The sequence below is a fragment of the Ambystoma mexicanum genome, chromosome 2p (genome assembly GCF_040938575.1).
Source record: "Ambystoma mexicanum isolate Mex_15411 chromosome 2p, UKY_AmexF1_1, whole genome shotgun sequence".
NCBI classification, from domain to species: Eukaryota; Metazoa; Chordata; class Amphibia; order Caudata; family Ambystomatidae; genus Ambystoma; species Ambystoma mexicanum.
This window is the reverse complement of record NC_090923.1, coordinates 289,155,071-290,248,710: the sequence shown is the minus strand read 5'-3', so window position 1 is coordinate 290,248,710 and position 1,093,640 is coordinate 289,155,071. Positions and strand designations below refer to the sequence as shown.

Genomic DNA, 1,093,640 nt, shown 5'->3' with positions numbered 1-1,093,640 from the left:
ACCAGCACACCCCACCTTATGTTGAGTTTTGGGGAGATACATGGTATCCCCTTTCTCACTGACCTAGTAAGATGTGTTACTATGGCAAGCTACCGATTATGGCTGGCTAGCTGTGCCTCTACTTTAATGACGTTAGTTATTACACGCAAACTGTCAAACCAGCGGTTATGCACAAAAGTGCCCATTTTGGTAGAATGGTCGTTTTGAGTCTTCCTCTGCCGTCCTAGTCTGGGGGAGGTCCTGGTTGAAGTTTTTTCTTCGGTGGGAACCCTTTGGGTTTCCCGACCAGCCTCCAGAGTGTCTATAAAGGCAGGAAGCGAGGGAGGAGTCTGAAACTCTGCAGCCCTTTGTCTTAGTGTGTCCCACGAAAGGAACCAGTTCCTACCGAGGAGCTAGCTGTCCCGATGGGACAGCCACCCACCCCCCCTCCCCTTCTGTAAAATGCAGGGAGAGTTTGCAGAAGTCATGCATGGATTCCTGGATGACATTCAGATTCTGGAAGCTGTCATGATGCCTGCCCCCGGAAGACCAGACCAGGTCCAGCAGCCCCGGAAGCAGGCATCATGCCACTTGGAGCATGCCCAAAAGCCCCAGTTGGGGGCTGTTTGGATACAGTCCTGGCGCCTATGGCGCCAGGCTCATTATTGATAACTTACCTGAAGCAGACCATGCTGCATAGTCACCTGAGGCAGACCATGCTGCATGAAGACTCAAGCCAAATGAGGCTTAGGAGGGACTATTTTACTGAAGGGACTATTTTGTTACTTGGGTGGGGCTGTGGAAGAATACTTACACCTGGATCTTCTTCCAAGGCTATTTAAACCACGCCCGGACAGCCACACGTGCTTCGCGTTATTCTGTTTGCTGCAGCGTAACGCTCACCGTGTTTTCAGCAGCTCCAGTCTACAGCCACGCCCGCTTCTGTCCTGGGACTCCAGAAACAAGAAGACAAAAAGGATAAAGGTTAGAACAGGAGTTTTACCTTTAATCCTTACCTGAATCCTGATCCATTTTGCCACGGAACTGAAAGACAGAAGTCTTTGAAGCATCGCTTCGCATTCCTACGGCGCCGCGCTGAACTCACCTGCTTGATGGTACTTCAGCATTCCATCACGCTCTCTCCATCTCGCGGCCGCCCTCCGACACCTAAGGAGACAAAGACAGCAAGGTGAGCAAGGGAACTCTAAGGCCATACAAGCTACCCCCAGGGACTTACCTGATTTACCACGGGAGGTACTCACCGCATTTCGGGTCGGCGCAGTCAACTCTGCTTCATCGCCGTACCCCGGCCCCTAAGGGGAGAAAGCAAGGACAATACCAGTTACCCCCCACAAAACTTACCTGATTTACCACGGGGGTCTCACCTCATCTCGGGTCGGCACAGACAACTCTGCTTCATCGCCGTACCCCGGCCCCTAAGGGGAAAAACACAATAGACTTACCTGAATCTTACCGAGTGCCATTTGGAAATCTTCGAGTGGATTAATCGGCAACCTGCAAGGAATCGGACAGAGTGAAGAGCAGACATTTGAACTCTTATGAACAATTGGACTTTAGAGTCAATACTGAAACTCACCAATTCCTCTACGCCAGTGAAGTAACTGGTCATCAACACGCCCCTGCGGTCGACGCAGGATGGAGAGCTCATCCTTCCAAACCATCAGGTGAGACTAAGGAGGTGACATCAAGAGTGTTCAGTGGGAAGACAACGGGAGTGGGGAAGGTGGGTTGACACTCAATTCCACGGGTGGTTAATTCCTCTTCTCCTTTGCAGAAGAATATTCTTGCGAGCCAGACCAACTAGGCTGAGCGGGCCAGTCCAGTCAGTCATCTCGGCGCTACACTCATGCTGGTGGAAATAACAGCGGCCCAGTTCCGGCCGACGCCCCCGTCGGAACCAGGTGAGCGTAACAGAAGCTCAAGACAAGTCGACCACTGGAGCTGAATCCCAAGAGGAGCACGGCTGTAACAGATTCCAGCGAGCCTGCTGAGAATCCAGAGCCTGTTCAGACCCCGTCTTCTATCCGACCTAAGAGACCCGAAGAGGACGACTCTGCCCTTTAGGCTGGCGAGACTTAGTCTTGAGTGAAGCTACAGAATTAGCCATTCCTCGACATGCTGTGACCTTGCTGGGCTGCAAATCACCAATAACAGGGGACCTCGAGTATGAGTTCTGTGCATCGTTTTACTAAGTTTGTTTTGCGCTGAAACTGACTACTTCTGGATCTCCGTTTCTTTTGTCACCAGAACAACAGTCCAGGGACCGGGTCCTGTGCTGCTTCATCATGAAGGTGTCCTCCCAGAAGCTCTTTGCTGAGGTACTGTGTTGGCTTCGGGAATACGTACCTCAAGTCTTGTGTCGATCCTGTGATGCTGAGGGGGTGATTTGGGAGTTCGTCCATACCGTTTGCCCAGGTCTAACGCTGAACACTTTCTACTAACTTTGAAGTCAGTACTTACTTGCTGACAGAGAAATTCTCTGAACTTAGACTTTCCTTCATAGGAGCCTCATTCTGACCCGCCTACTGTTGGCTCCTAGACCACTAGGCTCCATCTGCTGCCTCAGATATCTCATGCCCTATAACAGGGAAGAACTTAGTATAACGCTCTGCCTTGAAAAGATCACAAGTACTACTTGTAAATGTGTTCGTGTGCAAAACTTATTCTATTTAGGAATCAAGTGTCCTGAACGTTTTTACCTTTGAGTTGCATGTGGCTCCTCTGAAAACTATAATGGGTTATTTACTTACCTTGAAATTGTGTTTTACTCTTCTGGAAAGTAATTGAGTTGGTATTGATGATTCCGAAACTGAATGATTGTAAAGGCTTACCAATAGGGTTTACTCACCTTGAATAGCTGTTGCCATTCTAAAAAGGTGTACCAATGGGTTTTGCCTACCCTGAACTGCTTAGTGCATTTTGAATATAGTTCTTACTTATCCGAGAGTTACATACCGCCGCTCTGAGAAGTCTGCTAGAGTTCTTACTGAACCTAGAATTATGTACCACTCTTCTAAACTTTGATAGCTGTTGCAGTCTTCCCCCGCACAGAAGGAAGAACAGACATAAGCGCTAGTCTGATTGCTCTCAGCTCTAAAAAGGTTGATGCCATCAAGCAAGACTCCTTGAAATTTAGGAAGAAGCACAGCCTTTGGAGAAAGTGGCAAATTAAATAATTCACAGCTGTCAGAATGTACCAAAGTATCAACTGAAAAGGATACAATACTCACAAGGATACAGGAGGTAGGGTCTTCCGGATCCCTGTTCACCCGACTTGATAGTCGTGAAGTCAACAAAGACCTTCCAAATGATACAACCCTCTGGCTGATAAAACAGGCAGAGCGATGGATCACTGGAAAGGGCGTGGGTAAGGTATAGTAATCCAGCCTAGGACAAATTAAAGTATCATGAATAACTGCTCCAACCGGAGTAAGATGAATTAGATAATGACAGGAATGATCACACTGACCTGTATCTCTGGGTAGAACAATCCAGAAGTCTCTTGATGGATTTGAAATGGAGAACAAAACGACAGGGAAGGGAAAATTAGTAAGGGAGACTTATCCCGAACGGAACGAGGCTCACGCTAGATACGGGTTGAATTCACCACAGGATAGCGTCCAAAGGTCAGTTCAAAGTCACTTCCAATAATCCTTGAAAGGCTTCCTTCCCACTTTAGGGATCAATCCTTCTGTTAATTCCACAGATGCAGGAGTTAGAAGAAAATAGCGTTTGAAGACCACGTGAGCGTGTGGATTTTACACGCGGGCAGGATTCACGCAGCCTTGGCCAGCCGCGTGTGAAGACAACGTGCGCGTGTGGATTTACACGCGGGCAGGATTCGCGCAGCCTTGGCCAGCCGCACTTGGAGACGAAGAGCGCGTGTGGATTTTACACGCGGGCAGGATTCACGCAGCCTTGGCCAGCCGCGTGTGAAGACAACGTGCGCGTGTGGATTTACACGCGGGCAGGATTCGCGCAGCCTTGGCCAGCCGCACTTGAAGACGAAGAGCGCGTGTGGATTTTACACGCGGGCAGGATTCACGCAGCCTTGGCCAGCCGCGTGTGAAGACAACGTGCGCGTGTGGATTTACACGCGGGCAGGATTCGCGCAGCCTTGGCCAGCCGCACTGTAAGACGAAGAGCGCGTGTGGATTTTACACGCGGGCAGGATTCACGCAGCCTTGGCCAGCCGCGTGTGAAGACAAAGAGCGCGTGTGGATTTTACACGCGGGCCGGATTCACGCAGACTTGGCCAGCCGCAATTGAAGACAGAGAACGCGTGTGCATTATCACGCGAAGGGATAGCTCCAGGAATCAGCGTGTGGCGGAACACACGCTATCGAAGGCCCAAAAGTAGCTGTAGGATTATGCCTGGATGTAGATCAGAGGTTCAGCTACACAACGCCAATAGAGACGATCAGAAGCAGCGAGTGAAGTTTCTACGCTGCTTAAATACGTAATACCGTAGTTCACGTGACGAAGCAAAAGTCACGTGAAGTTAGCGACGTGAAAAGTGTAAACGTCGTTTTCCCGGTAACGTATCGAATAGCCTCCATTTGGAGTAGAACGGTCTAGCTGTCCTACGAGCGTAGCGTCCAGCATGCATGACAACAGCCTGTTTGGGAGAACAATCTCTGATCAGGCAATCAGCCAGGTAAGGGGGGGGGGGGGGGGGTCGATGTGAATCCCATCCCGCCTTATGACATGCTACCAGCACCGCCATGAGCTTTGTGAAGATCCTCTGAGTAGAGGCGAGCCTGAATGACAGGACCCGAAACTGACAGTGAAAACCACCAACTGCGAGACTCCGGTACTCTGTGATGAATAGGCACATAAAAATAAGCATCCTGAAGGTCCAAGGACGCCAACCAATCCTGAAGTCGAAGGACCTGAAGAATCTGGGAAAGAGTTACCATCTTGAACTTATAATTTCTGAGGAACTTGTTCAAGTGTCAAGATGAGGCGCAGTTCTCCATCCTTCTTAGTGATTATAAAATAGGGAGAGTACCAACCTGGATTCCTCTGTGCTACAGGTACAGACCATCACACCTTTCTCAAACAGGGTGAAGATCTCCCATAAGAGAAGCAGATCTGGATCCTTCAAGGCTTGGCTCCCTGGAGGACAATCTAGGGGTCTTAAGAAAATGAGGCAGTAGCTGTGAACCACTGTCTGCAGTGCCCAAGCATCGAAGGTTATGCCCAGCCAACTCTCCAAATGCTGAATCAGCCTGCCCCGCCATCCCTACCACATTCCTGTGAGTTGAGGACTCAAAAAAAGGTTTTGGGGTTGTTGCTGAAGCAGAGGGTAAAGAGGCAGAGGGGGAGTCCCCTCCCCCCCCTTGTCCTCGTGAGCTGTGAGCCACAGGGAGCTCTTCGGCTTTTCTGTGCAAACTGGGCTCTTCCACTAGCAAGAGAAGTATAAACAAAAAGGCCGACCCCTCCAGCTGTGGGGGGTGGGGAGACCCTTGAGCTTGGAGGCTCAAGTATCGCTGCACAATTAAGCTGCCAACTTGGATGCGTGCAATTATTCTAGGCCCTCAACAGCGTTGAGCCAAGAGTCTTGAATGGACGTCAGGTGCAAAACCGATTTCCTTAACCAAGCAAATCTTCTGCTAACATTACTCGCTGCCATAGCCCCGTTTAAAAAGTCTGCAGAGTAAGGCACATGGCATCCTTGCCGTCTTGCACCAGGCAAAGAAACCCTTCTCCCTCCTCCCCCTCTGAGATATGGTATACGGTCAAAGCCATCAAGTCCCACAACGGGTGCGTACACTTGGCCAGGGCACAAGTCGCATTTATGGGCTGAAGGACCATGTTACCTGGAGAAAATATTCTCTTCCCTAAAGCTTCAAACCTTTTATCATCCAGTGGGATAGTAGGGTAGGCCGTAGCTCCTTGGACCACCAAGCTCTTTCCAACACAATGGTTCATATTGGTGTGAGGGTAAGACGGGATACCTTGGGGTCAACTATGCAGGATCTCCAAGGTCATCCTTTTACATAAATTCCACAGGTTTTGCCATCCTAGGTATTCTGTGACCTTATCCATCAATGCTCTATATGAGGGATCTGTATGACCTGAAGTCAGGAGTGGCAAAATCCTTTTCCGCTGATGCGTCTAAGCCACTTACAGCCATCAGAGTGTCCACAAGATTTTGCAATCTGGACTCCTGAGATTAACTATCAGGCACATTGTCTAAGCGAAAAGGTACATCATTCCTCCTCAAAAATCACCCCCATGGTCTTTAAGAAATCATTCTTGGGTAAAGGCTTATAAGACTTCGACGAAACAAAGAGAATGGCTTAAAGTCTTCAAAGACATCAATGGCATCAAAAGCGCTGAGGGGTTCGACAACTTTAACGGCTTCAACAGCAACACTGGCTTTGATAGGCCGGATACCCACTCCTTTACAGGAGTCGAGGAGGAAGTCTTTGGGCTTCAATTTGCAGAGACACAGACTCCTTTGGCGGATCTCGAGTACACTTACTGCCAGGGCTCTGGCGTGCGAGTAATGCTCTCAGAAGATACCCTGCCAGTCTTAACTGACGCAGGGGGGGTTCTGATGCCTCCTTAGGCTCTTTCGAATGGGTGATTGGAGCCGCCTTTTGAAAAATGTCCAGCATTTGGAGAAAACATTTCTCCCAGTCAGCATAAGATGCTGACTTGCTTGCTGGGAAGGTTTACCAGTCTGTCAGGAGAGGAGCCAGACGAAGACGGCCACGATGGCGTCATTTGATCATCTTTGTGTGAGATTAGGACAGATTATGAGATCTGGTCTCGAGTGTTTTAATGCTTGGAGTGCTTTGAAACCTCACTGGACTCTTCAACAACCACTTTTTGCAAGGAGCAGTGGAAGGGGATTTAGAAAGGGACATACCTGCCACAAGATCCCCATTCCTCTCCCTCAAGGAATTCACCACCATAGACTGACAGGAACCGGTTGTTGACTCTGTGGTCCACACAGACACGACAGGCAGATCCGATGTGGGTCCACAATGGACATTTTAGCACCACAATTGACGCACCATTTGAAACTGGTCTTGGGTGTAGACATTTTTGCAGACTTTGAAAATTGAAAGACGCAATGAAGTTATTGCAGAGGAGGTGAACCGTCTGAAGTGTGCTGAGCTTGCGGAAACACGGAACAGGCAATGGGCGCCGCAGGACCTACTTATGCCAGCTTTGACGTCACAGCAGAGGACAGGAGGGAGGTAGTCAAGGGCCAAGACTCAACAGCATCCAATACTATGAAAAAAGTTTCCGAAGCTGCAAGCAAACTTCCAAATACATCAAAGATGAGGAATACGTGGGAGGAGACAATCCATTCGAACGATATCTTAAGGATGAACGAACAAGTGCTTGCTGGGGGCCACGGAATCCAGAAAAGTTCCATTGGGGTCTTACTTCTTGCAGCATTACTACTACTGGCAAATAATGTCATGGGAAGAAAGCCCAGACAGAACGCGAGTGGATAATATTCAAGCAACGTTTTAGACATGACTGGGTATCAGTATTGGCCTTCCTACAAAATTATTACAGGCCCTCAAAACCTGAATATATTGGGCATGATGTAAAGATCATTTTGCTGTTGAAACAGATACATGAGGCCAATCAATCGAAATCCGAAAGTGAGGGGAAGAGTAGGTGGAGGGGGCGCGGGGAGATGTAAATGGAATGTTGAGGGGTGGGATGTTGATTGTTTTGGCTGTACGGTTGATGGAAATCAAAATATGTAAAGAAAAAAGCAAGCCAACGAGAAGGATGAAGGTAGGTTTGGTTTGAATTGACAATTATCCAGGTGGCGACAATTAACCAATTCTATGTGGTGCTGTTGATGGAGTTTCAGATTCAGCCCTGTGGACAGAGTGAGGCTATCCCATTCTGATCACCAGAGACAAACATTAAGGTCTAGTTAAACCCTATCTGGGTAGTGCGACTGAACAGCTCGGCTCGACAGTGGCGAGGGGGTTCAGTTAAGCTCATACATCGCACTCTTAATACAAGGCAGAATGACGCTTAGGCTTCACTAGTGACAGCGTGTCATTCCAAAGACACAGCCAAACAGGGACTAGATCCAAAATCTCCACCCTTCTCAAAATCAAACCCTTCATCCTACTGCATGACTTTTGAACCATAGGGCAGGCCCCCTTGTGGCCGCACACATTTATGGGGGGCAATGCCCCCGATGAGGCTCCCAGCTGGTAACTTGGCTCCTCTAAAAGCAGCCCACCCTGTTGCAGCATATCCGATTATGGGTCCAAGAAAATAATTCGACCCAATTGCCACTGCCCTATACAAACTACACTGGCTTCCTTTCCAGGCCAGGATACTGTACACAACTTAATGCATCATCTACAATGCAGTCAAAAGTAGCACACTAGCATGTCGATTAAGCACCACAGAACTAGTTGCACACACTCCTCATGCAGCCAATTGGCTTGAATCATAACTAGTCTTCAAAGAAAGGACCCCACCAAGAATCCTCTTGCCGCACACCCACCCTCTGGAAGTATATCCCGGCTCAGAATGCCCCCACAAAAGTCTCAAAACCTGTCTTTTCAGCATCTGCCCACGGATCACAACGAACGGACATACCAGCGCACAGACCTCAACTCACAGTGCTGCTACTGATAAACAATGCCAGCTGTGGCAGTCTGAAGAAGGGCGCAGTGATGACATTTCTAAGGAGTGGTTTATTAAATGTAAGAAAAAGGCCCGTCTCTTCCCATTTCTATGTGGGTGTTTCCTGAATATGTAGACCATGGTACTAGTCAGGAAATATTCAAATTAATATGTATGCTGTCCAAAAATAAAGTCTAACTAACCCTACCACTATTCTAACAAACTAAGTTCATGAGAATGCCCCTCGTCTTATAATTGTCTCTTCTGACAATATTTCTTCTTCAGCTTCAGAGTTCTTGCTAACAGGATATTCTTAAATAAATAGTTGGTCACCCTCCGTTTGACTTCTTGTAATTCTTTCACCAGGTCTTTGGGCTTTTCCTTCTCTTTAGGGGTTCTCCATGAACCCCCATTTGCACTCTGGGTTATTCTTTGATTCAGGCCAACATGTCTTGGAGGTTACAGTAACATACATGTGCGATATGCGGTCTTTGCCATTTACGTTCCTTCCCTTGTCCCCCACTAGCGTTTACTTTCACTGTCTGATTAGATTTACTTGCATCACATTTCCGTTATAGGGTTCCTCTCGCTTTTACTTCACAAAATTCTCTGGTATGTTCCACTTTATGCTTCTTGAATTATGGACCATTTTCCCCGCTCTTTGCAGTGTCTTGTTGCCCCCGTTTTATGGACCTCTCATTCAAATTCAATCTTTACTTTGTTCTTTGACATACTTCTGTATCCTGTACATACTTACTGTATCGTTCCACTCTTCCCCTTCTTAGAATATGGATCCCCGCCCCCCTTCCCCAGGGTATTGGTGTTTGAATCTTAATGAACTCTTTCACTGTTAATCATAATTCCTTTTTTGCCTCCGGGGAATGCTCTCTTCACGTTAGTTCATTCTGGACTTCATCCTATGCAGGGCACTTTCCCCTCTTCCACGGTATTTGCATCCGGGTTTTAATGACCTCCCACTCAGGCTTAAGCGTGATTCGCTATCAACTTAAAGTTAAACTCCCATCAACTTTACATTCAAGGCTTCATTTATTTCACTGGAACAAGTATCTCCTGATAAATAATGATATCGCAGCAACTTCCTGTTCTCCCAGTTACCTCTGATCTTACAGGGGAACTTCTCCAGGGCCTGCACTCGCTCTGGTTGTTTGCGTTCATTCTGCTTTGCCTTCTGTTCACTTCGACCGGGTCACCCCGATCTGTCCTCTCTCACTCGGCATCCAGTTATCAAAGCGGATAAGCTGTTATTCTCAGCCTTATGCTCCGGTGTCGTTGGATGGGCGTGCTGCCCACCACAAAGTTGTTGTGGTCACGCCATGACCGGGATGTATTTCCTCTTCTCTCAAGTCTCTTGTTATGGGTAAATGCTGCCTCTCCAGAGTTTGGTTCCTGCTGTCCAAATACTTCCGAAAGTCACAGACTCTGCACCTCTTGTCGACAACTCCTCTCAGGTGCTGCACGTTCAGGGTGCCTCTCCCGCTTCCTGATGCGCCTCTCTTCCTCACATGGTGCAGCATGTCCTCTTACAGTACACACGTCCCAGTTGAGTGGATGTATCCTTAAAAAGACGAAGAACCCTTTTTGTGGTAGTAACATTTTAGCTTCACCATAAGTCAGTGCCCGGAGGTTTTGTTCTTCAGGCCAGCCAGTCTCATGTAAACATTTCTAAAAGAGACCACATCTCAGTTGCCAGAAGAAAGGCTCATGGGCATAAAGTCTGAACCTGGAAGCTGAAGAGGTAGTCGACGACTGGAACCAAAAACGAAGAGGAAGATTAAGAATTTGCGGCCAAAACATTTCCCAGCAACCGGAGAGCCTGCTGTGCAACCGGAGCCTGCTGTAGTTTTCTTCGAATTGACCTGGGCATTCTGAAAATGACAACCAGGGCCTGGTAAGACCCACTAGAAGATGTGCATTTTGAGCCAACCCACCCCATGGTGCGTCCTTGCGGGGCTGTAATATCCCAATACCATGGGACCTTGAGCCACGCTGCGGTTCACGGTCTTCTGAATTTCAAATCTCGCTGAAACCTTGTGGGCATCCTGCTGGATCTCCAGAGAAACGATTCCAGTCCAAAAAGTCCACTCACTAGAGTGCTGGACCTTGCAATCGATGGAAAGCCAACCAGCGATATTCAGTCTTCTGTGCTCTTGAAAAAGGCACCAACTCCACAGAAGCGCATCCAGCTGTGAAGAAAACCTTACCTAGAGCCTTCCCTGTGATCCTTGCTGCAAAGGTCCTTCCACAGTGTCCAGTCTTCTGTCTTCTTACTGAAGGAATTGAACAGCAGGTTTTTAGTTGCATATAAGTCCTCCTGCTGCAAAATGTTCTGTGCTGAGGTACTGTTCTGGCTTGGGCATTACTTGGCTTAAGTCTCTTGTGATTTCTGTATAGCATTGGGGCGTTTTCTGTGATTGTGAGTCCTCTCTTCCAGTGCACCCAGGCCCCTGCTGGAATCCTCCTAGGGTGTCCTCTGTGAAGCCCCTTGACCCTCAACTAACTCTTAAAGTACTTGCTTGTTGTAACAGTCTTCCTTAGGAACTCTTGCAGAACCTATCCTGACATGCCTGTTGGACACTTGACCCTAGTGAACCCCCTTCTGCCACAGAGCACTTATGCTCCAAAAATAAAGCAAAGAGTTTGCCATTTTGCCTAGAAAAGAGAATAAGTGTGCAAACGTTACTTCCTTGTAAAGAAAGTGGGTGAAACCCTTTCACTGCCAAGCTCAACCCAATTTGGAGGCAGCACCAGCACAACAAAACTTGCATGGAATGCTGCAAGTCCTCTCATCCCCCATCCCCGGATGGAGCTCCAGGGTGGCAGTGCGGTCAGACCCCTGTTGGGCCCAGTAGATTCAGACCGCATATGAGCCTGTGTTGCTCGGGGTATAACGCACGCGGCACAGGAGTGATGTGATCTGCTAACCAGCAATCAAGGCATCCTGATCTCTGGCCAGTCCTCCCACCATCACAGACCTCAACAGCCACCCCAGCCGGGGCCACCGCAGTCCTGGGGTCGCACAGTGGACCGTGAAGCTGGGCCAAGGGCACCGTATTGCGAGCCAACACCCTAAATCAAGGGAGGATAAGCCCACATAGACTGCAGCCAGTGGAGGCAGCCATAAACATTGGTCACAGGAAGCCACCCTCCCCCCCCACACCCCCACCGCCCGCAGCACGGTGCAGAGAAGTGCTAAACCAGATCACACAAAAGAAATACTAGCCCACACCAATGTACACAGAGCTACCACAAAGTCATAACTGCACCACCGGGAGTAAAACCCAGCACAATAATCGTGCAAGAACATCTGAAGCGCCCTGCTTATGCTGAAAGGGATTGATCCCTCTACCATCCAACGGCTGCAAGGATTCCGGCGGGCCCAGGCGAATGTCCGCCTCTCAAGCCCAAGAATTTCCCCTAATCCCGGGAAGAGACCAAGAAGTGTAAAACCAAGGCGGGATCCGAGCATTTAGGACCCGCATGACTACAACAGTGTCAGCGCTTCAAGAAAAGGTACACAGGATAGAGGACAAAGTAGAAGCCCAAGAGAACCACCAACAGTGAGTGGACCCAATTGAAATGAGAACTGAAGGCCGACTGCAAGATCTACAGCAAAGGAACCAGGACCTGGAAGCAAAAATCGACGACCTGGAAAATAGGGAAAGGAGAGCGAACATTCGGATTCAAGATCTTAAGGAATCCCCCAATGAATCCCCAGCCTCGATGGAAAGAAGAGTCAAAGCCCTAATAGCACTCTTGCTGCCCGCACCACTTTCCCCAGAGTTGGAGTTTGAGGGTGCATCGGGCGGCGGCCCCCCCGGGTGGCCCCCACTCGGTTTTAGCAAAGTGTCACCATTACAAACACAAAATGGAAATAGTCAGGCAAGCCAGAGAACGTGAGTTTATCGACCTCGAAGACTCATGAGAGAGACCATCAAGATCTCTCAGCCGAAACATTAGCTAGGAGAAGGGCATGCAAGCCTCTGACATCCTGGTTGAAAGAGCGAAACCTACAATACCCATGGCGATACCCTTTCGCACTCACGTTCGCCTATGGCAACAACGAATACCGAGTGGTTCCGGGGAGGAAGCTACCAACATGTTGAAGGGACTGCAGACCGGTGAAGGAACATCAGGAGGAGGCGACGAATTGCCTTCTTCCTCCGAACCAAGTAGAAACCATCCAGACCTTGGCTGCAGAAAGGGCCCACCAAAAATGGGAAGAAATTCTCCAAATTGAACACTCTGTGATAGGTGGACGTACCATCACAGATACTGGACAAAGAGGATCTTCTGGAGGGGTCAACCAGTTGGTATCATCACAAACTAACAGAACACCAGGGCTCCGGGTCGTGGACCCCACAGTAATCTACCCCTGTCACTGAGTTCACCTTGCGACCCCTCCAGACCCTCTACGATGTCAGGCAAGTAGGCAGGGCACTTGACAATGCCACATATGCACACTGATCCAGAGTAGCTGAAAGTTTAACTTAGACAAAAGGGTTCCTGAGGCCTACCTGTTGAGTGGCCCCAAGTTCATAGAAGGGCATCTCCAATGTTGGGAGTTGAAACCTCATTTCCTTCTTTCTACTCTTCGCTTCAAATACAGGGCGGGGGAGGGGCTCAACCAGGTCCACACAGGGTCTAGACAATGACAAGGAACAATTCTCACAGACACATCCATTACAATCCAGCGATGACCATGCAGAAACATACACAAGGTCTGGGCCAACAAGCAACATGCGGTTTGGAAGCACGAATTCCACAGATTCTGATAAATTCTTCATTCTCTTCCAATAAGGTACCCAACAATCTCAAGGAAGCTTGGGTTATGCCCCTATTAAAAAAACCTAACCTTGATCCAAATATCCCTACAAACTATAGGCCGATCACTGCCGTCCTGTTCCTCTTAAAAATCCTGTCCTGGATCGGGTGGCCTACCTGCAAATTCAGACGCACCTAGAGGAGAATGAACTCCTAGGACTTAGACAATCAGGCTTCAGAACCAGACATGGAACAGAGAAAAGCCCTTCTAGACCTCAGGATCCAAATGGATGAGGCAAAGGACAAAGATAAGCTATCGATCCTCCTACTCCTCGACTTATCTGCTGCCTTTGGTGAGAATTTGGTGGTCGACGAGGTCAAGCACCTCAACACAGCATTTTCCACCAACGCCTCGGACTGGGTTAAATCCTTCCTATCAAATCGGACCACCAGAGTCTTCTCTCCCTCAGCAGATCCCACACCCATACACTGTGGTGTCCCTCAGGTATCTTGTGCGTCTTGCACACTATACAATATATTTACGAAGCTACTATTCGACCGTCTGGACAACTTGGGTTTCATCTACACGAACTGCGCAGATGACACTCAAAGTCCTCATCCCCTTCACTGGCTGCTACGACCACGATTCAAAACTTTTGAACAATATTTATCTCGAAATCCAAGCTTGGATGGCCACTTGCAGCCTTTGCCTCAATGACGATAAAACGAGTTAATGATCGTGGGTACTGAGGCACCATTGAATAAACTTGACACCAGGTACTCCTCTTTCGTCGTTGACTGTAACATAATCAACGTATCTAAAGAGATATAGACTTTGGGGGTCTACCTTGACTCAACCCTCTCCCTCTCAAAAACAGGTCAGCAGTGTGGCGTCTTCCACGGCCTACACAAACTGATCTACAGTTGTAGATCTTACTTATCTACAAGCAGCAGCCTAAAGTTAGCTAGAGCACTTGCACTATCTAAACTGGACTACTGCAACACACCATTCCTAGGCTCGTTGGAACTCAATCTAAATAGACTCCAGGTACTCCAGAACAACTCTCTGAGAGCAGCACTTAGTCTTCCCAGATCCTGCCGGATCTCCAGTCCCAGACACATTGCCAACTGGTTACCCATCCATGACAGAATCACACCACACACATAGGCCATCACGCACAAATGCCTCACAAATTCGGCCCCAAAATGCCTGTGACAAAATTTGTAAACACCAACCCGCACGTACAACAAGAACTTCTCAATCCCACAACCTGGTGGTACCAAGATTTAATCTAAAAACAGCCGGAGGAGCTAGCTTCCCTGTCCAAGCGGCCAAACAATGGAATTCTATCCCCATCCCTCTTAAAACAGGAACCCTTCTTCCTCACCTTCAAAGCCAGTATAGAAAATTGGCTGAGGAACAAGCCTCTTCACTATGTCGTCACCACTATGCCTATACACAGCCTATTTATGCCATTGTTCACCATCTCATCTACATTATTGTATATTATCTCCTGTTGTCTAACCCATCTGTAACCAGGGTACCGCTTGGTGTCGCACTTGATTGTAATATACTATTCTTTACCATGTATGTAACCTCTACGTTTTTCAAGCGCCAAGTTACCTTAGGGTTTGGTGCGCGATATAAATAATAAACAAATACACACCCCTGAGGGGGATCGGCATGACCCCCAAAATTGTATATAATACAAAACCTAGATGGCGGGTTAAAATATACGTATAGGCATGTTGAATGTTAAAGGCCTCAACTCACCACAAAAAGGTCCATGTTGGTCAGAACCTTTCAGCAGACACAACTAGACATCCTCTTTGTCCAAGAGACCAAATTCAAGCGCACTGCGGAATACACCAACAGTGGCAGACGCATTGAAGGGGTCCTGTGGGCATCTGGGCTAGACAAGAAGGGTGGGGTGGGCATCTTATACCGCGCCTCCCTCGAGTTGCAAATAAGCCAAACACACAGATCCAGGGGACAGGTTCTTAATGGTCCAGGGATCCATCGGGTCCAAAGCAATATCCCTATGCTCCTCATATGCTCCCAACGAGCTCCAATGCTATGCTTCGAATTAGCCTACTGCTAAGAGCTCTTTTCACGCTTGGAGGGGTAGAGGACAGGATGCCTTAATCCGCAGGGGGAGGGGGGACTTTAACCTCGTAATAGACAAATCTGGAAATACAGCGAGGGAGCTCACCCCCCGGTAGCCAAAAAATCCCTACACAATCTCATAGCTGAATTACAGGCTGATTGATGCATGACGTACCCAGCACCCACGCGAGAAAGCCTACACCTTCTACCCCCCCACCACACGCCAGACTTATTCTTGCATTGACTACATCTTCCTAGAAGGACACCTGGAATACCTAATCAGAAATGCCACAATCGATGTGATCAGACCACGATTTAGTCACAGTTGAGCAGGACCTCGGCCCCGGAAAACATGTAGAAAAAAAGATGGACGTGCAATGACACACTACTCAAAGACAAGGCCTTTAGAGAATCATTAGACAAGGAAGTCTGACTTCTTCAAAAGAAACACAGGGGACATCTCTTTAAACACAGTCTGGGAGGCAGCTAAGGCAACACCACAGGGCTTACTCATCACACAGGGGGCATCGGTCAAGCAAACTGCTTAGAGAAACCCAAATCAAACAAGAAATAAGGGACAAGGAGGCAGCCGGGAGGGACACAGGGAGCAACTCCCCGGAACACAGAGCAGATATTAGGTGCCTAAGACAAGAACTGAAAGCCATTTGGCAGGAAAAAGCACTCACCCACTTGAGATGTAAAACAGAGGTCCTTCGAGAAGGGAAACAAAGCCCACACATTACTAGCAGCCAGACTTCGAAAACAGAGCGGTCCCTAAGCTTACCGGGACAAACCCTAGTGAACCCAACTGATATCACGGCTACTATCAACAGCTATATTCCACAGAATCCGCCCCAATTGGCTAGCGGCACAGAAATTCACCCCAGTGTGACGTTCCCGAACATTCAACCCTCTGACCGGGAAAAACGAAACGCCCCTATAACACCTGAAGTGGTGGACTACGCCATCTCGCACCTGAAGGCAGGGAAGGCGCCTGGTGCAGACGGGTTCACCCCAGGATACTACAAAGAATGAAAGGCGCACTCGCCCCATTCCCAGCCCTCCTGTACAATAATATAATGACCACCGGGGCTGCCTCCTATTCCTTTACAGAGGCGAGGATCGTAGTTATCCCGAAAGAGGGGAGGGACAAATCAAAATGTAGCTCCGATATCGCTGCTCAATGTAGATGCGAAAATACACGCAAGCATCCTAGCAGGCAGACTGAACATGGTCCTTCCCCATCTTATCCATGGAGACCAGGTCAGGGAAAGGCAAGGAGTGTATAAGGTCAGCAAAACCTTGGAATTAATTGCCTCCATAGACAGGCACGATATGAATCCCACACGGATATCGGTCGATGCCGAAAAGGCATTAGACCGAGTCGAATGGCACTATATGACCCAGATATTCCAAAAGGCGTGCTTGGTTTCGGGGGGTGGGGGGCACAGGCCCTATACAGTAACACACACGCAAAAGTCATATTCAATGGAGTAACATCACCCCAATTCACCCCAACGAAAGGCACAAGACAGGGCTGCCCCCTGTCGCCACTGGTTTTCATTTTAGTTATGGAACCCCTAGCCCAGAGCATCAGAAGCGACAGCAGAATTGTAGGCTTAATGAGAGGTGGCAAAGAGTACAAGCTAGCGCTGTTCGCAGACAATGTCCTTCTCTATGTTACGCAACCTGAACAGTCTATTCCTGCACTTTTGGAACGAATAGAAGAACATGGCGTCCAATCAGGGTTCTGAATTGACTGCGAGAAGACCGTTACCCTCCCCGTTAACGATGGGCCTCTTGAGCCAACTGCAGACCCTGGGAACTGGAGCCTCAAAATAGCATGGGAGCCTACGCTACCTAGGAACAACGAAACGACTTAGTGACCTTTATCAACCAACTACAAGCCGCTCTTGGCAGCCATACAGCAGGACGTAGAACGCTGGGGCAAACAAATTCTCCTGGGCGGGAAGGCTTACCACCATAAAAATGAATGTGCTACCGCGATTCCCATTTGTGTCGCAACCCCTCCCCATACTACTGCCTGACTCGTTTTTCACTATAACCAAAAAAAAAAAAAAAAACTCTTGGCCTTCCTCTTGGGATAAGAAAAGGCCTCGTATTGCTTATAGCACGCTGATACTCCCGAAGGAGCGAGGGGGCCTGTCGTACCCAGACCTCGCCGAATACCACAAAGCATCCCAGTTGCGAGTCCTAGTGGATCATATCCACGAAACTCCATCCAAACAATGCGTACAGTTGGAGAACTGCCTCTTCGCCCCTGTTAAGCTAGGAGAGTGGCTGTGGGCCGCCGCCCACAGTCCATTCTGCGCAAAGCACGAGACCACCCAGTGCTCAAAGCTCTATTGTCCATATGGAATGCAGAAAGCTCTGATATGGTTGGCGTCAACCACCTGGCCCTCGCCGCTCATCTTCATCTGGGCGCCACCCCCAATCAAAGATGCCATCACAGACCCCATTCGCTTCCAGCCACAATACGAGCCAGGCTTAGTGAGAGCAGGCCAAATGTGGAAGGATGGAGTCTTCTTAATGAAAATGGACTTGGAAGAGGTACAACAAGGGTTGACGATTAAACCACTCCCGTACCTATAGCTCAACGGGGTCTTGAGACCAACTGCAGCTCCCTCTTACAGCGTTTGAATCCATTTTGAACACCCACAGCAGAACTAAAGGCCTGGTTTCAAAAATGTACAAAGCCCTCTTGGACCAAGGCCACCTGCCCCCAACGCATACCAAATCAAAATTGATTGAAGCGTTGGGATGGGTGGACACCAAGAGGGATGTGACGCTGTATACAGGGCTGTGTGGAAATCCTCCATTGCAATGTAATATAAAATGCACAATTGCAAACTCACAATGGCACCTAACCCCACCCCCCCCCCCCCCCCCCCCCAACGCCTAGCTAAGATGTTCCCTGCTGCTTCCCCACACTGCTGGAGGGATGCCCGCAAGTATGCACCTACTGGCACCAGTGGTGGAGCTGCCCCTACATGCAAACATATTGGAAGGAAATCCTGGGGTGGATCCATCAGACTGAAGGCATACATAGGGAACTCACTTCCCTCTTGGTGCTAGTCGGGGTTGAACACACAGGTGAGCGATACCAGGTCATCCCGCACATGCATAGAAATTTGCCATTAGTGGCTGCGCAAAACTAAAGAAATCTATGACTGGAAAGCCTCACAATGGTACTCATGGAAACTCACTCACACAGACGTCCAATGGCTCCACTTTCTGGAATTCTACAGGGAATCGTACCAATATCCTGATCTCTTCTGCTCTCATATCACGCTCTTTCTCACGCTGCAGGTTCTGTTTCTAATGCTATAAATTTGTTCTATAGGTTGGAACATTAGCGACCCTGTGAATTATGGACATGGGTTGGGGGGAATTTCGGGTTACTACTACTGTTTCTTTCCTCACAGTTTCTTCCTTTTCTCCACTTTTTACTTTCTCGTGTTCTGTGAAAATTTCAAACTTGTAGATCTTCGCCAGTTTGTTGTAACGCATTTGCACACAGCATGATTTGTGTAACTTTTTTTAAAGAGCCTTCTCCAGGTGGGGATTTAATCGATGTAGGCTACGGTGGTGGAGTGCAGCAGCCCGGATCACTGGAGGATTTACAGCAGATGCGGCTGTGTGGCCTTAGTTTTTGCAGTGTGCAAGGTGCAGAGGCACTGTGCCTGCGGCCGGTGCAGACCGAGCTGAGACACCCTTGCAGACCATGAGCATGAAGAACCACTCTGCTACTGGACGGCAGAGGTGCCCATCAGGAAGGAGTGACCTGCGATATTGGATTGGAGACCCACCAGGGCTGGATTCGTGGAGCGGTGGCTCCCCTGCTGGTGAGCACCAGTGGCAAGATCAAGGCTGGACTGAGCCACCCCCATGCCGGAGAAGCAGCGTCTTGACCGAGAGATCAGGAGGATTCGGAGGGGCCATACCTGTAGCCCACTGGTGAGAGCTGCGCCGAGCAGAAGTGCACTCAAGCAGAAAAGAGGACCGGGCGGGGCCGCTCAGCAAACGTCAAGAGGCAGGGATACAGTGACCCCATTGGGCTCAACTCACACCACCATCCCCCCTTGGGGGAGAACCATCACAGGTCAGCATCCACCCTGGCCAAAGTAAAGGGTGCAAGTAGGCAGAGGCTGGCCAGTGCAGGCAGTGATCAGCAGAGTGATAGTGAGGAGCGCAGCAGGAGGGCCCCTGCCCAAGCTTTGAAGCCAGAACTTTCAGAAAAGACCAGGGTAGGCCCTGCAGCGTTATAGCCATGGTGGCTGGAGGCTCATCCGAGCTAGATTAGGGTATGGAGCTGTATATAGTGCCTCAGCCAGCTCACCCCCATCCAGAAGCAGGAGGAAGAGGCGCACCACGCATAGGAGACAGTGACGGTTGGGGCACAGGCCTCTCCGGGCCAATCCCAAGTGAATTGGAGGGCGAACAGATGCACATCCATGGTGGGCAAGGAAGAATAAGGGAGAGGCCATTTGGACAGGTTCAGGGCAGAGTGATCCTGGCACCAGGGCCAGGAGTAGGGTCCTTTGAAACCCAAGGAGGACAAAAAGTGGTTCACCTGAGCACAGTTAGAGGGGAGTCCCAACCCCCGCACGGTCAAAGGCAGACCCGCAAAGCGGCAGAGGGAGGAGATTCCTACGCCCTATCAAAAAAAAGATATAAACAATGTCCAGAAGAGGTCCAAAGGGTGCAACACAATATCAGGGAGAAGAGGAGGGGGCAGGGCTCCTCCCCATCAGACCTGCCCACGCATCAAGTCCAATAACATGGGGAAGGACATGCAAGCTGACCTCAAATCGGTGAATAAACCACATGAGGGCAATCTGCAGAGACTCTGGCGCAGAGACAGTGAGGTACCGTCTGGGGGAGATCAGGGACCCGGGGCATGAGAGGATTTGGGGGCGCTGGAAGCACCGCAAAAGATAAGTGGTCACACAGGAGGTACTTTGTCAATGCCTTCAGGATTTTGGGAACAAGATGGCTAACACTATTCAATCGCAGTTGAGCACGATGCAAGCAGAACTGTCCCAATCGTTGCAAGCAGTTAAGGGGGACATGACAAAACTAGAGCAGCTGACTGATGCAGCGAAGAGTGCCATACAAGAGGTTGCAGAGGACACGAAGATAGACGAGCTGGTAGAGCAATTAGCAAGGGTCACGCAGAACCTCAAGACCCAGATCGAAGATCTTGGAAACCGCACAAGAAGATCTAACATCATGATAAAAGGCCTCACTGAGGAATGGCAGAAAAGGATCTACGCACGATGGCGCAGCAAGTGTTCGCAAACCTGCTGTAGGTGGAAGACTGATCGGGGATAGAGCTGGACCGCACACACAGAGTGGGGCCAAAGTGGGGAGAGGCATGGGTCAGACCCAGCGATGTAGTGGTGGCCTTACACAAGTATGGGGTGGCCTTGCACAAGTACAGGCAGAAAGAAGGTGCTGGCAGCTGCTAGGAGGGCCAGATCAATCAGCTACAATGGGTCGGAATTTCAGCTATTCCAGGTCATAGCTCAGACCACCATGGTGAAGCATAGGATGATGGGCCCTGTGGTGCGTGCCCTAGTGTGGGCAAATGTATGCTATAAATTGACCTTTCCTTTTGGACTACTGTTGGAATGGGAAGGGAAACAGCATCAGGTCACCACTCGCTCTGCGAGGAAGGTACAAGGGTCCTGAAGATTAAGGACGAAGGGTCACCAAGGCAATATCAAAGACTGGCGAGAGAACCACTCAAGAGGAAAATGTTGGAGCGGATGAAATATTGCGACAAGGGGCTCAATAAATAGGGGCATGGTTAAACCCGTTGACGAGGGGGCAGGAGCGGAAGGTGCCCACACACCCATTGGCACAGGAGCACCGCGCTGAAGGAAAATGGAGGTTACAGGAAGGGATGTTGTAGCCTGCCTGGGGGAGGTAGTTAGGGAAAATGTACCGGGGGAGAGGTGGGTGGTACAGGAAGTCTTGGTTCATCTACAGGGACCCGCACAGGTTTACTCTGGGTTGTTAAAACGCTCCATTCCAGAGATGGAAGGTCAGGGGGAGGTAGAGGGCGGTTGAGACTGCCCAGATAGGGGGGGGGGGCGGAGAGAGGACATGAGGGTGAAGGGAGAGGGGGCTTAATTCCCAGTTAAGAGAAGGAAGGTGGAACAATTCTTGGGGCGGGGAAACCAGGATTTGTAGCCCTCCAAGAGACGCACTTTCGGACATAAGACAGGCATAAGCTGAAAACCAAGGGGAGCCTCCATCTGTTCCAATGAAACGTCCCAGGGAAGACAGGGGGTGTTAATCGCCATTCAGGACATCCCAGGCTTCCAGGTCATAGCTACAGAGGGGGATACATGGGCAGGTAACTGGTGGTCCCTTTCCAATGGGAGAGGTGGGGGGGGGGGGAAGAGATATAAAGTAGCAGCAATATACACCCCCAATACAGGGCAAGATGGGTTCTTGCAGACAACACTGACCAAACTGGAGACTTTTGCCAAAGGGCTGATAAGGAGCGCAAGGTTGTTCCACAACCAGGGGGTGCCATCTGCCTGCTTGAAGGAACAGCTGGCCCAATTGGGGTTGGTAGATGGCTGGAGGGAACTGGGAGGGGGCTGCTACGCATTTTATTCCCACGTTCATAGATCCTTCTCAAGGATAGATTACACCTGGATTTTGAGGTCACTATTGGGTAGCGTCGCTGGTATAGAGCCATCAGTGATCGCCCTGTTAGACCATGCACCCCTAACAGTTATGGAGCAGAATGAACCAGGACTATGGCAGTGGAAGCTCCCTAGCCACATCCTTAAAGATGGAGTCCTATGTGAGGACAAAGAATAAAATCGTGTATTCCTTCGAACTTAACGCAACAGAGCGTGTATGCGACCAGGTGGTGTGGAACGCATTTCAGGCTACATTTAGGGGGGAGCTCATTGCGATGAAGTGCCAGAGGGACAAACAACTAGGTCTCTTACAGGAGGAATTGGAAGATAAACAAATAATAGCTCAAATGGCAATTTACACGGTGAGTATGCTGCGAGGGAATATCGGCCGATTAGGGGGAAATTGGATGTTTTATAGACTAGAGATGGCGAGCGTTCATTGCTCTACCTCCAACAGAGGTATTATGTCAAAACCAATAAGGCAGATCGCCCGTTAGCGAGGTTGATTAGAAACAAATAAGCATGGAGGACAATTCTTAAAATAAAAGACAGGAGGGGGCAAGAAAGCACTGCTCTACCCAACATCAGTGTTCACGGAATAGTATTCCTCCCTGTACACATCAGATTCCCCTGACGAAGGGGCCCAAAAGGAATAACTGTCCCAGTGCCCTCTCCCTAAGATTACTCCTCAAGAACAGGAAGTACTTAAGGGAGACATTACTCCCAAAGAAGGGCATCTATAGCTGCCTTGCCATCAGGAATGGCCCCGAGCCCAGACGGCTTCCCAGTGGTTTTCTACAAAACCTTTAGTTTAGAGAGACACGGATACTGTGTTTAAAGTCCAGCTCTTCAACTCTTTTGGGAGGGCACGGTGTATCACCCTGACAATGGAAGAACCCAAGTCTGATGCTCCCAAAGCCGAGTAAGGCTGTCACTATGCGGTTCATACCGGCCCATTGCCCTTATTAATCTACACACAAAGGGCCCGATTCATAGAGAGTTTTGCTATGGGATTGTACCATTATAAAATGCTTCTGTGAATCAGGCCCAAAGAACTACACCAGGGTTCTGGTGTCACGCCCGGATAAGTTCCACCCCAAACTGATGATCCCGACCAGTCGGGATTTATTAGGCATAGGCAGACCTCGGATAACATTCAGCGGGTCTGTCATCTGATTGAAAAAGTTAATATCTAGTGTTGGATGCCGAGAAGGCATTGGACTGGGTCGAATCGCCATTCCTCTTACATACCATGGAGGTTTTGGGATTCGGCTCTAAATGCCTTTCAATGGTAAGAGCCAGCTACCGAAATCCCACCTTGCACCTCGCAATCAACAGGCAACTTTCCCAGAGGATCAAGGTCTCACGAGGCACTAAGAAGGGTTGCCCGCCCTTATACGCCATCCACCTGGAGCCACTCTTGGCCTACATTAGGGCATCCCTGGATATAAGGGGGGGGGTTCCATTTGGGTGTGAGGAGCATAGAGCAGCAGTGTTTGCTGATGACATGCTCCTCTTGATCACAGAATCAGAAACTAAATTCCCCAGGGATCTCGCGGGAACTTCTCTTTGGGGAAGTGGCAGGGTTAAAAATAAATGCCCACAAGTCAGAGTTATTAAACTTGACCGTCCCATTGGAAAACGTTCAGTAATTGCACTGTATAGTACCCTATAGATGGGCAGAAACCGTCATTAGATATTTGGGGGTCCAGATTACTGGTTCTCTGTGGGCTCTACCATGCTAACTACCCACCTTCAGCAGAAAAGCTGCACCGGCTGCTGACGAATGGGTGCCCTTATCAATATCCTGGCTGGGGAGGATAACTGCCCTTTAAATGGCGATTTTGCCAAACTACCTGTACTATTTCACAACTCTGCCAGTGGGGGTTCCCCAAGGTTTCTTCAGGACCCATCAAAAACATGTGGGGTAATTTATTTGGAACCACAAGAGCGCCAGGATAACTATGCAGAAGCGAATGTCTCCCAGAAGCAAGGGAGGGCTGGTAACGCCAAACTTCTACCTCCATCCCCTTGCAGCTCAAATCAGAGTGATCCAGCATTGGTACTGGGGTGAATCTGTGAAGGTTTGGTGTCAAATGGACAAAGCGGTAGTGGGCTCGCCACCAGATGAGGTGTTGTGGCGACCCAAGGAGGATAGGTCTGCAAACACGTACCTTAGCAGGTTAGTGGCCCTGGTGAGGACTCATGGGATGAGCTGGTGCCAAGGGTGAACTTTACCCACCTTCACCTGGATTATAGCAGAAGGGGCAAGGAGCCAGGCATGGCACTATATGGAGCAGAGGAAAACTGCAGAGGAGCAGCCACTGGAGGGGGAACTTTGGGCTCAGTTATGGGCAGATATCCCCCAAGTTCATGCGTGCCATCCAGATTCAGGAGATGTGGGTTTGGACAATAGTACGATGGCATCTCACCCCAGAAAAACAATATAAACCTACCCAACTGCGTCAGTGCTCTGCTGGAGGAGAACTGGGATTGTGGCAGCGTATTTGGTGGGAATGCCCAGTCATACACCCTTATTGGGACATGGTCCGTGCAGCAATTAGCACTTTTGAGAGTCAGACGATAGGGATGGCCATCCTGCGAATGGACGGGGGTTCTGGAAAATCTACCCTCGAAAGCTCAAAGAAAGACAAACGTCATCCTGATAGTGGCGGCAACGCTTGTTGTGGCACACAAATGGTAACAAAAAGCTGCCCCCAACTGAACATGAATGGGTTAGTAAAATCTAGATCTTTGTGACACTGGAGTGCGTGACCTATTCGATTCAAAGGGAGCACCAAAAGGTTTCCCTCGGATTGGGAGCATCGGGACTCAGGAGCCACATGGTGCCCATGGAAAATGAGACTGCTTGGGCGAGTACTCACTTCACTTAGGGAGGACGCCTTCACAGGAAGCTGCGAAGAGATATGGCTGACGTTTCAAGGGGAGGTGAGCACTATGGGAGGGTTCTCAAATGGTGCAAGGGCCCGTACACCAGCTGGCGAGAGAGCTGGCCAGTCACAAAAACTTGGGACACAGTTTACGGACTCAGGGGGGTGGGTTGTTGGTTACATGTGTTTGGATCGAGGAGGGTTACATGTGTTCTTACTGTTGGAAAAAAAAAATAAAAAAAAAAAAAAAAAAAAAAAAAAAAAATATATATTTTTTTTTTTTTTTTTTTTTTTTTTTTTTAAGTGCATTGTTACTGTGCTGTCATCGCCAGCCAAAATCAGCTCCCTGGCCCAGCACAAATAAACGCACACATTCTTTGACTCAACATTCACTTGCTTATTCACACACAGCATTCACTCATTGCATGAGAGGGTCAGAAGTGACCTTCCCATACATTGTATATCCCCCTGCACCTGTACCACGTAGGCACTGGATAAGGTTTGTTTTCCCCTGTGCTTTGAAAAGTGCATCTCTTTTGAAAATTGGTATTTATTTGAAAATGCCCAGAACCACCTTTCTACCCTCTGCCTTGCGCAGCTGAGCATTTGGTGGGAAAAGAGCACCTCAATGTGCACAACTATTATGCACACATTTAGAAATTCCTTTGTGCAAGGCTCACCGCCTTTTTTGGAGCAAGTAAAATGAATGAGCATCCCAACTTAGTGGCATGATGGTTTATGCCTACTGGTGAATGTATTTCAGAGAGTGTGGTCGAGGGGTCAAGAGGGGAATTAGGAATGGGAAAAGACACAGGGGAAGAAAAGGGCGGATGGGGTTTTTACTAGTTCTGCCGTCGTGAACCCCAGATTTGCTCATCAGCAGGTAATGTGCTAAATACCATTACCTTCAGAGCAGACTCGTTAACCCCAGAGTATGTACTGTGCATGCCATTATTGTCGCAGAGCAGGCATTGTGTCTGAAGCTATAAGCCCCATGGCAGGTATTCGGTCATATGTAACGGATTAGCACGTACTGTGTCTGGAATCAGTATCCCAGATCCGGTACTGGGTCTAATAATTTGCCCCAGGCCAGGTATTGTCAGAAGTAGCTGATGAACAGGTACGTACCGTATCATTAGTCATTAGCTCCAGAGCAGGTACTGTGTTTGCAGTGCTCCAGCCAGAGGGTGTGATAAGCCTTTGCCATTAGCGGTAGAGAAGGTCATGTCTGCTGCTATTCATCAGGGTGTGGTTTTGTGTCTAAAGCCATTAGACCCAGAGAAGATACGGTGCCTGCAGTTATTATCCACAGAAGGGTCATTAGAAAAAGCGAAAGTACCGGATCTGCAGCCATAGCCCTGGGGAATCATTACTTTGAGAGTAGGCACTTGAACTGCAGATAGTACACGTCTGCAGTCATTAGCCGGCGCAGGCATTATATATATAGCCAGTAGCCACTTACACCAGACCACGGTCTGTGTAGTAGCTGCACAGCAGTTACTGCGCAGGTATCATTATATATGTAGCCACTTACACCAGCCCACGGTCTGTGTAGTAGCTGCACAGCAGTTACGGGGCCTGCGAGCATTAGCCTGCGCAGGTATTATATATGTAGCCCCTTACACCTGCCCACGGTCTGTGTAGTAGCTGCACAGCAGTTATTACCTAGTCTGAACTGTACCGTAAATGAGCTTCGGAGCAGCTCCTGTGTCTAAAATACCAACAACAGGCTGCCCCGAGTAATTTCAAAAACAGAAGTTTATAAAGTCACAATGTTTAATTTCAACATGTGATGAGTACAATACAGAGAATTACAGCTTCAGCTGCAGTCTCTTACTTCACCGTGCATTTCCACAGGTTGCAAAAGTGATCCTCTTACCAGTATAACAGCAAAGGGGTGAGCATGAACTGGAATGGACTCTAAAAGAAACGCATATAACATTCATGACAAGAGCGGGCTCGCATGCACTCACTCACCAGATGCTGCCTGGAAACTGAAAACGAGCGTTTGGTAAAGGCAGGCCTTATGTTGCTTTCATTATCAAGTGAAACACACATTTAAAGTCCCTCTGAGACCCGATACCATTATGTGTTCGTTTAAAAATGTGCGATACTTTCTGAAATGCCTTTAAGACGTCATGACGTAGAAATGTTTTCACGTACAACGTCACGTGCTTAGGGAGAGAATCATGGAGGACGGATGATTCCATGATGTGCAGTGCAAGGGTGGGTATTTATAAGGCGCTCGTGCATCTCAGCAGTGTTTCGAAGTGGCAGGTTTATTTAGTTGCAGTTGGGTTTGTTTTTCCTATTTTGATTTTGGTTGCAGCGACAGCCAGTCCTGCAAATAGAAAACATTTATTGGGGGAATTGTCACTTGCTTGGCGGGGTGGGGCTTTGGGACGGAGGGGGCGGTCAATCCTGGCGATTTCCATAAAAGCAAACAACGTTATGGGAACAACATAATGTCCATAATGTTAACCATGTCTTATAGTGATACGTTGAGAAAACATTTTAAACAAATAATGGACCCTTCTGTTTTGATTAGTTGCAGTATTCACGTTAATAAAGTGATTTTTTTTAAGCGAATAGATTTTATTGAAATTGAGTATGTCATTTATGCATCAGCAATTGTAACGTCTACTTCTACACCAGGCTCAATACTCTTTGATGCGATCTGCTTCACAATTTCATAAGGACTATAAAGGTCAATCAGGTGCTTGTGAATTCACATCTGGAAATGATCCCATGTCTTGTAACCTTCACCACAGGGTGTTTTTCTGTGATTCGCAGAGTCTTAGTGGGCCTACAAACTGGTCCCTTAACCTTCCGGTTCTTCTCCTTGGCCCCTCTTATCAGGTCAGCACACGCTTTCTTGAGTGAATTTACACTGCTGTGGCGTTTGCCCCTTTAAGGGTACGCACGCAACGGAGTGACGTGCACTCCGTCGCGTGCGCTGTTAAATAAACGGGGCGGTTCCTGGTGGCGGCAGATCACCGGGGAGCCCACACCGACAACATCAGTGTCTTACTATCACGGGGGTGGGGGGCTCACGGAGGCGGATCACCGGAGACCGCCAACAGTGGCGACGAGGCCCGGATCGCTTCCTGGGACAGGCGGGGAGTTTCGGCGGGAGCGCAGATGATCGCATGTGAACGCTCCGACGAACTCCGACCGCAGAGAAGGAAGCGACGCACGCGGCCGGGGGCCATTTTGATCAATAGGCCTCGGAGACTCACGGCTTCATAACGAAGCGTCGGTGAGCCATCCGGCCACAATTTTTGGAAATTTCAGCGGCGGATGATCGCTGAATACAGCACATGTCAGTTCCAAAAGGAAATTTTGACATTTTCACTGATATTACCGAGCAGAGGCACGGAGACTCCATGGAAAGCCTGCTGTTGCACTAGGGGTCTCTTCCTCTACTCAACCTTTAGACACCTCATTGTCTGCATGCCGGCTGGAGTGACACCTCCACGAAGATCAAGGCTGGTGGTGAGTTGCGGCCCCTTTCTTCTCAATCCTTTGGGGTGCCTGTGCGCTTTCCACCATGGATCAGGCTGCTGCTGCTGCTGCTGCTGCTGCTGCTGCTGTGGCTCCTGTACCTCCGCCTGCTCCTACTACGAAACCACCGGGGTCCCTACAGCCAATGCCTGAGTTTGATATCTCGGGTGCTCCATCAGGCCTGGGACAGAGGTGGAAGATGTGGATGGATAGGCTGGAGATGTATTTCAGGGCCACAATGGAGACAACGGACGACGGCAAGCTGGCCACTCTCCTATACTCTGCTGGTCCTGCGGTGCATGAGGTATTTATGTCCCTGCAGCCGGTGGACGGATCGTTTGCGGCGGCGAAGGAGGCACTCCACAATCATTTTCTGCCGATGGCCAATGCGGACTATGAACGTTTTCTTATGGGAACGGCTCGACAAAAAGATGATGAGACTCTGGATGTGTTCTTTGGGCGGCTGCGGCGATTGGCAGCACCTTGTGCCTGGAACGACCCTGAGGTTATGATTCGGAACCAACTCATTCAGGGGTGCAGCTCTGGGAAACTGAGACGCCAGATACTGCGAGAGCCGGGCATCACCCTCCCTCGCATCCTAGAACTGGGTAGGTGCCACGAGGTCTCGGAACTGCGGGCAACCAGGATGGAAGCGGGTGCTCGCCCAGCCAAGATGGAAGAGGTCTGCGCGGTCGGAAGAGGCCGCGGGTTAAGGCGCCCCATGAACACTCAGAGCCAGCGCGCGCAGGGGTCGAATGCCTCGTGCCCGAAGTGTGGGTACGATCTCCCGCACCCCGCAGAATGCCCTGCAACGGGAGTCAAGTGTGGCAGATGCGGAGGCCCTGACGATTTCGCCAGAATGTGCAGGTCTGCCACCCCCAAGATTGTGCCGAGGGGACCAGTTCGAGCCGGCTTCTTCCGGCCCCAGAGGACCTCCAACGTTGCCCAGGGTGACGAAGGGGCCCCTCAGGATGAGGTGGAGGAGGAAGAGGACGAGGAGAACGTGTTTTTCGTGTCCAGTGTGAGCGTGCTCAAGTCCCGCTCCAAAAGACAGCCCAGGTGCAACGTGCTGGTTAATGGAGACTCTGTGCCGATGCTAGTGGACACTGGCGCATCCGTAAATGTAATGGCCCGCCAGCATTATAAGACCATGCAGGCCCCGCCCGCGCTGGCTGCGCCGAAGGCACGCATATTCGCCTTCGGCGGGGACCGGCCTTTGCCTCTAGACGGTGTGTTCGTGGCTGATGTGCAGTATGGTGACTCACACATACGGGCTAGGTTCTATGTCACACCGGTGAGTGACAACACCCTGCTCTGCTGTGCCGCGGCGGAGGCACTGGGTATCGTCACGTTCGCCTACTCAGTGTACTTAGATGACATCCAGGTCCTCCTGGCCAAACATGGATCCCTGTTTGAGGGCATTGGACAGCTGGTGGGTGAGCCGGTCCGGCTCCGTATCGACGAATCTATACAACCAGTGGCGCTGAAGCAACGACGGGTTCCTTTCCATCTCAGGGATCTGGTAGATCGCGAACTTGACAACCTTGTGGGGCTGGACATAATTGAAAAGGTTGAAGGCCCCACCCCCTGGGTGTCCCCCATCGTCATCGCACGCAAACCCAAGCAGCCAGATGCCGTGAGAATCTGTGTGGACATGCGGCTCCCCAATAAGGCCATAAAGAGGGAGCGACACCTCACCCCCACCATCAATGACATTATTGCGGAACTGCAAGGTGCGAGGTTCTTCTCCAAGCTCGACCTGAGATCGGGTTATCATCAGGTGGTCTTGCACCCAGAATCCCGCTATATTACTACCTTTACCACACATCGGGGTCTCTATCGATACAAGAGACTGAGCTTTGGGGTGTCCTCCGCAGCGGAGGTCTTTCAAAACATCATAAGGGCTGCACTGGCGGATCTTGATGGCGTCCTTAATATTAGCGATGACATCTTGGTGTACGCCAAATCGGAGACGGAGCATCTGTCACGCCTGTCCAAGACCTTTGAACGGCTACGCTTGCTGGGCCTCACCCTGCACAAGGACAAGTGCGAATTCCTGAAGACGGCGATCGAATTCTTTGGGTTCGTATTTAAGGCGGATGGGGTGTCCCCGGATCCCCGCAAAGTGAGGGACATTAAGGAGGCGCGCCCGCCTGAGAATGTTGCGGAGGTGAGGAGCTTCTTGGGGATGGTCACGTACTGCGGCCGTTTCATCAGGAATCTCGCATCCCGCTCTGAGCCACTGAGGTCGCTCACCAAGAAGGACACCACCTGGCAGTGGGGCCCTCTGGAACAGGCGGCATTTGACGATATCCAAGGGGCTTTAGCGGCGCATGACACCATGGCGTTTTTCGACCCGAGCCTACAGACGGAAATCGTGGTGGACGCCAGCCCATATGGGCTTGGGGCGGTGCTTACGCAAGTAGGGAAAGACCAGGAGGTCCGACCAATAGCCTACGCCAGTAAGGCCCTTTCCGACACTGAGCAAGGATACTCCCAAATCGAGAGGGAAGCCCTGGAGGTGCTGTGGGGCTGTCGGCACTTCCGCCTCTATATTCTGGGGCGTCCCGTGACCGTGGTCACGGACCACAAGCCGCTGTTGCCGATCATGGCGGGCTCGTCATCTCACCCGCCAGTGAGAATTGAGCGCTGGATGCTCGCCCTGCTGGAGTATGGAGTGTCGTTGATCTATCGTCCTGGTGCCAACAATGCGGCGGACTACCTATCTCGACACCCCAGAAACGACTCGCAGGAGTCGGCATCGGCGGAGGAAGCCGACGAGCACGTCTGCCTGGTCGTGGAGGCTGCGACACCCAACTCCATGCAGGTGGAGGAACTCGAGGCTGCGTCGAGAGGCGACGAATGCTTCGCCATCCTGAAGGAGGCCATGCAGAAAGGAGCCTGGAAGACAGTGCTGGAGGCTGTGGAACGAAGGACATGTGAGGCCCGGATCGCCCTCGAGCAATTGTGGAGAGTGAGAGAGGAACTAACATTCTCGGGGTCGGGGCTACTGCTGAGAGGGGAACGAATCGTGGTGCCCCAGACCAAAGTGGCACAGGTCATCGCACTGGCGCACCAGGGTCATCAAGGGGCCCCCAAGACCAAAGCTCGCCTCCGTCAGAAGGTGTGGTTCCCTGAGCTGGAGCGAAAGGTGGAGGCGTTTGTGGCCTCTTGCGTGTGGTGCCAGGCGGCGGCCCCGGCCCAGAAGGAACCATCCATTGAAGCAATGCCCCGAGGGACTCGACCATGGGAAGTGGTGCACGCTGACTCTGGATCCACGTCCAGAGGTACGCAGTTTCTGGTGGTGGTCGACGAGTGGTCGAGGTACCCGGAAGTTGAGTTCATAGACTCAGTGGCGTTTGAGAACGTGGTGGTGGCGCTGGAGAAGATCTTTGCCACTCATGGCCTCCCCTCTGTGCTGTGCTCTGACAACGGAGCCCCATTCCAGGGTGAGAGTTTTGCCGAGCTCATGAAGGAGTATGGCATTCAACACCGGCGGGTCACCCCACTGTGGCCCCGCGCCAACGGGGAGGCCGAGCGCATGATGCGCACTCTCAACAAGGTGTTCAGAATTGCCCATGGAAAAGGGGAGTGTTTACAGAGGGCTTTGTACGTCTTCCTGCGAGGTTACCGAACCACCCCTCACTCGTCAAAGGGGGTGGCTCCGGCAGAAGCACTCTTCCAGCGGTGCCCGAGAGATGTCATACCGGAGGTGGGGGACAGAGACCCTGCCGTCATCGACAATGAGCAGGTGGAAGAGGACAGACAGATCAGGACACAGATGGAGAACATCAGGAGGGGCCTCAGACCCCCACACATCGCGCTGGGAGATGAGGTGCTGGTGAGAAATCGTCACCCCCATGGAAAACTGTCTCTCACGTATGAACCCGCTCCCTTAGATGTGGTGGCCGTCAAGGGGTCGATGGTGACAGCCTTGGATGGAACTTCATCGGTAACCAATAATGCGTCATTCTTCAGGAAGATCGGCGACCCCAGAGTGGACAGCCCGGACAACCGAGAAGGTGAAGGCGCTCTGGATGAAGGTGGGGGAGAAAATTCCGCAGTGAAGTCTCCGACTCGAGGCGGACCCGGTCCAGGGACACCAGCCAGGGACGGTGGCAGGAGGTACCCCCTGAGATCAGGGCGTGGGAAACCTGCCCGTCTCAATGACTATGTTACGGACTGAGCTGGGGAGGCTGACCGGGGATTAATGGTCAGGCCAGGACAGGTACCCACGGGGGATCCGGGGTGGCTGTCAATAAATGGGGGTTTTGTTGAAACTTACAGAGTTATATGTGTGATAGATGTGTGCTAGTTAGGTACTCCTGTTTCCAATTTGTTGTTATGGAAAAGGAGGTGTGTGGCGTTTGCCCCTTTAAGGGTACGCACGCGACGGAGTGACGTGCACGCTGTTAAATAAACGGGGCGGTTCCTGGTGACGGCAGATCACCGGGGAGCCCACACCGACAACATCACTGTCTCCGTGTCTTACTATCACGGGGGTGGGGGGCTCACGGAGGCGGATCATCGGAGACCGCCAACAACTGCGACTGGTCAGTGTGGTTCTGATACGGTGGATTGCTACTTCCTGTTCGACAGGTGCTTTGCCGGCGTCTTTAAATGCCATGGCTAGATTTGTTTCCCGGCCGACTTATTCGTCCCTACAAAGACACGAACAGCGGTGAGCCAGGATCAGACTATAACGCTCACTGGGCGGATCGAAAAGTGATGTTTGTGAAATGCAGGACATATATATGTGAACAGCAGCAAAACTGTACGTGAGGCTTCGGCAGTTTCTGTAGGCAGGCTATTTTATTTATTCATATTTGTAGAGCGCGCAACAGCCTGAAGGCATTGTGGTGCTTGTTACAGTGAGAACTAGGCTACAGTACTGCGTGTTCTGAATGCTCATTAAATGCAGTCTCTCTGCATAGAATCTGCAAGCGTCATCATGTCTGGGACCCCCTGGGTCTGCAGGACGGGGCTCCGGTGAGACATTATTTGCTGGAGCGCCGCTCCGTCTTGTTCCAGCCCATTTCCTGCGCTGGCAACAGCAGGTCTTTGTGTGTCTTCTTGGCTGGTAAGTAGTATCTGCATCCCTACCTCCCCCCACCCACCCACTCATGTCTGGAGGGGCGCGCGATCCAGGACGACGAGAAAAGAGAAAAATAAAAAATCTGTTTGCCGCACTTAACTGAGCATGTGCATAGCGAGCCACTGGCGCTGCATGCACATGCTTAGTCAGTGTGACATGATGGGGGTGTGGCCATAAAACAGGAAATAAATGCAGCCTGGACATGCACTTACCTGCATTTGGATCGCATGTTCAGGCTGCATGCTGCTGCCGCCAGCTTCTTCTGGCCCGGTAAGTGATGCTGCTTCTCAATTCACCCCCTCACACCACGGGTGGATGGGGTGCCGAGAAGCAAGCGTTTCAGGCCTTTCCTGGTACCCCTGCTCCACTCTCCTCTTGTGGACCCTGCTTTGGCTGCTCCTCAGCCTCGTCACCCCTCTGGTGCATGGGCCGGCTCTTGCCAGGACCGAGAGCCTGCATCAGATGTCTGGCCGGAACTCGGGACCCGGCCTGCCTCAGCCCTGACCAAGCTTTACCAAGCCCCCAGCTTCATCAAGGAAAGCTGGGGATTTGGTAACCTAATCTTTGCTGTGCCCCTTTCCCCAGCATCATGCATTTCCTGCCTCTGCTTGCTCATCCCATTTTCTTCTGTCCTGAAAGGGACACCACGGGTATCATGGGCTATGAACATCACTAGGATCGGGAGTGGCAGCATCACTGTTGAAAGCAGGCATTCTACATGCGGGGAACATTATTGTTGTCCAAATATGCATATTACACATTCATAGGAAAAACGCAATTTCCAAACTCAAAAATGCTGCTGCTGTTTTCACTAGTTTTCCTTGAAATGTGTTTATTTTTTAATCTTGTTTTTGTCGGAACACCACACAGATACTCTGTAATTTGTGTGGCCCTTGCTTTGTGTTTTAGCACAGGTTATATTTATAAAGATATTATGTTTGTCAAACAGTTTAATCACAAATAAATGCTTCCGTTGTGCTGACAGTTATTAGGAAATTTTACTGTGGGCTCATGGGTGCCAACTTTTGATTTTCACTACAGAGGCAGAAATACCCCTAGCTCTGCCCTGAATATTTTATAGCACTTCCTTTTGTCGTAGGAATTGCAAAAAGTCATACGATTAATGTACTAAAAATCACGGCATTACCTACAGTACTTTGGGGGCACCAATGCCATAGAAGTGATTTAAAGAGGGGCGCTGTTGAGCAGCCAAGGTATTGGAGGTCTGAGAAGGAGCTCTGGCCCCGGCAATATCCTGAATGTCGCAATATCCTTCTAATATCAGAGTTGCGAATGCCTAGAAGCCTGCAGAGGAAGCTGAAGCTCCGGTGCATGCCCTGCCCAAGGCCCTGATCCGTTAACTGGAAGTGGAGGATGGAGTCTTTACAGATCCGAAGATGCGGCTGCCTGGTCTGAGCTGACCACGACATCCAGGAGAGCTGGTTGTAAGGACACTCTAGACCGTGGCTCTGTTGGCCCAGGTGCGGGAGGGGCAGAGAAAGCCAGCAACCTGCCTTGTACTGATCCTTCTTGTGGTGGAAGCCGAACAGACCCCGGTGATGTACGGTCGCTTCCGTGGGAACGACCAACCCAGGGACAGACACCCGGGCAGCCCATCGAGAAACTCGGGGGCCCTGAGGGTGAAGTATGTGAAGAGGGATGTACATGGAAGAGATGCTGTGTGAGGGGCGCCTGATTGCGGGACTACTCCTGTGTCAGCAGTTGCTCCCGCCATCGCGACCCGAAACCTGAACCAGACCCACTTGCCTTGGGAGCATCGCCAAACAAGGCAATAATAACAAGAAAAATCTGGGACTACACAGGGGAGGGCAGGCTGCGCTGCCGCTGTTCCACCTCACTGGGTGCTGACATCCTGGAATTTGGAATGCTAGGTGAGTGTCTGGTCATATCAGGCGGCGCCGACCATTAAGAGATAGAAATGTAAAACAGGACAGCCCCCACATCAGGTGCCAAACTCCACATCCTCTACTGTGTGCCACGAACCCAGGGGCCAGTGGGTCATTGCAGATAGCAGCGAGCCAGCGGCCAGAAAGCACCTGGACAGATCAACCTTATGGGGCAATGACATGCTGTGATCCTAGATCCGCTTGAACCGATGGTCTTAGGCAAAGTTTGTATGCAGTACCCTCTGGGAACACTACAAACAACTCTGACTACATGTATAGGAAACCCAACCTTTGGTATAAGCTTGTACTACACAGTTTTGGTAGCGTGTTGAGCAGCCATGCTTATCTCAAGAGGGGTCAATGTGAGCTGTAGGGGAGTTACACAGAGATTCACAGTGACGGTGCATGGGTATTTAAATAAACACACTCAAGGTTTCTTGAATAAACAATTATTCATTTATTTATCAGTCAGAATGAGCCTTCTTCAGGGGGGCGCTGTTGCGCACTGCAGAAATGGCCGCCTGATTCACGAGCTCCGACCCGACTGAAACCCTGAGCTAAATCTATCCTGCACCGGAGCCGCCCGCAGAGCGGCAAATTGGCTGAGTGTATATCGGTAGCTCTCAGATACATGCTGTACAAATCCTGAGCTGCGGAGATGGTGTATTGCTGGAGAAACACTGTTCTGAAAGTTCAACGAGCCTTTGGGAAGCCGCGGGCCACCAGCGAGAACCAGAGGTACGCTAGCTGGGACTTGGGTGCTGTGCAGAGGCGGACCACAGAGAGGAGGAGTTTCGGAATGCAATGCTTGCCGATGCACGGGCAAGATCCGAACAAGAATGAGTGAAAGGCTCCTGATCCCAACGACACACGTAGATAGGTGAACGTAAGGTCCCGTGCTGCCGGTGGAGGAAGTACTAACGGGGCCATCCGTTACAGAGCTCTGTGGAGGATCTGACCCGCAGGCTGATGTAACGTGGCCCTAGCACGCGGGACGGGTCATCAAACAGGCCGGATCCCAAGCTCAGACCCTCACTGCCTACTTTCAACACTGGTGGCGGGCGCTTCATGGAAGATCCTGCCCCGAACAGAGAAGGAAGCGAACACGGCAAAGGGGGCTGCGGAGGCCGTGGGTAACACGGAGCGCCGCGCAGCCGCTGGCCTGGGGATGGCTGATTAGTGGAGATGCATCGTCGCACCAGGGATGGGAAGACAGCACAGCAAACACTGTGAGTATACCCCGCACAGTACCGGGGGATATTCAATAACTTGTGGCGTTCGAGAGGCCTAACACTACCCCTACGGGGAAAAGGTATGTTACTTGGGCAAATCAGGCACCATTGCCATCGGGGGGGTGGCTGAAGACACAGGCACGTTCCGCGGTCCCGACTACTGCCTCACCGGCTGTGCTCTTCGCAGCGCCCAGCCCCACACATGGGAAATGTGTCTGTTAACTGCGGACGCCACTTTAAATTCATAAGCCCACACCGGAGGCCGGAAAATGCAGAAATATAGGCTGCACATACAAACCGCACAAACATCCGGGGCTCGTTGGCGGTCCGCTAGAGTCCCAATCCCTGTACACACGTTGAGGAAAGCCGTTGCGGGGCTGGAGCGGCCTAGAATCCATCATAATCACCGGGCTTCCGAAGACGGGGATGCGCCCCGCGGCTCTGACGATTAGCACTGGGCAGAACTCTTCACAACACCCGATTCCAAACACGGACAATGCCTGGGTTACCCGCCAGTAGCATCACGGTCGCTGGCCATCACAGAACCGGCACCTGCTGGCTTAAATTACTTATTAGAACGTGGAGCCAGCACACAGTCCCGGGGAGCTAGTTAGATAGAGCCATACAGGGGTGTTTCAACTGTGGACCGGGGGGCACGCTGCTGGAAGCTGACCGAGACACAGAGGCCCTGAGCGGAGAGCCGGCACTATTTCTGGGCACTGAAACACATATACACATACTAGCCCCTCAAGGCATAAGTACGTGGGAGGACGCAGTCCACTCGTGGACCCCAGACATCAAAGGAAATTATCCGGATAGCCGAGTGTGCCAGATGAAACAGGCTCCAAAGCTTGCTAAAACAGAGGGCCTCATTATGACTCCAAACACGGACAATGCCCGATTCCAAACACGGACAATGCCTGGGTTACCCGCCAGTAGCATCACGGTCGCTGGCCCACACAGAACCGGCACCTGCTGGCTTAAATTACTTATTAGAACGTGGAGCCAGCACACAGTACCGGGGAGCTAGTTAGATAGAGCCATACAGGGGTGTTTCAACTGTGGACCGGGGGGCACGCTGCTGGAAGCTGACCGAGACACAGAGGCCCTGAGCGGAGAGCCGGCACTATTTCTGGGCACTGAAACACATATACACATACTAGCCCCTCAAGGCATAAGTACGTGGGAGGGCGCAGTCCACTCGTGGACCCCAGACATCAAAGGAAATTATCCGGATAGCCGAGTGTGCCAGATGAAACAGGCTCCAAAGCTTGCTAAAACAGAGGGCCTCATTATGACTCATACCGATTCCGCCATGGTGAATGGCGGAATTACCGCCACATTCCAAGGTTGGCGGGGCGGTAATTCCCCATTCACCATTGGCCCTTCCCCATTCCCATTTTTGCCCCATAGGGCTCAATGGAAATGGGGAAGGCGGTAATTACGGTACCGCAAATTGCGGTACCGTAATTACCTCCAAGGTCCCTTTGCGGGCCCCGTCCATAACGCCTGCTAAAAGCAGGCGTTAAGTCAGGACCCGCAAAGGGAACTCGGAATAGGGCGGTAAGGGTTTAACGGCACCTGTCTCGTTACCGGTGACCATTAACCCTTACCGCCCAGCTCGTAATGACCCCCAGAGTGTTCGGACCTATCTATAGAGCAAAAAGTGGCTAGAAAGGTGGGCTCCCCACATCACTACTTGAACAAAGTTGGCGATTATTTTCATGGTGGATCTACCATCACGAATGGATGCATTCATACAGTAAACTCTGGAGCTACACCATAGATTGAGCCAACCATACCCAGACCCAACAGTGACGGGAACCCACTGGCAATCCCCGAAGAAATCTGGGATGACAAGGTCTCGGACATACCGCAGGAAACCGAGGAATCAAACCACACTGGGGGAAGGCTAATTCTTGGTTCAACTGGCACCGCCACCCAATACTTTCCCAATAACGCCAGACATCACAACACCCACCACGGAAGAGCCACAAAGACCCGGGAGAATGACGAAGGGGGCTGGCACAAAAAAAAGGCCCCATGGACTCATTCAGGAATAGTCAGACACAGGGCACTACCGCTGAGACACGACCATCTCATGTGCTCCAGTTGAAACTGAAAATAGCAAAAGAGAAGACCGGCTAATAACTATAGTGCAAAATGGATTCCTGGCTATTAATGTCAAACTTGATGACATTGTTGCTACCATCGGCTCACTGAAGGCGAGAGTAGATAAGGAAAGCTCACAAATTACCGAAGCAGAAGGGAGAATCAGCACCAATGAAGATACTATTGCACACCACAGCCGAGATATCACCCAGTTAAAGGAAAACCTGTCCAGAATGCAGAATAAATGCGAGGATCTCGAATCAAGATCCAGGAGGAACAATATTCGAATCGTGGGTGTGTCTGAAAAATTCAGCACAGGCTCAATGGAAACACAAGTTGAATCCCTGCTTAAATCTCTCTTTGGTCCGGAATCTTTCTCAGAACACTTTTTGGTAGAAAGAGCCCAGCGTACGTTAGCACCTGCACCCAAACCTGGAGCGCCACCCCGTACTATCATCGCCCGCCTCCTCAACTACAGAGACAGAGATGCTATTCTAAGGAGGGCAAAGGAAACTGGGCACACTGCAACACGAGGAAAGTCGCATACATATTTATCCTGACTTTGCTTCAGGGGTGCAGGCAAACAGAAGATCATACGAACCAGTCAAGAGACTCTTAAGAGCAAGACTAATACCATAGCCCTGATATTCCCCGCCAAATTGAGGATACAACATGCAGGGAGGGCACATTTTTTTGAAACCCCGGCTGCGGCCATGGCCTACATGGAGGCCTCCATACCCCTGCCTCCCAGAGAGCGGAGACCGGATCAGAATGGCAGACCTCACCATGAGGATGAGCGACACGATCCAGCTGACTGAGTGCTACATGAGCATATATCCTTTGTAGTAGCTACCATACTGTTTTGATTTCTTGATTTCAGCGGTTGGCTCAGCATGCTACCCCTGAACGGGATAGGGAGCCTGGGTCTGGTAGCCATGTGACAGCAACATGACGACCCCGGGAGAACTCCACAAGTTCACAAGGGACCATCATCAAGTTGGGGCAAATGATGCGGGTGGGTCCTGGTGGGTGGGGGAATTGTACCACTGAAGCCGACTCAATACAGCTTAGGTTGTGTGGACTGTTTAAAGTTATTAGCTTTAAAAGATTTTTAATTCATGGTCTAGTGGATTCTGACGCCGCCCACATTAAAATCACATGTTCACTAACGAGGTATGTGACTAGATTCAAATATACACGACTTCATCACAGGTGACGGGTTTAAGATCAAGTTTCTATCATGGAATGTCCGTGGACTTAACAACCCCACTAAATCCAGAAACATTGGGGCGTACATAAACAGGTAGCTACAGGAAACACACACTCAAGGGACCAGCAACGTGACCATATTGGCTACCTGGGGCAAACAAAGATACCGCACAGACTACCCAGGCCAGAGGGGTAATCAGAATCTTACACCCATCACTGGGGTTTCAAACCAGGAGCCACAAAGTAGACCCCCTTGGGAGATATGAAATAGTATGGGGTGAAATAGCAGCCAAACCGGTCACATTAGTCAACACCTACGGCCCTAACGTAGATGACCCAAGTTTCTACCTGAATATTTTAGAAATACTTTTACCTCTGGGTGGTTCCAACATAATTTGGGGGTGGTTTCAACTTGGTCTTGGACATGTCACTTGATAGATCCTCAACAATTAAAAGGATGCCTGCTAAAGCTACAATCACGCTGGGCCAAATCATACCACAACTATCGCTGATAGACGTATGGAGGGAGCTACATCCAAACACCAAGCAATATACCTATTACTCCACAGTACATGACTCTGAGTCACGTATAGACTACTGGCTCCTCTTCACTTCCATGTCAGACGCCCTGAGGAAATGTGAGATCCACCCCCGTACATTATTTGATCACTCTCCTATTACACTAGAACTTGTATTTCAAGACACCCCCAAGCCGGCAAGAAGATGGAGAATGGCTGCCAATATATTAATGGACCCCAATGAGTGCCCTACATATAGAGATTGAGGAATTCTTTACCAATAATGTGGGAACGGTTGATAGGTACTCCACAATATGGGAAACATTCAACGTGTGGATCAGGGGGACTCATATCCAAAACCACAGACCTACTGAAGGCAGTGTGTCGTGAACTTGCTGCTGTCGAGACTCGGCTGTGAAATTTGGAAATAGCCTATCGTAACTCTCACAATAAAGATACACTCGCTGACATCAATAAACTGCTGAAGGACTTTGATAGCCTGGCCACTAGGGAGATAAAACATATAGCCGCCCCAACTCGGGCACGCAGATATGGGGAAAGCAACAAGGCAGGAAGGTCCCTGGCTAACCTTATCAAAGCAGATCGGCACCAAAACCCAATTACAAGTATATTCATTCGACGGTTGGTGGGATGGTCACAGGGGAAGAGGCTATAAACCGGGAATTTTCTAAATTCTATCTGGAGCTGTATGCCAACCGGGATAAAAGGACAATATCAGACATACAGAAATACCTTGATGAACTCCTGAAGCTCCCGTTAGAAACTAAATTGAGCCTTGAGCAACTGGTCACTGGGGAAGAAATCGCTGAAGCAATAAAGGCACTGACATCTGGGAAAGCCCCAGGTTCAGATGGCCTGGGGGTTGAACTCTATAAGGAGTTCCAGGTGGAACTAGTCCCAATACTGTTAAAGGTATGGGAAGAAGCGCTGGAACGAAACATACCACCAGACTCAATGAGAGAAGCAATAATTACTGTGTTACCGAAACCCTGACATCCCCAGGATATGTTGTCCTACAGGCCACTATCATTAATTAACACAGACGCCAACATATTTGCAAAAGTGTTGGCGAATAGACCGCTACCTAGTATGCCAACGCTGATTCATCCTGATCAGTGCGGGTTCATCCCTACGAGATCCACTGCCTTAAACGTACGCAGATTGTTTGGGTTGATGGCACAAATAAAACCAGACGCACACGCAGTGGCAGTTTCTCTAGACGCCGAAAAAGCATTCGACTCTGTGTCATGGGTCTATCTCCTTTCGGTGTTGAAAGCATTCAGTATGGGCCCTAATTTAATTAAATACATACATTTATTGTATACAGCACCGGGTGCTAGATTCCTAACCAACCATACAATCTGTGGTCTGTTCCTATTGGGTAGGGGTACCAGACAAGGTTGTCCGTTTTCGCCTATACTTTTGGCACTCGCCATAGAACCCATGGCGATATTCGTCAGACGGAGACACGGGGACAGAGGATTACGAATGTCGGGCCCAACTCAATCCATCTCATTGTATGACGACACCCTCCTATATATACGAGACCCCAAAATTAACCTGTCACCTAGTATGTCAGACATACATACATTTGCAGAGTATTCCGGATATAAGATTAATAATGGCAAATCCAAGATTTTCCCGCTGACAACAGCCACCATGTGTCCAGCAGAAACTTCGGGACCCAAATGGGCATCCCAACACATCCGATACCTGGGTGTATTAGTCTCTGGGGACAGACACTGTACACAGACATTCACAAACGGGTGCTACAACTCCTTAGCGCTAGATTTCAAGTATGGACCAAGCTTCCCATATCCATGTACGGCCGGGTCGCTATCTTGAAGATGGTCGTTCTCCCTAAATTGCTCTATCTTCTTGTGAACATACCTGTATGGCTGAGAAAGACCTTCTTCGGGAAGCTCTGATCCATGGTGAAAACTGCCAGAATGAAGTGGAAGAAAATGGTCGAGCCGTACTGTTGGGGTGGTATTGCTGCTCCAGATTTTGAACTTTATTACCAAGTTGCACAGGCGCAATTCGCCAAACACTGGTATGATTTATCAGACAGATCACCCCATATTTGGATAGAGAAATTTGCTGCATCCCCCATCGATCTCCGTTCCATTATTTTCAGCCCGCGTCACAAAGACGCATGCCTCTTTGACCCTGTGAGCAGTACGGTTCGAGCATGGAATGCAATATGTAAAAGATTTAAGTTAGATACTCCCTATGACCCAGACGTTCCCCTCTGGAATTTCCCAGACATCCCCCCCAACGTTGGACCAAACCTTACAGAGAACCTGGGACCCAAACAAAGACATCAAAATGTGGGACATGTTACCGAGCGGGAGGTTTGTGGCCATGGATGACTTTAGCACTTTAGCAACGGACTTGGAGGGGGCCACTGAGAGCACCCCAATGCTACAGAATGAAATCAGCATTTAGTGCTCGATGGCCGCTCTTTCCAGACGAACCCTCCATACATCCATGTTTTCAAATAGAAACATCCGGCAAGAGTCTGGGAATCTCTAAATTGTATACACTTGTACAGAAACACACCCCTACCCTAAATGATGTCAAAGATAAATAGGAAAAGAATTTGAACATGGCCATCACGGACGAGAAATGGTCCAAATACTGTATGCTCACCAAAACTGGGTCACTGAACGCTGGCCTGTGTATGATTCAATTCAAAGTCCTAAACAGGCTTCACTACACTCTGGCGAAAATGGGAAACTTTAGTGCTGAAAACATGCCCCAAATGCAAAACACCTCAGGCGGGGTCATTTCACATGTATTGGGAATGTCCGGTGGTGGCTGGATTTTGGGAAAATGTAGCAGGGGTTATAGAGGAAATATCCCAAATACCGGCCTCTCTGACTCCCCAAAAATACCTGTTTGGGGACATTGGTAAGAGTGCAGAAACCATCAGGAGACTGTTTAATATCTCATGTGTGATAGCAAAAAAATGTATACTGCAAAACTGGAAGAACCCTTCCCCACCACGAATAGAGAGCTTCCTCCGAGAACTATCATACGTCAATGAGTGTGAAGAGCAATATACATTGACTGTATCTAAGATGTGTCGCCCCAAGGACATATGGGCCCCGTTCCAAATGTACTTGTGTGAAATGGTCTCTGATGATGAAGCCTGTATGTAAATATATATGTAACATTGGGCGATTATAAAGTGCCAGACGATATGTGTGTATTGTGATGTGGATTGTACGTCATGTTGTATCTGCTAAGACCATCAATAAACAGAGTTTAAAAAAAAAGAATACGCCTTCTTCAGAAGGGAGCAATATAATAGTAACACACAAATACACTTCAATACTGTACATTGTTAGTTTCTAAATCAGTAATGACCCTTTTGGGATGGCCCACAGACACAACCTACACCCTCAGGTGACTTCAATAGCTAGGGTGCTGGGGACATTAATATCCTACTTTTTGCATTTAAAATACCGTTATAAATTGGTAAAAGGAAAAGGTTACTAGAACAATAAGAGACCACAAATATTCATAAGCAGACAAATACTTTTGTATCCCCACAGCAGTCATTCAGTATAACAGGCTAGGCCAAAGTCAATGGGCACAAGTCTTATATAGGATGAAGCACTTCTGGTAGGTAAGTAGAAATGTCTTTGCACAATGTTTTAGAAGTCTTTGAAGAAAAGAAGAATCAAATGTAGTGCCACAAGCTGTTAGACTTGTGAGTGATAGAAGATGCAATCAACTCTACAGCAAGAGGTAAGTTCTTCTTGACTTCGGTTCCTGTGCAGCTCTGCAGATCTCACTGTCCCTGGACCTCAGTCGTGGGTACAAGAGGGAGGACTTCGGGGGACTCCTGCACTGCAGTGGGACAGTCACCGAGTGCAACCGGCAATCTTCAAATCAGTGGCTGTTCAGTGTTTCAGCTCCTCGCGTCTACTGCAAATAGCAACACTGCAGTTCCTGGCTCTCGAGATGGACTTTCCTTGCTTCTGGGGTCCCGCACTCTGTTGAGGAGGCTCAGGCTCGGTCAGTCCTGCTTCCTGGGAGTCCAGAGGATCTTCCTGAAGCTCTAGACCAGCTTAAAAGCAATGCACAGAATCTGGTGTTCCTCTCCCTGATTATACGGTTTCCAGTAGCAACTCTGTGTAAATTCAACCAGCTCTGAGAAGGATGTCCAGGTGCCTTACCTTGGAGTTGATTGGTCCCACCAACCCAAGGGGAGAAGTCGTCCTTGCAGGAGCTTCTCTGTGGATACGAATTTGGAGTTTCAGCACAGCAGCAGGGCTTCACCGGGCAAACCAACGGTCCAGGAGTTGCAGCAGGCGTCCTCTTCAAGTTCTTCTTCGTTTCTTCGTCCAGTGGTCGACTCTGCCTTCCAAGCCAAAAGCCTCGCCTTTTATTCAGTTCTCTCCTTCTCTCCCATTCATTCCAGCCTAGCTGTCAGTCACACAGCAGGGTGGCTGTCCTTACCGGACAGTCAGCCGGCCACTCACTACAGAGTGCATTTGGGTCTCCTAGGAGACTAGGCACAGGCAGTTTCGGGCACCTCTCTCACTTCCTGCCTACCCCAGACACCCTGGAGCCAGAGGCGGGCTGTACTCGTGAATCCCGCCAAAGGCAAAGTGAACAATGGGACCAAACCTGGTTTGGCGCGCATAGTAAATCTCAAGAAAGACCTTTCCACAAAGAAATGGTGAAAAAAAAGAAGACCAGGGCCATTTTGACAAAAATGCCACCCTTGGGTGCTTTACTGCAGCTGCGAACGCAGCCTGCGGTAAATGCACACCATAGTAATTAAAACAAAACCACTGCCACCAGCCATTCAATGAGAAATGGGTAACATAAAATTGTTACATGAGAAGCTAGACAAAAGGGATACTATGTAACCCCTCCACTACCCTATTATATGATAGTGTGTGCTGGGTCTTGAAAGTTACAAATATAAGTAAAGTCAATTTCACTTTACTGCTCTGGGAAACAGTAGTTTATCCCAGAGAAGGTATTTAAACCTTTGGGAAATCTGAAAGACTTCCCTGTGCCACTGCACTGAAGGTGCTGTGTGCCACAACGTAAAAAATGATGCCTATGGAGTTTGTCAGACTCCACAACCAAAAGAAACACAAAGCTCAGAAATCACATTAAAATATATGAGAGAGTGGGGAAAAGGGCCTCACTCTCTCCAGGCTAAAAAAAGCCAGTCCTCAAAATCCAGCAAAGTAGCTGGGGGTCTCTAAGGTGGAGGGAATTAGCACATTTCTGAGAATTCTCCCTAACAGACAGTGAGAGAAACATCCTGATGCCACCAGCCGCAAACAGAGCGAGATACTACCAGACCCACAAGCAAAGGACAGCAGCATTGTGGACAGAACTGTGCTAGAATCAGAGATATAGCACGTTACACACAAGGTGGTCAGGGTCTCGAGTGGCATCATGACCAAAGGGTCTAAGAAGAAGAAAGGCCCAATGGACTCATTCACCAGCATCCAAACAGTGGCCCCGCAACCCGTAAGCCAGGTTCAGGGAGAGAGCTTGAGCAATGTATCTGGGGAAGCACGCAAAGACCTGCTGCTGATGGCCATGCAGAGTGGCTTCATGTCCATTAATGTAAAATTGGACAACAATGTGGCAACAATTAGGTCCCTGAAATCCAAACCTGAGAAGGAGACAGCCCGCATTAATGTAGCAGAAACCAGAATTGGCGAAATGGAAGACAAATTGGGCCATCACAGCCGAGACTTTGCGGAGCTTAGGACCGAACTGACTAAAATTCATGTTAAGTGTGATGACCTTGAGTCACGCTCGAGACGGAACAACGTGCGCATTGTCGGTATGCCTGAAGCGGCATGCAAGGGACCCATGGAGCCGTTTGTTGAAAGTCTACTAATAACCATGTTTGTGTCAACCAAATTTTCCACACATTTCTTGGTTGAACGAGCACACCACACTATTGCCCCAAAACCTAGACCAGGGGCCCCTCTGTGCATGATCATAGTGCGGCTGCTCAATTACAGAGGCAGGGATCTCATCCTGAAACTCTCGAGGGAACAAGGGACACTCCAATATAAATCCGACAGCATCCACACCCTATCCTGATTTCGCAGCAGGGGCATAGGTCTTGAGGCGGTTGTATGACCCTGTGAAGAAATTATTGAGAGCAAGGCGCGTCCCATATGCCCTTATGTTACCTGCAATACTTTGTATTCAACACAGTGTCAGGGCATACTTGGTTGAAAATCCTTCAGCGGCCATGGCCTATGCTGAGGCAACTATCCCAATTCCGGACCGTGACCAAGGAAATGATCAAAATCACGGGCCTGAAGCAGTAGCTGACCGGAACGATGTGGGTGACTGAGCTAGAAGCCCCTATGTGGTCTTACGATAACAAAATTTGACTCTGGTATGTGGATTTTTAATTAAATCCGGGGCACACAGCAGCAGGACTGCCCGTTGGAAGAGGCGACTAGTCACATCGGACCCCAGGAAAGTTCCATGGTTGTTCAAGGGAAACATCATTGAGTTGGGGAAGATGGTGAGGGTGGAAGGAGGAGGGCACATTGGGGTTATGGATCAGGCACCCTGGAAGGGCGGGGTGGGGGAATGGGAAGTTGGGAGGTGCTTAATGGGAGTTTTAAAGCAGACAGTTTTGGGAGGATTGCTCAATGTGGGTTGTATCATGCGCAAATTGGGTTTCTGAGACGTAAACATAAACATTGTTGTTGTTTACAAATAAATGCCAGGTGAAGTGGTGGATTTGTTATCATGGAATGTTCGGGGCCTGAATAATCCAATTAAGGCTTGGAAGATTACGGCGTATTTGGACCGCCATTCCCCTAGAATCGTAATATTACAGGAAACACATGCACTAGGGCCATTGCACGATGGGATTGCGCCCAAATGGGGCCGGCAGAGATTCTATAAAACTGACTCCTCGCAAGCCAGGGGAGTGCTTATTTTGGCGCAGCATTCGGTACGTTTTCAGGCAGAGGAGACAATAGCGGATCCAGATGGCCATTATATTATAGTAAGAGGGGAAATGACAGCCGAAAAGTTCATTTTAGTGAACACTTACGGACGGACCGAACATAGACAACCCAGGATTTAATAGCCATGTCTCGGGTATTTTGGCAAAGATGGCAAAGGCTCTGATTATATGGGGGGGATTTCAATACAATCTTAGACTTACGCAGACCGGTCGACCACCACACAGCCTGGGATGACGGCTGCGGCTAAAATGATCATACAAGTAATGGAACAACTGGGACTGATAGACATATGGAGGGAGGAACACCCTAGGAAAGCTGAATATACGTACTATTCTACAATCCACGATGATTCATCGCAGATCGACTATTGGCTACTTTCATCAATATGGGCACCATGCCTGTGCAGGGGCAACGTCTTACCTTGCACACTGTCTGATCATCCCCAGGTGGTAATGTCACTGGAACTTGCTGATTCGCTAAGCCCCCTCCCCGCTTTGGACAATTTCACAAAATAATTTTTAGATAGCCTACTTGTGGAGTACCTACATGAGAAAATAGATGGTTTATTTGAGGTTAATGAAGGTTTGGTTCCGAGATACGCTACGATATGGGAAGCCTTTAATGTCTGGCTGCGTGGTACGCTTATTTCGGTTACATCTGCAGTACTCACAGCCACTAGACTGGAATTAGCAGAGACCGAATGGGGGCTACGCAGATTAGAGAATGAATACGACACCACTGCTGACAAGGCACGCTTGGGTGTAATTAAGGGTAACCTGTTGAAGGTCTGTGAACTAGAGGATCGGGAGATACACTATATGACAAAATCAGTTCAAGCACAGCGATATGGGGAGGAAGACCGACCAGGACGATTCTTGGCAAGTGTGATCAGGAGTGGGCGAGGGGTGAAGCCCATTACAGTAATTGAAGGGGCAGCAGGGAGGTTCCTAACATCCACCAAAGCAATCAATGAGGAATTTCTGCGATACTATAAAACGCTGTATGCAAATGCACATACTTGTACAGAAGAGGATGGAGAACTCTATTTGAATAGAGAACTCTCCTGAATCTCCCCCGGGAGATGCGTGAAACACTAGATAGCCCAGTCGCTTGTGACAAAATTGCAAGGGCTATTGCTTCACTCTCATCGGGCAAGGCCCCCGGGCCTGATTGACTGGGTATTGAACTATAAAGGACATATAGTAAGACACTGACGCCACACCTACTTAAGGTCTGGGAGGAATCACTGAGAGTTGGGCGATTCCCACCCACGCTTACTGAGGCCGTGATATCGGTGTTGCCAAACCCTGGTAGACCATCGAGTGAGGTTGCTTCCTACTGTCCGTTATCATTCAATAATGGTGATGCTAAGATTTTTGTAGAAGTATTGGCCAACAAACTCCTCCCATACATGACATACCTGGTACACCCGGACCAATCAGACTTTATAACCACGAGATCCACAGCCCTTAATCTACAGCGCTTCTTTGGCATTATACTACAAATACACCCACATGCCCAGGCAGTGGCAGCGTCATTAAATGCCGAAAAAGCTTTGACTCCGTATCATGGAACTATTTGTTTGGGTTGCTCAAACATTTTAGGATGGGCTATCATTTTATTGGATATGTGAAACTGTTGTACGCAAACCCGGCAGCCAGGGTCCGTACAAACGGCACACTTTCCCAGAAATTTGCATTGGCCCGGGGTACACGACAAGGCTGTCCCTTCTCCCCATTGTTGTTCACACCTACGATAGAACCACTGGCATGGCTAATAAGGGATCAACATGCACACAGGAGAATACAAATAGCGGGACCCCCACAGGTCATCTCTCTTTATGCTGATGATACATTGTTATACCTACGGAATCCCGACGTAAATGTGGGTTCGCCAAATTCTTGAGGGAAACGGGAACGGTAGATACTTGGAGACTTGCCAACGAGGGGGCCCACGATACACATTCTACTCACACGTACACAAAGGACTCTCCAGAATAGATATAATCCTGATGTCCAGCCCTCTCTTGGCATGTATTGATGGGGTCCAAATCCACCCCAGAGCTCTATCAGATCACGACCTGGTACGCAGAGGGAGATAAAATGGAGGTAATGGTTAGACATCACAGGGAAGTCATGTCGGAGACTGAGGCACAAGCCCGCTATTTGCAAGCCACCCAGAAAGAGGTCCCTGCACCTCAACGGAACGCCCTTGAGCTCCTGATTATGACAGAGGGGACTTTGGAGGCAATAAAAAACCCTGAAAAGCGCAGCCGTGGCCTCCGACGGGCTCACGGCTCAATTTTATAAGACATTCACCCACATCTTGGCCCCCCAACTCGCAAACCTATTTAACTCCTTCCTATCAACAGGCAGCATCACTCCCTCTATGGAAGAATCTTTAGCAGTGCTCATCCCAAAGCCAGGTAAGGACCCATAGCAATGTGCCTCATACCGACCTATAACACTAATGAACAATGATGTTAAGATCTACTCGACGATGTTCGCAATTAGACTAGCAAGGGCTCTCCCTGAAATAATCCACCCAGACCAAACATGATTTATCCCAGAGCACAGCACGCAGGACAACATTAGACACACCCTGAGTCTAATAGAAAGTGCAACCAGAACAGGAACATAATTAGCGGTCATCTCACTTGACGCACATAAGGCGTTCGACCTGCTAGACTGTGGGTACATAAGCCAAACATTAGCCCACTTTGGATTTGTCCCAATATTCACAAAATGGACCCCAGCCAACTATCAACACCCCACTACCTCCCTGAGACTAAACGGCACAAGCTCACCCAAGATTAACATCTCCAGAGGAACACGCCAAAGCGGCTCCCTTTCACCATTAATATTTGCTCTCTCCATGGAACCATTCGCTATTAGTATCCGAGAAAACACGCACATAAAGGGCTTGAAAGTTGGTGGGAGCTACTATAAAGTGGCCATGTATGCAGACGATGTTCTACTCACCCTAACCAAGGTAGACAGCTCTATGGATGCCCTCTGGCAATAAATCAAGGCATTCAGCAAAGCATCAGGGTTCAGGGTTAACTACACTAAATCAGTATCCTTGGGTATTAACATCACACAAAAGCATAGAGCCGCACTGGCAGCTAAGCACCCCGTTCTCTGAGCTAGATCACACATCAACTACTTGGGGGTAAAGATCCCAAACAAAATAGAGCAAGCATATCGATCTAATTTGCCACAGCTATTCAGAGAAATGTGCAAAGACCTAGAGCGTTGGCACAAACAATAGGTGTCATGGCTAGGTAGAATAACAGCTGTGAAAATGAACCTGGTCCCAAGACTAATATACCATTGCTTAGCCCTCTCAGTCACTATCCGTGAGGGAGAACTCCAAAATCTGCAAAAAAGTATACTGAAATAAGTATGGGGCAGGAAAAAGCATGAATAGCCAAGCGAATCATGCTCAGAGGTACAAACATGGGCGGCCTGGGGTGCCGGATGTCTCCAGATACGGCCAAGCAGTGCAGCTCTCACACGCCTTCACATAGCAAACGGCCACCAATCCACCCCGATGGAAACAATTAGAGAAAGCTTGGAGCCCAGCACTGCTTGCAACTCTCCCACACATCACAAAACCCTGGTGTTCCCCAAACTCAGGCCCGCTAACGTCCACCAAAAAAACAATACAATGCTGGCGAAAGGCAGCCCGCAAATGGGGCTGCAAAGGCACCCTATGTCCCTTATCCCCAATCTGGAACAACCCTGACTTCTCCACCGGATCACCCCTGGAAGGCTTCGACAAGTGGAGGGGGGGGGCTTTAGCCCAGGTAACAGACTTTTTTGTTAGCGGAACCCCACAAACCTTGACGAGTACAAAACAAAATTTCGAATCATCGAGAACGAAAGATTCCAATACGCGGAACTCAGGCACTGGATGTCACACAGCAGCACAAGAACTCACGGAAGGAGAGAACTAACTGCACTAGAACGCACCCTAACAACATCAGGGGAAAGTCTCAACCCTATACAGGCTACTCAATAAATCCAACCCCAATAATAAAGAAAATGATATGCTCAAATGGGAAAGGGACCATCCAGAAATAATATTGGTAATTTTCTCTAACATAAGATTAGTATTAAGTGCAGTAGTGCGAACATCCTTAGTGATATGTAAAATAAGGTATGCAAAGGCTGCCAAGACACTCCAAACAGCTTGGTATTAGAGAGAGTGGTACAAATTTCGATTTGTCAAGGTTTAGTTTGTAACCAGAAACTAGAGAGAAGTTTTTTATAGTAGAGATTTTAACTTCAATAATTCCTAAAAAAATACACTCGATGTTTGTATTTGATCTAATATTCTGTAAGAGTAGTTCAAGTGATAAATTAAATAATGGAGAAAGAAGGCCTCATTGGCAAGTACCTCTGAATATTTGAAAAGAAATAGAGAGGGAGTTATTAATGAGGATTCAATTGGAGGGAGAAGAATAAAGGACTTGCACAAGATTAATGAAATAAGGTAAAAAACCATGCCGCTCTAAGGATTATAACATAACGATCCAGGAAACTCTATCAAGTGCTTTTGCTGTGTCTATGACAAGAAGAGCCAGGGAATCATTAGATTTGTGGGCGTAGGACAACACATTAAATAATAATCTAGAGTTGGAGGAAGCATGTCGATCTTTGATAAAAACAGATTGATCAATGTGAATAATTTCAGGAAGGAGTATTTCTATTCTTTTAGCTAGAAATTTTAGCTAGAATTTTAGCTAACATTTTGGACTCAGAATTAATAAGGGAAAGTGGTCTATTATTTTTTATGAATGTTGGGTCTTTGTCAGGTTTAGGAAATAGTATAAGAAAGCCTTTGCAGAGGCATAATTATTACCATTATCAATAAAATAAGAATATAATTCTAAAAGCTTGGGAGAACTAGAGTCTATAAAAGTTGTATAAAAATTAATGGAATATCCCTCTGAGCGTATGGAGCTTTCCCAGGTTTAAGCTCTAAATTGGCCTCTTTGATTTCTAATAAAGAGATGGGATTATTAAGTGGTGATAGGTCAACAAGATCAGAAGTTGTGCAAAGTCTTGCAGTTGTGCAGAAAGCAGTGAGCAGGGTGCTACAGATTGTGTGTTGGGAGTTTATACTGTCAGCTTCATTGTCAGCTCAATCTGACCCTTCAGCATGCTGGCTCAACAGGCAAGGATTCACTCTATCAGCATAAATTCACGATGCATGTGCAAAGCACGCAAAAAGCCAAAAGTCTTGCAGTTGTTGCAGAGGGTGCAGAGCTGCGCGAGCCAGACTGCCTGGAAAACAAGATGTTGTTTTTACCACTTTTTACTCGCGTGTAATGTTTGACGGTTCACTGTTGTGGCTGACTGGGAGGAAAAATGTTTAATTAGTACTAACTGCTAAAATTGAAGGGTAGGCACCCGTGGCGTTAAGATTACGAGTCTTGAAACTGTTTCCTGGTGCTTCGAAGGAGCAACACATAACGCCAGCCACGTTACCAATCAGCATATTTTCACTAATTTTAACCAACACAGTGGATCAATGTGCCAATAATAAAGTGATTGAGCAAGGGTCTCTCAGTTTGCCGGGCATACTGCCAGGCATGGCACTAATAACCACTTTGGTTTTAGCAGTCTGATCCACAATACCGGGCTGATTAAAGCCTTTGAGTAGCCTTCTCTTGGCCTATCAATTGCTTTTTAAACGAGGGCTGGTTTCTCTCACCTCGTTTAATAAAAAAATAATTGAAAAAAATCACAAAGAAGGTCATGTTGCGCTCATACAATCTACACAGTGGAGCATTGGGCGACGACCTAAATGCCCCCGGATTTGATGAACCTGCCAGATGGGGCAATAATCCTATGACTGTGGAAAAATCAATGTTTAAACCGTATCCGGCGGGTGGGGGCCGGTTCTTTCCTCCAGAAAGTCTATTTGTTAGGGACAACAAGTGCCTACGGGATCTGGAACTAACAATTCAACCAATTCAGAAATGAGGGTCTTCTCTGTTTCCACACGTATCCACCCAGTTCTGAGAGGCTTGCTTTCTTCAAATTTGGAGTACACGCTCACTGCGAGCATGCTAAAAAACACCATCTCTGAATTTTTTCCACCAAGATGTATGCCTGGCTTTTATGAAGCCCCACAGGTTGTTATGGAGAGATCTTTATCGCAACAAAAGGAGGGTGTAAATAAAAATACGACCTATGGCATCAATCTACAGGGGCCAGGTGGGGAGGATGGGGCGTTCCAGTCCAACACATCTTCCTATATTCCTTATTTGAACTAAATGCCATCTCAGCTCTGATGGAGGTTTCGAAAGTGGCGGCGGAAAATCGTGAAGTAAGCAAATCAAGTGAATATAGGCTCTCACCTAAACAAAAGACCTTGCAGAAAACCTTGGAACAAAATGACACAGCGCCCACGCTCACCGCTCTAAATTTTGTCCTCAGTTCTTTGGTCAAAATCTTTGAAGCTCTGAAAATAGAGGTCCAACAACATTCCAGAATACTTCTGGAAATAACCAAAGACATGGAGGTAAATGCATCCACGTTGGTTGCCTGGAAATCGGCTATCAATGGATCTGTGGGGGGGATTCGAATGGACTCTAAAAAGCAATGTGAAAAACTGGACTCCTTACAGAAGCAATGGGAAGAGGCTAAGGAGAAACCTAAGAGTGCTGAACACAAACCTGGCTGAAGAAAGTGTGGAAGGACATTGCATGAACCACGTGAGGTGTACTCTAGACTCAGTAAAACCGACTTGTGAGCCCTCAATCGTCCTTATGGATGATACACCTTTATCTGGCTCAACCTTGGAGGAATTTGTTTGCTTAGCCCAGATTGCAGAAGAAGCCGATGCAAATATGACCAACGCAAGTTCCTCCCCGACAAGGACTAATTTGAAGGCTAAGGACACCAGAGAGAAATCTAAAAAGGTAAACGGACAAACTAAAAAAGTCATAAAAAGCACCCGTTGGACTCAAATGAGGACTTGTTTGGGAAGGGGAGCTAAAGAAAACAAAACATTTGAAAAGCAAAAAAAATAGGAGCACTGATGTGAACCAGTTCATTAGAAAGCTAAGAGTGGCGGACTCAGAAGAAGCGGGCAAAGCAAAGAAGAACTGGAAATCAGTACCTGTGAGTGATGGGAAAAGAAGGAAAAAGGCAAAAATCAAAACGCCCCTTGTTAACGAGGTCGCTAAACCAGAGATTTTAAAGGCATCAATAGGGATCCAAACTGAGATTCCTTGTGACCCTCTGAACCGGAGTACGATCCTGTCATTAATGAAAGATGTCCCGGATTTATAGTCCTTTACCTCAGTGGACATTGAATATATTAGGTTTCTGCACTCCCCATCGACAGACCCAGTGGAAATTGGATTAAAATCAAGATTGAGTGTTGAGGCTATTTTGGGAGTGGGGTCAGAGTTGGCATGGAGGGGCAATGAAGTTTCATTAGAGTTGTCCCCTAGAACAAAAATGTGCAATGCTCCAATAGTTAAGCCTAATGTTATGCATTTGAGACATAGTGCATTTCAGAAATCCGAAGCAAACTCGAATGTCTGGTCCTTAGTTCCAGAGATTGTCTCGCAAATCCTCCTTGAATTGGGTTTTCCTCAGAAGCCGCTTTAGTGAAGGAGACAGTTAAACTGCTGGTTTGGAACACAAGGGGCCATACATAATTTAGTAGCATCTTAAGGAAGGTTTACATCTTTGATAACTTTGATTTGATCGTGTTTCAGGAGACATGGTTGAAGGTCGCATTTGGGCTAGAGGGGTTCTCAGTCTTTTAACAATTGGCCTATGGTGAAGGGGCGGGACAGCCATCAACAGGTTTGTGTATTGCTTTGTTCTGTTGAGCAACACTGATATGGGCATTTTGGCTGTGAAGGTTGAATCGGGGTCCGAGAGTGGTAGTCGCAAATGGATAATAGTTAAGATCTTTTGGAACCCGTTGTGCCCGATCTACTGGATTTTCATCATTCCCTAGCAGACTTGTTTGTTCTCTGGTCGGGCCAGTTTCTTTCCCATGAACTCCTGGCTACGGGCGATTTAAACTCACAATGCATACAAGGGGCAGTCCCGGGGTCTTTGATCTATAAACTACCTTCAAATAATAGGAGTTGTGGTTTAACTTCCTGCGGGATTGGGATCTGAAAAAGATAAATGGCAACATAATGGAGGACATTCCCCCTGCCCCTACATGGAAGAGGTAGGATATCTTCTCGATCATAGATTACCTTTTTCTATCAAAAGCTATGTTCAGTAGGTGTGCTCATTTTTCTATCACCAACGGGGCCCCGAGTGATCATGAAATCTTGGAAGCAGTTTTTGATCAAAAAACAGAAATGGCTAGTGAGTGCTTTGCTCAAGATTTGATTTTGAATAATGGGAGGAATAGAGTGGTTAGATTCAAAAGGGGTGGGCAGGCCCTGGTCAAATCACTTAGGAGGACCACCATTTCCCTTTTAGATAGGGAGCTATCTAAGTTGTGTGATCCTAATGATTTTGTTAAGTTTTTGTGAGACCTCAATTCTCCCAGCGAGACAACTGCCCCTTTAGTTGTCAGACATAATCATCATTTTGGCGTACAGATCTGGGGAAAAAAAGGTAAATGAGGAAGTTATTAAGATACCTAAAATAACTACAAATGATATGCAGGAGTATACGAGAGAGGCCAGAAAAACAACTACAGGAATTGGTCTAGGTCTCTCAAGTCCCATCGAATACAAGTGGATGCAGAATGTATGCTGAGGGCTATCTGCCTAAACAATTCCCGTAATTTTTGGTCTATCATTTAGTCTTTGGATAGGTCCCTCAACACAGCTCAGGACGGGGGTCATACAGGAACAAGTATGGGTCAATCATTTTTCAAAGCTTTATGGACTGTGTGTCCTTTCAAGACCCAGATTGCTAATGATATAGTCTGGTCATTAAATACATCGCAAGAGGACAAAAGAACTTTGATAATAAAATACTCGGCGTCCAGATCGGCAAGACCTAATGGTCTGAGCAATGAGGTCCTAAAATCAGATCCGGATCTTTGGGCCCGGGTATTGGCAGAATAATAAACTCAAAACAAATACCTCAGTCATGGAAAAGGGCAATTATTATCCCTATATATAAGAGGGGTGATAGTTGTGCTCCTTTCAACTATCGCTCAATCTCTCCCTTAGATGCCGATGGGAAAATATTTGCCGGCCTAGTTTTGAGGGATCTCGAATTATGGGCAAAAGTAGAGGGTATCATTTCTACACATCAGATGGGTTTCAGGAGAGGTCTTTTGACATCTCTCTCAATGATCTCGTCTTGAACAGTGTCAGTTGTGGCTCTTTCTTCAAATGTGGTCTCCTTCTCTATGGGGCATAGATAGACCTGTCCCAAGCGTTTGATAACATCAACAGGGATCGAATTTGGGGAAAGTTAAGATACTGGGGCTTACCAGAAAATCTTTAAGCCATATTAATCGAGCTGCCTAAGAACTCAGAACTGCAAGTAAGATTGAATATGTCCGGGAAGCTCTCTAGGTCCATTGGAATAAAAAGGGGGTATGGCAGGGGTGTCTGGTAGCTCCTTTCCTTTTTAACCTCTATGTATCTGACCTGGCTAAATGTTTAGACAATTCGGCCTTACTAGCCCAAGAATTGGCATAACTAAAATCAATTGGTTGGCTTATGCTGCTGATATTGTTCTCTTAGACCATACTCAGATTGGTTTTCAGCTACTGATTTTTGGCTCTTCAAAAATATGCAGAGCAGAATGATCTGAAGATCAATCCCGAAAAATTGAAAATTGTGGTCTTTAAACAGCCATTAAGGGTCACCAAAGCCTTTACTTGGCGTTTAGACAATCAAATAATACCCACAGCGAAAGAGATGACCTACCTAGGCTTGGTAGTTAGACCAGTCTGGAGGCCAAATTATTACAACTGGGCTCACAAATGAAAAAGATATTAAGCAAGTACTGTAAATTCTCTCTCATTCAATTGTTAGGTATTATATTGGTAAAGTAATACCAACATTACTTTTTGGCTTTGATACCAATCCCCAGTCGCACTTAATAGATTGGGAGAGACTAAGGGAAAACTATGGAGACGAGTTTTGGGTCTTCCAAATTGTGTCCCTTTAGCTAGTTTTAGGTATGAGTTGGGTTTACAATCGTTGAAAGCATGTTTGGAATGGAAGTGGATCTCATTGTATCGGTCAATTTTGGTTCCCCCATTGCCTTCTCTCTACGAAGATGTTTCAGTTTCTCTTCAGCGGTCCTCTAACCTATTTCTGAACAACTTGAAAAGGGTATGTGATAATATCTTATTAGGTATTGTTCGGAAGAGGTTCTGGTCCAAAATCCATTGAAAGTAAAGGAATGCATGAAAAGGGTGGACTGGATCAGAACCATTGCGGCTATGAGATCTTCTAGGATCTTTGCCTCCATGAATCCAACAGACAAACCTACTTCCTTCCTATTTGAAGACATTTCCCGACTCGAGCACTAGATATGAGTTTTTGAGATTTCGTTTGAATCTGTTGCCAACTTGAGAAATTCAACATATCAGATGCAGAATTGAAACCGTCAATGATATCGGTCAGAAATGTGAGACGACAGAATCACAATCTCTGATGGATCTGTTTGTTACCTGTCCAGGGACCTTGGAGTTAAGGGTGTCCAGGCTGGTGAGATTCATCTGTCACAATTGATGGCTAGACACAGGACCTCATTACAACTCTGGCAGTAGCCGTGCCGGTAAAAACGGCAGGCTGCCGCCGAAGTTGTGTATTTTTTCTGGCGCCTGGCAATGGGGAATCACCAGGGCATTACAGCCCTGGCTGTCCCTGTAACCAGGCGTCGGAAAAAGTTACACCGGCACCATTATGAATGGTGCCGGTGCTACCGTCAAAGTCTGCGAACAGGTGCCTTTACGTCTGCCAGGTCAGACCTGGAGGGCGGAAAGGCACCCGGCCTGCAAACTTTTACTTTGCCGGCCCGGTAGCAACAGTGCCAGTGCTATACATCTTCCCCTCCCTTCGTCCCCTGACCTTAATCTTGTTTCCTCCCAAACTGACATTACAACAATCGTGAATAAGCCTACCAGCACCGTTGATACCAGACCGGCAGGGTTGTAATGAGGCCCAAAGATTGTTTTTGGGAAAGACTAGCCTCTAGTAAGAAGGTGTTTCTAACGACTGAAGTGGTTAAACTGTTGAAAGAATGGAAGTTGGCTGATCTACGCTAATAAGAGGGTGGTATACTATCCGCAATGGGCATGTTATCTTAGGTGGGAAAATGTCAGGGAACTCCATTTCTTCTTTTCATTCATGTTTATGGATCTTCTTTGTCTAGATGTCATTGAGTTTTATTTCTTGCTTTAAATTTAAATTATTTTTTTTCGTTTTTGTTTCTGTATTTTTGTTTGTATTTCAGCTAATTGTTTTGGCGTTTTGATATGTCATTTGTTTTGTTTTGTAAAAAGGCAAAATACTTTTGACTACAACACAATAAAGAAAGAAAAAAAAATGCATTTTGTTGTTTTGGATGATTTGATGGAAGGATCAGCTGAGTATAGGTTAGAATAGAAGTCTAGGAAGGCCTTAGCAATATCATTTTCTTTATTTAATCTTTTGCCATCGGGACAAGTAATAGAAGTAAAGAACTATTTTTCTTTTTTAACTTTTTAGATAAGAGGCCAATATTTTTCCCGCTTTGTTTGATCCACTATAACATTTTGGATTTGGAACAAAGTATACAATTGGCCGCTCTGTCAGTACACAATTTATTGAATTCTATGTGTTTACTCATAAGAGATTTAGCAATATTACGGTCAGGATCACTATAATAGACATTGAGTTTTTTAATGGAAGTTAACAGTTCATTAGATACAGAGTCAGAGTAGCGAAGAGTAACAGTCCCTGCAGGTGGTTCTTACAGTGGCAGTCTGCTTTTTGTGCCTACATATTTGGAGGCGGAGCATTTAGTTAAGAACCTCTTCGACCAGCGGAGCGGCACGAGTAGCGAAGAGTAGCAGTCCCTGCAGGTGGTTCTTACAGTGGCAGTCTGCTTTTTGTGTCTACAGATTTGGAGGCGGAGCATTTTGTTAAGAACATCTTTGAATTGGGGAGCGGCGCAGAGTAGCGAAGAGTAGCTGTCCGTGCAGCCTGGGACTTCCGGCCTACTTGGAAGGGCTGCGAAGATTAGCTTATCGAGTACTCTGCTTCCTATTGTTCTTGACTCTGTTTTCGTGGAAGTATTTTCACGAGAATCCTAACCAGCGTTTTTAAGAGGTACGATTTGAGGAGTGGGAAAATTGCATTGCTTCAACAGCAAAAAACGTATTACATCTCTGATGCAGAGATGCTAACAGCTATACATCTTCCCCTCCCTTCGTCCCCTGACCTTAATCTTGTTTCCTCCCAAACTGACATTACAACAATCGTGAATAAGAAAGTGGAATTTAGATCTATGGATTTGTTGAATGTTACAATACAGGAGTCATTTAAGACTAAAATGTAATCTTTGCCGATCACAGCTTTTTTCAAGCCTATTGCGAAGTACAAGACTAAACAATCTGGAAATAATTGTCTTTCTTCCATTACAACAAACGTGACAAAGGACTTGCTGGGGAAGGTTCTGTGTGATAATATCCCTGCAAATATGTCGCCATGCAAGAATTGCACCATTCTTTGCGGCAATATTATCATATGGAGCCTGTGGGTGACAACCCGCGAAACCCACATTCTTTTTTTTGTTTAAAGGGAGAGGGGGACATCCCCGCAACCCACGCTCCCATTTACCCCATATATTGTCCCCATATATAATGTTGCCTATTCCGTTTCCCGGCAACTATATTTATGGCGACATTATACATGGGGTATATATGGGGACAATATTACCTGATACCGCTGGGGATTAAGTTCCAAAACTTTGGAGTGGGTAGTTTATTACACAGGAGAGCTGAAGTTTCTTCTCTGCCCGTTGCGGCAATGACTATCCCACAGACTACGAACCCAGTATATATTGAGGACAGTTTTATGGATACTCCACCGGCCTTGGGGCAAAAGTATGTGCCGGATTTCGATTCATCTTTGTCCTCAAATGACCCACCCCTCCTCCTTCTGTTCCTACGCAGAGGATTTCGTCATGCCTACCGGGACATAAATCTTAAAACAGTTAATTTGTTGGATCAAAACTTGACTGAAATAAATCAGGTTCTCAGTAAATTGGTTTCCTTGTAGGATAACCTGAAATTGGAGGGTCTTTTTACAATACCTGTTGTTCAAGTTTGACCATGTGAAACTCCACTTTGCTGCAAAAGAGTTCCTATTTAATCAAGGCCTCCTTGGCACAAACGTGCCCTCAACCACTGACTTCCAGTAATGAGCCAAACAACGCATCTGTGGTATTAAGGTATTCATCGGATATGGGTTGGTTGACCGAAGTCAATATATTCATGACAGAATTGACCGTAGTCGATTTTGCTGTGAATCAATTTGACCTTTAGTCAACCAACCCAAATCCCTGTCCCGCCAGCAGCCCTATACCAATCCACCCTCCCCTTCTTCCTTTTTTTCGACAGCCAGCGGCGCTTCTGCTATACCACTGCGGCATCAGTTCCGTCCCTCCAACGCGAGCAGATCTGACACCACAGGGTCCCTTTTTTTTTTTTAGTACTCCGCTTCCAATGTCCTAGAAGCGGAGACACCCCTGCAACCCTTGAAGCCCATTATACTGAACATGGTGAGTGGAGGACACCCCCGCAGCCCCTGCTCCTCATGTTCAGTATAATCTGCACACAATCACTCACGACCGGCCACTTGCGGCTCCAACATGGTCAAATGGGACAGCATTATCGACTATCGACTATATTTATATCTCATGGTAGTGCCACCTTTCGCTACAGGACAGATAGACAGGTCTCCAAAGGAGGAGTACCATTTGTTGCTAAGAACCAACTCCTCATAAAGGAAATCCCTAACCAATAGTTCAATTCTGGTGAACTACTATCCATCAAAATGTAATTAACCTCTTCAGTCACTATGACCCTCAATTTTATATCGACCCCAAGGTCTGGTGCTTTCCTTCGAAAAAGATGTTGCACTCAGTGAACACCAAACCATCTTCACAAATCATACTGTTATGAGATTTAAATCTGGGATTCAACAACCCTATTGATGACCATCCCCTCGCTAACACCATTGGAGCGTTAGGCTTCTCGCACTGTATTATCAAGCCCACACATATCAAAGGTCTAACCCTTGACTGGCTGGCAGACCTTATTGTAACACTAACATCCCATGTGCTTGGTCTGAGCATCACGTCATCTCCTTCACCATCCCGAAGAACTTCTCTGCAGATACCCCCCTCCCCAAGCCTTATCTAGAAACATGAGCAACATCACAGCAAAGAAACTACAACCCCTGCTCCTCATGTTCGGTATAACAGGCTTCAATTCTTTTTGTAGTGGCTGAATTCTGCCAAAATGTCCATACGGACACATTTTTTCAGTCAACTTGGGTGTTTCCGTATTAATCAGGGAGGTTTTTTTTCAAAAGTCTGCTCGTAGGGATTTAGGATGTAATAGGAATAGCGGAGTAAGTTATTCGAAAAACACAGATGTTATATGCATTGAGGGAAACACTATAATTCCTAAAATTGCAGAAACAAAATTTATGTATAACTCACTTTCTAATCGGGATCCAATTAATGTGGTCGAGACTCGAGTCGCTATGGGGCAAAGTGATGCCTCTGAGGTTATTCTTATTGAGGAGGCACTACCTCAGAGACCCAAAAATGGGATACCAATTATGAGTAAGAGAAAAAAAAGGTGTACAGATAAAAAATATCTAAGAATGGCTTAGCTCAGAAGAAAAACACTCAGGTTTCTAAACATTTTCTGAAAAACTTGTTTTCTCAGCCGGACGTGCAAGCATTTCTTCGACAACCCCCCACAGGATCTTCTATCGCTCGTCCATCCAATGTGATGACGGCAACTCCCGTCCTGAGTTCTGCTGAAGAAATGACAGTTGGCCCTGTTATTGCTTTAGTGGCAGACTCCTTTTCGGGACCTTTTGTTCAGCCAGTATTTAATGCTGCTATTGCTCTGTGCCCTTCTCGGCAAGGAGAGCATCAATTAGATCATATGCAGATCAATGCTCAGGTTTTCTGCACTAGTAAAAGTGAATTTGACCAAACAACTTTAGGTAAGAAAGATATGAGTGGGCCCAGTAGTTCTCAGAACAGTCAAAGTAACAAAGGGTTTTTGAAAGACCAATCTAACATTGGAATATTTTTGGGTACGTGTCAAATGCTGAACTGTGACATCGCAGATCGTGGTCCTAAGGGTCCCTATGCTGCTTTGGGTAAACGTGATAACAACAGAGTGTTGCTTTTGGACTCTGAACTCTTAGCCCAAAGCGTTAACACGGATGAGAATTGTAGGGAACATCCCTATGCTATACTATTTAAAAGTATCCTCAATGAAACAGAATTAGTGATTCTTAGACATACTACTATTTTGCACCTTCTTTCAGGGATTCCCAGCTTAGGGGGGATTAAAACAGGAGAATTGAAAAGGGTAGATTTTGTAGATCGACATAGAACTGACTGTTCAGTGGTATACTTTCACTACCAATTGGTATTTAATGCTGTCATGAATGAGAGAGGGTAAATAAGAATCTGTGGTTTTGACCTTACTCCCTTTAAGGGATCACCAATCAATTAAAGAGTTAGAAAAACACCAGGTATCAGTTAAGCATATGGTGATGAGATCTATCGATAAAAACAAAAAATGAAGGTATCAGAAGATCGGACATGGTGAATAAATGCGATGCAGCAGTAATGCTGCTTTAGGGGGAAATCTAACACCTTCTCATTTTGATCAACTTTCCTTACTGTCTTGGAACACCAGGGGCCACCAAAACATATTTTCTGATTAGTTGCTATGCGAATAGATTAGGTTATTTAAGTCATTTCTTTGCAGGAAACATGGTTGTTGTCTTCACCAGCCTTTGATGTGTATGCTGTAGTTTTCCAGCTGGCAAAGAAGGGATTGGTGGGTCACCCCTATGGAGGTGTTATGACCTTGGTTCAATCCTGTCGATACATCACATTTAAGCGGAGTGTTGATGTAGTCTTTGGTGTTCTAGGCACACAAACTGAAATTACGGTCCCAAATGTTGTGTTCTTTTATTAGTAAACATTTACTGGAATTTAGGGATCAGGGATTTCAACAAAACCTTTGAAATTCTTGTTAATTATGTGACTCATTGGAATTCATTGTTTAAAGATGGTCGAATTGTGATTGTGGGGGACCTCAACTCAAACTGTGTTGATATTGATTTACATGAAGATGCTCTCTTGCCCAATGTTGAGAACTGTAAACGAAGATATATAAGACGTTGGGTGTAAAGCTTGAGCGCACTTGGGTTGGCTTCTCTGCACACAATCACTCACGACTGGCCACTTAGGGCTCCAACATGGTCAAATGGGACAGCATTATCGACTATCGATTATATTTATGTCTCATGGTAGTGCCACTTTTCACACTATCATGAGATCTCATCAACCTCCCTCGTCAGCCACCCATCGCAACTCAAAGGTCTCCACCCTTGACTTAACTGCTACTAAATGGAACCTGAACGACACCACACATGACTTGACTGATGCCACCAATAACCTGAACACCTCGGTCCTGGGTCTCCTAAAATCCAATATCCACACCACCTCTCTACCAAAACCCATTACCCTAGCTCCAACCTCAACATTGAGCACATCGATTCCACTAGCTCTGGTGCACCCGCCAAGCACTGAGGTGAATCCAGCCTCCATAGACAACGCCAACTTGGAATTAACCACGGTCAAGGGTGCACTCTTTAATGCAAGGTCACTCTTGGCACATGCGCTAGATATTGCATACCTTATAACTACAAACAATCTAGACTTCCTAGCCATCACTGAAACATGGCTCCACAGCACCAGGCCTGGCACGCTCCCTTGCCATCCCTGAAAGCTACACTATCTACAGGACAGATATACAGGTCTCCAAAGGAGGAGTAGTATTTGTTGCTAAGAACCAACTCCTCATAAAGGAAATCCCTAACCAATAGTTCCATTCTGGTGAACTACTATCCATCAAAATGTCATTAACCTCTTCAGTCACCATGACCCTCAATCTTATAAATATATATATATATATATATATATACATATATATATATACACACCCCCAGGTCTTGTGCTTTCCTTTGAGGAAGATGTTGCACAACTCCTCTCAGTGAACACCAAGCCATCTTCACAAATCATACTGTTATGAGATTTAAATCTGGGATTCAACACCCTACCAATGACCATGCCCTCGCTAACACCATTGGAACGTTAGGCTTCTCACACCATATAATCAACCCCACACATATCAAAGGTCAAACACTTGACTGGCTGGCAGACCTTATTGTAACACTAACATCCCATGTGCTTGATCTGAGCATCACGTCATCTCCTTCACCAACCCGAAGAACTTCTCTGCAGATATCCTCCTCCCCAAGCACCAGCCTCCTTATCTAGAAACACGAGCAGCATCACAGCAAAGAAACTACTACGCCTGATGCACCCTATTACTGAATACCTAGACAACTTTGCCATTGACCCTTCCACTATGGTACAGGTATATAATCAAACTCTTTAGCTGCCATTGACAAAGTTACACCATTGAACAGGCGCAAAGCTAAACCTCTAGCCAACCTAAATTCATGGTACAGGCCAAACCTCAAAACTATGCACAGTACTAAGAGAACTGTTGAGACCAACTGGAAAAAATACCCTACTGAATCCAACGAAGACATCTTTACAGTTGCCTATAAAAGCTATAAACAGGCCATCCTCCAAACCAAAAGTGCCACTTATAACGAGATAATTGACCAAGCCAACTCCGGCACTAAGGAGCTCTTCACCGTTCTACGAGAACTTGAATCGCCAGTCCCACCGCAAGAATTGTGTGTTAAAGACACTGCTTGGTGCACAAATATACAAAAGCTCTCCTTGACAAGATCGCCCTATTACATTTGAAAATTGAATTAAAAAAAATAACTTACCCTCCCTAACCCGCCAGGTTCCTATATATACACCCCTGAACACCAATACACAATTTGAAATTGCCCCGATCTCAACAACAGAAGTAATTAAAATCATCCCAAGCCTCAAGCCTTCCAAGTGTACCCCTTTCATCACAACCCTAATCAATACCTCTTTTGAAACTAGCAATGTCCCAACTAACCTCAAAGACGCGTGGGTCATCCCTTTATGAAGACACCTACCTTAGACCCCTACAAACTACCGCCCTATAACAACATTACTTTTCCTCCTCAAAATATTGGGCAGAGCGGCTTATCTGCAAATCCAAAACCATCTGGAATCTAGCAACCTCCCAGTCCTTCGACAATCAGGCTTCCATCCCGGGCATGGCACTGAATCAGCCCTCCTGGATCTAAAAATACAAATGGACGAGATCAAAGATAAAGGCAATTTAGCACTCCTCCTACTACTAGGCCTATCAGCAGCCTTTGACTTAGTCTGCAAATAGAAAATAGAAGAGACTCAGTGACTCTGCGCCAAATTTTTCAAACTTAGTTTGATTTTATTGTGTTAAAAGCCCTTGATAACACGTGTTTCGGCTCAGCAGAGCCTTTTTCAAATCTGGGCTAAAGAAACAAACTGTCTTTGACAATTCGAACTGTATCTCAACATATCTGCAATTTCCAAACCATATTGTTCTAGATATATTCACTCATTTTCATGGTAGTAAGTTTTGTCTTGGGGTTAATCCCAGAATTTCTTCCTTAATATCATAAATCACTCACGTCGGCTCTATGCTGGTTGTCTGGTCCAGAAAATTTGTCTGGAAATCAGGGGCTTTTAACACAAAAAAATCCAACTAAGTTTGAAAAATTTGGCGCAGAGTCACAGAGTCTCTTCTATTTTCAAGTTAACTTTCAACGGCTTAGGCTTTATACCGTTGACTCTGGGAAATTGTGACAACTGATGACAACCACACTAATGAATACTAGATTTTGCAGATACTTAAACTAATAGGAAGGAAAAAGGTGTCGCCCACAGGACCAGCTGTACCAAAAAAGCCAAACTTTCATGTACTCTGCAAGTATCTCTCCTCAGCGTTCCACTTCTCAACCAAAGCTATTCATTAGATACAGTCCTTCCTATTCAACAGAACTATCAGGGTCTTCTCACCTACTGCAGTAGCATTGCCAGCCCCAGTCACCTGTGGAGTTCCTCAAGGCTCCCGTGTCCCCCATACACTCTATAATATTTTCACTAAACCTCTATTCAACCCTTTCGATGACTTGGGTGTCACCTAAACCAAATATGCAGAGAACACCCAAATCCTAATACCCATCACAGGGACATATGACTCGGAGTCAAAATCTCTAAATGAAATGTACCAAACCATCCAGGCCTGGATGGCCGTACATGACCTCTGTTTCAACGATGAAAAAACACAATTACTCCTCACAGGATCACAACACTGTCTAAACAAACTATGTGACTCCTTCAAAACCTTCGCTATAGATGGCATCACCATCAGTGTCTCCAAGGAAGTAAAAACATTGGGCAGTTACCATGATTCAGCTCTCACCTTAACCCAACAAGTCAACGCCACAGCATCTGCGACAGCTTACATTTCAAAGCTCATCTATGCCTGTAGACCTTTCCTGTCATCAGACAGCTCTATTACACTGGCTAGAGCTCTTACCTTATCCAGATTAGACTACTGCAACGCCCTCCATGCAGGTACTAACCGCCGCAATATCAAAAAACTTCAGGCGATTGAAAATAATGCTCTAAGACTCAACTTCCCATAAAACGAACACATCAGCATGACGAGACGGAATGCCCATTGGTTGCCGGTCCACGATCGAATCCTATTCAAAACCCTCTCCTTGACACAGAAATGTCTATCCAACTCAGCCCTAAATTAAGATCTGAATCTTCCTTTTGGGCCTTCTGTAAAAGCCTGAAATCCTGGCTTTTCACACGAGGACGGCTAAAGAAATTTTCTATCACAATTCTGTCTAAACATCTACTCTCCCCAGCACTGCTTACCCCAGGCATGACTCCGAACAGAATTGTTAACCTATACCTTACTACGCATGTATGTATGTACTTTTTTGCTTTATTCTCATAAAACCAGCCTTACTTTAAAAAAAACAGCACCTAGATGCCTTAGGGCTTGGTGCGCTTTCCAAATGTCAAAATAAATAAAGGTAGTTGGTTGTTAATGATGTGTTTGAACTTTGTAGTCACTCCCTCTGGTTATAGTGATCATTCAATGCTTTAAGCACGATTTAATGTTTCATTAGGGCCAATGGAACCACAAGTGGAAAACTTGACCAATTTGAAAACACATTTGGCAGGGAAACAAATTAGTTGGAGTGCCCTCAGAGCGGCAAGAGTAAATGAGTATTTATCTGAGTTATTTCAAGGCTCCTCGAATGATTGATAGCTCGATACATTCAATCCAAATAACTTTGGTAATTTTGTGGGCCTCCTGGTGAAATCCAATAGGATTACTAAAACATTGAACAAACATAATTTAAAGAAAAAGCACCAGCATGAATATAGTAAAGAGGTGGTTAACAGAAAAAGGAAACTGAGACGTGGCGTTAGAAGACTGAAGAATCAGGTGAATCTCTCCCTTGAACAGCGGAATACTCAAACAAAAAGCCTGCAGCAAACCTACAAGCACTGGCTTGATTTCACACATGCTAAAAGGTTTCAGATTGATGCAGAGGCTATGATGTGTATTTTTAAAAAGAACATTTCTCAAGCCTTGTGGCGACTGGTCAACGGGGTGGACCTGCCAAATAATGACACACAGATAATAGGAAGGTAGGAATCCTCCTCGGTTTCCTGTTTCACCTCTACTTGCGCTATGCCAAATTTAGCTTCTTCTGAATTTGTTCCTGATAGGGAGAGGACTGAACCCTTGGCTCACATTGGTTTTTGCTCTGATGAGTTAATAACTGTGTGTCACACTCACCTGAATTCTGCAGGAGTGATGGATTGGACCCCTGGACTGAGTTCTGGTTCTCTGTTCTAGTGTTCTTCAGTGCCACAAAGGTTTGCCTGTGGAAACAACCATGGGTTTAGTGTTCTAATCTGCAGTGTCTCACCCTACCCCTTCCCCGAGTGCCTGGGTGTGAGTGTGAGTTCAATCGGGCTCACCTTGTTTAATGTTTTGATGAGCTCTCCATGCTGAGCTAAGCAGGGGTGCGTGCTGGAACAAGAGGTGTCTTCTAACCATTTACGACACTGGTTCGGTAAGTATTTGTCCGGTTATGTCTTTCATATGTGATTGTCCTCTTACAAGTCTTTTCTTTTTCAGATCGTGGGTTGCGGTAGCTGTTGTCGGCATGGATCGAAGAATCCTGACTGAAGACCTTGCAGTTGCAGGTAAGTTTGCTGTACAGTTTTTGGAAATTGTCTATTTATTGTCTTTAATCTTCCAGGGTCGGGTTCGAGGTGAGTCGTGCTGCTAGGGGCCTCGAGCGGAGAAGAAGGCACGAGTTCGGAGATGCGTGGGTAGAAAAGCCGCGTCAAGGAATTCCCAGGTAAGCTTACCGCTGCTGCAACACTGACTGGATCCGAGCTGGGGACGCAGTGAAGGACAAGAAGAGGTTGCGAGCTGGAGTTCGTGCAGGGAAGCAGTGGCGAGTAGCTGGAAGGAAGCAGGTAAGGTGTAGCGTGCGGCAGGCAGAAGAAGCTGAGCCACTACCAAGCGAAGGTAAGACGGAGTAAGAAGAAGTTGGATCGAAGATTCCACGTCAGCAGAGGATCTTCGGAGCTGCAGTGAGTGTGGAAACAGAAAGTCACACGAAGCACAGGATGCTGACTGGGTGTGGCTTATATAGACAGCCATACCCAAAGACTAGACCGCACCATACAGAATGGGCACCAGGAACAGGAAATGAAGCTCTTAACAGGAAGTGGACCTGGTTCTATGCAATGCTGTATGATAAAGGGTGGATGAGAACTCAGGAGCCCCTCATGTGTCTTGTGCGCCAGGCCCTAGTCCACATAATCCCAATCTGACTATTAAAAAAGGGCGAAAGTGTGTTTGGGAGCTTGTTGCTTCTGACACTGTGATAAATAACAGAGAGCCTATAGTATGGGCTCACATTATATCATATTATTTTAAAAAAATAGTCAAATACACCTCTCTTCCACCCTCCTGGTCATTTGCGTACATTGTTGCTATATTTAAAAAAGGTGATTCGATAAATCCCTTAAATTATAGACCTATATTTATCCTTGACGCTGATAGTAAGGCTTTCGCCTCAGTCATGTTGATACATCTGTAAAACTGGGCGAAGGAAACGCGTGGGTTGGAGAAGTGGCAGATTGGTTTTCGTGGAAATATGGGTACCTCCTTAAACGGCTTATGATGAAATGTATCCAGCACTTCCTGGGGGTTTGGGGAGTATAAATCCATATATGCTGCATCAATAGACCTAACTTCTGCATTTGATGCAGTAGATCGTAACCTATGATGGTCTTTTGAGATTCAAAATTGCTCTCAATGCCAATACTAATGTGCACGTTCGTTAAAACCACTCTGGCCAATTGTGACGTATAATACCAATTGATTGTGGGGTAAGGCAGGGATGCATCTTAGCTACCTGCTGATTCAGTTTTTACATAGCTGATATTGGGGAAGGTTTATAAATTGGGTATTTTCCCTGTTTTTTTGTTATCAGGGGATCCATTTATAAACGTGAAAATTGCAAAACATCTGACAGAACAAAAAAACGGATTACCCCCCTTTCTGCCCATATTGTGGTGACCGGTGAAAAAAGATTTTTCTTTAAAGATTCTCCGCCATGAAGCTTAAGTGAAACATTTTTGTATATTCACACACTTAAATTTTATTTCTCACATAACAAATTGTTATTTAGAACAGCACAACAAGTGTGGTGTAAATCAACAATGATTAAAAACTTACTAGCAAACAAATATACGACAAATAAGAAAAGCAATCAAGGCATAAAACAATCCAATAAATGGGGTAAGAAAAAGGAAGATATTTGTGATTTTTCACTGTCGGCACAGTTTCAAACAGATATCTATTGATTTAATCTGACACTCTTAGGTGTTTGTTTAACACTATCGTCAAATTTCATTTAAACATTCCAAGATATGACATCACCCATTTTTCTATAGAAAAGTAATCCTAATTTCCTGTTTAGACACAAATACAAGACTTATTTTATTACAGTCTTAAAAGCTAGTCGACATGTTTCAGCCACATTCTTAATGAGACACTGGGCCTCATTACAAATCAGGCGGTCCGGAAATAACGGTGGCGGTAAACCCGCCGCCAACGTTGTTTCCGGACCGCCTTATCCCGTCTCCTGCAGGCGGGAGGTGATGTTCCCGCCAGGTTTGACCTGGCAGGTTAAACACCGCTCGCCTGCAGGCGGACGAGGAAACACCGGCAGCATTACGAGATGCTGCCGGTTTTTCCATGATCCCCATTCCCATTGAGTCCTATAGGACTCAATGGGAATGGGGATTACCACCATTCTGCCTCCGTGATTCCCAGAAAACTGGGGTTGTAATGCCCCGGTAATTCCGGGAATCACTGAGGTGGAATGGTAATACGAGTCCGGCGGTAACCAGGTGGTTTTACCGCCTCGGTTACCGCCGGACTCGTAATGAGGCCCACTATCTCTAGTGTCCTTTTTGGATTGTTCTATTGGCCTTCAGGACAGGAGTATTTCTTTTATTATTGTGTTAGTCTTCTATACCCCCATGGCATAAGGTTGATCACACTACAAAAACCATAAAAACACAATGGGCCTCATTACGAGTCCGGCGGTAACCGCGGCGGTAAAACCACCTGGTTACCGCCAGACTCGTATTACCATTCCGCCTCTGTGATTCCCAGAATTACCGGGGCATTACAACCCCGGTTTTCCGGGAATCACGGAGGCGGAATGGTGTAAATCCCCATTCCCATTGAGTCCTATGGGACTCAATGGGAATCTGGATCATGGAAACACCGGCAGCATCTCGTAATGCTGCCGGTGTTTCCTCGTCCGCCTGCATGCGGGAGGTGTTAAACCCACCAGGTCAGACCTAGCGGGAACATCACCTCCCGCCTGCAGGGGTCGGGATCAGGCGGTCCGGAAACAACGGTGGCGGCGGGTTTACCGCCACCGTTATTTCCGGACCGCCAGGGTCGTAATGAGGCCCAATGTCACAACTTAGTGATTCATGGCGGGACTAATCCACTCAATATTTCAAAAACCTGAGTATATTGTATTGCTAAACTATACTAATTGCCTGAACCGTAAATACTTGGTTTTGAGCAATTTATACACCAGTCTGTACATTTCCACAGATATATGGACATGAGGACATTTGTATTAGTAAATAGGTTACGACGGGGCTAAATTAATGCTCCCAAAGGTTCCCTATCTTGTTTATCGTCGCTGATCAATTTAGTAAAACAAATTCTTGAAAATACTTTACATATTCGCCGTGGTTCTCATGGTATTTACTATTTCCCAAATAGCTTTATCATTCATGTATTACCTTGTAAAATTCTGTAATGTTCTAAAAATTAACAGAATCTTGTTAATCACTTCCTTATAACACAGCACATTGTTTCTGCAAGAAAATCTGTGAACAAGGGGGAAGGAAAACAGAAGGTCAAAGAAAAGGTCACTTTGGATCTCAGGGAATTTATTTTGTCAGATACTCTATCAAAAAACAGAGGAGAAAAAGGTAAGAAGGGAGAATTCCTAATCCTTCAGACTGCGATCAGTGTGAAGATGCTTTTTCCACTAATTTTTAATCGTGATGGTTTTTAGTGACTATTCGATCATTTATCTACTTAACCCATGCTCTGTGCATTTAAGTATACCCCTCTATTCTACCAGTTTCAAAAACGGAACTGAAGGTCGCACTTACTTTTTCACGGTTTTAGTTGGGAGAAACTTGCGTAGTCCTTTGCACAATTTATTCTTGCGCCACTTGCTGTTTTAAAAAGTGTGAACATGATAATAGTCATCTGGATGAGCGCTCCCTGCACCCAAAACACTTTTGAACAAGCAAGATTTACCATAGCCTGCTGCTTTTAAACTATTATTTCTAATGTGTAAAGATGAGAATGAAGGCTCCATGAGCACAAACACTCATTTTAAAAAGAGGCAAAAACATGTCTTCAACCTACTTTTCAGAACTTATAGCATTGCAACTATGTCTAAGACAGACCCTGCTCGATTCTTATCTAAACTGCATTCTACTTACCGAATGGTTTCTTCTGTGTAAAGGGAGGGTCTGCATCTAGAGGTCATCCATCCTTCTAGAGTATCCGCCTCTCCACAGCCGCGTTTTCCAAAGCAAATGCCACTGTTGTGGGAAGGTCTTTTTATACAGTCTATTTGTCAAGTGGTGTTTGTAATACTAGTCACGTGATCAAACCATCATCTTTGGTATCTTGAGATCGCTCGAAAAACGGCCATCTTGTAGTGGAAATGCAAGTTTCCTGTATAATGATCTCTTGTTGGGCTGTGTATCTCACAGTATCAGAGAGCATTCATGGCTTTATTTATATATCCACCATGTCTTTAGTTGTAAAGTGGAGCAGAGAGAAATTTTAGTCAGTTATCTTTGGTTGCATTGTTTTTACTACATGTATACCGAGTTCATGAACTTATCCGGTGTTTGTTTAAAGTACACTTGAATAGTAATTCCCAAATGTGGTTCAAAAACTATTTTTGTTTCTTTGTTCAAGGAGAGTCCAAATTATTCCTTCTTGTTGTATCGCATTTCTGAAAGAACAGTACTTAGTTCTGACATATGGATGCTTTACACCGCCAAAGATATTTTGAATTCATTTTACCGAATATATCTATTTATGATGAGCCCATGTCCCAACTTGTAATCAAAGTGCATAGGAGATGACCTTGCACTGTTGTATGTTTTTATACTTATGTGGCACTGGACCCTTTTATTGATGTTCTGTAATACACCCATCATATCAAAATATTCCACTCAATTTAGGAATTTAAGCCGTGTTTCACTGTATCCAGATTATATATCCCGCTTTGTTCGCTTTTTGATAGCAAGAAATCCCTGTTACCACCTCTTTCAGTGGGCATGTTTCTTTCCAGGCGATAATTCTTGGGTTGGAACAGATTTGTAGTTCCTGCTGTATGATTTTTATCATTGGAGCTGCTGTGTCTGTCAAACATTTTGCGTATAGCGAAAGCTTTTTCCATTGAACTGTCATGAACAGTGAATTGAGGCCCAGTTCTTTCCGTATGACTTGAATCGGTGTAGAAGCCGGGAGGCCAAGCAGTTTCTTCCAGAACTGACCTTGAAATGAGAGGCCATAATTTGTCCGCCAGATTTAGAAGGTCTTCCGACCCATATGTGAGAGTTGGAATGACTTTTTCTCTATAAAATTCTACAATGGTTAGCCAAGAGAATTTACAATATTTCCTTTTGAGACTTAGGGCTTGACTTGTTAATGTTCATACTTTGATGTTTAAAAGTTATATTGCTTCCGATTCCACACTACTCAAACAAGTTATTATACCCAAATAACTGAAGGACTGGACCTTTGATATTTCGTCTGTTCCCAGGTGCCAGTTGAATTTCCTTGTTTTGGTTCCTGCTCGACCCTTATTGAGGGTTAGGATTTTTGTTTTTTTAATGTTTATCTCTAGCTGGTTAACCACAGCAAAGTTTTATAGACCCCTTAGCTGACGCTGCAGACCAAATTCTGTGAGATCTAACAAAACAAGATCATCTGCATAAAGTAGGTGAGTGATAACTGTGTTGCCCAACTTTGGTGGAAAGCAATGAATCGAAGCTAAGTATGTTCCCAAGTCTGAGATGTAGAAATTGTTTAAAGCGGAGGCGAGAGCGCAACCCTGCTTTACGCCTCTGAATGTCTTGATTTCTGCACTTCTCCTGTTGTTGCAATTCATAATCTAAATGATGTTTCAGTGTGAAGACCTTTAATTTGAGCGAGTAGATCATCCGGAAAATGTTTCTCTTTGAGTTTTACCCATAGTCGGGTTCTACTAATACTGTTGAACGCTTTGGTGAAATCAATAAAAGCTAGATGTAATTTAGAGTTTGTATTTGTGGTTTTAGCTTTGAGCATGGATAAAGGCTGGGGGCACCGTTCCGAAGCCCTTTTACGAATAACGCTTGGAAGGGATCTTGGAGGTCGTTAAGCTCCACCCATTTGATCAATCTTTTCAAGGGTAGGGAGGCATATATTTTCCCTATGGTGTCTAAAAGGGCTATGGTCCTGTAGTTGGTTGGCTCTGCCCTCCCTCCATTCTTAAAAATTGGAATTATATTGTCTGTCTTCCATGACCTCGGTGTCTGTTTTTTCCTCAATCATTCTTGAAGGATTACATCCAACAGTCTGGCCCAATGCTCAGGATGGGCATTCAGCATTATGTTTGATATTCCATCTGGACTTAGGATGAGATTTGTGCTGAAAGTAAACAGAAGTGCTCCAAAGTCCTTAATCATATGAGTAATGTATTTCTTCGTCAGAAGGAGAGGCCAGCTGTGGCCTTAAGAAATTAGAGAGCTCTAATGCCTATGCATTTCGATGGGCCCTCTATTTCACAATGAATTGCGTTGTTATATAAGCAAATTCATAAGCCCATGTCCATTGGTATAAAACATGCACCATAAAATATATCAAGGATGTGATGCAGGAAATATATCAGTAATGTACAACAAGAAGAACAATATGTACATACCACAATGTGTATCCAGTAACATGGCATTAGAGGGAAAAAGGGAAAAAGATAAAAAGAAAGTTCATGTAGCTATGAGTAAATCAGTACTAGAAGACCATTAAATGGATGCCATAAAAAGTACCTTTATTCTGTAGCTGTTCATAAAGACGAAAAATGTTGTTTAATGCGGGAGTTTAGAATCCTATGTTTCAATTTTCTAAAGACAAATTGTGCCAATCTGCGTCAGTCTTACTTGTAAACTGTGTAAATAAATCACTTGTTCTAAATGCAAGGTAAAGTCGCTTACTTTTACAGCGTCCATGCGTGTCTGTGTAAAATGCATTGGGCCTCATTACACGGAATAGGGTGCTAAGGGATCACCGGCACCAGTAAGGGCACCGGTGCCGGTAATCCCTTACCACCCTATTCCGAGGTCCATTAGCGGTCCCTTCCATAACGCTGGTTTAGCAGGCGTTATGGAAGGGACCCCTTAAGGGACTTCAGAGCTAATAACGGTACCGCAAATTGCGGTACCGTTATTAGCTCCATCCCCATTCCTATGGAGCGCTATGGGGGCTCGAATGGGGAATGATTTCCGGAATGGGGACTTACCGGGTCCTCCAAGGTTGGAATGACCCGGTAAGTCCCTATCTCGGGAACCCGGACCCGGATTGCGGTAAGGGGGAAGCCGCCTACCGCGTAATGAGGCCCACTGTCTGAATATTATGTGTCTCCAGTCCGAGCCTGAGGAGAGGCCTGGGAACGGAGCACCAAGGGGTGTGGCCCAGACCGAGGTGCCTCGCGTCCCGATTTCAGCTAGGAGGCCGAGACCGGGACGTACAGAGCGCCAGATTAAACTCAAGGTAAAACGCTGTGTACACTTTCATGTTTCAAAAATAAACTGAATGAAAGTGCTGCGGCCCACTGTCTGCTTTCTAAAGTATACACCAGCACCTCAAAAGGTTGTAGCATAAATGGAAAGAGCCACGCCTTAGTGTGCAAAGGTGTTTATGTGTCCATGACAATAAGGCTGGGTGTCATGGAAACCCAAAGTCCATGCTGGCTGTATCCACTGTGTACCCAGGGAATTGCAACTCACTGGGTTGTGCTACTCTGAATGGGTATTAAAACAATAATGAAAAGACGGGGATGGGTCAGAAAAACATATGCTACGTAAAACTTAATAAATATTATACCTTTACGTGATGCATGAAACTCAAGTCTGTATATATAAATAAAGGGGATAGGTCAGAAAAACATGTATTACCTGAAACAAAATAAATATAATACTATCATGTGATGCATCAAACTCAAGTCTCTATATTGTGTAGCATGATCTAGATAAGTCCTCATAGTGTGCTAAAATGCTAACATATATGATATTTCCTATAGATATTACAAACTTCTCTGTTCTTTGTACCCATTGTGCATAAGAATCAAATCAAAATGTGTGTGCAAAAGACATAAACGCACAAGTATATGTGATACATCGTGAGGCGTGGCTACATGGCTGCGGGATAGGAAGCTCTCCTGAACGCTCCTGCAGATCCTTTACTGATCCGGAGAAAAATCATGCTTTAAACCTGCCATGCACGTCTACAAGCACAACCAGAGATGCATGAATATCTTGAGCACAGAATGAGCAACAACAAAGAGTGTTTTGCAAAATGCAGGACGAACATCGAGTAACTGTAATCTTGAAGAGCCCGACCCTCGGTGGATGGCAAAATGGCAGACGGAAGAACAAAGGAAAGGGCCTTGTGACATTGCAGCGCAGCAGGAGGTGCAGCGCAAGGGAAACGAAAGCAGCGCCCTTGATGTGGATGTGAGACCGGAAAGGCTCGTGCTGCACTGCTGAGGCAGAGGACTGTGGGAGAGAAGAAGAGGTCCCCTAAAACGGGACGGAACGAGCAAGGAAGCCGCTGGGCCCGTTGGGCCAGTGCTCGTGAAGGCGGTCACTGAACGCGACGAATCCGACACGGCATGAAATAGTGAGGTGGGGGTGACTTCCAGCCCCTGCGGCGATGCACGTACTGTGGCGAGGGGGTGTCCTTGCACCACTCGTGGCACCCTGGCACGTGGGCCCTGTGATCGACGAGATGAGTAAGGACACACAGGCATCACCTCCCCCCAGGCGGAGAGACTGAGACACTGTTGGTGGCTCCAGCCCTGGATGGGCATCCTAGCAGCAAAACACGAAGTGTGTACTCGCTGGGCCCATTGGCCTGTACATTGGCGGGCTGTGAGAGCAGCCGTTGTGAGCCTACGGTGTGGTGAGCGGGTGCTCATTGTGACGGTGTGCGCCCCTAACGACATTGGGAGACGGCACAGGGAGTTGCCCCCATCCTACACTTACGGCAGAGCTCACGTTCGAAGCGAGCCGGTCGGGCCATAGGGGGCATTACCGCAGGAAGAGCGGACTGGGAGAGCCCGAGCTGCAGGGTGTAATTCGCGTGCTGCAGCGCGTGGGAGGCCGATGGACAGACATGTCGGCAGCAGTGAGAGGTAAGGAGTGAGGGGGCCAGGGGGAGCACTATTTCGGATATACCTAATTCATTAACAATGAGGGCTTCCTCCCCCTGCCGCTCCTTGGAACCGTAGGGGGCCCCTGGACCCCTCCTGGCACATGATGGAGCTGGGGCCCATGCTGGGACTGAGACCTGATAAATAGGGCACCGCCTTGAAAGCATACACGTGGCCGCGGTGAGATGTCAAGAGGCACCCACATATGCAACAAAGTGAGTGCTGAATCACGCACAGTGGAAGTGGAGCTGTAGAAAACCACCTGGGACGGAGGTATGCGGCCTTCCGGATAAGAGGTCTGCCTAGAGCACACAAGAGTGGCACACCACAGTACTGCCAACAACCAGCGATGGGACGCATTTGGGACCCTGGAAACATAGTGACAGGGGGGGCACCTGCGGGTGTCTCAGGGAAGTAGAACATCACTGGGGCACCCACCCAGGGTGGCATAGCACAGCTGCCATTGAGCCGGGTGCCTACGAGGCGGCAGCTGCAGCCAACTGGATGAGGAAATCAAAAACCCCATGGCGCCACGAGCAGAGGAGGACCCTGCGAGATCAGTGGTGACATGTCGTCTAAAGGCGCTAAGATGAAGAATAAACAGATGACGCTAGAGGCATTTGCGACAAGTCAGACGCCCTGGATGCTGGGTGTAGTGTATGGGTCAATGGAGCAACCTCAATCCCAAGTCAATCCAGAACCTAGCAATCAGCAGATATTGGATGCGATTGGGGTGCTGCAAACCAAATTGGAGGGCAAGATTGACGCAGTGGCAATTGACTTGCCACTGGTGCGCCAGGATGTTCGCACAATTGCCGAACGCACGAGCAAACTGGAGGAGCAGGTGAAGAAGAATACCGAGATACGGGCATAGACGTCGAAAGACGTGAACGTTCTGATGCAAAGAGTAAAGCTGCTGGGAGACAGGGCAGAAGAGTAGGAAGGGAGGGCCCGTAGAAATAACATACGTATTGTGGGCCTGCCGGAAAGTGTTCAAGGTGCGGACTCCACTAATTATGTGGAGAACTTACTGCTGCAGGAAATTGGTGCGGGAGAACTCTCTCAGGGATTTACAATTGAAAGGACACCCCGCTCCCTTGCTAGGTTACAGAGACCGGGAAAAGATACTAGCCTCCTCCAGAGCAGGAGGGAGGATTCAAAGGGACTCATCAAAGGTTGCTGTGCACCCTGACTATACATTTCAAGTCCAGAAGAGGAGGGCTGATTTCATCACCACAAAGGCCAGACTACGGAATGCGGGTCTCAAGTATATGCTTTTATACCCTGCAACACTGAAATGATCTACAACGGCAAATCCCTATTTTTTGAATCGCCTGAAGAAGTTCACGAATGGATGGACAGGATGCAGTTACCAGAGGAGCCCGAGACTGGCCAGGGACCTGGATAGTGCTGGGGCCGAAATATGAGTCGTAATGGCAAAGCAGACAACCCAGTGCCCATGCAGCGATGCAGACCTGTGAACTGTTGCAAAATGTGCAAACAGAATGCTATAACTAATCATGATACATCAATGATGCAGGAGTGTTACGGGTATCGTGGAGGTCTGGTTGCGGGAATGCCAACGTGAACCCCCCCTTTAGAGTAGTTGAGGACTGAGTTGTTAGGGTCCGCCCGTAGAGCACCATGAAAGTTGTATTACGACAAAGTGGAATGGAGCGGGAACGGAATTATCCCAGCATGCATGGCATAGCGGGACAAGTTATGTTGGTATTAGTTGTTGGGGTGGTAGTTGGGTATGGGGGTGGGGGAGGGAAGGGTAAGGAGGGTAATGGGGGGCCTGTCACAAATAATAGGAAGTTGCATCGAACTCCTCCCCAGGCCAGCTACAAGCTGGTGTCCTCACAAACTTTCCAGTAAAAGCAATGATGGCTAACATGATACGAATCATGACCTGTAATGTAAGAGGGCTAAATAACTATGTGAAGCGCAAGAGAGTGAGTATGTACATCCGGCGCCATAAGGTGGGATTAGCGTTGTTATTGCAGGAGACACACCTAGACAGACAGAAGCAAAAGAACCCGGAAAGGGCGTGGGGAGGAGTTCTGGTTGGCTCTACATACTCGACGTATGCGAGAGGGGTCCTTATTTGGATAGCTCCGGACATACCATTCAAAGCACTGGAGGTGAAATCTGATAATGAGGGGAGGATGGTGATGGTGAATGGAGTTCTAGAAAACCGAGAGGTTTGTGTGGTGAATACATATGCCTCTAATCATGATGCCACAGCGTTCTTTAGATCACTACATGCTAGATTGGAGCTATACAGAAGTGGCACTTTGATTTGGGGTGGGGACTTTAATTGTACACTGGACCCAGCTCTAGACAGGTCTGATTCCAGGCACAAGAGGCCACCTCCCTCCCCCCGGCAAAGGTACTGAAATCGCTAGTACAACACTTTAATCTGCGAGACTTGTGGAGGGTGGAGCATGGAGAAACAAGAGGGTATTCCCATTACTCAGCGCCACATAAGGAGACTGAGGAGTGAAGCAATGCAGGACTCTGCATTTGCTGAACACGACAGGAAAGAAAACACTGAATACATAGAAGTGAATGAGGGGAGCGTAAATAAAGTGAGCACAGTCTGGGAAGCATACAAAGTGGTAACCAGGGAAGTTATGATAGCCGAATCAGGGGGTGTGCAAAAGGTACTGGTTAGGGAATTGGAGGCGACAGAGAGGGAATTGAAGGAGGGGAAGGGGGAGGCCTTGGTGGGACGGCAGCAGCTGGAAGAGATGATAGCGCTATGACAAACCAGCCTTTCACAATGGGAAAGGCTTGGGAAGTTTAATTATGCAAAATACGTGAAGAGAAGTCATGCGCACGGAGATAAAGCGGGTAAGATGCTGGTGTGGTCGTGTAAGCGTGAGACAGTCAGGCCTCCTATTTGCTCAGTCAGAAACGTGATGGAGAAGGAAGTAGGGACACAGGATGGGACAAGTGAGGTGTTCTCGGAATACTGTAAAGCATTATATGCAGCACCCCACGACAGCACAGAGGAAGAAATACGAGATGTACTACACCAGATTGATCTGCCCAGGCTAGAGGACTCCCAGGCGGATCTACTGGAGACCCCCATAACACCGGAGGAGGTGGCGGCCACTATCGGATCCCAAACCGCGGGGAAGGCACCGGGGACGGATGGTCTCCCAGGTGAGTTCTACAAGACATATGCGGACATCCTAGCGCCGCTCCTGGCTAAGGTGTACAATGAATTGTTTGAGGCCAAGATACTACCTGCAAGTATGAGAGAGGCCCTGATAGTGCCGCTGCTCAAACCAGGTAAAGATGGTACGGACCGTGGATCCTATAGGCCACTGTCCCTACTGAATCAGGACAGCAAAATCCTAACAGCGGTCCTGGTGAGCAGACTCCGGAAAGTGATACATGTGCTGATCCACCTGGATCAGACGGGGTATGTGCCAGGTAGGAGTATCTCGGACAACCTGAGGCGGCTTCACCACGTGATTTGCAGTACAGCATACATGGCGCTGTGGCCTCTCTAGATGCTGCAAAGGCATTTGATTCAGTGCATTGGGACTGGCTGTATGCCACGATGTAAAAAAATGGGAATTGGAACGCAGTACATGAGATGGGTGCGTCTTATATACACAGAACCGATTGCCAGGGTCAAGACAGGCAGGAGGTATTCAGTGGCTTGGCAGCTGTACAGAGGTACTAGACAGGGGTGTCCGCTGTCCCCGATGTTATACATACTGGCAGCTGAACCCATGGCGGCATATTTGAGAAAGGAGTATGGGGATGTAGGCATAGATATAGATGGGAGTAGACACGTGGTATCGATGTACGCACACAACGTGTTGTTACAGATGCGTGACCCCGAGGTGAACTTGCCATATATGCTAGAGGTGTTGGATAACTCTAGAAAGCTGACAGGTATTAAAGTAAACAAGAAGAAATCGTGCCTATTCCCAATAGCAGCCACTGCTTTCCTGCAAGAGTAAGAGCTGCAAGCTCTCTCCCAACCCTGGTGCAGAACTACATTTAGATATCTGGGTATCAACATCCACCGGGACCCCTCCCAGGAGCATGAATATAAGACATTGCGTGCCAAGGCAAGCCTAGTTGCTTCAATGGGTTTCTGGAGCAAGCTGCACTTGTCGGTGATAGGGAGGGTGGCACTGTTAAAAATGGTGGCACTGCTGTGACTTATGCACTGCTTTCGGAATGTCCCATAAGACATACCGGGGCGCTTCTTCAGGAAGCTGTAGAAGCTGTGCAGAGGGTTCCTGTTGCAGGAAGGATGGCATAGGGTAGCTTTGAACACATTGCAGAGGCCGTATGATCAGGGAGGGCTGCGGGTACCGAATTTCGAGCTTTATTTCCTGGCGTGCCAGCTGCGGCAAGTGTTGAAATGGATGGCTGATGAACCCACAGTAGAGACAGCACTACTGCAGCCCATGCTAAAGGGACGTCACCTGAGAGACCTCCTTTGAGCCCCTGCGGAGGGACGGGTGGTGTGCTGTTACCTGGTAAAACTGGGAATGCGGATTTGGACCAAGGTGTACATGGTTGTGGAAATAACTGACCCGCTCTCCCCGCATATACGGATAGTGGCCGCTGTGGGCAACAGAGAGAGCGACCGGACTATGGTAGAGGCAAGATGGGAGTCACAGGGGGTGGTTACGGTCGGTGATCTGACGGGGGAGAGGAGGTGGAAAACGTTTGAGGAACTGCAGAAGGAGTCTGGGATGCAGGCAGGACAGTTCTTACTACACATCACGGCCAAGGGGCTACTGCGCAGTCGATGGCCTAACGCTACGGAGGGGGATATTGTAAATGAGCATGTTGAGATGCTACTTACAGCGGCAGAAGGTGGACATGAGGTGTCCAGAATTTCCGAGGTCTTGCTGGGCTGTACTGCACAGGCTGTACTGAACTGTAAAAGCAAATGGGAGTGGGAATTAGGGAGGGTATTGGAGGAGAGGGAGTGGGGGGGATTATGCAATACCACAAGAAGGTCTCCAAGAATGCAAGGCTGCAATTGATACAGCTATACATTGTGCACAGGGTATATCTTACACCAGCGGTGGTCTCCACATTTAGAGGGGTAGAGAAACAAGTGTGCCCCAAATGTAAAATAGAGGAGGCAGAGCTCACACACATGTTTTGGGGATGCCCGGTCATACAAGATTTCTGGGAGAAAGTGTCAATAAAGATAGCGAAGGGTGGTATAGAACTAGATATCGAAAGTCTGGAAGCCTGCATGCTGGGACGATATAAAAAGAATACGAATGACAAGCCGCTGAATAAATTGAGGGATTTGATATCCATTAAAACCAAGTGTAGCATAGCCATGGGATGGAAAGCTACAAGAGCACTGTGCATAGGCAGATGGTGGAGAGAACTGGAGAAGTGGTGCACTGCGAAAAACAGATGTGGCAGAAAGTGCTTAGAGCGCAAATGGAGGAGTCTGGGATAGGTCTACAGAGATAGATAGCGCTGACAGTAACGCTGTTTGCAAATACAGAAATTAACAGAAGTATGCTACAGAGGGTGGAGGGGGATGCAATAATAGTTATTGATTAAATACTTATGTGCAGGCTGGTGGGAGGTGGGCGGGGCAAGGCTGGTGGTAATCAGGGAGGGGAGAGTGGTTATTGTAGTTGAGCTTGTTGCTCTGTGTGATGTATTTGTTGAGTTATGTAAAATCTAATAAAAACATTTTTTTTTAAAGTATATATGATACATCAATCAGTATGTGTTGTAGGTTCATGCTAGGAAACTGTTGATATTACTTAAACTGTCGTATATCAACCATTTAGGTAAAAGCGCTTACAGATGTCAATCAATGAGAAAAGGAAGAGAAACATCATAATGTCAATTGTTTGGATAAAGTCAACCAAGATATTTCCGTGTAGGAGAGTCATTGGGCCTCATTCCGAGTACGGCGCTAACCAATGGCGCTATTAACGCCTTGGTTGACCCCGTACCCGGAACGGCAGCGCCTTGGTGGATGGCGGAATCACCGCCCCATTCCAAGGTTGGCGGGGCGGTAATTCCCCATTCACCAAGGCTCTTCCCCATTTCCAAATGAGTCCCCATAGGGCTCAATGGGAATGGGGAAGATGCAAATAACGGTGACCTTTCATTACGGTCACCGTTATTGGCTTGGAGGCCCCTTTGCGCCCTCGACTTTAACACCTGCTCAAAGTAGGCGTTAAGGGGGAGGGCGCAGAGGGAACTCGGAGTATGGCGGTAAGGGAATACCGCCACCGGTCTCGTTACCGGTGGCCGATATCCATTACCGCCATACTCGGAATGAGGCCTATTGTCATGATGCCTACCCCCGGGCATCCGGACCCAGCCCAGCAGCCTCGGGAGCAGGCATCCAGACATTTTATGAGACCCCAGCAGCCCCGGCTGGGGTCTATCTGGGTTCAGTCCTGGCGCCTTAGGCACCAGGCTCATAATAGACATCAGTCCTGGCACCATAGGTGCCAGGCTCATAGACATTACATACCTCCTGCAGACCATGCTGCAGATGAATCAAAGCCCACTTGAGGCCTGGATGGCACTATTTTATTACAGGGACTATTTTTACTCGGGTGTGGTTCTGGGGAACTTCTTACCTGGGACTACTTTGCAGGCTATTTAAACCACGCCCGAACAGCAGCCCATGCTTCGCGTTATTCTGCACTTCAGCAGCGTGACGCTCACCGTGCCTGCAGCATCCAGTCCTCTGCCACGCCCGCCTCGAACCTGGACACCATCCTAGAAGAAAGAGAAATAAGAACAAGAACTTACCTTTTAATCTTCATCTGTTCCCGAATTCGCCGCACTTCAGAATTGGAAAAGACACGTCGGAAATAAAAGCATCGCATCGCTAGCAGGCGCGCCGCGCCATACCTACCAGTCTGCATCTCCCCGGTTCAGCGCTGCAGCCATCATTTCATCACGGCATCCGTGGAACCTGGAAGGGAAGGAAAAAAGAGAACAAGGTGAGCCGGGTGCTAACAAAGACAATCAAAGCAACCATATTATACTCGCCAGAGTTACCGCTCCCCTAGGCATCTTTCATCGGCGTTCCACCTCTTTAACACTGCACCTGTGGGAGGAAAAAACACTTGTTAAAGACATGTATTTCGCTTTTACCGGACAACGCTGGGTGATACAGACTCTTACCCACGCGCAACCTGCAGCACTTCAGGTGAACTCTTCTCGGATTAAGCTGCAATACAAAGGGATAAAAACGAGTGAATAACAGACAATTGAACTCTATAGACATTATACTTACGGCTCCTTGCCATTTACCACGGAGTCCAACACGTCTGGAACTCGCCCAAAATCTTCAAACCAGTGAAGCAACTGGGATTCTACGCGCCCCTGCGCTCGGTGCAGGATGGAGAGCTCATCATTACAAACAATAAGGTGAGACAACAAAAGGGGAATATCGGGGTGCTTAGAGGGAACGAATTAAACAAGTGTTTCCTTGCATCCTCTGTGTGGCTAATTCCCCTCCTCCTGCTTTTAGGAAACTACTTTTACGAATCAAGCAGACGAAGCTAGGAAGGCCGGTCCAGTCAGCCGTCTCTGCACTACGAATAACGCTGGTGGAGACCTTAGCAGTCCAGTTCCGATCGACGCCCCCGTGGGAATCAGGTGAGCATTACAGAACGCGAAGCCCATCTACAAATCCCCACCCGGGCGTTATGGAGACCTCCGAAACTGACCAACTGGCCCAATTATTAGGGGAACTTAGAGCAGAAGTGCACTCTGCCCGTCAAGAGACTAATGCCCTCAGGAGAGAACTGATTGTGTCAAAGGAGCGCACTGATGATCTTGCTAGGCAATTGCTGCAAAACAAAGCTGGGCAAACACCCGTACCTGGACTTGGGGGGAATCCAACCCCTGTTTCATCGAGCAATCCTGTGCATGTGATTTTACCAGGAACTATCTCTTTAGCTCCACCTGAACGCTTTGCTGGGGACCCAAAAAGGTTTGCAGTGTTTATGAATCAATGGCGCTTGCACTTTTTATGCAGACCTGTAGCCTTTCCGAATGACCAAGCCAAAGCAGCCTTTGTATTATCATATCTTAGTGGCAGCGCAGCAGATTGGTCCATTCCACTAGTCAACCAGGATGACCCCCTTCTCTGGGATTTTCAAGGTTTTCAAATGAACATGGAAAAACTATTCGCCAGACATTCACAGGGACAGGCCCTGGATAACAAACTCTTATCCTTACGACAGGGTAACCAGGATCTGTTAACCTATATCGCAACTTTCAATAGGTTGGTGGTGGAAACCGAATGGCCTGAGGAAAAGCGAGTTACATTATTTCACCGTGGACTTCGGGAGAACTCAAAGACGTCTTGGCTCAAGTTGTGAACCCACCTCAGGATTGCGCAGAGTATATAGACTTAGTGGTCCAGATAGACCATTGACTCCAGAATAGAAAGGCTGACCGAGCCAAGTTCGAGAATCGGGTATTAGTTAAGCCCAACGTTGCCTCCAAAGGGACTGATGCATCTGAACCTATGCAGATCAGGGGGGTTAGAGGACCCTTAATGCAAAAGGAAAGAGAAAGGAGACGCCAGATGCAATTGTGTCTGTACTGCGGAACCTCAGGACATTTTCTATGGGATTGCCCTGCAAAAACACCCAAGAAGGTGGTAGGAGTTGCTGATAAAGGCCAAAGAGAACCCGATTCGGGAAATGACCACGCCCGACAAGCGTAGTGGTCCTCTTGCTGAGCTTGAAGAAGGACACTCAGACCTCGCACCTCATCATACCAATGGTCCTTGTTGCGCCAAAGCAGCCATCACATATGCACGCAGTAAGGTCATATATTGACAGTGGGGCCGTAGAAAATTACATGGACCACGATTTGGCTTCAAGGATGAATCTACCTCTTTGCAAGAAGACCACTTCGGATGTCATCACCACAGTCGATGGAACTGAAATAGCCTCAGTGCCCGTAACTCATTCCACTACAGAGATGACACTGTTGGGCCAAGACGGGCATCGAGAAGCTATTGTGTTTGACTTAATCAAGGCCCCGCAATTCCAAATCATTTTGGGAATGCCATGGATAGAAACACATAACCCTTGTATTGATTGGCGAGAGAAGAAAGTGACCTTCCCGGATTGTGCACGTACCTGTTACCCGAAAGAACCTTTGAACAAAGGCCTGGCCACGGTTACTACCCCAGTCACGCAGTTACCTCAGGAATATCAAGACTTTCAAGATGTTTTTCAAAAAGAACAGGCAAACACATTACTGCCTCACAGACCATACAATTGTCAAATCGACCTCTTACCAGGTGCACAACCTCCTTGCAGTAGGATCTACGCCCTTACTGAGCCCGAAAATCTTCACCTACGACAATACTTGGATCAATACCTTGCTAATGGCTTCATTCGGCCATCCAAGTCCCCGGCATCCTCAGCTTTATTCTTCGTGCCTAAAAAGGAAGGTGACCTTAGAACGTGTATAGACTACTGCGCGTTAAATCAGATTACAGTAAAAAAACGATACCCCTTGCCTCTGATCCCCAAGTTACTAGAAGTAAAGGACGCTTGCATCTATACCAAGTTAGATCCCCGAGGGGCATATCATCTGGTACATGCAAAGAAGGGCGATGAATGGAAGACTGCCTTTCGCACCAAGTACGGATTATTTGAATATCAGGTAATGCCCTTCGGGTTGTGCAATGCACCAGCAGCCTTCCAATATTTTATGAACGATGTCCTTCGTGAACTCATTGACGTCTGTGTTGTTGTATACATAGACGTTATTCTAGTGTACTCCTCCTCAGAATCAGACCATGTTAAGCACGTTCGTGCAGTCCTTGAGAAACTACGCCAGCATAAGTTATATGCACAATTGGAAAAATGTGTTTTTCATACTACAGAAGTCAAATTCCTTGGATTCATCCTGACTCCAAAAGGGCTCCGAATGGACTCTCGAAAGGTAGACGCAATTCTCAAGTGGCCATCACCCAATTCAGTTAAAGGGGTACAAAGCATGCTTGGATTTGCTAATTTCTACCACAGATTTATTCTGGACTTCTCACATGTGGTACACCCATCACAGCACTTTTGCGAAGAACAAACGCTTCTTGTGGACTGAAGAGGCTGAAAGAGCCTTACAAGAATTGAAATTGAAAGGTGTTGTACTCTCAAATCGCAGGTATTTGCCAATTTTTGCGAATGATGTTCTTAATTCGATGACTCTGTAATGAATATTTGGATACGTATACCAATGGGGAAGTGTTCTTGGCTTCCTTGGATTCAGATAGCAACGTTTCACAGTCTATGAGGTTAATTCTAGAGGTTGCATTGTCTATATCAATGTTCCTGTAACCTTGTGCTAGAAATTTCTTCCCCATCTCTGATTGTTCTTTTATATAATCCACTGGATCACTCACTATCCTTTTCACTCGTAGTAATTGACTGAAAGGTAGATTCTGTATTAAACTCGGCTGATGGAAGCTAAGGCGGTGAAGTAGATTGTTCCTGTCAGTATCCTTTCTGCACAGGTTTGTATTATATCCATCCACATCAATTCTAATCTTAACACCGAGAAAGTGTATCTCGTGGTGGGAGTTTCATGAGTAAACTGAATCCCTGTGTCGATATCATTAAGGTAAACAAAAATAAATCCGTGAGCTCCGTGGCTGAGCCAGACCAAATCCCAAAGATATAATCTATATATCTAATCCACTGATGTATCTTAGTTTTCCATAGATTTTGCGCCTAAATATGATCAGTTTCAAATTTGAACATGAAGCAGTTAGCATATGTTGGTGCCATTGTGGCCCCATCGATGTTCCTGAGACTTGGAGAAAGAACTTATCTTTAAACTGAAAATAAGAATTCTCTGCGATTAATTGTAGCAACACCAAAATGAATTATTTCTGTGCCAGAATCTCTGTCCTCCTGAGGAGCATCCATTCTATTGCTTCTTGCCCAAGGTCATGAGGTATGGATGTATACAGGCCTTTTACATCTACTGTAAACAAGATGAAGTTACGATTGAATTTTGTAGATCTCAAAAGTTGGAGGAAGCAGGTAGTGTCTTTTATGTAAGTGTGTGTTTGCTGTATGAGGTGTTGTAAAAAAAAGTCTACTTATTTGCCCAATGGCTATAATATACTGTTCATGCCAGCCACCATGGGTCTGCCAGATGGTTTTAAAGAATCTTTATGGATTTTTGGTAGCGTGTAAAAGTTGGGAATCATTGTGTGTTGATTCAGTAAAAATGTATGTGTGTGAAGATTAATCCAGTTCCGATCTTCTGCTTTATTCAATAGTTCCTCTAGATTCTGTTTGATCTTCACTGTTGGGTCTCCATCAAGGGGAGCTTAGATATTTAAATCCCCTAATTGCCTCAAGCATTCTGCCTCATAATCTGTGGTATTTAAGATCACTAAACCTCCACCCTTGTCTGCTGGGCGGATAGTGATCTCTTTCGAACTATATAGATTCTTGATCAAATTCATCTCATGAGGTTTAATGTTCTTATCAATGGGACACTTAAAGTTGATGTTATCAAAATCCTTAGTGACTTTTCTTTGGAAAAATTCTACTGATGGAATGGAAATTGGTGGCATGAAATGGCTCTTTGCTTTGAATTCTTTAAAGTCAGGTTCATCATCTCTTGTAGTCTGTTCACTAGTGTCCAATTCATCAAAGAGTTTCAATTTCCTAGTAAATCGGAATAATTCGACCTTGCTATCAAATAGAGATGTACCATATGTAGGCAGAAAACTTAGGCCCTTTTGCAAGGTGTCTACCTCTGCTGGTGTCAGTGGTCTATCAGAGATATTAAACAATAAGTTCTCTTCTGTTGTTGTCTCCTCACTGGGCCTTCTTTTAGGTTTGCTCTTGCCTCTTTGCGTTCTTTTGGTCGGGTGCCTAAAAACACCCTAGTGGAAATACCTGGTTGCACCCTAAGGCGTGGCTTTTTCCATTTATGCTACAACCGTTCCAGGTACTGGTGTATACGTTAGAAAGCAGACAGTGGACCACAGCACTTTCATTCAGTTTCTTTTTGAAACATGAAAGTCTACACAGTGTTTTACCTTGAGTTTAATCTAGAGCACTGTAAACCTCCCGGTCTCACCCTCCCAGCTGAAATCGGGACGCGAGGCGCCTGGTTCTGGGACACACCCCTTGGTGCTCCGTTCCCAGCCGTCTCCTCCGGCTCCTTGGCAACAATATTTAGGTGTCTGTTAGAGCACTGCATGTGCGCTCTCCATTTCTGAAAGCGTACTCCATCTGCTTGAGGTACGCTACGAGTTTTACACTCTCAGTAATAGGCTTTCAAGATCGCAGAATGATCACATTTTGTGACATTTCTTCACACATCTTTATACGTTACAGACTCGCTCACAAGCCTCAGACTGGAGACACATAATATTCAGACAGTGCGTTTTACACAGACACGCACGGACTCTGTAAGTAAGCGACTTTACCTTGCAGAAAGAACCAGTGATTTATTTACACATTTTTCAAGTGAGACTGACACAAATTGGTACAATTTGTCTTTAGGAAATTGAAGCATAGGATTCTAAACACCTGCATTAAACACCTTTTTTTGTCTTGATGAACAGCGGGCTACAACATAAAGGTACTTTTTATGGCGTCCATTTAATGGTCTACTAGTACAGATTTACTCGTAGCTACATGAACTTTCTTTTTCTCTTTTTTTCCCTTTAATGCCATGTCACTGGATACACATTGTGGTATGTACATATTGTTCTTCTTGTTGCACATTACTGATATATTTCCTGCTTCACATCCTTGATATATGTTATGGTGACTGTTTTATGCCAATGGCTGGGTTTATGAATTTGCTTATTTAACAAATTGCTTAACAAGGCGATACGTTGTGAAATAAAGGGCCAGCCAGCCTTGATAAAGGAGTCTATTACTCCGAAATGTATAGGCGTTATAGCTCTCTAATTTCTTTAGGCCACAGCTGGCCTCACCTTCTGATGAAGAAATAAATTACTCATTTGATGAAGGACTTTGGAGCACTTCTGTTTACTTTCAGCACGAATCTCAGCCTAAGAGCATTGACAAATACATTGGGCCTCATTACGACCCAGGCGGTAAGTTACCGCCTGGGCCGTGACTTTACCACCATGGCGTAAACTACGTTTACGCCATGGTGGTTGGCGGACTTACCGCCCCATTCCGAGGTCGGCGGGGCGGTAAGTCCCCAATCCCCATTTACCCTTCCCCATTCCCATTTTTGCCCCATAGGGCATAATGGGAGTGGGGAAGGCGTTAATTACGCCACCGTAAATTACGGTGGCGTAATTAACTCCATGGTCCCTTAGCGCCATGGATTTTAACACCTGCTAAAAGCAGGTGTTAAAAGCGCCATGGCGCTAAGGGACCTCGTAGTTGGCGGTAAGGGGTTGGCGCAGCTAACGCTGGCGTTAACCCCTTACCGCCAGGGTCGTAATGAGGCCCATTGTATGAGTTTATTCCTACCATTGCAAAGACTTCAGTAATCCCAATTGGGGCACACCATGAGAGCGATTGTTTAACTGAATGTTTCATTCCGTTTTCTTGTTGTGGTAATTGTTGAGTCCAGGTGTCTCTGGACTTCGTACAGTCTGCTCCTTGGAATCTACATCATTATAATACGTAATCGTATTTACCCTTTTCTAATTTTTGCGGTGCCCACCCTTCCTTTTTGCTGATATTCCATCTGGGCCATATGCTCTGGATGGATTGAGTGTTTTTTTTTTAAAATTCGTTTTTATTGGCATTTCGAATTTAAAACAGTAACAATAACAATTCCCTTCCGCCCTTCTTCCCCCACCCGGGCACCCTCCTCTCCGCCCAAGGATCCCAGTAACAAGAATTTCTTGTGGGAAACGTCCAGGGCGCTTCAAGTCATTACTCATAGGATGTCCAACACTCTCAGTTTCCGGGGGCACCATTGTTCCCGATAGTCTTTATGCAGGTAATTCAAGACCAAGTTCCATTCCGTTCAAAATTTCATATAGTCCCCTTGCACAGAGTAGGATTCCCTACTCTAGCGCGGTGAAGTGCCAGATTTTGGTTATCCAGTCTTGTTCACTAGGTATCGAAGGTTGCCTCCATTTTTGTGCTATTAATGAGTGCGCTGCCACTCTGAGTATCATATAGGCCTTCCTTTGTAGCTTTGGCAACGAGGGGTCCAGCATATCACCCACGCCTAGCATGGCTTCTCCACTATCCCTCATCACCTGTGGGCCAAAGATACCCCTCATTTCCTTGATTATCACATCCCAAAAAAGTTTCAGGACCGGGCACTGCCACCAGATATGGATCCAAGTGTCTACTTCGCTGCACCCCCGCCAACACATTTGAGTTACTGTGGGATAGATTTTGTGTAGCTTTTCGGGGGTCAAGTGCCATTGCACCATCATTCTTGTCCACATTTCTCTGATGTGCATGCTTCTCATAAGTTTCGGGATTTGTTTCTACATTTCTCACCACGGCTCTTCTGATAACGGCAGCAGGAGCGTATCAGCTCATTTTTTCATATAGGGCCACTGGGGCTGGGTTGGCGGCTTTGTAAATATCCTGTATAAATTGCTGACTACTTGCCTGTCACCGGGATTTGTAAGGAGGTACTTATATGCCGTGAGACGTCAGCCAATGCCGCAGCTGGGTACTGTGGAACCTGTCTTCTTCCCTCAACCCCATGGTTTCCTTGCACTCTAGGAAGGATTTCACCACCTGCACCTCCATCATGTCCCTTGCTCGAGTAGCACCCGCCTCCTCCCACCTAATGAAGGCCCTTTTTCAAGCCCTGGGGCAAACTGGGGATTGCTGATAAGCGGAGTGAACGGTTATGGGAATGAGGAGACCCCCCCCTCCTCGACCATAGCATCCCACATGTCTCCCACTAAGGTTGTTATGCCGCTCCTGTACATATTGGGCGGCCTATCTACTTTTGGTCGCCATAGGACCTCGTCCAGAGGGGCGCCTACTACCGCCCTGTCCAAATAGAGTTGGGGTTCCCTGCAAACCACTCTCTGATTACGCTCAGCTGAGCAGCCTGGTAATACATTTTGAAATTAGGTACTCCCATTCCTCCCACCTCCACCAGATAAGTCATGACCCCCCCATGAAACCCTTGGTTTCTTCCCTTGCCAAATGTAGTTACGCAGTAGCCTGTTGAGACTGTTAAACAAGCTAGTGGGAACTGCAACTGTGAGAGCCTGGAAGTAGTAGAGTGCCCTGGGGAGGACCACCATCTTGATGACACTAATGCAGTCTGCCCATGATAGACTAAGATGCCTCCTCTCTGCGAGCCATGCCTTGATTGTACCCAGAAGATGAGGGTAATTGGCTTGGTATAGGCCCTCTATAGACGGAGTCAGAGACACCCGCAGATACGGAAGGGGCCCCTTTGCCTGGGCGAATTGCCTTGTCTCTAATGGGACTTCGGTCGTGTCCCTGTGCAGTTGCATTATTTCTGATTTTTGGGTGTTGATTTTTAATCCTGCTACCCAGCCGAATTCCTCTAGAAGGACCGTAAACTCTTTGAGGGAGGTCTCCCATTCAGTGAAAACCACCACTAGGTCATCGGCAAACGCCATTACTTTATGGTCTTCCCCCTCCGAAGGTGACGCCCCTTACACCCTTCTCCATTCTTATTTTGACTAAGAAAGGTTCCAGGAATAAAGCATAGGGGACTGGGGACATGGGGCAACCCTGCTTAGTTCCCCTACTTATTTCAATCAGCTGGGATAGGGACCCATTCATGGCCAGCCTAATGTTCGGGGACCTATAGTTGGCTTTGACTAGGCGGAGAAAGACCGGGCCGAATCCCATCTCTTCCATGGTTGCAAATAAGAAAGACCATTCGACCCGGTCAAATGCTTTTTCAGCGTCGAGCGCTAGCACTCCTAACCTCAAGCCCATTCTATTTCTTTTCTCAATAAGGAGGGAAATGCACCTGATGTTATCGAACGTTTGCCTCCTCTTAACAAACCCCACCTGGTCCGGGTGTACCAGTTCCGGGATTATATCCTCCAGCCTCATTGTTAGAATTTTAGTGAATAATTTGGAATCCATATTTATTAATGCTATGGGGCGGTAGGAGATGTACAAAGTAGGATTTTTATTGGGTTTGGGGAAAAGAACTACTTTGGCTTCCTCCATTGTTTGAGATATGGAACCAGTAGTGAGGAAGGCGTTAAAAAGGGACGTCAGTTGTGGGTTAAGAACTACCTGGAAGGTCTGATAGAATATGGCAGGGAATCTGTCTGGCCCAGGGGCCTTGCCGACGGGCAGTGAATTAATTGCCACCCTCACCTCATCCTTTGTAATCTCCCTTTCCAGGGCCTCCTGCTGATTCTGGGCTAAGCATTTTAAAGGACAGGATTTCAGAAACGCCCTCTGGTGTTCACTATCTGGATGTTCAGACGTGTACAATGTGGTGTAGAACTGTGTGAAGGCCTGTATGATTTATTCTGTTTGCGTAACTTCTTGCCCGCCTTGCATTTGTATTCGCTGGATCACACCCGCTGCTTCCCTTTTCTGAACCTACCGAGCAAGTAGGCGGCCGGCTTTGTTGGTCTGGATATAATATTTCTGCTTCAGGAATAGCTGGGACTTTTCTACTTGTTTCGTGAGAAGCACGCTCAGCTGTCCCTTGACGTGTCTGTATTCGTTCCTTATCTGAGCCCCTTTATCTGTTTCCATCCTCTCCATCACTTTCCCCAGGCACTCCTCCAGATCGGTTTGGAGGGCCCTTTCCTGCTTGGCTCGCAGCGCTTGCTTTGCTATCAAAACGCCCTGCATGGTTGCTTTAAAGGCGTCCCACGCGACTGCTTCCTGAACCTCTGCTTGCCTAATAGTCACGTATTGTTTCACGTAGTTCGTTACGAATCACCTCCTCCTTTAGGAGGTGGCGGGGGAACTGCCAGCGCCGTAGCTCTGACTCCCCTCTAGTAGCCCAGATACCGTAATCGGCCCTACTTCAACACTCCAGATCTGCCCTAGGATGGAAACCGATGCCCAGATGTAATCGATCCTAGAAAATGTTCTATGTAAGTGGGAATAGAAACTGTACCCCCCTGGAGTCCCCCTTAACTTTGGGCTATATGTCTACTATAGTGAGTTTCTCTATACAGGCCTCCAGTTTGCAAGACGGGGTATCCCGCCACTGTGACCCCACCCACTTCTATCTGTAAGCGTACTCCACATTGAAATCCACAGTCACTATTAGGGGACCCCTTACAAAATGCTCTATTTTCTCCATTACCCCTCTTAGAAACCCATCTTGCCTGTGTTGGGCACATAAACCGTAGCAACCGTGATGAGCCTGCTTCGGATTGACTGTTTTGATCAAGATGATTAGATCTTCCTGGTCGTATGTTATGGTCCAGTCCCTTGAAGTGCCTGACCTCCTTCTGTTGGTTTCATTTGGATTATCAAACAGTTTTGAGTAATATTTTATCCAAGCTTTTTCTGAGACTCCAGTGGTTTGGAGGTGGGGTTGCGTCTGCCATGATGCTTTAAGTCCACATCTGAGCTGTTGTTTTTTCCTTCATGGCGGCCAACATGTTCTACGCATCTTTCTGTGTTAACACTGTTTCATGTGATTTACACCATGCTCTATAATTATGTTTGATAAGCTTTTTTGATGATGCCTGATCTTTGATTGGCAGGTGCTGGGTTGCACGGATAGATTTCCTCATGTCTTTTTGTTTTTTAAACCAAGGCACAGTCATAAATGTGTTGATGTCTTTGTGTTGTTTCGATTCGACTATTGGTCTTCTTTATTTTTTTGTAAGATGTCAACAAGTGAGTATGGGTGTGTTGGCGGCCCTTGATGTCTCAAATCCCTTAGCTACGTTTGATGCCAGGGTGTTGATCTTTTTAGGGTCCAAACATAAACCGTTGCCCTGGTTTGAGACTATGACTGGCATTATCATAGTGAGATGGAAGGCTCGAGTTAGAGCTTGCCAAGAAAGCTGCAACCAGTTATGGTCGCTTTTGTCGGTATCAATCACTTCTAGTTTGGTTATCACTTGAGTCAATTCTTTAGAGACAAAGATGTCATTGAGGGTAGAAGTCGAGGAACCTCTTTTCCACGTTATGTGGTAAACATTTCCAATATCAAAGTGACCATTAACCTTGTGGAGATCCCTATTCTTCACAAATTCGTGCCAAAGGAGCAGCTCAGCAGGGATCGTGCTGTCAGCTTCAGGATTACTCATGGAGGCCTAAGAGGGCATGTTGAAATCCCCACAGATTATGATGGATGGTTGTCAGTTGATAGACCCAAGTTAATGGCAAACCGCAAGCTTACTGAGCATGACGGACGCTTGGACATCATGATCATTCCAGTTAAGGATGGATAGATGGTAGGTTTTGTACTCCCCTTTGTAGTCTGATGTATACATTACCTTTAGCATGGTGTATTGGATGTAAGGGGATAATTTCAAAGCCAGCCTGTACACTTACGAATGTCAGAAGGCCGGCCCTTGGTCTTCCCAAGAGTCCTCGAATACCTGGATTGACCAGTAAAGCCGTCGAGTATGGGTTCCTCTCACAACCAGGTCTCCTGTAGACAAATTATGTCCAGATTCTTCCAAGGTAGGGCGTCCTTATTGGTTAAATGTCCAAATTCCCTTGTATTCCATGATAATAGGGTATATTGATTAGTTACATATATTTGCTCCCTTCTAAAGAAGGCTTATTCAACTAACTGTTAAATTAATACACCTTGAAAGTAAGTGTTTATTTGGATACTTGTCACAGTAAATCTCTATGTTACAACCCTCCAGCTCACATTGACCCCTCTTGAGATAAGCCTGGCTGCTCAGTCACTCTTCCAACTTGTGTAGTACATGCCTATACCAAAGGTTGGGTTAACTATTGCCAAGAGGAGAAGGCTGGTGCAGTCTCCCACAGGGTACTGCATACAATCTTGCCTAACACTCCTCCTCTGGTGCCAGCTGTGTATGTCCCACTGGCGTCCCCCTACTAGCCAGATGAGAAGGCCCTCCCGGGGGCTGGGTTAGCTAAGCTATGGTGTGCGGAGAGTGAGTGTGCCAGGTCCAGTCCTATGGCCCCCGGAGCCGCTCCGCGGTTGATAATGGTGCTATAGGTGTCGTTGGGAGGGGGAGGTGGGAAACGGAGGCAGCATGGGGGCCTGAGTAGGAAAGGGCCGCTCCGGCAAGGTGCTCCCCCCTCTTTCATAGCCCCGATCACTTACCCCGATGTGCTCCGGGATGCCGTAGCTGTGGAGTTTCCTCGGATGTTCGGAGCGCTGGCTCCCCCCACCGGTGGTCCACGGGTGGATGCGAGACTGTCAGAACACCCAGAATGTTGCATGTGTCGGAGCTCCTCTGCATATCTGGATCTCTCTGCCCGTTCCTCACATCACACCCTGGGCGGCGACAGGGGTCTAACCAGTGGAATAACTTTGCTGAAAATGTTGGGAGGGCCATGACATCTGAAGAAAAGGTGCCCCAGCCAAATGAATGTGGACAAAATGGTGTGCCATGAAAGTTGGGGGGGACATAAACTCAATATCCCCTCCTAAAATTACGCCCATGGGTCCAACTACTCCCGAGACTCTAGTTCTGCCCATCGGCACAAGACAGGGTCACTGGCCAGTCCCCCCACTCCTCACAGTTCTGCAGCGTCACCCGCTCCGGCAGGCAGCCAGAGGATGCAGGGTACCACGGTCCTGTCAGGGTTCAAGATTTCACTGGGTCTCCGGCTCTGGCGCATGGGGCGCATTCTTAGTTTTGGGGCTGCTCCAGCATCATGGGTGAAAGCAACTTTTGCTGCGCCATTCCACGCCGCGTTTTTGTCTCGTTGTCCAGCCCCTCACTCTGGAGCATCCCTGGAATCAAAATCGTGAAACCATTTCACGGGGTGTTTACGTACGATCGAGCGCTCCTACACCTTCATGGCATGCTGCCTAGCCACGACCCAGTAAATACATTTTTAATTCTATATTCCAAATATGCCTTTGGAAAGTAAGGCGACCCAATACACCTGAAACAAAATGATTACATTTGTAATTGTGTGGCAAAATTCTCCCTGCTAGTTTAGTGCTAGTTAAAATTTCACAACCTGCAAAAGTCGCAACACTCACTGGGTCCCTGTGATACTGAAAATCAAATCATTGATAGAGATAATTAACTAGCCAGTGCCAGGTAACCTAGAGTTAAAACAGAAAGAAGGCCAATTCCTTATTCATACGAGCCAGGATGACAACCCTAGATTCTAACAGGATAATAGGGCAAAACGCCTAAGAGATATTCGGTGCAACACATAACTTTCAACCAGAAGTGAAAAGAGTACTATTCCTGCATGTTCTAAGACTGTCCTCTGTGTGGACTCAGGACCAAGGCTATTATGCAAGTCTATGCAAAAAGGACGAGCATACTCGTCCTTGGCACTTAAGAGGTTAAAGGACAGGATGAGGAGCTACATTTCCCTACCTTGGGTGTAGCTATCCCTAGTCAGCAGTGTTGTGCCACCTGTCTTAAAGTGGATAGAAGAATAATAATTATTGTTGGTATATTTTACAGGTGGAAACATACAGTCTAGTCTCATTGATCTTACTAATGAGTCACTTCACTATTCATGCCTCCGACTCACTTCCAATTTAAAAGTTATTTGGAAAACCCAGCTCACTACCTTTGTCAAACTATTTTTTATTGGCCGATAGTACGGGATCCCTATTTATCAAAATCAAATTACTAAAAATTGTCAAGACCAAAAATTTGATCAGCCCCAGAACACAAAAACCACACCATCTAGTGATGGGGGCAACGGGTCACTTGACTCACTTATGTCCCTTTGGGACCCATACACACAGGGGCCCTGGCTGCACTCAGTCCTGGTGCCTTTGGAGGCACTGAGCACAGAGCTGTGAGCAGGAACACTTTATTTCAGTGCAGGAGTGCTTTTACTTCATTTCAGTGCAAAAGTGCTTTTATTTTACAAGAACTTTCCAGGAGCTGAAAGCCTTTATTCCAGAGAACATCCTCATGTGCTGAATCATTGGGTGTGGCTCCCTAGGCCTGGTCTTCATGTGCTGACTCATCGGGCGTGGCAGGCAGGCTGAACCTGTGGGCGTGGCTTCAGAAGCTCAGCTGTATAAGCTGCTCCATCCTTAAGGCCGGTGCTTCGCGTTACTGTGCGCTCGCGTCAACGTGACGCTCACCGCCCCTTGGACCAGTTTACTTACCTTTGAAACCAGGCGTTCTTCATCGCTTCATCTGCAGACTCATCTCCTGACATCCAGTGATCTTGATCCCGATGCCGCAGCACCGCATTCCGCATCCACGAACTTGGACCCTGTGAAGAAGAAGAAAGACAAGGTTAGAACACTGGTCCTAGGGCCATGCCGCATTTGAACCCAGTGCGCCCCCTAGTTAACAACTTACCAGCTACTGTACCACTACAGCTTCGTTCCTCATTCCCTTCAGCTGCCGCCTCGAGCTCCGCAGCTTCTGCCGGGCCGGCAACATCACCTGCAAGGGAAGAAAGCAAAAGAGCAAACATCAAAAGTGGAACTGACAGCAATACAAGACAACGAAATTTACAATACAACAAAAACAGACGTGGAAAGACAAAGGCAAACAGGAACACTTACCTGAAGTATAGTGGCTTAGTTGCAGCAGGACTGGACTACCACATGCAAGGGACCAGTGAAGGAACTCAGTCCAGATCATACAAGCGCCCCTGCCAGGAATAGCAGGATAGAGTGTTCGCCAACACTAATCAACAGGTGAGCTTTCCAGGGAAAGCGCATCCCACGGGTACCACGATTTGGGGGAAGGGGATCAGGCGCACAAGCTGGCATACTCACGCCCCCTATTCTCCATGCAGGAGCAGTCCAGAGCAGCATCACCTATTACCACAGTCACCACATAAGCGCAGAGGACAAAGTCAGACCCGAGCTACCTCACCCCCGGGAGGGCTGCAACCGTGCCCCAACACCTCCGCAGAGACCAGGTGAGCGTAAAAGAACGCAAAGCCTCTTTGAATCTCTGCCTGGGCGTTATGGAAACTTCTGAAATGGACCAGTTGGCCCAATTACTGGGAGAGTTACAGGCTGAAGTTCATGCCTCAAGTCAGGAAACCAATGCCCTAAGGAGGGATCTAATTGTGAATGGGGAACGGACAGATGAACTAGCAAGGAAAATGCTCCAGGCACAGGCAGGCCAGGTCCCACTGCTAGGGTATGCCCCTCCTGCCGCGCTTCCACAGCCCTTGCCAGTACAGGTGGTTCTTCCAGGGAGGTTTCCCCTGGCCTCAGCAGAATGCTTCACAGGCGATTCGAATAAGTATGCCATCTTTATGAATCAATGTCGCCTACATTTCTTGTGCAGACCTGGGGCATTCCCCAACGATCAAGCGAGATTTGGGAGGTAGTGCAGCGGACTGGTCAATACCCTTGGTAAACCAGGATGACCAGGATGATCCTTTGCTTCGAGATTTCGGAGGTTTCCAGCGTGAAATGGAGAAACTATTTGAACGGCATACTCAAGGGCGGTGTTAGGGCCCAAGGACTAAATCCAGTAGTGGTGGCTTAACACGTCATGATGCAATTGAGTCTTTCTGACAATATAGCCCTCAAGAGTAAAAGATTGAGGTGAGTATTGCCCGAAAATATTGGTACACCCTTGGTAGACAGCTGGCTGCAAGAAAAATTAACCAAGTATTAACATTTGGCTAAAGGAAATGTAATCTCAAAACAAGGTGAAGAATTGATACTCACAAGCAAGAAAATCAGAATGGGACTGAATAGTTCCAAGCTAGATTGGTGAGTATCCTGAAACAAGAAAGGTAACTGTTACCAGGAGGACAGAAGAGTAAGAAAAGGGAGGAACCAAACTCTATGTGCTTACCAAGTGAGTGTTCTGGGTAGAAACAGCAGATGTAGTTTTGGGAAGGAAGTGGTAGTCCTGGAAACACAATGTCCTGTTTCCTATTCCCGCTGGCACGAGGATGCCTAAGGAGTCTATTGACCCTTGCGCCGTTGCTCTAATGTCCTTTGATCATTGCGCCGATTCGCGAAAGTCCTTTCTGTTACTTAAAGTCTTTGGGCGGTAAGAGAATGAAGACATAGCACTGATTGTAGTTGGAGCAATCTAAGAGACTTAGGTCTTGGCAACAGGTAAGACATGAGGAATGAGACTAGGCAGTCTGTGGACGTTCTGAGGAAGGCAATAATCAGGTAAGACGTGAGGAATGAGGCGAATGCAGTCCGAGGCCGTTCCGGGTCTAGCAATGAGCAGGTAAGACTTGTGGGACGAGGCAAATGCAGTCCGTGGCCGTTCCGGGTCTGGCAATGAGCGGGTAAGACTTGGGGGATTAGGCGAGTGCAGTCCGTGGCCGTTCCGGGTCTAGCAATGAGCAGGTAAGACATGAGGGATGAGGCAAATGCAGTCCGTGGCCGTTCCGGGTCTGGCAATGAGCAGGTAACACGAAGGCAATGACAAGAACAAGGCAGGTAAGTCACAAAGAAAACCAGGGATTCAAGGAGCCAGAAGACAAGGTAACAAGATGCGTAGCTTAGGAAGTTTACAAATTCAGAAGCACCGCCGTGTGCAGGGGCAGGGCTTAAATACCGGTCAGCTGACCGCACGCATAACACGGCATCGTAGGCCGGAACACCTACGTGAATGCAAAGGGCGCCAGCGTCGCCAAGGCAACCCATAGCATTTCCTGAAACAGAGCGGGTAAAGAGACGAACCATGATTCCGAGGAGCTAAAGAGAGTCCCGCTTTAGAGTGAAAACTGTTCGCTCTATTGTGGATTCTGGAATGTTTAATCTTATGCGGGACCGATTTATGATCAGACGAAGAGACATGTAATGGAACCCTGACAGTTTCCTCCCCCAAAGATGAATCCCTGGATTGAGTGGCCAAGAACCTGGACAATAGGAGAGGAGCATGCACGTTTGACTCAGGTTCCCATGTACGCTCTTCCGGACCGTAACCTTCCCAATCAATAAGGAAATGACAAACCCCACGTATCTTCTTCATATCCAAAATAGCTTTAACTTCGTACTCCTCCACACCCTCGACCATCACTGGTGCAGGACGAGAATGGAGGCGGGTACCTGCGGGGCATGGCTTAAAAAGGGAAACATGAAAGACTGGATATATCTTCCATTGGGAAGGCAACTCTAAACGAACCACCAATGGATTGAGAACTTCTTTGATAGGGAAGGGACCCACAAAACTAGGTATCAGGCATCTACGACCAGGCAAATGGAGGTTCTTAGAAGCCAACCAAACCAGCATTCCGGGTTGATAATCGGGAGCAGGGGTCCGGTGCTTATAAGCATATAGTTTACCTTGCCGTTGAGCAGCCTCCAAGTGGTCCGAAACCGTTTCCCTCAAAGAGATGAAGTCACAAATGCAACTCTGGACTGCCGGATTGCCAGTGGTAGGAATCACCTCCTCCGGAAAAAAACGACCTGGGAGGTAGGCCGTACAGGGCAAAGAACGGAGTGATACCAGTAGACGAATGAACTGAATTATTGCACGCATATTCTGCTGCTCCCAATACGTTTAACCATGACTCTTGATGCTGAGTGATAGGAATTGTTCCATAGTGGCATTCGCCCTTTCTGTTTGCCCGTCTGTTTCTGGATGATAGGCTGTGGAATACCGTCCATCTATACCCAAAGCAGTGACTAGATGATGCCAGAAACGGGATGTAAACTGTGAACCACGATCAGTAATGATGATCTCTGGTAGCCCAAAATGACGGAAAACGTTCTGCAAAAACAGTTCCACTAGGACCGGAACAGAAGTTATGCCCTGGCAAGGTACGAACAAGGCCATCTTAGAAAAGTAATCAACGACCACCCATATGGTATCACAACCTCTGACAAGAGGTAATTCTACCACAAAGTCCATTGAGATCATTAGCCAAGATTTCTTTGGGCTAGGCATAGGATGGATCAATCACATTGGCTTGGAAACCGTACCTTTGCACTGAGCACAAATAGCACAATTCCTGAAGTAATCCGAAACATCTTTAGACATCGTAGGCCAGAACACCCATCGTTTTAATGTGCGGCCATTAAAGCATCATGACACCACTGGAGAGCCAAAACACAGGTTTCAGATATAGGGAGGTATAGCCGTCCTCGTACATATGGCATGGAATTGATGACTTCCATCTCATGGTCATGGAGTTCAGGAGGACTAGTCGCCACCCAGGATTTAATCACACCCTTCAAAGAAGAATCAACAGTACAAGAACAAATGACAAACGACAGCTGTAAAACCTTCCCTTCCCGGAGAGGTGTCTGTCCACCGTCATTCAGTCTGGATAAGGCATCTGCCTTAGAATGTAAACTGCCAGGACGGTAAGTGATATGAAAGTTGTACATTGAGAAGAATTCATGCCAACGTGCGTGGCGTGCAGTGGTACAACGTACTGATTTAAGAGCAAGAAGATTACGGTGGTCAGTGAAGACCTGTACTGGTGTAACAGTACCCAATAGATGGTGCCTCCACACCAGGGATGCATCACGTATTGCCAGTAGTTCACGCTCAGTGATAGTATAATTCATCTCGTACTTGGTACATTTTCTAGGATGATAGGCCACGGGATGTAGAAGACCAGTATCCTCACATCTCTGGGAAAGAACAGCCCCCACAGCCAAATCGGAGGCATCAGCTTCAACAATAAATGGACGTTTTTGATCCGGATTCTGTAGCACCGGGGCTGAAGTAAACGTGGCCTTAAGCATGTCAAAGGCTTCTTGGGCTTGATCAGACCATACAAAGCAAGACTTGGAACTAGTTAGTGCAGTCAAGGGAGCGGAGATAGCAGAAAAGGAGTGTATGAACCGCCTGTAAAAATTTGCAAACCCTAAAAAGGACTGAAGGGACTTTACATTATTTGGGACAGGCCAGTCCAAGATCGCTTTGACCTTATTATTGCTCATCTTAACACCCTCACTGGTGACATCATATCCAAAGAATTCAACCTGATCAGCATGAAAGACACACTTCTCCAGTTTGGCATAGAGACTGTTTTCACACAGCCTCTGTAAAACAGTGGAGACGTGTTGAACATGTTCTTTGTAGGTAGAGGAATAAATGAGAATATCATCAAGATAGACAACCATGAACTGGTCCAATAAATCCTTGAACACATCATTGATGAAATACTGGAACTTAGCTGGGGCATTACATAGACCGAATAGCATAACCAAGTATTCAAAAAGACTGTATTTTGTCTTAAAGGCTGTTTTCCATTTGTCGCCTTCTCTGATCCTCACCAGATTATATCCTCACCAGATTATAGACTCCCCTTAAATCCAGTTTGGTAAAAAACTTGAAGAACCCAGTTGATCCATCAGGACTGATATCAACAGAATTGGATAATGATTCCGGACTGTGATTGCGTTCAGCTCTCTGTAATCGACAGAGGGGCGTAGGTCTCCCACTTTCTTGGGAACGAAGAAAAGAGGTGATGCTGCTGGAGACCTAGAGGGACGGATGAATCCCGTCCTGAGTGCTTGATCTAACTACTCTTTTAACACTACATCCTCCTTTACCTAAGTGAATAGATTCTACCAGAAGGAATACGGGCCTCTGCCAGTAGTTCAATCGGGTAATCATAAGGACGATGCAGAAGTAGTTTTTCTGCCGCCTTTTTATCAAAAACATCCCTAAAAGAATCATATTCTTTAGGAAGGAGCTCTGTCCAGGGAAAGCGCATCCCACGGGTACCACGATTTGGGGGAAGGGGATCAGGCGCACAAGCTGGCATACTCACGCCCCCTATTCTCCATGCAGGAGCAGTCCAGAGCAGCACCACCTATTAACACAGTCACCACATAAGCGCAGAGGACAAAGTCAGACCCGAGCTACCTCACCCCCGGGAGGGCTGCAACCGTGCCCCAACACCTCCGCAGAGACCAGGTGAGCGTAAAAGAACACAAAGCCTCTTTGAATCTCTGCCTGGGCGTTATGGAAACTTCTGAAATGGACCAGTTGGCCCAATTACTGGGAGAGTTACGGGCTGAAGTTCATGCCTCAAGACAGGAAACCAATGCCCTAAGGAGGGATCTAATTGTGAATGGGGAACGGACAGATGAACTAGCAAGGAAAATGCTCCAGGCAGGCCAGGTCCCACTGCTGGGGTATGCCCCTCCTGCCGCACTTCCACAGCCCTCGCCAGTACAGGTGGTTCTTCCAGGGAGGGTTCCCCTGGCCTCAGCAGAACGCTTCACAAGTGATTCGAATAAGTATGCCATCTTTATGAATCAATGTCGCCTACATTTCTTGTGCAGACCTGGGGCATTCCCCAACGATCAAGCGAGATTTGGGAGGTAGTGCAGCGGACTGGTCAATACCCTTGGTAAACAAGGATGACCAGGATGATCCTTTGCTTCGAGATTTCAGAGGTTTCCAGCGTGAAATGGAGAAACTATTTGAACGGCATACTCAAGGGCGGTGTTAGGGCCCAAGGACTAAATCCAGTAGTGGTGGATTAACACGTCATGATGCAATTGAGTCTTTCTGACAATATACCCCTCAAGAGTACAAAAGGACAGACTGAGATGAGTATTGCCCAAAATTATTGGTACACCCTAGTACTCAAAGCTGGCTGCAATAAAAAATTAACCCAGTATTAACATTTGGCTAAAGACAATGTAATCTCAAAACAAGGTGAAGAATTGATACTCAGAAGCAAGAAAATCAGAATGGGACTAAATAGTTCCAAGCTAGATTGGTGAGTATCCTGAAACAAGAAAGGCAACTGTTACCAGGAGGACAGAAGAGTAAGAAAAAGGAGGAACCAAACTGTATGTGCTTACCAAGTTAGTGTTCTCGGTAGAAAAAGCAGATGTAGCTTTCGGAAGGAAGTGGTAGTCCTGGAAAAACAACGTTCTGTTTCCTATTCCCGCCGGCACAAGGACGCCTAAGGAGTCTATTGATCCTTGTGCTGTTGCGCTAATGTCCTTTGATCCTTGCGCCGTTGCGCTAATGTCCTTTGATCCTTGCGCCGATGCGCAAAAGTCCTTTGTGTTCTTTAAAGTCTTTGGATGGTAAGAGAATGAAGACGTAGCACTGATTGTAGTTGGAGCAATCTAAGATACTTAGGTCTTGGCAACAGCTAAGAAGTGAGGAATGAGACAAGGCAGTCCGAGGCCGTTCCGGGTCCGAGGTAGGCAATAATCAGGTAAGACGTGAGGAATGAGGCGAATGCAGTCCGAGGCCGTTCCGGGTCTAGCAATGAGAAGGTAAGACATGTGGGACGAGGCAAATTCAGTCTGTGGCCGTTCCGGGTCTAGCAATGAGCGGGTAAGACTTGGGGGATTAGGCGAGTGCAGTCCTTGGCCGTTCCGGGTCTAGCAATGAGCAGGTAAGACTTGAGGGATGAGGCGAATGCAGTCCGTGGCCGTTCCGGGTCTGGCAATGAGCTGGTAAGACAAAGGCAATGACAAGAACAAGCCAGGAAAGTCACAAAGAAAACCAGGGATTCAAGGAGCCAGAAGACAAAGTAACAAGATGCGTATTTTAGGAAGTTTACAAATTCAGAAGCACCACCGTGCGCGGGGGCGGGGCTTAAGTACCCGTCAGCTGACCGCACCATAACACGGCATCGTAGGCCGGAACACCTACGTGAATGCAAAGGGCTCCAGCGTCTCCAAGGCAACCCATAGCGTTCCCTGAAAGGGAGCGCGGAAAGAGACGAACCATGATTCCGAGGAGCTAAAGAGAGTCCCGCTTTAGAGTGAAAACTGTTTGCTCTATTGTGGATTCTGGAATGTTTAATCTTATGCGTGACCGATCTATGATCAGACGAAGAGACATGTAATGGAACCCTGACAGGCGGGCTCTGGACAATTAACTGTTATTACTATGGCAGGGTAATCAAGACTTACAAACACATATCACTTCCTTCAATCGTCTGATAGCACAAACTAACTGGCCAGAGGAGAAAAGAACTATGCTCTTTTACCGAGGCTTGCAAGGAGAACATAAGGACGTATTAGCCCAAGTAGTAAATCCCCTGGAAAGATGTGCTGAATACATCGACCTGAGAGTGCAGCTCGATCACAGATTGCAGGATCGGAAGATGGATCGGGCCAAGGCCAAGGGGCGGTCGGTCTACGTGCGACCCCGTGAGAATCAAACCAAATCACACGATCAGTCCGATCCAATGCAAATCGGAGGCTTGCAGAGCCCCCTCACGAAGGCAGAAAGGGAGACAATGAGACAGCAGCACCTTTGTTTGTACTGTGGTAAGGCAGGTCACTATCTCCGAGAATGCTCGTTGAAAGCAGTTGGAGCAACTGACAAGGGTGAAGAAGAAGAGCAGAACTCGGGAAACTCCAGCGCCCGGCAAGTGTAGTGGTCCACTTTTCGAGCGGTGAAAAGGAACCTATACAGACCTCACATCTAGTCATCCCTGTGCTGATGGTAAACCACAAGCAACCATCGAAAATACATGCCTTGAAGGCATACATTGACAGTGGGGCTATGGGAAATTACATGGACCAAGATCTGGCTACCTGGATAGGCCTTCCTCTCCGACAGAAGCAAGCTTTGAAAAATGTCACAGCAGTTGATGAATCTCAGCTATCATCGGGCCCAGTAACGCATTACACCGAGAAGGTCACGCATCTGTGTCAGGACGGTCACCAAGAGGACATCACCTTCGATCTCATCGGCGCTCCTCAGTGCCAGATGATATTGGGAATGCCCTGGCTGGAGACGCACAATGCCAGGATTGACTGGCATAAACGAATTCTGACCTTTCCTCAAGACTGTGCCAAAACCTGTTATAGCAAGGGATTCTCATTAAAAGGTCTTACCAATCCAGGTTCGTCGAAGAAAGAAACCATACTGGGCCTCACCAGTACACTACCACCTGAATACCTGGATTACCAAGATATCTTTCAAAAAGAGCAAGCAAACACCCTACCACCACACAGACCGTATGACTGCCAAATTGATCTGGTACCTGGAGCTCAAGTTCCCTGCAGCCGGATTTACGCACTAACAGAGCAGGAAAACCAGTATCTAAAAACCTACCTTGATCAGTATCTGGCAAATGGCTTCATTCGTCCGTCCAAGTCCCCTGCATCCTCGCCCCTCTTTGTTGTGCCTAAAAAGGAGGGAGACCTGAGAACTTGCATTGACTATAGAGCACTTAACCAGATCACAGTAAAAAAACAGTACCCGTTACCACTTATCCCCGAGCTCTTGGATCAAGTAAAAAACGCTCAGATATATACAAAACTAGACTTATGAGGGGCCTACCATCTAGTAAGAGTTAAAAAAGGAGACGGGTGGAAGACAGCCTTTCGCACGAAATATGACCTTTATGAATATCAAGTTATGCCCTTTGGACTATGTAATGCCCCGGCGACGTTCCAATTTTTCATGAATGACGTGCTCCGCGAACTGTTGGATGTCTGCGCTCTTGTCTATATTGATGACATTCTTATCTATTCAACCACCAAGGAGGACCACGTCAACCATGTCTGGGCAGTTTTGGAGAAACTGCGGCAACACCGGCTATATGCCAAATTGGAGAAATGCTTCTTTCATGTGACAGAGGTAGAATTCCTCGGCTTTATTCTCACACCACGGGGTGTACGCATGGACACGCGCAAGATAGACGCTATCCTTAACTGGCCCTCACCGACATCCATAAAGGGAGTACAGAGTGTACTCGGGTTCACCAACTTTTATCACCAGTTCATTCCCAGGATCTCCCAGATCGTCCACCCAATCACCTCTTTACTACGGAAAAATAAACCATTTAATTGGTCCACAGAGGCAGAGAAAGCCTTCCAGGAGCTAAAGCAAGCATTTACCACAGCACCAATTGTACGCCATCCTCGACCAGAACTACCATATGTGGTCAAAACTGATGCTTCCAACATAGCAATGGGAGCAGTCCTGTCACAACGAGACCATGAAACAGGTCAGTTGCATCCCATGGCATTCTGATCTCGCAAGTTTTCAGCCCCTTAACGGAATTATGCATTCACTGATAAAGAACTGCTAGCAATTAAGGCAGCGTTCAAAGCCTGGAGACATTATCTTCTTGGAGCTAGACATACAGTCACCGTCACCATGGATCATCGCAATCTACAATATCTGAAGACCGCTAAAGCGCAATCATCACGCCAACTCTGCTAGGCTCTCTTCTTTGCGGAATACGACTTTGTCATCACCTATAGACCCTGAGTACGCAATGGAAAAGCGGATGCCCTGTCTCGCATGAGTGAGGGAGAAGAGGCATTCACTACACCAGACCCTGTGGCCATCATCCCTGAAGGACAAATCCAAGGCATGATTGCCTCAACCACCACTTAAGCCAACTTAAAATCTGACCTGCAACACTTGATGAGTCCACCAGCGCAACAGGAATGGCTAGGGAAGGGAGACCGGTATACGATCGTGGACAACCTACCATACTACCAAGTACGGTAGTACATCCCGGATAAGAAATTACAGAATCAAATCATCGCAAACTATCACGATTCATTAGTAGAAGGGCATCCGGGAATAGCCAAAACCCAAGCTAAAATTAAGAAAAATTACTGGTGGCCAACTTGGCAAAAGGACATTGTCCAGTTCATCGCAACATGTTGTACCTGTACACAACACAAGTCCCAAAAACAAAGTCCTGCAGGTCTGCTACATCCTTTAGAAGTACCCCCAACACCTTGGCATACGCTATCAATGAATTTTATTACAGACCTTCCCTCCTGTAACGGATACAATACCATCTTAGTCGTCATAGAACTGTTTTCCAAAATGGCTCACTTTATTCCCCTGAAAGATCTCCCAACTGCTTCTACTCTGGCTACTGTGTTTTTGGAACAGATCGTCCGGCTACATGGGTTCCCATCAATATTGATATCAGACCGAGGAACTCCGTTTGTCTCTGCATTCTGGAAAAGGTGTTGTAAAAATTGCCAAAATCTACCTCTGGTTATCTACAAGACATCACCCCCAAACCGACGGCCAAACCGAACGGACTAACCAGACACTCGAGCAATACATAAGGTGTATGCTGCAACAAACCGAGGATACCTGGAAGGACATACTTTGGTTAGTAGAATACGCATATAACAACTCCATTCACACCAGTACGGACAAAGTCCATTCTACATAGTGTACGGTCCACATCCACGGACATCTGCTTTCGACCCACTCGAATCATTAGAAATGCCAGCTGTAACCATCTTACACAAAACCATCACCTGGGTTTTTAAGGAAGCAGCAAAGCATCTTGTCATGCGACCCTTTTTTGTCGGTCATTGGCACCGATGGAGGCTCGGTCGCCATGGAATGTCCCGCCACGTCTTGAGACGCATTCCGAGAACGGTCTAGTTTTTTTCCAATATGGCCGCCTCCAGCATATTGGCGTCCATTTGCTGCCGGCTCGCTGCGTTGCAACTTTCGCTCTTCGCTTCCTTTGGTTGTTGCGCTCAGTGCTCTGCTTGGCTATGCTGAGCCCCCTCCTGTCCTTAGGGCCCCTCGCCCTCCTTTCTTTCTTTCTTTCTTTTTCCGCCTACCGGCCCGCGGGGCTTTCCCCTCGGCGCCTCCTCTCAGTCAGGTTTCCCCTGCCTTCTCCTTACCTGCTAGAGGAATTTGTCCTCTCCCCTGTGGCTTCTCCCTTAGTGCAGGGTCTCTTCTTGGGCGTCCTTTTTGCCTGCTGCTCCTCTTTTGTCCTCTGCCAGTACTCTTCGCCCCTTGTATCTGATACCATCGCCAACGTCCGAGGATTTATCACTTACCGGACATCGCAGTCTGCTGAAATCATCTCTTGGCGAGTCCTCCAGGGGTTTTTTGCCTTTCAGGCTTTTTCCCCTCCGGATATTACGGATCCGGGGCCACTGGTTCCCGGAAACTCCGGCAACCATTGTGGCGTTGTTCCGTGGTAGACCATATCTACTAAAAAAGAAATCCGCTGCCAGAGAAAGAAGAAGGAAGCTCTCCAAAGACATTTCCTCAGGTGAGGAGGAGGGGGAGGTGACAGAAGTAGGAAGCGACTTGGATATATCTGATATTTGTGACAGTTTGCAACGCCCAATCCATACCGAAATGGCTACCCCTGAACAGATTCAGGAATTAGTTTCCGCTGTCCAATCACTTAACCTGGAAGTCCGAAATCTCAGCCAAGAAGTACAGAATCTTAAGGTGGAGAACAATGTACTCCGTCAATTGGTGAGCGATCGGGAAACGCGCTCCGATCTTCCTTCTATGCCTTTGTCAGTGGGTAAATTTGATGGCACTCCCAAGTCACTTAAAGAATTCATTGAAGCCTGCAACGTGTATTTTGCTTTCCGGCCTGTCGCCTACTCTTCAGGACTGAGCAAGGTAGGCTTCGCTGTGTCTAACATGTCCGGAAATGCCTTGGCCTGGGCCAATCCGCTAGTTACTGGTAATGATCCGGTCCTACAAGATTGGGAAGCATTTCTTACCAAGTTAAAACAGACCTTTGAAAGGCCAGAAATTACATATATGGCATGCGAGGAATTGTTGGAGGTCCACCAATGTCAGATGGACCTTTTGACTTACAAGTTCAAAAGACTCGCCACGGAATCTGCCTGGTCAGAACAAGCACAGTTTACAATATTCCGACGTGGTCTCAAGGAGGAACTGAAAGATGAGTTGGCCCGAGTTCCCTGTCCGGCTTCTTTCTCAGAATTTTTGTCAGTGTTTCTACAAATCGAACATAGGATCAATGAGCGCAGACAAGAAAGAAAGAAGGTTAAGCGTACAACCGGTCTCCCGGGGCCTATTCTGTCTCCCTCCCCATCCTCAAATTCACCCAGCAAAGAAGAACCTATGCAGATTGGGTCTATGAGGTCTCCACTTACTCCAGAAGAACGTAAGAGACGCCGAGACACAGGTCTCTGTATGTATTGCGGTTCTCCCTCTCATCTATTACGGAATTGTCCAGAAGTCCCTCCAAGACGGTCGGGAAACGGGGTGCCTCGAACCTAGGGGGGACTATGGTTCGAGGTATTATCGAAGGTTCCTATGTATCATTATCCATCGCTCCATCTTCACAACCGGAAGACACCCGCTTGATGGTGGTTACCATACAGCTGACATGGAGAGAGCAAGCAGTGGAAACATTAGCCTTAATAGATTGTGGTGCCGCCGGCAATTTTGTAGACACTTTATGGGCCGAGAAAATGGGAATCCGTCGTGTCCAAAACCAGGAAGATCTGAAAGTAGAGGGAGTTGACGGAACCCCTCTTTGTTCCGGTCCCATTACCTATTCTACTGAACTCCTCGGCCTTACCATTCAACAACACCGAGAGGACATTTCATTCAAAATTATCCGGGCTGCCCATTTTCATATTATACTGGGTATAGCCTGGCTCCGCCAACACAACCCTACGATTGACTGGGCTAAGAATACCCTTAGCTTCCACTCATCCCATTGCCATAAATTCTGTTTGCAATCCTCAGGCTATCAGCCAGCTGTTATACAGGCCTTGGAAACTCAACCCAGAAGTATTCATCTGATCCCTCCACAGTTTCAGGTCTATCATCAGGTCTTCGTGGAAAAGGCCAAACACGATCTACCCCCACATCGCCTGGAGGACTGTGCCATAGACTTAGCACCCAATGCCTTGGTTCCCTTCGGCAGAATGTTCTCCCTTTCCGTCAAAGAGAAGGAAGTACTCAAAGAATATTTGGATGCAAATTTAAAGAATGGCCTTACCCAACCTTCGAGATCTCCCCCAGGGACTCCTCTGTTTTTTATTGCCAAAAGAGACTCCACGGAACTTAGACCATGTATTGACTACTGCGGGCTTAATAAGGTTACCATCCGGGATAGATACCCGATGCCCCTGATCTCTGACATACTCGAAGCTGTGAGGGGCGCTACCATTTTCTCTAAGTTGGATCTCAGAAATGCATATCATCTCCTGCGCATTAGGGCAGGAGATGAATGGAAAACTGCGTTTAGAACACCCTACGGGCTGTACGAGTACAGGGTAATGCCTTTTGGCCTGGTAAATGCCCCAGCGAACTTTCAACAATTCATGGACCGCACATTTTCGGATATGTTGTTCCGCTCTGTTATCATTTACCTAGATGACATCCTGGTATTTTCTAGGACCCCTCAAGAACACTCCATTCATCTTCATGAGGTTTTCCACCGCCTTCAAGAAAATCACCTTCTAGTAAAACCCAGTAAATGCGAATTCCAGTATTTGGGTTTCTTCCTGTCCCAGGAGGGAATAAAGATGGACACTAAGAAGGTCGCAGCAATTATGGAATGGCCTTCCCCGAAGACCACCAAGGAAGTACAGAAGTTCCTGGGGTTCACCAATTTCTATCGCAAGTTCATTCAAAATTTTTCTGCTACTGTGGCCCCCATTACATCCCTTTTGAAAAAGGAAAACCAACCCTTTGTTTGGACCTCTGCAGCAGAAGAAGCTTTCCTTGCCCTGAAACAAAGATTTTGCTCTGCCCCTATTCTTATCCAGCCCAACCAAGCCAAAAGATTTATCGTGGAAGCTGACGCCTCGGCCTATGCGGTTGGGGCAGTTCTCCTGCAAGAAGAGGCTGGCACAGAACATCCCATCGCTTACCTCTCGAAAAACCCTTACGGCCAGCCAAAAGAATTATTCGGTGATCGAACGAGAACTATTAGCTATTAAGCTGGCCTGCGAGGAGTGGAGGTATCTCTTACAAGGAGGGGGACACCCCTTCCTTATTAGAACGAATCATAAGAACCTCAGAACTCTGCAGAACATGGAGTGTGCCAATTTGCGGCAAGCCAGATGGGCACATTTTTTTGCCCAGTTCGACTTTGAGATCACTTATGTGCCAGGAAGTCAGAACTTGATAGCAGATGCACTCTCTTGCCGATACACTACAGAAGATCCTTCTCAGAGCGTTAAGGAGAAATTATTTCCCAACCGAGTGTTTATTGCCTCGGTCACATCTTTTCTCTCTCAAGTAAGATCAGCTACCACCAAAGTGCCGTCCCCGGCTCCTCCTTCCCCCCAAACTCAGATTAACATGAAGGAAGGTTTGTGTTTTGTGGATAAGAGATTGTTCGTGCCCACGGCCGATCTACAACAAAAGGTCATATCCTGGTGTCATGACCATCCCACAGCTGGACATGGGGTATACTGAACACCGTAGATCTGGTGCAAAGATCTTTTTTTTGGCATGGAATGACCTCAGACATTAGGAAGTATGTTCAAGCATGTGCCCACTGTGCTCGTAGCAAGAATTGCTACAAAAAACCTATAGGTCGGCTAGAACAGATTCTCCTGCCTTGTAACCCCTGGGAGCAGATATCTACGGACTTTGTGGTGGACCTTCCAGAGTCTCGAGGCCACACGTGTATTATGGTTACCGTTGATTCACTTACCAAGTTGGCACATTTTTCCCCATTCCCCAGCTTACCTTCGGCCTCTCAGATGGCCGAGGTGTTCGTGAGGGACATTTTCCGTTTGCATGGATTGCCCAACAAGATCATCTCGGACCGGGGAAGCCAATTCACCTCCAAGTTTTGGACTGCTCTGTGTCAGAAACTTGGTATCGAGCGGGCATTGTCCTCTGGCTTCCATCCACAAACTAATGGGCAGACGGAGAGACTGAATGGGACATTGGAGCAATACCTTAGATGTTAAACTAACCATGCACAAGACAACTGGTATGACCTATTACCAACAGCTGAGTTTGCCTATAATAATTGTACTCATTCTGCCACGGGTCTCAGCCCTTTGTTACCTTTGGTAGACATCCGAGGGGTATCTTGCCAACAACCAGTAACACCTTAGTATGTCCTACGGTTGATGACCGACTACATAAGATTGTGGAGGCACACCGAGCCGCCAAGATCGCCCTGGCTCAAGCCTGTGACCGATACAAGCGCTTGGCAGATAGGAAATGGGTTAATACTCCGCTCATAGAAGAAGGCTCAAGGGTCTGGCTGTCCACCCGGTTTCTTCCCAGATGGATTCACCCGTCTAAGCTGTCACCCAGGTTTATAGGACCTTATACTGTGACTTCTAAGATCAATCCCGTGGCCTTTCGCCTTCAGCTGCCTAGCTGTATGACGAGAATCCATCCTGTTGTTACGGCCGGCCCCTGCCGACCTTCCTGCTGCACCCTTGGTTCGCTTGGCCAATGAACAAAAACTAGAGGAGGGGGAATATGAAGTGGCGAACATTAAGGATTCCCGCTATCATCGGGGAAGATTGGAATTCTTGCTCTCCTGGAAAGGTTACCCATCATCCGAAGACTCTTGGGAGCCCAGCTCCAATGTTTGTGCCCCCCGTCTGGTGAGAAGGTTCTATCGGATGCATCCCGGTAAACCAGGGTTCTTCCGCTCTGGAGGGGGGCATACTGTCATGCGACCCTTTTTTGTCGGTCATTGGCACCGATGGAGGCTCGGTCGCCCTGGAATGTCCCGCCACGTCTTGAGACGCATTCCGAGAGCGGTCTAGTTTTTTTCCAATATGGCCGCCTCCAGCATATTGGCGTCCAGTTGCTGCCGGCTCGCTGCGTTGCAACTTTCGCTCTTCGCTTCCTTTGGTTGTTGCGCTCAGTGCTCCGCTTGGCTCTGCTGAGCCCCCTCCTGTCCTTAGGGCCCCTCGCCCTCCTATCTTTCTTTCTTTCTTTTTCCTCCTACCGGCCCGCGGGGCTTTCCCCTCGGCGCCTCCTCTCAGTCTGGTTTCCCCTGCCTTCTCCTTACCTGCTAGAGAAATTTGTCCTCTCCCCTGTGGCTTCTCCCTTAGTGCAGGGTCTCTTCTTGGGCGTCCCGTTTTGCCTGCTGCTCCTCTGTTGTCCTCTGCCAGTACTCTTCGCCTCTTGTATCTGATACCATCGCCAACTTCCGAGGATTTATCACTTACCGGACATCACAGTCTGCTGAACTCATCTCTTGGCGAGTCCTCCAGGGGTTTTTTGCCTTTCAGGCTTTTTCCCCTCCGGATATTACGGATCCGGGGCCACTGGTTCCCGGAAACTCCGGCAACTATTGTGGCGTCGTTCCGTGGTAGACCATATCTACTAAAAAAGAAATCCGCTGCCAGAGAAAGAAGAAGGAAGCTCTCCAAAGACATTGAGGAGGAGGGGGAGGTGACAGAAGTAGGGAGCGACTTGGATATATCTGATATTTGTGACACATCTTGCCAGAGTCAAAGAGAAACAGAAGCAGTTTGCGGATCGACACCGAAGGGAAGCTCCCAACTACCAAGTCGGAGACACAGTTTGGTTAGCATCCAAAAACACTCCCCTGAAAGGACCTCATGCGTTCCGTCCCAGATATCTGGGACTCTACACCATCAAGGCTGTGATCAACCCTGCGGCAATGAAATTAAAATTACCGGCCCACATGCGGATCCACCCAGTGTTTCATGTCTCCCTCCTAAAACCATTAAGACCAGGTACGCGGATCGCTACTCAACCGGATCCCGAAATAGTTGATGGAGAACCAGAATACGAAGTTAAAAGGATCCTAGACTCTTAAGATGGTCCGGTCCAAGTTATACTACCTTATAGACTGGAAAGGTTATGGACCCCAAGATCGGACCTGGGAACCTAGTGAGCATGTCCACGCTCCACGATTAATCAGGCAGTTCCTCCGCAATAACCCCACTAAACTAGGCCCAGGGGGGAAACCACCCATGAGAGGGGCCTTGAGGGGGAGTGCTGTCATGGCCACAGGCCCCAGAACACAGAAACCACACCATCTAGTGATGGGGCAATGGGTCATTTGACTCACTTATGTCCCATTGAGACCCATAAACACAGGGGCCCTGGCTGGACTCAGTTCTGGTGCCTTTGGCGCCAGGCTCATATAGAGGTGTGAGCAGGAACACTTTATTTCAGTGCAGGAGTGCTTGTACTTTATTTCAGTGCAGGAGTGCTTTTATTTTACAAGAACTTTCCAGGAGCTGAAATCCTTTATTCCATAGAACATCCTCATGTGCTGACTGTAACGCTCACCTGATTCCCGTAGAGGCGCCGGTCTTGACTGGGCGTATACCGTATCTTCAAAGGTGATGTGTAACACACGGCTGGCTCTTTGGGCTGGACCTCTGTGCACTGTATGTTTGACTCGAAGGGTAAGATGTCTGCAGGTAGAAAATATGGGATTAATGAACTGGGTTATTGAATGTCTCTCTCTTCTTCCCTTTCTCTTCTCCTGTAGAACCCTGAAGGTTAACGCTCTCACCTTAGGTAAGTGAAAGCCGTGCTCTCCATCTGCCTCGGGGCAGGGTGCTGTAACCAGTTTCTTCACTGCATAAGGGGAGCAGGCCTCTTGACTTCAGAGGACTGCTGTCCGTCGTTTACTGCACGAACGGTAAGTTTCGAGTAATTCTAATGTCTTTAAAGTCTTTAGTAATGATGTCTCTTGTTTTGCAGGGTTCTGGCGATGGTGGATGACAGGCTGAAGTGAGCTGAAGATGGAGCCCGTGTGATGAATAGAAGCGCCTGGAAGCACGTAAGTAAGCGCTTGTTGCCTGCTTCACGATGCGCTCTAACTGTCTTTTTATTTTGCAGGTACAAGTTCGGAGCGGCTGCATGGTGCCGGAATACCCACTGGGTTAGATGTGGAAAGGAGTAATGGCACGTGAGTATTAAAGTTCCCCAATGTCTTTAAACGCACCTTGTTTTGTCTTTCAGATGCGGGATGCAGCGCCGAAGGCCTCCGGAGCGTGCGAAGAGTTGGTAAGCTTTTGTCTTTCAGATGCCGGAATGCAGTGTGAAGACCTCCGGAGCGCACGAAGAGTAGGTAAGCCTTTGTCTTTCAGAATGCAGCGCGAGGCGTTGGTGACAGCCGATGGCCCAGGTAAGTGAAGAGCTGTCACTGAAGACCGTAATGCTAACCTGTTCTTTCTTGTCTTTATAGGTGTTGCTGAAGACTGAATTCAGGATGGTAAGCCTTTTTCCTTAGGCCCAGGATCAGATGCAGAAGACACAATGAGCGTTCTGCTGCAGAGGATGCAGAATAACGCAAAGCAAGATTCATCCATCGGGTGTGGTTTAAATAGCCTCCTGTAGTGCTTAGGTGTCTCCTTCCACAGCCACGCCCAGGTAAGAAAAGAGTTCCTGCTTTCCAGAAGAGTTCCAGTGTTCTGAACCTAGGGAGTGGCTCCTGCCCCACCCAACAGGAAAAGTAGTTCCAAACAGAAGAGGATCAGAGGCTCAACTGGCAGGCAAGTAAGCAGCATGGTCTGCTGCAGGTAATTGCACCCAAGCATTATGAGCCCGGCGCTTCCAGCGCTGGGACTGGGCATATTTATGAGCCTGGTGCCACTGGCGCCAGGACTGGGTCCAAAAGGTCCCAATTGGGACTGGTTGGCACTCGGAACCTGGGTTATGAATCTGCTTCCAAGGGAGTTGGGAAAACTCTGACCTTTTGGAAGCAGAGATCATGACACTGACTCATCGGGTGTGGCTCCCCAGGCCTGGTCTTCATGTGCTGACTCATCAGGTGTGGCAGGGTGTGGCAGGCAGGTTGAACCTGGTGGGCGTGGCTTCAGAAGCTCAGCTATATAAGCTGCTCCATCCTTAAGGCCGGTGCAACGTGACGCTCACCGCTGCTTGGACCAGTTTACTTACCCTTGAAACCAGGCATTCTCCTGCATACTCACCTCCAGGAAACCGGTGCTTCATCGCTTCATCTGCAGACTCATCTCCTGACATCCAGTGATCTTGCTCCCAACGCCGCAGCACTGCACTCCGCATCCACAAACTCGGACCCTGTGAAGAAGAAGAAAGACAAGGTTAGAACATCCATCCTAGAGCCGCGCCACATTTGAACCCTGCGCGCCCCCTATTTAACAACTTACCAGCTACTGTACTGCTGCAGCTTCGTTCCTCATTCCCTCCGGTTGCCGCCTTGAGCTCCGCAGCTTCTGCCAAGCCGGCAACATCAACTGCAAGAGAAGAAAGCAAAAGAGCAAACATCAAAAGTGGAACTGACAGCAATACAAGACAACGAACTTTACAATACAACAAAAACAGACGAGGAAAGACAAAGGCAAACAGGAACACTTACCTGAAGTATAGTGGCTTAGTCACAGCAGGACTGGACTGCCACATGCAAGGGACCAGTGAAGTAACTTGGTCCAGATCATACAAGCGCCCCTGCCAGAAGCAGCAGGACGGAGTGCTCGCCAAAACTAATCAACAGGTGAGCTTTCCAGGGACTGCGCATCCCACGGATACCACGGTTTGGGTGAAGGGGATCATGTCACGATACCTGCCCCCAGACACCAGGAGCAGACCAGTCGGCCCAGAGTACTGCCACCCATGGGGACCTTTAAGGCCCCAAAGGATTGCCCAAGGGCTTCCTGGACTCAGTCCTGGCGCCATTGGCGCCATGCTCATACTGCCTTTTCAGGCAAGACAGGTTATCAAGTAACAGAACCATGTACAGCCAAGTCTGAGGTTGGTTGAAGGGACTACTTTATTTGGGGACTATTTCATGAGGTGTGGTGCAGGACTACTTTACGTGGGAACTACTTCTGGGAAGCTATTTAAACCACGCCCGAAGAACAGAACACGCTTCGCGTTATTCTGCACTCCTGCAGTGGAACGCTCACCGTGCCTGCAGCTCCAATCCTGTCTTCAGCCACGCCCGTCCTGGTCATCGCGATCTGCGCCTGCAAAGGAAGGAGAGATCACAGATTACAACAAGAGCTTTCTGTTACGCTCACCTGGTATCCACAAGGATGCCACCCAGCCGGGTTACTCGCTGTTATACTTCTCAGTGGTGCTCAGATCTGCGGGGAAGGTTCTGCCTGAAAATGCAGGAGGACTGTGTTCAAGACTGGCCGACCGGGGTAAGTATCCCCCCGTATGATTTCAGCCCCTCTGGGGCCCTCTCCTCACCTTGTGGTAGAGTTAGGCGTGCTCTCCGTCCTGCCTTCTTTGCAGGGGCGCGTTATCTTTTGTGGGCGTGTGCGGTCCAGTTACTTCACTGACGCCGGCCCGTTGGATATCGTTCAGGTAGGTCTTATTGCTGTTCTTTAGTATTGTTGCTATCCTGCATGCCTTTCTTTGTTTAATAATGTCTCTTTTTCTCCCTTACGTATGCGGAGGTTCAGCGCGGCGAACTGGGTTGGTTGAGCCTCGCTGGTAAATGATGGCGCATTAAGAGCGCTATGATGTGGTAAGTTAGCGCTATGCGCAGCGCTGCAATGTCTTGCCTTTGCTAACCTGTTTTTTCCTTCTTTCCAGGTAGGTCGCGGTGTTCTTCAGCGCGTGTGGAATTTCCGGAGTGCAGCCAGCCGAGAGGCGACTAGCCAGGTAAGCCTTTAGAGCAGTTTGTAATTTGCAATGTCTCTTATGCTTTCTTTAATGTTGCCTCTATCTTCCTCTTTCAAGTCGTTCAGTCCGGGAGGCGTGCAGATTCAAGGAAGCTGTTCTCAGGAGCTGCGAGTAGCTAAAGATGAAGACTGCAGGTAAGATGCTGCTGCTAATGATGTTCCTTTAGTCTCCTTGCAGGTTCTGCTTCTCAGAGGTTCGTGGGTATAGCTGGACACAGTGAGCGTCACGTTGCAAACTGCAAAGTAACGCGAAGCGTGTTGTGTTGCTCAGGTGTCGTTTAAATAGCCCCAACAAAATAGTCCAGGTAAAGTAGTCCCTAGGCTACCACACCCAAAACACTAGACTGCATAGCTTGGTTCCTAGGAACCAAGCTATGTGGATGCCTCCATGTTGGCTGACAAACACAATAAAGTAGTTCCCAAGCACATGTTTTTCATGGTGTATGAGCCTTGCGCCATAGGTGCCAGGACTGGCCCCAGGAGGGCTTTTGAAGAGGATGCCAGGCTCTAGAGGCCCGAGTCCTGACTCCACCTGGCCAATGGGTTTGCCAGAGGGGGTTTTGGGCGAGGGTCGCGACACTCACCTGATACTTCATCGCCATCACTCAGGAGTCCCCGCATCTGCAGAAAAACGAACATCAGTTAACCGCGCTACGTAAGAACCAGTTTAAGGACAATTAGCATAGCGCAGCGTGATACTCACCTAAGCGCTGTATATCTATGCGATCCAACGAGGCATTCTCATGCGATCGCCGTCCTGGTGCAGCCGCATCTGCAGAACAAGGAAAGAACACAACAGGTGAGCTGTGCTTCGCTAAAGGACATTAAAATCTTGCGCAGCATAATACTCACCAGAAGCAGTATTCCCTTGCGGTTCCGCGAGTCACCATTACACGACCTTCACTCCGGCGGCGTCGCACCTGCAGAAATAAAAGGGGACGGCAAATTAATAGCACGAAAGAACAATATCACTTGTTAGACATTTTTCAATCGTGCAAGTATTGAAACTTACCTTGGCATTACCTCATTTTATCCGGAAGGGAGTCGCCTTCTTCGGGTGTACTTCAAACGGGAATCTGCAAAGAAAGGTACAGGAGTGAACTTTAAATCAACCAGAACTCTAAAGCATTTCACGCTATTTAGGATTGGCATAAAGACTTACCTCAGAAGTCATTGTTGTCTGGAACTCTGCCATAAGGCTACAGGATCAGTGAAGTTAACTGGATCCCTGAATCTTGATGCACCCCTGCATACAGTCGCAGGATGGAGAGCCCATCCTTCATAACATTAAGGTGAGACATAGTTAAGGGACATTGGGAGGTCACAGAGGTGGAAGTTGGCACTTCTCCTTACGGCTAGTTAATTTATCACTTTCACCATTTTAGGCAAATCTTCCTTTGTGCCAGACAGACGAAACTAAAGGGGGCAGGTGCAGTCACTCATCACTTTGCTACGAGTCTCACTGGTGGAGACCACCGCAGTCCAGCATCGTTCGGCGCCCCTATGGAAACCAGGCGAGCGTAACAGATCAGGTGCACAAGCGGGCATACTCACGCCCCCTATTCTCCAGGCAGGAGCAGTCCAGAGCAGCATCACCTATTACCACATAAGCGCAGAGGGCGAAGTCGGACCCGAGCGACCTCACCCCCCGGGAGGGCTGCAACCATGTCCCAACGCCTCCGCAGAGACCAGGTGAGCGTAACAGATCTTTTCGGAGAAGAACTGCTAATCTCATGAGCCCTCGAGAATAATAAACATAAGACCAGGAATTAACACTGAAGAAAGGTGCATTTTGTGTTGAAGGTACCCGGGGTCCTCCTGCATCGATAGACAAGGCAGATAGGAGCGATTGCCGCCACAGTACTGTCCTTGGCTCCTACAACAAAGTGTGCCAGCAAAGTCAGCAGAGCCGGTGAGTCAGAGAGACTAATAGCAGATTGGTCTGTGTTAGAACCAAGTTTGCAAGCAGCAACATTGTATGAAGAAATCTGCAAAGAACAGTGTGAGGCGTTTGTGATGAGCGACGCAAGTATAATTGAACATCCAAGGGGTGACTTCACTTTTTAAGCCAAAATAGATACCATATACAGAGTGGTCCGGAACCACGTGGGTGCCCATTCGAAGGTATCTGTAAGGTATCCAACTGAGAGTGGAAAATTGTGAACTGTGAAATCAAAGCGGTCCTGCAACGGGTCAAGCTAAACCCTGTGCACATTCAAAAGTCTTTGATAGCTAATATGAACTGCAATTGGTATGAGCCCGGCTGAGGGAGACTAATTGTGTAAAAGGGATCTGAGCCTGGATGAGGGGGATCCGGGGTGAATCGTGAGTCACTCGAGAAAAAATATTCTATAGGCATTGGTGGGGAGGATCTGAGCCCGGAAGAAGGCGATCCAAAGTACAGATTGTGGTAAAAAGGGGTCTAGGCCCGGTTGAGGAGGATCCAGGGTGAAGAGTGAATACTTGAGTACTTGTAAAGGAACTTTTCATTTGTTTTGATACATCAGGCCCTATGAATCAAACGACTTTGATAACTTAAGAGACTTGGCCACAGAAGGCCGTCATGTTGGTAATGGAACTGTGTCCTCGTGCCAAAGAAGCCAGAGAGTGTGCTATGCTCGAGTGAACCGCCTTGTCCCATGCTGAAAACATGAGGAAGGGAAGCCAACGGCCTAAACATTCTGACTTATTATTTTGTGAACATTTCTTCCTTTTTCATGAACATTACCCCACACTATTTTGTAATTAGCGGTAAGGATTGGCAATAGGTTTTTTAGTATAGGCCCTTTTATTTTGACGAGACTCCACTAGGACTGCATTATTATTATTTGATGGTAGTAGCTTGCTCCCATCGGTAGATTTAGGTTTGGATAGGCGTACATCACACATTTGTTAAAGTACAAATAAAGACCCTTGAACTGAGGTCACTTGTGTCTGTCTTACTTTGATACCATGCCTTCCTTACACACCATGGCAACATTTACAGAAGAAGCAGATCGATTGGTCCATAGATTTAACAGGAATTAACACTGAAGAAAGGTGCATTTTGTGTTGAAGGTACCCGGGGTCCTTCAACACAGAAAGAGGGTACGATGTGATCAAAGCAAAAAACATGAGCAAAGAGAAAGAAAGACAACAATTGCTTATACCAAGAATTAAATAAAAATGTTTCTTGCCCGAAAGAGGTTAGAATGATAACCCAGTACTCTGTGGAAGGACACCTGTGTGGGGCCTATAATCAGTCAAAATATGCTTTAAGACCATAAACCTGTGAATTCACAAATGCAACTTTTTAAATTAAAGAATGTATAAATTGCTGCACAAAATGTGTTATCTATGGGATCTGATGTGCCTGCAGCTGATGTATATTGGCAGCACTATTTGTGAACTGAGAATACGGATTAGGGAACACCTCAATGGCAGTGGGGGCCAGGACTCCCTTTTACCTTTAGCAGTACATTGGCAAGCCAAACACTAGAAGCAGCTGGAGAGGAGGTGACAGTGAACTGGATCTACGTGATTTTTCCGTCACGGAAAAGTCAGCGAAGGAAAAGCTTGTATGAGAAATGTGCGAACCACAAAAGGTTTGCACATTTCCCATGCGAACACGCATTGAATCCCCACAGACCGACACCCCCACCCACACCCACAACACGAAAACCACACACCCCCACCCACACCCTTAACACACCCCCACCCACACCTCCAACATACCCAAACCCTACTTATCTTTTCAGATGTTGTGTTCCTGCGGCGCCAGTTCCCTTTCACTTCCGGGATCGGGAACAGGCGCCGCAGGGTCCTTTTCTTTTTCTTTTTTTTTTCGGGTGTTGCGGGGTTGTCCCACACAGAGGGGGTACCGGTCTCAGTTGTGGACAACCTTGCTGGGCTGCATGATCAAGGCAGTGCAGGGGCATCGATACTGCTTGGCCTGTCTACTGCCTTTAATACCATTGATCCTGCCATCTTGCTGGGTCGCCTCGCTGAGGCTGGCCTGTTAAGTGCTGTGTTGTCTTGGTTTACTTCTTTTCTATCTAATCGTTCTCAGTCTCTTTCTCTTCCACCTTACCGTTCTGCTCCCACTTCTCTTTCCTGTGGTGTTCCTCGAGGCTCCAATATTTCCCCTGTGCTGTTAAATGTTTATGTTCAGCCACTCACCAAGCTCATAGTCTCCCACGGCTTCTCTTGCTATGCTTATGCTGATGATACCCAAATCCTGGTCCGGCTGGACCTTTCATTGCCAGAGACTGCTATCAGGCTTAGGATGTGCCTTAAATCAGTGAGGGAGTGAGTGTGTAACAACTGGCCGAAAATGAATGAGGGAAAGATGGAGGTACTGGTGGTGGGTTCTTCTGAGGCTGCTCATCTCTGGTCACCTCTTTTCTAGCACCCTTTGCTAGGTTCTTGCCATACTCCAGCCCCTATGGTGAAACACCTGGGGTAGCAATCACACCATCTTTGTCTATGGCTGCCCAGATCAGTGCGGTCTGCCAGGCAGGGCATCTTAAACAAGTCTGCATTGGCTGCCAGTGGCAAAGTGTGTCCAATTTAAGGCACTTTGTTTAGTGGATCATGCCATTCACGGGTCAGGAATTGTCTATCTTCGGGCGAAGTTTAGGTTCTATGTGCCCCGCCGGATCTTGCAATCTGCTGTGGCTTGCCTGGTTGAGGTTCCACGATTCAGGCTGACTGAGGTTGGTGGTCGGTCCTTCTCAGCTGCTGCTGCCTCCTTGTGGAACTCTCTCCCTCATGCCCTTGGGATGGTGGATGACTATATGTCATTCCGGTGATCCTTGAAGACTACATAGATGCATGTCACACACTCTCTCTCTCTCTCTCTCTCTCTCTCTCTCTCTCTCTCTCTCTCTCTCTCTCTCTCTCTCTCTCTCTCTCTCTCTTTCAGTATGCTCATTCCTAAATGAACCGAGATGTCAACCTAAATGCACTTGGCCTTCTCTTTCTAAACTCCCTCTGGGAATTCCTAACTTTCCCTACTCTAATCAGTTGTAATTGATCTAGAGGGAATGTGCCTATCATTGGGTCTATCGGACTCAATCTCTCCACTCCCTCATCCATCCTCTTGCGGCTCTCCTTTAACTTCACCCTCTCGCTCTCTTCCCTCCTACCTCCTGTCCCTCTGATGTCCCTCACTCGCCACCACTCTCTGATGTTACTGTCTACTCTGATTTTATTTCTTCCTCTTCCATGCTAGTATGCCCTGCTCTGCACCACTACTCCTTTCTCTGCTCGGCTACCCCCTCCTCCGTCACCACTTGACCCTCCTCTGCTCCGCTACCCCATCCTCCGCTCCACTACCACTTCCGCTGCTCCACTACTCCCTCCTCCACTCCACTACCCCCTCCTCCGCTGCACTACCCCCTCCATCCACCTAAAATACTCTCCTCCACACTACTACTCAGACACCTCAATCCACTCAGTACCAGTCACTCCTTACATGTAATCTTGCCACACAAACGCGCACACACATACTGCAGTACCACTTTCAGTCACTAGCCAATACCTCAACTTCTCCAAAAATCTCCACCCCACTCTGCTGCTATTTCCTCCCTCCTGCTGGTCTCTTGTCTACCACCTACTCTACTTCTGACCTCACCCGGATAACCCACAATTCCTGCTTCCTATGGGGTCTTTTATCCCCCTCCTCCTAACTGGATTGGGCCTCTTCAGCCCTCTCCGCACCAATGAGGCCCTATCTTCCCCATCTGCGCTTGTTACAACCACCAAAAATGACACTTAGTGAGCTAAACTACATCCTCTTCATCAGTGCGGGCCCCACACATGGAACAACCATTTCCTAGTGCCCCCAAGGTAAGTCCCATGTAAGAGCGGTGTGTTGTCCCCAAAAATAGTTCCTGGTGGTCTAGTGGGTCAGTTAACCGCTGCGGGTGCTGCCACTATCATTCAACAGCACCATGTGGTTCCCCTGGCAACCACGAAGAGAACCCCTACTTCGGTCTCTCCCCGCTAGTTTCCCTTGCTCGCTGTGTGTAGTGCAAGGGTGCATTAGTAAGAATTTGACATGGAGGGGTCATAGTGTTTGCTTTAAACTTATATTCAAAGGTAAAAAGGTAAAGAAAACCATATCTCGCCATAATTCTAAGACTGGTTTCCCCTGCCTCAACTGAAATAACTAGTGTCAGAATGTCCAGTGTCAAAAGCCGAAACCTGTGCCTTACACACTAAGCTAACAAAATCAAACGAGAGGCCTTTTTGGTCCAGAGGAAAGACTCCCTTTCGCTGGAAAAAGGGTTGTTTTTTTCTTGGTAAGATTTTTCCGATATGGTTTCAGCCACTCCTTGGCCGTTGAGGAAGTGTCTCGCTTTCCCCAGCCTTTCGTAGGCTTGCAAAGAAGTTCCTTGGGGTCCCAGACCATAGTTGCCAGCTTTGTCTTCCTCTCGCCGTTTACTGCACTGAAGAAGAATATCCTGGATGCACACCAGAAGCTGTAGTGGGTCCCTGACCCTGGTGCAGACCTGGTTCACTCTCATCAAGTACTGTGATGAAGAAGAATAGCCTGGATGCACTTCCAAGGCTGTAGTGGGTCCCTGACCCTGGTGTGTAGACCTGGTTCCCTCTCACCAAGTACTGCATCCAGGAAAAGTCATTTAGCTGTTTCTTACTGTGGGTGCGGGTCCCAGACTCGCAGATATGGTTGTTTGCTTTGATTTGTAGACTTGCTCCATTCTCATGCCAAGTACTACATGAGTAGTGGTTTCCAAATGATGGACTTGGTTTACTCTCCTGCCAAGTTCTCTCATGCTCCACTTGAACACATATCAGTTCCGTGCTTGAGCACATGGTTGGGGTCCCAGACCGTAGTTTCTATGCCTCTTTTGTCCTTTCTCTACCTTGAGACAACTGACTTGGGGCCTTGGCGTCTTCCAACCAACTTTTGCTATTGTGTGCTGTGGTTCTGTGGGAGGGTTGGACCATGCCTCTTGCTCCTCTGGAAGTTGCTTCATAGCTGTGACAGCCCTGCTGCTGCTTTTATGGCTGACTTCCTGGCCGTGCCTCAGCGGAAGAATACAATCTCCTGGTGCTCTCAAACCTCTGACCCTACCCCTCATCTTGGACCTCTGCTCTCCACCCTCTATACCTCTGCCCTAGCAAGACTTCCCATCCTTTGGGTTTCATTTTCATCGCTTTGCTGATGACTATCAAATCTGTTTCTCCTTTCCCTCCTTCACCCCAGCCATCTCGGAAAGGAAAAACAACTATCTACTGCACATGGATATATAAGACCGTGAAGGTAACAGACCCAATCTCAGCCCAGATCCCTGTTGCAGCGACCATGGTGGGCAGACCCTAGGGACAGAAAGAAGTAAGAACTGGGTGGGAACCCTGCCATATTGGGGGATCTGGTGAACAACCAGGGGATCCTGACATTTACCGAATTGCATGAAACCACGGGACTGCCCGCTGGTCAGTTCCTACTTCACAGAGCAGTGATAGAGGGGCTCATGACAAGATGGCCAAATATCAGTAATCAAGTAACAGAACACGAAACTATTGAGAACTTATTAAATGTCGCTGAAGGGGACCACGAAATCTCGAGGCTTTACGAAACACTACTGAACAGCACAACCAACAAAGCTTAAAAGTAAGGCGAAATGGGAACATGAACTGGGCTCGGAATTCGAGGACGCGACATGTAAAACCATAATCCACTACCACAAAAAGGTATCTAGGAATGCCAGATTGCAGCTCATACAGTTTTACATTACCAACAGAGGGTACCTCACACCCGAGGTGATCTCTAAATTCTAGGGGGCGGGAGTTAAGGAATGCCCTAAATGCAATGAACCACGTGCAGGAATGACTCGCATGTTTTGGGGATGTCCGGTAATACAATCCTTCTGGACACAGATAGCTGCAAAGGTGGCGGCCATTGTCCTGGACATACAAGCCCCAGCTGCACGCATCTTGGGTAGATACAAGAAAAGCCGAAGAAACAAACCATTGAACAAGCTAAAGGATTTGATGTACATACTAGCAAAGAAACGCATTACCATGGGGTGGAAAAACACTAAGAGCCCAAGTGTGGCACAGTGGTGGGAGGAACTTCGAAAGTGGGTGGGGGCGGAAACGAGGGCATGGGAGAATGCACTTTGAGAACAAAAACTAGACGTAAGCGAAGACTTGCAACAGTGGGTGGCGCTCACGGTGTAATTACTCAACCCCTGGACGATACTAACACGGACGAGGCAGGGAGCCCGCAACCGGTGCCTGGTATTGGCGGATCCTTGGAACAGGGTGTGGTCTGGGGTCGGAGGGAGGTAAGAGAGTTGGGGGTTATACGTGATAATGACGGATAATGTATTAATGATCATAACCAGTTTGGCTTGTGTTGTTTTATAATCTCAATAAAAAAAATATAAAATAAAAAAAAAATATCTACTGCACATATGGTTGGGTCTGATATTTTAGACTGCTCCCCTTGTTCTTGGGTACTGCACTCTTGGGTTTGCACTGGAGGCGACGGGAACGTTCAAGAGAGACTGGGTAGGAACACTCTTTGCCCCTCAAGTCACCCTTTCTGAACCAACTAGGATGGCATCTTCCTTTCTGGTGTTTGGTGCAGAGGACTATGTTACTGATATGGCTATAACGGATGGTTTTGTTGATGATTTGTAATGGAGTGTTGCTTAGAATTGTAACGCTCAGTAAAGCTTTTACAAAGTATGGGCAGCCAGTTAGATGGTCAGGAAAATAACTAATTATGGTGGAACTGCAAATAAAGAACAGGAAGGCTTCCCCACTTTTTTAATCAGGAAAAAGCTGTCTGTCTAACAGCCAGGGATTAAGTGACAGCTGGTCAAGCTAGACTGGAAGAAAGGAGATTGAAAGTGGAAGAAACATAACTGATTTATTAGAAAACTTAGTGACTAATTGACTTCTATGCTGCAGAAGTACAAGGATGAATAGAGGCTAAAGCGCCCACTCAGCCCTTACACTTCTACAAACAAAGAGCCCCCATAATCATAAAAGTAAAACAGGCATAGTTAAGTTATACCTCCTATGTCTTTTGTGGTACTGTGGGGTACTGTGGGTCAAGGGATGGCCACACTCTGCAATTCTGGTATGTATGCATTATTTTGAAAAATTGTGTGGTTCCTGTGTTATTGCGAATATACTTGGATTAACTCTGCAATTGCTAATTATTGACGTTGTGAATTGTGAATATACAGCCCTGAAGATGGTGCTAGGGACCGAAATGCATTGGCAATTAGAATGTTCATAACAGACCATTGAGTCTTTTTACGCCTCAATAAATCATGTGAATAAAACACGCTTTATATAAATTCAGAATACTTTGATTTCAAATTTATTTTCAATAAGCATTTGTGAAGGATTACAATAATTTTTGAAAAAATCGAAATCTATTCAACCTCTAAAAACAATGACTATAACCTAACAGATGGGAATAAGGAATTTAGCTCCTAAAAGAGCAATGTGTGAGCACCAGAGTCTATTAGATAGTTCCCACCTGATTGTTTTTGGTTTACAGTGTTGAATAAAGCCCTTGTGTCAGAAGGCTTGTTTGAATCTGGTAGCTCAGAGCGTATACACTAACATGTGAAGAAATAAAGAACAAACATATATGTTTCAATGCTGTTTGAGTAAAACGTAGTGCCCACCTCTCTTCCTCTTTTCATGTGGAGGCACACACATTTTTCTAAATAATCAAAACTTTGGAAGCAAGATGATAATTTTAAAATTCAGAAGAACGCTTTAGACAAGTCGTATTGTTGTTTGCAGATATTGAAGCCTTGACAGCAAACAAAGCAGAAGTTGTGGGATTTTCTGCAAAGGCAAATAAGATATTGGGTTTGATCACTGACTCTTCATTTAGCACCAGCACAACAGCAGGACAAGACCCTGCCAGAAGAATAAAGCAAGTAGAGTATTTAATCAAAAAGGAGATTGATCGAAAATTACACACGATCACATTGAGAAGATATTACAAGAACCAACAAATTCCGAGGGGATTACGCGTCCAATTGCGTCCAACTTTGTGTAAAGAAAGAAAAGAATGTATAAGAAAAGGGGAAGCCATCTTAAATAAATGTTCTTTGGACCTGATTTTGCTCACGATACAAGAACTAGCCAACAATTTAACTAAATTGCACACAGAGATAGAAGAAATACCAAAATAATTGGTAAAGGCACAGAATAAGGAAGAAGTGCTCACAATCTCAGGGGATATAAACAACAAATTGGTAGGTTACTAATCAGAACTGGAAGCAAAAGAAGTGAGGACGTTTCGTAGAGACACCTACGACTATGTGAATGAAGAGGTATACAGTTGGATGGACAAGTATGGACCACCAGTAGGGAAGCCCAAACCAAAATCAAATAATACCAGCGAAACGTCCAGCTCAGGATTTGAAAGTAACCTAGCACCCAACAGACCAAGAGACGAGAACCAAGAAACAGCTTCGACAAGTTCGGGACAAGGACCAAGTTCATCAACCATTCCTTTTTTAGACAAAGGACAAGGAGAACAAGGAGGGGGAAGAGGAAAACAAAAAGAAGGACCATCGACGAGACAAAAACAGAGAAGAGTTTAGTTTTAAACTTATCCTCAAGAGTACTAACAGAACAAGAAATCAGTACCATACATAAGGGATTAAGCTTTGTGCCTACTTACAGCAGTTCTTTTTTTGATACCAGGATAGAACTCTTTAAATTGGTAAGGAAAATGAAGTTGAAAGTATTTTTCAATGAGCTAGAAGAGATTGAGACAGGACAAACACAAGAAGATGGATTTAAAGATTTTAGAGGCAAAAGTGGGATTTATTTCCCCCCATGATTGTACCATCGATGGCGATTTTTCAAAAGCAAAACAATCAAAGACTTGGAAAAAACAACTTTAATATCAAAGGACATGGAAACATGAAATCACATGAGTTAGAACTCAGAAAGAAACTATATGGAGATGAAAATCTAATGATTAGATAAGCTGACAAAGGAGGGGCGTTGGTGATACTAGATACTAAAAATTATGATGAAGAATGCAGGAGACAGCTGAGTGATACCAATGTCTATGTGAAATTAGATTTGGATCCAACCCTTATAATCATCCAAAATCTGGAGGAACTACTCACGAAAGCGGAGGACTTAAGTTGGATAAATCACCACACACAGACATTTTTAACTAACAATTATCCCAAGATCCCACACTTCTACACACTACCCAAAGTGCACAAAGACCTCATTAAACCACCGGGAAAACCCATTGTTGCAGGAACAAACAGCATATTACAACCATTGGGGATCTATATAGATTTCTTTATGCAGCCATTGATACCAAAACCAAACACATATGTTAAAGACACAACACACTTTTTGCAATATCTCAAAGATTTAGAATATGATGCCAATAACATTCTGTTTACTATAGATGTGAAAAGTCTATACACATCAATCCCGCATGACCAAGGAAGAGCAGCAATGGAGTGGTTGTTACTTCAAGAAGAGGACATTCGCACACAGAAAGAATTAATTATGACATTACTAGAATTCATTGGAGAGAATTCCTATTTTCAATACAGGGAACAGTTCTATTTACAAACTGCCAGAACGTCTATGGGTGCAACAATGGCACCAGAATATGCAAATGCATTTATGTATGAATTTGAAGTAGACAACGTTTTGAGTCAAGAGGTTTGGAAACAGAAGATCGGATTGTGGATCTGCTACATTGACAATATATTTGGTATATGGAAAGACACGGAAGAGAACTTAATGAAATTCTTTCAGTATCTGAATATGATAGACCAACGGATCCAATTCACATTGAGTATTGGAATCCACTTTTTGGATGTGAATATAAGTACTACCACCATGGGTTATAAAACCAATGTGTATCAAAAGCCAACGGATAGAAACAATCTCCTTCATAAACTCAGTTTCCACCAACCAAGTTTGATAAGGAACCTACCCTACAGTCAAACGTTGAGGGTGAAAAGAATTGTGAGCGACCCTACAGATTATGAGGAAGAAATAATGAGAATGGGGGAGACATTTCTAAACTGGATTACACAAAAACAGAGATTGAACTGGCGGAAGCACGACTTGCAAACCAAAGAAGGAACAAGTTACTTACCTGTAACTGTTGTTCTCCAGCATGGGTCTGGCATGGATTCACATGCTCATGAATATTCCCCGTCGTCAGGCTGGGAATCCTCGGTAAAGAAAAAATCAGTATCAGTTTCGTTTCTGATCCGACTTTCGTAGTAGCAACCAATCACTGATTTCTGCGTCATACTGACCACAGCCAATGACTGCCCTCTCCCTAAGCCCCGCCTCTGGCAGCCATCCTCAGATTTGGTAGCACGTGAAGTGGCAGTATGACCAAGTGAAGAGCCGCAGAGGGGTAGGAGGGAGGGTTCGCATGTAAATCCATGCCAGACCCATGCTGGAGAACAACAGTTACAGGTAAGTAACTTGTTCCTTCTCCAGCATGGGGTCTGGCATGGATTCACATGCTCATGAATAAAAGAATACATAGCAGTACACACATGCACAACGACGGGAGGTGGCAACAGGCTCAACATTAAGCAATACAACAACTCAACATTAAGCATCTCTTACCTCCTCACCAGGCTCACCTTAGGCGAACAGGTTGCGCAGCACTGCTTGGCCGACCCTGGACTCCTCCCTGGAATCCCGGTCGACGCAGTAGAATTTCGTGAAGGTGTGCGTCGACCTCCACGTAGCAATCGATCGCTCTGGTGGAATGGGCTCTCGGACGGCCGGGCAGCAGTCGGTTTGCCAACCGATGACAGTACATGATACAGCCAGAGAGCCATCTGGAAATGGAAGCCTTTGAGAGAGCCTACCCCTGATTGACAGGTCCAAAGTTCACAAAAAGATATGACGTCTTCCGAAAGCTCTTCGTGCGGTTAACGTAGAACTTCAGCGCTCTAGCCACATCCAGCGAGTGCAAAGTCCTTTCAGCCGGCAACGAAGGCGACGGGAAGAAAACAGGCAACGCCAAGGGTTCGTTGAGGTGGAAGTCCGACGGCACCTTGGGCATGAAGGAGGGGTGCGTCCTGAGCACTACCCTCGTGTCGTGAAAAGTCAAGTACGGGGGCTTGCAGGAAAGGGCCTGGATCTCTCCCACTCGTCGTGCGGAGGTGATGGCCACAAGGAATGCTGTTTTCCATGACAAGAACTTCAACGAAGCTGAGTGCAGAGGCTCGAACGGAGGTCCCATGAGCTTGGTCAGCACCACGTTGAGCTCCCACGCCGGGCCGGCGCCTTCACCGGCGGGAACGATCTGAACAGTCCCTTCATGAATTTCTACACCAGATGATGAGACCACAAGGACTTCTGTCCCGTGGTTCTGGTGTATCGGGAGATCGCAGCAAGATAAATCTTGATGGAAGCGTGCACTAGTCCAGCCTTGGCCAGCGTCAGTAGGTACGGCAATACTTGCGAAGCCGTAATACGTAGAGGGTTAATCTTCTGTGCGTGGCACCAGACAGAGAACCTCTTCCATTTGTGTCCGTTGCATTTAAGAGTTGAGGACGCCCTGGCCTTTGCAAGAACCTCTCTGCAGTCGGCCGGTATGTCGTAACCTCCAAACTCTAGCGCTGCAGGAGCCAGGCCTGCAAGTTCAACGACTTCGGGTCGTGATGGAGGATGGCGCCTCCTTCCCTGGAGAGAAGATCCGCGTCCACTGGCAGCTTGATTGACGGGGACGCTGACAAGTCCAGAAGGTCCGGGAACCATATCTGCCTCGGCCACGCGGGTGCGACGAGTATCATCCTGCACCGTGACCTCTTGAGCTGGTTGATGAGCCGGATCAGCAACGGCAAAGGAGGGAACACGTACAGAAATAGGCCCTCCCAGGGGAACGAGAAAGAATTGCCCATGCTCCTCGGCTGGGGAAACCTGCTGGCGAACCTCCGGCACTTGGAGTTCATCGCCGTCGCGAACAGATCGATCTGGGGTGTGCCCCAGCGTCGGAAGAGGCGGTCCACTAGATCCTGTCGTAGTTCCCACTCGTGGCACGAGCGCAGCTCTCTGCTGAGCGAGTCGGCGATGGTGTTTTTTATTCCTGCCAGATGAAACGGCACCAGAAACATCCCTTGGGCGACGGCCCAATGCCACAGATCCTGCGCCTCCTTGGACAGGGCTGGGGATCTGGTACCGCCCTGCTTCCTGATGTAGAACTTGGTGGTGGTTTTGTCGGTGAAGATCCTCACCACCTTGCCCTTGAGGGACGGAAGGAAGGACCTGAGGGCCCAAAACACTGCACGGAGCTCCAGGACGTTGATATGGAGGGATTTCTCTGTCGGAAGCCAAAGGCCTCTCGCGTGCAGATTTTCGGTGTGCGCTCCCCACCCTTCCAGGGAGGCATCCGTGGTCACTGTCTTCTGGTGGCCCGGGGTCTGGAAGTCCATGCCCGCCGTCATATGCTCGCGGGTGCCCCACCACCGGATCGCTCGTCGGAAACTCTCGTTGAGTGTGATCCTGTCCTCAAAGCTGCCCGTCGTCTGGACCCAGCGAGCGTCCAGGAACTCCTGCAACGGACGCATCCGAAGGCTGCACAGGCGGATGAGATAAATGCAGGAAGACATCATTCCGAGGAGGGATTTGATGGACCTCACCTTGGCCGAGTCTGCAACCAGCATCTGCTGCACCTTGCCCAAGATGGCCCTCGTTCTTTCCTCTGACGGCGAGGCCAGAAGCACCACTGTGTCGAGTTTCGCTCCCAGAAACAGTGCGTCTTGCACGGGCACCAGGTGGGACTTGGCGTAGTTTATGGAGAATCCCAGGTCCGTGAGTAGTTGGACGGTCCTCGCCGTGTGTTCCGCGGCGAGCTCCCTTGTCTTTGCGCGGATGAGCCAGTAGTCCTGGTAGGGGTAGACGTGGATCCCCTCCAGGTGCAGCCGCGCCACCACCGGTGCGAGGCACTTGGTGAACACCCTGGGTGCCGACCTCAATCCGGAGGGAAGGGCTCTGAACTGGTAGTGCCGCCCTTGGACCACGAATCTGAGAAACTTTCGGTGTCCCTTTAGGATGGGGATATAGAAGTAAGCATCCTCCAAATCCAACGACGACAGGAAATCGCCCTCCTCCAGCTGACCCAGGACGTGCTTGAGGGTGACCATCCGGAACTTCCGTGCCTTGATGAATTTGTTCAATCGTCGTTGGTCCAGGATGGGACGCCATCCCCCTGTCTTCTTCTTCACGAGGAAGTATCTTGAGTAAACTCCGGAGCCCCGAAGCCTCTTTGGGATGAGCTCGATGGCGCCTTTCTTGAGCATCGCCTTTACCTCCAAGAAAAGTTGAGGGACGTGATGTTCCTTCCTGGCCACGGGGGGGACGCGCAGGCACTTCTTTAGAAACTCGAGCGCGTGACCCTGGGCAAGCGCGTCCAGCACCCAACGGTCGGTGGAGATGGACTCCCACACACCGACGAAGTTCGCCAGCCGGCCTCCCACCGGGGTGCTTCGGTGGGGGCCCGACCCCAAGGCCGGTTCAGTCCTGCTTCGACGAGGCTTTGCCGCCCTGTCCTCCCTGGCGACGACGGCGGGGTCCGCCCGACTTGCCTCGTCCCCTGTAGGCTTCCTGTGACGACGAACCGCTTGACGGTAGGTGGAATATCCGCCGCCGGAACCTTTGGAGGCACCCTGCTTGCCTCCGGTGCTCCGAAAGGGCGGCCGTCGTTGGTGGAGAACACCAAGAGCCCGGGCCGTCTCCGTGTCCGCCTTGATGGCTTACAGGGAATCGTCCACTGTTTTTCCAAACAGGTTGTTCCCGTCGAACGGCATGTCCAAAACTCTGGTCTGCACGTCCTGCCGGAAGTCCGTTGCCTTTAGCCATCCACGCCGTCTAAGGCACACGCCGTTGCCCAACTGGCGAAAACCAGTATCAGCGATGTCCGTCGCTACCGTAATGGCGTGGTCCAACGCCACTTCTCCTTCCTGCAAGATCTCTAGGGCCTCAGCCCTCTTGTCGTCCGGTAGGAAGTCCAGCAGGGGGGCGATCTTGTACCACAACTCCCTGTCGTAGCGTGCTACGATAGCCAAGGCGTTGGCAGCCTTAATCGTCGTCGCTGCCAATGAGATGACTCTGCGTCCCATCATGTCCAATTTCCTTCCCTCGCCGTCCGGGGGGGAAGTTGACGTGGAGGCCGATGCCCCCCCGCTTTCTTCCTGGCCGCCGCAGAGACGACCGAGTCCGGGGTCGGCTGTGCTCGAAGGCACAAGGGGGCCGCGTCCGGGACCCGGTACTTCTTCTCGTACCGATCCCTTCTCTCAGGCGTTGTTGATGGGTTCTTGAGGAGGGAGAGACCCTCATCCCAGATATCGTCCAGTAGAGGTACAGCGAGGACCGTCTTCCTCTTGGTCTCGCGCCGTTGATAAAGGAAGCCTTCCTTCTTCTCCTCTTCCAGGCAGAGCTGGAAAAGCTCGGATGCCCTGGCAATCATGGCATGAAATGATCCAATCTCGTCGGGCGGGGAAGCACGGGGAGGAGGTGACGACGGAGGATCCTCGCCGTAAACTTCGTCGTCTGTACCCGTCGCGGCCGTGTCCGTCCCTGTGTCATCCCCCCAGGTCGTGGACGGGGAGGAGGGCTGAGACGGGCGCGATGGTTGAAAAGGAGGTGGAGGATGAATCCTTCTTCTCTTAGGAGGAGGGCTCCCAGAAGGGCCCGGCTCTGGGTCCCCTGTCGGGAGCGGTTCCTCCGTCGGTGGTAACGGCAATCTCGTCCTTATCTCTGAGCATAGGGACTGTATAGCCAACAAAATGGCCGCCGAGTTGTCTTGCGGCACTGGTTGAGGGGGTTCCGACGGGCGGAAAGGAACCTCGTCGGTACCCTCGACGTTCTTGTCGTCCCCCTCGTCGGGGTCCCTCCCGACAGGCTGGTCTTCCTCCACGCCAATGCCGTGGCTTAAGACTTCGATCAGATCCTCTTCAGAGGTTGAGGCCGAAGCCACGATGGCCTCCTGCCCCCCCTTTTTCTTCTCCGTCGGAGGTTTCACGGGGGTCCTGTCGATGGGCTTGAAAGAGGACTCCCTCCGCAGTGGCAGGGAGACTCTGGGCCCCGAGGTCGCCTCCACTGGTGTAGCCTCCACAGGCTGAGCCAGGGCCGCCGCGACTGTCTCGATAGAGGCCTTGGCCGGGTGGATCAAGACTTTCGCCACCTTAGGTGCGCTCACCGCCTTCTCCTTAGGGGGGGTCACCGCCTCGCTCCCCCTCCGAATTGGCCTTCGAGCTCGACCTGGGCCTCTCCAGAAGCTTCGCCGGGTGCTCGGACTTCCTCTTACCCGAGCCAGAGCGTTGGCTCGTGGTTAATGGTGCCAGGGAGGTTGCGCCCTGCCTTGCAACCGAAGAGCCCGACCGTTCGGCGCTCCCGGTGCCCGCGGACTCGCGGTTCTTGGCCTTCTGTTGGGCCCCCGTCGCCGGGGCGCCCTCAAAAGTCTTAGAAGCCAGCTCAGACTTCTTCTTCTTTTTCTCGCCTGATGGGCTCTTCCCTTCCAGCCAGTTGGCGAGACGCAGATGGCGGTCCTTCATGGTCCGCTCCGACATGTTCCCGCAAAACGCACAGTCCTTCTCCACGTGCGTCTTGTCCTCATGCAGGCAGTAGAGGCAAAGGGAGTGTTCGTCCTCCTTGAAGACATTCTGAAGCTGGCATGCAGGGCAGACCCTGAACAGCTTTCCGCGCGTCGAGCTTCCCTTCTCCTGGGCCATGTCCGAGATGGGCCTGAGAAAGTTCTGGAGTCCTCCAAAAGCGTGGCTCGACGAAATCTTCACCCTTGAGGGGCGTAGAAGAATCCGACACGGGTCCCCGTTGATCGGATATAGAAACGGTGGAGCTTGAGGCTCTTTTGACCAAAAAAAGAGAGAATTTTCCTATGAAAAAAGCGCGAAAACGCACTAAAGCTCGAGAGCAATAGCACGAGGATCCCAACACTTGAACGTGCGGTAAAAATCTGAGGATGGCTGCCAGAGGCGGGGCTTAGGGAGAGGGCAGTCATTGGCTGTGGTCAGTATGACGCAGAAATCAGTGATTGGTTACTACTACGAAAGTCAGATCAGAAACAAAACTGATACTGATTTTTTCTTTACCGAGGATTCCCAGCCTGACGACGGGGAATATTCATGAGCATGTGAATCCATGCCAGACCCCATGCTGGAGAAGAGAAGTGTTGCTGAAAGCCAGACAGAAAACTGAAGGGATAACATCTATGGTATTTGTATCAAAATATTCCAAACAAAGTAATCGCATCAAGAACATAATAAAAAAGAATTGGAGAATGTTAACATTGGATGAAAGGGTTGAACCACTGTTTAAAGAATTGCCTACCTTCGCTTATCAAAGAAGCCAGAATCTCAGAGACAAGTTAATGAAAACTAGATATTCAAATACTAAGAAAGATACAAAAAGGACTGGCACATACCCTCGTTTAAGCTGCAGCAATTGTGAATATGTACTCAAAGGGAACATTGTGAACCACCCACACACAGGAGAAAAAATAAGACTACGCAATTTTGCGACCAGTGCAACAAGCAACATAATCTATTCTATCAAATGCCCCTGTGGCCTATACTATGTGGGCCAATCCAAACGAACCGCCAAAGTAAGATGGAATGAGCATCGGTCCTGCATACGAAATCATAACATGAATTCGAGGGGATTGGGTCCTCAGACGTATTCCATATCTATGACAGTAATCACCACAGCTGTGCTGCTTCAGAAAATCTTTTGGTGTCTGCGTCCTGCGTCGATGACTTTGATACGCCGTCCTCGAGGGCCTCCGTTGAGCCGACGTCACCAGATGTTATAAGTAGGATGCACGACGCCCACAGCCTCTGTCCGTTTTTTCCGCAAACGTGTTCGCTTCGGAGATCTCGGTGCGCCTCGATTCTACTGAATCCTGTTCTTTGTTACGCTCACCTCATTCCCACGGGGGCGTCGATATGGACTGGCCCGCTGTTGCTTCCACCAGAGTAACACGTAGAGCCGAGATGACAGACTGGACAGACCCACTTAGCTTCGTTTGTTGGACTCGTACGAATATCTTTCTGCAATGGAGAAAGGGAATTAACCTCCCGTAATCTGAGCGTTAACCCGCCTTCCCACTCCCCTTGTCTGCCCACAGAACACTCCTGAAGTTCCCTCTTAATCTCACCTGAAGATTTGGAAAGATGAGCTCTCCATCCTGCGTCGAGCGCAGGGGCGCGTAGACGACCAGTTACTTCACTGGCGTGGAGGAATTCGTGAGTTCCAGTATTGACTCTAAGTCCAATTGTTCGTAAGAGTTCAAAAGTCTGATCTTCACTCTGCCAGATTCCTTGCAGGTTGCGGATTTAAACTACCAGAAGAGTTCAAAGTGGCAATTGGTAATATCCTGGTAAGTCTATTGTGGTTCTCCCCTTTGGGGCCGGGGTACAGCGATGATGCAGAATTAACTGCGCCGACCCGAAATGAGGTGAGTACCCCCCTGTGGTAAATCAGGTAAGTCTTTGGGGTTAGGTTGTATTGTCCTTGTTTTTTCCCCTTAGGGGCCGGGGTGCGGCGGTGATGCGGAATTGACTGCGCCGACCCGAGATGAGGTGGGTACCCCCCTGTGGTAATCAGGTAAGTCTTTGGGGGTGATTTGTATTGTCCTTGTTTTCCCCTTAGGGGCCGGGGTGCGGCAGTGATGCAGAATTGACTACGCCGACCCGAGATGAGGTGAGTACCCCCCTGTGGTAAATCAGGTAAGTCTTTGGTGGTGGTTTGTATTGCCCTTGCTCACCTCTCTGTTCTTGTCTCCCCCAGGTGTTGAAGAATGGCCTGGAGATGCTGGATTCGCGATGGAGTAAAGGAATGCAGCCCCGGTTGGTGAGTTCAGCGCGGCTCTGCGAGGTGCGTGGCAATGTACCTGAGAAGGCTTCTCTCTTCCAGATCGACGATGTGCTGGATCAAGGATTCAGGTAAGGGTTTTGTTCTGACCTCTTCTCCTTCTCCTTTTCTTGTTCCAGGTGTTCCAGGGCTGAAGCGGGCGTGGCTGAAGACTGGAGCTGCTGAAGACACGGTGAGCGTTACGCTGCAGCAAGCATAATAACGCGAAGCACGTGTGGCTGTCCGTGTGTGGCTTAAATAGCCTTGGAAGAAGTCCCAGGTTAGTATTCTTCCACAGCCCAACCCGAGAGGAAAGGAGTCCCTGAGGTAAAGTAGTCCCTTTAAGCCTCATTTGGCTTGTGGCTTCGTGCAGCATGGTCTGCATCAGGTAGGTATGCAGCATGGTCTGCAACAGGTAAGATTTCTGTAATGAGCCTGGTGCCATAGGCGCCAGGACTGTAGCCAAAGAGCACCTAACTGGGGTTTTTGGGCATGCTTCAAGTGGCATGATGCCTGCTTCCGGGGTTGCTGGGCCTGGTCTGGCTTTCCGGAGGCAGGCATCGTGACAGCACTCCCCCTCAAGGCCCCTCCTAAAGCTGTTCTCCCTCTCAGCCTTGGTTTGTCTGGAAATTTTTGGTGGAACCTTTTCACTAATTGAGGTGCATGCACATGGTCACTAGGCTCCCAAGATCTTTCTTGTGGACCATAACCTTTCCAATCAATGAGATGGAAGAGTTTTGATCTCACCCTTTTAGAGGCCAAAATATTCTTGACTTCGAATTCGGGTTCCCCGTCTATGAGGATAGGTTCAGGTGGGGTGGTTAGTCTAGTTCCTGGTTGCACAGGCTTCAAAAGAGACACGTGAAAAACAGGATGAACACGCATATGACCAGGCAGGTCCAACTTGACGGCCACTGGGTTAATGATAGCCTTAATAGAATAAGGTCCCAAGTACCTGGGGTTAAAAGTCTGTGTTCCCTTGAGTGGTAAGTACTTGGTGGCTAACCATACTTGGTCCCCTACTTGGTATTGCGGTGCTTCACTCCTGTGTTGATCAGCATCCTTCTTGTATTTATCCTTAGCCTTTTGTAAATGTGCAGTCGCCTCTTTAAAGGCTTGTGTGATAACAGCGTGGAGATGGTCCACCGCAGGCATCTCTAAATGCTGGGGAGAATCTAAGTCTGAGGTTCGAGGATGGTGACCATATATGGTAAAAAAAGGGCTTTGTTTAGTTCCTGAGTGTACATAATTATTGTATGCATACTCGGCGATCCAAAGAATGTCTTTCCAATCCTCCTCAGATTGATGTAGCATACAACGTAGGTATTGCTCAAGATTGTGGTTGGTTCTCTCAGTTTGACCGTCGGTCTGGGGATGTTGGCTGGTTGAAAGCCTAACATCAATTTGTGCCAGCTGGCAGCACATCCTCCAAAAATGTGAAATAAATTGACTTCCCCGGTCTGAAATTAACACAGAAGAAAGCCATGTAGACGGACAACATTTTCAAGGAACTCCTTGGCCAGTATTGAAGCCGAAGGTATTCCTTTTAAAGGAATGAAATGGGCCATTTTAGAAAAAAGATCTACAATAACTAGAATGGTGTTATAACCTCTGCACTGGGGTAAATCTGTGCTAAATTCTAATGACAAGGTATGCCAAGGAGTAGGTGGTATGTCTAACGGTTGTAATAATCCAGCGGGTTCTTTCTTTTCCCCTTTATTTTGAGCGCAAATGCCACAAGACATGACAAACAACTTGACATCTTTTCGCCAGGTGGGCCACCAAAACTGTTTCTTGATTTTGGCTTCAGTTTTAGCAATGCCAGGATGTCCTTCCATCAAGGTGTCGTGGTAATGAGAAATGACTAGTTTCTGTAGTTCCTCTAGTGGCAAAAATAGCCGGCCTTGGTAATAAGGTAGATTGTTGGTGACAGAATACTCTGGGCCTTTCCTTGCCCAGCCTGTAAGGCATCGGAATCAAAGAGCTGATGGACCTTTTCTTGAATGTCCTCCAGAGAGTGTATGGATGTCAGACCAAGGATCCTCTGTTCAGGAATTATGGGTACAGGTTCTAAAGCTCTTTCTGTTTCTCCCATTCCTATTCGGGACAGGGCGTCAGCTTTTCCATTTTTACAACCTGGTCAATAGGTTATTACAAAATCAAACTCGGCGAAGAACAATGCCCAACGGAGTTGGCGTGAAGATTGGGCCTTGGCTACCTTTAGGTATTGTAAGTTGCGGTGATCAGTGATAACCGTAATGGTATGCCTGGCGCACAGCAGATAGTGCCGCCAAGCCTTGAAGGCGGACTTGATAGCCAATAGTTCCTTGTCGGTTATAGCATAATTTAATTCGGGAGCCGAAAACTTTCTTGACCAAAACGCCACTGGGTGCAGCTGGTTAGTTTCGGGATCCTTTTGGGAGAGCACTGCTCCCATAGCTGAACTGGATGCATCTGTTTCCACTATGTAGGGAAGCTCTGGGCGCGGGTGTCGTAATACAGGAGCGGATGTGAATTTCTTTTTTAACTCTTGGAAGGCGTTCTCGGCTTATTCTGTCCATGTAAAGCGTTAATCTTTCGCAATAGTGTTGTAATGGGATGTACAATGTCTGAGAAGTCTGGGATAAACCTGCGATAGAAATTGGCAAAGCCGAGCATGCTTTGAACTCCTTTGACTGAGCTTGGCAAAGGCCAATTAAGAATTGCGTCCACCTTCCGTGTATCCATCCGGATTCCTTTCGGGGTCAGAATAAATCCAAGAAACTCTACTTCCGTAGTGTGAAAGATGCACTTTTCCAGTTTAGCGTATAACTTATACTGGCGTAACTTTTCTAGGACTGCTCGGACGTGCTTTACATGATCGGATTCTGATAGGGAGTATACTAAGATATCGTCGATGTAAACGACTACACAAACATCGATGAGCTCTCGGAAGACATCGTTCATGAAGAACTGGAAGGCTGCTGGTGCCTGAAAAAGTCCGAAAGGCATCACCTGGTACTCAAATAATCCGTACTTGGTGCTAAAAGCAGTCTTCCATTCGTCACCCTCTTTGACGGGTACCAGATGATATGCCCCCCGAAGGTCTAGTTTTGTGTATATACAAGCGTTCTTTACCTGGTCTAGTAGTTCAGGGATCAAAGGCAATGGGTACCGATTCTTGATAGTTATCTGATTCAGCGCGCAGTAGTCAATGCATGTTCTAAGGTCGCCTTCCTTTTTTGGCACGAAGAACAAAGCGGAAGATGCAGGGGACTTGGACGGGCGGATGAAGCCATTAGCAAGATACTGGTCTAGGTACTGGCGCAAGTGGAGATTTTCAGGTTCCGTGAGGGCATAGATTCTGCTGCAAGGTGGTTGTGCTCCTGGTATGAGATCTATTTGACAATCATACGATCTGTGCGGTGGTAAGGTGTTTGCCTGCTCCTTTTGAAAGACATCCTGAAAGTCTTGGTATTCAGCAGGTAATTGTATGCCAGCTGGGATTATTGGGGCCAGTACTGAATTTAGAGTTCTCTTTGGGTAACAGGTGTTAGCACATTCTGGGAAGGTTAGTCTCTTCTCTCGCCAATCAATACAGGGATTGTGTTTTTCCAACCAAGGGATTCCCAGTATCAGTTGAAACTGTGGAGCCTTGATTAAATCAAACACCATAACCTCTCGGTGTCCATCCTGACCCAGCAAAGTCATCTCTGCAGTGGAATGAGTTACGGGCCCAGAGGCAATTTCAGTTCCATCAACAGTGGTGACGACATCGGTAGTGGTCTTTCGGGTGAGAGGTAGATTCATCCTGGAAGCCAATCCGTAGTCCAAATAGTTTCCTATGGCTCCACTATCTACGTACGCCTTTACCGCGTGCATGCGTGATGGCTGCTCTGGATCTATAAGGACCATGGGTATGGTAAAATGCGAGGTCAGAGTGTCCTTCTTTAAGCTCGGCAAGCTGACCTCTACGCTTGCCGGGCTTGATCGTTTCCCGAGTCAGGTTTCAAGTGGTTTTCGTCTGCTGCTCCTATAGTTTTCTTGGGTGGTTTTACAGGGCAGTTCCGAAGGAAATGACCAGTAGCTCTGCAGTATAAACATAATTGCTGTTGCCGTCTTCTTTCCCTTTCCTTCTGGGTTAAGGGTCCTCTAACCCCCCCGATTTGCATGGGTTCTGAGGCATCTACCCCCTTCGAGGGTACGTAGGTTTTAACCAAGACCTTGTTTTCAAACTTGGTTTCGATCAGCCTTTCTGGTTTGAAGTCTGTGATCTAACTGGACCACAAAATCTATATATTCAGCACAGTCTAAAGGCGGGTTCACGACTTGGGCTAAAATATCCTAGAGTTCTCCCCGAAGCCCTCGATGGAATAATGTAATTCGCTTGGCTTCAGGCCATTTGGTTTCCACAACTAATCTATTGAAAGTTGCAATGTAAGATAAAAGATCCTGATTACCTTGCCGTAAGGATAAAAGTTCGTTATCCAAAGCCTGTCCTTGGGAATGTCGGGCGAACAGTCTTTCCATGCTAGTTCGAAAACCTTGGAAATCTTGAAGAATCGGGTCATCCTGATTTACTAGCGGAATGGACCAGTCCGCTGCACTGCCGCTGAGATATGACAGTACAAAAGCTACCTTGCTTGATCGTTTGGGAAAGCTCCAGGTCTACATAAAAAGTGTAAGCGACATTGATTCATGAATATAGCAAACCTTTTAGGGTCTCCGGCAAAGCGTTCAGGCGGAGCCAAGGGAACGGCTCCAGGAAGGTTTATCTGCACCGGGTTACTCGGTGGCACCGGAGCTGGGCTGGCCCCGAGTCCAGGTAGAGGTGTTTGTCCAGCCAGGCTTTGTAATAGCTGTCTGGCCAAATCATCAGTTCGTTCTTTTGACACTATCAATTCCCTCCTGAGGGCATTGGTTTCCTGGCGGGCGGAATGCACTTCGGCCCTTAGTTCCCCTAATAATTGGGCCAACTGATCGGTTTCCGAGGTCTCCATGACGCCCATGTGGGTATTTGTGGGTAGGCTTTGCGTTCTGTTACGCTCACCTGATTCCCACGGGGGCGTCGATCTGGACTGGCCCGCTGTTGCTTCCACCAGAGTAACAAGTAGAGCCGAGATGACAGACTGGACAGACCCACTTAGCTTCGTTTGTTGGACTCGTACGAATATCTTTCTGCAATGGAGAAAGGGAATTAACCTCCCGTAATCTGAGCGTTAACCCGCCTTCCTACTCCCCTTGTCTGCCCACAGAACACTCCTGAAGTTCCCTCTTAATCTCACCTGAAGATTTGGAAAGATGAGCTCTCCATCCTGCATCGAGCGCAGGGGCGCGTAGAGGACCAGTTACTTTATTGGCGTGGAGGAATTGGTGAGTTCCAGTATTGATTCGTAAGAGTTCAAAAGTTTGATCTTCACTCTGCCAGATTCCTTGCAGGTTGCGGATTTAAACTACCAGAAGAGTTCCAAGTGGCAATTGGTAAGATCCTGGTAAGTCTATTTTTGTTCTCCCCTATGGGGCCGGGGTACAGCGATGATGCAGAATTAACTGCGCCGACCCGAAATGAGGTGAGTACCCCCCTGTGGTAAATCAGGTAAGTCTTTGGGGTTAGGTTTTATTGTCCTTGTTTTTTCCCCTTAGGGGCCGGGGTGCGGCGGTGATGCGGAATTGACTGCGCGGACCCGAGATGAGGTGAGTACCCCCCTGTGGTAATCAGGTAAGTCTTTGGGGGTGATTTGTATTGTCCTTGTTTTCCCCTTAGGGGCTGGGGTGCGGCAGTGATGCAGAATTGACTACGCCGACCCGAGATGAGGTGAGTACACCCCTGTGGTAAATCAGGTAAGTCTTTGGGGGTGGTTTGTATTGCCCTTGCTCACCTATCTGTTCTTGTCTCCCCCAGGTGTTGAAGGATGGCCTGGAGATGCTGGATTCGCGATGGAGTAAAGGAATGCAGCCCCGGTTGGTCAGTACAGCGCGGCTCTGCGAGGTGCGTGGCAGTGCACCTGAGAAGGCTTCTCTCTTCCAGATCGACGATGTGCTGGATCAAGGATTCCGGTAAGGGTTTTGTTCTGACCTCTTCTCCTTCTCCTTTTCTTATTCCAGGTGTTCCAGGGCTGAAGCGGGCGTGGCTAAAGACTGGAGCTGCTGAAGACACGGTGAGCGTTACGCTGCAGCAAGCAGAATAACGCGAAGCACGTGTGGCTCTCCGGGTGTGGCTTAAATAGCCTTGGAAGAAGTCCCAGGTAAGTATTCTTCCACAGCCCCACCCGAGAGGAAAGGAGTCCCTGAGGTAAAGTAGTCCCTTTAAGCCTCATTTGGCTTGTGGCTTCGTGCAGCATGGTCTGCATCAGGTAGGTATGCAGCATGGTCTGCAACAGGTAGGATTTCTGTAATGAGCCTGGCGCCCATGGCGCCAGGACTGACTTTATTCTTATGAGCCTGGCGCCATAGGCACCAGGACTGTAGCCAAAGAGCCCCTAACTGGAGTTTTTGGGCATGCTTCAAGTGGCATGATGCCTGCTTCCGGGGTTGCTGGGCCTGGTCTGGCTTTCCGGGGGCAGGCATTGTGACATTCTTTTGGTTCTTTGAACCTGTTTCTTCATTGATATCGAATATGATGTCTTCGGCTTCTTCCACCCCGCGGTCCAGGTTTAAGAAGTGTCGGGTGTGCGGGTCCAAGATGTCCCTGACGGATACGCACAACGCTTGCCTCTGGTGCCTCGGGGAGGACCATGATACGGACGACTGTATCGACTGCCAATCACTCACTTCGAAGGCCTTGCGGGAGCGTAAGAAGAAGCTGTCGGTTGGTAAGGTGGCCAAGCCCCGGAAGTCACGTTCCACTGGTCTTTCGACAGACGATTCGAGGGGCGACTCTCCGCATCGTCGTAGTGAGTCCGGGGGTTCTCGGTCTGGGAGTCAGTCCCGCCATTCCTCTGCCTCTTCGAAGGCACTCCAGGAAGCGCCGTCACAGGTCACCTTCCCCGTCCTCTTCCGAGGACTCCGCCCGTCGGCGGGTAGCTTGTCCCAACAAGCATTCCACTCTGGAGGAATGGGATTTGTTCCGAAAGGAGATGTTGGCGATTTTTCAATCGCAGGGCTCCGGTCCGGCCGCGCCGTCTGAGGATGCCGGTCGAGGCCGCGCTAGAGACACCGCTCGTCCGCCTTCGGGCTCGAGCAATCATCGTGACCACCGGGCGCCTTCGAGGTCCCGGTCGGACAAGGATGGTCGCTCTAGGCATGCCCGTTCCAGGTCCCGGTCCTCAACGCCATTGAGACTGCGAGACTCTGTGAAGTCTTCAAAGAAGACATCGACGCCGGTGATTCCGAGGTCGTCAACGGACTCCCACGAATCCCCGCCTCCGAGGAAGTCATCAACACCATCGACGCCTAGGCTGTCGAGAGACACGCTCGGGGCTCCGCCCTCGAGGCCTGTGTCGACGCCGTCGAAGCTGTCGGCGCCGCACTCGATGTCGACGCCCATTCCGTCGACGCCCTCGACGCCTTTCGAGGCAGCCTTGTCGGAGGTACCCCATGGCACGGTGGCACCCCCAAGAAAGGCGATGACTAAGGCTAAACATGTCTTTGTGCCTTTTTCTGTACCCTCTTTCCAGCCTCTAGATTATATTTCTGAGGTGGATGAGGGGTCTGAGGAAGGTGAGCTTCCTGCATTGGTTCCTGATGACATTGTTTCTGATCACAATCAACTTGAGGACCTGCGTCAGTCGCTGCATGGCGCCAGTGGTCTGGACACCTCTCCGGAGGTGGAGTTTGGTAGGCTGGAGCCAGGCACGCATGCCGAATCTTCATATCGGCGCCTCATGTTGAGGGTCACTGAATACCTGGGTTGGTCTGCCCCCCCTGGGGATTTTCATCAGGATGACCTGACTGATATCTTCGACCATGGTCCTCCAACTGACCCGGTGCTGCCATTCCATATGGCCTTCCAGAGAAGGGTGGCTGCGGGTTGGACTTCTCCGGAGAGTCTCCAGGCAGTGAGCGAGTCCTTGCCCAAGGAATATCGCCCAGCCAGTGGCGACCCCTGCTACTTGACAACACACCCTACTCCGGAGATTTTGGTGGTGCAGGTGGCTACGGCCCCCGAAAAGCAGGCATCGTACCCTACCATCCGTCCTGATAGGGATGACAAACGTTTTGACGGCTGGGCGAAGAAGGTATTTTCTTCTGGTGGTATGGTGCTTCAGGCTGCTAACTACATTTGTGCCTTGTCTCGTTTCACGCACACTCTGTGGAACTGTATTTCCCTAGCGGCTGATCATATTCCTGAAGGGGAGGAACGGGTTGGTTTCCCTGCTATCGTGCAGGATGGCAAGGACGCTATGTGTGAATCCGTTCAGTCGGGTCTGGACATGGTTGATTGCATCAGCAGGTCCATGGCGGCGAGCACCGTAATGCGCAGGTTTGCGTGGTTGCGGAAGTCGGGTTTTGCTCCGTATGTGCAAGCCCGGCTCCTCAACATGCCCTTTGATGGTGAACATCTTTTTGGCAGCAAGGCTGACGAGAGTCTTGAGAGGTTGCAGACCTCGAAAGCTGCAGCGAAGTCGTTGGGCGCTGCAGTCCGCCAACCTCTGCCTTTTCATCCTAGATGACAGCATTGGAGGGGAGGTTCCTTTCGTTATTACTCATCCTTTAGTAAATCGAGAGGAGCTGCAAGTCAAAGGGGCAACCGTAGGAGTGCCAGAGGTGGAAAACAAGGTACTTGAGATGCCAAGGCCGCGCGTGCAGTTGCCTCTTTGCCCTCAGGCACTGCAGCAGCCGCTTCACCTCAGTCATGAGGCCCATGCTTCTTCGGTTGGGGGAAGGCTGGCGCAGCATCTGGTAGAATGGCGTGCCATTATTTCAGATGTGTGGGTTCTGGAGATCATAGCCCACGGCTACTGTCTTCCTTTCCGGCAGAGGCCTCACGACAATCCACCAGGGAACCTCTCTTTGAAGAGTCCGGATCCGCTCCTTGCGCAGGAAATTCAATCCCTGCTGGAGAAAGGCGCCATAGAACTGGTTCCTGTAGCAGAGAGGAACAAGGAATGGTATTCCCCTTATTTTTTGATTCCGAAGAAAGACGGAGGATTGAGACCCATCATGGACTTGCGCGGTTTGAACAAGCTCCTCAAGAAGGACAAGTTCAAGATGGTTACTCTTTCTCAAGTAATCCAGGCCCTTCAACTTCAGGACTGGTTGGTGTCTCTCGACCTCAAGGATGCTTAATTTCATGTGCCGATCCATCCAAAGCACAAGAAGTACCTGAGGTTTGCGGTTGGCGACTCGGACTTTCAGTTTCGGGTCTTGCCGTTCGGATTGACCTCCGCCCGAGGGTTTTCACCAAGCTCATGGTGGTTGTGGCAGCGCATCTCAGGAAAGGGGGGATTCACGTCTACCCCTACCTGGACGATTGGTTGATCAGGGCGCGCTCTCCCGAGCAAGTCCTGGATCATCTGTCCATCACCTGTCACTCCCTTCACAAGCTGGGTTTCTCCCTCAATTTAAAGAAGTCTCACTTGACGCCATCTCAGCGGCTCCAGTACATCGGGGCAGTGCTCAACACGTCCTTGGGGCAGTGTTTTCCTCCCCAGGCGAGGGCTCTTCACATTCAGCAGATGGTACACAAGTTTCGACATGCCCAGAGTCTCCCGGCGTTCGAGTTCTTGAGGCTGCTCGGCCTCATGGCATCCTGCATTCTTCTGGTGCCAGAGGCCCGTCTGCGGATGAGATCTTTGCAGTGGGCTCTCAAGATGCAGTGGTCACAGTCCTCCAGCAGGATGTCGGACCCCGTTCAGGTGCCATCCTCGGTCACTCAGGACCTTCTGTGGTGGGCTGACGAAGGCTATCTGATAAGGGGGGCTCCGTTTTGGCTGCCCTGGCTGGAGGTGACGATTGTGACGGAAGCATCTCTCACGGGATGGGGAGCTCATGCCAAAGAGCTGACAGTCAGCGGTCGCTGGTCTCCGTCGGAGTCCAGACTCTGTATCAATCTGTTGGAGCTGAGGGCCGTCAGGCTTGCCCTGAAGGCTTTTCTGCCGACTGTGTGAGGAAAGAAAGTCCTGATCCTGACGGACAACACAGTGGCCATGTACTACCTCAACAAAAGCGGGGGCAGGATCACTTCCTCTGTGCAGGGAGGCGATGCAGCTCTGGTTCTGGGCCATCCAGCAGGAAATTTCGATCTCGGCAGTTCATCTGGCCGGAGACGAAAACGAGACGGCGGACGCTCTGAGCAGGCAGAGCGCAATCTCTCATGAGTCGGAGTTGGCTCAGGAGATTCTCCTGGAGATCTTAGCCCTTTGGGGGACCCCTCAAGTGGATCTCTTTGCCTCCAGTGTCAACCGGAAGTGCGAAAGGTTCTGCTCACGGGAATTTCCTCCAAGAGGAGCCTTAGGAGACGCGTTTGTGGTGGAGTGGTCCTTCCCACTGCTGTACGCGTTTCCTCCAGTCCCCGTCATCCCACAGGTGCTGCTGAGGTTACGGAGGTTCGGTTCCCGGATGATCCTCATTGCTCCGGCTTGGGCCAGGAGGGCGTGGTACCCGGACCTTCTCGACTTGTCCATCTTCCCTCCACGTCGTCTTCCCTACCGAGACGATCTGCTCTCACGGGAGGGGGGGTCAGGTTCTCCATCCAGAGGTCAGATCCTCAACCTTCACGCTTAGCTTCTGAAAGGTTGAGGTATAAGGATTGGGACCTCCCTGAAGACGTGATGGAGGTGTTGCTTTCGGCCAGACGGCCGGCAACAAAGTCCCTGTACCGTTGCCGTTGGAGAAAGTTCTGCGACTGGTGCATTGTTAAGAATGTGGATCCTTTATCATGTGACATTCCTGTAGTTCTGTCTTTTTTGCTTTCTTTAGCCCACAGGGGCTTGCAAGTGGGTACCATTAAAGGTTACCTGGCGGCGCTGTCCATATTTAAGCGCTCGTCTGAGGAGTGTTCTTATTTTAAAATTCCTTTTATTTCTCCGTTTCTGAAAGGGCTCACTAATGTGTTCCCTCCGTCACCTTTCCAGGTGCCTGGTTGGGATTTGAACCTTGTTCTCAAGTTTCTAATGGGTGCTCTGTTTGAGCCTTTGCATTCTTGTCCTTTGAGACTGTTAAAACTGTATTTTTTAGTTGCGGTCACTTCCACTCGCAGAGTGAGTGAGTTACAGGCACTTTCAGTTAAGCCACCCTTCATTGTGTTTCATAAGGACAGGGTTGTCCTTCGAGTTCGTCCTTCCTTTCTTCTGAAGGTGGTGTCGGAATTTAATTTGAGCCAGAAGATTGTTCTTCTGGCATTTTATCCTCCTCCGCATCCTGGTAAGGACGAGGAGAGGCTCCATAGGTTAGATCCTAGGAGAGCTTTAAGTTTCTACATTTCACGCATGTCCCGGGTCAGAGTGGACGATCAGCTCTTTATTGGTTACGCTGGAAGGCGTTTGGGACCAGCTGTGACTAAGCAGACTTTGTCTAGATGGATTATCTTGGCAATTTCTGAGTATTACCACCTGGCGGGTAAGGAACCTCCTGTAGGCTTACGGGCCCATTCGACTAGGGGTATGGCTGCCTCTACTGCCCTGCAGAGGGGTGTTCCTATTCGTAACATCTGTGATGCAGCCACTTGGGCTTCGGTCCATACTTTTGTATGTCACTACTCCCTTGATTCTATCCATGGGCACGATCTGGCCTTTGGCAAGGCGGTCCTTTACTCTGCAATTTGATTGGGCATTCTCCTTACGTTGGTACTTCTTTGGGAGTCTGTCATAGATATGGAATACGTCGGAGGACCCAATCCCCTCTGTTTGGGAGAATTCTCTGTTAAGGCTTATTTCCCAAACCTAGTGAGTCCCCCAGCAGCTTTGCTGGATTTTGGGGGTTTATTTTTTTCTCCTGCTAAGAGTGAGACTATTTTTCTCCCACTCTTAGACATGATTTGAGATATCCTTTGACTTTGTAATGTGTTTTATGGGCTATGGGGTCTTTTACTCCATAGGGTTTCATGTATTTTTGGTAAGTGTGTTACACAGCACCCTCAGTGAAGTAACACAGGGGTGTCATAGTGACCCCCAAACATAAACTCCATACCCTTGGACTGACTACTGTCTCCCAGGGCATGTAAAGTCACCACTGACTTTATTAGTCTTAAATTGTGAACAGAACCAGTATAAACCATCATATTGTGGAAGTACTGGTAGGGGTAATTAGATTGCCCCTGGGTCTATTTTTCGAGGGGCACTGTGCAGTCCCCCCTCGTCGAGTTTCTGGCTGGTGGCAGTGGTTACCACGCAAAATATTCCACCGGAATATTTCCTATGGGATTTTCCCATTCATTTTAAAAGCACCACTTTTTTGGTGCAATGTTAAAGATACCGCCGGGTTATTTATTTAATATTTATTCCCCGGTTGGGTCTTTTTGCCAGGACTCGGTTTTAAAATGGTGTTTGCGTTCACCTCTATAACTCCAACCCAAGTCAAGCCCTTTGTTCCACTTTTTGGCGGGCTTCTGCACAGAAGCCTCCAAAAGTGGTGCCACTCTGTCTGGGTCTACAGGATGTGTGGGAGGGGTGTTTAGGCACCCTGGACTGAGTTGCCTCGGCAACTCAAGTCACAGTCTTGTGTGATTGGCCCAGTGGTGAGCCGCCCGGCTCACCACTTAGCATGTTTGACTGACAGCTAGGACTGATGAATGGGGGTTTTCTGCATAAAAGCAGGGAAGCAGGGCTTTGGGGACTGGAACTTCAGAAGTCGCCACAGGACCAAAGAATCTGAAGAGGGAGAAGCTGAGCTGACCTGCAACGACGACACCACCGGTGGAGCCCTGCTGTACCGTCTCACCACTTCCCAACGACAGAGAAGATCTTCAATCCGGAGAGTCTTCTTCCTCTGAACTGGTGGGGATAACCAGTTCGCCCTCTTTTTCGCCTTCCTGGATCGTCTCGTGGTCGAATCGCCAGTGCCAAGCACCACGGCGGCCAGATAGCCACGCTTCACCACTACCGCGAATAAAAGGGTAGTACCTTTTAACCAGGAAACTCCGCGGCTGGTTTCTTCCCTGGCAGTGCAACGACCTCCAGCTTTCCTCCACGGCAAGACCTTCTCTTCCCCTGGACGAAGCACCGACTTGCACCTGCGGCCAGGTACAACTGCCCCCGCTGGTGCTTTCTCACCATTTCAGGTACTGAGTCCCGCCTGGTCTCCCTTGCAACAGACTGTTCAAGGTGTCCCGTAAATCCTTGACTTTCTATCCTGGGGTGACTTGGGACCTGCTCACTAACTTTTTCTTAACTGATCCAACCATTTTTGAACTATCTGCAACAACTCTTAAAAGTACTATTCAACTGTGTGATCTTGGACACATTCCGCCTTGCTCTCTCCAAGAGGGGGCCTGGCCTATGACTTTATTGCTCCTCAGTAGACTCTGCCTTTTCTGACTTGCTCTGGTTCTCTTAAAGTGTTGGTATTGTGTATTTTCCTAATTCTGGCCTTTTCCCTCCCTTTTTAATTAACTTATAGGAGTGCCATATTAGGTTAAGCGCTCACCTCTGTCTGAAAATAAGTGGTGTTTTAACTAAGACTCGTTCAATAAGTAATCAGGGATGTATATATATTAATAGTGACTGTGTTTGAACTTGCTTGCCATATTAGTGTTAGTGTATTTTACAAAGTGTGTTTTTAAATAAATAATTATATACTTTTATACCCAAGCTTTGGTCAGTGTTTGCTTGTGCTACTGTACTTTTGTACCTATCCTGTATACTGTCTAACTCTTCTTGAGAGAAGTCTGACTGCTCAGCCACAGCTACCAGGTAAATCTGGGTGGTACAGATTGCTACCAATTGGGTTTACTGCCAACACCTGTAGTCTTAAGCCTTTTGCAGTGGTCCCTAAGGGAACTGCACAGGTTTCTGCCTAACACCCTCGAAAAACAAGTTACTCTCTTATCTGGTAACGTTCTTTCGATGGGATGGTCCGATGACGTATTCCATATCGCTCCCGCCCTGCCTTCCCCGCTACAGAATTTCTTATGCGATTGAAGCTTACGTTTCCACAAGGCTTTCTGTGGTCATTTTGGCAGTAGATTGATGCCACACGTTCTGGGAAAAAACTACAACTGAGGCTACGGGCATCGTGCGTCCTACTTATAACATCCGGTGACGTCGGCTCGACGGAGGCAGAGGACGGCGTATCGACGTCATCGACGCAGGACGCAGACGCCGAAAGATTTTCCGAAGCAGAACAGCTGTGGTGATTACTGTGACAGATATGGAATACGTAGTCAGACCATCCCATCGAAAGAACGTTACCAGGTAAGAGGGTAACTTGTTCTACTGCGGTGGCACGTCATTGGCATGACAAGAAACATAATTTATCGCAAATTAAGTTTCAAATTTTGGAAGCAATAATAAAGAGAGAACCACATGAAAACGTCCAAAGGAGATTAGACCAAAGGGAGTCCTTTTGGATAGACAAATTGGGAACATTGGCCCCCAAAGGGCTAAACGAAGAGATAAACTTTGCTTGTTTCTTGTGAGAAAATAGCCCAAGAGATTTGGACACAGTGTGAATATGTAACTTACAGCAGCTTATTATAGAGACAGACTTGATAATAACATGGTTATCTGTTTGTTTGTTGATCTCTTAACACACATTTTTTTATCTTTCCTTAGTCTCTTAACCTGGTACCAGATGTTGTTTGAAACTGACACCATTATTATTTAATTTGAATTTCAATTGGCGTTAGAATCAGTTTTTAAACTCTGCATAATATGAACATATATGGATGTAGGAATTGTTGTACACCCCCCCCCCCTTTTTCGGTTAATGTTTAATGTTGGAGGTATATAATTCCATTCAATATAACATGAGCGTGTCTATTGTATCACAAAAGGAAGATAAGATACGCTAAATGGGAGTTGTCTAACAATTCGCTGCAGTGTTTGTACATCAACCCTTGATCCCCCAATTACGAATTGGAGGTATCGAGGTCTTGCATTAGGGAGTATGACCATGGAGTCTGAGTTTAGGATTCCAGCGGGTTTACAAATACGCTAATGGCACAGTTCGTCAATTTTTTTATTACCCTTTTACAAAAATCTGTTGGCGATAAGGGAGATGCCATCTGCATAATAATGATGATCACTCAGCGAGATATGAATATAGAAATACTGCATCGCACCGAGCGAACGTTGCCATGGTAACCACACATCCCGCCTACTCATTTCTATGGGGAAGCGTGATGCGAGGCGCGGCCCGTACGGCCACTTCCGGACATCGGGCGATGCCTGCAGGGCTACCATGGTGACATTTAAAGCAGCGAAAATCTGCACGTTCCCGAGTGGAGGTTCACGGCATTCAGATCGAAGGAGGAGAATGCAAGAGGTAAGTGTAGGCACGATCAACAAGCAGATTACTATTGGGGTGCCAATAAAGGATAGATGACCACAACATCCAATGTATATATTACAGACAGACCTCTGATATCCCTATCAAGGAGATAAGACACATGTCCACTCAGAACACGAACGCTAAGGTAAAATGACTCCCACTAATTGGAAATCACAGGGTAAATTTAAATCCTGCTCACTGGATAGTGGTATTTACTGTAACTCTCCTTTTTGTTTTCTTTATGAACTGCACCATTGATTTCATACAATTCGGAAATGCAATTGTGTGATTCCCATGTTATTGCGACTATAACTTGGATTAACTCTGCAATTGCTAATCATTGACGTTGTGGATTGTGAACATACAGCCCTGAAGATGGTGCTAGGCACCGAAATGCATTGGCAATATAATGTTCATAACAGACCATTGAGTCTTTTTACGCCTCAACACATTGTGCGAATAAAACACGCTTTATATAAATTCAGAATACTTTGATTGCAAATTTATTTTCAACAAGCATTTGCGAAGGATTACAATAATTTTTGAAAAAATCGAAATCTATTAAACCTCTAAAAAGAATGACTATAACATAACAGATGGGAATAAGGAATTGAGTTCTTAAAATAGCAATGTGTGAGCACCAGAGTCTATTAGGTGGTTCCCGCCTGATTGTTTTTGGTTTACAGTGTTGAATAAAGCCCTTGCGTCAGAGGACTTGTTTGAATCTGGTAGCTCCTAACATATACACTAACGTGAAGAAATAAAAAACAAACGTATACGTTTGAAAGCTTAATGAGTAAAACGTGGTGCAAACCTCTCTTCCTTTCTTCAGTAGTAAACGAAACAACAAAGTATAAGAGTCCAAAATAAAGGACTCTCCAATTAAGATTCTATTAAAATATATATACTTTAATTAAACATGCTATGTACAATAATAACCAACTAGAAAACACTACAAAACCCACCCCTGTAGAAAGAGCACATAGGTGCAAAGATAGCAGATGCAGCACTCTGGATAATAAGACAGAGGGAGAAAAGGGAATGAAAATAAAACAATGTCCAAAGGATATGTTCTTATTTATTTATTTATTGTATTTGTTGGTAGCACCGAGAAGTATCACAGCGCTACAGTATTAGGACTCGGTGGTCCGAAAAGTTACAAGCATACATTATAGGTGTTGAGACATAAGGTAATGGACAGTTCATTACATTGTATAGAGTGAGTCATGTTAAGAGCAGATAGGGCATCATCATCAACTGACAGATATTTGTTAAACAGTGCAGTTTTAACTTACTTGCGGAAGGGGGCATAGGTAGGTTCGTCTTGGAGGTACTGCAGGAGAGCATTCCAGACTGTGGGAGAGACAGCGGTGAAGCAGGTACCCCCGGCTCTCGTTCTGGTGAATCTAGCTATGTTCAAGGCAGGGGTGGTGGAAGAGCGCAGGTTGCGTGTGTTATGTTTTCTGGTGATGCGGTCGGTGATGTAGGGGGGCAGAGTTGTGTAGGCAATGTTAGGTGATGGCAAGGAGTTTAAACTCGATGTAGCCTTTGAAAGGAAGCCAATGTGCCTCCCGTCTGATGTGAGAGATGTAGTTGGAGCACTTTAGGCCCCAGACAGCTCTGTGGGCGTTATTTTTTAGCAGTTGAAGTTTTTTGATGTTTTTGGTAGAGGTCCCTGCTAGGATAGCATTGCAATCATCAAGTTTGCTACCTATGATGGCTCTCGCTAAGGTGAGACAGTTGTTTTGGGTGAGGAATTTCCTCGACAGGTTAATACGTTTGGTAGAGTAGGCTGCTGAAGATGAGAGAGCTTTGACATGTTTTTGCATGTTGAGTTCAGCGTCCAAGTAAACACCCAGTGTTTTGACATGGGTAGACACGGGAATGGTGTTGCCATCTATGCAAAAGAATGAGAAGGTGGGTCTGAGTAGTTTGGGGCCGATGTGGGGGGCCTATGATGAGGAGCTCGGTTTTACCATCATTCAGGCAGAGATGGTGGGTGGCCATCCAGATCTGTATGATGCTGAAGACGTGATTTATGTTGGTGGAGTCAAGGTCATGGTTGCCATTAATTTTGAGGAGGATTTATGTATCATCAGCAAAGTTGGTGTAAGGGATGTTGAGGCTGTCAAGGTGGTCGGAGAGGGATTTGGTGTACATGTTGTAGAGAGTGGGGGAGAGGCAGGAGCCCTAAGGGACATTGTAGGCGACATCTATGGGGTCAGCGGATTCGTGGCCCGCAAAGACCCTTGTGGATAGGCCAGATAAAAAGGATTGGATCCAGAGGGTGGCCACCGGGGCGAGGTGGAAGGTGGTGGTGAGGTGTCTGCACAGGATTTCGTGATCTATGAGGTCAAAAGCTGCAGAAAGGTCTAGAAGCAAGAGTATTGCGAGTTCCCATTGTCTCTGATGAGGTCCAATTGAATCTTAAGATCAAGGAGGGCAGATTCAGTACTATGTCTCGATCTAAAGCCTTATTGGTGGGTACTTAGGAGATTATGCCTTTCCAAATGTAGTTGTAGTTGTGAATAGGCTGTGCAGTCCAGGAATTGGAGGAGATATGGGACGGTGGTAATGGGGGATGGTGTAGTCTAGAGAAGGTTTATTGAGGAAGGGCGTGACCCATGCTTCTTTGATGGCAGTGGGAATTGAGCTGGACTTGGAGGCGTTGATAAAGCTAGCTATGGTAGGTGCCAGGGGTTCTGCACACATTTTGACAATGTGGGCTGGGCAAATGTCGCCAGCACAGATGGAAGCTTTCAAGTGCTGCATGGTGGCGGGACTTCAGGGGGTGTGACTGTGGTGAATAGAAATTGGGGAGATGTCGAGGCAGTTGTCGGAGAGCTGACTGGGGGGTGGTGGTAAGGGTGGGAGGAGGGACTTTTTAAGGATAGCTTTATCCCTTTGGGTCTGTGTTTTAGTGGCCAGAGAGTATTGGATGAGGGTGCACCATGCTTTATCTTTTATGAAGTTGTCGATAGGGGGTGCAGGGGAATTTGAGTTCTTTAAGTATTTTGAAAAGTTCTTTGGTGTTGGAGCTCGCATTAGAGATTCTGGTGTTAAAGATTTTAGCTTTGGAATCAGTAATGGCTTTTTTGTATCTGTCGGCTGACTGCTTGAAAGTTGCTTTGTTGTCAGGACTTGGGGTTTTTTCTCCAGGGAAGTTCAGAGGCACTTTTCTTATTCTGGAGAGATGCTAAGTCGTTGGTGAACCAACTATGGGTACTGGATTTTTTTTAGGCGGTGGTTTTGAAGGGTGTATGCTCATCAAGAACAGAGAGCAGAGCGGAATTGTAAGATGCTAAAATGACTTTGGGGGGGAGTTATTTGGGAGAGGTTTGAGGGATGCTAAAATGGAGGGGGTGAGCAGCTCGACTGTGAGTTTACGGGTATGCCTGGCAGTGATGCGAAGGGTTTCGCTGGTGGTAGGATTGTTTTTGGTGGTGGTGGTGAGGGTGAAAGGAATCAGAGTGATCTGACCAGGGAATGGGGAAGGGGGGAGACACTTGGAGGGGAGAGTTGCAATGGAGAATCCAGTCCAGTATTCTACCTTTTTCGTGGGTAGGAGAGTGGACTAGTTGAATGAAATTCATCTCCTCCAGGGTGGAGGCAAGGGTGGCGGCCTTGTGATCAGAGGGGTCGTTATGGCCTAGATTAAAGTCACCTAGGAGAATACATTTGGTTTTAGGTTTGAGGAGAGGGAAGATGAGGAGGGGGATGTCGGTTTCAGGAATACCACACTGGGAGGGTTGGCGATAGAGGAGGAGCAGGCTAATGGTGTATTGGGGGGAGGATTCAAGTTTGCCCAGAAGGTTTTCGTATCCTGGTAGTTGCAGCAATGGAGAGGCTCTGATGGGGATAGTGGATTTGTGTATGAATGCTACACCACCCCCTGGGCCATCTGTACGGCTAACTCGAAGGATAGAATATCCAACGGGTATGGCGAGAGAGAGGAGGGGGCCAGCAGCGTCATGTAGCCAGGTTTAAGTTAGGGCTAGAAGGTCTAGGTTGGCTTCTAGTAGCAGATCATGGATGTCAGGGGCATGAGCGCAGATGGAACGTGCATTGATCAGGGAGCAGGCGTGGGAGCTGGAAGTGGAGGCTGGAGGACAGATGGGGATGGTTGGGGGTGTTGTGGGGTGGTGGAGATTGCGAATGGGAGACTGATTGGGAATGATCTGGGGAGGGGGAGTTGTGGGTTCTGGAGCAGAGTCTATAAAGACGGGCAGCGCCAGTACATGCTGTAGGTGGCTCTGGTAGTGAGGGGGATGGGGAGTTCAAAGGGTACAATCATAGTTGGAGTAGCTTGGCGTGGAGGGGGGGGTGTTGTCTGATTTAGCATTAGTGTTACTGACCGGTCTATAGGGGCAAATAGCCGGATGGGTGAGAGTCGAAGGGCTGGTACATAGCCTGAGTCTGGCATTTTTTTTTTTAAGAGTAGTTGGTAGTGCTTGAGTGATGTGAAATCCTGGGTGATGAATGGAATGACAAACTGTGGATGATGATGGGCGCTGGGGGGCTTCACTGGCCCATGCTTGTAGCCATTGCATTAAGGATTGGTTTCATTGTCAGATTGAAAAAACTCTTAATTGTGCATTAAAACTTATTGTTTAATTGTTGCTGATGCAACTTCACAAGGTAAAATTTAGAAAATCATAGTGATACATAGCAGCAATTATAACCCATTGGTAGGTGAGAAACAGCCGACGGGCGTTTCGACCTAAGTCTTTTTCAGGGCAATTTGGTAGTAGGGTGAGCTCTGAATAGGGCTAAATGCTGGTCCTCCCGGGTCCGGGCACCAGTAGGGCTGAAGAGCCTGACCTGAATCTGTTTGCAGCTTCGTGGTGCGTCTGTCCCTTCGTCCGTGTCCGCGGTAGGTAGGGAGTTACGACTAACTAACTCCATCCTTTGCAACCTAATGTGAAATCCTGTTAGAGAATGGGAATTAGCAATTTGGAAAGCAGATTTGCTTGGAACAGTGCAAGTCACGGGACGCACGCTCGGTGGATTGGGCTGGTTTTGTATTATGGAGTTGTGGGATGAGAAAGAGTGAAGACTGAGAGGAGGAAGAGGGTGTGTGGTGGCTTCATTTTGATGGAAGTGCTGTGAGAGGGCAGTGCTGAGATTTTGCGTCTTGATGCGGTCTAGGCGTGAGCTAGAAGAGGACAGGGCAGTTTGAGGGAGCAGAGAGGCAAGAGCCATGACTAAGACTTCGGTGGCAGAAAGTATAGTAGTTTGGTTTACATTGGGTATTTTATTTAAAAGTTTGTGAGCAGGGGCACTTGGGAATTGTGTTTTGGGATCAGGGTCCGCAGCGTCATGAAGCGCTGGAGTGTGACCGATGGGTGCACAGGGAGGCGGCGTAGGGTGCAGGTGAAGAAAATCAAAGCGCACAAGGGAGGGTGAACTGGCACCCTTGAAAGTCTGGTCGGGTTGCATCCCACGGGTCTGCTGGTAGGGAGATGCATAGGAATCTGGGCTGCGCTGAACAGGAGGCGGGCCCCAGCATAGCATGGAGGGTTGAGCTAGCTTAGGCACACCCGATTCCAATGTGGGATCAGAGATGGGATGGGGCATTATGGTCCGTGAGCGAGTGTGCGGACGTGCGCAGGTGTTGGAGCATGAACCGGGAAGGAAAGCACGTTGCTTTTTGGAACAACGTAGCATTCTTTGTGCTGTATGCTCGTGTTAGAGGAGTGAGAGGCAGGCTCTGGAAGTAATGTGTCAGTGGGGGGGTCGTTAGTTGCTGAAGCGTGGGCTATAGGTAGGGGTGGTGATGGTCTAAGTGATGAGCGATGTGAGTGGGCAGAGTGAGATTGATGTTGCAAAAAGGGTTTAAAATGACCTAGCCAATCTCTAGAGCCCAAACATGGACCAAGGGTCAGAGTTCAATCAATAAGGCCTTTGCAAATGTTTTGGCCACTCGGCAGCATCGAACCAGGCTTCTTGGCGTGGTTTCAGTTCAAGGATGTATCGAGTGAAGGTCAAACAGACGGTAGCTGCGGTCCCAATGTGTCTACTTTGAGTTGTGCGGATTGGGCGGCCACCAGATTAATTTTGGCAGTCAAGATTTAACAGCAGCAAGCTGTCACCAGGATACGCAGGTGAGTCAGTTCGGTTTGATCAACTTACAAGAGCGGCGATGAAGAAGCTGGTGGTTTGAATAGTTCTCTGAGTAATGCGAGGCAGCTGTACTACTTTGGTTTGAACCGATGCAATGACATGCTTCAGCTGGCGAAAAGTCGAAATGGACAAACAGCGATTCGAAGACTGAACGCCAAAAGCAGCTCTGGTCGGTTCGGCTAGTTTGCTCAGCATCAAACACACTCGAATCACGGGTCACAGCGGGTCGATGTCGAAACACAGGTATGCTGATCTGGATTTCAGGAGCTGTGAGACCCACTCCAGGGATCATAGGCCAGGATGAGTCCTTATCTCAGGCTCCCAAACACGGGGGAGGCTGGCACACAACTTTAGGGGTCCTGCAGTGCACTGAGGTCCTGGGCAATAGTGTGGCTGGAAGAGAGGCAGGTCTTGATCAAGCAGCAGAGTTCATCCCCAATGGTCCATGGGGATAGTTGGGGGACAGAGCTCGCCTGAATTGGAGCTCCTGTCTTCACCTCACAACTGGAGGACTTTAGAAAGGACTGTTCTCTGTGACAAATTGGGAGTTTTTGTCCCTTCTCCCCAATGGGCAGCCACTCGCGTTGAGGCTAGGGAGGTGAGCTTGCTCCACAAGTCCCTCCCTAGGGACGTGGGCAAATGGGTCCTCACAAGGAGTGACTCCCGCTTAGGGGACAAAGACTCCCATTCCCAAAGGAAATTCCCTATGCAGGACACTTTATTTGTGTATATGGACTGCCTTCCATTAAAAGCACTGTCCTCTTTCTCTTTGGCTTTAGACAATGTTGTATCCAGCACGCTGTCTGAGGGAAAACGGAATAACCCATTTAAGAAGAAACTTGTATGAAAGTGGGACGAGTAGACCAGAAGGGAGGAGAGAGAACGGTGCGAGGGGAAAGCCCCTGATGTCAGAAAATTGTGGAAAGGCAGAGCATAGTTGAACCGGGGGACCTGTGGAACTGCTAGAAGCTGAGAACACCAAGCACAGTCGTTGGAGGCTGAGCAAAGCAGACAACAGCGAAGGCATTATCAGGTTGATTTCGAGGAACTGTCTAACATGGTGGCGTGACCACAGAGATACCGTGGTGGGCCAGGTGCACGTCATACAATGCTAAAACCTGGAAGATAGGCAGTGTTGTCAGCTCCCATCCGCCGCCGTTTGCTGAACGCGGGCAGTTGCAGATCCGCTGAGAACGGTATGCGCTGAATTACTATGAGAGATGCTAGCCACCATACCCCTAAAGTCAGGTATGGTGCATACTTTAAATGCAGCCCCTGTGTAGCTGAGGCTTGGCTGTCCCTGCAGCTGTCAAGAGGGCACCTCTGAACCTGCTCTGTGCCACTGGTAGAGCAGGTTCTGCAGATCAGGATACTGATGCAGCAGGGCACATGTACACACTATACCTTTGGCCTTGAGTTTATGAAAGGGGAATCTGATCAGCAGATTTGCCTTTCAGAGATGGAATTACCTGCATCATTTTATTAACTGATAAAAAGCAAAACAGGCATGGCTTCTACACACTTGCCAGATGGCAAGTACTCCCAGTTAGCAACCGATTTTAACAGTTCAGTACCTGCTTGCCAACCTTACTGCATTGCTTCTGCTGACTCTATTGCTGATGGGTGCCCTATAAATATATCTTAACATAACATGTCATATTCAGCCACTTCACCTTTTCAAGGCCTGGTTGTTGCAATATTAAAATATCCTAGCCTAGCATGTCGAGCTATGGCTGCAATTACTTTTTGAAGCACCCGGGGGTGCCGAAATTGGCCTCTAAACTGCATGTGTGTGTTTGGATCAAAAACAGCAACATTTCCACTTAACTTGCATTTAGATTGGGAAGCAATACACATTGATTCCAGCAGAACAAAACATGTTCATGCAGCTTGAAAGCTTGAAAACATGATATGGTGTAACGTAACATCGTGTAGGAGACCACACCTAAGCGAATCTAACATTTCAACACGGGGGCAAAGCACAGACATATAGCATGGTTCAGACACATAGGAAACACGCCATAGCTAAGCATCCAAACAAATAATGATGCAAACAATCAGAAACAGCACTGCATAGGTAGATGTACCTAAAAAGATATTAAAGATATTGGACTGGTTGCTCACTCTCTCTCTCACAGACTGACATACATACATACCATCGCCCCCTCTGCTGCTCTGGAGGTTGACATGTTGCATGTACCACTGCAAGACACAGAAAGCCAACCTTCTGTTGCATAGCAAATCGTATATTCTACTGCCTGCCTATGCTCCATGAGGTACCTCTCCAATGCCACTTCCACCCTTTGTGGTGGCAGGCCAGGATGCCATTTTTGGGGCTTCTGCTTTGGCTGTTGGGGTGCAGGATGCCAGGTATGGGGCTTGCAATCTTGATGGTAGGGGGCAGGATTCCAGGCATGGGGCTTGTGCTATGGGTGGGTACAGGGGGCAGGATGGCATGTATTGGGCTTCTACTCTGGCTGTTGCAGCAAGATGGCACGTATGGGGCTTGCAGTCTTGGTAGTGGGGGTGGATGCTAGGTATGGGGCTTGTGCACTGGGTGGCAGGATGCAAGGTACTGGGTTTGTGCTTTGGGTGGTTGGGACAAGATGCCCGATATGGGCTTGGGGCTTGTACTCTGGGTGTTAGGGACTAGGATGCTAGGTATGGGGCTTGTACTTTGTGTGGTGAAGGGGCAGCATTCCAGGTATGTGCTTGTGCTCTGGGTGGTGGAGGGGCAGAATGCCAAGTGTGGGGCTCGTGCTCCGGGTGGTGGAGGGGGCAGAACTTGTGCTCTGCATGGTGAGACAGGATTCCAGGTATGGAGCTTGCAATATTGGTGGTTATGGCAGGATGCCAGGAATAGAGATTGGTTTCTGGGTGCTAGTGAGCAGGATGCAAGGTACTGGGTCGGTGCTCTGAGTGGTGGGGATACAATGCCACGTATAGGGCTTGTGCTCTGGGTGGTGGGGGCCAGGATGCCAGGCATAGGGCTTGTTCACTGGGTGGCGGAGGGGCAGAATGCCAGGCATGGGTTTGTGCTCTGCGTGGTGGGGTGGTAGAATGTCAGGTATGAGGCGCGTGTTCTGGGTGGTGAAGGGGGCAGAATGGCAGGTTTGGGCACTCCGTGGTGGAACTGCAGGATTCCTGGTATGGGGCTTGCAATCTTTTTGGTTGGGGCAGGGTATACAACTTGGTTTCTGGATGGTGGGCAGGCAGAATGCCAGGTATGGGGCTTGCACTCTGGCTGGTGGCAGTGTTGAATCATTGGAGGTTGGACTAGGGGAGCACTACCTTACATATGGGGACTATACCAACCACAAAATGGCTTTACTGGTGCATTTAAAAGCAGCACTTGCCTTATTATTGGGTATCCAGTGAAAATGTAGCCAACAAAAATGTAGCCAGTGAAAGAGTTGTGGTGAAAATACCTCTCCAGTGAAAAAGTTGCAGAGCAAAAATTAGTCAATAAATGCAGCTGAAAAGTAGTTAAAAATGTAGTGCTGCTGGGGTAATGGTTGGGATTAAGGGGGATTTAGTGGGCTTTTGATTGCCTTGTTTAGGGTTTGGATAGGGGTTAGAGTAAAGGGTTTGCTTAGTCGGTAGGGTAGATTAGGTGTTAGGAGAAGTGTTATTGTATGGCTATGGCTAATAGAGTAATGGTCTGGTTAAGGAAAGGAATAGGTGTCATGACCACTGTGAGGGGACACAAGTTGTGCCACGGTCAGGATCCCACCAGAACCCTGAGGGCCTTAAAACCACTGCAAAAGGGCTCCTGGAGCCAGTCCTGGCGCCTTTGACACCAGGCTCATATTTAGGAAGGAAGGGCTGTTCAAACTAGGTCCCATTTATGTACATGGGCCTTTAAATCCAACTTGGAAGCACCCACACAGTCTAGTTCTAAGAACCAAGCCATGCGGTCTAGTGTTTTGGGTGTGGCAGGCCTGGAACTACTTTCCCTGGTACTACTTTACCTGGGCTATATAAACCACACCCTGACTGCAGAACACGCTTCATGTTATTCTGCAACCAGCAGCGTGACGCTCACCGTGTCCAGCTCCTGGTCTTCAGCATCTTCCTGTAATCCAACAAGAACAAGGTTATCCTGTTTTACCAGAGATAACACCTTCCAGCACTCAGCATCTCAACTGGGCTGCAATCTGTGGAAACCGAGAGAAGAAGAAACATCACTCACCTGTGAGTACTAGCTTAACGACTTCCGGCAAACCGCTACCACATCTGCTGTTCGAACATTGCGACCTGCCATAACGAGAAAGGGAAAAACAATATTAGAACGCGCGCTTCCAAACATCGAATTCCATCAGTCTTACCTGAATTCCATCGCGCTACGCCACGCTTCCATCCAGAGCACCACAGCAGCATCTGCAAAGGAAAAGAGAAAATATTCAGGTTCACTTTCAATATTAAACAACCGCACAGCGTTGTACTTACCTTAACGGATTCCGGGGGCCTGTTTTTCATCGCGCTCTCATCCACTCGCAGCACCACAGCGGCCTGTGAGGAGAAGAAAAAGAAAACACAGGTTAGCTTTAAAAGACAATAAAGGCGCTGCGCTTTGCGCTTTCGCTTACCTAGAAAATGTGCCTCTCCATCCGGCATGCAAGCATGAAGACCTTCGCACCTGAAAAGAAGGAGATAAAGACATTAACGAATTCCCACCATAAACAGAACTAAGACTTACAGTTAACAAACCTACCTGCCTACCAGCAGATTCGGGGTCACAGCAGGCCTGGGCCCAAGGAAGGCGTACTGCACCAGTGAAGCAACTCGGGCAGCTCGCCAACAAACGTCAAGCGCCCCTGCACAAGAAACGTAGGACGGATAGCTCACCCTATAAATAACTAAGGTGAGAAAAGAACCCAGTGGGAAGGGAATCGGTCAGAGGCAGGTGGGAGATTCACCCACTAGAGACAGTTATCACAAATCCTCCCTTCTGTAATTGCAGATTCATTATTCAGCACTGGGCAACTACGAATCCAGGGTTCCAGAACTCAGAGCCTTCCAGACGCCCCCGGGGATATCAGGTGAGCATAACAATAGGGAGGTTGAAGAGAGCTGGTGATGTTGGTGCAGGATGGCGTTTTGGATAAACCTTAGTGGTTAGGGTAAAGTAAGCATTAGGCTAATGTGAGAAGTCAGAAATGAAAGGCAGACACAAAGTTGTAATGTTTTCAATATTAGACATCTTTATTAAAATAAAGGGGTTGGATAAAGGCTTTTCTGTCTCTACACTAAAGAATTTCCTGGCCTAGGAAACCAAAACTAAAGATCAGTCTGTGTCTCATAGTCAAAAATATGTAAACTGTCCTTGTGTCCGAAACATACCTGACAGTCACACTAGAAATGAACAACCAAAAGGTTCAAGGACACATTTATCTGATCTAGGCTTAGCAAAAAGTGTTCACATGCAAAGCAAATAGATCCTTTCACTTTTCACTTTTAAAATATTTTATGCAATCATTGAACCATAAAAGAACATCCTCACATTTCATTATTACATACCAATTCAATCGGTACAAGTTCATACATCAAAATGGCGGAACATTCAATATATTCAATTTTTAAAAACTATCAATTGTAAAGGTATACAATTAATAGAATCTTATGGCACTATGTTTTAAGTTGGAGAGATTCTGTTGACATCATAAGATTTACATTTTACAGCCTCCCAAACAAGCACATATTAATCATCTGTATTTATGACAACAACTCATTATTCAAACCTTATGATATCCATGGCATCATTCATTGTTTCATTGAACCCCAAGATGTTGTTTGCAGGGTCTGGCATGGTATCAAAAAGAAATGACATTCCATTTATCCAAATATTAAAAACAGTCAATAAAATCTTATGACTCTATGGTTTATTTGGGAGGAGAGATTATGGTAACAGATCGTGGGCTTTTAAAACTCGCAGCCTCCCAGACAAACAAATTGGAGTCATCTTTAACTAAAACAACAACTCATATTTTTAAGCCTTATACTACCCATGTTGTCATGCTATATTTCATTAGATGTAAACATTTAATTTATGGAACCTAGCTTTACATAAATACCCTGGGGGTCTGACAACCTAGAATAAAGAGCATGTTGGATGCTCGTGGCTTCCCTGGTCAAATACATAGTAACCGTTGATCGTCAAGGTGATATCTCACAACTTTTCCCTCAGCAGCCAAGCCCTGTGAATAAATGTTGATACTTTGTAGACCCTTCGTGGGACGTCAGTTGATTTGCATAGGAGCTTCAGTGACTGTACGGATATCAGCTTGTATCATGAGAGACTTCAAATATTTTCTTAATTCATGGTTAACAGGACTAAAAAGCATAACATGTGTGACTGTTTCGTTACACAGGCAGCATTCACTCATGCTTCCTGGCCTCCATGAGGCAGTACATTAAGCCACCTTCAAAGAACCCAGTCTAGAATTGATAAAAAGTGCTCTGGCATACAGTGGTTTGATCCAGGCCATATATTATTTGAACCCAAAATCTGCCTTAACTGATATGTATTCTGGTGCCGACTTTAGGTTCCTACATGCTGTGACCATACGCCCTTTGTATAATTCATCACATATCTTGGCCTTTATGCATTTTGTAAGGTACTCATGATGACAACAGTAAAGACAGACACAAGTGATCACAGTTCAAGGGTGTTTATTAAACTGTATGAAGGGTTGGAAAAATGCCTAATCTGAACCTAAATCTAAGATGGGAGCAAGCTACGACCATCAAAATAATAAGGCAGTCCCAGTAGCATCTTGTTAAATAAAGAGCTTATACTAAAAAAAACTATTGCCAAAACCTTACAGCTAAGTTACAATAATAGTGTGTGATAGTTTTTCACAAGAAAAGAAAGAAGTGTCACAAATGATTTCAGGATGTGGTAACCGGGGTCTACCTTCCCCAAGGATTTAGCATGGGACAAGGCAGGACTCCTGAGCACAGCACACTTTCGGGTGTCCTCAGCATGAGGCTACAGTTCCTTTCACTGGTATGGGAACCTTCGGTGGTTAAGTCTCTTTTCTACACAAAGTCTCTTACCTCCGAGGACCTGGATTGTTAGAAACCACAAAATAAAAAGTTCCATTCCATATGCACGTTTTCTGGGGACTTTTTGCCCCTGGGTCCCCCTCTTCCGGGCTCAGACCCCTCTCGAATGTTAGCCTCCCACCGTCGGGTTCACTATGGCTTTTATCCAAAAGACATCACCTGTTGAATTCACAAGTCTCAATGGCCCTCATTACAAGTCAGGCGGTGGACCATGGTGCTATTAGCACCATGCTCCATGCCGGATTCCGCCATGGTGGATGGCGGAATTACCGCCCCATTCCAAGGTGAGTGGGGCGGTAATTCCCCATTCACCATTTGCCCTTCCCCATTCCCATTTTTGCCCCATAGGGCATAATGGTGATGGGGAAGGCGCTAATTACAGCACCGTAGATTATGGTGCTGTAATTATCACCAAGGTCGCTTAGCGCCTTGGACTTTAACGGCTGCAAAAATCAGGCGTTAAAGTGTGAATCATGCGTTAAGGGTTAACGGCGCCGATGGCGCCGTTAAACCCTTAACGTCTGACTTGTAATGAGGGCCAATGTCTTTTTAAACAATCCACTGTGAACATTCCTCTGTCGGGTTCACTCTTTATCAACACAATGTTTGTGGGGTTACCGTGCTTCACCCAGCTCTACAGCCATCCCTCAGGTTCACGATTGCCAATTATACAGTTCCCACTGCTTTATCACGATGCAGGTTGTACGTCCCTTAGCTTTTTAATACTCACGGGTCAAAGACTTTCGACTGCACAAGGGGTTTCACTCGACCCTTGTATGACCACTTCGACCTTCTTTGTGAGGCTCTCCTAGGTCCTTCTGGTATCGGTAGTTTCATCAAACATAAAAGGGTGACCAGCCAGAGTCTTTAGAGTGAGCACCCACGTGGTGCCGGACCACTCTGCTATTGTCTTTCCCCTTCGCTTTCAACAGTTCTTTGATTCACCTTAAGTTGCCATTTGTAACTTCGCTCAACACAGTTTGGTTTCTTATCGGTTCTCCCTCCCTCCCTCCGACTGGCTGTGATAAGCCGCTTGGCTTTTCTTGTCTATGGAGTCAAGGGCAGAACTACGGTAGCAGGCGTCTCTCTCTGCCTTGAGCATCAGCGTAGGAGGGCTCTGTGTACTGATGACATCTGCTACACCACACTCTGGCTATTGTTTGCAGTCTTATGTTTCCTTTTTTGGAGGCTTCGCAGGTCTGGGTTGATAATGGCAAGGGCTCGTCTCTCCTTGCCGTCATTTCGGTTCTCACCATCTTTCGTCTCCTCTTGAACTGCCGTCCTGGAATAGCTGCCTCGTTGTGCGGTCTGCCTTGCTCGTAGTGTGCTCTCATGCTCCACCTTTTATCCCTGTGGCAAAGGCAAAGGCTGTCAGTTGTGTGTGATTATTATCAATTGCCTGACACTGCCTAACCCTTGTGTTGGGATATGTCAGGTAAACCACTCGGGTGTTCGTCCTGTTGTTTTTCCTGGTGAAAGAAATGTTTGTGTTGGAAAAGGGGGAGGTGGGGTTAGAGCTTCTAAATATCCTATGGAGTAGGATGGGGAAGAATTGTTATAAGGAAAGGGGTACCGCGTCTCACTGTCGGTGTCCCACTTCCACACCATGAGGACCCCCCATCCAGGTGATCCTCCCGCACTGGTTCAAGCCCAGGAACTGGTTCCAATGGCGATGGCCACCTGGATGACGACCGATCCCTGGGGACTAGTCAGGGAGACAGCTTCAGGTTTCTCACAATTTGCACTTTAATTTGTTTATCAACTGTGGTTGGGTCAATGCCTCCTGCTCTTTTCTGTCAAAAATACTTTTTATGACATGTGCCAGCCATGGCAATTGTATTGCTCCCTCCTGATTCATCAAATGGGTCATATCGGCCCTAAATGAGTTGAGTTCTGGCGTCCCCCAGAGCTGTTTTGCAGCAGCAATTGCTTCAATTGGGCATAGATCCAATTCAAGGTGCAGCAACACATTGGGCATCGATGAAGGGAGGCACAATAGTCTCTTCAGGAACTTGTTTTCTAGTATTCTCAGCGATTTTAGGTCTCCAAATCCCCATAATTCTGCCCCACAAAGGGCGGCTGCCGTGGCCTGCTTCTTGTATAAGTCCAGGGCCGGTGAGACGGCACCCCTGCCGTGATTATTAAAGAAGGCGCGGGTGCAGCTACTGTACCTTTCTAATGTGACTGTGGCTCTTGAAATTTGACTTGTCCAATTCTCTGCATTCATACCCAGATTCGTTGTTTTACCAAATATGGGCCTGCGAACCATTGTTTTTGTTTTCTCCGTATTCAGAGACAGTTTTAACTCATCACATTTGTTCAGAAAAGCTAGCAATGACTGTTTTAGTCCCTGGGGGGAAGGTCAACAGGATTACTGCATCATCTGCAAAAAACAAACCAGGGTATCTCGGGTTTCCTAATTTTGGTGGATCCCTGCCTTCGACCAAAAGATGTTTCACTACTTCCTCTATGTAAATACAAAACAGAAAAGGTGCCAAATGGCAGCCTTGCCTTACTCCTTTGTTGACATCAAATTTGTCAGTGACGTCGCCTCCCAGTCTGACTACTGCCTTGTTCTCTTTATACAAGGATTTGATGGCGTTTAACAATCCCTCCTGAGGTCCACAAAGGTGGCATATGGTCTCAACTTCCTAAGGACAGTATATTTCTGGATGATGTTATACAGACGGCAGCTCTGATCGACTTTCCCCTCTGGAATCCTGCCTGAAGTGTCCCTATTATGTGGTTTTCTGTGGCCCATGCTTGTACTTGCCCCAATAATACCTTGTCAAAGATGTTGCCCGCACTGTCTAACAAGCAGATTGGGAGATAATTAGCAGGACTCTTCTCCCCCCCCCCTTTTATAGCTAGGCACTATTTCTGCCGTCCGCCATGAATCGGGGACAGAATCGATTGTAACGCATGCTTTAAATAGCTTCCAGAGGATTAGGGCCCATATAAGTCAATTGGTACTTTGTCAGGACCTACCGCCTTCCCAGCCTTCAGTCTCTTGTCATCCTCTCTGTTCTCTGGAGTGTCCCTTGTTGGTTCATCCTCCCTCTCTCCTCCATATGGCCGGAGAAATGGTCCAACCATGCCTCTGCTGTTATGCTGCACTGGATCTCTACATTGCCTCTCACCTCTGTACCCAACACCAGCGTCCAGAATGTTACATAGTCTCTCGAGTCGAGTGCACAGGCCAGAGACTCCCATTTGTTCCTACAGAAGAGGTCCATTTTTAACTTGACCATTGATTTGTATTCCGACTTTTTTATCTGAAGCAGGGATTTATCTACAGTATTGCCCTTTGCCAGAGCATTTACCAACTCTTGCTTTGCGGTTTCACAGTCCTGATCATAACATTCAGCTTTGGACAAGGCATTATGTTTTATTTTTCGGATAGTGCTCGTTACAAAAGATGAAATACACCAAAGTTCCCCATCACCTTGAGCGCTTCTGCGTCATTTAGGCAGATCCTTTCAAGTTGGGGGATAATGTTCTCGTAGAGACGCAGGCTAAAATCCCCTTGATTCAATTGTACCCATTTGACAGCCCTTTTGCCGTGACCAGTGACTATAACAGCCTGATTTTGCATATTCTTGTCTGATGATGGTTGAACAGGGCCCTAACATTCGAGGGTCAGTACTAAGGACTTAGGATCACTCTCAAATTTTTCTACAACCTCGAAGTTGCTTATCCTGCACCATACCTCGACTGAACAAATATGTAGTCGATTGTCGTGGAGCCCTTAGGCCCCACATATGTTGTACTTGCAGGGCAGTCATTTGTAAAATGCCTATTACAGACTCTAATATCCAGCTCAGATAATACCCTGATGGTATCTATAGCAAGTCCATGGGTTTTCTTCGGATAGGGAGCTCTAACTGATGGGATATCTCACGCCTCATCCTGATTATCCCATATGCCTTTCAGATCCAATAGCGGTTCCAGCTGCATGTTGAAGTCACCTGCTACTATTTTGGGTCCACTCCCCAGACTTCCTTTTGGCGTTGCCAATTCATGCAGTTCCTGGAGGACGGCCATGGAATTGGTCCTGTTATACACGTTGAAGATTGAAAATTCCTAATCTAGCTGGGTCTTTGCAACCAGGAATTGTAGGTCCACTGAGTTGCTAATACAGTGGTCTATCTTCCAGTTCAATTCCACATCCACCCAGATTAACAGTCCCCCACTGGGGCGGCCTTTCAGGCCTTTGGTAGCAGGGATAGGGAAGTTCTGGTAACCTTGCACGTCCACTGGGCTGATAGCCCAGGTTTCCTGCAAGAGCACCAGCTGAACTTCCCCTATAAAGGCAGTCCAGCTGGGAGAAGAAATATGTCTTGCCAGTCCAGCGATATTCCATGATATCATTCTTAATGATCTGCTTTTATTTACTTCCCTGTTGTTGGTTAATGGTCAATCCACATATTCCAGTCCGTCCTACCCATTGGGGCCTCCCCTTGGCTGGGTACACCCCCTGCCGGCCACTTCACTATATTTGGCCTCCCCTGGTGTAGGTATGATCACATTGATGGCTGCTATGGGGGGTTGGGAGTTGCCCAATCTGATGCTAAGATCAAAAAATTGCTGGGAGCGTAACTGGATCCTTACACCCCTGGGGGGTATTTCCCATAGGTCGATGCTCAAAATCCCATGTACAAGGGACCACGAGTTCAGGTGGATCTTAATATAATCAAACCTAGAGTTCGATAGTGGGCCTCACACACAATTGACAAAGTCTTCCCTGATGACCGATAGACATCCCCTTACCACCCTAAACCAATGTACACATTTATTTTTTAGACCCTCAACATCCTCCAATGCACCTGTTGGTAAACGCGGCACATTCGTTTGGTAAATCATTGGTGGACCCGGGTTTACAGTCTCCCAGTGTGGACTTGGGTTAGGCCCCTCACATCCCCCCAAGGGTTGTAAATTCGATCCTGATAATAGGATCTCTGCCCCCCTTGTCGTCTATCAGTAGGGCCCGTCCATCGACCTGGATGGTAGGGACCTTAATGCTGATTCTGTGGGTCATGCACTCATGAGCACCAGATCGGTCTACACCCCTCAGCGGGTGTTCTACCTGTCCCATCACTTTCAGAGAGCCCTGGCACATGGCCTATTATAGGATGGATGTGGCCACCATTACTTACCCTTGTACCTCCTATTACGCACTGATTGCCATAGCCCCCTTGGTTATGCCCTTCTGAGGACTTTGAGGGGCAGGCTGGCAGTTCAGAGGGCCCAACTTTGATTTCCATCTGTACAGCCTCTACTTTCCTGTTGACCGTTTCTATGCATCCCTTAAGATACTTTAGATGACCCAAGAGGGGACCCAAATGCCCCTCAGAAATTACCTCTATTTCCTCATTTAGATGGGAGATGCTTTTCCTAATGGTACTGGCTAGTTCACTCACTTGAGATTTGGTTGTCTCCAACAAAATAGTCTCCTCTAACGAAGAGTCCTTGGATCCAGAGGGTATTTCCTTCCCCAGGATTAATTAAGGAAAGATTCAAAGTGTCTTTTCCAAACAAGGTTTCCTTGTAGGTGGCAAAAGTGTCTTTTCCACACAATAACTTTCTAAGAATGGCAAAAGTGTCTCTTCTATACAAAAACTGCTTCAAGAATGGCAAAAGTGGCTCTTGTATACAACAACTTCTCAAGGAAAACTTCCTGGTATACGCCCCTGGCAGGAATCCTTCTATAGACTCTTTAGATCCCCTGGTATACTCTCGGGCCAGGTTTCTTTTCACAATGTCCTTTTCCTTCATATAATTTAAATGGATTACCTGTGTATGGGAGGGCAGGTCAAAGAGACCCCCCCTCCCCTGCAGTCCCCTCCTTGTGATGTCTATGACTCGTCAGGGGACCCCCTGCCACCAGGGCCCAGGTGGTGGGTGGACCACTGGCCGACACATGGACCAAACGTACTGTATTAGGCTAGACCCTGGGAACCATTTTGAAAACCAGAACGCCATCTTAAGACATGACTCCATGTGCGCTGCAGCACGGCCCCCACCTTCAGAGAGTCCTTGTCTACCCTGTTGCCTCCGCTCCCTGGCAGATCCGCTGAAAGCCCGTTCCCACGACCAGTCGGACATGAGCTAGTGTTAGAGCAAACACTGTATCTTTCACCTTCTGCAGTGCATCATTATCCTCAGCGTGACCCGGGCAGTGGGACTGGCTTGGAAAATAACTGTAAACCGTCCTCGATGAAACAAAAGCCTCAATCCCACACACAATGATATCCCTTCTGCACGACCCCCATGCCACAATTCTACAAACACTGCACGAATAGAAGACTGCATTATTGTGTGATAACATGGTCACGATACGCAAACCCCTCAGTTATGTGCACCCACTCAGTGCCCCTGGCCTCCTACTATTTTCTTCTCTAGGGCTAATGTAAAGAGAGTGATACCAAGACCTGATGCCATGACTACCCTGATGCTGCTAGAGTGTAAAGGAACACAAGCGCGACAGTATTATGAGCTCATGTAAAGTGCTTAGTATGATACATAAAATGCCAGCAAGTGTAAATGTACAAATATAACGTGTATTACTGCTGTCAACCGTATTGGTCTGTTGTTCCTGCGTGCTCCACCAACCCTAATGCTACCTCACGTATCGTGTTTACAATGTGATGCTAAAGCTGCTAATCATGCAAATACTTACCCTGTAGTGACTAATAGAGCTGGTGATATAGTTAACGAATTCTGGAATAAATATGTACTGATGTAAATATTATAGACATGTAACCCCTTAGCCATTTTTACATTATACATTGTACATTGTTACATTATACAAATCCCTTCGTCTTCAATGCAAGTCAATACAATGTGCAGCTTGCGAGAAGACTATCATCGCGGGCATATCCAAGGCCACCTCCCCTCCCTTCCCATTGAAGCCTGCCAGAGGAAGCAAAGGCCGAGCTACACCGCTTCACCTCCCCCAATTCGGCTGGAGCCGCTTCAAGCATTCATGACTCCCCCGCAGCTCACATGGCCACGAACAGCCACCTGAATTATTTACAGCCCAGCAGCAAAATCCGGCCATAACCAGAGGCCAGAGGTGCCCCCTCATAGGTCCCACGACCCACCACTTCACCCCAGATTAATGACGTTTGTAAAAGAAGACACCTAATATTGCACTAACATTGTGTAAAAGCATCTGTCATGACTTCTAACGAGACCCAAAGCTCGGACAGCTTACCCCGTGCCCTGAGACCCGACCCCATGGCCTATAATACCTAGTCAATAGGATAACAGCAACCCTGTATTAATGTATCGCCAAAGTACCCCACCTAATGCGCATTCCTCCTGTGTTATATTAACTTGTAGAATAACCTATTGTAGGATTTACAGGGCAACTGACATTACAGCATTGAATGAATGGGGTGTGCCTGGCCCTTAGGGCAGAAAGCCAAGAAAGACATCCATCAATGACACTGACCACGCCTGACCGGACAGCGCCTCCCGGATGAGCCCAGCTGACCTGGCCACCCCACGTTGGCACCCGGCGGTGTCCACCAACCACGGAGCAACGCATCACAGCTGCACATATAGAAAGTCGACGCCACCCAATCCCCATGTCTATGTGCCCCCTATAGTGTGTAGGTGCCTATGACACTTTTTGTAAATATAAATGCCTGTCTTTGCGATTGTCAGTCAGAGCGCTCTCGGAGTTCTTTGCATGCCCTATTTTGACTTAGATAAAGCTTCCCTTAAGCTCACCCGCACTTGGTCCTAGCCTTATTCCCATTCGTGGGTGAGTCCATTCTTGCCTCTCATTGCGGGGAGGGTCGTGCTATCTGGGGACGCTCGCCTTCAGTGGTGACCCCGATTGCGTGATTACATCTCCTGGTACATCCTTTCCGTCCCCTCTGGCACGAAAATCTCCGCTCGAAAGGGGAGACACACGGTACGCCTGCTCCGGAAAGCTACCTGCCTACGGCGACTGGTACGCTCAGAAGTGCGCACGTATTACAGAAAGGGTAAGGGATCCCATTTCAAAAAATCCCCTTTGAGTACCGCTCGCTGGAGCTGGGGCTGGCCGTTGAGCGTGTGGCAGCGCCGCCTGGACGAACCCAGCTCGGAGACTCTCGGTTCAAGACGGGCACGTGAGTATTAAGTGCGAGTGATCATAAGGGATAAAGGGAGTAGGGGAAGGGAGCAGGATTTTTTTTTTTTTTTTTAAACGAGGTGGTTTAAAAGGGGGACACGTTTGGGATTACTAGAATCAATACTATCATTTATTTTCTTTTTCTTTGCATATGGCCATTAGGATCAAAAGGTGAAAAGAGATTAAGAGACGGGAACCTAGCTTTGCAAGGGGGTAGAAGGCGGCGCCGCATAGTGCTATCTTGACTAGTACTGGGAATATATGAACGAGTGGAGAATAAGATAAAGGTGTCTGGTAAAAAAAGGAGACACAGTGAATATATTAGTAAATGCTTTTCTTTCATTCTTTCTGGGTCTATAAATGAAAATAGGTGAAATACTTAGTAAAGACAAAAAGAGATTTGCGTGAAAAAAGGGGGACCTCATAACAAATAAAGAAAGACTAGGTGAAACAAGGGAGGGAAGAAAGAGATTAAAGGTTAACTTCCAATAGGGTATCGACTATCATTGTATATGCATTATATGTGTTGAAACAAAACCATGTTATGATGATTTTAGTGAATTGTAAAATGTGCATGATCATGGTGCGGTCATGGTAAGTGTGACCTACAGACATTATAAGGTGGTAAACCCAATGAATTAAGCTGTTTCTTTTGAATATTTGTGCTGGAAATATTGGTAGTGTGCAGAAGGTGGTTTGCTCTTGTATGTGCTCCCTAAGTATTTTTTAGTATAAACTACACAACCACACACTCCCTTATTGCCAAGGTGTCAGAAAATTATAAAGTTTTAGAGATACATATCTATATATATATTGTTATACAAGCCAACCGCATACAATGGGGACAGAGACACCCCTGGCCCATATCTGTCAGAGTTTACCTGGATATGCTGAACGCATTAGAAAGTACCACGATCAGTGGGTCACAGAGTTAAAGGGAGAAGGTCTGCCCCAAATATGACCCGAAGGAGGATCGTTTGATAAAAATGTTCTAGACATGGTGGCTACCTGCATCTTTATGAAATATAAGGGGAAACAGTTCCACAATAGGAGAGAGATATTAGATCTCTGGCGATTGTTTGAAGAGGTGCCTCCTATCAAAAAGATAGAGCCGACGACCAATTTTCCGTCCACCACAGACAACCCATTACCGATACCCAAAGGCAATAAAGAAGTGACTGAGGAAGAAAAACCAGGTGAAGTGACATGGTTGTAACCTATACTTAATAAACCGGTGCCCGCAGAGGGGTAAAGCGACCCCACCTATGTGCCCCCAACTCAAGCTACAACAACACATGGCCCGACTGCACCCCCACCGTATGAAAGTCATAGACAGCGTGGACAGATATGTACACCCACAGTAGACATAGAGAAGTTAACAGAGGATTTAGATTCAAGGCTCTCATTAGCAAGAGAGGAATGATCTAGAATTAAAAATATCTGTGAGCAAAGTGGGACTAATGCTGCCCGGTCAGAGCAAACACCAAGGACACAAAACAATGACAGGACAATTGAGGAGGGGTGGAAGAAGGGGGAAATATTGTTCAGAATACAAGAAGAACCCACGCGAATAATAGAAATAGACGGGGCAAGTGAACATGCTGATGATGAGATTTTGGTCACAGGGGGAAGATGTCATGATCACTGCTTCCAAGGAGTCAGGATCAGTCCAACGTCCTTGGAAGCAGGCCCCTAACCCTGATCCTAGGCATCAGCCGGTCCCCACAGGGACCTTTTGGACCTTGTCCTGGCGCCGGTGGCAGCAGGCTCATCAGAAGCCTTGGTCCCGGCACTGGAAGCGCCGGGCTCATCATAGGTGTGAAGATGCTTGGGTGGACTTACCTGCGGCAGACCATGCTGCTGACTTGCCAGACTCTTAAAAGTCCTCGGTGAACTGGGACTACTTTTCTTACCTGGGTGGGGCAGCTCCACTCCACTGGAACTCTTCTGGAAGCAGGAACTCTTTTCTTGCCTAGGCGGGGCCGTGGAAGGAGACGCCTCATCACTCCAAGGCTATTTAAACCACACCCGATTGATGAAACGTGCTTCGCGTTATTCTGCATCTGCAGCAGAACGCTCACCGAGTCTGCTCCAGCTTTTCTTCTTTGGATCCTGAACCTGCAAGAATTATACTCACCATTCCGGTACCCGAGCAACATCAGCACCTGCAAAAGATCAGAAACAACAGGTTAGCAGAACAAACTTTCACACGCAGTGTTTGCTTACCTGATCCCTCGGCAGCGGCCGTGTCTCACGCTGCTCCTTCGCCTGCAAAGACAAACAGCATTATTTTACTTACCGGCACGCCGTGCATTCCGGATTCTTCACCCTGCATCTGCACAAAGACAAACAGCATTATTTTACTTACCGGCACGCCGTGCATTCCGGATTCTTCACGCTGCATCTGCACAAAGATAAACAGCATTATTCTACTTACCGGCACGCTGTGCATTTCGGATTCTTCACGCTGCATCTTCACCTGCATAGACAGCAGCAGTGTTACACTCACCGGCACGTGGCGATTTCCGGATTTCTTCTTTCTGCATCGTCGCCTGCAAAGACAAAGAAAGAGACAGTAAGAGCGTTTGCCATACTTACAGACTAAAGGTGTCCAGAAACTTACCGGTCGTGCAGACAACGACGGTACTCATCCTCTGAAGTCAAGAGGCTAACGTTTCACCAGTGAAGGAACTGGCAACGGCACCCTGCACTAGACGCAGATGGAGAGCCCAGCATTTACCTATCTAAGGTGAGCAAGTTGACCTGGGAGGGGGGTTCAACAGACAAGCTGGGAGGAGAGAGATAGGGACATTCGACCACCCAGACCTTTAATCCCCATATTTATTTCACCTGCAGAAACCTCACCCTTCGAGTTCGACACACAGTGCGGAGAGGTTCGACCCCAGAAGCCAACCGAATCCTGCACATCACGTTTCGTGTTACGGACACCTTCCTGCCAAGACCCGCGCCTCCGTGGGAATCAGGTGAGCGTTACAGAAGAGAGGATTTGTGGTGTGATGTGGAGGACGATGAAGAAGAAGGTGGGAGATTAAGTGTGGCAGTGGGAGGAGAGAGTGGGAGAATGGATAGTGCACATCTGGAGAACAATGGATGAGGAATGGGCAGGGCGATTAAGAAATAGGCTGGGGAGAATGGCTCCACTAGGAAAGAAGGGAACGAAGGTGAGTACAAGCAAAGCGAGAAAGGGGAAGTTACAACTCCCACTGATACACAGGGGAGAGGGGAGACCAAACTACATACCCTGGGCTCAAATGGATAAGGCCAATCTGTTAAAATTGTTACCACCACTGTCCGGAGGGGCAAGTAAGTGGATCTATGCATTTGAGAAGCACACAGCGGGGGTCCCACTGGCGGTAGGGGATGTAAAAAGCCTACTAGTATCAGCAGTTGGGGACCAAGCAGATAGAGTGTGGATAAAAGCCGGTTTTCCGGGGGTGATATTAGATTGTGACCGTCATGATGGAGCCTCATTTAACACAGTGCAAGCACAAGTGTGGGACGCATTAAGAGAGACATTTCCAGATACACCAGACTTACAGTCGGTTATGCAATGCACTATGAACAAGGGGGAGGATGCTATGGATTACATTTTCCGGGTACAGGAGATGTGGAGAGCGGAAACGGGCACGCCCTGGTACCAGTCAACATCATTGTTTTATTTCATAATAAAGAGAGGCCTGCCTAAAGAGGTACAGAAAGCACTTGACAAAATTGCATGGATCGAGGCGAAGGGGTGACCCGAAATACAGAGTATAATAGTACACCACTGCAAACGAATAAAGGAACGAGAAAAAGAAATAGCACAAAAAAGATTGGCAGATGAGGCCAAGTTAGTACAAACGAAACTGGTGAAGGTCGCTGCAGCAGTTGCGGCGCTCCCACGTAGTAGGGAGGGAGACGAGGAGGAGGAGGGGCTGGTAGCAATACAGGGGAGGATGGCAGCGAATTGGGCAGGAGCAGGACAACCACAGTGGAACGGACAGGAGCAGTACGGAGGTCCGCATTGGCAGGATTGGGCCCCTCGAGGGGGACTAGGTGGGTACAGGGGTCGCAGAGGAGGGGGGCAGGGGTACAGTGGTATTGGAGGATATGGGGGAAAGGCCCCAGAGGTGCACAAGGGAGCTGATGGAATTGCGGGAGGTGGGGGCACTTCTCACGAGAATGTAAGAACAGACCAAACAACGGATTTCAGGATATGGAGCAACATGATAACCCCCACCCAGGGAGCCCCTATGGCCTCCCAATGGGAAGACAACAGAGGCAACAGGAGCAAGGGTATGTAGACGAAAGACCCGCTCAACACAATAGAACACAGGGTCACACACAGAACGACAAACCTATGCACTACACACCAGGAAACCCTTTCGCAACAGTTGCGAACGGGGCACCTGCCCCAGCTCCCTACAGCGGTGTAGCAGTGGTTTCAGGCAATGTCTTTAGTGAAGGGGGAGCAATAAGGCAGCCAGCATAGGACAGCCCACGGGGAACACTTGCGTGTCCCGTCCTATCTACCACCTACAATGCAGCAGAGGAACCATTAGTGGGGGCACAGATAGGAGACAAGCAGGTCATATTTATGGTAGATTCGGGAGCCGAAAAATCATGCATACGCGAGGGTCGGTTTCCGCTTTCTAACCGTAGGTTGGAGACGCAGGGGTTCTCTGGGGCTGTCATCGAAGTTCCTTACACAGAAGAGTTGGATGTGACAGCGGGGGGTAAGACAGTGAGGACGCCCCTACTGTATTACGAACATTCCCCAATAAACTTGCTCGGAAGGGACCTTCTCAGTAAGCTCAATATGACTATATCCTTCACAGAAAGAGGGATAGTTTGCTCCACCCCAGGAATATGCCCGCTGCGTGTAATGCTAGTGGTACATGCGCGAGCAACAGCACCAGAGATACGTGGCATGCCGGTAGACGAAAGTGTGTTCATTGAAGGGTTGAAAACTCTAGCCCGAGTAGTACCTGAGCTAAAAAGGTTAGAATGGAGGGTACCAACAGAATTCATCTTCCGCCCAATAGTACGCACAGACATCACACCAGGGTTAGTGATATCTTTAGATTTGCATGCAGTACAGATATCAGCCAAAAGGATTGCAGTAATTGGTATGGACATAGATGGGTGTGAATGGTGCACTGTGTTGTGCATCAATGCTGACATTGCCTTACGTGATCTATCAGATGAGGATCTCTTTTCTGACTCAGAAAGTGACGGAGAAATAATAATGGAAATAGCTATACCATGTGATATCTTGATAGAAACGAGACAAGTGCTTGTACAGTTAATGGCTGTGGTGGGAGCACCACCTTCCTTTTTTGATGACAACATGAAACTAGTGCCAAGCAACTTGTGGACTACAGGACCCCATGATGTAGGGTTGTTGCACGGAGTTACCCCAGTCACGATAAAACTAAAACCAGGAGCAATCCTGCCCCGAGTGAAACAGTACCCATTGTCCCGTGAAGCTGAGGAAGGGATAAAAGAAACGATAAGTGCCTTATTGGCCATGGGAATAATAATACCCTCAAATTCCCCATGTAATACTTGCATTTACCCGATCAAAAAAGCAAAGGGAGGGGCATGGAGGATGATCCAGGACCTACGCCCACTAAATGACGTCATACAAAAAGAGTTTCCCCTAGTCCCGAACCCGGCATCAATACTTTGCAGTATCCCAAAAAATGCATCACATTTCACAGTAGTTGATTTGAAAAATGCATTTTTCTACATTCCCCTGGCAGAAGAGAGCAGATACTTGACAGCATTTACACTAGGGGGGAAAAGATATGAGCATAGCAGGTTACCACAGGGTTACTGTGAGAGCCCCAGTATATTCAATCGTATCCTCCACGAAGACTTGGGAAACTTGACAGCTGTGAGTCCAATCATTCAGTACGTAGATGACTTGCTCATATGCGCACAGAATGAGGAAGAGTGCAGGAAGGACTCAGTTACACTCCTAACACTGCTAGCCCACAAGGGGTACAAAGTGGACAGAGGGAAACTACAATACTGTCAACCAGAAGTATTATACCTGGGACAGCTGATATCAAAGGATGGCAAAAAGATAATACCTAGAAGCAATCACGGCAGTGAAAGAGCCAAAAACGGTAAAAGAAATGCAGAAGTTTTTAGGAATGTGCAATTATTGCAGGGCATGGATACTTGACTACGCAGAATACACGAGACCCTTACTACAAGTACTCAAAGAGGCCCAGCGGGAGAATAAAGAAATAAAATGGTCAAACGAGATGAGTGACTCATTTGCGTCACTGAAACAGCTAATTTCAAGCGCTCCAGTACTCGCCAACCCGGACTATGAGCGCACATTTTACCTGTTTTCTCACTACAAGGGAACACTGATGACAGCTGTTCTGACAAAAAAGACCTCCATGGGACACAAGCCATTGGCTTACTACAGTGGCACACTAGACGCAGTTATGCAAGGACACTTCGCGTGCGAAAGGTCTCTCGCTGCTGCCACGTTCGCCATTGAAAAAAGTGCCACTATGGTAATGGGGTGCTCTGTTACGTTATATGTGGAACATTCCCTTTTCGCAAAACTGGAAAGATCTAAAAGTACACTAACAACACAGCGAGCAACAGCGTACGAGATAATATTATCCAGCGCTAACATCCACATAGTTAGGTGTAGAACAGTAAATCCAGCAACATTCATCACAGAGCCATGTACAGTAGAAGACATGCAAAAGCACGATTGTGCAACAAACACAGGAGAACAGGGTGAGTGCCCGGTGGTAAGTGAAAATGCCCTAACAGAAGGAGAAGTGTACTTTGTAGATGGATCAGCATCAATTGACATGGATACAGGAGAGAAACATGTAGGAATGGCGGTAGTGAGATTAGAAGAAGGTGAGTATGAAGTGTTAGTACAATATCGCCTACCATCAGCACAAGCAGCAGAACTTGTTGCCCTAATTGAAGCATTACGTGCAGCCAAGGGATGCACAGTCACAATATACACAGACTCAGCATTCATGACTACAACAGTACACGGTGGTCTGGCCCGGTGGGGACGGAGAGGGTTTTGCAGGGCGGATGGGACCCCAGTACAACATGCCGAGTTGCTACAGGAATTAATTGAGGCACTAAAAGAACCTACAATGGTGGCAATCGTCAAGTGCCAAGCACATTCGTCCAATACTGATATTGTATCTTTGGGAAACGCGGCAGCGGACGCTGCTGCCAAGGAGGTGTCATATTTCCAAAAGGAAACTGCTGGTGAGTACATATTGCAACAACAAGCGAGTGAGGAACTACCAGAAGGGTACAATGCCATGCTCATATCACAAATACTAGAGTTACAGGAATGAGCAAGTAATGAATTGTGGGAAAAAAGAGGTTGCAGCCAATCGACAACATATTTACTATGGCGCCAGAACAACACAGGTAAAGTGGTGATGCCCATTAAATTGATGGAGATAGCGTTCCAGCAATTACACTTCCCAGCACACAATGCCAAACGACACATAGCAGCAGAGATATAGGAAGATTGGTTTGTGCCAGGGCTCCAGGAACATATATCAAGATTAGCAATGGAGTGCACAACGTGTCAGATATACAATTCTGGGATGACTTTACGGACACTCAGAGGGACAATTCCAAAACCCACAGGGCCCTTCAGGGAACTACATATTGATTACGCAGACATGGGGGAAAGGTGTAATGGGGCACGCTACATGATAGTATTTGTATGCCTATTCTCGAGGTGGGTTGAGGCTGGTCCATGTGCACGTCCTGATGCTAAGTGCGCCGTAAAGTTCCTAGTGAGAGAAGTATTCCTGCGCTGGGGAATTTGCAACGTGATTCGCTCAGACAACGGCACTCATTTTGTGAATGAACTGTTCAAGGAAGTTACTGCATTATTGGGGATCAAACACAAGCTTTGCTCAATTTATCACCCTCAAAGCAATGGCGTTGTCGAGAAGATCAATGGCCTGTTAAAAGGAAGATTGTCCAAACTATGCTTCTCACGCAAAAAGAACTGGGTGTATTGCTTACCCCTAGCACTATTTGAGTTGAGAAACCAGCCAAGTAAGGACCACCACTTGTCCCCTCACGAGATTGGGACGGGGAGAAGAATGCACACAGCACATTCTCCGCTGCGTAGACACTCAGATGCACATAGAAGCGCCACGATATTAGGAGATGAGTTCACTGATTATCTGAAAAAACTGACTAGAGCAGCGCGTGCAATCTCAAGACAACTGTCACCGCCATTTACAAGAGAAGAGGGAAATCAAGCTGTGTCATTTGTGGAACAGGGCTCCCAAGGACAATTAATGCCAGGGGATTTTATTTATGTTAGAAGTTTTGTGCGCAGATGGAGTGCCCCAAGATTCCATGGCCCTTACGAGGTAGTTTTTTGTACTCCCACAGCAGTAAAGGTTAAAGGGCTGAGGTACTGGATACATTTAACAGACGTACGGGGGGCGTACAATAATGTTCAGGCGGAAGTGATTGAGGAGGCACAAACAACAGCAAACGACTACAAATGAAACATTGAATGAAAAAGGTACAGCTAAAAAGAAGTGTATCAGGAATATTCATATGCTAACAAAGAAATTGAATTACAGGTACGAGAAAAAAATAAATGAATAACATTAATGGTTGAAATGAAAAATGGAAAAAGTGATCAAATATGAATGAGAATATGTCTCTCTCTCTCTCGTTCTCTCTACACCCATCCCCTCTCTATCCCTCTATCTCACATTATAATTGTATGGTGGCTACAGTACAAAAAGAAAATGTTTACATGTATTTACTCAATGCACTTTTATGTTTCAAATAGGAACAACCATGGCAACAAACGGGCAGCCCGCAATGGAGAGCAATAGATTATCGAGATATAGAAATGCTATAGTAGAAAGTTGTAGATATTCGTATGAATGTGGATTGTCTGTGTGTATCGTATTATGTTTTGTGATACTGTTCGGCATAAGCACATATTGGTTCATAGCATTCATCTCTGTCGAGATGAATGAGGGGGGAGGGAGGAACAAAAGTAATATTGCAAATGAAAATATAACAACTGAAAGGGCAAGAGAAGGTGATTTTTTGGTATGGAACGGATACCAGCTTGTGTGGGGGTATAACACGAAACCGCCCCAAACAATCAACCACTCCAAAAAAAGCAGTGCTGAAATGAATGTTAGTATAAGTCCCCTGCCAAATGTCTCTAACTACAATGCCCACAGTCTAAATGACCGCAACCCTTCTGTCATATCGTGGCTTTACAATACCCCAACACCCCGCCCACACAAGTAACCACCCCTACAGCAGCCAGTACATTACATCATAGAATAACGGAAGAAAACAAAAAGATGAAAGAAAAGTTTGCATTGCTATATGATGAATGGAAAGAGGGGGATGTGGGAAAAGTGGGGTATAGATCACACATTGCCCATGAAGCTGCGAGATATCTTAGAAATAATAGAAGGAAAAGAGAGGTGGGAAGTAGGAAGTATGACGAGTATCATGGTCTGGGTTTAGATCAAATGGAAGACCCAAGACACCCTCACCAGACTAATAAATGGTATGCAGACATGAGCGCAACTGCCAAACAAACAACAAATGAGAGCTGCTATGTCTGCTCCCTTATCCCCCATGCCTCAGGAACACCCAAGGTGTTGCTACCAAAAGAATTGCCTCTGATAAATGCCCCATGTCTCCTTCATCTTACGCTTTGCAGAATTAAGAACACCTTTCAGGCACACGAAATAACTTTTAGCATGCTGCAGAACGAGAAAACATGCTATCCAAAAGTGGAAGGCATAATATGCCTGAAAGAACCATTTTTTGTAATAAAGGGAACATTATTCATAGACAACAGATGGAAAGACGAAGAAGTTGCATGCAAAGCAGAGGCGCTGCGGGGAGTGTCACCTGAAAAGCTGCAGTGGATCGAAAGAACGTATACACACATCTGGAAGGTGCACATCACAAAGCTAACATGGGTGACTGCCATTGAAAAACCGTTCAAACTGCAGAAAGAAATAACATATGAACTATGCTTCCAGGGGGGAAGGAAAGACCGCAATGGGAATAAACAAAGACTGCAGCAGGACTCTCACCATCCCAGACATGAGGAAGGGGACAGCAGCACTCATGGACACCTACTGGGTGTGTGACCGCCAGGCATACTTGGATCTCCCACAATCATGGAGCGGCAGTTGCTCATTGGCCACACTACATTCAGCACTAATGGTGATACCAGAGAGCCACATCGGTGGGGGCAGAAAAGGGCAAGACGCCCCCCGCAAAAACGAGGCCCAACCAACAGAAGAACCACAGATATATGTTTTGTCCTCTAGCAACAAGGAAGAAATGCTGTCCCGAAACAGGCGATCATCAAACTACATATCCAAAGCATCCTCAGAGCTATTGGCACAGATGCCAGAGAGATATCGATTGTTTAGCTCGGCAGAGACTTTCTTTGCCTCACTCATTACAAGCATCCAGGCACGGGCAAATGCTAAGTGGCTCCAAATAACACGTTGGGAGCTGATCCAGTTAGCAAACGATACTGAAGAAGGTTTCAACGTGATCAAGGTAGAGCTGAGAGCCCTGCGGCTAATGACAATGCAAAATAGGTATGTCCTAGACCTATTAACAGCAATGGACGGAGGTGTTTGCCTAAAATTTGGAAGTGCATGCTGCACTTTCGTACCTTCTGAAGACGCAGATAATGGTACATTGTCCCACGTGATCGCAGCAGTGCACAACCTAGGAGAAAGAATGAAAACGGAAGGTGGGGCAGAAGCAAGCACGTGGTTCGACAACCTCTTCTCCTGGTTCCCATCATGGCTGGGAATGACTGTTAAACTACTAATGCCCACAGTAGTGTTTTTACTTCTGATTTTTTTTGTGTGCCAGATGGGCCTTCGATGCTGTGCAGGCGCGGTACCAAATGGTACATTGATGATGGTGACAATGAGCAATGCTCGAGGCACAGTGCAAGCTATGCAGGAAGCTCAAGTGCAAACAGGCGAAGAGCCAGGGCCTAAATACCAGATGGTGCCGGTATACTGCAATGGGGATATAGTAGACAGATTATGGTACACAACAATTAGAGAGCCCCGGGAACTTGAATGGTATGAGGAGGTGTGGGTAGACTTGGAGGGGAATAGGGATTGTATATACCTGACTTGTACCCCAGACGAATATGCTAGAAGGGGAGAAAGCCTGAGGGGGGGTATGCAGGGCCTGGATGCCCATAAAGGGCACCCCGGCATGGGATGAGGCGGTGGCTGATGAAAAAGAATGTGAGCAGTTGGGGGGACTTACGGTATTCGTTACTTAAGTAACGAAATGGGGGAAATGTATGGGAGGGCAGGTCAAAGAGACCCCCTCTCCCCTGCAGTCCCCTCCTTGTGATGTCTATGACTTGTCAGGGGACCCCCTGCCACCAGGGCCCAGGTGGTGGGTGGACCACTGGCCGACACATGGACCAAACGTACTGTATTAGGCTAGACCCTGGGAACCATTTTGAAAACCAGAATGCCATCTTAAGACATGACTCCATGTGCGCTGCAGCACGGCCCCCACCTTCAGAGAGTCCTCGTCTACCCTGTTGCCTCCGCTCCCTGGCAGATCCGCTGAAAGCCCGTTCCCACGACCAGTCGGACATGAGCTAGTGTTAGAGCAAACACTGTATCTTTCACCTTCCGCAGTGCATCATTATCCTCAGCGTGACCCGGGCAGCGGGACTGGCTTGGAAAATTACTGTAAACCGTCCTCGATGAAACAAAAGCCTCAATCCCACACACAATGATATCCCTTCTGCACGACCCCCATGCCACAATTCTACAAACACTGCACGAATAGAAGACTGCATTATTGTGTGATAACATGGTCACGATACTCAAACCCCTCAGTTATGTGCACCCACTCAGTGCCCCTGGCCTCCTACTATTTTCTTCTCTAGGGCTAATGTAAAGAGAGTGATACCAAGACCTGATGCCATGACTACCCTGATGCTGCTAGAGTGTAAAGGAACACAAGCGCGACAGTATTATGAGCTCATGTAAAGTGCTTAGTGAGATACATAAAATGCCATCAAGTGTAAATGTACAAATATAACGTGTATTACTGCTGTCAACCGTATTGGTCTGTTGTTCCTGCGTGCTCCACCAACCCTAATGCTACCTCACGTATCGTGTTTACAATGTTATGCTAAAGCTGCTAATCTTGCAAATACTTACCCTGTAGTGACTAATAGAGCTGGTGATATAGTTAACGAATTCTGAAATAAATATGTACTGATGTAAATATTATAGACATGTAACCCCTTAGCCATTTTTACATTATACATTGTACATTGTTACATTATACAAATCCCTTCGTCAATGCAAGTCAATACAATGTGCAGCTTGCGAGAAGACTATCATCGCGGGCATATCCAAGGCCACCTCCCCTCCCTTCCCATTGAAGCCTGCCAGAGAAAGCAAAGGCCGAGCTACACCGCTTCACTTCCTCCAATTCGGCTGGAGCCGCTTCAAGCATTCATGATTCCCCCGCAGCTCACATGGCCACGAACAGCCACCTGAATTATTTACAGCCCAGCAGCAAAATCCGGCCACAACCAGAGGCCAGAGGTGCCCCCTCATAGGTCCCACGACCCACCAGTTCACCCCAGATTAATGACGCTTGTAAAAGAAGACACCTAATATTGCACTAACATTGTGTAAAAGCATCCGTCATGACTTCTAACGAGACCCAAAGCTCGGATAGGTTACCCCGTGCCCTGAGACCCGACCCCATGGCCTATAATACCTAGTCAACAGGATAACAGCAACCCTGTATTGATGTATCACCAAAGTACCCCACCTAATGCACATTCCTCCTGTGTTATATTAACCTGTAGAATAACCTATTGTAGGATTTACAGGGCAACTGACATTGCAGCATTGAATGAATGGGGTGTGCCTAGCCCTTAGGGCAGAAAGCCAAGAAAGACATCCATCAATGACACTGATCACGCCTGACCAGACAGCGCCTCCCGGATGAGCCCAGCTGACCTGCCCACCCCACGTTGGCACCCGGCGGTGTCCACCAACCATGGAGCGACGCATCACAGCTGCACATATAGATAGTCGTCGCCACCCAATCCCCATGTCTATGTGCCCCCTATAGTGTATAGGTGCCTATGACACTTTTTGTAAATATAAACGCCTGTCTTTGCGATTGTCAGACAGAGCGCTCTCGGAGTTTGCAGAGTTCTTTGCATGCCCTATTTTGACTTAGATAAAGCTTCCCTTAAGCTCACCCGCACTTGGTCCTAGCCTTATTCCCATTTGTGGGAGAGTCCATTCTTGCCTCTCATTGTGGGGAGGGTCGTGCTATCTGGGGACGCTCGCCTTCACCTGGTATACTCCCCTGCCCGGTATCTTTCCCGAAAGGCACACTGCCCGATGTATTTCGCCAATCAGGACTTCTTTCGATGTTCTCTCTGTCTTTCAGCAGAGCACAGTTGTATTCCTGCACTCGCTATACTTCCTTAGTTTTAGATACTAATTGTTTGAACTTTCCCCATATGGACATCTCATAAATGGAGACCTGTGCAACTTTTGTCTTTCAACTTCTAACATTAATCTGCTTGTGATAACATTTGCTCCAGCTTTCCCCATATTAACATTTCATGCATGTGGATTTGTGCAAATTCTGTCTTTCTATTTGACTTGGTTGGTATTCAAAATGAGTTCTTAATTGTACATATGCCTGTCGGTATGCCCCGGGTTCCCCACCGTCACTGGGCAGACACACCGGTGTCTAATGGCATTTCCGACCCATGGCACGTTTCTGCGGCAAAGTCTTCACCCAGGAATAGCGTCTCCCACTTTTCAGCTCTCCCACCAGCTCTGCGTTCACTTGCTGGTGAAGCTGCTGCTGTTCGGCACAACCGTGTCCTTGACAGCTTTGCTGCTGCTGCCGGTACTTCAGCGGCTCTCCCCCGGGGCCTGCTGTGCTTCCCTGGGCCTTTCAACACTCTGGTAAGTAACGCTTACAAGCAGCAGCTTAAAAGCACCTGCCTTCTGCATGGTCCATTGCTGTGTATCTGCCTTTACCTGCGGTTTTGCTTCCCGCTTTGCCTGCGCTGCCTCTCTTCTCCGACTCTCAATTAAAGGTGTAAGCCTTTTTAAATATCCTGCGCAACTTAGTTTCATTGGAACAACAAGTCTTGTATTTAGCTTGGGGTTTCTTTCACCCCATATTAACTCCTTCATCCTCTTCCTCGTCTTAGTACTTGAGGTGCTATGGGAGTTGGAGTCCATAGGATTTTTGTTTAGAACAAAAACATCAGAGACAGGAGAGGTTAAATGTGTATTATTATTATTTTTTTTTAATTTGTTTTGGTTCAAACTAAACCTTTACAAAAATTATTTACAATTAAAACAGAAAAGGGAGATTCATCCCAAACAGATGTACACATATATATTAGCCCTTTTTTTTTCTTTCTTTCTTCTTTCCCATTTCACAGCATATTCAGTCAGACAAAATCATTAAATTCCAATTATTCAATTATTTCAAAAACAATACAAAAATCATATTGCCTATTTTTAATCATGTTTAGGCATTAAAAAAGAATACCCACTCTATTTAGAAAAGTATCATTCAAAAAGGAGCTACATTTTACAACATAAAAAACCATCCCTCTGTCCGGTCGGTATCCCTTAGAACAGAATTTTAAAAAATGTGCCTATAACATTACACTAGATTACCATGTTGTACAGGCATTTACAAAGTACATATTAGAATTTTTTTCCTGAAGAACAGTCGGTCCCAGACCACATATTTGTGTCAAAAATCTTACTACTGCTATTTTTAGCAGTATAGATTTTCCATGTAGCATCTCCCACCATAATGCATCAAGGTTGACCGAATCTGGATTTGGGACAAATTTGATAAATGCTGTAACTCTTTAAGGTTTCAAATTCAAACATTCAACTAAAAGATGTTTCAGTGTTTCTATGAGGGAGGGGTATTTACAGAATCTGCAAGATAGATGGAGATCAAAACCCTCTCTAATTTGTTTTATTTCTCCTGTCATCAACACATGAAACCTGCATCTCAAATACATAATACGTAAAACTGAATCTGGAAATTTGATTAGGTATGTTTCAGGAGTTCCTAATAGTTTACCGTACGGCACAAGATGACAGTAGATTTTTGAGGCTCATACCTGGACAGTTTTTATCCAGTCAATATATTGCAATAGTTTTTTAATTTTTGTTGGGTTTACCATTAAAGTTTCATAGTTTAGACCTGTTTCTTCCAGCAATTTAAGACATTCCATCTGTAAAGTTAACAGCCAAGTTGACTCTGGGATTCCCCTTTTCAATTTGTCTCCTAAAGAGGACAACAAATTATTAGTGGGTGCCAAGATAAGGTTCCTACAGAGGGCTAATCTTCTCCACTGTATAGTGCAATCTAAAGATGATAGTCCCAGTTCAAAATGCAAAGCAGGCTGGGGCACACTTTTTGGTAATATATTTTTTATGCCATAATTTACTTTCTAATTCCATCAAAAGGGTGTCAGACAGAGATGGTAAAAGCTCAAGGCCATAGGTCAGTTTCGGGACCACTTTTAGTTTATAGTATCTCAATAGCGGCATGAGAGAGTACTTACAGTATTTACAGGCCACCTTCTTCATCTGGGTAATCAGGTTAGAAAGTCTATTGAAAATGGGAATACGGTATAGCATTCTCCTTTGGGAATCAAAAACAGGATATCCCAAATACCGCATAGATCCAATTCTCTGAAGGATAAGTACATTTAAACGCCAGTTAAATTAAATTTACTTTTTTCGATTTGTTAAGATCATTATAGCATTATTTATTTCCATTTATTACCAAGTTATTTTCTTTGGTATAAGTTTCAAAGGCCGAAAGCTTACGTTGCAGGGAAACCGTCTATTAGCATAAAATCATCCGCGTAAGCGCACCAATTAGTATTACAGCCCTCGATTTTTGGCGATATGAGAACATTTGATTCAAGGCTCCTCCATGCATCTGAAACATAAAGATTAAATAGAGTTGGTGCAAATAGGCAGCCTTGACGAAGCCCATTTGTCGTTAGTATAGATCTAGAAAGATCCCCTTGGAGATTGAATCATACCTGAATTAGCGTGCCCTCGTGGAGTTGGATTAAAATAGTAAGGAGACCCCAAGGCATCCCCAATTTTGACAACTTATTCCATAGGAGTCCTCTATCCACTTTGTCGAAGGCCAAAGAAAGATCGACTGCTGCTATGTATATAGGGGAAGCAGAAGATTTACAAGCTTTTTCCAATAACAAAATAAACAGAAGTCCACCAATGTCTGTGCCCATACCTTTACGAAGTCCAAATTGCTTGTTAGATAGAATATTACCATGATTAGTCCATTCAACTATCTGATTGAGGACAATACCTGCAAACATTTTTGAATCTGTAGCCATTATCTCATTAGGGCGATAGTTTGTTGGAAGGCTCCAAACCCTGTTCTTGTAGATCGGAACAATGTAAGAAATATTCCAAGAGGAAGGGATAGTTCTCGTCAATTTTATATCTGAAAATAATAGGAAAAGACATTTTGCCCACATCTCCGGGTTGGCCTTTATAACCACATTTGATAGCCCATTTGGACCCGGAGCTCTTGATGAACTAGAATCTGTCGTTCTATGTCAGAGATGGAAAAAGTACAGTCCCAAGAATGAGTTTTTATTTTTTTAATTAGTTCCGATCTAACTTCCCCCGCTAAATAGAGGGAAGAGAAATGAGCTACCCAGGTAGTTTCTAATATAGAATTTCGATTGGATTATCACCCCAGGAGTTTCTAGATGATTAAGAAGTGACCAAAATGTACGCCCTGAGGTCTGTTTTAAGGCTTGCATCATTGCCTCATTATCTGCTAGTAGCATACTGGCTCTGTGATTCTTCAGCCAATTTTTCCTTTTTTGCTTTGCTAGTCCGATGAGTTTTTGTTTTTGAGACCATTCTAAATTTCAATTAGTAATCTTTCATATTTCCCGACTAGTCGAGTTTTTCACATTTCTGATTAATGGATCATAAACATGAGATCGAGGAGGATGAGAGGCAAGTTGGCCTTATTGTACTCTCAAGGAGTCTAACAATGATTTCATGTAGCCTGAGAAGGAGTCAACCCTGAATAGACAAGATATCTTATGCCATGTGTTAATGTGATGATCTCGCAAGAAAGTAGCATTACACTTTTCCACATTTCCTGGGTGCCTCGAGATTCTATTGCCTCTTTGATTTATTTTTAGCATTCTGGTCATTTGATCCAAATTAGTCATTTCGGATCTCCAGCGTACAGTCAATTTCAAGAGTTTATGATCGCTCATTGTCATATCGTCAATCTCAAATTTCATACAAGCATCCAACTGTTTTTTAGATACAAATATATAGTCAATACAAGATTTTTTGGAACCATTTGACCTAGTAGATACATAAGTGTCCAAGTTAAATAACATATTTACGTGATACAGGTCCCAGTTTCTGACCAGGTTTCCCCAGATCTGACCTTGAACAAAATTTCTATTATAGCCATAGGGTACAGCTTCATTTTTCTGATCATTAGCAAAGCATAAGGGGCCAGTAGACCCATATTTTTTAGGCGATTCAATGGATTGCCTGATTTCAGAGTTAAAATCTCCTGTCACCAAGAGAAACAGGCCTTTATATTTTGTCATCATACTGGTAATACAGATTTTAAGCAGAATATGAAGATGACCCATTTTATCAGAGATCTCTAGGACCATCATCATTGAACCAATAGAAATATTACAAGATTCAAGTATAACAAACCTTCTCAATGTTCGAATAGCAATAAACAGACCACCCGAAGGACGGCCTCTAAGGACTTTTTTAGCCAGCTGGTCTTTACATGTATACCCATCTAACTGAATTGGATAAGTCAACCATGATTCCTGAATACATATTATTTCAAAGAATTGCAATTTATCACATAATTCCTTAGAGTTCAAAAAATTAAGATGGCCTCTGGAGTTCCACGAAAGGAAACTCCAGTCAGTTGATGAGCAAAGTTGGTTCAAATTTTTGTTGTAGTGCCTTAATTTCAGAGAGAGAGCAAGCCATCTCCAACTATTCTCTTCTTCCTCAGAGGAGGGTGGAGTAGTCTTATAGTTTTCATTGCAGTTTTGGTCTTGTTTTTCTTTTCTTTTTTTTTCTTGGTATTCATCTGATCTCCAAGATGAGTCTACTCCAGTACAAAGATCAAAATATCACAACCCATCCGTTGAAATTGTTCTGACTGTTCAGCAATTACCTCAAATGTTTTCCTTGAGGTTAGAACAATTCTCACATGGTCTAACCTGGTTGGATGAATAATATCCACCAGTTTAATGTCCGATGATGAAATTAGTCTCAGCTGTGGGATCTCATTCATTAATGACAATACTCGTGGGCAATTGAGAGATGATGGACCCCCCTCGTCACAGAGATTATATAGCAGGATACTTGGGGAGTCTGGATAAGCTATTTTTGTATTAATGTATAATTGTATAAATGTCTATTATATTTATATGAAGTATGAACAGACATCCGAGACAGGAGAGGTTAAATTTGTATTATATGTATATGAGGTATGACTGGTATTTTGCTTAGTGTTTTGCAGAATGAGGTTTTTGAGTCCTACAATGGGAGATTTGTAAAGTGACAATCGGCATCAATAATCCAGGAATTATGAGGTCTTCCTCTATGGTAAGGGAAAAATAGCATGTCCCTCCTTATGGTGTCACCACCTTTCCCCTGATAGCCGTCACCTCCCATGTGATCCTCCCTCATGATACCACACCCAGAGTCAGGATCAGGTAGCAACTGGCATCCCCTGGCCACATCAGAGGCGATCTCCAGCTGGGGATCAGTGATGACTCAGCAGGATTCAGCACAGTAAGTGGTAGAGCTGCAGTTAGGGTAAGGCTACGGTTAGTATTAGAACACGGGTTTGGGTTAGTGCAAGGGCTATGTAATTTGTGGTGTGCCGGTGATGGGGTTGGAGATATGTTCACTGTTCATTTTCTATTTATTTTGCATTGAGTAACATTCAAATAAAATACTTTAAGTGCTCTGGAGGGTTTCTGTTCGGTTATGGGTAGAATAAGGGTTGTAATTAGAGTTAGAGGAAGTTTTAGGAATGCAGTTGGGGTATAGAGGGCGCTAGAGGGCTGACCGAGATGGCCTCTCCCTTGTGAGCTCCCGTGTGGTTCCGTATTAATCCCGATTAATCCTTGACTCTCCGGTGGATAAACTACCTTCAACAACATACATTCCTAAGTCTCATCCTTTGCAGTATACCTAAATTTGCTGAGATCTGTGCCTCCTGTGCCCGTAAATCCAGCTCGCTGCGGAGCTGAAATGCCAAGAAGCCAATAGGCCACATCCTCACTGCAACAGCCTGCGAGGTCCTCATGGAGCAGCAGACAAGACACTATGCACGAGTCGATTGCAAGGTTGGTGAACACCTCGGGGGAACTACCAGGATCCACACCTCTACTGTGCAGAGGGCCAGCAACGTTGGTGCCCCAGTGGCGACGGCCGATGTACGGTGTTTAAGAAGAGGGGAGGCCCCCTTCCCGAGGCCCTCTTCCCGGCGTCCCTGTCCCATAGGGACAGGGCAAGTGGCGACCGCAAGCACCATTCGTTCGCCTGCGGCACTGACTGCTTTACGCCGGCAGACTTTACAACGAAAGCAGTGAAACCGAAATCCCCTGCGAAGCGCAGCTTCTACGCCCCACAGGCACTCGGACGGATCGGAACACTGGAACCCAAACTGTAATCCTGCAATAAAAACGCTGAAAAGCACCAGACCACACTGCCCCATCAACTGCGCCTTCAAGGCAGATCCGCCAGGGGACAGCACACTAGTGCTACCTGACCAAAGACCAGCCGATTACCTTCATCACCAGGAAGCAAAAGCGAAACACGTCAAGCAACGGTCATATCAGTTCACAATTGTAGCAATGAGCAAATGCCTTGTGCAGTAATTTTCCAATTTCCTGACGAGAAGGCATCCATTGATACAACCCACTGAACACAACTCTGACCTATTAGCATACCAAGTCGGACACAACCCCATAAGGCTACCCAGCACAAGCCCATTTAAACTGATTTGGCTCCCCTCTTACACCCAAGAGAATTGGTCTAAGAAAATCCTCCTGGAGCCCAACTTGTCTCAGCCAGTTCGGTCACCACCTCATTCCAGCAGCTGCCCAGACCCCGGCTCCTTCTCCACCCAAACTCACCATGGGGAAAACTGACGAATCACAAAGCAAGCTAAATTTTGAATCCAGAACAACGACCAGGACACCTCGTTCCAGAAGCAGGCCAGAATCTCTCACACAAGAAGCAACCCCAGAGGAGGTTCTCCCCCAATCCTTCAAATCCGGGAAATCCTCCTCGAGCTGAAAGCTGGGATTGGGAATCTGCATAGCAAAATAGATGGTCTCTCCTCCAAAGTGGACCAGCTACAGCATCGCCTTGACAAACATGCCGATTGCCTGGACACAGTGGAGCACAGAGTGTATGACTTGGATGACGGAACAGCAGCATTGACTGCCAGAGTGTCAACTCTAGAGGCTCAAATGAAAACAGCAAATGCAAGGAACGAAGACTTAGAGGGTCGCTCCCGAAGGAACAACGTGAGACTAGTGCGGGTCAGGGAACAACAGCTTCAGTCGAGAATGGAAGACCACATTGAAAAGATATGCACTGAACTTTTTGGAACAGAAGCACTATCACGTCTATTCATTGTGGAAAGGGCCCATAGAATTCCGACCACCAGACCAGACCCGGGGCCCCTCCTTACCCAATCACTGCGAAACTTCTCAACTACAAAGACCGGGACACAATCCTTAGGCTCGCGAGAGAGAAGGGCGAACTTCAGTATGATGGCGACACAATTCATTTTTACCCTGATTTCTCTCCCGCTGTCCAAGCAGAAAGGAGATCCTTCACAAGAATTAAACATCGGCTATGGGATAACTAGATACATTATTCAATGCTCTTCCCCGCCAGGCTTCGATTTCAATATGATGGGAAGGCTCCATTTTTCCAGTCACCTGAAGAGGCCAACTCCTATCTGGATCAGGTCGGCTGCAGACCTCTCAATAACAATCCTGGGCTGCCACACAGAGACAGAGCATGGAGGAACCCACCATAATCACGCAACAGTGAGTAGAATTACATAAGTTCAAGACATCTCTACCACCGGAGACCCGCAACTGTATAAAAGACTGTTAGGGAGAATTCTCTCTTTAGGCTTAATTTCCTAACCTAGTGAGTCCCCCAGCAGCTTTGCTGGATTTCTGGAGTTTGTTTTTTTCTCCTGCCAAGAGTGAGACTCTTTTTCTCCCACTCTTGGACATGATTTATGGTGTTCCTTAGACTGTTAATGTGTTTTATGGGCTATGGAGTCCTTTACTCCATAGGGTCTCATGTGTTTTTACGATGTGTGTTACACAGCACCCTCCGTGCAGTAACACAGGGGTGTCATAGTGACACCCCACCATAGACTCCATACCCTGGGACTGACTACTGTCTCCCAGGGCATGTAAAGTCACCATTGGCTTTACTAGTCCCAAATTATTAACAGAAACCAGTACAAACCATCATATTGTGGATGTACTGGTCGGGGCAATTCGATTGCCCCGGGGTCTGTTAGTCGAGGGGGCACGTCTCCATCCCCCCTGATCGAGTTTTGGCTGGTGGCAGTGGAAACTACTTTTTATATTCGACCGCGAATATTTCCCTATGGGATTTTCCCATTGTTCGAGGCTACCAACTTTAATTATTTAATTCTCATAGGCTCGAACATACCGCCGGTTTATTTATTTAATATTAATTCGCCGGTTGGTATTTTTTGCCAGGACTCGATTCTAAAATGGCGTTTGTGTTCTCTTCTGTGACTCCAACCCAAGTCGAGCCCTTTGCTCCACTTTTTGGCGGGCTTCTCCACAGAAGCCTCCAAAAGTGGTGCCACTCTGTCTGGGTACCACAGGGGGTGTGGGAGGGGGTTTAGGCAACCTGGACTGAGTTACCGTGGTAACTCAAGTCGCACTCTTGTGTGATTGGCCCAAGTGGCATGTTTGAGTGACAGCTAAGCCGGATGAATGGGGGTTTTCATCATAAAAGCAGGGCTTTGGGGACTGGAACTTCAGAAGCCGCCACAGGACCTAAGAATCCGACGAGGGAGAAGCTGAGCCGACCTACCACGACGATACCACCGGTGGAGCCCTGCAGAACCGACTCACCACTTCCCGACGACAGAGAAGATCTCCCGGCTGGAGAGGCTTCTTCCCCTGACTGGTGGGCACAACCAGTTTACCTTTCTTTCTTCGCACCCCAGCCCGGTTTGTGGTCGAACTGCCTGTGCCAAGCACCCCGGCAGCCGGATAGCCACTCACCACTGAACCGCGAAGCACCGGACCGCTCCTTGTACCTGAGAAACTCCGCGGCTGGTTTCTTCCCTGGCAGTGCAACTGACTCCTGTCTTCCTCCACGACGAGATCCTCTCTTCCCCCGGATGAAGCACCGACTTGCATCTGCTGCCAAGAACAACTGCCCCCCGCTGGAGCGTTGTCACCACTTTAAGGTACCGTGTCCGCCAGGCCTCCCTTTCTAAAGATTGCAACAAGGTAATAATAACTCCTTAACCTTCTGGACTGGGCTGGCCGCCTTGACTCTCTAACTGGTCCCTTTCCTTGGTCCAACTCCTTTTTGAACCATTGCAAGACTTTTGTGCACTGCAACCGTGTGACCTTGGACACATTTCGTTTTGATCCTCTTAAAGCGGATCCAGCCTATTGACTCTGAATTCACGGTGCTACTTTGCCGTTCTCTCTTGTGTGTTCGTGAAAAAGTGTTGGGATCTGTTTCAATTTATTCTCTGCTCTTCTCTCCCTTTTTAAAACAAATTATTAGAGTGCCATCTATGTTAAGCGCTCACCGCTGTCTGAAAATAAGTGGGGCTTTACTTAAGACTTGTCTAATATTCTTTTAAGGGAGTGTATATCTTTTAGTGACCGTGTTTTTGAATTGCTTACTATTAGTGCCTGTGTGTTTTTCTAGATGTGGTTTTAAATAAATAATTATATCTCTTTTACACCAAGCCCTGGTCAGTGTTTACTTGTTCTACTGTGTTCTCTTGACCTATTGTGAATACTCTGTATACTGCCTAACTCTTCTTGAGGGAAGTCTGACTGCTAAGCCACAGCTACCAAGTGAATCTGTGTGGTACAGACTGCTACCAAGTGGGTTTACTGCCAAACGCCTGTAGTCCTAAATCTTTTGCAGTGGTCCCAGAGGGAACTGCACAGGTTTCTGCCTAACAAAGACACAGAGCCCCACATCTTGGGAGGCTACTAGCGCCCCTTGCGCAGCACTGTTACTGTTTTTTACATTGGCGTTAATAGGGTGGGATAAGAAAACGGGCATGTTGGGGGTTGCCCGTGAGAATGGGTGGATGACAGAAGGCAGGTTGGGGGTTGCCAAGTTGAGTAAAGTTCATTGTTTCACACATGCACCGATCGCGGCCCAGTCGCCCTGCTCCCGGCCCCACCTCGACTCTCAGCATCATGCACCACCTCCCCGATACCTGGCCGACATCTGGCGACCTCTCAATGATCACTGCACTATACTCGAGGGCACAGATGATTCCAGATATACAGCTGTAGAGATAGAGATGGACCAGCGCATTCAATCTAGCCACATGGAACATTAGCGGAGGCAACCAGCTGACCAAAACACAGAAATATCTCAATATCTGCGTCGGCACAAGATCGACGTAGCTCTACTCCAAGAAACACACCTACGCTCTGCTTCTGAGAACACCTGGGCCCGAGATTGGGGCTGTCACAGATATTTTGCCTCCTACTCTTTCTATGCCAGGGGGTTGCCATCTTAATCGACAAGAAAACAAAATTCAAGCTAATACTGACCCAAAAGGATCCTAAGGGCAGATCGCTACTGGTACGAGGGATCATAGACGGGGAAGAAATTATTCATGTGAACTCCTACGGCCCGAACACGGACGGGTTGAATAATTACGACTGGATGATGACACACCTAGAATCAACCGGAAAAGCCACGATCATCTGGGGAGGTGATCGTAAGACACCACTAGATCCTAGGAAAGATAAATCTCACAACTCAATGACTCCTCCCTCCAAGGCGAGTATGCAGATCACTGAAATATGCAAAGCTTATGACCTTAGCGATATTTGGAGGCATAAGCACTGGGAGACCCGTGAGTATACGTACTATTCTTGGGTCCACAAAACCAGCTCAAGACTAGACTACACCCTCATGTCCTCACACAGCCAGCCCCGGTGGGGGAATGCCAAATTCTACCCAGATCCCTATCAGACCACTCAGCTGTAACCCTCGAATACAACACATCACTAGCCAGTAATACCAAACCACACTGGAGATTCAAACCCGGCACCCTCCAAGACCAAGTCTTCACAGACGAACTTCGAGCCGAAATATCAACCTTTATCAAGGTCAATCAGGGCTCCGTGACATCATCAGATACACTTCGGGAAAAACTAAAGTGTTATGTCAGGGGGATATGCCTAGCAAACGAAAACAGGATCCTCAAGCTGATAAGGAGAGAACTGGCCTTAAGTGAAACCCATCTTAAAGAATTCGAACAAACACTCTCAACATCAAATGACCCTCAAACTCTGGCGGCACTTAAAAATGAACTAGAAACCTTTAGAACTGCAGCAGAGAGAGAGAGAAAGTCCTGACCAGGAACTATAAAATACGCCAATACAGCAAAGAGCAGAAACCCGGAGCCCTCCTAGCAAGACAAGTGGCAGCTGAAAGAAAATCTACGATGGTCGAAGCGGTCCTAGAGCAATCTGGTGATCTTGTATACTCCGAAGAACACATAGTCGAAACCTTTCCCAGTTTCTATCAGGAACTATACAACTCTCATTACACCGCTGATCCCACAGACTTAGTCCAATACCTAGATGACTTTGAGTTATATTGTACGAGCACCGAACTTCGAGGACCACTCAATGAGCCCATTACTTCAGAAGAAATTCTTGAAGCAATCAAAGAGTTACCGAATGCAAAGGCACCCGGCCCAGACGGCCTAATTGGCAAATTCTATACACATTTTGCGAATCTTCTGGTCCCGCTCAAGCTACAAGTTTACGACGAAGCTCTGATCAAAGGAAAATTACCACCAACTCTCTACATGGCTAACATCATACTCCTCCACAAGCCCGGGAAACCAAAAGAAGACTGTGCATCATATCGACCCATTTACCTAATAAACCTAGATAATAAAATACTGGCGAAGATCCTGACAAAGAGGTTGCTCCCCCCAATGCTCACCATGGTATGAGCTGATCAGGCAGGCTCCATACCAGGCAGAAATACATCATTTGGCATAAAAAGAATGTTTGGTGTCATGGAAGCCCTCGATCCAGAATGCCAGGCGATTGCGGTGCTGCTTGACGCCGAAAAGGCCTTTGATTCAGTCGAATGGCCCTTCCTCTTCACAGTCCTGGAACATATGGGTCTTGGAAAGCGATTCATACCAATTAATCACTCTCCTGTACAAATATCCAACATTACCTTGGGTAACACACGCTCAGCCGACATTCACTTACGAAGAGGGACAAGACAGGTATGCCCATTATCAGCATTGCTGTTCGCCTTAGTTATGGAACCTCTGGCCTCCGATCTCTGTCTCTGCCACCTGCACAGTGGTCTTTCCCTGGGACCACATAGACTGATCATATCCCTTTGTGCAGACGACATTGCACTCTTCTTACTCGATCCAGTTGAAATCCTGAATCCTGTGATGCGCGCCGTACTTAAGTTCGGCAACTTCTCTGGATTGAAGATTAACAACTCGAAATCTATAACCTTCACATTGACGGCCAATACCCAGGAGTTCTCAGATGACTTCGGCTTCCCGTTTCAACAGTCGAAAGTTAGGTATCTGGGGATTTTCCTGTCCAGATCCAGTCGTGACATCATGCAGAACAACTACGAGAAAGCGATGGAAACTATCCAAAATAAAGTAAACAGATGGAAGCTCCTCCCGCTTACGCGTGGGGTCGAGTCTCCCTGGTCAAGATGATTACCCTTCCTAAACTACTATACCTGTTCTCTAACATCCCACTGGTACTGACACAGCGATTTCTCCGACGCATCAGAAGCATAATTCTCGACTTACTATGGGTGGGCAAGTTTGCGAGAGTGGCCTACACCACACTGACTCTCCCTGTGACGCAGGGTGGACTCGCTTTCCCCGACCTGGAGCGCTATTATTGGGCCGCTCAGGCACAATTCCTCAGCCATTGGTACGCCACACATTTTATCAGGCCTCATATCCAGATAGAAAGAGCTTTAGCATCCCCCTACCTTCTCTGGGCAGTTATCGTCGGCCAATTTCAGGTACCCTGTACGCAGATGAACATTGTTGCTACCACATACACAATTTGGAAAAGGATGGCTCTGAAGAATGAAGTCCAGGTTAGATTCTCCCCCCTCATCCCAGCGAGGTGCATATCGGGAATACCCATCACCTCGGAAAAGATTTTCCAGCAATGGACTGACAAGCTGCAAGTGAAAACCCTGAGAAACCTTTTCCCAGAGGGTTACATTCTTGTCGCCACAACAGGTCCGAGACATGGCCGGTGACAATGCTCTAGAGATGTTCATCTATTTTAGACTACGCCTGGCTCTTCAAACTAACATCCCCACCTTCCCACAACACCTGGCAACCTGGCAGCTGCTTCATGGAGTGATTCAAGCTCAGGGAGAAGGTTGGCTGGTGGCAAATATATACAAATCAGTCCTGACCGAAGCAAGCCTACCATGATCTAGATTCAGAAGGAGATGGGAGAAAGCATTAAGCACCACCATAGCAGACGAAGACTGGAATTACATACTTCGACTCACTCAGAAAGTTGCACTTAATACAAGATATAAGCAAATTCACTTTAACTATCTCCACCAAGTTTACCACACGCCAGCAAAACTCCACGCTCAACGATGAACAATATCTGAATCATGTAGCCGTTGTGAGACACCTGAGGCAGACTTCATGCTCCTGGCATGGTCATGCTCTAGTGTAGCAACGTTTTGGAGCACAATACTGGAGAAAATTTCAGCAATCAATGGGTCGCAACTGGAGCCTGATCCCATACTGGCACTGCTGGGCTTAACCAAACATCTGCCTGGTGCTGTCCAGAAATTAAAAGACTTACTGCTTGTCTTAGCGCACAGAAGGGTTACGATCAACTGCAGGCAGGGGCTCCACCAAACCTGCAACGCTGGCTGAACGATGTCACATATTGTCAAGACATGGAAACCAGCTTCATAAAGACACGGCCTTTACATGGCCACCCCCCGGACATCTGGGGCCCCTACATAGCCTATTTAATATCCACCACTGACACACTGGGTTCACAAACTGCGTCTCCTGCCTCGAGCCAGCACTCCCCATCAAAACAAGACGTATGAGTCAGGGAGAGGGTGTAACGAAGATGACTCAGTAAACATTTCCTGAAATTGACCTTGTGAAGGAGAGTTGTGGGGAGGTAAGAGGGGGCCGGGAGGGGGCAGGGGGGCGCTGCAGCCGCCTTTGCATGGCCTGTTTGTTTAACTTTGGAAAAATTGAATAATCTAATAAAGAAAGTTTTTTTAAAAAAGAGGAATGCAGTTAGAGTGATTGTGGAGGTTTCGGTAGAGGTTTGGGTCATATTTTGGTTTACACTGCACAAAGCTATAATTAAAAATGGACAGAACGGTTGATATGCAAATCTCTAATTCTATGAAAGTGAAGGAAATCAACCGACAGAGAGATTGGATCTCATACATAATGCAAAACAACAACATGATAAGTCAATGAAAGAAATCACAAAAATCAAAGAAGAAATAGGGCTACTCAACATACCAGATAAAACATTAAAAAACGATCAAATCCTAGATGATGTTATAGATCGCTACAGCAAAGAAATCAAAATTAAAAAACAACGCCAGTTAATAAGGGATGAAATGAACTACACATTTAAAAGTGTCTACACATTCCACAAAACATAAACAAACTATAAACCAACAACATCTCGGCAACCTACAGGCTCTCAACCTCAACAAATAACCCTGCAAATCTCAGATACAGACTCAGCAAGTGACATAGAACAAGAAGTCACCCAACAACCATCAGTAGACAAAAATCAAACAGATAAAGGAATGAACTTGACACCATCCACCTCCTCCTCTTCCACTTTTTTAGAAGAATTTATACAGTACAAACAAATGCAGAACTACTCAGGAACAAGTCAAATTGGGGAAATACATCAACACAAACTCAAAACCAAGGAAGACAAGGAGGGGCAGAAGGGGACAAGGCAACAAAAACAAACCAAGGAGACAAAAACACAGCAGTGAAAACCAGATCCAAGAACCAACTCCAACCACGAAAAGTTTAGTGATCAATTTAACGCAATCTGATCTTTTGCTGCATCTAAACAAAGCCCTAAACAAAGGCTTAACATTCTGCCCAACCAATTACTTCGACTATTCCAAACAAAGGTAGACCTTTACCATTTTTGTAGGAAATTGAAATACTTTCTAAATTCAACAGCAACAACACACCCATCTGGTGGAATACTCCCATCCGAATTGTCGGTCATTCACGTAGAAATTACAGTGGATCTCTTAAATCTATCAGAGCCACAAGATATTCACACTATGCAAACATTTGCTGAAGAACAAGATAAATGTTTGGGACTCTCACAAGAAACTACTCTTAAACCAAGATCAAAATGTGTTCCTATTTTAGGAGTTGAGAATACTATGGATATGTTCTTTAAGGCCACACAATCTAATTTAAGAGAAATCTATCTAAAAGGAACTAAAAATAAAATTCGTCATAACTTGAATTTTTAACAGAAACAAGCTCTACTTAAACTCAAAGACGATCCAAAGATAACAGTCAAGATTGCAGACAAGGGAGGAAACATAGTCATGCTCAAAACAGAAGACTATGTGAAAATAGCTACAGAACATCTAAACAATATCCAATGTTATCACAAACTTAATCACAATCCTACACCACAACTTCAAGAAGATTGGCATCTGATAAGCACATTTTGGAAAGACAATGGATTGCTTACAGAAAAAGAACATCTTTACGTGCATATCTCCACTCCAATAACAACAACCAAAAATTCACAAACCATTCATGGACCTGCCCTGTGTCGACTCATAATCTATAGTACAGGATACCTGACAGAAAGAATATCAGAATACATTGCCCGACATCTACAACCAGTGGCAGCTGGACTATCCTCTTTCATCAAAGATACCAAACACATAATTCAACAACTGAAAACAATTCAATGGGAACCAAATTATAGTCTAGTAACACTAGACATCTCAGCTCTGTATACCAGTATCCTCCATGAAAAGGGTCTACTCACAACCAACTATTTTTTTTAAAATGAGATCAGTGTCATGTTGTCAACAAAATCAGATGATATTGGTAATGCTTAACTACACCCTAACTAACAATATTTTTACCTTTAACAAACAGCTCTATAAACAAATACAAGAACTGCTATGGGCGCCAAGTTCGCACCAGCCTATGCTAACTTATATATAGGATATTTCGAGTTAGAGCATGCGTGGCAGCACGTAGCCTTTACCAGTGAGAACAATGTGGTTTACTGGGGTCGATACATAGCCGACTGTCAGGAATGGATATCGAACACCTTTCCTGTCCTCTCTTGGCGTGTCTCATCTCACTGTATAAAGCCATGGAGACCTAAGGAAGCCTTATTTTCCTCGTAAAAACAACTCACATTATGGTTTGACTCGCCTTCTCTTTAGATCTCCGAAAGCACGCTTTGTGGGGTTACCATGGTGACTGTGGCGTCCTCTCCACACTCGGCCATGCAATGCCATCATGGGGAGGTGGAGTCAGGCAAACTTGTAGCCACCCGTTATAATGCTTCCGGGTTGCCGCACTCGCTGCTTCTGATTTTTGTCTTTGGAAAAATCTAGGCTAGCGCTCTTGTGTTCTTGTTTCCTGTTTTCCCTTGTGCCTTGTCCTGGACCCTTAACCCTTTGAGGATTTCATGGTAGCCGATACTGGAAAGTCCCCGGTTATTGCTTTTGCCTGCTGATTTTCAACACACTCACTGCCCACACAGAAGACGAACCCGGAATAGCCCTATCGATCATTCACTGCCTGCTGATTTCACTGTCATTGCATGCTCGGATAACCAACCCGGAACAGGCCTATCGACTATTCTCTGCCTGCTGATTCCAACACTGTCTTCGCCCGCAGGGAAAATGAGCCCGGAATTGCTCAAACAACAATCTCTGCCTGTTGATTCCAATTTTGTCTATGCCCGCACGTTTTGAACGAACCTGGAAAGTTTCATCAGCCTTTTCCCCCAGTCTTCTGAGTTCAACGTGGCGTCATCAGCTCATTAAGATTAACACCCTGACCCTTCCTATTTCTTCAAAATTACACATGACAAAGTCTTGTCTTCGCTGCTGACTTCATTTTCTGGGCACTATCTGTACATCCAAGCTTCCTGAGGAACTACAGCACTGCCTTGGACGGACCCTCGCATGACCCAAAAACATAGCGCACAAACTTGAGACTGATTCCAGTAGCGCTTAGAACGACAGGCGTCCTCGTTTCGCCGGGACAGGCACTTGGACTAGAGACCTCTGCACTCCGTCTAGGCATCCTCGTACCGTCGGGTCTTAGGGATAGGACTGGGTTATGCAGAGTCCCTCATTGGCATGTTCATCTGTCATCCTCAGCTTGGTAAGTGTAACCCTTGTACTCTTCAGATTTCTTGTTTCATCTTCCACATTCTAATTGCTGGGGCTCTTGAATCTATGTGCAGTATAGTGTTGTGTTAATAACAATCATCTTAGATCAGTATTGCCTGTGACCTTGATCTTTTTTCTCCTGCAGCCTCCGGTTTTCTGGTATGGTGTTCCCATCTTTCAACTGATTAATTCCTTCGTATTTACGGTTTTTTGGGTGCAAAGGGATACATTGGTAGGAAGAACTCTTCGGCTACACTCGGAGTTCAACTACCGGGCTTCTTGTCAAGTTCTGCCAAATGTGACAGATGACATCATAATGATATGGAATTGAACAGAACAACAACTAATGGAATAGCATAGCTATCTCAACAAGAACTCATACAATCTACAATTAACAATACAACAGAATAAATCAGATATTGACTTTTTGGATCTTCATCTTTATATCCAAAAGAACACAATCCATACCACTTTATTCATCAAACCAACAGCGGTCAATAGCATACTACATGCTTTAAGCAACCACTTGATCCATGTCATCCAAAACATACCATATGGAGAGATGTTGAGGGTGAAAAGAAACTGTATAACACAAGAAGAATTCGAAAAACATGTAACCAATACAATCAGCAAATTCAAACAGAGAGGCTATAGTCAAAAACAATTAGAAAAAGCCTACCAAAAAACCAAAACAAGGACAAGAGAAGATTTGCTACAAAACAAACCAAAGTCACAAAAAACAAAAGAATCAGATAAAGTAAGATTTGTAACGACATATAGTACCAACAACCATATAATCAAGCTAATATTAAAGAAAAATTGGAACATTTTAAAAGTTGACTGACTTTCAAAACATATTGGAAGATCAACTAAGCATCACTTTCTCCTAAACCAAAAACTTTAAGGAAATGTTATGCCCATCACACTTTATCCAAAAACAACACCAACAAATTGGCTCAAGAAGAATGTGGTTGCAACCTCCTGCGCAAGGAAATTACAAATGTGGACACTGCCTAATGTGCACTATTTAGACAATGCAAAGAAAAAATACAAAAACCAAATGGAACAGAAGTAACCATAAAGGATCTAATCAACTGTAATAGAAAATATGTTATATATACGGGATCAAATGTATTTGCAACCAACTATACGTAGGGAGTACTATCAGGGCATTGAAAACCTGTATAGAAGAACATATTAGAGCAATAACCAACCAAGACCCTAGATCACTCTAATCAACACATTTTCAACAATGTCACCATATAGACCAATTGGCACAACTCAATTTCTCTGGAATAGAAAAAGTAACATCACCACCAAGAGGAGGCAATTTGGAAAAGATATTGAGAAAACGTGAAGCGTAATGGATATGCACTATGGACACCAGCCACTCGGGTTTAAACATGGACCAAGACCTATACCACTTTCTTTGATCAACACAAGTATCAGAATATAACCCCAGAATCTCACAGTATAATTTTAGCGGGACAACCAATCATAATGGTGTATCAGAATTGCAAGCCAAATTAAGGTACAGTCCAAATCAGTCTCAATATAGTATCTACCAAAATCAAGTGTAGCCAGCCTCAGAACTTCTTTTTCAAAGTAATAACAATTTGTAACAACCTAAAAATAAGTACTAAAAAATTGTAAATAAGACTAGATTAATAACCAAAGTGCAGATTAACTACGACAGACCAGGCTATAAATAAATGTGGCCCTATGCAAGATGGTTGACACATAAATAGTACGTATGATGTCATCACGCATGCGCACACACAAAGTCATCGCCCACTATAAAACTTAGCTGCTTAGAAGAAACAAATCACAGCAATCGTACCATGTACACAGACTAGAAACGAAGACAAGGAGTACAAGATTCTAAGGTATAATTTAGAGAAACTTCTCAAATATTTATTTAATTGTAAAAGTTTAGAATTATGGATGAAATTACACCACATTATAAACATGGCTACCAATGTTTCTGTATAAAATCGGAACAGGAATTTGAACCGACGACACTAGAACTTAGAAAAAGCAGAAGTCTCAACACAAATTCATTACGAGCAACACAAGGCAGAATAAAACCTGTAAGTAAGGTAATCTGACACGCAGACAAATAACACGTAAAGCATTAGACAATGACTAAATGTAAATTTACCTGGTTTGTCCCATTCTCTAGGATTATTTCGATCCAAAATAACCTAAAAACAAGTGAAAGCTACTCTGCAAAAAGACAAAGAGTAACACAAGAATTTTACTTTTCTTCGGATCTTTCGACAACAATCTCAATTTTGCACCTCCTGAAGAACCGTCACAGGGTAGGACGGTGAAACACGTGTCGGGAGCAAAGCAACAATAATTACAAAGGAGCAATCAAGTATATGTATGAATATAAGCAAGGGGAGCTCTGGGAAGACTAACAACATTGGGAAACTACAAAATACTTTTGAATGAAGTTAATTCAAATTGGAGAGCAAAACAACAGTAAGTACAAAGGAGCCATCAAGTATATGTATGAATATCAGCAAGTGGAGCTCTGGGAAGACTAACGACATTGGGAAACTACAATACTTTTGAATGAAGTTAATTCAAATTGGAACAAGGGGAGCACAAAAACATTTTCCACAAGGAGCAAAAACAGCAAATTTAGGAATATTTGCACACACTAACAGACTTTGGAAAGCAAAGAACAATTTGAATGAGGCTAATTCAAATTGAAACAAATTAACTAATGAAGTAAACATAATACATAAAAATAAAGTAATATAAATTGAATGAAGGCAAATCAGTCACAAAATGAAGCAAATCCAAATGAAATTCTGAGGCAAACAAGTAAATATTGAATACTATCATTTTTTCCAAACAATATTGAAATAAAGTGGAAGCGCAATATATACGGATTCTTCAAATTCTTTTTTGCATTCAATTCAAAGTCCTGGTTAGCCACAGCACATAGAGTCCGACACTGCAGCCCACATTAATGAACAAATTACACATTAAAGTGAAGCGCCAAGTGCTGTCAAAGGCTAAATCTATTCTATAAATGGGTAGAATAAGGGTTGTAATTAGAGTTAGGGGAAGTTTTAGGAATGAAGTTAGGGTGATTGTGGAGGTTTTGGTAGAGGTTTGGGTCACATTTAGGTTTACACTGCACAAAGCTATAACTATAAATTGACAGAACGGTTGATATGCAAATCTCTAATCCTATGAAAGCGAAGGAAATCAACCGACGGAGAGACAGAGAGATTGGATCTCTACAAGAGAAACACTGGTTAAGTCTCCCCTGTGTACCCACCTAAGCATTGTTCACAAAAGAGTGTGGATTATGCAGGTGTACTTGAGGTTTCTAGATCGCACGTTCAGAAATGAGTACATGCGTTTTAAGTTAAACGCCCTCCTAACAAATGAGATCATATGCATTAGGAATAATTCCCACCGGTGATGGCATTTTGTCGATTGTGCAAAACCTGCATTTGAAAGAAACTTTGCATCACTTGCTTTTAATATGTTCTGTGCCATTACCCTGCTGTCTTACATATTTTGGAAGATTTGTTTATAATTTAGCATATGCTGATACTAATTTTTTTGGAGGAATATGCTGAATGGGAACAAAGTGGCACTAAAGCTCGCAGTAATGTGTTTTTTTTTACCTTTCCCCCGGGAATTGTTCTGCATAGTCAAGAAAGGAATCCCAGGTATTGTGAAATCTCCCCATGACACCCAGTACGGGGGGCCATTATTTTCCCTGCCACTGCTGTGTACCAGCATTTTGCCCACCACATGGTGATTACCGGGCCTTCAGGTTGCTTCCATAGCCAGGCAATAGTGATTTTAGCTGCGGTGAGGAGATGGGTAATCAAGTCCGCCAAGTGTCCCGTGTGTGGGAACGTCCACCCATCCGTGTCATACATTAACACAATACCCAGGTCACATGGTATTGTCAATCCCGTGATTAGCTTAATCTGGTTCAGATCCTCCCTCCAAAATAGCATTGACTTTGGGCAAGACCATAAAAGATGGAATAATTATCCCGTTACTGTACATCCTCTGCAACAAAGCGGGGACTGCCCGGATTGCATTTGTTCCGAATTTCTGGGGTGGCATACCACCTATATAGCATACATTCACCGCCCACCTCACTATTCCTAAAACATTTTGAGGTTTTGTGCATACAGGTCCAAATTCGCCCCCATTCTTCCATTTTCAGTTCTCTCTCTAGGTCCCTCTCCCATTTGTGCTTATAGTTCTCGTGCTTGTTCGTGTTACCTTTCTCCAAGAGCTTGTATAGGGTCGATGTTTTCCCTCTCGGGCCGCTGATGTTACTGTGCGTTCCAGCGGGTTAAGTTATCTGCTCCCATGCGTTCTAATGTTGTGTTGTGACATCCAGTGCCGGAGTTGGGCATAGCGGAATCTTTCTGTTTCTGGGATTTGGAATTTAATGTTACTTTCTTCGAAGGAGAGTGGTGCCCCATTGATGTAAAAGTTCTTAATTCTGGAGATTCCAAGATGGCTGCCTGCTGAGGTGGACGCACGTCTCTGGTGCTCCGCATTTGCAAGAACTGAAAGGTGTCCAAAGCATCAGACCCCCTCCGAAGCACGCAAGGAGTCAGAGACATTCTGCAGATCCCCATCGGGCAGAACAGCTTAGGTCCCTGAAGCAGTGGCAGAGCCGAGGCGGGATCCGGCAGGAGACAAGGGATGCTCAGCCTCCACGCCAGATGGTGCTGAATGAGAGAGCAGAATGTAGCCTTGTTCGGCTTTGAGTGCCCTGCCTGTCCGCTAACAGTAGACGGCGGAGGACGGTTCTGGCTAGAGGAGGGCTTGGTGAGCGCCTTGCAGGTGAAAGCACCCTGCCGCTATAACAGCACTGGCGGCGGGCAGGAGGAGCTCCTCCAGCCGGCCCGCGCCTATACCTGCCCTACTGGTGCACGTCCGGTGCTGAGAGCAGTCGGCGGGTCCCGCGATCCAGCTGGTGGACCAGCGGAGGTGCCAGGAACTACGTCCAAAGCGAGGCAGTAACCTGCGGAGAGGAAGAGTGTTCGGCCTCCACCCCCTGCTGAGCCACCCTCCACCCATCCCCAGAGCGTACTACAATCCGGTGCAGAGTGCAGCAGCAGAGCAGCGAGGCATGTCCAGGGGACCCTCAGAGGGAAAAGGAGGAGTGGGAGTGGCCTTCTAACGCGCCACAGAGTGTGAGACGTTGAGAAGCCCGATGGTCCAGAACGGACACCAAAGGAGGGACCCGGACAAAGTAGTGGACGGTTTATAAAGGAGGTAGGCACCTCCCCAGCCAACGCACCTATTCGGTGGAAGTGGCTCCCTGTCAGTTCAGTGGGCTGCTCTTCAAGTCCCTCTTCAAGTCTGGCAGCTGGCAGCGGGGGAGAGGTAAATAACGGTTCTTGGGCCCCCAGTGGATTCCTGGAGAACGGTGGGACCCATCCACGATCTCCACATACGAAACGTGCAGAAAAGTGGGTCATTAGCGCCTGGGGGCAACTTCCCTGGTATGTAGGTTCAGGCATTGTCAGGCATCCTGTTGCTAAGCAGCCACGTTCGACTACGAATCACGTGAAACAGAAGACCCGCTCATGTGACATAGTCCCCATGGTGACAGGTTAAAAGCCCTGGCCGCGCTCTCCAGTGCTTCACAGCTGTTCCTGTTAGCACTGTTTGGCGTACTTCTCGAACCTCGACTACTGGCTTCTTCGACTACGGACTTCCTTTTGTCTTACCCTTTGGATTATTGCCTCTTGAACTGATCTCCTGTTGCCTCGTCCTCTGGATTTTGAAACTTGGATTCCTTTTACTCCTATCCTCGGATTTGTTGTGGTCTTCTGTCTTTCCCGGACTAACCCGATTTCAGATCTGTGTCGCATACTACTACTGGCTCCTCCCTTTTACCACAACGCCTCAAGGTACTCTTTCCTTCTATTCCCAATTACAACTTCAGGCATTTACAGGTGCTTCCAGTGTTTGGTACGTTCAAATCTGGAGCGGTGACTAATCATCTACATTCGTCTGCTGTCGCCCTTACCATACACTGAGGGTACTACCAATAACGCCTACCATGGTACTTGCCCCAACGAGTCCTTGGTTTTGTCAAGGTTGCACCCCTCCCACAACTAGGTAAGCTATTTCACATTGGCCTGTATTGAGTTGTCCCTATTGATATTCCCTTACATTGATGTTCTGTGTTAACTGCTTGTTTGCCTTGCAGCAGCCTGGGGTTTCCGGCGTTCCGGGGTTTCCGGCGTTCCAGTACCTATCACCTGTGGCCTCAAAGATTGCACAGGGAGTTGTTTGATACCTTCCTGTGTGGTACTTGGGGACAGAGGTCTTTATAATCTACACGACTATCAAGTTTTGACAACAGGTTCCACTGCCTGGAGTGACACATTATTCTCATTCTTCTACACCACAACAATCAACACCGGTTCAGGTGCTATTTCCAGGAGCAGTGCCTCTAGCCCCTCCCGAACGCTTCATCAGTGACCCAAACAAGTTTGCTGTATTTATGAACCAATGTCGCCTTCATTTCTTGTGCAGACCATGAGCCTTTCCTAATGACCAAGCCAAAGTGGCGTTTGTACTCTCGTATTTAGGAGGTAGTGCGGCGGACTGGTCTATACCATTGGTAAATCAAGTTGACCGTTTTCCGGAACTTTGGGAATTTCCAACATGAGATGGACAAATTGTTTGCCCGTCATACTCAAGGACGAGTTGTTGTCACTCAGACAAGGGAGTCAATCTCTATTAACCTATATTGCAACCTTCATTCGTCTCATAGCCCAGACCAACTGGCCAGAAGAGAAGAGGACTACGCTCTTTTATCAAGGGTTACGTGGATAACTTAAGGATGTGTTGGCGCAAGTGATGAATCCGCCTGAGAGGTGTGCGGACTACATAGACCTGATGGTGCAACTCGATCATAGGTTGCAGAATAGGAAAATGGATCGAGCTAGATCAGAGGGACGGTCAGTTTACGTACAACCTCGTGAGAATCAGACTAAACCACATGAACAGTCTGAGCCAATGCAAATTGGTGGATTACGAAGTCCCCTTACCAAAGCAGAAAGGGAAAAAAAGAAGACAACAACAGCTTTGCTTGTATTGTGGACAAGCAGGTCACTTTCTCTGTGACTGCCCGGTAAAACCACCCAAGAAAACAGTGGGGGCAACAGACAAAACTGATGAAGAAGAAGAACAGAACTCGGGAAACGCCAATGCCCGGCAAGTGTAGGGGTCCGCTTGTCGAGCACAAAAAAAGGAATCCGTACAGGCCTCACATCTAGACCTTCCAGTGCTTTTGGTGAATCACAAGCAACCATCAAAAATGCATGCCTTGGAGGCATATATTGATTGTGGAGCTGTGGGTAACTACATTGACAAAGATTTGGCTCTCTAAATAGGCCTTTCTCTCCGACAGAAACAGAAATCGGAAAACGTCACTGCTGTGGATGGTTCTCAGCTATCTTCTGGCCCAGTGACACAATACACCGAGAAAGTCAAACTTCTGTGTCGGGACGGGCATCAAGAGGACATTACTTTTGATCTCATTGGTGCTCCTCAGTTCCAGATGATATTGAGAATGCCCTGGCCGGAGACCCACAATCCTGGATTGACTGGCGAAAACGAGTCCTGACATTTCCTCATGATTATGTCGACACGTGTTACAAATAAGATGACACCAATCTGAAACCGAAGAAAGGAATCGTGTTGGGCCTCATCAGCTCCTTAGCGCTTGAATACCAAGATTACCAGGAAAAAAGAGTAAGCCAACGTTCTGCCCCCGCACAGACCCTACGATTATGAAATAGATCTTGTACTCGGAACCCAGATCCCTTGCAGCCGAATTTACGCTCTGACAGAACACGAAAATCAGCATCTTAGAACTTACCTGGATCAGTACCTGGCAAACGGTTTCATTCGCCCTTCCAAGTCACCTGCCTCCTCGCCCTTATTCTTCGTGCCTAAAAAGGAGGGGGACTTGAGAACTTGCATCGACTATAGAGCCATCAATCAGATCACAGTAAAAAATCGCTATCCTTCACCACTTATACCAGAGCTCCTGGACCAAGTGAAACATGCTCAAATCTACACAAAACTGGATTTAAGAGGAGCATACCATCTTGTAAGAGTAAGAGAGGGAGACAAGAGGAAAACCGCCTTCCGCACGAAGTACTGCCTCTTTCAATACCAGGTCATGCCCTTCGGGCTATGCAGTGCCCCTGCGGCGTTTCAATTCTTTATTAATGATGTACTCCATGAACTACTGGACGTTTGCGCTCTTGTTTACATTGACGACATTCTTATCTACTCAAATTCCATGGAACAACATGTAGGCCATGTTCGGGCAATCTTAGAGAAGCTTCGACAACACCAATTGTATGCCAAGTTGGAAAAATGTTTTTTCCATGTAACCAAGGTCGAGTTTCTGGTTTTCATGCTCACACCACAAGGCGTACATATGGATACACGAAAGGTAATTGCAACCCTCCAATGGCCCATCCATGAAAGGAGTGCAAAGCGTGCTCGGATTCGCCAACTTTTACCGTCGGTTTATACCTGGGTTTTCACAAATTGTACATCTAATTACCTCTTTGTTAAAGAAAAATCAAAAGTTCCATTGGTCGACAGAAGCTGAAAAAGCCTTCCAGAAGTTGAAACTAGCATTCACCACAGCACCAGTCCTTCGACACCCACAACCAGACCTACCTTACATAGTTGAGACAGATGCTTCAAAAATAGCCATGGGAGCAGTATTGTCACAGCTAGACCCTGAAACAGGACAACTACATCCCGTCGCATTCTGGTCCCGCAAATTTTCAGCCCCCAAGTTGAACTGCGCAATCACAGATAAGGAATTACTGGCGATTAAAGCAGCATTCAAGGTCTGGAGACATTACCTTCTTGGGAAAAGACATACGGTCACTGTCATCACGGACCACTGTAACTTGCAATACTTGAAAACCGCCAAAGAACAATCCTCGCGTCAACTTCGTTGGGCTCTCTTTTTCGTGGAATACGATTTTGTTATTGTTAGGCAGAAACCTGTGCAGTTCCCTTAGGGACCACTGCACAAAGTTTAAGTCTACAGGAGTTAGCAGTAAACCCAATTGGTAGCAGTCTGCACCACCCAGATTTACTTGGTAGCTGTGGCTGAGCAGTCAGACTTCTCTCAAGAAGAGTTAGGCAGTATATAGAGTATACACAATAGGGCTAAAAATACAGTAGCACAAGCAAACACTGACCAAAGCTTTGGTATAAAAGTATATAATTATTTAAAAACACACTTGTAAAAATACACTGGCACTAATATGTCAAGTAAGTTCAAACACAGTCACTAGCAATATATACACCTCCCTAATTAATTATTTGACAAGTCTAGGTTAAGACACCACTTATTTAGCAAAACAGCGGTGAGTGCGTAACCATAGATGGCACTCCAATAATTTGTTTAAAAAGGGAGAGAAAAGGCAGAATAGGAAAATCACACAGTACCAACACTTTTAAGAAACCACAGCAAGTCAAGAAAGGCAGGGTCTACTGTAGAGCAAAAAGTTCATGGGCCAGGCCCACTCTTGGGGAGAGCAAGGCAGAATGTGCCCAAGATCACATTGAAAAGTCACCATTGGCTTTATTAGTCCAAAATTGTGAACAGAACCAGTACAAACCATCATATTGTGGAAGTACTGAAAGGGGTTAATTAGATTACCCCTGGGTCTGTTTCCAAGGGGGCACTGTCCAGTCCCCCCCTTGTCAAATTTCTGGCTGGTGGCATTGGTTACCACGCAAAATATTCCACCGGAATATTTCCTAAAGGATTTTCCCATTCATTTTAAAATGCACCACTTTTTTGGTGCATTGTAAAGATACCGCCGGTTTATTTAATTAATATAAAATCACCGATTGGGTCTTTTTGCCAGAACTCTTTCACAAAATGCCGTACGTGTCCATCTCTGTAACTCCAAGCAAGGTCGGGCCCTTTGTTCCACTTTTTGGCGGGCTTCTCCACAGAAGCCCTCCAACTGGTGCCACTCTGTCTGGGATTCACAGGATGTATGGGTGGGGGAATTGGCACCCTGGAGTGCGTTGTCTTAGCAACCCAAGTCGCACTCTGTCTTGATTGGCCCAGTGGTGAGCCCCCGGCTCACCACTTAGCATGTATGAGTGACAGGTAGGCTGTTGAATGGGGTTTTTTCTGCATAAAAGCAGGGCTTTTGGGACTGCAACTTCAGAAGTCGCCACAGGACCTAAGAAATCCGAAGAGGGGAGAAGCTGAGCCATCTGCAACGACGACACCACCGGTGGAGCCCTGCAGCAACGACCTCACCACTTTCCCGACGACAAGAGAAGATCTTCAGCTGCAAGAGTCTTCTCCCTCTGAGCTGGTAGGGACAACCAGTTTGACATTCGCCTTCCAGGACGCCCCTTGGTCGAAACGCCAGTGCCAAGCACCCCGGCGGCCGGATAGCCAAGCTTCAGTCAACTGGGACCGCGAATAAAAGGAGCGCACCTTTTAACCGAACGAACTCCGCGGCTGGTTTCATCCCTGGGCAGTGCAACGAGTCCAAGTTTCCTCCTCGACGAGATCTTCGCTTCCCCTGGTCGAAACCACAAACTCTACCCGCTGCCAGGAACAACTGCCACCGCTGGAGCTTCCTCACTTTTAAAGGTACTGTGTTCCGCCTGGCCTCCCTTTCTTCGGATCGCTAAAGGTGACCCTTAAATCCTTGGCTTTCCAACTGGGTTGGCCCCCAGATCGTCTAACTTTAACTTTCCCATCAAACCAACCTCTTTGGAACATTTTCGCAAAAGACATGAGTGCATTGTTAAACTGTGTGATCTTGGGCACATTTCGCCTTGCTCCATTTAAAGTGGCCCTGGCCTATGAACTTTGGCTCTACAGTAGACTCTGCCTTCACTAACTTGCTGTGGTCTTAGAAAAGTGTTGGGGACTGTTTTATTTTCATGACCTATCTTTTTCTCTCCCTCTAACTTAATTATTGGCGTGCCATCTAAGTTAAGCGCTCGCATCTGTTTTTACAACTAGTGGTGTTTTAACCTAGACTTGTCTAATAATTAAGGGAGGTGTGTATACTTTGTCTGACTGTGTTTGAACTTGCTTTAATTTAGAGCGCTTAGTGTATTTCCTAAAATGTGTTTTAAATAAACAATTATATACTTTTGATACCAAGCGCTGGTCAGTGTTTGTTTGCTCCACTGTGTTTTTGGCCCTATTGTGTATGCTCTGTATACTGCCCTACTCTTCCTGAGAGAAGTCTGACTGCTCAGCCACAGCTACCAGGTAAATCTGGGTGGTGCAGACTGCTACCAATTGGGTTTACTGCTTACTGCTGTAGTCTTAATCTTTTTGCAGTGTTCCCCAAGGGAACTGCACAGGATTCTGCCTAACACCATCACCCTCAAACTGATGGGCAAACTGAGCAAACCAACCGAACTTTAGAGCAATATCTCAGGTGTATGTTGCAACAGTCCGAGGATTCTTGGAATAATATACTCTGGATAGCTGAGTATGCATACAACAACTCAGTTCACATAAATACAGAGTGAACTTCATTCTACACTGTGCACGGAAGACATCCGAGGACATCAGTATTTGATCCAACCGATACCCTGGAAATACCAGCCATAGAAAACTTGCATAAAACCATCACTCAGATTCTTAAGGAGGCGACAGAGCATCTGACCAAGGCTAAGGAAAGACAAAAACGGTTTGCTGATCGACATCGGAGGGAAGCTCCCAACTACCAGATTGGGGAAAAGGTATGGTTAGCATCCAAATATATTCCCCTGAAGGGGCCAAGAGCTTTCCGCCCAAGATACCTGGCCCCTATACTATAAAGTCCATAATCAATCCTGTCGCCATGAGATTGGAGTTACCATCTCACATGAAAATTCACCCCGTATTTCATGTCTCTCTCCTCAAACCCATGAAATCCAATACACAGCTTAGTTCTCCACCAGAGCCCGAAGTAATAGATGGAGAACCAGAATATAAAGTCAAATCCATCCTGGACTCCAAGGTGGTTCGATCAAAATGATATTACCTAATTGACTGGAAAGGTTACAGACCTCAAGACCGAACTTGGGAACCCAGTGAACACGTCCATGCTCCGCGTTTATCAGACAGTTCCATCGCAATAATCCTACCAAACCAGGACCGGGAGGAGAACCACCCTTGAGAGGGGCCTTGAGGGGGAGTGCTGTCATGGTCATGAAGTCAGGGGCTCAGGCATGCAGGGGTTGCATGCACAGTAGACCTGGGTGGACACTGTCCTGGCACCAGGCTCATGAACAAAAGTAAACACGAACATCCAATTAACACCAAAAAGCTTTTATTACAGACATGGCACTTCAGATGCATTAACCTTGAACATACCATCCATTAAGCAGGATGCATTAACCTTGAACATTCCATCCATTAAGCAGCCCCAAGTGTATTCCCCATGTGTGGCTGTTAATGGATTGCCTTCGCACATGCTCTCTCTCTAGGAGTGGCAGGGTGTGGCTGGTAAGCCGGCCCTAATGAGCGTGCCCACGATCTCAGCTATATAAGCTGCCCCAATCCTCAAAACAGACGCTTCGCGTTATTCTGCACTTGCAAGATTTACCTTTGAAGATCCTGCTTCCCGGACATCCTGCTTTCTGCTAGCATACTTACCAACTGGGGGAAGCTGTTCTTACCTGTACATCTCTTCGGCGAACCAAGTATTCATCTTTACACTTTCCGGAACGCTGAAATCTTCATCTTGGCACCGCAGCACGACACGCTCCATCGTCGACAGCAACGCCAGCAAGGAAAAACAGAAGACAAGGTTAGACATCGAAAAAACAGTCAGTTTAAGGTTGTGCTTTGCCATACTTAGAGCTTTTCCTTGAACCATCACTTACCTGCTGTCGAACATTGCGGTAGCATCCATCTTCCATCCGGCCGCATCTCGCGTCTCACAGCTGCATTGAGGCCGCATTTCCATCTAAGGAAAGAAAACAGAAGAGAGACATTATTGCGGGCATAAATAGGAGCCATGAGAGGATCTTAATGTACAAACATACAACTTTATTGTTGATTTTTGTCTCCATTGCACAACTGCTCTGACAATAATTCTTTACGGTTGTATGTTTGTACGTTAAGATCCTCTCTTGGTACGGATCATACTCATTTGTATTGTTGTTCCAGAATACCCCTGGGTACTCTATCTCAAAAATATTAAAATACATCAATGTGAAATAATGTATATGTAGTCACATGTGTACATTGTGTTTTTTGGGAGTTGAAGGACCTCTCACCCTGAAAAATTGTGTTTTGTTAATCCAGAGTCACAAAAGGTTGCCTCCAGTGGTAAATCAGGTAAGTCTATGGTGGTAAGAATTATATTTGTTGGTTCCCTCAGCTCACCTTGTGGTTTTCTTTTGTCTCCTAGGTGCCGAAGTTCGGCGAAGAAATGATGGAGGCAGCGCCGACCCAAAGGATGCTGTGAAGACTGGTGAGTATGGCGTGGCGCTGCAGCTGGAGGTGCGGCGCGTGCAGAAATGATGTTCTTTTCAGGTCCGGGGACAAGATGGATCCAGAATCAGGTGTGGAATAGAAATAAGTTAGTTTTCTAACCTTGTCCCTTTCTTTCCTCTTTGTTTTAGGAGCTCCGGATTCGAGGCGGGCGTGGCAGAAGACTGGATGCAGGCTGCAGACACGGTGAGTGTTACGCTGCTGGATGCAGAATAACGCGAAGTGTGTGTTGCTGGTCGGGTGTGGTTTAAATAACCTCAAAAGTAGTCCCAGGTAAAAGTCCCTAGAACCACACCTGAGTAAGAAATAGTCCCTGTAGAAAAATAGTCCCTTTCAGGCTTCATGTTGGATTGGAGTCATTTGGAGTCATTTGCAGCATGGTCTGCCTGAGGTAAGTAATGACTATGAGCCTGGCGCCTTATGCGCCAGGACTGATTCCTACTATGAACCTAGCGGGAGCTGCTGAGGTTTTCCTAAATGTCTAGATGCCTGCTCCCGGGGCTGATGGACTTGGTCCGGATGCCTGGGGGTAGGCATCATTAAATAAAAAAGTTTTGATTTAACCATCTTGGAGTCCAGGATATTTTTTACCTCGAATTCAGGTTCTCCATCTATCAAGATGGGGTCGGGTGGTTTAGTTAATCTTGTTCCTGGTTGAACTGGTTTTAAAAGTGAAACATGAAAGACAGGATGAATGCGCCTATTAAGAGGGTAATTGCAATTTGACGGCTACCGGGTTGATAATGGCTTTAATAGTGTAAGGTCCCAAATATCTAGGGTTAAAAGTCAGAGTTCCCTTCAGAGGTATGTGTTTTGTAGCCAGCCAAACTTGATCCCCAATCTGGTATTGTGGAGTTTCACTTCTATGTTGATCAGCATTTTTCTTATATTTCTCTTTTGCTTGTTTCAAATGTTCTGTTGCCTCTTTAAAGGCTTGTGTAATAGTTGAATGCAAATGACTTACTGTAGGCATTTCTAAATGCTGAGGCGAATCTAGTTCTGAGGTTCGAGGGTGATGTCCATATATGGTATAAAAGGGGCTTTGTCTGGTTCCAATGTACAGAGTTATTGTATGCATACTCGGAAATCCATAAAATATCTTTCCAATTACTTTCGGTCTGGTGTAGCATGCAACGTAGGTACTGTTCAAGGGTCTGGTTGGTCCTCCCCGTCTGATCATCGGTCTGTGGATGGTGACTGGTTGATAACCTCACGTCGATTTGCGCCAGTTGACAACATTTCTTCCAAAAATGTTAAATGAAATGACTACCTCCGTCAGAGACCAATACGGAAGGAAATCCGTGTATTCGAACAATGTTTTCGAGGAAGTCCATGGCCAGAATTGAAGCAGAAGGTAATCCCTTTAGAGGAATAAAGTGGGCCATCTTGGAAAAAAGATCCACAATAACTAGAATGGTGTTAAATCCATTACATGGAGGTAGATCTGTAATAAAGTCTAACGATAAGGTGTGCCATGGTGTAGGTGGAATATCCAAAGGTTGTAAGAGGCCAGCTGGTTTTTTCTTCTGACTTTTGTTTTGGGTGCAAATGCCACAAGACATTACAAATGACTAAGTCTTTTCGCCAGGTGGGCCACCAGAATTGTCTCTTAATTTTAGATTCAGTTTTTGCGATACCTGGGTGTCCTTCCATCAGGGTGTCATGATAATTGGAGATGACTAGTTCTTGTAGTTCCTTGTGTGGTAGAAATAGTCACCCTTGATAATAAGGTAGGTCATTGATGACTGAGTAGTCCGGGCCTTTCTTCACCCAGTCCTGCAGGGCTGTTTGATCGAAGAGTTGTTGGATCTTTACTTGAATATCCTCTAGTGTCTGTAGAGTGGTTATGCCAAGAATTCTTTTTTCTGAAATTATAGGCACCGGTTCCGGGTTCGCATATGTTTCTCCCATCCCTATTCGGGATAAGGCCTTGCCATTTTTACAACCTGGTCGATAAGAAATCTAACTCGGCAAAGAACAATGCCCATCGAAGTTGACGCGACGATTGGGCGTTGGCTGTTTTTAAATACTGCAAGTTCCGGTGATCGGTGATTACCGTAATGGTATGCCTGGCACCGACAAGATAATGCCGCCAAGCTTGAAGGCGGATTTGATGGCTAATAATTCTTTATCGGTAACCGCATAGTTTAACTCGGGTGCCGAGAACTTTCTGGACCAAAATGCTACTGGGTGAAGTTGATCGGTTTCAGGATCCTTCTGGGACAGGACAGCTCCCATGGCTAAACTGGATGCATCAGTTTCAACTATGTATGGAAGTTCGGGGCGTGGATGCTTTAAGACAGGTGCAGACGTGAATTTCGCTTTCAGCTCTTGGAAGGCCTTCTCAGCTTCTTCGGTCCACAAGAAGCGTTTGTTTTTTCGCAAAAGTGCTGTGATAGGGTGTACAACATGTGAGAAATCCGGAATGAATCTGCGGTAGAAATTAGCAAATCCGAGCATGCTTTGTACCCCTTTAACAGAACTGAGTGATGGCCACTTGAGGATTGCGTCCACCTTTCGAGAGTCCATTCGGACTCTTTTTGGAGTCAGGATAAACCCAAGGAATTCAACTTCCGTAGCATGAAAAATGCATTTTTCCAATTTTGCATATAACTTGTGCTGGCGTAGTTTCTCAAGGACTGCACGAACGTGCTTCACATGGTCTGATTCTGAAGAGGAGTACACTAGAATATCGTCTATGTATACAACAACACAGACGTCAATGAGTTCACGAAGGACATCGTTCATAAAATACTGGAAGGCTTCTGGTGCATTGCACAACCCGAAGGGCATCACCTGGTATTCGAATAACCCGTACTTAGTGCGAAAAGCAGTCTTCCATTCGTCGCCTTTCGTTACACATACCAGATGATATGCCCCTCGGAGATCTAATTTTGTGTAGATGCAAGCGTCCTTTACTTGGTCTAGTAATTCGGAGATAGGAGGCAATGGGTATCAGTTCTTAACCGTGATCTGATTTAATGTGCGGTAGTCTATGCACGTTCTGAGGTCACCTTCCTTTTTAGGCACGAAGAACAAAGCTAAAGATGCAGGGGACTTGGATGGACGAATGAAGCCATTAGCAAGGTATTGGTCCAGGTATTGTCGTAGGTGAAGGTTTTCGGGTTCCGTAAGGGCGTAGACTACATGGAGGTTGTGCATCGGGTATGAGATCGATTTGACAATCGTATGATCTGTGAGGTGGTAGGGTGTTTGCCTGTTCCTTTTGGAAAACATCCTGGAATTCTTGATATTCCTGAGGTAACTGCACGTCTGGAGTAGCGACTGTGGCCAGGCCTTGGTTCAAGGGTTTTTTTGGGTAACAAGTATGTGCACAATCCGGGAAGGTTATTCTCTTCTCTCGCCAATCAATACAAGGATTATGTGTTTCCAACCAAGGTATCCCCAGTATTATTTGGAACTGCGGGGCTTTGATTAAATCAAACACAATAGTCTCTCGATGCCCATCCTGACCCAATAGTGTCATCTCTGCGGTGGAATGAGTTACAGGCCCAGAGGCAATTTCAGTTCCATCGACTGTGGTGATGACATCCGAAGTGGTATTTTTGCAGAGAGATAGATTCACCCTAAAAGCTAACTCGTGGTCCACATAGTTTCCTATGGCCCCGCTATCAATGAATACCCTCACTGCGTGCATACGTGATAGCTGCCTTGGATCTATAAGGACCATTGGTATGATGAAGTACGAGGTCTGAGTATCCTTCTTCAAGCTCGGCAAGCAGACCTCTACGCTTGTCAGGTGTGGTCATTTCCCGAATCAGGCTCTGTTTGATTTTTATCAGCAACTCCGACTACTTTTTTAGATGTTTTTATAGGGCAATCCTGTAAAAAATGTCCTGAGGCCCCACAGTACAGACACAATTGCATCTGCCATCTTCTTTCTCTTTCCTTTTGAGTTAAGGGTCCCTTGACCCCCCGATCTGCATCGGTTCTGATACATCTGTTCCTTTGAGGGTAACATTGGGTTTAACCAATACCCGATTCTTGAACTTAGCTCGATCAGCCTTTCTATTCTGAAGTCGGTGGTCTAACTGGACCACTAAGTGTATATATTCTGCACAATCCTGAGGTGGGTTCACAACTTGGGCCAAAAAACGTCTTTGAGTTCACCCCGAAGTCCACGATGAAATAATATAATTCGTTTTACCTCTGGCCATCCGGTTTCCACCACTAACCTATTGAAAGTGGCGATATAGGTTAGTAGATCCTGGTTACCTTGTCGTAATGATAAAAGTTTGTTATCCAGGGCCTGTCCCTGTGAATGTCTGGCAAATAGTCTTTCCATGCTCAATTGAAAACCTTGAAAATCCCGAAGAAGAGGGTCATCCTGGTTAACTAATGGAATTGACCAATCCGCTGCGCTGCCACTAAGATATGATAATACAAAGGCTACTTTGGTTTGGTCGTTCGGAAAAGCTCCAGGTCTGCATAAAAAGTCCAAGCGGTATTGGTTCATAAACACGGCAAACTTTTTTGTGTCCCCAGCAAAACGTTCGGGTGGAGCTAAAGGAATGCTCCCTGGTAGAACCACTTGCACAGGATTGCTCGATGAAACAGGAGTTGGATTCCCCCCGAGTCCAGGTAATGGTGTTTGCCCAGCTTGGTTGTGCAGTAATTGTCTAGCAAGATCATCAGTGCGCTCCTTTGACACAATCAGTTCTCTCCTGAGGGCATTAGTCTCTTGGCGCGCGGAGTGCACTTCTGCCCTAAGTTACCCTAACAATAGGGCTAGTTGGTCGGTTTCTGAGGTTTCCATAACGCCCGGGTGGGGATTTGTAGATAGGCTTCGCGTTCTGTTACGCTCACCTGGCTCCCACAGTTGCGTCGGTCGGACCCGGACAGCTGCGGTCTCCACCCACGTGATGCGTAGTGCAGCGATGACTGACTGGATCTGCCCTCCTAATCTTGTCTGCTTAACCCGTAGAAATATTCTCCTGCAAGTGGAGAGATGGATTTAGCCACTTGTGGATTCAAGTGATGGCACCCCCACAGTCCTCCCCAACTAATCACCTCCGAAATGCCCTCACAGCAATCTCACCTTATATTCTTGAAAGATGAGCTCTCCATCCTGCATGGATTTGCAGGGGCGCGTCGATTCCAGTTGCTTCACTGGTTTGAAGGCTCGGGAGAGTTCCGGAGAGTGTTGACTCTGAGGTTCCTGGTGAGGACCAGTAAGTATTAAGTTCATAGAGTTCAATATGTCCGATGTTCACTCTTGTTCCCCCCTTCCTTTCTTGTCTTGCAGCTGGCTCATGAAAAGATGCTCTTGTGGCAGCTGGTGGCGCTCAGGTAAGAGTCTGTATTACCCGGTGCTGTCCGGTAAATGTTGCACGAGGAAAACGTGTTGTTTTGTCTCTCTTTACAGATGCGGCTCGTGAAAATATGGAGAGTTACAAAATGATGCCTCCGGTGGTAAATCAGGTAAGTCTATGGTGGTAAGAATTATATTTGTTGGTTCCCTCGGCTGACCTTGTGGTTTTCTTTTGTCTCCTAGATGCCGAAGTTCGGTGAAGAAATGATGGAGGCAGCGCCGACCCGAAGGATGCTGTGAAGACTGGTGAGTATGGCGCGGCGCTGGAGGTGCGGTGCGTGCAGAAATGATGTTCTTTACAGGTCCGGGGACAAGATGGATCCAGAATCAGGTGTGGAATAGAAATAAGTTAGTTTTCTAACCTTGTCCCTTTCTTTCCTCTTTGTTTTAGGAGCTCCGGATTCGAGGCGGCCGTGGCAGAAGACTTGATGCAGGCTGCAGACACGGTGAGTGTTACGCTGCTGGATGCAGAATAACGCGAAGCAGGTGTTGCTGGTCGGGTGTGGTTTAAATAACCTCAAAAGTAGTCCCAGTTAAGAAGTCCCTAGAACCACACCGGAGTAAAAAATAGTCCCTGTAGAAAAATAGTCCCTTTCAGGCTTCATGTTGGATTGGAGTCATTTGTAGCATGGTCTGCCTGAGGTAAGTAATGACTATGAGCCTGGCGCCTGAAGCGCCAGGACTGAGTCCTACTATGAGCCTGGCGCCAAGGTGCCAGGACTGAACCCAGATAGCCCCTAGCCGGGGCTGCTGAGGTTTTCCTAAATGTCTCGATGCCTGCTCCCGGGGCTGATGGACTTGGTCCGGATGCCTGGGGGTAGGCATCATGACAGCATTGATAAAAGCGAGGGGAGCACCTCATTTCTATACATTTTATAGAATTCACTAGGGAGTCTATCGGTCCCCGGGGTCTTGCTGGTGGGTAGCGGCACTACCACCTCTTCCAGTTCCTTTAGGGTGATTGGGGCATCCAGTTCCTCTCGCTCATCCGTGCTAATTCGCGGCATGCCTATGTCTTCCAGTGTTTCCCTTATTTCCCTACCATCGCTTCCCCCTTCATCCCCATACAATTGTTGGTAGTACTCTAAGAATTTGCGATTCACACCCTCTTGGGTGTCCACTATACTTCCATCCTCTTTAGCTATTGCTCTGATTTTGCTCTCCGGGTCTCACTTTTATATAGCTAAGCCAGCACTCTCCCTGGTTTATCTCCTCCAGCGTGTTGTCTCTCTATATACTTTTTATATTTAGATTACACAGTCTCTCCCAATGCCCCGCTCATTTCTGTTGCAGCCTAAGTATGGTTTCAGTACCTTCCTTGGTGTCGCCCTCATTGCTCTGCGCTCTTTCTAGCTCTTTTTCCACCTCCTGTAGTTCTGTGAATATCCCTCCTTGTAGACCTTTGGACTTAGCTATGGCTATCACCCTCACTACCACTTTAAAGGTTACCCACAGCGTACCAGCTGACTCAACTCTGCCAGTGTTGGTCTCAAAGTAACTTACTACGTCTTCTCTTAGACCTTCCCTGAACATCGTATCTTTTAACGCCTCAGCTCTGAGGCGCCGCGTTGGCATCCTTGCTCTTGAGAGTCGGTATTACCATGTCAGGATCAATGGTGAGTGGTCTGATAGGACCCTCGATTTATAATCTATCTGTGCTGTTTCTGTCAGTAGCTCCTGTGTGATAAACATGTAGTCCAGCCTAGTGTGCAGATTCTGTGGGGCCGAGTGATGCGAATTCTGTCTGTCCTGCGGGTGGCACACCCTTCATGCATCCTCAAGCCTGAAATCCGTTAGCAATAACTGCAACACCCTAGCGGCCGGGGTGGGTCTGTCTATTTTGTCATCGGACCCGTCTACCTTCGGGTTTAGTGTGCAGTTGAAATCCCCTCCCCAGAACACTGCCCCCCCCAGATACCCGCTCATTTTGTTGTACTGGGTCTTGAAGTATGCCGCTGTGTCTTGATTTGGGGCATATGTGTTTATAATGCTTAGTTCTTTATTTTGCACCAGCCCCCTAATTGCAACCATCCTCCCAATCATTTCCACCATTGACTTTAGCAACTGGAATGGGACATACGGTGCTATCCAGGTGATCATCCCCTAGCATAAGCTGAGTATGTTGCGCCAACAGCAGTTCCCTTCCACTTCTTCCGGATCACCTCCAACCTTTCTTTTGTGAGGTGGGTTTCTTGTATCAGGGCTACATCTATTTTCTGTCTGCATAGGTACATCATTCCCTTATTCCTTTTTAGGTAGCTATTAAGCCCCCTGACATTACAGATGACTATCTTAAGGTCCCCCATTATCTAGTATCATCCCTCTCCTCCCCTTGCAAGTCTCTCGGTCTTGCTTGAAGTCCATCGCTCATGTATGTAGGCTCATTCTCCAACTTCAAACTTTTCCCTTTCTTTAACCTAGCTATTTCCCCAGCTTCCCCTCCTCCCCCCATTCCTCCCAGCCCCAAATCAAACCCCAACTTCCCTCCCTTCCCACCCCCCTCCCTTCCCTGCCCCAACATTATCCCCAACGCCTTACTTCCTCACCCCCCTCCCAACTGTTGCCCAGCTCCATCCCTGGATCTCAGACGCCCCCGCATCTTGCCCGTTTCGTGGCTAATACCAGTACTCGGGGTACAGCAGGGAGATAACGCCCTACTGGTGTCTCTACAAATACTATTATCGGGGTAGTTCGTCTCTACTCTGTGTCTCCCATATCGACAAATGTCTATAGCGCTTTTGTACTTGTAGCTACATTATACAATTCTATATTCCAGTCCGGCATATTCGCCCATTAGTTACCAATTAGTTCACATCCGCGCGTCTTAGCGCGCAAAGTACCCTTGTTACTGGCGCCTCACTACTGTCCCTCCCACCACTTGCAATGTCATACATAACGCCGTATCACTTATCCTGTCCATCACGATCCTGGCCATCTCCAGATTCTGGACTTCCCTGGGTGTCCAGCCAGCATGCGGCCTCCTCCGGAGTCTTGAAAAAATGTGTTTTTCCTTTGTGTAGGATCTTAAGTTTCGCGGGGTACAAAAGCATGTACTTGAACCCAGCGGTCCTCAGCCTTCTTTTCACCGCGACGTAGCTGTACCGTTGTCTTTGTACTTGCATGGTATAATCTGGGTATGCAGTGATGTTTGCTGCAGCTCGCGTTATTGTTCCACCTTTCCGAAAAAATTCCAAGAACTTTTCCCTGTCTCTATAATTCAGTATCTTTGCGATTATGGCTCGGGGAGGAGCCCCAGGTTGTGGTCGTCTCATCAGGGCCCTGTGCGCTCATTCAACCGCAAACCCCTGGGAGAGCTTGCCTGCTCCTATTTCTTGAATGGGCATGTTTTCCACATAGTCTGTGGGGTCCTGGCCCTCTTCCCCTTCTGGTAGACCCACCACTCTTATGTTATTGTCGTCTCGCTCTTCCTTTGGCTTCTTCTGCTCGGTTTTCCAGATTGGACATTTGTTGCTTTAAAATATGGACTTCTTTAGCATTGGTGGTGCTAACATCGGTGTTGGTTTTAACAGCGCTCTCTAAGCCACTTGTTCGGTCCGCTAGTGCTCTTACATCTTGTCGTAGTAAGTTCACCTCTATCCCAACAGCGTCTATCTTGGTTTCCAGTGCCGCTTTGACGTCTGCCATTGCGGCTCCCCACAATGATTTCAGTTCCGTTATGGCCGCCAGAATCTGATAGCCATCCCTTGGTGCAGTCATCTCTTCCATGGTAGTATCTGTGGACTGTGCCACTGTGGTCAAGGCCTGCTGTGATTTGGCAAATATATCCATCGTTGGTTGCTTTTTTACCTTTTCCTCCTTTGAGCGTCATTGCCATGGTGGTTGTTGGTCTGGTCTCTCTACTGTTTGGGTTTACGTTTTTCTCTTTGTATTTCAGTGATTGTGTTAGTCCACAGCTTGGCGTCTCGGGTGTTTAGTTCTCTGTGGCCTTGTATGTTGCATGCGCTTAGTTTGTTGCGTGTGGGTCGCTCTTGTATGCAACCTACTGTTCTAATCCGATGGCCCCCCTGCCCTGGTGCGTTTCGCTATGTAGCGGGGGCTTGGCACTGCACCAATTCCTGCTTGTATCTGAGCTCAATTACTTCTGGTCCATATATTTTCCCAACTTTGTAAACGTCTCCTGCCCTCAGTTGGTGTGTTCACCAGTGCTTCCAGCGTGTCTAGGCTCCCCTCCAGAGTCTGCGTGTTGTTTTAGGGGAGGACAGATATTGCTATAGTTCCGCCTGTGTGGTGGCACTATACAGGGATATTCCTGCATCATTGTAGTGTTTTGCTCATCCGTCAGGCAGTATTTGTTGCTGCTTCCCCAGGAGTGTTCTGCTTGCTACTGCCTCATTCGCCCACCTCCAGCTTAGTTCATTTACAGGATATACACTTTCTTGTTATCAGGTTTCCCAGACTGCATACCTTTAATTTGGTCCGGTTAATCTGTCTCCTTGGAGTCATCAGTGAGCACCCAGTCGATGCCTTCTCTTGGTCCGGGTTCCCCAGGCGCTGTTTTCCATGCTTTGCAGCACTCCGGCGTGTCTATTTTCTGTTGTCCCTCTGTGTTGCCACCTATAGTTGGCTGGGGCAGCTTACAGACCTCGCCAGCTCGGTGCACTGCACACTGTTGGCGTTGGCATGTCCCTTACTTGAGGCATGTCACTCATGCTTATTATTAATATGCATCCCATTGGAGGAGGGGTGTTTCTCCTGCTGTTCAATAGGGTGCGTGTGCTTATTGAGCCGTGCTATGTTCTTAAGCTGGACGTGCCCCGACTATTGCGCTCTTCCGGAGCGTCTCTGTACCTGTGTTATGCAACATCAACTACCATGAGCTGAAAAGATCCTCTTTTTAGGGGCGGTGTGGGTGAGGATCGTGGAACACAAAATCTAAAGAATCCCACAGAACAGCTTCCTTCCCTTTCTGCTAAGAGTGAGTTATCCTAGATGCATGCAACCCTAGTCATGTTCACCCCTTAACCAAAAAAGGGCGAAAAACCATGTAATTATCAAAAATACACATTTTAATATTTATCAAAAACACTTTACACATTACAATATATTTCTCTAAAACAACACAACAACGGGCCTCATTCCGAGGCTGGCGGTAAGGGTTAACGGTCACCGTTAATGGCAACGGTGACCGTTAACACTTACCACCATATTCCGAGTTCCCTTTTGCGGGTTGGCATTTAACGCCTGCTTTTAGCAGGCGGTAAAAATCCAACCCGCAAAGGGACCTTGGAGTAAATTACGGTGCCGTAATTTACGGTGCCGTAATTTACTCCTTCCCCATTCCCATTGAGCCCTATGGGGGCAGGAATAGGGATGGGGAACCGGTATGGTGAATGGGGAATTACCGGTCCCTCCAACCTTGGAATGGACCGGTAATTACTCCATTCACCATGCCGGATTTCCATGGAGTAAATAGATCCATGGTTGCTTACCATGGTGCTATTTACTCCATGGATAGCGCCAGCCTCGGAATGAGGCCCAATATGTTTAAAACACACGCCGGAGTTCATATCAGTGTGTGTACATATTCTACAATTGGCAAACAAGCAAACATTTCAAATTCGTTTTTTTGTGCCTAACTGGAGGGTGTGTCTCTATTTAACCCTCTACTGTTATTAATGATACCCTTCTTGATTCATACGGGAAAAAGAAACTGTGCCAACACTTAAATAATGTGTTTCTAGAACCACAGGAATAAATCCCCATCGTATATCCTGTCGGTGCTGTCATCAGGGCACTTAATTTTTGTTATATACTGGTTCTCACGTATATCTTCACGTGCCAATTTGTTTGCCATTTGTAGAATATGTACACACACTGATATGAGTTCCAGCGTGTGTTTTAAACATATTGTTGTGTTGTTTTAGAGAAATATATTGTAATGTGTAAAGTGTTTTTGATAAATATTAAAATGTGTATTTTTGATAATTACATGTTTTTTTTTATTTTTTATTTCTTTTATTGATTTTATGCAAACAAAACAACACAAACCAAACAAGCAGCATATAATCATAATAGTTCCATTACACATCAATTTATCTTAATCACTGCTCCCATAACCCCTCCCTCCCCCCATGAGCCTATTTGTCAATCTCATTCAATGTCTGACACATGCGGCCGGGTTTCGTTCTCTTCGGAGTCTGTTGGATCCGATATTACTCCAAAAATTCTGCTATTAGTGATTTCAAAGCCAACAGGGTGCCCGCCTCCCCTTCTCCAGCCAGGCTACTCGCTTCTTGCCATGCCACCATTTCAGCCTCCGCCCATTTCTGCAAGTCCTTCCACCATACATCCACCTTAGGCTTGTGGCATTTCTTCCACCCCATGGCAATCCTACGTTTTGCAAGCACATACGCCAGATTTCTCAGTTTCTCAATATGCTTGAGTTTCCGTGGCCTGGGGAACCCACCCAGTAAGCAGGCCCAGGCCCTGTCTATAACAAGAGTAACCCCCTTATCAGCCAGTTTCTGCGCCACTTCTCCCCAAAAACACCCAATGATCGGGCACGACCAAAACATATGTGTCATGTCAGCGTTTTCTAAGTTACATTTGGGACACGCTTGTCTTCCAGTGTTTCGGAACTTGGATATCCTCAAGGGGGTCATGTATGCCCTCTGCGTAACATACAGCTGTATTTGTTTTAATCTGGCATTTCTAGACACTTTTTTGTGATAGCCCAGGGCACGCTCCCACACCCCATCCTCCATTCGGGCACCCTCTTCTGCCTCCCAGTCCAGTCTCAGATGTTAATTCTTTCCCGACCTTAGCCATCACCATCTCATACAATCACGAGATCTCATGCCCTCCTTCGGATATATCATATATTGCTCCCAAAACTGCATCTGGTTCTTCTATCAAAACTGTCTCTGGCCAGGTGTTCCTAATCATCCGCACCAATCTAATGTGCGTGACATATTGGCCCGTATGTAGCCCCACCTCTTCGCTGAGTTCTACAAACTCCCCAACGATTCCCAGTAGGTTCTAATAATCACCCTTAACTGATTATCCCCTCCTGTCAAAGCAACTAGCGGTATCTGCGGAAGGCACGGGCTTGGTACTTCCATCAAGCGACAAGCCCTACGCCAAATTTTCCACCCAAACCTCAACATCGTAGGACGCCCCCTCATTTCGGTTTCAGGCAGCCAGATCATTTTTCAAGTAAAACGGGGCGCAGTCCTGTCCAAGCACCCTGTGCTCAGGGGCCACTTCATCGGAGAGCCACTTAGCCACATACTATAGCTGTCCGGCCAAATAGTAAACCTCAAAATGAGGCAGTCTGATACCTCAGTTTTCATAAAAGTTCTGCAATTTCCGAAACGCCACTCTATTTCGGGTACCATGCCACAGGAACTCCCTGCACATGCTGTTCAATTTACTGAAAAACCTCTTGGGTATCATGTATGGGATATTACTAAAGTAATGCAGGAGCCTGGGCAGGACTACCATCTTGAGCATTGCCCCTCGCCCCATCATCGCCAGGGGCAGTTTTGCCCAGAACTGCATGCTGTTCCTAATTTTTTCGACGGCTACTTCTGTATTATGTCTATGTTCTTCTTCCACCGTGTGGTATACATCTACGCCCAGGTAACGAAAAAAGCTAGTTGCCCATGGTACTTGTAGCACCGGTAGTCTGTCCACAGGGGTCCCCTTATAGTTACCCAGCGGGAATATGACAGACTTTTGGGGGTTCACCGATATGCCCGATTTTCTTCTGGGTATTGCAGGTACAATAATAAATCATCTGCGTACAAGGATATCAAGTGTCGTTCCCCTCCTACCTCAATGCCTATCGCATCATACTGTGCCCTAAGGCATATTGCCAGAGGCTCCAGGGCTAAAATGTAAAGCATCGGGGACCAGGGGCACCCCTTTCTGGTGCCTCTACCAAGTTGCCATCTCTCGGATATCACCGCTCCAGTTTGGACCCTGGCAAGCGGTTCACTATACAACATCTTAGCCCACCTTATACAGCCTGGCCCCATTCCATACCCTTCCAAGGCAGCCAATAGCCATGACCATGACCACTTGACCAAATCAAAAGCTTTAACTGCATCTAGAGACACTATCGCCATCTCACCTTCATTCCTGCTACCCCCATTCGACCACCCGCTGAAGACGCCTATGGTTGTGTGTTATATTCCTATTCGGGACATAACCCGTTTGATCAGGATGTATCAGTCTACCAATCACTTTCTGCAATCGATTTAACAGGACAGCCGTTAGAATCTTGCTGTCCTGATTTAGCATCGACAAAGGTCTGTAGGAACCACATCTATGCTCCGGTTTGTTGGGCTTGGGCAGCAGTATTATGATCACCTCTCTGAGCGACTCAGGCAACCGTCCTATCTCAAACGCCTCATTAAGCATGTCCAGCATTGGGGGGAGGATTTCCTCTGTGTATACTTTATAGAATTCGCTGGGGAACCCACCTGCTCCAGGGGTCTTACAGGTAGGCAACTGCTTAACAACCGCCTCTAACTCCTCTAACGTGATTGGCTCATCTAGCTCCTCTCTCTCCTCTTCACTGATCTTGGGCAGCCCTATGTCTTCTAACGTTTCAATTATCTTGCGTTGGTCACTCATCTCATCATCCCCGTACAGCGCTCTGTATTAATCCGCAAATTCTTTGTTAACCCCTTCTTGCGTGGCCACTTCATCCCTGTCCTCCCTAAAATGGTCCTAATCGGAGGCCTAGGGGTCTCGCTTTTGTATAGCCAGGCCAAAAAGCGGCCTGTTTTATCTCCCCCCGCGTGCTGCCTCTCAACATATTTCCTATAATTAAGATTGCAGAGTCTTTCCCAATGCCCTGCAAATTGTTGCTGTAGTTGGAGTACCAGCTCCGTGTCTACGTCACCGTTCTTCAATGCTGTTTCTAGCTCAGTTTCCGTCCTCTGTAGGTCAGCCAAGACCCCACCCTGTAACCCTCTTGACTTAGCAATGGCCGCCCCCCGCATCACCACCTTAAAAGCTTCCCATAATGTGCCCGCGGAGTCAACACTCCCAGTATTCTCCTAAAGACTGGATCTTTAAGCGCCTCTGCTCGGAGGCGCCATGTAGGGATCCTCGCCCCCTCGGGGGGCAATATTGCCATCCGAGGATCAGGGGCGAGTGATCTGAGAGGACACTGGCCTTATATTCGACTTGAGAAATCTCAGACATCACATCTGCTGTAGCAAAGACATAATCAAGCATAGTGTGCAGTTGATGCGGGGCTGCATAGTGCGAGTATTGCCTCTCAGTGGGATGTTTCATCCTCCACGCATCTGTAAAGCCAAAATCAATTAGCAGCGTCTGCAACGCTCTCGCCGCCGGGCTAGGCTTACCCACCCCGCCATCAGATCTGTCCACCACAGGATTCAGCACACAATTAAAGTCCCCACCCCAGATCACTGCGCTCCCTATACACATACTAAGGTTGGTACACATGGCTCTGAAATATGCTGCTGTGTTTTGGTTGGGGGCATACGTGTTTACTATGCATACCTCCCTGCTCTCCACCAGCCCTCGCAATATAGCCATCCTTCCATCAGTTTCAACTACCTCTTGTATCGATTGGAACGGGACATGCGGTGCCACCCAGATTAACACACCCCGGGAGTACGCAGAATATGGCAAGCCCACCACAGTCCCTCTCCACTTTCTCTTAACCATGTCCAACTTCTCTCGCGTCAAGTATGTCTCCTGTAGTAGTGCAATATCTATTTTCTGCCTTTTCAGATACATCATGATTTTATTTATTTTCAGATAACTGTTAAGGCCCCTGACGTTCCACGTTATTATCCTGAGGTCTCCCATAAATCGTTGGTAAGTACCCCCTCGATCTTCCGCCGATCCCGCCCCCTCATGCGCCGCAAGTGCAACATTCTGATTCCTCCAAATAGGCTCGAAACAAAACTTAAACTTCCCATAACCACACACACACTCAACTTCCCATCCCCCCACTTACTCCCCCCCATCCCTTCCCCAACCACACCCCCCCAACTGTTGCCCAGCTCCATTCCTGGATCTCAGGCACCCCCACATCTAGCCCTGCCTAGCACAAGCTTCTACTCAGGGCTCAGTAGGGTAAGCCGCCCTAATGGCCGCTGAAACTAATAATCTATCGGGGTAGGTTGTCCACGTTCTGTTGCTCCTTTTAAGAAATATTACGCATACAGATGCTAGACAGTTACCAATTGCAGTTACACTCACTATATTCTAGTCCATGTCGAGCACCAAGCTCGGATTGTGCTCAAAGTTCAGCCAGTTACAATTTCTCTGTACAATCAGGATCCTCCTCCCACTCACCCTCACAATGTCCGTATTACAAAATCTTCATTCGGTATGCTCCTGCCGGTCACGATCCGCTTCATGTTCCGGGCAACCCTGCAGGTCCAGCCATGCGACAACATCCTCCTGGGTGTCAAAAAATAGCACTTTGTTCTTATGTAGCACCTTCAATCGTGCCGGATACAGCAGCATATATTTGACTCCCGCCGCCCTCAGCCTTCTTTTGACTGCGACGTAACTATACCTCTGCCTTTGCACCAGTATCGTATAGTCCGGGTATGCTGTGATGTTGCTGGATGCTCTCTCTATCGTACCGCCCTTACGAAAATATTCAAGGATCTTTTCTCTATCCCTGTAGTTCAGGATCCTCGCGATGATCGGCCTTGGCGGGGCCCCCGGCCGGGGTTTCCTCATTAGGGCGCGATGCGCCCGCTCCACCGTGAATCCTTGCGAAAGATTCCCTGCTCCGATCCCTTGTATGATCATGTTTTCAACATAGTTTGTGGGGTCTTGGCCTTCTTCCCCCTCCGGCAGACCAACCACACGGATGTTGTTCCTCCTCGCCCTTCCTTCCGCCTCTTCCACACGATTTTCCAGGTTGGCAACCTGTTGTTTTAAGACATGAATCTCCTTCGCATTGTTTGTGCCAACGTCGGTATTGATCTTCACCCCACTTTCCAGACCACTGGTTCTTTCTGCAAGTGCCCTGACATCTTGACGTAACAGGGTGAGTTCCGTGCCCACAGCATCAATCCTATTCTCCAGGGCTGTGAGTAGGTAAGTCCCATTTAGCACTCAGTCCCGTTATAGCATCCAGGATCTGGTGCTTATCCCCTTCGGGGGCGTCTTCCGCGGGAGTCACGACCATGCTCTGCACCAATGTCGAGGGGGTCCGCTGCGTTTTCGTAAAAACCTCCATCGTGGGTTGCTTGGACTTGACTCTCAACCCTTTCGCCGACATGGCGCTGCCCTCCACTCCTGTACGGCTCCGTCTTGGTGCAGCTGCTGCACGGTCCTTAGACCGACAATAGTCTGGCTCCCAGGTTTCCTAACTCACATTCAAGATGGCACTCCGAATTGTCTTACGGGTGGGCTATGGCCTCGCACTCCTCATTCAACTTCCGTAGGCCTTGTCGCCCAAGTGTCCAATGTTATCTCCTCCTGCAGTCAGATCGCCAAGGCTTCATTAGCGTACGCCAGGCCGGGCACTCTCACGGTGCCATCTCGAACACTTTTCCATATTTCCTGTTGTACTCGTCCTCCAGGCAATCGTCCGCAGCCTTGTCCCGCAGTCCCGGGAATCAGTTTCGTTTCTCCTTGGAGGTCTCTCCTTTGTTAGCTGCCATCTTGGCACCGAAGTGGCCACACAGCCGTACCAACAAAAACATATATATCTCACGATTCCTCGGGACCATGAACTTCTCCCACGAACTCCACTTAGCGTGCAGCTTCCAACGCTTGATCCCCAAAGTTCTAGGCGCTCGTTACAGTTTCAGCGGGTAACTTTAGCAAAAGTAAAGTCGGATCATCAGGAGCTCCTCACGAAGCACGTCCTATTCCATGGCCAGATAGCCCGATAATTACATGGTTATTCGCCCTTTTTTGGTTAAGGGGTGAACATGACACGGGTTGCATGCATCTAGGATAACTCACTCTTAGCAGAAAGGGAAGGAAGCTGTTCTGTGGGATTCTTTAGATTTTGTGTTATGCAACATCCTTTGTCCTGGTGGACGTCTGCAACGTTTATATTTCGCAGTGTTCCACTTAACACTGCAGCCGACCGTGCGCCGGCTGTTGCTGCCACGTGCGTAATCATTATGTTCCTCCCAATTCCTACGCGCTTTACATGCAGCTTTAACGGAGCTCTAGCGGTAGTGCGCTGCTGTCCCCGTTCGCCCATAGTGGTTTTTGCTGCGCCCCTGGTCACCGGTCCGCTCGTCCTTCTCCGCCCTGGTCCTGTGGGTGTTCGGGGCGCGAACAGCTGATTGCAGTTGTGCGTTCTTCTTTTTGCTGGGCACACTCGATTAGTGCTTGCTCATGGGAAGGCGCGCTCGATTTCTGGCTGCATCATTCCTCACCGGCAGTTCGCTCCTCGCGTCCTGAGGGTCCTTTGTTTTGGACTTGCCGCCATCTTGCTGCTAGCCCAACGTCTTCGGTCAGCGGCATCAAACTCACATAACTTTCATTAGGTTTGTCGGATTTGCTCGCGGACGCATGCATCTGTTCCCGTTTCCAATCACACAGATGTCCTCCGTTCTTTTTATTGTAATCAGCGGTCTGCGAGCTCACACTCAGTCGGATCTGTTTTCCAGATCAGGTAGCACTCGAGAGAACAGCCTATTCCATCGCTGCGAGGCCACGCCCTCAAAGCTCAGAGTTTGTCAAGATACGGCGAGGTACGCAACAGGGTTGTGCCTTCTCCCCCCTGATCTTTGTGATGGCAATGGAGCCGTGTGTGATGCAGTTCAGACAATATGCAGGGATCAGGGGGGTGATGTGCGGTCAGGAGACCCATAAAATCACACTGTATGCGGATGATATCATGCTCTTTATGGGAGACCCAAAAGACCACGCTGCCCAGAGCTATGACAAAACTGTAGGAATTCAAAAAGGTCTCAGGTTTTCTATTAACCTTTCCAAATCTAAGGCTATGAACATAACAGAGAAAAGAGAAGTGATCAAGAACCTGGAGAAGGCATTCCCGGTGACCTGGGTAAAGGAATCATTAGAATACATAGGGATACACCTAACAAGGGACCTAAAAAAGCTGTACAAAACAAATATAGTACCCCTATGGAAACAGCTGCAGGAAGACATGCACAGATGGGAAACCCAGGAACTGTCATGGTTCGACCGCATTACGGCGGTAAAAATGGTCATCCTCCCTTGTCTCCTCTATGTGGTGGGCTTGATTCCGGTGGCTATCCCACCTGCCAAGACTGCAAAAAGCAGTATTCAATTTTATATGGCAAGGCAAGAAACCTAGAGTCTAAAAACGCATCCTGATGTGCCCCCCACTCCTCAGAGGCTTGGGAGTCCCAGAGGTGGACAGATACATAATGGCAGCGCAGTTGGCACCAATGCTGAGATGGGCGAGACAAGAAAACCACAAAGGATGGTGCCGGATTGAACAGACGGCCACGTCAATTTCTTTAAGAGCTTTGCTGGGGCTGAAAGCAGAGAGCCGGGAGAGGGGGGATTCCTCCTGGAATCAACTAGGTTGTCCCTGCTAAGCTGGAACAAAGCCCGGTGCTGGAAACGCATCACCCGTAGTCGAGGCCCCTACACACCACTAATGCACAACCCGGATTTCTCACCGGGCCTCCAGAGAAAATTCTGGGAGCGACAGACTGGCGCAGTTGCACTGACCCTGAAGGACATGTACAGAGACGGCTCCCCACTGCTCTACACAGACTGCCAACAGAAATTCGGATTAGGGGAAAAAGAGCACTATAGCTATGCACAAATCAGGCACTGGATAACCCACCCAGCAGTGAAGAAGGCGGGCATGAGGCAGCCATCAGGTCTCAAGCTTACCATGCAGGAGGGCCTGACAACGAAGGGAGTGACTTGGCTCTACAGATTGCTATCCAATGCGCTACCAAAGGACAATCTCCCATTCAAAGCAAACTGGGAAAGAGACATGGAAGTGTCATGATTCCTGCCCCTCATGTCTCCAGCCCTCCAAGATGTCAGGCTGGAGCCTGGCCATGATCACCTATATGGCCCTCAAGGGCCTCTCCATCCCTCCAAAGACCCACTTGGATTCAGACTTGGCGCTTGTGGCACCAGACTCACTCACTCCCATAGGATAACATTGGGGATTGGACTTGTAGTGCATTGATGGGGACAAGATGGATGCCCCCACATATTTCGGTTCCCAGAACTGCATGTGCGGTCTAGTCTTTTGGGTGTGGTTCAGCCCAGAGGCACCTGGGATACCCAGAGACTATTTAAGCCACACCCAGGCTGAGAAACATGCTTTGCGTTTTCTGCACCTGCAGCGTGACACTCACCGTGTTCGGATCGGTCACCAGTAGGCCTGCATCTTTCTTCTGCGCTCAGCTCCTGCAAGAACAAGAACACCAATAGGAACAGCCTTACCTTGCGGTGCTTCTGCCCATCAGTCATCGCTCCTTCTGTTCTGCAGGCATCTTCGGCGGTGTTATTCCCATCCCGGCACACCGCTTCCTAAGGAAAAAGAACAGAAAAAAGGCATTAGTAAGCATTCTGCAAACCTTCGCTTATTTTTAAATACTGTACGAGCTTCAAACGCTTACCTGAATCCCAGCCGCTCTGGGGGAACTCTGTCTTCCGGAACTTCTCATACATCTGCAAGAGGGAAAAGACACTTCAAGTTAGCGTGGAAACATCTAGAGGTGCCGCATACCGCGCTTACCCACCGCATTTGTTCTTCATAACCGGCATCCACGCTGAAAACGTCGCAGCACCTAAAAGACACAGGAAAAGAACTCAGTTCAATGCAAATACGAAAGGGGTGCATCGCGCATCACGCTCTCACTCACCTTCAGCGCTACCCATCTCAGCAGCACGCCGCCATCCCCGGACGGCGGCCATCATCTAAGGAAGGAAAGGAACGAAGTTAGAGAACTGTTCAAAAAACTCATTATACTTGCCTGTTGGACTCTTGCTAGTGAAGTAACTAGGCAGCAACGAGTCTGCATCAATCAACGCGCCCCTGCGCTGAAGGCAGGATGGAGAGCACACTATCCAGGAAAACAAGGCCCAGTCTCCAGTCGAATAGCCTCCAGGGAAGGGTTTGAGGTTGGAAGAGGTCAGAACAGGCTGAGTGACGTCCCCGTGGATACCAGGTGAGCGTTACAGGAAGAGACACTAACTGAAGAGGAATGGAATCAAATATGGACAAGGACACACGGTACATCCAGATGCACCACGATTAAAGAGTCAGCATACAAACTATGTCTCAGATGGTACATGTCCCCATACCGCATACACAAAATCAACAAGGGCTATCCACCTACATGCTGGAGTAACTGCGGCGAGAGGGGAGACCTATTCCATATGTGGTGGTCATGTCCCAAAGCAGTGGCATTTTGGAAAGAAATACTCGTGCATATAAAGGACATCACGGCAGTGCAGCTACCGATGTCACCGAAAACAATCCTGTTGGGCGCACCCACAGAGGGAGTATACGCAATGTCTGGGGCGAGAGCTACCTTAATCACTCATCTTTTGTCAGCGGCGAGAATGACCCTTGCACAGAAATGGAAATGTGAATCAGGCCCGATGTCTGCTTGGCGGTGGGTCAAGATTTGGGGAGTGATGGCGATGGAAAAGATATGAGCCCTCAACACAGGGAAATTCCTAAAGTTTCTAACAATGTGGAACCCCTTTCATGAACTGGTGAAGGACAGAGAAGCACAATACTTCAAACCAGGTCTACTTAAAAATACACATGTCATCTGAGCCCCACACCGGGAACAAAAACCTGGCATAACCTTCCGAGAATGAACTCAATACTGACTGAACTCTGGATCCCAAAAGTTGGAGTACAAAGGGATAAGGGGGGGGGTGGCTGGAGGTAATATTTGGAAATACTCAGAGGCAAGAGAGTCATCACTGAACTGGAAGGGTTGAAAGTAAGTTGATCACAGATGTATTGTCGCTAGTTCACTAAAATTGTTATATTGCTATGTGGTTGTATGCCTTCATTTGCCTCAAACTTCCCTCACGCCAATTGTTGAACCCTGCTTGTTCGAGCCCAGTGAAGTTTGGGTTATTCCATACTAGGGTGAGTGGACCAAGTGATCCCCAGTGGCCCCATCGGCTTGCTGCCCTTTTCCAGCGCTGGACTGTGTTTCTAGTGGCCGTTAGCAGTCTGGTGTCCCGGGCCCTAAGAGATTTCATGAGGTGCGGTAGGGTGGATAGAGGGGTCGCACACCAATGTTCTTCTATTTATTTTCACGGGGGTAGATTGTTGTCGGCCTGCCATATGAAAGCGTGTGATAATTGTGCAGCCAGACTAAGGGCCTCATTACGAGCCCGGTGGTAGTCGTGCCGGTAAAACCTCGTAATGAGGCCCTATGTCTAAAAACGTCTGGGACCCACTGACCTCCCACAGCTGCCCCTCTGAGCATCACTCTTTTAGCAATTCTTGGCTTTTTCCTGCCCCAGACATAGTTCAAGACATCCTTTTGCAACCTTTGGAGCTCTCCTGGGTGTATGGTAACCGGTAGCGCTTGGCACTGGTAGAGCAGTCTCAGTATCAAGTTCATTTTCAGTGCTAATTCTCCCCAGCCATGATACCTCTTGTTTGTGCCAATGCTCCAGGTCATTTAGTAGGTTTCAGAGCAGTTGGGGAAAGTTGGCCCGGTACTTATTTATTTTTATTTATTTGAACATTTGTAAAGCGCACAAAACCCAAAGGTATCTAGGCACTTAATCTTACGAGATTGTTTACAGACATATAATTCAGCTTATTACAATGCAGGGGTGAGAGTTACCATCTTATCTTGCGTTCTTCTCATACAATATAATTTACAGTCATACATTATTTACAGAGTTTACAAAAATATACAGGCCCTAAATTGTTGCAAGACTTACAGGAGTTACTTACAGGGTATACTCTCTTAGTTCTGTTTGGAATGTTGACCCCCAGGTAGGCGATTCGGGATTTGACCCATGGGATGGAGCTAATGTTTGTTAGCGCTTCTCTGCGCTCTTGTGTAAAGTTTATTCCCAAGATCCTCGACTTCCTGTAATTAACCCTGAAATCCGAGACCTCCCCAAATGCTGAGACCTCCTGCCAAAGCGCAAGCTCTCAATCTCTGTTAGGGAGAGGACGACATCATCAGCGTACATGGAGACCTTGTACTGGTTCCCACCTAGCTATAGCCCCTGTATTTGTGCATTCTCCCGAATTCTAGTTGCAAATGGTTCCATATAGAGAGCGAATATTAGAGGAGATAGTGGGCAGCCCTGGCGAGTGCCTTGATAGATATGGAGCTTAGGGAATCGTATCCCGTTGCTTCTTAGTGAGGTGGAGGTATGCTGAAAGTTTGCTATTACCCATTTAATAAACTTCGGGCCAAACCCAAAGCGGGTTAGTGTCTTCTGTATGTAACGCCAGTCTAATAGGTAAAATGCCTTGTCAGCGTTGAGTGAAATCACAGCCATTTCTATTTTCATTCTTGAGGCACTTTCGACCAGGTTTAGGGTGCGTCTGATGTTATCATGGGTAGTGCGGCCCGGGATGAATCCCGTTTGGTCCGGATGAATTAGGTCTTGGAGAAGATCTTTGCATTGTTATTCATTAGTGTTATGGGCCGATAGGATGCAGAGTCCTCTGGGTCTTTGTCTGGTTTGTGGATGAGTATTGTGAGGGATTCCTCCTTGGATGGTGTGATGCTCCCTGTGGCCAAGAAAGAGTTAAAAAGCGTAACGAGATGGGGGCTAGAATGTGAGCATACACCCTATAGAACCTCGAGGAAAATCTGTCAGGGCCTGGGCTGCATTTTTGAGAGTTTTTATGGCTTCTTTCACTTCCACCAAGGTTATGGGGAGTTCAGGGGGCTCTTGCTGAGTTGACTCAGGCTTTCCTGGGCAGGTGGCTAGATAGTTGGCTTGCAATAGCTCATCAATCGGGCTCCCCGTCATTACATCACTATGATGGTTCATCATTGCGCTCCTTATGTTGTCCTCCGAGGACAGTAAAGACCCATCTTTGCCTCTCAGAGTGGGAATATTATTACGGGTGTGGACCTTTTTTTAATTTGTATACTAATAGCCTCTTTGCCTTATTGCTATTCATGCAATAGAACTGTTTGGTATATGCCAATGCTCTGGCAGATCTGTCTGGCAGATGCATTTCCAGTGTGGCTTTAGCCTTTTTGAGTTCTCTACCTGTCTTCACAGATTGGTTCCTTTTATGTGCCCCTTCCATGGCTGCTACCTTCTCCTCCAGCTTAGCCTGCTGCATTTGTTCTGCTCTTTTCTGTGCTTTGGCACACCTTATTATCACTCCCCTGATTACTGGTTTCATGTCGTCTCAGATTACCGCTTCCGAGCATCCCACTGAGGAGTTTTCCCCAAGTAACAAGTGAGTGCGTTGGATATTTCATCTTTGATTACTGATCCTGCAATAGTTAGTCTTGCATCTTCCAGTGCCATTGTGGTGGCCTTGGAAGACTGCATACCCTAACCCGGGCCTGCACTGGGGCAGGTTCTGTGATCACCCTCAGATGTATCTGAACTTCTTCCAGGCAGGGGAATAACTCACTGGACATTAGGATTAAATCTATTCTTGAGAGGCCTTTATGGACATGCAGGCAGGCAGCCAATCAGGCTCACAGTGCATGCAGATCATTCTCCTCCCTCCAGACACTCAAAACAAGGGGACAAGCTCTCTGCAATTCGGCACTCCACACTGCATTCATCCCAGTTTAGGGCAGGGCTGTCTCAGTCTTTGTGTCACATACCAGAAACCAGACACCCATAACAAGTGCATATTGGTCACACACTCCATTCACCCAGGTCCCACCCCAAGGGTGTACCCACAACATACAGTCACTGGGAAGGCTCCAGCCAGTCTAGCCTGGACTTCCCCACAATACCATATATGGAACTTCCACCCAACAGCCAGTCAGGGGGAAGGGACAGAGTCAGGACTTCCCGGGACTTCGGGAAAACAAGGTAATAGGCAATAGAAAGCAAGAGGCCACAGGGGCTATCTTGTTTCCTATCAGGAATCAACTTATTCCAATGGCAGGGCCTGGTATCGTATCCCAAAATGGAGGCTACCCAGAGCACCTGTCAACTTCAGCATGGAGCTGCCACCGGCCCATACCCTGCTCTGTGGACCACACACAGGTGCCCAAAAACATACACTAGGGGCACAGAGTTGTATCCCCCACCCCTGGGTACCATAAGGATATCCCAAGGGCCTGTACACCAAACAAAAAAAGAGGAAGAGCTGCACTGCCAGGAGTCCCACATGGATTCCTGGGCAGAAAAAAACACAGAACCTGCACGAAAAAGGACTACAGAACAAGGACAGGGAGGCCCTGTCCCTCCAATGCATTTCCAGCATCAAATGGAGAAAGCAATAAACAGTTTTATGTGGCACGCTGGTGCACTACGCCTAAAATAGGACGAGCTGGTGAGACCATAAGATAACAGGGGCCTGAGCAGCACATAACTGAACAGAGATGGGACTCCATGTGCCTACAAACCCGTGAAGTGTCCTTCAACTCAAAATTCCGACTGATACAATTTAAGTATAGCACCGTTTTCACTATAACCCTACCTGCCTCCACCGCATTTCACATACTCATTCGCCCACATGCCCTAGATGCTCTGCAATTTAAGCAAACTATATACATATGTGGTTGAACTGTCCGATGCTAAATGTGTTCTTTAAAGAAGTTTGCAAGACCATGTCAACTATACTGAACTCCGAAGTATGCCCTACCCCTTCTACTTGTTTGTTCCAGCAATGTGAGCATTTACATGCAGGTCTCCGCAAACTTGCAAGTTTATGTATGTCCGATCTATGCTACTATTATGGCTTCGCCCAACCAGCCCGACCGTCTCCCAGTGGCTCAAATCGGTCACTTGAGCGTTAATCATGGAGGAGCGCTGGTCTGCGCTACAGCCTACGAACTCTTGACCCAAGGACATATGGCTCCCATACCCCAGCTACTAAGTTTCTAACCAATCATGTACTGACAGCAACGAAGAGACAACTGTTGCAATGTGAGGCAAAACGTGGTGTCAATGTTATCATCTCCACTCTATGTTCCATCTATCGGGGTATTATGTTTATCAAACCCTCCGCCCCAGCTCAACATTAACTGCGCGGTGTGGTTATAAATGTATAATGTGCTATTTTGGTTATCGATTACACTATTCTTGCTGTAATGTTGAACATACTCTCTTAAATAAAGTTTTTGTTTTAAAGGTGCATTTCCTCAAGCAGGCTACACGTTTGTGCCATTCCCTCCCGGCTTCTAGCTTCCGATCTCTGTCCCATGTACAGGAGCTCAGGCCCCCATGCCATTTCTCCTCCTGTGTTGCTGCTTCGATATGTCCCTACTTTCCCACAACATATTTTTCCACCGACTAGTATAACCCCGGAAAACCTTCCTCCCCTCCCCATGACCCCCAAAAACAAGTGTTGAGTCTTTGAGACCAGTCCAACAACGCTCGGGGCAACTGGCTCAGATCTCACCAACCAACTTTCGGTGGATAACTAGTGTCCAGAGGTTAATGCATGAAAACACAACGGTAGCTTCAGTAGTGCTGTTTACAGTTACAGCTTTCCATCTCCGACGCTCTTCTCACTCTCGACCCCTGTCATCTCTGTTCCTCCGTTAGGTGCGTTAGTTCTTCCTTACAGCGATCCCTTTGCCCGTTTTCAGGATGCATGCTGCCTTTGTTCAGTCAGAAGCACCAGAGGCACCTGCAGGGGTTCAGATTGGGCAGTTCTTCTTTGTCAGCAGAATATTCCCTCTCAGAGCCTGGCACCTTTTTGGGCCTTCGAGCCGCCTTCTCCTGTCCAGCCGTGTCCAGGGCTGCGTAACCTCCTTCAATGAGTCCTCTTTGAGTGCTGTGTCATGCTCGTCATTTTCATTTGCTCCTTCCGGGTTCAGTAGCTTTTTCCTGGCTTCCTGCATGATCCCTTCCTTGACCCTGTAGAAGGGAACCTTTGCCAGGACGTCTGGTGGAGTGGTTCGTGCGGTTGGTGCTTGTCTAGCCCTGCTTCGGTGTACTCTGTCCAGTTCTAGCAGGGCGCTATCTGGGAGCGTTAGGATGAACCTGAAGAGGTCCCGAGTGAAGTTAGTTTCCAGAGCTTCACATCTGGCTTCCAGTGCAGTGATTCTGTAAGCTCCCGCCCCATTTTCGTAGGATTGTTCGCATGACGTTGACTCCATCTCTGCCGTTCTGCTTTCCACCTCGTCTATGCATTTGTCTAGGCCCGAGATTCTTTTCATAAACTCTTCCGTGCCTCTCTGGTATTCCTTGGTCTTGGCTTCTAGGTCTTGCAGATCTGTCTTGGTGACCCCTTGAGTTAGCGGCGGTGGTGGGGGCATCTCAGAGTCTTTTTCTTGCGACATTGCTCCGGTTCGCTCCCCTTTTCTCCCTTTCTCTCCAGTGGGTGCCGAGAGCAGCATATAGATGTCCATTTGTTTCGTTGTTTTGGGGGTTTTCGCCATTTCTCGCTTTGGGGCTCAAAGAGGAGGACCTTTGTTGCGTGGCTCCATACAGTTTTTTTTATTTTTTTTTATTTCTTTATTAATTTTATTCAAACCAAACAACAATACAAACCGAACATGCAGTGCAATTTATGACAGTTCCATTAAATACATTTAGTCTTTAGTCACTGCTGCCCCAATCCCACCCCCCTTTATGAGCCGGTTTGTTCTTCGCATACAGTTTCTGCTTCGTGTGGCAGGGTTTCGCTGCCCTCGGATCCTGTTGGATCCGATACTATGCGTGGCTCCATACAGTTAAGGGCATTTTTCCTGTGTATTCCTGTCTTGCGCCAGCTACTTGGCTGGAGACATGGTGAGACAGGGGCTAGATTCTGGTGTGCTTCAAGCCTGTTTTCATTCAGGATGTCACACGTGGGTGTTGGCTGGTGTCCCGGTCACCCAAATCCTCAGTGGGTGCCCCCATCATAGCCCCGCTCCTATACAGCGGTTGTGGGGATTGGGCAGACCCCCTGATGAAGTGGTGGTGGGAGGGTTTACCTTATTGCTGCGCCGGTCCCAGGGCCCATCCTCCTCATGGGTTTTCGGGGCTGGCTTGTGGCATGGCACATTTTCCTCCTTAAGGTGCTGGGCAATGGTGTTGGGGGGGGCTTTGCAGGAGTAGCCGGTGCCACCTCCAGTGGGCTGCCTGTCTGTCGGGACCAGAAGCTGTTTACTTATCTCTTTAGTCGTTTTCACTCCGTGGTGATTGCGCCATCTGCGCGGCACAGTGATAACACGGTCTGTCCCCGAGGAGCTCCTCTTATTATTGGTTCTGATGTTGGCGTGTCATCTTACACTGTGGCCGGCCGCCATAGTGCAACAGGCTTCTCACCCCCACCCTGGGATCTCAGTTTTCTGGGGTGCTCAGAGCGCGAGCCCTGGCTGCCATCTTGTTTTTTCGTTAGGTCACGCCGCGACTTGCTGCCAAAGTCCACTCCTCAGCGATCCGGTTTGTAGGGGCTTATTCGCTCTGTCCAGCTGGGCGCAGCACTTTCCCCCGGAAATGCCCCAAAATGTCGCCCTCACAATTCAGACGGCCAAAGTGCCTTTTATTTTTAAACACCCCCTTTACACCACATATATATGTGGGGGGTATAGGATATTATATTAATATGGGAGGGCTATCTATAGCTATGGGGTGTAAAGTGGGTTTAATGAAGAAAAAAAAGTCGTCATTTTCGGCCGTCGCAATTGTGTGTGGTCGCAGTGATCACATAGATCCCTTTCCCCCAGCCTGGTGAGTGTTTTCAAGCAAAACTGTGTACTTTCTGCTGGCGTATCTCCTTAGGTTTTCAGGTCTGGGACAATAGCTAGTGAGGAGCCATGCCGCACGTTCTGGCTCCAACCCACCATTTCTAGTGTTCTTATGGAAATGTGTTCGTATTTTAAAATGCTGGATTTTAAATGTGTTTCTTTTTTTAGTGCTTAATTATGTGATGTAATTCTTGTGTGTTTGTAAAGGTTTATTTTAAACCATGTACAAATAAATAAATAATAATAATTTAGGTTTACCTTTAAAAAATAGCTTTTTGGCGACCTTATTACTGGCAACATTTTCACACTTTGGATTGCCTGTATTGAATGACTACATTTTTTTAAAACGACTTTCTGCTGACTACATTTTCACATGACTGCATTTTCTTGGGGACATTGAACCTATTATTGCATCCCATGCAGGGCTATACTTTATATATGGTGGTTGACTATGCAGATGATGGTTTTATTGGTTGCTTTGAGGCTGCACTCGCATCACAATGTGTCATTCAGGGGTAGGGTGGGGCAAGGATGGCATGATACTGTCGAAACTAGCATGTTGACTATGATGAAGTAGTTGTTTGAAACTGGCAAGCTTCTGTTTAAGTAGCAGACTGGCACACTGTACTGAACATTGCTGTTTTTAAGCGAACCATGGTGTGTATTTAAACATTATCCCAGGCAGATTAGCAACTCTATAATAAAGCAATACAGGTCATCCTGAATTGACAACACCCTGCAGCATTTGAGCCACACTACAATATACTGTGAAGTAAACTAACTGGCGTTAACACCTTGCAACTAATTCTGTTATATTGTGCCACTTCCCAACCCAATAATGTGCATTGCATTAAAACTGGTGTCATTTATACATACTGACCTATGATGCATAATTGGCATTGTGCTTACTTACAATTGAAGCACCAGAATTGTTAGAATATTTAATTTTTCGTACAAAATTGCTTGAGGCTTTTTATTCAAGTTTCCCCAAATATTCCACCATTTTAACCTCCTCGGGTTCCCCTCTGTGCCCCTTCTCCCCATCCCCCGACATTTGCTTCCTGGAGACGCCACTGACCTCAGCTCGAAAAGTTTGTGTGAAGAAGCAGAGGAAGGCCTTTGGGCCGCGCTGCGCGGACCTCCACTTCCGCTTACTGCTCAAAAAACAATCAAGAAGCTGTGCACCACGTGAACTGCTTGAAAAAGGTAGGTGTGTGGTTTAAGTATGATGTTATAGTAGCGTATGTACGTTCTTAGGTCCGTTCCTCCAATGGGAGACCTAGTCCCTCGTGTTCTAGAATGTTCGCTGTAGTTGGTGGGGATGGTAGTTTCTTGTCTCTAGGGAGACGATGTGCATTTTCTTTCTGTCTGGTGCTAGCCGCGATGGAGCCCTTGGGGAAGGTTTTGTCCTGCCCTGTCTGCTTGGAACTGCTTCGACCCCCTGTGCTAGTGCTTTCCTGCTCACACAACTTTTGCAAGCCTTGCGTAGAGGAGATCCTGCTTCGCCAGGATTGCACTCATGTCAACGGACATTTCTCCTGCCCCATCTGCAGAAAAGTAAGAGACGAGTGAAATAAATACACAGCACAAAGATCAGCCTCGATTATCTTAAATGGGGTGGTAGATCAGTGGGCAGATGTTTGCATGAAGGCTCCTACATTTTAGCAGGCAAGAAGCTCAGGAGGTGTCTAGTGAGGGAGTTGTTATCCTTTGAGAAAGAAGGCAGTGCTTCAGGTTTTATTTTAGAAGTCATACAATTCTAGACCTAAAAATGTAAAATGTGCAGGTCATTCCATTTTTTTTAAAGACAAATACTCCAAGTTGATTTTCTTTTTGTTGAGTAAATGGTTTCCAGCACAAAATAAAGTAGTACACACTAAAATCCGGGGCAGGGGAGAGGGACGATTGCCGCATTTCAAGATAACGTGCTCACTGATACACATACAATAAAGATAAACCAATTGTGCTGAGCTAACCAATTGCTTTATTTGAAATATTACATTTTGTATTGAGATGAGGTAAGCAGTTAAAATGAATCCATGGTAAGCAAAGATTCCACGTAGAGTAGACCGAGTCCTGCTTGTGGAATGACAAACATTACACATTCTCGCCACCCTTCATCCCTAGTCCAATGGGGAGAGAGAGAGAGAGAAATATGTGCCACACATCTTTCTTGCTCCATGTCCAAAAAGGAGATAAAGTGTACAGTGTTCAGTATAACTTGCCGTCTTTTAACCAGGTTGGGATTGCTTTCTGCTGGATCCCTGCAGAAGTGGGGCTTCTTTGTCATGTACACTCTCTGTTAGTAATGAGATAAGATCATCAGAGACTTGGCTTTGTTCTTTATGGTGTTCGAATTATTCTTGGCTTGTGCATGGTGTGGGTTTATTGCTGTCTTCCATTCAACTGTTTTCATTCATGACGCCACTCGTTCCATTTTACAAGTTTATATAGTTCTCACGCATTTTGTGGTTTACTTTGTCTTGAGAGGATATCCTTGTCTTTACCTGGAAGTCTCACTTTAACTTCATCTTCAGGGTGAATAGTTGGGGCTTTAACAGCATGCTTGTGGTAGTTTCTTTTCTTGATGTGCAATTGTTTTTCCTTCATTTTTTGTCGGATGTCTCCAATGTCTCTGTTCTTTGGATCCTTGTAGTTGGCAGTCTAATATGGCATATCATCACCTCATCATTGCACAAGCTGTCACTGTTGTAAAGCCACAAGATGTCATTCCCTGAGTGGTAATGGTCTTAAAAGCATACACCAATCAATATTCAGCAGCCAATGTAGACTTTATTTAATTTATTTATTTGCACGCTCAACAAACCCATTGGCCTGGGGTGATGATGGGCTGTGCGGTTATGCTTGATACTTTTCTACTGTATGTGCCTAGAAGCAAACTGTACTTCGTCATCCCATTTCATCTCAACCGGCTATCGTTCTCTTTGTAATATGCTTTTCAATTCTTGTTATCTAAAAAAAAAAGTAGTTCAGGCCATCTGGTAAAGGTAATCATTCAGTTGTACTATTCCATATTTGTCTTCATTAGTGGTTTTAACAGGAAGGAATATATAATGTCAAGTCCCAAATTGGACCATGCTTCAGTTGTTAAGAGAGGGTGATGCGATGCCAAGTGAGGATAATTTAAGTATTTATTGAAAGTATAATCACAGCAGGCAGCAGACGCACCTAAGGGATCAGATGCTGGGATCAACTGCTGTATTCAAATATAACATTCTGTATACACATTCTGATGGAATCCCAGTGGTTTGAGATTCTCAGAATGTGTACACATCACTTGGAACATTAGTGTACAGGGAACTGGACAACAGGAACAACAAGAATAACTTACAAACCTAACACACCTCCCTTCTTACACATGAACATACATTTTACTACACTTATTCAAGATAATAGTCGTTGAAGCAGTGATTTCTTTGCCCTTTTGCATTGTGCTTCAACACTGGACTCTGTGTCTTCTGAAATTCCATTGTCTGATTGTGATTGTGATACTTTTTCCTCCTGTTCTACTTGGTTTTCACAATCCAGATTGTCTCTCATCACATTTTTTTTTTGAAAATCGATTTTATTAGGTTTCCTTTGTGCATTACGAGATTACATTATTACATTGCATTTATTAATGTAAGTTAACATATAGAAAAAAACAAACGCAACACACCCCTTACCCCTCCCTCCTTTTCCCTCCCCCCACCCCCCTTCAGTTCGAGCGTTCATAGCATAGGTAGTTACTTGCGTAACGGGCTCTTTTAGTGATAGAGGCGGCAGTGCATTGTGCGTGTGGCACGTCAAAGTCATGCGGATCAAACGGGTTCAGTTCACAACCGGGTCCTTGGGCCATGGTCCCGTGTCCTTGGGGAGGAGGGGGATCCCTCAACTCAGCCACCAGGTCCTAGACCACTCGGCCGTATTTGTCAAAAAAGGGGAGCCAGATTTCCTCGATGTTGGACTTGGACTCATCAAGCAGGTGTGTGAGGAACTCCATGTCGTAGATGGCTCTTACTTTGGTCACCCAGGTTTTTTCCCCTGGCATTTTCGGGTGTTTCCATTTCTGTGCCAGGCAGCATCTAGCTGCTACCAGCATCACCTGGAGCATGTGGTCTTGAGTGCTATCCTGGTCCTCCCCGTTGCTAATCCCGAAAAGGAGGAGCCAAGGGCAGGAAGCTCGTTCGATCCCATCCACCCCTTTAATCCAGGCCCGCACCTTGTCCCAGTATTTCTGAACCACTGGGCATCCCCACCACATGTGGATATAGTCACCTCTTTCTGTCTTGCATTTCCAACAGTGTGGGTCATATCCTGGCCGCATTCTAGCTATCCTTTGCGGGGGGTAGTGCCATCTGTGTAATATCTTGAGGGCCTGATGGCGATATTGGAGGGAGGATGTGGACCGATTAGCCCGTCTACACATCTCTGTCCATCTCTCGTCATCGATTTCCTCGCCTAGGTCCCTACCCCATTGCGTGCGTGCTGGTGGTGGGTCTCGGGGGATAGAGAATAGAAAGAGCTTGTATAGGCGAGAGATTATCCCCTTGGAACCCTTTGCGGTCAAAAGGAGCTTTTCAAAGTCTGTGAGTTCCCTCCTGAGGGTATCGCCCCAAGATGGCTCGGTGAGGACACCCTTGAGCTGAAGATAACGAAACAGGGAAAGCGTGCCTATTCCCAGGGCTTCCTCGAGGTCCTTCAGGGAGAGGAAGGAGCCCCCCACCCACAGTTGGCCGGTCCTACTAAGGCCCGCCTCCAACCACGTCTGGTAAGCTGCTGGTTCCACTATATTGGCCAGGAAAGGGGGGGCCCATATACAGCTCAAGGGGGAGGGCCATGTCGTGAGCCATCTGTAGTAACCTCCCTCTCTCCATAGGGACCACAATACTTTCAGAATCGGGTGGTTCAAGACGGTTCTGGGGATCGTACTCCTTGGGACCCAGAGCCATTCCTCTAGTGTGACAGGCGCCAGGGGCCTATTATCCATGGCTACCCACTGTTTTTTCGTTCCCGGTGTGAAGTGATCGACCAGGATCCTCAACTGGGATGCCCTATAGTACGTCTCGAGATCGGGGTAGCCCACCCCCCCATCCTCCTTGGTCCTAGTCAATACCTCATACGAAATCCTGTGTTTTTTGCCCTGCCAGAGGAATCTAAGGAGGATTCGTTTTGTTTCATCGAAAAAGGCCTTGGGGACTTGCACCGGGAGCATTTGGAAGAGAAACAGGAATTTTGGGAGAATCACCATTTTTATGAGATTAAGGCGTGCCATCCATGAGAGACCCGTTCCCGCCCACCTTTCTATGTCCCTCCTGATTGCTGACCAGAGGGGGGGGAAGTTGGCCCCATACAGGTCTTCAAGGTTACGTGTGATTTGGACTCCCAAGTAACGGAACCCCTCATCGTTGCGCTTGAAGGGGAGGTCCTCCACAAAGGCCACCTCTGTGTCCGGCAGGTTCCCACCCACAAATGCCACCGATTTGTCCAGGTTGACTTTGTACCCCGATAGTTCTCCATACCTTGTGAGGCCCTGCAGTAGCCGAGGGATTGTATGGGACGGTCTGGTAACATAGAGCAGGGCGTCGTCCGCAAAGAGGCCGATTTTGCAGTGCATATCCCCCATCTGCACACCACTGATGGCCATGTCATTGCGGATCGAGATTGCCCACGGTTCCATCACCAATGCGTAGATTAACGGGGACAGGGGGCATCCCTGCCTCGTACCACGTTCAAGGGGGAATTCTCTAGATTCAATCCCGTTTGCCACTACTCTGGCTAGAGGGGAGGAGTAGAGCGCGGATATCCATCCCAACCACCTCGGACCCATCCCCACCGACATGAGAACCTCCCTCATGAAAGCCCAACTGACCCTGTCAAAGGCCTTCTCCGCGTCGAGAGCCAGTAGGAGTGTGCCTTCGTTTCTGGCCTCGGTTGTGGCTAGTATATGAAGTGTTTTCCTTAGATTATCGGAACGCTGTCTATTAAGGACGAATCCCGCCTGGTCTGGATGTATCAGGCGCGGGAGGGAATTTTCCAGTCTGGAGGCCAGGATCCTAGCAAAAATCTTGGCGTCTAAGTTGAGAAGTGAGATGGGTCTGTAGGACCCACAGACCGCCCGGTCTTTACCAGGTTTGGGTATGACGGTGATGAGGGCCTGTAAGAAAGACGGTGGGATTGTGTCGTTGCCCCTAATTTGATTAAACAATTTAGTCAGGGGCTTCACTAGGGTGGATTGGGTCTGTTTATAAAAGTCTGCTGTGTAGCCGTCAAGGCCTGGAGCCTTTCCGGCCTTCAGTCTCTTAATGGCTCCCTCCACCTCCTCCTCTAGGATTTCCCCCTCGAGGGCCTCTAAGTCTTGGTCGGTCAGTTTGGGGAGGGGGTGTTCTGCCAGGTAGGAGGCAATATCCTCCTGTGATTCGCCCACTTGCCTGGAGTAGAGTTTGCTGTAGTAATCAGCAAAACATTCCGTCACTTCCTGCCGGTTCCCATGGATTCTGCCTTCCTCGTCGGTTAGCTGGGTAATCCCTCTCTCCGCTCTACACCCCCTCGACCTCTGTGCCAGTAGAGTGCCTACCCTGTCGCCCTGTTCATAGTATCTCTGTTTGGTATATCGCATCCTCTTAACCACTTCACCTATGAGAACCGTATGGAGCTCCTGTCTTTTGCCCTGCATCTCGTCCAATAGTGCCCTCCGGTCCACCCCCGTGACGCCCAGTCTGGCCCGCAGGATCTGTAACTCTGCTCGGAGTCTGCTCTCGACCAGGCCCCTCTCCCTTTTACGCCTCGAGCCCTCCGCTATGAGGAGACCTCTGAAGGTGGCTTTCCCCGCTTCCCATACCGTGGACATGTCCGTCTCCCCGGTGTCGTTTATCTCGAAGTAGGCCAGCATTTCTTGTTTCATGAAATCACGGAATACTGGATCCCTAAGGAGCGTGTCGTTACACCGCCATCGAGCCGATCTCGGGGCGACGGGCAGGGACCAGTTAGCTACAAGTAATTCGTGGTCCGACCACGTTATGGTCTCGACCTTTGGCTGGGTTACCGCCCCATCCCCCTCCTCTGAGGCCAGCAGAAGGTCGATTCTGGTGTAGCTGCAGTGTGGGGGAGAAAAGAATGTGTAACCACCCTGGGCCGGGTACGCCTTGCGCCAAACGTCTACCCAGTAGTGATCCCTCAGGAGGTTTTGCAAAGCCAGGTTGTCCTTAGTGATCCCCTTGGGTGTCCCACCTCTAGCGGACCACCAATCCAGTTGGGGGTCGGCTATGAGATTAAAATCCCCACCGAGAATCATGGCCCCCTCAGCCCATTCATCCATGACGCCAAAGATCCGTGTGAGGAACTCTACTTGACCCGAGTTGGGTGCGTATACAGTGGCAAAAGTGACTCGTTGCCCCTCGCAAAGCCCCTTGACGCCTAGAAATCGACCCCCAAATCCTCTCTTGGTTTCCACCCCCGTGAGTTGGAGAGCCCTTCCCAGGAGAATGCCCACCCCCTCTTTCTTAGAGGTCGGGTGTGAAGCCCAGTAATTGCTGCCGATATCTTTCCCCTTGATTCTGGACTCTCTCCCACGTTTGTAATGTGTTTCCTATAGGAATAGGACCGTCAGGTGTTGTTTACGGAACATATTACCCGTGAGGGACCTTTTATTTTGAGAGTTTAGACCCTTGACGTTCAGCGTGCCCACCTTCCCTTCAATCATTGTCATCATTCCGGGTGTGCATTCTGAACCCCTCGTGGTGATTGAATTTTAGAGCCCATTGCCAAGCGTATTCCTGCGGTTTGAATTGAATTTCCCCCTGAACCCCTCTAACTGCCCCGTTGTCCCTCCTACCTCCTTCCCCCTTATTCCAAATCCCCCTCCCTATACCCTCTCTCCCCCCGCCCCTCCCTTGAAACATAAGGCGTTCGTCCACTTTCCCTGACATATGTTGGGGTTGGTCAACGAACCACCAAGGACTCTAACCCCAGCCCCGGGGTTTTCGTGTGTTTGGAGAGTCCCAGATCGCAAACTTGATTCAGGTCGGCCCCTTTAGGCCTTCGGTACACATGGCCGAGATAGAATTCTGGGACCCGGAGCCCCCCCCCAGGCCACCAACCCATAACTTGAACCTCGGACATGGGGCAACACAAATAAACAGTTAACTTTTTAACAAAACGCTCTGCCGACCCGTAGTCCAGCGGGCTAAACACAGCGCCGCCGCGGCGCCCATTCAAGGCAGTTCGTGGGCCCAGGGCCTCCAGCGCCCGCACCCCGAATCATCTCTCACCTCGTGATTTTCTCCACCTCCAATCGAACGCTATTATCATGAATTTGGGTGGTCTTCCAGGTTCGTCGACGGGTGTCTGGTTTTCCGAAACTTTCGGGCCCCCTTGACCTTAGATTTCCCGCTGTGATTTCCTAGTCTGTCGGGACCCCTGGGGGGGTCCCGTGGTCCTCCCTCCTGGGCGTCTGAGTGGCCCGCCCGGTCGTTCACCAGATCATCCGTGGCTCTCCGTATGTCTTCCTCCGACATCAGGTGGTGTTTCTCACCTAGCCACTCAAACTCCAGGTAGAAGGGGTGCCCCCACCGGTATCGGACCCCTTTTCCCTGCAACCATCTTGTAAGTGTGCCACATTTCCTCCTCATTGACAGGGTTAGGGCCGATAGATCTTGAAAGATGGATACCCTCGAGTCGCCGTACTGTATGATGCCAAGATGTCTCGCCTTCTCCAGGATTCTGACCTTGTCCCTGTAGTAGTGCAGCCGAACCAGGACCGAGCGTGGGCCTCTGCCTCCCCCCCCCCTGCTCGGTGCACCCTGTCGAAGTTGATCGTCCCCACGCCCTCTGTTCCCAGGGCGATCCTCACGATGTCGTGCACTTTGCCTTCGAGTCCTTGTGTGGACTCGCCCTCGGATTCCACCAGGCCAAAGATTCAAAGGTTGTTCCTCCTCTCCCTGTTTTCCATGTCATCAACCTTAAGCCGAAGCTCTTCTTCACGCCTTTCCATGTCTCGGAGTCTCATGTCCATTTGGGTTTCGAGGAGTGTTACTGAGAGTTGATTATTTTCGACACCCTCCACGCGGTCTTCTAGGGTGGTGACTTTGGTGGTGAGGTCGGCCAGTTTGGCCCCCATGTCTGTCCTCATCCCTCGTATCTCCTCCAGAATCGTTTGGATGTTGTTCTGGATAGCCCCCAGGTCTGGGGGTGGGGCAGTGGGGCTACCGGTGGCCATGGCACTTTCTTTGGCAACGAACTGGTATTTCTGCAGGTTTTCTTTCCAGTACATGGAAAGTTCGTGCCGGCCACTTATCGGCGGGCGCCGCCTTTACGTCGACTGGGGAGCCGGGAAGGGGTGGTTGAGTTGGCCCTTTGGTGGCGGGTTCACGGCAAGTCAACTGGGGGGTCCCCAAGGTCTTACAACGCTGTCGGTGTGTTCCACGCAGTCCTTGGTGTCCTTGGTGCCCTTATTCCGGTCCCGTCGTTGTTCCACGGGTGAGTGGGTGGCCCTCAACTGATCGAGTTCTGAGGCCGTGGAGGGGGCTAGTGGACTCGGGCCTCCCTGTGACCGGGCGCGTCTCGTTAGGCGTGGGGCCCCCGAGCATCGCGGGCCGTCTCGGCGAGTGTTGTGATGGTGGGGGGGCGTGCTCCCGCGTCGGCCCCCTTGCAGAACCATAGCTCCCAGGTCCGGAGGATGGTCCTCTCCAGGTCGGGCCGGGCCTCGAGTATCAGAAGCGCCGGGCGCGGAGCGCCTGGGCGCAGAGGGCCGCCCCAGCGTGTGTTCCCCGGGCGGGCGGACGACTTTCTTCAGGTCGGGGCCCTGGGTCAAGCGGTGGGCCGCGGAAGATGTCCAGGGGAGGAAGCGCCGTGGGCCCACCCTCTCGGGCCTATTCGTGGGCGGCGCGGCTCGCGCTGCTTCCTGCGTTACTCCGCGCCAGGTCGTGGGGGAGGGGCAGCTGATATCGCCTCGGTCCGTGTAACTCCGCACAGGAGCGCCAGTTCGGGACCAGAGTTGGGTCCAGGTGGGGGCTACAGGCTCCAACGTCTTTTGGTGGGGGTCGCGTAGTGCATGGGACCCTCGTTCCGCCGGTAAATCGCAGTTCACCCGGGGCTGGGTGCGGAGCTCGACGTTCATGCGTCCATCCTGCCCGCGCCCCCTGGTGGCCTCCTCTCATCACATTTTCACTGTCAGAATTGGATGTGCATTTGACCAATCTAGACTTTGACCAGCATTCACCCCCCTCAAGTATGACCACACTGCCTCGTATAGCTTTCACTCTTCTTGGGCCTATAAACTTGCTTTCTGTACATTTTACACCAAAACGTGGATTTTTAATCGATACTGAAGCCCCTACAGACAACATCACATCTTTAACATTAAACATAGTGTTGAACCTTTGTATGTATTCATTCTGAGCATCATGAATTAAGCTTGTTATTTTCTGCCTGTCTACCTCTACACAACCAGATGCATCTAGCCATCCCGGACACAGTCTAGTAGCTGGTTGCGAACCTTTTAAAGACACAAACGGTGACACTTTGGTTATGGAATGTGGAGTGATGCGATGGCTCCAAACCATTTCTTTTAGCAGTTCTGACCATTCAAGACCAGAATTGAGTGCCAATTGAATACCACCCTTGATAATTCTATTAGCCCTTTCCACTAATCCAGTCGCCCTGGGATGGTACAGAGCGGTTCTTAAGTGTCTACTTCCATAGCGCACCAAGAATTCTTTCATCTTTTGGGAGCAGAACTGTACCCCATTATCTGTAATGATTTCTGTAGGAAAACCTTCTCTATTGAAGACTTCCTCGAAAAATGTGATTAATTCATTGGTGGTGGCCTCCCTTAGGACTTTCCATTCTAACTACTTGGTGTGGTAATCTACTAATACAACTATAAACTTGAATCCATCACCCAAACCTTGTATAGGGCCTAGTATGTCACAGCTAGCTTTTTCCAGGGTTCAGATGGGACTTGAACAGGGATGAGAGGAACCTCTCTGACAATTTTCCCTTTGTCTGCTCTTTCACATTCATTGCAACCGTGCACCTTCTTCTCTGCCATACTGTCCACGCCCGGCCACCAATATGTTTGTCTCAACAACCTTTTTGTACCATTCATCCCTTGGTGACCTTGATGGGCTAAGTCTACTAAACGGGCTTTAATGCTTGCAGGAGGCATTATCTTAGAGCCCCTTCTCAGTTTCACTCCATCTTCAGACAGGATTTCTCTGACTTGACCTCTTATAACCGATCAAAATTTCTGTCTAAAGCATCTCTGCTGAGCCATCCATTTATTGTCCACTCTTTCACCCTAGTAAGACAGGCATCACATGCATCCGCTTCAAGCCATTCCTCCTTTCCCACGGCACACACTGTCATATCTGAAATAGTCATGTCTTCTTCATTGACTATTCCTGAAATATCCTCAGTATGTTCCATTGGAAGCCTAGACAAGCAATCAGCAACAACATTATCTTTGCCTGGAATATGGATGATCTTGAAATTATAACCTTGCAGTCCCATCATCCATCTGGCGATCAGAAGTTCTACTAGTGGTTTGTGATCTGATTTTATTAGAAACTCCTGCCCCCAAAGAAAACATTTGAAGTGTAAAATGGCCAAGTATATGGCCAATGCTTCCCTTTCTATTACTGAGTAATTACGCTTAGCTCCTCTTAAGGGCCTAGAAGCAAAAGCAATCACATGTGATTCTTTCCCTGAGTCTAATTGGTACAGTGAAGCCCCTAAACCAAATAAACTGGTATCCACAGTGAGAACTGTCTTCCTTCCACTCACAAAACTGCCCAGTGGGGGAGCTTTAGAGATGCCTTCTTTTATTGCAGTAAATGCTTCCTGGCACTCAGCAGACCATTTGAAACTCACACCCTTTTTTAACAAATTCCTTACAGGTGATGAAATAGTATCAAACTTTTCTACAAATTTGTGGTAGGACTCTGCCATACCCATAAAGGATCTAAGTTGATCTTTATCAGTAGGCGCGGGTACTCCACAAATGTTCTTCACTAAATTGGCTTTTGGTGACACACCATGACCAGACACTTTGTGTCCTAAGTACTCCACTTCTCTGGGAGCAATGCGACATTTCTCCCTTTGCACAGTGAGACCCAACATTTTCAATATTTGTAAAACATTTCTGAGCACCCAATCATGTTCACTTTCAGATCCTGCGTAAATCAGTATATCGTCCTGAAATACAGTGACATTTTTAAGACCCTTGAGCACTTCCTCCATGACCCTCTGAAATACTGAGGCAGCTGATGCTAATCCAAAGGGCATTCGTAAGTATTTGAAAGTGCCTTCAGGTGTAACAAAGGCAGTTACATGTTGATAAATGTCCGATAGAGGCACCTGATGATAAGCTGCAGATAGATCTATTACTGAAAACCAACTATGTTCTCCCAGGGTGGCAAGAGTTTCTGAAATTCTGGGTAGAGGATGTCTTTCAATGAAAATGTTCTTATTATTATCTCTAATATCGACGCAGAGTCTCAAACTCCCATTGCTTTTTGTGACGAGCACCACAGGGGAGAGCCATTCAGACCCTTCAATGCGCACAATCACTCCTTTCTGGATCAGGCTCTCAAGCTCTTGACGAAGTTCTGGCGCAGTTTAAGTGGGACTGGTCTCATTTTGTGTACCACTGGTTGTGAATTAGTTTTCAGTTTTATGTTGTGCTGGAAATTGTTCAATTTTCCCAGATTCGAAGTGAAGAACTCTGGAGACTCCCTAGACCATTTGTCTTCGAGTTTTGCAATTGTTACAGGTTCTGCGGCACTGGCTTGAATGCGGACACCCAATTCTCTTTGCTCCTCCCAACCTAGGAGCGATGCTCCCATCTTTGCAACTAATATTCTTGCGGAGCATTCTCTTCCTTTGTATGACACTACTCCATGAAATTCACCAGTCAAGGCAATGTCCGACTCTCCGTAGCCACAGGGTTGGACTGCGGAAGGGACAAGAACATTTTGTTTTTTTATCAAAAACTTTATTTGATTTTAAACATGCATCAACATTGCAGTTAACACTTTGTATTACAGGGAGGGAAAGGAAACGTAAGAGGGAAAACAACCAGGGGAAAGGAAATAGAAAAGGGAAATGGGGCCGCAGCCCCTCCGACCATCAAGTCTTTACCGAGGGAACACATGAAACAAAAGGTATATATCGGGCCCGCTGGCCCGGTGCCACCCAGCCCATCCAATACACATTACCCGTGTCGTCACGTCGGGGTTTCAATTGTCGTCCTCCCATATCTGCCATATTTTGCTCGCTTTTTGTGGGCCTCCCCTCGTCGCGTACACCCTGTGTTCCATTATTGCACAAATGTCCATGTCCGTGACCCATTGGTCATAACTTGGCCTGCTCTCCGATCCCCCATAGCTGCTCAATGTTCCTTCTGAGTACCGCTGTAGTGGTTGACCAAAGCAGTTTTTCATATCGGGACAGATCACATTCGTCAGAAATCTCCAACAGGAGCTGTTTAGGTCCCCTATGTATCGGTTTACGTAAGACTCTGGACAGTTTATCGCAGCATTTCCGCCATACCTGCTGTATCTTGTTGCATTCCCATATGATATGGAAGAATGTTCCTTCCTCGCGTTTGCAGCGTAGACATCTCGGGTCTGAGGCTTTACCCCATCAGAAGAGTGCCACCCTTGGATTAATATATGCGGTGCAGGATCTTCAGTTGGACCAGACGGAGTTTCGACGAGATGGTTGCTTCCCGGAGGTACATCAGCGCCTCTGTCCAGTCTTCCGATTGTAGTGGTCCCACGTTCTGTTCCCATTTGGCTTTCAGGCTGGTCAGTTCAGGAGTGGCAAAGGATGTAATCACACTGTACATAGTTGAGGTGATTTTTTGTTTTATCTGGTCCTGGACTATGTTGCGCTCTAGCGGGGTGCACTCCGGTATGTCTCTAATGATCTGTCGGTGGGTATGCAGTGCATGTTTCAATTGAATGTAATGATACCTCTCGGCAACTGGGAGGGCGAACTCTGCGTGCAATGTTTCAAACGGGGCCAGTTTGTCCTCCCGCAGCACCTCTCCGACTCTGGTGATTACAAGCTGGGTCCATGTGGGCCATTTGGGCAGCTTCTGTATTTCGGGGAGAAGGCTGTTGTTCCACAGGGGTTGGGCCAGTGTTAGTTTCGCTTCCCACCCCACATGTCGATGTGCTTCTGTCCAGATTCGCCCGATATGTGTTTCCATATCGGGAGCTGATGTACGACCCAGGCTGCAGGACAGGAGTTCCAGGGGTGTTGTTATGCCGTTGGTGTTGATCCTCCTGATGTGTGATAGGTTCCTATCCCCATGAAGTATATCGTTCACCACCACCATCTGGCCAGCCCAGTAATAACTTTGCAGCCTGGGCAGCCCTATCCCGCCCTCCCAAATAGACCTCTGGAGTGTGGAGAGAGCTATCCGTGGGTGGCTCCCGCACCAAAGTTATTTCCGAAGGATGCGATCAGTTTTGAGACATTCATGATGTGGGACGTGCAGCGGTGCGTTTTGCAGGATGTACAGAAATTTGGGGAGGGCGATCATTTTGAACAGGGCGGCTCTGCCTAACAGTGTCAGTGGCAGCAAGATCCAGTGGCGAGTGTCCTCTGCAAATCTTGTCACAATTGGGTGGAGATTCAATGCTGCATAGTCTGTGAGGTGCTTTGTAATTATTACACCGAGGTATTTGAATTGTTCTGTCACAATTTGGTAGGGGCAGTCTGCGGGGACTGTGGCTGTTATGCTGCCTAAGGGAAACAAGGAGGATTTGAGCCAGTTGACGCGTAGACCACTGAAGGCTCCGTATCTCTTCAGCATTTGTGTGACCCTGTGGCAGAAGTTACTTGGATCTTTCAAGTAGATGAGTAGGTCATCCGCGTAGAGTGAAACTCTGTCCTCCCATGTTTCTGACCAGCGAAAGCCCTCCCATAGTGGTGTGTTCTGTAGGAGAATAGCCAGGGGTTCAATAGTGATTGCAAAGATCATGGCCGGTAGGGGGCAGCCCAGTCTGAAGGGGTCCGATTGCCAGCCATTGACCTTGGTTCTGGCAGTAGGGCAGTTGTATAGTAGTTGCACCCAGCTCATGAAGTTCGCACCGATGCCCATGCGCCTCTTTATGTCCCAGATAGCCTCCCATTGAACCGAGTCTATTGCTTGTATACTGTCTGCTCTTTCCAGGGCTGAATGCAGTCTATAAAGGTTCATGCGTGTCGATCTCTGGGGCATGAAGCCGCATTGGCCAGGGTGGACCAGAGAGGGGATAACCTGCTGCAATCTGTCTGCCAGTATCTTTGCTAGTATTTTGGTTTCGCTGTTTGTAAGTGAAATAGGTCTGTATGAGCTGCAGCTTTCAGGGGGTTTGTCCGGTTTGGGTAATACTATTATTGTGGCTTCTCTTAAGTCTAGAGATAGGGTGCCCTGCGTCCTCGCATATTGGTACATTTGCAGTAGGTGTGGGGCAATTGTGTTGGTTACCACCTTACGCCCCAGCTTGATGGGGAAGCCATTCGAGCCTGGAGCTTTGCAAGCTTGGAGGCCGGAAATGGCGGTCACCATCTCCTCCTCCGTGATGTCTCTCTCTAGCAACTCTTGTTGTGCTGCGTTCAAAGTGGGGAGATTAATTTCCTCTATAATTGAAGTGTTTGCACGGGTGATGGGGGCCTTGTAAAGTTCAGCGTAGTAGGCTGCAAAGCCCTGTGCTATGTCTCGATCCAATATTAGAAGGTTTGTGCCCTCCGTCGTTAGCTGTCGGACATGGCTGCGTCCCTGCGCTCCAGCCATGCCAGCATCTTGCCGGCTTTGTCGCCCGTTTCATATATTTGTGCCCGCATTGCCGTGTGTGCGTGTCTGGCGTTATCTAGTGCTGTGTTTTGCAGTTGTTTTTGTGCTAGGAGTAGGGCTCGGTTAGTACCAGGCGTGTCTTGGGTTATGTGTGCTTGTTCTGCCCGCTTTACCTGTTGTTCTGCTTCGTGTACCTTGAGTAGATGTTTTCTGTGCGCAGTCGTCTATGAAATGAGTTCACCCCTCAGTACTGCTTTGTAGGCCTCCCAAAGTGACTCGGGGTCTGATGCAGACTCTGCATTCAGCTCGAAATATGATTTGGTTGTCTCTTGGAGCTTGTCCACCAGGTCCGGGTTGCCTAGGTAGTACTTGTTCAGGCGCCAGCAGGGCGGGGGGGATCGGTCTAAGCGTTGTAATTTTTAGCACCAGTGGGGAATGGTCAGAGATGCCTCTGGGGAGCATGTATGCTTCTCGTGCTTTGTGTAAGTCAGTTGCCGGGAGGAGGAAGTAGTCTAACCTGGAGAGTGAGGCGTGAGCCCCAGAGTGGAAGGAGTATTCCCCGGTGCTGGGATGAATGTCTCTCCATACGTCACACAGGCCCTACGTCATTTGTGAATGTGGCAAGTTTGGTGGGTATGCTGGGGTTCCTATTGCGTAGGTGTGAGCGATCTAGGGTTGTGTCCATGACTTCATTACAGTCCCCTCCTATTATCGTGATGTTGGAAGTGTTGTTTGTGATCAGGGGGGAAATGTCAGTTAGTAGTGGCATTAGTAGAGTGGGTGGTGCATAGATGTCCGGTCCCATCCAACAGGCTCCATACTCTCCGGCGGCCGTCACCAGCGCCTCATCCTGGTTTATAAATCCTATAGGGGTGAGCAAAGCCGCCATCAATTCCCATCAATTCCCCAAGTCGTAGCCTCCATCTCCGTCTTTCCCCCTCTCCTCTCCATGCTCACCCCTACTGGTTCACGGAGGCCGTAAATCATTGTCCCTTGACAAATGGCAGCTGGGTCCAAGCGATCGTTATCCCCTCTCCCTCCGCCTCAGGGTCCATTCCCTGCAGGACCGTTAGTTCCGCCACCCCCCACCTCTGCACATCTTTCCGCCATTGACCAATCAGTGGGCCCTGCGGGCATTTCCAGCTATTGCCATCCGGCACTTGGCCAACACAAGTAGAAAATGGCCCATCCTGTTCCGTATCTTTCATCTCTTCCCTCCTGGGAGCTTCCCCCACAGACAGACTTCCGGAGTCCGTTCCCACCCAGTCCCCAACAGCCCATTCACTTCCCAAAGGACCCCATCCCAATACTCTACAATGAGATTACATTCCCATATCATGTGCCAAAATCCTGCCTGTACTTCACCGCATCTAGGGCACTCATCCGATCCCTCCCCATTTATCGCCCGGTACGTCATTGGGGTTATATATGTCCTATGTAAAATATTGAATTGAACCAGCTGGAAACGCGCATTCCTGGATGTCTTCCGGACCAGCTCCAAGACCTGCGCCCACTCCTTGTCCGTTATTTGACGACCCATGTCCACTTCCCATTTCTCCTTGACCTTCAGATCTCCCCACGCCATCCCCTCCCGCAGGGCCTTGTAGATTCGCAAAATACGCGCCCTTCCCCCCTCGCGATCTAGCAAGACCCGGAGGACCGGACAGGGCTCTCGTTCCTCTGGGATTCCCGCCCATAACTCTGCTAATCTACCGGCCACCGCTCCATATGCCAAAAATAGTCCTTGTGGTAGCCCAAATTTCCGACACCACTCCTGGCAAGTTAGTAGTTTCCCACCTTCAAACAGGTCCCCCACTTTTTCACATACCTTCTCCTTAAGTCTCTGAACCCCCACCCTCCCAATTGCCTGTCAGAGTTTCTGGTCCGCACCCCAAGGAAGACCACCCTCATACCGGCCTATCCCTCCCTTACACCCAACATACTTCCTCCACGTCTCTCGCACCGCCTCAAACACCACCGTTCTACCTTTATCCCCCAATGGATGCCAGAGTAACTCAACCGTCCTACAAGTAGGCGGTAATTCCCCCAACAGCTCTTCGAATATCTCCCCTCCTGGTTGATCCCACACCAAAAACGACTGCAGTTGTGCCGCCACAAAGTATCTTTCATAATTCGGGAGATCAAGAACTCCCTCTTCCTTGGGTCTCTGCAGTGTCTCCAGGGACACCCTCCTCCTCTTTGTGTCCCACAGAAGTTCTCTCACCTTAACGTTCAACATTTTGAAGACGATTCTTTTTGCAACATAGGGTATGTTAGCAAAAAAGTAAAGGAGCCTCAGCAATATAATAATTTTACATAATGCCACCCTGCCCATCAGAGAAAGAGGTAAGATTTTCCAGAATTGAATGGAGTCTCCTATTTTAGACAGCGCCTTCCCTGTATTGTGCACAAACGTCTCCGCCATCTCATGAAATATACGTATCCCCAAATATTTGAACGATTCAGTGTCCTATCTTATTCCCAACTCCGGCAGCTCCTCTAATGGACAGTCCCGTAGCCCCCCCCCCCCAACGGGAATAGCACCGACTTCCCTCGATTGATGCGGAATCCCGACATGTACCGCAAGTTTCGCAATATTTCCAACAGTTCCGGGGGATATATCACCGGATCCACCACATACAACAACAGGTCATCCGCGTAAAGGGACACAACGTGTCTCCTTCCTCCTACCGCAATGCCAGCTTCCTCCATTTACTGCCGCAGAAACACAGCCAATGGCTCCAAGGCCAAGGCAAAGGCTATAAACAAGAGAGGGTCCTGCCTGTAGGGATACTATTTGGTTGCACATTAATTCACAGTGCAAATTGAATTACATGAATAGCACACTGGCAGCATATTAGTTACTGACAGGTTGTGCAAGGCTGTGTCCAAAAATACAGTGCACACACTCCTTATTAAGAACATACAAAGATTAAAACATTCTATGCGTGAATGTACATCAGAACCCAAGGGGGTTCATATAACAAGAAACAAGTTATCTTATCATACACAGAGGGGTACATATATCAGTAGGATTCCAATAGACTGTATATTTTGTTAATGCAGAGATGAGTTTACCTAAATACATGAATACTCAAGCCAGACATGTATCAGCATTGCTTCATGCTCAGTGTACAAATGGACACACAACAGTGGTAATTGTTCCCACATGGAGTTGAGAAAAAGAAAAGGAGAATTACAACAACAAATGCATTACTTCATGCAGGATTGCAATTTCTTTTGAACACTCTGGGTAAAAGTGTCGGAGATGGAGAAATAGTCCAAGGAAATTGAGTCCTTTCGGTGCATACAATTCTGCACCTACTGCTTAAGGAATGAGCAACATATAAATAGTTATTTTTAGAGGGATTTTTTCTCCTTCTTAAACTTAAGAGGGGTCTGTTCGAGCCAGGCTGTGAGGTGAACTTGTAGTAAGTCCAGGGACAAGGCAAACAGAATCAGAGACGCCGCGCACCCCTGCCGCGTTCCCCTTCCCAGCTCCCATGTCCCCGACACCCAGTTATTAGTCCGTACCATCGCCAGAGGTCTCTCATATAGAAGGGATACCCACCTACAAATCTTCTCCCCAAACCCAAACTCTCATAGAACCCGGAACAACCACCTCCACTCCAAAGAATCAAACGCCTTCATGGCGTCAAATGACGTTATTGCCATATCCCGCCTCTCCCGTTTCACCGAGTCCATTACCTGGTGCAAACGAGAGAGGTTCCCAAAGGTATTTCTCCCCCCAACAAACCCACATTGGTCCGGGTGGACCAGGGTTGGCGCCACTTTTGCTAAGCTGGCAGCACAAATCTTCCCCAAAATGTTCCCATCGACATTCAACAAAGAAATCGGACGATACGCCGCACAATCCCTTGGGTCCTTCCCCTCTTTTAAGATCACTGTAATCACTGCCTCCCTCATCGACTCCGGAAGACAGCCGAATTGAAAAGCCTCTTCATATACCTTTACCAAATGCGGCACTAGGAGATCAGCAAACTCTGAGTAAAACTCCACTGGGAATCCATCACTGGCCGGCGCCGTCCCTCTTCGCATTGTGCGGATGGCCCAGCGAACATCCCCCTCTTCGATTGGAGCCTCCAGTCCCTCCTGCATATCTTCCCCTAACTTCGTAGTCGCAGCCTTTCCATAAGATCGTCCACATGTGCTTCTACATAACCCTCCTTACTCATGTACAGCTCCCTATAGAATGAGACAAAGGCCTCATTAATTCCTCCCTGCGTCATCACCATCTCCTCCGTGCTTAGCCTAAGCTGAGTTACCACCCGATTCGGCTGTTCCCTATTCACCAACCAAGCCAACAGCTTGCCCGCCTTGTCCCCTTTGCTATGTAGCCTAACGTCCCGCCTACTACTGTCAAAATGCGACAGCTCTTCTAAAGTCTCCTGGTAGGATTCCAGCGTCTGTGCTAGCGCCTCCCAACCTCTCCCCCCCTAGCCACTTCCCTGTCCAACTCAGCCACCTTAACCTCAAACCGTCTCAACCTTTCCCCGAGTCGTCAACGCGTTCCTACAGTCATGGACAAACATTTCCCCCTTATGGTCGCCTTAAAGGCCTCCCATAGCACTCCCCTAGCTTCCACTGAGCCCTCATTGAATTCAAAGTATGCCTTAATCTCCTCTCTAAGTTCGCTCACAAACGCCCTGTCCCTTAGCGTCTCCTTTGGAGTCGCCACAACCGCCATGGTGGCCGTGCCTTAGTCTCAAATAACGTGGCTACCAGAGGAGAGTGGTCTGAAAGAGTGCGTCCCAGATACTCTTACCTCCCCAAAATACTGGCAGTGTTCCCTTCCCGTAATAAGGTAGTCGAGGCGAGAATATGAACCATGCACCCCCGAGTAGTATGAATAGTCCCTTTCCTCCCCATGCTGCTCCCTCCATACCTCCACCATGTCCAATTCTTCCATTATCCTACAGAGAGACTCTGGCATATATTTCTTGGGCACTCCCCTACTAGCTAGCCCATCCAACCTTTCCTCCAAATGACAGTTAAAATCCCCTCCCCAAACGAGCACGTCCCCCCTATACGCCCCCATCATACGAAGGACCGAGGGGAAGTAATCCCTATCATCTACATTTGGCGCATACGAATTGACCACAGTGACCACCCTCCCCTCCCATGAACATTGTGCCAAGACTGTCCTGCCGACCTCATCCTTTAGTACCGCCAACACCGTCAGTGGTATCTGCTTTGCCACCCAAATTAACACGCCTCTCGCCCGGGTGAAATATGTTGTGCCAAGTACCTGCCCCCCCCCCCCCCCCACTTTCCCAGCATTTCCGCCCTTGCATGTGTCTCCTGTATCAGGGCCACTTGTATTCCCTGTCTTTTCAAAATCTCCCCCACCCTCTGCCTTTTCTGATAACTACCCAGCCCCGCGACATTCCACGTCCCGATTTTCAAACCATGCCCACCCATCTGTAACCTTGGATCTCCACTTACGTTATCCCATCACCTCCCCCAGGTCCTTGCAAGCCTGTGCCCAGTTCTTCTCCTATCCTCCCCTCACCTCCAGCCGCCGATGTATTGGACCTTCCTCCCCTCACCCCAAATCCAACATCCTTCCCTTCCACACCCAACCCCAACTTGGTGTGCTGGCTCCACCTCTCCCCCCCCCTACCTGCCCCCTCTCCACCCCCATACCCCTCTCCCCCAACCTTCCCCCAAATCTGTCAAGTGCCTCTTTGTAGGGCCGACCTTCTTCGCCCTCCCCCTCCCTTGTTGCAGACCCCTTGACTCACCTACCCCACCCTCTCCCCCGCTGATTTGAGTAGTAGCCAAAAGTGTCAAAGACTCTCGGGGGAACTCCCATCCTCCCGCCACCACACCTCCTAGTTAATAAAAACCCCTCCTACCCCATTTGTACCTACCACCATTCCTAGGTGGTTCACCTAGAAGCCCAACCCGCCACTCAGCACCTGACCACCTCCCTCAATCTCCCGCCTCCGGCTGCAGCCCCTCCTTAGATCCCCTCAGCTGGGACCCCGCACCAGGAACCCTCCTATCCAGCCAGTCCCATACCTCTCCTGGGGACGCAAAAAACCACTATCCGCCCCCCGATATCACCTTCAACTTTGCCGGAAAAAACATCATATATTTCAAGTTCAGTTCCCGGAGTCGCCCCCTCACAGCATCATAGGACCTCCTCTGCCGCTGCAATTCCAATGTGAAATCTGGGAAAATCCGCAACCTTGCTTGACCAACTTCGAAGCTGCCCTCTCTCCGCGCCGCCTGCAAGATGGCATCTTGATCGCGGAAGTTTATGATCTTGGCCACTATTACTCTGGGCGGTGCACCCATCGGTGGGGCTCTACCCGGTACCCTATGGGCTCTCTCCACTGTGAAAAGCTTGGACAGTCCCTTAATGCCCAACACCGGGAGGATCAAGTTTTCCACAAACAGTTCTGCGCTAGGTCCCTCTTCATTCTCCGGCACTCTAACCAGGCGGATATTAAACCGCCTGGACCGGCCCTCTGCGTCTTCAGCTCGTACTTCAAGCATCCAGGTAGCCCCCTCCAACCCTGCCACCTGGTTTTTAAGCTTCTGGACCTCATCTTCCACTGTGGAGACCCTCTGTTCCACCTCCGTCACTCTTTTGCATACTTTACGGAGGTCCGCCCTTACCAAGGAGACGTCCACCCCCACCTCTTTGATTTTCTCCTGGAGAGTGGTACGTGAAGCCTGTATCGCTACCATCAATGAATCCATGGTCACTTCTCCTTCTTCCCCCCTGGTAGAGTTTTCTCCCAGCTGCCGCTCCTGTCCCTCTTGTCCAGGCACTCTATCACGTGTGTATTTGTCCATTTTTTGCTGATTTTTCCCCATAGCGAGCTAGGTGTAGCGCCACCACCCTCCGGGCGCAGATTCACCACTGCCTGAGTCCACAGGATATTCACAGATTGCGCCCCCAGATAGCACCCCCGCCGAGGATTAACAATATAGAGATGCAGCTGTGTGTCTTTCTCCCCAGCAGTGCGAGCTCCCAGAATCCAGCAATTCCAGCCATGGGCCCCCTCTCAGGATCCACCCCCTTCGTGGGGCAGCGTGTTCTTCTCCCGTGGGGGGGGTGGGGGCAATCCTCACCCCCTGGTATAGCAGTCTCTCCTCACCCCCCCGTTCACTGCTGCCAGTCTCTACGTAGTGTGCCCTGCACTAACCTCTGTATGGGGGCTCATCCATAGATCAGGCGCTCCCCCCGGCCTCTCAGCTGGAGCACGCCGACCTCGTCCACACTTGCCTCCGGTATTGCTGTCCCAAACCTCGGAGCTCCGCCCTGCTGCTCCCGGAACGGCGACCGGAGCCCGCAGCAACACGAGAAGATCTCCTCTACTCCGCGGAAGGAGCTGTCCTTCTCCGGCCACGTTCCCGCCACAGGGCTCTCCGCTTCCCCGTCCGGCGCTCTTCTTGCTGGTCCTCCCGAGCTCAGCGTTCCACCCGCAGCGACTCCGCGGTCCGCCTCCCCCGCCTCACAGCTGGCCAGCCGCTCCAGTCACCACGGCCGCAGATCCCCTCAGCAGCCGGACCGCCGTCCCTCTTCCTCCAACGGCAGATAGCTGCCCGACGTCCGCCTTCACAATGCACGATCCCCGCACCTCACAGGCAGCCGCGGCGGGCCTCACCGAATGCTCCGGCGGCCATGTTGGATTCATCACCAGCCAGGACTCCTCTAGCGGGCCGTTGTCGGTTCCACGCTGTTCTCACCTCCACCAGGGCTGCAACCGAGGCAGCAGCACCACGACTTCCAGGTACCCCTATAAAATATCAAAGCACATGGTTTTATAGCACGGATATCAACAGGATTTACACCGCGGCCCGGGAGTACTGGGGACCTACGTCTGCATTGCTCCGCCGCTGGCTACGCCCCCCATGTTTACCTATGGTTAAAGATGTATGTGCTGCTGTTTATGATGCTAGGCGCCGGGCCACTTTGCCCTCATGTTCGATTTTCGATGTCTTAACTAACCATAACAGACCCATAACCCCCCACCCCATACTCTTCCCAACTAGAAGCATCGGTCGCCCGAACACTAACTTGTGAGTTGTCAACCGGACAACTTACTTAAGACTAGCTGGAACTTAAGGAGAAGGCAGTCTCCCCTCGAGAGGTATGTCTAGAGGGAGCTACCACGCGTGATAACGTGGGGTTTGTCTAATTATCGGAGGGGGGGCCCCCTTGACTTGCGGGCGTGGGGCGTTCCCGCAACCGCATCAAGCAAGTGTGTATTGCCTTTTGTTGGGTGTGAAGGTGTACTGCAGATGGTTCAGTAATTCAACTTGGATGTCTTGTCGAGTCTCTGGCTTTTATTGGACATTGAGGCAGAGGTCAACCCCCTAGGTCTTCCGGTGGGTCTTGTGCTGGTGGCTGTCAGGGTGCTCGCCGTTGGTCAGGCGGTGGTCTACCATTCCTTCCCCTATTGTCATCGGAGGTCGACCAGTCACCATCTATGTTTTGTTCAGTCCAGCGCCATCCCTCTCTGGGGTCATTGAAGTGGACTGTAGTTCCTTTGTGGTAGATCTTGAGCTGTGCGGGGAAGAGCAGACCATATTTCACTCCCATTGTTTGTAGTTGTTTTTTAAGGTAGTCAAAGGATTGCCTCGCTTTCTGCACTTCCCTAGTAAAGTCGGGGAAAAAGGCAACTTTGGAACCATTGAACGTAATGGAGCCCTTGGCGCGTGCATGTTGCAGTACAGCATCTCTGTCCCTGTAGTTTAGAAGCTTGGCTATTACTGTGCATGGGGTTGCCCCGGGCGCCGGTCTGCCTGTATGTACTCTGTGCGCCCTCTCTATGGAGAAGAACTTGGAGAAAGTGTCTGGTTCGAACAGGTCGGTGAGCCATTGTTCTAAAAAAAGCTCCATGCAGGAGCCTTCGGCCTTCTCGGGTATGCCGAGTATATGCACGTTGTTGCGTCTAGATCTACCTTCTCCATCTTCGATTCTGTCCTCTAGCACCTTAAGTTTGGATGTGAAGTTTTGGAGCTGCTGTCGCATATTGTGTATCCCATCCTCTGCATTGTTCAGCTTCACCATCAGCTTCATTGATGCGATGTTCAGCTTCACCAGGGCGTGCAGTTAGTTTTTGGAGATCATTCCTGAGGAGGGACACATCCATGCTTATCCCGTCCATTTTCTGTTCCATTGACGTGCAGGAGTCGGCTATGGCGGCCATTATGTCCTTCAGGGAGATTACCTGGTCTGTTTCCATCTCTTCCGAGGATAGCAAGTGGAGGTCAGGAGCTTGTGATGGGGGAATGGTGTATTGGTCCATTCTGCTTTGAGTGAGGAGTTTTCTAGGTTTGTCTTTCCCCATGGTTCCAATTTCGCTATGTGCGTGTGGTTTTTCCGTGGTGGACCCTTTGCGGTAGCTGGCTAGCTGTGTGTTTCGTCCGCGCACTTTTCGTACTCTGTAGGCGTCGGGATTGCAATCAGGGACCTCTGTGGAGTGGGATCCAGTTATGGTCCACGTGTCCCGCCCAACACCAGCAGGCTCTTCTTCTTTGGGTTGGTTTCCTCGTAATTGTGCTTGAGGTGTTTCACCCCTGATCTTAATACACTTTTACTGGTGCCTTCGGGGGTTGGAATGATGTATGTTGGTACTGTGACCTGTGAGGACTTGGTGTTGTGCTGGTTGTCGATGTCCTGTAGAGTCTGCCCCAGCAGGTGTACTGCCGCTTCACGGCCAAATACGTGGGGCTGCAGCCGCCCTGCTAGGTCTGCCCGCGGCTCGAGTTGTATGGGCTGGTGTGGATATTGGGCCTGTCAGGTGGCTGCTCGGGTGAACCACCTCCCCCAGGCCCCGGTCTGCTTGTTTCCTTGGGTCTGGGCCACACCGGCTTGGGGCGGCTTGCCGCAGAGCTCTTGTCTCCCTACCTTTATCGAGCTGGTAGTCCTTCGATTGCCGCCTCCTAGTCCCGCTTCCGGCGCTGTGTGTATGCTGCTTTCTTTCTTCCGGGCTTTTACAGGGTCAGGCTGTTGGCAGGCCCCTCCCGCGCCCCGCGATGCCACAGCTGTCCTCCGCCGCCCCCCCGGCACACGCCCAAGGTGAAACGCTCGTCCCACAGCAGGCCTCCAGGTCTTGCTCCTAAGGCCGTGTATGCGTTGCTTCTCTTTGGATGCCTGCAAGGCCAGGCTGGAGGTGGGCTCGTGTGTGCCCCGCGCCGCCGCAGCGGCCCTCCGCCAGTCCTCCGCTTCACGCTCAAGCTACCACACTCGTCGCTGCCACAGGAGGGCCAGAGTCATCAGGGGGACACTCACCAGCGCTATGTTTACAAGCCGGTATTTCCTTCCCCACCGGCAGCACTCGGGCTCACTTCACTCGTAGTGCCGCCGGGGATGTACGTTCTCTGTCCTTGGATGCTGGCACCACCGCCGGGGCCCAGGGTGTCCGACTCTGGTGGATACGCGCCGCCTCTTCTTGCCCGCGGCGGGCCCGCCAAGGTCCGCCCACTAGTCAGGGCACCGCTGGAGCCCCCATGGGGACCACGCTCTTCTCCCGCCGCACTCAGCAGGCCGGCAACGGACAGGGCCCCGTTGCAGCGCGGCCTCGCTTCTCAGCTTCGGAGCGTTCGTCTGTGCATGCAGGTGGCCATCTTGCAGGCGGGCTGGTTGGTGCTCGCCCGAACTTCTCGTGCCCACCACTCTGGGAATCGAGTGCGGTTTTCGTTGTCCTTCACCCCGTTTGTGCCCAAGGGTGTCTGACACTCGTCAGAAGTGTTTTTAGCTCCTATTATATCAGGAATCAGGCGATTTTGTCAGGATGTGTATTGCAGTCGCAGGAGCCGGAGAGACCTATGTCTTTCCCATCTCGCGGCTAGCCACGGCCCCCTGCCAAGAACATTTTTGAATGTTTCCTCAGATATTATGGTCCAAGGCGAACACAAATCTACCTTCATTTTGAGATGACACCCATCAATCAAGAAATGATCAATTGGTCCCTTTACATCGCCCGACACGGCATTAATGTGAAATATGTGTCTAGTGTTCTTCTCCTGAATGGGTGGTTCATCTGGCATCCTACTCAAAGGCTGGTTAGCAGATTGGTGTTCGGTGTCCCTCTGTTCCACAGAATTGACAGATAAATCTTTGCACATGTTTGCGAAGTGACCCTTGCGCTTTCATCTGTAACATTCTTCCAATCTTGCCGGGCAAGCAGGGAAATGCGCTGAGTGTCTGGAGTTGCCGCACCTGGGACACTTCTGATTCCACCACTCCTTTCTGGTTGCTGTTCTTCTTTTAGGCATTACTGCACACACACCTTGCGCAACACTCTGCGAGGACTGCTTGTCAATATTAATTACCTTCATATATTGCGAAGTTTGCTCAATACTGCGTGTTAATTCTACTGCTTGCTCTAAAGAGACATCTTTGGCAAGTAACTTTTCCTGTACTCTAAGACTGTTAGTGCATCTTACTAATTGATCTCTAATAAGAGAATCGGTGAGATCGCCAAAATCACACTTGTAGCTCAGTGTCCTGAGGGATGCCACATATGATTCCACTGATTCTGCGCTGTCCTGTGCGCGTTGAAAAAACTTGTGCCTCTCAAACGTTACGTTCTTCTTGGGTTCGAAATGATCTCCAATCTTTTTTATGGCTATGATGTACTCATCAGCATCTCCAGCACCTTCCTCCACACTATGCGTGAGGCCATCGAACACTATGCGCCCCTCAGGCCCTAAATTGTGCAGAAGTAGTGCCTTTTTTCTGGCAGAGCTGTATCTGTCACCCCTAATAGCTACAATATAATTCTCAAACATTTTGACCCATCTGTCCCATCTTACGGGAGGCCGGCCTGGTTCAGAGAGGAAAGGAGCTGGAGAAGGGATTTCTGCAGCCATGTCGTCAATTTTAACAACTTCTGAGGTGCCAAAAGCCAGAAAATTAGGATACTTGATGTTGTGGGCTGCATTGTCTGTAAGTATCCTTTAATGTTCAGAAACAAAATGGTTTCGGAATGCCAAGTAAGATTGGGTATTTTGCAGGCTGGTTCGTGTAGACAATCAGCTTCTGTGACATCACAATGAGCCTCTGCTCAACTCAGCGTTCTTTGTGTGGAATACAATGGGAGCGTTCATTTCAACATTCCGCGTGAAGTCATAATGAAATCCACGCAAATGCTGCCTTCGCCGCTGTGGGCGCGTTGCTAAGTAACAATGGGTAGCAAAACCAAAAGTAAACAAATGCTCCGCTGCAACGGCTGTGACCGCCTCTACGTGCCGTGATGACATGGGCGGGTCTCCCAAAATGTGCGCGTGGATGCAGCTGCACAATATTGGACTCTGAGAAGTCCTTCGCTGACGTGGAACCTCCTCCCCCCAAATGCGGCTCACACCCTCTGACCTGATATGTCGGTTGCGGCGTCTGCTGCCTGGTCTGCTTGACGGATGATGATGATGGTGTGCGGCTGCGACACGCTGCAGCCGGGGCCGTGGGAAGCACGCGCACCGCTCGACACTCCCGGGCAGGGAGGCTGGAGAGGTGTCCGCTGTCTGGTCTTAGCACCTACGCGACAGTTCCTGGGATGAGGACGGCCAAGGAGGTCAGCGCTGGATGGGCATGCAGTTCGTCCTCGTCGCCAATGTTAAGAGAGGGTGATGCGACGCCAAGTGACGATAAGTATTTATTGAAAGTATAATCACAGCAGGCAGCAGATGCACCTAAAGGATCAGATGCTGGGATCAACTGCCGTATTCAAACATAACATTCTGTATACACATTCTGATGGAATCCCAGTGGTTGAGATTCTCAGAATGTGTACACATCACTTGGAACATTAGTGTACAGGGAACTGGACAACAGGAACAACAAGAATAACTTACAAACCTAACAGTAGTGTTGCCTGTTTTTGTTGCTTAGTTAACAATTGCTTTCCCTGCTACCGTGCGTCAAGCAGTTGTTTGTTCTTTATCGTCTTCTCCCAGCTACCAACATATGTTTTCCTTAACCTCCTTTTGATTAAGGTTGCTTAGAGGCCTTGCTGTGCCTCTCAATCAGGGTACTTCTTATTTCAGTTCGTGAAACAAATACATACTTTCTCATAATTGGGTCACCTGCAGTGTATCTTGCTTTTTCCAGTATGGCTCAATTTGTGATGATGCGCTCCTCTCATCTGGCCTTCTTTTAGTTACCAACATACAAGGTAGTTTCATTACTCCACTTAGTTCTAAATAGTGAGTGCTAAATTCTCAGGTAGTAATGCCCTCACTTGCTTCTTCTACATCTTCAATGTGTGCAGTTATACACTGATCATTCAAAAATTCCAACTCCTTTTCTTGTTGATGTGTAGTCTCTATAGGCAGTCTGCTTTTCTGTTGTTCCATTTCAGCAAATATTTAACTTGGAATATAAATCCTTGCCATTTTGATGCTAAACCTGCCAACATTGGAGTAATTGTCTTGGTTCCCAAGGGTTCCACATGTGTGTTACTGGTTTGTGATCCGTGAAAACTTTGAAGTCTCTACCAGAGAGATATAAACTGAAGTAGGATATTGCCCAAACACAAGCCAACCTCTCAATCTCTGTCAGTGAGTAATTTATATGAAATGCCATCAATAGGGATTTTGGAAATGTAGGCCACTTCTTCCCCAGATATTCTGGCTGAGTGAGTGTAAAGTCGATGCCGTAAGGCACTAGGGGACACCCTCGGGCAGGTACACATTTCTTCTCGGTGGGCCCTGAAGCATGGGTCATTGATGATTGCTTTTATATATTGTCATATGCATTTTGAGTGTCTTTCTTTGTTCATTTATAGTCCTGCCCAGTGCTCCAGATAAAATTTTGAGGTGGGAGTATTTTTCACCCTGTTTTTAAACTTTGAGAGTAAATGTGATTTTAAGAGAGTAAGAATGACTTTTCTACTCTGAAAGCCGACGCATGCACAAACTGTATGGAAATCCTTACCGTATGGCAGCTTTCTGCATTGTGACAGAATACACCTTTCATTATTTCTTTAAGATCTATCCATTTGATCTCTCCTGTGTATATTTAAATGTTGAAATCACAAAAACCTAGCCAATTACATAGTAAAGCAAACATGAATTGTATTGTGTGTTTTGAGGTTCGATAGCAGAATTGTCATTTGATGTTTAGTGAGTCCTCATTTTCTGGAGCTATTACTACCTAATAGTATGCCAATGTTATGATACAACAGTGCAGAGAGGCAATGACTCCATGCTAAATTCTATATCTAATCTAATGGTCAAATGATTATTTATATAGCGCTTTTGACCAAGATCTGTAGATAGAACATATTACAATTATCACCAAACCAAATTCGGTACTCCTTTGTCGACCTCGAAAGGATGAAAGGCTGAGTTGGACTTTCCGGAATTCGAGCCTGCAACCTACAGATCACACACAGATTGCAGCAATGAGTGCTCAACTGGCTGAGCTATCTTATTGTCTAACATCCTTCAGAGGTCGGTTAACTGAGTATCGACTGAGGTATAATAATCACAGTACCTAGATGTTGGACAAACCATTTATGAAGCACTACATGAAGTTAAATACCTATCTGGATTATCACAGGGACAGGTTTTGCTGAGTTTCTATTTCAATTACAAATGTAACTTTCATTGGTTTGTTTTTGAACAGCGCTTGCACTTCCTGAAGAGTCAGGTTTTGGATGTTTTAATTGTAGTCTTGAAGATTTGAGAGGCTAGAACACCTGTGATTGTTGTAATGACAATCACTCACCCTTGAGCAGAGACTCTGCTGCCACTGACCATTTATAGTAATGTACCCCATTGACTGCAAGGTTGAATGGATGTAATCTAGACTGTGCATAGACATCATTTTACACACTTATAATTAGAGTGCACATTTAAATTATCAGTGTAAAAATTATCTTCCTGCGCATGATTATGCACACAGAACCAGAACTCTGAAAAACACAATTGTGCAATACTGGTTTGCTTTCACTGGCAAAAAAGCATAATTTGTTACAAAATATGAATTCTCAATTGCAACTTAGTTTTCAGTCCAATTAATTATACAATCCTATAATTCTTGGAAATTATGCACAGTGCTTCTAAAGCTGAATTGAATGAAACCATTCCTTTTATCACAGTGTGCAGTTTCTTTTTTTGAAAGGCTTCAGAGAAATACATTCTGTTTCAGAGGTGGCTTGCAATTACATAAATGTAGATACAAATCAAAAGAAGCCTCCTAGTTTCTATCAAGTAACCTGACCTTTGTACTGCCCTCTGCTCTAAACCCGTGTGTAAATGTACCCAGGAAAATAATAAAGCTGTCGTATTTGCAAGATTTTCATGCATAAAAAGGCCTGGTACCCACCTTATCTGGACGCCTGGTCCTGACGACTTTTAAACAAATGCCTCATACTTTCAGTTCTAGTAGAGACATTCTTGATGAATGTGGCTATTAATATCCAGTGTGGACTTAAAATGACATCAATTAGGTCTTGTTCATAGGTCTTGGGGCTTTCACTATGGCTGCCACTAAATCATGCTTAGCCTTTATTCCGTCTCCTGATTTATTGTAGCCCAGAGGATCCACATTCTCCTGGTGGAATTCACACTTTGCCTTTCAGAGTTTCCATCCTGTTTTTTTCTAGTCATTTGAGCACAATGTTTGGTGCTTTGTTAGATCTGATGACATCCTCACCACATATTAGTAGGTGATCATGGAAATAAATTAAAATGAATTTGATACAGTATGCAGCTTTCAGTGCACCCTTCTTTGGAAAACTGCGACTGCAGACGAAAATCTTAATGGCATCCCTTTGAACTGATGTTCTCCAATTGGTGTGATGAATGCAATCAAGTGTTTAGAGGTGTTGTGCTGTTTAACCTGAAAGTATGCATCTCAAATATCCAGCTTTGTGAAGTATTTTGCTTTCCATAGTATAAACACCAGCTCAGATATTTGCAGAAGTGGGCAATTGTTAAGATGGATTTCTAGAACCTGGCTCGTTGGACCGATTTTAGGAGACCACTCTAGTTTAAGTGAACAGGGAACTCTGAGAGGTTAGCCAAAACTCAATCGAGTTAAACGTGGAGAGCAGTTAAGCCTATTCTCAGGAGAGTGTGCGTGAGGTCAGGGATCCATAATGAGTCCAAACAATATAATGCACAATAATTGAATTTAGACAGCAATGTGTACAAATATTTATTCTAGACCTTTACACACACTTAAAAAAAAATGAAACTAGCAGGTGATCTTATCGCACAGAACTCAATAATAAGCATATATATTAAAATGCATTTAAATGACTTATCTTAATGCAGTAAAGAGGGAACCAAGTCACACGTGGATTTCCCTAACTTCAGCAGTCCAATCGCTCAGAAGAATGTATGTTTATTTTATCCCTATACTCATCGCAGTGTCTCTTCCCTGTTAGTGAGGCAGGGGAGTTGGGATGGGCCTCTGCAATACCATGTGTCCTCATGGGTTGTCTGCTGGCCGGAAGTGCAGCGGACGGCGCAGCGGATGCGCGCTGAAGTAATGCCTAAGTCAATCCTGTCTGTGGCGCGGCCGGCAATGGCGGATGCTTTTCGTGGGCTGCACAATCTAATACTGCCATTATCTGCTATTCTCGGAACCTGCTTCTCACCCTCGCCCCTCTGATGACTGTGTTGCCACGGAGGTGCTCTGAGCCAGACCGCACTAATCTGTTGCCTAGGGATCCTGACTCCTCATTGAAATGCCTCCTGTTGAATGCTGGGTCCCTGATCGCATATTGTGGCCAGAGCTGAGACATTCTTTCTGATTATAAGCCATACTTGCTGTCCGTCGTTGAAGCTTGGTTAGGTGACGCCTCCGGCCCTATCTTAGTACAACTGCTTCTGACACATAACATTCTCCACTGCGACCATCCAGCCCCTCTTTTCAGCTGGGGCGTAGCCATTATTTTTAATTCTGGTTTTGCTGGAGCATTGCTTGGTCTGAATCATCACATTCAGATGGAAGCGCAGCCTGCCCGCTTTATACTTTCCCCTAACTGAACTGTCCATTTTCTGGTAGTTTATCATCCCCTTTGGCGGATCTCTTTCTGTGACAGTTTACTTGAGTTGGTGGCCGACTTGAATCTTCGGCATCCCCACTTCCTGATCTCGGGCGACTTCAAACTCAAACCCAACGACCCTACCAATACTAAAATACAAAGTTTTCTGACAGCAAAGAATGATCTTGCACTAATCCAGCTAATGACTGATTCCACGCATAAGTTAGGCAACACACTAAACCTCATATTTGCTCCCGCCTCCGAGGCTTCAGTATTTCCAGCTCTTCTCGTCATCAGGTCAGACCACACCATCATCCCTTTTTCTTGGGATCCCCTATCCATCAGCACCATCCCCCTCAGCCCCAATCTCAGGGTAAGGCTCTCACTGGTGGTGTCCCTCAAGGATCAGTGTAAATATTCTGAAAGAATATCTCATATCTGGTGATTGGCTCTTCTCTTTTCCCATTGTAAGTCCTGAAAAAAAGTACCCAGTAGACCGTAAAATAAAAAATCCCAAATTAATTTATTTTGTCAATATGACATATATCAACCATGGGGGGCGTAGCTTAGGTCCATGGACTGAAGACGTGTCTCTCCCGTGCTCCTGCCCTGATCCTGTTACTGATCCTCACCAATATGGCCAGACCTATTTAATAGTATATATAACTATATGCCTAATAGCTGCAACCGAACATGCACCCTCATAGGACACCTTGGGGGAAAAACAGAGCCGGCATTCCGAGAATGCGGCCCTCGAATCTCAGCCCCCCGGGATCAAAGATGGCGGCTGCGACTCTGCTATGAGCCCCGGGAGGAGGAGGGACCGCTCGCAGAGCAAGGCAGCACCCAGAGACTTGAGGCTAGAGGTGCCGGCGGTATCTGCGTTCCTGACCCCGGCGCCCCAACATCAACACCTCCCCTGGGACCCCACGGAGTGCCAGCAACCCAGAACTCGCAGCCGACACACAGCGTGTCGGGGATGGAGGAGCCAGAGGCCCAGGCTGACGCGGGCCCCCGGTACGGTCCAAGTGCATCGAGTGGGGAGGCGCACCAATATCCCCGGAGGACCCGAGCGGACCATCTGAGACCCAGCGCCCAGGAAGCTTCGTCGCCGGCCGCAGCACAGTATTCGCCTTCGGCAGAACGATCGGTCCGTGGCATTCCATTCTTTAGCCGCAACGAGCAGCGAGGACACGGCAGCCTCCAGGCTGCCCAGACCCCGACCACCCAGACTCTACAACAGCCGGCAGGCCCCGGCGGCAACATAAGGTGGACAGCTGGTATCCATAGAACTGAACGCAGGCCAGGCTATTACAATGAGCTGGTGAGCCTGGCCCCTGCAAACTGACCTTCCCACAGTGCCAAGCAAGGAGGCACAGGTCCCCCTGCAGGCAACCTCCTTCCCCTTGAGAACATACATTAGGGAAGAGAGATCAACCTCAACCCCGAGCCGGCAGGGCAGCCCTGGCATACAACTTCACCTGCCACGCAGGAACTGCATGTGGTCACCGCAGCCTTTGGTCTGTCTCTGAAGACCACGTACCTGTACAGAGGCACGTCTGCCTCCTGCCTGTAAGTGATTTCAACCCAGCACTTTACCTAAGTCAATGCCTAGCATGTGATGCACAGCTGAAACCCTTAATTAATTGTGTCTATAAGTTATTTTTTTTCTGAACGATTTATCACTTATAACACGCCCCTCTCTCTGAATCCCCCCCGGTCACACCGAACGAGGAAGCAGACTGGTTTGCAAAGTTACAAATATTTATTTTATGTATTTCACAATATATATTACACTATTGAATAGGTATACAATGATCACCAATGGGGTGATGTCACACTAACAATCTCTTTAATCACAAGGAGTAATGATGGGAAAACATAATGCTGCATAGAAATAATACTTTTGTGTGTTCAATCAAATGGCAATGTGGTTAATATTTCCCACTGCACGCCATTCAATCTCCCCAATATACAATATAAAGAATATAGAAGGAGAGAGTACAGGTTTCAGGAATGCAGAATTCAAGCAAATAGTATCAATCCCAATTTCCCCCAGCAAACACAGAGAGAGAAACAGGAATGATTGCAAACTTGTCAAAATGGTTTTAAAGTTGTCTTGAATGAAATGGGGAAAACACCGAAAATGGATTTAATTCACTGAAATGGTTGAAATTCTAATGGGAGCCCCTTTGTATGGTATCAGACAAACACTAACAATGAGTTAAGAGTGATAAGCAAGTAGTAAACTTAATTTTGAGGTCGGGTGCAATGAAAAGCTATTTCACACGTTATAGATTTGAGCCAAACGAAAAATCTGCAGCAAACTTTTCCGCATGCATAAGTGTGTGAAGTTTCATATTTCTGACATCAATGCATTTGCTATAAAACCACAATTTCTACAGTTATGTCCCAGAAAATAGCAGAGTTCATTTTAAACTAGAATAACAGTATATTTCAAAGAAGACACAGATGTGTACAAAAATTGTAAAATAAAAATCATAATGTACGTTTGCAGGCCAGGCTCAAATGTGACCATCGTTCATTGCACATTATCCATTTAAAACCCCCGCCCGCGAACTTTCCGTTCACACCCTTGATATGTTCAACTGTAAACCGTTACATTTCCCATTATAGAGTGTTAATACCCCAAGAACTTGTCCCCACCTACCCCCCTAACTGAGTTGCATAACAAGCACAATAACTTTGACAGGCATTATTCGTGCAGGTAAGTCCTCATCAAGTTACACAGATCTTTGCGCATGGCACTTAAACATTACATTCAGTAATGTACGAGCAGGCTCAACGGGCAAGCTATTGGGAGGCTCAGGAGTCAGTCTCATCTCCACTGTCGCAATTTTTTGTTAGGTATGCATGTAGTGGGGCCCAAATGTCCTTAGGTCTGCACACCGTCGACACGGATCGAACATATTGTTCTTCAATCTCTTGGACGTACACTAAGTCCTTCAGCCAGGCCTTGTGATTTGGGGCTGTTTTAGCTTTCCAGCACCGCAGAATGTTTCTCTTGGCAACCGCACTTGCAATAACTACAAAGCGACGGATCTTGACTGTTGCCTTGCCAATGTCACCCAGCAAGTACTTTAGCAGTGTTGCCAGTATAGAAAGCCCAACAATGTCACTAACAGTTCAGCAACTTCTTCCCAGAATGCTCTGACCGGGGGGCAGTTCCAGTACATATGAATAGAGTTTGCCATTTTGGAGCTACATTTGGGGACAGTTCGACTACCGATCTGGATTAAATTTGGAAGCTTTATGTGGTGTAATATGCAGGTAATTCAGGATCTTGAATTATATCAATCGAAAGTTGGCATTGAGCGATATGGATTTGGTGTGCTGACAGTATTTAGACCATTTAGTGTCATCTATTGCGATTCGCAGGTCCCGCTCCCATTTTTGTTTCATACAGTTTTTGGAAGGGGAATGTGCCTGTGCTGCCCTGTAAAGGCTAGATATTGTACCCGTAAACCCGTCTTGTGTCATGGTAGCAGTAATGAATTGATGAGGTTCTGGGGCATCTGGAAATGTGCCGGTAATATTGTAGAGTAATGATAAGACCGGCCCCCAGCTTGTCATGCACTAGTTGTAGCGTGGCAAACTTTCCCCCGGGGTACAGATCACCTAGTCTCATCTCCTTATCGGGGTCCCATCTTTTTGGAAGTGCTGTGTTGAACGAGGGTTCTAACCCAGGGTAGTGCCACAAAGAGAGAAACAGCCAAAAAGGGGTATCGCATCCCACTCTAGTGAGTAGGGACGACCAGGCTCTGACCGTGGAGGCCACAGGATCTATATCTGTGATGTTCCCCTTGACCGTAGAGAACGGCATCGCCTGAATATTGGAGAGGGCTGCTGCAAACTTTTCGGCCCATACATGGGCATGTGGTCCAGCTGTGGTAGCCCAGTATCGAGCATAGTGTGCCTGTGCCGCATGATAGTATAATAAATAGTCAGGGGCCGTTAAACTGCCAGTTTCACATCATTCACACATCTTCGGCCAATTGAGCCTGACCGCCCTCCCTCCCCACACAAACGCGGTGGAAAGTTTTTGCAGTTTTTGGAAGCATTCCCTTCCCAGCCAGACGGGGACACCACAAAACAAGTAGAGGAGTTTAGGGACCACAACCATTTTAAGTATGGCAACTCAGCCATAAATAGATATTGGTAAAGCCCCCCAAATTTTGAGTTTATGTTCCAGGGTATACAAATATGCTTGGTGATTATTTGTAAGGAGTGTTTGTCTGTCTGTAGGCATTATTATCCCCAAATAGCGCGCGGTAGTGGGGGACCATTTAAACCCGATTAATGCTGGAGACTGTGTGGTGGCTGGAGTCAGCGGGATAACCTCGGACTTTGTTTGGTTTATTTTATAGCCTGAATAAACAGAAAAAGCGGAGATCGCATTCATGATAGGGGGTAGGTGTGTCTCAGGGTTTCGCACATAAATCATTGTGTCAAGTCTAATAAGGAGACAAGTTTTCAACCCCCTCTCCCGAACCACAGAAGCCGAATAGATCGACCCTCCCACTGTGGTTGGCACGGGCCTCTGAATGGATATACACAGATAACCACGTGGCAGCCAATGGGGGGAAGACAGAGTTAGGGAAAGGGGGTGGAATGACAAAGGAAAGGTAGGGAACAGACAACATGCATTTGCAATACAATACTTAATCCTGAACCAAAATATAGCCTAGTACTTCCTACTTGCTACTACCTGTCTTACTAGCCTCCCAAGCGCTTAGGGTTCTTAATTACCCCATACCATGACCATACTTATGACCGTGTAGTATAACATGTAGCTAACACATAGCGGACAAGAGCGATACGAACTGCATGGCACATACAAGGGAAACTCCCTTACATGAAGGCAACATACACATGGCCCCAAGGGCTGACATTGAACATGAGCAAACAAAAGCAGTAACATAACCAAAGTTTTCCCTTCAGAATCGGAATGAACAGTCTTGCCCTTTATCTCTCAGGAGAAATGTTCCTGCGGCAAGTATTGCCTCATACTTTTCCTGGAGATAATGTTACATACAACCCGTGGGCTTGCCAAACTTAATTGAGTCTTTTAACGTATCAAGTAAACATAATTCTTACCAATATAAACAAACACGTATCAGGATACTTATCTTCAAGTCCGGGTGACTCACAAGTACACCCGGACGAACTGATATGACGCCGTGAAAATGCCGCCGCCCCGTGGAGCAGCTGCCGCATATAGAAGCGAAGGCAGCGGTCAGAGACGGAGGAATTGTTCACCGCTGCTGCCCGGGAGATATGGGGAGAGCTGCGCGAATGCTTGCGTTGACTCCCAAGTTAACCAGCAAGGTTAACCATGCTCGGGCCAGACGCTCTCCTTTTCTGCCGAAAGCCTTCGTCCGCCTTCATGGACATGAATCCCTCGCTCTTCCTCTTGCGTTCCTCACACACGCCTTCGTGGCCGCCCGCGCTGCATAACATTAATTATCAGCACCTGTGCAAGGGCGGTCAACGGCTAAATACACCAGTAATGAACTCCAGCTGTCTCTTTGCGCGAATCCGGGACTACATTGCGCCTCTAAGCATGCTGGGAATCATAGTTTTTTCCCTATTTCCTACAATATTGTCGTCTAGGCTTGCCCCAGACCCTATTCCTGACACATTGTATCGTCAGCGTATAATGAAAGGAGTTGCGGGGAAGCGCTGATACGGATCCTCCTCCATGGGTGTTCGTGTCTGATCTTGGCCGCAATACCTTCGATAGTGAGGGCAAAAATAAAAGGGGAGAGGGGGCAACCTTGACGAGTGCCTCTTTCCAGTGTGAAGGGGGATGACATAGTACTGTTTGTTCTTAGCCTTGCTGTCGGCTGCATGTATAGCACTCGAATATACCCTAAAAATGCAGCACCAAAACCCAATTTGGCTAGAATCAAAGACATATAGTTCCATGAAACAGAGTCAAACGCTTTTTCGGCGTTGAGAGTAATGACAGCAGCTTTGGCTTTGGGATCTAATTGTGATGTGATGGTGAAGAACCTATGCAGATTCAGTGCAGTGGAGCGTGATGGGATAAAACCTGATTGGTCTGTGTGAATCAATTTATTCATATAAGGGGTCAGGCGATTGGCTTTAGCTTTGGCATAGATTTTAGTGTCCGTATTAATGAGAGATAAAGGGCGATGGAATGAGGGAACCTGGGGAGGCTTGTGAGGCTTAAGAAGTACTGAAATCACTGCTTCCCTCATTGTGGATGGTAGCATACCTCTCTCAAGAGTATCTTCCCAGACTGCCAACAGCCTAAGGGCCAATTCGTCTTTGTATGTCTTGTAAATGTCGACTGGAATCCCGTCCGATTCCAGAGCCCTCCCAGCTCGCAAGTCGGCAATAGCCTGTTCAATTTCTTCGATTGTCTGTGGAAGGTTTGCTTCATCCAGCCCAGGCACCGGAATAGAGTCAATATAGCTCTTGAGGTTTTCCAGATCGACTGAGTCAGCATTAGTGTATAGCGAGGTGTAGAACTGTTTGAACACTTCATTGATTGCTTCTAGGGATGTTTGAACCGATCCAGTGGAGTCGAAGATGCTGGTGATTTGTCTGGCCCCCATCTCAGTTTTAATTAAAGTCGCCATAGATTTGCTGGATTTGTTCCCTTCTCCATATCTTCGCGTCCGCATGGGTTGTGAGATGAAATGCAGTTCTCTATCGGCTAGAGCTTTAAATGTGTCCATTTGAGCTTGAATTTTCAGTAGGTATTCTCTTCCCTCATTGACAGGCTGCTGGACCTTGAGATCGCTGAGCTTTCTCTCGGCTTGGGTGAGTTCCCTTCTTATTTCCCTCAGGATGCTATAGGATGTTCCCATCAACTGACCTCTAAGCCATACCTTAAACGCTTCCCAGACCGATTGCAGGGAGTCGACTGACCCTTCGTTACAGAGAAAGAACTCCTCGATTTCAATTCAGAGGGGTTCTACCACAGATTCATCTCTCAGCATATTAGGGGGCATGCGCCAGGTTCTGATGGAATAAGTCACATTCCTTGATGTCAGCCGTAAGAGGACCGGGGAATGGTCCGATAATGTTCTGGGAAGAATTTCACAGTGCTCCACTTCAGAGATCAACCCCGGTGAGCATAGCCAATAGTCAATTCTCGAACTGGAGCCGTGAGCTCCGGAATAAAACGTAAACTCTCTCTCTAGTGGGTGCAATTCGCGCCAAGAATCTACCAGTGGTAGAGTGGCCATCGCCTGCTTCAGAGTCAATGTCCCTTTAGTATGCTGCTTGCAGTGTCCCGTGGAGCAATCGAGACCCAGATCAAGAATTGGGTTCAGATCTCCTCCCCACAACACTGTTGCAGTGCCAACGGGTGGCAGAAGCTCCACCATCCGCGGATAAAATGTTGGATTGTCCAGATTCGGGCCATAGGTATTAACAATAATAACCTGATTTTTTAGTTGTCCCCATAGGATCACATAGCGTCCTTCTTCATCAATGATGGATTTAGTCATCTGAAAGTTTAGGCGTTTGTGAACAATAGTGAGCACTCCCCTAGCCATCATAGAGTAGTTTGTGGCCACCCGCTGGCCACAAACTACTGGGGTCCCCAGTTTCGTGCAAACGTGTCGATAAGTCTTTTTTGTGGCGTGCGTTTCTTGTAGGAGGAGAATGTTCACCTTGTGTTGGTTTGCGTACGCCAGTACCTTTCTGGCCTTGATTGGGTGGGCTAGTCCTCTGATGTTCCAGGTGAGCAAATTTACTCCTTGTCCCTTAGCTGCCATCTGGGTCGGTGTCATTGATCCCCAAGGATTAAGCTCTATCAAACGTAGCACTGACTTGTCGATGTTTCTTATGTCCATGCTTATACTACTGAGTGTTTGTTCTTGATGTGAGTCAATCTGCGTGATACAATATTCTGAGACGATCACTCCGTGATGCGGTGCCATGTGGATTGTAACTCGTGGGCAACAGGCCCTCTGGTATTCCCTCCCCCTCCCTCACTATCCCCCCAACTGGACCGTGTAAACCCGAACTCAAGTTCAACATTTGAGAAATATATTCGTGCGGCACTGGTTGGTGGGCTTGTCTACGTCACCCTACCGACCCGACCAACCTGACGACCACTGCACCATTATCTTCTGAATTTAGGTGACCATTTTTCAAGTGTTCAAGCTTGACTGCGCGTTCTTATCTCCCTGGGTTTGAGGGATATTTTGTTAAATGTACTTAATGGCATCCTCCGGGATTCAAAGAATTGGGCCCTTCCTTCATGTTGAAATCGTAATTTGGCAGGGAAGAGCATCGCGTATGGGATGGAACGCGCCCTAAGAGCTTTCTTGTCATGATCAAAGGTGCGGTGTGCCGCTTGTACACTATTTGAAAAATCGGGATATATGTGAATCTTATTTGAATCGTACAGCAATGTGCCCCTCTCCCTAGGGAGGCGAAGGACCATGTCGCTGTTGCGGTAATTGAGGAACCGGGCAATAACCGTGCGTGGTGGGCCCCCAGGTTTAGGAGGAGCAGTCAGGGATTGATGAGCCTGTTCAATTAAGAATTGTTGCGAGAATTGGGCCTCTGGGAAGATGGTGCAAATCACCTCCTCAAGGTACACCTCAATTGGGGTGTTGATTTGCTTCTCAGCCAGGCCGACTACTCTTACATTATTGCGGCACAACCTCGATTCAAGGTCATCACATTTCATTTGCACCTGAGTAAGGGCCTTCTTAATTGAATCAATCTCCTTGCCATGGGTCGCTGTCACATCTTCCAGTGTACCAACTCGGGTTTCTGCTTCAGTCATTTGCGTGCTCACTTTGTGTAAGTCTGCCTTAATCAATGCCATCGTGGACCCCATTTCATCTAATTTGGAGCTTACTGTTGCAAAACCAGCCTGTAGGGCTGCCATATATATGGGTCAGGTGTACCATCTGCCAAGCCCAGGGGCGTCGGCTGACTGCTATGTGGGATTTCCTCACTCCTGCCCTCCTGTACTGTATTAGTAAAAGCATCCATCGGGCCTTTTCTGTTGGCTTTGCTGCCTCTGGTCATGCCTTCTATAATGGAGCTGCAATGGCCTAACTGCAGGAATCAAGAAGTGCCTCAATGAAGGGAGAATCAGGTTGTCAGTGGCCCAAAGTCAAGCCTGTGCCAATTTAGAACTAAGGCTGGCGTTGTTAGGCTGTAGTTACAGGATATGTACGGTGACTGCGTTAAGCAATCTCTTCAACTCACTGCATTCAGCACAGCCCTCCTTAGTGGTGCATGCTGATGGGTGAACATCCCACCCGACTGGTGACCATTGCAGAATAATATATGCGCAGGTAGGCTACACCTCCAGCCCTTCTCATTTGAAATTCCACGTACCTGGCCATCCGCTTGTGACAGGTGTAGGGCGCAGCCTGGACCCAGCAGGCCTGCCGCTCGCACACAGCACACACGGCGGCCGCTGGGGAAGGAATGTCCAACCCAACTGCAATAAGATGGCAGGCGGGGGGTTTGTCTCTCGGGATCAAGCCACTCAACCCCCTATTAAGATGGCAGCCTCTAAAGGATGGGCTCCAACTTCACCCGTAGTGTGTTCTCATATGCCCGGCCTGCTAGATGTAACCTGGTGCGTCAGGAGGCCTCGGGTTGTTTCTTGCAAAAGGCGCGGGACCCAGCAGGGAATTCAACAGCCAGGAGGGGGCCCACAACAAGGTACTCCCACGGCCCGCCAAGGGTAAACTGCAGGGATTCAGCAGAGACTCTGGATGGCTCTGGGGGATTTCACAGTCCGGCGTCGGCGATCCGCAACGGAGCCCCCGCACCGATTTGCTCCAAGGTGGTCCGGTGTAGCCTCGGAGGATGATTGGCCTTCTCTCCCGCCCAACAGCCCCTCACCTGGGGGCAGGAGGCTCAGAATGTCTCCAATCACCCTCGGGGGGGAAATCGAGCTCCCCACTGGTGCTGACCACACCGAATGTCATCACCCACTCGGCAATCAGCGGCCGATGCCAGAGACTGCAGCGAGCTTCCCGCGGCACTGTCCCTTGCAGACACACCGCCAGGTACAGGAGGGGGAGGGAAAGGGAAGCACAGTATGGCCGCGGTTCCAACGCAGAGAGCCCACGGTTTCTGTCCAACGATAAAACTCTGCAGGAATCCAGGTCAGGGCAGCGCAAGATGAATCAAACGGCGCCCTAAGAGGTGAGACACACGGCCAAGTCGAATTCAGTGATTTGTCATCTAAAATTTGCAGGATATCATCTCGGATCTTCTGTTAGTGGTGCAGCTTCTCAATCAGGCGGCCATATCTGTCAGCGTCCAACAGCGCCCCCTCGAGTTCTGGAACCTTTTAAAATGTGCCCCTAAAATTTAGATTCAGAAGTCTGGGGTTTCTATATTTTTAACAATTGTCCACAATAAATTATCAGTCTTATTAGAAATCTGATTTGTGTCCATTTGTGAATCAACAAAACGGTCTATCTCCGCCTCCAAAGGTTTCTTGTAGCTCAAGAGCAATCCCTACCTTCTTCCTTCTGGCAGAGAGCACTATTGACACTTTAATCTGCATATCTTTTCAGCCCAGGAAGGTCCTTTGTCTCTCCCAGGAGCAGCAGCCCAAATCTTCTCCCCTCTTCATCACATCAACACCTGAATGTGATTTCCTGGCCTTTTGTCGGGAAGCAGAAGGGAGGTGTCTTTCCCTGTGGGGGAAGGTTGTTTGTAGTTTTGGCTGAATCAGGCTTATTTTAAAAGTAAATTTGTTACATTTTTCTTTGTTGAAAATAAACTTACAATTTTAAAACAAACATCTAGAACACTGATTCTAGGCTCTAAATCATGGAGTTTAAATAGTGACAACCTAGTTTGCTCTTGATAACAAGTCACTTAGATTTGAGACATTAGATCTTAATAGTACAACTTTTACAGTTTTAAAACGGGCTTTTGAAACAGTCACAGGCGGCCGCTGGTGCTGCGCCCAGATTTTGACAGCTTTCCCAGGCAGGCAAACTGGCTGTGGATGTTTTTGTGACCAATTCAACTTTCATGGATATTGCAAATGCACAATAATTCCTTGTATTCCATAACATGGGACACCTAACAAGAAGATTGGATGTTTGCGGGTGTTTGGGACCAGCATTCTGTATTTTTTAGCAACCAAGAAAAGATTTAAAAGCAGATTTCGGATTTCTTTCAGCAAGCACTACTTTTCATCTGTGCTCCATTTGTACATGTCGGACGGCCCAATGACATGTTTCAGAAGTGTGGTCTCCATTTCACCACTGACAACATGCATGGTAGGTTTGGCAGCCATCTTTTTGTGCTTGGTGGAGCGTAATTTCCTTTTGGCGCGCATGGGATTTTTGCAGCCATTTTGCTGATTCTGGTGCCACCAGCACACAGGGATGTCACAGGGCAGAGCCTAGTGGGTTAAAACATCCCACAAAGCCCGCCCTCGCGATTTGACTTTTTTTTTTAACTCTTTTTATTAGCGGTCACAAAAAGATAGATGGCACCATTCCACATCACACCTCACATATTCAACAAGGGTACATTGTTTAGTACTTTTATACATCCAATGTTACAGAGACATGTCATCTTCAGGGATCATGTTACACAAATAAACTCTGAAAGGGCCCCAGATGTCTTTGGGCCTACATGCCGTTGGTTGGGTCAGGACGAATTGTTCTTATGATTCATTGACATGTGTTAGTTCACGTAGAAATTGGCTCATGCTAAGTGGACCGGTGCTTTTCCATTTTTGTAGGATCCATTTTTTGGCCACTACACAAGAGATGTTAAACAATCTTCTAATTTTCTCAGAGTGCTTGCCAATGTCTCCAAACAAGTATTTTTGGGGAGTCAATACAGGGGGGACTTGTGTTATCTCTTCCAACATCCCCGCCAAGGGAGAACGCAGGAGCGTTGGGGGAGCACTGCGGCGGCGAGGAGCGGCACTGCGGCCTCCTGCGGTGTAAGGAGATTGTAGGAGGTCTGGCATAGCACAGGAGTGCCGGAGCATTCAGAGGAGCAGGCGGGAGCGTGAAAACTGGTGGAGGGGCTATTCAGAGGCACCCGCCCCTCAGTGCAGAACCCGAGGTACGCCATAATCGGGAGGCTGGGCGCCTTCCCCCACCCATACTACGGCGGCACTTCAAGTGAGTGGGGGCCTCGCTGGAGACGCTGTGGAGGGGGGAGTGACTGCCAACAAGAGTGCAGAGGAAGTCTTTAGAGAGCTGGGAACGAAGCTCCGGGTCGGGGAGAGAGTTACTTCCCCCACTCGGTCATTTAGTCCTCTGGAGAGAGGGTGCCTCGAGGTACTTCGCAGCAATTAAAGGAGAGAGTGAGAGCCCACCACGAAGACAGTAGGCTGCGAGAAACTGGGCAATGCTGCAAAGGGGGTGATTGGGGGACAGTCCAATACGTCGTGCCATGACCCACCGGGGAAGTAGAGGAGGCCCGGACAAGGGACTCTCAGTGAAGCGGGACACATTCCGAGAACTCGGGGTGGGCCTCCCCAGTAAAATTGAGCTGAGACCTATAGGGATACAGTAAGACCTGGTGTATCCCGGGAAGACCCCGCTAAGGGGAGCAGGAGCGTGAGGCTATGCTTAGCAACCTCAATAAGAGGAAAGGACCACGAGGTTTTTAGTCCAGGGGCTCTTGGCACCAGTAAAGTTGTTTTTTTTTTTCTTTTCTTGGCCTTGTCAAGGGAACTGGGGGCAGGAACGAACTGGATTGGGCCAGCAGTGCCCCAAGCATAAACAATAGTAATATGAGCAGCATGACTACCAAATCCAAGAGCAAAGGAGGAAAGGGGGCATCAGCCACGGGGGACACAGTTGGCACACTCCCTGCAATCTGGCCAACGCACACCCCAATGGAGGGCCCCGGTTCAGCTTGTGAGAAATCGGGAGAGGAACCTTCTGTCCAGAGAATGGAGGAGGAGCAGAGTTTGCTGTCAAGACAGGAATTTCTGGGGGAACTGCATGCCCTGCAGGCGAATTTGGCGAAGTCCTTCCAAGACCAATTTCACTTAATGTGAACCGATCTTAATGATGCCCTAGGAGAGATAAGACAAGAGACGCGGCAATTGGGGGAAAGGACAGATACCTTGGAAAAAGGCCTTCAAGAGGTAGAGGGCGAAACTACAGCTAATAGCGAAGCAATTGAACGGATGGACGTGGCTACAAGGAATCTTGAAGTTCAAATGGAAGATCTAGAGAACAGGTCCCGCAGGATCAACATCAGAGTGAAATCGCTGTCTGAGGTCGGTCCTTGATAAGGATTTAAAGGTCGTGCTCCGAGAGATCTTTGCCGACATTCTGGGAGAAGAGAATCCTGAGCAGATTGAGCTGGACAGAGTGCATAGAACAGGGCGGATGATCAAAGGCCAGAAGGCGAGACCAGAGATGTCCTGGCAGCTTTTGCTAGATATGCCCAGAAGGAAGAAGTGTTGAGGGCGGCTCGGAAGCGGGAGCCGATAATGTTCAAGGATCAGCAGATCGCATTATTTCAGGACTTGGCGAGTAGTACACTAGTTAAAAGGAGACAGATGGGCCCACTGATAAGAGTGTTAAATGAAAAGGACATACGGTACAAATGGACATTCCCGTTCGGCCTACTCTTTGAATGGGATGGAGTTCAGAAGCGCATCACATCCTTACAAGAAGGGGCAGATATTCTTCGTATGGAGCTGGAGGATACTCGGCCAAGTCCAGACATACGAGGCGCCGCAGGGCGCACCAGGCTGCAACCTTGGAGCTGGAAGACGGTAGGAGAGAAGAGGAGAAAAGGAGGCAGAGAGGGCACAAGGCTGCAAAAAGATCCCCCAATTGACGAAACCAATGGAACACGTGTTGACTCTTGATCTAAGATGTTAACCAAAGGGGGGGTGGGCCTCAAAAGGGAAAACGGTGGCTACGGGGCTGGGAGAAGCAGCCATTTTGGGTACGGAAAGGGCAGGGATGCCCGAGTTGGGAGTGGTGAGTAGGCAGGAAGGGAATATCCTTCTGGGAGGGTGGGGAAGGAGAGGAGGGGGGAAGGGGAGGTGGTGGGAGGGGATGGGGGGGGCAGGCATTCAAAGAAGGGGAGGGAGTGTGGGAGGCGCAAACAGACAGGCCCAAGTTCTACATATTATCTCCTTAAGTGGTCAACGCATAATGTGAGAGGACTGAACTCCCTGCTAAAGAGGAAAAGCTGGCGCTCTTTGCGAGGAAGGAAAAACCGGATATTATGGGGCTCCAGGAAACACATCTGGTATTAAAGGACCAAGGTAGATTAAGGCTGAGAGGCTTTGATCAAATTCTTCATGCCTCAGGTCCCAGTAAGTCAAAAGGGGTAGCGTTGGCCATTAGAAATACGGTTGATTTCAGAGTCGAGGTAGTAACGAGAGATAAAGAGGGGAGATTTCTGGTAGTTAGGGGAAAGTATCAGGATGCACCTTATACGATTGCAGTGGTCTATGGTCCAAATTCAGATCAGGAACAGTTTTTGCTGCATGTATTGAAAGTAATAGGAGAACAGGCCTGGGGGCAGATAGTCCTGTTGGGTGACCTGAATATCGCGTGGGACAGGGAGAGGGACAGAAACGGCAAAAGATTGAGAGGAGGCGGGGCGGTAATGTCGGCTGAATTAAAGGAGAAGATCGCCAAATTGGGGCTGAGAGATGTGGGGAGGGAAGTAAAGGGAGAAGAGGAGCGGGGTTCACGGCTCTCAATCTCGAATTGATTATATATGGGTCTCGGTAGGGCTAGTGGGCGATATCCGGGAGGTACAAACGGGTCCGATTGGTATAGCGGACCATAAGACGGTATCAATGAACTTGGAACTGGGCAAGAAGGGGAGGGGAATATGGGGCTGGAAGTTTCCAGGCGCGGTCCTGAGGGACACAGAGGTCCGAGGGGACATTGAGGAGATGATCAAGATTTTCTTTGCAGTCAATAGAAAGGAGGACACAGGGGAGGAGGTACGATGGGACACATTCAAGGCTACAATTAGGGGGAACCTAATCGCAGTGTCCGCATATCAAGCTAAGCAATTGAAAGCTTTAGAGGCTCAATTGGAGTCCGATGTAGAGAAGGCTAGGCGGGCAGTGGGTGGGACCCCATCCTGGTTAGCCATGCCGGCCTACAGGAAACGCTGGGACAGTTAGAACTGTTGCGCACTAAGAAGGCGGAGGGCGCACTCCTTGCTGTACGGCAAAAATACTACGCGAAGGCCAATAAAGCCGATACGCTTTTGCCACTGCTCCTTAGGGGGAAAAGGGCGAGGAACGCCATTACGGCGTTAAGGGTAGGTAATGGGGAAAGGATCACAAAACGGGAAGAGGTGCAGGAGGCCATAGCAGGCTTTTATGAGTCCCTTTATACGTCCCAACGTCCCCCTGGCGAGGCGCAAGATATGTTCTTACAAGCAGTGCACCTGCGAGAAATAAGTAATGAAACGAGGGAGGCCCTAAATCGCGAAATTACAGAGGAAGAGGTACGGGAGGTGATTAGAACCCTCCCTATCAATGAGGCGCCAGGCCTGGACGGATATACGGCTGCTTTTTACAAGATGTTTGTTTCGCAGCTCGCCCCACAATTGACTTCGCTATTTAACTCGTTTCGGCAGTCCGTTAAAATCGCCCCATCAATGGAGGAAGCAAAAGTAACTCTCGTTCTCAAACCACATAAAGACCCGGAAGAAAGGTCAGCCTATCGCCCCATAGCTTTGATCAATCTGGATGCCAAGATCTACACTAAGATTTTGGCTAACAGGTTGGACGCTATCCTTCCCTTTTTAATCCACCCCGATCAAGCGGGGTTTATCAAAGGCCGACAAACAGCGGACAATATTAGACGGGTGGCCCACCTAGTTGAAAAGGTACAGAGAACGGCCACTCGCGCGGTCTTGGTGCCTCTTGATGTAGAAAAGGCGTTCGACCGCGTGGAGTGGACCTTCCTGTTTCGAGTAATGGAAAAAATGGGCATTAGAGGGGAATTTCTTACAATGGTCCATGGCAATTACCGAACTCCGTCAATTAGAATAATGGTGAATGGGACGGCCATCAGGAGGGTCGATCTCCACAGGGGGACCAAATAGGGTTGCCCACTATCCCCTATCCTTTATGCGATTTACCCCGAACCACTGTTGCAAGCGATCAGGGAAAGGCCGGACATTAGGGGCAGCCCGTTCGGGGGGAAACAACAGAAAGTCGCAGCCTTTGCTGATGACATGCTCTTGGTGCTGACGTCACCAAGAGAATCGATCCAAGTCAGCCTGTCACTTCTGGACAAATTTGGGGAGGCCTCAGGGCTCAAGGTTAACGCTAACAAATCGGAAATTTGAAACCTGACGCTTAGGGAAAGGAGCATGATGAGCTGCAGGGCTGTTCCCGCCTGGTATGGAGCCCGGGAGGAATCAGATACTTAGGGGTGAGAATTACGTCGACTCTGGATGGGTGGTACGCTGCAAACTTTCCCCCGCTCCTTAAGGATTAAGAGGGAATACCGAAGATGGAGAGGCCTCAGAGTATCATGGTTGGGGTGGATCGCAGCAGTAAAGATGGTCACACTCCCACGGCTGCTGTATTTATTCCAGGTCATCCCGCAGCTGGTTCCCTCACACTTCTTTAGGGATCTGGGGACTCTGACCAAAGACTTTGTGTGGGAAGGGAAGAGACTAAGGGTAAGTGGTGATCTACTGATTTCTCCTAAGAAGGGTGGTGGTCTGGCTCTACCAAATTTTAGGCGGTATTACGAGGCAACTCAGTTACGCATTATTAGAGAGTGGCTAAAGGAGGAGAAGAGTCAGCAGGAAAAGATATGGGTGAGGATGGACAGGGCGGTGGCCCACCGTAGCCTCTCAGAGGTGCTTTGGCTACCTAAAGAACATAGGCCGTGACATCTATACGAGAGCACTATAACTAAATTAATGGCAGACATTTGGGATAACTTGGTGGGCGCTAAGGCTATTACTACGTATCCATCCCCATTTACGCCACTTTTCGGTAACAGTGACTTCACCCCGGGTCTAGAGAAAAGGGCATTTGAGAGGTGGCAGGAGGGAGGATGTAGGAAGTTATGTGACATGTTTCTAGAGGGGGAAATTCTGACTTTTGAGGAATGTAAACGATTATTTGCAGTACAAGAAAGAGAAAGACTGAGGTACGCTCAGATAAGACATTGGGTATTTCACCCGGGAGTTAGACAGGCTTCAACTAGGGAACCAACACAGTTTGAAAGATTCCTACTAACCAATGACGGATCGAAGGGTCTAATTTCCAATATTTACAAGATTTTGTATATCTCGAATAGGGACCCTCAATGGGCCTATATGCAGAAATGGGAAGAGAGGCTGGGGAGAGAAATCAGTGGGGCTGAGTGGGGAAGACTTTGGAGGAAGATACCCAAACTGGCGAGAGCATCTCAGCTCCAGGAAACATGGTATAAGCTTCTATTCGGGTGGCACTACACTCCGACCCGCCTGCATGAGATGTTTCCTTCAAGGACAAGCAGTTGTTGGAGGGGATGTGGTTTAACATGCACGGCAGAACATATCTGGTGGGAATGCCCCAGGATCGCACCGTTCTGGGGAGAATTGCAAAGGGCACAGGAACAGGCCTTCGGCCCGGGGGATGCACGCACTCCAATACAGGTCCTTCTGGGCATTCGCGGGACGCATGAAGTGGGGAAAATCAGAGGTAGGGAGAAAGCGAGAGTGATTTTGACGCTGGCTGCGATGTTGGTAATAGCTCAGAGATGGAAGAGCCCCGAAGTACCCATGGAACAGGACTGGTTGAGGAAGGTGTGGGACATTGTGGCCTTGGAGTGGGCAACTTACGTCATGGAAAATAAAGTGCAGGGATTTGCAGCGGACTGGGGGGAGATCATGACTTTCCTTAAGGGAGATTATAGGGTGATGTGGTGTCCGCAGCACTTGAGACTATTGGAGCTACAATAGGGGGGAGGAACTGTACGAAGAACGATAATGTGGATTTTGAATGCTCGTCACTTTGGGGGAGGGAGGCAGGGAGGGAGGGGAAGGGTGGTTTTCTTTGTTTTGGAGTTGATGTATTTTGCTTTTGCTAAAAAATTCAATAAAAAAAAAAGTACCCCACTTGGGCAACATATACATGTTGTTCACTCCCACTGTATGCGTTTCTTGTAGCATTAGGATTTGGGGTCCATGTCTGGCAATGTAATTACCAATTTTCTTGACTTTCATCTGATTATTTAATCCCTGTACATTCCATGTCAACAATGTTATCTTCAACCCATCACCAGGGCATTATAGGTAAATATTTTGACCTTGTCTCGTCTAACTGGGCTATAACATTCGTGCGATCTGGCCGGTGCCAGCCTCAGTGCGACCACAATTTTACTTTTCAACCAACAGTTAACCTCCGTCAATCTTCCACCTGGACATAACGCCTTCCAGTAGCCACAAACCCCAACTTTGTTCCATAACGAGTCTGCTTCAAAACAGAAACAGCAAATCCCACACCCTCGTCCCTCCCATCCACCCTCATCATCACCCCGAACTTGACGATGTTCCCATCTGAACTCGTGGAATATTCCAGGGGTAGCCATGTTGCTTCACATGGCCGCCGACTAGGTCCCAAAACTCCACTTAACCACGTTACATAGGGCCGCCTTGGCCGTTAAATTGACCTGACTATAGCCTCAAGAATATGGTAGCTTTTGCACATGTTTGTCCATTAAATGTCTCTTAATCCGCCGGTCGGGGCCTGTTATTCTGTACCGGTCTGCCCCCTCTGGGAGGCAGCGGTATGGAAGTTTCAATATATTGCATGGCCTCAGCTTGGGACTCAAAAAAGTGCGCCCTTCCTGCATGTTGTATTCTCATCTTGGCCGGGAACATCAAAGCATATGGGATTTGGCGTTCTCTCAGGAGCCTTTTGACTGGTCCGTAGGATCTTCTGCTCGCCTGAACCTTGGCGGAAAAGGCCCGGTATATGTGTATCCGGTTTTCTTCATATTGGAGCGTTCCAGCGTCCCTTGCCATCCATAGGATTGTGTCTCTATACCTGTAATCAAGGAGTCGTGCAATTATCGTGCATGGTGGTGAGCCTGGTTTAGGTGCCGGCGCAAGTGTCTGATGCGCTCTCTCAACTAGGAAATGTTCGGAGAATGCCTCCGTCCCAAACAAGGATTTGAGTAGTATTTCAAGTTGCTTTTCCATTTGACCTTATCCAAAGGATTCCGACACGCCCACCACTCGGATGTTATTTCTCCTTGATCTCGATTCAAGGGCCCTCATTACAACCCTGGCGTTAAGGGGTTAACGGTGCCGTAAAAGGTGGTGGCGCCGTTAACCCCTTAACCCCTGATTACAAGGTCCCTTTGCGGGTTGGAGATTTTAACGCCTGCTTTTTGCAGGCGTTAAAAACCAACCCGCAAAGGGACCTTAGTGCTACGTACGGTACCGTACTTAGCGCCTTCCCCATTCGCATTGAGCCCTATGGGGCAAAAATGGGAATGGGGAAGGGCCATGGCGGCATGGGGAATTACCGCCCCGCCAACCTCGGAATGGGGCGGTAATTCCCCATTCCGCCATGGCGGAGTCGGTAAGTTACCGGCATGGACCATGGTGCTATTAGCACCATGGTCCAACGCTAGTGTCGTAATGAGGGCCAAGGTCCTCGCATTTCTTTTGTAATTTGGACATAGGGCCTCATTACAACCCTGGCGTTAAGGGGTTAACGGCGCCGTAAAAGGCTGCGGCGCCGTTAAACCCTTAACGCCCGATTCACACTTTAACGCCTGCTTTTTGCAGGCGTTAAAGTCCAACCCGCTAAGGGACCTTGGTGCTAATTACGGCACCATAATTTACGGTGCCGTAATTAGCGCCTTCCCCATTCCCATTGAGCCCTATGGGCCAAAAATGGGAATGGGGAAGGGGCCATGGTGAATGGGGATTTACCGCCCCGCCAACCTTGGAATGGGGCGGTAAATCCGCCATCCACCATGGCGGAATCCGGCATGGACCGTGGTGCTAATAGCACCATGGTCCAACGCCAGGGTTGTAATGAGGCCCATAGTCTCTTTAATCTGGGTGATGTCACGGCCATTAATTTTATTAATTTTATTTTAACAAGCAATACAAACCAAACTTGCAGTGCATATAGTAACATTTTAAATATACATCGCTTCATCATGCACACTGCTTCTCCCATTCCCCCGTCTTCGAGCCTACTCCTTTTCATATTCTATTTCTGCGCCTTGTAATAGGGATTCCTCTTCCATGGTTTCCGTTGGGTCTCGCATTAGCCCAAATAACTCTGCTATCAGTTGTTTCCAGGCTTTCAGGGTCTCAGCCTCCTCCTCCCCCCGGCATTACTTGCTTTGTGCCATATTGTAGTTTCTGCTTCAGCCCATTTCTGTAGACCTTTCCACCATACTTCTATTCGTGGTCTATGGCATGCCTTCCACCCCATAGCAATTCTCCTCTTTGCAAGTGCATGCGCTAGGTCTTTTAGTTTACTTACATGCTTGAGTTTACGTGGTCTAGGAAACCCTCCTATCAAGCAGCCCCACACTGTGTCCACCACAATCTTAATTCCTTTTTCTGCTAGCCTGTGTGCCACTTCACCCCAAAATCGCTCAATGACTGGGCATGACCGGAACATGTGCACCATTCTGGCATTTTCCTCATCACATTTGGGACATGATTGTCGTCCTGCGTTTTTGAATTTGGCTATTCTCTGGGGTGTCATATACGCCCTATGGGTTATATATAATTGTATCTGTTGTAGTCTTGCATTTATTGACACTTTTTTGCGGTACCCTTGGGCTCGTTCCCACATCCCATCACTCATTGGGGCTCCCACTTCCTCTTCCCAGTCCTGTCTCAGTTGTGCCACTTCCTTCCCCACTTTGGAAATCATCAGCTCATATATTCTAGATATCTCATGTTCCCCCTCTTCGATGTCACATATTTTATCTATGGTGGTATCCGGTTCATCTTCTAGTACTACTTTGGAGCATGTCTCCTTGATTCTCCACACCACCCTATGGTATGTGATATACTGGTCCGCATGTAACCCGGTTTCCTCCCCCAACACTTCAAAGTCCCTTATATTTCATTCCTGTGTTTCCTAATCATCATTCTTAGTTGCTTTTCTTTACCCACCAGGGCAACTAGTGGTACCTGCGGGGAAAACGGGAATGGATTCTCCATTAACTGGCAGGCCCTGCGCCACATCTTCCACCCAAGTATCGTCATCTTTGGGTGCCCTTCCATGTCTGGCTTAGGCAGCTACATCGTTTCCTTTAGGAAGAATGGGGCACAGTACTGTCGGAACAGCCTGGACTCCGAGGTTGACTCCTCAGAGAGCCATTTAGCTACATATTGCAGCTGGCTTGCTATGTAATAGATTTCATAGTTTGGCAGTTTTATACCCCCTTTCTCATGTGAGTTTTGTAGCTTCCTAAGGGGCACTCTATTCCTCGTCCCATGCCAAAGGAAATCCCTGCACATGCCATCTATCCTAGCAAAGAACCGCCTTACTATCAGGTATGGGATATTCCCAAAATAGTGCAAGAGTCTTGGTAGGACCACCATTTTCAACATTGCCCCTCGCCCCATCATCGCCAAGGGTAGCTTCACCCAAAACTTCATGCTATTTTTGATTTTCTTGATCGCTTCCTCTGTATTATACTGGTGTTCCTCTTCACCGTATGGTATATATCTATCCCAAGATATCGAAACGTGCTAACCTCCCATAGTGTCTGTAGTACCGGTAGCTGTTCCAGCGGGACCCCTTTATACCTGTCCAATGGAAATATACTGGATTTTTGGGGGTTCACGGCTATACCAGACAGCCTTGCATATCTCTCCATCACTTCCAGAATGTACTGGAGGTTTTCTTCCGGGTACCGTAAATACAGCAACATGTCATCTGCTTACAAAGAAATTAAATGCGGTTTCCCTCCTATGGTGATGCCTATCATGTCATACTGTTTCCTCAGGTATATCGCCAGGGGATCTAGGGCTAGTATATACAGCATAGGAGACCACTGGCATCTCTGCCTAGTGCCTCTACTAAGTTGCCACCTCTCTGATATCACTGCTCCTGTTTTAACTCTGGCCAGCGGCGCGCTATATAACATTTTATCCCCCTGAAGATACCCGGTCCCTATCCCATAGCCGGCAAGGGCCGCCATCAGCCACGGCCATTTGACTGAGTCAAAGGCCTTTATTGCGTCTAACGATACAATTGCCAATTCACCTTCGTCCTCATTTGCGTACTCAACGACTCGATGGAGTCTTCTAAGATTGTTGGATATGTTCCTGTTTGGGACATAGCCAGTCTGGTCGGGGTGTATTAGTTTACCAATGATCCTCCTCATTCTGTTTGCCAAGACAGCTGTCAATATTTTACTGTCCTGATTTAGCATTGATAGCGGTCTGTATAAGCCGCAGTTGCGACCAGGCTTATTAGGTTTGGGAAGCAGTATGATTATCGCTTCTATAAGGGACTCTGGTAGCCTTCCCACTTCATATGCTTCATTCAGCATCTCTAAAAGCGGGGGGAGCACCTCGTCCTTATATGTTTTATAACATTTGCTTGGGAGTCCGTCGGTCCCCGGAGTCTTGCTGGTGGGCAACTGCCTCACTACCTCTTCCAATTCCTCCAAAGTAATCGGAGCGTCCAGCTCCTCTCACTCTTCAGCGCTGATCTGCGGTAGTCCTATATCCTCCAGTGTTTCTACTATTTCTTTACAATCACTTTCCTCATCATCTCCATACAGGAGTCTGTAATACTCTGCAAATTCCTGGTTAACTCCTTCTTGGGTATCCACTGTGCTCCCATCATCTCTCGTTATCGTTCTGACTGTGGGCCTGGGGTCTCACTTTTGTATAGCCATGCCAAGACCCTCCCTGGTGTGTTCCCCCCTGCATGCTGTCTCTCTATATACTTTTTATAGTTAAGATTGCACAGTCTCTCCCAGTGCCCCTTTCTGCTACAGCCTAAGTATTACTTCATTATCTTCCTTGGTATTTCCTCCCCCACTTACGCTCTTTCTAGCTCCATCTCCATATCTTGCAGTTCAGCCAGGATCCCTCCTTCTAGCCCCTTGGACTTAGCTATAGTTACCCCCCTCATTACCACTTTAAAGGCCTCCCAGAGCATACCCGCTGTCTCTACACTGCCAGTATTGATCTCAAAGTAGTTTATTATTTCCTCCTTCATGTCCTCCCTAAAAATGGTGTCTTTCAGCGCCTCTGCTCTGAGGCGCCATGTCGGAATCTTTGCTCTCGGGGGTCGATATTGCCACCCCAGGATTAATGGCGGGTGGTCTGAGAGGACCCTCGCTTTATATTCTATCTGCGTTATCTCAGTCATTAACTCCTGTGTAGCAAACATATAGTCCAACCTAGTGTGTAGATTTTGTGGAGCTGAATAGTGTGAATATTGTCTCTCCTGGGGGTGGTGTGACCTCCATACATCCTCGAACCCGAAATCCTCCAGCAGTGTCTGCAGTGCTCTAGTGGCTGGGGTGGGTCTATCTATTTTACCATCTGATATATCTACCTTAGGGTTTAACACGCAATTAAAGTCTCCTCCCCAGATCACCGCCCCTCCCAGGCACGTGCTGAGTTTATTTCATAAGGTTCTAATATATGCCGCCGTGTTTTGGTTCGGGGCGTATATGTTTATGATGCTTATCTCCCTGTATTCCTGCGTAAGGTGAGTCTCCTGCAGCAGGGCTATATCTATTTTCTCCTTGGTACAAATGTGCCAACTCTGGGCCTGGGGTCTCACTTTTGTATCCACAAAAGGCGAGGACCGGGCTCTGAGGTTAGAGGCATTATATACGCGCAATCATCAGGATATAGCTTGCCAGCACTTGGTCACCACGAGCGTACCGTGTTCTCCCACGTATTGTGTTGTTGGATTATTACGTTTGTGGTGATTCGTAGCGTTGTGTTATTTTAGGAGTCCACAACTTCCCCTGCTAGCCAGGTGGCTGATGTAGGTCCAACCCTCTCCGCCAATCCATCCCTCGGGGCGGGGTGCACTCAAATGTTTTAGCACGCTGGGGGGACCACCACCAGTATGCACTTATACAATCACACACATCCTCGCTGTCGTGTTTGATCGTGTGTAGCAGTCTGCTTTCACCAATGGCGCCGCACTGTTGCGTGTGGATAGTCACTGGGGCCCACACAGGGCCGCACCAGGGGTGGGCCCCTCCGGGCCTACTTAATCCAACTTTGTAGCATCTTGGGGGCCGCCCACCAACCCAGGGACGGGGCCGAGTCACTCGGGCGCAGCATGTGTCCCGCTGGGCTTGCCTCACCCGTGTTGGACGCCGACAACGGCAGGCCCGCCTCTCTGGAAGGAACCACCCAACGGCGAGAGCCAGCCGTCGCACACCCTTCCTTGGCGCTGTGAGGCGTTTGATGAAGTCTCTGCAGGCCCCTGCACACCACGCTGCCTCAGCGCAGCCGCCCGTCTCGCGTCGCGGTGAATAGCAGGCTCTGGGGGACAGCCCTGGAGCTCAGCAGCGGGAGAGCGCCGCGAGCCCCGGCTGCATTAGGAGGTCCACCGATCCACCTTTCCTCCGTTCACCCTCTCCGCATCCGCACACCAGCCGCGTATCCAGGATTTAGGTGTTGGGTGCGGGCCGCGGGCTCAGGCTCCTCCCATCCGCTGCCTTTTGTCCTGCTGCATCCCCGGCCTCTGACTGGCTCCCCTCGGTTCCCCGAGCCGGACCGCGGCAGCCGCGTGAGTTGGCTGGTATTTATACAGCCATAACTTCGGCACTTTTGGTCACCACCTCCATGAGTTTCTAGGAACAGGCACGGATACTTGGGCTATCCGTATAGTTATTTTTGGGTTTAGCAGGCAGCTCTGGAAAGGAGAATTAGGCACAGGATTTCTTAGTGGAGGGGGAGCTCTAAAATCAGGTGGCCATTTCTGTCGTGCGCAACAGTGCCCCCCCTCGCAATTTGACTTTTGACCGCCCGTCATGGGAAAGTCGCGAGATTGGGATGTTCAGTTTTCTTCTTTCTGGTCCAAATGGCAAAATTCATCTGCTTCTCCCATCAGTGGTGGATCGACAGGTTCTCCTCGCCGGTTCCGGATGAGAGTATGGAGCGATACCCGGGCCCCTTGGATCTTTCCTCCTGGTCCCCGAGTGGTCCTCCTTGGTTTTAGGATCCGTGGTGTTAGTCCTAGGATGACAAAACAGAGCATATTTGTAGACATTTGCCCACCACTATTCATGTAGTGGGGCAGACGCATACATTTTGACATATCAGGACAATCTTTTCTGTTTACAATTGTTACTAATTATAACAGATGGAATAATTTTATGGTTGGAATTCTAGGGGGCTGGAATGACCCCCTCTAGGTTTCCAGATGAATCCTCTAGTTGCTGCAGAGTGTGCCTAGGATGGCAACACTTTAGTTGGTTGATATGGACCCACTTATCTTCCCCTTCTGCCAAACTGCCTTTGGGGATATGGATTTTGTAGGCGACTGGTGAGATTTTGTCTACAATTTCAAAAGGACCCCTCCAGCTAGGCAAAAATGTGCACTGTTTGGCCTGGTTCCTTTGGAAATTGTATAAGTAGACCCGGTCTCCTACTTGTTATTCTTTTTTAGTAGTCTTAAGGTCATAGTGGGTCTTCATACTGTCTGCAGATCTTCCTAGATTTCGCTGAGCATAGGCAAAAGCATGTTGAAGGAGTTTTCTCAGATTTTCAACATACTCATGAGTTGTGGAGGCATTTATCAATGTCTGCTCTTGGGTCCTGTAGAGCAGATGCTGGGGAAGCACCATCCTGCGTCCAGTCATCGGCTCAAACAGTGACATTTTTGTTGCAGAAGAAGGGGTAGATCTGATGGCCATCAGGACGAGAGGTAGTCGGATGTCCCAACTTGGCCCAGAATCTGCCACAAACTTTTTTAATATGCTCACAATCGTCTTGTTTCTCTCCAATGCAGCACTAGAGGCTGGCCGGTAGGCAATGTGTGATTTCCTTTTGACCCCAAGTATCTCCCACATCTTTGTCATTACTTCGCTAGTGAAGTGGTTACCTCTGTCTGACTCAATCCTTTGGGGTAGTCCAAAACGCGAAAAGATGTGGTTGATCATCAGGGCAGCTGCTGTTTCTGCCTTGCAATTTGGGGCCGGGAGACATTCTACCCATTTAGTGAACAAGCATGTCACGGTCAAAATGTACTTGTTCCCCCTAGAGGAGCGAATCAAGGCCCGATAAAATCGACTTGTAAATCTGACCAAGGCAGTGTCAGCCCCCTATTTGGGGGAGGCGCATGGTGTGTGAGGGATGTTGGCTGAAATTGTGCACACACAAGGCACCCCTTCAAGTATTGGTCGAGGTCCAGCCCCATGTGTGGCCAGTATGCAACCTCTCTTAGGATTTCAAGTGTTGTATGAAACCCCCTATGACCGGCTGTGGCCACATCATGGGCGTGACTTAGCATCAGGCTTCGGAATGAGGTAGGGACCACCCACTGATCATGGCCAGCTAGGGATCTCCTCACCAACAAACCGTCTTGTATTTGGAACATTTTTGGACATTTCATCACGCTCTGAGGTCCTCTTTCCCTATGTAATCGGTATCCGTCAGGGGAAAGTTCTCAGGATCCTCAATGTGTTGATAAAACTTAACCAATTATTGGATCCCCTTTTTGAGCCGTAATCAAATCAGCATCTGGGGTCTCCTTACTCCATTGTACAGTTGAGAGTTCATTGTGAGCATTTTTCTGGGACCTAGTGATAGCAGTGACCTGGATTTCCCCCAACAGGGACTCGATCTCAAGTAGATCCCCTTGGATGGCTCCGGTTTTGGCCAGCTGATCAGCTAGGTCATTTCCAGTTTTGTCTGGTCCCTCTACTTTAGAATGACCCTTTATCTTTTTCCAGTAGGTGGTCATCCCATTCGAGTTGACCAGATCATCAATATTTTGGATTAATTTCCCATGTTTCAATTATTTGTTATTAGCACATAGCATGCCTCTGGTTTTCCAGTTAACCAAGTGCTCCACAACCTGTTCCGTACATAATCCGAATCTGTGATTATGACCAGTTCGTGGAGTTGGTGTTGGACAGCAGTGAGGATGACTTGATACACAGCCACCAACTCTGCCACTTGACTACTTCGGGGACCGATTTTGTACCCAGCGGAGGGTTCTGGGGCATCATTCACCCATGCATTCCCTATGCCGGCCACAAGTTCTTTTCCCCGTTGTTGTCAACATGGTAGGAGCACCCATCCACATAGACAGTGGGCATTCCCTCACACTTGTCTTCTTCAAAGACTTTGTGTGGGGAATTAAGGTATGCCTCCATGTTGCCATTGATTTTAAGACTTCCGTCCTCGAAACAGTTTTCTCTGGCACAATCATGCAAGTCAGCCAGACCTTGCGCGAGGGGACTCTTCTTGTTTTGGCCATACCTGACCTCCAAAGGAAAGCCTTGCATTGACAGAATTCAGGAAGTAATTTGGGAATTACTCACATTTCCGGCCAGGATTCTGTCACTTTGGAGATATTGCAGAGGCTGGTGTGGAGTCTCCACTATGATGTGTTCCCCCTGGATAAACGAGCGGTAATTCTTCAATTCCCACACCGTTGCCAGGAGTGCCTTCTCAGAATCGTTGAATTTTTCCTCCACAGAGGATAAAGTTTTACTCGCATCGGAGATTACTTTATTGATCTTGTCATGCTTTTGGTATAATATTGCAGTCAGGCATGTATTTGAGAACCCTCTCTCCAAGAAGAACTCCTTGTTTTAGACAGGGTAAGCTAGGCAAGGCACTTGTGAGAGGCTTCTCTTGAGTGTCTTACTGCCTCGGCTTGTTCTGGACCCCACTCCCACTTGACCCCCCCCCTTCAAAAGATGGATCAAGGGTCTTCTGATCTCTGCGTAGTCCTCAATGAACTTTCTGCTGTAATTAGTCAGTCCAAGGAGGCTCCTTAGTTCCCGCAGAATTGTGGGGTCTTTTAATTTCTGGAGTGCTTCTGCTTTCTTTTCCTGGGGAAAGAGACCCTGAGGAGTAATCTCATGCCCCAAGAAATTGACACGGGTTCTGCACCACTGTGCCTTTTAAAAGGAGAGTTTTGCTCCGGCAGCCCTCAACTGTGTTGGAACATAACGGATCTCCACTATGTGTTCCTCCACAGTTGGGCTTTTGACTAAAACATCATCTACATAGGCCAGGATACGCCTTTCACCCAGTTTGGGCATGGCCTTGTGTAGAAAAATGTTAAATTCATTGCCGGAGTTGATGTATCCGAAGGGAGTCCGGGTCCATGTGTACTGCTGCCCCCCGAAGGTGAGAGCCAGCTTGTATTGGTCCTCCCTACTGACAGGTACAGTCCAGTACCAATTTGCGAGTGAGGGTCTAAACTGTGCGCTTAATCCCACATTAAAGTCTTGCGAACGGACCAAGCTGCAATGCACAGTTCACAAAATAGGTGTACCCGCTGACACCTAATATTTAGAACAACAGTTTGAGGTTGTGACATGCTTTGCGCTCATCCCTTTAATTCCTTTATCTGATCATTAACTGGATAAACTGATACTATTTATTCAATTGTAATTCTTTATTATATAGCAGCTGCAATTGTCAAAAACCGTAAGGGATAATAGGGGATCGATCCCCCTCTCCCGAACCACAGAAGCCGAATGAATCGACCCTCCAACCGTGGTTGGCACGGGCGTCTGAATATAGTATCACAGCAAACCACGTGGCAGCCAATGGGGGAAGAAGGAATTAGGGAAAGGGGGTGGATAGACAAAGGAAAGAAGGGGATATAACATACAATTCACAATTGTTCCACATAACAACCTACTAATACCTTGAATTCTGAATACCTACTCCTGATCCTACACCTATTTCAGAATTATGCATAGTATACCTAAACCTCCTCCTGAAACCTGAGTTTGCATATTACACCAAACATGAAGGATGGCCACAAATAACAATGACATGACCCCACAGTAGTAGCAAGCGGAATGACACAAACAAGAAAGCTGCTTCCACGATGAATAAACGTAAACACATGGCCCATTGGGCTAACAAAGCAGTAGACAAACGTGAAACTAACCCTGCCCTTAGTTAAGCAGGCACATGAACTTCACAGAGAATGAGACAAGACTCTGCCCTCTGTATGCAGGCAACATGAACAGTACAGAGAGTGGGACAAAACCCTGCCCACACTGAATGAACGTAAATGAAAAGTGTGCTCTTATACTTCAAGGAGTTTCAGTTCTTAATAAAAGACTGCGGAACACATGGCAGAATACATATTAACAAAAATGTCCAGGGAAATCAATAGCGTTGCTCGTGGACATAACAGACCAGCGTCAATGCAGCCAGCCGCTAAATGAATCACAGATACTCCCGTGTCATTTAACCATAAGAAGAAAAACACTTATCTATGTGTCCGGGCGGCTCACAAGCGCACCCGGACCTCTTGAAATGCTGCAGTCAACTGCCGTGAACTGGAATCTCTCACCGCCGCGGCATGAAACAGAATACAATGTTCTCCTTACTCATAACCGAGAGTTCGAACGGCATCGCGGCTTTCTCCTTATTCAATGAGTACACGTGAAGAACAGCATGCCGTATTTTCTCCTGCTGCTCCGACACGTTGTGGCCGCCCGCGCTGCATAATCAACAATTATCAGCACCCGTGCACGGGCGGCCAACGGTTTAATAGCTGTCTCAATTACCCCCAGCTGCTGTCTCAATTATCCCCAGCTGGCGAATGGCGCGAGGAGGGAAGAACTACTCCAGCCCCCTCAGCCTACTGGGAAATGTAGTTACTTCAGCTTTCACAGCTAATTCCTATGGTACGGTCGCCGAGGCTTGCCCCAATTCAATTTCCTGACAACAATATAATGAAGAATTACAATTGAATACATAGTATCAGTTTATTCAGTTAATGATCAGATAATGAAATAAAGGGATGAGCGCAAAACATGTCACAACCTCAAACTGTACAGTCCAGTACCCATTGGTCAGGTCAATGGCAGTGAATACCTTTGACCCCTGGATCTGGGCCAGCCCTTGGTCAATGTAGGGAAGAGGCCATCGGAAAGTATGGACCCGTTTGTTGAGCTCCCTAAGGTCAGCACAGGCTCTCCACTGGCCGTTTAGCTTCAAAATCCCCAGCACCAGATTATTGAAGGTGCTGTGGACTGGACAAATTATCCCACGGGACTCAAGGTTCTTAATTATTTCGGTAAGGGACTCCATTGATGCGAAAGGCAAGCGATATTGCTTCACAAACACTGGAGTCATGCCAGGGTACGTGGGAATTGTTGTGTGGATGTCGGTGCGACCGCAGTCATATGAGTCCACCGCAACGAGATCTTGAAAATCTAAGAAAACTTGTTTCAATTTTTGCTTTTGCTCCAGAGTCTCACAGGCATTAGCTAGGTTGACTCTCTCTTCAACCATTTGCTTGAAGCCTGGAAAGACTTCTGGTTTTGCTATCACAGCGGCCTCCTCCAGCTGGGTGGAGAAGTCCCTGGTCAGAGTGCTGATTTGGACTGGTGGCTTCAGGTGGGGAAGGCAGTCCTCGCGGACTTGGAAAATCACCTCATCCCTCCTGAAGTCACAGGTCACATCTTGCTTACCATAAGGGCAGGAAGTGTACACCAGGAAGTTCCCCCCATGCCGGGTGAAGATCCTGTCTGTTGTTGTATCATCATCACTATCACTGTCAAAACAGTCCTCAGGGATTGGTCCTAACAGTTAATTACCTAAATCCATGGAAAAATGTTGGTCATCAACCGCCATTCCAATAATGGTGCATGCGGCTAGAGTCATACCCTTTAAGTCACTGTTATCCATGTCTATTGGAATGGTGTTGTATTCTATGTTGACTAGTGGTGTTTGGTTCACCCCCAACACTTGCTGTTGGAAGTGACCATTAAGATGAATATAGGCATCAGGGTTTTTCGATTTCTTTCCTCTTCTAACTTTCACTTCCAGTGAGAATTGTTGGGTCCTTTCTGGGATGGTGACTTCCTCTCCAATTTGAATTTCAACTGCATAAGGCAGCCGTTGAGCTGACCTAAATGCTTTCTCTGGGTGATCAAAGCCCATGGGATTACCCGCTAATCGGGACCAAGCCTTGAAGTTTATTAGATCCAAACTAATGGCAAAGCGTTTGAGAATGTCACTGCCTAAGTAAAATGCGGCAGGGACATCTTGCACGACCCAACAATTATGGACTATGCTCTTGTTGCCTATGGAGAGTCTGAGCATACACCTGCTAGGCAGAAGATGTTTGGAATTAGGTGTTTCCAGATCCACTTCCCATTTGTCTACCAGTTTAAATGTGGGAATGGCTGGATCCTTTGGGAGTTTGCAGAACATGGCCTCGCTGATGAAGCTCTTACCGTTGTTCACACACACTCGGGCGAGAACAGAGTCCTTCCCTTCATTTAACTGAATTTGGATGAACAACTTCTCCCCAATTTTCTGAATATCAGCCAGCCTTTGAGCTGATTTTTCATCTTTTTCGACTATAGTAGTGGGATTTTCTGATTGTGAATTTGTAAAGAATTTCAGAGTGTTTCCTTCCATTGTGAAATGCCACCTTAGACTGGAAGGTAGGTTGATTTTCAGAAATAGAGAGGACTCCCCATCACCAGTTTGTTGTCCTACTGCTATTACTGTCACATCTGGGATTTGGTTGTCCTGGAAGTGAAATTCTACTTGGTCAGTTTTTTGTTCAACCATGTGGCATGTGCCGTTTAAACTAACATGGTTGACACTCTGTTTCAATTTTGTTGGTCGGTTAGTCTGGGTCCAGAGGACCTTGTTTATACAATCTATGAGGGGTGACAACCTCTGCAGGATCTAATTCCCTAGTAAACAAGGGGTGCCCTCTGGAGTCACAACTATGACCGGGTTCTTCACCTTGTGTCGCCCAATTTTAATATCCAAATCTGCAATCCCCCTCGAAGGGAATTTCCTTCCCGTTGAAGTTCTGAAGTTGTCCAGGCAGAGGGGTGAGAGGAATTTGGTGTTCCTCCCCCCTTCCCGAATTCAGTTGATCAAAGGCCCTTTTTGACAGAAGGGTAGCTTGGGATCCAGTGTCCACCAGTGCCAAAATTGTACACTGCCCCTGTATTTGAATCGGGGCATAGACTCTTCCCTCCTTCTCCTCAAGGGGGCAAAGATAATGTACATTTTTGGACAACTGGTGGGTTAGTTTCTTGGTTTTGGACACTGATAGAGAGGTGATTTGGGCAAGATTCTGTTTGGAGTCTTGGGAATCTGAAAGAAAAAGGTGACAGCTAGATATGGGGGAAGTTTTGGGTTCCCCCTGGTTCTGGTCCTGGGCCACCCGCCCCCGCTTTTGGAGGCAGTAACTAGGATGGGTTTGAACCAGGGGATTTTCATGTTGATGATTCTGGGGTTGGATGATGGGCAGTCTAACTCAGTCCCCACATCTACCCAGTCTGGATTGGTATCCTTTGGGACCCATTTTTCTTTGGGAGGAGTTCCCCCATCTCTGAAGGAGAAGATCCTTTTCTCAGGATCCTCTGAGGATCCCTCTCCTTCAAACTGGAAGATTCGTACCTCCTCCTCAAAATGGGTCTTTTTGGGCTCTTGATTTCTCCTACCTCCGCTCTGCTCCTTGGGTTGCAGACTTTCAGGGGCAGGAGATTTTGGTTCCGGTTCCTGGGTTTCCAGGGGCTTTCTACAAGTGGGGAAGGAAGCTTCCTCCAAGGCTTTACACCCCCCCGCTTCCCATTGTGCCTCCTCCCTGGGAACCGGTGGGTTGTCGGGGTTCTTCCCCCGTCATTGCTCTGGAGCACCAGGTCCTGAGTTGGAGGCATTCTGCGCCGCCATGCTCATCTGAGGGTTCTGTTGAGCCCTCAGCATGCGACCCAGATCCTGTGCCATGTTTTGGACCTGGCGCTCCAGTTGGGACACCCGCTCTGGCTGGTACAGGGTCCTCATGTCTTGTGTGGGCTGATCCCGGGAAGGGTAGCTATCCCTTCTCCCAAAATACCCTCGGTTAGGAAAATTTGAGTACCCCTCCACTCTTTGCCTCCCCTCTCCCGGATTGGGTTGTCTGGGCTCAGGAAAGTGGGGAAACAAGGATGGATTGTTTTGTGGGTTAAAGTTTGGCGGGTACCTTGGGAAGAAATTCTGTCCAGTATTTGGGGGATTACTGCCCTCCTGGGGGAAGTGAGGAGGGAAGTTCCCTGGGTTAGCTGCGGTCTGGTTGGATCCCCCTCTTGGGCTGGAGGAGTCCACACATAACCCAGGATGGGTCTATTGCCCTTGTATCGAGGGCTGATGTAGTCAGGAGAGTTAGGGGTCCCATTGGTCGGGTTGCCTCCCTGGCTCCCGGTTTGTGATTGGCCCGTAGGCCTTCTGGGCTTGGGGTTGCTTTGATTCTGTACAGGCAGGTTTTTAGGCCCCCCCATCTCCAAATCTAAAATGGGGGCAACCTTCACCTCTGCCACTTTAGCAGCAGTAGGGCTGTTGGTTGTTTTGGGGCTTTTGGGATTATTTTTGTTTTCCACTTGCTTTTGCACCTCATAAATGCATGTGGCTTGTTCAATGACCCAGTCTAGTGATCTTTTCTCGTGAAACTCTCTCACTAGGTGGGTCATGATGTACTTGTGTGGAGCATGGAAGAAAGTATTTACAAACTCTTTGCTGTCAGTGTGCACCCTCCTAATGGTCTGCGCAAAGGCACACTTCAATTCTTGAACAAATTCTTGTGGGGCCTGATCTTCCCCACATTGCAAGTTATAGGCTGCCTTGCGAGCCTCCTGAGGATTCCTGTGCACAGAAAAGTGTTTCAAGAGGGCCGCCCTATAGGTGGACCATCTAGAATGATTCTGGTCCCCCAGCCCCGCAAAGAAGCTGGAGTACTCGGGAGAGAAGGTCCATTTCACATATTGAATACAGCTTTGGCTGTCCTTCAAATGGAAAGTTTCCATCATTTGTTCAAAGAGCTCAAGGTGCTCCCAAACTTGAATATTTCATGTTCTTATGATAGGGCGTGATGACGCTCCTAATGGCCTTTATTTGTTTTAGGGCATCCTTGAGCAAGGTCCTCTTGACCTTGTTGGCTTTTTTGGTTCGGGTAATCTTGGTCCACTCATCCTCTGACTCAGAGGCACTGCTACCAGAGGTCTTCTAGGCTCTCCCGGATTCTGCGAGCTTGGGAATGGCTGGCAGAATGTGGGGGCCTAGTTTCTTGAGTCCTGTGGCGCTCAGAGGAGTCTTCTGATTCCTCCTTGCTCCCAGGATTTGCTGAGTACCCCAGCCCACTGTCCTAGCTGGGCAGAGGTTTTCAGGATGCCCTTAGTGGGCCTACTCACATGAAGTCCCCCACTAAATTTTACAGCACTTAGGACCCCATACCCAGATGCCCGCCCATCTATTCCTGAGAGAAGCTGATCTATGAGCCCCATATTCCTCATTGGATTGAAATCTGCCATCCCCGTGGCCCTTGGCTCATGTGCGCCAGTGGAGTCCATGGGGTTGAAGAGATGAAAGCCTCTGGTACTAGAGTTCCTGAGGTTATGCTCGGGTGTTTCCCTTTCCCAGCGGACTTCATCTCTCTCAGCCTCTGCTCCCTGTTGCCATGCAAGAACCTGACCTTTCTGTTCCTCTATCAAGGCCTTGCTAGTCTCTATCAATTGTTCTTGCATAGCTACCTGTCTGTGGAGCCTGTCATTTTTCGCACAGAGAGCCTCATTGTCTCTCTGTGCTTCCTGTGTCATTTTAGAGTACTGGGCCAATTTTTGCTGCAGGAGGGTTACCTCCTGAGTCCTGTCCTTACGGGCCTGGTCACTCTTTGCCAGAGCATCTTCCATCCTCCTGGAGTGCTCTAACAGTTTTGTGTAATCTTTTTGGAGTTCACCCAGTCCCTGGAGGGCCAGGTGATTTTCTTCCATCTTATCTTTTAAATAACTGACCTCCTGGCCTATGGTGTCCCTCTCCTGAATAAGAGTACCCCTCTGTGCAGCCAGGTCGTCCCTCTGTCTTTGGAGCGCACCAGCTTTCTGGCGCTCTCCATCAAATTCTGTCTGGGTTTCAAGGACTTTCAGGATTAATTTATTATTCTCTTCTTTTTCTTGGTCAAGGCAGTTTTGCAGGGTGACTACCTGCTCTGCGTATACTCTATTAAAATGTATTTGCTGTTCCTGCTTTTTCTGGTTCTGTAGTAGAGAGTCCACATTTCTTGGCACTCCTTCTGCAGGGCCAGTGCTTTGGTATCCTGCTCTACCTTCTCCTGCTGCAGGATATCCATATCTTCTTTTATTTTGATAAAGTACTGCCTGGTTTCATTTTCTGATTCATGGCTCTTTTGTAGCATTTGCTCTGCAGAGTCCAGATCAGTTTGGGCCTTTTCTAGTGATTGTAACTGCTTGTTTGCCAGATCTAGGTTTTCAGCATATTGGTCCTGTATTGCTCCAATGTGCAAATACAGATATGCCGCTATTTTGGCAATCTTACTTTGCTCTTCTTTTACCTTAGGGGCCATATACAGTTCACTCAGTGCCATATATAATGGACCCTGATCTTGGCATATATTTAATCCTGTTGCAGTAGTCTTTTCCTTGTTTTCCTGCAACCACACATTCTGATCCTGCTCTGTCCATTCACCCCTGACAAATAGTTTGTGCAGTAGATGTTCTTTTGCCATATTGATTTCTACCAAGGTCCCCATTCCGGAAATATTAATTTCCTTTCTGACTTACAGGAGTTTATTTCATTTTTGCAAAACAGACTAATTCCTTAGAGCGTTCCTATTGAAGGGTGCTTTTCACAGTGTAACACAGTGTGGTAGCCCAACAGGGTTTATGTACCCCGTTAGTTAGCACGCTGTAGTAGGCTGTCACCAGTGGTATGTCTAATTCAGAAATCCCGGCCACGAGCCCCCAATCTTGTATGTGATTTCAACCCGGCACTTCACCTAAGTCAATGCCTAGCGTGTGATGCACAGCTGAAACCCTTAATTAATTATTTGTGTCTAGAAGTTCTGTTATTTCTGAACAATGTACCAATTATATCACGCCCCTCTCTTTGAATCCCCCCCGGTCACACTGAACCAGGAAGTAGGCTGGTTTGCAAAGTAAAAAATATTTATTTTATGTATTTCACAGTATATATTACACTATTGAATAGGTATACAATGATCACCAATGGGCTGATGTGACACTAACAATCTCTTTAATCACAAGGAGTAATGATGGGAAAAATAATGCTGCATAGAAATAATACGTTTGTGTGTTCAATCAAATGGCAATGTGGTTAATATTTCCCCCTGTGTTCCCTTCAATATACAATATAAAGAATATAGAAGGAGAGAGTACAGGTTTCAGGAATGCAGAACTCAAGCAAATAGTATCAATCCCAATTTCCCCCAGCAAACACAGAGAGAGAAACAGAAGTGATTGCAAACTTGTCCAAATGGTTTTAAAGTTGGCTTGAATGAAATAGGGAAAACACTGAAAATTGATTTAATTCATTGAAATGGTTGAAATTCTAATGGGAGCCGCTTTGTATGGTATCATACAAACACTAACAATGACTTAAGAGTGATAAGCAAGTAGAAAACTTAATTTTGAGGTCGGATGCAATGAAACGCTATTTCACATGTTATAGATATGAGCCAAATGAAACATTTGCTGTAAACTTGTCTGCGCACAGTAAGCGCGATTGCGGAAAAACTATAAGGAGTTGGGATGCGGTTCTGGGGTCCTTGGAAAGCTTTGGATGTTAGCTTTAAATTCCGTTTCTAGCATAAATGGTGAAGAAGTTATGGAGGTATTTGTGGAGGTCGTTTTTTTCAGAAAGAGGCAAAATTGCAAAACAAGAATGCGCTTTTAAAAGCATTCTTGTAGGTTTCATTACACGAGGGGTAGACTATGAAGATGCAAACTACACGACGGCACAGCCACCATACCAGAACGTCACCGGATGGTTTTTGCCTGCCCAGACGCTCGCCTTCTTCAGAAAATATATCAGCACAAAGATGATTTTAACACTACTAGTACAGAAGATAATAGGGAATGAGATGGAGAGTTCAGGCAAGACAAAAAGGATTTCTAACAATACAGTTCTGGATATAATATGGGATGGATTTGGATAGGGATGACTTTTGGACAGTATATATGTTAGTGACTGTCCTATACTAAGGATACTCACTATATATTTATGGACAGAACCGTCAGGGATTCATTCAGGTCAATAAAGATTTCTGGAGAGGAATTCTGCTAGGCACACCAGACTGGTCTGGTCAGCGATGAGCAAGGCCCTCTGGACACCGCACGCATGACTGGACTTGATCTGCTCTGCTTCTGGTTCACAGCTATCTGGTCACAGCGCGGCTCTACTGGGTTGGATCTTCGGATTCTGGCAATAATTCTTAGCAGGAAAGCAGCTACAGCACAGCAGGCTGTTCTTTGGTTCCCCTTGGATATCTGGGGTAAAATCTGGTTTCTGGATTTTTAAAGGCTAAGCTGAGAATGGTTCCGCTTTGGAAATGGGCCTTTCTGCTTTCAAAGTTTCTGGATTTTGGAATCTGGAATATGGATTTCTCTTGGAAAGTGCTCCGCCAGCAATCGGTTGGTGGGTAAATGTGTGTGTGTCTGTGAGCCCTCAGCTTTCTCTATTTATATATTTCCTAAAGGGGTGGGTATGCTGAATTTGTTATCTGTTACACTACAAATGGGTTTCCCTCTGTCTTTTTGGAGAAATCCCACAAGCAAAACTCCACCGACACAAACAGGGAAACAAAGCCTACCTTGTCTTCGATATGAAGTGAAGTATAGAGAGGTTCACCTGAAGCGATCTTCCGACACCTTCAAACTCAGGTGTCAAAAAGAAGCTCCAGGGAAACCCTCATGGGGAAGAAAACCTGGTAGCAGATAGGGAGCGTTGGAAGAGGAACTGGACTCGTCTCTCCCTGGTCCTGCGTGATGATGCTCTTTTAAACAGGTGAGTGGGTTCTGGAGAGGCACTGGTCTTGGGGATGAACTGGGAACAAAGCACATACAAAGTTAATAGAGGAGTGTTAGTGGCTGTACTTCTGAGGAGTTTCGGATGGGGTTTCGTAGTACCTGGTTGGAAACCTCAGAGGGGGCTATTGGATGGCATTGGATAGTTGTAGAGGGTTCCCACTCTATAGGGAATGCAGAAAAGGTATTAAGGATTGAGAGATAAGAGAAAAACAAGAACGGAAGTAGGAGGTAAGTGGAGAGCGTTCCTACCAAGATTTGAATGTGTGTGAGCCCCTGAGATGAGTTCCGGTGGGGGTTTGCGACGGGGATCCGGAATGTAGCGGGATCGTCACTGGAAAAGAGGGTTCTCTAAAGATGGACAAGGGCAAAGAAAGGAAATCAATTAAAGTGGGCGAGGGGTACGACCCATAAATCTCGTAACCCGATATGAGAGATAACTTACGAAAGTAGATGATAAATACTTCCGCGTTCGATGGCCGAAGGAGATCGGCAATGCGAGTGTGGATGATAGGAGAGGCGGAGCTTCCCTGTACGAGAGTCTAAACAAAGGAAGTAAGGGTTAGGTTAGTGACAGAAGAGTAATTCTACCAAAAGCAACGTAGCGCTCCCGACGACAACTCACGGAGCGATGCCTCTGTAAACAGTAGCAACGCAATGTTGCTCGGATGTCCAGGATCCTTGTACCGTTTCCGGGCGGAGAGGCGGAGCTACTCTCCCCTCTCTCTTCCGGAGAACTAGACCGTTCCTCTCCATAACAGGCGCCATGTGGGAAGCACAAAGCGTAATCCTCGGCTGAAGCCGCCAACGTTGCCATAAAGACCTGCGCCGGAGGCCAGTCGTAACAGAATTATCCCAAGCACACACCTTAGGTATTCTATTGGCTAGGTTCTTTTCTCTCCCTTGATTGGAGAAAAAAACAGAGTTTCATCATGACGATGTGGTTTAGGATGCAGGAAAGACCTCCCTTTTGTTTTTGCACATGAAATCTACTTTTCATATAATACATATTTACAATTTTACAAACTTGCTAGCAATAGCATATCTATGTCACATATTTTGTGTAGCAAGTATTCATCCAAGCCCCATCTCTGTATGATCTTGAGTCTGGATTTGACAAATTTGCGCACTTTTTTTGCCTGGGATACAATATCTATTTTGTCCAAACTTGGTACACATGTGGGCATTGCATATGGGCATAAGTGTGTGACGTTTCATATTTCTGACATCAATGCATTTTCTATAAAACCACTATTTCTACAGTTATGCCGCAGAACATAGCACAGAGTTCTGGCACCTCTTAAAATGTGCCCCCAAAATTTAGATTCCGTCTGGGGTTTCTATATTTTTAACAATTGTCCACAATAAATTATCAGTCTTACTAGAAATCTGATTTTTGTCCATTTGTGAATCAACAAAATGGTCTATCTCCTCCTCCAAAGGTTTCTTGTAGCTCAAGAGCAATCCCCGCCTTATTCCTTCTGGCAGAGAGCACTGTTGACACTTTAATCTGCATATCTTTTCAGCCCAGGAAGATCCTTGTCTCTCCCAGGAGCAGCAGCCCAAATCTCCTCCCCTCTTCATCAACACCTGAATGTGATTTCCTGGCCTTTTGGTGGGAAGCAGAAGGGAGGTGTATTTCCCTGTGGGGAAAGCTTGTTTGTAGTTTTGGCTGAATCAGGCTTACTTTAAAAGTACATTTGTTACATTTTTCTTTGTTGAAAATAAACTTACAATTTTAAAACAAACATATAGAACACTGATTCTACGCTCTAAATCATGGAGTTTAAATATTGACAACCTAGTTTGCTCTTGATAACAAGTCACTTAGATTTGAGACATTAGATCTTAATAGTACAACTTTTACAGTTTTAAAACAGGCTTTTGAAACAGTCACAGGCGGCAGCTGGTACTGCGCCCAGATTTTGACAGCTTTCCCAGGCAGGCAAACTGGCTGTGGATGTTTTTGTGACCAATTCAACTTTCTTGGATATTGCAAATGCACAAGAATTCCTTGTATTCCATAGCATGGGACACCCAACAAGAAGATTGGATGTTTGCGGGTGTTTGGGACCAGCATTCTGTATTTTTTAGCAACCAAGAAAAGATTTAAAAACAGATTTCGGATTTCTTTCAGCAAGCACTGTTTTTCATCTGTGCTCCATTTTTACATGTTGGACATGTTTCAGAAGTGTGGTTTCCATTTCACCACTGACAACATGCATGGTAGGTTTGGCAGCCATCTTTTTGTGCTTGATGGAGCGCAATTTCCTTAGGTTTTGGCGCGCATGGGATTTTCGTGGCTATTTTGCTGATTCTGGTGCCACCAGCACACAGGGATGTCGCAGGGCAGAGCCTAGTGGGTTAAAACATCCCACATGCCTCCACGCAACCAACGCAGGACAAGGTCATTCTTGAGTACCCTGATCGCCGGCCTCTAACGGCGTCCCTGGGAGTGTTCCAGGTTAGCACAGGCAAGTAAGAGGAAGATACCAGGGGATCGAGGGGACCGCACCCTGCCATAAACAGTACCTGGGACACGGCAGGGGGACCCCCACCAGAACACCTGGAGGAGTTCAGAACCGACCACCAACCCTGGGCTACAGGGGAGCCCGGACGCCCAACCTCTTGAGCCACATGGTGTCACTGGAGAGTCAGGACCTTTCATCACAGCCCAGGGACCAGCCCAGGGACACACATAACCCCCAACCACCAAGAGGGCGGCACACTGTGGGACAGGGCCGTCCCCAAACACTCGCACTACTGGCTCTCAACAGCGTCCCCTGAAGGGCCGCATGACTAGTCCCACCAGAGTCCACAACTACATACAACTACACAAGGCCCCCTGAAGCAGCGGGACCAGACACATGGACGCTGCAACGGGAATCTTGCACAAGGGAAGAGGGTACTACGCTGTAATGAGGAACGCTAGTCAGCAATTGCTCCCACTCACCAGTTGCCTCCCACCCCAAACTCCACAATCATTCAGTGTCAACCTTCTGGCGCACACAAAAACTCTCCCTGGAGCAGCCACCCATGACCCACGTTCAAAGACTAGACCTCCAGCCGGACCCCAGGTGGCACGCAGCATTATTCCACCCTGCAGATGAGCTGGCACACCACAAGTGACCATGCTGAAAACCAAAGGCAAAGCTAAAGACACCATCATGGAGTCCTTCACCGCAGGCAAGCCCAAAGATTTGGACCAACAGGTCAAAGAGCCCAGCCTAGGATTCACTACACCTGAAGAGAAAGATAAGGATAACCAGATATTAGAGGCCATCAGCAGGCTACGCTCCTTTATAGATACTAAAATCGGGGAGGTGAAAGCAGATGTGATGCTGATGCGTCAAGACTTACGTAATCTTACAGACCGCGTGTCCACCACAGAGGCAGCGCAGAAGGAGTCAACTGAGACCCTCAAAGACATACAAAGTAGAGTCCAAGAACTTGAGAAGCACAACAAGTTCCTAGAAGAGAGGTAAGAAGATGCCGAAGGGCATCCCAGATGCAGCAATGTGCGCCTACTCGGAATTCCTGAGGGATTGGAGGGCTCCAACCCTTCCAACTTTATAGAAACTCTCATACAACAAGAAATAGGCACTGCCCACCTTTCGCAGGGCTTCGCGGTCGAGCGAGCACACCGGTCCTTACAGAAGAAACCACCTCAGGGATCCCATCCACGCCCAATGATAGCCAGAATTCTGAATTTCCAAGACAGTGAAATCATTTTGCGCTTCTCGCGTGAAGGGGTTGAAATCAAAAGTGGCAATGCCAAGATCGCCATTTACCCGGACTATACACCCCTAGTACAAAGGGCGAGGAACTTGTTCGTCCCAATCAAGGCCAGACTGCGTCAGCTAAACATCAAGTATACGCTAATGTACCCCTTGAGGCTCAAGATAATACATAAAGGCAGTGCAATCTTCCTGGAATCGCCAGAGACGGCCACCATGTGGCTAGAACACAACAACTTGGCGGATGGTGAGGAGAAGGCATCATGATCCGCGCCGAGCACACAAGACAGGACCACCCAACAACAAACAGACGGCACGGATCGAGCCATGGATTGCATAATACAAGGCAGGAGGGAGTTGGCCCACCAGACCGACCTAAAACACCCCCCAGCGAACGGACTCGCGACAGCACACCGCTGACGCATCACACCCGCTCAAGATGACCTGGAAGGGCCCTAACAGAGCGGGGGCACCCGAGCAATGCAGAAACTGCACGACTGCTGGGTGCAGTTGGTACATTTGGACAAGTTTGGTTTGTTTTATTTGTTGTTTATGGTTGAAAGATCCTGCAGTCCCCAATATAATAATTTTCCAGATCCAAGGGGCACTTCACAACGTGTCGGGGGGCCAACTTTATAAACATGGCAGCTGACATCAAGGTACTGGGGGTCATTACAAGGTTGGAGGTAAGGGGTTTCCGGCACCGGTGTCCTTACCGGTGCCGGTAATCTCTTACCCCCCCTATTCCGAGGTCCCTTAGCGGGTCCCTTCCTTAATACCTGGTTTTACCAGGCGTTATGGAAGGGACCCGTTAAGCGATTTCAGAGCTAATAACGGTACTGCAAATTGCAGTACCGTTATTAGCTCCATCCCCATTCCCATTGAGCCCTATGGGGGCTCGAATGGGAATGGGGGATGGTTCCGGAATGGGGACTTACCGGGTCCTCCAAGGTTGGAATGACCCGATAAGTCCCTATTTTGGGAACCCGGACCCGGAATGCGGTAAGGGGGTAGCCATGGTGCTAATAGCACCATGGCTACCACCAACCTCCTAATGACCCCCACTGACATGGAACATCAGGGGGATGGGGACCTATATGCACAGAAACAGGATAAAATCCTTCCTGAGAAGAAAATATGTCTCCATCGCAATGCTTCAAGAAACACACCTCATCGTGGATGTCGACTCTCGTATCCCAGACTGGTGTGGTGGACAGGGCTTTGGAGCAACATACTCCAAATACGCCCAAGGAGTCCACACATGGATAAGCAGCAATGTACCTTTCAAACTCTAGTCCAAGGAGGTGGACCCCGAGGGCAGATACCTCATACTGGAAGCATCAAACAGAAGGAAGTGTGCCTAGTAAACACATACCTCCCCAATTGTGGAACCGCAGCGCGTACCTTACCAAACTACAACAGAAGCTAGCACCCTACAGAGACTGCTTCTTCATATGGGGAGGCGACTTCAATTGTGTTTGTGACCCTGCTCTTGACAGATCCGCTCCTCCGACGAAACCAATCAACCAACTGTCCTCCGCCCTGCGAAAAACCATACAAGAACTGGACCTATCGGAGGTGTGGCGGGACCTGCATCTTGAAGGTAGGGAATTCTCGTACTACTTGTCCCCACACGAGGTATACACACGCATAGACTACCTACTGATAGACAAAACGCACCTCCCTCAAATAGAATAAGCCTCCTACCTAGGCAGAACCATATCTGACCATTCTCCGCTCCTCATGGTATGGAAACCAAAGGTCCCTAGACCACCCATACCGATGTGGCGGTTGCCAACGGACGCTCTAACAGACGGGGCATTTAAAGAGGAACTCCACGATAAAATAGTAGAATAAACAGACAATAACGTGGGAAGTGTGAACAGATGGAGCACCATTTGGGAAGCCCTGAAGGTAGTAGTAAGGGGGGCGGTCATAGCCAGTGCCGGCGGGATCCAGAAGACACTCAAAGAAGAACTGGATGGCGATGAGGAGAAGATCAGACGACTGGAGGCCACGGCCAACCTGTCCAAAGAACTTGAAAGGGAAATGTCCACAACGAGGAAGGACTGCCAGGAAGCCTGGGCCAGAATAAAATTTGACTATATTGCAAAAACCACCAGGGCCCACTCGGAGGGGGCCAAACCATGCAGGCTACTTTCGTGGCTTTGCAGAAAAGAGAGCCCGAAACCCCCGATCCTCGAAATCCAAGACCAGACAGGTACCACACAAACTACACAAACAGGGATCAACGAGGCATTGAAATGCTTTTACTCCCACCTATATAGCCACGATTCCATCGTTCCCCAAGATGACATCTACGATATGCTAAAAGAAATAGGCCTCCCCACACTAGAAGAAGCCCAGAGAGATACACTGAATCAGGAGCTCCCAACCGAAGACATACAGGAGGCGATTAAAGCACTGTCCACCTGTAAAACCCCTGGGAGCGACAGGCTACCCTCGGAATTCTACAAAACATTTGCAGCTGAGCTAACTCCAATTTTACACGAGGTCTACAAAGAAGCCTTCAAAACCAGGGTGTTACCAGGCAGTATGAACGAGACCCTAGTGATCCCCATACCCAAACCTGGGAAACCAACCGCTGAGTGTGGCTCTTACAGACCAATAGCCATCCTTAATTATGATATAAAAATCCTCGCTACCATACTTGCCAATAGATTATCAAGAGTTATTGGGACCCTAGTACACGGGGATCAGAATTGGTTTGTCCCCGGCCGTAGCACAACAGCAAACCTACGTAGACTACAACATATCATAGCACAAACCACTGGTTCGCAGGAACCCTACGCAGTAGTCTCCCTAGACGCCTTCAAAGCGTTTGATTCCATATACTGGGAGTGGCTCCTAGCTACCCTGAAACAATTCGGCCTGGGCGGCTACTTCATCCACTGGATCGAGATTCTGTACAAGACACTGAGGGCCAGGGTAAAAACCAGGAGAACGGTGTCTGAACCATGGGACATACAGAGGGGCACAAGGCAGGGATGCCCCCTTTCTCTAATGTTATACATCCTTGGGCTAGAACCGCTGGCAATATATATTAGGAAACAATTTTTCGACGCAGGCATAAAGATTGGGGGCCTATAACACATGATCTTGCTATAGGCGGACGACGTCTTACTTTACTTAAGGGACCCACAACTTAATATTTCCACAATCCAGGAGGTACTAAGAAACTTTGCAAGAGTTTGTGGGATATCATTCAACCTAGAGAAGTCTTGCATATTCCCACTGGCGGGATTGGTAGGGACCCAAACATCAGCACTCCCAGAAGTCGGGATAAATTGGGAACCACACACATTTAGATACCTGGGTATCAACATTTGGCACACCCCCGAGAAGACACATGGGGGCAATACCCTGGTGGCAGTGCAAAGGCTCAAAAATCAACGAGGTTCTGGACCAGGCTTCTACTGTCGATGATGGGGCGAGTAGCCATCGCTAAAATTATAGTACTACCACGCTTCTTGTACTTCTTCCAAAATATCCACTACCACATACCGGCTGCCTTCTTTCGGCTGCTGGGCGCACTACTGAAGGACTTGGTGTGGGAGAGCTCCAGACACAAGCTCACCCTAGGCACAATAATGCTACCATATAAGGCAGGCGGAGTTCAGCTCCCAGATCTAGAGAGATACTTCCTGGCTGCCCAACTCACCTTCGCTGCCAAATGTCTCGTGGATGACTCCACCTTGGAGACCGACCTCTTGAGCCACTTAATAGCACCGGTGCGACTGAAAGACATTTTCTGGGTCCGATGGAAGCATTCAGCGAAAGTTCCCCTGCTTATCCAGCTGGGCTGTAAAGTATGGGATAGAGCACTGAAGTTGCAGAGGATGGAGAACCCATACTCCCCAGAGACACCACTGACCGCCGACACCTGCTCCAACAGAGACGAACTGGCGCTCATAAACTATGGGAAAGGCACGGCATCTACACCTGGGGAGACATGTACGAAGGAAACTCCTTCCGAGAGTTCGGCTCCCTAGAAATGAACAACGGACTCCCCAAAGGCCAGCACCTCCGTTAACGAAAAAACAGAGAAGTGGCAAAACAAAAATGGAGCGAATGGCCAGAGGAACCGGAACCAAATCCGACCCTAACCCTAATGCACAACCTGGGAGATAGCTGGAAACCAACCTCCAGGATATATGCCCAGCTCACAGATAGGCCTAACCCCAAGAGTGACGCTCTAAAGAGCTCATGGGAAACAGACCTGGGAACAAGCATTACTGAACAGGAATGGGGAACAATCCTACAGTACCCCAGAGAAGCATCAAGAAATGTGAGATTCAGATGGCTTAGTGAACTAGAACACTGGTCAGATGCGGAAACTAGGCTATGGGGGGAAGGCATAACCAAGACCGGGGAAGGCCCAATCATGACCTATGAAGCCTGGAAATCTCTGCTATGGGACATGTTCCACCCGTCTGACGACAAACCCCCGTGAACAATGCCATTCTACCCGAAAAAGTTGGAAACACATTTGGGACTAAACTCCATGATAATCCGATCTGCCCCACCCAGTAAACGCAGTACCTCCCTGAGGCAGGCCATACATCTGCTCCGCTCCGCTCCCAGATTAGCTCCAGAAGCAGACACGGGACTGTTACGACCTTCGTTGTTTGTTTGAAGGTACGTTATTAGTTAGGTATTTTCCCTTTCCCTCCCTCACCCCCCCCTTGTTCCTTTCTCCCCTTCCCTTTCCTCTCATTTATGAAAAAAATCACTTATAATTTGACTATGCCTAATGTATGTTTGAAATGCCAATAAAAATATTTTAAAATAAAATTACATATATCAACCATAAAAACTCTTAACACCCAACATAACACAAAGAAAATCATATACCCGTACACTAGAATCACACATCCATAACAATACATAAACATTGAACAATTAATCAGACATTTCACAAAAATGGTGACTCGATCCAAATAATGTGTCACAATTTCATAGTCCCAACATGTTTCTGTTCATCGCATCACGTTGGTAGAACATTCATCAGGGGATGTCCTTTACAAATTAGTTGTTTTTTTCTCCACATCTTTGTGCTGTCGGTGAATCTCACATAAAACACTCATTGCAGTGTAGAAAACACTGCTGACTATGCATGATACTTCTTCCACATTGTAGAATTAATTCCACAATTCCAATTAATTAAGAATCCAATAACTCTCAATTGCTTCCAATTAGCACCCAAGCTTCACTTGTGATAACTTCTCAATAGCCCAAGCTAATCACGTCTTGTTCATGATTAAATGTGCCTTTACAGCATTTCTTTTCTTTAGAGCTGCAGATGTTCAATGTGCCATCTTCCAACAAGCGTCTCAAACGCTAGGCAGACCATAGTACCTCAAGGGTCTCCCATCTCACCATTGTTTAACATCTATGTCCAATCTCTGACCAAGCTTGTCCTCTCCCCCGGCTTTGTTTGTTATTCGTATGCAAACGATACGTAGATCCTAGTCCGCTTTGATCTCACACCAGCCAGGTTCAGGGCCTGCCTCGAGGCTGTGGGGGTATGGATGTGCAAAAACTGGCTCAAGTTGAACAGTGAGAAAACGGAGTTGTTGGCGGTGGGCCCCCCTTCTGTATCCTCTCTCTGGACCTCCGCTTTCTGACCTGCCTCCTTGGGTTCTTTGCCTGTCCCTTCCACCAATGTAAAAGATCTGGGTGTGAAACTTTCTGCCTCTCTCTCAGTGGAACCCCAAGTAAGTGCTGTATGTCAACGGGGCAATTTCTAGGTGATGCTCCTATGAAAGCTTCTTCCTTTCATTCCGGTCAAGCTTCGAGCCCCTGTGATATCAGCCTTGGTGACTTCTTCTATTACTGCCACTTGTTATCCCTCGCCCAGCCGGCCTACCGCCTGCAGCGCCTTTGGTTCTGCAGACCTCTGCAGCCCGTAAAGCCACTTCTACTTCTTGCTTTACCCATATTTCACCAGTTACGCCAGCGTCACTGGCTGCTTATAGCCCAGCGTATCCAATTCAAAACAGCCTGTCTGATGCACTGTGCGTCTATGGTCAGGGGGCGAAATATCTCCAGGAGAAATTCCACCCACATGTGCCTGGCTGAGCACTCCACCATCGGATGTCTGCCTGCTGATGGCTCCTAGGGGCAAGCTCAGCCGGATTGGCCGCCGGGCCTTTTTGGTTGCAGTTTCATCCCTTTGAAACTCTCTGCCCCGTGATCTACGCAGCTTGTCACCGCTCCTTTCAGCAAGCCTTAAAAACTCACCTTTCCTAATTGTTCCTGTGCCCTGTCCAGCAGCGTCAAGATAGCCTAGTTGCATATGTCGCACTTTATAAATCAACATAAACAAACATTAGCATAAGAATGGGTCATTGTGCCCAAATGTCACAGGAGCCACAGTGCTTCTCCCCAGAATATATCTGTAGCAGGTAAATTCCTTGTGTTGGTTATGGATTCAAAGAAGATATTCAACAATAGTATTAGGTAATTAAATTGTGATCTTATCTTTCAGATGATACTGCCCAGGTTCGATGTCCAAAAGGCAGCGGAATATGACGTCAGGATACAAAGGGACTGGTTCCCAATGTTATCCTATAGAGGACAGGGGAAGACAAATGCTTTGCATTTACTTATTCCACTGACCCCGATTTTCCCAGATGACTTGGGGGTTGCTGGAGGTTGGATTTCCCGCTGTTGGTTCCATTGACATTGAGAGGTGCTCAGGAGCTGTGTGTGCAATGATTCTTCCGGTCCAGATGCAAGATGCAACCTCTGGCGATGGAGAAATACAAGATTCACCAATGCAGGCCTCTTCAGGACAATTCACATGATGGGGGCAGGCGAGTTCCAGTGACGGCCATCACATACAGACGAGGGCAGGCTTCCTTTCAGTCATGGTTGAATAAGCTTCCCCTTGGTGCTGGGATGCTAACATTTGCAGAGAAGGTGATTTGTACCACAAGGTACAAGTTACTTACCTGTAACTCTTGTTCTCTAGCATGGGTCTTGCATGAATTCACATGTTCATGAATATTCCCTGTCGTCAAGCGGGGAATTCTCAGTAAAAAGAAAGTAGTTTCGCTTTAGACTGAAAACTGCTCATCCCCTCTATAACCAATCTGTGTCATACTATCCCCAGCCAATGACTCTTGTCCTCCAAAACTCCACCCCTGGTGGCCATCTTCAGATTTGGTGGCGCATGTAAAGTTGCAGTATCTACCAAGAAGAGCCAGAGAGGGGAATGAAGGAGGGTTTGCATGTGAATCCACGTAGGCCCTGTGCTGGAGAACAAGAGTTACAGGTAAGTAACTTATACCTTCTCCAGCATGGGGTTTTGCATGGATTCACATGCTCATAAACACGATTACACAACAGTACATATACACAACCACGGGAGGTGTCAAGGTTCACAGAAGCAATACACATACCGCTAGAAAAAGACCTGACTCAGATGAACAGGTTGCCTAGCGCCGCTTGGCCGACCCTGGAATCCATGTTGATGCAGTAGAATCTCATGAAGGTGTGGGTAGACCTCCACGTAGCAGCCTTGCAGATGTCGAGCAGGGGAACACCAGAGAGAAACGCTGTCATTGCTGCGATGGCTGTGGTGGAGTTGGCTCTCCGCTGGCCTGGATAAGGTCTGTTGGCCAGATGATGGCAGTGCATGATAGAGCTGGAGAGCCACCTGGATATGGAAGCCTTAGACAGGGCCTTCCCATGTCCCACAGGCCCAAAATTGATGAACAGCTGAGACGTCTTACGAAAATCCTTTCTGCGTGCCACATAAAACTTCAAGGCACGAACAACGTCCAGTGAATGCTATGCCTTTTCAGCAGGTGTAGAAGGGTATGGAAAGAAAACTGGCAGAGCCAAAGGCTTGTTGAGATGAAAACCCAAAGGAACCTTTGGCATAAAGGTGGGATGAGTCCGCAGCACCACCTTTGTAGCGTGGAAGGTCAAGTATGGCTGCTTGCAGGAGAGGGCCTGGATCTCCCCGACTTGTCTGGCCGAGGTGATGGCCACCAGGAAAGCAGTCTTACACGCAAGAAACTTTACAGGGGCCTCATGCATCGGTCCAAACGATGGCTGAAAGGTCCTGAAGAAGCCCTTGGGGAACTCAGACAAGTCTTTGCGACCACATGGAGAGCTTGCCTGGCACCTGTGTGTACCGGGATATGACAGCCAAATGAACCTTGATGGAGGTGTGAGCTAGCCCAGCTTAAGCCAGCGAAAGCAGGTACAGGTAGAGCTGCAGACCCAGCTACCCGCAGAGGTGTAACCTTCTGGTTCCTGCACCATACTGTGAAGCACTTCCATGTGGGACTGTAGCAAGACAACGTAGAGGACGCTGTGCGGGATCAGAAATGTGAGGCAGACAACTGGATAATAAAGGTTTTTCACAAGAAGTTTTATTATTAAATTAAAAGGGTGTGATAAAAGCCTAGCTTTCCCTAACCAAACGTGTGTTTCCCTGCCTATGAAGCTAAGGCTAAAGGAAAACACTCTAATACAAAGAGGTATCTGTCTCTCACATGTATACATACAACAAAAGCATTTCAGGTAGTTGAATGGCTGTTCGGATTCAATAAAATAATATTTAGAACAAACTATTTGTGTAACAAGGGTTGGATCCCCTTCCTCAGGATCAAGGTAGAATTTCCAAATAAAACTTCTAGTGAATATAGTTCACTCCAATAATCAGGTTCTACTTCAAAAGTTAACACACAAAGTTTTCTCCTAATAGCCAAGTTCTATTTCCAACACAAAGTTCCTTTACTTCTGGGGAGGTTCTCTTGGTGTCCTGATTGTCTTATAACCCCAAAAAGTTAAATATTCCTCCAATGAATATTTCAAGAGATATTCTCTTCTCTTGAGAAAGACAACTACTACACACTTCTTAATACACAACAATATTTTCGTCAGCATGGTTTTGCCACAGTTCATCAAACACTTTAGTGGTCTTGCCACTTTCCACCACAACCTTTCACCACAATGCTGTACTTCAATGTCTTCTTCCTGGTTCACTAACCTGCCAGGGCTACCACTAACAATACCTTTCCTAGTGTACTCTCCTGCCAGGATAAATCTCCTAACACTACTATAAGTAGTCTGCAGTGGTTTACTTCACAACATCAGTAAAGTCTTTGACTTTCAATAACAGTAACATTTACAACTTCTTCCATTAGGATACACCACCCATTGATGCTGTTCATTCCACTGATTAATTGCCCAGGTATAATGCAGGTTGTGTTCTTCTCCCCCTTGGCACACTTTCCTTCCACCTTTGTTTAGTTTAGTTTACTTCATTATTTATAATGTGCACCAGACCCTGAGGCATCAGGGCGCAGGATACAAGGATATGTTCAGCTTGGATACATAGGTACATGAAATGTATAGGCAACAATAAGTACATGAAATACACAGGCATATATGCAGTATAATTACAGGGAGCACGGCAGCTTAGGTAGCAGTAGGTACATGGGGTACAAGAAGTATAACAGCATGTATGCGATGTAAGTTACATGCGCAGGTAGAGTTAGAGTAATATGATCCGAGAAATTCAGGGAGGGTGTCCCAAGGGTCTAACAAGTGGTAAACGAATCAATATGCACAGGGGTATACGTGATAGGGGGTATAAGGTGTCAAGAGAATGGTTATCAGATGGTTATTTATCATTTTCTTTTAGCCAGTTAGTTAGATGTTGTCTAAATTTAGAGAAGGACTGAGGTTCTCTAATACCAGGAGGTAGGGAGTTCCATTGTTGCACAGACTGGGAAGCTATGTCCTCCGATGGTGGAAGGTTCTAATCGTGGTACTTGGAGGCAGTTGGAGTTAGCTGTTCTGGTTGGTTTGAAGTAGGTTTTTCTTCAGATTCTGTCGGTAAGGTATGGCGGTGCTCTGTTATTAAGGCACTTGTATGTGAGGGAGGCAGTTTTAAGTTGGATTTTATCCATGGTAGATAGCCATTTATATTTTCTTCTAGTGGAGGAAATGTGTTTGTTTCTGTTGATCTTAAGTGCTGCTCTCAGGGCATTGTTCTGGAGGACCTGTATTTTTTGGATAATCTGTTTGTTCGCACCAATGTATAGCGCGTTACAGTAATCCAATTTGGAAAGTATGAGAGCTCTAGCGAGAGTAAGGCAACTTTCGGTGGAGAGGAATTGTTTGCTGGCTCTGATTAGTTTGCACGTATATGCGGTTGCAGAGGCTAGGGAGTTGAATTGTTTGGTGATTTCAGGGTGGCGTCTAAATAGAAACCTAAGGTCTTCACTTCCTTTGCTACTTTTATGTTATTTCTATCAATGGTGAAGTTGGCATAAACTAGGCTAAGTTTGGATAGGTGGGTCGAGGTGCCTAAAATAATGAGCTCAGTTTTGTCATCGTTCAGGCATAGTCCATGGGTAATCTACTGAAAAATTGTCCAGAGGTTATTTTATTTTTAAAGGTATAAAAAAGGTATTTATTAAGATACATTATTTTCAAAAATGAATTAATCATTAATTAATACACACACATTAAATTACATTAACATTGCAAAGGAGCACAAAACACCAGGTGATAAAAACCTAACACAACCATCATTCGGCAACAGTCAATCCATCATTTACAACTCAAAACAATCAACCTCATTCACTCACAGTAAAAACTTTTATTTGACTAAACTTTTTAGTACAATCCATATGTGGTAGCACATAAATTAGCCCCACATGGTCTTGAATACTTCATCTTGTCCACATCAAATGTGTGTCAGCACAACCATTGACCAAAAATGTGCTCTATTCCACGGAGTGGGTACATTTAACAAAAAATGATAAGTCCCATCCCCGGATCTTCTTCTCTACCGGTTTCGATGTTTTTGAAAAAATATGAATGGAATAACGTCTTCATCAGGAGGACCACTTGATACATTATTACCACTATAAAACACAAAAATACCACATTTATATATACAAAAAACTGCTATCTATACTTGCTGTCTTGAGCTACCAACATGCAATTGTTTATACCATAAATGGAAAGAAAACTATTGGGGGCACCGTGTTGTGACGAATCCCAAGGTGTCCCTATTGTTACAGAGTGTCCAAAAAGGAGGGTTTGTGGGACCCTAAACCAAAACAGACCACTGTATCTCAAGTGGGATCATACCGCCACCATATGAGAAACCAGACACCACCAAGGGCCCAACACAGAAATCGTGGGACCAAACTGGGCCTGACGAGTGCTCAAACTCGTCAGGCCCATTAAATCTGACTCAAGGGAATTTCACAAAGTTCCAAGGAGAGCTGAAATGACATATTAAACAGCAAGAATTGAAAAAACCATGAATTCTATTCTACCTAAGAGCATCAAGGTGTCAGTGCTTCGCCACTCACCTCAAGAAACAGGTCGCGCTACTATTGCTGACGTTGGTGTTGCCTCAGTACACGTGACTTTAAATGCATTTTAAATCTAGACAAGAGAAAGTTGCAAGACCAAAAAAGAGAGAGAAAAGGGAGGTCAAGAAGGCTCATTTACAAGTCCTAGAGTCATGCTGTTGTCAAATGGTAGGGCCCTCTGTGCATTGGAAAATATTAAATTATATTTATAGCCACCAATGCTCGCATACAAGTGGGGGACAATATGGAGGAATTGTGTTCCTTGTGCTAAAAAGAATTTTCCACTAATGAGAGTTAAATAGTCCTTTAGTCCGTTTAAAATTTAAAATGACAATTGTACTATTGCATGTAATCATGACGGCTAAAGAGACCGCCTTACTCACTGGCGTGGATGACCAAGCATTACATTAGGGCAGACACACACGTTACAGCAGAAAACGGATGCCCCGAGGTAACTGACATGAGCCTGGGAAGCTCGCATTAGTTCTATTTTTAGCACGCAAACGTGTGTGTTTTACAGCTGCAGCCTACTGAAGGCGGCCGTCCGTGCTGCCAAGAATAAATTATCGTAAATGGCAAATACAAACATTGCAATGAAAAGCAAGTGCTATTAACCAGACTACAAAGACCTAATGTGTTAACACTGTTTATGTCAGTCAGAAGGAAAACACTTACTGCAGTTAGCCATGCCCGCCTTTATGTCTGCAATGATCAGCAGAACACGGAGCCAAGGGCTCTTCAAGAGTTTTCCTAGGCATTGCATGAAATTTCGTCTGGCATTTAAATATTGAAAGCTTGACGTGGAAGAGGCTTCCCCAGCAATCATATGACTGCCGGGGAAGCCCGTCACGTGATTCAGAGGCATCCAAAACTTAAAGGGGCCATAAGGATGTGACAGCTGGTGTGATTTACGTTGGTGCTCCAATAAAAACTTTGGGCTACTACTCAGGACGTGATGCATATGAATGTAAAAGGCTAACCCAATAGGTATTAATGGGGCAACGTGCTAAGCCATATTTGCTGTATAATATTAATAAAAATGCAAAAAGGTTTAAGGATGGTTGCAATGTTTGTGGAACAGGCACTATTGATATTGAAGGGCTGCGCTGCAAATACTGTATATTAACAGGGCGCAAACAAAAAGTTAAATAGTTGTTGCGCAAAGTTACTGAACCAATAGATGTCAAACCAGACTTGCTCAGAAGGTATACAGATGTTCTAAAAGTTTTGACAAATTATTATTATCATGCATTCCTCTCATGATGTATAAACAAACAAATGTTGTCTATTGAAGAGACTATATACCATAGGCAAGGGGAAGATGTCGACATGTATGGGACTCCCAAGGTTTCAGCGTGTAAAGTCAACATGTATTGAACTCCCAAGGTTCCAGCGTGTTAAGTCCTTTATCTAATGTTTTTAGATTAAAAATCCACAGTTGTTCTTTGTATCACAATTTGTTCTTAGTCTGAATAAGCCCACTAGTGGCAATTTTCTCAACACAAAACCACCTTAGGTCTTCTACATTATGGCCAGTCTCCACAAAGTGAAGTACCATAGGGGCATTAAGGTTGCGGGTTCGAATTTTGGAACGGTGTTCGTTAATACGAACATGTACCTCTCTTGAGGTTTTCCCTATGTAAAATTTATTACAAGGGCATTGAATCGCATATATCACGTTTTTACTTTTACAAGTGGTAAATGTCCTTAAGTTCCATGTTTTACCTTCTCCTACAAATGTGGTCATTTTCCTTGAGTATTTGCAAGCTGTGCACGAGGATAATGTCCCATTATTGGATTCAAATTAATGTCCCTAATAAGGTGACATTTGGGTGGAAGTCGATTGGCCCGAGTTAATTTTTGTCTCAAATTTTTTCCTTACCTGAAGGCAAAAAGTGGTTTTGGCAATTTCATGCCTGTTGAATTAAGAATTCTCCAATTTTTCAGGATGATACCTTTGATCGCCTGACTATGCTGGCAGAAAGTGGAAACACATACCAATTGTTGTTGGTCAGGGGTCCTAGTTTTGGGACTTAAAAGTGCTTCACGATTTGTATATCGCACCCGCTTTCTGGATTGTTTAACCAATTTCTTGGGATATCCTCTTTGAATGAGCCTAGTTTCCATGATCTCTGCATGTTTATTGAAATTAGCCAAATTTGAACAGTTACGTTGGAGCCTTAGGAACATACCATGTGCAAGATTCTGTAATAGACTTTTGGGATGTTGACTGGAAAATTGCAATGTGGTATTTCTTTCCGTCGGTTTCCTAAATAGCTCCAATTGTATATGGCCTGATTCATTGTAAATAGAGAGATCTAAGAACGAGATACTCGTGGTGGAAAATTCAAAAGTAAAATGTAAGTCATCATCCATTTGGTTAAGCCAATCCACAAATTGTAGCAGTGTATCCTCATCGCCTTCCCAAATTAGTAAGATATCATCAATATATCTTCGATATAGCTTTATCTGTTGGAAGAATGGATTACTGTCATGTAGTACTTTCTTTTCTTCGAATAAGGCCATAAAAATGATGGCCAAATTAGGGGCAAATGTACAGCCCATTGCAGTTCCCTTACTCTGCAGAAAAAAGGTTTCTTTAAATTTAAAGAAGCTATTTGCCAAGACCAAGTCAGCAGCCTGACACAGAAATTGAGTAGGCACGTTGTGTGGTAAGGGACGCCTATCCAACATAATGCGTAGGCTGTTGACCGCTTTATCTTGTGAGATGTTGGTATAAAGTACTTCTATGTCAAGGGTGACAAGAATCTGTTTGGTGGAATCAAAAGTCAACCCCTCCAACAAATTGATGACATCCCAGGAGTCCAATAGGAATGTTCGTGTTGCCATTGCCAAAGGCTTAATGAAAAAATCAATATATTTTGACAGGGGCTCTAGGATCGAGCCGCACCCTGATACAATGGGACGGCAGGGTGGTTGGTTAACATTTTTGTGGATCATCAGAATAATTAATAAATTCGAACTCTTTTGTGGAAAGAAAACCTTCCCATAGAGCTCTTTCACTGAGAGCCAATATTTTTCTTTTTATTGCCAATGTGGGGTCTCCATTGATTTTCAGGTAGTGACCTGGAATAGCCAAAAGTCTTTGTACTTCTTGATCGTATAGACCGGCATCCCAAACCACAATACCACCACCTTTGTCGGCTGCTTTAATTACTATAGATGGATCATTGGACAAAGTATCTACGGCCTGGAATTCGATCAAACTAAGATTGGGTCCGCCCTTATTTCTTGTAAATTGAATTGATTTTTCAATTTCTTTAAGAACAATTTTTTCAAATGCCACCACTTCTACTGGAACCTCGGACGTAGTGGGAGTAAAGGAGGATGGTTTGGCCAGGCCTGATAGATTATTCTCAGTTGGACCATCTTTGTCTGCAAAGTAAGCCTTCAATCTGATTTTCCTCAGAAAGTCTTTAACCTCACTCGTCAGAGTCATTGCACTAGCTGTTTGTGTGGGTGCAAACGAAAGTCCCCGTTTAAGAACAGATAACTCAGGTTCAGTTAGTATCCGTGATGATAAATTAAATACTGGTAGAGGGTCTTCTACCAGCGGTACGCCCGATTCCGCGTTTGGAATTCTCTGTGAGATGGTCCCTGTAGCGGGGCATTCAGCATTTGCATATTGCGGGTTGCTCTGCCTTGTGGGAAACGTCTGCGGCCTCTCCGGCCGCCCCTATCTCGAAAAGGGTGGTCTCCCATGTTGGAATTGGAGGCTTCCTCATCGCTGGAGTTATTAGAGGAAGTATCCAAAAAATTGACCCATCTTTTTCTACCTGGATTTTGGTTATAATTGTTATTCTGTTTCCCGAAAGTCTGAGGGTTAAAATCGTCTGGCAGGTATGGATATACCAATTCCTTCTTAAATTGAGAGATATCTTTCTTCAATTTATTTTTCTTTTTTTCAATCGTTAAATTTTTAAATTCTTGGAAAGTTTTCTCTATTGATTCAAGTTTTTGTTTGGTTTCAGTTATCAACTCATTACTCAAGAACTGTTTTTCTTTCTCCACTAGTGCTTCTTTAATTTTTTCACTTACTCTTTGAGCTGTAGTTATTGTGAGTACTAATAAGTCCCTACTACATTTAGTTGCCACGTGACTGAATGCCACCTTATACTCTGTGTCATCTAAAAATAGACACGGGACAATTTTAACTTGAAGCCCTTGTGGTATTATGCTGGACTTAAGATATTCTTTTAGAACGTGCCCGTGCATTTCTGTGCGGAATTGTTTTTTCTTTAGTCGAAGCAGTGCTCCAGATGAAGTGCTGCTATCTGGATTAGATAAATCTAAATTTTCAAAAAATGACGGGCCTTCAATGAGTTTGCTAACTGGGCCTCTGTGAAAGAGATGGTGTCTGATTCCGCCATGGGTATCCATCCATGCCTGAACGATGCTATAGATTCTATTCACCAGAGCCAAATCCACGGCGTAGTCACCTGTAAGAGGTAGGAGGATTTGGGTATCGTCTGCATAGTTCGTGTAGGCGATACCCAAATGGTCCATTTCGTCGAAGTTTTACTTAGTGAATACATTATAGAGTGTTGGCAACACACAAGATCCCTGAGGTACACCGCAGGTTATTGGGATGGGGACTGCTGAGGCCGAAGGTGAGAAGACTCTCATGGTCCTATTGCTCAAGAAGGACTCGCTCCAGGTTATAGCCCCCTTAGAAAAATGAGCTGCGGAGTCTAGATGGTAGATGATTGTTCTTCCACTATCACACCAAGTCATTTCTGGAAATGTCTTTTATTCAAGATTCTCTCTCCAAGAAAGATGTTTTCCCTTTTTATTTCCAATTATCTTTCTTTGGCTTGGACAATGCTGGTTTTTATCTGGTTCAAATATTGCCTTCGCTTTACTTTGGCAATGCTGGATACAGTTTTGGTTTAATTTTGCACCAATCGTTTTCTTTTTACTTGGTTAGTGATAGTTAGACTTTCTCTTCTTGATTCCTTTTCACATCCGTTTTAGGGCAACAACACTTTGGGCCTCATTATAAGCATGGCGGTCCAAAAAATATGATACCGGTAAGCATGCCGGTACTGTAGTTCCCGGACCGCCATACGACGAGCTGTGCTCGCGGGCGCCTGTCAGCCCAACAGGTCTGGCCTGGCGGGCAGCGCGGCACCCGCGAGCGCAGCATGTCTGATGCACAGGCACTGTTTATAACAGTGCCTGTGCATCCGGCTTCCCCATTCCCATTGAGCAATGCAGAAATTACCGGCTCTGGCAATGTCGGAATTACCCGGTAATTCCTCATTGACGGGTGATGGGAAAAATGCAACTCCGGCGGCAGCCGTGCCTATTTGACAGGCACGGCTACCTCCAGGGTTATAATGAGGCCCTTTCTCTCATTAGTTTGGCATTTAAAAGTTCTATAAGCCTGTCAACGGACAACTGACCGTGTTTTCTCCCTGCATTCCTGCGTATATCGCTGCCACTTCTTTACTCTTCTTCGGATTTGGAGCGTCTGACAGTTCCAGTTGCAGACTCGTATATCGTGCATCACCAAACAGAAGCTCACATCGCTTATTTCGTTTACTGGGGCTCGCCAGCCACCGTATTCGGGCACTAAGCGCGGAGAGAACTTCACCCACTGAGTAATCTGCAACAGCAGTGCTTACCACTGCATGGCCGCTCTAACTCAGACTTCTCCTTCTCACGACTCTCTCAGCACCATCAATTGTCAAAGAAAAAGCAGTGGTCCCGGCGTTCTCAGCTCTCTGCCCCTGCTGCATACACAGCCGCTGATAACATCTTCCACTATTACTACTGCTCCTTCTCATCACCTGCATCTAAGGGGGATATAAATACTCAAAATTCCCACTCAGGTGCAGGTTGTCAGAAACCCTATACTGCATATTGCAGGTCTGTGCCTCTGAGCCCCTCTTCCTCGTCTCAGTACCTGTGGCATTATTGGACGTGAAGTCCCCAACCTTTTTCATTCTTCTTTTTATCTCATAGTTCGACTTTAGCCTTACTTAACTCACTATGTCTGAAAAACCTGTCTTGAGATCAGGGTTTTAAAGACATTAATGGCCGTTTCTTAATTTCACAGCTCAAACCAAAGAGAGGATCACATTTCTCAGAAGTGATGGTTTTCAATGTTCTGATTCTTATGCTGATCATTGATCATACGGGTTTTCATTACCAACCTGTTGGATACCTTTGGGAAGACGAGTTTTCTCTGACATCAAGCCATTAGGTATTCTGGATTTTCCTTTCTCTGAAGATGAATAACACATATCCTTTAGCAGAGGCTTCTTATACCCTTGGGGGCCTTCTACTCCCAAGTGATCCAGCCGGCTAATACCACCCCCAGGGTTAGGATCAGGTAGGGGTCGCTTTCCCCTGGCCACCTGGGAGGAGACTTTAGGTAGCAAGGCCTAAAATAGGCTGTGTCCTATAGCAAATTGCTGTCCAATTCTGTAGGTTTGTTACTTAAACTGACACTTGCGTAGCACAGACTGCTATTTAAATTCGCCTGTTCAATGGAAGCACGCTCACAGTGCATTGCTCTCGTTTTTGGGGTTTTCTCCACCCTCTTTTCTCTGTTCATGGGACGTTCAAAGGGGTTAATGGAGAGAGTGCAGCAGTAATCATCTTCTCCAATCTCAAAAGTGCCAAAGGCCTGTGTAAGAGTGCAAGGTAAGACAAGTTTTCTTTTTTAAATAATTGCAAACAAGAAGTAAATGGGGATGATACTTTTATTGAGTTAACTATAGCCTGTTTGGCAAAGACCGTTATGTGTTAACTCCATTTTTTAAAAAAAGATTGTCCTGCATTTCTATTCTTAAAAAGTTGTTACATAATGCATAATTACAGTATTGCTACTGTAAACAATGCATTGTCTCCACTCCATGTTTTTCAGTGAAGTTTAGGTTAGTCTATCTAAATAACTATATTTAATTTTGTTGGGGAAGATGCATCATATTGACGAGTGAACAATTTTGAAAATGTAGATGATCACACAGCCAAATACTTTTGATGTCAAACCTAGTTCTGTGATGTGGTGGTTGCATTCAATTGTGCAACTGGTACTCAGCCCATGAGATGATCTCAAACTCATTGACATTCTATCTTATCACCCTGTTGCTACCAACTACCCTGAAAGTGAGATGGTGCGCAAATTACAATATTCCACCTAGTTTGCCCAGTTCAATGCCTGCTACACCATCCACTCTGCTTAGTCTTTTCCGCCTTTTCATCTTGTATAATGAATACACAAGCTGGCTAGATGTTTACGCAAATTATGATATGATATGATATGATATGGCATTTATTTTTTTTCACATGAATTTTTATTTTATTAACCAAAAACAGATCACCAAAAGAAACAACAAACCTCGAACCCAACAACCTCCTTTTCCCCCCCACAACCCTCCCCCAATCCAAACCACCCCTGGAGGAACTAATGAGAGATAAATATCACCCTGCAATGGGACCAAAAATACAGTCAAAACTGGCATAGAGGGCTCAAATCATAGAAACAACGGACGGTCAATGGCAGCTTATGTGGGAACACAAATATTCAGGGCATGTAAAAAGCCACATAAGTCAAAGTCTCATTGATTCGCACTCTTCATGCAGCAACACCACCATCCAGTCTTGCAAAAAGGAGTTCATGGTGTCGTGAGTGATCGCCGACAGTTTTTCATACGTGAAGATCACCCAGAGTTTTGCTAACCAGTCTTCCTTAGATGGCATCCCAGCTCGTTTCCACCCCTGAGCCTACGGCAAGCCTCCCCGCTCTCAACATGGCCTGGACCACACACGATGGGCCTAACCTCATCTCCCTCGACCCACACACCAAGGAGAATTATCAGAGGCTGCAAGGGTAGGTCTGCTCCCGTAATCTCCTTGATCCAACTCAGGAGTTCAGACCAAAAAAACTGGGCAGAGGGGCAGTCCCACCAAAGATGAAACCAGGACCCTCGTTGACCACACCCCCTCGGGCAAAACGGGGAGGACCCCACATACATTTTGGAAAGCCTCTCAGGAGATAGGAGCCACGCGTGCAACATTTTGAAGTTATGTTCCGTAGCCGCGGTACACAGGGTACCTGAAAAAAGGGCCTTGAAAACGGCCGACCACGTAGCTTCCCCAATTTCCCACCCTACCCAACCCTCCCAAAGTTTCCTGAAAGGCTGCCTGGGCTCAACCTCTGCCGTAATCGGTGCTTTATACATTTTGGACAGGGAGCCCTTCCTACTATTGGAGTCGATGAACACTCTCTCCAACGGAGTGGGGGGGCGAGTCAGATCCGCCACCCAGCGAGGGTCGGTCATAATGCCCTTCACCCTGACGTAGTCAAAGATCGAGATCTGAGGAACTCCCAGAGAATCCACCAGACTATCATAGTCTATAAATACACCCTGCCGAAACAGCTGAGCTGCACGCTCCAGACCCCCATCCGACCACCGTTGAGTTCCCCGAAAATCTCTGCTACCCAAATCAAACAGGGGAGCCCACACCGAGTACAGGGGGGAAGGCCAAGAGGACAGGGACACATTCCCCTTATCATTCTTCCACAGCGACCACAATACAGACAAGGTGGGGTGTACATTTACAGCTTTAGGAAAGGAGGCTCCCATCGCCCACAACAGGTCTCTCACTTTTCTGGGGTGGGTATGAACATCTTCAATATATGACCAATACGTTCTCATCTCATTCCTTAAGTGCTCCAAGAACACCCTCAACTGAGCCGCCTTATGATACCTACGAAAGTCAGGCAGCCGAAAACCCCCAAACGAACGCGGGAGAGTCAAAGTATCATACCGAACCCTCGGTTTCCTCCCCTCCAGATAAAGCGACTCACCGCCAACTGGAGAGTCCTAAAGAAAGACTCCGGGATAGTGACCGGGAGGGAGGCAAACAAGTAGAGCAGACGGGGGAGCACATTCATCTTGATCACCACCATACGGCCAAACCACGATAACGTCAAAGGGGACCACCGCCGGAGATTGGTGAGAATCCTCACCAAAGCCAGAGGGAAATTAACCTCATACAGCTTCGTTATATCCCTTGGGATCAATACCCCCAAGTAGCGTGTCGCCTCCTGCTCAACTCTGATACCTTCCCATGTGGCCCCCTCCCCAACCTCCAAGCCAGAATTAGCCATGGGCATCAGGCACGATTTTGTACGGTTAATCTTCAACCCGGAGAAGGAACCAAATGCGCTAATTAGATCAAAGAGGCTAGGCAATGACTGCCCTAGATTGGTCACATACATCAGAAGCTCGTCCGCAAATAAAGATAGTTTAAACTCCAACTCGCCACACCTCACCCCTGCTATACTCTGATGTTCTCTAACAGCTATCGCCAGGGGCTCAATCGCCAGGGCATAAAGCAGAGGCGAAACCGGGCAACACTGGCGGGTCCCCCGCGAGAGAAAAAAAGGAGACGAGGTCACACCATTGACTGCCACTCTGGCCGAGGGGCCATTGTTCAGGGCAGCTATCCATTTACAAAATCTGTCCCCCAGACCCATTCTCATCAAGACCTTGCTCAAGTAGGCCCACTCAACCCGGTCAAAGGCCTTTTCTGAGTCTAAGGATAACAGATAAGCCTCCTCCCCCGAAAGAGCCACTTCATGCATCAACCCAAGGGACTTCCTAATGTTGTCGCTACCCTGCCGCCCCGGGATGAAGCCCACTTGATCGCCATGCACTAGGGTAGGGAGCTGAGTCGCCAACCTATTTGCCAACAGCTTAGCTAAAATCTTCAAGTCTGTGTTTAGTAGCGAGTTCGGACGATACGACTGACAATTTCTCTGATCCTTCCCTTCCTTGGGGATTACAACAATACGGGCCGAAAGCATGGAAGGGGGAAGATGCCCCGAGTCCAGAACACCGTTAAACAATTTAGCTAGGAACGGCACCAGGGTACCCCGAAATGTCTTATAGAAATACACAGTAAACCCATCATCCCCCGGGGCCTTACCCGATTTCATAGCACCTATAGTATCTATCACCTCCTGGGGCGAAATAGGGCTCTCCAAGAGGGTGGCTCTCTCGGAGGACAAAGAGGGAATTGGCAAGGCCTCCAGAAAATTATCTATGTCCGCCCCATCTCCCTCATATTCAGATCTGTGCAGATTCTCATAAAATTTCCTGAATTTGTCCGCAATCGCGGAGTCCTCCCTACAGATCTTCCCACCCGGCAGGGCAAGAGCCTCCACACGCCTGCTCTCCCTAAGCTCCCGGAGTCTCCACGCCAGAAATGTGTCTGCTTTTTCACCCCTCTCCATATACTTCTGCTTAAGAAAGGACAATTTCCTTTCAGTTTGTCCCACCAGGAGAGCAGCTAACTTCGCCTTAAGCTGCTGAAGCTCCGCCAGCTTCCCCGGGAAGTCTGTGACCTCAATTTGCCCTTTGGCTGAATAGCCCCAATCTTGTCCCTCAGAAGCTTTTCCTCCCTACCCCTCTCTCTCTTCCTCGCTGCCCCCAATCCAATAAGGACACCCCTAATTGTGGCCTTAAAGGCCTCCCAAATCCCCTCTAGCCCACCTGCCCATTGTCATTAAAGTCAAAAAATTCTTCAATGGAGGTCCGGACAGTACGGGCCAGCACCTTATCTTTCAACAGGAGCTCATTACAGGTCCACTGACATGGCCCTGGAAGAACAGCGGGAATCCCTAATTGTACCCTCACCATATCGTGGTCTGACCACAGAGTCACCTCCAAGCATACTTCCGTAATTCTGTTATACAGCCACCTATCAACCAGCACATAGTCGATTCTAGAGAATGACGCGTGTGGCTTCGAGAAAAAGGTAAAAAGGGTATCCGAACCTTCTCGCGCCAAGTGTGAGTCCCAAAGCCCTAATTGATCGTTGGTGCACTGGAAGGAAGATGCGCGGCGCCGATGCATCTGGGAGTCCGCCGCCGGGCGACTAGGCATCCTATCCCCCTCGAAATCGAGGACCATGTTGCAATCGCCCCCCACCACTATCGCGCCTTCCGTAAAAGTTACAATTTTGAGCTTCAAATCTGACCAAAAGCGCTCCAGAGCCTCGTTGGGCGCATAAATGGAGACCAACGTGACCCTGGATCCCCTACAGTCACCCTTGACCATTACATGACGGCCTTCTGGATCACAGACCTGGGCACACAGAGAGAATCGGGCCTTCTGAGAAATCACCATCGCCACCCCCCTCTTCTTGACCTTGGAAGAAGCATGCAAGACTCTGTGAATGGACTTTGCCTTCAAAACGGGTTCACTTCCCTTTACCCAGTGAGTCTCTTGAAGGAATAAAACGTCAAGTTTCAATCTATTAAACTCCTTGACCACCAAAGACCTTTTATATGGGGAGTTGAGACCCCGCACGTTTAAGGAGCCCAGCGCCAGGGGAAAATCATATTCACCCATTTGGTTGCAAGAATTTAGACATTGGTCCCTGAACAATCAAACTCACAGGAAAAAACCTTGTCAGGTGACTCTCTAAAAATTCCCCCAAGCAAACACCACAACGGTAATCAAACCATCCCCAACCCATTTGAAACCCCCCCAACCCCCACCCCCAAAACCCCCCACCCCCACATTACCGAGCACCCGGTCCGACAGCACCATCCAACCGCTGTCACACCAGGCCACCACTGGTCGCCTCCACCCAGGCTGCCCGAGACTCAAAAATTATGCAATTCTGAACCCCCCCACATGCCGCACAACTGCCCCCCACAAACCACACTCGAACACACTCCCCCCAAACTCTAAGCACCTTCTAATTAGCCACGTTCGCCCCTCTTATTCCTTTATGCCAGCCTCCTCCGGGCATAACGAGCACCAGAGGGCCCCAGGGACCCCCCGGACTCCCCACCCACAAAACAAAATAGTGCACACCAGAGACCCCCCTGTACACCACATGATAAACATCCTTCTTTAGCAAATTAAGAGGCAGGCTGACTCGGGATGGAGGTGTCACTTTTCTAAACTTCCTATGACCCCGAACTCTGCGCCTCTCCACAAACCGGGAGGGCTTCCTCTGTTCAGACTTATTCCCAGGGCCATCTGATGTGCCCACTCCTTCGGTTGAATCTCTCAAGAGTTCGCCCGTCACCCTCTGTATGTCAGCTTCCGTAACAAGGAAGTACTTGTAGCCATCAACTTCAAATGCAAGAGGGAAGGGATGACCACATATGTATCGCACTCCCTTAGACTGCAACCATTTAGTCAAGGGGCCACAGAGTCTCCTGCGTGCTAGTGTGAACGCCGACAAATCCTGATAAATTGCTATTTTGGAACCCTTCCAGGCGATGTGCCCCTTCTTCCTGGCCAAGTCCAAGATCTTCTCTTTCTCAGAAAAATAGTGAAACTTTACCAAGACTGATCTCGGGGCGCCTGCACGTCCCCCTGCTCGGTGGGCTCTATCAATTGTCGGCTCATTAGTGTTCCCACCATCAAAAAGAGAACTTATTATTGCTCTGACTGCTCTCTCAATGTCAGATTGTGTCTCCCCCTCCTGCTCCGGAATACCGAGGAATCGCAGATTTGACCTGCGCTCCCTATTTTCCAAATCGTCCTATTTAAGGGAGATCTTCTCCTCCCTTCTCGCGAGCTCTGCCAGGCGCATATCAAATTGAGTTTCAAAGGGATCCGACGATGTCTGATTAGCCTCCAAAGCTTGGACCCGGTCGTCAACCGCGTCCAATTTCTTATCCAGGGAGTCCAGTCTCTTACCAATGTCCGCTCTGAAGCCTCTTATCTCCTCCAGGAGAGCCGCCATATTCTGACTCATCGTGTGCTCCTCCCTGGTTACCGAGAGGGAGGCAGAACCACAGCCACCCTTGTCCATGCTGAAATCGGGAGAACGGCAAAACCTCTGCAGTGAACGAGACCAGTCCATTAGCAGTGGGGGGGCAGTACTGAAATGCTACAGCTCCTTAGAGGTGAATGGTAGGCCAGGCAAAAAGGGTCTCAACGCAAGGCAAATCCCCAAGCAGGCACTACAATAGGCCCCTCGCTCGGACCTCAAGCCAGCGCTCCCGGGACCACCTCTCCAGCACCCGAGCCAGACCCCAACTCAGCTGCCGAAGGGGACCAAATGGTGCCAACAAGGCCAGGCGCCCCCGGGCCCCGGCGTAGATCCCCGCCTCCTCACCGTAAGCATAGGGGACCAGGAATCAAGGGGAAACTCTCCCCCTCCACAAGGAAAAGCCACCCTCCTGCTCCTGCAGGAGACCCAGCCCGGGCGACGGAGCCCACCAGCAAGACCACACTGCGTCGTCGGGGCTCCTCCGAAGCTGTACCAATGGGCGCTGCTTCTCCAGACGGCCTCCACGCACCAGGCCTGCTCCCTCCAGGACCCGTAGTGATAGTCCCACCACAAGGTCCCAGGGCACCTCCTCACCTCTGTGGGAGCCGGCACTGCTCCTATGTGCCCACCAGAAACTCAACGGACCAGCAAGCGAGCCCCACCCCGGGGGCAGGACCACCCTCCGGGAGCGCACACCAGACCTCCTCCGTCACTGTAGGGGGCTCCCAGGCACCCCTCCCCCAGGCCCTACACCTCCATGCAGCACTTCAACGGGATGGGGCCTCTGCTCTCCCCGTCACCCCACTCGTCACAACCTCAGCAGAAGCCGACGATGGCCAGCGGGAGGGGCAGGAGACCCCTGCGGCCCTCAGACCACCAGCAAGCGAGGGAAGACAGACAACGATCTTACTAGGCCAGGTGTCATTCAGATCGCGCAAGTGCATGGGCAGGGGGAAAGGGAAAAGTGTGTGGGGGAAGGGAGAGGGGAAGTGCAGTACAAGGGATAGTAGAATAAATAAGATAAATAAAAAGCAGTCAGCTGGTGGCAATTGCAAGTTTTTGTTTTTACTTTTATTTTTGTTGACAAAGGCATATAGAATACACACACATCAGAGCAGTCAAAACAAATTTGGTACATGTATAGATGAATACAAGGGCATATAAACAACAGTAGGAAAACAGTAGTTGAGTAACGAAATATCACGGAGCATCAAGTTCTCAAACAGTTAATGGAGAGGGCTGATGGGGATTCGTCCACTGAGGAGGTGTCATTTAACCTATTCAAGTATCTGTTGAAGGCGGACCATATATTTTGGGGACGAGAGCGGGCTGGGAGCATACCCAGGAACCTCGCAATTTTGGGACCACGTGAGTAAATTTAACCATTTCTGGAAAGAAGGGGGGAGGGGCTCTTCCAGTTCTGCAAGACACGTTTCTTGGCTACTACACAACTCGCGTTCTGGAACTTAACAATGTCTTTAGCCCCCCCAGGCTGCCACACCCCAAACAGAACCCCCATCGGGTCAGGATCAACAGCAGAATCAGTGATTACAGACAGCGTTTCCATGATCTTAGTCTAGAATGTGGCTATTTCCGGGCAACGCCAGAACATGTGTAAATGACCAGCAACCTCCGCGCCACAGCGAGGGCAGAGCAGAGGGTCAGAGCGCGTAAACCTGGAGATTCTGCGCGGCGTGTAATACAGCCTGTTTAGCAATTTATATTGTATGGTGCGGTAACGGAAATTTAGGGACACCCTGTTGGTATTAGAGCACATCCTCTCCCACTGCTGATCAGTGCGTTCCAACTGCAGCTCGGATGCCCAGTCGTCCCGGGCCTTGGATGGCTGGGGGGAGGCAGTGGTCAGTAAGAGTTTGTATAGTGAAGAAACCACCCCACGGGCGCCACCCGAGTTGGCGATGTAGGCAATCCCAGGGGAGTCCTGGGGTTCAATGGGGAAGTCAGGCCATGCATTTCGGAAAGTAGCGCAGAGTCTGTAGAACTGCAGAAGTTCCAGAACGGAACCCGTGTCACCTGGCCTCCACGTCTGCGGTGTTATAAACTGCCCCTCTGGATAGAAATCAGTGAGGGCGCGGTATCCCAGGGCCTCGCCAGGGCGGTATCATGTGTGGGTTCCGGGAAAGTTCCAGGCGGGGAGCCACTTGTAGTACGGGTATTGTTCGGCACAAGTTTTTAACATCTGACCCCAGGCTTGCACCGTGGTTTGAACCGGGTCAATGGGCGAATCCGGTTCGTACTGTCGGTTTAGAATCAAGGACGTTACGTTGGTGCCCGCCGCTGCCAGAGCCTCCAGTTTGACGTGAGGTCGGGGTGGGGGCCCAGGGTACCAGTAAGATGCAAACTGTATGTGTGATGCAGTCCAATATCGTAGCATGTCTGGGGCGGTGAAGCCCCCTCTATCGTAGGGTAGTGACATGTCTGATCACTTCTTACGCACCCTGCCTGAGTGCCATAAGAATTGAGCGAACAACTTGTGCAGGTTCGTTCGTAAGTATCTCTTACCCGGCCAGACGGGGACATTACTGAATATGTATAGCAACTTGGGGAGTAAAATCATCTTTACCAGTGAGAGTCTTCCGGCTAGTGATAATGATAGGGTGCGTCAGCGTGTAATTGTGGCCTCAGGCCTGCTCTGCCACAGCCCGGTAGTTGTCTGCTAGTAGCAAATCTTTGGTCAGGGACACCTGGACTCCCAGGTACTTGATCCCATCTGGGTACTCAGTGGTGGGTTGTAGCGTGGAGCTGGTAAGGGGGAAGATCTCGGATTTAGTATAGTTTATAGTGAACCCGGAGTATGTACCTAGTGAGAAGTGCAAGTTAAGTGCAGACATAGGTGCTGGCAGGGGGACTGTAGGGATATAGAAAACAGTCCCCAGGTGCAGGGGTTGCCAGGGAGGCAGTGCAGGTGTGCAGCTGGTGCGGCCTGGGCCCGAGATCAGAAAGGGTGGCCAGGTAACCAGTGCAGTTTCAGCCAGGAATTCAGTAGGGGAGAGGGGGAGAGAAAGCAGAAGCAAAGAGGAAGGTTTTGAGGTGCTTTCGGAACCGGAGATGATTCTCCTCAAGTTTCAGGGAGGCAGGAAGGCTGTTCCAGAGGGAGGCCCCTGCAGAAGATAGAGATCTACCACCAACTTGTTGCTTGGAGAAGCGACTGACCCTGAGGGAGTTGGAGGAGGATGAGCGAAGAGCTTGAGAAGGAAGATATTTAGGAAGAGAGAGTTGAAGATAATGCGGCCCCAGGCCCCAGAAGGCCTTGTGGACAATGGAGAGGGTTTTGAACTTAATCCTCGCAGCCACTGCGAGCCAGTGCAGAGATTTCAGTCCTGGGAAGATACAATCCCTGGGCTTGAGGCTAAGGACAAGTCTCGCAGTCCTGTTCTGGATGAGTTGCAGAGTGCTGAGAGTAGAGGTAGGCAGATTTAGAAAGAGACTGTTACAATAGTCCAGCCTAGAGAGAACCAGAGCTCTGGAGACAGTGAGCTTCTGGGGGAAGGAGAGGAAAGGAAGAATACCTCTGAGGAGGTGCAGCTGGGAGTGTGACTTCTTAGAGACGTCAGAGATGTGAGTAGAGAAGGAGAGTGTAGAGTCGAAAATGACCCCAAGGTTTTTAGCCTTGCAGGTGGGAGCAGGAAGAGGGCCAAGAGAGGCCGGCCAGAGAGCTGCATGGAAGGAGGGAGTGGGTGTGCCGATGAGTAGAATCTCAGCCTTACTGGTATTAAGGCAGAGGTCATTGGCGGCACACCACTCCTGGATAGCAGACAGACAGTCAGAGATGAGGAAAGGAGAGGAGGAGGCCGAGGGTAGCCTGAAAATGAGCTGGGTATCATCCGCATAACACTGAAAATTGGGGCAGAGAGCGGCGATGTGGTGGGCAAGGAGTGCCAGGTATTGGTTGAACAGCCAGGGAGAGAGGTTAAATCCCTGGGGTGTACCACAGGTAGAGAAAAAGATATCGGAGAGTAAGGACCCAAGTTGAACCTGGGAGGGTCGGTCGGAGAGGAAAGAAGTCGGCGACGCCAGAGCCTGACCAGTGATACCCAGGTTATCACGGAGACGGTTGAGCAGGATGGCATGGTTGACAGTGTCAAAGGCAGAAGAGAGATCAAGCAAGATGAGTACGCATGGGGTGTTAGAGTCAAGGTTGGCAAGCAGGTCTTCACGGATGTTCAGGAGAGCAGTTTCCGTGGTTCTGGCAGTTCTGAAGCCAAACTGATGGTCATGAAGACAACCAACAGATTCAATGTGGAGATGGCCAGTTTCTCCAGGAGCTTGCCCAGGAAGGGAGTGATGGAGATTGGGTGATAGTTAGCTGGGCAGGAGGGGTCAGCAGAGGGTTTCTTGAGGAGAGGGTGCACAAGCGAGTGCTTCAGGGGGGATGGGAAGACTCCAGTGGCGAAGGAGTGATTGCAGAAATCAGCCAGGGCAGGAGCCAGTGAGTCGATGTGGTCCTTGATAGTTTTGGAGGAACAGGGGTGAACCTGTTTCGACGAGACTTTCATAGATCATAGGAAACCTCGTCTGCAGAGAAAAGGAGAAAGGCAGAGACGGAGGGAGGGGGGGTGGCTGCAGAAGGGCCAGAGGAAGAGCAGGGAATGGAGGGAGGGAGGCGATAGGAGGAGAGTGAGGACAGGATGTCCTGAGTTTTTGAAATGAAGTGAGAAGTCCGTGCCGTACAGAGGGCCTGGGAAGAGACAGGAGAGGTTGAGACTGCGGCAGGATTGTCCAGGTCCTTGCAGATTTTAAAGAGTTCAACTGAGTTGTTAGATGCTGCAGAGATGCAGGCTTGGATATGAGCTCTCTTCTTGGTGAGGACGGAGAGCTGGTATTGCCTTTGCAGCAGGCAGCAGGGCAGTTTGTCAGAGGATGAACATGAAGCACGCCATTTCCTCTCTGCCACCCTGCACTTGCGTTTGAGGGTGACGAGGTCTGGGTGATACCAGGAGTTACACTTAGATCTGGGCTTCAGGCGGATTCTCATGACAGGGGCAAGGATATCAAGAGTACAAGATATAGAAGAGTGGAGCGTGGAGAGGGCTGTGTCAGGGTGAGAGTCAGCCAAAGGGGGAGGAGGGGGTGAGAAGGTCGCGGCAAAAGCCTCAACTGACACGCGCTTCATGGGTCGGATGACCGAGAAGGTGGGTGGCAGTGCTGGAGGTGGCTTGGCCTGAGGGGTAGGGAGGGTGAGGTGGGAGGATAGGAGAAAGTGATCACTCCAGGAGAGAGGAGAGGAGAGAGGGACAGTGAGGGGAAGGTCTGAGGAGATCAGAACATTGAGAGTGTGCCCTGCAGAATGAGTCGGGCCAGAGGGGAGAATGGTGAGTGAGAGAGAGTCGCAGAGGTCGCGAAAGAGTCCAGGCGGGGGACAGGAGGCATCCAGGTGGATGTTGAAGTCTCCAAGAAGAAGGAGTTGAGTGGTTGAGGCCAGGAGTGAGGAGGAGAGGTCCGCCCACTCAGAGAGGAAGGAGAAAATCTGACCAGGTGGCCGATAGATAGTAGCCACAGTAAGGGAATGGCTAGGGGAGAGAGACAGCTTGCAGACGAGGCATTCAAAAGAGGAGAAGGTCTGTGTAGGAGTGACAGAGGCAGGAATCCACTCAGGGACGATAAGGGCTACACCCCCACCAGAGCGGTTGGGCCTGGGCGTGGAGAGGATCTTGTAGCCGTCAGGTAGGAGCGTGTCAAAGCTGGTGACAGAGCTGGCTGTGAACCATGTCTCAGTAAGACCGAGGACATCGAGGTCAAGTTCTTCAAGAAGGCGGCAGATATCAGAGGAATGTTTGACAGCAGAGCAAGAGTTAAGAGTGGCAATGTGGAGTTGCCATCCTTGAAGGACTTCCAGGGAGGGGTACAGATCAGAGGTACTCCCTGTGGAGGTGTAGAAGTAGCCCGAGAGGGGGCAGAGAGGGAGGGGGAAGGCTGGATAGCCAAGGAAAGGGGAGGGGTGACAGCAGGAGAAGAAAGGAAGTTGATGAGGCGTGGGAAGCATCTATCAAAGAGGTGAAGGTTGGCCTGAGGGCCTTGGACCAAGACGGTCCCATTAGAGTAAACATTAATGATGACCTTAGAGGTCTGAAAGGAGGCCAGGAGGGCATCCCAACGGGTGCCACCATTAATGGGAGAAGAGGAGAAAGGAGAGAGCACAGAGACAGACTGGGAGGCGGGAGGAGGGAGGGGAAAGGCAAGGAGAGGGTTGGGTTAAACAAGCATGGATGCCGGAGCCTGGGGCACTAAACGTCTGCATAAAGCAACAACAATTAGGCGCAGGAAGGGTCCAGGCAGCACTCACTCACTGTGTTAAGCCTGAATGGAATTAGTGATCAATATTTCCCTCTAGTATGTACATCTACAGAACTACTGCAATACCATACATAGCTCGTTTTGCTCTACTAGTTATAGCATTATATATATATTCGCATCTGCGGGAGAGAGCTGGCCAATCTAGAATCTGCAAGTAGCTGCCTGCCTTTAATGTCAGCCGGCGGGCCCTCTGCTCAGCCTTGATCCCACTCCCTGGAGGAAGTGCCCCAGTCTGAATCTCGACTGGAGTGGCACACTATGACCCCCTCCCCCACCCCACCTGTCCACTCACCTGAGCACTTCCTGGCTCACCTTCAGTTCCTGGAAATAGTTATTTCCAATCGCGGACATGGGTAATTTCAAGTTAAGCATGAATTGCGCAAAGCCTGGTTCCCTTAAAAACAAACAACATATCTGCACCACAGATGGCAGCTCTGATTGCAATTTCGATAAAGAGTGCTTTAAAGGCCATGCAGGGCTGGAATGCTGCGCTTAGTCCTACCTGGCTTAGGCTTAAGGCCCTTAGTGGCACTGCCGTCTACCAGTGGTATTTAATGCTATAATGAAAATAGTTGATATAAATGACAGGCAAAACCTGCTGCAACACAATATTATGTATTTAGCCTCATGCTATGACTTTCATTTAACATTTTTGCTTTTGATTTATGATCTTCTCCTATACAGCATGATGGGTCAAGCATAAAATGTACGGGACACTGCCCTCTGCAGCACTGAAAGCACACGGCTGCACAGAGCCTTGCGTGAAAAATGTTTACAGAGTTTTTATCACATATATTTATTTGTGTCCATTCATGCAGCTAACCTTTACCTTTTAAAGACATTCATCTCATTAATGTCGTACTTCAGCGATGCACAAAAATCCTGTATTTTCTCATTTTAGGTCTTCAGTGCAGATTGTTTCAGGTGACATTAAAAATAATAGTACAAAATTGCTATTGAAACACGTTTGTTTGCTAATCTAGAAAGCATTAATTAGCAAACTCTTCTAATCAATTTTTGAAGAATTTATGCCTTGGGAAGCGATTGTGTGAGGACTCTGCAGGATTCATCACAACGCTCTGGCCTTGGCCAGGATCTTTCTACACTGAAGCAGCGGGGAATAGTGCCCAAACTCTAGGGCTGCAGGATCCTGGCCGTGGAGCTCAGCAACGCTGGGTCGTGGTGCAGTATTGTTCCGTTTTCTCTGCAGAGAAGATCGGGAAGTGGAGGCAGCCAGATAGACAGATCCAGTGACAGATGAAGAAGATCTGAATACCCTCAGATGAGGATGTCTGCTGGCAAACTTCCGGCACCTCGAGTTGGCAGCTGTCGAAAAGAGGTCAATCTGGGGAGGATCCCACCTGCTGGAGAGATGAGACATGTGCATCTGTTTTATCTCCCACTCGTGGTAGGACCGCAGCTCCCTGCTGAGCGAGTCTGCAATGGTGTTCTTGGTTCTTTCCAGATGAAAGGGGATAAGGAACATATTCTGAAAAATGGCCCAGTGCCACAGGGACTGGGTTTCCAGGGTGAGCATGCAGGATCACTTCCCGCCCTGCTTCTGGATATGAACATGGTGGTGCCATGAAAATCCCCACCATCTTCCCCTGTAGCTGAGGCTGGAAGGACTTGAGGGCCCAGAAGACCGCCCGCAGCTCCAATACGTTTATGTGCAAGTCCTTCTCCTCTGGGGTCTCTGGTGTGAGATTGTCCTGTGTGGGCTCCCCAACACTCTAGGGAGGCGTCAGTGTCCTGGTATGGGGATCCTTGAGTGAGATGTGAACGCACCACCCACCATTGCCCGATTGAGGGTGCTCTTGTCTGTCCAAGTGCCTGTGACCTGCTGCCACCTGGCGTCTAGGAATTCCTGGAGAGGCAGCATCTGGAGCCTGCAAAAGGGGACCAGATGGATGCAGGAAAGACATCATGCCCAACAATGATTTGATGGCCCTGACTGTCACGATGGGTGCTGCCGACAGCCGCTGAACCTTCCCTAGGCTTGCCTTTATCCTCTCCTCCAAGGGGGTTGCCAGACATGTGACTGTGTTCAGATGGGCACCCACGAACAGAGCGTTTTGTGATGGCACCACGCAGGACTTCAGATAATTGATGGAGAATCCATGCAAAGTCAGCCGTCGTATGGTCTCTGCTGTGGGCCAGGAGAGCAGTCATCCAGATAAGGGTAGACGTGTATGCCCTTGCGGTGTAGGTTCGCCGCTACCGGGGCCAAGCATTTTGTGAATACCCTCAGAGCTGATTTCAGGCTGAAGGGCAGGGTCTTGAACTGGTAGTGCCGACCCTGAACAACAACAATGCAGGAATATCTGGTGCTTGCAGTGAATGGGGATGTGGAAGGATCCGTCCTCCAGGTCGAGCATTGCCAGAAAATCCCCTTCCTCCAGATGGTTGGGCACATGCTGCAACGTGACCATTCTGAACTTTTGGGACTTCAAGTACTTGTTTAGGCATCGTAAATCTAGGGTCGGTCGTCACTCTCCTGACTTTTTCCTCAGCAGAAAGTATCTGGAGTACTCTTCGTAGGCGTTGAGAGACTAGTTCTATTGCCCCTTTTTGCAGCATGGTCTGAACCTCCTGTAGTAGTTGGGTCCTGTGAAGTTCTTGACACGCTACCTGAGGAATGGGGGGCACATGCTTTGAAACTCCAAAGCGTGCCCTTGCTGAAGAATGTCCCGCACCCATTTGTCCATGGTGATATTTCGCCAATGCTCGACCAAGATCGATAACCGGCTTCCCACTGGGGTGTGAAGCTGGGGGTGCTGGTCTACGGCCGGTTCATACTTCCTTGGGTGTCTGCGTCCTGGACTGAGGACGTCAACGACGTTGGCCTCCACTGCCGTATGCCTGGGAGCGGCTGCTGTAGGCATCCTGGATGGTGGTGCGTGAGGGCTGACGATAGGGGGTAGTGTACTCCTTGGAGTACCTAGAAACTCTCCCCCTTGGGGAACAAAAGGACAACCTCTGAGCGGGTGTGGCTTGGAGCCGACACAAACAGCATGGCTCCTTGAAAGCTCCTGGCTAGACCCATCGCTCGAGCAGATTTATGAGCGTAACTCCCTCTGTTGAAAGCCCAAAATAACATCAGATGGAGCGGAAGCATTCCTGCACCTAACGCGGTGCTCCGACACGCTCAGAAGGGCCCCAACACCCAGCTATCACAGTGAAGAAGTTGCATGCGGCCATCAGGACTGGAACAAAAATGGTAGGCGCTGTGATGCGGAGCCCAGCGGGAGCAGGAGACGCTGAGGAGCAGAGGCAGCGCCACTATCCTGAGCGTCTGACGACCTACTGCTGGTGAGCGCGACTCTTGCAGAGCGGATCCAGTGTGTCCCAATGTCAATGTCCCAGAGGAAACGAAACGCATCAGTGCCCATTCCCAGCACCAGTAACTGACCCCAACCAACGGCCAACGGGCTCAAGCATGGCGCCACTTTCATCAAGGAGGCACCAAAGCTCACCCACAAGAAGGCGTCATTCCAAGCAGCGGAGATCAGGGACACACTGTAGCGAGTAATCCCAACAGCACCAGCACCCCTTTCAGCGCTGACAAGTCCAGTGGAAGGCTCCCATCCAGTTGCGGAACGGAGGGACCAGCGGACTCTGTCTGCTGTCGGCACCCCGGAAAGCTGAAATCTGCAGCAGAGCAGGTACGCGCAGGCCAGCAGCGGGGCCCCACCTCACCGACCATAAGGAGCTAGACAGTATCCCGGGGGGGTGGGCCCTACCAGACAACGAAGCAGCCGCAGCCAGCGCCCAGCAGCTCGACACACAGGGACAACTGCTTGAGGGACAGGGGCAAGGGAATCGAGCGAGCAGCCCCCACACAAGGCCCTCGTCGATGCTACCAAAATCCACCCCACCCATCCCCCCGGCCAACAGCTACCAAAGGGTGCAGACCCTAAGAGGCCTCAGAGGAACATTCAATAACATCTCCGACTGCTGCCTCGCAACAGGGGCCCCTTTTAATACGCACCGCTGACAGACGCACTCCGGGCAGAGAAGAGGAAGAGCCGTCCAAGGAGGCGCCCCCGGAAGCAAACCCTGCTGAGCAGAGCTCTAAATCAGGCCACACAGATGAGGGGAAGCTGAAAGATTCCCCCAGCCAAACTAACGCCACCAGGACAAATCACTAATTCGCCAGGGAAGTAGTGCCCATAAGTTCCTCAAGGCGCAAGTAACCCTGCCAACGCACTGCTCCCTTCATCTGCTGCATCTCTACAAAAAGTGTCTCTTAACTCACAAACAGCCACAGAGACAGCCTAGAAACAAGCAACCCCAGAACCAGTGAATCCCGGGGGGCACCACCACACAGTGGGACAGAGTCCACAGTCGCATGTTAAGTCCAAGCAGCTAGAAGCCATCTCAGCACACCAGAAATAGAAGCTCCCTCCCACGTACTACCCTGGAGGGTGAACAAGCACTACAGTGGGCTGTGATCAGAGCCAGAACCACAGCACTACAGCCATGGCGAAAAGTGGTAAGACAACAAAACAAATAGACATTACGACCATGATGGGCAACCCCACATCTGAGAAGCTAAAGAAACTCGAACATATACCGGACCCCGCTGCAGAAGTAGCCATCACCCCCGAGGGACTGGAAGTTACACAGTCAGCAACCAAGTCTGACCTTAAAGACGTACTAGGAGCAATCACAAAAGAGACCCAAAGGGGGACCGAAGAAGTCAAAAAGAAAATCACAGCGCTTGACAAAAGGGTGGCAGAGCTGTACCGACGCACAGGACACCTGGAAAATACCATATGCAACCATGCCTTCCACTTGGAAAGAAACCTGGACAGAATCATAGCCCTGGAAGCGAAATGCGACCTACTGGAGCTCAAGCAAGAGGATGCGGAAAACCGCACCAGAAGAAACCACATTTGCCTCTGTGGAATACCCACAACAATTATTGATGCGGAGCTAGAGAACTTCACAAGGGAACTGTTCAGATTCATCCTGACTCTCCCAGATAGCTCCCCCATGGAGCTAGACCGGGTCCATCGAACAGCCCAGAGGCAATCCTCCCCATTTCCTCCTGATGTGCTAGCACAGATCCACTTCTTCAAAATAAAGGAGGAGATCATGAGGGAGGCCAAAGCATCCAAGCCGATCCTCTTCAGGGGAGCAAGCATTGTCATGATCACTGCTTCCAAGGAGCTAGGACCAGCCCAACGTCCTTGGAAGCAGGCCCCTAACCTTCATCCTAGGCACCAGCCGGTTCCCACTGGGACCTTTTGGACCTTGTCCTGGCGCCGGTGGCACCAGGCTCATCAAAGTCACTGGTCCCGGCACGGGAAGCGCCGGGCTCATAATTTGTATGAAGATGCTTGGGTGGACTTACCTGCAGCAGACCATGCTGCTTACTTACCAGCCACATAGGAATCCTCTGTGAGCCGGGACTACTTTCTTACCTGGGTGGGGCAAGCTCCACTCCCTGGATACAACACTGGAACTCTTCTGGAACAGGAACTCTTTTCTTACTTAGGCGAGGCCGTGGAGGAAGACGCCTCATCACTCCAAAGCTATTTAAACCACACCCGATTGATGAAACTTGCTTTGCGTTATTCTGCATCTGCAGCAGAACGCTCACCGTGTCTGTTCCAGTTTTCTTCTTTCCGATCCTGAACCTGCAAGAACAAACGCTTACCATTCCTGTATCCAGCCTTCAGTAGCACCTGCAAAGACAAGAAACAACAGGTTAGCACGGCAACCTTCACGCGCAGCGCTTTCCTCACCTGATCCATCGGCAGCTACCATCTCTTCACGCTGCTCCTCCGCCTGTGAAGACAAAAGCATTGTTATTCCTGTGTGGAATTACTTACCGGTACTCCGCGAATTCCGGTTTTCTTCAACGCTGCAATTCTGCACCTGAAAGATAAAAGAAGAGACATTAGACAGGTATTTTACTTACGCGCCATCGCGCCCGCCACAATAGGGCGCCTGCAAATACTCCGGCGTTTCCAGCGTCTCTTCAACACCCGAACTCACAACTGCAAGGGAAAAGAGACAGTTAGAGAGCTTTTGAAAAGCAGGCAACCGGCATTTACTTACGCATTTCCAAGCGCTTCATTCCAAGACTCTGGCTCGAACTTCGGCTTTCTTCACACCATCTTCTACCTCAAGAGCCCTGCAAGACAAATAGAAAAAGCATTATACGGAGCCCTGTTCCACATTAACGTGCCCACGCACCTAAAGACTGTAAGGACGTATAAGGTGTCCGGAAACTCACCGTTCGTGCAGTTAACGACGGTAGCAATCCTCTGATGTCAAGAGGCCTACGTTTCACCCAGTGAAGGAACCGGCAACGGCACCCTGCACCAGACGCAGATGGAGGGTCCAGCATTTACCTATCTAAGGTGAGCACGTTGACCCTGGGGCTCCACGGAAAAGCGAGGAAGGGAAAGGGAGAGAGATACCCGACAACCCCAGATCATTAACCCCATATTCTTTCACCTATAGATATCTCACTCTTCGAGTTAGACACACAGTGCGAAGAGGCTCAGTCCCGGAAGCCAATTGAGTCCTGCACTTCACTTTTCGAGTCACAGACACCATCCTACCAAGACCGGCGCCTCCGTGGGAATCAGGTGAGCGTTACAAGCATCTCATTGTACCAGGACTTATCTATCACCACCCTACAGAAGCCGAAAGCACTCCGCAACATCACTGAATGGCTAATCGAACGGAAGGTGCAATATCAATGGAGTTTCCCTACGGCCATGAACTTTACGTGGGAAGGAACTAGGAGGTACATCCGCACACCAAAGGAAGTGGAGAAACTCATGGGAATAGAGCCAGAAAGCGGAGCCTCCGGATCCGAATCGCACAGCCAATGCAAAATGAAACCACCTCTGACCGGAATATGGTCCCGGACCCCCTAGTAGATAAAACCCTTCCACCATCCAAACCAGATTACACACAAGCCTTAACCCTCGCTAAACGAATGCGCAAAACGGAAACAATAGACGCATGGAGGCTCGCGAACAGCGGGGCCAGGGACTACACCTTCTACTCTAGCGCCCATGAAGGCCATTCCTGGATCGACCTACTACTAGGAGCCTTATTCCCATGTCTGGAGAACATACAAATCCACACCCGGATGATCTCAGACCATGCCCCGGTATCAGCAGATCTAGCAATAACCGGGTTATCAGAACCCCCCCCCCGAGGTACTGGAAGCTAAACGATTCCATCCTCCTAGACAAACTAGTTAAATCAGAGGTGAGAGACACACTAACTAATTACTTCAAGGAAAACACAACCCCAGACATACCCACCGAAATAGTATGGGAAGCTATGAAACCAGTAATTAGGGAGACATTAATCAGTGCAGCAGCGGAACATTACAGGATTTCCAAAATCCAATCATCCGCCCTGGAGCTACAAGTCTCAGAGATAGAGAAAAGACTAAAGAATCACCATTCTAGGAAACTAGAGAGAGAGCTGCGGAAAGCGAGAACCGCACTAGAAATCCACTGGGCGGATAGATCAGCGAAAGCAGACTTTCCTGTAATCTATTTAGGAAGGAAACAGATCGCAATACTCTATTACATTACAATAATAGTAACCATCACAGGAATTTACGGAACAACTTGCCCTATGGACAATTTCTGAGGGTTCGTCGGAACTGTACGGATACAGCACAGTATAAAGAACATGCAGCAGAGCTGGAACAGAGACTGAGGGCTAGGGTTTATCCTAAGAAACTGATAAGAAACCATAACAAAAGAGCATTGTACACCCCGCGGGATGCCCTCCTTAATCCCAAGAACAGGATCGAAGACAAAGACAGAATAACATGCGTTACTACCTTTGGTCAAAACACCACCAAAGTACAACAGATAATTAAAAAAATGTGAGTTTGCCGAATGAAGCACCACCAAGAATGGCACTCAAACGTGCCCGTAACCTAAAAGAACATCTTACCCATGCCCGCCTTAAGAAAAACACCCGTACGACATTGTGGAACTTGAGGGACCTTTCGGGCCACCACCCATGCGGCCAATGTGTAGCATGCAAACTCACAAAAAAGGTTAAAACATTCAAAATTGGCACCATGGATTGGGTTCTCAAACACTTATCAAACTGTAAGACCAACAATGCAATTTACTTAATTGAATGTCCCTGTGGCCTAAGGTATGTAGGACAGACACAAGACCTGTCAATAAAAGAATAAGCGAGCACCGCTCACGCATCCGCTGCAAGAGTCACAACGCCCCGTTGGTTCCACATTTCCTTGAACACCGCCACGGTCCCGATGACTTCACTTTGTGGGTCATCGACAAACTAGAGGGCAATACAAACATCAGAAATGCTCTTAAACACAAGGAAGTATGGTGGATTTTTTAACTTCAGGCAATAACTCATGGCCTGAATGAGGCCAAGGTGACTTGGGACTGAGAGTTGTCCCCTGTGCTTTCTCCAACCCCATGAGCATGGCCACCACTTGCATTATATGAGGGCGGCCTACCGACATTGAACTGTAGGCAACCACAGATTGTGTTGCTACAGGCAAGACCCTGACTCGAATAAGTGATATATGGGATTGAGAGTAGTGTTCCCTGCTTTCACAACTCCATGCGCATGGCCATCACTTGCATGCTATGATGGCAGGCCACGCACATTTATGTATAGACAGCTATCCCACTAGTGACCTACGAGTGTACAGCAGGCCTCCTGCCTGCTTTTGACCCATATATTGAGCCCTGTGGCTCCTCCGACCAGAGAGACCACCGGAGCCTAGACCCAGCCATGTCTCACTCCATTCCTCTTTTTTACCAGACTCGCTCCAGCACAGGCCCAAGGGCCCGTTGCTTAAACCAACCTCCCATGGACGCAGACCGCCGCGGGGCTCTGTGCGAGTGCGACAGTAATAGCTGGTGAGTTCGATCTGCGCTGCATTCTCTTCCGCGCAACGGGCTACAACGCTACTCGTTGCCATGACGATGAAATACATACGTACACTCTACGCATGCGCAGGGCTACTTATACTAGCCCTTTGCGCATGCGCAGAACATTGCTTCACGATACAGCTCTCCCGCGGATGATGAAGCTAACAGCGGTCTGACGACTCGCAGACCTAGGATTCAGCTTCAGTTCCGAGGAAGGATTCAGTTCCAGGTAAGGACCCCTGAGGTTCTAGGCATAACCTAGGATCATCCCCGACCCGGGGTGCTAACATTTTCGAATATAGAACCACATATACCTCAAGGTATTGGCGTTGCTGCTCTCTCCATTTGCAGCTCTGCTTCTGCACGAATGAAAAGCACGGCAACAGAGATAAAGCTCAAAGTGTAAAGAGGACTCGCACCTCTTCATCCAGACGGATAATATGCATTCCGCTACATGACACACAGGTAGAGCAATTTCTGTACATTTTTACTTACAATAACCTGTACATTAGTAATTAGCAACATACATCTGGTGACACTGCTCCCTTGCACTGTTCCATTTATTTACTGCAGGTTTACCAACCATATGGTGACCTTCTTCGTATTTGGCTCCAGACCCCTTGGCTTCTGAAGCAGCATTATCAGCATAACAGCAGCATTGACCCTGCAAATGTATTACTTGACAATACAGGTTACCACCCCTTTGCAGTGATGTTAAGCGGTTCCTTCCCCACAGGTTGGCCTCTACGCAGCTCCTTTTGCTATACACATCAGACTATGGCTGATATGTGTTTTGTTACGTTACAAGTATCTTTTATTATGACTTCTTAATAGGCAGTAATGCTTTACTCCTTTGTTTAAAATAACATTTTCTGTTTTTAACAGCACTTGAGACTCCATCTAGATCTCACCCCCATTCCTTTTCTTCTTTTTTCTTCATTTATTTTCAGAGATCCAAAATCCGGAGGCCCAGACGAAGGCGTTCTAACAACTAGCCGAAACGCCATAGGACTAAGCACCTATTGTGCGATTTTGGTCCTCTGTTCATAGAATTCAATAGATACCCTGGTTTGATCTTCCTGGTCCTCAGAGCACCGCTAGGCAGAGTGTGCCTCGCTGTACCTGAGGCCCGACAAATCAGGTTTCCCTCGCACTCCCTACCTATTCGGGTCTATATTAATAATATGCACTTTAGGATCAACTATTTTGGTCCTGGTAAAATGGAACTCAACAAAAGTTTGTCAAAAACCTTTAGGCACTTAGAGTTAAACCAGGTTACTAAACAACCTTTGCTAAAATGTAAGGACCTAATATTTGGTCACTATATCACTTAACTGTGCTGCGCATATGTTGAACAGTTTTTGCTATACAGTGTTAACCCTTTGCTACTGTTTTTCCCTTTCCACTCATTCCTTGATGTTGTATAATGTAATTTACATCAACATAATGATACTAACACACAAAATTTTTGATTTCTGGACAACAAAAATATTTGCTTCCCTTTTTCTGTTTTTTGCTATTTTGCTATGATGTCCTTTTTCAAAAAATAGTCTGATATTGTGTATGATTTCTGTTTTTATAAAAAAAAGAACAATACGTACGATCAATAAATTTAACTGAATAATTATTTATATACGAATAGGTGATTTGTGCCTTATTTTACTAAATGACGTGATTGTGTACTCACTAAGATACTAGGCTTACTATTTGAAGCCCAAACCTGTAAATAATTTGAACAAAATTAATCAGACATCCCAATTCAAGGGTAGTGTCAGCAAGTATATATGTGGTTGGAACTCCCCTCTTTAGTTCCCATGCCCCGGTATCAGCAGATCTAGCAATAACCGGGTTACCAGCACCACGCCCAAGGTACTGGAAGCTAAACGATTCCATCCTCCTAGACGAACTAGTTAAATCAGAGATGAGAGACACACTAACTAATTACTTCAAGGAAAACACAACCCCAGACATACCCACCGAAATAGTATGGGAAGCTATGAAACCAGTAATTAGGGAGACATTAATCAGTGCAGCAGCGGAACATTACAGGATTTCCAAAATCCAATCATCCGCCCTGGAGCTAAAAGTCTCAGAGATAGAGAAAAGACTAAAGAATCACCATTCTAGGAAACTAGAGAGAGAGCTGCGGAAAAAGCGAGAACCGCACTAGAAATCCACTGGGTGGATAGATCAGCGAAAGCCCTTGCATACACAAAACTGTTTTACTACTGTTTTACTACTGCAAAAGTAACAAGGCAAACTGCATACTAGCCGACAAGCTGCAACGAATACACAAAAGGAATAATATAGTCTGCATTACCAGGGAAGATGGCATAACTCGATACACAGACACAGGAAAAATGAGTGCCCTCCTAACCCACCACAAAACGAGTATGTTTGGCCCGCCTACTCAACCCGGGGACCAACGCCACATCAAGCAATACTTGCAAGCATTCATAGCGCCCAACATGAAACACCAACTTGAGCACCTTGAAACCCCAATAACAGTAGAGGAAGTCATGGAGACTATCAAGTCCCTGAAGACTACCACCCCAGGTCCCGACAGACTAAAAGCGAAGTTCTTCAAATCATGTGTGCAGACATTAGCTCCACAGCTCACCCGAGTATTTAATTAATTCCTAGAATCCGGGAAGGTCACTAAATCTATGGGGCAATCACTCACAAAATTAGTCCACAAACTGGGGAAAGACCCAAAGCAGGTAACCTCATATAGACCGATAACTCTCATGAACGTAGACGGGAAGATCTATCCCAAAGTCCTGGCCGCTAGACTGGGAAGGATGCTCCCAGACCTGATAGACAGGGACCAAACTGGGTTCATCTCCGGGAGAGGCACATTTGATAACATTAGAAGAACACTAGATCTTATTGAGAGCGTTACATGGCGGAAGGAAGAATTCCTGGTCATATCCCTAGACGCACACAAAGCTTTCGACCTTGTAGGCTGGGACTACATCAAGAGCACTCTCGAACACCTGGGTTTTGGCCACAACTTTACTACATGGATAATGGCTAACTATCACTCCCAACGACCCAGGTTTGGGTGAACGGGAGGAGATCAGAAAGCATATCCATCACCTGGGGAACACGTCAGGGTTGCCCTCTCTGCCCCATGGAAGCCTTTGCTGGAAGGATTAGGCAAAACCCGGACATACAAGGAATTGCAGTGGGTGACAGGGAATACAAAGTGGCACTATACGCCGACGATGTTCTCCTAACAATAAAGCAACCAAACACCTCCCTAGACCACCTGCAAGAAGATCGAGAAGCGTTTGGAACAGCTTTAGGATTCAAGGTGAACTACGACAAATCAGCCACACTAGCAATCAACACCACAAAGAAGCAGGAAGAGGAACTCTCCCACAAATCCCCGATTCCATGGACCAAAGAAGCAATCCAATACCTAGGGGTCTGCATTCCCAAAAATCACACACAAACATACCAAAGCAACTTCCCACAACTATTCAGAGAACTGAAAAGGGACCTACACAACTTGAACAATCAAGAGATCTCATGGCTGGGCAGGGTGGCAGCAATAAAAATGAACCTGATACCCAGATTAATATTCCACTGCATGGCACAACTGGTGCACATCCCAGAGAACGAGCTAACCGACCTACAGCGATCCATATTGAAATTCATCTGGGGTGGGGGGGGCCCGGATAGCAAAGCGAATCATGACTCAAAACCGTAAACGCAGGTGGGCTGAGGGTACCAGAAGTGGCCAGGTACAGACGAGCGGCTCAACTAGCCCACACATTCACCAGGACACAAGCATCAGATCCACCATACTGGAAACAAATAGAAGAAGAATGTTGCAAATTTCCCCTAATCGACCTCCCACACATCCAGGGGCCAAAATACCAGCTGAACATAGGACCCCTAAAAGCAACACACAACACAGTGATAAACTGGAAAACAGCAGCACGAAAATGGGGATGCACAGGAACACTGGGCCCACTGACACCGTTATGGAGCAACCCAGACTTCTCACCTGGCCTCCAACCTCAGAGCTTTGCCACATGGCAAGAAGGGGGCCTCCGAACAATCTCAGACTTCTTAGAAGGAGGCAACCCACTCACGTTCGAAGAGTGCAAGACCAAATTCAAAATTCCAGAAAGAGAACGGTTCAGATACTCCCAGATACAACACTGGATATCTCAAAGAGTAGTCAAGGAAAAGGGCTCCAGAGATCTCGCAGAACTAGAGCTAACACTAACATTGGCCCCTCCCAGAGGAAATGTCTCCACACTATATCGGCTTCTAGATAAGCACGATCCCACAATCAAAGAGAGATACATGACCAACTGGGAAAAAGTGCTGGGGCGAACGATAGAGGAGGAAACCTGGAAGAAGATATGGGCGAGAACCCATAAAAGCACCCAATGCATGACCAACAGAGAATGCGGATACAAGATATGTTACAGATACTACATCACACCGAGGCAGTTACATAAAGCCAATCCAAACATTCCACGGGACTGCTGGAGGGGCTGCAAAGCGGAAGGTACCCTGTTTACATGCTATGGACATGTCCACAAGCGACGAAATACTGGAGAGAAGTACTACACCACATTAAAGCAATCACAGGCCTCACAATCCCGTGGGACCCAGGGATCGTCTTGCTGGGGGACACAGGGGACAGAGAGCTCCCCTTAACAGGCCACATAGCTCGCTTATGTACACACCTCCTAACAGCGGCAAAAATCGCATTAGCACGGCTCTGGAAGAACCCTACGGGACCATCAATCCCACTATGGTGGGCAAAATGCTGGGACACGGTCGTCGCTGAGAAAATCACAGCTCTCCGAGCAGGGAATCTGACCCCATTCCAGAATACCTGGCCCCATTTATGGACTTCGCAGCACAGTTCCCCACCCTCTCCCGTAGGCCCCCACTCACGCTGGCTGGGCTAATCCAAGGGACTACGAGACACTAAAGCAGCAGCACCAACATCATCCCCTCTCTCACCCCGGACTGAGTCGCCCAGACCAGGACCTACATCCCCCCACTAGTAAATGACTATGCCGCTAAACCAATACGTGATATAATGTATTCCGGAATATACGCAATGTCTGATGTACTGTCCTAAATTCAAAATGTCAATAAAAAGTTATATTGAAAAAAAAAAGGACAACTCCTTTGCTGGAGGGTCCCCAGAGAGCGTGCCTTCTGTGTCCGCCCTCATGGCTTGGAGATTCTCATCCACTCCGTTCCCAAACAGGTTGTCCCCATCAAACGGCATGTCCACAACCTTGGTCTGCACATCCGCTCGGAAATTTGTGGCCTTCAGCCAATATTGGCGCTGGAGGGACACACCATTCCCCACCTGACGGAATCCTGAGTTCGCTATATCGAGCGCCAATGTAATGTGTGATCCAATGCCTTTTCCCCTTCCTGCAATAGGGCCAAGGCCTCGGCCTTCTTTTCATCAGGGAGGAAGTACAGGACTGGACCAAGAATGTACCAAAGCTCGCTGTCGTAATGAGACAGGATGGCGAGGGCGTTGGCGATCTTGATGGTGGATGCCACGGTGTAAATGATGTGCTTGGCAGTCGCATCCAGCTTCTTGCCTTCCTGGTCCGGAGTCGCCATGGACGATGACGAGGGATTGGGCAACCGCTTCCTGGCAGCGGCAAACACCGAGTTCGGTGAAGCTCGAGACCTGACACACCTACCGCTGTCTCCGTTGTCTAGTGTGGCTCCACCCTTGCAGGTCATCTTCCCGTCAATTTCTCGCCTCTGCAAAGGATTCCTCCTCCCCCTTCCACGTTTCTCGTGGTTTTATGTACCTCATGAGAAAAGAAAGGCATGTCTCGTCCTTTTGTGGCGTTCAGTCAGAACCCAGCATTACCCGAAGCCAAAGAGATTGAAGAAATGTTACTATTTGGTGAATCCAAAACAGGGTTAACAGTCTTCGATTCCCATGTAGGCAGACAATGTTCTCTGGACTGGGTGGTCCTTACCGGAATGGGAGTTCTTGTTTCCGAGAGGGGAGTTACTCGCAGTGAGGTCCCACTTGTCCAGACCAATGGAAGGATATTGCTGAACGGGCTCACCTCCCTAGCCTCAAAGGGGGGGTGACTCCTCTCTGGGGAGAAGCAATGAATGGTCAAGATTCATCACAGCTTACTAATTAGTACCTACCTTTCTTTTGGATTCTTTGCTTCACATGAGGCTCATCCTCCAACTGGAAACAGGCCTTTCAGTGATGGTATTTCTTGTTGACGCTTCCTTAGAGACACCCTCTTCTGCAAGCAAGAGTGACAGTTCAGGTCTCTAGGAAGGCATCATGAAGCAAGACACAGACAACGGATTCAAAGTTCAAAACAAAAATGGTTTGTTAAAAGTAATGTCAGGATGGTAGAAGGCCTAACTTGCCCTATGCTAAGGTGGGATTTTCCTACCTGAACAAAACTAAGGAAAGTCTGAGTCAAAGAGTTTAACTTAAGTCTGTCTGTGTCCAAAACCTATGTTTGCTCTCACAACTAAAGCTAAACAATATGTAGGGATGTCAACAATAAAAGAAATGGTTATTAACACAACGACCTGAGCTTCTTCCAGCTCCTAGCTTCCTCTTCAGCTCCCCTTCCCCAAGTTCAAGAAAGTTCAACAAAAGTCTCAAGATTACCATTTCTCAGTCCTCAAGACAGTACCATAGTTCACCAAGTCTCAGGATTCCCTTCCATAAGATTAAAATGTATCAACTTCTACTTGACTTCCGTCTTCCAAGGTTCACCACAATTGCAGGTCAACTTTACACTCCTTTGGAATTATACTGAGGCCCTGATTCTCATCCTGGTGTTAAGTACCGAAAAGGTTGTTAAAAGGGTTGACAACCTTTTCGGTACATCAGACCTATTCTGAAGGTGGCGCATTCTTCCCAAGTCGGGAGGAATGCGCCACTTTTGGAATACATGGGGCGGTTGCTAGGATGGGTTGGAAACCAACCTAGCAACCGCCACATTCGTAACCTGGCTTTTTTGAAGGGTATTCTTGTGGCACTCCAAAAGTTTAATATGTGTGCTAAAATAGCGCACATACGGTACCATTTTGGTGCCCTTAGACTAGAGGGGCGCCACAAGAAGCTGGTGCCAGTGTGAAGCTGCTTACTTTGGCGTATATGAAAGTGTTCATATGCACCTGCGGTGCATATGAACACTTTCATACGCACCAAAGCAAGCCAAAAGCTCTGACTTCCCCTTGTTAACCTTTAACCCTGCCACCCGTTCAATTTCCATCAATTCTTTCAATAATGCTGGCATTGATCGTTCAGGATCATGCATCATCAACAATATGTCATCTCCAAAAGCCGCGACATTATGTATCTCGCTCCCAAATTTAATTCCTTGTATCTCCTCTCTCATCCTGATTCTACATAAAAATGGCTCCAAATATATGGCATGTAAGAGAGGTGATAAAGGACATACCTGACGGATACCTCTACTTATTTCTATACTGCATGAAATCTGTTTGTTGATTGCCAATCGTAGTTATCCCGTTTGCATGGTAGATAGCCCCCACCATTTGAATACATTTAGTCCCCATACCCATGTGTCCCATCACCATAAATTAAAAAGGCTATTCAATGCGATCAGACGCCTTTTCGGCCTCCAGCGAGACCAAAACTGCAGGAATCTGCTTAATATGAACCTTTTCCAATAAGTGAGAAACCCTTCTGCCTTCTGATATTATCTGACGTGTGTATCCCTATTATGAACCCTGATTGATCCATATGTATCAACGCTGGTAAACACTGCGCTAATCCTGCTGCCATACGACCCACATCTCGTCGGATCTTTCCCAGGTTTACCAAAGACCACCACTTTATCTTCCAACATTGTTGACATCACTGTACCTTTACCCCTATCACATTAAATAATTCCTTCAATATAGGGGCCAGGTGCTTTGCATATTTCTTATAAAAAATTGACAGAAACTCATCTGGCCCCAGAGCTTTATTTATCGATAAAGCCTTTATTGCCGTTAGCACTTCCTCTCTGCTTATTTCCTTATCTAAATTTTCCCGCTCCTTAAGGGTTATTTTAGACATGTTTATCTCTCTTAAATATCTTTGTATCTCTAGGTTCCCCGGATGATCTGATGCATATAATAATTCGTAATATGGAGTAAATGCTTCAGTTATTTCTTCCGTTCCCGCGACTATTGACCCATCTGGTTTTGTTATTTGGTGTATCAATTTTGCAACTTGAGCTCCTCTCAACTGACGAGCCAGTAATTTGTCTGCCTTTTTGGCCCGGATATAATATCTCTACCTGGTTAACAGTAACAATCTCTCCGCTCTACTATTCCTTAATAGGTTAATTGACTATTCAGCTCCTTCATTTTGTTAGTTAACACCCAAGTTCTCTTATTGGCAATAGCAGTTTGGACTTCCTGCGCTTGAGATTCTAATTCTATTGCCATGTTAGCCCTCTGTTTTTCCCTCTGTATTTTGAGTGCTATGAGCTCAGCTTTAAAAGCGTCCCATGTACCCTCAGATGACACCGCTTGAGTAGTATTTATGGAGAAATATTCTTCAAGTTTAGATATTATATCCTCAGCCAGTACCTCATTGTGCACAAGATCTCTAGGAAATGTCCACGCCCAAAACCCTACCAGTGGGCCAATATCTCCAAACCAAACCATAAGGGGGTATGATCCGACAAAGCTATCGATCCCACTTCTATCTTTTTCACCTCTCCCAAACGTTTTTCCGTTACCCACACATAATCTATTCTCAATAGGGAAGGATAAAATGTGAAAAACAAATATATGCCTTCTGATCTCCTTTTCTCATCCTCCATACATCCTGCATTGTTAAATTCTCAATACATATTTTTAACACCCGAGAAGGTTGTACTATGCCTTTCCCCCCACCACCACTCCTATCTACTTTGGGATCCCAACCCATATTAAAATCTACCGTGAGTATTATATCACCTCTTGTAAAATGTTCCAGTTTACTTAAAATGTCTTGCAAAAATGTCAATTGGCCTGTGTTTGGCGCATATACTGTTGCTAGGGTGATCCATTTGTATCTGTACAAACAAGTATCTACCCTCTCGGTCTGCTTTTTGTTGCTGCACTGTTACCTTTAATGAATTTTTAAACCCTATCATTACCCCCAGGGTTTTCCTGACTGCGTTGGATTGATATAATCTATCAAACATGCAAATTCTCCCCACCGCTTTGTCCACCTTTCTAATGTCTGTCCCTTGCAACAATATGATATCCACATTTTTTCTTTTAATTATCGCTTACACCTTTCTCCGCTTCGTCGGGGAATTCAATCCCCTAACATTATATGATAGAATTTTGAATATTTTTCACACAGCTAAATTTGCATCTGATTGTGAACACGCCCCCTATTAATATTATAGTTCCGTCCTTGGGGGTGTCGCTAGAGGGCCATGGAGTAGGACGTGTCTTCCGAGCTGCTCCCGACGATCCGATATGATCCTGCCTTGAAAATAAGCTAAAAAATGCATGATCGTGCTCAGAATTACACTCTTGGATGTGTAAAGGCGTGGGGCAAGTTTGATGGAGAGCTCAGTCCTCGATGACTACAGGAAGATTGGCAAGATCAACTGAAAGTTTGTGGCCGCGGTGCGGCACCCCAGACAAAATGGCTGGCGCGCTAGAACAAAGGAGGCTGAGGTGGGCCCAGCAGCACCACGGCGGACGAAGATTGGCAAGTAGAGCGCAATAGGTGGAATGTGAAGCAGGAAGGAAGCAACTGCGGCTGAGAGAACTGCACTGGGGATATAGAAAGGGTTCGCTAGAAGCGGACCACAACACAGTGCACAAGCTGCTCACGACGCACATGAGCTGCAACGGACTGCCTGCGAGAGGTGTAGCCCCCAGAAAGTGGACTGGGACAAGGCACAAGAGACACACAGGCCTGGCGGTGGAAGCAAACGGGAGTGGCAAGATGGAAACGACCTACCCCCAGGAGTTAGAGTAGTAGGGCCGCCATTTGATGACTTCACCCTGCTGAGCCGTGAGTAAAGGCAATTGTCAGAAAAGGACTAGATGCTGGGGTGCCTGAGATCCAGGGATGGAGCTGGGCAACAGTTGTGTAGGGGGTTGGGGTGGGAGGAAATGGAGGGGAGTGAGTTTGGGCAGGGAAGGGAGGCAGGAGGGAGGGAGGTTGGGAAGTTCCAGGTGTTTGTTGTTTGGGGAAGTTCATGTTGGGAAACAAGCCCGCATAGAATGGGAATGTATTTGGTCATGGACTGCACTTGTGGTGGGAGAAGAGGGACCCTGATATGCCATGGGGGATCTTAAAATACTTGGAATGTCAGAGGGCTCAATAGTTATTTAAAGAGGAATAAGGTCATGCTATATCTACGCAGACAGAAAGTAGACATAGCCCTGCTGCAGGAGACCCATTTTACACAAGACAAGATGGAGATGATCCGGAAGAAATGGAGGGGGACTGTGGTGGGGGCATCATATTCGGCCTATGCCAGGGGAGTGATCATTTGGGTGGCGCCACATGTCCTGTTCCAACTGTTACAGTACACGGTGGAGGCAGACGGGAGGATGGTCATGATGAGAGGGCTGGTGGAAAACAGGGAGATAAGCATTATAAACATGTACGCCCCAAACCAAAACACGGCGGAATATTTTAGAACCTTATGCAACAAACTCAGTACGTACTTGGGAGGGGCAGTGATCTGGGGAGGAGATTTCAACTGAGTGTTAAACCCTGTCGTAGATAGGTCAGTTGGTAAAATGGATAGACTCACCCCAGCCGCTAGAGCACTGCATACGCTGTTGGATGATTTTGGGTTTGTGGATGTATGGAGGTCACACCACCCCCAGGAGAGGCAGTATTCGTACTACTCAGCCCCACAAAACTTGCATACTAGATTGGATTATATGTTTGCCACGCAAGAGTTAATGATTGAGATAACGGAAACGGAATATAAAGCGAGGGTCCTCTCAGACCACTCGCCACTAATCCTGAGATGGCAATACCGACCCCCGAGAGCAAAGACCCCAACATGGCGCCTCAGAGCAGAGGCGCTGAAAGACACCATCTTCCGGGATGACATGAGGGAGGAAATAATAAACTACTTTGAGATAAATACTGGCAGTGTAGAGACTGCGGGTACGCTTTGGGAGGCCTTTAAAGTGGTAATGAGGGGGGTAGCTATAGCTAAGTCCAAAAGGCTACAAGGAGGGATCCAGGCTGAACTGCAAGATACAGAGATGGAACTAGAAAGGGCACTAAAGGAGGGAGGTAACACCAAGGAAGATAATGAAGTAATACTTAAGCTGCAGCAGAATGGTGCAGGGCACTGGGAGAGATTGTGCAATCTTAACTATAAGAAGTAAATGGAGAAACAGCATGTGGGGGGGGATAAACCAGGGAGGGTCCTGGCATGGCTAAACAAGAGTGAGACCCCCAGGCCCACAATTAGAACAATAACAAGGGAGGATGGGATATTAGTGGATACCCAATAGGGAGTTAACCAAGAATTTGTGGACTATTATCGACTCCTGTAGAGAGATGATGAGGATGGTGACTGCACAGAAATAGTGGAAACACTGGAAGATATAGGACTGCTGCAGATCAGTGCCGAAGAGCGGGAGGAGCTGGATGCCTCGATTACCTTAGAGGAGTTGGAAGAAGTAGTGAGACAGTTGCCTACTAGCAAGTCTCCGAGGACTGATGGACTCCCAAGTGAATTTTATAAAACATATAAGGATGAAGTGCTGCCTCCGCTTTTAGAAATGCTGAACGAAGCGTATGAAGTGGGTAGGCTGCCAGAGTCCCTTAGAGAAGCGACAATTATACCATTGCCCAAACCCAATAAGCCCGGTCATAACTGTGGATCATACAGACCCCTGTCAATGCTCAATCAAGACAGTAAAATATTGACGGCTGTTTTGGCAAATAGAATGAGGAGGGTTATTGCTAAACTAATACATCCCGACCAGACTGGTTATGTTCCAAACAAGAACATATCCAACAATCTCAGGTGACTCCATTGAGTCGTTGAGCACGCAAATGAGGACGAAGGCGAACTGGCAATTGTATCGCTAGACGCAGTAAAGGCCTTTGATTCGGTGAAATGGCCGTGGCTGATGGCGGCCCTGGCTGGCTATGGAATAGGGCCTGGGTACTTATAGCGGGCCAAAATGCTATATAGCGCGCCGTTGGCTAGAGTTAAAACAGGAGTAGTGATATCAAAGAGGTGGCAACTTCGTAGAGGTACTAGGCAAGGATGCCTGTGGTCTCCTATGTTGTATATTCTTGCCCTGGAACCTTTGGCCATATACCTGAGGCAACAGTACGACCCGATAGGCATTGCTGTAGGAGGGGAACCGCACCTAATCTCTTTGTATGCGGATGACATGTTGTTGTACTTAAGGCACCCAGAGAAAATCTCCAGTACATTCTGGAAGTGATGGAGAGATATGCAAAGATGTCTGGCATAGCTGTGAACCCCCAAAAATCTAGTATATTTCCACTGGGCAGGTACAAAGGGACCCCGCTAGAACAGCTACCGGTTCTACAGATACCATGGGAGGTGCGCACGTTCCGATATCTTGGAATAGATATATACCATACAGCAGAAGAGGAACACCAGTATAACACAGAGGAGGCTATCAGGAAAATTGGAAATAGTATGAAGTTTTGGGTGAAACTACCCCTAGCAATGATGGGGCGAGGGGCAATGTTGAAAATGGTGGTCCTACCGAGACTCTTGCATTATTTTGGAAATATTCCATACCTTATAACAAGTCGGACCTTTGCTAAGATAGAAAGCATGTGCAGGGATTTCCTCTGGCATGGGACGAGGAATAGAGTAGCCCTTTGGAAACTACAAAACTCATATGAAAAAGGGGACATAAAACTGCCAAACTACGAAATTTACTACATAGCAAGCCAGCTGTAATATGTAGCTAAATGGCTCTCTGAAGAGTCAACCTCAGAGTCCAGGCTGTTCCGACAGAACTGTGCCCCATACTTCCTAAAGGAAATGATGTGGCTTCATAAGGCAGACATGGAAGGACGCCCAAGGATGATGATACTAGAGTGGAAGATATGGCGCAGGGCCTGCCAGCTTATGGTGAATTAATTCCCGTGCTCCCCACAGGTACCACTAGTGGCGTTGGCCGGCAAAGACAAGCAATTAGAGAATGATGATTAGGAAACACTGGGAACCGGTGGGGATAGCAACCATGGGCGATGTATGGCAGGAGGAGGACATAAGGGACTTTGCGGTATTAGAGGAAGAAACTGGGTTACATACGGGCCAGTATATTACATATCACAGGGTGGTGTGGAAAATCAAGGAGACATGGTCCGAACTAGCACTAGCAGAAGAACCGGACACTACCATAGACACAATATATGACATTGCAGAGGGGGGACACGAGATATCCAGAATATATGAGCTGATGATGTCCAAGGTGGGGAAGGAAGTGGCAAAACTGAGACGGACTGGGAAGAGGAAGTGGGAGCCCCAGTGAGTGATCGGATGTGGGAACTAGCCCAAGGGTACCACAAAAAAGTGTTGAGGAATGCAAGACTGCAACAGATACAACCATACGTAACCCATAGGGCGTATATGATGCTCCAGAGAATAGCCAAATGCAAAAATGTAGGACGACATGCATGCCCCAAATGTGATGAAAAAAATGCCGGAATGGTGCATATGTTTTGGTCATGCCCAGTCATTGAGCGTTTTTGGGGTGAGGTGGCGCACAGGTTGGCTGAAAAAGGAATCAAAATTGTGGTAGATACAGTGTGGGCCTGTTTGATGGGAGGGTTTCCGAGACCGCGTAAACTCAAGCATGTGAGTAAACTAAAGGATGTAGCGTATGCACTTGCAAAGAGGAGAATCGCTATGGGGTGGAAGGCATGCCAGAGACCACGAATAGAGGTATGGTGGAAAGATCTACAGAAATGGGCCGAAGCGGAAACTGCTGTATCACAGGATGCAGGTATTGTCGGGGGAGGGGAGGCTGAGACCCTAATAGCTTGGAACTAATTAATAGCGGAGTTATTTTGGTTACCACGAGACCCAACGGAAAAAAACATGGAGGATGAATCCTTATCACAAGATGCAGAAACAGAACATGGAAAGGAATAGGCTCGTAATGGGGGGAGGGAAGGGGAGAAGCAGTGGACATGTTGATTTGATGTATGTTTATAATGTTATTGTATGCACTGCAAGTTTGGTTTGTATTGTTTGTTGAAATAAAATTAATACATTTTTTTTTTTTAAATAGTTCCGTCCTCCTGCCCAGCAACCCCACCCTCCCTTGATCCCCCCTCCGCATACCTCCTCCAACCATCACCTCACCCCATCCCAGGTCCAGGCCCATGATCCTAAGATATCCTTGGGAAAAATACCCCAAGCTAAGGCCCGATATAAATCCTGGGGACACCCCCTCTGGGAAGTATCCTACCACCTCCCTTGGATTCCAAAACATTCTCTGCCAGCTCTCCACCCTGACTGACCTTTTTATCAAGACCCTTTATCTATATTAAGTTAAGTACACGTCTACCTTTAGGAGGCACCTTTCCCACACCCTTGCACCCCCCCACCTTGCTCTTCAGGTTGGTCCCCCGTCCTCCTTTCTTCCCCTGTACCATGGACCAATCCCATAGTTGCATTCCTTGCTGAGAGTAAGGCCCTGCTCATCTCTCATTGTGCCCCGCTTCTTCCTCAATATTAAGCAGAGCCTGTCCTTCAGAATAAGTGGTTATGCGATCCATTTATACATAATTTGTTCCGCTCTCAATGCCCTTGTTACTTGGCCCATATCCCTTCCCTTCTGTAATGTCACTAACGCCAAGGCTTGATACAGTTGAATCTGCATCCCATTGATAGCTACTTCTTCAGCTGCTCTGCAATTTGCGCATCTTAAAAGGATAGCCCAGACCTCTGACATTCCAGCTCATGCATACTAGGCCTTAATCTGTCATCTGGTCGGTAGGCATATATCCAGAGTATCCCAACCAGGGACAAGAGGGAATAGCTTGTAAGGCTGGTTGACCCAGTCAGATATTTCTTACAACTCTCGGGTACAAGCATGGGGGCCGCCATGGCACCGACATATGCCAATACATATATGTTCTACTTGAAGACTGAACACAACCTCACTTCACTGAGATGGATGCGTCATCTCTCCATCTTTGTACGCTAGATTGATGACGTCTTTGGCATTTGGACGGGTCCCCCCAGAGGAATTACAAGAATTCTTTGGGATGATGAACGGGATGCACCCGAGAATCAAATTAACGACTCACTCCAGCAAATCTATTATCAGTTTTTTGGACGTGGAGATCTATAGTGAGGGCCACAATCTGGCAACCAGGATTTTCACAAAACCCACTGATATGACTAGCCTGCTGTTGGCCACTAGCTTCCATTCACAACGAACCATCGACAGTGTGCCTCTGAGTCCTTTTCGAAGATATAGAAGGAACATCTCTGAGACTGAGGAATACAAGAGACAATCCACGTCCCTACAAAAGAAATTCCGGGACAGAGGCTATAGCCCCACCCTCATCTCTAACATTGCAGAGAAAGTTGAAGCGATTGATATGGAAACTCTCCTTACGCCCAAACCTCCCAAGAGGAGTGAACCACTAGTCTACATGATGACACATTCAACTCAAAGTCACAAAATCAAAAAGATCATACAAAGAAATTGGCCTATGCTCCACATGGACTCCCAATTACGGCCACTATTTCAACAACCACCAACTTTTGCCTATATTTACAGCAAGGCACTACGCAACTGTTTAGTGAGAGCAGAGATGCCCACTGTCCAAATGTGGGATATATTGACCCACTCAACAGTATTTCACCACATCACGAAGCGGCCCTTTTGCAGAAAACAGCAAATGGCTGTGCTGGCCCCTGTGCGCACCAGGACCTCAAAACTGCATTTTTGCAGCAATAAAAAGATTGATGCACCGTCCTGCCAAGCGCACTTCAGGCAGGATGGAACAAGGGAACACACTGAAGGAGCGTGCCAGTGTGTTCTGAAACATATAAATGGAATCAAGTGAAAAGGCAGCAGTGCTTTGCTTTGTTGAAACCCCAAAATTCCTCTTCAAAATGAAACTTTTCACCCTGTAAAATGCTGCTTTGATGCTAATTCCATCTGTTCTATCGTCTGAAACCACTGTAATTAAAAAGGCCCGGCCATGCCCAGGATATTGCATTGTGCCTCAACAAAACCATGCATAATTCCTGAATGACAGGCCCTGTCAAACCAACTCTGAGAGAAATGAACAAGGAACTCCACTTTTACTTGCACGGGAACACATGTTTATTTCTTTACAAAAAGTATCCCAAAGCTCAGCAGTTCAAAGAGACTCAAACTCTCTGAGCCAAGTCAATTTCAAGGCATCTGTGCTTCAAAAACAAAACTCCTGCATTCAAGAAAATAACTGTGGCTGCAAGGCAAAATTGGGAAGTCAGCTACCAAACCGAATTTAAAGAAGGACATGCTAGCAGTTTGCAACACATGTGTAAAAATGGGCTTTTAAAAAGTAAACTGTTGAAGGAAAGCCTGCCATTACCTAGCAATGTGAAGGGGTTTGTGGCTGGTGAAAATACATACAGGGGCTATTTTTATTCCACAGGTGTGTTTTAATTCAGGACCAAAATAAAGATTTTAAAAACACATGGGCTGAATTTGCAAGCTCTCAAAAACCAGTTATTCCAGATGGCAGAGCCCTAAAAGCTTCCCCCTAGGAAGGGAGACACGCCATAAACTTCCTGGACATGAAAAACTTTGAATGGGCCAGGACAAAGAAAGTTCACACGCTCGTCAGACATTCGTTTGTGCCCTAGGCTGGGACAATAGAAGTCCTGGGACACTAACCTGTTAAGTGGAGGGGGGCATAAAACCTTCAATCAAACTGGGAACCCCCACCCCACACAGGGCTGAAGTGACAGTTGGTTACAGCTTAAAAAGAAAAAAATGGTCCACAGCAGTACAAAGGACTGCCATTTGTTTCCAAAGACTATTTTATAAATAAACTCTAAAGATGTTTTATCTCTGCAGCACGAATTAGTAAAAATGTAAAAGTTTGCAGTTTTAAATATCATTTTATGGGCTTTCTTTTAAGACTTGGTAGAATTAATTGACACCTTGGGGACAGAAGTTACAAAGTCAGGCAGATTATGAGAAAAGCATCCATGTTGCAAATACAAATCTTTGTACATACATCCCTTATGATAATCCTCACCCATGTATAAAGTTATAGAATTTTGAGTAATATAAATCCCATTGAAAACCGTGAAAAAAATGGTAAAAGGGCGAAACAAGGTCGCACGGACTGGAGGATTGGACTGCAATGTGCTACACAAAATATGTAACCTGTGTATATAATTTGTTAAGAGATTGCAATTGTATAAATGTATGTTTGTGGCAAAATCGGATTTTAGTTAAAGTAACTATGGGAGGTTTTTGGACATTGTAGAACTCCCCTCCAGAAATCTGACATAATTTTCCTGAAATCCAACCAGCTGAGAGCGAGCCAGAGGCTATCACCCTTGTCCAATCCCTTTGTTAGGTGTGTTTAGTTAAGCCTGCTCAAGTCATATACTTTGATGATGTCAATAGGCATTATAAATAAGAGTCCCTGACAAGACTCTAGACTGACACTCTTCCTGATCTCCTGAGCCGGCCTCCTGTTCCTGTTCAATCCATCCAGATTCCATATCCCAACTGCAAGGCCAACACATTGCTGACCCTACTCCAGGGCCCACTGCAAAACCCAAGCATTGCTGATCCTGCTCCCGCAAGGCCTCAATTCTGAAAACCCACTAATCTCCCATTAAATATGGGAAAGCTCTGGTGTTTTTGGGAAGCATCCTGACCTCAATAACTGCATGCATCCTGCAAACCTGCCATCAAGCTGATCTTTAGTATCCAGTGACCAGAATTGCCATTCCAGTCCAGTACCATCCGGTGACCAGAACTGCCCAGCTGTTTGCTAGGCGCCCTGCCGTGTAGTGACCAGAACCCTTGATGGTACAAAATCCCAAACTAAAAGTGGACTATAAGTATCACCCCTACCCCATCTGAACCCATAGTATATCTTGTCTTGCCTTGGCCCTTATCCCAATCTCTAAGCCATCCTATCCTTATAACCTGTTCAAACTGTCAGAACCATTCTTGCAACCTTGCCTTTGATTTCTAGTGTTAGCACCACGTTTCTCTTCATTTCTGTCTTGCATAGATCCTAAGTCATCAGCGATATGGAGTTTAAATAAATTAATTTTCCTTTAAGAAAAGGGGTACATTGCATGGAGGGTTACAACTGCAGTGTAACTTTTGATATTCACGGATGGCGTTCCTCTTTTCTTAGCCATTAAATCTAGTTTAAGTGAGATTTGCCTTTCAATTTTAAAGCTGATTCCTCTTTTCACTGCTCTATTTTCCTAAAAACGAACCTCACTCTACCTTACATATCGCTCTCAATTTACCAGCTAGAGACCTAATTTCACTTCCATATTGTACCTGTGATCTATAGCACACTCCAAATCAGTGTATTTCACCCGTTTTTATTAAAAACCGTTTGGTTAAATTTAGGCGGGAATAGAAAAAATGCAACTTTCACGCGTCATTCTGCTGCAATCTTTTTTAAACTTTCCTTTCATTTTCGAATTGTATGATCTTGATAAACTGTTCTTTGTGATTGTTAGCATCTTTGCATTGTTGCTTTAGAGAGGAATTATATTTGCTTCAAGGTTTTTAACACACATTCATTATTTATTTGTCCATTTCCGAGTGCCATTTCATAAAATTGCAAGGGGTTTAAAATCCGTTTTTTTCTCTTATTTGGGGAGGGAAGTTCAGATTTGGATTCTGTTTCTTGCCTCGTATTCCTAATTACCTGCTGTGTCTGTTCATCCACTCCGATTTGATTATTTGTGGGTTAAGGGAACATTGCAGGGGGAAATTCTAACTTGGGTGCTATCTTTCCTCAATCAAAAAGTGCTCCTATTCTGCTGCGCTGTGTATATGTTCCACTAGAAAGTGAAACCCAGTGCATTGTTCACATTGTAATTATCACCCCATTGGTGATTGCCGCTCCATATTAAAAAGTGTATGATTTTTTTTAATTTAAAAATAAATAAATAAATATTGTATTTTACCAACCAGCCTGGTTCATGGTCCATTGTGACCTAGGGTATTTGAAAAGGGGGTGTGATATGAGTGGTGTACCATCTCAATATTGAAACAATATAAAAAGATAAGCATTTCAGTCGTGCGCTGCATACTAACCGAGACCAAGGTGTGTGTCGCCTGATTGAAATCCTTAACACAAACACGTAAGGTTCAATACAAGGGGACATACCCCTGCCACAATTGTCAACATTGTGGCAATATTATAGTGGGCAACACCATTACACACCCACACTCAGGGAAAGCCATCTGGGTCAAGCATTCTTGTACATGTCCTTGTGGCTTCTATTACGTAGGCATGACAATGAGAAAAGCTAAGACTAGGTGGACTGAACATAAGTCAAGCATTCGTACTAAGAATTTGAAATCTCCTGTAGCCATGCATTTTATCGAGGCCAGTCACACAGTAGCACAGTTGAAATGTGTGATCTTAGAACAGATCAAATTAGGCAACAGAGGGGGAGATGTACATAAAAGGCTGTTACAAAGGGAAATTTTATTTATCGATCTTCTTGACTCGCTTTACTCAAGAGGTATGAACTGTGATTTCAACTTAATGTGTTTTGTATAGTCCCTGTAAGATCTATGGAGTGTTGTAAAGACAATCTGAAACATTAGACTGTGAGTAGGTGGTTACCTACAAGGCTGTACCATTGTGGAGCCCAATGGATTAATGCAGACCACATGTGAGTGAAACAGATTGTGAGCAGGTATACATACGAAAGAGCTAGTGGATCTGCGTATAAGAGATTGGCAGAATAGGGCCCCATAACCCCCGTTAGATGAAGTCAGAAAACTAATACAGAGGATCTTTCTTCTACCCTGCTAAAGTTAAATGTGAAGTTATGGGCCTGAGTCTTTCAGCAGGCTTACAATACCTTAAGGCTTGTCACGTGTTTCTTCCATTTATCGTAAGCAGCAATAGGGCACCCAGCAGAAATACCTTTCTGCCACCGGCCCTATGTCCTACTTATCTTGACCTTTGCTTGTGGCATTGCTGGTCAGCTACTGCTTGACATAGACCTGACTCCTATTGCACTTCATGGCCTTATGCCACTCTAAATACCATCCAATTTATCTTAAACAGGAATAGGGCACCCAGCAGAATTTCTTTTCTGCTAACAGCCTTATGTCCTGCTTATCTTGACCTTTCCTTGTAGCTTTACTAGTCAGCTACTCCTTGACATAGACCTGACACCTATTGCACTTCATGGCCTTATGCCACTCTAAATACCATCCAATTTATCTTAAACAGGAATAGGGCACCCATCAAAATTTCTTTTCTGCCACCGGCCCTATGTCCTGCTTATCTTGACCTTTCCTCGTAATTTTGTTGGTCATCGACTACTCGACCGAAATCTGCATGGCCCTTATGCCAATTGTTAGGAAAGATTTCCATCTCATGTCATTTTCCCTCCAGTTGTGTAGCCTCCAACTTTTTGCTTTGTTTAATAGTCTGACTTGAGGAGCACAGCCTTCTGCTGCACTCCCCTGGGCTTTTTGCTCACTTTGTTATGGGGAATCTGACATGCCCTTACAGACAGTCAGTACTGGGAGACTTTGTTTCCCTTGGTCCTTGGTCCTTGTTAATGTTGCAACTTTTATGCAACATGTTGCAAGTGCACAATGTACCTTCCAGTATAGTGCACTTGGGTCTTCCTATCATTTCTAAAGTCCCTAGATATTCTTGAAGGTTTTTTTAGGAGAAGTGCAGGTGTGCCTTGGACAGGGCTGGTGGCAGCTTATCTTATCATATATTTTCAACCCTTTCCTGCCAGGTAATCCACAGTTACTGCGTTTGCCACAAATAGGTGGCCTGGCTCCAAAATGGCCATACTACTAGGTTCTTTGTCCTGCCCTTTGGCCATCATGCCCCTTCACGTGGGTCAGTACTTATTTGGGCATGCGTTCTCCCTGGAAACACCAAGCTTTTGCGCGCTTCTGCATGCCTTGTGTGTGTGCTGGGCTGAACTGCCTGGTTACAATACACATCCTGGGTGCCAGAGAGTCTGTGTGCTGTGAATGCCTGGGACCACTGTGGTCCTTGATTGGTCCATGTATGGTATGCCTGTATGTGAGAAGATCTCCCACTGGGTCCTCTTCCTTTTGGCACGAAGGAGATTTTGGATAAGAGAAGGCTCCAAACACCCATACCATGTCGATCTCTGGAGTTCTCACTGAAGGAAGGACAGGATCCTGAAACTAAGAAGCCGAGTTGAGGAACCGCTGTTGACCCGCAGGAAGGTTTGGCACCCTGTGCTCGCTGTCGTCCCGCTGGACCCCTCTGCATCTGGTCGTCCCAGAAGGTCTGCGAAGACGCTTCGACCCATTGGAATAGTGGGAGCAACTATTCTCGGCACCTTCATCAAACCCTGCAAGTAAGCTTTCTCAGCAGTGTCCTTGGGCCAACCAGTGGGCTGACCAGCCTACGCAGGACCTTTGCTCTGATACTGCCACCGTTTCAAGGAGGCCCTTGAAACTTGCTCTGATTTCATGGCACTGTCACACCGGATTTCGTACACTTGGCGTTCCCAGGTCTGGAGTAAAGAGAGAACACCCGAACTGGAGTACACACGGTTACCGTGTCGCCCAGCTGTGGTGACAAACTTTGTAAACGCGTTGCAGCTGTGCCCCTCTGTGCCCTGAAGCCTGCTACAGCGGAACTGGCCTGATCCATCCACCAGGAGCGGAGAAATTGCTACTGTTTTGTTTGGGAATCAACGCTGTAACTTCGTCGCTGAAAGCCACAGAGCTGCGAGATCGCCGCATTTCAACCTGCAACGGAAGTGGACTCGTCTGTCGAAGTTTGGTCTGGCGTGCGCCGGGGATCGGTGAGTAATTGCAACCCTAACCGGTGGCCTCAGCGCATCCATCAAATTTTTATGCATGAGTGGCCCCTGAGGGCCCCTCTCCTTTCCACTGCTAGTATGAACTAGCAAACTATTCCCAACTGTTGGAACCTGCTTTGCCCTGAAGTGGATACCCTCCTCAAATAGTGGGAACCTAGTCTGCATTACCTCACCTCACCTGCCTTCCTGAGATGCTACAGCTCCTACAAAAGACCCATTTTTGCCCATCTGCACTACCGCGTGTCCCAGCTTTGCAAGTACATTTGAGCACTAGGCTCCTCTCATCTTAGGGATTGGACTGCCTTTTAGTTAGGATTGTGTTTGATGCAGAAATGCCTAAAGACTATTTGCACTACCTGCTTCCTTCCCTTTCTAGGTTGTGGACCCATTTTGTGCATTAACCCTTTAGGTCCCTTTGGTCTTGTATATATGTATTTTGACAGGATTGTGTTGGCTTAAAAGTATTACAGTAATTTTTTTATTGTGTGTTGAACCTCAAAGGCCTCGAAATAAATGTATTTGTATTTTTACTATATATACACCTGACTGGGAGTCATTTGTAAGTGTCCTTTACTCTGTGTGCTCATTGAGGTCTTTCAGTCACCCTCACCCCTCCTGAGACATAGGGCCTCATTACACGGAAGGCGGTAAGGGTTAACAGTCACCGGTAATGGTACCGGTGACCGTTAACCCTTACCGCCTGATTACGAGGTCCCTTTGTGGGCTGGTACTTTAACGCCTGCTTTTTAGCAGGCGTTAAACAACCCGCAAAGGGACCAGGGTGCTAATTACGGTACCGCAATTTGCGGTACCGTAATTAGAACCTTCCCCATTCCCATTATGCCCTATGGGGCAAAAATGGGAATGGGGAAGGGCAATGGGCGAAGGGGAAATTACCGCCCCACCAACTTTGGAATAGGGCGGTAATTCCCCTTTCCTCCAAGGCGGTGCCGGTATTTTACCGGCATGGACCAGTCCACCGCCTACCGTGTAATGAGGCCCATAGTCTTGACCGCCGCCAATGCTACCTTGATTGGTCTGGCTTGTCCAGAAGGTTACCCTGTTCCAAGAAACTAGGCTGGCCTTCTGAACCTCTTCCCACAAGGTCAGAGGTCAATAATCTGTTTTAACAAATTGGTGTACAGCGGTGGGATAGGACTGAAGGTATCCAGTGTTGCACACCAGTGAAGGCATTTCAGATTACCCCTATCTAGGAGACAGGCCCTCATTCCGAGGTTGGTGCTAGTCATGGCGCTATTAGCGCCATGACTAGTACCATTACCGGTACCATGTCTGCCCTCGTTCAATGGGGACTTACCAGTCTAGTCCGACCTTTGTGGGACCAGTAAGTCCCCATTGAAAATGTCAATCCCCATTCCCATTTGAGCCCCCATAGGGCTCATTTGGAATGGGGAGGATGCTAATAACGGTACCGTAAATTACGGTACCGTTATTAGCTCTGAAGTCCCTTTGCGGATCCCGTCCATAACGCCTGGTAAAAGCAAGCGTTAAGGACGAGGCCGCAAAAGGGACTTCGTAGTAGGGCGCAAAGGGTTTACCGGCACTGATGTCCTTAACGGTGCCCGGTATCCCTTTGCGCCCTACCCGGAATGATCCCCCATAGTGACTTCGTAGTAATACCTGTAAAGGCCATAGACCTATCTAATATAATGGAAACAAGTACCTTTGTAACCTTAAATGCTTCTAAATCAGAAACATTGAGAAAGATGTGTACTGAGAGAGGTTTGCTGGCTCAAGGTACAACATTGGAAATGAACCAGAAAATGATGGAATGGCAAGAGATGCAACTCAGTGCCATAACCTCTGATGAGAGTGCAGAAGGAGGTGGGGCTGCTCCCACTGGCAGAACTGACAGTTCTGCCGCTGCCCTCATTCATGGGGCCCATGAGGATCTGGATGATTTAATGCCCAATGTTTCCTCTGCAAGCTCTGATGCTGAGGCCATGCTGGAATTCAAGAAACAGGAGCTGCTGTTTAGGCAGAAGGAGCTTGAATTTCACATGGCTAAGCTGAAGGTAGAGCAGGCAGAAAAACAGAAGGACAGGGATCACCAGTTGGAACTGGCCAAGCTTCAAGTTTCAAATGGATCCAATATATCTGGACATGGGTCTGGGTGCCCCTCTCATCCACGATTTCCTAAAGATCTGCTCAGTGCGTATGATGAGAAGAATGACATTATGGACTGGTTGAGTGCATTTGAGCATGCATGTGAAGTTCAAGAGGTTGTAAATGCTGATAGAATTACATGGTTGCTCAACAGACTACCCCATTCTGGCTGCAGTGCTATTATGGAAATGTCAAAAGCTGAAAGAGTAGATTTTGCAATGTTAAAGCAAACTCTCATCTTGAAGTTTGGGAAGACTCTTGCCCAATACTTGTAGAGGTTTAGAGAGTACAAAAAGAAAGAAGGAAGTAATTGGGTGTCATATGCGGTCGATTCTTTAAAGAACTTGACTGGCTGGGTTGAAGGCTACAAGGTCTCCACCTTCGAGGGTATGATATAGCTTGTCATGCTTGAACATATTTTTTCATCTTGTTCCCCTGAGCTTAAGCAGCATTTTTCAGATTCAAAGTAGTTAGATCCTAAGAAACTGGCCATAGCAGCAGATTTGTGGGTGTCACATAGAGTGTCCCATAAGGACAAGACTCATCCTGGTAAGCAGGAGGAGGGGAAAAGGTCCAGAGATATGGAGGGTGGGGGATCTGATAAAACTTCCTCCCAAAACAGCCACAAAAAGAAATGTAAGGGTAAGACACAAGGGAACACACAGGGTAGTGGAGGTTATCCTCCAAAACAGAACTATGGTTACAATAAGCCTCCCTATATCCCAAGACCCAGTGGATCTTGTGCGGCTTGTGGAGCAAGTGACCATGTGAAGGGGAACCACAGATGTAAGGTCAATACCTCGGGGGTCCACTCTGCAAATCTTAGTTTCCCTGTGTTCCTGGAAGCCTAAAGTCTCAGAGGCTTATCCTAGGACTCCTGAAAATACCAAGCACTACTTTAAGGACAGTGTGCTTATTAATAGAGTAGATACTCCTGCCCTTAGGGATAGTGGGTGCAGCAGAACTGTAGTGGATTCTACCTTGGTATACCCAGAGGAAGTTGCCAGAGCTCCTCTGTTACCCACAAAAATTGGCTGATGGCCCACCTCTCAAATTCCCAGTTACGCTTGTAAATCTTACTATAAATGGTACAGTGGTCAGGATTCCAGTAAGCATTCAGAGAGATGTCCCACGAAAGGTCTTGCTGGGGAATGATGTCAGAGCTTTAGGGGTTGTGGGAGACACAGCCGAAAGACCCTGCACAAGGTCTCAAACAAGGGCTGCACTGGCCAAGTCCACTGCCATGCCCAAGCCAAAGGGGAAACACAAGGCTAAAGGAGTCAAGAAAGACAGAAGAGGGAAGGAAAACATTCCCTCTAACTCACCTACCACTTAGGTGGAGGTAGTTGGTCAACCACCTAAACCTGAAGAGGAAGAGGCGTTACCTGAAGTATTTGATCCCAATGACCATCCTGAACTACGTAGAAGGTGTTCCTGACAGGATTGAATTCATTAAGGGCCAACGTGAGTGCCCATCTCTGGAAGGCCTAAGGAGACAGGCCTGCTCCCAGCTTGAGGGTGAAACTCCTGGGAAGCACAGGATTTATTGGGAAGGTGGGCTCCTCTACAGTGAGTCTACAGAAGGAGCCCATAGGAGGTTGGTGGTCCCCTTGCTGTAAGACCCTTCCTCCTGCAGTTGGCGCATGAAGTCCCCCTTGCTGGTCACATTGGCAATAAAGAGAACCAAGCAAAGGTTATCCATGCATTTCTACTGGCCCAAGATGGGGGTGCAAGTAAGTAGAAAGTCACTGCAGGAGTTGTGCCACCTGCCAGTTATCTGGAAAAGTGGCACAACAATCCAAGCTCCATTGATACCACTCCCAGTTGTGGGGGTACAAATTGAGAGGGTAGAGATCGACATTGTTGGTCCCCTTGGCCCCCAAATAGGCAATTGGTTTACATGCCACCAGGTATCCTGAGGCCATCCCATTGAAGACTTTAACTGCCAAGTCAGTTGCAAAAGCTTTACTTGGCATATTTAGTAGGGTTGACTTCCCTAAAGAAGTTGTGTCTGATAGGGGCATCAACTTTATGTTAAAGTATATGCAGGCCATGTGGAAGGAATTTTTATTTTTTTATTTTTTTTGCATTTTTCATGCGGTCACACAGCCCGGGGGCATCGAGGCACTGTTACAGAATTTGTTGTTGTCTTAGTTGCATATTTATGACACGCTTAAATACCCAGAGGTTTCTAAGCACGGACCCGGGGATCGAACCTGTGTAGTTTCGTGTCGTCTTGCTTCCAAGGCGAGCACGTTGCCACTGAGCTACCCTCCTGGGATAATTTGGTGTTGCCTATAAGTTTTCATCCGCATATCACCCACAAACCAATGGTCTCATGGAAAGGTTTAACAGAATTTTAAAGAGGATGATTGGGGCTAGGCCCCAAAGAAGAAAATGGGATCTTCTATTGCCATGCTTACTGTTTGCCTACAGAGAGGTACCTCAGGAGCGTGTTGGCTTTAGCCCCTTCGACCTTCTGTTTGGTCACCCTGCGAGTAGACCCTTAGAAATAGTCAAGGACCGATGGGAGATGCCAGCTCCACCCATCACTACCAACGTAGTAGACTATGTGCTAAGGCTCAGAAAAAGGATGGTACTCCTGATGGGTCTGGCTAGTGAGAAACTGAAGGCAGGGCAAGCACTGGTGAAACATTGATATGACCAGAAAGCTGCCCTCATCAATTTCTGTTCAGGTCAGCAAGTCCTGATCATGAATCCTGTAAGGCATAGAGCTTTACAGGACTAATGGTCAGGCCCTTACACAGTGGTGGAGTCACTGGGTGAGGTCAACTATTTAGTGGACCTTGGAAGGGCTGGTCAAGCTCCAAAAGTGTTCCATGTGAATAGGCTGAAGGCTTTCATCGCAAAAGTTGAAATCGCTGCACTGCTGCTGGATTCAGATGTTGAGGAGAAGGAGTCAGAACCGCTTCCTGACCTGTTCCAGGGCAGTCCTTCAGATAGCTCTATTGAGGGTGTGAAATTGATCCCTCACCTGACTTCTGATCAACAAGCTGAGGTGAAAAGTTTGGTGAGGCAATGTTCCCCCTTGTTCTCACAAACTCCTGGTTTGACACCTTGGTGCAAACATGACATTAACACAGGAGATAGTGTACCTACTAAAAGTAGGGGATACAGGATGTCAGCCAATGTAAGGTCTTACATTAAGACAGAGGTCAACAAAATGTTGGAGCTTGAGGTGATTGAACCCTCCAGTAGTCCTTGGTCCAGCCCTGTGGTTATGGTTCCAAAGGCAGGCACCTCTGAATTGAGGTTCTGTGTGGATTGCAGGGCTCTGAATGCTGTCACCATGACAGATACTCCCCTTGCCTAGAACAGATGAGCTGGTGGATACTTTGGGTGCTTCCAAATACCTCAGCACATTTGACCTCACTGCAGCCTATTGCCAAATAGCCTGTGCAGAACATGCCAAGGAGAAGACAGCTTTCTCAACACCAGAGGGTCTTTACCAGTTCAGGGTAATGCCTTTTAGGTTGAAGAATACCCCTGCCACTTTCCAGAGGCTTGTGAATCATTTCCTTAATGGGTTAGATGAATTCTGTCTAGCATATCTGGATGATATAGCAGCATATAGCCTGGGAGGATCATGTGAAACACCTTAGGGTTGTGATGCAGGCTCTTCACAAGGCCCACTTGACCATAAAGACAAGCAAATGCCAGATTGGACAAGATTCAGTGGTCTACCTTGGACATGAAGTAGGTGGAGGGAGGATACAGCCTCTACCCAGTCCAAGTACAAGCAGTACAAGACTGGCCTACCCCCTCCACTCAAACCCAAGTAAAGAGCCTTTTTAGGACTCGCTGGGTACTACAGGAATTCCATGGCAGACAATGGCACCATAGCTGCCCCTCTGACAGCTCTTACAACTCCTAAGAAACCCAAGAAGGTAACTTGGTCTCAAGAGTGTGGGGAGGCCTTCAATGGCTTAAAAGACTCCTTGTGCCAGGCCCCTGTTCTCAAGGCCCCTGATTACCAAAGACCTATTTTATTGTGCAGAAAGATACCTCTGACAGTGGGATAGTAGCTGTCCTATCAAATGTAGATAAGAAGGGTAAGGTACACCCTATTGGATTCATTAGTCGCCAGCTCAAGGACAGAGAGCTCAGATGGTCCACAGTAGAGAAATAATGTTTCTCTGTTTTATGGGCCCTAAGGAAGCTGAAGCCCTACCTCTATGGTATGGGACCCACTGTCATGATGTCTACCCCCGGGGACCCAGACCAAGTCCAGCAACCCCGGAAGCAGGCATCAAGTTATCCTAAGCAAGACCAACATCCCCTGCTAGGGGCTATTCGGATCCATTCCTGGCATCTTTGGCGCCGGACTCATATGGAGAGTCAGTCCTGGCGCCATAGGCACCAGGCTCATAGATTAAAACTTACCTGATGCAGCCCATGCTGCAAACTTACCTGATGCAGACCCTGCTGCCAGAGCTCCAAGCCAAAGGAGGCTTGGAAGGGACTAATTTACTTAGGGACTACTTTTTTACTCGGGAGGGGCGGGGGAGGAATACTTACCTGGGACTACTTTGGAGGCTATTTAAACCACGCCCGAAGAGCAGCACACGCATCGCGTTATTCTGCATCCAGCAGCGTAACGCTCACCGTGCCTGCAAGTCTGCATCCAGCCTTCTGCCACGCCCGCCTTGAATCCAGAGCTCCTAGAAAAAGGGAGAAAGAAGGAGAAAAGGTTAGAACAAGAGCAATACCTTTGATCCTTACCTGAATTCCCGATCCATCGCTCCTTCGAGCTGGAAGAAAGAAGTTATTTTATGCGCGTCGCCTTGCCTGCTGCAGCGCTGCTCTGAACCCACCGGCCTTCGCAGCATCTTCACATTCCACCGCATGTTCCCACCGCACTCCGGCACCTAAGGAGAAGACAAGAACAGCAAGGTGAGCCAAGGGAATACACAGAGGAATATTAGTTACCACCCCATAGACTTACCTGATTTTACCACCGGGGGTACTATTCCTCTTCACGGGTCGGCACAGCTTCCACTGCATCTTCGCCGAACCCTGGCTCCTAAGAGGAAACAAAAGGACAGCAAGGTGAAACAAAGGGACTAACAAGGGGAGCCCTCCTCACAACAATAGACTTACCTGATTTTACCGCCGGAGGTATTATTCCCCGAGACTTCATACTTTCTCTCAGCGCCTGAATAAGGGAGAAAGCAACAGGTTACATATTGACATTATTTTATCGAACTGTGTTGGAAAATACAAATCCTTACCAGAATACTACCGGTTGCCACGAGGAACTCTTCATTAGGGTCAAGCTGCAACCTGCAAGGAATTGGCCAAGAGTGAAAGTCAGTCATTTGAACTCTTACGAACTTTATACTTACGGCGTCTTGCCGGGAATCTCGGAGTCAATATTGTTCTGGAACTCACCAATTCCTTCGAGCCAGTGAAGCAACTGGTTATCAACACGCCCCTGCGCTCAAAGCAGGATGGAGAGCTCATCTTTTCAAACCATCAGGTGAGACTATAAGAGGGGACATCAAAGGTGATCTTTGGGGAGAACAGCGGGGGTGGGGGGATTTACGCTCAACTCCATGGGTGGTTAATTCCCTTTCTCCATTTGCAGAAGAATATTCCTACGGGCCAAGCAAACGAAGCTAGGTGGGCTAGTCCAGTCCGTCATCTCGGCCCTACGCGTCACATTGGTGGAGACCGCAGCTGTCCAGTTCCGATCGATGCAATTGATTTATCACCATTCTAGTTATTGTGGATCTTTTTTCCAAGATGGCCCACTTTATTCCTTTAAAGGGATTACCTTCAGCTTCAATCCTGGCCAAGGAGTTCCTCGAGAACATTGTTCGCATACACGGATTTCCGTCCATATTGGTCTCTGACCGGGGCAGTCAATTCATTTCACATTTTTGGAAAAAATGCTGTCAATTGACGCAAATCGTTGTGAGTTTATCGACCAGTCACCACCCCCAGACCGATGGTCAAACGGAGAGGACCAACCAGACTCTCGAACAATACCTGCGTTGTATGTTACATCAGACTGAGAGTAATTGGAAAGACATTCTGTGGATCGCCGAATATGCATACAATAATTCAGTACACTCTGGAACTGGACAAAGCCCCTTTTATACCTTATATGGGCACCATCCTCGAACCTCAGACCTTGACTCACCCCAACACTTAGAAATGCCCGCAGTGGACCATCTGCACGCTACGATTACACAAGCAACTACACATTTAAAACAGGCGAAAGAAAAATACAAGAAAGATGCTGATCGGCATATAAGTGATACTCCACAATACCAGATAGGGGACCAAGTATGGTTAGCCACAAAACATATACCTCTAAAGGGAACATGGACCTTTAACCCCATATATTTGGGACCTTACTCTATTAAGGCCATTATGAACCCGGTGGCTGTCATGTTGGACTTACCTGCTAATATGCAAATTCACCCCATCTTTCATGTGTCACTTTTGAAGCCAGTGCAACCAGGCCACCAGACCCTATCCTTATAGACGGAGAACCCGAATTTGAAGTTAAGAACATCCTGTACTCCAAGCTGATAAAGTTGAAACTCTTTTATTTAATCGACTGGAAAGGTTACGGACCACAGGAAAGGTCATGGGAACCTAGTGACCATGTTCATGCACCCCGATTGGTAAAAAAATTCCACCGAAATTTCCCTGACAAACCGAAACCACAGGGAAGAACGACCATAGGAGGGGCCTTGGGGGGGGGGGGAGTGCTGTCATGATGCCTACCCCCGGGGACTCAGACCAAGTCCAGCAACCTTGGAAGCAGGCATCTAGTTATCCTAAGCAAGCCCAACAACCCCTGCTAGGGGCTATTTGGGTCCAGTCCTGGTGCCTATGGCGCCAGGCTCATATGGAGAGTCAGTCCTGGCGCCATAGGCACCAGGCTCATAGATTAAAACTTACCTGATGCAGACCATGCTGCAAGAGCTCCAAGCCAAAGGAGGCTTGGAAGGGCTACTTTACTTAGGGACTATTTTTTTACTCGGGTGGGGCTGGGGCGGAATACTTACCTGGGACTACTTTGGAGGCTATTTAAACCACGTCCGAAGAGCAGCACACGGTTTGCGTTATTCTGCATCCAGCAGCGTAACGCTCACCGTGCCTGCAAGTCTGCATCCAGCCTTCTGCCACGCCCGCCTCAAAGCCAGAGCTCCTAGAAAAAGGGAGAAAGAAGGAGAAAAGGTTAGAACAAGAGCAATACCTTTGATCCTTACCTGAATTCCCGATCCATCTCGCTTTCGAGCTGGAAGAAAGAAGTTAGTTTATGCGCATCGCCTCGCCTGCTGCAGCGCCGCGCTGACCCCACCGGCCTTCGCAGCATCTTCACATTCCACCGCATCCTTCTGCATATTCCCGCCGCACTCCGGCACCTAAGGAGAAGACAAGAACAGCAAGGTGAGCCAAGGGAATACACAGAGGAATATTAGTTACCACCCCATAGACTTACCTGATTTTACCACGGCCCCTAAGCGGAAGCAAAAGGACAGCAAGGTGAAACAAAGGGACTAACAAGGGGAACCCTCCTCACCACAATAGACTTACCTGATTTTACCGCTGGAGGTATTATTCCCCGAGACTACATACTTTCTCTCAGCGCCTGAATAAGGGAGAAAGCAACAGGTTACATATTGACATTATTTTATCGAACTGTGTTGGAAAATACAAATCCTTACCAGAATACTACCGGTTGCCACAAGGAACTCTTCATTAGGGTCAAGCTGCCACCTGCAAGGAATAGGACAAGAGTGAAAGTCAGGCATTTGAACTCTTACGAACTTTATACTTACGGCGTCTTGCCGGGAATCTCGGAGTCAATATTGTTCTGGAACTCACCAATTCCTTCGAGCCAGTGAAGCAACTGGTTTTCAACGCGCCCCTGTGCTCAAAGCAGGATGGAGAGCTCATCTTTTCAAACCTTCAGGTGAGACTATAAGAGGGGACATCAAAGGTGATCTGTGGGGAGAACAGCAGGGGTGGGGGGATTTACGCTCAACTCCACGGGTGGTTAATTCCCTTTCTCCATTTGCAGAAGAATATTCCTACGGGCCAAGCAAACGAAGCTAGGTGGGCCAGTCCAGTCCGTCATCTCGGCCCTACGCGTCACATTGGTGGAGACCGCAGCTGTCCAGTTCCGATCGACGCCTCTGTGGGAGCCAGGTGAGCGTAACACCCACTTCACTGTGCAAACTGACCATAAGCCCTTAAAGTGGCTAATGAACATGAAGGGAGAGAATCCAAAGTTGCTCAGGTGGTCCATAAGCAATCAAGGTTTTGACTTCACTATTGAGCATAGGCCAGGTTTCCAGCATAGCAATGCTGGTGGGTTGCCCAGAATGTTTAACCAGCCTGAACATGAGAGTCATCAAGGGGTGGATTAATTCCCCCCTGTCCTTGGTCTGGGAGGGGCGAGTGTTAGGAAAGATTTCCATCTGATGTGTAATTTTCCCTCCAGTTGTGTACCGGAGCACAGCCTTCTGCTGCACTCCCCCTGGGCTTTTCGCTCACTTAGTTATCGGGGAACTGACATGGCCTTACAGACGGTCAGTACTGGGAGCCTTTGTTTCCCTTAGTCCTTGTTAATGTTGCAACTGCACAATGTACTTTCCAGTATAGTGCACTTGGATCTTCCTGTCATTTCTAAAGGCTAGATACTCTTGAAGGATTTTTTAGGAGAAGTGCAGGTGTGCCTTGGACAGGGCTAGTGGCAGCTTATCTTTTCATATATTTTTAACCCTTTCCTGCCAGGTAAACCGTGGTTACCGCGTTTGGTACGAATAGGTGGCCTGGCTCCAAAATGGCCACGCCACAAGGTTCTTTGTCCTGTCCTTTGGCCATCTTGCCCCTTCACCTTCCCCAGGTCGAGCCGACCCAGGTGAATCCTTATTTGGGCATGCATTCTCCCGCGAAATGCGCTTTCGTGGACTTCTGCATGCCTTGTGTGTGTGCTTCCAGGATATGGGCTGGACTGTCGAGTTCCAATATACATGCTGGGTGCCAGAGAGACTGGTGTTCTGTGAATGCCTGGGACCACTGTGGTCCATGATTGGCCCACATATGGTATGCTGGTATGTGTGCAGATCTCCCATTGGGTCCTCTTCATTTTGGCGCAAAGGAGATTTTGGATAAGAGAAGGCTCCAAACACCCATACCATGTCGATCTCTGTTGTTCTCACTGAACGAAGTATAGGATCCAAGTATCCAGAAACTAAGAAGCAGAGTCCAAGAACTGCTGGTGACCCGCTGGAAGGTTTGGCACCAAGATCCCACTGTGGTCCCACCGGACCCCTCTGCATCTGGTCCTCCTAGAAGGTCTGCGAAGATGTTTCGACCCATTGGAATAGTGTGACTAACTATTCTCGGCACCTTCATCAAACCCTGCAAGTAAGCCTTCTCAGAAGTGTCCTTGGGCCAACCAGTGAGCTGACCAGCTTGCGCAGGACCTTTGCTCTGATACCGCCCTTGAAACTTGGTACATCACAAGCTCTGTGTTCACGGCACTCTCACACCGAATTTCTTACACTTGGCGTTCCCAGGTCTGGAGTAAAGAGAGAGCGCACAAAACGGAGTACACACGGTTACTGTGTCGCCCAGCCGTGGTGACGAACTTTGCAACCTCATTGCAGCTGTGCCCCTCTGTGCCCTGAAGCCTGCTACAGCGGAACTGGCCTGATCTATCCACCAGGAGCAGAGAAATCGCCACTGTCCCGTTTGGGAATCAACGTTGTAACTTTGTCACTGAAAGCCGCAGAGCTGCGGGATTGTTGCATTTGAACCTACAACCGAAGGTGACTCAACTGCAGAATGTTTGGTCCGGAGTGTGCCGGGGGTCGGTGAGTAATTGGAACCCTAACCGGTGGCCCCTAGTGCATTTATCCATTTTTACGCACAAGTGGCCCCTGAGGGTTCCTCTCCTTTCCACTGCTAGCAATTATTTAACGTTTTGCCCTACCCCACCTCACCCCCCCATCCCCTCCCATTCAGAGCAGTGACTCCCAACCTACCTATCAACCAATGGTAACAACAGGTGCAACCTTGCATAGGGGGCTGTGCGACGGTTGCAGCCCTGCCTGCTTCCCAACAGAACATAACACAGTATTACAAGTATGTAGTGCATTTACAGCATAGTGACAACGTACTAAACCAGCGTGATTCCACAATACATTTTACAAGTAGGAAAACAACAAGAGAGGAAGAACTAGATCTTGGCAGCGTAAACCTGGATTAATGAAGCAATTTGAACGAGTTTGGGTCAAACAGGGAAATTTTCCTACAGAAATTTCACAACCACCTCAGGTATAGTGAGAAAGAATACTTTCTCATTATGCTTGACCCTGAGCTTGGCTGGGCACATCATGGCTTACTCCACTCCTAAATCGCAGAGCCTCTTCTTCACCGCCACGGACTTGCGCTCGTTCTGCACCAACATTGAAAAAACAGGATATAGATGGATCCTGCTGGAGCCCAACATTAGCTTCCCTTTGGCCTTGGCCGCCCTAAGCAATGCATCACTGTTCCGATAGTTGAGAATACGGGCGATTATGGGGTGCGGGGGATCCCCCGTTCTGGGTTTGGGCGCCAGAGAGCAGTGAGCCTGCTCGATAGCGAAGTGTGGTGAAGGTTTAGGGAGATCAAGCAGTGTTAATCTTTTTAAATAGTTTTTATTAGTTTCCATTAAATGCACAACACACACAACATAAACAAAAACGGTACTACACAACACCATCTAATATATATAACCAACCAAACATTATCTATTCAACTCATTCTGTCCGATGCCCCACCCACCCTGGTTCCCACCCTGCTTTCCAACATCCGGTTTGCCTCCAGCACTATCCGTTATCTTATGTTCTCTGGCCACACTAAAAAGGATGGCCCTCACCCAGTGTCCTATCCAGCTATCAGTGACCCATCGTGTAACTTGTGGCGTGCTGTCACCCTCAGTGATCTCGGTGGCATGTTGAGCATATAAACCCTGCACCAAGGATATCCACGCAGACACTCCATCAGCTGCTGGCGAAGAGTCAGAGTACACTGCCGCCCTCCATTCCTCCATCTCTGCCTCTGCCCACTTCCTCAAGTCCCTCCAACAGTCTTCAACACTAGGACCCGCCGGCGTCTTCCAAGCCGTTGCTATGCAACGTTTGCCCAAAATATAAGCCAAATCTTTCATCCTAAGGATATGCCTCGCACCCCTTGGTTGTGGAAAACGCCCAAACAAGCACGCCCCCGGGGAGAGAACATCCAGTGTCAGCCCAACCTTATGCAGTTTGGCTGCTGCTGCCCCCGAGTACATCTGCACTGTGGGGCTCTCCCAGAACATGTGTAGTATACCTGCGTCTTCAGAGTTACACCTCGGGCATAGTCTAATGCCTGCGCTTGGAAATTTCGAAATCCTCAAGGGGGTCAAGTAGGCTCTATGTGTCACAAACAGCTGAATCAGTTGCAGTCTTGCACTTCGGGACACTCTCTTATGATAACCCAGAACATCCTTCCACTGTGTATCCGTAAAAAAGGGCACCCAAGTCCTCTTCCCACTTGCGCCTCGCCGCCGATCGAGCGTGGGGACCTCCCCTGAGCAGCAGCTCATATATCCTCGATATAGTGAGTCCCCCCTCAGAGATGTCATAGAAGGTGTCTACAACTGCGTGCTTCTCGGGTGACTCCCTCCACGCTGGCCAACGTCTATTTATCTCCCTCTTAATTGTACCGTATAATAAATATTGGCCTCCATGCAATCCCATGCCGGTGATTAGTTCACTGAATGGTATGAAGTCAGTGTCCCTTAAAACATCCCCAATCGCAGCCACCCCTGAGGGCTCCCAGGTGGCACGTATTCCTAGCATGGAGGAAGACACCACCGACACCAAGGGGGTCTGAGCAGAGATCAGCTCCACTAGGCCTATCAGTTTGAGTCCCCTGTCCCACAATTGCACCCCCAGTGACACAAAGAGCGATCCTATTCTCGCCCTCGACCTTCTGGCCCATAACCATTCCTTCGAAAAATAAAGCGGGACTGTGCGCATGAGCATCCGCGTTGCGGGGTTGGGATCCGCCATCAATCTACTACAAATTGCAACTGCTTTGCCAGGTAATACAACTAAAAGTGTGGGACCCTAATCCCTCCTTCAGCGTAACATCTATGTAGTGTTGCCAAAGCTATCCTGGACCTTCCTCCCTTCCACAGGAAGCACACGCATAGCGCATCCAGTGCCCTTAAGAAAGACTTAGGGACGTAGTGAGGGACATTTACAAAACAGTGTAACAGTTGAGGCAAGACCACCATTTTTTGTAATGCCGCCCTGCCCATTACCAACAGGGGCAGCCTATCCCAAAACCTCATGGAATTTTAAATCCCCTCCAGGATACGCCCAGTATTGTTCACATGTACTAACGCTACATAGTGATACATATCAACTCGCAGGTATTGGAACGTATCTACCGACCATTTCAATGCCAAGGCCGGGAGTGTGTGCTCACTCTTACCTGCCAAACTAGCTAATGGGAACAGGGAGGACTTGTCCATACTAATCTTTATTTGCGACAGTGGTTCGAATAGCATCAGGGCCTCCATAAGCAATTCCAAATTGTCTCCTGGATTCTGAATGTACAGCGAGGTGTCATCAGCGTACAATGAAATGATGTTTCCATCACCGTCAATAGCAATGCCCGCCTCAATGTACTCAGACCTCAGAGCAATCGGCTCCATGGCGAGAATATACAGCAGCGGGTACAGCGGGTATCCTTGTCTGGTCGCCTTCCCGAGTTCGCAAGAGTCTGAGATATATTTCCCAGTTTTTACTCTATCTACAGGCTGGGTGTAAATCTACCTCATCCTTCTCAAATACCTCTTCCCAAAGCCTAGCCTACCCATTACTTCATACAGCGAATCCCACCTCACTTAATCAAATGCTTTGACCGTGTCCAGCGTTGCTATCGCACACGGGGTAGCCCAGGACGCCGTACAATCTATGACATGGTGCAACCTGCGTACATTCCAGGACATATTTCGACCTGGGACACACCCAGTCTGGTCCGGATGGACAATCGTGTGTATCACTTGTTTCAAACGATTCCCCAGGATAGCCGTCAGGATCTTACTATCCTGATTGAGCATGGACAAGGGCCTGTACAGATCACACCGCATAGGTGGCTTCTGTGGTTTCAATAGTGGAATTATAATTGATTCTGTTAGGCTTATGGGGAGGACCCCTGCCTCGTAAGCATCCTGACAGGCATCCAGGAGCTGGAGGGCCAGTTCATCGATGAATTCTTTATAGAACTCACCAGGCGGGCCGTCCGAGCCAGGGGTCTTGCCCGTGGTCAACGCCCTAATCGTGCTTTTTACTTCATCCACTGTAATAGGCTCCTCTAGTCTCTGAATCTCCTCTTGACTCAAACACAGCATGTGTTTTCACCTGGTACCTCCCCAATGTGCACCTGCAAATCCTGCAAGCCCTCATGATAGAGGTCGCTGTAAAACTCTTTGAAGGCCACATTAATTTCTACCTGTGTCTGGCGAGGGGCTTCTTCCTGCACTTCTATCGCGTGAATTGAGCTCCTAACTTCTTCTCTCTTATACAACCAGGCTAGTAACCTACCCGGTTTATCTCCTTCCTTATGTTGTCTCTCCATGTACTTTGCATAATTGTGCTTCCCCAGTCTTTCCCAAAACTCCACATACTTACTCCTGATCTTCACTATGCCCTCTTCTCTCCCAGTACCCCCTGCACGGTCTTGCTCCACCTGCCGTAGCTGTTCCCATGCCTCAGTCACTCCCTCCCAACCCTGAGCTGGACACTGTTGGATTTTGCTATGGCAACGGCCCTAATGTCCACCTTAAGGGCCTCCCACACCGTACCCGCATTGGGAATGCTACCCTGGTTGTGGTGCACATACTCAACAATGCTCTTTTTATTGAATATCTAATCAGCTGTGTACAGTATTCCAGTCATAGTAACACACTTGGAAAATAAACATAAATAAAACCAAGTGTCTAACAAAACTTCATGAGATCGTGGGTGTGTGGGGGTATGGCGGGGGAACATCTCGGGGAGGGTGGCAGCTTCAGTTCATGGATACTCGCGATAAGGGGGAACTGCTGGGGTAGGCAATCGGCCCAGTGGCTACAATGGTGGGTTGGCCGCAACAGATGAGATTGGCACTGCTCTGCTTTGTTCCAGCGTCATTTGTACGGAGAGTAGCGAGTGGTTGCTCCCTGCCAGGGTCCGATCCTCATTAGTCGTGCTTCACCATCCAGCGGGGGGACGGCGGTTGGCGAGCCACGCCAGGGAATTGTTGTGCGTAGTCTAGGAAGGGAGCCCAGGTGGCATAGAACTTGCTCCCATTCCCTGCACGGAGGGTGGATTTCTTTTCCGCAATTGTGATGTCCCAACACTTTGACCACCAAATGGGGACCGCTGGGCCTTCGGGATGTTTCCATAGTCTTGCTATTGACATTTCTGCTGCTGTGAGTAAATGGGAGCAAATATCTGCCAGTCATCGGGAATTGGCCGTCTCCTGAGTCACCCAATAGGACTATTCCTGGATCCCACGGGATCGATAGGCAAGTGATTAGTTTGATCTGGTCCAGTACCTCTTTCCAGAACCTTGCGGCTTTCGGTCATGACCACAACAGATGGAATAATGAGCCAGTGTCTGTACAGCCTCTCCAGCTCTGTGTTGGGATAGCCAGGTTGCTCTTGTTGAGAGTCTCTGGCGTCGGGTACCATCTGTAGCAGACTTTGATCGCACCCTCTTTATTCGTGACGCATTTTGAGCTCTTGTGGATGCTTGACCAGACGCGGCTCCATCCTTCCTCTCCCAGCTTCCTGCCTATATCTCGTTCCCACCTCTGCCTGTAGGCTTCCTTCTTGTCACGGTCCCCTTTATCCCACCTCTGCCTGTAGGCTTCCTTCTTGTCACGGTCCCCTTTATCCAGGAGCCGATATAGGGTCAATATTTTGCCAGCGGGTGCGAGCACTGTAAGGGTTCACTCTAGCGCCATTAACTCCCTTCTTCCGTGCGATTTTATCATGTCATGGGACAGCCAATGTCTGAGCTGAGCATAGCGGAATCGCTCTCCCCTCTGGACCCTGGAATTTCACTTTGCATTCTTCAAACGAGAGCAGTGTGCCGTTAGAGTAGAAGTTGCCATGTGTCTCAGCCCCCCTGCCTTCCAACTGCCGAAGCTATTCAGTGAAATCCCTAGGGTGAAGTTGGGGTTCTCCCAGATTGGGGATAGGGGTCCCACTGTGGTCCTGTAGTTCCATCGTCGGGCCGCTCTCTTCCAGCTCTCCGCCGTGTTTTTGGTTGCTTTAAGGGGGCCAGCGTCAGGAGGGTTTCTGGACCAGGCTATGTGAGTAAGTGACTCTAGCGGGTAGTGGCACCAGTCTTCCTTCAGTTTCAGCCAGCGGGGGCGGTGGTGCTTCTGAACCATGTGAACGCTGGGGAGAGCTGTGCCTCCAGGCAGTATCATCAACCTCCGGGACTTCCAGGCCACCAGCCGCTGGGCTTCGGAGCATCACCCTCCTCGCTATACTTGGCTTTCTAACCCCCCCCCGACCCTCAGACGAATTTCAATATGTTCGCTTGTAGTTTCTGCAGATCTTTTTTGGCGACGGGGATCGGGACGGCCAGACAGTGGTAAAGGAGTCTCGGCACCAGGTTTATTTTAACTGCCGTGATTCTCCCTAACCAGGACACTTCCTGTTTTTGCCAGCGGGAGAGGTCCCTCTGCAGCTCTTTAAGCAGTGGTGAGAAGTTTTACTTGTACGCCCGCTCTAGTTTACTTGGGATTTGGATTCCTAGGTAGCTGAAGTGGGAATATGGGGACTTTGCTGCCAGGAAGGCTAAAAGGGTTCTACGGGTATTAATTCCCAGGGCTGTTGACTTTGCCAGGTTGGCGCTGAATCCTGACGCCGATCCAAAGATGTCCAGTTCTTGCCACAGGGCGTTCATGAAGGTCTCCGGCTGAGTCAGGGTCCGCAGGACGTCATCCGCGTAAAGTGCGGCTTTGTAGATTTCCCCTTTTACTTCCAGGCCATGAATCCACGGGCCCTGGCGAATTCTGCAGGCGAATGTCTCCATGGATAATGCGAAGATTAGCGGAGACAGGGGGCAGCCCTGTCTGGTGCCTTTGGTTATCTTGATCCTGGGTGATCTGTCACCGTTTATTGTAATAGACGTGTTAGGGTGTTGATAGTTTGCCAGCGCCCATTTCGAGAAATTCGGACCGAAGCCGAAGTGCTTCAGGATTTCTTCTATGTACCCCAAGTCCAACATAACGAAGGCTTTGTGGGCGTCAATTGGGTGCTCCTTTTGTTGTCCATTGTGGTGCGGCCTGGGATGAATCCCGTCTCGTCTAGGTGGATCAGCTCTGGGAGGATTTTCGCTAGCCTGTGCGCTAGGAGTTTGGAGAATATCTTAGCATCGTTATTCAACAGTGTGATGGGCCTCTACGAAGAGCAGAGTTCTGGGTCCTTCCCAGGCTTTAGGATCAGGACCGTCAGAGATTCCTCCATTGAGGGGGTGATGTTGCCTGTCGAGAGGAAGGTGTTGTGCAGCGAAGCCAGGTGGGGAGCCAAGATGTGGGACAATTTTTTGTAGAATTGGGTAGTGAGTCGATCGGGGCCCGGGGCGGCGTTTTTCAGGGAGAGGATGGTCTCAGACACTTCCTCCATGGTGATGGGGACTTCCAAGGCGTCCAGTTGGGGGTGAGGGAGGGCTCTCTGGTTGTTGTGCAGGTAATGAATTTGCGCCTCTTTGTCAGTTGGAGCGCCAGACATGAAGTCCCTGTGATGTTCCGTGATGATCTCCAGCTTTTCCGCTTCCGCGAAGCATGGCTTGCCGTGCCGGTCTTGAAGGGTGAGTATATTGTTCCGGGTGTGGAGCTTTTTGAGTTTGTGTACCAGCAGTCGATTGGCCTTGTTGCTGTTTACGTAATAATATTGTTTTGTGTATGTTAGGGCCCAGGCCGTTCGGTCTGACAGATGCATTTCAAGTGCGCCTTTGCTTTTTTAAAGTCCCTTCCTGCTGTCCTCGTTTGGCGGCCTTTGAAGCTTGCCTCTAGTTTCGCTACCTCTTCTTCCAGCTTGGAGAGTCGGAGTTGGTGCCAACGCTTATGTGCCACTGTGCAGTTGATGGCTATTCCTCGGATCACTGGTTTAATTGCCTCCCAGACCATGGCTTCCGAGGTGCCTTTTGCTGGAAGTAGTTTGTGAGGGAGTCTGATAGCTCGCGGCTGGATGCTTTGTCTGTCAAGATATATTCCTGCAACTTCCATGACCTTTGTGGGGGTGCCGGTAGGCCCTCGACTCTGAGACGGGCTATCACTGGGGTGTGGTCTGATATTACTCTGAGGCCGATGTGGATGTCTTCAATACAAGGGAAAAGCGCGCTGGACATGACAAGTAAGTCTATTCTTGAGAACCACTCTGGACGTGCAAAAAGAATGTGTAGTCACGTGCTTCTTTATTAGCTAGCCTCCATGCATCGATAGTTCCAGTTTCCCTCAGAAATTCCGCCATCCCCAGTGCCCAGGCAAAGTCCACCCTAGAGGGTGGCAGTGTTTTGTCATTATTGGGGTCCGGGGGGGGAGGGGGTGAGATTTAAGTCGTCTCCACTCAGCAAGCAGCCTTCCGTGAAGGTGGTTATTGTCGGGAGGACCTTGCGTAGGAAGCGGTCCTGGGCATATTTGGGCAGTATATCGCTGCAATGGTGATTGGGAGTTCAATCAGGATTCCCTTGAGAAGCATGTATCTGCCCACTGGGTCTCGCTTGATTGTGATTTGCGTTAGGGGAACCTTGCGGCTCAGTAGTATGGCTACACCTCTCCTCTTCTGGCTTGATGAGGCAAAGTACCGGCTGGTGTAACGTTGGGAGCTGATGTGCTTTTCGTCCGGCGTCAGCAGGTGTGTCTCTTGCAGGCATACAATATCTGCTTCGAGTTGAGCTAGCCTGTGTTCGACCGATTTGCGTTTCTTGGTGAATTCAGCCCTTGCATATTCCATGTTATCATGGTGAGTTTCTTGATGCTGGCCATCATTAAGGGCGACTATGTTTGTAGATTCCTTTGGTAGCCTTATCCAGTAGTTCTCCGGTGTCCCCGTTTGATTGTTGAATTGGGTGCCCCCAGTTGAATTTCCCCTCCCCCATCCTCCACGTCCCAAAACAAAACCAGGTTGTCAGGGCCAGCCTTCAACCAACGGGGCATCCGGCAAGGCCAACGCAACCATGTAATGTGGAGGATACTAAGCCTCTTCTGGTATTCAGTGAAGCATTACCTCTTGGCATTTGGGGTCAGTGGAGCTCCAGTTTCAGGCCAGTAGGGCGCGGGCCAGAGCTTGCGCTAGGGTTCCAAGTTAGATATTGGCCGATTTGATGGATTGGATACTATCTCTATCATTCATTTCCTGTTCAGTTTGCTTTTGGCTGGTTGACCCCTGATCCTACGTCGTCTTTCTACTCGGGTCCAGGAGTGACTCAGCTCCTGTGAGGAGGCTTGTCTGGCGGGTGAATCTCTGTCAGGGTCGGTCTCCTCTGCTTCTGGGTTCAACAGCCTCTCTGCCTCTTTTAGGGAGCGGATATAGCAAGGTTTGTCTTCCCAGGAGAAAGTCAGGGACGTGGGGTGCCCCCAGCGATAGGGGATTTTTCTCTCCCTGAGCCATTCCGTAACTGGTCTCAGGACCTTCCTTTTCATTAGCGTGATGGCTGCTAGTTCCTGATATAGGGAGATGGAGGTGTCTCGGAAGAGACTGCGAGGTGAGCTTCTGGCTTCCCGCATTATTTCTTCTTTCACTTTATAAAAATTAATCCTCGCTAGGACGTCAGGCGGGGTGGACGTGCTTGCCTTTGCTCTCGTTCTGTGAACTCTATCAAGCTCGAGAGGCGAGTCATCAGGAAGAGTGAGGATGAAGCGGAAGAGGTCGTTGACGTAGTGCTCCAGGTCTGCGTCCAAAACTGTGGATGGGATTCCTCGGAGGCAGATATGATTGCGCCAGGAGCGGTTTTCGGCATCCTCCTGCTTGAGCTCAAAGGCCTTGCATCTGGCTTCCAGTGCTCCATTTCTTTCCGATCCTAGCTCGATTTCATGGCTATGCTTGCATAGGGTATTTACCACCTCTGCCGTCTTCCACTCCATCTGTCCTACCTGCTTGTCCAGGGTTGTGATCTTGGCCATTACCTCTTCTGTGCCCTTCTGGTACTCCTTCGTAATGGCTGACAGCATCTCCTGCAGGTCTGATTTTGCGACCGCCTGTGTCGAGGTGACGGGTTCCGTCGCTGGTTGGGAATCTTGTGGCCATAGTGTCATTGCGGTCCCCCCTTCTTGTTTTTTCGGTTGCTGGTATTGATAACAGGGTGGAGATGTCTGTCTGTTTTGCTGTATTAAGGTGCTTGGCCATTGTGCACAAGTCACTTGCAGCCTGACTGGGCAAGATCAAGCTCCCCTAGGTTCCAAGTGGTCAGAGCAGGAGATGGGTGGGGTAGTAGAAGTAAGGACCCTCGCCCATGCGTGACTCGGATGGGGTCGCTGCTCTCTTCAACTGTGGACGCTGGTTCCAGGGGGGGTGCCGAGTTGGTCCTGGGTTCTGCCTTTACCCCCAAGGCTTCATATGGGAGGATTCCTCTTAATGGAGCTGTTTGCTTCCAGGTAGCTCGAGGCTCCGTTCACACCCGGACGGTGCCTTCAGGGAGCAGGGTCCCGCTCCTGGTGGATTTTGCGGGTAGGCTGCACTTGGCTGCAGGCCCAAGGACCTTATGAAGTGCTATAAGCACCGTTACTGGTGTGGGCCCTGGTTTGGGGGCCCTTCTAGTTGCTATTGAACATGGCCTTTCGCCTTTCAGGTTTGTTCAACACTGGCTGGAGTGCAGCGCAGTGGGCCGGGGCTCAGTGGACCAGTTCGTGAGCAGGAGCAGTGAGAGCAGGGTTGTAGCCTTGGGCCCTGGGGCGCCTCCTGCTTCAGCGTGTCTTTGGGGAGCAAGGGGTTCCTGAGGAGTGAAGAGGGGTGGGGGTGCTTGCAGGTTGTGCGGCCACGTTGCTGGGGCCTGTTGGGCTGTGCGGCATGTGCCGACACACCCCCGGCTAGGAGACAGGGGAAAGCTGCTGCTGGATGCAAGCTGGAGGCTGCTGAGGAAGCCTGAGATCAGCCCCAGTGGAGGAGAGGTGGCTCCGGCAGATCCCCCAGTCGACAGGAGTGTTGACGTGTCCCGGGGGTTTTTGCTGTCACTCAGCTACCGTCTCGGGAGCTCCTGTGGTGAGGAAGGGATCGCCGGGGCCCACAGTGCTGCGTGGGGTTGGCTGGAAGCCTTTGCTGGGTGCCCGGAGGGCAGGGCCGTCTGCCGGGTTTCTTTCCGCCTTCAGGTTGTGGGGTTCCGGAGCACGGCTTGCTTCGGCCTGCGTGAGGGTCTGGTGCTGGTTGGGCAGCGTGCTCAGGTTTGCCTTGTGCGAATCATGCTCTCTATCCGGCCTCCGGGTCTAGCCCAGGAGTGATGCGGGGCAGCGGGAAGAAAGCGGTCCAGCTGCCAGCACCTGCTCCCGCCGCGGGCGGAGCGCCCTGCCGGTGCTGCTTGGTGCTGGTGACCCGGGGATGACTAGGATCCCTATGGATAGCTTGCGGTGCTGCCGGTTGCTGCGTGGGGGGTGTGGGGGGCAGGCTCCCCTTGGGTATGACACCAGGTGAGTCAGACACGGCTTCTTGTGGGTGCCGAGGATCGGTGGATAGCAGTTCCCGGGGGAACAGCTGGGCAGACCCTGTCGGGTTGCCCCCAGCCATGCAGGTTCCATCAGGGTGGTCTGCGTCTCGGGGAGCTTCAGTGCAAGGTGGCGGCTGCCATTTTCCCACCCGTCACTGCTCTGCAGGTCGCTCGCTCTCCAAGTGGGAATTCTCCCAGCTCCAGTGCAGAGGGAAGCTGAAAATAGCTCAAAGTCCTCTGCCCAGCATGAGCAAGCGTTCACGTCACTATAGATTTTTAGAAGATCAGCTTCTCTGGTGCATTTTCACAGGATGCGTGGCCTCAGCCGAGAGCTCTCACGGAGCCGTACCGACTGCCATAGCTCCAAGCCACGCCCTGCAACAATGTTCTTTTTCATACTATCGCGGAATGGGACATCACGTGGAGACTCACTTCTAAGTCTCGATGTTGTAACTGGGGCCTTGGGGGTGCGTATTGACATTGCAAGCTAAGAGGTGCATAATCAGACAATACTCTGCCACAGTATTCCGCCAGCGGGAATCCGTTCACACCCTCTTGATCGATGAAAAAATTATCTGTGTTTGGACTGCATGCAGAGCAGAGTAATATGATTAATGCTTGGTATCTGGGTGCAGTGTCCGCCATATATCTATCGGGCCGAATGCCTCTAAGAGCGTCCACAAGGAACAAGCTTGTGGGGCAGGTTTACTCAACTTGGCGTGAGACCTGTCCATTTGCGGATCTAGGGTGCATTCCTGTAGGGGCTCAGCCTATGGTACATCGACTGGAAGAATCCTGCCGCGTTAGGGTTAGGTGCGTACGTATTGACCAGGCATACCTCTAAATGTTCCAGTATATCTTGCACTAGCACCATTCTGCCTTCATCAACAGTTTTCACCTGGGTAACCCTGAAGGGTACCACAGGCGATATCCAAACCAGCACCACTCTGGCATATGCTGAGTAGGGAGAACTATGCACCTGCCCCCGCCATTTTCTTGACTGCTGCACCTGCTTCTCAGCAGTTAAGTGCGTCTCTTGTAGCAATGCAATATCAATGCTCCTCCTCCTCTTCAGTAAGGAAAAAACCCTGCAATGTTTCACAAAATTGTTCAGGTCCCTCACGTTCCAGGTAAATACATTTAACTAACTAGCCATTTATGCAGCTATGTTGAAACCAATCCCTCCCACGTAATCCCACCAGGGCCCACATGAGCACACTAAATAGTGACGCTAGCGCTCTCTCCCCCATCAGCCATTCTTCCCAGGCATCATTCTGGCAAAGCTTGACCCATCAAACCCCCTCTTAACTTTCCCCCCCAAAAACAATAGCACCACACAGTCACCCATGCTCGGGCTTATCCGCTTCTCGCAGCCCGCAGGCAAATGCATCTGCGGTCTTTGTGTGGGCTCTGAGCGGCGGGCGGGTGCAATACAAGTACAGAAAAAGAACAGTTAATAACAAACCCCAAACAAGGGGGAGAGGAGAAGCCTAACGAGGCTGTGGGGACCAAGGCATTAACCACAACAGGCTAGGCATTTATTAAGTAAGGTGTGCAACCCCTTCTGGTCACCATGGTGTATATTGCTGGCCGGCCAGAGAAGTCAAATGAGGAAGGGAGGAGCGGCACCCTGCAACTCACTGCCTCGGGTGGAGCCCTTCACAGCCTGTGATCCCCATCAAGTGCATCTCCCCTCCTGGACCCGGGCCAGCTCCTGCTTGTCTGCCACAGTTCATCCCACCATCGTTGTTGTCCGAGTTGATCCCTGCTCATGTTCCTGGTCATCTCCTCCACCCTTGGCCAGCTGGGAATATCCTCTCTCTGTCCAGCCACTCCTGTGCCTCCCCCGGGAGTTCAAAGAAAAGGACCCTGTTTTTGTACAAAACTTTCAGGCGCACCGGGTATATCAGCATATATCTCAACCCGACCGATCTCAGTCTTGCCTTGACCACCCAGAACTGTGCACGGCTCTTCTGCACCTGGAAGGTGTAATCCGGGTACATCGCCAGGTCTGCTAAATTCCTGTGTAGGATCCCCCCACACACCCTCCCGTCTGGAGAATGGAAGGATCTTTTCGCGGTCCTTATACTTTAGGAATTTAGCAATTATGGGTCGGAGGGCACCCAGTGGGGGTTTTCTTGTCAGGGCCCTATGTGCTCGTTCAATCGTGAAGCCCTGGGTAAGGTTCCCGCGCCAATATCCTGCAGTAGCATATTCTCCACATACATAGTAGGATCACTGCCTTTTGCACCCTCCGGCAAGCTGACAATACGGACATTGTTCATTCGGGCCACTCCTTCTGGTTCCTCTGCTCTGTTTGCAAGCAGCTAACCCTCTGTTTCAGGACATGTACCACTCTGATCATCTCTTGGCACCCTTCTGTGTTGTTCTTCGCTTGAATTTCCAAGCTGGAGGTCCGCTCTGCCAGGCTTCTGACATCTTGCGTCTGCTCGAGGAATTTGGGTGAATCCCTTTTTCTTGGTCTTCAAGGCTTGCCCTTGTCTTCCCTTCTTCTTATAACGTTTGCTTCCTCTGTTGACAATATCTAAGTACTCCTGGCTCTGCCGAATCGTGACCTATCTGACTGTGTGATCCTCGACAACAGGAACCCGGTTCCGCTTGACACTGGCTCTGCCCTATTGACTTTTGAATTTCTGTCTAAGAGTGTTCTCTGATTCTGTCTGCCTTGACAAAAGCATTGCCTATGATTTTTGCCCCCAACTCTCTCTGGGTATCACAGGTGCTAAGTGTGTTTTTGCCCCGGTAACATTTCTTGCAGCAGATACGCGTTTCTTTAGTAAGAACGAACTGTCATTACTGTCAAAAAGTGATCGCAAGTGTATTCCCGGTAACGTCTTTTGTTCCATAACACGGTCGGCTAAAACACAGGGTACTTACCTTGAAGTACACTGTACAAAGTGAATTGGTTATTGTAGTATATTTTACGTGTGGTTTTTGAAATAATAGAAGTGTCGTGTTTATAACAAATGGTTTAAAAATAAATGTACTTACATTTTTTACCTGAGTAAGTGTTTGCTTGAGTCACAATAATTGTGGTCCCTTTGTGTAATCTCTGCTACTGCTCATATACTCTTGAGATAAGCCTGGTTGCTCTGCTACTGCTACCACTTTAACATAGTAGTACAGGCTTGTACCAAAAGTAAAACTTGTATTGCCACCTGTAGTCATAATTGTGTGTAGTGGTCCCTAAGGGCACTGCACAGTATTCTGCCTAACACTGGTGTACAGCAGAGAGGATTTGGAAGTAGAGTGATTACACTTAGAGTGCTGCTATTGCTTGGGTTCAACTAACCACAAGGCTAACATCACTAATTCTATTTAACTAAGAAATCATGTCAAATATGGAAAACTACACTGAAGAGGGTCTCTTGAATTACACTGCTGAGGTTTTGAGAACCATGTGTAGGGAGAGGAGTCTCTCTGGTAAAGTAAAGAAATCTGAATTGATTGCAAAGTGAATGGGAAAACAAAGTCTGGAGAGTAGGTCAGAAGGGCCTACCCCTCCAGCAAATGTGGATACTGATGTTTCTGATTCTGAGAGTGTTAATTTTGAAGAAGTAGATGAGTCCTTGTTGGGAAACCCTACAACTCCTTTGCCTGCTCAGAAAGCACAACCTCTGTCCACAAGGACCCCACCGGTCCTACACTTACTCCTGAATTTATTGCACTTGACAAAATGAGACTTGAATTGGAAGTGAAACGTATTGATGCACAAACTGCCATGAAACATCAAGAGTTAAGGCTCAGAGAAATGGAGCTGAATCATGAACTAGAGATGAAGAAATTGTCTGTAGAAAATGCTTCTCTCCCAAAGTCTTCTAGGTCTTCCAGCCCTAAGAGACAACATATGCCAAAATAAATGATTGGTATGTATGAGACTAAACTTGATGTTTTGGATTGCTTAGCAATGTTTGAGTTCATGGGATTCAAGGTATCTCAGGGAATCAGCTGATTCCCTGGCTTTTCTCTAGGCTTCCCCCTGTTGCAAGTGATGCTGTAATGGGGTTGGAGGAGGAGGATAAGCAGGATTATGAGTGTGTGAAGCTAGCATTAATAGCTAGATTTGGGAAGACCCCTTCCCTGTATCTTAAGAGGTTTAGAACCCTCAAAAAGCATGATGGTACCCCTTGGGCTACCTGGGTGTGTGAATGTTTGAAAAACTTAGATGGTTGGGCTAAGGGTTACAAAGTGAACACTTATGAAGGTTTGAGGAATCTTGTAATGTTGGAGTCTATTTTTGATGTCTGCTCCCCTGAGCTTAGACAGCACCTGGCTGATTCAAAGGAGATAGATCCTAAGAAACTAGCTAAGGCTGCTGACTTGTGGGTTGCCAACAGGGCTACTGACAAAGATTCTGGGGTAACTCAGAAAAAGGATGAGGGAAAGCAGCCAAAGAAAGACAACAAAGAGAATTCCAATAATTCCAATCCAAAAGATGGCCCCAAACATAACCAGGGTAAGCCACACAGAAAACCGAATCAGACTAGTGTACCATCTGGTCCCAAACTAGATGGAGGTCAGAACAAATCCCCATTCCAGAGAGCATTTGGAAAATGCTTTGTTTGTGGGTTGCCTGACCATGTGAAAGGAGATCCCTGATGTAAGGGTAAACCTTCAGGGGTCAACACTGTCTCCTTAGCCTTCTCCCAGGTGGATGAAGTATCTATGACCAGTGGAAACTTTCAGTTACTAGCTGATGAGCCCATGAGAGTCTCAGCTAGTGTTTCTTTAGTGTCCTTGGGTCTTTGGGACCAACAGAACTTGAATGTCTGTAACTCAATCCCAGATAATACTAAAGAATATTACAAAGATAGTGTTCTTGTGAATGGTCAGGAAACTCCTGCCATCAGAGACACTGGAGCCAGCATATCTGTGGTCGATGAATGTTTTTTTCAAGGTGGAGGATGTGGCTGAGGCACCCAAATACCTGACCAAGTTAGCTGGAGGCCCTGTGCAAATGGTTCCCCAGTTACCAGCTCTCATCCAGTGTAATGACATGACTGTCACAATACCTGTAAGTGTGCAAAATAACGTACCTGGGAGGGTCCGGCTGGGTAAGGACCTTAAAACTCTTGGAGTTGTGTCTAGTACCCCCAGGCCTCCCAGCAGAAGGAAGCAGGAGCTCACTAGGTCCGCAAGGGAGAGAACCTTGAGAGGCTCTCCTGGGGACATGATAGAGGAAACTATCACCCCCAAGCCCACAGGACTTACTTACTGCTATTGCGGGTCATAAAGGGACAAAGGGGAAACACAAATCTGCCAGCAAGAAAGCAGCAAGCACCCCTGTGCTCAGAAGGACATCTCCAAGACTGTCCAAAGTCACATCTGTGACTCCTCCACCAGCTGAGGCGGAGTGTGAGGTTCAACCTTGTATGGTTCAGCTAGATACTGACGAATCAGATCAAGAAGAATATCTTACTCTGATATGAGATCTTGACCCTGTTGACCATCCTGAGCTGCAGTCGTTACTGGCAGAAGGTGGACCCAACAGAGAAGATTTCAGCAAGGGACAAAGAGAGTGTCCTACCTTGGAAGGTCTTCGCCTGCAGGCAGATTCTCAGCTCAATGGGACTGAGCCTGGGAAGTATAGGTTGCACTGGGAAGATGGCCTCTTCTACAGTGACCCAACTGAGTCAACCCCTGGAGACTACAGAAAACTTGTAGTACCTCTAGTGAACTGACTCCAGTTTCTGCAGTTAGCCCACGAGATACCTTTGGCTGGTCACTTAACTTTCAAAAAGACCAAGGAAAGGCTCTCTCTTTACTTCTACTGGCCTAAAATGGGCTCAGAAGTAGACAAGTTCTGCAGGAGCTGCCACACTTGCCAAACCTCTGGCAAGAGTGGAGCCAAGAATGTGGCACCCTTGGTGACTCTCCCAGTGGTGGGAGTTCCTTTTGAGAGGGTTGGGATTGACATTGTTGGTCCTCTTGACCCTCCCACATCTTCAGGCAACAGGTTTATCCTGGTTGTAGTGGATCATGCCACTAGATTTCCTGAAGCCATAGCTATGAGGACTGTTATGGCTCCGGCTGTGGCTAAGGCCCTACTTGGTATTTTTACCACAGTAGGTTTTCCTAAGGAGGTGATATCTGACAGGGGATCATATTTTATGTCCCACTACATGCAAGCCATGTGGAAAACCTGTGGAGTCACCTACAAGTTCTCAACTGCCTACCATTCCCAAACCAATGGGTTGATAGAGAGGTTTAACAGAACTATGAAGAGCATGATGGGTGCTTTAGAAGAACCCCTTAAAAGAAAGTGGGACCTTCTACTACCATGCCTTCTCTTTGCATATAGAGAAGTCCCTCAGGAGGGAGTAGGATTCAGTCCCTTCGAACTTCTTTATGGCCATCCAGTCAGAGGTCTGTTGGCCCTGATTAAGGAGGGGTTGGAGAGTGCTCCTTCCCCCAAGCCAGTCAGAGTGACTGACTATGTCATAGGTCTCCGGAGGAGAATGTCACACATGATGGCAGAGGCAAGTGATAACTTGAAGGCTGGTCAAGTTCTGGTCAAACATTGGCATGGCCAGAAGGCTAACATGGTTGAGTTCACACAAGACCAGCTTGTTCTTGTTATGGTCCCCACACGGCAGAGGGCCTTGCAGGACAAATGGATAGGACCCTTCAAAGTTGTGGGTAAACTTGGAGAGGTGAACTATCTGGTGGATTTAGGCAATCCTAAGGAGGCTCCCAAAGTCTTTCACACCAACCGTTTGAAGGCTTATGTCTCTAGACCGGACAAAGGATCTTTACTTCTAGCTTCAGGTCAGGAGGAGGAGGAGAGTGAACCTCTACCTGACTGCCTCGGAGGCCTACCTTTAGATGAGAAAGTGGAAGGAGTTAATCTCTCTTCCAGTCTCACATCTGACCAGCAGGATGAGTACAAGTTACTGTTAAATCAGTTTGCCTGCCTGTTCTCACTATCACCAGCCTTGACCCCTTGGGGCCAACATGATATCCTCACTGGTGACTGTTTGCCTGTCAAAAGCAGTGGGTACAGAATGTCAGACAATGTAAGGACCTAAATAAGGAATGAGTTCAACAAGATGCTTGATCTTGGGGCTATAGAGCCCTCTACTAGCCCATGGTCTATCCCAGTAGAGCTTGTACCAAAGGCAGGATCTAAGGAGTTGAGATTCTGCGTGGACTATAGAGCTCTAAATGCCGTCACCAAGACTGACGCCCATCCTTTACCTAGGACAGATGAGTTGGTGGACAAACTTGGTGCAGCCAAGTACCTCAGCACATTTGACCTAACGTCAGGCTATTGGCAAATAGCCCTGACAGACCATGCCAAGGAGAAAACTGCATTCTCCACCCCAGATGGCCTCTACCAATTCAAGGTAATGCCTTTTGGACTAAAGAATGCACCTGCTACATTTTAGAGGATGGTCAATCAAGTTCTGAATGGGATGGAGGACTTCTGCATGGTATACTTGGATTACATTGCAGTGTTCAGCCCTACATGGAAAGAACATATTGAACACCTAGGCTATGTATTGCATGCTCCGAAACAGGCCCATCTGACCATAAAGGCAAGCAAATGTCAGATTGGTCAGAGTACAGTGGTCTACCTTGGACAAGAGGTAGGAGGGGGTGAAATAAGGCCATTGCCTTGCAAAGTACAAGCTATACAAAACTGGGGCCCCCTACTCCTCACACCAAAGTGAGAGCCTTCTTAGGTCTCACTGGGTATTACAGGAACTTCATAGAGAACTATGGAACCATAGCTTCTCCCTTGAATGTCATCTCCTCTCCCAAGTTCCCTAAAAAGGTCAGGTGGAATGAGGAGTGCAATCAAGCCTTTGAAGGTCTAAAGAAAGCCCTTTGTCAAGCTCCAGTCCTAAGAGCTCCTGACTATCACCAACCCTTCATTGTACAAACTGATGCTTCTAATGTAGGTATTGGTGCAGTCCTTAGTCAGCTGGATGAGAAAGGTAAGGAACACCCCATTTTTTTCATCAGCAGGAAGTTAAAGGATCCTGAGACAAGGTGTGCAACAATAGAACGTGAATGCTTTGCTATTGTGTGGTCATTGAAAAGGTTTCGACGATACTTGTATGGATCTGCCTTCATCATTCAGACTGACCACCAACCCTTGAGATGGCTGATGCAAATGAAAGGGGAAAACCCAAAGTTACTCAGATGGTCAATCTGCCTGCAAGGATTTGATTTTTCCATTGAGCACAAAGCAGGAAGTCACCACCAAAATGCTGATGGTCTCTCTAGGATGTTTGTAACCGACTAGAGGTATGAGAACCATCCAGGAGTGGATTAAATCCTCCTGTCCCTTAGTCTGGGGGGGAGAGTGTCAGGGAGAATTCTCATTCAGTGGCTAATTTCTCTTACCTAGTGAGTCCCCCAGCAGCTTTGCTGGATCTCTGGAGTTTATTTTTTCACTTGGTAAGAGTGTACCCCTTTCGTTCCACTCTTACCTGCCATGTGTATTTCATCTGTTTTTGTGGTTGTGGACTCTGGAGTACACCACTTCAGTAGGCCCCTCCTTTTGTGTGTTACACAGCACCTTCAGTGCAGTCACACAGGGTTGTCTTTTAGACTTCCCACCGACTCCATTACCGAGGCTGACTAATGTCCCCCATAAAAGGGTAAAGTTGCCATTAACTTTACTTATGGCCTCATTACAGGTCGGGCGGTCCGGAATTAACGGTGGCGGTAAACCCGCCGCCACTATTAATTCCGGACGGCCCGATCCCGAGTCCTGCAGGCAGGAGGTGATCTTCCTGCCAGGTCTGACCTGGCGGGTTGAACACCTCCCACCTGCAGGCGGACGTGGAAACACCAGCACCATCACGAGATGGTGCCGGTGTTTCCACTTCCCCATTCCCATCCTATGGGACTCAATGGGAATGGGGATTTACCAAATTCCGCCTCCGGAATTACCGGGAAACCAGGGCTGTAATGCCCTGGTAATTCTGGGAGTCACGGAGGCGGAATGGTAATACGAGTCCGGCGGTAACCAGGTGGTTTTACCGCCGCGGTTACTGCCGGACCCGTAATGAGACTCTTAGTCATTTAACCACAGATCCGGTACACCCCATCTTACATGGAGTACTGGAAAGAGTTAATTGTTAGCTCTTGTTATCTGTACCTCCTAGAGCATTGTTTCGCTCTTTTAACATTTAGACTTGGCAGTGGTATCTACCCTAACTTTTCTACCGCGGTTATACTCTATAAACATGGTATTGTTTTAGGCTATTATATTAGCCTCGAACTTAAACCCGCTTGACCAAATGCTTTTTCTTCCGGAGTCCTTTTGGCTCCGGTTGGGTTTATCCACCATTTCTTGTTGTTAAAGTCCTTCTTGTGTTTTACTTTGCGCGGAAAACCAGGTTTGCCTCCTTTGTTCACAACCTTTTGGCGGGCTTCTGCCCAGAAGCCCTCCTCTAGGCGCCTGGGTGTCTAGGTGGGCTGAATGTGAGGGAGGGGTGTAGTCACCCCCTGCACAGGGTATCCTAGGAAACCCAAGTCGCACTTTGCCATGATTGGCTGAGGTGGTTGTCCGGGCCGGACAACCCCCCTGCTGCGTGATTGACAGCCAGGCTGTGTGAATGGGGGATTTTCGCATAAAAAGCAAGTCTCTTGGTCTAGAAGACAGAGTCGCCACTGGAACTACAAGGAATCGAAGAGAAGCGGAGAAGAAGTCGACTGCTGCAACTATCCCGTCTTGGTGAAGCCCTGCTGCAGTCCTGAGCTATGTACCCTTCGACGACCGAGAAGATCCAGTCCGGAGTCTTCTTCCCTTGAGCTTGGTGGGGATAACCAGCTCATCTTCTAACGCCAGAGGATCCTCTCCGTGGTCGAAATCGCTGCACACTGCTGTAGTGGTCCGGATAGCCATCTGAAGAGTCTCTGCAGTATTCAGCCGATGAGTCTGTGGCCTCAGATGAATGGTGGGCCGGGCTCCAACAACCCAGCGCTGAGAAAGTCCCAGCAGAGTCGATGCCAGTAGGGGTGTCTAACCAACGCAGCCTGCAGTACAGCCAGACGTGGGAAGCAAGGAGAGCGGGCTCAGCAGCAGCAGTTGCAGTAGCACGGTGTAACAGCAGGCCAGCCGTAGCACGGTCCCAGGAATCCACTGAGCTGATGCCGACACTGTCCGCCGTTTAATCCGCTTCTTAATGTTCAAAACATGCACCCATGGAACAAGGATTACTTCGGAAAGAGTCACGGGCTGCAGAGCCTATCACTCAGGCGGCCATCATACTCGCACGCAGCAGCGCCCGAAAGCTCCTTTTTTAACCTGGGTGTAAAGATACTCACATATGCTGTAATACTCGAGACTTCAGCATAATCGTGATGATCAGGTTTGGACTGTAATAGGATTGCCCAGTAGGAGCCTCCTCAAAAAGGGTTACCTTCCCAATGAATTACCACCCTGTCTGAGCCACTAGGATATGGACAGGATGGTGGTTCACCTGGAAGAGTGAAAAAATGCCACCAGGTATTCACCAGGCTGAAAAGAAATGAAGGTGAAATTTAATACAAGAATATGGTAAGATATATATTATCGGGAAATTAATGAAAGACTAACCTGAACGTGCTGTGAATAGACTTTCAAAGGATGATCAGGTGTAGGTGGGAAAAAAACTCATTATAGAAAATATTCTTTGATAAAATATCTTGATTAGAGTGGTAGCAAAACTTCCAGGGGGTTTTGGGGAGGTAGGGCAAAAGGGAAGGGTAGTTAATTTGGTTAGTAAGGAGTCTACTTCCGGGGCGGAACGGGGGTGCACTAATTGAAAGCAAAGAGGCAATGACAACAGCAAGGCGTGCACAGTTCAAAGCACTCTGAGGAAATAATGGTTAATCCATTAAGAAGTCTGTAGAAACAAATAATGGGTCAAAAACCAAGTTATCAGCAAGGAAGCAAGTACAAAATCCAGATAGAAATCCTTAGTACAGAAATGGGTCAAAGGCCAGGTAATCAGCAAGGAGTAAGTACAGTAAAGGGTTAATCCAAAAAGCAGAGTCGAATTGCCAGGGTCGAGAATCACATAGAAATTCAGTTAGGGAAGTGAGTCAGCAGAGCAGGAGATCGGTAACCAAGAAAGCATATCAGAATGTTGAGGAACATGGAAGCGAGAAGTGAAGTGTAACTTCAACCGGAAGCTTTAGCCAATTTCAATGCACGCCGACTTAAGTGTGTCGGCTTAACGCCTTCTTTGTTGACGTGCACCATGCGCGAGGTCGCGAGGGTTGGGTGACCATGGACTCCAATTGGGGGCGTGATCGCTATGGAGGTTCGGGCCGTTTGAGAAAGCGACGGTCTCGAAGGCGCCATGCCAACGCCAGAAGTGTCCAGCGGTCACATATCTACTCCGTGTCTGCACGCGGAGGACGGTGGGAACGGGAACCGTGACACTGGGTCAACCTATGGGCTGGAACCCTCAGTTGGTTGGTGTTGTTAGATTTTAGATTAAATAAACTTTTTTTTGAACTATTTTTATTAGTTTTTAGTGAACAATCAATATTCAACAAATCCAGCAGTTCTCATCATAACACTTTAGCATCATGCATATATCGTTAAGTATCTACTGCTTTCCCTTTACCCAACCCCCAACTCGAGCCTACTCCACTTCACACTCTGTTTTTCCTCTTTCTGGGGGTGCCTCCCCATCAGTATTCTCAGAAGTTTCATGATCGCTTGGGTAGTCCTTGGCGGACCCAACAGTGTGGCCACTAGGTGTTTCCAGGCCATTAGGGTTTCTGCTTCTTACTCCCCTCACCTATTGCCCGCTTCATTCCACACTGCCGTTTCGGCTTCCGTCCATTTCTGGAGATCATTCCACCAAACCTCTACCTTCGGTCTGGTACATGGTTTTCACCCCATGGTAATTCTGCGCTTGGCAAGTATATAAGCAAAGTCCTTAAGTTTGCTCACATGTTTTAATGTACGCTGTCTAGGGAACCCCCCTAACATGCATGCCCACACTGATTCAATGTTTAGCTTGATCTCTTTCTCGTTTAATCGGTGGGCTACTTCTTCCCAGAACTTTCCAATTTGTGGACATGCCCAGAACATGTGTATCATTCCAGCGTTTTCTTTCCCGCGTTTGGGACATGTTTGTCGTCCAGCGCTATTGAACCCAGCTATCCTCTGGGGGGGGTCATGTATGCTGTATTTGTTGTAGTCTCGCATTCCTAGACACTTTTCTGTGATACCCTTGATCCTGCTCCCAAAACCCGTCATTCATGAGTTCCCCTGCCTCCTCTTCCCAATCCCGTCTTAACTGGTCCACTTCCTTTCCCACCCTGGACATCAGTAGCTCATAGATTCGGGAAACCTCATGTCCTCCCTCTGCGATATCATACATCGTTTCTATGGCTGTGTCAGTTTGATCTTCCAGCATTATTTCAGACCATGTATCTCTCACCTGCCGTACCAATCTGGTATAGGTAATGTACTGCCCTATGTGTAAACCCGTTACTTCCACCAGCACCTCAAATTCCTTTACTTCCCCCTCTTGCCATATGTCTCCCATTGTTGCGATTCCCACAGGTTCCCAATGACTATGAATCATCATCCTCAGCTGCACGTCTCCTCCGGTCAATGCCACTAACGGTACTTGCGGAGAACACGGGGTTAGGTTCTCCATGGTCTGACAAGTCTTACGCCATATCTTCATCCCAATTTCAGCATCCTGGGCGCCCTTTTAGCTCAGGTTTGGGCAGCCATATCATTTTTTTAAAAAAAGGGGGCACATTCAGATCTCAACAGTCTGGCCTCTGATGTTGAGTCTTCAGTTAACCATTTAGCCACTGTGAAGCGGAACCCGAAGGGGAGGGGGTAGCGGGACTTCACAGTCTCGTGGCGTGGGGAGCCTGCGGGAGACGCGGACAGCCGCGAAGGGCAGACCCGCGAGGCCCGCCGAGCTCCTCTCGCCGTCAGGTGAAACGCGGAGGGAGAGACGGCTGGTTCGGCGAGGCGGCCCGCTATACAGGAGCCGGGAAGTGTTGGCCCATGTGGAGGGAGGAAGGAGAGTGGCCGGGGTCTTCCAGAAGGGGGGGCCTCATGGGGCGACCAGGTGTTAAGGAAGCCGACGGCAGCCTTTAATGGCGGCGGGACATGGCCGAACCAACCAATGGGAAGCTCAATAGTCAAGGGAGGTTTCCATTGGGGGGGAACTAAGTCACTCACATCAAATAAAAGCCCGGGAACTGATCTACAGGTGGTTGCTTTTTCTAGTCATACAGAGAGGACGAAGAGAGAAGGAACGACTGGTGGGCCTATCCGGATACAGAGGAAACTTAGGAGTGCTAAGTTACATCCCTGGAAGGCTACCTGAGAGTGAAGTAACTTTCAAGGAGTTAATGGACTATAATTTCTTTTGGTTACACCTTATTTGAATAAAGCCTTTTCTGATGTTTGTTAATCTGCTTAGAATCACATGCTGTGCATAGGTCCGACATCCAGTGGTCACTGCGGAGTATTGCATTTTGTTTTTCGTAGTCGAAAAGGGGACGTCGACAAGGCGTGTCTGTAACACTATCCCTATAGTGACGTGCGTTGTACCCACAATCCCTCACGCGTCGAGGTCCCTCAGATTGTTTTTTTCCGCCCAGCTACTGGTCGCCTTTACGCGGAGCTCCTCGAGAGACATTGCAGATTTCATCTCCTCGACCTTTGGTCGTTTTCCTATATTAATATAGAACATATCGATCCCCCCTCGACGCTGTTGTGAAGCTGCCTCCGCCGAGCAAGATCTTCGACGGAGAGGACGAGCGGAGGAGATCCTTCGGCGTTGCCGAACACGTGGCCTGGCCTCGCAGGCCATATTCAGTAGGGAGAGTGGGTGTCGTGGGACATCTCTAATTCTTTTCTGAGAATGCCTTTCCTTTTCCCCTTCCTTTCCCTTGGGGTGGTTATCACGATTTATTGCCTCGGCTATGGAGAGGACACCCTTTAGGTTTTGCCCGCTTTGCAAGGGCAAGTTTACTTGGAAGGACAAGCATTCACGGTGTAACCGCTGCTTGCCCCTCGATCACAAAGAGGAAGGTTGCACGGCTTGTCGGCTTCTTAAGCCGAAGACTCTAAAAGACCGTAGGGTCAAGAGGTGGGCGGCCTACGCTATGTCGAAGGCCGACGCTCCACCCACCGTTGCTACCTCCGACAGTGACGAGGAACGTGATACCACGACCTCCGCTACGGAAGTCGAAAACCCCCCTAGAGAGCGCACACGCGCTTCGTCGTCTGTCCCCGGCCCCGACGGGCTCGGCTCACGCCCTGCTTATGGGGATGAACACCCCGGCGACATTGACGCACACAAGACCACACATAAGCACACAACCCATGGCTCTTCTTCGTCGAAGGCGAAGAGAGCATCAGCGCCCAAGGAGACGCAGGTTTCACCGGCGGCCTCCTCGGACCGTTCGGGTTCGAAGCCCCTCTCGCAACCGCAGCCGCGACCAGCGACTGGGCTTTCGGCAAATAAGGGCGCCGCCCCCAAATCATCGGCCGCCGCGCATCAGCAGAAAGCGCATGCCGCCGTAGAGCGATCGACACCCATAACGTCGAAACCACAGCCCTCCGCTGACAAACGAGTCGCTGAGAGCTTGGCGAGGATCGTGGTAGCCGACGCCCACAAGCGTACGCCGAAAGACTCGTCGAGCGCTACGCAGAGGTCGAAAGACACGCCGAAAATGCCCGAAGAATGGCAGGGACGATCTCCTTCAGTCGAAGGGATTCCCAACACACCTGAAGGCTTTTCGGAGGGCGACGGGACACTTTCCTTGACGTTGTGGGAGAGGTCGAGCCGTTTTCAGCTACAAGACACCAATTTTCCCCCGCTAGACCGCTCAGGGGTACCCCATGAAACCATGGAAAGGCTCCATCTCTGCATGGAAAGAATGGAGAGGTTTATGAATACCCAGAACCCTCCCACTCCCAAGAGAATAAGAGAAGGGCCTCAGGAGGACCCCAGGGCCAAAATTCCGAGACTAGTCAATCCCCACCAGGACACAGCCTCAGACTTCCATAGTGTGTATGACCTCACTGGGGAAGAACATTATTTTGAGGAAGAGGATGATTTTATGGACTAGGAAGAGGTACGGAACCAGGAGGAAGGTCTGGAAGACAGCCCAGACTTGGTAGGAGAAGGCTTCGGAGAAAATCCAGAAGAAGGACCTTCTCACCCCTGGCAATCCCCATCAATATATTCCGACACTGATGTCCTGAACCTAAATCCTCCTGACAATTCACCTATTAGAAACACGTCTCCCATTGACGATCAGCCCACATTTAATGCCCTGCTGCGCAGCACATTTCGAACTGGACACTGGGGAGCTCTCTCCTGAATTAGACTTTGTGGAAAGAGTAATTAAGGAGAAACCCCCGGTCAGTCAGACCATTCCCCTCCTCGCTTCGGTGAAGAGAAGAATCATCCCTTCGCTGTCCACACCCGCACTAATCAGAGGGGTCAATCCTAGAATTGAAAAACTTTTCACTCCTTCACCCTCAGACCCGCTGTACATCAGGGGACATTCCATTCCGGATTCTCTGGTAGTAACCAACACAAGAAAGAGGGCAGGGGTACCACTTTCCACCAGTGAGGCACCACCTGACAAGGAGGGCAAGCGGTTATATGCCCTTGCAAAAAAAGTTACATCCTCGGCTGCCTTTTCGGCAAGAATTGCGAACAACAATTCTTTGCTCGCTAGCGATGCGGACGCGCAGTGGGCCAAACTGCGCAAAGACGCCGAAGAAGCGCCGGAACCATTACGTACACGCCTGCTTACAACTATTGGCGAAGGAACCCAGGACAACCAGAGTATCGTAAAGAACTCTCTGGATGCCGCAGAAACAGCAGGACGTTCCCTAGTTCAGGGAATAATCCTAAAACGCCACGTATGGCTGCGCAACTCAGGGTTCAAACCGGAGACACAGGTGTCTTTAATAAATAAACCTGTTGAAGACTCAAACCTCTTCGGGAAAGCGGTGGATGAGGCTCTGGAGATGGCTAAAAAAGAGTTCGATACTATCAAAACTCTTGACCAAATCTCTAAGCCCTCTACCAGGCGCGGCTATGGCAACAAACGCTTTTTTCGTGGCCAACGCCAACAACAAAACCAGCAGCAACAGTACCCTGCCACCAATTTCCAGACCAATAGTGGCCAGTACAGCCAAAGAGGCCAGCGCCGGGGCAAAGGAAGAGGCCGGGGGTCCACCCCCAGAGGCTCCCAAGCCCCCAACAACACCAAGTGACGCAAAGATTCGCGTCCCCTCCCATGCAACACCGGTCGGGGGCCGGATAACATCCTTTCTTCCAGCATGGGAGGGTATAACGTCACCCCGCTGGGTACTTTCCACCGTAGCCCACGGATACTGCATCGAATTCAACAGTTCCCCAACATACAAACCCCCGAGGGGACGTCGCATGACACCGGAACATCTTGCCATCCTTCTCCAAGAAGTACAACAACTGCTGGAAAAAGGAGCCATAGAGGTCGTACCTCTATCTCAGGTAACGGAAGGTATTTATTCAGTGTACTTCCTTGTACCCAAAAAGGATCTAACCATGCGCCCTGTATTAGATCTGCGCCCAGCGAACAAGTTTATCAAACCCCAAAAGTTTCGTATGGTGACCTTACAAGAAGTGATCCCACTGCTATCACAGGGAGATTACATGACAACATTGGACATGAAAGATGCATACTTTCATATTTTAATGTTGCCAGCGCACAGAAAATACCTCCGGTTCATGATAGAGGGCAAACACTACCAGTTCAGAGTGCTACCCTTCGGCATAGCATCTGCTCCAAGGGTATTCACGAAGGTGCTGGCAGTGGCAGCGGCCCACCTGCGCAGGTTGTCCATCCCAGTTTACCCTTACCTCGACGACTGGCTCATAACAGGGGATTCTTACGAAACATGCTTCTCCAATACCCAAAAGACTGTAGACCTTTTGTTCCAGTTGGGCTTCTCCATCAACGAAAAGAAGTCCAGCCTAGACCCCAGTCAAATCAAACAATTCCTAGGGGCTCTAATTCAAACAAAGGACGGCCTCGTCTTCCCCTCCAAAGAGAGGGTCCAAAACATGCTGTTTCAGATCCCTCAATATGTGACCGGTCGAGAGGTGACGGTACGCAAAGCAATGCGCTTGCTAGGCATGATGGCGTCGTGTATTTATTTGGTACCTCACGCGCGCCTGCGCGTGCGCCCAATGCAAGAGTGGCTCAACAGCCAGTGGTGTCAGGCCAGCGGACTATGGGACGATCTAGTGGTGGTCTCGCAGGCCTTAGTTCTCTCGCTACGGTGGTGGACAAAGGAAAACCTGGAAAAAGGGAAACCCTTTGTCACACCCGCGGCGAAAGCCACTCTAACCACAGACGCATCCCTCACAGGATGGGGGGCTCACCTATCCCATCAGACTGCTCACGGAGAGTGGACTCCGAACGTAGCATCCAAACACATCAATCTTCTGGAACTACTAGCGGTGTTCAAGGTGCTAAAAGCCTTCCAGGAACACCTACAAGGCAGGACAGTGATGGTCCTTACAGACAGCACCACAGCCATGTATTACATCAACAAGCAGGGGGGAACCCACTCTCCCGGACTGTCCAAACTGGCCCAAAATATATGGAAGTGTGCTCTCAAACAGAATATGTTCCTACTGTCACAACATGTACCAGGGGAACTCAATCTGCTGGCAGACAGACTCAGCAGGGATTTTCCCCTGCCCGAAGAGTACGAATGGCGACTGCACGAAGACATCGTCTTCGACGTCTTCACGCAATGGGGATTCCCAGAAATAGACCTGTTCGCAACCCTGGAGAACTCACAATGCCAAAGTTACGCCTCCAGGTACCCCCAGAACCAATCCAAGGGGAACGGTCTGTCGATTCAATGGTCAGGGAAATTTGTTTACGCTTTTCCCCCGACTCCCCTTCTCAACAAGGTGGTGCACAAAATGCACCAGGAACAAGTAACCATGATACTGGTGGCCCCAATGTGGGCCCGACAGCCATGGTTCGCTCACTTGATGGAGATGTCTCTATCTCCCCCAGTGAAACTCCCCTGCCCGTACAACATGCTGTCACAAGACAAGGGCAGGACTCTGCATCCATGCCCCCAGAACATGAATTTAGCAGCCTGGCTCCTGTACATGAACTTAGCGTGCTGTCTCTCTGTATATTTCCTATAGTTTAAATTGCATAATCTCTCCCAGTGCCCTACACATTCCTGCTGCAATTGGTTTATGGTTTCAGCATCCTCCCGGAAGTTACCCCATCTACCCAAGACTGTCTCTAGTTTCACCACTGCCTTCTACAGCTCGCGTAGTATGCCTCCCTGCAGCCCTTTAGATTTGGCTATAGCAGATCCTCTCATCACCACCTTAAATGCTTCCCATAGTGCACCAGCTGATTCAATACTCCCAGTGTTATTTTCGAAGTATTCTACAATGTCTTCTCTCAGGTCCTCCCTAAACATTGTGCCTTTCAATGCTTCGGCTCTGAGTCGCCACGTTGGGATCCTAGCTCTGGGAGGCACATATTGCCATGTTAAGACCAATGGCGAGTGGTCTGAGAGAACCCTCGCTTTGTATTTTGATCGCACTATTTCTCCCGTCATCTCCTGTCAAGCAAACATATAGTCTAACCGTGTATACACATTTTGTGGGGCTGAGTAATGCAAGTATTGTCTATCTTGTGGGTGGTGTAGCCTCCACATATCCTCCAGCCGAAGGTCTCCAAACAGGGTCTTTAGTGTTTTAGCAGTGGGGGTGGGTTTGTCTAATTTCCTGTCTGACCTGTCTACCCTTGGGTCCAACGTACAGTTAAAATCACCTGTCGCCTCCCCATATAACCGCCCCCCCACCCCACCACCAGGTACGGACTGATTTTACTATATAGGGTCTTGAAATAAGCCATTGTGTCTTGGTTCGGGGGATATGTGTTGGTAATGCATATTTCTCTGTTTTCTATCCCTGTATTGCCACTGTGGTCTGTAGAAACTGGAAAGGGACATGTGGTGCCACCCAAGTGATCACCCCTCTGGCATAAGCAGAATACATTGCACCTATGTTGGTCCCCTTCCATTCCCTCTGTATCAGCACTTTTTTTTCGTGAGATGTGTTTCCTGCTTTAGGGCGATGTCTATTTTCTGCCTTCTTAAGTACATCATAATCTTGTTCCTCTTCAGGTAACTGTTGAGCCCCCTGACATTCCAGGTTAATATCTTAAGGTCCCCCATATTTCAAACGTTCCCAGTCTCCACCTCTGTCCCTCCTTATTTTCTGCTCTAAGCACCAGCGCGTGTGTGTGTAAGCTCGTTCCCTAACCAATAACACTGCAAGTTCCCCAACTCCCCTCCCACCCCCCGCCCTTCCCATCCCCAACTGTTGCCCAGCTCCATCCCTGGATCTCAGGCGATCCCGCATTTAGTCCTATCTCGGTTTACCGGTACTAGGAACTCAGCAGGGAGTTACCACACTACCGGTAACCTATCTAAACTAACTACTGGGGTGTGAGGGTGAGTCTGTTGTATCTCCCGCAATCATGCATCATTATATTATGTGCGCCCGTAGCCTTCTACTTAAAACCTAACTCTTCTCCCAGCTTACGTTTTCCCTATCTTATATTCAAGTCCCAATGTCATAGTTTATACAGCACCTCAGCCTCTGGAGCCGCTGCTTCACTTCTCTGTTCCATCCTCCTTCTGTGTGTCCGTACCCGACAGGCAATTCTGTCCATGCAGCCACTCCGTTGCATCCTCTGGGGTTTAAAAAAAAGGGGCCCTGTTCTTGTGACACACTTTCAGTTTGGCTGGGTACATCAACATGTACTTAAAGCCCGCCTCTCGCAGCCTCTTCTTCACTGTCCCATAGTTCAGTCGCCTTATCTGCACTAGGAGAGTATAGTCTGGGTACGCCGTGATAGGCGTGGATGCCCTTTGTATTGTACCACTTTTTCGGAAGAATTCCAGGATCTTCTCCCTGTCTCGGTAGTTCAAGACTTTGGCGATTATCTGTCTCGGTGGGTGGGTGGTGGGGGGCTGCTGGCGGTGGTTTTCTTGTCAGGGCTCTGTGCGCTCTCTCCACCGCGAACCCCTGGGTAAGTGCCCCTCCCTCTATATCTTGCAGCAGCATGGTCTCGATGTAATCAGTGGGGTTTGGTCCTTCTTCTCCTTCCGAGAGCCCCACAATGGGAATGTTGTTTCTGTGGGCCCGTCCTTCCGCTTCCTCTGCTCTGTTTTCCAGGTTACTCACTTGTTGCCGCAGTATGTGGATCTCCGAAGCGTGTGATGTGCAGGCAACTGTGTTTGAGTTTGCTTCCTTCTCCAGTTTGCCTGTGCGTTCTGCTATTTTCTTAACGTCTTGTCTCAGTAGGTTCACATCCTCTTGTACTGCTCCAATTTTGAGGTCCAGAGATGTTTTGATTTCGACCATGGCTGCCTCCAGCTTGGTTTCCCATGCAATTTTCAGGTCTGTAATCGCGTCCAGGATCTGTTGATCATTTCGCGCTGGTGCAGTGTCTGTTTGCGGGTTCCTTTCTCTATTCCTGGCTCCCTCGGATGACTGAGTTGTTTTTTTGATTTCCTCCATTGTCGATTGTTTCCCTTTTGTTTTAGGCAACTTGGATGCCATCCTGGTGCCACCTAGTATATCGGATCACAGTAGTTGAGGCCAGTCTCTCGGGCCCTTCATTGAGCCCCGGCTCGTCTAGTGCTTGGTTCTATTTGGGAGCTGCCGGCAGCGCCCGCTAGGTGTGGGGTGCGTCTGCAGATATTAGGGCGCTTTGAGGTGCACTGGTTAGATGTGTGGGGCCTGGATCAGCGGTCTCTTGCTGTGCCTCCCAAGCCTGGCCTTGGCCCCTGCGCCTCTTTGTTCCAGCGGGTTATCTCTCCTTAGCAATATTGGTTATTGTTTGGGTATATCGCTGACTTACTGTTGTGGATTCTGTAGGTTTCTTTCCCAGCAGTCGGCTTTACAGGTAGCGGTGCAGCGTGTGTTGCGACGCACCTGCAGGTGCGTATTTCAATGCCTGCTCTGCAGCAGCAGCAATTCTGATAGGCCTTCTTACCGCTTTTGAATTGTATCAGTACTACAGGGTTCTTGGTTGCTGCCCTGACGTGGCTCCGGTTCCTTGTGTCAGCATCTGCTGGCCGATTTCCTTTTTTATATCGCTTCAATGCTTGTCCTTTTCAGGGCCATATTAGGACATTGCATTCCTCACTTCGCTCTCCTGGCCATATTATGTGACCTTGTGTTAGGCAGAAACCTGTGCAGTTCCCTCTGGGACCACTGCAAAACATTTAGGACTACAGGTGTTTGGCAGTAAACCCACTTGGTAGCCGTCTGTACCACACAGATTCACTTGGTAGCTGTGGCTGAGCAGTCAGACCTCCCTCAAGAAGAGTTAGGCAGTATACAGACTATTCACAATAGGTCAAGAGAACACAGTAGAACAAGCAAACACTGACCAGGGCTTGGTGTAAAAGAGATATAATTATTTATTTAAAACCACATCTCGAAAAACACACAGGCACTAATAGTAAGCAATTCAAAAACACGGTCACTAAAAAATATACACTCCCTTAAAAGAATATTGGACAATTCTAAAGTAAAGCCCCACTTATTTTCAGACAGCAGTGAGCGCTTAACATAGATGGCACTCTAATAATTCGTTTGAAAAAGGGAGAGAAAAGCAGAGAATACATTGAAACAGATCCCAACACTTTTTCACGAACACACAAGAGAGAAAGGCAAAGTAACACAGTGAATTCAGAGTCAGTAGGCCGGATCCGCTTTAAGAGGATCGAAACAAAATGTGTCCAAGGTCACACGGTTGCAGTGCACAATAGTCTTGTAACGGTTTAAAAAGGAGTTGGACCAAGTAGAGGGACCAGTTAGAGGGTCAAGGCGGCCAGCCCAGTCCAGAAGCTTAAGGAGGTATTATTACCTTGTTGCAATCTTTAGAAAGGGAGGCCTGGCGGACACGGTACCTTAAAGTGGTGAGAACGCTCCAGCGGGGGCAGTTGTTCCTGGCAGTGGATGCAAGTCGGTGCTTCGTCCGGGGAAGAGAGGATCTCGTCGTGGAGGAAGACAGGAGTCCGTTGCACTGCCAGGGAAGAAACCAGCTGCAGAGTTTCTCAGGTACAAGGAGCGGTCTGTTGATTCGCAGTTCAGTGGTGAGTGGCTATCCGGCTGCCGGGGTGCTTGGCACGGGCAGTTCGACCAAAAACCGGGCTGGGGTGCGAAGAAAGAAAGGTAAACTGGTTGTGCCCACCAGTCAGGGGAAGAAGCCTCTTCATACGGGAGATCTTCTCTGTTGGCGGGAAGTGGTGAGTCGGTTCTGCAGGGCTCCACCGGTGGTGTCGTCGTGATAGGTCGGCTCAGCAACTCCCTCGTCAGATTCTTAGGTCCTGTGGGGACTTCTGAAGTTCCAGTCCCCAAAGCCCTGCTTTTATGCAGAAAACCCCCATTCACTCAGCCTAGCTGTCACTCAAACATGCTAAGTGGTGAGCCGACCGGCTCACCACTTGGGCCAGTCACACAAGAGTGCGACCTGAGTTACCAAGGTAACTCGGTCCAGGGTGCCTAAACCCCCTCCCACACCCCCTGTGGTACCCAGACAGAGTGGCACCACTTTTGGAGGCTTCTGTGGAGAAGCCCGCCAAAAAGTGGAACAAAGGGCTCGACTTGGGTTGGAGTCACAGAAGAGAACACAAACGCCATTTTAGAATTGAGTCTTGGCAAAAAATACCAACCGGAGAATTAATATTAATTAAATAACCCGGCGGTAAGTTCGAGGCTATGAGAATTAAATAATTAAAGCTGGTAGCCTCGAACAATGGGAAAATCCCATAGGAAAATATTTGCGGTCGAATATAAAAAGTAGTTTCCACTGCCACCAGCCAAAACTCGATAAAGGGGGACGGAGACGTGCCCCCTCAACTAACAGAATTGCCCCGACCAGTACGTCCACAATATGATGGTTTGTACTGGTTTCTGTTAATAATTTGGGACTAGTAAAGCCAATGGTGACTTTACATGCCCTGGGAGACAGTAGTCAGTCCCAGGGTATGGAGTCTATGGTGGGATGTCACTATGACACCCCTGTGTTACTGCACGGAGGGTGCTGTGTAACACACATAGGAAAAACACATGAGACCCTATGGAGTAAAGGAACCCATAGCCCACAAAACACATTACCAATCAAAGGAATACCATTAGTCATGTCCAAGAGTGGGAGAAAAAGAGTCTCACTCTTGGCAGGAGGAAAAAAACAAACTCCAGAAATCCAGCAAAGCTGCTGGGGGACTCACTAGGTTAGGAAATTCAGCCTAAGGAAAGAATTCTCCCTAACACCTTGTTTGCGCGTGCATTGGGCTTTCGTATTTTCTGTAGTCCTTCCACTATATACCCCTTTTCAGCCACAGGGGTAATCCTTTCGTAGCACTCCAGTGACCGTGCCTCCCTGCAAGCATTCAGTGTTGTTGCAGCTCTCTTGTCCTTACACTTCCGTGGCAAGCCTGCCCGTGTCATGCGCTGCTTCCGCTGTGTCCGAGAATTCTTATCTCGCTGTTCATTTGGCAATTTCACTGATTTAGCAGGCAAGTACACTGCAGCCCCACATTCACTGTGTCTCCTCGCACAACATCTGCTACAATGTCTCTGACACTGCCCAAGGAATTCCACTTCATAATCATCCGGCAACGGCCCACTTGAGCTGCTTCCATGTGTTGCTCCCGAACGTGTACTTTACTGTGCCAGTCTCTGAGTTTGTAGGAGTTATGAGTACCCTGGGGGCCGTACACTTAATCTGCCATCCTGGTTGAATCTCGGGGCGAGGCGATATATTTATAAGCCCTTTATCTCCCACAGCCACTTCCTCCAGTGTTATTCAGTCTGTGTTCGACCCCTCCGGCGTGTGAGTCTTGCTCTTGCGAACCTCCTAGATAATTGGTGATACAATGTATCTTCCAGCCGGTTCTCCACCACGTTATGGCAGGCGCTCTTGTGTTCAGCAGCTTTTCGCACAGCCGCTGTAGCCCTTCTTCACCCTCCGATCTCTCACGCAGCGACCAGAGTCTGCTTCTTTAGACTGCAGCGCGGCTCTTCTTTTTTTGGTGTGATAGTCGTACAGCAAATCCCTTTGTTCTCAGCCGGGCGCCATCTTGCTTTTGTCCGCTGACAGAAGTTTGCAATCTTCTGTAGCTCCCGGTTTACTGACCGTGCTGCTATTCTCACCGGACCTTGAACCACGGTATGCTCACCACATGAATGGCATCTCCCAGCCCGCTTGGAGCGTCTTTTATCTTTAGGATCACTGAAGGATCAGCAGGAGCACATAGGAATCGCGTCCTACTCCGTGCCCATTTAGCCACGCCCCCATTACATATACTTGATTCTGTCTCCAGTACTTCACTTAAATAGAGAGGCGATGATCCTGTCATACACTTCTGTGTTATAAGAAGAAGACGAAAAACAATTCTGCCTTTTATGGGGAGCCAGTGCAGGCTCCTTCTTGCCTCTGAAACATGATCCCTTCTTTTGTGATCCATGATAGTTCTGACTGCGTTATTCTGGATAACTTGAAGCCGACCTATATCCGACTTAGCTAAGCCAACAAGAAAGCTACCACAGTAATCAAGTCTGGAACCAATTATAGTCCTAGCCAGTATCTCACGGTTTGGTCTTGAGATGAAGGGTCGAGCTTGTGTCAGTAGTTTGGTATAGTATGAGGCTCCGGACACTAGGCTACCGACCTCTGCTTTCAAATTGAGGTTAGAGTCAAAATAGACCCCCAGAGTTTTCACCTTGTTCTTAGTTTTTATATTGCACCCAACAATTTGGAACTGGCAATACTCAGTGCCCATCTTGTGGGGTTTTGCCTCAGTGCCTACCACCATGAGTTAAGTTTTCCCTGTGTTCAGGGCCAGCCCATTATTTCTCATCCAGCATTGGATCAGCCCATATATTCTATTGCTGTTTTTCTCGTCCTCTGCATGATTACCAAGAGGGATGACGCACAGAGTATAGTCAGCGTAGTTAGTAAAATCAATTTGGTTTTCCTCTAGGAGGTCGAGAAATGGAATAGTAAAGATGTTATAAAAAGAGGGAGACAAACAGGCCCCCTGGGGCACACCATGTGTGAGCTTGACTAGTTTAGCCTCTGCCAGGGCACTGCTGACTCTACACCATCAATTGCTGAGGAATGACTCTAAGCAATGGGCAGCAGACCCTGAGAACCCCACCACATCCCAAAACCTGGAGATCAGTAGTGCATGGTCTTTCGGGTCGAAGGCGGCAGAGGTCCAACAGCATTAATATGGCTGTCTGCCTGTGGTCCGTGACACAGAGAAGTCTGGACTTCAAATGCAGAAGGGCAGTCTCTGTGCCGTGGATTTCCCTGAATTCTGATTGCCATTTATTAAGAATCTTATTGTTGCTAAGATGTGTCATGACTTGTGTGTATGCTACGTGGTCGAGGATCTTTAGCAGAAAAGGCAAGTTGGAAATAGGTCTATAATTCAGGAGATTAGAGGGCATAAACCTGTCTTCTTAAGCAGAGGCGTGATCCAAGTATTCTTAATGACCTCCGGAAAAGACTTTCACTAAATGATGCATTAACAAACTTGCACAGAGTGCTAATTATTATAGGTGACAGGTTTTTATAACCATAACAGGGCAGACGTCCCACTTGCATGTAGTCGGCTTCTGGTTTTCTGTAAGTAATGGCAGTTTTGACTCTGATACTGGTTTAAAATAAAACTGTTCATCCTGCATTCACAGTTGCTGAGAGGGATTGTTGGTTATTTCTTGGGTGCCATGTTTATTTTGGCAAGTTCAATATTAGGTTTATGCCTAGTAAGTTCGCCAAGTATGGCTTACTGGATGGAAGTACACCATTCAGCATCCCTAGTGATAGTTTCTGTTATATTATGAACCAGATGTTCCAGTTCCTTAAGAATTCTAAACAGTTCTCTTGTTTGAGATTGTGCTTTATTAATTCTTTCATCAAGAGAGGATGTTTTAGCTAATATGACGGCTTCCTTGAAGCTTTTAGCCGCACACTTGTATCCCTCTTTGTCAATCTCATTCAGAGAGACTTTCCATTTATAGAGGCTCTTTATCTTGGCACTTTTAAGAATCTTAAGGTCCGGCGAGAAGTGTTGGCTTGCCTCTGGCTAACCTTCCTTATTTTTAGAGGTGCCAGAGCATCGGTGGCATCCTGAAAAGTACTCTGGTATATATCCACAATGCCATTCACTGAAACCAGACCATTCACTTCCTGCACTAAAGGTAGAAGCCAAGGATGTAAGGCATTTGGGGTGAGGTTTTTAAGATTTCTACTGGCCACAGTAACTTTAGGTACATCCCTATGGATAGTCACCTTTTCACATGCAACCGTAAGGTGAATAAAAAAGTGATCTAACCATGGGCAGGGAGCAACCTCTTGACTTGTAAGGGTCAAGTTGCAAACTGCTATCCAGTTAAGTGTGTTGCCTTTACTATGGCTAGGAATTTTAACAAATTGTTCTCGCCCTCTACCCCGCATTTGTCTTGTGGAGCCTTGAAACACCATTTGTTGTGTAGGAGCCTTGCAAAAGTCCAATACGTTTTAAAAAAATAGCATTAAGACGTTTCTGACAAACCCTCTTCCTTGTCAGTGTAAGGAACGCATGGTGGCAATAGTAAGACAGACACAAGTGACGACAGTTCAAAGGTGTTTATTGAACGTTTGCAAGCGTGTAATAAATGCCTATCTAAGCTTAAATCTACAGATGGGAGCAAGCTACGACCATCAAATAATGATAATGTAGTCCTAGTGGAGTCTTGTCAAATAAAAATGGACTATACTAAAAAAACATATTGCCAATCCTTACCACTAAGTTACAAATAATGTGGGGTGATGTTCATGAAAAAGAAAGATGTGTTCACAAAATAATATGTCAGGTTGCTCGGGCCGTTGGCCTCCCTTGCCCACATTTTCAGCGCAGGGCAAGGCGTGTTACTCAAGCAAAGCACACAGTCTGGCTTCTGCGGCACGAGGATATAGTTCAATTTTCCCAGTCAGGACCTTCAATGTCCAAGTCTCTTCACTTCTCGCAAGTCTCTTGACTCAGAGGGCCTGGTGTACAAAAAATAATCTGCAAATGTTCTTTTCAATATTCAACTTGAGTGTTTACCCTGGATCCCTGTCCGCTGGGCTCAGATCATTTTCATTCGTTCAATTAGTCTCCCTAAGCCGGGCTCGGACCAATTTGGCTTTACTTTCAACTATTGAAGACTTTCAAATGTGCACAGGGTTTAGCTTGACCCATTGCATGACCACTTCGATCTCAATATTTCTCTCACACTCAGAACTGGTTGGACACCTAAAAGACGCTAATCCCAAACGCTTCACCCACTGTTCTCTTTATACAATGTTCCTTCTTGCAACCTTGGTTCAAAACACAAACTGGTTTGGTATCAGTCCCTCCGTCTCACTGGCTGTGCTTTCTTTTCTGATGCTGCTATGTTGTAGGAGCCAAGGACAGTACCACGGCGGCAATCGCTCCTCCCCGCCTTGTTTATCGACGTGGGAGAGCTTCGGGTACCTCCGACACACTGTACAGGTTTGATCAGCCCTAGTTTCTGATCTTCTGTTTTTGACTTTCCAAGGTTCCTGAAAGTACGGGTCTTTGTAGGTCAATGGTGTGTCCCAACTTGCAGCCCTCTCCGGTCTCACCGTTTTTCTCGTTGTATTAAACTGCCATCTTGAAACTGCTGTTTCCTCGTGTTTTCCCTCAATCAGTGTGTGCTTTCATGCTCTGCCTTTTATTCGTGTGGGGAAGTGTGATGAAAGTCAGGTGTGTGTAATGATCTGTAATTGTCTGACCTTGCCTGACCATGGGCCTTTTCCCCACTTACACGACTCTCAGACTTAGGACTGCTTTTCTATTTAAATTGCATTGTGAATGTGTTTAAAATTGAACTGTGAAACATAGGGCTTTTCCCCACTTACATGACTCTCAGACTTAGGTGTGGTTTTCCTCCGTTATTTATTTAAATTGCATTGTGAAAGTGTTTAAAATTGAACTGTGAAACCTGGGCCTTTATCCCAATTACAGGACTCTCAGACTTGGGTGTGGTTTTCCTCCATTCTTTAAATTGCATTGTGAAATAGCACCGTCCTGATGTGTTTGCCTCCTAGCAAGGCATTCATCTAGTAAACCTTTCTACCATTATCTAAGCTCCTGTCTTCTTGTCCAATTGTCTACCATTGTCTCGTCTCTCCATCGCTTCTGTCCTTCCCTAGTGTTTCTCCCCTCATCCTCCCACACCCTTCCTCTTCTCTCCTCTACCTACCTACTCTATTGTGTTCTCTGTATCTTTTCTAACTGCTTCTCTATCGACTACCCTGCTCTCCCCACTAAATCTGGTAGGAAGAAGTTTAAAAAGGACATCCTGGTCTCCAACCCAGGCCTCCCTATCGCTGATACTATACCAGTGCTTCCTCCAGGAAAACCCTCACCAGCATCCTTTTTGTTGTTCCCTCACCAGACCTATGGACTCTTCATATGGTCTCTGTGATTTCTCTTTTCTCTTTTTCTCCCATTAATGGTGGCACCTGGTGGGAGGCTCTCCTGGCCTCCTTCCACTCTTCTAAGGTCCTCATTAATGTCTACCTGAATGGTACTGTCTTGGTCCAAGACCCTCAGGCCAACCTTCTCCTATTTGATAGATGCTTCCCGTGCCTCATCAATTTACTTTCCTCTCTTGCTGTCCCCTCTGTTCTCCCCATGGCTTCCTTACCTCCCCCTGCTGTCTCCTCCTTGGCTACTTTGCCCTCTCCTCCCCCCTCGTATACCCTCGCTCGGGCTACTTTTACACCTCCGCAGGGCATACCTCTGATTTGTACCCCTCCCCGGAAGTCTTTCAAGGACGGCAACCTTCTCGATATTGCCACTCCCAACTCTCGCTCTGCTGTCAAACACTCCTCGGACATCAACCGTCTCCTTGAAGGACTTGACCTCGATGTCCTCGGTCTCACCGAGACATGGTTCACGACCAGCTCTGTCACAAGCTTTGACACTCCTCCCTGATGGCTACATGATCCTTTCTGCGCCCAGATCGAACCGTTCCTGAGGGGGTGTAGCCCTGATCTTCCCTGACTGGATCCCTGCCTCTGTAATTTCTATGCAGGCCTACTCCTCTTTCGAAATGCCTCGTCTGCAGGCTCTCTCTCTCTCATGGCCATTCCCTGTGGCTACCGTCTATCTCCTCCTTCCTCTGTGAGCCGGCTGACCTCTCCTCTTCCCTCCTGGTCTCGACCACTCAACTCTTCCTTCTTGGAGACTTCAAGATCCACTTGGATGTTTCCTGTTCTTCCTCTGGACTCTTTTGCGTTTTGCGTCCTCTGCGACTCAAAGCCAAAGCCAAACCCAAAGCCAAGTGCAACTCCTGGAATGACACTGACCTTGTCACCCTCAAACACAAGTGCAGGGTGGCTGAGAGGAAATGGTGTGCTTCTGGTACATCCTCTGACAAACTGGCCTGCTGCCTGCTCCAGAGGCAATACTGGCTCCCTGTCCGCACCAAGAAGAGAGCTCACATCCAAGTCTGTGTCTCTGTGGCATCTAACAACTCAGCCGAATGCTTTAAAATGTGCAGGGAACTGGCCAATCCTGCTGCAGTCTATACCTCTCCTGTCCCCTCCCAGGACCGCTGCACGGCTCTGGCTTCTCATTTCATCTCTAAAACTCAGGACATCCTGTCCTCTCTCTCTTCCTCTCCTCCCTGCTCTCCCTCTGGCCTTTCTTCGGCCACCTCTCCTACCTCCTTCTTTGCCTTTCCACTGTTCTTCCCAGACAAGGTTTCTAGACAAGTCTGATCTATGAAAGTCTCATCAAAACAGGTTCTTCCCTGTTCCTCTAAAACCATCAATGACCACATTGACACCCTGGCTCCTGCTCTGGCTGACTTCTGCAACCACTCCTTGGCTACTGGAGTCTTCCCTCCCCACTTGAAGCACTCCCTTGTGCATTCTCTTCAACCCTTCCTGCCTGGCTAACTATCGGCCAATCTCCATCACCCCTTTCCTAGGAAAAATCCTGGAAAAGCAGTTGGTTGCATTCATGACCATTAGTTAGGCTTTGGAGCAGCTAGAAGCACGGAAACTGCTCTCCTGAAGATCCGCGATTCCAACACCCCCTGTGTCCTCATCCTACTTGATCTCTCTTCTGCCTTTGACACGGTCAACCATGCCATCCTGCTCAACCGTCTCCGTTATAACCTTGGTATCACTGATCAGGCCCTGACTTGGCTGACTTCTTTCCTCTCTGATTGACCCTCCAAGGTCCAACTTGGGTTCTTCCTCTCCTATCTCTATCTCTACCTGTGGTGGTCCCCAGGGGTCTAACCTCTCTCCCTGGCTGTTCAACCAATACCTGGCACTTCTTGCCCACTGCATTGCCGCTCTCTGCCCCAACTTTCAGGGCTATGCGGATGACACTCAGCTCATTTTCAGGCTCCCTTCAGCCACCTCTTCTTCTTCTCTCATCTCTGATTGTCTGTCTGCTATCCAGGAGTGGTGTGCTGCCAATGCTCTCTGCCTTAATGCCAGTAAGACTGAGATACTCCCCATTGGCACACCCACTCCCTCCTTTCCTGTCACTCTCTGGCTGGCCTCTCTTGGCCCTCTTCCTGCTCCCACCTGTGAGGCTAAAAACCTCAATGTCATCTTCGACTCTGCATTCTGCTTTTCTCCTCACATCTCTGACATCTCTAAAAAGTCACACTACCAGCTGCACCTCCTCAGAAGTATTCTTCCTTTCCTCTCCTTCCCCCAGAAGCTCACTGTCTCCAGAGCTCTGGTTCTCTCTAGGCTGGACTACTGCAACAGCCTCTTTCTAAATCTGCTTGCCTCTACTCTCCACCCTCTGCAACTCATCCAAACCAGGACTGCACGACTTGTCTTTGGCCTCAAGCCCAGGGATCGTATCTCTCCAGGACTGAAATCTCTGCACTGGTTCCCAGTGGCAGCGAGAGTTCAAAACCTTCTGCATTGTCCACAGGGCCTTCTGGGCCTGGGGCCTCAATACCTTCAGCTCTCTCTTCCTAAATATCTTCCTTCTCAAACTCTTCGCTCATCCACCTCCAACTCCCTCGGGGCCAGTTGCTTCTCCAAGCAACAAGTTGGTGGTAGATCTCTTTTTACGGGTGGGCCCTCCCTCTGGAACAACCTCCCTGCCTCTGAAAATTGAAGAGAACCATCTCTGGTTCCGGAAACACCTCAAGACCTTCCTCTTTGCCTCTGCTTTCTCTCCTCTCCCTTGTTGAACTCCTGTCTGAAACTGAAACTGCACTGGTGTGATTCTTGAGCTAAAACATGGCGCTGGTGCGCAGTGTATTCTGGGAGCACTAAGAGCCATAATGGATATTTATTCCATGCCTCAGTGAAAGCTGCACTTGCTTTGCTGAAAAACATGTTTTCAACGTTATTCGTTGCTGAGCCTGGTATGCAGGCCTCAGCCAACGACACTGTGCTGGGAAAGCTAGGATCCACAGGGGCCGGCTGGTAGCAAATAAAAAAGGTTTGTTATGGCTTGTGATGCTTGCGCCAAGGTCTCAAGATGAGTTATGTAATTGTTTTCCATGGTGCTTTAGGAGAGGGAAGCGCTTTGCTCCTTGGAGTTACTGTCTGTTGGCCCGGCTGGCAGCCAACTGTCACTCATCAATGCGCAAGCGCTAATTTGTATTGTATTCGTATTTACTATTCTTATATAGCGCTTTATATCAAAGCGCTGCACATTTACAACAACAGGGTACATTTAACATAACAAAAACAGTAACAACAGAAGCAAATTACAATCTTGAATCAGTCACCAAAAGACAGTATGTAGAGCAATTAGATAGAGGGGGAAGGAGAGAAGAGGGGTAGAGCTAGGTAGAAGAGGGAGGGAGGGTAGGAGGAGGAGGGAACGGAAGGGGCGAGGTGAGGATTGGGAGGGGGAAAGAGGAGGGAGAGGCTAAGGAGGAAGAAGGAAAAGGGTGAGAGAGGGGGAGTGAGAGGCGGGAGGGGTGTCTTGGCGGGGAATGGAGAAGGAGAGATTTAAGGGATGTGCGGAAAGAGGAAAAGGTAGGCGTAGAGCGGATAGAGAGAGGTAAGGAGTTTGAGAAATTGCCACCCTTTTTGAGGAGTGCATATATGCGGAGCTCTGGAAAGGTCATGCGGGAAAAAGCACAAAGACCTCAGTCGGAGGGGGCACACCTTGTTCCGACATACCTGTGGGCTGTTGTGCTCTCGGCCTGGCTGTTACCGGGGTCTTCCAGCCGCTTCTGGCGAGATGAGGGATTCAGTTACACCCATGGTGATGTATTCTTTCTAATTCACTATCTTTTCTTTGATTTAGTTCTGTGTTATCACTTATTGCTTTATGTATGTTTAACTATGAATAAATTGCCATATAAGTGCTCATTATCCCCTAACTGCGTGTGTGGGTGTGAGTTATTGTTCCGTCTACCTGCGTTCAAAGTATTTGCTCTGCAATTGTACTGGTGATAAATAACTGTCTGTGTACTCTTGGCGAGAAATATAACTGTCACTTGGCTACCCTCTGTTCTCGGACCCATGACCCCTCCCCGCCAGTTGCACACCTGCACTGCCCCTTGGCAACCCTTGCACTCTGGGGCTGTTTCTGTATCCGTACAGCCCCCTACCAGCACTCGACAGCTGATGTCTGCACTTCCCTTGCACCTGCCACCAGCTGGCCGCACCTCTTATTTATTGTTCTTATTTATTGTTTTATTTATTTACTGTCGATCCTATGTACTGCACTTTTCCCCTCCCCCTCCCCTGCACTTGTGCAATCTCAATGTCACCTGGCCTAGTAAGATCATTGTCTCTGTCTTCCCTCTGGTCCCCTCCCTTGCCTCGTCGTGCCTTGAAACACTTGTCCATAGGCACGTTATAAATGCCATATCATATAATATATCATATCATGGTGTTGGGACATGTCAGGTATACGGCTCTCGTGTTAGTCCGTTGTCGCTCGCGTGAACTGTCCGTGAGAAAGTGTTTGTGTCGAGAAAGGGGTTTGGGGGAATGAGTTCCAAGGTATCCTGTCTGGTAGGATGTGGAAAAGGTGTCACAAGGAAGGGGATACCGCGTCTTACCCTCCGGTGTCCCACTTCCACTCCACTAAAACCCCTCATCCAGGTGATCCTCCCACACTGGTCCACCCCCAGGAACTGTATCCATAAGCGATGGCCGTGTCTTGGCCTCCTGGATGACAGATCCCCAGGAACTAGCGGGTGAGACACCTTCAGGTTTCTCACATCAGGTTCAGGGATTTGGCCATTTACCTCAAGCTCAGTTAAAGGTATAGCAGCGGGGATATTCTCTTTCCCTCTTCCATTTTTTCTTCCTCCTTTAGCCTTAGGTTTCTCCTATTGGCTTAGGCTTGCCCTCAGACTTTGCTAAGGCAGTCTGATTTCGAGACCCAGTGCTTGTAAAGTCTGCAGTGTTTCTCTCGGGACCTAAGTCTTGGAGCTTAACCTCTAACCAAACCTTTTAGGAACTTTCCTCCTCACACTGACAGGTGTCCAATCCACTACACTTCTGACAGCTAAAGTTGGATTATACAATTACTGTGACCCACAAAAATGTCGATATATGTGGTGGGATAGTTATAGTATTGAATACATGTAGGGAGGGTTGTGGGGGTCCTCCCCCCGCATATATATGTGGTGAGAAGGGGGTCACAGTAATTAGGGCATAGTAATTACATAGATCCGCTGAAGTGACATGCATTTCATGGAAGTTAAGGAAGGGACCATCGGTCAACTGAGTAGTCACCAGCCGAGCTCTAGCCAATGTTGAATCCACCACAGTTGGACTGGGTCCAGTGTTCCTATCCTCAAGAAAATAAATCTGGGGATGATCAGGTATGGGAGCAGAAACTTAAGCAATGCTAGAATCCCAGATTCCAAGGGAAACTAACTCTACTTTTGATTTGTCAGGCAATATATCTGACAATAAAGATACTCCTTTCATAATCTCTTACTCTTCATAAGGAAGTGTCAGATTTATAAAGTGGACTCCTAAGGTCTTTCCTTTACATCTGGGGTCCCCTTCACATGGTCACTTGCTCCACAGGATACACAAGAACCACTAGACCTTTGTATATACGGAGCCTTAGAGTGTCCTCTTTCATGTATGGGATGTTGAGCCTCACTACCCTTTCCATGTTCATGTAGCTTATTCCCCTTATATGAAGCATTTTGTGTGTTGTATGGGAAGAAGATTTTTCAGTAGACGCACGCTCTTTCTCTTTCTGCTTTTTTCCCTCCTCGTGCTTACCAGAAGCATGTTTGTCCTTATGGGACACTCTATTGGAAACCCAAAGATCGGCAGCAATATCCAATTTCTTAGGATCTAACTCTTTTGAATCTGCCAAGTGTTGCTTAGGCTCAGGGGAACAAGAAGCAAGAATATGGTCCAGCATCACCAAATTGAACAGACCTTCAAAAGTGGTTACTTTATGCCCTTCTACACAGCCACTCAAATTCTTCAAATAATCAGACACAAAAGACACTCACATATTACCTTCTTTATTTTTGTATTCCCTAAATTTTGGGCAGGAGTCTTCCCAAATTTCAAGAGTAGATCCTGTTTCAATTTGTCAAAATCTTTTTTGTCAGACTTAGGGCCTCATCATGAGTTCGGCGGTAATGCAGCGGTTTTCCCGTCGGACGTAAATAGCGCTAATGCCAAGGCCCCCAGCGGATAATCCTCCAAATCATGAGTTATCGTGCACGCGCACCGGGACATGGCGTTAGCGCAAATAACACGAAACGGGTAGAAACCTTAAATCTGGCGCACCGTGCGCTACAGCCATTTCGCGCGCTATTAGCGCGCAGGAAACGCGTCACCGCCGGAACGGGAAACAAAGCGGCGGCCATCTTTGAAATCACAATCCGTCGGATATCACAGCCCGTGGAAGCCATCCACGCCATCTAACACCAAAACATGTCACAGGATCGCACTAGGGGCAAGACTGCCCTGGACAGGGTGAGAAAGGCCAAATTCAGCGACCAGGAGCTGGCTGTACTGGTGGAGGAGGCCGAGACACATCGTGAGGAGCTTCAGCAGCGTAAAACCAGTGGCCAGCGCAGAGCACAGATTTGGCGCAACATCAGCCAAAGGGTCACTGCTGTGGGGCGCGTGCCTCGGGATGGGGAGGATTGCCGCAAGCGCCTCAACGACCTGCGTGTACAAGTCCGCGGCATCTTCTCACAGCACAGGAGTGCAAGCAAGGGCACTGGAGGAGGGCCACCACCACCCCCACCCGAACTCACACCTTGGGAGGAAAAGATGAGTTCCCTGATTGATATTGGCACCGTTGAGGGAATTGGTGGAGGGGAGGCAGGCACTGGCATCGATCCTACTGCAGATGATTCCCACCCCGAATGAATGCAACTGAAAGTACCACACATGCAGACCCCGAGGGAATGAATGTGAAGAAATTTGTGTGAGAAACTGCAGACACCCATAAGTGAGCCCTATATCCATTGAACCGTAGTGCTGCCTAGACAACCCTGCACGTGCAGTGCATCAATGTTAGGGGCAGGGGATAGACATCCATAGCCATGGGACAGCTACGTAGAGTTTGAGTGTGCATGAATACACCCCCAAGACCCTGAGTGCAGTGCACCCCAACCACGCATGCAATCTTATCACCCAGACATTCCCATGCAGTGTACCTCCATACTCACTCACACCAAGCACCACATGGCGACTGAACAAAATGCAAGTTGAATGCGTGATTGATACTGTCTTCAATCCCACTTGTTAGCATGAACTGCATTACACTAATGTAGGTAAACTTGAACTCAAACCACACCCTATGTATCCCACAGGCACACGTCAAACCCAATGGGATGACGATGATGGGGAGGAGGCCACACCATCACGGCACCCACGGCGGCGAGCCTCCACCAGCACCGCCACCCCACAAAGAGGCCGCACGGAAGGGAGCCGACCCAGGCCACCCCCCACTTCAGCACAACGCAGCCCTACCAGACCGCAGCAGCACCCACATGCCCGCAGGGAGGCCACCGCCAGCTCGCCCCAAGCCACCAGACACAGCCCCGATGCAGAGGGACTGACCTGTGGATCGGAGCCCGACGTGGGAGTGACACCTCCATGTGCACATCATGCAGGAGGACAGTGATGCAGAATGGATGGTCACACCACAGGGAACCCCAAGGCCAGGCACAAAGCAAGCACAAAGCCCACATGTGCATGTGCGTCGTGTCCGCACACCACAGCCGGACGAGGACACGCCATCATATGGCAGCCCTGAAGACCGGCACTTAGAGCCTGGCAGCCCAATCCAAGCCGGCGCCATGTCCCCATGCAGCCCCCCCTGACAGCACACAAGTGGCAGGCCGGCACATGCCACACCAGGGGTGCCCTTCATCACAGGGGCAGCAGTGATGGGCCGACTCAACGTGATTGAGGCCAAACAGGCCAAGGTAGAATCAATGGCCAAGGTGCACAGCCGGCACATCAAGGCTATCAGTGCATCCATATGCCATGGAGGCAAATACATAGTACGTGGCAATGCGCGCACACGCAGAGTTGTAGAGCAATGTACTGCTGCCCTGACAGGGTTTGGATAAAGAGTGAGGGAGTTGTGCGAGGCAGTGTCAGCACTTGCTGAGCAAACAAGGGAGGGAAACAACCTCATCCGACAGGACATGCAGGCAACCGGGTTAGTCCCTTCAACCTCAACAACACACACAGAGGGATCCCTTGAGCCATCTCCTAGACGCGGTCTATGCGCCACCTGAGGTCACACACACCAGAGGAGCCCGGACAAGGAAAGCGCCCACGACCATCCTTGTCGTACATGGCATCGTTGTTGGTGCCCTGATAAGACACATGCACCTATCTGCACAGTTGTGGGGAGTTCACTGGGGGTAGGGGTGATTGTGTGCTGGGTGTTCACTGGAGGGGAGGGGGGATTGTGTGCTGGGTGTTCACTGGGGGAGGGGGGATTGTGTGCTGGGTGTTCACTGGGGGAAGGGGTTGTTGCACTGAGAATAAATCACGTTTCAAAAATCACAAAGCATGGACAGTAGTGATTGTGGAAAAATTCTATTTAATGTTGAAGTGACATCTGTTCAATTTACCCATCACCCGTGTTAGAAAAATACATCAATCAATTCCTGTCTGGCCAACCTCCCCTCCCTCAGCCCAACCCTTTGTGCGCGTGCAACACCTTCAGGCACGTCATCACCCTCACTCCCATCCTCAGGTGGCTGCACATGAGCATCAGGGGGCAGTGGCACATTTCTGCGACAGCAGATGTTGTGCAGCATGGCACATGTCAGTACAATTTTGCCAACTTTTTCTGGTGCATACATCAATGCCCCTCCCGTGCGGTCGAGGCACCGGAAGCGTGCCTTCAGCAGTCCAAATGCCCTCTCTATGCAGATCCTTGTACGAGCATGGGCAAGGTTGTATGCTCACTCCACTGCCCTGTGTGGATGACGCACAGGGGTCATGAGCCACGTGTACTGGGGATATCCAGAATCACCTGCAGGGGAGAGAAAGCCGGTATGGGGACAAGGTAAGTCCAGTGTGTGTACAGAGCTCAGTCATCAGTGTCATTTTGCCATACTTGTCATTAGGTCAACAACATCGTGGAGTGTGCTGTTCTACGAGCAGAATTTAATCAATGAGGTACTCTCAACTTGGTACGCCTCTGTTTCAGGATGTAACTGTACTCATTCACTTGTCACTGGGTAAGGGGGCCCTTCCATATACTTCTGCATGAGAGAAGTGGCTGCCTCATGTATCATTGCCATTCCATTTGGCTGCAGTTGCATTTTCTGGTTGTCACTATTCTGTACTATTCTCCATGCATTTCCTTGGCCATTCTGGGGACAGTGTTTGTGGGATGTACATTGCCATTACTCGGTCTGCTCATGTGTGGTGCATTTGTGGATGTGGCAACTTATGGCTAACATTTGCTTTACTGTCGGGTGGGCAGGGGGGGATGTCTGTACTGTGTCAGTGTTGGGAGCCATAGTGCTACTCACACAGGAGGCTTTATGGTGGTGGGCCTTCCATATGTCACTGTGCTGCCACATGTCTTTTACATCCTGAATGGGTGTGTTCTGCTGTGTTGGACATGTCCAAGGTTTGTCGTGCAAGCTGCTTGAATGGGAATGCTGCAGTAATGGTGCTGTCTATTGGGATTCATGGATTTCATTGTGTGTGACCAGCCCCATCAGTTGTGGATTGACATGCATTATGGTATACATTTCTACTCACCCAGCAGCCATGTGTTTTGCCCTCGGTGCCTTTCCATGTACGCTGGCAGGGTAATGTTGCGCAGGACCATGGAGTCGTGGGTGGATCCTGGGTAGCGGGCACAGCAGTGGCTGAAGGTGAGGTCAGGACCACATGTCATCTGCACATTAAGGGAATGGTACTGTTTCCGGTTTCTGTAGGCTGCCCCATGTGCCTGGGGTGGTACGAGTGCTACATGTGTGCAGTCCAGGGCTGCTATTACATTCGGGACTTGGGCAATGGCATAGAATTGACCCTTCAGCTGGTTCACCTGTGCCTGTGTGGCTGGCAATGCGATGTGCTCATTCATATGATTCAACAGTGCATCGAGCACCTGTCCCGGCATGGCACTGAATGTGGACTGGTCCATTCCATGCATCATGGCAACGGTATGTTGGTAGCTGCCAGTCCCAAGGAATTGAAGCACAGACACAAGCTTCACTAGCGGAGGTACTGCTGTGCTGATGGCTATGCGGCTGTCGATGTTACCCTGGATTGTGTCCAGCAACGGGGTGATGGTTGCCCTGTCCAGCTGATATTCAGTCACCAACTGGCAATCAGTCAGGGCCCAGGGTGTTGGCCTGACCCTGGGGATGGCTGGCTGCCTTGCTGGTGCTGCCCTCCTCCTCCTTCTCCTCATCCCCACCACTCCCTGCGCTCCCAGGGCCCTGGCCTGGTTGGCTTGCCTCTGTAGCTCCAGGTGCAGCAGGTAGAAGTCCACATCAAGGCTCCCGGCTCCAAATGGCAGCATGGTGTTGGGGAGGGTGTGTTGTGCATGGGTGTGTCCTTTGTAGCCTCTGAATTGCATTGGTTTCACCTGGGCTCTTATTGCTGTCTCCTCCCTGCTCCTGCTGGTGTAATGGTGTTGGGGAGGATGTGTTGGGCATGGGTGGGTCCTTTTTAGGCCTCTGAATTGGATTGGTTTCACCTGGGCCCTTATTGCTGTCTCCTCCCTGCACCTATGGGTGTAATGGTGTTGGGGAGGGTATGTTGTGCATGGGTGGGTCCTTTGTAGGCCTCTGAATTGCATTGGTTTCACCTGAGCCCTTATTGCTGTGGGCTGTGTTCTTTTACTTCCAGCTTTTTGCTGGGGGTATTTTCGGCAGATTATCCGCTGCTTTTCTGGCGCTAATTGCACCTACGCCGGACTCGTGGTTACTAATGTTTTAGCGCGAATGGTTACTGGCGATTTTACAGCTGACGCTTGTACAGCCAGCTGTATTTGCGCCGGCTGTATTGGCGCCGGCGGTATTTGTACTCGTGATCCGACGGACCCTTAAAATCGGCGTTGATAGCGTTACCGCCGATTTTAAGGGTTACCGCCAAACTCATGATGAGGCCCTTAGTCTTTTCCATAATGATACTGCAGCCACAATGGGGTAGTCTGCTGAGCAACCAAACAATCTTATTCGGCTCTCATACTTCTTGTACCTCGCAAGCATAATCAAAAGCAGCCAGCCAAACAATTATATTTTTCTCATCATACATACTTAACAGATCCTTAGGAAATCTTGAATGAGAAGAGGATACAGAAACACTTCCAGAACATCTGGGTGAGCCTTTGGACTCTTGTAGCCTTGCCGACTTCAGCTGGTGTTCTCTCTTTCTGTTTCCCTATCTTGTCAAACTGAAGCTTAGCCATGTTAAACTCCAACTCCTTTTCCCTGAGTCTGAGCTTTCAACTCATACAAGGCCTCAGCTTCTAAAGGTTGACATAGAAACATGAAGACCACTCTTCTTCCTCTGCATTTTCAATAGTGGCAGCCCATTGCACCTGCCAGGACCTGCCCCAGCAACCACTGCATCACTACGTTCCGGTACACGAACAATCCTAGATTCCTGATGATCTAATCATTTCTGTATAAGATCAGCCTTTAAACTAGAGAATGGCAATCCTCTATCTAGTGTGGCGGGTCGGAAAAAGGAGTCAGACACCGAGGATATGTTACCTTTTGTTTAATTAAAATTTAAAGACAAAGGCATATCTTTCCCTTTTACTAAGGGATCGCCATGCCTACCTAAACTAGCTAAAGGTGCTAGTCTGTCATCAGGAAGTCAAATGTATATATTGTCCTCAGCGCCCAACCTAAGTCTGCCTGACCCTACCACTAATATGAATAACTCAAAATAGGCGAAGAGAATGTCTCTCTTCTACTGGTCGTGGTTCTTTTTGTCTTTGTCCTAGACGTTCTCTGGAAGGTTATATCTTCACCCCTGTCGTTATTCATACTCAGTGTCTCTCTTAAGCATATAGGATCCTTTAAATTATCTCCCCTCATAGTTTCTTGACGTTTCCTACATAAATTACATATGATCACATAGCCATAAAACATCCATACACTCACATTTAAAATTTAAGAAAATATCAATTGCATAAAAATGGAAGAAATGAAATATAAAGGACCTAGTCCAACAATTTTATATATTGTATAATATGGAACAAAGCTTTACAAAGAGCAAACGAATGGGACTTACATAAAGACTCACAAAGTAGATCTACTGGCCGATGTTTAAATTAATTCAAATCACCAAAGAAATCAGACCTAAAAATGGCCAAAGCAGTGCAATGCACGACCACATGTTTAAGAGTTTCCACTACTTGTTCACAATATCCACATGTGTTGTAGTGCAATTACCCTTCTTCCATCAAACTCAATTTTCCCTAGCTGGTAGTAGATCAAACCTAAATCTCATGATGATATTTAAATGTACAGGGTACATTTAACATAACAAAAACAGTAACAACAGAAGCAAATTACAATCTTGAATCAGTCACCAAAAAACAGTATGTAGAGCAATTAGACAGAGGGGGAAGGAGAGAAGAGGGGTAGAGCTAGGTGGAAGAGGGAGGGAGGGTAGGAGGAGGAGGGAAAGGAAGGGGTGAGGTGAGGGTGGGGAGGGGGAAAAAGAGGGGAGAGGCTAAGGAGGAAGAAGGAAAAGGGTGGGAGAGGGGGAGTGAGAGGAGGGAGGGGTGTATTGGCGGTGAATGGAGAAGGAGAGATTTAAGGGACGTGCGGAAAGAGGAAAGGGTAGGAGTAGAGCGGATAGAGAGAGGTTAGGAGTTCAAGAAATTGCCACCCTTTTTGAGGAGTGCATATATGCAGAGCTCTGGAAAAGTCAGGCGGGAAAAAGCACAAAGACCTCAGTCGGAGGGGGGACGCCTTGTTCCGACATGCCTGTAGGCTGTTGTGCTCTCGGCCTGGCTGTTACCGGGGTCTTCCAGCAGCTTCTGGCGAGATGACGGATTCTACGCCCATGGTGATGTATTCTTTCTAATTCACTATCTTTTCTGTGATTTATTTCTGTGTTATCACTTATTGCTTTATGTATGTTTAACTATGAATAAATTGCCATATAAGTGCTCATTATCCCCTAACTGTGTGTGTGGGTGTGAGTTATTGTTCCGTCTACCTGCGTTCTAAGTATTTGCTCTGCTCTGCAAATGTACTGGTGATAAATAACTGTCTGTGTACTCTTGGCGAGCAATACAACTGGTCACCTGGCTACCCTCTGTTCTCGGGCCCATGTCCCCTCCCCGCCAGTTGCACACCTGCACTGCCCCTTGGCAACCCTTGCACTCTGGGGCTGTTTCTGTATCCCTACAGCCCCCCACCAGCACTCGACAGTTGATGTCTGCACTTACCTTGCACCTGCCACCAGCTGGCCGCACCTCTTATTTATTGTTCTTATTTATTGTTTTATTTATTTGCTGTCGATCCTGTGTACTTTACTTTTCCCCTCACACCTCCCCTGCACTTGCGCGATCTAAATGTCACCTGGCATAGTAAGATAATTGTCTCTGTCTTCCCTCTGGTCCCCTCCCTTGCCCCGTGGCGCCTTGAAACACTTGTCCATAGGCACGTTATAAATGCCATATCATATCATATAATATATCATATCATGGTGTTGGGACATGTCAGGTATACGGCTCTGGTGTTAGTCCGTTGTCGCTCGCGTGAACTGTCCGTGAGAAAGTGTTTGTGTAGGGAAACGGGGTTAGGGGAATGAGGTCCAATGTATCCTATCTGGTACGATGGGGAAAAGGTGTCACAAGGAAGGGGATACCGTGTCTTACACTCCGGTGTCCCACTTCCACTCCCCTAACACCCCTCATCCAGGTGATCCTCCCGCACTGGTCCACCCCCAAGAACTGTATCCAAAAGCATGGCCGTGTCTTGGCCTCCTGGATGACAGATCCCCAGGGACTAGCGGGTGAGACACCTTCAGGTTTCTCACATCAGGTTCAGGGATTTGGCCATTTACCTCAACCTCAGTTAAAGGTATAGCAGGGGGGATATTCTCTTTCCTTCTTTCTTTTTTTCTTCCTCCTTTAGCCTTAGGTTTCTCCTATTGGCTTAGGCTTGCCCTCAGACTTTGCTAAGGCAGTCTGATTTCGAGACCCAGTGCTTGTAAAGTCTGCAGTGTTTCTCTCGGGACCTAAGTCTTGGAGCTTAACCTCTAACCAAACCTTTTAGGAACTTTCCTCCTCACACTGACAGGTGTCCAATCCACTACACTTCTGACAGCTAAAGTTGGATTATACAATTACTGTGACCCACAAAAATGTCGATATATGTGGTGGGATAGTTATAGTATTGAATACATGTAGGGAGGGTTGTGGGGGTCCTCCCCCCGCATATATATGTGGTGAGAAGGGGGTCACAGTAATTAGGGCATAGTAATTACATAGATCCGCTGAAGTGACATGCATTTCATGGAAGTTAAGGAAGGGACCATCAGTCAACTGAGTAGTCACCAGCCGAGCTCTAGCCAATGTTGAATCCACCACAGTTGGACTGGGTCCAGTGTTCCTATCCTCAAGAAAATAATTCTGGGGATGATCAGGTATGGGAGCAGAAACTTAAGCAATGCTAGAATCCTAGTAGATCCTGTTTCAATTTGTCAAAATCTTTTATGTCAGTCTTAGTCTTTTCCATAATGACACTGCAGCCACAATGGGGTAGTCTGCTGAGCAACCAAGCAATCTTATCTGGATCTCCTACTTCTTGTACCTTACAAGCATAATCAAAAGCAGCCAGCCAAACAATTATATAATTTTCTCATCATACATACTTAACAGATCCTTAGGAAATCTTGAATCAGAAGAGGATCCAGAAACACTTCCAGGACCTCTGGATGAGCCTTAGGACGCTGGTAGCCTGGCAGACTTCAGCTGGTGTTCTGTCTTTCTGTTTCTCTATCCTGTCAAACTGAAGCTTAGCCATGTTAAACTCCAACTCCTTTTCTCTGAGTCTAAGCTTTCAACTCATACAAGGCCTTGGCTTCTAAAGGTTGACATAGAAACATGAAGACCACTCTTCTTCCTCTGCATTTTCAATAGTGGCAGTAAACTACAAGACCATTGCACCTGTCGGGATCTGCCCCAACAACAACTGCATCACTACGTTCCGGTAAACAAACAATCCTAGATTCCTGATGATCCAACCATTTCTGTATAAGATCAGCCTTTAAACTAGAGGATGGCAATCCTCTATCTAGTGTGGCGGGTTGGAAAAAGGAGTCAGACACCGAGGATATGTTACATTTTTGTTTAATTAAAATTTAAAGACAAAGTCCTATCTTTCTCCAGCATTGGATCTTTCATGGATTCACATGCTTAGAATATTCCCCGTCGTCAGACTGGGACCCCTCGTTACAAATATATAGCCTTTTCCTATAGGAAAACTTCCGACACTTTTGTGTCCTATCTACGTCCTTTTAGGACCCGCCTACGCATGCTCCGTAGGCCGTCCCAGTATAAGAGGCCCGCCCCCGCGGCTCCCCTTCAGATTTCAACCGTCTCCAAAGTAGTGGGATCTCCTCGCGTTGTCTTACTATTTTGTACAAGGTTGTATACCTGAAGTTGGAGCTAGAGAAAATGTCCTCCATGTCAGGAAAAGCGCTGTTCCGTCCGTGTGCGATGTGCGGCTTGAAAAAAGTTTACGCGGGGGACGGACATATGGATTGTATATATTGCCTCCACCCTCATCATTCGGCGGATAACTGCGACATATGCAAAGGGTTTTCTCAAAAAACCCTCAAAGACCGGAGTCGATGCCTGGTGGCATGGCTGAATGACGGAGCGGGGGCATACCCCCCTTTGGAGGTAGGCTCCACACAATCGGCAAAAACATCACGCCGCGCTACCTCGTCGGAACCACCGGCGAAGAAATCTCGTCTGACGGAAAAAGAGTCATCTGGGAGTCACTCAGCTAGAGACTCCTCGTCAAAAAAATCATCGTCATCAAAAAAGCACGAAAAGGAAAGGCCGAAATCCTCCTCGGGCGATCATCATCGATCGACCACGAGTCGAGAGTCGAGTAAAAGCAGGCCAAGCGTGGAAAAGGCGGGACCGCTTAAACCACCTGCTAAGTCACCGTCGTCGACGGCGGTCCAGTCATCGGCCCCCATCCTGCCACTGACGCAGGTGGCATCCACCGTCTCACCGACAACGGCGGCGACGATGGCCTCGTCGACGGGGGTTCTACAGGAGGCTTGGAGGCCGTAAGTTTTTGATCCGATCCCCCCGGATACTTTGCTACAAGAACAGGCTGTGTCGCTGTCCTCGGAGGACGAGAGCGAGAGAATAGCTGGCCCAGCAGACCTAGGGCTACGAGTGGCCGACAAGTCGTCGACGAGGGGATCCGGTGTACCGGTATCTGCCCCTCTTCTCAATCCTAAATCTGTTTTGTCGCTGGAAATTCTGTCCAGGCTTCAGTCCTTGCTACAGTCGTTGGACCAGAGACTACCTCAGGCAAACCTGCCACAGTCACCCGTCGACGAGCCGGGTCCGTCCCGTCCACCGACGCACCTACGCACGCCAATCTCAGCTCTGGCACAAGAGGAAGGTGAGCTGCCAGATTCGGAGTCTGACAGGGGAGCCATGTCGGATATCTCATCATCCCCCTCCAGGGATCCAACCTGGGAGTCAGAGGTAGAGTTGGAAACCCCTAGAAGCCCAGCTCACCCGTTCCCTCCGGACGACATTGCATCATTCCATTCTATGATGGAGAAGGCGTGTAAAGAATTTGGTTTGTCTCAGGAAGAACAGAAAAAGGATTGTTTTTTGTTCGACCACATGGGTAAGAGAAGGAGGCCCGTGTTCTCAATACCAATACTAGACCACGTGTGGAAGGAGGGGTTGCAGACAATGCGTCACCCTTTTTCAGAGCCGGCAGTGAAGGGACACCTCGAGAAAAAGTTTAAGGCTCCAGAGTCTACCCCCAAGTGTTTATCCTCCCAACCAACGCCGGACTCGGTGGTGTCGGCGGCAGCGACGAGAAAGGCGAAGGCCCAGCACAAGTGCACGACTCCGCCTGAAAACGAAGCGAGACGCCAGGATGCCTTTGGCAAAAAAGTGCTATCCGTGGGAGCAACCACAGTAAAGGCCGCAAACTCTCTGCCGATTATAGCCAGATACGACAGGGAGATGTGGCACAGGCTAGCTCCGTTGCTTGATCATCTTCCGGAAGAGCATAGGAAGGCAGCGATGTTACTTGTCCGAGAGGGTGAGGAAGCCTCAAATCACGCTATAAACATTGCGGTGGACCTCGCTGAGTCAGGCTTCAAGCAAGTCAATAATGGGGTCCTATTACGACGACAGTCATGGCTTAAGTGTACCTACTTCAGGCCAGAGGTACAATACAAAGTTTTAGATATGCCTTTTGAGGGAGACCTTCTATTCGGTGAGAAGTTGGACGAAGCCCTAAAGGGAATGAAAGAGGACTCGGACACGGCACGTTCATTGGGTGCCCTCCAGAGTGCCCGAAGCTACAAGTCTTTTCGTCCGTTTAGAGGGGCTTCAGGTAATTCCAGATTCTCTGCGTCTGGAGACAGATCCTTTGGCAGATCGGCTTACCCCTCCCAGGGATACAGACGTGCTTCCCAAACGGCAAACCGACGCCGTAACTTCCAGACGTCCAGGAAAAGACCATCCTATCCGTCGTCGTCGAGAGACAAGCAAAATAAAGATCAGCAGTGACATACAACACACCGTTCTTGGGGGAAGAGTGTCAGCATATGTCGACGAATGGGAACGAATTACGACGGACCAATGGCTGCTGGACACTATAAGAAGCGGACACTCTCTACAATTCAAACACAGCCCTCCGCACATTCCACCTGCGTTCACCGCTCATTCCCATCTGAAGATACTGCAACAAGAGGTAACACTCATGTTAGCAAAGGGCGTGATAGATTTAGTTCCAACATCACAGAGAGGTCAAGGAGTCTACTCAAGATACTTCGTCATAAAAAAGCCGAACAGCAAATGGCGTCCCATTTTAGACTTACGCGATCTCAACAAGTCTTTAAAGAGCCTAAAATTCAAGATGCTCACTGTGCAGGAAGTGATCCGCGCCGTTCAAGAGGGGGATTTTCTAGCGTCCCTGGATTTACAGGACGCGTACTTCCATATTCCAATGTGTCGGAAACACAGGAAATTCCTGAGATTTGTAATAGGGCGGACACACTACCAGTTAACGGTTCTTCTCTTTGGGCTCAAGGCCTCTCCCAGAACGTTCATGAAATGCCTGGCTCCAGTAGCGGCCTGGCTAAGGAAGCAAGGCCACCATGTATATCCATACCTCGACGACTGGCTGGTAAGGGGATCCTCCCCAGCGTCGACCAACACAAGTTTACAAGCCACCATGCAGCTTCTACAACAGCTGGGATTCGCCATAAACTTCGAAAAATCCTCTCTGCGGCCATCGAGAACGCTGGTATTCCTGGGGGCACAGTTCGAGACCCAGTTAGGGCTAGTGAAACCTTCTCTCGACAGAACCTCAAGACTCAATCAGCTAGCGAGCCGACTACGGCAAAACACCAGGCTCTCAGTGAGAAAATACGTTTCGGTCCTAGGGGCCATGGCATCCTGCATCCATCTGGTGGCAAACTGTCGCCTATTCATGAGGCCAGTCCAGGAATTCCTCGCGGACCGATGGACGCAGGCTCAAGGATCGTGGTCAGACAAGATAACCATCGACGACGACAAGCTGCTTCGGACCCTTCAGTGGTGGCAGAGTTTCCACAATCTGAACAACGGTGTACCCCTACAGGAACCGGAGTTTCAGCGAACCATAGTCACGGATGCGTCCCTAACCGGATGGGGAGCTCACATGGGTGCTCTCCAAACGCAAGGTCGCTGGTCTCTCCTACACATAAACGTGTTGGAGCTCAGAGCAGTACGATGGGCCTTGAAGGCATTCCTACCACACATCAAGAGTTTGCGAGTACGAGTACTGACTGACAATACAACGGCCATGTTTTATCTGAGGAAACAAGGAGGGACGCGATCAAGAACTCTTTCCATAGAAGCCCAGAAAACTTGGCATTGGGCATTAAAGCACGAAATTTCCATCGTGGCTCACCACCTCCCGGGAGTGAGGAACTCGCAAGCAGACTCCCTCAGCAGAAGCATGGCCCAGATACACGAGTGGGAAATGGACACAGATGAAAGTGTTCGAGAAATGGGGTCACCTCCCTCTGGACGCCTTCGCGACCAAAGACAACAAGAAATGCGAGCAATTCGCAACCAGATGGCCTCAAGAGGGTTCTATGGGGGAGGCATTCTCCTTCCCATGGACGGACATGTTCCCCGTTCCCCCTCATACGGAGGACAATACAGTGGATACGCAGATACAATTGCCGGGTAATTCTAGTGGCACCATACTGGCCGAGGCAACCGTGGTTCTCCGACCTGCTTCACTTGTCGCTGGAACATCCCATAGCGTTTCCGAGAGTCCCGAACCTACTATCCCGGGACAAAGGCACGATGTGGCATCACGACCCGGACAGTCTCAACCTTACAGCCTGGCTCCTGACTTTTCGGAGTTCGGTGCTTTAAACGTTGCGGAGGATTGTCAAAAAATTCTGCAGGCGGCTCGAGCCCCTTCTACAAATAAATCTTACTCCTATAAGTGGCGGAGGTTCTGTGAATGGTGTCGAGGACAACAAGGCCTACAACCGTTGTTGGTGACGCCGGAACAAGTTCTACCTTACCTGCTCCTCTTGGTGGAGAGGGGGTTATCCTTCACATCGATAAAGGTGCACCTGGCGGCCATCTCAAGGTTCACGAGGAAAAGGCAGTCGTCTCCTCTATTTAGCGACAGACTTGTGAAACACTTCATGAGGGGTTTATTTCGAATTTTTCCCCCGGTAAAACGTTTCCCCCCAACTTGGAGTCTCAACACAGTGTTGGCAGGCTTAATGAAACCGCCTTTTGAGCCTATGGCCACGTCCGACATAAAATTCATATTGTGGAAGTTGGCATTCTTGATTGCTATCACATCAGCTAGGAGAATCTCGGAACTGCAAGCGCTGGTCGTAGACCCGCCATACCTAAGATTCTTTAAGGACAAAGTGGTCCTGGCAACTAATCCTACGTTCGTCCCAAAAGTTCCGACAGTGTATCACAAACACTCGTCCATTGTTCTCCCTACTTTCTTCGCGACACCATCATCGACAGCAGAAAAAGCTCTTCGTACCCTGGACGTTAAGAGGGCTCTGAAATTTTACCTAAATCGTACACAGGAACTCAGGTCTACTCGACAACTGTTCATCCATCGCATATGGTCCGTCGACGAGAGGAAAAGCAATCTCTAAACAGGGATTGGCTCGATGGGTCTCATCGACGATTGCGTTTTGTCACTCCAAGGCCGGAAGGCCACTGCAAGGACATCCTAGAGCCCATTCTACAAGATCAATGTCCTCCTCAGCAGCTTTATGGGCAGGAATTCCGCTGACGGACATATGCCAGGCTGCGGCATGGTCAGTGCCCCACACGTTTACCCGCCACTACTGCCTTGCCAGGCAGCATGCGGACGAGGTGCAGATGGGAAGAGCTGTCCTGCGCCATCTGTTTCAGTAAGGTAAGCTCCACGCTGTGGAGAATCTGTTTTCTACCTTTTTGATGACAGTATACTTTATGTGGGTAAGGTTATATGAGTTAACTTATTCCTACTGTACATATGCATTGTGTAGTATGGTGAGGGTATATTACATTACATTCTCACCGCCGTCTCAAGTGTTACTGCTATACAATCTATTCTAAGCATGTGAATCCATGAAAGATCCAATGCTGGAGAAGGGAATAGTTTCTTACCTGTAACTCCATTTCTCCAGCATTGGTATCTTTCATGGATTCACATGCGCCCGCCAAACCTCCCCGGAATGCAATGTATTTGATTGATAAGTTTAACCCTTCCTACTTTGGAGGGGCCGAAATCTGAAGGGGAGCCGCGGGGGCGGGCCTCTTATACTGGGACGGCCTACAGAGCATGCGTAGGCTGGTCCTAAAAGGACGTAGATAGGACACAAAAGTGTCGGAAGTTTTCCTATAGGAAAAGGCTATATATGTGTACCGAGGGGTCCCAGTCTGACGACGGGGAATATTCTAAGCATGTGAATCCATGAAAGATACCAATGCTGGAGAAATGGAGTTACAGGTAAGAAACTATTCCCTTCCCTTTTACTAAGGGTTTGCCATGCCTATCTAAACTTACTAAAGGTGCTAGTCTGTCATCAGGAAGTCAAAAGTATATATTGTCCTCAGCCCCCAACCTAAGTCTGCCTGACCCTACTACTAATATGAATAACTCAAAATAGGCGAAGATAATGTCTCTCTTCTACTGGTCGTGGTTCTTTTTGTCTTTGTCCTAGACGTTCTCTGTAAGGTTATATCTTCACCCCTGTCGTTATTCATACTCGGTGTCTCTCTTAAGCATATAGGATCCTTTAAAATATCTCCCCTGATAGTTTCTTTATGTTTCCTACATAAATTACATATGATCACAAAGCCAAAAAACTCAATACTAAAACATCCATACACTCACATTTAAAATTTAAGAAAATATCAATTGCATAAAAATTTAAGAAAAGAAATATAAATGACCTAGTCCAACAATTTTATATATTGTATAACATGGAACAAAGCTTTACAAAGAGCAAATGAATGGGACTTACATAAAGACTCACAAAGTAGATCTACTGGCCGATGTTTAAATTAATTCAAATCACCAATGAATTCAGACCTAAAAATGGCCAAGGCAGTGCAATGCACGATCACATGTTTAAGAGTTTCCACTACTTGTTCACAATATCCACATGCGTTGTAGTGCAATTACCCTTCTTCCATCGAATTCAATTTTCCCTAGCCAGTAGTAGATCAAACCTAAATCTCATGATGATATTCCCAAACGACTACGAGGGAAATTTCCCAGGGTATGGTTCACATGGTCCAAATTGCTTATGAAGCATTTTCATTGGCTCAAATCTTTTACATCCGGTCTGAGCATCACATGTATTGGACCAGTCAAAAAGCCACAAGTGCTTCTTATAAGCAAGGGATTCTGGAACACTGACTTACTATCAAAATCAAAGTTCAAATTTTGCAGCGCATTTTCCCATAACTTGGCAAGAAAGACATTGATAAGTTGCTGAGGTAGTTTCAAACAATTAATTTGTTTGTGGACACACACATGTATGCCATACTGCCCTTGGGTGGTAGCGTTGTGCAGTATAAATCAACATAACATAACAATATTATTTTCCAAAAAGTAACCATATTTAAAGAAACCAGCCCTAAGTCATACCTTACAAAACACAGAGAGGTTGACTTTGGAAGTGACAACCTAATCTTCCATAAGAGACCCTCAAACTGAGTAAAGTCCACATCGATCAATAAATGGTGATTTCCAACCCATATATGAGGGCAGGCACAATCTTAGTTTTATAGAACTTTAGGACAGGTAACATTGCCTGTGGGCTATCGGCGTGTTACAAGCAGGCACATAACATAACATAACATTGAACATTTCCCATACCGGTATGTAAAATGCTTCATCTGTGCAAGTAGACTATTTGATTTGTCATGTTACTTATTCAATATCTTCACCTTACGAGGATGCTAAAATAATTGAAAACCAAAATATTTTAAATCTTTTACCACTTCCAAGTGATTGGCCAAACTTCATGCTCTTCATTTACTACCAACAGAGAGTGTTATTATCTGGGTTTTATTGACGTTAATCAACAGATCATTCATATGTCAGCGTTCTTCACAAGAATTTGGTGAACGTTGACGGCCAACTGGGGTGCGATCCATGAGAATGATATCATCTGCATATGACATCCAAAAAATCCTAACACCCTGAATTTTGGAGGCAATGAATGAGGCCGTAGCCAAATGGTGTCCTAAATCTGCCAAATATGTTAAAAAGATATGTGGCCAAAATGCAGTCTTGTCTCAGGTCGCAAGAGGTAGGAATAGCTCTGGAAAGATCTTCTTCTCTGTTTAGTCTAATACTTAATATGGAGTCTGAATGTAAATGGACCAAAAGCACCAGTAATCATATGGATTCCGCCAGTCTTTTAACTTTTCCCAGAGTGTCGAATGATTCATTCGATCAAACGCGAGTGAGAGGTTTATGGTTGCAACATAGATCTCATGACCATCTTTTGCCCAAGATAGTTGCTGGAGAGAAGCCATAACCCATCCTGCAAGCGTTGTAGTAACACCCACTCTAAAGCCCCCTAGATTTGTCTTCCAGATCTTGTTCCTACATGCCCACTGTTGCAGGTGCTTAAGAATCAATGAATGAAAGATCTTTGAGTCTGCATCAAGAAGGGTGATGGGCCTTTAATTAGCCGGATTACTCCTATCGCCCTCTTTGAATATAGGGACCACATGAACCATTCTCCAGGTAATAGGAGTTTGTGTTTTAGCAATAATTGATCTAAACAATTTAGTCAAAATGTCAGACTACAGAGCCGGACTCTCCTTAAATATGATACAAAGCCCATTTGGGCCAGGTGCCCTGGAACTATGACTGTTCTTAATTACATGTATATCTCCTCCCGATAAAACTCCAGAAACCATCGCTGATTCCTAACTTCAAATATCATGGGAGCACTTAAATCCGTGGCCTTATACAAAAATTATCAAACCAAACTTGTTCTGTAATTGGGTTGAGCTGGACATCAGTTTGAAAGTCATTATATTGTCTTACTACTTTCCAAAATGCAATGTCACCCTTCTCCATCAAACAATTAAGCATTTGTTCTCATTTTTGATATAATAATGCGTGCATGGATTTCATTGTATTTTTATATTGCTGCTTGGTTTTTATGAATGAGATGGGACCTCATTACAAGCATGCTGGTCTGGAAATAGCAGTGCTGGTAGCACCATGCCGGCACCATTTACCGGACTGGCACATTCAGAGTCACAAGCGTGGAAACAATGGCACCGCAAAGTGACACCCACGCTTCGCGGTAGCACCGTGACCACAAACATAGGCAAGAGTCGATGTACCTCCCTGAATTACTGGCACAGCGGTAGTACGGGCGCATTCGAGTTCCACCTATACGGACACACCGCCATAGAAATTGCGGTAGCACCGTGACCACTGCATCTGTAATTCCAGAACTGCGGACCAGGCGTTAAACAGTGCCAGGTGAGCAGCAACAGGCCCTAGATGTACCAAACCGGCACAGCTGCACACCATTGACCACTGTGAATGCAGAAAAGGACCACACTAACCCACCTCCCAACACAACCATGATGGCAGTCGCTGTGGCAGCAATTGGGTTGGGGAACCTACAAGAAGCTATTGAGGACGAAGCAGCTGAGAGGCAGAGGCGGTGGCGTAGGCGCAGAAGGCAAATTAGGAACTAGTTGGCCATGCCTAACCTCAATGTCCTGCAGGTAGTACCCCGCAGGCAGCCAGCAATACCCTGCATCAGGGCCTCGCCCTGGAACCTGAACCCAAGCCAAATCCACAGCTTGTACTGGCTTGACAGGGAGACCATGATATCAATAGTCCCCCTCTTTAATGACGACATCAGCAGCATGATAAACATACGGACTGTAATCCCCCCCTTGCTGAAGGTAGTGGTGGTACTTGCACTTCCTTGCAACTGGCACACCAGCACACCGTGGGTGAGCTGCACGGGCTGTCACAACCCTGTTTTTCCAGGACTGGATATGATATGTCATTTATAACGCGCCTATACACAAGTGTTTTTGGATGCACTGCTGCGCCATGTGTCGGACCAAATTGCCCTACCCCGAGCCCCTGCCCAGGTCAATGCCACCAAAGTGGCCTTCCATGCCCTTGCAGGCATGCCCAATTCCAGCGGTGCGTTAGATTGCACCCATGTGGAGTTGGTGGCCAGACATGCCATTGAGGCAGTGTATAGAAATCGCAAACAATTCCACTCCCTCAATGTGCAAATGGTCTGAGATGCTGAACACCTCATCACCCATTGCTGTGGACATTTTCCAGGATCCGTACATGACTCTATGGTCTGGTCTTAAGGAACTCCACGTTGCTAGGGTACATGGCACGTCAAATCGGAGAGCGCACCTGGCTGTTGGGTGAATAGACTGACCAATGCATGACACCTGTGCACTGGGAGGCAGGTAAATAGTCACTCTCCAGAGTGCTCCTGGCTGTTGGGTGAGTAGACTGACCAATGCATGACCACTCTGTAGTGGGGGGTGGGGTAAATGGGCACTCACCAGAGTGCACCAGACCCCTGTGTGGAACTGGCTGTTCGATGAGTAGACTGACCAATGCATGACCCCTGTGTAGTGGGGGGGATAAATAGACACTCGCCTTACATGCACCTGGCGTACCACTGCATGATGTCCACAACAGGTTGCTATGTCACAGGAATCCATGTGCTGGCAAATTGAAAGTCTCCCTAACCATGGAGTGCCACAGTACGCAAAGGTGACATGTACATGGGAGTATTGTCACAGGTGAGAAAGTAGCAGGTGCTCCCCTGTGCACACTGCCTTCTGGGCCCGCTGCACACAGCAGTGTCTGACTTGCGCGCTGCGGGTGCGGAACGCAGATTGTTAGCACCATACAAGACATGATGTTGTGTGCAAATTTAAATTCTGGAAATGTGTACATGCTCACATCACTGACATAAAAATTACACCACAAACATTCAGTCACCATTCTGTCATTCCCATGCAGGTGATGTCGGATACCCCCTCACGCCATGACTGATGACACCCAGTAGATGCCCATGGAACAGGCATGAGGAGTCCTACAACCGGACACACATCCGTAAACAGGGCATCTTAGTACTGACTTTTGGACGGCTGAAGACCAGGTCCCGCTGCCTCAGCAAATCTGGCGGGGCACTAATGTATAGCCCCATCAAGGTTGGCAATATTGTCATGGCATGTACCATGAACTGCCCCCAGACATAGACCCTGCAGATGAGGAGGATGAGGATGACAACGATGATGGGATGGCAGTGCGACCCATGCGGGATGCCATGGATGGTCAACATGTACGGGATGCACTGATTCACAATCTTTTTTTAAATTATCCTCACAAGCACATGGTGCCCAATTTCTGACACGTAATTTCAAACATTTTGATTAAATAATTAATACTCACGCAGAAAAAGAATGACCAGTCGTGATTGATATGCACAACCCATTGTATTATAATAAAGACAGTTGTAAACAGGTATAACAGTAAAACCCTGCTACCCTCCAACCTCCCAGTCCCCAACTATCTATCCCAACTATGGACCCGCCTCCGAATCCCAAACGTACCCTCCCACTCCCCAATTATTCAAATGTGGAACAAGTGTTCATATTTCTGCACTACTTTAGGCCACACTTGGCGGCATGTGTATCCTTCTGAGAGGAGCCAGACAGGCGCATAGATCTCCTCCTGGGGTTGCCTACTTGGGAGCTTGCAGGTGTGGTGCTGGTGGAGGGCACTGGCGTGTTTTCACGGGGTAGTCGATACATGATAGCCTGTAGGGCCCGTGCCATTGTCTTTGCAATGTTAGACTGCACACTATTGCCCTTACGGACCCTCCGAGACATGAGGACGATGGCACAAGCTGATTGCCCAATGGCACGGGCAACCCACCGTCCAATTGCCTGATTGCTCTCCCTCTGAAGGTGTGGCTCTACTAAGTGCTGCTGCACCAGGGCGGTTAGTGTGTCCTGTCGCTCCACCATGCGCTGGAGATGCGCATTCATCTCCTGTAGTGAGGGATTACGTAAGCGCACAGGACTTCTAGGACTTCTGAGGCTTGTGAGGCAGAATGTGTCCAAAATCTCCAGGGTGTGCTCTGTGTCCTCGCCAGTGTTTAGGCCTACCTCGACAGTTCCATCACCATCACTACTTTCTATGGCATATGACTCTGCCTGCTGGGGTGGTGGTGGTGCACGTCCCCGTGGAATTCCACTTGGGGCTGCCTGTGTGACAGGGGCAGCAGGTGGAGCGGGCAGAGGGGCTGTCTGTGTGACGGGGGCAGCAGGGATCCCTGTCGGCTCTTCCTGGTATACCGTTGCAGTTGTCACTCCCATGATGGCCGAGGTGCTTGTACCAGAGGTTGAGGAACGGTGTGCTGTGGCCCTTGCATGTCTGCTGTCCCTTGATGTGTGTGATGGACCGCCGTCCGTGTCGGATGATGTTCCTATGGGTGAATGAAAGGCATGATGTTAGGGAACTGCCTGGCTAACAATTGTAGAATTACATGCAACATGGTCATCGTGCTATATTACATTGTGGGGGCAGGCACTGCTGCATGGTATGTCTAACTCATGCATGTGTTGAGTGGACTCAGCTGCAGGGACTGTGCAGACGGCACACGTGAAACAGCTTTGCTGTGTATGCTCATATATACACCCATGTTGGGCTGTGGGTAGTGCCATGCGTGTCTGCCCATGTGCAGATATTTGGGGTGTGCTGCAGAGGTTGTTGGGGGGGAGGGGGGGGGCTGGAGTCAATGTGTGACCTGATTGCATGGCCAGGATGTATCTGGTGTTTTCATGGTAGGGCTGGCAGGGTCATATAAGGAACATGCACTCCCCAATCAGTGGGGGCCCATGTGTACGTGCAGGTGAGGGCGTACCAGTGTTGCGATGCGCTGGCAGTGGCAGCACGGCAGACACACATGCAGTACTCATGACCAGGATGCACAGTGTCGTCTTCGTGGATTATGTTTTCCTCTATTGTCAGTTGAGCCTGGCGAAGAGTCGTTCATCAGTGTTCGCATGTGCGGGTTAGGGGAGGCCTGGGTGTGGGGCCTATGCCATGGCCATGCTGTACGTGCTGCTGTGTATAGGTGTCCCTGCATGGGTGTGTGTGCTGCAGTGTGCAGGTGACACTTTGCCTCATTATTGATCCGGAATTAACCATGCCAGTGCTACCGGCAGCTTGCTGCTGGAGCCATTGACAATGTACATATGCTGACTTCACAGTGCAACTGGACTAATCAAAGTCCAGGGCCAAGGAAGTCAGGCGGCAGGATGTTCTTGATTCACATTCACATTGAGTCCCATACAGTCTCATGGGAGTGGGTAGGCAGGAGCAGTGGCAACGTTGTTGACGGTGGCAGTGCTTCCATGGCAACTCATCATGCCAGGACCGCAGCAGCCGCCACAGACAGGCCTGTTGGGCGCTGCAGCCCTGCCAGCCACTGTAATGGGGCTTCATCATGTGTTTGCTGGTCCTGTCACATGTGTGGTGGTCTACTTACAGGCACCATGGTGTCAGTTTACACACAGTCATGTGTGGTGCATTGTCATGTGGTTGTGTATGGGGCCTGCATGGGGGAAGGGCTTGTGACTTGCTTAGCACTAAATTCAGTGGGGGTGCATGGGAGTGATGGGTCCGGTTGGGGTGATGTGGCCAATACTATGGGCATTTATATGCATTGATGGTAGGGCGGGGCAGGATAGCTTGTGTGAGCTTTATATTTGTGCAGTTTCTCTACTCACCAGCATTGACAGGTGTCCCAGCTCCTGCTTCTGCTGCGCCAACTCCTTCTATGACCTCCAAATGCAGCACATTGCTGTACTCATCCTCCCAGGGAAGTAGCTGCAGGGTTGATGGTGGTCCACCAACTGTAGCTGTGAATTTGCGGCGGTGTGCAGACAGAATGTTGCGCACCCTTAGCCGGAGGTCACCCCACCGCTTGTGGCAGTCTTTCACACTCTGTGCTGTCACCCCCACAGCTGTCACCTTTTGGGCTGCTTCCGCCCAGATTGCCTTGCACCGGAGCTGTGTGCTGCGGCGCTGGTCTGCTGTGAATAGCTCCCCAGCATTCTCCACTATGTGGTCCACCAGCATGGCGAACTCTGCCTCACTGTAGTGAGACTTCTGCTGGCGGGTTTGGGGTATCCTCGATAACATGTCCCTGGATGTGTTGTGGCAGTCAGTAAGGCTGGATGGCTTCTGGAACAGGGAGATTGCAGTGGATTGTGATTTTTGTAATGGCCGCCGGGCTCTTTCCAGTTCCGGCGATCACGTAATTTCTAGTTCCAGTCTTTCCGGCTCTGTGTAGGCGGTGTCGCTAGGTCCGGCATGCACGCAGCAGAGGCGGATGCACCACCAACATTGGTGACGGTACATCCGTCTGCAGCGGTGATATCGTGATGGCGATGTCACCGGTTCTGCTGATGAAGGATGCGTGACCGACCGACAAGCCGCAATCCCACCTTGTTTCCGGCACCCCGCGGTGGCGGAACCGGTAGGACCGCCATCATGGTAACACCAGATTTTTACCTCCAGACTCAGAATGAGGCCCACTAATGTCTCTTACCACACCTACTCGGATATTTTTTTTGAGCCATTTTACCTGGCTTGGTAGCCACTTTTAAAGCATTAGAATGTCAGTGTTATAATACCACAGGCGGATAGGGACAGGGAAAGATCTCACCTTGCAAGGGGGGAGTGAATTATTTATGAAAATTGAAAACTGTTCAGTCAAAAAATATTATGAATTAATGAGTCATTTCCTGGAAGCAAATTCCTTTCTATAGTATGCTTACATTTATTTATATCTACGGGGGACCAAATCAAAAAATGTTTGCCCACAGGCACCATTACAATAGATGTCTGTTCCTGGGCAACATCTTCCATTAGAAGGAGGAACTCTACACTCAATCTATGATGCTCACTAGGGTCACCATCAACCATTGAGAAATTACAATAATCCACCTATAATTCTTCAGAAACCACTATACAATCTATACAGGAGGCCTGATTTCCTTGCTGCCAGGTAACATTCCCACTAAATTGATTAGTAATGACGAGCATGTTCCAATTTTTGAAAAAAATCTATCCCCTCTTTTCCATATCTCTCCTTTTGCTTTTGTCGTTGATCGTTGCTCTTTTCCCTGAGGATATTTTATCCTCTGGCTTCCTACTACAATCACTATTAAAATTATTTTGCCAGGATGATGTAACTGTGCTCAGAAAATTCCCTTATTAAATAGGACAGATTGTAGAGTATTGGAGTAATTACAATAAATATTGATAACCAACACATTGGTCCCAAAAGACTCCAAACTCACATCAACAGCCAAAATTCCATATGTTTTGGACTAATAAAATCATATCTCCCTTGCCAAACAGAACACATACCAATCGAGAGGCCACCCTTCGGTCTATCTAGTACGCCTTTCACAACAGGTTGCTGACAAATAGACTATCCATCAATCACAACCTTCTCGGTTCCAGGTTCTTATTAAGGATACTGTATACGAGACAGATGAGTCGGTCGCGCAGTATATGGTCAAGGGTCCATCTTTAATATGTGGATATCCCTGGCACAAGATATTACTACAGGAATGATCTTGATGTGCATAGATATCAAAACCTCGATGCCTCAAGTCATCAGCAGATGAAAATATTACATCTCTGATGATCTGAGACAGCACTACCAGTGCAACGGTGTCCACTAAAAAGCCATCAAAAAAATCAACAAGCTCAATTTCTCTCGATGAAATTGAACTGAGACTTGGTACGCCATGCTTGATAGCTAGTATTTCTATTTTAAATAATGTCATCCTCTTGGGAGAAAACGACCTCCATAACGAGACGCTGGCACGCCCCTAGAGCTTTTGGCTCCTTTCTAGTCTGGTCCAATTCCCACACACCCTCTCTCGCACTCACTCCATTTTTACCCAATGGCACTAGAGGCACAGGCCTAGGAGTGCTTAATGGAACAAGATCCGTTATTGGCTTTAAGCGGCAAGTCCCAGAACCCCCTTACAAGTTTTCCTCTTCTGTTTGACAAGCACATGAAACCACCCTTACAGGTTGTTGTAAAGATATGTTGTGAATCAACACGACTTCTGCTTCCACTTCAAGGGGAGGTTCCGATAGTACAGGGCCACTCTTGGGAGTTTGTTTCTCTGATTTCCGATTTGATTTGACCTGAACCCTGAAGATTGGAGCGAGCTCCCTTTTATTTTCCTGCCGGGAGTTAGAGAAATGATTTGCTTTTTCTGTCCGCATTGTAAAAAATATTCCAAACTTCACTGAAGTTTTTTTTTAAAAAATGTTTTTTTTAAAATGTTTACTATTTTATTCAAACCAAACAACAATACAACAAAACATAATTAAACACATTTAACAACGTAAACACTGCACTTCCAGTCCCCCCCCTTATGAGCCTGTTTGTTCTTCACATTCAGTATCTGTTCCGTGTGTCAGGGTATCGCTGCCCTCAGATTCAGCTGGAGCCGATACTGCTCCAAACATTTCAGCTATCAATAATTTCCATGCCATGAGGGAGCCCATTTCTTCATCCCCACCCGTGTTATTAGCCTCTTGCCACACCACTGTTTCAGCCTCCGCCCATTTTTGTAGGTCCTTCCACCGGACCTCCACTCGCGGCTTATGACACTCCTTCCATCCCATGGCAATCCTTGGTTTCAGGAGCACATATGCCAAATCTTTCAATTTCCCTACATGTTTAAGTTTTCGCGCTCTGGGATGCCCTCCCAGCAAGCAGGCCCAGGCCAAGTCTATTATGAGCGTGACCCCCTTCCCCGCTAGTTTCTGTGCTACTTCACCCCAGTAGCATTCAATTACCGGGCACGCCCAGAACATGTGTATCATGTCTGCATTCTCCTCGTCACACTTAGGGCACGCCTGGCGCCCAACATTTCGGAACTTTGATATTCTCAGAGGGGTCATGTATGCCCTGTGCGTTATATATAGCTGCATTTGTTTGAACCTGGCATTTCTCGACACCTTCTTATGATATCCCAAAGCACGTTCCCACATCCCATCTTCCATCGGGGCTCCCATCTCTGTTTGCCATTCTAATCTCAAATGCACCAGATCCTTCCCAACCTTAGTCATCAACATCTCATACAATCTAGAAACCTCATGCCCACCCTCCGATGTATCATATATTACCCCAACTGTAGCATCCGGTTCCTCCGCCAAAATAGTTTCAGGCCACCTACTCCGAATCTCCTGCACTACCCTATGATAACTGACATATTGGCCTACATGCAATCCCGTTCCTCCAACTCCATAATAGTCCCGTCTTGCCAAATGTCTCCCAAAGTGACTAGTCCCACTGATTCCCAATAGGTCCTAATAATTACCCTCAGCTGCCTGTCCCCCTTTGCCAGTGCGACCAACGGTATCTGCGGAACACACGGGAAGGGGTCCCCCATCATCCGGCAGGCTGGGCGCCACATGTGCCACCCCAACAACAGCATTCTAGGGCGCTCCCTCATGTCTGAGCTAGCCACCCAGATCATTTCCCACAAGTAAAAAGGAGTACAGTTCCTCCCGAACAACCTGTGTTCAGGGGTCTCTTCATCAGAGAGCTACTTAGCCACATATTGCAGTTGCGCCGCTACATAGTAGGCCTCAAAATTAGGCAGTTTAATACCGCCTTTCTCATAGATGTTCTGCAGCTTCCATAATGCAACTCTGTTCCGGGTACAATGCCACAAAAATTCCCTGCACATACTGTGCAGCTTAACAAAAAACTTCTTAGGTATCATGTATGGGATATTGTTGAAATAATGCAAAAGCCTAGGTAAGAACACCAATTTAAGCATAGCACTTCGGCCCATCATCGCTAAAGGCAACCTCTCCCAGAACCTCATGCATTTCCCTATTTTCCCAATGGCTATTTCAGTATTGCGTCTATGCTCTTCCTCAGTCGTGTGATACACATCTATTCCAAGGTAGCGGAAAGAGCTCGCTGCCCACGGAATCTGCAACACCGGCAACCTCTCTACAGGAATTCCCACAAAGCTACCCAGCGGGAATAGGCTAGATTTCTGGGGGTTCACCGCTATACCGGACAGCCTGGCATACCTCCCCATCACCTCCAAAACATACCAAAGATTTTCTTCTGGGTATTTCAGATATAGTAACAAATCATCTGCATACAAGGATATAAGGTGACACTCCCCTCCCACCTCAATACCGATCGGGTCATATTGTTGCCTGAGGTATATTGCTAACGGCTCCAGGGCCAAAATGTACAGCATCGGGGACCAGGGGCACCCCTGCCTAGTGCCTCTGCCCAGCTGCCATCTTTCAGACACCACTGCACCTGTACGAACCCTGGCCAGCGGTTCACTATATAGCATCTCAGCCCATTTAATATAACCTGGCCCCACTCCATACCCTCCTAGGGCCGCCAACAACCACGGCCACTTAACAGAGTCGAACGCTTTAACTGCGTCCAATGCCACAATCGCCATTTCGCCGTCATTACTGCACCCCCATTCGACCACTCGATGGAGTCGTCTATGATTGTGAGTCATATTCCTGCTCGGGACATAGCCTGTTTGGTCTGGGTGAATTAACTTGCCGATTACTCTCCGCATTCTGTTGGCCAGGACAGCTGTCAGTATCTTACTGTCCTGGTTCAGCATCGACAAGGGCCTGTAGGAACCGCAACTGTGTCCCGGTTTATTGGGCTTGGGGAGCGGTATTATGATCGCCTCCCTGAGTGACTCCGGCAACCGTCCCACCTCAAACGCCTCGTTGAGCATTTCTAGCATGGGTGGGAGCACCTCCTCCCCATACACTTTATAGAATTCACTAGGGAACCCGTCTGCACCTGGAGCCTTGCTGGTGGGTAACTGCCTTACAACTCTTTCAGTTCCTCCAAAGTGATCGGTGCATCCAGCTCCCCCCTCTCCTTGTCACTGACCTTGGGCAGGCCATTATCTTCTAGTACCTCATCTATCTCCTCGTGGCTACACCCCTCATCATCCTCATATAATGCCTTATAGTATTCCACAAATGCCCTATTTACACCTTCTTGGGTGTCCACCGTCTCGCCCTCCTCACTGGTTACAATTCGAATCGGGGATCTAGGGGTTTCGCTCTTGTACAACCACGCTAGAAGCCGGCCCGTTTTATCTCCACCTGCATGCTGCCTCTCTATATACTTTTTATAATTTAAGTTACAGAGCCTGTCCCAGTATTCCGCGCACTTCTGCTGTAATTTGAATACTACCTCCGTATCAGCCCCGCCCACTTCCAACTCTCTTTCCAGCTCGGTCTCAGCCTTCTGTAGATCAGCTAGAACTCCACCCAGCAATCCATTCGACTTCACAATGGCGATCCCCCGCATCACAACCTTAAAAGCCTCCCATAAAGTACCCGCCGACTTTACACTACCTGTATTCACCTCGAAGTAAGCAATAATCTCATCCCTTATGTCCTCTCTGAAAACTGGATCTTTGAGTGCTTCCGCCCGGAGGCGCCACGTCGGTATTCGTGCCCTTGGGGGGCAATACTGCCACCCGAGGACCAGGGGCGAGTGATCTGAGAGAACTCTTGCTTTGTAATCTATATGGATACTCTCAGCAACTACGTCCGGAGTGGCAAAGATATAATCAAGCCTCGTATGTAGTTGATGCGGAGTCGAATAGTGCGAGTATTGCCTCTCATCAAGGTGTTACACTCTCCACACATCTACCAAGCCAAAGACTGACAGCAGCGTCTGCAATACTTTAGCCGCTGGGTTGGGCCTGGCCGTCTTATCATCCGACCTGTCTACCCCAGGATTCAATACACAATTAAAATCCCCGCCCCAGATCATCACACCCCCCACACACGCACTTAGCTTGGTACACAGCGTCCTAAAGTATGCCGCTGTGTTTTGGTTAGGGGCGTATGTATTTACTATGCATACTTCTTTGTTCTCTATCAGCCCCCTCACTATAACCAACCTGCCATCCGCCTCCACAACTTCTTCAGTCAACTTAAATGGGACATGTGGCGCCACCCAGACTAGTACTCCTCTCGCATAGGCAGAGTACGATGAACCCACCGCAATCCCTTTCCATTTCCTCCCCACCAACTCCATTTTTTCTCGCGTCAGATGCGTCTCCTGTAGCAAGGCGACGTCTATCTTCTGTCGCTTCAAATACAGCATAACCTTATTCCGCTTCAAATAACTGTTGAGCGCTCTAACTTTCCACGTTAATATATTAAGGTCCCCCATGGTTCATCGATAGTTCCCCTTCCCCCTTCCAAGCAGCCCTCCTCCCCACACCAAACGGATTCCTGATTTTAGTTCTTCCCCAAAGGCTCATGTTTAAACTTGAACACCCCAAAACCCTAACCCAACCAACTGCCCTGCTCCATCCCTGGATCTCAGGCATCCCTGCGTTTGGTTCTCCCTTGGAAGCCCAAATTGAGAACCCGGCAGGGTGTCACCTCACTATCAGTGACCAAACTAAACTCTAAATGGGAATATAAAGATCGGCCCCAAGAGGCCCCTTCACCACGCAACAGTCTTTGTGCTCACGGATCATGTTTCCTACCACCCAGACCGTACCTGCCTTCCAGCTGCATCAATGACTATAATCAAGTCCCAAGTCACACCAGGTTCACAGCTTTACTTATCTCGTCCTGCTCCATCTTCTTTCTGAATATCTGGCTCTTGAGGGCAGCTCCCCATATCTAGCCACCCCATGGCATCTTCCAGAGTGTCGAAGAACAACGTCTTGTTCTTATAAAAAACCATTAGCTTGGCCGGGTAGAGCAGCATGTATTTGTAACCAGCTTCCCGCAATCTCCTCTTGACCGATACAAAGTTCATACGGCTTTGCTGTACCTGCTGGGTATAATCCGGGTAGGCAGTTATGCTCGCCGCTCCTCGTTGTATTGTTCCCCCTTTGCGGAAGTGTTCAAGGATTCTTTCTCGGTCCCGGTAATTGAGGATCTTGGCAATCATTGGCCTGGGCGGATTTCCCAGCGGTGGCTTCCTTGTCAGGGCCCTGTGCGCTCTCTCCACAGCAAATCCCTGAGATAGGGTTCCCCCGGTGATTTCCTGCAACAGCATATTTTCCACGAACTCCGTCGGGTTGTGGACCTCGGCACCTTCTGGCAGTCCAACAATGCAAATGTTATTCCTCCGAGCATGCCCTTCCGCCTCCTCCGCCCTACTCTCCAAATTGCCCACACGTTGCACCAGGGCGTGTAGCTCCCGTTTGTGCGCAGCGCAGTCCGCTGCGGTTGGACCCATCTCTTTCTCCAGAGTCTCCGTGCGTTCCGCCACAGTCCTAACATCCTGCCTGAGGTGGTTCACATCTTCCTGTACCGCCCCCACCTGGAGTTCCATTGCCGTCTTCAATTCTGTCACAGCCAATTGGAGTTTGGACTCCCAGGCCGCCTTCAAATCCGCGATCGCCTCAAGGACCTCCTTTTGCTCACAGCGGCCATTCCCCCAGCTGAGGTTTTATCTTTTCTCCTGGCTCCGTCCAGGCCAGTCGGTGTCCTGGTATATTCATCTAGCGTGGGCTGTTTGGCCTTCGCTCTCAGGGGCTTACTGAACATTCCTTCGGTTAGGGACAGCCACCTATCCAGACTTGAATGCCAAGGGGGGATCTGCCACACTGGTGGCGCCACCCTAATGCAAAGTACAGGCTGGGTATGCCCTGTGCCGTGTGACCCCCAGAGCCTTGTCGATTCCCAATTCCGCACCAGGTATGCACCTCGATCTCACTCGTGTATCATCAGACCGTGCACTGTGCCCAGAGTCTATTGTATGGTGCATCAGCTGCTCACCCTAGTTCACAGCTGTAATGTCACCGGGCCTTAAGGGTCTCTACTCACTATATTTTGCATTCAGCCGTGTCTGCCCACCTCTCTGCGCCTCTACGCGAGGCGGCTATTGTCTCTGGCCAACGTCTCTCCAGCACTTGCCCTCGGGGCCGCAGCCTCAGTCCAGTATCCCCAGGGATTGTCCCATGTACTCGCTTTTGCACCCTTTCACCCACTCAGCCATGACCAATGTCCCACACCAGCCACCTGCCCCACACTCGGCGCATTATTCCATGCAACTGTACGCATCTACTCTTGTCTTTTGTGTCCCCAGCGCTGCACCACCTGCACCGTGCACTTGCCTGCTTCCTTTAGTGGCCTCCGATGCTGTTTGTGCGCGCTCCTCGTGGGCACAGCTGGCCTCAAGCTTCATGCATCCGCTGGTCCATATGCGTGTGCCCCTCAGCTGTTTCTCGTCACTCTTCCAGGTCGAGCCGCCAGCCCCCGCTCCCCGCACCTCTCCGGGTCCAGCCACCAGCTCTGAGCAATCCTGCCCAGTTTCGCTTTCGTAGGATCACGCAGTGATCAGAAGCAACGTTACTTCGCCTGTGTGTAAACTCCCGCGGCCTATTATCCAGGCGGCCCCCTCGCGGTCCCACTCCTCTGCCGCTCCTGCAGCCTTCAGTGACCGCCAGTCCAGGGGTCCACGCGACGTGCGCCAGGCACCGCACTGCCTGTGCAGGCCTGTAAACCTTCCAGCTCGCCTGTGCCGTATTATTGTAACAAAGTGTCCCGGTGAATCTTCCAAGGCCGCTGTCTGTCTTCCGGGCGGCACCCTCACGATCCTTTTCCTTCGTTGCTCCGGTCGCCTGCAGCCTAAAGCAACCGCCAGTCCAGGGGTCCCTGTAACGTGCGTCAAGCACCCCACACGCCTGACCATGCAGGTCTATAGACCTTCAGGCCCGCCTGCACTCGTATCTTGCAGCAAGGTGTCCCGGTGCGCCTCTCAGCACGGCTCACTACCCCTCCGCAACTGTAGCAATTTCGTCACGGAGCAGACGGGCTCCTTTGTTCTCTGGCCCCGCCGGCCATTTTGTATCTTCTTCTCCCTCCGACTCACGCAATCCAGTAGTGGGTAGAACTTTGCTTCTGCTTATCCCGAAAGTACAAAAAGTTCATAAGGCGCTCCCAGCACCTTCATAAGCGTCCATGCGTATTTGCAGCAGCCGCTGGCATCTTCAACTGCACTAATTTGGCAGGATCATGAACGGATCACAGGAGCTCCCCAAGAGCACGTCTCTCTACATGGCCCTCGTAGCCACGCCCCCACTTCACTGAAGAGTTAGTGTTCATTTTCTTCCATTTTTGTTTTTTAGAATTAATTCCAGGCTCAACGGACACTCCCTTCCGGCTTTACGTGACTACTTCCTGTTTTTGTTCCTGTTGTCCCAAACTGATTTTGGGAACAACGAGGAGGTTGCAACAGTTACTGACTCATTCCTGTTCCAGTCAATTGCCCCGATCCTGGTAAATTCCTCAACAAACGTAACAGAGGGGGGAGCATCCGCTATTGATAATTGATGAACCAACGGAACCGGGGAGCAAATAACCGGAAACAGGGTGACATGATTGTCATCGAGAGGCGACTCAATTAACACAGATGGTTTTCGTTGTATGTTTTTCGCATTCTCTCTGACATCCTCCTTCGATGGTAGCAGTGCCAGTTGCCCCAAGATGTTGTCCAGCTTATCTGAATTTGATTTAATCCCGTCTTTAAGGAGATCATATACTCTCACAAGAGCGTTTAAGACAAAATTTAAGGCTGCAAGAGTAGGGGCTTCCATTTCCACATTACGATGAGTAGAATACGCAGTGTAGCTGGACAACAACGAGATGTTATTTAACTTGTCTTGTTCCGGTTCTAGATCTAACTCTTGCTCGGGGTCCAGAGTTTGAAACAAAATTGGAGGAGCTGAAAATGTGCTGGGGATAGGGGATAAAACAGAGTTCCCCCCCCCCCAAAATTCCGTCTGGGAATCAACTGGTACCGAATCAAGAAGATGTGCCACAGGGTTCGTGGGGAGGCATAAAAAGCTATCGCCTTCATCAACACTCCTTTCCCGATTAAAATAATCAGTTATTTGTTTTGATGCTATGTTTTGTTAACGTGAAACCCAAATTAGAGTTCAAAATAGGCGAATGCATAGTATCTATTGGGGTTTGAATACTAATACTGAGCACTACAGGCATCAAGACCACTTTCTGTGAAGTAACATCAAAGGGGTTACATACCACCCTCAGGGAGGTTTCCAAGGCTAAGTTAAGAGTTTCACTTCTGCTTTGCAGATTATACATTTTAATTAAGGTCCCACCATGCTAGTTCCATAGCAGGGAAAAATCAACAATAAGTAACAAATCCCAATCAAAACAAAGTTGGTCACGCTGACACAAGACGGTGAAGAGGGCACAGCTGTTACTGTCCGTGAAACCATTACGGGGATTCGCAGAGGGCTGTGAGAAGCAGTAAAACATTGAACATCAAACTGCATCCACTTTAGCGATATGACTCAGAGGAAAATTCACTGCCACTCAACTGCCTCGCAACTGCGCCTTTCCAATAGTTTCTTGCACTTGGGTCTTCACTTGCATGTCTCTTATATGCTTGATGCTATGAATCCTACATTTTGTATGACCTTGTCCAAACTGTGTGTCACCCATCTCCTGGGTTCTTGGTATTGGATTCTCTCTTTTATGATTTAGTCCTGTACGGCAAGTCCCTTTTGATGCCAATACAAATAATCCAAAGAGCCAAAAATGCAATGCACAAGATAAAAGAAAACAAAAATGTATTTGCAATAACTGCCTAGGAAGGAAAACATCCAATAGACATTTTAATTGTAATAGAGTGAGTGCATGATTATAGCAAGGTTACAGAAAGCAAAGAGCAACAATTTGTTTAGAGTTTCTACATCAGTGATTGGTTGCCATTAGTTACAGGATACTTGATTCCATACATTAAACTCTTTTATTGGCATGTGATAATAGTGACGTCAATGCAGGTTAGCTAATTTCTAATGAAGTCATTTTCATTCTCACACTTCATGATATGATGGTAAGTAGTAATACAACCAACTAGGTCTTCCATTGGCTGTTCCAGGAGGAGTAAATGTGGAGGGAGTACAAATTTCTTGATCAATCAACATTTTGAGATATGACAGTGTGAAACAAAATAATAACATCCAAGTTCCGGCCTAAGCAGGTAGGCACCAGAATATTGTTCCCATCATTACGAACTGTGTTTTATCAGTCAATTTTGTAACTTTTTTCAGTAGAAAGGCTACTCGCATGTCCTTCCTGCATGAGTTAATCTTGTTTGAATGCTGACCTTATGTACTGGGACCTTGCTGCTTGCTCAACTTTGCTCTTTCATAATAGCACAAATGTGAATGTGTTCATGCAGTGTATATTGCCATATAAGTGTCTCTATTTTGCTAATACATTCAGGCAGTGTGATTTAAATGTGAGCTACTGTACTAATATCTGGCACATGGTTAATGCTAATGGAAGGGTACAATTGCTCATGTGTATGGCCTCACAAGTTGTCCTTAGTATTATGGCATTCATGTGAATTGAGCTATATGTGACTATTTGTGTTGTTTACTTCTTCTTAATTAGAACTGAGCTTTGAATAATGGTTTCTCCGCATAGCTGCTTGTTAATTACAGAGAGCACTGCAAACGTGATTTATCCTAAAGAGGGCAGTGTTGTGCTTCAATCGGTCTATCTCTATAAACATGCTTTTCTGTTCCTGGCTGCACGATTTCTGCCAACGTGTGACCTTCATTAAGTTACACTTCAGTTCTCTGCCTAGGAACACACTTTGTTATATTTCTCTGGGACATTGCTATGGCAACTTTGGCAAACCTTATGCGTCTTGTCCTTAAAACACTGGAGTCTAGTATTATTTTCGGTTGCTTTTTATGATCTCACTATGCAGACTAAACCCTGGGAAAGCTTTTTTTGCTCTCCCTTTGCTCTAATCAGTTCCTGTGCGGCATCTGGCCTGTGGCTGTGTAAAAGTTGCAATTTAGGGATGTGTGCCTTTCAGCGAAAATCTGACTGTTGCTTTCTGCTGTGGGGTGACGGGGGAAGATTTTCATGCTGTAAGAATGGCTATCTACATCTCAAAGCCTACGTGTAGTGCGTTCAGCTAATGTAAAATAATGATCATGTATTCATTAATATGAACACTCCAATGGGTTTTTCTAACTAAAGCAAAATGATACTGGTCCTAGCTAAGAGGCACATATTTATGTTTATTCACCATATCATAATATATGTGTGTGTATGGTGGGGTCTAATCAAAACATGACTACTGGTGTTCTGCTCGCCTAAGCATACAGCCTTCTAAATGGGGTTGCTTCCCTGCATGATGAACTCCAGTGACTTTCAAACTTATATTTTCGCGCAGGTTTGGGAAGTTGGATGAATGGGCCCATGTTCTGATACCTTCCTTCATTCTTCCCTTTCGTCCCTTGAGGGAAGAATATTTCTCTAACGTCTCCTTCAAAGCTTTCTTCTTCTTCTGGCCACTCATAGACACTCCTCGGTATCCATATTTTCCCTACATCTCTAAGATCCCCATAATACATGATATAATATCAAGGGGTACATTGCAAAAAGCTGTGGGGCCATTTTAGAGTGGTATTGATGTAACATTCAATGTAATCGGTATGGTAACTGGGTTGGGACCAAAGGGCATTGTCAGGGTAGCTGCATATGTTTGTGGGGTACCTGCTCCTGCATTTTCCTACCTGTAATGGCTCATCTGTTTGGCAGCTTTCGTCTTTCCACCGAGGAGTGGCACTGCCTGTCATTACTGCAAAGAAATTATTTTTATTGTTTGGGGACACACATGTGATAATTAACTGGTATGTACACTGAAATAATACCAAAAGGATGAGGCTAGGAAACAAAATTCGACAGACGTTAGTCAGCCAGCAGGGCATCCATGATGTGAGCAGCATTAACCTGTCGTCTTTACCAATTCCTCCTTCTTATTCCATGTCCTTTGTCAATTGGGCCATTTGCATGATGGCCCCAGTGAGTGTGCCATTTTCTGAATCGTTGGGAGGCATGTCAGTGCAGCAGGGTCTGCCAATCTTCTTGCACACACCGCCCTTCATAGCTGTAATCAAGTCTAAAACCATGCGGTTTTGGAGCGCTACAAGCCTGAAGGCACAGAGTTTTTGACATATGGTGTTAAGTCCATGTTCTGTTTCAGTTGAGAGCTCCATCAAGTTATAGTGGAGCAACTGTAGCGATTTGGAGTTTGTGGATACCTTGATTCCAGGGGCGAGCAAGGACGTAAAAACACCTTTGTTTTATTGAACAGGCACAATTGGGGTGGCATCTTCTCCAGTGCCTCATCAGCTTCCTTTGAAAGGTAACCGCTCCTTTTCTTTCTCTGCACCATAGGTGAGTCCAAGTGTCCTACATTCGTTGGAGCTGTTCAGGGGACTGGGATTCTTTCCTGGGCAATTGCACGTGCCTTGCAGGGATAACCAGAGTGACGAAGGAAAAGGGGTTGCTCCAAGATGGTGGCAGATAATAGTAGGCTTTTGTCCCAATCTCCAGACTGTGTCCGTTACTGTGGAGGTGCCTTCGTTCAATGCTGGCATCTGGTAAGTCCTGTTGCAATTTGAATTGTCATCAACAGGCACGCTGCCCTTGCCTCTGAAACAAAATGAAGATCGCGTAACTTTCAGTACTTTAACAGATTGTTCATATTGATGCAGACTTGCCAATTTGCTCACATGCAAAGCCCATATATCTCTACACAGTTTCTGTTCTCTTCATTTCATCTTCTGTAAATCCCATAGCTCCTCAGCGTTGAATTCTGCCTGCCCCTTTATCCACTTCTAATTCCAAAATGTTGCTCCTTTTATTACCATCAGTAGTTTTTCTGGACACTGTGTGCTGCCTTGCTTTCCTGATCTTTTCTCCATTCTAAGATTCACTGTGTATCCCTGGAATTGGCCCTGAGGTTTACAAGTTACTAAATGTGCTAAGCACTGCGCCGCCAAAGTCGGCGCTTCCTGCAATAAGAACAGTCTGGGGGTGCCAACCGCATGTGGGATAAGCCCACAAATATAGCATGATTCATTTACCTGGGTTCTACTAAATTCTTTCATCATTTTGTACCATGTGTTTACACCATCTGAGTGATGTTCATCGAACACTCTACTTGCGTCTGTGCTTACTTGTCTTCTATGTCTAATCATATTATTCCTAAAAGCAAATACGCAAATAGAAAATGTGTAATTTTGCTTAGTACCTCTATGCTCTAGTCTCAGTAGCTCTGTTGAAAGGATAGAAAGAAGAAGAGAGAAAAATAGAGAACATATCTCCAGTGCTCCAGATAGGATTTTGAGGTGGGAGTATTTTACTCCCTATTTTGAGATTTGAAGAGTTAATCCAAATTCAAGAGAGTAAAAATGAGCATTCACCTTTGTAAGAGAGTAAAAGGTGTTGGACATCCATCCAATGTGTGCATAAAGTTAAACGTTTTGAAAATGCTAGAAACAATACAGTCGTATTTCATGTTATCTGGCTTCAAATAATGAATTACACTTGTGGAAAATGCTCTCACACAACATCTTTTAGGCGTGTGCTATCCAGATGCATCTTAATGACATTAGGATACAGGACCTCTCAAAGTGGAAGTTCGCTCAAAGCTTTTATTGTGCTGATTGTTCTGGCATGTATTTTTAAGCATACTGTAATCGAACTTAAAATGTTTTCCTATGCATCTTACCTTAGTTTTCCACACTTTTACACATGCGAAAACAACAGGTTGCACATGGCCATATTCTGCTAATCTTATTCGTTGAGGCATCGCCCTAAATCCAAGTACACTCGCAGCAAGAATACAGATCGTCCGCCCCTGAGGCTGACATCACTAGTCCAAATGATATGCTCCACCAATTTTCATGACGTTCGTGGCCCGCGTGCCACACATCCTCTCACATCACGTAACTGTTCTTTCTTGTCCCAAATAGGATAGGAAAACATTATTTTTTAAGAAAACATCAATAGTTTGCAATTTAACAAGTGTTGTATTTATCAAAGAATGCTCACAAAATAATATGAAGTCCATGAAATGAACAATATTTGTTTGCAATACAAGTTATAGCTAGCGAACATCGCATGCTTCGAAATCTAGTTTATAACTTCCTCATGATATGCCGATTTCGGTCAACGATTGATTAATCCCAGTACTCCAATTCTTGTGTGTCCTTATGTTACACCAGCAAAACCTTCTAATGACGCACATGGTGTTCCTTTCCTGATAAGATATGTATTCTTTGCACTTTCAAGCGCAACGCTTTTGCTTCAGCACGTTTTTACATCGTGAATGTGACAGGTTGCTCCTTATTTCTGGTACCGCCAAAGGGCAGATTGGTCCCTGTGGGTCAGCCCACATAACGATTATGCAATAGGCACCGTTTATGGTTAGCCACCAATGTTGATGACGAATCCATCCGACGGTAGCTGGAAACTATGGCATATGCAGAACGGTACAATTTATCTGTGTAGATAACAGAATAAAAATATATTTTAGTAGCCATTCTGTAATCGAATATAACAAGTTACTGTATAACTCAGAAATGGATGAAGCCTAATCATAAACACAAACCACACATAATAAACACACACATGACAACATGGGGGAGTATTTGAGACCGCGACGTGCATGGAAGGGTTCAAGAAAGGTTAGAGCTGTGAAGTAGGTATAACTCCCAATGGGATGGAGAACCAGATGGAGATGGAGAACCACAGGCAGATGGCATTATAACGGAACTGGGAATATTAGGGATCGAAAAGTAAACCAAGTGCCCATGGTAAATGTTGAGCCCCTGGCCCTTTCCTCCAATCCCTATTTTATGGTGCACAAGTATGCAACAATGAAAACACACCCAGATATTCCACGGGACAAAGCGGTTTAGATATCACTAGCCTGCATACATTTTCTGGTTGCGGGTCGTGAATGACTAATCATCACAGTATGCTCCAGCTAACTTATAACAAGGGCAGTAAGCAATACTGCCAGAAAAATCAAACCTCTATTCACTCGTCTTTAAACTATACATATATAACAATCATTACTAGACAGATAAACAAACTGCGAGTTACGCACTAGGTTTTTTATAGTGCGCTGTATAAATATAATTCAACATAACATAACATAACGTACTGTGTCCATTATTTTCATACATTTGCACATTCGCACGTCACTGAATTATTCATTATGCATACAGCACACATGCTGTTTTTAATCGCAAATATATTATGCATAGTTGAACTTCCCTCGTGTCACGCTGAGTAACCGCTCCGAAAAACAGATCTCCGAAATGGAAACTAAATTTTCGTATGTCCGCTTTCAATATAGTAAATGTTATGATTTCTTTTTTTAATTTTTAAACATGTTTTTATTTGTTTTTTACATATAATGGGCAACAGCCATGTAACACCAAAACTCCCCCCTCCCCCACACCAGAGGTTATTCCATCCCTTTTTCCGTATCCATGGATGATTGGGTTCATAGGATATCCAGTATTCTTTTCTTATGTGGACACCATTGGGCCATGTAGTCACTTTGTAGGTATGACAGGAATGGGCCCCATTCCTTCTTGAATCTCCCTGGGTCCCCTTGAAATGTGTATGTTACTCATTCTAGTGCCACGAAGTTGCAGACTTTATACTGCCAGTCCTGTATCTTTGGGGGTTGTTGTTTCCAATTTTGTGCTATCACTGGCCATGCTGCTATCAGAAGGGTTATCAAGCCCCTCTTCTGTAACTTGCTTGGTGATTTTGCACCCACATGCCATACTACCAAAATGTCTCATTTGGTCGAGGTCCTGATATATCTTCTTCATTTGCTTCCTGGCCTCCCCCCAAAAGTCTTATTTCGTTGGGCAATTTCTCCAGATATGCTGACAGTCCCCAGTGTTTTGCATCCTCTCCAGCATTGATCAGGCGTGTGGGGGAACATCTTGTGGAGTCTTTCAGGGGTGTAGTGCCATTGCCATTGCAAGACTACTTTCATCCACATTTCCCTGAGTTGAATTGATCTTGTTATCTTGCGGATCGTACCCCACAGATATTCCTATGTTGCCTTTGGATAGGCTCCCCTATTGTTACCTCCCATTTCCTTATGTAGTTCCACTGCACTTGTTCTTCCTGGTCGTTGAGGTGCCTGTAAAGATTGGAGACCAAGTTTTTTCATCCCGTATCTGTTGTGATATATAGTTCAAAGGGCGAAAGTTGTCTTGTAGCTGCCGTTTTCCATGGTGGGGCCCTTAGCCAATGCTTCATTTGATTGTACTTGAATCTGTCGTTTACTCCTAACCCTATGGCTTGATCGCAGTCCTCGAATGGTCTCAGGTTATGCCTTTGGAATATGTCCCTTACCCTCAGGCATTCTGCTGTTTCCTGAGGTTTCCCCGCCCCATTGCCCTGTCCGACACTTCCAAACCTGCTCCTACCACCTCACTAATCCCCGTGTTGGAGTGTCTTTTCTTTTCATCTAGCCACATGAGGCCCTATAGGGGTGATCCCGCAACCGCTGTGCCCAAATTTTGCTTGCCCCAGCCATTACCTGAGCACCCTTAGTTGTGCTGCCTAATGATATCTTTGAAAATGTGGACATTCCATCCCTCCTGTATTCCTTGGGGCTGTGAGTGTTGTCATTACTACCCTTGGAGGGTTCTTCTTCCATATGTAGGCATTTATTGTTTTGTTTAGTAAGCTAAAGAATGATCTTGGTATTTTAATCGGGAGTGCCTGGAAATAGTATAATACTCTAGGTAGCGTCACCATTTTGATTGTCGTCAGGCGGCCCTACCACATCACCATTAGTGAGTTCATTTTGATAAGTCTGTTCTGATATTACTTAGTAGTTGGGGATAATTTGCTCCGTATAGTTGGACTGCTTTTTTTGTGAGCGTTATGCAGAGGTATCTTATGCCTTCTTTGGCTTGTTTTAGTTGTGAGGTGTGCTCTAAGGTGCACATCATTTCCGGGCTCGCTGACAGGTTCAGCATTTCTGATTTTTGTTTGTTTATTTTTAGTCCTGCGACCCCTCAAAGTCTTCTAGTTCTTTAAGTAGGATCAGAAGTGATCGTTCCCGGGTCTGATAGGTCGATCAGCATGTCATCAGCAAACGCTATGACTTTGTGGGATTGCCCCGCCATTTCTATTCCCTTCAGATTGGTTGATTCTCTTATTTTTACCAGTAGTGGCTCTAGGTATATAGCGTAGAGAAGAGGTGATAGAGGGCAGCCCTGTTTAATTCCCATTCCCAGGATGATTTTATCAGTTACTATGCCATTGAAAGCTACGCGCAGCGATGACGTTGCGTAGTTTGCTTTTAACATGTTAGTATATTTTGTCCTGAATCCCATTTGTTCCATTGTTTTAAATAGCATAGTCCACTCGAACCTGTCAAATGTTTTTTCTGCATCGAGTGAGACCAGGATCGCTGGTTTCTGTGTTATTCCTGTTTTTTCTATTAGGTACCAGATTCTACGGGTGTTGTCGAAGGTTTGCCTGGTTGGTATGAAGCCTGATTGATCATGCCCTATTATTTTCAGTAGGCGGTGTATCAATCTATTAGCGAGTATTTTGGTGTATATTTTGGTGTCTAGGTTTATTAGCGCAATAGGTCTATATGATCCCGTTGTTGCCAGATCTTTGCCTTGTTTGTGGAATACTACTAGCTTTGCTTCATTCATTGATGGTGTGATGTTCTTGCTTACTTGGAATGTATTATTAAGTTTCGTGAGAAACAGGAACAGGATGCTACTGTATTTCCTTGTAGAAAATCGCTGTGTAGCTGGTCTGTCGCTTTGTTCTTTGGTAGTTCCCTGATAGCTTTTTGGACTTACTCTACCTTTATTTCCCTCTCCAGGTCTGTCCGCTCGTCTTTGTTTATTCATAATATTAGGAGCCTTTTTAGGTATTCTATTTGCTTTTCTTTTGGCGGATTATCTGATGTGTACAGTTCCTGGTAGAAGTCCCTAAAGATTTCCCCCATTTCTTTGCTTGTCGTCTTCTCCTGTCCTTGTTTGCTACAGAGTTTTCTGATTGTTTGTGATCCCCTTTTTTCCCTCAGTTGTCTAGCTAGATGTCTATCTGCTTTGTTTGCCTTCACATAGTGCGTTTGCTTTAAGTGTAATAGAGCTGTTTCTGCTTTCCTTGTTCGTGTTGTCTCAAGTTGGCCCTGGATATGTCTAAGCGCTTTCTTTAGTTTGGTACTAGGTTTTTTCCAGTTCTTTTTGTGCCTCACTTAATTTTGTTTACAGTTCTTTTTCGCGCTGTCTTCTTTGTTTCTCCTTCCCCGCCTTTAAGGATATGAAGTACCGCCTCATCACTGCTTTGAATTCGGAAAAATATTGTATTTCCTCTCCTACCTGTTCACCCTGTATGGGGTTTTATAGGATATCTGTATGTAGTTTCCACTATCATAAACCTCCCTTCGAATTTCCCACTCTCAATGTGATCCATCGGGGGGCATGATCTGATAGTGAGATAAACCCTATTTCTGTTTTTTTCACCTTCCCAACTAATCCTATGGAGTCCCAGATGTAGTCTATCCGTGACATTGTTGTGTGGACATGGGAGCAGTGCGTGAACCCTTGTGCTAGTCCCCTTTTTACCCTCCATATATCGTGTAGCGCGAGCGTGGCTATCTTTTCTTTGAGTGCTTTAGAGGTGGTTATGATCCATGAGTGTGTGCCGCGGGTCCCAGTCTTAAGTTGAAATCTCCTGCCATGATGATCTCCCCTTTGGCGAACATTTCTAGATGAGCTACCCGACTCCTGATGTATCCATCCTGACCCATGTTTGGTACGTATATCGTTGCAAGCGTCAGCATCTGGCCCCTTATTTCTGTATTTAGGAATACATGTCTACCCTCCTGGCCTGCTGTTGACCTGTGCCCCCAGTCTGTCATGCAGTGCAATTAGGACCCTTGCCTTTTTCTCATCTGCATTGGCCTGATATATTTATGCAAAGCCTTTCATTTTGAGCCTCCCTTTGTCTTGCTTTTTAATATGTGTTTCCTGAAGCATTAGTATGTCAAAACTTTCCCCCTTCAGGTAGTGTTTGTTTTTCTTACTTTTGACTGGGGTGTTCAGCCCCCTAGCATTAAATGTTAATACTTTAATCTCGTTCATCCTGGATTTATCTGGATATTTCCTCACATTGGTGCTCTCCCCCTTTTGTGGATGTTTCTCCCTATAATCCACTCCCTTCCCTCCCTCCCACCCGCTTCCCCGTAATCCCCAACTTGTGAACTAAAACTCCCCTCATCAACTCCCCGACCCCTCCCGTCCCAACTCTGTGTGGAGGGTCCAGTTTCCTATGTGTGCTCAAACGAATTGTGTGTTGCACCTGGACCTCTGTGTTCCCAGAGATAACTGTGTGGGGATTCCTAAACCCCACTAGAGTTTCCAAGATGGACCCTTGCTATCGCCATCCCACAAGCCGCATCCCTTTAAACGTGGCTTTGCCTTACCCTCGTATGAGGTTTCTAGGTGTATATTTTTCCTCCTTTCTCATGTCTTTCCAACTCAGTGTTATGTTTCTTGATTTCCTTTAGTCCGCCTTCACATTTTGCCTCGCCCTTCCCTGATTCTCAGGATTATTTTCCATTCTCAGGGCTTTCCTGCGGCTTGCTGTTCCCCCTCGTCTTTCGCCGCTGGGCTCATCTTCCTCCTCTTCTAGGTTTAGTATCGGCTTCCCCTCTTCACGTGCAGTTATCCTGTGGTTCCTTCCCTCCCAGGTGAATAGGAGGCCGAACGGGAACGTCCATTTGTACTTTATCTTTTTGTCGCCAGAAACTGCACCACTGGCCCCATGCATCTCCTTTTTTGAAGCGTTATTTGTGCCAAGTCTTGATATAGAGCGACCTTGTCTCCATGCAGTCTCAACTGCCCAGCTTGGCGTGCTTTTCGCTGAATTTATTATTTCTGATTGTACAATGTCAATGCCACTAGCACATCTCGTGGGCGGGCTCCCGGCTCACCTGTCCTCCCTGGTCCTACTCGGTGTATCCTATCCATTTGGAGTTGTTCCTCCTGGTCCACCGCTAGAATATCTGCAAATAATTGTTGTCTTCTTCAGATCTTTATCCTCTACTGCTTCAGAGAGGTTTTTAATTTGTATGTTGGCCCGAATTTGAGCGATTTTCTTTGACCTCGCATTGAATTTCAAGGTTTTGTGGCAGTCGTGCTAAGTGGTCTACTGTTTAGTTGTTTTCTGTGTCTTCTTCCATATTTTGGACAATTTCTTTCTAGCGTATCCGTTCTCTCTTCTAGCTTGGCCATGTCTGTTCTTATCTCCTGCAGTGACTGTTTCATTTCGACTTTCAGTGTGTCGAACTGTGATTGGAAGGATGACATGAATTGGTTCTGGAATTCTTTGAACCAGCCCTGCATGTCCTCCTTGCCTGCTGTTGTTCCTTTCTCTTTGCTTGCTGTTCAGGGCTAGGTTTGGTTTGTCACCCTACTTGGAAGCTGTGGTGTTGCCCGTCGACCACAGTTGTCGTATGCTTGGGTCTTGTCTTCCCTGGGGACTTTGTTGTGTTGCTGGCACCACCTTTGCTCTTGTTTTTGACATGTGTGGGTACTAATGGGGCTTCTTTCGATATGCCCCTGGTGGCCTGGTGCTAGTGGGCCCTTTTCTTACGTATCTGCTGCTTTCTGGCACTTCTCCTTGTTGGGCGAGGGCCCCCTTTTGCTTTATATATATCGGGTGCTTTTCATTGGTGGGATTTGCTGTCCCCCGGCTCAGTCCGCACTTATTTCCGGTGTGTTCCACACCACTCTGCTGGTGCTCCCCCCTTTCCTTGCATGGGGTCCTTGCCGCCTAACCATTTCCTCAGCTTGCGTCTCCTGTTTCTCCTTGTTTTTTGGGGGCTGCTCTGCCCGCCCCTCCTCATATTGCCCCCTTGCTTGGAGGGCTATTTCCTGTGCGTGAGGTCCGTTGGGTGTCTCTCACTCCTGCTCTTCGGTGCTTGGGGTCGTGGTTCTCAGCTTCTGCTCCTCTTTCCTATTTGCACCCGTTTGCTGTATGGGCAGATGTGCCTGGTTGGCCCCACACTTCTGTTTTCCTTCTGATTATCCCTTCTTGGTCAACTTGGATTAGAGAGTGCTGCTTTCTGCTCTTTTTCTTTTTTTTCTTCCACCCAGACCCCCTCGTTCTTGCGCTGATGGGCCTGGTTCGCCCCTCTCTTCAGTTTCCCTTCTGATTATCCTTTCCTGGTCAGCTGGATTGGGGAGCGCTACTTTCTGCTCCTTGTTTTTCGCTCGGGCCCCCTAGTTCTTGAGTCCCCCCCCCCATTTGGGTTCCTAGTGCCCACCAGACCTCTGGTCCGCCAGCTCTTCGCTCTTCTTGTTTATGGCCCCCCAGTGTCTCCTGCTTGCTCAGCTGTGCTTTCCCCTCTCCTCCACTGTTTTACCGGCTGTTTCCACTGTCATCTGCCGGTTCCTGCCCTTCTCTGTGCGTCTCGTTGTGTGGGAGGGAGGGGGGATTCTTCTGCTTCTGGAGGTCTTCCTGGGATGCGCTCCGCGGCTCCGTTCCTCCCTGGGGTTCTCCTCTGGCACATCCCACTTTATCTGCGGTCCCTTGACTTCCTTTGCAGGATGTGACCGGTGGGCGTTCTTCCTCCACTCTTTCGTCCCTCAGTCTTCTCTGGCTCGCTGCTGCTTCAATCCTCTACCCGCTCCTGTGAGGGCCGATCAGGCTGTCTGCTCATATCGGCCTCCGCCGGTCCTGGGCTTGTTCCCTTCTAGGCTCTCCTTCCGTGTTGCGCGGCGTGAGGCTCCTCCTTCACTGCGCGTCTCCTCTCAACCCGGTTCTCTCTGGTGTCTACGTTCTGCTCCGTGGGTTGCCTCGTGCGGTTACCTCCTTCAGCTGACTGCTTGCATTCGCCTCTTTCTCCGGTGGGTGTTTAGATGCCTGCAGCGATTATGTTGGAGGTGATGTCGAAGCCACCATGTTGCTTCTTTGTATTTCTTTCTGTTGCAGTCCAGTGGGGAGAGACGCTCACGCACGTCCGCCGCCGTCCGCCATCTTGGAATGTTTCATGTTCTCATTTTTTTTAGGGTATTGGACACCTTGTGTCCTTCGAGCAGTTGCTGACTTTCGCTCAAGGCCAAATAACAATAGCAGCTTGTTTTCATTGATTGAAGCCAGAGACGGTTAGGTTTCTATTTTGTGTGCAGTGATGTAGTAGCAGGCTTAGCATATTATCGTACTTTTCACAATGTAATTTATGAGAGACCTGACCTTCACTCAATGGGGGGGGTTGAGCCCAGCTGACCCACGTGGGAATCGATAGATGGCTGAGAAACAAACCAATTGTAGGCTGGCATCCCCTATGGAGCAGGATCATTTATAATGTCTTACCAATCAACAGTGCAGGTTCAGACCCTATATGTGATGTTATTACTGACACTGTGTCCTCTAAAAAGGCCACAACATTCATTATGTAGTCCGAACGTTCTCGAACAGCAGAGACCGTTGCTGATCTTTTTGTATTCTGTACGATTAAACCTTGTTATCCTTGCAAGCTATCTCTTGACTTCTTTCCCAAAAGGGTTGTATTCATTCTGTTGTGAGCATAACAGGGGACAGCCTTCAATTGCACGCTGCCTACTTTAATTCATGCATGTCTGTTCATACTCCCTTGCGCACCTGAGGCAGCTCTCTCTACCTTCGTTCGGGACAGCTGACATTGTGTGTCCATACCAAATAAGTTACATTCATGCTCTGAATATGCCTTGTGCCAATAGGCTAGATCATAAGGTAAGCAATGATGTGCATTAGACAATTTTTCGGAGTCGTTCCCTAACTATCTAGCCAAACCCTGAGAAGTGGGTAGCCTTGTGCTCAACGTTGCAGTACTGCGTGAAAGCGCACGATTACGCCGGTGAAGGCTGCAGCAAGTCAAGAAGGAGCCTAGGCGATGAAGAATTCATTCCCACTATTCGAGTAGGATGTCCCTTGGCGGCAGATCAGTTTTCAAAAGGTGAGATAGCTAGGGAGTGCATGCTAACTCAGCCAACATCGAATACCTTTATGAGATATCCATGCGTAAAACGTATCGGTTGTGCCGGTACGAAACCGTCAAGTGATGCAAGGGCTTGATCATGTAGCCAATTACCCTTTGATCACACTTTTTGTCAACGGGATGCATCTCCACCTCGTACATATACTCCCTCAGGGTCAGTCACTTCTCCAACCAATGAGTTGGTGGCAGATCTCTTTCTTTGGCTGAGGCCTCCCTCTGGAACAGCCTTCCTGCCTCTCTGAAACTTGGCAGAACCCTCTCCCCTGCACTTGCACAATCTCTATGTCACTTGGCATAGTAAGATCGTTTGTCTCGGTCCTCCCTCTGTTCCCCTCCCTTGTCTTGTCGCGCCTTGGAACACATATGTATAGGCACGTTATAAATGCCATATCATATCATTTCAGTAATACCAGGGTAGTAGACCCTATCCGTTGTACTTTGACGCTCAGCAAGAAAATAGTCTAATGAACTGGACAATACATTTTACTGACCTAGTGATGCTCATATACTAGGCACAGTATAAACCTATAACTTTTTTTCAGGATAACACAGTTATTCTAGGGGAGTTGGACCTGAGGGTGTAATATTCAATTACAGTTGCTTTTCAGTTCACAGACTAAGGGAAGCACTAACTCTAACTTATTTTCGGATAACTCAGTTACACTCATGGTAAGTAAAACTGATACTAAAAGCAACTGAAAGGCAGGTGTAATGTAACACTCTTTTTCTGTCTGTCTAAAACAGACCATGCAAAGCAAAACGTAGTGTTACACTGTAAGAATGACCCAAAGTTATTCTATGTAGGTAAAACGTAAGGCAGACTTTTTCTGGACAGGCTAACAGCAAGTCAGGGTAAGACAAAGCCAGTTGTGGGACACTTATACAATTATCCTTACAGGAATAATAAAGTGAAACCAACAACATTACATTTGTGGAAGAGACACAACCAATTCATAGGTGGGCAAGATAACCTTATATATACTTTCCAGAATAGCAGAACATTTCTAAGATAAGGAAACTAACCTTTTATATACTTTGCAGAAATGTGAGAGCATTATTTCTGGTGATGTGAGGAGGGCCTTTCACATCAGTTTAAGTGTTCAACTAATTACTTCCACCTGCCATTAATGGTAAGTTTGTCCTTGTTATATAATTGTTACATGTATTTAAAATGAGAAAGGGGATACCCAGTATCGCCCCAGCTTTCCACTTAAGTTTGGGGGTGCTGGTCTCAGTTAATAAAATGTCAAAGGGATCCAAATATACTTTCTACTCTTCAGGAACTGTAGTTCTGTCAAGGTTAGCGAGAGAAAGTTAAACGTAGAGCACCTAGGGCAACCTAGCAACAACAGGCACTTATTGCCAAAAAGTTGTCAAAGAGGATACATTTGAAAAGACAATATGGAAATTATGGAGAGCTATGGAGAGCCCAAAAAATCACACTCATAAAAAGACCCAAATATTCCTAAAATATTCTGTGTGTGTGTAAAAAGGTTCCCACTCAGGGGTGTTAGAAAAAATAATCCACCAGTAAAGCTAAAAGTTCTGGAAGTTCTGTGGTTTACACAGATCAGGAAGATGCATCATTGCTATGAAAATCTTAGCTAACATAGGTCATCGGTGCAAGTGCCATTGATTGCATGTGTTCATAGGGGTTTGGGTCTAGTAGAGAGTTTGACAGACACAAAGCCTCAGTGTACCTTTCACAGATGTTAAATATCTATTTGCATATCACTCTTTCTCCCACCCAAATGGGCAGTGCAGCACCGATGTGCTAGGGCAATTCTCTTCTTATAAATAGTACCAATATCAACCACAGGCATGTGTCTTCTCAACAGAGACTAAGTAATATAAATGAAGGAAAGGTAACAGATATACATGAATGCATCAGTGGGCGGACCTCTCCTCTTCCCTCCTGGTCTCGACCACTCAACTTCTCCTTCTTGGAGACTTTAACATCCACCTGGATGCTTCCTGTGCTTCCTCTGGACTCTTTCGTGACCTATGTGACTCTCTCTCTTACCCCCCCTTTGGCTGACTCACACCCTGACATAGATCTCTCCATCTCCACTCTGCTATATCTGATACTCTTGATGTTCTTGCCTCTGTCATGAGGATCTGCTTGAAGCCCAAACCCAAGTGTAACTCCTGGTACGACTCAGACCTCACTACCCTTAAAGGCAAGTGCAGGGTGGCTGAGAGTAAATGGCATGCTTCCGGTACATCCTCTAACAAACTGGCCTGCCACCTACTCCAAAGGCAATACCGGCTCTCTGTCCGCACCAAGAAGAGAGCCCACATCCAAGTCTGCATCTCAGCGGCATCTAACAACTCTGCCGAACTCTTTTAAATCTGCAAGGTGTTACGCTCACCTTGTCTCTGCGGAGGCGTTGGGGCACGGTTGCAGCCCTCCCTGAACTTGAATCACCCCCTTCAGGCCTCTCCCTCAGTAGAACAGCTGTGAGTGTTGGTATGTGGTGATACTGCTCCTGTGAATTATGGAAGATAAGCTCTCCGTCCTGCTACTTCTGGCAGAGGCGCGTCGAATGGGATCTAGTTCCTTCACTGATCCCTGATAAGGATTAGTCCAGTACAGCTGCGACTATGCTTCTCCTTATAATTGGTAAGTCTTTCTTGAGCTCTTGTGATGCTGTTCGTTCTGTTTAATGTCTTTATATGTTGCTCCTATTTATGCCCTCAATAATGTCTCTCTTCTGTTTTCTTCCCTTAGATGGTGGATGCTACCGCAATGTTCCACAGCAGTTAAGTGATGGTTTAAGGAAAGCGCAAAGTATGGCAAAGCGCAACCTTAAACTGACTATTTTTTCAATGTCTACTTGTCTTCTGTTTTTCTTTGCAGGAGCTGCTGTCGACGATGGAGCGTGTCGTGCTGTGGTGCCAAGATGAAGATTTCGGCGTTCCGGAAAGTATAAAGATGAATACTTGGTTCACTGAAGAGATGTACAGGTAAGAACAGCTTCCCCCAGTTGGTAAGTATGCTGGCAGGAAGCAGGATGTCCTGGAAGCAGGATCTTCAAAGGTAAGTCTGACGTCAGGCGACAGTGAGCATTACGCTGCTTGCAAGTGCAGAATAACACGAAGCATCCGTCTTGAGGATCGGGGCAGTTTATATAGCTGAGATCGTGATCATGCTCATTAGGGCCAGCTTGCCAGCCACACCCTGCCACTCCTAGAGAGTTTGCACTTGCGAAGGCAATCCATTAGCAGCCACACCCAAGAATACACTTGGACTGCTTAATGGATGGAATGTTCAAGGTTAATGCATCTGAAGTGCTGTGTCCATAATAAAAGCTTTTTGCTGTTAAATGGATGTTCTTGTTTACTTTTGTTCATGAGCCTGGTGCCAAATGCGCCAGGACAGTGTCCACCCAGGTCTCCTGTGCATGTGACCCCTGCATGCCTGTGCCCCTGATTTCATGACCCTGACACAAGGAGCTGGCCAATCCTGCTGCAGTCTCTACCTCTCCTGTCCCTTTCCAGGACCTTTGTTTCTCATTTCATCTCTAAAACTCAGGACATCCTGTGCTCTCTCTCTTCCTCTCTCCCTGCCCCTCTATTCCCTGCTCTTCCCCTGGCCCTTCTTCAGCCACTTCTCCTCCCTCCTTCTCTGCCGTTCCCCTGTTCTCCCCAGACAAGGTTTCTAGACACGTCCGATCTATGAAAATCTTGTCAAAACAGGTTCACCTCTGTTCCTCCAAAACCATTAAAGACCACGTTGACACCTTGGCCCCTGCTCTGGCTGACTTCTACAACCACTCCTTTGCCACTGGAGTCTTCCCTTCCCCCCTGAAGCACTCCCTTGTGCAACCTTTTCTTAAGAAACCCTCTGCCGACCCGTCCTGTTAACTATCGCCCAATCTCCATCACTCCTTTCCTGGGCAAACTCCTGGAAAAGCTGGCCATCTCGCAGCTTAATCTTCACACTGAATCTGTTGGTTGTCTCCATGACCATCAGTCTGGCTTCAGAGCTGCCAGAAGCACGGAAACTGCTCTCCTGAACATCCGTGAAGACCTGCTCTCCAAAATCGATTCCAACAGCCCCTGTGTCCTCATCTTACTTGATCTCTCTTCTGCCTTTGACATGGTCAACCATGCCATCCTGCTCAACCGTCTCCGTGATATTCTGGGTATCACCGATAAGGCCCTGGCTTGGCTGACCTCTTTCTTCTCCAAGCAACCCTCCCAGGTCCAACTTGGGTCCTTCCTCTACTCTATCTCTGCCTGTGGTGTTCCTCAGGGGTATAACCTCTCTCCCTGGCTGTTTAACCAATACCTTGCACTTCTTGCCCACTGCATTACCGCTCTCTGCCCCCAACCTTCAGTGCTGTGCAGATGACACTGAACTCATATTCAGGCTCCCTTCCTCCACTTCTTCTCCTTCTCTCATCTCTGACTGTCTGTCTGATATCCAGGAGTGCTGTGCTGCCAATGATCTATGCCTTAATGCCAGTAAGACAGAGATTCTCCTCATCGGCACACCTGCTCCCTCCTTTCCTGTCTCTCTTTGCTCGGCCTCTCTTGGCCCTCTTCCTGCTCCCACCTGTGAGGCTAAAAACCTTTGGGTCATCTTTGACTCCACACTCTCCTTCTCTCCTCACATCTCTGATGTCTCTTTTTTTTATACGTTTCTTTTTAATGTAACTTACAAAAATCAAAACTCCAAGCCCCATCCGAGGCACAGCGCCATTAGACCCTCCCACCAACCCCAGACTCCTTCTTAAACTCGCATGCAACAAAAAGCAAGTATAATGTGGCTATAGTGGTAAACCATGTAAGTGCTGGGTGCCACTCGGGTTACCAGTCCATTACCTCGTCTAGCAACAATTGTCTCTCTGAGCAACCTGGCTCAAGTGCGGGAGGCTCTGTTCCCCATCTGGGCTGGCGGGTCAGTCATTTCTACAGACATTCAGTGATCGCTGGGGCTTTTTTCGGAGGGGGACCTGGTAGGTTGGTGTGGAGGGGTATCCGTGCCTTGAGGGGTGGCACGTAGAGCTCGTTTTTTCGGATGCTAGACTCCTGAAGGGCACCCAGTAGTCCTTGGGTTTTTCTGTGAGGTTGGAGTGTTAGGTTGAACTGCGACTCTCTCTGTTCACTGTTTGACATATCATTGAGCCAGTGGTGGAATGTGGGGGGTCGGTTGGCTCCCCACGAATGTGCTATGAGTAATCTGACTACCACTGACGCCATATTTATAAGTCTTTTCTCCCTGCTGGTTCCCTCCTCAGGCAGGGCAAGAAGCCAAACCTTGGGCAATGGTGATATGTGCATATCGATCATTTTTGACATGACTTTGGCTATCTTTTTCCATAGGGGCTGGATCATGGGGCATAGCCAGGTTACGTGAAAGAAATCAGCCTGTACCAGGTTACATCTCTTGCAGTTCGAAGGTCTGAGTGGGTACATCTTATTTAACTGGAGAGGGGAATAGCATACTTGTTGTAGGTATTTAAAGTGTATTAGGCGAAATCTATTATTGGCGGATATGGTTTTGGCCTGGGCGCATATCGAGTCCCATTGACTATCTGTCAGAGAGTGACCCAGGTTGCCCTCCCATTTGTCTCTATACAGGGTTGTTCGATGGGGCCTGAGGTACCGGGCCAAGCAATATAGGGTTGATACCAATTTCCCAGTGGACAGCGGTGTGGTGATGTATGTGATGACCGAGGAGATGGGGGTGGGGGGAAATTAGGAAACTCTGGCCATCTAGTATGCAGCACCTCTCAAAGTCTGTAGTACAGAAACAGCGTTATCGGGTTCCACTCCCCTCTGGCTTTAAGGTCCTCTCAGGGTATAAATCTTCCCTATGGGGCAATGTCCCCTAGTGTATCGATCTGTAACTGTGTGAAGAGTTGAATAAAGAGTCTCTCATGTGTAAGAGGTATTCCCCTGATGCGATAGATGGGCATAGCGGGGGGAGTCCCACTGTCCTAGTTCCGCAAGGTTAGTGAAACGATCCCAAGCCCTAAGGGTAATTGCCACTGGTTGTACTTCAGTCTTATTGCAGCGTTCCCGTGTGCCCCACAGGAGGCCCCTCAGATCATCCGGTCGAGCGAGGGCTTTCTTCAGGATCATGTGAGGTAAGTCAGTGGTGGGGGTCCACCACCTGGTGGCGTATTGGGCCTGGGAAGCCAGAAAGTATAAGAATAGATCGGGAACCTCCAGGCCTCCCTGTGAGCACGGACGACACAGTGTGTCCAGCGAGAGACGGGGTCTCCTGCCAGCCCATATCAATCTATTCATCGTACTCCTCAGTTTGTCCCAGAAGTTCGCGGGGGGAAAAATCGGGACGTTGTTGAAGACGTCTAGAAGTTTTGTTAAGACTACTATTTTTAAGAATGAAATCCTAACAGCCTGGGAGATGGGAAGGCGCGGCCAAGTGTCCACTTTGTGTTCCAATGTTTGGAGGGTTGTCATATAACTCTCCTTGTAGAGCTGAGTGGGGGATGTGGACACACGAATGCTGAGGTAACGGATCCCTTGTGGGCGCCAGGCAAAATCACTACTAATGTCCTGCGGGGTTACACATGAGGTGTGCGGGAGGATTTCTGACTTGGACCAATTGATTGTCAATCCAGATAGGGCGGCAAATCTAGAGACTTCCTCCACCACTGGGTGAAGGTTGGTTCGTGGGTGTTTGACGTATATCAACATATCGTCCGCATATAGGAAGACGATGGATGTGTGTGAGTGAAGTGTTATCTCCGTATGTGCGTGGTATTCTCGCAAGGCGCATGCACCCGACTCAATTACAAGGAAAATAAAATCGGGGAAAAAGGGCAGCCCTGCCTAGTACCCCGGGATGGAAGGGTAGGTTCAGATTGTTTGCAGTTAGTGTACAACAGGGCTCTGGGGGCTGTATATAGCAATTGTACCCAATGTAGGAATGTATTACCCAAGCCTGCGCAGCGGAGGACCTCAAACAGAAACAGCCATTCGACAGAGTCAAACGCTATTGCCGCGTCCAACGCGGCAACTGCCATAGGGACTGCCGGGTTCACATTATGCCTTAGAGTAAATAGTCCATGCAGGTTGTTTTGGGTGGATCGGCCCGGTATAAACCCTGCCTGATCAGGGAGGACCAGGCTGGACATATATGGTAGGAGCCTATCCGCTAACAGTTTGCCTATAATCTTGTTGTCGGTGTTCACCAGGGATAGGGGACTGTAGGACGAGCGTTTCCTAGGGACTTTGTTGGGTTTGAGCAGAACCGTCACCAGGGCCGTCCTGGTGGATTCCGGGAGCACGCCGGACGAGGTGGCCATTCCGAACATGTCCCTCAGGTGAGGGATGAGAAGGTGAGGGAAGGTTTTATATAGTTCGGCTGTAATGCCATCTGTTCCGGGGCTTTACCATTTGGAAGTGAACAAATAACTTTGAGAAATTCTTCATCTGAGGGGGGATTGTTTAGCGAGCATCTGATTTCCAGCTCCAGCCACCCCAGGGTGACCCTGTCCAAGTATTGGACGATATCGTCGTGGCCGGCTGCTAATTGAGAGGTGTATAGTCTCCCATAGTATCCTGAAATGTGTTGTTTATTTTCCCTGACTCCCTAGTCAGTTCCCCGTCTGGCAATTCAATTTCTAGTATGGGGTAGGGGTGGCGCTCCTCCCTGATGGCCCATGCGAAAGTCTTACTGGGTTGGTCTCTCTCCCTGTATCTAGTGGTTATTATTGAGTCCCCCAGGATAGTTCCTCACTGATTATAAGTGTACGAATCTCGTCCCTCTCGAGCTCCACGTCAGTCTGAATCTGCGGGGAGTCTTGGCTTGCCTGTCGGGTCTCAAGGCCCTTCAGTTTTGTTTCCCTGGAGGAGATAGATCTACGGATGCTCTGGGAGATGCACCATCCCCGGATATACACTTTAAACGTTTTTCACACTACCCTAGGATCTGGGACTGAGTCAACGTTTATTTGGAAGAACTTAGTGATGGCTTTAGGTATGTCTGCCGCAATGGATTTCCATTTATGGGCAGCTCTCGGGAGGGTGGTTTGTACACGCGGAGGACCTGTCCCGAAGAAGCAACAGCGCTATATTATAATCCCCAGCCCACACCACATTGTGGTCCGGTAAGGAACGTAAGTGCTCGGAGCAAGCTTGGAAAAAGTTATGGCAGTCGTAGTTGGGGCCATATATATTAACAAAGAGAACGGACCACCTCACTTTCTCCCCCGCGACAAGATCGAAGCGGCCCTCCGGGTCCACCCACCGGGCATGCAGTTTGAATTCCAAAGTGCAGTGTATATAAATCGCTACCCCTCGGGAGTGGGAGGTGTGGGATGAGCCATATCTGTGGATGCCCCACCCTGCCATGGAGGGGAGTTTGTGATCTTTACCCAAGTGGGTCTCTTGGAGGCAGAGGACATTCACGTGGTGGTTTTTGGCGTAGTTCGAAATAAATTTTTTTTTTTCCATTAGTGAATCCCTGAATGTTCAATGACATATGTCTGTATTAGAGTGTCTATCAGACCTATGTGGGTCCGTCATGTTGGGACCGGGCTACGATCCATGACAGGGAAGTGGGATGTACTATTTGCAATTTCAAGTGAGTGAGCTAGAAGGTAGTAGGTTGCCGGGAGTACCGGAAGTCGTGAGTTCCCAGTGGGGAATCCCCCCCTTTGGGCTCTGCGTTGTAACATTCAATAACCCTTGAACTTCCACCCTCCCACGCCAGAAACACCAATCTACCGAGCGAATCCCACCCCCACCCAAACAACAAAAAACAACAACTCTGAATAGGAATACTGTGCTGCTGGACATGGGGGGTGCTGGTAGCCGCTGTGTCTCCTACTGTCAGAGGCTGTAAAACCATATCCATTGCACGTTGTTCATCTTCCATATAGTACGATTAACTCCGTCAGTTGCCATGTGAAGTCCAGGGACCTGACCCCGTAGGGAGCCCAGACGTTCATCTAGTTAATAGCCCGATCTCCCGGTCTCTTGGTTCAGGGGGAGCCTCGGGGGGAATCCCCAGGATCCAGAATTTCTGCAGCAAATCTCTGCTGATTCCGAGGATGTAAAGAATAATGTTTTACCATCATGGACCAGCCTGATTTTAGCCGGGTACAACATTGCGTAGCGCACAGCTTTTTTCCTGAGGATAATCTTTGTGTTTTGAAATGGTTTTGTACTTGCTGACTGAAGTCTGGGGAAGAGGCGTATCGTCAGTGATCCCCACCTCAGGGCCTTCTTCTCTCTTGTTGCCTGTAACAGTATGTCCCGGTCCCGGTAATTGAAGATGCGGGCAATGATGGCCCTTTCGGGGGCCCCCGGAGTAGGTCTGTTTGTCGGTGAGCAGTGGGCCTGTTCCACCATGAAGAGGTTTGTGACCGGCGGGTTATCAAGGACTTCCAGGAGTAATTTTTCCACAAACTGTTCCATATTGTCTATCTGGGTGGACTTGGCCACCCCGGTGAGCCTTATATTATTTCTCCTGGACCTTCCTTCAAAATCTTCGTTCTTGATCACGACTTTTTGTACCATTTGCTGTAGGGAGGCAACCTTGTGCTGCAGTACTGCAATTTTATCCTCACTGATTCTATGTTCTGCCTCGGACATCCTGCCGCACAATTTGTTGATTTGTACCACGGAAACATCCACTTTACAAGTGAAAGAGTCAATTTTGGCTGCAAGGTTGTCCGTGCTCCCTTTAAGCGCTAACAGGATTTGGTTGAGAGCCGCGATGCCTATCTGGGAAGGGCCAGGTTTTTCTCATGTTGTGGTGGGTCTCGGTCCGGTCTGGCGAACTGCTCCATTTTCGACTGTCTCTTCTGGTTTCCCATTCCAGACGGTCTCCGTGAGGTTAAGGCAGCTGTTGTGGTACCGGGGACCACTGGAGAGCTCCACCGGCCCTCACGGGAGGATGTGTGTTTTTCGATATATTCCTTCCAGAATAGAGACAATGCAGATAGGCATTGCAAAATACTCTGCCGCACTCAGGCCAGACCCAGAAAGTGACAGTTGTAGAGCCGGTGATGCTTTGGCTCCGGTGGCGGTCAGTACCCCAGGGGGGCAGGGGGAGGTTGCTTCTTGGGAGGGGGCCACCGTAAGGCAAACAGATGTGGTATTCACGGCCTTGTTGCATCCACTCTAGACGTAGGCTGATTCCTGAGTTGTCCCCAAATCGGTAGTAGAGGTTGCCCTTGGGGGGGGGGGGCCCGGGAGCAATCCGGAACCCCCAGTGAGCCCACAGACCTCTGGGGGTGTGAAGGGGAGTCTGCAGTGTAGATGGCGGGCCGGGTGCTGCCAGCTCCAGTAACGGCGTTCGAGAGCGGCCCCAATGTGCACAGGCTCTGGTTTGACCCCCCCCAAAGGATGTTCCCCCATGGGGTGGCCTGCAGAAGGTGGCACCAAGTTGTGGGCAATTGGTGGTGTGTTCAGCAGCAGTTCTAAGAGTATGGGGCCTTTTTGCGCCAGTAGAGTTTGTTGCCCCTTTGTGAGCTCGGATGACATGTCCCTTATGTCGAGTCAGTTGGTCCCCCATTCAAGGCCGTGAGTTATGGGGGAGGGCAGGTAGGCTGCTAGTACGGAGATTCACCTCGCCCCAGCGCCCCCAACTCAATGCGAATTCCGGGGGGGGGTGTTGGCCTCAGCTCAGCTCTGTTCTGGACCGTGTCCTGCTGTGTTGCAGATGTGGTAGCTCGAGGTCGGGTTCAGCCTGGCGAGAGGAGGGGGAGAAGTCCACTATAATGGGCCTCAGAGTTGATTCCTACTACCCACCACGCCAGAGTATGATGCGCCCTCCGTGGATTGGGGTTGTGGGCCTGGCCTCCTTCAGACCCGGGCGGGCTGAGCGTGTCCCTGCATAGAAGAACCTGTGCCCATGTGTCGAGGGGCCACGCTATCTTGGAGTCTCAGGGGAGTGTGGTGTGGCCCCGCGGCCCCGCTGTCCGTCCACAGATTGGAGAGTCTGCGTGCAACCTGGGCGTAAGGCACACCAGCCACCCCCAGGCACTGGAGCGGGCCGGCGGGATACCATGGTGCTGGGTAGCTGTCCATACACTTCTGATGCTCCAGGCTGGCCCCCAACAGGGTGCGGATGTCTCAGCCTGGCTCTGATCCCCTCCCCAGAGGGGGGTGCTGAGGAAGGAGGTGCCTCCTGCAAGGGGGTGCTCCAGTGCCTGGTGTCGCAGTCCGGATCGGTGCTGAGATGACCGTCGTTGGGGGATGGTCCTCTCACTGAAACTCGGTCAATCCTTCCAAAGGGCCCGAAGGTTCATGCGGGTAACTCAGGAACCGTGAGGTCCCTCGGGACCGCCATGGCACCCACAGTGGCGGGATGTGTTCGGCTTAGGTGCGGCATCGAGATCTCAGCTAGCAACTCCTTCAGAGCGCAGGAAATTATTTCATATATGAAAGCCTCCGGCAGAGCACTTTCAGACTGCGGCCTACTTGTGTGCCGCGCAACAGCGCCTCCCATCTCTGACGTCTCTAAGAAGTCACACTATCACTTGCACCTTCTCAGAAGTATTCTTCCTTTCCTCTCCTTCCTCCAGAAGCTCACTGACTCGAGAGCTCTGGTTCTCTCTAGGCTGGACTACTGCAACAACCTCTTTCTAAATCTGCCTGCTTCTACTCTCCGCCCTCTGCAACCCATCCAGAACATGACTGCAAGACTTGTCCTTGGCCTCAAGCCCAGGGATCGTATCTCTCCAGGGTTGAAATCTCTGCACTGGCTCCCAGTGGCTGCAAGGATTAAGTTCAAAACCCTCTGCATTGTCCACAAGGTTTTCTGGGGCCTCAATACCTTCAACTCTATCTTCCTAAATATCTTCCTTCTCGAGCTCTTCGCTCCTCCGCCTCCAACTCCCTCAGGGTCAGTCACTTCTCCAAGCAATGAGTTGGTGGTAGATCTCTTTCTTCGGCTGGGGCCTCCCTCTTATACGGCCTCCATACCTCCCTGAAACTTGAGGAGAACCATCTCCGGTTCCGGAAGCACCTCAAAACCTTCCTCTTTGCTTCTGCTTTCTGTCCTCCTCTCCCCTGCTGAACTACTGGCTGAAACTGAAACTGCACTGTTCACCTGGCTACCCCCGGATCTCGGTCCCAGGTCCCCTCCCCCGCTCGTTGCACACTTGCACTGCCTCCCCCTAGTTCCACTCTCCTCACGCGTGCCCAAAGGGTCTGTTTCCCAGATTACCTTCCTCCAACCCCCATTTGAGCAGTAGGGCAGACCATTCTACTTGAAATTCTCCCATTCTATCGTCACCACTGCCGTAAACTTCTCCATTATCATCATGCTTTGCACTTTTCCTTCCCATGCCTCTTTTGTGGGGAGCATTTCTTTTTTCCAACCTTGGGCTATACCCAGCCTCCCTGTCCTTAACAAAGCTTCTCATATCTACGGAAGTTTATTGTCTTCCCTATCTTTTTGCGGTAGCCCTAGTAGCAACTGCAGTGGCTTATCCCCGTCACCTCTTTGATCCCGCTCTGCACCTCTTTCCAAAAAACGTGCACCTTGGGGAATCTCCACCACATGTGTGCCAGGTTCACCCGACTCCCACAACCCCTGGGGTACCGCAGAGATGCTCCCAGAAACATTTTGGACATCTTCATCGGGTCTCTGTGCCATCCCATTAGTAATTTAAAGTTGTGTTATATCGTGGAGGTGAACAACCCCCCAGGAAGACCACCTTATATATCCGACCCCATTCCTCCCTGGGGATCTCCTCGCCCACCAACTCCTCCCAGTACCTCTGAAAGGTTTGCCTCCTCTGCTGACAGGTCTCATTCATAGCTTTGTAGAGCTTGGAGAGTATCCCCTTCATTGTTACCGATTGGTCAAGGGCTTTTCCACTGCTGTTAATTCTCTACCCACCCCTTCCCCCTACTTTGGGTCAGACAGCATGCCCTTAATGCAGAGATAATGAAATGCGCTGTGTTATAGTACAAGCGGATATTGGGGAACCCAAATCCCCTCTTGTCCACTGGAAGAGTAAGGGTCACCATTTTCATCCTTGTAGCTCTCCTGTAACCACCAGGAAAAATGTATCTGGGATCTTTCACGGAATGGCTGCAAACAAATATAGCAGTCTGGGGAGCACATTCATTTTTATAGTGTTCATCCTGCCGTACCAGGTCAATATCAAGGGGAGCCACCTCTTCAGGTCGGTCATGAGCTGCGCTCGAAAGGGGTTATAATTGGCTGCCACCATCTCCTCTAGATTCCTCGTCACCCTGATGCCCAGGTATTGAATACTCCTCTGATTAATCGCCATGCCACAATAGCTCTCTTTCGTGTCTAGGAGGGGTCTCCGATCCAGCAGGGGCAAGATAGCAGATTTTCCCACATTAATCTTCAGTCCCGAGAGGTTATCATATTTTGCAATCTGCGCCATTAGCGCTCAGAGAGAGACTGGGAAATTCATAAGGTAAGCCAGTATGGCGTCAAAGAACAGCGAAAATTTACATTTTATTTAACCCCCGCTGTGCCCCTGATCTGGTCATTTATTCGAATTGCGATTGCTAGTGGCTCCAATCTAAGGGCATAACAATAGTGGGCAGAGGGGACATCCCTGCTAGTAAATCTTGTGAGTTCAAAGGTCTATGTAAGCCCTCCGTTGATCCGTACCCTCGCCCTGGGCCTATTGTATAGTGCTGTCACCCATTTCAGGAAGTTTGATCTCAGCCCCATCCTCACCAACACTTTCATCATGAAGGGCCACTCCACCCTGTCAAAGGCCTTTTCTGAGTCCAACGTCCGTCAGTAGACATGCATCCTGCCCTCCCACTTGTGTCCCATGAATCAAGTTTATGGTTTTCCTGATGTTATCCGATCCTTGTCTTCCCCCAATAAATCCCACTTGGCCCCCATGCACTAGAAGTGGCATACCCTCCTCCAATCACGTTCCCATGATTTTCACCTGTATCTTTACATCCCCTTTTAGGAGGGAGATGCACCTGTACGAGGAGCATCTAGTGGGATCCTTCCCTTCCTTTGGGATTGCAACAATGACCGCACCATCATCAAGGGGGGGGGGGAAGTCACCCTCCAAGCATGCATTGAATACTTTTAGTAATCAGAGAGCTAACAGGGATTTAAATAGTTTATACAATTCTATTGTGAACCCATCTTCGCCCGAGGTCGTACCTGATTTCATTCCCGTTATGGCCTGTATAACCACTTCTACGGTTATGTAGTTCTCTAGTTTTGCCGCTATCTCTCCGGGAAGGCCTGGGATTGGTAACCTGTTATGACCTGTAGTCAGGGTCATTATATAGGATACTCTGGTTGCCAGCTGAGATCTTCAGGTTACTTTAATCAGGTGAAATCACATGGAGATTAGGAAGTACAGTACTAGGGAAACCCACTGTCTCCCACCACCCGGGCTACATCATTACCAACTGCCCTGGGTGGAATCTCATGCACTCAGCATTGCAGTCAGTCACACTCCAGGCATTCCATTCATTACCTCACACCTACAGAGACCCAGCATACATTCAGGGAGCAAGATAAAGCTGGGGAAAAAAACACATGCTAGGAGTACCATTCCTAACACCTCCCTTCCTTCCACCTAACCAGACACACAACACAACACACCTCCCTTTCTTCCACACAACAGACACATACCTCAAACATGTGCTCAACCCAGTTCCAAATGCAAAAGAAAGATTACACAAACAGGCATAACTAACCAACTGGCAGAAGGACCACACCAACACAACTACCATCCCAAACCAACAAAACATAATCAAAAACTTCTTCCGCTCACCGCTACCAAAGGAGTGCCTGAAACCTGCCACGTTTAAGCACTGCCTGCCCTCTGGGCTACCAAACACATCCAGGAACCCTTCAAACAAAAACTAACCACCTATCCACCACTGCCACTGATAGATCTTGGAGCTGCCACCCCCAAGCACAAACTGTCCCTATATGGACTGGCATGTAGTCCCACCGCACCAAAACCAGAAATCCAACTGACTTCAGGATACAACCAATCCTAGCAGATCTACACAGGATAAACCGGGGCACTCACCCACACTGAGCACGCATGCAGCAAACCCAAACACGCCGACACACACTCAGCACGTATGCACAGACCCAAACGCACTACACACACCTGGGCAACAAACACGCACAGTAGAATCCCAGTAAAAAAAACTACAAACCCCAGTTTGCTAGCCACACAAACTGAGCCATAAAACACCTAGGATCTCAACAGAGTCCTACACTACTACACACCAAAAAGGCTACCGACGACTTGCTGGAAAATAAGGCTGCCAAATTCCCACAAGAAACTACACGCATTTATTGGCATTCACTTTGAGAGCACATAGGATGAATAAAAAATCAGAAAAACACTACATGGAGATGGCGGGCTAACACTTCCCCCCACAAACTACTCCATCCAGACCACCTACCTCTGGGTCTCAAAGCTTACCTCACTTGGGAGTGGGACACTCCCGTCCAGCTAAACCTAACGGTCACCCCACTGGACACTGTAAAACACAAAACAACTGACAACTGGATTTGAAGGCGTCCCAACCACACCAGTACTACACAGCATGCGGACAGTGCACTGCCCCACACCTGTTAAACCTACCAAACAACATAAATGGGTTACTCTTCTCATCCATACTATTAACTTCAATGGGAAGTCACACTCACTCATACTGGATCCGCAAAAACATGCAGCTCACTGCTACCTCAACAACATTTCATCACCCATACAACAACGGGTCAACAATATCACCCATGCTGCACAACATCAATGGTTCACTCTACCTGCTCATGCTCACAATAATTCAACCACCATACAACATAAATGGAATACTCTTCTCGCCCATGCTCAAAACTCAAAACTCTGCGCATGTCAGTACATATTTTCTACATTACTCTACAGTGAGCTAAAATCACGCAGCTAGTTTGCAATTGCCTTGTTCGCATACAATTCCTGAAAGTCCATGTTGCATATCTAGTATACAAACTTAAAACGTCCTGCAAATCCTCAAACCATGCTAAACTACATGTAAACATCATTACCACAATTTCATGCTAAAAGTTTAGTTGCAACCTCACGACATAAATATCCTGCAAAGCCTCAAAATGTTAGCACTAACCTCACACTTAACACAATTTAGCCTAACTTACTTAAACTCACCACTTGCAGCCTCTATCATCCCAAAATTTCTAAGACGTTAATGTCATCATCCAAAATAATTGTCACACCATGGATGTCTCAACCCAACACACAGCCTCTCTAACTGCTGCAACACTGTACCTTGCAGCTACACATGTTGAATAATCTAAACAGAAAACTTCCTCGAACACACCCACAGCAACCTTCCATCAACAGGCACTGCCTGACTCATGCAGAAACACTATTTGCTCATCTCTCCTTCTGCTACATTCCTAAACAAACAGGTGGATGTCACTTTACATTGCTAACAAATGAGTGAAAGAAACAACAAAGAATCTCCCTTACTCCTAAAAGAGCATAGCGTCCATGAGACTTCACTACTAAAAAATGCGCACCCTCAGGAAAACATGTCACCACGCTGTTCGTGGCATGCAGTCTAATGCTGTGCACCTTACTGGCATCCTCTCTGTTTGAACCTAACAAGTCCTCCTTCATGCGGACAATTACTTGGAGAAGACTCCTTGTATAAACGGTAGGTCACTGCATTGTTCGCCTTACTGGACTATTGCCTGTTTTGATCCTCCTCATTCCACGCTGGTCCGAGCCTTGGAACGACTCTAGTTCAGAGGACCGGGATCATCAACTCTTGCAGTCTCCAGCAGTCCCGCGCGCATCAACGGCTCGAGTGTTCCACTTTGCCTTTGTAGCTTCTATGATAGACCCACCTGCACCCTGGCACCGCTGACCCACATCGCCGGGTGCCTTACTCTAGCACCCAATGATGTTGCTGCTTCACAAGGTACACAGGTGCATACAACAGCCAACAGCTTCAACGTTCAAACCATCACCAGCCTCTCCTGCAGCTCAGCCAACATCATCACAACTGCGTTGAAAGCAAAGCCGTACTGAGCTCCGTGGCTCCAACCGCTACCTCAGAGCCGTACTGAGCTCTGCAGCTCCTTCCGCCACTCGCCCCCCCAGGGCCACACAGGGATTGGGAAGGCCTCATCAGATAACGCGCTCACTAGCCCTACACAGATACTATGGTGAAACTTTTCCTTTACCAGCAGCATGAAAATGAATATAAAGTCGTTCAGACGCTATCTGCTAATCCATGCAACAATCTGCAACACATTGCTGCGCTCACTCCAGTACCATTACTGATCGCACAGGATGCTCTGACTAAATATTGGTGCTGGGACTCTCTGGGATAGACCAGCCTTCCATGGCCTCAGGCTCTCTGTGTGCCTCTCATGGAAACAAGCTGGCATGTCAATGGCAAGACAGTCTCTGATGAGATGCTCATCCAAACAGCATCTGGAGTCTCTGGTATCCCTGGGTGCTAGCCAAGACAGTCTCTGGTATATTTAAATTCCTTGGCACCTTTACAGTCTCTGCCAAATTCCTTGGCATCTTTACAGTCTCTGTCGACATTACTTCTCCTGGGTGCCTATTAGGATATTCTCCTTAACTTCCCCCTGGGTGGTGGGACTCATCATGGGGAGGCAGTGGGTTCCCTCTCCTTTCCCCTGGTCCCTCAGCTTCCTGATCTGCACCCCCCAGAGCAGTCTCCTTCCTCCTCTCCTTGGCTCTCATTCACACAAGTGCCTGTCTCCTCCAGGGTTCTCCAAGGTCCTCACCAAGACCAGCCATCGTCGCCATTTGTTATGACCTGTAGTCAGGGTCATTATAAAGGATACTCTGGTAGCCAGCTGAGATCTTCAGGTTACTTTAATCAGGTTACATCACATGGAGATTAGGAAATACAGTACTAGGGAAACCCACTGGCTCCCACCACTTCAGCTACATCATTACCAACTGCCCTGGGTGGAATCTCATGCACTCAGCATTCCAGTCAGTCACACTCCAGGCATTCCATTCATGACCGCACACCTACAGAGACGCAGCAAACATTCAGGGAGCAAAATAAAGCTGGGGAAATAAACACATGCTAGGAATACCATTGCAAACATAACCCTTCCAGAAATCTGTCTGTATGGGTCTCCTCCCACTCCCATTCCGATGAATGTAGGGTGAATGAATAGGTGTTATAGTATTTTACAAATTCACTCCCTATAAGATGGGCGTCATGTAGACACCTATATATAGGTCCCACTGAGGCTAAGGGGTAGGAGGCCCCTCCACCCCTGCATGTGCACAATCCCCCACAGTAAATAGAAATAGACGTATAACATCGTCCGTGTCCTGGCATGAAAACTCCATTATTGCATTAGGCCCCAATGTCATTTTTTACTAGGCCCAATCCCCACCACTCTGCGGGGTTGCGGAAATCGCATCCCTGGTCTCTCACACAAAGGAGCCAAGCCACTAGCACATCAGGCCAGCTCCACACGAGCCTTGTTCTCACGGCAGCTCATCCGCTCCCTGTCCTCTTGGGTGAGGTATCAATTAAGCCCTGAATGTGGAGGTCGGCATGCCAATATATTATTCCCTCTTTTCAAAGGACCCCCTTGCATGTGATGTCCAGGTATCCGCCATTACTCAGTTCCTGTTGTTTAGCTTAGATAGTTAGAAATGTTGCACTCACTTGAACTGACCTTCCCCGCAAAGATGAGCCCAGCTGACCCATGTGCTACAGGATCGACTGGGAAGCATGGGCAATAGGTGCCTGGCATCCCCTATAGAGCAGGCGCAGCTATATGTTTCCAAGCAACCAGCAACCTCGCATCTACCCCAGCCTGAAATCGTCATTGATGATATAATTGTCTTTTATAATGTGCTGCCCTTGTAATTTTTGGCAGAGCGCTCTCGGGCAGCAGAGTTCTTTGCTGGCATTTTCTATATTATAAAACTTTGCCATCCTTGCAAAACTATCTTAGTCTCATTCCCTAACAGGGTGTGTTATATTTTCTTATTTTTTATTATTATTATTATTGTTATCATTATTATTATTATTATTATTATTATTGGGGCACGTGTATTAGGTGGGGACCTTCATTGGCTGGGCCACCCATTGTTTGCCTCGTTTTGTAAAGGCCATAAGGTAATGAATCATCCTGAATGTTCCTGCCGTTTTTGCTTGTTCCCTCCCAACGTTCTCGTTGTGCGCAAGTACAGCTAGTCTTGTTCTGGCCTTCATACCGTCTATGCCGAAATTAAAACTTTGGGCCTGTACTTTAGACACATATTATGGAACACCTCCAAATCTCCAGTATAACAGAATTCGGTGAGTCCTTCAGGTCTCTTGAAAGCATTTTATCGTACACAATCTTCTCAAGTGCTTTGTGTATAGGGGAACATGGCACCAACCACTTCTTCTTGCGTTCCTGCTCCTTCAATAAAAGTCCATGTGCACATTCGTAGAAATGTTGGTTTTCTGTCCATGAGTGTACGTTTGAACAATGGTGCATCAATGAACGCCATTTTTCAAGTAGAATTTCTAAAGATCCATCACAAGTTTTGAAGCTCCTCCAAAAATGGTTGCTTATAGGCTGACACCACTTTAAAATATTTTCCGTACCCTTTTTTACCAGCAGATGTAACTTTTTTATTGACTGATTTGGCAACATGCCATACATCAAAATTATGCTGAATGTGTGGAAACTGCTCTCGCATGTGGCTATCAGGGCTATTTGCATTCCCCTGGACTCCAGATGTTCGATGGATTTAATTAAACCATGTTTCTCCATGGCCACAGATGATGTACATTCATACACCTGCACGATCACTGAACTCAATTGTTTTTTACTTTCCATGCCTTGAAAGTGGTATGTGCAGTACTTAGGGGAAAATCCTGGACTGTTACACTGTCCGTCGCCAGCTAGCCTGAAACACTTGCCAGAGAATGCACTGTCCATTGACATTTGTTCGATTTTCCAGGCATGACTTATAGTGGGGAATAAGAATTCCCGTTGATATTTGTGATACTGGGTTTTAGCAGGGAACTCAAGTCCCACAAATTGACAGAAACTGGACATCTTAATGCAAATCGATCCGCTGAACAGTAAAGCTGCTGAACAAAGTAGATTTCCAGCAGACACTTTGCCGAGCATCGGTTGAGTAGACCATGAAAATGTATTATGGAGGTGGACACAGTTGGCATGGATTTTCAGGTTGGTGCCTTGTAATACACAAAACACATTCACCAATGGCTCCCTGCATAGGTTCCCTCTGAATGTATGGACATATTTCAACATTTGTACTATCTCTAGCAGGCAGCTGTCGGATACAATGTATTTTTGCTTCTTTAAAAGCCAATCATCCTGCAATACTGTGTTTTGTGACTCAACGGTGGTGGACAATTCTCACAAACTAGGCAAACTGAAGTCGAGATCTTGAGCATATTCCTCAGTCAATTGCGTTGAAGCTTCAGCCTCTGTTAGTTCAGACTGTGATATTTCAACATTAATTAGACAAACAGGTAACATTGAATGTTTCTTGGGTGGAACTTTCTTAGAGGGTGTAGATTTTGTCAAAGGGTCGCAAGCAATCTTCATTGTCTTCAGTTTCATCTGGTTGAGTTTGCACAAAGTAGCAATGGTCCATGGTAACTTTGTATGGTTCACAGGTGAGATTCTATTCATTTTCCGGCCACTGGACATATGTATCACGACTCTGAAAATTGACTGGACCACGCTGCGCCTCAAATAGTAGTTGCTCCATTGTGAAATCTGTTTGGCAACCGACATTTTAGGTTCCAGTTATTGTCTGAGTCTTTATACTCCTCTTCCTTCTGGGCCTCAAATAGATATATAGAAAAACATGCTCAATGTATAGCACACATACAGCAGATACGATTTTCCAACTAAAAACCTAATATGACTAAAACATCTGCTTAAAAACTTCTCCAAAACAAACTGGCTCATTCTTTACCCTTGTTTTCTTAATTTGCTTCGAAACCGTGGCCTTCGCTTTGCCGATGGCAACATCAAGCTGAAAAAACACTGTTGTTATATGGTTCAAATCAAGCAAATTTCATTTCTATGAAAAAACAAATATGTACATATGTACAAACATAATCAACTTGACGGTCTTGAAAACATTACAATGTTATAAAACTGTATTCCTAATGCAGTATGATGCCAAATTGTATTTCATATTAGGTTATGTATACCTCTGGTACATATGCCTCTTCTAATTCCACATCTTGAGTACATTTCAAAAATAGAAAAATCATTTAAAAAAATGCCAATCGTACTGAAAATTTAAATCTTTCATTGCGCAGAGAACTTCCGCACAAAGTAGTTTTAAAATGATTACAAACCATATACTACAGGGTTTGTTGTTGCAACACAAATAGAACATTCATATGAACATACCCTCAAAAACAGTGTACATAATTTGGTCATAATATACATTTCAGATTTCACCAAGATGACACGATGGGCCTCATTACAAGTATGCCGGTCTGGTAACAACGTTGCCGGTAAGGGTACCGGCACCGTTGTTACCGGACCGGCACACTACGAGTCTGCGGGTGGGTGCCGCCCGCCTGCCAGGGTCATACCTGACAGACGGAACGGCTCTCGTCCGCAGACTTTCACAGTTGCACACAGTGACGGTGCTTCCATGGTCCCCATTCCCATGGATGAAAAAGCAAAATCAAACTGAAATAATGAGATGCAGACAATGGTACATACAGAGGGACACCCATACATGCCACTTTGTGTAAATAACCAATACAATACATAGTATTTTTCAACATTCCAAGCATAACACATGAACGTAGTTCATTCGCATATAAAGGACTAGTACAATATAAATACTTGATAGGCGAGTGAGGTTGATGTCGACTCCAGAAAAGCAATTGATGCAGAATCTTGCTCCTTCATTTTCAGTACATTGTCATAAAATCGTACGATGGAAAAGGTAAATTAGTATTAGAAATGTGAGCACATCCAACGCTCTAAAATATCACTTTGTGCAAGTTGGTAGGGCTCACCATTGAGATACTAGACGCGTCAGTGGTTTCAACACTGGTGATGGTCTGTGCTTCCATCAGTGTGCTCTAAGTAAAGAAGGATATGTCAACCAACACATTTTTCAAAACATTATGCGACTTTCAAAGGGCAATATAATAGGTTTTACTAAGCGTCACAATTCACTGATTTATTAGAGGCTCCCGAAAGCGGGGATAGATGAAGTATACTAAAGTGAAACATTTAAAAATTCTGTTGAATCTGGTAACTATGGAAACTTGAGTAATACAACTCTTATGTAAATAAACATCGAAAGCTCTAACCCATTCAAGAAGTAACCTTTTCTATGCACTATTTTAAATAAATCGAGAGATCATAGAGAATACTTATGTATGCAGACCATCATCTTACATATCAACAAACATAACAAATTCATTGTCCACTACTCACCTGAGCCACCGTGTGCCGAAATTGAGTCGGAATTGTATTTGGAAGCAATTTACAAAGAATTCTGGGTCGACGCTTTTTGTGTACTTTGATTGTTCCTACATATCGTCGGTAAAGTGCAGGCTGCAGAGGTGGAATCAATTGGCCCTCATGTCGTCCAAGACGGCCTGGGCTCTACTTTCAATCTCGTCCACTGGAAAACCGCACTTTGTAATCCATCTTCTTATTAAGACAATATCCTTCGGGAATGTATGCAAGACTGCGCCCTGAGTTTTGGCATGACTCAAAGAAGGGCAACCGATAAAGACGATACATGATCTGCATTAAAAAAATATAAATAATTATAACAAATAGTACTGTATGAATCTGAGTAAAGGAATTATAACACAGCTTTGTGTCCAAAGTTTGTTTTAAATAAAGAAAGATTACCTGTGTAACCTAGTCGAATGAACACGGCGATAACTTTCTTACAGAATTGATTAATATATTGCAAATCGTAACGTGTTACTCGTCCGGGCTTTCAAGCATCAATAGAAAACTTGCTTGCAAACAAGGACCACGAAACATTCCATTCTATTACAATGCACAGTGATGCAATGTGCTATTTTCCGAGATCAGAATACATCAAACATTCAATAATGGTGATAACACTGATCTGTGTGGCAGGTTTATTAACCCACTGAACTAAGTTTCCTGATGGGCTTAGTTGGGATACTAACTTGTCTGAAAGGCTTGTAGAGTTGGGGCATCTGCAGTCCCATGCATGGCTTACCGGACATAACTTGGTCGTCCCAATCTCCATGCCTCTTTCAGTGAACTATGCTACACACAAAGCAGGAAATTTATAGAGTTACTAGTGATTTGGTAGTGTCACACAATAGTCAGACATGGAAGAAGCAGAAATTAGCAAAAGTGCAATCCTGAGAGCAGGATGGCTTGAACCCTACCAAAGCAATGCACTTTTTCCTCACACTTTCTACCAGTGTGCATACTATCAGCTCAGGGGAATGGAGTGGAGGGCTAGATACTATTTCTCTTCAGTGCTTTAGCTACATACTAACACTGCAAACATGTGTTGGTACTGTGTCATTACAATGCCACTGTTGAAAAATGCAGATACTGTTCCAAAACATAGCAGTCCTCCTAAGAAATCTGGTTATGATGCCACTAAATGCGCTTTAGCCCTGCTATGAAAAGTTCATTGTCCCACATGGCAGCTAACCTGAGCAGCTAGCGTACTGTGCTGTAAGATATAGCAGTGCTGTTGGGAAGTACTAGTACAGTCAACCCTACTAAATATATATACAGCAATGTTGGGAATTGTTGACCTGGTCTCATTTAAAAAATAATAGTTAATCCTGATGAGGGAAGCACTGCTAATGTCCAATTAAACTATATAAAAGTCCATCAAAGAATTGCTGGTACATTTTCACCATCGTTATCTGTATGAATTATACCTTCTCAGGGGGATGGTGGGGTAGTAAAAGTAACATTCAGAGCACGTGTCCAGCCTTTCCTTGCTCGCTCTGCTGTTACTAACAAGTGAATGTGCCCTTTCATGCATGCACTCTCACACAGACTCACACATGGAAACACCTGCAATATTTTTAAAATATACCAAACATATGTACTATTTTAACATCAAGCCTTTCATAATGTGAAATGCCAAACGGCTGCTTGCTCCGAGTCTCTCATAAAGCTAAAACACATCAAAAACATTAAGCCATTAAATGCCATTGATGAGATAAAGAGAGAGCCTAGTATGAAATGCCTATGCAAATCACTAGTAAACTTGATAAAATTCTACTTCAGCACAGCGGTCTCTATTAAAACCAGTGAAAACAGCAGCGATAAACAACACAACAATGCAGCCCTTGCTAGAGCACACATTTACACTGTGCTACACCAATGTTCAAAATCCAACTCGATAAGAATGCCAATTCTAAGGGAACTTCCTAAAGTGTCAAAGCAATTTGCAATGCACATTAGTGATGCAAAATTCTCAAATAACATTGTAACACAGAAAATCAAAGCATTTGAATAAAGTGAGAAACACTCACTCATTTATTTCCAAGTGTTACACTTAACATGCTCTGTATTCGCTAGTGTTAAAAAACAGATCATGACTGAACGCAGTTGGATGACAGCAGTGAACTCCGATATTTATGGGGGTGCTGCCAAAAATAGCCTCATAATGGATATGAATAGGAAAAAGAAAGGTGCTGTATTTACAATAATTAATTGCGTAAAAAGGCCGGATATGCACCTTATCTGGAGGGCTGCATATCCCTATCAATACATCTTTCATAATTCTATCAGTATTTTCGTTAGCTTCTTGCATATCAACTGTAGCACTTGTCCTTATATGCCCAAAAGGCCTCATTTTCATCTTCTGTTGGTTTTTAAAGTCTGTGAATGTACTCAACTTTCGTGGTTTGTTCCGATGTTGGAGACCGTTGTTTATCTGAGTTGAGGTGCTGTGCTTGCCTCCTTTTGCAAGTCGGTGCTGCACCCAACAACTATTTTTTAAGTATGGCAGATGTTGAGGTCATGGACTCCACTTTGTGAGGTCCATTTAAGCAGGTGCTGTCTTGGTTAGACCTTGTTGCCGCATTGTAGCTGAAGAGGTACCTCAGTTGCAGTGCCTTTTTTCCATTGGGACACGTTTTCTCATTATACTCCGTATTTGTGAACAAATTAACTTTGCACAGGTTGACATGCTCTTGAGATACACATCAAATTAATTTCCCACTAAGTCTGCACTACGATGCGCATCTGACACTCTTCATGAGAGTACTGCTGGGACAAAAATTCTCCTGCCTCTCATCACCTCATGGGGTCAGGGACATCATTCTGCTCTTGCAACCCCTGTCTATTAGTTTGCGACGCCCAGCCAATTCCTTGTGACCCCTGTGCTGGGGGTCTGGCTACATCACAGCAAGATGTGACGTGTAGCTTTGGCTCGATTTTTTATTTCATTGTGCCAGCAGCAGCACGTGTTATGAGCTGAGGAAGAGCCCTGTGCCTGCCTCAACTCAAGTTAACGAGGTAAGTTTAAAGTTTAGGGGTGGGGGAGAGGTGGTCTGTTCGTGCTGCAGGCCTATGCACAGCAGCCCCAACACCATCTGCCATTATGATGCAGGCGGACAGGACGGCTGGCCACCGCCAGGCCAATAGGCCATGGTGGCAGGCTGGCACGTGCAGGGCCAGGCCCCCTCCCCCTGGGTTCACACAAAGAGACGCCCGACCGACACAGTAGCCCTAGGACCACCCCAGATTCGGACTATAGCTTGGCAGCCCACAATGCGCTTGGTCTTCCTCGGGGCTGCCGGGCCGCCTGTGGTGTTGGAAAGACCCAACGACACCCCTGATTCAGCCGCAGGCCCGCAGCGCTTCCCAATCCTGATCAATGTGCTTTCTCACCCCTTCTGAGCAGAGTTTAAAACACCCTCCACTTGATTAATTGCTTCGAATCGTTTAACAACTGTGTTGGCTTCCACTGTGGCACAGTGTGATGCTGGAAATGCATTGGAGGGACAGGGCCTCCCTGTCCTTGTCCTGTAGTCCTTTTTCATTTGTGTTCTGTATTGTTTTCTGCCCAGGAGTCCATGTGGGAATCCTGGCAGTGCAGCTCTTCCTGTTGTCGATTTGGTGTACATACCCATGGGATACCCTTATGGCACCCATGGGTGGGGGTGGTACAACCCTGTGCCCCTAGTGTATGTTTTTGGGCACCTGTGTGTGGCCCACAGAGCAGGGTATGGGCTGGTGGCAGCTCCATGCTGAATTTGACAGGTGCTCTGCGTATCCTCCATTTTGAGATACCCAGGCCCTGCCATTGGAATCCGTTGATTCCTGATAGGAAACAAGATGAACCATGTGGCCTCTTGCTTTCTATTGCCTGTTATCTTGTTTTCCCAAAGACCTGGGAAGCCCTGACTCTGTCCCTTCCCCCTGACTGGGTGTTGGGTGGAAGTTCCATATATGGTATTGTAGTGAAGTCCAGGCCAGACTGGCTGGAGCATTCCCAGGGAATGTATGTTGTGGGTACACCCTGTAGGTGGGACCTGGGTGAATGAAGTGTGTGGCAAATATACACTTCTTGTTGTGAATGTCTGGTTTCTAGTATGAAACACAATAACTGAGACAGCCCTGCCTGAAAATGGTTCGAATGCAGTGTGTAGTGTTGAATGGCTGGGTACTTGTCCCAATACACATTCCTTGTTGTGAGTGTCTGAAAGGGAGGAGAATGGCCTGAATGCACTGTATCCCTGATTGGCTGACTGACTGCTGAATGCCCGTCTGAGTGATTGACTGCTGTCTCCCTTTGCCGAAAGTCGCTGAGCCGTTGAGACTGATCCAAGAGAGGACCTGGTTAGGCGCCCTCTTCCCAAGCTCTGAGGGACTATTGAGCACTGCTAACCTTTGCCGAAGCTCCCTGGAAGTCAGACCCTCGACAGGCTGCCGACCGGAGACGGGGACCGCCGAGGAGAAGCGACCGCTTGACGCCGTGCCATCGACGAACGGAGCTGCAACGCTCCCATGATTAAGACACTTGATTCCCGGACGTGTTTGTCTGCACCGCTGACCGCCTTATTCCGCCAGAGAAGGCCAGGCCGTCGACGCGCCGAGGGGCATCCGCTGGTGGGTTTCCCACCACCCAAAGACTGTAGAGACATCGGACCACTTGACGCCCTTGCTGGGCCACAGTTCTTCACGATCTCTTTGCGGTGCTGAACGATTGACATCGAGGTGCCCCGCACACCTCTTCCTTGCAGGACGTCTTTGACCCGTCGTCATCGAGTACCGCCGGGACCGAAGCTGCTGCCTCAACGCCGAGTTCACTTTCTTCGAGGGATCTTGACGATCTGTGGCTCCTGGTTTAAAGGGAGCCGCTCAAGAATGATCCGTCAACGACTCATCGTCGAATTCTGATATTCCAGGTATATTGGGGTGGTAGAAACATTGTAGAAGGAAATAAGACTTATTGAACAATATATGGACTGGGCTTGTAGTATATCTTTATTTTACAGGTTGCCCAGGTGGGGGGACCTCCACACAGAACTGTGTTTAGGTAACAGGGCCAGTATTCGGCCAATTCTTCTAACCAACTGCTTTCCTCCTATGTCTATTGTTGGTTACCTTTATTAATTGATTCGTGTGACATTTGACCAGAGTACAGGTGATGCACTTTAATGGAATCTGATAATAATTGTGGTACCACTTAGAACTGTATATATTTGCCATTGTAGATTAACTGAGCACAAAGTGAGTTATTGTTATTGTGTACATAACTTTGACCCTTAATTATATAAAGACTGTGTTTTAACTAATACATTGTGTGGACATTCCTTTGTGGGTGCTTGGGGACTACACTGTACTTAAGAACCAGCCCGCATCACTTCCTGAGAAGCTAGGCCTTGATTGCTCGTCCATCGCTACTGTAATAGAGAATCTTGGCTGGGGTCCTCTGTGCCTCTCCTCTACCATATAGAGAGCACACAGGATATAGGTAAAAGCTGCCTGCTGGGTGCATTGGCCTACACAGGGCTCCAAACCTTATTTTCAATTAAAACGTTCCCTCCATATATAGCAGTTACCACGCTCAGATCTACTGGTAACGTTGAAATTCTCCTGCCGACTATAACGAAGATACTTATGAGGTCGGTCTTGAACTTATGTGTGCGTGCACTCCTATGTAACTACCAGCTACCCTTGAACTCTATATCTTCTTCTATCAGGGATCATCTCTCTTTATCCTTGGTTGCTCTGGGTCATTTGCAGCAAAAAGCCAGAATCGGGTGTGAAAAGCTCTTTGCCTATATTCAAGTACAAGCGGTGCCTGGGAGAAAAGACACAATGCAAATAGGGAAAACACCCACATTCTGAAATTCATACCTCATAAGTTATCGATATATCTTAACTTGTATTTGAAAATGGAATTGAAAGTATAAAGGTAGTCTCGGAAAGTGAATCAAAATATCACATTGCAAGAGGGCAGGCACACAAAGAGCAGAAACCGCTGCAAAAATGTTTTATTAATAAAACATATTTTGTGCGTAGATGCCTGACTTGCACAAGTTCTCTAACTATGCACATTTTGTACGGTAATCAGTACGTACAAAATGCACATGTGGGTTGGGAAAAAAGAGCTATTCTAAGATAAGCGTAATTTATGAGTGCATCAATTGTAAATGGTTGTTAGCCAACCAAACAGCTATAAAGTAAAACCAGTCATGGGTGTAAATAAACACATGCTGATGTGAGCAATTACTGTTTAAGCTCCGAGAAACACGGCCTGCTGGTTGGCCGTCTCGTGATTGGTGTCTATTTTTGTCACAATTGTAATGTATGCACGGTGCATAAACGGCCAGTGGCAGGCAGTGCTGCCAGCTCCTTTTGATGGTGTCACATAATTTGGCCAGTTTTGATTTCAGGAGACTATTTAGTCTTTCTACCACCTGATTTTCTTGTAGGTGGTAAGCCGTACACAACTTGTGCCTGATTCCTAATAATCGGGTAACCTCTGCGAGGAATTAATTTACAAAATGGGGGTAATTATCTGACCTCAACGTCTAAGATACCCCATCTAGGAAATACTTCCCTTACTAAAAACCTTGCGGCAGACTTGGCATTTGCATTGTCGCAAGGTCATGCCTCTATCTAACAGGAGTATGGACAAACTACTACTAGTACATACACCATATCTATATAGTCTACATGGAGTTCATTGAATGTCCCTGTGGCGCGGGCAATGTTATCCTCAGTGTCTTGAGTGTGTGACCGGGATGAAATTTGTGGCATGCACAGTTGGCCACAAATTTGGCAACGTGTTCAGCCAGATTTGGCACAAACCTGTCCTCACTTATGTCAGCAGCAATGTGCTGTTTAGGTGCATGTGTGGGGTAATGGAGCTGTTCTAGTGCAATGTTTAACAATCTATTGGCTGCTTTGTCTCCAAACAATGTCAGTAGGTGATGGGGTGCACCCTCTCTTTAGCCATAAATATTTTTCCTCTGCTGGGCCTCTTTCCTGAAATCCAATTATATGTACCTTTCATAATGCACTATATGCTTCTGGTAACCCTCTCTGTTGGCCTGTGGTAACAGGAATTTGCTTTCTTCCAGAAAGGGCATATAAACTGCCTGTTTTGCAGCTGCATCCGCAGATACCAAGTCTGTTCCTGTGGAGTGCGCTATGCACTTTGTGATTGCTACATGGAAAGGACCTTTCAATGCTTCGATTAGTCTTGCTAGCAAAATTGCATGCTGGACTGGGGACCCATCTGCTCACTTGTATCCTCTTCTCTTCCATCTTGATAAACCAATGTGTACTGTAGATGTCATGAATGCAGATTCAGTGTATATAGTAACATCTTCATATGCTGATATTTCAAATGTTTCAATGAGTGCAATAGGTTCTGCTGCTGAATAATGTGAGGGCAATCTCTGCTGCATGATTATCTGAAATCTTTCCTCCTGGTCCTGCATATATTTCACTACTGCTGCACCTGTCTGTATGCTGGTCCAAGGACCTGCTTGGAGCCAGGCTGGGACACTCCTTTATAGCTGCATCACGACCAGGCACCATTTTGTCACTCAGCGCCATCTTAGTAACTGGGCATTCATGAGGAATGCACAGGAATGTACAATCCGTTGCAGGGCCTGCAACCCCAGGCCTAAAGGGCACTCAAGTGGTAGCTCAGTGCTGAAAACAGCCTCGGAGAGAACTCCCAGTAGGCGTGCAGCCTTTGGGCTGCCAACCAGTAGTCGCAAAAGTAGAGCATGCAAGCGTCCTCTTGGGCGTAGGCCCAGTGCTAGAGCGAGAATGCCCCTCGGGACGGGTTCAAGTACCAGGGCGGTGTGGCCCCTCAGCTGACTTCTTGGGAGGACCGGATGGCCCCTCAGTCACCGGACGGGTAGCTTTGACAGCCTCAAGAATTTGGCCAGTGTCAGGGTCTGGATCTTTGGAACCCCTTCCACGTGGTGGACTCCCTGGAAAGTAATCTCCCTTGCGGGGTGCCTTATTTATAAAGAAGTGTACGCGTGAGTTTGGGGTATTCAGGGAGAATCTCACTGCAATCGGGTTTTTGATAAATTAATCTAACTAATTATGAGCTGTGTAGCATGAGAAGTGTCGTAGGAGTGAGCCCCCTACTCCATAAATAGGTAATGATTCAAGTGACACTTCTCAGAACGCGCCATTCATTTATTTATTGCTGATTATTCCCTGCGGTTTATACGTGTTTCTGCCTTGGGGCCTTTTTCAAAACGGGACATGAGCTGGATATACATAAACATTGAGCAACAAATGAATATGTATACGCCAAACAGACAGAAAGGGGTTTGGAGCAGGGGAGGATTGTGAGGTTTCAAGAATTAGAAATAAAAAAAAATGAAAATTGTAAAAAATGAAAGGAAAAAGAAGAAACGGAACAGGAGAAAAAAACTTATTTTTTTTTTTTTTACGTAAGGATCATGAACAATGCATTTAAATTGAACATGTATCACAGATATTGTGTCCATAAATCTTTCAACAACCATACGGCTGGATTGCAAACGGTCATTGCTTCCAAAAATTGTACTCACCGGAAGAATATGTAAGTTTGCTTCTTGCAATTGGGTAAGGTAATTTTCTGCGGTACTTCAATTCCTTGGTTATTCTACAAAAATAGACATCATGTACCCACTACACATACTTTAAATGATTCATTGTATAACCCTTTCACTAATAATGTTGTCAAGGCTTTTTTTTAAAACAATTTAAAGCACTCTATGGTGGTATACCCTGAATTATCCCTTGTAAAACTCTGGATTTGCTCCAAAGTGCCTATGTTAAACTATTGTATTCTTCCAAGTACAGCTCCCACTCAAAATAATCATGAGTTGAAATTTATAAATAAAGTCCCTTATGCCTCCTGATTAGTATTGGCTTGTAGATTATGTGTAACTCCTCATCAACCCAGTGACTCCTAGTTACTTTCAATAGGTAAGGAAGAGAGGACTCTTCCAAACACTCACTGTAACGTTTGGCAGCACTCGATTATGCCACCCTGTATTTGGTGAAAATATCTTCTAATTCACGAGATTAGCTGAACAAATGATAGTGCCAGCAGGCCCTCCACTCATCTGTATTCATGGAGCTAAATTGACCTTGCGGCCGCGATCCATGTAAGAATCGCGGCCACCATTTTGGATGATTCTTTATGTAATAGAACGGCCTTGAGCCCCACCCATTTTTTCGAACGTACCATGACAGGGGGATTTTGTTGGCCGCTTTAAATTCAAATGAATTTCCATTCGTTTAAGCTGTTTGAAGCCCTTAAAACAAAGTGCCTAATTTATATGAGTGTTTCCATGTATTGACCTTTAGCAATATATATATGTATTAGAGTATTTGTAAGTACTCCTTAGAATGTCTTGGATTTACTAATACAAATAGGTTGTATGAATAATAAGTAGCAATTTAAATATACTCATCTGACGAACGTCTCATTCCTCTGTCAATGAATAATCCAAAAACTGAACAGTAGAAATATGTCATGCAGCGCACATGGAAACAGTGGCACTGCTGGAAGTTACAGTAGAGTTCTGTTATGAATTTACGAGACCGTTCTGTAGCGGTCTAGTGTTTATCCAAGATGGCCGCCGCCTGTGTTTACACACTGACAAAGCCCAGCATGTCGCGTTGCAACCTTCTCTGCTTTTGGTGAGACGCTGTCTTTTTCTCTGGAGCCCCTGCTCCCTTTCTACTTTGCCTCCGCTTGTCTGCCATTCTGTCGGTGGCGTTCGGGTCCTGTTCGCCATCGCTATTCAAGCTCTCCCGGATGTCCCTTCTTGCTCGCCCTCCGAGACAGAGCGGTTTTGTCATCTCCAGCTGGTCTCCTTCCCCCGGGTCTCGCCCTCGCTCTCTTTGTGGTTTCTCTCTCCCGGGTCTCGTTCCCGGTTGCTCTGGCTCTCCCGGGTCTAGCCCCGGCTGGTTTGGATATTTCCCCTTCCTTTCTGCACAAGGCTATCTGGGCTTACGCTCTACTCCTCATTACCTGCAAATCTGATTTGTACCTCATATGGAACTAAGCCCTTTTGTCTTTTAACAATCTGCTACATTCAGCACTCACCTGTTAAGCTTGAGGACTGCACTAGCGCTTAGCAACATGCTGCGGCACTTCGGCCAAGGGTCTACATCTCAATCATCTCTGAAGAGGATGTACTGCAGTGTTTTTGCCGCAAGGCTTTTTCCCTGAATCGGGTCGGCTCCCTGGAAAACATTGTTGCTTGGTGTTCACCAGTCCAGCAACGTGGCCTCCGTTGTAGCTCGCCCTCATCTCCACAAGACCAAGAAGGAACATAAGGGAGATGGAAAGAAGAAGACCAGAAGAAAGAAGAAGATAGACACCCAGGACAGCTCCACTGAAGACCCAGGTGAGGAGGATTGGAGGGAAGAGTCACCAGTGTGTGAAAGCTTGAAACGGCCAAAGACCCCCCATGGTGTCCCTGGAACAATTTTATCACACAAGAACACTCGTAAGGAAAAGCATTTCTTGTTATCTTATTGTTTAGATACAATGAATGTGTGGACTACCGTAAACCCTAGACAGAAGAATACCCTTTCCCTGTGTGGGTTGCCTGTCCCTAGGAGGGAGGTGATGAGCCGCCTATCTAATAGGGATAGAAGAGAGAAAGCTATCCCTGAATCGACAATGAATGCTAGTTTGATTTTTCTTTTTTATAAGTTTCAAAAAGTAATTAGTAGAAAAGAGCTTTAAAATGATTGGATAGAACTTAAAAATGGGACTAAGCCCTGGCTACTCACATTCCATTGACATTTCTGGGAGGACGTATTTCACTGAGGCTCAGGATGCCCCTTCTAATTTTTCCTCACAAACAACCGAGAGACTAGAGGAAATATTTCTCTAGACCACGTATGAACAGCCCTCTCCAAGTTGGTACAATATAATGTATTCACCGGGTCATTTGTTTCCCCTTAATCCATTCATTTCTACCTCCTGTATGTATTATTCATCATTAAATATTCACATACCCATTTGAAATATCAAAAATATCTGTTTATTATTTTTTTCAATTTTAAAACCTAATGTCAAAAAAAGGATACACATCTATGTCAAGCGTGCATACATCAATAAAAAAGATTATACAACTTTTAACCCATTGATAATGTACTACAACAATCTACTGTGGTCTATTAATTCATCAATGTTTTTGCATTTTCATATTAAATTAATTTTCAGTAGGGATCTGTGGTTGACACCTTCTCTAAATTGAGAAGGCTCACCCTAGTCCTTATCACTTTCACCCAACAGTCTTTACTCACTCATTCAAAACTTTCATACTACATCCACAAACACGCCATTTCAGCACACCCCATAATGAAGGAGGTTGGTGTATTCGTATTTATGTTCTCAGTAAGTAATCTTTCTTCCAACACTTCTAATGAAGCCCTCTGTGGTATGTTTGTATACAGCGCTACCACATCTTGTAACGCTCACCTGATTCCCGCAGAGGCGCCGGTCTTGACTGGGTGAATGCCGTATCTTCAAAGGTGATGTGTAACACACGGTTGGCTCTTTGGGCTGGACCTCTGTGCACTGTATGTCTAACTTGAAGAGTAAGATGTCTGCAGATAGAAAATATGGGATTAATGAACTGGGTTTATTGGGTGCCTCTCTCCTCTTCCCTTTCTCTTCTCCTGTAGAACCCCAAAGGTTAACGCCCTCACCTTAGGTAAGTGAACGCCGAGCTCTCCATCTGCCTCGGGGCAGGGTGCCGTAACCAGTTTCTTCACTGGATAAGGGTGCAGGCCTCTTGACCTCAGAGGACTGCTGTCCGTCGTTAACTGCACGAACGGTAAGTTCTGGGCACTTCAAATGTCTTAAAAGTCTTTTGTAATGATATCTCTTGTTTTGCAGGGTTCCGGCGATGGCGGATGGCGGGCTGATGAGAGTTGAGGATCGAACCCGCGTGAGGAATAGAAGCGCCTGGAAGCACGTAAGTAAGCGCTTGTAGCCTGCTTCACGATGCGCACTAACTGTCCCTTTTATCTTGCAGGTACAAGTTCGGAGCTTTAGAGAAGCTGAAGGGTGCTGAAATACCCACTGGATTCGGCGTGGGAAGGAGTAATGGCACGTGAGTAATAAAGTTGCCCAATGTCTTTAAACGCACCTTCTTTTGTCTTTCAGATGCGGGATGCAGCGCCGAAGGCCTCCAGAGCGTGCGAAGAGCTGGTAAGCTTTTGTCTTTCAGATGCCGGAATGCAGTGCGAAGATCTCCGGAGCATGCGAAGAGTAGGTAAGCCTTTGTCTTTCAGATGCCGGAATGCAGCGCGAGGCGTTGGTGACAGCCGATGGACCAGGTAAGAGATGCGCTGCCACTGAAGACCGTAGTGCTAACCTGTTCTTTCTTTGTCTTTACAGGTGCTGCTGAAGACTGGATTCCAGGATGGTAAGCCTTTGTTCCCTTAGGCCCAGGATCAGAAGCAGAAGACACGATGAGCGTTCTGCTGCAGAGAATGCAGAATAACGCAAAGCAAGATTCATCCATCGGGTGTGGTTTAAATAGCCTCCTGTAGTGCTTAGGTGTCTCCTTCCACAGCCACGCCTAGGTAAGAAAAGAGTTCCTGCTTTCCAGAAGAGTTCCAGTGTTCTGAATCTAGGGAGTGGCTCCTGCCCCACCCAACAGGAAAAGTAGTTCCAAACAGAAGAGGATCAGAGACTCAACTGGCAGGCAAGTAAGCAGCATGGTCTGCTGCAGGTAAGTCCACCCAAGCATTATGAGCCCGGCGCTTCCAGCGCTGGGACTGGGCATATTTATGAGCCTGGTTGTTATGCAATACTAGAACCTTAGGCTAGTTACAATAACTCCCGATTGAATAGGTTTGGAGGTCTTACCTGAGCAGACTGATATGTTCAACGGGAAAGCAAATGCTGAGCTCAAGAATCTCCCCGACCAATGCGTCAACCTCTCAACCGGTAGGGAAACTCAGCGTGAGAGGTACGCACCAGTCAGGGAAACCCTCTGGGGAAGAAAACCCTGGTCGAGCGCAGGATCCGAAGATTGGAGTGTGGTTTGAGTGTGGTTCGCAGGCTGATGACTCCTATTCGATCATGGCGTTGAGTATCGGAAGACTGCTTCTGGAGAGGGGAGAGATGAGAAGCGAAGAGATGAATAGTAGCAGTACAGGAAGGGAAATGGGTAAAAACAGGCAGGAGACTGATTTCCCTGACCTCTTAACCAGCCGGATTAGAAATACCAGGAGAGAAGCCGAGAATACGGGACACAGAGAGTGGTAACTGGAACACTAGTCTGTAAGAAGAAAGTAAAGGTAAGTAGAATCAGATCCTAAAATACTCGAAGAAGGAAGGGACTTGGACGAGAGTTTTTGTTAATACCCAGAATGCAGTAACTCGAGAACTCTGAGGCAGCGTATCAGAATGAGACGCTAGATGAATCCGGGGAATATGTATCTGCCAAGAATGCTGGATAGAGGATCTGGAAGGTCAAGAGAAGAGGGGTTAGTAACGGTAGAGGTAGAGGCTTTACGAAGGATTGAGATTGCCTAGTTGCGAACTCACGGAGCATCCGCTAGCACAGTAGCGACGCGAAGAGCTGGAAGTCTCCATGGCCTATGAAGAGTCACGTGAGCGGTACGCCGTACCTCTGGCGAACGTGAGAGGACTGGAACGGCAATAGCGGAACCGTTCGTACTGCGATCCACCATCTTGGTGGTACCATTCCGAACGGAACCGCAGAGCCGGCTTCTAGACCAAAGGGACCAGCGCTTCGTGAGTGTAACAGTATGCCCCCTTCTCCTGGGGGGCGACCCTGGTTTCCCTGGATGCAACCTAAAGAATCGTCGGACCAGACGTGGAGCATGAACTCCAGAGGCCGGCTCCCACGTTCTTTCTGCAGGGGAGTACCCCTTCCAGTCCACCAAGAACTGTAGCCTCCCCCTCCGATAACGGGAATCACAGATACTGGCGACTTCATATTCTGGACCAGTATCGGTAGAGATAGGAGGAGGAGGGGTACAATCCGACCGGTGAAATCGATCCGGTACTGTCAACCGAATCTGGGAGAGGTGAAAAACAGGATGAATCCGGGACCATGACGAGGGCAAATCGAGCTTGACTGCCGCAGAACCCACCATCGATAAGATCCTGAATGGACCGAAGAACCTAGGGGATAACTTGGAAGGGACCAGATGCCGGGGAAGAAAGCGAGAAGCCAACCAAACAGTATCTCCCGGGCTCAAAGGTGGGACGTCTTGGCGATGTTTATCAGCAGTCCGCTTGGCCCTATCTTGAGCCATTCGTAATGAGACTCTAGCCGATTTATGTCCTTCTTGTATTTCGGAAATAAGGCCATCCACTCCTGGACAACTAGAAGGGGATAAAGGGACAGAAGGAACAAAGGAAGGATGGAATCCATAAGTACAATGGAAAGGGCTAGTATGAAGGGCCGAATGAAGGGCATTGTTATATGCAAATTCGGCTAAAGGCAACAAGTCCAACCAATTGTCTTGGGCGGCTGATGTGAAACACCGTAGATAGGCCTCCAAGGTTTGGTTAAGGCGTTCCGTCTGTCCGTTCGTCTGTGGGTGATATCCCGAGCTGAGAGCCCGCTTGATTTCTAAGACTTGGCAAACCTTTTCCCAAAACTTGGAGGTGTATTGAGGGCCCCTATCGGAGACCACTGTGTCCGGTAGGCCATGTCTGGAGAAAATTTCAGAAAGGAAAATCTTAGACATTTCCCCAGCCCCAGGCAGCTTGTTCATGGGAGTAAAATGTGCCAATTTCGTAAGATAATCAATGGTGACCATTATGGCGGTCTTGTTGCGTGAGGGAGGAAGATCTACTATAAAGTCGGTAGAGATCACTTGCCAAGGTTTCTCTGGAATCGGCATCCGGGTGAGCAGCCCCAAAGGTGGAGTTCTGGGATTCTTGGATTGGGAACAAACGATGCAGGCTGCTACATAGTCCTGTACATCCTTGCGGACTTCCGGCCACCAAAAATATCTTAGCACTAGGTTCAAAGTGCCTTGAACGCCTCGATGCCCAGCGGCCCGAGAGTCGTGACACATTCGTAATACTTCATGCTGCAACTCTGAAGTAGGGATGAAGACTTGCGATTTGTGAAAGAAAAAGGAATCGTCCTGGGAAAGATGGTAAGTACTGGCTGTCTTCTTGCAGGCGTCAAGGTTAGAAACCGATGCAGTCCTCAATTCGCTTAAGAAGTCGGTGATGACAGCGATGAATCTTGCTTTGGGGAACAATTGTTCAGAGCTGAATTGGGAGACAGGAACGTCCTTACGAGAGAGAGCATCCGCCCTCTGGTTTTGTTTTCCTGGAAGAATAGTGAATTCGATCCGGAATGGAAGGAAGAAATACGCCCAACGTGCTTGTCGGCTGTTGGTTGTATGTGCATTCTGTAGGACCCTGAGATTTTGATGATCTGTTCGTACCACTACAGGAAAGGGTGAACCTAGTAACAAGTGTCTCCACTCTTCAAACGCCCTTTTTATAGCCAACAATTCTTTTTCGAGCACAGAGTAGTTCTGTTCCGAAGCATTGAAGGTTTTAGAAAGATATGCAACTGGTCTTTCATCTCTTTGGTCGGTTTGTTGGAGTAAGACCGCGCCCAGAGCATGATGAGATGCATCAGTTTCCACAAAAAACTGTTTATTCTGGTCGGGGGTAATCAAACAGGATGCAGAAGTGAACAAGGATTTAAGTGTTTGAAATGCAGAATCGGTGGATTTATCCCAAACAAACGGAATTCCCTTCTTTAACAGTCGAGTCAGGGGCAGAATAATATCCGAAAAGTTAGGGATGAATTTCCTATAGAAATTAGCAAAACCTAAAAACCGTTGGATCTCCTTAACGTTAGAAGGTATGGGCCAATCAACCACAGCGGAGATTTTTTTTGGATCCATGGAAATGCCTTGGGCTGACATCACAAACCCGAGATAGGTTACCTGTCTTTGGTGAAATTCACATTTAGATGCTTTACAGTACAGCTGATTTGACTGCAGTCGTTTGAGTACAGTTTCTACATGTATCAGGTGTTCTTCTTGAGAGTAGGAGTATACTAAGATGTCGTCTAAGTAGATGATTACAAAATGGAATAGAATATCTGCGAACAGATGGTCCATGAAACGCTGGAACACAGCAGGTGCGTTCACCAATCCAAAAGGCATGACGTGATACTCAAAATGCCCAAATGGGGTTCGAAATGCTGTCTTCCATTCGTCTCCAGGGGCAATCCGGATGAGATGGTATGCTCCGCGAAGGTCCAGTTTAGTATAAAAGGAAGCTCCTCGGACTGCCTCCAAGATGTCAGGGATTAAAGGCATAGGATATTTATCTGCCACTGTGATTTTGTTAAGACCCCTGTAGTCAATACAAGGTCGAAGTTCATTAGTCTCCTTCTTTGGAATGAAGAAGAGAGAGGCTCCGGCCGGGGAAACCGACTCAGTAATGAGCCCGTTCCTTAAATTGGTTTGGAGATATTCTTTGAGGACTACCTTTTCTTGTTGGGAAAGGACATACATCCTCCCAAACGGGATAGGTTTGTCCGGAAGAAGTTCAATGTGACAGTCATCTCTTCTATGAGGCGGTAGAGTAGGGAACTGGGGATTGGAAAAGACAGACTGATACTTAGAATAGCATTCCGGAACAATCTCCAAGTTGTTTATTGAGGATACTGGTGAAGGGATCGAGTTTTCAGTCGGGATGTAGATGCCAACTGATTCCTTGGCTAAACAATGGCTGACACAGTATTCCGAGCCGAGGAAAAGAGTACCTGCTGTCCAATTTATAAAGGGGTTATGTCTCCTTAACCAGGGGAGACCCAATATAATGGGGAAATGGGCTGCCTTGATTAAATCGAAAGATAAGGTCTCTTTATGAGAGGCAATTTGACAGACAACAGGTTCTGTCTGTTCTCGGATAGGACCAGAACTTAGTGGATGTCCGTCCACTCCTTGAATAGGAGTGACCATCGCTTTGGGTATACAGTTAATTCCATGTTTATTGGCCCATTGGTCATCAATGAAATTCCCTGCAGCACCGCAATCTATCAGAGCAGGTATGTTCTGTACCATCTGAGTGTGAAAAACAAGAGTAACAGAAATAATAACCATGTTTTGAGTGGTTGCTACTGAGTCCAGATTTACAGGGATTCTCTTCGGGGAATCAGAATCTTGCGCCCCTACCGTTGTTCCCCCTGCGGTAGGGCTTTGAAGTTTCCCGACCCCTTGGCTGGAGTGCGTCGGGGGGGAACTAAAGGACAATCTCGTAACTTATGAGACGAAGCTCCGCAATACATGCATAGTCCCATACTCTTCCTTCTCTCTTTCTCACCTATCGATAGGGGCCCTCTCACTGTTCCTATTTGCATAGGCTCGTCTGAAGTGATAGCTTTATTTGTTACGGGGGGATAATCGAGTTGAGATCGTATGCCTCTAGTTTTCTTCTTTACAAAAGAACGTTCATGTAAGCGGTAATCGATTTGCATGATGAGTGTGATCATATCCGCTAGATTTGCCGGACGCGGAACCTTAGCTACCTCATCCTTTAATTCGTCTGAAAGTCCTCGTCGGAATAAGGTGAGCAACCCATCGTCTGGCCATCCTGACTCAGAGGAAAGCTGTTTGAAGAGAGTGATATAGGTAAGTAGGTCTTTGTTACCTTGTCTAAGATCTAACAGTCTTTCTTGCGTGGATACCGAGATCTCTTGTCTACTAAACATTGCTTTCAAACTGTTGGTGAAAGCAGAATAAGAGTCCAAGATCACATTATTAGAGGTCACTAAAGGTGTAGCCCAGGCCAAAGCAGGTCCGGCCAAATGAGAAATCACAAAGCCAATCTTATCTTTGTCTGTTGGAAAGAAGCGGGACTTGAAGGTAAATTGCACAGTGCAGCTATCAAGAAACTCCTTGAGTTTGTGTGGGTCTCCGTCAAACTTGCCTGTATTCAAACATACTGGAGGAGAGTCTGAGAAGGCACGAGTAACCTGTTGTCGTAATTGGGCATTATCCTGTTTAAGAGCTTGTATCTCTAGGGACATTGATTGCATGGCGGCAATTAGTTGTTGCATTTGCTGTTCCATTGAATCACAGTCTGCCGTAGCCTTATTTTATATTTTTATTTTGGGCGTCGCTAACTGTTATGCAATACTAGAACCTTAGGCTAGTTACAATAACTCCCGATTGAATAGGTTTGGAGGTCTTACCTGAGCAGACTGATATGTTCAACGGGAAAGCAAATGCTGAGCTCAAGAATCTCCCCGACCAATGCGTCAACCTCTCAACCGGTAGGGAAACTCAGCGTGAGAGGTACGCACCAGTCAGGGAAACCCTCTGGGGAAGAAAACCCTGGTCGAGCGCAGGATCCGAAGATTGGAGTGTGGTTTGAGTGTGGTTCGCAGGCTGATGACTCCTATTCGATCATGGCGTTGAGTATCGGAAGACTGCTTCTGGAGAGGGGAGAGATGAGAAGCGAAGAGATGAATAGTAGCAGTACAGGAAGGGAAATGGGTAAAAACAGGCAGGAGACTGATTTCCCTGACCTCTTAACCAGCCGGATTAGAAATACCAGGAGAGAAGCCGAGAATACGGGACACAGAGAGTGGTAACTGGAACACTAGTCTGTAAGAAGAAAGTAAAGGTAAGTAGAATCAGATCCTAAAATACTCGAAGAAGGAAGGGACTTGGACGAGAGTTTTTGTTAATACCCAGAATGCAGTAACTCGAGAACTCTGAGGCAGCGTATCAGAATGAGACGCTAGATGAATCCGGGGAATATGTATCTGCCAAGAATGCTGGATAGAGGATCTGGAAGGTCAAGAGAAGAGGGGTTAGTAACGGTAGAGGTAGAGGCTTTACGAAGGATTGAGATTGCCTAGTTGCGAACTCACGGAGCATCCGCTAGCACAGTAGCGACGCGAAGAGCTGGAAGTCTCCATGGCCTATGAAGAGTCACGTGAGCGGTACGCCGTACCTCTGGCGAACGTGAGAGGACTGGAACGGCAATAGCGGAACCGTTCGTACTGCGATCCACCATCTTGGTGGTACCATTCCGAACGGAACCGCAGAGCCGGCTTCTAGACCAAAGGGACCAGCGCTTCGTGAGTGTAACACTGGTGCCACTGGCGCCAGGACTGGGTCCAAAAGGTCCCAATTGGGACTTGTTGGCACTCGGAACCTGGGTTATGGATCTGCTTCCAAGGGAGTTGGGAAAACCCTGACCTTTTGGAAGCAGAGATCATGACAGTACCCCCCCTCAAGGCCCCTCCCAAACCGGGCTTCTCTGGGGGTTTTGGCTTGTCAGGAAATGTTCGGTGAAATCTTTTGATTAGGCGAGGAGCGTGGACATATTCAGCAGGTTCCCAGGATCTCTCTTGGGGGCCGTAGCCTTTCCAGTCAATTAGGTAGAATAGTTTAGATTTGAAGATCTTGGAGTCCAGAATGCTTTTGACTTCAAACTCGAGTTCTCCATCAACTAGGATAGGTTTTGGAGATTTGGTTAGTCGGGTTTGAGGTTGCACGGGTTTTAATAGAGAGACGTGGAAGACCGGATGTATCTTCATGTGCGGGGGCAAGTCCAACTTGACCGCTACTGGGTTTACTATGGTAGTGATGGAATAGGGACCAAGGTATCTTGGGTTGAATGTGCGTGGCCCTTTTAGAGGTAGATATTTGGTGGATAACCAGACTTGATCCCCTACTTGATATTGAGGGGCTTCCTTCCGATGTTGATCTGCTCCTTTCTTGTATTGTTCTTTAGCCCTTTGAAGGTGAGAAACAGCTTCCTTAAAGGCTTGGGTGATTGTAGAATGCAGGTAGTCTACTGCTGGTGTTTCAAGATCTTGGAGGGGATCCAACTCCGAGGTTCGAGGGTGACTGCCGTACAAAAGAAAAAATGGGGTTTTCCGAGTTCCCGAATGGACAGAGTTATTGTAGGCATATTCGGCTATCCAAAGGATGTCTTTCCAAGTTTTTTCAGTTTGTTGCAGCATGCAGCGTAAATACTGTTCCAGAGTTTGATTGGTCTTCTCGGTTTGTCCGTCGGTCTGTGGGTGCTGACTGGTCGATAGTCTCACATCAATTTGAGCCGACCGACAGCAACTTCGCCAAAAATGAGAAATAAATTGACTACCTCGATCCGAAATTAGAACCGAAGGAAAACCGTGCAGTCGGACGATGTTTTCGAGAAATTCTCGGGCCAGAGTTGCTGCTGTTGACAAGCCTTTGAGCGGAATGAAATGCGCCATCTTGGAGAATAAGTCCACGATTACTAGAATCGTATTGTATCCGGAGCATGGAGGTAGATCGGTGATGAAGTCCATAGAAAGCGTATGCCAAGGGCGAGGTGGGATGTCAATAGGGCGTAAGAGGCCTGCTGGTCTTTCCTTTTGACTCTTGTTTTGGGCGCATACTCCACAAGACATTATAAAGTCTCTGATATCTTTTTTCCAAGACGGCCACCAGAAGTAGCGCTTGATCTTTTCTGAGGTCTTGGCCATACCGGGATGTCCTTCCATTAAAGAATCGTGATAACAAGAGATTACTTTTTTCTGTAAATCTGTGCTGGGTAGGTATAATCGTTCTTGGAAATACAATAAGTTGTCTGTCCTTTACTGCAAAGTCCTTTCCCTGCAGATGCCAATTCTGTATGTATGCTGGAGTTACAAGTTGCCTGGCTTTATCCTTAACTTCCTCTATGGATTCTGTGGCGATTACACCCAGAATTCTTTGTTCGGGAATGATTGGTACAGGTTTAGGGTTGATCAAGTGTTCTTCCACTCCCATCCGAGAAAGGGCATCAGCTTTACCGTTTTTTGTACCAGGGCGATAGGTAATTATGAAGTCAAACTCGGCAAAGAATAATGCCCAACGGAGTTGTCTAGAGGATTGGGCTTTTGCGGTTTTCAAATATTGCAGGTTTCGGTGATCCGTAATCACAGTAACGGTGTGTCGGGCCCCCAGCAGATAATGCCGCCAAGCCTTAAAGGCAGACTTGATAGCCAGAAGTTCCTTGTCAGTAATCGTGTAATTGATTTCAGGAGGCGAGAATTTGCGGGACCAAAATGCCACGGGATGCAACTGATTGGTTACCGGGTCCTTTTGTGATAGAACTGCCCCCATGGCAAGGCTTGAAGCATCAGTTTCCACGATGTAGGGGAGTTCGGGGCGAGAGTGTTTTAAGATTGGTGCAGTGCAAAGATAAATTTAGTCTTCAAATCCTGGAAAGCTTGTTCCGCCTCGGTAGACCATTCAAAACGTTTGTTTTTCTTTAACAAGGCAGTGATGGGCTGGACTATTCGAGAGAATTTGGGGATAAACCTGCGGTAAAAGTTAGCGAAGCCTAACATGCTTTGCACACCTTTTACGGAGGATGGTGATGGCCATTTGAGAACTGCATCGACCTTCTTTGAATCCATATGCACTCCGCCAGGTGATAATATGAATCCCAAGAATTCAACTTCAGTCACGTTGAAACACATTTTTCCAACTTAGCGAAAAGTTTGTGTTGACGCAATCTTTCGAGGACCATTTTCACATGTTTCCGATGTTCAGATTCCGATGAAGAATAAACGAGGATGTCGTCAATGTAAACAACAACACACACATCTATGAGCTCTCTGAGGACATTGTTCATAAAATATTGAAAGGCGGCCGGGGCATTACAAAGTCCGAAGGGCATGACCTGATATTCAAATAGCCCATACTTGGTGCGGAAGGCCGTCTTCCATTCATCGCCCTCTTTTACTCGTACCAAGTGGTAAGCTCCTCTAAGATACAGCTTTGTGTATATGCATGCTTTTCTGACTTGGTCCAGGAGTTCAGGGATCAAAGGTAACGGATATCTATTCTTAACGGTGATCTGGTTCAGGGAGCGATAATCTATACAAGTTCTAAGGTCTCCTTCCTTTTTTGGAACGAAGAACAAAGCTGAAGAAGCAGGGGACTTGGAAGGACGAATAAACCCATTTGCCAGGTATTGATCCAGGTATTGTCGAAGGTGAAGGTTCTCAGGCTCGGTGAGGGCATAAATTCTACTACAAGGAGGAGTAGATCCAGGTATCAGGTCGATCTGGCAGTCATAAGACCTATGAGGAGGTAGAGAGTTAGCCTGATCCTTCCGGAAAACATCGTGGTATTCTAGGTATTCGGGAGGTAACTGGGGAGTCTCTGAAGAAATTGCTGCCAGTGCAACACCAGGTGGAGGGTGACAGGTAGAGACACATTCTGGAAACTGGACCGTTCTTGCTCGCCAATCGATCTGAGGATTGTGTTTCTCTAACCAAGGTATTCCTAGAATGATCTGAAACTGAGGGGCCTTGATCATATCGAACACGATCTTCTCATGGTGTCCATCTTGACTTACTAGCGTCACTTCTTGAGTGGTATGCGTTACTGGCCCGGAGGCTATCTCCGTACCATCCACCGTAGTAATGACGTCCTTTACAGCCTTGGGACAAAGAGTTAGATTCATCCTCAAAACCATTTCATGATCCACATAATTGCCGATGGCACCGCTGTCAACGTAAGCTTCAATTGCATGTAATCGATCCGGATTATCAGGGCTAATTAGGACCATAGGTATCACGAAATGCGAGGTCACGGAACTGGTTTTCACGCTCGGCAAGAGGACCTCTATTCTTGTCGGGCGAGGTCATTTCCCTGCTCAGAGTTTGTAACTTTGGTAACTGCAGCTCCTACTGCCTTCTTGGCTGGTTTCACAGGACAGTCTCGAAGAAAGTGCCCTGAGTTTCCGCAATAGAGGCATAATTGCAACTGTTTTCTCCTTTCCCGCTCCTTTTGTGTTAGAGGACCTTTCAGACCCCCTATTTGCATGGGTTCCCCGGAGTCTACTCCTTTGGAAGGAGTTGGCGGTTTGGAAAATACTCGAGCATCAAACTTGGAACGATCGGCCTTCCTGTTCTGCAGTCTGTGATCTATTTGAACGACTAAGTCTATATAGTCCGAACAATCTTGTGGGGGATTCACTACTTGGGCTAACACATCTTTGAGCTCTCCGCGTAGACCTCTATAAAACAGCGTAATCCTTTTGTCCTCAGGCCAGTGAGTTTCCACTATCAGTCTGTTGAAAGACGCAATATAAGCCAAAAGGTCTTGATTACCTTGTCGCAACGAAAGAAGCTCATTGCCCAAGGCCTGCCCCTGTGAATGTCTTGCGAACAGTTTTTCCATACTGAGCTGAAAAGCTTGAAAATCATGGAGGACCGGATCATCTTGATTTACTAGAGGGATCGACCAGTCTGCCGCATTGCCACTAAGGTACGAAAGCTACTTTAGCTTGATCAGTTGGAAAGGCTGCTGGCCGGCATAAGAAATGCAACCGGCACTGATTGATAAATACTGCAAACCTCTTTGGGTCACCAGAAAATCGTTCGGGCGGAGCCAGAGGTACATTCCCAGGTAGGTTGATCTGCACTGGATTCATAGAGGATGTTGAAGGAATATTTCCCCCAGATGCGGGTAACGGGGTCTGTCCGGCTTGTGACTGTAGCAATTGTCTAGCGAGACCATCTGTTCGCTCCTTGGAAATAATCAGTTCCCTTCTTAGAGCGTTCGTTTCCTGACGGGCTGCATGCACTTCTGCCCTTAGTTCTCCAAGTAACTGGGCTAGCTGGTCGGTATCCGAGGTTTCCATAGCACCTGGACGGGAGTTTTGTGGTAGTCTTTGCGTTCTGTAACGCTCACCTGATACCCGTAGAGGCGCCGGTCTTGACTGGGCGTATACCGTATCTTCAAAGGTGATGTGTAACACACGGCTGGCTCTTTGGGCTGGACCTCTGTGCACTGTATGTCTGGCTCGAAGGGTAAGATGTCTTAGGTAATGCTGTAACCAGTTTCTTCACTGGATAAGGGGAGCAGGCCTCTTGACTTCAGAGGACTGCTGTCCGTCGTTTACTGCACGAACGGTAAGTTTCGAGTAATTCTAATGTCTTTAAAGTCTTTAGTAATGATGTTTCTTGTTTTGCAGGGTTCCGGCGATGGCGGATGGCGGGCTGAAGTGAGTTGAAGATGGAGCCCGTGTGATGAATAGAAGCGCCTGGAAGCACGTAAGTAAGCGCTTGTTGCCTGCTTCACGATGCGCTCTAACTGTCTTTTTATTTTGCAGGTACAAGTTCGGGGCGGCTGCAGGGTGCCGGAATACCCACTGGGTTAGATGTGGAAAGGAGTAATGGCACGTGAGTATTAAAGTTCCCCAATGTCTTTAAACGCACCTTGTTTTGTCTTTCAGATCCGCTTCGCAGCGCCGAAGGCCTCCGGAGCGTCCGAAGAGTTGGTAAGCTTTTGTCTTTCAGATGCCGGAATGCAGTGTGAAGACTTCCGGAGCGCACGAAGAGTAGGTAAGCCTTTGTCTTTCAGATGCCGGAATGCAGCGCGAGGCGTTGGTGACAGCCGATGGACCAGGTAAGTGAAGAGCTGTCACTGAAGACCGTAATGCTAACCTGTTCTTTCTTGTCTTTATAGGTGCTGCTGAAGACTGGATTCAGAATGGTAAGCCTTTTTCCTTAGGCCCAGGATCAGATGCAGAAGACACGATGAGCGTTCTGCTGCTGAGGATGCAGAATAACGCAAAGCAAGATTCATCCATCGGGTGTGGTTTAAATAGCCTCCTGTAGTGCTTAGGTGTCTCCTTCCACAGCCAAGCCTAGGTAAGAAAAGAGTTCCTGCTTTCCAGAAGAGTTCCAGTGTTCTGAATCTAGGGAGTGGCTCCTGCCCCACCCAACAGGAAAAGTAGTTCCAAACAGAAGAGGATCAGAGACTCAACTGGCAGGCAAGTAAGCAGCATGGTCTGCTGCAGGTAAGTCCACCCAAGCATTATGAGCCCGGCGCTTCCAGCGCTGGGACTGGGCATATTTATGAGCCTGGTGCCACTGGCGCCAGGGCTGGGTCCAAAAGGTCCCAATTGGGACTGGTTGGCACTCGGAACCTGGGTTATGGATCTGCTTCCAAGGGAGTTGGGAAAACCCTGACCTTTTGGAAGCAGAGATCATGACACACTCCCATCCGAGAAAGGGCATCAGCTTTACCGTTTTTTGTACCAGGTCGATAGGTAATTATGAAGTCAAACTCGGCAAAGAATAGTGCCCAACGGAGTTGCCTAGAGGATTGAGCTTTTGCGGTTTTCAAATATTGCAGGTTTCGGTGATCTGTAATCACAGTAACGGTGTGTCGGGCCCCCAGAAGATAATGCCGCCAAGCCTTAAAGGCGGACTTGATAGCTAGAAGTTCCTTATCAGTAATAGTGTAATTGATTTCAGGAGGCGAGAATTTGCGGGACCAAAATGCCACAGGATGCAACTGATTGGTTACTGGGTCCTTTTGTGATAGAACTGCCCCCATGGCAAGGCTCGAAGCATCAGTTTCAACGATGTAGGGGAGTTCTGGGCGAGGATGTTTTAAGATCGGTGCAGAGATAAATCTAGTCTTCAAATTCTGGAAAGCTTGTTCCGCCTCGGTAGACCATTCAAAACGTTTGTTTTTCTTTAACAAGGCGGTGATGGGCTGAACTATTCGAGAGAATTCGGGGATAAACCTGCGGTAAAAGTTAGCGAAGCCTAACATGCTTTGAACACCTTTTACGGAGGATGGCGATGGCCATTTGAGAATTGCATCGACCTTCTTTGAATCCATACGCACTCCGCTAGGTGATAATATGAATCCCAAGAATTCAACTTCAGTCACGTTGAAAACGCATTTTTCCAACTTAGCGAAAAGTTTGTGTTGACGCAATCTCTCGAGGACCATTTTCACGTGTTTCCGATGTTCAGTTTCCGATGAAGAATAAACGAGGATGTCGTCAATGTAAACAACAACACACACATCTATGAGCTCTCTGAGGACATCATTCATAAAATATTGAAAGGCGGCCGGGGCATTGCAAAGTCCGAAGGGCATGACCTGATATTCAAATAGCCCATACTTGGTGCGGAAGGCCGTCTTCCATTCATCGCCCTCTTTTACTCGTACCAAGTGGTAGGCTCCTCTAAGATCCAGCTTTGTATATATGCATGCTTTTCTGACTTGGTCCAGGAGTTCAGGGATCAAAGGTAACGGATATCTATTCTTAACGGTGATCTGGTTCAGGGCGCGATAATCTATACACGTTCTAAGGTCCCCTTCTTTTTTTGGAACGAAGAACAAAGCTGAGGAAGCAGGGGACTTGGAAGGACGAATAAACCCATTCGCTAGGTATTGATCCAGGTATTGTCGGAAGTGAAGATTCTCAGGCTCGGTGAGGGCATAAATTCTACTACAAGGAGGAGTAGATCCAGGTATCAGGTCTATCTGGCAGTCATAAGACCTTTGAGGAGGTAGAGAGTTAGCCTGATCCTTCCGGAAAACATCTTGGAATTCTAGGTATTCAGGAGGTAACTGGGGAGCCTCCGAGGAAATTGCTGCCAGTGCAACACCAGGTCGAGGGTGACAAGTAGAGACACATTCTGGAAACTGAACCGTTCTTGCTCGCCAATCGATCTGAGGATTGTGCTTCTCTAACCAAGGAATTCCTAGAATAATCTGGAACTGAGGGGCCTTGATCACATCGAACCCGATCTTCTCATGGTGTCCATCTTGACTTACCAGCGTCACTTCTTGGGTGGTATGCGTTACTGGTCCGGAGGCTATCTCCGTACCATCCACCGTAGTAATGACGCCCTTTACAGCCTTTGGACAGAGAGTCAGATTCATCCTCAAAACCATTTCATGATCCACATAATTGCCGATGGCTCCGCTGTCGACGTAAGCTTCAATCGCATGTAATCGATCCGGATGTTCAGGGCTAATGAGGACCACAGGTATCACGAAATGCGAGGTCACGGAACTGGTTTTAACGCTCGGCAAGAGGACCTTTTTTCTTGTCGGGCGAGGTCGTTTCCCTGCTCAGAGTTTGTGACCCTGGTAACTGCAGCTCCTACTGCCTTCTTGGCTGGTTTCACCGGACAGTCTCGAAGAAAGTGCCCCGAGTTTCCGCAATAGAGGCATAATTGCAGCTGTTTTCTCCTTTCCCGCTCCTTTTGTGTTAGTGGTCCTTTCAGGCCCCCTATTTGCATGGGTTCCCCGGAGTCTACTCCTTTGGTAGGAGTTGGTGGTTTGGAAAATACTCGAGCATCAAACTTGGAACGATCGGCCTTCCTGTTCTGCAGTCTGTGGTCAATTTGAACGACTAAGTCAATATAGTCCGAACAGTCTTGCGGGGGATTCACTGCTTGGGCTAACACATCTTTGAGCTCTCCACGTAGACCTCTATAAAACAGCGTAATCCTTTTGTCCTCAGGCCATCGAGTTTCCACTATCAGTCTGTTGAAAGACGCAATATAAGCCAAAAGGTCTTGATTACCCTGTCACAATGAAAGGAGCTCATTGTCCAAGGCCTGCCCCTGTGAATGTCTTGCAAACAGTTTTTCCATACTGAGCTGAAAAGCTTGAAAATCATGGAGAACCGGATCGTCTTGATTAACTAGAGGGATCGACCAGTCTGCCGCATTGCCACTAAGGTACGAAAGCACGAAAGCTACCTTAGCTTGATCAGTTGGAAAGGCTGCTGGCCGGCATAAGAAATGCAACCGGCACTGATTAATAAATACTGCAAACCTCTTTGGGTCACCAGAAAATCGTTCGGGCGGAGCCAGAGGTACATTCCCAGGTAGGTTGATCTGCACTGGGTTCGTAGAGGATGTTGAAGGAAGATTTGCCCCTGATGCGGGTAACGGAGTTTGTCCGGCTTGTGACTGTAGCAATTGTCTAGCGAGATCGTCTGTTCGCTCCTTGGAAATAATCAGTTCCCTTCTTAGAGCATTCGTTTCCTGACGGGCTGCATGCACTTCTGCTCTTAGTTCCCCAAGTAACTGGGCTAGCTGGTCGGTATCCGAGGTTTCCATAGCGCCTGCGCCTGGGTGGGAGTTTTGCGGTAGGCTTTGCGTTCTGTAACGCTCACCTGATTCCCGCAGAGGCGCCGGTCTTGACTGGGTGAATGCCGTATCTTCAAAGGTGATATGTAACACACGGTTGGCTCTTTGGGCTGGACCTCTGTGCACTGTATGTCTTAACTCGGAGAGTAAGATGTCTGCAGATAGAAAATATGGGATTAATGAACTGGGTTTATTGGGTGCCTCTCTCCTCTTCCCTTTCTCTTCTCCTGTAGAACCCCAAAGGTTAACGCCCTCACCTTAGGTAAGTGAACGCCGAGCTCTCCATCTGCCTCGGGGCAGGGTGCCGTAACCAGTTTCTTCACTGGATAATTGTGCAGGCCTCTTGACCTCAGAGGACTGCTGTCCGTCGTTAACTGCACGAACGGTAAGTTCTGGGCACTTCAAATGTCTTAAAAGTCTTTTGTAATGATATCTCTTGTTTTGCAGGGTTCCGGCGATGGCGGATGGCGGGCTGATGAGAGTTGAGGATCGAACCCGCGTGAGGATTAGAAGCGCCTGGAAGCACGTAAGTAAGCGCTTGTAGCCTGCTTCACGATGCGCACTAACTGTCCCTTTTATCTTACAGGTACAAGTTCGGAGCTTTAGAGAAGCTGAAGGGTCCTGGAATACCCGCTGGATTCGGCGTGGGAGGGAGAAATGGCACGTGAGTAATAAAGTTGTCCAATGTCTTTAAACGCACCTTCTTTTGTCTTTCAGATGCGGGATGCAGCGCCGAAGGCCTCCGGAGCGTGCGAAGAGCTGGTAAGCTTTTGTCTTTCAGATGCCGGAATGCAGTGCGAAGATCTCCGGAGCATGCGAAGAGTAGGTAAGCCTTTGTCTTTCAGATGCCGGAATGCAGCGCGAGGCGTTGGTGACAGCCGATGGACCAGGTAAGAGATGCGCTGCCACTGAAGACCGTAGTGCTAACCTGTTCTTTCTTTGTCTTTACAGGTGCTGCTGAAGACTGGATTCCAGGATGGTAAGCCTTTGTTCCCTTAGGCCCAGGATCAGAAGCAGAAGACACGATGAGCGTTCTGCTGCAGAGAATGCAGAATAACGCAAAGCAAGATTCATCCATCCGGTGTGGTTTAAATAGCCTCCTGTAGTGCTTAGGTGTCTCCTTCCACAGCCACGCCTAGGTAAGAAAAGAGTTCCTGCTTTCCAGAAGAGTTCCAGTGTTCTGAACCTAGCGAGTGGCTCCTGCCCCACCCAACAGGAAAAGTAGTCCCAAACAGAAGAGGATCAGGGGTTCAACTGGCAGGTAAGTAAGCAGCATGGTCTGCTGCAGGTAAGTCCACCCAAGCATTATGAGCCCGGCGCTTCCAGCGCTGGGACTGGGCATCTTTATGAGCCTGGTGCCACTGGCGCCAGGACAGGGTCCAAAAGGTCCCAATTGGGACTGGCTGGCACTCGGAACCGGGGTTATGGGTCTGCTTCCAAGGGAGTCGGGCAAGTCCTGATCTTTTGGAAGCAGAGATCATGACACATCTAGACAGATCAGTAGCTCATCAGTGGTGTTAAACGGTCTGCCTTCAACCTCTTTAAATATTTGGGTAGTATCTGTAACGAATGAAGCCATTTCCCTGACCATCGGCTGCATGAAGTGGTCCACAAATTTAGATAATGGCTCTAAGATTGAGTCACAACCTGACACAATTGGTCTCCTTGGTGGTCTAGTGAGGGATTTGTGAATTTTCGGGAGAATGTAAAATTGTGGGATTCTTGGTTTGTCTACCACTAAAAAATCGGCCTCTTTTTTCGTAATCCACCTCCTTTCCTCTGCTTTTGCCACTTTTTGGTGGATTATTCCTTGTCCGCTTTTCGAATTATAATTGACTCGTTAAAAAGCAATCACTTGAGTGTGGCTTTTTCATCATGGTTTTTTTAAATCCTAATTTTTAATCACCTTCACAAGAAGTGTGTCAATGGGGTGTGGGTAGATTTCTGTATAAAAGATCCCTATTGTAGTGGATCAAAATAAATAAAGTTGATTCTAAAAAAACTCTACATCAACTGAAAGGTATTCATCAAAGTACAGTCAATGTAACCCATTCGGTACCCTAATGCCAACAAACAGTTGTTATTAATGTCCAATGGTTTGAAGATTCCAGGGGACCCACAGGGGGGTTAGGGAGGAGGAGAAGAGGGGAGGCTGTTCTCCACTACAGCTAAATTCGTTTTTCATATCCCATGTCTTTTTAGGAATATCGTCCATTCTAGTGGTCGACCGGTTTCATGATGTTCTTGCGTATGTCATCTTCTCGGGACCTCTATTTTTTCTACATCCTCTGGGATCACCTTGAGATATGCTGGTAATAACCACATCCAACCTAGGGGAAAGTTAAAAAAGATATTTCGGCCTGGTTCCGGTAGATATTTCTTCAGCTTGCTATTTAGCATTCACTTGATTCAAATCTATATTGATTTAGGGTAAATCAACATTTTCTAGATCCATGCGATCTCATAATGTTCTGTCTGGTGCCCCGAGGGGTCCACCATCCCCATATGAGGAATCTCATCATGGTTGTGACTTGTGAAAGCATATCAACTGGTGGGAACTGTACCTTGTGCCCAGACAGTGTAGATATGGATCTGGGTGTTGATAAATTGAAGCCAGAACTCTGTTTGCTTTGTCAGATTTGCCGGATATGCTGCTGAATTTCCACATCCCCTGCAACAAGGGATAAGGAATAACCCCTATCACAGTATTTAGACTGTTTTTGCTGGACGAAATATCGAAACTGAGATCCTATGTGACGGATTCCACGTCCATTCTCAATACCTTACCCTTCGACATGGACAACCAATGGCTAGTCACAATGTCACAATGGATGTTGAGGCCCTATATACGAGCATTCCGCGAGCAGAAACCGTCAAAATGGTATGCTGACGTCTGATGAATGATCCAAGACTCTAATGACCATGCAGAGTTTGTAACCCAATTGGCAGAAATTGCTCTGACACGCAACTACTCCTTGTGCAGAGACACCTTCTTCCAGCAAGTATTGGGAACCACAATGGGAACCACTTTTGCACCATTCTTGGCCAACCTTTATGTAGAGCATCTCGGAATTGAACACACATATGCCGAGACCAACCCACATTTGACACAAGTCATTATGTGGAAAAGATATATCGATGACTTGCTTCTCATTTTCCAAGGCACAGCAGAAGAACTTACAACATTCCATCAATTTCTCAATAACTGTAACAAAAATATAAAATTCATCATTGAGGGCAGTAAAACAGAAATTCATTTCTTGGAACTTTTCTATCACCGTACAGGATGGTATACTGATCTCTACGATCTACAAGAAGGAAACCTATCGGAATTCACTCTTGCAAGATACCAGCTACCATCTAAAATCCTTACGAGATAATCTACCCTTTGGTCCGTTTTTGCAATATCGGAGGACCTGCACATTCACTCAGGACTACAACACACAAGCTGGAGCCCTTAAGAGACAACTAAGGAAAAGAGGCTACCCGCAGAAAATCATTAGTGATACCTACAAAAGAGCCAAGAATATACCAAGAGAGATAACCCTACAACAACATCAAAAAACAGTCGATAAGGATGGGATAACAGCGGTCCTGAGTTATTCACCACTCTTTAACTTTCTCAAAAAAGAGATCAAGAAACTATGGCCTATCCTAAATACAGGCACAAGTGATTTAACACTACCTTCCTTTGCAATCAAAAGGAGACAGAACATCAGAAACTGCCTGGTACATACTCTAAAAGAAATCGATGTGGAGCCCTCAGACCCCACCATCTGCGAGGCAAGAAGACCAACAGGCCATACACCATGCGGAGGCTGCACGGTGGGCGCTCAGACAAGTCGAAGTACAAGTGTCAATATAGGGTGGAAAACGCCATGGGAACAAAGAACATTGACTAATTGCAAGAGCAAAGGAGTTGTTTACCTGATTACATGCCCATGCGAGTTACGATATGTAGGCATGACAGGAAGGGAAGTTAAAAAGAGACTGATTGAACATAAGTCCTGTATCAGAACAATTAAACTTTCCGCCCCCCTGGTAGCCCATTTTCAAGCTAAAGGACACAACCTGGATCAGTTCAAATGGACAATGCTGGAGAAAATAGGACCCCCACACAGAGGAGGCAATTTTGCTGACCTGCTACTAAAACGTGAGCAAGAGTGGATTTTTCGGCTAAGTACAGTGAAACGCGGCCTGAATTAAGAAATTCAATGGCATGAGTTGGCACTTCTGAGATAGATGTGCACAACAAGCCCAGCCCCTACAAGAATCACTTATAGATGACCTTAACAGCACCCCAGATTCACCAAACATCTGGAATCTCCATTGGTATATTAATACCAGACTGGACGAATTGAAAGCCCTTGGTCCATAGCACTCAGAGTGGGTCACAATGAAGAGAGGCACAGCCTCTCACATTCACTATTGAAGACATCACACACCCAGAATGTCTTGAATGACCAGCGCATATGGCACATAGCTTGCCATACATTGAAGAATGGAACCACCAGCTACTGATTACATCATTAGAATATATATTGGGGAAACACCCATTAGCACTCTACACAGTGATTAAGCATGATGGCGACATGCAAACAACCGTGGTGACTCTACAGTCCTTTATAATAACCCCCGCACCGTTCGATCTAATTTCTGAGGAAAAGATCTGCATTTGTTGCCACACATCAACAGTGGTCACCCAGATCGCCCCCTTGGAGCCATCATGTTGTGCCCTCATACCAACAGGGCCATGCACCTTCATGGTGGCACGCACTCAGATATCACCATCACCTTGGTACATTCAAAGGGTCTGACATCATATCTAGTGAATAAGAACATTTATTTTATCTGTATCGTTTGAATACCAGAAGGGAATAAATTACAGTTGAGGGCGATCATGAATTAATTAGAAGTAGCCACGGCCGTAGTACATTCAAAGATGGCCGACAGATTAGGCACATAATGGCAACATAGACGACAGTCTATTTATAGGGCAAGCGTGTCTCCTAGCAACTGTTTTGTGTTGTTGTAATGGCATGCGAGAGAACGCGAATCGGCCCACCTACTGGCTGGAATCCTCTACAGGTAAGGTAAGACGGTGCTTTCATGTAAAAGCGGCAGCCCTCCTAATACAGAGCAGCGACCACACGGGACGCGGCTCTCCTCAGTAAGGAGAGATAACATAATACGGGCTCTGTAACAAAAATCAGAGAATGCCTTAGCAACAAGGGATCCGCTCTAAACATAGAGGCAGACGTCCCTGTGATACAAGAGCACTTTTCCTTCCTTCCGCATAAGAATAGAAGGCGAAGGTGAACAGTGCATTTTTTGTATAAAGAGAAAACCCAACACGGGTCAGCCTGCCCAGATTGCAACAGATCAGGGTATGCTATTCGACTTGCAGGGGCCATTACCCTGAAAAGAAGCAGCACATTGTGTGCCCCATACATACATACAGCATTAAGCAACATACACGAAGAGTTAACTCCTCGAGACGGCTAAACGTGCATATTGCACGCAACCGAAAATATAGTGTTAGTCTATACCAAGGCGTTGCACACAAAAATAGTTTACACCGATAGTTGCTACACATTAGAAGTGAGGGAAGCATTATGCAGCATCCCATTGAAACAAGATAAACATCTATGGCTAATTATTACTTATCCCTAGTTGCAGTGGATCTGGCAATTGAGCAGCATATCTTGCAAATCTGACAAAGCAAACAGAGTTCCGGCTTCAATGTATCAACACCACCCAGATCCATATCTACACTGTCTGGGCACAAGTTACAGTTTATACCAGTTGATATGCTTTCACACAGTGACAACCATGATGAGATTCCTTATATGGGGATGGTGGACCACTCGTGACAGCAGACAGAACATTATGAGATCTCATGGATCTAGAAAATGTTGATTTACCCTAAATCAGTATAGATTTTAATCAAGTGAATGCTAAATAGCAAGCTTAAAAAATATCTACCGGAACCAGGCCGAAATATCTTTTTTAATTTTCCCCTAGGTTGGGTGTGGTTATTACCACCATATCTCAAGGGGATCCCATAGGACGTAGAAAAACCAGAGGTCCTGAAGAAGATGACATATGCAAGAATGTAATGAAACCGGTCGACCACTAGAATGGACAATATTCCTAAAAAGACATGGGATTCGAAAAACTAATTTCGCTGTAGTGGAGAACAGCCTCCCCTCTTCTCCTCCCTAACCCCCCTGTGGGTCCCCTGGAATCTACAAACCATTGGACATTAATAACAACTGTTTTTTGGCATTAGGGTACTGAACTGATTTACACCTACCTTGATCTCTCCAGCCAACCAGTAATTACATTGGCTGTACTTTGATGAATACCTTTCTGGTGATGTAGAATTTTTTAGAATCTACTTTTTTAGAATATACTTTATCTATTTTGATCCACTACAATAGGGATCTTTTATACAGAAATCTACCCACACCCCATTGACACACTTCTTGTGAAGGTGATTAAATATTAAAAGGGGCCTCCTGAGCCTCAGTGAAATACGTCCTCCCAGAAATGTCAATGGAATGTGAGTAGACAGTGCTTAGTCCCATTTTTAAGTTCTCTCCAATCATTTTGAAGCTCTTTTCTACTAATTGCTTTTTGTAACTTATATAAAAGAAAAGTCAAACTAGCATTCATTGTAGATTCAGGGATAGCTTTCTCTCTTCTACCCCTATTAGATAGGCCGCTCATCACCTCCGTCCTAGGGACAGGAACCTCACACTGGGAAAGGGTGTTCTTCTGTCTAGTGTTTACGGTAGTCCACACATTCATTGTATCTAAACAATAATATTACAATACATGTTTTTCGTTACCAGTGTTCTTGTGTGATAAAATAGATACCTTAAATTGACACTTTAAGTAATTTGCTAACCCCAATCAGATTCTCTGATTGTTTTGTGTCCCTGGAAAAATACCAGGAACTGGTAGGAGATATGCAGGGACTGACTCCAGAGGTGCAGTCTCTTTGTTCTGAAAACATTGCTCTAAGGCAACAGATCTCTGTTCAAGAGGATCACGGGATCATGACGGGAATCCAAAGACTCTTAAAGAGTTCCTTGATGCATGCTTAATGTACTTTACCTTTCGCCCCAGAGCCTATGAGACGGATTGTGCACGTGTGTGTCTCCTTGTGTCCAATTTAGTCGGGAACGCTTTGTCTTGGGCAATACCCTTGATCACCCAAGCAGATCCAACGATGAATGATTGCACACAGTTCACACATCTGTTCATAGCTAGGTTTGAACGACCAGAAGTGCAATACTCATCCTATGAGGCCATGCCCAATCTTCGACAAGGAAACCATGATGTACAGTGCCTTCCAAAAAATTGCTGCCAATGCCGGATGGCTGGATTCTGCCCAACAAAAGCTCTTCTGAAGAGGACTCCATGACATCAAGGATGAACTAGCTCACACTGCAAGACCTTCAACCTTCCCAGAGCTGGTGACTCTCCCTACAAATTGAATTCCGCCTCACGGAACGCCGGCAGGAGAGAAAAAGAACCCATCTTGGTTTACAGCCCTTAGCTAGTCCATCTGTACCTACTGAGAAAACGGTTGGGACGCAAGGAGGAGAAGAACCCATGCAGATCGGTACAGCTCAAGATCCTTTTACGGCTGGTGAGCGAAAGAGACGCCGGGACCTCAGGTTATGCATATACTGTGGTTCCCAGAAAAATCTCCTGAGGAGCTGTCCCAAAGATCCCCCTCATTGGCAGGGAAACGCTACACCCCGAACCTGAACATGGAGAGGTCTGGGGGTGTTCTTCCAAATCCCTGCAATAGCATGCTTAGACCAAACCTTGCCGATGACAGCCGACTCATGGTTTTCCAGGTTACATTATCCCAGAGGTCCTCACCTCCCCTAGAAGTCCCAGCTATGCTCAATTGTGAGGCTGCAGGAAACTACTTAGATGTCACTTCGGCCTGTGAAAAGGGCCCGCCATTTTCACCCAAACTACAATACATACCAGTCGAAGGATTGGACGGGTCCCCTTTGACTTCTTGCCCCATTGTATATGAAACCCACCCTCTTCAGCTCACATTATTCCAACAACAGGAGGAACTGGTTTTCGATGTCATCCGGGCAGCCTATTTTCAGGTCATCCTGGGAATACACTGATTGTGCCATCAAAACCCTCCTATAGACTGGTCTGCCAATAGCATGCTGTTCCATTCCTCATACTGCAGACAAAACTGCTTGCTACACAAGGACATTTCACCGGTGGAGAGCTTGAAAGTCACTCTCCCTTAACTGTCATTCACTCCATACCCACGCATTACCTTGAGTTTGCAGAGGTGTTTGAGGACAGGATACCACATATCCTACTCCCTCACCGGAAAGAGGATTGTGCTATCGATGTACTCCAGGATACCGTCATACCATTCGGAAGGATGTACCTACTTTCTTTACCTGAGCGCAAGGCTTTTAAAGAATACTTGGACATAAACCTTCAGCACAGCCTTTTCAGAGAGTCCCGGTCGTCGGCTGGAGCGTCTCTATTCTTCATTCTGAAAAAAAGGACCCTAGAGCCCAAGCTGTGTATTGACTACCAGGGTCTAAACCAATTTACCAACAAAGACAGATACCTAATACTACTGATAAAGGAAATTCTGTAGGCGGTTTAGGGGGCTATGGTCTTCACTAAGCTGGACCTCAGAGGTGCCTACCATTTGCTCCCCATAAGATCAGGCGAAGAGTGGAAGACTGCCTTTAGGACACCTCTGGGGCACTTTGAGTATCAAGTGATGCTGCTCGGTTTAGTGAACGCTCCCGCTATATTTCAGCGGGTCATGGACAAGGTCTTTGCTGATTTATTGTATTCCACTGTGGTGGTATACTTAGATGACATACTAGTTTTCTCAACAACTCTGGCGGAAACATAGGAAGCATGTAAGCGAGGTGTTACTTTGTCTGCAGAACCATCATCTCCAAACTTGAAAAATGCTTTTTTGACATACTATCAGTGTCCTATCTGGGATTCATCTTTTCTAAAGACGGATCCAGGTGGATCCAGGGAAGATCCAGGCGATCCTACGGTAGCAAGCTCCCAGAAACTTCAAGGGTATACAGCTTTTTCTTGGATTAGCCAACTTTTACAGACGCTTCATATTGGGGTTTTCTGATCTGGTTCTCCCTATCACTTCCCTCCTCAAGAAGGGCAAGCAGTTCGAATGGACACATGAGGCAGATAAAGCCTTTCAAACACTCAAACAGGCCTTCACCATGGCTCCTATCCTTGTACAGCCAGACCAGTCCTTGCCTTTCATGTTAGAAGCTGATGCTTCTGTGGGTGCTTTAGGTGCCACGCTCTTACAAAAGGATGCGGATGGTCTGGAGCATCCCGTATCTTACCACTCACATACTCTCACACAAAGCGAACAAATTATTCCGTTATTGAAAAGGAACTGCTGGCTATATGTCAAGCATGAGAGGATTGGCGCCCTCTGCTCCAAGGAGCTTCTATCGCTTCTTGGTCCGTACCGACCACAGCAATTTGCGGGTACTCAAGCAAATGGAGTGCCGGAACGCTTGTCACGGCCGCTGGGCATTTTTTTTTTCTCCCAGTTTGATTTTGACATCTACATACCCGGTAAAGAAAAGGTTTTAGCCAATGCTTTGTCCCATAGCCATGGTAACAAGCTCCTATTTGCAGGAAAGATGTTCTTAGCTGTGGTAAATACCTTTCTACAAGAGGTTCACGCTAATACATCTCAGGGCAATATTCCCAGAGTTCCTTGGGGTCGACTGAAGGAAAAGGAAGGCTCGGGGCCTCATTACGAGTTTGCAGGTAGCCATGGTGCTATTAGCGCAATGGCTGCCTCCAAAATCGTGTCCGGTCCGGGTTTCTTGAATAACGAATTACTGGGTCATTCCAACCTTGGAGGACCCGGGAATTCCTCATTCAAAAACCCATCCCCATTACCATTTGAGCCCCCATACAGCTCAATGGGAATGGGGATGGAGCTAATAACCAGCCTGTTTATAACGTGTCTGTTATTAGCTCCCGGTCCCCTTATGGGACCCGTAAAGGACGTCTGGTCTGACCAAACGTTCTGAGCGGTGCCGCAAGGGAACATCGTAATAGGGAGGAATGGGTTTACCGGCACCAGCACCATTACCGGTGCCGGTAAACCCATTCCGCCCACCTCGTTATGAGGCCCTTAGTCTTCAGAGACCATTCCTTATATCCACCAACCAAATCCCTACAGACACTAGCACTTTCATGGTGTCATGATCTCCCTACAGCAGGGCACAAGGTTCCGAAGGCGACAAAGGATCTCCTCACTAGACACGTTTGGTGGCTGCAGTGTACGGTGACGTGAAGACGTACGTATCTATGAGTCCTGTTTGTGCATCAAACAAATATCTCACCTCCAAATCCCTCAGTCTGCTACAACAAGAGGAATCTCCGTCTCAACCTTGGGTACACATATCCACAGACTTCATTGTGGATCTTCCTCCTTCTAAGGGGCATACAGCTATCATGGTAACGGTTGACCTGTTTAGTAAATTGGCTCATTTTTCCCCATTACATGGGGTGCTTTCTGCTCCTGAAACTGCTGCTATGTTCTTGAGGGACATAGTCCGCCTACATGGTCTCCCGAGTACCATTGTCTCGAATCGTGGCACTCAATTTACTTCGATGTTCTGGGTCTCTCTGTGCAGACAAATGGGTATCCAACGTGTCTTGTCCACTGGATACCACACACAAAGCAACAGCCAGACCGAACGACTTAACATAACCTTGGAGCAGTATCTCCTGTTTTTATGCAATCAGGAACAAGACAATTGGTCTGAATATCTCCCAAAGGCACAGTTCGCCTACAACAATTCAAAACATGCCGCTATCAACATGATCTTTTCTTTTGCACCTATGGCTACCATCCTTGTCACATCCCATTGTCTGGTACTATGCCATCCAAAATACCCACAATAGAACAATTGCTGGATGATCTCAAACGTACCCATAAGGAAGCACGGGAATCACTGTACAGTAAAAAGAGCTACAAGACATGGGTTGACAAGAAAAGACAATCCAAACATCAGTGGAAAGAGGGTACTCTGGTCTGGCTGTCAACCAAGTATTTTCCTTGCTGGGTTCATGCCGGGAAGTTCACTCCTAGATACATTGAGCCTTTTCCCATCACCGCGCAGATCAACCCAGTAGCCTTTCGTCTTCAACTACCACCAAGACTGAAGAGAGTTCATCCAGTGTTTCATACCTCTCTGCTAAAGGCATACCAGTCTGATCCTTTTGGATGGAAGAAACCTACTCTCAAGGTACCCAAAAGCCAAGAACCTGATGAGTATGAAGTCTCCCACCTCGTGGATTCCAGGTACAGATGAGGCATCCTGCAATACGTGGTTCATTGGAAGGGCTACACCGACGCAGAGAGGACATGGGAACCAAGAAGCCTCATTCACGCCCCTCATCTGGTACGACGTTTCTATCAGCAATATCCAGGCAACCCCGGAGGAGTCCTGAGGAAGAGGGGTCATACTGTCATGCAGCGCACATGGAAACAGTGGTACCGCTGGAAGTTACAGTAGAGGTCTGTTAAGTATTCACAAGACCGTTCTGCAGTGGTCTAGTGTTTATCCAACATGGCCGCTGCCTGTATTTACACACTGACAGAGCCCAGCATGTTGCGTTGCCATCTTCTCTGCTTTTGGTGAGATGGTGTGTTTTTCTCTGGAGCCACTGCTCCCTTTCTACTTTGCCTCCGCTTGTCTGCCTTTCTGTCAGTGGCGTTCGGGTCCCGTTCACCATCGCTTTTCAAGCTCTTGCGGAATTTCCTCCTCGCTTGCCCTCCGAGGCGGAGTGGTTTTGTCATCTCCAGCTGTCCTCCTTCTCCAAGGGTCTCGCCCCGGCTCTCTGTTTGGTTTCTCTCTCCCGGGTCTCATTCCCGGTTGCTCTGGCTCTCTCTGCTGGGTCTTGCCCGACTGATTTGGATCTCTCCTCTTCCTTTCTGCACAAGGCTATCTGGGCTTACGCTCTACTCCTCATTACATGCAAATCTGATTTGTACCCTCTTTGGAACGGAGACCTTGTATCTTGGCGAATCTACAACATTCAGCACTCACCTGTTAAGCGTGAGGACTGCACTAGCGCTTAGCAACATGCTGCAGCACTTCAGCCAAGTGTTGTACATCTACATCATCTCTGAAGAGGATCTACTACAGCTCTCACCTGTTAAGCATGAGGACTGAACTAGAACTAAGCAACGTGCTGCGGCACTTTGGCCAAGGGTTCTACATCTCAAACATCTCTGGAGAGGATCTAATACAGGGTTTTTTGCTGCAAGGCTTTTTCCCTGATTGAGGTCGGCTTCCTGGGAAACCTTGTTGCTTGGTGTTCACCAGCCCGGCAACATGGCCTCCCGAGGAGTTTACCCTTATCTCAACAAGACCAAGAAAGACCGTAAGGGAGACAAATACAAGAAGACCGGAAGAAACAAGAAGGTAGACACCCAGGACAGCTCCACTGAAGACCCAGGTAAGAAGGATTGGAGGAAGGAGCCACCAGATCGTGAAATAATTAAAGTAAGAATGAAGTAAAGTACAGTATAATCTGTCATATCAACTTTCCTACAGGATCATAGATCATAAATCATAGAAATAGAAGTGAAATGGACATAAAATACAACGTGATCTGTCATATCAACTGCCCAATTGAATCAATTGTGTATTATTCCGATCTCAATGGTTATACAACAACTGATATTCCTAGTAGTTGCCCTAAAGTGGCAAATTATTCTGGCCGCTGTTTGTCTGAGGAGTCTTTCCTTGTTGCCCCCTTTTTTGCTCAATGAAATTCTTTTCAGACCAGTAAAACTAATATATTGTTTTTGTTCTCCATTTGTTGATTCCTATGCCAATGCACTGATAGTGGGAGTCTAGGATACTGTCTGTTGATAGATGAAATATGTTGCTTTATTCTGGTTCGGAGAGTTCATATCGTGCTGCCAATGTAGATCTTTCCACACACACAAGTGATTGCATAGACAACAAATGTTAAGTTTGACAATTGATGAAGCCTGTCACTGGCAATGAGATGCCTGTGGAATCTGTAAATCTGTTTGTTGTTTCTTGTGCGTATTTGCACATTGTACAAATTCCGCATTTGTGAAAGCTGTTCCTCTTTGGGTTTAACCAAGTAACGTCTGCTTCCGTCATTAGGTTTGGTAAAAAATATGGACTGAGACTGTTTCTCGAAGTTGTATCTCTCTTTAAAACCATCTTTGGCTTGTTTCCCAAATGCCTCTCTAAGTCTTTGTCCAGTAGTAGCAGATGCCAATGTTTATTGAATATTCTTCAAATCTTGAAATGGTTTTGGCAGTATTCTGTTATGAATTTAATCTCCAAAGGTTGAGTGTTTTGATCCTTCTTATTTCTTTGTTTCAAAGTGTCTTCCCTGTTCATACACTTGGCTTTGTCAAGTGCCACTTGCACATGAATCTTTGCGTCACCGCTCTCATGAAATCGATTTGTTAATGAATCACATTCTCTCTCAAACATACTTTGATCTTTGCAGTTCCGTCTTGCCCAGCCAAATTCCCCCACGGGTATATTCCGCACCACTGCATCATGATGACAACTCATTGCATACAGAGTTGGAGTTTACCTCTGTTGGTTTCTTAAAAGTCATGGGGGTCATTACGAGTTGGGCGGTAAGTACCGGTCATTACCAGCATGGAGCAACTACTGTGTCCGTGCTGGCAATAGACCGTTAAAAGCGGCCTATTATGAGTACGCAGGAACGAGCTTTGCGCCATGCCTGTAATGACCCCACCGCCATGCCGTAAAAGGGCGAAAAATCTCCCTTTCCGGCATAGTACGAAGTGCAAATAGCTCCACCGGCATCCAAACCATCGGCATTAGCGGCATTAGCGGTGACCTCTAATAGCGGTCACTGCTAATAAGCGAAACCGGAAGTAGCTTCATCGCACAGGAACGGGAAAGAGCACGGCAGCCATCTTTAAAAACACAATCCATTGCCATCCACCACAACCAGGAGCCATATGAGCCCCAGAACTCTACCACACCTCCACCACTACCTGCTGCATCTTACCATGCCCAAAGCAGTTAAAAAAAGCATAGATCGCCTGCGCAAGGAGCGCTTTCCCCGAGAGGAGTTGACCATTCTGGCGGAGACACTGCAAGAACATGCAGATGTGGTGTTCTCCACCGACATGTCCCGACCTGCACTGCATCGCAAGAAGCAGATTTGGCCAGAGGTTGCGCAGAAAGTAAGTGCCGTTGGCGCCACACCCCGCACTCCTAAAGATGTCAGTAAGCGCTGGGACGATCTGCGTTTACACGTGCGGAGCATCCCCTCTGCCAAACGCAACCTGGGGGTGGCGACAGGCGGAGGTGCGGACTCCCCCACCAAGTTGCAACCATGGGAGGAGATCTGCGCCAGCACCATAGGGACGGAGGCAATTGAGGGAGTGGGGGACATGGAGAGTGGAGCCCCGTCATCGGCTGATGCAGGTAGGTGTCCCAAATGAAACAATGCTAATACCAACACGATGATGTCAGTGCAATGATGTAGAGCAGGGTCCACCAGACACATATGTACAAGACTGCCTACAGGCAGTGCAAGGCATCATCTTGTCCACATGCATAATGCACCCCATATGTGTTTCAACCCAGACGCTTCCATGCATCACCCACCCAAAAGCCAAGCAACCCGTATGTCACTCCCCCAATGTCAATCAACTACCATTCCATATGAATGCAGCCACCCCAATACATGCCTGATGCCTGTAGACCCATCACTAACCCTCTCCCTTCATTGGTCCCCCACAGGCTTGCATTCAGACAGTGGCGACGAGGACACAAGGGAGGATGATGCCACACCACAAAAGAAGGCCAGGGGCAAGGAGGGAGAACACCGCCCCTCGACTTCAAGGGGTAGAGGCCAACCTGCACCACTGCGGAAAGGCAAAACCCCAGAGGCCACAGCACCAATGTGCACTACGGCCCCCACAACAGCACCCACACCAGCCACCAGCACCCAGGAGCCAGTGGCAGAAGGCACTGCATCGGCTGCCAGCAGCACAGTGGGGGAGACAGCTGCCACAGCAGCCATGTCGGACGATGAGGCAGATGTTCAGCCGCATGGCGCGACTACCGCCACAGGCCCCCTGCATTCACCACAACTGTCCCCATGCAGCTTGCACAACAGCAGCATGCACGGGCTGTCTCCTGGGGATTCATGGCCCGGCAGTTTCAGCCCCACGCCAACTGTGCATGAGGAACAAACCATGTTGGAAACCCCTCACACATCCACCACTGTTCCAACCAGCCAAGAGGGGATCAGGGCTATTCAGAAGCGCCAGGAGGAGCTAACAGGGCTGTTGACACAGCTTATCAGGGAATGTAGCCGGGCAAGGGATGACATTAGGGAATGTGCTGCATCCCTGAAAACAGCAATTGAGACCACCTCGAAGGACATTTGCGGCGAATTGGCAGCAGTATGGCAGGTCCTCTCCGAAATGGTGGCAGCAATGCAGGCCATACGTCCGCCACAGTTGCCAGAACAACCTGGGACATCTACCAATGCAAGCTCAACTAGGACCAGCCCCGTGCGTAGGTCTAGCCGGAACCTGCACAGTTCGGACAGGGGTGCACCTGGTGCTGGAAGAGGGGGAGGGTTGTAGATACAGCCAGGCATACTGGTCCCATGTGGACTAATGGTGCACGCCAGTACACACCATGTGTGGGGAAGTCAAGGGGGGAGGGGGAGGTGGGAGAGGCTGTATGGGAGAGTTGAGGGGGAGGGGGGAGAGGGTGTGTGGGGGAGTTGAGGGGGGAGAGGGCGTGTGGGGGAATTGAGGGGGAGGGGGTAGAGGGTGTGTGGGGTAGAGGGCTTGTGCACTTTGTTATATTTCTTTAATACACCTGTTGGGAAAATCATAATTCACATGTGTGGACATTGCTTATTGTGTATGTGTGCTTTATTGGTGAACAGTCTACATTGTCCATGTCCCTGACACACCCAGTGCCCTGAGTGCCACCTCCATGTCACACTCCCCGTTCATGTGTGCTAGAAACATTGGTTGATCAGAGTCTGACACATGGCACGTCCCTCGTGGGCATCGCTGCCTCCCTGAAGTGCAGCCCCATCTCCACCCTCCTCATCCTCATCGTCAGGTGGTTGCAGTTCAGCGTCAGGGGCAGAGGCACATTCCGTCTGATGCACATATTGTGTAGCATGACACATGTCATGACGATCTTGGCCACCTTCTCATGGCCGTACAGGAGTGCCCCACCAGAACTGCTGAGGCAGCGAAACCGTGCCTTCGAGAGGCCAAATATCTGCTCAGTCACCACACGGGTACATGTATGTGTACGATTGTAGTCCTCCTCGTGCCTGTTCTGTGGGTTCCGGACTGGGGTAAGGAGCCACTTCTTCAAGGGATAGCCTGCATCACCTGCATGTGGGCAACAATGTATATGTGTAAGTCATCATATCATATGGGACCTGTATCAATGACACCATAGCATGCATTTATTTCCTGATTGCAACCACATGTCCAGGCATGAATGGAGACACACGATGTGACTGCTATGTGTGTATTCCTCTTATGGACAGGTGTGTGTGCCATCGTCTAGTGGGTGCAGGGGGGTCCTATTCCTTGTGAGTGTTCATGCACTGTGTTAGTCCACGCCGGTTGTTCCCATGATCTGGCTGATGTGCAGTCATTTGTATGCTTTCATCCTGTCACCGTTGATGGCAGCCTCATGATGATCTCACTATGCACAACAAATGGTGACATGCAGTTTTGTTGGACCTCTGTGTCAGTGTAGTGGTGTATTAATGTAATTGGCCCTCATGTGACTCCTTTGTACGCAGTAATGGAGGACTGTCCTTTCTGTTGATGGTATTTGGTGCTGTGTATTGGCCATACTAATTGCTTGTAGCTGCATTGTGTTGCGGGGGATACGGTCTGATTGAGTACAGTGCACATGTTGATGGCTATGGAATGGTTGTAACACTGCATCATTTACATGGTAGGGCAGCTTACATCTTGCATTATGTGGTCAGGTGTCAGGTCCGGTCTGGCCTGCTTTGGGGTATGAGCATGGTCCATTCTCTCAGGCACTCGCAGCCAGGTGAAGTATGCATCTCTCCCCCAATGACCTACCCACATCGCATTTCCATGAGCCTAACATGCAACTCACAGAGAAACCAGGATCTCTGCCCTGCATGTCGCTCCATGTAGCGTGGTATCGTGGAGTTCCGCATGACCATTGAATCATGGGATCCGGGGAATCGGGCACAACGATGTGTGATGATCTTGTTTGAGTCACATACCATTTGCATGTTGATGGAGTGGTATAACTTATGGTTGCGGTACACTACCTCCATGGCGTGTGGGACCACCAATTCCACATGGGTGCAGTCGATGGCGCCAATGCAACCAGCGATGCTGGCCAGTGAATGGAAACCAACTTTGGTGTTTGAAATCTCCTGGGCTGTCCGTGGTAAGAAAATGTGGTTGCCTGTGTGCTTCAGGAGGGATGTGGAGGGCATCAAACATTTGGTTCAGCGTCCGTGAGAATAATGGTTGTGATATGCGATGCATGAGCCCCACTGTGTGCTGGTAGGTGCCTGTGGCCAGGAAGTGGAGCACAGACACTACCTTCAGTAGGGGTGGGATGGCAGTGCGTATTTCAATCAGGCTGACAATGTTGTCATGTATCATGTCCACAATGATGGTGATGGTGTCTCGGTCCAGACGGTACAGGGTGTGGATCTGCTCAGGAGTTAGGTTGTATCGACTGGCTCTGATGTGAGGGATTGGGGGCTGCCTGCGTGGTACCACTGGATGCACTGGTGGGGCATGCTGGGCCTGCCTAACCGTCATTCTCCTCCTGCGTCTCCTCTGTGCTGCCTGTTGTTGTTGTTGTTGTAGCTGGAGTTCCACTGCAATCATGTCCCCCAGCCCCAGCACTGCTAGTAGTATGGGAATCATTTTGGTGTGTGACTGGGTGTGGGAAGGGGTGGGGTGTGCTCCTTTTGTGCTGTCCCAGTCTATATTTCCTCCACCTGTGCTGATTGTGTGCACCTGTGGCAGTTGGGAACACTGCACATGGCCGTTTACGGGTGGTCCGCGATGCCGGTATTTGCTCCATGCCGGTAAGGTGCTTTTTGGCCTTCAGTAGGCCGTTATTTGCATGGCCGCCTGACTTGTGATGTCCTCCTGTTTACGCCATGCCGGTATTGCTGACATGAAGGGTCGCGTGCCCACGCCCGTTAATTACGGTGCCGCTAATAGCGGATTGGCGGGTCATGATCATCCGGAGCGGTAAGCGATGCCGGTAATCCTTTACCGGCATCGTTATTCACTTACCGCCCGGGTTGTAATGAGGTCCATGGTCCTCAGTTTGTTGCCGAATACATACATCTCAAGATCAAGAAAACGATGCTCCTTTGGACTGTATGTCCCAGTAAATGAAATACCAATATCCTTGGTGTTGATGTCATTGATGAATCCTTCGAGCTGCTGAGCATTTCTCTTCCAAATCATTAAAATGTCATCTATGTGTCTCGCCCCCAGCATTACCTGTTTGGGATATTTAGGGTTTGTGTAGATAACTGTATCTTCAAATAACCCCATAAAGAGGTTAGCCAATGGTGGTGCATACTTCGTGCCCATTGCCACACCCTGGACTTGTTAGTAATTGTCATTGAATATGAATTTGTTGTGAACCAGTGTGGCTCCAGCATCTCAATTAACATATTTATGTGATGGTAGTGTGAGGCTGAGATGTCTCTGAATACATATTGGATGGATTTAAGTGCCAGTTCATGCTTTATTGATGTATATAGCGCTCAAACGTCAGGTGTAGCTGCAAATATTCATTATGACATTGGCATTCGTTGATGCCATTAAGTCCCCTTATTGTGTCTTTCAAATATGATTTTAATTGAGTAACATAAGGATACTTCACATAGTTTTGATGTAGTCCGATAGTGGTTCAGTCGCCCAACCAATCGCGTTCAAGATGGGTCTCGCTTCTGGTGTTGTGTGAAATGCCTTGTGAATTTTGGGCAAATGAGGAGTCACACATAATCTATAAGCCAATACTAATCAAGAGGCATGAGGGACTTTATTTATAAATTTCAACTCTTGATTATTGTGAGCGGGAGCTGTACTTGGAAGAATACAATAAGTTAACATTGGCGCTTTGGAGCAAATCTATAGTTTTACAAAGGGTAATTCAGGGTATACCACCATAGGGTGCTTTCAGTTGTCAGAAAAACAAAAAAGGTCTTAACAACATTATTAGTGAAAGGGTTCTACAATTAATCATTCAAAGTGTGTCGTGGGTACATTATGTCTGTTTTTGTAGAATAACCAAGAGATTAACCCGGAACTGAAGTACCACAGAAAATTACCTTAGCCAATTGGAAGAAGCAAACTTACATATTCTTGGGGTGAGTAACATTTTTGGAAGCAATGATTGTTTGGAATCCAGCCGTATGGTTGGTGAAAGATTTATGCACACAATATCTGTGATACGTGTTTAATTTAAATTAATTGTTCATGATACTTACGTACATTTTTTCATTTTGTCTCCTGTTTTGTTTCTTCTTTTCCCTTTCATTTATTACAATTTTCATTCTTTTTATTTCTAATTTTTCAAACCTCAGAATCCTCCCCTGCTCCAACCCCCTTTCTGTTTGTCTCGCATACACATATTCATTTGTTGCTCAATGTATATGTATATCCAGCTTGTTAGGGAGAATTCTCTCTTTAGGCTGAATTTCCTAACCTAGTGAGTCCCCCAGCAGCTTTGCTGGATTTCTGGAGTTTGTTTTTTTCCTCCTGCCAAGAGTGAGACTCTTTTTCTGCCACTCTTGGACATGATTTATGGTATTCCTTTGACTAGTAATGTGTTTTATGGGCTATGGGGTCCTTAACTCCATAGGGTCTCATGTATTTTTCCTATGTGTGTTACACAGCACCCTCCGTGCAGTAACACAGGGGGTGTCATAGTGACACCCCACCATAGACTCCATACCCTGGGACTGACTTCTGTCTCCCAGGGCATGTACAGTCACCATTGGCTTTACTAGTTCCAAATTATTAACAGAAACCAGTACAAACCATCATATTGTGGACGTACTGGTTGGGGCAATTTGATTGCCCCGGGGTCTGTTAGTCGAGGGGGCACATCTCCGTCCCCCCTGATCGAGTTTTGGCTGGTGGCAGTGGAAACTACTTTTTATATTCGACCGCAAATATTTTCCTATGGGATTTTCCCATTGTTCGAGGCTACCAACTTTAATTATTTAATTTTCATAGCCTAGAACATACCGCCGGTTTATTTAATTAATATTAATTCTCCGGTTGGTATTTTTTGCCAAGACCCGATTCTAAAATGGCTTTTGTGTTCTCTTCTGTGACTCCAACCCAAGTCGAGCCCTTTGTTCCACTTTTGGCGGGCTTCTCCACAGAAGCCTCTAAAAGTGGTGCCACTCTGTCTGGGTACCACAGAGGGTGTGGGAGGGGGTTTAGGCACCCTGGACTGAGTTACCTTGGTAACTCAAGTCGCACTCTTGTGTGATTGGCCCAAGTGGTGAGCCGGCCGGCTCACCACTTAGCATGTTTGATTGACAGCTAGGCTGAGTGAATGGGGGTTTTCTGCATAAAAGCAGGGCTTTGGGGACTGGAACTTCAGAAGTTGCCACATGACCTGAGAATCCGACGAGGGAGAAGCTGAGCTGACCTACCACGACGACACCACCTGTGGAGCCCTGCGGAACCGACTCGCCACTTCCCGACGACAGAGAAGATCTCCCGGCTGGAGAGGCTTCTTCCCCTGACTGGTGGGCACAACCAGTTTCCCTTTCCTTCTTCGCACCCCAGCCCGGTTTGTGGTCGAACTGCCCGTACCATGCACCCCCGGCGGCCGGATAGCCACTCGCCACTGAACCGCGAATCACCGGACCGCTCCTTGTACCTGAGAAACTCTGCGGCTGGTTTCTTCCCTGGCAGTGCAACAGACTCCTGTCTTCCTCCACGACGAGATCCTCTCTTCCCCCGGACAAAGCACCGACTTGCATCCGCTGCCAGGAACAACTGCCCCCGCTGGAGCGTTCTCACCACTTTAAGGTACTGTGTCCGCCAGGTCTCCGTTTCTAAAGATTGCTACAAGGTAATAATAACCCCTTAACCTTCTGGACTGGGCTGGCCACCTTGACCCTCTAACTGGTCCCTTTCGTTGGTCCAACTCCTTTTTTTGAACCTTTACAAGACTTTCGTGCACTGCAACCGTGTGACCTTGGACACATTTCGTTTGGATCCTCTGAAACTCTTGAACTCTTACTTCACGGTTTTACTTTGCCTTTCTCTCTTGTCATGTTCTGGTAAAAGTGTTGGGATCTGTTTCAACTTGTTCTCTGCTATTCTCTCCCTTTTTAAAACTAACTATTAGAGTGCCATCTACGTTAAGCACTCACCGCTGTCTGAAAATAAGTGGAGCTTTACTTAAGACTTGTCTAATATTCTTTTAAGGGTGTGTATATCTCTTAGTGACCTTGTTTTTGAATTGCTTACTATTAGTGCCTGTGTGTTTTTCTAGATGTGGTTTTAAATAAATAATTATATCTCTTTTACACCAAGCCCTGGTCAGTGTTTACTTGGTCTACTGTGTTCTCTTGACCTATTGTGAATACTCTGTATACTGCCTAACTCTTCTTGAGGGAGGACTGACTGCTCAGCCACAGCTACCAAGTGAATCTGTGTGGTACAGACTGCTACCAAGTGGGTTTACTGCCAAACACCTGTAGTCCTAAATCTTTTGCAGTGGTCCCAGAGGGAACTGCGCAGGTTTCTGCCTAACACAGCTAATGTCTGGTTTTGAAAAAGGCCCCAAGGCCGAAACCAATTTAAACCGCAGGGCATAATCGGCAATTAAAAATGAATGGTGCATTCTGTGAAGTGTCTCTTGAATCTTTACCTGGTAATAAAGGAGCACTTACCTTGCTCCTATGCTGCACAAAGTCCTTGAGCTGTTCTGGTGGTGAGACCACGAAGATCTCCCTCCAGCGCGCTAACCGGTTCTTCAACCAGCATTGTGTAAGGGCGTGGCAAGCCACGCAGTCTTCCCACCAGTTACCTGCTTCTAGACCCTGCAGACAGAGGGGGTGCGGATCCAACCCAGGGAAGAAACTATAACAGGTGGAACACCTGCTAATACGTGCTTGCGCCGACATGTGCCGTGGCAGGCGAGCCATGGGAGGCTGTAGGAAAAATCAAAAAAGAAAAATGCAGCAGGGAAAGTTGAAAAATTAGCAAACTCTCTGCAGTCTGCAGGAAGGTCTGTTCCTGTTAGCGGCTAAAAAGGGACTCAGGCCAGGTGCCGGATGGCATGGCTATGGGGGCGTGTTTACACGCGCCTGTATATTTTAAGGGGAAATGCTCTTTTCTTGAAGAAAAAAGGTTCCGGTCCCATCCCTGGGGCGGGTCGCCCATACAGCATGGAGGAATGGGGATGGGTCAAAGGAGTGAGGACAATTCCTGTTTGGACCTGTTCGGACTGGGAGGACCCAGTGCTCGAATCCCTGCTTAGACAACAGGTAAGCACGCGCTGACATGTATTTTCATCCTCCGTCAACACAGGTCATCCCAACCATTAACAGGCGCCAACGACACTGCCCTTCCTCTAAGGCATTGGAAACCAGGAACAGCCGCAGATGAGAACAGTGATGCAGACCCACTGGCTGAAAATTGCAGTTTTGAAGTTCAGATGTATTGGAAAATCACAGAAATGCAGCTTCAAGGTTGGCACCTGCGTTTTACAAATGTGTAAGGGTTTCCCTTGTGAGGTTGAAGTTCTGTGTAATAATCAGCGACTCTGAGAGTATATGTCATACTGTTTAGGGATGGGTTGCATTTGAGCATCAGGTGTTCACCTAGCAGCAGTTCTTTCTATTTTTCTTTGTTTAGTAAGTGCTTCCATGTTAGGTGAGCAATTGTTGCAAGGCAGGTTGCTGCTCTTTTTTCCCACTTAGCAAGACCCGCCCACCTGGTGCCTTCCTGGTTGCCATTCTTTATCCCTACTTAAGGAGCCCTCCAGCCTCTTTTCCTTTGCAGATGGTGAGCAGGTGCAAGTGGATATAGGTCACCTGCCTAACCCCCGCCCACCTGGCACCTTCCAGGTTGCTGCTCTTTTTCGCCACTTAGCAAGCTCTGCCCACCTGGTGCCTTCCTGGTTTCCGCTCCTTTTCCCTACTTAAGGAGCCCTCCAGCCTCTTTTCCTTTGCAGATGGGGAGCAGGTGCAAGTGGATCTAGGTCACCTGGCCTAAGCACCACCCACCTTCTGAGCCCTGCCTCTTCCTTCCTGCTCTTAGCTCTTAGATCAAGGACGTCTCTCGCTCGGGTGTCCGAAGCGAAGGGCTGATGGAGAAAAGGGCCATTCCTGTTTGGACCAGGAGGATCAGGAGGACCCAGAGCCCGACCCCCTGCTCAGAAAGCAGTTAAGTATTCACCAACATGTGTTTGCTCCCTCTGTTCCCACAGGCCATCCCCACCCCCTCTGGTTCCCATGTGATGTTCCCTTGTGCCCCCCTTCCCTTCTCGCACGCAGGTGTTGCCTGTTTCCACTCAGCTATCACAAATGCAGCAGACATCGCCAACCTCATCACTACACACAACCTTGATGCCATTTTCATCACCGAGACCTGGCTGACACCCACCTCCACCCACATCCCGGACGCCCTTGTCCCAGACAGCTACAGCATCCAACACAGAGACTGGCCAAACAAGACAGGCATAGGCCTGGCAGTCATCCACAAGACCTTGTAGCCCTGCACCAGACTAGACGTCCACAACAATGGCTTGTTCGAAGTACTCTCCTACCACTACCCGCTCTCCCTGATGAACACAGTCTTCTTTGGGGGGCGCTAGTGAGCCCGACCAAGATGGCCGCAGGCCCGTGAAGCTCTCCAGCACCTCGTACATCCGGCATGTTATCCGGCGGTCTCTGGGATGGTATTTATGTTTAAGCTGCTACATCTGAAGCAGGAATACATTCAGCCCTCGTAGAAGCTTTCCTGGGTGAAATCAGCGTCAGAAGGGCAGAGAACTAGCACAGTGAAATTGCAGCTGGGATCCGCTCCGGAGAAGAGTGGGGGGAGGTGCAGCCCCGCTTGAAGTGTGGCGAGTTTCACGAGTGTGGTGGGCACAGCGGGATACCCCGTATCGGACGACTGCTGCCTGGAGTGCAGAGCCTGCTGAGGCACTGACTCCCCGTGGGAGGTGGGGAGGAGTCAGACTGTGGAAGGGTGCGGCAGCTCGGCCGTGGACGGTTGGTGCGGTGCGTGCCTCGTCGGCCGTGGCGCTGGGCGGCTTAGACACCCTCTGGGGCTGGAGCGGTGTGACGGCCATCTGCTCTAAGACGTCCAGAGCTGTGGACGGACGTCCCGGCTGAGCGACGGTAAGTGAGATAGCGGGCTGTGCTCCTCCTCGGCGGCTGGACACGCGAACATCCCGGAGGTGCGAGAAGGGAGGACTTACACCCAGAGCCATTGGCGAGGTCCTGAGACGGGAGGTGGGGGTGCTGCTCCGCTGGCCTCAGCCTGGATGGGACGCCCCCCGCCTGGGGCCAGTTCGGACGTTGTCTGTTTCAGCTTGCCGGTACAGGGAGCGGTGGGCATCAGGGAGCCAGCCCTATGATCCATCGGGAGGGACGGACACTGTGGTCGCGATTTGGTGCGGCTATCCACCCATTGAATCTGCCGTAGAGGGCTGGGAAGCTGTTCACTGCTGCTGGTGCGGCACTGGATTAAGTGGTAGCGGCGCCTACGGAGGGCAGTGCAGGCGTAGCGCCGCAATCTTTTCCACACAGTTGAGGGCCATTTGCCCCTGGGACAGCAAGTTTTAGGGGGCCCTGGTGGCTGATGCCCTGGGCAACGCTTGATACATATTGGGCCCTATACACCTGGAGTTGTTCGGTTTGGGCGCGCTGCGGGTGCGGCAGATAAACATTGTGGGTTAGTAGAGCATATCCCTGGTGCCTAAGTCGGATGTAGTGGACCCTGGTGTCAGACATAGGGTTTGGGCTCGGCCCCCCGGTGAGGAAGGGGGCGAGGTCTACGGGGGCTCAGTTGGCCCTGGTCAGCATATCCAGCAGATCATCTCGCAACCCGCTTATCTCACGGGCCATGTCTAAGTCAGGGAAGGGGGGTAAGCAGCAGTCGAAGTTAAACTTTGAGATGCCCACACAAGTCAAGAATTGCGGAACAGTGAGCGATTCAGCTGCGTCGCATACTTCAGGGCCGGAGCCAGATGCTGCAACTGCTTTTCAGGACATTAAGGTTATGTTAATGCAACTACTGTCAGGAATACAATCTCTGGATGGTAAGCTGGACACTCTGACTTGCAAGGTGGACCACATGCAGGTCCGTTTGGACAAACATGGGGAAAGATTGGACGAGGTGGAGGGGCGTCTGTCTGGAGTGGAGGATGTGGCAACCTCGGTCTCGGGAGAAATGTCTGTGGCCAGGAAGGCCCTGAAAGAATTTAGGGAGAAGCAGGAGGACCTTGAATCGAGATCTCATCGGAATAATATACGAATCGTTGGCTTATAGGAACATGGAGACTCTGGTGGAAGAAATACTGCAAGAAGCGCTGGGACCTGAGGGCTTCTCCCCGTTATGGGTTGTTGAAAGAGCGCATATGATCCCTAGTGGTCGGAGACCGATTCTGGGGGCCCCGCCTCGTCCACTGATTGCCCGGTTATTGAATTATCGGGATAGGGATACGGTGTTCAGGAAAGCCAGAGAGAAGGGCAGCGTGTCTTATAAAGGGGATGTAATCAGATTCTTCCCAGACTTTTCTGATAAGGTGCTAGCTGCCAGGAGAACTTTTCTGAAAGTCAAGAAGAGACTGAGGGACAGAGGCCTGAAATATGCAATGTTATTCCCGGCCAAGCTGCGGGTTGTACATGAAGGAAAGTCGCTGTTTTTCCAAACTCCGGAGGAGGCCTCCTCCTTTCTCGATATGTTGCCTGGGTCTTCCAGACCACGGATGAACGATGCCTGACGCTGCTCAAGCATGGAAGGGTTTCTTGGTGATGCGGCTGTCCTTGGTATTTGGTGTTAAACCTATGTGAAGAGACTATTATCCTGGAGTGGTGCAATGGAGGGTTGGGCTTGTAGCCGCCCCTTGAGCGAAAGCTGTCCGCATATATGCTAATGGTAGTTGGGGAGCTGGAATGTTGGGGTCTCCAGTATGGGTGGGGGGGTGCTCTTGTTGGGGTTGGAGGGAGGGGCAGGACGTTTAGGGGGGTAATCACCGACAAGTTGGGGGGTTGTTGGTAGAATGGGGGGCGGGAGGGAAGGTGGGGGGATTCGGTGGTACATACAGAAGGTTTGGATGCATGTGGGGCTAAGAGGTGATGGGAAGGTATGTGTTCAGACACCTTCGAATGGCAACAATGAATCTTATGACCTGAAATGTCAAGGGCCTGAATAGCCTGCCTAAATGTCGGAAGGCTCTGCAATATCTGGAACGGCATAAGGTGGGGGTGGCCTTTCTCCAGGAGACCCACTTGACAGCGGCTACTGAATCTAAGTTTGGCAAGAGCTGTAACATAGGTACTTTTCTTCTTATTCTTCTTATTCCAGGGGTGTGTGCCTTTTGGTGCATAGATCGGTGGGATTCCAACTGACCAAAGTCCTGAAGGATCAAGAGGGCAGGTTCTTGGTGGTACAGGGGGTAATTCAGGGGAAGCTATACACACTAATATGCTACTATGGTCCCAACCAGGACACGATAGAGTCTGTTGAGTCGGTAGAGAGGCAATTTGGGTTACTTACCTAAGGGGAAATTATATGGGCAGGAGATTTCAATTCGGTTTTGGACATTTCTCTGGATAGGGTGGGGAGTGCGGCGCGTCTAGGTAGTAGGAGCTCCACAAGAATTTGGGGCATGTTCCCAGTGTGGGATATTGAGGATATCTGGAGGGTGAGAAATCCTGGGGTGAGTCAATTTATGCACTATTGTGCACGGCATGGTTTGGCGGCTCGACTTGACTATTTCATGGTGTCTCGAGCAATTATGGGTCGGTCCGCGGGGGTAGGTATTCTGTCCCGCACTCTTTCGGATCATGCTCCTGTTCTGTTAGCTATCCGATTAGAAGGCCGAGATAGGGTGAGGCCTCCTTGGAGGTTTAAGAGTGAGGCGCTTACAGACGTGGTCTTCAGGGAGGAACTGGCGAAAGCTATAGATGTATATTTTGAGGTCAATGATGGGTCGGTGTCGTCCGCTGGCGTCCTATGGGAAGGATTTAAATGTGTGTTAAGTGGCCATAGCCAAGGAGTTGGGGATTCTGAAGAAGATACGGAAAGACCTTGCCGATGCGGAGGAGGAACTGCGGGTCTTGCAGCAGAGGGCCCCCATCCTGACTAAAACCCAACAGGGGAATATTAAGCGGAAATTGCAGGAGTTTCATATCCTTGCTCAACGGGAGGTTAAATTTATGTGGGATAGGATGCTCCTCGGAAGTATGGAGAAGGGCAGGCCCGGGGACGGTTGCTCGCGAGAGCTACTCGACTGGGTGGCCGAGAGAACAGGGTGACGGTTTTTACGGATAAGAGGGGGGTTGATCACTTCGAGGACGAGGGGATAGTTCATGAATTCCAGGAATTTTATAGCCAGATGTACTCATCCCAATTGTCGGTGGCACAGGTGGATATAGAGGCTTTTCTTGACGATGTGGGGCTGTATTGGTGCTCAGAGGAGCAGAGAGAGTGGTTGAATAGGCCGGTGACGCTGGATGAGGTGGTTGAGACCATTAAATCACTGCCGGGTGGGAAGTCCCCGGATCCAGACGGCTTTACAGCCAAATTTTATAAGTGTTATGCTTGGAAACTGGCACCATATTTTCTATGAATGTATCGGGAGGCGGTGTCTAAGGGCCGGCTACCAGATTCTCTTAGGGAAGCTGTGGTGGTCATATTGTTGAAGCCGGGGAAACCGGAGGAAGACTGCTCATCGTATCGCCCGATTTCACTTATCAATCTTGATAATAAGATCTTGGCGAAAATCATAGTGATGAGGCTGGCACCGCTGATGCCAATCATGGTGAGGCCTGATCAGGCTTTGTTCATTCCTGGTCGGTCGACCTCGTTCGGGCTGCAGAGGATGTTTGGTCTGATGGCGGCATTACCAGCGGATGACCCGGTGGTGGCGGTCGTATTAGACACCACCAAGGCATTTGATTCCGTCGAATGGTCATTTTTATTTACGGTTTTGCATAGGATGGGCTTAGGCTAATTTTTTATCTCCTTGGTGTCACTACTATACCAATCCGGTGGCTAGGGTGAGGGTGAATGGGATGACCACTGAGGTATTACCGCTTGAGCGGGGGACGCGCCAGGGCTGTCCGCTGTCCCCCCTGCTATTCGCCCTGGCGATAGAGCCTTGGGCCTAACAGGTTAGGGAGCTTCATCTACACCGGGGAGTTCAGCTGCATACTTATAAAGTGGTAATATCGTTGTTTCTGATGCTTGTTAATCTGCTTAGAATCACATGCTGTGCATATGGTCCGACATCCAGTGATAACCGCGGAGTATTGCATCTTGTCTTTCGGGGGACCGAAAGGGGACGTCGGCATAGGCGTGTCTGAAACACTATCCCTATCGTGACGTGTGTAGTACCCAAAATCCCTCACGTGCCGAGGTCCCTCAGATTGTTTTTTTCCGCCCAGATAACGGGTCGCCCTATATAGACCTTGTTTATCTTACCGAATTGTCGGTTTAATCCCCATTAAGTCACTTCGTCTATCAAGAACATCTTCGACGAAGACTACGGGGGAACCGTCTACGGCTGTGGATTCCGGCACCTAAGATCCGGCGTTCGGACTTCCACGTGGTTGGGCCTTCTGGCCGGCCTACACAGTAGGGAGAGTGGGCTTTGGGTTTGCCATACTGCTATGATGTCTTTCCTCTTTTCCACTTCTTTCCTTTTTGGTCCGGTCGCCCTTCCCTTCTGCTATGGAAAGTACTCCATTTAGATTCTGCCCTCTGTGAAGGGTCAGATATCGGTGGAAAGACAAGCACACTTCGTGTACGCTTGTCTCCCCCTAGAGCACTAAAGCGGTGTTCGGCGTATAAACTCCTAAACCTAATCCCTTAAGGAGCGCCAGTTGAAGCAGTGGGCCGCATACGGTATGTCACGCGTGGAGCCTCCCTCCCCTGCCGCGACACCAGCCGAGAGTGACGGGGGTACATCGGATGACCAAACGTCCAACGCGGACGTTGTAGACCATGAGGCGGACGATTCTAGAGCTGCCACGCCCGTCCCCGACCCTTCCAGGCTCGACTCCGGTCTTGCTACAGGGACCACACCCGGTGACAGGGGCGTACAATCGCACCACACAAAACACACCACCCAAGCGCCCTCCTCAATGACGTCGAAGAAGGCGCAAGCGCCATCGGATCGATCTGATCCGAAGCCTTCCCCGCATCCGCAGCAGCGCATGACGACTGGGCTTTATAAACTTAACAAAGGGGCTACTCCCCAAACTACACACGCCGAAGTTTCTGAACAAGAAACTTCAACGACTTTCAAGGTTTCCAAGGCCCGTGCATGCCCGAAAACTACGAGTAGACCTCTAACTAGGCCTCTACCCGGGAAGCCATCATCGGACGCGTTGTCCCCTGAAGATTCGGTAACTATCAGTAAGAGCATCAACAGTAATCCGCCAAAAGGTTTTCCATGGTTTTGGAGGACGATCCTGAGGACTCTTACGAAGAGAGCTAGGTACCCCTCTCAAGCACCCTGAGGAGATCTTCTGAACGACTTAGGGCGGAGGACCCGGTTCCTGCTCAGGCTGCAGCAGGTTTTCAGGGCTTCTGATCAACCTCCGCCGAAAAAAGCTCGGGTAGACCCTAACCCTCATACACAAGTTGCCCAACACCTAGATGTTCAACACTATGTTGATTATCAAGAAGATGTCCAGAAGGACACGTATAGAGACATCTATACAGAAGAAGAGGAGACTTCTTTTCTGGACAATTATGGGGAAGATCAAGGTGCAACGGACAACTGGGAGGACACCCAGCAGGACGATCACAATTCTGATATCGTTTGCCTCAACTCTCCCCCATCCACACTGGTTAGGCAGGCTCCCCCGGTGGATGATCAAATTGCTTTCAACAACACGTTGAAAAAAGCAGCGGAATTCTTTAAAATTGCCACGATTGAGGCATTGCCTGAACAGGATTTCGCGGAAAACATTATTAATGACAAGCCTCCGGCTAGCCAGTCTATCCCTCTCTTGAGCTCTGTAAAGAGACGACTGGCCCCTTCTTTACTCATACCCGCTCAGACGAGGGCTGTGAACCCAAGGGTCGAAAAACTCTTCCGGCCATCCCCCACTGACGCGCTTTACATCAAAGGGCACGCAATCCCAGACTCGCTGGTGGTGACCAACACTCGCAAGAGAGCAGGGGTTCCCCTTGCCACGGGAGAGTCACCCCCGGACAAGGAGTCCAAAAGGTTGTATGCCTTAGGCAAACGGGTCACGCCCAATTGAACCTACTCCAGGAAGGCCTCCAGGAGGTTCCGGAACCAACCAGAGCCAAGCTTCTCCCCATTGTCTCTGAGGGTAAACTTGCCAATCAAAATGTTGTAAAGAATATCCTGGACTCCGCAGAGACAGCAGGCAGGTCTCTCTCACAAGGTACTCTCCTAAAGAGACACGCGTGGCTGCGCACGTCGGGTTTCAGGCCTGAGACCCAGGCATCAATCATCAATAAACCCATAGAAGAGGCCAACCTCTTCGGGAAGGCGGTAGACGATGCGTTGGAGACAGCCAAGAAGGAGCATGAGACTATTAAGTCGCTGCACCAGATTTGCCAAAAACCCTCTTCACAGAGGGGCAGCAATTCTCGGCGGTCCTTTCGAGGACAAGCCCGCGCCGCTCAAAATTATTTCGGCACGGGCAACTTCAACGCAAGTCAACCGGCTGCAAGCCCCACTTACTACCCCCAAAGGGGTCAAAAGCGCGGAAAGAATAGAGGCAAAGGCTCCAATTCCAGAGGTGCGTCAACCTCGGGTCAGAAATGACCACCAAGTTCAAGTCCCCTCCCATGTCTCCCCGGTCGGGGGGCGATTAACATCTTTCCTCAAGGCATGGGAGGGGATAACTTCAGACCAGTGGGTATTAAAGACGGTTATTGCGTGGAATTCGCCCGACCCCCACAGTTCAGACCGCCGAAACATCGACGCCTTTAACCGGAACATCTGCAGATCCTGGTCCAAGAGGTGGAGGTGCTGCTGGGAAAGGACGCCATAGAAGCCATCCCGATTCTTCAGGTAAACGAGGGTATTTATTCAATATACTTCCTTGTATCCAAAAAGGATCTCACCATGCGTCCTGTTCTAGACCTGCGCCCAGCGAACAGGTTCATAAAGCCCCAGAGGTTTTGCATGGTAACACTTCAAGAGGTGATCCCATTGCTAAAACAAGGGGACTTCATGACAACATTGGATATGAAAGATGCATACTTTCATATTTCAATGCTGCCAGCGCACAGAAAATTCCTAAGGTTCATGATTCAGGACAAACACTACCAGTTCAAGGTACTCCCCTTCGACAAAGCCTCAGTGCCACAGGTGTTTACCAAGGTCCTGGCAGTGGCAGCAGCACACCTGCGCAGACTTTCAGTTCCAGTTTACCCTTACCTCGACGATTGGCTCATCACTGGGGACTCGTTCGACGTTTGTTTTTCGAACACCCAAAAGACAGTAGACCTACTGTTCAGCCTAGGATTTTCTATCAACGAAATGAAATCCAGCTTAGTCCCCAGCCAAGTAAAACAGTTCCTGGGGGCTCTAATTCGCACAGAAGACGGTCTAGTCTTCCCTTCCAGCGAGAGGGTTCAGAACATGCTCTCTCAAGTTCCTCAGTATGTAGCCAGTCGGAAGGTGACGGTACGCAAAGCTATGCGTTGGCTAGGGATGATGGCGTCATGCATATACTTGGTCCCCCACGCGCGGCTGCGCATGCGTCCCATGCAGGAGTGGCTCAACAGCCAGTGGTGTCAGGCCAGCGGACAATGGGAAGATCTGTTAGTTGTCTCGCCAGCCCTCGTTCTCTCTCTGCAGTGGTGGTCGAGGGAGAACCTCTTGAAGGGGAAAACCTTCACCACTCCTGCAGTGGAAGCCACTCTCAAGACAGACGCATCTCTCATAGGTTGGGGGGGCTCACCTGCTTCAACAGAGAACGCACGGAGTGTGGTCCCCTCAGGTAGCGTCCAACCATATAAACCTACTGGAGCTACTAGCAGTGTTCAAAGCATTAAAGGCCTTTCAGGAGCAACTGCAAGGGAAGACTGTGCTGGTCCTAACCGACAGCACAACAGCAATGTATTATTATCTGAACAAGCAGGGGGGCACTCACTCTCCAGGGCTATCCAAGCTGTCCCAAAACATCTGGATATGGGCTCTCAAACACAAGATGTTCCTGATATCCCAACATGTTCCAGGGGAACTCAATCTTCTGACAGACGTACTCAGCAGATATTTTCCTCTTCCAGAAGAATACGAATGGCGTCTGCACGAAGACATTTTATCCAACATCTTCGCAGAATGGGGATTTCCAGAGATCGACTTGTTCGCTACTCAGGAGAACGCCCAATGCCCAGATTACGCCTCCAGGTACCCCCAGAACCGATCCAAGGGGAACGGTCTCTGGATAACTTGGTCGGGGAAACTACGTTTACACCATGGTGGATGGCAGATTTACCGCCCCATTCCAAGGTGAGTGGGGCGGTAAATCCCCATTTCCCATTTTCCCTTCCCCATTCCCATTTTTGCCCCAAAGGGCATAATGGGAGTGGGGAAGGCGCTAATTACGCCACTGTAAATTACGGTGGCGTAATTAGCATCATGGCAGGTTAGCGCCATGGATTTTAACGGCTGCCAAGAGCAGCCGTTAAAATCAGAATAGGCGTTAAGGGTTAACGACGGCGTTAACCCTTAACGCCTGGGTCGTAATGAGGCCCATTGTGTTATATCTAACCCATCTGTTGGACTCTGGGTTAGTCTTCAATTCCTTAAAGGTTCACCTAGCGGCGTTGTCAGCCTACACCACGTCACAGGTGAAGGTGTCATGGTGGAAAATACCTGTGATTAAAGCCTTTATGGAAGGGGTTAAAAGAATGTATCCCCCCCATCACCCACCCAGCCCCTGGGTGGGATCTAAATGTGGTTTTAACTAGGCTCATGGGACCCCCTTTTGAGCCTATGCATAAAGCTAGTCTGAAAGACCTGACTTAAAAGACAGCCTTTCTAGTAACTATCACTTCTATCAGAAGAGTTAGCAAACTACAGGCCCTCTCGGTCTTGGACCCCTTTGTTACAGTCCACAAAGATAAAGTAGTTCTGCGCACTCATCCCAGATTTGCGCCAAAATTTATTTCGAAGTTCCATGTGAACCAGTCAATCGAACTACCCACATTCTTCCAGAGACCTACTAACATGGCCGAAAGAAGCCTTCACACACTAGATGTGCGCAGGTCAGTCATGTTCTACATAGATAGAACTAAATCACTGAGGAAAACTAAACAATTTTTTGTTTCAGTGGCAGCTGGTAGAGAAGGGGACCCTGTCTCTAAATCAGCAATATCAAGGTGGATTGTCAAATGCATCACACTATGTTACACTCTTGCAAAGAGAGAACTGGGACTGGGGCATCCATAGCATTTATTGCAAATGTTCCCCTAGAGTCCTTTTGCAAAGCGGCAACCTGGAGTTCTGTACACACCTTTACAAAACACTATTGCCTAGACACTCATTCTAGGTCTGATTCTCAGGTGGGACAAGCAGTACTAGGACATCTTTTTTCTACTGTTCTTTCTCACAACCCACCTCCAACTCCGGGTACTGCTCACTAGTCTATGCACAGCATGTGATTCTAAGCAGATTAACAAGCATCAGAAGACCTGCATTACTTGCCGTAAAAGTATTTCTGATGATTGTATCTGCTTAGATTCACATGCGCCCTCCCTGCCTCCCCGCTCGGGGTGGAAGGAACATAGACTTCTTATTACTTTCTCTCTTCATGTACTCACTCACTATAGCCTTGGGCTCCCTCGTGGCAGAAAAAATACAATCGGAGGGACCTCGGCGCGTGAGGGATTTTGGGTACTACACACGTCACGATAGGGATAGTGTTTCAGACACGCCTATGCCGACGTCCCCTTTCGGTCCCCCGAAAGACAAGATGCAATACTCCGCAGTTACCACTGGATGTCGGACCATATGCACAGCATGTGAATCTAAGCAGATACAATCATCAGAAATGCTTTTACGGTAAGTAATGCATGTCATGCAGATGATATGGTCCTGTTCATTCGCCATCCTGAAGTTAACCTAGACCTGATGATTCTTCAGCGATTTGGGGAACTTTCTGGGCTTAGGATAAATACCAGTAATTCAGTTATCTTCCCATTGACGGGTGGGGCATCTCAATTTCGGGATACTTGGGGATTCCAGTGGGACCTACTAAGCACTCGATACCTGGGGATCACTGTAGCGAGAGAGGAGGGGGTGGTGTATAATGCGAATTACGGGGAGGCACTTGAATCGGCCAAACGGGCGATGTTGGGATGGACCTCACTCCCACTTAACTTATATGGTAGGATCTCGGTGGTCAAGATGACTATTCTCCTCAAATTTGTGTATGTGTTTCTGAATGTGCCTATAAAAGTACCTCAAAAATACTTCCGGGATCTCCGTTCATCGATAGTGCACTTCATATGGGCTGGTAAAAAGGCTCGGGTCTCTTGGGGGAAGCTTACAGCACTGGTTTGGGAGGGAGGTCTGGCATTGCCAGATTTTGAGTTATACTATATGGTGGCTTAGGCTAGCTTCCTAAGGTACTGGTATGGGATGGCGGAAGAGCACAGACACATGGTCAATCGCATCACCGGCGTTACTACAGTCGGTCATTTTAACGGCCCTGAGCCCCTCGCGGATTTCTCGAAACTTGGTGGAGCTTACATGTTGGGCCTGGTCCCTCCTGGAACATGCACCCATTGGCAGTGTACTCTACTCACCGGAACTCCGCCTATATTTATTCCCGGTGTTCCCCTGACTAGCGAGGCGCATTATGTAGCTACGATGAAACGGTTAGGTGTTACTTAGCTGGGGGACCTGTTTCCGGATAGGAAAGGGGCCCTTTCGGCATTAGATGTGTTTCTGTACCTTATGCTGAGGGTGACGCTGCAGTGGCTGTTCCCATGCTTGATAAGGTGATGGGGGGGCATAGGGTGGCGGGTCCTCTCTGAATTGTATGGGATGGCTCTGAAGGGCAGACCAGGTATTGGGACGTCATCAAAGGAGCTGTGGGAGAAGTCACTGCTTCTCCCACAGGGAAGGGAAATACCTGCAGATGCATGGGAGTACTGTTGTGAGATGACCAAGAAGGGGGCGATTAACACAAACTTTAAGTTGATCCACTTTAAGTTTTTGCACCAATGTTATTACTTCCCGGCCCAGCTAAAAGGTTACTTCCCTCAAAGGTCAGGGCCTGTATCGGATGTGGACAGGAGGCGGCGGGATTTCTCCATGTGGCTTGGGAGTGTGAGGAGCTGGTGCAATTCTGGCAGCAGGTGTTTGTGGTGGTTGGAGATATTGCGGGGCAACAGCTTACACCAGACCCTGTGTTGGCCTTATTGGGGTACACTGAGCAGATACCTAAGGGGACTAGGAAATTGATACGTCTTCTCTTATTTCTGGCAAAATGTCGAGTGGCTATGGGGTGGGAAACGGAGTCCGACAATTGCCCAGTGGTCAAAGGACATAGTGTATTGCAATGATATGGAGACTAGATGGGGTGCAATGAGAGGGAACTGTCGGGGCGGCAGTCCGATGTGGGATGCATATACGCTATACCTCCTCAAGCAGTCGAGGAGGGAGGGCCTGAGTCCCCTGCTACGCAGGAATCCCCCACCCAGCCCAGCCTTGTGGTCGGATCTTTGCCCACTTGCTGAGGTCCGTCTCAAGGATTATGGCAGTTTGGACTATACAGCCTCGCTGGCATGGAGGACTAGGACTATGTGAACACTGGGTTCGGACTTGATTGGATTAGGAGGGTTATCTATGGGACGTTGGTCTTGTCGCTCATGCAGCTTCTGGCTTTCTTGTGCTACCTTCATGTGTGTACCAGGGTGGGTGGGGTGGGGGGTTATTTGGTTGGTTGTTTGTGTTGTTAAGTGAAATGCCAATAAAGAAAGTTTCAACAAAAAAAAAAAGATATTTGCTAAAGTGCTGACCCTCAGACTGGTGCCGTACATGGTATATATCATCTACCCTGATCAATCAGGCTTCGTCCCTGGCCAGTGTACAGTACTTAATTTGAGACACCTCTTCAACGTTCAGGCTCAAATGGATCCGGGCGTGCAAGCAGTGACTGGGTATTGTGGCAATTTATGTGGGCGGTACTAAATAAGTGCAATTTTGGGCCTAGGTTTACTTTGCGGTTGCAATTGTTATATACATCACCATCTGCTAAAGTCAACACAAATGGCCTGCTTTCAGCTCCCATTGACATCTCCAGGGGAACTCGGCAGGGGTGTCTGCATTCGCCTCTATTATTTGCTATTGTGATAGAACCTCTGGCAGACTTGATCGCCATAAGCATGCATACAGGGGGATCAGACTCTCGGGTGAGCAAGAGATTATTTAATATTTGCTAATGACTCACTTCTGTTTGTGCGGAATCCACAGCTACAGCTGGCCCCCATTATGAGTGATGTTCTATCCTTCGGGGTCCTGTCAGGACTATGTGTTAACTGTGCTAAATCTGAGCTATTGCCACTGACGGATGCGACGGTGGAGCCGCAAGATCGTATGGGGTTTTCCTGGTCCGCTTGCAGATAGAGTATCTGGGAATGGTGGTACCACAACACCTGGCTATATTACAAGACCTCAATTATAGTACATATAGGCCCCAGCTCACGTGTAAGCTTCGAAGCTGGGCTATACTTCCGCTCACCATAGCGTGACGAGTAGCGCTACTAAAAATGTTATCCTCCCAAAACGTCTATATTATTTTTTAGATATACCACTATGGCCAGGGGCTGTATTTATTTTGAGATCTGATGACAGCGATCAACAACTTTTTTTAAACAAATATATTTATTGGTTTTATTAGTGCATAGTAATATACATAACGTTATATCGTAAGAGATCATTCCAAAAGAAGAAACCGCCCCTCCCTTACCTGCCCCCACATACTGTACTACTTCCCAACCCCAACATTTTAACAGGAACTAAGTCACAGAGTGTTGCTTCCAAGGTCATAGGTGCCCAGATCAATATTACTGGAGGTATCTCGTGTTGGCAGGCATTGAATTTATCGGGACTTCTTAACTGTTTCGGCCAATTATTTTGCCAGTTACTATTTTGGAACAGAATTCTGACTTTTATAACCAATAAGCCATCTCATGTTCTGAATTCAGGCCAGATTGGCCTTGAGAGCCATAAAAAATAATGATACAAGATATCCGATGGCAATACATTATAATCAAGAACACCAACTAACTGAAATAAAAAAAATAACATTTCTTGGCCTAGAAAGAGTTGACACTCCAGAGAGAGGAGGAAACAGAGAACTCCTGTAAAGAAGGAGAGAATCAAAATGGATATGTACTCTGGACACGTGCCACTCTGGCCTGAATTCAGAACATGAGATGGCTTATTGGTTATAAAATTCAGAATTCTATTCCAATGTTCCTTAATGTCTATACTGTATATTTACACTGATTATAGTTAGAGTGAAACAGTCATTATATGAATGTTGTAAAAAACCATATTCTGCGAATTGCTATCTCTACTGTTTGACCACATCACTTCTGCCTTTACGTTCAAACCTGAAAAATATGTTCTCCTTTCTTCTGGCTCACATTATTTATCTTGTGACTTATGGACATTCTCATATCTCATTTTATTATTTCACTCTTATCTTTTCTTCAATTCTCTGTATTTTCTCACCTATTCTTTCTATATGCATATATATACATTTTTTCACGTAAAATAATTCTTATTTCCGTCATAAATTATTCAGGAAGAAGAATTAAGGTTTCCAATCGATAATCCCTTTTACTTAAAAAAAGATTGCTTTTTAAAAAAGATTGCTTTACAATACTTACGCGGGAGCTAAAGCAACTACCATCAAAACATACAATCCAAAATGGCTGCCGGCCATTTTTGCGTGATGCGTGAAGTCATCACGTTACGCTGCGCGGTGACGTCATGCGTCACGCGATCGCGGGCTTTATAAACAAAGAGAATCAGACAATCAAACAGCACGGAACCTGGCACGTCCCAGTGACAATCGAACCGAGTAAAGAACAAAGAATTGAAAGGTAATCAAATTTAAGAAAAGTTAGGAAATATTTTTCTTGTACTTTCTTTAACTTCCTAAAATAGGGAGTCAGAATAGGAGATAATTTAAGACTTGTCACCTGCGGGGGAAAAAAAGCAGTACCCTTTGAAAGAAAATGGTATTCTTGAGAACTTTGGTATTGACAAAATGGTATTCAAATTTTATGTATAAAACAAACGCTAAGTATATAAGTATGGTTCAAATTGTTTGCTTTAAACTATTTTCAGATATAAGCACTTTGAATATCTTTGAGTAAAAACGAAAAAAAGAAAAATGAGAGAAACAAAAATGAAAAAATATACATAAGAATTCAGAAAGAAAGATATCTAGCTACATTTAGAACAAGAAAGAATTTTATTTTAGGTGAGTGAACAAAACAGGCTAAAAAACCTGATATTCTCCCTCCCCAACATTTTAATCATTTATTTGGATTTAATTACTGATTCTTATTCTATTCTTTTTTTATACTTTTTTCTTAGTATCCTTCCTGAAGAACCACGGGCACATACCGTGGGGAAACACATGTTGAGAGAAATAAATCTAAATATAAGGAAGTCAATGCATTTGGGAAAAAAATGACAGGTTTGTGAATTGAAAACCAGAGCTGCATGAAAATCAATGCAAATGAGAAAAATTAAATTTGGATCTGCATGAAAGTTAATGCAATAGAGAAAGAAATTGACAATTGTGTAATGAAAATATAAGCAAGAATACACAAAAGAACAAATAAAATTTATGGAAAAACAACCACATTTGTGTTTATGTTTCTAGCAGAAGTGCAACCCACAAAAGTGTCTTTTCATGCTAAAATATTTTTCTTTTGAAACGTTGATCAAACATGAAATTCATCATAAAACATTAGGCAGTGACATAACCTTAATCATACTGCTTAATCAAGGCTTCAAAATTTCATTTTGACTTAATTACAATTCAGCTGTTCTTCTTTAAATCAACATTAAACTCTGGGAGGAAGCTTTATTGAGAACACCAAAAAGTTTGGAGGAGAGAGAAGAGGAGAAGGGATAGAAAGGGAAAGGAGAAAGAAACTAATATACACAAAAAAACAGCACATCCACCAACATTACCACCGACGTTGTCCTCTTGAAAGGCATACTACATAAGTCCAAATTGCCACAGCTGGAGTGCGCAGTCCATAGCCAGGGCTTGCCATGGTTTAAGAAGACATTTAATCAATCTAGGTTGGAAGAACATATGCTCTCTTTCAGCTACGTGCTCCAGGTTCTGGAGAATTTGGATATCTTGCCCTCTATTGAGGCCGTTAGCTTTTACATTCACAGCAACTCCCAAACCTTCACCCACCAATAGGCTATATGAGGGCCTTCTATCTCTTTCCAAAATCGGGCCCTCGTAAGTCGGGCTGCCATAAGTAGCTGAGTAATCAAGTCCCCTCTAGGACCCTTGTGGATATGATCCGTCATCTGGCGTGTCACCTCAGAGCATTATAAGAGGGTCCGTGGGGAGTAGCACCCTGCATATGTCCTTGATCCTTAATCTAATCTCCAGCCAAAAGGCTTGGATGAAGGGGCAATGCCTCCACAGATGACCCAAATCCCCCTCCCTCCGCATCCATGCCAACACGTGTCAGGGTAGTCTGGGTCCATCGCGTGTAGCTTTTGGGGGGAAAAATACCATTGAAAACAGAGTTTGAGCGCACACTCTCTTACTGCCGAGCACCTTGAAGATCAGTGGGCTCTGCCCCAAATCCTCTGCCATGATTCATGGGGCACATCAATCCCCAGGTCTCGCTCCCACGCTAACATATAGGGTAGCTGCTCGTCTACTGGGACCTCCTCCAGGAGACGGTAGCAAGTCGCTATTTTGTGGGCCTGCTGTCCTTCTGAAGCTGTTAATTCCAGCCCTGTGGGGGGTCTGGTGGCTGCCTTTCTTACATTTGGGTTAGTTATCCAGTGCTGAAGCTGTATGTATCTAAACCTTTCAGTTTCTGGGAGATTAAATTTCTCTTTGCATTGGGTAAAGGTCAGGGGTGAGTTGTCTATATAGAGGTCTCGCAGTCTCAAGGAGGTCCCATGCGACCAAAGCTGGAATGAGTTGGATTGAAGCCCAGGGGTAAAGGCTGGGTTCTGTGTGATAGGAGAAAGTGGGCCCAGACCTGACAGGACTCCTCTTTGCAAGCAGGATCTATCCCAGCATCGGAGTGTAGTCGCTGTAGAGGGGAGAAGGGAACCCAGATAGGTGCGCGCCTCTCGTGGGAGAAAGGGGAGATGACGCATTGGGGCCCAGATAGAATGTTGTTCAATGTCCTGCCACTTAGGAGGCTCTGTTGGATTGGGCCAATTCAAATTGGCGGTGATTTGGGCTGCCCGATAATGTCGGGAGATGGAGGGAAGACCCAGACCTCCTAGCGGCTTTCCCCGAGTTATGAGCTTACGCTAGATTCTTGGTGTTTTTCGCTGCCAGATGAAGCGGCCTACATCCTTCTGCAAGTCAAGGAGATCTCGCTCAGGGATCGATATAGGGAGGGCCTGAAATGTGTATAGGAGCCTGGGAAGCAGGACCATTTTAATAGCGCTGATACGCCCTAGCCAGGATATTTCTTGTGAGGACCACCTCTGTAAGGATTCTTTAGATGCTTTCAATAGGCTTTGAATATTGGCCTTCATCAGCCCCACAAAGGTTGGAGTCAAGTGCATGCCAAGGTATGTGATTGATGTGTTTTTCCACCTAAGAGAGTAGGCCTTCTGCAAGGCGTTTAGAGTGTGGAGGGCTTCCGACAGATTCAGGCCTGTTGATTTGGCCACGATTATTGTGAAGCCCGAGACCCTCGCAAATTGGGCAAGGAGATCCATAAGGGGAGGGATTGAGGTCAGATCTTCTCTCAGAAAGCAGAGGACATCATCTGCGTATAACGCAACTTTGTGCCACTGCTCTCCTACCTCAAACCCCTGGATCTTCGGACAGAGGCAAATTCTCTGGGCTATGGGTTCCATTGCCAACTGAAATACCAATGTGGAGAGGGGCAACCTTGCCTGGTTTACTTACCCAAGGCAATTTGAGTTGTCCACTGTGAGTTAACTTGTACCTGGGTTGAGGGGATCTGGAAGTTTGACAAGATTAATTTAGAAAATTTCGGATCAAACCCACATCCCTCCAACACCAAGCTCATGTAGTTCCAGGACATGCTATCAAATGCCCTATGAGCGTCCAACGACAGCAGAGAGAGGGGCAAGCGCAATCAAATCTATCGCTCTCCGAATGTTGTCGTGCGCAGAGTGGCCCTGAATGAACCTTGTCTGATCCCTATCTATTATTACTAGTAGGACCTCCCCCAATCGCTGGGCTATAATTCTGCTATATAATTTTGCATCAGTATTAAGTAAAGCTATGGGGTGGTAGGATGCGCACTCTGTTGGGTCCCTCCCAGGCTTCAGGATCAGGGTCATTGCCGATTCAGCCATTGATTTTGTAACAGAACCCGTCTCCCATAGGAAATTAAACAGTTTTGTGAGGTGGGGTGTGAGTTCTGCAGAAAAGGTCTTATAGAATTTATTTGTAAACCTGTCTGGGCCAGGGGCTTTGCCAAGAGGGAGAGCTTTAATTGCCAATTTGACTTTTTGCACGGTTATTGGGTATTCCAGAGGTTCCCGTAAGGCCTGTGGGAGTTGTGGGAGGTTTGCTTTTGCTATGAAGTCTTTGGAAGCCTGTGGGTCACTCACGTGTGGAGATGTCTGTTCTCTGAAGAATTTCTCAATGATTTGAAGCTTACCCTCTTCCGATGAGACGTATCTGCCTCCGTCGTCCCGCAAGATATCTATTCTATTTTGCTTTGTCTGTTTTTTTAATTTGTTCGCTAATAATTTGTTAGCTCTGTTCCCCCTTGTGTAAAAATATTGCATGGTGCGCATCATTGAATAAGCTGCCCTCCCCATGTGGCGGGCTTTAAGCGTCCTCTTAGCTACTCGGAGATCTCTTAGGGAGCACTGCAAACCCTTGTCTTTATGTATCATCTCCAATCTACGGGCTTCCGTCTCTAGCTGTTCCTGCAGTAATTTCCTGGCTCTCGCTCTCTGCGCCACTTGCTCAATCAGATGTTCCTAATTTCTGCTTTGCTTGCGTCCCATATCGTTCCCCAGTTCATGCCACCAATGTGATTTTCACTGTAATACAATTCCATGGTCTCCTTTATATGAGTTCGAATTAGCAGGTCTTCTAGTATGAGATCATTCAGTCTCCAGGGGGGCTTTTTGGGCAGGGTTGCCTGGAGCGGGGAAATAGTTAGTCTTACTGGGGTGTGATCTGAGAGAGCTTCTGGAAGGATTTCTATATTAATCAATAAGGGGGTTAGTGAATCCGAGATGAAAAACATATCCAATTTAGAGACCCCCCGGTGAACCGGTGAAAAGTAAGTGTAATCTCGTTCATTTTGGTGACTGAACCGCCAAATCTCAATGAGGGTGTACTCTCGCAGCAGTGTGGTGAGTGCTCTAAAATTACTTTTATCATGGGTCAAGGTTTTATCCATTAGGGGGTTAATTACACCATTAAAATCGCCTCCTAAAATTACTTCACCCTCTGCATGATCGAAGAAAGCGGTGGACAGTTTTGCGAAAAATATATCCTGTTTGGCGTTCGGAGTATATATAGAGAGCAGGGTGGTTTTGCGCTTGTCTACCATAGCTACAACTAGCAGGAATCCCCCCTCCTCGTCTCGAACCACTTCCAATACCTTCAGGGGGGTACCTTTGCGAACCAAGATGGCGACCCCTTGTTTTTTTTGGCCACTAGAAGCAAAGAACTTCGTAGCATATAATTTATTGTTTAGGCGAAACTCATCAGCGGGAAGCAGCTGAGTCTCCTGGAGGAATAAACATGCTGCATCTATGATCAGCAGTCTATGGAACAGCGCCTTGCGCTTAAGGGATGAATTTAAGCCTTGAACATTAAGAGTGATACAGTTAACATTTGGGGTCGCCATATCAGGTTCGTTCAGGTCTCTGTGTTTTGTCAGATAATAGTCGTTCAGCCCATTGGGAAGGACCTCTTATAGCACCGCCAGTTCCCGGCGTGGCCCGGTAATGGGAGACCTGGAACAAGTGCCCCGGGGGGCTCACCACTATGGCGTAAGTTGTGACTGTTGTGTGGTGTGGGGTCGTAACTCAAGCTTATTGACATTGTGTCAAAAGAAAACCATGAAGCATATACAAAACAATCAAAAAAGAATAAATCAAAAAACATCATTGAGGGTCTAACAAGCCTCAAATCCCAAACTATCTTTAACCAACCAGTAGACATCTCGGGCGTCTTCCACTTGGATGCCCAAATCTGCGAAATAAGGAGAACTTTCAATACCCTTGTTCAGACCAGGGACCAGCGTCAAGAGTTACAAATCTCCAAACTGCTCCCCAGCTTACAGTCTGGCTGACACCAGATTCCAGCAAGGACTCGACAACCATGAGGGCCAGGCAAATGATGCATGAAAACGAAGAGTGGAGAGGAAGCAAGGCTCCAGCCCGGAGCCCCCACACTAGTCCTCCGGGAAGCCACCCCTCCGGGGATGCACCCTTTGTTAATTGTTAGTAAACGAAGAGTCCCAATTTCCTCCAGCTGATTGACATTATTTCAGATGAGGTTCCGCTGACAATGGGGTTGTCTCGCTCTGCTACCCGGGAAGAGTCTGGATCATCTCGCCTTTCAACTGCTTCCATGGGTTTCATTTCTTGGCGAGGGCTTGCTTCTAAGGGGTGCCATCCTCGAGGCTTTCTTCGCTTGTCCTTTGGTGTGGGACTAAATGCGGGGTCAGATAGCCCCTGGGTGCCGGGCTTCGAGGGGTCTCCACTGGGTGCTTCTGACATCAATCCCTTGGCTTCATCCTCCAAGGAGTTTGCATAGCGATTGTTATGAAGATCAAAGAGTAGTTTGCATGGGAAGCCCCAGCGATATCGAATCTGCTTAGCCCTCAGCCAGGCCGTCACCCTCTGCAACCGTCTTCTGTTTGCTAAGGTGTACAGGGAGAGATGCTGGAAAAGCTGCACGGTCGCACCTCGAAATAGTATTGAGGTGAGTTCCTGGCAGCCAGCATGATCCCTTCTTTCTGGCGGCAGAAATGCAGCCGTGTAAGGACGTCTGGCAATAGGTTTTTTTTCAGCTGGGTTGAAGAATACATTTGGTGGGTTATGTCCAGTAGGAGGTCCTCTGATGGAGAAATATTAAGGAGTGCTCTAAATAGTGCTGTCACATATTCAGGCATCCTGGTCTTGGACCTGCCGGGGAAGTCCGTGAAGCCGCATATTGTTCCTCCTCGACCTATTTTCATGGTCTGCCTGTTTTGTCCATATGTCCTCTAGCTGTTCCTCTATGGTCCGTACTCTTTCAGTGAGGACCTCCGTGTTGTGCGTGTGCTCACAGGTAATGTTTTCCAGATCGTTGACTCTGGTTTCCAGACTGCCTAGGTGAGCTGTCGGGTCCGCTATTGATCTGGCTAAGGCGTCTTTAGAGGTTTTGATTTCCTGGGTGATGTCCTTTTTAAAAGACCTCAACAAAACCTCAAGATCTTCTCTGGAGAGGCGACCTTCTTCAGCAGGCGGATGGTTCTATTGTGACCACTCCGGTTTGTCAAACAGGTGGGGGATGTCGTCCACACGTATATCTCCACACTAAATCATGGAGTCGCGTGTCAGCGCTGGATTTTATCCTACAGAGGTAATGGATTTTTCTATACCAAAACTGATGTATTATGCAGGAGTGAAGGTCTCTAGGATGTAAATCAACACCTTCCACTTTATTCTCATTGATTTCCAATTTCTATTTTTTTTCAATTTTTCAGTTTTTCAGGGCAGGAACCGCCTCTCACGTCTCTATTTCTAGACACGTTACTTAGTCTTTTCCGTGTCCGTCATTCAATCACAGCCTCAACAGTGTCTGTGGTCCATCTTCCAGTCTTTCTAGTGGGTGCACGCAATGTATTCACTTGTTAAAACAGCTCTTCGGCAACGCTCTACTAGAGCGTTGCTGGAGAGTCGTTTTAACAAGTGAATTGAATGAAGGACACGAAAAAGACTAAGGGCCTCATTACACGTTAGGCGGTAAGGGTTTACCGGTACCGGTAACGGCACCGGTACTGGTAAACCCTTACCGCCTTACTACGAGTTCCCTTTGCGGTACCCGACCTTAACGGCTGGTTTTACCAGCCGTTAAAGTAGGGTGCCGCAAAGGGACCTTGGAGCTAATTATGGTACAGCAATTTGCGGTACCGTAATTAGCGCCTTCCTCATTCCAATTAAGCCCTATGGGGGCAAAAATGGGAATGGGGAAGTGCCCTGGTGAATGGGGAATTACCGCCCCCGCTCACCTTGGAGTAGGGCGGTAATTCCACCATCCACCAAGGCAGACACTGTAAAATTCCGGCGGCAACCATGGCGCTAATAGCGCCATGGTTACCTCCTACCGTGTAATGAGGCCCTCAGTAACGTGTCTAGAAATAGAGAACCATCCGTCTCCTGAAGAAGGTCGCCTATATTGATTGGCCCAATTTGAGAGCCTATCCCTTGACGACTGAAACATATTTCGAGTGAAATTGAATAAGCATGTTGCTATTTGATGTTATATATTAACACTCACTGCCAATATAAAGGGGTGTTGAAATATATGTAAAAATGTGAGTATCTAGGAGAATTGATTAATGTATATTCTTTTGTGAAAGACTGAAGGATTGAGTGAGATTGTGTTGTGAATGATGTAATGAATGGTGGTATATGAATGCGGGTGTCGATAATTGTAATTAAAAATGTGTGAAATTTTGCATATAAATAAATACATTATTTTGACATAATTTGGTATTGTCAAGAGTGATGTTCTGATTTCATATGCCAAGGATTATTTCTTTTGTTGTTTACCGATATTTAGCCTAAAGAATCCTTGGTATTGTAGGCTTCCCTTATTTAGAACACTTCTCTGGAGAGGGCCATGGCTGAATCCTGCATGGAAACCGGAGGTGGATGAATGTCTGCCGTAACTATGCGCGAGCAGGACGGGGCAGCAGCCTGCAGTGTCAGGAAGGCTTGGCTACCATGTGCGTTGCACTTTCTGGCAGCTTTAGGCATTGCCAAAGGGGCTGGTACTGTTTTCGCCAATATTTCATCAGTGCAGGGGTTTTTATTTAGGCGGGAGGGCGAAGCAATATCTCGCCCCCAGTCACCGGCCAAAATCCTCAGTTTGGAATGTAGAAGACGGTAAGTAACTTCCTATGTCTATATTTGCAGCCTTGAGATTGGATATGCCAATGTTTCAGATAAGATGGCTTGTGGCAGCCATACCCTCATCTATGAGGATTCAGGGCCCGTGAATTCATTCAGCTCTCTCGGGTAGCCCTTCCAGGAGCTCTTTATACTCTTACTAGCACTCCACTGCTAGTCCTCCTCTGTTAGGGCGTTTCACAGCACCTGGGAGCACAATTAACGCGAGCCCAGGTTGACTTCCGCCCCTGGCGCCCCTCCGCTGACTCCTTCGGGCACACTAACCTCTATTCAGGGCCCATAACCCTCGCGCGCTCCAGCTCCTCCACCTTCACGCTCCAGCGCAGATGCCGGTGTTTGTTCCACTCTGGCCGCACCGGCAGGCAACGCCGTCTGCCAGGCTTTGTGAGCACCTGTCTCTGACACAGCGCGGAAAGGAGAGCAGCCTCCGGCCACCCGAGAGTCCTCAACTCGGGCCTGCCCCGCCTCTGCCTCCCTCCTGCAAACCAGAGGGAAGCTCCAGGCCCGAGCCATACGTCTCCTACAGATCTGGGAACACCAGGCTGGTCCTCGCCCGGCAGCACAGCTGCAGGGCTACCGCACCAAAGTCCCGTCTCTCCAGCCAGACCGCCCAGGAGCCACAACAGCTCCACGCACCATACAAGGCACCAGCGGACGCCAATGGTCAGACTCCGCAGCTCACGCCGCCATCTTCTCCCCAGCCGCTCCGTGCCGTTCTCAAGTGTATCTCCGCATAGCAGGCACACAGCGTCCCAGCGCGCCGTCCACCGGCGCCGCTCCTTCAATCAGGCCCCCGGGGTGATTATCGGGAGAGAAAGTCTGGATTAAGACCGCCGCATCTCCCGATTTGGGCATCTCGTTGCAGAGCTCAGGGCGAGCACAGCCGCATGGCTTGCCGCCTAGCCACGCCCCCCCACAAAAGTGTCTTTTCAAAAAGAAAACGTATTTATAATATTGCTGCAATCACAATATAAGCACTAAGGGTGCAGATTATAGGTTAACCTATCAACTTTCTTGGCACACAGAAGATATCGCCAAAATAGGAAAACAAAGCCGACAAGGATTGCAATCTGGCAATCAAAAAGTTCCTCAGGAAGGACAAGTGAAAGATGGTAATACTTTCACATATTTTCCAGGCCCTAGAGCGCCAGGTTTGGTTGGTGTCGACCTCCAGGACGCTTACTTTCATGTGCCAATACAAGCACAGAAAAGTACCTGAGGTTTGTCATTGGCATTTCCCACTACCAGTTCCGGACAGTGCCTTTCGGGTCCACTTCTGCCCCAAGAGTTTTCACCAAGCTCTTGGCGTGGTGACTGCCAACCTGAGAAGGGGAGGAATCAAGGGCTTCCCCTACTTGGACGGCTGGTTGATCATAGCCCGTTCCCCGGATAAAGCTCTGGATCACCTCAGCTACAAACTGCCATCTCCTACACATGCTGGGCTTCTACATAAACTTCAAGAAGTCCCAAGTGACACCTTCTCAAACGATCAAGTTCCTCAGAGCAGACCTGCACTCTTTTTCTCCTGAGGTCAGGATCTGCACAGTCAACAGATGGTCACCAAATTTTAAAATGACCAATTTTTGCCAGCTCTATATTTCTTACGGTTGCTAGTTCTTATGGGATCCTGCGTTTTCCTGATGCCATAGGCCCGGTTGAGAATTAGGTCACTGCATGGACTCTCAGGTCTCAATGTTCATAGTTTTCATGCAGCATGAGCGACCTACTGCAGGAGAACCCTTTTGGCAACTGTGGCCGGGAGCAAACATGGTCATGGACACCTCCATGAAGGGCTGGGTAATAACTCATCTGAATGAGCTGATGGTGAATCGGCTGTGGTCCCTGGCGTAGACCAGACTCCACATAAACCTGTTACCTCAATGGCACAAAGGATAAAGCATCTGGGAGTGGTGGTGCCACAACACCTGGCTATATTACAAGAACTCAATTATGGTACATATATGCCCCAGCTCACGTGTAAGCTTTGAAGCTGGGCTATACTTCCGCTCACCATAGCGGGACGAGTAGCGCTACTCAAAATGTTTATCCTCCCGAAACGTCTATATTATTTTTTAGATATAGCACTATGTCCAGGGGCTGTATTTATTTTGAGAACTGATGACAGCGATCAACAACTTTTTTAAAACAAATATTTTTATTGTTTTTTTTTGTGAATAGTAATATACATAACATTATATCATAAGAGAACATTCCAAAAGAAGAAGCCCCTCCTCCGCTACCTGCCCCCCACCCACTGTACTTCCCAACCCCAACATTTTAACAGGAACTAAGTCACAGGGTGTTGCTTCCAAGGTCATAGGTACCCAGATCAATATTACTGGAGGTATCTCATGTTGGCAGGCATTGAATTTATCAGGACTTCTTAACTGTTTCGGCCAAATCTTTTGTCAGTTACTATGTTGGAACAGAATTTTGACTTTTTTAACCAATAAGCCATCTCATGTTCTGAATTCAGGCCAGAGTGGCCTTGAGAGCCCTCAAAAATAATGATACAAGATATCTGATGGCAATACATTATAATCAAGAACACCAACTAACTGAAATCAAAAAAATAAAATGCCTTGGCCTAGAAAGAGTTGACACTCCAGAGAGAGGAGGAAACAGAGAACTCCTGTTAAGAAGGAGAGAAGCAAAATGGATATGTACTCTGGACACCTGCCACTCTGGCCTGAATTCAGAACATGAGATGGCTTATTAGTTATAAAAGTCAGAATTCTATTCCAATGTTCCTTAATGTCTATACTGTATACTTACACTGATTATAGTTAGAGTGAAACAGTCATTATATGAATGTTGTAAAAAACCATATTCTGCGAATTGCTATCTATACTGTTTGACCACATCACTTCTGCCTTTACATTCAAACCTGGAAAATATTTTCTCCTTTCTTCTGGCTCACATTATTTATCTTGTGACTTATGGACTTTCTCACATCTCATTTTATTATTTCACTCTATCTTTTCTTCAATTCTCTGTATTTTTTCACCTATTCTTTCTATATGCATATATATACATTTTTTCACATAAAATAATTCTTATTTCTGTCATAAATTATTCAGGAAGAAGAATTAAGTTTTCCAATTACTAATCCCTTTTACTTAAAAAAGATTGCTTTACAATACTTACGCGGGAGCTAAAGCAACTACCATCAAAACATACAATCCAAAATGGCTGCCTGCCGTTTTTGCATGATGCGTGACGCTGTCAGGTTTTTATTTATTTATTTATTTTTTGTTTGTAATGCACCGGTAACTCGCGAGTTTCGGGGCGCAGAAACATGAACACAAAGACAAACAAAAAAGGGACGAGACAGTTCCTAATGAAATCAAAGGTTTAGTGGGTCAAGGAAGGCGAGGTCAATTAAAGAGATACGTTTCACTAACTCACGAAAGCGTAAGTAGTTGGGTTCTTTCCTTATGTGGACTGGCAGATTGTTCCAGATACCTGCTGTAATGACTGGGAAGGATTTTCCCAGTCCAGACCTACGTTTGTGTGGCATCACTGCAATCCTGTTTTGATCCGAGGATCTTGAGGCGCGGATTGGGACATAAGGATGTATTTTAGATTTTAGATAGCCTGGTGCCTTCCCGTGGATGCATCTGTGGGCTGTTGTAAGCGCCTTGAAGTGGGTTCTACTCTCCACTTTGAGCCAGTGTAATTTCTTGCTGGATTTACTGATGTGGTCTGATTTAGATTTGCCTTTGATTATCCTAACTGCGTTATTTTGGATAATCTGGAACGCCTGTATGCTTTTTTTGTTGCCTCCTAGCATAAGTGCGTTCCCATAGTCTAAACGAGAGAGGATGGTTGCTCTGGCCACTGTGGCGCAGTTGTTCTCTGAAAGGTACGGTCTAATGGCCCTGAGGAGTCTCAAGTAATAATTGCATGTTTTTTTTATGTACTGTGTCTGGGCTTCTGCTCCTAGGAATGCTTCCATCATCATGCCCAGGGTTTTTACCTTCTCGAGTACTTTGATGTTGACGTCTTTGATCTTAAAGTTAGCGTAGTCATGGGACAGTGAGTTTCTGACTTGGGTGGATCCGAAAACCATCATCTCGGTTTTTCTGCCATTTAAACACATCCAGTTGGAGTCCATCCATTGTTCTATGATGTTATAAATTCTGATTAGATTGTCATTGTCAGTTTTATGGTCCCCTCTAACTTCCAGTACCAGCAGCGTATCATCTGCATAGTTGGTAAAGAATCTGTCTGCATGATCTAAAATGTAGCATAAGTATCTAATTTAGAGGTTGAACAGCAGTGGGGACATGCTGGCTCCCTGTGGAACCCTCCAGAGGATCTCCCTTTCCATGGAGAATTTGTCTCCCAAATGGACTCGAGATGTCCTGTTTTTTAGAAAAGACATTATCCATGTTTTTGCCGCTTGTGAGCAGTTTGCCATTTTGCCTAGGGCTACTTCGAGTAGATTATGATCAAAGGCGGCACTGAGGTCTAACAGAATGAGAAGTCCCGTTTTTCCCTTGTCTAAGATGCTGAGCATCTTTGTCTGTAAGTCCAACATAGTTGATTCTGTGCTATGAGATGGTGTGAACCCAGACTGTTGTGGGTGATGTGCATCAGAGGCCTCAATGTGTGCCTGTAATTGTGCGGTGGCTACTTTGTCCATGACCTTAAGCAGGAAGTTACAGTTGGTTATTGGCCTATGGTTGCTTGGGTCTCTTGGATCCAAGCCAGGTTTTTTTATTAGTTGGGTAACTGTGACTTTATTTATCGCCGGGGGACTAGTTGGTCCTTAAAGGAAGTGTTGATGATTTTAGCAAGTGTAGGGGCAAAGATGTCTGGGTTTTCTAAGATTATTTTGGCGGGTAGGATGTTTTCCACGCACGAGGTGGGTTTTCTAGAGACAAGTGTTTTTTTCATCTCTTCTGTGCTGATATACGAGAAATGGAAGGGTTCTATGTTCTCAAGTGGTCCTACCGCTGGCATTTTAATCGTATTAGGTTTGTTTAGTTGTGCTTTTGTGTTTTTGTCTCTAGCCTTTTCTAGTTTCTCAAAAAAAGCTTTTTGGGCGTTGTCGCATTCCTGTTGTGATAGTGAAAAAGGTAGTGAAATGGCAGGGGGTTTGTCTAAGGATTTCAAGATGTTAAAAAGTTTACTTGAGGCATTTTCTGCCACCATGATTTGTTTGTTGAAATACTGTTTCTTAGCCTCTATTATTTCTTTCTTGTATTTTGTTTCAGTGATTTTCCATTTTTCCCTTTTTTCAGGTGTAGGTTTTTTTTCCAGGTGTTTTCCAGTTTTCTTTTGGCTCCCTTAAACTCAAATAGGTCATTAGAGAACCATTCTTGCAATTTGCTTTTGGTTCTAAAAGTTTTAGTCCGTAAGGGTGCGTTTTGCTCTACTAACATTTTGAGATGGTATAAGAGGGTAGACATCATAATGTCGCATGAGTCCTCTTCTTGAGTAATGGTGGTGAAGTCTTTTATGCATGATTCAAGTTGTTCTTTCTTGATGTTTTTAAAGTTACTTTGCATAACCTTTTTTGGGGGATTGGGATTTTTTTTTCTTTAGGTAAGGGAAGAGAGACATGGAATGAGACACAGTAGTGATCTGACCAAATGCAAGGTTTGGTTTGGTAGTCGTGTGTTTCGAAGTTATTGGTAATTATCCAATCCAGTTGATTTTTCATGGTTGGTTCTTTATTTGTAATGGTGTAGTCTATGTTTAGTAGTGAACTTTCTAGATTAATGGCGTCTTTGTCAGCCTGATTGCCGTACCATCTATTGAGATCTCCGACCGCTAGTGTGGCACAGTTTGGGCCTTCAGGAGGTTTAGGAGATGGGTAAAGTTGTTATTGAATTACGCTGCGCGGTGACGTCATGTGTCACGCGATCACAGGCTTTATAAACAAAGAGAATCAGACACTGGGATCCTGGCACGTCCCAGTGACAATCAAACCGAGTAAAGAACAAAGAATTGAAAGGTAATCAAATTTAAGAAAAGTTAGGAAATGTTTTTCTCGTACTTTCTTTAACTTCCTAAACTAGGGAGTCAGAATAGGAGATAATAGAAGACTTGTCACCTAGGGGGGAAAAAAAGCAGTAGCCTTTGAAAGAAAATGGTATTCTTGAGAACTTTGGTATTGACAAAATGGTATTCAAATTTTATGTATAAAACAAACGCTAAGTATACAAACTCTGAGTATGGTTCACATTTTTTGCTTTAAACTATTTTCATTATAAGCACTTTGAATATCTTTGAATAAAAGCGAAAAAAAGAAAAATGAGAGAAACAAAAATGAACAAATATGCATAAGAATTCAGAAAGAAAGATATCTTCCTACATTTAGAACAAGAAAGAATTTCATTTTAGGTGAGTGAACACAACAGGCTACATAATCTGATAAGTTTATTCTCCCTCCCCAACATTTTAATCATTTATTTGGATTTAATTACTGATTCTTATTCTATTCTTTTTCTACACTTTTTTCTTAGTATCCTTCCTGAAGAACCACGGGCACTTAACCGTGGGGAAACACATGTTGAGAGAAATAAATGTAAATGTAAGAAGTCAATGCATTTGGGAAAAAAATTGACAAGTTTGTGAATTGAAAACCAGAGCTGCATGAAAATGAATGCAAATGAGAAAAATTATATTTGGATCTGCATGAAAGTTAATGCAATAGAGAAAGAAATTGACAATTGTGTAATGAAAATATGAGCAGGAATACACAAAAGAACAAATAAAATTTAGGGAAAAACAACCAAATTTGTGTTTATAATGTTTCTACCAGAAGCGCAACCCACAAAAGTGTCTTTTCATGCCAAAATATTTTTCTATTGAAACGTCGATCAAACATGAAATTCATCATAAAACATTAGGCAGTGACATAACCTTAATAATACTGCAGAAGAGGAGAAGGGATAGAAAGGGAAAGGAGAATGAAACAAATATACAAAAAAAAAAACAGCACATCCACCAACATTAGCACCGACATTATCCTCTTGAAAGGCATACTCCATAAGTCCAAATTGCCACAGCGTGGAGTGCGCAGTCCATAGCCAGGGATTGTCATGGTTTAAGAAGATATTTAATCAATCTAGGTTGGAAGAACATATGCTCTCTTTCAGCTATGTGCTCCAGGAATGGGCCCCAGGTTCTGGAGAATTTGGATATCTTGCCCTCTATTGAGGCCGTTAGCTTTTACATTCACAGCAACTCCCAAACCTTCACCCACCAATAGGCTATATGAGGCCCTTCTATCTCTTTCCAAAATCGGGCCCTCGTAAGTTGGGCTGCCATAAGTAGCTGAGTAATCAAGTCCTCTCTAGGAGCCGATTGTGGATATGATCCGTCATCTGGCGTGTCACCTAAGAGCATTATAAGAGGGTCCGTGGGGAGTAGCTCTAATCTCCAGCCAAAAGGATTATATGACGGGACAATGCCACCACAGATGACCCAAATCCTCCTCCCTCCGCATCATGCCAACACGTGTCAGGGTAGTCTGGGTTCATCGTGTGTAGCTTTTGGGGGGAAAAATACCATCGAAAACAGAGTTTGAGCGCACACTCTCTTACTGCCGAGCACCTTGAAGATCTGTGGGCTTTGCCCCAAATCCTCTGCCATGATTCATGGGGTACATCAATCCACAGGTCTCGCTCCCACGCTAACATATAGGGTAGCTGCTCGTCTACTGGGACCTCCTCCAGGAGACGGTAGCAAGTCGCTATTTTGTGGGCCTGCTGTCCTTCTGAAGCTGTTAATTCCAGCCCCGTGGGGGATCTGGTGGCTACCTTTCTTACATTTGGGTTAGTTATCCAGTGGCGAAGCTGTATGTATCTAAACCTGTGAGTTTCTGGGAGATTAAATTTCTCTTTGCATTGGGCAAAGGTCAGGGGTGAGTTGTCTATAGAGAGGTCTTGCAGTCTCAAGGAGGTCCCATGCGACCAAAGCTGGAATGAGTTGGATTGAAGCCCAGGGGTAAAAGCTGGGTTCTGTGTGATAGGAGAAAGTGGGCCCAGACCTGATAGGACTCCTTTCTCCAGCATGGGGTCTGGCATGGATTCACATGCTCATGAATATTCCCTGTCGTCAGGCTGGGAATCCTCGGTAAAGAAAAAATCAGTATTAGTTTCGTTTCTGATCTGTATTTCTTAGAAGTAACCAATCACTAATCTCTGGGTCATACTGCCCCCAGCCAATGACTGCCCTCTACCTAAGCCCCTCCCCTGGCAGCCATCCTCAGAATTTTTTTACCGCACGTTCAAGTGTTGGGAGTCCTCGTGCTTTCTGCGTTTTTGCGCTTTTCAGCAGATTTTCTCATTTTTTCGGTTTAATCGAGCCTCAACCTCCACCGTTTCTACTTCCGATAACGGGGACCCGTTTCGGAATTCTTTTACACCCCTCAAGGGTGAAGTTTTTCATCGAGTTACGCTTCTTGGAGGATTCCAGAAGATTTGTGGCCTACCTCAACGGACATGGCCCAGGACAAGGGAAGCTCGACGCCCGGATCCAAGCTGTTCAGGAGCTGCCCGGGATGCGGATTGCAAAATGTTTTCAAGGAGGACGAGCATTCGAGATGTCTCTACTGCCTTCATGAGGACAAGACGCACGTGGAGAAGGACTGTGCGTTCTGCAAGAACCTGTCGGAACGGACCAAGCAAGATTGTTGTTCCCGCCTCGCCGCCTGGCTGGAGAAGGGCACAGCGGGTGAGAAGGCAAAGAAAAAGTCTGAGCGGTCTTCGAAGTATTGTGAGGGCGCCCCGGCGACGGGGGCCCAACAGAAGGTCAAGCACCGCGAGTCCACGGGCACCGGGAGCGGCGAAAGGGTGGGCTCTTCGGCTGCCAGGCAGGGCGCGACTTCCCTGGCACGATCAACCACGAGCCAGCGCTCTGGTTCGGGGAAGAGGAAGTCCGAGAACCCGTTTAAGCTTCTGGAGAGGCCCCGGTCGATCTCAAAAGGAGCCGAGGGGGAGCGAGGCGATGACCCTCCCCCCAAAGCGAAGGCCCAGAACGCACCTAAGGTGGTGAGGGCCTTGATCCACCCGGCAAAGGCCTCTATCGAGGTTGTCGTAGCGGCCCTGGCGAAGCCGGCAGAGGATACGCCAGTGGAGGCGGCCTCGGGGGCCAAGAGTTTCCCTGCCATCGCAGAGGGAATCCGCTTTCCAGACCATCGTTAAGACCCCCGTGAAGACCCCGGTGGAAAAAGAGGGGGGGCGGTGGCCATTACGGACTCAGGAATCAGCCTCTGAGGAGGATCCGGTGGAAACCGTGAAAGGCCTCAACGAGAGGTTTGAAGGCCTCAACGAGAGGTTCGAGAAGGTTCGATCCCAGGGGAAGGTTCCTGCTGATGTGATCGAAGATAGCGACGATGGCGACGACGAGGGCCCAGTGGAGCAGCCATCCCGCCCGTCGCAGCCATTGCCCGAGCCCCAGGATAGCTTGGCGGCCATTTTGTTGGCGATCCAATCCTTATGTACTGAGATAAGGACGAGGTTATCACGGACCACGACGGAGGATCCAGAACCAGGACCGTCGGGAAGCCCTCCGAACAAGCAGAGGAGAGTCCTCCCGCAACGCCCTTCGTGCCCATGAGGCCTGTGGACCCCTCATCCCCCTCGCCGGACCCTCGGGATGATACGGCGACGGATACAGCAATGGGGACGAACGATGACGGCGGCGATGATACAACAGACCTTCCATCATCACCCCCTCGGCCTCTCCGCCCGACAAAATTGTCTCTTTCCACGGCATGATATCCAGGGCATCCAAGCTCTTCCAGATCTGCCCTGAGGTTCAGAAAAAGGAAGGTTTTCTCTACCAACGACGAGAGGACAAGAGAAAGACGGTACTCGCGGTACCGTTGCTCGACGACATCTGGGACGAGGGGCTGGCTATCCTGAAGAACCCTTCCACGACACCTGCCAAAAGGGACAGGTACGAGAAGAAGTACTGGGACCCCGATGCCGCCCCCGTGTGCCTCAGCGCCCAGCCCGCGCCGGAAAAAAAAGCGGCGGGTGCGGCGGCTTCTACTTCCACTTCCCCGCCGGACAGCGAGAGCAAGAAGTTGGACTCCATGGGACGACGAGTCATCTCGTCGGCGGCGACGACGATTAAGGCGGCCAGTGCCTTAGCGATTGTGGCCCGTTACGACAGGGAGCTTTGGTTCAAGATAGCTCCCCTGCTAGACTTCCTACCAGACAACAAGAGGGCGGAGGCCCTACAGATTCTGCAGGAAGGTGAGTTGGCGTCGGATCACGCCATAACGGTGGCATTGGACATTGCGGATACAGGATTTGGCCAGCTGGGCAACGGGGTTTGCCTCCGACGACGAGGAAGGCTCAAGGTGACAGACTTTCACCAGGACGTCCAGACCAGAGTGTTGGACATGCCGTTCGATTGCAACAAGCTGTTTGGGAAGACGGTGGATGAGTCCCTCCAGGCCATCAAGACCGACACGGAAACAGCACGAGCCCTAGGAGTCCTTCAGCAACGTCGGCCCTTTCGGCGCTCCGGAGGCAGACAGGGAGCCTGCAAGGGGATCCATCGGTGGCTCTTCTACTTACCGCCAGGCGGCCCGCTCCTCGTCCCAGGAGGCCTACAGAGGCTGCGGCAAGCAAGGAGGGTCTTGCCGCCGTCGTCAAGGAAGCCAAGGCGGCAAGGCCTCTTCCAAGCAGAACTGAACCGGCCGTAGCGTCGGGCCCCCACCAAGCACCCCGGTGGGAGGCCGGCTGACGAAGTTCGTCAGCGTGTGGACCGACCGTTGGGTGCTGGACACCCTAGCCCGCGGACACTCGCTAGAATTTCAAAAGAAGTGTCCTCACATTCCTCCCGTGGCCAGGAAGGAGAATCACGTCCCTCAACTGCTGTTGGAGGTAAGGGCGATGCTCAAGAAAGGTGCCATCGAGCTCGTCCCCAAGAGGCTCCGGGGCTCCGGAGTATACTCAAAGTACTTCCTCGTCAGAAAGAAGACAGGCGGTTGTCGCCCCATCCTGGACCTGCGTCGGTTGAACAGGTACATGAAGGCACAGAAATTCAGGATGGTCACCCTCCAGCACGTGCTGGGACAGCTGGAGGAGGGCGACTTCCTATCGTCGTTGGACCTGGAGGATGCTTACTTCCACATCCCCATTCTAAAAGTAAACAGAAAGTTCCTCAGATTCGTAGTCCAGGGGCGTCACTACTAATTCAGAGCCCTGCCGTTCGGATTGAAGTCGGCACCCAGGGTGTTCACCAAGTGCCTCGCACCAGTGGCGGCGCGGCTGCACCTGCAAGGGATCCACGTCTACCCCTACCTGGACGACTGGCTAAATTCGTGCAAGGTCAAGAGAACTCGCCGTCGAACACATGGCGAGGACCGTCCGCCTGCTCTCGGAACTGGGATTTGCAATCAACTACCGCAAATCCCACCTGGTCCCTTCGCAGGTGGCACTGTATTTGGGAGTGAAGCTCGATACAGTGGAGCGATTGGCATCTCCGTCGGAAGAAAGGACAAAGGCCATTTTGGGCAAGGTGCAGCGCCTGTTAGCCATGGACGTGGCCAGGGTGAGGTCCATCAAGTCCCTCCTCGGAATGATGTCCTCATGCATCTACCTGGTGCCCCTTTGCAGACTTCGGATGCGTCTGCTACAAGAGCTCCTCGACGCCCGCTGGATTCAAGAGGCGGGCAGCTTCGAAGACAGGATCCCGCTCGACGAGGAGTTCCGTAGGGCGATTCTATGGTGGGGTACCCGTGCGCACCTCACGGCAGGCACAGACTTCCAGACCCCGGCGTATCAGGAGACGGTGACGATGGACACCTCCCTGGAGGGATGGGGGTCACACACCGGAGATCTCCACGCAAGAGGCCTCTGGCTCCCGGAGGAGAGGTCTCTCCACATCAACATCCTGGACCTACGAGCCGTGTTCTGGGCGCTCAAATCGTTCCTTCTGTCCCTCAAGGACAAAGTGGTGAGGATCTTCACTAACAACACCACCACAATGTTCTACATCCGGAAGCAGGGAGGCACCAGATCCCCAGCCCTATCCAAGGAGGCCCAGGATCTGTGGCACTGGACCATCACCCAGGGGATGTTTCTGGTTCCCTTCCACCTGGCAGGATTAAAAAACACTATCGCCGACTCACTCAGCACAGAGCTGCGCTCGTGCCACGAGTGGGAACTACATCAGGACCAGGTGGATCGGCTCTTTCAACGATGTGGCAAACCCCAGATCGACCTGTTCGCGACGGCGACGAACTCCAAGTGTCAGAGGTTCGCCAGCAGGTTCACACAGCCGACGAGCATGGGCGATGCTTTCTCGTTCTCTTGGGACGCCCTGTTCCTGTACGCGTTCCTTCCGTTGCCGTTGCTGCTCCGCCTCATAAACCAGCTCAAGAGGTCCAGGTGCAGGATGATCCTTATAGCACCGGCGTGGCCGAGACAGATCTTGTTCCTGGACCTTCTGGACTTGTCAACGTCCCCACCTATCAAGCTGGCGACGGACGCGGATCTTCTCTCCAGAGGAGGAGGCGCCATACTTAATCACGACCCAGAGTCGCTGTACTTGCAGGCTTGGCTCCTGCAGCACTAGAGTTTGGAGGATACGATATCCCGGCTGCCTGCAGAGAGGTTCTTGCAAAAGCCAGGGCGTCCTCAACCCTCAAGTGCTATGGACATAAGTGGAAGAGGTTCTCTGTCTGGTGCCGTGCACAGAAGATTAACCCTCTGCAGATTACGGCCCCTCAAGTATTGCCGTACCTACTGTCGCTGGCCAAAGCTGGACTGGCTCACGCCTCCATCAAGATACATCTGACTGCCATCTCCCTATACACCAGAACTACAGGATGGGCGTCCTTGTGATCTCATCGCCTGGTGAAGGAATTTATGAAGGGGCCTATTCCGATCGTTCCCGCTGGTGAAGGCCCCTGCCCCGGCGTGGGAGCTCAACGTGGTGCTGACCAGGCTCCTGGGGGCCCCATTCCAGCCTATGCATTCGGCGCTGTTGAAGTTCCTGTCGTGGAAGACAGCATTTCTCGTGGCCATCACCTCCGCACGACGAGTGGGAGAGATCCAGGCCCTGTCTTGCAAGCCTCCATACTTGACTTTTCACAACACGAGGGTGGTGCTGAGGACGCACCCCTCCTTTATGCCCAAGGTGCCGTCGGACTTCCACCTCAACAAGCCCTTGGTGTTGCCAGTTTTCTTCCCGTCGCCTTCGTCTCCGGCCGAGAGGGCTTTGCACTCGCTGGATGTGGCTACAGCGCTGAAGTTCTACGTGGACCGCACAAAGAGTTTTCGGAAGACATCACAGCTGTTTGTGAACTTTGGACCTGTGAATCAAGGGAAGGCTCTCTCGAAGGCTTCCATTTCCAGATGGCTCTCCGGCTGCATCATGCACTGTCACCGGTTGGCAAACCGACCGCTGCCCGGCTGTCCGAGAGCCCAATCGACCAGAGCGATCGCTGCTACCACGGCGTTCCTGTCTGGTGTGCCCCTGCTGGACATCTGCAGGGCTGCTACGTGGAGGTCGACGCACACCTTCACAAGATTCTACTGCGTCGATCGGGACTCCAGGGAGGAGTCCAGGCTCGGCCAAGCAGTGCTGCCAACCTGTTCGCTTAAGGTGAGCCTGGTGAGGAGGTAAAAGATGCTTAATGTTGACTAGTTGTATTGCTTAATGTTGAGCCTGTTGCCACCTCCCATGGTTGTGCATGTTTATACTGCTATGTATTCTTATATTCATGAGCATGTGAATCTATGCCAGACCCCGTGCTGGAGAAGGAACAAGTTACTTACCTGCAACTGTTGTTCTCCAGCATGGGTCTGGCATGGATTCACATGCGAACCCTCCCTCCTTCCCCTCTGCGGCGCTTCACTTGGTCATACTGCCACTTTGCTGCTACCAAATCTGAGGATGGCTGCTAGGGGAGGGGCTTAGGGAGAGGGCAGTCATTGGCTGGGGGCAGTATGACCCAGAGATCAGTGATTGGTTACTACTAAGAAAGACAGATCAGAAACGAAACTGATACTGATTTTTTCTTTACCGAGGATTCCTAGCCTGAGGACGGGGAATATTCATGAGCATGTGAATTCATGCCAAACCCATGCTGGAGAACAACAGTTACAGGTAAGTAACTTGTTCCTTTTGTGAGCAGGATCTATCCCAGCATCGGAGTGTAGTCGCTGTAGAGGGGAGAAGGGAACCCAGATAAGTGCACGCCTCTCGTGGGAGAAAGGGGAGATGACGCAGAAGGGCCCAGATAGAATGTTGCTCAATGTCCTGCCACTTAGGGGGCTCTGTTGGATTGGACCAATTCAAATTGGCGGCGATTTGGGCTGCCCGATAATATCGGGAGATGGAGGGAAGACCCAGACCTCCTAGCGGCTTTCCCCGAGTTAGGAGCTTATGCTGGATTCTTGGTGTTTTTCGCTGCCAGACGAAGCAGCCTACTTCCTTCTGCAAGTCAAGGAGATCTTGCTCAGGGATCGATATAGGGAGGGCCTGAAATGTGTATAGGAGCCTGGGAAGCAGGACCATTTTAATTGCGCTGATACGCCCTAGCCAGGATATTTCTTGTGAGGACCACCTCTGTAAGGATTCTTTAGATGCTTTCAATAGGCTGGGAGCATTGGCCTTCATCAGCCCCACAAAGTTTGGGGTCAAGTACACGCCAAGGTATGTGATTGATGTGTTTTTCCAGCTAAGAGAGTAGGCCTTCTACAAGGCGTTTAGAGTGTGGAGGGCTTCCAATAGATTCAGGCCTGTAGATTTGGCCATGTTTATTGTGAAGCCCGAGACCCTCGCAAATTGGGCAAGGAGATCCATAAGGGGAGGGATTGAGGTCAGATCTTCTCTCAGAAAGCAGAGGACATCATCTGCGTATAACGCAACTTTGTGGCACTGCTCTCCTACCTCAAACCCCTGGATCTTCGGACAGAGGCGAATTCTCTGGGCTATGGGTTCCATTGCCAACTCAAATACCAATAGGTAGAGGGGGCAACCTTGCCTGGTTCCCTTACCCAAGGCAATGTGAGTTGTCCACTGTGAGTTAACTTGTACCTGGGTTGAGGGGATCTGGAAGTTCGACAAGATTAATTTAGAAAATTTCGGACAAAACCCAAATTCCTCCAACACCAAGCTCATGTAGTTCCAGGACATGCTATCAAACGCCCTATGAGCGTCCACGGACAGCAGAGAGAGGGGGCCCAGGGTGCTAGGGGAAGCGCAATCAAATCTATTGCTCTCCGAATGTTGTCGTGCGCAGAGCGGCCCTGAATGAACCCCGTCTGATCCCTATCTATTATTACTGTTAAGACCTCCCCCAATCACTGGGCTATAATTCTGCTAAATAATTTTGCATCAGTATTAAGTAAAGCTATGGGGTGGTAAGATGTGCACTCTGTTGGGTCTCTCCCAGGCTTCAGGATCAGGGTCGCTGCCGATTCAGCCATTGATTGCGTAACAGAACCCGTCTCCCATAGGAAATTAAACAGTTTTGTGATGTGGGGTGTGAGTTCTGCAGAAAAGGTCTTATAGAAGTTATTTGTAAACCTGTCTGGGCCAGGGGCTTTGCCAAGAGGGAGAGCTTTAATTGCCAATTCAACTTTTTGGGCGGTTATCAGGTATTCCAGAGGTTCCCGTAAGGCCTGTGGGAGTTGTGGGAGGTTTGCTTTTGCTATGAAGTCTTTGGAAGCCTGTGGGTCACTCACATGTGGAGATGTTTGTTCTCTGAAGAATTTCTCAATGATTTGAAGCTTACCCTCTCCCGATGAGACGTATCTTCCTCCGTCGTCCCGCAAGATGTCTATTCTATTTTGCTTTGTCTGTTTTTTTAATTTGTTCACTAATAATTTGTTAGCTTTGTTCCCCCTTCTGTAAAAATATTGCTTGGTGCGCATCATTGAATAAGCTGCGCTCCCCATGTGGCGGGCTTGAAGCGTCCTCTTAGCTACTCGCAGATCTCTTAGGGAGCACCGCAAACCCTTGTCTTTATGTATCGTCTACAATCTACAGGCTTCCGACTCTAGCTGTTCCTGCAGTAATGCTCAATCAGATGTCCCCTAATTACTGCTTTGCTTGCGTCCCATATCGTTCCCCAATTCATGCCACCAATGTCATTTTCACTGTAATACAGTTCCATGGTCTCCTTTATATGAGTTCGAATTAGCTGGTCTTCTAGTATGAGATCATTCAGTCTCCAGGGGGGCTTTTTGGGCAGGGTTGCCTGGAGTGGGGAAATAGTCTCACTGAGGCGTGATCTGAGAGAGCTTCTGGAAGGATTTCTACATTAATCACCAAGGGGGTTAGTGAATCCGAGATGAAAAACAAATCCAATCTAGAGACCCCCGGTGAACCGGTGAAAAGTAAGTGTAATCTCGTTCATTTTGGTGGCTGTACCGCCAAATCGCAATGAGGGAGTGCTCTCGCAGCAGTGTGTTGAGTGCTCTAAAATTACTTTTATCATGGGGCAAGGTTTTATCCAGTAGGGGGTTAATTACACCATTAAAATCACCTCCTAAAATTACTTCACTTTCTGCATGATCGAACAAAGCTTTGGACAATTTTGCGAAAAATATTTCTTGTTTGGCGTGCAGAGCATATATAGAGAGCAGGGTGGTTTTGCGCCTGTCTACCATAGCTACAACTAGCAGGAATCTCCCCTCCTCATCTCAAACCACTTCCAATACCTTCAGGGGGGTACCTTTGCGAACCAAGATGGCGACCCCTCAGTTTTTTTGGCCACTAGAAGCAAAGAACTTCGTAGGATATCATTTATTGTTTAGGCGAAACTCATCAGTGGGAAGCGGATAAGTTTCCTGGAGGAATAACATGCTGCATCTAGGATCAGCAGTCTATGGCAATGTTGCACACAAAACTCATCTTCTAAGAAGGCCTGGTGGACAAAGTCTACCATAGGCTAGACAAAGAGGCTGAAACATCCCTAACTTGGTAAAACAAACTATGCTAGCTTACACAATGCCTTCAGCAGGTGATTATGCCAGGTTTACATAAGCCAACAGATTAATGCCAAACATTCACCAAAACCATTATAGACTACATTGCCGACATAGTAAGCACGTATAAAGAAACACAGATCCTCCTCTGTGGCGATCTGAATATGACATTAATCAACAAATTGGGTCTTGTCATATATAAAAGCAAACTAAGAAAACATGATTGCCAATGATGGAGGGAATGAGAGAATGTAATCTCCACATGCTCAACGAACAAACCAAGGGAGACATCCCGGGTAGGAGCACCTGGTCTAGTGGAGAATACAAAACATGCCTAGATGACATATTTGTCTCTACAAATCTGCTGCAGCCAATAACACATCTACGTGTAATAGACATGCCAACAAGTGATCACAAACTCATAGAACTAGCCTAGGACGAAACAACCCTGCTCCCCTGTCAAAATATGAAAACACCTATCGAATACAAGGTTGTAACAGACTTAGGTTAAAAGCAAAGGACGTAACTCACATAACCAACATGCTTGGCAGTACCAATAGGTCAACTGATGAAACACCAGAGTATGCTTGCTTACTAATCAACTTCAAAGAAACCACGAGAAAGCATGAGAAAGCATCCTTTATACCAAAACATCTCTGACAGAGCTGTAGTTGAAGCAAAAAGAAACCTTTGATCAGACATAAAGAAAATCAGACAGAGTAATCAAATAGATCAATTCTGCCTCCTGGAGAAAAGGAAACAAACGTATAAAAATTGTCTCATAGGGGGCGTGGTTTCCCCCTGCTAGCCCCTGAATCGGCAGTGCCCCGCTTTCGCGCCGAGACGCGGCCGGCACATTCAAGATGGCGGACGTGACGAGCCCCTCGCCGTGACGAGGAGCGAGTGGGAATCCATCCCTGCCCTGTCTTGGCCGCCGAAGTGGAGCCCTGAAGCAGCCAGAGCATCGGCTGCGGCGGCGCTGCGTGGGAGTCCGGCCCACCGACTCGTGGAAGAGCGAGTGCAGCGGGCAGTGTGCAGCCTCTGTCCCGCCCTGGTGCCCCCCCCCCACGCCAATCCTCGGGGGTGTCTCCAGCGAGGGAGGAACGGGCTCTCTCCCTGTGGCTTCGGTAGAGCGGGAGCTCCCGAGCCTGGAAGCGGTACTATGCTGGAGGCGGGCGAGGAGGCTGCGGCGGCCCACCACGGCCCGTCCCGGCCCCTGGGATTTCTGAGAGCAGCGGCTGGGGCCCTCCGGCCTTGGAGAAGGTGAGGGCTCGGCGGTGGGGCTTTTGGGGGGGCTGGCTTCCCGTGGCCGCTTGATGCGGTCGCGGCCACTTCGCCTCCGGGCTGTGCATTGCTAGGTCTCCCTTCACATCTTCCAGGGGCGCCCCGGCCCACCGACCCTTGACTTGTGCACAGCCTGGGGCCGCGCACCAGCGACGGTGCCCCCCCTGGGCCCTCCCTGCCCCCCCTGGATCCAACAAGAATCTCCTGGCTCCGCCGCCCGAGGCGCTGAACTCACGATTCCAGCGCCACTGGGATCCTAACATCAGAGGCCCCTGAGATCACTATTCTCGCAGGGCCCCCAGTCCGCAGTCCCAGCAAATACGCTATCGATGGTTGTTTCCGTCCACGCTTCAATTCACGTTCCAAGGCGTTCAGCGTAAGATAAGTCATCTGGAGGACGCGGAGTCCATTTTGCACGGTAACTCTCCGGAGTCCTCAACGGCCCATAGTCCCCTACGTCCCTCGGGGGAGACGGGGCAATCGCCCCAGAAACAGCAGCAGCAACCCTGGTCCAAAGCTCAGAGACGCCGGAAAGTAAAGTAATCCTACCACGCACAGCGATCATGAAATTTCCGATTCGATAAACCCAAGAAAATGTCAGAGATTCCGCGGGCCCCGAGCGGCCCATGCCCCACTCCAAGGAGTATGTCACTGATCCACCCTTGGAGACAAACCCAATTACGCGGTTTGATCCTGGCCCTGTTGGCTGGGAGTACAATTATGGCCCTGTTGGCCGTGGATGGGACCGTGTTGGAAATTCCGGCCCCCCACTCGACTAAAAGTGTGCTCTCCCGTTGGAGGATATATAAAACGCATCCACAGGAATCCCATGCTGAGTTTAAGTCTCTAGATGATGACTGAGAACTGCCATCCCCCCCACTCAGACCAGCTCCCGCCACCAGGAAAGGCCCAGGAGGCCCCACCGCCCACCATAAACTGAAACTCCTGACAATGAATGTCAGAGGCCTCAACGCCCCACAGAAGAGGAAAGCGATCCTGAGGCACCTACAGAATGACGAGGCCTCCGTTATCTTCCTCCAAGAGACCCACTGCTCCCGACCGACTTCACGCGGCTACGTGACCGGCAATTCCCGCTGCAATTCCTTGCATCGAATAGAACGAAGAAGGGTGGCACGGCGATTCTGTTTGCCAGGGGCCTCAGACCACAAATCCTAGACTCGATGCTCTGCCCAGATGGCCGCTTCGTGGCGATCAAATGCCGAATCTTCGGCCAACTCTACACGTTGATCTCAGTGTACGTTCCTAACGAGGGGCAGGAGGAATTCTATTCAAGCCTAGAAAATACCCTCCCGCCATTTGTGGAAGGCCAAACTATCATCGGGGGAGATTTCAACAGAGTCCCTGACCCATTGACAGACAGGTCACACCCCCCGGCTCGTAGAGACTTTGGCCTGGCAACAGCGAATCTCAAGCTATTCAGAACTTTGGAGGTAGTTTACACTTGGAGAGTCTTCCATCCCGACGAACGGGACTACTCATTTTATTCTTACGTACACAGAACGTACTCACGCATCGACCTCCTCCTGGCCTCCCCTCAGGTTTTAGCATTCACAGACGAGGTTTCCATCGGGCAGAGAATCCTCACAGACCATAGCCCAATAATCCTAACGCTCAGAGCCCACGATCCTGACCCGGCCCCGCGACGCAGATGGTCCCTCTATGACCCTATTTTAGGCGATATGGCAACTAGAGACGTGGTGGCCAAAGCTATTAAGGAGTTCTTCGAAGGGAACAGGAACGAAGATACCTCTCCAGCGAACACGTGGGATGCAATGAAGGCAGTGGTGAGAGGGGTCTTGATCTCCCGAGGTGCAGCCTACTATAAACGAAGGCAACCGTTCCGTCGTGACCTGGAGGACAAGGTGCAAGAGGCAGAGACAGCATGTAAAGCTAAAAATTGGTCCCCACGAATTTATCGAGTCTTGCAGACGGCCCAGAAGAAGTTGGAGGCCCACTATGCAGAGAATACCGCTCAGCTCCTAGTCAAAACAAAGCAAAGCTACTATGCCAGAGGTAACAAATTCCTAGCAAGAGTCAAGAGAAGGAACACGATTATAGGCCTACGGGACCCCCAGAACATAGTGCAGTTCGCTGACTGAGATAAATTGCGGGTTGCAGAAGCCCACCTCGCAGAGACAATGTCAGCTACCCCGAGATCCAAGGAGGAACAACAGGCCTACCTGCAGGAGGCTCCCGTACCTCACATCTCCGCCGCAAGAAGAGAAGAGCTGGAGGCCCCAGTCACCAGGAATGAGGTTGACGAGGCCATTAAAAGCTTGAAATCAAGGGCCCCAGGCTCGGCTGGGTTCTCGTCTCGATTCTTCAAACTTTTCCGGCACCAGCTGTTGGCCCCCATGACGACCCTCTTTAATTCCTTCGCGACCTCGGGCTCTATCACGGCGTCAATGCAACAATCAATCACGGTGCTAGCTCTCGAGCCAGGAAAAGAACCTAGAGACATCACAGCATATAGACCTATTTTGCTATTAAACCTGGATGCAAACATTTACTCGAAGGTCATGACGAACCGCCTGGTGAAGATTCTCCCGGACATCATCGATCCAGATCAGACAGGCTTTGTGATGAATAGAGCTACCACCGATAACACCCGTAGGGTCCTTAATCTGATCGAAATCGCCAAGCGAGACTCGCGAAAGCTGGCCCTACTAGCCTTGGACGCAACCAAGGCGTTTGATAAAGTAGATTGGTCGTTCCTCCGTCTCGCCCTGGAATCCTTCCGTCTTGGACCACTCTTCTCGAAGCTCATCCTAGCGAATGACCAAGCTCCGAAAACTCTTCTCCGAGTGAATGGCCTATTATCCAGCTCAATCCCCCTAACATGGGGCATGAGGCAGGGATGTCCCCTCTCCCCTCTGCTCTTCGCTCTGGTGATGGAGCCTCTGGCCCAGCGGATCCGTTGTAACCCCAGAATGAAAGGCCTCCAAGTAGGCCCTACCCAACATAAAATTGCGCTATATGCGGACGATTTAATGTTGACCATAACAGACACCTCCAAGTCGTTGAGGGCCGCTGTGGCGGAAATCCACAGGTTTGGCAGGGTCTCGGGATTCTCCATAAACTTTACAAAATCAGCAGCCTTGGGAATAGGCCTGGATCGGGCGAACAAGGAGTCCTTCGGAACCCATTGCCCGATTCCATTAAGCGATAAATCTATCCCCTACCTGGGAGTCCAGATCCCCGCCTGCCCCGAAGACACCTACCGGATAAACTTCCTGACCCTGTTTAAGACCCTGGAGAACGATTTGGATCGCTGGCTCTCACAGGAGATTTCGCTGTTAGGTCGCATTGCGGCCTGTAAGATGAATCTCCTACCACGGTTCCTCTACGCCTGCTCCGTCCTCCCCACCATCATTCCCCGCCCCCGCTGCAACTGGTACTGAGGAAGATCTTTAGCTTCATCTGGAGGGGGAAAATGCACCATGATGTGCACCCCAACCCAGGGAGGCCTAGGGGTCCCTGATCTACAAAGGTACCAGATAGCGGCGCAGATAGCTCAGACTCGAGCCTGGACCATCGAGTCAGGGCTGCCCAAGTGGATGGAAATAGAACAATCCCGATTACCCCTTCCCCTCCGTTTCCTGCTGCACCTGCCAGCCTCATTGTGGCAAACATTGCCATCTCTCCTATCGTCGACCAAACAAACACTAAAGGCATGGGATTGGGCACGCAAAGCTAGAGGCATCCCAAGAGACTTAAGCCCTGCCGCCCAGTGTTCTACAACCCAGCCTTCTCCCCAGGGACCAGACCCTCGAACATTAAAAACTGGATCACTGGAGGCCTCAGCTCCCTAAGTTAGCTATTCGAAAGCTCCCAGCCTCTGACGTTCGCCCAACGTAATAGCTCTTTTAGCCTGACTGAGACCGATCGATTCTCTTATATCCAAATCAGACACTGGTGTTCGCAACCCCAGACCCGCACAGCAGCCACACGAGATCTAGATGCCCTCGAACTAACGGCCGCTGATCCACCGAGCCGAGGGCGAATTTCCACGCTATACAAACTATTGCAGACATCTGGGCACGTACGCAATCGTCCTCCTTCTGCGTGACCAACCGAGAATGTGCACATAAACTACTGCTCAGATGGTATTACCCACCCCAGCGGCTACATCGCTTCAACCAGTCCTTGAACCCGCTATGCTGGCGCCGCTGCGGCATGGAGGGCACCTACCTGCATATGTGGTGGTCATGCCCAGTAGTGGCAAACTTCTGGTCCCAGTGTATAGCCACCATTGCAGACATTAATCAGATTACGTTACCGTTGGAACTAGAACCAATCCTTCTGGGGACCCCTATCCCAGGCATATACCCGAGATCTAGCAGGCGGGCGACGCGACTCTCATAACGCAACTGCTCCTAGTTGCGAAAATCACAGTTGCCCGAACATGGAAATCCCTGGAGGCCCCCCTAATGATCCTATGGTGGCTGAAGCTTTGGGACATCTTCATTGCTGAAAAAATAATGGCCGCAAATAGAGGCCACCTCCACTGCTTCACAAACATTTAGTCGCCAGTGATCGACTATGACCAGCGCTTCCCAGCCCTAACATACAAACCTTGCTTGGTGGTAAATGCCGAAAGGGCTGAGGACAGGGACCTGGCTCAATCATCGGAGGAACGAGACCTGAGGGGCAGTCAGAGCGGGTGGGGTGGGACGGAAACTTAGGAGATGATCAAGATGACTTGAAATGTACTAAATGTTGAAAGATTGTAATGTAATGTTTTCCTGTGTGGTGCCTGAAAAAATAAGCAAGTTAAAAAAAATTAAAAAAAATTGGCTCATAGACTCACAAACACAAAGAGCACAAAACGATGCTGAAACCATGATGAGAATCATCTCAAAGATAAACACAAGAAACGTATGAGAACTCCTCAATAACAATGGCAGATTTCAAGAGTCTATGCACATATACAATGTCTCGGAGAAAAACTGGGTAACTCAGTTCACCACCCAATCACACAAGCGCAGTGGGAACCACCAAAAACCACAGAGCAGAACTACAACAGGGATGACATAGAAAGCATGATCAGCACGCTAAATGCCTCGAGAGTTCCTGGCCCTGATGGACTCACCAACTGCATGCTAAAAGAGGCACGTAGCTCATGGTCAGACTTCATGAGTCTTTTATTTGGAAAAATCACAAAACTATGAAGATCCCTACCTCTTGGAGAAACGCCATCATCGTACCTATTTTCAAGAAGGGCAACAAAGAAGAGCCTAGAAACTATCGACCAATTGTCTTCCTGGACGTAATGGGAAAAATATTCGGATCCATCCTTCTCTGTGAGCTTACTACATGGGCAACAAAAAGTGGCCGACTAAGCCCTAGACAATCTGGATTCATCAAGGGAGTTGCCACCACCCTGAATCTCTATATATTAAACATGCGTAAGCTAAAGGCCATCAAAGCTAAAACCAAATACTTCCTAACTTTCATTGATGCTGAACAAGCATTAGACAGCGTCAACAGAGGAAAGCTTTGGAGGAAATTACATGATTGGGATTGCCCGAAGGATCTATTAGATGCCATCATCGCCCTGTATTCTAACACTTCAATCCAAATAAAACTCACGGGACACGGTGAAGTCACAGAGAAAGTAAATACATATCAGGGACTAAAGCAAGGGTGCCCCCGTGCTTCCATGCCCATGTTATTCGACATATACCTATCTGACCTGCAAAATTCACAGAACTCAATTGCAGTCTTTCCACCACAAATTCCATAGATCCTATTCGCCGACGATCTGGTCATCATTGACCAGACGCAGATCAGACTACAACGTAGACTAAATAAATTCATGGAATATACTTTGGCAAATAATAAATATGAAGAAAACCTACATCTTTGAACTACCAACACTACAGGGAAACTCTTAGAAGGGAAAGAAAGTTTTCAAATGGAAGCTAGATTATACCCTGTAACCCAAGTTGAATCCATCATGCACCTGAGGATACTCTTCAACTGCAACATCTGCGAAAAAGACTGGTATGAAATACTTCGAACCAAGACCATAAGACTGGCCTAACAAGGATAAGCCATGTTAAAACGATAAGTACACAATGATGCCAGTAATCACATTCTACAAATAAAAGGTTGTACCAATGTTAATATACGGAGGAGAAACTTTGCTAAATTTAACCTGGCAAACATGGGCTCTCCTAGAAGGTCTTTTTTGGAGAGAAGTCCTAACACTACTCAAGGGGGCTCCCGATCAGCTACATCAGATACGAAATAGGACTCCAATCCATGGAAACTAAAGTCCTATGGAAAACCATAGATCTTTTCAGAAAGAGCATCATGACAGATCACCTACCTCCATTCAAGATTATTAGAGACACAAATAATGGAAGAAAAGAATGAATACTTGAAAGATGGAACAAAAGAAGTTTGAGCTGGCTTAATGTGATTGGAGTGACAACAGAAACCCTAACATCAAATCCAGAGATGGTCAAAAATAAATTGAAATGATATGACTGGATCCGCACCCAGGATGACAGAGCAGCATATGTATTGACCATAGAACAAGTTAATGAAAGAAGATAAGTCAACAGTGCTCCAGAATACCTTGTTAGATTCCCCTTGAGGGACTATCAAGACACGTTTCTAAGATTTCGTTTAAATAGCCTTCCAACTGGAGAAGTCCTACATGCGCGTAAACTATACTCGTATGGCAAGCCATCTTGCAAATACTGTCAAAGGAAACACGGTATAGAATCCTCATACATCTGATGATTGAATGCGCGTATCTCAGACACGAGAACAAGATATCTAGAAAGTTTTGTCACCAAATCAAAATCACTCACAGCTCATGAATGCTGGAATATGATAGTAAATGGAACAAATGTCAGTATAATCCTTGCAGCTATGAACTTTTTTGGAAAAAATTCTAAACAATGGCTTAATAACAGGAAGAAATGCATAACACTATGGAAGCGAAATTTCGCGTTACGCATGTATGGAATTGAAGAGGGATTGCCGTCAAGATGTTACCTATATATGCTTGGTATTCTTTAGCACACACGCGTTGAAATTCAGATAAATGTTTGAGGAATGTTGTTTATTTAAAAGGTTTTGGTAAACTATAATAAATGAAAAAAATGTAAGTAAAGTTGTTAAAGCTTTGGGCATTCAGACTGGCGCTGATGGCCTTTTTGCGTTCTATACCACGGAAGACTGCCCTGATCATGACAGACAACACTAGGGCAATGTATGACGAGAGAAGTGGTGAGGGGTTCACTCTCCCGGTGCAGAGAGGTGATGCAGCCCCGGTTCTGGGCTTTACAGAACAGGACCTCCCTGTCGGCAGTTCACTTGGCTGGGATGGGGAACATGATGGGGCCCGTCTTGAGGAGATAAGGCTCATCCTTCCAAGAATGGGCCGTGTGACAGGAAGTCCTTTTGGAGGTCATTTCCCTTTGGGGACCCCTCAGGTGGACCTGTTCACATCCAGTTCCAACCGGAAGTGCCAACTGTTCTGTTCCAAGGAATTTCCCTCTGAGAGGGGCACTGGGGCGACACCTTCATCGTGGAGTGGATTGGAACCTCCCACTGCTGAATGAGTTCCCACCAATCCCTGTCATTTCGCAAGTTGTCAGGAGGTTGGAAGAGGTACGGAACAACCATGATCCTGATTGCTTCAGATTGGGGCTGGAGGACGTGGTACCTGGACCTTCTGGAAATGACCATCTGTTCTCCATTGCGTCTTTACCATACAGCAGACTTGCTTTTGCTTTTGCAAGAGAGAGGCCTGGTTCTTCACCCAAGGATGGGTACACTCAATCAATGAGAAGGTGGGAGTAGGCCTTGCAAGGCAAACAACCTACAAGTCTGAATTTCTAACCCTAGCCTTATGCAGACTTGTCCCATATTTGTATTTCTTTCTCTCTCGCCCTCTTTCTCTCTCTGTCTCTCTCTCTCACTCTGTGTGTCTCACATAGATGCATTGTAACCCCTGAAAAAACAAAACGGGCATCTGAGAGTTGGGAGGTGAAGGATCAGGGTGGCATGGAAACTCGCACATTACCATAACCTGCTAAGGCTTATGGAAGGCAAGAATTTAAGGTTCAGTGGAAGGGAAGTTTGATATTTGAGAACTGCAGTCACCCATTTTTACTATCGTTAGGATGTTGCTGAAATATGTCTCAAACCTCACTCTTAACATGCTCAGGTGCTATGCACAGGACCTGCTGAGACTTCTGGCCTTTAAGGCCAGGGCAAGGCGTTTGTCTGGCGTTGATTTGACATTCGTTGGGGAGGGGGCCAGAGTTCCTGCTCATTCCACCCAGTGGTCTACCATGCTGTCTCATCCTACATATATCAAACACCCTGTAGGAGAAAACCCTTAGCCAGCAAATGTCCGGTGGCTATTAAAAGTTAGGATACATCTAGTCTCACAATATCAGGCACATAAGGTCTCATTAGACTCTCTGAAATTAGCCAGCAGTAAGAGAAATTAATGTAGCACATTTCAGTAAGCAAAAGTGTATTGCAGCAATTTAAAAATATAAAGTAAAGCGGGGATATGCTAACAGTCCTGACTCTTGTAGAAAACTCCAGTGACCCAAGGTTCCAGGAGAAATATAAGTGTTTAGATATTTCAGCGGCATTCGATACTGTCGATCACCCCCTCTTGCTTGCTCGTCAGGCCGGGGTGGGGATGACTGGACAGGTACTATCTTGGTTAGCTGCTTCTCTTGCTGATCGTGCACAAACCCTTTCTCTCCCGCCTTTTCGCTGTTCCTTTGTCTTGTGGGGTTCTCTAGAGCTCAACCTTGTCCCCTACGTTATTTAATGCTTGCATCCAGCCTTTGGTTAAGCTCATCCACTCCCACGGCCTCCGATGCCACTCCTATGCTGATGACACCCAGATCATTTTGCAACTTGATCTTTCCCACCCTGTTCCAGCATCTCGGCTGCAGAGTTGCTTGCAGGACGTGGGGTGCTGGCTGGGCCACAGTTGGCTTAAGTTAAATGAGGACAAGACCGAGATCCTGGTCATGGGCTTCCCCTCTGTTTCTTCTCTCTGGACTTGTTAGGGTCGAGGGTGTTTTTTTTTAGTGGTAAGACCCATGCATTCTTTAGGTTCGTTGGGACGCAGTCTTTTTAAACGAGGCATTGATCAGATTCGTAATGAAAGGGGTGAGTTGAGGAGCGCAGTCCTTAATGACTGTTGCCGGGCAAAGGTCTTCCTGCCATTTTGAGGGTTTAGACTTAGGATGACTTCAGAGTTAGAGACCTGGTTAAATTCACATTGTGGCACTTCTTTACTGGTTCGGACGTTCGCATGGTTGCTAGTGGACCAGAAAGTTTAACTAGAGGTTTTTTTAGCTTCAATTCTGACCTGTAGTATATTGATTTTTACTTGGAGAGCATTCTGGATGTTCAGCACCAGTTTGCGTCCTTGTTTCAACTTTCCAATGGTGGAACAGGAGATTCTAATTCTCTATGGATTGCGAACAGTTCCTTAGGTCTTGAATTAGCCTTAGTGATTCTGTCATTGTACAATGAACTTTTTGTTAGGAGGATTTGTTGCTTGTATTCACGAGCAACTTCAACCAACAGTTTACGTTGCCAGGTTATTTGGCTTTGCGTATGGCCAGGGTGGCTAATTTGTATATGGCTGCCCATATCGTTTCATTGAATTGTTTAGTCATTTTTGTCGGATCAGAATCGTCAGAACTTTGTAGTGTTATAATGGGTTGCATCAAAGGAAGTAGGCTATTCGCTGTGATATTGCGTTTGTTCCTTGATGGGGCAACCGTAGTTTGTTGTAGGCGGTTAGTGCAGCTGTTCGTAGTGTTGACATTGAAAGTTATAAAATGGTGGTCAGACAATGGACAAGGAGCATTCGAAGTGATGGTCGAGTTGCAGTTGATATCCGCGAGCCAATCAAGGATGCAGCCTTTCACATGTGTGGGATTCTGAATCCGGTGTGAGAGTCAGAGTGCTGACATACTGCTAGCCAGGGATAGAGCATGTTTGTCTAGTGGATCATTGAAACCTAAGTTGAAATAACCGATCATGATGGTTTGTGATTTTGGTTTGCTGTTGGACGATAGGATTTGAGTTACATCATTCTCAGAGGTGAGTACAGGTCCTGGAGGTCTGTAGATGAGGTGGATATTCAGAGAGGCCGTGGCGGACAATGCCATTTTTACTGAGAGGAGTTCTCCTGATGTGATCAGAGTGATAGGTGTTTCTCTCATGTTAATGGGGTTCTGAGCAATGAAGGCCACGCCTCCGCCTCTGGCTGAAGGTGTGTCCATCCTGCAGATCGTATAGTTATCTGGCACAGTAAGGGCAAGAGCTAGGCGTTCTGCTTTGTGAAGCCAAGCTTCTCTGATGGCTAAAAAGTCAAGATTATGTGTTGTGATGATGTCAGTGATGTCTAGTGCGTAGGCTGGTAGGGATGTAGCGTTAATGAGGGAACCTAGGATGTTGTTGTCAGGTTCGCTAGCGTTCCTTTGGTGGTTACATGGTTGGTGAGAGCATTTCTGATGCTTGTTAATCTGCTTAGAATAACATGCTGTGCATATGGTCCGACATCCAGTGGTAGCCGCGAAGTATTGCATCTTGTCTTTCGGGGACCGAAAGGGGACGTCGGCATGGGCATGTCTATAACACTATCCCTATTGTGACGTGTAGTGTACACAAAATCCCTCACGCTCCGAGGTCCCTCAGATCGTTTTTTTTCTGCCCAGATTACTGGTCGCCCTATTGCGTAGCTCTTTCATAAGAGACTTTGTTATCACTTTGTTTATCGTGTTTGTTGATTATCTCATTAAGTCATTTCAACGGTGGTTCCTGCACTACGGCGAAGACTGCGGAGGACTTTCGATGCCTAAGATACGGCGGCAGAGCCGTCCACCTGGCCGGACCCTCTGGCCGGCCTACACAGTTGGGAGAGTGGGGTCGGGGTGGCCGTATCCTTTCAGTTATGTCTCTCCTCTTTCCCCCTCTTTGCTCTGTAGGTCTGGTCATCGCCTTTATTGCCTTTCGCTAAGGAAAGGACACCATTTAGGCTTTGCCCCTCTTGCAGGGCCAGATATCCTTGGAAGGACGAGCACGCTAAGTGCAATAATTGTCTACCCCTTGACCATGACGAAGCGCTGTGCACGGCCTGTAAACTCCTGTGTCCTAAAACGCTTAAGGAGCACTGCGTTAAGCAGAAGGCGGCATACCGCATGTCGCGGGCTGGGTCTTCTTCCCCCACCGCCACACCCGCCGAAAGTGACGGGGGTACTAGTGATGACCAGGCATCCGGGTCAGATGCCATCAACCTCACGACGGACACTCCTATGTCCGCCACACCTGTCCCCGACCCCGCTAGGCCTGACGTGAGTCACGCTATGGGATAACACCTTGCGACAGGGGTGTACAAGATCGAAGCCACACTAAACACACAACCCCAACCCCGGTTTCGATGGTACCATCGAAATGGACGAAAGCGCCAACAGGACCACCGAAAATTTTGAAGAAATCCTCTGATCTTCAAGATCAACAGACTTCCCTGCATCCTCAGCAGCGCCTTGCAACTGGGCCTTCGAAACCAAAGAGCGCTACCTCCAAAACACATCCGGCCGTTGAAGCGTGCTTAGCTGATGCTCCGACGCCCCCGAATGGCCTGGTAGGTGAAACATCTACTGCTAGGCCTCCTAGTCAACCGGCCCATCGTCCCACTTAGCCGAACTTCTGCGAAAGCATCGCTAGGATTGATTCGCCAGTGGGGCTGAAGGAGAGTTCTAAAGAGACAACAAAGCGCAAGGAGCGGCCCCTGGACACATCGAAAGATGCGTCACAGCACCCCGATGCTCACGAGGACTACGTGGAGAGTCCGGTGCCTTTGTCTATCTCTAATGGAGACACATTTTGGCGCCATAGGGAGGAAAATGAAAATGTTCCACCCTTAGACGCTTCTGGCTCATCTAGATGGACCAGAGAAAAATTCAGAGGGTGTATGGACAGGTTGGAGAAGTTTGTCTCGCTTTCAGAGCAACCTACCCCCAAGAGACCTCGGAGGACCCTCCCTCTGTGCCTGCTTCTAATTTTCTAAGAAACTTAGGAACTCTCAGGAGGATTACACTTCCATTCACCCCAAAGACGAGATCCAGATGGACACGTATCAGGACATTTATGATGAGGAGGAGGGTACTAACTTCCTACAAAACTACACTGTGGATGACCAGGCGGATCCCACGGGAGACTGGGAGGACAGTCACCAGGTTGAGACAGAACCATGGGCGCTCCCTCCTCAAGACCAGGACCTTGTTGTCCTATGTTTGGATTCCCCTCCCTCCACTTCGGCCCGCCAGGCTTCCCCAGTGGATGATCAGATGGCGTTTAACACCATCTTGAGGAAGGCGGCTGAATATTTTCAAATAGTCAACCAGTAGGATTTACCTGAACATGACTTTGTGGAGGATATCCTCAAAGAAAAGCCCCCCCCTCCAGCCAAGCCATACCTCTTCTGAATTCCATTAAGAGGAGATTGGCTCTTTCCTTGATCACACCAGCCCAGACTAAGGCAGTAAATCTGAGGGTGGAGAAATTATTTCGCTCATCACCTACTGACCCTACACACATTAAGGGCCATGCCACCTCGATTAACTAGTGGTTACCACCACCTGAAAATGGGCAGGGGTAGCCCTTGCTACAGGTGAGACACCTCCTGATAAGGAGTCGAAAAGGCTGTACGCCTTGGGTAAATGAATCACCACGGCAGCTGCCTTTTCCATGTGCATAGCAAACAACACTACGTTGCTTGCCAGTTATGCTGATGCGCAGTGGAATCTACTGCAGGAAGGTCTCCAAGAGGTGCCTGAGATCGCGAACCAAATTACTTGCCATCGTGACCGGGGCAAGCAGGTCAACCAAAACGTACTGAAAAACACTATGGATGCTGCCGAAACGGCGGGAAGATCACTTGCTCAAGGCACCCTGCTCAAACAGCATGCTTGGCTCAGGAACTCGGGTTTCAAGCCAGAAACCTAAGCGGCTCTTATGAATAAGCCTGTCGAGGAGACAAATCTCTTTGGTAAAGCAGTCGACGATGCCCTTGGAACTGCCAAAAAGGAGCATGAGACTCTTAAGTCCCTTAAGCAAATCACCCTAAAGCCCTCCTCCAGAGGGGAAGTGGTTCCCGCAGGTCCTTTCGGGGCCAATCCCGTTCTACACAAAACCTGTATAATACGGGAAATAACTTGAACTCAGGACAGGCATCCAGCACCCCTGCCAACTATCCACCCAGGGGACAGCGGCGCGGGAAATGTAGAGGAAGAGGCCCCAACTCCAGGGGAGCCACAGCCTCTGGTCAGAAATGACCTATGGATCCAGATGCCCTCCCATGCCACCCCAGTCAGGGGTCGCTTAACATCTTTCCTTTCATCATGGGAGGGGATAATGTCAGACCAGTGGGTTCTCAAGACGGTCGCCCACGGGTACTGTGTGGAAATCGCCCGACCACCACAATTCAGACCGCACAAAGCGCAACACCTAACGGCATACCATCCGTGAATCCTGATACAAGAGGTGGAAGCACTTCTGGAAAAGGACGCCATAGAAGCCGTCCCAATTCTTCAGGTAAACAAGGGTATTTATTCAGTCTACTTCCTTGTACCCAAAAAGCACCTCATCATGCGCCCTTTGCTAGACTTGCGCCCAGCAAACAAATTTGTCAGACCTCAAAAGTTTTGTATGGTAACTATGCAGGAGGTAATCCCACTGTTGAAACGGGGATTACATGGCGACAATGGACATGAAAGATGCATACTTTCATATTTCAATGTTGCCAACGCACAGAAAATATCTCAGGTTCATGATAGAGGACAGGTACTATCAATTCAAAGTACTCCCCTTCGGCATTGCCTCAGCACCAAGGGTCTTTACAAAGGATCTGGCAGTAGCGGCAGCACATCTGCGCAGACTATCTGTCCCGGTTTACTCTTACCTCGATGACTGGCTCATAACAGGGGACTCTTATTAAGCATGCCTATTGAACACTCAGAAGACAATAGACCTCTTGTTCAGTCTGGGATTCTCCATCAACGAAAAGAAATCCAGCTTAGACCCCACTCAAGTCAAACAGTTTTTGGGGGCTCTAATTCGGACCAAGGACAGCCTCATCTTCCCCTCCAACGAGAGGGTTCAGAACATGCTGTTTCAGGTCCTCCAATATGTACCTAGTCGGGAAGTGATGGTACGCAAAGCCATGCGACTGCTAGGAATGATGGCCTCATGCATTTATTTAGTTCTTCAAGTGCTGCTCGGCGTGCGTCCCATGCAAGAGTGTCTCAACAGCCAGTGGTGTCAGGCAAGCGGACAATGGGAAGATCTGCTAGTTGTCTCACCAGCCCTCGTTCTCTCTCTGCAGTGGTGGTCGAGGGAAAACCTCTTGAAGGGGAAGGCCTTCACCACTCCTGCAGTAGAAGCCACTCTCATGACAGACGCATCTCTCACAAGGTGGGGGGCTCATCTGCTACAGCAGAGAGCGCATGGAGTGTGGCCCCCACAAGTAGTGCCCAACCACATAAACCTGTTAGAGCTATTAGCAGTATTCAAAGCACTGAAGGCATTTCAGACACAGCTACAGGGGAAGACAATTCTGATCCTGACAGACAGCACCACAGCCATGTATTACCTAAACAAACAGGGGGGCACACACACTCCAGGGCTATTCAAGCTGTCCCAGAACATTTGGATGTGGGCTCTCAAACTCAAGATGTTCCTGCTGTCCCAACACGTTCCCGGCGACCTCAACCTTCTAGCGGACATGCTCAGCAGAGATTTTCCACTACCCATAGAGTACGAATGGCGTCTACATGAAGACTTTGTCTCCAAAATCTTCGCAGAATGGGGCTTTCCAGAGATCGACTTGTTCTCCACTCAGGAGAACGCCAAATGCCAGGACTACGCCTCCAGAGACCCACAGAACCGCTCCAAGGGGAAAGGACTCTGGATAACATGGTCAGGGAAATTTGTTTATGCTTTTCCCCCCGACTCCCCTACTCAACAAGATTGTTCACAAGATGCACCAGGAACCAGTCACCATCATATTGGTGGCCCCCATGTGGGCCCACCAACCCTGGTTCTCTCATCTGATGGAGATGTCCCTCGCCCCTCCTGTCAAGTTGCCCTGCCCGTACAACATGTTGTCTAAGGACAGAGGGGAAATACCATACCCATGCCCACAAACTCTAAACTTAGCGGCCTGGCTCCTGAGGTCATAGAGTTTGGACACCTTGAACTCCCTCAGAGATGCATGGACATACTTAGGGAAGCTAGGAAACCTAACATCCGTTATTGCTATTCCAGCAAGTGGAAACGCTTTGTCATCTGGTGCAATACCAAGGGCATCAACCCGATTGACTGCTCTCCTACTCACATTGTGTTGTACCTGACCCACTAAAGGTTCACCTAGCTGCTCTCTCGGCCTACACTACGTCACAACAGAAGATTTCGTGGTGGAAGATACCTATTATTAAGGCTTTTATGGAAGGGGTTAAGAGAATTTATCCCCCCGTTTCTAACCCAGCTCCCGGATGGGATCTAAATGTGGTATTGACTAGGCTCATGGGGTCTCCCTTTGAACCAATTCATAAAGCAAGTCTACTTATAAGACTGCCTTTCTAGTGGCTATCACTTCTATTAGAAGAGTTAGTGAACTACAGGCCCTTTCAATTATAGACCCTTATGTTACAGTCCACAGGGATAAGGTGGTTCGGCGCACTCATCCCGTTTTGTGCCTAAATTCATTTTGAAGTTCCATGTGAACCAATCAAACGAACTACCCACTTTCTTCCAGAATCCTACTAGCATGGCCGAAAGGAGCCTACACACACTAGATGTGCGCAGGGCAGTCATGTTTTATCTGGAAAGAACAAAACCACTGAGAAAAACAAACCAGTTTTTCGTTTCAGTAGCAGCTGCTAGAGAAGGGGATCCTGTCTCTAAATCAGCTATCTCCAGGTGGATTGTCAAATGCATCACTCTGTTATACTCTTGCTAAGAGAGAACTGCCCTTCAAACCTACACTCTACTCGGGGCGCTGGGGCTTCCATAGCATTCACTGCAAATGTTCCCCTTGAGTCCATTTGCAATCGGCAACCTGGAGTTCTGTACACACCTTTACAAAATACTATTGCCTAGACACTCATTCTAGATCTGATTCTCAGGTGGGACAAGCAGTATTAAGACATCTTTTCACTACTGTTCCTTCTCATAACCCACCTCCAACTCTGGGTACTGCTCGGTAGTCTATGCACAGCATGTGATTCTAAGCAGATTAACAAGCACCAGAAGACATGCAGCACTCACCGTTATAGCATTTCTGATGATTGTATCTGCTTAGATTCATATGCACCCACCAAGCCTCCCCGCTTGGGTGGAAGGAACATAGACTTCTTACTATGTTCTCTCTTTATGTACTCACTCACAATAGCCTTGGGCTCCATCATGGCAGAAAAAATACAACGGAGGGACCTCAGCGCGTGAGGGATTTTGGGTACACTACACGTCACGATAGGGATAGTGTTACAGACACGCCTATGGCGACGTCCCCTTTCGGTCTCCGAAAGACAAGATGCAATACTCTGTGGCTACCACTGGATGTCAGACCATATGCACAGCTGGTGAATCTAAGCAGATACAATCATCAGAAATGCTATTACGGTGAGTAATGCATGTCATGCGGGCAGTTCCGAGCATAAGGAGTGAATTTCTTTTTGAGATAGTGAAGGCAGTGGTGAAAGTGATGTCTCTCTTGAACTTGGTTCTGGATGTTAGGTTACTGTTTCTCAGTGCCAGTGGATAAGGGTGAATAAAGCCTGAGGTGGCTGGCAAGATTGCCGCTCTGCATTTGTCTGTTTGGTTGATCGTGATATTGCTCGTTAGTCCTGGCTTGTGGTAGTGGTTGGGAGCTGTAGGAGGGGGGTGGGTCAGAAGGCTAGAGCAGGAGACTGGGGAGTGTAGTGGCTTAGATATGACTCAGGATGATCTATAGTTGGAGAGCGTTGCTACATGACTTGCATGCATGCAGTGTTTGAATAGGGAGGCAAACATATTGGCTAGTATTTTGACATTGGAGGTGGTTAAGCAATTGCTGGCACTTAAGGTTTGTTAGGCTAATACTGTTACACCTTAGGAATGTACAATGCAATCAAAGGCTAATGCTGCAACGGGTGGGAATATACAGTGCAATCACAGGCTAATGCTGTCACAATTAGGAGTATACAATGCAATCACAGGCTAATGCTGTCACAATTAGCTATATACAATGCAATCACAGGATAAAGCTGTCACGAGTAGGAATATACAGTGCAATCACTGGCTAATGCTGTCAGAAGTAGGAGTATGAAATGCAGTCACAGCAGTTTGCTTTAGGTGGTGCTGGCTAGGAGCAACTGTAGGGCAGATTTTCCAAATATTCGGCTAATTAGGGCAGTGTACTTTCCAGATGATTACCTATAAGCAACTGGTGACAAATGTTAAGACAAATAGGCGGCAATGTAGGGAAGTGTGAATTTCATGCGTTACGTAAGGGATGCAATATAACACCAGACCGTTAGTAGGCGCTATGCTTCCAAGGTAGACAGGCAGGCAAGAGCATAAGCTGGTCTGTGCATTTTCCGCCTTTTATTGCTGTAGGGGGGAAGGTCCCAGGGAAAGCGTTCGAGTTTGTAACTTTATTACTTAGTTTTTTGTCTGTTACGTCGTGAAGACGTCGGTGAATCGATTGTATCATAAGTAATGCATTAATGTGACAGGAGTCATGCGAAGTGCTAGCTATTAGGGAGAGTAGTGCACGAAGATAACACTACTAGAGTGCGCAAAGGTCAAAAATTACTGTGAGTGGTACGGTGCTGCTCTGTTCCTCAAAGCTCTGACAGCCTCGGGACAGGGGCCTTGAGCGTGGGCCTTTGGTGGGGGCCAGCGTTCGCCTCCCGGCTCCTGGATTGGCTGGTTTCAAGAAGGGGCTAACCAATCAGTGCAGCTTCGTGCTGCTAGAAGGAAGCAAATTTAAATGGGATGTTGCGGCGGCCATTCTTAAAAGACGCTCCGTATTCAATGTTGCAAAGCAGCTCGGCAAGAGCTAATTATTGAAAAGAAAGCTGCTTATTTCCTCAGGGCATCAAACACATTGCTGAGACTTCTGGCAAAATGATGGCATAAACTGATGATTTTGGAAGTACATCTTCTTCAGAGTAGTGCTGTATGGGTGATTCAAACCAGGTCAAGAACCCAGCATCAATGCTGCTAAAGAATGCTCTAGAAGTCATGACCGCAGACACCAAGGTGCCGGATATTCTGGAGAGATGGAGGAACCATAACATCATCTGCTGTTTTAAGAGCCTAACCCATGGAAACAATAATTTGTATAAAGGAACATTAATAACGACCCTCGCTGAAATCTTTAGGAGTTCAAAATATGTTGTTTAACATTTACACAGTTACATGGATTTGGTCAGACTATGTTTTGTGGGGGGCAAGAGAGGTGCAATGTGAGGTTCGGGTTGTCAACAGCAGCAAATCACTGGCCTATAAGGGTATAGAAGTGTACAGGGACACAAAACATAATTAATTTGTTTATTGGCATTTTCAATAATATCAAACAAGTTGTGTGCGATAGTACCTTTCTCAAACAGCAATACTCATATATTTAACTTAACGACAAGAAAATACAAATACGAAACAAAACAAAACAACCATAACTGTCTCCATATTCTATCCGTTTCATATATCGTCATCTGCTACGGGGGAGGGCGGGAGCGAGGGGGAACCATCTGGCAACTACAAAAAAGGGGTGGAGGGCTTCTGAAAGGGTCTCTATCATCTGCAGCACTTCCACTGCTGCTGGCTTTATGATAGGTCCCACTTGGGCCCAGTTTTAGTTCCAATTCAAGGGGGTTTGTCATCCGAAGGGTGGAACATGTGTCTGGTGAGTTCCTTCCATGCCTCGAGTGTCATACTGGAGTCATCTGTGGATCTGGCCACACAGTCCTCCCATGCCACGGTCTTGGCTAGCACCCATCGTTCAGTCTCTTTGTGCCATAGTTTGAACTGCGGGCCCATGGGTTTTTTTCCAAGCCATTGCGATAGTTCTTTTGGCCAGTATGCACAAAATGTCCATGAGTCTTGTTTCATGCTTGAGTTTGTTTGGTCTGGGGTACGTTCCCAGGAGGCACTCTTCGGGTGTCCAGTTATATTTGCTCAGGCCTGCTTTTTCGCAGGTTTGTCGGACTTTCTCCCCTAGAGCCCTTGTTCTGGGGCATTCCCATAACATGTGGATCAGATCCGCTTTTTCCCCCATGCACCAGATGCAGGTCGGTTGTGTCTGGGGATTGAAGGTGGCTATGCGGCACGGGGTCAGGTAAGTTCTATTCAGAATTTTTAGTTGAATCTGTCTCAATCTATGGTTCCTAGACACCTTTTTGGGGAATGTAAGAGCTCTGTTCCATTCCCCTTCAGACATTTCCTGGCCTATGTCCACCTCTCATTTGCTCTTCATTTCCATGCTCCAGGGATTTGGTATGTTGATCAGGTGGCCATATATTTGCGAAATGGGTCTACCGCCCTCTCGTAAATTGTACATCAGAGTTAGGAGCGGGTCTGTAGCTGGTTCTTCTGGCCACGAGTCCCATTTGCGTCGGGCCACAGCAGGGTTTCTTTGATACCATAGAAATTGGCCGGTATGTATGCCCTCTGTCTCCTGTAGCGAGATGAACTCCCTAAAAGTGCCCTCATCATACAGATCTCCCCAGGTGTAGACCCCTTCCCTCTCCCAGAGCCAGATGTGTTTCAATCAGAAAGTGTTGTGCATAAGTCAGCGATCAGAGGAACTTCTGGGGCATAGGGGTTCCGTGAGTTAGTGAGCGTTTTCGCCCTGCGCCAAATTTTCCTCCCTTGATCAGCCAAAAAGGGTAAAGTTCCCAGCAGTTTGGACCGCGCCCAGACCAGTTCTCTCAGATGGAATTGGGGCAGCATGGCCTGTAGCAATGGTGTTTCAGATGTAGGTTCATCATCTAGCCATTTGGTCACAAAACTAAGCTGAGCTGCTAGGTAATATCTTTCTAGATTCGGAAGTTGAATACCGCCTTGACTATATGGTAGGGTTAGCAACTGCAACGCTATCCTGTGCCTTCCTTTCCCCCATAAGAACTCTTGTAGTATGGTCTCAAGCAGTCTGAAGAAGGGTTTGTGTATATAGTAGTGTACATTTTGAAACCCATGAAGAAATCGTGGGAGAACGATCATTTTGTCATCGTCAAAGGGGGAGTTTCGCCCAAAACGTCATTGATTTGCGTAGAGCTGGGAGTGCTGCCTTTGTGTTGTGTTCGTGCATTAACTCGGGGGTATGCATTATGTGTACTCCAAGGTAGCGGAATAACGTATTCTGCCACTGGATCCCCACCTTAGGGAGTGCCTCCAGATTCACTGTTTTCAGGGCCGCCAGGGGGAACATACAAGACTTCGACCTGCTAAAGCTTATCCCAGAGACCTTGTAATAATTGGCCAATACTTCTAGCATGGTTGGTACGTTGAGACGTGGGTCCCTGACGTATATGAGAACGTCATTCGCGTAGAGTGAGATGATGTGATCCACGTCTCCCAGCCTTATGCCTGCATCGAAAAACTGCTTTCTAAAGTAGACAGCTATGGGTTCTAGTCCCAGTATATGAAGCATTGGGGATCGTGGACAGCCCTGTCTAGTCCCCCTGCATATATCCCAGCCCTTCGACACATACTTCCCAGATTTCACCCCTGCCTTAGTTTCAGCATACAAGATGTTAATCCACCTGATTAACCCGGGGCCAAAGCCAAACTCCCTGAGTACTGCTACAAGCCACTCCCAGTAGATGGAGTCAAACGCTTTAACTGCATCCAGAGACAGCAGTGAGTATGAGTCCTTGTCTTTGTCGGTTTGCGCTATAATATGTTGTAGCCTGCGTAGGTTCATGGATGTATTGCGGCCCGGCACAAATCCGCACTGGTCTGGGTGAACTATATCCCCTATTATTCTAGACAGCCGCTTTGCTAAAATCGTAGTCAGGATTTTGACATCATAATTTAACATTGCAATCGGGCGATATGAGTCGCATTGGTCTGCCGGCTTGTTGGGCTTGAGGATCGGAATCACAAGCGTCTCCCTCATGCTTTCGGGTAGTATTCCTTCTTCGTATGCCTCCTGGTACACTGCGTGTAATAGGGGGGGGTCAGGGAGGACTCATATGTTTTAAAAAACTCTGTGGGAAACCCATCAGTACCAGGTGCAGTGCCTGTGCCCAGGGACCTAATTGCATCGGTAATGTCTTTGGGCGTGATTTCTGTTTCAAGGGAGTCGGCTTCTTCAGGGGACAGCCTAGGAAGCCCTATCTCCTCTAATGTTTCTACCATCCGTTCATGGGGGACCAGCTCCTCATGTGAGTACAGGTGGGTGTAAAAGCGAGTGAAGGTATCATTTATACCCTTCTGTGTGTAGTGTGTGTTCCCATCCTCATCTTGTAGTGAGGTGGTGGGGTGTTTGGGGTGTTCTTTTCGGCAGAGCCAGGCGAGTAATCTGCCCGGTTTGTCCGCTTCAACATGTGCTCTGTTCGTTCTGGCAGTATAGTCGAACTTTTCCAGCCTGTTCTACGTGGTTATGTTCCTCTCTTTTAGTTTTACAAGCTCCTCTTCTCTCTGTTGGGTATCTACGGGGGTCGTTTCGAGTCGCTCAATTTGCCACTCCACTAGGTCTAGTTCTTTCCTGAGCAGCTTCTTAATACCTCCCGCCTTTGCAATGTTTTCTCCCCTGGTTACCACCTTTAGAGCCTCCCACACTGTGCTATTGTGAGCTACACTGCCGATGTTAACCTCTAGGTAGGCGTCAATAGAATCACGTAATTCCTCCCGGAAGGCTGGGTCCTTCAGGGCGTCTGTAGGCATTTTCCACATGGGAATGGGGGGTCTGGGCCCTTTGTGATTCCATGTTATCAGGAGCGGGGAGTGATCCGAGATAGTCCTCCCCAGGGATTGTGCTCCCTCCACCCGGGGTAAGTGTTCCCTGTCTATGAGTATATAATCTAGTCTTGTGTGTAGCTTATGTGGAGATGAGTAGAATGAGTATTCGCGTGCTTCAGGATGCTTTTCCCGCCACACATCCGTCATGTCTAGCCGCCCCAACATGGCGGACAGCGCTGCCGTAGCGGTCGATGGGCCTCCCAACTGTGGTGTGGACTTGTCTAGCCTTGGGTCGTGCACACAGTTAAAATCCCCCCCCCCCAAATAAAGAGATTGTTCCTATACTGTGCATCTCTGGGGTACAGTGTGTTCAGGTAGGACGGTATGTTATTATTAGGGAGATAGGAGTTCATGATGCATACTGCTTCCTGTTCAATGAATCCCCAAATTACGACGAACCTACCTTCCAGGTCTATCTCTGTTTTGTCCACCCGGAATGGGAGCTGTGGGTGGATCCAGGTGTAGACCCCTCTTGCGTATTTAGAGTAACTGGTGCCAAATCCCTGTCCTTCCCAATGTGTTTGTAGCTTGGTCACAGAGTCCGCCATGCAGTGAGTCTCCTGTAGTAATGCTATCATTACCCCTTTTCTGTGCAGGTAGGTTTTGATCCTTTATTCTTCGGAGATAAGTCCTCAGACCCCTTACATTCCATGTCATTATTTTTTTGGTGGTCGCAGCCATAGGGGTTCAGTAACGGATCCGTTGTCCCCCCCTTTCCCTGCCTCTGCCACCCCTGGGCTTGGACCTGCTATCCAGGGGTCGGTCTGTGTTGGGGTTGGGGCACGAGCCACCTCCTTTCCTCCTTCCCTTCCTCTTCCCCCATCAGTGTCACTTGGAGACTTATTAACATTAACAATCCTCATTCTAGTGAATGAGGGCAACAAACCTTTCAACTCAGAACTGCCCCCAGCAGTTGCCTCAAACTTGCAGCGCTCGGGGGCACCCGATCCTTCCAGGCCTTTCCGGGCCTCCTGGTGCGGGTGGTGTGTCGGCAGTCGGCCTTCACGTGTTTCAGGGGGGTGAGTCGGCTTTGTTGTTATACGCATGGGTTGGTGCGCTCTTGCCCGTCGTAGCGTTCGTGGAATTGTGAATCTCAAGCGGTCCGGTGTTCATTCGGCAGTTGTGCGAACCTTTATTCTTTCCTGTTGCTTGGATCATTCAATGGCCTGTGACTTCTTGCGCAGTGCTTTCCATATCATCTGCAAGGTTGTTGTCCTCAAGCCACATATTTGCCGCTGCCGGGGTCTCAAGGAAGATAGCTTTCCCCTTGTATAGTACCTTAAGGCGGGACGGGTACATTAGCATGTACTTAAGGTTTAGCTTGCGTAGCCTAGCTTTCATTGGTACGAATGAGTTCTGTGCTCGCTATACCGCGGGGGTATAGTCTGGATAAATGACTATTTTGGTGCCATGTTTCTCGATTTCCCCTCCTTCTCTTGAAAATCTTAATATAGTCTCTCTGTCGCGAAGGTTCAAGACTTTTGCAATTATTGGGCGCGGTCGGGAGCCGGGGGGGGGGGGGCTTTTCTGTATTGACCTATGGGGCCGTTCTATCGAGAAGCCCTGGGTCAGTTTGCCGGCCCCAATTTCTTGCAACAGCAGTGTTTCTACGAATTCAGTCGGGTCTGGGCCCTCTGTGTCTTCCGGTACACCCAGGATTCGAATGTTGCCGCGGCGGGCACATCCTTCTGCGTCTTCTGATCGCGCCTCTAGCCGCGCTACTTGCAATTCAGGGTCTCGGACCTTAGATTTAAGTTCTGTGGTGTTGTTAACATTGTCTTGCAGCGTTGTCTCCGCTGTAGTCACCCTTTCAGTAAGGTTACGGGCATCTTGTCTCATCAGCTGCATGTCCGACTTGATTTCATCGATCCTGGTTTCGATGGATGTTCGTAGCGCTGCTATGGCTTGTAGCACTTGCATATTTGTTGGATCATCCTCCTTGGCCGACGGGTCGTCTGCTGCTTCTGTTCCCTGTTGTTGTTTAGCCCTGACCGTGGTGATGGAGTCCATGGTCGCGGTTTTTAGTTTGCCTTTGGGGGGCGACATTGCTTGTCTTTGGGTGTACTCCGCGGCCTTCTCATGTTCTGAGGGGATGTTTATGTAGAGTCGATTGTGAGGGTGGTCGCTACAAACTGGGAGTCGTCAGCTCGTGGGTGTTCCGGAGGGAACCGCCCATCGTCTCTCGCGGTCTCCCGCCAGCCGGCACCGTTCGGGTCCCTCTTCCATGCCGCGTGCGCGGAGCCCTGGGAGACGGCGCTCCCAGTAGTCTCGTACGGAGGGTCCTCTCCTCTGTCTCCTCCTCTCGGCTCTCGGTCCCGAAGGCAGAGATCCAGGCTGCAGCTAGCAGCGGGGGTCAGTCCTCCCTGGGGTGTCGTCGGATCGCTGGGTCGGATGCAGCGGGCCTCTCTCTCTCCCCTCCAGAGGCTGTCCGCTCTCCAAACGTGCGCCTCAGATGGGAACCGCGGGCGCCATCATTTTGTTGGGCGGGGGCCTCTCTCTGTTCGGCCCGATTAACAGTTATCCTGGTCCGATTTTCATGCAGAGACTTCGTCGAAGGTAGGTAAACGGTTCTTCTTCCCGTAGCTGCTTCAAATGTGCTTGTTCAGCTTAAGTTGGCCGAACGATTCGGTCCGTTATAGGATCTCGGGCAGGAGCGCGAGGAAAGCACGTCCTCACTCCATGCGTGCTGGCCACGCCCCCCGACACAAAACATAATGTGTGCCATTTGCATGGCATAGGACACGAGCCCATGCAGAGGCCCCCCCCCATTACAAGAGCTAGCTAAGTATAGAAACCCCTAAAAAGATGTCAGTCAGTATTTCTTTGGCATTAACCAACTCATTCTAGATCAACCGCAGGCCAAATTAGAACATACACTCAGTAGAGCTTTTACACCTAGTCAGAGCAGCATGTCGAACCATGCGATCGAGTCGCTATGCATAACCTACGTTCCCCTAGGTCACCTTTGACAAGCACCTTCAATTATACACTCTTTAGAATGATGCCAAAGCACAAAAACATCATGGAGCTGATGAGCTGGAATGTGGCAGGTGTGGAAAACAAGTTCCGCAAACCGGAATGGGTAACATGGATAAAGAGGCAGGATGTGATTTGTGTTCAGGAAACCTGGCTCACAGAAGATAGTTGTTCATGGAAATACTTCAATTATTTTTCTTTATTTATGGTAGGCACAATACAAGGGGGACCAAGTTGGCCGAGCTCAGGCAGCGCACCAATGATGAGAAAGTCACTTCCTACCGTGCTGAGAGATAAGCCATTTATAATAAAGAGTGCATTCTAACTCTTCTGGAAACAAAACCAGGCCCAGAAGAGAAACTTCTAATTATTAATATTTACATTCACCCAAAAGAGATCTCAAAGGAAATGCTTAAGATAGGGGGCACTCTGGCTAATCTTTTGGCCCAGGATTGTTTATATAAAATGTATCATAGTGGAGGATTTCACCGCAAAATTGGGAGAAAAGGAGGATCTTGGAACTAAGATAAAGTCAATAGCAGAAGCTTGTGGTATTCTACAGATCGTCGTATTTTCCTGCCAAAACAGGACACCTGGTGCTGCATGATTAAGAACTTTATGAAGCATGCCTGGTATGTGGAGTTAAACGAGAAATGTGCTGGTGTCATTCCCCCGAGGCGATTTACAGATACGGCGATTGGACGGACGTGATAGATTATGCGCTGGTGGATTCTTTTTTGTACAGAAACATCAAAGACGGCAGTTATTAATTGCCCTGATAGCTACCACACGGGGGAGCTCACGCAGAAGCAAAGAAGCATACCCAGGGCAAGAATACTCCGAATGTAACCTAGCAAAAGGGAAACTCTATGAGGAATGCAGGCCAAGGACTTGAATGCAGGTGACCTGCATGGCCTAAAACTAGATGCTAAAAATATGTTGATAAAGAAAGAAAAGCCTATATAGAAAACAGTGGGATAGTCTGAGGCGATATTAAACGAGGCGTCTCTGAAAGGGTCCTTTAACAATGGTGGTGGTGCCGATAACCCGGCAGGGTCGACCCACTGCCCAACTTAAAATCGCCATTAGCACCGATGTAGTTCCCTATCCCTACAGGGGTGCTAATGGTGTTTAAAAATGAATAAATAAATTATTTGCGCTGATGCCTGATGTCGTGCAGTGCTGTCATCCAGGCAGTCTATTTTCCCCACTCCTGTTTATGAAACAACGCGGGTGCTAAGAGGTGAGGCGGTTGGGAGAGCAGGGAACGGAAGAGGGTGCCTTCTGAATCTTCTTTTTTTTTATTTGGTTTATTACAAACCTTTAAAAAGAAGCACAAGGGTTATAACAAAGAAATACAACCAAATTCATACATCTATTAATCAACTCAAGATGACTCTTATTTTCCTGAAAACAAATGAGTGCGTTGTGTAGCACTAAAGAAACCTACAGTGCGTCAGTGGCCTATGATGACAAAAGATGGTTAATTCATTTGAATGTTTCATGCAGTGTCAGCATGGCTCTCCAGATGAACGACCATCGCTTCTAGGAAAAAAGTCAATGCTATAGTTAGTTTGCGGTTCGATTCGTCAAACATTAACTGCTACCAATCTTCAACATTCATTGTAGTCCTTTGGATAATACATTTCCCAATGTGGAGTTTTCTTTCCTAGTTAAGTGCTACACAGTATAATGTGAGATGTTTTAGTGTTTCTTTGGAGACATTACACAGCCTACATTGTTCAGACGGTGTTTTATCGGTTGACCACAAGTTTGTCCTTTCTCGTGTTTTAAACAGATTTAAACAAAACAACATATAGAGTTGTCTTCTATGGAGATCAGGGAATAGTTTCCATGCACTGTGAATCTCATTTAAGCCCCTTTTTTCACTGGGAACTGTTTCCATGAAGGTATACGTCCTTCTATCACATGTCTCGCACCAGTCTCTTCTCCATAATCGTTTTTTGACATGGTCCGGATTACTGTGTAACGTATCAATGCTGGTGTCAAGTTCCACAAGTAATGCTTTGCAGCGTTCTACCCATAGGACCAACACAAGGGGCTCGTTGTTATGTCCTGGATTTTCAAAGATTTCATATTGTGGTAGGCTTTCTTTCAAGGTCATTTTCCGATAAGGAACTAGTGTATTCCAGCATACTCGCGCATTGATGGAGGTTAAGCTAAGTTCATAGCGCAGACACACTGTCGGGGTACCCCTGGGTAACCCAAGTACCTTGGTCCAGCAATTGTTTTCCAATGTATTCCATAAGTCCGATGGGCATCCTAATGCACATTCTGCACCATATGTTAGTGCTGGGGATTCCTTCTGTTTAAAGAAGGCCAACACTGGAAGTAAGGAGTATTTCCCGTATTTTTTATTAAGCACTGTTGCCTGAATGGTGAGCTGTCGACATTTCAATTTAATGCCTTCCACCCATGGGGCGTCATTTAGACTCGAGCTGATTTGCATTCCTAGGTACCACGTGTGCATTGTTGTTGTTAGCTGTATTTTGTACATGTGCCAATGGAAGAGCAACCTTTTTTTTCCCTTGCAAGACTTTAAGAACTAATATTTCTGATTGTGCTATGTTTATACTCAGGTCGTTTTCGTTGACATATAATGCAATGGCATTTAGTTTCCTCTGTAGACATACTGGTGCTGCATCTAAAAGAATTTGCCATCAGCGTAAAGTCGATGACTTATTTGCACACCATTGATTTTCGGTAAGAAGGATACAATTCCATTGAATATTTGGTCAAGGTCATTGAGAAACAGATTGAAAATGATTGCCGCTAGAGGGCAGCCTTGTTTAACGCCACGTTGCGTTTGAATTGGGGCAGATAGTTTGCCCGATCGGTCAAGCCTGATTCTGATAGCAGTTTTGGTATGCAGGTCTTTTATTGCTGCGAGAAGACTCGCGGGGCACTTCCATTTCATCAACTTAGTCCACAGCAGTTCACAATCGATGCTATCAAAGGCATGTGACAAGTCGATTGTGGCGAGGTAGATCTTGCTTTCAGTTCTTATAGCTTCCGTTTTCAAGATATTAACAATAAGGAGATTTAAACTACATACGACGCCCTTGACAAAACCAGTTTGTCGTAAATCAATGCGTTTTTTATCAGTACACCAAGCTGTCAGCTTATTTTTCAGTAATGTGGCATACACCTTGCTCAGGAAATCAAGAAGTACAATGGGACTGTAATCTTTGGGGTTAGCCCCATTGCCCTTTTTAAACACCAGCACAATGATTGCAGTTTTCTATGAAATCGGTTTTGCACATTGAGTTGGGATATTCCTAAACAAGGCATAGCAAAACTCGGCCCACATCTCGGGATTCTCTTTGAGTGTAGTTAGTGAGCCCATCCGGTCCAGGAGCCTGCGATGTACTTAGTTTGTTGATTATCTCAACAATTTCCTCTTTTACGAAGTTCAAGTCCCAATGCTCTAACACGGGCATCGAAGGATCTTGTACTGAGCTTTTTCTGTGTATAAAAGCTTGTAATGGGTTACCCAGTCAGTTTCGGGTACCATGTTAGTTTGCAATGCGGATTGTGAGCCAGCTAGATCGTTAATCAGATGCCAAAAATCACAAGTATTGTTATTTTTCATTTTGGAAAGCATAGCTTCTGCGTCATTCTGTGTCATCATAATTTTGTGTGTTTTAAGCCAGTTTTTATAGGCTTGTTTTATGCTTTTAATCCTACAAACATTGCCAGCATCTAGCGTTTTACAACATGCTCTGATATCATGTCGCATTTTGCTTTTTTTTTTTTAAGAACCTCAAGGTCAAAGGCATGAGTATTTTTAAAGCTGTGGTTTTTAAGCCCCTTTTTTCACTGGGAACTGTTTCCATGAAGGTATACGTCCTTCTATCACATGTCTCGCACCAGTCTCTTCTCCATAATCGTTTTTTGACATGGTCCGGATTACTGTGTAACGTATCAATGCTGGTGTCAAGTTCCACAAGTAATGCTTTGCAGCGTTCTACCCATAGGACCAACACAAGGGGCTCGTTGTTATGTCCTGGATTTTCAAAGATTTCATATTGTGGTAGGCTTTCTTTCAAGGTCTTTTTCCGATAAGGAACTAGTGTATTCCAGCATACTCGCGCATTGATGGAGGTTAAGCTAAGTTCATAGCGCAGACACACTGTCGGGGTACCCCTGGGTAACCCAAGTACCTTGGTCCAGCAATTGTTTTCCAATGTATTCCATAAGTCCGATGGGCATCCTAATGCACATTCTGCACCATATGTTAGTGCTGGGGATTCCTTCTGTTTAAAGAAGGCCAACACTGGAAGTAAGGAGTATTTCCCGTATTTTTTATTAAGCACTGTTGCCTGAATGGTGAGCTGTCGACATTTCAATTTAATGCCTTCCACCCATGGGGCGTCATTTAGACTCGAGCTGATTTGCATTCCTAGGTACCACGTGTGCATTGTTGTTGTTAGCTGTATTTTGTACATGTGCCAATGGAAGAGCAACCTTTTTTTTCCCTTGCAAGACTTTAAGAACTAATATTTCTGATTGTGCTATGTTTATACTCAGGTCGTTTTCCTTGACATATAATGCAATGGCATTTAGTTTCCTCTGTAGACATACTGGTGCTGCATCTAAAAGAATTTGCCATCAGCGTAAAGTCGATGACTTATTTGCACACCATTGATTTTCGGTAAGAAGGATACAATTCCATTGAATATTTGGTCAAGGTCATTGAGAAACAGATTGAAAATGATTGCCGCTAGAGGGCAGCCTTGTTTAACGCCACGTTGCGTTTGAATTGGGGCAGATAGTTTGCCCGATCGGTCAAGCCTGATTCTGATAGCAGTTTTGGTATGCAGGTCTTTTATTGCTGCGAGAAGACTCGCGGGGCACTTCCATTTCATCAACTTAGTCCACAGCAGTTCACAATCGATGCTATCAAAGGCATGTGACAAGTCGATTGTGGCGAGGTAGATCTTGCTTTCAGTTCTTATAGCTTCCGTTTTCAAGATATTAACAATAAGGAGATTTAAACTACATACGACGCCCTTGACAAAACCAGTTTGTCGTAAATCAATGCGTTTTTTATCAGTACACCAAGCTGTCAGCTTATTTTTCAGTAATGTGGCATACACCTTGCTCAGGAAATCAAGAAGTACAATGGGACTGTAATCTTTGGGGTTAGCCCCATTGCCCTTTTTAAACACCAGCACAATGATTGCAGTTTTCTATGAAATCGGTTTTGCACATTGAGTTGGGATATTCCTAAACAAGGCATAGCAAAACTCGGCCCACATCTCGGGATTCTCTTTGAGTGTAGTTAGTGAGCCCATCCGGTCCAGGAGCCTGCGATGTACTTAGTTTGTTGATTATCTCAACAATTTCCTCTTTTACGAAGTTCAAGTCCCAATGCTCTAACACGGGCATCGAAGGATCTTGTACTGAGCTTTTTCTGTGTATAAAAGCTTGTAATGGGTTACCCAGTCAGTTTCGGGTACCATGTTAGTTTGCAATGCGGATTGTGAGCCAGCTAGATCGTTAATCAGATGCCAAAAATCACAAGTATTGTTATTTTTCATTTTGGAAAGCATAGCTTCTGCGTCATTCTGTGTCATCATAATTTTGTGTGTTTTAAGCCAGTTTTTATAGGCTTGTTTTATGCTTTTAATCCTACAAACATTGCCAGCATCTAGCGTTTTACAACATGCTCTGATATCATGTCGCATTTTGCTTTTTTTTTTTTAAGAACCTCAAGGTCAAAGGCATGAGTATTTTTAAAGCTGTGGTTTTTAAGCCCCTTTTTTCACTGGGAACTGTTTCCATGAAGGTATACGTCCTTCTATCACATGTCTCGCACCAGTCTCTTCTCCATAATCGTTTTTTGACATGGTCCGGATTACTGTGTAACGTATCAATGCTGGTGTCAAGTTCCACAAGTAATGCTTTGCAGCGTTCTACCCATAGGACCAACACAAGGGGCTCGTTGTTATGTCCTGGATTTTCAAAGATTTCATATTGTGGTAGGCTTTCTTTCAAGGTCTTTTTCCGATAAGGAACTAGTGTATTCCAGCATACTCGCGCATTGATGGAGGTTAAGCTAAGTTCATAGCGCAGACACACTGTCGGGGTACCCCTGGGTAACCCAAGTACCTTGGTCCAGCAATTGTTTTCCAATGTATTCCATAAGTCCGATGGGCATCCTAATGCACATTCTGCACCATATGTTAGTGCTGGGGATTCCTTCTGTTTAAAGAAGGCCAACACTGGAAGTAAGGAGTATTTCCCGTATTTTTTATTAAGCACTGTTGCCTGAATGGTGAGCTGTCGACATTTCAATTTAATGCCTTCCACCCATGGGGCGTCATTTAGACTCGAGCTGATTTGCATTCCTAGGTACCACGTGTGCATTGTTGTTGTTAGCTGTATTTTGTACATGTGCCAATGGAAGAGCAACCTTTTTTTTCCCTTGCAAGACTTTAAGAACTAATATTTCTGATTGTGCTATGTTTATACTCAGGTCGTTTTCGTTGACATATAATGCAATGGCATTTAGTTTCCTCTGTAGACATACTGGTGCTGCATCTAAAAGAATTTGCCATCAGCGTAAAGTCGATGACTTATTTGCACACCATTGATTTTCGGTAAGAAGGATACAATTCCATTGAATATTTGGTCAAGGTCATTGAGAAACAGATTGAAAATGATTGCCGCTAGAGGGCAGCCTTGTTTAACGCCACGTTGCGTTTGAATTGGGGCAGATAGTTTGCCCGATCGGTCAAGCCTGATTCTGATAGCAGTTTTGGTATGCAGGTCTTTTATTGCTGCGAGAAGACTCGCGGGGCACTTCCATTTCATCAACTTAGTCCACAGCAGTTCACAATCGATGCTATCAAAGGCATGTGACAAGTCGATTGTGGCGAGGTAGATCTTGCTTTCAGTTCTTATAGCTTCCGTTTTCAAGATATTAACAATAAGGAGATTTAAACTACATACGACGCCCTTGACAAAACCAGTTTGTCGTAAATCAATGCATTTTTTATCAGTACACCAAGCTGTCAGCTTATTTTTCAGTAATGTGGCATACACCTTGCTCAGGAAATCAAGAAGTACAATGGGACTGTAATCTTTGGGGTTAGCCCCATTGCCCTTTTTAAACACCAGCACAATGATTGCAGTTTTCTATGAAATCGGTTTTGCACATTGAGTTGGGATATTCCTAAACAAGGCATAGCAAAACTCGGCCCACATCTCGGGATTCTCTTTGAGTGTAGTTAGTGAGCCCATCCGGTCCAGGAGCCTGCGATGTACTTAGTTTGTTGATTATCTCAACAATTTCCTCTTTTACGAAGTTCAAGTCCCAATGCTCTAACACGGGCATCGAAGGATCTTGTACTGAGCTTTTCCTGTGTATAAAAGCTTGTAATGGGTTACCCAGTCAGTTTCGGGTACCATGTTAGTTTGCAATGCGGATTGTGAGCCAGCTAGATCGTTAATCAGATGCCAAAAATCACAAGTATTGTTATTTTTCATTTTGGAAAGCATAGCTTCTGCGTCATTCTGTGTCATCATAATTTTGTGTGTTTTAAGCCAGTTTTTATAGGCTTGTTTTATGCTTTTAATCCTACAAACATTGCCAGCATCTAGCGTTTTACAACATGCTCTGATATCATGTCGCATTTTGCTTTTTTTTTTTTAAGAACCTCAAGGTCAAAGGCATGAGTATTTTTAAAGCTGTGGTTTTTAAGCCCCTGTTTTTTTTCCTTATAGTTTTCCAGAATTTGTCGATATTCAAGATGACAGTTTCCATTCTGATAAGCAAGGTTTATTTTTTCTTTTTTCTTTTTTTTTGGTGTTTTTGGTTTAAACAAATAAAACCTTTACAATACATTTTCATTTTAATAACTGACATATAGTTAAATCATTAATCCACTAATAGCTCCTTTATACAATCGATTCCAATGTAAAAACATCATTGGGTACTTTTTACAATTTTCCCAACGATCGAAAGTGTGCAAACTTATACCATAAAAATTTAAATCACATTAAAAGCTATAGCTCAGCGAATTTATATGCAAAGCTAAAAAATAGAACAACATCTATAGATGTACTTTACTCATTTTATATTGCTCAACATTTAGGGCACTTTGAAAAAGGGCGCCTCTGATGGAACACAAAATAAATGGACATTCGCTCTATACCGCAATAACTGTGGTCTGTTACATTGGTTCATTTGAAGTTCAATATATACTTGATTCGGCTTCTAGAGATGATGTAGATATACTAAGTTTGCTTCATAGTGGAAGAGTACCAATTAACAGTCACTAAGCCGTCTCCATTGCATCCGATAATTTCAGCTCAATAATTCCCAAAAATTCAAATTAAGTCTTTGGCCGTAACCCTCCATACAACGCTTCCATAATGATTCTCTAACAATCAGGGTTTTGCACAAAACATTCAAATCAAAAATTCGAACACGTGTTGAGAATTAACTTTAATTTTGTCGTAAATGTATTCAGAGAAAGAATATTAGGTTCTCCAAGAATATGATTAAGCTCTACATACAGAGTATTTTTAGGTAGCTCTACTTATTTTTTAAGTAGTTCTTCCACATACTCATTGAGTAACCATCTGATAGTGGATACCCTAAGTAACAAATCACTGGAGCATACTTAATAGAAACCCCATTGAGTGACCAAGCAAAGCTCAAAACATTTTTCGTTTTCCAGCGAAAGTTAATATGTATGATTTAGTAGGATTGGCCAATAGATTATGGTTCTTTGCATATTCTACAAATAGATTTTCTTTTTTTTGTAGACCATAAGGTGATCTGTCGAAGAATAATAGATCGTCGGCAAAGTCGATCAATCCAATCTCATGGAGCCTAATTTAGCAGGAAAAATTACTGCGTTATGCCATGACTCATCGAAGCCGGAGAGGTATAAATTAAATAATACTGCCACCATATTACACCCCTGTTTGACCCCAATTTTAGTAGCAATGGGGTTACTAGGAGCCACCTCGCGATTTAGTCTGGTTCGATAGTTGGTATTATGGTGCAGCATCGCAATCATGGCTACCAATTGATAAGGAATCCCCAATTTTATCATTTTTGCCCATAGAATTTTTCGAATCGCACTGTCAAATGAGACTGGCCATATATATCGGCCCAAATTTCGAGTGACTAGTTTGAGCCTGAAGATGATATAAGATAGTTGCATTCAAAGGACAGCCAATGTATTTGCGAAAGCCCACCTGACAGTGTGATAAAAGTTCCTTTTGATCAATGTACCTTTGCAGTTGGCCTAAGAGCAATAGAGAAAAGATTTTTGAGGATTCATCTGTTAACGCTATGGGTCGATAGTTGTTTGGACAATCGGGAGACCCCTTTTTGTATATTGGGATAATGTGAGCGGAGCACCAAGATGGTACTACCCCAGTATGAACAATCAGGTCAAATCTCAATTTTAAAATGTGAGCCCATTGTAGGGGATCAGATTTATATACGCAAGGGGCAGGCCATCAGGCCCTGCTGCCTTTGAACATTTCAATTTTCCAATACCATCAATAATATCAGCTATGGACCATGGAGATTTCAGTCCTCGTTCTAACTTGGGTTCGCTACCTACCTTTGAGCCAGGCAAAGCGTACAGGCAATCGATATTTGTCTTTTATATATAGCGACCATACCTCTGCCGTAATTACAGATTCAACAGTTTTAGCAGGGGAAAGTGTTTAAGTGCGCAGGGTTGACCACACTTGCCTGGTATTGTCTTAAAAGATGGTATATCATTCTTTGATCGTCTTCGGTACTCAGTTCTCTTTTCATAAATATGATTTTGTTTTTGAATGTCTGTTTAATTTTTCTTAAACTTTCTCTCAGCACTTCTGATGGAGGATTACTTCTTTGTAGATACCTTATTAATATGTTTTTTTCTTTTATTTTTTTTAAAGGCTAGTATGTGGTTAAATGAGTGGGCATGACTAACATACAAGTGTTCCTGGTTCCTTTTTTCTTTAGTCATCCTGTTTAAATGAAACTGAATTCGACATGCATTCTTTACTTCCACATCTAGCAGGGTTAAACCCCCAGCAGTTAGCCCAGTCCTAATTTCATCATCCAATTTTATGTATCTTTTCAGTTTTTGACAAATTATGAGATTCCATCTTACTGTCCAGGACTGACGATCGGGTTCCAACAGAGTTGGAGCTGTTACTTGGGAAAAATGGGCAAATGGAATGTGCAGCATCAATTTGATGATCATATGGTCTCCCAGTTCTGGGTTTATGATGGACACAGGGGCAGAGAATTGATAAAGCCCCGATGAAATAAAAAAAAGTAAATCAATGAATTGCAATCTCCCCTATACCAGGTGTAATTATAAGTTTGTAAAATCATCAGGGATAGTTGAATATCCCATTCAAGAAAAAAATCTGTCAATGTGTGTTTGCCATTTCTCCTTGATAATTCTGAATATTTCTTCACAATGTTTGCTGGACCAGGCACTAGGTCATAACAGAGAATTAAAGTCTCCACCAACCACAATCTTTTGAGGGATTTACAACAAATGCTTCCTCCAATATTAAGTTCAGTTGATCTAATATGCTGGTTAGTACAATTGACTGCCTATTCCAGTAAATACAAATCAATAAAATCACAATAGATGTATCCTCATCAGCAGTCAGCTGCACGGCCAATAATGCATCTGAACCACTAACCCATTTACAAGAACATTTACAAGCAGTGTTAATCAATATCGCCAGGCCACCAAATGGCCTACCCAAGGGACCACGACTTGTCACCTGTGTGTAGGCATAGTAACCCTCTGTAACAAAATGTGATAAATGCATAGTCTCTTGCAGAAGAATAACATCTGGTTTTAGCTGTTTATTATTCCTGCACCAAGATTTAAAATTACTGAGTCCACAGGGATTCCAGGAAATAACAGATAAATTAGCAAAGCTACATGTCTCCTGACAAATCCGACTGCATGCCCGGTGGCTTTGAGAGGGGATCCAACCATGAGAACCCCTTGATGGCTGACACAAAAGCCATGAGCTGATTCATCATAGTCTTATCTAATTTAGGAGGAACCATGTGTGCAGTGTTGGTCGCTGTAACCTCCACAGGTGGCAAAGGTGTCTCTACAAAGCACGTTGCATCCTCAATAGACCTAAACAAGTGAGGAACCAAGCCAATTGATATAAGGTCCACTCTTTGTTCCCAAATAAGTTTCATAATAAAATGAGAATTGAAATTGCAGATCATTCTGTTATTATTAACTGATGCTGATCTAATCCAGTCTATATCTTTGGATCTTATTGTGCGGAGGGCTGGAATATCCTGTAGGGCATTTAACAAAAATGCTCTATTCACACAAGCATTGCATATCGAGATGAGTCACTTAGCCAACCCATCATAGTGGCAGAGTTGAGCAGGTTCACCATTTGAGGTGCATCATTCCATGCTCACTTGATCGCCACTCTTCAATGATAAGGGAACCATCTGTGCCTGTGCATTCGAATTTCCATTCATTACAGGGACCCCATTCTCCTCCTCCCCACTTTCAGCACCATCATCATACATTCGATCAGTGGGTAGCGATTTTTGTCCACTTTCTTTGGATTTTAATAGTTTACCAGGGACTTTTTTACCCTCATCCATGCCTGCACCGACGTTTTTTAAATTCCCATCATTGGGTAAAAATTCAATAGTACAGATTGGTGCTGTGCAGTATTACTTCAGGAGTAGCAATGGCTGTTTTCGCTTGTTCCTCCCCTTGAGAATCTAGTGCTACACCTACATTTGGCTTCTGTGTTCCTTTCTCATCATCTTTGCCCATTCCTTGTAGGTTGACACCCGTTACACCAATAGGACCATGTTGGTTTGATTTTTTGGGATCAATTAAGCGCTTAGTCTCAGTTAGAACCTGTTGTTTTGGGTCAGAAAGGTTAAGCAATACCTTTGATTAAGATCAATGATTGTGTCGCCCCCAGATAAATTACATATGTCCTTCATGTGTGCATTGTGTCTGTCTGTTTTGACCATCGCTTGATTTTTTAATTTTTTTCCAGCTTTGCCTTTCATGCTTTGATCAAACACTTTGCGTTTTTCTGCTCTAGCAAGGGCTCTTTTCTGTTTCTGCGTGAGGAGGATCTCAGGGGCCACTTCGGTGCTACCTTCAATGGCAGGCACCTTCTCACTCCCCCTTGGATCAATAGCGTCCCCAGATAGATCATTGAGGTCGGTAAGAGCCGACGGGCTGTCGAGAAGCTCACCCTCGGGAAGAGCGTAGGTTGCATGAACCCCCACTCCATTCTCATGTAATGGATCAATTTGAATTGAGACTAACTCTTTCACTCTCGATGTCAGTTCTGCAATTTTTGCTACATTCAATGCCGCTATTTGTGGAAGTGGCAGAACTGAACCCAACTCTGAGAGTGGCTTCAAAGGGGATGTGTGTGCAACTATCTCAGCAACGTTTTTCGTCTGAGTGGCAATGGAATTTGTCTCTGCCCCCTTGCCCTGCTTCTGCACAAGAAGAGATATCGCATCACAAGTAAAGAGAAACCCCTCAATTCTATTTAGTTTACCAATCAATTCTGTCATCTGTACTTGTAACATTCTAACTTTCCCATGAGTTTGTTTGTGGCCTTTATCCAGTAAATTAAGTATCCAAGTAATTACTGGAAAGGCTTATGGACTATATGGGTGCTCATCGGGGCGGGGGGCCACTGATGACCCACAGACGTTATTGCTCGGCTCTTTAATATAGGACTGTGACTCCTCTGTGTGCTCATGTAGATTGGAAACCTTGATAAAATGCATATATGATTTTTCTGCGATGGGCAAGCTGACGTTTTGCACAGACGCATCAACCACTGATGATATTCCTGGGGTTAAAGTGCTCCAGATATCTTGACCCTCTCTTAGTGCAATATAGCGATTTGGCACATTGTAGGAGTAATTAGGCAGGTTGTTAAAGAGAAATACATTCTCCACCCCATCTTTCCTTTGAGTGACCGGGGTGGAAGGCTCATATGAGAGCCTAATACTCTTCCCTAGTTCTGATTCAAATGCTGAAGCTAGCATCGAAAAGTCTGCGGGATGGTTGTCGAAGCGTTACACACCCATTATTCTTTTAATTTCATCTTTATCAAGATTTTCTCCTAGATTCTCAAGCTCATTTTCCCACTTTCCTTGTGAGATTTCATTTGCTTCTTTGATAGACAATGATCCTAAAGCTTGTGGGTAAGTAGTTGGCTTTACTTGTTTCCCCAAACCACCATCGTCACTTGGTTTATTTGACTCAAGCAATAGTTCTTTGTCATTCATGTCACCCTCAATGTTGCTTTCTTTCCCTTGAAGTGGAGCACTACTCCGTACTTCAGAGTCATTGACGTCTTTCCCCACTAGTTGTGATGGCTGAATTTCATCCCCTAAGTCGGATGGCTAGGGGTTAGACTCTTCGCCTGTGTTAATCGATTTTTCTGAGTGGCATGCTAGCATTTCCCGCTCCGTGGACTCAGTATTCTGAGTTGCTTCTGGATTGCTAGTCATCTCCTCCTCAGACTGTATATTGGGTGATAACCCGCTTATCTCTTTTAATTCTCCTTCCACTATGGGGATCGTGTGAATACTCATCACAGCTCTTGAAATAGAGGAGGATGAACTTTCCATTTCTGAGGATTTGATTCTGCCCGTGATAAGTTTAATACTTCTCTGTAGGCCATTTACCATTGTCAGAGTGCGTTTAGTTATAAGCTGATAACTATAATGCAACCCTTTGTTATCACCACGTTCGTCCAAGCTGAGCCTCGTGCTTGCGGCTAATTAATGCCGCTGCCTGGGCGATTTCTGGATAGTAAACAACAGATGAAAAAGTCCAAAAATCAGTAATGAAATCAGGGTGTCTGAGTGCTCCACACAAAAATGTTCAGTTTCCCAACAAAAATACCTAATGGGTTAACACTTTACTCACCCACACCCCATCAGCCCAACAGCCCAACACGTGCACGGCACTTCCATTCCACGCTTCCAATGCGCACATGCACAATTGTATGTATGCTTGCTGGGAGGATGGGAGGGGTGGGGCGGAGCGCTGGCTCACCGGGACTTCTGGGCTTTTTAGTTGGGGCGTCCAATATATGTCTTTGGCTAAGTCAGCAACAGTGTATCGTTTTGCCTTGTCCTCGTCGCAGCCGCCTTCCTCTTCTCCTTACAACGTCTCTGTTACAGCAACAACCAGCAGCTCGGCAGCCTAACAACCCAACAGCCCAACACTTGCAAGGCACTTCCAATTATTGTTTTTGTCTCTTCCTCGTTAAATCTTAGATGAACACGGGTTGATTCCACAACTATGTCATTGCTCCATTTCTTCTTTTCGTTCCCATCTGGAGCAGCAATGGATAGTAGTACCAGATTATGGTCACTTTCCTCCATGTACTTTACATGTAAAGTTTGGACAACTATGTGCACGCTTTCTGAGGCAAAAAAATTGTTTAGGATGGACTCCTGGGTGTCTCTCTTCCATGTCGCCCTTGCCGGTATGTCTCCTATGATGTTCCCATTCAGCATGTACATATTTCTGCTTTCCATCTCTGTAGACCTTTGCTGGGCAACCTTAGAAAGGGCTAAGATGTTTTGCGGGTTTGTTTTGTTTACCTCAAGGCAAGTTATGTTTAGACCTCCACATAACAACATTTTTGCCGCCCCTTCCCTTTCATAAACAAGATCTATTATGGTTGTTATTTGATCTATAAAACCCAAATCACCAGTAGCCTTGTGTTGCCAATATATACTGATGATATACAGATGGTCCTCTCTCTCTTTGTTCGAACCTTCAGTCTGCAGCAATGTCGTCTGAATGTAAGGTGTAGGGTTATAGGCTTCAGTGATTTTATAACCTGAATTTTTACGCACCAAGGTCATAAGGCAGGCCCTGGGTCTGCCCTTAGATTTTTATTTTTTTTAAACAACTTTTATTTATGTTGGTTACAGCATAACAATTATGATCCCACCATGTCTATGGTGCTCCGACGGTCTGGAGATCTATCAGGGTTCTGGGGTCCCAACATTTTTTGTCACCAGGCACGGTTGGAAAGTCAATGCTGGGAATCTGCTATGATACTCCAATACTGGAGCCCAAAACAGTCGGTGAATCGATGCTGCTGTGACTTTCTCGGCCACTGGTATTTCCCAGACTTTTATCCACCAGAGGGGCAATATGGAGCCCTCTTGCGTTTTCCATTTACGTGCTACTGTGATCTTGGCTGCCAATAGTAGCTGCGTCAGCAGTTTAGCAGCACGTCCTGTCTTGGGGTAGGAGTCCGGATTTGCGACACCTAGGAGGATCACCTCAGGATCCATTGGCAGCTTGCGTTGGGTGATGTCCTCAATGGTTTGTATAATCTCCCTCCAGAAGGATTGCACCGTTGGGCAACTCCACCACATATGGAAGAAGGTTCCCTGTTCACCACAGCGTCTCCAGCAGCTTGGGTCTATGGATGGGTTGCAATGGTGTAAGCGGGCCGGGGAGAGGTACCAATGGTGGAGGAGCTTAAGGGCGCATTCTTTGTTCGTGACACATCTGGAGGCCGAGTTGAGCCTGGTCCATATCTCCACCCATGTCCGGTCCTCGATGGGGTGTCCCAGGTCTGTAGCCCATCCGGCCATGTATGGGGGGCCTGACCTGTAATATGTCTTCTTGGAGGAGGCGGTACAGTTTAGTGATCCGCCCTTGTTGTGGGCTTTCCTCCGATGCGTATTCAAGGGGGTGCAGGTCTCGGGTTGCCCCTTGGCGAACTGCTGGTTGCGAGATCCAGTGGCGTAGTTGAGCATATGTGAACCTTTCCTTCTCCATAGTGAATGCATCTCTACAATAAGCTTTTGGTTGGCATCTGAGAGCAATCCGACTAGCGCTGATGGCCTTTCTGCCCTCAGTACAGGGGAAAATGTCCCGATTATGACGGACAATACGGTGAAGGAGGAGTGTAGGTCCACTGCCCTTGCAGAGAGGCAATGCAACTCTGGTTCTGGGCACTAAGATAAGGAGTTTCTCTACTGGCAGTTCATCTAGCTGGAGAAGTAAACACAGCGGCAGACGCTCTGAGCAGGTAGAGCACAATCTCCCACGGGATGTCCTTCTGGAGATCTTAACACTTTGGGGAACCTCTCAAGTGGATCTGTTTGCAACCATTGTCATCAGGAGGTACAACCTGTTCTGCTCCAGGAAATGTCCTCAAAGAGGGGACGCGTTTGTGGTGGACTGGGAATTTCCACTGATGTACACGTTTCCGCCAGACCCTGTCATTCTTCATTTCATTAGGAGGATAAGGAAGTTTGGGAAATCCATGATGACCAAAATGTCATTTACATATTGTATCACTGTGAAATCCATGATTCTCATTGCTCTGGATTGGGCCAGGAGAATGTGGTACCCTGGCCTTCTAGAGATGGCCATCTGCCCTCCAATTCCTCTTCCCCAAAGAGAGGGTTTGCTCTCGCAAGAGGTTGGTCTCCTTCATCCAGAAAACAGTGCTCTGAATCTTCACGCCTGGCTTCTGCACAGGTAAGATACAAATATTGGGACCTTACGAAAGACGTGATGGAGGTGTTGCTCTTGGCCAGAAGGCCAGCAGTGAAATCCCTGCACTGCTGCCTTTGAAACAAATTTCACAGCTGGTGCAGGGAGAAGAATCTTGATCCTTTCACTTGTAATACCTCTGCTGTATTCTCTTTTTTGCTTCATCTAACCCATCTTGGGCTCCAAGTCTCCATATTTAAAGGATACCTGGCAGCGCTTACTATTTTCAAGGTCCTTATTGTAATCCACTTTTTGAAGGGATTGACAAATATTTTTCCCCCGGTCCCTGTACCAGTTTGGGATTTAAATCTGGCATTAAGACATCTAATTGGGACGCCCTTTGAGCCTCTGCATTCTTGCTCTCTCGGAATGATGACTCTGAAAACAATATTCTTGATGGCAATAATATCTGCCCTCAGAGTGAGTGAGCTGCAGGCTCTTTCAGCCAAGCCACCTTTCACAACCTTTAAGCACAAGGTGGTGTTGAGGGTGCACCCATGATTCTTCACCAAAGGTGGCATCTGAATTCCATATAACACAAAAAATAGTGTTACCTACCTTCTAGGCACCACCTCACCTCTCTGAGGAGGAGGAGATATTGCACAGTTTAGACCCAAGAAGGGCATTACATTTTTACATTTCACGAATGGCAAAAGAAAGAAAGGATAACCAACTTTTTATAGGCTACTCAAGCCACAAATAAGGGTTAGCGTTCATAAAACAGACTCAAGAGGGATACTCTTCTTTAGCCTGCAAGGACCTGCCTGATGGACTAAGGGCACATTCCTTAGTGGTCATCTTTGCACACCTTCAGTAAATATTATTGCATAGTCTGTGTCAGGTCAGGAGCCCAAATTTGGCAAAGCTGTACTTCACAGCATCAATCAATAAAAGGTGTCAGCACCGACCTCCTTATATTGACTGCTTTTGGAGTGTATCAAAGATGGAGAATGCTTGGGAGGACACAATCCATTGGAAGAGCAAATTACTTACCCCTGGTTCTGTTCTTTTAGATTGATGTTCCTCCCATGTATTCCTTATTGCCCTCCCATCCTTCCCCTATTACTTTCCTCGGATTTCCATGTTATTACACCTTCCTTTCTTTCAACGCCAGATTTGTCAGTAACATCGGCAGAGCATGCAGAGGAAAACCTAGAACTGGGGCAACTGTCGCCGCGCGTGCTACTTATACCAGCATCAACGCCACGGGCGAGGACGCCAAAACACGCACGATACTATGGAAAAAAGATTTCCGAAGCAAGCTGAAAAGACTTGGGTATTAAAGATGACGAATGCGTGGTAGGAACATCCAGTAAAATGTACGTTACCAGGGGTAAGTCATTTGGTCTTCTTCTGTTGCTTCAGAATATCTGCGTTCACAGGAAATATTGTGTCAATAGAGCAAGAAAAATCCTTTAAAAAATAAAGTAAGTCTTGATATCACTAGAAGAACAGCAAGGGTTATATTTTTCAATCCTGAAGCAGGATACATATTCACTAAATAAGATGAAGCCATAAGAAATCTCATTGTTAGAGGACGCATTTAGTGTATATATTTTTCTTTTAGTTAAAGTGCTACTCTTTGCCTTATGTAGGTATGGTTTGAAAAAGTGTCCACTCAATCTCCTCTGTTGCTGTATGTAACGAAAAGGAACACTATTGCTTTATAGTTCTGGTAGCTAGTTGGCTTTTGTGACTAATCTCGTCTGACTGCATCTGATCTCTTCTTCAGATTCAGGGAGCTGCGGCAGGGGGGTCTCTCCTTCTTCTTAAGGTTTAACATTATAGAGATGCAGGCACACCTGCCTTCCTTGCACCTTCACGGCTGTTCGTGTCACTTCTTCCACAACAAAAGGTCCTTCGAACCTCAGCTTGTGCAAGTGCCTGGTAAAATTCTGCAGAGGATTGTATCCCCTGGGTATAGCGCAAGCGGTTTCAGAACTGTTGTAGTGTACATTTTTTTAAACATTTTTTTATTGAAACCTTCATTCTAAAGAGAAAAAAAAATTAAACTTTTGTTACAATCATTCTTCCATATTTCCTGTATCTCATTTAAACAATAAAAAAAAATATCTTTGTCCCAATACAATATATCATTTATACCGTGCCACAGGGAGCATGTTAAATTGTATTTCACAGGTCTAACTAATTTTTCTTCCCCAGGATCATGTCCATGTAATCAACTACTGCACAAGAAAGTTTTATGTTGTTGCCTGAAATTACATGTGACCACCAGGCTTCCATATCGTCATTTAAGGGTGCAAATTTTTCAAGGTGTAAAGTTTGCTGGTTACTGGTTCCTGTACATACGATTACTAAGTGTTTTAACCATTCTATTGCTATTCCACAGAAGCGACATTGATTATCTTTCACAACATCTCTTTGGTTTTTAAAGCATTCAGTCTTAGGGCATCATTACACGGACGGCGGTAAGGAAATAATGTTACCGGTAATTGAATACCGGTAACGCTAAATTTCCTATCCAATTACGACCTGGACTTGCCGCTATTAGCGCCATCGTTAAGTACGGTGGCACTAATAGCGGCAAGTCCGTGGGCGCGCGACCCCCAGGCCGGAAATAGCGGCATGGCGATAATAGCATCCCATCACAAGGTAGGCGGACATGGCAATAGCGGCATGGAAAAGACCCCAAAACCCCCTACCGGCATCGTGAACCACCCGTTAAGAGACCTGAGCAGTGTGTCCACCTGCCTCAGGTGGACACATCTAACACAGGTGTAGGCGATGGAGACTGTGGCAGCACAAAAGGGCACACCACACCCCTTCCCACACCCCTTCCCACACAAAAATGCTTCCAATACTCCCCGCATTACATGGGCTGGAGGATATGATTGCAGTGCGGCAGCATCAACAACAGGCAGCACAGAGGAGACGCAGGAGGAGTACGAGTAGGAGTAGGGCAAGACAGGCACAGCAAGCACCAGCAGGGCACCCAGAAATACCACAGAACCAGCAGGATGAGGACAAGAAAATTGCACATAGCCGTACCAGCGCTGTGATGGACCAGGTATCTGGCCTCTACAACACACAGCACCGGTCCCTAAGTGTGCCGGGCGAAGCCCTCCTGTACGGCCATGACAAAGTGCCGAAGACAACCATGGCATGTGTGATGCGGGACTAAATTTACATCAGACGGAATGTGCCTATGCCACCTGACATGCAAGCGCAAGATGAGGATGATGTGGATGGTGATGAGGATGGCCAAAAAGGCCTGCAGGGACATGCAAGTGGCAATGTCCAGGAGGGACACGATGTGCGTCAGCATCTGATGTATCAGATTCCATGACATCCAAGGTATGACCATTATCCATAAAGATGGCTATTACTGCCCTGATACATGTGGTCAGTCCCACAAAGAATCATCTCCCCAATACAGTACACCCACACAATGATGAATACCAAGCCAGTGTAAAGTTATCAACAGTGTATTGTGAACAAAAGACAACAATAAGTGCATGGCCCCAACTGTGAAAACACCCCTACCCCACTCCCCCCACAACACTCCCAAAAACAACCCTATCCCCCTTCCCCCACAACACTCCCCCCACCCTCACAACACTCCCAAAAACACCCCTACCCCCTCCCCCCACAACACTCCTATGTGACCCTCATGATGTGAACGTGTCCTTCTGAACATGTTGCACCTAGTCCTTGCCTTAATTGTCAGTTCCTGCCCTGCCATTTGGTGGTTGTGATGTGGTGCGCCTCAGGTTGCGCAGAGACCGGCGTAGGGGGCTAGTTTGCCGGGAACTCCCAGAGGAGGTAGTGGCCGGTTCATCCTGGGTTGTGAGTGGGCATCGGCGCTCAATTGCGTCTGCTATACGGTGCATGGCCTGCCTGAGTTGGCCCATTTCGTTGCAGATCCTGTCAGTGCATGCCTCCATGCCCTCCCTTGTCTGCTGTGCAAAAATACAAAGGTCCTCCCTCAGACGCCTACCTCAGCCACATGCTGCCCTACTAGGCCAGTGATCTCCGTCTGCCTCTGAATGATGGCTGGGAGGTCATGTTGCATGGTGGGTGCTGGTGGGATGGCTGATGCGCCTTGTTCCATGGCACCGGCCTCAGGTGAGAATACCTGGGGGCTCCAGGACCCTTCAAGGGTGGGGGTGGGTGACCCTCCTTGGTTACCCGGACCTGTAGACAACCTCGGGCTTGCCAGTATGGAGCGTGTTGGTCTGGGGCTCTGGCTTAGATCCACAATGCCAGGTGCCTCCTCCTCATCCGAAAGTGGGGCAGTGGCTGCTGCCTCACCCGTTGAACTTGTGGCAGCAGAGTGCATTCTCTCAATGCTGCCTTCACTTGCTGGGAGACACACTCCTGTGGGTGCCGCGACGGCAGCAGGCATGGCCTCTGGCTGTGTTGAACTGGTGCCCCTGCTGCCTTTGTCCCTCTGGTCATGGTCACTTCTCCTGGTTCCCCTTGAGGATGTGGTGGTGTCCCCTGTGGCATCCCTCCTGGCTTTTTTGCTTGATGTGGCAGCAGGTGTCGCAGTGCGTGGCTCATCCGTTTCTGTGTGTGATCCTGTAGGGGTGAGAAATGGGGATAGTCATCATTCATGGGTCGACCTGCCTTATGCTGAATGATTACGTCATGACTTTCTATGTATTTGGGGCTCTTTAGTGTGGATGCTGGTAATGGGGATGTTGGGTGGGTCATGCATAAATGGATCTGGGTTGAACGAATATGTGGAGATGCATGCATGTCTGTTGGTGGCTGGATCCACGACATTCATATGGACACATGATTGGGGGGCCCATCACACTTCACTGTGCATTGTTGGATGCATTACACTCACCTCCATCGGACGAAGTGGGCACGCCATGCTCCATTTCTCCTACTCCCTCTATGCATTCCACTCCGATTGTGGATGCACAGGTCTCCTCCCACTCACGGAGCTTAATGGGCGATTCGCTGCCTCCTCCTGTGCCTGTAGCCAGGTTGCGGTTTACGGCCAGGATGTTCTTCACACGTAGCCAGAGGTCGTCCCACCTCTTGCGGCAGTCTTTTACTGTGCGGGTGGTGGTGCCTACCGCACTGACCTTGGTGGCTACCTCTGCCCAGATGGCCTTCTTCTTCAGGACGGCCTCCCGCCGCATGTCGTTGCAGAAGACCACCTGTGCATTTGCTGCCAGTGTCTCAGTCAGCATTACAAGCTCCTCCTTGCAGAATTTCTCCTTGCATTGCCACTCTGTAGATTTTCTCACGGCCTTGGGCATCTTTAGGCTGTCCTGGAAGAAGTTTTGTTTGGGTTTCCTGGCAAGGTGTCCTGGATAAGGAGGATAGCAATGGATTGTGTTTTTAAAGATGGCCGCCGTGCTCTTTCCCGTTCCTGTGCGATGACGCTATTTCCGGTTCCGCTAAATAACGGTCACCGCTATTAGCGGTGACCGCTAATGGCGATGACCGCTAATGGCGGTGACCGCTATTTGCATGTGGCGGCAGGTCGGAAGTGCTATCAGCGCTTTCGACAATGCCGTTGAGGGACTTTTTGGGGACTTTTGCGGCATTGGCGGTAAGGTCATTAACGGCATGGCACTATGCTCGCGCCCGCAAACTCATAATGATACGCAATTGGCGGCCTCTTGCGAGGGCGGACACACTAATTGCGCCATGCCGGTAATTGCCAATTTTTACCGCACAACGTGTAATGAGGCCCTTAAACATTGTTCATGATGGTGTTGTGATGGACAGTGTTGCAGATATCTTGTTTGGACATTTAGCTTGTTTTCACCTGCTCCTAAACGCAAAACTGAATAAAGCTTTGCACGTTTTTCTAGGTTTGTTATCCAGCACCAAGTCTCAAATTTCTTCTTTGCTACTTGTGGGCGCTTAAGCAATTCAGATATCTTTATGTCGGCTGCTAACAGAATTTCTTCCAACTGGCTTATCCAAGATTTTAATAGTCCGGTTTGCGCGCCCTCATTCCCAGTTGCAAATATCCAATAGGCCGTGATTGATGGACTCAAATACATTTTCCACATTGCGGCCAACGTTTTCCACATTACCCTGCTATGCAGGGAATTGAAGATCAGTTCATGTCAAAGTGCTGTCATTGAAATATATTGTGGCAATGTTAATACTCTGTGGCAAAAGCGTCCTTCTAGCGTTTGCCAATTGTTCTCTTGAATATTCCAACCGACTTCTGCAGCGAATACAATGGGCCTCATTCCGAGGCTGGCGCTATCCATGGAGTAAATAGCACCATGGTAAGCAACCATGGAGCTATTTACTCCATGGAAATCCGGCATGGTGAATGGAGTAATTACCGGTCCATTCCAAGGTTGGAGGGACCGGTAATTCCCCATTCACCATACCGGTTCCCCATCCCCATTCCTGCCCCCATAGGGCTCAATGGGAATAGGGAAGGAGTAAATTACGGCACCGTAAATTACGGTGCCGTAATTTACTCCAAGGTCCCTTTGCGGGTTGGATTTTTAACGCCTGCTAAAAGCAGGCGTTAAAGCCAACCCGCAAAAGGGAACTCGGAATATGGTGGTAAGTGTTAACGGTCACCGTTGCCATTAACGGTGACCGTTAACCCTTACCGCCAGCCTCGGAATGAGGCCCAATGGCTGTAACAACCTTTTGCAGGTAAAAGGTAATTACTGGAGCTATTGTACATTTTCCATATTCTTTATATATTTTTGCACCTTGCAGACGAAACTTCGTCATCCGGTTTGTTAGATCTTGGTTCCAGGGATTTTCGCGTAGTGGGTTATTGTACATGATTCCTAAAGTGTCAATTTGTTAAGTGTCTTCATCAGTCTTCTTTGTCCTCCCCTGCCACGCATGAAGCTGTCGAGACATAAAAGTAACACTTGCCATCACAGCAGTCAAATAATCATGCATTCCAGTTCCCAATACATTTGAAACACTATGAGCATTACTTTGTGCAAATGTGGGGGGAGCAAGAGGTACACGTGTACAGCGTTCCAGCACCAGCTTGTGAGGAGTGAGGTGATGGTCTGAGCTGTGCTGATTACGTAATACAAATAGGGCTAAGGGTAGGCAATTGAGCCATCCTTTTCTCAGGGTCACTTTTAATTTGGCAATGCGTTCCTTGAGGCCATTGAGACAGTCAAAAAATTCTGTTTGCTTGTGGGTGGTAAGCAGAAGAGAATTTGTGCTTAATAACCAACAGAATTGGGATGTGATCAAATACTTCATTTAGAAAATCCGTTCCATTGTCAGACCGGAGCCCTTCGCACACTCGCCACCTTGGGAAGACCTGACTTACGAAGAACTTCACAGCACATGTGGCATCAGGATGTGTGCATGACCCTGCTTCAATCCTTTGAGAAAAGGGACATACGACTACTAGCATATATCGGTGGGCATTACAAACTTGGAGCATAAATGGGCCAGTGTGCAGTAAGACCTGGAGCACCGGAGGAACCGAGAAGACGCGGTCTCAGTAGACAGGCGGCGGAGAACGAGGGACCAAAGCGGTGTGCGTGCTGTGCTGGCGTGAGGCGGGAAGCCGGAGTAATGGTCGCCATACCCTGCCCCTGCCAGTGTATTTCGACAAAGCCCACCAGCAAGACCTGGCCAGCGACGGTGTACTCGGCTGGCCCCTGGGTGCCTGAGGGGTACGCCAAAGAAAATATTCTCTGCACCAGATACAGGCACTAAGAACAAATCCCAGGAGATCCGGTGCCGGCTCCACTACTGATCACCCTACAGATTGGCTGCTGCAAGCAACACCTGTGCGGGAGAAACGACATCCATCGATCTCACATCCGGGATTCGCGGTGGGCGAGCAGAGGAACCCGGCACGGGTAAAGTTCTGTTGAGAAGTGGAGCTAAAGGGAGGCAGCGTGAGAGAAGAGACAGGGGGCTCTTTGGAATTCCCTCCTGATTGAGAAGCGGCTGTCGGAGAGGCGGATATGGACAGAGCGGAGGCAGGGAGGGGCAGCCCTACCCCTCGGTGGGGGCTGAGTAGCAGTAGGCAGCTAGATATCCTGCGGGCGCCTTGTACGCCTGCCCAAGCCTGCTCCTTGGGGCCCATTTCGAGTCCACATCAAGAGTCAGCGCCGGGTGGTCGGAGGTGAAGGCGGTGGGATTGGCCCAGGTCAGGCCCGTCAAACCCGCTCCTAAACAAGACAGTAGGGAGTGGGGGAGGGTACGAAGAAGGTGCAAGCCCCATCGGGCGTAATGGAGAGGCCGCCAGGCGCTGAGAGCAATGAGAACCCGTAATTGTGCTGCCCTGCGGGCCCACGGACTCCTCGAGATCCACTACGTGGCGTGGAGACTTGCCACACTTCACCTGCTAGCATTATCTTTAAGTGAGCGTCGGCTCCCCCTGGGAGGGCCTGGGGTTCGGCTCATGCTCAGACACATCTGATGCAGTGCAGGACAATAAAGAATTAATCCTCTCAGACCACGCACGAGCTGGGGTGGAGACCTGGTCGACCTGTGGGATCCCTCGGTGGGCTGGACTTCCTACCTGCAGGTTGACCTGGCATATTAGGCCAGAGTGGAGAGATCATCGTAATACGCTGTGCAAGAAGAGTGCGTTTGAGCTATTGCTACCATAGCCAGGTCCCTATCTCCCATATACGTCCGGCTGGATCCCTGGAGCCAACGGATTTTGCAGTACGCTTTGGGCTGACGGGCAGCTGCCTGCTTGGGGCACGCTAGGGGCATCAGTGCAGTGGGCCGGGAGCAGCGTCTCACCGCCGGCCTTGTGCAGATAAAATTTAGTGACAAGCGCAACTGTCTCCTGAAGCTAGGATTCATATGGCTTAAAGGTTGGAGGGACTAGGCAATAGTACCCTGAAGAGACCACTGGGGAAGACACATGAAGATAAACACCTGAAGACTCTATATAAATCTGCCAAGCTAGGCGCAAACAGCGAGATGCCCCACTACTTTCCCCTGATGAACAAGACAGGTGAATTTACCGCTGCCAGCAACAAATAAGGGTCAACTATATCCTCGAACTGCACACTGGTTGTAGTCCAACTGCTGTGAAAACAATGATAGGTGCCTAGAGGCTAGCGGCACGCCGATCGGTTCCTGCTCCCAGTGGTCACAGTTAGCCCTAACATAGAAGCGGGCTCACTCTCCAGAGGGACCGTAGTGAGGGAGTGGCTATAACCTGGCATATAGAGGCGGACAATCAGCACACATACATTCACATAGGCTTTGTTGAGGCCACTGAATCCGCAATCCGGATAATCTACAGCCCACAGGAACACTTGGGCATAAGAACAGGCGGCGCTAGTGCTTGTTAAACTGATAGTGTGGCGCGCCCAAGCAAGGTTATGACTAGGGACACAAGAAAGGCCCTATGGACGCTTTTTCCAGTTCGACCGCGGGAAACCTGGAGGAGCAGGGTCCCTACAACAAAGCCCCCCGGGCATCTCCTCATCGGGGGAGGGTGAGATGGACCCCTATATGACAGAACTGCAGGCCGGATTTGCGGTGGTTAATAGCAGGTTGGACGACATTGGAAGCAATATAACTTCAAATAAGTCTGATCTACAAAAAGGGTAATGCTAGAGTCACTGAGACAGACAAGAGTTGGGGTGCTGGAAGACTCGTCGATCGTACAGAACAAGGAGATTGAAGAGATTAAGAAATGCCTGAAGGTGGTTCAATCTAAGTGTGAAGATCTAGAATCCAGGTCATGCCGGAACAACATAAGGGTGGTGGGCATGGCTGAGAAACTCTTGAATGTGCCAATGGAAATCTACCTGGAGGAGGCAATACGATCCATGTCCCCTGAAATGCAATTTTCTCAGCAGTTCCTGGTTGAGAGGGCTGATAGGTCTCCTGCTCAAACACCAAAACCTGGTGCACCACCACGTACGATAATCGCGCGCCTGCTCAATTACCATAATAGGGACCTAATTCTTCGTCTCTCCCGTGAAAAAGGCACGCTAACATTTGACTCTGTGCGGATTGACATATACCCTGACTTTTCCAGTGGAGTCCAGTCGGCCCGCCGTACATTTGACCAGGTCAAAAAGGCATTAAGAATGAGATCAGTACCCTATGCAATGCTGTTTCCTGCGAAATTACGTTTACAACACGCAGGGAAGGCACATTTTTTTGAGACTCCAGAAGAAGTCATAGGTACAAAGAGAAGAATATCGCACTGCCCACTAACAGGTCCAACACCCCTGTGCAGAAGAATACCTGACCAATCCCTGGGACATCCGAGGAGGACGCATAATGTAAAGATTCACCGATCCAAATGAGATTGGCGCAGCGGCTCTGAAGAGTTGTTTGAACTGAACTTTATGGACTCCACTATACAAAGCCACCCACAGTTGCAGAAGTTGCAGTTAAAGAATGGGTCTACACTGTCCAGTTGGTGAGAGAGGGGCGGGTTGGGAGGTAGGAGGGGGCGGGGAGCCTGGTTGCCTGCGGGGAGAGGTTGAAAGGGATAGTCAAAGAGCTTATGACGAACACATTCAGAGCCTCAGTTTACAGGGGGAAGTTGTGGGGTTAATGGGTTGTTTTGAAAATCTGACGATTATAAAGTACTTGAAGAGTTCTGTGCATGCATACATGATTAAGTCAGTTGAAGACGAACACCATAGATGGCAGCACCCAGGAAGACCCTAGGCATAAGACTACTAACTTAGAATATTACAGGACTGGCAAACCCCATTAAAAGCCAGGAAAATTCTGGGTTACGCCAGCAGACATAGGATTGATATCCTTTTTTAACAAGAAACTCACGCCACCAAAAGAGGGTTGTTAAGTGATTCACTGGCGCATCAGCTTCCAAATGGCATAGTTTAAGGTGGATGCAGAAGGGAGATATTCAATTGTGTGGGGTTCAGTGCTGGGCGAAGACCTAATATTAATCAACAAGTATGGCCCGAACATAGACACTCCGGAGATCTACCTCCAGATTTTGGAATGAATCTCACTGGTGGAAGACGCAAGAGTAATATGGGGGGGGGGGGTGACCTAAATACAATACTGCACCCGGAGATAGATAGATCGTCCAAGGGACATAGAAACCACACCAAATCGTCTAACTATCCTTCAAGCCATGGCTACAACACATCTTGTGGATGCTTGGAGAGAACTGCATCCAACACAACAAGAATACACATAACACCGCACGTACACGCATCCAGCTCCCGCATAGATTATTGGTTGCACTCCCCTGAATTCATCCACAAGTTGGGAGAATGCACCATACTACCATGCACGCTTTCAGACTATTCCCCAATCCTCATAAATCTTCAGCTGTCTGACTCGTACCATACCGCATACCGCACCGGCGGTGCGCTCCACCCCGCGCCACCGCCTAGCAGGCACTGGATCCTAAAATGGCCGCCGCCATCATTGTTTATCGCGTTGCCTAGCAACACGCTCATTCGACCCAGAAGGCCACCGGCAGGCGGAAGCCGGCCCACTCGAGGAAGGCCCTCGAGAGTAAGGCCCCTTCCTGTTTGCCCCTGTTCGCCTCTGGAGCCGTGGAACCAGTACTCTTTACCTGCATTGTCTGGACTTAACCCGCTGTGAGTAAAGCATAATACCCTTAGTCGCTTAGTCTACCCTACGGTCCTCATGGGAATGTCAACTGCTTATTGCCAGCATATACATACAAACTTGGCGAATTCACTCTTGCTAACTATTGTTGCTCATGCGCATGGTGCGATTGCTACTGCTCTTATGCGCTATATCGCGCTGCACCTCATTAATGCCGTTGCAACCGTGTTGTGCCCTTTGGTCGCTCATAGACCACAGTAATTATGTTGTGCCCTTTGGTCGCTCATAGACCACAGTAATTGTGTTGTGCCCTTTGGTCGCTCATAGACCACAGTAATTGTGTTGAGCCCTTTGGTCGCTCATAGACCACAGTAATTGTGTTGTGCCCTTGGTCGCTCACAGACCACAGTAATTGTGTTGTGCCCTTTGGTCGCTCATAGACCACAGTAATTGTGTTGTGCCCTTGGTCGCTCATAGACCACAGTAATTGTGTTGTGCCCTTTGGTCGCTCATAGACCACAGTAATTGTGTTGTGCCCTTTGGTCGCTCATAGACCACAGTAATTGTATTGTGCCCTTTGGTCGCTCATAGACCACAGTAATTGTGTTGTGCCCTTTGGTCGCTCATAGACCACAGTAATTGTGTTGTGCCCTTGGTCGCTCACAGACCACAGTAATTGTGTTGTGCCCTTTGGTCGCTCATAGACCACAGTAATTGTGTTGTGCCCTTTGGTCGCTCATAGACCACAGTAATTGTGTTGTGCCCTTTGGTCGCTCATAGACCACAGTAATTGTGTTGTGCCCTTTGGTCGCTCATAGAGCACAGTAATTGTGTTGTGCCCTTTGGTCGCTCATAGACCACAGTAACTGTGTTGTGCCCTTTGGTCGTTCAACACAGCAGACTTAGCAGCTACTCTGCCTGCACACTACCCAAAACTAGAACTCTAGCCATCCATCTAGATACAGGACTCTCACACATTATACAATGTTCCTTATACTATCCTATCTAGTATACCAGGCCTCCTCACTCGCCCTATTGGAACGACTCACCATGTCGCCTCTTATAGCAACCACAATACAACAATCCACCATACAATGTAACATAGCCGACAGAAACCTAAGACTACGAGTAAGACTACCCAGAATCTTTGATCCGCTCATCAAATACGAAACTAACACCATTCGAGCCAAAAAGGAACTCACTCGCAAACCTTTCACCCATAACTACATTAAGCACAACAATTACCAAACAAACAAAGAAACAAATGCCACTCCTAATGCAGCAATAAATACTGTTACACACCCTAACCGCACACCTAAACTTAAAGGAGCCTTAATAAACGCTAGATCCTTAGTCGCCCATGCCATAGAAATATCTGAAGTCATCTCGACAGAAGACTACGACTTCCTAGCCATTACAGAAACTTGGCTGCATGAGGCATCAGGCCCAGCACTATCCCTAGCTGTGCCCAACAATTATACTATCCTCAGAACGGATAGGTGCGGAGCTCGAGGTGGCGGACTAGCCATCATCGTCAAAACTAAACTTGGGATGAGACTCACCCCCTCACCAACCATTGAATCTTGTGAGATAATGACTACCAAGACATCAACAGCTAACTCTCAAACTCTTAACCTTCACTTGATAAACAGACCTCCAGGTCCTATCAAGAATTTCATAGAAGACTTAACAACCATCCTATCAGAAAACCTCAAAGATACTACTCAATCAATACTACTAGGTGACCTCAATATTGGCTTCAATGATATCAACGACTCACAAGCCACAGCAGCATCCAACACCCTAACAGAACTGGGATACACCCAAAGAGTGTTTGAGCCCACCCATATGAAAGGGAGAACCTTTGATTGGATTGCTGACCACAACTGCAATATATCTACTCTCACCATCTCACCCCAAATCTGGTCAGATCACCATCTTATCTCATTTTCATTGGACACCGTCACCCCTAAACTGCAACAACCGTGTGCACCACCCGCACTTACCAGAAACAAAAAAAACATGACACTAGACAAACTACTCCCTGGCATCATGCCCACCTTGGACGCTTTACCTGAGAACCTTAACCCTAACAGCCTAGTGGAAGAATTTAACAACATCATGAACAAAACCCTTGACGACATCGCACCACTCAAGCTCAGAAACAGCAAACCACAGAGCCACCTGAACAACTGGTTCAGCCCTCGCCTAAAAAATCTGAGATTAGAAAAAAGGAAATGGGAAAATACGTGGAAATTTAGCCCCACTCCAGAAAATAAACTAAAACTAGTTAATATCTCCTCTCATTATAAAAAAGAAATCATCTTAGCTAAACAAGAGACCTACAATAACAGAATTACACAAGCTAGATCAAGCACAAAAGAACTGTTCGCCATACTCAGAGAACTGGAAAACCCAATAACACCTCAAGATAACTGTCTTAAAGATAAAAAGTGGTGCTCTGAAATCCAGCAAGCTCTCTCTAACAAAGTCCGAAACCTCCAAAAGAAAATAGAACTAAAACGCGAGACCTTAGCATCCAATATATTACCGCCCACTAAGACACTTTCTAACTTCAAACCCACTACGCAATTCCACTTCTCCAAAGTCTCCATACTAGAAGTAGAAAAAGTAATACTTGGCCTAAAACCGTCCAACTGCAAAGGAGACCTATGTCCAGCACAACTCATCAAAGATGCCGCACGAGATCTAGCACCATTTATCACTAAGCTAATTAATGCCTCCTTTACCACAGGCATTATCCCTAGTAACTTAAAAGAATCTTGGGTGCTCCCACTCTTAAAAAAGGCTACTTTAGACCCCACTATACCCACCAATTATAGACCTATTACTACGGTACCGTTCCTTTTGCAGATACTGGACAAGGTGGCATATATCCAAATCCAGAATTTCCTGGAACAAAACCAACTATTAGGCTCCCGACAATCTGGCTTCCGCCCTCTTCACGGCACAGAAACTGCACTGATTGACCTTAAAGCCCAAATAGACAAAGTACGAGATTCTGGAAAACCAGCACTCCTCCTGCTACTAAACCTATCGGCCGCTTTTGATTTAGTGGACCATAAAGTCCTATGCAACCACCTAGATTCAGCAGCACACTTCTCCACTGAGGCCATAGTATGGATACAATCCTTCCTTAGTGACCGCACCATGAGGGTTTTCTCACCTACAGCAGCTGCAGACCCCATCCCTATTACCTGCGGTGTGCCACAGGGATCGTGCGTTTCACCAACGCTTTATAACATATTCACTAAGCCCCTGTTTGATGATTTGGACCATCTGGGTATCACGTATAACAACTACGCTGACGATACCCAGATCCTCCTCCCACTCACGGGGGTTTACGAAGAAGATCTAGCACTGGTGAACAAAATATACAGCATCGTTCAGGCATGGATGGCAACCCACGGCCTATGCCTGAACGATGATAAAACTGAGCTTCTTATCCTAGGCACCACACCCCTCATCAATAAACTAAGCACAAATTACTCTTCCTTTATCATAGATGGGAACTGCATACAAGTTGCTAAAGAAGTTAAAACATTAGGGATCTACCTTTATTCTACCTTATCATTTTCTAAACAGGTAAATTCCCTAGCTTCCTCAACAGCCTACACATGTAAGCTCATTAGAGCAGGAAAACAATTCCTATCCCAGCACAGTTGTCTTACACTAGCCAGAGCCCTTATCATCTCTAAACTAGATTATTGTAACGCACTGTACATAGGAGCCTCTAAATCCATCATCAACAAAATCCAGATACAGCAAAACAAGGCCCTCCGAGCGGCACTGGACATCCCCAGGAGAGAACACATTACAGAAACAAGAAGGAAACACAAATGGCTCTCCACCCATGAGAAAATCAGACTTAAAACTGCATCTCTCACATACAAATCTCTACACAACAAAGCCCCTCAATACCTTAAGGACAGATTCACCAGATCACACCCCACAAGACAAACCAGACTTGCTTACACCAATCGCCTCCAAGTACCTCGCTTTAAACTGACCACCATAGGCGGAGCTAGCTTCCCAGTCAAAGCTGCTCAATTGTGGAACGAATTACCCACTACCGCGAGGCTAGAACATTCTCTTTCCAAATTCAGGCAAATTGTAATTAACTGGCTGACGACAGCTACTGCTAATTGAAATTATGATAAGGCTCACGCCTGTTTGCTACACAGCATCTGTACCATATGATTGTAAACTTGCATTGTAAACTTGCATCTGTAACTGGTAATTATCTGTAACATGTAACTGTAACCTGTAATTTATGCTCTAAGCTGTACATCTTCTTACTTCCTGCGCCCTTATACCCCAGGGTCCGGTGCGCATAATAAATACTAAACAAACAAACAAACAAGCTGGAGAATGCCACTAGCATTACTGAGAGATGAATCGGTAGTAGAGCTGTCCTAAACCGAAATCACACTAAAAGAGCTGGAAGACGCACATGATAGAGCCCCAGGGACGGACATACTGGCCACATTACAGGCCCAATTATTGAAGTTTAGAGCATTGGCAGATCGCAAGGTATTTTATGTGTCGCTACTGATAAGAGCCAGAAGATACAGAGAAGGGAACAAGGCAGGCAAAACTATGACCGACCTTATCAAACCGGAACAAGGGAGAATGCACATTACGAATATAGCCAATCAAGATGGCACAATATATACGGACGCCAGTAGAGTAAACGGGGTGCTCTGTGACTTCTACACTAAACTTTATGCAAATTCTGATCAAGCCTCACTAGAGGAGATCCAAAAATATATTGACTTGTTCCCGCACCCCAGATTGGATTTGGCGGATAGAGAGTTTTTATATCTTCCTCTGAGCACTGAGGAGGTGGGCCAGGCTATTAAGGACCTGCAGGCGGGCAAGGCGCCCGGGTCCGATGGAATCCCTGCAGATTTGTACAAGGTATTTAATACAGAGCTCACTCCTATATTGTTAGAATTGTGGGAAGAGGCCCTTGTTAGAGGGACACTGCTAGATTTCATGAGAGAAGCCATTATATCTGTCCTACTCAAACCCAATAAACCTTCACATGAACTCGCCTCATATCGGCCCCTTTCCCTTATAAATGTAGACACCAAAATATTTGCCAAAGCAATAGCCAATCGGTTATTAGCCCATATGAACAAACTAGTTCGCCCTGATCAATCAGGATTCATACTCGTCCGCTCGACTGTCCTAAATTTACGTAGATTTTTCGCCATCACCTCATAATTAGACCCCAACGTTAAATCAATTGCAGTTGCACTAGATGCTGAGAAAGCATTTGATTCCGTCTCGTGGAACTACGTGTATGCCATCCTAAACAAGATGGGATTTGGACCGAGATTCCTGAGCTATATACCGATATTATATAGAGACCGCTCGGCCAGAATCAGAACCAACAAAACCTCTCACTCGTGCTCAAACATCCTAGAGGCACTCATCAAGGTTACCCTCTATCTCCACTAATATTTGCACTTACAATAGAGGGAATTACGGCGAAGCTGCGATACAAGCATGCATGGAGGGGTATTCGCATCAGGGGTACCCTCCAATTCATCTCACTATATGCCGATGATACGATGCTATACGTCAGGGATCCGGAGACCAAGCTCCCCCCGGTAATGCAGGAGATAATAGAATTTTCCAGGTACTCAGGATATAAAATAAACCAATCTAAGTCCAAAATTATCCCTTTAACTCAGGCCACTACACAATCAGAAGCAACTGGTCATTTTTGCTGGTGCCCGACTTCGGCACGGTACTTAAGTATAATCATGGCAACAGACAAACACACTCTATATGTAAATAACTATGAACCATACTTGGCGTTGCTCGAATGTACGTTGAACACCTGGAATAGGCTCCCGATTTCTGTATATGGGTGGATAGCCCTATTAAAAATGGCAGTGGTACCAAAGGTAATATATCTGTTCTGCAACATTCATATATGACCAGGCCGACAATTTTTTGTCAAATTACAGAAATTGGCCACTAGCTTTGTGTGGAGTGGGGGCATGGTGAGACTTAAGTGGTCCTAATTGTGTGTAAGATATGATACGTGCGGTCTGGCTGCCCCGGACTTCCTGCTTTATTGTTACGCCTCACAAGAACACTTTGCGAAGTACTGGTCCGACTCCACAGAAAACTACGCCCACATACAAGCTGAGAAATTTTCTGCTGCCCCCTTTAGGCTACAATCCATGATATTTGCCACAAACAAAAAGGAAGAGGACATGGCAGACCCGCTAAGTGCCACCGTACGAGCCTGGTCAAAAATATTCAGCAGGGTGAAATGTAGTGACCCGTACTGGCCCAATTCCCCCCTTTGGCATTATCCAGACATTGAACCTACACTAGAAACCACGCTACAGAGGAGATGGGATCCAGGGAAAGAAATGCGATTAGGGGACCTTTACCCAGAGGGGAGGTTTGTGACTCTGGAGATGGCTCCGGATAAAGTGGGTGCAGGCCTCATCACAACTCTTCAATATTGCTGACAGAGGGCAGCGTGTAAAAAAGAAATGGCCGTCATTCCCGATTGCACCGAGTACTCATCAGATGCTTTTCGCTGTGCTAACGCAAGATGGGTTCACAGGCAATATATTCTATCTGTATAGGGCGGTACCAGCCTATACCCCATCCAGTAATAAGGCTAGGGCAAACTGGGAACGAGATCTAAACATCAATATAGAAGATCAACAATGGGCAAAATACTGCTATTATAGTAAGTCTATGCCGCTGTGTGCCAGCTTTAGATTAATCCAGTTTAAAATACTGAACCACCTGCACATAACTCCCAATAAATTTGACCCCTCTATAAGGGTACTATGTCCGAAGTACGGCACCCCAGCAGCAAGCTCGATGCATATGTATCGGGAATGCCCGCCCATTAGAACATTTTGGGAAGATGTAGCCCTTATCCTGAGTGGCATACTAGAGATACGTATTCCAGCTAGGGCGCTGAAGTATCTACTCAGGGATATAGGCAAGGTGCCAGGTAAAGTCCGGAGATTTCTTTCGATGCCGACCGCGGTTGCCAAAAGAAGCATACTCAGGAGCTGGAAAGGCCCCCCGACTTCCCAATCATAGCTGAAGGAGCTAATGTATGTCCATGAATGTGAAGAGAACTATGTCATAGGAGTAACAGCCTCCTCACGACCGAAAGACATTTGGGGACCCCTCAGAAGCTACCTCAATGCCACTCAATATGGGTCAGAGGACTGTGATAGTGGGTCAGACACCTAAAACTGTACATCCAGAATGGATGGTATTTTTCAAATGTAACAATTCCGAATGTACTTGATTGGAACTCTGTATGCTGCTTTTTCTGTTTTGTAATTGTCAGTTCAAAATAAAGTTTTTTTAAAAAAAATAATCGCCTCCGCTCTCTCAGATGTCACTTTTAAAAAAATCTTTTTATTGCTTTTATTAAATGGTACACACTTCAATAATAAAACAAGCCCCTTCTCCCTACCCCTCCCTTCCCCTTGTTTCCCAGTATCACCGGATGGCACCGGTCAGCCATATGATCGTCCTATCTCGGTACAGTTCTGAGGATCAAAGAATGTTCAGGATACGGATGTTGTGTGGACACCACTGCAGCATATAGTCACTTTGGAGGTAATCTACAACGAGGCACCAATGTGCTTGAAAGTCTTAGGGTGTGCCTTGGATTTTATATGTCATCCACTCCATTGTAATGAAGTGCCATATCTTCCTGAGCCATTGGAGATGTGTTGGTGGTGCTTGTTGCTTCCAAGCTTGAGCTATAGTTAGCCATGCCGCTATCACAAGGACCATTATCCCTTTCTGCTGGAGTCTGGTGTGCACCTTTTGTTTCGGGTCCCATAGCCCTGCCAACCATACCCTGTCCTCCAGGGCGTCCGCTCCTTGGACCATCTTCCCTGCTGGAGTCTTGATCTCCTTCCAGAAATTTGTAAGGGAATTTCCATATGTGCATCCAGTCTCCTCGCTGGCACCAGCCCAGTCAGAAATTTCCATCTGCGTTGGGCTACATCACCTGCAGTCTCTCTGGGGTTAGGTGCCACTGCAGAATAACCTTCTGCCATGTCACCCTCAGGTGGGTATAGAGATTGAATATGAGGTTATGGGTTCCTTAGTCCGTTGTCATAAAGATTTCAAACTTTGTCAGGTCCCTTGTTCCCGCCTCCTTGATGGTCGGAGATGATAGCCAATGAGTTAGTTGCGTGTGCTGATATAATTCTGCTTTTGTTATACCCGGTTCTTGGACGCTCTCGCTGAATGATCAGATCGATTGATTAACAAAAATGTCTCGGATCTTTGTGCATCCTACTTGTTTCCAAGTAACATAAGTATTGGGGTCCATTCCCGGCAGGAAGTGTGGGTTCCCAAACAGCGGAGATAAGGGGGATGGAAGCGAGGTCAGATTCCCTCTTTTGATAGCCTTATCCCACGCGTTTAGAGTTGTGCTCATTATTTCACTTATTCTGGTGTTTTGATGTCGGTGATTCTTATGGCACCAGAGGAGATTAGACAGAGGAGAGCCTGCAACTGCACCATCCTGTTTCGTCCAAATGGCTTGAGGGGAGTCCGCCACCCACTCCTTGATTACACGTAGTTGCGCCGCTTCATGATACCGTCTGAAGTGAGGGTATGCCAAACCGGCATCACACCTCTGTGCTGTCATCATCGTCCTTGTTACTGTTGGCTTTTTATTTTGCCTCACGTAGGCTGTTGTCATCTTGTGCAGGGACCTGAAGAAGGATTTAGGAAGTTTGATTGGGAGGGCCTGGAAGTAGTATACGACCTTTGGAAGAATTGTCATCTTGACTGCCGTAATCCTGCCCCACCACGAGGTATTGAGGGGATTCCATTTAGCAAGGAGGCTTTATAGATGAGTGAGCAAGCCCGGGAAGTTGGCCGCATAGAGTCGCTTTATTGAGGAGGTCAAATGGATACCAAGGTAGGTGATACTAGTTTGAGCCAATTTCATCTCCTGTGCGTGAGACAGTTCTGCTATCTCAATTGGATCGGCCGCAAGGTTTAGTATCTCTGATTTATTCTTATTTATTTTGAGGGCTGAGATTGTTCCAAAGACCTCCAGTTCATGCATTAGGGAGGTTAGGGAGTGAGTTGGTTCTGTTAGGGCCACCAACATATCGCCGGCGAAGGCAATAGTTTTGTGCCCCTTTCCCCCATCCAGATTCCCTTGATCCGATGTTGTAGACGTATTTGCACTAGGAGGGGTTCCAGGAATAAGGCATAGAGGAGAGGGGAGAGCGGACATACCTGTTTCATTACCCTGGTTTGGGATACAGGTCGTGAAAGGTGGCCATTAGCCAAAATTCTCATTGAGGGGTCCTTATAGTTGGCTTTGATCATTTGAATGAAAGACTGACCAAATCCCATGTGTTCCAGAGTTCGAAAGAGCTGCGTCCATTCTACTGTGTTCATCGCTTTTTCCGCATCTAATGCGACTAGGATGGCTTTGATGTTTGTGCGCTCTGTCTTTTATATAAGGTGAAACACTCTCCTTGTATTGTCTGCTGTGTGGCGTTCGGGAACAAAACCTGCCTGATCTGGATCTACTAGATTAGTTAGTTGGCCTGAGTTCCTATTTGTGAGGATCTTGGTATAGAGATTTGCATCCAAATTTATAAGCGCCATCGGTCGATAAGAACCTGGGAGGGTGGGATCTTTTCCTGGCTTGAATTTGGCCTCATTCATGGAAGGTGTGATGTTTCCCTGTGTCTTGAAGCTATTGACGAGTGCCGTGAGTCTGGGGACCAGTTGGGTTTGAAATTTCTTATAGAATGCCTTGGTGTAGCCATCTGGTCCCAGAGCTGTGTTCTTAGGAAGTTGTTTGATAACTCTCGTTAACTCCTCCGGTTGTATGTCCTGATCAAGGGATCCCCTAGAATCCCTTCAAGAGTTGAGTGAGCATAAGGTTTTGGAAATACTGTTCTTGCATCCCCTCATTCGGATGTCCTGTTCGGTATAATTCTTGGTAGAAGCCTCTCATTATTTCCCCCATTTCTTCATTTATGGTTTTGCGTATACCGTTGGGATCCTCCAAGGCCTGGATCATCCCCTTGCATCCTTTCTCCCGAAGCTGCTGTGCTAATGACTTGTCAACTTTGTTGGCTAAAATGTATTACTTTTGTTTCGTCCTTAGCAAAACCACCTCTGTTTTCCTCGTTTGCATGAGTTCCAGTTGGCTCTGGACATGTTGGTGGACTCGCTTCGTAGCTCTACCACGTTTGTTGATAGCCTCTTTCCGTGCTTCCTGTAGTTTGTGTTCCAGATCTTGCTCCCATCATGCCATTTTTCTGTCCCTCCTTGCTTTCAGTACTATCAGTTCCCCTCTCAGGACCGCTTTAAAGGCGTCCCATACAGTCCCCTGAGGGTTCTCTCCTGTATCGTTTTCGGCAAAGTAGGTGTCTATCTTATCCTGGATTTCATCGACTATTATGTTGTCGTTCAGTAGTTCTGTTGGGAATCTCCAGGACCACACGTTCCCCCCCCACCCCCCGATTCCTGAGGGCTATGGATGTAACGATCGGGGCATGGTCTGATATGGAGATCGGGCCCACGCTCACATCTTTGATCCTCCCTATCATTTCCGTGGAGGCCCATTAATAGTCTATCCTTGAAAGGGTGTGGTGAACATGGGAATAGTGCGTGTAGCCCTGGCTCTCCTCATTTTTTGCTTGCCATACGTTGTGGAGGGAGAGAGTTTCAAACGCTTTCTTCAAGGATCCAGAGGGGGCTTTGGAGACGCAGTTAGACTTGATCCTCCTATCTTGTGTCGGGTTCCATGCTATATTCAGATCGCCTTCCAATATAATATCTCCCTTGGCGAAGTTCTCCAGTTCTCTTAGCATGTTAAGTAAGAATGGCTCCTGACCTACATTCGGAGCATATACGGATGCCAACGTCACTCGTCTGCCGTTCAACGTAGCATTCAGGAATACGCATCTGCCCTCTTTATCGGTTGTGTAACCCTAAATCTGTGTGTTCAGTGAGTCTTTTATCGCAATGAGAACTCCCGCCCTTTTCCAATCAGTGTTCGACTGAAAGACGTTCTTGGCCCCCTTCAATCTGATCTGGGATTTCTCACTTCTTTTTGTATGCGTCTCTTGATATAATATGATGTCACCCTTGAGCATCCACGCTTGCCTTTCTAATTATGCCCTCTTCGCTTGTGTGTTCATACCTCTGACGTTCTGCGATAGGATGGTCACTGGTGCCTTGTCCAACCTACCCATTAGGGTCCTGTTTTCCAAGTGTCCTATGTGACCCTCTTCTCATTGTATTAATATTGTGGTCTTGCCGTGTGCCATCCGGTCGGTCCTTCTGTGAATTCCCACCCTTTCCCCTCCCTGCTGTTCCCTTAAGGTCGGAACCGGGTTGCTACCCGCCCTGGTACGAAGTGTCCAGAGCTCCCGGTCCTCTCTTTCCCTCATATAACTTTTGTGGGGGGTCCTAAACCCCACTGTGGATTCCATTTGTGACCCTTTCCCTTCTCCCCAGCCTGCTTCAGACTGTTCGGGTGAGTCCATCGCTGTGTATCACTTAATACCTGCTTAAAGCGAGTCTTCTATGCCTTTTTACGATGTCTGGGGGCCCCCGGGTCACTGCAAGTCTTACTTGTTTCTTCTTTCTCTGCCTCTTCTTTGTACTGCTGTCCAGCCGTCCTGTCGATTCGGGCCCCGCGATCTCCTCAGAGACAGTGGTTGTGCGGTCCCCCCCTCGCCCGAAAGCCCCAGAATCTCTTCACCTTCTGCGCAGGTGGTGACCCTGTGTTGTGATCCCTCCCAGGTGAATAGGAGGCCGAATGGGAACATCCACTTATATTTCACCTGGTTTGCTGCCGGGTGGCGGACAACTGGGCCCATCTTTCTTCTTTTGAGGCGGGTGGATTGGGTCAGGTCTTGATACAAGTGCACCTCGTGGCCGTTCACTCTTGTCGGGGTTACGTATCTGGCCTTCCGGCTTATCAGTTCTTTTTGCGCGTTGGAGGTGATTGCAGCCAGGACATCCCAGGGTCTCGTTCCTGGTTCGCTGGACCTTTTTAGGCCTACCCTATGGAGCCTATCAATTGCTACTTGTGGCTCTGTCTCGCTTGCTAAGATTTCGGTAAATAGTTGTGTGACGGTTGACAGGAGGTCCTCCACGGATTCCGGAAGATTTTTAATTTTTTATTTATTTATTATTGATATCGTTGAAATAAATCAACTTTTCAATACAAAATATTACATACAATTGATCTTAAAAAGTACATAAGATTAAGATTTAGGAATTAAGAAAGAATTCATTATAATTGATTAAGGCGTTAAAATTGATGCATTAGGATAATGTACAATTCACATGATCAATAAAAGGAGAAAAAGAAGTTATTCAGTACAGTTCATATAAAACATGTCTAACTAGAAAGACTGAGAACGAGAAGATTCAACATGCCATTCCTGGATAAATGACCGGGAACTCAAGTAAACAGCAACAATTATTTAACAGGTTAAGTTCACTCCATAAAGAAAATTGACAATGGCAATTTGAAGAGAAACATTGGTCGTCAACAATAATGTGGACCATCTTTCTACTGATTCTAAGTTCCCTAAGTAGCTACAATGCCATGAGAAAAATTTTAAGCGTTTTTGAATTAGCGCGGGGCAAAGCGAAAGTATATGCTCTAAGGTTTCTAAGGCTTTAGTATCACCACAAAATCTACAAAAGGAGGCCACCTCCTCACTGCCCTTCCGTTTGGCCAAAAGTTCACGAGTGTGCCATAAGTTCAGGCGCATTCTAAGAATGGCGAGCGCGTTCTCTTACAGGGAAATTTTAAGAGATAAGGTTCAATACATCCCAATCTCTTATGTCGAAATTTTTCAGGAATTGCAGACTTATATTGCAAGCATTTGTTTCGAGTGTTGATCCAATCATTGCGGTAAATTAATTGTTTTACTTTGTTTGGATTGGTCAAGAGCAATTTAAGTGATGCATCTGCCTCTACCAAAGTGCGATAAATTGCCCGCAACCACTGTTTGACAAAAGTGTTCAGTATGAAAAATATAATTTGATAAAAATTGTAAAAGATTGTGCTCACGGTGAGTTAGGAGAGTTTTCCGCAGTAAGGCACATGTTCTCCACTGATACTAGGCAGAGAGAGAAGTGAGACCCAATTCATACCGTATCCAAACGATCGGAATACATTGAGGCAGCTGAAGAATGGTTTTCCAGAATTTGCCTTCGAGCTTATCAAAAACTTTTGGTAGCCATGGTGATTGAGACTCAAAACCATATAGGATACATGGGGTGGCTTTTTGTTTCCAAAAGAGGACAGCTGGTTGCATCAAAAAAGCACCATATCGATGCATTATAATTTTGGTTTGGGAGATGGCAGAGTTAAGCTTACACTTAATAGCATCGAGGTGAGCATTAGTAGTGACACTGGCATCAAAGACCATACCAAGGTAAACATAGCTTGATACTATCGCCAGATTTATGTGATTAATAGACCAAGATGAAAGAGATCTTGCTGTATTACGTGGTCTGTAGACGACAACCTGGGTTTTGGTTGTATTCACATGTAAATCATTGGCCAGTATATAGCTATTAAAGCCGTCAAGAAGTTTTTGTAATCCAACTGGAGTTTTGGAAACTAACACCAAGTCGTCGGCATACATTAAAGTTTGGATCTGGCAATTGTTTATCCTGGGGGAGTCCGATGTTATTGCCTCGAAAACCTTGCGCACATCATACATATAGTAGTTAAAGATTGCTGACGCAAGAAGGCAGCCTTGTTTAAGGCCACGAGCAGTTGGAATTGCTCTAGATAGAAGACCTTCTAGGTTCAGTCTAATGCGCACTGAGGTTTCCCCATGCAACAACTGAATAATTTGTTGTAGAGTGGGCGGACACTTATCTCTGGTAAGTTTTGCAAAGAGAATCGGATGAGAGATGGCATCAAATGCCGTGTGGAGATCCACAAAAGCAAAATAAAGTGCTTGTTTGGTATTTTGCGCTTAAGATTTAAGAGCGTTAAGACAGAACAAGTTAATGTTTGTGCCTAGCCCTGCAAGGAAACCTGTTTGAAACGGGTCTCTTGCATGGGCTGCTTTGGTCCAGATGTTAAAGTCCCTCAAAATAAGTTTTGAAAAAAGCTTTCCGGGGGCATCAAGAAGGGCAATGGGTCTATAATTGCACGGTAAAGTGCGGTCGCCCTTTTTGTGAATAGGGACTATAATAGATGTTTTCCAAGAGTTGGGAATCTCGCGAGTCCTGATGATAGATTGAAAGAGATTATTTAATATTTCAGCCCACTTTGTAGGGTTCAATTTAAACATATGATTACTAAGGCCATCAGGGCCTTGAGCCCGAGAAGAGCTAATATGTATGATGTATTCTTCAAGTATAAGTGGGGAACAAGCAAGAGAGGTAGTTTGACCAAAGGCACAAAAGACGAGTCTGCATATAGGCTAGAATAGTGTTCAATCCATTGGGTCTCAGTAACACTAGAGACCTGTGAAGTACCTTGAGATGTATTGGCACATTGGTTGAAAATTGCCCAAGTTTCGGCCGTATTCTTATTTGCTATTAATTTGAGCATATGTTCACCATCTAGTTAGAAAATGTGTGCACGATGTTGTTTCATCCAATTATGGAATTTGCTTTTAACGATTCGCAACTGTTGAATGGAGTTAGGCAAATTCGTTTTGAGAATCATTCTTTTTTCACGATGATATTCAGTTTTTTTAGCCTTGATTAATGGATTGAAGGTATGTTTGTGTAGAAGAAGCTCATTACTTTTCATACGAGGATCAAAAGTAAGGAGAAGGTTAGTGTACTGTTTTGGACAAGTAGAGCTATCATTTTAGATGATTAAACAAGCCAGAGAGGACAAGTTACTATTTGACCAACGAAGGCGCGTTTTAGCATTATTAACTACTAGGTCATTCGTATTGTATGACCTTTTGATAGGTAAATAATTCCACTTAATTGTAAGCACTAGTAGGTGGTGATCACTATGTACTTGTGGAAAGTGCTTATTTGTCCAGATAAGTTGGTATGTGTATACATATAATCTATTGTAGTAGATATGGAACCTCTATGCCATGTGGGGTGAGCCGGAATATCGCCTTGAATTTCACCATTGGTCATGTGAAAATGGCGATTTGACATAAAGGAGGTCCATCGCTTAACCTTCTCCATTGTGATTTTTCCTTTAGGATTAATACAGTCCAAGTTAAGATCACCTACGATAAGGGTATCCGTAATATCTTGGGAAAGGAATACCAAATGTAAAAGTCTAGACAAACCTGTATAAAAAGCAGTGTCAGTCAACCCTAGAGGATTGCGATAGATATTAATCAATGCAATGGTGTGTGCTGGACCTGTAATCTTGACAAGTTGGATAAAGGCAGAAATGGAATCCCAGGCTTCAATGGCGAAACCACTGGATATGTTTACTCCTGTCAATAAACCTGATGATGGTCGACCTCTTTGACTCCCAATGGCTGGAAGCAGAACGATCTCATAATTGTTCCATACAGGTGTTTGCAGGAGCCAAGTTTCCTGTAGTGCTATTATGTCCATGACAGCTGGGAAGTTAGCAATAGAGGTTTGTAGATGAGAATAACCTCTAGTGATCCAACTAGCAACATTAATAAGATGGTCTTTAAATGTTTCTAATGGTTATGACATATACGACTCGGCACGACCAATGTTCTGCATCGAAGGAAGGCTTGCGCTAGATTGATAAGATAGTTGCTTTACATTAGAGTCCCCATTTATAAATGCTGGGTCTTGTGCTAATAAGAACCCCATCGAAAATAATTGCATTTTTGATTTCCAGACGGTATTTAGAACGATACCCGAAGGTATCCACAAACGCACCACCGAACAAGTATTCTCAGAGATGAATTCAATCTGCTCAATGTCACTCGAGCTTATGTCTTCGAGCTCCACCACATCAGAAAAGATGTTGAGCACACTACGGCGGTTTAAATCATAGGTGCCAAAGTTTCCTCCTCGACACTTCAAAATTAAAGAATGGCATTTGCGCTGTGCCAAGGGATGAGAAGTGGGTACCACTGGGATGTTATTTCGGGAATTATGGGTTACAGAATAAAAAGGATCCTTTAGATTAGGTTTAGATAGATCTGAAGCGTGAGCTGGAGTAGCGTGAGGGCGATTGTCAGTACGCAGAGAAGATTGTTGAGTTACTATGGATGTTGGCATAGAACTTGGTAAGAGCCACTGGGTCAGCGACGAATTTGGACCACTTGGTTTTTGGGGAAGCTTAGAAGGGATAGACTGAGAGCATGAGGCCAAATATGCATCTACAGTCTCACATATTTGTTGCGTCAAGACTGTGGTGGAAGAGTCAATGCTCTTTTTGGTGGCTGAAGACGCAATTTTGTCACTAACAGCTGAGTTTGTTTGGCCTTTACATTTGTTTGGAAGTTGGCAAGTGGAGGCTAACTCAAGTTCACGAATCAAAGCATCTAAAGGAGGATGGCTAGAGGCCATGGTAGTAATCGACACTGGAGGCAACACTGGGATAGAGGACCCAATATTGGACTGTAAAGGGTTCTGACACGGAGGTGGGGCAATTAAAATCAAGTTTGGAGAAGACGCTACAATATTAGCCAGAGGTACAGTAGGAAGTCCTAAAATAGGTTTAGGATTCTGCAGACCAGAGATAGGGAGCACTAAGGAGGAAGATGTTACTATCGATTGTGTAGGATCGAGAGTTTGAACTGGCTTACTTGCCAAAGAAGCAGTTGTCGCTTGTGTCAGGGGACAAGAATTTGCACTACTAATAGTAGGAACTGAATCGGGAATAAGCGTAGGTGAAAGTTGTTTAGACCCTGGCGCTTGTATTAGATCTTGAGGAGCTTGTGGTGCTACCAAAGACTCAGGTACCGGGATTAAAGTTTGAAAGAAAGTTTTCATAGTTTGCTTCTGTAGTGTCAAAGTAACCAGATTAGAGTTTTTCTTGTTTTATTTCTGGGTATTGTGAATAATTTTGGAGGTCTTTTTTCTGTTTCTTCTTGCTGGTAAGGACGGAATATCATTTCCTTTCTCATCAGTAATCGCAGAAGACATAGGGACTGGGAGGGGTGAGAGCACTAAAGTAGAGGAATCAGTTGGGAGAATGGCATGTGCATCATTCACCAGATCATAAGTGGTGGCAGGATTCAGCCGTCCTTCAGAAGTAATAATATCCGCAATTGCCGGTATAATCTGCGGAGGAGAAAACTTAAGGGACATGGGACTTGTAGATCCGATGGTCACAATTGAAATATCGTCATCATGAGCATTGTCAGTCCGACAAGAATCGCGAGGATTTGATGACAGATTATCAGCTAAAGTCTTGAGTAGTACTAAGGTTTTGTGTGCTTCTACTGAATGAGCAGTAACTTTGGTATCTAGGCATTCAAATAGTTTAAACAGACTTTGTAAATTTAGCTGCATCGCAGCCAAGGTAATGTCGGATGTTGATAGAGCAACCCTGGCTTCTATTGGGAGGGTAGCCAAAGGGAGATGAGAATCAACTGGTAATATAGTCTGCACTGGTGATGTTATTGTGACAGGAGATGAGCTCTTAGATGGCATGTTTGTTTTGTCCACCAGATTAGCCAATGAAGTGTTAGATGGATTCTGAGAAGTGAGTTTTCCCACAGCACTTTGAAAAGAAAGTTCCTGTGGGACTTGTATTTGGACTCTGCGATGAGTCGGATAGACAAAGGAAATTGAAGGGGAACTTGGTGAACACTCCAAACATGAACTGGCTGAAATAAGATTAATTATGCTCTGAGAATCCTGCAATATCGAATTGTTCGAATCAGAGTGTCTAGCATGTAGTGAGAGTTCAGGCTCGAAACATGGAGAGGACGTTAAAGGTCTATCTAAGTGCTTAGCGCCTCTTCTTTTCGTAGTCATACATGGCAAGGGTGTATGCAACATTGTGTTGTCTGAGAGTGGAAGAGCCGCTCTCATAGCGTCACTTTTAGTGTGTTCCTTCGTTAAGGGCTCATAGGGAAACAGAGTGTCAAAAACCGGAAGAACTTCACTAATGTGATCAAGGGTTGATGGAATCTTTGTGCAATGGGAGCTACCTAACATAGTAACGGAAGGAAGATGGACAATCCTATGAGGGAGACAAGGGAGTCGTGCCGCAGGTATTGTCAATCCCTTCTGACGTAAATTTTGAGGCATACCCGAAGTTAATAAATAGGCCATGTGAAGCAAATTAGAAATGGCCAACAATTCAAATTTGAGAATTAGAAGAAATACAAAATTGAGTTTTCTTAATGGTATCACAACAATAGACACACAGTAGTTGGATTGGGTGCTTTCAAAGTTCGAATAGGACGATTAAAGATAGAATATAACAGACACTTGGTTCTCTAGATTCAAGCAAAGGTTCACAATTTATCCAGCCACAGGGTAAGGAACGCCCGACAGCTTAAGGAGCTGCCAGAGTCCGTCTCTCCCCCCTTACCCTTATGGCAATTGAAGGCTTATGTAGCTAACGGAACAAAGTACCTCTAGACTGGAGTACTCACTGCACACGAACACGGCCACAGCCAAACAGCAAAACAGCATCTCCAGCCCTTACTGCCTCCAGGGCTTAACGCCGCTCAGGCGGTTGAGCCGGCACTAAATGCGGGCTGTGAGTCACGTGATTGGTCACGTGACCGCAACGAAAGTCCGCCTCCTCTAGGAAGCGAGGAGTTTCCAGCAAGAGCAACGCTCGCAGTGCTGGATTGGCGAAATATGCAGCAGGCAGGCGGGTATGGAATCAGCAGGGCACTCCTTGTAAAGAAAATGTCAGAAGATTTTTAATTCTAATGTTAGATCTTCTCGACCTATTTTCTAGGTCTTCACATTGCTGTTCAAGGGCCATGGTTGTTTGGGCCAGCTGGTTGAGTGTTTCGTCCTATCTCTGGGAGTCCTCCTCTACCTGTTGGAGTTTCCTTTCTACAATGTCCGTCCTTTCTCCGAGTTTGGCCACATCCTGTGTAATTTCTTGGATGCATAGTTTCATCTCTTCCCTGAAGATTTCAAAATGGTCCTGCATTGAGCTGATCAAGTGCGTCTGTAGTTCTTTAAAGCATGTTTGCATTTCCTCCTTACTCATTGTTTGCCCCTCCATGTCTTTCCGGGAGGGGCCATGGCCTAACTGGGGGAACTCTTCTGCTGCAGAGCTGGGGTCTTCTTGTGCTCCCCAAAGTTGTCGTAGATTTCTATTTTGTTTTCTTTGGGGGGGGGGGGGGGACTGTGCGGGAGTTTTCGCCCTCGATTTGGACATTATGCGCAGTGCAGCTCGCAGTTGGCACGTGGAGGAGACCGCCGGGGCCCGAATGTCCCTCCGCTACAGAGGCTTCCTATGGGCTCACCAGCCTGATGGGCCTGGGGTGTATTTAAGGGCGTGCTGGTAACGTGAAGGCTGGGTTCTGTGTTGAGAGGTCGTTTCAGAGGTGGTAATTCCTCCTAACGGGTTTGCGCTGGGTCGCTCCTAGGGTAGACCCCCTCCGCACATACAGTGCTGTCGTAACTGCTTCACTTGCTAACTGGGTGCCCTCTGGTGCCCCAACGTTGGTTATATACTCCTGAATGGGCTGTGGCTATGTGCTAGGTTTGACGATCTCACCCACTCTGCGGTGCTACTGGCGGGGTAAGCTTGCCTCTCACCTTAATGGTGTCCGTGGGGTGCTTGATGCCTGTGTCCCTCTGCTCTTGCTGCTACTGCTGGTTCCCCGGAGTTAGGGCTGCTCCTGAGCTTACACCTCTCTCCACTGCTCCGATGCGCCTCTGCTGCGGGCGGCTGGTGGTGAGGGGGGAGTATCGCAACCTGCCCCCGCCTGTTGGGCCGAGATAATGAAGTACGGCGTCAAGTGGATGCTGCTGCTGTTGCTGTGGGTTCTCCGCCCCCTGGCGTAAGTGACTTTAGCACTCTGGTGCCACCGGTGGTATGGCTCCTCTGAATGCGGCCTGGGATGGGCCTCCGTGACTCTGTGGTTGCCGCTGCAAAGCGCAGCCCAGTGTACCTCCTCCGATGCGGGCGCACCGCTGTTGTTGCTTCTGGGCCGGGGCTAGCCGTTGGGTGCCCCCCCCCACTGCGGGAACTCGCGGTACCTTCTGGGCTGTCGGAGGGCGGAGTGGGATGCCGACTGGGGGCGCGGCGGGGTGTCACAGCATACGCAGCCGATCTCCGTGGCACTCCCAGTGCCTAGGCCCACCCACGTGAGGCAAGAGTACCTTCAGGCAGTGTCCCCGCCAGCCCCTTCTCCAGGTGTCTGTGCCCCCACCTGCTTCCAGTCGGCAGATCCAACTGCTGCTCCGGGTCACCCGCCCTCTGCTCTGCCGGTGTAGAGCCTTCCGCTCCTCGGCACCGCGTCCCTTCGCCGTATGACGCTGGTACTCCGCCTGGGCAGACTTTCGCTATACTATCGGGATCGCTCTCCCCAAGAACAACTTCGCAGTTCCTTGCAGTGCTATCTCGCACCGCAGATGCGGACTCGCCCTGAACGCTTCCTTGATGGGCTTATAATACGCGGCCTGGCGGGGAGAGACACTCAGGCACGTCCTCCTGCGCCAGCCGCCATCTTGGAATCTCCAGGTGTCACTTTTCTTCTGTCTTGAGATACCTTGTACCCCTTCTCTGCCAATACTGTCATGAACTGTACTGAATCTCTGCTACACTGTTCCTCTGTTTCGCCACACACAAATATGGCGTCTAAATATTGTATCACTGTGCTGTCAAGGTGGACGTTTCCTAGGTCAACCTGGAGTACTCGGTTAAAGATTGACGGGGACTCACAGTATTCCTGAGGTAAACAATTATGTTTCAACTTGGTCCCGTGATCGGAAAATGAGGTGAAGTCTTGGGACTTTTCATGGAGGGGGATCGAATAGAAGACATTCTTTAAATCAGTGACTGATTTGGCTTCGTACGGAATATTGTGCATTATTGCAGCTGGGTTCGGAACCAAAGGGAACTCTGCTTCAACAATGTTGTTCAGGTGACGTAAGTCCTGAATAAATCTCCAGGACCCCAGTTGCCTTTTTTACTGGGTAGACATTTGTGTAATATGGATATTCTGATGGCACTCATATCCCTTGTTGTACTAGAGCATTCATGGTATCATAAATGCCTTTGTCTGCTTCTTTAGACATTGGGTACTGCTCATCCGTGTCAAAATTGCTTCTGTCTTCAATTTAATTTTGACTGCCCCTTCTCCTTTTAATACACCAACATCATATGGACTACTGGTCCACAATATGCTCATTACTTGCGCCAAATCTTCTGAGAGAAAAGACAGTATCGTTTTTACCAATGCCATTCCCTGTGGCACTTGTCTGTTCTCAATTTGTAGCTGATAAGACGTATGTGAAACATTACTTCATCATCTGAGTCTTCATCTGTCAAATCTGTCAGTCTGTGTTCCTAGTCAAGCTCTATCACTGTCCTCCAGTTTATTCTCCCATCATCAACTCCATGAAGAATCATCCTGCTGCGTCTAGCTCTATTGTGATCACTTGCCCTTCTTCCTCATCCATGGGTACTTCTGGTCTGAAGAAAAACTCTGTGGGTAGTCGTAATAATCTGCCCCTTATTCTTGGAAGCCATGCTAACAGTATGTGTGCTCCGTAAGACCTCTTGGTCTAATGGCACACCCCTTTGTGCTTTCTTGCCATAAAATGCTGATATAAATTCTTGTGCGTTTTACGTAATGGATTCCTGGAGTAGAACATATTATCCTCTGGTCAGTGAATGATATTGTCATGTTTAATTTGCTCATCAAATCTCTCCCCAATATGCTGACCGGTGTCTTGCGGGAATACAATAATCGCATAGAAAGATTGTGTTCTCCTATGGTAACAGGTAAGTCGTCAGTGAAAGGAGCCATAATTGTCACCCTAGGAAAACCTTGTGCATTTATGGCCTGACATTGGGTATTTTCCCTCTCTAACACATGATCGAGTTGCTCCTGTATCTACAAGAAAAAATATTTAGTCACCTATGGTTACCGCAACCCTCGGTTCCTCTTGTGGGTCTGGTGTAACTGATAGGATGGAACACATCAATTCTCTCTGTGGGCTGTCCTATTGGGGATAGGTTCAGTCCTGGACTGGTGAAAGAGTTCTCTCGCACTACTGTCACTCCCCCTATCCTTTGTGTGGGTGTGTGTGGCAGTATTTTTGTGTTCCATGGTGCTGCTGTATTCTGCTGTACGGGTGCTTTGCATTGGTATCTGCTATGTCTGCATGGGGGCTGTACTTGCATTGGTGCTATTTTCATTGGCCTTCCTTGCTGTGTAGGCTGTATTTCTGTTGCTTGTGTTTGATACTGTGTGTGATCTTGGTCATAATATTTAGGTGGCTCTGCACTGTAAGGTGGGGCATACATTTTCCCCCCTCTTTGATCTTGCCAGTTCTGTTGTATCCCTCCTCTGCTTCTACACACCTGGGAGATATCCCCCATTTTTCTGCATGTCCAACATTGCTGGATCTGGCCTCCATTAAATCCTCCTCCCTGTGGAGCCTGAAATCTAAACCATCTGCCTCTCGGGGCACCCCTTCTTTGTCGTGGGAAATAATTATATTTTCCACTTCCTGCAAAATGTTCGCTATTGGCTGTACCTGCTGTGCTTCCTGTGTGATCACCTCCTCTCCACTGGTTAACACTGCTCCTTCCACTGAAAATGTTGAGTTTTCTCTGAACTAATTTTGCCTCCTCCAGTTTTCTTTCCTCAATTTTCTATCTAGCTTTCTCTTGCCTTAGCCGACAGTGGCGAACTGAATCTCTGGCCATGGCTTTGGTTCCATTCTCACTATCTTTTTCAATTGCCTCTGAACTGCCTCAGGCAGCCCCTGGCACAATATGTGATAAATAAATATAGTTTTGTTCCACGGCTCTCTGTTTCTAGCCGCCATTTCTCTTGAATCGCCTGAATATAAGCAACCTGGTCTTCGTCGTCATGTATTTTGCGTGTCATGATTGCGCTCATGTCTGACCAATCGGGATATTGTATCCTAAGTCCATACATCATCCCTGCAATTGTTAAATGGTGCTCCATCATGAGTGGTGTTCTGGGCGATAACTCCGGGATAGCCCACTCCTCTGCCCTCGTCCCTAGTATGGGAGCAAACTCTTTGTCACCCACCGCTAATGTCATTCCTGCTGTCATTCTTTCTAGTTCATAAACCTTGCCCACTCCTGATGTTAATGTTGGTAGCGTGCAGGCTAAATTGTACTTGTCCATTTGTGGCCATGGAATGTATGGTAGCCGTCCTCTCCCCTTCTCCAATAATGGTAATTATTTCAACCTCCCGAGTTCAACCGCACCCCTCGTTTTTATAACTGTGTCTTTCATGCTAACTTTCTTTCGCCCCAGTAAAGTTCTCAACCTATTTACATATGGGATTCTCTCTTCCAAACAACTTGATCACACTTTTGGACGTCTAGATATTCTACGGGTTCTGGGTTTCTTTTTTCTGGGTCTTCCAAATCTGATCACGCTGTCTCTTTCCCTGTTCTCGTGCTTGTAGAGGAGGCCCGTGCTGCCTTTTCCTCTTCCTCATCTATAAACATTGGGCCTCATTATAGGTTTGGCGGTAGCCGTGCCTTTATTAAGGGCACGGCTACCGCCAAACTCGCTACCGGCCCCGGCACCTGCAAATGGGCCATTACCAGCCCATTACGAGATGAATGGGCCGGTAATTGCCCATTCGCGGGTGCTGGTATGGCCGGCCTCCCGACCCCCATTCTGCCCAAGACCACGCGTGCAGTCCTGCACCTGGGAGCAGAACTCGTAATGTGGTGGAGAGGTAACAACGGCGCATTTCCTAACTTCTTCTCTTTGTATACATCATTCAAATATTTTGTCATGTGTTGCAGTACTGATCTCAAAAGAGTGCCTCACTGCGGCTAAGGCATAAACATCTTGACCGCAGTGTCTTTCACCCACTTGGCGTTCTACTTGGTAATTTTGTCCTTGTACCGGGGTTACGCTTTGCATAAATGAATAAGGGTAGTGTCTTCCATGATTGCATGTCACACTTTAGCATGCCGATATTTACCAAACCTGTATTCAAATTCAAACATACTCCCTCTTCACCCCTCCTTCACACTCTCCCCCAACAAATTTTCCATTTACTTTGAACACTTCTATGTATCCCCCACCCAACACCACACCTTCTATGTCACAAAAACTATCCGGGAAAGCACCACAATTGCCGCCCACGCTCCGGACCATGCACCCTTTGGTCCAAACCACAGCTTTACATCCTCCACAATATATATAGTCGCTTGTTTTGTTCCTCCCCTCCCTTTCTGCACCCCTCTCCCTCACCTTTTGTTTTTTTTGCAGCTCTACCAGAAATGTCATCGGCCTAGTACGGTTGTCGCCTATCTGTTTCCATTTTCTTCCCACTCCCCCTGCCCTTCCTTATCTATGTCTTAAATCTTGCACTATCTGAAATGTTGTCAGGCCGAGTACGTTAGTTAATTTCACATTATTACTGTTCGTGGCCTGTAATAATGTCATCATATTTTCCCTTGTTCCATCCCTTTCCTTGAAGCGCTTTGAAACACATTGTGTATAGGCGCTATATAAATAAACTATCATATCAAGACCGCCGGATCCTTGGAGGTGCAGTGCCCCTTTCACTTCATGGCAACTGCACCCGTCCCACGACGCTTCATGACACGGGCAGAAATGCGCCTGTAACTCTGCCTGAGAGCTGCTAAATTAGAGTTGTACCTAAGCTCTCAGTTTACTCTGAGAAATTTGATTTTTAAACTTCCAGTCGCCATTAAGCTCCACAAGGCCCTTGCCACTTCAAGATGGCCGTCTGAAAGATGCTGGTTGCAGCCACTGCCCCCTCCAGGCTGAGACAGCCGTGATTGGAGGACTGGCTTTATTTGAACCAATCCCTTCGCCGGTAGACGAACGCCGGTCAACCCATTAAGGCCACCCAACAAGGGAGCTTCCAGTCATGCGCCTGTCTGGAGCTGGATGGGCTGTGGGCCAGAAACTGCCTCACAGTTACCCACAACGCCCCTCACCCTGCAGCCGTATGCCTGAGGACACCTGGTAAGATCTTGACCAACACCTAATCTGACCCTTGCCCCTAACACATGGTTTCAGCGGGCCCTGACACAATGTTTATAGACGTGCTCCACGTCTTGACATTACACAGCATAACGGTGTAAAGTGCCTCGCTCTGATTGCCGTCTGACGTTCTCGCAAAACCCACTGCACGGAGCTCACCCTGAAACTAAATGCATTTGACACTGAACACCCTGACTATGTATATGTGCCTCCGGGTCATATGAAATTTCTGCTGTTAAACCTCCTCTCCCCTATTTTACACATGTCTTCCTATACCACGTGCTACTTGCTTTGTACCTCACATAGCATAATTTTTGGCCCCATATCCAAACCTGTGCATAACGGCCCATACACTTGCTCAGCATACCATATGTGCCACTTCAAAATGCCCTTGATTATGATGCAATTACTCATCAAGCGTTTATGCCAATATGACTGCAACTGTACTGATTTCTGCCTGCCCATGTGGTTTGAATTGGAACTCTATTGTTTTTAGCATATTGCAAGTATATTGATTTTAGCCCCCTGTGCTTAGACTGATCACAGCCTGCCCTGCCCTTGTGGTTTCAACTGCACCTGTGAATTGCCTCTTGCATACTCTCATCTGGTGACCGTAATTGTGCGCCTTACTTTTTGTCCCCGTATCGCTGCACTGTGAATTGCCTCTTGCATACTCTCATCTGGTGACCGTAATTGTTCGCCTTACTTTTTGCCCCCGTATCGCTGCACTGTGAATTGCCTCTTGCATACTCCCATCTGGTGACCGTAATTGGTGTGCCTTACTTTGTGCCCCATATCGCTGCACTGTGAATTGCCTCTTGCATACTCCCATCTGATGACCGTAATTGGTGTGCCTTACTTTGTGCCCCCATATCACTACACTGTGAATTGAATATTATACATACCCAGCATCTACATTGTACCCACAACTCCACTTATCACCTTGATGTGTGACTCCACGTTAACTAATATGCACACCATAATGTGTCCTCTAAGTCATACACTCCTCCTGCTACTCTGGGCCATCATAATAATGACTTGTATCAACTCCACACCATGCCCACTGCAGGAGAGAAACTCCCGACTGAGAGCAAGACTGCCACGGATCTACGATCCCAGGATCATAAGAATCAGACCCCAAATTATAGAGCACAACCTCCGTGCCACTGATCCTAACCTGTCTGCTCTAACTCATGAAGTAATGCAAAAAACTCAGACCCACCGCACTACCTATTCTTCACAATCAAAAGCAAACCAAGCATCCCAAAATAAAACCTATGCAAGAGCGGAACAAAAATACGGCCATATCAGGAGCCCTCATCAACGCAAGATCTATTATTGCGCACTGCAATGAAATTGCTGACTTTCTTACCACTGATGACCTAGATCTTATGTCTGTCACTGAGTCTTGGATTCCTGATGCTGCAGGACCTGCACTCATGATTGCTATACTTGACTACTACCATATACTCAGAGTTGATATACCCAACTCTAGAGGAGGTGACCTTGCAATCACAGCCAAAACTAAACTGGCATTAAGGCTAACGACTCCCGCTGACATTAAATCCTGCGAACTACTAGCAGCTAGATTACACATCTCCAATAATAGTACACTAACTATTCTCCTAGTGTATAGACCACGTGGACCATTAGGAACTTTTGAGGAAAACCTCTTCAGTTTCCTTACCAACAATATAAAGGTCTCCACACAGCTCTTACTACTAGGTGACTTCGATCTGGGCTTTAATGATGCAGAGGACAAATAAGCCCAATCCATAGAAACTATTTTAGTTGAACATAGCCTGTCCCAAAAAGTCTTCGCTCCCACACACATAAAAGGGCTCACACTAGACTGGGTAGCTAATCTAAACTGCTCCATCACTATCTCGAAAATAACCCCCCAATATTGGACTGATCACCATCTTATTAGCTTTTCATCTACTATTGAGCTCCAAAAGCTGACAAACCTCGAAACAGTACCTCCACTCTCAGCTAGGAGTAAAAAAGAAATTACGGTTGAAAAATGACTTCCTCTCCTCTTACCATCCCTGTCAGTCAACACTAATCATTCTGACCCTAACGCGCTAGTGGCGACCTTTAATAACACCATGTCCAGGGCCTTGGTTGTCATAGCCCCAGTCAAACTGCGCAAAAGCAAACAAAAGTCCCATCCCAATACGTGGTTCACTCCCCACCTCAAAGAACTACGTCTACAAAAAAGGAAACTCCAAGCGATCTGGAGACACTCACCCACGGATGAGAATAAAACATTACTTTCTAACCTCGCCAACAAATATAATAAATAAATAATGCAGACCAAAAAGAACTCATTTAATGATAGAATCACTAAGGCCAATTCCAACTCCAAGGAGCTTTTCACCATCCTCCGGGAAATGGAAAATCCTGCTGTACCATCAGATAATGTCCCGAAAGATCACCAATGGTGTACAAGCATCCAAAAAGCCTTAGCCAATAAAATGGTTACTCTGCAGACTAAAATAGCGAACAAAAAAACGTCCTTGCGCTCCACAGAGACGCCCACTGCTCGATACACCACGTACCGACGAACCTTTCAGGTTCACTAATATTCTGGAACATTCTGGAAACAGAAAAGGTTATCCAATCTCTGAAACCTTCCAACTTCCAGGGTGACAGCTGCCCCGCACAAATTATAAAGGACGCAGCTAGAGACCTAGCACTCTTTATCTCAAAGCTTTTTAATGCTTCCTTTAATTCGAGTACGGTCCCTATGAACCTCAAAGAATCCTGGGTGATACCACTCCTCAAAAAACAGACTTTAGACCCAGCTATACCCACTAACTATAGACCCATTTCTCCTTAGAATTATCGACAGAGTACCCTATCTCCAAATCCAAAAGCATTTGGAGGCAAACCAACTTCTGGGATCTCGCCAATCCGGTTTCAGACCACAACACGGCACTGAAACAGCTTTAATTGACCTCAAAACACAAATCGACGAGTTGAAGGATAAAGGTAAAACAGCTATGCTACTCCTCCTCGACCTATCGGCAGCCTTTGACCTGGTGGACGATGCAATATCATGCAAACACCTAGCATCAGCTGCCTATTTCTCGAGTGAAGCTATAGCCTGGGTTCAGTCCTTCCTAGCGAACCGTACAATGAGAGTGTTCTCCCCCTCAGCCTCAGCAGACCCAATCCATATCCCCTGTGGAGTTCCACAAGGTTCCTGTGTTTCTCCAACTATGTATAACATTTTTACTAAGCCACTCTTCGACAAACTTGATAGGCTAGGTGTCACATATACAAACTACGCTGATGACACCCAGATCCTTATACCCCTTTCGGACAACTTTGTTGAGGACACATCCTTAGTAAATAAGATATACCTCCTCATTCAGGCATGGATGGCCTCACACGGCCTCTGCCTAAATGACGACAAAACGGAGATCCTGATCCTGGGTTGTGACTCCAACCTCAAAAAACTTAGCCTCAGCTACACTGCCTTTAACATTGACGGTATCAAAGTAGTCACTGAGGTAAAAACACTTGGCTTTCACCTTGACTCCTCATTATCTCTCAAAAAACAAGTCAGTTCCATGGCCTCCTCTACAGCTTATACCTGTAAATTGATTCGGGCCGGTCGACCCTATTTATCCAAAACTAATTGTATTACGCTTGCTAATGCACTTATAATGTCCAAGCTCGGTTACTGTAATGCCCTCTATGCAGGCGCTAACAAAAATATCTTAAATAAAATGCAAATACTGCAAAACAATGCCCTAAGAGCAGCTCTCAACATACCCCGCAGAGAGCATATTTCCAACATTAGGAAAGCCAACCACTGGCAAAAAATCAGTGACATAATATTTCTTAAAACAGTATCCCTCACATACAAAGGACTTAACAACGCTGCGCCCCCCCTATATCTCCGCTAGATATTCCCAATAAACGTCTACTCGCCACACTAGAGCCTCTAATGACCTATGCCTAGAAGTTCCTAGGTTCAAATTGCCCAAAGCTGGAGGAGCAAGCTTCCCGGTCAAAGCTGCTATTGCCTGGAATGCACAACCCACTACCTTGAGAGAGGACCAGCCCTGCTCTATATTTAGACGTAACCTCAAGAACTGGCTCCGTACAAAGGACAACTCATAAACTTCTAGCTACAACTGAAAGACACTTGAGCCTGACCTCTTGTTCTTCTGACTCTGTTATATATGTAGCTTTATATTCTACCTCTCCTCTGCTTCCTGTATATACATATTTGTAATGTATGCAATAACCATCTGCTGTAACTAAGCTCTAAATATTCTTGTAACTGCTGCGCCCTGCTACCTGAGGGTTTGGTGCACATTATCAAATAAATAAACATATCATTTCATAGACACCCTTATACCGAAAAAATCACTTTTCACAAAACTAAACCATCTTACAACCTACGGCTGGCGCCAGAAATTACTACACAAATGAATGCACTTCAAATACAATACGCCCATCTTCCCATCACCTGGTGAGGTAACCGTCTCTTTTTATTATACCGCGGAAGGGAGTTTGCCACTCGCTCTTCTGTGACCTTATCTCGGGAAATCTCACCACAATTAATAACTCATTACCTCATTGTCACAGGTATTCCATCATACTTAATACTTTATCAGCTTACAGGTCCCCAATATACAAACATTTCCCTCCCCCATTTTTCCAAGCCAACACTATCTACTTACATCTGTGGATCAGCCGAGGGCCTCTGGTGTCAAGCTTCCCCCAATCTGCCAGCCGCCTTCCGCCCTCCGGGCGCTCTGCGGGTGTCCAACAGGAATTTCTACAAGGGGGGTTCCTGTAAACCTCTCTCAGTTCACGTGTGATACCGGTCTCCACAGATCACCTCATAGTCTTCAGGCCACAACAGGGAACTTAACAATCCGAATGCTCTTGCCAATCCATCCGATCTGCTACCATATGTTAAAGTGGTCTGAGAAACCCCATTTTATGCAGAAAGGAGAGGCCGGGAAATACCACTCTTAATAACGGAAATAGTCAAAGTGAAAGGCAAAACCTGCATTATTAACAATCCAGCATAAAGCAGGGACAGCATACAATCAATATAGACGCAGCTCTCTGAGGTTTTCATACAAAACAACGGATTATGAATAAAAAATACGTCACTACTGATGTCATACTACAATCTTGGTTACAAAACCTATGGGGTAGAGGGATTGGTTAAGGGAATTGACTAGGTATATATTATATAGGGATTAGTCTTCTAATTTGTTATTACCTATCTGATGGCTCCACCTGAAACCACCTCTAATATGATAATGGTGAATACATGTCATCTGTACAAAGAACTATTGGTTGGCATAATACATACTGGGCGGCCTTGCATTGGGGGTTTTCATTGGTTGGCATCTTACTCACCAATCTTTGGTAATTGACAGGTCGTCAACACATGAGCCAGACTGGAGTAGAGCGAGAGAGGTCTAGGACTGCTTTTCTTTCAATTAAAAGATACTATCCCTTATTCCTACATCAAGGATGGTTGTTCTTTATTTAATCTTAGAAAAAAGATGTCTTGTGCCATGGGAATTATTATCTCGTGTTCTCTCTCCAAGCCGTCTAAACCCTTCCTAGTTTGTCATTAACCTTGGCTGCTACTGTCTGTACACTGTACAGGTCCGTATTTCAGTGATTTCAGCTGTTTGAACTTTATGAAGCCCCAAGATCGTCCCTTCCTTTTAATGTGTCCTGCTGCTCTTGTTAGTGAGCTATATACTTGTTTTGTTTGTGTTGCATCCAGCTTATACATTGCTTATGTTATGTTCTTCGTGTCTTTATGGTTGCAAGCCATATGCTTTGTGTATAAATGCATATTTAACCTATTGTTCGTGTTTCTTCATGGTGAGTGCATATTTGCATTGTGTGTATTGTATGCGCGTGTCAGTTAACAGTGAGTTTGTTCATTTTCGCCATCTTTAGTTACATCAGGTCAATTTCCTCCTGTATCTACCTACGATAAGGCCGGTATGGCCACCTTAGTGAGTAACGTTTCCAACCTATGCGATATTGGGGTGTGTTAGGTGCAGTAGCTATGAATGATGTATTCAAATAAGGCCAAATGGAAATCCTTGGAACAAACATACAAGTCTAAAATCATAGAAGCCCAAAAGAACTTCTTTAACAAAGAAATATCGGGTGCCAACAATAACTCTAAAAAGAACATACTTGAGATGATGGACCAGGGGAAAATTGGGCTACTAGTCCTCCTCGATCTATCCACAGCTTTTGATCTGCTTGATCATGTTCACCTAATAAACACTCTTACAGATATTGTGAATTGTACAATCGAATCTGCCAGGTGGATCAAATCATTCCTACCCAACAGGTATTCCTCTGTATGTTGGGAAAGTGCCTCAGCTAAGTCCTCTCCAATCCTTTGCGGGGTTCCGCAGGGGGCATGCATTTTGCCTAGGTTATTCAACTTGTTTGTCAGATCCCTTTATAGCATCCTGGAGGAGAAGGGGATCTTTTTCATAAACTATGCAGATGACACCCAATTGATCCTAGAAAGCAGGGATTATGATCAGGATGTTCTGAACCTTAACACCAGCTATGACACCATTGAACAGTGGATGACCAATAACTGGCTCTGCCTTAACGAAGAATAAACCGAGATACTCTTGTCTGGAAACACAGCTGCCAGGGCCGAATTAAGGAAGGAATACACACATTGTTACTTGAGGGATTGTTCCATTCACGTGGTTAGCAAAGTAAAAATGCTGGGTGTGTTTCTTGATGTTTCTGTAGGCAGAGTGATCCAAACCAACTTCATTTCAAGGAACTGCCACTATTACTTAAAACAAGAATATCAAACCTTACATTTCAGAGTCCAGTTGTGCCTCTATTGCCCGAGCCATTATCTTATCATGCCTGGATTATTGTAATGCACTGCTATTGGGGGCCAACAAAAAGTGCTTACTAAAGCTTCAAACTCTGCAGAACGATGCTATTCGTATTAACAAGAGTATCCCCAGGTGTGAGCGTATTTCATCAGGCAGAGAGTTTCTGTACTGGCTACCCATTGAGGACCGAATTCAGCACAAAACTGCATTCATTGTGTGTAAAGGCCTGTATGGAAATGCACCTGACTACCTGAAGTCCCACATCTCACTATACATTTGCAGACGCACATTACATTCCACTGATTTGGGACTCATCAACTCCCACAAATTCAAAGAGAGAAATGTCTAGGAAGGGCCTTTCCCACACTGGCTGCTCAGACATGGAATTCCCTACCTCTTGAGTTTATGACTAGAGAAGTACAACAAAACTTTCTGAAGTGATTTGAAGACCGCCCTTTTCAGGTAAACTGGGATTACTGATATCCAAAGTGATTATTATCACCCAAAATTGAACCATGTCTGTGTCCTGTTCCATATGTATGTCCAATGGGTTCATTTGTGCCCAGATGCATGTTGGTTCCCTGCTAATTATAAATAATAAAATAAAATAAAATTAATAAATGAATCTGCCTGTCAACAATAGAAAGGGATTATTTAGGCAATATGCCGTCTCTGCCCTCTTATTGAGAACAGAAATGTGTAAAAATGAAATTAGGTAGTGAGCGCTTCTCCATGCAAGCTCTGACTGATTTGAGCTTTGGACAGTTTATGCGTAAAACTAAGCTCTATCAGAATCTTAAAATGGAATTATATGTCACCATGCTAAGTATTACTTTAATTTTCAAAGAATTCGTAAAATCGACAAAAAATCAGAATTCCATCATTCAACATCTCAAAATGTTCACTTTGACTCGTAGAATATAACAATACGTGTTATATCAATGTAGCACAGATGAGTCAGCAATTAGAGAATACAAAGGAAATATGCTCTTCTCATTAAGGAAGGCTTTCCTCCCACACTTGGAACTGGAAAGGCACACTTCTGACCAGCAACCAGTGGCATTAGAGGGAGATATAATGGGATGCCCATAGGAAGGAGGGCGAGAATGAGGGATTGTGGAATATAGAGCGAGGAAGAGACTGAAGGGGAACAAACTGGAGATTACAGAGCAAGAGAACTGACTCTCAGCAGATGGCAGACCAGTCTTAGAGGCCTGACCATTGAGAGAAGGAAGTCCGAGAAGTCCATTTGGGAATGAACACTTGGCACTTGGTGATTTATTCCAAAAGGCCACGAGAACAGAGGGTTTTTTGGCAGGATGATGTCTATATCACTGGGTACCTAGCTGGTTCTCCCAAAATCAGAATTTACATCTGAAAAGGTAAATCACCCCAAATTCCCTAAACTGTCCAGCTTAATCAGGGTGAAATCAGAGAAGGCAACAGGATGGGGAATCGTGAGAACCCTGAAGGTGTCTCCCTGACTAAACCCCGGGGATCTGTCGTCCAGGTGGCCAGGACACTATTGGATCCAGTTCCTGGGGGTGGACCAGTGAGGGAGAATTACCTGGAATGGGGGGTCCTCACCGAGTGGGAGTGGCACACCAGCAGGTGAGATGTGGTATCTCACCTTATTTAAACACCTTTTCCTCATGAACACTTTCACACGACACACAAGAGAACGGACTAACACCAGAGCCGTTTACCTGACATGTCCCAATACAAGGGTCAGGCAAAGTGTCAGGCAATTGATCAGAATCTCACACGCCTGACAGCCCTTTCCCTTCCCCACACGGATAAAAGGTGAAGCAAGTACAAGCAAGGCAGATCGCACGACGAGACAGCTATCCAGACCCGGCAGTTCAAGAGGAGGAGAAAGGCGGCAAATATCAAGAGGCTTACAAGAAGAGACGCAACCTTTTCCTTTTCGACACAGACCCACAAAACCTCTGCAGAGGGAATCGTAAAACCGAGGACATAACGGCCTTGATTCCAGTTACAAGGAAAGCCAAGCAGTTCATCACAGCCGGTGAGTCGAGGGGAGAACCGATAAGAGCCGGGCTATGCTGAATGACTGTTGCAAAGTGGCAACTTGAACCAAGTTCAAAGAAGTGTAAAAGTGTTAAAGGGGAAACCAGCTGAAGAGGGAACCTGCACCACATCAGTGCTAACTCAAGAGACACTGGTCGATCCCTGTCTGAGTGATACCAGAAGGCCGTAGGAGAGTCGTCAAGTTAGGTTAAAGTGGTCATACAGGAGGTCAAGCAAAATCTCTGTACAGTTGCCAGTCTTTGACCTAAGAACTGTAGATAAAGCAAGGGAAGTGAATTCCGCCACATGAGGAAGTAAGGGAAGTGAATCCCGCTAACAATTGACAGTAAATGTGAAGTTGAAGTTGGCAAGAGTGAACCCGGAAGAGGGATGCTAATGAGAAAGGGGCCAAGTCTAAAGTCCCAAGAAACAGTGTTGACAAACGTGAACCCGGCCGAGGGATGTCCACAGGAACTGTTTAAAAAGACTTTTAGATTTGGGATGAGAAAAGCCATAGTGAACCCAGTGGAGGGAGGTTGGAAATAGAGAGTGGTCTGAGCCATTATCACCTGATCAAGTGAACCAGAGAAAGGGAAGTTTACAGCGAACTGATGAAAAGACATTGTACGAAAACGATAGAGGTAGTATTTGTTGAAAGCCATAGTGAACCCAGCGGAGTGACGCCAACAGGGTCAGCGCCCGGAAGAGGGGGACCCAGGGGTGAATCCATCACCGAAAGAAACCCGTGAAAAGGAACTTTGTGTTTGTTTGTTATTTTACTGATCCTCGAAGGCAAGAGACTTTTGATGAAGAGATTTGGCCGTCAAGTCTTCTGAGAAGTTGAAACCGGAACTATCGCCTCATGCTGGGGAAAGCCTGAGAACTGTGCTGTGCTCCAACATCCCACCTTACCCCTTGCTCAAAACATGGTGAAGGGAGTCCCAGGCTACTGCATCTTGCCTTATTATTTGAAAACACTTCTTTCTTTTCTTGAAAACAATCCCACACCCTTTTTGTATTAGTTGTAAGGTTTTGCAATAGGTTTCTTAGTATAGGCCCTTTTTACTTTGACACAATGCCACTAGGACTGCCTTATTTTGATCTGATGGTAGACACTTGCTCTCATCTTAGATTTAGGATTAGATTAGGCGTTTTTCCAACCTGCATACAGTTTAATAAACACCCTTGAACTGTGATCACTTGTACCTGTCTTTACTGTTGCCACCATCAATTTCTTACAGAATGCAAAGGGGGCTATAAGAAGTCAGAAATGAGAGGCAGACACAAAATTGCAATATTTTCAACAACATACATCTTTATTAACAAAGGGGGTTGGATAAAGCCCTTTTCTGTCCCTATCCTAAAGAGACTTGCCCTTCCTAGAAAACTAAAACTAAAGATCAGTCTATGTTTCATCTTCAAAATTATGCAAACTCCTTGTGGCCAAAACTTATCTGACCCTCGCACTAAAATATACAATCAAAGGTGTAAGGTATGTGTCTGTTTTGATTTAGCAAAAAGTGTGTAAAAATCAAATATGAAAATTCAACAAACAATCCTTGAATCCAGGAGGTGGTTCCCTTCCCCTGGATTGTTTCAGTTAGATTAACAAGTAGCGGAAATGTCTCTTTTTTTAAATTTTTTTATTTTGATTTTAACCTTTATGGTTTTTACAAAAGAAGGGTTTCTACGTTGGTGGGGTTAAACTGTTTGTGAGCTACATTAGAGTCTAATCGAATCACGGGGTCGGTAGGGGTCCAAGGCTTAGGGCTTTAAGACCCAGTAGAAGGGGCAGCAAGGAGTCCACTGGCGTCTTTTGCATTGGATTTGTTCAGGGCCATCGTTATGAATTTTTCTGCCGTTCTGGACCATCTAGCTGAATCCCCTGCTATTAATCGAAACCAGCATGTTTCTTCCTCTAAATGTCTCTTTTACATAACTCTTTCTTCAGGAAGGTAAAAATGTCTTTTGAAGAATAAATGTCTCTTTCATATAAAACTTTCTTAGAAATCACAAAAAGTGTCTTTTGAAGAATAGCAGAAGTGTCTACTTTACACAATTTTTCAAGGATGGCAAGAATGGCAAAAATTTCTTTTCAAGTAGTGACTGCTCAAGATTAGAAGAAATGTCTCTTTCACCCAACACTTTCTTGAGGATGGTTTCTTGGTATACTCCCCTGTCAGGAATCCTTCTGGGTTTTGCAGATCCTCTGGTATACTCCCCTGCCAGGTATTTGTCTCCCAAAGGCTGACTGTCTGATGTGCATCTTTCACCAGGACTTTCTACAATGTTCTCCTTCAGTATAACATTTGTACTCCTTCGCGGTATATACTGTTTTGAGTTTAGGTACTTGTTCCAACTTTCCCCATATTGACGGTTCCATGTCTTAAAATCACAGCAAAAATGGCTCTGAATACAAAATATTGCGGCAAAAATGCTGTGGTTTTGCCGCCATAATCCTGTGAAGAATGCGGAGGACAACCCTGCAACCCCCGCTCCGCCTTCAATGGTTTAATTGGGTACACCTTTACCAAGTCAAACCACAGCATTTTTGCCACGATTTTTTTTACCGGCGACATTTTTGCCGCGATTGTATTACCTGATACCATATTAACATCTCAAATATGGAGACTTGTACACATTTTGCCTTTAAACTTCTTCATTAATGTTCATTTGCTGTTGATAACTTTTACTCCAACTTTATACATATTGACTTCTCTTAGATTTCTGTAAATGCTGGCTTTCTAAGTTACCTGGTACGTATTCAAAATCAATGTTCAATTGTTCCTATGGGGAGTCATTACGACCCTGGAGGTAGCCATGTCGCTATTTGCGTCATGGCTACCCCATTCCGGGTACCAGGTCCTGGAATGGGGAAATACCGGGCCATTCCGACCTTGGAGAGACCTCATAGGGCTCAGTGAGAATGGGGAGCATGCTAACAACGTGCCTGTTAATGACGGGCCCGTTGTTAGCATGCTGGACCGCTTGTGGGACCCGCTAAGGACGCCTAGTTTCACCAGGTGTCCTTAGCGGGTCCTGCGAGCGGACCTCGTAATGAGGTGCTAGGGGGTTAACAGGGCCGGCAGCTCTACCAGCCCCGTTAACCCCTACCGCCAGGGTTGTAAAGACCCCATGCCTTTTGGCACACCCCGGCGTCCCCAACACCTATGGACAGACTCACCAGTGTTTGATGGCGTTTCCCAATTGCGGCACATTGATGCAGCAGAGTGTTTAGTTTGGTAAAAGCTTCCCCTGCGTTGCAGGGCCTCATTCAGTTCTCTGACCGGTTCAGCGTTCCTCTGCTGGTAGAATTGTTGCTGCTCACCAAGACCGCATCTCCAACAGCCCACTGCTGCTGCCGCTCTTCCAGGGGTCCCTCCAAGGCATCCGCTGTGCCTCTCCCAGTCTCAATCCGGTAAATTATGCTTACAAGCGTTTGCTTGGAAGTGCTTGCCTCTCTCCGCGCATTCCATTTCCCAGCATTTCCTTCTGCCTCCGGTTCTGCTTCCCATTTTGCCTGCTCTGAATCGCTCTCCTTCACCTCCAATCCTCAATTGCAGGTGTTCACCATGTTTAAATGTCCTGCACAGCTGATTTCCATTATAATTACTAGTCCTCACGTTTAGCTTGTGGTTTCCCTCAATCCACTTTGACTCCATCTTCCTCTTTCTCGTCTCAATACTTCAGGCTTTATGGAGGTTGGAGTCCATGGGAATTCTCGATCTTTTAAAGTTACCTTTTTTGGGTTCTTTGTTTAAATCAAAAACATCAGAGACAGGAGATGTTAATTGAATACTATGTGTACAGGAAGTGTAAATAGTATTCTGCTTGGATTATTTTGCAACAAGGGGTTTTAAAATGAGAGGCGGTTTTAAATTGAAAACAAACCATTGGGAATATAGAAATGATAGGGTCTTCTTCATTTGGAAGGGAAGAATACTGTGTCTCTCCTGATGGGCTCGCCACATCTCCCCGATAGCCATCTCTTCCCATGTGATCCTCCCTCATAATACACACCGCAGGGTCCGGATCAGGTAGCGGCTGCTGTCCCCTGGCCACATGGGAGGAGATCTTTGGCTGGGGATCAGTGATGACTCCAAAGGATTCATAACAGGGCGCACGTCAAAAACAGGAATGCAGGTGTTGATATATGCATACCCTGTATCCCCCATATATATATATTGAATGCAGAGTAAGAGTGTGTCCTTTTAATGCTTAATTGACTTGGTAATGGAGCACGAAATTCAAAACTAAATACATCTTGGCTGCCAATTTAAAGTGGGATTCCCTGTGTAAAGTTAAGTAATATTTGCAAATATAGTGGTTCTAGCTGGTGTTGCCTTACGGTTGGTCATAACCAATGGCAAGTACAACTGTCTGGGATGATATCATGCAGTTAATGCCTCTGGTAGTCACATAGTATAGTCTGGATGTTTATTTACTTTTATTTGTATAGCGCACAACAGCCCATGGGCATTGTAGTGCTGTTACAAAGGTAGGTAAGGTACTTTTTTGCAGCGGTAAATATAACATGGAAGATATACACAGTTCGTTTGGTTGCAGAGAATATGAGTACACATGAATAGGGAAAAACCGGGTGTGCGAAGAACGGGTTTGGGCGGCGAAATGTAGGTTGAAAGAATTAACTCTATTAATTCAGCACGGTGCAAAGTGCAAATCCCCTGCATTCTCCTTTCTTTCAGTGCCTAGCCCGAATCAGCTGTAGTTTGGGAGGCAAGACAGTTCTCACCTAAATATCTGTTACTGGAGAAAAGTATGTCTCCAGCCCAGAAATCTAAAGAGACTGAAAGCCTTGCATGTAGATCCCTTTTAAAACTGTGCCGGTATCTGGAAAGAAAGGAATACATTAATGTGAAAGGAAAATCACACCCTCACACACAGATAAATGAAAATAAATAAATCCAGGTTTAATGAAAGTCACATATACATGTCTATTTATTTTGTTTGATTTTTTGTTTAGCGCTGGCCCTACCCATAGGGTCTCAGAGAACCTTACATGGTTCAAAGTTTGAAAAGGTGGAAGTTGAAAAAAGAAGTTACAAAGTTTTTTCAGGAAAGGGTAGGAAGATTAGGCTAGACAAGTGATAGCAGTGGAGGCGGGCAGGGTTATGTGTGGCGAAACAGGTATGTTTTGAGGCTCTTTCCGAAAGTGGTGATGGAGGATGCAGTGTGTATGTGAAGAGGTAGGTTATTCCATGCCCTTGGTACAGTGGGTAAATACTTGTTTTTGTGTGCGTGGGAGTTTGCAGAGTGGAATGTGTAGAGAGTATTGGCTGCCTTGTGTCATGTTTGTGTGGTCGATGGGTTTGAGTTTGTCATGAAGGTAAGATTGAGTTTTGAGGTAGATGGCTTTGAATACAATGCAGAGTCCTTTGAAGGAAATTCTCTGGGGTATGGGGATCCAGTGGAGCTGGGCAAGAACGGGAGGGGCTGAGGTGTGAATGTTTGGGTAGGTGGAGGATGAGTCTGGCTGCTGGGTTTTGTATGACTTGCTGAGGAGCAAGTGTGTTGTTGGGGAGAGCATTTCCATGCTCCAGCTTAGAGAGAACCAGTTCTTGGTTCTTGGACTGTGGTTCAGAAGTCGCCAGGAGAAAAGATATGTCTGATTTTGCATAGGAGATGTAGTTGTAGATTGCATGTTTTGATGACAGCGACTATGTGGTGTGTGACGAAAGGTGGGGTTGATGGTGAAGCCAAGGGATTTGACAGGGGTGGAGAGGAATATGTGTTGAATAGTTTCTGTGTACGATTGGTGTTCTTGGGGGTAATTGGTGGCTTTGGCATTGCGTATGTTATGTTATGATAAAGGAAATGTATACCGCGCACTATCACCACTGGCGCTCTAGCGGATCTGAGAAGGAAAGAGGGTGGGATGGGTTAGTAAGGTTGAGCGGGAAAAGAGCAAGAGGGCTGTGATGTGCTGTTGGCAGCCTCCGTTCGGTTAACACAGTTTACTCAGCTTAGGTGTGCTTTTCGGTCGGTAGCTATCATGTATTGTTGTGCGAGGCTATGTGTGTTATGTTTTGTTGTTGCGATGTAGTGAAGTGCATATGGTTTGTAGTGCTTTGGAGGTGTGGTTGCGTTTGTGAGTGTGATAGGTGTATACAGAGGGGTGAGATTGTTTAGTGGGGTTGGTTATTGGCCTCGATATTTGGAAGGGATGCATGTTAATCATCACAATCCTGTCTAGATGTGGCGCAATGCTAATCTTTACAATACAGTCTAGATGTGATGCAAGCTGACATTCACAATTCTGTCTAGATGTGACAAGAGCTAATCTATGCAATTCTTTCTGGATGTGACGCAAGCTAGTATTACAATTCTGTCTAATTGTGACGCAATGCTAATCTTCACAATTCTGTATAGATGTGACGCAAGTCACTCTTTCCATTTCTGTCTTGATGTGACGCAATGCTAGTCTTCACAATTCTGTTTAGAAGTGACACAAGCTATTATTACAATTCTCTCTAGATGTGATGGGGGCTAATCTTCAGTGTAACATTTTATTTTTTTCAAAATTGTATTTTCATTTTCAAAGTACGGTTACAAATACTACACATTAACTTCATGGCAGTTTCAACAGATTATATGATCTTGTTTTTCAGATACTAGTGTCCGTGTGTATGCTTCCGGTTAGAACCGTTTCGTTTTAGAGTTCAAACATACCCAACTTTGTGTTTCCCTCTTCCCCCCACCCTTTACCACTTTATCTCCCCACGGTATGGTTCAGTATCTGCGTTCTTGCAGTGCCCAGGAAATATTCCATCACAAGGTATAGGTTTGACCTAGATAGACACTTGATCTCTTTCCCAGCACCTCGTGCTCTCAGGGTAAGATTGATTTTAATACGTTTTGTCTGAAGTGTTGGGCTTCCCTGTCCTTAACAAACTCATGAATGGGTCCCATGACGCCAAGAATTTCTGATATGTGCCTTCGTTCAGTGCACACACCTTTTCCATTGCCAATACATTCCAGATCTTAACCCACAAGCATGCCGTTATGGGGCCATCTGCGTTTTTCACCTTAGGGCTAGATTCTTCCTTGCTGCCCTTAGTAGTTAGGTGATGAGAGAGGCAGTATTCCCTGTTGCTGCATAGATCCCCTCTACTACAGTCCCCAGAAACAGAAACAGAAACACCACTTTTCCTGTAGTTCGATTCCAGTGTGTCCGTCTCGCCACACCCCGCTCAGGGCGTTAGTGTTTTTTTCTCGGTCTTTCTTAAGACCTGTCATTAGCCCCATTCAGTTATTACCTTACTTGGTGGTGCTTCTATCGTTCTTACTTCAGTCTGGGTCCCTTCAGGGTGTTTTCTCTGCCTCGCCTTCTCTTGGGTACGGTCGACCATTCCCATTGTTTCAAACTCTCTGCTCTCTGGGCAAGGGTCTCTCCCTTGTCCTATTGTGTCTGTTCTTCCTCCTTGATTTGTAGCAGGTCGATGCCTTCCTGGCATGTGGAGATGCGTTGTTGTTTGCCTTCCCAGGGAAATGTCAGCCCAAAGGGGTGCACCTGTTAAGGAGAATTCTCCAGAATGGCTAATTTCCCTTACCTACTGAGTCCCTCAGCAGCTTTGCTGGATTTCTAGGATTTTTTTTTCACCTGGTAAGAGTGTGAGCCTTTTTCCCACTCTTACATGTGTTTTGCTGTGTGTGTTTTCACTTTTTGTGTGATCTTGAGCACTGGAGCCTCACCTACTCCATGGCCTCATATTTTCATGTGTGTTACACAGCACCTTCAGTGCAGTGACACAGGGTTGTCTTTGAGACCTCCCACTGACTCCGTTTTCTGGGGCTGACTACTGTCCCCCAGAAAAGGATAAAGTTGCCATTAACTTTACTTTAGTCACTTTAAACCACAGACCCAGTTGACCCCATCTTACATGGAGTATTGGAAAGGGTTAACTCTTATCCCTTTTTGTCTGTGCCTCTTGGAACGTTGTTTTGCTCCCTTTACATTAAGACTTGGCTGGTGGCAGTGGTGTCTACCCTAACTTTTCTACCGTGATTATCTTATATAAACATGGTAATGTTTTAGGCTACTATATAAGCCTCGAACATAAACCCGCTCGACCAAATACATTTTATTTTGGCTCCGGCTGGGTTTATTCGCCATTTCTTTTTGTTAAAGTCTTTCTCGTGTTTTTCTTTGCCCGTCAAATCGGGGATGACTCCTTTGTTCGCTGTCTTTTTGCTGGCTTCTGCCCAGAAGCCCTCTTAAGGTGCTTGAAAGTCTATGTAGGCAGGATGTGAGGGAGGGATCTTCGGACGCCTGCCATGGGTTCCCTTGGTAACCCAAGTCGCACTCCTGTTTGATTGGCTGAGGGGACTGTTCTTGCCAGGACTGCCCCCCTGCTGTATGATTGAGATCCAGGCTGTATGAATGGGGGAAAACTGCATAAAAGGCAGGTCTTTGGCACTGGAAAGGCAGAGTCGCCACTGGAACGAAAGAACCAACGAGGAACTGGCAGAAGAGGACCCCTTCCACGGCTGAACCGCCCGGTGAAGCCCTGCTGCAGGTCCAAATCTTCAGAATCCGACGACAGAGAAGATCCTCCAGGTAACGTCTTCCCTTGAGCTGGTGGGACCAACCAGTTTGCCCAAACTGCAAGCCAGGACCCCTCCTCTGGTCGAATTTTCTGTACAGAGCTAGAGTGGGCCGGATAGCCAGGAAGGTCAGACCCTGCTTGGGTTTTAAGGAGCGCACCTTCTATACGTTGCTTTGCTCTGCTGCTGGTTTCTTCCCTGGGTAGTGCAGGACCCTCCAGTCTTCCTAATTCTTGTCAGTCCGACAGTCGCTTCAGGAACCGTGAGCCTGCAGGAACTACCAGGAACATCCGCCTCAGCTCCAGCCCCCTCTCCGTTTTAAGGTACTGTGCAAATCCGGTTGTCCGTTTCGTTCAACCGCGGTAAACGTGTTTGAAATCTTTCTCCAATCCTAGGGCTTGTCCTTCTCTTCTCTTTGAACTAACTTTTGTATCAACCAACCTCGTCCGGAAACCATGCCACAAACTTTACAGCAAACTACCCTGAACTGTGTGATCTTGAGCAAAAGACTTTTGACCCATTGACTTTGGCCCTAAGCCTTTTCTACATGATTCTATCTCTGTAGTTCCTCTTGTTCACTTGCTCTGAGTACTTACCTGTTGGTGTGATTTAATTTCTATTAACTTTGTCTTTCCCTTTTAAATTGCTGGAGTGCCATTTTGCTCGCACTTAATTTTGTAAGCTTAACTTGTCTGGAATTTAAGGGAAGTGGTGTGGTGTATTAAGAGTGTGATTTTTAGACTGCTTATAATAGTGTACTGTTATAAAACTGAAGAGTGAAATAAATGTATATTCCTTTTTTTTAAAAACTTATTTTTATTAATTTAGCGTGGCAGCAAAAAAGACAGGCGAACATCGCCAGGCAGGTACAATACAAGTACAATAAATATACAGTGCAGGTAAACAGGAGTTACATCGGAGATGAACACAGCCATTGGGCACTTTTATAACATAAACAACAAAAAGTCTGGTAGCTATGATGGAGGCGAGAGCCTGGGTCGGTGGGGAGAGGTGGCTAGAGGAGATGTGGCCGGTGTCACATTCAGATCTGACATATATGATCGGAATCTGAGCCAGACATTCCTGGGCCTAGAGTGGGTAGGTTGTAGGTGAGACCAGGCTTCCTCCGTGTCCGAGGCCCACGTGACCGCTCTTAGCCATTGGGCGTGCGTGGGAGGCAAGGGGCGAAGCCAGCACAGTAGGATGGATCGAACAGCAAGAAGCATGCAGAGGCCCGCTAGTTTTCTGGAGTTCCAGGGGAGGCCCGGGAGGTCGTGAAAGAGGCATACCACCGGGAAGGGATTGATGGGGTGGTTGAGCATAGCCGACACAGTCGAGCAGACTGCCTCCCAAAACTGTGAAAGGCGGGGGCAGGACCAAATCATATGAATGTAATCAGCCGCATCAAGGCCGCACCTAGGGCAGCTAGAGGGGTGATCACTGGACATGTGGTGCAATCTGATTGGGGTGTAGTGGAACCTATGTAGGATTTTAAACTGTATCAATTTAAAGCGGGAGTTGAAAGACACCCGGTGTATGCGATCACACAAGTGCGCCCAGCGCTCATCAGACATTTCAACACCAAGGTCCACCTCCCACGCCCGCCTCAGCTTAGTGAATTCTGGAATAGATCTGGATTGCAGCATGGTGTATAGTCTAGATATTTTACCTCTAGTGGGCGAGGGGGAGGTGAGCTCCTCGATGATAGGGTCATCCGGTGGTAAAGCCGGAAACATCAGATAATTACGGTTAAGAGTCCTGCGAAGAGATGAATATTGGAGCCACACACTCCGGCCTCTTCTCAAGGACAATGGGAGGTCGGGCCATTCGACAAATATTCCCTGATCAAACACATCGCGCAGCAATTCATATCCCGCCTCAGCCCAGCGTTGGACCATGGCCGATGGCACCCGTGGGACCCCAGGTAGGAAGTTCCAAAGAGGGAGGTTACCATGGAAGGTGTGAACAGTACCAGACAATTTCCATGTTTTGGCCAGTGCCAGGGATGTGCAGGCAACCGGCCTCTGTGAGTCCAGCTCCAGAGGGGTGGGCTGTATCACCAAGGAGCGAATGTCACGGTCACAGACCGCAGGTTTCTCGAGTCTGACATGTGGGGGGGGGGTCCGTGCGTTAAACCGGTAGGATGTATATTGGATTTGGGATACCAGCCAGTATTTAAAGAAGTCAGGGGCACCAAAGCCCCCATAAGCCATAGGGGTAGATAAGGTATCCAGTTTAAGGCGGACCGCGCCTGAATGCCAAAGGAAGGAATTGACCGTGCGAGTCAGTTCCCGGAAGAAACCACCCCCCGGCCACAGGGGGATATTGGCGAACTTGTAGAGTAATTGGGGCAACACCACCATTTTCAGTAGGCCTATCCTGCCTGCGAGGGATATTGGGAGTTTGTCCCAGGCTAGAACCTTAGATGACAAATGTGTGAGATACTTTTGATAGTTCTAGTTGAAAGTCAGCGCTCGATGGCGCGTTATCTCGATCCCCAAATAGGTGAAAGTAGACTGAGCCCATGTGAACCCCTGGGTGTCCGGGGGGGGGGGAGAGTGCATTCTGTAAGAGGGAAAAGTGTAGATTTCGAGCAATTCACCTTGAGGCCAGAGATTCGGCCAAAGTGCTTGACGTCTTCCAGTATTGGGGATAAGTTGACGGAGGGAGAGCGTATAAGCAACAAAGCATCATCGGCATATAGAGACACTATGTCCGCCTGGCCCGCAGTACGGAGTCCTCTATGTGTGTGGAATTGACGGAGCATGTCAGCGAAGGGCTCTATTGCTATAGCGAAGATCAGGGGAGAGAAGGGGCATACCTGTCTCGTCCCCCTGGCGATCCCAAAGAGAGGGGAACAGTGGTCACCTGTACGGACCCTAGCCACGGGGTCAGAGTAGAGCAATCTGACCCAGGAGAGAAAAGAGGGACCAAACCTACAGCTCTCGAGGACCCGCCACAAATACCTCCATGAAACCGAATCAAACGCCTTTTGCATGTCGAGGGTGGCCGCTACCGCGTGTGTCTCGGGGTTTATTCGGTTAATTATATTAAAGAGACACCTAAGGTTCAGGGAGGTAGAGCGACCGGGGATGAAGCCACCCTGATCCGGATGGATGACAGATGGCAAGAGGGGAGCCAACCGGAGTGCCAGTGCCTTAGCAAATATTTTGACATCGCAGTTTACAAGTGAGAGCGGGCGGTATGAACCGCATTGTGAGGGGGATTTACCAGGTTTAAGGAGTACCGTTATTGTGGCTTCACGGAGTGAGGGGGGAAATACCCCGGCTTCAACCGACTCCTCCCAGAGAGCCAACAGGTGACGGAGCAATAGTCGTTTATAGCGCTTATAAAATTCAACTGGGATACCATCCGAACCAGGGGCCTTCCCCGAGGATAAGGAGTCCACCGCATCAGAGAGTTCCTCAAGCGTAAGTGGGGAATCAAGAGAACCCGCGGACTCCGGAGAGAGAGTCGTCAAAGGAAGGGTATCGAGGAAGGAGTCGATCTCCACCGCTGGCACCTCATCAGAGTTGGAATATAGGGTTTCATAGAACTTGAAAAATTCAGTATTGATGTCTTGTGAGGCGACAGCCATAGAGCCGTCCGTTCTCTCAATCCCAAGTATATGCGGGGACCCCATCTCGTGACGGATAAGTCTCGCCAGAAATCGGCCAGGGCGTTCACCCTCCCCGTATCTCCTCGCCATGCCAGGGTTATCCAAGAATTTTTGTTCGCGCTCCGCCAGGGATCGAAAAGTATCCAGCTCCACCCCGATGTCAGCCAGGGTTCCCAGAGTGGAGTGAAGTGAACATTGAGCCTCAAGGGTCGATAATTTGGATTCGCTCTCTGCGAGGTTTCTACGGATCGATTTAAGAACACCGTTCTCCTTCGACAGCGCCATCCCTCTAATGTAAACCTTGAAGGACTCCCATAGAATGGCCTGCGATGCTACCGAACCTGTGTTTGTCTCAAAGAACTCCTCGATAGATAGCTCGAGCTCAGAGCAAAATTCCGGGTCTAGCAGGGAAAGAAGCTTCAGCCTCCAACGTCGGGTACAGCCCGGATCCGGTCCCCAATTCATGGTGATGGTCACAGGAGAGTGGTCAGACAGGGTCCTGGGGAGAATCTGTAGCTGTATGACATTCTTAACCAGGACATTGGAGATCACCCATCTGTCAATACGGGAATAAGAATCATGGACCGAAGAGTAGAAAGAATAAACGCGGGAATTCGGGTAAAAGAACCTCCATGCATCGACCATGGCGAGACGGGGAAGGGACGAGGTTTGGACCCAGACCTATCGAGGGTTACATCGAAAATTGTGTTGAAATCCCCCCCCCCAGAGGATGGGGACAAGGGGGAAGCCATCGAGAAGGGACGAGACCTGTACATAGAATTCTGGATCATCTATATTGGGACCATAAATGTTCAGCAGGACTATCTCCTTATTTTGAAGCGTAGCATGAAGCAGTACATATCTGCCCTGAGGGTCTATGTGTGAGGAGATGAGAGTGAACTTGAGACTCTTATGGATGAGGGTCATGACCCCACGGCTTTGGGATGAAATATCAGTGGAGAATCTGTGGGGGCCCCATGATTTGGCAAATCTTATGCACTGTTCCGTGCGGGCATGTGTCTCCTGTAAGAAGAGAACCTTGGATCCATGACGCTCAGCCAGTAGCAGTAGCTGCCTCATCTTTTTGTAGTTACCCAACCCCCGAACATTCCAGCTCATAAAAGTCAAGTCGCTCCCAGACATTGATGCGAGGACAAATATATCAGAGAAAATACCAATAGCCAATGGGCCAGTTTAGCAACCCTGCAGTAACAGTCGTTGAGTACCACATCGCGGTCCGTAATTGCTGCCAACGCCAAGCTTTTTGTAACATAACCCCCAACATGTTACACCCCCATCCACATCCCCCCCCCCAAACAGAGGGATGACAATCCCAAAACCCCTCAACAAAAACCAAACCAAAGGCATCAGCGCCTGGGGGCCTGTAGGCTGGATTGGCCGTGTCTCTCCGGGCACGGCAGGTCAAAGTGAGATGAAAGGTGCCAACAGTGAGAACTTGTACGTAGCTTGGGCGGAGATGTTGCACATGTTGATGCGGCATATATTCATGACAGTGAACATTCTAAACAGGTTACAGAATAGAAAACCAGTGTGACTCCAGTATATGAAGGTGTCAGGGTGCAGGCCCTCCTTGACCGGGCTAGAGGGTAGCAGTAGGACCTTGGACAGAGAGGGGGTATTAGCCTGGGAAATGTTCGTCCAGGAACTTAGAGGCCTCTTCTGGAAGAGTGAAGAAGAACACCCGTTTGGCGTGTTCTACACGGAGTTTGGCGGGGTAGAGCATGGCGTATTTAACTGAGAGATCACGCAGCCTGCGTTTTACCGCCAGGAAAGTCTTGCGCTCACGTTGAACGGCCACCGAGAAGTCTGGATCGAGGTGGATCCTCGCACCACCCAGTAAGAGCTCACCCTTGAGCCTCGCGGCCCTGAGGAGGGCATCGCGGTCACGAAAATTCAGCACACGGGCTATGATGGGCTGAGGAGGAGCGCCGGGCCTGGGTTTAGCCGTTAGGGCTCGGTGTGCACGCTCTATGGAAAATTGCGGGGAAAGTTTGGGTGAATCGAGGAGTGTCAGCAATGTATGTTCGACAAAGTCTTCCATTGATTCATGAACTTCATTCTCAGGAACGCCGATGATACGAATGTTATTGCGCCTTGAGCGGGGTTCCAAGTCCTCGTTCTTCTTTTCCACGTCGAGGACTCGATTGGAAAGGGCGATGACCTCGGAGCGCAGAGCACCCAATGCATCCTCAGCGGAGCCCACCCTTGTCTCGACCTCCGCCACCCGGCTATCCGTCCTCTCAATATGGGCCTTGATAGAGAATATAGTGCCGTTCATGTCATCTAGTTTTGAGTGGAGTGCGGTGAAGCCCTCCCGGATAAAATCCATCATGTTTTGGGACTCCGGAGCTATGGAGGATGATGACGCCGTTGGAGCCTGCTCGGTGGTTTCCTCTGGCGGTCTCACCGATGACTTTGCGAACATATTGATGGAGCTCTGTCTCTTTGAGGCCCCCTTGGTCCTCCTGGCAAGGTTGGAGTTCCAATAGAGTAAGTGGGGGGTCCCAGCAGCTCAAGAGAGGGAGGTATGGGAACCTCGCGTGTAGAGCAGGTGATTTTCAGAGGGGAGGTCAGCGACTGTAGACCCGTTATGTGGGGACTGTGGCGGCCGGTGGGGCCCGTGGAGGCGAAGCCCGGAGAGATCAGGTGTAGGCGACTCAGGGGCCGAGAGCGGTGGTGTGTAGTGGCCGCCGTGGGAGCCGAGGTCAAGGAATGATAGTTCAAGCGAGCCTGTAGGAGGGGTAGGGAAGAGCCCCAACCGGCCCCCCGATGAAATGGACAGGCTGAGACTCCAGAACAGCGATGTAGGATGAACCAAATCCCGAGGATCTTCAGGCCAGGAGGTCCCTCAATGTAGATAATAATAATGTTGTGGGTGACTGGCGTGGCCCAGAGCCCCCCAAGTCAATTGCCAGATCCGCGGGAGGGAGGGGCACCCAGGTGATGTAACTCCTGGGCGAGGCCGACTGCGCTGGGTGAGAGCGCCAGCCCACAGCAAGATGGGCCCCAAGTCACTGAGGCCGGCACCACCAAAGTGAGGCCGTACCCCCCCCACACACCACGTACCTTATTGGGCCCAGGGCCCTACAGTGTGTGTCAGCAGGGGAGCGCGGCGCTAGGCGTCCAGGGGGGCACCGCAGCTCGACCCCTCCATAGAAGTGTCCCCGAGGGGGGGGGCCTCTAGCCGTCGGCTCCCACGGCGAGTAGGACCACAGTCTGGGAAGGGCCAGGCCACAGCGGCGGCAAGGACACACCACGAGGCGGCGCCGGGTTGCGCCGCGGCCGCAGCCGTATGTGTGCCGCCCCTCCGCGATGGTAGGGAGCGCAGGGTCCGGGCTCCGGGGGAGGCCCCACAGTCAGCGAGCCCCGGCGGGAGTGGGTGAGGATCCTCGCTGGAGCTTGTGGCGGCTCCAGCAATCCAAGAAGCCCGGCACGTCCCGCAGCCGAGGAAGGACGTCGTCGCGAAGCCGCCTCGCAGGTGGGGGAGGGGCAGAGAGATGACTGGATCTCGGGGTCCCCGGCCCCGTTTCGCGTCGGGGTTCGATCCAAATGGAGCACGGATCGTCCTTGATCGAGTCGTGCCCTCCGGAGTCCAGTGCGAATCCAGAAAGGTGCCGCAAAAGAGGATCCTGTGACTGCCTGCCGCGGAGAGTCACGTTCAGACGGCCATCTTGTTCGGCGCTCAACAGCGCCCCCCATTAAATGTATATTCTTTGACTTGAAAACCTTGAGTCAGTGTTTGCCTGAATCATAGTAATTGCTGTCCTTTGTGTAACTATTATTTTATTTTATTTATTTATTTTATTATTGTGTTACACAGTACTAAGGTACTTTTAACACATATACACAATCCAACATACAAATATCCAACGTTTATAAAATTACTGCAACTTTCCTTAAAAATTCTAAAACATGTATGGTCAAACTTAATTCATTACAATTCATTATCCTCCACCATAATTCATTCTCGGAGGAGTAAACCAAGCCAACTAGGAAGCAAGACCGCAAATCAATCAGTTTGGGACAAGTCACACACAAGTGCTTTAAAGTCTCAATGTTTGTGTTACAGTGCCGACATAGTCTCTGTTCTTGCGGAATGTTCGCCCGACGGCCCAGTACTTCTTTTGTTAATAACAAGTTCAACCTGAGCCTTAGCACTTGAGACCTGAAGGATCTCGATGGATGTTTTTTAAGGTAAGGTGCTGGTGTATTGAAACTTTTACATGACCAGAGAAAATGATCCCCAAAGCATTTATACTCCATTATCTCAGATCTCAAGTTAGACCATACATGTCTACACCATCTTAGTTTTGCAACCTTTGGTGTCAACTCCAGTTCCTCCAGTGGAATATTTGCCTGCTGAAGCATTAATTGACAATTCAGAACCCAGTCCCTGAGAACCCTGCAGCCGCCCTGAAGTCTTACCAGATTTAATTGTTCGTATATTGACGCCCCTGGTGGGTTCAGTATATTTACCAACAACTGAAACTTGCCCCAGTCTACCAGAGTCTGTATTGGTAACAAACCTAATTCAAACAGAATCCCTGCTAAAGGGACTGCCTGCAGAAGTTGGAGCAAACCTTTCCATAATGCCCCCTCTAATAATGACCAATTAATCTGCTGACTCCGTAAATTAATTTTGGGGTTAATTGTTGTTTGTATAATTTTAGGACTGGTAAAAAAGAATATCTACCAAATTTTCCATCGAAAATTGTAAGTTGTATCCCAGCCCCTACAAATTTTGCCCGTAAATCTTCCTGTAGTTCGGGACCAGAGAACTTGTCATAAATTGCCAGCCCTAGGTACACAAATTTATTTACAACTTCTATTTTGCCGTTTTTCAAATACCAGGGCAATACTTTACAACTTTTCCTACCCCCCTTAAACACCAGAACCTTTGATTTTACAGTGTTTTGTGCTAAGTCTAGTTTTTCCAGGAACCCCTCCACGGCTAATAAAGCTCTTTGGAGCCCGATACCTGTGAGGTCACATAAAACAATGTCGTCTGCATAAAGTAAGTATTGGACAACCATAGCACCCAATCTTGGAGGGAAAGTTTTTACGGATTCCATACAGCCTCCCAATCCCAGTAAATACAAGCAAAAGAGAAAGGGTGCCAAGACACACCCCTGTTTTAAGCCCCTGTGTGTCTTATCCAAGGGGAATAGTTACCCAATTCGTCCAACCTTACCCTAATCCTTGTGTTTGTGTGGAGGGCCACCAGAATACTTAGCAGGGCTATCGGACACCCCCTATCATACAGTTTTTTCCACAAAAGGGCCCTATTAACCATGTCGAAAGCTTTACTAATGTCTAAGAAGGCGAAAAATACTGGCTGTGCTTGCATCTTTGCTTGGTGTGCTAGTAAATCTAGCACCATACAATTGGTAGATGTACTCAGCCCTTGCCGAAAACCTGACTGAAAAACATCTAAGGAATCAGATTCCACGGCCCATTTTTGTAGAGCTTTCAGCAGTATTTTCGCAAATATTTTGTTCGAAGCATCTAGTAAGGATATAGGTCTATAATAATTTGGAGAGGACCTATCCCCACCTTTAAACACAAGGATCAGGGTTGCTGCTGACCAGGTAGAAGGAAACAAATTACTAGCCAAAATATCTACGAACAAAGCAGACAACACCTGAGACCAAACAGCTAGATTACCTTTATAGGTCAGGTTACAGAGACCATCTGGGCCTGGTGCGTTCGAGGACTTGCTTTTCTTTATCAAGTTCTTTAGATCCTCCAGGTCCCATTCTATAGCACCCCTCCAGTCTGCCTCTGGCCATGTGACTGACTGGTCTAAACCTTCCACCCTGTACAAATCTGTGAAATGTTTCACCCAGCCAATGTCACTAACCGCCTGTGCCTGAAGATAATCTTGTATACCTTTTGGTTTAATTAGGTCCCAAAATATACCAGGCCTATTCCCTGACATACAAGCCAGCATTCTCTCGGCATCTTTAATGTATAATATATACTTTCTACCTTTTGCCCAATTCCTATATGTTTGTTTTAATTTCCTCACCTTTTCCATATTTCTTAAGAAGCCTCACTTCTCGATGTAGTTCCTTTTTATGTACCTGAACTTCTACATCAAAGAAGTGAGAACCCTTCCTACTTGCCACCATCTGGGTTAAGCCCCTGTCTGTTGTTAACCTACCTAACAACTCCCTTACCATGGTAGCGAATCCTTCTGCTGTACATAGGCGGGCCATCTTGTTTGCTGGCAAGTTTACGATTCCAGACAAAAATACAGATGCAATTCTAGGAACCCACTTAACCTCATTCTTTCCTGAGTTTATTTCCACTCCCACAATGTCTGTTTCACCATATTTTGCCACACCAAGCAGTTTAAATTCCAAAAGGGAGTGGTTGCTCCATTTCAGGGATTTTATTTCCAGGGAAACTCCTTTTATAGTTAGGTCATGCGAAATGAAGATGTAATCTATTGTTGATTTCCACAACCCATTCTGCCATGTAAAAGCTGGCGGAATGTCCATCTGTATGTTACCATTGATTATACCTAAGTTCCATGCCTCGAATTCCTGAATGATCCTCTTCCCTCTCTCCCGGGATTCCTTGCAGACAGACTTTCTATCGTTCTCTAGATACCACTTTTCGTCTAGGCATTCTGCGTTAAAATCTCCAACAATTATCACTGAGGCCCCCTCATCTGGAAATTCTCCCAATAGTGTGAAAGAGATTGCCATCAGGGCTTCTTCCAACTTATCCTTAAAGGACTGATGTTTACCAAGAAGCATTTGCTTATGGGACTCTCATCATCTTCTTGCCATTCTAAGAGAACAACCAGGATATCTGACCTGTCTACATCAATAACCTGCATTGAAAGTCCCAAAGAACGTTTAACTGCTATTAAAAGTCCCCCAAACGGCCTACCCTTCGCTCCCCGTTGGGCCCTGACATAGACTGTGTTAAATCCATCTATCATGGGTGTATCTAACAGAAAAGTTTCCTGCAAACAAATAATATCAAAATTTAGTTTGTGATTGTTCATAATGTTCTTATTCCCTCTTGAATTCCATGTAATTAATGACCAGTTAGACCATCATGTATGTTGGAATCGATTTTCCTCCCTTTCCTGATTTACCCCTATACCAAAATGAACTTGCGTATAACCTCTGGAACTATAAATCTCCTTATTATATCTTTCTCTTTCATCTTGTATCTTGCCTTTCTTTACTTGGTGGATGGGTACCAAACTTGATAAAATTGAGGGCCCTGTATCTGTAACTTCAAAACCAAGGGCTAGGAAGTGTTCTCTCTCCCCCAATATTATTTCCTTTGTTAAGTATGACCTTAGATGAAGTCTTACAATATCTAAGCAATCGTCATAGACGAATTCTACCGTCTTAATGTCCCCTGAGGATATCAATTTCAGATTTTGGATTTCCTGCATTAAAGCCAGGATATAATGTCTGTTTAGAGGGTATCTATTTGAACTTTCAAACAAACGATTCATAAAGATGGTTAGCTCACCATTAACTGGCATCTTTTTTTGCGAGTTTGACTCTTGCCTTAAATTCCATTTTTTTGGCGTTCTTACTTGCCCCATGCTCTCCCACACCCCCTTCGATAGATCCAGAAACTTACACTTTGGAGTCCCCAGACCCACTTCCTCCACTGATCTTGGGGTCGGAAAAGGCACTATTTGAGGAACCCTTAGCGGAGGCAACTTCCCCAGGTCCGTCTTCTCCTCCCCGGGTTTCGAGAAAATTGCATACAACTTAGGAGCCGATAAATTTCCTGTTTCTGTGGTTTCTACCAAAGGATTCACCAGTCCCCTTCCTACTGTTGTGTGCGGTGGGACCAACAATCCTTCCACCACAGTACAACTCTTTCCAACTCCCTTCCCAATTCCAGGTTCAATGTTTTTTATGACATCTAGTCCCTTAGTCCTTTCAGTCTCTACCTCTTCCATGTCTACTGGAAAAACGGATATATTACTTAGATCGAAAGAAGGACTATCCCCCTCCTGCGCAATATCCAACACAGATGAAACCTTATCAGCTTCCTTAACCCTTACTGATTCCTTGTTTGGGCCCCTTTTCCTGTTTATAAAGAAGTCCTTCTTTCTCTGATCTAATATATCTCTATCAATTTGCATATGTTTGTCCACTGCCAACCTTAGGTTACGCAGGAATTTCCGTGACCCTTTATTCTGTTGTGAAGGTGGGAGCTTACAGTTTTTGGTTTTTTTTTGCTGAGAAAACTGCTTGTTAATATTACTAAGTTTTCTCGCCTTTAGGCTACTACTCAGCAGCTTGATTTCCTGTACCTGTTCCTTTCCCAACATTGATACCGACGGGAGGGCTATTCCTGATACCTCCGGTACTACCAAAAAACATTCTCCCTTTAACTCAGCCTTCTCCCCCTGTGTTTCCATACTTTTAAGTTCCATACTGTTACCTTGTGCCACCCCAGCCCCGTCACTGTCCACCTTTTTTGGACTTACAGTATTTAAGACTGAGACTGCCATTATGTAACCTTCCAAAAAATACACTTTACTCAGTACTTCCTTCATTGATTGTCTAAGCTCCCGAATTTCATAATTCAATGTGTCGTAATCTCTATCCATAGAGTCCATGATTCTAGAGAGAACCGGGAATGATAGCTCATCTACTGGGGGTAGCTGATCCTGTTGGGAGACTTCTTTTATTTCAACAGCCTCTAGTTCTTCATCCTCAGTCTCTGGGTTCTCCACTAAGGAGTCATCGTCCCCTGATTTAACACTTTCACTGTCCCGAAATATTAATGGGGAAGTCTCGACCCCTCGACCAATTTCCCTCTCATGCTTATGACTAAACTGGTACTGTGACAATTTCTCCTTATAGCCCCATTGTTTAGGTGAGAAGACTGCGGTTACTGGATCTTTCCATTTAGGGTCTCTTGGGCCGTGAACTTTCCTAGAAAGCTCATGGGACAACAGTGGAGCCAATATGGAAGTGTCTGATACTAAATCTCGCTCCACCGCCATTGGTTCATCAGCCAAAAAATTCATCTTTGACTCAATGTTTAACAAAGTCCGGTTTATAACTCCCACCACCTCTACCATAGAGTCCGTTTGATTGGTTTGCTCTGGACCAAAGTCCGTGGGGACCTCTTTACCTAGAGAAGTAGAACTTCCCTGAGGGGCTACCAGAGTCTCTTCTCCCGTGGAAGGAGCTGAACCCACTTTAACTGTTTGAAACGCTTGCGAAAAATGTGGTAGAGAGATTACCACCTGTGGTGGGACTCTACCCCCCTGTACTGTGGTTTCCTCTGGGATACTTCCCATACTTCTGAGTGTGACTCCCATTATATAGTCCCAGAAGAGTCACCACTCTTTATGAAGCTAGGAAATAAAATATAAATATGAATTGAGTAAAATAAATGTTACAAAAATTTTAAAGGCTGTCCTACCCAATCATTTGTTTGACCATACAATAAAAAATAAAATACCACAACACGCTGCAGTACTAAAAGTGAATGCAAGTAAATAGTTTGAGCAATCCCGTGCAAGTATATAAACAATAAATTTCGACTATAGTTTTAAAATACTGTACAAGTCATTCGTTTATAAAGTACCCCGAAGGAGTAACGTCGTACTCTGCGCCCTTACTTGACCACTGCACAGTGTTTTCACCACTTCAGCCCCACCAGCTCCCCAACAGCTGCACAACAGTCGATGGGCTTGACCCCGCCGGGCTTAAAGCCGCAAGGGTGGTAGCCCCCGGGCTTTGAAGGGAAGCCAAGTCACGTGATATGGTCACGTGCAATGCACACCACGCCTCCTCCAGGAAGCGCTCTTCCAATTCAATGCGGCAAGAGCCTCGAGCTCGCAGTGCGAAGTGAAAGTCTCACTAAAGCTGATGACTGCTCCAACGCGCCTCCCAGGAGCACACAGGGAATCCAAACAACTTGCTCACACTGAGCAGGCGGCAGCCTCCGGGCTTTGAAGGGAAGCCAAGTCACGTGATATGGTCGCGTGCAATGCACACCACGCCTCCTCCAGGAAGCGCTCTTCCAATTCAATGCGGCAAGAGCCTCGAGCTCGCAGTGCCGAGTGAAAGTCTCACTAAAGCTGATGACTGCTCCAACGCGCCTCCCAGGAGCACACAGGGAATCCAAACAACTCGCTCACACTGAGCGGGCGGCAGCCTCCGGGCTTTGAAGGGAAGCCAAGTCATGTGATATGGGCACGTGCAATGCACACCACGCCTCCTCCAGGAAGCGCTCTTCCAATTCAATGCGGCAAGAGCCTCGAGCTCGCAGTGCCGAGTGAAAGTCTCACTAAAGCTTATGACTGCTCCAACGCGCCTCCCAGGAGCACACAGGGAATCCAAACAACTCGCTCACCAACTATTTGATACTGCTCACTTACTCGTGAGATAAGTCTGGCTGCTCCGCTATTGCTACCACTTTAACTGTGTAGTACAGGTTTGTACCAAAGGTGAAATTGTACTGTCACTTGTAGTATTAATTGTGTGTGGTGTTACCAAAGGGTACTGCATATAATTCTGCCTAACAGCACCCATCTGTAGGGTATTTGTTTATCTCTCAACACCTTTGTTACCAGTTGCATCAGTCTCTTCTTGTGGAGTGTAGAGAGGGCTAAGTCCTGAAATAGTTGGATTTGTGTTCTGCTGAAATTGACTATCTGCTGTCTCCTTGCCACGCATAGGATCTCTTCTTTCATTACGTAGGAGGTCATTGCCAGTACAACGTCTCTTGGTTTCGCTCGGGGGGGGTCTCCTTTCTTTGGTCCTACTCTGTGCACCCTGTCGATGAGAACTCCCTCCGGTTGTGTGCCTGGGAGAAGGCTGCTGAAGCAGTTTTGCAACGTGTCTCTCAAGTCCTTCTCTTCAATCGTTTCCCCCAGACCTTTGAACCTGATGTTCGATCTTCGTGACCTGTTTTCCAGATCTTCTGCCTGAAGTTCCAAATTGTGTATCGCTCTAGCAGTTTGGTCTAGGAGGATGCTGTTTTGTTTTGTCTCATCTCCGAGAAGCCTTCCTCTGTGGTGTTTACTCTGTCCCCCAATTCCGTGATGTCTTTCTTCACCTCTTGCATGGAGGACCTGAGGTCTTCTCGTTTAGTTGTGTATGAAGGGAGTCCATCATCGTGCATTCCATGCTCTTCAGGCATTCTTGTAGTTCTTCTTTGTTAAGAGCCATATTAATGGGTGGCGTTGTATTCGCGTGGCTTCCTTCCTGTGCTGCAGTTTCTTTCCTCTGCTGTGTTTCGAATCAGAGTTGTCTCCAACAGTGCTCTAGTTTGCCTGCTCGTGCTTTAATTGTGGGCTTGGGTCTCAGTGGCGTGTTTTTAAAGTTGTTCCCTGGCATCTGTGTCATGGATCCAGTCCCGGCGGATGGTGGGTCGGTCTGGGTGGGCCCTGAGAGGGTTTGCTTGTGGTTTCCACCTGCTGTTGTTTAGTAGGGTATGGGCCTGGGTTGTGGGAGCCGACTGCTGAGTTGGGGGTTATCTTGCATATGTCTGAACCATGGCCCTTTCTGTTGCCCCAGTGTACGACTGGTTAGAGGTGGGGGCCTGCTCCGCAAACTATGCTCCTTGGATAAGTGTTATGAGGCACCAATGTGGGATTATGTGCTGTTGGTGATTTCGTTGGTTAGCAGCAGAGCGGTCAGGATGCCCCTCTTCCTTTTGTTTTTACTGTGTTCTGAAGCCCTCCCAATCTCCAGGGGTGTCTCTGGGGTTATCACTGCGTTCCTTCCCCCATTGTCCCTGGGTTGTGTTAGGTCGCTCCCAGCACGTGTGAGGGTTTCACGATCATTGGTATCAAGAGCAGGATGGATGGTTGGGGAGAATTGTCTCCCAGCACGTACCCCGTTGAATACTGCATGGTTCCAAAGGCCGGAGCGTGCAGTTTGCCTTTACCCGGGCCGTGTGTTTAGAGGGCGTTGTGTCCCCGAAGCCGTTCAGGGATTCCACCCGCTTTTTAGGTAGGTGCCGTGTCCGGGAGTGTTTGGGAAAGGACGAAGGTTGCTGAGCCCTCACCCAGTGTTAAGTGGGTTCTCTGCTTTGTTTCAAATGCATAGGGAGCGAGCCTTCCGGGCCACGCAATTCGCTTTGTGGGCAGGTGGGGGAAGGGGGGTTCTCAACACTCAATGTCCGGGGGCTGCGCACCCCTATGACGGGGGGGGGTCGTACCTGTGCAGTGTTGCTGCTTCCGTCTGGCCTGCACCGATCAGCCCACTGTCTCCTTCTCAATGTCTGGGCACCACAGGCTCGCTGCAAGGTTTCCTCTGGGCACGTCCGTGTTGGTTGTAGTATGTTGGTGTCCGTTGCGGCGGTGGGTGGCTCTTTCCAGGGCCTCTGCCTCAGCGTGGTCTGGCGTTTTAGGCCCTCCGGGCCGCTCTTCGCACTTTCGTTTCGCCACCTGCGCTCGAATAACGTGTGGATGCTGATGGGGATGCCATAGTAATCGTATCACCCTCACTGCTGTTCTCTGCCTTTTCTGGGGTAGCCGGGAGCTCTTCTGCCACGGAAATACGTTTATTTCAATCTTTGAGTGTTTGGTTCTGAGCGGAACGACGCGGTTGTGCGGCTTCACAGAGCGGCGGCCATCTTGGAATCCCCAGTGTAACATTTTAGCACTGTGGGGATGTGGGCTATCGTGGTAGTTTGAGAAGGAGTCTGGCTGCTGCATTTTGGATATGTTGCAGTTTCTTTAGGAGGTGTTCTGGCATTCCGAGGTAGGGGCTGTTGGTGAATTCGATTCTTGACTTGATGAGGGCGACGATTGGCAGTGTCTTATGGGTGAAGGACAGGAATGGTAGAATTATTTTTACCGAGTGTAGGAGGAAAAAACATTTATTATTGCATTTACTTTTTTTCTAATGTTAACGTGTTGTCCATTAGGATTCCCAGGTTTTTCACTGTTTTTTTCGATGGTGTGGGTGCTGTTCTTAGTTCTGTCGTCCATGGGACATGATTGTTAGTTTCCAGGTTTTTGTATATGATCATGATTTCTGTCTTGCCTGGGTTGACTTTTAGGCTGTTTGTGTTCATCCAGTCGTAGAGTTATTTGAGACATTCTCCCAGCATTGTGTTGTCTTCTTGTGTATCTTCGATTTTATAGATGATTTGTGTGTCATCTGCATAGTTGTAGCACGTACAATGTGTTTTTTGATGATCTTGATTAGTGGAGCCAGGTAGATGTTGAAGAACAGTGGGGATATGAGATGATATGGCATTTATAACTCACCTATACACAAGTGTTCCAAAGCGCGACAATGCAAGGGAGGGGAACAGAGGGAAGACATAGGGCCTCATTACACGGAAGGCGTTAAGGGTTAACGGTCACCGGTAATGGTACCAGTGACCGTTAACCCTTACTGCCTTACTACGAGGTCCCTTTGCGGGTTGGTACTTTAACGCCTGCTTTTTAGCAGGCGTTAAAAACCAACCCGCAAAGGGACCAGGTTGCTAATTACGGTACCGCAATTTGCGGTACCGTAATTAGCACCTTCCCATTCCCATTATGCCCTATTGGGCAAAAATGGGAATGGGGAAGGGCAATGGGGGAAGAGGGAATTACCGCCCCGCCAACCTTGGAATAGGGCAGTAATTCCCCTTTCCTCCAAGGCGGTGCCAGTATTTTACCGGCATGGACCAAGGTGCTAAAAGCACCTTCGTCCACCGCCTACCGTGTAATGAGGCCCATAGACAATGATCCGACTAGGCCTGGTGACCTTGTGATTGCGCAAGTACAGGAGGGCGGTCAAGGGGAGAAGTGCGGGGGAAGGGGAGGGTCAGCGCAGTACATAAGAAAATGTAAAATAAATAAGACTATAAATAAAGAGTGCAGCCAACTGGTGGCAAGTGCAAGGGTAAGTGCAGACATCAGGTATCAAGTGCTGTTAGGGAGCTGTAGGGATACAGAAATGGTCCCCAAGTGCAAGGGTTGCCAGGGGGCAGTGCAGGTGTGCAACTGGCGGGGAGGGTACCTGGGCCCGAGATCAGAAGGTATCCAGGTAACCAGTGCAGTTTCAGTTTTAGCCTTGGGATCAGCAGGGGAGAGGAGGAGAGAAAGCAGAAGCAAAGAGGAAGGTCTTGAGGTACTTCCGGAACCGGAGCTGGGTCTCCTTAAGTTTGAGAGAGTCAGGGAGGCTGTTCCAGAGGGAGGCCAAAGCAGAAGAAAGAGATCTACCACCAACTTGTTGCCTGGAGAAGTGACTGGCCATGAGAGAGTTGGAGGCGGATGATCAAAGAGCTCGAGAGGGAACATATTTAGGAAGAGAAAGTTAAAGGTATTGAGGCCCTACGCCCTAGAAGGCCTTGTGAACAATGCAGAGGGTTTTGAAAGTAATCCTCTCCGCCACTGGGAGCCAGTGCATAGATTTCAGTCCTGGAGAGATACGATCCCTGGGCTTGAGGCCAAGGACAAGTCTCTCAGTCCTGTTTTGGATGAGTTGCAGTGGGCGGAGACCAGAGGCAGGCAGATTTTGAAAAATGCAGTTGCAGTAGTCCAGCCTAGAGAGAACCAGAGCCCTGGAGACAGTGAGCTTCTGGGGGAAGTAGAGGAAAGGAAGAATACCTCTGAGGAGGTGCAGCTGGTAGTGTGACTTCTTAGAGACGTCAGAGATGCGAGGAGAGAAGGAGAGTGTGGAGTCAAAATTGACCCCGAGGTATTTAGCCTCACAGGTGGGAGCAGGAAGAGGGCCAAGAGAGGCCGGCCAGAGAGTGACAGGATAGGAGTGGATTTGAAGGGTTTTATCCAGACAGTTTCCGTTCTATTTGTTAGGAATTATTTTATCCAGTATAGGGCTAAGTCTGTTATTCCTATTTCTTTTATTCTCTTGATGAGGATGTCATGGTTGACTGTGTCAAAAGCTGCAGAGAGGTCGAGTAGAATTAGGGCAGTATTTGTGACGGAGTCTGTTTTTGTCTTTAGGTCATCCCAGATAGATAGGAGTGCTATTTCTGTTCCCCTCAAGGGTCTAAAGCCGACTTGCGCCTGGTCCAGCAGCTGGTGTTTTGTGTTCCTCTGTTAGTTTGTAGACATAGGTTTCTAGTAGTTTTTCTGGGTTGGGAATGTTTGAAATCGGTCTGTAGTTGGAGAGGTCTTCCACGTCTCCCGTGTCCTTGAGTAGTGGTTTGATGTGAGCCGATTTGAATGTTTGTGGTACTCTCCCTGTTGCGAGTGACAGGTTAAAAAGGTTTCTGTAGTGTTCCTGTGGTGTGCCCTGTGTGAGGATAGATTTGTAAATATCTGGGGGGCCAGGGTCCATGGGGGAATCCTGCTTTATTTCTTTGTTTTACCAGCTTGACGAATGTCTCTACTGGTATTTGTGGGAAGCCTTGGAGTTTATACTGTGGCTCCCTCTTTGGCGGGATTTGTTGTGTTTTTGGGTTGACAGGTCTGCTTTGTATAATTTGATGGATGCCCCTGATTTTTTTTTTTTAAGTGGTCTGCTAGGTCTTTGCTTAGTTTCTGACAAGGTACCTGTGTGTTGTTGCATCCTGGTAGGTTTCTTATTTCATTTATGTTGTTGAACAGTTCTTTTTGGGTGTTTGCGGCTTTGGTGATTCTGCTGTCGTAGTGTTTCTTTTTGGCTTTTTGAATTTCTTTTTTGTAAGATCCGATCTGTCGTTGGAATTGTGCTCTCGTTGATTGGTCGTATTCTTTCCTCCATTCCATTTCGAGTTTCTTGTTGTTCTTTTCTATGGTGCTTGCTTAGCATTGGGGTAAACCATTTTGTCACTGCTCTCTTTTATGACGGGGTGTCAATTGTTTCAGCTATCCATTTATGAAGCAGCTCTGTTTTTCCGTCGAGGTCAGCCTTGTCCAGGTTAGTGGTAGTTGGTTTTGTGAGATCAAGTTGTTCTAATAAGTTGCTCGCTTTGACGGCTTTCCAGTTTCTTTTTGTGAAAGTTGGGAGTTTGTCCGGATGCTTGGTTGCTTTATTGGGAGCCTGATCACAAACGGGATGACGAGGTGGTCGCTCCACAGTATCTGTATTGGCGGTGTAGTGGCAATAAGATTTTTGTTGCCGAAGGTTGTGTTAAGTGTGTATCCCGCTCTGTGTCTTGCTCCTTAGACTAATCGTCGTAGTTTCATGGCTTTTAGTTGTTCGATTAGCGATTTTTGTGAGTTTGCATTTTCTTCTTCAAACCAGATGTTTAGTCCATGAGGATTATCAGATGTTCATGTTGGATGGCTATGTTGATGATGACTTCTAAGAAGTTGTCGACAAAGGTTGCGTTGTATGTTGGTGGTCTGTAAATAAGTATGAATTCTATGTTTGTTTTTGGGGTTGCTTCCAAGTGGACCATGTATTCACAGTTTTTGATGTTAAGTTGTGTGTCTGTTTTATTTTATTTTCAGGAGTTCCTTGAAAGCTATTGCAAGGCCTCCTTCTTTTTTCCTTTCCTGTTTAACTTTGAAGTTGTTGGGTAGGCAGCAGTGGAGTGTGATTTTGTAGTTGTCATTTAACCATGTTTCTGTAATGAATAGGACGTTGATGCCGTCGTCGCAGATCAGGTTGTATATCTCTGTGGCATGTTTTGACATTGACCTTGCGTTGATTAGGTTACAGTGGATTTTTGTGGCTTGGTTTTGTTTGTTTTCTAATATCGTTTTTTTCTTTTGGTTGTAGCATTGGTTTCCTTCAATGTTGTTCTGAGGGTGTGATGGTAGTTCAGTTGCGTCTTTGTCGTCATTGGGTAGGTCTGCTAGGTTAAGCGTGGGTTCTTGTTATCGTCAGGTTCCGCTTCTATATTTTGTTGTAGTTGAAGGAGGTGTCCTCGTATTTTTGTGATAAATGGGATGAGGGTGTCGATTTTGTTCATATTCCTTCTGGGTGTTTCTGTTCTTTTTCTGCGCGGCTCTGTTTTATTGTTGGTCCTTCTCGCAATGTTATTCGAATGGACTTGTTCAGGTGAGCTGTTGGTCGCGAGATATGGTGTTGGTATAGAGATTGTTCTCTTCTTTTGGCGTTTGTTCTGTAGTCGACTGTGTTTGTGGCGGTGTGTTAAGCAGTTGTGATTATGGGTGTGGTTCCATTTGGTTAATTCCTATGCCTGGTTATCTTTCGCGTGGTCCTGTTTGTTTTTGTGGCATGTTGCGTTCCTTAGTGCTAGGTTGTTTTAGGCTGTTGTTTGTGTTGGGGTTGTCACTGTTGTGATCTTTTTTGTTTTGTTGGTTTGTATGTTTGTGTTTTGCTTTCTTTTTAGGTTGCAGGGGCTGCAGCCCATATGCAACGTTTTCCTAGTTGGATTGTGATGTTTCTTGGCTTCCACACGTTTGCGATTGTAGGCGTAATGGTCTAGCGGCGTGTGGTCTTATGGGTTGGTATGTCGGGTGGTTGTGGGGAAGGGCAGGAGGGCTGCTGATGGAAGTAGCCCGGGGTTCTCATTTACTAGGGAAGACCCTGGGTGGTCCTAGGCTTGATGGGATTCAAGGTTTATTTTTAGGGCTTCTGGTTATCTCTAAAAGGGTTTGTCTAGTTTTAGATATAGGATCAATGAGAAAGATCTTTTTTTTTCTTTCTGGACAGCAGGGAGAAGGCCCAAGTTTCAGAGCACAGTAGTTATAGAGATAGTGAAACTCCAATATTCAAGTTTTCTAGGTAGTTGAACTATGGTTATCATTCACAGCTGGGCTACCCAGTACAGGTCAGGCTACATGCAAATTGTGGCTATTTGGGTCAGTCAGGCTCAATGCGCGATGAGGCTATTGGGCACACTCAGGTTATCTGGTGCAATCAGGCTAGATGTGGAATCCTGCTATCTGGCACAAATAGGTTATATGGCACAATCAGGCTATCTGGCACTCTCATGTTACCTGTCACATTAAAACTTACTGGCACAATCAGGCTATCTTGCACAATAAGGCTATCTGGTACAATTATGTTACCTGGCACAATCGGGGTAAATGTGGGGTGCCGCTATCTGGCACAAACAGGCTACCTGACACAATCAGATTACCTGGCACAATCAAGCTAGATGTGGAATGCTGCTAACTGGCACAAATAGTCTATCTGGCAAAATCAGGTTATCTGGCACAATCAGGTTACCTGGCACAATCAGGCTAAATTTTGGAATGCTGTTATCTGTCACAATCAGGCTATCTAGCACAATCAGGCTATCTTGCACAATAAGGCTATCTGGTACAATTAGGTTGCCTGGCACAATCAGGCTAAATATAGGGTGCTGCTATCTGTCACAAACGGGTTACCTGACACAATCAGGCTGGATGTCCAATGCTGCTACCTGGCACAAATAGGATGTCTGGCACAGTCAGGCTATCTAGCACAAACAAACTATCTGGCACAACGCTGCTATCTGGCACACATAGGCTATCTGGCACAAATAGGCTATCTGGCAAAATCAGGTTACCTGGAAAAATCAGGTTACCTGGCACAATCCGGTTATCTGGCACAATCAGGCTAGATTGTGAAATGCTGTTTTCTGGCACAATCAGGCTATATGGCATAATCAGGCTAGATATGGAATGCTGATATCTGGTACAATTCGGCCATCTGGCACAATCAGGATACCTGGCACTATCAGACTGTATGTGGAATGCTTCTATCTGGCACAATCAGGCTATCTGGCACAATCAGGTTATCTGGCACAAACAGGCTTTCTGGCACAATCGGGGCTAGATTGTCAAGACTTGATAGTCGTTTAGATTATAAAGACATCTGTCCCCAAGTACCATACAGGAATGTATCAAACAACTCCCTGTGCAATCTTTGAGGCCACAGGTGATAGGTACTGGAACGCCGGAAACCCCGGAACGCCGGAAACCCCAGGCCGCTGCAAGGCAAACAAGAAGTTAACACAGAACACCAATGTAAGGGAATATCAATAGGGACAACTGAATACAGGCCAATGTGAAATAGCTTACCTAGTTGTGGGAGGGGTGCAAGTTTGACAAAACCAAGGACTCGCTGGGGCAAGTACCGTGGTAGGCGTTATTGGTAGTACCCTCAGTTTATGGTAAGGGCGACAGCAGAAGTATGTAGATGATTAGTCACCGCTCCAGATTTGAACGTACCAAACACTGGAAGCAGCTGTAGATGCCTGAAGTTGCCTGAATCGGAAATCGAACGAAGAAGTACCTTGAGGCTTTGTTGTAAAAGGGAGGAGCCAGTAGCGGTCCGCAACACAGATCCAAAATCGGGTTAATCCGGGAAAGACAGACGACCACAACAAATTCGAGGATAGGAGCAAAAGGAATCCAAGTTTCAAAATCCGGAGGTCGAGGCAACAGGAGATCAGTTCAAGAGGCAATAATCCAAAGGGTAAGGCAAAAGGAAGTCCGTAGTTCGTAGTCCGTGGTCGAAGAAGCCAGTAGTCGAGGTTCGAGAAGTACGCCAAACCGTGCTAACAGGGACAGCTGTGAAGCACTGGAGAGCGCGGGGCCAGGGCTCTTAACCCGTCACCATGGGGACTACGTCACGTGAGCGGGTCTTCTGTGTCACGTGATTCGTAGTTGAACGTGGCTGCTTAGCAACAGGATGCCTGACCCTGCCTGAACCTATACGCCAGGGAAGTTGCCAGTAAAGAAACGGACGTAAACGTCCCGTGTGATGCGAAATCGTTCTCCCCAGATGATAGCTGTCTCCAGTCCATGAACGAGGCCAATGGACACCAAACTGCTGCCGCCCTGACTGGGAACTAGAGGTAGATGTGGGTGTGCGTGCAACAGGTACAACAGTAGACTGAGGGACGGAGTGCATGACATAGATGTGAAATGCTGCTATCTGGCACACATAGGCTAACTGGGACATTCAGACTATCTGGCACAATCAGGTTACCTGGCACATTTAGGCTTCTGGCACAATTAAGCTATCTGGCACAATCAGGCTATCTGGCACAATAAGGCTATCTGGTACAATTAGGTTACCTGGCACAATCAGGCTGGATGTGGAATGCTGCTATCTAACACAAATATGTTATCTGGCACAATCAGGCTATCTGACACAATCAGACTCGATGTGGAACGTTGCTATCTGGCACACATAGGCTATCTGGCACAAATAGGCTATCTGGCAAAATCAGGTTACCTGGCACAATCAGGTTATCTGGCACAATCAGGCTAGATTGTGAAATGCTGTTATCTGGCACAATCAGGATACCTGGCACAATCAGACTGTATGTGGAATGCTTCTATCTGGCACAATCAGGCTATCTGCCACAGTCAGGATATCTGGCGTAAACAGGCTATCTGGTGCAAACAGGCTATCTGGCACAATCGGGGCTAGATGTGGAATGCTGCTATCCCTTTCTTCTTGCATGTGTGCCGACGCTTGTGATATGAACTCCCCCCTGATGACTGCCTTCCCTGAGTCCCAGATTACCCCCTAGTCTGTTTCTCCGTTGTCATTCTCTTGTAAGTAGTTATTTAATGTTTCTTCCATGTGCGCCCTGAGTGCGATGTCTTTTATTATCATCTCATTCAACTTCTAGTGTTTACGGGTTGGGGTTATGTGTTTCTCCATCACTATTCGCACCAAGACCGGCACGTGGTCGGAGAGGTGTTTGGTCTCGATTTGTACTTTGTCTATTTGGGGATTCAATGTGGCCGAGACTAGGATCATGTTGATTCTAAGTATCCCCTGTGGGCTGCCGAATAGTGGGGAAATTCTTTGTCCTGCTCGTGAAAAAATCTCCAGGTTTCTATCACCCACAGCTCCCTGAATAGTTTCCCCAATGCCTGTCTATTCCTACCGTCTGCTGAGGTTGATGGGAGTATCTTGTCTAGGGCCGGATCTATCACGCAATTAAAGTCTGCTCCGATCACTATTTGGCGCTCGCACCATTCCCCTAGTTTTGCAAGATTTCTCCCAGATATAGGTCCTGTCTCTCGTTTGGGGCATAAATCGCAATGAGAGTGTATGTTTGGTTTTCTAGCGTGCCTTTGAGAAGCAAATATCTGCCCCCCTCGTCTCGTATGAGCTGTTTCTTAAATGGAACATTGCCGCCTATCAGGATGTCTACTCCTTTGGTTTTCTTCCCCCCTGAGGCAAAGTATTGTCTTGGGAAGGCTTTGTGGGCCATTCATTTTTCGACTATCAGAAGTAAATGAGTTTCCTGTAGGAAGGCTATTGACGCTTGGAGATGTGTTAGCCATTTTACGATGGAGTGTCTCTTCACCGGGGAGTTCAGACCTTGTACGTTCAAGATTATAACATTCAGATCAGTCATCTCTCCCTCTTGAGTCCCCTATCCCACCATGGGGTTGTGATATGGCTCCTTTTAGCTTGGATGTTATTCTTTTCACTACGCAGAACATACCATGAAACTTCCCCCTTGGACTGAACCATAATGTCCCCAACCTTTCTTGTAGTTCTTCTTTGTTAAGAGCCATATTAATGGGTGGCGTCGTATTTGCGTGGCTTCGTTCCTGCGCTGCAGTTTCTTCCCTCTGCAGTGTTTCGGATCTGAGTTGTCTCCAACAGTTCTCTAGTTGGCCTGCTCGTGCTTTAATTGTGGGCCTGGGTCTCAGTGGCGTGTTTTTAAATTAGCTCCCTTGCATCTGTGTCCTGGATCCAGTCCCAGCGGATGGTGGGTCGGTCTGGGTGGGCTCTGAGAGGGTTTGCTTGTGGTTTCCGCCTGCTGTTATTTAGTAGGGTATGGCTCTGGGTTGCGGGGGCCCAATGTTGAGTTGGGGGTTATCTTGCATATATCTGTACCATGTTATTTCTGGTGCCCCGGTGTACGACTGGTTAGAGGTGGGGGCCCGCTCCGCGAGCTATGCTCCTTGGACAGGTGTTATGAGGCGCCAATGAGGGATTATGTGTTGTTGGTGATTTCGTGGGTTAGCAGCAGAGCGGTCGGCTGCCCCTGTTCCTTTTGTTGTTGCTATGTTCTCAAGCCCCCCCCCCAGTCTCCAGGGGTGTCTCTGGGGTTATCACTGCGTTCCTTCCCCCGCTGTCCCTGGGTTGTGTTAGGTCGCTCCCAGCGCGTGAGGTTTTTGCGATGATTGGTATCAAAAGCAGGATGAATGGTTGGGGAAAATTGTCTCCCAGCACGTACCCCGTTGAATACTGCGTGGTTCCATGGGCCAGAGCGTGCAGTTTGCCTTTACCCAGGCCGTGTGTTTAGAGGGCATTGTGTCCCTGGGGCCGCTCAGGGATTCCGCCCGCTTCGTAGGTAGGTACTGTGTCCGGGAGTGTTGGGGAAAGGACAAAGGTTGCTGAGCCCTCTTGTGTTCAGCGGGTTCTCCGCTTTGTTTGAAATACGCGGGGAGCGAGCCTCTCGCTTTGTGGGCAGGTGGGGAGGGAGCATGGTTCTCGGCGCTCAATGTCTAGGGGCAGAGCACTCCTCTGCCGGTGGGGCGCCTCCTACCTGTGCAGTGTTGCTGCTTCCGTCTGGCCTGCAACAATCAGCCCACTGTCTCCTTCTCGATGTCTTTGCACCACAGGCCGGGGGTGCCGCCGGATCCTCTCCCGCTCTGCGTTCCCAGCTCGCCACGAGGTTTCCTCTCGGCACGTCCGTGTTGGTCGTGGTATGTTGGTGTCCGTTGCGGCGGCCGGTGGCTCTTACCAGGTCCTCTGCCTCAGCGTGGTGCCACTCTGTCTGGGGTCTACAGGATGTGTGGCCGTTGGATTAGGCACCATGGACTGAATTGCCTTGGCAACTCAAGTAGCACTCTTGTGTTATTGGCCCAGTGGTGAGCCGCCCGGCTCACCACTTAGCATGTTTGAGTGACAGGGGGGGGTTTTCTGAATAAAAGCTGGGCTTTTGAGACTGGAACTTCAGCAGAAGTCGCCACAGGACCTAAAGAATCCTAAGAGGGGAGAAGCTGAGCCATCTACAATGACGACACCACCGGTGGAGCCCTGCTGTACGAACTCACCACTTCCCCGACGACAGAGGAGATCTTCTTCCAGGAGAGTCTTCTTCCCTTTGAGCTGGTGGGACCAACCAGTTCACCTTTGTCACCTTCCTGGATCGTCTTGTGGTTGAATCGCCCGTGCCAAGCACCCCGGCGGCCGGATAGCCACGCTTCACCACTACCACAAATAAAAGGGTCGTACCTTTTAATCTTGAAACTCCGCGGCTGTTTTTTTCCCTGGCAGTGCAACGACCTCCAGCTTTCTTCCTCGTCGAGATCATCTCTTCCTCTGGTTGAAGCCATGACTTGCACCCGCTGCCAGGAACAACTGCCACCGCTGGAGCTTTCTCACCGTTTCAGGTACTGTGTCCCGCCGGGTCTCCCTTGCAACAGATTGTCCAAGGTGTCCCGTAAATCCTTGACCTTCTAACTGGGGTGACCTCAGACCTGCTAACTTTGCCTTTCTGAACTGATCCAACCTCTTTTTGACTTTTCTGCAAAGAATTTAAGTGCATTTCCACTGTGTGGTCTTGGGCACATTCCGCCTTGCTCTCTCCAAAAGTGGGCCTGGCCTATGAACTTTTTGCTCTACAGTAGACCCTGCCTTTCTTGACTTGCTGTGGTTTCTTAAAAGTGTTGGTACTGTGCTATTTTCCTACTCTGCCTTTTCTCTCCCTTTTTAAACAAATTATTGGAGTGCCATCTACGGTTACGCGCTCACCTCTGTTTTGCTAAATAAGTGGTGTCTTAACCTAGACTTGTCGAATAATTAATTAGGGAGGTGTATATACTTATAGTGACTGTGTTTGAATTTCCTTGATATATTAGTGCCAGTGTATTTTCATAAGTGTGTTTTAAATAAATAATTATATACTTTTAATACCAAAGCTCTGGTCAGTGTTTGCTTGTTCTACTGTATTTTGAGCCCTATTGTGTATACTCTATATACTGCCTAACTCTTCTTGAGAGAAGTCTTACTGTTCAGCCACAGCTACCAGGTAAATCTGGGTGGTGCAAACTGCTACCAATTGGGTTTACTGCTTACTCCTGTAGTCTTAAACTTTTTGCAGTGGTCCCTAAGGAACTGCACAGGTTTCTGCCTAACAGAACTCGGTCCAGATCATACAAGCGCCCCTGCCAGAAGCAGCAGGACGGAGTGCTCGCCAAAACTAATCAACAGGTCAGCTTTCCAGGGACAGCGCATCCCACAGGTACCATGATTTGGGAGAAGGGGTTTAGAAGGGGATGAGGCGCACAAGCTGGCTTACTCACACCCCCTATTCTCCACGCAGGAGCAGTTCCAAGCAGTATCACCTATTACCACCAGTCACCACATAAGCGCAGGGGGCGAAGTTAGATCCGAGCGACCTCACCCCGGGAGGGCTGGAACCGTGCCCCAACGCCTCCGCAGAGACTAGGTGAGCGTAACAGATGCTGATGAGGGCACTGTAGTAATCATATCGCTCTTGCTGCTGTTCTCTGCCTTTTCTGGCGCAGCCTGGAGCTCTTCTGCCACAGAGAGGCGTTTATTTCAACCTTTGAGTGTTTGGACCTGAGCGGAGCGCTGCGGTTGTGCGACTTCACAGGGTGGCGGCCATCTTGGAATCCCCAGTGTAACATTTTTATCACTCTGGTGATGTGGGCCCTTCGTGGTAGTTTGAGGAGGAGTCTGGCTGCTGCATTTTGGATAAGTTGCAGTTTCTTCAGTAGGTGTTCAGGCATTCCGAGGTAGAGGCTGTTGGCGTAGTCGATTCTTGACTTGATGAGGGCTATGATTGGCAGTGTTTTATGGGTGAAGGACAGGAATGGTAGGATTGTTTTTACAGAGTGTAGGAGAATAAAACAATTATTGATTATTTAATTTACTTGTGGTTCTAATGTTAGCGCGTTGTCCATTAGGATTCCCAGGCTTTTCACTGTTTTTCGATGGTGTGGGTGCTGTTCCTAGTTCTGTGGGCCATGGGACATGAGTGTTAGTTTCCAGGTTTTTGGATATGGTCATGATTTCGGTCTTGCCTGGGTTGACTTTTAGGCTGTTTTTGTTCATCCAGTCGTAGAGTTATTTGAGACATTCTCCCAGCATTGTGTTGTCTTCTTGTGTATCTTCGATTTTATAGATGATTTGTGTGTCATCTGCATAGTTGAAGCATGTACAATGTGTTTTTTGATGATCTTGATTAGTGGTGCCAGGTAGATGTTGAAGAACAGTGGGGATATGATATGATAAGGCATTTATAACTCGCCTATACACAAGTGTTGCAAGGCGCGACGAGGCAAGGGAGGGGAACAGAGGGAAGACATAGACAACGATCCTACTAGGCCTGGTGACATTGGGATTGCGCAAGTGCAGGAGGAGGGGCAAGGGGAGACGTGCGGGGGGAAGGGGAGGGTCAGTGCAGTACATAAGAAACAGTAAAATAAATAAGACAGTAAATAAAGGGTGCAGCCAGCTGGTGGCAAGTGCAAGGGTAAGTGCAGACATCAGGTGTCAAGTGGTGGTACAGAGCTGTAGGGATACAGAAACAGTCCCAAGTGCAAGGGTTGTCAGGGGGGCAGTGCAGGTGTGCAACTGGTAGGGAGGTTACCTGGACCCAAGATCAGAAGGTAGCTAGGTAACCAGTGCAGTTTCAGTTTTAGCCAGAGGATCAGCAGGGGAGAGGAGGGGAGAAAGCAGAAGCAAAGAGGAAGGTTTTGAGGTGCTTCTAGAGCGTGTTGCTTGAAGAAGCGACTGACTATGAGGGAGTTGAAGGTGGATGATCGAATAGCTCGAGATGGAGATATTTAGGAAGAGAGAGTTGAAGGCATTGAGGCCCCAGGCCCTAGAAGGCCTTGTGGACAATGCAGAGGGTTTTGAACTTAATCCTCGCCGCCACTGGGAGCCAGTGCAGAGATTTCTGTCCTGGAGAGATATGATCCCTGGGCTTGAGGCCAAGGACAAGTCTTACAGTCCTGTTTTGGATGTGTTGCAGCGGGCGTAGGCTAGAGGCAGGCAGATTTAAAAAGAGGCTGTTGCAGTAGTCCAGCCTAGAGAGAACAAGAGACCTGGAGACAGTGAGCTTCTGGGGGAAGTAGAGGAAAGGAAGAATACCTCTGAGTAGGTGCAGCTGAGACGTCAGAGATGTGAGGAGAGAAGGAGAGAGTGGAGTCGAAGATGACCCATGGTTTTTAGCCTCACAGGTGGGAGCAGGAAGAGGGCCAAGAGAGGCCGGTCAGAGAGTTACAGGAAAGGAGGATAGGGATGATCCTTGTGGTACTCCACAGTCGGTGTCCCGTGGCTTTGATGGGTTTCATTCAGACAGTTTCTGTTGTATTTGTTAGGAATGATTTTATCCAGTGTAGGGCTAAGTCTGTTATTCCTATTTCTTGTATTCTCTTGATGAGGATGTCATGGTTGACTCAAAATCTGTGGAGAGGTCGATTAGAATTAGGGCAGTGTTTGTGCCGAAGTCTTCGTTTGTCTTTAGGTCATCCCAGATAGGAGTGTTGTTTCTGTTCCCCTCGAGGGTCTAAAGCCGACTTGCGCCTGGCCCAGAAGCTGGTGTTTTTCTACATGTTCCTGTGTTAGTTTGTAGACGTAGGTTTCTAGTAGTTTTGCTGGGTAGGGAATGTTTGAAATCGGTCTGTAGTTGGAGAGGTCTTCCACGTCTCCTGTGTCCTTGAGTAGTGGTTTGATGTGAGCCGATTTGAATGTTTGTGGTACTTTCCCTGTTGCGAGTGACAGGTTAAAAGGGTTTCTGTAGTGTTCCTGTGGTTTGCCCTGTGTGAGGATAGATTTGTAAATGTCCGGGGGGGCGGGCTCCATGGGGGAATCCTGCTTTATTGCTATGTTTTACCAGCTTGTTGAATGTCTCTACTGGTATTTGTGGGAAGCCTTGGAGTTTATACTGCGGTTCCCTGTTTGGCGGGATTGGTTGTGTTTTTGGGTTGACAGGTCTGCTTTGTATAATTTGATGGATGCCCCTGATTTGTTGTTGCATCCTGGTGGGTTTCTCATTTCATTTATGTTGTTGAACAGTTCTTTTTGGGTGTTTGCGGCTTTGGTGATTCTGCTGTCGTGGTGTTTCTTTTTGGCTTTTTGAATTTCTTTTTGTAAGATCCGATCTGTCGTTGTAATTGGGCTCTCTTTAATTGGTCGTATTCTTTCCTCCATTCTTGTCTGAGTTTCTTGTTCTTTTAGATGGTGCTTGCTGAGCATTGTGGTAAACCATTTTGCCATTGCTCTCTTTCATGACGAGGTGTTAATTGTTTCAGCGATCCATTTATGAAGTAGCTCTGTTTTTCCATCGAGGTCAGCTTCGTCCAGGTTAGTGGTAGTTGGTTTTATGAGATCAAGTTGTTCTATTAAGTTGCTCGCTTTGACGGCTTTCCAGTTTCTTTTTGTGAAAGTTGGGAGTTTGTCCGGCTGCTTTGGTTGCTTTAGTTGGTAGCCTGATCACAAACGGGATGACTAGGTGGTCGCACCAGTATCTGTATTGGCGGTGTAGTGGCGATAACATTTTTGTTGCCGAAGATTGCGTTAAGTGTGTATCCCGCTCTGTGTGTTGCTCCTTAGACTAATCGTTGTAGTTTCATGGCTTTTAGTTGTACGATTAGCGATTTATGTGAGTTTGCGTTTTCTTCTTCAAACCAGATGTTGAAGTCCCTTAGGATCATCAGATGTTCATGTTGGATTGCTATGTTGGTGATGACTTCTATAAAGTTGTCGACGGAAGTTGCGTCGTACGTCGGTGGTCTGTAAATCAGTATGAATTGTATGTTTGTTTTTTGGGTTACTTCGAAGTGGACCATGTATTCACAGTTTTTGATGTTAAGTTGTGCGTCTGTTTTTATTTTCAGGTGTTCCTTGAAAGCTATTGCAAGGACTCCTTCTTTTTTCCTTTCCTGTTTAACTGTGCGCAGTTGTCAGGTAGGTATCTGTGGAGTGTGATTTTTGTAGTTGTCATTTAACCATGTTTCTGTGATGAATAGGACATTGATGCCATCGTCGCAGATCAGGTTGTATATGTGGCATGTTTTGACATTGACCTTGCGTTGATTAGGTTGCAGTGGATTTTTGTGACTTGGTTTTGTTAGTCTCCTAATATCGGTTTTGTCTTGTGGTTGTAGCATTGGTTTCCTTCAAAGTTGCTCTCAGGGTGTGATGGTAGTTCAGTCGCGTCTGTGTCGTCATTGGGTAGGTCTGCTAGGTTAAGCATTGGGTTCTTCTTTTCTTCAGATTCTGCTTCTATATTTTGTTATAGTTGAAGGAGGTGTCCTCGTATTTTTGTCATAAATGGGATGAGGGCGTTGATTTTGTTCATATTCCTTCTTGGTGTTTCTGTTCTTTTTCTGCGCGGCTCCGTTTTATTGTTGGTCCCTCTCGCAATGTTGGTCGAATTGACTTGTTCAGGTGAGTTGTTGCTCGCGAGGTATGGTGTTGGTATAGAGATTGTTCTCTTCTTTTGGCATTTGTTCTGTAGTCGACTGTGTTTGTGGCGGTGTGTTCAACAGTTGTAATTATGTGGTGTGGTTCCATTTGGTTCATTCCTATGCCTGGTTGTCTTTCGCGTGGTCGTGTTTGTTTTTGTGGCATGTTGCGTTCCTTAGTCATAGGTTGTTTAGGCTTTTGTTTGTGTTGGGGTTGTCAGTGTTGTAATCTTTTTTGTGTTTTGTTGGTTTGTATGTTTGTTTGTGTTTTGCTTTCTTTTTAGGTTGCAGGGGCTGTAGCCCATATGCAATGCTTTCCTAGTTGGATTGTGATGTTTCTTGGCTTCCTTACGTTTGCGATTGTAGGCATAATGGTTTAGCGGCGGGTGGTCTTATGGCTTGGTATGTTGGGTGGTTGTGGGGGAGGGTGGGAGGGCTGTTGGGGGAAGTAGCCCGGGGGTTCTCGTTTACTAGGGAAGGCCCTGGGAGGTCCTAGGCTTGATGGGATTAAAGGTTTATTGTTGGTGCTTCTAGGCTTGGTATAGTTTTAGATATAGGAGTCAATGAGAAAGATATTTTTTTTTCTTTCTGCACAGCGGGGAGAAGGCCCAAGTTTCAGAGCACGGTATTTATAGTGATAGTGAAACTACAAGATTCGGGTTTTCTAGGTAGTTGAACTATGGTTACCATTCACAGCAGGGCTACCCAGTACAGGTCAGGCTAAATGCCAATTACGGCTATTTGGGTCAGTCAGGCTGAATGCAAGAGGAGGCTCTTGTGGAATGCTGCTATTTGGCACAAATAGGCTATGTGGCACAATCGGGCTATCTGGCACTGTCAGGTTACCGGTCACATTTAGACTTTCTGGCACAATCAGGATATCTTGCACAATAAGACTATCTTGTACAATTGTGTTACCTGGCACAATCAGGGTAAATGCGGGGTGCTGATATCTGGCACAAACAGGCTACCTGACACAATCAGGTTACCTGGCACAATCAGGCTAGATGTGGAGTTCTGCTATCTGGCACAAATAGGCTCTCTGGAAAAATTAGGTTACCTGGTACAATTAGGTTACCTGGCACAATCAGGCTATCTTGCACAATAAGGCTATCTGGTACAATTAGGTTGCCTGGCACAATGAGGCTATATGTAGGGGGCTGCTATCTGGCACAAACAGGTTACCTGGCACTATCAGGCTGGGTGTCCAATGCTGCTATCTGGCACAAATGGGATATCTGGCACAGTCAGGCTATCTAGCACAAACTATCTGGCACAATCAAGCTAGACATGGAACACTGCTATCTGGCACACACAGGCTATCTGGCACATACAGGCTATCTGTCAAAATCGGGTTACGGCAAAATCAGGTTATGTGGCACAATCAGGATACATTGTGAAATGCTGTTATCTGGCACAATTATTTTATCTGGCGCATTCAGGCTAGATATGGAATGCTGATATCTGGCACAATCCGGCTATCTGGCACAATCAGGATACCTGGCACAATCAGACTGTATGTGGAATGCTGCTATCTGGCACACATATGCTATATGGCACAAATAGGCTATCTGGCACAATCAGGTTACCTGGCACAATCAGGCTAAATTGTGGAATGCTGTTATCTGACACAATCGGGCTATCTTGTACAATCAGGCTATCTTGCACAATAAGGCTGTCTGGTATAATTAGGTTACCTGGCACAATCAGGCTAAATGTAGGGTGCTGCTATATGGTACAAACAGGTTACCTGGCAAAATCAGGCTGGATATCCAATGCTGCTATCTGGCACAAATAAGCTGTCTGGCACAGTCAGGCTATCTGACACAATCAGGCTAAATGAGGAACGCTGCTATCTGGCACACACAGGCTATATGGCACAAATAGGCTATCTGGCAAAATCAGGTTACCTGGCAAAATCAGGTTACCTGGCACAATCAGGTTATTTGGCACAATCAGGCTAGATCGTGAAATGCTGTTATCTGGCACAATCAGGCTATTGGCATTATCAGGCTAACTGGCACAATCAGGCTGATATCTGGCACAATCTGGCTATCTGGCACAATCAGGATCCTGACACAATCAGACTGTATGTGGAATGCTTCTATCTGTCACAATCAGGCTATCTGGCACAAACAGGCTATCTCGCGCAAACTGGCTATCGCGCGCAAACTGGCTATCGCGCGCAAACTGGCTATCTGGCGCAAACTGGCTATCTGGCGCAAACAGGCTATCTGGCACAATCGGGGCTAGATGTGGAACGCTGCTATCTGGCACACATAAGATAACTGGCACACATAGGCTATCTGGCAAAACCAGGTTACCTGGCACAATCAGGTTTTCTGGCACAAGCAGGCTAGATTGTGAAATGATGTTATTTGGCACAATCACGCTATCTGGCATAATCAGGCTATCTGTCACAATCAGGCTAGATATGGAATGCTGATATCTGGCACAATCCGGCTATTTGGCACAATCAGGATGCATGCCCCAATCCGACTGTATATGGAATGCTTCTATATGGCACAATCAGGCTATCTGGCACAATCAGGCTATCTGGTGTAAACAGGTTATCTGGCACAATTGGGGCTAGATGTGGAATACTGCTATTTGGCACATTCAGGCTATCTGGCACAATCCGGTTACCTGGCCCATTTAGGCTTTCTGAATCAATTAAGCTCTCTGGTACAATTAGGCTATCTGCTACAATTAGGTTACCTGGCACAATCAGGCTGGGTGTGGAATGCTGCTATCTGACACAAATATGTTATCTGGCACAATCAGGCTATCTGGCACACACAGGCTATCTGGCACATATAGGCTATGTGTCAACATCTGGTTACCTGGCAAAATCAGGTTCCCTGGCACAATAAGGTTATCTGTCACAATCAGGCTACATTGTGAAATGCTGTTATCTGGCACAATTAGGCTATCTGGCACAATCAGGCCATATATGGAATGCTGATATCTGGCACAATCCGGCTATCTGGCACAATCAGGATACCTGGCACAATCAGACTGTATGTGGAATGCTGCTATCTGGCACACATATGCTATCTGGCACAAATAGGCTATCTGGCACAATCAGGTTACCTGGCACAATCAGGCTAAATTGTGGAATGCTGTTATCTGGCACAAATGGGCTATCTTGTACAATCAGGCTATCTTGCACAATAAGGCTATCTGGTATAATTAGGTTGCCTGGCACAATCAGGCTAAATGTAGGGTGCTGCTATCACGCACAAACAGGTTACCTGGCAAAATCAGGCTGGATGTCCAATGCTGCTATCTGGCACAAATAAGCTGTCGGGCACAATCAGGCTATCTGACACAAACATGCTATCTGACACAATCAGGCTAGATGAGAAACTCTTCTATCTGGCACACATAGGCTATCTGGCACACATAGGCTATCTGGCAAAATCAGGTTACCTGGCACAATCAGGTTATCTGGCACAATCAGGCTAGGTTGTGAAATGCTGTTATCTGGCACAATCAGGCTATTGGCATAATCAGGCTATCTGGCACAATCCGGCTACCTGGCACAATCAGGATACCTGGCACAATCAGACGGTATGTGTAATGCTTCTATCTGGCACAATCAGGCTATCTGGCACAATCAGGATATCTGGCACAAACAGGCTATCTCGTGCAAACTGGCTATCTGGCACAAACAGGCTATCTGGCACAATCGGGGCTAGATGTCGAATGCTGCTATCTGGCACACATAGGCTAACTGGCACATTCAGGCAATCTGGCACAATCAGGTTACCTGGCACATTTAGGCTTTCTGGCACAATTAATCTATTCTGGCACAATCAGGCTATCTGGCACAATAAGGCTATCTCACGCAAACTGGCTATCTGGCACAAACAGGCTATCTGGCACAATCGGGGCTAGATGTTGAATGCTGCTATCTGGCACACATAGGCTAACTGGCACATTCAGGCAATCTGGCACAATCAGGTTACCTGGCACATTTAGGCTTTCTGGCACAATTAATCTATCTGGCACAATCATGCTATCTGACACAATCAGGCTATCCGACACAAACAGGCTATCTGACACAACCAGGTTACCTGGCACAATCAGGCTAGATGAGAAAAGCTGCTATCTGTCACAAATATGTTATCTGGCACAATCAGGCTATCTGGCACAATCAGGCTATCTGGCACAATCAGGCTATCTGACACAAACAGGCTATCTGACACAATTAGGTTACCTGGCACAATCAGGCTAGATGAGAAAAGCTGCTATCTGGCACAAATAAGCTGTCTGGAACAATCAGGCTATCTGACACAAACAGGCTATCTGACACAATCCGGTTACCTGGCACAATTAGGCTAGATGAGAAACGCTGCTATCTGGCACAAATAAGCTATTTGGCACAATCAGGCTATCTAGCACAATCAGGCTACCTGGCACACTCATCTGATCTGCCACAATTAGGCTATCTGGCACAGACAGGTTACCTGGCACATTTAGGCTTTCTGGTTTTGTAGTTGTGGAAGTGTCTGAGGAGTGTCCTGGTTGAGGGACATGGGCTCTTTTGCCAGAGTCTTTCTATGGGACTGGGTTTCTGCTTCTTAGAGAGGAGGGAACTGTTGAACCTTAGTTTGTGGTGATTGTTGTTGGATTTTAGTAATTTGAGGGGTGCTTTTTGTCGAGTGCCTGCGTGAGAGGATTAGGTTTAAGGCTCTTTGCTTAGTCAGGCACGCATATTATCATCTGGGCACTGAATTTCTACAGGACAAATGTGTGCCTTATATCCCAGCCAGGTCTCTTCGTTCTGAAATGGGCAATCTGGTTATTATCCTGAACATTTTTCAGAACACGCTTAGGTGGTCGCGCCTTTTCAGTTGCAGCGTGCAAACTCTGGAATGAGTTGCCCTCTGCATTGCGGAACTTAAAGAACCATCTGCAATTCCGGTGCTCTCCAAAAACTCTTCTTTTCTATACAGGCTGTTTAGCCTTTTGCCGTTCTATGTCCTAGAGCCAAGGTGCCTTTGTGGTGTATATGTGCTGTATGAATACGATTAATATAACATGATGGTGTTGTATTTGTGGAATAGTATGTGGGATGTTCGTGTGGGGAGGCGGAGTGGTATGAGCGGCTCGAAGGCTATGTCTGTGTTATGTTTGGTTTGTCTGGGTGGGTGCCGAGGGGGATGTGTGGCAGGTGGTGGAAATATGTGTGTTCGTGTGAGGAGATAGCAAAGTGGTCAGACCACAATACCCAGATCCAGTTACCCACAGAGACATTATGTTTGCTTCCTATCAAAAGCTCCAGGGTGTTGCCAGAAATGTGTGTGACATAGGCAATGTGTTGTGTGCAATCATAAGGGGTGAGTGGAGCGAGGATAGTCTTTAGTATGGGATTGGTGTCTGGAATGGATCTACTGGGGATGAAGTCGCCAAGGTTGATGTTGCAGGGGGAGGTGTGGTTGTTAGTAGTGAAGTCAGTCTAGTCGGTGTGGAAGTTGGGATTGTGTGTAGGAGGGCGATACTAAGTGTGAATATGTCTTTATATATGATGGCAATGCCATCACCTTTTTAGTGTGGGTGGTTTCTGGTGGATGAGCTAGTGTGGGGGAAGCATATCAGGGAAAATAGGTGTGTGGTGGGGTTTGAGTCATGTTTCAGTTAGGGAGAGTATACCTGGGGAGTGTGCTAATGAGTTTATTTATTTCATGTATGAGCGAGTGTCGCATGGCAGCTGAGAAGAATGCAGGTGTATGCAATTAGTTATTTTAGTGGAGAGCTTTGTTGGAGTTTGTTGTTTGTGTGCTGTATGCAAGGGATTTTTGTGGAAACTGGTAAACTGGCTAACAGAAAACATAGAATGAAATGGAGAAGGATATAGCTGCAAATCATGCCTCTGTCTTCCTTGAACAGGGGCTAACAGGGATCACAGAATGAAACAGAGAAGTATATACCTATGCTGCTGTAACGTAGTAACCTGTACCGTATCTACCTCTGTATCTGTAACCATGTGCCCTGTAAAAAGTTTACCTCTTGGGTGCCATTCATGTAACCCTTAATCAATCCTTCTTACACTCCTCTTACATCACTTCAATACCTGTGGGCTGCGGTGCGCTCTACAAATCCCAAAAATAAATAAATAAAATAAAAATAAATATAGCAGCAACCCTTTACTCTGTATTTCCTTTGCTCTGGACGCCAGGGTGAATGGACACAGAAAGGACTGTGCGTGTATACCCAAATGAACCATGAAGTAACATTGTCAGGGGTCACCTGAGCAGCCCCTAGATCGTTTCTGGATGCTTTTTGTTGGTCCCCTGATCTCTGCAGGAATCCTCAAGCAGATGGAAAGAGTGCATCAAGTGGTGTTGGGGTGTGTGCCGTGTTGCTTTCAGTGCAATCGAAGCCCCTTTTGGAGGTGAAAAGAACTTTCACAGATGGCGCTTTTAGGGTCAGAGTTCACATGGGCAGAGAACTGCATCCACACATGTACATGTGGGTTCAGAACAGAAAACATAGATTCCCGAAAACAGTATTTGTGAACACAAACTTCCATGAGCCAATGCAAAAAATGCAACTTTTGCATGTACATGGCTTAACACATAGTCCTATGCTAGCCAGTCAGTGGGCCTCATTACGAGTCCGGCGGTAGCCGTGTCGAAAAAACGGGCAGGCTGCCGCCGGACCGGTTCTACCATTCCGCCTCCGTGATTTAAGGAATTACTGGGGCATTACAACCCCAGTGACCCGGTAATTCCAGAGGCAGAATTCTGTAAAACCCCATGGAGTGCAATAGGACTCCATGGGGATGGGGACCATGGAAACACTGATTCCGTCTATGACAGAGCCAGTGTTTCCATGTCTGCCTGCAGGCGGGTGGTGCTACTTCCGCCAGGCCAGACCTTACCACAGAGATGTATGGACATCCTAAAAGAATCTAGGAAACCTAACACGAGGCACTGTTACTTTGACAAATGGAAAAGATTTGTTATCTGGTGCCAGAATAAGCAAATCAACCCGGTTGATTGCACTCCTTCCAACATTGTCACATACATGCTTCACCTGCTGGATGCAGGGTTGGTATTTAACTCACTCAAGGTACACCTGGCAGCGCTGTCGACCTACAACACCTCCCATAACAAGGTTTCGTGGTAGAAAGTACCAGTGGTTAAAGCCTTCATGGAAGGGGTAAAGAGACTCCATCCTCCAATTTCAAATCCACCACCAGGATGGGACCTTAATGTGGTGCTTGCCAAGCTCATGGGCCCACCCTTTGAACCCATGCAGAAAGCCAGTCTCAAACACCTGACCGATAAAACTGCCTTCTTAGTAGCCATTACATCCATAAGAAGGGTCAGTGAAATTCAGGCTCTGTCAGCGCAGGATCCTTTCTTTTCTGTTCATAAGGATAAACTGGTTCTACAAACACACCCTAGGTTCTCACCTAAGTTCATTTCTAAATTCGATGTTAACCAGTCCATTGAGCTTCCGGCCTTCTTCCAAGAACCCAGAAGCTCTGCTGAAGTGAAACTACACACTCTAGATGTGCGAAGAGTGGTCTTCTACTACGTAGACAAGACCAGGCCGCTAAGAAAAACAGACCAACTGTTTGTCTCCCTAGCTACAGGCAGAGAAGGAGATCGCGTCTCTAAAGGTGCCATCTCGAAGTGGATACTCAATTCTATCCAGCTATGTTACTCCCTTTCTGAAAGAACTCTGCCTTTTACGCCAAGAGCTCACTCTACTAGAGGCACTGAGGACACTCTGGCTTTCATTGCAAATGTACCCCTTGACACCATTTGCAAAGCAGCTTCATGGAGCTCTATTCACACTTTTACTCAGCACTACTGCATTGACACTCATTCCAAGACAGATACTCAAGTGGGACAAGCGGTTCTAAGACATTTATTTTCTCATGACGCTTCTCACATCCCACCTCCTTCTTCTAACACTGCTCGCTAATCTATGCACAGCATGTGATCTAAGCAGATTCCACAAGTCTCAGAAGGGATACATTACTCACCGTAATCATATTTCTGATGCTTGTATCTGCTTAGATTCACATGTGTCCGCCCTTCCTCCCCTCTGAGAGAAGGCAAATGAATGCTTGTAGTCTTATCTATCTTATCTATCTGCTTGGATAATCTGTACTCGCGCTACTCCTCATGCTACCTCATGTCAGAAAAAATACAATCTGAGGGTCCTACACGCGTGAGGGATCATGGGTACAGTGGATGTCACACTAGGGATAGTATTACTGGCACGCCCTGTGTCGACGCCCATTTTCAAGTTTCGAAAAACAAACTAATACTCTGCAGCTTCCACTAGATGTCAGCCTATGCACAGCATGTGATCTAAGCAGATACAAGCATCAGAAATACGATTACGGTAAGTAATGTATCCCATATACCATATTGTAGTGGGCTTCAAGGTAAAGGCGGAGACGTAGTTTCCTAAAACTGAACTCTTTTTTTAAAGAAATTTCGATTTTTTTTTTTTTTGTATACCTTAATGTCTGTTCTTTGCCCTGAATTGTATTAATGGGGGTGTTAGATCAGTGTGTCACATCTTAGTGAACCACTAGCCAAAATTATGAAAAAATGCACGACTATGGCACAAAAACAGCCTGATCAAATTTGTTACCTACTTACCATAGCAAAGGCAGATGACAATTATTGCTGCCTACTAGCGACAAAATTCACTCACTGAAGCACCATAACGATGTAGGTTTTTTCCAAGCTTTAATAAGGCTTAGTGCCGCTTATGAAATATTGTTAAAGGAACCCTGCTTATTACCTGATCTACTGGGCAATAAAAATATTGGACCATCTAAATCACTTCACCAGTGCTTCTGGGGTCATTTGCCATAACTGAAATGAATCCTGTTACTGGCAACAGCACTTGTGCCAATACAAGTCCCCTATTTTTCGTCTCATCTCCAAGACACTGAATTCCTAATAGAAATTGCATATTTGCTTTTTGGGAGGAGCCAGGAATGAGACGCGTACACAGCGGATTGTTATAGACTTATATTTCATTATAAAGGGGTTGGAAAATGCCTCACTGTCCCTAATATAGGAGTTATTTCCCTACCTCAACCAAAACTAGGGTCTGTCAAGTGTCATGATGTCCAAAGCAAACATTTCCTGTGTCCGAAATCCTATCTTAGTCCTCTCATTCCCAGTCCATTTCTCAAATTCAATACAATTCAAATTTTAAGGGTCTTCCTTATGATTCCCCTTCAAGATACCACAACTTGGGCGGCGGGTCCCAGACTCGCAAAACACCTGGTATACTCAAATCACAGATTTGTATCTTTCCCAGGGCTTGGTCTTTTTTTGGAATTGTGGCTGTGTATATCTATTATTTGATATTTTCAAACTAGAATAATTGTTGCGTCTCGTTGGAGTCTGAGGCGGTAACGATTGTGCCACTATAAATACCAAGTAAAAAGAAACTCCTGGAGACTTGCGCCAAGTTTTGCGACTTGATATCTTTCATTTGCAAATAACAAGCTGCCCTTAAAGATGGCACGTGTTTCATCTTAGTCTTGCCTTTTTCAAATCAGGGCATGGTAAAATCCATTTTATGGTTGCCTGTAAAGAGTAGATTCATTTGTTCTTAGGTAGGGGTCCAATCCCTGTATAGCGTATTAACTTGGATAAATCCCTCAGCCCCGTTTTTCTCGCATACGCATATCTAAGTTAATACTATGGGGTTATTCACCCACTCCACAGCATTAACTCACATCACTAAGCTGCAGTTGCGCAAGAAACAGCAACCTGGCTGTGCTGGCTCCTGTGCACACCAGGACTTCAAAACTGCATTTTGGCTGCAACAAAAGATGGCTGCACCATCCAGCCAAGTACACTTCAGGCAAGATGGAACGAGGGGAGACACTGAAAAAGTATGCCAGTGTGTTCTGAGACAAATATATGGAATCAAGTGAACCGGCAGCACTGCATTGTTGCAAAAGCAAAAAAATGTCCTTCAAAATGAAACCTTTTTTTCACACTTTCAAAATGCTGTGTTATGCTATTCCCATCTGTGCATTTTTAAACCACTGTGATGGAAATGACCCTGCCAGGCCCAGGATAATTCATTGTGCCTCAGAAGAAACGGGCCTAATTCCTGAATGACAGGTCCTGTCAAAGTAGAGTTGAAATAATTGAACAAGCAACTTTCTTTTCACCCGCATAGGAACACGCGTTTATTTCTTGCCAAAATGTATCCAGGCGCAGCAATTCAAAGAGACTTTTTACTCTCTGAGCCAGCTCAAGGATAGGTGTATCTATACTTTAGATAAAACTCCTGCTGCAAGGAAATGACTACAGCTAGAGCTGCAAAGACAGTGGCAATCTGAGGAGCTGCAAACCGAATTAAAGAAAGAAATGCTAGCAGTTTTTAAAACATGTGGAAAAATGGGCTGTGCTGACTGAAGAGAAAAAAATGCCTGTTTAAAACTCAATTGTTAATGAAAGCTTGTTTACTTAGCAATATAAAGGGATTGTTTTAGTATTGATAATACACCCATATGATATTTTCTGTCACAGGTTTGTTTAATTCCATACTCAAAATGAGAAATTAAACAGTTTAAAACACATGGGATGGATTTGCAAACTCGCAGAAAAACCTGTTATTCCAGTTGCCAGCCATGAAACTTCCCAAAGGAAGGGAGATACACCCTAAATCCAGGACACGTAGGTGCGAAGTGCCAGCTGGAAAAACTTTGTATGGGACAGGACAATGAAAGTTCACACGCTCATCAGACATTCATCTGTGCTCCAGGCTGGGACAATAGCAGTCCTGGGACACTTACCTGTCAAGTGTGAAGGGGCAATAAAACCTTCAATTAATACTGGAAACCCCCTTGCCTGGAAGGAAATGACAGCTGCTTGCAGTTGGAGGAATTAAAAAAACAGGATCTAGTAACAAAGGGACTGCCTTTTGGTTACAGAGACTATGTTATAAAGAAACTTTAAAGACTTTTATTTCTGTAGCAAGAATTAGCAACATTTTTAAAAGTTCGCATTTTTAAATCTAATTTTGTGGGCTATCTTTTAAAACTTGGTATAACTCATTGCCGCATGGGGAACAGAAGTTACAAAATATGACAGATTCCAAGGAAAGTATTAATGTGGCAAACATAACATTTTGTATATAAATCCCTGGGGACAATTCGCATTTGTGTATAAAATTGTGGAATTTTAGGCCAAATCTGTAATGTATAAAACTACCAAAATGTATCAGAAAGGCGAAACAAGGTCGCACAGACCTGAGGATTGGACTGAAATGTGATGCACATAATAGGTGAACTGCGTGTATAATTTGCCAAGAGATTGCAAGTGAAGAAATGTATGTTTTTGGCAAAATCTGATTTTAAGTAAAGTAAATGTGGGAGTGTTGGGCCATTGTAAACCTCACCTCATAAACCTGACATCATCCCCTTAGAAATCCAACCAACTGAGAGCGAGGCGGAGACTAGCTCCCCTGCCCAATCCAAGTAGTTCAGGGGCGGGCATAGTTAACCCTGCCCAGCCTCTACCTGATTATGTCATTTTGCATTATAAATAAGGGTCCCTGACAAGACCCTGGACACACACACTCTTCCTGATTTGCTGCGCTGCGTTCCTGTTCCTGTTTCATCTTTCAGACTCCAGAATCCAACAACAAGGCCAAGCATTGCTGATCCTATTCCAGGGCCCATTGCAAAACCCAAGCATTGCTGATCCTGCTCCTACAATATTAAAACTCACTAATCTCCCAGTAACCAGGAGAAACTGTGGTACTTTTGCTATCCTAATCCAGGTTGGCTTGCCGCCACTCACTGCATGCTGTTGCCATCCTGCTACCCTGATGACCTATAGTATCCAGTAACCAGAATTGCCGGTCCAGAAGAACTATCCTTTGGTATCCAGTCCCTGCCCAGCTGATCCTGTCCCGCTGATTAGGCCGGCTGTCCTTTGTTAGCCAGACCCTTTTGTTTGCTAGAACCGCTGACTGTCCAAAATCCAAACTAAAAAGTGGACTGTGAGTATCAATAGGAACCATAGAACCATAGTATACCTTGTCTTGCCTTGTCCTTTGTTCCACTCTCTAAGCCATCCTATCCTTATCCTGATAACTTGTAATATCGTCAAAAATCATTCTTGAAACCCTGCCTTTGATTTCCTGTGCTAGCGCCATATCTTTAATAATGTTGTCTTGTGAAATCCTAAGCCCTTAGTCTTATTTCAAGTGATCGGACTGGTTCCGCCAGGGCGGGCGCAGAGGTGCTAGGGTTGAACTCGCGAGTCAACCCTGGAGCTTACTGTGTCTCAATCTGGTAGCCTAGCCTGAATGCTCTAGTGTAGATTAAAACTATTCTGACCAAAATTGATTTCTTTTCCTTTTTAGAGCCTTCATTTCCTCAAAATGCACCTCACTAGATCTTGCATAACTCACTCAATTTACCAGCTAGAGAACTCATTTTACTACCATATTTTACCTATGATCCATAGCTACACCCCAACACAAACATATTTCACCCGTTTTTATTAGAAGCCATTTTGGTAAATTCAGGCAGGTATTGCAAAAGTTTGCTAAATTTCCAACATGTCATTTTGATTATAAACTGTTTTAAATCTTCCATTTAATTTTGAATTGTATGCTTTTGCTCAATCCATTGCTTGTGATTGCTGGTATCTTTCCAGTGTTGCTCCAGTAAAGAATTGTTTTTGTTTCAAGAGTTTTATACTCATTCATTCATTTATTCATCCATATCCGAGTGTCGTTTTTAGCATTGCCAGGGTTTAAAATCCGTTTTTCTCTCTTGTTTGTGGAGGGAAAGTCGGATTTCCATTCTGTTTTCCATTTGTCATTCCTGATTAACTGCTGCTTCTGTTTATCCACTTAGAATTGATTATTAGTGGGTGGAGGGAACATTGCAGGGGGAAATTCTAACTCAAGTGCGATCTTACCTAAAATCAAAAAGTACTCCTATTCCCTGGTGTTTTGTAGTTGTGTCAATAGAAGATTAAACTCAGTGCATTGCTTACATTCCTATTGTTCTTATCACCCCATTGGTGATTGCTGCCCCATATTAAAAATTGTATGATTTCTTTTGAATATTAAAATAAATAAATAAATATTACCTTTTACCAACCAGCCTGGTTCATGGTCCATTGCAACCCGGAGTATTTGAAAAGGGGGTGTGATATGAGTGCTGTACCATCTCAATATTGAATCTAACATAAAACATAAGCATTTCAATCGCGCGCTGGGCTGAGACTAAGTTGTGTGTCGCCTAATTGAACTCCTTAACAATATGCTATACAGGGATTGGACCCCTGCCTAAGAACAAATTAATCTACTCTTTACACGCAACCATGAAATGGATCTTACCATGCCCTGATTTGAAAAAGGCAAGACTAAGCAGAAACACGCGTCATCTTTAAGGGCAGCTTGTTATTTGCAAATTAAAGATATGAAGTCACAAAACTTGGTGCAAGTCTCCAGGAGTTTCTTCTTTACCTGGTATACTCCCCTGCCATGTACTCTTGTACAGTTCCTCAACACAATTTGGGTGTGAATCCCAGATCCGCTCCGCACCTGGTATACTCTTCTGCAAGGACTTTGTTTCAATCTCTTTCTCATTCAGTACAAGGGGGCATGGGTCTTCCCCAAGTTACTTTATGGCAAAGTAGTGTGACGATGAAGATGACACTTCTTCTTCTTGTTTCCCAGTCAACTAGCACCGCTTCCCTACAGGGCCGGTCCGGCGCTTGCCTCTGCGCTTCTCTTCTTGCCAGTAGTACTGTGCAGCCATGGTCCTCGGCCCCGTCTATTTCCTGGTCTGACCGACCGGCCGGGAGTGCTTGCGTCGGGTCCCTCTCTCGCTTACCTCCACTCGCCTGCTTCGGGACTTGCTGCCAGTCTGGGACACTGCTCTGCACGGTGTGTCTTTAGTTGGTCTAGATCTCTCTGTTTTCTCGCAGCAGCTGATTTAAACTCCTGCCTCCCGGCAGGAAAGTGTCTTGGACCAATCATTCTTCACAACACTAGACTGCGCATGATGGTTCACACTCTTGCTCATTGCAGTCCTCTTCCTCATCTCAGTACATTTTGTTTCACAAGGTGAAAAATGTTCATGACTTTTATCAGCAGCTTTTACAGGATGTTGAGAGGGGTTGTCACAATATGCCATTAAGGCATTGGGAATGAAGGGGATATCCCTAAAAGGAAAGTGGGGATACCATTTATCATCAGATGATGCCTGTCAATCCCTCTGAGGGTTGCCTCCCCTCAGGTGATCCTCCCATTGCATAGCCACCGCCAGGGTCCGGATCAGTTAGCACCTGCAGTTCCCTTGCCACATGAGGAGAGGCTACCTCCGGGAGAGGAATGACATCAGGTTCATCACATTTCACTACAGGTCAAGGCCAGTCTTTGCCTGTAACATTCCCCTACAAACAGATACCCCTTGAAAATATCTGTGTGTGGAGTCATACTTCACACAGTGTTAGAGACTCTTCTTCGTTAGACATATGATTTTGAATGTATGCTATGGCACAGCATAACTAGATGCGCCTAGGCGCATGAATGTATCAGTCGAAAAAGGCAGTGTACCAGGACTACATCAACATTGTTTATAAATGTACGGGAACAAAAAGGTCTGAGTGTTTTGTGAATCCTACCACTACATCTTCCTAAGGGAGAGAATTCCATAGAGGTGGTTAAGGCCACAAAAAATCTACCATCTCCTCTGGACTTACAGCAAAGTATTAGGACATTTAGTAAAAAAAGTTATTTCTTTGATTTCAGATTTTATGTGTAGCAAGCCCAGGCAGGCATTTAAATAACATCCACACAAGTCATCAGAAACACTGATGAATGGCTCAGTCACACTTGACGAGGTCCAGAAAAAAACAATATAAATTTGAAAACAATTTTATTTTCTTTCACTAACCAAATTTAAACAGATTTATTCCAAATAAAAAAGTACATAAACATTCCAAATTTGACTCATTTCACCAGTCATTGGAACAAACAGTGTTATACATCTTACAGCTTTTTCAAACTGGTGATTCTCCGTGGAAGGCTGAATAATGTAACTGGGAATGAAAGATTAGAGAGGTTAGTGAAAGATGTTTATACACATTGACTTTTGATAGCAGATTGACTTGGTAATATACTTACGTATATTTTCTTTCTTTTTACACCCTAGATAGTTCACTATTCATGATTATCAGTTACACCTGAAGAAGGGGCTATCAGTCTTGAAACGTGCTGTCTTTAAGAAGCATCGCGTTAGGAACACCCTGTTTTGTTTATGTGGTGTGGTCCTGACAGGGCACAGAGCTGTGATCATTTACCTGTACATATTGAGTGAACTGCCCCACAAAGCACCTTGTGAATTGTTTGATGAATTGTTGAATGAACAATATTGCAAGATGCAGCAAACTCTTCTGTTTATTTACGTGTGGAGAGTAAAAATACCCCGTTGGGCATTAAGTTAGACTTTCTGTTATTGAAATTGCATTTGTTCGTATGAAATGAGTCAAATTTGGAATGTTTATGAACTTTTTTATTTGGAATAAAGCTGTTTAAATTTACTTATTGAAAGCAAATAAATTGTTTTCAAACTAATATTGGAAGAGGTTTTTTCTGGAACTCGGCAAGAGGCCTTGTGTTTCTGATGATGACTTGTGTGAATATTGAGTTTTCTCTTTGTGGCAAGAGATCGGCCTAGAGCACCCCAAGCATAGTAATGTGGTGATTAAGTTTTGAATTAGTTTGTTTACATTTTGAACCCTAAACCCTACATATGGCATTTAAATAACAAGCATAAAAGCTTGAAAGAAACATTACAGTGTATTGGTAACCAATGTAGGGGTTGTCTATATGGGGACATTGAGGGCTGCAAGGGATGGGGTGTCAGAAAAAGGTTTTGCAGATCACTTACAATATCTAGCTATAAAGGAGAGCTCTCGATCACAAGCTTTTGGCGATATATCTAAGATTGCCCTTAAGATCAAACAACTTTTTTGAAGTCCAGAACCCAATTGTATTTCTTTTGTCTTTGTTAATCACACTTTGTTCGATCCCCTGTCAAGTCCTTTTATAACCAAAAAAAACAAGGCTGCCAACTAGGAGCCTGTCCAGACCCTCCCTGCAGAACTCAAATTAGGATTGCGTAATCATTTTTATAAGGAATTTAGCTAGACCCACAGCATTAGAAGAAATAATTGTATTGGTGCACTTGAAATCATGAAAAGTGTGTTTGAATACCTGGAAAACTACATTTAGTCACCTGTAAGAGAGAGCAGACCTCTCTATGTGGCCATGGATGTAATCTTTGGAAGGACACTCCCATTTGCTTTAGAAATAGCATTTTTTCTGTCCTACGCAGACCTGCAGGGCTACTAACAAAAGAAGAAACAAATGCCCTTCAGGCGCCTCCTCATTCCTACAAAACAAAAATACTACATATCATTTTACAATTTGCCAATGCCTATTTAACATTTTCAGTGCTTCGCATATGAGTACCTATGCAGGTCAATGCAGATTTTCCTTGTTTTCTTCTTTAGCTTTTGCAGAATTCTCCATTTAAGCTTAATGAATTGTTGATAGTCATGAAAACATCTGTCTTCTATGTAAACTCACTCCTGCCTTGTCTTTGGTTATTTCATTCTCTTCTAGGTTATCTACTTACGGGGCAGAGGCACTGATGGATTGCAAAGGAATATCCTCGTCGAAAATGTTTTGGAAAAGTTCAAAGAAGAACTTGCTAATGTGCATGCCAAGGAGGAAAATCAGTTGTTGCAAACCTGCGAGGAACATGGAGAAATTATGAATCTGGTATTCATTTGCATATTTCGTGTACATTCTTTCTTGAAAATACTTCTTTTACATCGTACTTACTACTAATTAGTTCAACTGAAACATTACATTTAACTATACTAATGCACATGTTTTACACAGTGCTGACATTCTATCAATCAATTTCACAGTGATGGTGAAATGCCACATACAGTAATTCTCATTACTTCCAGTTCTCCTGGCTAGTCACTGTCCTTACAAATTGAAGGCATCCGCCTTCCAGACGGATCCCTTGCACAAAAAACATATATAAACTAACTCTGTGAGGTACATAGCCCTACTCCCCTTTACGTCATCCTGTGTTTTTCGCAGACAATCATGCAACAGGGGCGGGAGGGGACTTTTAGGACTGTAACAAGTCGGGAGAACTGGGAGTAATGAGGATTATCATATGTAATCTGACATGACCTCCTTTTCTCCCTTTCTCAACACAGTCCATTCAAATTGAAGATGTAACAAGCGGTACCAGACATGAGGCGTTCTAATAAGCACCAGGACACCCAAACTGCTGCACACATAGCTTTATTTATTACACAGTGGTAGCGCGTAGAATCCTTAATCTGATGTCGGCTGATAGTGGGATGCCGATTGACAACTTGTAATGGCTGATAAACAAGTCCGGGAAGCTCACGTTTCGGCAATGCACATATCTTTTGGATCGATGCGTGTTGCGCTTCTGCCCAGGATGCCGCCGTTCCCCTTTTTGAGCAGCCTTGGATTATTTCTGGGGAGAGGTTTCCCCTTCCTCTTGGTAAGAGGCGACTATGGTGTCTTTAATGCATTGACTCTGGATTGATGTGGAAGGTTTCTTGCCCTTGTTTCCCCACCAATTGATACAAAGAGGGCATCAGTGCTGTGAAAAGTCAAAGTCCTCTGCAGATACATTTGCAGTACACTTCTGAGGTCCATTCAATGACTGTCCTCTCCCTTTTCAGTTGTGATCACAGGCCACACTACCTCATAGATGAGGGGAAAGCGCGAACATACTTTAGAGTGAAGGAATGTCCTGTACACAATATTGCCTTAGCTGTTCTGAATCTCAGGAATGCTTCTGTGCACAATAGGGATCCCAATTTCCCTAACTATCTGGCCTGTATCATTGCTAGTAAAAAGAAGGTTTTCAATGAGAGAAACCTGAGTTACTGTGTCCCGTGGTTGAAGAGAAGGGAGCTGTAGCTGGGGAAGTATAAGCAGGAGGTCACAATCTGGAAGGATCAACTTCCTGGGACGTTTCCAGAATCCAAAATTATGCAGAAGCCAGGTAGCCAAAGGTTCCACTATGCCCACACCTGAGTGAGGGTTCCTGAAAGCTCTTAAGGCGGCCCATTGCGTTTGAAGGCTGCCAGTAGCAAATCCTAATTTGACGTCATCCGTCATGAAGTTTAGAATTTTCCAGACATCCCCAGATGGTACCCCCTAGGCTCACACAACTTGCAGAAGGACCTCTGATGCTGTAGGCATCCAAGGTCACTGGCTTGCAGGACATCCGAAGTTCTTTAGCCACTTCCTTGGATATTCCCATTTCCAAGACAGCGTTTAGTTCAGTTTCCTAGCTGTTAATCGTAGATGGTGCAGTGTCCCAAAAGAAAGATCTGTGAAGGCGATTGGTTAAGGCTGTACTGGAAAAGTGGGTCTGTTAAATGTATATTAACGAAAGGGAAAATGAAATCAACTGGGCTGATTCCCCGAGGGTTTTCTTGAGTAACCAGTGAAACACTGGAAAAGGGTGAAAGGTGAAGAGTAGTCCTCATGGCCGTGTCCCAGGTACCAGGTTTGGGCATTGCATACCATGGAAGCACAGAATAAGCCTCAGGTGCAAAGAGGTTGATCGCATGACACCCCACTGGATCGACCCCAATTGAAGACCCGTGGACATAAGCAAAATTTCATTGACGAAGGGATGGTCCTGCTCAGGCGGTCGGATTTCTGATTCCTGATTCAGCTTCCCTGGCAGATAAGCCTCCCTTAAATCCTGAAAATGAATCTGACCAGAAGGACATCCTGTCTGCCACCTGAAATATGTGAATTGACATAAGCTTTTGCCACTTGATTGCCCGTCTTGTCTAAGACATGTCTCCCTTCCATCCTGGGTTGAAAATTGCTCTGAAGATTGCCATCAGCTCCCTCCAGTTGGAGGATTGCTGAGCCTCTTTGGGCACTGTAGTTCCTGAACCACAAGATCCTTGATGATTGCTCCCCACTCCTGGAGACTGTCATCAGTTGTTTTTAAAAGGAAACTTTTAATTATTATTATTATCATTATTATTATTATTATTATTATTTGTATTATTATTATTAATGAACATTGCAATCAGGCACAACCTCCCTCCCTCCCCAAAAGGTAGATCAGTTGATTGGTACAATATCAGCCCCATATAAAGAAATTGTCCGCGTTGCTACAGTATTCGCAGTCATACGTTCATTCAGGAACATTTCCTAGTTAAAGGAATGGTTCGGTCAAAATTTTTTATTGCCCCTACTGGTCGGCCATGTGTTTTTAAGCCTAAATCGCTCGATTTTAGAAAATTTTCCTATGGACCTTACCCGAGTTTTCGTCCATTACACGCACGCGAAAACAGGATTATCACAAAATGGCAGCTCGCTGGTGCCCATCATTTCCCCCATCGCCCTGGCTGACCTGCTTTTGCGGCACTAAATCATATCCCCCGCCCCTGAGCCTGTCATCAGCAGACGCGTACCGCCCATTTCACAACGCCAAAGCACGTCTCGTGTCAACATTCGCTGCGCTTCAGCTAATGACGTGTCGCCATGGAAATGGCAGAACGCCTCTTTCCTAAATAAGCATAAACAGACCGTTTCACAACACACAGCAGCAGATTTTCGATTCCATTCCTCTCTCTGTGTTACTTTGAGTATTCTGTGACTCGTTTCTGTGCTCTGGTCAGCTACCTTCGTTGCTTGTAGCCCGTGTGGACAGATACCAGTACCACCGCTATCAATTATTTTAGTTTGTGCAACACACAATGGATACAATAATGCCCTACATGTACGAGCCCGAGTATACTGAGGAGGAACTACTGGAAAGGGAAACACGCAAAAACGATGGGGCTTCGGACAGCAGTTGGCAGGATGAATCAACGGATGAAGACACTGGACCTAGTCGCATGGACGGTGTTTCCACCTGGTGCACATGCAATCGGTGCGAGCTAATGCCGACCGAGGAGGAGAACTGCTGCTGCTGTGAAAACTCGGGATGCGTGGCCTATATTTCGGAAGGCGAGCCACGACCGCAATGCATCACCGAGCTGCCAGACTTCAGGGCAGCCTGCCTCACACGGTCCGTGTTGAGGATAATGATGGTGCTTATGCACGAACTTCGCGCAACTGTTCGTCCTCGTAATCCGAGTAACGAGTAAGTATACTCTGCTTGTCATGCCACTCCTATTTCATGGTCTTGTACTACATCCAAAATTACATATACATATCATTGTAACACATGAAAGTCATTCAATAGTGTGCAGTGTCTAGATAGCATTTCTCCAAGCAGAATGCCATTAGTTACAAGAATTGTCATTGACAACAAACGTTTATTAAACTCATGTTGGTCATTTATAAAACAGTTTGTTTCATTCCTTTTCACAGGTACAGGCTGGTGGCCTATCGTTCCTTTACATGGTGGCTTCACGGTAGGCTTGGACACCGCATTCGAAGAGTGATACCCGCCTGTACCGTTCGTGCCATAAGAGAAACATTCCCGAGTGACAGCAGTCAGTACAGGGGATTTTCTCTCGCTGTGCTGCAACCTGAACTGTACAATGTGTAAACTTTTGTATTTTTGTGTCATCAAAATAAGCTACAAAATAAAACACCACATATATTTTAACAACGGTTGTTTCAATTTTTTAAATCAATCAAGTGTGTCTCCATTCAAGGATGGACGTCAGACACCTGTGCTCGGAATGGGTGAAGTTCAGGTCTCTGTGAAGCGGGGTGGTCACTATCTAAGCTAACCAAATATATTATCAATAATGCATGCACTAAATAACACTTGTTGAAAGTCTTTCAGTCGGTTATGTCTCTATAAAAGTCACACATATATCAATACTATCAATGAACATTGGATTATACAGGCCTTAGGTCAAGGGTCTTGACCACTATAATACAGTGTTTGAAGTGTGGGTCTGTGCTCACAAGAATCTCCGATATGTGGCATTTGTTATTGATAGGCAACGATATACTGCAGTAGGGGTCTAACGTTAGTTGGGGATCTCTAGGTGGCCATCATGGCGTGGTCAGTGGTCTGGCACATGAAGAGAATACCTTGCAGGGACACAGGGTCAGAATGGCAGTTACTTTCCACTGGTGAGGGTGCGTGGGCAAGGACACGTTTGTGGAGATGAACGAGCCATGTGCATGGTTCAAGCCGGTTCACATGCAGGATCGTGATCTCAGAGAGTGATGTGTTACATTTATTAGCTGTTGCAAATACCTCTGGAGTTTTCCAGTCAGAGTGGGAACGAGGCTGTGGGCCATGTGCTCTGCGTGCTGTACTATCGCAGTGAGGCTTGGTCACCAAAATGGAGTGGAAAGGGGTACAAAAATGGATGCCCCGTGTCCTGCTCAGTGTTCCCATCTACGCAAATGTCATGCAAAGTTAACATCACATAAGGGCAAGGGACGGGCGCAAACGGCCAAGGTGCCAAACAGCATGTACACTTCAAAAGGTATCCCACACCCAGGGGCCATCGCTCACATGGCCTCCACAGACCCCGTGTCTCCAGGCAGGCCTCCCCTGAGGCAGGCCGCCCCCCTGCAATCCACATAAGTGAGTCTCCATTCAGCAGTCTTCCTGTGCCTTATCTGCACGCCCCAGGCCCATCCATCCCACCCCCTCTATCAAAGGCGGTTCGCACCCGGGGATGAGCGCTGGCATGGGGGGCTGTAACGGGCGCAAACGGACAAGGTGCCAAACAGCATGTACACTTCAAAACGTATCCCACGCCCAGGGGCCATCGCTCACATGGCCTCCTCAGACCCCGTGTCTCCAGGCAGGCCTCCCCTGAGGCAGGCCGCCCCCCTGCAATAAACATAATACCACGACATACACACGTCATTCATTCACAAACACACCCCTGTTTCTAATACTTTACAAACCACTTGATATGTCTCATGAGAACATCTTTGTGCTTTGCAAGTCAACTCCTGAACCTTCTACCTGAGAAGCACTGAGATCTATGCTAATCTGCTCGTTGCCGTGCTATCTGTGACCGCTTCGAGCAAACTCGCCAGTGTGCTACCTGTGGCCATCTACCTGTTCTCCTGCCACATCCTGCTCGGCCTGCTGAATCCAACTGTTTGTTGGTCAAGGTAAGGCCATGTATCCTAGTCATATTTCGGTCATTTTTACATTTCAATCTATTTGCTATTACAGTACCCAATAGAGCTATGGTCATTGGTCTCATTGCTATTGACTTGAGTTTCAATTGTTATGCTATCAATAGATCTATTTATTTTCATCTGTGTCAATTGTCATCGAATTGCATCCTTCGGGGGTCCAGTCTATAATGTAAGCATGGTTCCTTTTCGTGCAAGACAAAACAGAAATTTCTGTAACCTATGCAAATACTAAGCCGCACATGATGAACTGGTATAGTTCCGGCGACCAAAACAAACCTTGCATTGAGCATGGTATGGTTCATTTACTTTTTTATGACATTTTTATTCATCAAGGTTTTATAATAATCTTGATATTTACTTTTCAGAATTTTCAACAATGCCTGCCTGTTCGATTAGCGGTTGCCCTTCGAAGACCCATGCTAAATCTGAAGGCACTACAATGCATGTATTCCCGAAAACTGTTGATTGAATAAGAGAATGGGTCAGACATTGCGGATATCCACTGGATGAGCTGGAAAGTAGAGTCCAACAAGTCTTTGAGGACAAGAGGGGTGATTGATACCGCATCTGCAGCCGGCACTTTCCCTCGAACATGTACACCACATCTTGGGTAACAAAGAAGAACAAACGGCGATCGACACGAAAATTGCTCGCAAACGCTATTCCCACTCTATTCATCCACAATCCGCCACTGGTGAGTCAAGTGTCCGTTTTTAGCTTTAGGCCTTGCGGTAGTGTGTAGGTAGCCGAATGGATTCATTGATATTTTAGGTGTTGCTTCCAATTTGTAATACTTTCGACATTGATATGAGTGTATAGCTTTTTGAATAATGACATTTATCAATATATTATTTTTAGATTTCATAACCCACAAACAAAATCTATATATGGGCACAGGGAACTGTGCTACATTGCGCATTACTCAAGTATTCTGTCTCCTTACATGGCAATTTTAAATATTTGCATTTCATTATCAAACAATAATTTACCTTTACAACTTCTTGACTATCCCTTGAATCTGAAGCAAGAACATTCTGCTCGCAGTTATCAACCACTTCTAGCGCGTATCAGGTAATCATACTTGGCTATTCCGCTACAGACTTGTTTTATGCATGTCAAGTAATAGTTTGTATGTATCGTGTGATTATTTTACCAATTGTTTGGTTAGTGCTTTCCAATTGATATACACCTTAGTTGTCGTCTCCTGGTGTTTGTTTTCAGTTATAATTAGTGTTATCCATACTAATGCAAGTACTGTCTTCAGGGAGATGCTGAAGCGTCCACCACATTGACAACAGCCCTAGATGTTCTTCAGCAGCCCGAGGTATGGATACTGACAGCTCAACTGACCGTGATCATCAGGACTGGAACACTTGTCGTTTGATTGTTCTACACCATGTGTCATTTGTGGTTAGCCGTTGATATGTACCTGTGCGGTCGAACCCAAGTGTGTGTTCTGTTTTCAATATTGTAATCCTTACTAATGCAAATACTATGTTTCAGGCTGTTGTTGAATCATCAACCCACGCACTTGATGTGGAGCCTGACATTCAAGTAATTCCGGTGGAAGCGGGACCATGCGGATACGGATCGGCGCAGCAGCTTTCGGAAGTGCGCACCACATTGACAACAGCCCTAGATATTCTTCAGCAGCATGAGGTATGGATACTGACAGCTCCATCGAGCGTGATCATATAACGTGATTCCATTTGCTATACTTTCTTCCCTATTAACGCAAGTACTGTGTTTCAGGGAGATGATGGAGCTTCCACTACAATCACAAGATCCCATTTAGATGATGCAGATGTAAAGAAATCTGAGAAATAAGTCGATTAAATCTGATCAGTTTTAAATATTCCTTGATTCTTTTAGACAATGCAACATTTGTGGTTATCTCTTTATATGTACCTGTGCCGTCGACTCCAAGTGTGTGTTATGTTTACGATACTGAAAACCATACTAACGCAAGTACTGTGTTTCAGGGAGTTGCTGATGCCTCTTCTTCAATACAATCATTCGTGGCAGTCCATGTAGAGCCAGAGGTATGGATACTGACATCTCCATCGAACTAGGTCATCAGAGCTCGAATACTTGTCGTTTGATTGTTCCACACAATGTTTAAATCGTATTTGGCTATTGAGATGTACATGTGTGTTCGTCCTCACGTGCGTTTTACGCTAACAATATTTTGATACACAGTAATGAAAATACTATGTTTCAGGGAGTCGATGGAGCCTCATTCTGTGCTGTCTATGCGGATACAGAAAATATAGTCGTTGCAGCGCAAGAGGAAGGGGAGACATGCGGATACGTATCAGAGCAACAGCGTGCAGATGTTGAAGGTCGAGTCAGAAAAGTTGTAAAGAAAAGAAACCAAAATAAGGTTAGTTACAAACAGTTCATAACTTTAGAAATTGTTTTGTGCTAGGGACTATTTTATGTTTTTTTCCAGACAATTGTACTATACTTTATCAGTACGACCGCACCGCCGCAACAACATGATACTGGAAGTATTGAAGATAGCTCTGAAGTAGTTGCAGATCAATTCACCCAATCTACACCCGCCAAAAAATTGACACCAAAAAAGCTGTCGACATTGTTGTGTTCTCACATCAATGTTGAGGTAGCAGATGTTGAAATGACAGAGAATGAACCAGCAGCAGCATTCACCGACGCATCAGAACTTGATAGCAGCGATATTTCTTTCAAATGTGGTAATATGTCCTCAACGTCACAGGCCGAATCAACTTTGACGCAGGATGACAGTCTGATGAAAGAGGGCAAATACATAGTATTCGACAGTTGTTTGATGGATATTATAATTATGCTGAAATGTGGGCATTCTGTCAGAGGGAAAGTATGTGGGAAGCCATTGATTCATGTGACTCGTCAAAAACAAGGCAGTAACGTCACAATACATGCCCCCTGTAGATTACATCATACGTTCTCATGGTATGCACAACCGATGCTGGGGAAACTGCCAGCAGGCAATCTACCGTGTGCAGCTGCATCACTTTTTAGTGGCTCCAGTTTTAGAAAGTTAGAGTCTTTCTTTCAGGTTGTGGGACTCCATTTCATTTAAAAAACGCAATAGTACAAATACCAACATGATTATCTGTTTCCGGCCATTAGTGATGCTTGGAAAATTGAACAATTGTCTCTAGCAAGTGCATTCGAAGGCAAACGATTCAGGCTAGCCGGCGATGGACAGTGCGACAGCCCTGGTTTTTCTGCCAAGTACTGCACCTACCACTTTCAGGACATGGATAGTAAGAAAATTGTGAGTTCGGTGGTCGTGCAGGTAACACAATGTACATCCTCAGTGGCCATGGAGAAACTAGGATTTATAAAATCAGTGGAATATCTACAATCGAGGGGAATGCACATCGACCTCATAGCCACGGACTGACACGTTTTAATTGCCAAGACAATGAGAGAGCAGTTCCCACATATTAAACATCAATTTGACGTATGGCATCTTGCTAAATCAATAAGAAAATCTCGGCTGCAGGGAAAAAAAAGGTTTGGAAAGTATTTCAGAGTGGTCCCAGTCTATCAGCAACCATTTTTGGTGGAGCTCCAAAACTTGTGAAGGGTCAGTGGAAATACTACTTGAAAAATGGCGGTCACTGATGCACCACTGTACCAACGTGCACCGCTGGTCAGAAAACCTACATTTCCACCAATGTGTACATGGCCCTTTATCCCCAGTGGAGGCACGGAAGAAGAAGCGGTTGAATCCATCTTCACCGACACACAAAGCCATTGAGAAGATTGTTTTCGATAAAACTCTACCAAGTGATTTGAGCGGACGAACAGAATTCTGTCACACAGGAGGTTTGGAGGTGTTCCACAATATGTGCCTAAAGTACTGGCCAAAGCGCTTGCATTTCAGCATACAGGGCATTAGACATAGGACTCTACATGCCGTCTTGGCCCATAACGAGAATCTCGGCCGTGAACAATCTAGGACTAAGGGTAATGTAAGGATGCCTCGCTACACTAAGCCCTTTTCAAAAAGAAGTAAGCAATGGGTGATCAAACCAGTCTATGAGAAAATGGAGTTAGACTTTGTCAAAGGCCTTATTTTTGCTGTATTAGAGAAGCATAGATACAGAATTTTGAACGTTTCTGTGCAGAGCACTGATCCATTGCCACCCAACATTGCCACTGTGCCATGTCCACCCAGAGGAGAGCTGGTTGTGAAGTACAAATCCCGGTTTAAATAATTGTAATATGATTGTCTTTTTGTAAATAAATTTTATTGTACAGTGTGCATACAAAGTACGCCAACCCTAGCCCCTACCTTCACCATCCTGGGTGCCGAACTACCTGGGTGTCATCTTTGAATTCTCTCTCTATTCACCTCATATTGCTGACCTTGTCTTTATGTGTATGTATATATTTTTGTTGATGTAACTAATTTTCGCAATCTCTTATAAATGGTGGGCACTGTTAACCGAGGGGAGGCTTGCGTATTGCAAATAATAAAACAAACAAACAACAAATCTCACTTTCAAATCTACTGCTCGGGTACTTTATACTTTCACTGACCTTCCCCAAAAAATTAAAAGTCTCAATAGTTAAAGTTCTTTGGGGCTTCAAAGCTTGCAGATAACGAGGACAAAATTGGGGCCTTAGAACACGCCAAGCGAGCCGTTGCAGATGGGAGAGAAGCCAGTTCGCATTTGCACATTGAGGCGCACTACATAGATGGATTCGAAACTTCAAGTTCTCACAAATGGCTTTACTACGGGTTGTTGCAAAGAATGAATGTATGCTAATTTCTAGTGAAGGTCAGCGGCTTTGATTTTCAGCTCGCGCCCTGAAGAGGCCCACAACTCGCACTGGCAGTATAAGGTTCTATTGTTTTTTGACCTTGAGAGACAGGGACCATGCAGAAAGAACTTCATTTGAAGGGTGGTTTGGGGGGTTCAATAACGTTTGAGGCGATAAGGCAGAAAATTCTTAAACTAGACCGAGTTTCATGTTAGTTCAGTATACGAAGAATCGTTGTCAAGAGCACAGTGGGATTTACGGACTGCATTACGCAGAGACACAATGGAAATTGCAAATATAATGTAAGTAACTCTTTAGACACTTTTAATACCGGAATGAAGAATTAATGAATGGATGCATGAATGAATACATGAATGAATGAAGAGCTTTGAAAAGGTTTGTGGGATCGTCCTTGTAGCGGGCACATGGGCATGCAGGTCAACATTCCACACGCATGTAGACAAAAAGTCGTTTCTCATTGTGTACTAACCTCGATTTATGTAGTTCGTTTTCGCATTGATTTTAGAGCCGAACATACTCCATTGCACTATCCTTGAAAGCAAATAGTTTCAGCTCAGCCGTAATAAATAAAATGAATAATATTAATAAAGATTGGCTGGCGAGACTAATTATAAATGTTATGTTTTCAAAATAGGTATATACTCCCGTTTTGCCACTGTCACCAGTTTCAGACACAGGCATACGGTTTCTTCAGCCGCCAGCTGCAGCTTAATGTAAACAACTGCACCATTCTGATGATCTTATGGGACGATCGCCAATGGCCCATATGCCCTTACGCGGTACTAGCGGCTTGAAGCAACATATCAACCTTTATGCTGGCCTAGTGCCTACTTGATGGAACAGCCTTGCGGTTCAACGTGTGACAAAAGTGCCTCTTTGAACAAAAACCAACACCCTGTGTACCATAAAGGAACAGCGCGTGACTCACGATAACATTTTAAGGATTTGCGGATAGAGATAAAAGAAAATAAATGACTTTCGGAGTTCATATGGCAATTGCAGAATATTCTATAAACATTTAATGTCAAATAAATGTACTTTACCAAATTTACCGTGTTGCTGTTTGATTTTAAAGTACAGTTTCATATTCCGAATTGTGGCGCGCTGTGTTGTGAGCTGATCTGTGTTGGTTTCGGGGTTCTGTGTGAAGTCGCGTAGAAGACGACTGGGCGCGTTTGCCTACGCAGCACAGTAACGTCACGTAGAGAGGCGGGGAATATGAATGTTTTGATAATGTCAGGCTCGGGCGGGGGATATGATTTAGTGCCGCAAAAGCAGGTCAGCCAGGGCGATGGGGGAAATTATAGGATTATCACAAAATGGCAGCTCCCTGGTGCCTGTTTTCGCGTGCCTTTAATGGACATAAACTCGGGTAAGGTCCATAGGAAATTTTTCTAAAATCGAGCAACTTAGGCTTAAAAACACATGGCCGATCCGTAGGGGCAATAAAAAAATTTGACCGAACCATTCCTTTCATTTCCCTGTCTCCTTCCTCCCTTTGTACTTGATATTGTAAAATTCATTTTCCAGCAGCCAACCAACATTGCATTTATAAATCATGGTTCTATTCATGGCCACCTTGGGCATTTCCCGATGTTGGCATCCTCCTTTTTCTTTTTGCCAACAGCACTAAAAATCTGGCTATTTTCCTCATTCACTTATTTTTCCCTCTGTGAACATCCCAATAGACACACTAGGCGTGCATTCCAAATGGCCTTTCACCAAATTATACACCTTGTCCATTTCCCAAGCTAAAATCTTGTTATTCTAACACTCCCCCACCACATGTCAGAAACCTGCCTATTCTTGCTGGCATTTAGGGCACCTGTGGGTGCTGTTGAATGCTATCCCAAACGGGTCATTTAATCAGTCTGAATCTTGCATTTCTCGATACTCTTCTAGCTTGAAAGCAATTATTTTACCATTCTACCTCTTCTAGTAGTTTGTCCATATTTATGCTATCTTGCAGTACCATATACAGTCTAGATATTGTTTGCCCCTCTGTCTTCATAGTCACTATCATGTGAAGTATTGGTGTTGTCTACGGTTCCTCTGGTAAGGATACCCATTTCGGCTCTTAACATTTTTACCATCCTAGCACAGTTCAAGAACTGCCCCTTCAACATTGCGAATTTCTCAGCCCATCCGGTAAAAGGTAACAATTGTCCCCTATTAACGAGCACCCCTAGCTTGCGCATTAATTATCTGTCACATCTTTGATTCACTATAGCTAAATTCTCACCTGCTCTTATATGGATATTGGGGATATAGCCTTCCTTCACATGTAATTTGACACATACGTTTCCACACCTGTTGTATTACCTGTACAACACATGACGTGACCATCACGCCAATGGGTCTCCAAATGAGTTACATCGCATTTCTATTTTGGGGAAATACTCCCAACAGTCTCCTATCATAGTCATATTCCTCCAAACAAACCCACATTGATCTGCGTTTAGCAAATCTGATGCCTTGTTCAGTATTCTGGTAGCAAATATTTTACCTAGTATAAGTTTATCAGAAGAATCGGGTGATATGAATCACAATATCTAGGTTCCCTGCCTTATTTTAGTAGCACCACTATCATTGGCTCTTTCATGGATGTCAGAAAGAACCCATTTGGAAAATAGTTATATCATTGTTTTAGTGTGGGAGCCCCAGTATTTATATAGGCTTTATAAAATGTGGCCGGTAGGCCGTCGCTGCCTGATGTCTTCCCCCTTTTAGAGATGCAATGGCTATCTGTATTTCAGTCTCTGTTATAGATTCTTCCAAATCTGCTCTCACAATCACGATCAACTTGGGGAGTGTAGTTTGTTCTAACACTTCAATAACATTATTGTCATTATTCTGTTCTTTGCTCCTATAAGGCTGCATATAGTATTTTTAAAAGCGCTCATTGATATCTCTTTGTGCCATAGCTAGAGGTCCATCCTCCCTCTCTACTTGCGTGATGGTAGCATGTAGCTTTTGCCTTTTTCTTTTTCTCCATTTATGGTTTTATTGGTTTTTAAACATGCAGGTTAAGCAATACATCTTCAAGGTTGCCTTTTACAACAAACGTGCAATTAAGGGGAAGGTAGCAGGAGAGGGGACAGAACAGGAAACAAGGGAAACATAGTCACCCAACAAAGGGGGGAGTCTTATGGGGACGAGGGGGCCCGGGGGTAGCCGGGCAGGAGGGGTAAAAGGGGAGGGGGTAACAGGGGGGTAGCTAATAGTCATGGTGTAGCAGGTTGCAGGGGGGAGTCATAGGGAGGCATTACGAGTTGGGCGGTAAGGGTTAACGGTAAGGAGATCGGTGCCATTAAACCCTTACCGCCCTATTCCGAGGTCCCTTAGCGGGTCCAACCTAGAATGGCTGGTCTGACCAGCCGTTCTTTACGGAACCCGTTAAGGGACCTTGGAGCTAATAACGGGCCCACAATTTGTGGGCCCGTTATTAGCACCTTCCCCCTTCCCATTGAGCCCTATGGGGGTTCAAACGGGAATGGGGAATGGCATTTGGAATGGGGACTTACCGGGTCCGCCTAGGGCAGAATGACCCAGTAAGTCCCCACTCCACCAGACCAGACCCGGACACGATTGTGGAGGCAGCCATGGCGCTAATAGCGCCATGGCTACTTCCAAAGTCGTAATGAGGCCCATAGTGTTTATTCAGGTTCAGGTATCCATCGAGGCACAGTCCATCCGGCTTGCCGGAGCGGTGGGGGGTGGTCTGGGGAGGCTTATTTCTACGTGCTGATTGTGAGGGTTCGACCGGCCTGCCCGCCTTGATATATGTTCTTCAGACCTGGTCCCCCATCCAGCGGAGGGTGGGGGGCTGCCTCACCAAGTCTGGGTTTTTCTGTGTGTAGTCCAGGAAGGGGGACCAGACCCGTTCGAACTTGGAAGAGTTGCTGAATGTTATGGCTGTGATTTTTTTGACAGCCAGAGTTTCCCAGCACTTCGACCACCACATTTGTATAGCAGGGCCCTCCAGGTTGCTCCAGAGCCTGGCAAGGGAGATTTTTGCGGCCGTCAGGAGCTGGATGCACAGGTCTGCTATGTGGCCTGTGAGTGGGAATCTGCCCTCGCCTGTGCATCCTAGGAGAACGATGCCTGGGTCCCAGGGGATTGTGAGGCCTGTTATCCCTTTGATTTGTTCAAGCACCGATTTCCAGAATGAAGAGGACTTGGGCAGGACCAGAGCAGGTGGAACAGTGCACCCCAGTTGGGGCAACCTCACCAGCATTTTGGCAGAATGGCCAGGTCGAATTTGTTCATGGTCTCTGGTGTGCGGTACCATCTGTAACACACCTTGTAAGCGCCCTCTATGTTTGTCGTGCATTTGGTGATTGTGTGTGCTCGGGCCCAGATCTGGTTCCATTCCTCAGACTCGATGGCTCTGCCGATGTCCCCCTCCCATTGAGCATATAGTGTTCTTTTTTGGTCGGGTCCGATTTGTCCAACAGTTTGTATAGGGTTGATATTTTCCCTTTGGGAGGGCCCGATGTGAGTGTCCGCTGTAGGGCGGTTAGCTCTCTGCTGCCGAGTTTCTTGCTGGATAGCCAGTATCTAAGTTGGGCGTATCGGAAATCTCTCCGTCTCGGGGATCTGGAATTTAGCTTTACAGGCCTCGAAGTCCAGCGGATTACCGCTCTTGAAGAAGTCCGCCATGGTTCTCAGGCCGCCCTCCAGCCACCTATGGAAGTTGTGCGGGGCCATCCCAGGGGAGAAGTACGGGTTGCCCCAGATGGGTGTGAGCGGGCCCGTCGGGCTTCTGAATTTCCAGAGGCGGGCTGCTTTCCTCCAACTTGACACAGTATTCCATGTTGCCGGTAGTGGGCCCACATTCCAGGGCTGGCTGCGGTCTCTCATATGGGGTAGTGCGTCGATCGGGTTGGAGCTCCAGTCCTCTTCTAACTTCAGCCATCTGGCCCAGTTGGTGGTCGTCTTCCATGCGAAGGCGTGCGAGAGCTGGCCCGCAAGGCAGTACCTGGCGATGTCTGGGACACCCAGGCTGCCCAACGGAGGGCCGCGAAGCATGATTTGTCTCGGGATTCGCAGTTTCTTGCCCTCCCAGACATATTTCAGGATCTCTCTCTGCAGTTTTAGCAGGGCTTTCTTATGGAAAGTTGTGGGGAGTGCCAGGCAGAGGTATAGTAGCCTTGGGAGTAGGTTCATTTTTAGCGCCGTGATGCGGCCGAACCAGGAGATTTCCTGCTTGCTCCAGCGTCCCAGGTCGTCTTTGAGTTCTCCGATCAGCTGCAGGAAGTTTGCTTTGTAGGTGTTCTCGACTTGCTTGGGATCTACACCCCCAGGTAGCCTATCTGAGTTGTGGCCCATGGGATTGGAAATGCAGCTTGCAGGCGTTTTTTGAGGTTTTCTGGCACGTTGATGCCCATAGCTGTAGACTTTGCGATATTTATCGCGAACCCTGAGGCTTCTCTGAACTCCTCCAGCTCCTGCGGCAAGGCCTGCATGGAACCCTCCGCTTGGGTGAGCGTAAGCAATATATCGTCCTCATAGAGGGCCATTTTATATGATTCTCCCTTGAAGTCGAGGCCCTGGATCACCGGGTTGTGCCAAATTCTGCTGGCTAAGGGCTCCATGGAGAGTGCGAATATGAGCGGGGAGAATGGGCATCCTTGCCTGGTGCCTCTGGTGATGCTACTTTTCCCTGAGATGGCTCCGTTCAGTCTCAGGTGGGTGGATGAGTGCTGGTAGTTGGCGAGAGCCCATCTCGTGAAGTTCAGGCTGAAGCCGTAGTGGCGAAGCGTTTCTCCTATGTAGCCCCACTCCAGCATGTCAAACGCTTTATGCGCTTCCAGCAAGAGCACCATCAGGGAGGTGCCCATCCTATTCGCCGATTCAATGATGTCGATGGTTCCTCGGATGTTCTGGGTATTCCGGCCTGGGATGAACCCTGTCTGGTCCGGGTGGATAATGTCTGGGAGGATGGGGGCCAATCTGTTAGCCAGTATGTTGGCGAACAGCTTGGCGTCATTGTTCAACAAAGTGATGGGTATGTACGAAGCGCATTGTGTCCGGTCTTTGTCCGGCTTCAGGATGAGGACTGTGTGGGGACTCCTCCATGGATGCTGTGGTGGCCCCTGTCGACAGGAATGAGTTAAATAGTTCAGCCAGCTGCGGCGCCAGAATGTGTGCAAACTTCTTATAAAACTTTGAAGAGAACCCGTCCGGCCCAGGGGTCGTGTTTTTCAAGGCGCGGATTGTGTCGGACACTTCCTCCGTTGTGATTGGTTGTTCCAGCGCTTCCAGGGCCTGATGTAGTGCGGGCTTTGGGGTGGCGGCCAGAAATCGAGACCGGGCTGGGACAGCCGTCAGAGGCCCCGACATGATGTTTTCGTGATGTTGTGTCATTAGGCTGAGCTTCTCTGCCTCCGTGTGGTGCAGGGTTCCGGCTTGGTCCGCCAGGCACTGGATATAGTTCCTCGATTGCAGTTTCTTTAGTTTATGCGCTAGGAGGCGGTTTGCTTTATTACTGTTAAGATAGTAAAATTGTTTGGTGTATGTTAGAGCTCTGGCTGCTCGGTCTGCCTGGTGCATCTTCAGCTCCGTTTTCGCTCTTTTGAGGTCCTGGCCGATGGCTTTGGCTGGACGCTTTTTAAAGCTGGTTTCCACTTCCACGACCTTCCTCTCCAGGCTGGTTTGATGCAGCCGATGTAGCCGGCGGAGTCTTGCTGTCGCGTCTATGGCCACCCCTCGAGACACTGGCTTCATTGCGTCCCATATGGTTGCCCTGGGGATGTCGGGGGAAGAGTTCTCCTTAAAATAATTTGTGAGGAAGAGATCCAAGATGGCCGCCGCGGAGACGGGACGCGACTAAGCCGCGCTCGTCCCGGGCCGCCGCATAAAAGCACAAATTGAAGCAGAACCAGAGCGACAGAGACCAGATACACCCCCCCGGAGACACCCGTAGATCAGAGGCACTGGGTGTGCGGCGGAGGAGCGCCGGATAAAGCAGAGTACGCCGCTCCGCGGCGACCGCCCCTCCCCCACCGAGGGATTCCCGCCTCGGACCCAGAGGCTCGCCGGTGCGGAGCGGGAGCGGGGGCGGCGGCCGGGGTGGAGCCCCGGCGACGGAAAGGTGAGGCGACCCCCTCCCCCCCACAAGCAGAGACTCGCACACGGCAGAGACCGGGGTCGCCCACGCCCCCAGCCCCGTTTGCACTGAGGGCCCGCCGCGCCGCCCCCCCCCCCCGCAGTGGCGGTTGCGGCACCGGACCCACCAACAACGGGGAGAGCGTCGTGGGGGCCGCGGGGAAAAAGCCGCAGCCCAAACAATTGGGGGAACACAACCGGCGACCCCCCCCCCCATAAGCCGCCGGAAGGGAAGCGCTTCCAAAGGAAGAAGGGCTGAGCCGAGAGCAAGGGACACGTCTGTGAAGACGGCAACGAGACGCCCAACCGGGCACATTGAGACAAGGCTACGGACATAAATACAGAGGGACCGGCAGGAGGGCCGGTCTGGAGGGTGCCCCCCCCAACAAAGCCATAGACAAGAAAGTCCGTCCCGGAAAGGGGGATAATCCCAATTTACACCAAGTAGACCCCACAGGAGACCCGCCACGAACGCTAGGGGGACAAAGCACAAACCTCAAGAGGGAAACCCGGCGGCCCCTGTGAACTCCAGGACACAACCACACCATGTCAAGAGCTAAAAACAAAAACACCGTAGCCCAACAGACCCCACAACCCATGAGGGAAGAAGCAAACATCCTTCAACTGTGGTCCACGGAAGCTGCGAAACAAACCAAAGGGAAGACTCAGGACAACCAACAAGCGGAGGGAATGGCACAGGCGAACCCCCATAGTATACCCTCTAAGGAGGACATGCAAACATGGTTCCACGACCTCCAGGAGAAATTCATGTCCACAGTACAGGAAGAGTTCATGACGATGAAAAACGACATGAAACAGGCGGTCCAAGACCTGCGGGTCGATGTGGCGACACTGGAGGAAAGTACCGACACATTGGAAAGAACACTCCAAGGGATTGACGAAGAAACGCAGCAAGTTAGCGAAACCCAGGAACATCTGGTGAGACTCACCCACAACCTCGAGATACAGTGTGAGGATTTGGAGAATCGTTCCAGACGCTCCAACATCCGCATCAAAAATATGGTGGAAACGGTACCGGACAGAGATTTGATGTCGGCAGTTAAGGAGGTGTTTAGAGACATCCTGGGCGCAGCAGAGCCAGACACAATCGGAGTCGACAGAGTCCACCGGGTCGGCCCTAAAAGATTGGGGGCACCTGGGGAGAGGCCAAGGGACGTCCTGGTGGCGCTCTCATCCTACCCGCAAAAAGAACAAATTCTGAGGAAAGCCAGAGAAATGGTCCACATAAGAATGAATGGGCAGGAAATTCAATTGTACCAAGATCTGGCACTAACTACATTACAAAAGAGAAGAGCGATGGCCCCACTAGTCAAGGCCCTACTGGCGAAAGAAACCCGATACAAATGGACCTTCCCATTTGGGCTCACGTTTGCATGGGAAGGTAAACAGAGGAGAGCAACCACTTGGGAAGAGGGCCTCAGCATATTGGGCCTTCAAGGTGATACGGAGGAGGGGGATCAAACAGCACCCAGCGGAGAACAACGAAGAAGTCCGAACGGATGGGAAAAGATCAAGCAAAAAAGGCCGGCCCTGGGAAGAGAAGGCCGCAGGAAGCAAATATGAAAGGAGGATAACACACAGAGAGAAAGGAGGTCAACCATGCGACATCGTGCTGGCTCCAGAGAGGGGGCGAAAGAGAACACAAACAGTCGCGCTAGAAACGGAGCAGGCGGCCCGGGATGGATCATCCGGCTTGGAATCGGGTAAGATAAAACAGTAATGTGGGGTTTAGGATTCCCCACGCACATCTCCCCCGAGAGGAAGGAGGGCAGGGAGCTTCGGGCGCAACGCCCAAGCATCAGTAGGAACCCTCGCCCTACTCGGGGGCAACAAGTTTGGTTCTGTTATTGTTACCTGTTGGGGGGGGGGAGCGGAGTTCAGAGGGTGGGCAAGGAGGGACCGGGATCACGGCCAGAGGACAATACCGAAGGAAGGGATCAACCATACTTTGAACTTGTGCCTTATTAAATGGGTAAGATACATATAGTGACCTACAACATAAGGGGGATGAACCATCCAACTAAAAGGGTGAAACTGGAGAAATTACTTAAAAGGGAAGAGGTGGACCTCCTCCTCCTCCAAGAGATGCACATCAGGAAAAAAGATAAACTAAAGGCAAGGGTAAAGGGATATACAATTTGGGCCCAAGCAAATGCCACGGAAAAAAGGGCTGGGGTCCTCATTGCAATGAAGACCGGAAGGGACGCCATTCTGGAGGACTCCATCACAGATAAGGAGGGTAGGTATGCTTTTGTCAATGCGGTGCTGGAGGGACAGAGAATCACCCTAGCGTCAGTATATGCGCCCAATGTGGGACAGGACGGCTTTTTAAGGGACGCCCTGGACAAACTAGAATCCTTTGCAAGGGGGGAGGTGATCTTGGGTGGAGATCTGAATATAGCTTGGGACCCACAGAAGGACAGAAGCGCTGGAGGGACATACAGCCATGGGGCACCTTCTAAACGGCTAAAGCAACAAATGGACCGAATGGCCCTGGGCGATGTATGGAGGGAACTCAGGGGGGACCTGAGCGGGTTCACATACTTCTCACATGTGCACAGCTCTATGTCACGAATTGACTACTTGTGGGCTTCTGTTAGCCTCATGGGCAAAATCCAGGAGGTAGAAAAGGGGACAATTGCACTCTCGGATCACGCACCCGTGTGGCTAGACCTGAAGCTGCAGGGGAAAACTAGAGGCTTGTGGAGTTGGAGATTGCCGGAAGACATAATCCAGGACAAGGTAATGGGGGGGACCATAAGGGAAACAATAGAAGAATACTTCACCGAAAATGACACAGGGGAAATTTCAATTTCCACAGTCTGGGAGGCGTTTAAACAGTGATCCGAGGGAAACTAATGGCACTGAAAATAACAAGGGAGAAACAGAGGTATGCGTGGGAAAAAGAATTGGAAAGATCGATATCGGAGCTGCAAGGGAAAATTCTATCACAACCCACAAAGGAACTTAGGAGGACTCTCAAACACACTCAGGGCCAACTGGAGATGCTACGCACAAAGGGAGCGGAAAGGAGCCTCCTGTACCTAAGACAAAGATATTACATAAAAGCAAATAAAGCAGATAGGCTACTAGCGAGACAACTCCGAGCCAAACAGAAAGACATAACAATCAAAAACATCACAGACACAAAAGGGGAACACCTGACACGTACACAAGACATTGGGGAAGTCTTCAGAGAATATTACCAAAAACTGTATAACTCGGACCCCCCGGAATCAGACGCACAAGACACATATCTGGCATCCCTCACATTCCAACAAATCACAACGGCCGACAGGCAATCCTTAGAAGACCCCATAAGGGAAGAAGAGGTTAGAAAAGCAATAATTGAACTCCCAACGAATAAGACCCAGGCCCGGACGGCTTCACAGCCCCATTTTATAAAAAATATGCGGATCAGCTAACCCCGGTTCTTACCAGACTCTTAAACTCCTTCAAGGAAAGCGGCAATGTGACCCCCGCAATGAACGAAGCAAAGGTCCTGGTTTTCCATAAACCAGGGAAGGATCCATCATGCCCAGCCTCATATAGACCAATCTCACTGATTAATTTAGACGCCAAAATATATACGAAGATATTAGCAGCTAGGCTATCCCCGCTTCTCCCAAAGTTAATTCATTTAGATCAATCAGGCTTCATCCCAGGAAGACAAACTCATGACAACCTTAGAAGGATCATCCACCTAGTGGAAAAGATAGGAGTAAAACAATCCCCAGCAATCCTTCTGGCAATAGATGCCGAAAAAGCATTCGACCGAGTTGAATGGTCCATGTTATTTAAGACACTACAATGTATGGGATTTGGGGAACACTTTATTGCTAGAATCAGAGCGAACTACAACACCCCAACCTGCAGAGTGGCCATCAGTGGGGAGGTAACCGAAAGGGTAAACATATCCCGAGGAACAAAACAGGGGTGCCCACTATCTCCACTTTTATACGCCATTTTCCTAGAGCCCCTACTGATGAAAATCAGGGAAACCACGCAAATAAAGGGGATAGAGATGGCAGGCACGCAACATAAGGTAACCGCATATGCGGACGATATGCTGCTGATCTTAGAAGAGCCGGACCGCACTTTGGCTGCAGCAGTGGGAGAGCTAGAAACATTCGGGGCCATCTCGGGGCTAAAAATCAACAGAAACAAATCAGAAATACTAATGCTAGCAGGTGATGGGGAAGAGATTAAAAAAGAAGCAAGGGCACTCAACCTCAAATTAGCAGAAGGGGGTATTAAGTACCTAGGAATCACCCTAACACACAAGGTGGAACAACTATACGGCAAAAACTACCCACAGCTACTGTCAAACGTCAGAAGTGACATAGGTAAATGGAATCCCCTGCTGATCTCTTGGTGGGGTAGGATACAGGCGGTAAAGATGACCATACTCCCAAGGCTCCTTTACTACTTCCAGGCCCTACTGGTAGGGATTCCCCGCTCTTTTTTCAGGGCACTCCTGAGGGTGATCTCGACCTTTGTGTGGAAGGGGAAAACTCCAAGACTGTCCAGGGCTGTCTTAACATCGACAACAAGTGAGGGAGGGATGGCGCTTCCACATTTCCAAAAATATTACCAAGCGGCCCAACTAAAGGTGCTTCGGGAATGGCTGGGAGAAGACTCACAACAGATATGGGCGGCTCAAGATAGGGCGGTGGCTAGAACCCCTCTAGGGGAACTACTCTGGAAACAGAAACAGCATAGATATCCCAACATAGGGATCAGCGAAATACTGAGCACGCCAATGAAGGCCTGGGACACCCAAACATGTAAAGGCGCAATGTCCACCACGCTAGGCCCATTCACCCCCATATGGAGGAATCCGCAATTCCTGCCAGGGACGGAGCAGGGTACATCAGACGATTGGGAGGAGGTGGGTATAACGAGAATCGGGGAAATGTTCCACAACAAAGAAATTAGACCATTCGAAACATGCCTCACACTCCCAAATAGAACCACAGGGAACAGATATAGGTATGAACAACTTAAGCACTGGCTAAAATCCCCCGAAGTCGTAAAGGCGGAAACGAGAACCCTAACCCCATTTGAGACCTACATAACATCCAACTCAGGGGTAAAGAAATGGATCTCGACACTATACACCTTTATAAATAAGCAAGATGAAGAGATCAAATGGGCATACATGGGCAAATGGGATAAAACGCTGGGAACGGAACTAACGAGAAAGCAGTGGGAGGACATATGGGCCCTGATCCCCAAATTGACAAGATCGGTACAGTTGAGAGAAATGTGGACTAAAATAATGACCCAATGGCACTACACACCAGAGACACTGCACACCATGTTCTCAAACACATCTAACCTCTGCTGGAGGGAATGCGGAGAGGTGGGGACGTGGAAACACATCTGGTAGGCCTGTAAAGGAATAGTGCCGTTCTGGGAAGAAGTTAAGGGAGAAATGGGCAAAATGTTCCCAGACGTGGAGCAAATAAGTGACGGCGTATGGATGTGCGGAATAAGAGACGACACTACAAAAAGATACACGAAAGCACAACTGAGAAGCTTTGTGGGACTCCTCATAGCGGCTTGGACAACAATAGCACAGAACTGGAAAAAGAGGGAAACACCGCTAATATTCACATGGCTTCAAAAAGTCTGGGCACAGCTTGCAATGGAAAAAGTCACCCACACAATCCAAGGCACAAAGGACAGGTTCGCCAAAGAATGGGGTAGTGTCATGGAACACCTACAGTCGGATTTTATGGAACAATGGTGCCCCCACAATATTAAGGTCTCAGACGTTTTCAACGCATAGAGTAATCCCTCTGAGATAAATATCACGTGTCCCCGGGGGGGGGGAGGGAGAGGGTGAGGTTGGGGTGAAATGTTAATACAAGTTGACTATATGCTGTTCACTAAGGAAAAAATAATAAAGATACGTTTTAAAAAAAAAAAAATAATTTGTGAGTGTATCCGCAAGTTCAGTACTGATGACTACATCCAACAAGATTTGTTCTTGGAATTTCCATGGCCTTCGGAAGGGCTTTGGGAGCCCCTGGGTTCGGAGGTTCAAAGTTACGGGAGCGTGGTCTGAGATGGTGATGTGCCCTATGTTGACACCTTCCACGCAGGGTGCCAGAGGACTCGAAGCCAACACCAGGTCAATTCTCGAGTATCCTTTATGGACATGTGAGAGGAATGTATAGTCTCTCGCTCCTGGGTTCAGCAGTCTCCACATGTCTACGGTTTCCGTTTCCCTCAAGAATTCTGCCATAGCCAGGGCATTGACAAAGTCCTCTCTAAACTTTGGGAGAGTTTTGTCCAGGCTTGGGTCCGGCAGGGGAGGGTATGACTGGCAGCAGCCTGCAGAGAAAGGGGCCTTGCTCCTTGTTGGGGCTGTTGATGGCCATAAAGGTAATCAGCATTTCCACCAGAAGACCCCTGAACAGCAGGTATCTGCCCTCCAGGTCCGTTTTGGTAGAGACTTGAGTCGGAGGCCGGTTGCTGCTAATCAGGATAGCGCTCCCCCCCTTTTCTTTTGCTTCGCTGAGGCAAAGAAGCGTCTCGGAGAACTTCGGAAGTTTATACACTTCTCGTCTGGCTCTGTGAGATGAGTTTCTTGGAGGAAGACGACGTTCAAACCGAGTCGGGCAAGTATGGATTACACAAGTTTTCTCTTCCCGGGGGCGTTCAGGCCCGGGACGTTCCAGGTCGTTACATTTAAGATCTTATCCTGGGTCCCCATATGTGATCCTTATGAGATGGTGCATTGATGACTCCCATTGCATCGATTCCCCCCTGTCCTGTTTGTCCCTCTTCTGTGAAAAGACCCCTCTCCCCGTATTCCCCACCCACCCAACTGAAAGAACTTCCGGACCAGTTTTCAGCCAATGGGGCAGGCAGCCGGTCCAAAGCGCCAAGTCAGCGAGAGGCAACAGCGCCTCCTGTGTAACCAGTGAAACTGAAGGAAGTTGCAGCCCGGGTGGTCCAGACTGCGTCGATCTGCCAGACTGCCAGAGGGCTGCTGGTGGCATCTGAGACTGGTGGAATTCCACAGCGGAACCCCCAAGGGGTCGGTGTTATTGCTGTGTTTGTGGATGTCGTGGTTCCCTCGTGGGGCCTTCGCCTGGCGTGGGAGTCGAGTTGTAGGGGCCCATGGAGCAGCCAAGTTTATGGCCTGGAGGGGGCGCCCTTCGGCTCAGTCATTGCTGTTCTTCTTGTTTTTGGCAGGAGGGCCCGCGGTCTGCGCCGCCTCTCAACGCGGGTGCAGGATTTTAGAGGCTCCTGCTGCTCCCCCACCGGATTCTGCGCGACCTTGTCTCTCTCGTCCAGCTCCTCCTCGGGGTTCATGAAGCTTGCCGCGTCTCTGGGAGTGAGGATGTGTCGGGTTATTCCTTCCCATGAGAAGGTTAGGGAAGTGGGTATCCCCACCGGTATGTGACCTTCCACTCACGGAGCCACTCGGTTAGTGGCTTCAAGGCTTTCCTCTTCGTCAGGATGACTGCAGCTAGGCCCTGGTATAGGGAGATAACAGCGTCCCGGAAGAGTATGCCGGAGGAATTTCTGGATTCACGCATGATCTCTTCTTTCAATTTATAGAAATGCACCCTTACCAAGACGTCTGGAGGGGAGGCGCTGCTTTGCCTGGCCCTGGTTCTATGCACTCTAGAAGGGTTAGGATAAAGCGTAGGAGCTCATTAACATAGGCCCCTAGATCCTCGTGGGGGACTGTGGGGGGGGATTCCTCGCAGGCGGATGTTGTTGCACCTGGATCTGTTCTCGGCGTCCTCCTGTTTGAGCTCCAGGGCCTCACACATGACCCCCAGTGCTGAAATTCTATCAGCCCCCTCGCCGATTTCAAAGTTCTGTTTGAACAGGGTGGTTTCAATTTCCTCGGTTCTGGATTCGATTTTCCCCCACCTGCTTATCTAGGGTGGAGATCTTGCTTTTCAGTTCCTCAGTCCCTTTTTGGTGTTCTTTGGTGATTGCCGCGAGGAGGTCTTGAAGCTCCCCTTTTGTGATTCCCTGCGCTGTTTGGTCAGGGCCGGGTTCCGCGTGTGCCCCCAGGCTGGATTCCTCAGAGCGTTCTCCGCGTTTGGATTTGTCAGCCATGGTCGCCGACAATAGGGATGTGATGTCCGCTTGTTTCGGGGGTGTGGGTTTCCTGGACATTCTGGGTTGCAGGTTGATTGATGCCTAGGCAGGACCCCAGGTCGGGAGGCTTCCGAGCTATCCACCAGGTGATGGTCGCCGGATTGGGTTACCGGAGGGCTCCTGATCCCCCGCCCCAGAGGAGCGGGACGAAGGCCTAGGGTGGTGTAAGCTTGCTGGGCTCCAAATGCCTGGGAGGTGCACAGTCCAAGGACTTGGGGGTTGGGGGTGAGCAGCCGCTTGTAGAGCAGCTCAGGAGGGCTCACAATCTTCTGTGGGGCTTTCAGGTAAGGCCCTATGGTTGTGGATCTGCAGGTGTGGAGGAGAGCTCCCGGCGAGGCAGTTGGGAAGTGGTAGGAAGGCTGGTGCATGGGGAAGGTCCCCCACAGGGCTGAAGACTAGCTGGGAGCAGGCCTCATGGCTCTCAGTAAGCAGGACGTAGGGGAGATGTCGTGCAGGTCTCAGAACGCCGGAGAGTGTCTTGTGCAGCTGCAGCAGGTGCTGCCCTACCTCGGGCTGTGGCTCCGGTGGATTATGGGGGCGGGCCAGAGGCATTCTCCCGCCAGCGCAGGCCCTGCAGCGAGAGTCCAGGGGTGCCTCAGCTCCCCCGACCCGGGCCTCGGGTCAGGGTGAGACACAGGTGTGGATGGGCCCCCGGGGGAAGCACCTTCAGCCTCCGGGTTCTGGGCTACGTCACGCCTGCTGGCCGACCTCCGAGCCGGTGATGGAAGGGGTGGTCCCCTCACCCCCTGCGGCAGCAGCTCCGGCAGGTCCCGTCTGGTCTTCCTCTTGCTGATGTGGCGGCCCTCAGAGATGCCTCCGGCGAGCTCCGCCAGCTGCGTTGGCGCAGGCCCTGCGGCGAGAGTCCAAGGGTGCCTCAGCTCCCCCGACCCGGGCCTCAGATCAGGGTGAGACACAGGTGCGGATGGCCCCCCCAGGGGAAGTACCTTCAACCTCTGGGTTCTGGGCTGCGTCACGTCAGCTGGCCAACCTCCGAGCCGGTGATGGGAGGGGCGGTCATCTCGCCCCCCCCTGGCAGCCGCTCCGGCGGGTCCCGCCTGGTCCTCCTCTAGCCGGTGGGGTGGGCCCTCAGAGATGCCTCCGGCAAGCTCTGCCAGCTGTGTTGGAGGGTATGAGCCCCTGCCACGCTGCCTCGTTCGCTTCTGCCCGCACCCCACGCTGGTTCAGGGCCGCAGGAGCGACGCTGGCGAACAGAAAGTGCAGGAGGAGCCCGCGGCAGGTGAGGGACTAGAGCGGGGAAGGCTGCACACCAGGCTAAGAGTCCGTCACTGGCGATCCGCAGTGCTCAGCCAGCAGGTGGGATGGCAGGAGTTAGATACAGGAGGCTGGCGGTCGCTGGCAGTGGGCTCCGTGAGGAGCAGTGCTGGGCGGATCCACCTCAGAGTTGCGCCCGCCATCTTGGATGCGGGGGAGTTCCGCAGCTCCCGCTCAGAGCAAGACCGGCTCACATCTCAGGACTCCGGCGGATCCGCGGGCTGCTACTTGACCATTGTGTGCCAGGGCCCCTGCGGGGCTGTGGGCAATTTGTAGATTAGCCGTGGGTCAGCTTTCACTGGGGCATATTGATGCAGGCGTGTGGACGCGGCCGAGAGCTCTTAGAGAGTCAGACCGATCGTCATGGCACCAAGCCACGCCCCCCAGCTTTTGCCTTTTGAAGAGCTAGGGGAATAAACGCCTGGATGTATCCCTCTCCGTGAATCCTACCCGTATGCCTGTCATAGTCATAGCATCCCAATCAATCTTGCATCTGTTGCTGTATTGTAAGTTATCCTGTTAGTTATGAACCACATTGGTTGCATATCCCCGTTTCTCCTTCTCAATTCATAATTTTCTGCAATCCCTTAATTGTTTTTAAAAGTGTTGCCTGCACCAAACTAATCGTAGCAATACATTTCCTCCAGATTGTTACTTTAAATGCCTCCCACACTATCCCAATATCCTCTGCAGATTCTGCGGTATGTTCAAAGTATTCTTCTATAGCCTGCAGGATTGCGTTATTATAAACCACATCTAGTAGGGATTCTGCCATTAGTTTCCAACTAGGTAGAGTCATCCTGGTTTTACCCCATGTCAGCCTAGCCATTAGCGAGGAATGGTCGGAGAATATTTTCCCCATGTATTTAACCTCTCTCCCCACAAACGTATAGTTGATCCATGACTGTGTACCATGTGGGTAAGAGTAAAACGAATATTCTCTTGCTGTCCCATTCTGTTACCTCCACAACTCTAGCAAGTCCATGGGCCTCATTACGAGTCTGGCGGTAGCCATGCCGGAAAAACCGACAGGCTGCCACCGGACCCGTACTACCATTCTGCCTCCATGATTGCCGGAATCACCAGAGCATTACAACCTCGGTGACCCGGTAATTCCGGAGGCAGAATTCTGTAAATCCCCATACCCATGGAGTCCTATAAGACTCCATGGGGATTGGGACCATGGAAACACTGGTTCTGTCTAAGACAGAGCCAGTGTTTCCATGTCTGCCTGCAGGCTGGTGGTATTACTCCCGCCAGGTCAGTCCTGGTGGGAGTGACACCTCCCGCCTGCAGGACTCAGAATCAGCCGGTCCGGAAACAGTGGCGGCGGATTTACTGCCACCGTTGTTTCTGGACTGTCTGACTTGTAATAAGGCTGCATGTCTCTTATAACCCAATTCAGGGATCTGGCTGGGATTTATAAGTGGCTTTAATATCTGATCTATCCTGATTTGATCTAGCAGGCAATTGAAGTCTACACTCCAGATTAGATCATTATATCTATAACCTCCTATCATTTCTAGGGCCTTAAGGAAGTATGTGTTATTGTCAACATTGCGGGCATGAGAGTTAACCAGACATATTTCTCACACATTTAACATGCCCACAATTACTATTGCTCTCCCTTCAGTGTGGTGACCGGTAGTATTTTTATTTTTAAATCTCTTTATTGGCATTTAACGTTTAGTAGCATTTACAAAATAATCAGTTAAAGCATCATTTCCATAAAGGGGGAGGGGAAGAGTGGGGTTCTCAAAAAGGAGGGAGGGGAAGGGAAGGGAGCAAAGGGGGGGGAGCAGGAGAGGGGAGGGAAGGGGAAAAAACAAACATAGTGTATGAACTTTAAAACAATAACAACTAAACAACTGGTCTCTTTGCCATATGAGTCCATTAGGGGTTTCCCTTCGGTTCATGTGGATCTTCAGCGTCTGAGTTTCCTGAGTGTGGGACTGGTGGGTAACTATTAGTTCTCATAGATCTGCAAGTGTTTTCATGGGGCATTGGGTTTCAAGTCTGATTCGGTATTGTTTCGATGGTTAGGGGTTGGTTCAGGGGGGTTTGTCATCCAACGGGAGGAACATGTCTCGTGTTAGTGCTTTCCAGTCTTCAAATGTTAGGCTTGTCTCTCCTCCTGCTTTGTCTACTCCATCTCCCCACACCTTTGTCTCGGCCCCAGTCCAGTGTTCTAGTTCTTTGTACCATCTCTCAAAGTGTGGGCCTTTCGAGGATTTCCACGTCATGGCTATGGCTCTCTTGGCTAGCACACATGCCATGTCCATGTTAGGACAGTTTTTCTGAAGTCCAACTAAGGGCCTCCTCAAAACCATTCAACTGAGGCAGTACAAGACTCCACTCTTAGTATAAGACCGTACCACCTGAGTACATGGTAGCGTAGGCAGAGCAGCCAGGCTTATCTTAGGAGGGAGAGAGGGCAGTAGATACAGTACAAGTGAAAATTGTAATACAAATGATCCAAAGAAACACTGAAACACTATGTATTATAAAAATAAAGGATTTATTTAAATACAAGTAGGCCCAGATAAATCTAGGGGTTAAGTAAATACTGAAACATTATATGAAATCACAATATAACACAACACTATACTTGAAAGTACACAGACCCAAGTATAGACCTTATTTGGAACACCTAACAGTAGTTCTAGGGAAGTCAAAACCTTGTTATACACATTTAGCATAGGCCAAGCCTATTCTTTGGGAGTAAAAGACCAATGGTTACTTTTAGATTACTTTTGGTAATACAAGGACAGTAGGCCCTTCCAGTTGTACATTGACTCTTGGAACAAATCACATAAACAGTCAACTGGACAATATACTTTTGGTGAATAGTGAAACACTTATTCTAGGTGCAGTAAAAACCTATAACTACTTTTGTCATAAAACACAGTTGTACCAGGTGAGTAATACCTATGGATGTAATGTACAATTACAGATGCTTTGGAAATCAGGGAACCCCAGATTGAGGTAAGCAATAACTCTTGTAACTTGTTTTGGATGGCACACAGCTAACACAAGGTAAGTAAAACCCACTTACTTTAACTTCACAATGAAGGGGAAAGTAAAACCCAATGTCACACTTTACTGAATAGGTATTCTAGGTAGGTAACAACCTAATGTAGACTTATTAAAGACAGGCTAGCAGCAAGTCAGGGGAAGCAAGACCCAGTTGGGGACACTCATACAGTTATCCTAGCAGGACTAACCTGGTGATACCAACAGTTGGAGGACACTCATACAATTACCCTTCAGGAATAATCTGGTGAAACCAACACATTACTTTTGTAAAGAGGCACAACCTAATCACAGGAGAGTAAAATACCTTCACATCTACTTTCTTTTAGATTGGCAAAACAGTGGCTAAGGAAGGAAAGATGTTAACCATACTTTTAAGAATAGTGCATCACACATCCAAGATCAGTAAGAACTTTTGTAACTGTTCACTCTTAGAATTACAGTTACCAACCAACTCTTTACAAGTAAGTAAAAACACTTGAATACTTTTCTAGGCAGAAGTCCCAATCCCTTCAAAGTCTTTTCCCTTAGAGCATGAGTGTTCTCAGTGGCAGAAGGGGGGGTCACAAGGACTAGTGACCAACAGGCAGTGTTAGAATAAGTTCTTTAGTAGCAAAAGTCAGAGTTTCCTGAGGAAAACTGGCAAACAAGTGAGTACGTTTACTCCTAGGGTTAGAAGAGGGTCCAGGGGCTTCCCAGAAGGCACCCCAGCAGGACTCTAGCAGTGGGACTGGGTGTACTGGACGAGGTACCTCCCAATCACAGAAAACACCCCAGGACTACACAGAAATCCCAACAGGCTTAAGGTAAGTATATACCCAAGGCAACACAGTACCTCAGCAATGAAGAAGAGATTGCAGCAGGAGAACTTCAGGGACTGCAGCCAAATACCCGGTCACTGGATTCCTTGTCCTGGAGACTGAACACAAGACCTCAGAAGGGACTTTGCAGCAGGGATCGATGAAGAAGGCTCTAGGCAAGATTTCTCTTGCGGCTGAATGCGGTTCTGCTGGTTTGCCGCCTTTTCAAGGAGCACAGAAGAAGACAGAAAATCGCGGTTGAATTCTCGTCGTTTAAAAGGTCCAGCACTCTTGTGAGGGGACTTTTTGGACTTGATTCGTGTCTCTGGAGATAGACCAGGATGCCCACGAAGTTTCACCGAGATTCGGAATTCGGAAGACCGTGCACCGCAAGTGGCAGGAGGTCCCAGGGTCTTGGGGTATTGCAAGAATGCAAGGTCGCAGCAACCCGTGGGATGGCTCAAAATGCAGGTCGTCTTGAGTCTAGTGGGTCTCACCAGGCTCTGGGTTCGGGTCGTCGTTTTCGGAGACCCCAGGTTGATCGGATGGAAGGGCTGCAGCAGGATCCGGTTACAAAGCAGGCTCTCCGGCCGCTGGAAATCATTCCCGCCGCTTTTCCTTCGTCATCCTCTTCGGTTTTCTGTTCCAGTGGTCGACATGACTTCAGCTTCCAGGTTTCCAGTATTTATCAGGAACTGCAACACAACCTCTGCATTGTCTCCCCGCATTTTACAAGAAAGGGGCGTTTGGCTGTCCAATCAGGACAGCCAACCCCCCACTGGGATTTGGCCCAGTTGAAGGAAGACCTAAGACAAAGGAGGGGGAAGTTTGGGACCCCTCCCCCACTTCCTGTGCTTACAGACTGACTGGAGCCTAGGCGGGGTGTCCAGGGGACTCCCGCCGAAGACAAAACTCAAACAAAGGATTTTCCTGCCCTGGATGTCAGGGGAAGGAACAAGAAACGACAAGAAACACTAAAAGGGCAGAAAAAGAAGACAGGGGCCATTTTGGTAAAAATGAGCACCCTTAGGTGCCTTTACTGCAGCTGTGATTACAGCACGCAGTAAAGGTGCGCCAAATTAGTAAAAGGTATCACTGCCACCAGCCATTAAAGGTAAGCTTGTCACTGTAACAGAATTGTTACAGTTTAAATGTGAAAGGGGATACATTGTATCTCCCCAGCACTCCACATAAGGTGGGGTGTGCTGGTTCCACAGAATAAAATGTTAAAGGGATCCAAAGATCCTTTCTACCCTTGGGAACTGTAGTTCACTCAAGGTTAGCACAAGAAAGTTAAAGGGGGAGCCCCTACGGCAACCCAGCAACAACAGGCACTTATTGCCAATAAGTTGTTAGACATGATAACTTTAAAAAGACACTATGGAGAGTCTTAAAAATGACACCCATAAAAAGAGTTAAAGACAGGTGAGTGTGGAAAAAGGTTCCCACTCACTGAGGTATTAATGGAAAATATCTCACTAGAAAAGCAAAAAGTTCTGGAGTTGAACCAGGCAAGGAAGATTTACCAGCCCTGTGGAAATCTTACCCAATAGTCCATGAGCTTCACTATGTGTCGCAGTTTGCTTATTCTCGGGTACGCACCAAGTAAGCATTCCTTCGGGGACCATGTGTATCGGGTCATCCCTGCTCTTCTGCAGGTCTGCTCCACTCTGGACCAGAACGTCCGGATCTTCGGGCACCCCCAGAACATATGCGCCATCCCCGCTCCCTCTAGTGTGCATCGAGGACATAGTGGGTCGCTGGACCTGTTGATTTTGGCTATTTTCCCTGGTGTCATGTATGTTCTGTGTAGAACTTGCAACTGAATTAGTCTAAATCGGGCGTTTCTCGACACTTCTCTGGGAAAGCGTAAAATTCTCTCCCATTCCTCCTCTGTGATTTCTTCCCCCAGGTCCAGTTCCCACTTCGCTTTCAAAGACTCGCTTTTGGGGTTGGGTCTGTCTGATAATTGTACATATAGTCTGGATATTGGTTTCCAGCCGTCTCCCAGGCTATATAACAGTGTTGCTAGTGGATCCAGTTCCGGCTCTTGCGGCCACCCTTGCCACTTTGATTTGGCACTTTCTCTGACTTTTCTATACCATAGAAACTGGCCTTTGGGCAAGCCCCCTCAATTACCATGGCCTCAAGTTCCCTGAAAGTGCCTTCTGCGTACATGTCCCCCCAGGTGTAGACACAATACCCCTCCCATTGTCTCATTCGAGTTAAGTCTGTTTTCCCGTTGCATCCTCCTGCTGCTATGGGTATGTCTGTAGAGTAGGAGTGTACACCCTTGGGGTGCTTCTGGGTTCTATTCCAAACCTTTTTGCCCAGCTCTACTAGCATCAGAGTTTCCCCTAGGCAGTCTGCCGGGACCCATAGGATCTCTTTCAAGGTCGCTGGGGCCACATGTTGCCGGAGCAATCTGGTTTCCGGGGTATGTTCGTCAGACATCCATTTGGCCGCATGGCTTACTTGCGCAGCTAGATAGTATTTCCCTAGATCTGGGAGTTGGATTCCCCCCGCTTTATACAGCAATGTCAGTGTGTTCAGGGATTTCTTGTGAATAGTGTTGCTCCAAAGTAGTTCTCATCAGGTTCTCCAGTACCCGGAAGAAGGGGGAAGGAATGAGATAATGTATATTGTGGAAGAAATACAGGAATTTCGGCAGTACTATCATTCTAGCTGTTGCAGCTCTACCCATCATTGATAATGGCAGTTTTGACCAAAATGTAATAGATTTTCTAAGCCCATGCACCGCCACCTGTGTGTTGCCCCCATGTGTTTGTTCTGGTGTGTGCCAGATGTTAACTCCCAGATATTTAAAGGTGTGGGGCTTACATTGAATCCCTACCATTGGGAGGCTAGTTTCGGTACGTGCAGCCAGGGCAGCCAGAGGGAATATGTTAGATTTTTCTTTATTAAAGGAGATCCCTGAGCCCCGAGCAAAGTTTTCTAACACCTCTAGGATGGTTGGTAAATTGAGGTGGGGGTCCCTGAGATATAATAGAACATCATCTGCGTATAATGAGATGATGTGGTGTTCTCCCCCTATACTAATGCCAGCGTCGAAGAATTGCTTCCGCATGACCATGGCTAGTGGTTCTAAACCCAGGATATATAACATGGGTGACAGTGGGCAGCCCTGCCTGGTACCCCTCTGGATGTTCCATAGTCCCACCACTATTTTCCCAGTCTTGACCCTGGCAACCGCCGATTGGTATAGTATTTTTATCTATCTGATGAAGGAGGCCCCCACCCCAAACTGTCTCAGGACCTCCAGGAGCCATTCCCAGTAAATGGAATCGAATGCTTTTGTGGCGTCCAAAGAAACCACTGCACATTATAGTTGTAGATTTTTTGTTTGGGCCACTATAAGTTGCAAATTCGCCGCCGGGTTCTGACCCGGTATATACCCGTTTTGGTCTTCATGTATTAGTGTGCCGATCACCTTGGAGAGCCTCTGTGCTAAAATGGTGGTTAGTATTTTAATATCGTAGTTGAGCATAGCTAACGGTCCGTATGACCCGCACTCATCCCTGGGTTTCCCAGGTTTGGGAATCGGCACTATCAGCGTTTCCCTCATGCTCTTGGGCAAGGACCCTCTTTCGTAGGATTCTCTAAGGACTTCCAGGAGGATGGGGGCCAGGGTCTCAGTGTATGTTTTATATAGCTCAGGAGGCAGTCCATCGGTGCCTGGGGTCTTACTTGTGGACAGCGATTTAATTGCCTCAGTTATATCCTCCAGCGACAAGTCCTCATTAAGGGTTGACGCCTGGACTTCGTCTAGCATTGGGAGGCCTATTTCTTTGAGGGTGCCTAGTATGCCATCCCGCTGTATTGTTGTCGTGTGACTGTATAACTGGGTGTAGAATTGGCTAAATGTCTCATTCATTTCTTTAAACATGAACATCGGGACTCAACATAGTCCCTTTCCCCCGCCGACCCTCCCCACTCCCGCCTCACCAGTTCTAATGATCTTAGCTGTCCCACTGTTTCCCTTTTCCTTTCTGCTTCTGTGTTATCCTGTAAACATGTCCAGTATGCAGATTTTATGTGGGCACCATTGCATCATGTAGTCGCCTTGTAGATATTCTCTCGCTTCCACCCAGCCTGTTGCGATTCTCTGGCGATCCCCTTGTATGTTGTATGCGATTCTCTCCATTGCCACGTATGTCCATATCCTGTATAGCCATTCTTGATCAGTTGGGGGAGTTTTTTGTTTCCATTTTTATGCTATTGCTAGCCATGCTGCTATGAGGAATCCCATGAAGTTCCTCTTTTGTGTCTTTGTGAGTGATCGATCTTGGGGATCCCATATGCCACCCATCCATACTTCCTCTCCTAGGTTTTCCGCTCCCTTAAAGATGTTTTGCATTTGTGTTTTCACCGCTGACCAGAATGGTTGCAGTTCGTTGCAGTCCCACCAGATGTGATTCCAAATTCGTATTGCATCACATCCCCTCCAGCATTTTCCTTGCAATGTTGTGTACATTCTGTGGAGTCTTTCTGGGGTGTAATGCCATTGGATCATCATTTTTGTCCAGGCTTCTCTTGTTTGGATCGCCCACATCCATTTTGGGATTATTTGCCAGATGTACTCCATTGTTCCCTCGTTATTGGTTTTCCTAGCGTTGTTTCCCAATACTTCATGTACTGCCATTCTATAGCTTCTGGCTGGATATTTATGAATTTATAAAGGGTGGAGACAAATTTCTTTTCTCCCGTCTGGGTCATCATATATGTCTCAAATGAGGTCAGGGTCCTTGTCAATGCTTGTGTGATTCTTGGCGATGTGAGCCAGTGGTGCAGTTATTCGTATTGGAATCTGTCCTTTTCCGTGAGGCCCAGGAGCTTCTGGCATTCCGTATACGTTCTAATTTGCAGGCCGTCATACATGTTCCCCACTTTCATGCAATCTGCTTCACGCCATTTTTGGAATGCTCCTTTTTCTGTTCCCGGAGGGAATTCTGGGTTGTCCAGAATTGGTATGAAGGGGGCGGGATCTATTGTAAGTATTTCTCTTTTGGTTGCTCTATCCCATATTTCCATGATTGTGCTCATTATCTCTCTTATTCTGACATTTTTATGTCTGTGCTCGGGCCTGCTGCATAGTAGGTGGTGCAAATTTGATCTTACGACTGCTCTGTCCTGGGCTTCCCACCATTTTTCAGATGTGTTTGTGATCCATTCGGTCAATACCCATAATTGTGCTGCCTCGTATTTCCTGAAGTGGGGAACCGCCATGACTCCATCTGATTTTTGTGCCGTGAGCATCTGTTGTGACAATCTTGGTGTCTTGTTTTGCCAGATGTATTTTGTTATTATTTTGGTGAGTGACTTAAAAAATGATGCCGGTATCCGTATGGGAAGTGCTTGGAAAGAGTATAGTAGTCTCGGTAGTATTGTCATTTTTATAACTGTTATTCTGCACCACCAGGAGATTGCTAGCGGGTTCCATCTGTCCAGTTCTCTTTTTATGTTTTCAATGAGTTTCGTGTAATTCCCTGTGTAGAGGTTTTTTATCGAGGCAGTCAGTGTGACTCCTAGGTATCTCACCCCTTCCTCTGCGGATTGTAAGTGTAATTCTTTCGATTTCTTATATATTTCTCGTTTGTCTCCGGCCAGGCCCAGTACCGACGATTTCTGTTTGTTTATTTTTAGACCTGAGATTTGTCCGTAGTTGTCGATCTGTTGTATGAGGAGAGGAAATGTCCTGGTTTGTTCTGTTAGGGTCATCATCATGTCATCCGCATATGCCGCTGCCATGTGTATCTGTCCTCCCATTTCTATGCCCTTGATGTCGGGAGCCGCTCTTGTTTTTGCAAGTAGTGGTTCGAGGAAGATTGCGTATAGTAGGGGTGATAAAGGGCATCACTGTTTGGTGCCCCTTCCTATTCTGATTGGATCCGAGAGTTCTCCGTTTACTGCTATCCTAGCCATTGGTGAGTTGTAGTTAGCGCGAACCAAGCTCATATATGCGTTTCCCATGCCCATTTATTTTAGTGTTGCAAATAGCATTGTCCATTCTACCCGGTCAAATGCTTTTTCGGCATCTATCGATACTATTGCTGATGGGGTGTTTGTGATTCCGGCTTTCTCTATGAGGTGTGCGATTCTTCTAATGTTATCGTGGGTTTTTCTGTTTGGGATGAATCCTGATTGTTTTGGTGTATCAGTTTGGGGAGTAGAGGTGAGAGCCTGTTTGCGAGTACTTTTGTATAGAGTTTAGCGTCGATGTTGATTAGAGCTATCGGGCGATACGAGCTCTGTTTTTCTGGGTCTTTCCCTTGCTTGTAGCTAGACTAGTATTTTTGCCTCATTCATTGAGGTTACGATGTTGGAAGTGTCCTTAAAGGTATTGAAGAGGTTTGTTAGTATGGGGGTTAGGATTTCTGCATAGGTTTTGTAGAATGCAGCTATGTAGCCATCCGGTCCTGCAGATTTATTTTTTGGTAAGTCTCTAATTGCTCTTGCTACCTCCTCTGGTGTTATTGGTTCGTCCAGTGCTGCTTTTTCGTCTGATGTTATGACTGGTAGTGTTATCTCCTTCAGGAAGGCAGCCTGCTCCTCTTCATTCGGGCACTGTGATGTGTATAGTTTCTGGTAGTAGTCTCTGAATATTTCTTTAATGTCTTTTGATTGTGTTTTCGTTATTTCTTGGCCGTCTTTTAGTGTTTGTACAGTTTGGTTTTGTTGTTTCCCTTTTAATTGTCTTGCTAAAAGTTTATCTGCCTTATTCGATTTCATCGCATACCAATGTTTTGCATGGAGTAGTTGTGTTTCTGCACTTTTGGTCCTGAGTATATCTATCTGATTCTGGACGTGCCGATTTGCCCTCTTTATTTTCACAGATGTGTTCTTTGTCATTTCTTCCCTGATATCGTCAAGCTTTTTCTCTAATTCAGTTTCCCATTTATATGATTGCTTGTCTTTTTGTGCTTTCAGCGCTATTATTTGTCCGCATATCACCGCTTTAAAGGCTTCCCAGATGGTGCTTCGAGATACTTCTGGAGTGTCGTTCTGTTCAAAATAGTCTACTATCTTTTCTCTGAGTGTTTCCTTCGATACAGGGTCTTGTAAGATTTCCCTGGGGAGTGTCCAGCGCCATAGACCTGAGCGTTTCCGGATTTTAGGAAGTGTGATCCATAATGGGGCCTGGTCTGATAGCGATATTTGACCTTTCTCTATATCCTAAATCTCCCCTACAAGGCTTCCTGTGAGCCATATATAATCGATTCTGGAGCTCGAGTTGTGCACGTGTGAGTGATATGTGTACCCCTGGGTGGTGCCTCTGAGTCTCCGCCATACGTCTTCTAGAGCCATCCTGTTCATCTGTTTTAGTGCAAGTGAGGGAGTCCCCTGTTGCGTGTTCTTGGGATTTGAACGGTCATCCCTTTGATTCCATGTGAGGTTGAAGTCTCCTGTTAATATTACTTCTCCTTCTGCGAAATCTTCTAGCTTGTTCAACGTTTCTTTAATGAAGCCATCCTGGCCTGTATTTGGGCCGTAGAGTGTTGGTAGGGTTAGTTGACGGTTTTCTATCTGGACCTTCGCAAACAGGAATCGATCATTTTTGTCTGTCATTGTACTTTTTATTTCAACATTAAGGTGGTTGGCAAATGCTATCATGACTCCTTTTTTCTTCTCTTCGTCGTTAGATTGGAGAATTTGGTTGAAGCCTCTTATGCGGATTTGACTTTTCCTTTTTTTTTGTATGTGTGTTTCTTGGAGCATTATTACATCATACTTCCCTCTGTGTAGGAAGTGTTCTGTTTTCTTCCTTTTTACTGTCGTGTTCACCCTCTAATGTTATATGTTAATACTTTTAGCCCCATTCCTTGTTTTGGTTCTGCGGTCTCGCTTGTGTTTTTTCTTGTGGGTCGCAGTGGTGTGTTTCATTGCCGGTGTTTGAGTCTTTCCCCCTTTGAACGTTTCCCTCAACTCCCCCCCTCTCCCTCCCTCCTTTCCCCCCAACTTTATCCCTGGGGAGGGCCTTGGGCCCTATGGTTGCTCGGGTGTTCTGCCTTTGCTCCATGCCCTCTAACATCTCAGGTTTACGGTTTGGCAGGGAGTCCTAAACCCTACTTGTATTTGTGGATTCCAAGGGTGTCCCTTGGCTCTGCCGCATCTTCATGTAATCACCTGCCTTTTCCGGTGTTTTCTTTCTTCGTGGCATCTCCGTCCTGCTTACCTTTGCTTCTGTCCTTCGTTTCTGGGGTGGAATTAATGTATCTCTGGTTTGCGGGCTTGGAGTCTTGTTCTTCTTTTCTCTGTTTGCCAACCCCTCAGTTCTTGCCTTCCTCTGTGAAGTTCTCTATCCTTTGGGGATTCCATCTCTTGTTCTTGCCTGCCCAGGATCTTGAGGCCTTCCTCGCTTGTTGTGATGCGATATTGTCGTTCCTCCCATGTGAATAGGAGACCAAAAGGGAAGGTCCATTTGTAACGTATTTGTTTCTCCGTTAGGAATTTTGTTACCTGGGACATCTCTCTTCTCTTTCTGAGCGTAGATTGTGCTAGGTCTTGGAACAACTGTATTTCCTTGCCATTCATTCTAATTTGCTCTATAGTCCTGGCTTTTCTCAGAATTTGCTCATTTTGTGTGTATTGCATCAATGCCACCAGTACATCTCTTGGGCGGGCTTCGGGTTCTCCCACTCTTCGGGGGCCTACTCTGTGTATTCTGTCCATTTGAACTTCTTCCCCTGTGCCATCTGTAAGTATGTCTTGGAACACCTGTTGTACTGCAGTGCGGAGGTCCTTCTCCTCCACCGATTCCAGCATGATCTTTATTCTTATATTCGATCTCCTGGATCTATTTTCCAAATCTTTGCATGGTGTTTCTAATTCCAGTGCCAGTCTTGCTAGCCGGTCTTGTATTTCTGCGTGTTGGAGAGTTTCCTCGTCTATGTTCTGCACCATCCTTTCCAGTTTATCTGTTCTCTCCTCTAGATTTCCTATGTCCCTCTTTAGTTCCTGTACTGCTTGTTTCATTTCCCCCTTCATGTTTTCAAACTGCGCCTGTGGGGAAGATATGAATTGATCTTGAAATTCCTTGAACCATGTTTTCATGTCCTCTTTCGATGCCATTTCTGCGTCCTCTTTCTGCACTGATGTGGTTTCTCCCTTGCTTTTCTGTTTATTTATCTGCTTAGGCACGGATTTATCTACGCCCCAGATTTGGATCAGGTCTTCAACTGGTTTGGATCTACTGGAGTTTGCCGATGAAGCCTGTAGTCTGTGCCTGGTCCTAGCTTTTGACATGTGTGTGTTCCTTTAGTGATTGGGCTTCTTATGTCGTCGGTTGCTCGCTTTTGGGCTTGGATTTCGAGTATAAGTTTATGATGTTCCGTCTGTCTCTGAAGCCTGTCTGGGCTCTGCCGAGTGTTATCTGTTAGGGTCGCAAGTTTACGCTTCTCTTCTCGTGTGCGCTGGTATTTTCCCAATCTTTATTTGATCTTGTGGGGTATTGGCAATGTCCCAGGGGAACCTTCTGTATTGGCTCTCTGGTATCCCACTTATGGTTCCTTTATGGGCGTAGCTGTTTCCCCCCGTTTCTTTGTCTATGGTCCTCGGGTGTTACTGCCTGTCGGTGTGGCCCCTCCTGGATGGGGGTCGAATCCTTCTCTGGCAGTCCGGGAGGATTATGTAGTTTCCCTTTAATCAGGCCGCGGGGAGGGTGGCCTTCTGCTCTTTTGTGGATTGTGGGGGCTCTCGGGAGGGGGAGTCTGTGCTTCTGGGTTAATTTATGTTGCCCATTGGATTTTGGGGTGGGGCCTCGTCTGTTGGTCCGTTGGTAGGGGGGGCCCCTCCTCTGTATCTGGGCCTGGATCCTCGGTGAGTGTGTGTGCTGTTATTAGGGGGGCTATCTTGTTTTTCTTGGTAGCGTTGGCTGCTATTGGCTTCCCTCCCCCTGATGACTTGTTTGTTTCTCCTGTGTTATCTCACCGAGTTGCGCTGTTGGCGTCTATGAGGGGGAAGTGGCCTACGCCCCGCCGCTGCCTGTCTCCCTCCCCGAATTGTACCTGTGGTTCTCTGTTCCGCGCCTCGGGTTGTCGCTGCGGTCTCCTCCTACTCTGCTCTCGGTGGCCGCCTTCGCTTCTCCTCGCTTGACTGGGCCTCTGGGATGTGTAGCTTTTTTCGCCGGATTTGCGCCTTTCTCCGAGTCAGGCCTGGTGCGCGTCTGGATCCCCTCTGTTGGGTTGGTGCCTTTCTCCCTTCCTCGCCTCGGCTCCGTCCGGATCCGCGCTGTTGGTGTGCGCGTGTCTCTCCATCCACCCGGCTCCGCTTTTCTCTCAGCCCGGTCCTCTTCCTGTGCTTATCGGGTATCCGCCTCCAGGTGCCGCGGGTAGCGGTGGCTCTTCCTGCACTCCAGCTCACCTCTGGGGTCCCACTGAGCTGGGTTGCTCGGGGGCCAGATCTCTGATCTTGATCCTCCCTCTGGGGGCTGTATCATTCGGGAGGGCGCTTCCTCCTGTTTTGGGTTGGCTCTTCTTTCAGGCTTTACCTTCCGCCACGTGTTGGAGAGAGATTGCGCTTCAGTGGGCTCCGTGAGTGCTGAATTGTATTTCTATATTGTTGCAGCCCGAGCTGGGGGACGGAGCTCTGCTCACGCACGTCTACCCGGCTCAGTCGCCATCTTGGAATCCCCAGTGGGGGCTTTTATTTCAGTAATTGGGTATTTCGGGTGTTCTTTTTTGCATAACCATGGCAGAAGTCTGCCTGGTTAATCGCCTTCTGCGTGCATTCTAGTGGCCCTAGTTATAAAATCAAATTTAGCCAATCTAGCCCATGCGTTCTGGCAGTCGTCTCTGGCTGTGGCTAGTTCTTCCTCTGTTTCCCTTGTTTTGGGAGCCGTGGCTTCAAGCTGGGTGATTCTTCCCTCCCCCGCCTCTAGTTCCCTCCGTAGGGTTTTCCTTATACCCCCGGCACTGGCAATAACCTCCCCCCTGATCACCACTTTTAGCGCTTCTCATATCGTATCCCAGCCCTCCACGGAACCTATATTGGTGTCTAAGTATTCTTGTAATTTGACCTGAAAGTCTTCTCTGAAGGCCCCGTCAGTGAGGGTCTCAGTCGACATGCGCCACATTGGTGTGGGTGGTCTGGGCCCTCTAATCTTCCATTCCATCAGCAGTGGGGAGTGGTCTGATATTATTCTGCCTAAATAGGATATTGATTCGACCTGAGGTAAGTGCAGCCTGTCAACCAGTAAGTAGTCAATCCTGGTGTACAGTGTGTGGGGAGATGAGAAATATGAATATACTCAGCCATTAGGGTGGAGTTCCCTCCACACTTCAGCCAGGTCGAGGTTCTCTAGTACTTTGTTCAGTGGAGACTGGCAGGGGGAGGCCGGTGGTGGTGGGGGTCTAGACCTATCCAGCGTACCATCTCGTGTGCAGCTGAAATGGCCCCCCCACATAAACAGCCCATTCCGATAGGATGTTAATTTGGCACTTATCTGAGACAGGTACGCCGGTTGCCATTGTTGGGGAGGTAAGTGTTGACAATACATATTTCTTGCTGCTCGATGCTGCCAGTGAGTATCAAGTATCTTCCCTCCGCATCTGCCTCCTTTGAGTGTAGTTTGAAGGGCACTGAGCTGTCGATCCAGGTATAAACTCCTCGTGCGTATTTGGAGTAGGGGGCGCCGAAGCCCTGTCCCCCCACCATTCTGATATTCTATTGTCCTGCTCTGCTGTTAGGTGTGTTTCTTGCAATAGCGCGATAGAGATATGCTTCCTCCGCAAGTATGATTTGATTCTATTCCTACGCATGTAGGAGCCCATCCCCCTGACATTCCACGTCATTACCCTGATGTTAGCCGCCATCATCTTGATCAGGGTCTCCGTTGTGCTCTGATTCTGAATGTGTATTGTGACAAAGAGTGCAGAACATTTTAAACAGTAACTTGATAAACTCAACCAACTGTACCCAGAAGTTGCGCCACTTGGCCTTTCCAAGCCTTCTTTGGCGGGTTGCGATGCGGTGGCAACAGGCCTGCATCGGTTCGTTCATGGGATCGTGTCATTCGGCGCAGACTGGGCATCATGGCAGGCCCCCCATCCTTATCGACAGAGATTCAGGCGTGGGTGAGTTTAATTTGTGGGTTCCTGCTGTGTCAGTGCTGCGAGCTTGTCCTCGGCTCTTGTCGGCCATGTTGTTGTGCTCGAGCCACATATTTGCTGCTGCTGGAGTCTCTAAGAAGATGGCCCGTCCCTTGTGTGTATGATCTTGAGCCTGGAAGGGTAGAGCAGCATGTATTTGAGGTTCAATTGTCTCAACCTGGCTTTGATTGGAATATAGGAATTTCTCGCCCTCTGGACCGCCGGGGTATATTCTGGGTATATTGTTATCTTTGCGTTTTCTCTGCTTATTGCACTCTCTTCGCATGAGTAGCGTAATATTACCTCCCTGTCTTGGAAGTTCAAAATCTTAGCTATGATCGGGCGAGGGTACGAGCCCGGTAGTGGTTTTTTTCTGAAGTGCCCTATGTGCTCTCTCGACAGGAAATCCCTGAGAAAGCCTGCCGGCGCTCACCTCCTGTTGCATGAGTGATACCACGAAGTCAGTGGGATTGCGTCCCTCGAGCCCCTCCGGAACCCAGAGTAAGCGGACATTGTTGAGCCTAGATCTTCCTTTGGCATCGTCAGCCCTCTCCTCCAGTAGCCTGTTGTGTTTTTCTAGTTCCTCTACTTTGGACTGGACATCCTTCAGTGTTGTGGCCATCTCCTGTTGGTTAGATTCTGTAGTTGTCACTCGTTCTGCAAGGTTGCGCATATCTTGGCGCATTAATTGTACGTCCGATTTCACTTCCTGTATCTTAGTGTTGATGAATTCTCGGAGCCCCGATATTTCTAATAGGATCTGTGCGTCTTTGGTGTGTCCCTCGGGAGCCGTCTGGGTAGGGTCAGGGGTCTCGGGTTCTGACCCCTGTTCCTTTGGGCGGGCTGCAGCAAAGGATTCCATAATACTGGTTTTTCCCTTCCCCTTTGGGGGGGCATTGCCTCGCCTCGTTGACTAGGCCCTCAGTTGGGTGTCCAGCCGCACCAATCCCCCAGTGGCGCAGACTCGTGTTGCGCGTAGCTCTGCGGTCGCGGCCTAGTGTTCGTGATTGTGGGTCCCTTCGTTGAGTAGCGCCCTCAAGGTGATAGGTCGGCCAAGGCTGGTGGTCGTCGGGGGGCAGGAGTGCACAAGTACTGCGTGATTGTGAACCTGCGCGGTGGACTGTTGTTTGTATTGTTGTTGCATTTTAGTTCAGCTGCCCCTGTGATTGGGACAGTGTTCTGTGACGCTGGGAGTTTGGGTCGGGGTCTGCAGCCATGAGTGTGCCAAGAGAGTGCTGATTCAGGTGTCCCAGTTGGGCCGCAGTCTCTGTAGTAGGCCCTTGGCCGTGGGTCTGCGGTGACGCCTCAGGTCCTCCCCGTGTGTCTCTCTAGGGCCCCGCTAGGTGTGCTCCAGCGGGGGCTGTCTCCGCGTTTATTCTTTCCTGGCAGTGCGGCTCGACTCCTACCACTTCCAGAGCCAGGAACCAACAGGCCCAGCACATGCAGGGGAGTCTCACTGGGCACAACCCCGTCCTTCTCCGCGTGCTCCCCCCTAATGTGGGCCTCTGGTCCTCCCGCGCTATGGGTGAGGGGTGCGCACTCACCGACCTGTGTGCCGCCAGTCCGCTGGTCGCTTGCGCTCGTTGGGGCCCCCTGTTCCAGCGGGGGCGGTCTACAACTCCCAGCCGTCCTCTGGCAGTCCCAGGACGACAGAGTCACTCCTCCGCTTCACCGCTCAGGCAACTTACAGCCGCAGGGAGCAGGGGCCGCTCCGTGGTCGCACCAGGTCGGCTCACCAGCCCCAATTGCACTCCGGCTCTGTCCTTGTCCGTGGCTGCAGCTCAGGAAGCACCACCCCCGCTGGGCACGCGGTGTCTCCCCGCTCTCCCGATGGGAGCTTCAATGCCTTCAGGGCACAGCCCAGCACCATCCGCCGCTCTCCTTCCTCCAGCAATAGGAGCCTGCAAGCACTCCCAGGCAGTCCCTCACTGCAGGCGTCTGCAGAGCGCCAGCTGCCGACGTCGCGGCTGCTCCGTGGTTCTTTCCTCCCGCAGTTAGGCAGCGGGAGCTGCCGGCGCCATTTTGAGGCCGCAGGGTCTTCACACTGTGGCAAACGTTTTTGCAGTTCCCGGCTCCGATTCTCATCGGAGGACGCACCGGGTGATTGGCGAAAGGTTTGTGCACAATATACAGCTGTTTACCACCGGGTACGTCGATTTATTCGGCTGCCAAAGGATCGTATGCAGGATCTCGGACGGGAGCTCGGCCAGGCTGCTTCCTCACTCCATGCGCACTAGCCACACCCCCTCCGTGGGGACCGGTAGTATAACCCATGGGCTGACCCCGGTAGCCAACTTCCGCAGGGAGCGTGACTCCTCTCAGATTCTTACAGATAAATGCGACACTGCCAAGAAAATCTGAACAAAAAAGAAGGAACAATGCCTTAGAGTGACTCCACACCTGTCACTTTGACCCCATATCGCCATTTCATCGCTCAATGTTTGCCTATCAGTCACAAGACAGGCTTTTAGTTCCTTCCAATGATTGCAGAAGTGGTTTAGGTGAGTTACGTTTATCTGTTTCTTTCATATTTCCATCCAATGCAGCTACGTCATCTTCTACTCCCACAGGGCAGTTGTATGGTCCCATCTTCGGCTACTTTGAACTTCTTGGACCCTATGTGATATTTCTTCCATCTGCCTGTTTCAGAAGGCGTGCGGTTGCTCACACTGCGTCGATTACCTGCCCTGTTTTTTGTGACTCTAGTATTTTTTATTGTATGGGTGTTGATGAAGGAAACTGACACACAGGTGGCATGGTGGTGGTTACAGACTTTTATGTGTGCATTAAAAGGTTCTCACTATGCCTAGTTTAGTTTAGTTTATTTGTATAGCGCTCCTAGCCCGTGGGCATCTGGGCGCAATTCTTGCATATAAGGTTACAACAGGGTACAGTGACATGAAAAAGCTTTACACAGAATGCAGAGGGAATAATAGGGGGAGGGGGAATTTACGGGATTTACAAAAGAGAATAAAGTAGATACAGTAATATATTCCTTACAGTTTAAAAAAATGGACATTTGACTGAGATAGCAAATTACATAGTTTATAGGCAGAATACATGGTTAAAGGAGTCTATGGCTTGCCTATCTTTTAAGAAGGGTTTCCCTGCCTCAAAACTAATACTAAAGGGTCTGTCAGAATGTCAGTCAAATTAAACTCCACCGTCCTGTGACACAACCTACTTCTATTACTCACACTACAACTAAAGAATAACTAACAGAAATGTCCTTCTTCAGGAGAATGACACCCTTCTCCTGCTGCTCGGAGGGCATCCAAAATAATATTTTCTTGCAACAAAACTGCCAGGGGGAATGACTCCATCCCCTGGCTTGCAGGTTTCAGGCAGCCTTTGTACAATTCCACGTCTAGGAGAATGTCGCCCTTCTCCTGGTGTAGATCTATACAGTTTCCAAGAAAACCAGGGGGAGTGCCTCCAGCACAACTCCCAGTTCAGGACCAGGAGAATGGCCCCCTTTACCTTGTATTGCTTGGTACAGTTCACAACAAGGCCAGGGGGAATGGCTCCCTTCCCCTGGCATCTTAACACAACTCCTAATTCGGCACCAGGAGAATGACTCCCTGTTCCTGGTATTGCTTGGCATAGTTCTTTCTCACAATCTTCAGCTTCATGCACGCTTTGCTAATCACGTTTGTTGTTAGCAAAGTCCCAAATCCTTCTCTGTTGTTTACTGGGCTTAATGTCGTTACTGAGGAAGAGGAAGTTCTCCTTGTTTGCTCAGTTTCCTTTTGTTGGTGTCCCAGACCCTTCTCTGGTGGTTAGTGGTTCTCTTTCCCACTGTGACGAGGAAGAGTTCCTCTAATACTCTCAGTATTTGCTTTCGGTCCCAGATTATACCCAGTAGCGGGCTTCCCACTACTGATGTGAGAGAGCTTTGTGAATCAGCCTCCCTTCTACCTACCTGTCATCTCCGGGTCTCCCGGACCTCCAGTTACCTTGTGTGGGATCTTGGTATGTCACTGAGACTTCCTGGGACTGGAAGTCTTCTCTCCGGCTCTGCTGGTTCATTGCTGTTGCTCCATCGGCTGTGCAGTACTTCTCCCATCTGTTCCGCAGCTCTGCTCTGTGCCCGGGTTCGCTCCTACAGAACCCATGGAGGACAAAAGAAAATCCTTTGTCTCTGTTGACAACTCAATCCTCATAGTACAATCAATGACCTTCGTGTCTCCTTGGGTCTTTCCCATCATCTATCTTCCTCTCCACCTGTGGTTTTCCCCAGGGGTCTAACCTCTCGCCTTGGATTTTCAACCAATACCTGCCAACTCTCGCCCGCTGTTTTGCCATTTTCTGCTCAAACTTCCAGTGCTAAGCGGACGACACTCAACTCATTTTCAGGCTGCCCTCAGCCACCTCCTCCATCTCCCTCATCAATGATTGCCTAATTGCCATTCAAGATTGGTGTGCTGCCAACAATCTTTCTCTGAATGCCAGCAAGACTGAGATCCTCCTCATTGGCACATCATCACCTTCCTTTCCCCTCACTCTCTGGCTGGCCTCCCTTGGCCCTTCTCCTATCCCCACCTCCGAAGCCAAGAACCTTGGTGTCACCTTTGATTCCACACTCTCCTTCTCCGCCCACATCGCTGATGTATCAAAAAAGTCAAACTTCCTACTGCACCTCCTCAGAGGTACTCTTCCTTTCCTCTCATTCCCCCAGAAGCTCACTCTCTCCCAAGCTCTGGTTCTCTCTAGGTTGGACTATTGCATCAGCCTCTTTCTTAATCTACCTGCCTCTACTCTCCGCTGTTAGGCAGAATCCTATGCAGTTCCCTTAGGGAGCACTACCGAAGATTAGGACTACAGGTATATGCAATAAATCCCCTTTGGTATCAGCCTGTACCAAACAGATTTAGTTGGTAGCTGTGGCTGAGCAGTCAGACTTATCTCAAGAGGGAGATGAGCAGTATTCAGGGTTTACACAATAGGGCCTCAGTACTATGGGACAAGGAAACACTGACCAAAGCTTTGTATTAAACGAATATATATTTATTTTACACACTCTTCAGTTCAACACACAAATCACTATTATCAAAGCAAGTTAAAACAGTCAAGAAAGGGGGGGCGTGGCTTGGCGCCATGGTGAACGGTCGGGTCCGGTGAGAGCTCCCGGCCGCGACCGAGTGTTACCTAAAATGCCCCAGTAAACTGTAAGTTTAGGCGAAGGAAATCGATACCCCTGCCTGGAGGCTCGGGCTGCTCATGCCTTAATTTTAGCGGTTCGGAGCGGGGGTCGAGCTGGGACCGTCTTCTCCCAGTGGGGGATTCCGACGTGTGCGGCGAGCCAAGATGGCGGACGGCGGACTGACATAAGGCCCCTCCGATGTCCGAGTGGAATGGGAACTAAGGGAGCCACCCTCTCCGAAGCACACAACAATGGATCTGCCCTGAAGAGACTGATTGGTAATACTGCCAGCACCCCCTGATTGTGGAAGCGGGGGCTGATCTCGGCCCAAGGAGCATCGGGGCTCCGAGAGCTAGGGTGCGAGTCCTGCTGAGCCCCGCGACTATCCACAGCCGCCCACCTCTCGGGGGACTGCCGGGGGGAGTGGCGATGAGCGGGGGGCCTGCGCTGAGCTCTGTCGTCACCCGCTGAACACAGAAGCGAGCTGAAGTCCCCCCCCTCTCCGGCCCGAGAGAACCGCTGCGGACCCAGATCTCCCGCTCCCACCACCCTTGAACAGTTGGGCTCGCGCCCGCCCCTGCCCCTCTACAACTGTCGGCCGCCACCAGGTACACCGGAGAGGCAGCGGGCAACTAGGGTGCCGGCGACACCCTACAACATCCTCGGACGAACTCCGTGACCCCCTCCAGCAACCGCCGGCGGAGGGCGCGGGACCCGGCCTTCCTCTGGGGGCTTGCTGGCACTTCTTCCGCCCCAGACCTGCACGGAGCAGCTCGGCAGGCGGGGAGTCCAGCCGCCCCCATCAAGCGCAGCCCTGAACATTGGAAAAGAGGCTGAAGACGGCCCCCCCATCGACGGGAGTGAATTCCCCCCCACCTGACAGCCCGGCGGGGTCGGGCGGGAAGATCCTCATCCCCCCCCCGGCGGCCCCTGCGTTCTGGGGGGGCCCAGTCCGCCAGCCTCCCGCGGATCCTGGAGAGCGCTCCTGGAGGGAAGGTAAGGCGGCACCTGCCACAAACTGTGGGAGTCTCCTGGCCCCTCTGGCCTATCCTTGCACCCCAGGGCCCAGTGGGGTGACCAAGCCAGCCACACAGACGCGGTACCTCCGGGGAGCGGCCCCGAGACTTGAATTGGTGGCGGCGGCCGCGCCTGGTCCCTAGTATCAACGAGGACTCCAGCAAAGACTCCACAGCGGCCCGTCTGGCCTGTAGAAAGGGTGTAGGGGGGCCCTAAGAGGGGACCAAGCGCTCTATAACAGACACTCTACCCCTGAGTGGGTCGGGCCCCGGTGTAGCCCACAAGAAGTAATGTCCAGAAATCTGAAAGTAACCAAACAAACAGACATTGCGACACTGCTGTCCACTAACATGGGAGAAAAGAACAAGAAAGGAGAACGCAGTGACGTGGTGGGGGCCACTCAAGAACCCAACGGGGGGTCTGCAGCCCAAGCGGTGACCAAAGCCGACCTACAGGAGCTCCTCTCCGGCATAACCAAGGAATACCAGAAAGGGACAGAGGAACTGAAAGACAGAATTGCGTCCCTGGATAGGAGAGTGGGCGACATCGAAACCAGAACAACAGAAATAGAAACCACCCTGTGCGAACAGAACTTTGAGATCGGGGAAGGGGCTGATAGACTCTCCGCTCTGGAGGCCAGATGTGAGTCCCTCGAGAACAAACAAGAAGAGGCTGAAAATAGGTCCAGACGCAACAATATTCGCCTGAGGGGAATCCCGAGTTCGGTCTCCGACGAGGAGCTCAATTCCTATGTCAACGACTTATTTCGCTTCATCATAATGCTCCCAGATGGAGCTCCTTTGGAACTGAATAGGGTCCACAGAGTTAGAGCTAGACAAAACGCAAATGTTGTGCCGGATGTCTTAGCAAGAATCCACTTCTATAAAGTAAAGGAAGAAATTATGCAAGAAGCCAGAAGTTCTGCCCGAATTCTCTTCCGGGATGCCAAAATATCCCTATATCAGGACCTAGCTGCGACCACCCTCGCGAAAAGAAAGGCTCTTAAGCCACTAGCCGAGTGGTTGCGTGAACGAAAAACAACATACTGATGGGGCTTTCCCACCTCTTTACTCTTCACCTGGAAGGGTAGGTCTTGGTCTATCCCTTCCCCCAAAGAGGCCGAGAGGTTCATGAATCCGGAAAGCGAAGAGGGGGCCCTCCCTGAAGTTGCCGAGGCCTCCGGAAAAACCCGTGGGGAATCCACCAGAGCCTGGACCAAGGTGCCTAGCCGCCGTAGAACCCGTGGCCCCGCGGGCAAGCTCAAAAGGGACAACAACCGCTGAAGGGGCAGCCTAGAACATGGAAAACACAAGCTCCCCCCTGGCCGAGCTTTTTGCTCCTCCGATGTGTGGAGCCGAGCTACCCCGAGATGCCTTTACCACTCAAATCAGTTAAGCTTATCCTGAACATTTACTGGCCAAAGGAAGAGGCAAAGTTTGCCTCCATGCCGAGTTCACATACCGGTCCGGCCGTATGCCCCGTTGGTTGAAGGCTGGCCCGGAAACCTTGTTATGGTTGGATGGTGGGGATGGGGAGATGGGGGGGGACGGGGGGCAGAGGATAGCATCATAAAGATGGAAGGACGGAGAATTTCGTCACGCAAAAACAAGGAACAAGAGAGCTTCAAGGAACAATCTGAATCGATCTACGTGAAATCCAAAAGATGGGTTCGCTAGACAAAACCCTAACCATTACAAGCTGGAACGTGCAGGGGCTTAATGCACCTAGAAAGCGGAAAGCAGTGGAACACAAACTAGACCAACTAGCAGCTGACATTGTCTGCATTCAGGAAACCCATCTCATTGCGGACGACGAAAGTCGACTAAGGTTTTGGCGCTACCCAAAACTCTACTTTGCTTCAGCCACACAGAAAAAGAGAGGCGTAGCTATCCTACTAAAAAGAGACCTCCCACTAACACAGATCACCATCAAAAGAGACCCAGAGGGCAGATTCCTACTTTTGAAAGGCCTCCTAGTTGAGCTACCGATCACCTTGGTGGCCATTTATGTGCCAAACAAAGAACAAGACCAATTCCTTCTCAGCCTTCTTCCAACCATCACCTCCTTCGCAGCAGGGTGCCTAATAATTGGAGGGGACTTCAATCTACCCCCTGATCCGACGATGGATAAGACGCTTCCAGCCTCAAGGGAGGACTTCTGCAAATCCCTCGCCCTGGCGAAATTCTTGCGGGAAACCGAAACAATAGACATATGGAGATTCCACAACCAAGGGGAAAGGGACTACACCTTCTTTTCTCACGTGTATAAAGGCTACTCATGTATCGACCTCTTGCTTGCCACGAACAACCTGGCCCCCTGCGTGGAGAAGATTCAAATCGGACCGATTGCAATATCGGACCATGCTCCAGTCACGATGGTGGTGTCTATCCATGGGGCCCTGGAACCTACCCAGCGGCAATGGAAACTGCAAGATTACATCCTGACCGATATAACGGCTAGCTCGGATCTCACTGAGGCGATTCGGAATTACTTCGCCGAGAACACAACCCCCGACTCCTCAACAGCTATGGTGTGGGATGCCATGAAACCGGTGATTCGAGGGGTTGCAATGGATCTAACAGCCAGACTCAAGCGCCAAAACCTACTGAAGCAACAAAAGCTCGAGCAAAGACTCACAGCCTTGGAAAACAAACTCAAGGCCTGTTACAGGAAAACAACGCACCAAGAACTTAAAAGAACTAAAAGAGAGCTCGAGATCCACCTGGCGGACCGGGCCGCTAAAGCATTAACTTATACCAAACAATACTATTACCTGAACAGTAACAAAGCGAACAGGCTCCTAGCACACAAACTGAAAAAGCTTCAGACCAGGAACCACATCCAATCTCTGCAGGACAGGAATGGCACTTTATACCACCGGGACCCTGAAAAACTCGGGTTAATGGTGCAACACCACGAAAAAATCATGGCAGGGCCCCCGACAGCCACCTCAGCCATCACCCAATTCTTGGCCTTAACGCCAAAGAAACAGCCACCTCCATCCCTAGTGGACTTATAGGGCCCTATCTCAGAGGAGGAAGTTAGCGAAACGATCCGCCACCTGAAGAACACAACACCTAGCCCGGACGGGTTATCGCATAATTCTACAAAAAATTTGCTCACCTGCTAGCCCCACAGTTGGCAAATCTATTCAATTCATTCCTGTCCACTGGTTCCACGTCCCCTTCTATGAACGAGTCAATAACAGTGCTGATCCCTAAACCAGGAAAAGACCGAACACAATGTGCATCGTACAGGCCCATATCGTTCTTAAACAACGATGCGAAAATATTTGCAAAAATCTTAGCAAACCGGCTGTCCCCCTTCCTCCCAGAGCTCATCCACCCGGACCAGACCGGATTCATCCCGGGCCGGGGTACCCAAGACAACATTCGCAGAACCATCAACATCATTGAATCAGCGAACAGACTGGGCACAAAGCTGGCAGTTCTCTCCTTAGACGCGCACAAAGCTTTCGACATGCTCGACTGGGGCTATGTTAGGAACATTCTAGAGCACTTCGGCTTTGGCCCGAACTTCGCAAAATGGGTCCTGGCCATCTACCAAAGACCTTCTACAAATCTTCGCCTCAACGGGGCCAAATCCAGTAGAATAAACATAACTAGAGGCACGAGACAGGGATGTCCTCTCTCCCCACTTATATTTGCCCTATCTATGGAACCATTCGCTGAAAGGGTCCGCCGAAATGCATCGATATCCGGCCTAACGTTTAAAAAAGAATCCTACAAAATCGCGCTATACGCGGACGATGTGCGCCTCACACTCACCAGTCCAGAAGAGTCAATAAGAGCCCTATGGCAAACGCTCGAAGAATTCCGAGTAGCAACGGGATTCACAATAAACATCACCAAATCCGTCGCACTGGGCATAAACATCCCAAGAAAGACCAAGGCTCATCTCGAAGAGGAGTTCCAAATCCCCTGGGCAGGAAGCAGCTTCAACTATCTAGGGGTGCAGATACCCAATAAAACTGAGAAGCTGTTTAAGACCAACTTCCCGGCATTCTTCAGAGATCTGAGAAATGACATCAACCGGTGGAAAAAACAGGAAATCTCCTAGTTCGGCCGAACTACTGCGATAAAAATGAACCTCACGCCACGGCTGCTATACTACGCCCAAGCCCTGCCGGTGTCGATCCGGGAAAAGGCCCTGCAAAAACTGCAAGAAGAGGTGCTGAATCTAGTCTGGGAAGGAAAGAAATCCCGTATCCCAAAACGCATCATGCTCCGAAGTACCGCCCTGGGCGGCCTAGGGGTCCCAGATGTGTCAAGGTACTGCCTCGCGGCCCAACTAGCCCCGGCCTTTGCCTGGAAGCTTCCAACCAACCGACCCCGGTGGCTAAACCTGGAGGAAGATTGGTGCCAGACCCCACTAGAATCCTTGCCCCACTCCAGGGAGCCCAAAGGGGCCCGGGACCTGCGCCCCCTACCAGCAACAAGAAACACAGTCGCCAGCTAGAAAGCGGCTGCATGCCGGTGGAAATGCAGGAGTACAATGGGTCCACTCACGCCAATTTGGAACAATCCCGACTTCTCCCCCGGAATTACACCAAATCAGTTCACGGAGTGGCGAGCCGGCGGCTTAGAAACTATAACCGATTTCTTCGAAAACGGCCTCCCTTTGAGCTTCGAAGAGTGCAAAGCAAAGTTCAAGATCCAGGAAACAGAAAGGTTCTGCTACTCCCAACTGAGGCACTGGCTATCGCACCCTCAGGTTAGGAAACTAGGCAGCAGGGAGCTAACGGCATTGGAACACACCCTCTCGACAACCCCCCCTAAGGGGAAAATATCCGCCCTGTACAAAATACTAGATAGAACAGATCCTACAAAAAAAGAGCCATATATGGTGAAATGGGAAGAGGACATCGGGAGACCAATTGAACTGGAGGAATGGCAACACATCTGGTCCCGCGCACTGAAAAGCTCAAAATGTGTGACGAACAAAGAAAGTGCGTTTAAAGTTTGCTACAGATGGTACAGAACCCCGTCAATCCTTAACATATGTAACCCGGCTATCCCAGCGCAATGCTGGAGGGGATGCCCGGACCGCGGAACCCTATTCCACCTCTTCTGGTCATGCCCCAAAGCCACCCTATTTTGGAAAAACATCATGGAACAAATTAAGACAATCACCGGATTCAACATCCCCTGGGATCCAGGGATTGTGCTACTGGGGTCGACAGGAGAAGGTCAATTCCCTCTAACCGGCAATCTGGCGGACCTATGCTCCCATCTCCTCACAGCCGCCAAAATTACCATCGCCAGACTCTGGAAAAACCCGGAGGGTCCGTCCACACAGATGTGGTGGTCTAAATGCTGGGAAATCGTCGCAGCGGAGAAAGTCACAGCCATCAGGTCAGGCAATAAACCCAAATTTGAACGCACATGTGCGCCCTTTCTGGACTATGGGCAGCAATTCCCTGTGTTGGCAAGGCAGCCACCTAACCTACGCTGGATGGAAACCCAAGACTGAAAAAGAAAGCACAGCCCCAAGCCGGACAGGCAGCTGAGTTCCTCCAGTCCTCTGAAGTGCCACGAATGATCAATCGATTTCCCCTGACTTGGAAGATCCGGCGCTAAAAGTACCCTGACGTAATCTAGTGAAAGTGCCACCTCGAACCCTTGAACTAGTCTCCTTGTCGAAATAGACAGTAATCTGTTCTTATGTGAAAACAGCTCCTTGTGAAAACTGCTCCTTGTCTCTTGCTCCCCCCCTTCCCCCTCCACCCTGTTGTAGTTATTACTTTTATTATTTTTTATTATTGAAGAGAACGCAAGACTAGCTAAGACCAAAGCACGCAAAGTATTGTTCTCCTAATTATATGTTCTAACAAGCTGGCATACATGTAATAATCTTAACTTCTGCATGACTTGTTATGTTGAAAACAATAAAAACAAGTTTGGACAAAAAAAAACAGTCAAGAAAAGTATGCACAACTCCCTATTTAAATTGTAGACAAGTTTGAGCAAGAGTGAAAACTGATTAAAACAGCATAGTGTAAACCAAGCAGAAATGGTACTCTAAAAATTTCTCAAAAGGGAAGGAAAGGACAGGTTATTTATGTTTGGACTCTGTAACACACCAGCAACACTTCCCAAGCAGATTGTGAACAAGTTAGGCAAGTCAGCACTTTAGCATAAGCAATTCTTAAGTGAAAACCAAGCAAAATGGCACTTCACAATATTAAAAGAAGGGGAAGAAAAACGTGGTTATAAGAGTTAGGTGCACCAACACATTTCTAGGTGAGAAGCAATCTAGAGAAGGCAGTTGTAACAGATTTAGCCAGAGTCAATAGGCCTGTACCAGAGTCAATGGTACAAGGCAATGTGCCCAGGATCAAACTGTTCTAATAGCTGCAGTCGAGTCTTTGTTTAACGATTGGAAAAGGTGGTTGCAGAAGGTAAAAGACAATGTTAGACGATAGGGGCGGCCAACCCAGTAGGTAAGTAACACCTTTAGCGATACCCAACGAAACGGGAGGCCTGGCGGCACAATGTACCTTTAAAGTGGAAGAGGCTCCTGCGGTGGCGGTACTTCCTGGCAATTCCTGCAGTTCGGGAGGTCCAGCAGAGGAAGAGAGGCTTTCGTCGTGGAGGAAGGTTCGAGTTACTGCACTGCCCAGGAATGAAGCCAGCCGCGGTGCTGCCAAAACGAATAAAAGGTACGCTCCTTTAAATCGCGGCCGTGGTGGATGGGTGCCTGGCTATCCGGTCTCCGAGTGCAGGGCACTGGCGATTCGACCAAGGCAGGTCCTGGAAGGCGATTGGTGAACTGGTTGGCCCCACCAGCTCAAGGGAAGAAGACTCTTGCAGGCGAAGATCTTCTCGAGTCGTCTGAGAAAAGTGGTGAGAATCTGCAGCAGGGCTTCACTGGTGGCTCAGTCGTTGCAGATGTCTTCAGCTTCTCTCCTCTTCGGGTTTCTAGTTCCAGTGGCATGTCTTGTCCTCCAGTCCTCAGGACCCTGCTTTTATGCAGCAAGACACCCATTCATACAGCCTAGCTATCACTCACACAGTGGGGTGACTCTCCTGGTGGGAGAACCCCCCAGCCTATCAGGGCAGAGTGCGACTTGGGTTGCTTAGGCAACCCTGTCCAGGGTGCCTATTCCCCCTCCCACACATCCTGTCTACCCCAGACTCAGTGGCGCCGAGAGGAGGGCTTCTGTGCAGAATCCCGCCAAAAGGACGAACAAAGGATCCCCGACCCGGGTTAGGATTTCAGAGAAAGACACCAGAAAGAAATATTATTAAAGTTCTGGCAAAAAAAAAATGCCGGATTAAAGTAAATATTTAAATAACCAGGCGGTATGTTAGAGGCTGTCAGTAAACGTGGTAGCCTCGAACAATGGGAAAATCCCATAGGGAAATATTTGCGGTCGAATATTTACGGTAGTAACCACTGCACCAGCCAGAAACTTTGGAGAGAGGGACTGGACGGTACCCTCTCGAAAATGAACACTAGGGAAAGACTATTAACCCTTTTCAGTACTTCCATAGTAAGATGGTTTGTACTGGTTTTGTTCATAAGATTTGACTAGTAAAGTCAATGGGGACTTTACATGCCCTGGGGGACAGTAGTCAGTCCCAGGGTATCGAGGTCGCTACGACATCCCTGTGGTACTGCACGAAGGGTGCTGTGTACCATACATGTTAAATAGATGATTCCTATGAGGGTGAGAAAACCCCATAGACCATAAAACATAAGCACACAAGATAGCCTAAAACACACACTAGCAATCTGTCTAAGAGCAGGAGAAAAAAATAAACCCTTCAAATCCAGCAAAGCTGCTGGGGGACTCTATAGGTAAGGGAAATTAGCATTTGAAGAGAATTCTCCCTAACATCCGCCCTTTGCAACTTATCCAGAACAGGACTGCAAGACTTGTCCTTGGCCTCAAGCCCTGGGATCGTATCTCTCCAGCTCTGAAATCTATCCGTTGGCTCCCAGAGGATGCAAGGATTACATTTGAAACCCTCTGCACTGTCCACAAGGCTTTCTGGGGCCTGGGTCCAACATACCTTCAGCTATCCCTCTGCAAATACCTCCCATCCCATCTGCTCCTCTACCTCTAACCCCCTCAGGGTCAGTCGTTTCTCAAAGAATTATTAAATTTATTATTATTTATGCTTTTTCCTCCTCGCTCCGCACTCTCCTTTTGTTCCACCTTCCATGCACTTCTCCCTCTACCATGCACTACCGTGTTCTCAATGTCACCGGGCCTAGTAAAATTGTTGTTTTTGTTCTCCCCTGTTCCCCTTCCCTTGCCTTGTCATGCTCTGAAACACTTGTGTATGAGCGCGATAGAAATAAAATATCGATATCAATATCAGTATCTCCTGTACTCATCCTCGTCCTAGTACTTTTGGCTTTAGGTTTATCTCTTGTGTTGCAATAATACATAGGTTTATTTTCAATCAAAGAATTCTGTACAGTTGAACGGCTAGGAAATGTTAGGGAGTGACAACGTTCAATGGGCCGCACCCCAGGTGATCTTTCTTTTCCCCAGAGGGGGAGTCCCACCCCATTAGGTCCTCCCGCATTTAACCATATGGGGAAAAGTGATGACACCTTGTGAATCTTCACAGTCCAACTGTCAGCTGTCATTCAATTTAACATACTCTGGGCCTCCTGATGTAATGGAACACATTTCAACAGGTTTTTGCTGTTGTATCCTCAAGTAAGATGGTTCCTGGTTTCTAGAGAGACAGGAATAGCCAGTATGTTTTCACATGGTGCAGAAGCCACCTTCAAATGGAAACGTGGCCATGGAACTGTTGCTGTGCAACCAGCAATTTCTCACTGTAACCAAAGCAAGGTCCTTGCCGATGCAAAGTTGCTGTCACACAGGCCAGTCATATTATTCAGAACGGTCACGCTTGTTAATGCCAGTCCGATGTCTGTACCGAAGAATACCCCAATGCATTGGAGGTCTTTTGTTGGATTCAAAGAAGACTTTGTACAATTTATGATAAAACCATGTTCTTGAAGGACTTTGCACACAATGCTATTGTGAAGGTGAGACACTTCGGGAGAGAGGGCTCAGACTAACAAATTGTCCAGGTAGGGATAGATGGAAATTCCCTCTGCACATAGGAGTCCCACAACAAAGGCCAGCACCTTGGTGAATCTTCTGCGTGCCGAGGCTAACCGGAACAGGAGAACGTAAAACTGGTATATCTTGCTACCTACCATAAAGCCGTGGTATTTTAATCGGAACGGTGGATCCAGATGTGCAGGTTTGCATCCTCCAGTTCTAAGTATGTTAACCAGTCTCCTGGCAGGAGTGCCACAATTACCTACTGAGTCCATGCAACGGGACGATAACAAGTTAAATCACTCTCCTAATGTTTTTCTGACCAGAAAACACAGGGAGAATAAAACCTGACTTCTAGGCCTCTGTTGGGAACTTCCATGCTAGCCTTTTTCTGGAGTAACAGGTTGATCAGCCTGTTTCTTCAAAAGATTCTTTGATATTGTAGTCAGTACTTTGATGCCCTGGTTGATGAGTAAACTCCAAGGCATATCCTTGTAGTACTACTTCCAAGACCGAGTTATCTTACATCTTTCTACACTCTGAAGAAAAGCAGCAGGTGACCTGCCACCGGAAGATTCTCTGCATAATCATGCCTTTGGTGGGGCTGGAGAGGGTAGCACAGAACCTGCATTGTGGCCGCTAGGAACTGTGGATCCTCTTCCTGTACCCCAAAAAGAGGTTTTCAGACAGTGGCCTCCCTTCTTTGTGTCTGGCACTCCTAACCGTGCAGCCCTGAGCGGAGAAAACAAAGGAACTGAAAGCTCCCCTCCCAGGTACCCGAAACAAAGTGAGCACAGGGGGCATGGAAACATTCTCCAGGCGTGTTTGCTTTGCGCCCACACAGTGCAACCCTTGAGAGGTACGGGATTAGAATGAAGACAACATATAACAAGTCAATTAAACTCACCTTGCACTTCCGTCTGGATCGCACGGCTTCAGCAAGGTGTCCATCAGGAGACAGAGAAATACAGGAGGAGTCAAATGGGGTGGACCTTATATACCTCATAGAGGTCAAAGTTCATGTTTTTTTCTTCACGGTATTTGTCTGGAAGGCCGAGGCCTTCAATTTGTAAGGAATGTAACTTGGAAGGGGGGAGAAATGGATGTAAAAAATAAATTACATTGCTCATGCCAACAAGAGTACTCATTTTATTGTCCTCGGAAGGATGAAAGGCTAAGTGAGCACTATCCCGTTCCTGCATGTGATTGGTTACACATGTATATATATTGTTAATTAACCCACTGAAATATCTGATCAGCTAAATGAATTGCAAAAGTGTAAGTTTAATGCCTACAAATAACGTGTAATGTAGACTAACGTAAATGCACACAATGCTGAAGAACAAAATGTATATAATGCATTGTAAATAAAATATTTTGCTTTATCCACTACACTCTGCATTTGAAATCACATTACTGCTTAATTAAACTCTCCCTCGTCCCAGTACTAACTTTGCAATGTTAATCTCATGGCCTCAAACAAACACTTCTGTTTAAATTGTTTCAGAAAAGTAAACCATAAAGCTCCTTCACTATACCCATTCTTACCTTCCTGTTTTTGGATTTGAATAATAAGGGGCAGAGCCAACCAATTTGCCAACTTTTGTCTTTTACATTGAGAGAGGGTCATTCATGGTTATCTACTATAAGTACATAAAGCAATCATTCCACACATTACATTCTATGTCTATCACTATGCGTGAAAAGTCGGATTTTGCGAAAATATAACCACAGCCTAGAATTCTGCGAGTGCATGCTCTGAGCCAGGGAGCGACAAGGTCTGAAACCTTGTCTTGCGACAAGGTCTGAAACGCAAAATAACTCTTTGGTAAATATCTGAAGTGGTGCACTTTTACATCTGCAACTTTTCCCAAATCAGTCTTCTTGTTTCTGCAGGGAGCGGGTAGTCCTCATTGCCTCCTCAGCCTCTTCCATACTCCAGTGATTATATATGCGCAGAAAGGTGCATTGACAAGTCATACCCCACCAGCCAGCTCAGTAGCTAAGACCACCTCTTGCTGTTTCATCTTGGGACTAAATCTTTTAGTGCCGCAAGGGAGGTAGGTGGCAGTAGATGAACTAACACAAGGTCCATAGTCCTTTTATAGTGTGTTGTGTGGTGAACCAGAAGTAAGACTCGGACCAGAGAACTCTGCTTTATTTAAATAAAAAGAAAACGCCTCACTTGCCCTGCTGTTTAAAGAGGATTCCCTTCCTGAGAAAATTAAGGTGCTTGTCTTAATGTACAATTAACTAAAGTCAGTCCTCCGTCCGAACCTGTGCCACTAACTGGCCCTACCACTAAATAAAAAGAAACAGAATAAAGGAAAGGGCTTTCACCCTGGTGTTTGTCACCACCACTTTGCTAACCCAGTCTTCTTTATAGTCTTCAAATAAATGTTCATCCCAGGACATGATTCCTGGCCTGGGTCACTGCAGCAATTCTCACAAAGAAATCATAAAGTTCGAAATCAAAGTCTCTCTCAGTTCCCCTCATTAAAAGATGCAATGTCACTCAGTCCAGGATCATTCAATTCACCAAAGTTTTCATTGCTTGTGTCCAATGGGGTATTCAACTTATTTCCCTCCAACAACAACGTATCTTGAAGCCTCCCTTGCTCCCTCAAACTTTCCCACTCCGGGTGGCGTGGGCATGACACTTTTCAATTCAATATACTTGTTCTCTAGATTTTCAGTAATACTATCAGTTCCTGTGTCCTTCAGGACATCTCTGCCTTCTTATAGGATATTCACTGGTTCTCTAGCCCCTGGACTTCCCTTATAGTTTTCTGCCAGGGTCTGCGTCCCTTTCCCCTGCTAGGACTTGGTAATGGGATTCTCTTGGTTTTCTCTGCTCTAAGCTTAATTCGGATTACTCCTGACTCTTCGGTCCAGGGAGGCTTGGTGATGTCGGTATCAGCGGTGTTTATCGCCACCTGTCGTTCGGATGCCTCTGCTTGTGGTGGCCTTATCAGGGCCTTGCTGGAGCCCGTGGCTTTCTCGCTGTCTTGAACTCTAGGCACGTGGGCTGAGCAACTTTCACTCCTGGCATTCCTAGATCCGGAGAACTCCAAACCCACAAGGTCCTCACTGTTGTCTCGCTCCAGGCTCCCTGCCTTCCGTTCTCTAGCTGCCACGTCGGCTTTGCATGGCTCATCCCCTGCCATTCGGCTTTGCGTCAGGGAATCTCCTCCTCCAACTAAGGACCTTGGAGTTCTCTGTAATGAGAGACAATGTGTAGTTGATGTTACTGAGTCTGGAGGGTTCAACAGTGGTGTCAGACAACCATAACGGCTTTATCCCCTTTTACAACATCTGTGACCACCCATATAGCGAGAGAGTACAGATTTCTCAGGGGTTTCTTACTCTACTCTGGGAGTCCTCGTCCCAAAAGGGGGAGTCACTCCCAGTGATGCCCCGCTTGCCCAAACCCCTAGCGAGGGTCTTGCAGAGCTGGCTCTCCTCCTTAGCCTCAATGGGCGTGGCTCCCCGATGAAGAAAAGGGGTACTTCTCCAGCATGGGGTCTGACATGGATTCACATGCTCATGAATATTCCCCGTCATCAGGATGGGAATCCTCGGTAAAGAAAAAATCAGTATCAGTTTCGTTTCTGATCTGTCTTTCTCAGTAGTAACCAATCACTAGTCTCTGGGTCATACTGCCCCCAGCCAATGACTGCCCTCTCCCTAAGCCCTGCCTCCGGCAGCCATCTTCAGATTTTTACCGCACGCTCAAGTGTTGGGAGTCCTTGTGCTTAGCTCTTGAGCTTTTGCTGCGTATTCACGCTTTTTCAAAGAGAATTTCTCATTTTTCAGTCAAACAGAGCCTCAAGCTCCACCGTCTCTACATCCGATTAACGGGGATCCGTGTCGGATTTTTCTACGCCCCTCAAGGGTGAAGATTTTGTCGAGTTACGCTTCTTGGAGGATTCCAGAAGTTTCTGTGGCCTACCCGAAAACATGTCGGAACGGACCATCAGGGACCGACACCTTCGTCTCTCCAACTGGCTGGAAGGAAGGAGTCCGTCAGGTGAGAAGAAGAAGAAGTCCAAGCGGTCTTCTAAATCCTGTGAGGGCACCCCGGCGACGGGGGCCCAACAGAAGGCAATGCACCACGAGTCTGCGGGCACCGGGAGCGCCGAACGCTCGGGCTCTTCGGCTGCCAGGCAGGGCGCACCATCAACCACGAGCCAACGCTCTGGTTCGGGGAAGAGGAAATCCGAGAACCCGGGTAAGCCTCTGGAGAGGCCCCGGTCGATCTCGAAGGATTCGACCGAGGGGGAGCGAGGCGGTGACCCTCCCCACAAGGTGAAAGCCTCAAACACGCCTAAGGCGGTAAAGGCATTGATTCACCCGGCCAAGGCCTCTATCGAGGGAGTCGCGGCGGCCCTGGCGCAGCCTGTGGAGGCTACACCAGTGGAGGCGACCTCGGGGCCCAGAATCTCCCTGCCTCCGCGGAGGGAAGCCTCTTTTAGACCTATCGAAAAGACCCCCGTGAAGACCCCGGCGGAAAAAGAGGGGGGGGCGGTGGCCATTGTGGACACGGACACAACATCTGAGGAGGAGTTGGCAGAAGTCCTATAGGGCCTCGACGAGGGCGTCGAGGAGGCCCATCCCCACGGGAGGGATCCCGACGAGGGTGACGATGAAAGTGACGGCGGCACTGGCGAGGGTCCTAGTCAGCCGTCACTTCCGGAGCCGCAGGAAAACTCGGCGGCCATTTTGTTGGCGATACAATCCTTATGTTCAGAGATGAGGATGAGATTGCCCTTGCCACCGACGGAGGACCCCTTACCAGGTCCGGTGGAGGAACCAGAACCGGTCCGGACGGGAAGCCCCCTGAACAAGAGAAGACTGATCCACCCAGCCCCGCCTTCTCAACCCTCGCGGCCTGCTCAGCCTTTACCCATGTCCCCCGTCCCTGGGGATGACACGCGAACAGACACGGCCACGACGGGTACCGACGACGACGGCAGTGACAACGGGACGGAGCTCCCATCACCATCCCGGGCCTCCCCGTCCGATGAGATCGGATCTTTCCACGCAATGATCGCCAGGGCATCCAAGCTTTTTCAGCTCTGCCCCAAGGAGAAGAAGGAAGGTTTCCTTTACCAATGGCGCAAGGCCAGGAGGAAGTCATTCCTCGTCCGTGCCTCTGCTGTATGACATCTCTCCCTTCTCAAGAACCCTGCTACGACGCCTGCCAAGAAGGATCGGTACGAGAAGAAGTACCTGGTTCCCTGACGCGGCCCCTCTGAGCCTTAGGGCACAACCTACCCCGGACTCGGTAGTCTCAGCGGCGGCCAAGAAGAAAGTGGGGGGGCGTCGGTCTCAATGTCAACTTCCCCGCCGGACGCCGAAGGGAAGAAGCTGGACTCAATGGGAGACGAGTTATCTCGGCGACAACAACGATTAAGGCGGCCAACGCCCTCGCGATCGTAGCCCGCTACGACAGGGAATTATGGTTCAAGATCGCCCCCCTGTTGGACTTCCTACTGGATGACAAGAGGGCCGAGGCCCTGGAGATCTTGCAAGACGGCGAAGTGGTGTCGGACCACGCCATTACGGTGGCAACGGACATTGCCAACACCGGTTTCCACCAGCTAGGCAACGGCGTTTGCCTTAGACGAGGAGGTTGGCTCAAGGCGACGGATTTCCGCCAGGATGTGCAGGCCAAGGTGCTGGACATGCCGTTCGACGGGAACAACCTGTTTGGGAAAACGGTGGAGGAGTCCCTCCAAGCCATCAAGGTGGACACAGAGACTGCTAGGGCCCTAGGCGTGCTCTGGCAACGGAGGCCGTCCTTTCGGAGCACCGGAGGCAAGCATAGTGCCTCCAAGGGATTCGGCGGTGGCTCCTCTACGTACCGCCAAGCGGCCCGCTCCTCTGCGCAGGAAGCCTATAGAGGACGAGGCAGGTCTGGGGGGACCCCGCCGTTGTCGCCAGGGAGGCCAAGGCAGCAAGGCGTCCTCCAATCAAGATTGAACCGACAGCGGGGTCGGGCCCCCACCGAAGCACCCCGGTAGGAGGCCGGCTGGCGAGGTTCATCAGCGTGTGGGAGTCCATCTCCACCGACCGTTGGGTGCTGGACACCCTGGGCCAGGGGCACGCCCTCAAATTTCTAAACAAGTGCCCCCGCATTCCACCCGTGGTCAGGAAGGAAAATCACATCCCTCAACTACTCTTGGAGGTGAGGGCGTTGCTCAGAAAAGGTGCCATCAAGCTCATCCCGAAGAGGCTCCGGGGCTCCGGAGTATACTCAAGGTACTTCCTACCAAAAAAGAAGACAGGAGGATGGTGCCCCCTCCTGGACCTGCGACGGCTGAACAAATACATCAAGGCACAGAAATTCCGGATGGTCACCCTCCAGCACGTGCTGGGACAGCTGGAGGAGGGCGATTTCCTGTCGTCGTTGGATTTGGAGGATGCGTACTTCCACATCCCCATTCTGAAAGGTCACCGAAAGTTCCTCAGGTTCGTGGTCCAAGGACGGCACTACCAGTTCAAGGCCCTCCCGTTCGAATTGAAGTTGGCACCCAGGGTGTTCACCAAGTGCCTCGCACCGGTGGCGGCGCGGCTGTGCCTGTAGGGGATCCACGTCTACCCCTACCTGGGCGACTGCCTCATCCGAGCAGGGACAAGGGAGCTTACCGTGGATCACACAGCAAAGACCGTACAGCTGCTCTCGGACCTGGGATTCTCCGTCAACTTTCCCAAATCCCACCTTGTCCCGTCGCAAGTTGCACTGTTTCTGGGAGCGAAGCTCGACACAGTGGCGCGCCTGGCCTCACCGTCGGAAGAAAGGACGAAGGCCATCCTGGGCAAGGTGCAGCGCCTGCTGGCCACGGACGTGGCCAGGGTGAGGTCCAGCAGGTCCCTCCTCGGGATGATGTCGTCCTGCATATATCTCGTGCGCTTGTGCAGGCTTCGGATGCGCCCTCTGTAAGAGTTCCTCTACTCCCGCTGGATCCAAGCGACGGGCAGCTTCGAGGACAGGATTCCGCTCAACGAGACCTTCCGACGAGCGATCCGGTGGTGGGGCACCCACGCTCTCTGACGGCGGGCACAGACTTTCAGACCCCATCCCACCAGATAACGGTGACGACGGATGCCTCCCTGGAAGGGTGGGGAGCGCACACCGGAGAACTTCACACGAGAGGCCTCTGGCTCCCGGAGGAGGAGAAGACGCTCCACATCAACATCCTGGAGCTCCGTGCAGTGTTCTGGGCCCTCAGGTCCTTTCTCCCGTCCCTCAAGGGCAAGGTGGTGAGAATCTTCACCGACAACACCACCACGATGTTCTACATCCGGAAGCAGGGAGGAACCAGATCCCCAGCCCTCTCCAAGGAAGCCCAGGATCTGTGGCATTGGGCCGTCGCCCAAGGGATGTTTGTGGTGCCCTTTCATCAGGCAGGGATAAAAAAAAAACATTGCTGACTCACTCAGCAGGGAGCTGCGCTCGTGCCACGAGTGGGAACTACGTCAGGATCAAGTGGATCGACTCTTCCGGGAAGGCCTGTTCCTTTATGCGTTCTAGCCGTTGCTGCTCCGACTCGTCAACCAGCTCAAGAGGTCTCGGTGCAGGATGATCCTGGTCGCGCTGGCGTGGCCGAGGCAGATCTGGTTCCCGGACCTTCTGGACTTGTCAGCGTCCCCACCAGTCAAGCTGCCGGCGGACGCGGATCTTCTCTCCAGAGAAGAGGCGCCATACTTCATCACGACCTGGAGTCGCTGAACTTGCAGGCCTGGGTCCTGCAGCGCTAGAGTTTGGAGGGTACGATATCCCGGCTGACTGCAGAGAGGTCCTTGCAAAAGCCAGGGCATCCTCAACTCTCAAGTGCTACGGACATAAGTGGAAGAGGTTCTCTGTCTGGTGCTGTGCACAGGCGATTAACCCTCTACGGATTACGGCCCCTCAAGTGCTGCCGTACCTACTGTCGCTGACCAAGGCTGGACTGGCTCACGCCTCCATCAAGATACTTCTGTCTGCGATCTCCCGATACACCAGAACCACAGGACGGGCGTCCTTGTGGTCCCATCGCCTGGTGAAGGAATTTATGAAGGGACTGTTCCGATCGTTCCCGCCGGTGAAGGCCCCTGCCCCTGCGTGGGAACTCAACGTGGTGCTGACCAGGCTCATGGGGGCGCCATTCGAGCCCCTGCATTCGGCACCGCTGAAATTCCTATCGTGGAAGACTTTGTTTCTTGTGGCCATCACCTCCGCACGGCGAGTGGGAGAGATCCAGGCCCTATCCTGCAAGCCTCCCTACTTGACTTTTAACGACACGAGGGTGGTGCTGAGGACGCACCCCTCCTTTATGCCCAAAGTGCCGTCGGACTTCCACCTCAACGAGCCCTTGGTGCTACCTGTTTTCTTCCCTTCGTCTCCGGCCGAGAGGACTTTGCACTCGCTGGATGTGGCTAGAGCGCTGAAGTTCTACGTGGACCGAATGAAGAGTTTTCGGAAGACATCACAGCTGTTTGTGAACTTTGGACCTGTGAACCAAGGGAAGGCTCCCTCAAAGGCTTCCATTTCCAGATGGCTCTCCGGCTGCATCATGCATTGTCATCGGTTGGCAAACCGACCGTTGCCCGGCCATCCGAGAGCCCACTCGACCAGAGCGATCGCTGCTACCACGGCGTTCCTTTCTGGTGTGCCCCTGCTGGACATCTGCAGGGCTGCTACGTGGAGGTCGACGCAAACCTTCACGAGATTCTACTGCGTCGACCGGGATTCCAGGGAGGAGTCCAGGGTCGGCCAAGCAGTGCTGCGCAACCTGTTCGCCTGAGGTGAGCCTGGTGAGGAGGTAAGATGCTTAATGTTGAGTTTGATGTAATGCTTAATGTTGAGCCTTGCCACCTCCCGTGGTTGTGCATGTGTGTACTGCTATGTATTCTTTATTCATGAGCATGTGAATCCATGCCAGACCCCATGCTGGAGAAGGAACAAGTTACTTACCTGTAACTGTTGTTCTCCAGCATGGGTCTTGCATGGATTCAAATGCGAACCCTCCCACCTACCCCTCTGCGGCTCTTCACTTGGTCATACTGCCTCTTCACGTGCTTCCAAATCTGAAGATGGCTGCCAGAGGCGGGGCTTAGGTAGAGGGCAGTCATTGGCTGTGGTCAGTATGACACAGAGACCAGTGATTGGTTACTACTACGAAAGACAGATCAGAAACGAAACTGATACTGGTTTTTTCTTTACCGAGGATTCCCAGCCTGACGACGGGGAATATTCATGAGCATGTGAATCCATGCCAGACCCATGCTGGAGAACAACAGTTACAGGTAAGTAACTTGTTCCATGTCCATGATCTAACCTTTTCTTAATTTTTCCCCTTTTTCTAGGAGCTCCGGATTGGAGGCGGGCGTGGCAGAAGACTGGATGCTGACTTGCAGGCACGGTGAGCGTCACGCTGCAGGATGCAGAATAACGCAAAGCGTGTGCTGCTGTTCGGGCGTGGTTTAAATAGCCTCCAAAGTAATTCCAGGTAAGAGGTTCCCCAGAACCACACCCGAGTAAAAAATAGTCCCTGTAACAAAATAGTCCCATCCAGGCCACACGTTGGCTTGGATTCATTTGCAGCATGGTCTGCATGAGGTATGTAATGTCTATGAGCCTGGCGCCTATGGCGCCAGGACTGGTTTCTAAGATGAGCCTGGCGCCTAAGACGCCAGGACTGAACCCAAATAGCCCCCAGCCGGGGCTGCTGGGGTTTTAACAAGTATCTGGATGCCTGCTCCCGGGGCTGATGGACTCAATCCGGATGCCCGGGGGTAGGCATCATGACACCCGTTCTCTATTTTGTTCCTGCCCTCTTGGCGCTGGTCTGAAGCGCTGAGTGGGTGGGTGTCCGTCTATCCCTTCTTGGGGCCGAGAATGTCTGGTTCCCCTTTGTGCTCTTGATTCGCTGCTCCCAGGGGGATGCTCAGTGGTGGTCTAGAGGCGGTGCGGTCTCGATTCCCACCAGCCGAGGGGTCCTCTGGCCTCTTCGTATGGTGTGCTTCGTGCTTCCCCTCTCCTGGGTGCACCTGTCTGCTCCGGCTCCCCTGGTGGCATTTTGGTAGTTTTACTCGTGCTCTGGGGTGCTTTACTCGTGGCCGGTTAGGGGCTTCTTTCCATATGGGCGGGCAGAGGGGAGAACAAGCGCCGTGTTGAGGATGAAGATGTAGGGACAGGGGGCCTCTCCCTGCCCCCCTATGCCCCTCTCAAGCCAGGGTTGTGGGGGGGTTACCAAAGTTGAATAAGCACTGGCGCTTTCTTGGGTATTGATGCGTGTCTCTGCGCGCTGATTGCGGCTGCCTTCCACTGTACGAGGGTGGCTCTGCTGGCTGTGTGTCCCATGCAGTAGCCCCTTTGCTGGGTCAGAATATGCTTGGGTTAGTTCTCCTATGCGAGTACCCCACACCGGAGGAGCTTGTTTGCGTGCGGTTTGCAGCTTCCTGAGGGCCTTTGTGTCTGGTTGGGCAGAGGCCACTGGCACCGCTGTGCAGCTTTCTGTCCTCCACGCTTTGTACTTGGACGGCACCCTGCCTTCCCTGGAGTGTCTCGAGGGACTGGAAGTTGCTGAGGGGATTCTGTGGGGGCTGGTGCGTGAGTATTGGTTTTGTGGGGTGTTTGTTGCCCCCCCTCCTTACTTGCTTAGCCGGGACGCCGGTCTGTTCCACTCTTCTGCTCCGCTGATGAGACGCCTTGTGGGCTGAAGCACCAAACTGGGTTCTGGCTATTTTGAAAAGTTTTTGAACAGATATTGATTTCATTTGAGCTGCCTTTTCAGCTTATTGGGGATTTTTGCTTTTTCCCCCCAAGGCACTTCACCTCACAACCTAAGAGCAGACACCTTATTCTGGATTGGCTATATGCTGGTACCAGTAAATCCAATGGACATTTAATTCTTTTTAAACCATTTAATGCTATGTTTATGCATTTTTGTTGAAAAGCCCATAGGGCAGCAATAGGTGTCATTGTTTTTAATCTTTTGTCTAATGTCTACAGTTAGTGAGTATGAGGGGGCCCTTTTGCCCTGCATTTAATATCACATTGAGAAAGTTATTGAGGTATTGATTGAGGCAAATGCCTCTGAGATTGCCTATCATGATTTGGTGCGGCAGGTGCTAGATTGCCTAGCATGATTTGTGAGGTTGCTTATCCCGACCTGGTGGGACAGGTAGTTGGTTTTTAAGGTGACTTTGGTTTCTTAGAGAAGGTTGATCAGTCTTAGTCTTTTAGTTTTGATCAGAGATAGTGGCAAATGACAATGGTTTAGCTTTTCCATTAGTGATGAATTGCATTTCCAAATGCGTTGAGTATAGTGATGGTAATAATGGTAATGTTTCTTTATTACAAATGTCTCATAATTAAAAGACTTATTTTTTACGTGAGCGTGAAAGACACATTACTGAGTGTTATCAGATTACTTTGAACATGAAAATTAAGTGTGGGGCATCAATTTGAACTACTGTGTATTAATGTATTATACAAGGTACGTGTCTTTTAATACACACCAAGGGTTAATGGATGGTGTGAGCAATGAACTAGATTGAGGACTGAGGGTGTTTTGAAGAGGAAGACCGTGCCCTCATAGTAACTGTACAAATCTATTTTGTAGTCTTGACACCTCTTGCTTATATCCAATATTGGTCTCGGTCCTGTTAGGACTTACTCAAAAAAGGAAACCACTGATGAGAAACTTACAATAACATTGGTGCAAGTGTTTAAATTATAACCTCACACCTCATTATACAGCTAAATATACTGTTTATTAAATAACTTATTTTTTTCCCCAAAAAAAGTCTCGATCTTGTTATTAAATTTCATCAGAAAAGAATAACTTATTAAATCATCAAAAACAAAATCAAATTCAAACCTATTAAGAAAAAAATTATCATAAAAAATGACGCTTTCATCTGCTAGCACTTGTCAAAATCATGAGTTCATGTGTCTAGCAATACAACACTTATAATTAATGATAACTCCCTTCCTAAAGGAACTATAATAAACAATCAATGTACTATTCTGTTTGCTTAGTGTAACAGTATGCTTGTTCCCAACATGTTTCATTCTCATTTATGTCTAAAAATAGTATTGAGAAATTCTTCAGGGGAAAAACCCTTATGCCATACAACATTGGTTTCCAGTATTCACCATTGCAACACCAGGTTTCCAATCTTGAGCTCGTCTTAGGTAAATAGATTGCTCTATAATTCAGCAATGACCTAGGGACATACAGCTATAATTAGTGCTGTTACTTTATTACATCTAAAGCTACTACACCATAATGACTTAATAATTATAGTGGTGCTTACCGCTCAACTTGTCACAATTTACTTAAAAGCGGCAGGTAGGACTTACTTCTCATTAGTCAACAGATCTAAAAATGAAGACAAGCAAAGCCAACTAAGTTTTTACTACGGAAATAGTATACACACACTTATTTAAAAATGTGACGGGTCAGTCTATCTATAAAAAGAGACATATGACTGCCTCATTAATAAAAGTTTCTTTATTCAAGAAACACATTGACGCTACAACACCTGAGAGCTCAAGTACCTCTACTTGTGAGACACTCTAGGACACACTATGAGCAATGATGCTCTAGCTAAGGTGTACTTTTTACTTTTTTGTCGCTACAGACCTTTGTCCAATTATTATCTCGGTGTACATTAACACAGTTTACCCAAATAGTGTAGGAACATTGCATTCCGTTACCGACATTAACAACGTCACCCACGGGACTTCCTTAACAGAACGTTTATACATCAATCTATTTTCAACACCCGTTGGGAACTCACCGCCATTCATGTCTAGAACTGTCACAATATGAAGTTCTGTAGCGTTTCTTACATATGTTTTGAACCCAAACGTTGTCTGAATACTTCTGGATGCTGTAACAGACAATACAACCCCTCTGTTACTCTCGCACTGTGTGAGCTATGTTGCGCTTCCACAATCAGGTCGCACATGTCAAATCTCTGCAAATTAATCAGTTAATCCAGAATGCGGTAGTTGAGGGTGCCCCCACTTCATTACTAGACTCACGTCCTCCGTCCATAGGACTTAATGAATGCAATACGGCGTGTTTTAACTCTTCCTGCTTTCCCTTCTATTATCATGTCAAACGCAGCGAGCCCCGTTTCAATGTGGCCGTATTAAACTGCCAAACACAATGTGGCTGAAACATACTTGTAATGACAGACCGCCACACTTATATGGGTAATAACCAGGCTTTATTACCAAGATACTTAAATCAATAAAGACCCCCAACCTTCCTCTGGCAGCTCTCTCTCCAACTGTCCTTCTCCTTCTCCAAGCACATTCCCTTCCAGAACACCAACATCAGGTTCCATCATAACATTCTACTTGCCCTTGCTAAGTATATTACACAACGCACCTCCCCCTTTAATAAACCCAAAACAGGTTTATGTGATACTTATGACTGCACTCTAACTATATACAAAGCTCCACACACGAGAATTCACTCCAACCTTTGCACTGTGAGTTTAAACATTTTTGAACAAGGATTTGAATATTTCCAAACATGAAAGGCATACCTCATTTAGGATGGAGCAATATTAGAGGCCTTACAATACATCATCTCATCTTTCAACACTTCTCTGATCGGACTTTACAGTTACTTTGACAATTTTTGACATGTTCCAAATTTGTCCACTTTGTACTCTTACCATATCCCTCAATACTTGCAATACTCGTACTGGCTCAGAGTACATAAGGTCACCCTTCTTTTTGAGAACTCCCTTCTTTACCCGTATCCAATCCCCAACCTCTACTACACTTGCGTTCTTAGGTAATCTCTCATTCACTTTTCTTATCCAGCCATCCTTCCTCTCTCCCATTCTTCCTCTTACTTCTTCCACCACGCAATCAGTTTCTCTAGCCCTTCCCAACCATGGTGGCGATACCAACGTATTGGGTTTTCTACCCCTCATCAACTCAAACAAACTAATTCCCATCTCTGCATGGGGCGCTAAGCGCAATGCATATAAACGTTCCCTGACCGCAATTCTCTTAACTTTTCCTGTTACACCACTCATCTGCACTGCATTCATAATACAGCGGTTTACCCTTTCTGGCATGCCATTTGTCTGAGGTTGATATAGAGCAGTTTGCATATGCTTTATTCCACACATCTTTAAATAATCCTGAAACAATCCACTAACACATTGTCTGCCATTGTCAGTCAGAATGGACCTAGGAATTCCTTACCTCTCAAAGATACTTTGTAAAAATTCACCAATGCACTGAGATGACACATCTTGCACAATTTTAAACTCTGTCCACCTGGAAAACAAATCAATCACCACCGCAATGAACCTCCCACGTCCACTTCGTAGATCCATTGGGCCGGTGATAGCCATAGCTAAATCACTCCACACACCCACCGGTGCCTCTACTTTAATCATCAGTTGACGTTTTGCCACAATACTCTTGGCAGAAACCTCACACTCAACACATGATCCTACCATCCCCTCTATATCGCAGTCTAAACCCGGTCACCAATAATCTCCCTTGAGAAGTTCTTTTGTTTTGAAAATCCCAATATGACCTTGATGACCAATCTCAATCGATCTTCTTTGTAATTTTCTTGGAACCACTAGACGGTCCCAACAAAATAACATACCACTCCTCATGCTTAACTCAGATCTCCTCCCACATTGCTCTTTCTTCTCCACTGTCACGACCCTTGCCCAAAACCCCCTCTGGCAAACCCATTGGCCAGGTGGAGTCAGGACTCGGGCCTCTAGAGCCTGGCATCCTCTTCAAAAGCCCTCATGGGGCCAGTCCTGGCGCTTATGGCGCCAGGCTCATACACCATGAAAAACAATGTGCTTTGGAACTACTTTATTGTATTGTCAGCCAACATTGAGGCATCCACATAGCTTGGTTCTTAAGAACCAAGCTATGCGGTCTAGTGTTTTGGGTGTGGCAGCCTTGGGACTACTTTACCTGGACTATTTTGTTGGGGCTATTTAAACCACACCCGAGCAAGACAACACGCTTCGCGTTACTTTGCAGCTTGCAACCTGACGCTCACCGTGTACAGCTATTCCCTCGAACCTCAGAGAAACATGCAAGGAGACAAAAGGAACATCATTAGCAGCAGCATTTTACCTGCAGTCTTCATCTTTAAACACTCGCAGCTACTGAGAACAGCTTCCTCGAATCTGCGCGCCTCCCGGGCAGAACGACCTGAAAGAGGAAGATAGAGGCAACATTAAAACAAGCAGTAGAGACATTTACAAAATACGAACTGCTCAAAAGGCTTACCTGGCTGGTCGTCTCTCGGCTCGCACTACTCCGGACATTCCACTCGCGCTGAAGAACACCGCGACCTACAAGGAAAGAAAACACAGGTTAGCAAAGGCAAGACTTCGCAGTGCTGCGCATAGCGCTTACTTACCACATCATAGCGCTCTTAATGCGCCATCATTTACCAGCGGGGCTCAACCAACCAGTTCACCGCGCTGAAGCACCGCATACCTAAGGGAGAAAAAAAGAGACATTTTAAACAAAGAAAGGCATGCAGGATAGCAACAAAACTAAAGAACAGCAATAAGATGTTCCTCCAAAGTTACCAGCAAAGCCGCTTACTCAAGTGTAACTGCTCACCAAACTGCTCACTTTCTCCTTCACCCGGTGGCAATGCTGTCGAGGCCAGACACCCCTGTGAGGCGTTCCCCACGGCTGTGAACCCTCCTCCAAGGTATCCCGCACTGGATACAGTGAGCTGCGTTGTATATCCAGCCCACTGTCCTGTCCTTGGAATTGGCTACTCCACAAAGCTTCTCACGGTCAGGGGTCTTCTTGGATCGTTTCAGATCCTCGTTGCCATTATAATGACAGACTGCCACACTTATATGGGTAATAACCAGGCTTTATTACCAAAATACATATATCAATAAAGACCCCCAACCTTCCTCTGACGGCTCTGTCCTTCTCTCTCTCCCAGCACATTCCCTTCCATAACACCAACATCCGGTTCCATCATAACATTCTACTTGCCCTGCTAAGTACATTATACAACAGTACTTAATCGCTATTAATCCTGACGAAAAATGATCTCCATGTTCGCTTCTCTTCAGGTTCATCTTGGGACTGGTTAACACAGGTGCGTAATTCTTTTTATTAAACAGAGGGGAGAAAGAAAGATACACGCCAGTATGGGGCAGGGATAACTGATAGTTGCTTCCATAAGCTCTAACACTAGACTGTTTGCTGTTTCTGAAGAGCCAGTGCTCAATGCTCCGCCATCTTCCAAAGGCTTCTCACTTCATAAACCATTGTATAATACTAACAGACAATTATTAACTCTTCCATGTAAAAAAACTCAAAAGGCTGTCACAGGTGAAGGAAATTCTCAATCAATTCTGTCTGACGATGTGTATACCGATATACATTATTTGGTTATTCAAGTCGTATTTAGAAAAGTTCATTCATAATTCACCTAATGCCATCTAACATATGTCCAGCCAATCAATGGTCTCGTTAAGCCCATTAGTAACGGTACTGCATAGAATGATTAGTCATTGCTCTTTGTTATACAACCTTTTCTTATTAATCTTTTCCATTACATTATCAAGTGGTGACATCTGCAGTAACACCGCCCATGTAAAAGAATCAAATGGGTTGTCCATTGCTAGGAAATGTCCGACCAGAGGGGCAGCAAGTACTGAGTTCTTGATACAGCTTCGGTGCTCTATAATTTTGGTCTTAACCTTCCTCTCGGTCATTGCAATGTTAACCTTTCGACACGGGCCCCAAATAGCATAAACCACCATTCTAGAGTTAGAATCAGTGAATTGACGCTGTATCCAAGGTCTTGTAAGGCCTAGGTCAACTTCCTTCGACCTTTGTGTAGATGCACAACTACACGTTCTGCATGGCGTGTGCCCCACAAGCTTCAGTAAGAGTAACCTGTGTAGTTTGGCGTTTTGACACGTCGTTCCTTATGACCAGATCTCTTAAATTTGCTCCTCGCTTGAACGCACATAAAGGCTACTCTAATGGGCATTCTCCTTCACTGAGAATATGCCAATTCTTCTTGACTATTGCATTCATTTTATTAGACATAGAATTAAATGTACTTACAAAAACAATTCTGTTAGCATTGTTTGTTTTAGTTTTGTAATCTAACAAAGCTTCTCTATTGTTGTTCCGAGCCCATTTTTGAGCCTTCTTAATGATAGACTTGGGGTACCCCCTGTTTTGAAATTTGGCACCCAAAGCAGTTGCTTCTCTCTCAAATGTCTCATTAACAGAACTGTTCTGTTTTGCCTGCAGGAACTGTCCTATCGGAAGGTCTTCTCTAGTATGTCTAGGGTGGGAACTATCAAATTGTAAGAAAGAGTTCTTATCCGTTAATTTATGAAATGGTCTTACTTTTAATACATCCTCTTGTGTATCAGCCCATATTGTGATATCCAGAAAATTAACTTCCATCGAACTACTCACTGATGTGAATTTCAAAAATGTATTTTGTACATTGATCCATTCTGTAAATTTTGAAAACGTGGCACCGTCTCCATCCCAAATGATTAAAATGTCATCTATACATCTTCTCCATAAATCAAGATTAGGTAAAAATGTATTGGATTCATTGTAAATGACTGCCAGTTCAAAATATTCAACGTAAAGGTTTGCTGCTGATGGTGCTACTGAAGACCCCATAGCTGTCCCATGGATTTGTGAGCAGTGAGCTATAAAAATAATTATATGTGGCATTGGTAAACCTTGCCTGTGTTGGCAATTGAGAGCAGCCGCCTACTGCAAGGGTTGTTGCCTGCTCTCATTACTGTTGCACAATGACAGGTACATGCTTTTCCCTACCCCTACACCTATCACAGCCTCTGCAAGGCTTTGGACGTCAGGGTGATAATAATCACATCCTACCAGGCAATTTCGAATTCGAGTCTGGGGCCTGCACCTAAAATACAAATAGCCCAAGTTTTAACCAAGTGCTGGCAGGAGATTACACCAGGCATGTTTTGTTCATGTGTCAGTAGACTCACACCAGCACTGTGCGGAAAGCAAGCCAGAGAAGAAAGTAAGTTAACCTTGTGAATGTGTTAACCTAGGCAAAGAGAAACAAGTACCTTGGAAGGAAGAGATTCTAAGGAGAAGAAAGGATAATCTCTTGATACGAAATCCTTACCATATATTTGAAAGTGGGGGAAAGGCTGAGACGTGCGAATGCCCTCTTGGCGATTATGAGACTGTGAACTGTGAAAGAAACAAGAAACTTAGAGGAAGGGAAACCCCTTCCAATGCTGCTGGAACCTTTGGTTGTTTATTTCTTTGACACCCTTTTGGAACTTTGATTTTAACTTGTGAACTACAGCTGCAGATAATAAGCCCTCTTGCACTTGATGATAGCTTTATCATTTGAGGGTCACGTAGAGATAGGACAGAAGACTTTTTACTTTCGACATCTTGACAGAGACTTTAGTTAGTTTTGTTGAAGTTGGGAAACCCCTCCTAGAGTTAGGGAAAGAAAGACATTTTTCCAACCCATATCTTTTAATAAAAGTTTATAGCAATCAACACTCTGCCTCTGTGTCTGAGTCTTACTCACAATACCTCACACAGCATTGTGTCCAACTCATACTTCAGTACCATTACAATTTGTACATTCATTTGTGTGTCATTTACTACAGGTGTACATAGGCAATGCCACTTTGGGATTGCCTTTTGACACCTCTCTCAACCATCAGTTGTAACATTCATGCGCTGTGACAGGATTAGCAATGTACATATTGTCTGTGCTGGTCCTGTGCCGGGCTGTCACAAATGTGCCCTGAGCGGCGTAAGGTTGTTTTAATGGGTTTTTATGTTTTCACTGTTTCTGCTCTTATAGAATGACATTTGTGGTCTGCCACGTGCATGCCTGGTGTGTTTTTATTGTGCAGTGGTAAACAATTCTTTGGCTGCAATAAGTATAGTTTTGCTATGCGTTGTGTTGCCTGCAGTTCTCTTAGTGGTTTACTTTCTAGCTAGGGCAATATGCGTTGTTGTCATGAAACTGCATTGCCTGCATGGCCTAGTCCTGTGGGTTGGTGAGTGTAATGTGCGGGGTGAGAGGGTAGGTCCTGTATGCACAGAGCTTTGACAGAGCATGCATTGATTTGTCATTGTATTGGGCCCTGCAGGATTATTTAGCGTGTTTTGGGAGCACAGCACCATTGCATGGGATTAATGTATTGCTATAACGTGGTACAGCAAGCTATGTGTTGCCGGTGTAACATATGGATATGTAAATGAAGACAGGCTACTCAGTCAAAAACAGCAATTTTTTTTCACATTTAAAAACACATTTTTTTTCTCTCACCTGAAATGCCTCTGTTGCAGGAGACACATTAGAGGATTAATGAACTAATATAATTAACAGTACTAACATGATTCTAATCAAATAACATCTTAATGTGTTCTCCAGTGCAAAATGAGGTGGAAAAGGCAGGCTCTGAAAGTCATTTTAAACGTGCACTTGGATTCATTATTTTTTTCTTCTCTGTTCACTGTGTTAGCTGGATGCGAAATCTGCATGCCAGGAAATGAGTAGATACAGTTTCTAAACCGTATAAGCCAAGCCATTGTTGAAAGAGGAGGATAGATTATTGTGTATTTTGATTGGTGACACGTCACCTTAAGGGCTGTAACGGAGGTTTCCTGAAGAATCTCGGGGAGAGAGAAAGGCAGTGGACATTTTTACACAGCTTGGGTGAGAAACCTGAGGGGAGTTGCTGTGGGGCTGCCTGATTGAGGGGCGTCGTTCCAGTGTACTGCTGATCTTCACAGGCTGGAGATCCCAGTCAATTGCCACCGGTTTGAGGACCAAAGAGTGCAGATTGGAACTGCTTATCCTCGCCAGGTGTTACAAAGGGAAGCCCCGAGCCATTTAAAGAAAGCGACCTGTCCAGAGAGTTCGAGTGCTGATCTGCTACAATTTTGCTGGTAATTATCTTACACAAAGCGAGAATGCGGTGTGTGAATGAAAGCTATTTCAGTCAGGCAGCGTAGCGATAGCTGCGTTCTAATGTTGCTATTCAGAAATGCAAGTCAACTGATGCACTGTTCTTTTTATTGTTGCGAAGAATCTAATGAAATGCCATGTATTTTGCAATTGCTTCTCTTGTGTTTATTCTAGAAAAACTGGTAACGTATGATTTTGAAATGAAATTGGTGTGAATCACAATCCGTGTAAAGGCTTCTATTTGCTTCTGTTTTTCTCTGGTACAGTTAGCCCATATCACCTGATAAAAGGGGAGGTTATTAGGTAATGTATGTCAAGCATCCCATGTGGAAAAAGTTATGTTATGAGTAATTATAAATAGCTGTGTGCATAGTTCCACTCAGTGTATGTGTGTGTGACTTCTGAGTGGAACACAATCTGATAGTCTGTTGGACGTACATGAGTCAGCAGAGAAAGAGGCCTCTGGAAATATTTTCACTAATGTAAATAAATTAGTGATTATACTACATGTTATTGTGAATACTTTATGGAAGCATAGCTCACTGGTGTAGATAGATCAGTGATAACAGCCATATATGGCACTCCATATGAAAATGTGGTGTTCTTGAATAATGTAGAAGCCTGAGGCCTCTAGAGATCATAAGAACAGTCTAAACAAATGAAAGGGGTTTTGTATGTTAGGACCACAAATAAAAGAAAGAAATTATGCTCATCACTATACCACAACGAAATGCATACCAACTAAATGTATCTGTGTACTGTTATAATGCATATCCACTATATTACTATAATACCAAACCCAATCTGAATGCAAGGAGTGATTATTGCTGAATTACTTTATTTTTGGCGGTAAGAAAATACCGCTAGGCCCCAAATCTACACAAAATACCCTACATATTTATGGTGCGTTGGCCGGTGAAAGTGATCATAGAGCACCTACTGGGCGTGGCAAGTGTGTCTCACACCGCCATCTGTACATTAAAGGGAACCCATTTCATAATAGCAGTGGCACAAAAAAAAATGAATTTCAGAATGTCTCAAAGGGAAACCACATTCTCAGATCTAGTGCAATATTTAGAGGCAAAGGTATTCACACATGGAACGTGGTCATCAAACAGTACCTCCAGAATGGCATGACCGCATTAAAGGTGAGGTGCAGAAAGAAAATCTACACAATATTTTTGCAGAAGGCAGCATAATTCAGGTCTGCCTTCTAAGGTTATTAAATGCAGCCGATAAAAATGCAGAGAAAGACTGTTTGATACGGCTATGCGCCAAAATCTGGTTTATTTTGAATAGGTCCCTGCGAATGCAAGAAAATGACACCCAGCTAATTAACAGGTTAAAGACTGACTTAGATGGGGCAAGTAAAAATCAGGAAATGTTAAGAGCAGAATTGGATGTATGCCAAAAAGACATGCAGTTAAAATGCAGAGATTTTGATGTTCAATTGTCCAAAATTAAGAAACAATTTGAGGACAGTGAAAAATTGGTACACTTAAAAGCATTGGTGGACCACATTAGACAAGATAAAGATGAGGTTGTGTCCGAGATGCAGATTTTACAAAAAGAACATTATGAGAAAGAAAGTGACCTCCAAAATGCTGAACAAGAAATGGTTAAAATGCTCCAAGAAAGAGACAAGAGGAATAAAGAATTTAATGAGTGCCAAATGCAAATGTGCGACTTGCAGGAGGTAATTAATAAAATGAGTGATGAAAACAACTATTTGCAAAACGAAGCAAACATGCTCCTTAAAAAGTGTAAGGACTTAGAACTGCAAATGTGCATTCCCATGTCCCAGGAGAGGCGGCAGGGTACCACATTCAATGGAGTTGAGATGAATTCTATTTGATACTCTCATTGGGGGCCGCCACCAATCCCATACACCTGGAACCAGGGTTGAGTCACCAAGTAGTGCAATTCCATGCATTACAACAAGTAGCCCCATAAAGATAATGAAATCTATTAAAGCCCTGATCAAACCATTTAAAAAAGGAGGAGAATGCTGCATTGAGGATCACTTAGAAGCGGTTAAGACATTTCTAAAGCACTCCAGATACCTAACGAACAGTACAGGCAATATTTTCATTTAACTTTAGATGCCCCGACGGCCAGTATTATATGAGGATTGAATGAACAGCAGAATATGACATGGGCCGAGTTCGAAAAAGAGATCAGGCGTCATTTCTCTCCTTTCCAGTCATTGCAGGTGGAAAAGAAAGTCACTTACACAATCACTGCTGGGCCTAATACATCCCCACGCCAGTTTTTACAAGACTTAAAAAGAGCATTTTCTCGCTTTGATGTATCTTTTGACCCCAATTCCAATGAGTTTAAAACTGCCTACTTCTATGGGCTGCAGAAAGACATTATGGAAGCATTTTATGGAAGCATAGCTCACTGGTGTAGATAGATCAGTGATAACAGCCATATATGGCACTCCGTATGAAAATGTGGTGTTCTTGAATAATGTAGAAGCCTGAGGCCTCTAGAGATCATAAGAACAGTCTAAACAAATGAAAGGGGTTTTGTATGTTAGGACCACAAATAAAACAAAGAAATTATGCTCATCACTATACCACAACGAAATGCATACCAACTAACAGGCCGATTCATGGAATAATTAGCGCGGCGCAAGTGGGCAAAAACGTGCGAATCGCAGTGGAATAGCGAAAATCGCAGTGAAAGTGCGAAAATCGCACGAAAAGCAGCGCACGTCGATTCATGGAAGTCCGTGCGCGAGAAAACCAGCGGATGTGCGATAAAAAGTGTGCCGCGCACGTTGGCGCACAGGCCATCTAACAGCGTGCGCCAGGTCACAGCGAAAATCGCACAGGCCACAGCGAAATTCGCACATAGCGCGGCGCACGCACCAAAAGTAGGCGGAACACGGGCGTAACACTCGGAATGGGGAACAACTTGCAAAAACGTGGGCGTCACGGGGGAAGTACAGGGCACAAGTGCGCGGAACGCCCACACGCTCGCCTACAACACGTATTCATGGAATAGAATAGGGCAAAAAAGCGCACGCTCAAACCAGCGCACAGGCACAAACACGACCGCCACAAGAAAGCAGGCGGTAGCGTCTCTGCGGCTGTAAGAAATGTGCGCCAAAAGGTGCGCCAACAAATAGCACCCATATACTGCCATGATGAATGTCCTATACTGTGGCCCTCCTGGACAAATGACGTGCAAAGGGGTACCCACAAACACGGACACGCTGACAAAAAATACGTGTGCGTGTATACCGGGGTGCGCGGGAAGTCTCACACGCGATTTGGCCGGGTACGTGGATTTCAGGGGTGCGCGGGAAGTTCCACACGCGATTCCATCAGGGTAGGTGTATTTCAGGGGTGCGCGGGAAGTTCCACACGCGATTCCTTCAGGGTACGTATATGTCAGGGGTGCGCGGGAAGTCCCACACGCGATTACAGCAGGGTACGTGTATTTCAGGGGTGCGCGGGAAGTTCCACACGCGAATAGCCTGGGCGCGTGTATTTCAGGGGTGCGCGGGAAGTTCCACACGCGAATAGCCTGGGCGCGTGTATTTCAGGGGTGCGCGGGAAGTTCCACACGCGAATAGCCTGGGCGCGTGTATTTCAGGGGTGCGCGGGAAGTCCCACACGCGATTACAGCAGGGTACGTGTATTTCAGGGGTGCGCGGGAATTTCCACACGCGAATAGCCTGGGCGCGTGTATTTCAGGGGTGCGCAGGAAGTCCCACACGCGATTACAGCAGGGTACGTGTATTTCAGGGGTGCGCCGGAATTTCCACACGCGAATAGCCTGGGCGCGTGTATTTCAGGGGTGCGCGGGAATTATCACACGCGATTTGGCTTGGTACGTGTATTACAGGGGTGCGTGGGAAGTTACACACGCGATTAGGCTGGGTGGGTCCTCACAGGTGTTCCCTGTACACCCTCCACGGCCCCTGCAGGCAGCCCACAAAACAGGGGACTACCCTGCACACCTGCTCATGTCTCCCACTCCCCCCACCCCCCCAGTCACCAGGGGCAGCCTCCACCAGGCCCCCACTCATGTCTCCCACCACCCCCACCCCCCAGCAGTGCAGGGGCAGCCTCCACCAGGCCCCCACCCATGTCTCCCACCACCCCCACCCCCCAGCAGTGCAGGGGCAGCCCCCACCAGGCCCCCACTCATGTCCCCTATCATCCCCACCCCCCAGTCACCAGGGGCACCCTCCACCAGGCCCCCACTCATGTCTCCCACCACCCCCACCTCCCCAGTCACCAGGGGCACCCTCCACCAGGCCCCCACTCATGTCTCCCACCACCCCCACCCCCCAGCAGTGCAGGGGCAGCCTCCACCAGGCACCCACTCATGTCCCCTATCACCCCCACCCCCCCGCCACCAGGGGCACCCTCCACCAGGCCCCCACTCATGTCTCCCACCACCCCCACCCCCCAGCAGTGCAGGGGCACCCTCCACCAGGCCCCCACTCATGTCCCCTATCACCCCCACCCCCCCAGTCACCAGGGGCACCCTCCACCAGGCCCCCACTCATGTCTCCCACCCCCCCAGTCACCAGGGGCACCCTCCACCAGGCCCCCACTCATGTCTCCCACCACCCCCACCCCCCAGCAGTGCAGGGGCAGCCTCCACCAGGCACCCACTCATGTCCCCTATCACCCCCACCCCCCCGCCACCAGGGGCACCCTCCACCAGGCCCCCACTCATGTCTCCCACCACCCCCACCCCCCAGCAGTGCAGGGGCAGCCTCCACCAGGCACCCACTCATGTCCCCTATCACCCCCGCCACCAGGGGCACCCTCCACCAGGCCCCCACTCATGTCTCCCACCACCCCCACCCCCCACCATCCAGGGGCACCCTCCACCAGGCACCCACTCATGTCTCCCACCCCCCCAGTCACCAGGGGCAGCCTCCACCAGGCCCCCACTCATGTCACCCACCACCCCCACCCCCCAGCACTGTGGGGCACCTGCCAGCAGACCCCCACCCATGTCACCCACCCCCCAGCCACCAGGGGCACCCTCCACCAGGCCCCCACTCATGTCTCCCACCACCCCCACCCCCTCAGTCACCAGGGGCACCCTCCACCAGGCCCCCACTCATGTCTCCCACCACCCCCACCCCCCACCATCCAGGGGCACCCTCCACCAGGCCCCCACTCATGTCTCCCACCACCCCCACCCCCCAGCAGTGCAGGGGCAGCCTCCACCAGGCACCCACTCATGTCCCCTATCACCCCACCCCCCCCCACCAGGGGCAGCCTCCACCAGGCCCCAACTCATGTCTCCCACCACCCCCACCCCCCAGCAGTGCAGGGGCAGCCTCCACCAGGCCCCCACCCATGTCTCCCACCACCCCCACCCCCCAGCAGTGCAGGGGCAGCCCCCACCAGGCCCCCACTCATGTCCCCTATCACCCCCACCCCCCAGTCACCAGGGGCACCCTCCACGGCCCCTGCAGGCAGCCCACAAAACAGGGGACTACCCTGCACACCTGCTCATGTCTCCCACTCCCCCCACCCCCCCAGTCACCAGGGGCAGCCTCCACCAGGCCCCCACTCATGTCTCCCACCACCCCCACCCCCCAGCAGTGCAGGGGCAGCCTCCACCAGGCCCCCACCCATGTCTCCCACCACCCCCACCCCCCAGCAGTGCAGGGGCAGCCCCCACCAGGCCCCCACTCATGTCCCCTATCACCCCACCCCCCAGTCACCAGGGGCACCCTCCACCAGGCCCCCACTCATGTCTCCCACCACCCCCACCTCCCCAGTCACCAGGGGCACCCTCCACCAGGCCCCCACTCATGTCTCCCACCACCCCCACCCCCCAGCAGTGCAGGGGCAGCCTCCACCAGGCACCCACTCATGTCCCCTATCACCCCCACCCCCCCGCCACCAGGGGCACCCTCCACCAGGCCCCCACTCATGTCTCCCACCACCCCCACCCCCCAGCAGTGCAGGGGCACCCTCCACCAGGCCCCCACTCATGTCCCCTATCACCCCCACCCCCCCAGTCACCAGGGGCACCCTCCACCAGGCCCCCACTCATGTCTCCCACCCCCCCAGTCACCAGGGGCACCCTCCACCAGGCCCCCACTCATGTCTCCCACCACCCCCACCCCCCAGCAGTGCAGGGGCAGCCTCCACCAGGCACCCACTCATGTCCCCTATCACCCCCACCCCCCCGCCACCAGGGGCACCCTCCACCAGGCCCCCACTCATGTCTCCCACCACCCCCACCCCCCAGCAGTGCAGGGGCAGCCTCCACCAGGCACCCACTCATGTCCCCTATCACCCCCGCCACCAGGGCACCCTCCACCAGGCCCCCACTCATGTCTCCCACCACCCCCACCCCCCACCATCCAGGGGCACCCTCCACCAGGCACCCACTCATGTCTCCCACCCCCCAGTCACCAGGGGCAGCCTCCACCAGGCCCCCACTCATGTCACCCACCACCCCCACCCCCCAGCACTGTGGGGCACCTGCCAGCAGACCCCCACCCATGTCACCCACCACCCCCACCCCCCAGCCACCAGGGGCACCCTCCACCAGGCCCCCACTCATGTCTCCCACCACCCCCACCCCCCAGTCACCAGGGGCACCCTCCACCAGGCCCCCACTCATGTCTCCCACCACCCCCACCCCCCACCATCCAGGGGCACCCTCCACCAGGCCCCCACTCATGTCTCCCACCACCCCCACCCCCCAGCAGTGCAGGGGCAGCCTCCACCAGGCACCCACTCATGTCCCCTATCACCCCACCCCCCCCCCACCAGGGGCAGCCTCCACCAGGCCCCAACTCATGTCTCCCACCACCCCCACCCCCCAGCAGTGCAGGGGCAGCCTCCACCAGGCCCCCACCCATGTCTCCCACCACCCCCACCCCCCAGCAGTGCAGGGGCAGCCCCCACCAGGCCCCCACTCATGTCCCCTATCACCCCCACCCCCCAGTCACCAGGGGCACCCTCCACCAGGCCCCCACTCATGTCTCCCACCACCCCCACCCCCCCAGTCACCAGGGGCACCCTCCACCAGGCCCCCACTCATGTCTCCCATTACCCCCACCCCCCAGCAGTGCAGGGGCACCCTCCACCAGGCCCCCACTCATGTCCCCTATCACCCCCACCCCCCCAGTCACCAGGGGCACCCTCCACCAGGCCCCCACTCATGCCTCCCACCACCCCCACCCCCCCAGTCACCAGGGGCACCCTCCACCAGGCCTCCACTCATGTCTCCCACCCCCCAGCAGTGCAGGGGCAGCCTCCACCAGGCACCCACTCATGTCCCCTATCACCCCCACCCCCCCCCGCCACCAGGGGCACCCTCCACCAGGCCCCCACTCATGTCTCCCACCACCCCCACCCCCCCAGTCACCAGGGGCACCCTCCACCAGGCCCCCACTCATGTCTCCCACCACCCCCACCCCCCACCATCCAGGGGCACCCTCCACCAGGCCCCCACTCATGTCTCCCACCACCCCCACCCCCCCAGTCACCAGGGGCAGCCTCCACCAGGCCCCCACCCATGTCACCCACCACCCCCACCCCCCAGCACTGTGGGGCACCTGCCAGCAGGCCCCCACCCATGTCACCCACCAACCCCAGCCACCAGGGGCACCCTCCACCAGGCCCCCACCCATGTCACCCACCACCCCCACCCCCCAGCATCCAGGGGCAGCCCCCACCAGGCCCCCACTCATGTCCCCTATCACCCCCATCCCCCCGCCACCAGGGGCAGCCTCCACCAGGCCCCCACTCATGTCTCCCACCACCCCCACCCCCCAGCAGTGCAGGGGCAGCCTCCACCAGGCCCCCACCCATGTCTCCCACCACCCCCACCCCCCCAGTCACCAGGGGCACCCTCCACCAGGCCCCCACTCATGTCTCCCACCACCCCCACCCCCCCAGTCACCAGGGGCACCCTCCACCAGGCCCCCACTCATGTCTCCCACCACCCCCACCCCCCACCATCCAGGGGCACCCTCCACCAGGCCCCCACTCATGTCTCCCACCACCCCCACCCCCCCAGTCACCAGGGGCAGCCTCCACCAGGCCGCCACTCATGTCACCCACCACCCCCACCCCCCAGCACTGTGGGGCACCTGCCAGCAGGCCCCCACCCATGTCACCCACCACCCCCACCCCCCAGCCACCAGGGGCACCCTCCACCAGGCCCCCACCCATGTCACCCACCACCCCACCCCCCAGCATCCTGGGGCAGCCCCCACCAGGCCCCCACTCATGTCCCCTATCACCCCCACCCCCCCAGTCACCAGGGGCACCCTCCACCAGGCCCCCACTCATGTCTCCCACCACCCCCACCCCCCCAGTCACCAGGGGCACCCTCCACCAGGCCCCCACTCATGTCTCCCACCACCCCCACCCCCCAGCAGTGCAGGGGCACCCTCCACCAGGCCCCCACTCATGTCCCCTATCACCCCCACCCCCCAGTCACCAGGGGCACCCTCCACCAGGCCCCCACTCATGTCTCCCACCACCCCCACCCCCCCAGTCACCAGGGGCACCCTCCATCAGGCCCCCACTCATGTCTCCCACCACCCCCACCCCCCAGCAGTGCAGGGGCAGCCTCCACCAGGCACCCACTCATGTCCCCTATCACCCCCACCCCCCCGCCACCAGGGGCACCCTCCACCAGGCCCCCACTCATGTCTCCCACCACCCCCACCCCCCAGCAGTGCAGGGGCAGCCTCCACCAGGCACCCACTCATGTCCCCTATCACCCCCACCCCCCCGCCACCAGGGGCACCCTCCACCAGGCCCCCACTCATGTCTCCCACCACCCCCCAGCAGTGCAGGGGCAGCCTCCACCAGGCACCCACTCATGTCCCCTATCACCCCCACCCCCCCGCCACCAGGGGCACCCTCCACCAGGCCCCCACTCATGTCTCCCACCACCCCCACCCCCCAGCAGTGCAGGGGCACCCTCCACCAGGCCCCCACTCATGTCCCCTATCACCCCCACCCCCCAGTCACCAGGGGCACCCTCCACCAGGCCCCCACTCATGTCTCCCACCACCCCCCAGCAGTGCAGGGGCAGCCTCCACCAGGCACCCACTCATGTCCCCTATCACCCCCACCCCCCCGCCACCAGGGGCACCCTCCACCAGGCCCCCACTCATGTCTCCCACCACCCCCACCCCCCAGCAGTGCAGGGGCAGCCTCCACCAGGCACCCACTCATGTCCCCTATCACCCCCGCCACCAGGGGCACCCTCCACCAGGCCCCCACTCATGTCTCCCACCACCCCCACCCCCCACCATCCAGGGGCACCCTCCACCAGGCACCCACTCATGTCTCCCACCCCCCCAGTCACCAGGGGCAGCCTCCACCAGGCCCCCACTCATGTCACCCACCACCCCCACCCCCCAGCACTGTGGGGCACCTGCCAGCAGGCCCCCACCCATGTCACCCCCCAGCCACCAGGGGCACCCTCCACCAGGCCCCCACTCATGTCTCCCACCACCCCCACCCCCCCAGTCACCAGGGGCACCCTCCACCAGGCCCCCACTCATGTCTCCCACCACCCCCACCCCCCACCATCCAGGGGCACCCTCCACCAGGCCCCCACTCATGTCTCCCACCACCCCCACCCCCCAGCAGTGCAGGGGCAGCCTCCACCAGGCACCCACTCATGTCCCCTATCACCCCACCCCCCCCCCCCCCGCCACCAGGGGCAGCCTCCACCAGGCCCCAACTCATGTCTCCCACCACCCCCACCCCCCAGCAGTACAGGGGCAGCCTCCACCAGGCCCCCACCCATGTCTCCCACCACCCCCACCCCCCAGCAGTGCAGGGGCAGCCCCCACCAGGCCCCCACTCATGTCCCCTATCACCCCCACCCCCCCGCCACCAGGGGCACCCTCCACCAGGCCCCCACTCATGTCTCCCACCACCCCCACCCCCCCAGTCACCAGGGGCACCCTCCATCAGGCCCCCACTCATGTCTCCCACCACCCCCACCCCCCAGCAGTGCAGGGGCAGCCTCCACCAGGAACCCACTCATGTCCCCTATCACCCCCACCCCCCCCGCCACCAGGGGCACCCTCCACCAGGCCCCCACTCATGTCTCCCACCACCCCCACCCCCCCAGTCACCAGGGGCATCCTCCACCAGGCCCCCACTCATGTCTCCCACCACCCCCACCCCCCAGCAGTGCAGGGGCAGCCTCCACCAGGCACCCACTCATGTCCCCTATCACCCCCACCCCCCCGCCACCAGGGGCACCCTCCACCAGGCCCCCACTCATGTCTCCCACCACCCCCACCCCCCAGCAGTGCAGGGGCACCCTCCACCAGGCCCCCACTAATGTCCCCTATCACCCCCACCCCCCCAGTCACCAGGGGCACCCTCCACCAGGCCCCCACTCATGTCTCCCACCCCCCCAGTCACCAGGGGCACCCTCCACCAGGCCCCCACTCATGTCTCCCACCACCCCCACCCCCCAGCAGTGCAGGGGCAGCCTCCACCAGGCACCCACTCATGTCCCCTATCACCCCCACCCCCCCCGCCACCAGAGGCACCCTCCACCAGGCCCCCACTCATGTCTCCCACCACCCCCACCCCCCACCATCCAGGGGCACCCTCCACCAGGCCCCCACTCATGTCTCCCACCACCCCCACCCCCCCAGTCACCAGGGGCAGCCTCCACCAGGCCCCCACTCATGTCACCCACCACCCCCACCCCCCAGCACTGTGGGGCACCTGCCAGCAGGCCCCCACCCATGTCACCCACCACCCCCAGCCACCAGGGGCACCCTCCACCAGGCCCCCACCCATGTCACCCACCACCCCCACCCCCCAGCATCCAGGGGCAGCCCCCACCAGGCCCCCACTCATGTCCCCTATCACCCCCACCCCCCCGCCACCAGGGGCAGCCTCCACCAGGCCCCCACTCATGTCTCCCACCACCCCCACCCCCCAGCAGTGCAGGGGCAGCCTCCACCAGGCCCCCACCCATGTCTCCCACCACCCCCACCCCCCAGTCACCAGGGCACCCTCCACCAGGCCCCCACTCATGTCTCCCACCACCCCCACCCCCCCAGTCACCAGGGGCACCCTCCACCAGGCCCCCACTCATGTCTCCCACCACCCCCACCCCCCACCATCCAGGGGCACCCTCCACCAGGCCCCCACTCATGTCTCCCACCACCCCCACCCCCCAGTCACCAGGGGCAGCCTCCACCAGGCCCCCACTCATGTCACCCACCACCCCCACCCCCCAGCACTGTGGGGCACCTGCCAGCAGGCCCCCACCCATGTCACCCACCACCCCCACCCCCCAGCCACCAGGGGCACCCTCCACCAGGCCCCCACCCATGTCACCCACCACCCCACCCCCCAGCATCCTGGGGCAGCCCCCACCAGGCCCCCACTCATGTCCCCTATCACCCCCACCCCCCCAGTCACCAGGGGCACCCTCCACCAGGCCCCCACTCATGTCTCCCACCACCCCCACCCCCCCAGTCACCAGGGGCACCCTCCACCAGGCCCCCACTCATGTCTCCCACCACCCCCACCCCCCAGCAGTGCAGGGGCACCCTCCACCAGGCCCCCACTCATGTCCCCTATCACCCCCACCCCCCAGTCACCAGGGGCACCCTCCACCAGGCCCCCACTCATGTCTCCCACCACCCCCACCCCCCAGTCACCAGGGGCACCCTCCATCAGGCCCCCACTCATGTCTCCCACCACCCCCACCCCCCAGCAGTGCAGGGGCAGCCTCCACCAGGCACCCACTCATGTCCCCTATCACCCCCACCCTCCCGCCACCAGGGGCACCCTCCACCAGGCCCCCACTCATGTCTCCCACCACCCCCACCCCCCAGCAGTGCAGGGGCAGCCTCCACCAGGCACCCACTCATGTCCCCTATCACCCCCACCCCCCCGCCACCAGGGGCACCCTCCACCAGGCCCCCACTCATGTCTCCCACCACCCCCACCCCCCAGCAGTGCAGGGGCAGCCTCCACCAGGCACCCACTCATGTCCCCTATCACCCCCACCCCCCCAGTCACCAGGGGCACCCTCCACCAGGCCCCCACTCATGTCTCCCACCCCCCAGTCACCAGGGGCACCCTCCACCAGGCCCCCACTCATGTCTCCCACCACCCCCACCCCCCAGCAGTGCAGGGGCAGCCTCCACCAGGCACCCACTCATGTCCCCTATCACCCCCGCCACCAGGGGCACCCTCCACCAGGCCCCCACTCATGTCTCCCACCACCCCCACCCCCCACCATCCAGGGGCACCCTCCACCAGGCACCCACTCATGTCTCCCACCACCCCCACCCCCCGGCAGTGCAGGGGCAGCCTCCACCAGGCACCCACTCATGTCCCCTATCACCCCCACCCCCCCGCCACCAGGGGCACCCTCCACCAGGCCCCCACTCATGTCTCCCACCACCCCCACCCCCCCAGCAGTGCAGGGGCAGCCTCCACCAGGCACCCACTCATGTCCCCTATCACCCCCGCCACCAGGGGCACCCTCCACCAGGCCCCCACTCATGTCTCCCACCACCCCCACCCCCCACCATCCAGGGGCACCCTCCACCAGGCACCCACTCATGTCTCCCACCCCCCCAGTCACCAGGGGCAGCCTCCACCAGGCCCCCACTCATGTCTCCCACCACCCCCACCCCCCACCATCCAGGGGCACCCTCCACCAGGCCCCCACTCATGTCTCCCACCACCCCCACCCCCCAGCAGTGCAGGGGCAGCCTCCACCAGGCACCCACTCATGTCCCCTATCACCCCACCCCCCCGCCACCAGGGGCAGCCTCCACCAGGCCCCAACTCATGTCTCCCACCACCCCCACCCCCCCAGCAGTGCAGGGGCAGCCTCCACCAGGCCCCCACCCATGTCTCCCACCACCCCCACCCCCCAGCAGTGCAGGGGCAGCCCCCACCAGGCCCCCACTCATGTCCCCTATCACCCCCACCCCCCAGTCACCAGGGGCACCCTCCACCAGGCCCCCACTCATGTCTCCCACCACCCCCACCCCCCCAGTCACCAGGGGCACCCTCCACCAGGCCCCCACTCATGTCTCCCACCACCCCCACCCCAAAGCAGTGCAGGGGCACCCTCCACCAGGCCCCCACTCATGTCCCCTATCACCCCCACCCCCCCAGTCACCAGGGGCACCCTCCACCAGGCCCCCACTCATGCCTCCCACCACCCCCACAGTCACCAGGGGCACCCTCCACCAGGCCTCCACTCATGTCTCCCACCCCCCAGCAGTGCAGGGGCAGCCTCCACCAGGCACCCACTCATGTCCCCAATCACCCCCACCCCCCGCCACCAGGGGCACCCTCCACCAGGCCCCCACTCATGTCTCCCACCACCCCCACCTCCCCAGTCACCAGGGGCACCCTCCACCAGGCCCCCACTCATGTCTCCCACCACCCCCACCCCCCCAGTCACCAGGGGCACCCTCCACCAGGCCCCCACTCATGTCTCCCACCACCCCCACCCCCCACCATCCAGGGGCACCCTCCACCAGGCCCCCACTCATGTCTCCCACCACCCCCACCCCCCAGTCACCAGGGGCAGCCTCCACCAGGCCCCCACTCATGTCAACCACCACCCCCACCCCCCAGCACTGTGGGGCACCTGCCAGCAGGCCCCCACCCATGTCACCCACCACCCCCAGCCACCAGGGGCACCCTCCACCAGGCCCCCACCCATGTCACCCACCACCCCCACCCCCCAGCATCCAGGGGCAGCCCCCACCAGGCCCCCACTCATGTCCCCTATCACCCCCACCCCCCCGCCACCAGGGGCAGCCTCCACCAGGCCCCCACTCATGTCTCCCACCACCCCCACCCCCCAGCAGTGCAGGGGCAGCCTCCACCAGGCCCCCACCCATGTCTCCCACCACCCCCACCCCCCCAGTCACCAGGGGCACCCTCCACCAGGCCCCCACTCATGTCTCCCACCACCCCCACCCCCCCAGTCACCAGGGGCACCCTCCACCAGGCCCCCACTCATGTCTCCCACCACTCCCACCCCCCACCATCCAGGGGCACCCTCCACCAGGCCCCCACTCATGTCTCCCACCACCCCCACCCCCCCAGTCACCAGGGGCAGCCTCCACCAGGCCCCCACTCATGTCACCCACCACCCCCACCCCCCAGCACTGTGGGGCACCTGCCAGCAGGCCCCCACCCATGTCACCCACCACCCCCACCCCCCAGCCACCCGGGGCACCCTCCACCAGGCCCCCACCCATGTCACCCACCACCCCACCCCCCAGCATCCTGGGGCAGCCCCCACCAGGCCCCCACTCATGTCCCCTATCACCCCCACCCCCCCAGTCACCAGGGGCACCCTCCACCAGGCCCCCACTCATGTCTCCCACCACCCCCACCCCCCCAGTCACCAGGGGCACCCTCCACCAGGCCCCCACTCATGTCTCCCACCACCCCCACCCCCCAGCAGTGCAGGGGCACCCTCCACCAGGCCCCCACTCATGTCCCCTATCACCCCCACCCCCCAGTCACCAGGGGCACCCTCCACCAGGCCCCCACTCATGTCTCCCACCACCCCCACCCCCCCAGTCACCAGGGGCACCCTCCATCAGGCCCCCACTCATGTCTCCCACCACCCCCACCCCCCAGCAGTGCAGGGGCAGCCTCCACCAGGCACCCACTCATGTCCCCTATCACCCCCACCCCCCCGCCACCAGGGGCACCCTCCACCAGGCCCCCACTCATGTCTCCCACCACCCCCACCCCCCCAGTCACCAGGGGCATCCTCCACCAGGCCCCCACTCATGTCTCCCACCACCCCCACCCCCCAGCAGTGCAGGGGCAGCCTCCACCAGGCACCCACTCATGTCCCCTATCACCCCCACCCCCCCGCCACCAGGGGCACCCTCCACCAGGCCCCCACTCATGTCTCCCACCACCCCCACCCCCCAGCAGTGCAGGGGCACCCTCCACCAGGCCCCCACTCATGTCCCCTATCACCCCCACCCCCCAGTCACCAGGGGCACCCTCAACCAGGCCCCCACTCATGTCTCCCACCCCCCCAGTCACCAGGGGCACCCTCCACCAGGCCCCCACTCATGTCTCCCACCACCCCCACCCCCCAGCAGTGCAGGGGCAGCCTCCACCAGGCACCCACTCATGTCCCCTATCACCCCCACCCCCCCCGCCACCAGGGGCACCCTCCACCAGGCCCCCACTCATGTCTCCCACCACCCCCACCATCCAGGGGCAACCTCCACCAGGCACCCACTCATGTCTCCCACCCCCCCAGTCACCAGGGGCAGCCTCCACCAGGCCCCCACTCATGTCACCCACCACCCCCACCCCCCAGCACTGTGGGGCACCTGCCAGCAGGCCCCCACCCATGTCACCCACCACCCCCACCCCCCAGCCACCAGGGGCACCCTCCACCAGGCCCCCACTCATGTCTCCCACCACCCCCACCCCCCCAGTCACCAGGGGCACCCTACACCAGGCCCCCACTCATGTCTCCCACCACCCCCACCATCCAGGGGCACCCTCCACCAGGCCCCCACTCATGTCTCCCACCCCCCCCCACCCCCCAGCAGTGCAGGGGCAGCCTCCACCAGGCACCCACTCATGTCCCCTATCACCCCACCCCCCCCGCCACCAGGGGCAGCCTCCACCAGGCCCCCACCCCCCAGCAGTGCAGGGGCAGCCTCCACCAGGCCCCCACCCATGTCTCCCACCACCCCCACCCCCCAGCAGTGCAGGGGCAGCCCCCACCAGGCCCCCACTCATGTCCCCTATCACCCCCACCCCCCAGTCACCAGGGGCACCCTCCACCAGGCCCCCACTCATGTCTCCCACCACCCCCACCCCCCAGTCACCAGGGGCACCCTCCACCAGGCCCCCACTCATGTCTCCCACCACCCCCACCCCCCAGCAGTGCAGGGGCACCCTCCACCAGGCCCCCACTCATGTCCCCTATCACCCCCACCCCCCCAGTCACCAGGGGCACCCTCCACCAGGCCCCCACTCATGCCTCCCACCCCCCCAGTCACCAGGGGCACCCTCCACCAGGCCTCCACTCATGTCTCCCACCCCCCAGCAGTGCAGGGGCAGCCTCCACCAGGCACCCACTCATGTCCCCAATCACCCCCACCCCCCGCCACCAGGGGCACCCTCCACCAGGCCCCCACTCATGTCTCCCACCACCCCCACCTCCCCAGTCACCAGGGGCACCCTCCACCAGGCCCCCACTCATGTCTCCCACCACCCCCACCCCCCCAGTCACCAGGGGCACCCTCCACCAGGCCCCCACTCATGTCTCCCACCACCCCCACCCCCCACCATCCAGGGGCACCCTCCACCAGGCCCCCACTCATGTCTCCCACCACCCCCACCCCCCCAGTCACCAGGGGCAGCCTCCACCAGGCCCCCACTCATGTCACCCACCACCCCCAGCCCCCAGCACTGTGGGGCACCTGCCAGCAGGCCCCCACCCATGTCACCCACCACCCCCAGCCACCAGGGGCACCCTCCACCAGGCCCCCACCCATGTCACCCACCACCCCCACCCCCCAGCATCCAGGGGCAGCCCCCACCAGGCCCCCACTCATGTCCCCTATCACCCCCACCCCCCCGCCACCAGGGGCAGCCTCCACCAGGCCCCCACTCATGTCTCCCACCACCTCCACCCCCCAGCAGTGCAGGGGCAGCCTCCACCAGGCCCCCACCCATGTCTCCCACCACCCCCACCCCCCCAGTCACCAGGGGCACCCTCCACCAGGCCCCCACTCATGTCTCCCACCACCCCCACCCCCCCAGTCACCAGGGGCACCCTCCACCAGGCCCCCACTCATGTCTCCCACCACCCCCACCCCCCACCATCCAGGGGCACCCTCCACCAGGCCCCCACTCATGTCTCCCACCACCCCCACCCCCCCAGTCACCAGGGGCAGCCTCCACCAGGCCCCCACTCATGTCACCCACCACCCCCACCCCCCAGCACTGAGGGGCACCTGCCAGCAGGCCCCCACCCATGTCACCCACCACCCCCACCCCCCAGCCACCAGGGGCACCCTCCACCAGGCCCCCACCCATGTCACCCACCACCCCACCCCCCAGCATCCTGGGGCAGCCCCCACCAGGCCCCCACTCATGTCCCCTATCACCCCCACCCCCCCAGTCACCAGGGGCACCCTCCACCAGGCCCCCACTCATGTCTCCCACCACCCCACCCCCCCAGTCACCAGGGGCACCCTCCACCAGGCCCCCACTCATGTCTCCCACCACCCCCACCCCCCAGCAGTGCAGGGGCACCCTCCACCAGGCCCCCACTCATGTCCCCTATCACCCCCACCCCCCAGTCACCAGGGGCACCCTCCACCAGGCCCCCACTCATGTCTCCCACCACCCCCACCCCCCCAGTCACCAGGGGCACCCTCCATCAGCCCCCACTCATGTCTCCCACCACCCCCACCCCCCAGCAGTGCAGGGGCAGCCTCCACCAGGCACCCACTCATGTCCCCTATCACCCCCACCCCCCCGCCACCAGGGGCACCCTCCACCAGGCCCCCACTCATGTCTCCCACCACCCCCACCCCCCCAGTCACCAGGGGCACCCTCCACCAGGCCCCCACTCATGTCTCCCACCACCCCCACCCCCCCAGTCACCAGGGGCACCCTCCACCAGGCCCCCACTCATGTCTCCCACCACCCCCACCATCCAGGGGCACCCTCCACCAGGCCCCCACTCATGTCTCCCACCACCCCCACCCCCCAGCAGTGCAGGGTCACCCTCCACCAGGCCCCCACTCATGTCTCCCACCACCCCCCAGCACTGCAGGGGCAGCCTCCACCAGGCACCCACTCATGTCCCCTATCACCCCCCCGCCACCAGGGGCAGCCTCCACCAGGCCCCCACTCATGTCTCCCACCACCCCCACCCCCCAGCAGTGCAGGGGCAGCCTCCACCAGGCCCCCACCCGTGTCTCCCACCACCCCCACCCCCCAGCAGTGCAGGGGCAGCCCCCACCAGGCCCCCACTCATGTCCCCTATCACCCCCACCCCCCCAGTCACCAGGGGCACCCTCCACCAGGCCCCCTCTCATGTCTCCCACCACCCCCACCCCCCCAGTCACCAGGGGCACCCTCCACCAGGCCCCCACTCATGTCTCCCACCACCCCCACCCCCCAGCAGTGCAGGGGCACCCTCCACCAGGCCCCCACTCATGTCCCCTATCACCCCCACCCCCCCAGTCACGAGGGGCACCCTCCACCAGGCCCCCACTCATGTCTCCTACCACCCCCACCCCCCCAGTCACCAGGGGCACCCTCCACCAGGCCCCAACTCATGTCTCCCACCACCCCCACCCCCCAGCAGTGCAGGGGCAGCCTCCACCAGGCACCCACTCATGTCCCCTATCACCCCCACCCCCCCGCCACCAGGGGCACCCTCCACCAGGCCCCCACTCATGTCTCCCACCACCCCCCCAGTCACCAGGGGCACCGTCCACCAGGCCCCCACTCATGTCTCCCACCACCCCGACCCCCCCAGTCACCAGGGGCACCCTCCACCAGGCCCCCACTCATGTCTCCCACCACCCCCACCCCCCACCATCCAGAGGCACCCTCCACCAGGCCCCCACTCATGTCTCCCACCACCCCCACCCCCCCAGTCACTAGGGGCAGCCTCCACCAGGCCCCCACTCATGTCACCCACCACCCCCACCCCCCAGCACTGTGGGACACCTGCCAGCAGGCCCCACCCATGTCACCCACCACCCCCACCCCCCAGCCACCAGGGGCACCCTCCACCAGGCCCCCACCCATGTCACCCACCACCCCCACCCCCCAGCATCCAGGGGCAGCCCCCACCAGGCCCCCACTCATGTCCCCTATCACCCCCACCCCCCCACCACCAGGGGCACCCTCCACCAGGCCCCCACTCATGTCTCCCACCACCCCCACCCCCCAGCAGTGCAGGGGCAGCCTCCACCAGGCACCCACTCATGTCCCCTATCACCCCCACCCCCCCGCCACCAGGGGCACCCTCCACCAGGCCCCCACTCATGTCTCCCACCACCCCCACCCCCCAGCAGTGCAGGGGCAGCCTCCACCAGGCACCCACTCATGTCCCCTATCACCCCCACCCCCCGCCACCAGGGGCAGCCTCCACCAGGCCCCCACTCATGTCTCCCACCACCCCCACCCCCCAGCAGTGCAGGGGCAGCCTCCACCAGGCCCCCACCCATGTCTCCCACCACCCCCACCCCCCAGCAGTGCAGGGGCAGCCCCCACCAGGCCCCCACTCATGTCCCCTATCACCCCCACCCCCCCAGTCACCAGGGGCACCCTCCACCAGGCCCCCACTCATGTCTCCCACCACCCCCACCCCCCCAGTCACCAGGGGCACCCTCCACCAGGCCCCCACTCATGTCTCCCACCACCCCCACCCCCCAGCAGTGCAGGGGCAGCCTCCACCAGGCACCCACTCATGTCCCCTATCACCCCCACCCCCCCGCCACCAGGGGCACCCTCCACCAGGCCCCCACTCATGTCACCCACCACCCCCACCCCCCCAGTCACCAGGGGCACCCTCCACCAGGCCCACACTCATGTCTCCCACCACCCCCACCCCCCAGCAGTGCAGGGGCAGCCTCCACCAGGCCCCCACCCATGTCTCCCACCACCCCCACCCCCCAGCACTGTGGGGCACCTGCCAGCAGGCCCCCACCCATGTCCCCCTGCCCCCAGGTCCTGACGATACACAATCATGGCAGTAATGGGCAGCATACCCAGCACAAACACCCAGGCAAGGATTGCATCCACCCACATAGTGAATGCAATTACATGACACAACCCCAATGGCAAGTATGTAAATGAACACATGTCCGTCACACACACATACACAATGGCTGCAAGTGAATGTCAAAACCCATATCATGACATGTATGAAACCAAAGACAAAATAACACAAGTGGAAGTAAAAATAAAAAATGTATTAAAGATTAAAAATAAGTAAACAAATCAAACATACAACTATGTGGATAACAAAATAAATGGTCCATGTCGGAGAACAAAAGTAAAAATCAAAAAGGAAAAAGGAATACAAAAACAAATGTTGACCAAAGCAATATCAAGTAGAAGGAAAAGAATGAAAAACCATTTCCACATGGTGAACACAATAATGAAAAAAAGAAAATGTTCCTTCAAAAAACAAACTAAATACAGGAATGTACCAGGGTCCATGAGCCCAACACCATAAAGGAAACCTACTACTACCTAATGAAAAAAATATATACAAAAAAGTGGCCATTGTCCGAGCGGTCCAAAATAATAAAAACAAATAAAGGAAACCTAACACTAACTAACTATATAACTATATACAAAGGCAGCGGGCAAGTCCTGCGGCTCACTTGTTGATGTTGCTGGCCAGGGCATCATCGAACTCCATGTCGATGTCCTGGAGGCGGGACTCTGTCCTGGCCCCGAGGTCTCGCAGGGATAACCCCATGTTCAGCTCAAACTCCCTGCGAGCTTCCTCGAGGCACTCAGCCCGCCTCAACGCCCGACGCATGGAGAACTCCGCCCTGACCATGGCGAGCCGCTCCTCTTCCGCCCGCTGCCGCTCCGCACCTATCCGCTGGACCAACTGCTCCCACACGGAAGACACCACCATCCCAGGGTTGCCCTGCCCTCCGGCCGATGCCTGCCCCTCTGAGCTTGATGGCCCCGAGCCATGATGCCTCCCACGTCGAGCCCGCTGCTACCTCCGACCCCACTGCCTCTGCCAGCACGACGGCATCCAGGCTGATGGAAACCACCGACGCCGTCGTGCACGTGCCCTGCCTGATGATGCTGTCACATCTTCCATCTGCTGGGGTCCAGTTGCTGTGTTGTCCACCCCTGCTGGACCTCCAACTCCCAACTGTGGCAGGGATGGGATCCCCACCAAGCTGGCTGCATTGGTCGGGGCAGGTCCACAGGGGGCCCTGGTGGCATCTGGGCTGGAAGACGGCAAGGAGAACGACTGGTGGATAGCCTGCACAGAGGAGGAGAGGGCCGCCACATTGGCCAACACATGCAGGAAACCCCCGAACATGGCCGATCCCAATTGGGCCACGTCGGCACGGTGCACTTCGTGATGACGTGCGTGCTCCTCCCGGGAAGCACGCACGGCATCACGAATCACAGCCGTGCGCATCGCGACCCCAATCAGGACCTTCTCCGCACGGCCAGGGGTTCCCACGTCCGCAGGTGGAGGGGAGTCAGGTGACATGGACATCCCCTCTACCTGCGGACGGGCCTGGGACGGGGCATCCCTGCTGGTGCATGGTGGTGCACTCACAGGGTCAGGGACAGCGACATGCACAGGCCCCTCCACGGTGACCTGTGCTGCCTCCTGCCCCTGGCCCTGGACTGCACCACTTGCACCAGCAGGGATGCCCCCACCAGGCCCCATGTGTGCCCCAGTGGCGGCCTCCTCCTCCTCTGTGCAAACCACCAACCTGGATGGCTCCTCACCGTCTCCCACCGTAGCAGGCCCCTGTGGGGGCTCACCCACCCCTTCCGCTGCAGCCGTGGGGGCATCCCCGCCGCCTTGCTCCACAGCGCCGTCTCCGCCCTCTTCTTCACTAGCCGCTGCGTAGAGGGAGACAAAGAACACAAGCATCAGGGTACTGTACAATGGTCCCCTAGACAGGAAGCAATAGCAGATGACCACCACTGTCAAAGTACACTTCCATCATGTCCCTCCACAACACATGGGTCAGTCCAGGCAAAACACACACAGTAACAGGCATGCTGCATGCCATGGACATTTCCATGCATGTCCAATGGACTCTTGAAACATTCAATGATATGGAACTCACATGCATCATGGCTCATGTCTTTCACATGCACACACTTCACCTCAGTCACATCCATCTGGCCCCAAACACAACAAACAAAGCGGATACAAGGGCAATTTGGCTGCTTCACTGAATCTGTGCATTGTCACACACATGTGTCATGCATCCATGGCATGCACAAGTCACAGACACGCAGGTCAGCCACACAGACATGGCTACCACATATGTACCTGGCATCAGCACCCATCCCTCACCCCCACCCATGTCCCGGTACAGAGACTGGCATGCTCTCATGTTCAAAATCTGCATAGGGGTCCCCATGCGGCATTTGAACACATGCAACAACCATGTGGGTCACACATCACTGGTTGCACATGCATTACCATGATGTCCATGCACACATACATGCATACATGGCCTATGGCACACATACAGGCAAGTATCATAGACCCAGCACACAGCAACATGCCCTGTGTCACACAGTAATGCTTGGACACTTACCGCTCAACTCCAGACGGGCCTCCCTCTCAAGGATCTGGGCGTGGAGCGCTGGGCGTACGCGTTCCGGGACCCTCATCTGGATGGAACTCATGCGGCCCCGGCCCCCCTCCACGAGGCGCCGGGCCTTCACAAGGGTCCTGGACCTCAAGTCCTCCCAGCGCTTCTTGATCTTCTGGACGTTGCGGGTTGCCACCCCCTCCGCGTTGATGGCAACCACACAGTCGGCCCAGATCCTCTCCCGTCCATCCTTGCTGGCGCGGGACGATCCAAAGAGGGCATCATACTGCCCCAGGACATGCTCCACCAGGACACCAACTTCGGTGGCAGTGAAGCTGGTGCCCCTCTGCCCCTCTGGCCTGGGGTTGCCACTGGTGCCAGATGTGGAAGTGCCCGACATGGCAACCCCAGAGGCAGGTGTGGGTGGGCAACTGGGTCCTGGGGCTGGGCTGTGGAGCGATGTAATCCCAGTCGGGAGTCTTCAGTTCCAGCAGGGGTGGACACAGCAACTGGACCCCTGCAGATGGCTGATGTGCAGGCACCAAATGGCAGGGCACGGTGGCAGCAGGCAGGCAGGCAGCAGCAGATGGCACGTGGGAGGCTGCTCGGGGCACGGGGGGCAGTAACTCGGCCTTCTGGGCAGGAGCGTGGTCTTCCGTGTGTTTTCGCGTGGCCAGCTTGATACGGAGTGATTTGGCACGTGAAAATTCGGCACGTCAGCGTGAAATCCGAGGAAAGGCCCTTAGCGCGTAAGCACGCATACGCGATTCTATTGGTCCAGAGTCCCTCAGCGCGTAAGCGCGTATGTGACGTGACCCGCACGGGTGTTCCCCACCCAGCACGTGATGACGGAGCACACGTGTAAATACTGCACGTCAGAGTGTCATCGCGTGTAATTGGACAAAAGTGCGCGTACACGCGATTGGCCTATGTACGTGTATTTCAGGGGTGCGCGGGCACTTACACACGCAAGTACGTCAGCGCACCTGTATCCCGTTGTGCGTGTGAATTTCCACACGCTATTGGACTGGGAACTGGATTCCAGGGGTGCGCGGGTCACACGCTCGCCTAGAACACGCGCAAAGCATGAATTTGCGCACTTTAACAATAACAAGCCAGACGCCAGGATGAACATACCGTTCCTAGCAGCAGTGGCAGTGGGCTACCAAAGGAGGAGGAGGAGGATAGTCAGGGCCAGAATATTCACGCCCAGAACCAGCCTTTTCGGGATGCCTGATGACCAGGTGTATGGAAGGGACAGGTTTCCACCACACATAATACTGGACCTGGTGAGTGAGTGGGAGGATGACCTCACATCACCCACCCTGTGCTCCCAAGCACTCAGCCCCCTGGAGAAGGTCCTCAATGTACTGCACTTCTTAGCCACTGGATCATTTCAGCGGACAAGTGCCATAGTGGGTGAGGTGTCACAGGCCACCCAGTCACGCTGCCTAGACCAGGTCTTGAACATCATCACTGCACGCCCATCAGTCCGCAGGCACATATACCTGCCCAGAACACCTGCAGAAAGGCATGCTGCCGCCCTGGATTTTTACGGTGTGGCACGATTCCCCAAAGTGCTAGGTGCCATCGACTGCACCCATGTGGCTCTACGTCCCCCCAGGGCATCTGAGCACATCTATAGGAACCGCAAGCACTGGCATTCCATCAACGTGCAGGTAGTATGTAATGCCAAGGGAATCATCACCTCAGTATATGCCAACTATCCCGGCTCCACCCACGACAGCTTCATTTACCGAATGTCCACCCTATGCCGGGACCTAGATGCTGGGCGGCATGGCGATACATGGCTGCTTGGTGAGTATGTATGCCACTGCACATGCATGCATGTTGGATACTGAGCAAGGTCACAACCCCACCAATGATACCAATCACATCCTCCACAGGGGACAGTGCCTACCCTCTCAGCCCCCACATGATGACGCCAATTCGGAACCCCACCACGCCACCCGAGGTAAGATATAACACAGCCCACATTACAACCCGGGGCATAGTGGAGCGCACATTCGGAGTGCTAAAGTCACGCTTTCGCTCCCTTGACCGTTCTGGCGGGCAGCTGTTATACGCTCCCCCAGTAGTGTGCAGGATCATAGTGGCAGCATGTGTCCTGCACAAAGTTGCAACACGCCGGGGCCTGGCCGTGGACATGGTGGTGGCCCCACATCCCCAACCACATGCACAGCCGCTGCGCATGGGAGGGGAAAGGGCACGGGGGAGGCAGCCCGTACACAGCTAGTGGCTAATTACTTCACATAGTAATCACACCCCTGTGGACTGCACACTGGCCTGGCACATTCCATCTGACAGTCAATGATGACTCAACCTGACACTGATCCTGAATGTCTGGAGATTCAACCGTGAAAAGCATATCAGCCTGAGATTGTTCACCTGGAAGTGTTACAATGTGTGCATCCCTACCCACACACACCACCAATGCAGTGTTGTGAAGAAACACATTCAAGCAGCTAAAATGAATACCCACTTGCTAAATGCAACAAGAGGACAGTGCCATGTCACCCAACCCATCCCCAGCACCGCCACACAACACACCGTGCCATGTCATGCTATGTGCAGGTAAACAAAGTAATCCCCACAACATGACAAGTGTTGCGATGTACAGTGTCCCCAATTGAAACTTGCTACACCTGAAATACTCACTGTAATGCAGGACCAACAACAAACTTGAGCAGGTACTACCATTGACATGACTTCACTAATGTGATAAATCAGTAGTCTCACCACCTGGAAATGCCTGCACTCCCACCACTTCCAACTGAACAGTGTTGGCGCCATGTAGAGTTGTAGGTGCACTGCTGCCAACAAGGACCCCATCTCCAGACTAGAGGGCCTTGTGTAGACATGAGGTAGGGACCTGCAAATTGGGAGGCAGACACAGATGATGAGTTACACATCAATGCAACATGCAGTGTACAACACAACAGCAATATGCACTAGGAATGTATACACAGTATTGACTAGACTACCCACACATGTAGTGGGAGTCCAATGTCACCATGATCTTCAATGTCACTTGGGCACACCCTTTGCAAGCCCATGGAAACGGGAAGCAGGAGGGGTGTGTGTGACTCAAACCCAGGCATCTGAACCTAATACATGACAAGCCTGCATGTGCCCAGCCACAATGCAGCGTATGCCCACAGGAACCACGGAAGCCAACAAATTGTCCCAAAAAAATTGGGAAAAATATAAAATTAAAAATAAAAATAAAAATTAAAATAAAAAAAAATAAAAAATGGCCATTAAAGGGCCCGGGGGGGTTGAGGAGGCCACCCAGGAGGTCCGAGGTCAGGGTGCACACCAAAACCCACCTGTGTGGATCCTGGGAAAAAAAAACATCCATGGGCTCATGGCCCACACGGCTACCCTATTGTGGGAGTATCACTGCTGTCGCTATTATCACCCTGTGCAGCTGCATCCGGAGGTGGTTGCACTATGGGAGGCAGCCCATGCAAGGCCCTACTCTGTTCCTCCATGGCTGCAAGCATGCGGGTGTGGTAGGTCTCGTTCTGGAGGATGAGGGTGCGGAGGTCCCCATGCAACAACTCACGGGATGCCCGGACCTCCGCCCTCGTTGCTTGCATCTTATCTGAGAGCGTACGGGTGAGACGCTCCAGCTGCTGTTCTGTCCTTTGGTGTGTTGAAGCCTCAAGCTCAACAAGAGTCGTCCGGAGTTGATGTAGCTCCTGCCTCAGGGCTTCCCTGTGGCCCTGGGACTCTATGGAGATGGCCTCCTGCAGAGTCGCCAGTGCCGCCCGCCTGTCCCTGTTGGACGCCAATATGTCCTCCCTGTGTGACTGGCAGATGGAGTTGGTTGCCTCCTCTAGTCGCTCCATCAGCCTTTCAGGGGGGACAATGGAAGTGGCCACCCTATCCATGGCCTGAGCCATCATCTGGGATGATTCTGCCTGTTGGGTAGCCATACCGTAAATGGATTGCTCCCATGCGGTATTGCCAGGTGGCGTACGGCCACCACGTCGGCGGGCACCACACCTGTCTGGGGCAAGGCGGACTGCGCCTTGCTGTGCCGGCACTGCCTGAGGCTGCAGGACTGCATTCCCCCTCTGATCTGCTGGCCCAGGAACAGGATCAGATGTCGCGGAGTGTGACCCTGCATCCGTAACCACCAAAGGCCTAGCTGCCAACACTGACATCCCCATTGAGGGTTCTGACCCTGGTGCAGGTGGGTGGGACAGAACAGAATCCCTCCCTGGAACACTCACCTGCGACGGCACGTAGGTCTCATCATCCGAGTCAACAGCTGAGTACAGCTCGGGGGAGGTGCAGCCAGAGACACCCCTTGAGAGCACGACCTGCAGCACTTGTGGGTTCTCACCCACCAGCACACCACGTCCCTCACTGGTGGTTGGTCGGCCCTCGGACCCCTCCTGGCTCTGCACCATCTCCACAACCCCAGCAGTATCAGGTGCGTCTTCCCCTGCAATGACATAATGACAAAGAAATGGAAACACGCATTAGCACCATGGCACACAATGAGGGCTGAGAAGCAAGAGAACCAGTACTTGATTGACACATGTCCCACATGACTAAGACCCTCCCATGCATGCACCCTCACTGCGTATGAAGGGCAGGCAAATGGCACACACTCATGACACAAAGATGGAAGATGAACACATTTTCTGCATGCTGCCTGGCAGTGGCATCACACATTGGCCTGTGATTGCCAGGTGACACACACATGCCATCACACAGCTGGCATGTACCATTGCTATTGAGTGTAGATGGAGAGGAGGGCAGCACTTATTCATTCAGTCCAGTTCCCGCATGCAATAGCTTTTCTAATTCAAACAGGTCTGATTTTTCACCTGGAGCTGCCAGTCCAATATGGTCCAATTGCACAGGGACATGTGTGAACATATGATATCCAGGTAACAAAGTTACTCCACTTTACCATAGCCATGCCAGACATGTGACCAGATGACTGAGGAATGCCTAGTATAAGTGGTGGAATGCAAACAATCTGTCTGATTGAACATAGAAAAATAAGCAACAATGTTGTGGCAAGGTGACACTACAAGGGCAACTGGGGTGCTGTTGGGCTAGATGTCTACTGTTGGCAGAAGGGATACTGCAATGGCCAAATGCAGCTGCGCAGGATGTATTGCATGAAGCACATGGCTGACCCATACGACTCAGGCGCACACACTCTCACCTGGCACACAAACAGATGCCCTCACACACACACCATGCACATGGATGACACACACATGCATGTGCACTCACCGGACAATGCCTCGTAATCAGGCAGATCTCCCACGCCTTGGATCTGTTCCTCCGTGACGAAGGTCCCAGCGACTGACTCATGTGGAGTGAGTTCCATGTCTAATACTGGAGACCCACCTCCAGTCACTAGAGTTGCGGCATGACTTGAGGCCAGCTTCTTCTTTGCCCTGCGCTTTAGGTCATTCCAGCGCTTATAGCAATCATTGGCTGTGCGCCTCACGATTCCAAGGGCACTTACGATGTCCGCAACGGTCTGCCAGTGTGCCTGGCGTTGTGCAGGTGTGGTCTTGGATCCTGCAACAATGACCATCTCGTTATCATGTCCGGACACATACTCGACAAGTGCATTCAGTTTGTCATCCGTGAAGCTGGGCTTCCTGGACGGGCCGGACTGTGTAGCCGTGTCTGGGGCATCAGCCTGTGCCGGACGAGCACTCTTCCTCTTCCGCTTGGAAGGTGGTGGTGATCCTGAGTGTCCTGCGCCGCTCTGGACACTAGGGGCAGGAGCCCTGGTGGGCTCTGTATCAGGTGTGTGGGATTGCACACTCAGCATGGGAGTTGGTGCAGGCATTGGCTCTAGTGTAATGGTGTCAGGGGGAATGTCAGCAGGATGGACTAGGACCGACACTGTCCTGGCTGGGTGTGTGAGAGCTGGGGTGGATGGAGCCGCAGCTGCCCCTGCAGCCTCTCCGCCCTGCCTACTTGGGGCAGCAGATGACCTTGCTGCCCCAGATCCACGTGGCATGATGGCATCAACGTGCACCAGCGCACGTGTCGTAGCCCTGCTGACCTGGAAGTCAGCCATGGAGTCAGCCAGGTCTGGTGCCACAATGGGCTGGTCCAACAAGGGCTGAGCATGGATGGTGTCAGCCACATCAGCCTCAACGGGAGGGGGGGAGGGTGGGGAACGGGGGATTATGGGTGCCCTTGACTGGTCCTCCACACATGGGGGGACAGGCTCACCCTGCAAGTTACGACCACGTCCCCTACCGGATCCACCACGGCCACCACTTGTGGCTCTTCCACCTTTGCCACCCTTACGGAATCCTCGCCTCCCAGCCATGGCACTGATATTAATGTGCGTATGGGAGTGGATGTAGACTATTGTCCTGGGCAATTGGGGGTCAAAGGGGTTGGGTACCAGATGGTAATTGTACCCTAGTGCTCTAGCAAGGCTGAATGTAACCCCTGGGGAAAGATGACGGGTCACGCAACGCACAGGAGGCCCAAAAAAGGGAGATGACGTGCACGCAACCCCTCCTAGACCACGTGTGCAGAAAGAAAAACCTGCACTACGCTGTGGCACCCAGTAACACAAGAATGAACGTATGCTTGTCACACACAGCCTAGAATGACCTCTGAAGGGGTAGGCTACACACGGGGCAAGCACAGAAGTTAGATACGTGCGTGACTCACCGTCTGCCAGGTAAAAGAGCGTGAAAAATGAGCGCGTTTGATTGGCAACACCCCCGCCAAAAGAAGATTTGTACGCTGTCTGAGGAGACAGGACAACAGTAGAAGGGGACACTGTTTGAGGGAACAGGCCCAGGTAAACCAGTACAAGAGAAAAAAGAGAAAAAGCTGTCAGAGGTAACAGGGAGTACGAACTGGAAACGCTGTGAAGTAAATCGCGTGTGAAACGACAAGAAGTACAGAATTCACCCACTCGCTCTCCACGAAAAGCACGTACAAGGAAATGGTGTTCTACACGTACCTTATATACAGGCCCACACGTACAGCGTCACTTACGCGGCGTGTACGTGCTAGGGCCATTGCCACCAATCACACGCTTTGTCACTTCTGCGTGTAGGTCCTTTTTCACCAATCACACGCTTTGTCACTTCTGCGTGTAGGTCCCTTTTCACCAATCACACGCTTTGTCACTTCTGCGTGTAGGTCCTTTTTCACCAATCACACGCTTTGTCACTTCGGCGTGTAGGTCCTTTTTCACCAATCACACGCTTTGTCACTTCTGCGTGTAGGTCCATTTTCAACTATTACACGCTTTGACACTGGGACGTGTCACGCAACATTTTCCTACGCGTGCACGTCGATTTACACGCAGACGTATTTGATTTTCGCGTGCCAAATCACTCGTATCAAGCTGGCCACGCGTTCACACACGGAAGACCACGCTCCTGCCCAGGGGGCCAAATTACTGCCCCCCAGAGCCCTGAGCACGCTCCCACCTGCCATCTGCTGCTGCCTGACTGCCTGCTGGCCACGTGCCCTGCCATTTGCTGCCTGCACATCAGCCAGGGGTGCTGTTGCTGTGACCACCCCTGCTGGAACCAAAGGCTCCCGACTGCTTTTCCGTCGCCCCACAGCCCTGCCCCAGGACCCAGTTGCCCACCCACTCCTGCCTCTGGGGTTGCCATGTCGGCCACTACAACAGGTGGCACCAGTGCCAACCCCCGGCCAAGGAGGCAGAGGGGCACCAGCTTCAGTGCCAGGGAAGTTGGTGTCGTGGTGGAGGATGCCCCTGCACTGCTGGGGGGTGGGGGTGGTGGGAGACATGGGTTGGACATGGGTGGGGGCCTGGTGGAGGCTGCCCCTGCACTGCTGGGGGGTGGGGGTGGTGGGAGACATGGGTGGGGGCCTGGTGGAGGCTGCCCCTGGTTGCTGGGGGGTGGGGGTACAAGGGGACATGAGTGGGGGCCTGGTGGAGGCTTCCCCTGCACTGCTGGGGGTGGGGGGTGGGAGACATGGGTGGGGGCCTGGTGGAGGCTGCCCCTGCACTGCTGGGGGGTGGGGGTGGTGGGAGACATGAGTGGGGGCCTGGTGGAGGCTGCCCCTGCACTGCTGGGGGGTGGGGGTGGTGGGAGACATGGGTGGGGGCCTGGTGGAGGCTGCCCCTGGTTGCTGGGGGGTGGGGGTGCAAGGGGACATGAGTGGGGGCCTGGTGGAGGCTGCCCCTGGATGCTGGGGGGTGGGGGTGGTGGGTGACATGGGTGGGGGCCTGGTGGAGGGTGCCCCTGGTGACTGGGGGGGTGGGGGTGATAGGGGACATGAGTGGGGGCCTGGTGGAGGGTGCCCCTGCACTGCTGGGGGGTGGGGGTGGTGGGAGACATGAGTGGGGGCCTGGTGGAGGGTGCCCCTGGTGGCGGGGGGCGGGGGGTGGGGGTGATAGGGGACATGAGTGGGTGCCTGGTGGAGGCTGCCCCTGCACTGCTGGGGGGTGGGGGTGGTGGGAGACATGAGTGGGGGCCTGGTGGAGGGTGCCCCTGGTGACTGGGGGGTGGGGGTGGTGGGAGACATGAGTGGGGGCCTGGTGGAGGGTGCCCCTAGTGACTGGGGGGGTGGGGGTGATAGGGGACATGAGTGGGGGCCTGGTGGGGGCTGCCCCTGCACTGCTGGGGGGTGGGGTGGTGGGAGACATGGGTGGGGGCCTGGTGGAGGCTGCCCCTGCACTGCTGGGGGGTGGGGGTGGTGGGAGACATGAGTGGGGGCCTGGTGGAGGGTGCCCCTGGTGACTGGGGGGGTGGGGGTGGTGGGTGACATGGGTGGGCGCCTGCTGGCAGGTGCCCCACAGTGCTGGGGGGTGGGGGTGTTGAGAGACATGAGTGGGGGCCTGGTGGAGGGTGCCCCTGGTGACTGGGGGGGTGGGGGTGGTGGGTGACATGGGTGGGGGCCTGCTGGCAGGTGCCCCACAGTGCTGGGGGGTGGGGGTGGTGGGAGACATGGGTGGGGGCCTGGTGGAGGCTGCCCCTGGTTGCTGGGGGGTGGGGGTGCAAGGGGACATGAGTGGGGGCCTGGTGGAGGCTGCCCCTGCACTGCTGGGGGGTGGGGGTGGTGGGAGACATGGGTGGGGGCCTGGTGGAGGCTGCCCCTGCACTGCTGGGGAGTGGGGGTGGTGGGAGACATGGGTGGGGGCCTGGTGGAGGCTGCCCCTGGTTGCTGGGGGGTGGGGGTGCAAGGGGACATGAGTGGGGGCCTGGTGGAGGCTGCCCCTGCACTGCTGGGGGGTGGGGGTGGTGGGAGACATGGGTGGGGGCCTGGTGGAGGCTGCCCCTGCACTGCTGGGGGGTGGGGGTGGTGGGAGACATGGGTGGGGGCCTGGTGGAGGCTGCCCCTGGTTGCTGGGGGGTGGGGGTGCAAGGGGACATGAGTGGGGGCCTGGTGGAGGCTGCCCCTGCACTGCTGGGGGTGGGGGGGGGTGGGAGACATGGGTGGGGGCCTGGTGGAGGCTGCCCCTGCACTGCTGGGGCGTGGGGGTGGTGGGAGACATGGGTGGGGGCCTGGTGGAGGCTGCCCCTGCACTGCTGGGGGGTGGGGGTGGTGGGAGACATGGGTGGGGGCCTGGTGGAGGCTGTCCCTGGTTGCTGGGGGGTGGGGGTGCAAGGGGACATGAGCAGGTGTGCAGGGTAGTCCCCTGTTTTGTGGGCTGCCTGCAGGGGCCGTGGAGGGTGTACAGGGAGCACCTGTGAGGACCCACCCAGCCTAATCGCGTGTGTAACTTCCCACGCACCCCTGTAATACACGTACCCAGCCAAATCGCGTGTGATAATTCCCGCGCACCCCTGTAATACACGTACCTGGCCAAATCGCGTGTGATAATTCCCGCGCACCCCTGTTATACACGTACCCAGACAAATCGCGTGTAGAACTTCCCGTGTACCCCTGTAATACACGTACCCAGCCAAATCGCGTTTGATAATTCCCGTGTACCCCTGTAATACACGTGCCCTGGCTAATCGTGTGTGAGACTTCACGCGTACCCCTGTAATACACGTACCCTGGGCAATCGCGTGTAAAACTGCCTTCGTACCCCTGTAATACACGTACTCTGGCTAATCGCGTGTAAAACTTCCCCCGTACCCCTGATATGAACGTTACCCGCTTTGCATTCCTTGTTTGGCAGCCCTGTAAACTGGTCCAGGGTTAGCGCAGCCCTTTGCGATGATTTAGCGATTTTGATGGCTTTTCCTTGCGCGAGGGCGTTTTTGGGGGCGTTACTGGCGCTGCTGCAGGGTCGCTGCGATACTCTGCGCCACGGCTGGTTTGGGAGCCTAAAATCCATGAATACGCTGTGCGCGGAAATCGGTTTTAGCGCACGTGCCTGGCGCAGACAATCGCACGCGGACACTCTGCGCCAGCCGCTTGCGACACTTTTCTGCGAAATTCTATGAATTACCCTGTAAATGTATCTGTGTACTGAAATAATGCATATCCACTATATTACTATAATACCAAACCCAATCTGAATGCAAGGAGTGATTATTGCTGAATTACTTTATTTTTGGCGGTAAGAAAATACCGCTAGGCCCCAAATCTACACAAAATACCCTACATATTTATGGTGCGTTGGCCGGGAAAGTGATCATAGAGCACCTACTGGGCGTGGCAAGTGTGTCTCACACCGCCATCTGTACATTAAAGGGAACCCATTTCATAATAGCAGTGTCACTAAAAACGAATTTCAGAATGTCTCAAAGGGAAACCACATTCTCAGATCTAGTGCAATATTTAGAGGCAAAGGTATTCACACATGGAACGTGGTCATCAAACAGTACCTCAGAATGGCATGACCGCATTAAAGGTGAGGTGCAGAAAGAAAAACTACACAATATTTTTGCAGAAGGCAGCATAATTCAGGTCTGCCTTCTAAGGTTATTAAATGCAGCCGATAAAAATGCAGAGAAAGACTGTTTGATACGGCTATGCGCCAAAATCTGGTTTATTTTGAATAGGTCCCTGCGAATGCAAGAAAATGACACCCAGCTAATTAACAGGTTAAAGACTGACTTAGATGGGGCAAGTAAAAATCAGGAAATGTTAAGAGCAGAATTGGATGTATGCCAAAAAGACATGCAGTTAAAATGCAGAGATTTTGATGTTCAATTGTCCAAAATTAAGAAACAATTTGAGGACAGTGAAAAATTGGTACACTTAAAAGCATTGGTGGACCACATTAGACAAGATAAAGATGAGGTTGTGTCCGAGATGCAGATTTTACAAAAAGAACATTATGAGAAAGAAAGTGACCTCCAAAATGCTGAACAAGAAATGGTTAAAATGCTCCAAGAAAGAGACAAGAGGAATAAAGAATTTAATGAGTGCCAAATGCAAATGTGCGACTTGCAGGAGGTAATTAATAAAATGAGTGATGAAAACAACTATTTGCAAAACGAAGCAAACAGGCTCCTTAAAAAGTGTAAGGACTTAGAACAGCAAATGTGCATTCCCATGTCCCAGGAGAGGCGGCAGGGTACCACATTCAATGGAGTTGAGATGAATTCTATTTGATACTCTCATTGGGGGCCGCCACCAATCCCATACACCTGGAACCAGGGTTGAGTCACCAAGTAGTGCAATTCCATGCATTACAACAGGTAGCCCCATAAAGATAATGAAATCCATTAAAGCCCTGATCAAACCATTTAAAAAAGGAGGAGAATGCTGCATTGAGGATCACTTAGAAGCGGTTCATGACATTTCTAAAGCACTCCAGATACCTAACGAACAGTACAGGCAATATTTTCATTTAACTTTAGATGCCCCGACGGCCAGTATTATATGAGGATTGAATGAACAGCAGAATATGACATGGGCCGAGTTCGAAAAAGAGATCAGGCGTCATTTCTCTCCTTTCCATTCATTGCAGGTGGAAAAGAAAGTCACTTACACAATCACTGCTGGGCCTAATACATCCCCACGCCAGTTTTTACAAGACTTAAAAAGAGCATTTTCTCGCTTTGATGTATCTTTTGACCCCAATTCCAATGAGTTTAAAACTGCCTACTTCTATAGGCTGCAGAAAGACATTATATCCCAATTGGTCCGTGAAGCTGACCGTGACAAGTCCCTGGAATGGATTGTACACCAAAGCACAAAATTATATGAGGTACTCTATTGTCAGGGTAGAGAAAGTGATAAAATGAGAGATACTAGACCTAAATCTAAAGAACCCTCAGCAACAGTGATGGAAATCAGGTCAGCCAAAATGTCCCTTGAGTCTGCTCAAGTCCAAGTAAAAATAATTTGGCACCTGAACAGAGGGGTAATCAACAAAGGTCATCACACACTGCACATATGTTCCAATCACATGATCCTAGTAATAGGGAGAGTTACATCAGCCCCAGGTACTTAGGAGATAGGCCCCGGGCAGGCTATCGACCTGATATGTCAGGTATGAACAATAACCAGAGACAAAATCAGGATCAAAGAAATGATGGTCCTTATCAGACATTGGGGACACAAAGCAGATTTGATCCCAATACCATGATATATGGTAATCAGGATAGACCCCGATATGTGGATTGATTTGCTGATAATGGGAATCAACATAGGGGCCAGTACCCACAACCAGAGAGACAAGACATGAGACAGAATATGAACTACACTTCACGCCAGTACAATGATTCCCCACCAGGGGACTACAACCAAAGGATGGGTGCACCCCGCTACCCTCCGCAAATGAATCAAGAGTTCAGGAACCATCCCAATAGAAATCATTCTCCTGAGAGGTATCAGAATAGATCCAATCAGGGGGAAAACAGCCAATATCGATCTAGGCCACAGAGAGAGGATTCTAGAGAGAAGGAAAGATTCCAGTGCCTCGAGGTCCAAGTGAAAATGTTGGCTGAGCAAAAAGGAAAGCACTGCACAACACAAAAACAGACATCAAAGGAGGGGGCAGATGGCCATGGCAATGATCGGGGGGCTTCTGAAAAGTGACTAAGTACTTATGATACCTGCAGCGCTGAAAAGACAGTTTGCTCTGATGTAATTTTGCATAATGACTCTGAGATGCCTAATGATTTAAAAGTGAAAATACCAGTACATGAACATGTAACAAAAAATGCAAAAACTTCTAAAAGAGAGGTATGGTTTAACCTAGAACTAAATCAAACATTGGCGCTATCTACAAATGAAATAGGAAAACCTGAAAATCCAAAAGAACAAAGAGACAGGTTTAAGAAAAATTACTCATGCATGGGGAATACCAGTGAACCAGGAGTAAGTGGTGATGCTATAGCTCCTTCCCTGGGCAATCCAAACAATGACCAAACACAGGCAGGAAAAAGAAATGCTCAAAAGGAGGGTACAGGTCAATCACCTGAAGAATTCTTTGAACCACATATTTTTGAAGAGGTTAAAAGGGCTGGTACCATACTAGATAATCACAAATGCACAAAATTAGACAATGACAAATTGCCAAGTGATGTTACACATGTTCAGTTGGAGGGTTGTAGTGCGACCTCTGATGATACCTGAATGGATGGGCGAACGGTGGCCACACTCCAAAAAACCTCTGAACATGGGGAAATGAATAAAGTCTCTCACACAGGAATGAGCAAAAAGGAGGGAAAAATGTCTTTCCATTTACCGATGTGCTTAGCCAAAAGTGAAAAAGGCCTGAGAAAGGTGAGCCCTGAAATCAGTAAGAATTCGCATTTCCTATGTGTGTTAGAGGAAGTTGAGCAGGTATTATGCTCCCATCATTGTGGAAGAAAAATGCCATACATTTGCAATGATTGACACTGGCACACAGGCCACAATTATGTCTAAAGAATTAGTAAAGATTATCAATGAAGGGAGATCCCTGCAGAATCAGATCACAGTAAAGGAGAATCAAGGTCCAGTGCATAATTTTAACGGGGAGGAGGTGCCTATTATAGGCGCCACCGAGGTTGACATAAAGATAGGTAAACACAGAATGAAACGGGAGGTATTGGTCCCATCCATTTGTGATATTCCATTTCTAATGGGAACAGATTGCCTAAAAAGATTATCTCCGTTCATAGATGGGGTGAATGGAGTACTGTGGTCCTTAACAAAAAAAACATTGAGACCTAAGAAACTAAAATCACAAAACAGCAATATAAATGAATGTCACACCGTTGCAAAAACAAATGATGCAGTGGAGGTGTATCTCCAGAATAGTTGCATAACTAGCGTCACTGTTATATTAATGTGTCAAGACAAGATGCAGAGTGAAAATAAAAAATTACCTGTACAAATATACTTAGACCCAAGGAAAGAATGGCAAACTGCCATAGATTAGCACACCTTATGTTTTTATTTAAAAAAGAAGACATGCAAACAGAATACTGCTCCTAGAGCAGGTTCAGAAAAACACATTACCACTCTTGCTGAAATACACATGGATGATGAACAACCATGGGTTCATATTGGGATAAATGACTATTCTAAAACAATAAAAGTCACTTTAGCGCTTGAACAAGAAAGGAGCTTCATTAATGACAAATTGTTGCAAAAAATAATGGAAAGGGAGGAGAGGAGATCCCGAAATTTAGGATTAAAAACCAGTATGTCTCTGGTTTGGACGGTCCAGATTTTGAAAACCGAATTGCAGGTAGATGCATGCTGAAAATTAACATTGGACAAAAAACATTTTACCATAATGTTTGGATAGTGTGTAGAACACAAAATGACTTTTACATGGGCAATGACATCATGCACAGAATGTGTATGTGCTAGATTTCCTTAATCAAAAGATATGGTCACGCATAGGTGGGTCGGCACCTGAATTTGAAGACAAAAGAAGGGCTTATCATTGCACACAGCTGGTCCCTTATGCAATTGAATTACAAATGAGGAAAGATACTGTTATCCCTGCATTCACAAAGCAGTTTGCAATAATACTGAAATGCAAAAATGGACAGCAGATGAAAGATTCTGATGCACTTGTATGTCTGAATGAATCCATAAAACAGCAAGGCCTGGATTATGAATACATTCCATTGGTAGATGTGGGTGAAGGGTCTGTAAAAGTTATGGTGAATAATAAAGGTTATCAGAATATTCATTTAGAGGAAAACTCCCCAGTAGGAATGGCCATACAAAAATCACATTACACAGCTGATCTAAATAACATGGTGATTGGAAATATCCCTGAAAAGTATGTAGATGCTAAGGGTGAATTGCCAGAATACCTGGACTCTCAACCCAAAAGGATATTTAAAATGCATTCTGTGTACCCTTATGATTCAAGCGAGACAGTGTGCTGTCATCAAGAAGACTGCATAACATTTAACTTAAATGAAAATGAAATAGAAAATCAGCCCATTGAAGTGGAAGCTGATATGCCAAAACATTTAAATGTGGCAGCTTTACAAAGAAACACAGCCAAACAATTGGAGCAAAGCGCTGAGATTCCCATGCCAGAACATTTTCCAGAATTTTCCAAAATGGTAGAGGAGCAGATTTTGTTAGCGGATGCATGTGACAACGAGGAGGATATAAATCAATTGAGGAAGATGTTCATGGAGTTTAAAGATGTATTTGCAAAAGATGCTTATGATTGCGGGCTAACTAATTTACATGTGGCCACACTTCCGGAAGGGTGTAGCAGAAGCCCAGTATTTGTACGCCAGTATAGACTACTGCTGGCATGTTTAGAATCATTGGCAGAGATTATAAAAAAATTGGAGTCGCGGGGAATCATCAGGCCCATTCATAGCACATCCAATACACCTATTTTAGGTGTGTTAAAACCAAATGGTCAATGGCGACTGTGTGCAGATTTGAGAGAGTTAAATAAAAGAGTGCCAGTATCCAGATGGCCACTGCCATTCATTGATCAGGGATTAGCTCAGGTACATGGTTCAAAAGTGTTCACCACATTAGATCTCACCTCTGGATATTGGTGTGTGCCATTGGCAGAGGAGATACAGAATGTATTTTCCTTTTCATTTGATAAGACTCAATACACATGGGTTAGAACTCCATTCGGGTATGTCAATAGTGGGAGTGAATTTGGCATATTTTTGAGGGAGGCTATGCCTGATGCAGCAGAAAGAGGAACCATAATTTATGTGGATGATGTCCTGATAAAAAATGATAGCTTGAAAAGCCATTTTGATGAAATAAGACATGTTCTTGGCCAATTGCAGAAAGCAGGCTCCAAAGTATCTTTACAAAAAGCACAATGGTGCAAGAAAAAGGTGAATTTTCTAGGCCATGAAGTGACTGAACAAGAAGAAAATAGAGGCCATACAGAAACTAAAAGAGTCTAAAAATGTGAAAGGGGTAAACACTTTATTAGGAATGACAGGCTATAACAGAAACTTCATTGAAAATGATGCTGAAATCACTCAACCATTGACTAAACTGCTTAAACTGAATACACCCTGGAAATGGGAATAAGAGCAGTCTGAGACAGTGGCTAAATTAAAGGAATGTCTTGTAAAGGCACCATGTTTAGCATATCCCATAAAGGACAGGGATTTCTTTATAGAAATAGGTTTCTCTGAACATTGTATGTCAGCAGTGTTATCACAAAAACAAGATTTGAATCACAAAACCATTGCATATGCAAGTAAGGCATTTTCCCAAGTTGAAATTAAATTCAATGAATGTGAAAAGGCCCTATTAACCACTGTGTGGGCACTACAACATTTCCGACCCATTGTTCAGGGAGAAAAGGTTATTATTGAGACAAATCATCAACCTTTGCAGTTTTTAAAGAGAGTAAAAGAATTAGGTCAGGTAATCTAGCGCAGTCCAGAATTACTTCATGGATGCTAGCATTACAGGGTTTTCCTGTAGAAGTGAGATATGGCCAAAATAAAAAAAAGCCCAATTGCTCAAGGTTTAGTAGATTTACATGACTGTGCAACTGAACCAGTATCAAATGAAATAGAAGTGGAACCTAATTGGCAGGAATTTGAACAATCACCACACAAAGCTTTTGATGAAAAAACATGCAAAGACTTGCCAACTGTGTATGTTGAAGGTTGTGCCTTTCACATTAAAAATGACAGTGATAAACAATTAGTGTCAGGAATAGGAAATGTCTGGTTGAAGTGTGAAGGTATCCCGAGTATAGGGATGAGAATTGGTGCTAGGAGCAGTCAGGTAGCGGAATTGGCAGCCATTTATAAAGCAATTGCTACTGCAGTTGATAATAAATTCAGTGAAATTGTCCTGGTGACTGATTCTGATTATGCACGAAATAGCTTTGTGGAATATTTACCTGGCTGGAAAGTGAGAGGCATGATTACATACAATAAAAAGCCACTTAAACATGGAAAAATGATACAAGCCATAGACAAATTGGTGTCAGAAAATGATTTAACAATATACTGGAGGAACATTCGTGGGCATTTGAAAACTCCAGGAGAGGATAAGGAGGGAAATGATAAGGCAGATCACCTGGCTAAGATTGGGGCTGTGATGGGAGAATTGCTACCTATTGAACATTTACTGGGTGAAATACAAATTGATGCAGTAACACGTTCTAAAGCACCAAAGGAGACAGGTCAACCAGTGGTACAGTGGAGTTATGATACACCAGACCAAGATCTGATTGAGGCACAAAAGAATGATAAAATTTTGGGAATCTATTATAATCATTTGATAGATCCTAAAAAAAACCTTTAACAGAAAATTATTGTATGGGAAAAGAAGAGTTGAGGGTGCTATTAAAGAATAAAAAACGAATAAGACTACAAGATGGACTCATGATTAGAGAGTCCATAACAGGACAAATACAGTGGGTGGTACCCCTTTCATTCAGAGGGTTAATGCTACACCATGCGCATGATGGTATAACTGCAGGCCATAGAGGCTCCAGAAAACAATGGAAATACTAAAAGATTATGCTTATTGGCCACATATGTCCCAAGATGTAGAATTATATACTAGAGGATGTCTAGTATGTGTCCAATTTAAACCTGCTTCACCAATGCATAGAGCTCCATTAATGAAAAGAGGCCTAACTCTTCCATGGTCAGATTTGCAAATAGACTATGTAGGGCCTGTAAAGAGGTCGAGCAGGGGGAACCGGTATATTTTAAGTGTGGTATGTTTGATGTCGAAGTGGATTGAGTGTATTCCTGCACCAGATTGTAGTGCGCAAACAGCAGCCACATTGCTGGTAAACCATGTGTTTTCAAGATTTGGGTTGCCACAAAGAATAGAATCAGACAGAGGAAGTAATTTTACAAGTGCTCTAATGAGTAAGGTATGGCAAATACAGGGTGTGAAGAGAAAGCTACATTTCGCATATCGGGCAGCGTTTTCAGGTGGAATTGAATGCAGCAATAGGTCTGTTGTGGACAGTTTAAAGAAATTTGTGGCAGAAGCAGGTTCCAGCTGGGATTTTCGCTTCCCTTTGGTTCTGATGGCAATCAGATCAACTCCTGCCAAAGCAACAGGTATTTGCCCTCATGAAGTTTTAACAGTAGGAAAATGGTGTTACCACAACACCTGCTATACAGGACACATGAGCAAACACTTGTGAGCGCATCCACAGTTCATGAATATATTGATGAACTGAGGAAGCACTAACAACATGCATTTGCTTTTGTACAGAAAAATTTAGAGAGAGCTGCTGACAGTGCAAAGACATATTATGATAAAAAGACGTCATTAAAGGAATATTGTGTGGGCGATCAGGTGTATAAATTTCATTTTGGAAAAGGTAAACAGAAAAATTCCAAATTTCTAGCAGCCTGGCAGGGGCCATATCGAATTATAGATAAGGTCTCTCCTGTGGTCTATAAAATTTTGAAGACTGAAGGTGAAACAGCAACAGAACAGTTTCTTCACGTGAATCAAATTAAACCATGTCACCCCAAACATGAAATTAAACAACTTGAGCATGCAGAAACAGATAAAGTTCCTTGAACATAAAAAGGTAACGTAAATGGGTCAAGTCAATAGTAGTGGCAGAGAAGTTAAATAAAGATGGTTGATTATGATAATGGCACATAAACACTAATAAATGTAAATATATATATAAACAAATGGAAGCTGAAATTTATGAAGTTGGTGTGCAAAATGAAAATGTATTATATATTGAATGCTGTTTTATGTATGTTTGTTTTCTCTTTAACCTAAGTTTAATTTCAGAAGGCGAGAGAAAAGGGGCAAAATATTTTACAAAGCATGTTTTATTTTTGGCAAAAGGGTGAAGTTAGTATTGTGCTATATACTTAATTTGTTTCTTTTCTATTTGATTTAGAATATTAACATATTTGTACTTGGAGGACACGGGACCAGAGGACACGGGACGCGATGGAGTCTTGGAGTCCCCTGGAAGAAGATCAAATGATGCCTGCCTCTGAGTGGAGGTGAAGACAAAATAACCGGAATGCCAAAGAAAAGATGACTTCTATGGAAAAAGGATCCAAGAGTGCCAAGATGGAAGAGCACCCGAATGAACCAAATGATGTGACATCGCCGGTCGGGACATGTCAGAGGCAGACAAATGTTCCGGAGTATGGAGTTCCACGTATTTATTATTTTAATTAATTATTTTAATCTGTTATGTTAATTATTTATTTTAACTATTTGTTTTATTGTTTTGTGATTAACTTCAAGTATAAAATTAAAACATGGACTATGGACACTTCCATTGGGAAGAGAAATGTAAATTATTTTATAAGAACTGATGGACTCAGATGAATTTTGATATTATGATGATTGAACAGTGATTTTTTTCATTTTGTTGGATTGCTACATTTTAAAAGAAGAGAGGGGGCAAGTTGGATTTCTTCCAATTGTGGCTTGGACCATTGCCAAAATTCTCAGAAAAAAGGAGGGGATATGTAGGATTATTTAGCGTGTTTTGGGAGCACAGCACCATTGCATGGGATTAATGTATTGCTATAATGTGGTACAGCAAGCTATGTGTTGCCGGTATAACATATGGATATGTAAATGAAGACAGGCTACTCAGTCAAAAACACAGCAATTTTTTTCACATTTAAAAACGCATTTTTTTTCTCTCACCTGAAATGCCTCTGTTGCAGGAGACACATTAGAGGATTAATGAACTAATATAATTAACAGTACTAACATGATTCTAATCAAATAACATCATAATGTGTTCTCCAGTGCAATATGAGGTGGAAAAGACAGGCTCTGAAAGTCATTTTAAACGTGCACTTGGATTCATTTTTTTTTTCTTCTCTGTTCACTGTGTTAGCGGGATGCGAAATCTGCATGCCAGGAAATGAGTAGATACAGTTTCTAAACCTTATAAGCCAAGCCATTGTTGAAAGAGGAGGATAGATTATTGTGTATTTTGATTGGTGACACGTCACTTTAAGGGCTGTAACTTGAGGTTTCCTGAAGAATCTCGGGGAGAGAGAAAGGCAGTGGACATTTTTACACAGCTTGGGTGAGAAGCCTGAGGGGAGTTCCTGTGGGGATGCCTGATTGAGGGGCGTCGTTCCAGTGTACTGCTGACCTTCCCAGGCTGGAGATCCTAGTCAATTGGCACCGGTTTGAGGACCAAAGAGTGCAGATTGGAACTGCATGTCCTCGCCGGGTGTTACAAAGGGAAGCCCCGAGCCATTTAAAGAAAGTGACCTGTCCAGAGAGTTTGCGTGCTGATCTGCTACAATTTTGCTGGTAATTATCTTACACAAAGCGAGAATGCAGTGTGTGAATGAAAGCTATTTCAGTCAGGCAGCGTAGCGATAGCTGCGTTCTAACGTTGCTATTCAGAAATGCAAGTCAACCGATGCACTGTTCTTTTTATTGTTGCGAAGAATCTAATGAAATGCCATGTATTTTGCAATTGCTTCTCTTGTGTTTATTCTAGAAAAGACTGCCTCGCAAAACTGGTAACGTATGATTTTGAAATGAAATTGATGTAAATCACAATCCGTGTAAAGGCTTCTATTTGCTTCTGTTTTTCTCTGGTGCAGTTAGCCCATATCACCTGATAAAAGGGGAGGTTATTAGGTAATATATGTCAAGCATCCCATGTGGAAAAAGTTATGTTATGAGTAATTATAAATAGCTGTGTGTGTGGTTCCACTCAGTGTATGTGTGTGTGACTTCTGAGTGGAACACAATCTGATAGTCTGTTGGACGTACATGAGTCAGCAGAGAAAGAGGCCTCTGGAAATAGTTTCACTAATGTAAATAAATTAATGATTATACCACATGTTATTGTGAATACTTTATGGAAGCATAGCTCACTGGTGTAGATAAATCAGTGATAACAGCCGTATGTGGCACTCCATATGAAAATGTGGTGTTCTTGAATAATGTAGAAGCCTGAGACCTCTAGAGATCACAAGGACAGTCTAAACAAAAGAAAGGGGTTTTGTATGTTGGGGCGACAAATAAAACAAAGAAATTATGCTCATCACTATACCACAACGAAATGCATAATAATGCATATCCACTATATTACTATAATACCAAACCCAATCTGAATGCAAGGAGTGATTATTGCTGAATTACTTTATTTTTGGCGGTAAGAAAATACTGCTAGGCCCCAAATCTACACAAAATACCCTACAGCCCCCACCTTCAGGAATCATTTTACTTGTGATGCAATTTTATGTTGTATGGTGCCACTTGTACTTACCCAGTATCCATGTCCGTGTCCCTCTGCATCTCTCTACGGAGGCAGGAAGTGTGCTCTTCCACAGGACCATGGCATTGTGGTAAGACCCAAAAAAGCAGGCGCTGCAGTGTGTGATGTTGAGGTCTGCATCACAGGTCACCTGTACGTTCAGTGAATGGTACTACTTCCTGTTGCAGTATACCTCTTCTGCTGCCTGGGAGGTGTGATGGCTCCTATTGAGTCATCACTGATCTCCAGCCAATGATTTATTTTATTTTTATTTTATTGCATTTATTTTATGCCCAAACCTGTAGGTACCAAGGCATAAATTACTTAGTGCCTCATTACACGGAAGGCGGTAAGGGTTAACGGTCACCTGTAACGGCTTACCGCCTTACTACGAGGTCCCTTTGCGGGACCCGACCTTAACGCCTGGTGTAGACCAGCCGTTAAAGTTGGGACCCGCAAAGGGACCTTGGTGCTAATTACGGTACCGCAATTTGCGGTACCATAATTACTGCCTTCCCCATCCCCATTATGCCCTATGGGGCAAAAATGGGAATGGGGAAGGGCCATGGAGAAAGGGGGAATTACCGACCCGCCAACCTTGGAATGGGCTGGTCATTCCCCTTTTCTCCATGTTGGTACTGGTATGGTACCAGCGGCAACCGTGGTGCTAATAGCATCATTGGTGCTCAATACGGGTCCGGCGTTAACCGTGCCGGTTTTACCGGCGGGTTGCCACCAGACCCGTAAGTATTTACTGGTGACTGACTTCCGTAAGCTGACCAGCACCCTTCTTTTCGGACTGGCAGAGTCATAATGATGTTTTTGATTTAAACAAAGACCAAAACAACACAACTTTACAAGATCAAAAATTCCTATGAAATCCAGCTCCCATAAAGACTCAAGAACTGAGACGAGGAAGAAGGAGTCAATGTGGATTGAAGGAAACACCAAGCTAAACGTACAGACTAGTTGTTATGATGGAAATGAGCTGCGCAGGACATTTGAACATGGTGAATGCCTGCAATTAAGGAGTGGAGGTGAACGAGAGAGCTGCAGAGCAGGCAAAGCAGGAAGCAGAACCAGAGGCAGAAGCAGATGCTGGGAAACGGAACACGCTGAGAGAGGCAAGTGCTTCCAAGCAACTGCTCGGAAGCATGACTTACAGGAGAGGCGTGAGACCGGAAGAGGCACTGTGGATACCTTGGAGGGATTGCTGGAAGACCGGCAGAAGGGCTGTTGGAGATGCGGTCTTGGTGAGCAGCAACAGTTTTACTGTCAGAGGAACGCTGAGCCAGCGAGGAAACTGAGTGTCTGCAACGCAGGGGAAGCTTTCCCAAAGTAAAAAAACTTTGCAGTATCAACTTGCCGCAATTCGGAAACACCATAAAACACCAGCAAGTCTGCCATAGTTGTTGGGGCGTGCCGAAATTTATGTGAACAAATGAACATTTATTTTGAATACCAACCAAGTAGCCAAGTAACTTAGAAAGCCAGCATTTACACAAATCCTCATATAAGAGAGGTCAATATGGGGAAAGTTGGAGTATATGTTATCAACAGCAAGTGAATATTAATGAAGAAGTTGAAATGCAAAATGTGTACAAGTCTCCATATATGAGATGTCAATTTGGAACAAGCATTGCCACACGCAAATAAATACCAGTGAAGAAGTTAACAGACATAACTTCTACAAGTCTATATATATGAGATGTCAATATGGGGAAAGTTGCAACAAGTAGTACCTAACGTCAAACAAAGTATAAACCGTGAAGGTGTACAACTGTATTATACTGAAAGAGAACATTGTAGAAGGTCCTGGTGAAAGAAACAAATCGGGCAGTGAGCCTTTGGGTGAAGATACCTGTCAGGGGAGTATACCAGGGGATCTCCAAATCCTATAGGGGGATTCCTGGCAGGTGAGTTTACCTGGTAATCCATTTTGATTTTGATAGAGAACTTGTAAGAAGTACTGGTGAAAGAAGAACATCAGGTAGTGAGCCTTTGGGAGAACCATACCTGGCAGGGGAGTATACCAGAGGATATTCAAAACCCAGAAGTATTCCTGGCAGGGGAGTATACCAGGAAAGCATCCTCAAGAAAGTGTTGGGTGAAAGGGACATTTCTGCTGAGGAGTCATTGTTTGAAATGACACTTTCACCATTCTTGACATTCTTGAAAAGTTGTTGTGTAAAAGATACGTTTGCTATTCTTCAAAAGACGCTCTTTGCCATTTCTAAGAAAGTGTTGTATGCTCCTCTGGCCCACATGATCTCCACGTTCTCTCCTCACTTCCAGTGTTATGCAGACAACACACAGCTCTCCTTCAAGCTTCCCTCCTCATCCTCCTCGTCTTCCTCCCTCATTCCTGACTGTCTGACTTATATTTAGGCATGGTGTTCTGCTAACAATCTCAGCCTTAATGCAGTAGAACGGAGATCCTTCTGACTAGGACCCCTGCTCACGACTTCCCTCCTACACTCTGGCTGCCCTCCATAGCCCCCTCACCCTCTTGTCAGGCAAAAAAACCTGGTTGTTATCTTCGACTCCTCTCTCTCCGTCTCTCCTCACATCATGGACCTCACCAAGAAGGCCCACTTTCAGCTGCACCTCCTCAGAGGCATTTTCCCTTTCCTCACCTTCCCCCAGAAACTCAATGTCTCCAGAGCTCTGGTCCTCTCTAAGCTGGAATGCTGCAACAGCCTCTTCCTCAATCTACCTTTATCCTGCCTTCAACAAATCCAGGGTAGGACTGCAAGACTTAACCTTGGCCTCAAGTCCAGAGATTGCATCTCTCCAGCCCTAAAATCTCTCCATTGGCTCCCTGGTGGCTGCGAGGATCAAGTTCAAGACTCTTTGCATTATCCACGGGGCTTTATGGGGCCTGGGACCCCGCTAGATCCAACTCTCTATCTCTAAATACCTACCTGCTAGAGCCCTTTGGTCTTCTAGCTCCAACTCTCTGCAGATCAGACGCTTCTCCAAGCAGAGAGTGGGGGTAGATCTCTCTCTTCGACAGGATTCTCCCTCTGGAATGGTCTCCCTGCCCCTCTTAGGCCTGAGCCGGATTGCCTTAAGTTCTGGAAGCTTCTCAAGACCCACCTTTTCTCATTTTCCATCCCTCTCCCCCTCCTCTTCTAAATCCCCTGCTAATTCCCCACTCTGCCGCTTTGACTGGCTGACTGGTCCCTCCTGAGCCACACAGGGCACCAGGCCCTCCTCGTCTAGTCTACCCCAGCACCCTGGTACTTCTGACCCTCACCCTCCGCTGTAACCTGCACTTGTCCTTCCGGTCCCCCTTCCCCTGGTTTGCCTGGTGGGGTTTGCATCCCTACCGAACATGGTACACCCCTGTCCTTGCACTTAGCAGGTGGTCCTCATTCCCTGCATATCCTGCATCCCATGGCACTTACCTACCTGGCCTTCCCTTAGCACTTACCCCAAGGGCCCTCTTCCTCCCCCCCTGATCCCTTCTCGGCCCCCTGCACTTCTATGCCACCACTTCTGCCCCCCAATTCCCTCCCTCCCTACCATTTTTCCCTTAAACCCGACCGGCACCTCCCCCCACTCCACCCCTGCACTTCTTGTTACCGCACTTGCACGATCCGAATGACATAAGGCATAATGGAACCATTACTTTTGTTTTCTCCCCTGTCCCCCACCCCCTTTTTTGTCTTGTGGCACCTTGAAACACCATTTGATGTGTAGGCACTTTATAAATTCCCAATTTTTCACAAATTTTCCAAAAGATATTTTGCCATCCTGATGAAAGTGTTGTGTGAAAGAGACATTTCCGCTACTCTTAAGGAATCATTGGTTTTGCTATTGTACCTGAAACGATCCATGGGAAGGGAATGTAAAGGAGGCATGGTATCACAAGTATGACACTAACACAAAAGGTACATTTGTAAAACGCATTTATTGAAGTTTCAGTGGGGTTGGAGAAACTCCTTCTTTCCCCTATAGATAATAAATCAAACAGTCCTAGTTGAGTCCATCAACTCAAAATAGCCTCTGCTAACAAAAATCTAATGCCTGCCCTATATCTTGTACAAAAAGTGTGAACAGGAGAATATGTATGCAAAGGAAAGTCAGTTTTCAAATATAAAGAATAAATGTGGCAGAGTCAGCTCTCCTCCCCAATTTTGACAGTACAGAGTGAGGCGGTCCCTGTAGGCAAGATGACACACTCTGGCTACAAGCTCTTAGCAGAAAGGCAGTTCAAGACGTGGGTCCAGGCCTGCCTGGCCTTCCATCTTAAAGTCTTATTTTCCAATTTCCAAAATGCAGTTCACCAAAAAGTTCTCATCGGTTCCCCTCTTTCGGGCTCAGACCTCTTAAAGCAAAAGTTCACGTTGGTCCCCCTCTGTGGGGCCCAGACCTTCCAAAACAAAAGTTCAACAACACTTGCAGGGGCTCCCTTCCCCAAGCTTAAGTCATCTCCTTTAGGGGTTCCCTTCACCTAATTTACGACACCTTCGGTCTCCCTCAGTCGGGCTCAGACCGTTTCCTAATGCCGACTTTTGAATGTGCGTGACTTTCTTTCTATAGACCTCTGCAGGACCACTTTGACTTTCCAGCTTTCATCTCACACTCCTATGTTATTTACCCCAATGCTTCCTGGTCTGTGTAGTTCACTGTATTGTGCACCAAAGTTCAACGTTCACCTTTTCACTCTCCCCCTTTCTCTGGGTCAATTTCAGTCACCTTGCTTTTACAGTTCATTCACTTGATCACTACAATCTTTTCACCTTTCCCAGAGACTTTCGAGTGGGCTACTTATTTTCATCAGACCACTCAGTATCGCGGACTTTACAGCTATTGTTACTTCAAGCTTCATTCGCAGGTCTGCCTTTCTTCAGGTCTCATCCACACGCATGCAGCCTTCATTTTTGTGATATGTTGTTACCACTTCAATCCTTCTTTAGCACACACCCGTCTCTCACGTCGCTTTCCAACTCACCAGCTGTGTGCGTTTCTTTCTTGTATTTACTGTCTTCCAGTTTACGAGTCAAGGTTAGTACCACAGGCTTGGCCCCGCCTCCCCAACTCTGCCGTTCACACGGGAGCGTTGCTGGCATCCTTGAAACACAATGCAGCCTTCTGGTTTGTGACTCAGCCTTCTCCACATGTCTTTGGCTGCCTTTTGGAGGCGACAACCTACTTCAGGGCACTCCTTGGGTTCTCCATCCGTGGCTCTCGTCCCTCAGTCCATTGCTCTGCACCAGTAGGTTCTCCTTCACCCCAGAAGTTCTGCTTTTACTCACGTTCCACCTTGCTCAGAGTGTGTCTCTATGTTCTGCCTTTAATCCGTGTGAGGAGAGCTAATTGGTATCAGATTGACCCAATTAGTGAGACATGTCCAATGCAATGTATCAGAGTTTGCATTATTACTCTCAGTCGCCCTCTTCCTCTGCCAAGTGTTTGTGTGGAAAGGGGTGGGAGATTGGGATATCAGAGAATCCTATTAAATAGTAGGGATCATGGGTACGGGAAAGGCAAATCTCGCCACCGGCTGCTTCTCCCCTATTCCCCAAGACCCCTCACCCAAGTGATCCTCCCGCACTGATCCACCCCCAGGGTCTGGATCCAAAGGCGATGGCTGTGCCCTGGACACCTGAGAGAGAAAGGGGACTAGTAGGTGAGACACCATTTGATTTCTCAAAGGAACCACCTCCTGGATTCAATGATTGTTTGTTGAATTCTCATATTTGATATTTAAACACTTTTGCTAAATCAAAACAGAGACACTTACCTTACACCTTTGATTGTTTATTTTGGTGTGAGGGTCAGATACTTTTTGGACACAAGGACAATTTGCATAATTTTGCAGAGATACAGACTGATCCTTGGTTTTCTAGGAAGGGAAACTTTCTTTAGGATAGGGACAGAAAGGCCTTTATCCTTTACTTTAATACATTTGTATTGCGCAGTAATGAACCCTTGGGCATGATGGCGCGGACAAGACTGAACAAGGAGAAACAAATGGGAGTCAGCAGACCGAGGATGTCAAAAGCTACAACTCGGATAAACTTTAGTCAAAAAGCCATGTTTTTAGCTTTCTTTTAAAGCCTCGAGGGCCGTTTCCCGCCTTAGGTCCAGAGGTAAGCGATTCCAGGCAGTCAGGGCTGCTATAGCAAAGGCTCCTTTTTCCACTTTCCTGGACTTTCTTTTTGGGATTATAAGCATGTTTGTCTCCTGTGACCTGAGGACCCGTAAGGAACTCTTGGCCAGAATCAATTCATTAAGGTAACGGGGCATGGTACCCAGGAGGCTCTTAAAAGTGATAAGGATGATGCAATACTGAATTCTGGCCTCTACATGTAGCCAATGTAGGGCTCTTCTAGCTGGTGTGACATGGTCCTGTCTGGAATGACCCGTGACTACCCTCACTGTGCCGTTTTGAATGACTTGCAGTCTGCTGATTTCCTTTTTGCTTATACCGGTCAGCAAACTGCAACAGTAATCCATTTTGGCGCCTACTATGGCTCTCGCCAAGGTTTCTGCATTAGCCTGGGAAATCATGGGTCTGAGATGTGTAAAGAGTTTTAAGTAATAAGCTGCACCAGATACTACACTTCCCACGTGTGCATTCATGGAGAGGTGTTGATCGAGAATCACCCCTAGTGACTTAACTTTCTTGAGTGTGTCTATTTTAACTTCACCAAGATGGATTTTACTATACCTGGGGTCAAGTTTGGAGATCCGATTGGGGGATCCCACAATCATGAACTCCGTTTTTGCTCTATTTAGCGCTAGTCCATTTTGCACCATTCAGTTCTCAATACAGGTGTAGACTTTATTCATATGCTCTTCGTCACAGGTATGATCTCCCGTCAGAGGGATGATACATTGGGCCTCATTCCGAGTGGGGCGGTAAGGGATACTGGGCACCAGTAAGGAGACCGGTGCCAGTAATCCCTTATCGCCCTACTACGAGTTCCCTTAGCGGGTCCCTCCATTAACGCCTGGTCTGATCAGGGGAGCAAGTTTTAATTATAATGGCAGAGAATGGATCGCCCCTGCAACTGGTTGTTTTCAGATGTTTAATCACCTCCGTCAGTTCTTCCTGCGTAATTGAAGAAAATGAGAATTCCGGAATTGTGGGGCATCTGGTGTACTCCTGGCATTCGGGAATATTACCTTCACTAAGAACACTAACCTGTTTTAGGCTAATATCAGCTTTAATTCCATGTAATTTGGCGGCCATAGCATCTTGGAAAGCCTGGCGCCATTTTTTGTCTTTTTTACGATTTCCTTAACCTCGAGAACGGGTGTCAATTCTTGCTCCTTGAGAATTTTGAACAGTTCCCTGGCCTCCGACCTTGCTTCAATGATCCTATTGTTAAATAAATTCTTCTTGGCCTCTAAGATAGCAGCTTTATACTGTCTGGCTGCCTCTTTGTAGGCGAGGAGCAGGTCAGCTGAGTAGTTGGTTTTCCAATTAAAATACTGTTTACGCGTAGCCACTTTCAGTTTGCGTAGCGCAGGAGTAAACCAGGATTTGTTGGGAGTAACTAGTTTGTGTTTTCTCGTTTTCTCCAGAGCTAGCCGACTGGTAATGTCGTCAAAGGTTTCTGTGAGTATTGCGGAGAGTTCCTGAGCTGACTCTGGGAGTAGAACATTTGTCAAGTGTCTACCCAGTGGGGAAATGTGTTCCAGAGTGAGCAATTTGGAATTACGTCCCTTTGTGGGAGGAGAGATTTTGCTTTTGTGTTTAACTGGAAAAATCGGGTGAATTGCAAAATTGACAAAATAATGATCTGACCATGGACATGGCAAAGTGGTTAAGTCTGTTATAGGTACATTGACTGCTGCGAGCCAGTCCAAGGTATGTCCCAATTGGTGCGAAGGGTGACAATTAAATTAAACAAAGCCAAGGGAATCCAGAATTGCTTCCAGGTCTGCTCCTTTGGGATCATTTTGATGGCCATGCTAGCAGTTAAAAATCACCCAAAATAATAAAGCTGGTATGGGGTTTAAGACATGCCATAAGATGTTTGGATAGGGCAGAGGCGATATCCTCGACATGAGAAGGTGGACGGTATATGAGTAATAAATTTGTGGTATTCTCTGCATTAACACCTATCTTCACTTGCAGGAATTCAATACCTTCCAAGATGTTAATTGAGTTCCTTCAGATAGTGATATATGATTTAAATATCAGCGCCACTCCCCCCCCCAGAGGCCCTGTCTGCTCTTAACATAGAATAGCCTTCTTGTATCGCCAAGTTAAGAGAGGGGCCTGCAGCACTATGTGCCCACATTTCAGTGAGGGCGCAAATATCGATATCTTGCTCTTCGATATGCGCTGCTATTTCTGTGGAGTGTTTAATCATAGATTGTGTATTAAGTGGGAGACAGGACAAGTGGCCCCGAGGTAAAGCTGGACTGGTAACCACAACTCTGCCCTCTTGGTCCCTGTGGTCACCACTGGTATCCGACTGCCCTGCACTGAGACCATTGTTGATAGTAACATTGGACCAGTCCGCCTGCGTGGTATGAGAATCGCCCCCCACCACATGCAGCGTGTTAGTGTTTATTTTTGCATGGTTCCTAATAAGATTCACAATCCTCTGAGTGTGGTCCTTGGGTCCCCTAGCTACAACACACAGTGGTCTCATGGATGCGGGGAATCACTTGATGAGGAACTCAACAAGAATGGCTAACACTGTGCACTTACCGTTATTCCTTAAGGATGAAGTACTACAGCCTTCGCGCGCCAGAGTTTTTTCTCTTTCTGCCTCGATTACCCTAAGAACTTCTTGCAGGCCCATGGTGCACTAATGAAAGCGCCGCACCTGTTCAGAAGGAGAATCGTAGAGGGTTTCCTGCCTGGTCCGTCCGCGCGGGCACGTTCTCGCTGTGGTTCCCTTGGAATTGCTTCCGGACTACAATCCTGCTGTAATTTGTTGAAAATACTGCAACATAGTGTCTGCCTTGTTGAAAATGTTAGGTGTGGCATCTGTTAGGCAGAGACCTGTGCAGTTCCCTTGGGGAACACTGCAAAAGATTTAAGACTACAGGTAGAGCAGTAAACCCCTTTGGTAGCAGTCTGTACCACCCAGATTTACCTGGTAGCTGTGGCTGAGCAGTCAGACTTCTCTCAAGAAGAGTTAGGCAGTATGTAAAGTATACACAATATGTACCAAAACACAATAGCACAAGCAAACACTGACCAGAGCTTGGTTTCAAAAGTATATAGTTATTTATTTAAAATACACATAAGTTAAAAACACTCTAGCAAAAATATAGTAAAAGCACTTCAACACAGTTATACTGAAAGTAAATTCAATCCTTTCTCCTATCTAGACAACTCTAGGTTAACACCACTTAATTAAAACAGAGGTGAGTGCTTAACGTTAGATGACACTCTAGTAGTTTCCAAGAAAGGGAGAGAAAAAGCAGAAATAGGTTAGACACACCACTCTAAGGTCCAGAACACTTGCAATAGGCTTAAAGAAGAATAAAGTCACAGGTGAGCAAAAGTCACTAGGCAGGGCCCACTCTTAGAGTAGCCGGAGCGAAAATGTGCCCAAGATCACACTGTTAGTTAGAGATTCAAAGTCTTGCAAAGAGTCAAAAAGAGTTTAGAGTGGCTCAGAAAGTTTAGCCAAAGTGTCCCAGGCACTCCCAGGTTCGAAAGCCGGGGACTAAATCTACCCCGTACAGTCGGTAGCAAGGGAAGCCAGGCGGAACACAGTACCTTAAGCGGAAAGGATCCTCCAGCGGGGGCAGTTGTTCCAGGCAGCGACAGCAAGGCTCGACGTCGGTCAGGGGAGAAGAATATCTCGCTGAAGAGCAGAAGAGAAAGGTCGTAGCACTGCCCGGGAAGAAACCAGCCGCGGAGTCCTCCGGTTAAAGGGTTGGTACCGACTTTCGCGGTATGGGGGTAAAGTGTGGTATTCCGGATGCCGGGGTGCTTGGCACAGGCAAGGCGGCCACGAGATACCTCAAAAGGACGGAAAGAAGGCGAAAACTGGTTGTCCCCACCAGTCAAGGGAAGGAGCCACTCCGTTAAGAGTTCTCCTCGGTCGTCGGGAAAAAGTGGTGAGACGGTTCAGCAGGGCTCCACCGGGTGGTGTCGTCGAAGCAGGTCGGCTCAGCTCTTCCCTCGTCGGATTCTTGGTCCTGTGGCGACTTCTGAAGTCCCAGTCCCCAAAGCCCTGCTTTTATGCAGCAAACCCCCATTCACCCAGCCTAGCTGTCACTCAAACATGCTAAGTGGTGAGCCGGGCGGCTCACCACTTGGGCCAATCAGGACGGAGTGCGACTTGAGTTACCAAGGTAACTCAGTCCAGGGTGCCTAAATCCCCCTCCACCCCTCCTAAGTACCCCAGACAGAGTGGCACCACTTTGGAGGGCTTCTGTGGAGAAGCCCGCCAAAAGTGGAACAAAGGGCTCCACTTTGGGTCAGAGTTACAGAGGCGAACACCAACGCCATTTTAGAATCAAGTTTTGGCAAAAAGTCCCAACCGGAGTTATAAAAATAAATATATAAACCGGCGGTATGTTTAAGGCTACCGTAAATAAATAATTAAATGTGTTAGCCTAAAACAATGGGAAATCCCATAGGGAAATATTCGCGGTCGAATATAAAAAGTAGTTTCCACTGCCACCAGCCAAAACTCGATCAGGGGGGACGGAGACGTGCCCCCTCGACTAACAGACCCTGGGGCAATCGAATTGCCCCAGCCAGTACGTCCACAATATGATGGTTTGTACTGGTTCTGTTCAGGATTCAAGACTAGCAAAGTCTTTGGTGACTTTACATGCCCTGGGAGACAGTAGTCAGTCCCAGGGTATGGAGTCTATGTTGGGGAGTCCCTAGGACACCCCTGGGTCACGGCACAGAGGGTGCTGTGTGACCCACATCACAAAAATACATGAGGCCCTATGGAGTAAAAGACCCCATAGCCCATTCAACACAAGGTTTAACCAAGAAAACACACTTCAACATGTCCAAGAGTGAGGGTAAAAGAGTCTCACTCTTGGCAGGAGAAAAAAATTAACCCCAGAAATCCAGCAAAGCTGCTGGGGGACTCACTAGGTAGGGAAATTCAGCCTAAACAGAGAATTCTCCCTAACACTCGCCCCCCCCAGACTAAGGGACAGGAGGATTTAATCCACTCCTGGATGAACCTCATACCTCTAGTCGATGATATACATCCTAGAGAGTCCATCAGCATTTTGATGGTGACACCTTGACCTATGTTCAATGGAGAACTCAAAGGTTTTCTTTTGTAAGCTAACGGACCTACAGACCCTTTGAGGAACATCAGTCTTTTTGTTATAGGGGATCTGGTTGACCAGTCCCTCAGAAGTTGGTACAACTTCTGAACCTATGTTAGGCTTTTTCAAGGGGTCCTTATAAAGGATTCCCTTAGATCTAGAGGGGCCTCCAAGGTTCCTCACCACCTCTCTTGTGGGAGCAGGTTGGGTCTTAGGCCTCTTGGTTGGAGGGGTTGGGGTTAGGCAATGTACCTGCTTCCCCTTCCTCTTAGATCTACCCTTACCTATTTTAGGAGTTCCCCCCCTAATATTAGGATTTGAGTTGGGGTCTTCAGTAGAAGGTCCAACAGTCTGAAGGTTTTTGGCCTTAGACTTTTCTTTTCTGGTTTTCCACCAGCACTGAGAATTACCAGTTCTCTCGGGTCCAGATAGGGGCCTAGTTGGTCTATCCACCTCTTCCTCAGAAGCAGGGGGAGTCAGAGACTCTGAGACTAGGGGAACAATGATGGAGCTTGGTTGGGGCTCCCATGTTCCTAGCATACTATCCGGAAAGGTGCCTGGGTCAGAGGTCAACTTACTAAACCCAGGGCTTGTAGTGGGGTTCTCAGTAGAGGGTCCCACAGGCTTAGAAGGGTCCTTCAAGGTAGCCTTTCTAGCCAATTTGGTTAAGTTCCGCTTCTCCATACTGGGAGGCCTGGGGGTATGTGACACTACTCCTAGAGTTCTTAGGTCATTCCCCAACAGGACCTTCCCAGGTACCTCAGTCTGAACACTGACAGGGATCCTCACTGTCATGTTGTTACACTGAATGAGGGCTGGTAGAATAGGAACCATTTGGGCAGGGCCTCCAGACATTTTAGTGGGACCTTTGGGTGCTTTGGCCACATCCTCAGGTTGAAAGAAGCTTTCATCCACTACTGTTCTGCTGGCCCCAGTGTCTCTCCTGGCAGGAGTATCCTGGCCATTGACAAGAACACTGTCCACATAATACACCTTAGAGTTAACAGGTAGGGAGTTATACACAACCCTATTCTGGGGACTAACCAGACCCATAGGCTCTAAGTTTACAGTTGCTTGAAGACCCAAGGGTTCTTCAGCAAAGAGTTCAAAGTGGGCACTAGCCATCTGTACTTCATCCTCAGGAGTGAAGGCTAAGGAGACTGTGCTGATCCCTGCAGGTTTACCCTTGCACTTGGGATCTCCTTTGATATGGTCAGTACCCTGACAGACATAGCATTGTCCAAATGCTCTCTGGAAGGGTGGCTTGTTCTGACCTCCTTCTGGCTTGTGGCCAGAAGGTACAGTAGCCTGACTAGGTTTCCCATGGGGCTTACCCTGGTTATTTTGTGGTTTGGGGCCCTCTTTGGGATAGGAATTATTAGAATTCTCTTTGGAGTCTTTTTTAGGCTGTTTCTCCCCATCCTTCTTCTGAGTTACCCCAGAATCCTTGTGAGTGGCCCTGTTGGCAACCCACAAGTCAGCAGCCTTAGCTAGTTTCCGGGAATCTAATTCCCTGGAATCAGCCAAGTGTTGTCTGAGCTCAGGAGAGCAGGCATCATAAATAGTCTCCAACATAAACAAATTCTTCATACCTTCATAAGTGTTCACCTTGTAACCCTTAATCCATCCCTCTAAGTTTTTCAAACATTCACTCACCCAGGTAGCCCAAGGGGTACCATCATGCTTTTTGAGGCTCCTAAACCTCTTAAGATACTGGGAAGGGGTCTTCCCAAACCTAGCTATCAAAGCTAGTTTCACACATTCATAGTCCTTCCTATCCTCCTCCCCCATCTCCATTACCACATCAGTTGCAACAGGGGGAAGCCTAGAGAACAACCAGGTGAGTAAGTCATTTCCTGTGATGTTCTGGAGCCCATGATTATATTCAAACAGAGACAACCAATCCAACACATCCAACTTAGGCTCATACATACCAACCAATTCTTTAGGCATCCGGGGTCTTTTAGGACTGGAACTTCTAGAGGAGCCAGAGAGAGAAACATTCTCAACAGATAATTTCTTCATTTCTAAGTCATACTTGAGCTCCATTTCCCTTAGCCTTAGTTCTTTGTCAGTTTGAGCATTAAGTTTCTTATACTCCAATTCTAGCTTCATTTTCTCCAGTTCAAAGTACTGAGGACTAAATGTGGGACCTGGTAAAGGTCCAGTAGGCACAGCAGGTAGAGCAGGCAGAGGCCTAGGGGGGACAGTTACAACAGCCTCACCCTCCTCTTCTGACTCTTCCTCAGAAACATCAACATTTTGCTCCATGTTAACTTCAATACTGTCATCTACAGTTGCTGGAGTGGTAGGCTCCTCTGAACCATCACCCAGACTTTGGTTAGCTAACAATCTTTCAATCAGCTCCATTTTCTTGCCCTTAGTCAGGAGATCCTTATGTTTACAGAGCACTCTTAAACAATCAGCAGTTTTGGCTGCAAGGGACTCTTGACTATAGCTTTCTATAACTGACATGTTAGAGGTTTTACTTTTACAGTGCTAAGCTTTGTGGTTAGTTGCACTAAGGTATCTAAAGCACAATAAAATGTATACTTAATACAAATCCCACCGCTGCCACCAGTGTTAGGCAGAAACCTGTGCAGTTCCCTTGGGGAACACTGCAAAAGATTTAAGACTACAGGTAGAGCAGTAAACCCCTTTGGTAGCAGTCTGTACCACCCAGATTTACCTGGTAGCTGTGGCTGAGCAGTCAGACTTCTCTCAAGAAGAGTTAGGCAGTATGTAAAGTATACACAATATGTACCAAAACACAATAGCACAAGCAAACACTGACCAGAGCTTGGTTTCAAAAGTATATAGTTATTTATTTAAAATACACATAAGTTAAAAACACTCTAGCAAAAATATAGTAAAAGCACTTCAACACAGTTATACTGAAAGTAAATTCAATCCTTTCTCCTATCTAGACAACTCTAGGTTAACACCACTTAATTAAAACAGAGGTGAGTGCTTAACGTTAGATGACACTCTAGTAGTTTCCAAGAAAGGGAGAGAAAAAGCAGAAATAGGTTAGACACACCACTCTAAGGTCCAGAACACTTGCAATAGGCTTAAAGAAGAATAAAGTCACAGGTGAGCAAAAGTCACTAGGCAGGGCCCACTCTTAGAGTAGCCGGAGCGAAAATGTGCCCAAGATCACACTGTTAGTTAGAGATTCAAAGTCTTGCAAAGAGTCAAAAAGAGTTTAGAGTGGCTCAGAAAGTTTAGCCAAAGTGTCCCAGGCACTCCCAGGTTCGAAAGCCGGGGACTAAATCTACCCCGTACAGTCGGTAGCAAGGGAAGCCAGGCGGAACACAGTACCTTAAGCGGAAAGGATCCTCCAGCGGGGGCAGTTGTTCCAGGCAGCGACAGCAAGGCTCGACGTCGGTCAGGGGAGAAGAATATCTCGCTGAAGAGCAGAAGAGAAAGGTCGTAGCACTGCCCGGGAAGAAACCAGCCGCGGAGTCCTCCGGTTAAAGGGTTGGTACCGACTTTCGCGGTATGGGGGTAAAGTGTGGTATTCCGGATGCCGGGGTGCTTGGCACAGGCAAGGCGGCCACGAGATACCTCAAAAGGACGGAAAGAAGGCGAAAACTGGTTGTCCCCACCAGTCAAGGGAAGGAGCCACTCCGTTAAGAGTTCTCCTCGGTCGTCGGGAAAAAGTGGTGAGACGGTTCAGCAGGGCTCCACCGGGTGGTGTCGTCGAAGCAGGTCGGCTCAGCTCTTCCCTCGTCGGATTCTTGGTCCTGTGGCGACTTCTGAAGTCCCAGTCCCCAAAGCCCTGCTTTTATGCAGCAAACCCCCATTCACCCAGCCTAGCTGTCACTCAAACATGCTAAGTGGTGAGCCGGGCGGCTCACCACTTGGGCCAATCAGGACGGAGTGCGACTTGAGTTACCAAGGTAACTCAGTCCAGGGTGCCTAAATCCCCCTCCACCCCTCCTAAGTACCCCAGACAGAGTGGCACCACTTTGGAGGGCTTCTGTGGAGAAGCCCGCCAAAAGTGGAACAAAGGGCTCCACTTTGGGTCAGAGTTACAGAGGCGAACACCAACGCCATTTTAGAATCAAGTTTTGGCAAAAAGTCCCAACCGGAGTTATAAAAATAAATATATAAACCGGCGGTATGTTTAAGGCTACCGTAAATAAATAATTAAATGTGTTAGCCTAAAACAATGGGAAATCCCATAGGGAAATATTCGCGGTCGAATATAAAAAGTAGTTTCCACTGCCACCAGCCAAAACTCGATCAGGGGGGACGGAGACGTGCCCCCTCGACTAACAGACCCTGGGGCAATCGAATTGCCCCAGCCAGTACGTCCACAATATGATGGTTTGTACTGGTTCTGTTCAGGATTCAAGACTAGCAAAGTCTTTGGTGACTTTACATGCCCTGGGAGACAGTAGTCAGTCCCAGGGTATGGAGTCTATGTTGGGGAGTCCCTAGGACACCCCTGGGTCACGGCACAGAGGGTGCTGTGTGACCCACATCACAAAAATACATGAGGCCCTATGGAGTAAAAGACCCCATAGCCCATTCAACACAAGGTTTAACCAAGAAAACACACTTCAACATGTCCAAGAGTGAGGGTAAAAGAGTCTCACTCTTGGCAGGAGAAAAAAATTAACCCCAGAAATCCAGCAAAGCTGCTGGGGGACTCACTAGGTAGGGAAATTCAGCCTAAACAGAGAATTCTCCCTAACAGCATCCCATGCATCATGCACACAGTGTTCTGGTAGGTGCCTGTGTCTAGGAAATGTAGCACTGACACAAACTTGCACAGCGGCAGTAAGGTAGTTTGGATATTGATCCTCTTTTGGGTGTCATCCTGGATCAGGGAAATTGGCTCAGCAATGGCCTTCCTGTTGAGCTGGTACAAACTTATGAGATGGCATCTTTAATGCCAGGGTGATGGCCTGACCCAGGGAATGGGCGCTAGCCTTGCATGGCGTCTCCTCCACCCCCCTGGACCATGTGGTCTGTGGTGCTGTTCATTCATCTGCACTTCAATGTACAGCTGCAGGTGCTGGATTTCCAGGTTGCCAACTGCTCGTGGCAGCATGGTGTTGTTGCAAAGTGTGTTTGGGGACGGTGTGGACCTTATTTACTGATTCGGAATCCATTGGGTGCACCTGTGGCTTAATTTCCATCACCTGTATGCATTTACCACCACCGTTTAGGTGGCAGTAATTGCATTGCCTTTTTGGTGGAGTTGCTGCCTATTTTGGCCAGTATTTTGGTGGTATTTCCACTTGTAATGTGGCAGAATAAAGATTTCCCATATTGTCTTACTAGAAAGTCTTAATTCTATTAAAGACACGGAGGCGAGCATTATGCTTCTCTTTCTTTTATTTAATTAATTAAGAAAGGCTCAGCAGCAAAAATATTTTCTTTAGTGCTTGGAAAATATGTAACTGAAAACATAAACAGGTAATCATGTCAAATGACTTTAACAGTCCTGAAACACATAAAACTCCATTTCCCAGGAAGCCTGAGGAAAGTCCAACGTGATGTCACCAACATGTGACTAAATCCTCCAATGAGATAAACATATCCCTCCATAAACAGTCCAGGATATGATGACACTTCCTCTTTCGAAGCTGCGAACTGTCCAGTAGAAGGTGTGAATCTGAAGCCATCTCATAGAAGTGAAAGTATGCCGAGTATTAGGCAGACTTGTCTGTTGACGCTGTCAAGAGAGAAAAAATCACAATCAGTTCATGTATATTACAACCCTAGTTCCCATATAGGGGTGGGAGAGAAATACGTTGTTACTTTAATGAACAATACTGTATTCAAAATCAAGCAATCATTTTGCAATATATGTATAACCATTCAGAATGATGTGTTAAAATTTCTCGCCGGGTGGGATAATGCTCGCCTCCGTGTCTTTAATAGAATTAAGACTTTCTAGTAAGACATTATGGAACATTTTTATTCTATGTCAAGACCGGAGGCTCCCATTATGCTAGTTTAAAACTTACTTACCACAACGGATGCCGGCTGTTCTACCGGTTTCAGGTAGAATTGCTTAAACACAGATTCACTTGCCCAGTCTGCCATTTTCATGATGTCGTCTAGTCGTATCCCGACTTGGAAGGCCTTGGAAGCCATGGCTCCTCTCACGGAGTGGGCTCTGAAGTGCAAGGTGTCTATTCCTGCTTGGGTCAAGGTCCACCGCACCCAGCGTGCTAGAGTTGGGGCGGAAACTGCTTTGTGAGGTTTGCGTAAGGCTATCAAAATTTGCCCTTCTGGCGCGGTCCTGAGAGGCGCCGTAACCTCTTCGTAAGTCTTCAGGCATGTTACTAAGCAGAGCTTATGCTGATCCTTGAAGGCAGGATAAGAGATCACTCTTGAGTTGCACTTAGTCCTTCTATGTATGTGGAATATAATGCCATCGGGGGGAAAAGGTTCTGCCTGCTAGGTCTAAGGCTTTGACATCAGAAACTCTCCTGCAGGAGACGAGACAGAGCAGTGTAGTGAGTTTGCCGGATAGGGCAGTGCGGGATAGTTCCTTATTATCCGGCCAAGACAGAAAAAGGTTGAGCACATTATTAACGTCCCAAAGCTTGCTGTAACGGGACGGAGGCGGGACTGTAAGTCTGATGCCCTTGAGTAGCCTGCAAATTAGATGGTGCTCTCCTGTTGGAATCCCTTCTATAGGATTGTGGCCTGCTGAAATGGCAGAACGGTACGCATTGACTGTTCTGTAGGCTAGACCTCTTTCTGCTAAGGATGCTAAGAAATTCAGAATTTCCTCTATAGGTGCTGAAACTGGATGTAGTCCTTTTTCTTGACACCAGTTTCTCCAGGCATTCCAAGAGTTAGAGTATCTTTTGAGAGTGGCAGGAGCCCAACTTTCTTCGATGAGGCTGACTACCATGTGGGACATGCCTGGAACTCTGCCCCTTGACCTGAAATCCTCCAGGCTGCCAGGGTCAGAGATCCATGGAGGAGTAGAGGGTGACAATGTCCCGCTGGATCTAACAGGAGATCTGGAAATTGGGGTAGAAGGATTGGAAAATCCGAAGAAAGTTCCAGAAGAACTGGATACCAGGTCTGAGAGGTCCAGACTGGTGCTATGAGAACCAATTCTGTTTGTTCCTGACGGACCTTCACCAGGGTCCTCGCAATCATGTTGAAGGGGGGAAAGGCATAGTGCACCCCTTCTGTCCAATGTTGGAGGAAGGCATCCGTCGCCGTCGCTGCTGGATACGGATTCCAGCTGAAGAACACTGGAAGCTGAGTGTTCAGGCGAGAGGCAAACAGGTCCTTGGACATGGGACTCCATATTTGTTGAATTCGGAGGAAGACTTCTCTGTCCAGTCTCCAATCGCTGTAGTCTGTCGTGTTCCGGGAGTACCAGTCTGCCACTACGTTCGTAAGGCCTGGCAGATACTCCGCTGTGACCGAAATCCGGTGTTGTAGACAGAAATGCCAAAAATCTTTGGCTAATTCCGCCAGAGGTCGAGATCTGGTGCCACCCAGATGATTGATGTATCTTACTGCAGAGACATTGTCCATTTTCAGTAAGATACAACAACTCACTTTGTCTTTGGCGAAGGAGCGCACTGCGAAGGAACCCGCCAAGAGCTCTAGGCAGTTTATATGCATCTCGAGTTCTAGAGGAGACCAAGTTCCTCCTGTGGCTACTGAACCGCATCTCGCTCCCCAGCCGGAACGGCTGGCATCTGACTCTATCACTATGTCTGGTGCAGACCCGAAGATAGCCCGGCCGTTCCAGGCCTCCATGTGCGTAAGCCACCAGTTGAGTTCTGTTCTTGCTTCCGGTGACAGAGTCATCCGTTGTGAATAAGAGAGACTGCGTCTTAGGTGTTGTCCTTTCAGTCTCTGTAACTCTCGATAATGCAGAGGTCCGGGAAAGATAGCTTGGATAGAGGAGGAGAGAAGTCCTATTACCCTTGCTAAATGCCAAAGAGAAATCTCTTCTCTCTGCAGAGGTCTGCGGATCTCCCGTTTGGTAGAATGAATCTTGGCCGTGGGAAGACGAAGTTGAGCTAACTCGGTGTCTACCACAAAACCTAGAAACTCTAGGCTTCTGGATGGAAAAAGGATTGATTTTTCCCAATTTATGAGGCATCCGAGACTGTGCAGTAGGTCTATGGCTAACCTGGTCTGTTGCTCTACCAGTGCTTGAGACTGAGCCATAAAGATCATATCGTCCAGGTATATGATCAGTCGAACACCTTGTTCTCTTAAATGTGCTACTACCGGTCTCAGGAGTTTGGAGAAAGCCCAAGGAGCTGAAGAAAGACCGAAGGGCAGACTCGTAAATTCCCAGTTCTGAAGATTCCAAGAGAATCTCAGATAGCTTGCGTGGTCCTGATGTATGGGTACCACGAGGTACGCATCTTTCAGATCCAGACGCATAAGCCAGTTGTTGGGTCTCAGAAAGTCTCTGAGCATGTAAATACCCTCCATTTTGAAATGGCGGTAGACAATGAAATCGTTGAGAGCCTTCAGGTTTATCACTGGACGCACTTTCTCTTTTCTGCGTACCAGAAATATTGGACTGAAGAAACCGCCTTGGCTAGTACAGGGGCGAATTGCTTGTTTCGTCGCTAAACTGCGTCTAATGCAACCTCGTCCTCTTTGGACATTGGAATGGGAATGGTACGAGCTGTTTGAAAGGGCTGTGCGAAAAATTCTAGGCGCAAGCCGCGAACTGTATCTCTGACCCATGCGTCCCCTGATAAGGAATCCCAAGCATGCGCAAAAGGAGCTAGCCTCCCTCCTATAGGCATTTGCGGCGCTGGCGCTGCAATGGGTAGACTGACCTGTGGCTTGTTGTTGAGCTGGATATCGGCCGGCTCTCCTCCAACCGCGACCTCTTCCTCGCCCTCTCGATGGGAAGAAGGTATCTGTGCGATCTTGCCAGGCTTGTTGATCCCTGGATTGTTGAGGTCTTCTATCGAAAGAGTATCGGCCGGAAGAGCGACCTCTGCCTCGTCCGGCCCTGGTGAACATTTTTGAAGAAAAAACTCTTCTGATGGATGATTGCCCTTTTTCCAGCGCAGTGAAGGTGCCCACAAATTTTGACATCTCCTTCATGAAGGAGTCTCCGAAAAGGAGACCTTGGGCTGCCGCTCCAGATTCCGAATCTGCTAACTCACTTAGCTTGGCGTCAATTTTATAGAGAATACCTTTGCGGCGCTCGGTTGATATGGCACAGCTGGCGCTTCCGAGCAAACATATGGCTCTTTGAGCCCAACCTGATAGTATCAGAGGATCAATGGGTTCCTCTGTATTTATGGCTGCTTCAGCCAGGTCCATTATCTTTGCCAGTGGACCGGTGACGTCCAGCACTCGGTCTTGGCATGATTTCCAGGCACGATCTATGCCTTTACGTGGATCTTTAGTATTCTTTCCAAGGAAAGTGATCATTTTGGAGTCTAACTCCGGTGTGAGGGCCACCTTATCTGGGATCTCTGTGCGTGGACATTCTGCCCTGAGTCTTGCTCGGACTTCTTTGTCCAATGGCTTACGTAGCCTGTCTTTAATGTAGTCTGTCGTCCTAGAAGATGGTTCCCAGTGTGAAGACCTGGGGTGCACTAAGTCCTCTGGAGCAAACATCCCTTTTGAGGAAAGGGAATCTTTGGCTGTCTTACTAGGGATGGGGACTGCCGCAATCCCTGAGGTTGAGGGTTGTGACCCTAGCGTCTGCGCATCTTCGTCCGAAGAAACTGGAGATTGACTGTGACGGTCATATTCCTCTGGGACAGAGCCCAGTTGACATCTCTCTGGGTTAAAGGGTCCGAAGTCCCTGTTTTCTTCCTCGTGGTAAAAGGGTTCGTCACTGGAAGGGAGTTCCTTCCTATTCAAAAAGGCCTTTTTCAGCCTGGAGAAGGCGTCTGATAGGGCAGCAGTGGCTGGTACTGGCTGGCTCGGGGGGGTCGTAGAGTCTTTACTCAGGCGAGCCGGTATACACCCCCCATCTAAAAGGTGCTTTCTTTTTTGTGTCTTTTTTCTTGGTAGGGATTTTTCTTGTAAATGCGCCTCCATGTTATCTAGGCATTGCTGTATAGGCAGGAGCATTTCTGACACAGCTTTCTTGATGCTGGTCTCCACCGTGGAACCCAGCGCTTTTTCCAGGCTGGAAGCCATAGCCACTTCATCAATATCCAAAGTATCTTCCTCGTATCCAGACCAATCCTGGCCCTCCTGAGGGAAGTACTGAGCTGCCATGTTGTTAGCACCTTTAAATTACCCTACCTCTTCTTTTTTTTTTAATATAATTATTATATATATATATATATATTTTTTTTTTTTATATATGTGGGCAGACCACCTTCTCTCTATGCCCACATTCTGAAATTGGGAGTTATTAGCCCAGATCCAGAAGGGCATAAATTAGCTGTTCGCTGTCTCCCTTTATTTTCTCTCACTTTGAAATGATGCTGCAGCTTCTGGCACTCGCGATCACTAAATTCGTTGTGAAATGCAACGGAAAAGCGATCGCGGGCGCCAGAAAGCTGAGGAATGGACCTGCAGCAGCAGGTGCTCCCTCTGGTGTCCGGGAGTGGAATCGCGGTCACCCTGAGATTAAACCGCTGCTTCCCGAGGCCCGGCGACGCAAGCCGCCTTCGGGAAGTAAAGCGGAATGCGATCGCGAGGGTCTGTGAAGACAGGCCCTCGCAAATAAAGAAAACGCGGCTTGTAAAAGCCTAATGAGGCATAAACACCTCGCGCAGTACTCTCCGACGCCAGCAGGAAGCAGCTGGCGTCGGAGATAATTCCAGTCACGCTCGATTGACGCGAGCGCGTCAGACTGTAAGGAATTGACCCTTTAAATAACGCGCGATGAACGCAGCGCGTGTAAACATAAAATGTATATTAAAAATTCAGTACAATCAAGGTAAATTCAATACATATAAGGTAAACAACATAATCTAGAATATTAGGCACTTATCTCTTGCTGTGAGCAGCAAAGAAAGAGGAAGTGTCATCATATCCTGGACTGTTTATGGAGGGATATGTTTATCTCATTGGAGGATTTAGTCACATGTTGGTGACATCACGTTGGACTTTCCTCAGGCTTCCTGGGAAATGGAGTTTTATGTGTTTCAGGACTGTTAAAGTCATTTGACATGATTACCTGTTTATGTTTTCAGTTACATATTTTCCAAGCACTAAAGAAAATATTTTTGCTGCTGAGCCTTTCTTAATTAATTAAATAAAAGAAAGAGAAGCATAATGGGAGCCTCCGGTCTTGACATAGAATTACCATTTTGGTTTATGCAGGAAATTCCGCTAGCGGATTTACCCCTAGGGCTAATTCTGGTGTTTTTTTGGCAGAAATTCTGGCGTTGAAATTAGCACCCATTTTCTGGGTGCTCTAGTTCGGCAGTGTGGTAAAAGTAGCATTAGTTCCTTTTCCCCCACTCTTACCAGTTACCACCAAACTCGCAATGAGGCTAACCGACTGCTTTAGATATGTAATATTTCTTGCCTAATTACTTTACAGTGTTTCGTTTGTAAAGGCTGGCATAGGCAGTTTAATCATGCTCATTTTCATGTTGAGTGATAAATAATAGGTGTCCTTGAGCCCTAAACAACTTGACTCAAAACATGGTTCACATTTTTTTAAATAATGATTAAAATGAATAATTCTTTGCAAAGCTGACCCTGGATACACATCAAGCCAACCAGAAAATTGGCCAATTCACTTCAGTTGCACTGAACTGGATGAAAGTAGTTTTAACCACCGTAATCCTTTATTTCAAATTGAGTTAGAAAAAATGAAGCCAGTACAAAGCAACGGGGTGGCAGTGTCCGCTTTTCCAGAATTCATCACTGCCATGGGGATTTTCAAAATTAATGTGAGCCAAAAGTGCAACTTAGGTTGAATCAAAATGTAGTCTTATCTTTTTTAACTTTTTACATTGAATCTGCAATCTGTCATTTGATTTTACATTAATCTCCTATTAGAACTCCCATCCTTTACACGTGCATTCATTTAGGTCTGGTATAGAGGCACTCATGCAAAGGAAAAAAAATACATTTAAACCAAAAAAATACTTCTATGTTTTGCTTTCCTGCTCAAAATACAAGTTATTATTTACTTAATCATTAGTACATTGAGTGTAACGTTTTCTGTGTGACAGCATGTGCATCCCAGGCGATATATTTTTGTAATATCAAATTAAAAAATGACTTGCTTATATACTCTGTTTAGGTGTGTCTAAATGATAATGAACCCATATGTGGGACATGCAAGCTCTTTGGAAACCATGAACCTCATAAAGTTGCCAAACTGTCAGAGATCTATGCTGTACGGAAAGTTAACTTTGCTGAAGATATTCAACAAGTATTTGAAAAATCTGAAAACGCGAAGCAGGCCACCAAGGTACTGTAATACGAACCCTTTTAATCATGCCCAGCATCTATACTGGAAATGATATCCCACAGTATTGTATGTTCTTCTTCTAAAAGAAGTCTTTGGAATGTGTATAAAAATCAGGAAAGGAAATGTTAACAAATTGAAATGCTTCAGAATAATTTACTTTTGTAGATTTTTTAGGGGCCAGGTGTAAACGAGCGACTTTGTGGTAACCTTAATAATGCTTTCCTTGGATATATTACTTAGTAGGGAAGGTAGTAAACGTTACGCGTGCTCGTCTTTTCATATACAGAATATGACAAGGAACTGTTCCTAGCAGAAACAAATAACTATAACAGTTTAAACACATTTTCAGGGTAATTCATAGAATTTCGCACAAAAGTGGCACGCGCGGCTGGCGCAGTGTCCCCGTGCGATACACTGCGCCAGCCACGTGCGATAAAATCCATTTCATCGCACAGCGTATTCATGGATTTTAGCCTCCAAAACCAGCCGTGGCGCAGAGACCCTGCAGCAGCGCCAGTTACGCCCCCAAGAACGACCTCGCGCAAGGAAAAGCCATCAAAATTCCCAATTCATCGCAAATGTCTGCGCTAACCCTGGACCAGTTCACAGGGCTGCCAAACAGCAAACGCCAAGCGGGGAACGTGTATTTCAGGGGTTCGCGGGAAGTTTCACACGCGATTGTCCTGGGTACGTGTATATCAGGGGTGCGCGTGAAGTAACACACGCGATTCCATCAGGGCATGTGTATTTCAGGGGTGCGCGGGAAGTTCCACACGCGATTGTCCTGGGTACATGTATTCCAGGGGTGCGCGGGAAGTATCACACGCAAATTCAGCAGGGTACGTGTATTTCAGGGGTGCACGGGAAGTTTCACACGCGAATCCAGCAGGGCACGTGTATTTCAGGGGTGCGCGGGGAGTACTACACGTGAATTGGCCGTGTGGGTCCTCCCAGGTGTTCCCTCTACACCCTCCATGGCCCCTGCAGGCAGCCCACACCACAGGGGACTACCCTGCACCCCTGCTCATGTCCCGCAGGCAGCCCATCCACCATGGGCATGCCCCCCATCCCAGCCACATGTCACCTTGCACTACTGATCAACAACGCATGTCTCCCAGCACCCTCACCCCCCAGCACTGTGGGGCACCTGCCAGCAGGCCCCCACACATGTCCAACTCATGTCCCCCTGCACCCCCACCCTCCAGCACTGTGGGGCACCCTCCACCAGGCCCCCACTCATGTCTCCCAGCACCCCCACCCCCCCGCAGTGCAGGGCACCCTCCACCAGGCCCCACTCATGTCCAACTCATGTCCCCCTGCACCCCCACCCACCTGCATCCAGGGGCACCCTCCACCAGGCCCCCACTCATGTCCAACTCATGTCCCCCTGCACCCCCCCAGCATCCAGGGGCACCCTCCACCAGGCCCCCACTCCTGTCTCCCTGCACCCCCGCCCCCAACCATCCAGGGGCACCCTCCACCAGGCCCCCACTCCTGTCTACCACCCTCCCACCCCCCAGCAGTGCGATTCGCCTCGGTACGTGTATTTCAGGGATGCGCGTGTAGTCTTACACGCGATTTCATCAGGGTATGTGTATTATGGGTCTGCGTGAACTTCCACACGCGATATCAGCAGGGTACGTGTATTACGGGGTTTGTGGGAAGTTCCACACGCGATTGCCATGGGTACGTGTATTTCGGGGTGCGCGGAGAGTTCCACATGCGATTGCCCTGCGTACGTGTATTTCGGGGTGCGTGGGAAGTTCCACACGCGGTTGCCCTGGGTACGTGTATTTCGGGGTGCGCAGGAAGTTCCACACGCGATTGCCCTGGGTACGTGTATTTCGGGGTGCGCGGGAAGTTCCACACGTGATTGCCCTGGGTACGTGTATTTCGGGGTGCGCGGGAAGTTCCACACGCGATTGTCCGTGGTGCGTGTATTTCGGGGTGCGCGTGAAGTTTCACACGCGATTTCAGCAGGGTACGTGTATTCCAAGGTGCGCAGGAAATTCCACACTCGAATCCAGCAGCCTACGTGTATTTCGGGGGTGCCGGGGAGTCCTACACGTGAATCGGCCGTGTGGGTCCTCCCAGCTGTTCCCTCTACACCCTCCACGGCCCCTGCAGGCGGCCCACACCACAGGGGACTACCCTGCACATGTCCCGCAGGCAGCCCATCCACCATGGCCATGCCCCCCAGCCAACCCACATGTCACCTTGCACTACTGCCCACCAACGCATGTCTCCCAGCACCCCCACCCCCCAGCAGTGCAAGGGCACACTCCACCAGGCCCCCACTCATGTCCAACTCATGTCCCCCTGCACCCCCGCACCCCAGCAGTCAGGGGCACCCTCCACCAGGCCCCCACTCATGTCTCCCAGCACCCCCACCCCCCAGCAGTGCAGGGCACCTGCCAGCAGGCCCCCACACATGTCTCCCAGCACCCCCACCCCACAGCATCCAGGGGCACCCTCCACCAGGCCCCACTCATGTCCAACTCATGTCCCCCTGCACCCCCACCCCTCTGCATCCAGGGGCACCTCCACCAGACCCCCACTCATGTCCAACTCATGTCCCCCTGCACCCCCACCCCCCACCAGTCAGGGGCACCTGCCAGCAGGCCCTCACACATGTCCCCCAGCACCCCCACCCCCACCAATCAGGGGCACCTGCCAGCAGGCCCCCACTCATGTCCAACTCATGTCTCCCAGCACCCCCACCCCCCACCAGTCAGGGGCACCTGCCAGCAGGCCCTCACACATGTCTCCCAGCACCCCCACCCCCCACCAGTCAGGGGCACCTGCCAGCACGCCCCCACTCATGTCCAACTCATGTCTCCCAGCACCCCCACCCCACAGCATCCAGGGGCACCCTCCACCAGGCCCCACTCATGTCCAACTCATGGCCCCCTGCAACCCCAACCCCCTGCATCCAGGGGCACCCTCCACATGGCCCCCACTCATGTCCAACTCATGTCCCCCTGCACCCCCACCCCTCAGCAGTGCAGGGCACCTGTCAGCAGGCCCTCACACATGTCCCCCAGCACCCCCACCCCCCACCAGTCAGGGGCACCTGCAGCAGGCCCCCACTCATGTCCAACTCATGTCCCCCAGCACGCCCCCCCAGCATCCAGGGGCACCCTCCACCAGGCCCCCACTCCTGTCTCCTAGCACCCCCACCCCCCTGCACTGTGGGGCACCCTCCACCAGGCCCCCACTTCATGTCCCCCTGTACCCCCACCCCCCAGCAGTGCAGGGGCACACTCCACCAGGCCCCCACTCATGTCCAACTCATGTCCCCCTGCACCCCCACACCCCAGCAGTCAGGGGCACCCTCCACCAGGCCCCCACACATGTCCCCCAGCCAACACGTCATCACAATCTAGATCCCTGGCCCTTATGGGCAGCCTCAACATGCCAAACACCCACCCAAGTATTGCATCCACCCATTTAGACATGCCAATTACATGATACAACCCCAATGGCAAGTATGTAAATGAAGACATGTCCCTCACATACACACAATGGGTGTCAGTGAATGTCAAAACCCATATCATGATATGCATGAAACCAATGAGATGATACTACACATTGAAGTTTGATGAAGAAAATGTATTAAAAGCAACATAAATGGAATCAAAAATAAACAAACGAAAATGGGAATTAAAAACAAAAAGCAGCATGTCCGTAAAATAATGTAAAACCACAAATCATAATCCAAAGGAAAGGTGTCCAAAGTCACAGTTCACAAAAGTAAATCCAATGGAAAATCAAAACCGAAAAGGTTTGGTTTGGAAGGTGGAATGTGGGGAGGTTGGAGGTAGAAGCTCTGGAGTGTCAGTTGGCTCCTGGCACCCAGGCTGGGGGTTGTTTTACCTGGTTACTTAAATATATCCCATTTAAGTTTCTCCTCTGGCGTGGCGTATACTTTGTGTGGAGCCCTCCACAACACTTTGGCGATGAGGATTCGGCTTGATGAGGAGACAACCCTGAGCGGCCCTATATCCAAGCGGATAGGAACGGCAAAGGATTGTGGAAGCGGCCGGTTGGGAGCGGCAGTGACGGTCAACCAGACCTTTTGTGAGCACCTGCGTTTCCGGCTAAAGGCACAGAGCCGGTGCTGTGCGGTTGAGTCCTGTTGGGAGCACCTTTTGCATCCAGCTAAAGGCAGGTAGCTGGTGCGCTGCGGTGCAGGCGATCTTTGGATTCTAGGAGCTCTGCGTCACCGATGAGGAGTGGCGGTCGGCGTGCATACCAGCGCCACTAACAGGAGCACAGCTACGGAGCAGAATTGTGAGGCACTGATACGGGTGACGGACGTCATACTGGAGCGGAGGCGTTTCAGACACAGGGGGAAGCCGGATTATTTTCCTATTACTGCCATGTAAGTCACCTGTGACACGCTTGAAGGGGGCTTGGCTCACTGAAGCACCGGAGCTTGTCATGTGTTAAGGGCACCTCGCATTTACTTCCGTGAACCCGGGGAGAGCCCTGCAGAGCTTCATCTGCTTTAGCGGAAGCACTAGAGGGCCCGATGTCCGACCCAGATGGACGAGGCACCCGAACACCGCGCTTTTTACCAACGGTGAGTGAAATGTTTGCTTTATGTACGGCAAACAAAATCTGACGCCTGTCACGACTAAACAAAGTGGGGACAGCTGATTGGTGACCCGGTGTGGGGATACTTGAAGTTACAACCACCGGGTTATCGAGGATCACCACTAATCACCTTGTACTAATCAAGGCCCTGCAATACGAAACAGAAAGTGAGCTCATTGTGTATCCTGGTACTCTTCTCTTGGCCAATAAACAGTCAAGTCCATGTAGATAACTGTATCTGTATTTAGGGTGGCAGATGTTATATCCACCCAGCAACGCGGTGACGCAGGGCGTCTGAATAAAAGCCCCGCCCCCGCACAAGGGAGGCGGTTCCGGGCACAGACTCTAAAAACGTGTGGTGTGTTTCATTTCGCTCCGGCAGGAGCTGCGCGACTGTGGCCTACCACAGAGGCCTTCAACGTTCTTCCCCCGCGCAGAGCCAGAACGTAACACTGGCGATGAAGGAATCCGGACCCAGCACACGTGCTCGGCGCCCTACCATCTCATTCCCCTTGCAACGCACGACCGATTGGCATCCAGGGGCCACTGGCACCGCTCCTTGACGTGTGAGCCCACCGCACATGCAGTGCGCACGGGCGATCACGGCAGCGGGCACCTGGAGCGAGGCAGCGGCCCCATCCGCCAACACTTCATAGGTCGGCCTTAAAAGGGACCGTCAAGTGACGGCAACACCCCACCATGGCGACCGGCACATCCACCCCTGGGCCCGGCACGCCCTCTAGACTCGCGGCGAATCTGTCGATGTTGTCACCGCCAGCTCGCCCACAAAGCAGCTCCTCCACAATGATTCTGCCATTTGACCCATTCACGGATCCATCTTCGCCTGGCCCCCGGTGGCAGCTATGGCTCCAAAAATTCGAGATGGCAATGGAGTGCAAAGATGTAACCTCCGCCAGGAAAATGAGATTGCACGTATTATTGAATGTGGGGAACGAGGTGCTACGAATCTTCAACTCGCTAACCATTGCGGATGGCTAGGACATTTACCAACTATCGAAAGACGCTTTGATGGCTCATTTTCTCCCGCAACTCAACCCCGATTATGAAATGTTGATATTCTGCACCACGTTTCAGGCAGAAGAGGAGACCTTGGATGCCTACCACACCCGGCTCAGGAAGCTGGCGATGTCGTGTGAGTTCACGGATGTTGAGAAAGAAATCCGGAGACAACTCATTAACGGCATCCAATCGGAGAAACTAAGAAGGATGGTGCTGGGTGAGAGGGGCATCTCCCTAACACGCATTCTGGAGCTGGGTCGTCAAAGGGAGCTGGCATATGCCAGGGTCGCCAACATGGGCATGACTCTGCAAAAACTACAACCTGCCCTTGCGTCATCCATGGTGGCCCATGTCACCAATAGACAGTCCACTAGAGATGAATCTGGCAGCAACTACTCACCGGCCAGATGGCAGCCACGGACCCCGGGACCCACGGAGTGTGGATGGTGTGGTGGATCGCGTCATGGACGGCGAAATTGCCCGGCGCAAGGCACAACGTGTGGGGCATGTGGCAGAAAGTACCACTATGCCAAGGTGTGCCGTTCATCGGGCACTCCACTACCGCCTCCACAGAACCCCCAGGAGAAGAGTGGAACAAAGAAAAAGAAGCAGGCAATCACAAGGCGAGTGGAAACGACCAACTCGTCGACCGAGGAAGAAGAGGTTGACATCACAGGGACTCAACAGGACCCCGGAAGAGAGCAGCGGACCAAAGGGAGGAAAGCCTACCTGGTGTCAGCCCTGGATCGTGGGCACGCTACGCAGAAGAAGGGGCTCCGGAGGCGCAAATGCCAGGTCACCCTCCAAAACCAGCAGGTATGGATGACCATAGACACGGGAGCCTCGGTGAACGTCATGCCCACGAGTACCTTCCAAACACTGCAACCACGACCAGCCCTCAAGAACACAGACACTCTCCTGTTTGCATATGGCTGCAGAAAGCCGTTACCAGTAGTTGGCAGATTACGCACCACCCTCAGCCATGGTGAAAACAGGCTACCGTCCAAAATATACCTAGTGAATGCGGGGATTGAATGCCTTCTGAGTGGCGATGCGGCTGAGGATCTAGGGCTGGTACAGTTCGTCAGTCAAGTCAAAGAAGCCCAAGAGGTCGAGAACATCCTTGCACAGTATCCCAACCTGCAAAACAGGATTGGGTGTCTGAAAGGAAAGACGATCAAGCTCCATATTGATAGGTCGGTCCAGCCAAAGGCCGTCAGACACCGGAGGACCCCATTCCACATGTGCGAACAGGTGGAGATAGAACTTAAAGCGTTGGAAGAAGCTGGCATTATAGAAGAGGTTACGGGGCCGACACCATGGGTGTCCCCGATGGTGGTCACAAAGACACCTAAACAGCCGGGAAAGGTCCGCATTTGCATAGACATGCGCCTCCTGAACACCGCCATCCAGAGGGAGCGCCACATCACGCCAACCCTCGATGAAATTGTGGCTTCCCGAAGGTTGACTTGAAAGTAGGATACCACCAGCTGAAGCTACACAAGGACTCTCGGTACATAACCACATTTTCTACACATTTGGGTCTGCAAAGATACAAGCGGCTAAGCTTTGGGATATCTTCGGCGGCCGAAGTCTTCCAACAGACCATTCAAGAAGTCATCCGGGGCATGCCAGGTCTCCTGAATGTGAGTGACGACATCCTGATCCATGCCCAGGACAAAGTTGAACACTCGAGAAGACTACAGATGCTTCTGGGCCGATTAGAAGATGCGGGCCTAACCATCCATAAGGAAAAATGTGAGTTTTTCAAGACGGAGATATCGTTCTTTGGCTACAAGTTTAGCAGCACTGGCATCTCACCGGACCCCCAGAAGGTTGCTGACATACAGGCCACGAGTCCGCCCATGACACCCACCGACGTCCGCAGCTTCCTGGGGATGGCCACGTACTGTGGGAGATTCATCCAGAACTTGGCCACTCTGTCGGAAGCCCTTAGAGAACTTACCAAGCTCAACGCGAAGTGGGAATGGGGGAAAGCGTGCCAGGAAGCTTTCCAAAGTATCAAAGAGTCGCTTTCCGTGGATATGAAAATGGCGTACTACGACACAGCGCTTCCGACTGCACTTTATGTGGATGCCAGCCCTGTCGGCCTGGGGGCCATCCTCATGCAGGTCACCAAAGAGGGCGAGAAGAGACCCATCGCCTGTGCATCACGAGCTCTCTCGGCGACGGAGCAGCAATACTCTCACATTGAGAAGGAGGCAATCGCCGTACTGTGGGGGTGCCACCATTTCCACCTCTATCTGTACGGCCGCAGGTTCACAGCGATCACGGATCACAAACCCCTCCTACCAATCTACATGGGCACCTCCTCGCACCCGCCGGCCAGAATAGCCAAATGGCTGCTCCATCTCCAGCAGTATAATTTCGAGTTGATGTATCAGCCGGGAAGCGGCAACCCGGCTGACTTCCTCTCAAGGCACCCTCGATGCCACAGGAGGTTCAGGTGGCCGAAGTGACCGAGGAGCACATCTGGCAGGTGGTGCGGGCCATGAGGCCGAAGGCTGTCAGCATTGATGACATCGCAGAAGAAACATGCAATGACCCCTGTTGCGATTTGGTAAAGGATGCCATCATTTCAGGGGACTGGAGGTCCTTCATGAAAAACACGCACAACAGGACGGAAGAAGCAAAGGCGTTCCTCACAGGGATGTTCACCATCCTCCAGGATCTATCGATAACAGAGCAAGGTCTGCTGCTCCGCGGAAATCACATTGTCATCCCGCTAGGCCTGCACGACCGAATAGTGGCCCTCGCCCATGTGGGCCACCAAGGGATGGCTCAAACGAAGGTTCGAATTCGACACCGAGTGTGGTTTCCACGGATAGACGAAAAAGTGGAAAAACTAGTCAACACCTGTCTACCATGCCTGATAACCGGAGCCCCACCTGATCCAGAACTTATCCAGTCGGCGGAACGAGGCTCTGGCAGGTGGGACGCAATAAGCATTGACTTCTGCAAACTATGAGAGGGCCTGAACCTCCTGGTGGCCATCAATGATCACTCGCGATACCCCAAAGTCGAGGTGGTCGAATCCACGGCGGCAGAAGTGGTCATCCCGGCCATCGAGAAGATGTTTGTGACACATGGACTACCCACCACGATCAAAAGTGACAACGGCGCACCCTTCCAAGGGGAGGAGTTCAAACACTACCTGCAAGATCTGAACATCCGGTATCACCACATCGTGCCAAGGTGGCCCCAGGCGAATGGGGATGTGGAACGGTTCATGAGAACAATCAACAAAGTGTTGAGGTTATCAAAAGCAAATGCCAGTCCGTGGAAAGTCGACCTCTATCATTTCCTGAGAAACTACAGGGTCACCCTGCACTGCACAACGGGTGTCCCCCCAGCTGATCTCATGTTCGGCACCGTCATAAAGTGGTCCATTCCACATCACCCCAGCAGAAGACCGGACAAGCTCGACAATGGGCGCACCGAAAGAAGGAGAACAGATGCCAATGCCCACATGAGTGCCAAGAGGAGGTCGAAACCCTCCAACCACCAGGTGGGCGACCAGGTGGTCATGTTACGGAACCCGACGAAGTCCAAGATGGACTCCCGCTATGAGACTCTCCCATGGACCGTCCGCGAGACACAAGGGACCATGATAACCGTGCAAAGAGGGCACCGTCAGGTGACGCGCAATGCGTCGTGGTTCAAGGCGGTGCCGCGCAACCTTTGGACTGATGGGGACTGTCCTCAAGAAGATGAGGACTCCCCGCTGATCAAAAACGAACCTGCCAATCTTCAGGGCGAAGACAATGCAGGTGACAGAACATGGGAGCAGTGCAGTGAACCGGACCTGGGTGACCCGGAGGTGGAAGGTGAGAGATCAGATAAGACGGCAGCGCCCAGCTCCCGGGGTGGGAGATTCAAGGACTATGTGTGGTAGTTTGCACCACGAGAACTGTGAAAGTCAATAGTGCCTGTATTGTTGTGTTCATAAGCATGGGCATATTTGTGTGGGTGTGTTTAGTTGTTAAGTTTATTTATAATAAAGGAGGAATGTTATATCCGCCCGGCGCCCCGCAATGCGGTGACGCAGGGCGTCTGAATAAAAGCCCCGCCCCCGCGCAAGGGAGGCGGTTCCGGGCACAGACTCTTACAACGTGTGGCGTGTTTCATTTCGCTCCGGCCGGTGATGCGCCACTGCGGCCTACCTCAGAGGCCTTCAACGTTCTGCCCCCGCGCGGAGCCAGAACGTAACAGCAGACGTTTTTACTTTGGTGATTTGAGGAACATGGCAAATATTCCTGCCCTTGTGTTTTTCTTGACCAATCCAGGAGAGCCCAGAGTCAGATGGGCTGACTGAAAGGAGGGCATCATAAAATATGCGCGCATTCGAGGAAGTGCGTTGGAGTAAGTGCTGATCGCTGCCTGCCTACGTCCTGCTACCGTATTACTCTTGGATTTATACGGACTTCAAGGACTTCAAGGACTAGTACATACATTCGCCTTTCTGCATGGATTGGAAGACTTAAGGATTCAAGGACATATATTGCTATATGGTCCTAATTCACTTTCTACTTGTCTTTTGCAAGCCCTTTAAAAATACTGGCTTTGCCTCCCCCTTTCTCCCAGCAGCACCCTCTTAGCCCACGGACGTGCGCATTCTTGCGCGCGCATTGAAGTAAGTGCTGATCGTGTGGCGTGTGCAGCGTTCACCTTCTTACTCTGCTTAATCTTTTTACTCCCCCTCCCGCATACGAGTTTAGGATTGCTGGTTACACAGGCAAGTAATGTGACTCTAGCCCACACTGTGTTGACTGTGTTCGGGCTCTGTGTGTAAGGTAACCTATAACCTTTTTCTATAATCTGAAAGCCCACAAATGCACATGTCAAAAAGTCTTCCGAAACAAACTGTGCAGTGATTGATGTAAGTATGACTCGTGACTTAATCACCTCGTTGTTTGATGCTTTGTGTTTGATGTTTTGAGATTGAGATTGATTGACTGATATCTTTGTTTTATTTGTTCGTGTTTACCTACGCTTATAGCGTTTACTGGCCGATTGGTTGCCTAGTTGTCTTTTTAGCGCTACAATCGGTAGAGGTACATTTTTGTCATTTTAGGATTTTAGAACATTTTATTTTCAAGGTGCTATTATACTATCTATAATAGTATATGATAGGAATAGAGCGACAATTGATTATACAATTGTATTGGTCTCCCCCAAAGTGCACGGAACAACCATAAATCATCAATGCAAGTATAGAGCAAATACTTTGAACGTAGACAGACACAATAACTCACAGCCACGCACTCTTAGAAGATAATCAGCTCTTATACGGCTATTTATTCAAAGCTTAAAAGTACATAGAAATAACTCACAAAAATAATATGGACATAAATCACAGAAGAACTAAAGAATTCAAAAGGAAATACATCACCGTGAGCGTAACAGGATTCCTCATCTCGTCCAGAAGCGGCTGGAAGACCCCGGGAACAGCCAGGCAGAGAGCACCACAGCTCACAGGAGGGCCGGACATAAGCGTCCTTCTCCGGCTGAAGTCTCACCTGACCACCTCCGCGCTTCCGCATATATACACACTCCACAAAGGGGAGTCAATTCTTGAACCTTCTGGAAATTGCACTTGCGCAGTTGAGGAACAGCCGTCGGTTGCCAGCTGGGTCAATCGAGAGCTCCCCCCAAGAAGCGCAGTGCCTCCCTTCTCTAGTAACACGCTCCACGGAGAACAGTAGCAAACCATAACAAAGTTAGCTTTCCCAGCAGAAATGTCCTTGACCGCATACCAGGTTTGGAAAGCATGTTTTTCTCAGCACTGTGAAACTAACACTCAGCAAAATGTGTGCAGCTTTTCACTGCGGCATGAAGTAAATATCCATCATGGCTCCGAGCGCTCCCAGAATGCATTGCGCACCAGCGCCATTTTAGATCAAGCATAACAATTTTAGCACGTTCATAAGCTGTTCAATTTTTAAATAGTGGTGATCTGTGATATGAACTCAGCTCCTGGTATAATGGCAGAGCAATGTAGTAATATGCAGTAGAACCATTATCCGATAACTCTGATAATACTGGCCCTGTGCGGCGCTCATGCTGTGGCTGTCCCCCTAAAGTAATATCTCACACTAAAACGACAACACACTCTAAAAAAATGACGGCATTCTTTCCTAAAAGAGCGAAACTAAGTATTATTGATGAAGAGAATGCTGTCCATGAGATTGAAGACTAACTAAATAATTCACTAAGTTGCTTAGGTTCAAAGCTGATTGGTGAAATGTTACTAACAAAAAAAATGGATTCCACATCATCTGCTTCCAAGCAGCAATGCCACTAATGCTTGATGCTGCTCCATGTGTGAAAGAAATGAATTAAATAACCTTGTTGCTGCGCTGGGTAGAAGTAACATTGAGGCAGATGAAGAATATGACCTATTTACTGAACCAATAAAAGTATTAAATGCTGTAAATAATGATGGTATGCCCATACTGCCGATAGCAACACCCAGGTCAGATGTTAAAGCAGTGATTCATCATGAGGAAATGTCTCCTCTGATTGACCTACAGGACAATATTGATCTCCCAGTCCAAAATGACGATATTGAATACATGGGAGATATATATGATATTACATTGATACCTATTGTAATGCAGATAGATCCTCATACTATTCTTTTCCCATCCAATACGGACGCTCTTTCAACAGCTGATCTGAACAATAACAGTGAAGTAGCAACCGATATTATCTCACCACTCCAAGGGAAAGGTGAACCTTCAGACCCTGTGTCTAATACATGTGATGCCTTAACCAATCCCATGGTTCTTGATATTAGTCAAGACCTGTGACGAAATGTTTCAAGCATTTGAATGCCTGCTAACTTCCTTGGTTAAGACCTGTGGGAAACCTGAAAATAAACTTGACATTCGGTCTTCGTTACTCCATAAAAGTTTTAATAAAAATAGAAAAATAACACACGACCAAGGAATAAACACTGAAACTTGGGAAAGCGAGATTGTTAACCCTTTTATATTTCAGGGAAAAACATCTCGATTGCTGCACAAAAAGTTTCTGTTAAATTAAGTAGCACTAAACTGCCAACAATATCGAACAAATCTAGCAAAAAAGAAAATAAAAGGTACTAAACCCGTCGCTCAGGAATTCATGTATGCCAGGCGCATGAAAATCAATAATCACCCGTGCAGCGTAAACATGGAAAATGTTTCGGGCTATGAAATGAAGTCTTTAAAATCTGTTAATGATGAGACGGAATCATAAAACAATGCCAATGAATCTGATAAACATCCAATACTAGCCTCTGCACAGAAAACTATACCAACTACCGTTGATAATATAAATATGCCTTCCTTACCAAACACATTAGAAACTGAATCTAGTTCCTTGATTGATGTAGCTCCTCCTGTGAAGGGTTCCAGGGGAAGTGTCTCTCTGCCCAAAAAGAATGTTGTTGACCTAGTAGGGCAGAAGCGACTCATTGAGCTTTGGTCTGTTGATCGGTTAAAATCTGTGGCTGCATCAAAATGTAAGGACACATATAGCGGCCTTCAGTTAAAACCTCTTGAGGTGGATATAAAATACCCCCCTCTGAATAGGTCTGCTGTTTTGCAAATTTTCCACTGTATTGTTGGCCTGCGTGTCATATGCTCGGATGATATTCGAATAGTTGACCCAGTTGATCACAGTAAATCTAGCACGGCTAATATTCGAGGGGATTGGGTCCTCCGACGTATTCCATATCAATGACAGGTAATGTCCACAGCTGTGCTGCGGACATTACCTGTCATTGATATGGAATACGTCGTCGGACCATCCCATCGAAAGAACGTTACCAGGTAAGAGAGTAACTTGTTCTTTGGTTTGTCTCCACAACAACACTGGAATATGTCCTCATATATGAAACAGATATATTCCAATTGGGTTTTTCGTGTGAGATAGTCGACATACTTCTGAGAAAACTCGACTGACAAACCCTAATGTTAGGAATCATAGCATCACAAATAATATCAGACCAGAGATACTTGACAGGCCTTCGTGTACTGTCACGGTCTGCACGAACAAGGTGTCTGATACATCCTCAAACCATCATTTACAGTGGATTAATGATGTTGAAAATGGATCAAGTGTTGGTGGATCCACCAATGTAAAATCTGAGGATGAATCAGGTTATTGGTAGTGGCTACCTATTGCTTTCAAATCTCATCTGTCCCAGATGAGTCGATGACACTGACATACTTTATACATGGAATACGAGAGAATTTAATCACTTTTTTGCTGACGATGGCCTACAGTGTAATATGCATCTTTTCAAAATCATTGTTCTACAAGAAACTTGGTTGGTCGAAAATGTGTTGTTAGATGGTAGAGTGACAATACAAAAGAATCCATTGAAGGGCCCGCTTGGCAGGCAAAGGGAGGTCTAATGATTTCTGTGTGCCCTCCTTTTCCTGTAGTCGAAATTCCTTGTGATTCTGCATATGTATTGATAGGTAAACTGTCAAAACCTGGTACGAACATTGTCATTATTAATGTCTATGATCCACGAGCTAGAGTGATGAGTAAAGCCATTTTGGAAGTGGTTAATGCAAACATGTTCAAATATGTACATCAGTGTCCCTTATACCTGATGGGTGACCTCAACGCAAATATTATCTTACCAGATGTTGAACCTGTAGGAACTTTGAGATCAAGCTCTAGTTGCATGATCGAACAAAAGCTCAGGTATAGTCCCTGGGATAATGTACTCATTGAACATCAAATGAGAAGCCTAAATGCCCTATGCCCGAGTGACAAGCAACAAGGTTTCACGCGAACTAGTGGTAAGAGTGCATCTACTTTTGATTATGTATTTTGTAATTCTAGTGGTTTTTGCTTGACAAGGGGATTGCGGCAAGAGATGAGAGTGACCATCTGCCTCTGTGTGTATTATTTAAAGCAGATGACGCTATCCCTCGTGCCATGAACTATGATAAATGTGGTAATATCTTTCTTAACGATGGAGGGAACCGTATTCAATGGTACCCTGCTAATTTAGCTAAGGGGAAAATAGCTTGTGAACAACTGCTGCCTAATTTTATCGCGGTTTGTCAACAAGAAGATGTGAATGACATCAATATCAGTGAGCTATTTAGTCATACCATTGTACAAGTTAAGGTGCATGTTGCGTCAATGCGAGGATGCAATACGGCTCATGAAAGAACTAACCGAGCTATGACGAACAAGAGATATAACTTTGATGAAAAAATTAATGGGGAAAAGAAAAAACGTTGCCTCACCATCGCCACATTGATTCGGTCCCCTCTTGGCAAATGGATGCAATAGCCATTAATATGGCAATCAAAAAAGCCAAATCTGACTATCGAAGATGGTTGAAAGCCCACAAACGTACGTGTGAAAATGAACAATGGCTTAATATTGCTAACTTGCCCACTACTGGGAATACAGTTGCAATATGGAGAGAACTGAGGGTGAAGAAAAAGTCCCAGTTACCTATTAATAGTATCCCTGAAGAGGTATGGGCTGACCACATAACTAAAACGCTGGGTGTATCTAATGTGACCAACATGGAGACATCCATCCCATATGTGCCATGGATATGCCAAGCATCCTGTTCGGATATAAAGGCAATAATTGAACACCTAAATGCCTCTCGGGCCTCTGGTCCTGATGGGATTACCCATGTGCTGATGAAAATGAGCCCGTCTAGTTGGGCTGAAGCTTTATGGCATCTATTTACAGATATAGGAAAAACTGGCATTTTACCTTCTTCGTGGAGTGAGAGCCACATTCTTCCCATTTATAAGACGGGACAACACGGTGACCCTAGAAATTATCGACTTCTGGCTATGCTGGACATCCCGGCAAAGGTGTTTGCAAGGACCTTACTTGCTGAGTTAAACACATGGATAATCAACCATGATATGTTGAGCAAATACCAGACAGGCTTTCGAGCAAAGTCACGTACGAGTCACAACATCTTGACCTTAGTATCATCAGTGGAATATTCCTGGATGTGTCGAAAAACAAAGGTTTATGCAGCCTATATAGATTTTAGTGCCGCATTGGACACTGTAGTGAGGAATAATCTGTGGCGCAAATATTCCTAGTGGCCTTCTAAAGATGTTGACCCTCCTGCACACTGACACAAGTGTTAAGGTTCGGTTAGATGGTATGGGCCTACTTTCCGCATCTGTCTCAACTGGTACAGGGGTTAAACAAGGCTGCATAGTTGCGGCGACCTTGTTTAACCTGTATTTAGCTGATTGGCATTGTCTTTTAACCAACAACTACTACACCCAATAAAGGTTGGCACGCAGCGAATTAGTTGACTTGGCTACGCAGACGACGTCTTACTACTTGACTATACACCTAAAGGACTCCAATTCCTGCTAGATGGCTTAGGCAGCTTTGCGAAGGAGAACAGCTTGCAGATAAACACAGAAAAAAGTAAAATAATTATATTTACAGGTAAAACCAAATCTTAACAAGTCCCTGAGCTGGACCTTGGCTATGAAGAAATTTGAGCGTGTTAATAGCGTATTTAAAAGCGTGTTAACAGTTATGTGTATCTGGGACTGCTCATTGATGAGAACTTGAATTGGAAGGCCCATTGGGAAAGAACAAAGATCAAGTGTTGGAATTTAGTTGGTTTAGTAAGTGGTTGTATTGGAAGAAATGGCGGGCTATCGGTAAAAACTGTCTTGTTGCTCTATACTATGAAAATTGTACCTGTGTTGACATATGGGATTGAGATTTGAGGGCATGGTTTTATTAAAGAACTGAAAATATGTGAGGCAAAAATGCTCAGGAAATTGTTTTGCATGCCCCAAGCTGTGTCTGTAGAATTCTTTTATCTTGAGTTTGAGCTCACATGTATTCAGTCTATTGTAATCAATAGATCCTTCATGTGCGCAGTCGATCTGCTGAATCTGGATAATAATACCATCACTGGTGACTATGCAAAAGCCTTGACAACTTCATCCAATTTGGCATATGGGGGAAAATATTCACTGTTTTCATTAAATGGAAACAAGGAAGTGCTCTTAATCTACTTCCAAATAACATTAATCGAATAAGACATTGGTTGAAAAAGAAGATCAAATTGTATGACCGTGAAAACAACACTGCCCTCCTTAGCACGAATTCCCAAAGTGGTTCCTTTATTTGATATATTATGGCAAGAAACTGCATTCCGAAATATATTGTGGTGTTTTCTGAGGTTTGGGTGGTCAGAGAATATCTATTACTGAAATTTAACCAAAGTAAGTTGTTGAATAGTTTTGGTGCCACTGCCCACCGGCCTCATAATAGATGTAATTGCAGGCTATGTGGAGAACACACGTGTGAACCCCTTGAGCATATAATGACTGAATGCTCTAGCTTGCATCCCATTAGAAATCAAGGCATGAAAACCTACTGTAACAGTTTTAACTGTGATGATCCCAAAATCTTGTGGAAAATGTTTATGGATGGTAATGATGTGAATCTTATGTATTATATGATCAGATTTGATAGAAAATTTATTGAAATATTTGAAATGTATGAAATATGAAGTATACATCTCTTGGTTTCGTACATAGCTCTATATCAAGTAGTATCTGAAACTTGATGTGAATGTTTATATGTCGAATTTTACTCTTCTTAACAAATCCTTTGTTTAACTGGATGAATTGTTTAATGTGTAGTGGTGTTGTGTCTGTTTTGTGTTGTATATACAAAGCAATTTTGCTGTAAGTATATTAATAAAATTGAAATTGAAAATATGCACTGGCAGCCTATGGAGCAAACTATTCCAATGAAAGAATGGAGGCTCTTCTTTTCCATTGCTTGGGACCTGCTGGCCAAGACCTTCTGAGAAAGTTACCGGAACCAACTGATCTTGGGGGATTCTGGCCCCTATGAGAAGACTCTTGTAAAACTAGACAAAAATTTCAGGGTAGAAGAAAATATTATTCTAGAGCGGTACAAGTTCGCCACCATAGAACAAAGACAGGGTGAGAGCATCGAGGAATTTGTGACAGCGCTAGAGGGTTGGCAGTGAAGTGTAGGTTCACTCACTGCCACGGTGAACACTTGAGGGATCAACTCATGATTAAGTGTGCCAATGACAATATTAGAAATGAACTGTGGAAAGAAAGGAATCCCACCCTTGACAAGGCCATAGAAATTGCGAAAATGGTGGAACACACAGAGAAGTGTATCAGTACTCTTCAATCTGATAAAGGAGGTCATCAAACAAGAGACAGACCTAAACCTGAGAAGGGTTTGGCGCACAGAGTGTATGAAACGTCGTCAAAGCCATTCCCTACTGAATTGTCCAAGAAGGTCAAGAGGAGAGGGGATGAGAGAAAGAGTCTAGACAATAGAGGCGGGGGACGGTCTTGGGGGTTTTCAAAAGACCCCAGGTTGTTCTCAAGGGGTGGAAGTGGCATGTTTAGAGATCTTAGGAATATAACCAGTAAAGGATGTTTCAGGTGTGGGATTACCAAGCATTTTTCAGTTGACAAAGAGTGTCTTGCATGGCACATAATTTGTCATGAATGTGGGAGGAAGGGACAGTTAGCACGATGCTGCAAGAATTTTACTGCTGGTCAATTCAATGAAGTGAGTGGGAGTGATGACATGGGTGATGCTGATGAAGCTGGCAGAGAGATTGTATTTTCAGTCAATGCTGTGGCAGGCAAAGTAAAGATCCCTAAACCGTATGCTGAGGTGATGATTAAGGGCATACCCGTTAAGATGTTAGTTGACAGTGGTGCAGACTACACTTTGATCAGTGTGAAGGTCTGTAGAAATGAATTTCAGTGTTGCACGCTTCGAGAAAACAATGTTAAGGTGAATGCTTATGGATACATTCACATTGAAATCGTTGGTTATTTTGAGGGGGAGCTCCAGTTCAAGGGAATGAGTTTATTTTTAAATTTGTTTATTAGCATTTATCATTGTTATAACAGTAGCTTGACATAGAAATGTGCATAGTTAAAGGATGATGTGTATTTCATAATAGAACATTAACAAATTAACAAATTAACAATTCAACATTAACTGTCTCCAAGTGTTCCTTCCGTTACGATAGAACGAATTGTCAGTTCAGGAGGGGTCAGGTAAGCCGGTGGGAGAGGGGGCTTGAGCTTGTCGGAACCAAGTAAGGTAGAAGTTAGTTGCTCTTGGGGTTCAGTGACATTGGTCGTAGGGCTGTTTTCCGTAGGTTTGTTCCTTTCATGGGGGCTTGTCGTCCGAGGGGTGAGACAGGGATCCTGTGAGTTCTTTCCAGGCCGCTAGGGTCATGCTCGAGGCATCCGTCGATCTGGCTACGCTGTCTTCCCATGCCTTTGTTTCCGCTTGTACCCAGCGTTCCAATTCCCTGTGCCATATTTTATGTTGGGGTCCTGCAGGTTTTTTCCAGGACATTGCAATGGTTCTTTTTGCCAGTATGCACATAATATCCATTAATTTGACCAGGTGCTTAAGTTTGGCTGGCCTGGGGTACATTCCCAGAAGGCATTCGTCTGGGGTCCATTTGTACCCGGTCGACCCAGCTTTCTCGCTTGTCTGCTGTACAGTGGTCCACAGGGCTTGTGTTGTGGTGCACGACCAAAACATGTGGATCAGGTCCGCATTATTTGCCCCCCACCAAGAGCAGTCAGAGTGCGTTGATTTGTCGAACTTCGCCAACCTGGATGGGGTTAAGTATGTTCGATGTAGGAGGTTCAGTTGAATTTGTCTAAATCTGTGATTCCTGGAGACTGTTTTAGGATACGCTAGGGCCCTCTCCCATTCTCCACTTGTTATCTCCCGGCCCATATCCGTTTCCCATCTGCTTTTCAGATCGGCACTACGTGGGTTATGGATGTCACTCAGTTGAGCGTAGATCTGGGACACTGGTTTCCCCCCCTCTCCTAGGTTATACAATAGTGTAATCAGGGGGTTTGATTCCGGTTCCTCCGGCCATATTGTCCACTTTTTTCGTGCTGTAGTTTGTATCCTGTGATACCAGAGAAACTGGCCCGTGGGCACTCCAGCTTCTTCGCGTAGTCTTTCAAATACCTTGAAGGTGCCATCAGCATATAGGTCTCCCCATGTATATATCCCTTTCCCTTCCCAGTATCTGAGATGTTGTAGGTCCGAATCGGATCTGCATAGGTCCGAAATCAATGGTATGTCCGGGGAGTACTGGCGCCTTGAGTGTCTCTGCTCTGTGCCAAACTTTTCGCCCTAGGGCTGCCATGAAGGGGGCATTTTGCATCAGGTAACTGGGGGCCCAGATAAGTTCCCTCAAATGGATCGGGGAGGTCAAGGACTGAAGCAGGGGTGTCTGAGATGTGGCGTCATCTGCCAACCACTTGGTCACAAAACTAAGTTGTGCTGCCAAATAATATTTTTCTAAGTTTGGAAGTTGGATTCCCCCCTGGCTGTAAGGGAGGACCAAGGTGGTGAGTGCTATCTTGCGCCTTCCTTTCCCCCATAGGAAATCTCGGAGTATCCCTTCTAGGAGGCGAAAGAAGGAAGCATTGATGTAGTAGTGTATGTTTTGGAACTTGTACAGAAATCTGGGAAGGACAATCATTTTAATTATTGAGGCTCTATCCATCATAGACAGGGGGAGTTTTGCCCAGAAGTTCATGGATTTTCTCAAGGCCGGGATTGCTGCCTTCGTATTGTGTTCGTGCATTAATGCCGGGGTGTGCATTACGTGTATTCCCAGGTATTTGAATGAGGTGACCTCCCATTGTACCCCTAGGGAAGGGAGTTCTGATATGTCCTTATTCCTGAGGCCCGCTAGAGGGAAGAGGCAGGACTTTGCCCTGTTAAATTGTATGCCTGAGAACTTTGCAAAGTTGTCTAGGACGTCCAGCGTTGTGGGCACGTTGTTGTGCGGGTCCCTAACATACAGTAGTACGTTGTCTGCGTAAAGTGGGATGATGTGATCCACTCCCCCCAGGCGTATCCCGGCGTCAAAAAATTGTTTCCGAAAATAGATGGCAATAGGTTCTAGTCCTAGTACATAGAGCATGGGGGATAGTGGGCATCCCTGTCTAGTGCCCCTGCGTATGTCCCAGGCGTCAGATATGTATTTTCCGGTTTTCACTCTAGCCTTGGGTTCCGTATAAAGAATCCTGACCCACCTAATAAACCCCGGGCCAAAGCCGAAAGCTTCCAGAACCGCCACGAGCCACTCCCAATATATCGAATCAAATGCCTTAATGGCATCCAGGGATAGTAGTGCACATGGCTCCGCGATATCCTGCGTTTGGTTTATAACCTGTTGCAGTCTGCGTAAGTTCATGGCCGTATTCCGGCTCGGTATAAAGCCGCACTGATCCATGTGCACGATCTCCCCTATGATTCTAGCCAGCCTCTTTGCTAGTATCGTCGTCAGAATTTTCACATCGTAGTTAAGCATGGCTATTGGGCGGTAAGAGCCACAATCGTCGGCGGGTTTGTTGGGTTTGATGATCGGGATCAGAAGGGTCTCTCTCATACTGTCAGGCAACCTCCCTCTCTCATATGCTTCTCGAAAAACCTTGTGTAATAAGGGTGTAAGGGACATTTCATATGCTTTATAAAACTCGGCAGGTAGCCCATCGTTCCCAGGGGTTTTGCAGGTGGCCAGTGATTTGATCGCCTCAGTTATATCGCCGGTTGTGATGTCTGCCTCTAAGGTCTCAAATTGTTCCGGGGTTAATCTGGGGAGACCTATTTCCTCTAAGGTATCTATAATCTGTTCTCGGGGAACTTGGTCTGCGTGGGAGTATAGGTGTTCATAATAGCGCCTGAAGGCGTCCTTTATACCCTGTTGTGTTTGGAATTTGTTGCCCTCTTCATCCTGTATCATGGTAATATTGTGCCGTGGGTGTTCTTTCTTGCACAGCCAGGCCAGCAACCTGCTCGGCCTGTCAGCTTCTGTGTGTGCCCTGTTAGTCTTAGTGGTATAATCAAATTAGGCTAGTCTGTCCCATGCCAATGTGCATTTAGCTCTAAGTGTTTTGAGGGTGTCCTCTCTTTGGTGTGCGTTCACCGGGGCGGCCTCCGATTGCTCAATCTCACGTTCCCACTGGTCTAATTCGGCCCGGAGCTGTTTTCTGATGCCTCCCGCTTTTGCTGTGATTTCCCCCCTGGTTGTTACCTTTAGGGCGTCCCACATTGTGCTCAAGTGGTCGACACTTCCGGTGTTCACCTCTATAAAGTTATCTATAAAATCATGCAGCTCTTCTCTGAACGCTAGGTCTCCAGGGCGTCTGTCGGCATCCTCCACATGGGGATAGGGGGTCTAGGGCCAGCGTGATTCTACTCTATTAAGAGTGGTGAGTGGTCCGAGATGGTTCTCCCTAGGAATTTTGCACCGTCTATTTGTGATAGGTGCTCTTTGCTTATGAAGACATAATCTAATCTCGTATGGAGATCATGTGGGGAGGAGAAGAACGAGTATCCCCGGGCGTCCGGGTGCTGTCCCCTCCACGTGTCGGCCAGATCCAATCCGTCTATTAATAGGGACAGGGCCACTGTTGCTGTTGAGGGACCTTTCGGGTAGGGCTGGGCCCTATCGAGTTTGGGGTCCCGTACACAGTTGAAGTCCCCCCCACCAGAAAAAAATGCTGTGTCTGTATGGTGCAAGTTTAGGATACATTGAGTTCAGATATGCCGGAATATTAGTGTTGGGAAGGTAGGAGTTCACTATACATACCTCTTCCTGTTCTAGTCGGCCCCACGTTATCACAAACCTAAGTGTAAGTAAGTGGTTCCAATTCCTTGTCCTCCCCAATGCTCGCATAATTTGGCCAGCGAGTCCGCCGTGCAATGTGTCTCTTGTAACAGTGCTATTTGCACTCCTTTTCTGTTCAAGTAGGACTTAATTCTGTTCCGGCGTGGATAAGTTCCTAGGCCCCTTACATTCCAAGATATTATTTTTATTCTAGTCGTCATGGTGAGTTAATAGGATGTCCGTTGGTTCAGTCATGCAATCACCGACTTCTTCCGTTTGCTCGCCCAGTTTCGGCTTTCCCCCTCCTTGCCCCTCCTCTCCGGCACCTTCTGTTGCTACTCTTGGAGACTTTTTAACTTGGATAACTCCCATTGTGTGCATGGGGAAAACAAACCAAACAACTCGAACTGTCCCTAGCAGTTGCTTCAACGTGCAGCGCTCAGGGGGTCCCGAGCCTTCCAGGCCACTCCTGGTCTTCCGGATCAGGTAGTGTGTAGGCGGACTGCCTGCACAGTTTTCGGTGGGGTGGGTCGCTTTTCTTTCTTTCGTATGTTCCTCCGAGATCCTGTCCGATCTAGCTTAGATCTCAGTAGGACTCAAACTATAGTGCGATTGTCTGCTTTATACATTCATGTGGGGTGGTCTCTGCTCTCTTCTTGCCATGGCAGGTGTGTGGTCAGCCCAGATCAGGCTGTGGTGGTTCATCTTTGCCCTCAGCCAGGTTATTGTGTTCGAGCCACATATTTGCTGCGGCTGGGGTCTCAAGGAATATCACTCTTCCTTTATATAAAATTTTGAGGCGCGATGGGTATAGCAACATGTATTTTAGGTCGAGCTTTCGCAATCGTGCTTTTATTGGGATAAAAGAGTTCCTTGCTCGTTGCACTGTGGGGGTGTAGTCTGGGTACATGACTATTGCTGCATCATTTCTCTTGATCTCTCCACCTTCTCTAGAATAGCGCAGTATGATTTCCCGGTCTCGGAAGTTCCGAATTTTGGCAATGATTGGGCGTGGATGTGAGCCGGGTGGGGGGCGCTTCTGGAGGGATCTGTGGGCTCTTTCTACGGAAAACCCTTGGGAGAGGTTTCCTGGTCCAATTTCCTGTAGCAGCAGTGTTTCGATAAATTCCGTCGGGTCCGAGCCCTCCATGTCGTCAGGGACCCCAAGTATGCAAATGTTATTCCGGCGGGCTCGACCCTCGGCATCCTCGGAGCGCGCCTCCAGCCTGGCCACCTTCTGTTCTAGATCTTGAACTTTTGTTTTTAGGTCTTGGGTGTTCTCCACGTTGTCTTGTAGGGTAGTTTCTGCCGCAGTGACCCTTTCCGTTAGGTTTCGGGCATCCTGACGCATAAGCTGTATGTCCAATTTCACTTCTTCGATCTTTCCTTCAACTGACGTGCGGAGGGCTGCTATTGCTTGTAGGAGTTGTGTGTGGTTGAGATCATCTTCTTGGTGGGGTGGCTCTTCCGATGTCTCCCGATCTGGTTGTGTTTGTATTTTGGGTCTGACTGTTGTGAAGGAGTCCATCGTAACCAGTTTTGGTTTGCCTTTAGGGGGAGACATCCCCTGTTTCCAGTCTCACAGCCTCGTGTGTCCGATCAGGTTCTGCAGGGTATCACAGCCTCTCCTTCGGCCCCTGGCTTGTGGTATAGTACGTGTATCGCTAGGTGAGATCCCCTATCAAGTCGATGCTCGGCGGCCCAGGTCTGACGCTGCCCTCGCGACCCACTTTCGTTCTGATAAGTTATTTGCGGTGCAATTCAGGGTGCTTCTTTTGTTGATTTGGCCGGACCTAGCCTCCTGCAGTTCTCTGGTCTCAATGGTCTCGCCTCGCCGTTGATTCTGTTTGCTGCGATAATTGCTCTAGGGGGCAACAGTCAGACAATATATTGCCACACCCTTTACCTTCAAGTGTGTCCGTATGTTGCTCTTTGGCAAGACGGCGTTGGGTGTAATTAGGCTTCAGAAGCTTGCCCAAGCGAGTTCCCGCTCCTCCCCATCGTTAGCGCTGGGCTTCAGGCGGGGTAGCGGTGTCCAGCTAAGTTTCAGGGAGTCTCAGGGACAATGCCTCCCCTCAATCTGAGTTCAAACGGTGTGTTGGGGTGGAGCCGGTCGCTGGAGCTCCACGGCTGCAACGGGGCGGATTCCTGCTCGCTGCTGCGTCCTGTCGGAGCGGGGTTCCAGATGAGCGTTCTTAATTTTCTGCAGAGCGGGCAACCCAGGGGTTATTATCTGTTGTGGAATATGTCGGGTAGCCTAGTTTTTACCTTTAGCGCCCCGATATCGGCCCCTGGGGATCCCTCTGGACCTGACGGGCTCATTCCAAGGTCGCCCCCAGTCCGAGTCGTTTTATGCTTCGGCACGGGTCCGTGGGCCGCGCCTGCTACCCTCGTTGCGTGGGTCTCCTGGCGGGGCGCTTGCCTCCCGGTTGCACGATGTGTGGGGGGGCCCGTGGCTCTCCCCCTCTCCTTGAGTCCCTGGTGCTTGGCTGGGTTTTCCCGCTTCGTTGGTCTCCGTCAGCATACCTCTGGCTCGCCCCGCCGTCGTTGGCGCTCCCCCTCCGCAGTCCGCTCCAACCCCGCCGGGTGGCTGGTTCCTTTCCAGCCGCTCAGCATTTCCCGCCGCACTTCTCCGCGGAGCTCCTCTCCCGTCTCAGCAGCCCTTCAGCACCTCCAAGCGAGCGATCCGGGCTGCGACCAGGGGGTAGGCGGACCGCCCCGTTTGCTCCCCGCAGCCGTGCTCAAGGGTACTAATTCACCCCGTATCCGTCACACCGTCGGCGCCATCTTGTGAGACACAGGGGCTTGGTTTCGCGTCCCGCGTTATTGTTCTTTCTAGCTCCGATTCTCCACGGGAGCAGGGGCGAGTGCTGGAGGCTGGTTCTCCTTGTTGATTTACGTTTTTCGCCGTCGCGCAGACAATTTTAACGCGATAATTCAGTTTTTGAGAGGATCACGGACCGAAGCTCCACGGAAGCCCGACTTTACTGCATGTGTGCTGGCCACGCCCCATCAAGGGAATGAGAGTCCACTGCGTATGTTGCAGCAAGGGTGGGGAGCTACTGTCCTGGAGTGACCAGGCAGAGCTCAAGATTAGATTGGAAGCTGGTATTCCTGAGCAGGTGTTGTGTGTGAATGGGGCTGAGGCACGAGATTATGTCATTGAAATGGTGAGTGATCGAAAAACAAGTAAACTTGGCTGTTTGAGAGGGTTTGTTCACAAGATCAGGTTGAGGAATGGGGCTATTCCCAAAATTGCCAAGCTCCGTACTGTACCCCTGGCATTATGCAAAGAGGTTGAGGAAGAAGCCCCTTTGCAAGATATAAGGCAGAGCAACGTAGTGAGCTTTCCGATATTGCTTTCCTTGTCAAGTGCTCATTGTCCAGTCATTTATTAAACAATTTCAGGGCTGTATTCACGTCCCATGTCTGTGAATATTTGGGTAACAGTGGTCTTAAAAGTGTCACTCCTCTGAGGAGTCTACATACAAGTGGGTGTTCTCCTACATCCACATTTTCTAACTTGGAGTGGCCGGCAGATATGGCTGATCTACATGTGTTTACTGTTCTGTATGCTTTGCCTTGCGCTGCCAAAGCTGCTAGAAAATTCACTATCTGAGTTACATCTGCCCTAGTGGGATGTATGTGCTGTTCCACATACCAGCTATTCAGCAGTGCCCAGGCCAATCTGTAGGCCTTTCTGGTACCCGGTGCCCAAGCTTCCTCAGTGAATTTCACAGCGTCTCCCGAAAGTCCTGGCTTTCGGGAGACGTATTCCAAATAAATTCCCACATAGTAGCGGGGGACCACAGCAAACATACCTTTAATCAGTGCGACGGGTGCGAGCGTTGAGAAATAAACATCTCAAGACATCATGCAGCTCCTAAAAATAAAGGAAAAGGTAACAATAAGGGAAGCTGACTATATTGTTAGTTGGGACATAACCTACATAATCCCAATGCTTCATGTGTATGGGTCACCGTCATGAATGTGTAACACTTAGTGTTTCTCAGTGACTTTGCACCAAAATAGCGTCACTTGCGGGTGGAGGGGAATGGACACTGACGCGGCAAGCGTCCATTGTAAATAGTGAAAAGGACATGTTCCTAATTATAATTGGTTATTTATAACGCGCTTAATACCGAGAGGTTTCTAAGCGTGAACCAGGGGATCGAACCTGGGTTGCTCACGTCGTTTTGCTTCCAAGGCGAGCGCGTTGCCCCTGAGCTATCCTGCCGAGACGCATGGCATCTAAAATCCTGAGAGAAGCCTTTGACAATCTCACTCCAAAGGATACATGGTGACAGAGAAAGGGGATGGAAACAGGGTATACTTGCTTTTCTCATGTACACCAAACAATGTCCAAAATAGATTATGTGTGGATGACACCAACTATTCTGGGGAAGGTCGAGGACAGGTAGGGGCGATATCGCTATTCTACCACGCCCCGATGACACTGAAAGTGACAAAACGGGAACAGCACAGGGGATTTTGGTCTTAGACATCCCCCTGGGAAATACTAGAGGACAGAGCGACGGCAGTCAACATGGGGGAAAAAAATAGAGGAGTACGTTTTGTCCAATGATAACCAGGAGGCCTCACATGAATGGGTCTGGGACGCCTTTAAGACAGTGATGAGAGGGGAAACTATTACGCTCTAGGTTCAGAAACTCAGGAGGAACTAGAGGTCCAACTAAAGGAGGCAATGTTAGAGGTAACGAAGAATAAGACCAAAGCTGCCACAAAGCAGCTGAAGGAGATTAGAAGCCAGGTAGAGATGCTAATGACCCAGAACGCAGAAAAAGCTCTTCTGTTTACACGCCAGCATTATTATGTTGGTGCCAACAAGACAGGTAGGCTACTGGCGAGACAAGTGCGAAAGGCGGAAGCGTACTATCGTGAGTATTAGGCAGCAGGACGGGATGATAGCAAAGGACACAGAGACAATTATGAGCTCTTTGGAGACATTTTATGGGAACCTATACTCCTCTGACTACCCATACCGTACGGCCGTGAAAGGCTAATTTAGAAACCTCCATCTGTGCAAAATCTCTCCCTCAGATACCGAGCACCTGGAAGAAGATATACCTAAGGAGGAAGAAGAGGCAGTAATAAAGGATCTTCTTTATAACAAAGCCCCGGGATGAAATGGATTCCCGGTGAGTTTTTATCAGAAATATATCCAGAAACTAAGCCCCAGACTAGCAAAACTCCTCAATTCTAAAGAGCGGGGGGAATAGTGACACGCTCAATGACGGAGGCGAAAGTGCTGGTATTTGGTAAACCCAAGAAGGATTTGACAGCATGCAGTTCATACCGCCCAATAGCCCTCCTGATTCTGGATGCCAAGATCTATAAGGGGTACTAGCGGTTAGACTTGAGCCCCTCTTCCCGGATCTGATAGGTACGGAGCAATCAAGCTTTATAAGGGGACGACACACCTGGGATAACACCAGACGAGTGGAACACCTGATAGAGAAGGTAGGGGTGAGGCGGGAGCTGACACTCCTACTAGCCCTTGACGCTGAAAAGGCTTTCGACCGGGTAGAGTGGCCATTCTTGATTGAGATATTGCACAAGATGGCACTATGCCCGGATTTTATACGGAAGGTGGAGGCGAATTATGCAGACCCCTCCATGAGGGCACACGATAGGGATACCTGCTATCGCCTCTATTGCATGCTATATAAATAGAACCACTCTTGGCATCAGTTAGAAGTATCTCATCGATTCGCGGAATAAGATTTGGGGGGGAGGAACATAAAGTAATGGCCTCCGCTGATGACATGCTGTTGACCCTAACTGATCATGACCCATGTTCCTGGCCGTGGTTCAGGAGCTGGAAGAGCTGAAAAAGGTCTCCGGGCTAAAGATCAACCAGACCAAGTCGGAGCTCCTGTGGCTGGGGACTCCGACTATCCAAGCCCGGAAGCAGGTATCAGGGCCATTTTTATTTTATTTTTTAAAATGTGCTTTTATTGGTTTTAACAAAGAAACAAACAAGATGGGATACCTGTTACACAAAAGATCATTACAAGCATATGTTTGTATGAGAAAAACAATATACATTATATCAAAAGATGTTCGTATCACATGGCGTCGCGTTTATATCAGGCTATGTCCATCAGAACATGAAAAACCCTGCTCCTCCCACCGCTCCCCCCTTTCTTGATTGAGCAAACATCTGTTGAATGTTATAGGAGCGCAGGAACTTCAAATGTATTTTACTCACACTTCAATTGAGTGATTGGTCTGGAGCCACCTATTGCAAATTCTTCTTCCTTTGATTTCCATCGGGGATACCTTTTCATCATGGCCCGGCAGAGTCGTCTACTCGGGATTCAGAGTCTGTTGTGAGATGCTTATTTTTAAAGTCCATCCATATGGCTTCACATTATGAGGCTTTGCCGTGAAGAGAGGCAGTTATTGTCTCCATTAGGTAGATGTTTGTGGCCAGATTGATCCATTCTGTTTTACCGGGCACTGTCGTAGACTTCCACTTAATCACCAGAAGGGCCCTGGCCGCTAGGAGTAGGTGGGGGGCCAAGCCCTTCACTCTGGTCCAGTCATCATCGTCTCTTTCCAAGCCAAAGAGTAGGGATCAGCGTCTCTTTGAATCCCCTCTATCTCCTTAATCCACCCCAGGACCTCATTCCAGAATATCTTGATGCGCTGGCAGCCCCACCACATATGCCAATAGTTGGCTATTTCCCCACATTTTCTCCAGCATGTTGGGCTCATTGTTTGGGACATTTTGGTCTAAACGGGTCATATTGCCATCTATGTAGGAGTTTGATGGCATGTAGCTTGTATTGGCTGGATAAAGACGTTGTGGAAGCCGCTTTACACATTGTTTCCCATAGATCGGGATGTATCTCTTCCCCAAAGTCTTTTTCCCACCTTGTCCATAGGGCTTCTGTTGAGCCATCACCCGCCGCTATTAATTCCTGTTACATTGCAGATATGAGGCCTTTCATCTCAGATTTAGAGTCCAGGAGTTTCTCAAACAGGGTAAGATCTCTATTCAATTTGTCTCTCCATTTTACCTGCGTTAAGACCCCTTTCAGTTGGATGTACTGGAATGTGGATAGGGTGCCTATACCCAAGGCGTCTGCCAGATCTGGTAGCAAATAAACAAGTCTTTCTTCTGGAGTTGACCCACCCTCTCCAGGCCCGCCTCATACCATGCCTGAAACCTACCCACGTTAGGTATATGGTTGTTCATGCCGGGTGACCATAGGTGACTGAGCGGGGATGCCCAGGTAGTGATTTTACGCATTTCCTTGCCTGTGCGCCATATGCTCCATAGTGCAAAACGGGGTGGCCTTTGATTTTTCGTTGTACCCTTTTATGTGGGATCCACAAGCATTCAGAGACCGTGGCTGGAGAGAGATAGTGATTGTCCATCTGGACCCATTGAAGGTTTTTCTGGTCTCTAAGGTGTGGGATCAGGACGCGCAGCTGGGCGGCTTTATACTAATTCCACAGATCGGGGAGTCCGACTCCTCCCTTTGTCTTTGGGGAGCGTTAGCGTATCATATGGAATTCTTGCTTTCTTCCCCTGCCATATGAATCTCATCATAACCTTTTTAGCTTCATTAAAGTACGCCTTTGGTATCTCCACCGGAAGCATTTGGAAGGGATATAGAAAACGGAGAAAGCACACCATTTTAACTGCATTAACTCGACCAAGCCATGAAATCGTGAGTTGTCCCCATCTTTTATGGTCGGCCGCAAACCACTGGAGGAGTGTGGGAAAGTTGGCTTCAAAGAGGTCACTTAGGGTTTTAGTGATTTTTATGCCCAGGTATTGTAGTGTGGTGTGTTCGAGTTTAAGGCCCAGTGGAAGAAACCTGGTGTCATTCACCTCTACAGTACCTTGAAGGGGGAACAAGATGGACTTGGTTCTATTCACTTTAAAGCCGGAGAATTGGCCATATTCGTCCATTAGTTTTAGCGCTTGGGGGACGGACTCTGAGGGGTTAGTTAGATGAAGGAGGATGTCATCTGCGTAGAGAACTACCTTGTATTCTGTTGGCCCTAGTTTCATCCCCTCTATCAGGGGGTCCGCTCTCATCTTTTGTGCCAGGGGTTCTAACGAGAGTGCAAACAGGATTGCAGAGAGGCGGCATCCCTGTCTAGTCCCACGTTTCAGTTCAAACCATCTGGAGTATTCTCCATTGACAAATGCTGCCGCATTAGGGGACGTATATTTTGCTCATATTGCCTTTCAGGCCTATTCCAACCTTCTGCAAGACTGCTCCCAGAAATTCCCACTCAACCCTATCAAAGACCTTCTCCGCGTCAATAGACAATAGAACAGGGTCGTTGGGAAGGTTATAGGCTGCATGGGTGAGGTGTAATGTTTTACACATGGAGTCGGCTCCCTGTCTCCCCAGTATAAATCCGACCTGGTCTGAGTGGATTAGGCGGGGCATCAATGTTTCCAATCTGGCGGCCAGTACCCTAGCGTATATTTTCGCATCAAGATTGAGGAGGGAAATGGGGCTGTACGATCCACAACACTTAGGGTCCCTCCCCTCCTTAGGGATTACTGTTATGAGTGCCTGTTTAAAGGAGTCTGGCGATACACCTGTCTCAATTATTTCATTGAATAGTTCCGTTAGGAAGGGTGTCAATTGTTTAGCAAAAGTTTTATAGAACCCAGCAGTGTAACCATCCTCCCCGGTGATTTGCCCAATGTCAACCTTTTAATTGCCTCCTGGATCTCCTGCTCAATAATTGGGGAATCAAGAAGCTTGGATTCTGCGTGCGTAATGGTAGGCATGGAGATCGGGGCTAAGTAAGAGTTCATGTCAATGGCTAAGGGGTTATTTCGGAGGCATATAGATTCTCATAGAAGCTGGCAAAGGATTTGGGGATGGTACAGGAGGTCGGGGCAGGAGGGGCAGGCCCCTGATGGATTTCATTAACCTTGCGGTCTGCCCTTTGTTCTCTGAGCCTAGCTGCTAATAGGGCATCAGCCTTGTCTCCTTTTTCATAGTATTTCTGTTTCAGATACTGCAGTTTGCATACCACTTGGTCCCGTTCCAGCAATCGTAATTCTTCCCTTTTGAGTTGAGCTGCTTTCACTTTAGCCAGGTCTACTTCCGGGTCTTTCATTATCTCAGCCTCCAAATTACATATTTCATTCTGTAACCATTGCTCTATGATCTTCCGTTCCCTTTTCTTGGAGGACCCCTCTCTTATCAAAAGACCCCTCCATGTGGCCTTCCCTGCCTCCCAGATTGTCTGCTTTGAGACCTCACCATCGTTATTCATGTTGAAATATTCTTCAATTTCTGTCTCCATGGTGGTCTTGAAAACCAGATCTCTCCACAGAGTCTCGTTACACCGCCATTTCCCTCCGGGAACAGGTAGATCAGCCTAGTTGATATCACCCAGTACCATGTTGTAGTCTGACCAAGTTATCGGGACAATGGGCCTCATTCCGGGTTTGGAGCTAACCATGGAGTAATTAGCTCCATGGTTGCTTCCGAAACCGTCCCAAATCCGGCATGGTGAATGGATTAATTACCGGTCCATTCCAGGGTTGTAGGGACCGGTAATTCCCCATTCACCTTTTGCCCTTCCCCATTCCCATTTCTGCCCTATAGGGCTCAATGAGAATGGGGAAGGAGGTAATTACGGCACCGTAAATTACGGTACAGTAATTACCTCCAAAGTACCTTTGCGGGTCCCGTACTTAACTCCTGCTAAAAGCAGGAGGTAAGGAAGGACCCGCAAAGGGACCTTGGAATACGGAGGTAAGGGATTACCGGCATCAGCACCCTTACCGGTGCCGGTAATTCCTTACCTCCAACCTCGGAATGACCCCCCAATATCTGAATGATGTGTAGTGGTAGTAAGGTCACTTGTAAGGTATATGTAGTCAATACGTGTGAATGTATGGTGAGGGTTTGAATAGAAGGTGTAACCACTCTCAGTGGGGTGCATAATTCTCCACACATCCTGCATATCATAGAGCTCCATCATTGTAGCCAATTCAGTGCGGTCACTGGGGTATTGGTGTCTTGTTCCGGGTCTGCCCGGTTTCCAGTCTTTGTTCAGGTCGGCCCATTGATTGAAATCTCCCCCCAGGATGACATGTCCTGTGGCTTCTAGCATTATCTTGGGGATAACCTTCTAAAAAATGCGACCTGTCCAGTGTTAGGTGCGTATAGGTTGGAAATGGTTACCTGTACTTTTGCTATTTTCCCGGCAATGAGGAGAGTACAGCCCCCAACGTCAAACTAGGTTTTATCTACTTCAAATTTGATTCCTTTCTTGATTAGTATCCCAACACCACCCTTCCTGAGCGGGCCCGAACCCGAGAACTCGAGACCCCCTCTTCTCCCTAGAAAGCTCCGCTCTTCGCCTTTGGCATATTTCGTCGCCTGTAAAAGGAGGATGTCAATATTGGATCTGCAGAATTCTCTGAGGACCAAGGATCTTTCAGTCGGTGAATTCAAGCCCTTCACATTAATAGTCCCGACCCTGAGCGAGACCCCTGGGCCGCGGCAATCATAGGTTGCCATATTTGGGTGTCTTTGATGGATCGCCTATTTCAGATGGCCAGACCAGTATATGATTTTCGTGTCCTCGGCTGTCTATGATGTTGCAAGTTTGTACAGATGTTAGTGCTACTGTTCTTGAGATTCCCATTCCCCTTCCCTCCTCTTCCCCCCTGAGTCGATGGTGTTCGAGCAAACCCAAAAAATGAAGGTGTGCCTTCAGCACCTTGAAGGCGTCCGATTCGGACTTGGTGGAAATGTTCAGTCCAGTACCGGACCACCAGTGGAGACCATTACCTCACGGTCCGATTCGAGTATACTATCGTAACATGTAAATGTGACCCCTTTTCCCCGTCCCCCAGTCACCCTCAATGTCATACATAACAACATTTAACCACAAAAAGGAAACACAGGTGTAACGTTACGTGCGCCCTCCGGCCCTTCCTTTGGATGTTCATTTCCCCCCTACTTCAAGAGGGGGTTTTTCAGCCGGGAGCCGTCATCTTGTCATTGTTCCTGTCGGTCTGTGGCTGTGGCTGCCTACTCTCGAACTCTTCAGGCGCGGGTTTCAAGCAATTGGTCTGCAAGGTTTGTGTGAGCTCGTTCATTTTCCCTTTTCAGGCGTGTTGTTTGGTCGTCTATATTTTCTTGATCCTTTTACCCATCTTCTTTTAGGGCCCTGAAGCTCCCACTGCATTCCTGCCTGTTCGGAGTCGTTCTCTCCACCCCCTATTGGCGCCACTCCGAGAATGTCCGCGATGCAATCCTTGATCTCTTGCTCGGACCGGAAGATTATCTTTGTGCTACCATGTTCAAATGTGAGGGAAAAAGGATATCCCCACCTGTATCTTGTGCCCTGTTCCTTGAGCCACTTAGTCAGGGGGCTGCAAAGGCACCTCAGCGCGAGCGTGAGCGAGGACAGATCCTGGAAGATGGTAATTTGGGCACCTCCTAGCGTGAGCGAGTCTCCAGACCTGGCCTTGATCAAGATCCTGTTCCTATCCTGGTATCGATGGAATCTTGCGAGGACAGAGCGTGGTCCACCAGGGGGCCCACCCGCCCCGTGGATCCGCTCCGTTTTGGGTTCATCTACCTCTTCATCTGCCATTAGGATTTTTATGATGTTATGTATTGTAGTTTTGAGCGAATCCTCAGTTTCTCCCTCGGACTCCGGAATTCCGAAAAACCGAAGGTTGTTCCTTCTTTCTCTGTTTTCCAAAGCATCCATTTTTAGGAGTATCTCCTCTTCCCTTCTTTCAATATCATGAATTCTCAAGTCCATTTGGGCTTCAAGGGTGTCAATTGAGGCCTGATTGTTCTCAACACCTTCCAATCTCTCTTCGAAGTTGTCCATTCTCTGGGTGATCTGGTCATTCTCACCCACCCAAGTTGGCCCCCAAATTCTTTATCTCAGACAGCAATGTGGCAATGTCTCCTTTAGTGGCGGCAGCACCCGCCACCCCGGACTCTGTCGACATTGTTTCCCTCTGTTCAGGAGTCAGGGAGGATGGAGTGTAAGTGAACCTGGCAAGCTTACTTTTAGCGTCCATAGAGTGGGGCTCAGTCTAGAGGAGGCACACGCCCCGAGATCGGGTGCCTTACCCTCTTTGTGGCAGTGCAGGTCAGTAGTTGCGGGTGGGTCCAAGCGTCCCGCTCTTTGCGTGGCTTCTGACGTGGCCGAAGAGACGTCCATGGGGTTCAGTAGTCAGACCGCTATGTGGGAAGGTTCGCTCTCAGGGGGCCCGTCCCAAGACGTGCCTCATAGGAGGTGCAGGCTTAAGGAATATTCATTCAATGCACAGGTCCTTGAAATCTCAGTGTTCACAAAGAGTAGAGCTTGTGGATCGTTGTAGCTGATAGGAGGTGTTTAGATGCCCCAATACTGGGGGCCCTCCGTCTGGTGGGCTGGAGCAGTCCACACTGCTTCAATATACGTGGGGGAGGGCCAGGCTGGTCTTGCGTGTCGTGAGAGTGCAGGGTACCAAGTAGTGGTCTTTAGTGCTTCTGTCTGGGAGGAGGCTGCACCTTTACCCTTCCACTGAGTTATTCCTACCAGGCCAAGGCCCGGGGCACTCCTTGTTTCGGAGGGGGGGTCCACTGTATTTGGAGTTTATAGACCTCACGCTTCTGGGACAACCCCCGGCCGGGGCAATCCTCAGGGGAGTGCCCTGCCTAGCGTCAATATTCTGTACATCGAGAATAGCAAGGAGAAGAACGAGAGAAAAAAAAAAGTGGGGGGGGTTCCCCTTTCCTCCTACCCTCACCTATTACCTCTTCTCATGGGCATAACTGTGTTGCGCAAGATGATCTGGAGTTATCAGGGTCTGCAGCATATATTCCTTTCAGGGAGAGGAGCGGGTTGTGCACGCTCCACTCGGGGGTTTAGTGGCACGTTTACCCAGTCGGCTGAGGCGTCTCCAGCAGTGAAGGGGTCCCCGGACTACAGGAGTTGGAGTCCCTGTGCTGCGCTGCTCCTTAAGAGAGGTCCGCCGTAGGATAGGTGTGCCCAGAGGTGGGTGCCGGCTCTCCTATGGCTGGGCAACGTGTCCGATGCTCCGGCAGGATTCTGGAAGGGGGCTCCTCACGGGGGCTCTTCAGTCCAGCGCCGTCGGGTCCCCGGCCCGCTGATGCAGCGGGTCGCGGGCACCAGCCGGACGTCCGCCGAGGGGGTTCGAGGGAGAGGGCGAAATGCCGTCGGCTCTTCTTGGTTCCCCAGAGCGGGAGCCGGTCTGCAGCTCCACAGAGTCGTGCTGTGCAGGCCCGCGCTCACTGGGCCTTTTCGCGCTCGCCCACTGGAGATCTCGCATGCAGGTTTCTCCCCGAAGACACGTCCGATTTACATCGGGTTTTCGGCATTTCAATGGGGGGAGACTTCAGACGTCTGGTCCACTGCAAACTATCCGGGGAGGGGGACGTAATGTGGGGGCTCAACTCACATTACGGGCCTTCAAGGGAAGAGCTTACATGGGGAGGCAGTTCATCCGTGCGCCCCCTGCTGGCCGTGTCCCCCTCAGTCCAGGGCCATTTAATGTGGCAAAGGGCTCTATCATCTACTTAGGTATAGAATTGACACTGTCGATACGAGGCAAATTACCCGGTGCTCCTAACTAAAATCAAGGCGGACCTCAATGTATGGACCCCCTTACAAATCTCCTGGCTAAGGAGGATGGCTACAATCAAAATGATCATGCTGCCAAGATTGCTACAGCCCTTCCAAGTGCTCCCCATTGCAGTACCAAAGACGTTCTTCAAATCGCTCGATAGAATCTTATCGCAATTCATATGGCAAAATAGGAAACCAAGACTGGCTATGGAAACCATGATGGAGGATTTAGCCTTCTAAATTTTATAAAATATTATGAGGCAGTCCAACTCTGGGTATTAAGGGATGGCTCCCGGAAGACCGGACTAGGCAATGGCCAAGGATGGATCGTGCAGTGGCACCTACGACACTCGCAGGGCTCTTATGGCTAGAGAAGCAGGACCGACCCCACAGTGTTGGGCATAGTCAGATACTATCGGCAACATGCAATGTATGGGATCGACTATTAAGGAAAGGGCTGTTATCGTCGCATCCTTCACCGTTCACCCCTCTCTTTAATTATCTTCAACTCTTCCTCGGGACGAAACAGGATTTTCCGGGGCTGGAGGGCAAAGGGATGTGTGAAAGTGGGGGACATAGTGGGAGGGGGACATGACATTTGAGGAGTGTAAGACTAACCTGGCCCTGGAATACTACCAACTATGACACTGGTTGAAGCAGCCGGAAGTCAAAGCAGCGACGGCTAGAATTCTTACACAATTCGAGAAATTCATAATGATACACTCAGGGGATAAACAACTAATTTCACATTTGAAGGTAATCCTGACGGGGGAGGGGAAAGATCCTATATGGCCATACATGAAAAGATGGGAGAAGACACTGGGAGAAGCAATGCCGGGGACACACTGGGAACTCATTTGGAGCAATATTACCAAGCTATCCAGATCCATACAGACCAGTATAGAGGAGGAGCCAAGTACACCCACTCCACCTGCCCTGCCTACATTACCTGAAATTTATGAACCAAAGTATGTGACATATACGGAACAGTTAAACCAACAAAGAGAAGAGAGAGGGCTTTGTGCAGTCCCCATAAGAACACCTTTACCTAAGAGAATATGGGAAGTAATGTACCCATTGAGGAAACCATACTTGCATCCAAGACAATATGATGGCCATTTGAACGAGATTTCTGATGAAACAAAGAAACTGAATGACCAGGATGAATACTGACATCATACAAAGTGAATCGACACCCAGATAGAAAGATAACCAGACCAGAAAGGCAGACGATTATAAAGAACAAAGAAGTACCAAGGATAAGTGACATCTTGGGATCAAGATGAAGAAACCTATGCCACAAACGTGATGAAGATATTAAGTTAGTTTCAACGTGTACAGATGTAATGAAACGCAAGCAGCAAAGCAATCATGAAGCTAGCCACATGCTTAAATAGATTAGACCGCGGCAAGCTCCAACATTTACCTGTATAGCTCATAGATACATATGGATTAAGTGAAGAATGAATGTTTCCACTACGTATAAAGCAGTACTAAACAAACGTGAGAAGGCCTCATTTCTGTGTCACAGTTACAAAAGCAATTGAATTAAACATAATCCATTTCAGCTAAGGAGTTCACTGAGCCAAGAAAGCCAATGTCTTATCAAACTAGGAGTTGGCTGACATTGCATACAATTTACATGAAAGAACAGAAGCCCCTGACCAAGAAGGTCAAGTGAAAACAAAAGACGTCAGAGGACTATTGAAGAATAAAATCAAATACACGAAAAGGCTCAATTCATGGTGTCCAGCCACGTGATGGAAGAAAGTTGGACGGACGAGATGTCACACCTATGCATGGAAGCCGGATAGTACCCATAAGCCTTAAAAATTCTCAGCGAACAGTGCAGACTCAAGGCCTACTTCAAAGGTACTAATTGACACTGGACCATTGAGGTGATGATGGATCCTAATTTAATTGGTGGGAAGCTGGTGCAAAGACGAGCTTATCCGCACCTGGTTGTTCAGTCTGCGTGCTGCTCACATAGGTGGAAATTACTGACAGGGGTTAGAAGCCAACCCATTGTAGGGGACCACACAGTTAGGGGTCCTATAGTTTGTGTAGCCAATGGGACATCGTACATTTAGTGACGTTCATAGTGGCCATTTTGGAGGGAGGGCTTAGTTGCCCCACCTGATGTTAGCTATCCTATTAACTTTCTCCGTTACTCCATACAGATATAGAACCTATGCTTAGTTATTCACTTGGAACCAATCCCGCTTCCCGATAAGTTTCTGTAGTATGCCACGTTTTTAATGATGCAGGTTTATACGTCAGTAGTGACACATTTGGTCTATAAAATATTGTTTTTTATAAAATGAGTGGAGAGTCGAGTATCTAGCGATTGCTGATGTTCGTTTTACTCCCTATTTAAGACTTGCATTAAAGCCTTCATGATACTCGTTATAGCGGCCTGCCCTATAATTGCTAAGAAATGGAAACAGAGGGCCCCAGCCATTGAACACTGAATGGATCCATAAAGTATGGAATATTGTTGCCATGGAATGGGTAACATACAGTATTCACTGCGAAAGGGACACATTCAGGAATGACTAGGGCGAGATAATGGACTTCCTTAGAGGGGACTATGTGCAATAATGCTGCCCGCAGAATTTGGAAATATTCGACATAGAAAGATGATATTTCAAAACGTAAGAAACTGTGTGCATGCACTCTATATTGAACCAGGCGTGTGGAAGGTGGGTGGACAGGGGTTGGATAGGGGGGATGTGGCACGGGGGGCATTATTTGTATAAATATCTTGAAAATAAATAACAAACAAGTTTAAAAAAAGAAGTAAAACTTTAAAGGTTTTAAAGGGCTGCTGGAGAGAAGCAAATAAAGAAGTGAAGTGAAGCATAATGGTTGCATCCAGTCTTGACATGGAATTACTCAATATTGCACATAAAAGATCTGATGCACATTAAATTCAACATCATTTTTTTATCAACATTATTTTCCAGACAATAATTGCTTTTAAGAAAAACATGCAGAAAATACTGCCTAAAAGTGCAGGAACCATCAAGTGCAAAAAAAGCATACAAATACAGTACATATCATCAGATTATGAATAATTAATTCAACAACAATAAAAACACATCAGCCAATCTGTACAAACACACCACTGACACAACAGCTGACCAAACAGACCAGGATCACAAACCTTGGTTCAAATTGTTGGATTTCTAGGGCTACAGTAATAATGTCTTATAAAGTTTACTTACTTACAAAAAACACAAATTGCATAATAAAGCCACATGACATGTAAATCCTTATAGCAACATATTAAGCCTTATGAATAGTATTGTAGTTCCAGAATGAAAGATGATGCCAATCTGAAAAATCTAGTTAACCCTGTTAGGGAGAATGTTCAGTTTCTGTGCTAATTCCCTTTAGCCTGAGAGGCCCCCAGCACTTTTCCTGGACTCTGGACAGTTTTTATTTTAATCTCCTGAGTGAGTGGAACTATCAATGTTCCTGTGGGGAGCCCCTGCCTCACCTGAATCTTCTTCACTCAGCAGACTGGTAGAGTCTTCCGGAGGAGAAGTCCCCTTCTTCTTGTGGATTTTCAGTCTTTGAAGAAATACGGCAGATCTCAGGGGGATGCCACTATGCCTGCAGGGTAGCAACCCAAGCAATAGGCGTCCGCCCTCAATGGCCAAAAGAAGGGAAAAGGCCTAGACGGCTAAAGAAAACCTTCAACAATAGGCAAGTCCAATTGCAGATGACAAGAGGAAGGTCCTGGTTTCCAACAGCTCAGGTGTTCAATCCTCGGGGATGCTTTATTCAGGTGGCAGGAGATCGGCCCTCGCTTTTGGATCCCGACCCTGGGGGCCGAACAAGCAAGGGAGGATCACCTGGGTGAGGGATCCTTGAGGAGTGGGGATGGAATACCCAATGGTGAGACATGGTATTCTCCCCACCCCTGTTCCAACTGCCATAATGCTGGCCCTTCTCACTCTACTTAATCTACTGAGCTGAGGAAGATCTCCTATAGAAATAACAAGTCCATGAGTTCCTATGGAATTCCTCCATATTGTACCATTAATTAGGCCAGGCAAGGTCAGGCAGACCCAACCTTAACCAAACACCTGCATCCAATTAACCATTCCTAGGAGTATAAAGGGAGGGTGGTGACAGAGAGAGAAAGGTTGCCCTTGGGAAGCCAGGAGGGAGGCTATGTACGGCAGAGGATCCCTACCAAAATCCCAAGCCCTCAGAGAGCAAGACTGGGGACGAGTTGGAACAGTTCTTCCAAGGCTACAGCAGACTCCGAAAGGGAGCCAGGAGGCTATGCGAGCGGAGCCAGACAGAATTGTAAAAGTGTCACGAAGGTTCGAACCCAATTGAGGGAAACCAAAGGACAAAGTGTAAGAACTGCATATGAAATTGAATTAATGACAAAGTACGAACTGCGAAGACCAGAATGCATTGAAGGAGAAAGTTTTAATTGAATACGGTCAAAGTGGTCAGGCATGGTCTGAGGTAAAATCTGTGCCGTTTCGAAGGTCTTCGACCAGGAAAGCTTGGGGAAGGGCACCCTGAGTTAAAAGGTAAACTGTGATTAATTTAGTTTAAGAGAAAGAACTCTTGCTCTTTTTTTTGGAAAGACATTTGCAAATCTTTTGTGTTTTAGGAGAAAGGAACCTTTGAGAACCCGAAATTGAACTGTGAAAGAAACTTGCTAGAACAGTTGTATCAGGCCCTCTGCAATGAGAGACTTTTGATAATAAAGAGACTTTGGCGCAGAACGCCCTGCTATTTGTGTTTGAACTGCATCCTCGTGCTGGAGAAGTCAGAGTGTGTGCGAAGCTCGAACATGGCGCCTTGCCCCATGCTGAAAACGTGGGGAAGGGAAGTCAGCTGCTCAATCGTCCTGAGATATTATTTCTTGAACACTCTTTCTTTTTGCTTACCCCATTGTCCCACACCCTTTTGTATTTAGAAGTAAGGATTGGCAATAGGTTTATCAGTATTGGCCCTTTTATTTTGACAGAGGATTGACTAGGACTGCATTATTATTTGATGGTCGTTGCTTGCTCCCATCCTTAGATTTAGGTTCAGATATGCGTTCAACCAACCCATTTGAAGTTCAATAAACACCCTTGAACTGTGATCACTTGTGTTTGTCTTCACTGTTTGATATCATGGCTTCCTTACACAACCCACTCCAATATCTGTAGTTCAGTTGAGAGGTAAGTATAGTGGTGAGGAGTCCAAAAGTGTTAACCTCTGTGTAACAGAGATAGTTACCGCCTGGTGTTGCGAGATGGAGAGCGCAACAACAAAGTAACGGGATCAGGAGACCCAGGACTTACCACTGAGGCAGAGTTGTGAAAGCAGAGGAAACCGAGGTAACGATAGAAAGAACAAACAAATGAAGCCAGATTACATGGAGCAAGAGATCTGAGGAGGCATAGGTAAGGGAAGGAAGGGAAAGTAGCACAGAAGTAAGCAGAAGGATAGATCGAAGAGCCCTTGGCAAAGAACATAAGTGTCTTACCCACAGTCCTGGGAAATGGGTTGCAAAGCGCTGCATGACCGCCACACAGAGTAATGAAGGAACGGGCAGTCCGCCATGATGGAAAATAGACTAGACCGCGTAGGATGCGCTGTGCAGAATGTGGAGGGACATGTAAGGAAGGCAAGGTGTAAAAAATAAGTAGGAAAAAGAAGAGGATCCAATATAGGAGCCCTCCCGTCCCCTGCACACTATCTAGAATCCACCAAAGAGGTGGTAATTAGACATCATTGGTAATACATTCAAGTTAGTAGGTAGAATTTCCAAAAACATAGTTAATAAGAAATGCATTCATAAAGCAAAGAGCTCCGGAAACACATAAAGAATTTTTAATTACATAAGCATGAACAAATAAGGTGGAGAGCAAAAGTACATTCCACAGATTCAATACAGTAAGGCTTTACGCGTTTTCGAGGCAGATCCTCTTCATCAGAAGCCTATATTGAGTTGTTGTTTGATAGATGGTTAGAAACCAAAACAATTTAGGAAAAACAAAAGAGAAAGGAATAGTGAATCATAGGTTCTATGTTAACAAAAAAATTGTATTCTGATAGTGCTAAACATGATTTTAATCTAAGACCAGTGACAAGCACAATCCAATAAATCAAATCCTTACAAGTGAAAATAGCATGAAGTTAAAGTTTTACAGGATCCATACAGAGGCGGTAACCCCGCCTTTTACATTTGAAAAAATCATATGTTACAATGGATAGTAGCATATAAAATCAAGGGCCTAAGCGACTCAGTGGGAGTTCCTAAATAAGGTAATTCTGTTCCATCTGGGTCCTGATTCGCAACTATTTTTTCTCTACCGAAACAAAGGAACACATCTAGTCTGATGTGGGTTGTAACAGAGAGGCGAAAAAAATTGATAAAAATCAGAGAGGTATCAATTGAGTAAGCAAACTCAAAGTGAAGGGCTAAGTCAAGATGCCACAGCATTACGATGGTGTCCAGTCATTTGGTCGACTGAAAACTGGTCGAATGACATTTGGTCGACGCAATTTGGTCGAAAACCAAATGGTCGAATTTTTTTTTTTATTTCTATATTTATTTTTCGGGTTTTCGTTTTTTAAAAAAAAGGGGGTTTTAGAAAAAAAAGGGGGTTGGAGGAGGGGGACCCCCCAAAAAAATAAAAAAAAAGGGGGTGAAAATAAAAAAAAATAAAAAATTCGACCATTTGGTTTTCGACCAAATTGGTTTGACCATTTGTCTGGTCGACCAATTTTTTTCGACCAAATGTCTGGTAACCCATTACGATTTGTCTCAGGTAACCCTAAATAGTACAGTTGAGGGAAGAGTATTAGATACATCTGTGGATACACAGAACCAAGTAAGAGACAGGAACCTTTAGTCAGGAAAACAAAGTTGACTCACCTCTCTAGGTGTTCATGCCCATGTGCTAAAAGACGGGACAGGCCCGAAAATATGGAGGTCCCACAACGCACTGGGAGTAGCTGATAATTTCAGGAGAAGAATTCTGTAGAAGAGTGAGGCGGGACAAACGTATAGAAAATAATCATATACGTGAACATGTCAATCCTAACTGATACTACTCATTATGGGGCTAAGAGTGGACATAGATCTAGAGAAGGAGCTGTAAGGGCTCTCACGGGTGCTCTAAATGGGATTATAGCTATATATTAAGTGTTACTCAAGGCACTGAAAAAAACCGAAAACAAATCCTGGTAATCAACGTGCCCGCAAAGAAGCGTTGCAAACGGGCGGTATTTAGGGGAGTTTTCTGAAATCCAGCTATTCATTATGGCTATCACATACTGGGTGATACACTAGTACGTACCTATAGATGGGATGTAACAAGAAGTAGATATGTGCAGTCTCTGTCGAAGGGAGGCGTGCGGTGTCCAGAGATTGGAAGGCACGGATGGCACCCTTAGAAAATGCAACAAACAGTGCTGCAGAGGCAAATGCTGATAGCACTGCAGAAACAAACAGTAAAAAAGCGGATACAGGTATTTAAAATCCAAGAGGGATCTAAGATCTCATCAGCAGAGCCGCAGTCAGCTCAAATCGAGCAGCTTACCTTTTCACTCTGGAAACCAGTCGCACAGCAACAACTGCATCCATACAGCTCGTTGTCAGGGATACTGAATGAGTCACAGTAACAGGCTACTAGAGAGTCTATGATGGAAAAAATTGAGGAAGGCCTATGCCGGCTCGGAAGAGGACAAGGTCGGCCATATTGGAGTGGAAGGGAGATCACAGAGGAACAAGAGGATCAAGTGAACAAAACTAAGATGGACACAAGTGACCACAGTACAAGGATGTTTATTGAACTTAAAAAAGGGTTTGAGAAACACCTATCTAATCCTAAATCTACAGACGGGAACAAGTTACGACCAGCAAATAATAATAACGCATTCCTAGTGTCCTGTCAAAGTACAAAGGCCTTTACTAATAAAACTATTGCCAATTCTTACCTCTAAATACAAATAGTGTGGGGAAACAATGTTACAACAAAAAAAAGAAGTGTTCACAAAATGATATGTCAGGATGTTCAGGCCATTGGCCTCCCTTCCCCACGTTTTCCGCACCGGACAAGGAGGTACACTCGAGCTTAGCACAGTCTCTAGATTCTCTAGCAAGAGGATACAGTTCATTAGCATCAGGAATTTCCGTGCCCAAGTCTCTTTGCATTTCAAAGTCTCTTCATGCAGAGGGACTGACGCGAAAAACAAACAATACGTTATTTTCCTCTGTCAGATTTTCACAAGTACTCAATTTCTTAGGGGAATCACTATTCACCTCGGATCCCCCTCAGCCAGGCTAAGATCGCCTGAACACAATAATTGTAAATTATTTATGCATCCAATTTCTCGTAGGATATTCTTTCTCGGGTGACTTACGGTTCAGCAGGACTCAGATCTCGGATCCGCCTCAGTCAGGCTCAGATCTCTTTTAATACAATTTTCAATTAGTCACCTTCCGCCGGGCTCTGACTAATTCCATTTTCCAATATAATTTCACACAAACTTGTTTCAACCAAAAGGTTTTAGCTGATCTCGCTCCGCTGGGTTCGGACCAACTTCATATACTTTTTCATCAACTATCGAAGACATTCGATATCACTCTTCACATTTGCCACCTTTCAGCTGGATACCTAACAGAGACTTTCGAATGAGCACCCATTTGGTGTTGGACTACTCTGTCCACGGTATCGTATCTTGGCGTCAAAGTTCAATCACTCATCTGCTGTTCAATTGTGTTCACCTTGCCACATAAGCTACATACACCGTTCTCTTCAGTTTTCACTATACAATGTTGCCGCTTTCAACCTTGACTTCAACACTGAGCAGTCTAGTATCAGTCTCCCCAATTCACCGGCTGTGCTGACTTCACTGGTGCTGCTTTGTTGTAGGAGCCAAGGATAGTACCACGGCGACAAAAGATTCTCCTTGCCTTGACTATCGACGCAGGAGAGCCCTCAGTATTTCCGACACACAATGCAGCCTTGATTCCTGATCTACGTTTCCTATTCTCAAAGGTTCATGAAAGTAACAGCCTTTTGTTGAAAAGGTCAAGGGCACTTCCCTCCTTGCAATCCTCTTCGGTTTTGCGGTCTTTTGTCTGGTATTAAACATGCCATCTTAGAACTGCTGCTTCCTTGTGTGCTTTGCCTTGCTCAGAGTGTGCTTTCGAGCTCCGCCTTTTATCCGTGTGGGGAAGTGTGATAGAAGTTAGGTGTGCGTAATGGTCAGTAATTGCCTGACCATTGTATTGGGACATGTGAGGTATACGGCTCAGGTGTTAGTCTGTTTTCTCTCACAGTGAGATGTCCGTGAGAAAGTGTTTGTGTTGGGAAGCGGGTGGGGGGATTTGAATTCCTAGGTATCCTAGGGGCATACCGTGTCTCTCCATCCGGCACCCCACTCCCCGAATACCCCTCACACAGGTGATCCTCCCCACTGGTCCATCCCCAGAATCTGGATCCCAAAGCGATGTCTGTGTTCTGGCCACCTGTATGACAGATCCCCGGGGACTAGCGGGTGAGACACCTTCAGGTTTCTCACAGACATTAATTGCGTTGCATACATCACCTTCTCCACACTCTACAGGGGAGGCTAACGGTGGCAGTATGCTCCTTATTATGTCTGGAGGTACTAGGCTTACCTGGATATAAAAGATGAAACATTCACAACAAAGCAGGAGCTGTGATGTGGGATACTGGTTTCCAAGTATCTTCCAAAGCTGGGTACCCTTTCCAATGTACCAGGTATTGAAATCTTCCCAGATGGAAACAAGAGTCACAGATGCGAAATATCTCGTATTCTTCCGGTTCCTTAGTCGATGTGAACTTCATCATCTTCTTCACATTATATGGGTCTGGTATGAATGGTTTCAACAGTGAGGAATGCAACACTGGATGCAGACTGTGCAACGAACGAGGCAGTCTTAACCTAAACGCCACCGGATTGATCTTAGAGAGAATCTTGAAAGGGCCAATATCCCTGGGAGAGAGCGTAGAGGGCCAAACCCATCTGGGCAGGTATTTCGTGGACAGCCAAACCTTAGAGCCAGACTCCCAATCTGGAGAGGGGTTCCTGTGTACGCCAGCTTGTCTTTTGTATCCTTCTCTCTTCTTTTTGAGATGTTTGTAAGCATCTTTGTGTGCATGAGAGATATCCTCCAATAGGCAGTTTAAGGAAGGGACAGAAGTAACTGGAAGAATCAGGTTGGGAAGTGACCTAGGATGCAGACCATACATGCAATAAAAAGGGCTCATACCTATCGCAATGTGGATGGTGTTATCATATGCAAATTCTGCTGTTGGTAACAGATCTACCCAGTTGTCTTGTCTGGGAATGATAAAGCAGCGTAGGTACTGTTCCATGGTACTGTTCAACCGCTTGGTCTGCCAGTTAGTTTGAGGTGATAACCCGAAGACAGGGAACTCTCAATACCGAGCAGGTTGCACATCGACTTCCAGAATACTTAGGTGAATTGTGTACCTCTATCCGAGGTAACTGACTCCGGGATTCCATGCAGGCGGAAGATTTCTTGAGAAAAAACCTTCGCTGCTTCAGAGGCCGTGGGAACACCCGAAAGGACCACAAAATGCACTAGCTTGCTGAATGTGTCCACTATTATCATGATGGCCATACAACCTCTGGAGAGAGGAAGATCCACTACAAAGGCAGTGGATATATGGCTCCACGGTCTGACGGGAGTTCAGCTCTTCTCCAGGTATCTTATAGGTTTGCTGGTCCAGTATTTAATTTGGGAGCAAGCTGGGCAAGACCGGACAAACAACTTGACTTCTCTGCACCACGCTTATTCTGAAGTGGGCCTGGGCGTCAGCGCAGAGCACGACAGTGTGCCGTCTGCAATCCGCCTGTTTTGGGAATGAAGGGGCGTATTGCAAGTCTGGGCAGCATTTTTCTTAAATTGCATGATAATCGCAATTTTAACAGAAATTATGCAAAGTACACCTCCATCAACATCGATTTGCTCTCTCGCAGACTGAACCTCTTAGGGCCCGATTATTAAGTGGGTGTTAATAACCGAAAATCTCGTTAGGCGTCAGGAAAAGATGCAGTGAAGCATGCTGTTTAGCATGCTCACTGCGCCTACATAAGAACTGGACCCTCGGTTGCGCACTGTTACCGCGAACAGACATTCATGCACACACAACACAACACGTGATGACACGGGGAGCATCATCATGCTTAATAATACAAGCCACGGACCAAGGCCCTATTCTGAAGGTGGCGCATTCTTCTGAAGTCGGACTGAATGCACCACTTTTGGAATATGGGTGCCATTTGCTAGGAAGGTCTCTAAACTAAAGAGCAACCAGCACTTTTGTTATCTGTCCTTGTTATGGGTATTTTTCTGACACTCCTCCAATTTCGTAAGTGTGTGAAATTGTCGCTGAAGTACAGGAGGAGTGCCACAAGAAGAGACTGCTCATGGTGATGGGTTAGTACTTTTAAGTACTGTCCCCTGTGCTAAAATCCCTCACACCTTTACTTGCACAGAGCCCACTCTACTGCACTGTGTTCCTGATAGCCCTTAAAAAAAAGAAATTAACAATGCACATTCAAGTGCACTGAGGTGCTGATGTGAGGTTTAAAAAAAATGTGGCCCAATTAAGGTCTTACCCACAATTACCCCACAATGCCAGGACCATAGAGCTTTCCTCACCTGTTATGCTCTCGGCAACAGTTTAGTTAAATAATTAATCAGTTGTTATTTAACAAAAGTGCTGCTGAGATTCTAGAAACTGGTGGTTTACAGCGAAAGCACTATTTTGCTTTACGAAGACGCTCAGGCCCACTTCAGAATAGTCATGGAGTCTGGGCGTCAAGATATGGTGCATTAAGACGTGCAAATTAACATGCTCACTGCGCCATCATGAGAATCGGGCCCTCAGTATACAATTCACTAAATTACTAGTAAGTGTGCTAAAGAGCACAAATCACTGCACCAAATCACGATGCCCAGGCTCCACCACTATTCTCAAGTGAGCCTGGGGGTCCTCGTAGCGCACGACAGTGCACAGCGTTCATTGCACCTGTTTTTGGGCACAACGGGCGCAATGGAGAAATCTCGGCAGCACTTTTGTAAAATAACGACATAATCGTTATTTTACAAAAGTGCTGCCGAGAACACGGGTGCACCCTAGCTTGCTACTGCTAATGCACTCCACAACCCTAGCTACCAACACTAAACCCTTCTTTACTGAAGCCAACAGTAACAAGCTAGTTGATCCGAACCCTGTGGAATAATTAAACAACTATGCTCATCCTAACACTACGTAATGTAAGCAGCTTCAACGTTGTATCCTGCCCTGACACAGGATACGATGTTGAAGATGCTTACTTTACTGGTTTGCACACCCACCTGCACTGCGACCGGCTTCCGGGTGCACTCCTCCACAATACCGGCACCGAAATGGTACCATATATGTGCGCCACTTTAGCGCACATTTAAAAGTGGAGGAGTGCCACAACAATATATTTCGAATGGATTGTGTCCTCCAATGTATTCCACATCTTTGATATGTAACGTCCACAGCTGTACACTTGGGAATCTTTTTCAGCAGAGGGCATCCCACGTCGATGGCGTTGGGTCAATGTCCCTCGAAGGCCTCCATCGAGGGCGACGTCACAGGATGTTATAAATAGGACGCACAGCGCTCGTAGTCTCAGTTCCGTTTTTTCTGCAAACGTGTTAACTTCGTGAGACTCGGCGCGCCTCGTGTGTTCATCATTACGATGTCTTTCTCTTCGACCCCTCCGACTCCGCGGTCTGGCTCCAAGACCTGCCGGGACTGCAAGTCGAAAATGTCACTCACCGACCCCCACTGCCTTTGTTTTTGGTGCCTGGGTGAGTCTCACGACACCGATGACTGCTCGAACTGCTAGTCACTGACTGCCAAGGCCTTGTGGGAGCGGAAGGGGAAGCTCCAGGTAGGTAGGGGCTCTAAGCCTGTTAAGACCGGACATCCAAGTCCAAGTGGATTTCCACTGATGACTCGAGGGGCGACTCTCTGCGTCGGAAGGAGTCCCGGGGTTCTCGGTCCCGGAGTGGTTCCCGCTACTCGTCTTCCTCCTCCCAGCACTCTAGGAAGCGCCGTCACCAGTCGCCTTCCCCGTCCTCCTCGGAGATGGTGTCTCGAGGAAGGTTACGTGCCCTATGAAGTCCTCGACTCCGGAGGAATGGGCAGCGTTTAAACAATCCATCTTAGCGATTTTTCAATCACAGGGCATGGGTCCGGTTGCGCCTTCTGATGAAGCCGACCAGGATCGGTCTCGTACCGTGGCTTGCACGCCTTTGGGATCAGGTACACGATGCGACTCACATCAGGAGCCTTCGAGGTCCCCTACGGACAAGGAATCGAAGAGCCGCAAAAGATGTGTCTCTAGGTCTCGGTCCTTGTCTCCAGCGAGACCGCAGCAACCTATTGAGGGCTCGGGGCCGGCGTCGACTCGTTCAGCGCCGTGTCCGTCCAATACGGACGTTGCCACTTTGCCATCGTATCAGCCCACGGCGCCGTCAGCACCTGTTTCGATGCCGGAGCCATTCGGCGATCACGACGTCGAGGTCGTCAACGCTCTCGACGTCGAAGCCTTCGGCGCTATAAGCACCTTAGGGGATTTGTTCTCGAAATCTGCCATTGGAGTATCCGGATATCATGGATCCTCCAAGGAAGGCTACGTCCAAGTCTGTGAGGCCAGTTTTGGCCTCCAGGCCCTCTTCTTCTTCAACTCCCTCTGGATGACATTTATGAAGAGGAAGAAAGGTCTGAGATTGAGGAACCTGGTGACCTTGATGATGCTCCACTTTTTTCTGGAGACAGTCAGTTGGGGGAGTTGCAGCAGACCCTCCATGATGCCAGTGGTTTGGAAACTTCTCCGGAAGTGGAATTGGGTAGGCCTGTTCCTGGGGCTCATGCAGAGTCTTCGTACAGGAGGCTCATGGTGAGGGTCTCGGAGTATCTGGGCTGGTCCAGTCCTCCTGAAGACTTTGTGCATGATGATCTAACTGACATTTTAGATCAAGGTCCGTCCTCTGACCATGTTTTGCCATTTCATCTTACCTTGCAGAAAAGGGTGGCAGCTGCTTGGCAGTCCCCGGAATCTCTTCCAGCTGTCTGACCAAGAAATACCGCCCTTCCGTTAGCGACCCCCACCTATTTATCGCCTCACCCCACTCCCGAGAGTTTGGTGATTCAGGCAGCTACGGCCACCTTGTGGCAGGCGGTGTACCCTACCATCCCTCTGGATAGGGACGACAAGCGCTTCAACGGTTGGGCCCGGAAGGTATTTTCTGCTGGGAGCATGGCCCTGAAATCGGCCAACACCATGTGTGCCTTGGCAAGGTTTTCACACACTCTGTGGAATTGTGTTTCCTTAGCGGCTGAGCATATTCCCAAAGGGGAAGAAAGGGATGTGTGCGAATCCCTTCAGTCTGGTTTGGATACGGCTGACAGTGTTAGCTGATCCATGGCTGAGATCACCGTTATACGCAGATTTGCATGGTTGCGGAAGTCGGGGTTTGCTCCGAATGTGCATGCCCTTCTTCTGAACATGCCCTTTGATGGCACATATTTGTTTGGCAGCAATGCTGACAAGAGCCTTGAGAGGTTGCAGACCTCAAAAGCTGCGGCAAAATCGTTGAGCGCCGCTGTGCGTCAACCTCCGCCTTTTCGTCATAGGGGACAGCAGCGGAGGGAAGGTTCCTTTCGTTACTACTACTCCTTTTGTAAAATGAGAGGGGCCGCCAGTCAAAGGGGCCAGCGAAAAAGTACCCGTGGTGGTTGGGGAAATCGTGGTGCCAAAGCCACTCAGGCAGCTGACGCTTTGCCTTCAGGCACTGCCGCAGCCGCTTCCAAACAGTCATGAGGCCATGTCCCATGGTTCGCGGTTGGGGGCAGGCTGTCTCAGCTTCTCGTAGAATGGCGTGCCATTACTTCAGATGCGTGGGTTCTGGATACAATTGTCCATGGCTACTACCTTCCCTTCCTTCAGCGGCCTTACGACAATCCACCGGGGAAACTCTCTTTGAATCTTCCGGATCCGCTCCTTGCACAGGAGATCTTGAGCCTGCTGGAGAAAGGCGCTATAGAACTGGTGCCTGTAGCGGAGAGGAACAAGGGATGGTATTCCCCTTATTTTTTTATCCCAAAGAAAGACAGGGGATTGAGACCCATCATGGACTTGCGTTGGTTGAACAAACTTCTCAGGAAGGACAAGTTCAAGATGGTCACTCTTTCTCAAGTCCTCTAGGCCCTTCAACTTCAGGATTGGTGGGTGTCTGGACCTCAAGGATGCTTACCTTCATGTGCCGATTCATCGTGCGCACAGGAAGTACCTGAGGTTTACGGCTGGTGACTCGCACTTTCAGTTTCGGGTCCTGCCGTTTGGATTGACCTCCGCTCCGAGGGTCTTCACCAAGGTAATGGTGATGGTGGCAGCGTACCTCAGGCGAGGGGGATTCACGTCTACCCCTACCTGGACGACTGGCTGATCCGGACGCGCTCTCCCGAGCTGGTGTTGGATCATCTCGGTGTCTCCTGCGGCACCCTCCACAGGCTGGGCTTCTACCTGAATTTCAAGAAGTCGCATCTGACAGCTTCCCAACAGCTCCAGTACATCGGGGCTGTATTAGGCATGTCCTAGGGGAAGTATTTGCCTCCCAGGGTAAGGGCTCATCACATTGTGCAGATGGTGGACAAGTTTCAACATGCCCAGAGTCTCCCGGCTTTCGAATTCTTAAGGTTGCTCGGACTCATGGCGTCCTGCATTTTTCTGGTGCCAGAGGCCCGGCTGTGGATGAGATCCCTGCAGTGGGCTCTCAAGATGCAGTGGTCACAGTTCTCTGGCAAGATGTCTCTGGCAAGATGTCAGATCCTCTTCAGATTCCACTCTCGGTCTCCCAGGATCTTCTGAGGTGGGCCAACAAAGGGAACCTGATGAAGGGGGAACAGTTTTGGCAACCGTGGCCGGAGGTGATGGTAGTGACGGATGTTTCCCTCACAGGATGGGGTGCTCATGCCAACGACTTGATCGCCAGCGGTCGTTGGTCTCCGTCAGAGTCCAGACTCCACATTAATCTGTTAGAGCTGAGGGCCATGAGGCTAGCCCTGAAGGCTTTTCTGCCCTCTGTACGGGGGAAGAGTGTCCTGATCATGACAGACAACACAGTGGCCATGCATTACCTCAACAAAAAGGGGGGGGGGTAGGGTCACTTCCGTTGTGCAGAGAGGCAATGCAGCTCTGGTTCCGGGCCATCCAGCAGGAAATTTTGATCTTGGCAGTTCATCTGGCCGAAGACGAAAATGCGGCGGCGGACGCTCTGAGCAGGCAGAGCATGGTCTCCCACGAGTGGGAGTTGGCTCAGGAAGTCCTTCAGGAGATCTTCGCCCTTTGGGGAACCCCGCAAGTGGATCTCTTCACCACCAGTGTCAACCGGAAGTATGAGAGATTCTGCTCAAGGGAATTTTCTCCAAGAGGAGCCTTAGGAGACACGTTCGTGGTGGATTGGTCTTTCCCACTGCTGTACGCATTTCCTCCAGTCCCCGTGATTCCTCAAGTGTTGCGGATGTTACGGAGGTTCGGTTCCCACCTGATCCTCATTGCTCCGTATTGGGCCAGGAGAGCGTGGTGCCCGGACTTTCTAGAAATGTCCATCTGCCCTTCCCGCCGTCTTCCCTACCGAGAGGAACTGCTCTCGCGCAAGGCGGGTCAGGCTCTCCAACCAGAGGTCAAGACTCTCAACCTTCAGGCTTGATATTTGAAAGGTTGAGGTATAAGGATTGGGACCTTCCGGATGACGTGATGAAGGGGTTGCCTTCGGCCAGGCGGCCTGCAACAAAATCCATGTACCGTTGCCATTGGCGTAAATTCTGCGACTGGTGCAGAGATCACAATGTTGATCCTTTTCAGTTCTCCATTCCTATGGTTTTGTCTTTCTTACTTTCTTTGGCCCACAGGGGCCTTCAAGTGGTTACCATTAAAGGTTACCTGGCGGTGTTGTCTATCTTTAAGCGCTCGTCTGAAGAATGTTCCTACTTTAAGATTCCTTTGATTTCTCATTGATTTGTATTCCCGCTGTCCTTTTTCCAGGTGCCGGTTTGGGATTTGAATTTGGTTTTGAAATGTTTCATGGGTGCTCCGTTTGCACCTTTGCACTCTTGTCCTTTGAGATTACTGTCCTCAAGACTGTGTTCTTGGTTGCGGTTACTTCTGCTTGCAGAGTGAGTGAATTGCAGCACTTTCATCTAAGCCAGCCTGTACTGTGTTTCACAAGGACAGGGTTGTACTGCGAGTACATCCCTCTTTTCTACCTAAGGTAGTTTCTGAATACCATTTGAATCAAAAGGTGGTTATTCCATCTTTCTACCCTCCTCCTCATCCTGGTAAGGAAGAGGAGCAACTCCATCGGTTGGATCCTAGGAGAGCTCTGAGCTTTTACATTTCTAGGATGTCCAGGGCCAGAGTGGACGATCAACTCTTTATAGGATATGCTGGACACCAATTGGGCCAGGCTGTTACCAAACAGACCTTGTCCAGGTGGATTATCCTTACCATTGTGGAGTGTTACCGATTGGCGGGTAAAGACCCACCTGAAGGGTTGAGAGCTCATTTCACTAGGGGCGTGGCTACTTCCACCGCCGTCCAGCGGGGTGTTCCTATTCAGAATATTTGTGATGCCGCTACATGGGCTTCCATCCACACCTTTGTAAAACATTATTCCCTGGATACATTCCATGGTCAGGATATGGCCTTTGGGAAGGCAGTTCTTTATTCCGCAATCTAATTGGGTACTCTAAATTCTTTTCCCTCCTCCATTTACTGGTACTGCTTTGGGAGTCTGTCAAAGATGTGGAATACGTTGGAGGACACAAAACCATTTGAAGAAACAAGTGATAGTCCAACGGGTTCGAACTGGTAAGGTACTTTCGACTGGATGTTCCTTCAACGTATTCCACATCGCCCTCCCAGCCTGCTCCTCAGGAGAATTTCCTATGCGATTGCAGCTTCTGTTTCCGCAAGGCTAAGTGCAGTCAAGCAATTATGAGACTGGTGCCACACGTTCTGGGGGAAAAAACTTAAACTGAGGCTATGGGCGCCGTGCGTCCTATTTATAACATCCTGCGACGTCGCCCTCTGCCTAAAAAGGTTCCGTAGTGCACAGCTGTGGACATTACATGTCAAAGTTGTGGAATACGTTGGAGGACCATTCAGTCGAAAGAACATTACCAGTTGGTAAGTAACTTGTTCATCTAAAGTGGCAGGTAACGAATGTGGCGGTTGCTAGTTTGGTTTCCCACCCATCCTAGCAACCGCCACATACATTCCGAAAGTGGCACATTCATACCGAATTCGGAAGAATGCTTCACCTTCAAAATAGGTCTGAAGTACCGAAAAAGGTTGTTAACTCTTTTAACAACCTTTTCGGTACATAACATCCAGTTGAGAATCTGGCCCTCACAGACTCTAAGCATACAATTCACTAAGTTTTGCTCTGAGTCTCTGAATGCTGTCTGCACCTTGCTTTCACTTTCTCAGCGCCCCTTCGACACAGTTTTGGAGATTTATGCAGCGCCCAACATAACATTTATTATGGAGGGAAGTTGGCAGAGTAAGTCAATAAGATCCTCAGCGCTTATACGTGGTTAGTTGAGTGGCACAAGGGTGCAGGTATCTGGGGGCTGTGGTTATACTGCCAATATACTACCACTGTACAGGAACAGATTTTTTAAAATATATATTTATTGGCATTTCTTAGTCATACATACTATAATAATTGGATACTTTCTGTTTCATATCCACTTTCTTGAAATCTCGTTACATATTAAATTAACATTATAGAACAAATAACAAACACGAACTGTCTTCATGCATTTATCAGTTTGTAGCCTCTTTTGCAGTCTAGGAGTGGTTTGGTGGCATTTCCATGTCCGTTGTTGTGGTGGTTTTGAAGCGAAGTCGGTTTATTGTACTCTTTCTGCAGTGCAACAATTGCATTTTGACTGGTGCGCCTCTTCATGGAGGCATGTCATCTGACGGGAGGAACATGTCTCTAACTATTGCTTTCCATGCCTCGAATTTGGCGTTGGTGTCTTCCTCTCCCCTAGTAGCCCCCATGCCCCATGCTTCTGTTTCTGCAGCTGCCCATCGTTCCATTTCCCTTTTCCATCGTGTATACTGTGGGCCCCTACTTGTTTTCCATGACATTGCTATTTCTCTTTTTGCCAATATGCATGCCATGTCCATTACTCTCACTATGTGCTTGATCTTGCTAAGCCTGGGGTACGTGCCTAGGATGCATTCTTTCAAGGTCCAAGCATAGCACTTAATTCCACCTTTCTTACATGCCTGTTCTATTTTTGTCCAGAGGTGGCTCGCCTTCTCGCATCCCCAGAACATGTGTATTAAGTCAGCTTCTGTGTAGTTGCGCCACAGGCACTGCGCCTCTGTCTGCCTTCCAAAGCTTGCTACTTTTTTGGGGGTCATATATGTTCTGTACAGGATGTTTGTTTCTATTAACATGAATCTAGCATTTCTGGACACTGCTTTAGGGTGTTTCAGTGCCCTTTCCCACTCATTGTCAGTGATGTTTTCTCCGATGTCCGTTTCCCATTTAGTTTTTAGTGCTGTGCTGCGAGGGTTGGGCCTGTCATTTAATAGGCGTGGAGTCTTGACACTGGCTACCATCCATCGCTCAGATTGTACATTTCTGTCACTAGGGGGTTTGTTGTTGGCTCTTCTGGCCAGTCTTCCCACCTTTTTTTTCCCACTTGCTTAAGTTTCTGATACCACAGGAATTGTCCCATTGGTAACCCCTCCTTCTCGTGCAGAGATTCCAATTCTCTGAATTCCCCCTCTTCGTACATATCTCCCCAGGTGTATATACCCATTGTTTCCCACTGCCTGATGATGCTGAGGTTGGTTTGTGTTGTTCCCATTTCTGCCACAATTGGTATCTCAGGGGAGTAAGGGTTCACCAGGTGTGTAATAGCTTTGACTCTTCCCCATATTTGCCTCCCTAGGTTAGCTAGCATTAGTGTGTTGTGGGTGTGGTCTTGCGGTGTCCACAGTATTTCTTTCCAGACTACAGGTTTGATCAAGTCTCGTAGGAGGCCCGTCTCATTTGTGACATCATCTGACAGCCATCTAGTGACATGGCTCAGTTGAGCCGCCAAATAGTACCTTTCAAAGTCTGGAAGCTGTATGCCCCCCACTCTGTGTAATAGGGTCAGTGTATTCAGTGCTATTTTATGGTGCGTATTTCCCCATATAAAATCTCTGATCTGGGGCGTCTAGGTTTCGGAAAAAAGATGGTCTCACGTAATAGCAGACATTCTGGAAAAAAATATAAATATCTTGGTTGGATGATCATTTTAACTATCGATGCTCTCCCCATCATTGAAAGCGGGAGCCTGGACCAGAACTTCGTTGAGTTGCGGAGTCCCCGTGTTACTGCCACTGTATTATGCTCGTGCATGAGTTCTGATGTATGCCTGATCCTAACCCCCAGGTACCTGAATGTGTCTAGTTGCCACTGTATCCCCACCTCAGGTAGGCTTTCTATCGTTTTCTCCCTTAAACCCGCTAGTGGGAATATGCAAGATTTTTGTCCGCTGAAGTGTATCCCTGAATAGCGTGCAAAGTTATCCAGTACTTCTAGGATTGTTGTGGCATTGTTCTGGGGATCCCTCATATAAAGCAGGACGTCATCTGCATACAGTGATATGACGGGATACCTCTGTCCCACCCGTATCCCGGCATCCCAGAACTGCTTTCCTATGTAAATCGCAATTGGTTCAAGCCCTAGAATGTAGAGTATAGGCGACAGGAGATAGCCCTGCTTAGTTCCCCTCTGTATTTCCCAGACCCTCGATACCATTTCGCCTGTATTTCCCCTTGCTGTGGGACCATTATATAGTATTTTAATCCATCTAACAAATCCTTCCCCGAATCCAAATTCTCGAAGTGCCTCTATCAGCCACTCCCAGTAGATGGAGTCAAATGCCTTGATGGCATCTAGTGACATCACAGCCAGGTGTTCTTGGTCCCCCTCTGTTTGTGCCATGATGTGTTGTAGCCTGCGTTGATTAACAGTCGTGTTACGTCCAGGCACAAAACCAATTTTGGTCCTTGTGTACCAGGCTTCCTATCACTTTGGACAGTCTTTTGGCCAGTATTGTGGTCAATATTTTGCTATAATAATTTAGCATTGCCAGGGGGCAAAAAGAGTCGCATTCATCTGTTGGTTTTTGTGGTTTGGGTATTGGGACTATTAATGTTTCTCGCATGCTCTTAGGTAGGATTCCTATCTCGAAGGCTTCCTGGTACACTTCGTGGAGCACTGGGGCCAGTGTTATTTCATATGCTTTATAGAACTCTGGGGGAAGCCCATCCGTTCCTAGGGTTTTGCATGTGGCCAGGGTTCTGATGGCATCTGTAATGTCCTCTAGTGTGATCGCGTCTTCTAATGTCTCTCACTGTTGTTCGCTCAGCTTGGGGAGTTCAATTTTTTCTAGGGTTTAGTCTATGTCTGTCAGTGGCACTGGAGTGTTGTGGGCATATAGTTTGGAGTAGAAGGTTGAAAAAGTGTTGTTTATTGAGCTCTTTGTTCTTTTCATTCCACCCTCTTCGTATTTTAGGTTGGATGTCGGGTGTTTTGGGTGTTCTCGTTTGCATAGCCATGCCAGAAATCTACCCGGCTTATCTCCATTTATGTGTGTCCTAGTGATGCGCGTTATATAGTCAATTTTAGCCAACCGTCCCCACGCCAGTTGACAGCTCATTCTTGCCGCCAGCAGGCTTTCCTCTTCTGCCCTGGACCCCGAGTTATCGGTTTCCATTTGTTTTATTTCTTCTTCCTTCTCCTCTAGCTCCTTCTTCAGCATTTCTCTGGTTCCTCCTGCCCCGGCTATGATCTCTCCCCTCATCACCACCTTCAGGGCCTCCCACATTGGCCCCCAGCTGTGCACACTGCCACTATTGATCGTGATATATTCTGTGAGTTTGCCCCGGGCTCTTCCCTGAAAATCTGGTCCGTTAGTGCCTCTGTAGGCATTCCCCATAGTGGTATGGGGGGTCTAGGGCCGTTCATTGCCCAGTGCATTAGCAGGGGTGAGTGATCGGAAATTGTTCTGCTCATGTATTGTATGGACTCTACCTGTGCTAGGTGTGCCCTGTCGATGAACATGTAATCGATTCGCGTGTAAAGACCATATGGTGATTAGTATGAATAGACCCTATCTGAGGGGTGGTGCTCCCTCCATGCATCAGCAAGATCTAGATGGTCCAGTGTGTTGTTTAATGCAGTTGGGGTCTGTTCAGCCCGGTTCTGTGTGGGCTCGGATCTGACTAGTCCCAGGTCCCTCATGCAGTTGAGATCACCACCCCAGATGTAAAGGCCCTCTCTGTGTACGGTTAACTTGGGTTTCAGTTTGCCAAGATATGCTGGTATACCTTGGTTGGGGAAGTATGTGTTTACTATGCAGATCTCTACCTGCTCGATTGCACCGCATGTTATCAGGTACCTCCCTTCTGTGTATGCCTCTACCCCCATTAGTTGGAAGGGCACCCCAGGGTTGATCCACGTATACACTCCCCTCGCATACTTAGAGTAGGGGGCCCCTTGCCCGCCCCAGTACTCTTGTAGCTTGGCCTGGGCTTCTGCTGTGAGATGGGTCTCTTGAAGCAATGCAATATCAACCTTCTTTCTGCGCAGGTAAGACCTGATCCTGTTTTTGTATAGGTAGGACCTCATCCTGCGCACATTCCATGTTAGTATTTTAAGCTGCACCGCCATGGTTGGTTTTGTGATGCTTCCAGGCCCTCCTCCGTCTCCACTCCTCCAATTCCATGCTTTTGTCGCTAGAGCTCCCTCTTCCTCCCTCACCTCATTTTTCGTGTCTTTAACTCGTTGGCCACCCTTGTCCTTTCCTGCATTGCATGAAGACTCTGATACTAATAAAAAACAACAACAACAAGTGCAAAGCCAACAATTGTTCCCAGCAACATCACAACCGGTGTTGTGCTCAGGTGCCTCCGCGTTGTCTGGCCCCTTCAAAGGCTTCCAGCGCGGATGTGGTCATGGCGGCAACAGGCCAGATCTGGTCATTCCAGGGGTAGGGCATCACACTTAGGATGAGTGGCCAAGGTCTCCCAGCCCTTTAGTCAGTACTTATATGGACCTTGTATGGTAGCAGATTGCCCCGCATGTGGCAGTTCAAAGTGTTCACTCTTCCCAGATGGTTTGTCCTTCCCCCAGTAGCGGTCAGTTTCAAGGATCTTTATCATGGCCGTCCGCCAGGTTGTTATGTTCCAGCCACATATTTGCTGCCGCCTGAGTCTCTAAGAATATAGCGCACCCTTTGTGGATTACCTTCAGCCTGGAGGGTTACAGTAGCATGTACTTTGTTTAGTTGTCTCAGCCGTGCTTTATAATAATCTCTCTGTCCTGGAAATTGAGTATTTTTGCAATCATTGGGAAGGGAAACGAGCCTGGTGGTGGTTTCTTTTGGAGGGAGCGGTGAGCCCTTTCTACCACAAATCCCTGTGAGAGTTTGTTTGCACCAATTTCTTGCTGCAGTAATAACTCCACGTATCTGGTCGGGTTCATTCCCTCCGTTCCTTCAGGGATTCCCAGTAGTGTGATATTGCTGCGCCTAACCCTTCCTTCTGCTTCTTCAGCTCTTGCTTCCAGCAACCCTACTTTCTTCTCTAATTCTGCCACCTTGGTCTTCAGTTCTTTTGTGGCTTCCGCAGTTTCTAACACCCCAGCTTCAGTTATAGTCACCCTTTCTGCAAGGTTTCTCGCGTCCTGCCTAATTAGCTGCAAGTCTATTTTTACTTTATCTATTTTTGTGTTGATGAAGGTCCTCAGTGCTGCTATGGCCTCCAGTACCTGACCATCTCTACTATCCGTTTTTGTTTCTTTCTGGGCCTCCAGTTCAGTTGCACTGCTGTGCGTCGTGGACGTTGCTTTTGGTGCCATGTATGATTACATTGTTGCCATCTTCGCCTTGCTGTTGTCTTTGGTGGATGGCATGTTCGAGTGGGGTGTCGTGGGGTTCAACAGCCTGTGTCGGTAGTCTGCCCCCAGCCTCAGGGGGCGGTCTGTGCTCCGATGGGAGGGGAGATGAGGTTTTCTGAAACTTAGAGATTGTGGTTTCCCACCCTTTCGTGGTGCAATTGCTCTGGTGGCCTGTCTGCCTCTGTATTAGGGCCTGTTTCCAGGGAGTTATCCCGCCTCCGCCAACCTGTTTGCCTCAGCCCTTCTTCACCAGTTAGTTGAGACGCACCGACTGTGTTTTGGGCCTTTCTGGGCACTCCTGCCGTTCTCAGTTGTTAGGTGCTACGCTATTGTGCTGGGCTGAGCTGTGCTCTTCCCTGTTTCAGCTGTTGGCGTGGTTGTCGCCTTCTGCCTGCCTTGCTTTTTTAATCAGGAGCACAGGTCAAGTCGTGGGGGTTGCCCGCCTCTCCTCTCCTTCCCAGCGCTGCTTGTTGTTTCTCCCCTTGCCTCTCTTCCGTGTTTCAGGGCTGTTTCCAGGGCCGCTCGAGGTTCCTCAAGTTGGCCTATCTTGCATTGTCACGTGGGGAGCCGGGTAGCGTGCCCCGTTTAGCGTGTGTATAATGCTTGGGGCTAAATTGTGTCTTTTATTCAGGATTGTGCCGTTCGTAGATGCTCCCAATTTAGTTTGCCCCCACTCTTATGGCTCAGCTTGTGGCTTGTGGTTGCTTCCGCTTCTCGCTTCCTCCTGTCTCCGTCTCTCGCCCAGGGGGGGTCTTGCTCGGTGTCCTGCTGCTGCAAGGGGGTTCTCCTGCGTGTTCCGGGCTGCCTCCGCTGCTCAGGTGTCCTCACCTCCTCAGCTCGGTTGCGTTAGTCTCCGCAGCCCCGTTGCCTGGTCCTGTCGGCTCTCTCTCTCCAGGTTCCGTGTCGCTGAGGGGGGGTCCTCCTCAGTGTCCTGCTGCCGAGGTGGGGTTGCCCCTGCGTGCTCCGGTTTGCCTCCTCTGCTCCGGCGTCCTCACCTCCTTGGCACCGTCAGCTATGCTGGGCTTTGTTGCCCGGTCCTGGCGGCTCTCGCTCCGGGCTCTGTGTCGATGCAGACTCATCTCCCGATTTCCAGTCCGCTCCCTCAGACGCCTCTCCTGGGCTGGTTGATCCGTCCCTGGCTTGGGGCGCCTTCCGGACTTCAGGCGTTGTCGTTTCTCGCTGCACTGCCTTCGCCCTTCCCCCTCAGCTCCTTCAGCACGCTTTCTCCACCGCCATTTTGTGCCGTCCAAGGGGTTGGGTGGGTCAGTTCTTGCGGACTTGCCGCGCTGCCCATAGCCCGATTTCTCCCGTTCCCAGTGCGGGTTCTTAGCAAATCGCTTCTTCTCACCAGTGGTGCTTTTGCTGCTAGGTTTAGTGCTATATATCCATTATTGCAGGATCAATATGGAGGATCACGGCCAGAGCTCAGCGCTTTGCTTCCTCACTCCATGCGTGCTAGACCATGCCCCCCCTGGACAGGAACAGTTAACAAAGTCCCAGTAACATTGCACCAATTGGTGCAAAAGTTAAGTTCCAATTTGATATTTATTTGAAGAATACGACAGCCTGACAAGTGTTTCAAGCTTTCCTGGTTCTTCATCTCAGGCTTTTGTATGATATTCAAAAGTCTAGTTATGATTATGGCAAAGGTTGTCTGATGTGTGTTCAACTCTAATGCTTCGCAAGTACGGCGAAATCTGATGTTAGGGAACGTAGCAACAGTACAGACGCTAGCATCAGGCAACCTTTGCCATAAAATTGGACTTTTGAATGTCATACAAAAGCCTTAGATGAAGAGCCAGGAAAGCTCGAAACACGTGTCAGGCAGTCGTATTCTTCAAATAAATACCAAATTGGAATTTAACTTTCGCACTAATTGGCGCAGTGTTACTGGGACTTTGTTTGCTGACATTTTTTTTGGCTTGCTCTCAATCCCTAAAAGCCATCTGTGGGTTTGTCCCCAGGGTAATGTCACTGCTTTCTCCTCGTTGGACTATCACTTGTTTCCTCCCCTGGGCCAGGTCAATTTCCTACACTCACAAGTCAGCTACAAGGTGGCATTTCTTGTTACTCTCAATCCGCTCCCCCTCAAAGTTCCTGCTTGGTTTCTTCACTATTTCTTTTCTTAGTTCTATGGAGGCACAGACCTGGTCGAGACTTATGGGTTAGACATTTTTCAGGCTCTAGCGATGGTATTTTGCCACATAGCCGTGAAGGCTTTCGTCGCTGTTTCAAAAGAACCTCATTCACGCTGCCCTGGCAATGTTGTGGTATGCCCAGGGCACTTTGCATGCCATATCCTCCATCCGTGCGTCCATCCTTCATAAGCAACATAACCACCCTTAAAAGGATTCGACGTTTCTAAAGAACTCCCTTCACAGTTCATTGACAATACTGAAATAGACTCGGAGTCCTCTGCTCAGTACAATATTAATTGAACATCCAGTTATCATTTGCAAATAATCACCCCCAAAACTCTTTGGACGCGGTTTCAAAAGAACCCCTTACCTAATGCTTTGAAAATGCGACAATAGGCCATGGACACTGGCCGTCAAAGCGTCATCCATCATCCGTGCATTATTCGCAAAATAATTGTCCCTAAAACGCTCTGCCACTGTTTCAAAACAAATATTTTCACTGTGCCTTGGGCATAGCTGCAGCTAGAAAAATGGAATACAGTTTGTCAATTGCAACACCTATTCTAAATAAAATTGAGAACGCTCTGAGATCCGAGTGAGGGGGGGGGGGCGGGGGGTTGACACAACATACGAAGGAGGTGCCAAGAAAAATAAAAAAGCATCCTTGAAGTACAATATTTAGCAACAATGAGTGGACCTCTTGGTAGCCTCACCTGAAAAGAAATGCCAGAATATACAGTCATTCTGCCTCTGGTTGTGCAAGGCCATGATGACGTGTATGCATAAAAGGAATAGTTAAAGTAGGCGGCTGCTCTTGTCACGGGGAGTGGAAGACTTGTTTGATTTTGCTAGGACGCGGTGTGCAGCACATGACAAAAGCAAGGGATGCTTGCTTCCTAGAAAGGATGATTGTAGCATATTTGATTAAGGAGTGGGGAGGCACCTACAGTGTAGAAGAAAATGAAAGGCGAGACTATTTGTTGAAGCAAATTGCACTTGATTTTTGGGAACCCATGTTTCTATCGAGAAAATTTTTCAAAAGAGCTCAGAATAGACCATTATGGGTACGTTTCATTTACTGTAAGTGTTGATGTATTTAAATGAAATCTTGAAGTTAAAAGCACATCACTGAAAATATAATTATTGATAATAGTATTTACCGTAGGTGCTATGCCATTCTTTGCTTTTTAAACTCAGTTCAAGGAAGCAAAAATGCAGTGTTAATCCGAAGAAAAACAATGGGTATGTGGCTGCTGCTCTCTTAAGCACATTGGTACCTAATCTGTATATATTTTATTAAGGACATCCATGTATTTCCTTCATTGTCACCAAATAGGTTCTTGAATAGCCCTCCAAATTTAGTTAAATCATGCTTTCACAGTTTACTGATATGTTCAGCATTGTTTAAATGTATACTTTTTCCATTTTTACAGGACACTGAAAAACTGATGAATGATCTGACATCTGTTGCTGCAGATACTACAGTGATGATAGATACCATTGGGGGTAGTTTATTAAATGAAATAAGCCGTCGAATTGCATCCTTGAAAGTTAAATTGTACAACGAACACTCTTTAAAACTCGGAAAGCTGAAGTCCGTAGCTAATGAACTTGAAGCCCCACAACATCTTTATAATCGAATGAAAAGACTATTTGAAGATCATACAAATTCAGTTCAGTTTCTTAAGGAAGACAAAAAACTGAGGCATGAGATGGAAAAACTTACATGCCTCGGTTTTCCACCTGCGGTTCCACAAAAAGAAAATATATCAATCAGGCAATATTTTGAAGAATTGATTAAAGGAGTACACCTTAAGGATTTTGTTTCATCAAAATCAGATAGGCTACTTTCAAGAACTGCAGACATATATGGAGCGTGGAGGTCTGATCCAACTCACCCAACAACTACTTCAATAGAATTTCTAGATGAGACTTTCTGCAGAGCTATTGTGAGCTTATTTTGGAAATCAAGTGATCTAGAACAGGATTACTCGAATACGTTGTCATTACCCAGTAATTCATCTGGCAACAATAATGAATCTTCATGTCAAAATTAAATTGTTATGGGAAACATAACTACAATATTAGGAGTCAGAGACCATCATCATGCCATCTTGTCAAAAAAAAATATTTGGGTGGACCTTCATTTCTTCCCATCATTAAGGAATTGTTTAGAAAACATTCTGTGGTAATTTAACGTATCCCTCATCTATTTATGAATGTAAGCTTATAAATGTCATGGAGCGTAATATTAGCCTACTTATGACATGTAATCTAAAGCACAAAAAATAACTTAACAGCTACATGATTCATGACTTGCCATGCATGCATCAGTGGTTATTTTAATAGTATACTTTTTTTTAAAACTAGTAAAGGTTATTGTAGACCCACAAAACTGAGAAATGATTTACGGTTCTTTTATTGTGGTGAACAGGCCACCTTTTATCCACTAGAAAGCATGATTAAACCAATGTATTAGCTGGAGCACATAGTGGTAATGTCATTAACATGACCTTTGTGCATGTATGTATATAAGAATTTTCATAAAGTGTATACTTAGCTAGGAGCAACACTGATGTTCAAATGGACAACATTGTCTAGAAAAAGCATATGTCGCAGTAAAAGCTCAGTGGGAGGAGAGAGGAGGGATGCTCTGATGTTAAACCCCTAATTAAGCAACAGTTTGAACAGTAGTGTCTTCAGATCTTTCCTGGATTCTAAGAGCATGTATGGTGTCTAGTGGGATGTGATGGGGTAAAGAAGGAGAAGGCCTCTTTTCTGGTATTCTCTTCCCAGCACATTTTGTTTCTAGTCTTGCATTGTTCCTGCTTTTGGAATAGCGTTGTCCGCTGGAGATAGCTAGAGTTTCAGATAGGTAAGGTGGCGTTTCAGTTGACAGAGCTTTGAATTTGATGCACATGTTTTGAAGATGATCCTTGCTGGTAAAGGTAACCAGTGCCGTTCCCTGAAAGTGGCAGAGCGTGATGAAATGACTACTGCTCTGCAGGGGTACAGTGATGAGTAGTAGCTAAAGCTCCTACTTAGCTCCTCACTACTACAAACTAACAGTGACCCCAATCATAAAGGTGTAACAGACACTGTCAAGAGATATACCTCCGTTGCCTTTTATGGTAATGTGGGTCGATGGCAAGCTATTCTCTTAAGAGTAGTGTGAATGTGATAACTGTGGCAACTCAAACAGCAAAAACAAGTCATGCAATACTCTGCACCAACCACTAGATGTTGGCCATTGCAAAGCATGGAATTCTAAGCAGGTTCACAAGCCTCAGAAAAATATAGATACTTTTAATTTAACAATCCTATGTGCACTTAACTGTCTACAAAAACCCACCACTTTGGAAAGAACACAGAAAATGTCGAACATATATGTTTCGGCATTCTGGGTACTGGAGAAGGGGGGAAAAGACTGTGGGCCTCATTACACGGTAGGCGGTAAGGGTTTACCGGTACCGGTAAGGGCACCGGTACCGGTAAACTCTTACCGCCTTACTACGAGTTCCCTTTGCGGCACCCAACCTTAATGGCTGGTTTTACCAGCCGTTAAAGTAGAGTGCCGCAAAGGGACCTTGGTGCTAATTACGGTACCGCAATTTGCGGTACCGTTATTAGCGCCTTCCCCATTCCCATTATGCCCTATGGGGGCAAAAATGGGAATGGGGAAGTGCCTTGGTGAATGGGGAATTACCGGCCCCGCTCACCTTGGAGTAGGGCGGTAATTCCACCATCCACCAAGGCGGACACGGTAAAATACCGGCGGCAACCATGGCGCTAACAGCGCCATGGTTACCGCCTACCGTGTAATGAGGCCCTGTGTCTTTGCATAATGGTAGCTTACCAGTCACTATGGCCCCAAATGTGGACCATGGGGTCAGGGCCTCTCAAAGGTTCCTTAATCAGTTACTGTTTTTTTCAATAGCATCAAACTGTGCCTCTTGATGCTGTTCTTGCGGATCAAACCTGGTTAGATCGCAGCAAGTCAGGTTGAACCAGGCAGCTAGCCTGCATCAAGTCAGTTCAAAGCAGAGCTTGGTGCGGTTTTATGTGACTTCAGAAAAGTGCGGTTTGCAGAGTACACCAGGTTAGGTTTGATGTTGAAGATGGTTCGAGAGGATGGGTATCACTGGGTTGAGTCGGCAAGTAACATGAAGTTTCCAGCGGTTTGAGTTGGGGTTAGGTCATTTGGTGGTTCAAGGTACTGTTAGAAAGAGTGAGCTTCTGTTCAAACAGAAGCAGCGATGAGCCTGGCTGCTGTGAAGCAGGGTCAAACTGATTCCGTGGATGCAAGCAGTGGATCGATGAGCGTGCCAAAGGCAGCTCTGCGGGTCTTGCATGGTTCGAAGGCCCAGCTGCTTTGGGCTTCTCAGGATGCCACAAGTCCCAATCCAAGTACTCTGGGATAAGGTCGGCCCATTTTCTCTCCACTCCCAGTCTAAGGCGCTTGCATGGCACCTGCAGGGTCCTTTACCTCCAGTGAGGAGCCTGGTCCCAGTGCAGCTGGCAGAGTGCAGGCCTTGGTCGAACAGCAAGTGACTCCCAATGTTTCCTTTGGGGGACACAGCTCGCCTCTGCATTGGAAATACTCTGGAGCAGATTCTTTTTAACATTTTCTTTTTTAGAACTTTATTTATGTAGGGTTTCATTAAAAAAATGGAAAGAAACAAACGGTTTCTCTGAGCCCCAATGTTGTGTTCGGCCGATGACAATTGACCTCCACGTGCCTCACATATATAGCTTGGGGGCCAAGGGATGAGTGTCCCTACCCTTATGGCCGCTTACCGCCCTATGGATAGGTTGGCCAGGTGGCAGTGTGCTGCGTGCTGAGTCCTTTTTGTTTGTCTGCTTTATGTGGGGGCCCTTCTGCCTCACTGGTGTCTGTGAGATTGTCCCTCTTCAACCCACAATATATTCCTGCCTTATTCAGGTTCTACGCGTGTCGTTGGGGCCTCTGATAGGGGAGGATTCTCACTGTTTGGCTGATGCTAGTACTTTGCAGTGTAATGCCCAGTGTATGTTTTTGGGCACCTGTTTATGGTCCACAGAGCAGGGTACAGGCTGGTGGCAGCTCCGTGCTGGATTGACAGGTGCCCTGAGCGTCCTCCATTTTGGGATGCCCAGGCCTTGTCATTGGAATCAGTGGATTCCTGATAGGAATCAAGATGGCCCCTGTGGCCTCTTGCTTTCTATCGCCTGTCACCTTGCTTTTCCTGAAGTCCTGGCAAGTCCTGACTCTGTCACTTCCCCCTGACAAGCTGTTGGGTGGAAGTTCCATGTATGGTGTTGTGGGGAAGTCCAGGCCAGACTGGCTGGAGCCTTTCCAATAACTGTATGTTGTGGGTACACCCGTGGGGTGGGACCTGGGTGAATGGAGTGTGTGACGAATACGCATTCCATGTTATGGGTGTCTAGTATCTGGTGGTTGACACAATGACTGAGACAGCCCTGCCCGAAAGTGGTATGATGCAGTGTGGAGTGTTGAATGGTGCGATACTTGTCTGAATCCACATCCCGTGTTGCGAGTGTCTGGATGGAGAAGAATGGCCTGAATGCACTGTGAGTCTGATTGGCTGCCTGACTGCCTGAATGCCCTTCTGAGTGATTGGTTGCCTGAGTGTGTCCCAGCAGAGTGAATGGGAGATCAACAGTATATCTAGAGGTCTTTCACTGCTAGAAATCGTTCAGAAGCTGAAGTCGAAACTGATGAAGGCCACTGGAAGAAGAAGAACCGCTGCTGCTGTCCTTTGCTAATCTGAAAGCTAATCTGAAAGCTGCTGTGCCTTCAAGGAACTGATCCAAGAGAGGACCTGGCTAGGAGACCTCTTCCCGAGCTACGAGGGACCATCGTGCACCAGCTGATCTTTGCCGACCGGAGAAGGGGACTGCCTACGAGAGAAGCACCAGACTGCTGTCCACCGACGCCAACCGCTGTCGCCGACTGGACCCGCAGTGCTCCCTTTGCCTAAGAACATTTTGATCCAAGGACTCCCTTGTTCATCACCGTCGACCGTTTCACCCTGCCAGAGAAAGTCAAGGCCGTCGACGACTGAGGAGAATCCGCCAGTAGGTTTCCCGCCACCCAAAGACCACTCTTCGGCAACAAACAAACGTCGTCGAGGTGCACCGCACGCCTGTTCTTCACAGGACGTTTACAAGTTTTCATCTACGAGCACCGCAAAGATCAAAGCTGCTCCCTCCACAACAACGTTTGCCTTTTTCTTTACCGAATCCAGATGACCGATGGCTTCTGCCTTAAAGGGAGTGCGCTCAAGAAGGGCCTGTCGACGACTCACAGAAGAACTCTATGAAACCATGTACTCTGGGGCAATAGAACTCCTATAGAAGGAGATGAGACTTTAATAGGCAATACATGGACTGTGCTTGTAGTGTATCTTCATGTACAGGTTGCCCAGGTGGGGGAAATCCTCATACTGTTACGCTCACCTGGTCTCCAAAGGGGCGCTGAACGAAGCTGGACTGCAGCGGTCTCCACCAGCGTGACTCGTAGCGAAGTGATGAATGACTGCACTTGCCCACTTAGTTTCGTCTTTCCGGCACGAAGGAAGATTTGCCTAAAATGTTGAAATGATATGTTAACTAGCCGTAAGGAGGAGGACCGACTTTCACCTCCCGACCTCCTTATGCCCCCTTCTACTATGTCTCACCTTAATATTATGAAGGACAGGCTCTCACTCCTGCGACTGTATGCAGGGGGTGCGTCAAGATTCAGGGATCCAGTTAACTTCACTGATCCTGTAGCTTTATGGCAGAGTTCCAGACAACGATGACTGAGGTAAGTCTTTATGCCAATACTAGATAGCATGAATTGCTTTAGAGTTCAGGTTGCCCAAAGTTCACTCTTGTGCCTTTTCTCTGCAGATTCCCCTTTGGGATGCACCGGATGAAAAGCGACTCCCCTCCGGTAATGGTGAGTAGAATGCCAAGGTAAGTTTCTATTCTTGCATGATGCAATAATGTCTAAACATGCAATATTGTTCTTCTGTGCAACTAATCTGCTGTCCCTTTTCTATTCTGCAGGTGCGGTGCCTCTGGAGCGAAGATCGTGTGACTTGTGGAACCGCAAGCAAATGCAGCTTCAGGTGAGTATCTATGCTGCGTGAGATTGAATGTCTTTAGAGAGACACAGCTCACTTGATGATTTCTTTTCCTTTCAGCAGGTGCGGCAGCTCCGGGACAGCGATATTGTGTGTAGGCCACATTGGATCGCAAGAACGAACAGCATTCAGGTGAGTATCACGCTGCACAATGCTCAGTGTTTTAAAGTGGTTCTTACCCTGCGCGATTAGCATGGTGTTCCTTTTCTGCAGGTGCAGAGACTCCCGGACGATCAAGATGGAGAATCAGGTAAGGGTCTTGTTCTATTCTTTACTCTCTCCATCCTTTGCAGGCACGGATCACGATGACCAGGATGGGCGTGGCTGAAGACAGGACTGGAGCTTGCAGACACAGTGAGCGTTGTGCTGCAGGAGTACAGAATAACGCGAAGTGGGTTCTGTTCTGCGGGTGTGGTTTAAATAGCTTCCCAGAAGTAGTTCCCAGGTAAAGTAGTCCCTTCAACCAGCTTCAGACTGGGCTGCATGTGGTTCTGTTACACGGTAACCTGCCTTGCCTGAGAAGGCAGCATGAGCCTGGCGCCAACAGCGCCAGGACTGAGTCCAGGAAGCCCTTCTGCAATCCTTTGGGCCTTAAAGGTCCCCATGCGTGCCAGTACCCTGGGCAGGCTGGTCTGCGCCTGATGTCTGGGGGTAAGCACCGTTATACATACAGAACTGTATTCGGTAACAGGGCCAGTATTCTGCCAATTGTTTAGCCAACTTGTTTTCCACCTAAATCTATGGTTGCTATCATTTTGCTGTGTTGATTCGTATGTTATTTGAACTGAGTACAGTTGATGCATTTTAATGGAAACAGAGTAATAGTGGTACCACCTCCAACTGTATATATTTACCATTTTAGAATTGTCAGAGCACAAAGCCTTGATTGCTCGCCACATTTTACTTATATAGAGAATCTTCACTGGGGTACTCTGTGCCTCTCCTCTGCCATATAGAGAGCAGGAGTACAGACGCCCCCCTCCAGTGCTTTACAGCAGCCACCATTTTGCAGGCTTTTGTCGCTGCCGAGCTCTCCTTCCCCACGTCGCAGAAAGCTCTGAAAACTAGTTCTGTGCGTGCCGCCGGGATTCGCACGTCTGCAGGATGCTTTTTTTGCCTCTAATTACATGCTATGTCGCACTCAGGATCTCATTATACAAGATCGGGCAGGGAGGTCGCAATGGTCATGTCCTCCTCACGTTACGGCTGGCCACGCCCCCAAGTATATTAGGTTGACTGTCTTGACCATGGCTCTGTCGAGGGAGGGGAATGAGGATTTGGCATTGGAGAAGGGGTTAAGTATATTGAAGCAGAGGTATACCACGTTCTCTGAGAATGGGCATACTCCATCCCATAAGGGGCTTCCTTCCCCATGTGATCCTCCTGCGGTGCACCACCCCTAGGCTTATTATACTGTGGACGCTCCGCAATGGCCCCATGGGAAAAGACTCCCCCTAGGGTAGAAGGGACAACCTCCTCAGACTCGTCACATACCTTTCCCCTTATGCTGCTGGTTTCCTCCTATAATTATAATCTCTAAGTGGAAAACAGGAAAAAAGTCTACATTACCCTGCTCTTTACCTTTCCGGTGTTCTACACAAAAGTAATAAGGTTGGAGATCAAGAAATCAGTGCATAATTCTCGGGTTTGTGTCTTTACAGAGACTCATCCAGGTGAGGGGTGAGTGGTCAGTAACTAGCCATAACTTTCTACCGGTGAGATAATACTTCAAATGCCAAACACAGTCAAATGTATCGATAGAGCCTCTAATTTGATTGTTGCATAATTTCTTTCTATATGGAAGACCTTTCTGTTTGTTTGTTTTATTTATTTATATAGCGCTCCAGACCCAGAGGTAAAAGGGCGCTTTGGGACACGGTTACATAGTACATTATATACAGTTTACATAGTACATTATATACAGTTTACAGATATGCATTATACAGTTTGCAGGTAAAGAGCACAATTAAAGAATAGGCTGTGTCGTCAGGCATGGGAGAGAGACGATGGTAAATGCTAGTTTTTATCCAGTAACCATCTAATAACCTGTTTTCTAAAAGACTTAAAGGATTCGATGGATTTGATGTTAAGTGGTAGGGTGTTCCAAAGTTGGGAGGCAGGACCGTGAAGCTGGATCCTCCAGCTCTTTTTAGGGTAAATCTGGGCACTGTTGGGCATAATGTGTTAGAGGATCTAGTGATTCTGGTAGCAGATTTCAGGGTGAATTTGTTGGTTAGATAAGGTGGGGCTAGCTGGTTTAACGCTTTGTATGTGAGACAGATGGTTTTTAAGTCGATTTTTTGTTGTATAGAAACCATTCGCATGATTTTCTGGTGGTGGAGATGTGCTCTCGCCTGGGGATGTTTAAAGCTGCTCGCAGCGCGTTGTTTTGGAGTACCTGTAATTTATTGATTATGGATTGGTTTGCGCCAAGGTAAAGACTATTACAGTGGTCCAGTTTGGACTGTATAAGATCCCTGGCCAGCGTAAGGCAGCTATTAGTGGGCAAGAACGGTCTACATGCCCTGATCAGCTTACCCGTGTAGGCAGTAGCAGAGGCAGTCATGTTAATTTGTTTGTAAAGGTTAGTGTTGGCATCAAGATAAAAACCAAGGGTTTTCACACTTTTGACAATGGGAATAGTGTTACCATCGATGATGAAGCTATTGTAATTAGGACTGAGTTTCAACAGGTTATTGGGTGAACCGACAAGGAGAAGCTCAGTTTTCTCATCATTCATGCAGAGGCCTTGTGTGGCCACCCATGCCTGAATGATGGGGAAGATTTTGTTAATCCGGATGATGTCAGCATTGTAGTTACCTGAGAGGCTAAGGAGTATCCGTGTGTCATCTGCGTAATTGGTGTAGGTGACACCCAGATGGTACAGTTTGTCAAAGAGTGGCTTTGTAAATATATTGTACAAAGAGGGCAAAACGCAAGAGCCTTGTGGGACGCCACAGGTGATGGGGATAGGGTCTGCTGCGGCTGCTGGTGAGAAAACCCTCATGGTTCTATTATCCAAGAAGGATTGTATCCACATGACAGCAGAGGAGGAAAACTGAGCTGCGGAAGATAGGTGGTTGCAGAGGATTTTGTGATCGACCAAGTCGAAAGCCGCTGAAAGGTCTAAAAGGAGTAGGATGGCGGCATTACCTTTGTCTTTGATTTCATCAATCTGGCTTTTAAGGTCAACAAGGGCAGTTTCTGTTCCATGTTGAGGTCTAAAGCCAGATTGACGTATTCCTAACAGTTGGTTTGTCTCTAGGTAGTCCTGAATTTGCAGGTAGGCAACTCTGTCAAGAATTTTTAGCAAGAATGGGACTGTGGTGATGGGTCTGTAATTAGTGGGTATGGCCGGGTCTAAAGATTGTTTTTTTTAGAAGAAGGAGAACCCTTGATTGTTTCAGGTTGCTAGGGACTGAATTAGTGGAGAAGGACAGGTTTATTAGTTTAGTGATGAAAGGGGATAGATCTCTGGCTGTGTCTTTTATAATCTGGGCAGGACAGCTGTCCCCTTTGTAGTTCAATGGTTTTAGAGAGGCTATCATTTTTTGTACTTCCGGTATCGTTACCTTTTTGAATGTGAAGCCTAAGTTAGAGTCAATGGGCGGCGGTGTACTAGGGTTAGTAGGCTTGCTACTGGTAAGTTGTTGTCGTTTATCCTCTATTTTGGTTTGGAGCCCTTTAATTTTGTTGGCGAGGGCGTTCTGGATGCTGGTACACCAGGGTTTGTCTTTTGTGCAGGTATCTGTGGGTAGGTTTGGGTTTTCTAATTCCTTTACTATATTAAATAGTTATTTGGTGCAGGATCCTGCCTGATTTATCCTGACGTTGTAGGCTTCTTTCTTGGTGCGAATTATCTCTTTTTTATATAAGGAGGAGATATTTGTCAGATTAGTTTTTTTTCAGCAGATGGTGCCGTTTTCCATAGTATTTCTAACTTAGCTTTCTTTTTTCTCAGTATTTTGAGTTTGTGGGTGTACCAGGAGTTCAGATGAGCTCTAGGTTTTCCTTTGTGCAGTTTCAATGGGGTGGTGGTACCAATGGCAATGGCCTTGGAGTCGTTGTAGGTGTTGACCAGTAGGTTAAGGTCGGCGGTGGCAGGAAGTGCGTTGAGAGTGGGAAGGAACAATGGTATTAGGGCTTCAGCAGTGATGTTATGCTTATTCCTGGTCGGACAGGCTGGCGCAGTAGGGCACTTTTTTGGATGTAGGTTATTGATATTAACATCTAATGGAATGAGGTGGTGGTCCATCCATGCGAGAGGTTGGGGGGCTTTGCAGGTAATATTGCAGTTGAGAGCCGCTACCCAGTCGATGATTCTACCCTTCTGATGAGTAGGTTGAGAGCTAAGTTGTATGAAACCATGCTCAGCTAGAGTGTTAGCTAGGGAGGAGACAGGAGAGTCATTGGAATAATTGTACCCAAGGTTAAAATCTCTGAGGATGATAGTTTGTGCTGATGGCTTAGAGTTCTCGGCTATTAGAGAGGTGATGTCTTCCTCAAAGGCTCCCGGAAGGCCTGGGGGTCTATATATTAAGTGAATGGAGATCGTGCTCTTGGGAGAAGTTTGTAGCTTGATTGTAAGATGCTCACATGATTTTAGTAGAGAGGAAGTGACTGATCTGAAGTCTAAGGAAGATTTAAAGATAACAGCTACACCTCCTCCCCGAGCATTAGGTCTGTTGGCTCTGAGGATGGAGTATTTGTCTGGAATAGCTAAAGTTAGGTACAGTCCTGCTGCCTCATGTAGCCAAGTTTCTGTTATAGCGAGGAAGTCAAGATCATTAGTTAGGATGATGTCAGCGATTTCTGTGGGATGGGCAACAAGGGATCTGACATTAGTAGAGCTCCTTTTAGGTGGAGTGCTTTGGGCTTGTTGGAGGCTGTATCCTTATTGTTGGTCTTAGTACGGGGTTTGGCAAGAAGCTTACTAATCGTGATGGGGAGTCTAGTGCCTAGTCTACTGTTATGCGCTGTGAGGTTGGGATTGACTTTGAGTGTGTTGCCTGGAGGCTTAGCTGTGGGGTGTTTGGTTCTATATTTGGTGTGGTTGGGCATAATACTAGGATTAGCGCCCCCAGTCAAGCATGGAACGCTTGGTCTAAGGTGACACAAAGTTCTATCAAAGATAGTGTTGGCTGGGGTGCCAAATGGGCGGTCAATGTCTATGGTGGTGTGGTTTTGTTGGTAGCTATGTGGGAAGGGTGACATGGTAGGGAAGAAGGGTGTAGGGCAGGGGATGGGGGAGTGTCTTGGGCATCCAAGTTTGGCAAGGTCATTGTTGAAAGCTATGTAGTTATTACCGCTGCAAGGTACACTATCTTGCATGATACAGAAGGGGAACATGATGAGTGAACAAGTTAGCATGGTCTTGGCTGCAATGTGGTCTAGGTTGTAGAGCTAAGATAGGCAAATTCAACTTAGGCTAAGTATACGCAGATAAGCAGAATCAACTTAAGCTAGAAGCTCACAAATAGGCAGATTCAACTTTAGCTAGAGGCTCACAAATAGGCAGATTCAACTTTAGCTAGAAGCTCACAAATAGTCAGATTCAACTATAGCTAGAGGCTCACAAATAGGCAGATTCAACTTTAGCTAGAAGCTCACAAATAGTCAGATTCAACTTTAGCTAGAGGCTCACAAATAGTCAGATTCAACATTAGCTAGAGGCTCACAAATAGGCAGATTCAACATTAGCTAGAGGCTCACAAAAGGGGAGATTCGACTTTAGCTAGAAGCTCACAAATAGTCAGATTCAACTTTAGCTAGAGGCTCACAAATAGGCAGATGCAACATTAGCTAGAAGCTCACAAATAGTCAGATTCGACTTTAGCTAGAGGCTCACAGATAGGCAGATTCAACATTAGCTAGAGACTCGCATTTTGTTTAGCTAGAGACTCACAGATAGGCAGTATCAACTTAGCTAGGTACACATAGGTAGGCAGAATTATAAAGCAGTAATGCATAGTAGCCTGATAAGGCATGAATTTAGGTTCTGTGCAGCAGAGTTCTAAGCAATACTGTAGAAATAGCATAAGAATAGGGCGCACAGTGGATGGGTATCAAGGAACAGTGGTACATAAGGACCTGGTGTGTCGGAGGGCTATGTAACACACTGAGTGGGGATTAATATGCGCAAGATATGCAGGTGGCGTATTTAAGTGCAGCGTAGTCCCAGCATATGCTCAATGTTTAAATGCGGGCGGTCATTATGGCGTGCCGGGGTCCTCGTGGTCTGCTATGGTAGCCGTTGCACTTCGAGTGCCTAAGAGGTGTGTCGGAGGGCTATGTAACACACTGAGTGGGGATTAATATGCGCAAGATATGCAGGTGGCGTATTTAAATGCAGTGTAGTCCCAGCATATGCTCAATGTTTAAATGCGGGCAGTCATTATGGCGCACCGGGGTCCTCGTGGTCTGCAATGGTAGCCGTTGCACTTCGAGTGCCTAAGAGGTGCCTTAATATAGTCTTGTGACAATGGTTGAGGTGCACAATACAGTGGTACATGCTGTACTAAGGGTGCAGCTGGGACTCAGCATGTATACTTGGAGCGGCGATCTTAAAAGCTGGATAGGTCTCTATGTGGAGATCCACGTGAGTTTTGGGTACTTACAAGTTGCGCGGGTAGTGGTCATGAGGTACAGGAGTCCTGGTCGATGGTCCATAAGGCTCCGGACAGGCATCAGCCTTAGATCAGTGTGCCTTATAGCATGTGGGCCGGCTTACGCCATCCGGCACCTGATTGGGGCTTAATTCAACAATGCAGCCAATATGGATAGGACGGCTGTGAGCAGCGTGGAAGACGAACTCAGGATATCTTCAAGGTAATGAGGCGGCCATTTTCGAATGGAGTCTGCCTCGCGCTCAGCAATGGAGTCGTGTCGATGGCACGGTGCAGCACTACAATCCTGTGCTGGAATAGCAATAGGTCAGTAATAAAATTGCTATTATGAAAATAGGTTACAATTTCGTGCAACAGAGGCGGATGCACGTCTGGGCCACAGGGGGAAGAGGTGACCTTAGGCAGATGGTGCGGGCAGGATGATGTCAGGCCACTGCTCCGGAGGTGGTTGGGGAGCTCCTGCTCCTCCTAGGGTGGGAATGAATGTTCCGGATCTGATGTACAATACCGGATGCTCTATTCCCTCCTACTCCTCGGACCAAATTGGCACTAGGACTACCTTTGAAGCATCTGGGGTTGTAGAAGCCCATTGCTGACATAAACAACAAATACTTTAGGGCAGAGTGAGCCAGATGGCACTTTTTGGGTTGGCGGTAAGACTGGCTTTCCTCATGGCCCTGGTAACCTTCTAGAGATGAAACAAGTGTTCTTCAATAGTTCTACTATGACTAACTCTGGCGCCCCACCATCCCCACCAACTACAGACCAATCACCACAGTGCCCTTTCTACTAAAAATCCTAGACAGAGCTGCCTACATACAAATCCAGGACTACCTGGAGGCCAACCACCTGCTTGGCTCTCGGCAATCTGGCTTCCGCCCACTCCATGGCACGGAAACAGCTCTGCTAGAGCTTAAGACACAAATTGAGGAATTTAAGGATAACGGGAAAACAGCCTTGCTTTTCCTACTGGACTTGTCGTCCACGTTTGACTTGGTGGACCATGCAGTCTTATGCAACCACCTCGAATCTGCCGCCAACTTCACCGGAGATGCTATAGCCTGGGTCCAATCCTTCTTAGCAAATCGCACTATGCGAGTCTTCTCCACCACCAACTCAGCTGACCCCATCAAAATAACCTGCGGTGTCCCACAAGGATCCTGTGTCTCCCCCAACATTTATAATATCTTCACCAAGCCTTTGTTTGACAAGTTGGACAGATCGGGTGTCATCTACACGAATTACGCAGATGACACCCAGATCCTCATACCCCTTTCGGGCGACTACGAGACAGACTCAGCCTTGTTGAACAAGATATACACTCTCATTCAGGCATGGATGGCCACACATGGCCTCTGCCTGAATGACGATAAAACAGAACTACTAATCCTCGGCTCTGAAGCCAACATCCAAAAACTTTGGCCAAACTACACATCCTACAGCATTGATAACCCTATCAAGTTGATGCCTGTGGTTAAAACCCTGGGATTTTATCTGGACTCCTCCCTTACTCTCAAGAAGCAGGTCAACTCCCTCGCCTCCTCCACCACTTACACCTGCAAACTCATCCGCGCAGCTAGACCTTACCTCTCCAGTACCAGCTGCATTACATTAGCTAACGCCCTTATCATGTCGAGGCTAGATTACTGTAACGCCCTGTATTCTGGAACCAATAAATATATCACTGATAAACTTCAAAAAGACTACAAAACAATGCCCTAAGAGCAGCATTAAATATCCCCTACAGAGAACACATCACTAACTTCAGGAAAGAGGTTAATTGGTTAAAAATAACGGATAGAATCCTACTTAAAACAGCTTCCCTCACATCTAAGTGTCTTAACAACCTAGCCCCCCCCGTATTTTATGGAAAGAATAAACAGGAAAATCCACACGCGACCCACAAGATCTGCCAACACCTCCAAACTAGAAATTCCAAGGTGTAAACGCTCCACCGCGGGAGGAACTAGCTTTCCTGTCAAAGCTACTCACTGCTAGAACAAATTACCCCTTGACCTCAGAACAGAACAACCGTACCTGAAATTCAGGCATAAGATAATCAATTGGCTGCACGCCAATGACACATAGCTTACACCTGCCTCCGACCTAGCCACGACCTACCCTTTGACCGGATACCCCAAGACATGCCCTGTGCGGGGTATATGTCTGCACATACTCCTGTATAGATTTTCTTTTTGCCGCTGTGTTTCATATGTATATGCTTGTATATAGTCTCACATATATCTGCTCTTCTTGCCGCTGTGTTGTATATATTCATGCAAAATACTGTAACAAGCTTAAGTCTTCATGTAACTCTTGCGCCTGGTTACCCACGGGTTTGGCGCGCATTAACAAATAAATAAACAAACTATGTCATCCAAGTAGGCCCTGCAAAACGGTTGTGGGTGCCCTGTGGAGACCAAACGGTAGAACTTTAAACTGAAATAGCTCCACAGGAGTGGAAAACCTGTCTTCTCCCTGTCTGTTGGATTCACTGGAAACTGCCAATAGCCCTCAGTTAGATCAATCGCGGAGAGAAAAACTGAAGATCCCAGTCGATCAATAAATTCATCTATCCTGGGCATGAGATAGTTGTCTAACTGGGATAATACGTTTAACTTCCTAAAGTCAATGCAAAATCTACATGACTGATCCGGTTTTGCTATTAGGACCATTGGCGAGGACCAGGGGACATTTGCGAAATTCAGACCTCTTTAGATTCCCACCGGTGTCTTTTCAGAAATGCATGGGGTTGCCTCTTTTCCTTGGTGGCTGCGACACCCCAGGCCCAAATCTATGGATAGTCCAGACAGCCAAACAGTATTCCCCAGGGCGTTTGATGTACCAGTGGTTTAGCCATTAGTGTTAGAGAGAATTCTCATTCCTGTAATAATTCTCTTCATCCTTAGAGACCCCAAGCTCTTTTGCTGGACTTTAGGACTTTTAATTTTAACCCTGGAATGACAGAGCACTTTTTTTTTTCTCACCTCTCATGTGTTTTGACCTCTTTTGGATTATGTGTTTCCTTTGTTTTTGGAGTCTGACAAACTCCATAGGCATCTACTTTTTGTATGGTGGTCCTTCATTGCCAAGTCACATAGAAATCCTTTAGATTCGGGGGCGCTGTTGTGCAGCTGACCAAGATGGCTGCTGCCTGAAAAGGCTCCGGCAATGGCAGGCACAATCCTGGTGTAAATATCCTGTTCTCCCTGTCCCCGCTCCCTAAGAATTGCGGTGGAGTGACAGCTAACCTTCTAGTACCGGCAGATTGAGTGCTGGGGCGGTCCGCCATCTCGGGAGACCCCGGCGGTGAGGAACAAGGCTACGGCATCTGAGCAAAGTGTGTGGGGGAGGGGCTGCCTTTCTGGCTGCAAATTGCACCGGAGGCCGCGGCTGCTGGTGTCCACTGGCGCGTGGGTGAAGCTGCCTGGCTGAGCCTCTGAGTGATTGAGCGGAGCCCGGTAGCACAGAATACGGGGGTGTGGATTACGAGGCTGGTGAGGACCGCGGAGCGTTCACTGTGGACAGACGGCCTGAGAATCTTTCTGCCTAGACCACCCTTCTGGTGAGTCCGGGTTGCTGCGGACGCGGAGGCGGCTGCGACACCTGGCTCCGGACCTCCGGGGCTGCAGCGGGTGGGGGTGTGCCCCTCTGTGTGAGGTGCGTGATCTGGGGCGAGACTGGCCGTCCTCCCCATTGTGTTACCCCTGGCCGCCTGGAAGCTGAGACAGTGCCCCTGTGCTTAGGGTGCTGCAAGTGCAGTGACTGTCGGCTCCTAGGAGCCTTGGGACGCTATGGATAGTGTTCCTCGCCGCCCCGGGGGGCATTCCTGCCTGCGGATAAGGTGGGGGTCGGACCTGCTCTGGCCTTGGACTGATAGGAGTGTCAAAGTGGGGCAGCAAGGTGGTCGCTCATGGGGTGGCTTGTGCCCTGAGCGCGGGCCCACTCTGGAGTGGGAGTATCTGAGCAGTGGGCTGGTGTCTGAGCCCAGTGGATGCATTGACCCCAGGTTTTAGCGCTTTCTGACCGTCAAATGGAGTGTAGCTGGACAGCTTGGTGAGACTGTGAGGGGGGAGCTGAATGGTACTGTCTCTTCCCGGTCGGGTCTGGGAATGCAGGAGGGGGTGGCCCTCTGGAGGAACAATAGAGATTTCTTGATAATAACGTCCCTGCATAAACTGTTCTGAGCAGCGGAGAGCGGACTATGCACTGATCCCGCCGTGTGCCTACCCGAATACTGGTGTTCACGCCCTAAGATTTGGTATTGTGGCAGTGGCCTGATTGATCCTCGTGCCAGTAGCATGGGCAACCAGAAGAAACAGGCGAGGATGGACCAATTCACCCGCACAGGTGAGGCCCAGACCCCGGCTGCCGTCTCACAAACGCCAGTTCCCGAACAAATAGATATGGCTGCCCTGAATCAAATTCTGCTAGCACTAAAGGGGAGCACAGACACACGTGGGTTTAAAATTAATGCCCTTACATGCAAAGTAGACATTTCTGCTTTGCAGATAGAGAAACTCTGTGGGCGTATGCAGGAAACAGAGCAGAGGATCTGGGCCACGGAAGATAGCGTCGCAGCCCTTCAGCGTGAGGTCTCCAGTCTGCAACAAGCAGTGAAAAAGATTGCTGCCAAGAATGAGAATTTGGAAGGGTGCTCGAGGAGGAATAATATTAGAATTATCGGGGCCCAGGAATCCACAAATATAGGCAATATGGAAAAATGTGTGGAGCAGCTGTTGTTGGAGATACTTGAAAACCCCTCGCTGTCCAGTATGTATATGGTGGAGCGTGCCCACCGCTCATTGGCAGCTAGGCCGCCGCCGGGCGCCCCAGAACGCCCTATCATAACGAGAATATTTTGCTACAGCGACACGGATGCCATATGGCGAGCGGCTCGAGAGAAGGGGGAGCTGAGATGGGGTGGCTCCACCATACAGCTGTTCCCGGACTTTAGTACAGTAGTCCAGGATCAAAGGAAGACTTTTCAGGTGGCCAAAAACATCCTGAGGCGTAAGGGAGTAAAGTACTCCATGATGTACCCGGCACCGGATGCAGCGGAATAGTATGCTAGAAATGTACCGGAGTCGGGGGGATTGCCTCAGCACCCACCATGATTCTGAACTGATGCTCTGCGACATGAGAATTGTAAATGTGCTGGAAGACCTTTGGCCAATCTAAGTTTTGGGGAAGCGGTGGGTGGGAGGGAGATAGGTTATATATGGGTCGTTGCCACAAGGAGCACTTGGGTTGCCCTCAGAGCCCCAGTTACCGTAAATACTGTGGTGTACTTTAGGTCTGGTTGGGGAATGGGGGCGGGGGATAAGGGGTGCCAGTATGTTCTTGTTTCTGGCGTGGGTGGGATGGGGAGGGAGGGGGCTACTGGGTTGGTTAAACTATTCTGTTGGTTTGGGTGGGATGACTCCAACTTTATTTCAAGGTGTGTTGAACTTTAGGAAAATGCTACTTGAAGGGGCAAAGAGGCTGAACTGTTCGCCCATTCCGGGTGGGGTCAGTGTGTGGTTAATTATACGATGGTGGTATGTCTCAGACCTTGGTGAGGGATGATCGCAGAACGATCATATCTTTGATGTCCTGGAATATCCCAGGGTTTACCAACCATAAGAAGGCGTGGCTGATAGGCAACTATAGTAGGAATCAGGGGGTGAATATACTATGTTTGCAAGAGACTCATCTCGCCAGGGGTGTACCCCCTCCTAGCCTTACCGGGTGGGGCTCTCACAGGTATGGCTCCTCCGTTTCCTCCCGTTCGAGAGGGGTTGCTACTTACATACATAGGTCGCTGCAATTTATGCTACACAAACAGGTGGGGGATAAGGACGGGAGGTTTCTGTTATTAGCAGGTGAGGTATTGGGAATTAGGCTTTTGATTGTAAACGTATATGCACCGAATACGGATACTCCTGAATTCTTCCATACGTGTGCCAGGCATCTTCATAAGTATACTGAAATTAAATAATCTGCCCCTCACACTAGCTATGGACAGAACTACGACAGCTCAATTTTCCATCTCCCAGGCGGCCAAAGCGTGGGGTAATATCTCAGACACATGGCCTACATGATGTGTGGCATACTATGCATCCCGCTGTCAGGGAATACACATTTTACTCTGGGGTGCATAGGAGCTTGTCGAGAATAGATTATGTGATAACTACTACTTCCATTCTTAGGGCGGTCACTGAAGCTACCATTCTTTCCCAGACGCTATCTGACCACTCACCGGTGTTGGTCAGATTTGAGCCTACAACTCAACGTCCTAACTTGTTGCAGTGGCGATTTTGGGCTGCAACCCTTGGGGATGGTGCGTGTAAGACCGAAATTGGGGAGGATATAGATACGTACTTTCAAGCTAACGTGGGCTCGGTCCCGGACCCGGGCATAATTTGGGAAGCCTTTGAGGTTTATATACGTGGGTGCTGCATCTCCAGAGAGTGGGGAGTTTTAAAAGCCATTAGAAGGTCCATGCGGGAATTAGAAGGCATTATCAGAAGGGGTGAACAACAGCAGATTGTCCAAGATACAGCCGAGCAGCGTGCAAAATTAAGGGCGAATAGGGAGAGGTTACAGGAGTTGGCAGATGCCGTAGATAGATATTTGGGAGACTCTATACAGGCGGCCAAATATGGGGAGGGGGATAGGCATAGTAAGACCCTGGCCTGGGCAATCCGCAGAGAGCGCCCATCGGCCAGTCTAGCTGAAATTGTAGATCAGTATGGGATTTCAAGGAGATCAATGATGAGTTTCGTCTCTTCTATGAGCAGTTATATACGTCCTGGCCCACGCCAGGGCACGATGCTCTGCTACAGTATCTCGATGAGGTGGCACTGGGTTGGTTAGATCCTGAGCAGGGTGCCGCCCTTAATGTCCTAATCACAGAACAGGAGGTTTGTACGGCAATGAAATCGCTCTCTAACGGGAAGGCGCCTGGCCTTGATGAAATCACAGCTGAATTCTACAAGGCGTATGAAGACCGAGTCATTCCCCATCTCCTTGCAATGTTTGAAGGTGCGATGGCCAGCGGTGTCCTCCCGGAATCCACAAGATCCGCATTGATCACAGTGCTGCTGAAACCGGGCAAGGATCCTCTATGTCTCTCGTCTTGCCCGCCCCTTTCGCTTATAAACACAGATAATAAGATATTGGCTAAGATCCTTGTGAGTCATGTACTCCCGCACATGTCGGCACTGGTGCTTCCAGATCAGGCTGGGTTCAATCCCTGGGCGCTCCACACAAAACAATTTGAGGCGTCTTTTTACCCTCATGCATAATGTTAACCCTGAAATACCAATGGTAGTGGCGGCCTTGGACGCTGAAAAGGCGTTTGATTCGGTTGGCCTTTCCTTTTTGAGGTGCTTTTCCGGTCTGGCCTGGGCCTGACATACATCAAATGGATCAAGCTGTTATATTCGGCCCTGAGAGCTGTGGTATGCACAAACAGGCTTGTCTCAGCAAAGATATATCCCACACGTGGCACAAGGCAGGGATGCCCCTTTTCCCAGCTCTGTTCGCTTTAGCGATGGAACCCTTGGCGTGTCATATACGAGAGCTGCATGCACACCGGGGGATCTATGCACGTACACATCTTTCCATCATATCATTATATGCTGATGATGTTTTTCTTTATGTTAAACACCCGCGCCAGAATCTTCCACCGTTGATGCAGGAGGTGACCAGGTTTGGGGAGCTATCGGGGCTTAGGATCAACTGGGAAAAATCTGAGGTTCTCCCTTTAACTCCAGAGGTTCAAAGAGCTGATGTGGGTGATGAATTTCAATGGTGACCGGAGGGCTTACGATACTTGGGGGTCACGGTGTCCACTGATAGGGATAAGCTGTTTGACGATAACTATGTTAAGCCACTGGAGAATCTGGAGTTGAAGGTGGAGGCGTGGATACGGCTACCAATTTCCAAAGCTGCCCGTATGGCATTGGCGAAAATTGTGATGCTTTCTAAACTGTTGTATATATATAATAATGTTCCGGTGTGGCCCCCTGCTGGTTACTGGGCTTGCGTTAGTAAGATGTTTACGAGGCTGGTGTGGGCAGATAAGCAACCTAGGATAGCCTACGATACTCTCGCTCGGCCATATGCTAAGGGTGGCATGGAATACCCAGACGTATATCTATATTATCTTGCTGCACAAGTGCAGTACATATCTGGGTGGAACACTCCTAGCTCAGAATCCTCGCATACCTTATTAGCTAAGGCTCTGGTCCACCCGGATGCTCTAATGGGTCTGCTGTGGGGCGAGAGAGACCATGTCCCGAGGGGAGAGATACAGCCTGTGGAGATAACATGCATGGCCTGGGGCAGACTGAATCAACTATTGCAATCCATGCCTCACTTCCTCCCAGAGTTCCCGGTGTATAATGTAGTGGGGATTCCGCTTACACATGAGAGGTCCTTTAGGGACCGGTTCCAAGCACTAGGGATACAAACCATGGGTGACCTGATTAAGGACGGGCACTTTATACGGTGGGACGAACTGAGCGCTAGAGTGGTAACGGATGCAGTGACACTATTACATTTCTCCAGCATGGGGTCTGGCATGGATTCACATGCTCATGAATATTCCCCGTCGTCAGGCTGGGAATCCTCGGTAAAGAAAAAACCAGTATCAGTTTCGTTTCTGATCTGTCTTTCGTAGTAGTAACCAATCACTGGTCTCTGCGTCATACTGACCACAGCCAATGACTGCCCTCTACCTAAGCACCGCCTCTGGCAGCCATCTTCAGATTTTTACCGCACGTTCATGTGTTGGGATCCTCGTGCTATTGCTCTCGAGCGTTAGTGCTATTTTTTCACGTTTTTTGCTCAAAAACTTCGTTTTTTCGGTCAAAAGAGCCTCAAGCTCCACCGACTCTCCATCCAATCAACGGGGACCCGTGTCGGATTCGTCTGCACCCCTCAAGGGTGAAGATTTCGTCGAGCTATGCTTTGGAGGACTCCAGAAGCTTCTCAGGCCCGGACATGGCCCAGGAGAAGGGAAGCTCGACGCCCGGAAAGCTGTTCAGGGTCTGCCCTGGATGCCAGCTGCAGAACGTCTTTAAGGAGGACGAACACTCCTTTTGTCTCTACTGCTTACATGAGGACAAGACGCACGTGGAGAAGGACTGTGCGTTTTGCGGCAATATGTCGGAGCGGACCATGAAGGACCGCCATCAACGTCTCGCCAACTGGCTGGAAGGGAAGAGCCCGTCAGGCGAGAAGAAGAGGAAGAAATCCGAGCGGTCTTCTAAGACCTTTGAGGACGCCCCGGCGACGGGGGTCCAACACAAGGCAAAGCACCGCGAGTCCGCTGGCACCGGGAGCGCCGAACGGTCGGGCTCTACGGGCGCCAGGCAGGGCGCACCCTCCCCGGCACCTTCAACCACGAGCCAACGCTCTGGGTCGGGTAAGAGGAAGGGCGAGCACCCGGCAAAGCTCCTGGAGAGGCCCCGGTCGAGCTCGAAGGCCCCATCGGAGGGGGAGCGAGGCAGTGTCCCCCCCTCAAGGATAAGGCGGTGAGCGCACCTAAGGTGGTGAAGGCTTTAATCCATCCGGCCAAGCCCTCTATCGATACTGTCGCGGCGACCCTGGCTCAGCCTGTGGAGGCTACACCAGTGGTGGCGACCTCGGGGCTCAGAGTCTCCCTGCCACCTCGGTGGGAGTCCTCTTTTGTGCCCATCGATAGGACCCCCGTGAAATCCCCGGCGGGGACGAAAAAGAGGGGGGCAGGGCGTCGTCGTAGATTCGGCTTCAACCTCGGAGGAAGAGCTGATCGAGGTCTTAAGCCACGGCCTTGGCGTGGTAGAAGACCGGCCCGTCGGGGTGGATCCCGACGCAGGTGACGACGACATCGTCGAGGGTGCCGACGGGGCCCCTGATCACCCGTCGGATTCCCCTCTGCCAGCGCCGCAAGACAACTCGGCGGCCATTTTGTTGGCTATACAGTCCTTATGCTCAGAGATAAGGACGAGACTACCGTTGCCGACGGAGGAACCTCTCCCGTCGGGGGATCCTGAACCGGGACCTTCTGGCGTTCCCCCGCCCAAGAAAAGAAGGATTCACCCTCCACCTCCTTTTCAGCCGTCGCGCACCGTCCAGCCCTCCTCCCCGTCCACCCGAGGGGATGATACGGGGACTGACACGGTAGCGACGGGTACGGACGACGAGGTATACGACGAGGATCTACCGTCGTCACCTCCCACCAGGGCTTCTCCGCCCGACGAGATTGGTTCGTTCCACTCCATGATCGCCAGGGCATCCGAGCTTTTCCAACTCTGCCCTGAGGAGAAGAAAAAGGAAGGATTCCTTTATCAACGGCGCGAGGCCAAGAGGAAGACGGTCCTCGCGGTGCCTCTACTGGACGACATTTGAGATGAGGGCCTCGCCCTCCTCAAGAACCCTTCCACTACGCCAGCTAGAAGAGACCGGTATGAGAAGAAGTACCGGGTCCCGGATGCGGCCCCCCTGTGCCTCCGGGCGCAGCCTACCCCGGACTCTGTCGTCTCCGCGGCGGCCAGGAAGAAAGCGGGGGGGGTGCGGCCTCCACTGTCATGATCTCTGCTTCCAAAAGGTCAGGGTTTTCCCAACTCCCTTGGAAGCAGATTCATAACCCGGGTTCCGAGTGCCAACCAGTCCCAATTGGGACCTTTTGGACCCAGTCCTGGCGCCAGTGGCACCAGGCTCATAAATATGCCCAGTCCCAGCGCTGGAAGCGCCGGGCTCATAATGCTTGGGTGGACTTACCTGCAGCAGACCATGCTGCTTACTTGCCTGCCAGTTGAGCCTCTGATCCTCTTCTGTTTGGAACTACTTTTCCTGTTGGGTGGGGCAGGAGCCACTCCCTAGGTTCAGAACACTGGAACTCTTCTGGAAAGCAGGAACTCTTTTCTTACCTAGGCGTGGCTGTGGAAGGAGACACCTAAGCACTACAGGAGGCTATTTAAACCACACCCGATGGATGAATCTTGCTTTGCGTTATTCTGCATCCTCTGCAGCAGAACGCTCATCGTGTCTTCTGCATCTGATCCTGGGCCTAAGGAAAAAGGCTTACCATCCTGAATCCAGTCTTCAGCAACACCTATAAAGACAAGAAAGAACAGGTTAGCATTACGGTCTTCAGTGACAGCTCTTCACTTACCTGGGCCATCGGCTGTCACCAACGCCTCGCGCTGCATTCTGAAAGACAAAGGCTTACCTACTCTTCGTGCGCTCCGGAGGTCTTCACACTGCATTCCGGCATCTGAAAGACAAAAGCTTACCAACTCTTCGCACGCTCCGGAGGCCTTCGGCGCTGCATCCCGCATCTGAAAGACAAAACAAGGTGCGTTTAAAGACATTGGGGAACTTTAATACTCACGTGCCATTACTCCTTTCCACATCTAACCCAGTGGGTATTCCGGCACCCTGCAGCCGCTCCGAACTTGTACCTGCAAAATAAAAAGACAGTTAGAGCACATCTTGAAGCAGGCAACAAGCGCTTACTTACGTGCTTCCAGGCGCTTCTATTCATCACACGGGCTCCATTTTCAACTCACTTCAGCCCGTCATCCACCATCGCCGGAACCCTGCAAAACAAGAGACATCATTACTAAAGACTTTAAAGACATTAGAATTACTCGAAACTTACCGTTCGTGCAGTAAACGACGGACAGCAGTCCTCTGAAGTCAAGAGGCCTGCTCCCCTTATCCAGTGAAGAAACTGGTTACAGCACCCTGCCCCGAGGCAGATGGAGAGCACGGCGTTCACTTACCTAAGGTGAGAGCGTTAACCTTCGGGTTCTACAGGAGAAGAGAAAGGGAAGAAGAGAGAGACATTCAATAACCCAGTTCATTAATCCCATATTTTCTATCTGCAGACATCTTACCCTTCGAGTCAAACATACAGTGCACAGAGGTCCAGCCCAAAGAGTCAGCCGTGTGTTACACATCACCTTTGAAGATACGGTATACGCCCAGTCAAGACGGGCGCCTCTACGGGAATCAGGTGAGCGTTACATCCACATCGACTTCCCCACCGGACAGCGAGGGAAAGAAATTGGACACTATGGGACGCAGGGTCATCTCGTCTGCAGCGACGACGATTAAAGCGGCCAACGCCTTGGCTATCGTGGCCGGCTACGACAGGGAGCTATGGTACAAACTGGCTCCCCTGCTGGACTTCCTACCGGACGATAAGAGGGCGGATGCCCTGGAGATCCTACAGGAAGGTGAGGTGGCGTCGGACCACGCCATCACTATTGCGACAGACATCGCCGACACTGGGTTTCGCCAGTTGGGCAATGGCGTGTGCCTTAGGCGGCGTGGATGGCTCAAGGCTACGGACTTCCGTCAAGACGTACAGACCAGAGTCCTGGACATGCCGTTCGATGGGAACAACCTGTTTGGGAAAACAGTGGACGATTCCCTTCAGGCCATTAAAGCGGACACTGAGACGGCCCGGGCCCTTGGGGTTCTGCAGCAACGACGGACGCCCTTTCGGAGCAGCGGAGGCAAGGGCGCCTCCAAAGGTTCCGGCAGCGGTTTCTCCACCTACCGTCAAGCGGCCCGCTCGTCGTCTCAGGAGGCCTACAGAGGACGAGGCAAGTCTGGCGGACCCCGCCGTCGTCGCCAAGGAGGTCAAGGCGGCAAAGCCTCGTCGAAACAGGATTGAACCGACCGTGGGGTCGGGCCCCCACCGATGCACCCCGGTGGGAGGCCGGCTGACGAGCTTCGTCAGCGTGTGGGAGTCCATCTCCACCGACCGTTGGGTGCTGGACGCCTTAGCCCGGGGCCACGCGCTCGAGTTTCAAAGAAGGTGCCCACCCGTCCCCCCCGTGGCCAGGGAAGAGCTTCACGTCCCTCAGCTTCTCCTGGAGGTAAGGGCGATGCTCAGGAAGGGCGCCATCGAACTCATCCCAAAGAGGCTTCGGGGCTCCGGAGTTTACTCGAGATACTTCCTCGTGAAGAAGAAGACGGGAGGATGGCGCCCCATCCTAGACCTGCGACGTCTGAACAAATTCATCAAGGCGCAGAAGTTCCGGATGGTCACCCTCCAGCACGTCCTGGGTCAGCTGGAGGAAGGAGACTTCCTGTCGTCGTTGGATTTGGAGGATGCCTACTTCCATATTCCCATCCTAAAGGGGCACCGAAAATTCCTCAGGTTTGTGGTCCAAGGGCGTCACTACCAGTTCAAAGCCCTCCCCTTCGGACTACGGTCGGCACCCAGGGTATTCACCAAGTGCCTTGCACCGGTGGCGGCGCAGCTGCGCCGCGAGGGGATCCACGTCTACCCCTACCTGGACGACTGGCTCATCCGAGCCAAGACGAGGGAGCTCGCCGTGGAGCACACGGCAAGGACCGTCCAACTTCTCACGGACCTGGGATTCTCCATGAACTACTCCAAGTCCCACCTGGTACCCGCGCAAAACGCACTGTTTCTGGGAGCGAAGCTCGACACAGTGTCCCTTCTGGCCTCCCCGTCGGAGGAAAGGACCAGGTCCATCCTGGGCAAGGTACAGCGGATGTTGGCTTCCGACGCGGCCAAGGTGAGGTCCATCAAGTCCCTCCTCGGAATGATGTCTTCTTGCATCTACCTCATTCCCATGTGCAGGCTCCGGATGCGCCCGTTGCAGGAGTTCCTGGACGCGCGCTGGATCCAAACGACGGGCGGCTTCGAGGAGAGGATCACACTCGACGAGAGTTTCCGCCGAGCGGTCCGGTGGTGGGGCACCCGCGCGCATCTGATGGCGGGCATGGACTTCCAGACCCCTGACCACCAGGAGACAGTGACCACGGATGCCTCCCTGGAAGGGTGGGGAGCGCACACCGAAAATCTGCACGCGAGAGGCCTTTGGCTCCCGACGGAGAAGTCCCTCCATATCAACTTCCTGGAGCTCCGTGCAGTGTTCTGGGCCCTCAGGTCCTTCCTTCCGTCCCTCAAGGGCAAGGTGGTGAGGATCTTCACCGACAACACCACCACCATGTTTTACATCAGGAAACAGGGCGGAACCAGGTCCCCAGCACTGTCCAAGGAGGCGCAGGACCTGTGGCATTGGGCCGTCGCCCAAAGGATGTTTCTGGTGCCGTTTCATCTGGCAGGGATAAAAAACACCATCGCCGACTGTTCGCGACGGCGACGAACTCCAAGTGCCGGAGGTTCGCCAGCAGGTTTCCCCAGGCGAGGAGCATGGGTGATGCTTTCTCGTTCCCCTGGGAGGGCCTGTTCCTCTACGCGTTCCCTCCTTTGCCACTGCTAATCCGGCTCGTCAACCAGCTCAAGAGGTCACGGTGCAGGATGATCCTCGTCGCACCTGCGTGGCCGAGGCAGATATGGTTCCCGGACCTTCTGGACTTGTCAACGTCCCCGCCAATCAAGCTGCCGGTGGACGCGGATCTACTCTCCAGGGAAGGAGGCGCCATCCTCCACCACGACCCGAAATCGCTGAACTTGCAGGCCTGGCTCCTGCAGCGCTAGAGTTTGGAGGATACGACATACCGGCCGACTGCAGAGAGGTTCTTGCAAAGGCCAGGGCGTCCTCGACTCTTAAATGCTACGGACACAAATGGAAGAGGTTCTCTGTCTGGTGCCACGCACAGAAGATTAACCCTCTACGGATTACGGCTCCCCAGGTACTGCCGTACCTGCTGACGCTGGCCAAAGCTGGACTGGCACACGCGTCCATCAAGATTCATCTTGCTGCGATCTCCCGATGCACCAGAACCACGGGGCGAACGTCCTTGTGGTCTCATCGTCTGGTGAAAGAGTTCATGAAGGGACTGTTCAGATCGTTCCCGACGGTGAAGGCTCCGGCCCCGGCGTGGGAGCTCAACGTGGTGCTGACCAAGCTCATGGGACCTCCGTTCGAGCCTCTGCACTCGGCCCCGTTGAAGTTTCTGTCGTGGAAAACAGCGTTTCTTGTGGCCATCACCTCCGCACGACGGGTGGGAGAGATCCAGGCCCTTTCCTGCAAGGCCCCGTACTTGACTTTTCACGACACGAGGGTAGTGCTCAGGACGCACCCCTCCTTCATGCCCAAGGTACCGTTGGACTTCCATCTCAACGAACCCTTGGTGTTGCCTGTGTTCTTTCCGTTGCCTTCGTCGCCGGCTGAGAGGACTTTGCACTCGCTGGATGTGGCCAGAGCGCTGAAGTTCTACGTGGACCGCACGAAGTGTTTTCGGAAGACGTCACAACTCTTTGTGAACTTTGGACCTGTCAATCAGGGGAAGGCTCTCTCGAAGGCTTCCATTTCCAGATGGCTCTCCGGCTGTATCATGTACTGTCATCGGTTGGCAAACCGACCGCTGCCTGGCCGTCCGAGAGCCCATTCCACCAGAGCGATCGCAGCTACCACGGCGTTCCTTTCTGGTGTGCCCCTGCTTGACATATGTAGGGCTGCTACGTGGAGGTCGACGCACACCTTCACGAAATTCTACTGCGTCGATCGGGATTCCAGGGAGGAGTCCAGGGTCGGCCAAGCAGTGCTGCGCAACCTGTTCGCCTGAGGTGAGCCTGGTGAGGAGGTAAGATGCTTAATGTTGAGTTTGATGTGATGCTTAATGTTGAGCCTTTGCCACCTCCCGTGGTTGTGCATGTGTGTACTGCTATGTATTCTTTATTCATGAGCATGTGAATCCATGCCAGACCCCATGCTGGAGAAGGAACAAGTTACTTACCTGTAACTGTTGTTCTCCAGCATGGGTCTGGCATGGATTCACATGCGAACCCTCCCGCCTACCCCTCTGCGGCTCTTCACTTGGTCATACTGCCATGTCATGTGCTTCCAAATCTGAAGATGGCTGCCAGAGGCGGTGCTTAGGTAGAGGGCAGTCATTGGCTGTGGTCAGTATGACGCAGAGACCAGTGATTGGTTACTACTACGAAAAACAGATCAGAAACGAAACTGATACTGGTTTTTTCTTTACCGAGGATTCCCAGCCTGACGACGGGGAATATTCATGAGCATGTGAATCCATGCCAGACCCATGCTGGAGAACAACAGTTACAGGTAAGTAACTTGTTCCTACTACAGGCTAAGGGGCATTATTAGTGCTATATGGCTGGAATTTCCATGACCCCCAGCGGCTCCGCCGGCCCTATGTTATATAGCTCACCCCGTGTCTGGGGGGAAATTGCTGTCCACCATCTATAAACTGGTGTCGGAGGGGAAAGCTGTGCCGGAATTGGCATGTAGGAATGCATGGGAGGCTATGTTGGGGAAAACACTAAGTGGGTAGCAGTGGAAGTCCGTCTGCTTGCAGACACAATATATTTCTTTGAATTCCCGATGTAGGCTGATTCATTATAAATACATTCACCAGGCATACTACTCCCCGCTTGCACTCAGTAAATTCTTTTCGGATCGGTCATCTGTCATGATCCACAGAACGTGCCCCTTTTGGACCTCATGGTCCTTGTCACAACAGGGTTTGCACTCCTTGATACTCCCGACATGGCCGTCTAACGTGCAACATCTTCCTTGTCCTTACGTTAGACGTAGCGTATTTACAAATAGGCCACGCCCCCGCGGGCCCGCGCGTCTCAATGCTACTGCAAGCAGCAACTAGACGTGTGCTCCGTAGTTCACTACACTGTTGTCCTTGTTCCTGGACCTCCTAATTCTATTCCCATTACCCTCTTCCTTCCTCCTTGTTTCCCGGACTTGTGTGCTGTGTGCTTACCTTCTTCGTTCCTGGATCCGGAGTGTCTGAATCCTGGAGCTCTGAACGCACGCTGGAGCCAGAAGAGGCTCGCGCGGGCTTATACAAGACCAGGTCAGTGCGTAAGAAGACACTGCCCAAGAAATCCTGCAAGGATCGCTCCCAGGTGAGAAAGGGGGAATTCCGTGACATCATCTGCACGTAAAAGGTGTGGTACAGACCGTGCAGATTTTTTCATGTTTGCTGGAGTTGTCCTTGTCCCAACATTAGACCCTTCTGGGGAAGGATTGAAGAGGTTGTGTCAGAAATGCTGCCATCACCGCGAATATGCTCACCTGAACTTTGGCTTCTCGCTCTGATAGAGGGGGTACTCGCACTGAAACAAAATTGTTGGGCATGGCCTCTGTAGTAGCCAGATATCAGGTGGCTAGAACATGGTGGAAGGCGACTCCCCCTACCTTTTCCAGATGGTCAGAATACATAGACCTTTGTGAACGGCGGGAGTTAATGTTTGCTTCAACACTCCCGAGCACCAGTCGCCCGTTTGATTATTGGGCTCCATATAGACAGTATCAAAAGGACAGGATGCGAGCCACGCAACCCTCTGGAACGGCCTCTGATTGATACCGGGAAGAGGAATATGTACTTTATTGCCCTGAGAGTGGAGTTCGAGTTAACAGTTTGCTTTTGTGCGACATGGCCTTGGTTTATGGTCGGGAAATGCGTATTAACTTAATGGGGGATTGAGCTGTGATGGCAAGTTGTGAGTCTATGGTTTTGGTGGGGTGGGGATTAGGGGCTTATTTTACTGTTTGACTGTTGGTCTCTGTGTAAAATAATAAAGAAAGTTTTTTAAAAAAAGAAATCCTTTAGATTCCTCATAAGTTTTAAATACCTTTCCTTGGGTGAAGTACTGTTCCCAAGAATAGTAAAGTGAAATTGACTTTACTTACCTTTTCTCTTTGTAGGTCCAGTACACACCATTTTATGTGGAGTGCTTGGGTATTACTTAGTAGCCCCTTTTCCTACCTACTCATGTAAAACATTTTATGTTACTGTCACTACTTTAAATGGATGGTAGTGTCATGATCTCTGCTTCCAAAAGGTCAGGGTTTTCCCAACTCCCTTGGAAGCAGATCCATAACCCAGGTTCCGAGTGCCAACCAGTCCCAATTGGGACCTTTTGGACCCAGTCCTGGCGCCAGTGGCACCAGGCTCATAAATATGCCCAGTCCCAGCGCTGGAAGCGCCGGGCTCATAATGCTTGGGTGGACTTACCTGCAGCAGACCATGCTGCTTACTTGCCTGCCAGTTGAGCCTCTGATCCTCTTCTGTTTGGAACTACTTTTCCTGTTGGGTGGGGTAGGAGCCACTCCCTAGATTCAGAACACTGGAACTCTTCTGGAAAGCAGGAACTCTTTTCTTACCTAGGCGTGGCTGTGGAAGGAGATACCTAAGCACTACAGGAGGCTATTTAAACCACACCCGATGGATGAATCTTGCTTTGCGTTATTCTGCATCCTCTGCAGCAGAACGCTCCGTGTCTTCTGCATCTGATCCTGGGCTTAAGGGAAAAGGCTTACCATCCTGAATCCAGTCTTCAGCAACACCTATAAATACAAGAAAGAACGAGTTAGCATTACGGTCTTCAGTGACAGCTCTTCACTTACCTGGTCCATCGGCTGTCACCAACGCCTCGCGCTGCATTCCGGCATCTGAAAGACAAAGGCTTACCTACTCTTCGTGCGCTCCGGAGGTCTTCACACTGCATTCCGGCATCTGAAAGACAAAAGCTTACCAACTCTTCGCACGCTCCGGAGGCCTTCGGCGCTGCATCCCGCATCTGAAAGACAAAACAAGGTGCGTTTAAAGACATTGGGGAACTTTAATACTCACGTGCCATTACTCCTTTCCACATCGAACCCAGTGGGTATTCCGGCACCCTGCAGCCGCTCCGAACTTGTACCTGCAAAATAAAAAGACAGTTAGAGCACATCGTGAAGCAGGCAACAAGCGCTTACTTACGTGCTTCCAGGCGCTTCTATTCATCACACGGGCTCCATTTTCAACTCACTTCAGCCCGTCATCCGCCATCGCCGGAACCCTGCAAAACAAGAGACATCATTACTAAAGACTTTAAAGACATTAGAATTACTCGAAACTTACCGTTCGTGCAGTAAACGACGGACAGCAGTCCTCTGAAGTCAAGAGGCCTGCTCCCCTTATCCAGTGAAGAAACTGGTTACAGCACCCTGCCCCGAGGCAGATGGAGAGCACGGCGTTCACTTACCTAAGGTGAGAACGTTAACCTTTGGGGTTCTACAGGAGAAGAGAAAGGGAAGAAGAGAGAGACATTCAATAACCCAGTTCCTTAATCCCATATTTTCTATCTGCAGACATCTTACCCTTCGAGTCAGACATACAGTGCACAGAGGTCCAGCCCAAAGAGCCAGCCGTGTGTTACACATCACCTTTGAAGATACGGTATACGCCCAGTCAAGACCAGCACCTCTACGGGAATCAGGTGAGCGTTACAGAACGCAAAGCCTACCACAAAACTCCCGTCCAGGCGCTATGGAAACCTAGGATACCGACCAGCTAGCCCAGTTACTTGGGGAACTAAGGGCAGAAGTGCATGCAGCCCGTCAGGAAACGAACGCTCTAAGAAGGGAACTGATTATTTCCAAGGAGCGAACAGATGATCTCGCTAGACAATTGCTATAGTCACAAGCCGGACAGACCCCGTTACCCGCATCTGGGGGAAATCTTCCTTCTACATCCTCTATGAATCCAGTGCAGATCAACCTACCTGGGAATGTACCTCTGGCTCCGCCCGAACGATTTTCTGGTGACCCAAAGAGGTTTGCAGTATTTATCAATCAGTGCCGGTTGCATTTCTTATGCCGGCCAGCAGCCTTTCCAACTGATCAAGCTAAAGTAGCTTTCGTGCTTTCGTACCTTAGTGGCAATGCGGCAGGCTGGTCGATCCCTCTAGTAAATCAAGATGATCCGGTCCTCCATGATTTTCAAGCTTTTCAGCTCAGTATGGAAAAACTGTTCGCAAGACATTCACAGGGGCAGGCCTTGGACAATGAGCTTCTTTCGTTGCGACAAGGTAATCAAGACCTTTTGGCTTATATTGCGTCTTTCAACAGACTGATAGTGGAAACTCAATGGCCTGAGGACAAAAGGATTACGCTGTTTTATAGAGGTCTACGTGGAGAGCTCAAAGATGTGTTAGCCCAAGTAGTGAATCCCCCACAAGATTGTTCGGACTATATAGACTTAGTCGTTCAAATAGATCACAGACTGCAGAACAGGAAGGCCGATCGTTCCAAGTTTGATGCTCGAGTATTTTCCAAACTGCCAACTCCTTCCAAAGGAGTAGACTCCGGGGAACCCATGCAAATAGGGGGTCTGAAAGGTCCTCTAACACAAAAGGAGCGGGAAAGGAGAAAACAGTTGCAATTATGCCTCTATTGCGGAAACTCAGGGCACTTTCTTCGAGACTGTCCGGTGAAACCTGCCAAGAAGGCAGTAGGAGCTGCAGTTACCAAAGTTACAAACTCTGAGCAGGGAAACGACCTTGCCCGACAAGAATAGAGGTCCTCTTGCCGAGCGTGAAAACCAGTTCCGTGACCTCGCATTTCGTGATACCTATGGTCCTCATTAGCCCTGATAATCCGGATCGATTACATGCAATTGAAGCTTACGTCGACAGCGGTGCCATCGGCAATTATGTGGATCATGAAATGGTTTTGAGGATGAATCTAACTCTTTGTCCCAAGGCTGTAAAGGACGTCATTACTACGGTGGATGGTACGGAGATAGCCTCCGGGCCAGTAACGCATACCACTCAAGAAGTGACGCTAGTAAGTCAAGATGGACACCATGAGAAGATCGTGTTCGATGTGATCAAGGCCCCTCAGTTTCAGATTATTCTAGGAATACCTTGGTTAGAGAAACACAATCCTCTGATCGATTGGCGAGCAAGAACGGTCCAGTTTCCAGAATGTGTCTCTACTTGTCACCCTCCACCTGGTGTTGCACTGGCAGCAATTTCTTCAGAGACTCCCCAGTTACCTCCCGAATACCTAGAATACCAAGATGTTTTCCGGAAGGATCAGGCTAACTCTCTACCTCCTCATAGGTCTTATGACTGCCAGATAGACCTGATACCTGGATCTACTCCTCCTTGTAGTAGAATTTATGCCCTCACCGAGCCTGAGAACCTTCACCTTCGACAATACCTGGATCAATACCTGGCAAATGGGTTTATTCGTCCTTCCAAGTCCCCTGCTTCTTCAGCTTTGTTCTTCGTTCCAAAAAAGGAAGGAGACCTTAGAACTTGTATAGATTATCGCTCCCTGAACCAGATCACCGTTAAGAATAGATATCCGTTACCTTTGATCCCTGAACTCCTGGACCAAGTCAGAAAAGCATGCATATATACAAAGCTGGATCTTAGAGGAGCTTACCACTTGGTACGAGTAAAAGAGGGCGATGAATGGAAGACGGCCTTCCGCACCAAGTATGGGCTATTTGAATATCAGGTCATGCCCTTCGGACTTTGCAATGCTCCGGCCGCCTTTCAATATTTTATGAACGATGTCCTCAGAGAGCTCATAGATGTGTGTGTTGTTGTTTACATTGACGACATCCTCGTTTATTCTTCATTGGAATCTGAACATCGGAAACAAGTGAAAATGGTCCTCGAAAGATTGCGTCAACACAAACTTTTCGCTAAGTTGGAAAAATGTGTTTTCAACGTGACTGAAGTTGAATTCTTGGGATTCATATTATCACCTGGCGGAGTGTGTATGGATTCAAAGAAGGTCGATGCAGTTCTCAAATGGCCATCACCATCCTCCGTAAAAGGTGTGCAAAGCATGTTAGGCTTCGCTAACTTTTACCGCAGGTTTATCCCCGAATTCTCTCGAATAGTCCAGCCCATCACTGCCTTGTTAAAGAAAAACAAACGTTTTGAATGGTCTACCGAGGCGGAACAAGCTTTCCAGGATTTGAAGACTAAATTTATCTCTGCACCAATCTTAAAACACCCTCGCCCCGAACTCCCCTACATCGTGGAAACTGATGCTTCAAGCCTTGCCATGGGGGCAGTTCTATCACAAAAGGACCCGGTAACCAATCAGTTGCATCCCGTGGCATTTTGGTCCCGCAAATTCTCGCCTCCTGAAATCAATTACACGATTACTGACAAGGAACTTCTGGCTATCAAGTCTGCCTTTAAGGCTTGGCGGCATTATCTGCTGGGGGCCCGACACACCGTTACTGTGATTACGGATCACCGAAACCTGCAATATTTGAAAACCGCAAAAGCCCAATCCTCTAGACAACTCCGTTGGGCATTATTCTTTGCCGAGTTTGACTTCATAATTACCTATCGACCTGGTACAAAGAACGGTAAAGCTGATGCCCTTTCTCGGATGGGAGTGGAAGAACACTTGATCAACCCTAAACCTGTACCAATCATTCCCGAACAAAGAATTCTGGGTGTAATCGCCACAGAATCCATAGAGGAAGTTAAGGATAAAGCCAGGCAACTTGTAACTCCAGCAGACATACAGAATTGGCATCTGCAGGGAAAGGACTTTGCAGTAAAGGAGAACTTATTGTATTTCCAAGAACGATTATACCTACCCAGTACAGATTTACAGAAAAAAGTAATCTCTTGTTATCACGATTCTTTAATGGAAGGACATCCCGGTATGGCCAAGACCTCAGAAAAGATCAAGCGCTACTTCTGGTGGCCGTCTTGGAAAAAAGATATCAGAGACTTTATAATGTCCTGTGGAGTATGCGCCCAAAACAAGAGTCAAAAGGAAAGACCAGCAGGCCTCTTACGCCCTATTGACATCCCACCTCGCCCTTGGCATACGCTTTCTATGGACTTCATCACCGATCTACCTCCATGCTCCGGATACAATACGATTCTAGTAATCGTGGACTTATTCTCCAAGATGCCGCATTTCATTCCGCTCAAAGGCTTGCCAACAGCAGCAACTCTGGCCCGAGAATTTCTCGAAAACATCGTCCGACTGCACGGGTTTCCTTCGGTTCTAATTTCGGATCGAGGTAGTCAATTTATTTCTCATTTTTGGCGAAGTTGCTGTCGGTCGGCTCAAATTGATGTGAGACTATCGACCAGTCACCACCCTCAGACCGACGGACAAACTGAGAGGACCAATCAAACTCTGGAACAGTATTTACGCTGCATGCTGCAACAAACTGAAAAAACTTGGAAAGACATCCTTTGGATAGCCGAATATGCCTACAATAACTCTGTCCATTCGGGAACTGGGAAAACCCCGTTTTTTCTTTTGTACGGCAGTCACCCTCGAACCTCGGAGTTGGATCCCCTCCAAGATCTTGAAACACCAGCAGTAGACTACCTGCATTCTACAATCACCCAAGCCTTTAAGGAAGCTGTTTCTCACCTTCAAAGGGCTAAAGAACAATACAAGAAAGGAGCAGATCAACATCGGAAGGAAGCCCCTCAATATCAAGTAGGGGATCAAGTCTGGTTATCCACCAAGTATCTACCTCTAAAAGGGCCACGCACATTCAACCCAAGATACCTTGGTCCCTATTCCATCACTACCATAGTAAACCCAGTAGCGGTCAAGTTGGACTTGCCCCCGCACATGAAGATACATCCGGTCTTCCACGTCTCTCTATTAAAACCTGTGCAACCTCAAACCCGACTAACTAAATCTCCAAAACCTATCCTAGTTGATGGAGGACTCGAGTTTGAAGTCAAAAGCATTCTGGACTCCAAGATCTCCAAATCTAAACTATTTTACCTAATTGACTGGAAAGGCTACGGCCCCCAAGAGAGATTCTGGGAACCTGCTGAATATGTCCACGCTCCTCGCCTAATCAAAAGATTTCACCGAACATTTCCTGACAAGCCAAAACCCCTGGAGAAGCCCGGTTTGGGAGGGGCCTTGAGGGGGGGTACTGTCATGATCTCTGCTTCCAAAAGGTCAGGGTTTTCCCAACTCCCTTGGAAGCAGATCCATAACCCAGGTTCCGAGTGCCAACCAGTCCCAATTGGGACCTTTTGGACCCAGTCCTGGCGCCAGTGGCACCAGGCTCATAAATATGCCCAGTCCCAGCGCTGGAAGCGCCGGGCTCATAATGCTTGGGTGGACTTACCTGCAGCAGACCATGCTGCTTACTTGACTGCCAGTTGAGCCTCTGATCCTCTTCTGTTTGGAACTACTTTTCCTGTTGGGTGGGGCAGGAGCCACTCCCTAGATTCAGAACACTGGAACTCTTCTGGAAAGCAGGAACTCTTTTCTTACCTAGGCGTGGCTGTGGAAGGAGACACCTAAGCACTACAGGAGGCTATTTAAACCACACCCGATGGATGAATCTTGCTTTGCGTTATTCTGCATCCTCTGCAGCAGAACGTCGTGTCTTCTGCATCTGATCCTGGGCCTAAGGGAAAAGGCTTACCATCCTGAATCCAGTCTTCAGCAACACCTATAAATACAAGAAAGAACAGGTTAGCATTACGGTCTTCAGTGACAGCTCTTCACTTACCTGGTCCATCGGCTGTCACCAACGCCTCGCGCTGCATTCCGGCATCTGAAAGACAAAGGCTTACCTACTCTTCGTGCGCTCCGGAGGTCTTCACACTGCATTCCGGCATCTGAAAGACAAAAGCTTACCAACTCTTCGCACGCTCCGGAGGCCTTCGGCGCTGCATCCCGCATCTGAAAGACAAAACAAGGTGCGTTTAAAGACATTGGGGAACTTTAATACTCACGTGCCATTACTCCTTTCCACATCTAACCCAGTGGGTATTCCGGCACCCTGCAGCCGCTCCGAACTTGTACCTGCAAAATAAAAAGACAGTTAGAGCACATCTTGAAGCAGGCAACAAGCGCTTACTTACGTGCTTCCAGGCGCTTCTATTCATCACACGGGCTCCATTTTCAACTCACTTCAGCCCGTCATCCGCCATCGCCGGAACCCTGCAAAACAAGAGACATCATTACTAAAGACTTTAAAGACATTAGAATTACTCGAAACTTACCGTTCGTGCAGTAAACGACGGACAGCAGTCCTCTGAAGTCAAGAGGCCTGCTCCCCTTATCCAGTGAAGAAACTGGTTACAGCACCCTGCCCCGAGGCAGATGGAGCACGGCGTTCACTTACCTAAGGTGAGAACGTTAACCTTTGGGGTTCTACAGGAGAAGAGAAAGGGAAGAAGAGAGAGACATTCAATAACCCAGTTCCTTAATCCCATATTTTCTATCTGCAGACATCTTACCCTTCGAGTCAGACATACAGTGCACAGAGGTCCAGCCCAAAGAGCCAGCCGTGTGTTACACATCACCTTTGAAGATACGGTATACGCCCAGTCAAGACCAGCGCCTCTACGGGAATCAGGTGAGCGTTACAGGTAGCAGTGGTTTAATTGTCCTACCATTGTGCTTTTCTGCCGCAGGCTGAATCCTCAGCTGGAGTATAGCACCCATCGGTGACCATTTTGTCAAAATGGACCCGGTCTTCTTTTTTCGACATTTTCTGTTTGTGAGGTCTTTCTTGGGTTTTACTCTGAGCGTCAAGCCAGGTTTGAGCCCTTTGTTTGTTTTGCCTTTGGCTGGCTTCAGCAATGAAATCCGCCTCTGACTCCAGTTTGTCTGGAAGGGCAGGAAGTGAGGGAGGTTGCTGAAACTCCCCTATCCTTTGTCTTTGGAATGCCTGAAAGCACCCAGTCCTGATTGGCAGGCTGCTGTTTGTGTGACAGCTAGGCTGTGCATGAATGGGAGAAACCTGCTTAAAAGGTGAGAGTTTTGGGACTGAAGACAGAGTCGACCACTTGGACGAAGAGCCTGATGGAAAAAAACATGAATGAAGCCTGCTGCATCCTCCTGGACCTTTGAATTGCCCGGTGAAACTCTGCTGCTGTACTGAAACTCTTTTTTCTGATCGACAAGAGAAGATACGGAAGGGATGACTTCTTCCCTTGGGTTAGTGGGACCAACTAACCCCGAGACAAACTCCACTGGACCACCTTCCCCGACTGGTTGTACTTATTTGCTGCTTCAGGAACCGAGTGCCAGGGGTCGAGAAATCCATAGTCGAGTGCAACGTCTGTAATCCGGCCAGAAGCTCCAGAGGTCTCCCCAGGTTCATTCAGAAGCAGGGCGACCAGAGCTCGAGGCCCCTCACCAGAGTGCAGGACTCAAGGAGTGAAGGAAGCCCAACCAGTGTTCAAGACCCATGGTGGTGCTGTTTACCAAGCCCTGAAACAGCGAAGTGCTGCTGATCTGAAAAGAGCCCTTAGCTGCCGCCGAACTCCAAATTGCTGCCGCAGGAGTCCTCCAGATGTCTTCCCTCTTGTCCCTATAACTGAGGCCCAGGAAACCAGGATCTGCATCACTGCAATCAGACAGAAGCCAGCTGGACCACTCTTCTTCTAACCAAAGGTACTGTTCCGACTTGGGGTACTTAACTCAGTGTCTTTTGCTTTGCTCTTCTCAGTTGAGACTTGCAGTAGCTACTTTGCTAGAGTTGAGTTCAGCTCTACCCTTCACATGTGTAACAGTTTGTGACCCCACAGTGATTTTTCTCAACTAATTCCCTAACTTTGTGCAAGACTTTGTTATCTAAGAAGTGCCTCAGCTCCATAGACTGTGCCCAATTGACTTTGGCTGTCCTGGCTCCCTGCAGACTCTTCTAGTCCATTTGACTTTGATATTAACTGTCCCTTAGAGGTGATAACTTGGTTTTAAACTATTATGGCTGGGAAAGGTTTTTGTCACGACTTCATTGGAAGATTGAAGTGCTCACATTCTCTGAGAACCTGTTTAACCTTTTACCTTCCCTTAACCTTTCCCTTCTACAAACCTCAGTATCTATAAAGTGTACTAGTTATATATAAATGCGATTACTGTGTAAAAAGCATCTCTAAAGCGTATCTACAAGCTTTGTGTTGAATCTGGAAAAGTATTTGAAAATATATTTGATTGTTACATATATTGCGCTTTTGAAATAATGCTTATTTAAAAACTGCTGTTGAATAAACAATTATTTATAACTAAAACCTTAGAGTGTAAGTGTTACTTGGCTAGTTGTATTTGTGGATTTCATTGCTACAGCTCTACAGCTCACATTTACTCCTGAGATAAGCCTGGCTGCTCAGTCACACTACCAACTTGTGTAGTACAGGCCTATACCAAAAGGTGTGTTACCTAATACCAAGAGGACAAGTGTTGTGTAGTCTCCCACAGGGTTACTACATCAATACTTGTTTAACAGTCATCTATCTTGGGCATGAGATAGTTGTCTAACTGGGATAATGTGTTTAACTTCCTAAAGTCAGTGCAAAATCTCCATGACTGATCCGGTTTTGCTATTATGAATATTGGTACGGATCAGGGTTGATTTGTAAAATTCAGACCTCTTTAGATTCCCACGGGTGTCTTTTCAGAAATGCATGGGGTTGCCTGTTTTCCTTGGTGGCTGCGACAGCCCAGGCCCAATTCTGTGGGTAGTCCAGAAGGCCACATCCAGTATTCCCCAGGGCGTTTGATGTACCAGTGGTTTAGCCTTTTCCCTTTGCACCCAGGTCAGTGCACCCACATATGTGAGGTACTGTTTTTGTTGGGACACCCGTGGCAACGTGGGAAGGTAGGACATGTATTGTTGCGGCATGTTCCAGCAGTTTCAGTAGCAAAGGTCTAAAAATTGGGCTTTTTTCTGTACATTTTGGTCTTTGCCAGGCTTTGTGGGTAATAAATTCTAGGACGATTTGCAAAAGTCAGATCTCTTGGATTTCCACAGATGTCTTCTTTTCAGAAATGCATGTGGTTCCCTGTTTTCCTTAGTGGTTGTGACACCCGGGGCCAAATCTGTGGGTTGTCCACAAAAATAAATAACGTACAAATGTTTTTTTCCCAGGCCCTTTGGTATACCAGTGGTTTAGCCTTTTCCTTTTGAGCCCAGGTCACTGCACCCACACGTGAGGTACCATTTTTGTCACGACACCTGTGGGAACATGGGATGGTTGGACATGTGCTGTTGATAGCATGTTTCGGTGGTTTCCTGGTGGCAAATGTCTGAAAAATTACTTTTTTTCCGGTAAATTTTGATCTTTGCCGGGCCTTGTGGGTAATAAACTCTAGGGCGATGTGCAAAAGGCAGACCTCTTAGAATTCCCATGGTGTCTTATTTTCAGAAATGCGTGGGGTTCCCTGTTTTCCATAGTGGCTGTGACACACCGGGGCCATATCTGTGGGTTGTCCACAAGGCCAAATACCATAAACGTTTTGTCTTCGCAGACCCTTTGGTATACCAGTGGTTTAGACTTTTCCCTTTGCGCCCAGGTAAGTGCACCCACACATGTGAGATACCGTTTTTGTCGGGACACCTGTGGGAACATGAGAAGGTAGGACATGTGGTGTTGCTATCACGTTTTGGTGGTTTCCTGGAGCTAAATGTCTGAAAATTGTGTCTTTTTTCCACAACATTTTGGACTTTGCTGGTGTCAACGTTCGGCGCCCCTGGAGGCTATGGAAGAGGTTGAAGTTCCTCCATTAACATCCCACCATGCTGGTTCCTGAACGCATGTTAGCGTTCTAATCTTTCGGATTGGAATCCTCACGCTTCTTCTTATGTGTGCCACACTTGCTCCGCCTCGTGTTGCAACCACAGAGCTTTGCTGGATCCATTTTGTTAAGACGCTAGTTTTCCTTCTATGTGTGTTTTTCTGCTTGCTCTTACTTTGCCTTCATTCCCGCTACTCCTTCGCAGCTCCTGCGCTGCTGTTTCCAGACACTCTGCAGTTATCTGTTGTTACCTGCAACTGGTGAGGTAGTTCCTCTCTAATTACTGACTCTGTTCTCCGTACTACTGCCTTCTCCTCTACCTCCTTGCAGAGAGCCTCATCTCTTCCCACCCCCCAGCCTACACAAAGTCCCTGCCAAGATGCCTCTAAAAGAGAAAGGCTTCCTACGATACTCACCAGAGATCCCCATTACTATCCACGGATCCCGTCCTACGACCTGTGCAAGACAGAAGGTTTTTTTGCCATCAGCGTTTTCCCTTTGTTACCGGCTGCTTCCAGGAGGTGGGTCTCTTGCCTAAGCTGTCATCACAGTGGGCATAGTGGCTACCTCCTGGGGTCTGCCTTTCCTCTACAAGGAACGAAGGACCACCAAGAAGAAGACCTCCTCTGCACATTCCGAAAAAGAACCTGAACTCTCACCCAAAGAAGACACAAGTGAGGACGTTCTCCCGATTGCTGACAGTTTGCAAGGCCAAAGGACACAAACAGCCATGGCCACTGCTGAACAGGTCACAGAACTTATTGCAGCGGTACAAGGGCTCTCTTTGGAACTCCAGTGTGTAAAGGCAGAGAACGCTGTGTTGAACCAACTTGTCACCTCTAGAGACAACCATTCATCAGACTATCATCCTATGTGGCTTGCTTCGGGCAAGTATGATGACTCACCTAAAAGGCTTAAGGAATTCATTGACACTTGCATTGTTCATTTCACCCTTGGACCAACACCTACGCTACCGGCCAGGCTCGAGTGGGCTTCATGGTCTCCAATATAGTTTGCAAGGCCCTTGCATGGGTCACACCTCTGCTGACTTTGGCCGACCCAGTATTACATGATTTCCAGGCCTTCTTAGCCCTCTTGAAAAGGAGCTTTGAGAGATCAGAAGTAGTGTATTCCGCTTGTGAGTCTCTTTTGGATATTCGCCAGGGATCGACTGACCTTATGTCTTGCATAAACGATTTCAAGCGAATTGCGGCAGAGGTCAGTTTGCCTGAGGAGACACAATACGTCAGTTTCAGGAGAGGTTTACAGGAAGACCTAAAGGATGAGCTGGCTACAATCACACGCCCTCCTACCTTTCTTGACTTGATTGCATTGACTCTGCAGATAGACTGCCGCCTTAGGGAAAGAAGAGCTGAGCATAAGAAATTCTCGAACAAACCTCACTCCAGCCTTCCCCCCGTCCTTCCTCATCAGTCCTCCGGTGAGACCCCAAGAGAAGAACACATGCAAATCGTCTCTGCCCGAGGTCAGTTATCCTATGCTGAGAGAAGACGAAGGCGACATCATGGTTTATGCATGTATTGTGGGGCTAATGGCCACCTGCTTCGAGACTGTCTCAAAGTACTACCAAGGAGAACGGGAAAACGAAAGACCCCGGTCCTAGGAGGAACTCAGAAAAGGGGATTCAAGAACGGTTCCCTATTAGTCACCAACACCAGTGAAAATTATCAGGACTCCAGACTACTGTAGTCCACATCCGCTTCCTTCTCCCCCACAAGAAGATTGAAGTCCTGGCAATTATTAATAGTGGGGCAGCAGGCAATTTCTTGGACCTTGTTTGGACCCAGAAAGAAGGCATTCCCTATCATAAAATGAAGGCAGAACCAAGCAGTAGAAGGAGTCGACGGAAGACTTCTGCATTCGGGTCCCATTACCCATACTTCGGTACCCATGGCGTTAGCCATCTTTGACCACCTGGAGTCTATCTGTTTTGATCTCATCCAGGCGGCTCACTTCCCCGTTATTCTGGGTATCCCCTGGCTGAGGTTGCATAATCCTTACATCGATTGGAGAAAGAACATGTTACTCTTTCAGTCTGACTACTGTTCCTCCCATTGCTTCCATCTACCAGAGTTACAGACTGCTTTGGCAGAATGCGCCGTAGCCGAGTCGCCCGTCGTAGGAGTCCATTGTGTACCGGATTGTTTCAGCCACTTCAAGGTGGTCTTTCTTGATCAGATCCCCAAAGCTCTACCCCCACATCGACCTGAAGACTGCGCCATTGACCTCAAGGAAGACGCTTTAATGCCCTCTGGACGCATGTTTTCGCTCACCATTCCTGAAAAACGAGCCTTGAAGGAGTATCTGGAGGATAAAGTTCAGAATTCACTCATCAGGCCCTCTCAGTCCACAGCAGGGGCTTCCTTGTTGTTTATCCCCAAAAAGGACACTAAAGATCTCTAACCATGCACTGATTATCGCAGTCGCAGCCAAGTAACCATTAGGGACAGGTACCCCATGCCCCTCATAAGGGCCATTCTGAAGGCTGTTCATGGATCAGCGATATTTTCCAAACTTGACCTTCGAGGGGCCTACCATTTATTACGAATCAAACCTCGTGATTAATGGAAGACCGCCTTTAGAGCCACTTACAGTCACTTTAGTTTTCCCAGTATTTCTTTTATTGAAATTACGATGAACTGTCATGTCCCGCAGGCGCAGATGGTCCCTGTGGCCACAGTGAAAGAGGATCTGATTGGTCGGCTATGGTTCCCCCAAGATGGCGGTTCTGAGACTGTGCTGTGTTCCAGCTTTCTTGTAACCCTTCCCAAAAGCAGACTCCACCCTCATTGTCAAGGAAGAGTTATCAGGCACTGGAAACGAAGCAACGTTGCATTGCTACTCTCCCCCTAGCTACGCTCTGTGAGTTCATGATTTTGTTAACCTCCCTGAACAATCCTCTTCCCCGATCTATGCTTGAACTAATCTAGAATCTCCCTCTTTCTTCAGTGAATTCCCTGCTCTCTGCTGCAATCCAACTCTTCGCAACAGCTCCAAGTCTTGCTCTCCTTCTCCGGGCGAATCTCATCTATTGGTACGGCTCCCTAATTATCTGTACCTCGGGGGTTACATTTATATTTCCCTTTTTACTCACCTTCTTGCATTCTGTCTTAAACTGTTTTCTTTCACCTGGCAGACGCCCGTTGACGCTCTGTGGTGAGCACAGCAATGGGAACTCCTCACTGCAGACCCGGAAGTCTGCAGGCTCTCCCTCACAGCTCCTACAGCGACGCCACATGAATGCGTACTAACTTTGAATCCCGGTAGGTTCAGAGTCTATTTCTCTCCAAAAACCATTAGTCCGTCATCTGTTTGCAGATTACGTATCTTGCTTAACGGTAGCCTTACGATCCACAGCAGTACTTACAATCTTCCTTGGTGTTCGCACCAGACGCCCGCACACTCTCCACTTCGACTTTTCTTCCTGTGAGCTCCTCACGAAGGGTAAGCCCAATCCCATATCACTGATATGCAGATTCTAGTCCTTTACTAATCTGTTCCATTTTCTTAGCAGATCCAGTATGAAAAGACTGTGCACTTTCACACTAGTAGAAGCCCTGCAGTAGACCCGGCATTGAAGTCCTCCATCAGACTCTAAAGCTAGGAGGCGCCAATCCAGCAAGAACCAAATTCAGGATTTTATTTCCCAGAGGGTATCCCTGGAAACCCAATTCCATCCGGATATTCCTTATTCAGGTAGGAATAGGGCAACCAGGTGGATTCTCAACACATCCTGACTGCTGCTTCTGATCCAGGTGGGTGAACTTCAGCTTTTTGATACAGTCATTACCTTGAGTCATCTCCCGTCATTACATGAACATAACTTCATTACAACAACAACATTGGGTTCTTCAATGACAGCACTGGAATTTCATTTTTGATTTTCAGTATCAAGTTCCCCCCTGAACAAATAAAAATGATAACTAAACAAATAATACAAAATAATTAAGAGAAGAGCAAATAATTTCAACAAAAAGTAAATAAAATTTAAAAAGTGGTTCCTCCAAATGTTTTAGATCATCAAGTTCATGTGTTCCAAATTGTGTGGCCTGACAGTGTTCTCTCCTCTAATCCCTCCTCGCACCCACTCACTCAGTTTCAGGCCCTTCGTAACTTTTATTTTTTTAACCATTTTTATTTATCAATAGAGGCATAATCAATTACAGCATATAATCATTATACTTTGTTATCACAATACATAAAACCAAGTTTACATTCAGGGTTAATGTCGCCCGTTGTTGTGTAAATTGCCTCCAATTTTTAACTATAGGTTATTATTCCTCCATCCTCCCCACTGCCCTTTTTTTACATTTTTTAAGTTTTATTTCCTTGCAGAGGTGAAGAGATTTTACTTTCAACAAATGTACAAGAGTATAACTTTTTGACAGTATGAGTCCGCGTCATAACTTCGTAGTCTGCTGCTATACAACAGAAATTTCCAGTTTTATCGATTAATTCTTAACTTTCTACCTCACCCCCCACCCAGATCCTTTATCTCTGGGTTCCAGAGTCTTTTGCCTTTTCCGCTAAGACATCCCCATATGAGACTCCCACTTCTTTTGTGTTCCTGACTGTCAGGACGTATAACCGTTTTTTAGAGTCTGAGGTTTGAAGAAATAGGCTTCTCTTTCTTTGACAAAGTTTCATAAGGGAGACCAGGTAGATCAGGCTCTCTGCAATGTTCATTTCTTTCATACATAGGTTCTTGAGTGTAGCACTTAGGTAGTCAGCTCCATCACCCACTTTACTTTTCGCCTTGTTCCCTTTTCTCGTCGTGCTGATTCTTTCTCTCTTTCTCTGTTCTGGGTTGTTAGGTGATCAATATATTTCTGAGGGTCCGTGGTTTATAGAAATGGGCGTCCCTGTCTCCGACAAAGTCTCTAAAAGGGGACCATATGAACAGGTATCTCTGGTAAGTCTCTGTTCTTGTGGCAGTTACCTTCTCCATTGCCATTACTTCCCATATTTTCACCCACCACCATGGTGTTGTTGGGCCCTCTAGCGTTTTCCGCCTTTGTGCCAATGTCATTCGTGCTGTTGATAGTAAGTGTGTTATTAGAGTGGATATATGCCCTGATGCCGCGTATATACCCTTTGCCTCCGCTCCCAGCAGGATCACTTTAGGTGAAAGTGGTAACTCTCTGCCAGTAATGTCTTTGATGTGTCCCAGTATCTCCTTCCAATAGGTAATCGCCTTGGGGCATGCCCACCACATGTGGAACAGGTCTAGTCTCCAGCAGTTTGGGGGATATTCTGAGTTTATTTTATGTAATCTGTTTGGGGTCATGTACCATCTGTAGCATCATTTATATGCAGCTTCTTTTATTGCTGTACATTTGGAGGATCTATGAGCTCTTGCCCATATCTGGTCCAACTCTCTTTCTGCTATCGGTTCTCCTACATCTTTTTTCCAATTCTCTTTGTATCTTAGGTTGTCCGTTGGTTGTGCTTCATCGAGCAGTCTATAAATTCTAGATATCTCTCTCCCTGGTTTCCCCTCTTGCATTGTTAGTTCCAAGCCTGTTAGGGTTCTTGTTCCCGCTCTTTTCACTGACGGGTGGGATATCCAGTGTTGTACTTGCGTGTATCTGAACCTTTCATTTTCCCCCAGATCAAATTTCTTTTTGCATTCTAAGAAAGGGATTGGGTCACCGTTTTGGTACATGTCCTGCAATGTCAGAGTGTCTGTGCCTTTCCATCCTACCCAGAAATTCTTCTTCAAGCCTGGGGTGAAATCGATGTTATGTGCTATTGTAGATAATGGGCCCAACCCTTGTTTGATCTTTTTCATTTGCATGGCTCTGTCCCAGTTACTCAGGGCTGTTTTAGTAGCTCCTAATAGTTTTCCTTCTGTTTCGTGAGCCTTGGGGTTCAGTGCTAGGATCGCTGTTATCGGGATCTGTGTGGATGCTTGTTCTATGGCTCTCCATCCTTTGGTGTCGGTTGGCCCACTGTAGTATGGGGGGCCAGGTGCGTCCAAGTCTGGAACCCCGAGGCCTCCCAGGAGCGGAGGACGGGTCAGTATGCGTCTCTGTATTCTGGGTCTCTTTTTCGCCCATATGAATCTAAATACCGCGTTTTGAAGTTCTTTGATTATCTGTGGCGGAATCTCTGTGGGTATTGAACTGGTCACATATATTAGGCAGGGGAGAAGGGTCATCCTTACCGCTGCTATTCTGGTGAACCACGATAGTTCCTGGTTATCCCACCTCATCAGGTCCGCTTTTAGTTGTTTCCAAAGAGGGGGGATATTTGATTTATATAAGTCATCAAATTTCCTTGCTAGGTGGACTCCCAGGTATTCTAGAGTGTTTTCCTCCCATCTCAGGGGGTATCTCTGCTTCATGCAGTGTATTGTATTTGCGTCCTCCGATATGTTTAGTGCCTTTGATTTATTGTAGTTGATTGTAAATCCGGATATGGGGGCAAATTCTTCCAGTGTCTCAACGGCTCTCGGTAGTGTATTCTTAGTGTCTCCCATATAGAGCATCACATCGTCAGCGTATAATGCTATTTTCTGTGGGGTCTCCTTGATTTGCACTCCTTTTATATCGGGGTCTCCTCTGTAACGTGCTGCTAGTGGCTCCATGGCCATTGCAAATATTAGTGGGGATAGGGGGCAGCCCTGGCGTGTACCTCTCCGTATCTCCACTTGTTTTGAGTCTCTGGTGTTTATCCGAATTGATGTAGATGGGCGTTGAAAATTTGCCAGGATCATCCTGATGAATTGTATCCCGCATCCGAATTTCTCCAGGATCATCCGAAGGTATTCCCAGTCCAAGCACGTGAAGCGTCTAGGGCCGCAATTGCACATTTCTGATTTGTACGTCTCCCCCATTCGATTACATTTATGGCTCTTCTAACGTTATCTTGGGTGTGACGTCCCCTAACAAAACCCACTTGGTCTTTGTGGATGATATCTGGGAGGATCTGCGATAGCCTATTCGCTAGTATCTTTGTGTATAGCTTTGCATCCGTGTTTAGGAGTGCTATCGGGCGTTAACTTGAACATTCGGCGGGGTCCTTGTTTGGTTTCAGCACAAAGATTGTTAATGATCTTGCCATATCTGGGGAGATCGATCCAGTGTCTCTGATTCTGTTGAAGAGTCGGGTGAGGGGGCCCAGTAGTTGTGTTCGGAATGTTTTGTAGTATGCATTTCCAAAGCCGCCTGGGCCCGGGGTCTTGTTTCTTGGTAATGAAGAGATAGCTTCATTGATTTCTTGGGCTGTGATTGGCCTCCCCAGGATTTCCGTGTCCTTGTCTGAGATGTGGGGTAGATGGGTAGCTAGTAGATATGCTTTTAGGTTTGATCCCTGTAGCAGTTCTTCATGGTACCAGACCATTATTTCCAGTTTCTCTTCCTCTTTTGTGATCATATCCCCTTTTTCATTTCTTAGGACAGCTATATAGTTACGGGATTTCTGTTTGTTTAATTTGGCTGCTAGGAATTTATTTGCCTTGCCTCCATGAATGTAGTATGATTGCTTAGTGTTAAGCAGCGTCTGTGCTACCGCATCCGCAGTGTGACCTTCTGTTGGGCACGAACCTTCTTTAATTCTCGCCAGGATTTCTGTGTTTGTCGGGACTTGTGGTTTGCCTCTGCATCTTTTAGGGGTAGTTCCATCCTCCGGGTTAGTATCCTCGCCCGTTCCCTATATTCTCCAGCATGGGGTCTGGCATGGATTCACATGCTCATGAATATTCCCCGTCGTCAGGCTGGGAATCCTCGGTAAAGAAAAAACCAGTATCAGTTTCGTTTCTGATCTGTCTTTCGTAGTAATAACCAATCACTGGTCTCTGCGTCATACTGACCACAGCCAATGACTGCCCTCTACCTAAGCACTGCCTCTGGCAGCCATCTTCAGATTTTTACCGCACGTTCATGTGTTGGGATCCTCGTGCTATTGCTCTCGAGCGTTAGTGCTATTTTTTCGCGCTTTTTACAAAAAACTTCGATTCTTTCGGTCAAAAGAGCCTCAAGCTCCACCGATCCTACATCCGATCAACGGGGACCCGTGTCGGATTCATCTGTGCCCCTCAAGGGTGAAGATTTCGTCGAGCTACACTTCGGAGGACTCCAGAAGCTTCTCAGGCCCTGTCTCGGAGATGGCCCAGGAGAAGGGAAGCTCGACGCCCGGAAAGCTGTTCAGGGTCTGCCCTGGATGCCAGCTGCAGAACGTCTTCAAGGAGGACGAACACTCTTTCTGCCTTTACTGCCTTCATGAGGACAAGACGCACGTGGAGAAGGACTGTGCGTTTTGCGGCAACATGTCGGAACGGACCATGAAGGACCGCCATCAACGTCTCGCCAACTGGCTGGAGGGTAAGAGCCCGTCTGGCGAGAAGAAGAAGAAATCCGAGCGGTCTTCTAAGACCTTTGAGGGCGCCCCGGCGACGGGGGCCCAACATAAGGCCAAGCACCGCGAGTCCGCTGGCACCGGGAGCGCCGAACGGTCGGGCTCTGCGGGCGCCAGGCAGGGCGCACCCTCCCCGGCACCATCAACCACGAGCCAACGCTCTGGGTCGGGTAAGAGGAAGGCCGAGCACCCGGCGAAGCTCCTGGAGAGGCCCCGGTCGAGCTCTAAGGCAGAGGAGGAGCGTGGCAGTGCCCCCTCCCTCAAGGATAAGGCGGTGAGCGCACCTAAGGTGGTGAAGGCCTTGATCCATCCGGCCAAGCCCTCTATCGAAACGGTCGCGGCGGCCCTGGCTCAGCCTGTGGTGGCTGCAACAGTGGTGGCGACCTCAGGGCCCAGAATCTCCCTGCCTCCTCGGAGGGAGTCTTCCTTTGTGCCCATCGATAGGACCCCCGTGAAACCCTCCGTGGGGAAGAAGAAGGGGGGGCAGGGCGTCGTCGTAGAGTCGGCCTCAACCTCAGAAGAGGAACTGATCGAGGTCTTAAGCCACGGCCTAGGCGTGGAAGAAGGCCAGCCCGTCGGAATGGACCCCGACGCAGGTGACGACGACGACATCGTCGAGGATACCGACGGGGCCCCTGCTCGCCCGTCGGATTCCCCTCTGCCAGCGCCGCAAGACAACTCGGCGGCCATTTTGTTGGCCATACAGTCCTTATGCTCCGAGATAAGGACGAGGCTACCGTTACCGACGGAGGAACCTCTCCCGTCGGGGGATCCAGAACCGGGACCTTCTGGTGTTCCCCCTACCAAGAAAAGAAGGATCCATCCACCACCTCCTTTTCAACCGTCGCGCCCCTTCCAGCCCTCCTCCCCGTCCACCCGAGGGGATGATACGGGGACTGACACGGCAGCGACGGGTACGGACGACGAGGCATACGACGAGGATTTTCCGTCGTCGCCTCCCACCAGGGCCTCTCCGCCCGACGAGATCGGATCTTTCCACTCCATGATCTCCAGGGCTTCCGAGCTTTTCCAACTCTGCCCTGAGGAGAAGAAAAAGGAAGGCTTCCTTTATCAGCGGCGCGAGGCCAAGAGGAAGACGGTCCTCGCAGTGCCTCTGTTGGACGACATTTGGGATGAGGGCCTTTCCCTCCTCAAGAACCCTTCCACGACGCCAGCTAGAAGAGACCGGTACGAGAAAAAGTACCGGGTCCCGGACACGGCCCCCCTATGCCTCCGGGCGCAGCCTACCCCGGACTCCGTCGTCTCCGCGGCAGCCAGGAAGAAAGCGGGGGGGGGTGCGGCCTCCACATCGACTTCCCCGCCGGACGGCGAGGGAAAGAAATTGGATACTATGGGGCGTAGAGTCATCTCGTCGGCAGCGACGACGATTAAAGCGGCCAACGCCTTGGCTATCGTGGCCCGCTACGACAGGGAGCTCTGGTACAAGATGGCTCCCCTGCTGGATTTTCTGCCGGACGACAAGAGGGCGGAGGCCCTTGAGATCCTGCAGGAAGGTGAGGTGGCCTCGGACCACGCCATCACCGTGGCGACAGACATCGCCGACACTGGATTCCGCCAGCTGGGCAACGGTGTTTGCCTTCGACGTCGTGGATGGCTCAAAGCTACGGACTTCCGGCAGGACGTCCAGACCAGAGTCCTGGACATGCCCTTCGACGGGAACAACCTGTTTGGGAAGACAGTGGACGATTCCCTTCAGGCCATCAAGGCGGATACTGAGACGGCCCGGGCCTTTGGAGTCCTGCAACGACGGACGCCCTTTCGGAGCGGCGGAGGCAAGGGCGCCTCCAAAGGTTCCGGCGGCGGTTTCGCTTCCTACCGTCAAGCGGCCCGCTCGTCGTCGCAAGAGGCCTACAGAGGACGAGGCAAGTCTAGCGGACCCCGCCGTCGTCGCCAAGGAGGTCAAGGCGGCAAGGCCGCGTCCAAGCAGGATTGAACCGGCCTTGGGGTCGGGCCCCCACCGAAGCACCCCGGTGGGAGGCCGGCTGGCGGGCTTCGTCAGCGTGTGGGAGTCCATCTCCACCGACCGTTGGGTGCTGGACGCCCTGGCCCGGGGCCACGCGCTCGAGTTTCAAAGAAGGTGCCCGCGCGTCCCCCCCGTGGCCAGGAAAGAACTTCACGTCCCTCAACTTCTCCTGGAGGTAAAGGCGATGCTCAGAAAGGGCGCCATCGAACTCGTCCCAAAGAGGCTTCGGTGCTCCGGAGTGTACTCGAGATACTTCCTCGTGAAGAAGAAGACGGGAGGATGGCGCCCCATCCTGGACCTGCGACGTCTGAACAAGTTCATCAAGGCGCAGAAGTTCCGGATGGTCACCCTCCAGCACGTCCTGGGTCAGCTGGAGGAAGGAGACTTCCTATCGTCATTGGATTTGGAGGATGCCTACTTCCACATTCCCATCCTAAAGGGGCACCGCAAATTCCTCAGATTCGTGGTCCAAGGGCGTCATTACCAGTTCAAAGCCCTTCCCTTCGGACTACGGTCGGCACCCAGGGTATTCACCAAGTGCCTTGCACCGGTGGCGGCGCAGCTGCGCCGCGAGGGGATCCACGTCTACCCCTACCTGGACGACTGGCTCATCCGCGCCAAGACGAGGGAGCTCGCCGTGGTCCACACGGCAAGGACCGTCCAACTCCTCACGGACCTGGGATTCTCCGTGAACTACGCCAAATCCCACCTGGTGCCCGTGCAAGTCGCACTGTTTCTGGGAGCGAGGCTCGACACAGTGTCCCTTCTGGCCTCCCCGTCGGAGGAGAGGACCAGGACCATCTTGGGCAAGGTGCAACGGATGTTGGTGGCCGACGCGGCCAAAGTGAGGTCCATCAAGTCCCTCCTCGGGATGATGTCTTCCTGCATCTACCTCATTCCCATGTGCAGGCTCCGGATGCGCCCGTTGCAAGAATTCCTGGATGCGCGCTGGATCCAGACGACGGGCAGCTTCGAGGAAAGGATCAAGCTCGACGAGAGTTTCCGACGAGCGATACGGTGGTGGGGCACCCGCGCGCATCTGACGGCGGGCATGGACTTCCAGACCCCAGCCCACCAGGAGACTGTGACCACGGATGCCTCCCTGGAAGGGTGGGGAGCGCACACCGAAAATCTGCACGCAAGGGGACTCTGGCTCCCGACGGAGAAGTCCCTACATATCAACGTCCTGGAGCTCCGTGCAGTGTTTTGGGCCCTCAGGTCCTTCCTTCCGTCCCTCAAGGGCAAGGTGGTGAGGATCTTCACCGACAACACCACCACCATGTTTTACATCAGGAAACAGGGCGGAACCAGGTCCCCAGCGCTGTCCAAGGAGGCGCAGGACCTGTGGCATTGGGCCGTCGCCCAAGGGATTTTTCTGGTGCCGTTTCATCTGGCAGGGATAAAAAACACCATCGCCGACTCACTCAGCAGGGAGCTGCGCTCCTGCCACGAGTGGGAACTACGGCAGGATCTGGTGGATCGCCTCTTCCGACGGTGGGGCACACCCCAGATCGACCTGTTCGCGACGGCGACGAACACCAAGTGCCGGAGGTTCGCCAGCAGGTTTCCCCAGATGAGGAGCATGGGCGATGCTTTCTCGTTCCCCTGGGAGGGCCTGTTCCTCTACGCGTTCCCTCCCTTGCCTCTGCTAATCCGGCTCGTCAACCAGCTCAAGAGGTCACGGTGCAGGATGATCCTCGTCGCACCTGCGTGGCCGAGGCAGATATGGTTCCCGGACCTTCTGGACTTGTCAGCGTCCCCGCCGATCAAGCTGCCGGCGGACGGGGATCTACTCTCCAGGGAAGGAGGCGCCATCCTCCACCACGACCCGAAGTCGCTGAACTTGCAGGCCTGGCTCCTGCAGCACTAGAGTTTGGAGGATACGACATACCGGCCGATTGCAGAGAGGTTCTTGCAAAGGCCAGGGCGTCCTCGACTCTTAAATGCTACGGACACAAATGGAAGAGGTTCTCTGTCTGGTGCCACGCACAGAAGATTAACCCTCTACGGATTACGGCTCCCCAAGTACTGCCGTACCTGCTGACGCTGGCCAAAGCTGGTCTGGCACATGCGTCCATCAAGATTCATCTTGCTGCGATCTCCCGATACACCAGAACCACGGGCCGGACGTCCTTGTGGTCTCATCGTCTGGTGAAAGAGTTCATGAAGGGACTGTTCAGATCGTTCCCGCCGGTGAAGGCTCCGGCCCCGGCGTGGGAGCTCAACGTGGTGCTGACCAAGCTCATGGGACCTCCGTTCGAGCCTCTGCACTCGGCCCCGTTGAAGTTTCTATCGTGGAAAACAGCTTTTCTTGTGGCCATCACCTCCGCACGACGAGTGGGAGAGATCCAGGCCCTTTCCTGCAAGGCCCCGTACTTGACTTTCCACGACACGAGGGTAGTGCTCAGGACGCACCCCTCCTTCATGCCCAAGGTACCGTCGGACTTCCATCTCAACGAACCCTTGGTGTTACCTGTGTTCTTCCCGTCGCCTTCGTCGCCGGCTGAGAGGACTTTGCACTCGCTGGATGTAGCTAGAGCGCTGAAGTTCTACGTGGACCGCACGAAGGGTTTTCGGAAGACGTCACAACTCTTTGTGAACTTTGGACCTGTCAATCAGGGGAAGGCTCTCTCGAAGGCTTCCATCTCCAGATGGCTCTCCGGCTGTATCATGTGCTGTCACCGGTTGGCAAACCGACCGCTGCCTGGCCGTCCGAGAGCCCATTCCACCAGAGCAATCGCAGCTACCACGGCGTTCCTATCTGGTGTGCCCCTGCTGGACATATGCAGGGCTGCTACGTGGAGGTCGACGCACACCTTCACGAAATTCTACTGCGTCGACCGGGATTCCAGGGAGGAGTCCAGGGTCGGCCAAGCAGTGCTGCGCAACCTGTTCGCCTGAGGTGAGCCTGGTGAGGAGGTAAGATGCTTAATGTTGAGTTGAGGTGATGCTTAATGTTGAGCCTTTGCCACCTCCCGTGGTTGTGCATGTGTGTACTGCTATGTATTCTTTATTCATGAGCATGTGAATCCATGCCAGACCCCATGCTGGAGAAGGAACAAGTTACTTACCTGTAACTGTTGTTCTCCAGCATGGGTCTGGCATGGATTCACATGCGAACCCTCCCGCCTACCCCTCTGCGGCTCTTCACTTGGTCATACTGCCACTTCACGTGCTTCCAAATCTGAAGATGGCTGCCAGAGGCGGTGCTTAGGTAGAGGGCAGTCATAGGCTGTGGTCAGTATGACGCAGAGACCAGTGATTGGTTATTACTAAGAAAGACAGATCAGAAACGAAACTGATACTGGTTTTTTCTTTACCGAGGATTCCCAGCCTGACGACGGGGAATATTCATGAGCATGTGAATCCATGCCAGACCCATGCTGGAGAACAACAGTTACAGGTAAGTAACTTGTTCCTTATACCGCTGCCTGGGCCATGAATTCTCCTCGGATTACAGCTTTTCCCGCATCCCAGGCTGTTTTCCAGTCAACCTCGCCGTTGTCATTCTCTTTAAAATAGTTGTTTATAATTTCTTCCATGTGTGCTCTAAGCACTAGGTCGCACAGGATCAGGTCGTTGAGTCTCCACGGCAGGCGTTTTGGTTTTTTTCCCCTCCGTCTATTTCCAGACTAACTAGTACTGGGGCGTGGTCTGTAATGTATTGTGTTCCTATTTCCACCTTCGTCACTTGGGGGATTAGAGTTGCTGAAACAAGAATCATGTCTATTCTGGAATATCCTCTGTGTACTGCAGAATAATGAGTGTATTCTCTCGTGTCTCCTTGGAAGAAGCGCCATGTCTCGATTACTTCTAATTCTCTGAGGAATTTTCTCAACGCCTGTCTGTTTCTCTGGTCGGCTGCTGTAGGGGGCAGGGTTTTGTCGAGGCTAGGGTCCATTATGGAGTTGAAGTCACCTCCTATGATTGTTTGTCCTTCACACCAGCTCCCTATTTTCAGTAGGAGATCTGTGATATATCAGTCTTGTTTGCCGTTAGGATCGTATATCGCCAGGATCGTGTAGGTCCTCCCTTTAATAGTTCCTTTGATTCCCAGGTATCTCTCTTCAGTATCACTAATTATCTGTTGTTTTCTGAAGTTCAGGCCCTTAGCCAACAGTATTGCGACCCCTTTTGTTTTCAAGCCGCTGGAGGCGAAGTATTGTTGTGGGAATGCCTTGTTACGCATTCTTTTTTCGTCCGTTTTCAAGAGGTGGGTTCTTGTAGGATAGCTACCTTTGCAGGCAACTTCTCGAGCCGGTTGAGAATCGCTCGTCGTTTCCTGGGGGTGTTCAGCCCCTGTACATTTAGCGAGATGACCAGTGTCTCTGCCATTTTTGTATGGGATATGTTTGTTGCTTCTGTCTCTTAATGTGTCTTGTTTTGGGTTAGTTTGAGGTGGCCCACTTGCTGTGGTCAGGTGTTTCCTCGGTGTCTCTTCCAGATGCTTCTTAATTTAGCGTCTTCTTCAGGGTGTTTCGTTCGTGATATTTGAAGGGGCCTGCCAGTTTCTTTTCTCTGTTAGTTCTTCTTTTCTTTTCGAATGACCATTCCCATTGGTTGCTTTGGCTGCTGGGTGCGCTATTTTGTGGGTTAGTTGCGGTTTGGTTTTGTTTTTCCTCAATTTGTAGTAGTGATAGGCCTTCCTCGCATGTACTGATCCTTCTTTGTTTCCCTTTCCAGGGGAAGGCTAGACCAAAGGGGAATGTCCATCTGTATGCGATTTGTTCGGCTTGTAGTGCTTTTGTGATTGGTTGCATAAGCTTCCTCTTATGTAGGGTGACCAACGCTAGGTCTTGGTACAGTTGGATTCGCCCTCCATTGATTGTTAGTTCTTTGTGGGTACGTGCGGCTCTCAAGATGGTCTCTTTCAGGCTATAGGAGGTCATGGCGATGAGGACATCTCTAGGTCTCGCTCCTGGTTCATTCCTTTTGGGGCCTACTCGGTGGATTCTGTCAAATTCGAATCTCTCTGAGGCGGGGGGCATCGGTCAGGATGCTGCTGAAGCAGTGTTGCATGGTGTCCCGTAGGTCTTTATCCTGGATCGTTTCTGGGAGGCGCTTGACCCGGATGTTGGATCTTTGTGAGTGGTTTTCCAAATCTTCGGTTTGGATCTCTAGGTTATTTGTAGCTCTGGCAACTTGGTCTAGTAGGCAGTTGTATTGTTTTGCTTCCTCCGCCATATGTGAGAGTCCATTTTCGAGTGTGTCCACTCTGCCTCCGAGTTCGTCTATTTCTTGTCGTACCTCTTTCAGGGATGTCTTGAGCTCTTCTTTCATTGTTTCTAGTTGGGTCTGGAGCGTGTTTGTTATCCTGGATTCCATGCCCCTGAGGCAGTGAAGTAGTTCTTCTTTATTTATAGCCATGTCAGAATTGTTAGGCGTGGTTGGTTCTCCCTGGTCCGGAGGTTCTTGGGGTGCACTTTGTTGTGTCGTGTTCCAGCAGCTTTCTAGTAGATGACTTTGGTTTTTCCCCAGTGTTTTGGTTCTTGTGTGTGGGGTTTTCCCTTTAATCCCGGGCATCAGGTTCTTTCCCCGTTGAGACTCCGTGTGGGCCTCCTGTCTCGTAGGTCTCTGACTGCCGGTGCCCCACTCTTTCGGCAATTCTGTCCTCGACTTCCAGGCTTTCTGTGAGTTGGGCACACCGGGGATATTCGCAATTTGCCGGAGGTTATGGGGGAGTTGGCGAGCAGGCTTCCATGCAGCCTGCGCCCCCCAGTGGATCCTCCCTGTATTATCTCTTAATGTTCATTGGTGTTTGTCTTTGGGTGCTGATCACCTCCTATGTGGAGAGTGTGGGAGGTTCTCCTCTGCTTTTTTGTAGCCCCAGGTTCGCGGTGGCCTGAGGTTGGACTAGTCCACAGGGAGTGGTTATGTTCTCCAGGGTCTTTTCTCCTTGCTATTGGCAGTGTCTCTTTGGCACGTTTATGATGGGAGAGGCAGTTTGTAGGGAAGGGGGAATTTGTCTTTGGCTGCCGCTGTGCTTATGAGACTCTGTTGACATGTTCCTGTGCTTTCCGGACTGGGCTTTTCCTCTGTTCTATACCTCCGAATCTACAGATGACTGTAGGAACGTGTGACCCAAATGGAGCGGTCGACAATTTTTCTTTTCCCCACGCTTATAGCGCGTGGTTACTGTCATGCCTTGGGATGGTCACCCGTGGAGATGTGGCTGTGCGGCCCTTCGTAACTTTTAATTTTGCAGCAAGTCTTTCAGGGTCTGTGGTCTGAAAAACCTGTGTTCCTTGTCTTGTACAAATTCAAAGAATGGGGCCCATATTCGGGAGAACTGCGTCATATTCCCCATGGTGTGCGCCGTGAGTTTCTCCATTGCCACAATTTACCAAAAAACTTGACCCACCAATATGATGATATCGGTCCCTCTTTTGGTTTCCAGAAACGCACTCGATTGAGCTTAGCCGCCAATAATAGTTGAGATATTAGGTCCGCTTTAGCTCCCGATGCCAGGAATTCCCAGTCTTCCAGAGGCTCTGCCAGTAGCATGACTCTGGGATACATGGGAGAGAGGCCCCATTGAGGTCCTTTATCCTTGATTTAATTTTCTGCTAGTACATCTGAGTAGTGGGACATCGCCACCACATATGAATGTAGTCCCCTTTTTGCCCACATCCGTGACAGCACCGGTCTGAGTATTCAGCAGAGATTGCGTGCAACCTCTGCGATGTCATGTACCATCTATAACAGAGTTTCTCCAGCATGGGGTCCGGCATGGATTCACATGCTCATGAATATTCCCCGTCGTCAGGCTGGGAATCCTCTGTAAAGAAAAAACCAGTATCAGTTTCGTTTCTGATCTGTCTTTCATAGTAATAACCAATCACTGGTCTCCGCGTCATACTGACCACAGCCAATGACTGCCCTCTACCTAAGCACCGCCTCCGGCAGCCATCTTCAGATTTTTACCGCACGTTCATGTGTTGGGATCCTTGTGCTATTGCTCTCGAGAGTTAGTGCTATTTTTTCACGTTTTTTTTCTCAAAAACTTCGTTTTTTCGGTCAAAAGAGCCTCAAGCTCCACCGACTCACCATCCGATCAACGGGGACCCGTTTCGGATTTGTCTGCGCCCCTCAAGGGTGAAGATTTCGTCGAGCTACGCTTTTGGAGGACTCCAGAAGTTTCTCAGGCCCGGCCATGGCCCAGGAGAAGGGAAGCTCGACGCCCGGAAAGCTGTTCAGGGTCTGCCCTGGATGCCAGCTGCAGAACGTCTTCAAGGAGGACGAACACTCTTTTTGTCTTTACTGCCTACATGAGGACAAGACGCACGTGGAGAAGGACTGTGCGTTTTGCGGCAACATGTCGGAGCGGACCATGAAGGACCGCCATCAACGTCTCGCCAACTGGCTAGAAGGGAAGAGCCCGTCCGGCGAGAAGAAAAGGAAGAAATCCGAGCGGTCTTCTAAGACCTTTGAGGACGCCCCGGCGACGGGGGTCCAACATAAGGCCAAGCACCGCGAGTCCGCTGGCACCGGGAGCGCCGAACGGTCGGGCTCTACGGGCGCCAGGCAGGGCGCACCCTCCCCGGCACCATCAACCACGAGCCAACGCTCTGGGTCGGGTAAGAGGAAGGCCGAGCACCCGGCGAAGCTCCTGGAGAGGCCCCGGTCGAGCTCGAAGGCGGAGGGGGAGCGAGGCAGTGTCCCCCCCCTCAAGGATAAGGCGGTGAGCGCACCTAAGGTGGTGAAGGCCTTAATCCATCCGGCCAAGCCCTCTATCGAAACTGTCGCGGCGGCCCTGGCTCAGCCTGTGGAGGCTACACCAGTGGTGGCGACCTCGGGGCTCAGAGTCTCCCTGCCACCTCGGAGGGAGTCCTCTTTTGTGCCCATCGATAGGACCCCCGTGAAATCCCCCGTGGGGAAGAAAAAGGGGGGCAGGGCGTCGTCGTAGATTCGGCCTCAACCTCGGAGGAGGAACTGGTCGAGGTCTTAAGCCACGGCCTCGGCGTGGAAGAAGACCGGCCCGTCGGGATGGATCCCGACGCAGGTGACGACGACATCGTCGAGGGTACCGACGGGGCCCCTGATCGCCCGTCGGATTTCCCTCTGCCAGCGCCGCGAGACAACTCGGTGGCCATTTTGTTGGCTATACAGTCCTTATGCTCTGAGATAAGGACGAGACTACCGTTGCCGACGGAACCTCTCCTGTCGGGGGACCCAGAACCGGGACCTTCTGGTGTTCCCCCTACCAAGAAAAGAAGGATCCACCCTCCACCTCCTTTTCAGCCGTCGCGCCCCTTCCAGCCCTCCTCCCCGTCCACCCGAGGGGATGATACGGGGACTGACACGGCAGCGACGGGTACGGACGACGAGGTATACGACGAGGATGTACCGTCGTCGCCTCCCACCAAGGCTTCTCCGCCCGACGAGATTGGATCGTTCCACTCAATGATCGCCAGGGCATCCAAGCTTTTCCAACTCTGCCCTGAGGAGAAGAAGAAGGAAGGTTTCCTTTATCAGCGGCACGAGGCCAAGAGGAAGACGGTCCTCGCGGTGCCTCTATTGGACGACATTTGGGATGAGGGCCTCACCCTCCTCAAGAACCCGTCCACGACGCCAGCTAGAAGAGACCGGTACGAGAAAAAGTACCGGGTCCCGGACACGGCCCCCCTGTGCCTCCGGGCGCTGCCTACTCCGGACTCCGTCGTCTCCGCGGCGGCCAGGAAAAAAAGCGGGGGGGGGGTGCGGCCTCCACATCGACTTCCCCACCGGACGGCGAGGGAAAGAAATTGGACGCTATGGGACGCAGAGTCATCTCCTCTGCAGCGACGACGATTAAAGCTGCCAACGCCTTGGCTATCGTGACCCGATACGACAGGGAGCTCTGGTACAAACTGGCTCCCCTGCTGGACTTCTTGCCGGACGACAAGAGGGCAGAGGCCCTGGAGATCCTGCAGGAAGGTGAGATGGCTTCGGACCACGCCATTACCGTTGCGACGGACATCGCCGACACTGGGTTCCGCCAGTTGGGCAACGGCATTTGCCTTAGGCGGCGTGGATGGCTCAAGGCTACGGACTTCCGTCAAGACGTTCAGACCAGAGTCCTGGACATGCCCTTCGATGGGAACAACCTGTTTGGGAAGACGGTGGACGATTCCCTTCAGGCCATTAAAGCGGACACCGAGACGGCCCGGGCCCTTGGAGTTCTGCAACAGCGACGGACGCCCTTTCGGAGCAGCCGAGGCAAGGGTGCCTCCAAAGGTTCCGGCGGCGGTTTCTCCTCCTACCGTCAAGCGGCCCGCTCGTCATCTCAGGAGGCCTACAGAGGACGAGGCAAGCCTGGCGGACCCCGCCGTCGTCGCCAAGGACAAGGCGCTAAAGCCTTGTCGAAGCAGGATTGAACCGGCCGGGGGGTCGGGCCCCCACCGAAGCACCCCGGTGGGAGGCCGGCTGGCGAGCTTCGTCAGCGTGTGGGAGTCCATCTCCACCGACCGTTGGGTGCTGGACGCCTTGGCCCGGGGCCACGCGCTCGAGTTTCAAAGAAAGTGTCCGCGCGTCCCCCCCGTGGCCAGGAAAGAACTTCACGTCCCTCAACTTCTCCTGGAGGTGAAGGCGATGCTCAAGAAGGGCGCCATCGAACTCGTCCCAAAGAGGCTTCGGGGCTCCGGAGTCTACTCGAGATACTTCCTCGTGAAGAAGAAGACGGGGGGATGGCGCACCATCCTGGACCTGCGACGTCTGAACAAGTTCATCAAGACGCAAAAGTTCCGGATGGTCACCCTCCAGCACGTCCTGGGTCAGCTGGAGGAAGGAGACTTCCTGTTGTCGTTGGATTTGGAGGATGCCTACTTCCATATTCCCATCTTGAAGGGGCACCGAAAATTCCTCAGGTTTGTGGTCCAAGGGCGGCATTACCAGTTCAAAGCCCTCCCCTTCGGTCTACGGTCGGCACCCAGGGTGTTCACCAAGTGCCTCGCACCGGTGGCGGCTCAGCTGCGCCGCGAAGGGATCCACGTCTACCCCTACCTGGACGACTGGCTCATCCGGGCCAAGACAAGGGAGCTCGCCGTGGTTCACACGGCAAGGACCGTCCAACTTCTCACGGACCTGGGATTCTCCGTGAACTACGCCAAATCCCACCTGGTACCCGCGCAAGACACTCTGTTTCTGGGAGCGAGGCTCAACACAGTGTCCCTTCTGGCCTCCCCGTCGGAGGAGAGGACCAGGACCATCCTGGGCAAGGTGCAGCGGATGTTGGTGGCCGACGCGGCCAAGGTGAGGTCCATCAAGTCCCTCCTCGGAATGATGTCTTCCTGCATCTACCTCATTCCCATGTGCAGGCTCCGGATGCGCCCATTGCAGGAGTTCCTGGACGTGCGCTAGATCCAAACGGCGGGCAGCTTCGAGGAAAGGATCACACTCGACGAGAGTTTCCGACGAGCGATCCGGTGGTGGGGCACCCGCGAGCTTCTGACGGCGGGCATGGACTTCCAGACCCCAGCCCACCAGGAGACAGTGACCACGGATGCCTCCCTGGAAGGGTGGGGAGCGCACACCGAAAATCTGCACGCAAGGGGCCTTTGGCTCCCGACGGAGAAATCCTTACATATCAACGTCCTGGAGCTCCGTGCAGTGTTTTGGGCCCTCAGGTCCTTCCTTCCGTCCCTCAAGGGCAAGGTGGTGAGGATCTTCACCGACAACACCACCACCATGTTTTACATCAGAAAACAAGGCGGAACCAGGTCCCCAGCACTGTCCAAGGAGGCGCAGGACCTGTGGCATTGGGCAGTCGCCCAAGGGATGTTTCTGGTGCCGTTTCATCTGGCAGGGATAAGAAACACCATCGCCGACTCACTCAGCAGGGAGCTGCGCTCGTGCCACGAGTGGGAACTACGGCAGGATCTAGTGGATCGCCTCTTCCGACGGTGGGGCACACCCCAGATCGACCTGTTCGCGACGGCGACGAACTCCAAGTGCCGGAGGTTCGCCAGCAGGTTTCCCCAGCCGAGGAGCATGGGCGATGCTTTCTCGTTCCCCTGGGAGGGCCTGTTCCTCTACGCGTTCCCTCCTTTGCCACTGCTAATCCGGCTCGTCAACCAGCTCAAGAGGTCACGGTGCAGGATGATCCTCGTCGCACCTGCGTGGCCGAGGCAGATATGGTTCCCGGACCTTCTGGACTTGTCAGCGTCCCCGCCAATCAAGCTGCCGGTGGACGCGGATCTGCTCTCCAGGGAAGGAGGCGCCATCCTCCACCACGACCCGAAATCGCTGAACTTGCAGGCCTGGCTCCTGCAGCGCTAGAGTTTGGAGGATACGACATACCGGCCGACTGCAGAGAGGTTCTTGCAAAGGCCAGGGCGTCCTCGACTCTTAAATGCTACGGACACAAATGGAAGAGGTTTTCTGTCTGGTGCCACGCACAGAAGATTAACCCTCTACGGATTACGGCTCCCCAAGTTCTGCCGTACCTGCTGACGCTGGCTAAAGCTGGACTGGCACACGCGTCCATCAAGATTCATCTTGCTGCGATCTCCCGATACACCAGAACCACGGGACGGACGTCCTTGTGGTCTCATCGTCTGGTGAAAGAGTTCATGAAGGGACTGTTCAGATCGTTCCCGCCGGTGAAGGCTCCGGCCCCGGCGTGGGAGCTCAACGTGGTGCTGACCAAGCTCATGGGACCTCCGTTCGAGCCTCTGCACTCGGCCCCGTTGAAGTTTCTGTCGTGGAAAACAGCGTTTCTTGTGGCCATCACCTCCGCACGACGGGTGGGAGAGATCCAGGCCCTTTCCTGCAAGGCCCCGTACTTGACTTTTCACGACACGAGGGTAGTGCTCAGGACGCACCCCTCCTTCATGCCCAAGGTACCGTCGGACTTCCATCTCAACGAACCCTTGGTGTTGCCTGTATTCTTCCCGTCGCCTTCGTCGCCGGCTGAGAGGACTTTGCACTCGCTGGATGTGGCTAGAGCGCTGAAGTTCTACGTGGACCGCACGAAGTGTTTTCGGAAGACGTCACAACTCTTTGTGAACTTTGGACCTGTCAATCAGGGGAAGGCTCTCTCGAAGGCTTCCATTTCCAGATGGCTCTCCGGCTGTATCATGCACTGTCATAGGTTGGCAAACCGACCGCTGCCCGGCCGTCCGAGAGCCCATTCCACCAGAGCGATCGCAGCTACCACGGCGTTCCTTTCTGGTGTGCCCCTGCTGGACATATGCAGGGCTGCTACGTGGAGGTCGACGCACACCTTCACGAAGTTCTACTGCGTCGATCGGGATTCCAGGGAGGAGTCCAGGGTCGGCCAAGCAGTGCTGCGCAACCTGTTCGCCTGAGGTGAGCCTGGTGAGGAGGTAAGATGCTTAATGTTGAGTTTGATGCAATGCTTAATGTTGAGCCTTTGCCACCTCCCGTGGTTGTGCATGTGTGTACTGCTATGTATTCTTTATTCATGAGGATGTGAATCCATGCCGGACCCCATGCTGGAGAAGGAACAAGTTACTTACCTGTAACTGTTGTTCTCCAGCATGGGTCTGGCATGGATTCACATGCGAACCCTCCCGCCTACCCCTCTGCGGCTCTTCACTTGGTTATACTGCCACTTCACGTGCTTCCAAATCTGAAGATGGCTGCCGGAGGCGGTGCTTAGGTAGAGGGCAGTCATTGGCTGTGGTCAGTATGACGCAGAGACCAGTGATTGGTTATTACTACGAAAGACAGATCAGAAACGAAACTGATACTGGTTTTTTCTTTACCGAGGATTCCCAGCCTGACGACGGGGAATATTCATGAGCATGTGAATCCATGCCAGACCCATGCTGGAGAACAACAGTTACAGGTAAGTAACTTGTTCCTTAATCACACTTTCTTTAAATCCAGTGCATCTGGAGCTCATTGCTGTGCGGGCCCATATTTTTTGACATGAGTCTATTGGGATCTCCTCCCCCACATCTGTTTCCCAGCGCTCCATATATGGGAGTTTGTCTCCAACCTGAGACTTGCCTAGTAGGCGATGGATATTTTACGCATGCTTTGTCCTTCTGCTAGTTGGAGTACTATCCCTTTGGGTTGTATACCTGCTAAGAGAACTGTTTGGTTAGTAGCCCAGTGTCGATTTTGACAGTATCAGAAGCGTTCCGTTTCAGGAAGGGTGAATTTGCTCTTACATTCCACAAAAGAGAGGGGATGACCATTTTTATACAGGTCCCTAAGTCTTAGTGTCCCCAGTGACTCCCAACATGTGAATGCCCCTTTTTATCATGCCTGGGGAGAAATCCCGGGTTTTCACTATTGGTGTCAGCCGGTCCGATAGCACAGCGAGTAGAGCGCTCACTTTGACATCTGTGCAGAGCCTGCTGACGCAGGTTTGAATCCCGGCAGGACCTAACTCAGCCTTTCATCTTTCCGAGGTTGATAAATGAGCACCACACAACGTGGGTAATAATAAGCAGCGCTCAGATGCCTGAGGGTTCGTAGCAGTATATAAATGCTAAATTATTATTATTATCAGGCCTAGCCCTGTTTTGAACCCAGGTGTGTGTAAGCCTTATCCCAAATAGTAAGGGCCGTTCTCGTGGAGTCTGAGGCCAGCCCTAGCGACCTTTGGAATGAAGAGTGGGGGTGTCAGTGCAGTCTTGCTCTAACCTTTTCCATTTCGTTTTGCTATCCTCTAAGGCCCAATCCATCATCGGGCGATCTGGGCCACTCAATAATACCTTTCTCCAGACGGTACCCCCATTCCACCAAACTCTTTTGCTCTAAGGAGTATGTGGCGTGAGATTCTTGGAGATTTCCCTTTCCAAATCTATTGGCCTATTGCCTTCTGTATGTCTGCTAATTCCTTATCACGTATATTCATCAGCATGGCCTGAAAAACGAACAAGAGCCTAGGCAGAATCGTCAACTTGAATGCTGTGACCCTCCCCAACCATGGGATTTTTGGGTTTTCCCATTTCTTCAAAGTAGATTCTTTTTCTTTCCATATCTGTGGGATGTTTGCCCCTGTAAGAGTCTTGTAAAAGCTGCTGACCCGTACTCCCAGGTACGTAAACGCATCATCTACCCACCTAAAAGGAAAGGAGGCCTGGACCTCTGCCTGAGTTTCTGGAGATATTCCTAATGGCATGCCTATGGTCTTCCAATGATTCATTCCATTGATACCATTGATTCCATGAATGCCTCCAAATTCTTAGAGCGATCCTTAAGGAACTCAGCCTGTTTTTCATTAGGCCCATATATCACCCCCAACGTAATTCTGTGGTCCCATAGGTCCCTCTTGACCAAGATGCATTTCCCCTGTGCATCTCTCCTAACCTCACTTGTCCGCTGTAGGATTCCCTTGCGGACCATTAATTGCGGACCATTAAAGCCACGTGTCTTTTCTTGAGGCCACTAGTAGCAAAATATGCCTGTGGGTATCCTTTGCTGATGAGACGCTTTTCATCCTCCTTCAATAGGTGAGTCTCTTGGAAGAAAGCAAAGTCCACTTCTAGGGCGGAGAGCCTTTCTAGTACTGCTTTCCTTTTTACTGGAGAGTTGAGGCCCCGAACGTTCAGTGTCAAGCACTTTGTGTCACAGCAGGAGAGCAACATGCCATGCGGTCTGTTAGATTGTGGTGCCTCTATCCTAGTGGGGCGGGAAGCAACGAGGGCGTCTCGCAGGTCTAGTTGAGGGACACACCAGATCAAGCGCATTAGGAGTGAGGAGAACCCAAAAACATAAATCAAAGAAGGAACAATTCAAGTCAAAGTCAAAGCCCAACTCATCGTACAGGCATAACTCCCTGCATGGGAGAAGACATGTTGTCCATCACTCGTGGTGACAGTTGGGTGGGCACCATTCCTTCATGGCAGAGCCCCCCTTGTTGAGGTGTAGATGTCCCAATAACGTGTGTGTGTGTGTGTGTAGTCTCTCACACATGGGCACCGCTTCTGCGAAGAAAGGAAAATTCAAACCATTCAAGTTGTATGCATGTCGGACCATGTACATGCTGCTGGAGCGCCTCCTTGAGTTATACTGACTCATTCCCCTGTGAGTGTTGATTCCGAGAACTTCCTTCGTCGTGGTTGCCTTTTTTTATCTTTTTCAGTCCATTCCGAGTGATGTCTAGGTCCTCTTTTGTTAGGATCCTTCTGGGTCCGCGCCATCAGTTCCGCTACTTCTTCTTCGGATCCTCTTGCATATTTTTGATTCTGGATTTCGAACAGCAGCTTGCAGGGGAAGTCCCACCGATATTTCATCTTTTGCGACTGCAGCCAGGCTGTCACAACATGCAGCTTCCGCCTATTTGCCAAAGAGCATAGGGCCAGTTCTTGGTACAGGGAGATCTGCTTGCATCGGAACAGCACCAGTTCACGCCTACGGCCGCCATCATAATTTGCTCCCTTTGTTGGAAAAATTGAACCCTGGACAGGACATCTGGCACTAAATTGCAGCATTGTTGCACTGTCATAAACTCGGTGCGTGCTATCTAGTTCAATTGCAGAGATGTCTGAGAGTTCCAGCTTCATTCCGAACAGGTCTTTCACATAGTCTGCTATTTCTGGATCTGGAATATCCCTTGGGATACCTCGTATTCTGATGTAATTTTTCCACGCTCCATTTTCAAGATCTTTCTGCTTAGACCATATAATCTCCAGTTGATCTTCTATGCCCAGTATCCTGTTCGTAAGCTCCGCTTGGTCATGGGCCTGTTCGCAAATCGATTTCTCAACATCATTTACCCTTGATTCTAGGCCCATCATATGAGAGTTCAAGTCAGCGACCGATTTGACCATAGTCTCTTTGGTATTTTTGATCTCTTTAGTTAAGTCCTGTTTTAGCTTAGAGAACATCTCCATGAGGTCTTCTTTCATAAATATCCCTGGAGTGGAGCTTTCTGATGGCGGCGGGTGAACCTCCGCTTGTATTTCGTGGCGTTTCTCTCCTTATTCTTTTTTTCCTGGATGCCCAGCATAGACTTAATGTCACTTGCCCCCATTTTGGGCTTTGGCCTCCCTTTGACATTCTGCTCAGAGAGGGCTCTGCCCAGATGATGCTTCTTCTTATTATGGTCGCACTGGTGCGTGAGGCTTATTCACTGTAGGGTGTAGCCCAGGGGCTACCTTATTGCTCCCAGTCCAGTCTCTGGCAGGTAGTAATTGTCTTCCCAGCCAGCACGCAGCGCCTTCCCAGTGTTCTGAAGGGTTCAGATCTCCCTGATGCATTGCGTGCTCTGTAGTGTGTACTCCTTTGGGATAATGACGGTACTTTGCGCATTCTCGTTCGGCACAGACTCCTTCCCCCCAGTGCTTCCGGCTCAGAGCGCTGTGCCTCTGGTGGAATTCATGCAGCTTGTTCGGTGTGTAGAATGGGCTTTGAGCCCTTAGGTCCAGTTCAGGTTGACTGGTAAGGCTAAAGACCCCTCAGCGACCTACTAGTTTGAGTCCCTTTGGGGTTTATATGAACCCAAATTCCCAGGATATTGGTGGATGTGTGCGCATTCTACTGCAGCGGGTTGCTCAGGCTCCGGTTCCCCCTTACCGTTTTTGTTTCACTGCTGGGGCTCCGGTCCTTCAATTCTGCACGCCGTCTCCCTTGCAGCATACAGGCCTCTGCTGCCTTCAGCAGGTCAGGAGTGGCACGGGCCTCGCTGTCTCATGGGTTCTCCCACCTTCCAGGACCGTATCACGTCCTTGTTGCTCTCCTGCTGGGCTAGCGTGATGGATCTATTCCTTTCCTTTTCACTTTTGCGGGGAGCCCTACATCCTTTCGCCCATGCGTTTGAGCTGTCCTGCTTTCTTTTTGGCTCCTCTCTCCGCTTTCTCAGTCAGTGACTTTGGCTGTCTGTACCGGCTCTAGTTTGCGCGCAAACTCGCTGTGGCTGTCGGGGCTGTGTTCTATGCCAATCAGCCGTGCTCTGCCTTGATCTCTGGTGTGCTGGTTCACTGAGTGTTCCGACACCCTTGCCACCAACAACCGCTCAGAACCTCCATGGCAACCCACGTTACATTTTGCTTTATTCCTTGGGCGTTGAAGGGAGAAGACGACTCAGGTAGCCATTACTCTGCACCCCCTCAGCGTAATTCACCTTACAGTCACTTTACGGTCACTTCGGCCTGGTAAACGCCCTGCTGTCTTCCAGTGTTTCATGGGTTGCCTGTTCTCTGACCTTCTGTATCAGACGGTCATTATATACCTCGATATATATATACTAATACCAGGTAGGATTATTCTGGTTTATACTATAATCGTGGTTACATAATTCCGAATTTGCTGAGTCAGTTACATTTTTAAACTGCATATAATCTGTATACAAATGTAAGAGGCGAGGTTCAACGCTATGTTCACTTATGACATTTTTAAGCTGTACATAATCCGTACACAAATGTAAGAGGCGATGTGCAACGATATGTTCACTTATTATAATTTTATTTTATTTGTTGAAAAAATTTACATGAAACTATATATTCCTTTGTACGATATAGAAGGCCACTCAACAAACTTTTATCAAGCCACTTTGAATGATGCTTATATTATTATGTGTTTTTGACTAAGATGATATTAGTGTTGCACTTTTTGAAATACTCTTAGAAACATTTTTAGAAATATGATTCTATGATTTTATATGTGTCATTTTGTAAAGGTTCTGTTATGTTGTAATCGAACCACGAACAAATAAAAAAATATATCTATATATACCTCGATATCTTGGTTTTCTCGTCAACACTGGAATCCCACAGTGGCCATGTGCCAGAAGTCCTCAACAGGCTGCAGAAGAATCACTTGCTGATAATGCCAGAGAAATGCCTGTTTGAGGTGACATCAGTCCTTTTTTTTTCTTTTTTTTATTGTTTATGGTTTTAAAAAAAACTTTACAAAACATCATAAAATCGAAGTAAACATACAAATCGTGATTCATTATCTTCTCAATTCATATAAACATAAAATCCATTTTCCAACAATATAATAAAAATATACATACAGATAATACATCAGCTTTATATTAAGCTTACACCATTGCAGAGCATTTCAAAGAAGCAAAGAATAGAGAAGGGAATATACATTTTAAACAATGAAAAAAAGAAGGGTTACCGATATCTGAGAAATTCTTCATCCCGATAACTGCAATATTTAGAACAACAATATTGAACTGTACCTCCGCATCAAGGTTATACAGGACACAGTTGCCCATCATAGATGATAGTTAATGATGTATCCTCTTTATGTCTGTTTGATTTACTGAGCAATGCATTATCAAGCAGGACTAGAAAGTTAGTTAGTCTAAGCACCAGCCGTTGGCTAGTACCCCACATATATCGTTCCCACAATAACTCTTTCCATCATGGAACCTATGTACAAAAATGAGCCAAATATCATTGCCCTCTGTGATTCAAAAAATGGGCAGAGTCTGGTTAGATGCTTCAGGGTTTGCAAATAATTACCTTAACTACAAAATTGACATCTGCCACTCGACTTATCAACAACTTTGTAATCCCAGTATTGTAGCTTTTCATTAGTCATAAATTGATTCAATTTAAAACGTTGGTAAACCTTTCTCGATATGCTGCACGGAAAAATTTCTAAATAACGTTCGCGATCTCCACGTTTTCTAGTAAATTTAGCATATTCATGATACATTTTACTTTTACCTATTTTGTCAACCATGATACACCAATAATAGGATTGGAATTTCATTTTACATGCTGGGATGCCTAGCACTAGATCATCTTTTGCAATCATAGTATCGTCTAAGATTTTATCCATTTTATTTTAAAATCTTAGTATGGAAGACGGCCGACCGTCTTTTATCAATTCAGCAAGGTCTTCTTATAGAGACTGTTTTGGTGGCACAAGCATTTTGACATAACCATTTATCAATGGCCAATGCCATTTAACCGACAATGGAAGAATACCTAATTCATGGCAGATCAGCATATTTGGGATAGACAATGCCAATCCAAGAACCTGTTTCCACAGTCTGCCCTGAACACAATCCAAGAATTCTTCCATCTCGAATGTGCAGATGTCTAGTGTATACAGAAGTATGGGTTCCACCTTTAGTAGGTAGTACTGTATGGTTGGCAACAATGAGAATTTCCTATGCCGGTAATATACAATCTTCATTTTGGGGTCAATTGTTTCAATTTTACATTGAGGACCTCCTTCCACATGGCCATAGAATAATTAGCTGAAAGCTGATAGCCCAGGTACCTTGCTGATTGAACCTTAGGTATTATAGCCTCATTGAGCGACCAGGTGAATTTGGAAGTTATTCTCTTACCATCTGCAAATACGAATATGAAGGACTACGCTGGGTTAACTTGAAGGTTATTCTTATAGGCATAACACTGAAATGACGAGAGTGTAGCCTGGAGGCCAAAACGGGTGCGATCCATGAACAGGTCGTCAGCGAAGGCCAGACAGTTTAAAGCCAACCGGCCCAGCTTGACCGGATATATAACAGCATCACACCATGCTGACTCCAAATCTGCTAAATAAAGATTAAAAAGAATAGCTGCCAGATTGCATCCCTGTTTAAGACCAATTTCAGTTGTTATTGTATCGGTCATGGCCCCCTCCTTGGTCAGTCTAATTCTATAGTTAGTGTTTTGATGGAGAAGAGCTATCATGGCCACTAAGCAGATCGGGAAGCCCAGAGATATCATCTTCTCCCAGAGCACAGATCTGATGACAGTTTCAAACGCAGATGTAAGGTCCAGTGCGGCCATATAAATTGGGCCAGTATGCAAACTTTTGGCTTGCGTATACAAGTGGGTCACAATGGTCGCATTGAGGGAACACCCCAAATATTTACGAAAACCCACTTGATAGCGTGGCAACACATCGGGTAAGACGATATAGTGCTGGATGGACTCCAGAAGTAGGTAAGTAAAGATTTTAGCAGGTGCATCCATCAATGCGATGGGCCTAAAGTTGTTCGGGTCATCCCAGCTCCCTTTTTTGTAAATGGGCATGAAAGTTGCCGAACACCAGGAGGAAGGGATGACACCTAACAAGTAGATACTGTCAAACTTGTTCTGTAAGATCTTTGCCCACAAAGTCGGGTCCACCTTAATCAAGCAAGGTGGAATGCCATCCGGGCCCGGCGCTCTAGAGCTCTTAATCTTTACTATGGCCCAGACAATATCGTCCACCAACCACGGGGAAGGGACCAAGCCAAAGACCAAGCTTTGAAAGTTACGAGGTGATACACTAGCGAATCGTGTGGGAAGGGCATATTTGTTCTCAATAAATGTGACCCAAGTCATCGCAGCCACTGCTGCTTCCTTCAGTGGCTCAACTGCTCCAGTGATGGCTCTCAGCATAGACCATACCTATCTGTAATCATTATTTAGTAAATGCTGCAACATTCACTGGTTATCAGCCAACATCAACTCATATTTCATCACCTTTAACCTGTTTCGATATCGTTGATTAATTTTCAGTTTGAGCTGGATATAACTATACCAATACTGTTTCTGTAAACCCAGACAAGGTATCTCTTTCTGTTTTTCTATACGGAGGTTCACCACGGATAGGTTATAGGTATGCCGATGCATAGGCGCCACCTTTCTGTCGTTCTGCAATAAAATCAAGTTGTTTACATGTACCTGGATTCTCCTACAATTTTGCCATTCAGCATGTAAGCAACCTGTACCCAATCTTTCAAGAGGAAAGCAAATCAAAAAATCATCCCTTAAGCAGACCATCATCTCATGACAAAGTTTAAAATCCCACCTCAAGGAAAGCTAAGGGCGGTCAGGCACTACCAGACTCAAGGCAGGGTCAGAGTTAGAGCGCCTAGTACGTTCCTTCAAAGTTAGTAGCAAGGCCAAATGGTTACCCAGGGATACATCACATATGGACATCCTGTCCACCCTGCCCAAAAGTGCAGTGGAAAAATAAAATAATCGATCTGTGAACGAGATGCCCCACGTGACCAAGTATGGGTTAGGGAGTACCAGTTGAATGTCCCATGCCAAGAAGTAGTTGACCCACCTCTTCCCATTGGTTCTAGAGAGGGCACCAGCTCAGGGAGGGGGACAACCGCTATCACTGGCCATTTCCATACAGGTTGTGTTGAAGTCACCCCTCACATGACCCTCATACCAGGATTGTGAGATATGGCATCTTCAAGTATTTTATCCAGCAGTTGAGTACATCTGTATGTGCTATGATCACTTTATTCCAATACAAACAGATCACTAAGAGCCTTCTCATAGTGTCACCTGGGAAGCTTAATTTAACAGCTAGGATGGAATAGTCAGCAAAGACCAGAACAGAGGAAGGTCTACTCACTTTGTCGATCAATACCGCAAAACCACCTGAGGGGAGCCCTTGTGCTCCTTTGATTGCAGGCTGAACATATGTTGAGTAACCTTCAACTTCGAAATGCCCCAAGTGCATGGTCTCTTGGATTAAAATAATCTCAGGGCGAGACTCCCCATCGAGGTGCGTAACCCATGTCCTAAGATTATTCAGGCCACATGCATTCCACGACATCAGAATCAGCCCTGGTCCCTCACTCTAGTTGCCTACCACAGGATTATGCGCCTGTGTCTGAAACCCAGGATCTTTGTTCTTAACACCAGAGATGGCTGCGGCAAAGGTCATAAATTGCCTAAACAGTTCCTCACTGAGTGGAGCGGAGTCGGTGCCCTGTAGATGGAGGTTTTTCCACAAAAATGGTGGCTTACTCTTCCGTGGAAAATATAGATGGAGTCAGACCAATCAGTTCAAAGTCCCATCTCTGGGCCCAAATCAATTTCATGATGATATGCGAGTGATACCCACATATCATCCTATTATTATTATTTGAAGATAACCGGACCCAATCAATGTCATCGGATCTGATTGTTCTTAGGGAGGGTATAGCCTGAAAAGCCTTTAAGATAGCTAATCGGTTAAGGATCATTTTCCCCATTAGTAGCTACATTACATTCGCAACCCATAATCAATGGCATCTCATGATTAAGGATGGGCCCTCCTCATCAGCAGCTGTCACATTGTGTACCTCCACCCCGTTTGGTCGACCACTTTCCCCCACCAAATTAGAGAATACCTTAGAGAGGGGCGTTGAGTGTACAATTACGTGGTCACCTCCTTCAATTCCTGCTGTTGTGGTGCTGGTTTCGACCCTAGCTGCACTCTGACACACAGCCAGTTTCCCCTTACACTCGGACAGCAAATTAGAGGGTTTAGAACTGCCCCCTCCCTTAATTTTATTGGAGGCTTTTTTAATGTGCAGTGTGGGATAGAAATTCAACAAATCCAATTGTTTGTGTCTCCCTAAGACTATGGGCTCATCTTTTGCCAACCCCTCTAATGTATTATCAAGGGTCTCCTGTTTCCTGCTCGCCTTCTTGTAGCTTTTGTTTTCGGGGGTCCCTTTACAAGGGTGTTTCAAGTTTACTTTGGTCGATAAATCAAGATTCAATAACACCTTAGATTCTTGATTGAGTTGGTGTAAATCAATAACCTCTTCTTCATTGGGTAAGTCAGTGCCGGCTTTCATGTAAGAAGAGGGCTGTATATTTGATTTTAAAGAATCATTCCTACCCTTTTTGGCAGCAGCACTAAGATTCTTAGTTTGATGGAATTTTCTTTTTTGCACCCTTGCTGCCAATTTCTTTGTTTTCTGGTCAGGACAACATTGGGACATGACCCAGACTCAATGGTGGGCATCTCCAAAGGCATGTAGGCCCGATTGACTTGCAAGTCATCATCAAGGTCTATTAAGTTGGTGAGAGCAGAAGGGCTATCTATGGTTTCCTGACCTTCCAGAGGGCCCTCCTCATCCAACTCACCCATACTTCCTAGGACAACATATGCGCCATGATCCTCAACTGGCACAGCTGTAAGAAGACCCTTACTAATTTGCTGTATAGCCAAGGCGTTAGCTGTCACCACCTGTATCAGCTCAGGAGATACACGGTCACCCTTGACCTCCCCTTTCACATTAGGGGCAGCACCCAAGGCAGCAAATGACCTAATTTCGCCCGACCATCCTAGGATCAGCTGGTGTTTGCGTGGCCTGGTCTGCTTTTACTAGGTTAGATTTCATTTTATCCATAGTCAAAGCAGCCACGGCATCGCAAGCAAATAGAAAACCTTTGATCTTACTCATTTTGGATAGCACCTCTACCAGTACACCCTTTAGGACTCCAATTTCACAATGAATCTGTTCATGGCCCTTGTCCAACAGGTTTAGCAGTCTGGTCATTACCGGGAAATCATTGCCCAGGGTTTCAAGATCCGAAATTTGTTGGTCGATTGGATGACCCAGTTCATAAGGCCGTCCCTCTGGGTTTTGGGAAGATGAAAACATCGCTAGTTCATGATCAGACAGAAAACACACCCAACTGAACCGGGTTAGATTTCATGTCAGTTGGAGAGCTAGATTTTATATTGCCAAAATCTTTGCTTGAATAATCAAGCACCGCCTCCTCCTCAGAGCCTTACTCTCAGCAGTTTTGCTGAACATGTGAACGTTCTGAATCCCGTACCTGGTTTGTGTCACCGGGGTGGAGGGGCCCAAGGAAAACCTTGTGCGTTTCCCCAACACTGCCTCAATTCCTGGGGCAATCATAGACACATCAGAAAACTTGGGTCTAATTGGGACACTTCCCTTATTACTTAATAACCTCTCCTGCTCATATGGCACTTCTATATCCAATGGGAGGCCTTGCTCCCTGGTATCATCACTTTTGTTCATTTCGGTAAGCCTGAAGATTTAAATAGAAGCAGGGGCCTCAAAGGACCCCTCTACGCCCTTATCATTCTGTGGGCAGGCAATTGGCACATTTACTACTGCCTCACTGGTATTCAGGACTGGGGAACACAGGGAGGGCGGCATCTCCTCACAGATTGATGCCCCCACTATGGGGGGCCCCACATTCGAACCCAAGCATACTGATGCACCACCAGTAACAACAGAAAACATCTTTGCTACATCTCTACGAGGCTCAGTTGGAGACTTGTAGAGTTTACGGCCTCTACGAAGGCCATTGACCATGATTACAAACACCCGCTCAGAAACTGAGTATCTTAACCACCAGTGATCGCCCTTACCTACCGGCAGCACTGCCAATTATCAGCCCAAATATCTATGACTGCTGTTACAATCAAATCAATACCAATAGCAGTCCGGCCCGAGCCCCGTCAAACAGTCCAACAGTCAGTGCACTTGCGTATGCACTTCCGGGATGCGCGTGCAGGTTGCACTTGCACCGGAATTATATTCGTCAACACTGGAATCCCACCATGGCCATGTGTCAGAAGTCCTCAACAGGCTGCAGAAGAATCACTTGCTGATAATGCCAGAGAAATGCCTGTTTGAAGTGACATCAGTCCTTTACTTGGGGTTCATATTATCCAACAAAAGCATCGAGATGGACCGACGCAAAGTAGTGGCTGTGTGACAGTTGCTGACTCCTACCACTGTGAATAACATTCAGAAGTTTTTGGGGCTAGCGAACTTCTATTGCACGTTCATCCCCGGCTTCTCCAGGGTTGTCTTACGCATAACAGCCCTGCTCAAGAAAAATGTACCCTTCTCCTGGAGTCCAGAGGCTGACAACGCGTTCCGGCTTCTCAAGGAGAGGTTCTGCACTCCACCAATACTAAAACAACCTGATCAGTCACTTCCCTTCATTGTCGAGATGGACGCCTCTGCTGGAGCCTTGGGGCTGTCCTCAAAAACAGTATGGTGACCTTCAACATCCCATCGCCTACCTGTCCAAGACTCTCAAACCGTGTGAGCTTAACTACTCAGTTATTGAGAAAGAGCTTTTGGCCGTGTAACAAGCCTTCATGGGATGGTGGCAGCTGTTACAGGGCTCCACTCACCCTTTTGAGATCAGGACAAACCACCGAACCTTAAGTTCATCCAACAAATGGACTGTGCCAATGTCTGCCAAGCTAGATGGGCCTTTTTTTTGTGCTCAATATGATTTCACGATATCTTATATACTAGGTTCTGACAACCTAGTGGCGGATGGATCTCGAAAGTGGATATCCCCTTACTCTAGAGGACAAGAGTCAGAACCCATCTTCCAAATGAATTGTTTTCTGGGAGCCGTTACCGCCTTTCTGCAAGAGGTCAAGGAAGCTGCTACCGAATTCCCATATGACTATCTGGATCCTGCTTACCAGAAGACAAGGACCTCCTTTTTCATAGGGATCGATTAGTCGTTTCCAAACCCTCTTTGCAAAGAAAGGTCCTCTCCTGGTGTCATGAAGGGAAGACGACTGGCCACAAGGGGGTCGACGTTACCCTGTACCTTATCAGACGGTCATTCTTGTGGCCTCATGTCCCACGTTTTATTGTACCTACGGTCTACATCCACGGTTTCTCCCTAGTTTGGCTTTTCCCACTTCCGCTGCTCCGTCTATAGATGCCCCCCCCCTCACTACCCACCCAGGGCCTCTTACTTTCCCAAAGTCCTGGGAAGTCCTGATTCTGTCCCTTCTGCTGACTGGCTGTTGGGTGGAAGAACCATATATGGTATTGTGGGGAAGTCCAGGCCAGACTGGCTCAAGCCTTCCAAGTGACTGTATGTTGTGGGTTCACCATAGGTGAATAGAATGGCCCTTGTCCAACAGGTTTAGCAGTCTGGTCATTACCGGGAAATCATTGCCCAGGGTTTCAAGATCCGAAATTTGTTGGTCGATTGGATGACCCAGTTCATAAGGCCGTCCCTCTGGGTTTTGGGAAGATGAAAACATTGCTAGTTCATGATCAGACAGAAAACACACCCAACTGAACCGGGTTAGATTTCATGTCAGTTGGAGAGCTAGATTTTATATTGCCAAAATCTTTGCTTGAATAATCAAGCACCGCCTCCTCCTCAGAGCCTTACTCTCAGCAGTTTTGCTGAACATGTGAACGTTCTGAATCCCGTACCTGGTTTGTGTCACCGGGGTGGAGGGGCCCAAGGAAAACCTTGTGCGTTTCCCCAACACTGCCTCAATTCCTGGGGCAATCATAGACACATCAGAAAACTTGGGTCTAATTGGGACACTTCCCTTATTACTTAATAACCTCTCCTGCTCATATGGCACTTCTATATCCAATGGGAGGCCTTGCTCCCTGGTATCATCACTTTTGTTCATTTCGGTAAGCCTGAAGATTTAAATAGAAGCAGGGGCCTCAAAGGACCCCTCTACGCCCTTATCATTCTGTGGGCAGGCAATTGGCACATTTACTACTGCCTCACTGGTATTTAGGACTGGGGAACACAGGGAGGGCGGCACCTCCTCACAGATTGATGTCCCCGCTATGGGGGGCCCCACATTCGAACCCAAGCATACTGATGCACCACCAGTAACAACAGAAAACATCTTTGCTACATCTCTACGAGGCTCAGTTGGAGACTTGTAGAGTTTACGGCCTCTACGAAGGCCATTGACCATGATTACAAACACCCGCTCAGAAACTGAGTATCTTAACCACCAGTGATCGCCCTTACCTACCGGCAGCACTGCCAATTATCAGCCCAAATATCTATGACTGCTGTTACAATCAAATCAATACCAATAGCAGTCCGGCCCGAGCCCCGTCAAACAGTCCAACAGTCAGTGCACTTGCGTATGCACTTCCGGGATGCGCGTGCAGGTTGCACTTGCACCGGAATTATATTCGTCAACACTGGAATCCCACCATGGCCATGTGTCAGAAGTCCTCAACAGGCTGCAGAAGAATCACTTGCTGATAATGCCAGAGAAATGCCTGTTTGAAGTGACATCAGTCCTTTACTTGGGGTTCATATTATCCAACAAAAGCATTGAGATGGACCGACGCAAAGTAGTGGCTGTGTGACAGTTGCCGACTCCTACCACTGTGAATAACATTCAGAAGTTTTTGGGGCTAGCGAACTTCTATTGCACGTTCATCCCCGGCTTCTCCAGGGTTGTCTTACGCATAACAGCCCTGCTCAAGAAAAATGTACCCTTCTCCTGGAGTCCAGAGGCTGACAACGCGTTCCGGCTTCTCAAGGAGAGGTTCTGCACTCCACCAATACTAAAACAACCTGATCAGTCACTTCCCTTCATTGTCGAGATGGACGCCTCTGCTGGAGCCTTGGGGCTGTCCTCAAAAACAGTATGGTGACCTTCAACATCCCATCGCCTACCTGTCCAAGACTCTCAAACCGTGTGAGCTTAACTACTCAGTTATTGAGAAAGAGCTTTTGGCCGTGTAACAAGCCTTCATGGGATGGTGGCAGCTGTTACAGGGCTCCACTCACCCTTTTGAGATCAGGACAAACCACCGAACCTTAAGTTCATCCAACAAATGGACTGTGCCAATGTCTGCCAAGCTAGATGGGCCTTTTTTTTGTGCTCAATATGATTTCACGATATCTTATATACTAGGTTCTGACAACCTAGTGGCGGATGGATCTCGAAAGTGGGTATCCCCTTACTCTAGAGGACAAGAGTCAGAACCCATCTTCCAAATGAATTGTTTTCTGGGAGCCGTTACCGCCTTTCTGCAAGAGGTCAAGGAAGCTGCTACCGAATTCCCATATGACTATCTGGATCCTGCTTACCAGAAGACAAGGACCTCCTTTTTCATAGGGATCGATTAGTCGTTTCCAAACCCTCTTTGCAAAGAAAGGTCCTCTCCTGGTGTCATGAAGGGAAGACGACTGGCCACAAGGGGGTCGACGTTACCCTGTACCTTATCAGACGGTCATTCTGGTGGCCTCATGTCCCACGTTTTATTGTACCTACGGTCTACATCCACGGTTTCTCCCTAGTTTGGCTTTTCCCACTTCCGCTGCTCCGTCTATAGATGCCCCCCCCCCTCACTACCCACCCAGGGCCTCTTACTTTCCCAAAGTCCTGGGAAGTCCTGATTCTGTCCCTTCTGCTGACTGGCTGTTGGGTGGAAGAACCATATATGGTATTGTGGGGAAGTCCAGGCCAGACTGGCTCAAGCCTTCCAAGTGACTGTATGTTGTGGGTTCACCATAGGTGAATAGAATGGCCCTTGTCCAACAGGTTTAGCAGTCTGGTCATTACCGGGAAATCATTGCCCAGGGTTTCAAGATCCGAAATTTGTTGGTCGATTGGATGACCCAGTTCATAAGGCCGTCCCTCTGGGTTTTGGGAAGATGAAAACATTGCTAGTTCATGATCAGACAGAAAACACACCCAACTGAACCGGGTTAGATTTCATGTCAGTTGGAGAGCTAGATTTTATATTGCCAAAATCTTTGCTTGAATAATCAAGCACCGCCTCCTCCTCAGAGCCTTACTCTCAGCAGTTTTGCTGAACATGTGAACGTTCTGAATCCCGTACCTGGTTTGTGTCACCGGGGTGGAGGGGCCCAAGGAAAACCTTGTGCGTTTCCCCAACACTGCCTCAATTCCTGGGGCAATCATAGACACATCAGAAAACTTGGGTCTAATTGGGACACTTCCCTTATTACTTAATAACCTCTCCTGCTCATATGGCACTTCTATATCCAATGGGAGGCCTTGCTCCCTGGTATCATCACTTTTGTTCATTTCGGTAAGCCTGAAGATTTAAATAGAAGCAGGGGCCTCAAAGGACCCCTCTACGCCCTTATCATTCTGTGGGCAGGCAATTGGCACATTTACTACTGCCTCACTGGTATTTAGGACTGGGGAACACAGGGAGGGCGGCACCTCCTCACAGATTGATGTCCCCGCTATGGGGGGCCCCACATTCGAACCCAAGCATACTGATGCACCACCAGTAACAACAGAAAACATCTTTGCTACATCTCTACGAGGCTCAGTTGGAGACTTGTAGAGTTTACGGCCTCTACGAAGGCCATTGACCATGATTACAAACACCCGCTCAGAAACTGAGTATCTTAACCACCAGTGATCGCCCTTACCTACCGGCAGCACTGCCAATTATCAGCCCAAATATCTATGACTGCTGTTACAATCAAATCAATACCAATAGCAGTCCGGCCCGAGCCCCGTCAAACAGTCCAACAGTCAGTGCACTTGCGTATGCACTTCCGGGATGCGCGTGCAGGATGCACTTGCACCGGAATTATATTCGTCAACACTGGAATCCCACCATGGCCATGTGTCAGAAGTCCTCAACAGGCTGCAGAAGAATCACTTGCTGATAATGCCAGAGAAATGCCTGTTTGAAGTGACATCAGTCCTTTACTTGGGGTTCATATTATCCAACAAAAGCATCGAGATGGACCGACGCAAAGTAGTGGCTGTGTGACAGTTGCCGACTCCTACCACTGTGAATAACATTCAGAAGTTTTTGGGGCTAGCGAACTTCTATTGCACGTTCATCCCCGGCTTCTCCAGGGTTGTCTTACGCATAACAGCCCTGCTCAAGAAAAATGTACCCTTCTCCTGGAGTCCAGAGGCTGACAACGCGTTCCGGCTTCTCAAGGAGAGGTTCTGCACTCCACCAATACTAAAACAACCTGATCAGTCACTTCCCTTCATTGTCGAGATGGACGCCTCTTCTGGAGCCTTGGGGCTGTCCTCAAAAATAGTATGGTGACCTTCAACATCCCATCGCCTACCTGTCCAAGACTCTCAAACCGTGTGAGCTTAACTACTCAGTTATTGAGAAAGAGCTTTTGGCCGTGTAACAAGCCTTCATGGGATGGTGGCAGCTGTTACAGGGCTCCACTCACCCTTTTGAGATCAGGACAAACCACCGAACCTTAAGTTCATCCAACAAATGGACTGTGCCAATGTCTGCCAAGCTAGATGGGCCTTTTTTTTGTGCTCAATATGATTTCACGATATCTTATATACTAGGTTCTGACAACCTAGTGGCGGATGGATCTCGAAAGTGGGTATCCCCTTACTCTAGAGGACAAGAGTCAGAACCCATCTTCCAAATGAATTGTTTTCTGGGAGCCGTTACCGCCTTTCTGCAAGAGGTCAAGGAAGCTGCTACCGAATTCCCATATGACTATCTGGATCCTGCTTACCAGAAGACAAGGACCTCCTTTTTCATAGGGATCGATTAGTCGTTTCCAAACCCTCTTTGCAAAGAAAGGTCCTCTCCTGGTGTCATGAAGGGAAGACGACTGGCCACAAGGGGGTCGACGTTACCCTGTACCTTATCAGACGGTCATTCTGGTGGCCTCATGTCCCACGTTTTATTGTACCTATGGTCTACATCCACGGTTTCTCCCTAGTTTGGCTTTTCCCACTTCCGCTGCTCCGTCTATAGATGCCCCCCCCCTCACTACCCACCCAGGGCCTCTTACTTTCCCAAAGTCCTGGGAAGTCCTGATTCTGTCCCTTCCGCTGACTGGCTGTTGGGTGGAAGAACCATATATGGTATTGTGGGGAAGTCCAGGCCAGACTGGCTCAAGCCTTCCAAGTGACTGTATGTTGTGGGTTCACCATAGGTGAATAGAATGTGTGACTAATATGCATTCTATGTTATGGGTGTCTGGTTTCTGCTCTTAAAGCCTTCCTTCCGGTTTTCGAGGGCAAGGTCGTCCTCATTCAGACAGACAACTCGACCAGCATGTTCTACGTCAACAAGTAGGCAGGTACCAGATCCCCCACACTGTGCAGGCACGCATTCAGCATGTGGGAATGAGCCCTGGAGAAAAACATCTACCTCACGGCTGTCCACCTGCCGGGGGAATCGAACCTGGAAGCAGACAGGCTCAGCAGATTGGGGGCGGACAACTACAAGTGGCAGTTGAACAACCTAGTACTGCAGGAAATCTTCACAAATGAGGGCACCCCAGATGGACCTCTTTGCCTCACGGTACATCAGGAAGTGCTGACGGTTTGTTTCCTGCCAGGGTCAGGGCCCTGGCACCCTGGGTGAGGCATCCCAGATTCAGCGGGATGGAATGAGAGCATACACCTTCCCGCCAACTCCACTGATACACAGGGTGATATGCATGAACAAGGAATCTCACCACCTCAGCATCATTCTAATAGCACTGTGGTGGTCGGCAAGGCCATGGTTTTCGGAGCTGTTCAGCCTCTCAGAGAGGCCGTCCATTCGCCTCCAGACAGGCCCATCACATCTTCTGGTGCAGCAGTGGGCCAGGGTCATCCACCCCGTGCCACAGAAACTAGCCCTCACAGCATGGTTCCTGAACAGGTAATGCTAGGTCACCTCAGCCTCTCCCAGGCTAATCTAGAGATCATACAGCGTGCCAGGAGCAGGTCTACCAGGGCCCAGTACAGGAGCAAGTGGACCAGGTTCTGCCACTGGGCAGACTCTAAGAGTATCAACCCCCTTGCATGTACCTTGGACGACGTGCTCTCCTTCTTGGAGAGCCTTGCCCATTCAGGCATGGAGGTGGACACTTTCCGCACTTACTTGGCAGCCATTGGGGCTTGCAGAAACTTGGAGGAGGAGATCTTTTCCTCTTCCAACCCGATTGTCAGGAAACATTTGACGGGACTCGCCAGGCTCTACCATCCCATCAAGAGGCCTCACCCCATGTGTGCGACCTCAACATAGTTCTGGGTGCCCTGCGCACAAACCATTTGAATCAATGGCGTCCACGGACATCAGGCTGGTCAACATTAAGACGGCCTTGCTAGTCGGACTCACCTCGGCTCACAGAACCAACGAAATCCAGGTGCTGGTTGCCTCAGAGCCATATACTACGTTCCACAGGGATAAAGTAGTCTTGCGGACACACCCAGCAATTTTGCCCCAGGTGCCTTCCGCATTACATCTGAACGAGGAAATAGTGCTACCTATGTTTTTTGCCAAGCCCAAAGACGAGGCACAGAGAATTCTGCACTGCCTTGATGTCAGGCGTGCCCTGAAATTCTACTTGGACAGGACCAAGCGCTTCCGCAAGACGGACGCACTTTTTGTCACCATCGGCGGATCAAGACCCGGGTATCAGGCCTCTAAGGCCTCCATAGCCCGTTGGATGGTCTCGGCCATCAAAGAAGCTTACGAGGGACAGCATAAGCCACTACCAGCCAACATGCACTCCCACGCGCTCAGAGCCAAGGCAACGGCCATCACTTTCCAGTGGCAGGTCCCCTGGGAAGTCTTAAGCAGGGTGGCCACATGGACCACCCCTTCTGCTTTCTGCAAGCACTATTGTTTGGATGCCGGTTCTAGATCGGGCGCAGCTTTCAGAAAGGCGGTTCTGAGAAACCTGTATGCTTAAGGACGGTCTCCTCTCCACCCTGGGGCTACACTCAGTTAATTGCCCATGCAGTATGGAGGAAAGGGGACGGGACGTAAGAGTAATTATAAGTTACTCACCGTAGAGACTCTTTAGTCAACTTTCCTCCATACGTCCCACCAACCTCCCCTCTAATAAAACTTGTGTCATTAGGCAATGTTGATCTCTTTTCGACGCGTCTATGGGGACTGAGGTGTGGCGCCAGAGGGCGGAGTCAGGCAGCGCCTCTAAATTTAAAGGGGAATGTTTTTTCTGGTGAAAAAGGTTCTGTCTCCCGTCCCTTGGAAGGGACGCCCATGCAGTATCGTGGAAAGGGGACTAGCGACTAAGAGTACGTTAGTCACTGCGGTGAGTAACTTTTAAGGTAGGACATGTGTTGTTGCGAGTTTCGGTGGTTTCCTGGTGACAAATGTCTGAAAATTAGTTTTTTTCCCTACATTTTGGAATTTGCCGGGCCCTGTGGGTAATAAATTCCAGGGCGATTCGCAAAAGTCAAACCTCTTTGGATTCCCACAGGTGTCTTTTTTTAAGAAATGTATGGGGTTTGCTGTTTTAATTAGTGGCTGCGACAACCTGGAGCCAAATCTGTGGGTTGTCTACAAGACCAAATACTGTAAAAATGTAATCCTCCCAGGCCCTTGGTATACCAGTGGTTTAGCATTTTCCCCTTTGTGTCCAGATCAGTGCACCCACACATATCAGGTACCGTTTTTGTCAGGACACCTGTGGGAATGTGAGAAGGTAGGATGTCTGGAAATTGAATTTATTCGTCCTACATTTTGGAATTTGCCGGCTCTTGTGCATAATAATTTCTAGGGCGATTCCTGAAGGTCAGACCTCTTGGATTGCCACGGGGATCTTCTTTTCCAAAATGCATAGCGTTCCCTGTTTTTTTAGTGGCCGCAACACCCCGGGCCAAATCTGTGGGCTGTCCACAAAACCAAATACCATCAAAATTGCGTCTTCCCAGACCCTTTGGCATACCGTGGTTTAGTCTTTTCCCTTTGCGCCCAGGTAAGTGCACACACACATGTGAGGTCTGTTGTTTGTCGGGACATCTGTCGGAATGTGGGAAGATAGGACGTGTGGTGTTGCTGACATGTTTTGGGTGTGTCCTGGTGGTAAATGTCTGAAATTTAGTTTTTTTCATTACATTTTGGAATTTGCCAGGCTTTAAATTCTTGAGCGATTTTCGAAAGTCAAACCTGTTTGGATTCCCACAAGTGACTTCTTTTCCTTGATGGCTGCGATACCCCAGGCCCAAATCTATGGGTGGGTCAGACAGCCACATCAGTATTCCTCAGGGTGTTTGATGTACCAGTGCTTTTAGCCTTTTGCCTTTGCGCCCAGGTCAGTGCATCCACACACGAGGTACCGTTTTCGTTGGGACACCTGTGGGAATGTGGGAAGGTAGGACATGTGGTGTTGCTGGCATGTTGCTGTGGTTTCCTGGTGGAAAATGTCTGAAAACTTTGTTTTTCCTCACATTTTGAACTTTGCCGGGCCTTGTGGGTAATACATTCTAGGGCAATTCGCAAAAGTCAGACCTCTTTGGATTACCACGGGTGCCTTCTTTTTAGAAATACATGGGGTTCCCTGATTTCCTTCATGGCTGCGACACCCTGGGGCCGCATCTTTGGGTTGACCACAAAACCAAATACCGTAAAATTGTCGTCTTCTCTGGCCCTTTTGTATACCAGTGGTTTAGCCTTTTCTCTTTGTGCCCAGTTAAGTGCACTCACACATGTGAGGTACCATTGGTGTTGGGACACGTGGGAAAGTTGGAAGGTAGGACATGTGTTGTTGCCGGCATGTTTTGGTGGTTTCCTGGTGGCAAATGTCTGAAAATTGTGTTTTTTCTCCTACATTTTGGACTTTGCTAGGCCTTGTGGGTAATATATTCTAGGGCAATCTTCTTTTGAGAAATGCATGGGGGGGGTTCCCTGTTTTCCTTGGTCGCTGTAACACCCCAGGGCTAAATCTGTGGGTTGTCCACAAAACCAAATACCGTAAAAATGTCATCTTCCCAGGCCCTTTGGCATACCAGTGGTTTAGCCTTTTCCCTTTGTGCTCAGGTAAGTGCAACCACACATGTGAGGTACTGTTTTGGTCAGGAGACCTGTGGAATGTGAGAAGGAAGGACATGTAGTGTTCCCGTCGTGTGTCAGTGGTTTCCTGGTGGCAAATGTCTGAAAATGGTGTTTTTTCAGTACATTTCGGACTTTTCCAGGCCTTGTGGGTAGAAAATTCTAGGGCGATTTGCGAAAGTCAGACCTCCCTTGGATTCCAACATGTGTCTTCTTTTCAGAAATGCATAGGGTTCCCTGTTTTCCTTGGTGGCTGTGACACACCAGTCACAAATATGAGGGTTGTCCGGACTGCCAAATCCAGTATTTGCCGGGGCGTTTGATCTACAAGTGCTTTAGCCTTTTCCCTTTGAGCCCAGGTCAGTGTAAAGACTGGAGAGGGCATCTATCTGTACTCCTGCCCTCTATATGGCAGAGTAGAAGCACAGGGCACCACAGCCAAGGTTCTCTATTGTGGTAACAATGGACGAGCAACCAAGGCTTAAGCTCTCAGGAGGTGATGCAGGCTGTTTCTTAAGTAACATGTAGTCCCCAAGCCCCCACAAAGGAATGTCTACACACTATGTTATGTGCTAACACAGTTCTTTATATAAACATAAGGTTCAGGATATAAATACATCAATTAGTAGCACACTTTGTACTCTGGCAATTCTAATATGGCAAATATATACAATGTCTATGTGGTACCACTCTTAGCTATTGACTCCTCTAAAATGCACCAACTGCAGACAGTTAAAATGGCATACAGATCATAAAACAATGTCTAGAAGCATAGATCATAGGAAGGAAGGCAAGTTAGGTTAAACATTGGCAGAATGCTGACCCTCTCTACCTAGAGGCAGTTCTGAGTGAGGATCCCCCCACCAGGGCAACCTGTAATAAAGCGTATTAACAAGCCTAGTCCACTAATGTTTAAATAGTCTTGTTTCTTGGTTAAAATATTCAACTACCACAATGAACCTGAGTTAGAAGAGTTTCTTGGATGGTTTGTTGACAGATCCCTTGAGAGTGGAATCCCGTTAAAGCCGGAGTCACAGAGCTTTGTGATTCCTCAAAGAAAGGTAAACACTTGCGTCGAGACTGCAGCTTCAACGTTTGCGATCCTCTTCGAAGATCGGTAGTGGAAATCCTCTGAAAATGAGGCGTGCAGTCCACCTCAATGCAAAGAGTTCAGTGCTGCAAAGAAGGCTTGGTAATAAACATAGGCCCAGCAGCGGGCATCAGGATAGCTTCGGCGATGGGAATTCGACCACGGGTTGGACTTCGGACCTTCACTCTGTCAGCGCCTTTGTTGGCTTCGGGTGGACTCTTCTCAGTCGTCGACGACCTCGACTTTGCCTGGCAGGACAAAGTGGTCGACGGTGCTGGCAATGGAGCCCTCAGTTTAATGTTCTTAGGCAAGGTGGAGCATTGCGGCTCCGAATGTAGAGCAGCACGGCGTCAAGCTGTCTCCTCTTCTGGGCAACGCAACTCGCTGGCATCCAGCGGTTACGGAAATCCTCCGAAACCCATGTCGACGTCAATAGACTTCGATGGCCTGGATGTCCTGGTGCTTTACTTCAAGATTCTCGGTGAACCTCTTCTCCGGTCGATACCCTTTCAGTTCTGGTTCCAGGGTAACTCATTGAAGATCAGCTTCTGCACGATGTTCCCTCGTAGCTCAGGAAGAGGTCTCCTAGCCAGGTCCTCTCTCGGACCAGTCCTCGACAGATTTGACAGCTTTCGGATCTGGTCAAAGGAAAGCAGCAGAAAGTCTTCTTCCAGCTGGGCTTCAAGGTTAAGCAGCTTCAAGTTTTCACTTCAGCTTCTGAACAAATTGGGAGGTGAGAGGTCCCCAGATATACACACCTGTCCTTCATTCACTCTGCTGAGCCAAGCTCAGTCAGCCAATCAGACAGCAGGGCATTCATGCAGGCAGGCAGCCACTCATGCTCACAGGCATTCAGCACACCACACTGCATTCATATCAGTTTCAGGCAGGGCTGTCTCATTTATTGTTTCACACACACAGAAACCAGACACCCATAACATACAGTCACCGGAAGGCTCCAGCCAGTCTGGCCTGGACTTCCCCACAATACCATGTATGCCTCTTCCACCCAGCAGCCAGTCAGGGGAAAGGACAGAGTCAGGGCTTCCCAGGACATTGAGAAAACAAGGCAGCAGGCAAAAGAAACCATGAGGACACAGGGGCCATCTTGCCTTCTATCAGGATTTCCATGGCAGGGCCTGGGTATCCCAAAATGGAAGATGCTCAGAGCACCTGTCAAATTCAGCATGGAGCTGCCACCAGCACATACCCTGCTCTGTGGGCAACACATAAGTGCCCAAAACATACACTAGCTGTACAGGGTTGTACACCCACGGGTTCACCACAACCAAAAAGAGGAAGAGCTGCACTGCCAAGAGTCCCAACTGGACTCCTGTGCAGAATACAGCACAGAACACACATTGTAAGGGAGACCAGGACAAGGACATGGAAGCAGGGTCCCTCCAATGCTTTTTCAGCATCACGTTTTATATCGGGACACCTGTGGGAACATGAGAACGTAGGACATGTGTTGTTGCCGGCGTGTTTCGGTGGTTTCCTTGTGGCAAATGTCTTAAAAAATGTAGTTTTCTTTCCTACATTTTGGACTTTGCTGGGCTTTGTGGATAATACATTAGAGGGTGATTCGCGAAAGTCAAACCTTGCGCCTTGAAACACTTGTGTATAGGCACATTATAAATGCCATATCATATATCATTCCCATGGGTGTCTTCTTTGTAGAAATGCATGGGGTTCGCTGTTTTCCTTAGTGGCTGTGACACCCTGGGACCAAATCTGTGGGTTGTCCACAAGACCAAATACTGTTTAAATGTTGTCTTCCCATGCCCTTTGGCATACCAGTGGTTTAGCCTTTTCCCTTTGTACCCAGGTAAGTGCATCCACATATGTGAGGTACCATTTAGTGTTGCAACACCTGTGGAAACGTGGGAAGGTAGGACATGTGGTGTTCCCGTTGTGTTTCAGTGGTTTCCTCGTGGTAAATGTGTAAAAAGTCAGATTTTTCCCGACACTTTGGACTTTGCCAGGCCTTGTGGGTAGTAAATTTTAGGGCGATTTGCGAAAGTCAGACCTCTTTGGATTTCCACCAATTTCATCTTTTCAGAAATGCATGGGGTTCCCTGTTTTCCATGGTTGCTGCGACACCCTGGGGCCAAATCTGTGGGTTGTCCACAAAATGAAATACTGAAAAACATTTGTCTTCCCAGGCCCTTTGGCATACCATTGGTTTTGCCTTTTCCCTTTGCGCCCAGGTCAGTGCACCAACACATGTGAGATACCGTTTTTATCGAGACACCTGTGGGAATGTGGGAAGGTAGGAGGACATTTGTTGTTTTCTGTTGGTTTTGATAACGTTTTCCTACATTTCCTACGGCACTTTGTTTTTTTAACAACTTTATTTTTTCACGGTTACAGCGTTAATCATGCATTACAAGGTTATTGCGAGTCCCTTTGCCATTGAATGTCTGCCGCGGATTCTCCTCCACCTCCCAACACCCCATCTCCCCCATCCCTTTAGTCTGCGGCGCTCTGGTGGGTTGGCGACCCATCAGGGCTTAGGGGACCCAGATAATGTGCCACCAAGCGGGGTTGGAATGTTAGCGCCGGGAATTTGGAGTGGTAGTCCAGTACTGGGGCCCAGCAGTCAGTGAAACGGTGGAGTGCCCCCTCCTTTGCTGCCGTGACCTTCTCCGCCACCAGGATCTCCCAGACCTTTAACCACCAGAGGGCTAGCAGCGGGCCCTCCTGTGTCTTCCACTTCCACACAACCCTTTCATTTCTCAAATGGACCTGTAGTTACTTCCTTTACCACATTATAAAAACCCTCCCAAGCCCCGCCCCTTTTTCCCTTCAAGCCTGGCGTGCTGCAGCTTTCCCCGGCTCCCACCGCCCTGGTCAGGTCTTCATTGACCATGTAAGCGATTTGTTGAAAATGTTTATTGGTTCTTGGTTGGGGTTTTCGTGGGTTTCGGGACGTCTTTGCTGCACAGCGTGTTTTTTTAACGGAACTTCTGCTATGCAGCAATGCAGCGTCTTGGTGAACTCGGGTCCGCGGCTCAGGTCCCTAGGACGGCAGCAACAACCGAACCCTCGCGACTCTGCTAACGTGCAGCAACGCAGCGTTTCGCCTCTCGCATACCAGTCTCTCGGCTCCACATGGTTGTTGCCTGACCTGCGCAAATGACCCCTTCCTGCACTTTGAATGTTGTCTACTTTTCAGATGTATGCCTTTCTGTGTTACCATTGAGCATTCCTACCCTCCTCTTCCATTCTGTCCAAGCACATATTCTTCCATAGGCCCTGCAATGTTGTCTTCCGGCACCCCTATTATTCGCAGGTTATTGCATCGCGATCTGGATTCAAGGTCATTGTTCTTTTTACCAATGGTAAGCACTTGTTTCGAGAGCGAGGCGACATCTGCTTGAAGCGCTATGACCTCATCTTCATTCATGCCCACCCTGATCTCTGCTTCCGTAATGCGAGTATCGTTTTTTTGTCCATGCGAGATTTTATTGAGCTGATTGTGCCACTCATATCGTCCAGCTTGGTGTGTATGGCAGTGAACCCCTCTCACATATGTTCTTGGTCTTGGGCTCGGGTTTAGCAAACATGTTTATTGAGCTCTGTTTTTTCCTGGCTCCTTTGGTCATTGTGCGTCTTTTGGTCTGTGGCAGAGGTAGTGTTTGGCATCGGTATTACAGGCGGAGTTTGCGGCAGGATAGCTGTTGTGTTGGAGCCAGTATCTCCTGGGCTGTGCAGTGGCTCTGGCGCACGCAGCCGCCGCCTGATATGAAGTTTGTCCAAAGCAACTCAGGCTTATCAATCAAGCCATGTGGCGCATGTAGTAGGAGTGGTTGCTGCTATTTACTAGCTGAGTGTCTCGTAGTTGCCTGTAATTGCTGTGGTATGGGGTAGATGGTATGTGGAGCCAGTATAGCGCATTCTGTATCCAGGGATCCGTGCGGCCCACCAGCTCAGCATTAGGTGTATAGACAGTTATTGGGAACTAGATGCCAAGTTACAGCGGTGATGGGTCCTTTCCGCTTAAGCACCTCAAAATCAGTCCTGATGAGCAGCATGCGTGAGTCCAAGCTTCCGCGTGCAGCAGATTGCTGTAGGGGCCAATTGCGGCCCACCGCCCTGAGGCCTAGAGCACTGATCTTTATTGGGACAGAGGGGCCTGGGAGTGGCACTGGGTTAGTTAATTCGAGGCATATGAACCCGGGTCGCCGCCGCCCGCAGATCGGGACTCCTCTCACCCATGTCTGATTATTACGAGCAAGGCCGAATCCAGACAGGGCACCCCCGCAGTATGAGGCCCCACTCCCCGTCGCCACCAAAGTTGGTTGGTGCAGTCTACGCCGGCGATTCCTGCTCCAGCGGGCCTCGGTAGTCACGTTGCGTGCTCCGGGGGTTCAAATGAGGTGAGGTGAAGCAGGGGAGCAGTTTAGGGAGAGCACCACTGTGCGGGTCGCCGGTGCCAATGGTGTCAGGCCACGGTTTCACTCGCTGCAGCCATTGGATAGGCCAGGCTACTCTGCAGTGGCAGTTATGTAGCGTCCCTCAATGCTGTGATAGCGAGCCGTGAAGAGAGAGCGGGACTCTCGACTCAGTTCCTTCGCGCCCGCAACCCCAGGGGAATAAAGGGCTGCTGCAGCGTCCCGGGAGAGCCAATAAGGGACACATTTGGTGATTCTGCTGCATATACGTTCCTCGGGTTGGACCGGTCATCTGTGGTATTAATTGCGGCCTGTGAAGCAGGCTATATGCTGCGCTACTATGCCGTGTTGCGGAGCTCCTCTATCAGGCGGCCATCGTAGTTGAGCGTGACAGCACCCCACCCCCTTAATGCATATTTTAAACTTCAATTAACAACAGTTCATTCATTCGATTATCCATTTTTTTATGAGCACAGGCGTAGAAGATCCATTACCAATGCATTTTGAGGAACCCTCCATCTTCAGGGAATCAAAGCCTTAATTTCCAAATAATTTGCTCTTCTATGTGTGTCTCTAGCCTTGTGGTAACCCGGCTTTTATATTATTGTTGAAGAAAGATGCTATTAGATAGAATTAAGCCCCGTCTCCAGCCAGATGAGTCGGGCTTCTTCATTCCGTGTAGCATTTTGCTCGAAGCTTCTTTCTTCCACCATAATGTGAAAGATGGGTAACCACAAAGATAGAGACATGCATTAATTTTGATTGTTATGTGTTGTAGCTCACAGGATTCCTCATGCATATTTCGAAGTACAAAGCAAGGATGCAAATCATCTCTAGGGTTATACATAGCGGGGATTAAGGGTGCAGTGTTGAGAACTATTTTCCCTTCTCTATGGCAACATTTATGACAGAACATAATGGTACCTGCCAGAGAAGAAAGAACAGCATTAGACTCACATACAGTTGTAGTGAGATAAGGTTTTCAGAGATTTCCCTTCTCAAACTATATCGAGTGTGGTTTCTTCATTCCATGTAGCAGTTTCTTAGAAGCTTTTTTTCTTGGAACAATAATATGAAAGACTGGTAACCAAAAGGATAGAAACATACACAGAAGAGCAAATTCTTTATTTGGATACTTTGGAAAAGATTATTAAGGCAGGCAGATGCTTTGTTTTTCTGAAGATGGAGAATTGTCCATCTGTGCTCACCATTAAAATAGTGATAATATAGACTAAATCCTCAACAGTTCTATGGGCATATGGTCTTGGCACATTAAAGTGATCGGGTTAGTTAGGAGGGAACGAGTGAACGGATAGGATGCTGTCTGCCAGTCAAGCAAACTAATAAATCCCTTTTTTTTACCATCACTAAAAATTAGATGAGTCTGATTACTCCAGCAGCATGTATGACCACTGCCCAGGTGAAGCAAACAAACCCAGGCCCTGATGGGATATTAACTGGCATCATCCTAGACAGGGAAGGATGGAGGATGTCTACTAGCTCTAAAAAGGAATCTCTCCTCATACCCCATTTCTCCTAATTTATGGAAATATTGGCATGTCTTAGGTTAAATGCCAATATAGATTTTAAAGGTTCCCGTCATTTGTAAGGGAGGCTAATTTAATGTCAGGTGGAAATATGGGATTTGTTGCTTCATGCCAATGGACAACTTTACAGTTGTAGTAGGAGCCTTAGTGACTATTCACTTTGACAATTGCAATGCAATCCTGGGGTGTTCTTCACCTGGCTCAAAGCTGATTGGTTTCTGATGTAGGAAAAGTCATCATGTCCAAGCAGCTTTCAGGATTCTGCTGTGGCTTCCAGTAGAGTAGATAATTCAGTTTACAATTCTCTGCAACGTCTTCATACGCATCCATGGAGTTTCTCATTAATACCTTAAGGATAGCATCCATCACATGGTATTTCCCAGGATGGAACCTTTGGTCTAAGGAGGATAACAGACCATCATCCCTAGGACTAGGAGAGGTAAGACGTTCAGTCTTGGGACCTAGGTGTTCAAATAAATTACCAAATTGTATTCATGACAGTGCAGTTTTTCTAGTGTCAAGCCTCTATTGCAGCAGCATTTGTTCAGGCAGGTTCAGTGATTAAGGTCAGCAAGTAGAGACAATATATAAATATTCAAACTGCCTGACTAGCAGAGAAACAATGAAAAACAAAACAGGGGGGCTGCTTTTTGCCCATTTACCTCAGCTGTAAACCTACCCAAGCTCTAATAACTTGACAAGTGTTGCACTACACTATGGTCCTGCCTACCTGTCCCCTATTATAGGGTGTAGTAGATGCACGCAGGCCATGTGTATGTAGCAGTGAGGGCTGAGCACAATGAACGAGGCAACACAGTATTGATGGTACAGAGGTCTTGCCCAGACTTTCCTGTGCAGTTTCCGGCTTTCTTCTTTTATTCTCTGAGCCTTGTGAAGCACTACAGACTCCCAGCCTTAAAGGGGCCGGTCACTGTCATAACATGCCACCCAAACTATGAACAAAATAATCGTTTCCGATCTGTGAGATAATCAATATTTGAGACAGTCACTTAGATAATCGTTAATTAATGAATCTTTTACAATGTGCTTAATGCAAGAAACCAGTCTCGAAGTGTGGGACCAGGATTCAAACCTGTGTTGATCTGCGTTATGTTGCTTCCAAGGCAAACGCGTTGTCACTGAGCTATCCTCCTGGCCCACCTTGAGAGTCTTGGAGGGGGGCTCATTGGTACACAATGAATTCATCTAACGGTTGCAGTCTGGCTCATTTCATTCTTCTGAGATATCGTGGCCCTGCTTCCTCTGCCTCAGTAGATGTGGAACAATCAACCATGAACCTGAACAATTCTCAACTCCAATTCAAAAGGAAAAGTTCCATCTCAAACATCATCCCTTAGTGACCATAGTTTGCTTCACTATGGGGTTCCTGGAGAAGGCCTCCCTTCGCCAGGTATTAGGTTCTCAACGTCTCCACAGTGTCAGGAAAATGAGTCCCTTCCCTAGACCTTTCTTCTGTTTTGGCTTCATGGTACACAATCTTCACTATTTGGGGCCCTGGAGAATGCCTTCCTTCTCCAGGTATTTTAGTCATAATGTTGTCACAGTGCCAGGCTTCACGGAGCACAACAGCAGGAGGTATTGCTTCCTTCTCCTGATGTCCCTTGGCTTGAAGATTCACAAAGGCAGGGTGGTATGACTCCCTTCCCCAAGCCCTTCTCAGACTTTAGTATGCAGCTCACACTGCCAGCAGGAATGCCTCCCTTCCCCTGACTTATTTGCCCATTTTGCTTTCACAATTCACAGTTCAATATTAACAGGGGGAAGGCCTCTCTTCCCCAGGCTTAGTTTGCACTTTAAAAAGTTCACAGTTCAAAAGTTCCCAATCTTATGGGTGCAGGTCCTAGACTCGTGTATTTCTCTGGTCTTTTTGCAGTAGTCCTGGTTCACTATCCTGTCAAGTACTGTGACTAGGAAGATGACTTGAGTTTCTCTTCATAAAAGGACGTGGGTCCCAGACCCGTAGGATTCTCCACATTTTTCATGCTGCAGACCTGGTTAACTATACTGTGACGATGACGATGACTTAGGTTACTAAAATGGTGCGGGTCCCTGAGCTGTGTTTGGACATTTATCAGCCCTTCTACAGACCGCCCAGCAACCCGGCAACCCAGATACCTGAAAGGGGTTTGCCAGTGTTCTTCGGTCGGTCAGGGGCTCTTCTCTGTGTCCTTTCGGGCCTCTTGCAGCCCCTTGTTCTTTCCTGTGTGCTGAGGTAGCTCCTCAGCATTTAGCTCCTCGCAGGCTGCAGGTCTTCTGTTGACCACACGTTCCAGCTGCTTCTCATGCCTGAATGCTTACTTCTCCATGTCTCTAGTTAGTCTCTCCTCGGCGGACAGTATAGGGAAAGCTTTGCCTGTAGGGCAACGTCCCCAGCAATAACGTCCTCTGTTCTCCGCTCTGGTCTGCTTCCCGTCTCACGGTTCCTCCAGGGAGGGCTTCTCTCTGCTTCCTGGTTTCCCTCTTCACATTTGAATGGATTGTGACCAATCAGATTTCAGGAAACACTAGACCATGACTCAAGAGTGCTCTCTATGCTTCTGCACTTCTTCCTCGTCCCAGTACTGATCTTGAGGTCTTCCAGTGAGTCAATTGGTCTCTCCCTCGTCTAAGCACTTAGGGATGCATGTCCCTTGAGTTCACACGCTTCCTCGTACCAGTACTTCCTATATTGGTGGTATGGCAAAATCATATAGGAACACTAGGAAAGGTGTTGGTGGGAGGGGGTAGGAATGTGTGTTAGGGTTTGGTGGGCTATGGGGACACCATATTCTTCCCAGGTCGTCACTAATCCCACAGGGGGCTTCCTTCCTTATGAGATCCACCTGCTAACTAACACACCCAGGGGGACTATCGGGTAGCCGCCTCACCTCCCTGGCCTCATGGGAAGGGGCTCCCCCTACGGGAGAAGTGACGGCATCTGGGGAGCGTCACAGTATGCATATTTGAATTAGGGATAGATGTTAGAGTGTGTGTGCATGAGTGTTCTGGATGGATGGAATGTGAGGGAGGAGAAGTTTTCTGGAGAATCAGTTCAGTGGTGGTAGAGGAATGAGAGAGGTTGTTGGAGGGGTGCTCTCCACGCACCTTTTTTACATGATTGTTCTTAAATAACCCTCCCTGAAAGCTGTGACTGTCCTGAGGTCTTTATTACACTGGTGATGAGCAGATAAGTGGAGGTTTCAGTGCCCCCACTCAGCTGTGTTTAGTGGAGCGGAACACAACAGAGTGACTCCAACACGGTGAGGGTGATCGAAGGAGCTGATCGCAGTGTAGAGTGCCGACCATGAAGCGGAGGGTTGGTTCCCCTGCATGGTATCAAAGGCGATGTGAAGAGGCGATGTGAAGCCCAGTGCGATCGCTGGGCACACGGGTAAAGCGAGTCCCAGCATGAGCGCTACAATTGCGCTTTAAGCAAAGCACTGCACGACGCAGAGACACTTTGGCATTAGGCACGGAAGCGTTGCCAAGAAACACAGGAAAAGATTTACACTCAGACAAACTGCATATAAACATTGCAGTGTTGCTGTACATTGGCACACAGCAACTGATCAAGGCAGACATCCCGACTGCTGTCAAGCCGTTCTCCCATCTGTGGCTGGTCAGAAGAACATGGACTCTGGGTTTTCCATCTCACTGTTGTAGTTTATTAAATGATCAGTGAAAACTCCTAACTTTCCCTAGACTGAGGGTGTCATCTACCTAACTAAACTAACTAAGGTGTTTGTCAGTCATCAGTGACAGTCCCAAACCAAGTTCTGTCCACTGTCCAAACTAATCTATCCTGACATTACCACTATAAGAACAACTATGTCACAGTAGAATGACTCCTTTCTCCTTTGAGCTGGTTTCTCACCAAGTTCATTTCAATAAAGTATTGTTAGGTAGATCTTAATAACTACTTTTGTCAAATCATACAGTTCAGATACTGGCTTGTTCAAAATCTCAACAGTCTCTTTCGCTCACTTGTTCTTTCTTTCCTTTCTGTTCTCTTCTTGTTTTATCCTATTTTGGTACTGTCCCTTTCCTTCTACAGGACAATTCTGTTCCTTTCTCTTTATCCAGACTTGGTATTTTCTCTTTGCTCAATATCCACTCTTTATCTTGATTGGGATGAGTTTGACGATTTATATTTGGGATTATCCCTTTCCTTCCACTGGACAACTCTGCTCCTCGCTCTTATTCAGACTTAAGATTTTCTGTTTTCTAAATGTTCACTCTTTATTTTGACTGGGACCAAAATGAGTTTTGCAGTAACAATTATCCCTCTCTACATTGATTCTTGCCACTTTATCTTGACTGGGACGAGTATGAGCGTTCCAGTAATGATTCACACTCTCCTCTTGTATGTATTCTCAATAATATATCTTGACTGGGATGAGTATGGATAGTGCAGTGATGATTCTCACCCTCCTCACATACTCTTGACAGTTTATCTCAACTGGAACAAGTATGTGCGGTCCAATAATGATTTTCTCCATCCTCCTATATTCTTGGCACTTTGCCTCGACTGGGCAGAGTATGCGTGTTCTAGTATTTATCTTCGGTCCCCCTCCAAGGTCTCCCACTCTTCCTGTTACCTGTATTATTCAGGGGTAACGTAACCGGGACTTCTGGCAGGCCGGGACCCTTTTTCTTGGATGTCGGGTTGGCTTCTCACTCCTTCATTCCTCCTTCGATCGGGGCACTCCGCAGTGCCCTTTTGGATGTGTTATCGGCATCGTTTATAGATGTCCAAGTCCACTCTGTTATGGACACACCACTATTTGTCACTCAGTCTCTCTTAGGATGCCTTGCATCTCCTTCTGTCTCTCGCGTCTCATCGCTGCTCCACTGGCACGTGTTAGATGCTGCACTCAGGCTTCTTTCTACCATCGGACGTTGTGCGTCCAAGTTTCTCTCAGCATCTCACTCCCAGGTGATTTGAAACATGCAAGTTCTCCTCCCACCAGGGTCTCGCCTCCAAGATTTATGATGCTGCCGTGGAACTTCACTGGGGTAGTGTCAAAGTCCTTCTCTGTTTTATTTTCACTGTATATTCTTCTAGTGGTTTTCTTTGACTCAGTACCATATAAGTGCTTCTCCATAGGTAGAATTAGAGTGTTTGGTTGACAGTAACACATTTTAGTTTGTTCTTCATGTCTTCTTTCACTGGGTGTTCTTGAAGATGGGTTAGTGATATGCTGCTTAGGGAGTGCCTCATAAGAACAGGTGTCCTTGTACCCAGAAGGAGAGTCTCTCCCAGTGAGGTCCCGCTTGCTTCTACCCCTAGGGAGGGTATTGCATTGTGGGCTCATCTCCCTAACCTCACAGGGAAAGGCTTCCCTCTTTGAGAGAAGTGACGGAATCCTGTTTTTTTTCACATACCTTTTCCCTTATTTTATTGTCTTCCCCTTCTTTTCCTGTTTTATTGTTCAGAAGGTTCCCAAGAATAAAAGGGTGAATGGTTAGGTCTTGAAATCTGAGGAGGCTTTATTAAATTACCAAAGTTTGGTATAATAATATATAATAACTTCTTCCAGTAGCCTTGGTTCTATGGTGGATTTTATAAATCCATGTTGGTTTCTTAACTCTAGGGTTAAAGAAACCTTCAGGTATGTTTCCACATCACCATGTACACATTTGATTCTCACTGGGTGTCCCCCTTTTAAATCTCTAGTGTGTATTAGGTCTGCACGATCTGCGGTTTGCCTGCTACCCAAATCAGCCAGGGCGATGGCTTCTAAACCATTCACAGAGACTTTCTCATGAGATTTAAATGGACTGTTGAACTGGCAATACGGAATAGCTCTCTGTCATATCAATTTCCTCCTCTATATCTGTCTCTTCTTTCTGCCATGGTTGTGCTGATGCCCAGCCAACTTCCAGTGGTTTCTTTGATCTATTCTTAGGGCAAACCCTAGCAATATATCCCTTTTCTATTCTGAAGAAACAGACAGGGGAAAAGGATATTGTTGTTCTCTCCTTTCCTACTTCTTCTTTAGATGTAGAAGTCCCTTTGGACAGTAAACTTGAAGGGAACTTCTTATTGACATCTTCTCTATGACTAGGTAGGGTCTTGTGGATGTAGCTTATCTTCTCTTACCCACTTTTCCGGGAAAATAATCTTGGTTAGGGTCTTGTTATCTTTCTTGCCTTCTCTGTTTTTTATCATAGATCTTAATTGTTTGGCGGCATTGGAGTGAGCTTGAGCCACTTGAATAGCCGTCTCAAATGTGGATTTGTGCTGTTGTAGGATGCCATGCTGTAATAACAGAGAAAGGCCATTAACAGACTGCTGTACAGCCAGTGCTGCAAGTACCTCTGAGAGAGTCTTCTTCCCTAACCATTGGTTAATAGTATTCTGGACATAGGCACCTAATTCTAAAGGGATTGCATTACTTACCAAATGCATTTCTGTATATTTTTGTCGATAGGATCCCTCTGTTTGGCCTACCATCTCTAATAGTGCTCTTTTTATTTCTGAAAACAGGGTGGTTCCCTGAGGGTTAATTTTTTGATAGGACACGTGCCATTCTCCTTTCAATAATGCGGTAAGACAACACATTTTCACACCTCCATCCCAACTAACCTAGGTAGCAACTCGACCGAGGACCAGCTTCTTCTCTTTACTTCCTTGTTCCCAGGTTTGAATCTCCTGGGGCTAACATGCTTCACGCTGTGTCTCTCTTTCATTGAGTCCCTTCTTGCTTTTTATGTCCTGTAGCTGGGTCATCCGCAGCTGAATGCCATAGTCCTTTGTTTTTGTCAATGGAGTATTCTTCATGCTTCCTTGGGGCCACCGCTTCTCTGTACCGTTTTGACTTATAAAAGGAGTACTTTGCATCACTCCTTCAATCTTCCTCTTCTCAGTACTTTTGGAAGATGACTTATCAATCTGTATGTTCCTACTTGTCTTGTAGTATTGAACCCAAGGACCTGGGCACTTTAAGAGGAAGTAGCAATACTTTGAGATGGGTGTGGATGGAGAAATTACTCGTACATCAATAATCAAACCGACTCAGAAAGTTGGCAAAACTCTGTTCTGTTTTATTTGCAATTATCTAAAACAGGGAGGTTACAACGGACATCAGTATTGTAAATATTCATCATTATTGACGTCACACTATGTGGCAAACTACAAAAGCCTACTAGGGGATGTGATAGGCTTTCAGGGAACATTTAAGTATATGTTCCATACTAACAGGGGTAGTGATTGGGTCTCTAACATCAGGTGGGCAACTAAGTAAGTTAACTAGACAACTATCCTTAGCAAGACAAACTAATGCCATAATCTCCTCAACGGCCTACACTTGTAATCTCTTCACGGCCTGTCGACCATTCCTTACCACCGCCAACTGCATTACCTATGCTAGAACCCTTATCATGTTGAAACTCGACTATTGCAACATGCTCTATCTAGGGACCAGCCAACGGAATTTAAACAAATTACAAGTAACACAAAACAACGGCATCAGGGCAGCACGGGGGGCGTGGCTTAGACCGCCATGGAGTAGGACGTGCGTCCCGAAGGGCTCCAGAGGATCCGACAAATGATCCGCCGAAACTACATTTAAAAGCGTCTTAAAGATCCCAGGAGTAACAGCACGGGCGTAGGAACGTGTGCTCTGCACACAGGGCAAGAATCGAGTGAATCGGATGCTGCAAACTAAAAGTATCACTCGAAATGGAATCGCGGCCGTGCGATACATTGTCGCAAGATGGCCGCTAACAAAGGAAGGAAAACGGAAACTACTGAAGCGGCTCCATAGGGCCAGCAGATGATCGCGTAAAAGGACGTCGGGACGAACCCCGGCTCCAGTGCAGATTGCAAGTAGGGGGGCGGCGAGCACTGGGTAGCTACAGTAGCGCGAGGTGCGCGCCGACAATCAGCTGTTCCAGCGAACTCGGGTGGAGCTGCCAGCCGGGAGAAATGATTAATGCTGGCATGCGGGGAGAAACTGGAGCCCCTGTGACAGTAAGCCGCATGCAGGCTCTAGGAGAGGCTGGCCTGTGACGCGGACCCAACTAAGGGAAAGTCTATCCTCAAGACGAGGGCCCGAGAGCGGTGGGAGCGCAAGGAGGGGGGCTGGCACACAGAGCTGTGCAGTCCTCACCCACGTACAGCGGGAGCCCCAGCGTCGCACAGACAAGTGTGCGAGTGGGGCGATCCTGCAGTGGGAATAGGCCGGAGCCCTGGCTCGCATAGTGCCGCGTAGCGCGCGCCTGATGGAGAAGCAGTAGTGCGATCCTGCGCGAGGACACAGCAGTGGACGGCCAGTACGAACTTATATTCGCTCCCGGCAGATCTGCCTTTTGAGTGGCTGGAGACATAAACTGGTCTCCTTCTTGCAATCCTTTGAAGAGTCTTAATGGATTCATTTCTTTCCAGTCCACCACACCATCTGCATGTTAATGGGCATGACATTTCCGATGTTAACTTCAAGTGCAATATTGTGGAAAGGAGTGGCGAACAGGGCACAGCGGCAGCCTAATAAACATTAAGGTGGCAGCTGAGGGTGGGATCGACACCTGGCAGTAGTGACTATTGGAAATATGGGATATGGACACTGAACAGGCTCTGATGGAACCTGGTACCAATGAGGGACGAATAATGGGAGCTCTTGGTACTATGGAGGGCTGGAATGACCAGTGGGCCCATGAGAAGCACAAGGAGTGAATAACGGTCGTCACCACGCAAAGCAAGGCACGCACAGCAAGCTCAAGCGGCTGAATCGGTGGGCGTTGCACATAAAGAGTCTGGAAGCGAGGTGACTACACCAAGGGTATTGTGGTCATCTAGGACGCAGTGGGACGCTTGATACGTGGGAGGGCACAACCCACTCTGAAGTTGGAGCTCAGTATACAAAAGCTAACGCCAGGGCACCTCTAGGACGGCTGCCTCACACCCGAGGAGGTACACTGGTGCCGAGCTTATACAGATAAGCAGGACTGCACATCTGAGGCCAGTCAACCTTGGGTGTATAACTGAGGCTGCAAGATGTCGGGGAAAGGGGCCGTGAGCAAAAACAAGAACAAGCAATCCACAATGGAGGCATTCGCCAAAACGCAACAATCTCCAGTGGCCATAATGCCTAAAGGCTTGATAGCACCGGGGGAGAGTGCCTCAGTTACTGACAATCACCAGATACTAGCGGCCATAACGGAGCTGCGGGACTCATGGGACAGCGATGTTGTATCTGTGCACTTCCTTGGAGGCTAAAATAGACGCGGTAGGTATAGAAGTTACCCTGCTGAGGCAAGACGTTAGGGGGCTGGCGGAGAGGACGAGCAGCTTGGAAAGGGCGGTGAAAACCAATACGGACACCAGCACTAGCAACGCAAAGGAGATCCACGTACTCAAACAACAGGTAGCTAACCTGGAGACTCGGGCGGAGGAGGCGGAAGGGAGAGCGAGAAGGAACAATATCCGCGTGGTGGACTGCTAGAGGGAGAGGAAGGACAGGACCTGAGAGACTGCATTGAGAATCTACTCTTACAAGAAATAGGGGCTGAAAAACTCTTACAGGGATTTGCAGTGGAGCGTTCACACAGAGCCCTTATGAGGAAGCCTAGGCACGGGGCCCCTCCCCGAGCGATCATCGCCAAAATACTGAATTATAGAGATTGCGAGAAGATACTGGAGTACTTTCGAAAAGGAGGGACGATTGAAAAGGCTTCAAGCACCGTCACGGCGTATCCTGACTATACAATGCTGGTCCAAAGGCAACGGTACAGCTATGTGACAATCAAAAGGAGGCTACGAGCGAACGGCGTAAAATACATGCTTCTGTACCCTGCAAGATTGAAGGTGGTGCACAAGAGTAAAATGCATTTTTTTGATTCTCCAGAAGAAGCAACAACATGGCTGGACCTGCATGGTTGCCCGGAACAAGACACGGAGCAGATGCGAGAGGAACATGATAAATGACTGGTACACTGTATGCATGCTTATAAGGCGCAGCGTGAGCACCTCAGTGGTGCATAGATGAAGATTGTTACTGCTGGGTGCGACTAAGTATGGCTAATATTTTGTTAAGATACCACTGGCTGGAACAAACTTTAAGGACTGGAATATAGCAATAAGTATACATGCGTAAATTGTGTAGCTGTGCGTAGTTAAACTGAAGCAAATAGGAGCGGCAGGGCGAAGAACCCTACCCCCCCCCCGAATTATAGTTGTAGTAGTAGTAGGCTAGCCACTAGGGCCGCCTCACCCTGCGGAGCTTCGAGTACAGGCGAGAGCCGGAAAGGGCTCGATGCGGGGGAGCCTGAGATCCAGGGATGGAGCTGGGCAACAGTTAAGGGGAGTGATGTTGGGGCAGGGATGGTAGGTGGGAGGTGAGGGAAAGGGGGAGTTTGGGGTGTTTTTAGTTAAGGGGAGTTTAAAGTTGGGGAAAAAGTCTATACGGATTGGAATGGAACTTGGAGGTTGTCCGCACCTGTGGGAGGTGGAATGGAATTTGAATAGACCATGAGAGACCTTAAAATAGTTACATGGAATGTACGGGGGCTCAACAGCTACTTAAAGAGGAAAAAAGTTATGTTGTACCTGTGTAGACAAAAAATAGATATTGCATTGCTGCAGGAAACCCACCTCACGCGAGACAGAATGGATAAGATAGCTGGGAAATGGAAGGGAGTGATGGTGGGCTCATCATACTCTGCTTATGCGAGAGGAGTGCTTATTTGGGTGGCGCCACATGCCCCCTTTCAGCGTTTGCAAGTGATAGCTGAGACAGATGGGAGGATGGTGGTATTGAGGGAACTGGTGGAAAATAGGGAGATAAGTATAGTCAATACGTACGCCTCTAACCAGAACACAGCGGCGTACATTAGAACATTGTGTACTAATTTGAGCGCATGTGTGGGAAGCGCGGTGATCTGGGGAGGGGACTTCAACTGCGTACTAAATCCAAGGGTGGACAGATCGGATGGGAAGATGGATAGACCGGCTCCTGCTGCTAAGGCATTACAGGCATTGCTGATGGACTTTGGCTTGGAAGATGCATGGAGAGTGAGACACCCCCAGGAGAGGCAATACTCCCACTACTCTGCCCCAAAACAGTTATCCACGAGGTTAGACTATGTCTTTACCTCGCCTGAAACGATAGCGGAGATCAAGCAAATAGAGTACAAGGCTAGGGTCCTTTCGGATCACTCGCCCTTGATTCTCGACTGGCAATACTGCCCCCCGAGAGCGAGGATCCCGACATGGCATCTACGAGTGGAAGTGCTGAGAGACCCCTTCTTTAGGGAGGACCTGAGGGAGGAGATTGTAAATTATTTTGAAACACACACCGGGAGTGTGGACTCGGCAGGACCACTATGGGAGGCCTTTAAAGTGGTGATGAGGGGAGTAGCTATAGCAAAATCCAGGGGCCTGCAAGGTGGGATCCTAGCTGACCTGCAGGAGACGGAGGAGAAATTGGAGGAGGCTTTGAGGGGCGGGGATGATACAGCAGAGAGGGTGGAATTGACACTCAAGCTACGGCAGAAATGTGTAGAACATTGGGACAGATTATGTAACCTCAATTATAAAAAATATGTAGAGAGACAGCATGCGGGGGGTGATAAGCCGGGGAGGTTTCTGGCGTGGTTATATAAGAGCGAGAATCCCAGAGTCACAATCAAGACCATAGAGAGAGAGGACGGTAGCGTAGCAGACACCCAAGAGGGAGTCAATCAAGCATTTATGGACTATTATAGGGTATTATATGGAGATGATGGCGAAAGTAGTCGCGCAATGATGGGAGAAATGCTGGAGGACATAGGATTGCAAAAGATAAGTGAGGAAGAGAGGGAGGAACTAGATGCACCAATTACCTTAGAAGAGTTGGGGGAGGGGGTGAGGCAGTTGCCTACTAGCAACACCCCTGGCACCAATGGACTCCCAAGCGAGTTTTATAAAGTGTACATAGAAGAGGTCCTTCCCCCATTGCTAGAAATGCTAAACAAAGCATTTGAGACAGGAAGCTTACCCGAATCATTGAGAGAGGCTGTCATAATTCCGCTCCCCAAGCCCAATAAGCCGGGGCACAGCTGCGGCTCCTACAGACCCTTGTTGATGCTGAATCAAGACAGCAAGATATTGACTGCTGTCTTAGCAAATAGACTGAAGAAGGTCATTGGCAAACTAATCCTCCCAGATCAGACGGGCTATGTCCCAAACAGAAATATTAACAATAATCATAGACGGCTCCATAGAATTGTTGAGAGTGGAGGCGAAAATTATGAGGATATGGCGATCGTGTCTTTGGACGCAATAAATGCCTTTGATCCAGTTAAATGGCCATGGCTGCTTGCGGCCCTGGAGTGTTATGGGCTAGGGCCTGGATATGTAAGGTGGGCGAAGATATTGTATAGCTAGGGTTAAGACAGGATCTGTGATATCGGGGAGATGGCAGCTTAGCAGGGGTAACAGGCAGGGATGTCTGTGGTCCCCAATGCTCTACATATTGGCCCTGGAACCTCTTGCAATATACTTGAGACAGCAATATGACAGCATAGGCATCGACGTAAAAGGGGAGAGACATCTGATTTCCCTATACGCTGATGACATGTTGCTGTGCTTGCGATACCCAGAAGAGAACCTCCAGTACATCTTAGAAGTAATGGAGAGATTCGCAGGGTTGTCCGGCATCGCGGTGAACCCCCAGAAGTCCATCATGTTCCCATTGGGGAGGTACATAGGGATCCCAGCGGAGCGATTGCCTGTACTGCAAGTACTGTGGGCGGTCAGTACATTTCGGTATCTGGGGATCAATATATACCATAATGTGGTAGAGGAGCATAGGTGCAATACAGAGGTAGCTATTGCAAAAATTGAGAAGTGCATGCAATTCTGTGCCAGGTTACCCTTAGCAATGATGGGCCGGGGAGCAATGCTCAAGATGGTGGTTCTGCCAAGACTGCTACACTATTTTGGGAATATACCGTACCTGATCCCTAAGAGGTTTTTCACTAAACTGAATAGCATGTGTAGAGATTTTTTGTGGCATGGCATGCGGAATAGAGTGGCGTTATGGAAGTTACAGAATTTCCATGACGAAGGAGGGATAAAACTGCCCAATTATGAGGTGTATTATGTGGCTAGCCAATTGCAATATGTCGCCAAATGGCTTTCAGATGAAGAAACCACGGATTCCAGGCTGTTTGGGCGAGATTGTGCACCATTTTACTTAAAAGATATAATGTGGGTACCCAGGGCGGAAATGATGGGGCGCCCTAAAATGCTGTTACTGGGGTGGACGATATGGCGTAGGGCATGCCAGATGATGGAGAGCCCGTCCCCATGCTCTCCGCAGGTGCCATTGGTTGTATTAACGGGGGCAGATGTGCAGCTAAGAATGACAATCAGGAGCCACTGGGAACCGGTTGGGGTGGCAACAATGGGAGACATCTGGCGGGAGGGCTCTAGTATCACCTTCAAGGAACTGCAAGAAGAAACCGGGTTGCACGAGGGCCAGTACATTACATATCACAATATGGTGCAGCGAATTAAGAGAATATGGCCGGAAACAGTGTTGGAGGAGGAACCAGATGCCGCCACAGATATGATATATGACATAGCAGAAGGGGGCCATGAGATTTCCAGAATATATGAAATGTTGATGTCTAAAGTGGGGAAGGAAGTCACACAGTTGAGGAAGGACTGGGAAACGGAAGTTGGTGCCCCGATGGAGGATGGTATGTGGGAACAGGTGCAGGGGTATCACAAGAAGGTGTCTAGAAATGCGAGACTGAAACAGATACAACTATATATTACGCATAGGGCATACATGACACCTTGGAAGATATTGAGGTTTGAGAATGCAGGACGGCAAGCATGGTTCATATGTTTTGGTCATGTCCGGTCATAGAAAGTTTCTGGAGCGCAGTAAAAGAGAGAAACTTGGGGGAAAAAAGGGGTTACGATCGTAGTGGACACAGTGTGGGCCTGTTTGTTGGGGGGGTTCCCAAGATCACGGAAGCTTAAGCATGTGAGCAAACTGAAGGACCTGGCTCATGTGCTTGCAAAAAGGAGAATTGCCATGGGTTGGAAGACCTGCCATATGTCAAATGTGGAGGTGTGGTGGAGAGATGTACAAAAATGGGCGGAGGCAGAAACCATGGTGTGGCAAGAGGCTAGTAATGCAGGGGGGGAGGAAGAGATGGAGTCCCTGATGGCCTGGAAACTAATGATAGCTGAGCTGTTTGGGTCACTTGAGGACCCGGCAGACGCTATGGAAGGGGAGACCGTAGCACAGGTCGCAGAAAAAGATTAAAACTAACAGACTCGTGAAGGGGGGAGGGAATGGGAAGTACGAAGCGGTTGAACGTTGCACTGCTTGTTTGGTTTGTATTGTTTGATGTGTGAATAAATCAATAATTATTTTTTTTAAATAAGAAATCAGGGCAGCACTGAATATTCCTAAAACTCATCATATCTCTGACACTAGACGTAGCTTACATTGGCTATCGGTCACCCAAATAATCACTCTGAAATCACTGTCACTTACGCATAAATGCCTTGCCAATCAGGCACCGTAATACCTGTCTAATCGATTCACACGCATCACCTCTGATCGCCCTCATAGAGCAGCCCAAGTACAAGGCCTCCCATTACCAAGGTACAAGCTTCAGAAAGCAGGGGGCAGCAGTTTCCCGGTGCTTGCCGCAAGGCTCTGGAACTCTCAACCCAACCCAATCTGATACAAATCCTCATTCTGCTCCTTCAGAAGCAAAGCCAAAACCTGGCTTGTAGCGCAGGACCACTAGCTCCAATACCAGATACCTCGCTCATAACAATCTACGTCTGTTATGCTGTGTGTTATGCTTTCCTTTGGAACACCATTGTAAATACCTACTGTATTTAAATGTATATGTAAAATGTAATGTATATGTATCATTATGTAAATATATGTAACTGTGCCCTTTAAGAAATGCGCCCTGATGCCCTTGGGCTAGGCGCGCTATACAAATAAACAAAATACAAATAATCCCTCCTCTAGTGCAAGTCATCTTCATCGTCGTAAAATACACAACGATTCATTGGTTACACAAACTATAGGGCTCTTTGATACGTGGCCGGCTACAATTGGTTGGCACGCTTGTACGCTTCTGGAATATTCCACGTGCTAGCAGCACGCAGGTTACTAACCCAGGTGCTGGGAGGGTCGGCCTGGTCATGCCACCCCACCCAATTAGCCCACAATCTATCATCACTCTTGCGGTGTGCCATTCAATTAAGGCTTCAAACTTGACCTTGCAGAAGCTCTCTGTGCCTGAGAATAAAAGGGAGTCTGGCATGGTCTTATCTTTTGGTTACGGTGTAGCTCGACCCAATGCTAGTCTCATCAGACCATGTTTTCGAGCTCTTCGCTGCATATAATAATATAATATTAAATGATGAACTCTTGCCACCTTCAGTGTTTTTCCATTTCACCTCAAACAGAAGTTTGTTTCTTTCTCACGTTCATGTAACTACTTGATGGCCAACAAGGCTCACGGTGGCCTCGACTCTTGGTGCTGGGCCAGTCAAGCCTTTCTTGAATTTTTACTTCGCCATTAGCTGTTTTCCAACTGCGCCACACTGAAAACCTTTCCATACATAGGGTTTCAAGCCTTGCTAGAGTGCATCGTGGAACATCCAGATTGTATACACTCCTATGTATATACATTGCTGCATCGCCGCAATCTATTCACTATGTAGCCAGCCACAAGATCACTTTGTCTACTTGCGTTACTGCATCTGTACAAGTGTAAAATGACTGCATTTTCTTCAGTGTTTCTTTGCATGAGCATCTTCATTTCGATCCCGAAATGTTGCTCATCCTCAACACCTCCTCTTCAGATCTTATAGAATGTCTCTGTTCTCTCGTCTTGTGTCTCTGTTCTGGGTGCATCAGTTTTGCTTTGCATGACGCCACCAGTCTTCTTTCTCGTTCATTTTCACACTTATTCCAGGACTCCGCCCAGAAGATCACTGTTTCTTCGTGAATACATATAGGGTTTTCTCAGTGGATACCTTGTTTCAAGAATTCTCTGCGGTACATCATCCTCACTGGTACCGCACTTGTTGCAATTTCCGATCCCCAAGTTATAGGCAACGTGATGACGGAGCTCTTGATAGGGACATTTGCCTCCTCCTCTACACTCCCCCCTCTGGGCTATTCATCGACCACTCTCTCATCAAATTTCAAATGAAGACATCCTCGTCTGAAGAAGTGCTTCTTTGGGACCCATATCTTTGTGACCCCTTTCAGGCATCCTGCTGATTTAACATGCTTATCAACACTCCAGGTCATAAGCATGCATTGTCCATTGGGACAGCAGTAGATCCATCTTCCCACATACTTCTTGTGGTTCTTCGGGTACAGGAACTTCGTTCCCTAAGGTGCATAAATACTGGCCTTCACGTAGTGTCTGATTTCTTCATCTGTCAGCTCCTTAGGTTGGAATCCTGATTCAACATCAATCACAATCTTCATTCATACTGCTTTCTTCGCAGTCTTCTTGCATTGTGTGATTATTATCCAGATCACACAGAACCCAAACATGATCCTCACCAACAGGGCTCCACAACACTTGAAAATGTTCAGCAATGTCTTCCACTTCGTCTTCCATCTTGACGTGTAGATTTGTCAACATCGTTATGGCCTCCGTCAAGGTGCCATTCTCATCATCGTGAGAAGGTATGAATGTGCAACATGAGTCTCTGATTTTGACACAAACACCTCCATCCATAGTTGTAATCATATCCAGGACATATCTATTCCGAAGAGTAATCAGTCATATGGCTCTCACCTCCTCCTTGATAGCATCCCTTTATGGTGGTGTTGAACATCTGCAGATGCTCCCATCTGGTAATCTGTAAGCACTTGGTATTCGCCATCGTCTGGATCCCAGGCATAAAGATAACAGTAAACACTGAAGAAGTCTTGCTGAACAGTCTATGTTCATATGGAATAGCAGCAAAGGCTTCTATCGATTTGGCTGAGAAATAATTTTCTCTCTTCATTTGATTCAAGAGCTCAGCAGATCTCTTCTTCCACAGGTGAGCATCTGCTTTTGGAAACTCGCCAATGGTCAGATCACTCTTTGGAATCACCAATGCGGGAACATGAACATTCACTATAGAACATAGTCCTCCACAATCTCTGGGCAGCTTCATGTAAGCTCTGAATCCACAGGCTCAGTAGTGATCCATTATCACCACTGTCGCTTCTTTCATTCCTGGTACATCAAAAATGTGTCTGCACTGTTGATTCTCTCCATGTTTTCTCATGCCATTGTTTCTGAAACATAGTTCTGCACTAGACAAGGGAACCATCTGTAGTGGACCTCCTCTGTCTCCGGCTCATGTCAGAAGGTTTGCAAGCCTCGCCCATAGAGGTTTGCATCCATTTTACACTCATTCAATAACTGGCTTGTGATGACCAGTTACTGCCCGAGCTCTGCATACGACTATACCTTCGTCCCAGCCATCTTGAGAAAGTACTTTTCCCCAGAATCACATCTGGCCTCTTTCCTTGCAGCTTCAAACTTCATCAGTCTTACCTTGACAGTTGAGTTTCATGTTTATCTCCCATCTGATTCCAGCTCCTTTCATGCCAGGTTGTTCATATCTGATCACATGATTTCTGGTGTGTGCTCTTTCTCTTTTCTTTAAATCTTGAACATAATCATCTTCATCTGGAGATGTCCATTCTGTCACCAATACCAAGGATGACGTTCGACCCTGAACTGACGTCTTGTATGGCAGAGTGCAAGGTGATTAAGGCAATGAGCTGTTTGAACATCTATTTCAATAGCTATGAATATCTTAGACTTTTCCATAGCATAAGGCAGGAGTGCACACACATAGCAATCCTCCTCAGAGGTTCTTTTTCCCACCTCTTTCATGTGCTGATACCACATGTTGGTCCCCAAATTGGCTGTACTGTCCAAATAAGCATTCTATTCATAATCATCCTCCCTTGCGCTTATCTTAGGTCTATTTCTATGTTTTTCTCTAAGAACCTGTATCTTGTGCTCAGTAAGGATATCTAAATGAGTCCTTCTTACAAAAGGAATTCTAGGGACACTTGTCACAGAAATAGGTGCCTTCACATAAGCTACTGGAGTAGGGACAATCACAAAAGGCCTTGGCCTTCTCACAATGTCTAGTTCTGCCAAGGAAACTGGAGTGGGGAGGATTAACGGGACTCCTTCCCTTCTGAACCCATTAAAGTAAACATCATGAATCAATAGAAACAGAAATACGATAATAGATGCTGAACAGGCATAGATTATCCACCAATACATTAGGCTCCACCGTCAATGTTTTTCCACACGTCGCTGACTCTGCTCACTTTCTGGAACTGCTATTTGCTCAATAGACCAAATGATTGCCTGTAATTACTTTTAAGGAAGGAAAAACTTGTTTTATTCAGGCAATCTCGTTAAATGCTCCAGTAGCTGTCGAATTTGCTCTATGATCTCCACTAGTAATCGGCTAATTGCAGGACGATTTATAGGATCTCGCATAAACACATAAGTGTTGGTGTTTCATCAAGCAAGATAAGGGTGTACTTGAAGCAAATAGTAAAAGATCATGGCAAGTAGTTTGTGGGTATCATCGTTAGATAGGACCATCTGTACGTCCGGAAAGATGTTCAGCTAACAGTCTAATCTGCTGTAAAATAGCTACGAATAGCCGTCTAATCATTGGCCCATTTTTAGGATCCTGGACGGAAGCACATATATCAGTGCTCCTCCCAACAAGAGCAGGGTAAGCTCTGAGTATAAATATATAAATATGAAGACAGCAAGAAGTAGTCTGTGTACGTCAACATCAGACAGCACCATGGTCACCTCCAAAGAGAAACTCAGTGAGAAAGAAACCGGGGTACTGCTCCCTCTTCCAGTCATCGAACAGAAAGTCTAAATCAGGCTTTTTACCATTTACTTCAGTACTCCACAGTCCAATGTCAGCAAACTCCTGTGGCTGAAGCACAATAGCTTCCTCACTCCTTGCTATAGCAACTATAGGGGAACCGCAGTCTAAATGTACACTTTCGCCTATCTAGTGGATAGTCTTTGCGTCATTCTTCCTCATCATCGATCAAGTCTTCCCGATGCTGAACTTCTTCTCCTTGACTTGATTCCGTTTGGGTTGGGGGTGCAACAGCCCCTCCAGCATAGACTTTCACATCTCCTAGCTGTATCCAAGCTCGTCTCCCTTGGACCTTAACTGCTCCCTTGGACCTTAACTGCTGACGGAGTAATATCCTCCAAAATGAAAGGGAGGCTAAAGGGAGGCTAAATCGGGGCTCGTGCCACTTTTTTGTGAAATTTCTTATTAGAACCTGATCTCCAGCAAAAGGTTTAAGAACACATAGTCCTTCAGGACTAGTTGGTGTTTGGCCTTCATCTGAGACGGATACCCCGCCCGCCTCACTTGATCTGAAATGACAGAGATACTAGCGGTCATACATGTTAAGTAATCACGTAACTCATCTCCTAACAATTCTGCAGTTGTCTGGCAGTTGTCTGGCCATCACTCCTAATCCTCGATGGAGGAGTCAGAGGCATTCTCATTCGCCTCCCTGTAACTGACTCGCAGGGTATGAGGGTGTGGTCAGAACCAGACTGAATGCTCTATGCATATAATGCAGGGGACAGCCAATGAAGCCACCCTTTTTTCAGTGTCAGTTTCAACTCGGCTAGTCTCTCTTTGAGCAGACCGTTGAGTCTCTCACATATTCCGTTCGCTTGCAGGTGATAAGCAGAAGAAAACTTGTGTTTAATGCTAAGCAATAAGCTAATTTGTTCAAAGACCTCATTCACAAAATGGGGGCCATTATCTGATCTCAGCACCTCACATACTCCCCATCTAGGACATTTTTCTCGAACTGGAAACTTCGCAGTGCATGTAGCGTCAGGATGTGTGCATGGACCAGCTTCAATCCATCTCGAAAACGGGCAAACTACCACTATCATATGCCTATATCCATTACACACCTGCAACATATCAACATAATCGATACGTAAATGCTGAAAATGACCATTTGGTCGAGGAATTACTCCTCTGACTGTTCGCAGTGTGTGCCCAGCAGTAAACATTTGACATACAATGCAATTTACTACATAAAAAGCAACGTGTTCTAACAGGGTCGGTACGAACCAGTCCTCCACAATGGTTGCTGCAAGGCTCTCCCTATTAACATGCGCAGGGTAGTGTAGCTGTTCTAACGCCACCCTTAATAAGGCTACATGCATCACGGTTCACCAGTGCTGTCTTGTCACCACAGTGCTTCGGAAGGGAAAAAAAAACCTCCCAACCGCGTCCACAGTTCTTTCTCTTCCTGTGGAGCTCCACCTTGAACTTCCATTAACTGAGTTGATATTGATATTGATATTTTATTTCTATCGCGCTCGTACACAAGTGTTTCAGAGTGTGATAAAGTGATTAAAGTGATTTAAGTGATTCAGAGTTCGTGATAAGTGATTAAAGCTTTCATTCATGACCATTTTTAGAACCATTTTCTCTTTCACATCAGGAGTATCAAAACTAAAAATATCAGAAGAATAGGCAACTCTTTTGGCCTCTTCGTCTGCGGCTTGGTTTCTGCATGAAATAAAGTCTGTTCTCTTAGTATGTGCTGCGCATGTAACTATCACAATGGTTACCGGGAGTTGTAGTGCTTTAATAAGCATATCCAATAATGCGGTATGCTGCACTGGAGTGCCACCCGCTCGGAGGTAGCCCCTCCTTTTCCGATGTGCTAGTCCTGCGTGTACAGTTGATGTCACGTAGGCAGTCCACTGTGCACCGTCACTTCCTGCCCTGCATGATTCTCGAGCGTGACAATAAGCGCCACCAATTCTGCAGCCTGTGCTGAAAAATGAGACGGTAGTCTCGCACTTGCTACCACTTCAAATTCCCCATTGGCTCTGTGTCTTACCACAGCTGAGCCTGAATGCCTTTCTCCATCAGTTTGATCAATCCTTGAAGAAGCATCAATAAAGAGAACCTCACCAGCTGCTAGAGCATTTTCCTTAATTCTTGGGATTTCGTCATAGAATTCCTCATACTTTGAGCATTCATGCACTTGCTCTTCCGCTGCCAGTGCTTCAGCTACAAACGTGGCAGGGTTCACCATTTTACACCTGACTGTTTTGATTGCTGGATTCGATACGACCACCTCTTAAGCAGCGGCTCTTTGAGACGTCAGTGTACCCGTGGGTTTCTCCAAAACAGCAAACTAGGCATGCTCAACAAATAACGTCATGGAACACCTTATCACTATGCTTGCGGATTTCTCGATAGTGAACGTGGCTGCTGCCTGTGATTGTTCGCAAGGAAAGTGACCCCTCACAACTGGATCCAAGACCCCACTGTAATATGCTAAGGGTTTGTACCCCAATGTAGTTCGCTGTGTAAGTACCGGTGTCGTGACTGTCCCATTCGTGTTCGAGAATAAAAAGTACTCCTCAGAATATTTGGGAACTCCTAAAACTGGAGCTGTACAAATGTCCTTTTTTAGTTCATCAAACCCCTCCTCCATTTCCTCAGTCCATTCAATTTTTTTCCTGATTCACATGTGCCTTCTTCAGGGCCTGCAACAAGAGTCTTGTGTATGAACTATAATCAAATACCCATGCTCTAACATAATTACACATTCCTAAAAACTGTTGCATTTGCTTTATCATGTGCGGTTTTAACATTTTCAAGATCGCCTCAGCTCTTTCAGGTGTAACTTTCTTTCCTTCATGCGGGATTAAATGAATCGTCATGTTTAGCTTTGCCATTAAAACTCGGCCCGGTATATTAACTGGTGTCTGCCTTGAATGCAACAATGGGACAGTCATATCACACTGTCCTATGGAGACTGGCAATTTCACAGCAAAATGAACTCTACTTGTAGCTCCAGAGAACCCTTGAGCATTCATGGCATTTTCTTATAACGAAAATGTTCCCTCTCGTATACATGAGCGAGTTGCCCCTTTCTCTACTAAAAAAGAAAAGGATTTGCCTCCTATGGTAACATCAACATTTGGTTCCTCTTGAGGATTTGGCGTCACTGATAGTATTGAACACATCAAGCCACCCTGTGAGCTGTCCTATTGCGGGTACATACTTATTCCCGTACCTGTAAAATGATTCCCACCCTCAATAGTGACACCCCCTACTCTAGTAGTCAATAGTTGTCCTGTATTTACGCTTTGCTGTATCTGCATGGGTGCATGCTGTGGTTGAAAAGCCTGTTGGATTCACGATGCTTGTGCTTGATACACTGTCTGATCTTGTGTGAACCCATCCCTACTTTGTGGGCTATATGGAGGAGGAGAAGCTGCCCTCCCTCTTAAGAATTACCCATTTTGCACATACCCTTGGCTACCACATGTTCACGCAATAGGACCTGTCATTCCACAGGTCCAACACACGGCAGGGGGTCTTCTGATCTTCTGCAGAAGCCTCCCCTGCCTCTCTGCATAAATCTGTTGCCTCTTTGATCCGACTGCCGTTCGTTATTCACCTGCGGCATACCTGATGTCTGTTGTGATCCTAGGCCTTCTCCGCTAATCAACATCATCTCTTCAATAGCATATTTCGACAGCTTCTTCTGCACTAATTTAGCTTCCTCAAGCTTCCTTGCATCTTCTCTCTTTCAATGTTTCTCTTACAACAATCGACAATGGTGCGCAATGGTCATGGCTTTGCCTCCATACCCACCAGCTTCTTCAGATGTCTCTGTACCTGTTCTGGCAATCCCTGACATAAAATATGATACAATACAGGTATCGATGTCCCCAATGCTCTCGAGTTTCTGAATGTTTCTGAATGTAAGCAAGCAGATCTTGGCCTTCTTTCATTTTCCGTGCCATAATTGCGCCCATATCTGACGTATCGGGATATTGTACTCGAATCGCTTTCCAGTATTAAATGACGCTTCATCATGCGCTGTGTTCTGTGCTGTGACACTTGAGTATCTTGCTCTCGTCCAAATGTCATCAGCCCTTTCCCCAAGGATAGCTGCTAGAAGACCCTTAATGTCCCCTATAGCTAACATGTTTCCTCCTGTCATTTTTTCTAATTCATTGATCCATTTCCCTGCGCCCAAAGTCAAACTCGGGAGCTTACATCTTAGATTATTCTTATCCATCTGAGGCCACGGGATATACTGTGGTCTGGCCCCTTGTAAAGACTGGTGGGGGGTGTCTGTAGTCCTGCTCTCTATATGGTAGAGGAGAGGCACGGAGGACCCCAGCCAACATTCTCTATTGTTGGTAGCAATGGATGAGCAATCAAGGCCTAGCTTCTCAGGAGGTGATGCAGGCTGGTTCTTAAGTACAGTGTAGTCCCCAAGCACCCACATGTCCATATACTGTATTAGTTAAAACACAGTCTTTATATAATTAAGGTTCAAGGTTATATACAAAATCACAATAACTTACTTTGTGCTTAGTTAATATAAAATGGCAAATATATACAGTTCGAAGTGGTACCACAAGTATTATCAGATTTCATTAAAGTGCATCAACTGTACTCTGGTTAAATTTCACACAAATCACTTAATAAAGGTAACCAACACCAGATATAGGAGGAAAGCAGTTGGTTAGAACAATTGGCAGAATACTGGCCCCTACCACTAGACACGGTTCTGTGTGGAGATCCCCCCACCTGGGTAACTTGTAAAATAAATATATATCACAAGCCCAGTCCATAGAGTGTTCTATAAGTCTTATTTCTTCCTACAATGTTTCTACCACCACAATGTACCTGGAATAGCAGAGTTCGACGACAAGTCGTCGACTGATCCTTCCTGAGCGGCTCTCTTTAAAGCAGGAGCCACGGATCGTCGATATCCCTCCAAGAAAGTGAACTATGTGTCGAGGCGGCAGCTTTGGTCCCAGCGGTGCTTGTCGACGATGGAGTGAAGACGTCCCGCAAGGAAGAGGCGTGCGGGGCACCTCGATGTCGATAGATCAGGACCACAAAGAGTTTGTGAAGAACTGTGGCCCAGCAAGGGCGTTGAGTTGTCTGGCGTCTCTACGGTCTTTGGGTGGCGGGAAACCCACCGGTGGCTGCTCCACGGCTCGTCGACGGCCTGGCCTTCTCCTGCGGTATAAGGCGGGCGGTGGTGCGGACGAGCGCATCCGTGAATCAAAAGTCTTAAGCAAAGGAGCATGCGGCTCAGGTCGTCGATGGCACGGCATCAAACGGTCCCCTCTTCTGGGTAACACGGCTTCGACGGGCCTCCTGCGGTTATGCAAACATTTGTGTTTTATGCCTATGGAGTTTCTCTCCCCTCCATAGGAACCATCTTTATGCACATGTGTTACACAGCACCCTCCGTGCAGTGACACAGGGGTGTCGTAGCGACCCCCAAACATATATCCTCATTACAAATCAGGTGGTCTGGAAATAACGGTGGCGGTAAACCCGCCGCCACCGTTGTTTCCGGACCGCCTGATCCCGAGTCCTGCAGGCGGGAGGTGATGTTCCCGCCAGGTCTGACCGCTTGCTTGTTTCCATGATCCCCATTCCCGTTGAGTCCGATAGGACTCAACGGGAATGGGGATTAACACCATTCCGCCTCCGTGATTCCCGGGAAACCGGGGTTGTAATGCCCCGGTAATTCTGGGAATCACGGAGGCAGAATGGTAATACGAGTCCGGTGGTAACCAGGCGGTTTTACCGCCTCAGTTACCGCCAGACTCGTAATGAGGCCCATAGACTCTATACCCTGCGACTGACTACTGTCTCCCAGGGCATGTAAAGTCCCCATTGACTTTACTAGTCAATTTCTATGAACAAAACCAGTGCAACCCATCTTACTATGGAGGTACTGGAAAGGGTTAATAGTTTTTCCCTTATGTTCATTTTCAAGAGGGTACCGTACAGTCCCTCTCTCAAAAAGTTTCTGGCTGGTGGCAGTGGTTACTACCAAAAAAATTCCACCACAAATATTTTCCTATGGGAATTTCCCATTGTTCGAGGCTACCACTTTTTGCTGAAAGCCTCTAACATACTGCCGGTGTATTTTAATATTAACTTTACTCCGGTAGGTTTTATTTGCCAGAACTTTAATATAACTTCTTTCTCGTGTCTTTCTCTAAACTCCTAACATAGGTCGGGGATCCTTTGTTCGTCCGTTTGGCGGGCTTCTGCCGAGAAGCCCTCCTTTCGGTGCCACTGAGTCTGGGGTGGGTCCATTGTGTGGGAGGGAGAGTAGGACCCCTGGTCAGGGTTGCGTCAGCAACCCATGTCACACTCTATCCTGATAGACTGGAGGGTCTCCCTTCAAGATGACCACTCCACTGTGTGAGTGACAGCTAGGCTGTATGAATGGGGATCTTTTTGCATAAAAGCAGAGTCCTGAGGACTGGAAGAGCAAGATGTTGCCACTGGAACTAAGAAACCGAAGAGGAGAGAAGCCGAAGACACCTGCAATGACTGAACCACCGGTGAAGCCCTGCTGCAGCGTCTCACCACTTTTCCCCACACGACGAGAGAAGATCTTCACCTGCAAGAGCCTTCTTCCCTTGAGCTGGTGGGGCCAACCAATTTGCCAATCGCCTTCCCGGACCTGCCTTGGTCGAATCTCCCGTACCATGTACTCGGAGGCCGGATAGCCAGACACCAGTCCACCCAGACCGCAATTTAAAGGAGAGTACCTTTTATTCGTCGGGCAGCACCGCGGCTGATTTCATCCCTGGGTAGTGCAGTGACTCGAACCTTCCTCCACGACAAGAGCCTCTCTTCTTCTGCTGGATCACCCAAACTGCAGGAACTACCAGGAACAACCGCCACCGCAGGAGCCACTTCTTCATTTTAAAGGTACACTGTTCCGCCAGGCTGCCCTTTCTTCGCGGTAGGACTAAAGGTGTTTTAAATCCTTTACCTACCTGTTGGGTTGGCCGCCCCTCTCTCTTAACATTGTCTTTCAACTTCTGCATCCACCTTTTCAAAATCGTTAACCAAAGACTTGACTGCAGCTACAAGAACATTTCGCTCCTGGGCCCTTGCCCTGTACCACTGACTCTGGCACAGGCCTACTGACTCTGGCTACATTTGTTAGAACTCCCTTCTTTAGATTGATTCTCAACTAGAACTGTGTTGATGCACCTACTTCTTATAACTACCCTTTTCTCCCCCTTTCTAAACCTTGTGAAATGCCGTTTTGCTCAGTTTTCATTTAAGTATTGTCTATACTGATGCACTGTCAGGTGTATCGACCCACGGTCAAGTTATTATACTGCAACATTTGGTGCTGTGGGCTTAGAAAATCCAAGATGGCCGAAAAGCCCACATTTGCGCCAGAATCCAGGAAAACCGCACAGTTTTGCGCACACCAAAATGTCGCCTGACCTGCCACCCACCAGTGCGAGTGTGATGGGCCAGAAGCGCCATGAGTGAAACGTGGTGCCAAAGGAAAAACAGCAATGCCTGTTAGCTCAAAAAGCGCTTTGAAATCACATTTGTTTCTTTGAAATGCAAGCTCAGAATGCCTATTTCAAACATTGCAAGATATTCAAAAATCTTACTGAACACCAGCAGACGTCTGGTAGAATGAAGTCGTGTGTGCATACCAAATCTGGAAAGATGAAGAGCCTAAAATAATGTTCATAACAAAACTGGCTGAGCTGTGGATGTCAGCAGCTTAAGTGAAATTGGACTTAAAGCCACTAAATCTTTAAAATAAATGAGTGATTTACTTTGGAGTGTCACATAGGTTGCAACTGTTTAAATGTCATAGTTTTGAACTTAGAATCAGCGTTCTAGCTGCTTGTGTCAAAATTGTAAGTTTGATTTGAATGAAGAAAAATGGGAACAAAAGGGACATTTGGCTGAAGCCTGGCTTAAAGGGATTGAATTCTGCCCGGCAACTACCCCCGACAGGAGTTGAAACTTGCCCAGCAACTGCATTCACAGGCCTGGCTGCATTCTGCTGCCGCCACCAAAAGGAGATCACGCCTCTCTGATTGAATCAGGGGAGGGGTGCCTGGGACTGCAGGAAAACAGAACAATGAACCCTTTGCTCCAAGCAATTTCTAAATCAGGGGGTCGTAAATGGCTTCCTCTTGGAAGGAAATGGGAGGGGCACTGCCTCTGTGAGCCAGCTGAGCTTGGAGGAAGTGGACAAACCAGAAATTCCCCCATGTGCTTTGGGAAACCACACCCCTCTGGGCCAGAGCATAGTTTTAGAAAGATGGATAATTCATAGTACATAATCGTTAAAAATTATATCAATAATCTCATGATTCCTGTGATTTTTCTGTGCACATTTTAAGAGGTGTTAGGACTCTGTGGTATGTTCTGGGGGGTAGTAGCGGAAAATAGGGTATTACTCCAAATGTATGTATGTTAAAAATCTGACACTTCATCATCTGATGCCCATATTCCTTGCGCACATTTGTGTAAATTCTGGAATAGTTTAGAGGTTGTGTTCTGGATGAAAAGGGCAGAATTCTGTCAGAAGTGGACACGACATTTTACAAAGACAGGGATAGGATGGTTTGGTGCTACAGAAAATATGTTAACTGGACATATAATATTAGAAAAATTGTACATAGATAAATATGCATTTAAGTCAAAAATAGATTTGTGTGCAAAGTGACAAGGGGAGTGTTCTTTCTGTATGCCATAAAAAGGATGTCGGATGACTCACAACTCTGTTCCCCAGTCAGGCGACAAAGAATTTTCTAGCCTATCAGGATCCTCAGAGGGTTGGGCATAGAAAGTCAGCCTTCCCACCCACTTTCAAAAGACATAGAAAGACCCACTGAAACCCAGGTAGGGACAGTCACTTTCCACTTTCTTGCGAAGCACTTTGCCGGACCAGACAATATCCAGAAGGACCATAGACTCCAGATAGACTCCAGAACTTGAAGCAGAGAGGCCAATCCACAAGCTGAATCCTTTTCAGCAGGCCTCAAAATCTTTTGCAACCTGATTCTCAACAGCCGGGTGAGCTGTTTTGCTTCTGGATAGAACTCTGTGCCAGAACCAGACCGCTGTATCCAGACTGCTGTGCAGTGCCGCTAGCAGACCAGACCAGACCGCTGTGCAGTGCCGAGACCAGAACCAGAGATCCAGACCAGAGAGCAGAGCTGACCCAGATAGCTGTGACTTCAGAACCACCCGCTGGAAGTCCAGTCCCAACCTGACCAGATCTTGACGGCCTAGTTCAAATTTATAGTGTGAGTACTCAGCCAGAACTGTGCAAAACCAATCTCTTTGTTTAAAATAATCTAATTCAAACCATTTCCTCCTATTTAGAACTGCATGGAAATCGTGTGTCCATTCTGTGATTTCGAACCTGTGAAAGTGTCATTTGTCATTCTGAGCTTTACTTTAATTTTGAGAATCTACCTCCACTAAATTGTCCGTATCTTTTGAACCTCACGTGCTAGGAACAAGATTTAACTTTCATTTTAAAGATAAGATCCTCAGCTTTCCAGCAAAACATTTCTACTCCTTATAGTGTTTCCGTAATCATGCTTTACTCACTCGGAAAAAGTGCTGCGAATTACAATTTGATTCAAATTTCTCCACCTGTCAAAATCGCTGTCTTTTGCTTGCAACTGCTGAAATTTGTTTTCAACCTGATAATCCCTCATAAATCACTGATAGTGTTGACCTGAACCAATCTTAAGTAGCTATCGCCTACCCTGAATCTCCTATAGGGAATTAAAATCATTTTTAGCATATTTTCACTTCTTTGCTAATCACATGTAAAGGTATTTTTGCCTGTTTAAAAGCATACCGGTTGCTCTAAGCTTGCTAGGGGGGAACTGAATTGGTATTGCATTTGATTGTGTTCCTGAAAATGGTGTGCTCTCCTTCCATCTCTTTATATTGCATAGGGGGGAGTGAATTGCCACAAGGGGAAAAGTGATTATATTATCTCTTGTTGAAACCATATCAGTTTATCCCTGTGCTGCATCCTTTTTCATCATTGCATTTCCTTGAAACCATAAAGTATTCTTAGCTACCTTATCCTTTCTATACCAACTCCTAAGTCGTTAAGAAAGTGTGCTAATGTAATATCCCTTGTTGATTACTGTCATATTCATAAAGGTGCTATCAAATATTCATTTATTTATAAAAGTGTGATATATATCTTGTTTAATTTTTCAAATAAATCTTTTAATTTGCAAAGCAAACCTACTTCTTGGCTCAGTTAGGTCAGGGGGAGTCAAAGAGAGGGGCGTTATACAAGGGTTTATCATCCAGATCTATGAACTTGTCATAAAACTATGTAAATAAGGGCTTCCCTTGGGCATCCCAGACTAGGCATTGACTCAGTTGGAGTGCTGAATTGAAGTCGCTTAACAGCACTGTCTTGCTTAATCTGGTTCACAAACTTATGGGAAGTGTTGCTAGGGTGTGTGAGAAGCTATTTCTATATAACTTGTACTTTCCCTCCCTTGTGAGAAATTGATAGAGCATCCCTTGTGTGTAGTTTTCACTGTGCCGTTTTGCTCAGTTTTCACTCTGGTTCACTTGGTCTACAGTTTAACTAGGGAGTGTGTATATTTTTCCTCTGACTTATTTAACTTGCTCTAAGAATTTTGATAGATGTGTTTTTCTAGAAGTGTATAAAATAAATATATATCTACTTTTTAATACAAATCTTTGGTCAATGTTTCCTTGTGCCATAGTGCTGTAGGCCTATTGTGTAAACCCTGAATACTGCTAATCTCCCTCTTGAGATAGGTCTGACTGCTCAGCCACAGCTACCAACAAAATCTATGTGGTACAGATTGATACCAAAGGGGATTTATTGCTCTCACTTGTAGTCCTAATCTTGTGTAGTGCTCCCTAAGGGAACTGCACAGGATTCTGCCTAACAAGACATTAGTCAACCTTCTTCAGGCTCGGCTTCGATATTCAACTTCAGTTTCAGTTTCTTTTAAAAAAAAAATATATTATTGGATTATATAACAATATAACAATTATTTAAGAAACTCTCAAATGACCCCCCCTCCCTCCCAACTCCCCAAGACCACTCTTCTCTGTATTCAGTTCCGCCTTCGCCGGAAGGTCGTTATGGGCTGCCTGTGTCATCATTAGAGGAGACTTCCTCTCTTGGGTGGAATAATGTCACCATGAGCGCCACCCATTGTTGCAGATCTTCACTAGTGTCCAGTTTCTGTCCATGTTGCATGTTCTCCCAGGCCCCTGTCTCTTCAGCCGACCATTTCCAGAGATCCTCCCACCACAATGTTACACTGGGGATTTTGAGGCTTTTCCACCCCATAGCGATGCACCTTTTTGCTAGAATGTACATCAAGTCGTTAACCTTGTTCAGAGGTTTGTTCTTTTGGTTTTTCTTGTATCTGCCCAGGATGTCCGCCTCGGCCACCTTTGTCCCGATTTGTGTCCAGAAGGATTGTACTGTCCGACATCCCCAAAACATGTGGGTCATCCCCGCACAGGGTTCATTGCATTTAGGGCATTCTGTGATTCTCGCTCCCTTAAATTTAGAGATGAGTTTGGGTGTGAGTTAAGCTCTATTGATGATGTAAAACTGTATATTTTGCAATCGGGCATTTCTGGATACTTTTTGATGATAGTGCGTTATGGCTTCTGTTAGGCAGAAACCTGTGCAGTTCCCTTAGCGACCACTGCAAAATGTTTAGGGCTACAGGTGTTGGCAGTAAACCCAATTGGTAGCAGTCTGTACCACCCAGATTTACCTGGTAGCTGTGGCTGAGCAGTCAGACTTCTCTCAAGAAGAGTTAGGCAGTATATAGAGTATACACATTAGGTACAAAAATACAGTAGCACAAGCAAACACTGACCAGAGCTTTGGTATAAAAGTATATAATTATTTATTTAAAAACACACTTATAAAAAAATACACTGCCACTAATATGTCAAGCAGGTTCAAACACAGTCACTAGAAATATATACACCTCCCTGATTAATTATTCGACAAGTCTTAGGAAAAGAACACCACTTATTATCAATACAGAGGTGAGCGCTTAACCAAGATCGCACTCCAATAATTATTTAAAAAGGGAAGGAAAAGGCAGAATTAGGAAAGCACACAATACCAACACTTTTAAAAGAACCACAGCAAGTCAGGAAAGGTAGAATCTACTGTAGAGCAAGAAAGTTCATAGGCCAGGCCCACTCTTGGAGAGAGCGAGGCGGAATGTGCCCAAGATCACACAGTTGAAGTACACTTTAAAGGTCTTTGCAGATAGTTAAAAAAGGAGTTGGATCAGTTCAGAAAAGTTAGTTAACAGGTCCCAGGTCACCCGAGGATAGAGAGTCAAGGATTTACAGGACACCTTGAACAGTCTGTTGCAAGGGAGACCAGGCGAGACACAGTACCTGAAATGGTGAGAAAGCTCCAGCGGGGGCAGTTGTTCCTGGCAGTGGGTGCAAGTTGGTGCTTTGTCCAGGGGAAGAGAAGATCTCGACGTGGAGGAAAGCTGGAGGTCGTTGCACTGCCAGGGAAGAAACCAGCCGCTGAGTTCCCCGGTTAAAAGGTACTACCCTTTTATTCGCGGTAGTTGTGAAGCGTGGCTATCCGGCCGCCGGGGTGCTTGGCACGTGCGATTCGAACACGAGACGATCCAGGAAGGCGAAAAGAGGGCGAACTGGTTAACCCCACCAGTTCAAAGGAAGAAGACTCTCCAGGAAGATGATCTTCTCTGTTGTTGGGAAGTGGTGAGTCGGTTCAGCAGGGCTCCACCGGTGGTGTCGTTGTTGCAGGTCGGCTCAGCTTCTCCCTCTTCGGATTCTTTAGGTCCTGTGGCGACTTCTGAAGTTCCAGTCCCCAAAGCCCTGTTTTTATGCAGAAAATCCACATTCACCAGTCCTAGCTGTCACACAAACATGCTAAGTGGTGAGCCGGGTGGCTCACCACTGGGCCAATCACACAAGAGTGCGACTTGAGTTGCCAAGGCAACTCAGTCCAAGGTGCCTATTCCCCCCTCCCACACATCCTGTAGACCCTGACAGAGTGGCACCACTTTTGGAGGCTTCTGTGCAGAAGCCCGCACAAAGTGGAACAAAGGGCTCGACTTGGGTTGGAGTCCTGGCAAAAAGACCCAACCGGGGAATAAATATTAAATAAATAACCCAGCGGTATCTTTAACATTGCACCAAAAAAGTGGTGCGTTTAAAATGAATGGGAAAATCCCATAGGAAATATTCTGGTGGAATATTTTGCATGGTAACCACTGCCACCAGCCAGAAACTCGAAGAGGGGGGACTGTACAGTGCCCCCTCGGAAAACAGACCCAGGGGCAATCTAATTACCCCTACCAGTACTTCCACAATATGATGGTTTGTACTGGTTCCGTTCACAATTTAAGACTAGTAAAGTCAATGGTGACTTTACATGCCCTGGGAGACAGTAGTCATCCCAGGGTATGGAGTCTATGTTTGGGGGTCACTATGACAACCCTTTGTTACTGCACTGAGGGTGCTGTGTAACACTCTTAATAAAAACACATGAAACCCTATGGAGTAAAAGACCCTATAGCCCATAAAACACATTACAAAGTCAAAGGACATTCTCAAATCATGCCTAAGAGTGGGAGAAAAAAATTCTCACTCTTAGCAGGAGAAATAAATAAACACCAAAAATCCAGCAAAGCTGCTGGGTGACTCACTAGGTTTGGGAAATTAGCCTATACAGAGAATTCTCCCTAACAGCTTCCCATTCGTTGTCTTCTAATTGCAGGCCAAGCTCTTGTTCCCATTTCACTTTGCACTTGAGGTCTTGCTTGGTTGTGCAGTCCAGCACGACTCGTAGAGCCTCGAGGTTTCGTGTCCCCCCTCAGCTGCGTTCAGCATATTTTCTATGGCTTCTGTCCCTGTTTCGAGGTTCTCTACCTCCGCCCATCAGTTTGTGAACTTTTTTACTACAGCTCCGTGCAATAGGAACTGCCCTGTTGGTAGCCCCGAGGTCTCGAGCAGCTCGGCAAACGTTAAGATGCTCTGGTCGTTCACCAGGTCACCCTGGGTGGCAATTCCATAGGGCTAAAGAAAGACCTAGGCTAATTAGCCTTCGATGTAGGCTGCACACCCTCAATACCCACTTCAGGCTAAACAATTGTTTAGTCTTTATAAAAAATACATAAGTCCAAAAGTAATCGTTGTCGAAATTGTCCTATTTTATTTTACCAAAAGGTATCTTGATATTTCAAAAAAATTAAAGTTGTTGGTTCAACTTCACCAATTAGGCTAATCCTGAGACTGAGGCAAACAGAGAACCCTTTTGGCTAATGCATTTCGGAATCATTCCTTCTTCAGAGCCGGGTTATTTGAGCACTACCAATATAGTAGTGTTTATATTACCAAAAAGTAGCATGTCAGTTAATTAGTATTAAGCGTATCAACAACATTTTTTATAACCATAATTCAACAAAGACAATTGTTAAATTGGACAGGGCGCCCACAGGTACAAACAAATAGTCAACATATAACGAGAAAAGAGAAGAAAAACAAAAACAAACATAATCAATACATTATTCTTGTTAGTTTCACAGTCAAATCCTAAACTTTGCCTGTAGCACTCAGCACCGTGTTCTGTGCCATGCACATTACGAGTGTGTGTAACTTATTTACTCCATAGTAACTGGTTTCACGATTACACCTAAATGCGGCCCGGAAAATTTAACACTGTGTTTTATGTCATGCTCATATCAAATGTATGTGACTTGATAACCTCATAGTGACTGGATAACACCATTTATGTGGGATCCATATTTGTGCGTATTAAAGATAAATGTGTACATATATTGCCTGCTTAGTAATATAATGCACTTGGTTGCTGTGCAAAAGCATATGTCCCAAAAAGTGTACATGCAAGTATCTTTTAATGTGTTCATTAAAAATCTCATTTCGATATGTGCACATTCGCCCCTGACCTGTTTGCCTTGGTTTTCTCTTATAGCGAATAAACCTCGTCGTCTGTTTAATCTTTAAACGCAGTAGAACAGTCAAGAGGCATGTTTTAAATATTCACACTTCTACGTGCTTGCAAATCATAAAATGCAGTGCAATCTCGGATCGCTCTTGCTGGTGTACCCTTTTCTCTTACCTAAGGTTGCTGGAGTCCGGTGTCCTGCTCTTCCTGACACGAACGGCGGTCTAGCAACGTTTAGGTCCCAACATGGCCGCGCGCATACACACGCGTCGGCCATGTTGGTGGGGGCAGAGTTATCAAATGTTTAGATGTAGTGTTGTCATTTGGTGCTCAAATCATAATGGGGACAGTAAGCGATCTGATAGTGACACTCTTACTAATATAAGGCCCCTCCTATTTCGTTTTCTCTTCACTGACATCACAAAAGTTCTTAACGCGTACGGGGATCTGGTACCGTGATCTACACCGTTGTTATGGCAATGTTTATGTCACAATATAGCCGCGTGCGTGCAAACCCATCGGCTATGTTGCTGGGGATAGCATTGTGGCTTGATGCTCAAACTATGATACTATCAGCGATTGATCCGATATTGATCAGTTCGGTTGGCAAGTTCTACTCACAGCTCATATATAACGTGATCGTGATCAATTGCTATGTATAGCAATCTGTCCAAAGACTTAAATAGTCCACTGGCTGAATGCCTCTTGATCCTCACACTGTAAAGGAAAACAATGCACTTAAAATGTCATTATTATTAGCTTAGGGCTGATAAATAAATATAATCCTTTGTAGGTAAGAAAATAATTTTTCTCATTCTTCAAATGCTAAGTTTATTCACGGCTAGGTTAGATCTTTTGTCTAAATGATGAACTAATCATGAACAGCTGGATCATGTTCATAATTTCTAACTGTTTAATTCTTAAACTCAAACTCATATTCGTGCCTTATCTAATTATAGATGCAGTAACTAGTGTATGTCCCACAGTGTAAACACCGGGAAGTTGATAATCCGGACAAACATTATATATTGGGCAGTGTTCCTATTCGCAGAGATAAGCATGTTGTAAGGATAGTTATCTAAACCTAATGCACCTACGATGATAAACAGTCCCTAATTATGGTTCTTAAACCTTCTAACGATCAACAGTGTTGCAACATCATGTTAATATTTGTGCATGTTGTATCGTGTACATGAAGATAAAACAGTGTTACTTTTATAAATAGAGTTATTATCACAAAAAGCAGTTAAGATCAAATTCTTCTTTAGGTCCTCGGGGAGATAATGCTTCTAATCGATAGATCCAATATGCTTCCCTTTGTTGCCTCCTTCTTTTCAAGTCCATATGTGCACCATGTACTTCTAAGGTCTCTAAAATTTGAAACTTGATCTGTGAAACATTGTGTTTATTTTCATTAAAATGTCTTGCCACTGCAGAATTCGTGTTGTGATTGCGTATGCATGATTTATGCTCGTTCATGCGAACTTTCAGTTTCCGTCCTGTTTCACCTAAGTAGTAGAGTCCACAAGGACAACGTATAGAATAAACACAGTTTTCTGTGTTGCAAGTGGCAAAACATTTGATCGCTATCTTTTCTCCCCAGTATATGGATGCGGAACTAATCCTCCTTTGATGATGTAATTACAGTTACTGCAGTTCAAACAGGGATAAGTCCCTACTTTTTTTGGCTTGCTCCTTTTAGTTTTGGTGTCTCTGGTGTTCACAAGCAGATCCCTTAGGTTGCTTGATCTTTGGTATGCAAATGTGGGGACTTCTGAAAATAAATCTTTGGTTCTTTCATCACTCCTAAGTATTGTCCAGTGTTTCTTGATGCACCTCTTCATCTGCATACTTTGTGAGGAGAACTTAGACACAAATACCAGTGCCGGAGATTGTTTTTTGTCTTTAGGAATGAGTGTGCTAGCTCTTGTTCTGGCAGATACCTTATGCCTTGCTGCTTGTAGCTCTTCGTTCGGGTATCCCCTTTCCTTTAGTCTTTTACTCAGTTTTTCTAGTTCCTCTTCACATTCCCTCTGGTCACTAGTAATCCTTTTCAAACGCAACATTTGTCCATAAGGTAAATTCTTCAAGGTGTTCTGCGGGTGAAAACTCATACGGTGCAGTAAATTATTTCTATATGTCGGTTTAGTGAACAGGAAAGTTGTTATCTGTTGATTATGTACCATTTTAAGTAGTCCCACCCTCCCTGCCACTGAGAGCGGTAATCTGCCCCAAAAGTCCATTGCTTTTTCCAAGCAGTCTTTGGCTCTCGCCGTGTTTAGGGCTTGGGATCCCGATGGATTGAAATGCCCAGGTATTTGAAGGAGGTGAGCTCCCACTTAAAGGCCAGTTTTGGGAGACTTTCTGCTTTGGCTTCGCTTAGGGCCACCAGGGGGAAGAGGCATGATTTATCATAGTTAATTTGTATCCCCGTGAATCTGTGGAACCCCTCTAAGGTTTCGAGTATGTATGGCAGAATATGTTCATGGTCGCTTAGGTAAAGGAGCGTGTTATCTGCATACATTGAGACCAGGTTGGTCACCACGTCTATCTCTATGCCCCCGTCCGTATACTCTTGCCGTAGGTATGCTGCTACTGGTTTGGCGGCTATGATATATAGCATGGGGGAGAGCGGACATCCTTGCCGCATGCTCCGGTGAAGGCACCATTTATCCAAATAGATGTTGTTTGTGTGGACTCTGGCAGTGGGGTCTGTGTATATAAGTTTAACCCATTTTTGGAAGGCCGGCCCTATTCCCATTTTAGTCATAGTGACGTGCAGCCAGTTCCACCGAACTGAATCAAATGCCTTAGTGGTATCCAAGGATGCCACTTCGTATTTACCCGACCTGCCATTGGTGCTATATATTACGTGGTGTAGTTTGCGTAGGTTTTCTGTGATGGAACGCCCAGGCACGTACCCCCTCTGATTGTGATGGATCAGCAGCGGGATCGCTTTCCGCAACCTCCTAGCCAACAGTGCTGTTAGAATCTTGTAGTCTGCGTTTAGCATGGACAGGGGCCTGTACGAGCCACACTCATCGCCGTCCTTGCCAGGTTTCAGGAGTGGGATGATCACGGCTTCTCTCATGGTGTCTGGGAGGGTGCCTATTTCAGATACGTCGTTATACACCTGGGCTAGTAGAGGGGCCAGTGTGTCCTAATATGTTTTATAGAACTCCCCATGGAGCCCGTCGGTTCCAGGTGCCTTCCCAGATGGGAGTGACCTGATGGTGGCTATGACCTCTTCTGGGGTGATGGGCTCGTCCAGGGCCTCGGCCATCTGCTCATCTAGTATGGGCAGTCTAATGATGTCACGGACGTCCTCGATTTCAGTGTCCGTGGGTAATGGGGGGGTAAGTGTAGAGGGCTTGGTAGAACTCTGTGAATGCAGAGTTTATCTCTGCCCGCGTGTGCGCCACTGTGCCGTCAGGTCTGCGGACTTGGCAGATGGGCTTTCTGGGGCTTCACGTTTATAGAGCCACGCTAATAACTTCCCTGGTTTGTAACCCAGGGCGTGACTCCTCTCTATGTGTTTTGCGTAGCTGAGTTTCCCTAATTTCTCCCAGTGCACTAAGCAGGCTTGTTTAAGCTCCACCACCTTTTTTATGTGGGCTGGGTCCGATGAGGCCATGACTTCTAGTTTCCTCAGCTCGTCCTCAGCAAGAGCCAGTGAGGTCGTTATGGACTTCTGGACACCACCTATAGCAGCTATCATTTCTCCCCTCATTACCATTTTGTATGCCTCCCATGCCATGCTAATGTGTTGAACGCTGTTTTTGTTTATTTGCCAGTAGTCTATCGTGCTTTTCCTGAACTGTTTGCAGAAGGCTCTGTCCAGCAGAGCTTCACTTCTAAGCCTCCACGTGGGTTCTGGGGGTCTGAGTGCAAGAACTGTTCAGGTGTTTGTTAGTGGGGAGTGATCAGACAGTACTCTGGCCTGGTATTGTGTGTCGCCGAACGAGGCTTGGCGTTCCTCATTCATGAATATATGGTCTATTCTAGTGTATACTGCATGTGGAGGTGAGTAGTAGGAGTATTCTCTTGCCTCGCGGTGCTGCTCCCTCCATAGGTCTTTTAGTGCAAATTGTTGTGTTAATGCTTTCAGTATTTTGGCAGGAGGGGAGGGGCGGGCATGAGGGTCTAGGGTACAGTTGTGGTCTACCCCCCATATCAGGATGCTACCCCTGTATGGGCCACGTCTAGTGTATTACGAGTGAAAGAAGACTGTGGCGTTGTGGTTGGGAGCATAAGAGTTAATCAGGCTGACTTCCTTCCCTTCAATGGTACTGTGTATCAAGACCATTCTGCCTTCGTCGTCCATTTTCGTGTGCATCAGTTTTATGGGGATGGTCGGGGCGATCCAGATAAGGACTCCCCTAGCATACGTAGAGTACGTAGTGCCTATCAATATTCCTCTCCAAATTTTGGCCAACACTCCTAACTTTTGTGCATCCAGGTGAGCCTCCTGCAGGAGAGCGATTCCGACCTTACTACATTTCATGAATGTATGGATTCGGTGTTGCTTGACGTAGCTATTCATTCCTCTGACATTCCTTGTCATGATCCTGATTTTGTCAGTCATGGGTTTTGTGCAGTCAAGTTTTCGAGGGTGGCGCCTAGGGCGAGTCTATTTTCAGTTCCGGCAGCTTTCGGTGCCCTGGGTGGTCTTGGGTTTTTGTGCTCATAAGTCCCCAACTGAAGTCCCTGCTTCAGGTTCCCCTTCCCTAAAACTTTAAACTCCCCTAAAAACCAAACAAGTCTAGCGAGGTTCCCCCAGTTCTGACTATCCCGTTTCCACTCCATTTGACCTTTAGGTCTCTTGGTGCCCTACGGGCGGGTTCGATGTACCCAAACTTCTTCTGGGGGCAGAAGTAAGTCCGCTTCGGCTGCTGTCACTTAAGGAGCAGCCCGACTCCAGTGTGGTTGCTGAGAGGATCAGTCTTGCTGCGTCTGGATGTATTTCAATTTCCGTGCATGCCTTGCCCTGGTGCTGGGTGACAAATGTCGCTTAGGTTGCGGTTTTCCGTGGTTTGCGTTCTCTCACTTCAAGATCCGGGAGTTGTTCTCTATCCATCCACTCGCTGACTTCCGCCAGCGTGTCAAACAGGTCCATTTTGTTGTTGTGCAGCACTTTCAGTCTTGCTGGGTAGTGAAGCATGTAGCGTAGGCCTGCATTTTTCAGTCTTGCTTTAGTGTAAATAAGCTGGGCTCTCCTCATCTGGACCTGGAAAGTGTAATCTGGATATATGGCTACCTTCGCTGAGTGAGTCTCTTTGTATGCGGCCATCTGATCTCAAGAAGGCTAGGATCGCCTCTCTGTCTATGTAGTTGAGCACTTTTGCTATTATTGGCCTGGGTGGGGTCCCTGGGGGTGGCCGTTTGGTGAGGGATCGATGGGCTCTCTCGATGGTGAAGCCTTGTGATAGTTTCCCGGCCCCGATTTCTTGCAGTAAGAGATCTTCGATGTAGTTCGTGGGGTCGTTTCCCTCGATGCCCTCTGGTAAGCCTAGGATTCTAATGTTATTTCGGCGCGCCCGCCCTTCTGCCTCATCGGCTCTGTCTTCCAGGTTTTTTACCTTTTGCGCTAGTTCATCTATGTCTTTGAGGATCTGAGTTTTGGCCTCTGAGGTCTCACAAACCTGGGTTTCGAGCGCTTCTGTTCTGCTCGCTATGAAGCAAACATCTTGTCGTAGTAGGTTTAGATCGATTGCATCTATTTTACTTTCCATTGTCTCTGAAGTGTTTTGATGGCCTTCATGAGCTGCGAGTTCGCTGGTTCTGGAGGCTCAGTCCGCGGTGTATCGGTGCTGGTGGTGCTGGTATTGCCTGGCTTGGCCACCAGCCATGTGGGTCTGTTTCTGTTTGCCTCTAGCACCTTTTGTGGTCATTACACTGTAGGCAGGCGGGCCTGCAGGTTCTCCAAGCTGGCTGCACCGTTGTTGGTTGTAGTGCTGTGCCTAGGAGTGGCACGGCTGTTGTGCGCTCTTTGTGGCTCCCAGGAGCTGTGTATGTGACACGCGTTCTCTTAGGCATGTGTAGGGTGGGTTTCTGGGCTTGTTTTGGTGTTGCTGGTCTTCTGTGCTTCTTAGCCCGGTGCGCTGGGGGTGCCGGGTGACCTCCCTGGCCTCTCCAAGCCGAATGCCTGTGTTTCGGTTGTTACTGCTTATGTGTGGCGCCGGGGTCTTGCTGCCTTGAAGCACTGCCCGACCCCGGGCGCTTTGTGTGGGGAGCACGTCTTTGTTGGTGTTCTGACGTTAGTTGCTGTTCACGGGGCCCCCTCAGGTATCTGTAGCGGGGCACTGTGTGCAGTGTGCTGTGAGCCCTTATCTTGTGCCTTTCCGGGCTGTGCGCGGCCCTTGGTTGCAGTTTCTATTCTCCCGCTGTGAGCGGGGGCTCAAAAAGGGGGGGCAGAGAAAGGGGGCCTGCTTCGAAGGAGTATTTACGCTGATTTATGACTGGGCCCCCCCTCCGACCGGCTCCTTACCCTGTGTCTTCGGGTTGCGCTGCTGTGCTCCTCCGTGCACCAGCTTCTGGCTCCAGCAAAGGCGCGCCTCACCACTTCCTCTCTTCCCGGGCCCTCCGCGAGTGATCTGGATGCTCCCTTCTCACGTCTGTGGGCGGTCACGGTCGGGCCGCTCGCTCGCTTTTTCCCTTGCGAGATCCCGGAGCAGCGCTCCTGGCCGCTCGGGGCTGGTCTTCTTGTGGGGCTCGGGGGTGCCAGGTCTCGGGTCCCCTCGGTGCTTCAATGCGCAGACCTTTGCTCTGCTCGGTGCGATGCAGGGGCCCTTAGCCGTGATCCTGGTTCACCGGCGGGATCCCTCCGGAGCTCGCTGTTCCTTCTAGGCTCACTCTGTCTCAGCCTGAGAGGTCGGGCCCAGTGCGATGTGCTGTTCACCCGGTGGGCGCCATTTTCCCAGCTCAGCCGTCTCCTCGCAACTCGGCGCGCCGATGCGGAGGAAGGTCATAGCTGCTTCAGATTTTGGGTGTAGGTGTTCTGGGTGTTCGTCGGCGATTGTGGCTTCTCTGTTATTTTTGCGGCGCGAAGCCGCGGTTTTGCAGCAGAATCATGAGCACATCAAGCAGAACTGCCTGGAAAGCATCCTTCTTACATGGCGGTTAGCCACGCCCCCTCCAGCTTCAGTTTCAATGTCAGCTTCAACTCCCGCTTCTGAACGAATTCTAGCAGTGAGAGGCCCCCAGATATACTAGTTGATCTCCCATTCATTCTGCTGGGTCACACTCAGGCAACCAATCACTCAGAAGAGCATTCAGCAGTCAGTCAGCCAATCAGGCATACAGTGCATTCAGGCCATCCTCCTCTCTCTCAGACACTCACAACAAGGAATGTGTATTGGGACAAGTACCCAGCCATTCAACACTCCCGGGCCCTCCGCGAGTGATCTGGATGCTCCCTTCTCACGTCTGTGGGCGGTCACGGTCGGGCCGCTCGCTCGCTTTTTCCCTTGCGAGATCCCGGAGCAGCGCTCCTGGCCGCTCGGGGCTGGTCTTCTTGTGGGGCTCGGGGGTGCCAGGTCTCGGGTCCCCTCGGTGCTTCAATGCGCAGACCTCTGCTCTGCTCGGTGCGATGCAGGGGCCCTTAGCCGTGATCCTGGTTCACCGGCGGGATCCCACCGGAGCTCGCTGTTCCTTCTAGGCTCACTCTGTCTCAGCCTGAGAGGTCGGGCCCAGTGCGATGTGCTGTTCACCCGGTGGGCGCCATTTTCCCAGCTCAGCCGTCTCCTCGCAACTCGGCGCGCCGATGCGGAGGAAGGTCATAGCTGCTTCAGTTTTTGGGAGTAGGTGTTCTGGGTGTTCGTCGGCAATTGTGGCTTCTCTGTTATTTTTGCGGCGCGAAGCCGCGGTTTTGCAGCAGAATCATGAGCACATCAAGCAGAGCTGCCTGGAAAGCATCCTTCTTACATGGCGGTTAGCCACGCCCCCTCCAGCTTCAGTTTCAATGTCAGCTTCAACTCCCGCTTCTGAACGAATTCTAGCAGTGGGAGGCCCCCAGATATACTAGTTGATCTCCCATTCATTCTGCTGGGTCACACTCAGGCAACCAATCACTCAGAAGAGCATTCAGCAGTCAGTCAGCCAATCAGGCATACAGTGCATTCAGGCCATCCTCCTCTCTCTCAGACACTCACAACAAGGAATGTGTATTGGGACAAGTACCCAGCCATTCAACACTACACACTGCATTCGCATTCATACCAGTTTCGGGCAGGACTGTCTCAATCATTGTGTCAAACACTAGAAACCAGACATCCATAACAGGAAGTGCATATTGGTCACACCTTCCATTCATCCAGGTCCCACCCACATAACACCCAGATCTAACATCCTGGCGACCTCAGCCTGGATGTGGTTCTTAAGGGTATCTGACATACGGTAGCACCTGCTTTGGACAGGCAAAGTCACCAGTGTCAATTTCGTGCCTACACCATGGTGTAAGACCTGGTGTCAGTGAAAACAGAGAGGCATTCTGGCGGAGTAGAAGCCCTGCAGGCCCTCTGCTGCTCTGTCGTCAGATCTGGAGAGAGATGTACTCCCTCCACTGAGACATCCTGAGGGTTGCTATGCAGCAAATCAGGAAGCGGCCCACTCTCATCCTCTTCTTGCTCTGAAGCTAGTAAGAGACATGAGACATCTGCTCGCCTGTGGAAAGGCTTGAGCCTGTTAACTTGGAATACCTGAGGGGCTACCCCAGGCACTCCCATGTCAACCAGATAATTGTATTTGCCCATCTTGGAGATGATCCTTAAGGGTCCAGTCCACTTGTCTGCCAAAGCTCTAGGCTTGGTAGGCTCCATCACAAGGATTTCCTGTCCCGGAGTCCAATCCACTTGCAAAGCTTTAAGGTCATGCCAGTACTTATTAAATTCCTGGCTGGCCTTGAGATTCGCTGTCGCCTGACCCATCATCTGTGTCATCCTCTGTCTGAGGCCTAACACATAGTCCCCCACTTGTTTGGAGGGACCCGGAGGGGTGGCTTCACAACCTTCTCTGATCAAGGCAAGGGGCCCCCTCAGGGGATGTCCAAAGAGTAACTTAAAGGGGCTGAAACCAACACCCTCTTGAGGTACCTCTCTGTAAGCGAACAGCAGGCATGGAAGGAGAAGATCTCATTTCCTCCTCATTTCCGCCTAGCATGCCCTTGAGAGTTTTATTAAATCTCTCAACCAGACCATTGGTTTGGGGGTGGTAAGAGGTGGAGAACGTGTAGGTTACCCCACACTCTTTCCACATGGTTTTCATGTAACTAGACATGAAGTTGGATCCTCTGTCAGAGACAACCTCCTTAGGGAATCCAACATGGGTGAAAATGCCCAGGAGAGCCCTGGAAACCACCTTGGCAGTAACAGTCCAAAGGGGTATAGCCTCAGGGTACCTGGTGGCATGATCAACCAAGACCAGGATGAACCGATGTCCACCTGAAGTGGGAGGGTCAAGTGGACCGACAATGTTGACACTCTCAAACGGTGTGCCAACCAATGGCAATGGCTGCAGTGGGGCAATGACACTGCCTCCAGTCTTGCCAGACAACTGGCAAGTTGGGCAGGTCCTGCAGTGGGACTCCACTTCTACTCCCATCCAAGGCCAGTAGAAATGGGCAGAGAGCCTCTGCTTAGTCTTCTTGGTACCAAGATGACCAGCTAAGGGCACCTCATGCGCCAACTGCAGCAGGAAGGGCATGTAAACCTGGGGTACCACCAACCTCTTGAGGGCACCAGGTTCAGGCTTAGTGGGCTCACTAGCAAGGAGCTCACCCTC

General features: G+C 48.1%; 2 protein-coding genes and 1 pseudogene across 2 annotated transcripts; 2 read left to right on the top strand and 1 right to left on the bottom strand.

Moving 5' to 3' along the window:
* The first annotated feature begins 27,254 nt into the window (after window positions 1-27,254).
* On the top strand, window positions 27,255-190,090 carry LOC138566385 (syncytin-2-like). The gene is made up of 3 exons (XM_069643569.1): window positions 27,255-27,314; window positions 72,334-72,460; window positions 185,637-190,090. The coding sequence occupies exon 3, from the start codon at window positions 186,848-186,850 to the stop codon at window positions 188,084-188,086; it is 1,239 nt and encodes a 412-aa protein (XP_069499670.1). The 5' UTR covers window positions 27,255-27,314; window positions 72,334-72,460; window positions 185,637-186,847; the 3' UTR covers window positions 188,087-190,090.
* LOC138565874 (small ribosomal subunit protein uS10-like) lies at window positions 27,706-33,298 on the bottom strand (annotated as a pseudogene).
* Window positions 190,091-250,600: 60,510 nt separating the features above from the next.
* Window positions 250,601-958,848, top strand: LOC138566386 (tripartite motif-containing protein 54-like). The gene is made up of 4 exons (XM_069643570.1): window positions 250,601-250,879; window positions 748,830-748,988; window positions 894,155-894,325; window positions 957,884-958,848. Exons 1-4 carry the CDS (start codon window positions 250,622-250,624, stop codon window positions 958,505-958,507), a joined length of 1,212 nt encoding a protein of 403 aa, XP_069499671.1. The 5' UTR covers window positions 250,601-250,621; the 3' UTR covers window positions 958,508-958,848.
* The last annotated feature ends 134,792 nt before the right edge of the window (window positions 958,849-1,093,640 follow it).

Bases quoted from the DNA above. Each gene is read 5' to 3' on its own strand.
- LOC138566386 (XM_069643570.1), top strand. From the start codon at position 250,622: ATGTTCGCTGTAGTTGGTGGGGATGGTAGTTTCTTGTCTCTAGGGAGA. The intron at 250,880-748,829 runs GTAAGAGACGAG...ATTCTCTTCTAG, and splicing joins CCTGCCCCATCTGCAGAAAA to GTTATCTACTTACGGGGCAG. The intron at 894,326-957,883 runs GTACTGTAATAC...CCATTTTTACAG, and splicing joins ACGCGAAGCAGGCCACCAAG to GACACTGAAAAACTGATGAA.
- LOC138566385 (XM_069643569.1), top strand. From the start codon at position 186,848: ATGAACTATGCTTCCAGGGGGGAAGGAAAGACCGCAATGGGAATAAAC.